The 1153433-nt window shown below is 37.1% G+C and overlaps 1 protein-coding gene across 4 annotated transcripts; it reads left to right on the top strand.

The window, feature by feature from the left end:
• The first annotated feature begins 344973 nt into the window (after positions 1–344973).
• Positions 344974–1066664, top strand: GRIK2 (glutamate ionotropic receptor kainate type subunit 2). 4 transcript variants are annotated; one of them, XM_065911323.1, is made up of 18 exons: positions 344974–345051; positions 350155–350561; positions 620501–620668; positions 624542–624799; positions 689375–689556; positions 695707–695760; positions 698857–699030; positions 800570–800713; positions 803611–803718; positions 823148–823261; positions 852020–852226; positions 903882–904105; positions 938250–938368; positions 941973–942190; positions 1024939–1025164; positions 1050832–1051082; positions 1062484–1062618; positions 1065028–1065149. In XM_065911323.1, exons 2-17 carry the CDS (start codon positions 350447–350449, stop codon positions 1062601–1062603), a joined length of 2682 nt encoding a protein of 893 aa, XP_065767395.1. In that variant the 5' UTR covers positions 344974–345051; positions 350155–350446; the 3' UTR covers positions 1062604–1062618; positions 1065028–1065149. The 4 variants fall into 4 exon arrangements, with proteins under 4 accessions (XP_065767395.1, XP_065767396.1, XP_065767393.1 ...); XM_065911324.1 differs by lacking the exon at positions 1065028–1065149 and adding an exon at positions 1060835–1060921 and having other exon boundaries at positions 1062484–1062588; XM_065911321.1 differs by lacking the exon at positions 1062484–1062618 and having other exon boundaries at positions 1065028–1066664.
• The last annotated feature ends 86769 nt before the right edge of the window (positions 1066665–1153433 follow it).

The following is a 1153433-nucleotide window of genomic DNA, read 5'->3' as shown; positions in this document are numbered from 1 at the left end:
TTAGTGCCCTTATAAAAGAGACCAGAGAGCGTCCTCATTTCTTGATGTGTGTGGACCCAGTGAAAAGATGTCCATCTGTGAACCAGGAAGCAGGCAAATACCAGACTCTGAATCTGCTGGCACCTTGATTTTGGACTTCCAGCCTCCAGAATTGTGAAAAATAGATTCCTGTTGTTTATAAGCCACTCAGTCAATGCTGGGGGTGTTTTGGTTGTTAGTGTTGTTTTTTGTCATGGGGTTGCCAAGAGTTGGACATGACTGAGCGACTTGCACGTGCCTGGGAAACCCCGAAGACAGAGGAGCCTGGACGGCTACAGCCCGCGGCATTGCAAAGAGTTGGACATGACTGAGCGACTAAACAATGACAAATATAAAGATAGATAGATAGGTAGGTAGATCTATTGGTTTTGTTTTCCTGGAGAAGCCTAATAACACAGTCTCATCATTCTTCACTCAGGTGGCAGCCCAGTAGTGGACACACAAGCCCCTGCAGGTCAACAACTGCTCAGCTAGTGAACAAGATGCTAGAAGTAAGAAAAATCACTTTCAACAGCCTATTCCTTCTGTTATTAATTTGATTTTCACAATGAGTATTGAGTTGATGGTATTATTTTCTCCACTTAACAAATGAGTAAATGAACTCTCAGAAGCTAAGGAACCAACCCCAATCTATATATACAGTTAAAGGTTGATTGTGGAGCAGAGTCCTTTCTTTAGATATATTTCCAGGTTTAAGACTCAACTATTTATACCAAATTATAAAACTTGAAAGTCTATTTGCCTCTGGAATCAATGAACCTGTATGTATCCTGAATATTTAAGACTTCAATAACTACAAGAAAAATCAACTCTGAATAGGTATTTAGTTTTTTATTTTTAAAAGTCCTTTTCAAGAACTTGTTAGGGAGGAGAAAAAAATAACCTAATTCAATACCTATTTCTATATGTTTCCCACTTACTTTGCAGAGTTTTGCCAGAACTGTCTTTTCTATTGTGACATAAACACTGTCTCTACAGTCACTAAGAAATTAAGAAAACCTCATTTATTTTTCCAGGGTCTATTAACAAGTTCATATTTTATTTGTCTTCCATCTTCATTTCAGCTGTGCCTTGCTAATAAGAAAAAGCTAAATTTTTTTTTCTAGCAATCAAAATCCATTCACAATACTGATTTCCAATTATTTAAAGAATGAATTGCATTTTGCAATTTTGGCTGGTTTAAAAAGTGGATTCAGTAAATATCTTGCCTGGAAAAAGAGATAATAGGTTCATCATGGATATTGTCCCTTAAGTCAGAGTTCTACAACAGTAGTTTGTTTAATCCTTTCCTTTCCCTTGCCCCCGGTAATGACATTTCATTAACATTTTAACTTCTATGGGAAAAAACATTCAGTTTGGAACCATAACAACCTACCTAGGGTATATTTTTCGTGAGTCTGCATTTAAAGAAAGGAAGGCTCTAACCAATTCTAATATTAGTTTTAATTTTGAATTCTTAGCAGTGTCTATTGACCCAACACAATTTTGAATACTGAGTTGGAGTCATATTTATGCTATGAGTAAAGACCAAACCCTGGCTGCCTGGACTAAGGGTACAAATGAAGCAGATTGATGTATCAGCTTCTATTCTGCTTGTGTTGTGAAGGATATCCTTCAGATACAACCTTGATCACAGGCATTCCTTAAACCACTCCTATTTAGGGAATTTACAGTGTAACACTCCCATTTTCTCTCTGCCAGGTAGGGAAGGTACATGCCTTTGTTATGTATAGCCTTACTGGGCATCAGTCCTCCAGGATTTCATAATTAAAATAATATAAACGAATGGTCTTTTAGAAAGCTTTTTGGAGACTTACTAATATTCTTTAGAATTAGCTTAAAATGCAATTATGAAGTAACTGTATTAAACATCAATGATATCACAATTTCAGCACATATACTTTTAGCTCTGCCCCCTCAGTGAGGACGGCCTGTCCTCATTGGACAATGACCATTTGTCCTGCTGCCTTTCCTGCTTTTCCTCACTCCTTCACCTCTTTCCTCTTCTCATTTCTTCTTATGTCAGGTGATTCAGTCTTTATTCAATACTCAGTTCAATAAGTGGGCTTGGCTTCCCTGGATCTGGATGGACACATGTGCATTTCCCCATTTCTCTTGCAACAGCTCTGTTTGCTAGCTTTCTCCTTCCGCTCCATTTTTTCTCGCCTTTTCTCTTGATACTGAATGATTCATGGTCTCCTGTGATGCTATGCCCACTGTTGCTCCTTCTCTCTGTGCTCGCCCATCCAGGGCTGCTATCCCAGGCTCACCCCTCACCGGGCAGTCTGCACAGACCTCCCTGAGCTCTCTGGCTTCCTCTCCCTGCTGTTTGCTTGCTTGCTCTGTTGCTTCAATAGTGCCTGATTCTTTGAGTCATGCCCATGGGTTGTATGTGAGCCCAAAGGTCACATCCTCTGGGGCCAGTGGCCTGAAAGGAAAGGGCTCATATCACCTGTTTCATAAAGGGAATGTTCTTATTGATTTCCTTATATTACTTCACCTTCCCAATGTGCTTTAGGTAGGGATGCAAATCAGTCAGCAGATGGTCACATCACTCTGGATACTAGTCCAGTTCAGATAATGGCATTATCCTATAGCCTTTGAGCCAAATTTTCCTTCTTGTCTGAGTGGCAGGAAAAACTGTTTTCTCCTTTTATAAAAGTAAACATTGTATAGAGAATATTCTGATTGGCAAGATACTCCCTTCAACCAAAATAATTCTTTATAATGCTTTATGGTCTTCTTCCATTGTAGCTATGAAGCAAGATTAAGGGGTTATCTTTCAGAACTTTTAACTTTTCAATTTACTTACTGCCCACCTCATGCAAATTGTTTAAGCTCTGGAATTATTGTGAGGTTTCTGTAAGGTTCCATGTGTGTGAAACTCAAACAAAATGAAATCATCAATGACCAGTAATGACCATAATGTGTTTGATTCATTCATTCAGCAAAGATTTATTAAGGAATTTTTATGTACTATTTTAGATGCTGAGTTTACCGCAGTGAATAGATGAGACAAACTCTTTGCCTTCACATAGTTTGTATGCTAGTTGCGGGGCGGGAACAGGTAATAAATAAGTTAACAAACACTGTAATGTCAAGTGGTAAAAATATGTAATAGAAGAAATTAAGATTTTGTCTTGATCAAAACAAATAATATATTGAGGTCAGAGTTTCTTTTTGCAACCTGATTATCTTATACAGTCTCTAAGGGCTTTGCCTAAGACATGAACATTGTTTTTTCATCTGATTTGTAATGGAATTTTTAGAGCATAAACTTTGTGCTAAAATATAACACACAGAGGGAAAGTGCCCACATCATAAGTGTACAGCTCACTGAACTGTTTTCATTAGCGGTTATACTACTACCATTCAGGTCAAGAAAGAACATTACTAACAGCCCAGAATCCTCCTTTATGTTCTTTGCAGTCCCTACCATCTCTCTCAAAGGCGACTGCTATCTTGACATGTTTGCCACTAACTAATTCTATATGCGTTTGAACTTGAAATAAATGAAGTTGCATAGTCTGTATGCCCTTGTATTTGCTTTCTTTCCTTCATTAAGATTATCAGTGTTGCTATATTTCATTCTTATTACTATCACTGTTAATATTTTAGTATTTCATCCTTATGCTTATTTAATATTACCTTGTCTGAATATACTATGATTTATTAGTCAATTCTGTTAAAAGGCATTTGTGTTGTTTCCTATTTGGGGGTATTCCAAATAGTGTTATAATAAATATTATTATGAATGTCTTTTGATGAACATATTTTTGCATCTCTGCAGTGTGGAAAGATAGGAGTATAAGTGCTTGATCCTAAGTTATGTATATATTTAATGTAAAAGCCTATATTGCCAAACAATAGAAGTACCAATTCCCATTTTTCGAACAGTGTGTAAGGCTGAGTTACAATCTCACAAACATCTGGTGCTATTCTTTTAAAATATTAGCCATTATCATGTTAGTGTAGTTGTACCTGGCGTTTCCATGATAAATAATGATTTTGATACATCTTCATGTTTATTGTCCATTTGATATCATCTTTTACAAGGCATCTGTGTAAGTCTTTCGTTCATTTTCTTAAATTGGGTTGTCTATTTTTTCATACTGATTTGGAAGAACTGTTTTTATTTTCCAGATACAAGTCCTTTGTTGAATATAAAACTTGAAAATCTTTTACTCTGGGACTTACCTTTTTCACTTTCTTAAAGGTGTCTTCTGAAAAAAAAAAAAAAGGAGTTCTTAATTTTAATGTAGTCCAATTGATCAATCTTTTCTTTTAAATTTAGGGCCGTTGAGGTGCTTAAAATTTTTTTCCCATTCTTAATATAGTTTCCTGTTGTCTTTTAGAAGCTTTTAATTTTAAATTTTATATTTAAAACTGAAATACATCTGGATGGGTTTTTTAAATGGTATGATATAAAATAAAGTTGCAGATTCTCTTTTTTTCTCATGGAGGTATGCCACAGTCCCAGTATCTTTTATTTGAAAGTGTCTTTTCCTTCGCACAGGTTCTTGGTCCATCAGGTCCTGGGCTTCCTTGTCAGTGCTGTGCGCTAAGTCGCTTCAGTTGTGTCTGACTCTGCAACTCTATGGGCTGTAGCCCACCAGGCTCCTCTATCCATGGAATTCTCCAGGCAAAAATATTGGAGTGGGTTGCCATTTCCTCCTCCAGGGGGATCTTCCCAAACCAGGGATTGAATCTGTCTTATGTCTCCTGCATTGGCAAGCAGGTTTTTTTTTTTTTTTACCACTAGAACCACATGGAACTCAAAGTTTTAATCTCCCAGCTTCTTGCAACTACTCAAACCACTACTTATCAGCTCATTGCTGCTGCTTTACTGACCAGATTCACATTTCTTGCTCCAAAGTCCCAAAGATTTGAAAAATATCTCAAAGGGGAAAACTACGATCTTATGACATATACTTATTTATCAAAAATAAAACACCAGAGTAACGTGTTAATCAAATCTTAGTCCATAAAGGAAGACTGAGTAGCTAAGAAGAAGGAGATTTAAGCTAAGGAAAGAGTACTACAGGTCATAATTCAAAGGGACATCAGATTACCATTATTCTACCAATATTAGAATATTAGATTGCTATCAAACAAAACATTAATTGGGGGAGTGAGGCTCAAGAGGAAGAGGATACATGTATACTTATAGCTGATTCACACTGTTGTGCAGAGGAAACTAATACAACATTGTAAAGCAATTATCCTCTAATTAGAAAAATTCTACGACAAACCAGAATGGAGAAGAACATTTAAAAAAGAATGTGTATATAACCAAAGCACTTTGCTATATCACAGGAATTAAGAACCATGTAAGTAAACTGTACTTCAATAGAAATAAATAAACAAATAAACATTAATGAAAAGAGTCTGGGTAGGTTATCTTAATAACGCAATAAGATTTAACAGACACTTTTCAATGCCGTTTGTAAGAAACACTTTCTTGCTCTTGAATAAGAGTTATTCATTATGGTTCTTAATATCTTTTGCTTTTGTTAGGTCTATACCATTTCTGTCCTTTATTGAGCCCTTCTTTGCATGACATGTTCCCTTGGTATCTCTAATTTTCTTGAAGAGATCTCTAGTCTTTCCCATTCTACTGTTTTCCTCTATTTCTTTGCATTGATTCCTGAGGAAGGCTTTCTTATCTCTCCTTGCTATTTTTTGGAACTCTTCATTCAAATGGGTATATCTTTCCTTTTCTCCTTTGCCTTTTGCCTCTCTTCTTTTCACAGCTATTTGTAAGGCCTCCTCAGACAACCATTTTGCTTTTTTGCATTTTTTTTTCTTGGGGATGGTCTTGCTCCCTTGTCTCCTGTACAATGTCACAAATCTCCATCCATAGTTCATCAGGTACTCTGTCTATCAGATCTAGTCCCTTAAATCTATTTCTCACTTCTACTGTATAGTCATAAGGGATTTGATTTAGGTCATACCTGAATGGTCTAGTGGTTTTCCCCACTTTCCTCAATTTAGGTCTGAATTTGACAATAAGGAGTTCATGATCTGAGCCACAGTCAGCTCCCAGTCTTGCTTTTGCTGACTGTATAGAGCTTCTCCATCTTTGGATGCAAAGGATATAATCAATCTGATTTCGATGTTAACCATCTGGTGATGTCCATGTGTAGAGTCTTCTCTTGTGTTGCTAGAAGAGGGTGCTTGCTATGACCAGTGAATTCTCCTGGCAGACCTCTGTTAGCCTTTGCCCTGCTTCATTCTGTACTCCAAGGCCAAATTTGCCTGTTACTCCAGGTAGCTCTTGACTTCCTACTTTTGCATTCCAGTTCCATATAATGAAGAGGACATATTTTTTGGGTGTTAGTTCTAGAAGGTCTTGTAGGTCTTCATAGAATCATTCAACTTCAGCTTCTTCACCGTTACTGGTCAGGGCATAGACTTGGATTACTGTGATATTGAATGGTTTGCCTTAGAAATGAACAGAGATCATTCTGTCATTTTTGAGATTGCATCCAAGTCGTGCATTTCAGAATCTTTTGTTGACTATGATGGCTACTCCATTTCTTCTAAGGGATTCCTGCCCACAATAGTAGATATAATGGTATTCTGAGTAAAATTCACCCATTCCTGTTCATCTTAGTTCACTGATTCCTAGAATGTCGATGTTCACTCTAGCCATCTCCTTTTTGACCACTTCCAATTTTCCTTGATTCATGGACCTAACATTCCAGGTTTCTATGTAATATTGCTCTTTATAGCATCAAATCTTACTTCTATCACCAGTCCCATCAACAACTGGGTGTTGTTTTTGCTTTGGCTCCATCCCTTCATGCTTTCTGGAGTTATTTCTCCACTGATTTTCAGTAGCATATTGGGCACCTACTGACCTGGGGACTTCATCTTTCAGTGTCCTATCTTTTTGCCTTTTCATACTGTTCATGGGGTTCTCGAGGCAAGAATACTGAACTGGTTTGCCATTCCCATCTCCAGTTACATTAAGATATTAATATCAGAAGATATTAAGAAGAGGTGGCAAGAATACACAGAAGAACTGTACAAAAGAGATCTTCATGACCCAGATAATCACGAAGGTGTGATCACTCACACTCACCTAGAGCCGGACATCCTGGAATGTGAAGTCAGGTGGGCCTTAGGAAGCATCACTATGAACAAAGCTAGTGGAGGTGATGGAATTCCAGTTGTGCTATTTCAAATCCTAAAAGATGATGCTGTGAAAGTGCTGCACTCAGTATGCCAGCAAATTTGGAAAACTCAGCAGTGGTCACAGGACTGGAAAAGGTCCGTTTTCATTCCAATCCCTAAGAAAGGCAATGCCAAAGAATGCTCAGACTACTGCACAATTGCAATCATCTCACACGCCAGTAAAGTGGTGGTTAAAATCCTCCAAGCCAGGCTTCAGCAATACATGAACTGTGAACTTCCAGATGTTCAAGCTGGTTTTAGAAAAGGCACAGGAACCAGAGATCAAATTGCCAGCATCTGTTGGAGCATTGAAAAAGCAAGAGAGTTCCAAAAAAACATCTATTTCTGCTTTATTGACTATGCCAAAGCCTTTGATTATGTGGATCACAATAAACTGTGGAAAATTCTGAAAGAGATGGGAATACCAGACCACCTGACCTGCCTCTTGAGAAACCAGTATGCAGGTCAGGAAGCAACAGTTAGAACTGGATATGGAAGAAGAGACTGGTTCCAAATAGGGAAAGGAATACGTGAAGGTTGTATATTGTCACCCTGCTTATTTAACTTATATGCAGAGTACATCATGAGAAATGCTGGGCTGGACGAAGCACAAGCTGGAATCAAGATTGCTGGGAGAAATATCAATAACCTCAGATATGTAGATGACACCACCTTTATGGCAGAAAGTGAAGAAGAACTAAAGAGTCTCTTGATGAACGTGAAAGAGGAGAGTGGAAAAGTTGGCTCAAATCTCAACATTCAGAAAACTAAGATCATGGCATCGGTCCCATCACTTCTTGCTGAATAGATGAGGAAACAGTGGAAACAGTGGCTGACCTTATTTTTCTGGGTTCCAAAATCACTGCAGATGGTGACAACAACCATGAAATTAAAAGACACTTGCTCCTTGGAAGGAAAGTTATGACCAAACTGACAGCATATTAAAAAGCAGAGACATTAGTTTGCCAGCAAAGACCAGTCTAGTCAAGGCTATGGTTTTTCCAGTGGTCGTGTATGCATGTAAAAGTTGGACTATAAAGAAAGTTGAGTGCAGAAGAATTGATGCTTTTGAACTGTGGTGTTGGAGAAGACTCTTGAGAGTTCCTTGGACTGCAAGGAGATCCAACCAGTCCATCCTAAAGGAGATCAGTCTGGGTGTTCATTGGATGGACTGATGTTGAAGCTGAATCTCCAATACTCTGGCCACTTGATGCAGAGAGCTGACTCATTTTAAAAGACCCTGATGCTGGGAGGGATTGGGTGCAGGAGGAGAAGGGGACGACAGAGAATGAGATGGCTGGATGGCATCACAGATACAATGGACATGGGTTTGGGTGGACTCCAGGAGTTGGTGATGGACAGGGAGGCCTGGCGTGCTGTGGTTCATGTGGTCACAAAGAGTCAGACACGACTAAGCAACTGAATTGATCTGATTATGGTTCTTGATCCTATTTCACTTGTTTTCAATGAGAAAAATCACTTTTTTTCTGTTGCGAGTTCGCACAGGAAGGCTTGCTTAGATTCCACTGCCTCTGCAGGAAAAGCAAGAAAGTCCCTACTGCAGAGTGTCCTGACACCAATTTTTGAGACCTGCTTTTTATGACCTGTGAAAAACAGGGGCTTCTCAGCAGCTCAGCTGGTAAAGAATCTGCCTGCAATGCAGGAGACCCTGGTTCGATTCCTGGGTCGGGAAGGTCCCCTGGAGAAGGGGTAGGCTTCCCACTCCTGGGAAATCCCAGGACAGAGGAGCCTTGTGGGCTATAATCCATGGGGGTCACAAGAATGTCAGATATGATGTAGTCATTAAACAACAACAAAAAACAAAATGACCTCTGCTCACTAAATGCCCAGTAGCACCACTCTGCCAGCAGTGACAACTGAAAGCTCTGCAGACTTGGTGAGTGTGCCCTGGGGGATTAAATCACTTCTAGGTTAAAACTGTTGCCTTAAAGAAATTTTAAACTAGTGGGAGACAACTGAGAAGTTGATAGATGCTCTATATAATGCAAAAAGTAAGGTTAATGGGGAATGCAAACATTATTGGAAAAAGAAAGAAGAGGAATACTTAGCTGAGTTTTAGATCCAGAATGGGTGCAGATATGGTTTTGGTGGAGTCTGAGTTGATTTTGAACTGGAAGTGGGATTTTTGTTCCCTCACAAGTGAGAGTCAGTATGTGTAGCAAGAATTGCATGAGATCTGAAATCAGACTGGGTTCAAACCCCAGCTCCATCACTACTAGCAAGGTGAGTTTGGATAATTGACTTTTCACCCTGATGTTTCCTCAGGGGAAAATCAGAATACCTTCTTCAAAAGTTGTTGTAGGAATAGAATTAGGGAACCATGGGGCAAGCTTTGCTGAAGGCCTGCATGCAATAAGCATTCAAGAGATACTGAATATCAGTCCTGTTGTTGTCATCAACCTTGTTAATAGTCTTGCAGAAATTCCCTCTTCAGGTTTACTCTAAAAGGATATCAAGTCCCCAGGTTTGGAGTTAAACAGTTCTGTTTGGAGGGTGTGCCTGGGGGTGTGCTCAGGTTTCCAGCTGCCTCAGTTTTCCAACAGGGAAGTCATTTGGAAAAGCGTTTGCCTCAGACTCCAGCTGAAGATCTTGGCTACAGGGAAGAATCCTGTGGAAGTCACTGGAGAGGTGAGAGGTGTCCATTAAAAAATATACACTGTCTTGTTTTTTCATACACTTCTAAAATAGATACCAGAAGCACTTAAGAAATATGAAAAGAAGGCCTGAATGTTACACTGAAAAGAGAAGGTCAGAGACTTACTAAGTATATATACTCGGTGAGACTTAACCACATGAGGTCTTCAAGACCTTCTAATCTCCGAGTTGACCAAATCTACCCTGTACTCACTTACCCCAAAGAAGCCCTCTGAGTATTTCTGGGTTTGCTTTAACTGGAACATAGCCAATTACTCTTTAAAAGACCGAAAGAGATCTATCTTCCTTTTATGACTCAGATCTATGAATTACAATGTTTTTATTCTATGCAAAGTATCTGGGAAAACTGGGTATTTTATGTCATTGAATAACATGAAAAATCTATCAGTCAGTTCAGTTCAATCACTCAGTCGTGTCCGACTCTGCGACCCCATGAATCGCAGCACGCTTGGCCTCCCTGTCCATCCCCAACTCCCAGAGTTTACTCAAACTCATGTCCATTGAGTCGGTGATGCCATCCAGGCATCTCCTCCTCTTTTATCCCCTTCTTCTCCTGCCCCCAATCCCTCCCAGCATCAGGGTCTTTTCCAATGAGTCAACTCTTCGCATGAGGTGGCCAAAATATTGGAGTTTCAACTTCAGCATCATTCCTTCTAATGAACACCCAGGACTGATCTCCTTTAGGATGGACTGGTTGGATCTCTGAAAAATCTGTAACCATAAACAAATGACACAGTGTCCTATTTGTATAAGGTCTAGATACACAAACTGGCATATCCTTTGGCACTAGTAGGTTTTCACAACAAGCTCTTTTATACCTAGGAGCTACCCTCTTTCGTTGTCTGTTTATAGTTCTTAGATAGACTACTCTTTTGCTGCTATCTATTGTAATAAGTAAAGTAGATGGATTATTTCTAATAATTGGCATGCCTGTATTAAATATGATTCATCTATTATGGAAGTGATCTTTATCAGTTTGCATATGATTTTCATTGGTGACATCTGGCAGTCAATGACTTTGAAAGACTGAACGTTCTTGTAGTAGGTTGCTCCTGTTTATCTCATGGTCTAATTCAGCTCTTGAAAAAGCTACATTATTTTAATGACAGCAGATAGATACATTAATTAAATATTTTGGGTAATAACAATCTTATTCTGTGATTTGTCAAACAAGATGGCCCCAAAATAGTGCTGGATGATTACAAGGGGCCCCATCTAAACTTAGCTTCTATGGTTCCTTTCCTAAGGGAATGATGACTCCCTTTCTCCATCTGGAGGGGCTGCAACTTCTTATGAGCTCAAGGTCCTGAGATGCTGGCTTTCCTAGACTACTCTTTTTTTTCTTTAAACTTTTTATTCTGCATTGGAGTATAGCCAATTAAGACAATGTTGCGATAGCTTCAGGTGAGCAGCAAAGGGTCTCAGCCATACCATAAATGTATCGATTTTCCCCTCCCATCTGAGTTGCCACATAACATAATCTGAGTTGAGTTCCATGTCCTCTACAGTAGGTCCTTGTTGTTTATCCATTTTAAATATAGCAGTGTGTGCATGTCCATCCCAAATCCTCTAACTATCCCTTCCCCTCATCCTTCCCCTGGCAACAATAAGTTCATTGTCTAAGTCTGGAAGTCTCTTTCTCTTTTGTAAGTTCTTTTGTCTTTCTTTTTAGATTCCACATATAAATGATGTCATACAACATTTCTCTTTCTCTTCTTAGACCACTCTTATATACAACCGACAAACTCAGACGCCCTAGATTTAGGTCTGTGCGGTTCAGTACAGTAACCACCAACCATATATGCCTGTAAAGCACTTGAAATGAGGCAAACCTGAACTGAGATTGCTGGAAGTCTAAATTATGCACTGTATTTCAAAGTCTTTGCATGAAAAACAGGTAAAATATCTTAATAATAATTTACTTCCCATTAGTTAAACACTGAAACCATAATATTTTGGATATATCAAGTCTAAAATAGACATTAAAAGTAATGTCATTTATTTTTTAAAATGTGGTCACTTGACAATTTAAATTTTAATATGTGGCATGCATTAAATACTATTGGATAGTGGTGCTCTAAGCAATCTGTTTGTTTTTATTTTTCCGCTGATAATATTTCTCTTACCTTGTCCTAGAGGAAGGACCCACAGCACATGTGCAGTAGAGGGCCTTAGTGTTGGCACGACACTCAGAGATTTATGTCTTCTTGTGTAGAATTTGTGGATCAACTTGATCCTTTCAAGGTCTCCACTTCAACCTCCCCCGGCCCCCACCCCCACCATTTCTACTCATTTTTTTCTTTTTTTTTAAAGAAAGTTCATAGAGTAGCCTTTATTCTAGGGTCAATTTAGCTGTACTTTTTTTTTTTTAATTTATTTTTTTATTGAAGGGTAATTGCTTTACAGTATTCGGTTGTTTTCTGTCAAACCTCAACATGAATCAACCATAGGTATACATATATGCCCTCCCCCTTGAACCTCCCTCCCACCTCCCACCCCATCCAACCCGATCCAGAGCCCCTGTTTGAGTTTCCAGAGCCATATAGCAAATTCCGGTTGGCTATCTATTTTACATATGGTAGTGTAAGTTTCCATGTTATTCTTTTCATACACTCACCCTCCCCTCCCCTCTCCCCATGTCCATAGGTCTATTCTCTATGTCTATGTCTCCATTGCTGCCCTGTAAATAAATTCTTCAGTGCCATTTTTCTAGATTCCATATATATGCATTAGAATATGATATTTTTCTTTCACTTCACTCTGTATAATAGGTTCTAGGTTCATCCACCTCATCAGAACTGACTCAAATGCATTCCCTTTTATAGCTGAGTAATATTCCTTCACTTCCCAGGTCAGGTTATATTTCCCCACAGTCTTCTTATAGTAATTTGCACATGCAAAATTATTAAATTAAATGTAACCTAATGTGTGTCTTACTCAGACAGAAATCAGGTCTGCTTCCTCAGACCATGCTAGCACAATGCCTATCATACTGTAAAGATGGCCTCAAAATAAATGAAATCTGTACTGGCATACTTTAAGCTCAATTAATATTTCCCAAAATATGTTCTAGGAAAAAGGGGTTCCAAGGTCAAATAACTTTTGTCAACATGCCATAGTGTATCTGCCTTTAAGGAAATCACAATAGGCACTAATATATTTTAAAAGCTTAGAAATTTCATAGGAAATAAAGCTGTTCAACTTTGCTTATTCCTGAATTTAACACTTTAAAAAATCCTGAATATTTATTCTGCAGAATGCACTTCAGAAACAATCTGGTTAGCTAGTTTGTAGAAATGAAAGTCAGAGGGTTTTTAGGTTTAGGAAAAATAAATTTCACCCAGAATGAGTCAATGTATTATAAATTCTCGATGAATTATATCAAAATCAAAGAGGCTCAAAGGTCAGCTGCATTATAGCAATATTTACAGGACTGGAGTTGAGCGGGCTTGAACAACAGATTTGCTTCTAGTTGACTATAATCTTTCTATGTAGCTCCCCAAGTGGCCCAAAACAGAGAGGTTTCAAACACTGATCTCACGAGACTGTCTTCACGAGCTAGAATGCGTATGTTGAATTGACTATTTCCATTCCACACAGTTTTTCTGCACTCAGGAACACACAGCCAACATGTGGCATTTTCCAATTTGTGCTGATACTTTGCTAGTTCTTGCATCAGTGATGAATGATATAAGAAGTAAAATCAGATGCAAGTGGCATTTCCGTTGGTAAATAAAACAATTTTCTTTCTCATAGTATTTTCAGTGGCTAGTTGTAAATTGAAAATGGTTTCATCATTAAGCAAGTAATAACTAATTTACTTTTATTCCTATTGGCTTTCCCTCTTCCCTAGCTCTCCCCTGGCTCCTTACTTTTTTTTTTTTTTTTTAATACATTTGGAAATAACCACTAGAAACACACCATAATTATGCTCTGTATCTATATAACTGACCCTTCCCTAGTCCTTCAACTGTTTTTCTTCTGCTTCAAAATATACTTGCCCTTTCAGATTCTATGCTGAATCCCATCTCTTACTCTCTACTTCCTTCTGTTTCATCAGTACTTTGTCCCTCTCAATCCTCATAGTTCTTTTCCTCTTTATCATAAAGAGGTGGTTGTCTCTTTTCAGAAATGGTGGTGTGTTTAAAACATAATTGAACTGTTGAAGATGTAAAAATGATGTGGAGACAGCAAAATCAAGCTGAACACCCATGAAAACTGTGATGGAATTAATTTGAGCCTCATAGCCTTTCCATTAGCTCCTGTTTGCCATGGAATATGTCCTCTAGAATTCTCAACAGTATCTTGCTTCAGGATGTCAGACAAACTTTTTCTTCACTATTACCCAATGCTTGTGGGCTGTTGACTTGGCCAGGTTTTATTTCTATCAAGTATTGTTACACAGAATTTGAGATGCAGGGATCTATGTGGATGGATCCCATTATCCCTGATGGATGAATCTCAACTCTACATGTCTTCATCCTTGACAACTGGACTTCAATCTCAACTGTGTTTTGGACATGTTCTAATGATTATTCCAAAAGAATCTCATATTCAGATATTCAAACTGCATGTGAACATCCATAATACTTCTCTCTCAATACTTAGCATATGATAGGCACTCAAAAAATTCCTGTTCTGTTTCTTTTTGCATCAAACACACTTATTTTCATGATTCTCTTCATTTTTTATGTGAATGATACTATATGGTGAGTCATCTACACTTAAACATTCAGCATCTTTCCTCTAGTTTCTATTTTTCTCCCTGTTTTTTCCTTCAACAATATTTAACTAACTCTTATGTGTTTAAGGAAATATGTTGAGGTATAAAATTAGGAGGACACAGTTAAGCTCATCATAAATTTGCAGTCTGGTAGAAAGTCAAGGAAAGAAACAAATGATAAATAAGCAAGTGCAGAGGTAAGTCTAGGAGCACAGATGAGGACACTAAACCAGCTTGGGGGAGTCACAGAAGTTCTCCAGAGGGAAGGACAGGAGGACAAGTATGCTGGGTTATGAAACACAAGTAAAAATTATCCCAGAGAGAGGTGAGGGAGGTTAATGGTGACAGGAAGAGCTTTTCAGGAATTGGAAGTGGATGTGTGATGTGAACATGTCCCATTATGCTTTAGGATGGGCAAGGTTTAGGGAGATAAATAGGAGAGTTCATAGGTCAAGATGATCCCTATGTACCATGTTAAAGGGTCCATCTTGAGGGCAAATTACCAGTGATGGTTGGCATTGGGCAGGGCTGTGTGACTGGTTCTGGCCAGTGGGCTATAACAGAGGGTGAGAGTGAAAAGCCATTGATTGTGCTGTTTTCCAGTCTTTGTTTTTCTGCCGTATCAGGTGGAGAAATGGGGTCTTTCAGATGGTGCAGTTGGGAAAGTGAAGACCTCACTAGCCTGTATTGTTGAATTACTGTAAAAATATCAGTTATTCTGGGGGTTGTTCTGAATTGGAGCAGATAGCCCTACTGAGATTTTGGGATGATTTCTTACCACAGCAGAATATTGGCTGTCTTGATGGATATTCATTCACAGAACATCTTTCCCACTACATAATCTAAAATTGCTGCCACCTTCTCAACCATCTTTATATATTGTTGTTCAGTCTCTAAGTCATGTCCAACTCTTTGTGACCCCATGGAATGCAGCATGCCAGGCTTCCCTGTTCTTGACTATCTCCCAGAGTTTTCTCAAATTCATACCCATTGAGTCAGTGATGCTATCTAACCATCTCATCCTCTGCTGCACCTTTCTCCTTTGCCTTCAATCTTTCCCAGAATCAGGGTCTCTTCCAATGAGTTGGCTCTTGGCCTCAGGGGCCAAAGTATTGGAGCTTCAGCTTCAGCATCAGTGCTTCCAGTGAATATTCAGCATTGATTTTCTTTAGGCTTGACTGGTTTAATCTTGCCATCCAAGGGACTCTTAGGAGTCTTCTCTAGCACCACAGTTTGAAAGCATCAATTCTTTGATACTCAACCTTCTTTATGGTCCATCTCTCATATCCCATACATGACTACTGGAAAAACCATAGCTTTGACTATAGGGACCTTTGTCAGCAAAGTGATATCTCTGCTTTTTAATATGCTGTCTATATTTGTCACAGTTTTTCTTCCAAAGATTAAGTGTTTTTTAATCACAACATAAAACTATCTTTCATTTGTTTATTGCATATATTTCTTTTCCAGAATATAAACTCTGCAAAGCAATGACCTGTTTGTCTTGCTCAACTTTGTAATCCAGAGTCTAGGTCAATGCTTGGTACATAACACAAGAAATATTATTTTAAACTGAAGATGATAGTTTTGCAGAAAAAGTGAGCAAAGGACACAAAACTCACTCAACCATTTTGTGAATTCTTTACAAAAAGAGAGATTTGATTTGATTTCTTACATACTAATGCACATTGAAGGAGAGAGTGGAAGGTATTTTATAGATGATTTCAGTCAGGGAAAGATGCCTGAGCACCTATTGGGGTGTGAAGATAACAATAAGGGAGCTCAGATTTCAATTAACTTGAATCACTGCTGTTGTCACTATTGATTTCACACCTTGTGATAGTAATAACTTATGGTCACAGATTTGGGGACTTTTAGTATTTTATGGTTTGGGTGTGTGTCTTGCAGGCGGCCCTTTTGTTGTTTGTTTCACACAAGTACATTTTCATTCCTGATCTCTGATACTGCAAGAATTTTTGTCCCTATTGCTCCTATTGATTTTCCTAAATTAAGATATCAAGTTACCATGACAGATAGCAGTGCCTGATATTTGGAGACTAGATAATGATAAATAAAGAAGTGTCTTAGTTTCTGACTTGTGAGCCATGAATTTTGGAGGAAAATATGAGGTCATTAGGCAAAACGAATTAGTGGCATATGATGACCACTATGACAATATGATGAATGCTCATTGAAACAATAAATCTGTAGGAAATGTTAAGATTTAGCCATTAGTCTAACAAACAGCATTCTCATACTGGTATGTTTGCAGGGATTACAAAGTATTTTCCTAGCTTTCCTTGCTGAGCTTGAATTCTTGCTGGTAATAAATTATTGAATCACATAGAATTTGGTTTGAGTTTTATCTCTTTCACTCATCTGGGTGACCTTGGTCAAGTTTCTGAACTTTATCATGGCCCATAGTTGTAAAATAAATACTCATAAATTGTTACACTAGGTTGTGGTAATAATTAAATGATTTGAAATAGTAAAAGACTTAGTGAAGACCTGGGCTAAATGATATTAGCAATTACTTTGGGGATATCATATTTGAAATATTACCTGATTTTTTTTTCTTCTTAGTGATCCAATGGGATTCTTCAATGGGAAGGTCAGTGTTACATGACTTGGTCTCTTTTTGTCTCTTTCTGGCAGAAAGAGAGAATAGAGAACTTTTTTTGGTGCTGGAAGAAGGAGAATACCCTATTAGATTATTGTTCACACATATTCACCTGCCTTTCCCCCATCTCCATGGATGGAGTTTACATCACTACCTCATTCATATTGGATTCTGTCACATGACTCAATTTGGCCTCAAAGTAGTGGGAAAGTACTTTGACCAAGGCAAAGTCTAATAGATATGGCATAAGCAGAGCCTTGAAATGTGTTCATGTGGTTGGGCTTCGGCTCTTGCAACATGGTCGTGACAAGAATGTGGCCTGGTTAGTCCACTGGGCCAACGTGAATGAGACACAGGAGATGGTGACTGGGATTTAACTTTCAGCTTGGAGCTAAACCAGTCAACTCTGACTAGGTCCCACGAGCCCCAGCTTCTAGCCTGCAGAAGCACGAGTGAAAATATATGATGGTTTTTTAAGTCACTTGGTTTTTGAAATGACTTGTTTGTAGTATTAATGTGGCAGTAGATGACTAATAAAAGGAGCCAAAGAGAAAGAAATCATAAAAAGAGCCAGGACAAGAGGTAAAGTCTTAACCATTCTTTTCTCTGGAGAGAAACCCTGGGAATAGGGAGAGGCAGGTAAAAATGCCAGGTATATTTGAGTGAATCCCAACGTTTCAGACTAATGCTTCACTTTCTCATGTGTATCTCAGGACACTTGCAAGCCTCTCAGAGAAGTTTTCTTTCTAGTTCAGAGTAGCATCCAACATGGTGGAGGAGCAGTGAAGCAGCATCAGTAGAAGGAGGAGCCAGTTAGATGATCCTGAGATTGCTCTTTAAGCTGCTCCGAGATTGAATGTGAACACTGAATGTGATCCAGGATTTCCATACGTCCCAGGTTGGAACTGGTGGGCATGAAGATGCCTAGGGAAGAGATGAAAGAGACTCCAGAATGACAGGAGAAGATGACAGAAACCGTACATTGCAGCCACAGGCTTCAGGACAAAGGCTACCCAAGCCAGCAGGGGCTCCCCGCCCATCAGTGGATGGTTACCGTGGGCACCTCTCCAGGCAGGACTGGGGACGTCGTCACAGCTCCCAGTGAGAACTGGGAGAAGAGCATGAGCAGCAGCAGCAGCTTCCTACCCCTGAAGTCCTGTGTATCCTTCTGCCCAGCTATATCCCCACATATAACTTTAGGAAATGAAGAAAACTCTGAATTTTTTGAAAAAGGTTAAGAACCTGAGAGCAAATATTTATATTAAGCTGGAGGAAACTGTGTTTTGTACTGTCATCTTTAGGATTTGAGCTGTAGAGCAAGATAAAATCTATATAGTAAATAAGCAGTTTCTTTTTTGCACACCTCAATGATAGCATATATTTTGGCTTCAGTAAGATATTGTTAATTATCATCATTATTTTTCTTTTGGAAAGATCATCTGGTCTAATTCTTCCACAAATGCGTGAAGCCTCTTAAACACCATCAGAGACAGAGCATTTGTCTCACTCCATTTCTGAATAGCTAGAAATACTAGAAAGGTTGTCCTTATACAGAACTAACATTGACCTTCCTGCAGCTTAAGTGAAGTGAAAAAAAGTGAAAGTGAAAGTTGCTCAGTCGTGTCCGACTCTTTGCGACATCATGGACTGTCCATGGAATACTCCAGGCTAGCATACCTTCTCTAGGGGATCTTCCCAACCCAGGGATCGAACCCAGGTCTCCTGCATTGCAGGTGGATTCTTTACCAACTGAGTCACAAGGGAAACCCAAGAATACTGGAGTGCGTGCCTATCCCTTCTCCAGCAGATTTCCTAACCCAGGAATTGAACTGGGGGCCTCCTGCTTTGCAGGCAGATTCTTTACCAATTGAGCTATAGCTTATAGCCTGTAGCTTATAGCCATAGCTTTGTATCCCATGGAGTCACTTAGAAATTTCTATTCCCTCATTCACATGACACGTGGACTTATAAATAGTAAAAGAGAAAATAAGAACTGACTACAAAGTTTTAAATTTACCCATAGATTTAACCATGTTTCTTATGTTTAATTACAGTTCATGATTATCAAATAAAGGTTTTTAGAATTGAGAACTGCCACATATTGGATCAGGAGGTTAAAAAGTTATATACCAAATAAAGGATCAGGGGACATTACTGTGGCAGAAGTTTAAAGTTTATGTAAAAAAAAAAAAAAAAGAGCTGGGGATCTAATTGATTAGAACACTAGTGTGATATTGAAAGAGCGATCATGCTGCTTTAATGGAAAGACAGTATCCCACTTGATAAAAAGTAATTTTAGTGTTAATGTTTTCTGTGTTGGTAGTATCATGCATAATCATCTCAATATCCAGTCTTCAGTCTCAACTCTTTCCTTTTCCTCAACTCTACATCCAATCGAATACTAAGTTCTGTTACATCTACCTTCTTAAAAACAATCAGTCCTTTCTTTCCACCCCCACTGCTGCAACCTGAGTTCACACTACCACTGTCTTTCTATTGGGAGTTGTACGACAGTCTTCATGCTGGTCTCTTTCCTATCAACTGTTTTCCACATTGAAAAGATAATCTTCCTCAAATGCCAGTATGATCTCATCTCTTTTGTCTTTATTCCAAGACACCTTGAATCTATTTTTACCACAGTGAATCCTAATCTCTTCACACTTCTCATGCTGTGAATTCCTTGCTGGGCTTAGTGCAATTTTAGTGATTGAAGGTATGTATTTTTCATACATGACTTTTTAAACACAAGCCCAGTATTCTACTAAGCTCACTCAAAATGAATGATATTCTTCAGTGCTGGGGGAAGATCTGTGGAGCTGGACTTACTAAATTACAAATTAAATGTAGGTCTCAAGTGGATACCTGGATGGGTTTTTAAGGGCAATTTTAACTACTTGATTTTTGCTTAATCCTATAATAAAATTGATATTATTATCATATTATGTGAGACAGTGAGATAGTAGTGCTACTGTTGTTCACTATCATTTTATTTGATCATTTTTTCATGAGACAGAAACATTATAAGCACAGTTCTCAACGAGGGAATTATCTTAATTTAAAAAAATACTTTGGACTGTATTTAATAATTTAATATAAAAAATACTTTGAGAGGTATTTGCTCTGAAGATGAGATCTTTGGGAACCAGTGTGAAGCTGGCAGTAAGGATGAAGAAGAGATGGAATCTAGTTTACATAATACAATGAAAAAAATTTAAAGTTACTCCTTAAAAGTTAAAGGACTGGTTGAGTGAACTGAGAACTCCCAGGTGTTCAAACTCAATTTAGAAAAGGCAGAGCAACCAGAGATCAAATTGCCAACATCTGTTGGATCATAGAAAAAGCAAGAGAGTTCCAGAAAATCATCTACTTCTGCTTCATAGACTATGCTAAAGCCTTTGATGGTGTGGATCACAACAAACTGTGGAAAATTCTTAAAAAGATGGGATCCCAGACAACTTTACCTGCCTCCTGAGAAATCTGTATGCAGGTCAAGAAGCAATAGTTAGAACCAGACATGTAACAACAAACTGGTTCCAAATTGGGTAAAGAGTACATCAAGGCTGTATATTGTGACCCTACTTATTTAACTTGTATGCAGTGTACATCATGTGAAATGCTGGGCTGGATGAAGTACAAGTTGAAATCAAGACTGCTGTGAGAAATATCAGTAACTTCAGATATTCAGATGACACCACCCTTATGGCAGAAAGTGAAGAAGAACTAAAGAATCTCTTGACAAAAGTGAGAGAGAAGAGTGAAAAAGCTGGCTTAAAACTCAACATTCAGAAAACCAAGATCATGGCATCTGGTCCCATCACTTCATGGCAAATAGATGGGGAATCAATGGAAACAGTGATAGACTTTATTTTTGGGGGCTCCAAAATCACTGCAGATGGTGACTGCAGCCCACGAAATTTAAAAGACCTTGCTCCTCTGAAGAAAAAACTATAAGCAACCTAGACAGTGCGTTAAAAAGTAGAGACATTACTGACAAAGGTCCATCTAGACAAAGCTCTGGTTTTTCCAGTAGTCTTGTAGGGATGTGAGAGTTGGACCATAAAGAAAGCTGAGCGCTGAAGAATTGATGCTTTTGAACTGTGGTGTTGGAGAAGACTCTTGAGAGTCCCTGGGACTGCAAGGAGATCAAACCAGTCAATCCTGAATATTCATTGGAAGGACTGATGTTGGAGCTGAAGCTCCAATACTTTGGCCAACTGATACAAAGAGTTGACTCTTTAGAAAAGACCCCGATGCTTGGAAAGATTGAAGGCAGGAGGAGAAGGGGATGTTTGGCATTCCTGACTTGATGGACATGAGTTTGAGCAAGCTCTAGGAGTTGGTGATGGACAGGGAAGCCTGGTGTGCTGCAATCCATGGGGTGGGAATGAGTCAGACATGACTGAGTAACTGAACTGACTGACTGAAGAGCAAAGATTTCAGAGCTATTTTAAAAAATTTACTCATTATTCATTTTATAAAGTTTAAAGAAGTTAAGCCATGGTGGTTAATCATGTAGGCTTTGCACTTAGGTTAAATTCAAGAACCAAAACTTTCTAGTGGTAGGACTTGAGAAAGTTATAAACTGTCTCAACTTTTTAAACTCTCAGTTCATATGTAATGTGCTTAGTCACTCAGCTGTGTCCGACTCTTTGCGACCCCATGGACTGTAGCCCACTGGGTTCCTCTGTCCATGGGGATTCTCCAGGCAAGAATACTGGAGTGGGTTGCCATGCCCTCCTCCAGGGAATCTTCCCAACCCAGGGACTGAACCTGGGTCTTCCGCATTGCAGGCAGATTCCTTACCGTCTGAGCCACCAGGGAAGCCCAGTTCATATGTATAAAGTGGAAGTTGTAACACCATCCAAGTCTTAGGGTTCTTATGGGAGATTAGATAAGATAAGCCATGTAAAGCAGTCATCATGTTACTTGACACTTCTTAAGCACTTTCTAAAAATCTTTATTTTCTCCTTTTAACCTTTTTCCTTTTCTTATTTTACTTTTGCCCAAGTCCCCAGAGTGAGTGAATGGTTTTATATTCCTAACAAGTTCATTCTGGATCCAAACTTCAGTGCTATTTTATTATGCACTTCTGTTTACAACTTGTGCTACCAATCACACATAACAAGGAGGGGACTTTTAAAATCTTCTCAAGTAGCTCTATAATCTCTTTATTGGGTTTGGAATTATCATTATTATTTTTTCTACTCCGCCTGCTGCCTCAACTTTATTTATTTATTTATTTTTTTGCAAGAACATTTATCTTTTCTTTGAGGTTTCACTCTTTTTGCACCACCTGTTACACTGGATTTGGTGGGGCTGCCAATTTCAGCATCTTGGTCCCATAGCCACAAATGTGAGCATGAGATCTATTATAGGATTGTATCTTTTCAGATACCATCATGATTCTGATAGTTGGATTTGTGACTTAAGTTGAGATACTGTAATAAATAAAAGTCTGACTCCATAGTTTTGGCGTTTGACAAACTTTTCAGCCTACCCCTTGCCTATCCCTTCCACCTCCCATCTGGACATGATGTCAAGAAAAGACTGGGGTTCTCCTTTGTTGCTGATGGGCAATTCAAACCAGGCAAGCACCTGCCCAAGCATGGGAACCCCCACTTCAATCCCCCTTCTTAATCACAGCAAAAGCCTCAAGTCAGTCCCCTTCTCTCTCTCAAGCCATTTTCTGACCAGGATGGAAACATGGGGTCGAAAAGAATCAGACGACTGAGTGACTGAACTAAACTGAACTGAACTGATGGAAAGTCTGCCCTGCTGTCTCTAGAAACCCTCGCTACATAGTAGCAAGCCATCTTTATACCCTCATGGGGTGTGTGTGTGTGTGTGTGTGTGTGTGTGTGTGTGTGTGTGTGTTTATCTTTCATCAGTCCTGACTTGATTTACACTTTAGGTAAGGATCCATACTGCCGCTGAAGAATGGCAATAACAGATTAAGTAGGTCTCTTGGTCCTCTTGAGTTTTGAGCTCTAATGAAATGACTCTATCTGCCAGTTGTCAAATCTCCAAAAACATGGACAGGTAGGAGAACAGAGCAGTGAAAGAAAGCAGGAGAGTCAGTGAGAAAGTCTAAATGGCACAGTTTTAAGTCCTAGAATCCACCTCCAACTTCCCAGTTACATGAGTTAATAAATCTTCTTTTGTGGCTTAAGCTAATTTGTTTCTTTCAGCAACTTCCCACAAAATCCTGCCTTAAAGGGGAGAGAACTTTGTTTAGAAAAACCTTTATGCTCCAGGCATAAAAGATGAGACCCCAAGGACCTGAGAATTGAAGACAGTTTTAGAAAAGGAGGTGATAAAATATTTTTTGTTGCTATGGCTCTTTGGTATGAAGGAAGATGAGAAAAGTATGATGCCTCAGGAAAATGTGGAGGCTTGGAGAACCCTTCTCACATTGTTAGAATCTTAAAATTGCTGCATGATTTTTCCTCATGATCCCTGATCTTTGGGAAGATGTTCAATTCTCATTAATGCTTTTAAATATATATATATATATATATATATATATATATATATATATATATATTTAAGTGTTGAGTCTTAGTTGTAGCACATGGGAGCTTCAGTCTTAACTGCAGCATGCGTGCTCTTAGTTGAAGCCTGTGGAATTTAGTTCCCTGACCAGGGATCGAACCTGGGCTCCCTGTATTGGGAGCTTGGAGTCTTAGCCACTGGACCACCAGGGAAGTCCCCTCATTAATGCTTTGATGTAGCTTTTGAGGCAATGGGTGGAATGGCTATTGAATTTCATGTTTGATTTGCTGAGGAGTGAAAGGTTGTCTGCCTATGAGAAGTCAGAGGTTATATGTTCATTTGGGCTTGTCCAGGCTGTAGAATCAGGGGAGGGGTTTTGTTTATCTGTAACTCAAGGGGTAGAGGATTTCATTCACTATAAATACAGTTTATAATGAATAAGTAAGGGTCTAGTTTGTAGGCAACACTATTGGAATAAGTCACCATAAAAGCTTCACTGTTTTTTCCCCCGAATCTTATGGGTATCATTTAGTAATTATATTTCCTCTACGCACTAAGTAGTAATATGATGGCTTGCAAAAGCTCATTTTCTTTATGCGCCTAATTGATGTCCATGTCATAACCTAGGTACTGTGGAAAGCTCACTCATATATGCTCAAAAATAGATTTAAGTAAAGCAGTACAGGCAAAAATTTATTACTACAGGTTCTAAAAAAAAGTCCATATTTTACTTTTGGTTATAATTCATTTGCATTGATTTAAACTAAGGGCTCATTAACTTAGCTTTGCCATATTTTTGCAAAGTAGGATATCATGGTATGCTTATTAACTCAACATATTGTATGAATTTTTCAATCTTTGTATAAAAACTTTTTTGTTCTTTTGTTTAAGTAGAGAAATCATTATTTATTTAGGTTTATAAATTAACATTTTTCAAAAGTATTTGATAAACATATAGGACTATTAGAATTGCAGAGTTAGAAGGGACCTTTAGTATCATCATGTTTCTTTAATCTTTTCATGAGGAATCAAGGCTGGGGGGAAATTGAGTGTTTTGCTCAAACCACACATGTGGGACTAAAACCAGAAAACAGATGTGCGGACTTTTGTCAAACCTTTTTTCTACCATGCCATTTTCCTGTTTATAAAAATGAAGGGGATGACCTAAATAATTTATATGGCTCTTTTTAAACATTTAAAAAAATTATTTGTTTATTTTTAGCTGTGCTGGGTCTTCGTTGCTGTGTGGGCTTTTCCTTAGTTGTGGCAACGAGGTACCACTCTCTGGTTGCGGTGCCTGGGCTTCTCATTGCGGAGGCTCCTCTTACTGCTGAGCGCGGGCTCTAGCGTGAGTGGGCTTCAGTGGTTGTGACCCCCAGGCTTTAGAGCGCAGGCTCAATAATTGTGGCACACGGGGCCTAGTTGCTCGGAGGCAAGTGGGATCTTCCCAGACCAGGGATCAAACTCGTGTCTCCTGCATTGGCAGCTGGATTTTTAACCAGTGAGCTACCAGGGAAGCCCTATGGTTCATTTCTCTTCTAAAATCCATTTTTTAAAATGAGGATTTGCTTAACTTCTATATTTGTACCCAAGCTTCTAAGTAATGGGGAGAAATTAGCTACAGAACTGAACAGAACTGAAATGTGTCTTGTGGGGCAGAGCAGCTCTCAACAGGCTTCTCCAATCCAGGAAACCACACAGCTTTTAGTCACTCCATTGCCTGCCATGAAGTAGAATGCTTTCTCTGATTGCTCACATTATCCCAGCACTTTGTCTAAGGTGCTACATTTCAGAAATAAACAGTTTCAACTAAGAAAGGAGATGTAAAACCTTATGAACCCAGTTCAACAATCAAGGAACAAGGTTTTACTGGATTCCTGCTGTGTGTTTAACATGGTGCCAGACACGAAACTGGATGAAAAGGAAGTGTGAGATATGGACCCCGCGTTCAGTAGCATCATCCAAGAGAGGGGATAAAGCTATCTTAGAAAAAATAACAGAAAAATGGTACTTTATGTTGTGTGGTTCTGACACCAAGTGAAATGAGAGTTCCATGAAGAAAGAATGACTTTTATAGCTCCCTAGTCCTTTATACTTTTCTTAGGCATTTTATGTTTTCCATCCTCTAGAAATAAAGTTGAGATAGTCAGGATGTGATATTTAGAGTTTTAAAAATAAAGATGAAGAATTTTGACCTGATGAGGTAAATAAAAGAAGTCATTAATGAGACTTCCCTGGTGGTCCAGTGGTTAGGACTCCACGCTTCCACTGCATGGGGCATGGGTTCCATCTGTGGTTGGGAAATTAAGATTCTGCATGCTGCAAGGTGGGGCCAAAAAACAACAAAAAAAGTCATTAATATGTGTTTGTGTAGGTAAGTGAGGTGAGGAAAGTGTGGTTTTAAGATTAGCATCAGGCAGTAGTATGCAAACTGGATTGAGAGACTGCAAGCCTGAATGAAGGAAGTGAGAGCAGCTTCAGTAATCTTAGATGATATCATGTGGGTGTGTAATGTGATGCGGGCTGTGCAGTAGTTCCAAAAGTCAGTAGCTTACCACAATAAAGCTTCATCTGTCTTTGTATTGAACTAAGTGTGGGTGAGTAGGGGAATTAATGCTACAAAGTCATTTATAAACCCATGTAATTTGTGAACTGTGGGTTAACCATTTTTAACTTGGGGTCTCAAGGTTACCTTAGAATATACACAACCATCAGACTGGAGGGAGGAAGGTGACAAGAGAAGAGACAAACTATTTCTGCTGATGTGGCTAATTTCATGAAGTCACGGAGAAGCAAGAAGACCTGGGAACTGTAGTTTAACAGTGGGACAAGAAGAGGAAACTGGTTTGTATGTTTCCCTCAGCTTCCCTCTGTGGGTCTCTAGGAAATCAATTTTGATAAACAGAAAGGCACTAACATTTACTAAGTAGGACATAAAGTGTGCAATACGGCAATATTTTCCAAACTTGCCTGATGATACTGACCATTTGAGGCATTTACTAAATATGTTGATTTGGGAACCCTCTGAATCCCATTCTCCTGAAAAATGGTCCTAGAATTTGTGTCTTCACTGTTATAGGCATTTTTTATCACTAGGCGAATTTTGAAAACCCTGCTTTACAACCTTATTTGTAAAAGCTGACTTTATTCTGCACTTTACATCTTAGGTTATTGAACTTAATTAAGTTGTTCAAAGTCACAGAACTGGGGTGTGGTAGAAATGGGACCCAAACCTGGTTTTGCCAGACTCTATAATGTAAACACTAAAATTATCTTTCATCCTGCCTTCCCATGAGAAGCCACTTTAACTGAAACTAATTATCAAGAGATCCCATGATTCCAGGGGTTTTAGACATATATGACATATTTTCTAATAAATGCTATAATACGGGATTTTGAATTTTCTATGTTGGAATGACTGGATATAATCCATAAACAAAATATCATGACATTCAGGTTCCGACATCTTGTCCCCTTAATTGCAAGAGAAGCCTAACACATATGTAATACATGTTCATAGTTGCTATTTTTTAATGGATTTCAAAAACTAAGGACAAGTTGAGTTAGTTTCATGGTGCCTGGAAAGATAGGTGTGGCCATTTGCAGGAAAAATGCTTCTCATCTTCCAGAGTGGGATGAGTAAGGCTTCGATCAGCTGACCGGCTCAAGTCAGCCAGTGATGATGTTGCGAAGAGTAGAATAAACACATAAACATCCCAGAGCAGGAACATGTCACCTTGGTGATGACAAGTACTCCCTGAAAGTAGAAATGTGAGTGGACAATCTTCAGTGATGAAAAACTCAAAGGTAAAGAGAATGTGCCACTCAGAGAGAGAAAAAAAGAATATTCTGTTTCTAGGTAAAACTGAAACAGAAGTTGTTAAACTCTAAAATAGGATGTGGAAATGTCAGCAAGAAATAGCAGCCTGAGAGTTCATCACTGGTCAGGTCAGATCTTCCTAACTTTCCAGTGGAATATCTAGGTATTCACAAGGGATGGTGGGAGACTTGAATGATCAAAGGATGCTGGCTAGGAGAAGAAGTAAGATCAGTAAGCTAGCTTTGGGTGCCACAGTTGAATACACAATCAGTGCATTGAGCAGCCCAAGCCAGCAGACAACATAGCAGCGAAATGATCACACCAATACACCAAGCACCGTGTGGGCAAATCCGATCAGGGCAGGATAGTGTTACAAGCCTCCACACCTGCCTGCATAAGAAGATTTTTTTTCCCCCTTTGGGGACTGTTGAATTGCTTATTTTATACATAGTGCTTTTTACCTCTTAAAGGGCTTCCCTGATAGCTCAGTTGGTAAAGAATCTGCCTGCAATACAGGAGACCCCAGTTCGATTCCTGGGTCAGGAAGATCTGCTGGAGAAGGATAAGCTACCCACTCTAGTATTCTTGGGCTTCCCTTGTGGCTCAGCTGGTAAAGAATCTGTATGCAATGTGAGAGACCTGGGTTCGATCCCTGGGTTGGGAAGATTCCCTGGAGAAGGGAAAGGCTACCCACTCCAGCATTCTGACCTGAAGAATTCCTTGGACTGTGTAGTCCATGGGGTCTCAAAGAGTCAGACACAATTGATCAACTTTCATTTTCACTTTCAAAATTCATATGTTGAATCCTCCCCACTCCCTATGCTTCAGAATGTGACCTTGTTTGGAAATAGGGTCGCTGTGTGTGCTAAGTTGCTCAGTTGTGTCTGACTCTTTGCAATCCCATGAACTGTAGCCCACCAGGCTCTTCTGTCTTCTAATTCTCTAGATTCTTGCCTGATTTTTGCCTTCTTCCTACTCCAGTATTCTTGCCTGATTCTCCAGGCAAGAATACTGGAGTAGGTTGCCATGCCCTCCTCTAGGTAATCTTCCTGAAACTGTCTCCAGCAGCTCCTGCACTGAAGGTGGATTCTTTACCACTGAACCACTGGGGAAGCAGGATCATTATAGGTATAGTTAAGATGAGGTCATACTGAAGTAAGGTGAACCCCAAATCCAAAATCGTTAATGTCCTTATAAGAAGCAGAAATTTGTACAAGACCCACATGCAGGAAAAATGCAATGTAAAGTTGAAGGTTGAGATAGGGGTGATGAAGTAAAAGTCAAGGAATACCAAGTACTGCCAGCAAAACATCAGAAGCAAAAAGAGAGGAATGATCTTCTCCCCTGCAGCCTTCAAGGTATCATCCTTGCTGACATCTTGATCTAGGAATTCTAGACTCCAGAACTCTGAGACAGTAAATTTCTGTTTATTCTGACACCCAGTTTGTGGTATTTTGTCACAGCAGTCCTAGGAAACCAAGGCAGGGACTATAAAAGGGAATGAGAAAACTAAAACTAAATGCACATAAAAATCCCCCCTTTGGGCATTTTGAGAATTGTAGAATACAGTTGGCAGTGTGATATAAATGAAAAATCAGACAGATCTGTGTTCAAATATTGTTATTCTTGTGTTCTGGGTAGACATTCTTGAGCAAGTTATTCAGCTTCTCTGAGCCCCCATCAGTTCAGTTCAGTTCAGTTCAGTCGCTCAGTCCTGTCCGACTCTTTGCGACCCCATCAATCGCAGCACGCCAGGCCTCCCTGTCCATCACCAACTCCCGGAGTTCACTCAAACTCATGTCCATCGAGTCGGTGATGCCATCCAGCCATCTCATCCTCTGGCGTCCCCTTCTCCTCCTGCACCCAGTCCCTCCCAGCATCAGGGTCTTTTCCAATGAGTCAGCTCTTCACATGAGGTGGCCAAAGTATTGGAGTTTCAGCTTCAACATCTGTCCTTCCAATGAACACCAGGACTGATCTCCTTTAAGATGGACTGACTGGTTGGATCTCCTTGCAGTCCAAGGGACTCTCAAGAGTCTTCTCCAACACCACAGTTCAAAAGCATCAATTTTTCAGTGTTCAGCTTTGTTCACAGTCCAAGTCTCACATCCATACATGACCACTGGAAAATCCATAGCCTTGACTAGACGGACCTTTGGTGGCAATGTAATGTCTCTGCTTTTTAATATGTTATCTAGGTTGGTCATAACTTTCCTTCCAAGGAGTAAGCATCTTTTAATTTCATGGCTGCAATCACCATCTGCAGTGATTTTGGACCCCCCCCCAAAAAAAAGTCTGACACTGTTTCCACTGTTTCCCCATCTATTTCCCATGAAGTGATGGGACCAGAGGCCATGATCTTAGTTTTCTGAATGTTGAGTTTTAAGCCAACTTTTTCACTCTCCTCTTTCACTTTTATCAAGAGGCTTTTTAGTTCCTCTTCACTTTCTGACATAAGGGTCATGTCATCTGCATATCTGAGGTTATTTATATTTCTCCCGGCAATCTTGATTCCAGCTTGTGCTTCTTCCAGCCCAGCGTTTCTCATGATGTGCTCTGCATATAAGTTAAACAAACAGGGTGACAGTATCCAGCCTTGACGTACTCCTTTTCCTACTTGGAACCAGTCTGTTGTTCCATGTCCAGTTCTAACTGTTGCTTCCTGACCTGCATACAGGTTTCTCAAGAGGACCCCATGTCCAAGGAGCGGCAGCTGCGTGGGCGCAGGAGGGCCAAAAGGAGCTACTCCACGTTCAAGGTCAGGAGGAGCCTCCATATCTTTATCTAAAAAATGAAGAAATAGTGTTTAATTTGCTTGGGTTTTGTAAGGATTAAATAAATAGCTCTATTTCAATTACTGTCTCAAAAATGTATTATCTTCCATTCACTGCTTGATATATTATTTCACAACAAGCCAACGATTTATGGTATCACTTCCATTTATGGAAAGGAGGTTAGGCTCATGAGTCATTCAGTTAATAAGAGCTCTTCTAACTTTAAAATGTTTTAAGAACTCTTTTTTAAACATAGAGTTGCCATTTAAGCCCAAGGTCACAAATACTACACCTCCCACCTCCCTGGGTTTTCTGCCCAGTGAAGAAAATATAGTATCTGTTGCATTTGCTTTTTGTTAGTTTTATATAATACACATATAAAGATATGTATTATGTAAATATATATCATATGTATTTATTTTTTATTTTATATTTCAACTTGAACTTGCTTGCTGAACTGTTTGCTTGATTTCTGAATGGTTTCATCAGAAAGTTCTTGGTTTCATTAGAAGTATAACTCCTTCATGACTCAGAGCTCTCCAGCAAAATGACTTAATTTGGATTAATGTGGCATCAAATAGTAAAAATATCAGGATTACATGTAATGTATAAATATTAAACCAAATGAGAAAACCGCCCATCAGTTATCTTTTACAGAAAAAGGCTTTTGCTCTATCCAAAATGCAACAAATCATGGTATATCAGACACCCTTCTATGATTTAAAAATTTGGTATATATTTATTTGTCATTTCACTATAATGCTGCTGCTAAGTCACTTCAGTCGTGTCCGACTCTGTGCGAGCCCATAGATGGCAGCCCACCAGGCTCCCCCATCCCTGGGATTCTCCAGGCAAGAACACTGGAGTGGATTGCCATTTCCCTCTCCAGCGCTTGAAAGTGAAAAGTGAAAGTGAAGTTGTTCAGTTGTGTCCGACTCTTAGCGACCTCATGGACTGCAACCTACCAGGCTCCTCTGTCCATGGGATTTTCCAGGCAAGAGTACTGGAGTGGGGTGCCATTGCTTTCTCCATTCGCTATAATATCTGAGGATATAATAGTTATGCTTTTTACTATGAATTACTTGGTAATCCAAAACAAAAACTAAAGTAAAAATCAAATAAAAAACCTTTCTACTTTATTTAAAGAAATAATTTTATTATACATAACCCTCATGGAACTATGGTATTAATGATTTACCTGTCGATTATGATCTCTTTAAGAACCATATAGTTTAAAAGAGCTTATACTCACGGCTTCTCAGTAGAACTGATAAAAGGAACTTGAACAAATTATGTGTATAATAAGGTTTTCTGATGATAGTGCAGATCACCCATGTTAAGCATTTAATTTGTAAGTATTGTATTTGCAATATTGTATTTGTATTTGAAATACAATACAAAATATTGTATTTCTTTCACTGATCCTATAATTTTTATTTTGAATATGCAAATATTTTACTCAAGCTGGGTAAACAGTAGTTTTAGTCTTATATTATGATTGTATAATGATATTAAACCCCCAAATGTGTCTATACTGAGTAAAATTTATGCATCACAATGAGAGAGGAAATGAATGATTTTGAACTCTGTGAGAAGCTCTGAGAACTCAGTGAGGGTTGACTTGAATGGCATAGTGGAATATGGGTGATCATTTCCAGTTATGGAACATCCCTTCCAGTTCCAGGACACTAAGACCCTTTAAAGGAAAAAGAAATGCATGAGCTCAAATGTTGGTTCCCTAATGTTACACAAAATCCTGTAAGTTAAGGGTTGGAAGTTTATAAGACTAGGTTTGGAAGCAATGCATGTGGTGAAATTTATCCCTGATGCCATTTGTAGTTCAGTCCTAACCTTCATTTAGCCTACAAAGTCCACATGGGCAGTTTAAGGACTTAGCTTAACATTCTGTTTTTAGAGTATGTGAACCAAGACATTTGGGCTATGAGTCACCATTTGGTAGTCTTTTCATTCTAGGTGACACTCTGTTCCCTCCAAATAAGCACCAAACTTCAAGAGGAAATCTTCTCTGACAAATAATAAATGCATGTTAGTAGTTTTATATCATTTTGCCCTTTTAAATAATTACCCTTAAAATCCATCATGAATCCTGCTTGCTGTGCCTGGGGAAAAAGGACTCAGAGGTCTGAATACTTGTCAGGTATGAGAATATGTGACACGAGAGAACTTTTGCCTTATTTTTCAAAAGTGACTGACATTTAAGGGGAAAAAATGAATAGAATATAAATGTTGATCTTCAGACAGTTGTTCTGGTAGTCACATCTTTTTTTTTTTTTTTTTAATTTTAAAGTAAAAATAATTCTATAGGCATTGTTCCATTTGGGGCATCAACATTTGATAATAAAAGTTCTGTCTATGACTCAATAAATGACATGTTCTGTAAAAGGAAAGGAAGTCTTGAGATCTTCAAATGCTTCACATTAAAGTATACTTGGCAGTATATTTATATGTGGCATTTTATAACACTTTATGAATCTGTATCCTCCAGGCATCTTGGTTTCAAGGACCTGAGGGAAAATTTATTAATTTCTTTGGACCTTGAACAGCAATTTTAGAAAATTAATCTGTTCACACCTTCTTGATGGTATGGCATAAAGTTTCAGAATACCGACTGTGGAGTTAGGTTACCTGGATTTGAACCCTTATTAGCTTATTATTAACTGTGCAAACTTGTTAGCCACAAGCAACACACAAGCTTTTCCATAACCTCATGTGTAATGCGGAGAAGGCAATGGCAACCGACTCCAGTACTCTTGCCTGGAAAATCCCATGGACGGAGCAGCCTGGTAGGCTGCAGTCCATGGGGTCGCTAAGAGTCGGACACGACTGAGTGACTTCACTTTCACTTTTCACTTTTGTGCATTGGGAAGGGAAATGGCAACCCACTCCAGTGTTCTTGCCTGGAGAATCCCAGGGATGGTGGAGCCTGGTGGGCTGCTGTCTATGGGGTCGCACAGAGTCGGACACGACTGAAGTGACTTAGCAGCAGCAGCAACATCTGTGATGAGGATATCACTGGTGCCCTTTTCCCTAAAGTTCTGTGAAGATTAATGAGGATAAAGCATAGAAATCACGTTCTCAGCATAGTGCTTGGCATATAGTAAATGCTCACACATATGTATAGTACTCCCTCTTTCAAGCCAAGAAGCGGGGGAGCCGTCAGGGTGCAGAAGAGTAAGGATGGAGCCCCCTGTGGTCTGTGTTTCCATTTGCTTCTCTCTTATTTGTACCACCCCAGTGAGCTTCTCAGGAAGCCACAGCAGAGATGCCAAGTAGAGCTGGAAATGAATTCAGAAAAATCTGAGGGCTGCATTTGTGTGCAGGAACCACAAACACAACGCTGTTGTTGTTCATGGAGAATTAGAGAATGCCACTAATGTAGAATGAATTAGAGAATGCCACTAATGTAGAATTAGAGAATGTCTCCCAGTAGTTAAATTATATAATTAGAAGAACCGTTGGACATACTTTTTTACAAAATGGAAGAGAGTGTCATACAAGATCTAACAGAGCTCAAATTGAAATACCCAGTTCCAGTAATGTGCTTCTAAATTTAGCTTGGTTTCTTGCAATCTGCATGGCTCATCTTCCAGCCAGAAGATTAGCATGTGCTCATAGCCATAAAATTGGCAGATATTTAATTCATAGTAACTGGGTTTTCAAATTTAAATATTAGATTTAATAGGCTAGATAAAATGTAACAATTATGTATGAAAAAATTTAGTCCATTGTAATTCATTCAAATAATGCTCACAATACAGGATAAAGGAGTAAAGGGAAAGTAAATCAAAAATATCCCACTTACCCTCTTTAGTAGTTGCACAGTTCTTCAGAGCAATCAGTTTTATGGCATATTTCTTGTTTAACAGGTATACTTCTTTAGGTACCCCATGTAGAAGATATCAGAGAAAATAATTGAATAGGTTATGATGGGTGTTGAGATCGACTCTATTTGGCTCTTTATTAAAGTATCAGAAAAAATATGAACAATTAGTTCCCCAAACCAAACTTTAGGAGCTCCTTTTTAATTCAGACCCATCTTGCTAGACTTTGGCTTCTCCTTTACTTAAATTGTGAAGCAAAAACAAAACTCACGCAGCAGATGTTTTTGATGTCCCGTGTCGTATTCTCTCAGCTAATCTGTGAGTTCGGCACTGGGCTGGGGGAGAGAAGGTCCTCGTCCTTGGCGTGCACAGCCTTTTCCAACCATTGAATCAAACACTAATGTAGATGCTGCTGCGAAGGGAGTTTACAAGTGTAGTCAAAGTCCAGCTCAGTTGACCTTAAAATAGGGACATTATTTGACTTCATCACATGAACCTTTTGGAAACAGAGTTTTCTCAACTGGTGGCAGAAAAGGAAGTCGGAGAGATGCACCCCTCCTGGCTTGGAAGGAAGCACATGTGCGTCTTGCGAAGTGCCTGCCCAGGGAGGGTCTGTGTGGAATGAACTCTGGGCAGGCTCTTAAACCCAAGAACGGTCTCCAGGCAACAACTAGCAGGAAAACAGGGACTTCAGGCCTGGAACGGCAAGGAAGTGCCTCCTGCTAATGACCAGTGAGTTTGCAAAAGGACCCTAGGTCCAGATGAGAACCACAGCCCAGCCGACACCTTCATTTCAGCCAGTGAGGCCCTGAGCAGAGAATCAGCTTATGCCTGGACTTCTGCCCTTCAGAAACTGTGGGCGAATTCATGGGCGTTGTTTTAGGCCTCTGTTTGTGGTAATTGATCACACAGCTAGGGAAAACTAATACTCCGCAGCCTTAACTGCCGCATGGAGCTCTGTGTGCGCCCAGACTCACCTCTCACCGGCGGCATCGTTTCCTCAGAGCGCACCTCGAGGCCTCGCTCTGCCCGCCTCAGGGTCTTCTCCGGTGCGGCTGACGCCTCTCCGGCTCTGCTCAGGCACAGCCTGTAAGCATGAGGAACTTAGCTCTTGGTGGTGGTGGTGGTTCAGGCACTAAGCTGTGTCCGCCTCTTTGGCGACTCCACAGACTGTAGCCCGTCAGGCTCCTTATCTGTGGGATTTTTCCTGGCAAGAATACTGGAGTGGGTTGCCATTTTCTTCTCCAGGGGGATCTTCCCAACCCAGGGATCAAAGCCGGGTCTCCTGCACTGCAGACAGATTCTTTACTGACTGAGCCCCCAGGGGAGCCCTTAATGCTTTGGGGGAACCACTAACTCAGTGGAGGCTAGAGTCAGTAGGAAAAAGGTCCAGTGTTCTATACGCAGACATCTGTGTTTCCCAGAAGTGCTGGGATGTCGTATCAGCGACCTCAACAGGCGCCATCTCATTAATTAGTCATTCCCTGTCTCACTTTGTATCCACAATAAGTTCACTTGCATACATGTACTCATTTTAGACTCCGTTTTCTGGAAAATCCAAACTAAGAGAGTTACAAGCCTTTAGGTGAACTAGATAAGACATAAGTAGAGCTTACCCACCTAGTATAACATCGTTAAAATATTAGCAAGAGATGGAATATTAAAAGTAAAAAGAAAATGTTTCTTGAGCCAATCACAAAAAAGAGAATAACGCATTTGGTTTGAAAGAGTCAAAATCATGAGGTTGTGTAAAATTCCCTAGAATCTGCTGTGTAATCACTTGTATCAAGTCCCCCAAAGTGACTATTACAATTCATTTATGTAACTAATGTATCATATTTATAAAGTTCCTTTATGTATATTATCTCTCTTTTTCCCCACAGCAATCTGTATTATTATTATTTATTTATTTATTTTACTGTTCTAGTAATCTTGGTCTCTTGAATAGTTTGGATGGCATCATTTTTGAGCAATATATTCACGTAATTGTTAATTTGAAATTAAAAACAAATGACTTAACTGTGTCTTTCAAGTAAAAATTTAAATGTTTCTTTATTTCAAAATCATTTTGTCATTCAATCATGGTCAGTTTTTTGTTTCCTGGTTTGCCAATTCTATAACTGTTAAAAATTCTTTAAATAGACAGAGGAAGCATGTAACTTCATGGAAGTTGTACTATTTCTATTGTGGGCAGTCTATTTCCTTAATATTGATTTTACAGTTTGACTTGCTAATATTTACTCAGTTATTTTTAAGTAGTTCTGCGAGATTTCTGTTTGGAATAGTGATGTTCTTTAGACCTGTGAGTTTTAAACAATTCCTGGACCTTAAATTCTCTGTATTCTGAAGCTCTCTCATTATTTTCAAGATGAATCCTTTGTGATTGTATTTTGTGAAAGTGGTGTAATAGAACCTATAAAATCTCTTTGGGAAAATTAGGCATTCTCTGGAAGGTCATTTTTGTTTCTACATTATGTTCTCTGAATTTCTCTTGCTTAGTTCTTTGCTGGGATTTTTTATAAAAACTTTTGGCAGTCATTTCCTGCTGATTTTTCGAATCTCAAAGAGTGGTCCTCTGTTTGAGGTATCACAGTTGGTTGTTACAAAAAAGATTTTTTATGTTAGAATTGGAAGAGTATGACTGTAGGCAGGGGAAAGTAGCAAAGGAAACAGAACTCAAACCAAAATCTTCAGTGGGAAAAAATACAAGGAGACATGTAAAATTGGTCCCAAGTTTTCAATTATATTTGAAAATTATATTTCAATTATGTGCCCTATGATCTATCATCATTCATGAATCATGTAAAAATGTATGGTTTGGGATTAACGTATTCACCTTTATTAGGGTGTTTTTGTTTTTAAAGATTCTATTTATTTATCAACTGCTCTCTTATAACTTTCACTAGTGTTAACAAAATAACTACTTTTGAAAATGATGCTGTTCTTTAAAGTATGAATCAATCCACACACACACACACACACACACACACACACACATACACATACATGCATATACTTACACCTGTAAGTGCCCTAAACAGCTGAACGCTAAATTTTGGAGATTTTCATGCTTTTTTCTAAAGGCAATTCCCTTTCCCACTCTTGCGTTTGTAATAAGTCACTGTTGTCTACAGGTAGCACTATGGCTAACATGTTCACAGGTAGCCAGTAGCTACCCTGCCTTATCAATTCTTCCTGAAGAATTGATGCTTTTGAACTGTGGTATTGGAGAAGACTCTTAGAGTCCCTTGGACTGCAAGGAGATCCAACCAGTCAATCCTGAAGGAAATCAATCCTGAATATTCATTGGAAGGACTGACGCTAAAGCTGAAGCTCTAATACTTTGGCTACCTTATGCAAAGAACTGACTCATTAGAAAAGACCCTGATGCTGGGAAAGATTAAAGGCAGGAGGAGAAAGGGACAACAGAGGATGAGATGGTTGGATGGCATCACCAACTCGATGGACACGAGTTTGAGCAAGCTTCCGGAGTTGGTGATGGATGGGGAAGCCTGGCGTGCTGCAGTCCATGGGGTCGCAGAGTCAGAAATGACTGAGCGACTGAACTGAACCTTGTCTTATAACTGACTGTAACCTGGATGAGAATTTTGGGGGGCCTGCACTCTTATACCCTCGCATCTCATTAATTAATGAATCATGTGCATCCTCGACTCTGTTGTTTATGAACAAGTGATCATTTTCTCATGATCTGTGATCAATTAGCTGCCTAAATTGTTTCACCTATAGTATTTCTCCCTCTTAGTGTGTGATGTTGTATTTATCTTTATGCTCATAAAAATTTTCCATATAGTCAGATTAAGATTATGGTTCACCACGCCTTATTATGGTCATCAATTGGTGTACTTATAAAATAAACCTCTTTTATTACTCTGAATAATAGACACTTGTATAAAAATAAACATTGATGACACAGGAAACAGTCTTCATGTCTCCTTATAGGCAGTGATTACCAAAGTTGATCCTATACTTTTGAGGATGGTAGTGGAGTGATTAGTCACTGAAATGAATAGGAGGCAAAGGTCAAACTTAATATAGAATTAAAAATAGCATCACTGAACCCTGAAGTCTATATTGCTGTGTTAAAATGGAGCTAAATCAATAAGGAGTCCCAGTTCGTCAGAGGTCCTAGTGTCAAGGTAACAATGAGAGGCCCTTCATTTTGGAAGATTGAATTTGGGTTCAGGGGATAGTTGAATGGAGTCCAGAAATTCAGGTATAAGGTGAACTCTTCTCATTGTCATTCTTTTTCTCAAAAAGGGCATTATCTACCAAAATAGCTTAACATAAACAAACAACTTTCACACTTTTAGACCAGGCTACTTCAATATCTTGATATTTCTTTTAAAATTAGCAGCTGTAATTACAGTTTTGTCAGCTAAGTAATCAAGTATGTAGAAGTTTAAGTATGGAACTTTATCTGGCATGAGAATATTAATATGTGCTTTGCTAATAACTGCATTTAGCAGGATGGATTTCTTCAAGAGTTCTATTTGTCTATTGTGTAAATTCACAATTACATTCCCCAATTACCCCAGACACTGCTGTCATTATTTTTCTTCTCTAGAGGGCTTCATGTTTTAATTTTTGGAATTAATTATATTGTAAATTACTTAATAAAAGAAATTTTGACAAATTTTCTTATTTTGGAATAGCAACCAAAATTGGGGTTTTAGCAAATATCTCTTTTTTAGCCACAACCAGCTCTTTTACCTTAAGCTTTAGAAAAGAAATATATTTCTTCCTTCTCTTGTTAGGCACATGGAAAGTTATTCACTGTAATCCAAATATTCAGTGAGCATTTCCTATAGTTACCAGTTCAATTCAGTTGTTCAGTCTTGTCTCACTCTTTGCCACCCCTTGGACTGTAGCACGTGAGGCCTCTCTGTCCATCACCAACTCCTGGAGCTTGCTCAAACTGATGTCCATCGAGTCACTGATGCCATCCAACCATCTCATCCTCTGTCATTGCTTTTTCCTCCTGCCTTCAATCTTTCCCAGCATCAGGGTCTTTTCCAATGAGTCAGTGCTTTGCGTAAGGTGGCCAAAGTACTGGAGCTTCAGCTTCGGCATCACTACTTCCAATGAATATTCAGGACTGATTTCCTTCAGAATTGACTGGTTTGATCACCTTGCAGTCCAAGAGACTCTCAAGAGGCTTCTCCAACACCAAAGTTTGAAAGCATCAATTCTTCTGCCCTCAGTTTTCTTTATGGTCCAACTCTCACCATCCATACATGACTACTGGAAAACCATAGCTTTAACTAGATGGACCTTTGTTGGCAAAGTAATGTCTCTGCTTTTTAATATGCTATATAGGTTTATCATAGTTTTTCTTCCAAGGAGCAAGTGTCTTTTAATTTCATGGCTGCAGTCATCATCTGCAGTGATTTTGGAGCCCAAGAAAATAAAGTCTGTCACTATTTCCATTATTTCCCCATCTATTTGCCATGAGTGATTGGACCAGATGCTGTGACCTTAGTTTTGTGAATGTTGAGTTTTTTGTTTTTTTTTTTCCAAACCAGACACACTTTCATTCAAAATTAATATTACAAAATGTATAGTGGAATGAATGATTTTTCTGTCTTACAGTTAACCTGTTATTTTCCAAGTTAGTTATGTAATCATCAAGTGAAGTGAAGTCACTCAGTTGTGTCCAACTCTTTGCGACCCCATGGACTGTAGCCTACCAGGTTCCTCTGTCCATGGGATTCTCCAGGCAAGAATACTGGAGTGGGTTGCCACTTCCTTCTCCAGAATGTTGAGTTTTAAGCCAACTTTTTCACTCTCCTCTTTCACTTTCATCAAGAGGCTCTTCAGTTCTTCTTCACTTTCTGCCATAAGGGTGGTGTCATCTGTATATCTGAGGTTTTTGATATTTTTTCCTGCAATCTTGATTCCAGCTTGTGCTTCATCCAGCCTGGCATTTCACATGATGTACTCTGCATATAAGTTAAATAAGCAGAGTGACAGTATACAACCTTGACGTACTCCTTTCCCAATTTAGAACCAGTCTGTTGTTCTTTGTCTGTTTCTAACTGTTGCTTCTTGATCTGCATACAGATTTCTCAGGAGGCAGGTAAGGTGGTCTGGAATTCCCATCTCTTGAAAAATTTTCTAGTTTGTTGTGATTCACACAGTCAAAAGCTTTGATGTAGTCAATAAAACAGAAGTAGATTTTTTTGGAACTCTCTTGCTTTTTTGATGATCCCACAGATGTTGGCAATTTGATCTCTTGTTCCTCTGTCTTTTCTAAATCCAGCTTCAACATCTGGAAGTTCTTGGTTCATGTACTGTCGAAGCCTGGCTTAGAGAATTTTGAGCATTACTTTGCTAGCATGTGAGATGAGTGCAATCGTGCAGTAGTTTGAACATTCTTTGACATTGCCTTTCTTTGGGATTGGAATGAAAACTGACCTTTTCCCGTCCTGTGGTCACTGATGAGTTTTCCAAATTTGCTGACATATTGAGTGCAGCACTTTCACAGCATCATCTTTTAGAATTTGAAATAGCTCAACTGAAATTCCATCATCTCCACTACCTTTTTTCATAGTGATGCTTCCTAAGGCCCACTTGACTTTGCATTTCAGGATCTGGCTATAGGTGAGTGATCATTCCATCGTGATTATCTGGGTCATGAAGATCTCTTTTGTGTAGTTCTTCTGTGTTTTCTTGCCACCTCTTCTTAATATCTTCTGCTTCTGTTAGGTCCGTACTGTTTCTGTCCTTTATTGTGCCCATCTCTGCATGAAATGTTCCTTTGGTGTCTCTAATTTTATTGCAGAGATCTCTAGTCTTCCCCGGGAGAAGGATATGGCAACCCACTCCAGTATTCTTGCCTGGAGAATCCAGTGGACAGAGGAGCCTGGTGGGCTGCCGTCTATGGGGTCGCACAGAGTCGGACACCACTGAAGTGACTTAGCAGCAGCAGCTAGTCTCCCCATTCTATTGTTTTCCTCTCTTTCTTTGCATAGTTGCATTGATCACTAAGGAAGAAAGGAAATATATTTCTTTCATCTCTTGTTAAGCACATGGAAAGTTAGTCCCTGTAATTCCACAGATACTCAGTGAGCACTTGCTATACCTAACACCAGGTAGAGTTTCAGGAATGAAAATAAATAAAACATGGTCCTTGTTGTCAGTTAGCCTACAAGGAAGAAGGGAAGGTACACAACTAAGTACAATGTACTGTGATAAAGACATTGGCAGAGTGTTTTTAAAGCTCCTAGGAGTGAATATGTACTTATATCTACAATATTTCTATCTAATCTTCAGTGAGAAGTTTAGATTATTTTTATCTGGACCTTAGAGGATGTGTATGATTTAGACAGACAGAAAAGGAGAAAAGAGTTTTTCAAACAGAGAAAATGATATAGAAAAAGCAAGAATGGTAGTTTTAAAAGAGGGGTGTATGGAACAGAGTGAGTTGTATTAGAGGAGCTCATTTCCAACCCTGCTAAAATTCTCATGTGTTCAATAGGATGAATAGAGTAGGCAAATAATTTTTGGAAGCAGTATGATGATGATTCTGAATATCTGCCACAACTCATCCCTCTTCTGGTCACCAAACTGAGAACCGATTTTGCATTAGGAAGATCACACACTTTGAAATCCTACAGATCTATCACTTGTTAGTTTTATAGCCTGGAGAAATCTAACCTTTTTGTGCCACAGTGTTCCAACCTATGAAATGGGATGACTATAGCTTTACAGGGTTAACTGTGAAGGCATAATTAGAAGGCATACGTAATAATCTTGGGACACTGGAGATGTTCTGTACCTGTTCGTTTCAATCTCCTTGTGTCTATCCTCCAGCTCATGTGCAAAGCACAGAGGTATGAAGGTATGCACTTGTTTGCAGAATACAGGTCAGACTCTAAGGACTAAACTGCAATATAGATAAGCTTAAAGTTTGGAGTATAATGCTGAACATTTGTATTAGGCTTTATGAAGCATCTGATTATTATATGAGAGTTCACATTTCTGATATTATATCCAATGGGGAGTTTATCAGTTATCAGTTGTTATATAACAAACAGTCTCAAAACTTCTTGGCTTTAGATAGTAGCCTGCTGCTGCTAAGTAACTTCAGTCGTGTCCGACTCTGTACAACCCCAGAGACGGCAGCCCACCAGGCTCCTCTGTCCCTGGAATTCTCCAGGCAAGAACACTGGAGTGGGTTGCCATTTCCTTCTCCAATGCATGCCTGCATGCTAAGTCGCTTCAGTCGTGTCTGACTCTGTGCGACCCTATGGACAGCAGCCCATCAGGCTCCTCTGTCCACAGGATTCTCTAGGCAATAATACTGAAGTGGGTTGCCATTTCCTTCTCCATAGATAGTAGCCATTATTACCATTATTAGTTAGAAGCTTCGCTGGTTGGTAGTATTGATCTGGACCAGGTTCCACTGAACTTGATTAGGCTTGCTCATTGCTCTGTGGTTGCCTGGGTCAGATGGCCCTACTCACATGTCTGGTGGTTGGCTGGCTTTTAGGGATGACAGGGGTTATCAGACCATGTGTCTCTTATCGTCGCTCAGGGCAGCTCAGGCTTGTTCACAGATGGCAAGATTCCCAAGAGTGAGGGGAACTCGGCTGTGCATCTTGATAACAGGACCTGTCACATCACCTTTGCAACAGGCCTGGGTATGGGGAATAGAGGAGAATTGTGGCCAATTTTTTATTTTCAATTTATAGCAGAAACTATTTAAATGTTTTAGAATGAATAGTAGGATAAAATTTGTAATTAGAGTATTCCTCTAATAGCAATGAGGAAAATGAAAAGGAGGGAGAGCAGAAAAGAAGCAAGAATAGCTTTGAGAAGATTTTCACATTGTACTGGAAAAATTATCATATGAATATTCTGTGTTTCCTGTACCCTCGTAGAGGAGGAAGAGGAGATCTACCTTGACCACTTATTTTCTTCTTTATTCATCTTCTCTGGGGAGATTTTTACCAATATCAAGCTCCTTCTGGGCTGTTGTGAGATAGAAGAGTAAGAAGAGGTAAAGGATGCCAGAATTGGGCAGGATTTCCAAGTCCCTTTTTTCTGGTAGTTTGGGAGAGGGTAATGTCATAGGAGTTGTGGGTGTGCGAAGTCAATGGGAGAGAGAATAAAGAGTTGTATAAAAATTGTCATGAGGTGTATACCACTTTCACGGTGTTCAAGAAATATCAATGAAAAATGTCATGTGCCAAGTATTTTCCATTTGTCCTTTCAAATTCACTCCTTATTCTTCTCTAGCCTTGTCTCTTTTACACAAGCCTGATCTAATATGGATCTCACTTCTGGATGAGCAATGGGATCCTAGCAAGCTGAAGGAGTGAGGGGAGTGAGATTATAGCATTTATTCCCTCTGTCAGCCAGCCAGATAACCAAGATAGTAGAACATCATTATACACTTTGTGTGTGCGTGTGTAATAAAGTTTTATTAAAGTATAAAGGAGATAGAGAAAGCTTCTGACATAGGCATCAGAAGGGGGCAAAAGAGTACCCCCTTTGCTAGTATTAGCAATGGAGTTATATACTCTCCAATGAATCCAAAGAATGTCTGGAGGCTGCAAAGACCTCAGCAGACCCACTCCCATAATTTACATTTTAAGATAACAGAGTTGGCCAGAAGGTTTAATCCAAAGACTGTCCTCAGGCAGGATACATCCTTGTAAAGATCAGACCTACTCCCATAACAGAATTAGCCAGAGGGTTTAATCCAAAGACTGTTCTCAGGCAGGATACATTAATCCTAAGGAATGTAGAGGAAAAAAAGTAAAATAGTTTGTCCTTTCTTCCTCCTTGAATATCCCAGACCTCTCTCTTCTTGGGGACCCCTAGACTTCTTATCAACCTGCCTAGGAAATGGCTCTCATTCCCCCCTTTTCTTTTAGGAGAATTATGTTGCCTAGGGAAAAGGGGCATCGTTCTCATTCCATAGCTGCTTCCGAGCTGACAAGGGGCGCTGTCCCTAAATTGGTGAGGCAACATATTCTTCTAATTCTCATAGTGAGGATGTCTGATCCAGGGGCTCCAAGTAATAGTTGGAGGAGGCTGTGGCACTCATAGGAGCTCAGACAACTATTTGTAAATTAAAAGCTTTTAGATGGTTAGAAAACCCCATTATACAGTTACAGATGTAAGGCAAAATAGTCATTAAACCAAGTTAAAATCAAAATGAAAAGTCACATTATGTCCATAGTTACATCAGTCCATCTTAAGGTTGTTAGATGTCATCAGTTTAAGAAGAGGCATCACATGCAATTGTTGAAGGTATTTGCACACTTGGAGAAAGTCTTTTCCTTGAAGTGGAGATGTCCACCATGGGAAGCCTTCCACTGAGGAAGAGGGGAGTGCTCCACAGACCCAGCAGTTAGACCGATTGTGGAATGCAGCATAGGAGCGAGCCCAGGACAGGAAGGCATTGTCTTGAGGATCAAACGGCAGACTCAGGATTTCTGGAGTCAGCAGTAGTAGGCTCACATAGATTGTCAGGCCCATCTTGTCCTGAAGGATCCTGGACGAGCCCCCAAGATGGAAGGTTGTTGCTGAACGAAGAGACATGGGATTCTTGACCTCCAGAGGAGATGAATTCACTCCAGGGCCAGAGACGAGGCTGGATCGCTCAGAGCTTTTGTGTAATAAAGTTTTATTAAAGTATAAAGGAGATAGAGAAAGCTTCTGACACAGGCATCAGAAGGGGGCAAAAGAGTACCCCCATTATACACTTTCTTGTTAGAAATTACTCTTCTTTCCAAATCCATATTTTTTATTCCAGATAAGTTGACTATTATTCATCTAGGTTTTAAATATATATATCATATTTAATCTTACAGCAATTCTTATGGGGGGGATAATACTATTTTTATTTTATAAATGTGTAAAATAAAAAATTCAGAGACAGGTTAAGTAAGTTATCTAGCATCCAAGGTTTTATTTTGCTTTTTAAAGCTACGTTAGGAGAGAATTTTTGTATCTAAAATTGATTTGGGGGCCCTATAAACTTCCAGTAAGCTAGGAAGAGACAGTGGTCAGTGTTGAATTTTTTTCCCAGTCTTTATTCAGGGAATTAAGGTTAAAATTATTCTTTTAACCAGTTATCCAACATTTCTAAAAGAAAATTTAGGTAGGTAAACAAATGGAGTTGGTAGAAAACAGTTTCATTTTCCTTAAAAAAGCAATTTTTCCATTTTCCTTCTTGACTGCTTGTATACAGGAAAAGTCTAAACCCACAAACCAAGCTATTTTTTCTTAATCCGTACAATAGTAAATTTTCACTTGTTTGGAAAAGCTATTCTTGTGACATCTAATTGCCAAAGAATTTCCTAGGTCTTGTGGAAGTGCATATACAAATTCACATAAGTAGCGTCTGTAACGTACATGAATGCTCTTTAAGCATTCTTTGTGCAGTTTATAACAAATTTAAAAACAGAATTGTTTTACAGGTCCCTTTTTGGTCATATCTGCTTCAATCTGTAACTTATAATGTCATCTCTATCTATATCTTTCCTAATAGGTATTTAAACCTTTACTCAGAACTTTTCTTTTTGCCATTCTGGACCAGTATATGCTATTAACATTTGGGAAGCTCAAGAGGTAAATTGAGAACAGCTGTGGAATGATTAATATTGATGCCTCGGGTGTAATGTTCTGTCAGCCTTGTGAGTGGCAGTAAATCAGCAGAAAAGTGGGATTGAACTGTATCTTTTCCTGTCTTGTTGCATATATTATCATAGGATAAGACTGACGAAAATGGATATCTCTCTCCAGACTCTCTGGCTAACAAGTGCCAAAGAAAATCTGTACATAAAGTATATTTGACTATATACTTAGTTATTTTGATATGAAATACATATTAATTTTCCCATTTGAAATTGCCTAGCATGGTAATTGGTTTGCAAGTGATTTCTAACTCCTTCATTGAAGATGGAAGGTGAGTAGTTTTTTTCCACATTCAGGCATCTGACTTCATTTCGATTTGTTCTGTATCTAAATGCAAGTGATATTCAAAATGGTGCCTCACAGTTTTCAAAACAAAGTATCTTTAGACTAGCAGTAATGACTATGCCAGCATAGGTGAGAAATAGTGCCAAAGAAGGTCCCATATGGTGCAATTGTCAAGGAGAAAGACAACTGTCAGGGAGCAAGGCAATTCTCTATCCTTCTAGGTTCTTCTGCCTGGTCTAAGAATTAAACTGACACGAGACCAATCAGCAGAAGAGAATCAAACAGAAGTGTAATTACATGTGTGCATGGGAGAGACCCAGGAAAACTGAGTAACTCACCTAAATAGTGGAAACTTTAACCTTAGAAACCATCTTCAGCTAGAGACAAAGGAGGATGTTGGGGATGGTGACTTGGGATTTCAACGGGGAGAAAGACAACTGACATGGAGATGGAAAGCAAATGTTTGGTAAACCAGTATTTGCTGGACCCTGCAGAGACAATCAGAGAAGGCAATGGCACCCCACTACAGTGTTCTTGCCTGGAGAATCCCAGGGACGGGGGCGCCTGCTAGGCTGCTGTCTATGGGGTCGCACAGAGTCGGGCATGACTGAAGTGACTTAGCAGCAGCAGCAGCAGAGACAATGGACACAGACTGGATGCTGATCTGCATTTCTTCCACCACGAATGTGTTTGCTCAGTCGCTCAGTCATGTCTGACTCTTTGTGACCCCATGGACTGTACCTGCCAGGCTCCTCTGTCCATGGGACTTTTCAGGCAAGAATACTGGAGTGGTTTGCCATTTCCTCCTTCAGGGGATCTTCCTGACCCAGGAATCAAACTCCGTCTCCTGCCTCTCCTGCATTGCAGGCGGATTCTTTACCACTGAGCCACCTGAGCAGCCTGTCTTCCACCACACCTTGTCCATATTCTTCGCAGCTATATCTGATGATAGCTCTATTCCTGAAACAGACCCTTTGTCTGAATCTTTAGGCAGCTAAGGGGGAGGTAAAGAGAAGACTTCCTGAGTTTTTTGTTTCTTAAAAATAATCAGCCTCTTGTAACTAAGTGAGAATTGCTCAGTTGTGTCCAACTCTTTGAGACCCCATGGACTATACAGTCCATGGAATTCTCCAGGCCACAATACTGGGGTGGATAACCATTCCCTTCTCCAGGGGATCTTCCCAACCCAGGGACTGAACCCAGGTCTCCCACACTGCAGGCAGATTCTTTACAAGCTAAGCCACCAGGGAAGCCCAAGAATACTGGAGTGGGTAGCCTATCCCTTCTCCAGCAGATCTTTCCGGCCAGGGAATCGAACCAGGGTCTCCTGCGTTGCAGGCAGGTTTTTTACCAGATGAGCTCCCAGGGCAGCCCTAATCCTTATATTCAAGAGAAACATTTTGGGGTGGCGAATTTTGCTCCGCTACACAGACCGTTTCAAAGATGAGCAGTGTAGAAAACTACTCTTAAGAGTATTTCACCCAGCAAGTGGTGAGTTTTAAAATGATGTTTCATTTATGTCATAATTATCGGGCTCTTAATGCTATTAGCATTCAAATTGTCACTCCTTCTTTCTAATTCCAGATATTTAGGATAATCCTCTATTTTAGTCTATTTATCTCAGATGTTACAAAGTGACAACTTCTTCTGCATATTGGGGAAGAAATAAATGGAAGATAAATTTTCCTATGAGAAATTAGCCTTTATACTATTTAGTGCTCAAACCAATCTGCTAAAATCCTGCACATGATATGTTCCGGGAATCATGTACCTCAGTATCACGATAAGCTAAGTCACTTCAGTTGTGTCCGACTCTGTGCGACCCCGTAGATGTCAGCCCACCAGGCTCCCCCGTCCCTGGGATTCTCCAGGCAAGAACACTGGAGTGGGTTGCCATTTCCTTTTCCAATGCGTGAAAGAGAAAAGTGAAAGTGAAGTTGCTCACTTGTGTCTGACTCTTAGCGACCCCATGGACTGCAGCCTACCAGGTTTCTCCATCCACGGGATTTTCCAGGCAAGAGTCCTGGAGTGGGGTGCCATTGCCTTCTCCGCAGTATCACCATATAGTCAGACTATATTCTGGTATATTTTGAAGTTTAAGCAATTCCATACAAACCTGCAAGTCCACCTGCCAGTGCAGGAGACGCAAGAGATGTGGGTTTGATATCTGGGTGGGGAAGATCTCCTGGAGGAGGAAATGGCACCCCACTCCAGTATTCTTGCTTGGAAAATTCCATGGGCAGAGGAGCCTGGCAGGCTACAGTCCATGGGGTTGAAAAAGTTGGACAAGACTGAACGTGCACATTACATTTTATAGCAGAACTGTTCCTATACTACATTGGAAAAACATACTTTCAGCTCTCTGGCATAGGGAATTTTGATGATAATTTCCATACTGATCATTACAGAATCTCATAAAATATAGAAATTTCTCTATTACTACAGATGGGGGAAACAATTCAGTGGTGTTATGGACTGAATGTTTTTGTTCCCTCCCCCACCTTTGAATTCATATGTTGAAATCCTAACCCCCCGGTATGATGATATTAGGTGGTGAGGCTTTTGGAAGATGATTAGGTTATGAGCGTAGAGCCCATATGAATGGAATTAACACTTTTATGAAAGAGACCTCAGAGCTTTCTCTCTCTTTATGCCAAGCAAGGATACAATGAGAAATTCCAGTCTATAACCTAAAGGAGGGTTCTCGTCAGAATCGATCCATGATCTCAGACTTGCAGCCTCCAGACTGTGAGAAATAAATTCATGTTGTTTATAAGCCCCTCAGTCTATGGCACTCTGTTATAGCAGCCTGAGTGGCCTAAGATGGAAATTAGTTCCTAAAAGTGGGAGTGCTGCTGTAAAAACATGGATGTGGCTTTGGAACCGGTAATGGCTAGAAGCTGGAGGAATTTTGAGGTGCATGCTAGGAGAAGCCTGAAATGCCAAGGGCAGATTTTAAAAGATGATTCTAGTGAGAGCTCTGAAAGGAAAGAGGAAAGCCATAGAGAGAGTTTCCATCTTCTTAGAGAATATCTGAGTAACCATGAACAGAATGTTCATAGAAATATGGGCAGTCAAAGGCCATTCTGATGAAATCTGGAACAAAAATGTCATTGGAAACTGCAGGGAAGGCAATCCTTGTTATAAACTGGCAAAGAACCTGGCTGAATCGTATTCATGTTTTAGAGTTTTGTGGAAGGTAGAACTTGCAATTGATGAAATTAAATATTTAGCAAAGGAGATTTCTAAAAAAAAAAAAAAAAAGTTGAAGGAGCAGCTTGGTTCCTCTTGACTGCTTAAAGTAAGTTGTGAGAGGAGAAAAATGAACTAAAGATGAAATGGCTAAGGAAAAGGAATTAGATACCTAAAGAGTTGAAGATTCTCAACTTGTCCATATTATGAAAAATGAGAAAATTGTTCAGAAGAGAACACTAAGGGTGTGATAGATTAGACAGGAGATTAGAGTGGGTGTGACCCAAGGGTTTAATCAACCACCTCAACAAAAGGCAGGAACAGAGATGAAAAGATAACTGCAGATACATTACCACCTGGGGTTAAAGGAAACAGAGAAAGAGGACAGAAAAAGACCCTGCAGGATCAGACCGAACCATCCAGCTGTGAGCCTGTGCTGCTCTTCAGTGATGGGTGGAAGGGCCCCAGAGCTGCGTCAGAGATTTGAAGCTGCCCCTCTGCCACTCTCCCCACAAGCCTCAAGTGCAGTGAGATGGAGAGGGTGCCTCTCTCCACCTTGTTTTCAAGGATGAGACCAACGCCCAGTGAAGCCATGGGGAAGGGCTAGCCAATGGAACCCCCAGGCAGTACTGACCCCATCCTGACAGAGAACAACATGAACCTCTTGAGACCTGACCAAGTTTTACCGTTAAATTGCAGCCAACAATCATCTCCATCCTGTGTTTACCCTCAGTGATTCATTTCCAATGGAAGTTTCCAATATGGATGTAGAAATAGTGTTACTCTGGTTTACTGTGATAATTAGCATTTTGATATGTGGTAACTTGGTTGTAAAAAGGCTTGCATCTTCTCTATATCTGGCCCTTTTCAGGGTGACTTTATAGATTCTCACACCAAGAAGTGGAGTCTATTTGGTCTCTTTAAAGTGGGTAAGTGGAGAATTCTCTTGCTTTGGCTAGAGAATGTGGTGAGATTGTGTGAATTTCAAGCATAGGTCTTGATTGTGTCTACTGGTCCTATTTATCCCCTGTCACAGTCATAAGAACAAGGCCAGGCTATGTTGCTGGATGATGAGAGACACAGTTTCACTGACACACAGTAGGTGTTCAGTAAAATGCATTTATAAGTAAATGACTTCTAGCATTCCACAACATTTTATCCTTGTCCAGTTCTGGCCATTTATTCTCTCTGAGTGTGGTAGAATATAGACTTCAGCTTTACCAATATTTGTTTTCCTTCCCCTCCCTACAGGAGAATTACACTTTTTCATTCTTTAAAGTCAGGCTTATCCATGTGATTAGAATGACCGAAGATATATGACTGGAACTGGTGTGTGTTACTTTCAGGCAGAAGCTTTAAGGCAACTGCTCCATAAAGGGCCTAATCCATCAGCCTGAATTCCAGAATAAAGATGAAGTAGAATAGATGTCCATGGACATGTGAATGGATAACAAATAGAGATGTCCATCCATATGTGAATGGATAAACAAAATCTGTATCCATTGAGTGAAATACTACTCAGCAATGAAAAGGAATGAACTACTAATACATGTTCAGGGGAACAAAATTTGCTATCCCCAAATGTCTCTTTGGAATATGGATTATTTCATGTTGAAAAAAGTCAAGGTCCAAAAGACTCCAGGAGAAACTTTGACCTTTCCCCCAACTGTCTAAAAGAATGTAGACAGAGGACCTCTTCCAGGAAGGAAGCTATCACCATGGATAACCACTGGTAAGAACTAGGTAAAGTAGACAGGGAGGAACTTAGAAAAGCCTGTTACAATTCCTCTCTGTGTCCCATGGTCTCTGCATGGCCCAGGAAACGTTTACCAAACATTTGCTTTTCCATCTCCATGTGAATTGCCTTCCTTCACTTCGAGGTCCCAAGCCACTACCTTCAACATCCTTTTCTGTCTTTGTTGTTGGCTTAAGATGGTGTTTGAGGTGAAGGCTTCAGTCACTTTGGTGATTTTCTGTTTTCCTGAGTCTTCCCCATGTATCCATGTTATCAAACTTCTGTGTGATTTTCTCCTGTTAATCTGTCTCATGTCCATTTAATTACTAGTGCAATGAAAATAATTTAGAAGGGCAGGGGAAAACTTCTTTCTCCTGACATGTGCAACAAAATTATGCTATGGGAAAGAAGCCAGACACAAAAGCATACATCTTGGATGACTCCATTTATATGAAATTTCTAAAACTGTACAGACACAGTGTAGATCTGTGTCTGCATGGGACTAGAAGCGGGAGTGTTGTAAAAGTGGAATGACACAGTGATTGCCCAACTGCAAAATCTACTAGAAATCACTGAACTATACATTTCCAATGAGTGAATTCATGGTTTGCAAATTTTACTTCAAACTGAAAGCAAATTTATATAAACCAGTTGTTCCCGAATTCTAGATGTATATCTAACTACTTGCTAGACATTTCCACCTAAATAGCTCACAGATACTTCAAACTACACAAAACTACATTATCTTTTTCCTTTATACATCACCCCAAATTATGTTTCTGAACAGATATTAGCTGTGGTGTTGCCATACAGAATGTTGCTCAAGTTAAGAGTATTGGTTTCCTTCTATTGATTCTATCTTTTGAAAATCTCTTGAATATCTCTTCAGCTCCTCTCATTTCTCACTTTTATTCACTTACCTAATTACTTTTTCCCTCGTGTCTGGCACTACTCTACATGCTCTTAATTCTAATGTTACAACATCTGGAAACACTTTTTTAAGGTCTATTCAGCGGCCAGAGGCTCAAGATGCTTTATAATGAAGGGATTAAAAAAGTCCATGATAAATATTACATTTGCTTTATAAGTATATCATGGTATACCCTCCAGAGCTCATTTCACTGAAAAAATGACATAAGGATACATTCTAAACTACTCAGTGTATTTAACTACTTAAAATATTTTATTTTATTTTATTTTTTTTTACTTAAAATATATTTTTTTAAATGGTTAAATACCACAGTATTAGTCATTCTGCATATCCTTAAATGCTACAAAAGGTCAGCTGCTCTGAAGGGGATGTTTGGGGTGGAACATAGAGCATCAGGGTTTTAAGGTCTCAGAATCAGGGTGACCTTAGGACTTAAATTGAACTTCAGTTTACTCTGTGATGGGCATGCACAGCCTACAGCTTTTAGATCAGGTGAGCTACTTTCAGTCTTTCAGTTCATTTAAAACACTGAGTTTAGAGTGGAAAATGCCTCTAGAACAAGCTCCTGAATAGAGACTGCCATTAGAGCTACAGGTGTGGCCCCAAATGGGGGAAGGGATGCTGCTGCTTTGGAAAGTACAGGGCTGCCATCTCTTTAGGGCTGGGATAGGCTTGATCCCTGGGTCAGGAAGACCCCCTGGAGAAGGGAATGGCTATGCACTACCGTATTCTTGCCTGGAGAATCCCATGGACAGAGGAATCTGGTGGGCTACAGTCCATGGGGTCACAAAGAGTCGGCTAACTCCTGTCATCTAACTTCCATGTAGTCATGCAGCTGGGTCGGGGCGTTCAGAGCATTCAGCAGCTGTGTGCTCTGAGATATTAGGTTTGTAAAACCTGGGTTTCATTAATAAAATATGGCTTTTAGTTTTTCTGTTTTATTGTGCTATTTTTCAAGAGCTGAAAGAGCTGCATGTGCGTGTGTGTGTGTGTGTGTGTGTGTGTGTGTGTGTTTAATATCCTCTTTTTAAGGTATTTAAATCAGTTCAGTTCAGTTCAGTCACTCAGTTGTGTCCAACTCTTTGCGACCCCATGTATCGCAGCACTCCAGGCCTCCCTGTCCATCACCAACTCGGAGTTTACTCAAACTCATGTGCATCGAGTCGATGATGCCATCCAACCATCTCATCCTCTGTCGCCCCCTTCTCCTCCTGCCCCCAATCCCTCCCAGCATCTGAGTCTTTTCCAATGAATCAACTCTTCGCATGAGGTGGCCAAAGTACTGGAGTTTCAGCTTCAGCATCAGTCCTTCCAGTTAACACCGAGGACTAATCTCCTTTAGGATGGACTGGTTGGATCTCCCTGCAGTCCAAGGGACTCTCAAGAGTCTTCTCCAACACCACAGTTCAAAAGCATCAATTCTTTGGCGCTCATTTTTCTTCACAGTCCAGTCCAAGTATTCATTTACATCTTGAGACCTCAGAATGATATGTTGAATTACAATTTTGTTTTGAGTTTATGTGCCCTCACTTCGAAGTGATTCTGACAACCTTCTTCACTTGTTGAAAACCCTTATTTAAAAAAAAAACCCTTAGGCAAGATCTCAAGATATTAAAAAGGTTGAATATCTTTTCTTATGTTTATTAGTCATTTGATCCAATTTGGGCTTTAATCTTTGGTTGAGGTTTCTGGTGCAGTGTTTCTTAAAATAGAACAGGGCTGTAGAAGCCACTGAGGAAAAGTGAGGGGGGTGTGCCCTGGGGATATTAAAAGAGGAGAAAGAGTGGGAAATATTACTAGACCTAATGTCCAGCCTTTCTTCTGGAGCTGTGGGGACCATCACATCCTAAGGGCCGAATTCCCCTCTCCTCCTCTGCCTCTCCCCCAGGTCCTGACTCCTCTTCCCTTAGGATAATTTATTTTACTCAGGACTTTCTTCCCCAGTTATCTTATCTAGAGAGACTTCATCATAAATAACAGAATAAATTCAGGCCTGGACCCTGGTCCTCTTCTGGGTAGAGCAGAATCTGAGGGCAAAGTGTAGACCATGACCCTAATTTTAATTAAACTCAAGTAAATATCATGCAATAAACAAAACAAAAATTGAACAGATAGTCTTATTTCTACTTTAAATTATACTTGTTACCTCGATTTGGCTGGCCATTTAGCCAGGAGATCCTCCAACCAGGAGGGGAGTGGTAAAAGCAGTTAGTAGGTTTTATTTAGCTCTTAGCACAGTACTGGCTCCCCAAAGGCCCTCAACTACAAGGTCTTCATGGAGAAGACTTTAAAACTCTATGAATGAATGCAAAAGTATCTGAATCAGTATAAATATATATCTTCTTCATAGATATGTGATTAGTATTGAAAACAATGTCAATCTTAGATAATTTTATAAATTCAATATAAATCAATGAAAAATTTAGCAGCCCTTTTGGAAAAACTTGAAAAATCTCTAATTATCCCTCTAGATGACATGCTTCTGTTTCTTCTGCTAATAATCCACTCTATCAAGACAGTAGATATAGACTCCCAACAATGCAGGATGAAGATTTAACTCACCAAATTCTACCTTTCATTCTTTCTCCTACTCTAAATTTATTATTTATTGGAATTTTAAATAGTATATTTTTGCTTCCATTTATTGTTCCTCCGAGTTAATCACTGCAGACTCCCATTTTTATAATGTGACACTATTAGGCCCTTATGATTTCTCTTTACCTTCTCTCCCCATCATATTCATCTCCCACTGTTTCTGAGACATGGCTGTTGTTGTAAGGTCACATTTAATTCAGTTCTACAATAAAAATTAATCTTCTATGCTATCTTTGAAGGTTTTTTAAAAACCTAGATTTTAATCACTTTCTAGATTGGTGCCTAGAATACAGCCAATGAATGAATGAAAGCAAAGATCCAACAGACAATGTTTATATTTTTAGTAATGTAAAGATTTCTAAGGGTTGTATTTGTTTAATTATGAATCCCAAATGATGACTTCTGCCTTCCTTAAACGAGAATGTTCCTACCCACCAAGTCAAATGGGTTACTATTTTTCACTTTTCAAACAACTGTGTAATATCATATCATGTTTTATTTTCTTGTACACCCTTTCATCATTCTCCACCCTGAAATCTATGCATCTTTCTATTTTTACTGTTAATTAAAAAAAAAAATGAGTCTTTGCCATATCCTTGAGTTTTACAGCCTTGCAATCTTAATACCTGTTGCATGAAGTAACCCTCTTTTTCTGGGAAATCTGTCTTTCTTGGGGTCTTTTGGTTACGATCTACATGACTTGTTCTCACACCTGGAATTTCCCTTTACTTCTTCCTCAAGTGGATTCACCACTTCCTGAACGTTTGTTGTTGTTGTTGTTGTTGTTGTTGTTGTTAGAAGTACAACCTCAAGAAGGATGTGTGGGAGGTAAACTTTCCGAGTTAGCACATGTAAAGCAAATACTTGCTTCCCCATTCACCAACCCTCCCCCGCCCCAAACAAACCACAAAACCCTGAACAGCACTAGCAGGAAAAAGGTTGATTGTCAAGAAAGCCTGGGTGTTACTTCTCTGTCCTTCAGGGTTTCCTTTCTTTTTTCTACTGTTCTGAAATCTGGATGGCCAGTGAAGAGTGACCAGTCCCAGAGCAAAACTTAGAGAACCTCAAGCTTACAAGAGGATAATGTGCACCAGAAAGGAAAGTTAGTCCTTTACAATGAGAGCTAATATGATTGCTATTGCTGCAGCTAATAGAGATGGGCTGGTCAGTTCATTCTCTTTCCTGTAAAGAAGATGATCTGGGAAATTGCACTTAGCTTGGAGAGCAGCTAACTGAACTTGCAACCTCAGAACTACAGGAAGAAAACCACAGAGATAAACCTCTCTTAACAAGACCAAACTTCCCTGGCTAAGAATGACTTCTTGAACCTGTAGACAGAATATCCTCATGTCTCTCTAAACCCTTTGCCTATATTGCAGTTTCCCTTTAAGTTCTGGTAATATCAAAGTTTACATAAATTTATTCCTGATTGCTGTAAAAGCTTGAGGCAATGTGGCTGAGCCAAATGGAACTTTAGAATCTTAATCAAATATAGTAGTTTGATATTAGAAGATAGGTCCTCTCAATAAATACCAGTTATTTGTGTAGGAGTGATAAGCAAGAAATGAATTTAAAAGTTTGAAGTTCCAGAGCTACCTATAAGAAGCCCAGGAAAATATTATGATTAAGGAAGGAAGTCTAAAACCTGGGGGAAAAAGTCTTAATTAAATCCATGGAGGTTTGAGATTGGAAAGAAATCATTTAGAGGAATCTGAAATAAAATTGCAGTAATTAATTTATGCCTTCAGTGAAGAATTTGCCTTCACTCTAAATAGTTGCTTTCATTTTTAATGACTCATTTTTATTTACGATTATAACTGCAAAGCATCTATTTTGTATATGACTAGAAAGACATTTATTTGACTCTTTCCTTCCTTTCTCTCTCTTTCTCTTTCCTCCCTCTTTTCTTTCAACAAATTCTTATTGAATGACCACCTTGTGTCACTAACTGTGCTAAGTACTCTATCTCCTGGCATTTTTCCTCTTCCAGAAAATAATTTGGTCTGTGTTAACAAGAAACTGTTACAGTCTAATCTTGTCAAAAGGGTATATGCAAGGTGAAATGCTGAATGCATGGACCATATAGTTATTTTATATATCTAACTGACTTTAAACACACATAGCAGCTACGTGTCAGAAGGATTCCAATATCAAATGTAAAGAAAATGAATCTTTGCTGTTAATGAGCATGGATATCACTATATTTGGAAATGTCATGTTATTGGGGAAAGACTTGATATTTTTATGCATGTTTTTTCATTTTTCCAAAATTCTGTGCTTCAGGATAGTGATTAAAAAAAGTATTTGGCAAAAGACACTGAGTTTTTTTATCTGAAGTTCCTCATAAATAAATGATCTCTTTTTTCCTAGCTCTTGAAAGATCCAGTTTCATTTCTGATAAACTTCTCAGAGTTGTCTACCTTACCATCAGTGACATGAATGGAGAAAAAAAATTATATTATCTGTTTGTACACTTCTATAATTTTGTTTTGGCTTCTAATAGTGCACCAGATGGTAAAGTGTCTGCCTACAATGCAGGAGACCAGGGTTCAATCCCTGGGTTGGGAAGATCCTCTGGAGAAGGAAATGGCAACCCACTCCAGTACTCTTGCCTGGAGAATCTCATGGATGGAGGAGCCTGGTAGGCTATAGTCCATGGGGTCGCAGAGAGTCGGACACGACTGAGTGACTTCACTCACTCACTCACTCACTCACTATAATAGTGCAAAATTCTGTAAAGCATGAGTTTCATATTTCCTTTTGTAGGAGAACTAGATTTTTAAGTTGGAAAAGAAATGCTGCTAACTATATTTTCCTATTTTCAGATATGTTCTATTAGCTTTACTTAACTTCTATGGTTCTGTGGTTATAAGGAACTGAGTGGCAGTTAATTAGTGCCTCATTTGAATTTTAACAACTATGCCAGTAGAAAGTGCACTAAGAGGTGTCCTAAATGAATGACATGAACAGGTGTTAGAGCTTTTAGATGACAGGTGAGGTGCAGCGTTTCATTGGCTTTTTTCTAATGTTTAGCAGAAATTTTCTAGTCTTTTAGAGACATATTAATTGATTACCAGCTTTACACAAGTGATTAACTTGGATGCTGCTATGAAAAGGTAAGAAAGATAAAGTCTGAGATTTGAACAGACCAGGGAGAAGGAATTGCAAAAGTAACTGTTAAATATCATGGGCCATCCTGGATATCAAAGAATTACAAAGGGAGCTGGAGAATCCTTGGATGAAGATATCTTTCCTGGATGGGAAAATGAGAAAATGCTTAAAGATGGGATGCTAAAAGAAGAGGATCACATAATTTGATATATAGAGATGAATATTTCTCTTAAATTCGCTGAAATGTAATTCAGCAAATCAGATGGTGAAGTATAAGAGCAAAATAGGCTTGTGGATACCAGAAAAATCTTGGAAATTCCCTCTACTCCCCGCCCCTTGTTCTAGCTTTCTGGAAGAAATCATTCAAAACTTGTTCCCAGTCTTAGTGAGAAAGCATTCAGTGTCCCACCATTAAGTTTGATGTTAAAGGTTTTTGCAGGTGACTTTTTCAGGCTCAGTAAGTGCCCTTCTATTATAATGCATTAAGGTCATGAATGGATGTTGAATCTCCTTTGTCTGTAAATATGATGGATTATGTTGACTGATTTTTGAATGTTGAATTGGCCTTTTATTCCCAGGATAACCCTACTTGGTATCGAGGCACTGTTCTTATCTATTGCTAGGTTCCTGACTTATCTTCAGTGCTATATATGTTATATATGTCCATACATGACCAGGATATGGTCAGTTTTTGTAAATATTTCCTGTCTACTTTGTACAACTTGGTTAAAACGTAAATGTAAAATGTATATTTGTTCATTAGGTCATTTGTTATGCTACTTACATTGACGAAATCTTCCATACACATTTTTGTTTGTTTGTTTGTTCTGTTTTCTCAATTACTGAGAGAGATGAATGGACTTTTTTGGTAAGTTATATACAATTCCTCTTTTTTTTTTTTTTTTTTTTTTTTTTTGTTTTTTGTTTTTTTTTTTTTAAATATTATTTTATTAGTTGGAGGCCAATCACTTCACAACATTTCAGTGGGTTTTGTCATACATTGACATGAATCAGCCATAGAGTTACACGTATTCCCCATCCCGATCCCCCCTCCCACCTCCCTCTCTACCCGACTCCTCAGGGTCCTCCCAGTGCACCAGGCCCGAGCACTTGACTCATGCATCCCACCTGGGCTGGTGGTCTGTTTCACCACAGATAATATACATGCTGTTCTTTCAAAACATCCCACCCTCACGTTCTCCCCCAGAGTTCAAAAGTCTGTTCTGTACATCTGTGTCTCTTTTTCTGTTTTGCATATAGGGTTATCGCCACCATCTATCTAAATTCCATATATATGTGTTAGTATGCTGTAATGTTCTTTATCTTTCTGGCTTACTTCACTCTGTATAATGGGCTCCAGTTTCATCCATCTCATTAGAACTGATTCAAATGAATTCTTTTTAACGGCTGAGTCATATTCCATGGTGTATATGTACCACAGCTTCCTTATCCATTCGTCTGCTGATGGGCATCTAGGTTGCTTCCATGTCCTGGCTATTATAAACAGTGCTGCGATGAACATTGGGGTGCACGTGTCTCTTTCAGATCTGGATTCCTCAGTGTGTATGCCCAGAAGTGGTATTGCTGGGTCATATGGCAGTTCTATTTCCAGTTTTTTAAGGAATCTCCACACTGTTTCCATGGTGGCTGTACTAGCTTGCATTCCCACCAACAGTGTAAGAGGGTTCCCTTTTCTCCACACCCTCTCCAGCATTTATTGCTTGTAGACTTTTGGATAGCAGCCATCCTGACTGGCGTGTAATGGTACAATTTCTCTTTTTAAACAAATATATAAAAATATCTAGGGTAATTGTTTCAAATTCTTAAGAATGGTTACTCGAGTTGTTGCTTCTTCGATTTATTGCCAAGCTAGAACTTGGCAACGTAGGACCATAGGACTTGTCAGAGTCCTAGCCATAGATATGTAGGGAACATTTCAGAAGAGCAACCTCACTCAGGTGCATGCCCTAGATCCCGTATGTATTATCTAGAAACAAAGCTGAACCTGGCAGTAGGGCAGGGTGGGGAGCAGGGTGATCGAGTCTTATGGATGTTGTTGGGTCACTGCATCTGAGCTTGGAATTCTGTTTCCATCATGTGTACCAGCCTCACAAGATGTATCACCTGCATATGCCTGGTTAGACATAGGACTGGCCTAGGCCTGCGTCTGCCAGTAAAACCTATGGGACTTAATAAAATATTTAGTTTTAGGATCAGGATTAGATTGTTGTGAGGAAGCCAGAGCTGATGACTAAACTTTAAAATTATTTGTTTAGTTGCTAAACACATATTGAATCAAATCCTCCATTTTTTTTCCTCTTTTTGATGAATGTGTTAAATTTACCCTCTCTGTATCTACAAGTTCTAGCCTGTACAAAGATGCAGAATGCATGTGTTGATGGCATATTTGTCAGATGGCTGCCTTTTTTTTAGTGTCAATTTTCTATGTTTATTGTGATTTGAACATTATTTTAAGTTTCTAAGCCTGATCCATTACTTATGCCCTATTTCTGAGTCTCGACTGTCTAGGATGACTTGATGGATTTCTTCCTGACAGAATGAATTATGTCATATGGTTTATTTTCTCTTACTGTGTTCAGCTGATACTGGGGGAAAATGTTAATATTTTCAAAGCTTGCACCAAGGGAAGACTGGGTTTTGAAAACAAGATGAAATTCTACTGAACATTTCCGCAGTGGGTGAGGCACTTGCAATAACATGGTCTAGAAAAAATTGTCTATAAATAAAGTGTTGGGATTTGTAGTTCTGATAACTTCTGACATAAACTAAAATATATTGTAATTTCAAACTTCTTTCTTATCAATATATAAGACTGACTTTATATTTTGCTTTTCAAGCTGAAAATTGAAAGGTAGTTTTCAAAGGAGAATGACTAAATAGCTGATATGTGAGGTTGTTAAAGCATTTTATTTTAACACTGCAGTTAGTTTAATTGAGTACTATGAATATAGACTTCACTTATTCAGAATTTCTGTTTATTAGGAAGCAGTCTAGATGAAAGTTAATTTTCACATTATTTGAAATGTAAGTTTTTAAGGAAATAACATAACTATGGGAAACTTTTTTACAAAGAATTTTTTCAAAAAATTTGTAGATGTGTTTTATAATTATTAATTTGTATTCAAAGATATATTTATTCATTCATAAAACAGGTTAAACCCAGTTCAAATGATATATATTTAAAATAATCAAGTTAACTTTCAACAAATTTGGAAATACTTTCAGCAATACTATACATTTAATTGTCAATGTACCTCTAATTTTAATAGTGTTATATTTCCTCTGTGTCATCATTAAGTTTTGAATTAAACATCTGATGCCCACTCTGTCAATTCTCTTCTCATGTGTTTCTGTGACTTTCAAAGCTTAAATAAGAGCTATGAAATAATTTCGGTGTGCCTTTTTTATTTTTGTAAAAATAAAAGGAGCACTGGTAATTGCTCTTCAGTTGCTCGTTCCTAGCATCTTAAAGCTTCTGTACATGGGATTGGAGGTGGGAGTGGGAATATTCTTCAAACTAAATTGTGGAAATTCTAGAGTTTTCTAGGTGTCTGGTCAGCATTAGTCACGGGAATGTGCATCATTTCAATTCTGTAAGTTCAGCAACAAAATATCTACTGATAAGAGGGAGGAAATATGCACATAAATACAGCAATGGATATAGTCCTTCATTTAAGTCTGTATTCTTTACTGGAGTCTTATGTGCCAACTGCAATCTAGGAGAACCTGAGAGTTTAACCTCTTCTTCATGTCCAGTTAGGCAATCTTCTGAAAACTGTTTCATGTGGGAAACAGGATCAATTTAAAGTAATTAAGATCACAGGGATAAGGTCTACTTCAAATGATTAACAAAACAGATCAAATAATTCAAGGTGTGATGTCCAAGACCTAAAAATTTTCTTGGAAATAAAATCTTAAAAACCAAAATCTATACAAGAAAGATGTAATCAATGTGCACTGCATGAGTCAGCTGTTACAGTAATGTAAACTAGATGGTAATTTAACAAAAATATGATATGTGTATTGGGAGAATGGGGAGGGGATGTATGTGTGTGTGTGTGTGGTTTATGTTTTGTGTGTGCATTTTCTGTGGCTATTACCCTAATTTTTCATCATAGACTATAGATATTATCAAAAACTTAAAAATTAATAAATAGTAGTTTCAGATTACCGCTTAGAAATATATATGGATTGTTGTGATTATAATTGTTGACTTGAACCAGATTTGCTTAGGTTAGGATCCTGACTCCATGACTTACTGGCTATGTGACCTTGGGCCAAAGTTACTTGACTTTTCTCTGCCTCAATTTCCTAGCTAGAAAGTAGGTATAACTGTCTTATAGTTTACTATGAGGACTCAATGAGTTACTATAGTAAAGTACTTAGAAATCTCTTGGCATGTTGTAAGCATCATGAAGGCAATTGTTCACTAAAATAAACAATATATTCTTAAATTACAGAATAATCAGCTAATAGAGTTGACAGAGGTTTCTTTTTTTAATTGGAAATTTTAAGAGGGGGATATATTGAGTTGGGATATTGAAATTTTTTATTATAAGGCTTGTAGTACTATTAGACTTTTAAAACTTTGTGAATGGTACTTGGGTAAAAATAAAAATAGGGATAATTAAAAATTGTATTTTAAAATAAATATTTTTATTGGAATTCATTGGAAATCATCACAAGCTTGTGAGAAGAAGCTAATTTTTTATTTTTTATTTTTTTGACAGATTGACAGACCAGCATGGTAGATTGTTGGCTCAGTAAATACTGGTTGAATGTTTAATAAACAGTCCAGTTGGTTTGTCTATGGAAGGAAGAAAGACCTTCCTTTTCTCCAAATGGTGCAACCATTCTGAAGCTATGGACTATAATCAGTTAAAATAGATGATACGACTATCTCAACTCTACATACAGTGATGCGTTGAACAAGTCCTCATAATCAACAGCCACATCGGAGTGGATCTTGAGACTGGTGCTACTTCTAAAAGACTTAAGTGGGAAAAGCTTGGAGGCTGATGCTCTAGAGACTGCACAGTGTGGGTGGCACGCTGAAGAGGAAAGGCATCCCAAACCCAGGTAGATACAGCACGTCTACATGATTACATAAAGGGGCTTCCAGAGGGCGCCGGAACCTAGCTATGAAAGCCTAGGTGACCTCTCTACTGATGATTAGGGGTCTCTTGAGCACAAGAAAGTTAGGTGGCCTATTTTCAGAAATATAGGAAGTCAATTGCAAGGATGTTTTCCTGAAGGCAGGAAGAGACCCTATCCATTCAGCTCCATTGGTGTGCTTTATACAGGTTTTGGGTAGTAGCATGCTAGATGCTACCAGGCAGGATCTGGGGCTTTGATTAATTAAGCAGAAGTGGCTAGAACTTAGGGATCAAGGCACAGAAGGTTGACGAGTCTACTTTCAGAGGTTCCAGGGTTTAACATTAGGAAATACTATTAGGTTAACTCTATGAATGTGCTTCTTTTTCTCCAGTATTTTGTTATGAAAAATTTCAAGTATATCATAAAATTTTAAGAATTTTTAAGGGAATAGTATTCAATTGTTACTTAGCTATGAAAAAGCGATTTCATTTTTCTTACCTAGTACACCTTGACCCAGTGAGCTTAGGCTGAGTGCTTAATTGGTTCTTTGGCCTCCTAAACCCCACAAATCCAAGTATCATGGCCAGTACCTATGAATATGACTGATTATGCGAAGTACAGAGAATCATTGTAGATAAGATACTGATGCACAGAACAAAAAATCTATCCAAGTATATTTCATCTCCTGTCAAATAGACCCAGGTAATAAGAATACTTCATAAAGAATAAAATATAAACCAACAAGAAACTTGATTCTTTGGACAGGAAAATACATTTGCTTATTCAGAAGTTCTGATGCTTTTATGAGAGAAGCCTTTAGTAGATCATTATTTTGACTTTCTTCATATTTGCATAGATCATATTTTCTCATTATTTTCATTTTGTGAAAACAGGATTCCTGAAGGAAGCGGTAGACAGGCTAACAATGAAATGGTAACTGATTTGAATGTAAAATAATCTCTTATGATTTTCCCATGCTGGTAGATAAAGATCAGGTTGGAGATTTTTAGCCCAGAAAAGAAGCCTTTTGTGCATCTCCCTAGTCTATTAATCTTCCACATTAGTCAGTATTCTTTAAATCAATTGAATCACTTTTTTATGCCTGCCTAGCGATGGCTTCTTGGAAACTATAATAATAATTGAACTAGGACAGACATCTTGATTCAGAAAAAAAAAAACAAAGAAAAAATCTCCCAGCTCTGGACCATGCTGATGATTTCTGTGAAATGGATTTGGGTTTAACAGAGTTAAGTCCTTTTTTCCCTGGAATATTATTAGGTGATTTAAAATAATTATAGCAACATTTATGAGAAACTGTTGGCATTTAAGCTTATGAAATTGCTTTTTAAATGTGCATAGAATGTAGCGCCTTTGTTCCTCAGGCTGTAAGCATTGAACCAAAACTAATGACTGTAAGCTACTCAGTGCCACACCTCCACACCTGACAAGTTGTGATTTGCTGCAGAACTTAGTGGTTGGGTAAACGCGCTGTAACTGGAACGCACACACCCACACCCACACACACCATGTACTAAATTCTCTCATTGGATCTTTTCTTTCAGTGTATTCTGGAATTAGTCATCCACCACCTCATTAACCAACAATGTTTTTAGCTAGAAAAATACAAATTTGGATGACATTATTACATGTTTTAAAATATTTTCAACTATTATCTTTAATAGAGTATCATGCTTTTAAAATGCTATGATTTTCAACTATACTAGTCAATTCTTCTTTCATCTTTGGTGCCATTTGGTTTTTCAGCAGATGGCTATAAGGGCAGATGGTCAATTAACTAAATTTAGAACTATAGAACAGTTGGGCACTTAAAATAGTTGATCTCCCTTACTGATATGTGAAGGCTTCCCCAGTGACTCAGCGGTAAAGATTGTCTGCGATGTAGGAGATGTGGATTGGATCCCGGGGTCAGGAAGATCCCCTGGGAAGGAATGGCAACCTACTTGAATATTCTTGCTGGGAAATTCCATGGACAGAGGAGCCTGGTGGGCTACTGTCTGTGGGGTCACAAAGAATCAGACTCCTGTGAAAAATGTTGGCTTTTTTGGGTCTGGTAAGGGTTTGGGGATGTTAGAAGGAAAGTTCTAGAGTGATGAGAGGGGCTAAAGGTATAGATAGATGACAACTTCTCAACTAGATGAATATGTCCGATGTGACACAGAGAGATAAAATTATGTAGAAAGATACATTGGTGCCGGTTATTTATAAAGTTTTTTTCTTTGACTGATTACTATGTTCTTTATAAGCATTTCATGGTTACTGTGCTGTAAATGGGCAATTAAGTTCACTTGTGAGATCTTTAAGGCTCATTCCAGCATATCCATTTCTGGAGTTACATGTGGAGAGACATATGAAATTAAAGGATTTATTATATTCACAGGTTCTAGAAGAGGGAGGCCCCCAGGCCATACCCAGGGGCCACATGGGGAGAGGTCAAGGGAGCAGGCTTAGCCAGGGAAATGGGGAGTTGGGAGGGACTGAGAACTTGGCTGCAGTGCCTTTATTGTGGGTGGAGATGGAGCACACAGATGAAAAGGCGTGAGGAGATTTCATGAGTCTGTTTGAATGTCACAGGTCACAGTCAGGAGACGGCAGGAAGGGTAACTTAGGGCAGGACCAGCCTACCACACTACTTCACTTGGTCCCCTGCATGAGCTGCTCACAGCCTGTTTGTGGGGATGCTGAAGCAGCAGGAAAATGTGAAGTTTTTAAAATTTATTACAGTCACATAGTATTATTTACAATGATTTATATAATCTATCCAAGCTCCTGAATGTGTAAGTACTGTTGTAGACAACATAGCTTTTCTTTTTCAGAATAAACTAATTTTCAAGATGAGAAATGCCTTTATTTCCCTAAGCAACTTCAAGGAATCATATATAAATTTTCCAAATCATTAAAAAACCAAAAGCTACTTCATTTTAACATCATTCATGAAACGTTTTCCTAGAAAGATGCGTGGTAGCAAAATAATGACACCTCAAAACTGTGCACATTCTAATCCCTGGAAACATAACCAGTATATCATGGTTGCCAGTGGAGTTAAGGTTGACTTTAGGTTAAGGAACTAAAGAGCCTCTTGATGGAAGTGAAAGAGGAGAGTGAGAAAGTTGGCTTAAAGCTTAACATTCAGAAAACTAAGATCATGGCATCTGGTCCCATCACCTCATGGGAAATAGATGGGGAGACAGTAGAAACAGTGTCAGACTTCATTTTTTGGGGGCTCCAAAATCACTGCAGATGGTGACTGCAGCCATGAAATTAAAAGACGCTTACTCCTTGGAAGGAAAGTTATGACCAACCTAGATAGCATATTAAAAAGCAGAGACATTACTTTGCCAACAAAGGTCCGTCTGGTCAAGGCTATGGTTTTTTCAGTGGTCATGTATGGATGTGAGAGTTGGACTATAAAGAAAGCTGAGTGCCGAAGAATTGATGCTTTTGAACTGTGGTGTTGGAGAAGACTCTTGAGAGTCCCCTGAACTGCAAGGAGATCCAACCAGTCCATCCTGAAGGAGATCAGTCCTGGGTGTTCATTGGAAGGACTGATGCTGAAGCTGAATCTCCAGTACTTTGGCCACCTCATGTGAAGAGTTGACTCATTGGAAAAGACCCTGATGCTGGGAGGGATTGGGGGCAGGAGGAGAAGGGGATGACAGAGGATGAGATGCCTGGATGGCATCACCAACTCGATGGACATGAGTTTGAGTAAACTTCGGGAGCTGGTGATAGACGGGAGGCCTGGCATGCTGCGATTCATGGCGTTGCAAAGAGTCAGATACAACTGAGTGACTGAACTGAACTGAACTTAGGATAAGGAGATTAGTCTGAATTATCCAGGTGGGCTCAGTATAATCATAAGAGGAAGCAGGAGTCAGAGGAGTTGGGTCAGGAGTTGGTCAGCAGTATGGCCCTGGCTGGCTTTGGAGATGGAAGGGAACTTTGAGCCATGGAAGAAAATGGATTCTCCCTAAGGGTCTCCAGAAGGAACACAGCTCTACTACCTGGATTTTAAGCTGCTGAGACTTGTTTTGAATTCCGACTTCTGGAAAGGTAAGAAAATTCATTTGTGTTGATTTAAATTGCCAAGTTGGTGGTAATTTATTACAGCCGCAGGACAGAAACTAACACGATGTAACATACCTCTTTTTTTTTTTTTTTTTTAAACTAAGAGCATTAATTAGATCCCCTTCAGAGCTCTGATGGTGGTGATGGCTTAGTTGCTAAGTCATGTCTGACTCTTGGTGACCACATGGACTGTAGCCTGCCTGGCTCCTCTGTCCATGGGATTCTCCAGGCAAGAATACTGGAGTGGGTTGCCATTTCTTTCTCCAGGGTATCTTCCCGACCCAGAAATCGAACCCATGTCTCCTGAGGCTTTTGCATTGTAGGTGAACTCTTTACCACTGAGCCACTAGGAAAGCCCATCAGCGCTCTGAAGGATGCTACAATTCTGATGTTGAAGTTGTTTTCTTTCCCTCCCGGACTCTTGGCAGCCATCCCTGCTTCCGTTAGCATGCTGCTCCTAATACCTGCCAACAACATTGTGGCTCAGACAGTGAAGAATGTGCCTGCGAATCATGAGACGTGGGTTCCATCCCTGAGTCAGGAAGATCCCCTGGAGAATGAATGGCAACCCGCTCCAGTATTCTTGCCTGGAGAATCCCATGGACAGAAGGGCCTGACGGGCTACAGTCCATGGGGTCGCAGAGAGTCAGACACTGAGCGACTAGCACCTTCCTAATACCTGCGCTCACTCCTGTGCCGTCCGGGGGCATGGTGGTTCAGGCCAGGCATCCTGACAGGTCTTCACTCTGCCTCCTGAGATCTTGTGAGACCTTGGGGAAGCGTCTTTGCCTCACCGCACCTCAGATTTACAGGCAGACAAGAACGAGCCTGTGGGAATGGGGTGGATGATGTCTGCTGGCAAGGCACAGGGGAGGACCGTGTCATCTCATGGCGGGTTATGATGAAGCTACAAGCAAACCCAGAGGCCTTTACGCCCTCATTCACCTTGGGGGCGGGCACCTGGGTCTACGTGAGCGACCCAGGGATTGAACCCGCGGCTCTGGCGTCTCCCTCATTGGCAGGCATGTTCTTTACCACTGCCCTACCTGGGAAGCCCAAACTATACACTTTGCTCCTAACCTTATCCTACCCACTGAATTTTTCTGAAGTAGAATTTTCCAATTTTTCCCAGTCACTACAGTAACTAAATGCAGTATTTGTTTGAGTATCAAAAGAAGAAACTTGTTTATGTTGCACTTTTTTCCAACACAGGTATGCCTCCACTTCTGTAGGGGTAATGTGGACTCTGTGGTAAATCAGAAAACTATTTCTTTGGACTTAAAATAAGCTTCAATTTGTTTAAATTTATAAACTTTCAATTTTTAATGTGCTGTGACTCATTAATTATTCTATTCATTTATTTTTTTTTAATTTTTTATTTTTCAGTGGGTTTTGTCATACATTGACACGAATCAGCCACATATTCTATTCATTTAAAAATGGCTCTCTAACTGGCAAGAAAGTGTGTATCAGAAATAGCGAATCCTTGCCATTCACTCCTCGAAATTCCTCTGCATTTTTCTCAGAATACAGACTCTTTATGAGCACGTATCATCTTTTTACACCTGCCCAATGTTTATAATAATCATTTTTCTTTCCGTTTTTGGTGTCTGTAGGTCTCTTTAAATTTTGCTTTCAAAATAGTTTTTCTATCCTTCTCTAGTTTGCCTGCAGTTTATCTTTCTTTGTCATTTGGATTTTGTTGTCTATATCTGAGGAGGAAATATTTCACAGATAGAACTCCAAATTATGAGGTGTCATGATAGTCAAAGCTTAAGGCCATGAGGATTAAAACAGTAGGGTACGCAAGGTAAGAATTTTATAGAAAATTATTTATGTTTACATACACATATGCATGTACACATACATACATACTTGTGATTTTTACTGTATAAAATTTAAAATGGCTTGCAAAATTGTTTCATAATTGATTTTTTTCCTCATGACCCCAGAATGCAATGTGAGACTTTGTAGATTTCAAAAGGATTTTTTTGGACACTCATGAGAGATTCGGAAAAGAACTCGGAAGGCCATTAATTTTAGCTCTGACCGTGCAGCTATGCTATGTATTAATCTTCTCTGTCATTTTTCTTATCACACTTATGATATCACAGACTGTAAGATAGATTTTTAAAAATCTTTCTCTCACTCTATGTCCCAGGCAGGTGGCTGATTCTTGATCTCAAAATATATGTCATTTTCTATGATGAGTAACTACTGACTTTTTTTTTTCTTTTTGAGATGTAATTGGAGATTTAGCACCTTCTTCCACAAAAGAATTTCTCAATATAGCATTTACTTTTATCTACTATAGAAAGCTAGGCTGAAATCCGGGGGAAATAACAGCTTTCTCTCCATTGAACTATAATTTTTATTGGTACTATGAAGTTCAAAATTCTTGTCTTAGTTCTCAACAATATTGTTAGTATCTATGACTTAGACAACGCCCCCCTCCCTCTTTGTCTGTTCAAGAACCCTACAGACATAGATGGTATGAATTATATCTTCCATGGACTTTATATTGAAACATTTGTTAATAAGAATATGTTTATTTCCCTTTTAGTTATCAGATCATTTAAAATTGATGCTGTTGAAAATTCCAGGTAGTTTGCTTTTGATTGATACACCCTGAGGTGTCAGAGATCTTAGGAGTTATATATATATATATATTTAATTTAAATTAATTTATTTATTTTAATTGGAGACTAATTACTTTACAATATTGTAGTGGTTTTTGCCATATATCGACATGAATCAACCACGGGAGCACATGTGTTCCCCACCCAGAACCCCCTTCCCACCTCCCTCCCCATCCCATTCCCCAGGGTCATCCCAGTGCACCAGCCCTAAGCACCCTGTCTCTAAGCATCGAACCTGGACCAGCGATCCGCTTCACATATGATAATATACATGTTTCAGCGCTACCCTCTCAAATCATCCCACCTTCACCTTCTCCCACAGAGTTCAAAAGACTGTTCTTTACATCTGTGTCTCTTTTGCTGTCTCACATATAGGGTCATTGTTAGCATCTTTCTAAATTCCATCTATATGTATTAGTGTACTGTATTGGTGTTTTTCTTTCTGACTTACTTCACTCTGCATAATAGGCTCCAGTTTCATCCACCTCATTAGAACAGATTCAAATGCATTCTTTTTAATGGCTGAATAATATTCCACTGTGCATATGTACCACAGCTTTCTTATCCATTTGCCTGCCAGTGGGCATCTAGGTTGCTTCCATGTTCTGGCTATTGCAAACAGTGCTGCAATGAACACTGGGGTACACATGTCTGTTTCAATTCTGGTTTCCTAGGTGTGTATGCCCAGGAGTGGGATTGCTGGGTTATATGGCAGTACTATGGAGAACAGTGTGGAGATTCCTTAAAAAACTGGAAATAGGAGTTAGATTTCTTTAAAGGAAGCTTAGTTACCCTATATCCCCCAAGGCTTTCTCTGTCAACTTATTTTAAGACTCATAAAGATGTGCTCACTCATGTTTCAAAGGGACAGATGGTTGAATTGTTCTTTCCTTGGTGGTATTATTTACAGATCTTATTAAATAGCACATCATCTGCAGTAGGACTTTAAAAGGCATTTTTATGCAGTTAGGTTCTAGATAATGCAAAAAAGTTATTAAACATTGACTGTCTTCTAGGATCTTAGTGATATTATCATTTCAGAGTGTCTCTTAGAGACTAATTCTTCTCTAATAAGGGTAGAATCTTGTAAGTGAAATCTGAGGTTCCTTTAACATTCTGTATATCCTATATTTTTTGTAGGGGCATTCTAAATTATGTTGTAGGTAGGCTAGAGGCCTGTTCATCGGTTTCTTAGATATTGGAATCTACATACAGTCCTCTCTATATGGATCTCTTGAATAATTTCATCTCTGGAATTCCTTCTCTGGAAGGAAATGAGCTTGTGGAAGTTTTTAGTCATTACCTTTACATGTGTAATTCCTGTCTCCGTAGCCTCTGTTTTCTTATCCCTATTCAATCTCCTGTTGGCGCCTTTCTGTTCCTCTCCTCCTTAGCCACTCATATTTTTCCCTCAGGCGCTGCTGGGTGGATGCCAAGGAGGTTTTAAGGCACTTCTATGGGCAGTTTCATCAGTGCTACTCTTCATTTGGAGGTTTAGTCACTCAGTCGTGTCCAACTCTTTGCGACCCCATGGACTGTAGCCTGCCAGGCTCTTCTGTCCATGGGATTCTCCAGGCACGAATATTGGAGTGGGTTGCCATTTCCTTTGCTAGAGGATCTTCCTGACCCAGGACTTGAACCCAGGTCTCCTGTATTGTGGGCAGATTCTTTACTGACTGAGCTATGAGGGAAACTCTTCATTTAGAGAAAAGAAAATTAAAACCAGTGTTTCTAGTGGGTAGACCAAAACAGTCATCTGAGCTAGTGCAGGCTCAGACCTACTGAAACAAGTAGTTAGGAACTAACACAATCTTAGAATATTTGCACTAGAAGGGCTTTAAATAATTTTTTCTAATAATATACTGTAAAAATTATGTGTAGAGATTCACCTTGCCTAAGATGACACAATGAGTTAGTGGCAGAGATAGACTGTACACCTAGATCTTCAGACTCCCATCACAAAGTTATATGAATTTGTAAATTACTTTCTATTTAGAATTGGGTCTAAAATGTGTCCACATCCATTATTTCAATCCCAGTCAGTGGTATACATCTTAATAAGAAAAATTGGATATTTAAATCTCAAACCTACTTTTGGACCAGCTAACTCTAGCTAAACACCATGTAGTCCTGTGTATATTGCAAAGTGGACCAGTTTGTGCTATCATTCTCCTCTCTGCTCGTGTTGGTTCCAGCCACTTGTATAAGCGAAGGAAACGGATGGACTATGGGAACTCTTCCTTAAAGCTACATGTAGTTCTTCCATGCATTATAAAGGAGATAGTCAAGGAAAAAAGAAGTTAATTTCTCTAATCAGGAAAGTAACTTATCTAACCAGGAAATTATTTACATAGCTAATTGCATAAAAATTTAGGCTTCTAATGTCCTTCCCACCATACCATAGAACTCAACCAACAACTTACTGGGTATATTAGTTTTCATTGCTGTACAATGAATTACAAGTTTAATAGCTTAAGACAATATACATTATTATTTTACAGTTTTTGTAAGTTAGGAGTCAAGGTATGAATTGGCTCTGTTTAGGGTCTCACTCAATTAAAATCAAAGTATCAGCTGGGCCCATGATCTCATCTATGTTTTGGAGTCCTCTTCCAAGCTCATTCAGGTTGCTGGCAGAATGCAATGACTTGCAGCCATAAGACTGAAGAGCTCCGTGCCCAGACTGTGTGTTCAAATGCAGTTCACATATGACTATTTGTTTCTCCAAGGCCAGCTGGAGAATTCTCTTGACTTCTCCTGTCTCAGATCTCTAGACTCTCTGTTTTTAAATAATAGGTTTGTTGGATTAGGTGAACCTTATCTAGGATAATCTCCCTTTTAATGAATTTAACCTGGTTAGGGACCCGAATTACTTGTGCAAAATCCTTTCATCTTTTCCATATAACCCAATCTAGCTATAGGTGTGATATCCTATCAAGTTTGCAGGTCCTGCTCCCACTCAAAGGGAGTCTTGGGGATCATTGTAGACTTCTCTTTCCCCACTGGGTAATAGGACAGTCTCTTTGTATTAAAATATTGAAAACAGCAAACTTACCACATGAAGGAAAAATTATATTTATAGCTTGTAAGCTTTTTTCCTCTTTAATTTTTAAATGATGTGTTTTTCTTATAGGAGATTAATATATGACCCTAACTCAGAAATGGAGAAAACAGTCCTGCAGGCAGATTTAGTGAACTGGGCTCCAATTCACTGACCAGCTCTTTTCGAGTATTGTTAAGGCTTGGGGTTGGTTGTTTCCAACTCCAGTTAAATACATAATAGATTATATTCCAGGTTAAAAAATTAAATGACTCCTATATTGCACAGTTTGAGCCTGCCGAGCATCTCTGGCAGGTATGGGATTTGATTCTAAACATGATTTTGCCCGTTCTACCGTTTTGCTGGGGCTTCTCCTTTGCCCTTGGACATGGGGTATCTTTTTTGGGTGGGATCCAACATTCTCCTGTCAATTGTTGTTCAGCAGCGAGCTGTAATTTTGGAGTTCTCGCAGGGGAAGATGAGCACACGTCCTTCTACTCCACCAGATGGAGAAGCTCTATACAGTCAGCAAAAACAAGACCGGGAGCTAACTGTGGCTCAGATCATGAACTCCTTATTGCCAAATTCAGAATTAAATTGAAGAAAGTAGGGAAAACCAATAGACCATTCATATATGACCTAAATCAAATCCCTTATGGCATACAGAGGAAGTGACAAACAGATTCAATGGATTAGATCTGATAGACAGAGTGCCTAAGAACTATGGATGGAGGTGCGTGACATTGTATAGGAGTCAGTGATCAAGACCATCCCCAAAAAGAGAAATGCAAAAAGGCAAAATGGTTGTCTGAAGAGGCCTTACAAATAGCTGTGAGAAGAGAAGCAAAAGGCAAAGAGAAAAGGATAGATATAGCCATTTGAATGCAGAGTTCCAAAAAATAGCAAGGAGAGATAAGGAAGCCTTCTTTAGGGATCAATGCAAAGAAACAGAGGAAAACAATAGAATGGGGAAGACTTGATATCTCTTCAAGAAAATTAGAGATACCAAGGGAACGTTTCAAGCAAAGAGGGGCTCAATAAAGAATAGAAATGATATGGACCTAGCAGAAGCAGAAGATATTAAGAAGAGGTGCCAAAAATACACAGAAGAACTACACAAAAAAGATCTTCATGACCCAGATAACCACAATGGTGCGATCACTCACCTAGAGCCAGACATCCTGGAATGAGAAGTCAAGTGGGCCTTAGGAAGCATCACTACGAACAAAGCTAGTGGAGGTGATGGAATTCCAGTTGAGCTATTTCAAATCCTGAAAGATGATCCTGTGAAAGTGCTGCACTCAGTATGCCACCAACTTTAGAAAACTCTGCAGTGGCCACAGGACTGGAAAAGGTCAGTTTTCATTTGAATCCCAAAGAAAGGCAATGTCAAAGAATGCTCAAACTACCACACAATTGCACTCATCCCACTTGCTAGCAAAGTAATGCTCAAAATTCACCAAGCCAGGCTTTACCAGTATGTGAACTGAGAACTTCCAGATGTTCCAGCTGGATTTAGAAAAGGCAGAGGAACCAGAGATCAAATTGCCAATATCTGCTGGATGATCAAAAAAGCAAGAGAGTTCCAGAAAAACATCACAGTTCAGTCAGTTCAGTTCAGTCCCTCAGTCGTGTCTGACTGTTTGCAACCCCATGAACTGCAACATGCCAGGTCTCCCTGTCCATCTCCAATTCCGGGGTTTACCCAAACTCATGTCCATTGAGTCAGTGATGCCATCCAACCATCTCATCCTCTGTTGTCTCCTTCTCCTCCTGCCCTCAGTCTTTCCCAGCATCAGGGTCTTTTCAAATGAGTCAGCTCTTTACTTCAGGTGGCCAAAGTATTGGAGTTTCAGCTTCAAGATCAGTCCTTCCAATGAACACCCAGGGCTGATCTCCTTCAGGATGGACTGGTTGGATCTCCTTGCAGTCCAAGGGACTCTCAAGAGTCTTCTCCAACACCACAGTTCAAAAGCATCAATTCTTCAGTGCTCAACTTTCTTCACAGTCCAACTCTCACATGCATACATGACTACTGCAAAAGTCATAGCTTTGACTAGATGGACCTTTGTTCACAAAGTAATGTCTCTGCTTTTTAATATGCTGTTTAGGTTGGTCATAACTTTCCTTCCAAGGAGTAAGCATCTTTTAATTTCATGGCTGCAATCTCCGTTGGCAGTGATTTTGGAGCCCAACAAACTAAAGTCAGCCACTGTTTCCACTGTTTCCTCATCCATTTGCCATGAAGTGATGGGACTGGATGCCACAATCTTAGTTTTCTGAATGCTGCACTTTCAGCCAACTCCTTCACTCTCCTCTTTCACTTTCATCAAGAGGCTCTTTAGTTCTTCTTCACTTTCTGCCATAAGGGTGGTATCATCTGCATCTCTGAGGTTATTGATATTTCTCCCGGCAATCTTGACTCCAGCTTGTCCTTCCTCCAGCCCAGTGTTTCTCATGATGTACTCTGCATATAAGTTAAATAAGCAGGGAGATAATATACAGCCTTGGCATACTCCTTTCCCTGTTTGGAACCAGTCTGTTGTTCCATGTCCAGTTCTAACTGTTGCTTCCTGACCTGCATACAGGTTTCTCAAGAAGCAGGTCAGGTGGTCTGGTATTCCCATCTCTTTCAGAATTTTCCACAGTTTGTTGTGATCCACACAGTCAAAGGCTTTGGCATAGTCAATAAAGCAGAAATAGATGTTTTTCTGGAACTCTCTTGCTTTTTTGATGATCCAGCAGATGTTGTCAATTTGATCTCTGGTTCCTCTGCCTTTTCTAAAACCAGCTTGAACGTCTGGAAGTTCTCGGTTCATGTACTGCTGAAGCCTGGCTTGGAGTATTTTGAGCATTACTTTACTAGTGTGTGAGATGAGTGCAATTGTGCGGTAGTTTGAGCATTCTTTGACATTGCCTTTCTTTGGGATTGGAATGAAAACTGACCTTTTCTAGTCCTGTGGCCACTGCTGAGTTTTCCAAATTTGCTGACATATTGAGTGCAGCACTTTCACAGCATCATCTTTTAGGATTTAATTCTGCTTTATTGACTACACCAAAGCCTTGACTGTGTGGATTACAACAAACTGTGGAAAATCCTCAAAGAGATAGGAATACCAGAGTACCTGGCCTGCCTCCTGAGAAATTGGTATACAGGTCAGGAAGCAACAGTTAGAACCGAACATGGAACAACAGACTGGTTCCATATCGGGAAAGGATTACATCAAGGCTGTATATTGTCATCCTGGTTTTTTAACTTATATGCAGAGTACATCATGAGAAATGCTGGCCTGGATGAAGGACAAGCTGGAGTCAAGATTGCTGGGAGAAATATCAATAACCTCAGAGATGCAGATGACACCACCCTTATGGCAGAAAGTGAAGAAGAACTAAAGAGCCTCTTGATGAAAGTGAAAGAGGAGAGTGAAGGAGTTGGCTGAAAGTGCAGCATTCAGAAAACTAAGATCATGGCATCCAGTCCCATCACTTCATGGCAAATGGATGAGGAAACAGTGGAAACAGTGGCTGACTTTAGTTTGTTGGGCTCCAAAATTACTGCCGACAGTGATTGCAGCCATGAAATTAAAAGATGCTTACTCCTTGGTAGAAAAGCTGTGACCAACCTAGACAGCATATTAAAAAGCAGAGATCTTACTTTGTGAACAAAGGTCCATCTAGTCAAAGCTATGACTTTTCCAGTAGTCATGTATGGATGTGAGATTTGGACTATAAAGAAAGCTGAGTGTCAAAGAACTGATGTTTTTGAACTGTGGTGTTGGAGAAGACTAATGAGATTCCCTTGGACAGTCTATCCTAGAGAAAATCGGTCCTGAATATTCATTGGAAGAACTGATGCTGAAGCTGAAACTCCAATAATTTGGCCACCTGATGAAAAGAACTGACTCATTTGAAAAGACTCTGATGCTGAGGAAGATTGAAGGCGGGAGGAGAAGGGAACGACAGAGGATGAGATGGTTGGATGACATCACTGACTTGATGAGCATGAATTTGAGTAAGCTCCAGGAGTTACTGATGGACAGGGAAGGCTGGCCTGCTGCAGTCCATGGGGTCACAAAGAGTCAGACATGACTGAGTGGCTGGACTGAACTCAAATTGCATTGGTAATAGAAAATCTATTTGATCTTGAAAAACGGAAATGATAATAGAATATATAAAAAAGAGATAGATTTTAGGTTTTTTCCTCCCAAACACCATTTAGTGATTTTGAACATTAACCCTGTTATAGGCTTCTGTCTATATATCCTGGTCAATTTTCCTCTGAGAGTAGAAAGAAGGTTTTTTCTCCTCTTTTGATATGTCTTTATAATACTACTACTAATGCTTTGCCATAAAATTAGTATATGGCTTCTTGTATGGGCATATCTTAAGTTAGGTTCTAGTTTAAGAAATATCTACCTACATTTGACTCCTAAGCTGTTAAGATCTAATCTTTGGCTCCTTACACCACACTGGCTAATAGTAAAAAAAAAAAAAAAAAAAAAAAAAAAAAAAAAAAATGAATTATTTATCAGTAAGTGCCTGCCTCAAATGCCCACACTTCATAGACTATATGCTGAAGCAAACTGTTTATATTTATGAAAAGTGCTGTGTAAACCACGTAAGTATAGAAAAAATATCAATGCCACATGTAGGTTTACAATTTGCTTCTATTTGATCTGAATAAACTTTGGAGTGTGTACATTCCATAAACCTTGCTTAAAAATAGTTTTTTTTAATTAGTTTGTCATCCAAAGTTCTCATTGAAGAGACAAGTTTTAAGGGTTGGTTAAATAGTTTACCCCATAGGGTGGGGGTGAATGGGGTTATGTGAGGTCAGTTTCAAAAGACAGTCAGTCAGCTCCTTCTCTCTCCGTTTATCTGACGACACACAGATTTCTAGTTACTGAGCCAGAGGATCAGAAGATGCCTCACCATCTCTGTGAATACTCTGGTCATATTAGTCCATCATCTGCCCATCACTCAACCTTTTCCAGCTCAGGCTTTCCACCCGACTCATCAGAAGGGACTCAGCAGCGAAGTACAAACCTCACTAAGATGCTAGCAACTTTCCTTCCACTCTCAAAACCTTTGAGCTTGTTTAATTTTGGGAGATTGGCCCAAGTCTGTCTCACAAACAAATGGGAAGGGGCATTCACATTCCATTTACTCAGTACAGCAGACTGACCTTCACTATGGATCTTATCAAAAAAATAAACTTCAATGAGGGAGGGAAGCACAGGATGGCTTGAAGACCATCTCTAGTAATAGCTTGGCTTTTTAGGGTCATTTCTTGCTCATATAGGTTATAAGGTTTTAGCTTTCTTTTAATATATGTTCTGATACTTGGAAGAGATCCTGAAAAAAATCTCCTTACCTTTTAGGAATAAGACATTTTCAGTGGTTAAAAACATGTATTTCTGGACTTTATGGCTATATGATACTTATTAATTATAATACTTAGGATCTCATTTATTTAACAATGTTTCTTACCAGTAAATTTCAGTTGAATTTCACTTTACTGTTCTCATTTTTATTCTAATAGTTTTAGAATAGAAATTGAAGGAGGAAGATCAAGTTTTAATGTGCTCTGCCCTCTAAAACAGAAATATATTTTAAAATAAAGATTTGGATATTGCCAAATTGTTTTCCAGAAAGTTGGCAATAATTTAGCCTTTATCTACAGGTGTAAAATAACTATTTCCATGCATCGTAGCCATTTTTAAAGTTTTCATCAGTTTCATAGGTAGTATGTATACACTGCTACATTTAAAATGGATAATCAGCAAAGACCTACTGTACAGTACATGGAATTCTGCTCAATGCTATGTGGCAACCTGTATGGGAGGGGAGTTTAGGGGAGAACAGATACATGTGTATGTATGACTGAGTCCCTTCACTGTTCATCTGAAACTATCACAACATTGTTAATGGGCTATGCATGTTCAGTTGCTCAGTCGTGTCTGACTCTTTGTGACCCCATGGACTGCAGCCCACCATGCTCCTCTGTCCATGGATTTCCCAGGCAAGAATACTGGAGTGACTTGCCACTTTATTCTCCAGGGAATATTCCCGATTCAGAGACTCAACCTGCATCTACGTACATATACTGCTTTGCAAGTGGATTTGTTATCACTGAGCCACCAGGGAAGTCCAATCAGCTATACCCCAATACAAAAAAAAGTTTAAAGTAAAAAAAATTTCATAGGCAACAACTGAGAATAGCATCACAAAGGCTCAAAGATTTGATACAAAAAGCACGTTAGAATGTTGAGGTGCAGTTGAAACAGAAGGAGTGTGTGGAGGTGGTGAGAAATGAGATTAGATATGGGAAGAAACCAGATGGTTCTGGGTGATGCGAGGTGTGTGCTCACGTATGACGTTGAACCAAGGTTTTGGACTTTATCCTGAGGGAATAAGAATCACTGAAGGGTTTGAAGTGGAGTTGTGTAATCAGATATCATTTTAAGGGTCATTTTGGCAGCTGTGAGCAAGATGTATTAGAGGGGTTTCCAAATTGGAAGCAGAGTTGTTAGGAATTATTTCTATATTCCAGATGGAAGATAACCTACACACACACACACACACACACACACACACACACACACACGTATACACATGTAGGCACACATACGCACACATACACACATATACATACACACACTTAGACATACTTACACAAACACACACACACAACCAGCAAGGTTTAAAGAAAATCAGAGTGGTGGCTGAGGAAATACTTATTTCTGGTTCTGCCACTAAATTATTTTATTTTTCTTAACCTCTTTAGTCTTTATGTGAGGTTTGAAGTTATAAATCTCAAACATATTCTTAAAACAGGAATTCTTGACTCCATGACAACATTAAAATCCTGTGCTATTAAATGTGAAAATTTGCCTAAGAAATGGGTTGAGGGCATTATATATTTTTAAGGATCTTTTGGTATATTGAAAAAAGAGATACAGAAAGGACTACCTTGGTAGATTGATTTTTTTTTAAATGGCCTTAGTTTTCTACTCCTCCCTAATGCACCTTTTGAGATATGACTTTACATTGAAAGATGAGGTCTATTTTGCTACCCCTGTATCTGGCCTGGCCTTGTGACTTACTCTGGTCAATTTCATGATATGATATTATTTAGCTCTTAAGCCTAGACCTCAAGAAGGCTTCTGCTGTTCTCTTCTGTCTTTGGGGACTCTGCTACCAGAGGTTAATCTGCTGGCATGTGAGAGACTAGTTGTCTTAACGAAGATTATTTTAGACCAGCCTGTTCCCATATGACCTGCCAACAGACACATGGTTGAGTCCCACTGGGCTCAAATGAAATCAGCAGAATCAGTCAGCCAACCCATAGACTCTTGAGCACATGTTTCTTATTATATGCCACTGAGATCTTATGCTTATTTGGTATTCCTATTGTACAGATAAATTATAAAACCAAATTAGAATTAAAATTATAATGATATATAACTTATGATTTTGGGAGACTTTAGGCAATTCAACAAAATAAAACAAAGTTGAACCTGTGTTCCATCTTTTAATTCTAGGTTGTGCATTTCACCTCTTCTGGCATCTAAGTGATTGAATATATTGAATATTTCCTTTGGAATAAAAATTGTAATCATCATTATTCAATATCTATAACTAATTCATGCATTTCATTTTTAAAAGATAATTTCATTTATTTTAGAAACCTGAATATATACATTCTAAAATTGAAATTGCAATCTGAATTGAAATTGCCTATAGAGGCCAGGCAAGCATCATGATTGATTGAGTGACTCATGCTTGGTACAAAATACTAGGCAGTATGGGAGATTTGGCAGAGTGAAGGATACATTTCCAATCCTTTAGGTATTACATTCAACTTTTTAAGAATACCTTGCCAGTCAAAACAACATACATGTGGATCAGTTCAGTCCACAAGCTGCCAGTGTATGACCTCTATTCTAAAATTTTGATTTCTGGCCTATGTTCAAGCACTGGCTCAAGCTTTAACTTTAATAGACTTGAGGCTGAATTTTGTGACTAAATAGGAATGAAGGGTGAGTTGTTTTTTGTTTTTTACTTCCTCCATCAGTCTTCCTATAGTAATCACTATATGTTAGATTGATTCCAGCATCTTTCCTTTTTATTACTCATCCCGATGGAATAGAACAGAACTAAGTCTTCCAGAAAAGTAGGTAAAACATCCTCATTCTGAAGGCCTATCTCTGGTTAGTACCTAGAAAGAATTATTGTGGCTGTGGTAAACCAAAAGCTCACTTTCCCTTTGGTATGAAGAAGAGGTTCACGGAGGTACCGACCTGGCACAAACTCACAGTGCTTATTACAGCTATCACAACCTACCCTGATGTAGGTCTTCTAAGCAAACTCCAAGAACTGGCTCTTCATATTTTTCACACAAGGTTTCAGGTTAGCTATGAGACATTTTTCTCCCTGAGTATTAGAAGAGGTAAAAACAAACTTTGATTTAAATGTCCTTGTCCTCTTGAGCATGGTTCAGAGATTCAGGAAAATTGAATATCCAGCTTATTTAGAGTGAATTCATTAACAATATATTTCAGAGTCTTTGCCATTTCGTTCCCTCTATCCCTCTCCTTACCCCTCACATAGATACATGCATATGTATGCACACACACAATAACTCTGACAGCAACAGAGATTTTACAAAAGAAATTTTAAAAGTGGATTCCCTAAGAAACACTTTTAGAGCTATGAAGTAGGAAGATGCAGAAAAGAAATGTTGAAGAAAAAAATTATTTTGCAATTGTATTAGTAGTTTTAATTGCAGAGTACTCTGGAGAGAGAATAATGGTGGCCACAACACCTACTGATTTAAGAAGCAACGTGGTAGGGTGCTGGTTTTCAAAGGCTCCCATGGCTTCTCATGGTTTGCAGAGAAAGGATGTTGTTAGCACAGAGTGTAACAGCTACTAGGTAAATAATTGTGTGTGGCATGTACATGGTCAGTCGTGTCTGACTCTTTATGACCCCATGGACTGTAGCCCACCAGGCTCATCTGTCTAAGGAATTCTTCAGGCAAGAATACTGGAGTGGGCTGCCAATTCCTTCTCCAGTGGATCTTCCAGACCCAGGGATTGAACCTGCATCTCTTGCATCTCCTGTACTGACAGGTGGATTCTTTACCTCTTGTATCACCTGGGAGAGTAGTAAATATTAATACTTGTTACATGGTTGACATTGTTGATATCAATCATGTAACAGAATTCTGTCACAGAATCCAGACAATTCAGATATAATTTCTCTCAATTTTATCAACCGCAGTTTGAGTAACCTTTTTATTCTTTGAGTTAATTAAAAAAATAAGTACATTTACTGCATCTATCAATAAAAGTCTGTTACCTATAACATTTAGTTTTTATTTAGTTATCTCTGTAGAGAGCAACTTTTGAATCTCATGGCTGATTATGAGCAATTTATTCATTTATTTACTCATTCAAATAATATTATTCAGTGTTTTAGGCACAGTGCTGGGCATTTGAGGATAGTAATAAACTCACTTTCCTGTTATTATGGAATTTGTGTTCTAGTTGGGAGAAATATATCATTTAAAAATCATTAATAAATAAACGAATAAAAAGACAATTTCAGATTGCAAAAAATGCTGTAAAGGAAATAAAGATAGTATGAAGGAAAGTAAAGAAATGGGAATTGGAATGATTTCATTAATCCATGGTGAATTAAGTCCTTCCTGAACAAAGTAATATTTTTGCAGTCGTCTAATGTTTAAGAACAAACCACCTAGAGATCAATTTTCATTAATGACAGATTAATTTGTTTTCTACCACCCTTTCCACTGGGAATAACTATAAAGCTGGAATAAATAAAAGCAGTATATTTAATGGCATTAGAGAGATAGCAAGATAGTGAAGATGGGTAAGGAAATACCTAGAAATGAGTCTAATATTTTGCATTAGTTTTCCTCTTGAGGCATATGCTGACTCATAAGTGGCAGCTGAGAAACTGAAGTTAAAACCTCGGCTTAGAGGATAAATTGAGCTGAGATTTTAGCAGTCTCTGGGTGTTGCTAGTGTTTGGACCTCTCTGAAGTAGAGAGGCCCCGCTAAGTACCTCTTAGTTGGAAGTTTTTAGTTGGAACCCTGAAGGGCTGATACCTAGGAGAAAGAGTATGCTGTAATAAACCACCCCTCAAAATAATGGAGGCCCAGTCTTAAATTAGCTCAATGCCTGATTACATTATGGTGATCTCTTACTAGCCTAGTTGTGTGCCCAAAGCAATAGTAAATCTTCTCTGATGAAAGATAACATTTTTCAGAGATTTCACAATATTTAGCATTCAGTCTAAAGTAACTAGATGTATAGAAAGATAAGAACTGAATGAAAGCCAAGAGAAAAAAATCCTGTACAACAAAACATACCTATAGAAGGTTCAAATATTGAAATTATGATATTATCAAACTTGGAATTTACAGTAATATGATTAATATATTTTATAAGTTAAAAACAAAAGTATTTTGATAGAGAAGTAGAAATTATAAAAAAAATTGGTAGAATTTTTGGAAATTTTTGTCTGAAAAGGCAATAACTGAAATTAAGAATTCAATGAATGGTTTAATATCAGCTCACTCACAGCAGAAGAGAGAACTGATTAACTGGAAGATAGATAAGAAGGAAATATTCAGACTAAAGCATAGGAAGGTGAAAGAATAGAAAACATAGAACACATGTTATATGAAACATGGTGAAAATTTTCAGCATATGTAATTTTAGTCCCAGAATGAGCAGAGAAGGACAGGATTTGGCAAAAACTACACTTAAACAGATAATTGCTAAAAAAGATTTAAAGTACATTTAGGAAACTTCAATCAACCCTAAGCTGGATGAATGCAAAGACAACTATACTTAGAGATGATGTAAGTAAACTGCTGAAAAACCAAAGAAGCAATATTGTAACCAGTTAGAGAAAAAAGACATAATTATCTTCAACATAGCAATAATTAGACTGACAATGGAATGGTCTCTTCAAAGTGCCAAGAGAAAATTATTTCCAATCTATAATTCTCTACTCAATGAAATGTCCTTCAAAAAATAAGCAAAATTAAGACATTTTCAACAAAAAGTGACAAAAGCTGTCACCAGCAAACCCAAGCTAGAGAACAGTAAAGGGTTTTCTTTAAGCAAAGGAAATGATCCTAAATGGAAGCATGGAGCCACAGGAAAAAATACAGAACTCTGGAGAGGGAAATTGTATGAATATATGAATATTGATGGGAAAAAAACAGCACTGGTTATGAAAGCATGAAAACAACCAAGTACTTCTTGTGCAGTATAATTATTTTATACACATGTTCTCCTAACTGTGTGTGTCTTACATACTGTGTATGTGGTGAATATGTGGTGTACCACATATGTACTATATACTTGCATATGTACCACATACTTGCATATGTGGTACATACATATATATGTGTCTATACATATATTCTATACAGTGTGTGTACCAAAAAATCTGTTCTAATTACTACACCTTTAAAATTTTGTGGCCTAATATGATTGTAGCATATATTTTGCTCACAACTGGGGTGGGGATTGGCAGAGGTAGTTTCAGTTTAGTTCAGTTCAGTCACTCAGTTGTGTCCGACTATTTGCGACCCCATGAATCACAGCACACCAGGTCTCCCTGTCCATCACTAACTCCTGGAGTTTACTCAGACTCATGTCCATCGAGTTGGTGATGCCATCCAGCCATCTCATCCTCTGTCGTCCCCTTCTCCTCCTGCCCCCAATCCCTCCCAGCATCAGGGTCTTTTCCAATGAGTCTACTCTTCGCATGAGGTGGCCAAAGTATGGGAGTTTCAGCTTCAACATCAGTCCTTCCAATGAACACCCAGGACTGATCTCCTTCAGGATGGACTTGGTTGGATCTCCTTGCAGTCCAAGACACTCTCAAGAGTCTTCTCCAACACCACAGTTCAAAAGCATCAATTCTTTGGTGCTCAGTTTTCTTCACAGTCCAAATCTCACATCCATACATGACCACTGGGAAAACCATAGCCTTGACTAGACGGACCTTTGTTGGCAAAGTAATGTCTCTGCTTTTTAATATGCTATCTAGGTTGGCCATAACTTTCCTTCCAAGGAATAAGCTCTGCTCAAATTGGAATCAGCTGGAGTGGCTCAAAGGCTGGGGAGCATGATCATCTGGAGGCTTGCTCTCATGTCTGGCAGTTGATGCTGGAATTGGCTGAGACCTTTCCTGGGGCTGTTGACTTTGCCCCATAATGCAAATAAGTTCCAGGAGGAGCTGCCTCACACGCACACACACACACACACACACACACACACACACACACACACACACACGCCTAATGAAAGATTATTAGGTTATTTTAGGTAGAGGAAAACAGCAGTACAAGTGTCCTGAGGTAGAAATCACTCAGTGTGTTCAAGAGACAGAAAAGGAGCAGTGAGACAAAATAGGTGACACAGTGATATGAGATGTTGTTGCAGCTGGTTATGGGACGCAGGTGAGAGCGTTTCCACTTCCAGTCAAGAAAATGGTACCACAGGTGCCATCTGGTGTACTGGTTTGAGCAACCCCAGATGTATCTCCTACATAAGGATTCCTAGGAAGAGGAGATAATGTGTTAGGTAATGGGACATTCTCTTTGTGAACATATGTTAAAAACTGTATTAAAAATTTATTATCATAAACATTCTGATTTCTGTTTTTAAAAACACCTTTAGATTTAAGAACAACAAAGAAGTGTTCTGAGTACACCATATTGGGTAAATAACCTGGTCCTTTATTATACTAATTCTATATAACGTCACATGCCAAACATATTGTAGTCATCACTGAAATCTCACTGGGGGAGATGTTATCGGCCATGATACACTAAGGATTCGACGATATCCTAATCTGAACCCAAATCATGGAAGATTACTGACAACTCACTCTTAGTAACATATACTACTTTGTCTTAAAAAGGGATAATCCATCCTAAATAAATATAATACTGGAAAAAGCTTCCTGCCACTACCCCGACTCTCACCCTCATCTCACTCTTTAGGCTAAGCAGTTGAAGAGACTTAAGACCATCCTACATTCAACATAAATGGACTTGAAATATCAGTGTGGAACAAAAGAGAAAAAATTGCAGCAAAAAGAATAAACTACTTCTTCCTTCCATAGGGTCTAACTCTGTAGCTTTTAATAGGATTATTAAACCCAGAGAAAAAGGCCCTTTAGCTGCTTTCGAAGTGCACCAGCAGACACACTTGGCAATTGTTCTGCTTAAACGCCTTGCCTTAATGGCTTTAATGATACATTCAGTTTTCTGACCTGAGATAAATTCCTTCAGAATTGTCCAATTCAAATAAACGAAGAATTACTGGAGTGTCCTGGGGCCATAATTTGATTTACAAACTGAAAAGAGTCTTGTCTTTTGTGGGATTCCTTGGTGTTAGAACAAGATAACGCTCTTCTTCCCTGGAGAGTCCATTCTGGGGGTCTAATCTACTGCCTGGAATCTTCATTCATCTCTCAGGATCTAGCCCAAGGAAGCTTGAGAATCTAGTAGGACCCACCACATAGATTTTCCAGTGAGTTCTCAAATCTCCCAGGTTAGTCACACTTTGCTGTGGGGTCCTGCAGCGAGTAATTCTTAGAGAACATTTCATTGCTTTGTAATTCGTCGTTATTCTTTACCTAGACGGTCAGTTCTTTAAGAACAGAAACTATTGCTTCTTCTCTTTCATTTTTCTCTTGTAGCCTCAGCACCATCCCTGGTGCACAGAGGTGGCCTGAGAGAAGCCTGCTGAACTCGGCTCTGAGCTCCAACATGCAGTTACACAATCTTCCCATAGCCCATGCTTTTTGTTACAATATCCTTTATTAGCCATGGCATGATCATTGAGTTGCAATGAGTATTAAGGAAAAGTACAGATTGATTATCTGACAGAGCAAAATGTCATGACACTTTCAAAATGATTCATTACAAACAAAAGCAGTCAGATAAAACACTATAACTGAAATCCATTTTTTGCAGTAGATGTGTTGACAAAAAAAATTATCCTGGATTATCCCCCCACAATAAAGCATATGTTATTTGATTTCCTGTCACAATTAGGGGAATTGATATGTAACATGTAACACTGTTCAACTTGTTTTCTTTTCCCTCACCCCCAGGTTCAACTGATTCTCAACACAAGTAGTTTGAACTAATGAGTATATTATGACAGTGAAAATGAAAATTATTCCAGCTATGAAAGGTTCTTTGTGCTTCATGTTAAAAGTGAAAAAAGACAAATAGATTATTGATAGACATCTGCCTCTGGGGTGGCAATCTTCTGTATATTGATTCACTTTATTTTATGAGGATTAGAACTAAGACTAAATGCTAAAAGATTTTCATAAGAGTAATTTTTATAGTCACGTGAATAAAGTAATATAAGCTACAACAATAAAAATGATGAAAAATACTGATTCTTATTTGCAAACAAGCAAGCTTTTAATCTATTCAAAACAAAAATAAAAGTTTTGCTTACAGTATAACATTTACTATATTATTTTTTCTCTGAATGTGGCCTTACCTTTGAAATTATTTTTAAAATTTCCGACAAAAATAGCAGGCCACTTTAAGTTTATAGTGTACCTTAATGTACAAATAAATTATGTTGGTGTAAAAGGAAACTGTACAAAACAACTGGTAAATAGTTGAATTGCAGGCAGGAAAGAAAACCCAGCACCAATGGAAGTAGTAAAATAGGATGGTGGACACAAGCAATGTGGTCATGATGTCCTGAACAGCTGTAAAAAGCCAGCAGGAAGTACAGAAGGGCACTAAAAGACAGTTATTGGCTAGTACCCTTGTTGTTACATTAAATTGAATGTATATAATTTGTTGCATATTTAATACAGTTTGTTATAGTTGAATCTAACCGTAATATTTTATTAATTGTATTACAGTCATGACTGTGTTAAAGAAATAAAAAGTACATGCCTACATCCTTTTGGTAGTCTAGTTAAGAATGGCTGCTTCTCTTCTGTTATTTCTTTTCTTAGAGAACAAAGAAAATTACATTGTGAACACATGCCCTGCCGCTTGCGGAATATGCCTAGGTGTGAATTGGCTGGGTGTGCACCAACTCAGCTGAGGTACACACTACAAGTGTGTATGTGTGTTAGTCGCTCAATTGTGTCTGACTCTCTGCAACCCCGTGTACTGTAGCCCACTCTCCATGGAACTCTCCAGGCAAGAATACTGGAGTGGGTAGCCATTCCCTTCTCCAGGGGAATCTTCCCGACCCAGGGATCAAACCTAGGTCTCCAGCATGGCAGGTGGATTCTTTACCATCTGAACCACCAGGGAAGACCACTCGCTACAAACTGACTTCTAAACACATTGCATCAATTTATACTCCCACTAGCTTTTGTAAAGTTTTGGCTTCTCAACATCTTTGACATACTTGGTATATCTTTTTCATTTTTAGTCTTTCTAGGAGTCTAGAATTATATCTTACTGTGCTCTCAATTTGTATTTTTTTAAAAGAGTGATAACTCTGGTAGTAATATGGATTGCACAGGGAGATGACATAATGGCTACAGAATGAACAGGACTTGGAGATGAGAAGGTAATAGCAGAGTACCTGAGGTTGAAAGGCAGGATAACTAGAAGGATAGTAATGCTATTTTTGTCTTTAAAAATCATTTATGTGAGTTCTCTTAAGTTTTATATCCATGTAACTATTCATTTTTATACAGCTATGATTATTACAGGAATATTGGCATTGCCGTTTTTAAAAAGGGATGTAGCCAAATAAATGCTTTTGAGGAGAAGATGATGAGGGTACCTGAGTTTGAGGTATAACGAATACTTCACATGGGGTTACCATGGTTTTGGACATCTCAGATAACCATTCACAGATCATTAAAAACCGTAGTTTAAAAAAAAGGTAAGGTTTAATTCTTAAAAGCCATGTTGTAATAATAAATCAAAGTATGCTTTGAAAAAGATATCAAAAACCATTAAAGGGGTTTACAAAAGAATGGCTTTCTGAAAGGCTAGGTCTGTATGCCACTACCCAATTTTTAGTAGTGTGTTTTTCTCTACTAATGCTGAATTCTGCAGATAATTCCATAAATTTTATATAGAGCTAAAAAAGTCAAATTTTGGGAAAAGGGTGAGTTCTTTGGTAAAGTGTGGTTAGATGGACATTTTCTGAGAGAATTGTCTATTACACAAATAGATGTTTGGACAGAGTTCCTAATTTTTTCAAATAAGTTCAGGAGAATTTATCCACACTTTTATAGAAAACTCAAGCAGTATTAAAATTTGATTGCTCTTTGATTGCCTCTAATCAGCCTATTTTTTTAAAAAAACATTTTACTCATATAAATGAGTCCTTAAATAATTAGAGAAATTTCAAGTAATATACTTACATACTGGCTCTACACATAAATTGAATGTTTTATCTCCCCTCCCCTAACATTTGTTCCTCTATACAATAATTTTTTGGGTTTTTAAAAAATTTATTATTATTTTGGCTGTGCCCACAGCATGCAGGATCTTAGTTCCCCAACCAGGGCTCCAACCTGTGTCTCCTGCATTGGAGCATGAAATCTTAACCACTTGACTGTCAAGGAAGTTCCAGTAGAGCAATTATTATGTTTCTTTACTTAGAATGGTTGATGCTTTAAACTAGAATTGATGCTTTTCAATTGTCCTGAAGAAGACTCTTTTAGAGTCCCTTGGACTGCAAGGAGATCAAACCAGTCAATCCAAAAGAAAATCGGCCCTGAATGTTTATTGGAAGGACTGGCGCTGAAGCTGAAACTCCAATAATTTGGCCACCTGATGCAAAGAGCTGAGTCATTGAAAAAGACCCTAATGCTGAGAAAGACTGAAAGCAGTGGGAGAAGTGGGTGACAGCGGATGAGCTGATTCGATAGCATCACCCACTCAACGGACATGAATCTGAGCAAACTTGGGAGACAGTGGGGTACAGAGGAGCCTGGCATGTTACAGTCCATGGGGTCGCAAAGAGTTGAGCACAGCTTAGTGACTGAAAAGCAACTACTAGAATGGTATGTCCATGAGAGCAATCTACTCTCTACAATATGGCTAGTTACCAGCTGTTGGAAATAGGCATTTTGTTTGAGATTTTGAATATTATTAGGTTAAAGAATTAAAATTAGAGATAAACTATGGTCCCTGGGTCACGACCCAGATAATCATGTTGGTGTGATCACTCACCTAGAGCCAGACATCCTGGAATGTGAAGTCAAGTGGGCCTTAGGAAGTATCACTATGAACAAAGCTAGAGGAGGTGATGAAATACCAGTTGAGCTATTTCAAATCCTGAAAGATGATGCTGTGAAAGTGCTGCACTCAATATGCCACCAACTTTGGAAAACTCAGCAGTGGCCACAGGACTGGAAAAGGTTAGTTTTCATTCCAATCCCAAAGAAAGGCAATGCCAAAGAATACTCAAACTACTGCACAATTGCACTCATCTCACATACTAGTAAAGTGATGCTCAAATTCTCCAAGCCAGGCTTCAGCAATACCTGAACCGTGAACTTCCAGATGTTCAAGCTGGTTTCAGAAAAGGCAGAGGAACCAGAGATCAAATTGCCAATATCTGCTGGATGATCAAAAAAGCAAGAGAGTTCCAGAAAAACATCTATTTCTGCTTCATTGACTATGCCAAAGCCTTCGACTGATCACAACAAACTGTGGAAAATTCTGAAAGAGATGGGAATACCAGACCACCTGACCTGCCTCTTGAGAAACCTGTATGCAGGTCAGGAAGCAACAGTTAGAACTGGACATGGAACAACAGACTGGTTCCAAATAGGAAAAGGAGTATGCCAAGGCTTTATTGTCTCCCTGCTTATTTAACTTATATGCAGAGTACATCATGAGAAATGCTGGACTGGAGGGAGCACAAGCTGGAGCCAAGATTGCTGGGAGATGCAGATGATACCACCCTTATGGCAGAAAGTGAAGAACTAAAGAGCCTCTTGATGAAAATGAAAGAGGAGAGTGAAAAAGTTGGCTTAAAGCTCAACATTCAGAAACTAAGATCATGGCATCCTGTCCCATCACTTCATGGCAAATAGATGGGGAAACAGTGGAAACAGTGGCTGACTTTATTTTTACAGGCTCCAAAATCACTGTAGATGGTGACTGCAGCCATGAAATTAAAAGACGCTTACTCCTTGGAAGGAAAGTTATGACCAACCTAGATAGCATATTAAAAAGCAGAGACATTACTTTGCCAACAAAGGTCCATCTAGTCAAGGCTATGGTTTTTCCAGTGGTCATGTATGGATGTGAGAGTTGGACTATAAAGAAAGCTGAGTGCCAAAGAATTGATGCTTTTGAACTATGGTGTTGGAGAAGACTCTTGAGAGTCCCCTGAACTGCAAGGAGACCCAACCAGTCCATCCTAAAGGAGATCAGTCCTGGGTGTTCATTAGAAGGACTGATGCTGAAGCTGAAACTCCAATACTTTGGCCACCTCATGCGAAGAGCTGACTCATTTTAAAAGACCCTGATGCTGGGAAAGATTGAGGGCATCAGGAGAAGGGGACGACAGAGGATGAAATGGTTGGATGGCATCACTGACTCGATGGACATGGGTTTGGGTGAACTCCGGGAGTTGGTGATGGACAGGGGGACCTGGCATGCTACGGTTCATGGGGTTGCAGAGTCGGACAAGACTGAGCAAGTGAACTGAACTGATGGTCCTTGTAGTTGAAAATTTTACTTGAAAGTTTGCCTTGAAGTTTAGCAGGTGATTTTATTCTTCTCTTGTTCACCTCTGAATTCCTACTGATTTTTCCAGGCTGAATTAGTTGGGGGCTAGGAGAGGTAATTACTGAGTAATGAAGTCCCCACAAAGATCTAGAACTTACTGCACTAAAGGTTTATATCTCATTCACATCACAGGCCAGTGATGGTCTGTGGGAATTTTATCCCATGTAACTAAGATTTTTGAGATCACCAGGAAAAATGGGTTGAGCACTTGGTACTTGCATGCATTTATACATCATTAGAAGGATTCAGTCAGCAACAGCTATTGAGTCTCCTTTCTTATTATGTAGTCATAAGAAAAAACTAACAGAAAGTGATATTACTTACGAGAAATGTATTTTTCTTAGGTTTTCATGTCCATAAAACCAGCCATCCGTACAATGGGGCAATTTCCTCATGGATGATAGTGACCAAGATGGTCTTAGGCTTCCCCTCAATTTGACATAATTTTATGCAGACTTCTTCTTGACTCCAGGCTCCTGACCTTCCTTTTCCTGGAGCACTTATATTAGAAAACTTGTATTTGTAAATTCTTTCTCTGCCCCCTTGAGATGGAAATCTACAACACAGGGCTCTCTTTCTCAAGAACCTGGTGTCATTCCTCTAAACTGAAATTTAAAAAAAATACGGTTTCCTAGATTTTAGTCTCTATGGGAGGTAGGAGCCTAACTTCTCTAAGTACCAGCTGGCAGACACAGATGGCCTAATCTTATTGACCACCTCACCCCAGTGTCCTTCAGTACTTTTCCACTAGCTCACCCCAGCACTTAAAAACTCTCCTAACTTTGATCCAGGGACATTGAATGCAATATCTTATCCATATTCCATTAGTCTTGAATAAAATCTTCCTTGCCTGTTTAACTCCTTCCAGTGTAGTTTTTCTTTCTCAAGGGTCTCTGTGCTTAATTGCCCAGTTATGTCCGACTCTGCAACCCCAGGGACTGTAGCCTACCAGGCTCTTCCGTCCGTGGGGATTCTCCAGGCAAGAATACTAGAGTGGGTTGCCATGCCCTCCTCCAGGGGGTCTTCCCAACCCAGGGATCAAACCCAGGTCTTCCGCATAGCAGGCAGATTCTTTACCGTTTGAGCTACCAGGGAAGCCCATTGTGAAGGGTAGCCAATACACAAATTATAGAAGTGAATTCTAAATAAAAGTGATTTTGAACTACTAATTACCTTGTAAACTTTGTTCTTATGGTGGCTGTTCAGTTTTGAATATACTTTTCTTTTTCTATGAATTTTAACATCTAAAACCACAGAAAAAAATATTTTTTTAAACAACAAGGGGTGTTTCTTTTGAGAACATTAACCACCATCTATATCAATCTCAGTATTACAACTCATTCCTAAGGAGATTCTCAAGATGCAGTCAAAACTTTAAAAACATATTCAAATTAAGGTGTTACTTATAATAGCTAAATTATAATACATATCACATGAAAATGCTGATGATATGTTGTTAAAAAATAAGACAGAAGTCAAGTGGCATAGTCAGTACTGGAATGTAAAGACGGGCTGTCTTTACTTGATCTATTATAGATGATTTTTTTCTTTCTTTACATTTTTCTTTATTTTAAAAATATTACTGTATCAAAAATAAATATTACTTTAAAAGGTCACCATAAAACAATTTTATTGACTTGAACCTCTGAAAGAAAACAACCAAGAACTTTGCTTTCCAGGCTTATAGATTGAGAAAAAGTGAATAATACATTGTAATTACAAGGTTTTAAGCAAACTTTCTTTTATAATTAATGCTACTCCAATTTGATATTTGAAATGTTTCTCTACATTAATATTCATAAACTTTAGTAATATAATTATCTCCCTTTAAAGTTCATATTATAGGATTTTGAGAATTATGATGGCTTTTTGTGTAAGAAATTACTGATTTTTTGTGTGATGAGGTAGATTTCACTTGGTAGGGAAAACTACTTTTTAGTGGCTCCTAAATGAACAATGTTAGTCATTCTGAAGATTTTTTTTCTGTTATATTTATTTTCCGTGGCAAAATACTTGCAAACTCAAGCATCACATTTCTAAGGTGCTGAATCTTGAGTATTTTGTCAAAAAGTAATTAAATATAATTTCTAGTTATGCATAGAGAAGGTTATGAACTATTTCTACAGTTTCAGAAGATTTATGTCCCTGACTTCCTCAGATGTGCTTGAAGTAACACAAGTCCTCATAGCCTAGATTTACTTATCCCCTTGTCTCTTTGATCTTCCTGGGTGAGGCAAGGTTGTTTCGATGGGCAGATTAGCTTGTTCTGGACTTAAAAATGTCTGTCTTTCCACCTGGAATGGGGCCCTTCTCACTTGTAGGACTGTGACTTGTGAAAGAGACTGAACTAACCAAAACAAATAGGGTACTTAATCTTCATTTGTCAAAGCTGTGGGTGCTCTGCTTCTTTGATTTACATAATGAAAGTTTAATAAATTTCTGCAAGATTCAGTCTCTACAAATTTTCTATTTTTAGGTTGTGCAAATAACTTTTTATAACCTACTTGATAAGAATGATGAATAAGAAAAACATTTCAATGTTTATTTGAATCTACTATGCAATAACCCTATTTGTCATATTCATGTATTATTTTTTCTCCTTATTTATCTATAGTAATTTCTGAAATATTATAAGATGGCCATGTATAATTTGTAATGATAAGGGAAATTCAGGAGATGGAAAGCCTCTGCTTTATATAATTAGATCCACCTGCTTCTTAAGAAATTTTCTTAAAAACACGTATAAAGTTATTTCACACCTTAAGTAAAAGCTAAATTCTGTCCATTAGGAAACATATGCAGTTACTAGACTTGTATTTGGTTACAAACCACGATCTCCTATTCACCCGCTTTATTCAATTTCACTAATAATTTCCAAAGGTGGTCCTAGAAATTTCAAAAAGTTTTTGAGTTTGAAGCTACTCTGTACTCTTTTCTCTTTGATTGACATGATTTTTTTTTTTTTTTTGACCAGATGATTGATTTTGTCCTAGGTAACATTACTGTGTCAGATGGGATCATAAAATAATCACTTATAGAAATTACCTGGATTAGATTTCGATGTTCAAAACCACTGACTGTTTGCTGATTGCTTAACAGACACATATTACTATACTTTATTACTATACTTATCTCTAGGAATCAAGGGACTGTGATGCTTGGTGGGTACCATAGAAAGATAATTCATGGTCCTCTATGTTTGAGAAATATAGTTTCTTCTCAAAAGAACTGTTTTTCCCTAATTAATAGTATCTTAAGTGGTAAATCAGCTTAGCAGGAAGAGAGCAGGGAAGAAAATATTTATTTTTTTCTAAAATAGTACATATTCTTCTTTATTACTTTTATCACTTAGGGTCCTGGCAGGAAATAAATGGCACACTCCACTCTAGTAATTAGGCCCAGTTAATGAACAGACTGTTTGTAACGTGTGGGCAGAATTAAGGTAACTCAGCAAGGCTAAGGACCACAGGGATCCAGGGGAAGAGGAGTGATTACCAAAATCCTAGGAGAACTATAACTGAAAGAGAAGGGGACCAGCAGGAGCTGTGTGCTTAGACAGCTGCTGCTAGTAGGTTCTTAGCAGAGAGGGGGCCAGGGAAATAAATACCCCCATCTCTCTTTCCTTCCACCCTCCCATTGGCTGTTGGTGCTTCTCAGTGGCCAAACCCAAGCAGAATCCAGAAAGTATGGCATAGAGGTCAGCTTCCTGGGCACACAGCATGGTGGAGAAGGATGGAAGACATATCTGGGATGGGTGGAGGGGAGAACAAATGGAGCAGATTCGGTACCACATTTACAATTTGGCCATAAATTTTGATAGTACAAAAGTAATAGAGTTCTTTAGTATTTCCACGAAGTAAATAAGATGAACTTGACAAGATTACATATTTCAAAAGTAAAAGCCTTCATAATAACTTACCAAAACAATTCTGGAGCTACATTTGAATATTGAACAGTATGGTGATTAGGGGCACCCACCCTCCTGCAATCAAAATTCATGTATAATTTATAGTCAGCCCTCTATATCTTCAGTTCCCCATCCTTGGATTCAACCCACTGTGGATCTTGTAGCACTGTAGTATTTACTATTAAAGACAATCTGCATGGACCCAAGTAGTTCAAACTCCTTTTGTTCAAGAGTCAACTGTATTTTAGAATAATGTCCTAAAGACATAAATTGTGTTTTACACACTCAATAGAATAGTACTTGATTTGCTAATGATCTTCAATTTTCATGAGTTACTGTGATTTTTAACTTAAGAACCATAGCATTTTGGGGGCAAACTCATACCAAGCTCCTCAGATTTAGTGGGGTCAGGGGTTAGGGTAAGATGGGTTTTACTAACACTAGTAAAGACAAAATGTTACAGGTACATGTTTCATACAACTCGCCATTTCTGAGGTCAATAATTGTTTGCCATGCCTCAGTCATTATGTAGTGTGGTGCAGATGATTTGTTTTGGATTGGCTTGTGTGGCAGTCTTAAGTTGTACCTGGCAAATTGTGACAAAAACAAAGGGACAAATCTTAGATTATAGAAATGGGTTAGTGCTATGCTCAAGAGAATCAGATTAATACAGTTAGTTTTCAAATGTTTCTTTAATTATTGAACACATTCCTTCTATAATTTAATTTTAGAACTTCAAATTGTTTTACTTAGAAATCATTAATTGATAGCAGTAAATGGATATTTTACTTAACTTTTATGTTTTCAATATGAAGAACAAGTAATAATTTGATTACTAAAATATTCATAAAGTATTATCCAAGCAACACTTAGCACAAGATTCAGGAGAAAATTGCAACTATCAATTATCGAATTTCCCTGGTGTTTTTCTGAACAAGTTGATCTCCAGATTAGAAAAACACTGCATATACAATTCAATATCTCAGGGAATTGCAATACATTTATACATTAAACTATTTTTTGTCTATAGAATCTAGTGGTATAAAAACACTTTGAATGCTTTTAAAAAGTATGAAAAGCATAATTTTATGTGTTTAGAGTTAATGGTAATTTTTTTCCTTCTGCCTTTAATGCAAGAGGAAATCATTATAAATCTCTTCTAAAAGGTGCTATTTAGTTTTTCTTTCCTTTGATCACAACCATTTTTTTCCCTCTGAAGTAAATTTTAGTATTGTATTTTCCTAACCTTTTTGTAATCATAAGTAGTCAAATTTTTGGCAAACTTCTAAAAACAATCATTCTTACATGAAGTAATTTCTTATAAACCAGCCACTGCTATTGTTTGACTATGGGTATATAAGACGGTGATGGAGAGGGAAGCCTGGCCTGCTGCAGTCCATGGGGTCACAAAGAGTCAGATACGACTGAGCGACTGAGCAACAACAACATATAAGGTGGAGTTTCTGTAGTCCTATTGACAAAAGTACCTTCAGCTGTTATCTGTCTTGGCATTCCATATCCTCCTTTCCTTCTCCCATCTACTTTATGAAATTCAGATGCATTTTAGTTTTCCACAAGCAACTTCAAAATTCTTAGTTGATAAGGTAAAATGTGGTAATATAAATCACAAGATAAAAATTTCTAAATTACTCTAACATTCCTATTTACATTTCAAAACCCATTTTAATGCTTTAAACTGCCTTCATGCAACCCTTCTGTGACTTTTTACCCCATCCATTCCCTATTCATTCATATATTCTGTAAACATTTATTGAGAACCCACGGAATTCCAGTTGAGCTATTTCAAATCCTAAAAGATGATGCTGTGAAAGTGCTGCACTCAATATGCCAGCAAATTTGGAAAACTCAACAATGGCCACAGGACCAGAAAAGGCCAGTTTTCATTCCAATCCCAAAGAAAGGCAATGCCAAATAATGCTCAAACTACCGCACAATTGCACTCATCTCACACGCTAGCAAAGTAATGCTCAAAATTCTCCAAGCCAGGCTTCAACAGTACATGAACCATGGACTTCTAGATGTTCAAGCTGGAATTAGAAAAGGTAGAGAAACCAGAGATCAAATTGCCAACATCCACTGGATCCTTGAAAAAGCAAAAGAGTTCCAGAAAAACATCTACTTCTGCTTTATTGATGCCAAAGCCTTTGACTGTGTGGATCACAAAAAACTGTGGAAAATTCTTCAAGAGATGGGAATACCAGACTACCAGACCTGCCTCTTCAGAAATCTGTATGCAGGTCAAGAAGTAACAGAACTGGACATGGAACAACAGACTGGTTCCAAATAGGAAAAGGAGTACATCAAGTTTGTATATTGTCACCCTGCTTATTTAACTTATATGCAGAGTACATCATGAGAAATGCTGGGCTGGAGGAAGCACAAGCTGGAATCAAGATTGCTGGGAGAATTATCAATAACCTCAGATATGCAGATGATACCACCCTTATGGCAGAAAGAGAAGAACTATAGAGCCTCTTGATGAAAATGAAAGAGGAGAGTAAAAAAGTTGGCTTAAAACTCAACATTCAGAAAACTAAGACTGGCATCTGGTCCCATCAGTTCATGCAAATAGATGGGGAAACAATGGAAACAGTGAGAGACTTTATGTTTGGGCTCCAAAATCACTGAAGATGGTGACTGCAGCCATTAAATTAAAAGACACTTGCTCCTTGGAAGTAAAGCTATGACCACTCTAGACAGCATATTAAAAAGCAGAGACATTACTTTGCCAGCAAAAGTCCATCTAGTTAAAGCTATGGTTTTTCCAGTGGTCATGTATGGATATGAGATTTGGACTATAAAGAAAACTGAGCGCCAAAAAATTGATGCTTTTGAAGTGTGGTGTTGGAGAAGGCTCTTGAGAGTCCCTTGGACTGCAAGGAGATCCAATCAGTCCATTCTAAAGGAAATGAGTCCTGAATATTCATTGGAAGGACTGATGCTGAAGGTGAAACTCCAATATTTTGGCCACCTGATGCAAAGAACAGACTCATTGGAAAAGACCCTGATGCTGGGAAAGATTGAAGGTGGGAGGAGAAGGGAATGACAGAGGATGAGATGGTTCAATGGCATCACCGACTCAAAGGACATGAGTTTGAGTAAGCTCCAGGAGTTGGTGATAGACAGGGAAGACTGGTGTGCTGCAGTCCATGGGATCGCAAAGAGTCGGACACAACTGAGCAACTGAACTGAACTGACCTGACCTACCAGAAAATGAACAAAGTCCTGGGAAATCAAAAGATGAATTAGATGAAATTCTGCCCCCTCAGAGTCTAGTGGTTGAATTAGGCATATAAGCAGATAGTTAAAAGTCCATGCTTTCAGAGCCATAACAGAGCATGAACATGGAACAGAGACATAGAAGAAGGAAAATGGAGCAGTGAAATTAGAGATCAACTCCATCTGGGCAATATAGGAAAAAGTGAGAACTCCAGAAACTCACAATGGATCTTGAAGGATGAATAGAAGTTTCCTAAGCACAAAGGGCTACGAAGTGCAGTCCAGACAGAGAACACCAAACTCCTGTGTAAAAAGTGGAGGAATAGGATCTGCTTGAGGAACAGAGTTTAACTTGGCTAAAGGATGAGCCATGAGATGGGGAGTAGTGAGAGGCTGTCACTGAAGAGGTGTGAGGGTTGAGGAAGTGATGATTATCTTTTAAGATTACCTTCATCCCTATCTCTTCCACCACCATTTCATCTCCTCCAAGTTCCCATTCAAACTACATCTCAGAAACTCTGGCGATAGCAACACAATTTACTTTAAAGAAATTAATAGACATCTCCTTAACTCTTCTTTAGGTATCTGATAAATCTTAAGAGTTTCAGAGTCAATGGGTTAGAAGAGGGATCTTTCAGTAGGTCTCTTTCTCCATAAATCATACTGTTCAGTCTACTTTTCTCAGATGCTTAAGTTATAAAATGGAGGTAATAAAACATATCTCACCAGGCTATTGTAAGGAACAAATGAGAATATATGTGAAAGTCTTTAGTAACTGGCAAAGTGCTGTCTCCTAATGGTATTTTATTTAAAGTGGCCCTGGATCCCAACTTTCTATTTCTTGCTATAAAACTTCATTTTTTTCCTTTCTGTAACAGTCTTTCTCAGGGTTTTTTTTTGTTTGTTTTTTTTTTTTTTCTGGAGAAGGATTTGTCATGGGTGCTCTGCGAATAGATGCTGAGATTGGGTATACAGGGGAAAAGTTGGTTCATGGGGAAATCTCTGTGGTGATACTCTATAGGAAAGTGAGAAAGGCCCTTCAGACTTGTTCCCAATGAGGTAACAGGCCAACCCTTGGTACCTGCATCAGTGAGTCAAAGGCTGGGAGCCACCTCTGGTTGGGGCAGATTCCCAGCCTCCCAGCCAAAGGCATTCCAAGCGAGCAGGGAGCTCTGCAGCATCAGTGACAACCCTGGCAGCCGGGCCCTGATGCCTCTGGACTGAAGAGGGTATCTGGTAGTGTACCACAGCACACACCCACCTTCTCTTCCTCCATCTGCTTCCAGGGTGAAGTCTGAGGTGTGAGCTGCCCTCGTCCGTGAAAATGCAGGGCTCCCGCTGGAGGACGTTCAGGGTAGCCCTCAATGGAAAATCAGGGAGACTCATCTTGAGGGTCTTTGCGTTACACATTCAGGGCTTCCAGAGAGGTTTTCAATGCCAAGTTGTCTCCTCACTACACACTTTTTGTCTTTGCTTTTTAAGTTTACTAAACGGTTTTTGAAAGAAAATTTTGGATAATTTTATGCCAATGGGTTTTATAGAGAGTACGTTTTTTTTGAACGTTTAATTTTGTTTTGGGGTTTAGCCAATTAACAATGTGATAGTTCAGGTGAGCTGCAAAGGGACTCGGCCATAAATACAGATGTATCTTTTTTTTTACTTAACCCAAGTCCCCCAGCGCTGGTTTTGATTGTGGAAAACTCTTTTCGCCTACATTTATGTATCCTCATTGTCACATACACCTAAAGATGACTTAAATTTATGTACTATTTTTTACATGAGAAAAACAACTTTTAAAGCAATAAGCATAGCATAATGCAAAGTTTTAAAAGATTTATTATATGCATATGCACATATACATATGCATAGAAGAAAAACTAGAAAGTCATAAAGTGAAAAGTAATTGCAACTTTTGTATGATAAAATTGTATGATAAAAGTTATTAGTAATTTAAAAATGTTTAATTTTAAATAAAGCTTGCATTTCTTATTTTGTTTGACAAATTTTTTATAATCATAAATAAGCAAGAAAAATTGTTGAAAATTGTATAGTACCTTACAGTATATACATTATTACATATAATCTATTTAAGTTCTTACCATGTCAGATGATGGAAGGACTTACAGGGATTAATTTAGAGATGTGAAAACTGATTATTCTTAAAAGTTCACATACATGCTCACTCTACTATTGTGTTGTTAGGATCTGTCCTATAACTTGGGTCTTTTACATCCAAAGCCAGTGCTTTTTTCAGAAGGACCATATCCTTCTTCCCTCCAACTGTCATACATCACAGTAATTAGCATTCTTATTATTTTAACTATTAGCTACATTTTTAATAGATGTACAGTCTTCTTGGTTTGTTTCACATGTGGCATGATTATCTTCTCCCTACTTAAAAAATTTAAAAGACCCATGATTACAGCAGTCAGCAGAAAATTCTTCAGGCAAGAATATTCATTAAATTCAACTGACTCTTTTTTCCAAGGAAGTTAACTCAGATTTAAGCCTTCAGGGAAGAGTGTAAAGTTAAGTTTTTCCAGGGACTATAGGCTATATTTCATAACTCACCTATTAGAATATTTTGAATATTACATCTTGCCCATAATGTAGCAATATTAAAGAACTTAAGAATCTCTACTTTTTAACATTTTATGTATAAATTTTATATTGCCTCAATATGTCTTGTGATTTTTTGCTAAAGTGATGTTTTATATTAGACTCTAGCCATATATGAGAAATTTGGTTAATCAATTTGGTTAGTTTTCCTTTAAGGTCTGTGCTTGAGGAGACATTTCTCAATGAAAGCTGAGGTAGTTCATCCAGAACAATATAAAATATTGATAATAGGATTCATATAAAATAATTTGAGGGCACAGTTAGTAATATACTGGATGTTTGTTTTACCAAGAGTTCAAGTATCAAGAGTCTCAAGTATCAGTACCGAGAGCTCAAGTAGCACTCTGAACACAAACTAGATCTTTCTTTACACTTGACCATAGGTGGGCATGAGCAATTCTCTGTGGTCGTAAATGGGAAAATATCTACTTTGTACTAAATATAACTGGGACCTTTAGGAGGAGACCATGAGTCCTCTGGGCATTTTGAGGCTTTTTGAGGAGAAGCTAGCCAAAGAGGTATTAATAGTTTTGAAGCAGTAAGAGGCTTTGAGGTGACAGCAGAAAGTGAGCAGTCTTTCAGGAGACATAGCGCTGAAATATGTGGAATGTCAGGAAATAATTCCGGGTGAGGGAACAGTGTGACTAAAGACACAAAAGTGGGACTGAACTTTGACATCTTCGGTTGGCAAGGACACTGGTCTCATAAGTAAAAACACTCAAGTTGGGGAGCATGATTAAATAAATGAGATGAGACAAAATCAGGGAGAACTTGAACACCAAACAGAAGAGATGAGATTTAGTAAGTGTGAGGAAATAATAAAAAGTGCTTGAGTAGATAAGTACTGTATGTGGTACCATCTACATCACACAATTAGTCCAGCAGTAAAACAAGCTAGGTTTCGGCAACATGAAATTAGAGGACCAAGATTCAGCTGGTGGTGTCAAAAATTAAGAAGGGATGTGTATGAGATTATAAAAGTTCAATAAAAGATTTTCACTGACTAGACATTGGATATAAAACTTCATTTGTAATGTATTTTTTTTCAGTTACTTTGAACGTCTTCTTTTTCAACTTCTATAATACACAAAGAATTTAGATCCAGAAGGGCTAGGAATTAGTGGTTGTATGGTATAGCGATGAGAACTGAGTCTTTAGAGAAGGGAACTGGTTGCTCCGGGGCTATACAGATGTAGTGGATTTGTTGTCAGGGGGCCTGGGTTCAAATTTGAGCTTTGCTGCTAACTATCTTCATGACCTAGGGCTTCCCAGGTGATGGAAAGAGTCTGCCTGCCAATGCAGGATACACAGGAGATGTGGTTTTTGTTTTTTTCTTTTTTGAGCTTTTATTTGTGTGTGTGTGTGTGTGTGTGTGTGTGTGTGTGTAAACAGCCATCCTGCTAGGTTGAGCATTCTGACAGGCCTCAATCACAATTTTTGGAAATATTTTCAGAGGTTCAAATACCTGTTTGGGTCTGAGAGAAAAGTTCCAATGCACTCTATGGCTCATTCTTCCAAATCTGACCTATTATCTTATAAAGTTGTTTGGGAGCTATTTTATATTTTATTGCACCAAAATTAAAATTCCCATATCGTTGCAGTGGCCATATCATTTCAGTGGCCTTCAGGTGGTGCTAGTGATAAAGAACCTGACTGCCAATGCAAGAGACGTTAAGAGATGTGGGTTTGATCCCTGGGTCAGGAAGATCCCTTGGAGGAGGGCATGGCGGCCCACTCTGTTATTCTTGCCTGAAGAATCCCATGAACTGAGGAACCTGGCTGGCTGCAGTCCATAGGGTCGCAAAGAGTTGGACATGACTGAAAGGACTTATAGCACAGAAGTTTCTTTTTTCTATTCTCCCTCGAGTAATAAACATATACTAAAAAGAAAGGAGCTAAGAGACAAGAAACTTTGTAGCTTTGAGAAAGCATGGTTCTAGTCATAAGGCAGTATATTCCAGGTGGGAAATAATGATGACCATTATGAACTTCTAGTTTGATCAGAGAAATGATTACTGTCTGGGCTGGAGACAGCAAAAACGTCACCGATGAGAAATAAAATTTGCTCCATAGATAGCCTAAGGAAAAGCTGAGAAGGCAAGTGACTCCGGTTATGGGTCTAATAAAAAAGCTGGAAACGAGTAATGCAGGCTATTATGCTTGATATCTTGTGTGACACAGGTTAGCGTTCTTGCATTCTTTTGGCTAAAGTTACATGTTTTATAACTGACACTTTCAGTAGCCATGTTTTTTAAATCATATTGACTGTAACTTATTGAAAAGGGGATCTTTACTTCATATTTTTTACTGTTTTTTATAGTAAAAAGTAATTTTTTCATATTTACTTGGTAACTAATCTCACTAATTCTATTACAAAATTTTAGAGTTGATTTTTCAGAAGGTTTTAAGTAGGTAATCATATTGTGTCCTACATTCAAATATATATAACTCATTATTTCTTTTTTTTTATAAAGGGACATTTCTTATTTCCTTCATGAGAATTTGTAAAAAAAAAAAATACAAAAAAATTATGGTGTTACTTGTAGGCATGCTGTTTTTCTTCCTGGCTTCAATGAGAATTACCACCATTTCAGCTGAGAGTGACCCCATGGACTGTAGCCTGCAAGGCTCCTCTGTCTGTGGGATTCTCCAGGCAAGAAGTACTGGAGTGGGTAGTCATTCCCTTCTCCAGGGGATCTTCCTGACCCAGGGATCAAACCTGGATCTCCTGCATTGCAGGCAGCTTCTTTACCATCTGAACTACCAGGGAAGCCCTATATTGGCTATTAGTTGATCACATACCTTTTAAAATAGCCTTCAGTTCTATCAGTTAATGTTCTAGTAGGTCCATTAAGATGATGATATAATTTTTCTTCTTAGGCTTATTACTATTTCATTAATTACATCAAAATAATTCTGTTAATATAATTATATTAATAGGATCGCTTATGTTGAACCATTCTTACTTCACTGAACTGACCCATACTTACTTTGCAGAGCTTGGACAGACTTGAACACTATTGCTAGAACACCATTCTCTTCTGGCTTGCTTACTATTTTTTTTCTCCCCCTCTCAGTTTCCTTTGCTGGTTTCTTCTAATCTCTTAACGTTTAAGTGCTACACATAAATCTTTGATTTATTGCTTTCTACTCTTGAACCTATCTAGTCTCATGGCTTTAAATACTATATATATGCTGAAGACTTATAAATTTATGTTTCCAGTTTTGACTATTTCTCAAGCTCTAAAATGACAACCCATTCAGTATTCCTGCCTAGGAATTCCCGTGGACAGAGGAGGCTGGCGGGCTACAGTCCCCAGGGTCACAAAAGAGTTGGACATGACTGAGCGACTAAGCAACAATGCTAAAGATTTATAACTTTGTATCCCTAGTTTTGACTCTTCCTCAAGTTCTAAACATGTTTATCCAGCTGCCTACTTGTCTCCTCTTAGACATCTAAATTTCTCTTGCGTGCAACATGTTCAGAACATTTTTTGATCTTCCCTTTCAAATTTGCTCAGTTTATAGTCTTCCCAATTGCACCTGATAGCAACTTCATCTTTCCAGGTATTGAGGATAAAGATCATGCAGTCACTGTCACCTCCTTTCTCTCCAGTACATCAGCTATTTCTGATGGTTGTATTTTCAAAATATATCCAGACTCCAACCACTTCTTACCACCACCCCAGGTACCACTCTGATCTAAGCCACTCACTGGGCTTCCCTGGTAACTCAGACGGTAAAGCGTCTGCCTACAATGTGGGAGACCCGGGTTCGATCCCTGGGTTGGGAAGATCCCCTGGAGAAGGAAATGGCAACCCACTCCAGTATTCTTGCCTGGAAAATTCAAGGACTGAGGATCCTTGTAGGTAGGCTACAGTCCATGGGGTTGCGAAGAGTCAGACACAACTGAACGACTTCACTTTTGCCCAGAATACATGATAATCTCCTGTATTCCCTGACCCCATCCTTTCCCACTACAGTCTACTTTTAGTACAACAGCCAGAGAGATTTACAACGTAGATCACATATGTTATTGCTCTGCTCTCCCCCAAATCTCCCCATTTCACTTGGGGTAAAAGCCAAAGCCTTTAGCAGGGAGCCCTAGAGGATCTGGCCCTGTTATTTCTCTGACCCCAGTCTCCAACTCCTCCCATTCCACTGGCCTCTGTTGTTCCTTGAGCCTCCCAAGCATAATCTGGTCTTAGGGCCTTTGCTCTGGCTGTATCCCCTGCCTAGAATGCTATTCCACAGAGTTATTCATAAAGCTAACTCTCAGGTCATCTTTATGTTTTTGCTCAAATGCTATCAACTCAGTGGAGGTCTCTTCCTGAACATTTTACTTAAAATTGCAATCCACCTCCTGTTCTCATCACCCTAATCCCTTTATCCAACTCTAATTTTTCTTTTCCTATCTCATTGGTCACTAACTTACTGCGCAATGGACCTGTTAATGATACCAGCGTGTCGCTGTTGTTCAGTTGCTAAGTCACATCCAACTCTTTGTGACATGGACTGTAGCGTGCCAGGCTCCCCCATCCTTCATTGTCTCTCTGAGTTTTCTCAAATTTATATCCATTCAGTGAGTTATGCTTTCTAACCATCTCATCCTCTGCCACCCCCTTCTTCTTTTGCCTTCAATCTTTCCCAGCATCGGGGTCTTTTTCAGTTGAGTTGCTCTTCACATCAGGTGGCCAAATATTGGAGCTTCAGCTTCAGCAACAGTCCTTCCAATGAATATTCAGGGTTGATTTCCTTTAGGAAACCCCTGCTGTAAAGTAATTTCCATGAAACAGAGATCTTTGTTTTATGACTATATACTCCAAATACTGAGAATTATGATTATATTATAAATGCTTAATAAGCATTTGTTGAATGAATTAATAGATGTATTGAATCCCACTTGATTATGTCAGATACTTCCTTTGATTCATTACAGGATATGATTTACTAACATTTACTTTGGATTATTGAATTTATGTTAGTGAGATTGCTATTTTAGTATATTTTGGGGGGTGATACATCTACTCTGGTTCTAGTATGATGATTATAATAGCTTTTTATAAACAATCAACAAGTTTCCAAGATTTTTCTACACTGAAGGAATTAAAATAGTCTAGAGAATGAGCTGTATTTTGAAGAAAGAATTCTTCCCTAAAACTGAGTTTGGCTTCTCTTTGGACATCTTGTTCAATTTCTTTCATCTTTTTTCTTAGAAAATTGTTTCATCAATGATTCTAATTTTAATATTATCAAAGTATTGCTCATAATTGAAGAATCTGTTTCTGAAGTTAAATCTCTCTTCTCATTCCTTATGTTAAATGTTTGTATTATTGTTTTCGATGAGCTCATAGCTTATTTCCCCAGCTGCACATTGGGTTTCCAAAGTATAAAGAAGGCTATAATCCTGGCTTCTTTTGAATATAATTCACTCCAATGTCTGAATGTGGCACTTCCCCAGCTGAAAGTATTATGACAACCAGAACTTAAGTTTAACGTGCACAATGTTTTATATCGTAAATGAAAAATAAAAGTCAGCTTTTATTGATTTTTAGCTTTGGAAGGGACTCTAGAAATCATGTTGGCCAATGGCTTAACCACCATTTTTGTGCGTGTGTGTGTTTGTGAGGAAACCAAGGCTCTAAGTAGCTGATTTGCCCAATAACACACCTATTTGTTAGAGTTAACATATAGAAAAGAGGATATTTTCATTTGTTTGTAAAATTCATAACTTTTATAAATTAAGCATTCATCAAAATGTTACATAGATAAAATGATGAAGACGCGCAATGTAGCATTTTAACAGATGGTTCTTTTTGACATAGTGTGTTAGAAATGTAACATGATGACATTCTGCATTTGTTGGAGCAAACAGACATTTTGCAAATGTTAAGGCAGCTTATATTTAAAAAGACTGAAGAACTGGGCCTGGGAATTCTGACCTCAGCCAAAGCTTCCTCGCCTAATTTCTCAAATCAGTCTCCTTTACCACTGGTGCGGACATTTGACAATGTCTACAGACATTTTTGGTTGTTACAGTGGGTGGGGGGAGATGGTGGTTGCTGCTGGCATCACTAGGGCTCACTAGTGAGTACTGTCAAACATGCTACAGTGCACGGGACTACCCCCCACAGCAAAGAATTGTATGCCCTCATTATCAACAATGCCAGCTTGAGAAAATCTGACTTGTGGTGATGACTCTCACGTTGATTGTGTCAGTCCTGTATTTACAGGTGTTGGTAATCACTTAAAAATGAACACTACATTGTATTTTTTAATGAGAACATCTTACCAAGTATGTTCTGTGAAATGTAAGTCCTATCAGATATTCTATGAAGAAACAGCCAAATATGGTTGGGAAACTGCGTATTATAGCACCCTTTTAGCGTTCTTCATTGGAAGGACTGATGCTGAAGCTGAAACTCCGATACTTTGGCCACCTGATGCAAAGAACTGACTCATTGGAAAAGACCCTGATGCTGGGAAAGATTGAAGGCAAGAGGAGAAGGGGATTACAGAGGATGAGATGTTTGGATGGCATCACCGACTCGATGGACCTGAGTTTGAGCAAGCTCCAGGAGTTGGTGATGGACAGGGAAGGCTAGCATGCTGCAGTCCATGAAGTCTCAAAGAGTCAGACACAACTGAGGGACTGAACTAAACTGAACTGAAAGTTCCTCAACAAAATCCAGCATATTAAAGGCTCTGATATGTCCTGCAGTGAAAATTCCTACAACATTGCTTGACTCATAATATTCTAGCTTTATTACACCAATGCAATGTTTTGACATAAACTCTCTATGCATTCCTGAGAAGAGGCTTCAAGAAATTCAATCACTATGCTTCTCAGTTCTCAAACTTCATTCATATTTGATCTCATTGGATTCTATCAATCTTTCTATAAGATATAATCCTAAAATAACCTCAGCATTTCCCCCAAATAATCTTCCTATCCTAACATATCCTTTCTCCTTCATTTCTTAGAGCAGTAAAGATTTTATGTCAATTGAGATGAATTTACCATTACTAGAAATAGACTATTCTTTTGGAAAATACATAAAGTGCAAAGAAATAAAACAAGAAAGTTCTATAGCTCTTCCATTGTTGACATGTTCTTATATTTTCAGTTGTTTTCCTGTCAGTATATTTTAAAATAAAATAACAATGTAAATGCTTTTTATAAACTTAGAGTTTTTTTAAGTCAATAACTTTAACATTCTAGCATTTTCATTTAATACTATTATTACTATCATATGATAACAACATAAAATGGATAGTCAAGTATCAACTGGATGATTGCTGGATATTTCATTACATAGAATGTGATGCTTTATTTAAGGAGTCCTTTATTAATGGGAAACTATTAGTTTCCTTTTCTGCCTAATTTTCAGTATACTCTAATAAACATCTTCGTACATATCTTTTCACATATTCTTAATTGTTTCTTTAGGAAAGTTACTAGAGGTGGAATTATTGTATCAGTAGGTAGGGAAAAGAATATTGTCAAGAGAGTGGTGACAGTGTTGATGGATATATTTTAAAGAATTCCTGGTGAAAAACTGCCTTTTAGAAAGCCTATACAACTTTAACATTCCCAACACTAGTTTATAAAAGTGACATTGGGCCTTTTATTTTATTTTGGAAAGAATACTTAATAAGAGATCTGTTGTCTTAGCAGATTTCTAAGTGCATAATATTATTACATTATTATATTTTACTGTTGTTTGGATTTGGGTCTCTTTCTTTTCATTCCCCCGCTGTTAGGCTTCCATTTTGGCTTCCTGGTTATCATATTGTTTTATTCACCCCCATCTCTTTGTTCATGAAAACTCTGTCTAAATTCTTATTTCTCTAACTAGTCTCCCTATGTCAATCAGCACCAGATTCCATATTTCAGTTTGACATGGCCTTATGGTGTGTTTAACTGCATCAAACATGCATGTCTCAGCTACTTCACCAGGTTGTTAGCACTAAGAGAGTCCAGATCCAAACACTCAGGATGTCTCAGCCTCTGTTAGGCTCCAAGGCCGTGGGAATAAAAAGCCCTTGTTCTTGAGCTGCATACAGTTTTTAGAGAAGCTAGAGAAAAGGCAGACTGTGGAAAGCACTCTGACAGCAGTAAGCAGAGTACTAGAGGAATATAGGGAGAAGGCAATGGCACCCCACTCCAGTACTCTTGCCTGGGAAACCCCATGGACGGAGGAGCCTGGTAGGCTACAGTCCATGAGGTCGCTAAGAGTCAGACACGACTGAGAGACTTCATTTTCACTTTTCCTTTCGTGCATTGGAGAAGGAAATGACAACCCACTCCAGTGCTCTTGCCTGGAGTTTCCCAGGGACGGGAGCCTAGTGGGCTGCTGTCTGTGGGGTCACACAGAGTTGAACACGACTGACGTGAATTAGCAGCAGAGGAATATAGATGAGATTTGGTTCCAGGGAAGGATTCCTGGGTGAGAGATCCTCACAGGGAGTTTTAAAGGATGAAATGAGTTCTGGGTGGTGACAGATAAATATGTGAAGACATAGAAAAGTCTTTGTGTTGTGACCACATATGTATATTTGTATAATATGTCAGGAAAAGATGGGAAAGAGCATGAATATATACATGGAGGAGTAGCCAGAAATGGATCTCAAGATACAAGGAGAATGAGGACAAAGTCAGAAGGGCTGTATGGGTGCTGCTAAGATATTTAGGATTCAACCTGATGATGCAAGGAGTATGGAGGGTGAACTGACTGAGGTAAGGATGCTGGGAAACCATGTTTACGGTTCTTTGCAAGACCAGGGTACCAAGTGAGGGACTGGCCCCAAACCTGTGTGTGTGTGTGTGTGTCTTTTTGATTGGTTAAGATTCCTGGACCTGTCATTTAATTTTCTTGATCCCTAGCATGCTAGTCAATGATTATGTTCATAATTATACTTCTAATACAAGACTTAAAATAATAGGAATGGGAATGGAAGATACTGTTTAGTGAAAACTGTTTGAAGTGATAGGGAAGTTGTATTAATAGTTTCCTTCCTCCTGTTTGGCCTAAGTATGTTTTAGATGGGTGTATGTCCTGTTACTTCTACCTCAAGCTCAGTTAATGAGGTTGTGATATGTAGGGCTGCTTTATTGAATCATTTGAGTTGCCTTGGGAGACTTTTTCTTGATTATGCACAGGAGAGAGATAAATAGAGTTAGATAGACAAGAATGACCTCTCTCGGAGAAATCATATTTTTGTCAGGAAATGAAAATCATTTTTATTCTACTGAGATAAAAGGAAGTTTTGTTTATGAAATGATTTAATATTTAGAAATCTAATTATAGCTTTTAATATAAAACTGGATTCTGAAAACATAATAGTAATAACAATAGACACCACTGAATTCTCTTTCTTGCACAGGGATTTCTGCTCAATTTAAGAACTCATTGTTTAACAATGAGGCTTAAAATCACGTTTATTTGCTGTCTTACTCATATTTCAACCAGATAAAAGACTCTGCAATTTTATCATGAGAGCTTTTTTAAATGCAGAATGAAGATGCCGATAGTAACTTCACACTTTGCCGGCTACCTCTACCTGGTTAGAATAATTTACTACATTGACAAAGAGTGCTCAGTAACTGGAATCACTCAGGAGAAAAATATTCTTTAAATTCAAATTGCTGTACTGTAATTATAAGTAAATTGTATTAACTTTCTTTAAAGAAACTTATTAAAAAAACCTGAAGCAGACTTGTCATCCCATGAGGTGTTTGCTTCTCACTTTATGGATGGAGAAACTGAAGGTAAATGATTTACTCAGTCAAAGGAAATGATTATGTGAGACCTGGCATTAAGAAGAGGTAATATTTTTAAATATATGTATATATATATTTATTTATTTTTGTCCTTATTGGTTATTTATTTTAAATATAGCAGTGTTTACATGTCAGTCCCAAACTCTCTAACTATCCCTCCCTGCAGGTAATGATAAGTTTGTTCTTTAAGCCTGTGAGTCTATTTTGTAAATAAGTTCATTTGTATTATTATTTTTTTAAGATTCTGCATATAAGCCATCAGTTCAGTTCAGTCGCTCAGTCATGTCCAACTCTTTGCAACCACATGGACTGCAGCATGCCAGCCTTCCCTGTCCATTACCAACTCCTGGAGCTTGCTCAAACTCATATCTATCGAGTTGGTGATGCCATCCAACCATCTCATCCTCTGTTGTCCCCTTCTCCTCCTGCCTTCAGTCTTTCCCAGCATCAGGGTCTTTTCCAATGAGTCAGTTCTTCACATCAAGTGGCCAAAGTATTGGAGTTTCAGCTTCAGCATCAGTCCTCCCAATGAATATTCAGGACTGGTTGGATCTCCTTGCTGTCCAAGGGACTCTCAAGAGTCTCAAGTCCAACACCACAGTTCAAAAGCATCAGTTCTTCGGCACTCATCTTTCTTTAGAGTCCAACTCTCACATCCATACATGACTACTGGAAAAACTTTGACTAGGTGGACCTTTTTTGGCAAAGTAATGTCTCTGCTTTTTAAGCATATAAGCCATATCATATATTTCTCCTTATCTGTCTGATTTCAGTCAATATGGCAATCTCTACGTCCATGCATCTTGCTTCAAATGGCATTATTTCATTCTTTTTAATGGCTGAGTAATATTCCATTGTATATATGTACTACATCTTTATTTATTCATCTGTCAATAGACATTTAGGTTGCTTCCATTCTTGGCTATTGTAAACAGTGCTACAATGAATATTGGTGTACATGTGTCCTTTCAGACCATGTTTTTTCCAGATATATGCCCAGGAATAGGACTGCAGGATCATATGGTAGTTATATTTTTTTAGTTTTTAAGGATCTTCCATACTGTTTTCCCCAGTGACTGCACCAGTTTACATTCTCACCAATAGTGTAGGAGGGTTCCCTTCTGAGAAGAGATATTATTTCTTAGAAAGGCTTCTAGGGCTTGACTTAGACCATTGGTCCAGACCTACCCTACCTTGCTACATAAACTTGCCTTTGGCCTACATGTACTGTCAGAGGCAATCAGGCAAGTTTCAAAGGAATCTCTTCTTTGATCAGCCTCAAGAGTCAAACAATTGACATTCCAATAAAATCTAAATGATAGGTCACCAAGTGTGTTTGGAAAAGAGATTGTGAAGCATTTCCTATTTGTCATATAAATATCTAAGGAGCACAGATATCAACTGAAGTTTAGTTATATATACTTATATACTTATAAGAGACTGATATCTGATATATCAAAAAGGAAGGAGACATATAGATTTATTGGCATTTAAGCATTCAAGACACTCAGTGATGTATGTTTTCTTAAAGAACTAAGGAACCACTAAGGTGGTTCATTGCAGAAATATGCTTTCTACCTATAAATAAGCATAGTAACATATTGTTAAATTTTAATAGAAGATAATTTCCAATTTATCAATTTATTTTGAAATTTTTAGTGGTTCATTTACCTTTTCTTCTTTGCCACCCCCAAGGACTCATGCAGAAAATGTTCTTCTTTTCTGTATATTTTAGAAATATTGTTGTACGTGGAGAAAAATGAACCATTTAATGCTTCAGTTGCATTAATAATCATTAGCAGCAGAGTATAACCTGGCAACTCTGACAGTTCCAGTCTACAGCAAGAATCTATGTCTTGGATGAAATGTGCATGTCTACCTCTCCTCATTCCCCTTAATGATCCTTGCATGACTAATACACGGTGACATTTAAGGAGCACTCATCTAAAACTGCTCATATTCATTTTGAAAATATTCATCTGTGGCGTATTCACCAGCAAGAAATGCAGCTGAAAAATTGTTAACCCATTCTTCCTCAGTATTATGGGATCTGGCTTTCTGATCACATTCTGCTGACATAACCAATGCAATACTACAGAGTAGATAAAGGTATTTAAAACATAATCAAAGACATTTTTAGAGATGCAGTCTGTAAAATGATGAGATGCTTTGGGGAGGCCTATAAAATAGGGATCCCAGAGTATAAACCAGTTCAATGGGGAATAGCCTGAGGAGATCATGTAGGAAAATGATTAGAATAATAAAGTGATGTCGGTACTGAGATGAAAGGAGTATATCGGCTGGTTGGATTGCTACATGATATAGTTTATCACAAAATGACTGAAAATGTCTAATATTTGTACAAGTTAGTATGGCAGACACAGGTCTAAAGTTCTTCATGCTGTTTTAGGATAGAATATTTGGAAAAGTTTTGTGAGTGAAATTGTTCCATTTGACTTCATTGATTTTGCTACTAGTTATTCTCCTTTTAAACTTTCCAAGTCTGTGTATTAAGCTGAGTTTGTCATATCTTTCTCTCCTGTATGCTGGTTCTCATTTTATATGTCTAGTATCTTTATCTATCTACCTGATTCTATTTTTAAGTCTCCATCCTGAACTCCAGAACTGCAGAGAGAAGAATATGAAAGAGGTACTCAGTAAGGTATCTTGATTGTCTTTGTCTAGTTGAAGAAATTTCCAGCATTCTGTCAGGTATGACCAGGCTTCTTTTGGTGGGAGGGAAGTTCATCACTTGTCAAAAAGGCCCACTAACTTTTCATTTGTCAGTTACTTGTTGCAACATTTTTCTGCATATTTAGTTTAATTCTGTGATCGCTAGCTCCTGATTCCCAGTAGATCTGGAGACTTACTCAAGCACTCCTTCTTTCATGTTTCCACTCAGTGTACATCCCAATTTTTGAACTGTAGTATCATTTTTTAGCATATTTACCTCTTTCTCTTGTTCTTGATTTTCTTAATTCCAGTAATTTTCCCTGTGCCTATGGAGGTTTAAGAAATCAACAAGAATTTGCTAAACAGATCAGTGAATGGCCTTACTCTGTCCGATCATGATGGTTTCTATGTTAATCTCTTGCCTCTAGGTGGGTGTGGTTGAACTCAGCCACTGCACGTACCTGTGATCAGACCCAACTATACTCTGCACTAAGAACACTTCTGTGGTCAATTTTCAATGACTTGCTCTGTCCCAGTTAGAGTGTGGTGAAATCTACAGAGGAAGTTTAAATGCAGCTGGCCAGCAATACCATCTTGCATCTCCATGGGTGGCTAGAGTTTGCTATTCTACACACACATATGCATGGCCATTTGATATGCTAAAGAAAGATGATGGAATGTTGAAGGGTGTTTTCATTCTTTATATATTTTTGTGTTTATGCGTGTATGTTAAAATTATGGATCTTTAAACATTTGCTCTTTTCAAATACACTCTATTTGTTAACCACTAGGCTGGTACCAGAACATGAAATAGTGATTTACATGTTTATTACTTTTTTTCGGACACTGAGACAGTAAGTAACAATGTATCCTTCTTATAAAATGTCACGTTTAGGAAGATGTTATGATCAGCAATTGCACTAAAAAAGCAAGAGTCAGGGGAGATGAGAGTACATAACAGGGATATGTTGAGTCACTAAAAATCTGTATATACCCTTTTTATGATTAACACACAACAAAGACAGGTGGATGAGAAGAAATGAAAGCTAGAGAAAATCAGTACATATGCTGAATGAGGAAATGTAGAAGATTTAGTTGAAATTTTAGGTAAAGTTTTGCAATTGAGGAGAGACGACATGGAACCAGATTTAAAAAGAAATTAAAGTGCAATTGTTAAAATCAAGAATTTAGTGCCATGAATAGAGACGGAGAAATGCAGCTGGGAGGGGGGAAAAGAGTGAGGAGGAAGTAAAATTAGTCACAGATGTGAGTACTTAGGGAATTCAATACTTGTTGATTTGCTGTTTGCAATGATGGTGGATCCATAGGTTGAGCAATCAGTGTTAGGGTTCAGAGTTACGGAGGAAAGAAGGAGAAAGAGAGAAAGCTCACCCTGGGAGAGTGGTTTTCAGTTTTGGCTACACATTGGGGTCACATGCGGAATTATATACGTTACTGATTCTTCGGTTCCCCTCTCCCTTCCCCCGAGACTCCAATGTAATTAGTTTGGTGTGCAGCTAGCGGGCTGAGTTTCCAAAGCGGCAACTGATTTCTATTGTGTGGCTGAGATTGAAAACCACCGGTCTAGTTTGTACCAGCCCTGCAGGTGGCGTTAGTGGTAAAGAACCCGCCTGCTGATACAGGTAGACTTAGGCAACCCGTTTCCATCCCTGGGTTGCGAAGATCTGCAGAAGGGAACGGCAACCCACTCCAGTGTTCTTGCTGGAGAATCCCATGGACAGAGGAGCCTGGTGGGTACTAAAATTTTACCCAGAGGACGGTGGGTACCGTCCATAGGGTCGCAAAGAGTCGGACACGACTGAGCGACTTGGCATGCACGCACGCCCTGGGGAGGAAGTCTGAAATGTGCCACTCTCAGGGATACGGTGGAGTCGGGCCCACAGGGATGGATGTGTGCTGGTCCTCACCAGTGGCCTCTGGGCTCCACAGGACCCAGCGATCAACACGGAGGACTCCGCAGTGGGAGAGACCTTGTTTCAAAGGTCGGCTATTTTAGGCAGTTTGGCTCTTTACTTGCTGTTTCTTTGTGTGTCGTTTTAAACTAAGTGAAGTCATAGAGTTTGGCATCAAAAAAAGAAAGAAGGCTAAGATAATGTTTTAGGAAAACAAATGAAGAATATTAGAATTCAAGCACTTTGTCTGGACCCAAAAAGTGCTTGAGAGAGGAAAGTAAGGATATGCAGGAGAAGGAAATAGAAGACTAGAACTGGAAGCCACTTAGACTGGGAACATAGTATTTTTACCAAGAAAAAAATAAGAAAAAAAAGTGAAAATTGAGAGAGTAGAATGTGGAGCTGAAAGGAGAATCATCATTGAAACATAGGTAAGGTTCCTTTAATTATTCATTTAACAACTATTTACTAGCACCGACTGCTATACATACTTCTGGCTCTGAGCTTGGTGTTATAGATACAGCAGTAATAATAAAGTTGCTGATTTCAATTCAGTTAAAATTTTAGTAAAGGAAGAGGGGAGGGTGGAGAATGTGAAACTCTTCTCCAGGACAAGAATCTGGGCCTCATCAAAGAACATTCTCCAGCCCCAGGTGGGATTTCACAATTACTGTGGAATATTGACTACTCTGTGTCTTCCCGTTCTTTTGCTCTCTGAGTGAGAGTGTTTATTGCACTTACTCTGTTCCTGTTCCACTATTGTATGCAGGGAATATATAGTGACGATAGTTCGTTTTTAACTTTTTTAGTGTTTTTGAGCCTACTGTACATCACCAGGAGGTGCTAAACTCTAAGCCTGATACTGTGGCCAGGTGCAATGTTGAGCAGCTTCCATAGCATGATGGGTAAGCTCAGGGTCTTCGGGAAAGATAATGAGTGGAATATTTGATCACTGGAGGGGCGGAGTGTGGTAGTCATTAGTGCCTTATGCCAATTATTTATAACTCTTTTCTCTGTCACTCAGATGTCATGATTGATTGTGGCAACAGCATTGCTTAACCTATCTTGACTCATTTTGGAGGCTTGTGCAGAAACCTCCTGAGAGATAATGGTGGCCATGAATACGGTGATTGCAAGAAAAATGGAAGAAGTGCTGTAACTCAAGGTATACACTGAGGATAAAAGCATACAGATCTTGCTATTAATACTTAGATACGAGGAGGGAAGGAAAGGAAGAATGATGGGTTGTGTACTGTTGCTGTTTACTGAGATCAGAAAGAATGAAGGAGGGGAGACGTTGAGAGGATAAATGTTTAGCTTTAGACACGTTAAGATTGAGATTTCTGTGAAATATCCCAGTGTTAAATGGATATGCCAAATATTAAAAAGCAGCTGGATATATGAGCCTGGGGTTCACCGTAAAGATTCATGCTGGAAACCTAAGTTTCTAGGAGAAAAACATATGAATAGTATTTTTTTAATTTATTTTTAATTGGAGGATAATTGCCTTACAATGTTGTGTTGGTTTCTGCCATGTATCAACATGAATCAGCCATAGGTATGCAGATGCCCCGGATTCCGTGGTGGCTCAGATAGTAAAGAATCTGCCTGCGATGCAGGAGACTCAGCTTCAATCCCTGGGTGGGGAAGATCCCCTGGAGAAGGAAATGGCAACCCACTCCAGTATTCTTGCCTAAAGACTCCCATGGAGAGAGGAACCTGGTGGGCTACAGTCCATGGGATAACCAAGAGTTGGACTCCACTGAGTGACTAGCACACACACATGCCCCCCACCCCCGCCTTGAACCTCCCTTCAGCCTCCCACCCCATCCCACCCGCTAGGTTGTCACAGAGCATCAGGTTTGAGTTCCTTGCATCATACAGAAAATTCCCATGGTAATGTATACGTTTCAGTGCTACTCTCTCAATTCATCCCACCCTTCCTCCCCCCACGGTGTCCACAAGTCAGTTCTAATGACATGGATGAACCTGGAGCCTGTATACAGTGTGAAGTAAGTCAGAAAGAGAAAAACAAATATCGTATATTAATGCCTGTATATAGACTCTCGAAAGATGGTGGCCTTCCGTTGTGGCTCAGATAAGAAAGTCTGCTTGCCATACGAGACACCTGGGTTCATGACGGACCTATTTGCAGGGCAGCACACATGAGTAGTATTTTTAGTCAAAATACCAAGGTCCCATAAGGTGGGAAAGAAACTTGAGCCAGGACAGAGCGTGGAGAATCACCAACACTTGTAGGTTGAGTTTGGGGGAGACGGAATCTCAAGAGGAGCCTGGGAAGGAGTGACCAGAGAGGTAGAAGAAAACTCAGAGAGTACAGAATCCCGCGCTCAGTGGAGGGATGGAGTTGTCACCTCTGATGAATGCTCCTGAGAGCTTCGGGAAAAAGAAGTGTTCACCAGAATGGTGGGGGCAGGAACCAGAGCGAAGTGGGTTGAAGAGTGAAAGGGAAGTGAGAAAGTGGAGGCCGCACAGGTAGTGCTTCTTTAGAGGAATTCAGCTTTGGAGGAGGTAACAGAATATTTTGGGATTGAGAGAGTTTGGGTGTTTTTTGTTTCTTGGGTTTTTTTTAGAGCCATGATACTGCAGCGTATTTGCATAAAGATAGCATTGCTTTCTTACAGAGGGGAAATGCTAACATAGAACAAGGGAGGAATTGACTAAAGCAGTGACATCCACCAGCTAGAGGGTGAGAGGGTGGGAACCTGGTCACACGAGGAGGGACCAGGGCTTGATAGGAAGGAAGAAGGGAAAATGGTGCACATGCTGAAAAGATAAAGCAGATCATTGACTTTCTTATTTTCAAAGGGTAATGAGGTGAGGCCCTCATACTAGAGGGGGGATGAAGTGTGTATGGAATAGTTCTCGGTGAGTTAGAAGCATACTACTTAAGAGAAACATCAGGTAGGACTGTCAGGCATTAGTGAGCATCCACCTGTCTGTGGTCATGAATTTAAAGTGAAACTGATCAGCTGGGTTGAGTAATTTTTCTTGAGGAATGTTCAGCTGCTTATCTGTAGGCATAGATAAGCCAGCTTATCCATCAGTTTAATGGAGGGAGAAAGGAGTAAGGGAATTGAGAGTATTTGCAAGGCAGGGAATAAATATTGGATCTTGAGTATCTGGGCTGGGTAGGAGGGTGGCAAATGCAGGAGGGGACTGATGGGAGATGAAGTAAGTGGTGACACAAAATGATGATGAAAAATGTGCAGTTGAGGGAAAGTTGTGAACTAGGAGTTAAAATAGTCAACAAATGATTGTGCACGAGTAGGGCTTTGAAAGATGACTACAACCAGTGTGGGGATGGAGTGATATGGTTAGCAGGAGCTCAGAGGAGCAAGGATTTTTATAAGAGTCAGGAAGAGATGGGTGAGGGGAAGTGAAAGTGGCTGGGGAGGAGCAGAGGGTGAGGTAAACAAAAGAGCATTTCCTTAACAGGGGTTCGGAGCAGGTGATCTCCAAACAGAGATCTTTAACAAGAGGCGAAGTGTTCCAAGAAGAGGCTGAGGATGAGGGGGCTGGATGGCTCCAGGGGTCACAGGTGGGAGGGTTTGGGATGGGTTGGGGGGAAGCAGAGATGGGAGATTGGATCACCTTGGGGGCTTTGTGGGATGAGAAAGTGCATAACAATGTAGAACTGGGGAGAGAATTTAGCGGCACTGTTACATGAGTAGCTTTTTTTCCGTGTGTGTATGTGATAGTCACTCAGTTGTATCCAACTCTTTGAGACTCCATGGACTGTAACCCACAAGGCTCCTCTGTCCATGGAATTCTCTAGGCAAGGATACTACAGTGGGTAACCTTTTCCTTCTCTAGGGGATCTTGCTGACCCAGGGATCAAACCCAGGTCTCCTGAATTGCAGACAGATTCTTTACCATCTGAGCCACCAGGGAAGACCCTCTTTTTCTATAGTCATCCTTTATATCTGCATTCTGGCTGCATGTTTGCCCTTGGCATTATTTTTCTGACCCTAATTTGCCTCCTGCTTCTGTTATGTCTTCCCTTTTTCTAGGGGAAGAGCTGGAGTTTGCAGTGACATATTGGCACTGCTTCCCCACACTAGATGTCACTGTTGCTCGCCTCCTAATTTCAGCCCTTGTACAGCTTATTCAGTGTGGCCGTCAGGGTGGCAGTGATCACCCCGGGGCCACCCCGTGCCTTACCCACACACAGGCACACAAAAGCTTTAATAAGACGCTAGCGCTTACAAAACCACTGAGCTGTTAAATAGCTTAGGGTTAAACAGAGCTTCTGTGTGTATTCTAACCGGCTTATTATTTAGTTTTTTCCCCCTCCTGCATTTAGGAATTAAAAGACTGAGTGAGAATTAGACTGGAATTCTTTGCAGAGAACACATCTACTTCCTCCTGTGAAAATATGGCGTTTTACACTCACATTCAAACGTGGCTAATGAGCTGCCTCCTCACCCTCTGGTGTGGGGAGATGGGAACCTGCTGTGAAATTGTCCTCGGGCACTTCTGATAGCTTGGTGTGCACTCAGGAAGTGCTGTGACCTGCCCTTGGGTGTTTGCTGATGGTCTGATCTAGGGGCACAGCACTGGATGGCTGGTTTCTTAGTCCAGGGAGGAGCACAGAAGACCCTGTTGGCAGAAGAAAGTCCAGGCTGATGTTTGGAAAAATGGCAGAGACTCTATACACTTTTCTAATTGGAGGATAATGGCTTTACAACATTGTGTTGGTTTGGCTACACAACAATGTGAATCAGCCATAATTATATATATATATATATTTAATTATATATTTAATAATACACACACACACACACACACACACATAATTCTCTCCATCTTGAGCTTCCCTTCCCCTCCCATCCCACCCCTGTAGGTCATCACGGAGCACCAGGCTGGGCTCCCTGTATACACTCACTTGTAAACCCCTTTTATTAGCCAAACCAGAAATTGCTGGCACCTGTGGAGCCATTTTTTTTTTTCTCTCATTCTGGCACCTACTCCAGAAACGAGAGGAACTTTCAGAAAGAGGAATGAGGTGTAGATGGGAGAGATCATTATCTTTTTGGGTTTCCAAAGCAGACCAAGCATCCATTGCTTCAGTCAGGCAGGCAGGTAACCGGTATTTACTGCGTAACTTCGACGTGTCAAATGTGGCTCGAGGCACTGGGGACGTCTACAGAGCTGGATTGGTTCTTGCTGGCGTTGAGCTTGATTTCACTGGCACCTGGGGGAGAGGGAAACAAACATGCCAGGTTTTTTCAGAAAGCAGCTTTGTAGAAGATAAAGCAGAGTGATGGGGTCGAGAGTCCTTGGGTGATGGTGACATCTAAGCTGAGAACTGACTCATGGGACGTAACTCGGAAATGATCTGAGGGATGAAGGTGGTTTGTGCTGCAGGAAAGCTGACACGGAGGTCCTACCGCGGGAACTTGGTGGCTTGTTCAGGGAAGGGAGTGAAGGCTGGATGGGCCAGCATGCAGTGGGTCAGCCCTATAGCAGTGGGCAGCTTTGGACCATCAACCTACTTTCAAGTCAATAATTTGAAGCTTCAGGATGCTTCTTTCATCAGTCAATTCCAGGTCTAAGGTGAGGAATGGGAGTAGGGCTGGGCAACGCAGCAATGGAGGAGGAATAGGAGGAAAACATCGTCTGGAAGAAGCCGGGGGAATTGAGTGGCGCTTCTCCATCGCTGGTCTCCTTGTCTAAATCATGAGGGTGTTTCATCTTGGAATAAACTTGCGGGTGCTCTTCCCAAGGCAGAGTTGAGGTTTTGCGTTTTGTTTTTCCTTTCATTTAATGTGACAGAGGCCAGAAAACGACCACGCAGGCAGCACCGCTGCCGCCGGGAGATGCCAAGGGCTGAAACCCAGGGGGATGACTGGGTGTTTTGGTGAAATCCCCAAAAGACCAGGGGAGAGAGCGCTAATCTGATCTGTGTTAACCTTTCCAGCATAAATTCCAACACATCTAAGTGTGGGAATATAGGAGAGGCTTGTGGTGATGAGTGGTGCTTTGGGGCCACACATATAAGTGGGGACAAATGTATCATCAGATAATAGACTTACTGACATATAGGCCTCCATCATTTGTAAACTCTTCTTATGCGTCAGTACTGTGCTCCCAGATTCTGGGATTAACTCTCTTGTTAGTCCTGTGAACTCAGTGGTATGAGGACACACATTGCATAAAGAAGAAGGGTGTGATGTAGAACAGTTAAAATCACATGGCTAGAAAGTGGCAAATTAGAATTAAAACCCAGGGACTTCTGTGGTGGCCCAGTGGCTGAGACTCTGTGCTTCCAATGCAGAGGGCCTAGGTTTGATCCCTGGCCAGGGAACTAGATCCTGCATGGTGCAACTAAAGATCCAACGAAGCTCTGGAAAAGTCAAATAAATATTTTTTTAAAAATAGGACTTCAAATCCAGGTCCCTAGTCTTAATAATTATACTATGCTGCCTCCTAAAATCTCTTCCTAGTGATGTATTTCTCAAGTGACATTTTTACTTATATACAGTTGGACATTTGTGACTTTTTCTGTTTAGTCTCTATAAACAAAGCTTTTTTAAGAACTGAAAGTATTCGTTTCCGCAGTTTTTTTTCATGTTTGGTTTTTTTTTCATTTACTGTTTCCGTGATTTTTAGTTGCTAATCTTCTGTTCTTCTTACTATATGACATATAACACAACCACAATATTAATTTTGAATAATTCTGACTAATATATCTCTAAAGAGATATTTTAAACTGGTGACTTTGAATTATGAGGCTATTTATTATACAAATAGTCACATGAAAGACTGGGTAAATTCTCATCAAGTGTTCTTCTTTTCATACTTAGAACAAAACTACTGGAGCAGCGCTGACAGCACTTAACAATAAGTAACCCCTCTTTTTATCAGCTAGTGTTCTTGGTTGTAAGCATCCGAAGCTGATTCTCTTTAACTTCAGCAAAGAGAGAGCTGCTGGCATACTATCAGGACGCCTAGAGACCCTGTAACCTGCAGGAATGCAGGTTCAAGCAGGAGGAACCAAGGCCAAGGCCATACTGCAGAAATAGCCTGGTGAGGACATCCCCCCGAACTCTGCTGACTACCACGCCTCCCCTGGCCACCGCCCCAGACAGCGGATGCTGCTACTGGCCCTAGAGACACCTCTTGGAATGAATTCTAACCTGTCCCTGTTTCTATCTTTCACTTGCTCACAATTCAGGCAGAATCATCAGATTGACCAAGGCTGGGTCACCTGTCCTACCTGTCTGTGGCAGACAGAGGCAGCCTCTCACCTGCTAGGATTTTCAGAGAGAGAGAGAGAGATATGAAGCATTGCCTCTACCAGGTAGGAAGGGGTTTCAGATGCTGGACAGTTAAAAGAATGGTATATCTCTATTAAACTATAAAAGTTACATCGTTTTAGGTATTAAGGGCTCCCATAGAATTTTTCAGGTTTCTTGAAAAGGCAACATAGTTCTGGAGAGAAACTACTTTTCTATATAGTATAGATTTCAATTATCTCAAAATAGCTGCTGAGCTGGGAGGGGTCACTCACTCTGCATTTGCATACAGATGATCTTGCCAGCCATTTGGTTTTGTGTTGAGAATTCCAATATGACATTCGGCAGTTTTTGGAACAAAGACCGTGTCTGCGTCTTCCTTCCATTTATTTCATTTATCTCTGATAGGCTTCGTGGGAACAGTTGTCTCTAATCCGAGTCATCAGAAAGCCTTTTACACGTTCCTTCTGGCGATGTCTAATTTTCAGGGTTCTTGGAGTAATCAGTCGGCATTTTTTGTTAATTGAACTCATTCAAGAGCAACTCCTCCCCGCAAAGGAATGTTATGTTTTTGAATTTTATAGTTTTGCTCAGAGATTAAGCATTTTATATCACCATAACCTGAAACCTACCCTGCCAACCTATTAGTACCACAATGAAATTGATGTGGCAAAGTTTTAACTCATGCAGTAATTTTAGCATCTACCCCTCTAGCTTTAAAAGCACAAAGACCAGAGGACATGAAAAAGGCCACATGAAATTTTTAACGTAGCACATTTACTGTCATTTTGCTGCAGTGTTTATCCTCATGTGATAGAAGCTAGTCAAATTGGGTCTATTAAAAATGAATTAAACACCATTATTAAAAATACAGGCAAAATAGTAAAATTAACAGTGCTAAATGTTATGGAAACTGCAACTGTTAGCAAAAGGCATTATAGGAAGTTGTAATAAAATTTAAAAAAAAGAAACCTACTTGAAGCAACCAAGCATTAATCTTGTCCCAACAGGGGCACTCAGTATTATCCAGGCCTAGTGAGACTGAATTCACAAATCATTTATGCCCCACTTGACTGTAGAATCCATGAAACTTACGTGATACTGAGAAAAGTAGATTCATCCTATCCAGGATCCCTCAGTACTCCTTCTATCAGCTCATACCTAATACGCCTAAGTTCATTTCTGTAGTTTATAAGTGTGCTGTACAGAGAAAATCCAAAGAGTCAACCTCAAATAGACCTCCTTTGAAAAAGGATCAAAGTATAGTACAAATTAGAGAAGAAAAATCCAGGCTTACCATCTACAGAAAGTGAGCACGTGAGTCAAGCCAAGAAATTCTTACCTGTGGATATTACAGAAAATAAAAGGTTTTCATTGGGAAGGAAGTCAAAGAGTGTAAAAAACATTTTACTCTTTCTGCACACACTAATTAGTTATTGCTTCTTGGCCTTATGTTAGCTCTTATTTTATTTTTCACATGCCAGTCACTGTGCTAAGCATTTTGTGTACCTTATCCAATTTGATCTCTCAAATAGCCCCATGAGGCAAGTATCACCAGCTCCATTTCATAGTTCAGGAAACTGAGGCTTTAGGAAGCTAACCTCTGGGACTTCCCTGGTGATCTGGTGGTTAAGAATTTACCTTCCACTGCATGGGGTGCGAGTTCAATCTATGGCCAGGGAACTAAAATCCTACCTGCTTCTGAAACATAAAACAGAAACAATAGTATAACGAATTCAATGACAATTTTAAAAATGGTCCACATTAAAAGAAAAAAAAAGCAGCAGAAACTCCTTTGAAAATAAGCATCTTAGTGTCTGGACCCTGTCTAGGCTTCAGTGTCTACATCCTTTAACCCCAAGCACTCTACTGCCCTTGAGTTTACTCCTTCCTTTAATGCTCATGAACTACTCACAGCCATGCTCAGTCCCCCTCTATGCTACTTGAGGGCAGGAATAACATCCCACATTTTAGACACCATGCTCACCTAGGACAGTGCCTGAGTTCAGCTCACTTCAGTCGCTCAGTCGTGTCTGACTCTTTGCAACCCCATGGACTGCAACATGCCAGGCCTCCCTGTCCATCACCAACTCCTGGAGCTTGCTCAAACTCATGTCCATCAAGTCGATGATGCCATCCAACCATCTCATCCTCTGTTGTCCCCTTCTCCTCCCACCTTCAGGCTTTCCCAGCATCAGGGTCTTTTCAAATGAGTCAGTTCTTGACATCAGGTGGCTAAAGTATTGGAGTTTCAGCTTCAGCATCAGTCCTTCCAGTGAACACCCAGGACTGATTTCCTTTAGGATTGACTGGCTTGATCTCCTTGTAACCCAAGGAACTCTCAAGAGTTTTCTCCAACACCACAATTCAAAAGCATCAATTATTTAGCACTCAGCTTTCTTTATAGTTCAACTCTCACATCCATACATGACCACTAGAAAAACCATAGCTTTGACTAGATGGACCTTTGTTGGCAAAGTAATATCTCTGCTTTTTAATATGTTGTACAGACTGGTCATAACTTTTCTTCCAAGGAGCAAGTGTCTTTTAATTTCGTGGCTGCAGTCACCATCTGCATTTGGGAGCTCCCCAAAATAAAGACTCTCACTCTTTCCACTGTTTCCCCATCTATCTGCCATGAAGTGATGGGAATGGATGCCATGATCTTAATTTTCTGAATGTTGAGTTTTAAGCCAACTTTTTCACTCTCCTCTTTCACTTTCATCAAGACAGTCTTTAGTCCTTCTTCGCTTTCTGCCATAAGGGTGGTATCATCTGCATATCTGAGGTTATTGATATTTCTCCTAGCAATATTGATTCCAGCTTGTGCTTCATCCAGCCTAGCATTTTACATGATGTACTCTACATATAAGTTAAATAAGCAAGGTGACCATATACAGCCTTGACGTACTCCTTTCCCTATTTGGAACCAGTATGTTATTCCATGTCTGGTTCTAACTGTTGCTTCCTGACCTGCATACAGATTTCTCAAGAGGCAGGTCAGGTAGTCTGGTATTCCCATCTCTTTAAGTTCCACAGTTTGTTGTGATCCACACAATCAAAGGCTTTGGCATAGTCAATAAAGCAGAAGTAGATGTTTTTCTGGAACTCTCTTGCTTTTTCGATGATCCAGTGGATGTTGGCAATTTGATCTCTGGTTCCTCTGCCTTTACTAAATCCAACTTGAACATCTGAAGTTCATGTACTGCTGAAGCCTGGCTTGGAGAATTTTGAGCGTTACTTTGCCAGCATGTGAGATGAGTGCAATTGTGCGGTAGTTTGAGCATTCTTTGACATTGCCTTTCTTTGGGATTGGAATGAAAACTGACCTTTTCCAGTCCTGTGGCCACTGCTGAGTTTTCCAAATTTGCTGGCATATTGAGTGCAGCTCTTTCACATCATCTTTTAGGTTTTAAAATAGCTCAACTGGAATTCCATCATCTTCACTAGCTTTGTTCATAATCATGCTTCCTAAGGCCCACTTGACTTTGAATTCCAGGATGTCTGGCTCTGGGTGGATGATCACACCATCATGGTTATCTGAGTCATGAAGATCTTTTTCGTATAGTTTTTTGTGTGTATTCTTGCCACCTTTTCTTAATATCTTCTGCTTTTCTTAGGTCCATACCATTTCTATCCTTTATTGTGCCCATCTTTGCATGAAATATTCCCTTGGTATCTCTAATTTTCTTCAAGAGATCTCTAATCTTTCCCATTCTATTGTTTCCCTCTATTTCTTTGCATTGATCACTGAGGAAGGCTTTCTTATCTCTGCTTGCTATTATTTGAAACTCTGCACTCAAATGGGTATATTTTTCCTTTTCTCCTTTGCCTGAAAGCCTCTCCAAAAAGAGTTGAAATGATAAAGTTATTGATTTTTCCAGACTTGCAATAAACTCCCAGTAATAATCATTAGTCTCAAAAATCATACTTCATGATATTAGATTTGGGGTTCAGTTTTGTAATTAGCCCATATAGGCAACCTTAGTGCAAATATTGCTGGGCTCTTAAAATTGTGACTAAAGAAAAAATCCTGACAGGGTTACACTTGAGACCTTTCCTTCTAGGTAAAGAGTATTCCATCAGAGGTGCTGTACTGCTTTCTAAAATGTTAAGCAAAAACAAACAACAACAACAAAAAACTGGATCTGGTGGGGATCCACACATAAACAAATTCTATTTCATTGAGAAGTGTAAGTAAAATGGAATAAAATAAGTGTTGTATATTTTCCTATATTTTCTTAATATGCTTCACCTTGACCAAGACACATTAGTCATATCTTCTCTAGTTTGGATCCCATACTTCTACTTCAATATATGAATGAGTTATTTCATTTGTTTTAACTTGTGTAAAATCCTAAATACTTAGAATCAATTAAACAAAAAAAAACCACAACCACATCCCCACCATCCAGCTCTCCCAATTGTTCCTTTAAAAGCAATCCCCCCAGAATATGTGTAACTCTATGGCTGATTCATGTCAATGTATGACAAAACCCACTGAAATGTTGTGAAGTAATTAGCCTCCAACTAATAAAAAAAATTAAAAAATAAAATAAAATAAAAGCAATCCCCCCAAAATCAGTTCACAGGAAAATATTATTAATTTTCTACTACAAAGTATTCTCAATGAGAACAGGGTTATTTTTATAGTGATGTTGAAAGTCTATTTCTCATGAAATCTGAGAAACAGATACATAGGACAAATGGATTATATTTGATATAGAGTCCTGAAGTTATTGCAGGGACTCTTTTATTGTGTTATAAACCTGTCTTTCAGACACTGTGGGATTGCTTGAGGGCATTATATTACGTCATATTACATTATTAACTTCAATGTTTGAAAGTGTTTTGAGGAGATGAGATAACCTTGCCAAGAATGGAAGGGAGGAGTATATAAAAGCTCAGCACTTAGAGAGGATATCTGTATTCAAAGATGAATGTGAACCTTCATATCCACTGTTTTCCTGTATCAAACACTCTACCTGGCATGAGGCATCAGCATTACATATCAGTGGCATCAGCTGAAGTTTAATTTCAGTCGAGATGAAACTTGCATAAGGAAAATCTTCTTGTTAAGATTGCTGGGTTTATTCTTTTACTGTAACAGCAGATTGAATAGTGTCTCTCACTGTGTTGGAGGACTACTTTAGGTGATAATTGCATGAAGGGAAGCATATGTGTCATTTTACATGGGACCATCTTGCCACTGTTCAAAAAATCCATAACACATATATTATGTATGCATGTGCTACAGTGCAGGAATATAGTGATGAAAGAGTTTACCCCTGCCCTAAAGGAGTGCATGAAATGAGATTGTCAGAAACTTTCAGTTTCATAGAGTTTGTTGATGATATACCCAAAGTACTGTCAGAATGGTGAGTGGGACCTCTGTCCATCCTAAGGATTCAGAAAATCTTCCTGGACATCTGAATTTTAAAGGACCATAAGGGCCAAGTTTCTTATCAACAAAGATAATTATTATGGAAACATGACATTTTACTTCCTTCTGTATAAATAAGGATGGTTATTTTATTTGTTTTTTTATCCATTGTCTGTTCACATTTCTAATAAAACATGATACCCAGGTACAATAGAGTTAGCTTCTTACCTACAGGAACACAAACTACTAGTGACTCCTAGTTACATTCCATTCTCAGAACTAGTGGAAATGTCTCTGTTTCAGGGTATAAGGTAGGGATAGGAGAAGAGAGAAGCTTTTTATTTTTTTCCCCCAAGCTGAAAATACTTATCAAACAAGGAAGCTAGCATAGTGGGGAGTGTGGGAAGGACATTAGGCAGAACATTTCTGACATTTCTGCCCATTACTGTTTGGTTTTGTTTTTTGTTTTCCCAGTTCAATCACTATAGGTCTTCCAGAGTATTTCTTAGTATCTCAGCTTCCTGAGAATAATGTGTTATTTTCTGTACTATTCTTATCTCTTCTGAGGGAACCTAAAACTTTAAATCCATCAATCTACGTCTGAAAGTTGCTGAGACCTGCTTGTTAAATGGCCTAATTCTAGCAAGAAGAATAAATCCAGGTAACCCTGTATCTGCTCTCGTTTTCTGCTTCCATTATGTTTGTGCATGAATGAGTCTTTTGTCAGTGGTCATGTTTTGCAATCCAGGCCAATCACCAACCTTTTGAAATGCCTTTCTCCCCTTTTCTCTCCCCTGTTTCCTCCCTTCCTCTCTCTTTCTTTCTCTCTTTCTTCATTTTTTATATATTGACTGTATGTCAGATATTGTGTGAGGATTTGATGGTAAATAAGCAGATGTGGTTCCCCACCACATTAGACTTCCATGTTTTGGGGGCAGATACTCATTTTAACAAGTAACAGCAACGGGAGGTAAAGAGTATGATACCGTCTATATGGACGTAGAGACTGATGGGAAAAGTTAGGGAAGAGCGCCCTCAAAGAGGAATGTATTACATTCAGACATGAAAGGTGAATAAGATGTTTAGACACTAGTCAGGCAATTTACCAATTTTTAATCAATTAGTGAATTTAAGCACTGATATTCAGGGACTGCTCACATTACAAGAGGGACAAACCAATATTATACATCCTTTGAGTGAAGAATAAAACACAACCTATGAGGTAGTCCTGGGGGAAAAACACTTGGTCTTATTGTCTTTAGATCCAATTACCAAGTTACAGTAAATATGGAAGCCAGAGGATCATGTTAAATGATACAACAAAGATGCAATCAGAATTATCTGGGATGTGGGGTACTCTGCTAGACATCCAACCCATTTTCTTCGATTAATAAATTGCAAAAGATGGAAGAGCTATCTGAGATTAAAAAAGACTTCAGAACTATATCAATTTATCACAATGTACTAAACTTCTGTGGCTCTTGAGTCATATAAAGGAATTATAAGCATAAATAATTTTATGTATATGGAAAATATGAGGCAGTTGGATGCTTGATCTCTCCTGGATAGTTTAAGATTTTAATTAATTTTTAAAATGCAAAAATAGTGATGTAGTTATGGTGAAAAAAGTCCTTATAATTTAGAGATACATATTGAAGATTTCACAGATTTTACAGAAAATGTAGTGGTTATAATCCCAGCTCTTTGAAATTTATTGAGACTAGCATTGCATTTATTTGATAAATTTTGTAATTGTTCTCTGTGAGTTTGAAAGTAATATGTATTTTGCAAGTGATGAATCTAGCTATTTATATATGTTTATGTATATGAGGCTTATTAATTATGTGAATTGAAGTTTTCAGTATCTCTACTAGACTTATTTAGACTTACTTGCCTGCTTAGCTTAATTTTTCCTGTAATTGTCTTGATTTTTTCTCATTATATTTAAAGACAATGCCTCTGTCTTTTCAGGATTTTTATATATTTTAAATATATAAATTTAATAATTATATATTTATATATTTTAATATATTTTCTGAATTTTTATATATTTCTGAATCTTACTAAGTAGTGACCTTTTATCTTAAAAAAAATAGTTTTTTTACTTACAATCTATTTTGTCTGATAATAAGAGAGGGACACCAATTTCTTTTGGTTAGTGTTTGAATGATCTATCTTTTTCCATCATTTGTCTTTCAGTATATCTGAATTCTGTATCTTCTTTCTTTTTTCTTTTTTTTTTGTATTTTAGATGTGCCTTAAGACATCTAAGATAGACATCCAATAAATTAGTCATGATATTTGTCTTAAGTGGAACATTTTTCATTTATATTGCAATTATTAAAGTATTTGATTTTATGTCTACAGCCATATTTTTTTATTACCTTGCTTATTCTGTATTTTTCTTGATTCTTGCTTTCTTTTGGATTAGTTTATTACTTTAAAATGATTATTGCAGAAAATTTAGTATGCATATTTTCAAGTCTAAATTTAATCAGTTTTACTCTCCCCCTCAAAAAAATAATATATAAGGGCCTTAAAATCCTTAAATTCAGTTACTTCTTTCCTAATTTTATGTTATTATTGTCATCTATTTTAGTTTATCTTTTTGTCCCACAGTACATCATTATTGTTTAATTCAGTCAGTATATATTTAGATTTATCCAAATACTTACCAGTGTCTTTCTTCTTTGTTTTCTCTTGCTTCTCAATCTTATTTATTCTTGCTACTCACATCAATTTTTTATGATCTGAGAATCAATTTCTTATTGCTTAATGTATATCATTTATGTTTAACTATAGCAAGTTTCTATAGATAAGCAAACTCTCATGTTTTCATTATATAATAGTGGCTTATTTGTCCTTTTCTTTGGTAAGATATTCTTACTTGATTTAGGATTCTAGACTGATGTTTTCATTTTTTTCTCAATATGTTGAAAGCATTCCACTTGCTTCTGGCTTGCATTGGTGCCATTGAAAAGTCTGCTATCACTCATTCTATGAGGCCACCATCACCCTAATTCCAAAACCAGATAAAGATGCCACAAAAAAAGAAAACTACAGGCCAATATCACTGATGAACATAAATGCAAAAATCCTTAACAAAATTCTAGCAAACAGAATCCAACAGCATATTAAAAAGATCATATACCATGACCAAGTGGGCTTTATCCCAGGAATGCAAGGATTCTTTAATATCTGCAAATTAATCAATGTAATACACCCCATTAACAAATTGAAAGATAAAAACCATATGATTATCTCAATAGATGCAGAAAAAGCCTTTGACAAAATTCAACATCCATTTATGATTAAAACTCTCCAGAAAGCAGGAATAGAAGGAACATACCTCAACATAATAAAGCTATATATGAAAAGTCTGCTATCAATATAATTGTATTTTCTTTAAAATTCAGCTTATCTCTTCCTTCTGTTTTAAGATTGCCTTATTTTTTTGCAGATTTATAGTGATTTCACTAGGGTATTGTTATCTTTTTTATTCATCTTGCTTGATATAAATTAAGACAGAATTTAATTCATTGAAATGTTAGACTTTCTCATTTTTCTCTTCCGTGTTTCAACATTTAAAAAAATTTCTTCTTCTGTCTCTTTGTCTTTCTGTGCTGCAGTTTTCAGATGTATTGTACTGTCCAGTGAAAGTTATCTATGAAATCCATTTATTGAGTTTCAAATTTCAATCATTTTTCATTTGCAGAAATTCCTTGACTATTTTTCAAATATGACTGGCCACTTTATAGTCTCTTGATCTTTATTTACTTTATTGTTCCTTCATTACTTTTTAAAAGTATAGTAAACATACTTATTTTATATTCAATATGATAATTTCAATGTCTGAACTGTATACTTGTTTGATATGTCCTATGTTTTTCCTGTTGCAATTTATTTCTGTGTTTTCTAATTTGGGGCTGGTAGTTTAATCTATAGGAATAATTTGAGACCCAGGATAAATGTATGTTCACATAAAGAAGAGTTGTATTTTCTTCTGCTAGTTTTAGTCCAGAAACACTGGAAATTCTCAGCTTGAGGTTTTTCAGATTAAATAAGCAGTATGCATTTAAGTAAAACCCATGTGAGGCCTGGATTATGGTTAAAAGTTCTCAAGTTGCCTTTTGCTTAGAACCAAGGCAGCTCTCTTTGCAGTCACTCTCTGAGGGGCAGGTGGTTGGATAGAATTGTTTCAAGCTCACGCTCACTTTTCCCCTGAGATTATAGCCATTTGAAGTCCAGTTTTATGGTGGAGGATCTTTTGACATTCTCCAAGGTAGGAGATCCTGAGTTTTTTCTTCTGTCTGTACCCTCTAATTTCAAAGCCGTAGAAACTGAGCAGAAAAATGTATCACAATTTGACAAATATTCACAAGGTGAAAACCAAGTTTTATCATTTTGGTTTCCCCCCCCCAGTATTTCCTACTTTCTTTTCAACTCATAGATAAATTTAAGATTTTAAAAAGATGTTTGATCCATACTCTTTCTTCATTTTTTCCCCTCTTTTTTTTTTAGTTAGAGTTTCTATCAGGGTACTGAGTTCACCAGATTGTTGCTAAAAAGTGAGTTGTGGTATCAGCAACGAGGGGGCATTCTTGAGAGAGTATTTCAGAGGATTGGTAGGTGGTTTAAGCCAGGTGACAGCAAATTAAGGGGAGAGTGGAGGGTGAGGCTATGTGTTGGGAAGGGAAGGAGTCCAGAACTGCAGTCTCTAGGCTCATCCCAGGTCCCCTCTTTCTTGCTCACTTTCACACAGTCCACATCTCAAAGCTCTACCAGGATGGGGGCCACAGAATCTATTATACAATCTTAGTCTTTATTCATAACAAATTCAAATAAATTGAATTAATTAAAGATTTAAACATTAAAGGACTTTTAGAACTCACTGAAACCATTTATTCTGTCCAAGATTCAGAGCCAGGTAGTAAATCTTGATATGATTTATCAACCTCACTGATTACTGGAATGCTGCAATGTTTTCTCCAGTATTTGACTCTCTATTACATTCCAGGCCTTATAATACCTTGTGTCAGTCTTGGGTCTCTTTCGGCTCAACTGGCCTTTTTGGAAGCCATCCTTCCTCTGACAAGAGGTGCCATTTCCAGATATGTGGATTCAGCATAGCTGAATAGAACAGGCAGCCCAGCAGGAGCAGCAGCAAACCATAAAATCCACAATTTGAAAGTGTCAGGATAAGTATTTCACGGACCCATCCTGTTACTCTAAAGTCAGATCAACTGGGAGCATGCTTTCCAGCCAAATTTTGACAGGTGCAGTTACTGCCACGGCTCTGCTGTTCTTTCTCTAATCTGCCCATCTGCTCCCAGGATGCCTCTCTTTCTCTTAGAATATTCCCTCTTCTGCTTTCTGTAGCCTCGATTTTATATCCTCCATTTTATAGCTTAAGACAAGGTCCACACAAACGAGTCAAAACAGACAGGAGCAGAGCTATCATTATGTAATTAGAGCAGTAAAACCAGCCAGTTTGAATAATTCCATCTTGCAAATTGGTTTTCTTGTCTGTATTAGTTTAATTTACCCAGTATTCTCTGAATTTGGGGGGGATTTTGCTGGCTGTATGTAAACAAATGAGATAACTAATTAAGCTGTTAATAATGGATAAAAATGTTTAAATGAATTTATTAATATAAAAGTTTTCCATGAGCATCATCTAACTACTAAACACTATTTTTCCTTCATAGTAGTTAACAAAAACACTATTTTTTATTTTTCAGAGTTTATTAAAAGCAGTATTTATTAAATCTTTGTCATCTTTAAATTTTGGTATGCATTATTAAGTTAAATTTTTAGTAGGGATCAGAAGAAAATAATGTCACATTGCTGATTATACCCCTTGCAGGGTATACTGGAGATAGCTTACAGGCTGTACAGAAACAGAAGATGAGCTAGATTTGGCTCATGGGCCAGAATTTGCTAACCCTTGGAACAATCATAGAAAAGATTTATTATTCTGTTTTTTCAGAAGAAATGGACCAAGAGAAATTAGGTCAAGAGAACTTAGGACCAAGAGAACTTAGGTAGCAGAGCTAGAATTTTTTCTCTTATTTCACAAAAACCTGTGATTCTCCCTTTCTCAGTTGTATAGGTTCCTAGGGGTGATGGGGACAAAGACTGCAGTGTTATGTGGAAAGTTGGGAAATTGGGGACTCCTAAGATAAATGACATCTGTATGTGTTTAAAATCCTGTGTCTATAAAACCTGGTCCCCTCTGGAGTTGGTGACTCAAGTGGCTGGTATCTCCCTACCTCCCTGAAAGCATATCTAGCCAGGCTGATTCCATTCTAGATCTCGAGAGTATGAAATGTATTTGAAATGCAGTGAGTGTCTCCCATACCCTTTTCTCTTGTTAGTCAAACACCTTTGGGTTCTTAGATTCTTTATATTCTTTCTACTACCCTGGTAAATCCCTACTTAAGGAGAAGTATCATTATACTAAATTGTTAATGAATGAGGAGGCTAGTGATGTTCCCCTTCTCAAGGTTTGGATTTTGACTTGGGACAAAGCCCTGAATCACAATATTTAATATCCTAATGCTATATCTATCATCTATGGGTAATGTAGGTATGGAGAATATTTTTGTGGGTCCCATAAACAGATGTCCATACTTTATATCTTGTCATGAAATTGACATGAGCCAATGTTCCCTAAAGTATTCCTCAATTTACTGTTAAACTCTTTCCCAACTTGCTGGAGTCTTTAATCTTTTTATCATTGAAAAAAAGGTAGGGCCTAAATATATATGTGTGTGTGTGTGTGTGTGTGCGTGTGTGTGTGTGTTTCAATGGCATAATAGTTTGTATTTTAATAAGCATCATATTTGCTAGTTTTATACTATCATACCGTAAGCACATATGTGAAGTAATCATAAGATCAATAAAAGCACAATTAAAAGGCAGAAATATCAATGGTTCACGCAAGGTAGAGAAATATGACCCGGACATTTTATAACAGTTACTTTCCCATTGGCAAGAATAGAGGTAATATGTGGAAGTATGCTGACAGGAGGATAGTCTGTGTGTGTGTGTATGCTTATATATGTGCATGTGTGTGCTTATATATGTGTAGAAAAATGACACTGTATCGCATCAATTAGCTACTGTTGGTAACAGACTGCCCCCAAATTATTGGATTAAAATAGCAACCATTTATACACTGATGCTTCTTTAGTTTTGGCTAGGTTCAGCTAGCGATTCTTCTGCTGATCTTGTCTGGAGTCATTCCTGTGTCTGCGGTCATCCGGGGGTTCACTTGTGGCTAGGGGTCCACAGCATATCACTTGCATGTCTGGGGCTCTTGGCCGAGGTTGCTTAGTTCTCTTCCATGTAGTTTCTCCAGCAAGATAATTTGGTGGGCGTCTTCCAAAAGAACATGTACCAACATTTTAGCACTTATCAGACCTCTGCTTGTGTTACATTTGCTGTGTTTTACTGGCCAAAGAAAGGCATGTGGGCATCCTGAGAGTCAGTGTGGGAGCAGACCACACAAAGATGTGGCTACCGGGAGCGGGGAATTCACTGGGGGTTTTATGGAGGAGATAAGATCTCCCTCCAAAATGTTATGTTGAAAAAATGTGATGATTCTTACTATTGCAGAACAAATGATCCATGATGGATGTTTCACAACTTCATATAGCTGATTTTAAGTATTGTTGTGTTTAATGTTCTGTGCTATGGCATTCTGAACAATTAAAATTATTTTCCTAAGATGTTGTGCCCTTGCAAGAGGGTAGAGGACATGGAGTGAAGATGCATTATACTTCAGCAGTATACTATGAATGCTCCACAGTGCTTAGGAGAATTTTGGTTAAAAACATGAGCTTTAAGAGACTTTCCTGGCTGTCCAGTGGTTAGAACTCACTGCTTCAAATACAGGGGGCCTTTGTTCAATCCCTAGATGGGGAACTAGGATCCCACATGCCACAGCCAAAAACTTGAACCAACCCCCAAAACCATGAGCTTTAATTGCAAGCTCTGCCATTTGCTGAACATCAGACAAACTCTAAGCCTCTCTGAATTTGGTCAGCCATAATAGTTGATGCTAAGAGTTTAAAAGACTCTTACCTATACGTTTCCCAGTGACTGGCACATATTAAACCATGGCAAATTTATCTGTTATTATTATTTAATAGTAGTAGAGAAAATTTTCACTGTGTATTCAACCTGGATTCTTCAATAACTCATCATCATGTATCTGCTCAGCCTTTTCTTTACCAGTTTAGAAATAATGAAATTACTGTTCCACGTGTTACATGCAGGTGCCGCCATCACAGATGACGGCAGGCAGTTTCCGTCCACTTGGCCCCTTTCCCACCGTATCTGCGGGTTTGCGTACACCTCATTCTCCTGAGATCTCCTCCCTGAAAGGAGCTAATATCATTTGGGGATCATAAAAATTTTGTAGGTATTTATGTAACCCTATCTCTTTCCATTCTACCTTTCATTAAAAAAAAAGTGACAGAGTAGTGGAAATCTGAGAATTTGGAATCAGGGAGGCTGTACGGAGATCTCACTGCAGCCACATATAGCTATATGAGTTTCAGTTTTTCACCTGTAAAATGGGAATGATAATATAGCCTTAGCTGGATTGTAAAAATTCAAAAAGATAATGTTTGTAAAATGGCTAGGTCAGAACTGGGCTAAATAAATGGTTTCCTTTGCAATAAATTTGAAAGTGCTTTTGCAGGATTATGTGGATTCATTATCTAATCACAGTCTAAAAATTGAGCTTTATGACACCTTGGTGTATAAGAATATTTCTGCTGCCAAAGCCATTACTGTAAGTTTTAATCAAAGCTTCTGGATAACTGTGATTACTTTGCATTTCTGTGTCAAGATTGCCTCAGGACATATCCAAGAACAAATAACCTACTGTTGGGTGGAAATATGGAAACAGACTTTAGAACGCTCGCATGCGGCTAGCTCACCACGACTCTCTCTCAGACACTTCAAAACTACTCCAAAAGACATAAAAGACAGAAGGAGCCATCGGGGAATATTTATGGAAAATAATCAAGGGAAGACAAATTAGCTTTAGAAGTGTTCTGTAATAATTTTCAACTTATATGCCTTTTCAAATGAATGTGATAGTTTTAAAATTTTGAGGAAAACTGTGCAGAGCAAAACAAATATCTGAGCAAATTAAACAAAACCTCATTTCTTTCCCTAAAGATTTGACCTGATTATGTTCAGCTCATTTTAAAGTGACATTAACTCTTTAAAACCTTCAGGTTACTATTTAATAAACTGTACATCTTCACTGCAGTTAATAGAATCTTAGGAGCCTGACGTTAAAGATCTTTCTAAAAACACCAGGATTCTGGCCGTGGTATAGTGGGCGTGGTGGGGCAGGATTGGGGGGTTGTTGAAAGATATAATGTCTACCTTACTAGCCAATTTCATGTTTCCTGGTTCCCTTTGGTCCAGAGGGGCTGGCTGTCTGGGAATGCAGTCTGTAGAGGTCAGCATCTCTTAGATACAGAGCTGAGTGGAGGGAGGGCTCAGAAGGAATTTGAGGGCAAAGTAGGTGAGCCAAAAACCAGTACAGGAAGCCTGACACATGAAGACTTATCTTTTACCACAGGAAGACTGAAGATCAATGGTAAACATATAAACTAAATTATTTCATATTGTGTTAGAAGAGGATGAGTGCCATTGGGGAAAAAAGTGGAGAAAATAGAGAGAGACAGAAATTGCCAAATAGGATGAAAAGATCGGGTTGCAGAGTTAAACAGGATGTTTAGGATATTGAGAAGGTGAGAAAAACTTGAAAGAGGTGAGGAAACCAACCACACCGCCATTGGGGGCAGAGTGTTCTAGGTTGAAGGAGCAGTAAATGGAAAAATGCCCCAAGGTGAAGTGTGTTGCAAGTTCAGGGACCAGCAGAGAGGCCAGTGTGAACAAAGCAGTGAGTGAGGAGGGTGGTAGGAGAAAGGTTCAGAGGGCCAGCTGGAGCTGTCATGCAGAGCTTTATGGGCCAGTATAAAGGTTTTGGATTTACTCTGGGTGAGTGGAGGGCCTTGGCAAGGGTGTGAAGAAAGGGACACTGCATAACTTCAATATCTTAAAGATCCATCTGGCTGCTGAACCAGGACTAATCTATAGCAGTGGTCCTCAACCTTTTTGGCACCAGGGACCAGTTTCGTGGAAGACAGATTTTCGAGAGACCGGTGTGGGATGGGGGGATGGGATGGTGTCAGGATGATTCAAGCGCATTACACTCATTGTGCACTTTATTTCTATTATTATTACATCATCTCCACCTGAGATCATCTGTCATTACACCCCAGAGATTTAGCACTCCTGCTCTATAGGGATGAGGGTGGAGGAGGCAAAGGTAGCATTCAAGAAACCTGTTAGGAGGCTTTTGCAGTAATCCTGATGGGAGATGATGGTGGCTCAGACCATGAGCCATCGTGGTCTCATAGCATCTCAGTGTTATATCCTAAGATGGTCAGAAGTGTCATATCATGAAGTCGTTTTGAATGTAGAGCCAATAGGATTTCCTAATGGAAGTCAGTGAGGGCTGTTTGGCACGTTCATCTTTGTTAGTCTACCAGTGATTCCCAGTTTCTCATTATTGGCTAAGCAGTCAATTATAATCCTTCCCAGCTGCTCAAGGCAGCACAGTGAATCAGACAGTGATGCATTCGACCTTCCAGGCACACTGGGATTGAAGTAGAAGGAGCCAGGAGAGGTGGGATTTGAACATGCACCCCTCTTGTAAGGTAACTCCCCAGGTAAGGAGGAACAGTGAGGGACTGATAGTTCACAGAGGTTAGAACGAAAGTTGGGGTTCAGAATGCTTTGTCTCCCAAAACCTTTTATTTACCCCATCACAGTTTATAGGGTACTATTCTTTCTTCATCCCTACTGTAACTTTTATGTGAAAGAAACCTGAAGAAGCTCTAAACTTCAGTGGACATAATTGAATAAGTCACTCATCCAGGGCTTAGTGAAGCATTTGGCCACCTCAACCCTGAAGTTGCAAGACTTAAGAAATCCTTTAATCTATTCAGAGAAGGTCTAATCCCTAGAGACCTAATATCTAGGTATTAGTTTATTTCTTAAAGCAAACATTTAGGGATATAAACCTGTCATTCTCTTTAATCTGTTCAGTACCACTGGAAGAGGTGTCACCGGTAGGTCTTGACACTCACAATTCCTTTCTCGCTGTGTGGCCTTCCGTTTCTTGCCCTCATTGCTGCAACCTTCTCCAGGGGACCATTTTTGTTGTTCCTGTTGTTGTTCATGAAGTTTTCTAGTTTCCAGCAACAGAATGAAATCTGACTATTTTAGCTGAAAAGGAATTGACAGAAACACTGATGGATTAGCCTAGGAATAGCAATCAATAAGGCGTTTGTAGCAGGCAGGGCAGCCGAGGTCATGTGTCAGAGCAGTCTGTTCGGGTTTCCTGCTGGAGACTTCCAGACTCTGCCTGATGACTGGAGCTGACATGGCTCTAATCTGAGCTTCTGCATTAGACTCCAGCCACTGAGCTTGTGTATCACACCCACAAGACTTCCAGTCCTCAGTGGGAACACCAGCTGGCTAACCATAGATTCTATACATTCACTCTCTCTGAGGGCGTGAAGTTCCTGGGAATCAGAGGAGGAGACTTCCCTCATAAGGTACAATGAGGGATTTTCCTCCAGAAGAAAGTATTTGGATGCTGGGTAGCAAAACATAGTAATGAAATGACATAATGCAACCAGAAACATTTTAAAGGAAATACATTTGCATAGAAATGCATAATGATTTGGATATGCCTTACATTTGCACTGACAGACTCACTCCATACTCTATCCTCAGATAATTTTCTATTTAAAATGCTATTACTGTTGACTTGGAAATATTCTTCTTTTTAAAAATAAAACTTTTCAGAGTTCTTCACTGTTTATCATCTTCCGCTCTTCTTGCTCAACTTTCATTTCTTCCAGTGTGTAAGCATTTCTCTTCTTCCTTTCTTCCTCGCTTCTTTTCTTATTGACTTTATATCCTCTTTCTCCCTACTTATTTGATTGAAAATGTCTTGCTGATACCTTGATTTCCTTTCTTATACTGTTATAAGAAATGTACTGGTAAGCCCCCAACTGAAGTCATGTATCAATAATTCTGTTTATTTTTAACCCCACTTCACCATTAACCCCTTCCCCATCTCCTGACTTTGACTGTGATCACTTTCAATGTTTTCTGCCATTTCCCAGATATACAGGGGTTTCAAAGAGTTTGCAATTAACCTCAGAAAGACACTGCAGTACATGACCGAGAGCTTGTCCTCTGGAATCAAACTGTTGTGTGCGTGCTAAGTCACTTGAGTCATGTCTGACTCTTTGCGACCCAATGGACCATAGCCTGCCAAGCTCCTCGGTCCATGGGGTTCTCCAGGCAAGAATACTGGAGTGGGTTGCCATGCCCTCTTCCGGATCAAATTGCTAGTATCAGTACTTTATTGGACTTTTAAGAAGTTTAAATGAGTTATTACTTATTATGTATTTAGAACAGTGGCTGTAACACAGCAAATGCAGTGTAGGTGTGAATCTGCTCTTGTTATTATTACTATTTTCAGTATCAAAGTATATCTGTTCTCAGTCTCATTATTCCAGAGCCTCTTTCTCTGATTTCTGAAGTATTAAGAGGATGTCCTTAGCATGATGTTTTCATGGATTTAAATGGTTTAAGTTGTGGTCTCATTCCAGGCAACATGTCTTTATTTCCACGGGAGCCTTATAGAGCTATAAATATCTTAACCAAAAGAGCTGTTAATGTCTTTTTGGCGACCCATTGAAGGTGCCCCTGGGCCTTTAAGCCTTTTGGTATTCTTTGGTAGCGTCTAGAGTTTCCTTTCTAATTATATCTTTTAAACTTCTAGGTATCTTGCTAACCCCAAATGGCAACATTTTATTTTGAAAATTTTCAAACACCAAACAAAGTCAAATGAATTTTGCAGTGAATTCCTTAGTTCTATCACAGATTCCTAGAATCTACACTGTATGTCTTTTCTATTTTGTGCATCACTAGATTTAGTTGTTTTAGGAGAGCAACATAGAAAGTGGAAAAGGATGAATGTTACATTCAGAGACCTATATCTGAATCCTTTTGCTTGGCTTAGAGCTATATTCCTACAGTTGATTTCTTAAATTCTTTGAGTTTAGTTTATTTAACTATAAAGTGTGAATACTAATACTGACTTTAAAGTATTACTGTGAAGTTCAAATGACACAGGTTATGTATATAATAAGCACTAGATAAATATAAATATACTTTTTCCTGTATTTTTTGCATTGTTTATTTATTGCAGTCATTTAAAAAGTAATTACACTCCATATCACTGGCTTTTCTTTAGTGTATTTCATCTTTCAAATTCATGAAAGAAATGAGACAACTGGTTTAAACAAACATGTTTTATAAAAAAAAGTTTACACTAGCTATTGTGGTAACTTATTGTGGGTTATCCTTTCTCGCATGAATCAGCCATAGATATCCTTATATCCCCTCCCTTTTGAACCTCCCTCCCATCTCCCTCCTCATCCCACCCCTCTAGGTTGATACAGAACCCCTGTTTGAGTTTCCTGAGCCAGACAGCAAATTCCCGTTGGCTATCTATTTTACATATGGTAATGTAAGTTTCCATGTTACTTTTTCCATACATCTTACCCTCTCCTCCCCTCTCCCCATGTCCATAAGTCTATTCTCTATGTCTGTTTCTCCACTGTTGCCCTCTAAAGAAGTTCTTCAGTACCATTCTTCTAGATTCCCTATGTATGTGTCAGAATACAATATCTTTCTCTTTCTGACTCCCTTCACTCTGTATAATAGGTTCTAGGTTCAACTACCTCATCAGAACTGACTCAAATGTGTTTTTGATTACATACTTTCATGACCTTTAGGTGTTCTGTTTAGCTGTTTGCGGTCTTCTCTGTAGTTTCAAGTGAGATTTTATTGTTTAAATCTCTTTTATTTTCTTGGCATGTGGTTGGCATTTATGTCTGTGCATCAATATTTGAAACACGCTGCCTCTGTTAATTTTTATTTTTGGTATATCCCATATCTGTGTGACCTTTTCAAAATCTTTTATTTCTGCTTAAATTTCCCCTCCTCATTTTTGTATGTGTGATCTGGGTTTATCAGTACCTGCATGCTTATTTTCTCCAATTTCCACTGCTCATTTTTACCCCATCCATTCTTCTTTGCAGTGTTTCTTGATCTTATTCATGAATTCTACAATAATGAAGCACTTAAGTTATTTCTGCCTAACTCCTTTTTCTATTTGGAAAAATGCAGACATTTCTTCCATCAATCAAGCTACTCCTCATGCATATTTATATGTTATTCTTATAGGCCTTGTAGCATTGTGGTATCATTACTTTTCTAGTTCCTTCCAAGTTTTCAAGCCACATTATTGAAAGATGCTTTTCTCAGTGAATGTGATTCAGCTTTTCATTTCTTATTAAACAGTTTTTATGTGCTCCTGCATTTATCCTATCTGATCTTTACCTTAGTGGATCTACTGAATTCTACTTTTCCTTTGTATAAAACATTTCAGAAACAACTGAATTTAAAAAGTCTTTTGAATTTATTATTAGCAGGTTATTATTTTCAATTTATATTAATAATATATTCCTTTAAAAGATGGCTTACTGTTTGATAAATTCTAATGGCTATGATAGCTTCTATTTCCATTTATCTTTATATACCTCACAAGTATTTTATTAATAATTGTACTGGTGATAGATGTTTCACCTGTAGTTATAAACCAAATAAGTATAGTTAACATTCAAATTATTTGGCATCTTAATTATAAGAAACAGGTATGAGTCTCAAAGTAGATAATACAACCCCAAGTTTGAGAAAAGCAAAAAAATATCTCAGAAGATGTAAAGATGAAGAGGTACTGTGTTCAGCAAAGTTCTCTAATCCTAGCGCTCTGTTCTTACTTGAATTTAGTGGGATTTCTGAAGGTTAATCCCACTGTGGTTGGGAGTCCTCCTAAAACTGACTGAGGAGTTTCTTACTTTGATACTAATCCACACTCAATTTCTAGTAATTAGTCTAAATTATCTTTATGTGCTCCCACTATTTAGTGGCTTTGTGTGTGTGTGTGTGTGTGTGTGTGTGTGTGTGTGTGTGTGTGTGTGCGCGTGCGCTCAGTCATGCCCAACTCTTTGTGACCCCACGGACTGCAGCCCACCAGGCTCCTCTGTCCCTGGGGTTTCCCAGACAAAAATATTGGAGTGGGTTGCCACTCCTTATTCCAGGCGATCCTTTCAATATAGGGATCAAACCTGCATTTCGATCTCCTGCACTGGCAGGCAGATTCTTCACTATTTGGGAAGATGCTTCACTACTTGTCCTGGGAAGTACTTAGTGGCTTCTACTCTTAGATTAAAAGATTGAGCTGTGATTCTTTAGATTCACTCATCTCTCAAGGGTTCAGGGGTGGAAGTTTGCCCTGCAATCTCATTTCTCTGTTGAGTCCAAGAAAAGTCATTGATTTTCAGTTTGTTCAGTATTTTTCTTGTATGGATGGGAGTGATGATTTCCAAGCTCTTTGCATGTTGGAGCTGAAGCTGAAAATCCAGGATTGTTTTTCAACAGATGGTGCTGGAACAATTGAACGTCTATGTGAAATAAAAAAGAATCTTGATTCATACCTTGCATCCATTTAAAAATTAACTCAAAGTAGATCATAGACCTCAATGCAAAACCTAAAACTATAAAACTTCTAGAAATAAACATGGGAGAATATCTTTGTGATTTCAAGTTTGGCCAAATTTTCTTAGAAGTGATATCCAAAGCTTGATAAAGAGAAGAAAAATTTGATTCCATCAAGATTAAAAATTTTGTTTTCCATAAGGCACAGTTTAGAAAAATCAAAAGACAAGTCACTGAATGAGTAAAAATATTTTCAAATCCCTACATTTTTGTGAAGAACTAGTATCCAGAATCAGAAGACGATTTCTTCTTGGCAGGAAAGCTATGACAAACCTAGACAGTGTATTGAAAAGAAGAGACTTTACTCTGCCAACAAAAGTCCATGTAGTCAAGGCTATGGTCTTTCCAGTGGTCATGTATGGTTGTGAGGGCTTGACTGTAAAGAAGGCAGAGAACCAAAGAATTGATGCCTTTGAACTGTGGTGCTGGAGAAGACTCCTGAGAGTCCCTTGGACAGCAAGGAATTTAAGCCAGTCAATCCTACAGTAGGCGATCAACCCTGAATACTCTTTGGAAGGACTGATGCTGAAGCTCCAGTACTTTGGCCACCTGATGGGAAGAGTCAACTCATTGGAAAAAACCCTGATGCTGGGAAAGACTGAAAGCAGGAAGAGAAGGAAGTGACAGTGGATGAGACGGTTGGATAGCATCACCAACTCAATGGACATGAGTTTGGGCAAACTGCGGGACATAGTGAAGGACAGGGAAGCCTGGTGTGCTGCAGTCCATGGGATTGCAAAGAGCTGGACACGAGTTAGTTACTGAGCAACACAAACAAGCCACAAATTCAGTGTTATAAATGGAAGAAATTTATTGTCTCACAGTTCTGGAGGTTAGACATCCAAGATCAAGGTGTTTGCAGGGTTGTATTCCCTTCTGACGGCTCCAGAGATGGATCTGTACCAGACCTCTCTCCTAGCTTCTGGTAGTTGCCATGGTTTGGGACAGTGTAACTCTAATTGTGACATGGTGTTCTCCCTGTGTGCATGTCTGTATCCAAATTTCCTCTCTTTAGAAGGATTACCTAATCCTGTATGATTTCATCTTATCTAATTATATCTCCAATGGCCCTATTTCCTAATAAATTCACATTCTAAGATACTGATGCTAAGATATTGACCTCAGCATATGAATTTTGTGGGGAAGATACAATTCAACCTATACACCTGTATTCACACTTGATGTCAGAGACAGAGGTTTCAGTGAAGGCCAGCCAGCTCTTCTGACATATGATTTCCATAATATGACTGCAGACTATTGTAAAAAGTAAGGAATGAACATTAGAAGCAGGCCATTCCACTGACTTGATTTGATTTCATTTGAGTTGACTTTTTACTGAAGTATAGTTAATGTGCTATATTATGTTAGTTTCGAGTGTGCCATATAGTGATTAGACATGTAAATATATTATGAAATGATCACCATGATAAATCTGGTAGCCATCTGTCAGTATACAAAATTATTACAGTATTATTATTAACTATACTTCTTATACTGACTTCCCTGATAGTTCAGTTGGTAAAGAATCCGCCTGCAATGCAGGAGACCCTGGTTTGATTCCTGAGTTGGGAGATCCACTGGAGAAGGGATAGGCTTACCCACTCCAGTATTGTGACCTGGAGAATTCCATAGACTGTACTGTCCACTTTTGCTTTCACTTTCACTTATGCTATGTATTACATCCCCATGACTTACATATCTTATAACTGGAAGTTTGTGTCTCTCAATCCCCTTCACCAGTTTCACCTAACCCTCCATCCACCTCCTCTCTGGCTTCTTTATTCTTTATATCTGAGATTCTGTTTCTGTTTTGTTTTTTGGATTCTACACATAGGAGATATCATATGCTATTTATCTTTCTCTGTCTTATTTCACTTAACATAATATTCTCTATGTCCAAAAGATTTCATTCTTTTTTTATGACAATTCATTAAAAAATTTTTTTCCTGTCTCTCTATGTATTTATCCATCTCACATCTTCCTTATCCATTCATTTATTGATGGACACAGTTGCTGTTCCATATTGTGGCTATTGTAAATAATGTTGTGGTGAACACAGGAGCTCATATATCTTTTCAAATGAGTGTTTTTGTTTTCTTTGGATAAAGGCTCAGAAGACAACTCCACCGATTTTAGTGTTTAGGGGAGCCTTTCCAACTTCTTTTGTTATCATATCTGCTTAACAAATAAGTTACTTTGATTTTTGTGGTTAGTGATATTATATTCCTCTTACTCGCTTTGAATTAAGCTGTTCTTAAAGCAATTACAGAGACAGATCAGATCTTTATGACAGAAGCTTAGTGGCTAATACTTATGTCTCAATTTGTCCTTTGTTCCAATAAAATGATGAAAAAGATTAACTTATACCTTTAGAAAATGATTTTGTCATATAACAGTTTGCTTTGTCCAAATTCCTTTTCATTCCATGTAGTTATTATTATTAGCTTCTGGTCATTAAATCTTTTCTCCTTTTTCATTTTCACAGCATGATGTAGCCTTGGTCCATGACTACAAAGGTTTGATGAGAAAAAATATAGGAAAGGAAAATTTAGGAAAGCTCACATGCTAGATATAAAATGTCAACCACACTTTTGCACCCCTTGCTTTGGTTGGCATTTTTCAGTCGATGTGCTGGGTGTTATTTCCCTGCTTTTATTTTACTTTTATTTCTTTATTCTCATAGTTAGTAGACATTTTCTCTTTTTTAAAAATTCTCTTTTCGTGTAATATTTAGAAATGTTATTGTTTCTCTATTCATTTTACATTACTCAGAATTATTAGTTAAAAGATAGTTCCTCCATGTTCTCACTGTATATGTTGCTATTATCTATTTGCACATATTTTCTTTTACTCCTTTCAGAGTTCTTGAATTTTTCAGGTGTAACTGACCTCTACTTTTGGTGACAACATAACTTCAGACAGGAATGACTACTCTCTATGTTAGATCAAAACTGAGGGTTTGGGGAAGCTATTTTCAGAAAGTAGGCACACACAGGATCTTTCACTGTTTTAGGTCTGGTCATCAGACAGCCAGAAAGTCACTAAACATCTTTCAGCTGAAATAGAACAAGTCATTGCTCCCGACATTCACTCAGGTAATTCACAAGGTCCACCCCTCAAAGGGAAACTGAGTATTGCTTCCGTGTAAAACAGAAAAGCTAAATGAACGCTGGTCCACTTGAGGATTCTGTTGTTTTAGTTCTTGTTTTTAGTATTTATTTATTTGACTGCACCGTGTCTTAGTTGCAGCACCTGGGACCTTTGATATTTGTTGGGGTTTGTGGGATCTTCAGTTGCAGCATAAAGGATCTAGTTCCCTGACTAGAGATCGAGCCCCACCTGCCTGCATTGGGAACACAGAGTCTTAGCCAAGGGAAGTCTCATGGATTCTCTTTTAAAACAAAGGTCAAAATAGATCTTTTTTCCTGGAGGACAAGAACCATGCAGTTTTTAATTTGATGTGGCTCCTAACCCACTGTATTGTGAGCACTCTCTAGAAACTCGATCAAACAATTAACCATTGGTTCTGAAATTCACATTCTTCTGGATTGTTTGACTCCTTATTCACATAGACTCAGTCGAAATTGACTGTGAGGTTCTTTATTCAAGATCCTTATCCACTTCTGTGTTTTGGTTTAAAAAACAAGTCAAAAACCACTGAAGTATTAGTGAAGACTTTCTCTAGTGATGAATAAGAATCCGCTATCTCCACTCTTGTGAGTATGTCAAAGAGGCACATTGGAAAAGTAGGGGAAGTTTCAAATCCTGCTCTTGAGATCCCAGTGATTCCACAGGGATGCTTCAGGATAGTGAAATAGCAAAGTATTCTCCACCTAACAGTTAAAATTTTAACTGCCCAAGGAACTCACCATTTTTTCCACTTTGTATAATGATGTATATCAAGTACATTACATGGCATATATTATAAATATGTGTCATATAATAGAATTCTACATTGAAATATAAAAGATTAACTGCTAAGAATGTTTATATCATATATGTGCCTTAATGTTTTGGGGTGAGAGAAAAAAGGTCTTCTCCTAGATGTCTCTTTTAAAATGAAAGAGTTGAATTCTGTTCCTCTCCAACCAGCTTGTAAGTTTCCTGAAGCATTTCTTTATAATGTTTATCACTTTTTCCTTTGTTATTTGCTGATTCTTCATGGCCAGCACATTGTGGGCCTCCACAAATTTGTATTCAATGAGTAACTGAATGAATTGGTGAATGGGCCAATAAACATACAAGCAAAGACCCTGTAGTGATTTGTTTTGGTGGCCAACCAGCCACCAACAGCCTGACTTTGGACAAGATAGCTAACATGGAAATAAGAGAGTTGTGCTAAAGTTGAGCTGTACTAACGTTGCAACTTTCTCCCGTTTTGTTGGGAATTTGGAAGTTCTATTCTTGCTCTGCCCTGCTTCTGAGCATCAATGAACTAGTATACATGGGGTAGCAAATAGGCCAGGAGATATTACCCTTTCATCTTGAGTTATAAAAGTTAGCATTTTTAGATTTTTGACATTTACCTTAGTCTTTGTGACAGTGCTTTTCCTGTAGCTTCCTACATGATACATGGGACAAAAATCTAGTACAGCAGAGTCCCATCTGATTGCCTGTTGTGAATGCAATAATAGAATTGGTGAGGAAATTCCTCTTTTTCTTTTAACTATGTGTAGGTGCAAAACTATAAATAGAGAGATAAAGAGTAACACAATTATACAACTGCCAAGGAGGTATATGTCATATTAAGAACCAGAACTGGCATATTTTTCATAATTTTTGACTGTAAGTACATATATATATATGGGGTTTCCCTGGTGGCTGAATGGTAAAGAATCTATCTACCAATGCATGCGATATGGGTTCAATCTCTAGGTCAGGAAGATGCCCTGGAAAGGGAAATGGCAACCCACTCCAGTATTCTTGCTGGGAAATCCCATGCACGGAGGAGCCTGGCAGGCTGCAGTCTTTGGGGTTGCAAAAGAGTCAGACATGACTCACTCACTAAATAATAATACTATATATATATCAAATATATATATAATGTATGATAATATGATATGAAAATTTTTACTTTCTATTTTGATTAACAATTATTTAACAGACCACTATGTGTAGGTTAAATATGAAAAATGGGTTAAGATATAGACTTTGCGTTCAAGAGGGCCTGGAATTCAAGGTATTGATAGAACATAAATAATTATAATTAGGAACAAGTAGAAAAATACAAATAATTTATATGGAGTTGAAGAGCAGAAACTAGTTCATGTAACTGAAATTCATGAAAAGGATGACATTTAAGATGGACATGAAGGGGTAGGCTTTTGTTTGGTGGGGAGCCAAGAGGTTGGAGAAAGGACATGAGCAGAGCTTTGCTAGTGGGGAAGTGTTCTTATGTTTTGAAATAGTGAATATTTGAATACTCACTATTTTGTAATTGTTGAATGTATCTAGATCTAAGTTCACTTGGAGAAGTGGTGGAAGATGAAGTTAGACAGGGTGGCCTTACTGCAGAAGGACATAAGTATTAGTTGAAATATTAGGTGAAATATTACAGACTTTATTTAACTGGAAATGTAGAACCACTGAAAGAGTTTGAGGAGAAGAGTAGGTTTGGTGCTATGGTATAAGAAATGTGGTCTGGCAGATATGATGGTGGGGAAAGATAAGGGTGAGAAGTTGAGAAGTATTACATTATTGCAGTACTTTAGCACCTAGATTATTGAGAGAGGATTGGAGATTTAGTAAGAATGTAAGAAGTGTTACATAAGGTCCAGATAGGAAACAAATGGCACATTAAATTTGGATCATGGAGGAGAATTTATTAAAAGTACTGTTTTCAAAGATATGACTAGTTGTGTGGGGGGAATCATAAAGGATAGATAACGCAATTCTTTGGGCCTTGTTAGAGCAGGAACCATCACCACTGCTAGGTCTGAAGTGGTATGAGACAGAAGCTTTATCAGGACCAGGAGAGAAATCTGCAGAGCAGAAAGCCTTTGGGAGAAAAAGGCAGCCAGTTCAGAGTAATTTTAGGGAAGATATCCTGAGCTTATCTCCTCCCCACTTCTGCTTTCTCTTGAGGTCTCCCACCTTGACCGAGCATGAATAGAAGCCAGAGGTCAAGAGAGCTGTTAATGTCTGCCATTTGGGTCAGCCTCCAGGGCACACAGCAGGATGGACGGTGATCTGGAGGGCAATTGAAAGCTGTCCCGTGTAGTTATAGACCAATGCAGAGCACTGTAGCTGAGATGTCAAGCAGAGCTGAATATGCGATTTGGAGCACATGGTAACATTGTGCTCAGGAGGAGGGGTTTGAATTGCTGAAGTTATGAGAGTGGATGAGATCATGGGGAAGGACAATATACAGAAAGATGAAATAAATTCACAGGATACAACTTTCAGGAAAAACTATATTTATGGAGAGGAGAGGGTGAAGAAGATGAGGATTGAAAGGAAATAAAACCAGGAGCAAAGAAGAATGGGGATCAGGAGAAAGAGGGGGATCAGCAGAAAGAGGCAGAAAGGGAGCTAGGGCAGAAAATATTTTAAAGAAATGTCTGCAGAAACATTGCCATTGGTTCTTTGCCAGTATAAGGTAAACAGTCAGCTTTGTCCCTGATGCCCAGAACTTCCACTGTGGTTGTGGTTTGAATTTGGGAGGATATGAAAGAGAATAACAAGCAATGACTGTGATTAAAAAGAAGGAGTTGAAGCCAAAAATGAATAGTTATAGCCTCCCTTTTCCATTTCATTCTGTTTTCTTCTTAGTCTCCCTTCTTCTCTTCTCTTTTCCTCCTTTGCATTTATTGAGCATCTGTGATATACTAGACACTTAACTTACAGCATCCCATTTCAAAGCAATGGAGTCGAGTAGATACCCACATCATACATGAAAGAAAGTTTCAAAGAGCTCATGCATTTGCTCATTTTCATACATTTAGTAACAACTCTTGATGAAGGTGAAAGCGGAGAGTGAAAAAGTTGGCTTGAAGCTCAACATTCAGAAAACTAAGATCATGGCATTCGGTCCCATCAGTTCATGGCAAATAGATGAGGAAACAGTGGCTGACTTTATTTTTCTGGGCTCCAAAATCACTGCAGATGTTGATTGTAGCCATGAAATCAAAAGACACTTACTCCTTGGAAGGAAAGTTATGGCCAACCTAGATAGCATATTGAAAAGCAGAGACATTACTTTGTCAACAAAGGTCTGTCAAGTCAAGGCTATGGTTTTTCCAGTGGTCATGTATGGATGTGAGAGTTGGACTGTGAAGAAAGCTGAGCGCTGAAGAATTGTTGCTTTTGAACTGTGGTGTTGGAGAAGACTCTTGAAAGTCCCTTGGACTGCAAGGAGATCCAACCAGTCCATCCTAAAGGAGATCAGTCCTGAAATATTCATTGGAAGGACTGATGCTGAAGCTGAAACTCCAGTACTTTGGCCACCTGATGCGAAGAGCTGACTCATTGGAAAAGACTCTGATGCTGGAAAAGATTGAGGGCGGGAGGAGAAGGGGATGATGGAGGATGAGATGGCTGGATGGCATCACCAACTCAATGGACATGGGTTTGGGTGAACTCCAGGAGCTGGTGATGGACAGGAAGGCCTGGCGTGCTGCGGTTCATGGGGCCGCAAAGAGACATGACCGAGCAACTGAACTGAAGTTCATTTTCAAAAGCAGAACACTCGGACTGCAAACCCATGTGCTCTTTTCATGGTATCAGGCACTGTATTTGACACATACGAGTTATTCATCCACTGGTTGATGAAGTAATGAATGAAGTGTGGCATAGAATACTGCCTAAGAGATAAGCAACCTGGGTTTCTAGTGCTAGCCATGCTGTTAAATACAATGCAACTTCTCTGTTAAAAAAAACAAACAAAAAACCAAACACTTGCTTTTAACTGTTCTGAGAATAATCATGTCATGAAAACACTTTCCTTAGAGAAAGCTACTATATAAATATTAGATGAATCATGAATATTTTCCACAATGCAAATATTGGAGACAGATTAAATATCTTCTTTGTAAGGTCTTTAAAGTACAATATCTTTATCATGTCATTGTTACTGATTTTGCTTCAAGGAGATGGATGATATAATTCTAGATACTTTGTCACATGCCGTGTCCATTTTTCTGTTTACAGTACATAAATCCAAATATTGCCAATTACTCACAATGTGATCATAGTAAATTGCTGTGAAATCAGTGGCATCTAGGAGGTCAGGCCAGATGATAATGCAGAATCCTGTGCAAATCAGAAATGATGGGAGCCCTCTGACTAATGCCCTTCCTCAAAAGAAAAATGAAAGCACCCACTGCTCTTTCTCTTTGCTGAAAAATCAGAACTGAGCAATCTGGTCTGTTCTTGAAATGTTTGCCTTAAATAGGAAGTGTCCATATTTTTTTTTTAGCATCCCGCCAACACAATTAACACTTAGCCTTCCGTTCATGAACTTTTGCTATATTGTCAGGAGAACACCGTCTGTCTACCATATAACATTTGGTAATGATTCTGTGATTTTTTTGGTATCAAATGCATTGAAATGACAGAAATTATTGGCTAAGTACCTTGATCATCTTTTAAAACTTGTAATTCAGCCAGTATATACATTTTCTCATTTTTTCCCTCCATAAATTTGTTTCTCTTTAGAAATTCCTTCAGTTTTGTGTAGTTCTTCATAGTTGTCCTCAGACTACTTGAGACATATTGTAGATAATTAACATCCCCTCACACTTGTAAAGTAGAAAAGTGACATGTTTTTTTAATCCTCATAGCATGATCAGAATATGACACCCAGAAATGTTAATTGATTTATTTGACATTGAGATTAATGTGGAATTAGGGGGGGTGCAAAGAATGATCCAGGGTCCAGATAACAAGTCCAGTGCTATCAGTTCAGTGCAGTTCAGTCGTTCAGTTGTGTCCGACTCCTTGTAACCCCACTGCCTGCAGCATGCCAGCCTCTCCTGTCTATTACTAACTCCTGGAGCTTACTCAGATACATGTCAATCAAGTAGGTGAGGCCATCCAACCATCTCATCCTCTGTCATCACCTTCTCCTCCCGCCTTCAATCTTTCCCAGCATCAGGGTCTTTTCCAATGAGTCAGTTCTTCGCATCAGGTGGCCAAAATGTTGGAGTCTCAGCTTCAACATCAGTCCTTCCAATGACTATTCAGGACTCATTTCCTTTAGGATGGACTGGTTGGATCTCCTTGCAGTCCAAAGGACTCTCAAGAGTCTTCTCCAACACCACAGTTCAAAAGCAACAATTCTTCAGCGCTCAGCTTTCTTTATAGTCCAACTCTCACATCCATACATGACTACTGGGAAAACCATAGCTTTGACTAGATGGATGTTTGTTGGCAAAGTAATGTCTCTGCTTTTTAATATGCTGTATAGATTGATCATAGCTTTTCTTCCAAGGAGCAAGTGTCTTAATTTCATGGCTGCAGTCACCATCTGCAGTGATTTTGGGCCCCCCCGAAATAAAGTCTCTCACCAATGCTCTAGAATTCACTGATTAGTCTATGTTCAGAGCACTATACTCTTTCATTACATTCATAGAATATTCTCCATAGAATATTCACCCACTTTTGGACATACCAATCCATTGGCTAAAATGGATGCAGCTCTGCAGTTGAAAAGGTCTGAGGTCTTCTGGATCTCTCATCTTATTTTTGTGTTCATTTACAGACTTTTTCACAGTTGGATTTTAATTCCCTTCTGTTCCTTCTATTGCATATCTTTTAGTAACTTCAAAAAAAGCTCCTTCAGGGCAAGAATGAAGTCATTCTTACATATTGCTAAAAATGAAACTCAGTATTACTTTAGAACTTTTCATCTCTGATGAATTTTGAGGGAAGCGTTAGGAGTCAAGTGAGAGCAAATTTTTCAAGCAAATAATGTTCACATATGACTGAAAAATGAAAATGCAAAGAAAGTCTGAATGATTATGACAAATTTAATGCAGTATTAAAATATCAAGGAAGGAAGAAAATGATGTCTTTGAAGTAGTAGACCCTAAATTCATTTCGTGACAAAAGAATCCATTCATTTGATCAAAGATGTTAATGTAAAAGGTTTTAGAGTATGTAAAATGAAATTTATTTTCTCCTGACCTCATAGTCTCCTAAATTATCCACATGGATAACTTTTGTAATCAACCAGCTTATTTATTCAGCAAAAATAGCTTTTAAAGGGTTTGTGTTAGGATATTCTATAGCTTTTAAAGGGTTTGTGTTAGGATATTCTATTTTCAATGAGAATCTATGATTATTTAATGTGGTATCTAACAGAGACATAGTGAACTGGATGGTTAGTTGGGATCCAGACAAAAGGAGAATTTGGGAATCCTATGTTCGTTTTGTGAGCATAGTGATATCACTGTTATTTCTGGGTGAGTCAGTATTTTCTTAATACAGTAGGCTTATTATCATCATATACATACATTGGATTAAAAAGCAGATGATTTCTCTCAACTATCATGCATCATTTGGAAATAATGACAATTATCTCCTTGTTTGAAGCTGTTAATTGATGTATTAAAAAAACAGTTAAGTGCCTTCTATGCCCAATTGTTGTGTTTGGCATGGGGATTCAATTCATGCTACTAGCCCTCCTGAGCTAGCAATCTATGGATCTTTGTGGAAAAGATGCAGAGCAGTGTAAATTTTGACAGAAAGAAAGTTGAATTGCAAAAGAAGTGAGGAACAAAAGCTTAGAGATACTTGCACTTTTATCTGAAAAGTTCTTTTATTTTTTTCTGGGAATAATTTGGAGATGTATTTGATTGGGGGTTGGAAGATTCTAGAAGTAGCCTCTGCACATGGCTCCTCTGTGTGGTTTCTTCACTAGCAATGCTTGCCTCTTCTACCTCAGGATCAAAGGAAGGGACTGTGTGAGTTCACTCAGTGTGAGTGAACTCACTGTGAAAACATTGTCTGCCTAGACCGTCAGCATCCCACTTGAGAGCCAGTGAGTGACCTAAAGCACATCTATTATTACTAAAGTTTACATTTGTGCATGGGGTTAGGATGGCAAGGGAAGAAAAAATATCACAGAGGTTTAGGAACTCTGAGTCTTAAAACTTCTGTGAAAAATTCTGAAAGAGATGGGAATACCAGACCACCTGACCTGCCTCTTGAGAAACCTGTATGCAGGTCAGGAAGCAACAGCTAGAACTGGACATGGAACAACAGCCTGGTTTCAAATAGGAAAAGGAGTACGTCAAGGCTGTATATTGTCACCCTGCTTATTTAACTTATATGCAGAGTACATCATGAGAAATGCTGGGCTGGAAGAAGCACAAGCTGGAATCAAGATTGCTGGGAGAAATACCAATAACCTCAGATATGCAGATGATACCACCTTCATGGCAGAAAGTGAAAAAGAACTAAACAACCTCTTGATGAAAGTGAAAGAGGAGAGTGAAAAAGTTGGCTTAAAGCTCAGCATTCAGAAAACTAAGATCATGGCATCTGGTCCCATCACTTCATGGCAAATAAATGGGGAAAGAGTGGAAACAGTGGCTGACTTTATTTTTCTGGGCTCCAAAATCACTGCAGATGGTGATTGTAGCCATGAAATTAAAAGACACTTACTCCTTGGAAGCAAAGTTATGACCAACCTAGACAGCATATTAAAAAGCAGAGACATCACATTGTCAACAAAGGTCCATCTAGTCAAGTCTATGGTTTTTCCAGTGGTCATGTATGGATGTGAAAGTTGGACTATAAAGAAAGCTGAGCACTGAAGAATTGATGCTTTTGAACTGTGGAGTTGGAGAAGACTCTTGAGAGTCCCTTGGACTGCAAGGAGATCCAACCAGTCCATTCTAAAGGAGATCAGTCCAGTGTTCATTGTAAGTACTAATGTTGAAGCTGAAACTCCAGTACTTTGGCCACTTGATTCGAAGAGCTGACTCATTGGAAAATACCCTGATGCTGGGAAAGATTGAGGGCAGGAGGAGAAGAGGACGACAGAGGATGAGATGGCTGGATGGCATCACCAACTCAATGGACATGGGTTTGGATGGACTCCGGGAGTTGGTGATGGGCAGGGAGGCCTGGTGTGCTGTGTTTCATGGTATTGCAAAGAGTTGGACATGACTGAATGACTGAACTGAACTGAATTGAACTTGGTTTCTAATTTCACAGAAAAGGGCAACATATTTCTGATCAGAATTAATTAAATGGAGGTGGAACCAGAGTGTTGGTCTCAGGAATGGAAATTCTGTGTCTGTTCTAGGACCACACTGCCCTTCACAGTGATTGGCAGAGGCAGATTCCCTCTTTGAGGGAAGAGAAGCTGTAAATAGGTAGGATCATGGATTACAGAGCTCCTTTCCATCCTTTCATGGGATTTATTTTCTCTTTTGGCATCTTTGTCTCTGAAAGGCAAAGTCTTTTTTAAAATTTTTAAATGAAAAAGAAATTTATTTTAAGCTACAAGCATGCCTTTAATTCTTTAACCACATTCAATTCCAAATTAGAGCTTCAGCTCTGAAAGAAGTGTCCAGTGTTCCTTTTTTTAAAAAAAAGAAATTTTAAATTGAGTAGTACATCAATAATATACTACTTACAACAATTTGATATTTATACATATTGCAGAATGATGACAAGTGTGATTATTATCCACTACTACATATACTATTGGATACATATTGGATATATATGTGTGTGTGTATATATATATATACACACACACATACATTGGATACATATATTGGATACATATATGGATACATATTATCCATATACTACAACGTTTTCTTCTGATGAGAACTTCTAAGATTTACTCTAACAACTTTCAAGTATGTAATAGAGTATTATCAATTGTACTAGTCACCATGTTGTGCATTATATCCCCATGATGTATTTATTTTGTAATTGTAAGTTAGTACCCTTTGACCCTCTTCTCTCATTCTGCCCAACTCCTCGTCCCCACTTCCAGCAACTACCAATCTGTTCTCTGTATCCATGAGCTTGATTTTTTTGTTTAGATTCCAAATATAAATGAGATCTTATGGTGTTTGTTTTTCTGTGTCTGACTGACTTCTCTTAGCATAATCTCCTCAGGTTCTGTCTGTGTTGTTGCAAATGGTAAGATTTCCTTCTTTTTTTAACTCGATAATATTGTATATAATCACATCTTCTTGATCCATTCATCCATCAGTGAATGGTTAGCTTGTTTCCATATCTTGGTTATTTTAAGTAATGCTACAGTGAACATGGGGGTGCATATATCTTTTTGAGTTACTGTTCTCATTTTTTTGGATAATACTAGAAGTGGAATTGCTATATTACATGATAATTCTATTTTTAATTTTTTGAGGAAGCTCCATACTGTTCTCCTTAGTGGCTTCATCAATTCACATTCTCACCAACAGTGCACAAGGGTTCCTTTCCCTCCACATCCTCCTTTTTACTGGTTACTTCTTGCCTTTTTGATAATAGCCATTCTAACAGGTATGGGATGATGCATTTTTGTGGTTTTAATGTCCCTGGTGGCTAGTAACGATGAGCATCTTTTCAAGTACCTATTGGCCCTCTGTATGCTTCTTTGGATAAATGCTATTCAAATCTTCTGTCTGTTTTTTATTGGATTTTTTTTTTTTTTTTTTTTTTGCTAATTTGTTTTATACTCTTATACACTTTGGATATTAACCCCTTTTGGGATATATGACTTGCAAATATTTTCTACCATTCAGTAGGTGGCCTTTTCATTTTGTTTATGGTTCTGGCTGTGCAAAATATTCTTTTGAAATGTAGATCAGACCCTGGCCTGGAAGGAGAGACAGTCATAGATTAGTTACTAGTTACTTATGGGACCTCAGACTAGTTTCAGAATTTGGGGGGGGGGGGGCCTTCAGTTTTACAAATCTGTAAAATAAGAGCTTGAAGAAGATTTCTAACATTCTATTTCACTTAAAAATGCCACGTTGGGTTATGTTTTTATTTGGTGTCAGTAATGTTGTGCATATTAAAAACATCATTGTCTCCTAAAATGTTAGCCTAAAGATTATCAGCAACACAGTGTGGCAGGGCTTTGATTAGATTCAGAAGGTCCCCTGGACCTGGTAAAGAATGTGACTTAAACATGTGGAGAAAGTTAGCAAATGCTGCTAGCCTAGGACTTTTAGCTTTTAAGTACACAACTGCCCCTGAGAGAAGTAAAAATATACTTTCAAGTCAACTTTCTGGGACAATCTGAATGTCTAAGTTACTTTCTCAGAATAAAGCTTCCACAAATTAAAATTCTGATTTTTGTTGACACCAAAGCATTCTCTGACAGCATTACCTATTGCACATTGTCTCCTCTATCGGAAGTGTAAACTCCTGGAAAGACAAGATAGAACCAAACACAAATCTGTATTCTCTACATTGCTGCATTCTCTGCTGCCTTCCATATAATACATGCTCAACAAATACGGTTGAATGGATGATGCTAGGATAAGTGAACTGGTATTAGAATATAGCTTGAAGGAAGACCTGTGGGGTAATAAGGTAAAACATAAATCAATATCCATCGTCTCAGTCTTACTGCTAAAATCAACATTTTAAATAAGATTTTGGAAATCTGGAAAAGATGAAGGGAAGAAGAGGACTGATATCAGCTTTGAGGGAATAGGCTTTGTGAGAAAAATCTCAAGGCAATGGTCTTATCTAAAAAAGAACAGATTATTTGAAGAAATAAGGATAGACCACACTCAATTAGGTTTGAAGGCATGCTGTCATCACCTTTTATAAAGGTGGGCAAAGTTAAAATTTGGTTTATGGTAAATATTTTTGGAAATAATTTGAATTTCATGTCATTTATTAATTCATTAGGCTGAAAATATGTCACTAAAATCATGTGCTTTCAGTTTAGAGCATGCTTTCATATTTATTATTTTATTTGTTTTCATTTGATTCTCAAAAAATATCCAGAAAGGCAGGTAGAATAGATATTCTCTTCATTTCAAGAAAAGTAAATCTGCAGCTCAGAGAGGTTTAGCACTTTTCCAAGGACTCATGTTAAGCAAGGTGCAAATGGAACCAGACCACAGATTTCCTGACCTCACTGTAATATCCTTTGCGTTAGGCCACAGCCTGAAAGGTAAGAATGGAGTCACTTCCTATCTAAAAACTTTAGGTTCTCAAATAACATGCAGTGGCTTCATGCACAATTAAATGTTACGTTTATATCAATCTTTTGGATTACCCCTGGTTAGTGTTAACAATGCCTTATATTTGTATAATCATACTAAATGTAAAAAGCAAGTTTAAAGACATCATTATGAGATCTCTTAATCTGAATTCATGTTCCTAAAATTCACCTGGTTCTGAATTTTTGAGGATAAAGTTGTGACAACAGTCCACACTGCAATGCTGATGGGTTAATTCCCTCTTTCTACCTTTAGATTTGTCAGGTAAGGCACTTTCTCCCCTGGTTTGCCTCCTTACTTCAGAAAATGAAGCAGGAGCCCATTGAGAGCAATGGCTTGGGTACACAGTATGAGCTAAGTTGGCTGAAAGCAGCAGTTCAGGCAAAAAGAAAAACTAAGAATTTCAGTTGCCCTCTAGAGCACCCAAATGGAATTAGCAAGAAACAGATAAATACTATAGATAATAATTATATTCTATCAAAAAGATCTCTAGCAGACATTTCCTGAAGTTATCATCAAAAGAGGAGGAAAAGCTAAAAGTGTAATTTTCTCCTGTATCATTTTTTGCCACTTTAGTGATTAGAATAAATTAAGCAACTGAACAAAGAAAATTACCTACTGAGTCAATGAAAATCAACTTGTTTCCTCAAAGGAATGGTGATGTAGATGAATTTTTTCCCTTTCTAATTATGAAATAATCTTTAATGAGCATCTTACTAGAATAATTCATATACTTGCACAAGTCTAAAATTCAGTATTTGTGTAGCTCCTCCAATGCACGAGGCACTGATTAAGTGTTCCAGTGCTGTCTCCAAAGAATTTACAGTGATGTGGCGCTTTCACATAGTATTAATAAGTAGCTCTAATGAATGCTAGAAAATGATAGTCTTGATTCAAGAGGTATAGGAAAGAAAAGATGGGAATTCAAAAGTAAGAGAGATTATTTCTAGTTAGAAGAAATCAAAGAGAGCTTTTTGGAGGAATTGGACTTTGGCTAAATTAGGAAAATCTCACATATTTGAATATGTAGAGATGGTAGGGGCATCATTAAAATATTCTAAGTGAAAGAAACTGAAAAAAAAAAAAGGATCCCATGTGTAGCAAGAAAATCACAAAATGTCTCAGATGGCACACAGTGAAGTTTAACCAGGGCAGAGGGCCTGTGAAGATTATCGGGAAAGTAAGATTGGAAAGGTTGGTTGGAGGCCGTCAGAAATGTGGATTTTTCTGTGGGCAGTGGAAAACCACTCGGGTTTCCTGAGCTGGGAATGAAATGGTCAGGGTTCTACATCTGGAAGATTCATCTGGCAGTGAATCATATAGTGTGCTAAAAGGGGAAGAGACGGGGGGAGGTGGGGATTCCAGTTAAGGAGTATTATAGTAACCTAGAAAAGTGATGATGCATATCTGACTTGGGAGAGGCAGTAGGTATGGGGAGAAGTGGGCAAGTGAAATATACTGTGCCTTCATTCAATTAATATGTACTGGATACCCCAGACTCTGCTAAATTCTGAAATAACCCTGGCGAGCAGAACAAAAATTGACTTTGACTTCATAAGATTTAGGACATGGTAGTGGGCAGGAAACTGCAGTCCATGGGCCTCAAAGAGCTGGACATGACTGGGCAGCTGAACCAGCTACTAACTAGTGGGCAAGAACCTATTCAAATAATTACAAATAATTATGTAATTGCAAACAGCGGGCTATTGAGGATTAGAAGATCTGACCCAGGGAAGGGTTCCCTGTGGAAGTAACATTGGATACAAGGGTAAGAAGTACATACAAAAGAAGGGGAGGGGGATGAAGTAGTTTTCTAGGCAGAAGGACTAGCTTATTCAAAAGCTCAAGGTGAGGGAGAAACTGGTGTTATATTCAGGCAACTGGCTGGAGAACCAGGAAACTGAAGCAGAGGATAAGAGGGAGAGCAGTATGAGAGGAGAGGCCAGATCATTCGCGGTCTCAGAGGTCAGGCTAAACCTTTGTGTTTTACCCCAAGGACGAAGGACTTAAAATAGTAGAGACATATGACCCTGCAACCCACTACTGGGAATAGTTTCCTGAGAAATACTGGGAATATGGTTTCCTGAGAAAACCATAATCGAAAAAGACACATGCCCTCCAATGTTCACTGCAGCACTATTTACAGCAGCGAGGACATGGAAGCAACCTAGACGTCCATCAGCAGATGACTGGATAAAGAAGTTATGGAACTTATACACAATGGGATATTATTCAACCATAAAAAAGAATGAATTTGAGTCAGTTCTAGTGAGGTGGATGAACCTAGAGCTTGATTTACAGAGTGAAGTGAGTCAGAAAGGGACAAATATCATATATTAATACATATATATGGAATCTAGAAAAATAGTACTAGGGAACCTATTTGCAAGGATGGAATGGAGATGCAGATACAGAGAATGGACTTGTTGGACACAATGGGGGAAGGAGAGAGTGGAATGAATGGAGGAAGTAGCATTGACATATATATACTACCCTGTGTAAAATTCATAGCTGATAAGAAGTTGCTATATAACACAGGGAGCCTAGCCTGGTGCTCCATGATAACCTAAAGGAGTGGGGTGGGGGAGGGGAGGGAGGTTCAAGAGGGAGGGAGTTTATGTATAATTATGGCTGGCTCGCTTTGTTGTAAGGCAGAAACCAACGCAACATTATAAAGCAGTTTTCCTCCAAATTAAAAAAACAACAACAACAGACATTTGGTTATAATCTAAACTTAATACTCTTGTCAGATAACATGGAGAATGGTCTTGTGGTGGGGAAAACAGACCTGGGGAAACTGATTAAGAGGGAATTACATGAGTGAGGTGATAGTTTGAACAAAGTTGGTTGAAGGGTATTACAGAGGTGAGGTGATAGTTTGAACAAAGTTGGTTGAAGGGTATTACACAGGTGAGGTGATAGTTTGGATCAGGTTGGTTGCAGGGAAGAAGAGAAAGCATTAGTAAATTATGTAAGTAAAAGTGAAATCGATCAGTTGTGTCTGACTCTTTGTGATCCCATGAACTATAGCCTGGAGGCTCCTCCATCCATGGAATTTTCCAGGCAAGAGTACTGGAGTGGGTTACCATTTCCTTCTCCAGAGGATCTTCCTTACCCAAGGATTGAACTCGGGTCTCCTGCATTGCAAGCAGATGCTTTTACCATCTGAGCCGTGAGGGAAGCTCACGTAAGACCAATTAATAAACTGTATGTGGGGTTAGAGAAAGGGAATTATTTTTGTTGTTGCTGTTGGGGTTTATAAAGCCATTCAAACAATTAGGGGGGAAAACTATGATTTTGGATTTGAGATGACAACATAAATGTCCTTTGAGACATCTAAGTGGAGAAAGCTGGTGGGCTCTGGTTATTTGGGTCTAGAGATGGAGATAATTTGAGAATCATCAGATGGATTATAGCATGAGTAAGGTGAAATCGCCAGGAAGATCAACGAATATGTAACTATGAAGAGCAGAAGAGAGGGATTAAGCCTGGCACTTGAAGATACTGACATGTAGTGGCCAGTGTGGTGAGAAGGAGCCAGTGAATTAAGAAAGAAAAGGAAGGGCCAGAGATTTTTGAAGAATTAAGTGAGGGGTGTCCTGGAAGCAAAACAAAGAGAATGTTGCAAAAATAATAGCGACAAGCACTGTTGAGTGTCAGATAAAAGGAGCCCTGAAGATATCCAGTGAATTCAGTTATTCAGATGCCATTGCAGACTTTAGAAGGTGGAGCTTCAGTGGTGTGATTTTGCCACAACAGACCAAAATCAGATTATAGGGGTTTGAGGAGAAAGGAAATTGATCAGTGAGTTAGACAATCCTTAAGAGAAGCTTGGGTATGAAGGAGATGAGATAGGCTAGTAGTTAGAAAAAGAAATAGAATGAACAGATTAAAACCAAAAGGTTACTTCCTATAGAAGATAATTTGTATAACTTTGTGAAAAATATTAAATACTTAATACTGCCTAAACAAAATAAAAAAGCAAAATTTTGTAAAAGCAAAGATAGAAAATAGTCTGTTCATGAGGGGTAATTTAGTTAGTACACTTGAAGGTTAAATTTTACTCAGGACTCCCCAGATACTTAGGCAAATAGGGAACGACAGTGATATGTATATGCTTCATTCAGTTCAGTTCAGTTCAGTCGCTCGGTCATGTCTGACTCTTTGTGACCCCATGGACTGCAGCACGCCAGGCCTCCCTGTCCATCACCAACTCCTGGAGTTTACTCAAACTCATGTCCGTTGAGTTGGTGATTCCATTCAACCATCTTATCCTCTGTCATCCCCTTCTCCTCCTGCCTTCAATCTTTCCCAGCATCAGGGTCTTTTCCAATGAGTCAGCTGTTTGCATCAGGTGGCCCAAGTATTGGAGTTTCAGTTTCAGCATCAGTCCTTCCAATGAACACCCAGGACTGATCTCCTTTAGGATGGACTGGTTGGATCTCCTTGCAGTCCAAAGGACTCTCAAGAATCTTCTCCAACACCACAGTTCAAAAGCATCAATTCTTCGGGGCACTCAGCTTTCTTTATAGTCCAACTCTCATATGTGACTACTGGAAATCTGATAGTAATTACAAAAGCAACTAATATTAATGAGTGATTTCTGTCACACATGTAGTATCTCATTGAATCTTCATTAAAGCCGGCAATGTAGGAGACTCAGGTTTGATCCCTCAGTCGGAAAGATTCCCTGGAGAAGGAAATGGCAAACCACTCCAGTATTCTTGCCTGGAAAATTCCATGGACAGAGGAACCTGGCAAACTGCAGTCCATGGGGTCACAAAGAGTCAGACATAGATGAGCACACATGCATTCAAAGCCCATGAATTAATTACTACAATAATATTCATTTTCCACATGTGGACCCTGACCTAAAGGTGGTACATCTAAATGGTTTCTTTTAGAGAAGATGACTGTTCCTTTTGGTTCTAAACTCTCAAAAGAATTGGTCACATGGAGTCTTACACTAAAGAATGTCAAGGTGGATTGGAATTTTAACACCTACTTTCTGGTTCTTCAGTTCAGTTCAGTTTAGTCGCTCAGTCGTGTCCGACTCTGTGTGACCCCATGAATCGCAGCACGCCAGGCCTGCCTGTCCATCACCAACTCCTGGAGTTTACCCAGGCTCATGTCCATCGAGTTGGTGATGCCATCCAGGCATCTCATCCTCTGTCATCCCCTTCTCCTCCTGCCTTCAATCTTTCCCAGAATCAGGGTCTTTTCCAATGAGTCAGCTCTTCTGGTCTTTACCTGCCACAGTTCCCCTTGCAGTTCCCCTTGTCTGTTAAGGAAATTTGTCCACGTCCTTCCTACACTCAGTCTTTAGAGCCCTCACTTACCTGTCCTATAGGGTTTCTTGTCTCCTATACATACTTCTCCTGGGCTGAGCTTCTTAGAACTGGTTACTTTCTGAGACAGTTAGAATGAGGTTTTGTTGTTATTTTTTTTTAAATTACCATAATAATATCTGTTTATTACATAAAATTTGGAGAAATTAGAAAAGTATAAAGAAGAAATCAAGGATCACTTGTAATCTCTCTACCTCTACATAACCATTGGCAACGTTAAACCTCCTACTGTCTTTGTTCTTTGGATTTACACGTGTTTTACAAGTATCATTTAATTAATGCTCTGTGCTAGATACTTTGTACTAATATTTATACAGGTAAAATACTATAAATAGTGTTTTGTAAAATGCTCTTTTTACTTACATATTTTGGATAATTTCCCAGGGTATTAAATATTTCTTTTTGAAACAATTTAATCTTATTTTGTTAAAAGGGTGAACATTTTGTATTTACCCAATTCTATGTTTTTAGGTATCCAGGTTTTCTTCCCCCTGTTTTGACAATTATGGGTGATCCTGCTATAAACATTGCATATAAATTTCTGTGCATGATATTTTTCCCCTAGAAAAAATTCTAGAAGATAAATTGCTGTAAGATAAGAAATTTTAAAATTTAATCTGTTTATTTGGGAAAAATTGGCTCTTCTCCAGGGTACTGTGTCTTTTTTTTTTTTTTTTTATTGAAACCACTTTGTTTAGGTATGGTTGACATACAAAAAGCTGTACATATTTACTGTTTAATATTTCATGAGTTTGGACCATGAAACTGTCACTATAATCAAGGCCATAAACTTACCCATCACACCCAAAACTTATCTCCTGCCCCTGCCATTTATTTTTAAAATATTTTTTATTTTGTGGGAAGATCACTTAGCATAATATCTACGTTCTTAGCAAAATTTTAAGTGTGTGATACTGTATTGTTAACTATAGGCCTTATGATATCCAGAGCTAATCATCAAGTGTAACTGAAACTTTGTAGGGGGTACCATGTTTTCGATTAAATGTGAATGCATATAGTAAATAACACAGTGCTTTGTACTTAGTAGTTCCTCAATAAATGATAACTGTTATCATTTAAGATGAACAAACTGTAATATGACACTGAACTTAATTATAAGGAATATTCATATAAAATGGGAATTATTTTCAAATTAACCATTTTACCATCTAATTTTCTTACATAGAGTCCATGTTTCTTCTTGGTATTCCTATATCATAATGATGATGATGATGATGATGGAAAACACTTAGGTTTTTTACCTAATGTAGCAGACACTGAATAAAGCATTTTATGTGTAACATGTCACTAACCTTTACATGTACAACCACCATTATTATACCCATTTCACAGATGGGGAGGTTAAGACTGTAAGGGGACAAGTCCAAAGTTACATGGATTTTAAGTGGCAGAGCCAGGCTTCAAAATAGGCATTCTGATGCCAGAGTCTACACATTTCACCACTGTTCTATGAGAAAGAAGGCAAATAATGTGAATCTACCACAAGAACCTGTGCTTCTCTTTCTTGTTACTGAAAACAGAATGCTAACTTCAAAGTTGGTCACTTGTGGTTTATCTGTATCATGTTGAACAGTAATTTTTCTGTATCATTTTGGGAAACAATTTCTCTCTTTTGTCTGAATTCATTCTCGGTTTTCTCATGTTTGTCATGCATTACTGCTATCAAGCTCTAGTCTTATAAATGGATCTCATACATCATTTAAGGTTTCTCAGAATTTGCAATGGTAATTTAGTAGGAGCTAGCATCTTAATTCAAACTCTTCTAAGTCTAATGATGGCATTTTCAACCTCAGAAAGTTGGTTGGGTAAGGAAGCTGGTGAGGCGGGAAGCCTTTCTGAACGAACAGGAGGTAGACAGCTACACACAGTGCCCACTCAGAATGCCAGCCCTCAACTTCGGTCTCTTATTTTTCTCTCTCTCCTTCCCCAGCTTCTTTCCTCAGCTATTTCTTGAGAGCAATTTAGGGGAAGTGTCGTTAGGAAAGTAATAAAAATGAATGCACCAATGCTTTTGGAAGCAAGCAAAGTGATTGAGAAGTAATGTTTATGTTCATTACTTTCTTTTTTTTTCTCAAAATTATGGCTTTTGGCTTCAGAACCTTTGGTCCACAGGAAAAGCATTATGCTAGACTGGTTCCAATGAAGAGGAATGGAGACAGACAGCAACAGTGGGAGCGCAGGGGTGAGGCAGCTATAGATATTAGGAACCTTCGCTGTGTTTCTGTTTTAACCCTCTGTGAGGCTTAACAGCACTGTGTGGCTCAGTCTCGATGGCTCTGAATGTAAGGATCTCTTTGAACTAAAGGAAAATGTTTAGGAAAATGATGGATGTACAGTATTTTCTCCCTCCCATTGGCTGTGAAGCTAATAAAGTTTTTGCCTTGATTGCTTTTTCAAGAAGAAAATAACATTTGTGGGAGTGGAAATTACTCAAGGACGTCAGCTTTTTTTGATTTTCTCATTTCTTTCTCCAGGTGGGTGGAGGATGGTTTTGTGAAGTTGGGAGACATGCAAGTAAATATATAGCAGTTGGAATACATATGCAAAGGCCCTGATAATGACTAGAATCAGCCACATGTATGTTTGCATGTTTGTGTGCCCAGTTGAACCCCATGTACTGTAGCCTGCCAGGTTCCTCTGTCTGAGATTTCCTAGGCAAGCTTAGTGGAGTGGGTTGCCATTTCCTCCTCATGGGGATCTTCCCAGCCTAGGGGTCGAACCATGGCTCTTGAGTCTCCCGCATGAGCAGGCGAGTTCTTTACCAGGAGCTCCACCTGGGAAGCCCAGGATGTTTCAAACCAAGTTTTGACTTCTACTAGAGAGTTTGGGGGCAGGAGGAGAAGGGGACGACAGAGGGTGAGATGGCTGGATGGCATCACCAACTCGATGGACATGAGTTTGAGTAAACTCCGGGAGGCCTGGTGTGCTGTGATTCATGGCATCGCAAGGAGTCAGGGCATGACTGAGCGACTGAACTGAACTGAATGGATAACCAACGTCCCAACCAAACAGACCAGCCAAAGAACTTCACTGGACAGAAGGGGCAAATTGACAGTTTTTAAATGTTATCAGTAGAAGTCTTCTTCTAAAACTTATAGAGAAATTATTCATTTACTCTACAGTTATAAGCTTAGGCTCAGTGATATCATAAATGACATCATTTTTGACCCCACTGTAGTTTATCTGGTATACCTTAAGGGTTTGCTGGTCCTTGCCTGTATTTTGAGACCGTGGAACTAACTAACTGAGCTATATAGCTCAGATATCTCACTGATTTTTAGAGAAGGAAGGTAGTTGTAAAAGAGGTTGAGAATTAAATCCTTGTTTCTCTTTTTTTCTAAGGTCACTACATTACTTTTTATATTAGTTTGTACTGTGTAAGAGGAGGAACTGGGATAGAATTGAAATTTGATTCCTCCCTTCAGCTCCATAACGGCGGACCAGGAGGAAACAAAGTTTAATCTCTATAGTATCTCTAGTCCCATTTTGACAACTGGATTCACTTTTGAACTATTTAAGTCGAAAGAAGGAGAGACATGATAGGCTTCTCTGAAATGTGGATAGAAAACTGAATTTTCAGCCTGTACCTGTGACCTGCCTGTTTGGTTTCCAAACAGCTTCTAAAGTCTGCCTCCTCCACACACTTTCCCCTCCCAAACCTCTAATTCTAGCTGCACTAAAGAAGTCCTCCAGTCTTCCTCTCATGATCCTAGTGGTGTTGGGATTGATAATCAGATTACACAAAAATGTGAGGTCAGATAGGAAACTGAGACTAAAGAAATCATTTTCAGTTCTCTGATACGGCCTTGTTGAGTGAAACGTGAAAGATTTGTGAGGAATTCTGATGATAGATGGGGAAAAGAAAGCTTCTAGAACAAAGTGTTTGTATACCACACACACAAGAAAAACAGAGTCAACAAGAAAAGAATGCAAAATAGTGCAACAATACAAATCTTTCAAGTTCATTGGGGGCTCTTTGAGCTTCTTCTGCTGATGCTTATACAGATTCTTGACCCTTGAATGTGTCCATGTAGGTCCCGGTGTGGACACATAGAAATATGTTTGTAAATTTTTGCCAAGCAAAAGCAAAGGAGGGGAGCCATCTGGTGTGGGAGGTGCATGCTGGTTAACTCTATCAGGAAGCAGGTGGCTGAGCTGCAGGAGGTTTGCAGAGAACTAGAGAACTAGAGAAAGGGCAGAGAACTAGAGAAAGGGCAGACTTCCTTGGTGGGATGGACTCTGAGACCTCAAAGTAAGAGAAAGGCGCTTAGAGACCCAGGAGAAAGAAGTTCAGAAGGAGACACCGCTGCTTTTGTTCTATTTTCACATCAGCTAGCATTCAATTTCATTCCGCAAGCATTTATTGAGTGCTCCCAGATATAAGACTCTGCCTTTTGGGAAATAATATGAAGAACTGTCATGGAAGAGAAGGAAGAGTAATTCTATAGGGAAGAAACAGTTCTAATGGGCATGATGTCTCATAACTCCCTAAATGCCTGAGAAATTGTAACCCACATTGTGCAGAATCTTTCTGAAGCGGAACTTCTTCTCCAGGAGGTGACAGCGTATTTACACAAGTCAAATAAAACTAAAACCGAGGTTTGTTTTAGAAAGGGATATTCGTTTGTCTTGAACACATATGTATTCTTTTAGGTGTGAGCTCCTTGTCTCTTTTTATCACATATACACCCCTCCTTCTCAAATACAATTTATTTTAACCACTTAATATTTGTTACTCTTAGGTTTCTGAAAGGTTGGAACAAAGTAAAAAATGAGTATTGAAAGGGTTGCAATAATAGACACAGAACAAACATAGAAAAATTAGAAGTTTATATAGTTTTCTATATATTTTAATAAACAGATTTATAAGTATATTTGTAATAAAATTATAATTTAAATGATCAATCCATTCATTCAATAAAAAGTCCAAGTTCAGAGAAATGGAATGACTTGCCCAAGGTCATACAACCCATTAGAAGTAAAGTTGGGGAATAAGTCAATTCACTTGCTTTTTAATCTAGAGGTTATAAAAATGACAATGTTACTGCTTGAATTTGAGAAAACAAAATATATCACATTGGAGCATGTAGGTGAGCTTTATCTCCACCTTCTTTTCTTTAGTATTGTCTGGGAGACTCACTTTGTTGTTGTTTAGCCCCTAAGTCATGTTCGACCCTTTTGCAACCCCATGGACTGTAACCCACCAGGCTCATCTGTCTGTAGGATTTCCCAGGCAAGAATGCTAGAGTGGGCTGTCACTTCCTACTCCAGGGGTTCTTCCTGATCCAGGGATTGAACCTGCATCTCTTTTGTGTCTCCTGCATTGGCAGGCTGATTCTTTACAACTGAGCCCTCAGGGGAGCCCCCAGGAGCCTCACTAAGACTCAACAAATTCCTTTTTTGCCTTGGTGTAGGTGCCCTTCTGCAATGTATGTGCTTCTAATAAATTGTTTCATTTTTGAAAATATGTGCAGGCTCTAGTCAATAATCATTTGATGAAGCTTTAGCATTTATTCTTTCATATTCTACTGACAGATGAAGTTTTCAATTATTTTCTAAATTAGTTGTCTATTCATGGTTAAGCTTTCTGGAATTGCATTTTGACTGAGGCTGGATCTTTGCACAATACTCTGCCAAAATTTAGCATGATGCTTCAGCCCAAAATCACTGAATTCCTAGGCTATCCCACACAATGAGTTAGATTGTCATAGGGAGTCCCACTTCAGGGAAAATCAGAAACAGCCAGAGCGTTCTTGAGTATGTTTCCCAGTAATGTGGTATGACCTCCTCTCTTTAACTAGAATTCTGTAGTGTAGAATCTTCACAAAAACTTATTTTGGTAACTTGTCTGTTGTGACCTGGGGGAAAATATTAGAGGGAATATTTTTGATATGATGGAAAGAATGTTAATTTTTGGTTTTGAGGATAATTGTAAGGGATATATCTATATCTATGTATCTATATACCTATATATATCTACTCTATAACAGTAGAGATTTTATCAGGAAGAAAATGACAGAAAGCTAAGGAGGTGGAATCAATGTTTCAGAGCAGATTTTAGTTAGTTATGACAGAAAAGATCTGTTCTTATCTGTATTTTATTTATAACTTGTTCTTACAAAGACACATTATGTGAACAATACTTTCCGGTGATACATTGGGTAACTGAAATGAAATCATGACACTGTTGTCCTGATAGGCTGTAAATAGTCGGCAGGGCCCTGGTGGAAATATAGTTTATTTCTGCTACTGAACCCTGCATGTCCTTTTGCCCTGTACCTCGTACCTTTGCCGTGAGTCTACCAACCACAGGTTAGAATTCTTTATACATTGGTACTTTGATACTAGATTTAAGGCTTTGCAAGCAATTCTTTAAAATATCGCCTCTGCCCCTTTAATGGCTAACATTTACTTATTGCCCACTGACTCCCCTGGTAGCTCAGTCAGTAAAGAATCTGCTTGCAGGGCAGGAGACCTGGGTTCGATCCCTGGGAGGGGAAGATCCCCTGGAGAAGAAGATGACAAACCACTCCAGAATCCTTGCTGGAAAATCCCATATAAAAAGGAACCTAGTGGGCCGCAGTCCATGGGATTGCAAAGAGTTGGGCACAATTGAGCGACTCACACTTTCACACTTTTCATGGCATTCAAGGCATCATGCTAAGGCTCTTAAAGATCAACACCATTTATAATCCTTCCAACAACCTTGAAGACAGCTACTTTCATCTCCATTTTACAGATGAGAAACCTAATACTCACAGAGGTGAAGTTGCTTGCCAAGGTCACCTAACCAGTAAGTGGGACATTTAAGACCTGAAATTGTAACACGCAGAGGTTATGCCCTCCATCACTGTGTTCTGGTGCCTCACTGCAGATTCAGATGGTCCTGCTCCTTCACTAGTAAACTTCACTAGTAAATCGAGAGCTAGTGATGCTCTTTGAGATTGATCTCTGTTGTCAGTGGGCTCATAAAGATGAATGTTAAGTGGGAAATGAAGATAAGATAAAATCCATCACGGCATTAGAAAGGGGCTTGAGAGCATCTAGTGACTTATGAAAAGGCCAGCAACATTAGCACCACCTGGAAATTTGCTGGAAATGTGGGCTCTCTGCCTCCCCACCCAACCAGCCTCTCTATTAAAACCTAATTTGATGGTTTTCACATACTTGGACCGCAGAAATTTCTAGACTCTGAAAGAGTCTGCCGGGCTGTAGAAGCCTGAAGCGTTCATTCTGCCCTTTTTAGTCAAAGAAGCTCAGGTTTGACTTTTTTCCCATTTCATTTCATTTTCATTTTGTCAAATCTGAGACTCCAATATTTCACTTGAACAGTACATTTTGCTGCTTAAAAAAAAAGTTAAAAATCACTATTGTATATGTGATTGTGCAACTTATACATGAGGAAACTAAAATTCAATGAGTCACTTGCCCCAAATAAATTATGGCAAATCCAGAACTGGAACCCACAATTCCTGCCTTTTGTTTACATGTATTTGAGCACTGTGTTGTATGGGAATGGGGAATGGCTTTAGAATCAGAAGACCAAGGCTCTGCCTAGAGTCAGCAGGATGATCTCCTGTGGTCCAAGGCCTTTTTGGCACCAGGGATGGGTTTCATGGAAGAAAACTTTACATGGACTGGGAAGGGGGAGTGGTTTCAGAATGATTCAAGCACATTACATTTATCATGCACTTTATTCCTAATCTATGCCACAAACTCACCTGATAGGAAGTACTGGTCTGAGGCCTGGAGATTGGGGACCCCTGATCTAGATTAAACAATGACTATGTCATTGTTTCTCATTGACTTGGTGTTTATAATCTTTATGTTCCTTTCAAGCTTTTATATTTGATGTAAATCAGTCAATTCAGTTGCTCAGTCATGTCCGACTCTTTGCGACCCCATGAACCACAGCACACCAGGCCTCCCTGTCCATCACCAACTCCCAGAGTCCACCCAAACCCATGTCCATTGAGTCAATGATGCCATCCAACCATCTCACCCTTTGTTGTCTCCTTCTTCTCCTGCCCTCAATCTTTCCCAGCATCAGGGTCTTTTCAAATGAGTCAGCTCTTCACATCAGGTGGCCAAAGTATTGGAGTTTCAGCTTCAACATCAGGGTTATCATCACCCATTCCTAAAATGTCTTATGTTTATTTTCTCCCAATCTGAGGGCTGTCTTTTCACCTTACTTATAGTTTCCTTTGTTGTGCAAAAGCTTTTAATTTTCATTAAGTCCCATTTGTTTATTTTTGCTTTTATTTCCAATATTCTGGGAGGTGGGTCATAGAAGATCTTGCTGTGATTTATGTCGGAGAGTGTTTTGCCTATGTTCTCCTCTAGGAGTTTTATAGTTTCTGGTCTTACATTTAGATCTTTAATCCATTTTGAGTTTATTTTTGTGTATGGTGTTAGGAAGTGTTCTAGTTTCATTCTTTTACAAGTGGTTAACCAGTTTAAGAATGAAACTAGAACACTTCCTAACACTCAGATTGGGAGAAAATAATAACAAATGAGGAAACAGACAAAGGATTAATCTCAAAAATATACAAGCAACTCCTGAAGCTCAATTCCAGAAAAATAAACGACCCAATCAAAAAATGGGCCAAAGAACTAAACAGACATTTCTCCAAAGAAGACATACAGATGGCTAACAAACACATGAAAAGATGCTCAACATCACTCATCATCAGAGAAATGCAAATCAAAACCACAATGAGGTACCATTACACGCCAGTCAGGATGGCTGCTATCCAAAAGTCTACAAGCAATAAATGCTGGAGAGGGTGTGGAGAAAAGGGAACCCTCTTACACTGTTGGTGGGAATGCAAACTAGTACAGCCACTATGGAAAACAGTGTGGAGATTTCTTAAAAAACTGGAAATAGAACTGCCATATGACCCAGCAATACCACTTCTGGGCATACACACTGAGGAATCCAGATCTGAAAGAGACACGTGCACCCCAATGTTCATCGCAGCACTGTTTATAATAGCCAGGACATGGAAGCAACCCAGATGCCCATCAGCAGATGAATGGATAAGGAAGCTGTGGTACATATACACCATGGAATATTACTCAGCCGTTAAAAAGAATTCATTTGAATCAGTTCTAATGAGATGGATGAAACTGGAGCCCATTATACAGAGTGAAGTAAGTCAGAAAGATAAAGAACATTACAGTATACTAACACATATATACGGAATTTAGATAGATGGTGGCGATAACCCTATATGCAAAACAGAAAAAGAGACACAGAAATACAGAACAGACTTTTGAACTCTGGGGGAGAACGTGAGGGTGGGATGTTTTGAAAGAACAGCATGTATATTATCTATGGTGAAACGGACCACCAGCCCAGGTGGGATACATGAGTCAGGTGCTCGGGCCTGGTGCACTGGGAGGACCCTGAGGAGTCGGGTGGGGAGGGAGGTGGGAGGGGGGATCGGGATGGGGAATACATGTAACTATATGGCTGATTCATGTCAATGTATGACAAAACCCACTGAAATGTTGTAAAGTGATTGGCCTCCAACTAATAAAATAATATTAAAAAAAAAAAAAAAAATACAAAAAAAAAAAAAAAAAAAAAAAACAAACAAAAAAAAAAATGTCTTATGTTTAAAGCAAGTTTAAAAATAATATGAAAATAATGGGATGATAAAAAAAAAAAATCAAATAGTACACAAGAGTCTGAAACAACGATGAGTCTCCTTTCTTGCCTATTTCCCCCACTGGTCAGTGCCACACAAGCAAGCGTTAGTGGTTTTTGTTTTCTACTTCTTTCAATGATTACCATTTAAACAATATACTTGCAGGTTGATTTCTAGTTTGATTACTAAGAAATATTGATTCCCTTTATAAAAGATGAAGGGAAAACATAAGTCAAAAAACAAATATCAGGGTTTTCCTGGTGGCTCAGTGGTAAAAAATTTGCCTGCCAATGCAAGAGACAGGTTCAATCCCTGATTTGGGACGATCCTACATGCAGTGGAGCAACTAAGCCCAATCACCACAACCCTTGAGCATGAGCTCTAGAGCCTGGAAGCTGCAACTACTGAATACCATGTGCCCTAGAGCCCATGCTCTGCAAAAGAAGCCAGCACAATGAGACGCCAGCAATGCAACAGAGGGGAGCCCCCACTTGCCACAGAGAAAAGCCTGTGAAGCAACAAAGACCCTGCACAGCCAAAAATAAATAATGCAATAAATAAAATTCAAAAAATTTTTAAAAAGCTTACCAGGAAATTCTTCACTTTCCTCCTATTTTTTAAAAAATATTATGTCTTAATTTTAGTTTTTCCAGTGGTCACTTTTAGGACTTTCAATAACATACTCTCCATTTATTCATGTACCCACTTTAGAACATATCTTTTAATATTTTTCATCTCTCCTGTTATAAACTTTATCATGAATATTAATAGCTATTCTTTGTAAGTTGATTCTGCAATTTCAAAAGCAAATTAATGTATAGTAATATTATAGTGCAAAGGTTGTTCATACATGTAGCAGACAGACCCTAGGATGGCTACCATGTTTATATCTGACCCTTGAATGTTGGTGAGACCTTTGACTTGCTTCTAAAAATAGAATAATGCAAAGGTAATGGATGTACTAGGTAATATAATCACTTCCATGATTACACTAGGGTGTGTAGTGGGCTTCCCAGGTGGTGCTAGTTGGTAAAGAACCTGCCTGCCAATGCAGGAGACCTAAGAGACTTGGGTTTGATTCCTGGGTCGGGAAGATCCCCTTTAGTAGGAAGTGGCAACCCACTCTGGTATCCTTGCCTGGAAAATCCCATGGACAGAGGAGTCTAATGGGTTACAGTCCATGGAGTTGCAGAGTCAGACATGACTGAAGTGACAGCACAACACACCCTGGAGAGAGAGAAGATACTTGGTTTTCTTGGAGAGTTTTGGCTTCATTCTGCTCTGAATCTAGGTTCTCCTACCTTCAATAAGAGGTTTTCCAAAGGACAGAAAAAGAATACAAACCCCAATTTAGGGTGAACACAAGTGAGGGACATGAGCTGTGAAGTCAGGAAGTCGAGGTGTCGGAGGTCAGACTAAGGTCCTTCTGTCCATCTGGGTCCTGGCATTTGGCCTGATGTGGCTTTAGTGGAGTGGCAGGTGGAGGGCCGGCCCATCAGAGGTCTGTGTCCTTAACAGTTAATTTCAAAACTTTGTTCCAATAATGTGTGTGAGCGATGATTCCCAGTGTACAGCCCAACCATCGGGTGAGAAGTTGGTTGTACTGGGACCAGGCAGTGTCTACACAGGCCCAGGTAACCCAGAACTGGGTTGAATAGTGTTCCCTATCGTTAAAGTCCTTATAAACTTGAAGGGGAGGGGAGGTGGGCATGGATTAGGCAGACATGAGTCAAATATGTACTAAATTATAATAGATGTTATGAATAAAACTGTATGATATAAGAGTTGAGGGACAAAGGAGAGAGAAACTGAATGTCTTAGGACAAAAGAGCTCTGAGAGTTGGTGTGGTGGTTGAGCTGAGTGTTGGGGAAAACACAGGGGCTCGTTCTCATAACACACTGTCTTTTTCTTCTGGAGCAACTAGCAAATTCTAATTTATTAACTATTCATAAAATTAAATTGCTTAATATTGTTTTTCCTGCTTGAGACTGTAAGCTCCTCTGGAGCTTTTGTTCACCTTCATATACACAGAGTTCTGTGATTTTACTCCACACTGCATATATTCAGCACTTTAAAACATTTTATTATGGAAATTTTCAAAGATACGAAAAGTAGAGAATGTTGTTCAGTGAACCCTCAGGTACCTATCACCAGTCAATGATTTCCATAATTTTTCCAATCTTATTTCAACTATAATCTACTCTTTTTTTTTTTGCTTAAATATTTTAAAGCAAATTCCATGTCACTTCACCTAACATGAACCTCTGACTGAATATTCTTTTCAGAATACAAGAGTCACCTAATTATAATATCTAACTAATTAATGATCATTTCTTAATATCATCTAATACACAGTACATACTCAAATTTGCCTAATTATCTCAAAAATATCTTCTTAGAGTTATTTTGTTGAAATTAGGAGCAAAATAAGATCCACCTATTGCATTTGGTTATGATGTATCTTTGTATCTTTTATTCTGTCCCATATTCTGCATTTGGTTAATTGCTTCTTTGGGGTGTCATTTAGTTGATTTTCCTGTTCATATGTTTCCAATAAACTGATTGTTAGATTGAGGAGCTTGATTAGATGGAGCTTCTACTTTTTTGCAATTATATTTTATAGGCAAAGATGAATATTTCCTAATGTATCACATCCATATCATGAAGCACATAATGCCTGATTTTTCCATCATTAGTGCCCCACCATATTTGGAAAGATTTCATTGAGGGGGTTTCATTTGAACAAGAGTCTTGAAAGAACCTTGGCCAAGGGGTCAAGGAGAGTGTGTTCTTCCCAATTGAAGGGAAGAGAAAACCCAGCAGCTTAGAATCATCACACAAGGGCATGATGTGAAAACTAGCAAATTCTGCTTTTCTTTTTATCTCAGATTTAGAATTGATAATGCCTTTCAATTTTAAGATTGAATTTTAAACTCAATTTCATTCACCATTACTTTTAGGATAATTGCTTTTGAGACTGGGACATTCTGCACTCTTGCTAAACATAGATTTTGCTATTTAAGTCACTCTTAATAATCAAATTTTCTTTTTTCTGCCTTAATGGAGAAAGTTTACTATTTTAATCTTGAGAGATATTTTCTGGCCTGTGGTGTGGTGGTCATCTCTGACAAGAGAACTTCTCATTTGATATCATTGAGCATTTACCAGCACATAAATAAACCTCTTAGCAATGGAATTTGCTGAATTTTGCTCAATTAAATCTCCAGTTTTCCTTTATGAAGTAATTGACTCTAGAGATCAAGAAAGATATTTTACTGAATGAAGAACACTGTAGAATTTATCAGGAACATCTTGAGATGATGATATATCAATTTTATTAAATTAGAGAGCTTGACATTGGTTGATAGGAAACAATAGAACCTGATAGGAAATCTAATTACTGGCAGTGATAGGAGAGGCTGTCATTTAATTAATGTCTTCAGTGGATGCTTAGAGTTTAGTCGTGTTGATCATTTACACTTTGGAAGGCTGAGGACTGAGGGTAGGAGGTCAGTCCATTTTGTGTAGAAGAGATAAGTAGGTTCCTATGAGAAGGATTTCTGCTGTGGAATATCTCCTCTCAATTTTGCTGCTGATGACTGAGATTTGACCACTAGTGAATAGCTGCTCATCTCTTGAATGAAGCTACTTGAAGCCTGATTTCATAATAAGCTTTACCAGTATTAGCAACTTAGTGTGTATGAGTTTTGGTGGGAAAGTCTCTCCTTGAGAGGATAAGCAGATGTCAGTAGAATAATGAGACAAAAGTGGTCAAAATGAAGCAAAAGGAAACTTTCAAGGGACGTGAGGCTCAGGAGAGGGAATGTGACCAAATGAGTTGGGCTGTGAGGTCATTGTTTGGATTGAGGTAAGGTCTGCTAATCCTTGAATGACAGTAAGTCAAGCTAGGCGTGGTCACAGGTGGGTGTGTTTATTTTTATGGCTTCGATATTTAGTTGATGAAACTGGCAAAAGGTGAGAGTTGAAAAGATGAGCTTCATGTATCTGAATTTGTCATGCTGAGAAAGTCTGTGTTAAACATAGTGCGTTAGCACATATAACAATGCATGATTTGCATGAAATATTCTATTGTAGATCAAACTATCGTACAAATTCTTTCTGTAATCTGGAGACAAACCAGATGAAAACTACCACTAGTGGTGGTATATGCGTATAGAGTTCTAGTGGGCAGAAACAAACTTTGTTTCTGGGAGCATTTGCCAAAATGGAGAGACTAAGCCGTAAACAAGAGAACAGCCAAGGTCAGAAAACTAGGATTGACAGGATTGTGTGTTAAACCAAGGAGTCAGCTAGATGGTGAGAGTCGGCCATTAAGGAGAACTTGGGTCTGGATGCCCTGCATATGCTTTTGTGGCATATGCTTCTGGGACAGACACACTTGCTATAAGGAGACATCATGCGGAGTGTCCCAGTAGTTCAGCAGTGGTTTTTTTTAATGTTAGTATTCAGGAGAATCACACATGCATGTGTCAAACAATAAACAATGTGAATGTCACCTAGAAAAAATTCACAAAGTCACTTAAACACTCAATTTAAAGTGTAGCTGTGCTTTAAGTAATGACTTACCCTATGTTCTGTTCTGAATTGGTGTTCGGGGACAGTAAAACCTCCCAAACAAATAGCCATGGAATACATTTGATGGTAGAAGAAGAAGAGTTATTTCTACAGATTGGGATTTGAGCCAATACTTTCTTAATTATGAACATAAAATGTGACTAGAATATATTCTCAAGCTATTCTACAATCAAATGGGTGCCATGAATGTGTGAACTTCACAAGTAAATAAAGTAAATGGGATTCTGAATATGCATGTCTGTGATGTAGAGGTAAACCCAAGCTGCTGGTAGAGTGAATTGGCAAAGAAGGTGAGACAGGGGGTGAGGTATGGATGCCCTAGCCTCAATAGTACCATTTCAGAAGAGAACGTTCTATTTCAAGAAAGAATGTTAGGTGTCAGCAGTGATTAAAATATAAATCACCAGCCCAGGTGGGATGCATGAGTCAAGTGCTCGGGCCTGGTGCACTAGGAAGACCCAGAGGAGTAGGGTGGAGAGGGGGGTGGGAGGGGGGATCGGGATGGGGAATACATGTACCTCTATGGCTGATTCATGTCAATGTATGACAAAACCCACTGAAATGTTGTGAAGTAATTAGCCTCCAACTAATAAAAAAAATAAATAAAATTTAAAAAATAAAATAAAATTTAAAAAAATATATAAAAAAAGATACTGTCAACTTCTTTGCCCAGGGTGGCTTCCTTCAGGAATCTCATAAAACTCGAATGGTGGAGACAGAAGATAAAAGACAGGGGGGTCTCTCAGGCTGTATTTTTCTCTGCTCCTCGGTGTGTGGCGGTCACTGACAGATAATATCTTCCATGAGCTAACTTCCCGTGTTTCTGTATCCTGCTTGACTGTGCGTCCTTCTTACTAAAGAGCTGCCTGGTCATTTATTCATCCAGTAAACACCTATTGCACACCTTCTCTGTGTCACGTATTATGTGCCCGTTGGGGATAAAAGATACAAAGAAGACACAGACCTTGATCTCTAGGAGCTCATCGTGTAGGAGGCTAGTTTATAGCAAATTCCTTAGAAGGACAAGTGCTTGATGTTGCCTATTTCAGATAAATATAGAAAATATGCTATTCCTTTTCTCTCTTTTTCTCTCCTGTCTCCCTGTGATGCCCACCTTCCAATCAGCAATAGTTATATATTTCCAAGCTTCTATCAGTGGCTATTTTTATTTTTATTCTGGCCAAGGCACCCACCTTCCTGGTGCCTCCCCTCCTCCCTTCTTTTTCACTCCTGATCGTTAGCTCCTAAAGATAAGGTTTTCTTTACTGAAGCAAGTGGACCACTGATTTCAAAGTTGCTTCTTTCTTCCCTACCCTTTCAAACACATTTTTAATATACCAAACACATTTTATTTAAAAAGCGTGCTTTCGAAATGCTTTTCTATTATGATCCCTGTTCACAAATTGTATATATCAGGGGTTTCTGATATTCTGAAAAAGATGTGTGAGTACTTATGTACTCAATTCAAGCAAGGAAGCTGCCATCACATTTAGAGGAGTTTTATAAATTTCTACTATGCCTGCCTCGTTTAAATGAAGGCTGCCTTGACAGAAGGGAAATTCTTGTTCTCAGGGATTTGATGACTTTCTCAAAGGCCAGTGTGTTAAAAGCTGAAAAGAAGAGCATACACCATAATCCACCCAACTTTCCACAGAGGAAAACAAGATGGATGTGTAGCTACTTCGCCAAAGTGGTAGACATCTGCTCGCTCAGTCTTCGGTCTATTATTTGTTGTTGGTAAGACACCGCCACCCCTGTGCTGAGATTTCAGTTGATATTCTCTGAGTGGTGCTATGTTGGAACCTGCTTAATGAAAGCATTCTTTAGCTTTCAGTGTATCTCAGGGAAAACAACCTTAAAATATCCAAAAGAGAGTTTATTTTTAAAGGCAAGGGAGTCTAATATTTTCCTTTTTGAGAGGCTGTACTGTTGTGAATTCTTTGACTTTTGTTGTAATGGCCTATGACAAGATGCCATTGTTTGAATGTCCTCAAGTTGGACTGAATATCTACAATACTCAGGATCCTTCGAACCTAGTATAGCCTCTCCACAACCTTTGAACATTCTATTAATGAAAATGTAGTTCATCTCCAATATATCACTATCATTGAGCTTAATTATAAATATATCTGAAAGCTTCAACTGAATCAACTGATTCAATGAAAACTAACAAAACCTCCTATACTTCCTGTAAGTTAGGTATTTATAATCTGATATCCCTTCTTCCTGCTAATGCATTAATTTTCTTCTTTTGATGGTGTGACCTTTTCTCTGCTCAGTAATCTAGAGGTGATGGAACAGTATTTTAACAACTATCTCTTCTTTTTATATTGTATCCTCCAAAAAATGTGTGTCGTGCGTGTCTACTCTAGATAGAGGAGGAATTGGTAAAATATTAAGCCTTCTATTCTTATATGTACTCACACTCTGCATCTTTAAGAACAACACTCCTCCCTTTTAAAACTTTAACTTAAGGAGAAAGAAATTTTTAAATCTGTACCATCAAAACTTTGGTAAGTTGTGGAAATATTTCAAGCTTAAACAATACACTTTCAAAGGAAAGCTTATGAAAAGCTTGAGATAGTGCTAAGATGCTTCAGTCATGTCTGACTCCTTGAGACGCTATGGACTGTAACCAGCCAGGCTCCCCTGTCCATGGGATTTTCCAGCAAAGAAAACTGGAGTGGATTGCCCTTTCTTCCTCCAGAGGATCTTCCCACCTAGGAACTGAACCTACATCTCTTACGTCTCCTGCACTGGCAGGCGGATTCTTACCACTGTGTGCTCAGTCACACAGGAGTGCCCGACTCTTGGCAGCCCCATGGATGTACTTCTCTGTGCATGGAATTTGCCAGGCAAGAATACTGGAGTGGGTTGCCATTTCCTTCTGGAGGGGATCTTCCTGACCCAGGGATCAAACCTGCATCTCCTGCGTTGGCAGGGGGGTTCTTTACCACTAGAGTCACCTGGGAAGCCCATGAAAAGCTTGGTAGAGTAAAATAACTGGGAGAAAAAGGCTTTCAAGTACACTTTGGAAAGCATATCTGGGAATTATAAAAGAACAAAGACTAGTAGAGCAATGTTAAATATTTTTATTTTATTGCAGGCATAAATTAGGGCCACTCATGTATTGAAATATAGCCCTTCGTTCATGGTATACTTTGGGTGGTAAACTCAGGCAAAGCAGCACACATATGTGTTTCAGTTTGTGGAGTACCTCTCCTGGAGGAGTGACTCAAAATATTTAGCCAGGACTCTCCAGAAGATAGAGCCTGGAACGAAACATTTTGCTGTGACATCATACTAGGACGTGGGGCAGGAGCGAGGCAAAATGGAAGGAGAGGCAGGGGAGGAGAATCAGCCAGCGTGGGGTGGTTCATCACCAGACTTGCATGTCAGTGGAGAACCGCAGCTAGCTGTGGACGAGATGAGCTGCTGAGCCCACTGCACTTCAGAACAGTCTCAGAGCGGGAGGAAGGGAGAGGGATCCGTCAGCTCCTTATTGTCATCTTCTGCACTTCTGGGTGTTGCCTCTTAGAAGCTGGATCCTCTGTCCCGTGGCACGGCACTTTACATGAATATGGAAACGTGGGAAAAGTCAGAACCCTGGGTTGGACTTGGGGCCGGGAGCTGTGGCAGCCGCCGCAGTGGGTGGAACAGAGGCCGGCAAAGCCCAGCCCTCACACGGGGCGAGGTGTGGGGGCAGAAGCAGCCATGTGACCTCGGACACTTTTTCTCTCTTTAAATCTTTTTTGGCTTCAGAGTCCTTACCTAAAATGAGGGGTAGTTCATGTCTCTTTCAGTTCCAAATCTTATGAGCTGTCACTAAAATCATATTGTGTTGGCAAGGCATGCCCTCTTTAGGCTCATTACTGTCTTCAGGCTCGTTTCTGCAAATTGCAGAAACTGATGCGCGGTGGACAAGATGTTTGCTGGTGCAGTGCAGACTGGCGCTTACAGGCAGAAAGATAGAGACATATTAAAGCAGATACAGATAAAAAAAATTTTTTTTAATCTTCCGGAATGAATATGATTAAAATAATCACTGCTACATGAAGCTGATAAATATAAACATATACAGGGAACAAGAGTTGAAAGAGACAAGAAACCAGGCTCAATGCAACGTCTTTGCTTTTTAATACCACTCATTCTCACTGTCTTTCCAATAGGTGCTAGAGGCATTAATTCCGAAGCTGCTTTTCTTAGGAGCAGAAGTGCTGGCGGGCCAGCTGCTGAAGGCGCCTCTGCCGTTGTTTGGCAGCTGAGTGCATTTGCCTAAAATCCCTGCAGCCTTTGTCCCTGTCCTGCTGCCTCATCATGAAGGAAGCTGTCACTTCACCCTTCAGGTTCTGTTCTTTGAAACAGCCACTGATGGGACATCATAGGTTTGGCCCATTGCTCATCACATATTTATGTTGAGGGGAGTCTTCAAATTACCTTTTAGCTTCTCATTATCATTTAATATTTCCTACTTCCAAGTGAAATCAGGCTAGAAAGATGGAGAAAAATTATGCACGGCACTCTTATCTCTTTCTATTGTTGAAACTCCTTGGATTCATCTTTCAAGCAAGGGGAATAACAGGGATGATAAAATAACTGCCCTGAAGTTGCTACAGACATTCTTGCCTCGCTTTGATTTCACTGTTTTGGCTTCTCAGTTTCCCAGCTTCTTATGGAAATGGGTACTTCAGCGTGAAACCAGGCTACTGCTTCTTCTAAACTCTGAATTTGTTGGATTTTTAATGTTTTAATGTTTCTTACAACTCTCAGCTTCTCTCCAGTGATCCACTGAATTATTTTTAAAGTAAGCATATTTTTAAAATTTGTTCTTGTTCCCTGATTGTTCCTTTTTCATTAAAGCTTAGTTTTGATTTACAAGGTAAAAATTCCTCTGAGAATAATAATTGTGTGTATATAGATTATATATGCAATGTGTGTATTATATATAATTTAGGTATATATATATTATATATATGTATATGCATGTGTGTGTGCTCAGTCACTTCAGTTGTGTCCAACTCTGTGTGACCCCATGGACAGTAGCCCGCCAGGCTTCTCTGTCCATGGGATTCTCCAGGCAAGAATATTGGAGTGGGTTGCCATTCCCTTCTCCAGGGGATCTTTCTGACCCAGGGATCAAACCTGCGTCTCCTGCACTGGCAGGCAGATTCTTCACCACTGAGCCAGCAGAGGACCCCAACATGAATCAGAAACCCGATGAGGATACTAGGGCTTAGATAGGTTGGGAAATCTGCTCAAAATTATAGAATCATGCCTAGAGAGGCTTGGAATCCATCCCAGGGCGTCTGATTCTAAGCACACATTCTTAGCCATTTCACATTCTGCCTCTTGATATTAAAGGACAGAATTATTTTCCAACAAAAGGTTTTGGTTTCTTGCTGAGGGGAGGGTAGTATACTATTTTGGTTTATCTATGATTGTGATTTATTTCATTAATATGAAAAATAAGAACTAATTAAGCTAGACATAGAAAACATGGCTACATAATTATGGGAATACCCAGAAAATCCGCCATATTCACAAGAGATAAGTGCTAGAAATAATACATTTAAAATTTTACTTTTATCTGTAAATAGCTGTGAAGTTGTTCTGTGTGTATGTATTTTAAAGACTAGAAGTATCAAATTTTTACTACTCTATGGTTGATTCTAAAAAAAAAGCTACATATATGGACTCAGTCTTGTTAAAACAAACCAAAATTAAACTATAAACAATTTTAAGTACCTTATATTTTAAAAGCCCTGGATTCAAATCTGAAACTGATGTATCATTTTTATTAAAAAGTCTCAATGCTTTGTTTTTCATGGTCAAAAATTTTTAAGACTTAATTTTCAAGATTTATTTTCATGTGAGATTCTTGCTATGTAAGAAATTTTTCTTTCTTTAATTTAAAGAATGTTTACAGTAGAAAAGATTTTGATTGCTTTGTCCCTATTTGTCCTTTTCTAAACATAATTTTGAATAGCAGATGGTTAGATTCAGACAACATAAGATTTAGTTCATTTCTTTATCATTACTCATAGCTTGAAATTTAGAAAACTTGAATTCAGGGAAAGAAAGAAGATAATCAATTTATAGTAAATTTGATCTCGCATTTCCCACTCTGTGTGAGTAGGATTAACCATGTCTTTATAGTGTCGAGATGCATTTTACATCTATTCTAGGCATTTGAAATGTTTTGGATCAGGTTGTTGGCCTGCCCTCAAATTATCACATACTTTTCAAGCTGCTTTGACTTCAGAGGAGCTCAATGAGCTCTCATTTTTGAAAATGGAAATGAGGCAATGGTTTAAAATATTTTAAATTTCTGCTGGTTTTGTCAGTCAATAATACTTATTTCAAAATCACTCTCTGCTGAGAGATTTTCTTGGTGGCATAAAGTATTGAGGGTGAAAGTGAAACTGTTACTTTCATTTAATGTTGCTATAATATACAAAACATGAGATCTGCTATTATCCACCTTTTTCAGAATGCATTAGAGACAGTCAATATCATCTTTTCTGGCATCTATCACATCTCATCTCTTCTCTGAATCCTTTTGCCATTTAAGAAACAGAAGTGATACATTCATTCTTTTTTAAAGTGAGATAATTGACATAACATTTTGTAAGTTTAGGGAATATAAAGTATTGATTTGATACATTTATACATTGCAGTCTGATTACCACCAAAGCATTAGCTAGCACCTCTATCGCATCCCATGATTATAATTTCTTTTTTTGTGGTGAGAATAATTATGATCTGTGTTCTTAGCAGTGTAAAGAATACAGTATTACTGGCTATATATAATCACTACACTGTGCATTGGGTATCCAGAACTAATTTATCTATTAGTTTTAAGTTTGTACTCTTGGACACGTTCTCCCCAATCCCAATCTCTGGCAACCACCGTGCTATCTCTGTCTCTGTAAGTTCAGCTTTTTTAGCTTCCATGTATAAATGATATCAAACAGTCTTTGTCTTTCTTTGTCTGACTTATCTCACTTAGCATAATGTCCTCCAGCCCCATCCACGTGGTTTAACTGGCAAGATTTTCTTCTTTCTCATGGCTGAATAAATTCCATGATTTCCTTCTTTCTCATGGCATAGGGAGAAATTGAACTGTGATGTAGGCCTAATAAGAACCTCAGCCAATAATAAGGGAAGCTTTGGACTGAAGTGGCAGCTCAGAGTTGTCCCAGGTTAGGCCATGTCAAGCCCCCATGAGATGCTGGAAATCCAGAGAAGAGGCATCGCTCAGGGGACTCTCTGCAACTGATGGGACTGACAGTGGAATATGCTCACAGTTAGGGTAATAGGATCTTCCTGGATAGGAATCTGGGCAGCATACCACAGTGTCCACCATAAAGAGTCAAAATCCCTCTTGAAAGATATTTCAGTTAAATAAAAAAAATATACATATATAAATTATTTATGTAAATCTAATTATTAACCTCAGAAGAATTTTTGCCCATGAATCAAGAATAAGCATTAATGGAAAAGAAACAGAGAACCAGAAAAACTTAAAATTGTTTACTTAAATAAAAACCATTCATTGGATGACTGAGGAGTAAAATAGACCTGTGTGAATACCAAGCCTATTATTTGGAAGATAAACTTGAGAACACAGAGCTAGGCAATAAAATGTTGAACAAAAAATTAGAAAAGGTAAAGTACATCAATGAATATTTTAGCTGATATGATATTCTTCTAATGTGAAGTTTAAAAATAGGAAATAAAGTTGAGGGAGGAGAGGATATTAATGAGCCATGAGACAAAAAAACAAAACATCAACGCAGGTCTGAAGAAATAGATTTTAAACGGAAAAAGTTCATGAAATTCCAAGCGTGTTTAATAAAAAACAAAACAAAACTGAGCAAAACCTCCAAACCACACTTAGATACAATCTGGTGAAATTTAAAACCCATAGGACAAAGAAAATTGTAAAGCCTTTTGGAGGAAAAAAGGAGGTCACTTGAAAAGGATGAAAACTACTCTGGCATCAGTGGAAAGCAGAAGATCATGGAACAATTTCTTCAAAGTTTTGAGGGTTTTCTAAAAAATACTTTATACTGTAGTATTGCTGATTAACAATGTTGTGATAATTTCAGGTGGACACAAAGGCACTCAGCCATAATATGCATGTGACCATTCTCCCTCAAACTCCCCTCCCAGCCAGGCTGCCACACACGAGCAGAGTTCCCTGTGCTATACAATAGGTCTTTGTTGGTTATCCATTTTAAGTACAGCAGAGTGTATTTTAAACCCAGAAATTTATATCCAGCTAAATTATCAGAGAAATAAAAAAATTAAACACAATAGTACTTGGAACACTGACTGTTCATATGCTCTACCTGTAAAGTATCATTCTCAGGGAGTAAGTATTTCAGTAAAATGATCAAAACAATAAAATGAATACAGTAAAGATGGAACAGGGGACAATAAATAAAGGTAGGCAATTTCATCTAAGAAAAGTGAAATTCAGGAAAAAGTTGAAAGAGAATTCAGAACAACAAGATGCCAGTAGCTTGTCTTTTAAGGGAAAGGAATTGTAATTATTTCACCTTAGGTCCAGTCACACCACTTACTATTATCATAAATAGTGGGAAGGTAATGAACAATATCTCATAGTGAGAATCAAAAATTAGAGTCTTCAGTGTGCTATGTAAACTTGAAAGAGAAACCATTAGAAGAACTACATATAATAATATAATGAAACAAAGTGGAGAAGTGGCAGGAGTTGTAGAATATCATATAAATTCATCTTTAGTAAAAAGTATCAAACGTTATATTTATAAACTATAGAAAAGAAGCTCAATTACATTATGTAGAGTTGTGATGGCAGTCTCCCCCCAAAACCAAAACACACACAATATAAAGTGGTCATTTTTGGGACCTAGACCTCAGAAAAAAGGGAAAAGTGAGATGTTACTTATTTTATATTCTTCTATGTAGTTATTATTTTTTCTATCACGTAGAAATTATATTCATTATATAAAAGCTAGTCTAAAGACACTTATATGAATAGAATATGAATGTGTTGATAGATTTCTCTATATTAGAATAGTATCCAGCAATTGGTTTACAAAAATATATGAGGGCAGTAATAAAACAACCTCAGGTCTAAAACCCACAGTGTAAAACATTCTATTAAGTGAATTTAATGTAAAAATGTGGACACTGACTAAGCCTTTCAAAAATACTTATATTTATAACAGAATTATTTGATGCAACAAAGAGATGATTCAGTATAAGATTATCTAATTTATATAAATTAAATCTTGCTCCCCAGCACTTTTTGAGGGGAGGTAGAATGGGCGGAAGGCCACAGTTCCTTTCTTTTGTAGATTTCCCTGGGAATTAGACTCTGGGACAGAGATTTGCGTATTGGGAGTGCTTTTGCAGAAAACACCTGTGAGGGAGAGAGGACAGATGGATTGGGCAAGGGAGCGGCTAAACTACCATGAAGCTGCAACACTCAGGGGGCCCCACGGTGATCTCTGGGACTGTCATGGACTCTCAGTGTTGTCCTACCTTGAGTCAAGGGTGCTGGGCTTTTGTATTCCCACACTGCTTAATCACTGAATATAGGTTGCCCCCAGTGAGGGCATAAGGTTGGGTGAAGGCACTCTTTGGTTGAGGGCAATGCTTCCCTAATGGCTCAGATGGTAAAGAATCTGCCTGCAATGTGGGAGACCCGGGTTCGATCCCTGGGTCCAGAAGATGCCGTGGAGAAGGGAATGGCTTTCCGCTTCAGTTTTCTTGCCTGGGAAATCACATGGACAGAGGAGCCTGGAGGGCTCCAGTCTGAGTGGTCGCCAAGAGTGGGACACTGCTGAGCAGCTAGCACTTTTCAGTGCTTACTTAGACTGAGACTCCGCTGTGAGCCATTGTTGATGAGCACGTTTGGCAGCTGCAGAAGTAAGTGTCTCAGTCGACCCTAAATGGATCTGGACGGGATGCCAAAGCATCCCCTTCGGGACACCAACTTCAACCTGGTTTCTGTGCTGGACCCTCAGGCCCCTGGGAGTGTCTCCCCCACTTGACTGCCTAGATGATCACTGTGGGTAAGGATGTCAGGATATCTGGTCATAAGAGGGTCAGAGCCTGCGTATAGTCTCAGCCTTCAGTCTTGGGAGAGTGGAAGGGTAGTAGGCAGTTCTGCAAGTGTAATGAATGGTGAATGCTCAGGATTTGTTATGTTTAGCAAATCCTAATATGTTGGGTCTAGATGTGAAGAGGAACATTCAACTCTGCTACAACCTACAAATTTTGATCACAAAGATACTGATGTCCAATATATATATGAAGTTTCAATAACCTTTTTCATGAAATGGGAGAGTGGAAAGTGGTAATTATAGTAGACATGACGAGAATCAGATCTTTCATAAACATTTTGAATTTTTGTTTTATACGTTTTCTACTGAATTCTGTGGGCTTCCCTTGTGGCTCAGTTGGTAAAGAATCCACCTGCAATGGCAATGTGGGAGACCTGGCTTTGATCCCTGGGTTGGGAAAATCCCCTGGAGAAGGGGAAAGCTACCCACTCCAGTATTCTGACCTGGAGAGTTCCATGAACTGGAGAAGTCCATGGCGTCGCAAAGAGTCGGACATGACTGACTTTCACTTTCACTTCACTTTACTGAATTCTGTATAAGGTACAGAAAAGATGTCAGTAAATTTTTGCATTTCTCTTGCAAGTTATTAATAAGAGCCATGATTTAGTGTGTGTAGAATATACTATTGCATACATGAATAGTTAAAGACCATTAAGTCTGGAAAGAATCGCACAAATCACTGGGTGCTGCCTTCTTATTGCAGATGTCTTGTCTGAAACCAGTAATCCAGAGAGAGAGTCATGTGACTCACCCGCTGTCACATAATGACCTGCTATTTGAAACAAGACTCAAGTTATGGAAGCTGCCATCCCAGATGGACCAAATTTGTGTTTGTCTCAATATTTGTATCAGATCTCTGTGTGATTAAGGAAAGTCACTTGTTCTTCTGGATCCCAATTGCTTATAGAATTAAAGTTGTTGTAGGAATTAGATAATCATCAATTAGCATCTAATTATGAATTTGATTGAACCAAGAAGTGATCTTTTCCTTCATGTTTAGTATGTGATATTGTATTTCAGTAATTCTAAGATTCCCATTTTTTCATAGTTAACACCTTTGAAGTGAAGATGTGGCATACGGTTGATGGCAGAGCATAGTTTAATGTCCATTATCTGTTTTTAAAATGGTATATAAAATAATTGCGTGCCATATGCTTGATGATGCCTTACATTTAGTGAGATGCATACAGTATAATAGAGGCAGGTATTCAGAGTAGCACAGAATTAGCAGCAAAGTATTGGCTTAAATATTGGCTTACGAAGAATTGGCAAGTGTGGTGATGCTTGAATTCCTGCTGTTTTGCCAGGTTGTCCTATATTGTTTAGCTTCTTCAGACCTTAATTTATTGAAAATTAAGCAGCTTGGCAACTTTATCTCTAATATTCCTTCTAGTACAAACATTCTATCATTTTTGAGGATGATGACAATGATGATGATGACAACTGACACCATGACTGAAAAAAGGGATGATATACCTGCAAGTTGACACATTCAAAACCATCAAACCATAGTTATCTGACTCTGTCCATCAATCTAGGCTTCCTGGGTGGTGCATCAGTAAAGAATCCTCCTGCCAGTTCAGGAGACGCAGGAGACTCATGGAAGATCCCCTGGAGGAGGAAATGGCGACTGACTCCAGTATCCTTGTCTGGGAAATTCCATGGACTGGGGCGCCTGGCAGGCTGCAGTCCATGGGTCACAAAGAGTCAGACATGACTAAGCACGCACACACCATCCATCAATCTACTCTATTTCAAAAATGATAGGAGATAGCATAATTTTTGACTGGTTAAAGGCCTGTATACTCATGCCACCAAAGAGGAATGACTTCATACAATGACTCATGGATGGCTTTCCAAAAAAGTGTGGTTGCCTAAGTTTAGTAAAAATAAAATGTCATTGCATGCTATTTTATATCCATACAGTTAAATGCATGCATCAGATCAATTATATATTGAATATTATGAGAGACTAGTTTAAATTTCAAACCTATCTTCTTAAATGTATTTTTAGCTTTTATTATTCCATGATTTCAAATCCTGTGGGTTAATGCCATTTGGGTTAGATTCTTGATTACTCTTTAGAACTCTATCTTGGGTTTAGGCTATAAAAACAATAATTTTAATATTCCCAAGGAAACTGCTGAAAGATGCTGTGTGTATGTAGGATCGGGGCTATCTTTATTCCTCCATCTACTACTTGCCATCAGTCTTTTGTAAGCAGTTAAGTGAGAGTGTAAGCTGTCATCCAGCCCTCAGTGTCTACTTCAGAGCCTTCAGGCAGCACATTTCCACTCACTTTTCTTAAGCACTGAGCTTCTTTCTGTCCTTTCTAGATAACCAGCACTTGACTTTATCAACACCTGTCACTCCAGCCAGTACACAGATTTGCTCATTACACTTGTCTTCCCTATCATTTAAAAGACTTAGCTATGATTATAGTTTGTTTTCAAAACACTTCCTTCTGGTCATAGCTGTTTATATCTTCTTATGCATAAAAAACATGTGGACATGAAGGCCCTATGGCAACAGAGAGAGTGCCCATAAAATGCCGCAGATACAGTCTAGTATTAACGCACCAACTCAAGTTAATAGAGGCAGAGCTAAATTTCCAAGACTACCTTTATGCTCTTGTATTCAGGAACTGAGAAGTGTCTGTTAAGTAATGCATGTGCAGCAGTACTTTGTGCAAAGCGATTATGAAAAATGTGCCTTCTGAGTTTTTCACCTTAATGATGAATGTGATCCAATCAAACCATTAAAATGACTTAAATGCAGCTGAATGTCATTTGTTGCTCGCCATAGTGCTTTAAGAAAAAATAGTCATTATGAACTCTTAAAAAGGTCTTAATTGCTTTATAATCTATGACAGCTCTGGATGACTGGCAATAGTCATTTAGCTTTTGTGGAAATTATGAACTATGGAGGTCTAAATGTCATGTCTGTATGAGGGTATAAAAAGTGTTCCCACTTATTTTTTCTTTTTTTTTTAAATTATATTTTTATAATCATCTAGAAAAATCTGAAGAAGTTAGAAGTTGAAGTAGCCTAATGACTTGTTTCAGTCAGTTTGGTCTCCTATGCTGTGACCTAATTTAAGACATTTGAGGTCAGTCATCACTGACCAAATAGACTGAGGTAGTCTTGGCTCTATTATCTTCTGGGTCAAAAATAGTTTTTATTGAGAAGAAAAGAAGACTCTGGTCAACAAATGTGCCACCCCTAATTAACACTTTTATACATGTAAGTTATAGAATATAGTGTTTCATAGGTTAGAAAAGAGAGCAGTAATATCAAAATCTTGGAGAATATTATATAGAACAAGTAAATGGAATATCATATCATTAGATAAGTATAATTCGACTCCATAATGAGTATAAGTTTGGTTGATTTTCTTTATCATTAATTTGTTCACTGATTCGGCAAATACTTATTGAACTTCTATTGTGCTTAAGATGTTAGAATGTATCTTTTGGATGTTGGTAGTAATAATCATTTAGTTTTATGTTTTTTAACTGGGTTGCCATTTTAAAATTATACACCGCATCTGGTATTTTTCTAAAAAGTTCCTCCTTAGATGAATAGGGGTAGAGCAGACCAGGGTTTTCTCTGAGTCTTGTTATTCAGTGAGTGAAGAGCAGTGACCAGCTGACGGAAGAAGGGCACCATGTCTTTAAGTGACTCTCAGTGAGGACAGGGCCAGAGGATAAACGTGATCCTTAACTCAGATAAGGAGAGAAGATACCACAGCAGTTTTTCAAATAGAGTTGGGTCAAAAGAAAGTAGCTGACACTGTAAGAACATGTTTGGCCCTGTAGCCTTGAAATATTATATGTTTCAAAGTAAGCTTTGATCTTAGATCTATAGATCTAAGATATAATATTAATTAATATTAATCTACAATATTAATAATTTTGTCAAGCAAATAAAATTTTAGTCACCATTATGTTTAGGGTTTTTGCAATTATAAATCTTGCTCCAAGCTGCAAATAAATCCAAATAAGAAGAATATCAGGAGTGTGTGTGTTGACATTCAGAAGAGACCACATGTGTTCCATGTATGCTACCAGAAAAAAAAAGAATTGTCGCTATCATCAACTTAAAACTGACTCTTTAAATGATTAAATGTAAGTCATATTCTAGTATACAAGTTGCTTAGAAACATATTTATCCATCAAGAGAGAAAATAAAACAAAGGGACCGCAGGTGCTTTAGCATCCCTCAGCTGATGATGTGTTCTAGTCGAGATGGTCAAGCCCGGCAGATATTGGTCTTGCTCATTTGCTCACGTTGACTCTTTCCATTTGCTCTACATTTCTTGGTACTCATGTTTCTTATTATGCTTCAGTTATATAATACTTTGGCAAGAACTACAGCATCCTATGTCTTTAAAGATTTTGTTTCAAGTAGTTGAAACTGACGTCATTAATGCCTGGACCATTGTCTGGCATGCTGTAGGCATTCAGATGCTTGTTTCCTCAGGGGATCAGACCATGTCTGGTGACTCAGTTCTCCTTCTTTCTCCTTAGCAATCTCCCAGGGACCCTGCCTGTCCCTTGTAAAGTCTTAGACCATTAATTCTCCCTCTTCCCTCTCAGTTTCTGCTCCATCACAACATCCCCTCTCCCCCTGCTACTTGAGAATTCTCTGCACAGATGGTTCAGCAAGTCATCAATGTTCCAGAGATGGGTAGTGTTGATTTGGGCTTCCAGATAATTGCACATATGTGCTACCCTGCTCTCTGTTTTACTTAGCGTAGGGCAGCTCTACTGTTTTTTCATTTCAAGTAATTGTGCGAACTGTTTCAATACTGAATTTCATTTTGTCTATCTTCAAGAAAAACTAATTTTTCTTGATTACTGAGGTTATAGGCAAATGAAATATTAGTTGAGTTTAGTTTGGTTTTCTGGCTTAAGTGCAAGCTTTGTAAAGCTTAATTGTCATTATAGAAATTTGCTTTTCCCCTAATACTGAGATTGAGGATGGGTTTTTAATTATTTAAATATTTAATTTAAATTTTTGGTTTTCTATGTATATTATCTAAAGTAATATTAGCAAAAAGTAAGACTTCCACTCCTATGCATGGTTCACCACTTTCTTATAACTTATTTTTACATGTTCTACCAGGGCAAAAACAAAAATACAAAGAAAACATTTTCATAGAGCCAGTATTTTGAGCATATAATTCATCATGATATCACCATACATTTTTCTGGACGCTTGATAACTCATGAATGGAAGAGCTTGGAATCTCAAGGAGAGTTATTTTTTGTCATTTTATTTAGGAAAAACATGCTATTGGATAATTAAAAACTACATAACAATTCATTTAAAACTATGGACTACATATGATGTATGATCCAAGTGTCTTACAGGACAAAACATTATTACAAAGTAGCCTACATGCTAGCAAAACATATATTAAGTAAACAAGGATTAAGAATGAAGAAAAGAAAGCTCATATGTTTCTTTCATTTCTTCCCCACCCTCAACTCCAGAGGCAGAGTGTGTCCTAAGAAAGAAAGCTGTGGAAGAGGAGCTCCACCGCTATCCACATCACCATCAATTAGGGATTTGTTTGTTTAAGGAGTACAATACTTCCGGGAAATTACTACCTGGAAGATTTATCTTTTCCAGTTTATAAGCCAAAGTCCCCTGCTTCAAACTTTGCAGAACTCAGAATGTGATTAAAGTTTTAAGCTAAATGAAGCAACTGGGAAAGAATTTCTGATATTAACATGGTCAAAAATCTCTCTTCATTTTGGCCTTTAACTCTTGCTTACATGTTTATCAACACAAGTAAAATTAAGTGATGTGAGGTCCCAAGTTTTAGTGTATCCCTTTTCGAAACAGAAGATCTTTTAATCCCCCCCAAATACTATTAACTTACTGAACAATCTCTCCAAAATGTGTGCCATTCTTTGGCTTATAAATTAGAAGCCTGAAGTTATTGGTCAATATTCCATGCAAGATATAAGGAGGTGGTAGTGGTGGGTTGTAAATGCCTATGATAGTTAAGTTTTGTACAAGTGAGATGGGCTTCCCTGGTGACTTAGCGGTAATGAACCTGCCTGCCAATGCAGGAGACGATCCTGGGTTTGATCCCTGAGTCAGGAAGATCCCCTGGAGAAGGAAATGACAACCCACTCTAGTATTCTTTTCTGGGAAATCCCATGGAGCGAAGAGCTTTGTGGACTATAGCTCATGGGTCCACAAAGAGTCAGACATGACTTAGAGAGTAAACGGCAGCAGCGAGTGAGATAGCTATGGTTCCTGTCCTCAGAGCTTACAGTCTAGCCAGGAGTATTACATATTAAATATATCTTCACATCAGGGTTTACAACCATGATGTAAAGATTATGGACCCATTAACTGACTAGTTATTCCATTTAAACTGTTGAAAGCTACTTGCTCTGCTTACTTCAGAGAGATGAAATGGACTTACACGAAGGTTTATTTATCCTTGTAAGGGGTTTCATTGGTCTGTTCACCACTTTTAACATGGCTATACTCATAGTACATTTCAGGAAGTATTAATTCCCTAATGCTCATTATCTGTCAAAGCTCTGGCTGAGAGAAACTGTATTTAAGAGGGATTGAGTTTAAAAATGTGCTCTTCGTCCTCCTTTATATGCCTTGTCCTGGATGAAATCAGTACAATAGGCTGCTGTCTGTGTGGACTGCGTTTTATTGCTCACCTTCCCCTGTGGAGGCTGTATTGATTCTCACTTCGGCACAATGCCGTTAACGTACGTTGAAGGATGTTGCAGTAAACAGCCTGATGAAATGCATTGCTATGCACTGTAAGGGTGTTGTTCATTTCATTTATACCTTGTCCTCCAAGAAAGCCCAGAGGGATTTTCCTTCAGGGATTATAGACAAGTATTTGTACTTCTTGCTGTCAACTAGGTTGTCTTCATTTCATTATCTATGTCAATTAAATAACTACAACTACTTTCTGTCTTCTCATTTGATGCTAGGTTTGTGGCTTATGTGTAAGAAACATATTAGTATTTTAAGACATGCATTAAAAAACACCAGCCTTCTTTCCTTTTCTTTGTTTCTTCCTTACGTTGTTTCCCCGTCTACAATTCATCTTATCTTGCTGTATGATACGTACCTTAGTAAACCATCTTAAACTGCTTAAGAACAAAGAGGGGTATAAAAAATAAATCTGGTGAATAGCTAAGCAATTAGCCTAGTAGCATTTATTGTAAAATAATTCCACTCTATTTTAATCCATGATGTCTACTTTATCATATATTTAATAATTTACATATACTAAACTCTGTTCGGGGCAGTTCATTTTGTTTTGTTGTTTAGTAAGTCCTGTCTGATTCTTTGTGACTCCTTGGACTGTAGCCCATCAGGCTCCTCTGTCCACGGGATTTTCCAGGCAAGAATACTGGAGTGGGTTGCCATTTCCTCCTCTAGGGGATCTTCCCAACCCAGGGATCGAATCTGGGTCTTCTGCTTGGCAGACAGACTTTTTACCACTGAGCCACCTGGGACGCCCTTCATATTGTTTTCTGCCCAACCCAGGGATTGAACCCACATCTCTGGTGTCTCCTGCATAGCAAGTGAATTTTTCCCCCACTGAGCCATCAAGGAAGTGCTTCATTTTGTTTTGCTCATTTGCAATACTGTATTGACTCAGAAATTTCACTGCTTGAAATTCATCCTAGGAAAACAAGGATAAGTACAAAGATTTTAACTATAAAAATACCCATTGGGTCATTTTTTATAATAGTAAAGATTGGGAAACAACCTAAATATTTAGATAGAGAGGGAAAACAGCAAACTGAAGTTTAGTACTGTAATGGAATACTTGCAAGCAAGATAACATTATGGTTTGTTTATTGACATGTTCACAATTTAGTAAGTGGAATAAAGCAAAGAAAAGGTACAAATGATCATATTTATGTTAATACATAGTTAGCTGTGATTCTCTCCTTAATTGTTTAGGGAGAAAATAATGGCTTTTCAATAAATAATACCCAACATTTATGTTATGAAAGTGGAGCATCTTCCTACAAAGCGTAATAAAATGTTTTTTGTTTATTTTTTTCACTTTGGTTCCTTCCTCATTGATATTTCCAAGAACACCTAGGGATGTTTTCTCAAGTTGGAAGGACCCATCCTGCTATTCCTAGCCATGTCGCAAGAGTCAGAATTAAGCCGCTCTGCCCTGAGGGTGAAGGACAGTATGTTAGCACTGAATGCTGGTTGCTTTAGGTTTCCAACAAGGCAGGAAGCAGGTGTTGCCCCTGTGGTTTGTCAGCATGAAATGACAGGGTTGGGGCCAAGCCTCCTGCTCTTCCTCTGCCCCCTCTGTGGGTGCGCATCCCTGCCCAGCCCAAGGTTCCTCAGGGTGTGGGGGAGGAACACTCTTTATTCAGTGATCTTCTCTTCAGCCAGAAATTCTCAACAGGAAGGCTGGCTCTGCTCACAAACTTCCGATTCTTTTAATGTTCACTCATAGCCCTGTTTTCAAGGCAAGTCCACAGTAGCTGGGTCCAGAGGGTTTTTCAAGTTGTCACAACTGTAAAATCAGCTCATCACTTTTGTCCAGCACTTAGTTCCTGTTGCTACGGATAAATTGCATTTCTTCAAGTACAAACCACCACTATTTTATACATGCACATACTTTGAAAAAGATTTGGAACGGTATTTATCACAATGACATTGCAATTTCATTTTTAATTGTGCTTATCTATGTATTTTAGTTTTTCTACAAACCATACATTACTAAATAAAATCTTCCACTACATCTAAATCCATTTACTTCTTAAAGTTAGAAAAAATCTTTATATTGTAGAAACTTTAAAATATATGCAAATATAGAGAATATTATATAACTGTCTCCAATGTACTCGTCACCTGGAGACAAAAATCATCATTTATTTTCATCATTTTTTATCGCTATTATACCCAACATTCTATTTTGCTGAAACATTTTAAAAGCAAGTCCAAGATAGCATGTCATTTTTACCTATAAATACTTTCATATTCATTTGTAACTACAAAGGCATTTTTAATATACTCATTCTCTCATTATCATGCCTATTCTAATTAATCATAATTCCTTAATGTCATCTGATTATCCAGTCTATATTCATATTTTCTTGTTTCTCAAAGATGCATTTTTACAGTTGGTTTATTCAAATCAGGAATCAATTGTGTTTCACATATTATTTTTGTACTTGCTCTCCTAGTATTATAGTCTCCCCACCCACCCTTTTGATTTGTCATTGTTTTGTTAGAAACTAAATCCTTTGTCCTTTAGAAGGTGCAGGATGAATGACCTTGAGTACAGGAGAGATGGAGGAAAGAGTAAGCAAGCTGGAAGCTTCATCTTTGAATACAGAGTTAGTGATTCTGTCTAAAGTTGATATAGCAAAAAAAAATTAAGTGATACTAAATTTTGTATAGTAACAAATGTAAAAAAATATATGAACTGAAAATAACAATATAACTATATTAGGAAGAGAGGGGATGTAAGATGGAGAAGTGGTGTGAAGGAGCTAAGGCCCTGTCTATTGATCTCCTGCTGGAATAAATGGTATCTAAAAGTTGATAAATCAAGGAAGAAAAGTAAAATCACGTCATTTGGAGTACAGATGTAGTGTCAAGATTAAAACTGGAAGTTCGGGGCTGGGAATACAAAGGTCTGAGATGACTCCTACCCTCCCTGTCTTCTACTCGCCAGTCTGGGGCGGTTTGCCTCATTCCTCGGTCTGTCCTTGCCCTCTGTGTTGGGGGCTGGTTTCAGATGTCACCAGAAAAAATCCCAAGTTGGTGAAGCAGCAAACGGTAATGATTAAGCTATGTTCTCATTTGTGTTGTAAGTTTACACTGATGTTTTTTCTGGAAGCTCAGAAAAAAGAGACACTGAAGCACATTCCACAGCAGGGACTAAGGCTTCCTTTGTGATTGTGCTCAGCTGCTAAGGGGCTTGGTCCTGGCTGCCTCTTTTGCAACCCCGGGGACTGCAGCCCGCCAAACTCCTCTGTCCATGGCATGTCCCAGGTAAGAATCCTGGAGTGGGTTGCCATTTCCTTCTGCAGGGGATCTTCCTGACCCACATATCAGGGTCTTCCTGACCCAATATCAACATACTGATATATATTCACTTATGTAGATATATAGTCTTTAGCCAAATGCAATCAGACTCTGTTTGTATTATTTTCTGGCTAGTGTGTAAGAATGATTGTCACACTGTCAGCATTTCAGCTGCCCCCTGTTTTTCCATGCCTTTATCTCAATTCCTTAATGTTTACCATGGTAGACATTTTATTATTTTACATATATATTTTTAAAATTGAGTTTGACTTCCTCCTTCACTTCCCACCTTGCTCTTCATAACTTTTTTATACAGAGTAACCATGAAAGATTCAAGAATACTGAGATAAAAGCTAGTGGGAAAAGCAAGGTATGATGTGATTACGAGAGTGAATCAGCACAGCAGTGTGTGAATTCTCACCAGAAAAATCTTGGCTAATGCTCATCTATTTGGCAATGCACAGGATGGGATTTTTAAAAAAATGTTCTTTTCACTATTGTGGTTGATTTTGTTTATTAAATCACCAGTTTGTGGGTAGATTGCAATTAGAATATCTGTTCTTTTGATTTTTAACATTTATCACAATTTGCAAGAATATATTCAAATATCTTCTCACAGGTGTAACATTGATCACTTGCTGAATAGTGAGCTCCATGAAGGCAGGGTCTAAGTCTGCTGTGTTCGTCAATCTGTAACACTTGACCTATAAGGGGGTTTCATAAATAACGACTATCGAATGAATAAATGAATGAGAGGAAATACTACTAGTGACTGTGTGTGGAGGTTACTGTTTGTCATTCACTACTGATTGAATTCTTAACTTATCTTCCAGCTTTGACTGCAGAAAAACAGACTGGTACATATCAGAGATCAAGGCCCTGCTAAACTTTCTGTCACTTCATTTTTATAACTTACCAGTAGGGAGAAAGTACATTCTTTCAGTTTAAAAGGAACTAGACAAAGGGGGGAAAAATTGGGGCAGATGATTGGAAATGCTCTAAACAATAAACTATATTATATAGAAAAAGATTACATTAAAAATATAAAAAACTTTATATTTTTAATATGTCTAAGAAATAGTAAAGAAGCTATGTGATTTGAAAAAGCTGTAAAAGTATGGTGTTTATAATACTAAAGACATGAAGTTTAATAGCAATAATTATTTTAATGTTTCCCAAGACATGATTGCAAGATATGAATGTACCATAGGGCTTGAGAATCACTACTGACTTAAAAGTTAAATGTATCATTTAAAAATGGAAGCAATGACCTTGAGCATGGTGAGTAAATTTTGTTGGTTTGGAAATACCATAAAACCTCATTAATTCAGAGTCTATTTAATTTGGAATTGGCAATCATTTGCCAAGACTGACATTTCCTTTCATATTATCTTGAAGAAAATTTTAACTGAATAGATGAATAGTTAAAGAAGATAATGGGAGGTGTTTAACCTTTATGAAAGAGACAACGTAATTTTAGAAGACTTTAGCACATTGTTCATATGTAAATGCATGCTATTATTTATGAATTGATTTTTGTCTGTTTATTAAAGCAAGCCTAGAATAATTTGTTTTTACAAATACAGATTTAGTTACTCTAGCATGCATATAATAATTCCAACTAATTATTAAAGACAGTAAATGGTAGATGCTTATTATTCACTTCTCTATTAAATAAGTGTTTATAGAGTGTAATCATCTGCAAGGCCATTTGAAGGGGACAGATACAGACATAATCCCTCCTCTTGTAGACTTTATGGCCTACTGCAATGTGTTTAAGGTTTGATTGAATAGCTGTATTAGAAAAATATTTTTAGAAGCAACAATTAACATATGCATAGTTATTTATAAATTGCATGCCTGTACTATTTGACTAATTTACCATGTGCATAAAATAAATACATTTTGATGGGATGAAATAAAAAGAAACATAAAAAACAGTTTTAATAATGGAACCTCAGATGTAGCCCATGTCAACCTGCTGCCCTTGTGGGAAACTCAGCCTAGTAGGTGAGACAGACATTGAACCAATAGAAAGAAAAATGTTTGTATAATTTTAGATATAACAAATTTGTGAAGAAAATACAATGTTATGGGAAGGGAAAAAAGGGAGATCTAAGTTAGACAGTGATGTTGGAAAGACCGTTCTGAGGAAGACGCATTTGAGCAGAGGTCAGAATTAACCAGGTCAAGGAGGGTGGGCAGAGCATTCCAGGATGACAGTAACCCAAGCTCAGATTTCTTGTGGTAGGAAAGAGTTCAGTGCATTTGAGGAGCTGAAAGAAGTCACTTTGGCTGGAATGCAAGGACTGAGAGTATGTGTGGCAGATAAGTGAGGTTAAAGATCCTGGAGGGCTTACAATAAGAAATTTGGACTTTTGGTCTCAGTTCATAGACAATGTTTTGAATGGTTTTATGTAGGGGGTTGTCATAATCTGATTTATGTTTCAAAAGTAGATGTTGGGCTTATGACACCAAGGTGTTAGCCCCAAGAAGCTGAGTGGTTGGTGCTGCATTTATCAAGGTGGCCAAGAGTGGGCAAGGAATGTCCTGGAGATGGAAAGTTCCACTTTGGATATGTTGCCCTTGAGACGTTGTACTCAGAAGATCAAACCAGTCAATTCTAAAGGAAAACAACCCTGAATAATATGAATTGGCAGAACTGATGCTGAAGCTGAACCTCCAATACTTTGGCCACCTGATGTGAAGAGCTGGATCACTGGAAAAGACCTTGATGCAGGGAAACATTGAAGGCAGGAGGAGAAGCGGGAAACAGAGGATGAGATGGTTGGATGGCATCATTGACTCAATGGACATGACTTTGAGCAAACTCTGGGAGATAGTGAAGCGCAGAGAAGCCTGGCATGCTGCAGTCCATGGGGTCGCAAAGAGCTGGACATGACTGAGTAACTGAACAACAAAACCCTTGAGACATTATCCTTATTAGACTGATGCTGGCTGTCATCACAACTAAACTTCAAATTTCACTGGCTTAGAAATATAGATGGTTGTTTTCCTGGTGACTTTTGTCTGTCCATTGAATGAAGGATTCAGGCTATTTCCACCTTAAATCTCCCCATAATAGAAGTCCTTAAATTCCTTTGAATCACCAGCTGGTGGAAAAGGAAAGAGAGTAGAAAGAATGCACACTTGCTTCTTCTTACTCTTAGAACAGAGTGACTTCCAGTTCCTTCTGTTCATATTCCTCTGGGGGAGGAGGAACGAGTCATATGGCCCCACCAAGACTGAAAGGGCTGAGCATGTCTAACAGATGTCTGTCACTTAATGGACATGAACTTGAGCAGACTCTGGGAGATAGTGGAGGATGGGGAAGCCCGGCGTGCTGCATCCATGGCGTTGCAAAGATCCTCCCAGGGAGGACCTCCACCCATGTATTCTGTTTCCTCTGAGTCCCCTCCCAGGAGCACAGGTCCTGACCTGATCAGTCCTCTTCCCTTCCTACCTGAGTCCATGTGGATCTTTCTCACAGTCTTGGCTGTGCCGAGTCCTTGACCCAGTCTTCGGTGAGTGTTCAGTGAGAGCTGCTTCACATGTAGATGCATTTTTGATGTGTTCTTGATGAGAGTTGAGCTCTGTGTCCTCCTACTCCATCTTCTTGATCTGAATCTTAGCGTATATGATTTGAATTCATATTTGTTTTCACAATTTATCTAAATGAATGTACTTTATTCTATGAAATACAGTTTTTAACTGTTATACTGACTATCTTTTACAGTTTTATGTTTTAAAAGGTACCACAGCATTCATTACAAAGCATAGGCATTAACTTTTAGATTTCATTTTTTTCTGTTAAACTTTTTTTTTTTTTTGTATTGGGATATAACTAATTAGCAATATTGTGATGGCTCTAGGTGAAGAGTGAAGGGACTCAGCCATCTATATACATGTATCCATCAGATTTCATTTTCAAATTAATGAAATTTAAAAATTTAACATTGCGACAATCACCTTGATTTTAGCCATAAATTTCTACTTAAATTTATGAAATTGTTTGGATGCTAAAAAATAAACACAGAAGTAAATGGAATCCATAGAGGCATAAGAACTGAATAAAAGGAAATAGATCTTTCATTAAACCATCGGTTTAATTTAATTTGTTAAAATACCACTACTTTAGTTTGTTAAAGTACAGATCATACTGGGGTAAATTTAGAGCAGAGATTAGCAAACTTCAGTCTGTAGGTCAAATCCAGTCTGACACCTGTTTGTATAACTCACAAGCTAAGAATAATTTTGCTTTTGGAAATAGTTCAAAAATAGTTACAAGAAGGATATTTTTGACATAAAATTTTTATGAAACTCCAATTTCAGCCTAAACAAATAAAGTTTTATTGGAACAAGGGACTTCAGTTACGTACAGTCCATGACTACTGTCATGCTATGTTGACAGTGAATAATTGTGACAGAGATAGGTAGAGCCTAAAATACTGTCTAGCTCTTCACAGAAAAAAATTTGCCAACCCTTGATTCAGAGTACAGAAGGGAAGACAATTGCTATTTAAGATGATCTATGTAATATGCTGAAAACAGAAAAAACACAGAGGAAGGCCTTCAGTAAATATTAGTTCCTTTCCCATCCTTTTCTCCATTATTTTTCATGTTTTTTGTAGAGTCATTTGAGGAGATTTCAGAATATTCAGAGCACATTCATACTGTTGAATTCAAATACATTTGCTTATTATGTTTACTTACTAGGAGAGCTTTATATATTTGAATTTGGATTAGAATCACAAATTTTTGTTAAACCCCTTAAGTATATAAAAGTCTTCTAAGACAGGCTGTTGTAAATTTATAAAATGGTTGTAGTAGGCGTTTAATAGCAGTATTACATAAAGGTGGCATCTTCAGTTCACAGAATTTCCCTTGCATTAAAATTTGCTGTCTTTGAAAATCCAAGTATTTGAGGCAAATAGGGAAATTCAACTTTGTCTTGAATCTGTTTTTTATTTAATATTTAGAATTTTGGTATGGTGATCATGTTAGTTGACTATCTCGGCACTAATATAAATTAAATCTAAGTAATATTGTCAAGCAAGAAAGCATAATAGAATAAATATATTGATATAATACTATAAATACTGCAAATATCAGGAACTCTGTCTTTTAACTCTTGTATTCTCCTTTGAATAGAACAAAAGTGTTTCAATTTGTATAATGTAACTGGTAGTCAGTTTAAAAATTTCAAAGTGAATTGAACATCCATTTTTGACAAAATATTTGATCTAGTTTTCCATTTTGACAGAATTTAATCTAGTTTATACATATTTAAATTTCACAGAAAACTATGCTACTGTAAATTGTAACACCAAGGGCTTGAATTTTGATTCAAATCATTACCTTGTGATTAAAAATAATTTCTGTCCTGGTAATCATGTAACTTTCTTCTTAAACATTTCATTTTTTCCTTTTTGCATATATCCTTGTTTTGAGGGAATGGCACTCATCATTAAATATCCTAAGATGCACATTTCTTTTAAGGTAGCCTGAAAAATAATATCCAAAATGTCATCCAAGTATAAAGATGTAAAGAAAACAAATTTCTCTGCAGTTGTGCATTATAATGGAAAAAATAAACTCCTCACTCCCTGGGATTGCCAAAAATATTATTTCCTCTAGAACATCAGCTTTAAATATTTCATGGAAATACTTCTATGCTAATAGAAAAGCTTAACTCATCAAGAAGTTAAGAATAAACCTTACTGCTTATAAAATGTATATATTATAAATATATATATGTGTATATGAATACATATACATATATACATATGTACCAGTGTATGTCACAGGTGGTAAAATACATGAAGTCAATCTGCTTTACAATATTATATACATTTTTCCTGAGTGTGGGTATGAGAATGTGGTACAGCTATCTCTCAGGTTGATGAGAAGGAAGGCATTTCTGTGTTTGTGGAAAATACAAGAGGAGATGTGGTCACAGACAGACCTTTAATCATGTCTAGGGTTCTCCATGTGAACAAAAGAGAACATTAATCTTGGATGTTGGTATAGTTATCAGTCCTGATTTGTCCAGCCTGAAGCCTTGAGACAGGTGTTTGTTGTCATTAATGAATTTTTTCTTTTCATGTTTGCCCTTTGTGAAAGGATGGGAGGGATCTCACCATGATTTTTTTTACTGAGTATGACTTTGCCCATTATTTTTCTTATTACTTTGAGGTTTGAGACAAATATAACTAGATTTCTCAGCTGCAGCTAAGATTTTTGTGCTCACTCATATGTTATTGGCAGTGGGTGAGAAGAGATACTAGATATTCCTTAGTTATGAGTGAATAACTGAGCAGCCTCAGGAATGTGCAAATAGATTTCACTGTGGTCTCAGAAAAGTTCATGTTGATCTTTATTTGTAATAAGATATGTATATTTAAGGCAACTACAGTTAGCCATAATAACAAATGAAAAAGGAAAGACAAAGAAAATTTCTGCAAATGGAATCTGTCTCTTTTTAAAAATAACAGTAGTTTTTAAAGATTTAATTGATTACCAAGTCTGACAGTTGACACTCTCATTCCTCTGAGAAAACTTGTTCTATCTCTCTAAGATTATCTCACTCGTCCACATTACTATTTGAACTAACTAGGTCAGATCTGCTCTTTCTCTTAAAAACAACTTCTTTGTACAAAAATGCTCTCTCTGAGTGATTAAACTTCATTTCTTCTTACAGTTTCAGCCTCATACCTTTTCTTTTCTGGTAAACTTTTTTTTTATTAGACTTGGCTCTTGCATTTTACAATATGGCCTCATGTTCTGAAGGCATGCCATCATTTTTCCTTATAAAGTCCACAAAAATTAATGCAGCTTAGCAGAAACTAGATTTTCACAAAAATGGATATGTACTTACCGAGTATAAAATAGTTTTAGTTGATACTCATAGAAACAAAATACCATTGATACATTTAAAGGAATGTAATAAGTTTTGAAATAATACTGAAAAACCTACTTTAATGATTACTCTTCTTAAATCTTTGAAATAAGGGTATCATTCATTGATTTTATTTTTTGAGATAATCAACTTTTGAGATAATTCTCCTCCATCAACTGCCCAAATATTTAATTTCAGATTTTATTTTAGAAGATTAATTATTCTTAATTTCTTTTGTATACGTTATTAGTAGCAACAATCCTTTAGGAAATGGAAATCTTTGTTTTTCATACGTAAGTTAAACATATATCACTTTTCTTTTTAGTTGCCTAACTTTTATATCTTAGATTTATTAACCTCAGGTGGCTAAGTATGAAATATAATGCAAAATAAAACTCAGAATAGGTTCTCATTTTCTGGAGGTTGGAGTAATGATATTTGTAGCTTCTCTCAAAAAAAAAAAAAAAACTGAATATTTATAGCTTACATTTCTATACTGCGTCAAAAGTAGGTTCCCATAGAAATCCTATAAGATATATTATTATTTGGTCCAGTTGATACATGAGGAGACAGATTCCGGGAATTTACAGATAATGTCAGTGTCCCACTCATATCACTTTGACTTTTATCATTTCTGTGGATGCCAGCTTGCTTTCAGATTGACAATAAATGTGACCTTTTGCCTTTCCAGCAATCACAATCAAAGGACCTACAGAATGTCTGATTTATCATAATGGAATCCCACATGACATTGCTTGGATCAAAGGAATCACTTCCAGGGTTAGAGGTTCAACAATGAATATACGACCTAGGGACCCATTAGTTCTACTATTATATGCCTCACCCAGAAGATGCTGGCCTAATGGAATGCCATTCTTTAGGTTTAAAGGCACGGTTATACAGCCAGCTGGGGAAGAAGCTTTGAGGAGGTGGGGTGCTGCTTACAAGAGGTATTATGTACTTTGAATTTCTTGCCATTGTATTACTCCGTGTCCCTGGCAGAGAAAGAACTGAAGGATGGAAGTCTGTGGAATTTGTGATTCCTCTCTCCACAGGGTTGCTGGATTAGAGGTCTTGGTTTCCAGAATGGGAAGTAGGTCTTCTGAAAACAGACGTGGTGAGTGTTCCGTTAACTCTTAGCCAGGACTATCACCTGGTGATTCTGTGCCTCTCATGGCAGTGGTAGCGTTGTTCAGTCGCCCAGTTCTGTCCGGCACTTTGCAACCCCATGGACCGCAGCACACCGGGCTTCTGTGTCCTTCACCATCTCCCGGAGCTTGCGCAAACTCATGTCCATTGAGTCGGGGATGCCATCCGACCATCTCGTCCTCTGTCGCCACCTTCTCTTCGTGCCTTCAATCTTTCCCAGCATCAGGGTCTTTTCCAATGAGTCAGCTGTTTGCATCAGGTGGCCGAAGCATTGGAGCCTGACAAGCAGGCAAAGCAAGAAATGACCGTGCTGGCAGAATGCCATGCCCTGATTATCAAGAGGGGATAGAGTTGCTGGTAGCTAATGAGGAAAAGCAAGAGCATGTCTGGAACCCGGGAGATTCAGTGAGATGTCCCCCATGCCGATAGCTTTGCTCACACACTGCAGCAGTCACGTTCTGACAAGGCTCAGGACTCAGACCCTCAGGGGTGAGTCTGGGCTGCCCGACCAGGCAAGCCACCTAGAGAGACGGAAGTGCTGGCTGAAAAGGAAGAAAGAGCTAGCCTGAATGATAAAGAAGGACATAGGGCCTATCAGTTATGGTCTCAGAATCAACTGGAGCAGTGGGAACTGCTCATATTCCTAAAGGCATTTTACAAAAGAAATTGTGAACCAGCGATTCGATGGAGTGACCCTGAGGTGGGAGAGAATCTGAGCGGTGCAGGGACAGCATAGAGCAAGACCCCGCAGGTGCCACACTCACGCCCTCTGACAGTTGCTGCTTCCACGCTCCCTGCCAGGTCTTCCAACTAGTAGATTCCGTGGCTCTTTGACTGCTTACTCTGATCAGCGGATCCTTCTCTGTCTGTTCTAAAGGAACACTATCATAGAATTAACACTTCCCCCCCAAAAAAAGCTCCCGATCGATGTCTGATACAAACTGCTGTTTAAATACCCCATCTTCCTCTTCCTGGAGTGAGGCAATTCTGAGGGTATCTCCTTTACTGTCTGAGTTCCCAGAAGGAAATAGCTCCACTTGCCCACATGATAATTCAATTCATAATTTGTTACTCCTTTTTATACATGTTTTTATTTTATATTGAAGCATAATTAAATAGCAATTTTATGTTAATTTCAAGTGTACAATAAGGCAATTCAGTTATATATATACATGTATCCTTTTTCAAATTCTTTTCCCGTTTATTACAGAATAATGAACAGCGTTCCCTGTGCTATACAGAAGGTCCTTGCTAATTATCTATCTTAAATATAGCAGTGTGTGCATATCAATCCTAAACCCCCAATCTATCCCTCCCTCTCACCCTCCTCACCTGGTAACCATAAGTTCATTCTCCAAGTCTGCGAGTCTGTTTCTGTTTTGTAAGTAAGTTCGTTTATATCATTCCTTTTTTTAGATCCCCCATATAAGTGATATCATGTATTTGTCTTTCTCTGACTTACCTCATTTTATATGATAATATCCAAGTCCATTCATTTTGCTGCAACTATCATTATTTCATTCTTTTTAATGGCTGAGTAATAGTCCCTCATATATATGTGCTATATCTTCTTTATCCATTTATCTGTTTTTGAACATTTATGTTGCTTCCATATCTTGGCTATTATAAATAGTGTTGCAGTGAACGCGTTGGGGTGCATGTATTCTTTTGAACTGTCTTTTTCTTGGGATATATGCTTTTTTTGTGCAGGAGATAGTCAAGTACTATGGACTTGAACTTTGTAAAAAGAAAATAAGATATTCTAGCACAGTCATAATTTTTTCTCGCTCCATTGCCCACTTTAAAGGAGGGAGAATTCCATTCTCCAGTGATGGGTCAATTTCCAATTCCTTTCTTGTACAGAGTATGGCGGAGTTTGGCTGATGTGTTGATTTTTGTGAGAGAAGCAGATTCCCCGCACCTCTTTCTTCTGCACTTTGGAATGTTCTGGAGAAGGTTGGTAGATGAAGTGATGGCCTGAGCATGAAGGGAGGGAAATTGGAAGGCAGTGTGCAGACCAGGGGAGCTGCATTCATGAACAAAAGGAGTGATTTTTAACCATTAACATTAGAGAGAAAATATGGAGAGAAGGAAAATATGCGTTGAGTTTTTGAGAGCATCTCCGCCTGTGTAGAGAATATTGACAGTAGCAATGATGGCTAGAAAGGATTTTTAAGGCTCTTTCACTTTGCCTTTTGGGCTTTCTTAAGGGATAAATACAGATTTGAAATAACTTTTACTTAACTTTTATTTGTTTGCCTATGTGTCTTTGATTGTGGTACCCTGCCAGACGAGATCACAGCAGATCCCTGTAATTGCCAGGTTAGAAGTAATTACAAATACTTGAGGAAATGCAGTTCAAATAGACTTCATATTAAGTTTAGCTTGTGGACCCTCTTATATTTGTGAGAGAGGCTTGTATTTCCAACGAGGCAGCAAGGCTGCCCCTGGGACAAGGGGTAAGGGAAGAGCAAAGAGGAAAGCAAAGCACATTTAATTTACAGAAAATATCAGGAGGAAAGGGCCCCAAACTCCTAAAGCAATTTTCACTGCTTCCAGTTTCCAGTCTACAGCTAAGAGCTCAGGGATCGCTAGTTCAGGTGTCGGAGGAGTCAGGGGAAGGCCACAGTTGAGCCGTTTGCTCCGGCTGCCGTGGTCCTCCTGGAGGGGAAAAGGTACTGCGGGTGGCCACCAGGGGGCGTTTGCTTGTGCTGCGCTGCCAGCGGAGGTCCTCGGCTCAGCCAAGCCTGGGTCCTGCAAAAATGCGGAATTTCAGAGACAAGTGGTGGTGTGAGAAGCTGAGTTGGTGTGGAAAGAGAAACAAGAGAAGGAGAGAAAAAGGAATGCAAGCTCACCTTGTTGGCTTAGATATTTTTAAAGATAAGGACCAGTTTCAGGAGGAGTTTTAGAGTAAGCTTGAAAGATGTTGTTGAGGCTCTAAAAGGATGCTGCGGGCAATGCCTTGGGGGGGAAGAATTGCAGCGAGGATTTGCCACAGGGGGTTGAGTGGTTCAACCAGGGAACACTGATTAGAAACTCAGTTGGATTGAACACAAGAGGCATGTTTGAGATAATTAAAATCCTTGTTATTAATGGATTTTCTGTAATCTTCAAATTGGTGGGGAAAGAAAAAATGGATCAGACTTTGGAGAATACACGAGGGAAGAGAAGCCAGGACGCTGAAGTGACTTTAGTGATTCCTCTGAATAAGTTAAGAAAAAAGAATGCTACACAAAAAAATAAAGGTCAGAAAAGGTGTGGCTGAGGGACACTATGACTTTGATAGAGGTAAACGTATGGAAGCTATAACAGAAGTGGAGATAGGGAAGAGGAAAGAAATAGAATTGGAAAATATGGTCAGAATGGCAGTAGATCAAGAGGAGAATTCAAAGGATGTCTTGAGAGAGTCAATTAAACACATTGTATTAACAAAATTAAAGTGAGAACATCCTATAGAGTAGGGTAGCGTTGCTGTTCTGATCGGCAGAGAGAGATTTAAAGGAATAGCTGAGGACAATAATGTCACCTTGGGAAGAGGAGGACAAGAGAAAAATGATTGTTTAGAAGAAGCCAAAAAAAATAAAAATGGCAATGAGAGAAACCAGAGTAAGATTTAAGTTCTCTTAAGATGTTTGAAAGACCACAGCAGCAACTCTGTCTTCTTTGGAGAGCAGGGAAAGCCAGTCACTGAGGTAAATAGAAACGGAACACAGAGGCGGAGCGTAGCAGTCCTTCCACCATTGCATTTTATCATCTGTCCTCTTCTAGGCTTCAGAAAGATAGCTTAGAGCTATGTAAACATGCAAATAAAAGGATTAGCAACTCCTGTTCTCCAGAGTAAAGAGACCAATCAGAGAAGTGGAAGGTAACTCAAATGGAAAGAGGTATTTCTAGATCCCAGAAGAAAAGCTGAATCAATGTTAATTTATGCATTTAAGTGTCACTAATTTATTACACTAGAGCAGGAAGGAATTACTTAGCAATGTCTGCACGACTGTTTTCTCAATTGTATGAGAAGTGGGGATGTGGGGATACAAGAAGAATACATGAGAATTATTTTAAGTTCTAACTTCACACATGAAGATATATTTTCTATCAAATCTCCTTTATCGTCACAGCATATTAAAAAGCAAATATTTTGAGTCTTTAGGAAAAGTTGTGTATTTAATACATTCAGTTTAGAATGACAGAGCTGATGCATTTTGGAATCATTTTGGATTTACACATTCAAAACATGGATTTATTTCTAATGTAATATTTAAACTATTACCATTATGCTTTTCTACTAGTCAGCACTTTTTTTGTTTGTTTAGTTGCTAAGTTCTGTCCAATTCTTTCACAACCTCATGGACTATAGCCCACCAGGCTCCTCTGTCCATGGGATTTCCCAGGCAAGGATACTGGAATGGGTTACCATTTCTTCCTCCAAGGGATCTTCCTGACAAGGGATTGAACACGCATCTCCTGCATTGCAGGTGGATTCTTTAACACTGTGCCATGAGGGGATCCTAGTCAATACTAAGGACCTCCCAAAAAAGTAGTATCTGTTTCATCCATGTGCTGCTTGTACTTGTAAACCCACTTCTTCTTCACTCCAATTCTTCTAATGAAGTAAGTATACACAGTATGCCTCTCCTCGCCTTTAAAACTTCTTCTTGAAAAGACAGGGCTGAAGAATGGGGAAATTCCTTGCCATGTAGACATGTCAGCATTATGCTTTAATCCTCCTTCGTTCCAAGTTCTCTGCCCAGGTAACATGGTTTAACTGGGTACAGTGGCATGTGAGGCAAAGAAAAATGGGTATTTTGTGATCTAATTCACAGGTGGAAATAATAGGCAGGACTTCAGTAGACTAAATTGGGAGAGAGGAGGAAAGAGGCCTCGAGGGTAAAACTATGTGTTTAACCTGTATAACAGGAAAGGGGTTGGTGCCATTTACTGAGACGGGAAAGATTAGGAGAGGGGGTTATGTTAAAAGATTGGTCTGGAACATGTCAAGTATGAGATTCCTATTGTATATCTAATTAGAAATACAGGATGTCTATGAGAGGAGCGTGGTGCTAGAGATAAAATTTTGGAAGTCAGTTCAAAAGCATCAATTTTATCTGTGGAGCTGGAAGAGATTACAGATGGTGAGGCTAAATACAGAAAGATTAAGAACAAGCCTCTCGGGACTGAGCCTTAAGATTCTCCAATATTTAGATGTTTGGAAGAAGGATGAAGCAGCAAAGGAGACAGAAGATAGAGTAGAAGGAAAATGAAGACTTTGTGACAACATGGAGGTGAAGGGAAAAGTATTTTAATAAAAAGTGAGTGTTCTGTGAATTCTACTAAGAGGCTAGGAGAAGACTGGAGAGATGGGCTTGGATTTGACCAGAGGATGGTTTATTGGCTGCCATATAAAGAACAGTTTTGATTTCATTGTGAAGGAAACCAGAATGATTGAAGAATGAATGAAAATTGAGGGAATAAGGAGGAGAGAAGATTTTTGAGAAGTTCTGCTGTGCAGTGGGGGTCAGAGATAGAGTATTAGCTGTATTATCTATAGGAGGCTTTAGGGTTAAGGAGAAAGTTTATGTTTTAAGGAAAGTATATCCTAGAACATGTCAATGGCAGATGGGAATGGCATGGTCGAGGAGAAGGAATCAGTAACGCAGGAGAGAAAGAGATGACTGCAGAGGAAAAGCTTTGAAGAAGGGAAATGGAAGTAGGATCTGGGGCATAAGCAGAGGGTTGGCAGGCCATGTCTTCCATGATAACGGAAGACACGGTGAAAAATAAGGGTAGGGATATAGTTAGATTCATTGATTTCATGATGAGAAGACAAAGGTGTTCCTATGGGGGAGAGAGGGAGGGATCTGCATGTGACAAAACCCGAAAGAGGTTCCAGGCAAATGTCACCTTGATCATACCGGCCAAGTGACATGCCAGTCCCTCAGGGAAGAGCAGGTGATCTGGAACTGATGCTCACACTTTAGAATCAACTTTACGTAGTTTCCCTACAGAGAGGCAATTTAGTCATTGCCAGTGAATCCTTTTATCATGGTCAGAAAATCTCCAAATAAAGACCTCTTCTGTGTATTATTAAAAATAGATCCAGAGGTTTGAAGGCCTCCCATCTTCCCACTGGAGTCACGGTCCTGGTGCCGTGTGTGTGGAGGTGTGGAGGTTCTTGTGGAACTGTGGAGGTCCTGTGTCCTGGTGTGGAGGACAAAGGAAGCTGACTTGTCTCAAGGAGCTGAGCTACATTTTGCATGTGAAATCATATTAAAATAGTGAGAAGGAGGAAAAGAAGACTAGCTTAAGACCTCCCAAGTACTGGCACTGTGTGGAACTCTATCCTCTTTAACCAGTATCCTTTGAAATTCTCACAACAGAGCTCTAAGGTATGTTTTGGAGAAGGAAATGACAACCCACTCCAGTGCTGTTACCTAGGAAATCCCATGCACAGAGGGGCCTGGCAGGCTATAGTCCATGGGGTCATAAAAAATGGGACCTAAAAAAAAACACTGGACCTAACTGAGTGACTAAACAGCAACGACAGTAAGGTAAGGATGTTACTTTCTTGTCACATTTGAGGAAACTGTGGCTTAGCAGGGGAAGTGTGCGGCTAGGGTTTGAACTTAGACCCGTATGATTTCAGAAGCGGCAAAGTGTGTGTATGTGAGTGTGTATGTGTGCGCCTGTGTTCACGACCTAAGCAGTGAACAAATGTTGCCAGATTTGAGACTTACAGAGCAGAACATTTACAGATTTTTGGAATCTGATTTCTCTGGACTTCAGACCAAAAACAAGAAGAAATAGACAACAATTAAAGTAGAAGTTAAAGTAAAAAGGAGCAAGAAAATAATATGGCAGAATTTAGGACTGGAAACTCAGAGAAAAGGTTGGTTCTATTCTTATGTAGAAACAGAAAATGGGGAACAAGATGGCTAGATATAGATGCAGCCATATAGGCAGAGATACCATTGCTGATTCTTAGAAGTACAGAATTTCTAGCACGGGCTGTGACCTCACACAGCAACCCCAATGAGTTTTCCTATTTACAGTGAGGAAAGAGAGGCCCGCGGAGGGGCAGTGGTTTTCCTAAAGTCAAAGAGAGAGTTAATATGCCAGAATTCACTCCAAATCTCTTGCCTTTCCAGTGCTTTCTGCTTGTATCATGGGGCCTCCTGTATGCACAGGTAGAAAAAAAAGGAGAGTGAAAAATAAAACATAAACAGTTAGAGAATATAGTTAAGAGATGGTGAAAAGGCTAAGAAAAGAAAATCAGAAACAAACGAGAGTAGATGCAACTTACATATACGAAAACATATCCAAGTAAAGCGTACTGACAGTTTTAAGAGAACTGGAGTCAGACTTCTATGAGTGTAAGAAAGACGAGGGAAATCATTGAAAACATTACACAAAATGAGTTCAGAGATCACTAAACACAGAATTGGGGGAAGAGCGTCAAAGTCCATGAAGCAATGGAAGAAGAAAAAGTTTTCACTGAAAAATTACAGAAGTAATTATGTAATTATTAAGTAATTATGTAAAATTATGGTGGGTCGGAGATATGCTGAATTCTGGATGTTTGAAGATATTCTTATCTAACTCAGACAAAAATCTTCAATGATGTATGGAAAATGTCAAATGACTACAGTATTGAAATAATAATGTTATTTTAAGGAGTATGGCAAAAGAGAAAACCTTGATGTTGGTAAATGTAATTTTCCAGTCATCTTTTTTTTCCCTAGTAATCCTGCTGCAAATATTCTCATGAATAGTTTATTGGATGACACATGTAGCACAGTGGTATACCATAAATCAGAAGGAAATGATCAGTGAATAGCAAAATATGCTATTTGAGGAAGGTAGGGAGAACACTTTAGATTAGAGAGACTGTGTTTTTCTCCTCAGGACCACGCTGAGATACGTGAAGACATGACATTCAAGTGAACCTAGGGTTCCCACGCTCAGTAGTGGTGGGAAAAGATAAAATGATCAGTGGAGTGGGATAAATGATCTTTATTTTGTGGGTAGCCCTATGTTCCTCCTCATAGGGAGAAACGTCACATTTATGCCAAGATAAGTTACAGTGGGAGGATTAAAGAAAAAAAAAGAGTTGTATGGGCTTTGCTTGTCAGATGACGCTGTCTGGGAGCTACAGAAGGATGGACAAGAACATGTGACAGATTGTAGCAATGGGGATAGTATTAAAGATGAAAATTAGTAGAGCAGTAGGCAACAGATCTTTAAAAATACTTTTATTGTTCTTTGCATGCCTTATAGCTTACTATTCTCGGTAATAACATGGATTTTATAGTTATAATGTGGTAGGATAAAACATTGAGCTATTGATTTATGGCAGGTATAATCACAGGTTTTTAATTTGAAAAAAATAGAAAAGTCCACCACAAATGACAATATACTTTATAATATGCAAAATATTTCTCTCTGTAGTAAAACATGCTAGTTAAAAAAAAATCATAAACTTGGATTGACAAGCTTGAAGCTACACATGCTACATTCAAAGATTACATTTCTAAGTAAAGTAAATGCAAGAAGGAAAATGAAAACATAGGTCAGGTATTCATATTTTTATATATTTATTTCTGGCTTATTGACTATGCCAAAGCCTTTGACTGTGTGGATCACAATAAACTGTGGAAAATTCTGAAAGAGATGGGAATACCAGACCACCTGACCTGCCTCTTGAGAAACTTATATGCAGGTCAGGAAGCAACAGTTAGAACTGGACATGGAACACCAGACTGGTTCCAAATAGGAAAAGGAGTACATCAAGGCTGTATATCATCACCCTGCTTATTTAACTTACATGCAGAGTGCATCATGAGAAACGCTGGGCTAGAAGAAGCACAAGCTGGATTCAAGATTGCCAGGGAAAATATCAGTAACCTCAGATTTGCAGATGACACCGCCCTTATGGCAGAAAGTGAAGAACCAAAGAGCCTCTTGATGAAAGTGAAAGAGGAGAGTGAAAAAGTTGGCTTAAAGCTCAACATTCAGAAAACTAAGATCATGGCATCTGGTCTCATCACTTCATGGGAAAGGGATGGGGAGACAGTGACTGACTTAATTTTTTTGGTCTCCAAAATCACTGCAGATGTTGATTGCAGCCATGAAATTAAAAGACGCTTACTCCTTGGAAGGAAAGTTATGACCAACCTGGATAACATATTTAAAAGCAGAGATATTACTTTGCCAGCAAAGGTCTGTCTAGTCAAGGCTATGGTTTTTCCAGAAGTCATGTATGCATGTGAGAGTTGGACTGTGAAGAAGGCTGAGCACTGAGAATTGATGGTTTTGAACTGTGGTGTTGGAGAAGACTCTTGAGAGTCCCTTGGACTGCAAGGGGATCCAACCAGTCCATCCTAAAGGAGATCAGTCCTGGGTGTTCATTGGAAGGACTGATGATGCTGAAGCTGAAACTCCAGTACTTTGACCACCTAATGCAAAGAGCTGACTCATTGGAAAAGACCCTGATGCTGGGAGGGATTGGGGGCAGGAGGAGAAGGGGATGACAGAGGATGAGATGGCTGGATGGCATCACCGACTTGATGGACATGGGTCTGGGTAGACTCTGGGAGTTGGTGACCGACAGGGAGGCCTGGCATGCTGCAGTTCATGGGGTCGCAAAGAGTCGGACACGACTAAGCGACTGAACTGAACTGATTATGTAAGAAAGTTGAAATGTGTTATTTTTGTGTTGTTGCATTTTATATCATTTCAGTAGAAATTCTTTTGTTAGAGAATCAGTGCTTGTGTTTCATTCTCTTAAGGTATAGTCTAATTAAAACTGTCATTCCTACATTCTATGAACATTTAGATTTTAATCATGGAATTGTATAAGGATTCAATTTTAGTACTATATTTCCTAGATAACTGTGTTTCCCTCATATTGCTATCCTGGTTAAAATATACACACACCTGTTGGATTTTAATTATGAACCTTAGGATATTCCAAAAGGAATATTTTTTAAATGTCATCTGTAGTGCAATATTCTAGGATTCTTTTTATTCTTTGTTTTTCATTAAATTCTCACAAGATAAGTGCTTTGAGAGGGATATTCAGTGTTTATTCTTACTTCATTTTATACTATTCCCTATTCTGTGGGTCCAAAATCCTGGAAAATGAACTCCCCTGATTCTTTTGTTGGTATGACTCCAGTTTTTATCAATGAGAGGCACTTGATAAAATTTGAAAGTTGTAAGGAAAGGAGAGAATATTTTTCTTCTGCTAGTAGTAGTAAATAAATATGTGTGCTTCAGCAAATATGACTTTTGAAAAACCTTTCAATTGAGATGTAACATGTATCCTATAAGGTGCATTAATATTAAGTTTATAGCTTGGTGAGTATTTATGTGTATATTTATTTATGTAATCAACACCCTGTAAAAGACACAGAATATTTTTAGCACCCAAGAAAAATCCTTCCTGTTACATGTCAATCAGTCTCACTCTCTAATCTCTGAGGTGACCACTCTTCCAACTTCTGACACCTTAGATCATCTTTGTTTGCTTTTGGAATTCATATAACGTGATACACACAGTATTTACTCTTTCCCAGATTAATTGAAATATAATTTACAAACAGAATTATAATATATTTAAGTGATGATTTGATATATGTATGTGTTGTCATCAACCACTTCACGTATTTACTTTTCTTTGGTGAAAACACATGTATTCCTTCTTAGGAAATTTATACAATACGGTATTATCAACCATAGTCACCATGTTATAAATCAGATCTTCAGACCTTATTAATTTTATAATTAAAGATTTGTAATCTTTTACCAACTTCTTTTTTTCTTTTTTAATTTATCTTTTATTGAAGGATAATTACTTTATAGAATTTTACTGTTTTCTGTCAAACCTCAACATGAATCAGCCATGAGTTTACATATATCCCCTCCATTTTGAACCTCCCCCCGACCTCCCTCCCTATCCCACCCCTCCAGGCTGACACAGAGCCCCTGTTTCAGTTTCCTGAGCCATGCAAATAATTCCTGTTGGGTATCTATTTCACATATGGTAATGTAAGTTTCCATATTACTCTTTCTCTATATCTCACCCTCTCCTCCCCTCTCCCCATGTCCGTAAGTCTATTCTCTATGTCTGTTTTTCCACTGATGCCCTATAAATAAATTCTTCAACACCGTTTTTCTAGATTCCATATATATGTGTTAGAATACGGTATTTATCTTTCTCTTTCTGACTCACTTCACTCTGTATAATAGGATCTAGGTTCATCCATCTCATCAGAACTGACTCAAATATGTTCCTTTTTATGGCTGAATAATATCCCATTGTGTAGATGTACCACAATTTTTTAACCATTCATCTCTTTAGGGACATCTAGGTTGCTTCCATGTTCTAGATATTGTAAATACTGCTGCAGTGAACAATGGGATACATGTGTCTCTTTCAGTTTTGGTTTGCTCAAGGTATATGCCTAGAAGTGGGATTGCTGGGTCATATGATGATTTTATTCTAGTTTTTTAAGGAATCTCCATGCCATCTTCCATAGTAACTGTATCAATTTACATCCCCATCAACAGTGCAAGAGTGTTCCTTTTTCTCCACACCCTCTCCAGCATTTATTGTTTGTAGATTTTGGGATGATGGCCATTCTGATCAGTGTGAGATGATATCTCATTGTAGTTTTGATCTGCATTTCTCTAAGAGTGAGTGATGTTGAGCATCTTTTCATGTGTTTGTTAGCCATCTGTATGTCTTCTTGAGAGAAATGTCTGTTTAGTTCTTTTCCCACTTTTTGATTGGGTTGTGTTTTTTTCTGGTATTGAGTTGTATGAGCTGCTTGTATATTTTGGAAATTAATCCTTTGTCAGTTGTTTCACTTGTTATTATTTTGTCCCATGCTGAGGGTTTTCTTTTCACCTTGCTTATTGTATCCTTTGCTGTGCAAAAGTTTTTAAGTTTAATCAGGTTCCACTTGTTTCCTTTTGTTTTTATTTCTGTTACTCTAGGAGGTGGGTCATAGAGGATCTTGCTTTGACTCATGTCATCGAGTGTTCTGCATATGTTTTCCTCTAAGAGGTTTATAGTTTCTGGTCTTATATTTAGGTTTTTAATCCATTTTGAGTTAATCATCGTGAATGGTGTTTATCACTGTTGTATGGCTGCATGGTGCTGGAGTGGTGAGCAGCCGAGAGGAGCTGCCCCACGTCCAAGGTAAGAGAAACCCCAGTAGGATAATAGGCACTGAGCGCACCAGAGGGCAGACAGACTGAAACCACAGTCACAGACAACTAACCCATCTAATCAAATGGACCAGAGCTTCGTCTAACTCAATGAAACCATGGGCCATGCCGTGTAGGGCCGAGTAAGACGGACGGGTCATGGTGGAGAGTTCTGACAGAATGCGGTTCACTGGAGAAGGGAATGGCAAACCACCTCAGTATTCTTGCCTTGAGAACCCTGTGAACAGCATGAAAAGGCAGAAAGATAACACACTGAAAGATGAGCTCCCCAGGTCGCTAGGAGCACAATATGCTACTGGAGATCAGTGGAGAAATAACTCCAGAAAGAATGAAGAGACGGAGCCAAAGCAACAACAACACCCAGTTGTGGATGTGACTCGTGATGGAAGCAAGGTCCGATGATGAAAAGAGCAGCATTGCATAGGAACTTGGAATGTTAGGTCCATGAATCAAGGCAAACTGAAAGTGGTCGAACAGGAGATGGCAAGAGTGAACGTCGACATTCTAGGAATCAGCGAACTAAAATGAACTGGGATGGGTGAATTTAACTCAGATGAACATTATATCTACTACTGTGGGCAGGAATCCCTTAGAGGAAATGGAGTAACCACCATAATCAAAAACAGTCCTAAATGCAGTACTTGGATGCAATCTCAGAAACGACAGAATGATCTCCATTCATTTCCAAGGCAAACCATTCAATATCACGATATTCCAAGTCTGTGCCCCGACCAGTAATGCTGAAACGGCTGAAGTTGAATGGTTCTATGAAGATCTACAAGACCTTTTGGAACTAACACCCAAAAAAGATGTCCTTTTCATTATAGGGGACTGGAATGCAAAAGTAGGAAGTCAAGAAACACCTGGAGTAACAGGCAAATTTGGCCTTGGAGTACAGAATGAAATAGGGCAAAGGCTAATAGAATCTTGCCAAGAGAACGCATTGGTTATAGCAAACACCCTCTTCCAGCAACGCAAGAGAAGACTCTACACATGGACATCACCAGATGGCCAACACTGAAATCAGATTGATTATATTCTTTGCAGCCAAAGATGGAGAAGCTCTATACAATCAGCAAAAACAAGACCCGGAGCTGACTGTAGCTCAGATCATGAACTCCTTATTGCCAAATTCAGACTTAAATTGAAGAAAGCAGGGAAAACCACTAGACCATTCAGGTATGACCTAAATCAAATCTCTTAACAATTATACAGTGGAAGTGAGAAATAGATTTAAGGGACTAGATCTGATAGACAGAGTGCCTAAAGAACTATGGACAAAGGTTCTTGACATTGTACAGGAGACAGGGATCAAGACCATTCCCAAGAAAAGGAAATGCAAAAAAGCAAAATGGTTGTCTGAGGAGGCCTTACAAATAGCTGTGAAAAGAAGAGAAGCCGAAAGGAAAGGAGAAAAGGAAAGATATACCCATTTGAATGCAGAGTTCCAAAGAATAGCAAGGAGAGATAAGAAAACCTTCCTCAGTGATCAGTGCAAAGAAATAGAGGAAAACAATAGAAGGGGAAAGACTAGAGATCTCTTCAAGAAAATTAGAGATACCAAGGGAATATTTCATGCAAAGATGGGCTCTATAAAGGACAGGAAATGGCATGGACCTAACAGGAGCTGAAGATATTAAGAAGAGGTGGTAATAACACACAGAAGAACTATTCAAAAAAGATCTTCACGACCCAGATAATCACGACGGTATGATCACTCACCTAGAGTAAGACATCCTGGAATGTGAAGTCAAGTGGACCTTAGGAAGCATCAGTATGAACAAAGCTAGTGGAGGTGATGGAATTCCAGGTGAGCTATTTCAAATCCTGAAAGATGATGCTGTGAAAGTGCTGCACTCAATATGCCAGGAAATTTGGAAAACTCAGCAGTGGCCACAGAACTGGAAAATGTCAGTTTTCTTTTGAATCCCAAAGAGAGGCAATGCCAAATAATGCTCAAACTACTGCATAATTGCACTCATCTCACACGCTAGCAAAGTAATGCTCAAAATTCTCCAAGCCAGGCTTCAACAGTACATGAACTGTGAACTTCCAGATGTTCAAGCAGGTTTTTGAAAAGGCAGAGGAATCAGAGATCAAATTGCCAACATCCACTGGATCATCGAAAAAGCAAAAGAGTTCCAGAAAAAACATCTATTTCTGCTTCATTGACTATGCCAAAGCCTTTGACTGTGTGGATCACAATAAACTGGAAAATTCAACAAGAGATGGGACTACCAGATCACCTGACCTGCCTCTTGAGAAACCTGTATGCAGATCAGGAAGCAACAGTCAGAACTGGACATGGAACAACAGCCTGGTTCCAAATAGGAAAAGGAGTACATCAAGGCTGTATATTGTCACCCTGCTTATTTAACTTATATGCACTGTACATCATGAGAAATGCCAGGCTGGATGAAGCACAAGCTGGAATCAAGATTGCTGGGAGAAATATCAATAACCTGAGATATGCAGATGACACCACCCTTATGGCAGAAAGTGAAGAAGAACTAAAGAGCCTCTTGATGAAAGTGAAAGAGGAGAGTGAAAAAGTTGGCTTAAAGCTCAATATTCAGAAAACTAAGATCATGGCATCCAGTCCCATCACATCATGGCAAATCAATGGGGAAACAGTGGAAACAGTGTCAGACTTTTATTTTTTGGAGCTCCAAAATCACTGCAGATGTAGATTGCAGCCATGAAATTAAAAGATGCTTACTCCTTGGAAGGAAAATTATGACCAACCTAGATAGCATATTAAAAAGCAGAGACATTACTTTGCTAAAGGACCATCTAGTCAAGTCTATGGTTTTTCCAGAAGTCATGTATGGATGTGAGAGTTAGACTATAAAGAAGATGAGCACCAAAGAATTGATGCTTTTGAACTGTGGTGTTGGAGAAGACTCTTGAGAGTCCCTTGGACTGCAAGGAGATCCAACCAATCCATCCTAAAGGAGATCAGTGCTGACTGTTCATTGGAAGGACTGGTGCTGAAGCTGAAACTCCAATACTTTGGCCACCTGGTGCGAAGTGTTGACTCATTTGAAAAGACCCTGATGCTGGGAAAGATTGAAGGCAAAAGGAGAGGGGTATGACAGAGGATGATATAGTAGGATGGCATCACCAACTCAATGGACTTGAGTTTGGTTAAACTCCGGGAGTTGGTGATGGACAGGGAAGCCTGGCGTGCTGCAGTCCATGGGATTGCAAAGAGTTGGACATGATTGAGTAACTGAACTGAACTAATGGTGTTAGGAAGTATTCTAATTTCATTCTTTTACATGTAGCTGTTCAGTTTTCTAGCACCATTTGTTGAAGAGGCTGTCTTTACCCCATTGTATATTCTTGCCTCCTTTATCAAAAACAAGGTACCCATACGTGCATGAATTTATTTCTGGGATTTCTATCTTGTTCCATTGGTCTATATTTCCTTTTTTGTGCCAGTATCATACTGTCTTGATGACTGTAGCTTTGTAGTATAATCTTAAGTCAGAAAGGTTGATTCCTCCAGCTCAATTCTTCTTTCTCAAGACTGCTTTGGCTTTTCAGGGTCTTTTGTGTTTCCATATGAATTGTAAAATTTTTCTGTGAAAAAAATGTCTTTGGTAATTTGTTAGGGATAGCACTGAATTTATAAATTGCATTTGGTAGTATAGTCATTTTCACAATATTGATTCTTCCTACCCAGGAACATGGAATATCTCTCCATCTGTTTATGTCATCTTTGATTTCTTTCACTAGTGTCTTATCATTTTCTGTGTACAGTTCTTTTGTTTGTAGGTAAGCTTATTCCTAGATATTTAATTCTTTTTTTTTTTGCGATGGCAAATGGGATTGATTCCTTAATTTCTTTTTCTGATTTTTCATTGTTAGTATATAACATGCAAGTCATTTCTGTGTATTGATTTTGTATCCTGAAACTTTGCTAAGTTCACTGATTAGCTCTAGTAGTTTTCTGATACCATCTTTAGTGTTTTCTCTGTACAGTATCATGTAATCTGCAAACAGCGAGAGTTTTACTTCTTCTTTTCCAATCTGGATTCCTTTTATTTCTTTTTCTTCTCTGACTGCTGTAGCGAGGACTTCCAGAACTATGTTGAATAATAGTGGTGAAAGTGGACACCCTTGTCTTGTTCCTGAACTTAGGGAGAATACTTTCAGTTTTTCACCATTGAGAATAATGTTTGCTGTAGGCTTTACTATGTTGAGGTAGGTTCCTTCTATGCCCATTTTTTGAAGAACTTTAATCATAAATGGGTGCTGAATTTTGCCAAAGGCTTTTTCTGCATCTATTGAGATGATCATATGGCTTTTATCTTTCAATTCGTTAATATGGTGTATCACATTGATTGATTTCTGTATATTCAAGAATCCTTGCATCCCTGGAATAAACTCAACTTGATTATGGTGTATGTTGCTGAATTCTGTTTGCTAAAATTTTGTTGAGAATTTTTGCATCAGTGTTGATCAGTGATACTGGCCTGTAATTTTCTTTCTTGTGTGATGTCTCTGTCTGGTTTTGATATCAGAGTGATGGTGGCCTCATAGAATGAGTTTGGAAGTATTCCTTCCTCTGCAATTTTTGGAAAGAGTTTTAGAAGGATAGGCATTAGCTCTTCTCTAAATGTTTGATAGAATTCTTCCGTGATGACATCTGGTCCTGGGCTTTTGTTTTTTGGGAGATGTTTGATCACAGCTTCAATTTCAGTGCTTGTAATTGGGTTGTTCATAATTTCTATTTCTTCCTGGTTCAGTCTTGGAAGATTGAACTTTTCTAAGAATCTGTCCATTTCTTCCAGGTTATCCATTTTATTGTCATATAGTTGTTCATAATATTCTCTTATAATCCTTTGTATTTCTGCATTGTCTGTTGTAGCCTCTCCTTTTTCATTTCTAATTTTGTTAATTTGATTCTTCTCTCTTTCTTTCTTGATGAGTCTGGCTAAGGGTTTGTTAATTTTGTCTAAATTATCAAAGAACCAATTTTTAGTTTTATTAATCTTTGCTATTGTTTCTTTTATTTTTTGTTTATTTCTGCTTAGATCTTTATGATTTCTTTCCTTCTACTAATTTTTTTTTTGTTTTTTTTTTGTTTTTGTTGCTGCTGTTGTTGTTCTTCTTTTTCCAGTTGCTTTAGGTGTAAAGTTAGGTTGTCTATTAGATGTTTTTCTTGTTTCTTGAGATAGGATTGCTATAAAATTCCCTCTTAGAACTGCTTTGGCTGTATCCCATAGGTTTTGAGTAGTCACATTTTCATTGTCTTTTGTTTCTAGAAATCTTTTTATTTCCCTTTTGATTTCTTCAGTAACCTGTTGGTTATTTAGAACATTGTTTAATCTCCACGTGTTTGTGTTTCTTACAGTTTTTTTCTTATAATCGATATCTAATCTCAGCATTGTGGTCAGAAAAGATACTTGATATGATTTTGGTTTTCTTAAATTTACTAAAGTTTGATTTGTGACCCAAGATCTGGTCTATCCTGGAGAATGTTCCATGTGCACTTGAGAAGAAGGTGTATTCTTCTGCATTTGGATGGAATGTCCTGAAGATATCAATGAGATTCATCTTACCTAATAAATCATTTAAGACTTGTGTTTCCTTATTAATTTTCTGTTTTGATGTTCTGTCCATTGGTGTGAATGTGTGTTAAAGTCTCCTACTGTTATTGTGTTACTGTCAGTTCCTCCTTTTATGTCTGTTAGTGTTTGTCTTATGTATTGAGGTACTCCTATGTTGGGTGCTTTGATATTTACAATTGTTATATCTTCCTCTTGGATTGATCCCTTGATCATAATGTAATGTCCTTCCTTATCTCTTGTAAACCTTCTTTATTTTAAGGTCTGTTTTGTATGATATGAGGATTCCTTCTTCGGCTTTCTTTTGCTTCCCATTTGCATGGAATATATTTTTCCATCCTCTCACTTTCAGTCTATATGTGTCTTGAGGTCTGAAGTAGGTTTCTTGTAGACAACGTATATATGGGTCTTGTTTTTGTATCCATTCAGCCAGTCTGTGTCTTTTGGTTGGAGCATTAAATACATTTACATTTAAAGTAATTATTGACATATATGTTTCTATGGCCATTTTCTAATTGTTTGGGGTTGATTTTGTAGATCTTTTTTCTTCTGTTGTATTTCTTGACTATTTAAGTCCATTTAACATTTGTTGTAAAGCTGGTTTAGTGGTACTGAATTCTCTTAACTTTTGCTTGCCTGAAAAGTTTTTATTTCTCCCTCAATTGAAATCTTTGCTGGGTGCATTAATCTTGGTTGTAGCTTTTTCCCTTTCAGTACTTTAAAGATATCCTGCCATTCTCTTCTGGCCTGCAGAGTTTCTGCTGAAAGGCCAGCTATTAAGCACGTGGGGTTTCCCTTGTATATTACTTGCTGCTTCTCCCTTGCTGCTTTTAATATTATTTCTTTGTGTTTAGTCTTTGTTAGCTTGATCAGTATGTGTCTTGGTGTGTTTCTCCTTGGGTTTATCCTGTTTGGGACTCTTTGTGCCTCTTAGACCTGGTTGACTATTTCCTTTTCCATGTTGGGGAAATTTTCAACTGTAATCTCCAAAAATTTTCTCACACCCTTTCTTTTTCTCTTCTTCTTCTGGGACCCCTATAATTAATTCAAATGTTTGTGTGTTTGATATGGTCCCAGAGGTCTCTGAGACTGTTCTCAGCTCTTTTCATTCTTTATACTTTATTTTGCTCTTCAGAATTTATTTCCACCATTTCATCTTCCAGCTCACTAATTTGTTCTTCTGATTCATGTATTCTGCTATTGATTCCTTCTAGAGTATTTTTAATTTCAGTGATTGTGCTATTTGTCTCTGTATGTTTATTCTTTGACTCTTCTAGGTCTTTGTTAATTGATTCTTGCATTTTCTCCATTTTGTTTTCAAGATGTTTTATAATCTTTACTATCATTATTCTGAATTCTTTTTAAGGTAATTTTCCTCTTTCCTTTTCATTTATTTGGACTTCTGTGTTTCTGCTCCTTCATTTGTGCAGTATTTCTCTGGCTTTTCATTTTTTTAAAAGTTATTGTGTTTGAGGTCTCCTTTTCCCAGGCTTCAAGGAAAGTTGAATTCTTTCCTTGAAGAAGGTTGAATTCTTTCTTCCTTTTGGTTTTTACACTCCTAAGGTTGGTCCAGTAGTTTGTGTGAGCTTCATATAGGGTGAGATTTGTGCTGAGTTTTTGTTTGTTTGTTTTTCCTCTGATGGGCAAGGCTGAGTGAGGTGGTACTCCTATCTACTAATGATTGGGTTAGTGTTTTTGTTTTGTTTGTTGTTTAGATAAGATGTCCTGCACAGGGTGCTACTAGTTGTTGGGTGATGCTGGGTAGGTCTTGTATTCAAGTGGTTTTCTTTGTGTGAGTTCTCACTCTTTGATACTCCCTAGGGTTAGTTCATAGAGTCGCATGGAGTTGGACAGGACCAAAGCAACTTAGCATGCATGCATGCATTGGAGAAGGAAATGGCAACCCACTCCAGTATTCTTGCCTGGAGATTACTGGGGACAGAGGAGCCTGGTGGGCTGCCATCTATGGGGTCACACACAGTCGGACACGACTACAGTGACTTAGCAGCAGCAGCAACAGTAGCAGGGTTAGTTCTCTGGTCTCTAGGTTAGTTCTCTGGTCTCTAGGGTCTTGGAGTCAGTGTTCCCATTCCAAAGGCTTGGGGCTTGATCTCTGGTCAGGAATGACGATTCCACAAGTGGTTTGTTATGGCATTAAGTGAGATTAAACAAATATCCAAAAATGAGAAACCAAAGATGAACCTCGGACAAATGGCAGTTACAAAATGAGGCAAATAATAATTAAAATAACGAAGTGTACACGTATACATATATACCCACAGGCAAAGTGAAAACAGTCCAACAAAAATAAAGTACAGTAGATTGATTGATCTGGTGAACAAAGGAACTCAAAAATTATATTTACCAGTTAAGAACAAAACTAACTTAAGCACAAACTGGAAAACAAAACTAAAACAAGGTGCCGAGTGGGAAATAAAGCAATGAAAACAAAACTAACAAAGATGTTGAGAGGCAAGGAAAGAAACAAAGAAGAGATATGCAAAGTTAAATAGAGATAGATGAAGATTTATATACATTAAAGATTAACTGCAAGGGGACAAGAACAGTAGGAAAGGCAAACAAAGGAATAAATGTAGAAAAAATACAATAGGTTTTAAAAGTTAAAAATTATAAAAAAGAGAAAAGAGAAGTAAACAGAAGAGGGAAGAAAAAAAGGGGGGGGGGACATTCCATAGAACTGCAAATTCCAATGTAGAGGCAGAAGTTTATAACAATAGAAAATGCAACTGAATATACACACATATATATACACCCATAAGCAAAGTCAAAACAATCCAACAAAAATAAAGTACAATAGATTGACTGACGAACAAAGGAAACCAAAAATTATATCTACCAGAACAAAACTAATTAAAGCACAAACTGGAAAACAAAACTAAAGCAAGTTGCCAATTGGGGAATAAAGCAATGAAAATAAATCTAACAAATATTTTGAAGTGAGAGAAAGAAAAGAAAGAAAGAATAGATATACGAAGTTAAATAGAGGTAGATGAAGAAGATTTATATATATTAAATATTAACTGCAAGGGGAAAAGAACAGTAGGAAAAGCAAACAAAGGAATAAATGTAGAAAAAATAATAATAGGTTTTAAACAATTAAAAAAAAGGAAAGAAAAAAGAAGAAGAAAACTCCACAGAACTGAAAAAGCCCTATGTAGAAGCAGAAGTTTATGACAACAATAAAAAATGTGACTGAGGAATGAAAAGGAAAAAGAAAAAAAAAAAAAAACCTCAAAAGCTTAATTGGATTTCTTAGTGCCAATAAAATTGACAACTACAACAGAGGGTGGGTAAAGGGAGAGAAATCCAAAAGAATCTGCTACTGCTACTGCTAAGTCACGTCAGTCATGTCCGACTCTATGTGACCCCATAGACGGCAGCCCACCGGGCTCCCCCGTCCCTGGGATTCTCCAGGCAAGAACACTGGAGTGTGTTGCCATTGCCTTCTCTAAAAAGAATCTGCAGAACATGTCAAAAAATAAGAATAATAAATGTTTTTCTTGAGTCACTGCTGTCAGAGTCCTCTCCCTCGCTGGGAGTCACAGTCCACCTCACCTCCCTAGGACGCCCTCCAACACTGCGCTGATCTCTGGACCTGCTGTGGGGGCTGCTCAGATTCTAATCTGGTCCTACTCCTGTGTGTTCTTGCCTCCAACGTCCACAGCTATCAGAGCTAGTGCATTTTCTTTTGTGGGCGCTCTCAATGGCCTTTTATATATTCCACAGACATGGAGTCTGCTTAGTTGATCATGTGGATTTAATCTTCAGCTTGTACAGCTGGTGGGAAGGTTGTGGGTCTTCTTCCTTAGTCACATTGCCCCTGGGTTTCAAGTGTGGTTTTATTTCCACCTCTACATGTGTGTTGTCCGCTGGGGTTTGCTCCCGAGGCTGCCCTGGAGGGCTTGGGTTTGCCCCGTGAGGGCCAGGCGTGGAGGGGGTGCAGCTGCGTGGGTCGCAGGGGTCCTGGCAGCCCCAGGTGCTCAGGGGGGGTTGGTGGCCAGGGCAGCAGGAAATATAGTCTCAAGAAGGGTGTGGCAGCCAGGATTGGCCAATACGCTCCAGCGTTCTTCCCTGGAGAACCCGCTCTCTGTCAGAGAAGCCTGGCAGGCCACAGTCTACAGGGTCGCAAAGAGTCGGACACAACTGAAGTGACCCTGTGCGCATAAACGCAAGACCTTTTTTCCCAGTGAGAGCTGAGCGCGAAGGTGGCCCAGCTGCTTGGCTTGCGGGCACCCTGGCGGCGCCAGTTGTTCAGGGACACAGACTGCCTCCACCACAGCAGTTGTGGCCCGATCAGGGTCTTTCTTCAAGCCTCTCGTAGCTGGCGACCAGAAGGCCTCTTTGGCCAGTCTTTCTCCATAGCTCCGCCCATTCAGGCACTTAGAGGGCTCCCTTGCCTGGGGTCCTCCTCTGTTGTTCAGTGGGTCAGGCACATAGAGGGCCCCCCCTGGCTGGGGTCCTTCTCTGTAAATCGGAGCGTCAGGCACTTAGAGGGGCCCCCTGGCTGGGGTCCTTCTCTGTAAATCGGAGCATCAGGCACTTAAAGGGGCACCCTGGGTGGGGTCCTACTCTGTAGTTCAGTGCCTCAGGCATTTGATGGGCCGGCCTCTCTATTGTTCAGCTGCTGATGCTGACGTGTGGGGGGAGAGAGGCTATGGTGATGGCTCCATCCCCTGCGTGTGACTCAGCAGTATTGCCTTGCTTCCATGGCTGCGTGGCTTTCCTCCACCGGCATTTCCCACCATGATCTCCTCCCTCATGTTCCCTGAATCTGTCTGTCCTCAGTCAACAGCAGCCCTTGTCCTGGGATTGCTCCACAATGCCTTAACTCCAGCTCCCAGCCGCTGCCCCTTCCAGGAGACCAGTGTTCCTGCCCGGGGTACATATGGCTGTGGAAAGGACTGTCTGATTCTCATCCCATTTAGGCTGCCACAGATCAGCCTGTTCACTCTCAGCCTTAAATGTTTCTCCTCTGACTCAGACAACTGCCTTGATGTGGGGATCAGACCCCTGCTTCAGTTCCCCCACCCGCCGAGGGTAAGTCCAGTCCTACTAACACTCCTGTCTTCCCCCTAGTCCCTTCATCCTACAGAGTTTTGCGTGGTTCTATGTACTTTTCCACTGGTCAGGTACTCCTGTCCACTCTCTGCTGGTATTCTGCCTGCACGTCTGTGTCTGAAGGTGTGTTCCTGATGGATCTGTGGAGAGAGATGTATTCCATGTCCACAAACTCCTCCGCCATCTTGTTTTCTCCTACCAACTTCTTATTACCCCAATCTGCCAGCTCCTGACAACCACTTTTCTACTCTGTTTCTATGAGTTCAACTTCTTTTATTTTGTAGATTGCACATATAAGTGAGATCATATAGTACTTTTCTTTTTCTGACTTACTTAGCATAATGTCCTCCATGTTCATCCATGTTGTTGTAAATGGCAGGATTTTCTTATTTTCTAAGGCTAAATAATATTTCATAGTTTATATTCACCATATTTTCTTCATCCATTCATCTGTCAACAGATACTTAGGTTTTTTCATTCCTTGTCTATGTGCTCCAAGGAACATAGGAGCACATATATCTCTTCAAGGTCCTGGTTTCATTTCCTTTAGGTAGATACCCAGAAGTGGGATTGGTAGATCATATGGTAGTTCTGTTTTTTATTTTTTGAGGAATTTCTCCATACTGTTTTCCATAATGACTATAACAGTTTACATTTCTACCAGCTATGTACAAGAACTCCCTTTTCTCCGCATCCTCACTAGCATTTATCTCATCTTTTGGTAATAGACATCCTAATGGTGTGAGGTGATTGTTCATGAGGCTTTGACTTGTATTTCCCCAATGGTAAGTGATATTACCATTTGTTTCTCTTCTTTGAAAAAAAAACATCTATTCAGCATCCTTTACTCATTTATTTTTTGGCTACTGAGTCATATACATTCTTTGTAAATTTGGACATTAACCCCTTATCAGACATGTGGTTTGCCTAGCCTTTAGAGAGCTATGACCAGTGGAACTGTTTTCTGGCAGTTTCTGAGTGAGCACTAGTAGTACACATGAGTTGTAGAAGGAAACTTCTGTGACCTTTATTTTCCTTCCTTCTAGTGTAGTTTTTTTTTTTTTTTTTTTTTTTTTTTTTTTTTTTTTTTTTTTTTTTTTTTTTTTAAAATATTATTTTATTAGTTGGAGGCCAATCACTCTACTACATTTCAGTGGGTTTTGTCATACATTGACATGAATCAGCCATATAGTTACACGTATTCCCCATCCCGATCCCCCCTCCCACCTCCCTCCCCACCCGACTCCTCAGGGTCCTCCCAGTGCACCAGGCCCGAGCACCTGACTCATGTATCCCACCTGGGCTGGTGGTCCGTTTCACCATAGATAATATACATGCTGTTCTTTCAAAACATCCCACCCTCACGAGTTCTCTGTTTAATCTCATTCTGCTTGAAATACCTAAAATGATTTCTGTTTGTTAACAGAAATGGTTCCAGGATATAGGATGTCAGAGATAGAAATCTGAGATTATTTATCTCACTTAGAGGTGCCAGATAAAATACACAGCACCCAGTTAAGTCTGAATTTCAGATAAACAACAAATAATATTTTAGTACAAACACATCCCGTACAATCTTTGTATTTTTATTTGCTAAACCTGTCAGCCCTTATTAAACCTAGTTAGGAAAAAAGCAGTGATGCTTTATCATCGATAGATACTACCAGCTCATGGGATGCAGAGGAAATACAGTCCTTTTGTTTCCCTGTGGTTTCTGAGAGTGAAGCATAGATGAAGGCAAGGCCTTGGGAGACCAAGTGGGGCTTTAATGGTTTTGTCAAATCTCAATTTTCCATGTAATTGCAGTAATTTTGAATGATTGAGAATTCACCCCAGAAAATGAGATAAACAAAGACACTATATCAGTTAAAATTTCTTTTGTTTCTATTGACAGTAAATCCAACCTGAAACAACTTCCTGAATGATCAAGTTTATTCATATACTTAACTTAAAAAGGCCGGGGTAAAGGATTGGAGACAAAAATCTAGAAAATGGACTTGTGGACACAGAGGGAGAATGAGAGAGTGGGATGAATATGAAAGTATCATTGACATATATACACTGTCATGTGTGAAATAAGTGGTGAGAAGTTGCTGCATAATACAGGGTACCCAGGCTAGCACTCTGTGATGACCTAGAAGGGTAGGATTAGGGGAGGGGAGGGAATGGAGGGAGGGAGGGGATATGTGTCATTATGGCTGATTTGTGTTGGCACTAGTGGTGAAGAATCCTTCTGCAAATGCAGGAGACATAAGAGACAGGGGTTCTATTCCTGGATCGGGAAGATACCCTGGAGAAGGAAGTGGCAACTGACTCCAGTATTCTTGCCTTTGCCTCTTCAGCTCCCCCAGTTCTCATCATTTGCAGAGACTCAGATCACTTCAGAGCTCTGCAAACAAACTTTAATACTTGCCTAAATAATACTCAGTGTTTGCCACATCTCTCATTGGACTTCACTGGTGACTTAAACAGTACAGAATCTGCCTGCAATGTGGGAGACCTGAGTTCGATCCCTGGGTTGGGAAGATCCCCTGGAGAAGGGAACAGCTACCTACTCCAGTATTCTGGCCTAGAGAGTTCAATGGACTGTATAGTCCATAGGGTTGCAAAGAGTTGGACACAAGCCCATTTCACTTTCACTTTCACTTTCATGCTAAGCAGATCTGATCATTTCCTGTCTCTACTTGACTTATGTCTGTTTATTTTTTTTTAATGTTAGAACAATTTATTAATGTAAAATTGGAACACCATAAAATGCATGCATCAAAAAGGTACAGTTTCAATGTATGCGTTTATCATCCCCCAAAGCTTCCTGTAGCTCCTTTATAATACTGCCCCTTCCCCTCTATCCCCAGAAAACTTTCTTGCTTTCTATTACCATAGATTAGTTTTCATTTTCTAGCTTTCACTCAAAAGGAACTGGACAATAAGCATAGGTCCTTTAGCTCAGCATAATTGTTTTTCGTCCATCATGTTATGTGCATCAATTGTTAATTCATTTTTATTGCTGTAAGTAATCCAGTGTATGCCTACACCATTGTTTTTATACATTTAGTTACTTATGGATACTTGGGTGGTTACCAGTTGTGGACTATTGCGGAAAAAAAATGCCATTATGACTATTCATGTTCAAGCTTTTGTATTGACATGGGTTTTCATTTCTTTTAGGTAAACACATATTAGTGAAATAGCTGGATCACAGTATAGGTATATTTTTTAAGTTCTCAATAAACTGCCAAGTTGTTTTTCAAAGAGATTGCACCATTTTACATTTTAACAGAGGTGTACTGATCATACTTGGTGTGGCATATTTAATTTTCAGTTTTTTTCAGCTCAGTTGCTCAGTTGTGTACAACTCTTTGCAACCCCATGGACCACAGCACGCCAGGCCTCCCTGTCCATCACCAATTCCGGGGTTTACCAAACTCATGTCCATTGAGTCAGTGATGCCATCCAACCATCTCATCCTCTGTCATCCCCTTCTCCTCCTGCCCTCAATCTTTCCCAGCATCAGGGTCTTTTCACATGAGTCAGCTCTTCGCATCAGGTGGCCAAAGTACTGGAGTTTCAGCTTCAACATCAGTCCTTCCAATGAACACTTAGGACTGATCTCTTTAGGATGGACTGTTTGGATCTCCTTGCAGTCCAAGGGACTCCCAAGAGTCTTCTCCAATACCACAGTTCAAAAGCATTAATTCTTCAGCACTCAGCCTTCTTCACAGTCCAACTCTCACATCCATACTTGACTACTGGAAAAATCATAGCCTTGACTAGATGGACCTTTGTTGGCAAAGTAACATCTCTGCTTTTTAATATGCTGTCTAGGTTGGTCATAACTTTCCTTCCAAGGAATAAGTGTCTTTTAATTTCATGACTGCAGCCACCAACTGCAGTGATTGTGGAGCCCCCCAAAATAAAGTCAATCACTGTTTCCACTGTTTCCCCATCTATTCGCCATGAAGTGATGGGACTGGATGCCATGATCTTAGTATTCTGAATATTGAGCTTTAAGCCAATTTTTTCACTCTCCTCTTTCCCTTTCTTCAAGAGGCTCTTTAGTTCTTCATTTTCAGCCATAAGGGTGGTGTCATCTGCATATCTGAGGTTATTGATATTTCTCCTGGCAATCTTGATTCCAGCTTGTGCTTCATCCAGCCTGGCATTTCTCATGATGTACTCTGCATATATGTTAAACAAGCAGGGTGACAATATACAGCCTTGATGTACTCCTTTTCCTATTTAGAACCAGGCTGTTGTTCCATGTCCAGTTCTGACTGTTGCTTCCTGACCTGCATACAGATTTCTCAAGAGGCAGGTCAGGTGGTCTGGTAGTCCCATCTCTTGTTGAATTTTCCACAGTTTATTGTGATCCACACAGTCAAAGGCTTTGGTATAGTCAACAGCAGAAATATATGTTTTTTTCTGGAACTCTCTTGCTTTTTCGATGATCCAGCAGATGTTGGCAATTTGATGTCTGGTTCCTCTGCCTTTTCAAAAACCTGCTTGAACATCTGGAAGTTCACAGCTCATGTACTGTTGAAACCTGGCTTGGAGAATTTTGAGCATTACTTTGCTAGTGTGTGAGATGAGTACTATTATGCAGTAGTTTGAGCATTATTTGGCATTGCCTCTCTTTGGGATTCAAATGAAAACTGACCTTTTCTAGTCCTGTGGCCACTGCTGAGTTTTCCAAATTTGCTGACATATTGAATACAGCACTTTCACAGCATCATCTTTTAGGATTTGAAATAGCTCACCTGGAATTCCATCACCTCCACTAGCTTTGTTCATACTGATGCTTCCTAAGGTCCACTTGACTTCACATTCCAGGATGTCTGGCTCTAGGTGAGTGATCATACCGTCGTGATTATCTGGGGTGTGAAGATCTTTTTTGAATAGTTCTTCTGTGTATTATTGCCACCTCTTCTTAATATCTTCAGCTTCTGTTAGGTCCATACCATTTCCTGTCCTTTATTGAGCCCATCTTCGCATGAAATGTTCCCTTGGTATCTCTAATTTTCTTGAAGAGATCTCTAGTCTTTTGCATTCTATTGTTTTCCTCTATTTCTTTGCACTGATCACTGAGGAAGGCTTTCTTATCTCTCCTTGCTATTCTTTGGAACTCTGCATTCAAATGGGTATATCTTTCCTTTTCTTCTTTCCTTTTGGCTTCTCTTCTTTTCACAGCTTTTTGTAAGTCCTCCTCAGACAGTCATTTTGCTTTTTTGCATATCTTTTTTGGGGGATGGTCTTGATCCCTGTCTCCTGTACAATGTCACAAACCTCTGTCCATAGTTCATCAGGCACTCTGTCTATCAGATCTAGTCCCTTTAGTCTATTTCTTACTTCCACTGTATCTAATAGATATGTATTAGCATCTCACTGTCATTTGAGTTTATATTTCCGTAATGTTTAATCATGTTGATCATATTTTCATATACTTATCTGCTGTTGCTATATTATATTTGATTATTATCTTTGGTAAAAGTCTCTGTTCAAATTTTCAACCCATTTTAAAAAATTGGATTGTTTATTTTCTTATTAAGTTTTGAGAGGTATTTATATATTGTAAATACAAATCCATTATTGGGTTTGTGCTTAGTCACTCAGTCATGTCCGACTCTTTGTGACCCCATGGACTATAGCCTCCACCAGTTTCCTCTGTCCGTGGGGATTCTCCAGGCAAGAATACTGGAGTTGGTTGCCATGCCCTCCTCCAGGTGATCTTCCCAATTCAGGGGTCGAACCCAGGCTTCCCGTGTTGCAGGCAGATTCTTTGTCATCTGAGCCACCAGGGAAGCCAAAGAATATTGGAGTGGGTAGGCTATCCCTTCTCCAGGGGATCTTCCAGACCCAGGAATGCAACTGGGGTCTCCTTCATTGCAGGCAGATCTTTACCAGCTGAGTTACCAGGGCAACCAAGTCCCTTATTAGATTTATGATTTTTAAATATTTTTCTCTTGATCTGTGATTTGTTCTTATATTTTCTTTTCATTTGTCTCTCAAGGAATAGAAGTTTTTAATTTTGAGGAAGTCCAGTTTATCAGTGTTTCTTTTCTGGATCATGCTGTTAATGTATCTAAGAAGTCTCTGCCCAATCAAAGAAAAAAATATTTTTTGTTATATTTCATTCTAGAGGTTTATGGTTTAATGTATTACATTTAGGCCTATGATTCATTTTAAGCTAACTTCTGTGTACAGTGCAAGATATGGATCAATGTTCATTTTCTTTTTTTTTTGCATATGAATATCCAATTGTTCTAGCACCATTTGTAGAAATCATTATATTTAATGACTTTCCTGATGGCTTATATGGTAATGAATCTGCGTGCAATGGGAGAGATCAGGATTTGCTCCCTGGGACAGAAAGATCCCCCAGAGGAGGAAGCGGCAACCCACTGCAGTATTCTTGCCTGGAGAATCCTATGGACAGAAGAGCCTGGCGGGCTACAGTCCATGGGGCCACAGAATCTGACACAACCGAGCGGCTCACTTTCACTTTCACTTGTCTTTGATTGTTTATTCAAGATTAGCTGTCTTTTTTTTTTTTTTTTTTTTTTTAATATTTGTGGTTCTATTATCGCACTCTATTCTATTCTAGTTCTATTCTATTCTATTCCATTCTGTTCTGTTCATCTATTTTTCTATCTGTGTACCAAATCACACTGTTCTGATTATTACAGCTTTAAAGTAAGTCTTGAAATTAGATAGTATTAGTCCTCTAGGTTTTCACTGTCAAAGTTGTTCTGCTTATTATAAGTGCTTGTTACTTCTATGCCATTTTAAAATTAGTTTAAAATTAGTTTTAAATTTAAACTAATTTAAATTAGTTTAAAATTAGTTTTAAAATCAATTTCTAAAACCAAGTGTCTGGGGATTTAAATTGAAGTGACATCAAATCTACATGTCAATTTGTAGAGAATTGATATCTTAGCAATATCAGGTTTTATAATTCATCAATAGAGTTTCTCATTCTGTTTATTTTGATCTTCAGTTTCTCACAGCTGTTCATTTTCGTTTTCAGTGTATAACGCATGCACATCTTTTGTTAGGTTCATCTCTAATTATTTCACATTTTTGTTACTACAGTATTGCTTTTCAATTTTAAAATTTTTTCCAAAATATGTCTCTTTAGTTAAATTATTAAAATAGCCATGTTATTATTCTGAGCAAAATGTATGCTTCAGAAAGAAGCTCCTACATTTTCTGGGCGAAAAAGCAGTAATTTTCTTATATCTCTTCCAATTTCAAGTTTTGATTATTCACTGCTTATATAAATACATTATATTTTCCACATTTATTTTGTATCTTCCAACCTTGATAAACTCACTTATTAGTTCCCTTTTATCTAGATTCTATAGGATTTTTTTTTACATGGATGATGCTGTCATCTGTGAGTAAAGGAAATTTTACCTCTTTAAAACCTGAAAACAATTTCTTTCTTTTTCTTGAGAGAGGAGAAAGCATTTAGTTTTTCACCAGTAAGAATGATGCTACATGTAGGATTATTTGTAGATGCTGTTTATCAGTGCTGAAGAACTTCCCTTCTTTTCCTAGTTTGTTGAAGGATTTTAAAAAATGTTGAGTGATGGTTGAATTTTGTTGAATAAGTTTTTCTGTATTAATAAGGATTATGATCATATGATATTTTCCTTTTTAAATTTTCTATTATGATGTTTTATATTTATTGATTTTCAGATGTTAAACAAATCTTGCATTCTGGTTTACATCCCACTTGATCAAAATGTATTATTCATTTTTTATGTTTTGGGTTTTGTTTGCTAAAGTTTTATAAATAACACTGCGTCTATATTCAAGAGGGGTATTTTTCTCTTGTATTTTCATATAATGTTTTGTTTTGCTTTTAGGTCAATGTTGGCTTTATAGTGTGAGTTGGAAAATATTCTCTTTGGTTTTCTGAAAACAATCACCAATGAAATCATTAGGAATTGGGATTTTCTCTGTAAGAATGTTTTTAACTACAAATTCAATTTCTCTAATAGATTTAGGGATTCAGGTCTTATTATAGATCGTTGGTAGCTTGTATATTTCATAGAATTGGTCCATTTTATCAAAATTGTCAAATTTATTAATGTAAAATGATTCATTATATCCCTTTATAGTCTGCTTAATATGCAGAGAGTATGTAGTGATGCACATCTCTCATTACTAATATTGGAAATCTGTGGCCTTTTTTAATGATCATTATTGCTAGGGACTTGATTAAATCTATTATCTCAAAGAACTTTCTCTTGGTTTTATTGATTTTTCTCTATTATTTTTTCTGTTTTCCATTTCATTGAATTTTTTTTTTTTTTTTTGCTTTAATCTTTATTATATCTTAGGACTTCCCAGGTGGCTCAGAGGGTAAAGCATCTGCCTACAATGAGGGAAACCTAGGTTTGATCTCTGGGTCAGAAAGACACCCTGGAGAAGGAAGTGGCAACCTACTCCAGTACTCTTGCCTAGAAAACCCCATGGGCAGAGGAGCCTGGTAGGCTTCTCAGTCCATGGGGTTGCAAAGAGTCAGACACTACTGGGCGACTTCACTTTTCACTTTCACTTTATTATATCTTTTTTTCTGCTTACTTTAAGTTGAGCTTACTGTGCTTTTTTAGTTTTATAAGACAGAACTGAGATTTATTTGAACTTTTTCATTTATTCTGATAAAGATACTTCATTGTATAAATTTCTTAACCTAGTACTGCTTTAGCTTCATCTCACAAATTTGATATATTTTCATTTTCACTCACTTCAAATATTTATAATTTTCCTTTTGATTTCTTATTGACCTATGGTTGCTTGGATGCATTATTTACTTTAAAAAATGGATGGTATTTTAAAGAGATATTTCTGTTGTTATTCAGTTGCCAAGTTGTGTCCAACTCTTTGCGACTCCATGGACTGCAGCAGGCCAGGCTTCCCTGTCCCTCACCATTTCCCAGAGTTCCCCTAGGTTCATGTCCATTGAATAGGTCATGCCATCCAATAATCTCATCTTCTTTCACCTTCTTCTCCTCCTGGCCTCAATCTTTCCCAGCATTAGGGTCTTTTCTGGTGAGTCAGTTGTTTGCATCAATTGGCCAAAGTATTGGAGCTTCAACTTCAGCATATGTCCTTCCAATTAAAAGTTCAGGGTTGACTTTCTTTATGATTAACTGGTTTGATCTCCTTGCTGTCCAAGGGACTCTCAACAGTTTTCTCCAGCACCACAGTTTGAAAGCATCAATTCTTTGGTGCTCTGCCTTCTATTGATCCCTTTTTTATTTCCACAGTGGTCCTCTTCTAAAGTTTGATAACGATGTGACTCTAGTTTTCCTTTGTCTCTTACGTACTTGGACATTATAGATGTTCTGTATGTGTAGGTTTATACATTTAATACATTTTGGGAAGTTTTCCTCCAGTATTTTCTCAAATAACTTTTTGCCCTTTCTCTCTATTAATGGTGGGACAATTGGATTACAGAGATATTAGGTCACTTGAAGTTGTACCACAGGTTACTAATTCTCTCATTTGTTTTTGAGTCTTTTGATCATTTCTCTTTCATTTTCAGTCACTCTTATTGCTGTTTCTTTAAATTATTCTTTGCAAAGTTTAGTCTGCTGTTACTCTCATCATGTGAATTTTTTACATGTCATATATTAAAGTTTTTATCTCTAGAACTTAATTTGTACTTTTTTATCTTTTGTGTCTCTATTTCAAATGCTGAATCTTTATGTAGGTTTTTATCATATGGAATAAAGCTTTGATAACTCTGTTAGTGTTCTTGTCAGTAATTCTAACATCTGTGTCAGTTCTGAGTTGAGTTTGTTAGATTTTTTTTCTCATTTTTTCCCATGCTTTTGTATATACAGTAACTTTTTATTGCATACTAGACCTTGTAATATCACCTAGGCTAAATATTTTTCTATTATTACTAATATGAATACTCTTGAGCTTTGTTCAAAAATGAGGTTAAGTTACTTGAGAATATTTCGATTTTTCTGGTTTAGTTTTAAGATTTGTTATGTGAGGTCAAACACTGTTTCATCTAGGGCTAATTATTTGCTTTAACGAGGTAATATCATTCTAGTAAAATCTACCAAATATCCTATGAATTACCAAGTATCCCAACTTGACTTGTGGGAACAGTCATTTTTTTAAGCCTTTGTCTGTTTGCTGTTTTCAGATGACTTATTCTCTAGATTCAAGTAGTTTCTTAGCCTACATGAACTCTTCAGTACTTTGAATAGTTGAGAGAAATCCTCTTCATAACTCTGGAGTTCTTTTTCTTTGTAGCTGTCTCATCTCTGGTTCTCTGTGCTGTGAATTCTGGCTGCTTTGGTCTCTATGAACTCTCAGCTCCATTTCCTTAATTATAGATTCTTCCAGACTCTGTCTGGATTCCCCTTTCTAGGTCGCAGCCTAGAAATGTTGTGAAGACAGCAGTTTGAACAGTAGTAAGGCTTATGTCTTTTGTTTCCTATCTCCATCACTCTTGTTCATTGCCTGATATCTGTTTTACTGGTTTCAGTTCTTTCAGATTCAATCTCTACATTTTCATGTTGGTCACAGCTGGAATTCCTAATCAGTTTCATGATTGTTTTGCTTTTTTTCTTCTGATTCTATTTTATTTCGCAGTACAACAGAAACTAACACAACATTTTAAAGCAACTATACTCCAATAAAAAAATAAAGTCAGTTCTATGATTGCTTCTTAGCAAAATATAGTTAGATCTAACCTATTGAAGGAAGTTTGGGGTTTTTGATGTTGGAGCCTGAATACTTACTCTTTAAGTGAATGTATTAAAGAATTATCTATTAATGTTTTGGGGAAGGAAATGGCAACCCACTCTAGTATTCTTGCCTGGGAAATCCCTTGGACAGAGGAACCTGGCAGGCTATAGTCCATGAGGTTGCAAAAGAGTTGCGCGTGACTTAGCAACTAAACAGACAACTAATGTTTTAACAGCTGATCATTTTCAAACATGCTAGGTGATGAGTTTGTGCCACGAATTGGTATACTCTGTTTAAGGTTATGTGATAGTTTCTGAGCAACTGCTACCCAAGTCAAATGACACTATATAGAGATAAGGTAAACAAGGAAATTGTAAAAGTATTAATATCTTGAAAAATAAAATCATGTTATGCACTCACCTAAAAGAAACCAGAAAAATGCTGTTTCACCAACTATCATTCAAAGTTATTATTTTTGTAAATTTAGTCAGAAAGAGCCCTATATTTAAGAACTCTTTTATAACTTTGAGAAGAGTTTTAGGTAGTGTTAGAATTTAAGTAAAGACAAATCAACACCATCCAGTTAATATGGGAAATAAATAATAAAGTCATATGGATTGCATTGACATCGTCCTCAGAATCAAAAGGATTATTCATTTTAACTTGGTGATTTACTACATCATTTTCTTCAAAGAACTAACATTTTAGAAAAATAATAGAAGACAAATGGAAAGCTTAAGTATATCTGAAATGATGAACTGGTTCATGCAAAAAAAAAAAGTAATTCAAACTTTATATAATTATACCTGAATTCATTTAGGGGTGGTTTGTGAGGAGAAGTAGGCCAAGTGTAAATTAAATGTGTCCAGTGAAGTGGCTCCCAGCTAGCACTTCCTAGTGAGCATTGCATTCTTTTGAAGGGTAGGCAGATATACCTTAATTTATGTCACAAAATGTTGATTGAAAGAACTCTTAGTCTACTGCTTTTAAAAGTTTAAAATGAATTTAATACCACTTTAAATAGAATTAGAAAATGGAAAGCATTCTGATATAAACTGATTCCTTGTTAGTAATTCACAGTAAAAAAAAAAAAAAGTGAAAGATCTATTGAATAGCACTTTTTAATTATGTTTTAATGGTAATCCTACTTTTAAAGAAACCCTAGACAGTGTGGAAAAGATCATTGAAAAATAAGTAATATATGCTTTGATGATAATGTTGTTATCTTCCCTAGGATACATTTACCTACTCATAAGTCATTTAGAAATATAAATAAAAGGGGAAGAAATGTGTACTTTCTCCTCATTGGCTCTGTTCACAAGAGGCAGTGTGAAATCCATTGGTCAACAAGGGATAGGTCACCTTATTTAAAGTAACTTAAGAGAAGATAAATTTTCAAAATCTTTACTAACAATCACTATGTGTTTGCAGATTCCTGATCTTTAATATAAAATAAATCATGAAAGTTTTTATTTTACAGAATTGCAAAAAGATATCTTGAAAAGTTAAGTAATTGAAAAAGTGATACAAATGTTTAATATAGACTAAAGGTTAAGGCAAGGCTTCTTTTCATTTTCAACATTTTCTTAGAATTTTCTCTGTGCTGGGAATATTGTATTAATAAAAGTGTATTTTGCTTATGACTTTGAGCATAGAGCATTTATACTACTGAACCAGGGAATTAATTTACATGCGTGCACAGTCGCTCAGTTGTGTCTGACTCCTTGCAACCCCATGGACCGTAGCCTGCCAGTCTCCTCTGTCCATGGAATTTTCCAGGCAGGAATACTGGAATGGTTTACCATGCTCTCCTCCAGGGATCAAACCCAGGGATTAAACCCAGTTCTCCCGCATTGCAGGTGGATTCTTTACCATCTGAGTCACCAGGGAAGCCCCCCAAAATTTATAAACAGGGCCAAAATTTGAGCAGACATATCACCATAGAAGATTTACAGATAACAAATAAATACATGAAAAGATGCTCCATGTCATTAATCATTAGGGAAATGCAAATTAAAACTACAATGAGATGAAACTGTGCATCTACTAGAATGGTTATCTAGTAGAGAATGAGAAAAAATGGGAGTCCTCATATATTGCTTGTGAGAATATTAAGTGGTATATCCAGTTTATGAAGCAGTTGGGAAGCTTCTTTAAAAGTGCAATATTCACCTGCTATATGATCTAGCAATTCCACCCCTATGTATTTATCCAAGAGAAATGAAAGCATATGTCAGTTAAATTTTTTTGTCTTTATCTTCCTGGGTTAAAGGGCATATAAATTATTTACTCAAGGAGCATCTTAGTGCCATTTCTTCAAGTTTCAGTAATCCACAGGCTAACACATTAAGGGCCTAATGGTCCTATGCATGGGAAGGAATTTGCACCATAGGAGAGAGATTCTAAAATTATGAATCTCAAAAAAAATTTTTTAAAAATTATGAATCTCACATTTTATAGAGAATAGGTGGCAAATATACCCCTTTTTCTAATCCAGAGAAAGAGCTTGCAAGCTTTGCTCCAGAGTATATAAAATGTAAGTGAAGCCTCTTTAGGGAGGGAAGGGAAGGTCTCTAGGGTCATTATCATTTGGAGTGGAAATGAATGATGTCTTCAGGGAGAGAATAGGGAAAGAGAAGGGGCTTTTCAGGTGGCTCAATGGATAAAGAATCTGCTGCAATGCAGGAAATGCAGCAGACACGAGTTCGATTTCTGGGTTAGGAAGATCCCCTGGAGAAGGAAATGGCAACCCACTCCAATATTCTTGCCTGGAGAATCCCATGGACAGAGGAGCCTGTGGGTTACAGTCCATGGGGTTGCAAAGAGTCAGACACGACTGAGGCCACTGGGCACACATACACGCAGGGAGAGAGAAGGCTTCACATCTCTCTCGTTGTCTCCTTTTTTAAAAAAAATTATTTTTAATTGAAGGGCAGTTGTTTTGCAATACTGTGTTGGTTTCTGCCATACATCAATATGAATCAACCATAGGTATACATAAGTCCCCTTCATCTTGGCCCTCCCTCCCACCTCCACCACATCGCACCCCTCTAGGTTGTTACGGAGTACCTGTTTGAGCACCCTGAGTAATACGGCAAATCCCCACTGGCTGCCTGTTTTATATATGGTGGTGTATGTGTTTCCATGCTGCTGTCTCCGTTTGTCCCACCTTCTCCTTCCCCTCATGTCCACAAGTCTGTTCTCTGTGTCTCTGTCTCCACTGCTGCCCTGCAAATGGGTTCATCGGTACCATCTTTCTAGATTCCATATATATGCGCTGATATATGATATTTGTTTTTCTCTTTCTGACTGACTTCACTCTCTATAATAGGCTCTCAGTTCAGTTCAGTCACTCGGTCGTGTCTGACTCTTTGTGACCCCATGCATGCCCCATGCATGTCTGACTCTTTGTGACTGCAGCATGCCAGGCCTCCCTGTCCATCACCAACTCCCAGAGTTTACTCATGTCCATTGAGTCGGTGATGCCATCCAACCATCTCATCCTCTGTCTTCCCCCTCTCCTCCCGCCTTCAGTCTTTCTCAGCATCAGGGTCTTTTCAAATGAGTCAGTTCTTTGCATCAGGTGGCCAAAGTATTCATCCGTTTCATTAGAATTTACTCCAATGCATTCCTTTTTATGACCGAGTAATATTCCATTGTGTGTGTATATATATACACACACACACATACACCACAGCTTCTTTATCCATTCATCTGCTGATGGACATCTAGGTTGCTTCCATGTTCTAGTTATTGTAAATAGTGCCACAATGAATATTGAGGTACATGTGTCTTTTTCAGTTATCGTTTTCTCAGGGTATATCTCCAGTACTGCTACTTGATTATCTCTTAATACAAATACCAATGTTCTTAGCTCACAGACAGGTGAAAATTTTCATTGAACATTGTTTCCCAACAATGTCCACGTACAACTTGTATGTGACTGCTCATGGCCCCAAACTGGACACAAATGTCCATCACCAGATCAATGAACAAGCAGTCTTGATACATCCGCACAATGGAATATCAGTCAATAATAGCAAGAAATGAATGACTGAAATATACTGCCACATGGATGAATCTCAAAAATAATTGTACTGAGTGAAAATGTAAGGCCAGAAATATCATACTGGATGATTTCATTTGTATATAATTATAGAAAATGCATTTTAATTTATAGAAACAAAAAGAAGATCAGTGTTGCATGGGGAGAGAGACTAGGATGGATAAAAGGGAAAGATTATAAGAGTACAAGGAAACTATTATTATTACTTATTTTTTTGGCTGCCCTGCACAGCATGTGGGATCTTAATTCCCTGACCAGGAATTGAACCTGTGCCACCTTGCATTGGAAGCACAAAATCTTAACCACAGACCACCAGGGAAGTCCCCATACTCATTATTTTGATTGTAGTGATGGTTTTATGGGTTTATCCATGTTTCAAAACCTATAAAATCATACAAGTTAAGTATGTGAAGTTTATATTGCATGTTTTGCCATGGTACAGTTGAAAAGATTTGAAAAACCAGCTCTTCTAAACTTTAAAACATTATTTCTTTGAATTTCTGGTTTATGTGTACATGGAGTGAGACAAGAACATGAAATAGTCTTTTCTACTGTAAGGGAGATTATAAAGGCCACAGAGATTAAGTGCCTCAGGACCACACTTAACCTGGGGGCTGTAGCTGGACCTTGGTGATCTCAGTCTGGGAGTGGTATAACCGGAGGAAATTTCTCCAGTCCATAGATGAAGCTGTTCCAGTGCTAAAGTAACATCGTTGGTTTGTGATTGAGTTATGGGAGAAGTGGCTTGTTTGGTGGATTTGTGAGATGACGACTGATTTTGAAAATGCCGTGGGTAGCATTGTCGTGAGGCTGAAAGTCAAAGGAGTTTATGGTCACATTACTCAGGGTCAGGGAAATGTTAAACCTTTCTGTCCTAGTGCTGGCTGGCTCACACATTTCAAAAGGTGATATGGTGTGAAAAACATTAAACCTGAAGGTGAGGCAGGTTCTGTAGATCAGGATGCTGCCAAAGAATTTAAAAATACCTCTAAAGTGTTACACAGAGAAATGGTTATGTGGGAGAGCAGGTTTTCAGTACGGATGATGCTGGCTTATTTAACAAGGACATTGGCAAATGAACTCCTGTAATGAAAGGGGGGTTTGGGTTGACAAAGACTTTGTGACCTGAGGCTCACGGGAGGCTAACCATGTATTTCTCCCTGGAGAGAGAGTTCAGTGTTGGTAGCAACTTTGCTATTGTGCTGTGCTCAGTCATGTCCAGATAAGAATACTGGAGTGGGTTTCCACTTCCTCCTTCAGGAAATCGTCCTGACTCAGGGATCGAACCCTTGTGTCCCATAACCTCGGGCATTGCAGACAGATTCTTTACCCACTGAGCCTTCAGAGAAGCCCAGCAACCTTACAGAACATAACTACTGTAAATAGTAAGAATCAACTGTATGTATTTAATCATCTTTATTTTGTTCTCCTACCAAATTGAATTTCTTTGCTGCTTTATGTCAGTGGGTATTCCTTTCTATAACTATTAGATATTTATTTCCCTAAATTTTTGTACAACTCTAGTCAGTTCCATGTGTAAATAACCAGAAACAATGGATACTTTCAGACTCAATGCATGAAAAAATCAAAATACACAGACTATAGGTAGTTAAGATTTAAAAATTTCCTCTCTAAGGCCATATCCCAATCCAACCAGGTATGTTTCTAGTAACCCAGGAGCCTGGCTTGGGGAGGGGGTTTGTCTTTGAAAAACACTTTATTATTTTTAGAGGCATAGAATTCTATCATATACTTGGGTTTGAAAGAACTAGAACACTTAAAACTAATGTCAGAGACTTCTTGAATTAGTGTAAGATTTATATGTGTTGAATGTGAGGAACATGATTTAGTCGAACTCCTAATAAGGTAATCAGTTTTACTCTACCTTTATTTAAAGGCTGTGTGAGTAAGTCAGTGTTATTATTCCCGAGGTAAATTGTTATGGTTATTTCATTTCCTTTTCTTACATTTAACAAGTATTTTTTATAATCTTGGTCTCATACAGCCAAGATGTAAACAATCTACATCATAGAAAGGTATAGCTGTCATTAAACAGGTAAATACAATCACGTGGGGTATTAGGATGTTAAGAAATTCCGTTTCAGTTTTTCAAGTTTAATATTAACCATCTGGTAAGTTATAGCTGCAGAACTAGCCATATGTTTAAGTCATTTCTCTTATTCTGTGTGCATAGTTTTAAAAACAGTCTTTAGCTGCTGCTGTCCAAAAACCCTGCAGAATGTATCCCAAGGTATTCTCTTAATAACAAAGGATTATTATTTTGAAGGAGTTTAGTTGTAGTCATCAGTAAGGAAATATCTCCTTGTATTACACTGAATAATTTTAAAGCGATGGCTTTGTATCTGCTTTCAGCATTTAATTATTCAATGAATTTAGTAAAATTTAGAGACTTTACATATATAATGTATGTAAAACTAAAGCATATTATTTTCTTTTTCTAAGAGTTTCTTCTAATTATATATTTGGCAAGTACAGGCTTTTTCATTTTGATCTTGGTTGTTAAATTGACTATTTTTACTTTCTATGGAAACTTTTATTAGTCTATTGCCAAGAGCATAATGTTTGATTTATTGGCTTCTAGTTTTGCTAACTTTAATATAATTATCATTTATAGCTGCTAAGAAAAACAGTTAAAAATATTTCATTTGAGCACACCCATGTTCATAACAGTGTTATTCATAATAGCCAGAGGTATTCATCAGCAGACGAATGGATAAACAAAATGTGGGATGTCCATACAATTGAATATTATTCAACCTTAAAAAGGAAGGCAAAAAAAAAAAAAAAGGAAGGGCATTCTGATACATATTACACCGTGGATGAACCTTGAGGACATTACGCTAAGTGAAATAGGCAGTCCCAAAAGGACAAATACTGTCTGGTTCCACTTACATGAGGTGTCTGGAATGGTCAAAGTCATGGAAACAAAATAGAATGGTGGTTATCAGGGGTTGGAGAGAGGGAAAATCAGGAAATCTTTTAATAAATATAGAGTGTCAGTTTTACAAGATCAAAGTTCTGATCAGAGACCTGAAACTACACAGGTGGCAGCAGCAGATGTTAGAGTACTAGGGAGCAAGAACAGGATGCTCATCTGATTCTCTTATGAACTTGCTGAGAACTTTGGGTGATCACTCACCAAAGATCTCTGTTTCTTCATGTGTTGAAGGAGTAGTATGAACTGGACATTTCTTGAGATACCTTCTGCCTTTAACATTCTGTGATTTTGATCTGCTGCCCATGCATAGCACAGGAGAGACATGGCTTACTAGAGGTTCATTTGAAAAAGTGACATGACTTTCAAAAATGCTAATTTGAACTTAGATTAAGAAGAGAGAGATCTGAATGGAGAAGGACCTTGCGTTCCATGCTGGGTATAGATAAATTGAAGTAAGGAACTAACACAGATTAGTTTGGGTGAAAGTGAAAGTCCTCTCCAACCCTTTGTGATCCCATGGACTATACAGTCCTTGAAATTCTCCAGGCCAGAATACTGGAGTGGGTAGCCTTTCTCTTCTCCGGGGGATCTTCCCAAGCCAGGGATTAAACCAAGGTCTCCTGTATTGCGGGCATATTCTTTACCAGTTGAGCCACAAGGGAAGCCCAACAATACTGGAGTAAGTGGTCTATCCCTTCTCCAGGGGATCTTCCCGATCCAGGAATCGAACTGGGGTCTTGTGCATTACAGGTGGATTCTTTACCAACTGAGCTATCAGGGAAGCCCTAGTTTGGGTGAGAGAATACTAAAGTGAAGAGGCACAACAACTCTCAGAAAATCCCCTGGAGAAAGGACTCATTATCATCCGTGAGTACCATGAATATGAGCTACATGCCAGGGATTAAATTCCAGAGAGGCAAGTGCTAAGAAGTATTAATATCTAAGATTAAAGAGGTGAAATCATAGGAAATATAGCCAATAATATTGTAATAACTTTGTATGGTGACATGGTAACTAGACTTATTTGTATGATCATTCTATAATGTATAAAAATATCAAATCACTGTGTTATACACCTGAAACTAATGTGTATGCTAAGTCACTTATACTTCAATTTAAAAAAATCTAGGTAAAGGCTGGGTAATATGCAAGACAGAGTTCCGCATGCAGATCTATGACTTATATTTGTCTGGATAATTCATTGTATTATCATGAATTGTGTCAGTTTCTATATACATGTCTTTGTATGTCTATGTGTATGTGTGTTTGTGGTTTTTACTAGAGAGTGAACCACAGAAGTCTAAAAGTGATCCATGATCTGCAGGAAAAAAATGGTTAAATAGATAAAAGATGCTTGGGAATACTGTTTCCAATTTTTTATACATACTTTTAACATTGGGTGAGCAATTTATCAACACTTGCAAAAATTTAGATAGTTACAATTTAAATTTGTCCTGTGTTTCATTCTCTTCTCATTACTTTAGCTCCATGCAGAACTAAATAAAAACACTGACCCTGCTCAACATCACACAATTTGCTCCAAAGCTTGAGTTTTGCATGACTGCTGAAATGTGTTAGAACATAGAGCCTTGCTTTAAGGGGAGTTTTATAAACCTTTAGAAAGCTTGCTGTTCATGTTTGTCTCATCCCATAAGAGCTGAAAGGTCCCAGAATTTTTACTGTCCATGAAGAAATAAAAGATGGAAAAGACACATTTGGCAGGCTGGGCCTGGGCCAATGAAGGATTACTTTCTCTATAGCCCTGGAAATAATTTTCACTTTAACTTTAGAAGTGTTAAATTACTGAACTCGAACTACTTGCCTTAGGAGACCATTTCAGAGAACAAATAACTGCTTGGGCTTATCTCAGTACTATATTTAAATTATCGTATACAGCATTCTAAGCATTAAAGGCTAGATAAATCCTGATCAACATCAGTAGCTTAGATTATCTTGGCCAACTGTGTTACTGATCCTCTTACTCTTGAAATTTTCATTTCAAAAGAAGTGAATGTTATCCCTCTGCATAAGAGGAATCCACAAGTATCTACAGTACAAAAAAAATGCTTCTTAACTTTTTAAAATTTGGTTTGAGAATATCCCTTGAATTGCCTACAAATTGGTGGCAAAATCTGTACTTGAGCTCAAAACAGGCCACAACAGTCTTGATTTTGTTTCAGGAAAGTAGCAGGAACTCGATGTTGCTATTCACAGTGGATGTAGCATCCTCTCTATTGTCACCTAAACTTTTATCTTTTCCTCTTGGGGTTGGTTTGGTATGAGAAGCCAGGATGCCAAAGCCACTTTAGTTCTTATGTTATATAGTTAGCATTGACCAGCATCTTCTTTTTTGATCTACTGCCTTTCTGAAATCTCCTACTCACAGTCATGCCTGCAGCCACATGACCAAAATGGTTTGCTGTTGATATGAGAGCAAAATCCCAGATTTATATAGGCTCTTAGATTTATATGGGTGTGAATCTCACTGTGTCCCTTTTCCTTGTGAAATACAAGATTTATATGTCGCCTTTTCTTTCTCTTGCCTTCTCTTAGGTTCTCAGCAGTCTAGTTTCTGGTCCATTAAAATCACGTCCTTATTACCAGTTCTAAGTGTATAATCTCTTTACTTATCCTCCTGGTGTTCACCATTGACTTTGTTTCTTCTTCTCCCTTGAAATCATACTTCAGGATCTAGAGGTATAGTTTATTCCCTGATTCTTGTGCTTTATTTTAGATGGATATTTTGACCTTTGTCTAAAGTTTCTTACTGTAACTTATTCCAATTACTGGGCTTCCCTAGTGGCTCAGATGGTAAAGAATACACCTGCAGTGTGGGAGACCTGTGTTCGATCCCTGGGTTGGGAAGATCCCCTGGAGGACATGGTAACCCGTTCCAATATTCTTGCCTGGAGAATCCCCATGGACAGAGGAGCCTGGAGAGCTACAGTCCATGAGGTCGCAGAGTCGGACACGACTGATACTAAGCACATAGTTCAGTCGCTCAGTTGCAACCCCATGAATCGCAGCACACCAGGCCTCCCTGTCCATCACCAACTCCCGGAGTTTACTCAAACTCATGCCCATGGAGTCGGTGATGCCATCCAGCCATCTCATCCTCTGTCGTCCCCTTCTCCTGCTGCCCCTAATCCCTCCCATCATCAGGGTCTTTTCCAATGAGTCAGCTTTTCGCATCAGGTGGCCAAAGCATTGGAGTTTCAGCTTCAGCATCAGTCCTTCCAATGAACACCCAGGACTGATCTCCTTTAGGATGGACCAGTTGGATCTCCTTGCAGTCCAAGGGACTCTCAAGAGTCTTCTCCAACACCACAGTTCAAAAGCATCAATTTTTTGGCGCTCAGCTTTCTTCACAGTCCAACTCTCACATCCATATATGACCACTGGAAAAACCATAGCCTTGACTGGATGGTCCTTTAGCAAAGTAATGTCTCTGCTTTTTAATATGCTGTCTAGGTTGGTCATAACTTTCCTTCCAAGGAGTAAGCGTCTTTTAATTTCATGGCTGCAATCACCATCTGCAGTGATTTTGGAGCCCAAAAAAATAAAGTCTGACATTGTTTCCACTGTTTCTCCATCTATTTGCCATGAAGTGATAGGACCTAATGCCGTGATCTTAGTTTTCTGAATGTTGAGCTTTAAGCCAACTTTTCCACTCTCCTCCTTCACTTTCATCAAGAGGTTTTTTAGTTCCTCTTCACTTTCTGCCATAAGGGTGATGTCATCTGCATATCTGAGGTTATTGATATTTCTTTTCTCCCGGCAATCTTGATTCCAGCTTATGCTTCTTCCAGCATTTCTCATGATGCACTCTGCATATAAGTTAAATAAGCAGGGTGACAATATACAGCCTTGACATACTCCTTTTCCTATTTGGAACTAGGCTGTTGTTCCATGTCCAGTTCTAACTGTTGCTTCCTGACCTGCATATACTAAGCACACAGCACATCCCAATTACTGCCTTTTTCTGGGAGGTTGTTTTCTTAAGACTGCTACCAGTTATTCTATGTTTCCCTCTTTTTTATGGGGTAATTTGTGTTGGGAGAAAGCATGTGATTATAAAGGATGTGTCTTAGGTATGACTAGTGAATCTGGCACTCAGCCTTGTAAAGTTAGAAATCCAGTCTCATATCTGTATTCCAAAGTGCTTAGAAGCTGGCATGTTGAATCATGTAAACAGACCTCACAAAAGACCAGTATATAAAGCAAGAATACAGCTTATTACTTTAAAATGAGTATATCACTATTCAAAAATTCAGGTATATCTCTGGGTCTGACTTGCCCCTCTCTCTCTATAGACAAAGAACTTGGGATTAGTGATGGTATAATTAGAGCAAGGGGTATCAGTTAAGTGTGCTTGATGTGTAATAGCAACCATCTTTGGAAGCAAATAGTGTCCAACTATATAACAGAAATACTCGTGCCAGATCAGATCTATGTTTATGCCTGCCTGGAAAGGTATTTTTCTCTCCTGGTAAGTGTTTGTATTATCATTGTGGATGTTTACCTCTGTGACAATCTTTTTGTGCTCGTATAGCTGTCTTTTTTGAATGGCATTTTCTAAGCTCAGTTATATCAATAATGTTGACTAGGTTGTGGTCAATTCTTGCTGTCCAGGTAAGTAATAAAGGAAGGGTCAGTCCCTCTGTCATGTCCGACTCTTCACCACCCCATGAACTGTAGCACTCCAGGGTTCTCTGTCTATGGGGTTCTCCAAGCAAGAATGCTGGAGTGGATTGCCATTCCCCTCTCCAGAGAATCTTCCTGACCCAGGGATCGAATCCAGGTCTCCTGCATTGCAGGCAGATTCTTTACTGCTTGCTGGCCAAAGACTGCTTTTATATCTTCTGTATTTGCTTTCTTAGTTTAATTATTGGAGGGAAGTCCCAACTACCCTTCTTTTCCTCTGTGTTCTTAGATGATTTTGGTAACCATCCATTTGATCACATACAGATTTGTATTTTTTAAATGTATGCCATGCTATATCAAGGTTATTATTTTGATTTTTACTTTGAAAATAATATGGTGAAAGAATATATGTGCTTCCAATCTGTCTCATGTCTACTTTTAAGCACCTGGCAAATATCCTTTCCTATTAGTATTATATTGTAACATTCTAGAGGCATAAGTGTACTTTGTATATTGGGCAAAATAATGTACTTAAGGAAAACTATAGGTTGAAGCAGCAATTTGAGCTGCAGCACTTGTACTAATTTGTGAGATATAGCAGGCACTGTATTAGAAGCAGAGGTGAGCATGTCATCATATTTGCCTTGGCACTCAGAGTATCATGGAAGAGGTAGATTTTCAGCTATCCTGGAAGGAGGGCAGGGGCTTCTGAGAAGTCACATTTGAGGTTTGTAAAAAGCAAGTTGAATTTTCCTGTCTGACAGGAACACTGAGGGAGCACACTGCTCATGTGTTTGGGGGAGTTGAATTTGGCCATAAGTGGGATGCACAACAGGAGGTAAAGGTGATGGGAGAAGAGGGATCAACAGGTGATTCTAAAGGATCTTTTCAATGCTGATGAGGGACCTTGACCTCTTCCTATAGGCAAATGCAAGCAGTTGTAAGAATAGAGCTAGAAACTGAGAGAGACAGAGCTAGAGACATGGATTTGGGAGAAATCATAGATCACTGAAGCTGATTCCAAACCAGTTAGATACAGAAGTAAAGAGGTTCAGGGAGGCCAAGAATCCTTCCCTTGGTGTGGTCATGGATTCTTGTTTGGGAATGAATTGAGACACCAAAGGATATATAAAAGTATATATATTAGACATAGGGAATATCTATGCAAAGCAGATATTCTAGAAATCTCCACAAGTGTCCTGTTGAAAGGTATATCTTCCAAGCAAGTGAAAACAACCAGTAAAGGTTCTCTCCACCTCTTGCCCCACAACCCCTGGGTCATGTTTGGACTACAGACTTGCAAACATAAGTCAAACAGTATAATGACTTTAGCTGTAAAAATTGTTATTCTAGCTATTAATCCATCATTAATCCATCTGATTAATCCATCAGACCTCTGACACTCATTTCTTTTTATTATTTCTAAACTTTGTCATTTATTTTTAATTTCTTGCCTTGTGTTTCTTTAGTCACGTAATAAACTTTCTTTCCCATCAACTTTATTTCTTCTAACTCTTTTGCTTTTTTCTTTTGACATCACTTTGAAAAGGATCCTCACCCTTTACAGTTTTCACATGTCCATCTGTTGCTCTTTGCAGCAGATTCCTTTCCTGGTTTCAGAGCATTCTTTCAGTGTCCTTTTGTATATCTTTATATATGCTCTGTCCTTTCCCTTGCCTCCAGCCAACTAACCATTCCCTCCTTTTACTTGCTCCATCTAGTAAAGCCTTGTCTAACACTTTTCCCACTATTCCTTTTCTTAAGTAATTTCCTGGCCTCTGTAAATCTCTTTTACGTTTAAAGCTTACTTGGAAAGAAGTCCTTAATTTATCTCATAGCACACTTTCATCAATCTTAGATACTACTTCTGAGAAAGGAACTGTCACATTTGGACATTTGTCCAGTTTGAGATGTTCATAACTTAAAGGAAAGTGTTGTTCTGTCATATTCAAAAATCCTCATGCTTTTTGATTGTTAAAATCTGTTCATCTATTGTGTGTGCATGCTCAGTCGCTCAGTTGTGTCCTACTTTTTACGACTCCATGGACTATACCTGCCAGATTCTTCTGTCTGTGGAATTTCCAGGCAAGAATACTGGAGTGGGTTGCCACTTTCTACTCTTCAATCTATCATGACTAGGATTGTAATTGAAAAGATTTGAAACCATTCAATCTCTAATTGAAAATATTTCTAGAATTTATAGGTCCTGATACTATACCATATGTGAATATACATTTGTCATGTGGAGAGGAGTCATAATTTTAGCTAATCCTTGTAGATCTCTAGGATGAAAATAAACATGCTTATTTAAGAGTATAAGGATCAAGATCTTACCTTCAGCTTCTACAAGGAATAAGTTCAGTTAGATCTTTATATGAACTTAAAGTAGCTGTGTATAATTGATATTGCTCCTTTTCTTCCCTACCCTGTCTGATTAGTATTAATATAACTTTTTATTAACTTACTGATCATTTTCAAGAAGATTTTATGTTTATGAACTGTCTTCCCATGAAATTAACTATTTTATAATGATTGTGAATGTAGCTCTCTTTAAACTTGTTCTTTGAAAAAGTTTTTTTTTTTTTTTCTTTTTCTTTTTAAGAACAAAATCAGAAACAGGAAAACGGGAGCTTCTGTCAGCCCCGAAGCAAAGTGTGTAATTTTCTAGCCATTCAGCTGCCACCTGCCCTGCCACCAGAGATTCAGTGTAATTATACTCGTTGATCTGAGCCAGCCACCAAAAGAGACATGATGTATGTGAAAGGGGAGGTTCTTTGAAGAGTTAAAGCAATCTTGCTTTAAAAGCTGGTTCTGTTTTTGCCTTGATGCGTGCTTTAACTGCTTCTTCCTGCCCACTGCGTAAACCCAGATTCCATCCAAGTAGGTGACGGAGCGGAAGCTGAAGGTACTCACATTAATCAAGAGGAAGTTTAATTTTTCTAGCCTTCAGTTCCACCAAGTGACAGGGTGATTTTTACTTTTTTCTTCCGGAATCCTAATGTGCTGAATGATATTTAGGGTTCACACTCTCCTTAACGTATCCTGATGTCAGTCTGACAAATGACCACATCTTCTTTAAGATGTCAGGGTTTGCATCATGGTTGCTTCTGGCTTATTTTCTTTTTCCCAGTGAAGGGGAAGGTTTGGCAAGTTTTCACCTATCCCAGGCAGTATGGGTTCAGGATTCTGGTTGACCCTTTCAAATCAAGTAATGATTCTCCATTTCTGAATAAGTGTCAGAGGCTCCCGTGGCTCCCACATCTATCCTTATCTGACACAGATATGGATACTACAAGTTTATCTTGGTGGCGTTTCACTCAATATTTTAATTCACATAAGTTGAATATTGGGAAAGTGATGTTTTATGTATTTAGTGAAAAGTTAAAGTGAAATTTGCTCAGTCATGTCCGACTCTTTGCGACCCCATGGACTATATAGTCCATGGAATTCTCCAGGTCAGAATACTGAAGTGGGTAGCCTTTTCCTTCTCCAGGAGATCTTCCCAACCCAGGGATCGAACCCAGATCTCCTGCATTGCAGGCGGATTCTTTACTAGCTGAGCCACAAGGGAAACCCTTATGTATTTAGATTAAATGTGTATTTGTTGGGTAATCAGTTGTGACTTTTGAAACTCTATTTTATTCAGAATCTAAGTAAATTTAATTCATGGTAGTGCCTCTTAAGATACATAGAGTAGGCCTTTTTTACCATTTTAGTAAAATCAAATACAGACAATTTCATATCTTAGTTTAATGTCCAAGTTTCATTAACTTTGGAACAAGTGATAGTGTCATTGCATTATAAAATAATGCTAATTTTATCATCCTTTGGATTAAGTTTTAAGACTTCCTTGTTTTGAGAAAATTTAATTTACTGTCTAATTATCTAATTTTCCTGGAACTTTAAGTTTAAAGCTCAAGTTGTTCCTGTCTCGAGACTTCAGTCAAAGCTCTCCTTGCTCCTTCCTCTTTTCATTATGCTGACTTCAATAGATCATCTGATTCTATAGAAATGAATCATTTCCACTTGACTCAGTATTCCTCACCTCCTCACTATGCATTATTTTCCTAAATTACTCTATGTAAATATGACTTGCTATACATTTTATAAGACTATTTTAATAGTAAAATCAGGGGTGTGGTGGGCAGTGTTGGATGGTGTATTTGTTTTCCAACACTGTATAACAAATTACCAGAAACTCAGTGGCTTTGCAACAATATCCATTTATTAGCTCAGAGGTCTGTAGGTTAGAATTCTGGCTCAGGCTGAAATCAAGACATCAGCTGAGGGCTTCCCTGGTGGCGCATTGGATAAGAATCCACCAATGCAGGGAACACAGGTTCAATCCCTGGTCTGGGAAGATTCCACATGCCTTGGAGCAACTAAGCCCGTGTGCCTCAACTACTGAACCTCTGTGCAGCAACTACTGATGCCTACATGCCCTAAAGCCCACAGGCTGCAACTACTGAGCCCCTGTATTGCAACTACTGAAGCCCGTGCATCTAGAGCCTGTGCTGGGCCATGAGAGAAGTGACTGCAATGAGAAGCTGTGTACCACAACGAAGAGTGGCCCCAGCTCAACCCTTGGCAGAATTCAGTTCCTTGGGGTGATAGCCTGAGCTCCCCATTTCCTCTCCTGCTGTCAGCTGGGGGTGCTCTAATCTCCTGAGGTTACCTCCTTCCTTGCCTAATGGCCTTCTCCATCACCCAGCTAAGAAAATTGCCTTGAACTCTCCTTGACTTCTCAGTTTCTGACATTTAGACCTGGTGTTTAAGGGCTATATGATTAGGTTAAAACCATCCAGATTATCTCCCTGTAAGTCAGCTGATTTGGGTCCTTAATCACATCTGCAAAAATCCCTTCATAGCAGTATTTATACTAGAGTTTGATTGTGTAGCTGAAAGGTGTGTCCACACCAACGGCTGAGAATTTGGGGGACTGTCTTAGAATTCTGACTGCCATGGATGAATAACCTAATTTTCTTCTCTCCTACTATTTGCTGTATAGAAATTGGACAGCCACATACTGTTTTCCAGCCTCCCTTCCAGGTAGGATAACTGGTTGACCTGGCCGATGGTGCATTGAGGGAATTCACTGAAAAGCAGCTGAGAAACCTTTGCTTTTCTCATAAATAAATAAATAAGTACTCCAGAACTTTTCCTTCCTGTGCGGAATGTAGGTATGATGCTCGGGGCTGCATTGGCCACCTGACGACCATGAGGTGACACTCATGTATAACAAGCCATCTGCGTACAAGCATGCACATGATTCTCTTGATGATCAATTGATGATGTTCTTGTTTGATAAAACAATACTAAGGTGGTGGAGAAAAAATTTAAACAGTCCTCGAGGGCATTGTTGAGCTACTATGTCAGGCTTAGATCTTTGTACTTCCAGACTTCTTAATTTTATGAGACAATTACTTGTGTTTACCAACAAAGCTACTATTATTTGTGCTCAAAACATCCCCAATGATAAAAGGCAAAAGGATATATTAATATTTATGAGTAGTTACTAAGTACCAGCCATAGTAAGAGATGTTTTTTACATTATTTCACTAATCTTCACAGCACTTCTGTTAGGATGGAGTTAGTATTACTCTTGTCCAGCGCTCTCCTGTCACAGAGACAGCAAGTGCTGGAGTACAATTTCAAGACAAATCTGTTGGGTTCCAAGTGCCTGTATTTATTTCACTAAATCATGCTGCATCTCTTAAAAGTTTAGTCCTGTTCTTGAGGGCTTCTTAATCCTCTTCCTTCTCAGTGCTTCATCATGATAATTTTGGTATTTTGTATGTTTATAGATACAGAGCAATAGTGTTTAAGTATTTAGAAACTCTTATACTGTGGACTGAATTGTGTCTCTCTCAGATTCGCATAACTGAAGCCCTAACTCCCAATGTGATGGCATTTGGAGATGAGGTCTTTGGGAGATTATTAGATTTTTAGATGAGGTTATGAGGGTGGAGTCCTCATGATGGGATTAGTGTCCTTATAAGAAGAGACACCAGCGAGCAATCTCTTTCTGTCTTCTTTCTCTCTCCCCCAGCTTCCCATTTCTGCCATGTGAGGACATCATAAGAGGATGGCTGTCTGCAAACCAGGATGCAAATTCTCACTTACACCCCACCTTGCTGGCATATTGATCTTGACTTCCAGCCTCCATAACAGTGAGAAATAGTTTCTGTTGTTTAAATCTCCTAGTCTATGGTATTTTGTTATGACAGCTGAGCAGACTAAGACAGGTGATACTGGCCAGGTCCCACTGTTCCTGCATTAGTGTCGCCGAAGCCCACCCTCAACTTTGGATGTGGTAGATGTTGACTATACTCTTCAGTCCTTGGAGATTTCCAGGCCTTTTTATCTTTGCTCTATAGCCAGATGAATTTAAATCTCTCACTGGGTGCAGAAGAAATTGCTGAAGACAGGAAAAAGTATTTAGATATCTATCTTTCCAGAAAATTTATGCCTGCTTGGGGACTGTTCTTTCAAGTTAGCCCTCTGGAGAGAACTCTACACATTGTGGGCATTTTAAAGGGTGTAACTCCTTTCTGTAAACACCTGATCTCTGCCCCTTAGATCACTCTATTACTCACATTTCTTCTAAAGGAAGATCTCTGGGGTCATGAAACTTCAATCTAAATCTTGAATTTATCATAGCTGTGCCATCCTTGCAATATATCCTCAGAAGACACCAAGCAATGTGTATAAACATGACTACTAGCTACAGCATTGAACTCCAACCCTGATCTTATCTTTTACTCTAGTGAAGCTGTTCTAAACCACAAGTGAGCTTCAAGAACATTTTTACCTTCATTCTGTAAGGAACCAGACTAAAGGCAAAAAAAGGCTGTCTCCTTCCACTAGATGCATATATGGTTTTGCCTTTAGTTTCTACTCTAAAAACAGGAAGAGAAACTTGGGAAAGACCAAAAGAGGAACTTCGTCTCCCATTGGTGGAAGTTCCCCAGATGTGTCTCTTGCCTTAACACCAGTCTAGTCTCATGTCTTCCTCATTAAAAGGTATTATTACTCCATCTTCCTCCTTAACTTTCTCAACTCCATCTTAAATAGGAATGAATGGGGAGGGCTCCGCAGAGGTAGATGGAAACAAGTCCCTCCCAAAGAGTGATTCCATTCAGGTTCAGTGTGTTATTCCGCTTACTACAAGCTGTACTTCCTTACAATCTGGCCTCATGGTCTCCTTAGAGCTGCATTATGTTCATCTCTTCAAGAGGAGGAGTTCAGATATAGAAGTGGGGAGTAAAGAAAAATTTGAGCTCCCACTTCTGAAATAATTTTCAGTATCTTTAGCCACACACCCTTTATTCCAGTAAGACCTTACCTGTGCTGGGCTGTGCGTCATCCCTCAGTCGTGTCCGACACTTTGCGACCCCATGGACTGTAGCCCGCCAGGCTCCTCTGTCCCTGGTAATTCTCCAGGCAAGAATACTGGAGTGGGTTGCCATGCCCTCCCCCAGCAGATCTTCCCAACCCAGGGATTGAACCCAGGTCTCCTGCATTGCAGGCAGATTCTTTACCATCTGAGCCCCCAGGGAAGCCTAGGAATACTGGAGTGTGTAGCCTATCCCTTCTCCAGGGGATCTTCCCAACCCAGGAATTGAACTGATGTCTCCTGCCTTGCAGGTGGATTCTTTACCAGTTGAGCTGCCAGGGAAACCCAAAAACCTTGCCTCGTATCCCATTTTTATAACTCTAATAAGTTCAGAGATTCTCTTGTTGAATAAAGGAGTAGGTGGTACCCTAGATATTGGAGTACTGTTGGAAATAACTGACTTAGAGGTTAGAAAATGTGACCAATATCTCCTGGTCCAGGCCCATACTCCTAACATGCAGACAGGAAGTAAGTCGTGGGGATGGAGAGGAGACTGAACCTGAGCTTTGGTAGGTCTGCAGCTGTGTTTGCCTTACTCATTTTGTTGGAATTGGCGTGTACCATGTACTAGAGGCTAAATCCTATAGAGGTGTGAAATATTTTTCCTCTGCATAAAATGTTTTCATTCAGTAGCTTTTTGGTATCTAGACAGCACTCCTGGCCTGCTTCAGTCAGCGGTGGAGAAAAAACGAGACGAGATGTATTCCATTTAAGCTCCAGCTTCTCCTTCGTCTGTATCCTCACACATACCATAAGGAGAACCAAACCAAGGGCATTCTTTAAGAATGAGAATTTCAGGAAGTCTAATTGTGAGTTTCTCAGGGTCACGCAGCTTTCTTGCCTGGTGCCCAGGCAGAGGGTGGAGAGACCAGTGTTACCTGCTCAGTCCACTTCCAGGTTTCTTTTACAACCTCTGAGGATCTGTTGATTTCCTTGCCACCAGCTCTGTTTCTGCACATGAGTAATTGGGGGCAGAGGCTGACCCTGCTGTTGTACAGAAGTAATTGACGACAGTAAATTTAGCCCTTTGTATTGCTGAGGTATAGAGACTTCTTTATTTCACACTACCTCGTAAATTATCCACCTACAACTGGGTCCTGAAATTGTCTTTCTCAACTTCAGTTAAAGTTCATGGAGTTTGATGTGTGGATTTAGTATGGGATTAATTCCAGAGCCATGACCTTAGACCTTCTTACACATGGGTGTTTCGTGTATGGCATTTCCTATTAAGATAGAATCTGATTAGAACATAGATGTTTCTACAGAGGTATTGATTGCAGAAGCAGTTCTCAGATACTTGTCTCAATTACCACTAAACTCTCTCCTTACAAAATCCTATTGATGTGGACTGTTTTTGCTTTTCCTTTGATAATTATTTAACTTTGTTTTTCACATCATTTTATATTTAACCAGTCATATGTGAAAACATAAGTGAAAGGAACCATATGAAAGTATAAAAAATTAAAGGACAGGCCCACATTTAGAGTTATGAATTATAAGAAAAAATACATAGACAGGAGCTAGTCTTTACTTGAACTTCTATCATGTTGATTGTCCAATTGCTAAACCAGCTCGCTAACATTGAGCTGAGTCTCAACTGTATTGCCTAATAAATAATATATTTTTGTTGTATACATTAAGATATGGTAGCCATACAAAGAACACTGCATTGGAAAGTAAACCCTTAAAACAAAACCCTATCCCATGGTACCCTGTTTTAAGGTCAGGGTTGATAATTCCTAGGAACTTAGCCTAGTTTTGACCAATCTCAGCATAGTTTTCCAATGTTGTTCTTTTTGTTGTCCAACTAAGTCATGTCTGACTCTGCAACCTCATGGACTACAGCACACAAGACTTCCCTCTCTTTCACTATCTCCCAGAGTTTGCTCAGGTTCATTTCCATTGAGTCACTGATCTATCTAACCATCTCATCTTCTGCCGCCCTCTTATCCTTTTGCCTTCAATCTTTCCCAGCATCAAGGTCTTTTCCAATGAGTCATCTTTTTGCATCAGGTGGTCAAAATATTGGCGCTTCAGCCTCAGCATCAGTCCTTCCAGTGAATATTTAGGGTTGATTTCCTTTAGAATTGACTGGTTGGATCTCCTTGCAGTCCAAGGAATTCTCAAGTCTTCTCTAGCACCACAATTCAAAGACATCAATTCTTTGGCACCTGACCTTCCTTATGATTCAATTCTCACATCTGTATATGACTGGAAAACTGGAAAACCATAGCTTTGACTATATGGACCTATGTCAGCAAAGTAATGTCTTTGCTTTTTAATATGCTGTCTAGATTTGTCATAATTATTCTTCCAAGGTATAAGCATCTTTTAACTTCATGGTTACAGTCACCATCCACAGTGATTTAGAGCCCAGGAAAATAAAATCTGTCACTGCTTCCACTTTTTCCTCATCTATATACCATGAGGTGATGAGACTGGATGTGATGATCTTCATTTTTTGAATGCTGCGTTTTAAGCCAGCTTTTTTACTCTCCTCATTTACCTTCATCGAGTTCTTCACTTTCTGCCATTAAAGTAGTATCATCTGCATATCTGAGATTGCTGCCCTTACCACTAAGTATAATCCCTATCTCTGCTTAGATAATTGGTGTGCCAGTTATTTCTTTGCTCATCATTCTGTTGTTTTTGTGGATACACTGAAAAGAAGAAGCTGTTAGTCCCTAATCTTTAATCACAAATATGCTTATCTCCTATAGAATTTAGGTATTTAAATGTCTGTGCATATGCCAGGTATAGGAATGAAAATAGAACATTGGAATCTTGGAAATTACCTGGGAAATTCTGTTTGAATTGCTCTAACTCTGATGGAAATCTTAGAGTCCTTAAAATGGAAGGTAAATTCACTAGTAAATCGGAATTTCTAAATTGTGTGGACAATCTAGTTTTATGCACTAAAGAGATTATAGATTTCCTTAGAATGTCCTATTAAATTCAGTAGTCAGTGGCAGAGAGCAGAAGATATGAGTAATAGGCAAGGAAAGAATGATTGCCAAGACATAACCAAAATAAACAGTAAAGGAAATGTCCATGTTGCAAGGACTTAGGGACCTGTAAGGAGAGACTTGTGGAACCCTCATGAGTCAGCAAGGTCATGACAACCCAGGATGGAAATAGAGAGTTCAAATAAGATTTATTCTATATTTCATGTCCTCTGTGACATGAGGGAAAGAAGAAATGAGAAGGAAGCAAAAAAACAAAAAACAAAAAAAAACCCTGTGAGGTAATTACATAAACACTTTAGTAGAATAATTGCTAGAAAAGCAAAGGGGATGCATGTATGTAGCAATGTGATGCAGCATTGGTCTTCGACTTTAAATAATACATCTATGGACCCTATCTCTATCTCTGTGCCCTTTACTTTCCAAAAGTTCTTCAACAAGTAGCTTAGCCATTGTAACAATCAGTTTCTTTACCTGTAAAATAAAGATAAACATGTTACCTATCTCATGGGATTATTTACAAATTAAATATTAGTGCATATAAAGTGCTTGACACAGTATCTGGCCTGTGTCAATGTTCTATATATGTGAAGTGATATTTATTAATAGTTATTATTCTGATTCTAATTATTCTAATTTGGTCCCACATCAAGCTTTGGGACCCATCCTATAACAAGGGCAGGCAGTTGTCTGATATGGAAACCTCTATCAATAGTCTTAAGTTCAGCATTAGTCTAACTGCAGGTTCTGCTTGACTTATTTTGTTCATTCATGCATTTACTTATCCAACAGATGTTTACTGACTCTCTGTCCTTGAGGAATTCTATCCTAATATAGAATATTACGATAAACAAAAAAGATATCAACAGAGAAGATAATTTGGGTGAATGATAAGTACTATGAAGAAAAATCAGGAGAAGGAACCAAAGGTCGGTGGGGTGGGGAAGATTGTTCTACAGAGAGTGTGTTCAGGGAAGACCTTTCTCAGCAGATGATGTTTGAACAGAGCCTGAATGAGGAGATGAAGATGTCACAGGAAGATATTTTAGGAAAAAAATTCCAAGTGGAGGAAATGGTAGAAATAAAAGCAAAGAGATGAGAAAGTGTTTGGTACATTTGAGTTTTAGAGATTTAGAATCAATACTGAGGCATCTAGACCACAGGGAACAAGGATGCTTCTGGGATGCGAAAGGGCTGGTGAGGCTGGGAGGGCAGATGGCCAATGCCCTGAAACCTGTGATGAGGTGTTTGGGTGGTTTATACCCAACTGCCTAATTAAGTTGCTCTTGATCACCTCAAAAGCAATTCAAACTCTGCATTATTTTTAAATAAGCCTTTAACAATATTTTGAAGGGTAAAAAATGAAATGCCATTATGGTTTTAATATATGGCCTTCATTATTTTACTGCTTTCAATAACCTACTATATAAGAAGGCTGCAAATTTAGGAGCGTTGAAAGTGTTTCAGTGTCCCTGTTGATCTCTCCTAAGGGACCCAGTGCCTTAGCCTCCTTCCTCTAAACCATCAACACCTTTCTCCTGGGCCACCGGAGCTGTCTGCCACGGTCTCTGTTGGCTCCTCAGGTACACAGAAGATCAGCATTCAAGCTGCAGGCATAGGCCTGAGTTAACTCCCAAAGCCAGAAGGATTTCTGTTACTAACAAGGTACTTGCATGCAGTTTCAGACTTTTCTCTGACCTCCCCAAAGTGAATTTAACCCCTATATTCTGGTCCCAAGGATCCAAATCCAAAAATATCATCCTGAAGAAATGCTTCTGTGCTCTAGTAAAGATATATAATGACGGGGAAAAAAGCATTATTCTGTAGACCAGAAGAGCCCAAATGTGAACCTAAAATGGAATCTTTATTGCATTCATTTTGTACCCAGAGGCTTTGTGACCCATCCTTTCAGAACCCTATTCACTGCAATGCAGGATCCACTCACATCTTCCTAAGGTTCAGTAATACCTTCTCATCAAAATTTATGAACCCAGCTTCAAGTTACTCTGGTTGCGCCTCCAGGATTAGATTTACCCCTAAATCTGAGAAGCTGGTCTCTAAACCAGAGACATCATTCCTTCTCATTCAACACAGATTTACTTGGTCAGTACTATGTGCTGTGTACTCTGGGCTTCCCAAGGGGTGCTAGTGATAAAGATCCTGCCTGTCAACGCAGGAGATATAAGAGACATGAGTTTGATCCCTGGGTCAGGAAGATCCCCTGGAGGAGGGCATGGCAACCCATTCCAGTGTGCTTACCTGGAGAATCCCATGGACATAGAGCCTGGTGGGCTATAGTCCATGGGGTTGCAAAGAGTCAGACATGACTGAAGCGACTTAGCACGTGCTTTAGTACACAGATGTGCTAGATGCTCAGGTTATAGCGCTTAACAATACAGCCCCATATTTAGTCATCTCTGTGCTAAAGTAAGTAGGGAAATTCCAAAGATCAGGCGAGTTCAGAATGCTGAGTGCACAGAGCAGACTCTTCTGGGACCTGGGTGAGGAGTAGAATCTAGGTACACATAGAGTATTGTATTGGGAGGGAACTGAGCTTCAGGGAAGGTTGTATAATTCTGTAGTGATGACAACATAAATCTCTCTGTATATTATTTGAGGAATTGCAGATTGTTCATACATAAAAAGAGTATGCATTCTTTCCCTAGAACATACAAATTATCTACCACATAGCATAATTTTTTATAACAAAGAGTGCTTTCTTCACATTATATTCCAGTTGGACCCCTTGTGTCAAAATTGGGTAAACTTTAAAATATCTTGGCAGCTTGATTTTAATATCTAGTGGCAAAACTTCTAGAGGGAGATTGATACTCCTGAGTTTCTATCAATATATTCTTACCACTGCATAATCACTGCACCACATGTTCTTCCATTTTATAGGCTATCTAACTAGCTCCCAAAGATAAAGCACTGAAACAGTTACAGGGGTTGTAAAATCAGAAAACTTGGGTATTCTTTCCCATCATACTGCTCCAGAGCTTTCGTTTTTGTTTTTTTTTTTTCTTTTAGAAGGGTTGAGAATCCATGATTGTTTGGGGCTGTATTGATGAGGGCGAGAAGAGTGGCTGAAGCATTGAGTCTGTAGAAGAAGGAAGATGAGTGAATTTCTCTTATTGGGCTTCTTTCCAGAAAGAGTCGTCTGGCATGTTGGCAGATACAAAATCCAACAGCCATGTGCCAGATGCGCAAGGCTGCTGTTGAGCCATCTGCAGCTTGCTTTTGTGCCATATGCCACTTTTACATTTGGTTGATTGGGGTATGAAAAGCAAAATTCACAATGCAATTGTTTTTGCATCATTCTTGTAGGTGTAATCAGGGAAAAAAAAAAAACTGATATCCAACAAGGTTAGGGAGTGAGCATAGCATAGTTGGTACAGAGAAAAATACTGCCAGGATCGCTTCAGGGTCTTAACTCAAAAGCCAGAAGCAAACTTTGACTACACTTTGAGAAAACAAATGACAAAGAGGTTCTGTGATTCTGACTCTTTGGTGGCTAGTTAACTTGAGTCATCTCCCAGGCCATTTTTTCTTTTCTCTTTTCTTCCTCTTAATATGTTCCATCCATTTTACTTTCCCACTTGTCTATGGATAGCCACACTACTATACCAAATAAAAACCTAGCCAATTGTTTCCTCTTTATTGAAGATGGGCTGCAGTTGAGGTTTTGTATTTCTGAGTGGTTGGCCCATGTGGCACAGTAGTACAACACAGAAAAAAAAAAAAAAAAGATTGCCTTGCAATTTGAATTCCATAGGTAATATAATAATGTCATGGACAGTGTAATAGCAAGGAAAATTGATTATGGTATGCTTACATTTCATAACTAGAAAATAACTTCTCATTTTCTTCCCAGACTTTTCCAAGACCAGCAGCCATTTGTGACCATTTATTAGTATGTTTGCTTTTTGCCAGCTTGGAATCTAGATGTGACTGAACTCTATTCAACACTTTTCTGAATCAAAGCCTAGAGTCTTAATCAAGCTAACAAATGACTACACTTCTTAACTGAAATTGTCATGACACTCCGCTATTTCTGGCAGCTGATATTCTTATTTTGGATATAGCATATATATATATACTGTGATGGTACATAAGCCAACAGCACACCTAAAATTAAGGTAACTTATTCTTTTTAAAAATTTTGTGAATATTCTATTGCTGTGTTAAAGAATGAGTGAAATAAGTAAATCTCAGAGGCCTTAAAGATATATGAATAGTTAGTTGATATATGGGAAAGAAATTCAGAGGAAGTAGCATGGAAGCTATATTAAATCTACATTGTTTAATTCAGAGGAAGTAGCATGGAAGCTATATTAAATCTACAGAGCTAATTTAACATTTTGGGCTTCCCTGGTGGCTCAGATGGTAAAGAATCCACCTGCAATGTGGGGAACCTGGGTTCGATCCCTGGGTTGGGAAGATCCCATGGAGGAGGGCATGGTAACCCACTCCAGTATTTTTGGATCTGTTTTAAGGATTTTCTTCCCTATGTGTTTTAATAAATGTCCTTGGTGATCAAAATTACTAGTTTGTAATTTTTAGTATATTCATATCAGTCTAAATTGCCACTCATGTTAAATCCCATTTTAAACTTTAAAATGATCATGAAGAGACCCTTTTAGATGTTTGGCATTTAAAGTCTGGGTTGAGAGGCATTCTGTGATATCCTGATGGACTGGTTGTATTAGAAAAATTGCAGGTTTTTATAGACCATGATCCTAGTATAGAATGGTGATGGGGATTCTCTGTGAGTGATTAAGTTCAGATTCCTCATCTGAAAAAATAGCATGATGGAGCAATTTATCTGAGGTCCAATTCAGCTCTTTGGAGTGTATGATTATCTCTTGCCATATTTGGTTTCCCATCCCATGGCTATCTTCACGAACACAGAAAATTGAGAACAGATTATATGTAAAGGTCAGCAGCATCCATGGAGAATTGAGAGGAATATGAGAAAACATTACTGAGGCTTGAATATATTCCAGGAAGTGGGTAGTATTCTCTTCACACATTATTTCTATAATCCCCTCAGCATACATATTAGAGTTTGTTATTAGATTAAGCCACATGAAATTGCCCTCTTTATAGATAAAAAGCTGTGGAATATCAGCAGTGCCATATGGGCCATCCTAAATGTTATTCTCTCTATTTTACAGATCAAAACACTGAGGCCTCAAGAAGATAAGTAACTTGTCCAGCTGCACAGCTACTAAGTGGCCACTGGAATTTAAACCAGTCCACATTTTAAAATACTATATTAAACACTGCTTCTAAAAGCTGGATAAATATAGTTTATTATCAGCTATTTCTATTTGCATGTAAATAATACCCTAAAACTTTTTCAAATTGTAGTTTTAATGGATTAAATATGCCCCACCACATACTTTTTCTTGCTGGAAGGCCCCCTTCTTTTTCTATTATAAAATGCTATATATTAACTCTTGACAAGGAAGTGTAGAAATACAGCTACTGTATCCCAAATGCCCACAATTAATATATTAATAAGGTAGAATTAACTTTGTATATAAGGTGGTAAAATAAGTACCAATCCTTCCTATTTATTTCCTTTAGTCTTAAGCTTAAATTTCAGATGGTCCTTTATTAGAGATTTTGTGTTTGTGTGTGCGCATGTGTGTGTGTGTGGGGGGGGTGGTATCATTGTGCTTTTGGAAAAAATGCATTTCTTTCCTTATGACTAGCTTCTTGTATTTAACATTTGGTAAGATCCCTTAGGTTGTGCCCTCTTAACAAATCTTTAAGGGCAGGATACAGTGTTCTTAGCCACAGGCATGGCTTTGTATGGCATATCTCTAGATTCTGTCCAAGTGAAACTCTATGGACATTGAATTGCAACTGTCTAGTTTCTAACCCATGTTTTTTTGTTGTTGTTTTTTCATATTTGATTTGACTTATCTATGATTAGCACATGTTAGATGCAGTTCCACCAGGTGGGCAAAGCAGGCAGAGTCTATATGGCTAAAAACATGCCTCTTTGGGCTATGTTTAAAGCCATTGCATGTGTCAGAATTTGAGTTTGGCAGGCTTTGGCATTTAACAGTCTTAGCCTGCTGTGAATAAGTAAACAGCAGAGAAGCCAGTGTACACGGGTCATCTCTGGCCCATTTATGTAGCAGTGGTTACCCAGGTCTGTAGCTGCAGGGAAGGAAGCAGGGCATAGCAGCCACGGATGAAATACTACCTGTTCTTCAGCAATCACTGTGCTACCAGCGGACAATGGAAAAGAGCCACCTCTCAGGAGTCAGGAGCGGTCCCTTTAGTCAGAGTCGCTTCCCTATTCTCTGGGACCCTATGGGATGAGGCCTATGTCCTTATTTATTCAGCCCCAAGTATGTGCCATGTGTAGTGCTGGGTGAGCTACATAACCAGGAGTATTCTTCACATACAGGAGCTCAACAAATATTTTTGAATAAATAAATGATCCCTAATATTCACAACAATATTAGAAGGTGGATATTGTTAAGTATACATTAGGGGCCCCCTTCCTAAGACCATTGATTTCCTTAGACCATTGATTTGAGTGGGCATTTGAGATACAGCAGCTGTATTTCTGTTTCAAATGCCTAGTAGTTTTATTTCTAGGCTTCCCTGGAGGCTCAGTGGTAAAGAATCCACCTGCCAATGTAGGAGACGTGGGTTCAGCCCCTGGGTTGGGAACATTCCCTGGAGAAGGAAATGACAACCCTCCCCAGTATTCTTGCCTGGGAAATCCCATGGACAGAGGAATCTGGTGGGCTGTAGTCCATGGGGTCACAAAGAGTCGGACAGGACTTATCAACTAAACCACAACAGCTATATTTCTAGTTCTTTGTCAAAAGGTAATATATAACTAATTAGAATAGAAAAAGGAGAGGCTTTCTAGTTAGAAAAATTGTCTGGTGGAATACATTTATCCCATTAAAAAGAACTTTTGAAAAGACTTTCAGTTCAGTTCAGTTCAGTCGCTCAGTCGTGTCCAACTCTGCGACCCCATGAATCGCAGCACGCCAGGCCTCCCTGTCCATCACCAGCTCCCAGAGTTTACTCAAACTCATGCCCATTGAGTCGGTGATGCCATCCAGCCGTCTCATCCTCTGTCATCCCCTTCTCCTCCTACCCCCAATCCGTCCCAGCATCAGAGTCTTTTCCAATAAGTCAACTCTTCGCATGACTTTAGGATATTGTTTATATGCAGGTGGAAATAGGTAATAACGCACTGCTTTTATCTAGTTTATAGAAGCAGCATTTTATATAGCATTTAAGGGTGTGAACTGGGTTTAGATCTAGGTTGGATAACTTCACTGCCTCTCTGTTGTTGACAGGCGAGCACAGACACAGCAACATGTAGTGGGAAGATGATGTCTCTTTAAGCTGATGACAAAAAAGAGGTCTGAGCCCTCACGTACACAGTCACCTCTGCTCCAAACATAGTGATCGGCCTCTGTTTTCACGTCTTATTCGGGCAGGCAGCACTGTGTTGGGGAAAGGTCATTCATTTTGCAGGCAGACCTGAATTCGAGTCCTGATTTTTCAGATGGTACACATAACCTCTTGTGTCTGCAGTATCAGGACCTGTAAAATGGGACCAATAATCCATACCTCACAGTGCAGTTTTGAGAATAAAACTTTTAAATGTCACCAGAGCATCTAGCAGATGATTTGGCTCGTGGTAAAATGCTCAACGAATGCTAGTTTCCATCCCTACTTTGCGAGCCTGCATTTTTACATCAGGGCTTTCCATGATGCTCATTTTACTACAGCTGTGTCAGTTTAGAAATGTGCAGAGTGGGGGTTGTTGAAGAAAGTGGTTTGCTTCTCCCTAGCCCCCTTTTCCTTTCCTGGGCATAGTCCTAGAAATGGTTTTAACGCTAACATTTCCTCAGAAGTCATGGTGGTGGTGGTTTAGTCACTAAGTCGTGTCTGACTCTTGCAGCCCCGTGGACTGCAGCTTGCCAGACTCCTCTGTCCATGGGATTCTCCAGGCAAGAATACTGGAGTGGGTTGCCATTTCATAATATCCAGCAATAGATGAATTGGGAGGCTAGGTTATTCTTCTTACTGAAGAACACAATAGAACCTGGGAAAAAACTGGAATGGAAGTAGAGAGATCAATGCACACGTGAGGACCTAGAAAATCCCAATTTTTCTTCATGTGACACAAGCAGCTTGTTTTGGGGTAAGTGAGAAGCTTGGCATAGGATAAGGTGCTTTCTCCCGGTGAAAATATGCTGTCTTTGAGATGATGTCAGCAGGTAGAACTCCTGGCTCTAGAAGAATGCACACCAGACATCTTTATCCTCTGTTAGGAAGTACTTGTAATATGATTCATATTAATATTTATTTATTCACTTGGAGAAATGTTTTGCTCTTTGTTTTTATACTTTTGGATGCTACATATATATTTTTTTCTCCTTGAAAATTCTAATGACCATCTGCAGCGCTGGGAACTAGAGAAGTTATTATGACAGCTATATTTCAGATTCACTTAAGATTACTGCTAAAGTGCATGCATTAGCTTTTAAAAATGTGGGGCAGATTCTAAACACCTATGTAGGAGCTTTTAAAACAAAATATGTCCCTCTTAAATGTTGGAAATTTCTCAAAAAAGACAAGAACATAAAATCTGTTTGGCATGTTTCTTTGAGAATATTTTTCAGGGTGTAAAATTTTAACTTTACTTAATTAACTTTGGTTGAAACAGAACCATGCTTTTTCCCCCAGTAGCTGGCTTCCTTCATGCTCTGTAGCCACTAACAAACACTAACAACCAACTCATTCTTCTGGAAGCTCTCTTCTTCCCTGATCTGGGTTCTCTATCCTAGCGTGACTCCTTTTCTATTCCTCTGACCTGTTTTCTTTGTTCATTTTCCCTTCTCCAAAAGTGTGTCTTTAACCCTATTCTTTTCTTTCTACATCCTCTGTTCTTTAGTAAGCTCACATCTTCACATGACTTCACTGATCATCTCTAAGTACTGATTTTCAAATATCACCATCAAATATTAACCATCTTCCAGTTCTAGTCCACATATCCAATTCTTTGATTGACAACACCCAAGAAGTTCCAATGGCACCATAATGAAATCATTCCCATTTTTTGATACTGGCATTAAGAATTAAAACCAAAAATCTCAACTTCGTATTTGATTCCTTCTTTTTCCACTCTACTTTCACTTATTCAGTTTTCATATTCTATCAAAACTTTTAATCTCTTCCTCTTCATTATAGTCATTATACTGTATTTAGTCAATTCTACCATCCATATCTGTTCAGATGTTAACATCTCTGAAAGTAGAATGTGGCATACAATTGATAGTATTAGGATTGTGTTAATTAGCTGTGCTTTCTGTTAATTCACAATAGCACATAAAATAATGATGCATCTTACAACTGACTTGATGTCCTACTTTTTATAAACTCCTATTTACCACTCTCTTGAATTTTGATAACTGTTTTTTCAAACTCCAATTATTTTTTCAGCACCAGAATATTCTTCTTAAAGTATAGTTCTGATCAGTCACTCTCTTGTCAAGAACTTTTTTATCCCCATCAGAAGTTATACAAATTCTGTGTCTTATCATTCAAGGCCCTCTTGACATCTTATCTTCACATCTCTCCAACAGTTTTGTCATTCCGTATGCAAACTGGTGTAGTTGTCAAGTACATGCGGTAATGTCTTATCTCTGTTCCTTCACTAAAGGTGGTGTTCTGCTTCAGATGTTGCATTCTTTCTTCCATCTGTTGAGGACCTACCTTGACTAAAGTAAGCTTAAATGTCACTAACACCATGAAACCTTACTGATGTGCCCAAACAGTCTCTCAGGTGATACTACTATTCCTACCTAATAAAGGAGGAAGTTAAGAAATTAATTGGAGAGTTGTCACTCAAAGGTCAGGGACACTGACAAAGATAGGATTTGAGCCTAGATCTTTTTGTTGTTGAATATTTACTTATTTGGCTGAATCGGGTCTTCACTGCAGCATGTGGGATCTTCACTGTGTCATGTGGGATCTTTCATTGCAGCTCACAGACTCTCTAGTTGTGGCATCTGAACTCTCTAGCTGTGGCATGCAGGCTCCAGAGTGAACGGGCTCCTATAGCTGTGGTACATGAGCTCAGTTGCTCCTCATCATGTGGGATGATGAGTGTTACATGAGCTCAGTTGCTCCTCATCATGTGGGATGATGTTCAGTCCCAACTAGGGACTGAACCCATGTCCCTGCATTGCAAAGTGGATTCTTTACCCCTGGACCACCAGGGAAGTCCCTCAGCCTAGATCTTTCCTACTTGAAATAATACCCACTCTTTGTTCACACGTGATGCATAAGGAATGAGCTGAGGAAAACTAGGAAAAGAAGTCCAAGCCTCTGTTTCTTATGTTATGGAATTAGAAGCCTAGTAATAACTTTATTTAACTTTAATATCTACTTATAATGACATAACCTGAGATATTCTATTTTCAACTGCATAATTTATCAATTACTATGGGGAGAACTTTCCTGGTGGCTCAGGTGGTAAAGAATCTGCTTGCAATGCATGAGACCCAGGTTTGATCCATGGGTCAGGAAGATCCCTTGGAAAAGGGAATGGCTACCCACTCCAGTATTCTTGCCTGGAGAATCCCATGGACAGAGGAGCCTAGAGGGCTACAGTCCATTGAGTCCCAAAGATTCAGACAGGACTGAGCAACTAACACTTTCTGTCATGAGGAGAACTTAGAGCCATACATTCAGTGTCTTTTTATATATTTGAACACAGAACTGTAGTAATTGACATAGCAGAGAACTACATTCAACAGCATTGCCAGCCATAGTCTTTGCTAATCAAAAAGTAAATAAATAAAATTAAGGGATGCACTAAAAAGATAACATGACAAAACAATAGAAAAGTGAAATTAAACAGAGAAATAGCTATACATGCATACATGTACAAGGGATAAAATGTACAGCACAATTTTTCCATAGGAATAAATTGGCTCCTTTGAATTGAATATTTCTATATTAGTCAGTCTTCTCTAGAGAAATAGCACCAACAGGATATATCGAGATATGGATCTAAAGAAACTGATAATAAAAGACTAGCTTTTACCATTATGGGGTTTGAGAAGTTCCACCATCTACCCTCTGCAGGTTGGAGGTCTTGGAAAGCCAGTGTTGTCGTTTCAGGGCGAATTCAAAGCAACATCAAGGCTCTAAGAACCAGGGCCACCCATGTCTGAGGGCAGAAAAAGATGGATGTTCCAGCTCAACTGCGAGCAAATTCACTGTTTCTGTGTCTTTTTGTTCTAGTCAGGCCCTCAACAGATGGAATAATGCCCACCCACACTGGTGCAGGTCATTTCTTTACTCAGTCTACAGATTCAAATGCTAACCTCTTCTGGAAACGCTCTTACAGAAATTATGTTTTGCAGCTATCTGGACATTTCTTAGCCTAGTCAAGCTGATCACACAAGATTAACTGTCTCAGTCTCCATACAGAAAGCAGGCAGCCTTTCGAGACCCCTGTTATAGGATGCCTCAGAACAACTTCCTCTGTCTTATGCTAAAAGCTTGGAGCTCTTTTGTCCAACACTACAATTATGTGTAGGGAGAGGAAGTCAGTGAGCTTAATTCAGGATCAGTTGGAGTACTCTGCACTCAGCCTTCTAAATCCGAAGTCCAGAATCTATTTTCTCTTAGAATCTGCTCTATACAATCTCTCACTGCAAACCAAGTACTTCATATAAAATCCATCATTCACATGCAGATCCACCACCAGTATAAAAAACAAAAATCAGCTTTTGCTTTTCAAAATAGCAATTTAATTGATGTATAATTTTTGTGAAAAAAGATCCATTAGAAGTGTAGCATTCCATGAATTTTGACAAATATAGCCATCACCACAATCAAGATATAGAAAATTTCCATCATCTTGAAAGGTTTTCTTATGCCCCTATCCTGTCTGTCCTCACCTTCTTCCCTGGCCCCTAGCAACCACTATAATTTCTGCCACTATACACTAAATTTCTTGTGTTGAGACTTTCATATAAATGGAATCGTATAGCATTCTTTTATACCTGACTTTTTTGCTCAGCATTCTGCCTTTGGAGATTAAATTATGTTGTTGCGTGTATCAGTAACTAGTTTCTTTTTCTTGGTGAATTCATTGCATGGCCCTATATGCTTACCCATTTACTTTTTGATGGACATTTAGTTTATTCCCACATTTTGGCTATTAGAAATAAAGTTGTGTGAATATTCTTGAACAAGATTATTTATGAACATATGTTTAATTTCCCTTGAGTAATTGCCTAGAGATGGAATTTTTGTGTTTTATGGCATGTTTAGTTTTATGAGAAACTTTCCCAGCTTTTCTAAAGTGACTCTATCATTTTGCATTCCAAGTAACAATATATGAGTTCCTCTTCAAAACTTGGTAGCATAAGTCTTTTTAATTTTGGCCATCCTGGTGAGTTTGTGTTGAATTTCATTATAGCTTTATTTTTCATCTCCTTAGAATGATGTTGAGCATCTTCATTGTGCTTTTTGACCCTTTATTTACCTTCTACCAGGTTGTTTTCCTATCTAGTTGTATAGGATTTGTTTTCTTTACTTGTGAATACATGTGATACTGTATACTTGTGATACTTGTGATACATGTGGATTTCCCCCCACACTGACCAGTTCTGTGACAACAGCTGAGTTTCCTAGCAATTCAATTCAATTCTGACACTAATCAGAGTTAACGAATATCCCCCATTTTAAGGGCTCAGTCTCACAAGACTGCTCCCCACTTCAGATACCGATCACAATCAGTGGGTCCCAGGTCACCTGCAACTTTTGTCTGACTTGGCTACACATCAGAGGTTCCCATGATCCTCTTCTTAGTGGTAGTAATTTGCTAGAATGGCTCACAGAACCCAGGTAAGTAGTTTACTTATTATTGCTGATTTGTTACAAAGGATACAAGTGGACAGCCAGATGAAGAGATACATAGGTGAAGATCTGGATGGGTCTTAAATGTAGGAGCTTCAATCTCTTTGTAGTTGGGGTGTGCTATCCTCCTGGCACATGGGTATGTTCACCAACTCTGTACTTTTGGAATTTTTAATGGTGACTTCATCATATGGACATGATCAATTATTAACTCAATTTCCAACCCCTCTCCCTTCTCCAGAGAATGGGGTGCAGAGTTGAAAGTTCCAAGCTTCTAGATGACTTGGTCTTTCTAAAGCTCCCATCCAGGAGCTCACCAAGAGTCACCTCATTGGAACAAAAGTTGACCTGATAACCTAGAAATTTCAAATAATTTAGAAGTTCAATGTCAGAAACTAGATCCAAGATCAAATATTAGCAGAAACAGGGGGCAGAGACCAGTATATATGTATTTTATATATACATATATGTATATATACGTACATGCTTGCATATATATTTATTATTTCACAAATTGTATGAGTTATTAACATATGAGTACAAATCTTTAATCATATATACAGTATATATTTAATAATGTCTTTTGAAAAACAAGTTTTAAATTTTGATACAATACTATTATCAGTTTTTCTTTTTTGACCTAAGAAATATTTGCCTATGCCAGAGAATAAAGACTTTTTCTTCTAGAATTTAAAAAATTGTGAAGTGTAAAAATATTTACAGCTATTTTAGTTAATTTCCATGTGTATTGCGAGGTAAGATTGAGGTTTGTATTTTTCTATATAGTTATCCAGTTTTCCAGTACTATTGGTTACAGAGTATTCATTCCCATGTTAAATTACCTTGACCCCTTTATTCAAAATCACTTGGTGTTATATTAATGAGTCTATTTCTGTATTCTATATTCTATTCCATTATTCTGTGTGTTTATTCTTATGCCAGTATCATACTCTCTTAATTACTCTACTTCTAAAATAAGTCCTCTACTTTGAACTTACAGTGCTCTTTGTGTATAGACCCATCACTCTTCAGTCCATTCCTTTCTTGGCTACCAGAGTTAGCTTTGAAGAGAATGTTCCTCTGTCTATTATAGGTCCTTTCTTCTCAATTCCATTTTAGAATCAACTTGTTGATCTCAACAAGAAAGCTTTCTGACATTCTAACTGAGATTATGTTGAATGTATAGACCAATATGTGTAGAAATTACATCTTAGTAGTATGTCTTTCTGATTCATAAATTTGACATATATTTAAATCAATAGAGATCATTAGGTTTTGTCAAAAATGTTTTACAGTTTATAGTGTACAGATATGGCATGTATTAGTATTTTTATTAAAATTTCCCAAATTATTTAATGTTTAAATATAATGAAAATAGTAAAAATTAAAAGTTCTAGTTTTTCATTATCAACAAATACAAATGCAGTCAATTTTTTCATAGTCCCCTTGTATCCTGTGAACTTGCTATTTTGCTTGTGAATTGTAATACTGATAATTTTTGGTAGATCCTTAGGACTTTCAATGTGCACAACCAGTATTATGTTGTTTTAGAGAATGAATGTTTTTTTACATATTTTTACCTCTTTCCATCTCTTCTGTTGCTTTTTTCCCTCCTTTTTTGCATTATTGCACTGGCTACAGCCTTCTTTGCAATGTGGAATAAAAGTGGTGTGAGCAAGCATTTCCTTCTTGTTTCAAATCTTAGGGAAAATTTTTAATCTTTAATCATTGATGATGTTAGCTAAAGGTATTTTACGGACACCATTTATTAGATGAAAAAACTCATTTCTATTACTAACTTATAGGTGGATGTCAAATTTTGTTAAATGCTTTTTTAAAAAATTTCTTTTGAGATAATCATGTGCTTTTCCTCCTTTGTTAATATGTTGAATTACATTGACTGATTTTCAAAACTTGAACTGACCTTGCATTCCTGGGGAAAAATAGTTGGTCATGGTATAGTAAGCTTTTCAGAGATTGTTGGATGTGGCTTGACAATATTTTGCTGAGGGTTTTTGTGTCTGTATTCATGAGAGATTCTTGTAATGTTTGTGTTTTATCTTGGTATCAAAGCAGTGCTGCTGCTGCCAAGTCGCTTCAGTCGTGTCTGACTCTTTGCGACCCCATGGACTGCAGCCCACCTGGCTCCTCCGTCCATGGGAATTTCCAGGCAAGAGTACTGGAGTGGGTTGCCATTGCCTTCTCCGCAAGGCAGTGCTAGCCTGTACTAATAATGTCAATTGGCAAGTGTTTCCATAATTTCTATTTTCTGAAAGAGTTTGTATAGTTTATATTATTTATTCCTTTGATGATTGATTAAATTCATATTGAAGACATTTGGGCCTGGGATTTTCTTTATTGTAGCTATAAATTGAAATGCTTTAATAGGTATATGGCTACTCAGAATTTCTGTTTCTCCTTAAATCACTTTAGATAATTTTTTGTCTTTTAAGTAGTTTGTCTGCTTGATTAAGTTGGCAAAACTATTGGCATAAATATAGTCCTCTAATATTCGCTTATTATTCTTTTATTACTTCTGTGATCTATAGTGATGGCACTCTTCCATATCTAGTAGAGGTAACCTCGTTCTCTCTGTTTCTGTCTCTCTCTCTTTCTCTTTAGATATCTCAATATGTCTCATATGTCCATAGCTCATCAACTTTATTATTTAAAATAAAATAACAGCTTTTGAGCTTCATGATTTTCTTTTATATTCACTCTTTTTATTTTGCTGAATACAAAATTCAAAATATAAAAATACAATATGATGCAAACAGGATTTCTTTGGTAGCAAGCAATTGAAATTTATTTCTCAGAGAATTATCAATTTAATAGGTGGAAAGTAAATAGTTTTGAAAGAATTAATAATTTATGTCTAATTGAGTATAAATAAATAAATACAAATTCCAAAGAAACAGAGCATGTATCCTCTTTTAAAGCCTTCTACTATATAAATATTATGCACATCAAAAACTACATTTTTAAAAGTAGAAAGAATAAAGACAACATTTTTTGTTCAATGAAAGAATAAATAGTAAAACTAGAAAAGAGAAATCCTTCCACCCGAAAATTTAAGATTCACTTAGAAAAGCTTTGTGATTAAAGGAATTCCCAATAAAAATATCAGACTACTTAGAAAATTATAATAATTATTTCACTATCTAGTAGAACTATTTGTATCCAGCCTAAACAGTATTCAGAGAAAATATATATACTTAAGAATCCATGTAAATAAAAGAGTAAGGATAAAAATAAGCATCAAACTCAAGTTATAAAAACAAGAAAAAATTGGTTAAATGAAAACAGAAGAAAGGAATTGACAAAGAAAAAAGACACACAAGATTTGAAATCAGAAAACAAAAATTCCATAGCTGAACAACAAACCCAAGAGCTGTTTTAATAAAAGCAACAATATCAGAAGCATGAATAAGACAATAATATATTAGCTTATCCAAACAGCGCATGAGAATAGAGAAATCGCCAGGACTTTGGTGGAAATTAGAATCATAAGAGACTATAATTAATCAGAGACTCTATTTGAAAATATACGTGGAGGAAATGCAAATGTAATTTATGTTATTAAAAATGAATTTAGAAAGATAGAAATTCTAAACAAACCGACTGCCACAGTAGAAAGAAAGCTATCAAAGAACATCATGACAAAATGTACCAGGGCAAGATATAACAGAGGTAAATTCTATCAGATCATTAAATAAAGATAATTTAAAATGTTACAAACTCCTCCTCAGCCTAGAAGGAAGGACTGTAATTGAAGGTTCAGTCACAAAGCAAGTTTACTCTTGTCTGCTACTGTCCGCTGAAATTTGCTTAGTGAGCCTGTTTTTTCTTTTTTAAATATCTGTCCATGGAGTAGTCCCACGACTTGCCTGGTCACACTGAAATAATGAAATATTGAATAACTTAGCAACTAGAATATCCATGCTTAAGTAAAACGGATACTCTGGTTTTCTTGTATCCCTCTTTCCTCAAAGAAGAGCTGGAGCAGATTAGGCTGGATCAGCTAAATGACCAGCTAAAAAAATTTCAAAGATTTAAATATAAAAAGTGAAAGCAGAAATACACTAGAAGAACCATGAAAGATTTATAAAAAATTCTTGAAGAGAGTCTGTTACAGATAATATAAAACATTTAAACTATAAAAGAAAGCATGTATAACTTTATATAAAATAAAAGAAATATAAGGAGATTAAATGGATTAAAATAAATACAATAGACAAAGGGTGGAATTTCTGAGTACATATAGTTTTCCTAAAAAATAAATTTTAGAAAAAGACCATTAACCCAGTAAATGTGAGACAAGACCATGAAGAAATCGTATATAGAAGGAGACATGAGAATTACTCTTAAACATATAAAAGGGCCTAAATTTATTATAAGGAGAAAATGTTCATATGTAGGATTGGCAGAGATTTTTTTTTAAAAAATGGATATGCTATAGGTGAGGGTGCAGGGAATCAAGGACTTACAGTTATTGCTAAGAATGTAAATTGAGACAATTCTGTGGAGAGCAATTTGTACTGTCTATCCAAGTGAAAAAAATACATATATGCTTTCACCACTGAAAGTGCTTCTTGAAATTCATCCTCAGGCTATACTTACACAGGTCAAAATAATCTATGCCTAAGGAAATTTTCTTCAGTGATACTGCTTCAAGAGGGTGGATATGAGCTAATTTTCTATTAAGAAGACACTACTTATTTTAATTACTGTATATACAGATAGCCATTAAAGAGGATGAGACAGTTTTATGTGTATTAATATAGAATGAACTCTGGGATAAATTATTATTATATAATCATGTGATATTATTATGGCATATTAGCAACCTGTTGAACAATGCACATAATATCACATTATTCACAGTGAATGGAAGATTTCTCTGTATGTCCTTTGTACATTTTTAATTTGTAGCATTTGAATATTTGATGCTCACAATGACTACTTGAAATCCATTATATAATACCCATTTTACAGATAAGGCAACTGAGGCTCAGAGAGGCTAACTAATGTGCCCAATACCGTAGGATCAGTAACTCATTTACCACCTGGAAACCAGGTCTGTCTATCTTCAAAGTCAATGATAACCAAGGTTTGGCCAAATTCAGCTGAGCATCACATTTAACTAAGTTTAAATAGATGTTAACCATTTCTCCACCTCATTGAGCCAAATAGCACAACTTCTTCTCTTTAAGTAGCAACTTTGATATAAATTAGCTAACTTTATCGCTATAGTTTGTGATTTTATGTACATGAAATCTTGTTCTCCTGAAAGATCCAATTAAGATTACATAAAGGTTTACAACAGTCCTGTTGTGTAAATGGTTCAACATTCCAACAACAAACTAGATAAACATTTTGCCAATCACTAATTAAAACACTGGCTCTAAGTACAATAACCTGGAGTCAGTTTGCATTCACATTTCTATTAAAGGCTAATGAATGCACAGCTAAACTAATTTAGTCAAATTGTTTCTTCATTGTGTTCAAAGTTAAAACTAACAATTCAGCTTTAGCCCTGAGTCTTTTAAATTATTTTTTCCTCCCCTATTGAGTAAAAGTCTAATTAAAAGCTTTTAGTCTTTCACATTGTGCAGGCTGCTAAGTGATATTGTTGAGTCTGCAGGGATTCAATTATTACTTGGCTTTAAAATATACATCTCCATGAGGATTTTTTTTAAGCCACTTTGCCTGGAAGGTTTTGTGGTCTAAAATTTAATTTGATAACAAGATTATTGAATTGTGAAACAAAAGAAAAATTATCTTTGGTGTGAGATTTTACTTGGTTTTAACTCAGTCCTAAGATTTACTGACAGCTTCAAGTTAGGTGGAATGGGGATGTAAAAAGTCTCCAAAATAATATGTAGTAAGTATGAGTTTAACTCTGCAAATTCACAAACAGGATTAGTTAATAATTTGCAGGGCCTGGTACAAAATCAAAATGTTGGGTCCTTTGTTTATAGACCAGGAATTTCAGTATGGCAACAACAAAGCTTTAAACCAAGCACAAAGCCTTTTTGACCATGAATCTCTAATGCGTGCCTATGAAGCCACCCCGGGTCTCAAGTGCAGAGTGTAGAAATCTCACATTATGTTATTATTGCTTTTGAGATGAAAATGATTCCCTCAATCCCATTCTACTAGATGATGGAGAAGCCCACATTCTTCTAGCTCCCCAGTTTAAAGGTTGGAGCTCTCCGTCTCTGAAGGCTGCTGGTCTGTAATCTGCAGTGGTTGTCACTGAAATGTTTCTGGTCCAAGGCCCCTCTTCTGTTCCTGTTGCCAGTGATTCCTGACTGGCCTGGGGACTCGGTGCCTAGCATTCAACCTTTCTAGCTACACCAAATTTATGATCCAAATCAGTCCATTTTGAGAGTGAACAGGGGCCATACTGACCTAACTGGCGTATAAGGGGGCCTCTCTAGGCCAACCAGCCTGTGTAGTCACCTTCCTATAGCTGTTTACTCCTGAAGTCTGGTCTGATCTCCAGGCACTGGATGGGGCTCAGGTGGGACTTCTACACTTAGCAGACCCTGCACACCTCCAGCTTCTCCATGAGTTTGGGGAAACTCTCCCCTCCGCCACCTGATGTGTAAAACTTGGGGTACTGTGTTAGTTGCTCAGTTGTGACCAACTCTTTACAACCCCATGGACTGGAGCTCTTGAGGCTCCTCCATCCATAGGATTCTCCAGGCAAGAATACTGGAGTGGGTTGCGTTCCCTTCTCCAGGGGATCTTCCCAACCCGGGGACTGAACCTGGGTCTCCCATGTTGCATGCAGATTCTTTACCATCTGAGCCACCAGGGAAGCCCTCAGCATATAGAAGACAGTCAATGCAAATTCATCTGAAATGCCTATTATTTTCTTCCGTTCCCCTTTCTTTACTCTAGTAAAGTAGTCAGAGAGAGTTTTCACTTGAGCCTTTCTGGTTATTTAACTTCCCAGTGGGACATTTAGGCTTTAGGTAGCCAAAAATTTTAAATACTGTACAACCAACCAAACAAGCAAAACCCCAAGTATTATTGAAGAATGATCTTTTTTTCTTAAATAACAAATGTATAAATGTAAAAAAGCAAACTAAAAATGTGAAAATATATTTGTAGAAAATGTTTCTTGAAAGCATAACCATTTCCCTGTTTTCTAAAAACATGTATATTGTATACAGTAGATTCGTCCTTTGGTTGTATAGGGTCATTGTATGAATTAGAATAGAGCTGTTTAAAGCATGTGCTCTGGAGTTCAACCACTTAGATAGGAATCCAAGCTTAGTTGTAAGACCTTGGACAGTTTACTTAAATTCTCTGTGTCGCAGTTTTGCCATCTATAACATACAGATAGTACTATGGTGAGCCTTACATCCTAATGTAAATGTAAAGTACTTTGAACAGCACTCCCCAGGGGATCTTCCCAATCCAGAGATCGAACCCAGGTCTCCCACATTGCAGGTGGATTCCTTACTATCTGAGCCACAGTGGAAGCCCAAGAGTACTAGAGTGGGTAGCCTATCACTTCTCCAGGGGATCTTCCTGACCCAGGAATCAAACCGTGGTCTCCTGCATTGCGGGCAGATTCTTTACCAGCTGATATACCAGGGAAGGCCAGTCAATAAATAGGAATACCTAGAATTAATACATTATACCTGATAAAATAAATAACTCAGAGGCCTCCTTTAAATGATCCCATTTTGTAGTTATAAGTCTGCTTTAAAGTAAAAATAATGTGTCTGTATTTCAAATATTAAACATCACTTACTACTATTCTTAAAAATTGTATACATCATAACAGCATGTTGTTTCTTTTCTGAATACCTTTACTAGTTGTTTTCTAATCATGTGCCCAATTTTCTTACAGATGCCTAAAGTAAAAATAGGTAGGTTTGGAGTAAAACTGAGGGGCAATCGTAATAGTAGAATAGATTACTGATTTGAGTTGATTAAAATGTTTTGTTTTTTGCTTCTCTCTTGATGCTTGATCATACTGTCAATAATTGAGAGAGCTCATTAATGGGCCACTAGTTAAGTGAGCATTATAATATCTCACAAGTTTGTTGTAAAGATGAAATAATATATTGTATATGAAAAAATTTTTATAGATACCATAGTGATATATACATTCAGGGTTTTATTATTGCTGATTCACATGCTAATATTGTTAAATATAGAACTCTTAAGAAATATTAAACTTATATGTAATGTTCAATGCAAAACCCTACAAAAATTTAAATGGCATTTCCCCACAGAAATAGAAAAATGACCCATCATAGCCAAGGCAGACTTAAGAAGAGCAAATCTGGAGGCATCACACTTCTTAATTTCAAACCATATTACAAGGATGTAGTAATCAAAATAGTATTGTATTGGCACAAAAAATAGACATGTAGGTCAACTGAAGAGAACAGAGAGCCCAGAAATACACCCATCAGTAGATGCTCAATTAATCTTGACAAAGGAACCAAGAAAGCCAAGAATATGAAACAAGAAAAGGATAGTCTCTTCTAAAACTAGTATTGGGGAAAGTGGACAACCACATGCTAAATAATGAAGCTGGACCACTCTCAGACCATGCACCATGCACAGATTAACTCAAAATAAATTAAAGACTCAAACATAAGACCTGAAACCATGAAACTTCTAAAAGAAAACATTGGAAGAAAGCAACTTGATGCCCATCAAAGATTTTCTGCATTTGACACAAATAGCAAAGGCAACAAGCAAAAATAACCTCAATTGCTTTCCCTTTATACATTCCACTTCCCTATTCAGTGTCCTTGATCTGGGGTTTCTTTTCCTTATTCAGTCTCTTTAGTTTTTTCCAAAACTCCAAATCATGTGAATAAAGCCAGAAGTGTTTAAGTTGCAATGTACATACACTTTACGTCTTATTCAAGCACAGGTCCCATCAGCATAATGGATCTTTGAAGACCTTGTAACCCTTTTATACTCATACACTTGGAGAAAACTCACTTCCCCAGCCTGAGAGAAGCCCCTCTCCCCTGAAGTTGGCAAGAACTCAGGCAACAACTTACACAGCCTTGATTTCAACATAACCTCATGTTTCTCATTTAAAGCTTATAATGATAGTAATTAGGGAAAAATTAACTTTATTGCCAATGCTACCTTAACCAACTTTTCAAAGAAAAAGGGAAACAGAGAATCCTGCAATTTCCTCTTATGGTAGTTTTTACACAACCTTAGTTTCACTTACAATGGGATGCGACATTCAGATGGAAACCTCGAGGGAGCAGTTAACGGCCAAAATGAATTCCCCTTATTACCCCCACTAAACTGTCAACTTGCTAGCATAAGACTGTCTCAGTAACAGTTAAATTAAAAGTGTAATTGAATGAGATGTCAGTACAGAAGAACAAACTGGTGAAACTTTCTATTTAAACTCAATTTTCAATAGTTCCCTAAGTTCTTAAGTCTTCAGAGAGCTATCATTTTGCTGAAGAAAAAAAGATCATATTCATGATTGTCTAGTTAGGTTTCATTTGTATCACTTCAGTCCCTTAAAAAAGAATTCTGTCTTAAAGAGTCACTTTCTGTTTTCACAGAAAGCAGCCTAGCTTTCCCTGGATTTTTCATAATTGCCTTTTGAAAGTGCATTCCTCCCTCACAGGAAGTCATGGCACTGTTTGAGATTCTGAAATGCTTTAAGTCCATAGTAATGATGTCAAAGCGAAGGACTTCATGAATACAATAATATTTTTTTCCAGATAAGCACTCCTCAACTATCTTCTTTGTCTCATCCCCTGCCCCCTCTCTCTTTTACTGGTTTGAAATCTGGAAGGATCTATAAAAGTTCCATGTGCTCACCAGGGGCCAATGAAACTAATACAGTTGTTTAAAGTTCTGGCCCAAGCCAGAGGCAGAGCTGAGACTAGAACTTAGGCCTCTACCACTCTTTTTGTTAACCAAGTCCAAACTTGCTATACAACAGGTCAGTAAATAGAGAGATGAGGTATTGCAGCAATAAAAAGCAACTTTATTCAGAAAGCCAGCAGATTGAAAAGATGACGAGCTAGTGTCCCAAAGAACCACCTTGCCTGGGTTAGATTTCAAGCTTCTCTTGTACTAAAAGGGGGAGAGGTATGGCTGGTTATTGCAAACTTCTTGCTGCAATAATCCTTCATTCTTGTAACTCTTTGTAGGTCTGATCACAATGGTCCTATAAATCTCCAACAGGACAATTGCTATTTTCTGTTCTGCAACTTTTTATATGAATGGAAAAGTGTTATCCCTTTAAAGGTCAGAGCCTTAAGAATGAATTGTCATGTATATAGGTAAATTCTTTAACAGAATATTTGCATTTTTACAGAGTGCAAAGCCAACATGACTAGGCACAAGCAATAGATCACAAAGGTTAGAGCTACAGGAATAGATCCGTTATGGAGTCGGGCTTATTCTTCTCTGTTACATTTTTCTTAAACCACCTATAAAATAACCATGGATTTTTTTTCTTTCTCACTATTCCTTCTCTATGCTTTTGTTCCTTTCTACTTGAATCTATCAAGACTGATAATTTCTTATTTCACTTACATTTATATTGTTGTATACTCTTCATGTTTTTCAAGACTTTTTGGATCTTCCATTTCAAAATACCTGTTGAATAAATGAATAAATTTAATGAGTGAATCGAAAGAGAAATTAGAATGCAATGAATGAAGTAGGATTGAAAATTTGATAGGCCTATCAAATCATAGGAAATATTGATAATCCAAAATTACAAAGATTTATACCTAAATTTTCTAAGAGTTTTCTTCAAGCTCTATATTTAGCTATCTGATCTATTTTGAGTTCTTTTCCTGAGACAGTTGATTTTTAATATTTTCTTTAAAAAATATAAAGGAAATTAATTCTTTAGGTCAACAAAGCTTTGGAAAATGAGGTTATTTTAAGTTAACTTTTGTATATGGTGTGGGATCCAAAGTCATTTTGTAACATGTTTAATATCTAGTTAAACCACCACCATTTGTTGAAAAGACTATTATTTCCCTTTTGAATAGTAGTGACAGTTGTCAAAAATCTATTGACTGTAACAGCAAAAGATCAGAAACAGAAATTAATGAAACAATCCCATTTATCATCACATCAAGAAGTATATAGTACCTAGGGAAAAACCTATGTAAGGAGACAAAAAACCTGTAGTCCAAAAAGTGTAAGACCCTGATGAAAGAAACTGAAGATAATACCAACAACTGAAAAGATATGTGATGTTCTTAGACTAGAAGAATCAATATTGTTAAAATGACTCCTACCCAAGCAATCTATAGATTCAATGCAATTCCTAATAAATTACCAATGACATTTTTCACAGAACTAGAACAATTTTTTTGTTTTTTAATTTGTTTGGAAACACAGAAGATCGTGACTGGCCAAAGCAATCTTGAGAAAGAAAAACAAAGCTGGAGAATTCTTGCTCTCAGAATACACTACCAAGCTATAGTAATCAAAATAGTATGGTGCTAGTACAAAAACAAACATATAGATCAACAGAACAGGATAGAAAGCTCACAAATAAACCTACACAGTTTTGGCCAATTAATCTGCAACAAAGGAGGCAAAAATATACTATAGAAAAACACAGCCTACTCTGGGAAAACTGGACAACCACATATAAAAGAATGAAATTAGAAAATTCTCTAATACCATATTTAAAATAAACACAAAATGCATTAAAGTTGATAGCTTTTTAATGACTTATTGAATGGTTAGTTTTACTCTTTCATTTAGATTCATTTTTAGTAAGCTGTTTTTTTTTAGAGAACTTTGTCTAGCGTTTCACATTTATTAGCATAAAGTCACTAATAGTATTCTTTTATATTTAATTTTTTTTACTTTCTGTAGCTATGGCTCTTTTATCATTGTTAATGTTATTTTTTTCTTTAAAAATCTTATAAATTTGTCAACTTCCTTAGACTTTTCAAAAATATATTTTAGATTCATTCTATACATGTGGTTCAAATTTAGTCTACTGCTTTTTTCCAACTTTTTAAATACAGCTCTTAACTCAATAATTTTTATTCTACCTTTTTTCCTCTAAGCAGTTAAGGCAATAAGTCAGACTTTCAGGAACATTCAGCCTGCATTCCATAGTTTTTCTATGTTGTAAGTTTATTGTCATTCTTTTCCAAGTATTGTCTAATTTCTGTTATGGTTTTTACTTTTTTGCTTATAAATTGTTTAAAAATGTTGCTACTTTTTTTTTATTTCTAATGTCTTTCTTATCTGATACTTGGTGTTCATTTATTCATTCAAGTTTATTCCTCTTAAATAGTTTCTCCTCCCTATAGAATTTGATATCCTAACTCTTTTTCCCCCATCCATCTCCCAATCATCTTAATGGTTTTTCCACTTTAAATAGTGTTGCACAGGTGTTAAGACCTGTTTTTATACAAACACTCTATCTTCCACTCTGCTCAGTTCTTGACTTCCCTTCTTCACTCTATTTGGTTGCCAGTTTCAAACTTTCCTGTCCTTATTCTGCGTATTATCCTGTGGGCTGCTTTAAATCCTAGCCCCACTCTTCTTTCTTATATACATAGGTACAGTCCTAGGATTTCTTTCCAGTGGATAAGAAGCTGACCTGCAGATGTCAGTTATTACCAACTTTCCAGGAATTTTCCAGTTCTGTGGATTTTGCTTTTAGCACCTTGCCCCACCTTAACTCTGGCCCCGTAGTGTTATTTATTCTATCCCATGGAGTCAGAAGCAGGGGTTGCTCTCTTTTCGTTTGTCTTAACTGAATACTGAGCAGAATATTCAATACTAATCCCAGTTCTCTTGGCCCCTTTTCCTATCTTCAATGTATTTAAGGGCAACTGAGGTACATTTTTGTCAAATGCTGAAGAAGTCATGTACTGGCTTCATTTTCCCTTCTGTTCACAGGAACATTTTCCTGTCATATTTAATATAATTCAGTGATATCTCTACTTGAATGGTCATCTTGGAAAAAATAAAAGGCTAGTATCTTGATTTCCTTCATTCTAGCAAGCTCAAGTCATTCTGCTGAGCAAAAGGCTTTTAAGGTTTCACTCCTGATTAGACATCATATGCTGAGAAATAACTCTTGCAGTGTAAATTCTATGAGATCTTCCCTTAGTTAAATACCTACTATTGTTTTTTTCTCCAGAATTCCTCACCAACAGAGAATGTACTGATTTGTTTACTGCCATACATTTATGGTTACCCAAGCCACTGCCTTGGCAAGAGAGCTGAGCCAAATTTCTGGGTTATAATTCCTTCAGGGTTGTATTCTTCCCCAAATTCTCCTGACTCCCCACCCCACTAAGAGAATTTTTAATGGCCTCTAAACAAAGCAGTTGAAAACTGCACCTACATCTTTGGTTGCTTAGACTTAGTATGAGATAAAGCAGTGAAACTTAGAGTCAGCTAGTATGATCACCCACCATTGCCCTTTGATATATAGAATTTGGCTCAAATATAGAGGTTGTGACTAGAGTATGGCCATCCACATGCATGCTCCTTGTTAGTGATGACTTAACACCAGAAGTCCTAATTTGTATGTGAAACACAGGCTTTCACTTTCAACCAGATGGCCTCACCAAAGTTTTTGGCCTTTATACTAATTTTTTTGTCTTGACTCAATCTCTAAACTCCCAAACCTGGGACCTGGGTCAATAAGGACATTGCAGAGTGTGGTCAGCAGAAGCTACAGCAGGGTTCACACTGGAGATTTTATACCAGGTCTTGACAGTCTGTTCAAGGTATGCACCCTGAGCTCTAAGGAAATGTGGAGACCTGGAGGGGACTTGGACTGGGAATCCAGTCACCTAATGGGCTTCTTCTGATTTCTGTGGCTTTTCCCAACTGTTCCTTAATCAAATAGAACCAAATAATTGAGCAGTTTAGTGGTTTGAAAACAGTTTTTCACAAAGAAAGCTCTAAGCCCCGTCATTTTTCAGTCTAACGCTCTCCCAACTGAGCTATTCTGACCCCCACCCCCAGTCATTTTTATTTCTTTATAACTGGTAGAGCATTGCAAACTGGTGTTAGATGGTAATGGTCCAGCTCTATGGACTGACTCAGGGCTTGAACACTCTGTGCCCAAAATATTTGAGAAAAATTGGGAAGAAATGAAGGCTTTCCAGGTGGCACAGTGGTAAAGAATCCACCTGCCAATGCAGGAGGCACAGGAGACACAAGCTTGATTCTCGGGTCAGGAAGATCCCCTCGAGGAGGAAATAGCAACCCTCTCCAGCATTCTCGCTTGTACAATTCCACGGACAGAGGAGCCTGGTGGGCTACAGTCCATAGGGTCACAAAGAGCTGGACACGACTGAGTGAGCTTGCACAGGACGAAATGAGAAATGAGAACTGGTGATTCCAAACCTGTCCTCTCTAAACTCCTCAGTAGTTTAAGTTGTGGTTACTCATGTTTCTTCCAAGTCGCATAGGAAATAATTACTTCATTTAATTAAAGTAGTACTTCCGGATAATTGGTATCCCTAATTACCTCTTGTGTTAATCAACAAAAAATAGTAATTGACTCTGAAATACCTAGGACTTAAGTTTCAATTTTATAAAATCCCACAGAGCATAGGGCAAAAGAAGTTCTTTGTTGTCATAAACCAGGGGTATTTTTCTAAATATTTTGGAGTGGAAAGAAGAGATTCATTGTCTTATCTTTGAAGATAATAAGAAGGGAGAAAGATTGTGTGTGTGTGTGTTTGTGTGTGTGTGAGTGAGTGAGAAAGTGAGTGAGAGTGTGTGTGAGTGTGAGACAGAGAGAGAAAGAGAAGTGTTGGATTCCAGAAGACTCAAGAAAAGGACAAAAATGGGAAAGTCTCAAGGTTAGAACTTAAGAGTGGCCCGCGGAAGGGGCAAAAAGCCCGCCTACTGTTTTCTGAGTCCTCTAGACCCTGCATACAGGTACTCATTGCTTCAGCAAAGATTTATGCGCCCCACATGTGACTAACAAGAAGGAAAGTTGCCAGATCTGAATGGGCTGCATGCCCCTTTTCAGTAATAGGCAGGCCCAGTCACTGAAGAGGACTGTGAAATACCTAATGTTATATGCTGTGTTTAGTCCCTCAGTCATGTCATGACCCCATAGACTGTAGCCTACCAGGCTCCTCTGTCCATGGGGGTTCTCCAGGCAAGAATACTGGAGTGGGTTGCCATGCCCTCCTCCAGGGGATCTTCCCGAACCAGGGATCAAACCAGGTTTCCCTCGCTGCAGGTGGATTCTTTACCATCTGAGCCATTAGGGATGTTATGTAAGTTCCTGGAAATTCTGCATATCTCAGGGGGTTGGGGGTGCAAAAGAAGAATAGAGATATTAGTCAAGTTTAGTTGACTTAAAGGAAAAAGACAAATGCTTTAGTTTTTGCTTACTCGAGATTTTTGTCAAGATTCATATTTGCTGAAGAATGGTAACATTTATATACTAGAAAAGATCACAGTGAAAAAGAATAAATACATGTATATGTATAACAATAACTTTGGTGTACACCTGAAACTAACAACATTGTTAATCAACTATACTCCAATATAAAATAAAAATGTTAAAAAAAAGATCACAGAAACTCTGACACTGGTGTCTTTATAAATTAGGCCTACTTGATTATTGGCTGGCAGTGAGTGAATGGCCAATTCCTGAAATGTATATATTCCTCTACTTCCTAGTGTTTTTGTTAGCTCTGAACATCATGGATGACATAAATAAGTCTTTCTTTTTCAGTTACATTTACATTTCATTAACATGCCTCCATCTTTAACTGCCATTTTGGGGATTAAGTTGGCAATATCTATTAAATTTGGAAATGAAAATGAACAAACGATACCCAATAATTCTGTCTAAGCATATACTCTAGAGAAACACTTGAAAATGGGCAGAGGAGACAGATACAAGTATGCTCATTACATGACTATTTCCTCACCAAAAATATGGAGAAATAAATATTTAATATCCATTAATAGGAGAATGAATGAATCATGGTATATTTCTCAAATGAGGTACATAGTAATTCAGATGAATGAACTAAATTCGTACTTACCCTATGGACAAATCTTTAAAGTATAATATTGAGTAGAAAAAGCAAGTTACATAGTTTTACCATTTATTTAAACTTTTAAAATGCATAAAACAATACTAACATTGCTTATGTATTAGTGAGCATATAAATAGTATTAAAAATGAAGAACTCAGGTGAATTGGATACAGAGTGATTTCATGAGAAGTTGCTTCCAGAGAGAGAGGAGAAAATGAAACTATAGATTGAATACTAAAGGGACTGCACTGTATCAGAAATACTTTGTTAAATTAAAAAAAAAATCTGTGGCAAATAACATAAAATGTCAACATTTGTTGTTTATTTCTGGATGAGTGTTTAGTACATTAGTGTACACGAAATCTACATTTAGTACATTCATGCATTAGTGCTCATTATATTATTTTTGCCCTTTATTTTAGAATTTTACATAATTTTAAAAAGTGTCTGCTCTTCTCCCTCATCTATAGCAAGTCAGGACAATCTAATATCCTGTATTAGATACTTATTGTGAACTTTCTGTTTTAAAATCTCCTTTGCTAAACGTGCATGTAGACAACTGACAGAAGCTGCAGTCGCCTAAGGCTTCAGCAAGGACAGACTCTATGCTATGTGTGCAGCAGGAGGGGAGGACCAAAGGAAGAAGTGGAATTTCGCTGGGCATTTTGGAAGGCTTCTCAGAGGTGGGGCCATTTGTTTTGGACTTTACTGAAATCCCCTCACTCTTCAGGTAGAGCGTTCCAGGGAACAGAGAGGTGAAAACTGCACAGCGCCCTCAGAGAGCAATAAGACATCTGCCATCCCTGGAGAGAGGAACTCTCCCAGGAATGGCTGGGAAATGAGGCTGAAAGCAGGGCTGAAATCAGACCTTGAGCGAGCCATCATTGCCAGGGAATTTACACAGTGTTGTGAAGGGAGTGGGAAGCCACCCGGTTTTCTAAGGGGGTGAATGCTGCGATGTAGCCTGTATTTGGGGTAGATGATTGAGAAAGTTTAAAGAATTAAAATAAAATACAGCCTGAAAGCTGACAGATGAGTCAGAAGGACAAGGTTAGAGTTAAAAGGACTACGTCTACCCTCCTTGGTAGTCATAATCTACAAGGACTGTTGGTTAGAGATAAAGAGGGCCAAACCAGGGGAGCATTTACAAAGCGAATCACAAGGTAACAAGGCCCTGGTGGATGGATCATCTAAGGCTGGGAGCTGACGGAGAGGAACCAGCAAAGGGTTGAGAGGAATGAAGAAACGAGCTTGATATCAGTGGAGGGGAGGATTTCTAGGAGAGGCCGTTAATGTCAACTGTTCCGTGACTTTAAAATAGATGAAGTTTCAGTCGACGATCTCCCAGAGAGCAGCTCCAGTCTGGTGATGAGAGAGGAAGGCAGGCTGCAGGCTATGTCAGATTGAGCTGGACTTCTCATTCTAGCAGTACAATGGTAACGAGAAGAAGAAACGCAGAGTAGTAGTGTTAGAAGAAAGAAAATTGATTCATAATTGTTTCTGAAGTTTATTTTCAGATCCATTACATAATATCTGCCTTTCAGATATATAACATACACAACACCAGAATTATAATAAGACGGGTTATTTGGGAGCTTTCAATAAAGGGAGGCATAGCAGAGTTCTGACTTTTAGCAAAGGACCTATGAAATATCTCATTATGAATTATGCTATTCATTTCCTCTTTCATTTATACCCAACACTGGATTGAAAGAAGCTTTCATAAGCAATTCTATCAGAGTAAAGTTCAGGGGTATATGGGACAAAAATACAGCATTTTTAGACAAGGGTATCTTTTTTATTTTTTCATTCCTTGCTGGATGAGGTTTCCACAGCTTGAGGAAGTCATGTTTTGGGAAAACAAAAAGTTGTGCTAATGAGAATTCTTTGCATCTCCAAAGGCTTTGCAACATGTAATACAATGAAGAGAAGGCAGGCTGTCCAGGGAACGCACTGAGTAAATTGCATGTTGTGGAGGAGTGCTTGGGGAGCTTGGAGATGCCCAGAAATAGAACTGTTTCTCAAACTTTCTAGGCAGCCCAGGTGCCACCCAATCCAGGACTAGGTTTTCTCTGTGCACAGCTGGCTGTGGGTGGATCACTTGTACCCACCCAAGCTGTGAACTGAAGACCAATTTCTTTGAAATTGCCTTAGTTAGAAAGTATTCTCTTCCTCGATTCACCCACCAGTCAGCCGGAGGCACTGAATGTTTTCTGTGTCTGGAATCACTGAGGATAGTGAAGGTCCTCTCCATCCCTTTCCACCAGATCCAACCCCATGGTTATAATATCGTACACTTCATTAAATACACTGGCATCACCGATGTGATGGACATGAGTTTGAGTAGGTTCCGGGAGATGGTGATGGACAGGGAAGCCTGGTGTGCTGTAGTCCATGGGGTCGCAAAGAGTTGGACATGACTGAATGACTAAACTGAACTGACCTGAATCCTGGCAGCAGGAATCTCTGTTACAGAGATTAGAATTCTTCCTCTGTTACAGAGGAAGGACACAGAGGCTCAAAGGGGTCGAAGGAAATTATCCTGACTGTCAAGAGATGATTGGGAAGCTCAGCTCACAGGGAAGGTTTTACCCTTTATTCTTTCAACTTGGGAGAGTGTCAGTGGCAACCATTCACTCCTTCATACACCTCACGAAAGAAGAACATGATATTCTGGTCAGTGTTTGGTACGCTCCTTGGTCCTTATATGAATGGTAAGATCTTTGCGGTCCAGGGGCAGAAACAAGCAGCCCACTTTCCTCTCTGACATCTGGGTTCTCAGGAGGTGGGTCTCTCCTGACTTCATCTTTTGTCATACACACATCTGGGCAAGTGAGGTGGCGTTAGTGGTAAAGAACCACTCTGCCAGTGCAGGACAGGTAAGAGGTGTGAGTTTGAGCCCTGGGCTGGGAAGATCTCCTGTAGGAGGGCATGACCACCCACTCCGGTATTCTTGTCTGGAGAATCCCATGGACAGAGGAGCCTTGCAGGCTACAGTCCAAAGGGTCTCAAAGAGTCAGACATGACTGAAGTGACTTAGCAGGCAATGCAAGAGCCAGTCATCCCCACACCCACTGTAAAGGCTTGTGGGCAAGATGGTTGAAAGTTAGTCTGAAGCTTAGAACACCTGGGTTCAAATCCCAGATCTGTACTTCCACAGTTCCTCTGCTCGCCATTTTCTAGAAAAATCTGGACAAGAGCCACCACGTGGTCCTCATAATGCCTATGCTCCCTGGAGTGAGCAAGGACAGTCAGTAGAGCAGAGAAAAAGTAAGCAGAGCCCTTCTTTATTACTTTTCAAACAAAAATAAAGCTTTTCCAATAATCCATATATGAATTAACACTGGATCCCGCACCCTTGACATCTCAGCCAGTAACCCAGGCCCTTGAGGCCTCCTGAAGGAGAAATGGAAGTTTCTCAATGTGGAGGTGTTGACAGGGCTGCCCTCACTCATTTGATTTTACCATCTTGTGACAAAAGTGTGGTTTATTTGCCATTTACTGCCACCAAGGTGATTATTTTCATAAAAGCAAGAGCTGGAAATTTTATAATTTTTAAATGCTTTGCAGCAAGAGGTGTAATGACTTTGAAAGTCTGTTCCCCACAGAAGTTTGCCATTTATCTTGCAGCAAAATCTTTACAACAGTTGTTGAAGTGTAAAAGCTATATATTTTTATTTCATGAAAAGATAAATATTTTAAATTTGCTAAATATTTTTGTGAGGGAAATGGTTTTCAACAGTATCCTGTCTAGGAGCTATCAAAAAAATCCCACCAAATCCACCCCTCTCAAAGGTAAAGATGACATTTAAACAATAAATGAGAAAGAAAATGCTACCTCTTACAAAAAAGCTCACTACAATGACAGTCCTTCAAAAATGAATATTTGCAAATATTTCCACTGCTGTGTGATTTTATTACTGAAAATAATGTGTCACCTATAAAAACTCTTGTATTAATAAACTCTACATACTTACAAAATAAGAAAGCTGAATTTCTTAACCTGTTTTTAAAATCTTCCAAATGAAGTTATTCAGTGAATTTTGAACTACTTTGTTTTTAAAAAATAAGGGAAAATACCTTCCAATTTGTATGTAAGAACATTTGATTAACATCAGGAAAGATGGACATTTTGCTATCTGAATTTTGGCAAAAAATATGTAATTGGTAGATGGCAGTGAGTATTATGATTTTGTAAACATAGCTAGTGATGCACTTTTATCAAACTATTTATACTTTGAGGATACCTTTTAAACTATGATAGCAAATAAAATCAAGTACTCACAAACTGGACTTAAAAAACCAGACTTCTTCAAATAACTGAATCATAAAGTTGAAGCCAATTAAAAAATAATAAAACATTTTACCATATTTATTATAGAAAATATTGTAAAAGGAGCAGTAAAGTTTATCCTATTAATTAAAATGTTTATAATTATTTAATCTCTTAAGTTCAGTTCAGTTGCTCAGTCAGGTCCAACTCTTTGTGACCTCATGGACTGCAGCAGACCAGGCTTCCCTGTCCGTCACCAATTCCTGGAGTTTACTCAAACTCATGTTGGTGATGCCATCCAACCATCTCAACCTCTCTCGTCCCCTTCTCCTCCCACCTTCAATCTTTCCCAGCATCAGGGTCTTTTCCAAGGAGTCAGTTCTTCACATCAGGTGGTCAAAGTATTGAAGTTTCAGCTTCAGCATCAGTCCTTCCAGGGAATATTCAGGACTGATTTCCTTTAGGATGGACTGGCTGGATCTCCTTGCAGTCCATGGGACTTTCAAGAGTCTTCTTCAACACCACAATTTATAAGCATCAATTCTTTGGCACTCGCCTTTCTTTATAGTCCAACTCTCACATCCATACATGACCACTGGAAAAACCATAGCTTTGACTAGACGGACCTTTGTTGGCAAAGTAATATCTCTGCTTTTTAATATGCTGTCTAGGTTGGTCAAAACTTCTCTTCCAAGGAGTAAGCATCTTTTAATTGCATGGCTGCAGTCACCATCTGCAGTGATATTGGAGCCCAAGAAAATAAAGTCTGTCACTCTTTCCATTATTTCCCTATCTATTTGCCATGAAGTGATGGGACTGGATGCCATGATCTTAGTTTTCTGAATGTTGAGCTTTAAGCCAACTTTTTCACTCTCCTCTTTCACTTTCATCAAGAGGCTCTTTACTTCTTCTTAACTTTCTGCCATAAGGCTGGTGTCCTCTGCATATCTGAGGTTATTGATATTTTTCCCGGAAATCTTGATTCCAGCTTGTGCTTCATCCAGCCTGGCGTTTCTCATGATGTACTCTGCATATAAGTTAAATAAGTAGGGTGACAATATACAGACTGGACATACTCCTTTCCCTATTTGGAACCAGTCTGTTGTCCAGTTCTAACTGTTGCTTCCTGACCTGCATACAGGTTTCTCAAGAGGCAGGTCAGGTGGTCTGGTATTCCCATCTATTTAAGAATTTTCCACATTTCTTTTGTGGTCCACACAGTCAGAGGCTTTGGCATAATCAATAAAGCAGAATATATGTAGATCCACATCTTCTTAACAAAGAACAAATTTTAAAGGATGACATAGCAATTAAATGTTCCTATCTAACAGCATGAAAAGGCAAAAAAATAGGAACATTTAATCTCTATATCATCCTTTAAATTTGTTCTGTGTTAAGATGTGGATCTACATATATTCAGAATACATGCTCAAAAGCTTTTTACCATTGAGCATAGTAGTAATATTAGTAGTTTCTCAGTCATGTCTCACTCTGTGACCCCATGAAATGTAGCCCACCAGGCTCTTCTATCCATGGGATTCCCCAGGCAAGTATCCTGGAGTGGGCTGTCATTTCCTTCTCCAACCATTGGGAATACCTAGCTAGAAACTTGCTCAGAAAATGCAGTCAGGCCCTAGTGGTGGGAACTCAAATTATATCTTTCTCTATGGGGATGCTATAGTGAAGGTCTGCTGAGTCCTGCTCATGGAAGCTCACATTAGTAATTACTCTTCTCTTCAAATCCATGATGTCCCGATACACCTCCAACCACACATTCTTCCAGCTGCTCTTGGTGGTGTGTGTGTTGATGTGTCTTCCCCAGCTGCAATAATTATGTAGGGCCCTTAGTAAGTTAGGTTTCCTCCAATCCCTAAATGCATGTTGATTTTCACTGCCTGTCTCTTTGACCTTTGTCTTGAATATTCCTCAAGCGGTTCTAAAACTTACATCACAGTTTTAGTTTGATAATCCTCCCTTGTGTCTATGTAGCATTTCCAGCACTATTATTCACACATCAGGTAACTGCCTTATTCAATCACAGTTGCTTGTCAAAAAACAAAACCAAAGGTACAGGGATAACAGCAGAGATATAATGTCAGTTGTAGAACTCACTCAATTTAGAGAAGAAAACTCACTGTCTCAGTCTGTGGCTCAAGAGGGCACAAAACAATCTGTTACTCTAATTCTTAATAACCATAAAAGTCTTTTTATCAACATGAATTCAAAACTAGAAAAGTCAATTGAATTGGTTCAGCCTGCTGCTGAATTGTACTCTTCATAAAAATCCCTTTGATAAAGCTCTATTTCATGTCCACTTAGAACAGGGAACAAACTTTCTTGTAATCAGTAGGGAAAGTCTGGATATAGACATCAACTAAAACTGTCGATTTCTCTTGGGTGTAGACCATCTTCACAGTTGTTTATTTTTTTAATCTATTGCCTATATTCATGGTTCAAAGCTAGATGAATCGTAGAGCTTCAAGAGATATTTGCTAAGCTGTGGGTTGAAGTTGGTTGGTGAAATGGAGCAATGAAGGTTGTTATGCAAAATTGCAAATATGGATTGCTAAATAATTTAATGTTATTTTGAGTTCTGAATATGACTGTATATGACATTTCCATAGTATATACATTTCAAGACATGTGCATGCAAGATATGTATATATGTGCTCAGTTGTGTCTGACTCTTTGCAACCCCGGGGGACTGCAGCCCACCAGGCTTCTCTGTCCATGAGATTTTCCAGACAAGAATACTGGAGTGGGTTGCCATTTCCTTCTCTAGGGGATCTTTCCTACCCAGGGAGTGAACCCACATCTCCTAGGTCTTCTGCATTGCAGGCAGATACTTTACTGCTGAGCCACTGGGGAAGCCCACATTTCAAGAGCACATATTAATTTATTCTGTGAAAACATAATTCAGAGATAGTTGAAAAACAATGACTTCAGTTTCTTACCTCGGTGCTTTTAAGAGTCTTTAACCACTCTTTGATCTCAGTGGTGGAAACCTCTACATCTGTCTCTAAAGTTGATGTCCTTTGAGCAACACTCTCCAGATTCTGCCTCAGTTTCCTGATTTCTCTGGAAGGAAAGTCATTTAGGTCTGTCCCTCCTCTTTGCTTTCCCCTGCTCCTCCTCTGCATTCCAGTAAAACTGAACTACTTGGAGGGCTATTGAAAGAATGTTTTTCTTCTCTCTCGGCTCCTGCTAAAAAAGCATAAACAATTACACAAACACTGAAAAAGTCAACACTGGTTATTAAATATAGACTCCAAAGTTATAATGTTGGAGCTCCTCTGAGAATTTAGCTAAGATTTGATAAATTAAATCTCTAGACTGTTCCCTTGGCTCCCTCTGGTTACCCTTTGGTTTCAAGCACTAGACTGAAAGGATTGATTCCTAGAAATCCAAATTACTCAACTGACTAACTCTTGGGGAAGTTCCCAAGGCTCGAGTGCATTTTTTTATAGCAATATAAGTCCAACTTAAAAATATATTAATATATACACCTTGGTGCTCTTTACTGCCCATTCTCCCATTTTAAAAAGTGTATGTGGGTGGTTCTCCTCCCTCCCAACTCTTTCTTTCCCTACAGAGCATCAGATTGAAGCAATGACAGAGATAGCACATGGCACCTTTATTACACTCCTTTCATTACAAAGTATTAATGTTTCTCAAATATTATTTTGTTAAACAGTATTATTTTCTAGACCAGTTTTTCCCAATTATTTTCCATTTCTACAGCTAATCTTGGATTTCATTTAAAAAGAGGAAAGAAATGGCATGTTTTTAGTTAGTAGTCTAAATATGCCAATGTAAGTGAGGTTCAGAGGACTAAAGTATTTATTATGCTTCTTGGGTGGGGAATTGGTGCTAACAGATTTCAGGTGCTTACAAGAAGGCTGCTTCAGGCATGCACACACAGGCCAAACACCGGGAGTCAGTGATGCCAGAATGCACTGCAACAATTTGATAACATTTTCATTAAAAGCAACAGAAAGAAAACATGCAAAATATGATACACCGAGTAAGCCTTTTCTCCTCATAAAAGGCCACAAAAATTGAGAATACATTCATGGTGCAGACTGCAGACAGCTTGAAATAAATTATAGGACAACATTAGTTAGGTTCATTTTAACTCCCATCTGAAAATATATTTTCCATCCTTTATTTTGGCTTCTCTCTATCTTCCTTTTCTCTCTGTGTGAAGTATGTGATTTCTATGGTTTCCATGCAAAAACTGATCTGAACCTTCTACTACCTTAGAAGAACATAAAATGAAAGTTTATAATAATAATAATTTTAGCAAATTATTATTAAAATCAAGTCAATCATTGTTAATATCACAAATTAAGAGTTCAGGGGTAATTTCTGATGAAAGTAAAATCTTTGGAAACTTGGAGAATTTTTGTTTGACTTAATTAAGATGGACCTTAGCATTTATGGTTCATTCACAGCAGTAAAACAGTGATGCTCATTGGTCTTCATGGGGCCACGCATGCACACGTGCGCACACTATAAGGTATGACTGTTCTGGGCAGCAGTCCTGAGTTGTAGGCTCACTTGCTCCTCTCGAGTCTAGGGCTAGGCCATAGGCATGTGTCCTATTTTACATGTGTTTATCTAATTAGCAGTAGGAACTTCCAAGTAGATTAAGTCCTTGAGTACTGAATATTGGATTTATTTGTCTGCTATACTCAAAATGCATACAATATCTAGTAGCAACATCTTGAAGTTTTTCCAAAGCTACAATTATATCTTTCTAGTGAAGCAAGGATCAGAAGACCTTCTTCACACAAATCTCAACAAACTGCTGCCCTTATACCAATTGCTCTCTCTCTTGCACTTGCAGAATCACAGCTGGGTCTCCTTCTGAAAAGATAGCACATAAAATTGCACTAAATATGCATTAAATTACTTTGCAAAATGATAGTGGCATCCATTATAAATCCTGTGTTGGAGGAGTTTAATCAGCTATTTAAATTTTCATCAGCATGCAAGTCAACATGCGAGTTCTTGGCCAAAGGCATTCTATTTACCACGTAAATATTTGTTGATTAAGAAAAGCACAGACCCCTACATTTTTCTATGGTTTCAGAGGCACACAAGTATTTCTCAGGAGAAATAAATAAAAACATGAAATTTTTAAAAATCAAAGTTGAATATTGATATGTTGTTTAGTTGGCAACTACATTTCCTATGAATAATATGCCACTTCACAGTGATTTAATATTAATATTTTTCAGGAAATCAGGTATCGGAGAGTGGAATTAGAGGGCACAGAAAATTCTAGTAATTGTATTTTAGAATAACAATGCTAATAAATGTGAAGCAACCTATTTACTGATTGTATCACATGTTTTTATCTTATTTTCTTCTGTGTTAAATCTTTTGTCCACCAGACCACTTATACCAAATGGCAAGGAATGGAGTATTTGAGGTTATAGTATTTTATTTTCTCATTTATTTTCACATTTACCTGCTTTGAGTTACATTCAGGGTATGGATCCATATTGATCAGCTTCAGAAAACAAAACTGGTGCCTTTTCCATCTGCTGGGCTGCAGGGAAGGAGTCAAGGGGAAGGTGTCTTCTTGTCCCCATCAAAGTAAGTCCTTCATTTACAGAGCCCTGGGTGTCACACAAGTCCTGGAGGGAGGACCGTGAGAAAGCGAGGAAGGGAAGGAGGATAGACAGGAACTGAAGTCACCTTGAACTTGGTAAGGACTGATTAGTTCCTAGATTACTGAATACATTGATTTACACATTTCCCTAAAATAATTTATTATTCTGAGATGAGAGGCTGGAATGGTGATTCTTTATAGAAAATGGAAATGGGACTGCCCAATGAAAAAAGAGAAAAAGCACCATACTTGGATATTATGGTTTTGCTCATTGAATGGGAGTTTGTAATATCAGAGATGTTTAAATTCGCAGTTATGATTATATTTCTAATATTTAGCAATTAATCTGACAGATGTAAAATGATAAGGCTCAAAAAGACAGTAGAAGATCATTTAGGAGAATCTCTCTTTCCTTTTGTAAGAGATAGTTTAAGCTATAAGTGTGCATCCTCATAAAAGTCATGTGGTATTTTGTCTGCTCTGCTTTATTGTATCCACCAGAATTTAAGACTAGTGATGAAAATAATTTTTCTGTTTTGTTACCTTCCTTATTCTTGTAACCTAGGATGGTGTCTGGAACACAGTGTTCATTGAATGAGAGGGTGAATGAATGAATGAATAAAAGTGTGCCTAGGAGACTAACAGAATGAAGTGGAGGCAGGTGACATTTTAAACCGGAAGCACAGTGCTTTTGCCAGGGTTTCTTCTATGTAGATCAAAGCTGCTGAGTTCAATTGTCAGGGCTACTATTGTTAGGTGAGAGATTTGAGTGAAGACATTAGTGCTTTTATTCAGTTTATGTACTGTTACATGATACTCTCTCCTCTTTGAAGATGTCACTACCAACATCTATATAATTGAAAGGAATTTTTAAAAGTTATTGGCAGCTAGCGCATGCTTCCATTATTCATGCATAAAGTCTTACCCTTGTTTTTACATGAAATCTTTTGTAGGCATTGGTGAGCAAACTGCGTTTAAGACTGTGTCACTCCGAGCCTTGGCTCCACGAATCTGTAATGCTACTTGACCCACCACTGCCAAGTAGGCATATGACCCTAGGCAAATCATTTAGCTTCACAGGGCCTCAAGCTCTTCATCTAAGGAGGGCAAGTTAGGGTGTTCTGGGAGAGCGCCAAGGTTCCTTCCAGCGTAATAGTCTATGAATTTACATTCTAAGATTTACCTTCACTGCTGCCTGCAGTCTACATTATATGGCTATGTCACACTTGAGTGTATTTTACAAGTGCATCTCCTGTTTCCTGTTGCCCTTAGTAACTTGCCATTGTCACGCACCTGCCCCTCCTCAATTGGGAATTGAGGCGGGTGGAGCTTCCATTCCCACAAGGACAGATGCGTCCATCACTGAGGCCAGAGGGTGAGACAACTATGGGGCTGTGACTATCTTTCCATTTAGTGTCGATAAGATCATAGGTAAGTCATGTCAGTATTCAAGAAGTTGCAAATAAGGTATCTCTTAAGTCCGTGTCTCAAAGCTACATGGAACACAGATTACTCATTTTTCTGCTGAGTGTTTGTGGGTATGCATGTTTGCTTGTCGAATGACTGTGAGTGTATAAGTCACCACCAGCAGAAAAGAAATGAAGATGTGATCCTGAGATAGAAAACCATCAATTCTTTCATAAAATGCAGACACTCTTACAAGCAAAATGAGAGCAAGTGTTTTCAGAACCACAATAGTACCAATTAGCTCGCAAAGCATCTCGCTAGTTGGATGGGAAAAGATTGACTCAGAAATCTATTCTGTTCTCTGGGGCAATGAGAAGTTTGTCTGTTCACAGTACCTTTAATCCTGCTCTCTGCTTCTATGTACTCCAGGATAATGGCTCTGCTACCAAAATCCTTCCTGATTTTGAGCCTCATTTCCTTTTTCTTCTTTCCATTCATTTCATCTTAATCATACACTTTTAAAGCCTCTTAAAATGTTCTCTTTTCAATGCATTTAATCACTCTATAAGTATTTGAAAGATGATCATAAAAACTCTACTCATTTAAACACTTTTAAGTTAATCATACTACACGCTTTCTCTTTCTTCCCCCCTCCTCCCACGCTCCCTCCCTCTCTCATCATATTAAGAACTGTGAGATTCTCTTGGCAATGATTTAAAGTTTATCTGGTTAATCTGAACAGCTGTTTATCTGATATTTGGAAGGTCACTGGAGCAATATCCGGTTTTCAAGGTAAATAAACTTACCCCTTTCTCTCAAAGTTGTTGGACGTTTTGGACATTTTGAATTTTCAAAATCAATGTCTTTGCCAACTCCCCTCATCCTGTTTTATAAACTCACCATCATCTGCAAACTATTATCAATACCCAGTGTGCCAGCCTCCCGGGAAATAAAGGGTAAAGAGATTTAAAATATTGTCTCAGACTTCAGAGGAAAGGAAGTTCAGGAACATGAATATATTTTTAAAGTCATATACTGGTAGCATATTCTAAATGGTAAATTAATGAGGGAAATAATAATTACTGCAGGAGTTCAGAAGGAAAGGCAGGGGCAAGTGGAAAGGTCCATGAAGAAGGAGGGCAGTGGTCTTCTAGGCTCAAGCCTCACAAATGGAAACCCAGTTATTGTGAAAGTGTTCCATCCACCACTAAAGGATCCAGAGATGGATTTCGGAAATGACAGGGAAGGGAACATCCCTGGCAGTCCAGTAAGACTTCACGCTTCCAATGCTGAAATGACAGAGGTCACCTGAAATGGCTTGGGAAGTTTTGTTTTTCTGTCCTGATTTTTCCTGGCAGAGTCAGCTTTTTACTGAGTTGAGGAAAACTTTTCTCCTGTTTATGACTGGAGCTCCCGACTCCCAGTATAGGATGACTCCTGCTCAAGACCTTAGGCCACTCTGGTTCTTAGGATGGTTGCCTCCACTCTGGCCTCAGCACTGTGCCCATTTCTTGAATTCCTGTTTTGTAAATCTGGAGGTAAATTCTGATGCCTCAGTTCAGTTCAGTTCAGTCGCTCATCGTGTCTGACTCTTTGTGACCACATGAACCACAGAACACCAGGCCTCCCTGTCCATCTCCAACTCCCGGAGTTTACTCACGCTCATACCCATTGAGTCGGTGATGCCATCTAACCATCTCATCCTCTGTCGTCCCCTTCTCCTCCTGTCTGCAATCTTTCCCAACATCAGGGTCTTTTCAAATTAGTCAGCTCTTTGCATCAGGTGGCCAAAATATTGGAGTTTCAGCTTCAACATCAGTCCTTCCAATGAACACACAGGACTGATCTCCTTTAGGATGGACTGACTGGATCTCCTTGCAGTCCAATGGACTCTCGAGAGTCTTCTACAACACCATAGTTCAAAAGCATCAATTCTTCTGTGCTCAGCTTTCTTTATAGTCCAACTCTCACATCCATACATGACTTCTGGAAAAACCATAGCCTTGACTAGATGGACATTTGTTGACAAAGTAATATCTCTGCTTTTTAATATGCTATCTAGATTGGTCATAACTTTCCTTCCAAGGAGTAAGCATCTTTTAATTTCATGGCTGCAATCACCATCTGCAGTGATTTTGGAACCCGAAAAAATAAAGTCTGATACTGTTTCCACTGTTTCCCCATCTATTTGCCATGAAGTGATGGGACCAGATGCCATGATCTTGGTTTTCTGAATGTTGAGCTTTAAGCCAACTTTTTCACTCTCCTATTTCACTCTCATCAAGAGGCTCTTTAGTTCTTCTTCACTTTCTGCCATATGAGTGGTGTCATCTGCATATCTGAGGTTATTGATATTTCTCCTGGCAATCTTGATTCCAGCTTGTGCTTCATCCAGCCCAGTGTTTCTCATGATGTTCTCTGCATATAAGTTAAATAAGCAGGGTGACAATATACAGCCTTGACACACTCCTTTTCTTATTTGGAACCAGTCTGTTTTTCCATGTCCAATTCTGACTGTTGTTTCCTGACCTGCATACAGGTTTCTCAAGAGGCAAGAGGCAGGTCATGTGGTCTGGTATTCCCATCTCTTCAAGAATTTTCCACAGTTTATTGTGATCCACACAATCAAAGGCTTTGGCATAGTCAATAAAGCAGAAATAGATGTTTTTCTGCAACTCTCTTGCTTTTTCGATGATCCAGCAAATGTTGGCAATTTGATCTCTGGTTCCTTTGCCTTTTCTAAAACCAGCTTGAACTTCTGGAAGTTCACAGTTCATGTATTATTGAAGCCTGGCTTGGAGAATTTTGACCATTACTTTACTAGCGTGTGAGATGAGTGCAATTGTGCGGTAGTTTGAGCATTCTTTGGCATTGCCTTTCTTTGTCGTTGGAATGAAAACAGACCTTTTCCAGTCCTGTGGCCACTGCTGAGTTTTCCAAATTTGCTGACATAATGAGTACAGCACTTTCACAGCATCATCTTTTAGGATTTGAAATAGCTCAACTGGAATTCCATTACCTCCACTAGCTTAGTTCATAGTGATGTTTCCTAAGGCCCACTTGACTTCACATTCCAGGATGTCTGGCTCTAGGTGAGTGATCAGACCATCATGATTATCTGGGTCATGAAGATCTTTTTTGTATAGTTCTGCTGTGTCTTCTTGCCACCTCTTCTTAATATCTTCTGCTTCTGTTAGGTCCATACCATTTCTGTCCTTTATTGAGCCCATCTTTGCATTAAATGGTATCTCTAATTTTCTTAAAGAACTCTCTAGTCTTTCCCATTCTATTGGATTCCTCTATTTCTTTGCATTGATCGCTGAGGAAGGCTTTCTTATCTCTCCTTGCTATTCTTTGGAAGTCTGCATTCAAATGGGTATAGCTTTCCTTTTCTCCTTTGCTTTTGGCTTCTCTTCTTTTCACAGCTATTTTAAAGGCCGCCTCAGACAGCCATTTTGCTTTTTTGCATTTCTTTTTCTTGGGGATGGTCTTGATCCCTGTCTCCTGTACAATGTCACAAACCTCCATCCATAGTTCATCAGGCACTCTCTCTATCGGATCTAGTCCCTTAAATCTATTTCTCACTTCCACTGTATAGTCGTAAGGGATTTGATTTAGGTCATACCTGAATGGTCTAGTGGTTTTCCCTACTTTCTTCAATTTCAGTATGAATTTGGCAATAAGGAGTTCATGATCTGAGTCACAGTCAGCTCCTGGTCTTGTTTTTGCTGACTGTATAAAGCTTCTCCATCTTTGGCTGCAAAGAATATAATCAATCTGATTTCAGTGTTGACCATCTGGTGGTGTTCATGTGTAGAGTCTTCTCTTGTGTTGTTGGAAGAGGGTGTTTGTTATGACCAGTGCATTCTCTTGACAAAACTATTAGCCTTTGCCCTGCTTCATTCTGTACTTCAAGGCCAAATTTGCCTGTTACTCCAGGTATTTCTTGACTTCCCACTTTTGCATTCCAGTCCCTTGTAAGGAAAAGGACAACTTTTTTGGGTGTTAGTTCTAAAAGGTCTTGTAGGTCTTCATAGAACCGTTCAACTTCAGCTTCTTTAGCATTACTGGTCAGGGCATAAACTTAGATTACTGTGATATGGAATGGTTTGCCTTAGAAATGAACAGAGATCATTCTGTCATTTTTGAGAATGCATCCAAGGACTGCATTTCGGACTCTTTGTTGACTATGATTGCTACTCCATTTCTTCTAAGGGATTCCTGCCCACAGTAGTAGATATAATGTTCATCTGAGTTAAATTCACCCATTCCAGTCCAAGTTGGTTCACTGATTCCTAGGATGTCAACGTTCACGCTTGCCATCTCCTATTTGACCACTTCCAATTTGCCTTGATTCATGGACCTAACATTCCAGGTTCCTATGCAATATTGCTCTTTACAGCATCAGACCTTGCTCTATCACCCTCAAGTTTCCAATAATCAAGCTTCCCCTGGGCTTATGTGGATGTATCCATCCCTACCAGCTACCCATCTCTGCCCTGTCCCTCCAGAGAAAGAATTTTCTGTTGCTAAATAAACCTCTCCAAGATAGTTTTCTAGTATCTCTTTCCAGATTTTCAAATACTGGCCACTTGTCTCCCTGTTCTTTTGCTGTTGCCAGACACCCAGCTTGAAAGGATGTTTTGAAATTCAGGTACGGTCTAGAACCTTTGATTGGTCATGGTTTGGTTCTATCTGTTCTTTCCCCTTGATCAACTCATTTCCAAAATTTCATATCTTCCTCTGGATCCACAGGCTCATGCTTTGAGTTACTAATGTCCTTAATCCCTGCAATCACTGTCCAATCTTTTAGGATTCAATGCATGTCTAACCCTAGACAGGAAGTATAAGTAATCTTGAGGGTTTTTTTTAAATTTATGACTCTTAGACTTGAGTAAAGTAATGAAATTAATATAAGACCTAATGCAAATTGAGGTGGGTAGTAGGGGGTTCTTGATAAATGAAGACCATCCTAGTTAGAGGTAGGAGAAGAAATTTAAGGAAAATTAGAGAGGTAATCCTAGAGCAAGTTTGGGGAGGATGAAGCAGTTATGTGAAATAATAAGTATCCTTTTTATATAGTTGTTTTGATTGGAATAAAGTGTTCATACTTTGTTTATAATATCCTCTTAAATGGATCTTCTAAAATTTTTAAAATTTGCAAAATCTCTAGAGATCTTTGGCAATATTGTTTCCTTGAGTCAATATTTAAAGCTTTTATTGAGTTTCTCTTTGTAGGTGATTCAAAATCAGGTATAATGTGTATGCAAGTACAGTCCTCATAATGCTTAGCATAGAATTGATCCTTGCACTGTTTTCACTATCACCTTATAATATTTTGGAAGCACCATTTGGGGATTTAATGCCAAGATTCCAATCTAAATCTTGCTTCTTGAAATAATACACATCGCTAATAACCTGTGATTGTCACACCAGTAACAACTTGTACAATACCAAGAAGTATTATCACAAAGAACCCATTTTATTTGGCAGTTTTATATTTCTAAATGTACTTTGTTTTTTAAAATGTGAATATTTCAGTTTTGAGCTACTGTGCCATGTGATGTTCTCATTTTATAAAATTATTATTAACAGCACAAGCCTTGACTTTTAATTTAGTGTGGGTTTAGCTTATAATTTTTAAAGTACTTTTATGACTAGAAGTCATTTTTCAGTGATAATTAAAATTATATTAAGTGAATCTTGTAAAATCTAACACCATAAACTGTTATGGTAGTGCTAATCTGATAAATCTCAAAAGCAATGAATGTCATTAGCACTTTAAACACATGGAAAACAAATATAAAGGAAGATACAGAAGCAAGCATAATGGTAGTTCTTCACGTTTGAAATAATTAGCAATAATGCTGATTTATAAGCTGAGAATTTTCTGAGACTCTTACAAGGGGATTAGAAGTTTCAAATTACATTGCTTTATTTTATTAGAAGAGGAAGAATACCAAAATCAATTTCCTAAAATATTTGCCATTGAAGAAAAATGAACCTATGAATTGGTAAACTGAGCATTTACCTGCAAACAGAAAATGGAAGAAAAACTAGGAGGGAAACACACACATCTTTAATAAATGCATATTAATTTTGTGAGCCTCCAACTTATGCTTCAGACTTTCTCTAAGCTCCCTGGGTATTCTGTTACAGGTTCAGGTTGGATATTATAGCACAAGGAACCCATGAAACATGAGGACAACACTGAAGTCCTTTGAGGCCCCAATACTCCTTTGAAGAGGAAAAATTAAGGCACCAAGGTTAGCGTAGCAGCATAGCTTAGAACTACATATGGCTATCCTAAAATACTCCATTTCTCCCTAGCGCCAGTTATCAGGTTCACACCCAAAGGAGACCATATCTTTACAATAGTCATTAAATTGTGTTTGAGAAAGTCCTGGACATTTAGGCTATAGAGCTTTCTACACAAAATAATATTTTTCTTCTAAAATCAAAATGTGAGATCATTTTTACACCCTCACCCTCTCAAACATAACAAGAATTAAAAAGGAATCAGTCATAATTTTGAAGTCTACTTAAAGTTAGGGAAAGAGCAAATGGTTTCCTTTGAGGAAAATTTTGTTAAATTAAATTTTACCTTATTAATGTTCAGTACCATATGTATAATACAAAAAAAAAAATACCATAACAGATTTTTGAGTTGAAATTTCTTAATTTAGTTTGTCCTCATACAAGTTTCTTTCCCTTGAGAATTTGGTTCAGAAAGTGCCTCCTCAACATGGAGAATTTCAGTTTTAGGGGATGTGGATTTTGAAGCAATTTTGTGGCAGAAAATTGGGTGAGATTTAGGAGACAAAATGAGCCCTAGGGAAGTGCATGGGAGAGGTGCCCAGAGAGGAGGGTGGACCTGTTGCTTCTCCTCACTGTCACAGTGTAGTGTCCCGGGTTCCGAAGAAGAAGAAAAAAGAATGATAACCCTTAGAAACAAGGCAGAATTGTCTGCAGGTTTATGAAAGATGATTATCGTTCTGGAACAGGAAGTTGTCTTCTTCAGCTGTAATCTGAAAACAACATAGGCTGGGTTGCTTAAGCAACCAAACTACATTTCTCGTATTTCTGGGGGCTGACAAGTCCAAGGTCAAGGTGCTGTCTTGATTCCTAGTGAAGGCTTTTGCCTCCTGGCTTGCAGACAATCGTCTTCTTGCTGTGTCCTCACCTGACAAATGAAGAGAGATTGAGAGAGAAAGAATCTCAGCTTTGGGGCACAATTAAATCAATAGCAGACTATATATATATATTTTTTATTCTTATATGTTTATTTCCTAGTCAAAGCAGAAGACAGAGGTTGACTAGTTCATCACTTGTGGAAGCACCTAACACCACATTCTAGGAAGGGAAGTTTTATTTTTTCAGCTCTATAACACAGAGGTAGATAAAACAATGGTAATCAGCAATGCATGGGAGAAGATTTTTCAGTGTTGCCTTAAAACAGATATAAGAAGATGATACAGACAACCCTAAGCCTTCCCCGTTAGGTAGGAAGCAGTTAAGTGTCAGAGAGGGCTTCTCTGGTGGCTCAGTGGTAAAGGATCTGCCTGCCAATGCAGGAGACCCGGGGTTCTATCCCTGGGTCAGAAAGATCCCCTGGAATGGGAAATGGCAACCTGCTCCAGTACTCTTGCCTGGAGAATTCCATGGACAAAAGAGCCTGGAGGGCTACAGTCCACGGGATTGCAAAGAATCAGACATAACTGAGCACATACACATCAAAAATATTTATAGGGCTTTCATGTCATTAATTCCCTAAACCCATTCCTACAGTCTTAAATTCCTCAGTAGTAAGTTTTTCACATGAGAGTATTTCAAGAACACAGTGGAAGTCAAGGAAGGACTCTTTTATTCCTGGAGTGTTTTTGAAGTTAAAAGAGACCCATACTCTGACTTCCTTTCCTGATAACGGGGAAGTATTTGAAGTAACCCACCCATCCTCTTTCATAGCACCCCATCTTATTTCCAAGAGGTAGATAGTCACATGGATTTGGAGAAGAGGTTTCTTTGGATCACACCTTTGACTAATTTTTCAGGAACGTGGCATTTAATCAGCTGAACTAATGCCTTATACTGCACCATCCACTTGAGTCAGCATAGATCAGGTGATTATATTTTTAAAAAAATTCTTTGATATTTTTTTCATTCTTTAGTCTTACCTAATGTTTTCTTTTGGAATGACACTCTTTATTTCTTGACTTGTTGGGTCTTGTCTTTTTCGCAAACTATACTACACAGTAGCAGCTTAGAAAAGGAGAATACACACTCCATGCCAGTTCATTATTCATAATTGTCAGGAACTATGTAGGAGCAGTAAACGGCTTTGTGTCTCTCTCTTCTTTAATTCCAGTCACCCTTACATCCATCCAGATGTGAGAAGTTGCTAATAGAGTGGGTAAATTTTTAAACCATATCCTTGATGAGCAGGGACAACATATGTTAAAAACTGATGAACACAGATTTATTTGTCCTTATGGAATTCAACTTTGGATAGGAAATAATAAACCTAGTTTTGCCTTGAGATATAATCTGATTGTTAATCATAAGAAATATGGAGGGTACCTACCATTCTTTTAAAGCATGGAGAGCAAAAAGCAGTAATCTTGTTGGCATCAGCCCAGCTTGGAAAGAGAGGGTACTTTGATTTTCATTTTCTCTTATTTCTTTGTGTTTAAATTCATGTGTTAGCCTAAAATCCTAAGTGTGACTATGAAGTAGAACTCCTTACCAACTCTTGCAGGATATTTACCCTGAGCAAGAAATATGGTTTTTATCTGATAAGAATTAGATTTCTAGTTATCATGCTGTAATCTACTCCTGTCCGGATACAGCCTTCTGTGCTGCAACTATACGCCGCCTTGCTAGTCAGCCTTCCCTCAACACTGCCGGCGTGTCTCTTAGCTTTATCTTTGGGTATGTGGTTCATCGTACTCCCAGAGTCCTTCCCTTTAACTATTCGTGGGTGACTTGAGGTCTGATTTCCAAGTCATCTGGGTTTCACTCAGGAATGAGGAGAGCTGTGTCTCAGCATTGTCCCAAGGTGAACTAGATTGGTGTGTTTAGCTGTAACATGAAAGCCAGGTCTTGGTCTCTTTGTAGTCAAGCTGAGAGATCAGGAAGGCACTAGTAAATTCCTTTTCAACTCTTTATTCTCAACACTGATTTCACAAACACATCCTCTGTATTCACATCAGACTTGCCTAGCAAGCTTAAAAAATATCAATAACCCTCACCCAGAACCAATTCATGGGGTAGGAAGGGTGGGCAGGTGTGGGTATTTAATATGCTGGTGCTTCCAAGTGCGGCTAGAATTGTGAATCCTCTTTGGGGAAGAAAATGAAGGCTCTTTCTTATATTGTGATATTCTGGCAGGTGAAAATTATCCATATCATTTGAATGTCACTCTTATTACATTATTTACTTACTTGTTTTCTCCAATTAATATCTGTCCTAACTAGACCTTAAAAGTTTTATGAGATCAAGGACTTCTCTATTTTATTTTCTTCCCAGCAAATATTGTCTAGTTTTCCCAGAGCAGGGAGCAGAGATCAGGACACAGTTGGTGCTCAATAAATACCCGTTGAATGACTAAAATATCACTGGAAACAGAAGTAAGAGGTGAATAGTGATTGTGAGGAAAACTTTGTCTAAATATGACCAAGGGTTATTTAATAAGGCAAATCATAGTAAAACATAAACAGTATAATAAAGAGTAAAAAGATGGTCAAAAAACAGGAACAGATAATTTAAAGAAGTATAAAATGTATTAGTTATGAGAAAACAAAATTTAATCTCACTGTAAGCAAACATTCAAATTAACATATTAGTTTTATATATGTTTTATATTAGTTTTATATATGCGACTGCATGGACTGTAACCTACCAGGTTCCTCTATCCAAGGGATTTTCCAGGCAAGAATACTGGAGTGGGTTGCCATTTCCTTCTCCAGGAAGTCTTCCTGACCCAGGGACTGAACCCAGGTCTCCAGCATTGTAGGCAGACACTTTACCGTCTGAGCCACCAGGGAAGTCTCTAGTTTTATATAGTTTTTATCAAATTGACAGAGATTACATAAAGGTAATATTCATTGCTGAATAGGGTGTAGTTTGATAAGGACCTTCACACTCCAAATTAGAACAGCCCTTTGGAAAAGCAATTGGGAGCTACATATAAAGAGCCCTGAGGAAGATAATTCCTATTGACCAAAAAATCTCATTCATAGGATATATCCTGAGGAAATAAACATCAATTGTTTCACCCAATATTTGTAATCAAGAGCATTTATCCCAGCATTTTTCAAATAGTAGATTGGAAACAGTCTGTTTCTTAAATAGAGGCACTTAACTATATCACAATAGATCCTCTTAGGAAAGACTGTAATAAAGCCATTGTTAAAATATTAATGATAGGAAAAACTGCTCCCATTATATTAAGGGAAACGGTTATAATAGAATGCCAGGCATCTTGCTTTTAAATATGTAAATTTGTAAAGCATTGCTGGGTGGTTAGCTTGATTTGTAATTATTTTTATAGTTTGTTCCTTTGTATTTTCAGAAGTATGTATCTGATTATACCTTGTATATACAACCTGGCCACTAACAATAACGGTTTATGTAAAGAAGCTCTATATGTGAAGTACTATTCAGAGAACTTTCCTTGTGAAGCTGTGAAGTACACAGGTAGGGACCATAGGCAAGAAGTGATTAGGCAGTTTGCTCAAGGTCACCCAGCTCATACTTCTGCACATTTAGAAAGGTCAACGTAGGGAACCGTTTTCGGTTCTGAGTAAGAGTGTGTAGGAGACCGCCCTGGACAGAGTCCACCCAGGGTCTAGAAGAATTAGAGTTCTGTGGCAGTAGAGAGCTTTTGGAGATCAAATATGATCTGCTTTTTATTTTTTCCCTTGATGAATAAAATTTACATTTGCTTTCTTTAAAAAGCATGTTACAGCCTGGAGAATTCCATGGACAGGGGAACCTTGTGAGCTCTAGTCTATGGACTCTCAGAGTCGGACACGACTGAGCAGCTAACACTTATAGTTTTCAACATCTCTTATCTTACTTCAAAGCAGAAGCCTGGAGAGGTGATGTGATCACAGACACTCTCAGGGCTAGGAAAGTCAGTCCATTCCTTCTGACCACTTTCCCCTGCCTCTGCCGACCGCCAGCCATCAGCTTCCCTGACAGCCTGCTGTGGATGCCGCTGCTGCTTCTGTCCTGGGGAAGACACCTTGGAAACAGCCCATGTGTTCTTGAGTGGAGTCTAACCAAGAGCCCTGATGTGACTCCGTGACTCTGACTGCTCGAAACAAAATAGGGAACCCCAATCTTGGTTCACGGAGTCTGTGTTTCTGCTAGAGATGAGAGAGCTCCTCTTTATTAGCACGCCCAGGGCAAGGCCAAGGACTCTGCTGTTTCTCTGTTAGCTACCCACATGTCTTCTATTAGCAGCATCAGAAAGAACTTTCTGAGAAGAGAAGGGGGCTGGTGAGAATTAACTCATACTTCTCAGGGCAGGGGAATGGGCGGACTGAGGAGTTGTTCATCGCTCTGTATCACTGTGCTCCTATAGAGATTGTATAAAGTGTCTGGTTTTCCAGAGATCGTCACTCAAGGGTATTGCCAGACAGAAGGGTCTGTGTCCAAGTAAACTCTTAAACCATCACCTCAGGCCAGCCCTTTGTTCTTCCTCTCAGTGCAAATAAATGGCTGCACAAATCTAAACTTAAAATGTGATTGGTGCTAATATTTACTGACTTAAAGATATTTATGACACTTCTATTTAGGTATCATTTTGTTCTCCCTATCTTAAACAAAATTGTTTTTGATATTTTAATTTAAAAACATACCACAAGGAACTTCTCCCAAGGTGGTGGTGAGATTTTCTTCATCGTAACTTCAGTTAATAAAGCATTTTGGGATAATGAAGGGTGAAAATCACAGGATAAATGTAAAAATTCTTATATTAATGAAGCATAACATATTATTGGACCCTTCATGGAATTTTCCATTGCCAAATCAAGGCTCATTATTCTGCACCTGAGCACCACAATCCCTAGAGTTCCATGGCATGTTTTAATAATAAGAGAAATGTCCCATTTTGTCTTATAAAACCTATTTTTCCTTTCTGATGGGATCTTTTTTTTTTCCTCACTAGCTTTTAGCATGGCCTCAGAGATTCATGCTTTCAAATATAAATTCCCTTAAGACATATCTTTTTCAATTGTGTGGGTTGAAGCAGGGTAGGGGGTTGCTGTTATCTGAAAAACAGATTAGCAAGTCTTGCCAGAAAATTTGCATTGGAGGATGTGTAATGAAATATTTCCGACTTTGGGTTTATGATCCAAACCATGACGTCTACAGCACAGACTTCATGGTATTTTAAGATATATGTATATACATATATATGTATATATATATATATATATATATAATGGCAATCCTGTCTTTTTAAATTTCTATCATGGGCTGACATGTTGAACAATGTATATTGGAGACCCTGTTAAGAAAGGCAATGATTTCCTACTGCCTTCATTCATCCTTCTCCCAGGATTAATTTCTCCCTACTGTGCTCTCTTGCTAGACTTTGTGTGTGGCCCTCTGTCTGTTTTTGGAATTGCCCACAGTTTTCTCATTCATAAAATCATTTCCATGCTTCACACATTTTTGGGGTTCAGTTGGATTGGGTGAATGGATTTAATTACATTGATAGAATCAAAGCATTAATGCCAAGGAGTGATTTCAGTTTATTCTATGAATGATAAGTAGTGATTTCAGCTTATTTTTTATCAGTTTGGAGAAGGAATAGAGTATTTGAATAAATTTTAATATTAAATTCAGATTTACTATTAAGTGCAAATGTACCTATTAAAATTTTTAAAAGAATCTCATATTGACCATAAATGTAAAACCTGATGATTTTAAGAAGTAAAAGCAGTAAAACAAACAAACAAACATGTTTTCGACCAAGAGCCATAAAGCAGGTTGTAGTTTAAAAAAAAAGAAAAAGAAATCAAGAAAAACTGAAAACATTAAAAAAAACCCCACATATATACAACTAAACCTCTCTCCTCCTCCTAAAAATAATTTCTGTCAGATTCACAATTCAATTCTTAGATCAAAGAAGATATTAAAACATGCTGAAAGACAGCATCAAAAAAAAAATGGTTGTAGGATTTCTAAGAAATAAAGATACTATATTATAAATCAAAAGGCAAAGGATATGGCTAAGAATGTAGTCAGAGAAAAGTACCAGCATTAAACATTTAACTTATTAAATGCAAAATTAAAAAGATGAATTACTTAAATATCAAACTCAAGAAATTAGGAAAATAAAAATATACTCAAAAAATACAGGGAAAAGTAATGTTAAAATAAAAATACTAGAAGAAAAGAAAGCAGTGGCATAAATAAATCAGAGAGTTATCTTGAAAAAAAATTTGGTTGAAAAAGCTAAGCTAGTAGACACTTTAATGAAGGGAAAAAAGGAAAGCAAAACACAAATAGGAATGAAAAAGGTAATATTCTCTTAATTGAGGGGAAATATATACTTTAAATGTTAAGAGATTTCTTTGCATGTTTCCATATTAATCAGTTAGGGAAAGTTCAGTTCAGCTCAGTCGCTCAGTCGTGTCCGACTCTGCAACCCCAATGAACCGCAGCACGCCAGGCCTCCCTGTCCATCACCAACTCCTGGAGTCCACCCAAACCCATGTTCATTGAGTCAGTGATGCCATCCAACCATCTTATCATTTTTCAGTGTCTTATCTTTTTGCCTTTTCATACTGTTCATGGGGTTCTCAAGGCAAGAATACTGAAGTGGTTTGCCATTCCCTTCGCCAGTGGACCACTTTCTGTCAGACCTCTCCACCATGACCTGTCTGTCTTAGGTGGCCCCAGTTAGGGAAAAGTTCTGGATAAAATAGGTTTTTTTAAAAAATAAAATTGATCTAAAAATAAAAGACAAATAAGCAAATAACAGTGAGATAAATTGGGAGATTTAAAAAATGTACCCCTTCCTGGCTATCAAACAAACTGGAACTTCCCTTTCGGTCCAGTGGTTAAGACTCTGTTCTGCCAGTGCAGGGGGCATAGGTTCAATCCCTGGTCAGGGAAGTAGATCCCACATGGGGCAATTTATATATATATGTATATATATATATATATCTTGCATTCTGCAGCTTAAGGATCCCACCGGCTGGAATGAAGATTGAAGATCCCAAGTGCTGCAAATAAGACCTGGTGTAGCCAAATAAGTAAATATTAAACACAAACAAAGGAAATCAGTAAAAAATTCTTCAAATGCAGCATAACTTAGGAGGTCCTACATGATGTGAGTCCTCTCATTTCTTGTGTGATCCCATCTCCTCCTCCTCTTGCTCTGGTTCACAGTCTCCAGCTGCACTGGCTTCCTTGCTGGTCTTTCTGAAATACTCTCAACATGAAATATCTGTACAGGATAGCATTTCATATCACAAGAGTATAATGAATTATTTAATAAATGAAAATGGAATAATTAACCTTTGGGGCGGTTGGGTTGTAGACAGTCCCTAACTCACTCCTTACTAAATATATTTCATGTGGATAAAAAAGTTAAATGTAAAAATTTAAACCATAAAAGAAATAAAGGAAAACATAGGTGCAGAATTGATATTGCTGTACATGCTAGTATAGATATACTAGTTGTGTAGAATATATAGCATTATCTGTTACTGATCTCTCTATCATCCGTCTATCTCTAATATTTTAGTGTATAAATGCAACCTCAGTTTGGGATAGTGCTAAAGATTGGGTTAGCCAAAAAGTCCATTCGGGATTTTCTGTGAGATGTTACGAAAACCTCCAATGAACTCTTTGGCCAAGCCAATATTTTGCGGCCATTCTGCCATCTATTTACGTTGTTTTGTAGTTATCATTGTGCTCGGTTGTGTCCGACTCTGCAGCCCCATGGACGGTAACCTGCCAGACTCTTCTGTCCATGGAATTTCCCGGGCACAAATAATGGAGCAGGTTGCTATTTCCTATTCCAAGGGAATCTTCCTGACCCAGAGATTGAACCTGCAACTTTTGCATCTCCTGCATTGGCAGAAGGATACTTTTACCACTGCACCAGTGTATATTTGTATATAAGGAAGATCTTACTAAGCATGGCATAAAACATCTCTGTGGCAAAATATATCTATATACATATCACAATCAAACTAGAAAATAAACAACTTAAATAATACACAAAGAAATAAACAATATATACTCAGTAACTTTAGCAATAATAAAAATGCAAATTAGAATTAAATATTTATTTATCACCTAATATATTTTCAAGTATTAAAAATTTGATATTTAATATTGGCAAATATGAAGTATGTTCTCATTCATATTGGTGAAAGTGTCAGTTGATACCATCTTTTTCTAGAGAAATTTGGCTATTTTATACACCCTTTGACTGAGAAATTCCATTTCTGGAAAACTCATCTTACAGAAATACACAGGAATGATCTAAATGCAAGAGTGTTCACTTGTAAGAAGGATAAAAAGACAACCTTACTTATTTGTCAGTGTGGTTTTAAATAAACATTTTATAGTATTGTTATAAAATAGTATACTACTATTTTACAAAATTAGATTTATCCATTTGTAATAACATGGAAAGATTTACAAGATATGTTGTTAGGCAATAAAGGACACGGTAGAGTATGTATACATTGTATTTGTTATGATTACATGTTTGTAAAAATATACATGCATGGCTATCTGAACACACCACATGCACATTTTAGTATATGTGGAGTAAAAGAAATTAGGAGGTATGTTCATCGCCTGTTGCTCAGTCACTAAGTTGCTTCTGACTCTTTGCTATCCCGTGGACTGAAGCATGCCAGGCTCTTCTGTCCTCCATTGTCTCCTGGAGTTTGCTCCAACACAGGTCCATTGGGTCGGTGATGCCATCTAACCATCTCATCCTCTGCCACCCCCTTCTCCTTTTGCCTTCTGTCTTTTCCAGCATCGGGGTCTTTTCCAAAGAGTCGGCTCTTCACATCAGGTCGCCAAAGTATTGGAGTTTCAGCTTCAGCATCAGTCCTTTCAGTGAATATTCAGGACTGATCTCCTTTAGGATGGACTGGTTGGATATTTTTGCAGTCCAAGGGACTCTCAAGAGTCTTCTCCAACACCACAGTTGAAAAGCATCAATTCTTCGGCACTCAGCTTTCTTTTATAGTCCAACTCTCACATCCATACATGACTACTGGAAAACCATAGCTTTGACTAGACAGACTTCTGTTGGCAAAAGTATTATGACTACATTATAATTACTAATTTTGAGGCTTGGGTATTTTCAATTTCTACCTCACATGCTTTATTAATATTTGTAGTTTTAACAATGAGAATGTATTTTTTTTAATTTTTTTTTTTATTTTTTGAGAATGTATTTTTTTTAAGCACAAGTAAAAATAGAGTTTTAAACAGATTAAAAGGAAGCAGTGCAAACATATTCCTGACACATATTTTAGGTTCTGTATGAGAGATCCAGGACTGCAAGTCAGACTGAAGAGTGTATACAGGATCTAAATATAGTTTCCAGGAAATAAAAAAACTGATAAATTATTTCTGGGTAATAGATGGCAAAATGTTCAATATGATCTCTCTTATATGAGTTCTGAAATATGTTGCCTTGAAGGAGATGAACTTCAAACAGTGTTTCACTTATTAACTCTGTCAATGGATATGCTTTTAAAAAAGTGACTTTTTCTAATCTTTGTGATTGTCTTTATTTAAAAAGTGACTTTTTCTAATCTTTGTGATTTGTCTTTATTTTTAAAAAGTGACTTTTCTAATCTTTGTGATTGTCTTTATCTTTAGAAACATTTATTTCTACTAATGTTTGAGAAATGTTCTCAAAGTAAATTGAGTATGAGGAATTAAAAAAGGGATTTAGTAATATGTCTTTTTGAAATGCTAATCCTTGGAACATTTAAAAAATTTACAGCTCACATCAGTCTCCTGGTTACACTGAATAAATTGGAACATTTGCACTTAGCCAGTTAACTTCCTTGAGGAGGAAGCTTAGCAAGGAGCTTTTTTCTTTAAGTATACCCAAGTGACTTTCTTCATTCTAAAAGATCCTGCAATTCAACAGGATTAAAAGCAACATTGTATACTAAAATCTAATTTCTGAAAATAACAGCAGGCTATTATTTGAGAAAACACTAACTTTGAGGCTGAGACAAGTCCAGACCACAGGAAAAAGTCAAATTGCATATCTTCTCTCCTGCAGACCTTTGTCTTCCAGAGAAAAGAGTAACAGACTTTCTCCAGGAGCAGTTCTCAGAATGCAATATATTTATTCAACATTCACCAAAACTTGTAGTACTCATCATGTGCTCAACATTATTCTAGATGCTAGAAATATAGTACTGAGCAAAACAGACAAAAATACCCTCTTGGAGTTTATACTCTTGGAAATAAAACCACAGTGACACCAATTCCTAAAATCTGAATTAATTTTACACTTAGACAAGTGGGCAGGGGCTAAGTTTGTCAACTGTTTTGCTTAGAAATATCCTCCTATTAAAGGTACAGATTAAAAATCTTGGAGTTGGGTGATCTTTGAACTACTCTGAAATGAATGTTTCTTAAATATTTTAGAAATAAAACATTAATAACTTATGATCTTAAAAGAATAATATATAAGAAATGATTAAAACTAGACTCAATATGGGGCTAACTGATATTTGAGTTTTGTTGAATATATTTGAAAATAATTACAGAATTCATACCTTTAAATACCTTATATTATTAGAGTATTACATATATTATTTATACATATAAGAATAATTTTCTTAAGGTATTGAGTTTTTTAATGAAGTTTGGAATTTGAAATTCAAAGATTTCGAATAAAGGAATATTTTCTTTTTTCTTTTTATTTATTTACTTCTGGCTGTGCTGGGTCTTTACTGCTGCATGGGCTTTTCTCTAGTTGTGGCGGGCAAGGACTCCTCTCTAGTTGAGGTGCGTGGGCTTCTCGTTGAGGAGACCTCTTCTGTTGAAGAGCATGGTTCTGGCATGCTGGGGTCTCAGCAGCTGCCGCTCCCCGGCTCTAGTGCTCAGCTCCACAGCTGTGGCGCATAGGGTTTAGTTGCTCTGTGCCCCGTGGGATCCTCCCAGACCAGGGATAGAACCCATGTCTCCTTCATTGGCAGGCGGATTCCTTACCACTGAGCCACCAGGGAAGCCCCAGGATTCTTTTCTAACATGTCCTTTTGGTCAACATGCTTCAAATTACTTTACGGAAATGTAGCTAAATTTCTCAGGCTTCTATGCAGAGGTGGTTAGGGTTTACTTTGTTTTTGGTTTTTGTAATCAGATTAGCACAAGTTAATATAAGCTAATAAAGAATAAAATCTTTTCTACTGAACTTTGAAACAAAACAGTTTGATACTCATGTTTTCTTACCATTTACTTCACATCTTCAATTACCCTCAACTCTTTCTAAAATAGATTCATCTCTTTAAGAAACTGAACAGTCTAGATTTTTTTTTTGTTCTTTTCCCACAGATGAAAGACTGATGATTATTTGTTGATGGTTATAAGTTCAAAATGCTTGACATATATAGACTGGAAAGCATTAAATATTTTAGCTGCACATTTAGGACTTGAAATTATTCTACATTTAAATCTATTTATACTAAATGCATTCTGAATTTCCTAATGTGCACTGATAGAAAAAGCTTGCTAAAAATGAATCTATTTTCCAGGATTTACGAAAATCATTTAATCATTCATCTTCAACTATCTTTATAAAATTTGGTTTTCACTTTTGGAGAAAATGTTTATTAGCATGTCTAAAGGTTTTTTTTTTCTTTGCTAGGTGAGGGTAAATTCAAACAACCATTACGGTCTGTGACTCTGGATTTGGTGGATTTTTTTTTTTCACCTTCAGGATCTTTGTTCAAGATAAATCACACACTCCTTTTAGGCAATGAGAATTTTGTTGACTTGTCCTGGTTGTTTTCCACTGGTATATAAGCTTCTCATACTTTAAATGGGGGCTAGGCTCATTTAGAGGATTGGTCTATTGTATGTCAAAAAAGCAGATAAGTGAGCAGCATTAAATGTTGCTTTGACGCCAGAATGGTTTCAAGTCAGCGCATCTTGTTTTATGGTGTAATATATGTATGTATCATCAGCATCATCACCTATAAAGGGTAACAGAGCATAGAGGAGTGATTCAGGATCAAGAAAAGAGTAGAATGTGATTTTTTCACCTCCAAAGAATATGTAGAATACAGTTTTATCATTCAGGTAAGTGAACTGTGAGAAATAGATGGTAGATGCTATTCATGTATCTGGCAAGCAGTTGGTTTTCAGATAGCCTAATGGAGTTAAAATCACCAGTAAGGTGACTCAGCTGGTAAAGAAACTGTCTGCAATGCAGGAGACCTGGGTTCAGTCCCTGGGTCGGGAAGATCCCCTGGAGAAGGGAATGGTAACCCACTCCAGTATCTTGTCCAGTATTCATGGACAGAAGAGCCTGGCAGGCTAAAGAGTCAGACACTGCTGAGCGACTAACACTTTCACTTTCAAGGAAAGGCAAGGCACATTCTATCAAATTAGAAGTCGTGTTTTTGAATATATATATATATTTAAAATATACTGTAAGTATGCTAATTATTAGATGATGATAAAATCTACTTCTGCCTAATCACAGAACCTAACACTTTGGTCTTATTAGGGACTGAATGGTTGTTCCCTCAAAATTTATATATTGAAACTTTAACCACTAATGTAATGGTATTAAGAGATGGGGCCTTTGGGAGGTAATTGGGTCTGGATGAGGTCGTGAGCATCACCAATTGGATAACATCACTGATTAAATGGATGTGAACTTGGGTGGACTGCAGGAGATGGTGAGGGACAGGGAGGCCTGGCATGCTGCAGTCCATGGGGTTACAGAGTCAGACATAACTTAGCGACTGAACAAAAACAGGGGTATAGAACATGTCAGATTTGCCAAGGATTAACATTTGATTTTAGGGTGGCTATGCCTTGCATATTACATTCACAATAATTTTCATTCCTATGTGCTAATTTTGAGTAGGACAGAAAAAGGATAGATTTGTGGCTTATGTGCTCATAATAATTGGAAATAGTTCACATTTGTGAGACTTATTTGTGAATTCCAAAAAAGAGATTGAGAACTTCAGGGCCTAATTCAGGTGGTCTGTAAGGCTCTCTGCTCCATAACATTACATGATCCCTTTATTCCACTAAGGATGTTCTCCAGTCTTCACTCAGGAACCAAATGGATATAAAATATTCTTGGGTTACTTCATCTACCACTGAGAGTTATCACAGTTATTTCATTTTATTAATTCAAAAGAAAAAAGTGAAAGTGTTGGTCACCTGGTCGTGTCTGACTCTGTGACCTCATAAACCCACCAGACTTTTCTGTCCATGGAATTCTCCAGGCAAGAATACTGTAGTGGGTAGCCAGCCATTCCCTTCTCCAGGGGATCTTCCTGACCCAGGGATCGACCCTGGGTTTCCTGCATTACAGGCAGATTCTTTACCATCTGAGCCACCAAGGAAGCTCAACTCGAAATGTAGGTGTTAAATGTTTGGAATAATTTGTTCTAAATTTACAACAGCAGTTTTCCGACTTATTTGTGTGTGTGTGTGTGTATTCTAAGTGTGAACAGTGATAAAAATTGCTGAAAAGAGTCACCAAAACAAAGAAAAAGACAGTGGGAAGGACTTCCCTCGTGGTCCACGGGCTCAGACTCCAGATTCCCAGTGTAGGGGGCACGGGTTCCACCCATGGTTAGGGAACTAGATCCCACATACCACCACTGAGGATCACACATACCACAAGGAAAACATCCCATGTGCTGCAACTAAGACCTGACCCAACCAAGTAAATCAGTGCTTAACAAAGAGACACTAGGAAATGCAATGTGATCATTTAGTTCATCAAACTGGAGAGCTCTCCACTCACAGTGGATGTCAAATGTAATAACTTAAGTCTTAGCAAGACTGCAGGAGACAGGGAAAAATAGGAATAGCAGAAGACGATGATAGTTACCTTTGGAGATTAAAAATAGTAGTGGGATAATTTACTGACATGTGATCAACAATGAGAGTGTCCCCACATAACAATGAGGAGAGGGACAGAAACACCCGTTCAAACACTACAGTATTCTGAGGACACTTAGTGTGGGGCAAGTTAGGTTCTGCATGACTCAGTAACCCTCTAGGGATTCTTGGTGCCAATTTAAGACTAAAGCTCACCAATCAGAACAGCACAGCATTCTGGAATTATACAGTGTTGGGGAAAGCAATCTTTCTTACTTCCAAGAGTCGAAAATAGCAATATATTGCTGCATGGTTCGGTTTGTCGGTTGTTCATAAAAAATTTTGATTCATCAAGAAAATTTAAAAAATATTTTGAGAAACTTCTATTTTATAAAGCATAGAGCTAAGTATATTTTCAAAAGACTTTATTGATGAAAAGAACACTTTTTGTGGAGTCTGAAGATTCTGATATTGTGTCTTCTACTTACGAGTTAAGTGACTTTGAAAGTCATTTGACTTCTCTGAGATTTCGTTTTCTACCCCCTCTGTATAGTGAAAATATTTGTTTTACAGACCTTGCAGAGTGAAGGAGAGGGTCCAAATCTAATTGAATAATGTAGGTTCTTTGAGTAATTGAAATGCATAAAGTATATTTGTAAGATTATGTCATCATAATTAAAATTTTTAAGGTTTGAAAGTATAGTTTAAAAGATAGGCAATCCTCCCTTTTTCCAAAAACCTCATTTCTCATGTTTGGTAAATAAAGCATGACTGAAGAATAAATCAGTTACTATTGATTTCAGGGAGCAGAATTCTTCAAAGGAAAAATGAACCAAATAAATAAACAACAGGGGGATGACTTTATTTACATATTGGGAATGGAATTTGACTTGTAATTAGTTAAACTTGATGAAATTTCTGTTTTATACATATCACAAGGTATCTTTGAAATAAATGCAGTTTTCGGCTTCGTCAAAGCATACAGAAGTCTAATTGCTGCTCTGTGATATTAGCTTTAAACATGATTTTATAAAAGATCAAATTTGCATTTAATGGGATCTTAACACTGACACATACTTGTCAGAGATATGAAGGAGTTGGCATTTTCATAATACAGTTTCTGCTTAATAGAAGCTCTCCTAAGTGGGAACCCAGGAGACCTTCAGCCGGGTTTAGCAACACTTGACTCCTTAAGGTGGCTCTGCCAGTTTCAACACACTGAATCTATCTCTGGTTATGTAAAAACATAGTTATTGCACATCTTTATGTGTATCTTTTTCATCTAACCAAAAGTATTGTAGTTTCATAAATACAGTGAATTTCTTATCAGCTTTGTCAGTGCTAAGCAGTGGGCTGGGGTAAGGTAATAAATCTCCGAATAAATTGGTTATTGTAGATGAACAGCATGATACATCAGGAAATATTGACTATTCATGTTTTCTTGCAGAATGAGATTTGTATCAAAATAAAGGACTTCTCCACCAAAGTCATGTTCATTTGAAAAATGAAAGAGCTTTATGCTTCTGTGATTGGTCATGTGTGGAGGCAGAATGGGGTGAATTTGGGTCATATCTTCCAGGCTTTTCAAACTAGAAATTTTTTGATGGAAGGACAGAGCGGAAGATTTGCAAATTCGTTTGGAAAGGTATGAGGACAATAAAGAGTTATTTCTTTCTGGTTTTTCATTATAGAATTTGCTGCAAAGCAAAAATGGGGGAAAGCAGGATAGAAAACTTCTATATTTGGATACTTTCCACTATAGTTTTAAAAAATATATTCTCTGCTATTGAAAGACTGCTTTCACTGTTTTACTGATGAGAACGAAGCCTTTTTCAAAAGGTAAAAAGGACAGCAGGTGAAGGGCATTAGGCCATGTGATTCCATGAGTTTTGTTGCCGGCCTTACCAGTCTGCAAGGTAGTGATGGAAATAGAGCAGAGTCCGTCTGCCTGCCCTGGGGGCTCTTCCACAGACTTCATCAACAGGAGATTCATTTGAATGAATACGTTCTAATTTGGGGAGGGAGGTTTGGGCTCACTGTTCATTCACCACTTCCTGTAAACTGCCTTGGGATCTGTTTCAGTGATTGGACATTTTGATGGGAGCCCAGTCGATAGAACAGAAAACGAGGTAACGGAGACTGTGCCTCTGGAGACATGTGGCTCAGACACGTGTTCCCAGATCTTATCTCCATTTAAAAAACTCTCTGTCTACTGTACATAATAGGCTTTTCCTTGATTTGGGATTATAGAAACCTAGGATAAAATCCTGTGATTTCTCAGCTATAGTTGCCAAATTTTCCTACCTGTGTAAAACACTCCTGCCAGGTAGGGATAGCTTGATCAGGAGCATCATGAGATAATGACTCTGATTAGGTCATGTCAGCAGACATCGAAACCATTGGAGTGCTCAGGAGACCAGCTTCTTGTGCTGTTTTAGGCTGGAATGTGGAATCTTGAACTAATAGTGGGGATTATGTAGTAATAATAACTAGTAGTAGTTACGGTTCAAAGGAATAAAGAAAGTGGAAAGGGGTGAGTCATGTGCTGGAGGGCGTCTTGGGGGCGGAATCTGCAAGCACGTGTTCCTGGCTTTTGGATGGTGAAGTCCTCTGTAGAGTTGTTGTGTAGTGGAAGGGATATATGGAGCCGGATAATGAGGTGGTTCCTCAGAGCTGAGGTGGAGCAGAGCCAGGGCCAGATGTGGGGCTCTTCCTTGAAATGGGGGGAGGGGGGACTTCCCTCACTGTCCAGGGGTCAAGAATCCATCTTGTAATGCAGGGGACCTGGGTTTGATCCCTGGTTGGGGAAATAGGACCCCTTGTGTTAGGGAGCAGCTAAGCCCATGCTGCAGCTACTGAGCCAGCATGCTCTGGAGCCCATGTGCCACAGCTAGAGTCTGTACGCTGCAACAGAAGATCCCAAATGACACAACTAAGACCCAATGCAGCCGAATAAATAAATAAACATTAAAAAAAAATAGAGCAAGAAGGAGGTTGTGGGGGAAACCCAAGAAAGCCTCCGAACCCAAGCACAGTGATGACTCAGCTCCACATGAGGCTGGCTGGCCTCGTTGTCTTGTCAGGTGAGCAATGAAACAGGAATGAAATGAGAGCTCGGAGTTGATGTCAACCCAAACACAAAGGATTCTGTATTTTTAATTATTCTCCTATGTCTAAGCTTTTGCATTTTCATTTGTCATGCTTTTTTCCATTTGCCCTCAAAAAACTTTAGAAAAGCTGAAACTCTGTTATCTAAGTAGTTGCATGGAAGGAGCATACTCTCCACTTTTCAATCCAATGACATAGGCGAATGAAACTGAAAGAGGACCTGGGACAGAGCCCAGGTGGACTAATAAACCTAATACACCTAAAAGTTTCTTCGAAGTCCCATGTCTTAAAGTCCTCATAAAATTGACATTATGTTATATAAACTAGTCATGCGTGCTTATTTTAATATAAAATTATGTGTCAAATTTCTTCCCAGTTATAATCCCAACACAGCACCACATTGCTGTCTGTTGTTTAGTTGCTAATTCATGTCCTTTGTGGCCCCTGTGGACTGTGGCCCGCCAGGCTTCTTTGTCCATGGGATTTCCCAGGCAAGAATACTGGAGTGGGTTGCCATTTCCTCTCCTGGTTATAACCCTAACACAGCACCACACACTTCTGGCTACATGGACTATAGTTCTACAAGCATGGGGTAAAATTCCATCTTTTATCCTTTTTGGTTTTGTGATCTTAATCAAGTTATTTACCAGTTCTAAATCTATGTCCTGAATTAAAAAATACAGAGTAAGGACGTTTCTGAAGTTTGCTCTGAGTATTAAATGAGAGAATGTCTATAGCACTTAGTAGGCCCTCAATACAAGGCCCTAGTACTAGAAATCATTCTAATGAGCTTCCTTTTCGAGGGAGGCCTATTACCTCTACAACAGGATATCTTGGGAGGGTAGAATGTCAGCCAATTTGGGACTAGGAGGTTATGGCAGTCAAATGGATGTGGGTGGGCACTTTAGTAACATGATATCCATAGATTAGGCTAATTCTGTTCTCAGATAGAGAATCTGCCTGCAGTGCAGAAGACCTGGGTTTGATCCCTGGGTTAGGAAGATCCCCTGGAGAAGGGAATGCCAACCCACTCCAGTATCCTTGCCTTGAGAATTCCACAGACAGAGGAGCCTCACAGGCTACAATCCATGGGGACGCAAAGAGTTGGACACAACTGAGTGGCTTACACACATACACACACACACATAGGAACCAATATAATTTCTAACTTCTGCCTTTGCCCATACATGTTATTTTGCCCACCTTCCCTTCTCTGCTGGAGTGTTCTCAGATTTTCATCTCTCAATGGCTATGGAAATTTTGAGATCCTCCTCTAATTGAAGAGTAAAATTTTTAGCTGCTATTATTGTCATCTTCAGCATCACATCCAAAAAAAGTAAATTTTTAGAGCTTCATTTTCTTACTGCAACTAGCAAAAGCAGAGGGGGCTATCATATTACTCTGTATATATGGCTGGATTCACAGAGGTAGGACCTGGAGCCCACCACCACCTTCACTCTCTGACCATTGAGCCAAGTAGGACTGGGGAAACCTTTATCTTTGACCCTTCACTAAGCTTCAGTGTGATGTTATGGGGCACTTCACCAGATTCTAGTAATTGTCCCTTGAGGGAAGAGGGGAAAAAAGAACACTAGGGTGCCTTTGAATATAAATTGAAAATGAGGCTGTGTTATTCTAGAAGGAAGAGTCAGAGTACATGGGAAATGACTCTGATGAGTGTGGAACTATTCCGCAGTTACAAGAATGGAAAAGCCAATGGGCAACTCTTGTTTGAGATGATTTTTAATGACGGGGTTTTTAAAAACCAAAAATGCATCATATTTATCTATATTTCCTCTATTTTCCATTGCTTTTTCACTTAACAGACGAGGGCCAAGAGGGCCAAGTGTACCAAGGGTACACTCACCACCTTAGTTACTTTTATATTCTTAAAGATTTTTCACATCTTTTATACTTTTGTTGTTCTCCAGTCAAGAATTGATACCTTTGAACTGTGATGCTGGAGAAGACTCTTGAGAGCCCCTTAGCCAGCAAGGAGATCAAACAGTCAATCCTAAAGGAAATCAACCCTGGATATTTATTGGAAGGACTGATGCTAAAGCTCCGATAATTTGGCCACCTAATGCAAAGAGCCAACTCACTGGAAAAGACCCTGATGCTGGGAAAGATTGAGGGCAAGAGGAGAAGGGGGTGACAGAGGATAAAATGGTTGGATGGCATCACCAACTCAACGGACATGAGTTTGAACAACCTCTGGTAGATGATGAAGGACAGGGAAGTGTGGGGTGCTGTAGTCCATGGGTTGCAAAGAGTCAGACACGACTTGGTATTCATTCAAAGTAACATAGTACTTATTCACAAAGCAAGTTGGATTATAGACATCTAAATATGTTTTCTTGCCTTCAGCAGTTTCTTCTGTGTCTAGTAAAAGATTTAAATGCATCTAACTATGAAGCAAAGATAGAAAGGCTTAGAAACTTGCAAGGATTGAAGAGTTTGGTCAAAATTGGCCATATACAAATTGAATTTATTTATTAATGAGTTAGATTGATTTATTAGAGCTGCTCTGGACAATGAACACAGTTTGTTTACAGTGAGGAGTTATCTAACTCTGAACATACTGTACATGGTAATTAGAAATCGTCTGAGAAAACCATAGCCTGCCTGCTGCAGTCAACACAAAAACAGCCAGAAACAGTCAGGGAAATGTAGGGATGAGGTGGGGTTTCAATTTATTGTCAAAGGGAAAAAAAAATAACTCCTCAGGAAACTTAACAAAGGAAGTGAATATCTCACACTCAGGGAATAAATAGCAGAATACAAATACGAGTGTTTTGACTCCAATGCTGTTCCCATTTCCTCCAAGACCAGAGATGGGAAAGAGACAACTGAAGCAAATAGGCCATTCTGAGAAACACTTAGAAACCCTACAGATGTGATTAAAATCTAAGCTTCTGTTTGGCTTAAAATTTTTTTTTAATATGTCAAATGACCTGCTTCAGTGACATGCTAATCCCACCAGTAAATAACCCCTATACCCTCTTATCAGTAACATACTCAAGTTGACCAGCAAACATATCTCCAAACCCCTGCATGTATATGTGTGTCTTTTAAACCAAAGCTCAAGAGCTCAGGTGACTATTACTGCTATCACGGGCCTCCACTTGTTAAACCAACCGGTATCAGTCTCCCCAGAATGGTGAGCAGGGCACATAGAACCCTTGAAGTGGTAGTGAGGGAATAACAGCCCCAAATAGCCAAATTTTCAAGCACCACCTCCCCCACCCCCCACTCAAAAGAAGATGCTTATTTCTACCTAGACTACTCACCCCAAATTTGACTCCCTGTAACCAGATGGTATTTTTCTCTTAATGAAAAAAAAATGCCAATTTATCTTCATATCCATATAAAAACTTTTTTCATTTCTACATTAAAACATTAAAACACTACTCTGCTTAATGTTAAAAATGGAGGACCAAGCAGCAAGAACTTTTTCTTTTAAGGTAAAGCTAACCATCCATTTATGGGCTTCCCTTGTGGCTCAGCTGGTAAAGAATCCCCCTGCAATCCAGGAGACCTGGGTTCAATCCCTGGGTTGGGAAGATCCCCTGGAGAAGGGAAAGACTACCCACTCCAGTATTCTGGCCTGGGGAATTCCATGAACTGTGTAGTGCATGGGGTCACAAAGAGTTGGACACGACTGAGGGACTTTCACTTCACTTCACTTCATCCACCCATTTATAGGCTCCCCTGATAGCTCAGCTGCTAAAGAATCCACCTGCAATCCAGGAGACCTCGGTTGGGTTCCTGGGTTGGGAAGACCCCCTGGAGAAGGGATAGGCTACCCACTCCAGTATTCTTGGGCTTCCTTTGTGGCTCAGATGGTAAAGAATCTGCCTGCAATGTGGGACACCTAGGACACCTTCCCAATCCCTGTGTTGGGAAGATCCCCTGGAGGAGGGCATGGCAACCCATTCCAGTATTCTTGCCTGGAGAATTCCCACGGACAGAGGGGCCTAGTGGGCTATAGTCCATGGGGTTGCAAATGACTGAGCGACCAAACACAGCACAGCATATCCATCCATTTAAACTGAGCTTCTCAGGGCATTTAGTCTCAGGCAAGGGAGGCACCACACCAGGAGATCGACCTGGAGGGCACCCAGGGGGGCACCCACCAGGAGCGCATTTTCCTACCTGATCTCCCACCCTTCCTTCTCCCCTAATTCTTACTTTTAATAGAAAGTTGGTTGTAACCTTGTAAGTAGTGGGACTTCCCACCAAGAAGGAAAATCCTAACTTAGCCACAGAATCAAGTCCTCCACCCTTCATTTCACTGCCTCTCCGAGAAAGCCCTTCCCTTTCCGTCATGTGCTCTCTGTCTGGATAGCTATGCCTATTGGACAAACACACCTGATTAAACGGAAGCCTTGATTATGTTTTCCTATCCCCCTCCCCGTTTATATTGGTCTTTAGAAACGTTGGCTCAGGAGAAGTGGGACCTGAGTGATATCACATGCTTTTGCTGGCTAAAGTTGCCATAACAAAATACCATATATTGGGTGACTTTAACAATGATTTATTTTCTCATTGCTTTGGATGCTGGAAGTCTGAGGTCACTGTGCCAGTATAGTTGGGTTCTGGTGAAAACTCTTCCTGGCTTTCGAATGGCCACCTCACTGTGTCCTCACATGAGAGAGAAAGAGAGGGTTAGCTCTGTGCCTCCTTATAAGGACATGAATCCTATCATGAGGACTCTCATGACCTCATCCAAACATAATTATCTCCTAAAAAGTCCAGTCTTCAGGGGAACTTTCCTGGTGGTCCAGTAGGTAAGACTCTGCACTCCCAATGCAAGGGGCCTAGGTTCGATCCCTATTCAGGGAACTAGATCCCATATGCCACAACTAAAGACCTTGTTTGCTGAAACAGACCTGTTACAGCCAAATAGTTTTTTTTTTTTAAGTACAATTGGCAAATGACATCACAGTAGGTGTTAGAGTTTCAAAATACGAATGTTGGGAGGACACAATTCAGTCCGCAGTGTCATACAACTCTAGGTTCAATCATGTCTCTTTGTCCCTGAAGTTGAGCCTGGCCCTGGGACTCTTTTTTGCTTGGTGTTTTGGGTCAATGCTGAAGCAGCCTGGCTGCTGGTTCTCTTCTGACCTTAATGGCACCATATTTTTTTAAACGATTTTATTTTTTAGAGCAATTTTAGGTTAATAGGAAAATTGAGCAGAAACTGCAGAGGTCCTATATACTCCCTGGCCCTCTACACAAAGACAACTACCCTCACCATCAACCTCTCCCATCAGAGTGACACATTTGTTACAACTGATAAACCTTCACTGACACATCATAATCATGCAAAGTTCATGCTTGCCTTGGGCTTTACTCCTGGTTTTGTACACTCTATGGGATTTGACAAACATGTCATGACACATCTCCACCATTACAGTATCACACAAAATCATGAGATGATTACCATAATAAGTTTAGTGAAACTTCATCATCTCAAATAGATGTAAATTTACAGAAATAGGAAAAAACATTTTTCCTCGTAATGGGAACCCTTAGAATTTATTCCTTCAACAACGTTCACATATAATATACAGTAGTGTTAGTTATATTTATCATGTTGTACATTACATCCTTAGTATTTATAACTGGAAGTTTGGACCTTTTGACTACCTTCATCTAGTTCTCCTTCCTTTCCCCCCACTGTCTCACAAATCTACTCTCATTTTCTACAAGTTTATTTCTGAGGTATAATTGATCTACAGTGTTCTCTTCATTCCTGGGACACATCATTGTGGTTTGATATTTATACACATTTCAAATGCATCACCACTCCTCCACATCTTTTCATAGATAGTTCATTTTTTTTTTTTTTTTTTTTTGGTGCTGAAGAGGGTACCATCCATTGTCTGGATTCCTACTCTTGACTGCGAGTCTCTTTATGCCCAGATGCAGCCCCAAGTGTTCTCTCTTGAAATGCCAGAGTCTCCACCTCTGCTGCTAAGATCTTGGTCCTCAGAACTTGAGTTCTGTCAGCCTTCCTCTTTTTAGTCATTTGTCTCATCTCAGATCCATGTTCCTTTCTACTGCATAGCTTGGTATCTCATTGACAGCTGTCCTTGGGTAGGTCCCTGGCTTCTGCTAAATGCACCAGTTTGGTTGGTCTTCCCTTGTGTGAAGTCTTATCCTTGCCAGAGCCCTTGGCAGTTGACAGGCAGGGAAGAGCAGTAATGTTGTAGAAATATTTATGCATTTGCCCTTGGCAAAACTCAAGTCTCTTCTAAGCAGCAAACTGGAATCTTGCCCCTGGGGGGAAAAATATGCAATGGCCATGTGAATCTAATAAAAAAAATTCATAAACACACACATGTGTGTGTATACCAAAAGACTAATGTATTAGGTAAGGTAAGTTATTAAAATATGTTTTCCTTATTTTCTTTTCAAAATGGGATTACTATTAGTAGTTAAGGTACAAAAAACCCCACTAACATAGTAATTATTAAAATATTTTTAACAAAACCACTAACATATTAGTTAAGGTAAGTTATTAAAATATTTTTTCTTATTTTCATTTCAAAATGGGATTAATGTTAGAAATTTTTGAAACTTATAAATTAACACTGTTTTTCTTTATAAAACAAATGATTTGCATGCAAAACACATTACTTTCCCTTCTCTCTCTCCCCTTTCCATCCTGGAAGTTAAATAGGAGAAAATCCAAACAGTGAGGAAGAAAGCTAGTAGCTTCATGGGTGCCTATAATGCAGCAAGTCAGGGATATTTCTGAGAGCCAAGGCTTGACTCAATATCATTAACATGATCCAGGCCTATTTGGTTCAGTTCTTTTATCACCAACTGTAATTGTACTTTTGTTTTCCTCACAGAGAAATAAAATGGTATGGTGCAGAAAGAACTCCGTTAAAAGCACTGGAACATTAACCTTTCTTAGTTTCCCTGTGCTGATATAAATGACATAATTGCATATTGTGTTTGAATCCACAGGGGAAGTCTGAGGGGATGTTGTGAGAATTCATCTGCAGGTTGTTCAAGCTCTATGGAAATATGAAAAGGCGCTATATTGGGGAAATACTGCAATGGTAACAAAATGCATTGTTATTTTGGAAATACAAATACAGATGGAAATACAATGGATGGGGAAGGCGGACTTGAGAAAGTACAGTGATGGGTCAGGCAAAGGAGATGGGTTTAACCACTGATATCTAAAGCAACCTCTTTGCTCCCTCTTTGATGAAAGTGGACACAGTGTCAGGATTTTATGAATGCATGTCATAATTATGTTTGAATATATTCACAATAACCTGTTCTTGACCCATATCTGAGAACAGTTTGGTAGTTGTTTCTTATCCAAAGGAGTAGTTGAAATCTTTTTTGTTTCTCTTTAAGTGTATGGCCGAATTCATTGTTATAGAACTACAGATGATCTAATTTAACATGAAATGAATGAAAAATGGACATACCCAACTTGATTGCTGTCAGCATTTTAATAGTGGAAGAAGTGTCTTTTTACACCTAGAACTAAACAAGATCTGAGGGAGAAAAGGCTTAGAATGCAGGGCTGAGGAAGCAGCATGTTGTTTGTCCCCAGGGAGAAAAGAAATCTGTCCTCATTTTGAAATAGCTTTTGGCTATGGCTCAGAACCACTCAATGGGCAGCTTTAGAAATTGTAGTACTTTCTTTGACAAACAGAAAAATCACTGTATGTTTGTGTACTCTTAAGAGAGACAGAGAGGTTAAGAAGTAGATGCAGAAATTTATTATGTGCTTGTAACAAGCACCCAAACTATGAAATATTCTTTTTTTATTATTATTAGGAAACACTATGCATTCTTCTGTAAATATAACTTTATTTTTTTCTGGAAACTTTCAGATTCCAGTTATTTTGTTTTATATTGAGATGATATGTTCTAATTCTACATTAAGGAATAGATAGATGTATATAAATTAATCAACATGTTAAATATACAGGAGGACTTCCACCACAGTCTTAGTTTTTTTCTCATCAATGCTCTTCAATCTTTAAGAATATCTCATTTTGCAGAGAAGTGAACTGGGGGTACACATCTCCTTTTTCTATCAATGATATCTTTCTTTTCCACACTTGACAGTTTAATCTTAGATTTCCCTCACCTATTCTATTGCAGGCAATAGAAAATGTCAAACTTAAAATCAAGTTTTGAACTTGAAGAGTTTTCATAGGGTCAGTGGAGTTGAAAGTTAGGATTCTTTTCTGTTTAAAAGCTATGTCGACCAGGAAAATACAAGAATCAGCAATTGTTTTATTTGTTTTCTGCATGAAACACTGTAGGAAAACTGACATATAAATAAGACATTTCAACAATATGAGAGATAAAGCCTTGAAAATTAGTTTAGTTTCAAAATGTTTCAGAGTTGTCCTTCTGGAAAAAAAACTACTTTTATAGAAAATAGGGCAACACTATTTTGAAGCTGCGCTGATAGTACTGATGTGAAACCAAGCATATTATCAAATATACACTTGGCCAACAGAAGGCCTCCTATCAACCTAGTACCTTTCATTTTCAAAATGGTATTTCTTTCTTATTAAAGTTACTCCTAGGGAGTAGAGTGAAAGAGTCTGAACTTCAGAGGTAAGCAGAACTATGCTCAACAATCATGAGTAGACTGAGGAACTGAATACCCTTCAATTCCAGTCTCTATACCTTCTTTGCAGGATTGCTTTAGGCAGATTTAGTGAGATAAATATGTAAAACACCTATTGGAGTGCCTCCATATAACATATAGTAGGTTGGGCAAAAAGTTTGGATTTTCCCATAAGATGGAATGGAAAAAACTGAATGAACTTTTTGGCCAACTCAATATTTAACAAAGTTTTTTTTTTTTTTTTTTTAACCTTCTTCAATCTTAAAACCAGTAAAAGGACAAAAAAAAAAAAAAAAAAAAAAAAGCCAAAAAAACAGTAATACTGTAAGTTTGCCATCAGATTTTATAGGGGAAACTTAAGTATGGAACTCCTGCCAGGGTTACACAGTGATAAATGAGTAATCTTGGGGAAACTGAGAAAGAATTAGAATATAAGAGCTGGTCCAATAATTTTGCCTTAGGGACAGCAAAGGGTCCAATGCACTGATAATGTATGCATTAAAAGTCCTGGCTCTTCTGAGCACAGTCAGATGGAATCACTATCTTCCAGGATTGTCCAGTCACTAGCAAAACAGAGGCTTACTTATGAAACTTGACCATCTGCAGTGATCATTCCTTGTATCTAATTATTAAATTCTATCTCTGAAGGAAAAAATCAGTTTTAAAGTTTATAACTTTGGGGAATAATTTTGTAATATTTTAGCTAGTAATTATGCATGGACACAAAAAAATATGTGATCCATAGTATACTATATAATGTGGTGCTTTAGATGTTAGAAATTATAATTTTTACAATTAAATTATTTACATTTTTCAAAATACTTGTGGGATAATAAGACTTCTTCAGTAAATCTCAATTTGATAGCACATACAAAGACTTTTTCTAAATAAGATCACATTCATAGTTCTAGGTAGATATGAATTTTAGGGAGACACTATTCAATCCATATATCCCAGTTCTATAATTTTCTCTAGAAATGTTTATTACTTGGGTCCAAATGCTAAATGAGTTTAACCAGGGTGATATTTATAAAAATTATTATGGTACCACTTCCTATACACATTAACTTTAGACACAAATTATTAAATTAGTGTTTTTAGTGATTTTTGCTAAATGAACAAAATTTATCTCTTTATATAGAAATATTTGTTTTCAAGTTAGATTATGAGTTCTGCATGTTTGTGATGATTTTGAATGAAAGATAAAAGCAAAGAACTATATTTTTTTGCAGCTCAGTTTTTGATTTCAGAAACATTTCATCATTTGGATAATGGTCAAACTCTGGAGGCCTGGGTACTGCTCCCATTTCACCAGTGACTATGATGTGATCCTGGGTCTGTCAAGAAACTATCACGTTTTTAAAAATTTCACCTCCTCATAGATTTCAAAATACTAATAAATCCCTCCTCCAGAGTTTACAAATAAGTAGACAGAAGCATATAGGAATTAACTGAGTTACAAAGACATTATATTTAAATAGAGGTTCAGCTGGTGGAACTCTTAGTTCAGTGTTGTTTTTACTATGCATACAATTGTTCTAAAACTTTTGCTCCTCATTTGTAAAAATGAGGAGAATATATCCTGTGATTGTTTTTGTGCCTGCTCAATCACATCGGACTCTTTGCAACCCCATGGACTGTAACCCACTAGGCTCCTCTGACCATGGGATTTTTCAGTCAAGAATACCTGAGCGGGTTGCCATTTCCTTCTCCAGGGGATCTTCCCAACCCAGTCAGGGATCCAACCCATGTCTCCTACACCTCCTGCATTGGCAGGAGAATTCTTTACCATTGAACTACCTGGGATCATGTAAGAATCAGATCATGAGAGTCCCTTGGATTGCAATGAGGTCAAACCAGTCAATCCTAAAGGAAATCAGTCCTGAATATTCATTGTAAGGACTGATGCTGAAGCTGAAGCTCCATTACTTTGGCCACCTGATGGAAGAATTGACTCATTTGAAAAGATCACGATGCTGGGAAAGACTGAAGACAGGAGGAGAAGGGGAAGACAGAGGATGAGATGGTTGGATGGCATCACTGACTTGATGGACATGAGTTTGAGCAAGCTCCGGGAGTTGGTGATGGACAGGGAAGCTTGGCCTACTGTAGTCCATGGGGTCGCAAAGAGTCAGAATGACTGAGCAACTGAACTGAACTGAGCCACCTGGGAAGTGGTAACTCTCTTTAATGGTTATTATAAGTATAGAATGAGGAGAAATAAATGAAAAATATTTGCAAATTTTAGATTCTCCTCCCTTATGGCTGAGACCATTTTCCAACAATTCTGGTTTCTGACACTTGGACCTTGACTCTGAAGTCCCTTATTGTAGTGAAATAGGTACAGTAAAGTACATATAAACATGAAATCTATGTCTTAATTTAAAATTAGTGAATAGTGGAAAATATTATAGAAATTACTACATTTCTTCTGTTTTATCCCCCAAAATAGCAATTTTAATTATCAGCTATCATCAGAAATGTTTCCATATCACAAATTCTTTTCTTCTGTTTTCCTAATTACAGTATATATGTATCTAGTATTGTAGGAAGTTAGCAATTTGTCAGCCTAGAATAGCAAACAGAATATCAGGGACAGTGTGTTTGAGCACATTTCCAGTTTGTAAGCAAGTCTTGGTTGGATAGCTCTGTTTGTGAAGTAGAAATATGGTCAACAGACCCTTAGTCCCTACAGTCCACAGAGAAGACTAAATCTGCTTCTGATTCTTACATGATCAACTACACAAAATATTGATACAGTTAAGTGATGCATTGCTGTTCATCCCTTTGTACTCAAATTTCATGTATATTTACGAAGGGACACTGATCTGGAAGCAGATCGAGACAGTTATCTTAATATATTAAAAGTTGTTGGTACAGTAGATTGCAAAATAAATTTATTTTCCAATTCTCACACTTTCCATTTGTATACAGAGTTTGGACCTACATTTTGATCCTAGCCTCTAGTCTATTCATTTTCTTTCCATTTTAAGCTTAATTTACAGAATTAAAAACCATGTAATTTACAGATCCTAAAACCCAAATTCTATTACTTCTGTTGTGTGCTCTCCTCCAATGCATGTCCAAACAATGCCAACAACTCGATCCAACAGTCTGTGTGATCCTTTGGTTGGAAGGAGTGTGAAAGGTAGGAGGTCAGCAGTGTCCATATTCTTAATGAATGCCAGCCCTTGAAGCTGGGCTCACCTGCAATAAGAGATTCAAAAGCTGCTAATTAGCATCACTACATTAAAGTAGAAGAGGAAAAATCTATTGGGACCCTGGTCATTTCCTCTATAACAGCTTTCTACAGCCTGAATGACCTCTCTAGGCAGGACCCGTTACGGAGACAATAATTCTGTATCTAACAGCTTCTTTTATGATGAACTGAATCAATCAGAATGTTTTACTGCAGAATGAAAATTAAATATAAAGCCCTGTTCAACATTCTGAACCTAGTTTACAAAGTTTGCTTGAATACAAGCAAATATACAAGTGAACAGTATCTTATCATTGGGACAACTCAGGAACACGATGTTCTTGGAGAATGCTGGACTGCTATAAAGTCAGAAAGTTAGTATAAGCTCTGGCAGGTATAGCTTCTTTCATAGAGGGAACAGCAAGGAAGGTATCATCATTAAGGACAAATGGTTATTACTAGAAGTGTTTTTATCGTTAGTTCTCACTTATTGCAAGAACTACTCTCTTGGCAAAGGATAGACTTTAGTTTCTGTTGAGAACACTCTTAAGGGATCAGATCAAATTCTGGGTTTTTTTCTTGGACTCTAACAAAGGTTGAGAAATGCCCTCTGCTTGCTTTTAAGCTGGCTTCCCCTCTGAGAGGCAGCTGTTTCTGGTTTCTGGCTCTGGATGAATCCTTCACTCAGGGGGTTGCTGAGGAAGCAGATCTGCTCAATCTGAGTTACTGCGTATTCTCCAGCCGTCCATATTCCCAGCCTAAACTGTTGGACTTTACCCCTCACAGCTTAGTAACAACACCTCGGGATAAGAGAGAGCTGGGCAGATACTGCTTTGTTCTGCCTGCCTGTTCTCTTGTACCAGCAAGAACAATAAACTACAAAGTTGTGAATCCCAGTTTTGCCTTCACTATTTGTTTGCCCATAGGTAAGTTATATACTTTTCTATATTTTAGTTTTATTATCCTTAAAACAGTAACTAAACTTTTGACAAGATTGTTCAAAGAGTCATATGTGATATTTTATGTGAAACATTTTGGAATAGGGTAGGACTTGTATGGGCTTCCCAGGTGGCGCTAGTGGCAAAGAACTTTCCTGACAATTCAGGAGAGGTAAGAGAAGTGGGTTCGCTCCCTGGGTCAGGAAGATCCCTGGGAGGAGGGTATGGCAACCCACTCCAGTATTCTTGCCTGGAGAATCCCATGGACAGAGGAGCCCGGTGGGCTATAGATCACACAGGGTCATAAAGAGTCAGACCGGACTGAAGCAAAAATTAGCATGCATGCACACGTGCACAGGACTTATATAAATAGCTATTTTCCCCCTCTGAAACCTTTTATTAAGCTTCTAACAAACAGGAGAGATTAATGGTAGGTGGGGAATAGTCCTGAGGATTTGTGTTGGCAGTTCCTTCATGATATGATCAATTAAGATGCTGTTTTTTGAAGAAGCATGTACTTCTGTCCCTGTGTGCCTTATCTCACCCAGAGTGGGACCCTCTCTCTACCTGTCCGCATGCCTAAGGATCTTCAGAGTTTCTTCCCTCCTTAGTTGCAGGTGGGATGGGGAGTCTAACAAGAAATATTTTCTAGTACAATGCCTCCTCTCTACTAGATGCCACTTGTGTGCCAATACCTTCCAACTTTTATAACAGTGCTTTCTACAAAAGAAGGAGCAAGAATGTCATAGTTTTGCTAATAGAAGTGACTGTGTGCCTTTAGAAATATCTTGCAAAGTATCTTGCCTACATTTTCCCTCATTGTCTTGTCTTCATTTCCTTAAAACATAATAAACATTCAACAAATACATGCTAAGATATTTAATAAATAAGTAAGTTAGGTAGGGGTTGAAGGACTTGGCCAGTTAGAGATTGGAGAGGGGAGGGGACAATGATAGTGAGGAAGATGAGGGGAGACAGTACAAAGTAACCTCAAGAACCTAAAACTTAAATTAGTAGGAAGGGTGCATGAGAATCCTTGGAATACTCACAGATTTATAGTCATCTAAGCAGAGTACTTGAGGAATACTTTGGTCTTGGTACTATTTCAGGAGTCCAGGCAGAAGTGAAATGACTAAGTGAGCAAATTTTGACACAAAAAGTTGGAATGCATTATGTGTGGAAGATGCGAAATGGAAATAGATTTACACATGAAGTAACAAACTGACTATAAAAGTAGAAGAATGAGTCATTTCAGGTGACTTGGAGGTCTCATTGATGTGTTGAGCCTGGATATGGTCACATCCAGAATAAAGAGGATCAGTTGTATGTTTTAGATGCCTAGTGAGATGGGAAAGTGCATTGGAGGAGGTACTTAGATCTCTCTGCCATCTTTTCCTTTCTGGAGGGTGAAGCGGTATCTCCTCCAGAAAAAATAGCAGGCAAAAGCCTTGAGAGTTCAGAGGTCTGGCAATAATGACCTTCTCTGACCCACACTTTCATAGGCAGATGTTAAAATAGGGGTCCAGAACAACCCCACAAAATAGCAGGCAAAAGCCTTGAGAGTTCAGAGGTCTGGCCATAATGACCTTCTCTGACCCACACTTTCATAGGCAGAAGTTAAAACAGGGGTCCAGAACAACCCCACCCACTCACCACAACCTTAGCATCATAATATGCCTTGGAGAACATCAGGTTTAACCCCCCACTTGTCTTTTCTTGCTTTTTATAGCGTCTTTACAAGAAGCCTGGGGCTTCCAGGTTATTCTGTATCACTTCTCATCTCTATATTGCTGTATACATCTCCAAATCCCAAACATTTCCACTGTTCCCCTTGGAACTCTTAGTCTGGATACTAGGTATCCAGACGTATAACTATCCTTAACCCACAGTCTGACTCTGAGTAAGTATGTTTGTTTAGATTTCATCATCTGAAAAATTATGTTGTTGGACTAGGTTGGTGGTTCTTAGTCTGGTGTTGAGGGGCTCATAAGCCTTCAGTGGGCTTCAGGTGCTATGTGCATCTCTTATATTGTATGCAAGATTTCGAGGCTATGTGCCCAAGTGTACATTTTTTCCCACATACCAAGATCTGTGACCCTGAAATGGCGTAGAAGTCCTTGAAGTTCCTTACAGTCCTAACTTCATGTGATTCTGAGTTTTGAAGGTGGATGGCAGAGGACAGGCTGATATTGCCCTGCACAACTAGGAGGCTGTCTCAGTCCTGCCACATCCTGAGTTATTCACCCCTCTTTTCTCACTTTGGTTTATAATGCTTGTAAAATGAAGGCACTGGACTAGATTATTCAAACAGTATCTTCCAATTGAATGAATATATGTAATTCAAACAAACCAGGCCAACACAAAGAAACAAAACCTGGTAGTAAGCTTGGAAATTCAGTGATCCCTGCTGAGTCCTCAGGAGTTAAAATCCCAGACATGCTAATATTCTAAGAGCATTTTGAGAAGGAAGATGGAGAAGTGACTCCTTCATTCAATTCACGCTGAGGGACTCAGCTACCTTCTCAAAGATGGGAGATCAGGTCTTCAGGATGACTGGGAATGACTTTCTCTAGAGAGACTTGGGATCTGATATCTTAAAGTTTAACTTCATAAATCCTGACATAAATTATGGAAAAGATATTACAGTGTTGGATAATTTATTTTGAAGGTTTAAATGGGTGTGTATAGGCTAAAGTTCCCCTGTGAGTCCACTTTTCTCATTCGAATCCAGATAACATTTTATTTAGAAAATGAATTTGTCACAACTTGCATAATTTTGATTTGTTTCACTTTTCTTGCAGCTCTCTCCTCCTGCCCCTCACAATGCCTGTTATTTCTGTCTTTATGCGTGTGTCCCGATTGCTCTGGAAAAGAAATTCACGACCAGGTTGGAAAAGAAATTTACAACTAGGTTCTAAGAACACACATAGCACAGATGCCACCTCTCCTTCCCCAGAAACAATGTGGACTTGGGGACAACAAGGTGGAAGTGGGAGACAGCCCAGGAATCCCTTATTCTTTCATTTAGCACCTACTGCATGCCAGAGCCCATGCTTATCACAGTCAGACGAGGCACACTCCCTCCTCTGCATTCTCAGAGTCACAACAAAACAAAGCTGGATCCTTCTGCCCAGGGATTTGCCGCAGAATCTTCTCTGTGTCCAGTGTTTCGCTCCTCCCTCCCCTGGAAGCGGGGAGGCCAGTCCTGTGATGACAAGGAAAGTGTCTTTGGCCAGTGGACAAGTTGTCTTCATTACTCCTGTGAGGCAGTGGCGTTGAATGGGATATTTTACTGGGCCTGGCCCGAACTTGGCTGTACCTCGAGGGCCCATTAGGCTGCAGGTCACAGCAGCTGGAGCCCAGGCGCCCAGAGTCGGTCACGCGTCTGTGCTGCCCGCTCCAGGAGGCACAATGGAGTCATTGACTATTTATTTACTCCGTACAACAAGGCCGCTGTTGACTTAATTACGGGAGCCTCCCTTCCACACTAGGGATCTTTAAATGACTAACTGGACGCTACATTGCCACTAACTCATCTCTCCTTAACTTCTTTAAAACCCGAGTGTTCCCTGCCTGGGCGTGGGCAATAGGCATGCTGGCAACAGGAGGGCCTGCAGTGGCGACCCCGGGTGGACTGGTGGTTTTGCTTGCGAGCCGGCTAGCGTTTGTCAGGAGTAAGTTTCTGAGAGCTTCAGGGCTGGGCTGAGTCAGGCGCTAGCCCCAGGGTGTGGAGGGCCACAGGGCTGCGTCAAGAGCTTCACTCCACCAGGACTGCAAGAAAGGAAGCAGCATAAGGACCCAGGCTTGCCTCCAGCTCAGACAGCCAGACCCTTGGGGGTGCAGGGTCTCTCTGCTCCCGGAGCTTAGGAATCAGAGATTGGAGTGTCCCCAGGGATGAGGGCAGCTCCTCGGGATCTCACCAGGCCCCCTCCTTACACGGCCGGTTTGCAAACTGTCTCCCGGCCCAGCGTGCCAGGCCTGCTGCGGCTCATCCTCACTTAAACTTCCCAGCGAGTCCCGGCTGCTTGCCAACTTTCTCTGGGGGCAACTTGCGAAGTCTCTGCTCTAGTTAATATCGTAGGGCCGAGGATAAAATAGCGACGGTATTGAATAGATGTTGACTTTTCCGACCCAGAGGAGTGGAAATCGGGGATTGTTTGCAGAAGCAAATCGTTTCTACTCAGAAGCTGCGGGAGCCGGGGTTGCTCGCCGCCGTCGGCCCCTCCCTAGAAGCCGGGCTTCGAGAGAAGTCTCGGAAATTCAGGCACCCCTCCCCAATTCGGGCCTATTTAAGAAGTCTACTAGAGATTTTAGACCGGCGGCCGCCAGGCCTGGAAGGCTCCCCTTGGCTTCTTTCGCCAGTCTTTGAGTCTGAGACCAACGGTTCGGCGCCCACCAGATCTTGAACCCAACTTCCTTCTGCGATTAATTTGGGTTGGGAGGTCAGGGACCTCGGAGGAAAGTAGGCGTCTGCCACTGAGGCTCCAGACGGACTCAGAGACTGTCCGCTGGCCCTCCTGCCCCCAGCCCCGACTCTCGGGATTGTCCTGTTTTTAGAGATGGAGGCGGGGAGATGGGCGCCGTGACGGCGGGTCTAACGGGGTACGGGTACCCGGGGGAAGCCCACCGGTAGGGTGCGCTTGAGGTGGAGGTGGGGGAGGCGCAGGTCAGGGTTTTTCTCATAGGGAAATGACAGAAGTTGGACTGAGAGGGCCACTTTGGAGACTACCAGCTTGCTCGCCAAATCCTGGCAGCAGAGTAGATGCGTTGCTATGGTTTCGGAGAGGTATAAAAGCCACCGCCCAGAACCAAAGGCGCGCGAGCTCCTTCTACCTGTTGTCCACCACCCAGGGCCAGGCAAATCTCTTGGCGATTTGCATCACTCCCTAACCAAGCATCACGTTTCCAGGCGCCCCATCTGAGTAGGCAGGCGTATGCGGTGGGGGAAGTCCAGGCCGGGGAGTTCATGATGTCCAAGTGTGTGTGGGCGCCCCGAATTTTCTCACCTTAGCTCCTACGGTCCAGGGGCGAGCGCTGCGCCCTGGCGGCCGCGACGGCCCGGAGCGTGCAGGGACCGCGGGGAATAGAGCGCGGCGCCTTTAAAGCAAGAGGCGAGGAACCCCCGCCAGGAGGCGTGTCTGTCTCCGCCGCCGCCGCGGCTCCGCGGTCTCCGTCTCCGCGCCGCCGTCACTCGCGCTCGGCGCCCGCGGCTGCGCTGCTCCGTCCGGGAGCCGGGGACTTCCCGCCCGACCTCCTCCGGCTGCTCCTCCCCGAGGACCACCCCTCCCCCTCCCCGCCCACCTCGCCCCCGGCGAAAGGTAAGGGCTTCCCTCGGGTGGGCTCCGCTCCGGGCCGCCTCCGGAGACGTCTGTCCCCACGAGGACAGGAGACCCGGGGTGGGCGAGGGGCATTTTCCGCCTGGAGAGGAAGAAGACGCGGTGGAGCCGGGTGCTCTCGGGGCACCCGCTGGACCGACTAGCTGCGAGAGGCTTTGTCCCGCTCGCCTCAGCCAATTCCCGTCAAGGATGCGACTGGCTCGGTTGGCTGCAGGCGCTCGCGTTCTCCCTATAAAATAATAAGTGGACGTGTCAGGAAGTGGCCTCAGCTACTGGGACTCACGCGAGGCGAAGAGAGACAGATGGCAAGAAGCTGTGTGTCCGCCTGCGGGTCTGACCAACTCCCCAGCCTCCCTTCCATCCGCCCATTCATCTATTGACCCTGCTCCTTAATTCCGTGCTGAGGAAGTACAGACATTCATTTTAACTGGTGCCAGCCCTAAGAGCCTCTGAAAAAACTCAGAGGGTGTCCCATTAGGGTGAGGGGAGTGGTGTTACCAGGGTGGATCATAAACGTCAAGAACTTTTAGTGACTCTCATCCTCTGATATTTTTACCTTCAAAGAGTTCTTTACTAAACCAGGGGACCTAGCTGAGGCATCTTAGAAAATGATTTCCAATTTAGGGACTAGGAGAGGTTAGAAAACTTAAACTACTATCTTGATGGTAACGCACAGATTATCTTCTCTCCTTTCTTCATCTTCATGCTGTAAGTATCATGTCATCAGAAATTACCTTATGGATTGATGGTTATTTTAATTTCACAACAGATCATGATTCATTTGAATCTTAGTTTGTAGTTTAGCTGCTGAAGATAGGCACTGATATTTCAATCTTGATTTGTATAAGTTCATTACCTTGTAACTTTTTATATAAATCATTCCTGTAACCACCAAAGCAGCTTCCAGTGGCCCTAGGAACTTATTAAACAAACAAAATGAATCACACAGAGGGAAGGTGTTAGAGAAATAAATGATGCTAGAAATCTTACCTGTTTTCTTCTGTTTAAACCCATTAAAGATTACACAGTTCTGAAATTTTTTAAAAAAGGTTCCAGGTCACGTAAATCTATTCCAATTCAATTTCTTAATTAAGATACACTTCTTTTCTCATCTAAAAATTAATTAAGCTCTAAATGTCATTAATCATCAATGCAGCAGAATGTTGGTGTAACAGCTGAAATGTGTTCAGAATCACAAGGGATTGCATAGCATAGCACTCATAGTTAGGAAGGGTGAAGTGCAAATATGCAACAGTGTGCTTTTAACTGATATCAGCTCTGACATTATTCTCTGGCACCTCTAATGCCATGGATGAACAGACTGTTTATTTTAGCTTAGCTGCAATACAACAGGCCACATGCATGGAAGAATAGGTCAGGTGTTACTATAAGATGAGGTTTTTCAAATGTCACATATCAGCAGGACTTCAGTGACAAGTCAAGTGGAATTCTTAGAAAAAAATTCCATGTGAAAAACTGAAATATAGATATAACATGAAAGAACCTTTGAAAAACACCTTTGAAATTCAAGTTGTCCTGGGATATGTATTTGCTATTTCTTGCAAAAGGTAGAGGCATTGTCTTTTTAAACCTTGTGCTGTAAGGATTATTACACATTTGTACATGCCCCAGCAGGTGGCAGCTAACTAGAATAAGATTCATTTTCACTGGGAGAATAGAAAACTAAAATTGCTTCTCAAGTAATAGTGCCCAAGAATAAGAGGTCATTAGTGTCAGTAAATATAAAAACAGAGTAAAAGATGAAGCTAATGACTTTTTTTGTTGTTGTTATTGGAACAAGCTCTGGGTGAACATGGAATGCATTTTGTTCTTTGCTAATTTATCATGGGCTTGATATCTTTCATGCCAGCCTTCTATCTGTGTGGTTTCTTTTTTCTTTTCTTTTTTAGGCTTACTTTTAGACACAGCTCCTCTGTGTATGTGTGTATATGTGTGTGCGTTTGCAGTTTGTCGTCTCTGCTTTGACCTTGGAACCTACAGAGCTCTGGCTTCTGAAAATAGAGGTTACCATATGGTTAAAATGAGAAAAAAAGCAATCAAAACCATGGAATAAGGTGTATAAACCTCAGAATTACTAAATATATATGACTGTCTGACACCACTAGTGTTTTTTTTTCTTTTGAGGAGCAAATTACAAATTTAAAAGAAGAGTTAAATATGATCAGTAAATACTATGTAATGACTCTATCAATCCTTCACATAGACCCAAAACTATGATGTATGGTATCAGTATTGTGGAGAAACTTGTAATAACTTCAGAATTGCCAAACTATAAGACATCTTCTACACCATCAAATCATTTTGTTCTAATATTGGGGAGGTAATTTTAGGGGTTTTATTGTTGTTGTTTTTGCCCCGGGAGTGAGTGAAGTTTAATGAGAAAGAATGAGAATTAGTCTGATAACCCTGTAACAGATGGAAATCTGAAGGTGAAGAATTCTAAAGCAATAACTAGTTATACATTTTAGAAATGTCTTTAGCCACTGAACACTGACAGAATTATTCAGTGTTCTGAATTTTGGTGGTCTCTCAGGCAGTTTTCTGTACTGAGAAACAAGGAGTTTAGTGCTCATGAGGGGACTCACAGTTAATGTAAATGAATGGCTTTTGTAGTAGTATGCCTTGGAAAGGGATGGCTATTGGCACATCCTGGGTATGCTAAGCAATCCCCATTAAGTCACACTGAAATATATACACAACACAGTTGACAAAATAGTCTTCTTGAGAATGTGAACAATGTAATAATTCAAGCTCCCAGAATCTGTATAGTAGAAATATGCACATTGTCACTTCCAATGGTACATTACCCATTCAATGTACTACTTTCACTGTACTGCTCCAAAATAAATCTACGTCTGAAGCGCTGTCCGCGGTACTGAAGAAAGGTCGTCTCTTGTCTTGCAGAAGTTCAATTGGACAGGTGGAGTTGCTGTCTGTGGTGTTGAAGTCTTTCAGATTAGCTGATGGATGTAAATGAACCTAATTTAGCATATGTGCAAAACTGGTTCTTTGGGGACCAATTAATGGTAAGAAAATTTTGCTATAGACTTTTTACTGCCCAATTTACTATGTAAGAACTTCATGAATCTGGAAGCTTGATCTTTCAGTACAGCTAGACACCCAATAAATAATCTCACAAAACCTAAATAGTTTAGGATGCTAGTTTTAAGTAGAAAAGTTGCAACTGTAATATCAAATGCCATTTTGTTAACAGAATATATGAACAAGGAGTTATGGTACATTTTGTTTTCTCAAGTTCCATCAAATGCTAACTGTACTGCAAAACTGCAGTATTTTGATTAACCACATCAGAACATGCTATTTTTAGGTAGAAGATATCAATTATATTGAAATAAATAATAAGAATTTTTTTTTTTGCCCTGGCAATCATTATTATCTCTCCTAGGATCAAACAGAAGAAAAGGACAAATAGAGTGGAATAAATGAGACAGCAAATACAAGACAGGGCATGTTGGGCTGCACGTGCTTTACAAGAGATATTTTAAACATGGACTGAAGGAGTCGCTAGATACCCTTGGTTTTAGCACAAGGTGTTCCCTTTAAAGTGCTCAAATAGTCAGATTATTTGATTGAATTGCCTGCTACACTGCAGAACTAGCCATTCATGATACTTATTTTTGACACTGCAGATATGCCTCCATTAAAAAAAAAAAATCAATGCCCACCTAATGCCTTTGCAGAATGTAGGTTTATTTTCAAATCAGCATTTTAAACTATCTTAAGAAAAATAGATTTAAAACAGATTTAAGAAATCTTGCTATCTAGAAGAAATACTTCTCATATCACTCATTTAAAAATGAGGTATTCTTCAAATATGATCTTATAACTTTTCCTAAGGGTTAACATATGTCCTCTTAGTTGGTTATGAAAAAGACATTACTTTTAAGGTACAGTTTCAGCAATTTGCCTTTTGGGCTTCCTATCACTTAAAAATATTAATATATAGTAATATATTTATCACTGTCCAATTTATTTTCACTTACTAATGTAACTATTATGGTTGGATATTTTACCTATATGCATAGAGGACTGCTAAAATACAAAAGAAAATTTAATTATGTACTTTTTTCCTCGAATAAATTGTGAAAGCCAAGACAGTCACTGTCTGGGGACGCTGATTATTCGTATCAGAACACTAGAAAATAATAAGGCATTTTTAGACAAAACCATGACACTCAATACCGCTTAAGCTACAATTCCATATTTCATGTCTTCAAGAGAAAGATATTCAGAAAATCAAAGTGAGAAGAAATTTGGGCATAAATTATTGAAGACTTTGGAGTTTGCTGCACCATTTCAAATATCATTGTATTTTAATATATTCACAATTATTTTAAGATAAGGTAAAACATGGGAGGGGAAATATGATTCCTTCATTTTATTTCAACATTTCCTCCCTAAAAGTCCACTTGCAGAAATGTATTTTTATTGCTAGGTAGTAATCAAAGAATGTCTCACTCAAGTTTTTAAAGACTATCTTTACCTCTCCAATAGGATTTCAGTCTATATTAATGCCTAGGCAAAATTCTAAAAGTATAAAAAGACCCTCCTTTAGCCTAAAAATGTTACATTTGCAGTAAATTTCTCTGTTTTAGACCACTTCTTTATTTACAACTCCTAGGCAAAGTGACTTTGACTCAGGTTGTCATTTATTAAAATTCATCAGTTGATAGAGAAAGTCCACTTGCATGCCTCAGTCACTATCTTAGTAAAGACTTTTACTGGAAATAAAAGCACATTTTTTCTCCACGTAAATAAATCCAACTTCCTCCTTGCAACTCAAGGTGGGCGACCAGACTGGTTGCATAATAGATACTGGGAAGCTCACTGGCAGGAAGCCTTAAGAGGCAAGCAGCTATCTCAATTTTTCTCACTTAATCTTGGCTTCACGTCAAAGCTGTGCAGCAGTGCAGTAGAATAGGGCCTGGCGAAACCTTTGCGAGCAAAGCGCCTTTTGTGTTGGGACCGTGGATCGCTCCCGGCGCCTCGGCGGTTTCCAAGGCTGGATTTCCTATTGATTTTCCTCCTCCTCTGCTTCCCCAGGCTCGCGCGGCCGGACATTGTGGGTGTGCGTGCTGGCTTTCTCCCGGATGCTCCCCGACTAACATGGATGTCCCACCATCCCTTGCAGTGGAAGGTTGCTCCTTGGCGCAGTGAGTGAAGAACATGCAGCGATTGCTAATGGGTTTGGGAAGCGGAGACTCCTTCCTCTCTCTGTGACCATGCCGTGATCGTGTCTGCGGCCACCACTCGACGCATCCTCATTCCTACCCAAACCGGGAGCCTAACGCTAGATCGGGGAAGTGGGTGCCGCGCGTGTGGACACAGAAACACCATGAAGATTATTTCCCCGGTTCTAAGTAATCCAGTCTTCAGGCGCACCATTAAACTCCTGCTCTGCTTACTGTGGATTGGATATTCTCAAGGAACCACACATGTATTAAGATTTGGTAAGATTCCCCATCCCTCTCCATCGCCTGCTAGCCGGCTCAGAGGCAGCCGGATGTAAACAGGCGTGTTGGCTCTGCTAGGCGGGTGGGCTCGGTACATTGCGACCTGTTCCCTGCTCCGATGCTTCCCGGGGTTTGAAAGGACCCAATTGTGCTTTTCATTTCATTTATTTCCCCCCTTTTTATATATTAAAAAAAAAATAGCCGCGGGAGGATGAAGCGAGTGTCAGTGTGTGGTAGTGGTCGCTGCGTTTCCTCCCCACGGTAGCCGGTGTCGGAGTCGGTGATGACGCTGGGGTGCTGCCAACACCGCTGCTCCCGCCTGTCTCCCCGGGAGCCTCCGGGCTTGGCTCGCAGCTCCTTCCCCGAGAACGTGAGCGGCTGGGGCTACACGCGGCTGATTGCCCGGCTGATGAGTTAGTATCTGGTAACTCTTTGGCAAGTTGGCGCCTGTCCGCTTCCGCGTGGGACCTGGACAGGTACGCAAGTGAAGGGCGCTAATCTTTTTGATTTGTCATCAGAGAGAGCCTTTTCGGTTAATCTCTCCATTTTCTCAGTGCCTGGTGCCTTTATGGATACGCGGAGCTTTAAAAAAATACTGTTCTAAGGTTGAAGGTACTTAACACCGGGAGGCTGCTGTTTGAGTGAAATAGCGTCAGAAGGAAGGGTTTCTGTCTGTTTTTAACTTGTGAGTCCTCTCACAGCTTGCTCGCAGTGCCTCCCAGACTAATACATGATGAACAGTGATGATAGAGGCCAAGGGAATCTGTGTATGGGAGCCTAAGTCTGCACCTTTGTTTCACTTGTAGCATGACTTAAAAAAAAAAAAGCTGAAATGGCCATTATATATTAGGGGAATCCATTGTTTTTCCTAAGGAATCAGGTTTCTTTAGGGCTTCAAGGAAAATCTAAACATGAGACTCCAGTGGAAAGGTTGGCCAGAAGATTTACTTGGAGGAAATGAAGCGTGGGCAACACTCAGCCTCTCTCCACTGGCCAATGGAGTTTCAGAAGGAGAACTAGTCAGGAAAAGTTTCCTAAGTAGATAAGAGCCAGAGAAGAGAAAGCCAGGAGGGTAAAGGCTCCCACTGTGGGCGCCTCCTTTGACAATTCAAGTGGATTTAGACCAAAGAGTGCAGGAAACCATATAATCCTGAGTATGTGTCTTTGAGATAAAAGCAGATACATTAAGTCACTCAAATTTAAATCAAAGAGTGATTGCCTGCATTTCCCATTATGTCAGCAGCATCTTCTCTCTTGTATGTTTCTCATCTGCTTTTTCTATAATGATAAAATTTATCATCTATCTGGGGCTTTGTGGAACCTGGGTAGGAATGCTTTCACATAGGAGAAAGGGAACCCTTCCTTCCCTCCCCCACCAATACATAGACACACCTGAAGCCCACAGGACTGGTAATGAGAAAAGACAGTAAGTGGATTCCTACTGTTGTAGTTTTCCTGCTTTCTGCATGCCTTTAGATGGTACTTAAGCACGTTGCTCTTAGCAACAAGAGTCCACAGGAATGCTTGTTTCCTTGGATGAAATTCAATGGGTCCCTGTATCATTGGAAACGTGTGTGTGTTCAGTTGCTCTGCTTCAAGCATTGTAAGTGCCACAGTTTGGTAGTTTTGCCCAATATTTTGAGTAATACAACCTACTTATTTGGAATACCGAGGTGTCTTCTGAACTGTTTGTGAATGAGTGTCTTAGTGCGTTTCAGGACTAAGGGGGGGAAAAGAAGAAAGCTGGGAGCCGGAAAACGGCCACCAATACTCTAAAGATTTAATTATTGCTGCTCTGGTCTTGCAGCATAATATTTGCTGAATCATTAGATTGTTACATTCGCTGATCATTTCATATCTTCATATTAAAAATCCTGGCGACTGTAGCAGACTGTGTAGCAGCTTTCCAAAAGAGCTGACACACACACAAAATACATTTTCCTAGACCAGTGCTTACTAAGAATGTTCTAAGAAATAGGGGAGTAGGAAAACACCTTCCCACCTGTGCCTTGCTACCTTAAACCAACTGTCCAGTTTCTAGATAACCTGTTATTTTCTCCATTAACTTCAAACATCTTCCATGCGGAGATCCACTTTCTCTGGTTTGTGACTCGAGTTGAGTGGTGAAGGATTGTGTACATTATAACCATTGGAACATTTCCCTGATGTAGATATTTTGATGCAATGGCGGGAGTTTTATTTTCTTGTGGGAAAAACATGTTCTGAATGAAGTGGAGGTTGGTTGCGCGCCTATGAGCCGCTCTTGAGAAATGTTATTTTCAACTTCAACTGAAAAGGCGAACCAGAGCTTCACCTCTGGCCCGGAGCCTTGGAAGGGAAGGGGGTTGACTCGCTAGTGAAGCAGCTGCCTCTGGGACGCGGATGAGGAGGTGGCCTCCAGCCCCTTCCCCCTCTGACCCTGGAGTGGCCTCTGCCAGCCGCTCGGCGCCTCCGCAGCGGCACTATAGCAACCGCGGGCCGGGTTCGGCTACCGCCGGATCCTCAGCCCCCTTTCCGGTAGGTGGTGGAAAACCACCTTCGCGGGCTCTAAGCAGCCCTTTCCTGGTTTCCCCCGTTCCCGTTCTGACGGTGACTTGACCCTGCGTCCTCCTACCAGCGGGTGTGGATAGGGGAGCAGCTTAGGGTGCTGACTGCTACTTGCCGAGTCCCTCGCTACCCCCGCCCATCTTCGGGATGGATGATCAGTCTCTCTCTCGCTGTCTCTCTCACAAACACGCGCGCGCGCCGATAAATGCACTCTCGGGAAGCACGTCCACCACTCTGGCACAACGACTCCTTTTTGGTTCCCAGGAAAACTTTGAGCAGTCGCGTGCGCCAGCGCCTGTATCCCGGCGCCCCCTCCCCCCCGACTGACCTGGGGCTGCACACCCGGGCCTAATACTCCGAAGGTGCTTTGCAAACCCCTCCGGGAGACCGTCTCCCGAGCGCCGACTCCAGGGAGCTTTCCCGAAGCTTTCGGGCAGCCCGGGGCGATGGGGGAGCGACCTGAGGGTCAGCCTAGGCTCAGCTCCTCGCCCGTGGGCGGGCCGGCGCCGCGCCTAGGGTGGGTCTGGCGGATTCCCCTCCCTCGATCTTGGCTTGGCCCAGCCTGCCTTCTCCGGGGCGACCACCCAGCGGGCGCGTGCACACGGCGGAGCTTGGACAGTTAGGGGGGTAGTTTCCCCGCCCCAGGTTAGGCCGAACGTCCGGGGGTCGGCGTTCGCGTGCGCGGAGCTGCCACGCCCCCGCGGGCCCGCTCTGCTGCGCCCCGGCCCGCAGCCCGCGGCGGGGGCGCGCGGAGGCAAGGAGGCACCTTTGTCTCCCCGCAGCTGCGGCCCGGCCCAGCCGGCGGCTGGAGGGGCGCAGGCGGCATCCTTCCGTCCCCGGGGGCGTGGGCCCCACTGCCTCCTTCTCCCAACGTGACGGCGGCTCGGAGGTCCTTGAACGTTTCTTTTGTTACTTTCGCCACCCTCTCTTCCGGGTCCGCTCGACCTCTGCTCCCCGGAAAGCAAGGGGAGGAGGAGAAGCCAGCTCGGGAGCGGGCTCCGCGCAGGGCTAGGCGTCCGGCCCGGAGTTTGGGGGGGAAGGGAGCTTCGGTATCTTCTTTAAGCAATCAGTCCCCAAACCAGCACTTATTTAGGCTCTTTGAGGTCGAGTTGATCACATTCCTTATCTGAAATGGCATTTCGAATGCCAAGAACGAAGACGTGAACCCAAACTTTCTCCCAAACTCGTGGGCAGCTTCTCCAAGAGAAGAGCTGAGCTGGTTTGTGGTAGGCCACTGATTCCCTTCAGATGCCGACCTGGCTTTTCTCTTGGGCGTGCCAGTAGGGCGGCTTTCTTAAAAGCCTTTCCCAGGCGAGGGCTTCCCAGGACGCGCTCGGACCTCCTGGCACCCTGCGCGCTGGCCCTGCGTCCGCGCACACGCGTCGCCTTCTCGTGCCCAGGCCGAAGGTGAAGGCCGCCAGCTCAGGGCCAGCCCAGGTTATGAAGGCCACAGGGCGAGAGGGGACGGAGTGGGTTCCTAGGGAATGCCCCTGCTTAGTGGCTAGTTCATGTGCCCCCAGATATAATAATTAGCAGCAGATGTACTACATCACAGAGGAGTGTGAGCGAATTGGCTGGGCTTGGAAGCTGCCACTCTCTACAAGTTCTTTGAAAGAGATTTTTCTTCCTTTGGGAGGTGAGATGGGCGGGAGGGAGGAGTGGCCTGACATCTGGAAGCTGGAAAACTGGCTCTTGGGAGGCGGGGATGGAGGAGTACCGGCGGCTACTGAGTGAAACTGATAAAGCCCCGAACACCTGCTCAGTTGAGCTCTGGAAAGCAGGGGAGGGGAATCTTTCCAAGAATCGCCAACACTACTGCCGCACCAAAAAGAAAAAAAAAATCTGTTTTTGACATAAGTTCCCACTTATTCTTAAAGCTTCAAAGAATAGCTCTGATGTAATCCATCAACGGAGGCACACTCATTTCAGAAAATGACGTTGAAAAATGATCTTTCCGTCCTCTAGAAATAGCACCCCTTCTCCACCCAGACACATGGAACTCAACTCGTTTTCTGGCGTTGTGAGGTTGTCTTTATGCAGTGAGCAGGGGTTTGTAACATACAAACAGACAGACCACCTTTTGCTTTTTAACTTAAGTCAAGTGATCATTGCAGTGTTTTCATTCCCTGAATTCTCAAATGACACTGTTTCAACATTTACTCAGCACAGGGAAGTTAATGCTCCCACACAAAGGAGGAGCGTAACATAGACCAAACATGGGATGCATCATTGATTATCAGGGCCTTTTCAAGTCTATTCACCTTTAAATAAAGGGTTGCCTATGATAATGATGACATATTCTTTGATTTTCTTTTAATTTTGAAAATTTCTGATAAAGAAGATGCCTTATTCTTTTGTGGTAGAAAGTCAAGTGAGAGGAATTTATTTTCTTTCTGTTCTTAGGATTTTACTGTGTTATTGTGGTTCCAGTTCCGTTTATTCCCTGGAAATTATTGATGTCCATTTTGACATATCAGAATAGAAAGTAGTTTACTGTCTTTCAACTGTACTATCCTTATATCACTGCATCATTAATCTGCATTAAATCATTAATCTACTGCATCCATAATACCTGGGGTTTTTGGAAGATCCTCGGTTTTCCTCTGTAGGATGGTCTGAAATATTGAAATGGAATTGTTGTTTTGCATTTGGGTGGTGAACCCATCTTCTATGGGTTTTCAATTTGTAATCCAGTTCTCAAGGTACTAGAATTGCTTCAAATGAAACTTAAACCCTAAATCTTAGCATGAAAGGTAAGGTCAAAAGCCCTTGAAAGGGAAGGAAGTAGGTGCTCGTCATCCTTATTGACTGGTCTAGATTAAACACTGAAGAGGAAGATTTCAGTCTGATAACGTCATAAGGCTTCCTGTTTTTCCTTGCTGCTTCTGCTGACAATTTTGTAAGGTAATTAAATTGGCTGATTGAAGTCAGGGGTGGTCATGGGGTGATAAAGACCATTTGGATTTAATGGAATTTAAAACAACAGAGCCCTGAACACAACTCTTACCGAACAAGAATTTTAATGGCCCATTCTGGGTGCTGACTAAATAGAACGCCCTTAACAAGTTTAATCGAAAGGGCAAGGCAGATTAGCTCTATATAGTCTTTATAGTTGAAGATTGTGGAGTTAAAATTATACCTTTAAAAGACTCATTAATGCATTTTCAAGATTTAATGTAGGTTAAATAAGCTTTCTTCAGACCTTCACCATATACTGTGAACCTAGGTTTAGGACCAAGTTTTAATAAGGAAATACCTTTAAGAGCTCACTTCATAAATGGAACTATATGTGTTTTTTATTTCAAAAATAAAAGACATTTAAAATTCTTTGAGAGGATCCAGGGTGTTGAGGGTAAGTGTTGATGATGTCTTTTCTTTTCACTAACTGAAAAGAACAAATTTGACTTTTCTTTAAACTTTTGTTTTTGGTTTTTTTTTTCTTATTAACAGAACTTATCTGTACTAGAGAAGATAGTTATTTTGTAGAAGTTATTTGTAGAAGATAGATACATGCAAAAATAGTTAAAAAAAAAAAAAGTTCCTCTGCAGTTTCAGTGGAGTCCTGGATACTTGACCTTGGTTTTATGCTCTTTTTAATCCTTCCCTTGTTTTTCTTAATGAAACGTCTCTGTTCAGGTTACCATACTTTAGTGCATTCAGGTTCTTTCTGCCCCTGAAAAGGACAGTTCTTTGGTTTACATTGAGAACACGTTTAGTGACAGTCCCATGGTGAAAGTCAAGCCTCAGTCTCTTATGAGATTGTCCCTTCCAGTTGCTTCTTGTCTTGTGAAATTATCTTCCCAAAGTTGCCTGTTCCTTTGATTATTCCAGAAAAACCTGAAACCCAAGTTTTTACTTAAAAATCTCCCCAATTTAGATTGTACATATTTTTAAAAAATTGTTAAAAAAATTCCAAGTTGACCAAACCAAAAGCACTCAGCTAGATGGGAGGTGGACTCAAAGTCACCAGTTTTCACCCTCCTGCCTACCCCACATTCCCAGTCATTCTTCCTTGGATTACTGGCTTCTTTGTCTCCTGCCTCACACCTTTAGAGCCAAACATTTTATATTGCTGTATTTTCAAAGTGACAATTAGCTTATCAGATAAAACTGATATGGTAAAATTGAGTGGGAGGTTAGAGAAGACCCTTAAAATTTTTCTGCAGGATTTTTTGTTTTCCATTTTATTTTTCTATTTGGGCTTCGAGTCTCTTCTCCATTTACCACAACATTCAAATATAGCATTTCCCTATTGATTGATTTGAGCCCTTCATTTTCTTAATTAAAACTAAACATTCTTTTAATAGAGACAGGTTACTGGACAGCAGGGCTATGTGTAAAGATCTAAAAGGATCTGGGGAGGTTGTGGCTTTCAGATATTTTCCCCACTGAGACATGTAATTCTATCTATCAGTCTTTCTTTTTGGTTTAGCATTTGCCCTCTCCCATGGCCTTGTTTTAAGATAAGTATATTCTGGATGGGAGAGCACATGGTCCCTAGACTGTTAAGTTAGGATGAGTTTATTAGATCAATCGATTCTGTCTGTGGCAGAGATGCTCCGATACAAAAGAAAATTCCAGGTGCCTAAGGGAGTGCTGAGTAATTAGCACTGATGTGAAGGGGAGGCTGAAAAAAGAGGGAAGTCAAATACTGTCTGATACACAGTCATTTTTAGATTAATGCCAGACATCTCAGTGTATTGTAAATTGATCGTTTTGCTGGTATTAGTCCAAATCTTTGAGCATATGTGATGGTTTTAAATAAGATGTCAATGATATTCTTATATTGGCATATCTCCTCCCAGTGAAAAGGATCTTTAAATGCTTTTCACACCCTTTAAAATCAACAAGGCACTTTACCATCATTGAGCTAAAGCAGTGTTTGGAAGGTGTTGCCTCTAATTCCCATTTCTGTTTACAGCTCTGCCTCACTCTGAGTCCTCGACCTATTACAATGGAAATATTTCTCAGCTGAAGTGATCAAATAAGCAAAGCAGATATTAAAGAAAGGTTCTGCTTCAGTGTCACCATAGGCATTTGGTTTATTTTATATGGTCTTTTATATCCTGCTTATCTTTTCAGCAACAAATACTTCTGTATTGTTTATTATACCTTTTAGTGCGTTCAGGCCCTTCTTTGTCCAGAAGAAATTAAATGAAAACTCTCTCAAGATGAAGGAAAACTATAGAATCGTGTAATATCCAAGCCAAAGGGGTTTTTAGAGATCAGGTCTGATATCCGAGGTTTAGACATGAGTTGCCAAGGGCAGTGACATCGCTTGTTCTGGTCACAGCTAGTTAATGTCAGATTTTAGACCAAAACATGAATATCCTGACTGCCGGATGAGTAATGTTTTTCAGTGAATTATGTTATTTTTCTAGGGTAGCCTCTGACTCTCTTTGCTTTGTATTAGTTTTAGGAAGAGTTACTGGTTCCTGTCACTTCCCCAAGACATTTGCCTGCTTTATTTCTTTTGCCTTTTCTTTCAAAGAACAGTATCCCATGAGTTATCCATTTTCTTTATCTCTTTCTGTAGCTCCTTCCATCCCCTTCTCCCATACCTGCCAAAGTCGAAGTCGTCTTCTTCCTTGTCCAGAACTTTCACCACACCATTTATTTAGCAAATAATAATTGAGTACATATGATATACCAGGCAAATTTCAATAGAATTCTAAGATCCAGATTCTGACCTCAAAGATTTTGTAATCCCATTAAAGAGAAAAGACGTATATATGTTAAAGTGCCATTTGAGTGATACAGAAAATACATACAATAGTTGTTTAAAGGAGATTTCTATAGGTTTGTAATTTTAAAGGAGAGATGAGATGCTGGCTGAGACCTGTTAAAGAAAAAAAAATTGTGATATGGAAGAAGAGAGGGGAATGTATCATTGGCAGAAGACTCAGAACGGAATTTAGGCAGAAGTTAAGAAGGTGAGCTTTGGGACAAGGAATAGACTGGCCCCGTCAGAGGATAGATAAGGCCTTGCTTTTTCAGAGCTTTAATATTTAGGTTACAGGGTTTGTACTCCTATTTGTTACCCCTAGAAAGCAATTGAAAGTGGAAGGATGAGCTTGACTTGGTCTGCAACACAGAGTCAAGTGGTTTCTCAGTCTGCTGCTTACATTTTATGCAGAAGTGGATCTCTTTTCTCTGTGTTATTGAAATGAAAGCAAAGAACCCACCCTTGTCCTTGATCATTGAAGTCTTGAAGAAATTCTTGGCCTGGGATCACAGATACTTCTTAAGTGAATTTTTGAAATGAGATAAAGGGATATCTTTTTAACACATGGCCATATCAAATGATTAAGCAGGGAAAAGTTTCCTTAATCTAAGGGAGATGCATTGGAAGCCACCTTAAAAGTACCATTAGCAACTTTGAGGAATATAGTATATTGCCTCCAAGGCATTCATAGTGGTTCTAATTCTAAGAGTTTTCCATTACTGAAATTGTATGTATGTGTGTGTGTGTGTAATCATTGTATCATTTTATATAAGATAAAATTATTTATCAGAATTTAAAATTAAAGTTTAAAGCAATTTTAGTAGAATGAGTTCATTGTAGTGATATTTTCTAATTCTACATGAACTCAGGACCCTGGACCTGTTTGAATTATGAATTTTACTTTTTGCTTTGTCATCTAGTGAAAAATAATTAAATCTCACTAAGCCTTGATTTATGTTTCTGTAGAATGGGTATGTGGTTTCCATCTGTCTAACTTCCAAGGATAATATTGGAATTAACAGAAAGATGCATAGAACCTGGGCTTATTGGTGGAAAAGGACTTTGGGGACTGAGGGTATAGTCATTCATTTACTGTGTGTGGGTAGAGCAAAGTCAAATTTGTTATTACTCATGTGCATTTCATTCAGCTTCTTAAACTGTGCATAAAATGTTCGTGGTAGTCTGTCTTTTCTAAAATATTCTTAAATTGACTTCCTTGCATTGCACCCGAAGTGATCATAAACATGTTTAAAAGGTTTATTGACTTTTAGAACCGACTTTCTACTGTGTTGGTAGTTATATAGGAGAGTCCACAGTTTCTTTTTTCGTTTTTGTATGTCAGGCATTTAATTGACATTATCCAATGTCCACAATAAAAGTAGGAAATAAGTTACCACTAAAAGTAAAAATGGCTCAGCTGGTAAAGAATCCACCTGCAATGTGGGAGACTTGGGTTCCATCCCTGGGTTGGTAAGATCCCCTGGAGAAGGGAAAGGCTACCCACTCCAGTATTCTGGTCTAGAGAATTCCATGGACTGCATAGTCCATGGAGTCACAAAGAGTCAGACACAACTGGGTGACTTTCACTTTCTTTCACTTAAAAGCAAAAATATTGTAATAAGCAAAGAAATTATGCTAAATCCAGTGGTTTAAGATTTTTCACTTTTCCATAACTGTGTATTTTTTCTCGTTTATGTTTCAAAACATTTTCTGAAAAGCTGTGGCTGCTTTTATGTATACTTAATGTTCTTTTTTCTATCCATCTGCCTATGAAGAACTTTTAGCTATTATTCAAGTTTTGTAGATACACATGTGACTGTACTTGATCCATTTGGAGCAGTGATTCCCAAGTGACAGGAGTGGAATAAAGGAGGGGCAATCTCAAAATTTTATGATGATCTAAAGGAAGAATGGACTGAATGCAGGATGAAAAATATTCTTTCTTAAGTGTTGTTTGTGTGTTTTCTGGAAGCACATCTGCATGGTAGTGGACTTGTTGGAGTATGTGAAGTTGCAGTTGAATTCCTGCTTCTGGTGTGTGAAGGACAGCACTATTCTATTCTGTTCCCTTTCCCTAAGATTTCTGGGTTGATCCCTCGGGGAGCCTGCCTGGAGACTGGGGGTGATGTTCAGTCACTCATCCTCAGCTCATTCTCTAAGATGCATTTCTCTTCCTCTTGGTGTTCCATACCTCAGCTGTGCTTTTAAAAATCTGGGTCGTTTTGTCTCCTCCAAGGGGTCTATCCTGGATAGGGATTCTGCACAGTAAATTCAAGCATTGGCAAGAAAATTTGATCAGATAAATGATTCCCAAATCTTGTTTCACATTAAAATGGAGGGACCTTTAAATAATTTAAACTCTTGATTCCCTAACCTGGAGATACTGTGATTTAAAATGTTTCATTTTTCACAACTGCATAGTTTCACAACTGGATAATTGTGCCTTCACTTTTTAAAATATATTTTTAAAGAAAACTCTTAAGGAATACACTTAAACACACACACACACACACACAAAATAAAACTCCCAGGCAGGTTGAACATCAATCACTGAGCTAGATAATCCTAAGAAGATTTTAACCTTAAAATTTATAATTCCTCTGTTTATAGTGGGCGGGTACATCAACTTTCTGGATTGGTAATCAATAATCATGACTAGGCTGTGAAAAACAGTGGGTGAATTTTGTAGATAAGGGTTGTGGCTTGGATATTTTATCATTCCTCGTAGAACACACGCAGTGTTGGGCTCTCAGCACACCACGGATAGGCTGACTGATCCTTTAAAACCTAAGCATTTAGAATATTCACATTCACTTAACCAACCCCACAGCCCAAAGGGATCTTAAGCAGGTGGTGTTTTACAAACAATGTCTAAGATGATGAATAGTTGTGGGACCTTTCCCCCTCAACCTCCTACTAGAGTCGTCCCTAACAGATCCTTTTAAAATTTTGTTTTCACGAAATCTATCAGAAAAACATTCTAGCAGGCATCTGTTCTAGTTAAGAAGACCCTAACTCAGTTGCCATGAGTACTTGGAAATGGCCCAGAATCTGGGCAGAAAATAGAGCCTAGCCTAGATGGTGTTCATTAGAAATCTTTTGGACTAAACTATATATCCACCCTTACCCGACTTCCCATTGCTGTGACTATACTGTCTGTGTCATTGTTAGGTCATGGTGCCAAGAGCTGAAATCTGGACCCTGCTTTTGGAATGAAACCAGAATGCTTGTATATTTGTTTCAGGTGGATGTTGTCAATTATATATGTTTCTTTAGTATTAGAACTGATGATATTTGTATCTGTCCAAATTATTGGTAACTAAGAGCTTTCCATATCTATTGCCAATTAGGTAAGATGCAAGTTTATTAAGTATATTCCAATAATTTAAATTGCAATATGGGAGACTTTATGCAGAATTATGTATAGGAGATACCTTATTGATGGTACCATTAATAGCACAATTATAAATTGGTTAGAGATTTTAAAGTATTGAAATCATCATAATTAAATGCTAATGATAATTTTAAGATATATATTGTGGAAGCTCATTGAGTTAACTTTACTATTCCTCAGAAGTTTTTATTTGGACTTAGCTGTGTTCGCGACTGTGTGTTTAAATATTGTCAATTATTTTAATTAAAATAGTTCAGAGGGAATTTAATGATTGAGAGCATGGAAACATGTAATTTCAAAAACTTGTATTTGGTGGTGTGTAGTTCTCTGGAAGACACACAATGGAAAACCCTTTTGTATGGTATGAATTTCACAGGTTTTTTTTGTTGTTATTTAATTTTTTTTTTGAGTATAGTTGGTTTACAACTCTGTGTTAGTTTCAGATGTACAGCGGAGTGATTCAGTTTTACGTTTGTTTATGTATATTATTTTTCAGATTATTTTCCTTTGTGAGTTATTGTATTATTCCCTGTGTTATACAATAGGTCCTTGTTTATTTTCTATATAATAGTGTGCATTTGTTAAACCAAAACTTCTAATTTATCCATTGCTTCCTCTTGGTAACCATAAGTTTATTTTCTATGTCTGTGAGTCTATTTCTGTTTTGTACATAAATGTCATATGATATCACTTACATGTAGACTCTGAAAAAAAATGATGTAAATGAAATTATTACAAAACAGAGATAGGTTTTCATATGTATATTTATACAATTATAAGTCTAAAATTATTATGTCTGTAATCTTTCCATTTGTGAGTATAAATTTATATATATATACATATACATAGGATATGAAAAAATGCATATGGTAGATAATAATACATTTATATTTATTCAACGATACTCATTTATTGGCTTTAGGTATGGGTTTCTGACTTTACTAAACTTGACAGCCACAAGTAAGTGGTCAGGGAAGTGAATTGCTCAAAGTTCTTTGAATTTTGTACATCTTTTATTGCCTAGCAGGTCGCCAGACTACATCAGCGTTTTGAATATAAACAAGGATAGAATCTTAGCTAAGATTTCAAAGTACCATATTTTCTAAGTGAAGTGTGGATAGAATTTTAATGCTGAAATTTGTTTATTATTCTCTTGTACTGTGTATGTTATGAGGGCACTGAACTTGAATACAAAAAATTCACTACATATTAGTAAGAAAAAGCTGTATTTAGTATAAGTAATCTCTCTCTTTTGGTGCTATTTTTCAAGAAAGAGATAAAGTTAAACTTGTTTATCAGAAAATAAAGTAATGCTTTATACTGTAATTATAAGGAGGAAGCCAGTTCCTATCAACTCTTTCAATTTTGCTTCCATTTTTGATTCAGATATTTAATTCAACAAATATTTATTCAGCATTGGTATCTAATCAAGTTCTTCGATTATTGACATAATACAGTGATGAAAACAAGATGTAACTGAAACTTTAGTAAATATGAAAATTTCCCTCAAATATAGTTATTATGAAATACATTATGTGGAGGTTCCTAATGATACTTTTTTTTTCTTATAGGCAGCAAGGTCTATATTTTTTTAATTCTGTACTATAGGCTGTGTTTCAATATTTTATCTCCTTACCTTGTTAATTTTGAAGAATCCACTGTATTGAATTTAGGAAATTTGGGATTTCCCATGTGGCACAGTGGTAAAGAGCTCACCTGCCAATGCAGAATATGCAAGAGATGCAAGTTTGATCCCTGGGTCAGGAACATCCTCTGGGTAGGAAATGGAAATCCACTCCAGTATTCTTTGTCTGGGAAATTCCATGGACAGACAAACCTGATGGGTTACAGTCCATGGGGTTGCAAGGACTCAGACATGACTGAGCGCGCACACACACACACACACACACACACACACACAAATTCACATTTAGTTTGATATAACTTATCAAAATGTATATGCTTGGAGATGATTTTTTTTTGCTAATATTTAGAATGTGTACTTTAATATATATCATGTAATCTATTGCCTATTTGTAATAAATACCTTGATATTTAATTCTGTACTTGTACAAGCAACCAATAATCCTATTTGTTATTTTTTCATTCATTCATACTTTGAATCATTCATTTAGCAAACATTTCACTGCTTACTGTATACCACTGGCTTTAGGACACTAAGTTCAAAGTCTCTGCATCAGGACTTCTTTGGCGTTCCAGTAGTTAAGACTCTGTGCTTCCACTGCAGAGGGCATAGGTTCAATCTCTTATCAGGAAGCTAAGATCCTGCATGCCATGAACACATCCAAAAAAAAAAAGTCTGTGTAGATCTCATATTCTACAGGTATAGGTAGCCACCTAAAAGAAAATTGCAAAGTGATATGACAAATGCACACAGTAACATGTGAATGGGATTCCCTGGTGGCTCAAACGGTACGGCATCTGCCCACCATGCGGGAGACCCGGGTTTGATCCCTGGGTCGGGAAGATCCCCTGGAGAAGGAAATGGCAACCCACTCCAGTACTCTTGCCTGGAAAATTCCATGGATGGAGGAGCCTGGTGGGCTACAGTTCATGGGGTCACAACATGTAAATACATAATCTAACATGAAGAGAGGCATCTGACTACATCTGCAAGGAGAGATTTCTAAAACCTGTTGTTTGCATCTTTCTTTGAGATTTGTGATCTACAAGGCCTTTACTTGGACATTCCATTCTTGATATTAGATTGCTATTAGGGTGGCTGTGCTGTGTGTGTTCCTTCTCTCCACTGCTCCAGCATCAGAAGTCTTCAATCTGGGCCTCTTGTCTCAAATCACAGTGATGTCATTAATGTTTTTCATATATATATGTATATACACACATGTATATATTCACACATATGTGCATGACACTTGCACATACACGTTTGTGTGTGTGTATGTGCGTATATATAGAGAGAAAGAGGGAGAGAGAAAACTAGTAAAAATTAAGTGTTTCAATACTATATTATTAGAATGTAGATTCAGTAACATAAACCTCACCCTACCTTCCAGAAAGACAAAACTAATCGGGAGATATTCTCTTGGCTCTCACATACAAGTCAGGGATGGCATGGTGGATCTGCCATGCCATCTGCACCCTGCTAGGGTCTGTATTACTTCCAGCTGTCTCTTCTGGCATCTGTACCTGGCACCTGGTGTGGCCTTTCTCATGGTCTAGCCATCTTGTGCACCTTCCCAAAAGCAGTATGGACACATCCTGGATGTTGCACACTCTATTTTATCTCATATCTTATTGACAGGAACTTAGTCACATGGCTCCATCTGTCTGCACAGGAGGCTGGGCACGAAGCCGTATTACAGGGAGTGTGTCCAGTTGAAAATCTCAGGGTCTTTTCCTGTAAAAGACGTGGAGAATGAATATTGAAGGACCACTGATAATCTTTGCCACAGGCATCCAATTATACATTTTAGAAAGCAGCTCAGCTCTTTAGAATGTTTAACTATGTGTTTGTGTGTATGTGTGTATAGTAATGGAGTAATGCTTTGTGGTACATTTGGGAAAATATGGAAAAGTGAAAACGATCTGTCATAATTGTGCCATTCACCTAAAACCACTGTGGTAATTTTGTTTCTATTTGCTCGCCTTTTAAAATTAAAATATTTGGATTGATTATAAAAGTGATGAATAGTTATTGTAGAAAATGGAAATATATGTAAAAATGACTAAAGATCACCCATTATTTCACCATAAATGTCATTCTGAGATTTATCTCCTTGACTCTTTACTGTACATGTTTTGTTAATTTATTTTCACAACACTTTATTGTGAACATTTTTCTATCTTCAAGTATTTTTTGTAACCGGTTTTTAAGTGTCTGACTTTCCACTCTATAGATGGCTGTCATTTATCAACCAGCTCTATTATAGGGTCACGAACTTGGGCTTGAACTAAGCATATCTTAGTCTGAAGCTGGCTCTGCTGTTTTTGAGTTGTGTGATTAAAACATGCTGCTGAATCTTCCTAAGTTTTAGCTCCTTACAAAATGTGTATGATAATATTATTCACCTATCAAGTTATTCTTGGGATTAAAAGAGATAACAGTGATAACAGATAATAGCGCTTAGTGAAGTGTCTGGTGTATAAGAACCTAAGTGTTAATGTAATCAATCAATTGGTCAATCATTTAATTGATTTTGCAACACAAACTATTGATTTCTGTAATTGGTTCAGGCTCATTTAGATCAGATGCTTCTGCATCTTACTCTCACAGGGGTGATTTGATCCCCTCCCCTACCCCAGAGTTCTGCGGGGTTTTTTTCAGGCCAGTGGGCTGCCCTTCAGGAGCAAGAGGGGCCAGATGATCAACCAGGACTCAGTAGACCTTTAGACAGGTGACATAAATAGTGGAGTATTTCTCTACAGTGGTGGGCCTCCCTCTACCGCCCCCACCACCTTCTGAAGATGATAATGGCTTTTCAGGAGTGGTGATGAGGTTGGGCAGGAGAAGAACCGCCGCAGTTTCACAGCAGTCCTCTCTTTGCATTCTGATTTGCTAAGCAAATTCCAGGTGGTTTACTTTCTAATCATATTATCATCCCTGATGCTTAATTATTTTCTGTAGGGAAATAGAGTTGTTTGGGGTTTTCAGGAAATTAAATTGAACTTCAAAAGTCACTTCCACATAACAATTGACATTCTGAAATGGGTAATTCCTCAGGGTTTGTTGCTAGGTTTACCCAGTTTTTTTCTTTAAAGGGTACACTTTTAAATAGTCGATTAATTTTTTTCTATGTATTTTGGATCATATTTTTAAAAACTGGACATGTTAAGGCTTCATAAATTTCTAGTAAATGGTATATAAAAATGTGTGGCTGGAGCCTTTGAAGTAGATTAATGCTATGGTCTACAGAGTGGGACTTTGGAAGTAATTATCCTGGGTTCTCTATTTGAGAGGAGACTATAGCACTGAAAGGAGATCCCTTTGGCCTGCTCAGAGAGAAAGAAGTGGTTTTAATGTTAGTATAGCTAAAATCTGAGAACAGCTTGCACTGTGTAAGAAGGTGAATTTTCACGTGGCTGGTGGACACTGTCCATTTCCTTTAATAGAATCTATATAACCTTGGCACAAATATTTTCAGTTCCATTTTAATAAGGCAGAGATTCCAGAGATTCTAAGCATTGCCTCTAGGTGTCTTCCCAAATATTGCTTCTCTAGTTACCCTGATGTTCTCTTTTTAATCTTTAACTTGCCCTTAAGTTCAGTATTCTTACCTGTCTGCACACAGATACAACTTCAGTGAGTTTTAAATCTTGATCACTCCACTTTCCCCTAAGAGCATAGAGGTGCAGAGTTCTCATTTAAAAATTGTTGTGTCTTAGCCTTTGAGAGGAGTTTACAACTTATAAGAACCACAGCCCATCGCTGTGGTGATGGTGGTTTAGTCCCTAAGTCACGTCTGACTCTTGAGACCCCAGGGGAGCCTGCCAGGCTCCCCTTTCCCTGGGATTTCCCAGGCAAGAATACTGGAGGGGTAGGCCTTTCCCTTCCGGGGGACCTTCCCAACCCATGGATCGAACCCACTTCTCCTACACTGCAGGTGGATTCTTTCCCACTGAGTCACAGGGAAACCCATCGCCAGTAACCTACTATTTTTTTTTTTTTTAATTTTATTTTATTAGTTGGAGGCTAATTACTTCACAACATTTCAGTGGGTTTTGTCATACATTGACATGAATCAGCCATAGAGTTACACGTATTCCCCATCCCGATCCCCCCTCCCACCTCCCTCTCCACCCGACCCCTCTGGGTCCTCCCAGTGCACCAGGCCCGAGCACTCGTCTCATGCATCTCACCTGGGCTAGTGATCTGTTTCACCATAGATAATATACATGCTGTTCTTTTGAAACATCCCACCCTCACCTTCTCCCACAGAGTTCAAAAGTCTGTTCTGTACTTGTGTGTCTCTTTTTCTGTTTTGCATATAGGGTTATCGTTACCATCTTTCTAAATTCCATATATATGTGTTAGTATGCTGTAATGTTCTTTATCTTTCTGGCTTACTTCACTCTGTATAATGGGCTCCAGTTTCATCCATCTCATTAGAACTGATTCAAATGAATTCTTTTTAACGGCTGAGTAATATTCCATGGTGTATATGTACCACAGCTTCCTTATCCATTCGTCTGCTGATGGGCATCTAGGTTGCTTCCATGTCCTGGCTATTATAAACAGTGCTGCGATGAACATTGGGGTGCACGTGTCTCTTTCAGATCTGGATTCCTCAGTGTGTATGCCCAGAAGTGGGATTGCTGGGTCATATGGCAGTTCTATGTCCAGTTTTTTAAGAAATCTCCACACTGTTTTCCATAGTGGCTGTACTAGTTTGCATTCCCACCAACAGTGTAAGAGGGTTCCCTTTTCTCCACACCCTCTTGACAGGAACCTGATTCCAGACCGATCTGCAAAAGGCATGTGTTTTTTCCATGGACAATGTGGTTGGAAAGATTGGGATTCCAGGGCCCATTCTACTACTTAGGTGTGTAAACTAGGGAAATAACTCACCCTTTGAGTCTCATTTTTCTTATTTAAAATATAAAAATAAGAGTAATGACACCTCATGTGATTCTTGTGGGGCTGAAATGAAATAAAGTCCTTGGATTTGGGGAGCATCCAGAAAGATCCCTTCCCTTTTTGTCATCCCGATAATGTGAGTGTGGAAGAACAGTTGAACAATAGGTTAGCTGTCTGTCCTACAAGAGCCTGTCTGTCAAATGCAGAGTTCTCTGTGTTTACTGACTACTAGTTTCAGCTTCTGTGCAGCTGAGATACAAATTCAGCCCTAGGCTTTTATCCACAGATCTGAGAGGAGGAAGGCAGGCACCTGTAATTATCGCAGCAGTGATGGGCTGCATTTGAATTGCATAGTGTGTTAAGGCTTTTCTCAGCTGCTTGGCTTGGGTATTGCTATAGCGATTCTGGGAGTAACAGACAATATTTTAGCAAGTATTTGTCTTTCTATTATCCATTCTAACATAATCCTAGAATCTCCATAGACACACAAGAGTTCTTTTGTTGCTCTCTGGCAGCAGATAAAAGGGTCTATTTTTATAAAGTGGTCTGTGCAGAGTTTTAGCAGCCCTGTTAGGGACTGGTACCAGACTACATATGGAGGGTAGGATAAAGATAGGTTTTCCATTGATGTTTGTAAAATTGTAGATTCAAGTTTCCATGAATCAAAATGTTACTCTACGGAAGTTTGAGACTGAAAGCATTGCAAATGCTTGTCTGTTGTGTTTCTTTTCCTTTCTTGTAGTTTCATGTCATGTGGGTTGGCCAGAAAGGCAGCTGTCCCTGTGGCCTTTCCACAGGGCCATGATGGAGTTGGTTGGGGCTTTCTGTGAGGGTGATGGTCAGGGGAATGAGGGAAGAAGGGAGAGGAGACTCCTTTGTTCCCTCTGCTAATCCTCTTTCATCAATCACCGTTTGTTCCTCTTTCTTCAAATTCTCATAATGAAAATGGCCATGTCCTCAATGTTAGTTCAGTTCAGTCACTCAGTTGTGTCCAACTCTTTGCGACCCCATGGACGGCAGCACGCCAGGCTTTCCTGTCCATCATCAACTCCCGGAGCTGGCTCAAACTCATGTCCATTGAGTCAGTGATGCCATCCAATCATCTCACCCTCTGTTGTCCCCTTCTCCTCCTACCTTCAATCTTTCCCAACATCAGGGTCTTTTCCATTGAGTCAATTCTTCCCATCAGGTGGTCAAAGTGTTGGAGTTTCAGCTTCAGCATCAGTCCATCCAATGAATGTTCAGGACTGATCTCCTTTAGGATTGACTGGTTTGATCTCCTTGTAGTCCAAGGGACTCTCAAGAGTCTTCTCCAATACCACAGTTCAAAACATCAATTCTTCAGCATTCAGCTTTCTTTATAGTCCAACTCTCATCCATACATGACTACTGGACAAACCACAGCTTTGACTAGACAGACCTTTGTTGGCAAAGTAATGTCTCTGCTTTTTAATATGCTGTCTAGGTTGGTCATAGCTTTTCTTCCAAGGAGCAAGCATCTTTTAATTTCATGGCTGTAGTCATTATCTGCAGTGATTTTGGAGCCCAGAAAAATAAAGTCAGCCACTGTTTCCATTGTTTCCCCACCTACTTGCCATGAAGTGATGGGACCAGATGGCCGTGATCTTAGTTTTCTGAATGTTGAGTTTTAAGCTGACTTTTTCACTCTCCTCTTTCACCTTCATCAAGAGGCTGTTTAGTTCTTCTTCACTTTCTGCCAAAAGGGTGGTGTCATCTGTGTATCTGAGGTTACTGATGTTTCTCCTGGCAATCTTGATTCCAGCTTGTGCTTCTTCCAGCCCAGCATTTCTCATGATGTAGTCTGCATATAAGTTAAATAAGCAAGGTGACAATATACAGCCTTGACGTACTCCTTTCCCAATTTGGAACCAGTTTGTTGTTCCATGTCTGGATTTAACTGTTGCTTCTTGACCTGCATACAGGTTTCTCAAGAGGCAGCTAAGGTGGCCTGGTGTTCCCATCTCTTTAAGAATTTTTCAGTTTTGTGATCCACACAGTCAAAGGCTTTTGCATAGTCAATAAAGCAGAAGTAGATGTTTTTCTGGAACTCTCTTGCTTCTTTTCAATATCAATTGAATGAGAAATAGCTATGCTAAACAGCATCTGCAAAATGATAGCTATGAAATCCAGAAGAGAAGGAGCCCCCAAACCCAGGTTATTTTCCATTTTCTCTTATTCATTTGAGGACTCCAGTAATAGGGTCACCCTGACATGCTAAGCAGGTTTCAGATCTTTACTGAAAAATCTTGACTGTGCCATTTATAATGTGCTCATGTCTATAAGACTTCTTTAGCCTTTAAGAGCAGAGAGGAGTCTCAGTTAGCTACCTAGGCTAGAAAGAAGAAAGCCTCTCATACAGCTTGCGTTGTTTTTCCTCTGACTTACCTTTCTCTGACTCATTCCTTCCCCTGTGGACAGCTCTGATGCCTGATCTTTTTTCTTTTTCCTCAGCCTAGGCAGCAAGCTGGTTTTACTCATTCTCTTTCTTTGTTCTATCACATTATCTATTCTTTATAGTAGTACAGGATCTTTTCCCATCACCCTCCCACCTTTACAGGATCCACTTCCATTTCCTTTTTGCTGATAAACATCCTATTCTATTCTGTATATCTCTTTCACTCCTTGTCTAGTTAATGGCTTTACTAAAATACCAAAATCTCATACATGCCTGTGCGATGGGGCTGGGGTGGTGGGGAGGGTAACATATGTCACTGGTAACATAGAAGGATGGCTTAAGTTCTGAGATAATTAGAGATCATACAGGTATAATAACCACATTTTGTAAGTTCTGAATCAATACACAGGTGTGACAGGTAGGCTTGGACTTACAGAGACCATGGAAAAGTGTGGTTGAACCTGGGGCTGTCTCACTGCACTTTGCACAAATAAATATACTTGTTTAATGGTTTGCATTTTGTGTACACTTGTGCACACAATATTTATTTAATTGCTATCATAAGCCTAAAAAGTAGGGACTCTTAGTCTCCTTTCACAGATGAGGATACAGGCTGAGAAAGGTTAAGTAGCTTTTCCCAAATGTTCCAAATAATGAGGAGTTTGAAGCTGGTTTAGACTTCTGACAGTAAATCTGATTCTTTCATTTCAGCAGATGTTGGTAGAATTTAGTTGAATTTTGCTGTTCTGTGATTGAGATGTGGATTCTCCAAGGCCATTGTTGGACCTGGAACAGGCATCACATGCTGTCATGAGAATATTTTCTTCAGCATGAAGCACCATCCATCACTCTTCTGCAGTAACTCTCAAGCAGCCTTTCCCAGCTCTGCTTTACTTCTTATAGAGAAAATGCATAGAAGAACATGAGTCATTCTAATTTCTAGAGTGTGGACCCTTGTTAAGATAATAATGGTGAAATTAAAAACAGTGGTGATGGTTATTATTTATTGAATATCTGCTTCATGTCAGATACAGTAGAGGTACTTTTCATATGTTATCTCAATCAAGCCTCACAGCAGGTCCAAGACCCTGTTTTATTTTACTTATTTTTTAACTTTTATTTGTGTAGATTTAAAATGTGCTATTTTCTGCTCTACAGCTAAGTGACTGAGTTATACATATACATATATCCACTTTTTTTAATATTCTTTTCCCACACAGGTCATTACAGAGTATTGAGTAGAGTTCCTTGTGTTATACAGTAGGTCCTTTTTACTTATCTATTTTATATATAGTAGTGTGAATATAATTCTAATCTTCCAATTTATCCTTCCCTCATTTTCTCCGATGGTAACCATAAGATTGTTTTCTGTATGTATGACTGTTTCTGTTTTGTAGGTAAGTTCACTTGTACCACATTTTTAGATTTCACATATAAGTGATATAATACAATATTTGTCCTTCTCTGTCTGACTTACTTTACTCAGTATAACAGTCTCCATGTCCATGAAAGTTGTAGCAATTGGCATTATTTTGTTCTTTTCTATGGCTGAGTCCATTGTGTATATGTATCCGTTCCTCTGTTGATGGACCTTTAGGTTGCTTCCATGGCCTGGCTATTGTAAATAGTGCTGGAGTGAACATTGGGGTGTATGATCATTTTGAATTATGGCTTTCTCCAGGTATATGCCCAGGAATGGGATTGCTAGATAATATGGTAGCTCCATTTTAAGGTTTTTAAGGAACCTTTATACTCTTTTCCATAGTGGCTCTACCAATTTACATTCCTACCAACAGTGAAGGACGTTCTCTTTTCTCTACATCCTCTCCAGCTTTTATTTTTTTTAGATTTTTTTGATAGTGGCCATTCTGACTGGTGTGAGGTGGATTTGTATTTTGATTTGCATTTCTCTGATAATCAGTGATGGTGAGCATCTTTTCTTGTCCTTTTTGTCCATCTGTATGTATTCTTTGGAGAAATGTCTATTTAGATATTCCACCCATTTCTTGATTTCTTTGTTTTCATATTGAGCTTCAAAAAATTTGAAAACTTGAGGGATTAATTCCTTGTCAGTTTCTTCATTTCCAAATATTTTCTCCTGTTCTATGGGTTGTCTTTTTGTTTATGGTTTCCTTTGCTGTGCAAAAGCTTTTAAGTTTAGTTAGGTACCACTTGTTTATTTTTGTTTTTGTTTTCATTACTCTAGGAAGTGAATCAAAAAAGATCTTGCTTTGATTTATGTCAGAGAGTGTTCTGCCTATGTTTTCCTCTAAGAGTTTTATAGTATTTGGCCTTACATTTAGGTCTTTAATTCATCTTGAGTTTATTTTCATGTAGATGTCAATCCACTGCAGCATTCTTGCCTAGAGAATGTCCCTGGACAGAGGAGAGCCTGGCAGGCTACAGTCCATAGGGTAGCACAGAGTTGTACATGACTTACCATGCACGCATTCTCATGGTCTTAGGGAGTGTTCTAATTTCATTCTTTTACATGCAACTGTCCAGTTCTCCCAGCACCACTTATTGAAGAGACTGTCCTTTCTCCATTGTATATTCTTGCCTCCTTTGTCATAATTTAGTTTACTATAGGCATCACCTCCATTTTAGAGATAAGAAATTGAGGCTCCAGGCATGAGTTCTGAAAATTTAAAGATCACTACCTTGCTGAGTAATATTTGAAGTTATTAATATCATCCTGGTTTTATTTTCTTAATTATTTAGTAGCCAACTTTAGTAAGTAACACTTAAGTACAAGTAGGACTTGCCCGGTGGCGCTAGTGGTAAAGAACCTGCCTAGTGGTAAAGAGACATAAGAGACTTGGGTTCCATCCTGGGTTGGGAAAATCCCCTGGAGGAGGGCATGGCAATCCACTCCAGGATTCTTGCCTGAAGAATCCCATGAACAGATGAACAGACTGTAGGTGGGCTAAAGTCCCTAGGGTCTGAGAAAGTTGGACACAACTGAAGCAACTTAGCATGCAAGTGCACAAATGCAAGTAATGTGTCCTAAATAAATTCTTGTTCTTTTTGAAAGCATCCTTGGGCCACTTGTGCCACCAAGTTTCCAAAGAAATGGGAGTAAATGTCTGCTGAATATTATTTTGTTAAAAAACAGAATTTTTGAGACGTGAGCGTTGACTCTCACCTGAATTCCCTTCATTCGATTGGTAATAACTTAGAAAATATTTTGACAGAAAATTTAATGATGGGGTTAGAACCTGAAGGTGTGCAGGGAGAGGCAGGATACTTTGTGACAGTCGGTGTTTTAAGTACCAGTGGTGCTTTTTATGACATTAAAAAAGTTGCTCCTGTTATGAATACCTAATTTGAGTTAAATTCCCAAATGTAATTCCAGCCTTGTTATAGAAGAAATAATTCGCATACACAAATAACAGCAGTTGTGTACTTAGCAAAGGCAGGCTGAATGCAAATCCTGCATTAGGAATGGCAGTCCCACCTTTGAGAATTCAGGAGAGGGCTCAGATAATCAGCACAGGTTCTTACCCAACTGATTAAATTGTATTTCCTCTGCTTTTACTGGGGAGGGAAGGGAGAGTCTAAAGATTATGAAATCAATGCAAGCTGCTCTTGAATTGTATTATTTGCTTGAAATCAGGATCCAGATTCTTCTCATCACCTGAAAGACAAATCATATTTTTCTCCTGGAGTCCTTCAGAAATTCCCAGAGTATGTTCAAGTATTACATGAATAATGCATTTTACTCACTACACATTACAGCACTTAACAAGGGTTATGGCCAGAATCCCCTCCTCAGGGAAGCTAATTTGGAGCATCATTATGGCTCTGACTTCTCCATGTTTAGCACTTTTATGACCTACCTGATGAAGTCTTCCTTTCTTTTTCAGTCTTTTTAGAGAAACACTTTGTTTAAAATTTCATTGAATATATTCTTGGAAAGAAATAACCTCAGCCTTGCATATTTACTCCACCCTTACTCCTGAGTAAAAGATAAAAGAAAAAAAAAACACAGAAGTGCTTTTGAATATAAATTCAATATATAGTGCTCACAAATATTTCTTTACCATTAAAAATCACAGGACATGATTTTAATGTCAGGTGTATATGTCTCCCTGAATTCTTCAACATTAGAACATGACCAGGAAAATCTCTTAGAACTCAGAATGGTGTCTTTTTATATTTTCCTTGAATTGCTTTTCATATGGCTCTTATGGGAATTCATATGAACCGTCAGGTTGCCATAGCACCTCAGTGTCTCTTGGTTTTATTACCACATGGGATGCGTCTTGCCAGAGAGCAGATGGGCTTGTGCACTACAGCACAAGCTAAAGATAAAAGTCGGAAGGCAGGGCTGACTGCCCAGCTAGCTCCACCAGTGGACTTAAGTCTTTATGCCGTACTCACTCCACAGCCCCCAAGGCAAACCCTCGGCCGTATTGAACCCTTTTAGTAGGGGTCTCTAACCTCTGGGATCCAATGCCTGATGATCTGAGGTGGAGGTGGTATAATAATAATAGAAATAAAATGCACAGTGTATGTAATGTGCTTGAATCATCCTGAAACCACCCATCTACTCTGGTCTGTGGAAAAATTGTTTTCCACGAAATTGATCCCAGGTTCCAAAAAGGTTGGGGACTGCTGCTCTTAGATACTTCAGGTTGGAACTAGGGAATTCCTCAATGACTCTGGGGAACACAGCTGAGTATATTTTCCAGGCTGGCTTAGTTTTGAATATCTAGAGAGAATCCCATTTTACTCACATGGGTATGCTAGATAAACTTGTTTTTAGGTATACTTTAAAAAGCCCTATGGGGTATCCCTAAAAAGAAGAAAAACTAAACTTCTTCATTTTTCAGGGCTCTTGGCCAATATGCATATGAAAAGATGCTCAAGTTTACTCTCAGTCAGGGAAAGGCAATTTGAAAATAAGCGATCTATCTCTTCACACTCATCAGCCTGGCAGAAATAGAATAGAGCTTTTGCATATAGTGTTGGCTGGGCTGTGGGGGAAAGGGTACTTTCATACATTGCTGGTGGAAATGAGAAGCATTACAGCCTTTTTGGAAAGCAATCTGGCAGTATCTGTTAAAATTAAATATATACACACAAGCAGTATACTCGTAAGATCTTATCCCATATACATAAAAGCACTATGTGCAAAGACAGAAGTAAGTGGTTCTTTATCTAAGTGTTGTTTGTTGTAGCAAAAAAAAGGAAATACAGTACGTTTCTATTAAGAGAATCATTGAATAAATTATATACTCATGCCATATAACATTTTATCTATATTAAAAAAACAAAGTGGAACTATAGCAGATGATTTAGAGGATTTTCTAAAAGATATTGTCGAACAAGAAAACAATAAGTAAAAATATAGATATAAAATGCATGTGTAAATACATGTGCATGTTGCATCTGTGTGAGTGTTCTGAATGAGTCTGTGTGCTTGTGCCCAGGCCGAGTTAGGCATAGCTCTGTATGAGATTATATGACTACAGAGAAGAGCTACTGATTGTTGAGACAGATCCCTGGAGGAGAAAAGGCATGGATATATGTGGGAAATACGGATGTGAATGGGAAGACCAAAGGGAGGAATCAGACAAAAAAGGAAATGGGGAAAAATGGAAGAAGCAACATGAGCATGCTTAATGCATTTTTGGAAAATTATGTGTCATTTTATACATGAGTGAGAAAATAAAAGTGGAGAAATGAAAACATTCCCAATTACCACCTAGTATGCAAGTATCTCCACATTTTAACAACTTCCATATTCAAACTGAGGGATACTGACTGAATGTCAGCCTCTTTATCCCCCTTCTTCTTGCTCATTGAGCTTTTGTTGAAGTCCCTGCATATTCAGGATGAAATACCGCCTTCACTCTTACTGCTCTATCTTTCTGAGATCTCATTGCACTCCTAAATAACTCTTATTTTGGAAGTCACTCATTTGCTCTTTTTTTGTATGTGGACACATATAATTATGTATTATTATCTCAGTAGCTAGAAAACAAACTTGTAGGCAGACTGTAAGCTTTCCATCTATGATTCTATACCCTGGTGCTCTTATCCTAGTAGGCAGTCCATCAATATTTGTTGAGTGAATAACTTTGAACCAGCACTATTCACTATTTTTTTTTCCCCCTGGAAAAGAATGTACCTGAGCTCCCAAGTATTTTTACACACTGACTGCAAATAAATAAACCAGGTTTGAGTTACAGTAGTATTTTCTGTCTTTGAATTCTGTGAGGAAATATAGATCTGAAATGTTTTGTAAAATTAAATGATTCATTTAAAGTTAATTGATCAGCCTATTAGTAGGTTGTCTTTAGTCTATCAGCCAATCAGTTCATCTATCAGTCAGTCATTCATTCAATGAATGCCAACAGATTGTAATTAAAAAATATTGATTGTCTTTAATCTATTGTACAATTTCTGGGATAATCTAATAGGTTGCAGAGGCAAAGTGCAGTATTTTTAACCTTTAGGGCAGTGGTCCCCAACCTTTTCGGCTCTAGGGACCAGTTTCATGGAGGACAGCTTTTCCAAGGACTGAGGAAGTGGGCAGGGATGATTTCGGGTTGATTAAAGTGCATTCCTTTTACTGTGGACTTTATTTCTAATCTAATGCTGCTGCTGATCTGACAGGAGGTACTGGTCTGTGGCCCGGAGGTTGAGGACCCCTGCCTTAGGGTTATCTACCTAGGATGTGGTTTTAGAGACATCTTTTGCTCAATACATTCTACCATGATCCAGTTTTCTTTAATTAGCTCATTAGGAATTAGTACTTCTGTTGGAAGTAATACTCAGTCTGCATTTTATCATCTATAAACAAAAATGTTGGGACTTCCCTTCGTCCAGTGGCTAACACTCCCAAATCTCAATGGAAGGGGCCAGGTTTCAGTCCCTGGTCAGGGAACTATGTTCCAAATGCCGCAACTAAGAGTTCATATGCCGCAACTAAGACTTCATATGCCGCAACTAAGAGTTCATATGCCGCAACTAAAAATTCCCGTATGCTGAGACTAAGACTCGGCACAGCCAAATGAATAAATAAATATTTAAAAAGTGAAATAAATATTTTTTTAAAAGTCAGTGATTTTCTTTTGTGTGAACCAAAGCTACACACAATGATAATTTCTGAATATGAATCACTGATGTTAAAAAAAAATCAGGGGTTCTCTTGAGCCTGGTGATTACCTTGTTAGCTCTGTTGGGAGTTATGCCTTGAGAATACTTTAGTACGGTTTTAATTTGTTAACAGGCAGCTTTATGTTTCCCTCCATATTGAAGTGAGGAAAATGCATTTCACTTCCGATGCACTGTTTTTGCAGCATTGAATAAGAAGAGCAAAGCTGAGAATGCCTTTTGTCAGTCAGTTGTCTACACAAAAGAAAAAGCTTAAAGCTTGGGTCACTACAAAAAACATTAACATTTGGAAAATAATTTTAAAGATATTGGTAGGCTGATAGTATCACTGTATGTTGATTTCTTGATTTTTAAAGGCTTATGGTGACTTTGATAAGATACAAGAAAGTACATTGAAATTGAAAGAGCTTCTTGTACTTACATAAGGAAATTGTTTGCATGATCAAGCAAAACTTCCACTTTTATAAAGAACCAAGCAGGAATGAAAATCCATGTGTTAGTTTTTTTTTTTTTTTTTTAACAAAAAAGCAAATATAATGAGAATCCCTAAAACCATAGAGTTTAAAAAACAGAGGGTAATGTAAAAATCATTACTTCCAATACATGCCTCATTTCCTCCCATAAGGAATGTGAATGTTAGTCACTGACTGGAGTTAGTCTGCATTGGACTGTGTCGCCTACCTCCTAGGCTTGTGTTCTTCCAACACATCACAAAGTCATCCTCTCAAATTTACTTTATGATTCTTCCTTCTCCTCTCAAATTCTTAGGTGTCTCATTAAAATTTGCTACATTGAAATTCCAAGGATAACTTTGTGAAAAATCAAATGGCTTCTTAGTTACCAAAAATTAAATGTATATATTTGAAGCTCAGTTTGCATCTAAAATATTAATTTCTCTGGGTGCTGTCATTTTGTTTTAAGTCATGTTGGGAACAGTAAAAGTGAGGCTGATCTTGTTGACCCCAACAACATCTAGTGGGAATGACACATGTGGACAGAATCAGATCTTTTCTAGTCGGAATGCTTTATTTGTTTTTTTTTTTTTTTTTTGCTTAATATGGATTTCTTTATTTATTTATTTTTTTTTAAATATTATTTTATTAGTTGGAGGCCAATCACTTTACAACATTTCAGTGGGTTTTGTCATACATTGACATGAATCAGCCATATAGTTACACGTATTCCCCATCCCGATCCCCCCTCCCACCTCCCTCCCCACCCGACTCCTCAGGGTCCTCCCAGTGCACCAGGCCCGAGCACTTGACTCATGCATCCCACCTGGGCTGGTGGTTCGTTTCACCATAGATAATATACATGCTGTTCTTTCAAAACCTCCCACCCTCACGTTCTCCCCCAGAGTTCAAAAGTCTGTTCTGTACTTCTGTGTCTCTTTTTCTGTTTTGCATATAGGGTTATCGCCACCATCTATCTAAATTCCGTATATATGTGTTAGTATACTGTAATGATCTTTATCTTTCTGGCTTACTTCACTCTGTATAATGGGCTCCAGTTTCATCCATCTCATTAGAACTGATTCAAATGAATTCTTTTTAACGGCTGAGTAATATTCCATGGTGTATATGTACCACAGCTTCCTTATCCATTCATCTGCTGATGGGCATCTGGGTTGCTTCCATGTCCTGGCTATTATAAACAGTGCTGTGATGAACATTGGGGTGCACGTGTCTCTTTCAGATCTGGATTCCTCAGTGTGTATGCCTAGAAGTGGTATTGCTGGGTCATATGGCAGTCAAGTGGTGCTGGGAAAACTGGTCAACCACTTGTAAAAGAATGAAACTAGAACACTTTCTAACACCATACACAAAAATAAACTCAAAATGGATTAAAGATCTAAATGTAAGACCAGAAACTATAAAACTCCTAGAGGAGAACATAGGCAAAACACTCTCCGACATAAATCACAGCAAGATCTTCTAGTCGGAATGCTTTAAAAGTAGTTATTTGCCTGTTATTTCTAATTTAAGCCTCACAGGAATCTTGGTTTTGTACGTAGCATATTAAGAAGGTGGCAGTAGTACAGGTAAAGGAGAGAATTCATATAAGATCAGGTAAAATGATAACCTACTTACTCCTGAATATTTCATCAACGCTTTAAAGAGAGGTGTGTTACCCATCCTAACTGTGTCTGCACTGTCGTCCTTCCCTTATATCTTGAGCAGGTTAATTCACAGCTGCAAGTCAGAATGGTGGCATAAGGACCTCAGAGCTCTGATAATAGACCAAGAATTACCTTGGCAGAGAAATGAAGAGTGGATACCACTGAGAGTCTAAAAAGGAAGTGCTAAGTAGATAATTAACATCTTTCCTCTCAGTGGCAACCTGGAAAACTTCTTGGTCAGGAGCCATGAAAAGATCTCAGGTCTATAAAAAGGGAGACAAAGATAATAAACTTCCTCAAGAAAAGGAGGGTTTTACGTTATGTGTGTGCACTTGGAGTGTTTGTGTATGACCTAAACAAGCTGGTGTTATTATTTACCAGGGTAGAGCTTGTCAGTAGCATCAGTTTGGCCATTTGAAAAATGAGAACACATGTCGTTGCTTTGTTACTTGGCCTGCAATGGATACCTGATAGCTCTTGATATGATATTCTTTATAAAGAGGAGAGATTTCCAATACTCAATTAGGGTGAGAGGCATAAGGCTTTCTGCCCATGATAGGCTTTCTGCCCATTAAATGTATAAGGCTTAATTAAATGGCTTAATTAAAAGGCTTAATTAAATTAATTAAATGTATATAGGCATAAGGCTTTCTGCCCATTAAATGTATCCCATGTATGTTTTCTTCAAATGTGGACAGTTGGTACTAGGAGCCCTGTAAATGCACCATGTTCATACTCTCAACAAAATGTAATTCCTTATCCAAAGCAGGATCTCCATTCTCATCTACTTTCCACATACAGGAAGCTAGTAGTTCATCTTGAGCAACTGTTAAGGAATTAAAACTGTTATTCACAATTAAGAATCTTGTGTCCTTGTAATTTTTATTTTTCTCATTAGATCCTGTCCTGCTTCTCTCCAGACACACCATACTCTCATATTTCTCCCCACTTTCTTAGAGCCTCCTCTGGGGCTTCTTACCTATAATTAAATCAGGCCTATTTTCCAACATTTTACTATGTTTTAGATTTTTCTCTTCTGCTTCCCCTAGGAAGAGTTGCTTTATGAAGCATTCATTCAACTAATGTTTATGGGGATCCTGCTCTATTCTTGTCTCTGTCCTAGGTGCTTATTAGAAAGATAAGGTCCTCATTCTCTTGCAGTTTATATCCTAGTGTCCTAATCCCTTGGACCTTTCTTTAATTGTTCTGATAAACTAATTTGTATTGTGGTGTCAGTCTCAAAAATGTTGGATTAAGTGACATTTCCTGCCCCGATAACACTCAACAAAAATTCACTCTGTAAATATTAATTCAACACCTAATGTAATGCAGTAATACAAAGATGAAAAAGCTTCAGTTCCATATTCTGATAATCTCGGTGAGGAGATTGGTACCTGTGTATTGAGGGTGACATTTAAGAGTATTTGTGCACTTCTCTTTTGCCTTTTTGGGAACGAAATTCATCCTAGTCTATCAAGACATCCATCTGCTTAGGGTGATAGGAGGGGGTGATGATTAGAATTTGTTAAGAAAAGACCATGATAATATTCAGTTTCTGTCACTCAACAGTAGGATTAGAGAACGCAATTATAATCACACAACCTGGGCTATTTTCTTGAGAAGGGATCTTCTAAGTATCTTTTTCTTCCCAACAAAAAGAGGAGAGAAATTTCTCCACTATTAAGTCTTTGATGAGCCAGAGAAGAGTGTGTGAAACAGAGGGGGAAAAAAAGGACACCCCCTTTCCAGACTCTATTATTTTAAGGATGTGGTGGAGGAGGAGAGAGAAACCTACATGACACAGTGAGCCAGAGGCTAAGGTCTGAGGCACGGACTCTCAACGGGCTCCAGGTTGAGAGCTGAGAGCCTGCTTGCAGGGTGAGGTGACCTGAGACAGAGGCTGTGATGGACCGTGGGGCTGGCAGAACCCCCAGTGATCTTTTCTGTAAGTTGGAGGCAGTAATAACGTCATATCCTGGGTGCTGTTGCATGGGCCACATGATAAAAGAATGTGAAGTGTCCAGTAAAGTACCTGGCATCTAGAAAACGCTTGGGAGGTCCATGTTGCTTCTAATTCTTAATCAGTTTGCCTTCTGACAAGAGTGAATCATCTAACTTCTTGAGGTTTAAAAAGACTAGAAGAATAAAGACTGTCCCGGCTTGCTGTTTTTCTAGCTGTCTGACCCTGAGAAAATTGCTTAACCTCTTTAGCTTCAACTTCCTCATCTCTAAAATGAGGATCGTATTAGCAGCTACCTTGTAGGGTGGTTATGTAGATTAGAAGAGGCAACGTATTAAGTGTGCTTAGCCCAGTAGGGATGTAATAAATGTTTATTATGCCTGAGAATAGAAATTAATATTTTTCTTTCTTCTGTGTTTGTATGTGTCTAAACGTTAGCTTCATTTTTCTCTTCATCAGAAAGTACATATCTAAGGTTTTTTATTTTTTGCTGAAGAACAAGATATACACCTTTCTGTTTAGAATTCTACAACAGAGCAGGGGGTCCTTGGGGATGAGAACTTTTTCACTCTGAATCTAGAGGTGAGCTGTGTGATTAAAAGAGAAAGCTCTCCATTCATTTATCCTCTATTGCCTGTATTTGCAGTCACCCAGTTAATGATTACCAGTTGCCTATGCAAATTACTCCCTGGAGAAGCTTCAGGAACACTTTATGAGTCGTGCAGGCCAGGGATAGATCTTAAAATTGTGACTAGAGCTTACAAGTCCCTCTTTACTATGCTGGGAGAAACAGTGCATGACCAGTCACAGAAGCACCGTGGCCCCCCATTTTGCTGTGGCCCACTGCTGCGGGGGCGTATAGGTGTTTTATAGGTCCCCCTTAGATATGGAATAACATCCGTCTGTGGGGTTTTGTTAGACATTGGCAGGCAAACAGCGCAAAGTGGTTTTCCATGCTTGCTGCTTATTCCAATGGGTGAGGTAGGCCCCTGGCCACAGAATTCTAGAGGCTTCAGCAGAAGCTCCAAGAACTGAGAAAGTCTACCACGCAATACATGTCCTGGGATCATTTCTGGGGGACATCCTATAATGGCCCTGGGCACCTCCCTAGACTTGGATTCTCAGAAAAGTTTTCCTCTTCTCAGACAAACTCCAAATAACAGAATCTAGAGCTGGAAGGCATTTTGGATATCAGCGGACATCTAGTTTAAACATCAAGTACCTCGTAGGTGGCTGATTCTGTAAACAGAAGAGCTACATGTAGACTTTTTTTCCCCCCACTAATTTGATATTTTTTAAATCAGAGACAAGAAAAAGATGAGTCATTTGTATATTTTTCTTTCTGAGACATTTTTGAACTTTGGGTAAAATATTATAGCTCTGTTGAATTTTGCTAGTGGTTTGAACATCACCTTCTGGATGTGGAGATTGCAAATGTATTCTTTCCCTGCCACTTTCTGGAATGAGATAAAGCCTTTCCCAGGTGAAGGGGGTTTTCCTAACCTCGTTGCAATTATCTAATGTATCACATGCTTGATCCCTTGTGGAGAGCTGTCTTTTTTCCTCGAGGGTCTGTCCGATGCGTCAGTCTGAAGGCATCCCCGCAGAGGGCATATTCTTTCCCCAGCTGGTCATCGTGATCACTGAAGGGAAAACAGAATCCATAGGACATAAACAATATTTTGCTTCTTTCTCTGCAACTACCCTGCGAGCACCCTGAGTACTTGGCAAATCTGAGGAGGAACCTGAGGAGAAAAGAAAATTCTGTCCAGAGAGACTTAGGTTGTTCAAACTGAGTTTGCATTTTCAAAGAAAATAATAGATCACGTGGTCCAGCTCTCAGAGTTAAAACTGCTTCTTCTTTTTCCTCAGTGCAGTTTTCTCCCTGCGTAACAGTTTCTAGATCAGATTGCTGAGTGCTTTCTTCCAGACCCATGAATGTGCTTTGCTATTCTTTTTCTCTTTGAATGAATAGAGTGTGACTCAGCGTGGTAGTGATGTCTTGTGCTTTAGGCCCCAGTAGCTCTTGTGCACAGTAGGGCCACTCTGGGCTTTGTCTGATGCTGGCACTTCCTGCTGCTCAGAGCAGGGATCGTTCGCTTCAGGACTCTTGTCTTCACTTATCCTGCTTGAACTGTGCCAAGAACTAGACAGTTTCCAATTAATTTCATTCCGAAGGTACACAAGTGATTTTTATTTATTTATTTTTTGTAACAGAGGAGGGCTTAAAACAGATGTTTTAAATCAGGGTGGAGTATTGGTCCAGCCACCCCTGCGCCAAATAAGTCGCCCACCCAGTTTTCTCCTTGTGCTCTGGAAACCATTTCTGCCCCAGCGTGCTGGGACCTTCTGGACCTCTCTTTCTGCTGTCTCCCGTTTCCATCACCTCTGTACCAATGGGTCAAACAATTTCCTTTACGTTCATGGTTTCTGAATCTCTGTCTCTAGTCCTGTCTGCTTTTCATGCCATCATAATTTCCTCTGGGACCTCAGAAGTCACGTGCCCAAACCACATTCATTTTCTTCTTCCAAGAATCCCTGTTACTCTTATTAATGCCAGTGACATTCTCCAGTTATTCGAACTCAGAATATTGGACTTGCCTTTTTATTTTTTTTTCCTGTCCGTACTCTCAAGGCTAAACCTTTTCCAAACCTTGAAGGCTATTCTCAGAGCCTCCGGAATCTGGCTTAATCACAGTTAGGTACTCATTATTTTTGTTCACATGGATGATTAGAGTTGGCTCTCAATTTGTTTACTATCAATCTTATTTCATATAGAAATAATTAAATGTGTTGCACTTGATTTTTTTAATGTTAGGATTTATTATTTATCCTTTTCAGGATTCAACTTAAGGTCCTCTGTAAGTATGATCTTGCTTGGTTCTTTTCAAATAAGATTTGTTAATAGATTCTATGCAGAATTCTTCAGAAGTAAAACTTTTGAACAAGTTGATGTCTTTATATACTACTTAAATGTATATGGACAAATTTTGCTAATTATTAATATTTATTCACTTTTATCAGATAAACAATTATTTTAAAGTTGTGTTTTTGAAGGCTGTTCTATATTATATTCCTACAGTGTTTTTTGAGTGTCAGAATATTCCACAGACAGAAAGCTTGGCTGGGATGATGATGGCTTTTTTTCTCTGTACTGAACTCTTTGTGACATTGTTACTTTTTTTTTTTCAGCTGCAAGGCTATGTACAGAGACTTTTAGCATTTGCCTTGTGAGAAAAAGTTCTGCGGCAAAGCTTGAATAGAGTGGGGGTGTGGTGAATAATTAGGTTTCTTCCATATTTAGATCCTATGATTTATGTTATCCTTGCTCTTACTGGAGCAAGATTTTTATGTGGGAGCAAGTACTAGTCTGCATGAAGAATATGTAATTTGGAGAATTGGTATCTTCTGCAGATTTTCAGATTCTTCTTGGTTCATCATGTGTAATTGTTTCCTAGAACTAAAAATCCTGATTTAAGATCTTATAGTTTTTCTTGTTCTTTAATAATTAGAGACCTTTGGCAGGGAGTAAAAATCAATAATAATTTAAAGTAAAAATAGTTATTCCCAGATGATTTAAAATTATATTGCAGTTTTTTTCTAAATTGAGATTATAAATGGACTATTGTAGTTTTAAAGTAGAAATTTTTCACATAGTCTATAACTGTATTATACATTGCATGTAATTATACAGTTAAATACTTCAGATTTAGCTACCTATATGAATATACATATTATATTTTTTGCACAAAATTAAAAAAATAAACTCAGTGTCATCATTGTAGCCAATAGTTAGCAAAGAAATCCCCTAAACTTACATAGGACTGAAGGAGATAAGTATAACTCCTCTGTCACTTAATGTTGGTAGGGACTAAACAGACCACATTTGCTGACTTATTTCCATTCTCAGAAAAATCTTCAGCTTGAGTCCATTCTCACATAAGGAAAGGCATTAGCAAAAATGTCACTTTGCATTCCTTCATGAGACCTATTTAGTTAATGGAAGTCTTAGCAAATAGGTTCTTTTTCCTTTTATTGATAATGGTCTAGCTGCATAATAGAAACATAATGTGATGAGCACCTGATGTACTTCACAACTGCCAAAAACCGTGCCAATTAGGGCAAAAAAAGATTGTTCCATTTCTATTTATTTCAAAGCCCCTTTTAATATTCTCTGTTGCTATACAGTAAATATTGTGATTAAAAGTTTCCTACTCCATTTCTCAGTTATTTCTGTTATTATGCCTTCAGGAAAATGTAATTTCATAGGACATTTCTTAGGAACATGAGAGTGCTATAAATAAATGGGTATGCCTTCTAAATAGGGGAGAGAATAAGGAAAAGCCCAGCCCAGTGATTTCCCACTTTCCCAAAGTGTCCAAACTCTCCATCTTGCCATGTGAGTAGGTTTGGCCAACTAACATAATCTTTCTAAGTCTCAAATTCTTATCTGCAAAATAGGGAGAGATATTTACAGGAATAATGTATTGAGTAGAATAAATAGTAGAAGTAAAGAAGTTATCAAGGTGCCTGAAACTTTCCCCTTTATCTCCTTTCCAGCTCACCTCCACGTTCCATCCTTCTTTAAATAGCTTGTGTTTTCATTGTGAGAGACAAAACATACTGAAAAGGAAATAAAATTCAGGGCAGTGGGCAGAGAACATACAGTGTAGTGGGGAAAATCTTGGCATGAAACTCCATGAACTCTAGTAGTTTTCTGATTTTGACACAAACAGCTATAAGACCTTGGTTTGATCACTAAGTCTTTCCATGTCTCCATTTATCCATCATATGAAGGTTTACCTGACTTTGATTAACTGCCAGATTTGTTACAGAGGCAATGTAAGGATTATTGTAATTCTAATAAGTTAGTGGCCATTGTGGATTGAAGTGATTAGGAAGGTATCATTGGAAAAGAGGGACCCAAAATGAGCTTTCGAGGTTGATTGGGATATGGCTAGTTCAAGGGAAGGCACACATTTGCTGTTGTTTTGATCTTAGCCAACTGAAAGGTTTTCATTTTTCACAGAATAACATAGTTGATCAGAATAATTTGTTCTGAAGTGACACTGGCCATTAATTGAATGGCTTTAATTCTTTAGGTGAGTTTTATTTGAGAGATTTAAGGTTACAAAGGCTGATGTATCCTGTGAATAGGTCCATTATTGCACTTATAAATAAATGTTTGTTAGAAACTCCTGGATGGAACATAGGTCTTTCCAATACAGGGTCCTCTGGAAAGACCAAAATAATGCAGCTGCTTTGTGAGATCACCATCCACAAACATGTGATCAGCTTCTTTTTCAGTCCCTGGCACACTCTTACAGGGAGTCCATATTTGTAATTTATAGGTATATGACATCACTGCTTTCCAGTAAATATATATAAAGTAACATTTAAAAGTGACATGTTATATGTTATTAGTGTTTTTCTCAGTTAACTGATAGAATAAATTATCCCTTAAAATAAAGTCACAAATAAGGGGACTTTGAGAGTTGTCACCACACAGATAGAAATTGAATCCCTGGGAAAAGATTCAATTGCTTAAAGAGAGCACATCTAAGATTACAAGGAGGTATACACTTTAGTAGTTTTATTGATTTTTGTGAAAATAACAGTGACTCTTAAGGTTGATGATAGAAAAAATGAGGTTTGACACATCTGTCATCCTGGCTTCCTTTACCTTGAGTCCCAATTTTGTCTCAGAATATCTAGGCCTACAATATAAAATAGGCCATCTGTATCTTAAACAAAGATTGTATCTTAAGCTTTGTTACTGTCAGCATACAGCTGGAGCTGGGTAACCACTTTGTCATTTGCACTGAGTGTTTACTTCCTGAAAGTGGGTCTCATTGAGTTCTTATGTTTATATCATATGGATTATTACTACCGTTCATTATTTCATGGAACCCATCTCAGATGGGTTCACTTAATATTTGTTTGTAGTTTGGCAACTAATTCCTTACCCAGAAAGGAATTAGTTCTAGAAAGCAGTGATGGTTTCACTGGATACCCATAGAGCAAAGCGTAGCTAGCATCTTTATGCAGCGGGATCATCTTGGGACTTCTAGCCTTAGAAGGAAGCCATAGTTCTGGCAGCCACTTAATGTCGACAGGCTCCATTATACATATATTTCATTTAATCCTCACAGCAACCCTATAAGAAAATTATCCTTAATCTCATATTTTAGATCAAGAAACTAAATTTTAAAGCCAGATTACTTAAATTCATGCAAATAGACATTTTAATCCAGGATTTTCTGATTTCCGAAGACTTGAGCTTTTTCCATTATGCTCTATTGACTGTAATAAATATTACTCTTCTTTTCAAATTTCCTTCTTGAAATTATCATTATACAGGTGAATATGCATTTATTTTAAAATGGAAATATAAATACAGTAGTTGAAATAAAAAAACAAGAAAAAAAATCTCTGCAATGTAGGTTATATTATGTAGTTATCATATCTATTATGAGAATATGTTAAGATGGGAATTTGGTTCAAAATTTTGGGTTAAATGGTTATACCTAGTTACCTTGACTTGAAGGAAGTTTGTAAAGAAAAGCAATATTCTGCTTTAGGTAGAGTCCTGAGTAAAGAAGATTCTTGAAGATTTAGAAGAGTGCTGAGTGAAAAAGATTCTTGATAAATGAATTATCATTCAAATTGTTCATGATAATTAGTGAGACTCTGGGATTAAAAACTACAATTATGGCAATAATGTTTTTATTGAAAAAAATGAACATTTCAAAGAGATTATGAAAATGCTGTGGAATGAACAAATGTTAGTAAATGCCAGTGGAAAAAACAGCTTCCAAGAAATACATTGAATTTATATATATATAAATATAATCATCCATGTACAGTTGCAGAAAAAATGATGGAATAACAAATAAAAATGACCTTTTCATGGAAAAGTCCTTGAAAATGACTCTATTAAAACAATAGGAATTAATAAAGGTGAAATTAGATACAGAGAAATTCAACAGGATTATGTACAAGACACAGCATGGAGCAAATCTTATTTGACAGGGGTCAATTGATGTCAACAGAAACTGGAGGGAAATACTAGATTTTATGAAGAAATGAACAAAGTTGCAATTTGGCTCAGTGCATTAAGTTAATCAGTAATTAAAATAATCCTGCTGAGACACTTGAATCTCTATTTCTTTACCCAGTGGTTTGAAGCCACAAGAACCCTAGGACAAATGCTTGCGCATTCGATCTGGTTAATCAGCCAGTCCTAAGACTGGTCAACTTTGAAGGAAAATCATTTGAGGAAGATTATTGAGCCCAGTTGGAAGTAACTGGACTGAGGAACTGAAAGCTGTACATCTTTCTACCTGTTTAATAAAACTGGAACCCATGCAGGCTGTCCAACAACTCTATTTCCTAATTCTTTTCAGTTTAAGAAATTGAAATCGATGATCAGTTTCCAACTGGGGGCCCCTCTCTGCAATAGGACATATTGACACATCTACCCATATTTCTGTATGAGAGCCTAGAAAAGGTCAAAGCTGTTTTTATAGACTTATAATGTGTTACTTCTATTGTCTATCCCAACCTCCCTCCAACCCCCAAATCTCCAAAGAACTTTAAGACCCAGGGGTCATCAGACTCAGACCTAAAGATTCATCTTCTTTGCCAGATTCCATAAGAAATGCCGTGTTTTGGTTTGTTTTGGTTTTTCAATTTTACCGAAGATTCAGTGGGGGGAGAGTTAGACTGCTGGACTTGCAGCTGTCTTCCGTTTTGCAGGCCTAATACCTTTATACGCCTCTAAACTCAGCCCATTCCAAAAGCACTCTCCGCACATAGCACTTCTCACCGAGTGACATTTTCTGTATAGTCTGCTGTCTGTCTCCTGCCTCTGCGGGATTTCTGCTTTTGAGGGAACTGACCCTGGCAGTTCCTTAGGCTGGTGAGTCAGATTCTATTTCTATACCGGAAAATTAGGGGGGAAAAAAAAAGTGGCCATAGTTTCCTATATTTCTAGAAGGTCTCCAGGTTGTTTTTATAGTGAGAGAACAGGATCGGTTTGGTTTGTTCGCCAGTTTGTCTCTGTTTTAACACCGGAAATGCCTGTGCCACATGATGTTACCAATTTGAGGAAGTGATTTACCTCCTACAACAGATCACCAATAATTGTGCCTGACTGGTTATAAGACCTGGGAAAGCTTTATGAAGTAAGAAGTCTCTGCGGCCTCATTTCGTGGCTGAAACTACTGAGTACACAGAAGTGATTTGTGAAACTTCTTGTAGTGAAAGGATGTCAATGCTTGTCTCTTAGGAGATGCAAGAAAAGGATGAGCAGAGAAGAGGTTTTCTAATTCTTGGGAGAAGGGTAACTTCAAGAGGTAAGAGTGGGTGAGGATAATTTTAAAGAGGAAAGAAACATTGGCTAAGATTCCAGGGTCTGCTGGATGACAAGCAAGGATAGCAGGGAGCCTGGGTTAGCCATCGGTATGTCCTGAAGTTGATAGTTGCTTGACACACTGCCAGATTTCTTGAGAAAGACACACCAGAAACTTACATTTTCTATATAGTACCATTGGACTTAGAAGGAAGTATAAGACGAAAAGAGTGGTGAAAGGACAAATTAAAGGAGAATTCTTGTGAACCTAGACCTAAGGTTGGCAGACTGTTTCTATAAAGGGCCAGATAGTGAATATTTTAGACTTTTTAGGACATATTATTTCTGTAGCAGATACTCAACTCTACCTTTGTACCGTGAAGTCAGCCAATACATAAATGAATAGACACAGCTGAATTTCAATAAAACTTTATTTGCAAAACTAGATAGTAGGTAGATTTGACCTCAGAGTGATACTTTTCACCTTTTCTATTGACTATTTTCCAAGATCTCTGATATGAAGATTATTTACTATGGCTGGTATTAGCAGGTCATGAATGAACTAGCAAACTACACAAGATACTTACCAGTTTTACTTTCTTATTGCAAAGAGTTGGACACGACTAAGCTACTGATCTGATCTGAACTGAATGTTTATAATAGAATTGGACATGAATATTTTCAATTCTACTACTACCTCTCTTTGCATTATACTGTTTCATTTTCATCACTCTTTTCAATGTAATAGGATGCATCACAGAGTGATAAGGTTGGGATTTACTAGTCCCATTTCTTAATATCTAAAGTTGGAAATAGGTCTTGAAGAAAAAGCACAGTTGTGTGCACTTAAGGAATAAGGGGAGCCAGTGACATTCTTTGTGGGGTGAAACAGTGAGTAGCATCAGTAGTGTGTGTATTTTTTTTTTTTTTTAAGAATCAAACAGCTCACTTGACAGAAAATGAAAGGAGGAAAAATGTCTTTATATATGGAAAACACTATCACAGAAATGAAATAATTGAATTCCAATTTACATAGAGAAATACTATCATATAGAAAAGTTCTAAAAATATCCAGTGATTGATGGGAAAAAAACAGTTTATTAACTGTCAAAGCAAATTATGTGGTTGTATTATGATTATTCCTCAAGACAAATGAGGGAATATGTGTTTCTGAGTTTTAATCAAGGAATTTAATGTTGTTCACCTTTATCTTCTGAGATGACAACAAAGCTAAAATGGGCAAGTAAATTTTGGACACATGGAAATTTTTTTTGACAACCACTTTAAAAGCGATTATTATTTATTATATGTCAATGAAAATTATTTCTGAAATGTTAAAAGGATGAATTGTTTGAACATGTGCATATTCTTGGAAAATTCCAAACTAAAGCCAGATAATAGTTTTCCCTTTTTCTTGATTTCTTGCTCTAGAAATGTGATTGCTATCAGGAATGATGTACACTTTATCAAGTGTAATTTGGAATATCTCAGTCTGAAAATATATTCATTCTATTTTTTTAAAATTGTGTTTTCCTTTATTTTTTAAATTTCTATTGGAATGTAATTGATTTACAAGGTTGTGTTCATTTCAGGTGTACAACAAAGAAAATCAATTATGCATATACACATACCCACTCATTTTATGTTCTTTTCCCATATAGGCCATTACAGAATATTGAGTAGAGCTCCATTTGCTACATAAGAAGTAGGTTCTTCTTACCTACTTTATATATAGTAGTGTGTAAATGTCAGTCTCAATTTATCTTTCCCCTATTACCCCTTAGTAACCTCAAGTTCGTTTTCTGCATCTGTAATATTCTGCTTTGTACATAAGTATATTTGTATCCCTATTTTAGTTTACACATATAAGTGATTTTGTATGATACTTGTCTTTCTCTGTCAAACTTACTTCACTCAGGATAACAATTTTTAGTATCTCAGTCTGAAAATGTATTCATTCTTGAATTACTTTATTTTCACCTCAAGGAAGAACATATTATATGTTCTGAGATAAGGTCCTCCAGAAGAAAATTTTACTTGCTTTATTCATAAAGTTGTAACTTTTTATAGTTTTTAAAAATATTTTACATTTATACTAAATAATATATTCAATTTAGTAAAAATGTTTCATCTCAAATGAAACCTTGGCAGTTTGACCAAGGTTATGATTCTAAAATATTATGGGTTATTTGTAAAATGTGTTAAGGTTTCTGAACTAGAAAAGAAAACATTGTTTTGTACTAGCTTCTAGTGTCTTTAGGGTTTTAATTTTCTTTTAATGGTGGTTCAGTTCACTTTGTCACTCAGTCATGTCTGACTCTTTGCGACCCCATGGACTGCAGCACACCAGGCTTCCGTGTCCATCACCAATTCCCGGAGCCTACTCAAACTCATGTCCATCGCGTTGATGATGTCTCCAACCATCTCAAGCTCTGTTGTCCCCTTCTCCTGCTTTCAATCTTTCCCACCATCAGGGTCTTTTCCAATGAGTCAGTTCTTCACATCAGGTGTCCAAAGTATTAGAGCTTCAGTTTCAACATCAGTCCTTCCAATGAATATTCAGGACTGATTTCCTTTAGGATGGACTGGCTGGATCTCCTTGCAGTCCAAGGGACTCTCAAGAGTCTTCTCCAATACCACAGTTCAAAAGCATCAATTCTTCAATGCTGAGCTTTCTTTATAGTCCAACTCTCACATCCATACATGACTACTGGAAAAACCATAGCTTTGAAGAGATGGACCTTTGTTGGCAAAGTAATGTCTCTGCTTTTTAATATGCTATCTAGGTTGGTCATAACTTTTCTTCCAAGGAGCAAGCGTCTTTTAATTTCATGGCTACAGTCACCATTTGCAGTGATTTTGGAGCCCCAGAAAATAAAGTCTGTCACTGTTTCCACTGTTTCCTCAAATATTTACCGTGAAGTGATGGAACTAGATGCCATGATCTTAGTTTTCTGAATGTTGAGTTGTAAGCCAACTTTTTCATTCTCCTCTTTTACTTTGTTCAAGAGACTCTTTAGTTCTTGGTTTTCTGCAATAAGGGTGGTGTCATCTGTGTATCTGAGGTTATTGATATTTCTCCCAAAAATCTTGATTCCAGCTTGTACTTTATCCAGCCCAGCATTTCGCATGAAGTCTGCATATAAGTTAAATAGATAGGGTGACAATATACAGCCTCAACATACTCCTTTCCCTATTTGGAACCAGTTAGTTGTTCCATGTCCAGTTGTAACTGTTGTTTCTTGACCTGCATACAGATTTCTCACGAGGTAGGTCAGGTGGTCTGGGATTCCCATCTGTTTAAGAATTTTCCACATTTTGTTGTGATCCACACAGTCAAAGGCTTTGACATAGTCAATAAAGCAGTAGATTTTTTCTGGAACTCTCTTTCTTTTTTGATGATTCAGCGTATGTGGGCAATTTGATCTCTGGTTCCTCTGCCATTTCTAAATCCAGCTTGAGCATCTGGAAGTTCATGGCTCATGTACTGTTAAGCCTGGCTTGGAGAATTTAGAGCATTACTTTGCTAGTGTGTGAGATGAGTGTAATTGTGCAGTAGTTCGAATATTCTTTGGCTTTGCCTTTCTTTGGGATTGGAATGAAAACTGACCTTTTCCAGTCCTGCAACCATTGCTGAATTTTCCAGATTTGCTGGCATATTGAGTGCAGCACGTTCACAGCATTATCTTTCAGGATTTGAAATAGCTCAACTGGAATTCCATCACCTCCCCTAGCTTTGTTTGTAGTGGTGCTTCCTAAGGCCCACTTGACTTCACATTCCAGGATGTCTGGCTCTAGGTGAGTGATCACACCATCGTGGTTATCTGGGTCATGAGGATCTTTTTTATATAGTTTTTCAGTGTATTCTTGCCACCTCTTCTTAATATCTTCTGCTTCTGTTAGGGCCATACCATTTCTGTCCATTATTGTGCTCATCTTTGCATGAAATGTTCCCTTGGTATCTCCAATTTTCTTGAAGAGATCTCTGGTCTTTCCCACTCTATTGTTTTCCTGTATTTCTTTGCATTGATCACTGAGGAAGGCTTTCTTATCTCTCCTTGCTATTCTTTGGAACTCTGCATTCAGATGGGTATATCTTTCCTTTTCTCCTTTGCCTTTAGCTTCTCTTCTTTTCTCAGCTATTTGTAAGGCCTCCTCAGACAAGCATTTTGCCTTTTTGCATTTCTTTTTCTTGGGGATGGTCTTGATCACTGCCACCTGTACAATGTCACGAACTTCTGTCCACAGTTTTTCAGGTACTTTGTAATCAGATCTAATCCCTTGAATCTATTAGTCACTTCCATTGTATAATCGTATGGGATTTGATTTAGGTCATACCTGAGTGGTCTAGTGGTTTTCCCTACTGTCTTCAATTTCAGTCTGAACTTGGCAATAAGGAGTTTATGATCTGAGCCACAGTCAGCTCCCAGTCTTTTTTTTGCAGACTGTAAAGAGCTTCTCCATCTTTGGCTGCAAAGAATATGATCAATCTTTTTCGGTGTTGACCATCTTGTGTTGTTCATGTGTAGAGTCTTCTCTTGTGTTGTTGGAAGAGGGTGTTTGCTATGACCAGTGTGTTCCTTTGGTGAAACTCTGTTAGCCTTTGACCTGCTTTGTTTTGTACTTTAAGGCCAAATTTGCCTGTTACCCTAGGTATCTCTTCACTTCCTACATTTGCATTGCAGTCCCCTATAATGAAGAGGACATCTTTTTTGGGTGTTATTTCTGGAAGGTCTTGTAGATCTTCATAGAACCATTAACTTCAGCTTCTTCTACATTACTGGTTGGGGCATAGACTTGGATTACTGTGATATTGAATAGTTTGCCTTGGAAATGAACAGAGATCATTCTGTCTTTTTTGAGATTGCACCCAAGAACTCCTTTTAGACTGTTTTGTTGACTATGAGGTCTACTCCATTTCTTCTAAGGGATTCTTGCCCACAGTAGTAGATATAATGGTCAACTGAATTAAATTTGTCCAGTCCCTTCCATTTTAGTTCACTGATTCCTAAAATGCTGATGTTCACTCTTGCTATCTCCTGTTTGACCACTTCCAATTTACCTTGATTCATGGACGTAACGTTCCAGTCCCTTATGCAATATTGGCCTTTACAGCATTGAACTTTACTTCCATCACCTGTCACATCCACAACTGGGTGTTGTTTTTGCTTTGGCTCCATCTTTTCATTCTTTCTGGAGGTATTTCTCCAGTCTTCTCCAGTAGCATATTGGGTACCTACCGACTTGGGGAGTTCATCTTTCAGTGTCATATCTTTTTGCCTTTTCATCCTGTTCATGGGGTTCTCAAGGCAAGAATACTGAAGTGGTTTGCCATTCCCTTCTCCAGTGGACTGCGTTTTGTCAGAAGTCTCCCATGATCTGTCTGTCTTGGGTGGCCCCACACAGCATGGCTTATAGTTTCATTGAGCTCTACAAGGCTGTGGTCCATGTGACCAGTTTTTTTAGTTTTCTGTGATTGTGGTTTTCATTCTGTCTGCCCTCTGAAGGATAGGGATAAGAAGCTTATGGAAGCTTCCTGATGGGAGAAACTGACTGAAGGGGAAACTGGTTCTTGTTTTGATGGGCTGGGTCATGTTCAGTTCAGTTCAGTCTCTCAGTCACGTTGAACTCTTTGTGACCTCATGAACCACAGCACGCCGGGCCTCCCTGTCCATCACCAACTCCCGGAGTCCACCCAAACCTATGTTCATTGAGTCAGTGATGTCATTCAACCATGTCATCCTCTGTCGTCCCCTTCTCTGCCTGCCTTCAATCTTTCCCAGCATCAGGGTCTTTTCAAATGAGTCAGTTCTTCGCATCAGGAAGCCAAAGTATTGGAGTTTCAGCTTCAGCATCAGTCCTTCCAATGAATATTCAGGACTGATTTCCTTTAGGATGGACTGGTTGAATCTCCTTGCAGTCCAAGGGACTCTCAAGAGTCTTCTCCAACACCACAGTTCAAAAGCATCAATTCTTCTGTGCTGAGCTTTCTTTATAGTCCAACTCTCACATCCAACATGACCACTGGAAATACCATAGCCTTGACTGGACGGACCTTTGTCGGCAAAGTAATGGCTCTGCTTTACAATATGCTGTCTAGGTTGGTGATAACTTTCCTTCCAAGGAGTAAACATCTTTTAATTTCATGGCTGCAATGACCATCTGCAATGATATTGAAGCCCAGGAAAATAAAGTCAGCCATCCTTTCCACTGTTTCCCCATCTATTTGCCATGGGATCAGATGCCCTGATCTTAGTTTTCTGAATGTTGAGCTTTAAGCCAACTTTTTCACTCTCCTCTTTCACTTTCATCAAGAGGCTCTTCAGTTCTTCTTCACTTTCTGCCAGAGGGTGGTGTCCTCTGCATATCTGAGGCTATTTATATTTTTCCCGGCAACCTTGATTCCAACTTGTGCTTCCTCTAGCCCAGCATTTCTCATGATGTACTCTACATATAAGTTAAAGAAGCAGGGTGACAATATACAGCCTTGAAGTACTCCTTTTCCTATTTGGAACCAGTCTATTGTTCCATGTTCAGTGCCATGTTCAGTAAATCTTTAATCCAGTTTTCTGTTGATGGGTGGGGCTGTGTTCCCTCCCTGTTGTTTGACCTGAGACCAAACTATGGTGGAAGTAATGAAGATAATGATGATTCCAAAAGGAATCAGCCCACTGCTGACCCATGCCTCTGCCAGCGACTGCTGGCCACTCATGGGCATGTAGGGTCAGTCTCTTGTGGGGTCACCTGTCCTTTCTCCTGGGTCCTGGTGCACCCAAGGTTTTGTTTGTGCCTTCTAAGCATCTGTTCCCCCAGTTCTGTGTAAGTTCTGGTGCTTCTATGGTGGGGTTAATGGCGACCTCCTCCAAGAGGGCACATGCCATACCCAGGCCTGCTGCACCCAGAGCCCCTGCGGCAGGCCACCGCTGACCCGTACCTCCACAGGAGACACAGTTCTGGTTCAGTCTCTATGGTTTGGGCATGTGTTTGGTGCCCTTCCCAGTTCTGAGAAGCTAGACGACCTGGTGCCTGGTGAGTTCATTGTCTCAGGTGGGCTGTGCGTCTTCATCACTTCCCTGGTCCCGGCCACTCGGTTTTCTGGGTGCACAGGGGTGCAGTATGTCTCTAGAGAGCTGATCTTAGGCTGCGACCCTCCTGGCGGATGTCAGCCATCCAGGATCAGGAGGACATGGTTAGCAGCTAGGAGCCTGCTCACAGTCTGCTGGAAGATGCCGCTGTCTTTGGGGCTGAGATTGTAGCAGTCCCTTGCCTTTTGGCTCTGGCTTTAGCAAGCCTGCCTCTCTGCCCCTGAGCGGGGAGGGGTCGGTACCCATCAGGCTAGCTCTCCTTTGGTATTAGCTCAATCCTTTGTTCTGTGAGTGGGCCAGGCTACACATTAGTTAGGTTGTTAGGTTAGAGCTTTTTGCAGGAAAGTTCTCTTTTCCGCACTTGGTATTAGACGTGTATTCTATGTGGGGTTTTTTTTTTTTTTATGTTGCCTTCTGAGATTCCGAAAGTCCTCACAGACCTGCATGTGAGAGGGTTTCCTACTGTGTGGAAAAGGTGATAATGACCCAAATTTACAAAATCCCTTCAGTTTTTATGTGAAGCTTATCTTAATTGCATTTTCTTATGGAACCACATGCTTTGCTTACTAAGAATTTCCAGTTTGGGAATTTTAGTCCTTCTTTCTTATTGAAAATCTGTCCTTTTTCAGATTCCAAAGAAAAGTGCCAACCTGACCCACATGGCTGAGTTAATCTTCATTAACTCTTGTCAGTTAACTCACCACTCCTCATGTCATCACTAAACCTTGAGCATTGGCCCTCATGGATGGAACTTCTTTTTTCTTCCACATCCTCTTGTTTTCTTACCCTGCAGCAAGCCCTCAGGATCTCTTCACCCTCTCTGCTGTTTATCAGTTGCCTCTGCTTTGCTGTAGGCACTTCTCATCCTGTTGGGAACACACTAATCCTGAGACTTGAACTTCTCAGACATTTCTTCTTCTGCTTTTTAAATTACCCCAAATGTGACAGCATCCCTGGAATTCCTTCTAGTGCAGGCTACCTCTCCATCAAGTCCCTAAAAATCTTGGAACTAGGAAGCAAGCTCAGCATAATCGTTGATCTCTACTGTTTTGCTCTCCTCTCCATACTTTTAAAATTTGGTTTAGTCTTCCTCATTGTCTTTCTCTTGCCATTTTATTTGGAGACAATACTCATATGATGACCCTTAACTAACCTGGTATTAATATTGCATTGTTTTCACCTACTAAAACCTAGAGGCTGGGATGTTTTGAAAGAACAGCATGTATATTATCTAGGGTGAAACAGATCACCAGCCCAGGTTGGATGCATGAGACAAGTGCTCGGGCCTGGTGCACTGGGAGGACCCAGAGGAGTTGGGTGGAGAGGGAGGTGGGAGGGGGGATCGGGATGGGGAATACGTGTAACTCTATGGCTGATTCATGTCAATGTATGACAAAACCCACTGAAATGTTGTGAAATAATTAGCCTCCACTAATAAAAAAAAATTAAAAAAAAAAAAAAAAAAAACCTAGTGGCATTTGTCTCTATTCAGTTTCAGCCAGTTTGACCTGCCTATCATTGTGATTATATTTTCTATTATTACTTGAAAATATATTTTCAAGAACATACTCTCTGTGAACACTACATCTTATCCCATCCTCTTTTCCATTCTTTTCTCCCTCTTCCACCCCCATAATGAACTTCTTGTTTAAATCCTCCCCCGAGTCCTTCTGTCCTTCTCATATGCCCTCTACGTCTTATTCATTCTGGTTTATCTGCTTAAATGTTCAACTTGTACTCCAGGGACAGCCATATCGTAAGGGCACTTGCTACCACTTTAGAATCCATTGTTTCTTTGATCTTTTTGCCAATTTCCTTTCATCTTTCCAAAGCACTAGTTATTCTCCTGTGTCTGTTTTCTCTTTTGTAATGGGCCAAAAAATTTAGTTGATGTGGGCCTTGGGACCAAATGAGTGCTGACTGACTAATTCTACAACAAATTCTTGCAGTTTTCTGGCAGTCAGGTCATAGTCACTTTTTCCATCTCTAGCTGAATCATTCACTAATTTAGCTGTGATAAACCTCTCCAGAGTTCAAGGCTTGCAGGATTTTTCCTGTCACGACACACATAAGAAACTATTGCGGTGTGATTTTTCTGTGTCTGAATGAGGCAGAAGTATATGCTTCCTTTAAATTTCTGGACTTGTAACGACTTAGTGAATAACATGTATAAACACAGTTTTACATCTGTAAGATCTTGGTATTATTTTCATTCCATGGGCACATCTCATACTTTATCACTTCCTCTGTGTCATTTAACCTGGTCTCTGACTATAATCTCCTTGTTCACATTTCAATGCTTAAATACTAGTCTCTTCTTTGTGACATCTTTCCACTTAGCACTCAGCTTATTTCTGTTGGCTTTGCTGAGTAGAATCTTTATTTTGGATAATCTGTCCTATGAGATTCTATGGTGCTGGCATTTTCGGTAGTAGTAAACCCAATGATCTGTGTGTAGTTAGGTAGAATATATTTTTGCTGAACCAAATTCAAATAAATGATAAGCTTTGCAAATTTAGAAGCATGCTTTTTATAGCACAAAGTTGTGGGTTTAGGAGTTATTCATGGGACTTTTTTGAAATTTTCATCCTTTTTATATATTTAGTTCATTATTATACTTCATTACAAAGAATAAAATTCTCTTTACACAGAATAAAATTATACAGTGTTATGATAATAACAGATATAAAGTGGCACTGATGCTTGTCCTCGTCATTGGTGATATCTTTCTTGTGTACACTAAGAACCTTATGGTTTTAAAAGCATAAGACGGTCTGTCTTGTAGAAGAGCTTAATCACATTAGGTAATCAAGCTCTTGTTGGTAAGGCATATTTTTGAATCAGCACTGGGAAAGGAAAACAGATGATAGATCACTACCCACCCCCCCACGCCCCGAAAGGTTAACTTTATTTATTTATTTATTTATTACAGATCACTTTTCTCATTATCTCTTTGGGAGAATAACTTCATTTAAACTAACCATATATTTTCAAAATTTCCCTTAAAAGTCCTGAACCTTGAAGGACAACTAGATTAAATGTCAAAACACCTTTAAAAACACAACCCACATGACAATACTAGTATTTTTGTGGGGGATTTATGGAAACGCCACCTATGCCTTACTAGAGTCATAGTGAGTAGCTTCAATCACCTTGTTCCTTGGCTCCTTGCCAGACACACTAAACGTGGAAAATACTTGATACATATGCCGCCGTGGTTTGTCCCTTCATTCTCTCCTCAGTGCATCTGAGTGATCTAACACATTACCTTCAGTAAGAGTAGCTTCCTGAAGCAGTGATTTCTCACTGCTGTAGAAGAGGGCCAAAGGAGAATCAGAATCTTAGAGACTTAGAGGTAAATTCTCTAAAAAAGGCCTCTCACATGTTCTCCAAAGAAGTTGTGCCCCTTTACACAAATTTCCAGTGGAAGACTATGAGTTATATATTTTCTCTCTTCCCAGGTAAATACATTTGAATTAATCTGACCCAATAAGTCTTCAAGAGTCCAATTTTTTGCTCTTTTGGTAACATCCATTTCAAAACAAAGGTTTACCAAGAGGTCTATATTTACTCTCTTGATATTCTTGAAACAACAGGTCTCTTGGGAATTCTGATTAGTAATAGTATAAATAGATAATTTGGGAGCTGTAGTCATATATCTTACTTGTTTAGGTTTGTTGATTACCTAACATATTTGGATCTTTTAAAACATATATAGAAATGTAAGTTTCACAGATTTCTAGAAATCTATAGATTACATGTAATAATTAGAAGAAACTTGCCTGCCATGTAGTTCAGTTCTGATATCTTCTCTATGAAACTTTTCACAGATAGATTTTCATCTGAGGTCATCTTGTACACATCCATGGATGGGACATTACTTATTTTAGAGCTCATTCTTTATTGGCAATTCATATTGTTAGAAATTTCCCTAAATCCCCGGATTGACTTCTGACCAAATAAGACTAATCCCAATTGCATGTGAACAGCTATTTAAATATCATTTCTCTTTAATTATTTAAAATTTTTTAATTAAACCATTTGATAGCATAGTTCCCAGATCTCTTGTCATCCTATCTTTTCCCTTTGAATATTTTTTCAGTGTCCCGTTTAAAAAGTGGACTTCTTAGAAGTGAACCCAGTAATCTGGCATAAAGTATATAGTGTGACCATGATGTGAGCTTGGCTGTATATACTATACTTTAGGCTTCTATTATTTTAGGCAGCCTGATCAAGCATTGGCTCATTGAATTTGTGGTCATCAAGAGGCATGGTTTAGATTTAGTTTACCCTGTATGCAATATGTTGTGGTTATTTTATCTTACATAGCTTGTCCTCAAATTTCCTAACAAGAGTTTGGACATTGATCTCTATTTCCAAAATGTGGGTTTATATTTTATGATAACGCATTAGTCAAATATATTTTTTAAGTATCAAACTTTTCATATATCACCAAAATAAACTAATAACTGTGTTTTGCATAAACATCTAAGCCTGAGATTTGAAGCACTGTTTAATAAGTGATTTATGAATAAGGAGCTAAATACCACGTTTAGTTAATCAGAACTGTATGGACCAGTCCTTTCCCCCAAATTGTACTAGCCAGAAGTTAGTAAGCAGTAAAGTAATCTTTGGGGAATAAATTCATTTCTGAGCCTCATTTTCTTTATCTGTATAATCATGTGACTGGGTATAAAGTTTATACGGTAGAGAAACACTTCCCAGACATATTTACTATATTAAACCTGATTTTTCTGTTTTATGAGCCAGTTTGAAGTCTGAGACAGGCAGGGGAAGAAACAGGCTCTACAGATGGCTACAGAAAGGTTGTCAAGAGGTCACAGAGATATCCTGAGAGAAGGGAGCAGACATAGTTCCTCCCTTCCCCCAGACATACAGTCGTGCACTCATTTGAACAGATGTAAGACTCAGTAGCTTAGACTTCAGCTAGAAGTTAAGGCTCAAGGCTCTTCAGAGCCTCAGCAGAGCCTGAAGGCATCGCTGGTGCATAACACCGTCCGCCTTCTCAGGTTCCTCATGAAATGCTCCAAATAAGCAGAAAAGGAGAACTAGGGTTAATAGAGTACCAAGGTACAGTGCAAAGTGGGAAGTACACTGTGAAGATATTTGCATCCAAATGCTTACATTTCATTAATTATTTTAAAGTTGTATTTTATAAGAATTAAAGTTTACTTAAGCTTCTTAAAGCTTTGGAGGACTTAAATATATAACTTTCTTATTTATGGAGATAATCAAACTCCAATTTTTTTTCTCTTTGTAACACAAACACATGCTCCAAAGGCAAAAGAAAGCAACCAACTAAAAAACTAGATTTGAAATTGTTTGATTTTCACTTATACTTAATCCCTCTAAATACCTGACAAATAAGTGCATATTTGCTTACATCAAGAGTACCAAAAATTTTAACCAACTTTCCTTTGCATGTTTATATTTGACTGACCCATGTGTAATTACTTTGGCTATTTTTGACATATAAAAATAAATTTCATAAGGTTCAAACAAAATAGAGAAATTAACGATTTTTAAGATAGCTGATTATGATTTTTATCTAGTTATATATTAGATTATGCTTTTTATACTCAAGGAGAAAAAAAAATGAAAGTTTTAACGATTTATCTAGTAAATACTTAGTGAGCACCGACTGTGTACCAGGTACTATTCTAGTTATCGAGATTATAATAGAAAACAAGTCAGATATGTTTTGATCCAATGCTATCAAAGAGAAGTTACTCTCTTGCAGTGAAAACAAGAGTTAAAAGAATTGAAATATAAATACAGTGTCATATTTGGATAAGTAATTGCATATCATATACATGACATTGACAATCAGGATTCAACTGAAGCTGAAAGATATATCTCCTGGGTTAGAGTAGTTTACTGACACATTAATATTTTTTTTACTATGTTTGGAATAAATATTATTCTTGATATGCAAAGAATCATACTTATTTCTTGAGAAATGACATTTTTATATTAATGATGTTAACCATAATTCATATAATGTCAGCAGTTAGAGAAATTACATGTAAAGCAGCAATTTAAATGATTCAGTTGGAAATTTAACACAGGAAATTGATTTTTTTTCTTTTGGTAGAATTCAAAGGGCTAATGGTGGATTGGGAAGAATACTGAGTCTAGAGAAACTATGGGTTCTCATTCTGATTATTATTCTACCAGATTGACTAATTCATCTGCAACATTTCAAAATCCTCATCAGGAATATGATACTGTGAACAAATGATTCAAAGTCCTTTCCAGTTATAAAATACACAGTTCTTACTCAGGTGCATGATATATGAGAGAAAAAGACTGAGAGAGTAGGCCAGTTTATAGAAATAAAAGATTATGAGTATTGTCTGTCTTCATTATTCTGAATAATTATTTGTGGTTCATGCTTTAATGTGGTAATAGCCTCAAGGTATGCAATATGCTACTGGAGAAGAGTGGAGAAGTAACTCCAGAAAGAATGAAGAGACGGAGCCAAGGCAAAAGCAATGCCAAACTGTGGATGTGACTGGTGATGGAAGTAGTCTGGTGCTGTAGAGAACAATATTGGATAGGAACCCGGAATGTTAGGTCCATGAATCAAGACAAATTGGAAGTAGTCAAATGGGAGATGGCAAGAGTGAACATCGACATTTTAGGAATCAGTGGACTAAAATGGATGGGAATGAGCAAATTTAATTCAGTTGACCATTATATCTACTACTGTGGGCAAGAATCCCTTAGAAGAAATGGAGTAGACTTCATAGTCAACAAAACAGTCTAAAATGCAGTTCTTGCATACAATCTCGAAAATGACAGAATGTCCTCTGTTCGTTTCCAAGGCAAAACATTCACTATCACAGTAATCCAAGTCTATGCCCCAACCATCAGTGCTGAGGAAGCTGAAGTTGAATGGTTCTATCAAGACCTACAAGACCTTCTAGAACTAACACCCAAAAAAGATGTCCTTTTCATTATAGGGGACTGGAATGCAAAAGTAGGAAGTGAAGAGATACCTGGGGTAACAGGCAAATTTGGCCTTAGAGTACAAAATGAAGCAGGTCAAAGGCTAACAGAGTTTCGCCAAGAGAACGCACTGGTCACAGCAAACACCCTCTTCCAACAGCACAAGAGAAGACTCTACACATGGACATCACCAGATGGCCAACACTGAAAGAGACTGGTTATATTCTTTGCAGCCAAAGATGGAGAAGCTCTATACAGTCAGCAAAAACAAGACCGGGAGCTGACTATGGCTCAGATCATGAACTCCTTATTGCCAAGTTCAGACTTAAATTGAAGAAAGTAGGGAAAGCCATTAGACCATCAGATCCCATACGATTATACAGTAGAAGTGACAGATAGATTCAAGGAATTAGATCTGATAGCGTGCCAGAAGAGCTGTGGACAGAGGTTTGTGACATTGTACAGGAGGCAGTGATCAAGACCATCCCCAAGAAAAAGAAATGCAAAAAGGCAAAATGGTTGTCTGAGGAGGCCTTACAAATAGCTGAGAAAAGAAGAGAAGCTAAAGGCAAAGGAGAAAAGGAAAGATATACCCATCTGAATGCAGAGTTCCAAAGCATAGCAAGGAGAGAGAAAGCCTTCCTCAGTGATCAATGCAAAGAAATACAGGAAAACAATAGAATGGGAAAGACCAGAGATCTCTTCAAGAAAATTAGAGATACTAAGGGAACATTTTGTGCAAAGATGGATACAGTAAAGGACAGAAATGGTATGGCCCTAACAGAAGCAGAAGATATTAAGAAGAGGTGGCAAGAATACATAGAAAAACTATATAAAAAAGATCTTCATGACCCAGATAACCACGATGGTGTGATCACTCACCTAGAGCCAGACATCCTGGAATGTGAAGTCAGGTGGGCCTTAGGAAGCACCACTACAAACAAAGCTAGGGGAGGTGATGGAATTCCAGTTGAGCTATTTCAAATCCTAAAAGATGATGATGTGAAAATGCTGCATTCAATATATCAGCAAATTTGGAAAATTCAGCAGTGGTCACAGGGCTGCAAAATATCAGTTTTCATTCCAATCCCAAAGAAAGGCAATGTCAAAGAATGTTCAAAATACTACACAATTAGACTCATCTCACACACTAGCAAAGTAATGCTCTAAAATTCTGCAAGCCAGGCTTCAACAGTATATGAACCGTAAACTTGCAGATGCTCAAGCTGGATTTAGAAAAGGCAGAGGAACCAGAGATCCAATTGCCCACATCTGTTGGATCATCAAAAAAGCAAAAGAGTTCCAGAAAAAGCATCTATTTTTTGCTTTATTGACTATGTTATAGCTTTTGACTGTGCGGATGACAGCAAACTGTGGGAAATTCTTAAAGAAATATGAATACCAGGCCACCTGACCTGCCTCTTGAGAAATCTGTATGCAGGTCAAGAAGCAACAGTTAGAACTGGACATGGAACAATAGACTTGTTCCAAATTGTGAAAGGGGTACGTCAAGGCTGTATATTGCCACTCTGCTTATTTAACTTATAGGCAGAGTATATCTTGTGAAATACTGGACTGGATGAAGTACAAGCTGGAATCAAGATTGCAGGGAGAAATATTAATAACCTCAGATATGCAGATGACACCACCCTTTTAACAGAAAGTGAAGAAGAACTAAAGAGCCACTTGATAGAAGTGAAAGAGGAGAGTGAAAAAGTTGGCTTGACACTCAGCATTCAGAAAACTAAGATCATGGCATCTGTTCCCATCACTTCATGGCAAATAGATGGGGAAACAGTGGAAAGGGTGGCTGACTTTATTTTTCTGGGCTCCAAAATCACTGCAGATGGTGACTGCAGCCATGAAATTACAAGACGCTAGCTCCTTGGAAGAAAAGTTACGGCCAACCAAGATACCATATTAAGGAGCAGAGGCATTACTTTCCCAACCAGCGTCCATCTAGTCAAAGCTGTGGTTTTTCCAGTAGTCGTGTATTGATGTGAGAGTTGGACCATAAAGAAGGCTGAGCACCAAAGAATTGATGCTTTCTAACTGTGGTGTTTGAGTTGGTATTGAGAGTCCCTTGGAGTGGAAGGAGATTCAATCACCAATCCTAAATGAAATCAGCCCTGAATATTCATTGGAAGGATTGTTGCTAAAGCTCCAATACTTTGACCACCTGATACAGAGAGCCAACTAACTCATAGGTAAAGACCCTGATGTGAGAAAGATTGAGGGCAGGAAGAGAAGGGGCTGACAAAGGGTGATACGGTTGGATCCATCAGGGACTCAATGGAAATGAGTTTGAGCAAACTTCAGGAGATGGTGCAGGACAGGGAGGCCCAGTGTGTTATATTCTGTGGGTTTTCATAGAGTAGGACACGACTCAGCGACTGAACAGCAAAAGCAACAATAGGATATTTTAATATGAGTTTACTTTTTTGAATTCCTAAATTGCCTTTTTTATAATAACTTTTTAGGTATGAAAGTAAATATTAAAATTTGCCTAGGAAATAGAAATAATTATTCCAATCATCCATGTTCACATATTTTGACCATTAAACCTTTATTTTAATGCTATATCAAAACAACTGAGCAATAAATCAAAACATCTTAGTTTTAGAATAAAAAGTAATACATTAGAAAGTTGCATCATTCATTTGGTGAGAAAAATGAAGGCTTACTTATTAAATAACTGTTTAAGGGACATTTGAATGCCTGTTAAAAGATAAGGAAGCAGAGCAAATACTTGAAAGAAATACATCAAATATCATCATTAATATAGTGCTTTCATAAACTTATAAAGAAAATCTTTAATTATTAATTAGAAAAATCGACAAAGGACCTGGAGGTGAATTCACATACTATGAAATATAAATTCTCTTAATAAGAAATAAAATTGACATTGATTTACTATAATATTTTAAATCTCATTAGTAATCAAATAAATGCCAATAACAAAAACAAAATACAATTATTTAACCAACAAAGTGGTAATGAGTGCATCCCTTGTTTGTAAGAGTATAAAATGATGTTTACCTTTTATTTAATGTTACTCTATATTTTTAATTTTCTTAGGGTATTACTTTATAATTGAAATCAACATAAAACATAATTTAGCTCTAGGCATCCTGGAAGTCAGGGCAACATGAAACGCTTAGCAGTAATACTATAATCTAATAAATGAAGACATATTTTTAAAAGGATTTTTTATAAGAAATAATAATAACAGAATGGGCAATGATCTTAGTGACTTTATTGGGAACACTTTTGCTTATTTCTAGATTTTTCACTGTACTAATTCAAGGATTTAATATTAAAAAGCAATGTGGCCGGGATTTTGTGAAAACAATATTAGTTATCTGACTATCAGTTTGGAGTGGCTGATATGACCACCCTTTGACATACCAGCTCTCTCAGCAGCACTGTTTAGAAAGCTTGGATAATGATCAGTTTAGGGGTGAATCTTCGGGGTAAACGCCTCAGTCAGCCAGTGAAGTTGCTCAGTCGTGTCCGACTCTTTACAATCCCATGGATGGTAGCCTACCAGGCTCCTCCATCCATGGAATTTTCCAGGCAAGAGTACTGGAGTGGGCGACCATTTCCTTCTCCAGGGGATCTTCCCAACCCGGGGATCGAACCCAGGTCTCCCGCATTGCAGGGAGACGCTTTACCGTCTGAGTTCCGTGGGGTAAATGCCTAGAATACAGATATTCTGACATTGAAGGAAGATCAATTTGATTGAACAGATTGAGGGAGTTTTAATTCTGTTATGATTATGAAAAGGTTGACATATTCTGTCTTGTCCTACATTATGAATTTGTATTCAGTCATGCACAGATGTATTTCCTAACAATACGGTGAAAATTTACTTAAGAATTTTGAAATTATGTATTGAATGTTTGTGTGTATATATATGATTTATAAAGAACCTGCCTGCCAATGCAGGAGACCTAAGAGACATGGGTTTGATTCCTGGATCAGGAAGATTCCCTGCACTAGCAAATGGCAACCCACTCCAGTATTTTTGCTTGGAGAATTCCATGGACAGAGGAGTCTGGCAGGTTACAGTCCATGGGGTCCCAAGAGTCAGACACGACTGAGTGACTCATACTTTCGCTTTCATATGATTAATATATAACATTCAAAATTTTTAAATTTTTGCTTCAATGCTTATGCCTAAAAAGGTTTATTACATATACAAATATTTTGTCAGCATACCTCACTTTTGAGTATTTTGAGGTTCTCAGGAAGTGGAACTACTGTCGTTTTACTTGGATGTTTAGTATATCAACAATACCAAAGTGAGGAAATTTAAAAAATTATGTTATTGATTAACACTTATTGTAATGTATATTTAGATTTAAGATGAAGTATTTTAATGAATATTTTTTGAATGAATAAAAATATCTAATTTTTCTGCAAAGTATAATTAATCATGAAAAATTAGTTGAATTATTTAAACTGTGAGGCTTTTAAAGTATTTTTGCTTGAAAATTTATTTAAAGCATCAGTGGTAGTTCTACCACTCTGAATATATTCGTTAATCGAATAATTCTTTCCAGATATTTCAGATGCCTTTCATAAATATTTCAAAATGTAAAAAAGAACTATCTGATAGGAAGACTGTGAACATGATTTTCTTTTTAAAATTACTTGCATTTATTTATTTTATTTTTGGCTGCACTGGGTCTTTGTCGCTTTGCACTGGCTTCTCTAGCTGCGGGGAGCAGAGGTAACTCTTTGTTGGGCTGTGCAGGCTTCTCACTGTGGCGGCTTCTCTTGTGGAACAGGCTCTAGGTCAGTGGTTTCAGTAGTTGCAGCTTGAGTGTTCTAGAATGCAGGGTTAGTAGTTGTGGAGCCCTGGGTTAGTTGCTCAGCAACATGTTGACTATTTCTGGACCAGGGGTTGAACCCCTGTCCCATTCCTTGGCAGGTAGAATCTTATCTACTGTGTGGCACCAGGGAAATCCAAACATGATTTTCTTGAAGCATGGAGACTACTAATACACAGATAAAACTTTAGAAAAGAGCTGAAAAATGGGAACATTTTCTAGCTTGAACAAAAGTCTAGGGAAATTATGATTATCATGACTTTAACTCTGTTCTTTATGAATTGCTCTGGTAAATTCACTGTTCAGTACTTTTACTAATAGACTCCAAAATATTACTGAGTCTATTGAAAGCCATTCTGGAACTCAGGTAAGATAGGTAATGGCTTGGAGTTTAGTTTCATTTGGGTTAATGTGATAATATTTATGGGGCTTCCCACTTGGCTCAGCAGTAAAGAATCCTCCTGCCAATGCAGGAGATGCGAGTTCGAGCCCTGGATTAGGAAGAACCCTGGAGAAATAATGGCAACCCACTCCAGTATTCTTGCTTGGAAAATTCCATGGACAGAGGAACCCAGCAAGCTACAGTCTGTGGGATCTCAAAGAGCTGAACATGACCTAGTGACTGAGCGTGCATGCCCTGCTGCTTATTACTGGTGTGATGTTTGGTGAAGCATTCAGTGTCGCTGGACTGCAGTTTTCTCTGTAAAAAGAGAGGATATACTACTTGATAATCTTTAAAGTGGCTTTTAGGATTTTGGTTTTGATCCCATGACAATATCTGTCTCCTTTCCCGCTCCATCTTTTTGTGTATTCTATACTTCAGCTAGATTTCTCTGTTTCTTGCCAGTCTCTAAACCATTATAAACCATCTCCCTTTGTAGATTAGTCATTGCACAATTTTTTCACACACTTGTCCTATGGAAATTCTGCTTAACCTTCATGGCATTGCTTCCTTAATTCCTGATGCAGGAAAATTCTTCTCTGTCTGCTCTACAATAGTACTTCTTGGTTTATACTTCTCTCATTGCCCTTTCTTTATTTTTGTCATCACTTATTATTTGTGTAATGATATATTTGAAGACAGTGGTAGAATGAGTTTCATTCCTATTTGATAGCTGCTAGTAGCTCTTGATTGTATCACGCAGTGAGTGAATGTCATTTCTTTTGAGATATGTGTTTCAGTTGTTTTGTAAAGTTAGCCAAACAAAACTGCCTTTCTTAAAGATTGCATGGAATGGTTGGAAAAAAGTGCAGAATAAAATCTGGATTTGTACTCCATTGTTCAATTGTCAAGTTGTGTCCAACTCTGTGACCCCATGGATTGCAGCACCCCAGGCTTCCCTGTCCTTCACTGCCCCCTGGGATTTGCTCAAACTCATGTCCATTGAGTCTAATGCATTCCATATTTTAACTTAATTATTGGATAAGTCTGGATAAATTATTAATTTTTCTGAGATCACATTAGTCGACTCTGATGATGAGTGCTACGTACCTCTCAGGAATTTTTTTAAGAAGAAAGAAGAAATAATATATTTAATGTGACTGACCAGAGGATTTGCCCTGCAAACATCAATTTTCTTTTTATTACTCTTTTAGTAAATGTTAGAAATTTTATTTTTCACTGCTTATTAGGTTAGTTCTTCCTTCCTGTGGAGGCACTGATGATATCCAATATTACCTATTAAAGTATAAGACAAAGTATTCACTAATATTCAAACTACTATCCTGTACTTTACTCAATAAATAGTTCTATATGAATTATAGCTTAAAATAATATTTTATTAATTTTGAACCATTACACATATAAAAATAAATTGTTGTTGTTGTTTAGTTGCTAAGTCATGTCCAACCCTTTTGCGAACCCATGGACTGTAGCCCACCAGGCTCTTCTGTCCATGGAATTGTCCAGGCAAATTCTTGGAATGGGTTGCCATTTCCTGCTCAAGGGGATCTTCCCGCCCTGGGATGGAATTTGAGTCTCCTGCATCTCAAAGTATTAATGGGTGTATTCTTTACCTCTGAGCCATTTGGGAAGCCCATAGTAATAAATACCCTCCTATTAATCAAAATGGAGGACATGTTTCTTAAGAAAATGACACAAAGGATAAAATGGTATTTTGAAAAATATACATAGAAGCAGAGCATATGGATATGCAAGCGTAGCATATGGATTTCCATATGTTAAAACGCTTTCTTCAAAAACGTGCCCTATAGTATTGATAATCAGTGTGGTATGATGCCCTGGTTTAATTAAAGATTAGAAGCCTCCATTTAGCAATAGTAGAAACCTTTCTAATGCTTTAAGAATAAATTTTTCTTAAAGCAGTGATTCTAAGCTTGGCCATATAATCACCTGGGGAACTTTGAAACACTTCCAATGCCTGAGGGCTCACCCAAAGGCATTGTTATTTAATTGATTTGGGATTTCAGTGCAAACTAGAGTTTGGGGATTTTTTTTTTTTTTTCCTCCAAAGTGTAGCCAGAGTTGAGAACTATTTCTCTCAAAGTAGCTAGTAAGACACAGCTTTTAAGTTCCTCCAAAACAGCTTTACTCTCTGATATTTTTTTTTTCTCCTAAAAAGGTGGCAATGATAGCATGAAAGATACGTTTGCTCAACACCTAAGTTGAGTCATCTAAGCATCAAAAATTGAAGTGCCTTCAAGCAGAAACTAAATAATGCAAACTGTTTTTTTATTGGAAAGCAAGTTAGGATTCCATTTCAATGTGCTTCTTTATAGCTTTCCCATTTCTGAAAAATGGTGTTACGGTCCCACACTAAAACAAAACGGGCTGAAGAACGTGGTGAAACGCTGAGAATACTATTTGAGTGTGGTCAGTAGAAATCTCACCGCTTAGTAGTCTCAGCTTCAACAAGAGATCGCACTTCAAACTCTATGATTAATGAAAATAAAAGAAGATGACAGTTTTATTTTTGCAGTAAATTGGCATCTTTCAGTTACTGTAACAATTCAGCGTTCTACAACATAGTCTAAAAAATCCTTTCTGTTTAGGGTCCCGCTTGTGATATGATGTACCAACTTTCTACATATTAAAGTTTTCAAAATGTATTTCCCTCTCTACATTTCAGTGACTTCCAATAGATAATGTTATTATTCAACTGTAGCCTGCTATTAAGATCAGAATAAGAAATAGCAGCTTCAGATTTTTTTTAAGGCTTTTTTTGTTTTTGGCCCCTTCTCAGTAGGTTTTTTTTTTTATTCCTCTTCAGATTTATCCATCCCTGGCAATTTCAAGCTAGAAAAAACAAATTAAGAAAAAAAATTAATTGACTTTATTTGCTTTAATGCTGCCAACCCATATTATCTGCTTTCTTAAATGAGTTTGGAACTGCCAGCTTTGAGGGTATTACACTACATTTTGGGTTGCTGCCAGCATATCCTGAGCAAATATATTTAAATCAAAGCTAAGCTGCTTAAATATTCATGTTATGCTCTTATTATGGTTTAGAGAAATGTGAAATCATTTAAGATTTGCAAACCTGTTACATGGCCAAAAAATGTATTTGAACTGTCAGAAATATGCTTTAAATTGATAATGTTAACCTAGTTTAATAAGGAAAGGTTTCCACAGTCTTATTAGTTGTGATGCATTCAAAATGTCTAATTTGTTTGTGATTTTCCAGTCACTAGAGCAATACAAATGTAATCTTTTTCATCAGAAATACATACTGGGAATTCCCCCAAAAGGTTATGTTATTAAATGTGTAACCTTCTAGTGCATGTGCTCTGTGTGTATACTTTGATGTTGTCTGCACCCCTTTAGCACATATATGTTAATTTTATTGCATTGAATTTCCCTTCATTGACATGTTTCTTTGAAAATATACAACTGAGGAATCTTCTTTAAAATATCAACTTACAAATAAAAAGAACACACACACAAAAAATAAAACATTAACTTACTTCCTAGTAACATGCTTGGAGGAGTACCAATTGTTTGAACAAAGCATAAGATCTAAAAAGGGGCACTGTTAGGAGATACTAAACAGCAAATCATCGTTACCTGAAACAATAAAGGAAGTCAAGGAGAAGCTGGACTCACCTTTGTATGAGGGGGCAAACTTGAGTTTTTCCTATTGCAGACTGAAGCAAGCAGACATATTTCACTGCTGCCTCCTCCCCCTGCCCCTTCTCCTCCTCCTTCATGTCTTCTCAGATTGATAGCATTACCAACTGCAGTTTTAAAGTGCCTGATTTTACATAAAACAGATTTGTTCCTTTAACTTTCCTTCAAGACAGAGAAACACTGCAGAATTTTAAAATTCCAGGATACCAAAAGCTATTTGTTTATAATCATAGATTTTAATGACAATGGAATAATCTATGATTTATGGGAGGGAGCATTTTTAAAGCAGTTTGTGAGATCCAATATAAATTCATGAGATACCAGTGAGAGTTGCCAGTGTCCAGCCTCTAGCTGTCACGTAAGTATGGCCATGCATGCTAGCTCTTCACATGCTAGCGCTTCCCAGCAAGGGGAGGCCTGGAAAGCTAGTGTAGCTGTCCTAGACAAACCACTGGTGCTGAATGATGCCTTCTGTTTAAATGTCCTCATTTCAACACAGGAGACTAACCAACTAACAGCAGTGGGCATGGCCATGAAACTGCTCAGTGTGGTTTGGAGAAGACTCTTGAGAGTCCCTTGGACTGCAAGGAGATCCAACCAGTCCATCCTAAAGGAGATCAGTCCTGGATGTTCATTGGACGGACTGATGCTGAAGCTGAAACTCCAATACTTTGGCCACCTCATGTGAAGAGTTGACTCATTGGAAAAGACCCTGATGCTGGGAGGGATTGAGGGCAGGAGGAGAAGGGGATGACAGAGGATGAGATGGCTGGATGGCATCACTGACTCAATGGGCATGAGTTTGAGTAAGCTCCAGTCGTTGGTGATGGACAGGGAGGCCTGGTGTACTGCGATTCATGGGGTCACAAAGAGTCAGACACGACTGAGTGACTGAACTGAACTGAACTGAATGTGCCTGATACTGAGAATTTCTAAAACTAAACCCTTGGAGGGTACAGTTGAATCAAATTGAAGGTTAGTTGCTTTCCCACGCTGGACTGGTTTCTGCCATCCATCACCATGAATCAGCCACAGATATACATATATCCTATCCCTCTTGAACTTCCCTTCCACTTTCACCCCATTCCTCCCCTCTAGGTTGTCTCGGAGCAGCAAGCTGAGCTCCCTGCATCATACAGTGTTGAAATATTTACATTACCATATGTAAAATAGATAGCCACTGGGAATTTGCTGTGCAGACATTAACTTTTACTGAATTCTGCTCTGTATGTTGTAGTGCTAGAGAAGTTTTAATACATTTCTCTCTGGAGAAACCACTAGTATTTTTTTTTCTTTATTCCATGAGCTCTACTGGTGCAGAGCCTGGAAGGATTACAGTAGCGTCAGCTTTAGTATTTTGTAAAGAGGATGAATTTAAATTTTTTTAAATTGAAATGTAGTTGATGTGTCTTCCCTGGTGGCTCAGATGGTAAAGAATCTGCCTGCAATGTGTGAGACCCAGGTTCAATCTCTGGGTTGGGAAGATCCTTTGGAGAAGGAAATGGCAACCCACTCCAGTACTCTTGCCTGGGAAATCCCATGGATAGAGTTTGGCAGGCTACAGTCCATGGGGTCGCAAAGAGTCGGGCACAACTGAGTGACTGACACTTTCACTTTTCATAGTTGAGGTACACATGTTATATGTTTCACACGTGCAGCATAGTGATTCACAATTAAAGATTATATTTCATTTATAAGAATTACCAAATACTGGCTATATTCCCTGTGTTGCACTATATAACTTTGTAGCTTATTTATTTTATACATAATCGTTTGTACCCCTTAGTCCCCTACCTGTAACTTGGCCCTCCCTGCCTCTCTCTTCCTATTGGCACTACTTGTTTGCTCTCTGTGTTTGTGAGTCTGTTCCTTTTATGTTATATTCACTAGCTTTAATTTTTAGATTCCGCATATGAATGATGTCATACAATATTCGTGTTTCTCTGTCTGACTTATTTACCCTCACCCTCTAAGTCCATCCATGTTGTTGGAAAAGCCAAAGCTTCATTCTTGTTATGGCTGTGTAGTATTCCACTGTGTGTGTTTGTGGGTTGGCAATTGTAAATAATGCTGCCGTGAACATTGGGGTGGCGTGTATCTTTTTGAATTAGTGGTTCATTTTCTTTTCAAATAAATACCCAGGAGTGGAATTGCTGGTTTTAATGGTAGCTCTATTTTTAGTTTTTTGAGACATTTCTGTAGTTTCTTTAAAAAACAGTGGCTGTACCAATTAACATTCCCACCAACAGTGTACAGTTCAGTTCAGTTCAGTCACTCAGTCGTGTCCAACTCTTTGCGACCCCATGAATTGCAGCATGCCAGACCCCCTTGTCTATCACCAACTCCCGGAGTCCACCCAAACCCATGTCCATCGAGTCGGTGATGCCATCCAGCCATCTCATCCTCTGTCATCCCCTTCTCCTCCTGCCGTCAATCTTTCCCAGCATCATCATCTTTTCCAGTGAGTCAGATATTCACATCAGGTGGCCAGAGTGTTGGAGTTTCAGCTTCAACATCAGTTCTTCCAGTGAACACCCAGACTGATCTCATTTAGGATGGACTGGTTGGATCTCCTTGCAGTCTGAGACTCCCAAGAGTCTTCTCCAACATGACAGTTCAAAAGCATCAATTCTTCGGCACTCAGCTTTCTTCACAGTCCAACTCTCACATCCATACATGACCAATGGAAAAACCATAGCCTTGACCAGACAGACCTTTGTTGGCAAAGTAATGTCTCTGCTTTTTAATATGCTGTCTACGTTGGTCATAACTTTCCTTCCAAGGAGTAAGCGTCTTTTAATTTCATGGCTGCAGTTAACATCTGCAGTGATTTTGGAGCCCAGAAAAATAAAATCAGCCACTGTTTCCACTGTTTCCCCATCTATTTGACATGAAGTAATGGAACCAGATGCCATCATCTTTGTTTTCTGAATGTTGAATTTTAAGCCAACTTTTTCACTCTCCTGTTTCACTTTCATCAAGAGGCTCTTTAGTTCTTCTTCACTTTCTGCCATAAGGGTGGTGTCATCTGCATATCTGAGGTTATTGATAGTTCTCCCGGCAATCTTGATTCCAGCTTGTGCTTCTTCCAGCCCAGCATGTCTCATGATGTACTCTGCATATAAGTTAAATAAGCAGGGTGACAATATACAGCCTTGATATACTCGTTTTCCTATTTGGAACTAGTCTGTTGTTCCCGGTCCAGTTCTAACTGTTGCTTCCTGACCTGCATACAGGTTTCTTAGGAGGCAGGTCAGTTGGTCTGATATTCCCATCGCTTTAAGAATTTTCCACAGTTTATTGTGATCCACATAGCCAAAGGCTTTGGCATAGTCAATAAAGCAGAAATGGATTTTTTCTGGAACTCTTTTGCTTTTTTGATGATCCAGCAGATGTTGGCAATTTGATCTCTGGTTCCTCTGCCTTTTGTAAAACTAGCTTGAACATCTGGAAGTTCATGGTTCACGTATTGCTGAAGCCTGGCTTGGAGAATTTTAAGCATTCCTTTACTAGCGTGTGAGATGAGTGCAATTGTGTGGTAGTCTGAGCATTCTTTGGCATTGCCTTTCTTTGGGATTGGAATGAAAACTGACCTTTTTCAGTCCTGTTGCCACTGCTGAATGTTCCAAATTTGCTGGCATATTGGTTGCAGCACTTTCACAGCATCATCTTTCAGGATTTGAAATAGCTCAATTGGAATTCCATTACCTCCACTAGCTTTGTTCATAGTGGTGCTTCCTTTAAGGCCCACTTGACTTCACATTCCTGGATGTCTGGCTCTAGGTGAGTGATCACACCATCCATCGTGATTATCTGGGTTGTGAAGATCTTTTTTGTACAATTCTTCTGTGTATTCTTGCCACTTCTTAATATCTTCTGCTTCTGTTAGGTCCCTATTATTTCTGTTCTTTATTGAGCCCATCTTTGCATAGAATGTTCCCTTGGTATCTCTAATTTTCTTGAAGAGATCTCTAGTCTTTCCCATTCTATTATTTTCCTCTCTTTCTTTGCTTTTGTCGCTGAGGAAGGCTTTCTTATCTCTCCTTGCTATTCTTTGGAAGTCTGCATTCAAATGGCTATATCTTTCCTTTTCCCCTTTGCTTTTTGCTTCCCTTCTTTTAACAGCTATTTTTAAGGTCTCCTCAGACAGCTATTTTCTTCTTTGCATTTCTTTTTCTTGGGGATGGTCTTGATTCCTGTCTCCTGTACAAGGGTTCTCTTTTCTCCACATCCTCATCAACATTTGTTCTTTATGGTCTTTTTGATGACAGCCAAGGAAGAATTTGATGATAGCCCAGGAGGTATAAATTTGGTGAGCTCTGAAGATTGTTAGACATTAATCTACATTTTTTTTGACATTCAGTGTTAATTCTACCTTAGGATTCAAAATCAGATCAACAGCACACAATCATCAGAACTATTTTTAGCTTTTTTCAATTAGAAGATATGCATTTAAAGTATGAACTCATTGCCTGCTTGTGAACAAGAGTGAACAATTGCTCTGTCCTTAAAATAATATGGTGACACTGCTGAGTCAGAATGAAAATGCTCTGTACAAAATGTGCACACTGCTATATTCAAACTGAATAACCAGTGAAGACCTATTTTATAGCACATGGAACTCTACTCCCTGTTATGTGCCAGCCTGGGTGGGAAGGTGTAGGGTAGAATAGTGAAAGAAAGTGGAAGTGACTTTGCTCAGTCGTGTCTGACTCTTTGCTACCCCATGGACTGTAGCCTACCAGGCTCCTCCATCCACGGAATTTTTCACGCAAGAGTACTGGAGTGGGTTGCCATTTCCTTCTCCAGGGGATCTTCCTGACGCAGGGATCGAACCCGGGTCTCCTGCACTGCAGACAGATGTTTACCATCGGATCCAGTAGGTACATGTATATGTGTCTAGTCCCTTTGCTGTTTACGTGAAACTACCATAGCATTGTTAATTGGTTATACCCCAATGCAAAATGAAAAGTTTAAGTTTGAAAAAAAAATGCATTGGTAACCTAAGGATCACTTTAAGGTAACCTAAAGGAAACTTTGGTTTTAATAATATATTAATAATTTAGTATACTTTTCTGATTAAACATTTTCACTATAGAAATTAAATATTGGTATCACAGAAAGTTTGGAAAATAGAAACAAAAAAAAGAAAAAAAACTTCATCTATACCTTTATTCTTTAACCTAATTATTAGCAAATTAGTTTCTCTTCTTCCAATTTTTTAATGCATTTATTTTTTGTAAACAATTTTATATTTAGCTTTTTCACAGAAGATTATACACATTTCCCCATGTTACTACAAGATCTTTATAATCATTAGATTTTGGTTTTATTTCTTAAGTTAAAAATGTTATGGCTATTTTAAATTTGTTGTCAGTTCCATGTGATTAGAGAACCAGGATTCACTCCAAGGTCAGGATATAGTTCTAACCATGGCACCTCTTCTACACAAAAACAGAGTGAGGAAGGAAGCTACAGAAAGCTAATAAATGGAGGAGGAGCAGACCTAGGTATGTCAGTCCACTGGTGAGCAGGTATCAGTGATGGTTGGCATTGATATTTTAATATTAAAATTATTTCTGCAAATTGAAATTATTGGACTCACTGGATGTTCAAGGATGTCTGAATAATTAAGTGGCTTGTTTTAAGCTTAGTCATACTCTCTTAGGGAGCTTCCCAGGTGGCACTAGAGGTAAAGCACCTACCTGCCTAATGCAGAAGACGCAGTGTGAGTTCGATCCCTGGGTTGGGAACACCCACTGGAGGTGAGCGTGGCAGCCCACACCGGTATTCTTGCCTGGAGAATCCCCATGGACAGAGAAGCCTAGGGGGCTGCAGTCCATGGGGTCACAAATAGTCAAACATGACTGAGCTGAACTGAACCATGGCTAAATTTATACTTCCCAAGTTAATTTCAATGGAATATAGACATTTTGTGGAATTCTTATAAATTGAGGGCTCAACAATTTTTCTGAATTCTTGTTTAGTCATCCACCTACCTGGATAATACAGGTAGGTAATGGTTTGATTTGAAAAGCTTCATATAAACATGATAAGCCCACATTAATCTTGTGGTCCCATGTATATATATTAAGGGCTTAGTAGGAAAGAAAATTATGCTCTTTATAACTTGATAGGATAATTTATTTTATGTCTGTGTGATCTGCTTGTACTATACTATTTCTGATTTTGGATGTGATTCAACAAAATCAGAATTGCAATTCCACAAGCACAGGATATGCGCATTATATAATTGATTAAGTAGCTAATAGTTTATCCTGGATTGAGAAATGAAATCTCTAAAGCCTGGGGTTTCAACTGAAACCTAAATGTTGATTTTTTTTCTAGGAACCAGATATACGATTTTAGGGAAGTCATGTAACACTTTTGGTTTTCTGTAAATGGAGTTTGACTGGACTGTCTTGAAAACCCATTCTGGATCTCAAATGATTTTTAAATGCAGACTTGCCCTGGTACCTGAAGTTTCAACCACTGTAATAATCTCTATGGATTAAGGTACTATCTCCAGGAAGCTTTTATTAGCATGTAACATATTACTGTGAAAGTGGTCTATTATCCCAGTAGGACCCACTAACACATTAGTTCAGCTTATCAGATGAGCTGACTGCCATTTATCAGAGAGGATATCCCAAAGGGGTGTTAGTGTGGGGCCTGACACAGAACACGCCCTCAAGAAACACTCCCTTTATTTGAAACAGGAGATAATTTGGTATGTTTGATTCATGAACTTGATTTGGAATACAAGATATATTCTAATATAGAGTAGGTCTTGGGAACTTTAGATACTTTTGTTGAATATTGGCAGGAACAGTTGCATATTTTTAAAAAGGCAAAGGGGGATGCTGAAGGGGGCATGTGCATTTGACAAAACAATAAAGGAAAACTTCGTTAACATCATGATTTTTGATTGTATATGGCCTGAACTGATAGGAAAGAATGTCATGGATGCCTAGAACCCAGAAATGCTTTAGTAGAATCCAGAATTAGACATTGATATATTTTCAATTTGAGGAAGAATATTGTCCCTGGAAATATTTATACTCAAACTTGCTTAGGCTGAATATTATTTGTCCAAGAAGCTACTCAATATTGGGACTGTGTGGGGAGTGGAGATGCAGGCTTCTTAGTTAGAGTTGTTCAGAATATCAAATTCCAATAAGCAGAAGAGTTAAGTTTAGTCAAGTCAGTTATCTTAAATAAGCATTGTATCCACTGTGCCTAGACCAGTGTTTGACACATAGTAAATGTTCAACATTTTGTTGAGAGATTGCAAATAATAATTCAACTTCAAATGTGTATTAGGTATGTGAAATATGTGCATTTGCATGTGAATACACCCTTAATTTGGAAAAATTGAGGTTAAAGAAAATATTTGACCAACCTAGACAGCATATTAAAAAACAGAGACATTACTTTACTGACAAAGGTCCATATAGTCAAAGCTATGACTTTTCTAGTAGTCACGTATAGATGTGAGAGTTGGACCATAACGAAGGCTGGGCACCAAAGAATTGATGCTTTTGAACTGTGATGTTGGAGAAGACTCTTGAGAGTCCTTTGGATGGCAAAGAGATCAAGCCAGTCAACCTAAAGGAGATCAGTCCTGAATATTCATTGGAAGGACTGATGCTGCAGCTGAAACTCCAATATTTTGGCCACCTGACGCAAAGGATGAACTCATTTGAAAAGACCCTGATGCTGGGAAAGATTGAAGGTAGGAAGAGAAGGGGCCGACAGAGGATGAGATGGTTGGATGGCATTACCATCTCAATGAACTTGAGTTTGAGCAAGCTCTGGAAGTTGGGGATGGACAGGGAAGCCTGGTATACTGCAGTTCATGGGGTCACAAAGAGTCGGACACAACTGAGCGACTGGACTTAAAAGAATCCCTCGTAGCTCAGTTGGTAAAGAATCTGCCTGCAATGCAGGTGACCTTGGTTCAATTCCTGGATTGGGAAGATTCCCTGGAGAAGGGATAGGCTACCCACTCCAGTATTCTTGGGCTTCCCTTGTGGCTCAATTGGTAAAGAGTCTGCCTGCAATGTGGGAGACCTGGTTTCGATCCCTGGGTTGGGAAGGTCCCCTAGAGAAGGGAAAGGCTACCCACTCCAGTATTCTGGCCTGGAGAATTCCATGGACTATACAGTCCATGAGGTTGCAAAGAGTCAGACACGACTGAATGACAGATTACAAAAAAATACAAAAACGTTACCTAGTATCATTCTTATTTTATAGATCTTGGGGTTTTACATTATTGTATGAGACTTTATTTTCAGTTATGTATATGTTTATATCTAAATCTTAAAAGTTTTTAAATTTTTTAGGCTTTTAATCAGATAAGAAAGAAAATGAACTTCATAGATACAAATATAACAAACACAGCATTAGAGAATAAGCTCAGGGTTTAGAGGATTATTGCTGGATTATTTGGGGAATACCTAAAACATAGTGAATTTATCATCTAATTGAAGCAAGCTATGATAAAAATGTGGCTTTTGACTTTGCTGATTTGTTGGACTAGATAACTGCTAAACAATTCCAAAGGGAACACTTTGGTGTTTTGTTTATGTATGTATGCTTAGGAGAAGCAAAGTATATGAGTGAGTAAAATGACATGCTTATTAAGGTGTATGAATGTGAGAGTTGGATTGTAAAGAAGGCTGGGTGCCAAAGAATTGATGCTTTCAAATTGTGGTGCTGGAGAAGACTCTTGAGAGTCCTTTAGACTGCAGTCAATCTTATAGGAAATCAACCCTTACATTCATTGGAAGGATTGATGCTGAAGCTGAATTTCCAGTACTTTGGACACCTGATGCAAAGAGCCGACTCACTGGAAAAGATCCTGATGCTGGGAAAGATTGAGGGCAAGAGGAGAAGGGGGCGATAGAGAATCAGATGGTAGGATGGTATCACTAACTCACATGAGTTTGAGCATACTCCGGGAGATAGTGGAGTACAGAGGAGGCTGTCGTGCTGCAATCCATGGGGTCACAGAGAGTAGGACATGGCTTAGTGACCGAACAAGAACAACAACATTAAACTGCAGATATGTAATTGTCAGTAGTTAAGCCGTACACAGGAATTTATAAGTATATTCTGTGTGTATATCTGTTTTCTTCCTGGGTACCTAATTTTAATATCACCAGTATTATAAACTAGATAATTGTAATAGTGTGTGGGAAACTTGTTGAGACATCAGCACATGTTAATCAATTTGTACTTCTTGGAGTCACTTATTGATTACAAACAAATCTTGATATCTTTAATGCATATTTAATAGAGAAATTGCTTTTGGAAATTCCTGTAGGATGGTATCAAACATAACAGTATGGCACTTAGATGCCCTGAGTTATATATATATATATATATATATGTATGTATGTAAAATTATACATACATTTATATACAAATCTGTGTATAATCTTTATTAGCTAACATAGTCTACCCATATTTTACAGAATATTTAATTTTTTTCATAACCAACCCTATCTTAATTAACATTTTGCCTTTCAATGTCTAGAAATAAATGTTCATTTTGGTCTCTGAATAGATTCTTTGGTCTCTTGAACATAGCCAAATTTTAGATAGAGTTACTTGCTAAATGCTCCAATGGGTTCTTTCATCCTTTCTGTTGAATGAGGAATTTTAAGTACATTAACATTTAAGGTTTTTGTACTTAATGAAGGGTTATTCCTTTGAATGTTTTATCCTATTTGACAAGGTTGACCCGGAATTAGAATTTATTATAATTTCCTTGCTTGATTAACAGCAACTTCTGGAATGTCACAGAATCCTGTGGTTACTACTCTGAATGAAAGCAAAGGTGAAGAACACCCAATGTGAGAACAAGATGTTTTACAATAAGTTTAAACCATCAAACCTTTCTATAACACCTTTATTTAAATGATGAAACTGATAGAACTTGAAATTAATTTATTTTGAAAGGCAAAAAGCAAAAACACTTAAAGCATCATTTAAAAGTCTTTCTTGAAAAATAAGTATTACATAAAAACAGTGTGTATTTTTAAAAATTAAAATATAGATTTCTGTTATTTAAGTATAAAGGATTATTATTGAAATGAACAGATTTAATTATTTTTGCTTTATACTCTATCATTTTTCCCTTCTGGGAGGAGATATAATTTTTTTAAAGAAAAATTCCAGAAAAATCTTAGTGAAGTGAAAAGTGAAAGTGAAAGTCACTCAGTCGTGTCTTACTCTTTGCAAAACTGTGGACTATGCAGTCCATGGAATTCTCCAGGCAGAATACTGGAGTGGGTAGCCTTTCCCTCCTCCAGGGGATCTTCCCAAAACAGGGATCGAACCCAGGACTCCCACATTGCAGGCAGATTCTTTACCAGCTGAGCCACAGAAAAATCTTAACATTAAAATAAATGTTGTTCATATTGTGATTATGCAGCTGACGTATCCTAGCAAATTATGTTTGTGAAAAGTTGAGCATCAGTCTCTCTTTAGCCTGGTTTGTTAGATAGTTCCTTGAAGTAGGGCTCTTCATTCATTTAATTCAGTGTTTCTGATATTTCTCCATTTTAACACATAGAAAATGATCAGATTACCTATGGCTGACTGGGATAAATGGAAAGATGAGGATGCTGGTAGATTGAGATAGCTGGCCCAGGGCTCACAGTGCCCCCATTTTCTTCAGGGCACCCCCAACCTGTGCATCAGTGGAGAGGCTCTGATGTGATTGACACACACTGAGAGCTGACGGGCCTGGGTCTTGGCAGTGTGGGAACAGAGCTCCATCAGGGTCAGGACCTTTGTGTTCTTTGCCTACCACTGTGGTTATCATTTGGTAAAATCTGGCTCACTTCTGCTCTGTAACTGGGTTGAGCCTGGTGGCGGCAGCCTTTAAACAAAAGGTAGGCCTTTGTCAATTCCCTATGAGAACTACTCATGAAAAGCTAGAATATGGTTGATATTGGTTTAAAAACGTAAACTGAATCTTTTTTGCAATTGCAAGCCCTAATTTTTAGAAAATACAGAAGTACAAAGTGTCACAATTCTCATTTTTTATTTTTTCTAAAATTGGAGGCCTGATATAGAGCCTCTGTGTTCTTCCTGGGCACGGGCTAAGCCACCCAATAAACCTTCTTTGCAGGAATGGATTTTTCTTGACAAGAAGCAGAAACTGTCAGCTCACAGGTAATGAAAACTATCCATGCATGATTTCTAGCCCAATTTGGCAGACTTCAAGGGTCCTTTGAAAGGCAGCTGACATTTCTGATGACCACCTAAATTGAATTGAACCTTTAAATGTTGTCATTTTAAAAGCATGTCCAAAGAGGAAAAAGAGTAATAGCCATATATTATCATTTCTGTTGATGTGGAAGAAACCATTTAGTCTTCCATTTAGAAGTCACAAATACACTTACTATGCATGTTAAGAAAATCCATCATGATATATTCTTACTAAAATAACTTTCCTAATCTTTGTCAGTGAAATTCACTTTATAGTTCTATTCATAAAGAGACTAAACACTTTTTTGAAAGGCATAGCTTATTTGGGCATAATACTGGTGATTACTCCTACAGGTGGCTCTTAAATATGCAAAAAGGAAGCTTTACAGGAAATTTCAGGTGAATTGAACTATGAATTTCAACTATGTTGGACCGCTTCTGGTGGTCAATGAGCAAGTCCCTAAATATAGAGGCTTCCTTCAGGGCATCCTTGATGCCTGCCTCTTGTATTCTTGAACTTTAGGGGGGTGTTCTGCTTTGAAGTGTGGAGATCACAGACCACCTGCTCTTATCCTCTACTGCCATCCTCCAGATTCTGCCCCTACTTTTTCTTCTGCCACTTCCTTCTCTCTCTCTCAGTTTTCTAGATGTGCTGCTGTGACAATTTCAAAACCATATTTAAAATATCACTTCCTCTGTGAAGTCTTTCCTAACTTCTCTCCAGCTCTGAATGCCCAAAGCAGAGTGTCACTGTGCTCTCCTCGGGGCCTTTTAGGTCTGTTTATACATGGACACATGCTCAGAGAACGAGAAGCAGTCCTCTAGAGTAACTGTTTTGTAGATCTAAGAGCTTAGATAGAACATTCTGGCAATATTAATGTAGAGAATAGGTGTAAGTTCTCAATTGAAAGTGTTCTTTTTGAGTAGAAGAGTAAATCCCCAAATAAACTTATTATATTCATAATGTAACACTGGTTTAAAACCAAATTTGTAGCAACAAGCATTCTTAACACTGACAGGAACTGCTGCAAATAAACTAGAATAGTCCTTTGCAGTTTGGATTACTTTTTTGATGTAATAAAAATGATACAGCACATTAATGCTTTGGCCCAATTCATCTAGATAGAGAGGTATTTACAATACCATCCTGGAGAAATTAGCATTTAATCTTTGAACGGTAGGGGGTTGTCTCCATGTGGAGAATCTTCAATTTTCACCATTGAGTTCCTTCATTTTCTCTGGAAGGATACATGGAAGAATTAAATATGGGTTCTCAGAGATCAAATCTTGTGTTCTTAGGAGCCTGAGAGAAAGCACAAGGACATTCCTGACAAGTCAGTTTTTTGGTTTGTTTTTTTTCCTTCCAAGAAAAGTCATCTGTCTTTTTTTTAAATTTTGATTTTACAACAAATTGACTCCTGTAATTCAATTTATGTAGGTATTCATTTCATGGTGAGAGTTATAGGCAACATATACCTGTTTTTCACAGCGGTACTTTTAGTAACAGTGTGTGTGGGTTCCCACTGTCTATGGATTACTGTAGACATTTAACAGGATGATACCACATGGAAATATAACTGGGTAACACAATGTAGAGATGAAATGACAGCTCTTTTTAAAAAAATATTCTTTAATTAAGGCAAAAGGTAGTGAGTTTTTTCAGTTCATAAATCCCGGAGATGGAGCCATGTGGACCCACACAGGTTGTCTCTGGGTGCTTATATCAGTTATGGGTTGCCGACATAGTGTATTAACTTACAGTTCTGTAGGTCAGGAATCTGCTATGGGTCTCACGAGATGGAAATGAAGGTTTCACCAGGGCTGCATTTCTCTTCGAAGTTCTGGGGTGAATGCCTTCCCTGCCGATGCCAGTTGTTGGCGGCATTCTGCTTCTTGTGGTTGTGGGGCATCCTGCTTACTTGCACGCTGTCAGCTGGTGGCTGTGCCCAGGTTCTAGATGCTGCCACATTGCTGGTCTCATAGTCTCCTCCTCCATCTTCAAAGCCAACAATGGCTGATCAGGTCTGCACATTGCACTTTTCTGAGGCAACCTTGTAAAGTTCTCAACTTTTAAGGGTCTGTGTCATTAGACGGGCCCACCAGGGGGACCATGATAGTCGTCCATATCTCCTGGCCCACACTCTTGATCATGTCTACAAAGTCCCTTTTGCCATGAAACATGGTGTGTTCACAGGTTACAGGGATTAAAACATGGACATCTCTGGGAGGCCATTTTTCTACTGACCACAGTGCTGAAGAAAATAATCTTTAATAGTTATCAGTTGCCAAACACCACTTAGCATTAGGGGTTCCTGGGATAATACCAGTTTGGGTTAAATTGGGCTTAAAAAAAAGGACTGAGTAAAAACTCAGTTTGGTAAGTCCTAAAGCTCAAATCTTTTGAAATTCTAATACTTTTCCTACAGAACCAACATATTAGAGTGTTCTCTTTCCTGACATTGCTAGCTAGTCTCAAGAGTTGTGAGGCTGAAAATTGCTTCTCAAGTCTGTTTGGTTTTGAATCTCAGCTCTGACTTCCTAACTGTGTGATAGTGGGGAATCTTGTAACCTTTCTATGCCTAATTTCACTTAGGTAAAATTGAGGTACTAATAATATCTATTCGGGGATGTTTAATGTTAATATATTGTTCAGTTAGAATTATTAGTGCCTAGCACTGTATAGAAGTTATGTATAATTGTTGTAGAACCATACATTGCTACTAAATCATCCCAATGCCTATCATTTAATGTCTTTTTTTTCTAATATGACAGCGTATTCCATCTGAAACTGCATCCAAGTAATTTTTTTTTTATTGATGACTGGTTGGAGAGAATCTTGAGAAATTGTTGTTTTGAACTTGACAGCATATTTTCTATTTCTCAGGAGAAGGTTGAATTCACCTAAGAGGGCAGAATGCCCCTTTGTTTTTAGAATAGAATGTCACTGGGCTTTTTCTTTTGGCAAAAGTAAAGTCAAAATGCTCTTCTGAAATAGAGATATTCAAGATCTTGAGCAATAAATTTTCTCTGCTTTACTGTGTAAATTGTAGGAACAAATGCATATTAGAATTTTTTTTTAATTGTAGGTACAGGTGCACATTAGAAATTATCTTTCCTATTAAGAAATAAAAAAAAGATTTTCTCTTCCAGAACTCTCCATGAATAGGAAGCCAGAATTTGGGTAAAGAAAGTCATGATGAAGGGCTTGTGGCTTGAATGGGGACTGGATGGACACTGGGAGTGGATAGCCTGTCTGTGCATCACTGGGACAGCTGGGACTGAAGAAATGGTTGGAGCATGAGCCTGTAGAGCTTGGGGACATTAATATCTACAGTCCAATTTCAGTCTTTGTTTATGAGTTGAAATTTCCCAAAGACTAGAGAAATGTCTCATTCTATACTCAGGTCTACTTTTTGTCTGTGCTCTAGGGAATTAAAGTCAAGTCCTTGCCAGAGTTTTATTTTTTTAATTGGAAGATAATTGCTTTACAGTGTTGTATGGATTTCTGCCATGTAGCAATGTGAATCAGTCATAACTGTATGTAACCCCTCCTTCATGAGCCTCCCTCCCACAACTCCCCCATTCCTCTCTCCTAGGTCATCACAGAATACTGGGTTGAGCTCCCGTGTTATATAGCGACTCTGCGCTAGCGATCCGTTTTACATATGGTGGTGTATATATGTCAATGCTGCTCTGTCAGTTCATCCCACCCCCTCCTTTCCCCACTGTGTCCACACGTCTGTTCCCTAAATCTGTATCTTTGTTCCTGCTCTGCAGTTAGTTTCATCCACCTTGCTGTGTTTTTAAGGAATTTGTTATGAGGAGGTTAGCTAGTGTAGCCCAGGTGAGTGCAGAATGGAGAAGCAAGGGGTCAGTGCAGAAGAGCAGGGCGGGGGATTGGACTTAGCTTCTGCCCAAGGGGACAGTTAACATTTAGCCCTGATTTAACAGCCAAGCCTACATCCCACAGTGGTTCCCACAACCATGGGGGACATGGTCAGTGAAAGGTGAGGATGGGCTGGGAGAACTGATAAGTGGGTCCTACGGGGAAGAAGACATCTAGCAACTTGGCACACCTGGGTTAACTAAGAAAAGGACTCTCTTATATAAGCAGGAGTTGAAGAGTTGAATAATGTTGAAGATTATTGTGCTAAAATAAGCAAATACCTTCTTTTTCGTTGATGCACTAAAATACCATAGATTAGCAGTTGGGTGTTTTAAACATTTCAGACATTTATCTTTTTGGGAAAATAGTTATCAAAATATTTTGTTTGAAATTTGAATGAAGTACAGCAATATGACAAATCCTTTCAATGACTATTCTTTTAACATAATTTAATAACTTAAATAATGACATTTTAAAGGCAATGTTTTAGAGACAAAGTCTCCACAGTCTGTAAGAAGTCACATAAAATGTATGAATTTCAGAAAAAGAAGCCATAATCTATTTCCGAATATCTTTGGTTAGTATTTGTTGATCACAGTATTACTTGATAAGTACCTTTTTATGTCTGTGATGGTTAAAAGAAATTTGTCTTCAAAGATGGTTAAAAGAAGCTATGTCTTTAAAGAAATTTGTAGAATTTCCCTCCTGGCGACCACTCTGGGCTGCTAATGCACGGGACCCAGGTTCGTTCCCTGGTTGGGGAACTAGATCCCACATGCCACAACTAAAGATCCTGCATGCCACAGCAAAAATCGAAGATACCACATGCTGCAATTAAGACCCAGTAAAAATGAATAAATAAATACAAATTAAAAAAATAAATTATGCGATGGAAAAAAGTCATTTGGTTTTCTGATTAAGAACTGTAGACCATCTTGATGCCAGTTATAATGGTTGGAATCGGAATGAAATTAGAAGAATGTAGATTGTATTTCATGTTGACGTTGCTTGTCTTTACATCAAACTAGAAAACTCACTTTCCACTGGGTACATACCTGGCCTTTTGGAGTAGTCCTTAAAATAATTTTTGAGAGAATGGTTTAAAATTACATATCTCGTTCTCAGGGAACCACTTCACATACACTTAAGAAGGTTCTTATGGCACCTCCATGAATTTGCCAATTCTAGCCTTCACTGTACAGATAGAGTCAGGTCATGGGCACAAGACAAAGAGATGCCAACATTTTAGAGAACAGTATTTTCTAAGGTTGGTTCTGAGGAGCAGTGGTCCCACTGAATATGGCTGCATTGGTCCAGAAAAGGGTTCACCTGGAATACTTAATTGGATTATGACTTTTCCTTGGTGTAAGAAGTCTCATCTCCTTCAAAGCATTAATATGTAGAGTACATCTCTCAGAGGAGGTAAGCTAGAAGGTACACAATGCTTCACAATATTACTTGATTATATTACCTGCTCATTTTTTTGTGGGGGTGTTTCTATTTTTTTTTTTTTTTTTTTTTTTTACTGGGAATATACTTAGGTGAGGTGTCTGTGGATAGGATTAGCAAAGGAGTACATGTGGAACAGAGCACCAGCACCAGTTTGGAAGCTGGCAAGGAAGACAGCAGGCAGAAAGCAGACTATCAGGAAGAAGAGATTTCCTACAGAAGATCAGGTCAGCCTAGAGAGAGGGTCAGTGTCCTTAGCAATGATGGAGTTTAGTAGGTGATGTGCAGGTCAGGGATAGATGCATGAAGCCTGGTGAAGAAAGCAATGCAGTTTAGTGCTCCAGGTTTCAGACATTTTTTGTGTTTTTTTCTTGGGCAGGAGATAGTGTCAGTGGAACAGATATAAACCCTGCCTGTAGTTAAAGGCAATTGCATTGAACTGTATTAAAAATTTTTACCCCACCCTTTTGGAAAAATAGTTTTTGGTGAATTCTTCAAGGTAGACCAGCATAGGTCTTTTAAAGGGCAGACACCTGGTGCAGATGGAATATGTAGGGGTGTTAGATCATTAGCTTTTTGTAAGCCAATCTTGATAGCAAGACTCAAATTCTTTCTCCACTGTTTCGTTACTTACAGCATTTTAACTGTCCTGAAATGCATAATGGTCAAGGAGTTGATATCTGAGAACAACGGATTTTGGCTTTTCTTGGAGAACTTACTGTAAAAGTATATTTTCAAACCTCAGATTTAGAGAATCTGACCTAGCAGGACTGCAGTGGGATTCAGGGCTCTCCACTTCTGATTAGCTACTGGTGCAATTGAGATAGGAGGCCCAGGATCACTCAGACCACCACAGAGGAAACTGTCCTGAAACCTTTGGGATAAGAAAAATATCCCTCCTATACCTGAGGAACATCTAGCCGGATACTTGGATTATTTAAATCAAAGAAATTCAGGCATGTTAAGATTCCAGTCAGGTCAAGTATTTAGCAGCATTTCTCAGAAAGAAAATTATCCTCAATTTGGAGAATAAGATGAGATTAATTCAAGTCTTATGGAGGCTGAGTGCTGTTTTGACTAGAGGGAGGCAATGTCTAAAAGCATGAGGTAAGATCATCTTCCCAAATGAGCTCAAAAACAAGAACAAGAACAACTATAAATCAGACAGGTTTTATTTAAGTCTTGGCCTCCAGTCACTGTTGTCATTGACACTTTCTGTTGTTACGGTTCACGCTTATTCAGTTGTTTCCAAAACATTTGCTTCTGTCATTGCCAGTGTTCTTAATTTGTCAAATTATGTCTTTTTGGGTCATGGTTTCATCACCTTGAAAACTCTTCAAAACTTCATCTATTCATTGAAATTAAATTGATCTGTTATTAAATGTATGCTGTTTACCTCAGAGAGGCACAGTTGTACTTTATGAATGTATCAGATTTAATACAATATTGATTAATATGCCTCTATTTTATTTACTTTTGCATAAAAGGAAAACAGCTAATGTTCAATTTGTACTGTATTTTTATAACTTGATTAATATCAGCATGCTATTATTAGTAGTAGCATTTCAGTGAGTTAAACAGCCCTAAAAATAACCAAAACTCAATAGGAAGTTCTTTGTGTGTTGCAGGTTGTAGCATCCATTGACTTCACAATTAGTAGTAAGTTTCTGTGTAAATAAAAACATCGAGAATTAGTAGAAACATCTTTGTTGGTTCTTTGAAATATTAATATTTAAAAAATAAAATATGCATCATTAGTTCAACTTATCATGCCATGTATATCATCTTTCATTTGTACATTTTTGAAAAAATAACTCAAGATGCCAACCTTTATGGGGAGCAAAGGAGGCATAAACTATTTTAGGCAACTGCAAAAACTCTGAAAGAGTGAGTACAGTTTCAGAATGTTTAGAAGAAAACCCTTGCAGATGATGAAGGTGGACATCTAGAAGTGTTCACTGTTGGCTCCTTGCTATTGACTATGCAGCTAGAAACATTTACTTCTTGACTTATTAGAATTTAAAAGATGGATGAAATTTAAAGGTGCTTTTAAAAACATTCATTGCTTTTATATAATGTATAAAAATAATTTCCTTTCTTTTGAGATTTGATCCAAGCACCTGCTATACTATGCATGCACACTAGTTGTGTCAGTTAATGCAAGAAAATGAAATGTCTATTCATTTACTTCTGACTTGGCAAGTTGCATATCACAAGATGTATTTTATACCCTTTTCCGGCAATAGAAATGTGCTTTTATTGTATAAAGTCATTTTTTATTGTAAAATTTTAAACAAATTGGAAATTTGTTAAAGTTGAATTGTTTCTGGACCAGAGAAAGTGCTATGGATGGGGAATACATATAAATAATTTAAAAGTGTATAAGAGAAGAAGCCAAGAATTCATTTACATGTTTGAATAAAGCCAAACCTTCATTTAATTATACAGCAGTGGGCTTTAAACATATATTTTTAGTCAAGTTTGTAAAACTGCCAGATGCTAAAGTAGCATAGATAGGCCAATTATGGATTGTGTTTTATTAACATAATCAAAAATTTTATAAAAGATAAAAAGCTCTCAAGGTTTGGATAGGAGACAAGGTTTTCAGTGCCTCTGAAGAGCCTGGTAAAAATGCACAATGATTCATATGTAGAGTTGGGCAAGCTAGAGTCGTTCATCCTTATTTTACTAGTTGACGCAGGGTTCTCACTCCCATTACCTAATATTGACCTTACTGGTATGGTGGGAAAGGGGCAGGGGAATTCCCCTGGATGGCAGATAGGACGCTGCCAAGGAAGCATTTTTACCCTGAATGATAACACCTAAAAATGTCTATCTCCTGGGACTTCCCTGGTGGTCCAGTGGCTAAGACTCCACACTCCCCAATGCAGGGGGCCAGGTTCAATCCCTGGTAGGGAGCTAGATCCCACATGTGGCAAGGAAGATGGATGATCTCGAGTGCTGCAACTAAGACCTGGTGCAGCCAAAGGAAAATATAAATAAAAACAAATAAATGTAAAAACTTTTAAAAATTATTAAAAATGTCTCCCTGTTCCTTTACGTATTATTCAAGTTCAGCAGCATAGTAAAATGTGAACATATAAACATCAGGCTATTAGTACATACTGAATATACATAGGAACCCTCTATAGTGAAAAGTAATCTAGATTATTATTTCTTATATGGGTCCCCAGTATGTGCTGCTCCCATAATCCTTTCTCATTTTTTCTACATTCCTTTCATTAGTTCAGTTTCACTTTCTCTTCCTCTACTAAAGCTTAAATTTACATGAATACATTCAATTTTAAAATTCCTGTTTATACTGGAGGACTAGATCAGATACAACTCTAAGTTCTAATTCCAGATAACTTTTTATAGTCTTTTTACTCTATACCTTTTTATAGTATGCTTGACTTGGACCAAGAATTTCAGTTGCTATTCATGTGGACTACAATGGAAATTCTAGGCGGATTTTAGTTTACATATATATTAAAAAAATGTTGTGCTTCTCTGGTGGCTCAGTGGTAAAGAATCCGCCTACCAATGCAGGAGACACGGGTTGGCTCCCTGATCCAGGAAGATCCCACATGGGCCATCACTATTGAGCCCATGCCCTAGAGCCCAGAAGCCCAACTACTGAGCCCATGTGCTGCAACTACCCAAGCCCGTGTGCCCCAGAGCCCATGCTCCACCATGAGAGAGGCCACCACAATAAGAAGCCAGAGCGCTGCAATAGCGTAGCCCCCGCTCACCGCAACTAGAGAAAAGACCATGCAGCAGTGAATACCAAGCAGAGCCATTAAAAAAAAAAAAAAAAAAAATATATATATATATATATATATATATATATATATATATATAAAATTGTTGAAAATGTTTTAGACAAAAAAACTTTTAAATGGTGGATGGGTACCTCTTGTGGTTTTTGGTTTGCTTTGGAAGCAAGTGTGAAAACCCATTCCTTTTTGAACAGGTGCTAGGACATATTCCTCTGTATAACTGCCCTTCCTGTTACCCATGTAGTGGAACAGGAAATGGACAAGGTGGAGATCTTTTGCAGATAGATTCAAGGAGATTTCCTTGAACCATAATAATCCAGCAAACTGTGATATGCTCATTCAAGTTCATGGAGAGGAAACCTTCATATGTGCTAAGGTGCCGTGTATAATAAGCCCATCTTTCCTCACTCGCCCCTTCTCTCTACCTCTCCCTCCCTACACAAATCACTTATATTCATTTAGTTGAACAACAGTGAAATGCAGACCATGGGGTGAGGAGTGAGTATGCCAGAGGACTGCTCCAGTCACAGTGATCCCATTGGAAGGCAATAACTGGAAATATTTAAATAGAATTTGGATAGTCCCGTTTCAGAAGTGTTGAAAAGAAGATCTTACCATGAGTGAGAAGCTTGCCATATGTTCTCTGGTCACCCACCAACTGGCACATTCTGTGGTTGTAATCCCATACTAGCAAAAATAAGAAGGTTTAGTCAAGACTGTTGGAACTTAAGATTTCAGATTTCTTGATCCATGACCTACCCTATTTTAACACATGGGATGCTATTTATCATTTTTATAAGGTTGAAATAATGTGAAAATGGAAAAAAGGGAAAATTGTTACTGGCATGCAAGACAAGACAGCTATCTTCCTCACACTCTTTAATGCGAGACCCAAAGCCAGCCAAGGAAATTACTTAAAATAGACAATATCACTTTTTTTTTTTTCTTTCTAGAAGATGTAATTTCACTAGGCCCATTTAGCTTAATAGACTGTCCAAACATAATTTCTGTTATTACTGATGAACTGATTTGATTGATATTTAAAAACCAATGAGTTACACATTTGTAAAGGCAGGTTCATTTCACTCTCTGAATTCAGTAGATGGTGGGATGTAAAGCCTAGAATGTTCTTGTTTTAACCATTCAGTATGGTGTTCACTTTCCATCCTCTACTAATAGCTAGAATAGATTCTACAACTTTCCAGTCATTTTGATTCCTTAAAGTCCATCCCGTTTCATAGTCACTTTCATTTTATTCTGTGCCATCTTGCAGCTGCACCCTTGAGGGGTCTCATGGGTTCCTGGAGAAGCAGTTACTGAGCGTATAGTTTGCTTCTGGACACTTCTCTTCAGGATCTGGCTCCAGGATTCAAAGGATCAAAGGGCAAAGTGATGAACACTCTCCTCTTAGGTCACTGCTATTCTTGTTTTTTAATCGATGATCAGTGATTCTAGGGCGAACACCACCCGGGTGTTCACACCCTCGGTGTGGCTGGTTCACACTCAAGTTCTTTAGAGGCTCAGGGGAGCCCTCCCTCTGGACAGGCCCTTGGCGGGGGCCACTTTCCCGTGTTAGCTCTGCCTCAGCAGCTTGGTTCTAGGGTCCCCTTATTGGTGGATAGCTCTCTTGAGTAGAGTGTCAGCAAAATGACGTGAATTTGGCCCTTTTCTCCTGACCTGAGGGACACACCTACGTCCTTGCAGGGCAGTGGGTGGATTGTGAGCTGCTTTACTTTCTAGCCCTTCTCTCTTTGCTCTGCCATCTCTTTCCATGTCTGTTTTCCTTGCTCTGTCATATATGGGAACAATCAGGAAGTTTGTTGTCCAAGCAGACTAAAAGAGATCTTTACAACCCAGATAATCACGATGGTGTGATCACTCACCTAGAGCCAGATATCCTGGAATGCGAAGTCAAGTGGGCCTTAGGAAGCATCAGTACGAACAAAGCTAGTGGAGGTGATGGAATTCCAGTTGAGCTATTTCAAATCCTAAAAGATAATGCTGTGAAAGTGCTGCATTCAATATGCCAGCAAGTTTGGAAAACTCAGCAGTGGCCACAGGACTGGAAAAAGTGTTTTCATTCCAATCCCAAAGAAAGGCAATGCTAGAGGATGCTCAAACTACTGCACAATTGCACTCATCTCACATGCTTGCAAAGTAATCCTCAAAATTCTCTAAGCCAGGCTTCAACAGTATGTTAACTGTGAACTTCTAGATGTTAAAGCTGGAATTAGAAAAGGCAGAGGAACCAGAGATCAAATTACCAACATCTGTAGGATAGAAAAACCAAGAGAGTTCCAGAAAAACATCTACTTTTGCTTTATTGACTATGCCAAAACCTTTGACTGTGTGGATCACAATAAACTGGAAAATTCTTCAAGAGATGGGAATACAAGACCACCTGACCTGCCTTTTGAGAAATCTGTATGTAGGTCAGGAAGCAACAAGTAGAACTGGACCTGGAATAGCAGACTGGTTCCAAATAGGGAAAGGAGTATGTCAAGGCTGTATATTGACACCCTACTTATTTAACTTACATGCAGAGTACATCATGAAAAACACTGGGCTGGATAAAGCACAAGCTGGAATCAAGATTGCCAGGAGAAATATCAGTAACTTCAGACATGCAGATGACACCCCCCGTATGGCAGAAAGTGAAGAAGAACTAAAGAGCCTCTTTATGAAAGTGAAAGAGAAGAGTGAAGAAGTTGGCTTAAAATTCAACATTCAGAAAACTAAGATCATGGCGTCTGGTCCCGTCACTTTATTGCAGATATTTGGGGAAGCAGTGGAAACTGCTTCCCCAGTGGCTGACTTTATTTTTTTGGGCTCCGAAATCACTGCAGATGGTGATTGCAGCCATGAAATTAAAAGATGCTTGCTTCTTGGAAGAGAAGTTATGACCAACCTAGACAGCATATTAAAAAGCAGAGACATTACTTTGCCAGCAAAGGTCTGTCTAGTCAAAGTTAGGTTTTTCCAGTAGTCATGTATGGATGTGAGAATTGGACTATAAAGAAAGCTGAGTGCAGAAGAATTGATACTTTTGAACTGTGGTGTTGGAGAAGACTCTTGAGAGTCCCTTGGACTGCAAGGAGATCCAACCAGTCCATCCTAAAGAGGATCAGTCTTGAATGTTCATTGCAAGGACTGATGTTGAAGCTGAAACTGCAATACTTTGGCCACCTGATGCAAAGAGCTGATTCATTTGAAAAGACCCTGATGCTGGAAAAGTTTGGAGGTGGAAGTAGAAGGGGACAACAGAGGATGAGATGGTTGGATGGCATCATTGACTCAATGGACTTGAGTTTGGGTGGACTCTGGGAGTTGGTGATGGATAGGGAGGCCTGGTGTGTTGCAGTCCATGGGGTTGCAAAGAGTGGGACATAACTGAGTGACTGAACTGAACTGAACTGAACTGTTGCTGGGAAAGATTGAAGGTGGGAGTCGAAGGGGACGGCAGAGTATGAGATGGTTGGATGGCATCACCAAGTCAATGGACATGAGTTTGGGTAAACTCTGGGAGTTGGTGATGGACAGAGAGGCCTGGTATGCTTCAGTCCATGGGGTTGCAAAGAGTTGGACAGGACTGAGTGACTGGACTGAACTGAACTGAAAAATACCAATCTTACTTCTTGGAGGAGCATTCTATTGTTAGGTGTCATTCTCTTTATAATAGCCCTCTCACGTACAAGCACTTGCTTTGAAAGGGGACTTCTCCCTTTTTTCAGAAGCCCTTTCATCATGGTGATTATGAAAACTTCTTTTCTTCCCAACTGCTCTTCTTATGTATCCTAAGGAGGGGGTAAGAATAGGGGAATAGTTCCTTTGGAAAGGTGGGCTCAAGACCTGCAGGAAGGGCTTCCCTGACGGCTCACTGGTAAAGAATCTGCCTGTCAATGCAGGGGACATGGGTTTGATCCCACGTGCAGGTCGCAGGAAAATCCCGCGTGCCTGAGAGCAACTCAGCCTGTGCCGTTGAGCCTGTGCTCGAGAGCCTGGGAGCCACAAATACTGAGGCCAGCTGCCGCAACAAGAGAAGCCACTGCAATGAGAAGCCCACCCAGCACAACTAGAGATTAGCTTGCTTGCAGCAATGAGGTCCTAACACAGCCAAAAGAAAGAAAGGAAACCACATTTATATTAAAAAAAAAAAGACATTCAGGAAGGTCATTGTCTTCATACCCGGTGAGTCTTTCTTCTCAGTCTGTGAGTTTAGTAACCAGTTTCAGAGAAAGAGGAGATTCCCTATTCACTACACTCCTGCACACTGATATTAGACTGTACAAGAAAAATAGGAAGAAAACAACAAGTTTTACTAACTTTTTAAAAAATAGGACAATAGCCAATATTCAACATCTTTTTCTATCAGGAATTTTACAGAGGTGAACACATTTAGTGTCCTGCATGATCTGTAGCCCAACCATGGTGTTATAAAGACCAGTATGCTTTTGGAAAGAAATTATCAATTTGACTACAAAATCTCAAATATAAATGCCATCTTTGGATGTATTCTTTTTATATCATAATGCAAACTGATAGCCGAGGGCTTCCCTGGTGGCTCAGATGGTAAAGAATCTGCCTGCAATGTGGGAGACCTGGGTTTAATCCCTGGGTTGGGAAGGTTCCCTGGAGGAGGGCATGGCAACCCACTCCAGTATCCTTGCCTGGAGAATCCTCATGGACAGAGGAGCCTGGCAGGCTATAGTCCATGGGGCGGCAAAAAGTCAACTGAGTGACTAAGTACAAGGATGCAACTGGTTTCTTCTCATTGCACAGAGACATGGCTGTATCAGTCCCATATTTTCACTTTCTTCTATTTAATGTACAACCAGCATGTCCTATTTGCATGTGCACTGGAAACAGGCCTGGACTTGACATCAGTCCAGAGTTCAAATCTCAAACCAGAGTTCAAACCTCAGTGGTTCACTGGCTAAAACTCAGTTCTCCAAATGCAGGGGGACTGGGTTTGATCCCTGGTCAAGGAACTAGATCTAACATGCCTTAACTAAGAATTCCCATGCTGCAACTAAAGATTCTGCATTATACAGCTAAGGAGCCCTCATGCCACAACTAAAAAAAAAAAGAAAAAAAATAGCCTGCATGCTGCAACTAAGACTCAATGCAGTTGATGCAGCCAAATAAATAAAAATAAGCATTAAAACTTAAGTTAATAATTTAATGTGCATGCTCAATGTTGGCCAAATGTCACCTGATTTTACTATGGTCCTAGTAGCCTGATAATTTCATAATGATTTGATGTCTATAACTTTTGCACAACCATGTTAAAATAGACCTTTAGATACTTTCAGCTAATTATTTTGATTACTGTCATACAGCAACTTAGATATATAGTGGTAAACATATATTACAGCTAAATACCAATCACAGCAGTGACTTTAAATAGTATAAAGAGTAGTTTGTATGAAACTGAGATGCTTTCAATTTTGTTAAGTCTATCTCTTTTTAAAATTAAAGTTGGCATTGAGATTTCTGTCTTGAAGTTATTATTTGAGAAGTGATATCTTTCTTGAAAGTGTTTAGGCTCTTAATTTATTAACTTGATGGTTTAAAGATCATTAAAACTTTAAAGTTGCTAAGACAACTCAAGCATAAGCCTATCTGTGGGTTTTTGTTTGTTTTGTTTTATTTTTTAATTGAGGTATAGTTGACTCATAGCTTCCCTGGTGGCTCAGATGGTAAAGAATCCACCTGCAATTAAGGACACCTGGGTTGGATCCCTGGATTGGGAAGATCCCCTTGAGAAGGGAATGGCTACCCACTGCAGTGTTCTTGCCTGGAGAATTCCATGGACAGAAGAACCTGGTGGGCTATAGTCCATGGGTTTGCAAAGAGTCAGACAAGACTTTAGCAGTTAAATAGCAGCAATGTAGTTGACTTACAATGTTGTATTTGTTTCAGGTGTACAACAGTGATTTGATTTTTTAAATATGAAATTATACAAGCTTTGACTATATCCCCTGTGGTGTACGTAAACATCCTTGTAAATTCTTTATTTTGTACCTAGTAATTTTTAACCTCTTAATCCCCTTCACCTATTCCAGCCCTCTTCTAGTCCTCTCCCCTCTGGCAACGACTAGTTTGTTATCTGTATCTGTGACTCTGTTTCTAGTTTTGTTATATTTTGTTTGTTTGCTTCATTTAGTTTTGTATTTGAGAGAAATTCTTTTTACTTAGTATGTTTCTTTTTCATTGATAATACAAGTTTAACTTATTTTGTATATACATGAGCAGAAAAGAGGCCAATATTGTAAGCATTCAAGTTTAGCTATGTGTTCCATATGAATCATTTGTTGTTGTTCACTTGATCAGTTGTATCCAACTTTTTGTGACACCATGGACTGCAGCACTCCAGATTTTCTTGTCCTTCATCTTCTGGAGCTTGCTTAAACTCATGTCCATTGAGTTGGTGAGGCCATCCAACCATCTAGTCCTCTGTTGTCCCCTTCTCCTCCCGCCTTCCATCTTCCCCAGCATCAGGGTCTTTTCCAATGAGTCAGCTCTTTGCATCAGGTGGCCAAAGTATTGGAGCTTCAGCAACAGTCTTTCCAGTGAATATTCAGGGTTGGTTTCCTTTAGGATTGACTGGTCTGATTTCCTTGCATTCGAAGGGATTCTCAAGAGTCTTCTCCAACATCACAGTTCAAAAGCATCAATTCTTGGGCACTCGGCCTTCTTTATGGTCCAACTTTCATATCCGTACAGAATCATAGTGTCTATAAAAATATTTTTTTCCAATAAAGAATATTTCCCTATTATCATACAACATTTGAAATGCAGTTTTTTTCTCAAGATAGTTACAGGATATGTTTTCCATAGAGCAATGGCAATTGCTCTTTATTAATATCTTTTTTTTTTTTTGACAGTAATCTAGATTTTTCCTAAGTCTTCTCTTCAGGAATAACTCTCCTTTTGGAAATTTTAGCACCCAAAATTGTCTTTTCAAAGACATCTTTTCCTTTGTGCTTTATTTTTTTGTTTGAATTTGTTTTTGCTATAGAGATACAATACTGTGTGGAAACATTGATATTGAAGATTATCTTCTGTTCTGGTAGTTTTCAAAATATCCAGGGTTATTTATTTTGACTTCAGTATTCAGTATAGAGTCCTAAGAGACACATCACAGATTTTTCATACTGAATACGTGCATTTAAAATAAATGCATCCATAACATATTTACAGAAATATAAAGCTACTGTTTTTTGTTTTATTTTGTCTTTTCTTTTAAAATAGGAAAGTCTTCCATAGCTTGACTGACAATGTATGGCTTAATGTCTATTCAAAATTCATGAAGTTTGTGCAGACCAAAATTTATTTTAAGTGTGTGAATAGGAAACAATTTCCATTTCAGGTTCTTTTCGAGCAGGCACAATACATAATTACAATTAGCTGATTGGCAGCTATTCCTTCTAGTGATTTAAAATCATTATGCAGTTTGTTGCACTGTCTGCTTTCAAAGTTCTTTGATTGCTAATTTTAAAGATTGATATTCATTTCAGGATAAGAGATGTTATATATTCAAAATGGAAAGCAATAAATTGTATTCATTTTCAATTTTTTAGTTTAATAGAAATTTCAGAATAGATGTGAGGAGGGAAGAGAAAGAGGTTTAATAACTAAAATTAAAACTGCCTCTAATTGATCATATCTTGTGTTTATTCAGCCCATTTTAAGGAAGTTCTTTCACTTCTGCATGATTTTTTACAACAGATTTTCTTGGTTTTATTTCTGAAACTTCAGTCCTATAATTAAAGAGAGCTTTTTAAAAAAGAGTTTTAGGCAGACAAAAAACAATTAAATTTTTTTCATTAAAAAAAAACTTGTGTTTAATTAAGAATTTGATATACTACCTCAGAAAGATGAATTAAATAATTGATTCCAGCTTTGAGGGTTCATTCACTCACTGCTTCCTTTAGGAATTTTCAGGTTTTTAGACAAGTAGCACCCCAGTTTTTCTGTCTTCCTGTCTCCCTGCACACAACATGGATTTGGTAAACAATTGGAATGCTGCTTTATTATTGAGCAACATAGATAGCACTCTGGTTTGTCTGGCACTATTTATTAGAAAACAAATATTTTTCTTTTAGCAAACAAAACCAGAATTAGAACTGAACTAAAAAATATCAGTGACTGGTTCTGATATACTCTACTTCCCATTTTTGAGATAGCTTGTGTTTTTGTTTCAAAACGAAATAACAACTAAATCATTTGGTTCTGTTACTAGTTGTGATTCTTTCTTTTTTGTCCATATTTCCAACCTACTGAATGCCCTTAGGTTTGTAGCACATTTTATTTGTCTGATCTGTCGTAAAGGAAAACACTTACATTCATAGCTTTGAGGAATAGATGTGGTGATCGATCACTAAATGGGAGGCATATAAAAGTAAGCAGCAGATGTTGCCTTTCTCATGTTGCCTTGTTTTTACATATTACAGATTAAACTTGTATATACAAGTTTATAGGAATATTGGGCCACATATACTCCTGCTGTTTGACAACTGAAACAAAACAACCAAACCTTGCCATCTAGCTTTTTTAGTTTGTTTGTTTTTATTGGGATATAATTGCTTTGCATTGTTTTGTTCCCTTCTGCTGTACAACAGTGTGAATCAGCTATATGTATGCAGATATCCCCTCCCTCTTGAGTTTCTCCTCCATCCCTGCGCCATTCCACCCCTCTAGGTCATGGCAGAACTCTTTTTTACTTATCACCTAAATGGCTAATAGTCCAGTTCTTTCAATGACTCCTCTCCCCTGCATTGTCCTACTAATGAATCCAAAATGGGATGTTTGCAGAAGAGGTGGTTGCAGAGTGGGTTTGACATGAGGGCATAGTGAAAAAGAAGCAAAACCATCTTTGCTGCATCAGTGCATCCCCAAAAGATCTGTGATTATTTGGAACTGAGTCGAGTGTTACTATTGGACTGTTCATTTAAAATAATCTAGTTGACTGAACAAATAATTTTAAAAACTTAAAAGATTAGGACCTTAAAATTTATTTACAATTAGAAAGGAAATGTCCAAATCATTTGGAAATGAAGATTTCAAACTGCAAGGGCTTTATTTCTTACCATGCAGCATGTTAAATGGGATGCCTGTTTGAGGAGGACCATGATGATCAGAATATGGAGAAACTTTTAGTACATATTTCTTACCTAGTGTTAGTATTATTTATTTTTAATATAATAAATGTCATAAAGATTTATCTGGTCAATTAAAATATTTGACTTATTATGAGAAATTTAGACTTGAATATTGTGCTTTGCATTTTGCTGTGGATTTTTCTGATAATATACTATGAAGGCATTATGGTTCTAAAAATGTTATTTCTATGGTAATCATGTTCCAAGACCCTTACCCTCTATTTCATATTCCTACTAAGCTTTTACGTGTATCACTGTTACATCCGAGTCAGTGAAATAAATTCAGATTCCACAGGAAAAAAATAGAATGACATGTTTTTTCACTGTGTGCTTTAACAACCTAAATTGCATTGTGCAAATTGGATATTAGATAACTTTTGTAGGTAATGCAATTAAAAGTAAAGCTTTCTTTAAAACTGTTTTTAAAAAGCTCACATGATGCTGTTTATCACAGTAGCTACAATTGTAAGTTTTGGGAAACCTGAAAATAAATCTTCATATCAGTGATTTCTTCCCTACTCTTGCAACTGACAGATTTTTCTTCTTCCCATAGTCCTATGCAAGCAAACACTTGAGTGCTTCATTACGTGGATCATTTGTGCTTCCTAGATAACCAGAAGATGTAACATTTGTGTTGATCAATTATAGGAGACTTCCCTTGAGGCCTTAGAAAAAGAATTCTTGAAAGACATTCTTATCTACTTTGCCTGATGTCTCTGATGACTGATAACACATCTAAAGCCTTATATGTGTTTGAAGTTGGCACACACTTAGGGAAGGTGTATTGTGCCCTAGAGAGTTGATGCTTGCCTTCACTGACTAGAATTTTATCATCCTCTTGTGTCTAGTGAATTTAGAAACGTCAACTTGATGGGCAAACTCATGAGTAAATGCGTTTTTTTTTTTTTTAACATCAGAAACATACTTTATTTGTCTGAGTTCATCAAAATGATATGTTAAAGTTGCTTGTGAAATGTATTAGAGAGAATATACTTAAAAGGAATTATTTTGGCTGAGACAAAAGGAAGTTGTAGACTCTAACCTTTAATCAGTTTAAAAGTTGGAATGCATGTAAGACGTTTATTAGCTATTATGAAATAGCTATTTCATCACCTTAGTGTCTTTGAAAACTTTTGTTTCTGTTTCTGGTTTGTTTGTTTTGCCATGTTTCTGTTAGATTTTGTGTTATACTGTTTGAAGAGTTCAGGGCCTCTCTTCCGATCACTGATTACTTCTCTTTCTATCAGCAAAAGGAAGCAGAGAGTTGCAGAAAGTATTCAGTAATCTTCTGTTGATATATGGCACTATTTGTAGATATGAAATATCTCACTGACAAAGTTTATACAGCTTTGGAGTTTAAATCTAAAAAAGGCAATGTTTATGTGGATGAATGAACTGTGAGAGGAAGACATATGAGAATGAAACCCATTATACTTAAATAAATAGACTATAATTTTGTTGTCTCTACAGATTGAGTAGAAGAGTAGTTGAATCTTAGAGGAGAATATAAAGGATAGATACTTTTAGATGCAGAGTGAAATACATAGGAAGGAGTTGTGACAGTACTGTATTTGATCTGCCTAATCTGGAAGATTTTGCAGAAGGACCAAATAGATATGTCATAAATGAAGTATTTCAATTTTCGTTGTTTTAAGTCATTGAAAACTATAAGGTCATGCTATCTTTTTCTTTCATCCAACAAATATTACAACTAACCCCAGGAACACCTAACAATTAATTTAGAACATAACTACAATGGATTCAGCTATTATGTGCTCTCTAGTGAAGTTAGATTGAACTATTAGAGAAAAAGTAGCTATCTGTATAGTTATATTATCTTCATTCATCTTCCACTTGAAATACACTTCTGTTACAGAATGATTTGTTCCTCTCCCCACCAATCTGTTGTTATTTTTACTTTTATTTTTGTCGGCCGAGTGTATGCTCCTTGGTTCTGTCTCATCACAACAAAGATTTGGAGTGATGGACATTAAAGCCCCCAGCGCGTCACAGTTCTCGGGTGTTGGACAGACCATATTATAGCTCTTAGACAAATCAGCGTTACAGCTCTATTTTATTTAGAAAATAGCAGGAGAATCCATCCTCGAGGCATGAGGGCATGTCGACCCAAAGACTAGAAGAGAACAATGCCCCAGCGTGCAGGAGAGACAGAGAGCCAGAGAGAGCACTTTGGCTCCTCTTGTTATATGTTTTTTTCCCTCCCCCTGGGCCTGCCCTATGTAAATTGGGTTAGCCAGGAATGTGTTGTTTGTTCTCCCTGAGGTCCTCACTCTGGTCCTCGGACCTTCCTTGGTTCTATTTTCGCGGGCTTTTCCCTTCCTTGTCTTTTAGCCACCGCCATTTTGGACTCCTGTTTTCTATTCTAACTACTTAACAATTTTTATTCATTTTGAGGGCAGTAAGAAATAGGGAAATGCAAATCTTCTCAGAAGAGATAGTCAGCTTTTTAAGAAGAGTTAACTGATAGGGACCTTTCCACTGGCCAACTAGCTGAGAACAAGTTGGTAGAAGGCATATTGTAGTAATTAAAGGAAAAGGCTCTGGAGTCCACTAAAACCTGATTTGTATCCTAATTGTATAACCTTAGTTTTTAAATCTTTAATGTGAATGATTATAGTAGCTTCCTTGTAGGACTGTTGGGAGGATTGCCAGAGATAAGACATATAAAGAGCCTGGCACATGGAAAGAGTTCACTAAATTTAATCTTACTTATATGGTAATTATACTTCGGTAGAAGAAAGAAGAGGTGAAACTTTACTGGCTCTTAAGCACTGCTGAGAGTGTTTAATTTTTTAATGTTTATTTTGATGATCTATAAAAATAATCCCCTCTCTTACCTGATCAACCACTGAGATGACCAGATGTCAAACATACAGAATCTCATTCACACCATTTTCAAACCAAGTGATGTCAAGTCAAGGCTCTATGAATAAATTGTTTTACAGTGGTTCCAGGAAGACAAAGTGCTGAGATCTTAGATCCCCACCCAAGGTGTAGTAGTGTAATCAGCCTAGAAGAAACCATTCCGTATTCAAATATCCAGCAGTTTATCACAGCATTGCAGCAAACTGTGATTAATTCAGATTTACTCTTTACTAATTGTAGAGGTTTTAAAATGTTATTTTGTAAAATTTTTAACTCCCTATGGACTAAAAGTTTACTAAGATTTCACATGGTTTATGTTTGTATGTGTTTAAGTAACCTTGTAAAGTAAATTAAGACTAGGAGTCTGTGAAAATGTTCTTTAAAGGAAGTGGTAGCAGTTCTTAAGTTTGAGACACACCTTGAAAGCTTGGAACCCACACTTAGAGGGCACGGTGTATAGTGATATGCCCAGAGTAATTATTAGTATCAGTCACCACTGGACTCTGGGTTATTAGAAGGGAAGAGTCAGTGGATATTAGAGGAAGAAGTGGCAAGAGCTTTGCCAGAATGCTGGTGTTGATGAGGGAGAATCATGAATGATGAGGGTTACTAAAAGGTGAATGTTTCATATTTCAGAATCTACCCACAGCTGGCCCTTCTACAGAGCCTGGCCCACCAAACAGTTCCTCAGATTATGTTTCTCATCCATTATGATCGCCCTTCTTCTGTAGCTGTTCTTTGATTGGGTGGCTAATGATGAAACATGGGACTCAGGGCAGGATTCAAGCATGTTGGCTACTTTTCAGTCCATTCTATTTGCAGTATGTGAACCCCAACCATATGGCGAGGCAGGGCATTTACACTCATTCTAGAGGTTTATTCATATCGGCCTGCTGCAAGAAATTAGCACCGTTCACACTTGTTTAGCCTTAATAAAAATCTTTTTAGCTGGAGCACAGGGATAAGGTCACCATCTGCCACATAGAAATGCCAATATTAAATGTGCAACAGGGGGAAGGAGTCTTCCATTCTTAGGGACTTACAGGAAGAACTTCAAATAGATTAAGCACTAATTGATTCCCCTCTTTACCAGTTTAGACCATAATTTGCATTTTATACTGTCAATTGCATTATAATAGCTGTAGAATCTATCAGTGTATCATGCTTGCCATTCCTGAAAATAGCACAACAGGTGGCTTTAAAAAATATGAATGTGTTTAAAATCAAATACCTACCGTCTGTGCCAGACACTACTTGAATTTTAAACTAAGATGGCTGAGTGAGCATCTTTGATTTTTTTATCATAGGGTTGGGTAGGTTATGGACTATGAAATAATCTTTACTAAAAAAGTACATTTTAAATGGGATTGTATAATGTGGATGGGATTTTATAACTAATAAGTCCATTGAAAATCAGGAAAAGTTAATGAAAACAGTCTTTTAACCCAGGTTTTTACATGAGTGGGCGTTTTGAGTTCTTAAAAATTTCAACGAATTCAAAAATCTGATTCTATCACCATAATTTAATTGAGAAGATAGCTAAAATATTTAAATGAGACTCTGTTTTATCTTTATATCCTGTGTATTTTAGTGTGTTTTATTTGTTCAGTATGTTCTGTGAACAAAGCACAATTAATGATGACTGGAAGAATAACTAAAATGATTTTAAATAAAGTGAAAATGTTGAAATTTATTTTAAGAATGACATTATATGCAAAGGAATGACTTTTTTTTTTTTTAATTGTGTTTGTTAAAAATTGAAGCCTGAGTACAATATTAATGAATGTAATACATTTTGCCTCATTCTACCTGCTTTACCTAGTTTGGTCATGGTTAGCCTTTTGTATGTTACTTGAAGCAGTATACCCTTAATTTGCAAACATATATTGGTGTTTTTATTGAAATAGATTATACTGTCCATTGCTACAAAGTCAGCAGACTTCTTCAGTTGGAAAAAATGAGATATAGCAGGGCATGTAAACAACAAGCAAACTAAAAGCATGTGTAATCATGAATGAGAAAGCTGGTAGTATCTTGTCCTCATTTTATTTTGGTTTTAAAAATTTGATCTTACCCAATTACAAAAATTAGAGAGAGAATGTCTAGACAGAGCCAACCTCTCATTCTTCTTGTTGTGGTCACTAATCTCATTTATTTGACCTTATTTTTTTCTGTAACCTTTACTTCTTAGTAGTCTGTACCATTTGTTCTAATTTTATTAGCAATCATCATGTGGGTATCTGTTTCAAAGATGCTCTTAAGTGCTATTTGCTGGCCAGTTTTATCATATAATATTCCCTTCTTGGTGAGTAAGAATTTTTTCTTTGTATTTTAAGGTTGATATGACATAGTTGAAAAATGTCATAGTTGAAAAATTAGCCAAGTAAATCATTTATCTTCATGGATATGTATTTATTTATTTTCATCATGGATATTTAGCATGTGTTTGTACAGAGGTCTGCGTACAGATTAGAAGACCTATGGGTCTTTGGGTTCTGCAAAATAATGATTTTATTTTAAAAATTAGTTGAAAAGATAATGCTAGTATTTTTGAGTTTCCAGTTTTTACTGAAAAAATTAATTCTAACTTCAACATATTTTATCTTTGGCTAACTTTGAGTCTTTTCTTGTTAAAGTAATAAATAATTAACAGTACTATGTAAATTGCCTATTTAATGGAATAGGTTATGAAACTCATTTATCCACAACAAATGTCAACTGTCAACACATGTCTTTTTAATTTTTATGTTTAGACACTGAAAACTGTTTCACTTTGTGAATGAAACTCAAACATTTTTCATTTTGAATGTCTTTTGACCTTCAGGTTATTTTTATGGACAGTACCTTGAATTGTATATTCTAAAGTTTTTTATTTCAAAATATTGCAATTTTGAGGGGCAAAGTCATATTGTATTCAGCAGAGAGGAAGGTAGAATTTGCCAAATCTGTTAAACTTGTATATCAACAGAGAATCAACAGAGAATCCAACAGGTATCAACAGAGAATCCTTCCCGACCATGCCCCAGGCATGTTCAATCACCTTCATGTGATTTTGGCAAATTTATAAAGATGAGTGTAGAAAAGATTTTATGCTCAAGGTCATCCCATAGAAGGATTTCTGTTTATTCTAGGGAAGTTTCTTTCCTACAAAGTATGAACCCACAGGGGAAACTGAGCTTCTTCATCAGTGTCCACAAACCAACCATTTAAACCAGCTCTTTTCAGTAGTATTAAACTTAAGCTGATTTTAGGACAGCAAGGAAGGAGGGTCTATATCACATCAATACAAATGACTTTAAATTGGAACCTTAACTATTAGTATCTATCTCTCAGGAATTTTGTTTTTCCCAACTTCATAGCATTCTGCTGGGCTCCCCTTTCCTCTTCTTCAAGAGTTCCTATCTAATGTCCTCTTTCTCTTTTACCAGGGGGAAAACCGGTCTCATTTTCTTATTATAAAGCAAAGCTTATTCTCCTACCTTCTACAAAGGCCCACTGATGCTTTGCTGCTTTGGCTTCCTGGCTTTTATTTTCATTATGAAGTACAACTTGCTTTTTAGAAAGTCAACTTTTTAATTAATAGAAAGCTATGAAAAGACAAGGAAGCAGAAAAAAAGAAAGCTTAAACCATTCTTAATCCCACAGTCCTTAGATAACCCCCTGATCCTGAGCATCACACACACACACACACACACACACACATTTAGATTGAAATACATAGTTTTCCTTAGATAACCCCCTGATCCTGAGCATCACACACACACACACACACACACACACACACACGTATTTAGATTGAAATACATAGTTTCCCCCCTTTCCATTAATCACATGAGTGAATAGTGCGTTGACAAACAGGAAGCATCGGCAAATATAAAATGATTCTCTATGAAAATGTATTTTGGAAATTAGAAGACAAGTCTGTTTTTAATCTTGAGATAATTTGATGTCCAAATAGCTCTGTTTGACTCTAAAGTTCATGAAATTAAAAAATAAACTTAGTGACACTTTGATTTTCTTTAACATAACTGAGGAAATATATCATTCTTGTATTTTCCAAGAACTCTCTTTAGTTGGGATGAGAAACTAATAGCATAATTTTTGATACCTTGTTGATTTTAGGAAGGGAGTATGTAAGCTGTTTTTGATGCTGGGAATGAATGCATAAGGCTATTTTGCTATTATTAGTGTCATAATTGTCAGTTAGCAATTAATTAGTTCTTATTGCACAAGTAGAGGCTTGGAGTCTGCCCTTGGAGACAAAAAGATAAATCTCTAGCTATTGGTAAACTAAACCTTGTTGCTACCAAGAAGGCAACATTCATAAAACAGTGCTTTGTTCTAACGTATTTGCAACTTTACAAATTACAGATTATTTACAAATGGACAGGTTGCAAATTATAGAAATAAAAAAAATATTTACTATTCAATTAAAGTTTGTACTCTTTTGTATAGATTTGTTTCAAATTATTTTTGAGTATTAAATATACAGTATTTTCAGGTAAATACAATTTTATTTCTTTCGGTTACAGGTGGCCAAAATTAACCTCAAATGTGTTTCTAAAGCATTTCACCATTTAGAAGTGCCTGGTTTGGAGTTTAATAGGTTTAATAGGTGACTATTCCCCTCAGCTGGTTAAACTTCCCTCCTTAGATTCCCTCAAGTAACAAGTATAATTGAGCACCCATGTACTACTGGCACGCCTGAACTCAGCACTGAGAAAATAAAGTGGATTGTGTGCCGTCTTCTCAGTGGATTCCCCAACTTTATCAGCAAGCAAGGCAGGGGTTGCCAGGGATTCTTCTCTGGTTGAAATATGCTGCCCTGAGTAAATTGGGGTTCAAATGGGCAAAGCCTAATAGCCTGGGCACTTCAGGTCTCCCAGATTAGGTGATGTCAGCTGGATGTTAAAGGATGTGTTACTGTAAATGGAACAAAGGGGAAGACATTTTTATACAGAGAAATCCATATGAGCAAAGGTCTGAGTGTGGGACACAGCAGCATCAGGGCTTATCCGAGGACAGTGTGTGAGGCCAGAGCAGATCAGGTTACAGAGGCAGGAAGGAATGAGATTAGGAATGGCTTTGTGATTTAAACCAAGGACTGTGAATTATAGCACCAAATTTATGGACAGTCTTTGCAGGGTTCTGAGCAAAGGAATGGTATCTGATTTGTATTTTAGGAAGATCACTCTGGAAACAGTGGACTTGTGTATGTTTTTAGTGTTGAAGTGAAGTTATGGTGATTTAGGTACGAAATACAGAAAGAGAGAGCGATGTGTAAGGAGACCATGAGAGTAATCTAGATGAAAAATAAGAAGGCTGAACTAATGTAGTTGGAATGGGAATGGGGAAGTAATAAATGGGATGGTTGACTCAATATAACTTAGGGACTAAGTGGAAAGTGATAAAAGATGGTAAAGCAAGACTTTAAAATTATTCTTTCTTTCTTTATTACTTGTATAAAGCTGTTTTTAATGTTCATGAGAGAATATTTTTGCTTGTTATTTTAACAAAGTGTACAACCAAAACCAAGAATAATTTTGTATTTAGTAGTTTTAATAAACAATTATTTGCACCCAATATGTAATTCATGTATATTAGCTGTGTGGTATACAGATGTTTAAAGAAAAATAGGTTTACAAATGCATCTCAGCATTTCTTATATATTATTTATTATTTTTCAAAAGCAGTAGTTATAATTTTAAAATTTAATTTTTTTAATAGATCTTAAACTGTTAGAGAGTTCAGAGTAGACATTTAATTTTTTTTTATGAAATTCTACTTTCTGAGGCTTGTCCTCAGAGTTTTTATTGTGACAAAGGCTGTACTGGGCAAGAGGCGATGACATAACTTCCAGTGATTTTTATTGGGTTGGTCAAAATTTCATTCGGATTTTTCCATAACATCTTATGGAACATCTATCAAAATTGGGTTGGTCAAAATTTCATTCGGATTTTTCCATAACATCTTATGGAACATCTATCAAGGAAAATTTGTTAAATAAGAAACCATCACTTCTTTAAGATTATTTTTGCAATATAATTAGCAGTAGGTGTAGAAATGCCACTTCTGAACATCTAGAGTCCATACCAGCTGAGATGCTTTCCTAAGTGTCATTCTTGCTTATTTAGATATGCCTTTTAAGCAGAATGTCACCTTTAAATAATCACCTTCAAAAACCCTACAAAACTGATATGATTTCTATGACTGTTTCTTTTACTGTTTCCTTGTATCATTTTTTGTTGGTTTACTTTCCTTCTCTCTTCAACCAAAGAAATATTTAAAATAACAAATTAATATGGACATTCTGCCAACACATTACTTAGGTTATAATAAGATATATTGGGTAGCTATTTAGAGTGTTTTGAAGATTTTCTCAAGTAAAGGAAAATGTGTCAGCATTGGCTTATAACCTGAGTTTAATTTGTTTATTTTTTATAGCTTTGCAGTCAACCTTATATCATTTACATCAGATATTCCATGAGCCTACTGATTGCAAAAGACAACAAAGAGCAAAATGAGAATTTTAGCAGAGTAGATATTAGTCCCAGTAGCTTGGCTCTTTTGATAGCACATATGAATTATTCACCATCATATTTAATAGCATATGTTATACTCCTTAATACATCTATAACCATCCGCTTCCAGAGGGAAAATTGTCCTGCTGCCTGTGGTTTATTTAGTTTTTCAATGAAAGCTGAAGAGAGCATTGAATATTTCCCAGAAGACCTACTACAGCTTGAATATTACTACTTAGCATATTATCCTCCATTGTATTTTCTGAAAAGATTTCCTTGGGAATCATCAGATTTTTAAAATAATTTTAAATACTTTCTATTTTGAGAATTTGCTAATTAATGTTTACACTATATTACTATGACATTTAAAGTACATATATATGTGTGTGTATTTACACACGCACACAAATATACACACATATGTATAAATGTATAGGACATGAGAAGTGTGTATTTAAGTCTTTGACATCAGTAAGTGGTATGTGGTTAGATAATGTTAAGATAACATTCAAGCAGCTGTCTCAAAGGGACAGTGAAATTCCCATATTGGGTTTTTCTCAGGCAACAGAGAAGTTTGAAGTAAAGTATATTTCTTTAACCTAGAACAAGTACTTCTGGTTTTCCTTGACTATTTCTGTTAGAGTTCAATGCTTAAATAGATTATACAGTTTTAGACAAGTATGAAATTATAGGTGCAGAATTTATGAGTTCAAAATGCTTCTTCTATTATTGACAAATAACTTAATCACTGGGAACATTTATCACTTTTATTGGCGTGGCTGACAGACAGCAGACTGTTGCTGTCTTGCAGGAATCAGGCTGCAGAAGCATGTCATAATTCAATTGAAACACATTTCTCATATCAGGAAAACTAAATAGCATCAAATACCCTTGACTTTACATAGGGTGATGCCAACAACCTTGACTAAACACAGATCATTTGCTTCAGCAAAAAGAATAGGTCTTAATATCCATGTACTAAATCTTATATCTTACTCTGAATTATGGAAACTAGTTATAGTTTTAGAACCATATATTTTGAAGGTACCTTAGCAATGAGATAATTCAGTTTCTTCATTTTATAGATGAGAACATTCAAGTCCTTAGAAATTATATGAGCTTCCTAAGATTAAGTTGGTTATAATGAGTAGGGATGTAATTGAAGATGCATAACTTCAGCCCAGTTCAGTATTGTTTTGCATTGCATTAAACTTAATTAATTTTTAGGCATAGTAAACTAATTTGAAAGACCAGTAATTTTTCTTTACTCTTTCAAACATAAGTACTTTCCTTTTGTAGCAGCTTTGTGTATCTTTAAAATATTAAATCATTTAGTGAAGAATACACTTGTGACATTTTGGGAGAATCCGCTCTGTGATATTTATGTGAAATATGGCAATAACCTTGTATATTAGTCACTTTGTTTTGGTCATTAATTCTGAAAAGTAATTCTTATGGAATTTTGAGAAGGATTTGCATCATAAATATTAGTAGATTTGATTATAACAGTCAGAGAGGCTTTACAGGGATAAGGCCAATTATGTTGAAATATACTTAGGTGATAAAACATGAATATAAAAAGACAGTCTTTAATATGAGTATTTGTTTTAGAAAAATAACACAATTACAGCTACTTTTCTGTGTAATAGGCAAAGAAAAGCTATAGTTCTCTCGAACTATAATATGTGATCTGAAGGAGCTTTATATTTTCAATTTATGCTGCCATTTTTCTGATCGGTAAAAAAGAGAAATGTGTTTAGCAGACACTGTTATGTTACTTTGTATTTAGTAAAATAGCTTTACTTTATTTGAAGGTGGGGCTGGTGATATGTATATAAAGCATTATGGTATGAAATTCATGGATTGCTAGTTAAGACTTTTATGATTATCTGAAATTCAGTCTATCAACCTCTTGGTAATAAAACTGATGCATGTTGATAAGCTTTACTATGTATCAAAGTTTCCCCCCAGAGAGATGTTGCCTGGGGAAAACTATGCCCTAGTGTTTTTAGTCTCCTTTTCCCTAAAAAATTTAGCAGGTAAAATTGATATTAAAATAAATAAATAAATAAAAACATCCTTGAGGTTAAAGGCAAAGTGATGTCACCAAGGAAATTTTCAGCCTGAGTGGGTGTGGAGGAAAGAAGTCTATGGATCAGCAGTGACTGAATATTTATTTATGAGGCTGGCTTCTTTGTGGGGCATGCAAGTATTACCACTGGATTAGCATGATGGGAATGGAATTTTGAGGTGTGGTAGGTAAGTCAGCAAAAGCTGTGGAAAGCCTACCAAATTATAAGGTTTTCACTCCAAGCTACAAGTAAGAGGAAGTTACTAAGGCATTTAAGCCAGAAACTTGAATGAGGTAGATTGCCCAGAAGATACTTTTGTGTTTATTCTAGTTTTATCCTTGGAGTCACGTTGACCAACTCTTTGGGTGGTGAAAGAAAAACAGATTAGGAAAGAACCCTGATGATTTATTACATCTTTGCTTGTACTTTTGTTTATTGAATCTAAAAGTGGACTTCCAAAATCCATTCCATCAATTCTGTTTCCAAGTTTTGCTAGTAGTAAATCAAAATGGAGCTTTGTCTACTAAATATGAAACCCTCAAGAAAAATAGGAGCCAGAGTTTATGTGTAGGTAATCTTTGCATGCATGATTCTTAGTAGTAATTGTGAGATATTTTAATTTACTGATTCCTCTCAATGACTATGAGTTTAAAATAGCACCAAATCCTGAGAAGGGTGTAGTTCTGTGGAATAAGATTAAGTCTCTAAATACTCTGTCTAGATATTTGGTTATAACACATTAGATTCCAAAATCAGGCACCCAGGGCTTTATTTTTGAGGAGATGGAGTTTGTCTTTAACTGTGGTGTTGGAGAAGACTCTTGAGAGTCCCTTGGACTGCAAGGAGATCCAACCAGTCCATCCTAAAGGAGATCAGTCCTGGGTGTTCATTGGAAGGACTGACGCTGAAGCTGAAACTCCAATACTTTGGCCACCTCATGAGAAGAGTTGACTCATTGGAAAAGACCCTGATGCTGGGAGGGATTGGTGGCAGGAGGAGAAGGGGACGACAGAGGAAGAGATGGCTGGATGGCATCACCGACTCCATGGTCATGAGTTTGAGTAAACTCCGGGAGCTGGTGATGGACAGGGAGGCCTGGCGTGCTGCGATTCATGGGGTTGCAAAGAGTCGGACACGACTGAGCGACTGAACTGAACTGAATATCCTTTCATTTGTAAAGGCAGTTTCATAGATGAGGGAGAATTTGAGAGGAAGAAGGGCTAGTGCTGTCCCTCAGTTCAAACTGCACAGATGACTACTCATTCTGACTTTGTGTAAAGTCAGTCTTAGGTTCTGACAAAGTAATTTTTTTGCCAAATGCTTAGTAAGTTTAATGTAATTGAACATTTAACCAGTAATGCCTTAATCTTTTACTACAGTAGTAATGTACTTACGCCTGGGCTTCCCAGGGAGCGCTAGTGATATAAAGAGCCCACCTTCCGATGCAGGAGACATAAGAGACATAGGTTTGATCCCAGGGTTGGGAAGATCCCCTGGAGGAGATCTTGGCAACCCACTCCAGTATATGCTTGTCTGGAGAATCCCATGGACAGCGGAGCCTAGTGAATTACAGTCCACAGACTCGTAAAGAGTTGGACATGACTGAAGCAACTTAGCATTCACGATGTAGTCATGCTTAATGTTTTTTGCCGGAATTGGGTTACAGTATGCCAGGAAGAACCAGAGTGTTTCATGGAAATAAATTCTGGTCCACGAGGTCAAAGACACTGACTATTCTAGGACTGACTCTGCTTCTGACTGACTTTACAATGTGCTTAAGTCTCCCTTCCTCCTGAGCCTCAGTTTTCCATTTACAAACTGGAGGTAATAATGTCAGTCCTACCTGGAGCATAGCATTATTATAAATATAAAATGCGATGATGCATGTTAGTGGGAATTGTCATTATTTTTTCTTTATAAGAGCACGTGATTTTATATTAGAAAAGCTATCTTATATGATAAGCAACATGTAAAACATAAACTGCTGAAAAAATTGTGACTTACACATAGTAACATTCCCAATGTGACCTATCATGTAACTTATACATAGTAACCCCTCCTGTTTTGCATCATTCAATTGTTTACACAACAACTATTTCTTTTTTTTTTTTTTCCAACAACTATTTCTTAATACTATATGCTAACTATACGATTTGGTGCTCTAGGTGCTTGGGAATACAGCATTAAATAAAAAAAGACAAAAATCTTTGCTTTCATGGAGCTTGCCTTTTGGTAGGGAAAGAGCAAAATTAGGGAGAATTTTTTTTTTTTTGGAATTATATAGGAAAAGACATTAACAGTGATAAATGTTATCATTTTACTTCATTAGTCAGTAGGCAAAATACTATTTAAGAAAGTTTGATTTGGATCTTTTAATTCCAAGGAATGTACAGTTCAGTTCAGTTGCTCAGTCGTGTTGGCCTCTTTGCGACCCCATGGACTGCAGCATGTCAGGACTCCCTGTCCCTCACCATCTCCTGAAGTTTGCCCAAGTTCCTGTCCATTGCATCAGTGATGCCATCCAGCTATCTCATCCTCTGATGCTCTCTTCTCCTTCTGCCCCCAATCTTTCCCAGCATTAGGGACTTTTCTAGTGAGTTAGCTGTTCACATCAGGTGACCAAAATACTGAAGTTTCAGCTTTAGCATCAGTCCTTCCAATGAGTATTCAGGGTTGATTTCTCTCAAGATTGACTGGTTTGATGTCCTCTTTGTCCAAGGGACTCTCAGCAGTCTTCTCCAGCACCACAGTTCGAAGGCATCAGTTCTCATCTTTCTGTTTAGACTGTATTTGAAAGCCAAATATAAGGGAGCTCTAAATAGACATGAGTCTTAAAATATTTTAGGCTTAGTTACTGCTCCTAGTAATATTTTTATAACATCTTCTTTTCTCCTTATAAATAAATATCCTGCCCTGTATTTAGTCAAATTATTCTGACTTAACTTTTATTGAGGAATGTAAAGCATGCTTATGAAAATCTTTAAAGTCTTCTCCAATAGTAGACATATAACTTCTATAGTCTATGACCCACAAAATTAATGTAATCTCTTGACAGGCCATGTGGGCAGAGGATATGAAAGAGGTCTTGGATCATGATATTTAGAAAACTTTTGATTTCATTCTGTTGGAAAATATCTTTTATCAATAGAAAAAAACAGTGCCTGTTATTATAATATGCCCAACTTGTTGCAGGTGTTTACTCAATTGGTAGAGGTGAATTTGGCATGAATTTAATCTGAATTATTGTTGGGAAAATTATTATTTTTACTTTTAGTACTTGTTTCAGTTAATACATTTATTGATGGATGGATGTCTTATTAGTTTTGGGGGAACCTGAATTCTAATTTTGGTTTTATCATATATGACTTAGAAGCCACTGTTTTCCTCTTGCGGCTTGTATTTCCTCATCTAAAATAAAATGATCAGAGCAAATGATGTCTAAATTGAATTAAGCTATTACATTTACATTTATACAAACTTTTAAAAATCCTTCTGCTTAATTTTCAAAATGTTTTTCTCAATATTACACTCCTGATAATAGGTGGACTTACCTTTTCTCTTTCACAGGGCATGAATTTATATGTATCAGTTCATCTTAGTTCAGTCACTTGGTTGTTCTCAACTCTTTGCAACCTCATGGACTGCAGCACGCTTCCCTGTCCATCACCAACTCCCAGAGCTTGCTCAAACTCATGTCCATTGTGTTGGTGATACCATCCAACCACCCCATCCTCTGTCATCCCCCAATCTTTACCAGCATTAGGGTCTTTTTCAAGAGTCAGTTCTTCCCATCAGGTGACCAGAATATTGGAGTTTCAGCTTCAGCATCAGTCCTTCCAATGAATATTCAGGACTGATTTCCTTTAGGACTTACTGGTTTGATCTTCATGTATTCCAAGGAACTCTCAAGAGTCTTCTCCAACACCACAGTTCAAAAGCATCAATTCTTCAGCCTTCAGCTTTCCTTATAGTACAACTCTCACGTTCATTCATGACTACTGGAAAAACCATAGCTTTGACTAGATGGACCTTTGTGAGTAAAGTAATGTCTCTGCTTTTTAATATGCTGTCCAGGTTGGTCATAGCTTTTCTTTCAAGGAGCAGGCATCTTTTAATTTCATGGCTGCAGTCACCATCTGCAGTGATTTTGGAGCCAAAAAATAGTCTCTCACTGTTTCCATTGTTTCCTGTCTATTTGCCATGAAGTGATGGGACCTGATGCCATGATCTTAGTTTTCTGAATGCTGAGTTTTAAGCCAACTTTTTCACTCTCCTCTTTCACTTTCATCAAGAGGATCTTTAGCTCTTGTATGTATAGCTCTTTATATGTATAGAAAATATGTAAATATAATTGTTGTATGTTCCTTAATAATGAGAGTTAGAAGAAAAATGAACTGGCAGGCTATAGAAAAGAGAAGCTGACTAGTATTTCAAGAGGTGATTAGTTTTTAGAAAGCTAAATTTAAATATATTTAGCACAAATTTGTCTAAAATGTTGAATATCTATATTTTAGTTAGAATTGTAAGACTGTTACTATTTTGAACACTGCAGCCACTGGATATGAATTTAAATATAAACCTACTTATAGAATATCCCCATTCAGCTGTGGTTCCAAGTATTGGTGGTATTTTGAAACACTTCTATAGAAACCAAAATTGTGAAATCACCATTTTTGCCTATTATGATAACATATTGTTTTATTTTCTTGCTAGAATTACTGTTATTCTCTTTCGTAATTCAATTGTTGAAGTCAAAAAAGTCTTCTCAGAGGCTATTCAAATGACTGGCTATGTGTCTCCAGGCATGTGGTAATCTTTCAAAGTTCTCATGTTCTAAATATATGGTATGATTTTAGAAGACTCCAGATAAACCCAGCTACCCATTAGGACAGTGTTATGGACTATGAAATACCATCCTTAGGGCTTTTGTTCTCTAAATGAAGGTGAGAACATTCATTTGTTCTCTAAGTGAATATACTATTGGAAGTGTATTTTGTCAGTTTTGAAAATATAGTATATTTTCCTCTGAAAGATTCAGATTCAGTGTTATAATATAGTTACTCGAGAGGAAGAATCTTTAAAGGTTGATGATATTCCTACATGACTATAACTGTAACCTGAATATAAATATGGCTTAGTCTGGTTAACAGTATGCTCAACATCTTGCAATTTCCATGATGAGACTTGGAGCAACAGTAGCAGCATGGTTTTCATTTACAAGGAAATTTTGCTCTATGAGGAATGAAAAATCATGGATGTTTGCAGAGATGACTAACAAAATAAGCATTACATAGTAATGTGCTTGGAACTTACAACATGCTATGAACTATGCTAAATATCTTATGGGTCGTCTCATTAAGTAATCAAGAGTCCTGTGAAGTGTAACTACTGATAATTCCAGTTTGCAGATGAGAAAGCAGAGACATAGAAGGCTTAATGTACATCTCCAAAGTGATAGGACAGACTCATACTGTAGGAGTCAAGCTACAGACAGTCTGTGCTTTTAACCTCCCCATGAACCTGAACCCGTTAAGGAGTATGCTCCAGACAAGAATTGTTACAGAGGTTCAAGGAGGCAGTGGTTGTTCAGGAAGGCATCTTAGAGGAATGACACCCTACCTGTGCTTAGAAATGCGCCTTATATCAGTCAGCCCAGACTGCCATAATAAAATACTGTTTATTGAGTGAATTCAACAGCAGGCGTTTATTTCTAACAGTTCTGGACTCTGGGAAGGCCAAGATGCTCGCAGGTTTAGTTCCCGGTGAGAGCTCTCTTCCTCACTTGTAAGCATCTACCTTTTCATTGTGTCCTCACAGGGAGGGGAGAGATGGATAGCACAGAGCTCTTTCTCTTATGAGGGCAACAGTCCCATCATGGGGTCCACCCTCATAACCTCATCTAAAACCCATCGCCTTCCAAGACTCTGTGTAATATATCAAATAGCATTAAGTTGGGGATTAGGGCTTCAACATATGAATTTTGGCATTCAGTTTGTCTGGAATAGAGGTATTACTGTAAGATAAAGGTTGACAAAGGAGATCATGGTCCCACTGATTTTTAACAGTTTATTTTTAAGGGCACTAGATATACTTCTTTTTATTGATATTTGGCCTGCCTCTAGTGTAACTTTTCTACCAAGGAGAATAGCAAAACTACAGTACAGCACCCTTAGGAAAGTGGTAACAATGACAAAAACAACAAAAATAAGACCATCCTTAGTATAGGCACTGTGCTAAGTGCTTCTTACAAAAGATTTTTGAATCTTCACTTTCATTTCTAGTAATAGGATGGACCGACTGGTTCCATAATCCTTTGGTCCTGGGATTTATACTGACAGTCTCTGTGGCCTGAAAATCGTCAATTCAAACTATAGTTAAGTTGTTCTGCACTGGTCCTCGGGCACATGGAGGAAGCAGATACAGACCTGCTCTGGAGGAATGTAGTCTAATGTGTTAAATGATTCCAAAATGTTTTAATTATAAAAAAAAACTTCGAACTTACAAATATTGAAAGAGTACTACTGGGAATACTCATATACCCACCACTTAGATTCAACATTTGTCAGAATTTTGCCAAAATTTCTCTGTATCTGTCTCTTTTCTCTCTGTTTCTACTTTTACATTTTCTGTTTCATTATTGAAATATTTGAATGTAAGTTACAGATATCATAACACTTTACCTATAAATATTTTAGCATACATCTCCCCAAAATACTTAACATACCACGCTACTATCTTCACTATTTCTAAGATAATAATAATTTGTAATATCATCTCATGCCTAGTGTATACTCAGATTTCCATGAATGGTGCTAAATCATTTTTATCATTGTTATTTTCATAGGGTTCTATCATAGTTCATATATACATATTATACACATATATGCATATGTATAATATATACATGTATTAACTGAAAGTAAGTTCTGAATGCATATTAGAGGTAAAACCTTTCACTGGAAAAAATTACTTCTATTATGTATTTCATATTACATTTCTTTAGGAGGTACCAGAAGCTAAGATATTGCTCTTAGATTGATCACTTATTTAAGGTGGTGATTACCAGATACTCTTGTAATTATTTTTTCTTTGCCATTAGCAAATTATCCTTAGGATGGTACTTTGCCCCATATTGAATACCTTGATTCCAAAGGACTTTTCACTTATTAGTTTCAGCATCCTAAAATGATACTAACTGAATTAATTACTTTGAGAGTTGGTATTCATTAGGTGCTATTTAACATTCGCTGATGTTCTTCTGTAATGCTGACTTTTCATTTATCAACTGAGAATGAACTGCCATTTGTCCTAAAAGGTAAATGATTTTTTTTCTTTTTTGTTGCCAATTCTTAGAGAAAATTATTGACGTAACAGTCACCTCCAATAAGGACAAATAATCTCTTCTCCTCCACCTTTTTTTTTCTTATCTTGAGCATCACTATGGACTCATTATTAAAAATTTGTTCTATGAGTTATAATAAATTACAGTTATTGTTCTTTTGAAGGCTACTTTGTTCCAAGCTGTGTCTTCTGTGTTGTTGACATGCCCTCATTTTTTTTTTTTAACTTTCCTATTTGTATAGCACAACATGTCCTAGGCTATGCTTGTACTTTCTCTTCCCCAGACCTGGAATTAGGCACTTCTCCAGGGAGTGGAGAGTAATGTCCTTTAAAGACAGACAATTCTTTTGGATAAAAAATAGACAAAATATATGATGAGATGAGTATCACTGGAGACAGTGGAGAAAACAAATTCTAGAATCAGAATTTCAAATAATGTGAATATTATAGTTATCATATTCAGCAAACCAAGCATGTTTACTATACTAATAGAAATAAAAGTGAGGATTGATGGTTTAGTAAAGCAAGACTATCAAAAATAACCTGGTAGATTTGAAAAAGAATTATATAGAACTTCTGGAGAATTTCTTGGAATAAAACATATGTATTTGTATTTAGAAGTACAACAGATAGTTTCAATAGTAGATTAGACATAGCTAACAGAATTAGTAAACTAAATTATCTTCAGAATTATCCAGAATATAGTACAGATGTTAGAAAATTTCATATATAGAAAACTGATTAAAAAGGTATAATATACATTTTATCAGACTGCTTGAAGGTGAGATTAGAGAAAAGAGAAGAAAGGCAAAGAGGTAATGGGTAAGAAGTTTCTGGAAATATTAAAGACACAAATCCTTAGATTCAGGAAATCCAACAAAAGAGAAATTCATACCTAGACATATAGTGAAATTCCACAATATCAAGGACAGACCAGAAAAATTTTAGGAGCAACCAGACAAAGAATACAGATTATCTACAAATGAACAAAATTCAACTGACTTTATTCAACTGATAACTTCTGAATAGAAACAGTGGAAACCAAGAGTTTATGAACTGATATCATCAGTTTCTAAGAGACAGTAACTCTCAACAGAGAATCATATAGTTTGTAATATTTCTCTTCAGAAACATGGGCAAAGCAAAAATATTCTCAGGCCACAAAAATTGAGACATTTCTATTGTGACCTATTAATCATCACCTAATGAAATTAAAAGATGCTTACTCCTTGGAAGGAAAGTTATGACCAACCTAGATAGCATATTAAAAAGCAGAGATATTGCTTTTTCAACAAAGGTCCATCTAGTCAAGGCTATGGTTTTTCCAGTAGTCATGTATGGTTGTGAGAGTTGGACTGTAAAGAAAGCTGAGTGCCAAAGAATTGGTGCTTTTCAACTGTGGTTTGGAGGAGACTCTTGAGAGTCCCTTGGACTGCAAGGAGATCCAACCGGTCCATCCTAAAGGAGATCAGTCCTGGGTGTTCATTGGAAGGACTGATGCTGAAGCTGAAACTCCAGTACTTTGGCCACCTCATGCGAAGAGCTGACTCATTGGAGAAGACCCTGATGCTGGGAGGGATTGGGGGCAGGAGGAGAAGGGGATGACAGAGGATGAGATGGCTGGATGGAGTCACCATCAATGACTCGATGGACATGGGTTTAAGTAAACTCCGGGAGTTGGTGATGGACAGGGAGGCCTGACGTGCTGCGTTCACGGGGTCGCAAAGAGTTGGACACGACTGAGCGACTGAACTGAACTGAATGAAGTGAGTTAGCAGCAGCAGCAATGAACTTTTAATGAATGTAATTTAGGAAAAAAGAGACTTGAAGTAAAGTCAGTGATGCAAAAAGAAATTATAGAAAATGGTCAGCTTGTGCATAGGAGGTCTAATTTGTGAAAATATAAACAAGAACTAAAATACTAGACAAAAGTAGCATTTAGACCTGAGGCATAGTGACTGAAATTAAAGCATCTGTTATCTTCCTATTGTTTGATTACAATTAGATTATGTCAGCATATATGCTGTAATTTCTAAAGTAACCATGAAAATAATATAAATAAGTATGTAGGGGAAAATGGACAAAGTGAATCTATAGGGACAAGCAGGCATCTAGTCAGGAGCTTGGGGGGTTTCAGTCCTTGCTTGTGCACAACATATTCTTTAAAATTATATGTATTAGAACCTCTGAAGTTTAAAAACCAAAAATTATTACCTTTACAGATTATACTGTCTGTAAGACTAAGAAGTATTCAATATAGAGAATTTGGAATACCAAATTATATAGTTCACAATACATCTTAATATATTTTAAAACAATATTCTATATTATTTAATACCTTATAAATATATATAAAATATATAAAAATAAAATTATCTGTTATTTCTTTATTTAGAAATTGTCAGTATTCTGATTGGGCTTGCCTGGTAGCTCAGAAAGTAAAGAATCTGTCTACAAAGCAGGAGATCTGGGTTCGATCCTTGGGTTGGGAAGACCTGGAGAAGGAAATGGCAACCCACTCCAGTATTCTTGCCTGGAGAATCCCATGGACAGAACAGCCTGGCAGGCTACAGTCCATGGGGTTGCAAAGAGTCAGACATTACTGAGTGACTAACACATTCACTTTCACAGAAATTGTTAATGTTCTGATTTACCTTCTTCAGGCTTTCTCCTAATTTATCTATTATGTAGTTTATAATATATAAGCATATTAATATATTTGTATACACTATGTAATGTATAATCTACCATGTAGTTATCTACCACCTACACATCTACCTATCTACATACCTATTTATCGGAATTCCCATTTATTAATTGTACTATTCAGCCTTTAAGATGCAGGTAATACTGGATTGGTTTCCATGCATTATGGAAAGTTCATTGACTTACCCAAGGTGTTTGAGTCTTGGGCATGTATGCCTCTCTGATTATTTTCTTATGACAAATATCTTAATGTGGGATTATTTAATGAAAGTTTGGGAATGTTTTAAGGCTTCTGATTCACATTGCCAGTTTACTATAAAGTTGTAACAGTTTGGGACTTCCCTGTAGCTCAGATGGTAAATATTCTGCCTGTAGTTCAGGAGACCTGAGTTTGATCCCTGGGTCAGGAAGTATATCTCAAATAGAGTATATATGAATATACGTTTCACTTACAAATACTGGGAGTTTATTTTACAAAAACATATTTTTCTCTGATCAGATTTTTCTAAGTAAATATTTTTACTGATTTTATTTTCTCTCCTATATTATATACTGATTTAGAGGCAAAATAGAATGGGAAAGAAAAGATGTTTGTTCGTATTTTGTATATCTGGACTTTTCTAAGTAGAAAAATAAAATAAGGAAGTGTCTGCATGGTCAAGAATATTCAACCTGAAAATAAAGCATTTTGGGGAGCAGTGTTGTGACACAGTGTCTATGATTTATTTTGGAAGTGTGCCCGTAACTCCCATTAGTAATAATGAAAGTTAATGACATGCGTTATGGGATCAGACAATGGTCTTTAATATTTTGTAGCTACTTGCTGGGATAGAAGCTATTTTGTATTGTCAGTGGGTGTCAGTTTGTAATTACAAATTGCACAAACATTATACACGGTATGTATTTTGCCAACAAGGATTAACTTGGCATCTAGAAAAATGCTTCCTTTCAGTGCCTAAGAAAAACAAAATCTGTGCCTTTTAACACAGTTTGGAGAAAAACTAAATACCCATGAAATATAATTTATCATTTTTAATATCAATGAAAAAGTGTGTGTTTTGGGAATTTTTTTTTTTTTAAGTTTTAAGTGATCATTCACTATCATTAGTCCCCAATGATGAGTGCACTTTCAGTTTCAAAAGAAGATCTGGACTTCTCCTGAGCTTGGAGATCACTTACAATTTGGGTCTATATATATATATATTTTTTTTTTTTTTCTCCCCACTTAGTTTAGCTGATAACATAAGAATTTAAAGAGAGATTGATCAAGTAAACTTTTGAAATAGCTTCAATCATACTTAAAGAAATAGCTTTGTTACTTGATGGCCCCTGGTTTTATGTTGGGTAAAAGGGACCAAGTAGGCTAAAATGTTTTTAAAGTAAAAACCGCACATTTTTCAAGAGGCTAAACGGAGCTAATTCACTCTCTTCTATCCTTCTCACTCGCTGATCCAGCTACTCCCTGCTTCTCAAATATACCGATTTCCTTTCCTCCTCAAGGCTCTCATCTGTGCTGCTTTCTTCTCAGTGTGTTTTCTTTTATTCACTCTCCTTTTTATTTTCCAATAATTTGCTTCCTTGTTGAGCCAGTTTAAGAAAGCTACCCTCTCTGTTCTTTCTCCTTATACCCCCCTATTTTGCTTCCTTCATAGACTTTGCCTCAACTTGAGATTCTGTATTCACTTTTCCATTTGCTTATTCAGTCTGCACCTCCTGCATTAAATTATAAGCTCCACAGTGTCACAGATCATGTTTAACTTTTTAACCGTCTTCTTGTAACACCTGCCATAGTGCCAGGCACATAGTAAATGCACAATAAATATTTTGTTGGCTTAGTGTAAAATGAATGAGTAGACGAATATATCAGACATATATAAATTTGGGGGGTTGATTCTATTTACTTTTTATTGAGCTTTGTTGAAATAAAAGGTTTTACACCTTAGGTTTTCACATTTTAAAATTGAGTAATAACATTTTTGTTCCACCAGATGGGAGTATGAAGTTGAAAAGAATGCTGAACCTATTATTGCTTATTCTTTTTTATGTACCTAATATCATAAAATTTCATACTTAGTAGTAAAGATTTATCCTTATCTAAAAGTTCCATATGTTCACATTCATAGCTAATTTAAAGTTAACTTTATATTCTGCATTTTAAAACTGTTATGAAATTTTACTTTCAAATAATAAATAGAAATTTATGGCTAAAATGTTCTAAGTTATGCTAATTGAATGTTCCAATTTAAATGTTAAATGTTAGTTATTTTTATAAGCTCATTTTTATTAATAAACACTATAATAAACCCTGTAAAGATGGAATGTGTTTACAAAAGACTTTGATACGTGATGATAAAATTTGCTTTAGAAAAATTTGGTGGTATTTGAAATAGCAATACTATTTTCTTTCATTTACCAAATGCAAATGTCTTGGTCAATCTAAAAGTAAAATATTCTGTTTTCTTTAGCAGACTTCATGCGTTTTTATTGATATGTTAGTACATTTTATAGCTGTCATAATATAAACGCTCTATTTGTTTTAGAACATTCAGTTAATTTTGTATCAAATAAAACAGGATTGTATTGCTTATAAAAGTGGCAATGATATTTAAACACATTTTAATGTACTTTGATTCTGTGATTGCTTTAAGTCTCCTCCCTTATTTTTATGTTTTCTTTTTTGTTGTTGTTTCTTTCTGGAGAAAATCAATTAATTTTGCAGAAATGTATTGTTTATGCACTGTATTTGATAATTCTTCTCATATATGTCCTACAATTTTTTGTTTTCAAATTGAACTATTTTCTTGATACTTGTAGATTTACAGCCATAGTATAAGCATATACTCTATATTAAGATCCACTGGGGTTGGAACTGTGCTTGGCATTTAGTTTGTGCTCAGTGAATATTTATTTCCTTTCTTAATTAATGAAGGGACAAAGTGAACTGGTATTTCCTTTAAGTATCAGGGAAGGACCAGATTGAGTATTCTATATTTTCATGAACCCTGTGAAGTGAAATAATTTTACCTAGGAAATAATATATGTCATGGTATTTTGGATTAAAGGCCTTCAAGTAAATTCTATCCTCTGTCAAACTGTCAATATGAATTAGCTTTATATGCATAGAAAGAGTTGTGTTTTTTTTTCCTCAAGAAAGCCAATTATCTTTGCATGATGAATTTTTTTTTTTTTAACATGAATTTCCCTTTAACCACACTCACTAAAAGGCTAGTCAAGTGAAGCAGGGGAAGTGGAGAAGGAATAAATAAATCTGTAACTGGCTGTGATCAATTAACTGTAAACACCGCTGCACTTGGACCAACCTACATGATGAATTTTTAAAAAATTGAATAAGTCTAGGAATTCTAAATTCTTAACTAAGTGTAGCTCTGTGAATATATGATAAATTAGAATTTATGACTCAAAAATATATGGGATTTTCATAGGAATATTTTTTTTTCTTGGTCTTTATTTGTGTTGTTGAGATGTGGAGTAATCTGAGTTTTCTAGGTAACATCATTGTTTTTATGAAGGACTAAATTTGTTGGAAGAGATAGCTGACTTTTAGGTTAAGGCAACTTTGCAAAAAATGACTCCCTCATAGTTCAGTTGGTAAAGAATCTGCCTGCAATGCAGGAGACGGTGTTCTATTCCTGGGTTGGGAAGATCCCCTGAAGAAGCAAATGGCAACCCACTCCAGTATTCTTACCTGGAGAATCCCATGGACAGAGGAGCTTGGCAGGCTACAGTCTATCGGGTCACAAGAGTTGGACATGACTTAAATGCCTAAAACTACCACTTTTGGTGAATGGTTTTCAACCTGATCTTGATGAATTTTAATATAATTCATGAATTTCCCACTGCAAAATTCTAAATAAGTTTAAATGGGCAAACTAGATGCTAGAAAAATACGAGTTTGCTTTTCTTAACAGTACCCTTATCCTGTATGATTGATGGTAAGAGAGCAAATAGAAAAAAAAGCACATCTCTGAAACACTAAAATGTATTCTTGAAAATTGTTGTCGTTCAAATGCTTTTATTCATATTTATTGGCATTTTGGTAATTGGTTATTCATGTTATCAATTCATGCTGCATATTTTAGTAAAGAAGTATAGTTTTTAGTGTCCAAAGCCTGGGTTTGGATCATCACAACTCTATGACCGAATCAGGCTGAAAATATCTGTAAATTGAGTAAAACAGTATCTAACTTTCAAGGTTTTAATGTAGAGTAAAACAAGCTATATCAGATGTTTAGATCACTTCCTGGTGAGGTGCTTGCTTGATAAATGCTAGTTCTGGTTATCAATACTTTACAAGCTCTGACAACTGTTCTAGAGTGTTCTTTTATCAAAAAATAAGAGATCATCGGAACTTCCCTGGTGGTCCAGTGGCTAAGAGTGCGTTACAAGTGTAGGAGGCCTGAGAATGATGCCTGGTCAGGGAACTAGATCCCACATGTCACCTTTCCAGTATTCTTGCCTGGGAAATCCCGTAGATAGAAGAGCCTGCTGGGCCACAGTCGATGGAGTTGCAAAGAGCTGGACATGACTGAGCATAGCAGCGCACAGCTGCAGTGAAGATGGAAGATCTTGCATGCTTCCGCTAAGACCTGGTGCAACCAAATAAATCTATTAAATACGTAAAAAAAATTGTTAAAAACAATCAGTACCATTTTAAAAGTGAGAGAGTGTTGTATATCTTGAAATAAATATGTTGAGTTGCCTTTTAGTGTGAATAACAGGAATGTTTTCTCAGCTTAAGGACCAATTCTCTTGACAATCATGTAAGTACGGATTTAAAGGTAAACAAAACTGCCCGAACAGATTCAAAATCATAAAAAGCAATTTTAATAAAGGAAGACTCGGGGAAAAATCTCAAATACTTCAATCTGCATCTCAGCATTAGTATATGGTTCTACGTAAATATATTTGGAAATGGATTTTTAAAAAAAAATTCCATTAAATAGGACTATTTTTCTAGACATCTGTTTTTAAATCATTTAAAGAGCTAACTTGGGAGCCTGAGAACTGAAGTAGTTTTATTGTTTTATTTTTTCTAGACTCTGCTGTTAATTAAAAACTAAGAGATCAGTTAATGTTATGCATATTATTATAGTAGACAATGATTTTTATCAAACTGCTTAATACCAGTTATCTTGCTTGTCATTTTAGATTGCATAGTTACTGCAAAGATACTTCAGTAGCAACATATGTCATGCTTATTTACTCAATGACCATGCTTCATCGCGTCTAGACATATTCTGATGGGCTTTCCATTCAAATTGACCAGTGAGGCCTCAGTCACAGAAGGGCCTTGTGTGCTCTAGGTGATACTACACACACACAGGGGAGAAAAGTGTTAAGAAAATTAAAGCCCAATGTCCTAGGGGAAAGTGTAGGAAAAAGCCCATAAGCAGGAGTCAAAACATAAGGGAAAGCCTGGAACTTGTAGCATTATTGGAATCTGGGGAAGACCAAGTTTTAAAAAGGAAAAGAGTGATCAAACATGTCAAAATCTGTAGGAAAGTCAGCTTCATTAGGTATTGCCATTCTTTTTAAAAGTATAGAGTGATAATTGTCAACTCTGATGAGACCCATTTCAATGGAGATTGGGGTGTTTGGGGAGAAGTATGATCTAGTCCAAAGAAGATTGATCAATAGAAGGTGAGAACACAGGTACAATATTATCAATGCGTATCAATGGGACGGGAAGAGGGAGGAATAAAAGGGAAGAGGCTGTTTATTGTCCAAAAATCTTATCAAGTTTTGAAGATAATCTAAGTCATCATTTTTGGTAGAAATTCCAACTTCAAATGATTAACTGGAAATCAAATTAGTGCTGTTGTTTAGGAGTAATATATTTTGCAACTAGTTTTTTTGAAAGATGACCCAAGAAGGTATATTGTTCTAATTTTGACATTTTTTTCTTGGACACTTTGTTGATATTTTTGATGGTCAAAGGGGATGTTTAGGAATTTATATATTTTCCCAGTTTAAATTTATGGCATCCGTATTTCATGATAAAGTGTTCCCTCTCTTTACATGACTTGTAGTCATGTACAAACTATGTACTTTGACACTCTCCTCAGTGTTTAATTTGTAAAATTTTGGCCTTGCTTATGACTAGCTCTCTGTCAAACTCTATATTTTCTCCCATCCTAGAGTTCTAGGCTAGCAGTAGAATTAGGCAAGATGCTGCAGCAGTAGGCTGTGGGAGGAGGATGGAAGGAGAAGATAGGCTTATCTAAAAATGCTGGAGGGAGGATATCTGAAAGCCATGAAGAAAGCAGTGTGTAACATCATGGTTTAACCTAGAGACTTCTATAAATTATTAAAAAAAAATAAGAACCAGATAAGACTAAATACTGCTCTCTTTATTTCAGAGATGAACAAATTAGGGATTGTGTATGCGTGTGTGTGTGTGTGTATAAATTTAAAATGGGTAATACGTTCTAAATTTTGTATTTATCTTTGGTCCCATTTAAGTTATTGCATTGATTCATGGAACAGCCCAAATATTGCGTAGTATTTTATACACTTCCCTGAGACACAGACAAAATACATTTAAAAGGTTGTGTTTAGCAAAGGGATCATTTATTTTATATAAGTATTTTACTCACTTATAAGGATATGAATCATGTACCAAGTGTGTACATTTCAATATGTGTATGGTTATGTGTGTGTGATTTAAGACATCACTGTAGAAAACCTGGAAACTGTAGAAAAGTAAGAAAAATCCATTATTCCATAATTAAGACTTTATTATTACAACAATTTTTAGTAAAGTTTTCTTTCAGATTTTTTTTTTTTTCATTTGAAATGCCTTTAAACTAAAAGGAAATTTTCTGTTTGTGTTGGTCATACACAGGACAAGAATAACAATATGAATTATGCTAGTTTTGTTTTTATGCACTGTGCCAGTAATTGAAAGCCTGGATTTAGCAACTGAATCTTTAGTTAGACAGATATTATATAAAAGTACTGTGTTTTGTTGTATGTTACATTGTAAACTATCTTAAATCCTTTGTGGAGTTTAGGAGGTTATGCATGAAAAAATAAGGTAAATCTAGCAAGAAGTTGCCTATTAGTTTCATAGTCCAAGATACCCCTTCTGTAAGCTATGTATTTCCCTCATACCATCAGAAATTTGCATGAAAAAAATGTGTCCCTAGACACAATCATAGTGAGTTGCAGAGAGGAACGAGAAATGATTAGTTTTTGCAATTCAAATGTCATGCTTGCTAAGTCAGTATTTTTTGAAGTTGGTATACTAGGCATATATATGCTTGCTTTAGGGACCAACCTCATTTATAAAGTGCAGCTCTAGCATTAAGTTTAAAAATACTACGTGTATTTAGTCTTTGGTGGATTTGACATCTTAGATTGCTGAGGACTGCATTGTTTTTATTACCCATACTGTTCAGTTAGCATACATTTTCATGTTTTATTTTCTGTACGAGTTTTCCATTCTGATTTCATGTCTTCTGGTACCTGGTACATTTTATGCCAAGAGAAGTTCATTTGTTGCTGCCTTTGAAAATGTTGCTTAAGCTGATGTCCTTTTCCAATGACTTATGGAAGTTTTTCTACATTAATCAGCTGGCTATTGTTTTGTCCTTCCTTATAGGAAAGTGAAGTGTTTTCAAACCTTGACTTAGCCGGCTGACTCTCTCTCCTTCAATGCTTCTGTTCTCTGTGACTTCTGAAGTTATTAGCAATAGCACTAAACTGAAAATGTGATTGACTTTATTGTAGAAGACATGGAAAACCAAAATAATGGTACCAAAACAACATCATTCATATTACATAGACATTTCCTTACTAAATGCATGTGAGCCCCCACAGTTTGTTGCTCCAACTTCACAAAGTCCCAAGTGGATTAGTAACTAATGTATTAATAGTAGCTAATGTACTAATTTAAAGAGAGAAGTAGGGGAGGGAAGGACAGTCAACTCTCACTTCTCTAACATAAGACCTTAAAGAAAATTAGATTTACACAGTCTCCTGTAAGACTACTTGAAAAAGTTGAAAAGCAGAAGACTTTATTTTTTGTCTGAAAAATAGAGCAAAATAAGTGGCAATCTGTAATCACTTCCTTGATAATTAAAAAAAAAAAATTAAAAAGGCACTTACAGGTTTTAAATTAGGATACAATATGTTGTTATTGGAAATAGCTTAGCATAGTATAAGTTAATAATCAAAAGTACCCACTATGTGCTAAGAATTGTAATAGCCCTTTGTCCAAACTAACCAATTTAATGTGCACTTTCTCTCAATAAAACAAAGTATTGACTCATTAAAGTGAAAGTCTCTGAGTCCTGCCAAACTCTTTGCAATCCCATGGAATGCTCCATGGAACTCTCCAGGCCAGAATATTGGCGTGGGTTACCATGAAGGCTGAGCACTGAAGAATTGATGCTTTTGAACTGTGGTTTGGAGAAGACTCTTGAGAGTCCCTTGGACTGCAAGGAGATCCAACCAGTCCATCCTAAAGGAGATCAGTCCTGGGTGTTCATTGGAAGGACTGATGCTGAAGCTGAAGCTCCAATACTTTGGCCACTTGATGTGAAGAGCTGACTCATTTGAAAAGACCCTGATGCTGGGGAAGATTGAGGGCAGGAGGAGAAGGGGACAACAGAGGATGAGATGGTTGGATGGCATCACCGACTCAATGGACATGGGTTTGAGCAACCTCTGGGAGTTGGTGATGGACAGGGAGGCCTGGCGTGCTGCGATTCATGGGGTCGCAAAGAGTCGGACATGACTGAGCGACTGGACTGAACTGAACCATTCCCTTTTCCAGGGGATCTTCCCAATCCAGGGATCAAGCCCAGGTCTCCCGCATTGCAGGTGGATTCTTTACCAGCTGAGCCACCAGGGTACAATGAAGCATGTATTATAATTATTTTCGTTTTTCAGATGAGAAGGATAATGTGTACTGAAATTCATTGCCTTCTCCTTGGTCACACAGCCATGAAGAGGCAAAACAGGTAAAAGCCGGGGCAGCTGATCCCATGCCCCATGGGCTGAACTCTCCTGGGGCTGTTGTCTAGTTAGGAACATTCTTCCTGGGAATTAGGACTCAGTTCAGCGAGTGGGATTTTTTTTTTTTCTTCCCAATTGAGAGAAGTTGGGCTAAATGTTTCGGTTTTTTAAAAAAAGAATCTTACTTTCATATGAAAATTCGAAATCCATATTCTTCTCATTTTCTTAGTCCTTCAAGAAGTATACAGAATATGTATTATTGTATGTCTGAATGATTCCAAGCATATTTATTTAAAGTAATTTTAAAAAGAATTCAAATATTAATATTTCTAAATATGTGATTTTGGAGAAGACTCTTGGGGGCCCCTTTGGACTGTAAGGAGATCCAACCAGTCCATCCTAAATGAGATCAGTCCTCGGTGTTCATTGGAAGGACTGATGCTGAAGCTGAAGCTCCAATACTTTGGCCACCTCATGTGAAGAGTTGACTCATTGGAAAAGACCCTGATGCTGGGAGGGATTGGGGGTGGGAGGAGAAGGGGACGAGAGAGGATGAGATGGCTGGATGGCATCACCGACTTGATGGACATGGGTTTGGGTAAACTCCGGGAGTTGGTGATGGACAGGGAGGCCTGGCGTGCTGTGATTCATGGGGTCGCAAAGAGTCGGACATGACTAAGTGACTGAACTGAACTGAAATATGTGATTTTAGCACTGAATTTTCAACTTTCAAACTTTTGTTTTTACGTACACTAGACAAATATATACTTTCAAAAAGAAAGTTGCATGAGAATGCATTTAAAATCATCAATTACAAATGTTTTCATTTTCATTTCTTGACTGGAAAGACTAATGATTGATAAACCTCAATAGAGCTTTTCTTTCTAATTTAGAAATAAGCTGCCAATAACATTAGCTCCTGATATATTTTAAATGTTACTAACAGTTTCATACATTTTAAAGTCTTAAGATGCACACCTATGTGCATATTTTGTAAGAGCTATGCATTGGGTAAAGGCATGAGGAATATTTTGCAGAAATGAACCTTATACGAAGTGCATCTTAAGCTTTCATACCAAATAAATCACTTTACTAACTCAAGATTTAACTAAGTAAGGTTAGAATCATTAGTGAAAAACCTCTGTCCTTAGTATCATTAAAATGATATTCACTTGAATTATTCAGACTATTCTGTATGGAAAGTAGTACAGACAGCCATGCAACTTTCTACAGACCTTGGAAGCAGATGGGACTACTGCATTCCCATGAACTCTTTTGTATATCTAATTAAATATGACTGACTGAGAATTTGATATGACTTTTTTAGGGATCTTGAAATCATACACTGATCTGGAAAACTCATTCAGAAATTCCCATTCTTTATGTTTATAATTTATTAGTTTGGAAAATATGTTCTTTGAAACTACACATAATAGCTGCTTTAGAGCAGGGGTCCCCAACCTCTGGGATCTAATACTTGAACTTCTGTGGTAGAACTGATGTAATAATAGTAAAAATAAAGTGCAAATAAATATAATACTCTTGAATCAGCCCCAAACCACCCCTCCCACTCCTGGTCGGTGGAAAAATTGTCCTCTACGAAACCGGTCACTGGTGCCATGAAGGCTGTGGACCGCTGCTTTAGAGGACTTTGTTTTAATAAATTATGCAACTCGAAAGAGCAAAAGAGGTTCTTGATTAATTGGTTTTAGAGATATAACTTATTACTTTAGAGACATATCTATTTGTTCAGGTATGCTTATACAGACTAATGATATTCTATTCATATATTAGAAATATTTCCTAATAAAAGTTTTATCAGATTTTTCCTGTCAGGATTAAGGCCAAGTTTCTTTTGAAACGTCAAAGATTGATAAATTAGGTTGAAAAAATGTTTTAAAGCTGAGAAATATGAAGATATGATATATTTACACAATGGATTATGGTTCACTGGATGTAAATATGAATGGGCTGCAGACAAATAAAGATGAATAATAGAATTATTGGACATTATGTGAAATGAAAAGTGTAAGTTGTAAAGGACAATGTATAGTCCCATTTTTACAGTGCTTGAAAGTGAAATTGAAAGTCTCTCAGTCGTGTCTGACTCTTTACGACCCCATGGCCTATGCAGTCCATGGGATTCTCCAGGCCAGAATACTGGAGTGGGTAGCCTTTCCCTTCTCCAGGGGATCTTCCCAACCCAGGTATGCGGCACTGCACACAGATTCTTTACCAGCTGAGCCACACAATGCTTGAATACCATCAAAACTAACCTCTGCGTGTTTAGTAGCACACAAATAAATGTGAAATGACATTCAAAAATGTGGCAAGAAAAATGATAAATACAAAATCAGGATAACACCCCTAGTGAGAAGGCTGGGTTTAGGGGAAAGGTAATGAAAACATTCCAGGATTTAGCTTAATGGTGGGACCACAAGAGTTAGTTTCATTATCATGGTTTATAACTTAACATAGCATGCATTATTTTGGAACCATCAAATACTACATAATAGAAAAACCTGAAAGACAGTAGTTAATTTTCTACCTGTTTTGTCATTGTATTTGCCTTCGAAGAAACTAGTGAAGTGGAGTATTTAGGTAATTAAGTTGTTATGTCCACAGGAGATCAAATCATAGGCTTACTGAATTTTTTTTTTTTTTCAGATACAGCATCCTGTCTTAAAAACCTCATAGTTTGCTTCTCTATTTAATCTTCATTTCAAAGGGAAGATCATTTCAGAGCAAATTAAAGCATGTAAGAGGAAACTAAACTTAACAAATATTTACTGAGTTCGCACTTTACTTGTCAGATGACACTGGATGCTGTGATGTCCCAGAATGAGGACGATGCATTTCAGGATCTTGAAGTTTAGTAGGGACAAGAGACTGAATGTATCTGAATATAATTCCAATTAGTACAACTTCTGAAAACACAAAGTATTAGGTAAATTTAAATGAAAGGAGTCCTTGAGACTACCATCATTTAAAAAAAATGTGAATAAAACAAAGCTTTATATCAGAGCTTGTATAGAGAGCATGAGACTTTTTAATATTGTCAGCTTTTTTTATTTCATAAGCGTGAATAGTCCTCTTTCTTTTGTAAGTTAATAAAGGAATTTCTTTTGTAAGTTAATAAAATGCTAAAAAAGTCATTAAAACCTAAGTTAGGTCGTGGTGGTTTAGTCACTAAGTTGTGTCCGACTCTTGTGACCCCATGGACTATAGCCCTCCAGGCTCCTCTGTCCATGGGATTCTCCAGGCTAGAGTACTGGAGTGGGTTGCCATTTCCTTCTCCAGGGGATCTTCCCAACCCAGGAATCGAATCCAAGTGTCCTGCACTGCAGGCAGATTCTTTACTGACTGAGCTACCAGGGAAGCCAAGTTTAGGTAAGTAGGGGCAAAAGTCTCAATTCCATGAAATAACTGTGATACAGCTTATCCCAAAGGTATATTTGTAGCAGATACTCTTGGCCTGGAAGGCATTATAATTTATTATCACTTAACAAATCCTTTCTCTTCTCTAGGAATCAGTTTGGTATGTTGAAAAGAGCATGAAGATTTAGAGAGACTTTGAATTCCATCTCTGACATTTTCTTCCTGTATGACTTAATGATTTAATTTCCCCACGCTTCAGTTTCTTCACCAACCAAGTGGAGTTGGTAACACCTCCCAGTCAGAGCTACGAGGACTACATTTTATGATGTATACAAAGCACCTAGCCAGCTTGACCACAGTGACTGTTACTTGTTTATATCCACCATAATGCCACATAGGACTTAAAGCCCTTTAAAGATAAAGCCTTCAGTGTATGCAAATCAAATTTTTTTTTTAAACACTGAATCATGAATTCTCTAGTCCTGGAACATTATATGTGTCTAGTGGACTGAATTCATAAATGAATTAACCATTAAAAGTTGAAGGTCAACGATGTTGAAAGACTCTTTCTAATTCAGCCACTAGAGAATAAACTTTTAAATAAAAATGTGCAGTTATCTTTTTGCCTTGAACTGAAAGCTTAGGAAGAAGTTATAGAGAAGCTTTGACTACCTTATCTGCAGCCTAGTGTGGAATGGGCCCAGAGAGGAAATGATCCAGGTAGATGGTGAGGAATCTGGGAAACTTTCCATCTACTTCTGAATTAGATATTAACCTCGGCTTTGCTATTTAGTTTGAAGTCTTGCCTGTAAATTCCAAAACATCAACGGTACTTATAATCAAATAGAAAGCAATGCATGCATTCCAAATGATATTTGAATTATTTGCAATTTGGTATTTTCTGCTCTATTGCTTTGCTCTCTTAGAATGAATTATAGGAGTTGACTGTAGAAATGTCACTGCTGTGTGTACAGCACAGTGCAAGGAATATAGTTTACATTTCAATCTTTTAATCCTGTCTATTCTGTTCAACCAGCTTTCCAAGAAGGAACCATTCATGAAATATTTGAAGTTTGCAATGCTTTGCTAGTTGTTTAGAAACGCTTACAAATCTCTTCCAAATCTACAAGTTATTTATAATTAACTGGCTAAGTTTTCTTTCATAATCTTTTTATTAATTTAGAAATATGCACTTAATTCCTATTAAATAAATGACTATCTCAATTTTTAAAAAGGTAGAGGTAAACTTATGGGCTTCCCTGGTGGCGCAATGGTATAGAATCTGCATATCAAGCAAGAGATGCTGGTTTGATTTCTGCGTCTGGAAGATCCCCTAGAGAAGGAGATGGCGACCCACTTCAGTATTCTTGCCTGGAGAATTCCTAAGACAAAGGAGCCTGGCAGACTATAGTCCATGGGGCCGCAAAGAGTTGGACGTGACTTAGTGACTTAAATAACAAAAGCAATAGGTAAACATTTCAATGATGTTAAAGTGTCTTTTTGTTTATAATTTCTTAAAATCAATACCTATGACCTAATAATTAGAAGCATTAGGCTTCCCTGGTGGCTCAGTGGTAAAAAATCCACCTGCAATGCAGGAGACACAAGATATGTGAGTTCGATCCCTGAGTTGGGAAATTCCCCTGGAGAAGGAAACCCTCTCCAATATTCTTGCCTGGAGAATCCCATGGACAGAGGAGTCTGGTATCCTTCAGTGCTTGGTCTAAGAGGAGGATATGACTTAATGTCTGAACAACACCAAGGCTATTTTGAGTCTTTGTAAGCAAATATTTGGAAGGTTTTGATTTTATCAAACATCTTGACAAGTGTTTGGCTATTTTGAGGGGGGATGGTGAGAGAAAAAGATTGTTCAAAATAAATTTAGCTTTAAAACTTTTTTTCACATGTTTAAATAATAGTTTATAATTCCAGTTACACCGTAGTTTGTAACAGTGGTTTGCTTCTTTAACAGCAAAATTATTTTAGAATTACTCAGGCAGACCTGAGAATTTTAATCCTGGGTTATTTGGAAAGTAAACATCTAAATGTTTTAAAGGAATATTGATGATAGACAAACTATGATTTTAAAGAAAGTAATCCTGCAGTTATCTGGAACTTAGCCAAATGTGAAACAGCTATACATTCTGAGAAGTTGCTTAAATCTTTTCTTTTCAGACCTGCTTTCTAGGAGCAAGGAAGACTTATCTCATCACTAATTAGCAGAAAATACAAGTTTGGGGTTGCTTCTCTATTATCTGGCATACTTCAGCTGAATTTCAGAAATTGTATTAAATTTTATCTCTTTGTAAAGGAAGCATAATTAGCTATGAAACTGCTGTATTGACTTACATGATTCCTTTGGCTATCAAAGATTGCATCTTTAATCCTGTGATATCTTCTGTAGATTACCTGTCTTGGCCTGGAGAAAATGACATTTTGATGTCACCTGGCAATTCATAATCTATGGATGTGTGCATGTGCAGGGAAAAAATATATGCTGAAAATGAACTTTCCACATATTTATCAAGCCATTTGATGCATTAATATAACATATGACAATATATTATTATTTCATACATGGAGAAACTTGTACATATATATAGGCCCCTTGCAGTTAAGAGGAAGGAATAGTTAGTTCAACTTTAGATTCCAAATAAAATCATGAGAGCAAAGTTATTTAGTAGTACAATCACTATTAGTTTTAGGGCTTCCCTGATAGCTCAGTGGTAAAGAATCCACCTGCCAACTCAGGAGACTCAGATTCGATCCCTGGCCTGATGGCTCAGTGGTAAAGAATCTGCCTGCCGGTGCAGGAGACTCAGGTTCGATCCCTGTTCCGTGAAGATCCCATGTGCCCAAGAGTGACTGAGCCCATTCCCCACACAGCGACTGAAGCCCCTGTGCCCTCGAGCCCATGCTCCACAACAAGAGAAGCAATGCAACGAGAAGCCTGTGCACCGCAACTGGAGAGTAGACCCCACTTGCTGTGACTGGAGAAAAGCCCAGCAGCAACAAAGACCCAGCACAGTCAAAAATAAATAAATACAAGTATTTACAAAATATTAATTTCATTACCGACTAACTTACTCATCAGTGTGTTCCCTGGACCAGGAGAAGTGATGTTTCCTTGAAGCTGTTGGCAATGCAGATTCTCTGGTTCCCATCTAGACTTACTGAATCAGAATCTGAATTGACAAGGTCCCCAGCTACTTCATATGTGCAAAGAGGTTTGAGATGCACTGTCCTTATAGATACTTAGGGGTTTTGTGGCCCAAAATTGTTACTCAAGAAACATGTGAAGATTATTTAAATGTTGAAAGCATAATTAATATCCACATTAAAATACATATATATATTGTTTACAAACTGGACAATTACTTAAGATGGGCTATGCACATACTTTTTAAACTGATAGAATGTGCAATAAAAATGTATTAGTTTATTCAAGTTTGACTCTTTTTAATATTTGAAAAGACAGACTGGAAACTATGTGAAAATCAATAATGATTGATTTAAGTCATTCAATAATAATTCCAGATATGAGAACTAAAACTGTGTAGCATAGTTGTTATTCAGGTAGATTGTGTTCAACTCTGCAACCCCATAGAGTGCAGCGTGCCAGGCTTCCCTGTCCTTACTGTCTCCTGGAGTTTGCTTGAACTCATGTCCATTGAGCCTGTGATACGGAATGGTCCCTATTTATATTGGTGTGAAAGTGAAAGTTGCTCAGTCGTGTCTGACTCTTTGCGACCCCGTGGACTATACTGCCCATGGAATTATCCAGGCCAGAACTCTGGAGTGGGTATATTTTCTCTTCTCCAAGAGGATCTTCCCAACCTAGGGATTGAATCTAGGTCTCCCTCTTTGCAGGCTGATTCTTTACCAGCTGAGCCACAAGGGTATATTTTAGCTAAAATTGACAGGTAAAACTGTATTGAACCTATCGATGAAGTAATGTGAAAAAAAAATGGAAATTGCTGTAACAATTGAAATTATGTCTCATTTCATCTGTTATGATTATGTCATTAAGGAAATGAGAATAATGGGTTAGCTGTATAAGGAACTAGCAGCAGTTGTGCATATAAAGAAAAAGGTGAACAAGGCTAACAGTCATGACATGTTGGTCTTACTGTGCCTTCTGCAACCCATGGGATGACAGAGTTTTTTCTCAGGTTTAACAGAAAGAGTGTAGTCAAGGATTCTGCCCTGGGGCTTCCTTGGTGGTCTAGTGGTTAAGACTCTATACTTCCAATACAAGAGACGTGAGTTCAAGTCCCAATCAGGGAACTAAGATATCACACGCCTCATTACCCACCCCCCCACACAAAAAAAAAAAAAAAAAGGAAAGGGTTCTGGCCTGGAGGGAAAAAAGGAGGTTTATCCTGAAAGACTGCACCTGAGTGGGTGTGTTTGTAATATTCTCAGGATTCAGGGGGTGGGGATGTAGTTGGAGCAGTTCCAATTTCATCATCCTCTGAACGTCTTTTCCAGCTTCTTTGTTCTGCAGCAAAAATGTCCTTGTATCCTACCGGCTCATAATCTTTTTGTTTGGTTAGGTAAGGTTATAATCTGAGAGATGGGGAAGAGTAGATCTTTAAACCACAGCAATAAAATAGGGCTGCTGTTAATAGCAAATATGGTGAATTCCAGGCAGGCAATGAATACAAAATACCCAGTAGAGTAGGATTCATAAAAATAAAATTATTGACCCAAAGATGCAATATTCTGCTTGCCTGGTGGCTCAGTGGTAAAAGCATCTGCATACCAGTGCAGGAGACGTGGGTTCACAGGTTCAATCCCTGGGTCAGAAAGATCTGGAGAAGGAAATGACAGTGGCTCCAGTATTCCTGCCTGGAAAATCCCATGGACAGAGAAGCCTGGTGGGCTAGAGTCCATGGGATCGCGAAGAGTGGAACACGACTTAGCTACTAAACTACAACAACAGTAATGCAAATGATGTGTCGACCTTATCAAATCAGCTTATGTACCAAGTGGAAACATTGGAAATGTGCAAGATTTTTAATAAACATCCAGTTACTTGGCCTTTGAAAAGTTGCTCTGGCTCTGGGTAAATACCTTATGGGGCTAAGAATATTGGTTATGATTACCTTGCAACCATGGTTTACATATAATCAGAAATTATTAATTCAAGTAAGATATCATTACAGTTTAATTCACAGTGAGTCTCATCCATACGTTTGTGTAGTTTAATGGGGGATGTACTGGATAAAGATTTACATGACCTGGTTTCTTGACTTTTAACTAGCTAGTTGTTTGGTTTCTGCTGTCGTTTAAGTGAAGCTCTGGGGGAAGATCTTTAAGATCCTTTCCAGTTCTGTAAAACCTTATGATGAAATTGTTTCAAGCAGCTCATGTGAAGTTAATATTAAGTACAGTAAAATTCCTTTTATATAGAAAAATATTAATGTAATCATTATTTAATGTTTATTTAAAATGTATATGTGTGACATAGCTCAATATTATTAATAAGCATTTTTGATTTCCAAGAAGTTTACAAAATATATATACTTTCTAATAATTTAGATTTGTGGTTCAGTTCAGTTCAGTTGCTCAGTCGTGTCCGACTCTTTGCGACCCCGTAAATCACAGCACGCCAGGCCTCCCAGTCCATCATCACCAACTCCCGGAGTTTTCTCAAACTCATGTCCATCAAGTCGGTGATGCCATCCAGCCATCTCATCCTCTGTTGTCTTCTTCTCTTCCTGCCCCCAATCCCTCCCAGCATCAGGATCTTTTCCAGTGAGTCAACTCTTCGCATGAGGTGACCAAAAGTATTGGAGTTTCAGCCTTAACATCAGTCCTTCCAATGAACACCCAGGACTGATCTCCTCTAGGATGCACTGGTTGGATTGCCTTGCAGTCCAAGGGACTCTCAAGAGTCTTCTCCAACACCATAGTTCAAAAGCATCAATTTTTCGGTGCTCATGGTTAGAAAGACACAAATAAAAAAACAAATTAGTATCTCAAGTTGTCTCTGCTATGAAATCAGCAAAATGAAATAGAAAATGGCACTTCTCATTTCTTACTATTTCTGAATATTTATATGGTGAAATGACCTTGAGATACTTTAAAGTAATCTTACTCATGATTAGCTTATACATTCGTTTAAAATGTTTCATTGAAAAATGTAGTGAAGTTTTAATGAAACCATCTCTAATAAGTGATTGGGTTAGTATCATAATTCCTGACATTTTGGACACATATAACAGAGAGATGTAAACACTATTGGTTAAATAGTAAAATGGAACTGGGTAACTACCCAAGAAAAGGAGTCTATAAAAAGTTAGGCCCTTAAAGTGTCATTTGTGGGATTTCCCTGGTGGTCCAGTGGCTAAGGCTCCATGCTCCCAAGGCAGGAGGTCCAGATTCCATCCCTGGTCAGGGAACTAGATTCCACATGCTACAGCTAAAGATCTCATATGCTGCCAGGAAGATTAAAGATCTAACATGCTGCACCTATGACCTGGTGCAGCCAAATAAATAAATAAATAATGAGTACACTTAAAAAAAATAAAAGGATCATCTGCTAAAGCTGTGGTTCCTAAAATTATTTTTGTTGAATATGTCTATTTGTAAAAACTGCATATATAATACATGGCATACATAAAATATGGGTATGATTACATTTATTTATGAGTAATATATGCTTGTCTGACATTGTGTACGTTATAAAATTTGCAAGGTAGAAAGATAAAAGAAAAAGATAATGGTAAAAAAACAGATTTTTTAAAAAGAGTTTACTCTCATTCATGATATAAGCATTTTTTTGTTATGACTAAAATATAGAAATGAAGTAATTCTAACATTTTTGTGAAATAATGCATTAGAAGATGAATCATTACTTTTTGGAAAATTAACACTTCGAAATACAGAAATTGAAGTCTAGTTCTAAAGTGTATTGATTTTAATGGCTAATTCATAACTGAAAAATGATTCCTCACAACGATATATAGATCCAAATGAAGAAAGAAATTTGTTGGCCAAAATTTTACCAAGGCTTTTATTGAAATCCAGTTGCTGAATTTCTATCTCGGTTGAAGTTAATCAGATAGTATTAGATTTACATATTCTTTTATTCTTAATATATATATTTTATTGAAGCATAGTTGACTTGCAGGATTTCAGGTGCACCGCACGGTGATTCAGTTATGGCTGTTTTGTTCAGTTGCTAAGTCATGTCTGACTCTTTGTGACCCCACAGACTGCAACATGCCAGGCTTCCCTGTCCTCCACCATCTCCCAGAGTTTGCTGAAACTCATATCTGTTGAATTGATCTCATCCTCTGTCGTCCCCTTCTCCTCCTGCCCTCAATCTTTCCCAGCATCAGGGTCTTTTCCAGTGAGTCGGTTCTTCACATCAGGTGGCCAAAGTGTTGGAGCTTCAGCTTCAGCATCAGTCCTTCCAGTAAATATTCAGGGTCGATTTCCTTTAGGAATGACTGGTTTGATCTTGCAAAAATAATACATGTATATATGACTCATATATATAATATTTATATGTATAATATAGTATACACATATTATTTTTGAAGTTATCTCCATTATAGTTTATTACAAGATATTGACTATAGTTTCTGTGCTATACAATAAACCTTAATTACAGTAAACCTAATTCTAAAAGTATCTATTTTTAAAATTAGAAATCTATCATTCTATTCACACAAAGTCAGACAAGTGAAATCAAAATGTCAAAAAATTTTTAGTTAGGCCAAAATTCATAAGATTTCTAAAATATATATATCATACATACTATTTATATCAGTTCAGTTCAATTGCTCAGTCATATCTGACTCTTTGTAACCCCATGGACTGCAGCATGCCAGGCTTCCTTGTCCATCACCAACTCCTGGAGCTTGCTCAAACTCATGTCCACTGAGTTGGTGATGCCATTTATACATACACTTTTCTACTACACTTAACAAAGTCTAGAGAAAGAATTAACAAAAAGATGGAGAAACTGGAAAACATAAACTAAATGAAATTGGAGCACTGAATATAAAACAGAAACAAACTAGATAAAAGGAAGAGCCCGTCATATAGTCCAGTTGTTTTTTCTGATGCATACCAGAATTATCTTGGAATTTTTGAAAAATACAAATGCCCAGGTATTGGTTTGTTTCTCCAAGGCTCCAGGTATGTTTCTAATGAACAGCCATGTTTAGATTTACATACTCTTAACAAGCTGGTTTAGAATCCTGTGAAACATTTTACACAATGACAATATCTCTAAACATCCACTTCTCCTACATTCTCTTCACAGTAATAACTGTTTTCAATAAACCACCGTTTTTTTCATTTTGCCATAATCAGCAAACCTTTGTGAGACACAGGTGACATTTATGATCACATCCCTCAAAACTAAGTACTATAAATATTCTCTATGTTTTAAAAGCCGTGTTTTCAAATAATTATTTGTTTTGACAACATTCTGTCTCACTTGGAAAACTTCTGGCTTCAAATTCTTTGTCATAATATTTTGACTGTGATTAGTGTAAACAATGACTTTATGTGTATTGCTTTGCTAATTCTAGTTTTTTTTTTTTTTTAATTCTATTCAGACTTAACACACTGTCATTTGTTATATGGTCTTTCCGTAGAATATTATTTTTTAAGAAACTCCTTTAATGTTAAGGTTATAAATTCTCTAATGCAATTTTCTCTTAATGGTTAGTACTTGGAATTAGAACATGCTGTATTTTATTGAAGTAGTCTAATATCCCAATCTGAGACATGTTAGAGTTATGTTTGAGTCAACTGTAGTAGCAATCCTACCACTTAAGAAAGAATGGAATTGGTGACAGGATATAGGTCTTTTGCAGGGGAACAAGATCATGATGATAAATTGATGATAAATTGATAAATCAATTATTGATAAATCTCTAGCAAGGATGCACAGTGTAGAATCACATAAGGCAATGGTCACATAGCTTTTTCAGTGTTTTGTTTTTCAGGTCTTATGGGTAGATTCATAGAAGTGTTGAAATTCTGAAATGACATAACTTTTGAAGACATCTTGAAATCTTTAGTTCCTGAAAAAGATGAAACAGGGAATGTTTTCTTAATGGTACACTGATCCCTTATAGTTTAAATAACCTGAAAGGATGCTGTCTGTATTTTATATGCTGTTCATTTATATGGATATAGCTATAATAAAATATAGACTTTCTTAGATTCAGTTAGAAATTTGGCTGCTTTCCCAGCAAAAGGCAAGTATATAAAACTGAATTTCCTCATATGTTAAGCAAGTTGGCCTTCTCAACCCTTAAAATATATATGTGTATATTTTAGTGATAACATAACATCTTTTTACTATATTTGATAAATTCACATGCAGAAGAGCAAGATATGTTTTGACTCTGGTAATTATTTTATGTAGTCTTGTGTTCCAAGTTAACCTTAAAAACAAATTGGACAGATTCTCAACTCACTATATAAGCAAAGGCCAATTGCTTTTTTCCTGGAATATGTATTTTATCCCTTGTCTTTTCTTACTGAAAATTTATGAGGCACTTACTTTTATTATTTTTTACTTTTTATTTAATAAATCTGCATCTATTATAGGATATGTTATAATACTATATGGGAGATTTTGTGGGAGTATATGAAGATACGGTGAAGAGCCAGTCTGCTGCAGGGGAAAGAGAACAGGTTTAAAATGAAATAGACTGAGAGTTGAAACCTGAACTTATCACTTGGTACCTGGTGAAACTTTAAGAAAGTTGCTTACCTTGAGTAAGTCTCAGTTTGCACATTTGAGAAGTGAGGTTAAATGTTAAAGGAACTATTTATAGTATATGAAAAGGGATCTTCATAGGAGGTAGTCTAAAAATTATGTATCTTACTGTTATAAACTCTGTTATAAATTCTAAGAAAAATTTAACCTTTTCTTTAAACATATATTGAAATATTAAATATGGTATTTATCTTCATCTTTAAATCCAAGCATTCTAAAAAAAGGTTTCCAGTTGTTGATATATTGTACTTTAAAATGGGCAGCATGATGAACTTTAGTCAAAAAACAGTCAAATGGGCAAATACAATTTTGACTTTAAAGTCTCCACTTTAATTACTGAGACTGTATTTCCTTCTAAGCAGATATCAAGTCATACTTATTAGCTTCCTCTGAAATATTGCATGTTATTGGTTGTGATTTTACTCAGTGCCTTTCTGTTAAGCAATGTTTGGCTACTTAATGAAGAATCTTATTAACAGGCTAAAGATACCTTAAAGATGACTGTGTGCTCAGTCATGTCTGATTCTTTGCAACCCCGTGGACTGTAGGCCACAAGACTTCTCTGTCCATGGAATTTTCCAGGCAAGAATGCTGGAGTGGGTTACCATTTCCAACTTCAGATGATCTTCTAGACCCAGGAATCAAACTGGCATCCCTTATGTCTCCTGCATTGGCAAGTGGAATCTTTACCCACTGAACCACCTGAGAAGCCAAAAGATATGTGTTCAGTTCAGTTGCTCAGTCATGTCTTGCTCTTTACAACCTCTTGGACTGCAGCACGCCAGGCTTCTCTGTCCATCACCAACTCCTGGAGCTTGCTGAAACTCATGTTCATCAGGTCGGTGATGCCATCCAACCATCTCATCCTCTATTGTCCCCTTCTCCTCCTACCTTCAATCTTTCCCAGCATCAGGGTCTTTTCTAAGGAGTCAGTTCTTTGCATCAGGTGGCCAAATTATTGGAGTTTCAACTTCAGCATCAGTCCTTCCAATGAATATTCCCAGGACTGATTTCCTTTAGGATGGACTGGTTGTATCTCCTTTCAGTCCAAGGGACTCTCAAAAGTCTTCTCCAACACCACAGTTCAAAAGCATCAATTCTTTGGTTCTCAGCTTGCTTTATAGTCCAACTCTCACACCCATACATGACTACTGGAAAAACCAGAGCTTTGACTAGACAGACCTTTGTTGGCAAAGTAATGTCTCTGCTTTTTAATATGCTGTCTAGGTTGGTCATAACGTTTTTTCCAAGGAGCAAACACCTTTTAATTTCGTGGCTACAGTCACCATCCGGAGTGATTTTGGAGCCCCCAAAATGAAAATCTGTCACTGTTTCCATTGTTTTCCCAAATATTTGCCATGAAGTGATGGGACCGGATGCCATGATCTTAGCTTTTTGAATGTTGAGTTTTAAGCCAACATTTTCACTCTCCTCTTTCACTTTCATCAAGAGGCTATTTAGTTCTTTGCTTTCTGCCGTAAGGTGGTATCATCTGCATATCTGAGGTTACTGATATTTCTCCTGGCAGCCTTGATTCCAGCTTGTGCTTCATCCAACCCAGCATTTCACATGGTTTACACTACATATGTTAAATAAGCAGGATGACAATATACAACTTTGACGTACTCCTTTCCCAATTTGGAACCAGTCCATTGTTCCATGTCCGATTCTAACTGTTGCTTCTTTATCTGCATACAGATTTCTCAGGAGACAGGTAAGGTGGTCTGGTATTCCCATCTCTTTAGGAATATTCCATATTTTGTTGTGATCCACACAGTCAAAGGCTTTGGCGTAGTCCATAAAGCAGAGGTAGATGTTTTTCCGGAACTCTCTTGCTTTTTCAATGGTCCAATGGATGTTAACAATTTGATCTCTGCTTCCTCTGTCTTTTCTAAAACCAGCTTGAATATCTGGAAGTTCATTGTTCACATATTGCTGAAGCCTGGCATGGAGAATTTTGAGCATTACTTTGCTAGCATGTGAGATGAGTGCAATTGTGTGGTAGTTTGAGCATTCTTTGGCATTGCCTTTCTTTGGGATTGGAATGAACACTGACCTTTTCTAGTTCTGTGGCCACTGCTGAGTTTTCCAAATTTGCTGGCATATTGAGTGCAGCACTTTAACAGCGTCACCTTTTAGGATTTGAAATGCTCCACTGGAATTCCATCATCTCCACTAACTCTTCCGAATATTAATTTCAGTAGTCATAGCACATGCTAACTATTTTTTCTTGTGCTACTCTCACAGTTAGGAATTGACTCCTGGTGTCTGTTACCTTCTATATAATTATGTGAGTATTTTAAATTGTAACCTTTTCAACCTAAAGCTAATCTTCTTTAGATATAAAAAGATAAATTTTAAATATCTTAAAATGAGCCATTATAAGTGTTTTTTAGACAACAAGTGCTTTGAGTTATTAAGATTGCAAGGTAAAGTTTTTATTGGAGTGTTGTCTTCTTGTTAAGATAAATATGTTGGCAATAAAGTGTTTAAAAAGTACAGTAGCAACTGTTTAATTGTTGTTAGAGAAAATGGTTACCGTTATGTACTCCAACATTTAATGATACTTTTGAGTGTGATGAAAGCCTAAAGTATCTTGATTAGTTAAAAATATGGAAAAGGCTTTGAGTCCTATTTACTCTTTAGGAGCATTCTTTCCCATGTACTCTGTTTGAACTTTTAGTGTATATAATCTTTTTGTTGTTATATATATTGTCAGCTAATCAGCAAAGATTTATTGCACAGTTTTTCTGAAGTATATGTTATGGTAGTTATGCAGAGCACAAAGTTTGTAAGGCAAAGTAAGTAGCTTCCCATCACATTGGAGAGACAACAAATTCTCTGCAGGGAACAGATAGCAATATTGGCTGATATATGAGTAAGTAATGAACAGCATTTCCCAAAGTATTCTATGAAGTGTTATTTCCTTGAAATGCTCTGAGAAAATATTCTATGGCCAAATGTGTTTGGGAAATGTGGCCCCATATATATCTCTTTTAGAGATTTACAGTATATACTTCAGCATATTAAAGAGTCTGAGAAGGCCTGCAATAAAGAAGCCAGTAAAAATTATTTGGACAAGCAATTTTCCAAGCTTATTTTGAACATGTCCTGAGTATCTCCTATAGGAGCCCACTTCAGAAAATCCTCTTTGATTTAGAATCTAATTAATCCAACAGAGCATCCCCTTACAGGATGGGGAAGCTTATTTTCTATAATGAAATGCTGATTTTAAAACAGTCATATTAAAAACTGCATCATTGAGGGCAGTAGAAATTGTTACAACTTTTGGGGAGGGAAATTTGGCAAAACATGCTAAAATACAAGCTATTAATGCCCTTTGGAAATGTATTTTTAGACATTTACCCATGTTTGAGAGTTTTTAATTGGCTAAGCCTTGCCTCTGAAGCAAGGATAATCTCATCAGCATGCCATTCAGTATCCTCCACAACATTTCCCAGTGCACCTTGAGATATAACAGCATACACGAGATGTGCTGCTGAGATGAAAAGTAGAGACAGATTTATGGAGACTGGAAAGGTTGGAAAGAGATTCATGGAGCAGGTGGGACTTAAATCAGCCTCAGTGGATGGGCAATATTTTGATAGAAGCGACATCATTCTACAGTTGATACTCCAAACTCCAAGTCCAAAATGAGCAGTTGGCACATTGTGAAGTTAATTAAAGACTTTTTTTTTTTTCCGGTTAATGGTGCTAATATGAAACATTCTAAGAACTTTATTAGAACTTATTCCACGAAATCATTGCATGCTATGAATGTTACTATTTCCTTTTTAAATGTATATAGGAAGACTGGGATTTCATGTAATCTTCCTTGGGTTACACTGCTAATGTATGTTGTAGATTCAAAACTCTATCTCTTGACCTAGAGGGGTAGGATGTGGGGGAAGGGGGAAGGAGGTTCAAGAGGGGAAGGATATATGTACACATATAGCTGACTCACTTCGTTGTATAGCAGAAACTAACACAATATTGTTAAGCAATTATGCTCCAATAAAAAAAATAAAATTATGAAAAATAAAAAAGTATACCCCCTCAAAAACAGAAACAAAATGCCACCTCAGACCACATTTTAGTCATTTTGTTGTATTGGTAAAGAAACTTCGTTTAATTAAGCTCCAGAATACAAAATACCTTCTCTGTCTCATTCTTGAGGGAAAGTATGATTTCTTTTCTGCTACCCACATTCTTTGATTGAGTTATTGATAGTATATAAAATAATAGAAAAAATTATGAACCACCCCTGTTACTTGAGTTGCAGTAGTAGATAGGAATAAAAATTATCAAAGTATTTGTATAATTTTGAACTTCTTTTGGTTCACAGTGGAACCAGTCATAATGATTATCTGAACCTTTGTATTTGACTTTCTCTATAAATTCCTGTTTCTGAGATGGTAACGATAACCCTATATGCAAAACAGAAAAAGAGACACAGAAGTACAGAACAGACTTTTGAACTCTGTGGGAGAAGGTGAGGGTGGGATGTTTTGAAAGAACAGCATGTATATTATCTATGGAGAAACAGACCACCAGCCCAGGTGGGATGCATGAGACAAGTGCTCGGGCCTGGTGCACTGGGAGGACCCAGAGGAGTCGGGTGGAGAGGGAGGTGGGAGGGGGGATCGGGATGGGGAATACCTGTAACACTATGGCTGATTCATGTCAATATGACAAAACCCACTGAAATGTTGTGAAGTAATTAGCCTCCAACTAGTAAAAAAAAAAAAAAAAAAATTCCTGTTTCTGTAAGGTGCATCTGGAACAGTTTCAATGACTTGCCTGTGTTTTTCTTTTAGTGCAATCAGCTAGAATTGATACTGAATTTTGGTTTGTGATATCAGATAAGTTCTATATTCTCTACAGCAGAATATGTGAAAGGATACCTATCTGAAAACAATGACTGAAAGACATAAATTGCCTCAAAAGTCAAGGGACCTATGAAGACTCCAAAGTTATTCTGTCTTTTAAGTCCAGTGTTATTAACAGACTATTAATGATGAGGGCCATGTTTAGAATACTAAGATAATGAGAATTTTTGAAGTTACTATTTTCTATAATACATTATTATAAATGGAAGAAAGATATTTTTCATCCTACCAAATTCTAAATAGGTATCAATATTTTTCACACTTTTTCTGAATTTTCATAGTTAATTGGATAACTGCTGTTTTGCAAAGAATTTTTTCTCTAACATTAAGCATTTTTTTAATGTTTCTATCTTGTTTCATACACAAAATTAATACATGAGCTCATAAACACCAGAAATAATATGTAAAAAGGATGGAGTAGCAATTAATAAACTGCTAGTACATGTATGTTTAATGTTATAGGTGTTATGTAGTCAAATAAGAACAAGAAGAGGACTTCTCTGGTGGCTCAGTAGTAAAAAAAACGCACCTGCCAATGCAGGCGACATGGGTTTGATCATTTGTCCAGAAGATCCCACATGCTGCAGGGCTGCTACGCTCGTGTGCCCCAGCTGCTGAGCCTGTATTCTAGAGCCCACGAGCCGCAGCTACTGAAGTCCACGTGCCCTGGGGCCTGTGCTCCACAATAAGAGAAGTCACCACAGTGGGAAGCCCTCATTCTACGGCTCTTAATGGAGAGTAGCTCCTTCTTGCAGCAGCTAGAGAAAAGTCCGTGCAACAAAGAAGACCCTGAACAGCCCTAAGTAAATAAATTAAAATTTTTTAAAAAGGACAGGAAGAAAAAGGAACTCAGGGAAGAGAGTACAATTGAAATACTGGTTATTTTATGTTTTTGCGATCCTCAAATCTCACCGGATGTACTAAAAAGATCGGAAACATGTTGTTTATCTGGTATCCAGTTTCATTTGGCATTTTGTTTACAGCTCCTTTGTGAGAAAGTATATCTGTGAGTGAACAGTCGAAATAAGAATTAAAAAATGCAAACAACCAAGTGATCACATAGATTAAGGGTAAAACACAACCTCTCAGATATTCTCAGATATTCTCAGTGTACATACTGTGCAGTGAGAAATGACATTATTACAGTACTACTGCAGAGCAGTGTCTTGAAATCTTAAAAACTGTTTTATTATTGTTTTCATGGAAAATATATTCAGTTATATTCAAAGTTTTCATAATTACTAATGGGTGGATGTATGATGTACCATGCATTGCTATACCATATTTTACATCAAAGAAATTTAGTTTCTAGCAAAAAACAATTTAAAATTTAGAAAGAAAGCGTAAATAAAAGGAGAACTAATATTTGACATGCTAGTTTCTCATTTTTCACATAATTATTCATATGGTTTTTCAGAAAAATAAGACTTCTAGATTAAGAGGTATATACCCAATTTCTATAGTTTCTCTAAAGAAATGAAAGCATAAAATTACATTTCAAAGATAAAAGTTCCATTTCTAGTAGCTGGAGTTGCCACTTCTCTTCTGTATGAGAAAAGAAAACTTGTATAGACAAAACTTCATCCGGTTTTACTACAATAAGCTTTGTGTTTTAATTTCAAACTAGTTTGCTGGGATTTATTAAAAATAAAATTATCTAGACAAATCATTAATTTTATTAGCAAATCAACACTTATGAGATTTTTTCCTGTGCGTTTCCAGAAGTATTATTTTATGGAACCATTACCAGCATCTTCACTTTTGTGGGGTTTTTTGATTACTTACTATATTTCTGTTCCCAGATCTTTTACAACACTAATTGGCAGCACAAAACTGTTTTCCATGATTGAAGTTTTAATTCTCAATTGCTCAAACTGAAGTGTAACCAAGTTAAAAATTTGGTAAACAAATGAACAATGTATTGATCAGAAATTGAGTAGACTAGAATTGTTTTACGATTAAGTGAAATAAAGTAACTAAGGTACTTTTAATTTAAAGCAGCTATTATATAGAAGATAAATGCTGTTTAGTTTTCTTTTTCTTTTTGTCTGTTTGTTTTTGACTATGCTGTGATACCCAGGCCCTTGGCAGTGAAAGCATGGAGGCCCAACCACTGTACCACCCAGGGAATTTGCTAGCTTTCCTAATAGTACATTAGAGTTCTGAAATAAGTTGTGATGTGAGGTAAAATAACTACTCCTGCCCTCTTTTTTTTCTGGATTATGCATTTCAGGGAGATGATAGGAAATAACCACATAAAAGGAGCTCAGCTTTATTTTAATCCACATATAAAAAAAGAATCAATTTTTTTAAAAAGATGCATTGTTTAATTTTGGTTTATTTAAATCAAGGGTAAAGTAAGACATTTAAAGTAAGACAGTATATTTTATATTTAATGAGATTTTAGTGATTGTATTGGGCATTTGTTTTTATGAATACTCTGGAGGTATTATGGAGAAAGTATCCCCTTGTTTGTATCACTGTTGATTAGATATATACCTCATATGTCCTTAGGAGCTATCAGAATTTTAGGGCTAAAAGACCAGTTTGAAAAAACTCCCTAAAAACTAATTACTTAGGATTTTTTTGCAGCAATTTAAACCATAAAGTTAATTTTGCTCACTTTCTTAAAAGCACCTGTCATCTCTAATGTCAGCGCTTTGTCCCAGTTGATTTTCCTGCTTGGCGCACCAGGTTCTCTCCCCTTTCCCACCACTTTCATTTACCTAATCACTTTTTATCCCTTAGGTAGCTTTGTATTAGTCTGGATCAGCTAGATTATGATTCATTAAAAAAAGGAAAGACCAAATCTAAGCGGCTTAGCATAAGTTTTTATTTCTGAGTCATGCAGGCCTGTTGTTGATAGAGGTCACTGTCATGGGTTGTCCTGTCCTTTATGTGATGTCTTTGTCTTTTAGTTGCTTCCATTCCTAGAGTACCTCTATCTAAACACATGATTTTGCAGTACGAGGACTACAAAGAAAGAAAGCCTAAGAAATTAGGCAAAAGTTTTTAAGTACTTCTTTCTGGAAGTATTAATTTGCCCACATATCCAGGAAGGAGAAGACTGGTAGACATTAGTAATATCTGCCAAACACAGATATAAATAAATATTTATATCTTAAATAAAACATTTGTATATCTTTTCTTGACCACCCTGCTCTCCCCTGATCTTCTCTAGAAGCTCTTAACATTTCATCCTTTATTTTTCATAGCCATTATCATAACAAACTGTTTCATTGTCTATTTTTTTCTATCTAGACTGCAAGGTCTGTGACCTTCTGAGACTTCATCAATGTTTGCTAATAATTTTATTCACAATAACTGGCATATGATAAGCTACATATATATGTTGCTGAATTAATGAACTAATGGTTTTCCATGATGTGCAGTCTTCCGGTTAGAATGCTAAGTGATTAAGTTGGGTCTGTGTTCATTCCTTTTCACTCTCCCATGGTTTCATGTATGACAGTATGCAACAAGCAGATTCTTTCTTAATGGATGAATCAAGTATTTTTAGTAAGTATTATGTTCCTAGCACTATATTTGAAGAAGTCTAAGGATAGGATTCTATTTGAGTGCAAGTAGAAAGAAACTAACTTCTGATAGCTAGAAAACTTGTCCCTATTTTTTTGCCACAATTAGCAAAGCACTTTTTGTAGATCTACTGTGATAAAAACTATACTAGGAACTTGCTGAGGGAAGTCAGAGAAGGGGATTCAGAGATGAATGAGTAAGATCTCTGTCCTGAAAGATTTGACCATTGATTGGCACTAAGATGTAAATACAATTAAAACTTGCAAAAAGTAGTGTAGCATAAGGGATAAGGGCTGGGACTATTCTTAGATCAACCATCAACAACATCTTCAAGTTAAGAATATTAGGAGGGGTTTTATGGAGAAAGTAGTATTAAATCTGAGCCTTAAATTCTTGAGCAGGACAGAACGCCCTTCCAACTACGGAGGAAATATGAATGCTGTTTTGTAAACACATTGATTCAGTAGTTGAGATAAACATGGGTAACACCCATCAGTATTCTCAGTTCTTTTCTTCTTGCTGTAAAAACAGAAAATAATGTGTTTTTTTAAAAACTCTTTTAGTGTCATCTAGAGCCACAGGCTAATTCAGAGAGCTTAGTTAATAATTACTCTTTTACTTTTTAAATGCCTGATGCCTTTAAAGGGCCAATTCCTGAATTTCAGAGAAGAGCAAGCTGTTGAAATCATTCATATACTTTCATTCTCCAGTTTTGATTTCTTTATGCTTTACAATGAGTCAAGATTCCCTGTTTTCTTATACTCTATGGAAAATGTGTATTGTGAATTTCAAATATGACACGAGTGAGCAGCTTTATAAAAATAATGTGTGTGTGTAACTACATGCTTCCAATTCTGCTATATGTGGGAGGACTATCAAGTTCACATACTAATCAGGTATACAGTTTCCCACTTTCTTTTCTTGAGCATCAGCACTGCTTTAAGGACCATTTAATGTGATAAATAAAAGAGAGGAAAGCAAATGCCACCAGTGCAGTAGAAAGTGTGATAGAGTAAAATAAAGTACAGCAAGATGCCCTGAGACTGTGGAGGATAATGTGCATAAGCCAGAAGGTGAGGCTGGGATGACGGCTGTCAAAGCAGCAGACTAGAAGTGATTCCCTAGATGTGTGCACAGACCGACTCCTCTCTTAGACCTTCTCATGGACCAGTCTCTGCACATGACTCACTCCCTGTTACCTGCAACATCATCCCTGACTTTATTTCAGAAAAGAGAGCTTTATTAACTCTGATTTTTATTCTTAGTAGGGTCATGATTTGCTTCAATATTCACTCTTTTAATTTTTGGTTCAACAAGTTTATATACTTTTACAGATACTTATTGACAGGGTTTTTAAAAATAGAAAATTAAGTGGTAATGTTAAGTTAGAATTTCTAGTAACCAGGGTATATATATATATATAACTATACACAATTGCTTATTGTTAAACCAGAAAGAAAATATGCATAAATCAACATGTTTCAACTCGTTTGCTGGATAATCTTGTTCAGTTCAACACATGTCTGACTCTTTGTGACCCCATGGACTGTAGTATGCCAGGCTTCCCTGTCTGTCACCTACTCCTGGAGCTTGGTCAAACTCATTTCCATCAAGTCGGTGATGCCATCCAACCATCTCATCCTCTGTCATCTCCTTCTCCTCCCGCCTTCAGCCATTCTCAGTATCAGGATCTTTTCCAATGAGTTAGCTCTTTGCATCAGGTGGCCAAAGTACTGGAATTTCAGCTTCAGCATCAATCCTTCAGGACTGGTCTCCTTTAGGATGGACCAGTTTGATCTTCTTGCCGTCCAGGGGACTCAAAATTCTTCTCTAACACCACAGTTCAAAAGCATCAATTCTTCAGCACTGAGCTTTCTTTACAGTCCAACTCTCACATCCTTACTTGACTACTGAAAAAAAAAACAAAGCTTTGACTAGACCCACCTTTGTTGGTGAAGTAATGTCTCTGCTTTTTAATATGCTGTCTAGGTTGGTCATAACTTTTCTTCCAAGGAGCAAGTGTCTTTTAATATCATGGTGTCAGTCACCATCTGCAGTGATTTTGGAGCCCCAAAAATAAAGTCTGTCACTGTTTCCATTGTTTTCCCAACTATTTGCCATGAAGTGATGGGACCAGATGCCATGATCTTAATTTTCTGAATGCTGAGTTTTAAGCCAACTTTTTCACTTTCCTCTTTCACTTTCATCAAGAGGCTCTTTAGTTCTTCTTCACTTTCTGCCATAAGTGTGGTGTCATCTGCATATCTGAGGTTATTGATATTTCTCCTGGCAATCTTGATTCCAGCTTGTGCTTCATCCAGCCCAGCATTTCTCATGATGTACTCTGCATATAAGTTAAATAAGCAGGGTGACAATATATAACCTTGATGTACTCCTTTCCTGATTTGGAACCAGTCTGTTGTTCCATGTCCAGTTCTAACTGTTGCTTCTTGACCTGCAATCCAAAAACATGAAGGGAACTGCTCTGTTACATTCTCTCACCTTGTGTGTAGCAGATTAAATAATGGCTGATATATTTATTAGTACAAATTTTCTAGTTCCACATGTTTAGCTGGAGACAGTCATTCTTCTCTACAGACCTTTCTCAGCTTACAGTGGGTTGATGTCCAGATAAATCCATTGTAAATTTAAAATATCATGAGTCACAATGCATTTAATATACCTAACCTACCCAACATCATGGCTTAGTCGCACCTACCTTAACAGTGCACTATTAGCCTACACTTGGGCAAAGCCATCTAACATGAAACCCATTTTGGAATAAAGTGTTGGTTCTCTCATGGGATTTATGAATACTGTACTGAAGGTGAAAAGCAGAATGGTTGTGTGGAGACAGAATGGCTATAAGTATAGCGATTGTTTACCCTCATGATTGCATGGCTGGTCAGGAGCTTCAGGTCCCTGCTTCTGCCTCACGTCGTGAGAGAGCATCACACTGTATATCACTAGTCTGGGGAAAGATCAGGCTTCAAAATTTTAAGTATGGTTTCTGCTGATCATGAATCACTTTGGCACCATTATAAAGTTGAAGAATCATTAAGTTGAACAAATATAAATAGGGAACTGTCTGTAGATGGATGAGCTTTATTTGGGGGACGTAGACTCAGAGCTTAATGCTTCCTGTAGCTTCTCATGACACCTAGGAAGGATAAGTACTGAGCAGAGAGGTAGTTAAAGTGTTGCAATTTTTCATCCCTACACGTGAATTTTAGCACAAGTTAATGGTTTACAGGGAGTAAATGGAGTGACCCTCCTTAGACTGTGGGCCCTGTAGAAAGCTGAGTCTTTTCCTGGGGTTCAGAGAAGGCAGCTTCTTTTAGTAGGTTCCATTGGGTATCCGCTGGTGCTACAGACCTGACCTGTGTCCTGTTGCCTTAGGCGGTCCCAGAGTAAAGGCTTTCTGCTCTCTTTCTAATGGGGTCAGCAAAGTGTGGCCTCCACTCTTTTAAAGTGGATGGATCAAAGACACCAGGTATCTGACACATCAAGGATGGCGGGGTAGCCCAAGTGTGTCCTTCACTCTCTAATCTGAAGCAGAATCAATCTGCTCAGCCTTTCAGAACAGTTAACTGTAAAACAGTCACACACACTTCTGTATTATGATCAAACTCAATAGACTGATTGTAGCTTAGAGGTCCATAGACTTTACTGCCTTCACAAGAAAAGAAAGGAAGTCTCCTTACAAAATAGTGTCTGCTTAAAAATTCACTAAAGCTCTGCAAAAGAGGGTGGTCTTAGCGACCTTTTATCAAGACAGATATATTACAGTGACAATAGAGTTAGAACTGCAATTTGGAATGGAAATTGACTAAAAAGTCAATTTTCAGTCAATTTTCAATTAGCACAGGTGTGTTTTCTCAGAACATGTCGACCACTTTGATTTTGTAATTTTGATGAAGGCCAGGCTTGCATGTTTGTTTCTGACACTTTGTGGGTAATGTCAGGCTGTGCACAGAGGTATTTCTGGTGTTCTTCAGATTTCATTAGGAATAGATGCCAATAGTGGTGACCATCTTAAGAGTTCATTTAAGGACAGGATGTTACATTCTTTAGAGGCGCAGTCCAGTAACATTCTGTAGAAAACAATAGAAAAAGAGGTGCTCTTTCCTCATTCACCCACTCTCTTCTAAGGAACATTTAGCAAGTAATGACTGGTGGGTAATTATGTGCTTAAACTTTCCCTGTAGAACCAGACTTTATTAGAGTCCTTTAGGTAGTTAATTCTTCCAAAGAGTAGTTTTACTTGACAGTGTCTTCCAACAAAATGTGGCGAGGTGATATGGAGCTGGTAGGTATATGGGCTATGGTATCAGATCACTGATTTGGTATCCCAGTTCTACCACTCAGTATTATGGGTCATTCTGCACACTTTCCTGAACCTACCTTTACCTCAGTTTCTTCAGCTATAGAATGTGAATAATCATAGAGTTCTTGCAATGAAGATTAGATGAGCTAATGCATATGGGATTGCATAGGAAGGCACCTGGTACTTAGCTCACACCTAGTAAATGTTAACTATGATACTATTACATTTGAAACCTGTGATTTTGGAATTAGAATATTTTAGATTTTAGAAGTTATCTATACTTTGTATTATGGGATACCCGCTTTAGGTTCTGGGACAGTGGTTCTTAAACATTTTGATATTTCTGCTATAGAATCTCTACAATATTCATGCTTCGTGGGATGAATAAAAATTATAGAGTCTTGGGTCAGTTCAACCTTCGTTTTGCTACTAAAGTTACCAAGAAAATCTTTTGTTAGAGGTTGTTTTAGATTTTTTAATTTCAGATGAATATTTCTTAGTGATAAAAAGGAATTAAATTGGGTCATTTGTAGAGATGTAGATGAACCTGGAGTTTGTCATACAGAGTGAAGTAAGTCAGAGGAAAGCAAATAGTGAATTTTAACACACGCATGTGGACATGGGAAGGACAGGGGTGAGAACTAGGATTGGGATTGACCTGTGTGTACTGCCGTGTGTAAACCAGCTAGTGGAAAGCTGCTACCTAGCATAGGGAGCTATAGAGAGCCCAGGGAGCTTGGTGCTCCGTGGGGACCCAGAAGAGGGGGCGGGGGAGTGGGAGGGAGATCCAAGAGGTAGGAGGAATATGTGTACACATGGCTGATTCACGTTTTTGTATGGCAGGAACTAATACAACATTATAAAGAAACTATACCCCAATTTAAAAAAAAGGAATTGTGGCTCTCCATTGTATTTTCTTATATTCCTTAGTCAAAGCAGAGCCAACAACAGTATGGCAAGCATCCTAGAAAGGACATGGACAGACCCATTTTCTGTGATTCTTAAACTATTGCTGACTCAGGCCTCTCTTTAGGATAAAGCTGGCTTGTATGAGGGTCCTAATATTCAATTAGGACTGAAAAAAGCTTACACATGGAGTAAAAATATTCTTCACTAAAACCTCTCTGCTGGATTTTCAGAAAATATGTTCTTACAATCTGGCCTTGCCTCACTACTTCAGAGATTTTGCAGAGATTTATGGAGGCAGGTCTGCCTCCAGCTGGATCTCATCTTCACAGAAGCATCTTGCTTTGGGTCATCCCATTTTCTTTTAGAAAGCTTCTGGACTCTACTGATGCCCATGCCCAAGGTTCCATGCCTACATTTCAGGTCCCAAATTGTCCCGTCTTGCTCTCTATAGGCAAAGGTAATGCCTATGTGTGCTTATGTGGACATTGAGGTTTATTTGAAAATTTGATTCAAAGTCAAAGTAGATAACAAAATGCCAAGCTACCTAATTCTGTTATGTCCAGAAACCATAGCTCATTTTCTTTCCTCTATTCTGAATATTCACTCTATGATGATGTTTCTAATTCATGGCATTTTTTTTGGTTATGGAATTTAAGCTATGGTAAGAACTTTCTATACTACTCAGCTAGCATTGATAGCAGTTAATTTGCTAAAGCATGAGGTTGGGTGATGCTACGGCTTAGTCTGTGAACATCTTTTCTTAAGGACAAAATTCATGCATTTCACTTGGTCTGGTTAATGGTACAGATGGAATATTAAGCTAGGTTTCTTTCTCATCAACAAGTGGAGTGCCTAGGAGCCCCATGCCTTTTAAAATTGAACTTACATTATTATTCATTTACCTTGTTTCTCCATAAATTTCACAATTCTCTTAGGGTTTACTGAGGATGGCAAAACTCAAAGTTTACACAATTCAGTTTTTCTGTCTCCTGTTTTTTCTTTTTTTTTTTTTCAAGCCTCCTTACAGAAGAACACCATCAGTGAATTAACTTTGTAAAATTTTGACGTTTAGAAAAACAATGGCTAAATGAAGGCATTCCTACCCAATAATTCCATTATATTCTCCAAGGCTCACCATTTATTAATTGCTTTTTTAATTGCTTTATGAGAAATTGTTATTGGATAGGTCTTTCTCCTTTTTCTTTCTAAAGTCATTGACAGTTGGTATTTTGATTACTACATAATTTAGTATAAGTTACATAAGTTGTTTGAGCATTCACTAATAATTTCAACATACTGAATTCTGAGTTGCCCTTGTGATATAGTGTTCTTTGTTGATCTATTTTTGATATTAATTATTTCAGCCATTTATTCAACAAACAAGTTTTGAATGTTTATGATGATCAAGGCATTGATCCAAGTACTGTGGAATATATAAAAAGAGTTGTCCTAAAGGAGCTTATATTGTATTAGTGATAGAAGACTAAAGTAATTAGAATTCAAGGTTGAAAGTGATAAGTGCAGAGGACTGGGCAAAGTCCCATGTGAATTCAGAAGAAGGCTGGAGATAACTTCTGGCTTGGGATTTTAAAAATGGTTTAATGGAGTAAAATGCATTAAGTGGCATATCAAAGGATAAGTACAGCTCATTTTTTTTTTATTAAAATGAATTAAAATATTATCTTTATTTGCCCATCAAGAGAAGACTAAGAAATAATAATGTTGTTGTTTAGCCACTAAGTCCTGTCCCACTGTTTGCGACCCCGTGGACTGCAGCCCACCAGTCTCTTCTGTCCATGGTATTTCCTGGGCAACGACATTGGAGTGAGTTGCCATCTCCTTTTTCAGAAGCTCTTCCTGACCCAGGGATCAAACCTGCATCACCTGCTTTACCACTGAGCCACCAGGGCAGAAATAATGATACACTTCTGTAATCAGATTGATGTCAAAATATTCAATGACCAGTGTGATGTGTACACTGACAATTCAGAATCGGTGTCTGACTTTTTAGAATGGACAACTGCCATCCTCTGTGTGACACTGGCTGAATGTGAACCTAATCTACAATGGAATACATAATTAAATAATGGAAAGATGCCTGCAGCATGTTGTTGCATAGAAAAGGCAAGTCAAACAGCAGCATACATAGTATGATTTATCTGTGTAAAATTATATGCATGTGTTTATAACTGGAGAATTGTCTGAAAGATGTTCAACAAAGGTTGACTAGCATTTCAAATGATTTTTACCTACACTTTGTGTTTATCTATTTTCTTTGAATTATTGGGCTTCCCAGATGGTGCTAGTAGTAAAGAACCCACCTGCTAACACAGGAGACGTAAGAGACTTGGGTTTGATCCCTGGGTTGGGAAGATCCCTTGGAGGAGGACATGGCAACTCACTCCAGTATTCTTGCCTGGAGAATTCCATGGACAGAGGAGTCTGGCAGGCTATAGTTCTTAGGGTCGCAAAGAGTCAGATATGACTAAAGTAACATAGCATGTATGTACATATGAATCAGTTTTACAGAAAGAAACCAAGTAATTTAAAAATCATTTTGTCAAAAGTCATAATGAACACTATTTTAGCCATCAATGATAAATTATTGAAGAACACAGCAATTACAAGGAAATTATGGCTATATTTGTATATTTATGAATCCAATTTGGTGGAAGCAGAAAAAGTATAAAAAGATGATGAAAAAAATATAGGTGACATGAAGTTGGAAAACTAATTGTTGGAAAATCCTAGAAAGCCTTAAAAAATTACAGATTTGACTTTATGTGACTGACAAATGCAGAAAGGGGAAACTGATGTATTGAGCTGAGTCATGATCACTAAGGCTTCCCTGGTAGTTCAGACAGTAAAGAATCTGCCTGCAATGCAGGAGACAAAATTGCTTATTTAAAAGTTATTCTAAAAACAAGTCTTTAGAAGAGATTTTTGGTGAGCAAGGCTGGAATTAAAAGGGATAGTTAAGAGGTTAATGCAGAAACCTACAAGGGAGGCAAGAAGGACATGGAATTTGACAGGTATAGTAGAGATGGAAGAGAATTACAGATACTAAAATTTTTTTTTTTGTAGAGAGGGTGAAGGGAACTTACCCATTATCAGTAGCAGGAAAGCAAAGGAGAGCAAGGAGCCACTAAGACTGTTGGTGTCAACCTAAACAAAGAGTAAAAAAAACTACAGGTTTATGAGAAAAGTTCAGAGAAATTATAGAGTGTTACATCTGGAAGTGACCATTTGTTTCTTCTCTCTAATTGGATGTAGGAAAATGAAAAGGAGGTTAAGTGACTGTCATCAGAAGTTTTATAGTTAAATGTTGAGTTTAGATACATTGAGTTTGAAGTGCCATAGGAAATTCAATTGGGATATCTGATAAACCCATTAGAAATATCGTTTGAGAGCTCTGTCAAGCCCAGTATTTCCTTTTAGTAAAAATTAATGACCTTTCTGTGGTCCCATAGAATTATGCATAGGTATACCGTTTTACTAAATTGTATTTTATTTATTCATATTATTGACTTCTATTTATATGTATACCTTGGGAAGGAAAGGACCATACCTTATTCATTTAAGAAAATGTGTACAGTTCTTAGTCCACTGCCAGTCCTGTAAGCACTCAAAATTGTTTAGATGAATAAATAAGAAAGAAAACAAGGAACATATAGATTCAAGGGTCTTCCATCACTGCTCATAGTGACTGCAGCCATGAAATTAAAATACCCTTGTTCCTTGGAAGAAAGGCTTTGACACAACTAGACAGAGTATTAAACAGCATAGACATCATTTTTCTGACAAAGGTCCGCATAGGCAAGCTATGGTTTTCCCAGTAGTCATGGACAAATGTGAGACCTGGACCACAGAGAAGGCTGAGAACCCAAGTATTTATGGTTTCAATCAGGTTTTGGAGAAGACTCTGGAGAGTCCCTTGGACTGTGAGGAGATAAAACCAGTCAATCCCAAAGGAAATTAACCTTGATTATTCATTCACTGGAAGGACTGATGCTGAAGCTCCAATATTTTGGCCTCTTAATGTGTAGAGCTGAGTCACTGGAAAAGACCCTGATGCTGAGAAAGATTGAGGGCAGGAGGAAAGGGGGATGACAGAGGGTGAAATGGCTGGATGGCTTCATTGACTCAATGGGTATGAGTTTGAGCAATCTCTGGGAGATAGTGATGACAGGGAATCCTGGTGTGCTGTAGTCCATGGGGTTGCAAAGAGTCAGACAAGACTGAACAACTAGTTGTTGTAATAGAACCTATGTGGTGAAAGTACTGAAGTAAAACCGTATAATTATAAAAGAGCTTCCTTTGGTTGAGCTCTCCCACCCACATGTGTATAAGTATGGAGGTATATTACTGATTTAGTGGAGACTTCCAAATATATACTTATAGCTCTGATCTCTTTCCTGCATTAGAGATAAGCCAAACTGCATTCTAAATAGTCCCCTAAGTCAAGAATTCCAGCACTGAATGAATCATGCCTCTCCCTATCCAGTCTGTCCTCCTTCCCAAGTCCTGTTTTGGTTCATTGCACCACCATGAAATATATCAGAAAGCGGGAAGTCAACATGTCCTCATATACATGAATCTGATTCTTCTTCTATTAAATGTACTTGCTGAACTCATGACCGCATACCTCCCTCTGCCCTCATGTTCTCCTTCTGCTTCTCATTGATTCCAGTTCTCATAATTGATCAGCTAGAACACTGCAGTAACCCATCAACTTGTCTTCCTTGCTTCTAGTTTTACCTGTGCCCTCAACCTCCCACCATTAGAGAACAGGGTTATCTTTATAGAACACAAATATAATTTTACTTATCTCTTAAAAAATGCTGCCGCGGTTCTCAGTTGCTCAGATGACAAATCACACACCTCTATGGCAGGGTGCCTGCTCTGTTTTGGTCTCTCTAATTTCATTACTATTTTTTACTCACCTCTCCAACTATACTAACCTAATCACAGCTCAAACACTCCACTGCAAATTTGTACCTCATTAATTTCTCTCTTTGGGAATGCTCTCTCTTCTACTCTGAAGAATTCTTATTTCTTTTGCAAAAACAAGCTTAATTACCATCTTATCTGAATAAATGTTCTCTCACCTCTTCTGATAGAACTGGCCACTCCCTTATGCCCTGAGAGTACTTCATACCATGTATATTTTCTATCATACATTATTGCATTTACGTGCCTATCAGAGAGGAGTTTATACTGTGAAGTTTTAGAAAGTAGAGACCATCTTAGTCATCTTTTAGTCAGGCACCAGGTGCAGTGCCTGGAAGATATTGAACATCCAATAAATATTTATCAGCTTCTGTGTAGAAGTATGCTGATGACTAAGAAGAGATTATTGTTATTTTTTAAATTCAGTTCTTATTTGTGACCTTAATATAATGCTTTTAGGAGATAGGTAAAGGGTAGTAATAGACTTTAGTAGTCTAAGGAATTAGAGTGAGAATACTCAGAGTCAGTGACTATAGTTTAAAAAAATAATAGCATCGAATCTCAAAGGAGTATCAGAGTTCCAAGTCCTGAGATATTTTGAACGGGAAAATGTAAAAGAGAGAATGGGCTGTTGGAAAGAAACTGATATAAAAATATATTTGAGTTTTAAACTATAACTCTATGTAAGGGGAAATATGATTCTATTTGAGGTAGAAATGATGAAGGTGAAGAAGGAGAGGATTTTGTCTTTTTTTTTTTTAACCACAGCTTAGGTTAGGGCATGCAGGATCTTGCTTCTCCAACCAGTGATGGAACCTGCATCTCCTGCAATGAACGCACAGAGTTTTAGTCCCTGGACCACCAGGGAAGTCCAGGGCTTTGTCTTATATCTGTGTATTTTTAAGGGTTTTCAGATTCTATTATTTGATGTATTTACATAGAACTGTAATAAAGGAATGAGTTAATATGAGGAAAGGACGAAAGCATGGGAAAAACATAGAGAAGATATTTTGAGAGTTAAGTTGAAGAACTTCCCTGGTGGTCCAGTGGTTAAGAATCCATCTGCCAGTGCAGAGGACATGGGTTTGATCCCTGGTCGGGGAAGGTTCCACATGCCAAGGGGCCACTAAGCCCTTACACTGCACCTACTGGGCCCATGCGCCTTAGAGCCCGTGGTCCTCAACAAGAAAACCCACCCCAGTGAGAAGAGTAGGGAGAGAAGTCCTGCAGCCAGAGAGTAGTCCATGCTCCCCACAAGTAGAGAATAGTCCCCGCCTCACCACAAGCAGAGAAAGCCCACACGCAGCAATGAAGACTCAGCACAGCCAAAATAAATATTTAAAAAAAAAAAATTAAGTTTTTTTTAAAGAGTGGATACATTGAATAAATTAATATTTAAGACAAAATGAACAGTTAGGTCCAGCTTATCTCAAACCTTTCTATGAAATTGTCAACATAGGTCTTTCCTCATTTTTGTTTTTAGCACACTTAACCATCCATAACCACCATTGGGAAACTAATTTTTTAATTTTAGGTCGGATTGTAAAAGGTTTTAAATGCTATGGCAAGCACTTCAGCTTTAATTTGCTCTGTAAGGCAGAGCACTTCCTATTCCCTGAGTGTCCTTTTGCAAGTGATGCTTGAGTTGGATTAAGTTCACCTGGCTATAGGAAGTGAGAAAATCTCCAGGAAGGGCAATTAAGAAGCAAATACAAGTATCCAAGCAGAAATTGTCGGGTAGGGACTAATTTATCTTGAGAACAAAAAGAAGCATTGATGTGAAGTTTATCAGAGGAAAAATAGAAATTGAAGATTGTTTAGCTTGGAGTCTAGACAGAAGGCTTCAGTCAAGTCTGGGAAAAGGAGAGGATGGTACTTTTTGTACCTTGTTATAACCTCCCTTTTGAATGTCCTTTATTCTACTCTGGAAGGTAGCGTAGTGCATATGAAAGGATTTTTAGTTCACAAAATGGTTGAGAACAAGCAAACCTGTTTGAAGACTTTAAATGGGCTTCTTAAATAGCTGAGATTTAAGAAGTAAGTCTTAAATTTCACAACTTGCCTGCCGACAGTGCTGTTAGGCCATTCATGCATCCGTGTACGGTACTGGAGAGAGAATGTGAATTGTGCTCTGGTTTTGAGTGTGAGTGTCTAACTATAAGAGTTCAGTGATTTTACGACATGACAGCTGTTGAACCATTTATTTTCATCATGAAGGAAATTAAACATCTGCCCTCACAGTTAATCATAATCTGGTACTATCCAGTTGTTTCTGCCACTGCAACTTATTTATCATAGTTCAGTGGCGTTTCTGTGTTTATTTTGCGTTTATCCTTTCTTAGTTAGAAGTTCTGCTTTTTTATATTCTTCTATCATTGCTTATCTTTCTTTTCATACCTTCTTAACTCATTGACATTAAGGAAAAGAATTTATAGATTCAAGAGGCAATTCTTACAAAAAGACCACATGCAGATCAAACAGATACACTTTTCCTGATTATCTAAAAACAGTTGATGGTGGTAAGCTAATCAGAAGCATAGGCTGTGATATAAATCAAGGTTTAAATTTTTTAAAATATAATTTACACAATTATTTAGCAGTACTTCTTGTCTTAGGAAAATAATTTGCTTTGAAAGACAGATCCTCACAATTTTGTGTCTCCTGCTATTAATGACTGACATAAGATTTCTTTGATATTGGTTGATTAGACACTGATATTCAAGGGCACTACTGAATGCTTTCAATTTATGCTTTAATATAGTTCAGTTCAGGCAGTTTGTGGTGTTAACATGTTTGAGGAAGGAATCACTTTTAAGATGCTGTCTAGATACAGTGTTTAGTTTTCTTACCCACCAAATATTAACTCTGCATGCCAGTACCAAGATGAGTGATTTTGAAGTCAACTCAAATGATCTAAACCATATGTAAAAGGCATCTGTATTTTATGCTGGTCTTTCTTTTAAAAGATGCCCACCCAATACAATCTGTGGAAATCCTTGTGAATATCGACACAGATGGATGACTTTACATACAAAATTCCACTTAATGGTTTTAGTTATAAGGACTATTCTTAATAACATTCATGGGAGATGGTCCCTGTTTATAAAAATTCCTTTGAAACATATTATTCTACAAACCCTGAAAAATGGTAACTTAAATCTTTGAGCTACTAAATCATTCTAAAAGCACTGAAAACAAAACAAAACTTGCCGATTAAAACATGACCAACAAAATTTTAGATAATCAGGAAGAGTAAAAGATTGCCATTGCAGTGTAAGGCTTTTGATTTTTCTTTCCCTTTTAGCCCTACTCTAAACCAGCAGATTTATAAGCCATATACTTGAACAGCAAAACCATTTGCCATTTGGTAGAATTGGCTGACATTTCATTTTTTCTGGGCAGATTGCAGATTAGTTTGACATTATTTTGCTGGGTTCTGAGCTACATCATTAACATATTGCTTATGACTAAAAGTGAAGTAGTTTCATTTTGTAGCATAATACCCCACATTTTCTACAAGTAGCAAAAAAGTATGATTTCTCTGAAAATAACTAGGTATTGCTCCAGTGTTGTAAAAGAAAAAAAAAAAAAAAAACACACCAGAATTCTATTAATGTAACAAATGTATCACTAAAATGGTGTGTCAGAGGAGAACGAAAACCTCCATAAAAGCATGATGTGTTTACTGTTGATATCTCTAAATCTTGGCTAGAAATGAGAAACTTTCATGAAATATTGGGCTTAAACTGAGATTACATCAGTATGGTAGCAATATCGTACTTGTCAACTAAAGGAATATAACTGCCTTGTTGTACCACATGAAAATGAAAATTCACTTTTTGAACTAAAGCATAATTCATTTCCTGTGTGTGTTGGGTAACTTTTTGTTTTTAATGTAAAGAAACTAAGAGCCAGGCAACTGTACTGCAAGATGGCTTTGTTTGGGGAACCCAGGGAATAACAAAGTGCTGATCATTTTTTAATTAAAGTTGAGATCAAATAATTGCCAATGTTATTATTTCAGTTTTCAGTATATTTGCTCACATCCTATCTTTCCTCCACTGAATTAACTCTAATATATAAAATAAATAGGGCCACATTGTACAATTGTTGGATTCTCATCTATGTAAAAAGCAATTGTAGTATTATAGTGGCATATGACATGGATGAGCTATGGTGGACAGCTGATTTTTGCTATGATTTTTTTCCATTTTCTTTCATAATGCTGACATATTTTATGAAGACAGAATATCTCGTTACTGTAAAATACTGCTTTTACTGAGAGTAAGCACCTAAATAAAGTATTGTGTAAATGTTTTGGTCACACATACTTCAGTGTTTAAGCAAAACATCAAACCAATTAGTAAGCCATACTTCAGAGATAAAGTATATAGTCTGCTGGACTTTAATACATTTTCCCCCCAGTTACATTCATGGATTTATTTTTCCCTAGTTGCTTGGAAGTAGGGACAAACTACTATACTTTGATGAACAAACTATAATTCCACGGTCATCTAAGGTAAGTTATACTAATTACCTCTTATTAATTCCATTTCCATTTGTTTCATTGGCATTGTGAAATGGTAAAAGAGATTGTTTTTTGTGAGCTGGCTTTTAAACCCCCCATTTTTTTTCTGGTGCTGAAAGGTGTTCAGGAATGATGTACATTGCTTCAACACTCTATTCAGGTTGTGCATCAAAGATGACCTGATTTTCGCAGTACCTTAGATAAAATGCTATTATACTAGGGAAAAAAATGCATTCAATTTTCAAGAATGATTTTAGGCACATCAGGCACATCTCTTTTCCATTTTAGCATGCCCATCTTCTTCTAATTCACTCTATATGTTAGGTTTTATCTGAAGGAGCTCTATACATTCAATTTTCTCTAGGTACAGAATCCAGCAGAGTTGTAGTGGGATAAGAAACACACCAATGAATAAGAAAAAACCTTAGAGAAGATGTTTATAGAAATTACAATTCCTTTGATTATAATTATCTTTTTCATTATTAGATTTATTCTGATTTATATTATGCTTTAAGATATAACATGATTTTACTCTGGTTTATTGTCTTTAATGCTTCTAGATAGATATTTATCAGTCTCTTTGGGTTATAATCAGATTATTATTATTATGAATATCAAAATTTTATTTCCGTGATAAGTCATTCGTACACATTCATCTAGATTCTTCCAATGGGTAATGATTCTTAATTAAAAAGCCAAATTTATTTTAGTTTTAATCAGTGCCACATTACTACAATGAAAGTGAGTTCAGCATCATTGAATTTTATCTTCATAATGAAGAGTAAGAAGATAAAAGTTGTAAATACATGGCTTTGGAAATGAGTGGTATGCTGTTGGTCTGTTGTGGAAGTGATCAAAATACATGGAGGTATCTCTTCTAGGTTCCTGGAGTTTTATTTGGTATGTTATTCTGATAGGACTTGAAACAATAGCCAAGTAGGCCAGAGAAGTTAAAGTGCTTCTGAAACAGATGTGCTTATTCTTGTGGAACACTTTTGGCTCCCCACATTTGACCAATTGCTGTAGGTGACTCAGTGGTAAAGAATCTGCCTGCTAATGCAGGAGATGCAGGTTGGATCCCTGGGTTGGAAAGATCCCCCGGAGAAGGAAATGGCAGTACACTCGAGTATTCTTGCCTGGGAAATCCCATGCACAGAGGAGGCTGGAGGACTGCAGTCCATGGGGTTGCAAAGAGTCAGACATGACTTAGTGACTCAACAACAACAAAGACATTCCGGTTAAATATGAACATTCTTTTCAGTAAGAACTAAAAAGGAATTTATAATATGTTTTATTTCCATCTGGGGGACAAATCAACAGAGACAGTTTTGTTTTGCCTAATGAATATTGGTTCTAGCCAGAGTGAGTCCATTGCTATTTCCTCAAAAGCCAGCGAACAGAAACCAATGGGCATTCTAGTGACTTGTTTTTATGTCACAAAACGAGAGCAGTTGTGTTTTTTGTCTGGTGTTTGGTTTTTTAAGCAAATCAGGGAGACAGTATTTCCGGGAGTGACAGAGGCAGAAAGCAGTGCCTTCTTAGTGATTTCTTTATCTATTTTTCATAATTTGTGGCCAGATGGGCCTCTGTGTCTCAGAGAGAGGGTTATCATCTTAGCAAGGTAGAATTGCTTGAGAGGATTTCAAATTGTCCTATAAACTTATTTTAAAACACACTTACTATTTCTCTAGTTCGCTCTTTGATTGAAGAAACATGCGCAGAGTCACTCACTGACCTCCACAAATCATCAGTCACGCAGCTGGAGAAGGAACTAAAGACTCGTATTTTCAAGTGCACTATTTTGCATATGCCACTGCTATTGAACAAAACATTTCAGCAATGCTAGGGGGAATACCTTAACCTGAGCAGTCATTTTAAGCACATGCCTGTCACACTAAGATTTTCCTGAAACCATCTGCATAGTATTGTTTCCTTCGTATTTTCTGAAATAGAATAGAGATGAAATGTTCAGGTTTTGACTGACTGCCATGAAAACTTCAATAAAGGGAACTATTTATTACCATAGAAACAAGAAGGCATGCACAAGATCAACAATATTTGAAACCAACAAGACTCTTGATAACAACACATTATAACCTAGCATCCTTTGCTTACAGAATAATTCCAGTTTTGTATTTTTACTGAAAAACATGCTAGTGGCTTTTGTTTGCAAAACTAGGATTCTCTCAAGATGCTGTGATGCTCAGCTAGATTATTCAGGAAATATTTTATATTCAGAATTGGTTAATCTAAGCTTAGTGACAGTAACTGGACTCCCAGATGTACAAATAGATAAGAGAGTAAAAATTACTCTGATCTGTGTTATTATTGTGACATTGTGTATTATTTGGCAATGCTAGGGAATATGCTGGGCTTCCCAGGTGTCTTCAGTGGTAAAGAATCCGCCTGGAACATAGGAGACAGGGCTTTGAACCTTGGGTCAGGAAGATCCCCCGGAGAAAGAAATGGCAACCCACTCCAGTATTCTTGCCTGGGAAATCCCATGGACAGAGGAGCCTGGTGGGCTATCGTCCATGGGATTGCAAAAAGGTCAGAGACAGCTTAGCAACAAGAGAAAATATGCTATCTCCCTGACTTAATTTTTCATATAATAAAAATCATTTTCAGCATTTGTAATATTTTAAAGTTTTCACCAGTCGTAATAGAAAATTTTGTGATGGGTAATCCTGGGTTGGGGACATCCCCTGGAGGAGGTTATGGCAACCCACTCCAGTATTCTTTGCCTACAAAATTCCATGGACAGAGGAGCCTGGCAGGCTACACAGTCCACAGCATCACAGAGAGTCAGACATGACTGAAGTGACTTAGCAAGAATATATTCTTGACTTTTTAGACATAATACATTAAGCACATTTAACATTTTTCTTGACAGTCTGGGCTCATAATTAAGACTATTGATTATGGTAATTTACTGTGACCCATAGATATCCTCAGTACATTTTGTTTATTTAGCCCTGCTTGTGTTTACTCTGGGCTTCTCTGTTGGCTTAGCAGGTGAAAAAATCTGCCTGCGGTGCAGGAGACCCAGGTTCAATCCTGGGTTGGGGCGATCCCCTGAAGAAGGAGCTACCCATTCCACTATGTTTGCCCGGAGAATCCCATAGACAGGGGTGCTTGGCACGTTACAGTCCGTGGGGTCGCAAAGAGTCAGACATGATGTGTGACTAAGCATGCATTCATGCACATGTTTACTCTAAATAACTCCAGGCTGCCATAGTGCATCCTTCCTATCAGAGGCAATGGACCTGCTGCTGGCGCTCCTTCTTCACATTACTCAGTTACCTACTGCTGTTGCTGCAGTCCCTTCAGTAGGTCCGACTCTGTGCGGCCCTATGGACTGCAGCCCGCCAGCCTCCTCTGTCCGTGGGATTCTCCAGGCGAGAATACTAGAGTGGGTTGCCATGCCCTCTTCCAGGGGATCTTCCCGACCCAGGGATCGAACCTGGGCCTCCTGCATTGCATTGCAGGCAGATTCTTTATCTCGGAGCCACCAGGGACGCTCCCATTTACTTAGTATTTCCTGTCAATTTGAATATGTTAGAAATGTCTGCAGAACAAGAACAAGCAAGCGCTGAGTAAACATCTAAGACTTTTTCTGTGATTAAAATGTGGGTGTCTTGATAAACGTATAAAATTTATTTCTGCTGCCCTAAGGTCTCTTTTATCAACTTCTAATTCCAGATGAATTTCATGTGGTTGAGAATACTGGATGGCTAACTTAATGATAAGTACAGTTATTATGTTTTGAAAGGTATTAGATACAATATTGCACAAATGAAAAATCGGACATATAGAAAAAAGAGTTTCAGGGATCGTCTAGCAAGTCAATTAAATAATATTGAGTCATTCAAGAAATGATCATTACTTAGAGACAGAGATTGAACTGTCACTTCATACTAATGGTTAGATAATTATTAACAGAGACTCTTGAAATTAAAAATGAGAGTTTTTGAAGGGCAATTCACTTGTGTTCTAGAGAGTAAAGATAACCTTTTACTTTATTTACTTTTTTTATTACACCAAATTGTAATAGTAACCATATATAGCAGAAATATATAAATCTTTGGTGAAATAGGCTCTATACAGAAAAATACATCCCTGATAGGCACATATATTAAATATAAGTTATTGCAAATTAACTCCAGATTCTGGAATATGAATAAAACTATTATGAAAGGAAATAATCTGATTACTTGAAGCCTTTTATTTAAAAGTTTTAAAATAACTAAGGAGGAAATTGAAATTCTGCAATGACTATAATTTATCATCTCAGATTAATTGCCATAGAGTTTAAATTTAATTTTGGGGTCTTGGCAACAAAGTCATTTGCTTTTTAGGAGGGGTAGTAATAAGTTACAAACAGTCTCCATTTCTTTAAGTAGGTTTTTGGTGGTCATCCTCTTCTTTTCTCTAATATGTTATCTCCCAAATACAGTAAGGATTTGTCTCACACTCTGCATTATAGCTGGATGAGTTGCAGAGAAACCCATAGAGAAAAATTATCAATGTCCTAAGTCATGTCTGCACATGAAAAATAATTAATTTCTCAGCTGTAAGTTTTTCCTCACATCTTAAACACAAGAAATTCTTAGAGCTTTGAATTTCAAAAAGTAGCAGCAACTTAATTTAGAAAATAGTAGTTAATTCCCATGCCTCAGTTTCCTTGCAATAAATTATAGAATTTTAGCTACATGATCTCTAAAGTTCCTGCCAGTGCTAAGATTCATGGAATCATATTAAAGATTGGAGGATGCGTGTGCATCCATTGATATTTGGCCTTTGGATCTGGTCTACCTGCCAAGAAGTATTTATTTTCTTGGCAGCTTGTCATGAAAGGTCAGAGATTCTTGACATTTTTTTCACCTGATCTTTTAATATTCATTCAAGCATGGCTATTTTTCTGTGGTCAAAATTGTGGTCTGTGAATATGTACACCCTTTTTTAAACTCCATTTTATAGGATTTTGAGTTTGTTCTGACAATTTGTATTGGAACATATAAGAAGGTCAGTTGATAGTGCAAGTGTCAAATTAAGTTTAGAGTTTTTTTAGGAAATGGCAAAGAATTTAATGTTTGAAAAGTTACGATACAAATTGATGAGACAGCGTAAATGCCAGGCCTTTCTGACAACTAGAATCATCTAAAAGGAAACTAACTGCCTTGTGTGGTGTGCGTTCCCTATCAATGGGTGTATTCAAGGAGCAGCTGAAGGGTTACATAATGGAGATTGTCAAAACCAGTGAGTGGGAGGCTAGATGATCTTGTTTTAAGGTTCTTAATTTTAGTTTTCACTTAAAATTCAATTTAAGTTTCTATGAGTCCCAAATTAAACATAATTATATTGATCTGGGAATTTTGCTTGAGTAAGGGTTCCATGAAGAATTAGACTCAGAACATCTGTCTTTTTCAGCTAATGCATTAGGTAAGTTGTCCTGATATTCTACAGTGATATATTAGAGTCATTAATAAGCCAGGTTTTCAACACAGATCTGACTAGCATAAGCAAGAAAAAGAGATTCTTGGGGGATGTCTTTGGTTTGCAGAATTGAATGAGGAATTGAAATCAAACCTTGGGCAAAGGTGGAAACCGCGGCAGCTCTGCATCTCTCTGGCGGAATTTGTAGGCTATGTGTTAATGACTCAGCTTCAAAGCTCTTCTGTTCCTGTGTGTCTGTGTTTGGTATTCAAATTTCAGAAAATCAATGGACCTAAATTAAGTTATAACACTCTGTTGTGAATGCAGGGAGTGGGAAGGAGATTGGTAGGTGAAGAGATCCTGGGTACTGTGACTGCCACACACCCCAGAATCAAGATCTAGTAAGAATATTGATTGAAAGTAGTATTTTGAGAAAATGTGTTAAGAGTTACCGAAAGGAAATAAAACCAATTGTTGTCTTTTTGGGGGCTCTGAAGTGCTCTGACACCACAGCCCTTTTTGTCTCAATGCAGAAAGGAATTCAACAAGAGGCAAAGTGATAGATAAGAAGTGATTTATTAGAACAGAACGCTTGCAAGGTTCATAAGCAGGCAGGCAAGCGTTGCACTACCCTGAGTACTTAGTAGATTCCATTTTTATAATCAGAGAAAGAGAGGGAAGGGGGAGATGATCTTCTTTGTCTTTCTTGAGTAGATGTCCCATTTCCATCATCAGTTCCTCCCCCAGGTTGGGCAGGGAAGTCTAGATGTCATCACCTTATGTGGTCAGGCCAGGACTATCATAGCACTTTAGAAAAATATTTTCAGGTCTCAGTACAGTGAAGGTCTTCCATTCTGAAAAGTCACCTTTCCATAAGTAATTGTGTGTGTGTGTGTGTGTGTGTGTGTGTGTGTGTCCACAGCCTGTTTTGGGGGTCATTAACCATCTGTCCTTGGTAACACCATTGGACAAATTGGAGGCCTTGTTTTCTATTGTTGTTTTATTGTTTGTGGGGCACTGTGCAAAGAACATAATCTTAGGGGCCAAAGAACATGTGTTGGGGGTTAGTAACTCATGGAGCTCGCTGGGCAGGATGTAGGTCTCATGCCACCATTGTTTTATTGTTTGGGGGCTTATTTTGTACTTCTGTTGCATGGTTTTATTGCTAAGCAAGCCTGCTTGGTTTTGTGGTTAAACAAACCTGCTTTCTCGAGTAATCATTAACTTAAAGTGGTCTCCCATATTTTTATACTTACAATCTCCTAGTGAGATTAACTATTTAACCACCTATTTTGTCCTTTCGTTCTGTCCCTATCAGAAAGGATATGATCTTTATTAAAGAATTTGTTCTTTTTCTGTCTTCCCAGTGACATCCAAGTCTTGAAGTCAAGGATTTTGTCTTTATCACTGTTAAATCCCCAGCTCCTACGCCAGTTGTTGGGGCCTAGGATTTTGTGTAGAAAATGTTTGTTAAACAGACAAATGGATGCTGTAATATGCTTAGTTGCTCGGCTGTGTCTGACTTTTTGCGACCCCGTGGACTCCAGCCTGCCAGGCTTCTCTGTCCATGGGGATTCTCCAGGAAGGATATACTGGAGTAGGTTGCTAACTGAATTTAAGTGATGTAGCTTAGAAGTTTGCTGGTCCACTTTCAGTAGGTGAAAAGAATATAATTTAGCAAGCTATTTTCTCAGAGACCCTCAGAGGCTACTGTAATACATGTTGACCACCTTGGATAGGGAAGGAAGTTCAAGCTTTAATTTCTTCTTCCCTTTTCCTTTTTATTTCCTTTTATGTCTTCTTCTTCCTAGCTCTCTCCCTTTCTCCTTCCTCCCTCCCTCCCTCTTTTCTTCCTTCTTGCTTTCTTCTAATATATATTCATTGTATAGTCTTCTAATATATATTCATTGTATAGCTACATATCATAAAGACAATGTAAATTCTTTCCCTTTATTAACAAAGTCTAATTATACATAATGATATCTGAAATATAGCTGTTCTGTTTGTATTATCTTAATAGTTGAGCACAGCAGATGGACTGTAAGAGTCTTTGCCAGAAAGTCTTGGATTCTAAGGTGTTTTTACTGTTTCCCGTGTTTCTAAGGAAACTGTAATAATCAAGCCTCTCATCTAATTTTTTTAAGCTTTGATGAAATCCAGTTCAAAAGTAGATGTAATCATAGTTTATAATGAGCTTTGGGAGATTTTTCTTGTAAATTTGAGGAATAAAAGAATCATAAGAGAATTTCAAATGCTGTTAACGAGGCTGGAATAATTGTTGAAATCAGAAAATAACTATCTTAAAATAAATTGCATATTTATCATGTTCATTGTATCCATGTTTGAATAAATATTACTGGTAACTCAGAGTTCTTTGCATTTTACAGGCACATAATCTGTATAAATGCTTCCATATCAGGAAAAAACATACCTAAAGAACAGTCACATTAGCATGAAGATTGTGTTTGATGTACAGAATTTGGAAGAAGCAGTAGCATCTTCCTTTAAAACACATTTCTTTCTGTCACCAAATGTACACAAAAGATAATGGTTTATACTATTTCAAGTATTATGCATAAATTCAAAGCATTTACAAGTCAGCCATTTTTAGACCTTACTTACAAATAGCTATTTGGGATCATGAGGCATTTGAAGCTTTTTTAATAATTACATTGTTATATAATAACTGTTAAGAGTGTAAATGACCTTAAAACTCAAGCAGAAAATTAAATAAACTATGAAACATTAATGTCTTCACATAAAATGAAAATTTAGTGATACCAAGAATACTGCAATAATAATTATACTCCTGTTTTATTTTTAGAATATCATCAGTGGCTGTTTGATTTACAGATTGTCATATGTTTAGGTAACTACTGATTTACTCAAAACCCCTTGTTATAGGAAGGGTAAGAAAATACAAATAATCATTGGGATGATACCATCCATTAATGAAGTTAAACTACACAAGAAAAAATTGTATTATATGGAGAATTGAATTATCTTCTGATTATGCTTATGGGATATATGTTTAGAAATAGGTAAGCTCAGAGCCATTTGAAAAACAAGCAGACAGAAAGCAAACTCCAAAAATGATAGATTTTCTCCTCACCTGGAATAAATCAATTCTCTAAGTGCAAAGAAGAACATCCAATGCAGGCAAAAATCAATGTGACTCCATGAGGAATGCTTCTTGTTGAATTAATCTAATTTTCTTTTGTGCCAGAGTGACAGACTTAGTAAACCCACCTAAAGTCAAAATATCAATGTAACTTGACATAGTGAGGCTTTTCTTCTGTTCTGAACTATTCCCAATTAACAACCTGGAAAACATAAACTTTTCTACCAATATTCAAAAGAATGGCAATACTTTCGGCCAATGGGAACATTTCAAATAAAACCTACCAGAATGATCATCTAATATAATCTGAATATGATCTCAATAACACCACCATCAAAACAATAAAGTGTAACTGACATTTTATTCAGCCCTTATCATATTCCAGGTGTTATTTATTCTATGGTGTTTGCATATATTAACTCAATTATTCTACTCAAGAGGCAGCATCAGGTACCGTTGAAAGTCAGGAACTCCAGAGTCTGGATTCATACTCTAGTTATACCACTTAACTTGTGGCCTTGGGTGAATTATACCACTCTCTGTGCCTAGGATTCCTCCTGTGTGTTTGTGTGTGTGTGTGTGTGTGTGTGTGTGTGTACTCGCACATGTGTGCTCAGTTAGTCGTGTCCAACTCTTTGTGACCCTCTGGACTGTAGCCCACCAGACTCATCTGTCCATGGGATTCTCCAGGCAAGAATTGTTGACAATAATCTTTAGTCTTTTGGGTTGTTGTAGGTATTGGGTGAGCTATCGTTGGTAAAATGATTCAACAATGGCTGATCCTCAGCCATGCTACAAGCATTGTGAAATAAAAGAGTAACCCAAACAGAATAATGCTTAGTAAGGGGTTGGCGAAAATACTGCTTTTCATGATGAGTTGCAAACAATACTCAATGGTAGAAAATGATTGAGTAAGCAGAGTATAATATAGCAGAAGAAGTGCTGTGATCTCAGTGGGACATTGGTGGAGCATCTGTCATGAACACAGTGCTGTAATTACTTAAAATAAACAGACACTAGGTTTGTTGATGGAAAAGTGTCAGAACAGCCTTGACACTGGGTTAAGTGCTTTCTCCTCTATTCGGTGTATTGTAACCAATTTAGTTTTCTCTCCTCCCTCCTTCTCTTCTTCTTTTCTTCCTTTTTCTTTTCTTTTTAAAAATAATTGGAGAAAAATGAGATTACCTGGAAAAGACAACAGCAGTATCTTTATTTTTGAAGAATATGCTGGAGAATATTAATAGAGTTTGGATTCTCTGAATAGGATATCTTGCATTCTAAACAGAAGTTTAAAGCTTTCCTGTTACACGTCATCACTGATGACAAAGCAGGATGGGCTCTGCCTTTTGATTCACTGTCCTTCCATGTTTGTGTTCCACTGAATAGGGCTTGCACTGCACCCTGGGGAAGGAACACTTTTATCCTGCCTTGGAAGTAAAGTGTGTGTAACTCAATTTGTTGCACCCTGTAAGACCTGCACCATTGTTGAGGATCCTGCATAAATCACCACTGAAGTGCTTCACTCTATAATATCTCTTCTCAGTTATTATTTTATTTGGATTCATACCTTTGATATACTTCCCTCTTTCGATGCTCTATGGATTTTTTTTCCAAAGCAACTAACCTTCTTTGAGTGGCCTTCTCTACACCATGCTCTGTGCTTTTATACATTTCAAATAATTTAACCCTTAAACTGGATCTTTGATATAGCTATCATGCTGCTCATTGTTTGGTTGGTGAAATAGGTTCAGAAAAGTTATCTTGCTCCAGGCTTTTCAAGGCAGTGGTGGAGCTGAAGTTCAAACCCTGGCTTTCTTACTGTACAGTCTGCACATTTCTTCCAAACCTGTTGAGTTGCACTCAAGGGGTAAGTATGAAAAAGTGCCTCCAAATATAGAGTGTTCATTGTTCAGTCACTAAGTCATGTCCGACTGAGTCTTTGAGACTCCATGGACTGCAACATGCCAGGCTTCTCTGTCCTTCACTATCTCCCAGAATTTGCTCAAACTCATGTATGTTGAGCCAGTGATGCCGTCCAACCATCTCATCCTCTGTCACATTCTTCTTCTCCTGCCTTCAGTCTTTCCTAGCATCAGGGTCTTTTCCAATGAGTCAGCTCTTCACATCAGGTGGTAAAAGTGTTGGAGCTTCAGCGTCAACATCAATTCATAGAGGGTTTGTTTGCTCTTCTTTAGGGGGAAAAAAATAAAGGGGCCACCCTAGGGTAGATCCCACAGATGTTCCCTATTTTTCTAGGTAATTTGTTCAAAGCTAAATTAACATTTATTTCTTTGCTTTTCCTTCCACTTGAAGTTTCTCTTCTCTTGAATCTTTTAAGTAGGACACCTTTTCAAATTGTTTCTTAATTTAGATTATAATTTCTGTATTCTGTCTTGGAATATTTAACTATGTCACCGGGGAGATAGTCGCAGACGATTGGCCTTTTCCCTGACTAAGCAGGTTAGTGCTGCTCTGATCTCCTAGTTCCCAGGTATCCAGAGACTCTGATGTATCCTCTCACAAAGTAAAGCCAAGCAGTGCTTCCTGCATGTTGTCGTTTGAGTCTCTAAGGGCCTATAGGCCATTTGCATTTTTTTTTTCAGTTGGAGTTGCCTAAAGTGGCTTACTTTAAAAACAGACTTCTTGAAAGTTTAGTTTTCTTTTTTAAATTCTATGTATATTTTTCACTTTACTTAATAATACAGAGGTTTTTTTGAAATATAAAAATAATGTGTTCCTAAAGCCTTCCAGGAAATGTGCCTAATCAGATCTGTGTGCCATGTTTATCCTGCAGATACATGTGGTCACAGCACAAGGCTGAATACTCTAGGGGTAGAAGTACCCCACTTAGAAACACAGACCTTAAGAAGAGCTCGGGTTCATCTCGGAAGCTGCCCACCTGAATTATGGAAGCCTTCTGAGAACACATGACACTGAACAATTATAAAATGTGTGTGTGCGTCTTTGTACTCCACAGAACCTTGGCTCAATTTTGGAGGATATGGAAAAATAGACCATGAGTTTGTTACATAAATATTGAGTTAATGTGTATAATAGTCTTTCATAAAGCAATTTTTTACTTGACTAAGATTTTCATTTGGTTTTAAGATAGTATAACCATATTACTCAATTCTTAAGCAAGAAACCTTGAAGTGTTTCTCAAAGAAACCTCCTAAAGATTTATTTAGAATTTATAATAAGTGTTCCTTTCTATCATTAGCCTGATTATATATCTGCAATTTTTCCTCCTTTTCCTCCTCTTTCCTATTTTCATGAGATCAGACTTCTTGTTTATCTATACCACCCTTTAGTTCTCAATATTTCTTTATGAATTAATTTCTCCAGCTTTCTCATTCTCCTGTATCTGATGCCCCATCCATCTCTCTCATGATGCTGAATCAAGCAAAACCTCTACCTTATTTGAATGTATTGCACATACTTTTCAAGGTTATTCAGTTCTGGACTGTAGGCTCTCAAAAGGCACAGATTACTTCCATTCACTTATGCTATGGACAAGAAGGATATCACACTGTGATAATAATAAACATGAGAAAAATCTTGTATGGCATAAGCATCACATCATTAAAAACAATCATAGAAAATAATGCAATTTCCTCAAATAAAGATTTCAGGAAAAAACATGATAAACATTTGGCTTAGAACCAAATTTACTTTAACTGTTACATAATAATCACCTCTAATGATTAACATCATACTTTAAGAAATGTTGCTGTTTTATGTTGGTATTTTGTTTAGGAATTTTTTCATATCTCCACTCATAATTTGTCTTTTCTACTAATTGTTAAAGTTCTCAAAAGATCTCTTTCATGTACTGAGAAGGATTATAATACAGCAATTAAGGGCAAAGACTGGAGACGAACTAAAGGTATAAAATCCTGATCTCACCACTTATCAGCTGTGAAACCTTGAGGAAATCATTTAATCTTTCTATGCCCTACTTTTCAGAGGATGATAATAGTCTCCTTGCACAGGATTGTTGTGTGGATTAAATAAGTGATATATGTTAAAGAATTTAGAACAGTGCCTGACTCATTGCACCTGCTTCATGAATATTAATTAATATCATTCAGTGATATTATTTTGTTATTTCCTGAGCTGAACTTCCACTGGATCATCGAAAAAGCAAGAGAGTCCCAGAAAAACATCTATTTCTGCTTTATTGACTATGCCGAAGCCTTTGACTGTGTAGATCACAATAAACTGTGGAAAATTCTGAAAGAAATGGGCATACCAGACCATCTGACCTGACTCTTGAGAAACCTGTATGCAGGTCAGGAAGCAACAGTTAGAACTGGACATGGAACAACAGGAAAAGGAGTACGTTAAGGCTGTATGTTGTCACCCTGCTTATTTAACTTATATGCAGAGTACATCATGAGAAACGCTGGGCTGGAAAAAGCACAAGCTGGAATCAAGATTGCTGGGAGAAATGTCAATAACCTCAGATATGCAGATGACACCACCCTTATGGCAGAAAATGAAGAGGAACTAAAAAGCCTCTTGATGAAAGTGAAAGAGGACAGTGAAAAAGTTGTCTTAAAGCTCAACATTCAGAAAACTAAGATCATGGCATCTGGTCCCATGCTAAAGACCTTGATGCTGGGAGGGGTTGGGGGCAGGAGGAGAAGGGGACAACAGAGGATGAGATGGCTGGATGGCATCACTGACTCGATGGACATGAGTTTGAGTAAACTCCGGGAGTTGGTGATGGACAGGGAGGCCTGACATGCTGAGATTCACGGGTTCGCAAAGAGTCGGACACGACTGAGCGACTGAACTGAACTGAGCTGAACTTAACAATTCATGGCATCTTTTTCATACCTTGTGGCTTCTTTGTTTTTAACTCTCATCAATTTTTGCATCTCTTACTTATTTTTTTTTCATTTATTTTTATTAGTTGAAGGCTAATTACTTTATAATATTGTAGTGGTTTTTGCCATACACTGACATGAATCAGCCATGGATTTACATGTATTCCCCATCCCAATCCCCCCATCCACCTCCCTCCCCACCACATCCCTCTGGGTCTTCCTGGTTCACCAGCCCCTCCTCCTGGGACTCTTAGAAAGATTTAATAATTCAGTAAGTGGAAAGTGCTTAGATTAGTTCCTGGTAGGTCCTAAGCATTCAGTAAATGTTAAGTTATGATGAAATGATGATCATGATCAAGATGATGGTGATGGTGAAAGAAATTGCTAGTAGGCAATACATACCACAAACCAATAAGTGCAATTTGGAGAGGATAATTAGAATACTCCATTCTCCCTGTGCTTTCAATAATTTCACATATTACAGGAGAAAATTGGAATATCATAATAGAGATGTTTACTTACTTATGAAATAAGGATAATATTATCCTTGGTTACAGATACAGAAATATTGTAGTGGTGTCATCATTTCTCCTGTGTCTTTCTTACCTTTGCATTGCCTCAGAGAACTGCTATAGCTGAAACACCCCTTTGTTGGTGATCCACCCTCCCTTCCCTGCTTTGAACCCTTATATGATGACAAATGACCACTGAGTGGATGTTTCTCATTTATATTATAACAGTTTTGAGGATTCATTTAGGGAACATTAAATTGGAGGGGAGCGTGAGGGAGAATGGATTCATGTATATGTATGGCTGAGTCCCTTTGCTCTCCACCTGAAATTGTCACACCATTGTTGACCAGCTATACTCCAGTACAAAGTAAAAGCCTAATCTTTGAACACATGGATCAGCCTGATTTGGTTTTGGCAGGTACTAAAATTAGAGGGAGAAGGGTATTTGGAATAAATTGTGACAAAGAAGGAAAATGAGTTGCTGTGTGGGATTTCATGCAATGCCTCCTGGATTGATCAAATGGAGAGATACTGAGCTGAAAAAAAAGGGCCTCTAATATTGCTCTCTGGTAGATGAGGCCAGCCTGGTGGGGTGGGAGGAGAAGGCTTGGCACTTCACAGAGACAGATGCTTGAACGGATTTTGCAGGTGGTTTTATGCTAGTTCATGGTGGGCTCTTTGGCAGATCTTTCCCTTGGCTCTTTTAGCTCAATCCAGGCTTGAGGTGACACTGTGTGTCTCTGATTGCAATGTATGTTCAATGACCTTACCAGTATCTTTCCAGCTCACATTAAAATATATTTTTTACCTGCTTTTTTTTTTTTTTTCTGATTTTAATACTGTAAGTTTTTTTTTTTTTTTTCCAATTTAAATGTTTAGAGAGCCACTTTATGGATGAAACTGCCTTGATTGCTGTATGAATCTTTTGTTAAAGTGCTAGAGTGAGAATAGGTGCTTAAATACCTACTCTTGTTGGTTTCATTTAAAATCCCAGATGCAACATTTTAGACTGCAGTTATAAAAGCTAACACTTGCTGGGTGGTCACAGAGTATCAGTGTTTCCACTGCTTTACTTAATCTGTAGCTTTTCATTCTCACAATAATCCAGTGGGGGAAGAACTATAGATATCCTAATTTTACTCATGGAGAAAACAAAATATGGAGGGGTTAAATAACTTCGGCTTTTCTGGTTGCTCAGAGGGTAAAGAATCTGCCTGCAAGGCAGGAGACTTGGATTTGATCCCTGGGTTGGGAAGATCTCCTGGAGAAGGGAATGGCTACCCACTCCAATATTCTTGCCTAGAGACTTCCATGGACTGAGGAGCCTAGCCTGAGGCTACTCAGGAGGTGGCCGAGTAAGATTTGTAGCCAGGTCTATGTCTTCAGAACCCATACTCTTAACCATGATGACCCTGCCTTTTGGACAGCCATCTCCAGGCAAGGTACTTCTTTCTTTGCAGAGACTATTTTCTGTAGCTGTCAAGCACAAAACAAGCCAGAAACTCTCTTGCAGAGACATACAAAATGATAACTTGAACTTGTTTTTCTGTGTTCTCTGCTTTTAACCAGCTTGAGAATAGGAGACCTAAGTTTTTTATTTTAATTAGTCATATTGAAATACATTAAATAGAATCTGTGGAGGCAGCTGTGTATTCTCACTGTGACTTGAAAACTACATTCATTGATATCTTTTTAGTCTTTTTTTGGGGGAAAGAAATCTATTGTCCATTATAGCTGCTACTGCTCTGAACTCTTTTGATAATTGTCCGTGTGAGTATCTGTGCTGTCTTCTTTGGGGAAAATGACAATGGCATACTGTACTTCACAGGTGCAAAAATGAAATGATTTGCTTCATCATTTAGTCCGCTTAATTTGCAGCTTTTTATGTTTAATTATGTCTATTGTTCATAGATTGGATATTGAGGATCCGACAAAGATGATATTTTGAATCAGCTTTGTAATGTCATTGAGTAGGTCTTACACTGCAGGATACGTCAATCTTTTCTCCAATTGTGACAGTTTGGATATCCTCAGGGGTTCCGAGCTGTCTTCAATTATGCCAGCTGTCTGAATATGGAATGTAAATCTACTGTTACAGTGGGGAATTAAATATTGTTTGGCCCAATTTTACCTTTCCAGTTAAAAGTGAATAGCAGGTGCCTGCCTGTGCAGTGAAAGTAGACAGATGCAGTGCGTGCAAATGTGCTGTGGGTACAATTTCCCTTTCTAAGCATTTATGGTTTGGAGAGAACCCCCATCTGCCACTAAGTCAAGTAACCTTGGATATGTTTCCTTACCTCTCTGGGATTTTATTTCCTTCCCTCTTAAAAGAAGGGGTTATTCTAAATCTTTTGGAAGCCATTTGGGATTGAGTTGTGAGTATTTTGTGATCTTGGGAATTTTATTAGTCTCACCTACATACTGTTCCTGCTCCAGTACCTGAGGAAGCCTCAGGTTAGCACCCACTTAAGGCAAAGAGTCGGACACAACTGAGCGACTGAACTGAACTGAACTGAAGGCTCACCCATGACACTATAGTTTTCTTAAGAACAGATAACTGTAGCTAAATCACTGTGATCTCAAATTTCTCCCTATCCTGTTCCCCTTAGGGATAATGTAATGTTTCCTGGCAGCTTGTCCAGAAAACATTCACAATGAAATGTAATCAGAGTATAAGAATTTCCTTTTGAGATTGGTGACCAGTAAACTTCTAGCGGACTGTTAAATGTGCTGTTCCCATTTGGAAGAACTTCCCGTAGCATCTACAACTGGGTGTTTTAGGTGGTATTCCTGGTTGTAGAGAATAAGGTGATGGGTTGTGTTCACTTTCTTAAGTCCATAAGGAGTGTCTTAGTTCATCTTTGAATGCCACCTTAAGTTATGCATAATTTATTATGCTATTCCTTTTTATTACTATCCACAGCCATGGGAGACCTAGAGATTAGGGTTATGAAAATGAAAGTCACTCAGTCATATCCAACTCTTTGAGACCCCATGGACTATACAGTCCATGGAATTCTCCAGGCCAGAATACTGGAGTGGGTAGACTTTTCCTTCTCCAGGGGATCTTCACAACCCAGGGATAAAACCCAGGTCTCCCATGTTGCAGGCAGATTCTTTACCAGCTGAGCCATCAGGGAAGAGATTAGGGTTGGCATGGACAAAATTTTAGGGGAGTAAGAAGATAATGTGGGACATTCATAATCTAGAAGCATAAATCATTTTCAGTTAGTCATTGGATATGCTTATATCTGGATCTGGCTGAATCCCCATTATGTTCATTCATTCATTTGATAAAAAGAATTTGTTGTGCACTCAGTGTATGATGGCATTCTTCTAGGCCCTGGGGACACAAATGTGAACAAGACAGAGAAAAACATTTGCTATCATAAGATTTACACCAGGAGGAGTTCAACAATGAGATGTGAGCTGACTTTCACCCAAGCATCATTGTTATGCCTACTGATATAATTCTCCTGGTCTTTAGTTTGCTTCTTTTTTGGTTGTTGGAATGCTGTCTTGTCACAAAAGCCAAACATATCGTCCCAATGTAATAGACAAAATGTGATTATATGGTGACCTCTAGCTTTCTGATACTGTGACAAGGATTATGAGTTGCGAAGATTGATGTAAAGCTTCAGCATCAAGCACAGAGCTGACTTAAGGTAATTAGTAAATCATAAATGAAAAATATTGGATGAATTTTAGTTTGGTCTGTTATCAGGTCAGTTGTGCTGGGGAGTACTTGGAAGGGAAGGAGGTATATGGAATTTTTTCTCAGTGCCATGGCTGGAGGGGAGGAAAGAATCTATTGTGTTTAGAAAAGAGAAGACCTTGGAAGTGGGAATAAATTCATAGTGCATGGCACAAATTGTATGTTCGTCTCATTTGACACTTGAAAAAATTTGAGCTGGTATATTTCAAATGAATGATCAGAATTATAGAGAAATTTAACCATTTAGGTGTAGAAGGTTTGAGGCAGTGAAGTTTAGCATTCTCTTCTTTCTGGTTTTGAGAGGATAGCCCTCAGCTTTCACCCAGAGGATGTCTGTTCTTTACTTTTTTTGTTCTCTTGAAATATATTATGTGTCTCATGCAGCATTGTCTTCTGCATAAGCCTTGGCTGGATTTTTTTTTTTTTAAAGTAAAACTTAGGAATCCCCTGTCATCCCCATATTTTCTCCTTATTGTCTAGAGGGCAAACAGTAAAAGGGTTAGAGAAGATAATCGTGAAAGGGTCTTAAAGAGTGGTTCCTCCCATCCAAAACTTGGTCCTGTTGCTTTTTGCCATTATGTATGGGTGGGAAATCTCCAGTGTGTACGTTTAGCTTTGTTGGCCTTTGGGATGCTTCACTGCACGTGATGCAGCACTCATCAGATGCTCTGCCCGGCACAGATGTGTCTAACCTGCTGTCTGTACACCTGGGAATTGGAAAGGTGATGTGCTCAGCTTTCTCTTATAAGCTTATTTCTCTAGGAACTTTAAAAACTTCTTAATGAAAAAGCCTCTCCTGCCACCTGAGGCTTCCTTTTACTCTTTCACTGGTGTTCCAAGATGATCAATAGGAAATACTCTCAGAACACTCTGTTTGTAGTTCAAACTACTGGACTCTGGTAAGTCTGGGCAGTCCTGCACAGAAGCACACTCTTTAACTTCCACTTATAATCATATTGGAAATGTACATGATCAAATTACTTAAAGCTTTAATGCTATCCTTGTGAACTGCTCATTCTCACCCATTTAGTAGTCAAGGTCAGTTATCTGTCAGGCCCTGAGGGGAAATATAAGATGTCTTTAAGGAGCTCCTGTTTTTGGAAAGGAGAAAGAAAAAGAAAATAATTGATGTTCAATACTGTAAGCACTATAATTGAATTTTATGCAGGGTACCATAGGTATTATATGACCTAACAATATATGCTTATAAAGATTATCCTTCATCATTAGGAAGTGGTTAAATGTTTCCAAAATTCTCAGTTAAAAGGTTGAAATTTATCATAGAAAGACAATTCAAAATGTGTTAATCAAAGGGTTATATTGGTTGCAGAATTTGTCATTATTTTGAATATTTTATTTTCTAGAAATTTCTGATGATTGAAAAATTATTTTGCTTGTATCTGGCTATCACCTCAGCATTTACAACATTTCTTGGCACATAGTACAAGCTAAATAAATATTTAATGAATGCATGAATTATCCTGAAATGAAAAAAATACCACCATCAGAGTTTGATTAGAGAATCATAGTAGAAATGACCATAGGGAGTTTAAACTCAAAGCCTTAGTCTGTGCACAGAACTAATAAGGCCAAAGACAACATTTTCTTTCTTGTATGAACAAGTTAAGTTTGTGTCATGGAAGGCAGCAGGGCAAAGATATTTGGGAATTGAGTTAAAGCAATTAGGTTTTGCAGCCATAGATCAAATCTTAGAGAATTGCAAGGAGCTACAGGATTCTAAAAGTCAAAGTAATAAGAACAAAGGCTAAAACAGGAAAAAGCCAGAAAGTGCCTTAAACCTTGTCAGGAGATAGCTTAAATCTCAGAGGTCAGTTCATGCCTGCCTCCCCATACCACTTTCCAAAGAATCTGCCCGCTGACAGGCACAGCTGCCTCAGTGGACTCATGGTTTGGGCCAGTTTCTTGTCTCAGACTGGTAGGTTTGGATGGGCTCCTGACCCACAGACAGCTAACCCATTCTTCTACGCCTTACCTGGCTTAAGAATCTGAGGTGTGTATATCTGTGGAGCAGAGACGAAATCTGCTAGTGGGAGGAGCTGAATCAGGAAAGCTGTGGCCGAAATTATGAGGGAGAAGTCACAAGGCAAAGAGCAGAGAGTTATGCAGAGATCCCATGGGAAGGACATGAGATGGCCCCTGAGACACTGAGGGAGAGGACTGCCAAATCTCCTGAAGGCTTTTCATTCCTGGTACCTATGTCCTTAGAATTTCACACCCGTACACCCCCCGCCACCCCGACCCCACCACACATGTCCAAGATTTTTACTGCTGTTGTTGTTGTTGTTAGAGGTAACTAAGGTAGGATTTTGTTCTTTCCATTACATCCAAAAAGTCAATTAAAGTATTCACAGATGCTAATTTGTTGTTGTTGAGCTATTAGGTGGGATTAAGAGAATTGTGTGGACAGAACATTTCCATCACTATATTTGAATGAAAACAATTCAGATCTCCTAATTGCCCTGATGTCTACGCCTGTCTGGATTAGCTGGCCTCTTAGACTTGCCCTACAAACTCTATCATATATATATGTATGCATGTGTGTGTGTGTATATATGTGTGTGTGTGTGTGTGTGTGTGTGTGTGTATCACTATCATAGAAATAAATATAGCTTCACACTTCTCTCTTAATCAGACTCTGCATGCTTTATTAGATAGTAGGCTTTGAGGGTTAAGGTTTTAAATTATTTATTGTTCCTCTTTAAGTGTCTGCTATGGTGGTGGTGGTTTAGTTGCTCATTCATGTCTGACTCTTTGCAACCCCGTGGACTTTAGTCCTCCAGGCTCCTCTGTCCATGGGATTTCCCAGGCAAGAATACTGGAATGGGTTGCCATTTCCATCTTCAGCGGATCTTCCCAGCCCAGAGATCGAACCTGAATCTCCTTCATTGCAGGCAGATTCTTTACTGACTGAGCCACCAGTGAAAGCCAGTGTCCACTATAGTGCCACGAAAATGCCCAAACTGAATACATTCTTGACACGTGATTGCTGAAAAAAGTCTGTAGTTGGATATAGAGAGGATACACTTGGTTATTAAATATGTAGGCTTAAGTATTGAATCTTTCCCCAAGTCAACTGTATTTATATGTAGCCACTCAAAGTGAAAGGATATTATGTGGTAGCACTATGATATAACTGGGTGATCTAATAACTGAATAGAGAAGACAAGAGAATACAATGAGTTGCAACTGAACTGAACTCCCACACTCATTCCTGACCTTCTTGTAATACTGTTAGTTGAAGCGTTATTGAGAAAACTTTCAATACTGAATACTAAAAGTATGCTGTTTGTTGTCTTTTACTGTTCATTACTTGCCAATTTGGATTTTACTGTTTCTGTTGTGGTAATCTCTTTAACTTTTATGCTAGTGAATCAAAACAAAAGCCCTCTTGGTCTCCAAAGTAAATGAGCTTCTTACACAGTGACTGGCCTTTGCAGAGGTGAGCTGTGCTGTGCTGTAAATAGAACTAGCTCCCAGCCCCACTCTGCTGTAATTACAGGGTCCTAAGGAAGCTTCCCCAGTGGCTCAGTGGTAAAGAATCACCTGTCAATGAAGCAGGTGCAAGAGATGTGGGCTTGATCCCTGGGTTGGGAAGATCCCCTCTGGTAGGAAATGGCAACCCCACTCCAGTATTCTTGCCTGGAGAATCCCGTAGACAAAGGAGTCTGGCCAGCTACAGTTCACAGGGTCACAAAGAGGCGGACACAACTGAACACACACACACACACACACACACACACGGAAGGTTAGTGAGCAGACCCTCTTATGGCTCCTCTTATGGCAAACAGTATGTATTTCATGGCTCTCTTTAATTTTCCAAAAAACATCTGGCTCAGTAGTTCTTGGCTCCTCTTTCAATGTCAACTTGACCTATTTGCATTATGAGACATGTAGATATATTAGAGTAACTTCTGTATCTGGAGGGATTTGGACTTTAGTGTTAGTCAAGAGAAAGGCACAACCATAACTGCAGATTTTCATCTAATATTTAATGTGATTTTCTTTTTTTTGACTACATTCTTTTTCTTACTAAGAGTATTCAGAGTATATATTCAATCAATCCAGCATTATAATATTTTGTAAAAGTTTCAAATTAATTACCTCAATAATATTACTTTTTCAATTACATTTTCATGCATGTGGAAGCAAATATCATTAAATACTTGATTATTTTGGCTGCATTATTTGATTTAATTTTCACTCAGCCATTTCCACTGAGGTAAATACAAGTGGAGAATTTTGGGAAAATGTCTTTCATATGGGTAATAAATATCTGACTAACCATTGGAACACTGTATTAATATAAGAAAGAAAACCAAAATAAATTAGTTAGTGAGGTAGAAGAGAGAAAATAGGAGCAATGCTATGAATGGAATATTAAACACTGAAGTTTTTAGTAATTGATTATATTTCACATTAATATTTTATCAGAATGCACTTAAGTGAGTACATTTTTATTTTTAATAATATGTATATAGATATCACTCCAAATTGCAAATATTAATCATAAAGACATGACACTTTTGAAAGTTATACAAAAGTCTGTTTTCTAGAAAACATTTTAATAAGAAAAGTTTAATCTCTGCATTTAGTTTTCATATTTTCATTAGCATATTATCTACTATGATAGATTTCTTTATAGAGTTGATTTGTTCAGAAATACTACTATTACACTGTGTGATATATTGGTAATATTTTTAAAATTTGTTTAATGAGTTAACAATTCTTCCTTCACAGCTAGTATTTGATTAAAAAAAAACAAAAAACCTTTGTTTCAATAAGAAAGGAAAAACGTCAGAAGGAAAATGCTTGAACTGAAGAACACTATTACTGATAACAATAGTTGCCATTGTGTGCTAGCTAAGTTTCTTTAGTCATGTCGGACTCTTTGAGACCCTATGGACCATATCCTGCCAGGCTCCTCAGTCCATGGGATTCTCCAGAGAATACTGGAGTGGGTTGCCACGCTCTCCTCCAGGAGATCTTCCCAGCCCTGGGATCGAACTTGCATCTCCTGTGACTCCTGCATTAGCAGGAGGGTTCTTTACCATTAGCACCGCCTGGAAAGTCCAGCTGCCATTGACTGAGAGCTTATTCTGTGCCAGGCACCTTTTAAAATGGTTTATGTGCAGCCAATTGTTTATCTTCACTACAAACCTACGAGATTGGTGGTGGTGTCCCCAGTGCACAAAAGAGGTAACAGGTGTGGACAGTTTAAAGCTCTTGCCAAGATCACTTAACTAGTAAATGGTGGATTGAGCACTTAAATAGGATTGCTTGATGTCAAACCTCAGCCTCTTATTCACAGTACTGTTTCAGGAACCTGCTTCATGGTGATTTTTTGAGGGTGATAAATGACACAATGAATATGTGGTACTTTACAGTGGATTAAAGTAAGAATAATTCAAGTATCATTAGGGTTTGCAAAAAATGTAGAATCTCTAAATAATTTTTTACTTAAGCATTGTGTTTTTAAATTGTTTTAGTCTATTTTAAGCCACATTTTTCTAAAGAAGACAGTTTTAAAAACTTGAAAAATTGACTTTTAAGTTAGTGCAGTCTAATATAAGAAATATGTATATAACAAAACACACACTGTTAATTATTTTTTCTAGATTTCTACTGACCTTAAATTTCTTGATTTATATTTTTAGACTACAAGTATTATGAAAATTAGAGATGATTCTCCTGACTCCAAGGCAGAGTAAGATCCCGAAATATTTTCTATTGCAGATAGGTAATAGAGTCAAAGTTAAGAGTCACCTAATTTTGGTACTAAGGGCAATTTAAGAAAAATATACCTGTCAAAATTATCAAGCTAGCTCATGGTTTATATAACTCTCTATTAACTGAGGTATTTTGTTAACCAGATTCATATTTATTACATATGACAAAGATGTTAAAGTTTATTAATTAGTTACTTGACTATGGGACTTTTAAATATTTAGCCTCAGTTCAAATAAAATAGATTTTTCTGTTTGTTACTAAGTTATATAGTTATGCTACCTTCCTTTATTCAGTATCCAGTTTTTCATATTTCATTCCTTACTTCTACACTCATGGAAGGTGGCAGAATTAATTCACCACCTAATCAGAGAAGCCATGCAGTAAGATGATAGATCTCTCAGTTTTTCTCATCTACAACAGATTTCTACAGGGGCACTACCTTTCCTTTACCTTCTAATCTCCGAAGAGGAATATTTCCCATTCGCTTTCAGATATCTGTGCCCTTGGACTTCCCAGGTGTCGCTAATGGTAAAGAACTGCCTCCAGTGCAGGTAGACTTAAAAGACTCAGGTTCAATCCCTAGGTCAGGAAAATCCCCTGGAGGAGGGCATAGCAACCCACTCCAGTATTCTTGCCTGGAGAATCCCATGGATGGAGAAGCCGGGCAGGCTGACGTCCATAGGGTAGCACAGAGTTGGACTCTACTGAAGTGATTTAGCATGCACATACCTGTGCTTGTAGGTAGCCCAGTGGTAAAGAATCCGCCTGCCAATGAAGGAAACACAGGAGACAGGAGACATGGATTAGATCCCTGGGTCTGGGAGATCCCCTGGAGGAGGAAAAAGCAATTCATTCCAGTATTCTTGCCTGGAGAAATTCCATGGACAGAGGAGCCTAGTGGGTTGCAGTCCATGGGGTTGCAAACGGTTGGACATGACTGAGCGATAGAGCAGACACATACCTGTGCCCTGGGTTTCTCTCTCTCTTAATCCCTCTCTACATCACACAGTTACTCCTATTTGATTTCTTAAATATCTACTTTCAGCTTAAAAATGTACTCAAGATTTCCTTATCCTTAAAATTCCATCCCTCAACACTTCTTCCCTGTCAAGTTACTCTCTCATCTCTCAATTGCCCTTTAGTAGCAAATTATAGATAAAGTGATCTGTAGCTTTTCTATCTAATTACTACCCACTCCTTCCTTAATCCTTTATTATCTGGCATCTACCCACAGCACTGCAGTGAAATCATTCTTACAAAGGTCATCACTTCCTTCTAAATAGCAAATACAACTTTCTATTCTCCGTGCTAATTCTAACTGCTGAAAATCCTATAGCATTACTATCCACTAAACCTTCTGCATTCAATAAGTGTTCTTTAGATACCCATTATGTGCAAAGCCTTGGCTTTACAAGTTGAATAAGGCCCTCATTGACCCACCTGGAGTTCCCCTTTATATGAGGGAAACAGATGCAAAAACAATGACCATACAAGGAGATGTGTGCTTTAATGAAGTTTGCTGAGTAAAACATTGTGGGACAAAGAGTGGGGGAATTTCACAGGCTAAGTGGTATTTGAAAGGATTAGTGTGGGAATTCCAGGCTATTTAAATAGTAAAAGGAAACACTGAGTTGGGAACAAGCATAGCATGCTTGGGAAACAGTATGGTTCAAACTTTTAATGCCTGGGGATGGGATAGGACTGTGTATAGTATTGGGAATTTGGAAACAGTTCAGGGACAAGAGTCTACAGATTCAAAGCTTTTCTCTATTGCCTCTGTTCTTCCTCTTTGATTCTTACTTTCCTTGGTTGACTCCCAGTTTTTTAGATTACTCCTCAAAAATGATTTTTCCATGATATAGTATTGTTGGAGTAGTTTGCAATTTCCTCAGTTCTGTCTCATTGCAACAAAAATTTGAAGCTACAGACAGACCAGTGTTACAGCCCCGTGTAATTTCCTCAGATGGACCAATGTTACAGCCCCATGTTACAGCTCAGTTTTATTTAGAAAGAAAAGGAAAACACATCCTATAGGCATGAGGGCGGACTGACCCAAAAGACATGAAGAGAAAGCCCCTGGCCCAATTTTGGCTCCTCTTTTTATGTTTTTTCTCCTCCCCGTGGGCCTGCCCTTTGTAAATTGGGCTAGCGAAGAGTGTTTGCTTTACCTGAGGTCCTCACTCTGGTCCTCTGACCTTCCTTTGTTCTATTTCTGTGGACTTTCCCCTTCTTTGTCTTTTAGTCACCACCGTTCTGGACTCCTTTTTCCTATTCTAACTGCCTAACAGTATCATCATATATCATGGCCCAGGTGACATTTTCTACATCATGTCCTCAACCATTATATTAGGCCCGTGTAGCTTACTAGCATCTATAATCTCTTATCACTGACTTCTCTTCTGACCACAGATGTGAAGGTTAATCTTCTGTTGTATGTCAAATTCATCACATGTTAAATGTGGTCAGCGGGTGGTGGTGGTATGGTCACTAAGTCATGTCCGACTTTTGCAACCACATGGGCTGTAGTCCACTCATCTTCCTTGTCCATGGGATTTTTCCAGGCAAGAATACTGACGTGGGTTGCCATTTCCTTCTTCAGGGAAGCTCCCCAACCCAGGGCTGAAAACTCATGCCTCCTGCATTGCAGTGGGTTCTTTACCTGAGCCACCAGGGAAGCCCCATGGTCAATATCAATGTATACTTAATATTTAAGGTATTTGTTCTTTCTCTATCCTCTATCTCATTCAGTGATTGTTGGCTTCCAGCTTCCTTTTGGTTTCCAAGAGAAGGGCCGTGTTCATTTCCCTTCCTTCCTCTGGATCACTGATTAGATTTTAATCAGTCATGCTACTAAAATACTTGCTGTGTCTGATTCCTTATTTTCTTCTTCACTTAGTTGTGTCATTATTTTCTAAACAATTTTCTAAGTATTTTAATGGTTGTTTCAGCCTCTGCTTCAATTTGGCTTTTATACTGGAGTAAATAATATAAAACTATATACCGTATGATTTAAATCAATTAGCTTATTTTCTTTCTAAAGTTTTGCATATTACTCAATTATGTACAAAACAGAATCCAATTTTGACATTCTAGTCCAGAGGCTCTTTAGTAATCTTTCTGCCACCTTTCTTTTTGGTCTTGAAATCCCTTGCATGACTACCCTACTCTGTATTTTACCAATTCACTGAATATTCTCTTTTATTCTCTTGAGGATTCATTCAATATTTAGTATGTCCACCTCCTTGCCTCACTTGCTCATGAACTGAACTCCCACTTTCCCTTAAGGCCCAGTGTTTTTAGGACCTCTTCTGAGCTTATTTCATAGCTCAAATTGGAACCACCTGATTTTTTGCATTTACTTAGCATTGTTTGGACCTCTGATAATATTGATGTATTCTACTTTGTTTCAGAGTAGTTAATTTATCAGTTTCTCTAGTGATACTTCAATTTCTTAAGCATACATTTCATATATTTTTGGTTATATTTGGGGTATTATAATGATACCGAGTAGTTGTACTACTTGAACATTGTAATGTGAATTCAAAGGAAACATCCTACTCAAGTTTTAGTGTTCTTTCTGTTGACTGTATGTATTTCAATTATTTAGAGATTAAGAGTGAATGTGATATGTTTATTTGACTGGAAACATTTCAAGGACGGGGATTTATTTATAGCTATATTTGCAATCAACTACTCCCAAGAATTTTGGACACGTAATGCTGTTCAAATATTTATTGTTTAATACCTATATCCTTAACTGCCTTATAGTTTCAATAACAATGAGGGAGATAAGCTTCTTTGTAAACCAAGCATATTTATGATTCTTTTGACTCTCTCTCTCTCTTTCCACCAAATAATCTATTTGATTTAGCTGATTCTACTGCAGGCTCTCAGACTTTTTTTTTATCACCACACTCATTTCTTAATTTGTACTTGAATTTACCTCTGTGCTTCAGAATCTCCTTCATTAGACCAAGAAATCACTAGTCAGTAGTTTTCAGTGTGTGTTTGTGCATGTGTGTGTATACGTACACAGACGCACACATACACACACACATATATATATATATATGAACAATGAGAGATGTGATTTATAGCATTATGAAATTCTGAACTTCTGTTGCTCATTTTAAAAGTTTAAAAATATCCATAATGCATGTCATTTTTGCTGAATAATCACCCCATCCCATTTTTATGATATTTCATAGAAAACAAAGGGATTCATGTGAACAACAGAGTCTTGGTTTATGCCATCCTTGAAAACTTTTACTAAACTTTAAGCCTCTCATTCTCATTTAATTAAAAAAAAACATAAATGTGATTTTTAAAAAGTAAACTTGTCATTTAAAGTTCATCATTTTTCTTAAATTTGATAATTCTCTTTTAATTTGAGTATAAAACCACTTTAATTGGGACTACCACTATATTTTGAAGTGGAAAAAAGTGTTAAGTTATCTGGATGAGATATGTATTGGTTACCAAATGTGTATGTGTCTCCACATTTGTCATCTTTTAAATAAGATGAGACTATGTGAATTGTCGAGCTAATAGATTGTGAGAGTGACCTTTGTTTCTTTGAGGACAGAGCATTTAAAAACTATTAAATAACTCAGGAGTTATTTTTTTCTCCTGCCACAGTGATCATAAGCTTCCTCTTAAGATTGTAGAACCACGAAATGGACCCATCCAAATCCCTGAATCATTGATCTTGCCTCACAGAGCCTCTGGACCTGAAGCAGAATTAGAATGAGCCCAGAGATTTTGTTTTAAGCCACAGATTTCTTGAAATTTATTACTACAGCTCAACATGGCCTACCTTGATTGATACGTGAACTGTGGGACTAATATAGTACTCTGCAGGAGTATCCTGGACTGAGTGAGGGAATCGATATAGAGAAGAGAGCACAGTTTATAACAAAGGTTAGTGACTAAAGGACCACATTAGTTACAAGATAAAAAACACCATGGTGTGGTGGTTTAATCCCTAAGTTGTGTCTGACTCTTGCAACCCCATGAACTGCAGTCTGCCAGGCTCCTTTGTCCATGAGATTTCCCTAGGCAAGAATGCTGGAGTAGGTTGCAATTTCCTTCTCCAGGGGATCTTCCCAAGTCAGGAATCTAATTGGAGTCTCTTGCATTGCAGGCAGATTCTTTACCAACTGAGCCACCAGGGAATGCTCTCAAAATACCACGTGAGAGAGCAAGAGGGAGCCCGAGATGAGGAGTCAGGGAGATGAGGGATAGTCTAAGAAAAGGAGTGCGAAGGAGAAATGGACAAAGCCTGTGAACAAAGCAAGAATTCTGGAAGGATTTTTCAACTTGATGTTGCTTCATAGCAAAGGAATAGGTCAGTTTTTTGGATGCACTATTAGAAAAATTGGTTACGGACGTGACTTTGGAGTTAGTCCTCACAGTCCAATATTTGGATAGTTTGTGGGTAGCAGGACTCACCCTCATTGGGTGAGTGTCAAAAGACTGGGATATATTCCTTCAATATTCCACATTTATTTATTGGTCCATTGTGGATTTTATCTTAGCAGTATTTCTTACTTATAATTGTATATTACATGCTAGTGAGTTGGATTTTACTGTTTAATGAATTTATGGGCATATCAGTACTTACTCTTGTTTGTAGTAAGAGTGTCTTTTAGGTTTTTAGGGTCACTAAACAATTTCCATCTGACTATAATTATTCAGGCTTAAATACTAAAGGTCACATATTATTATTTCTCATGTAGCAATAATATTTTCATGATCTTAACAATATTAGTTCCATCTTTTAACTTGGTTTATCATTTGGAAACACACTATAGATAATTAGAGACTGGATATTGCAAAAAATAGTGGTAATTAAACAACCAGATAAATTCTTAAACTGAACACAGTGATTATTGACAAGTGATTTAAGAGACCTCATTTAGTTCTAACATAAATCATTCAGACATCTCTAATTTGGTAAGATAACTTGATATCCTTTACAGCAGTAAAATTGTTTCTTTTCTCAAAGCAATGAAAAAAAGAGTCTTAAATGGAAAAAAATACCCCATGAAATTTCACTATTTGTTATAGTTCATTTCAAGTCATTTTGTTATTAATAACAGTCTAAAGCTTATTATTTCTATTCATTTCTTATCATCAGTGTGTTAGGAATTTGAAGATAGGATTTCTGTGATAAGAAAACAGAATGGCTATCTGGATGTTGTTCAGCAATGGTTTTCAAAAGAAAGAACTGTATTAAAGATGCATTATTTTATTCTTTATATAAAAATGGTAAGGATATTTGCAAAAATATCTATTATGTAGTATTCTGAAGAATGTAGATGTGGAAAATAATAATGTCTATTCTATAGGGAATAGGAAATAAGTATAGACTTTAGTTATATAGGCTTTTACTTATCATTCACTGAAGATTTCAGCTGTGAGCCAGGCACTGGACTCAGTGAGGAAAGAACAAAGATAGCAACCTGGAAACAGATTGTTCATGTACAGCTTCATTAAAGTGTGGGTATTCTTTTGCCAGAGGATGTAAGCACTTCTAAAGACTCTCTGGGTTGGGTATTTGAGATAACTAGGCCCAGGGTGAAGATCAAGGAAAGCTCATTTGAAAGATGCAACATCCCAGCTGACTGTAAAGTATGAATAGTTTGTGTTGAGATTAAAAGGGTTCTGTCCAAAGGAAATCATGAGGAAAGAATGGCACTTCAGAGGAATTTTAAGTGGTTAGTATGACTGGAACTTAGGATGCAAGCAAATTGATAGGAGGGAAGGATAAGTAGATAAACAAGAGGCAGGCAAAGATGTTGACCCTTATACTTTTTCCTAAATAATTAAGCTCTTATTTTGAAAGTGATAGTAAGTCATTAAATGCTGTAAAATAGAGAAATGTCTCAGTCAAATCAGTGTATTTGAACATTCACTTGGACAGCAGTAAGAAGAATATAAGCAAAATCAGTAAGTAAGTTTAGATAGACAAGTCGAGAAGGCAGTATTGTACTGATGAATAATAAAGAAGCATGGACTGTCAGAGCACTGATGTGAATGCAAAATAATGAACGTGTATAAGAATATACAGATGGAAAAATCTCTTGAACTTCGGGACTGAAAGTGAGATCAGTAGGGGTGGGGGAGAGGGAGGAATTGGACTCTGATCGTTGAGACTTGTGTGGGGGTCATGGTGATGTTTTACAAGGAGTAGAAGAAAATATTGCGTGAAGGTAAGAGTTCAGTTTTGGGGTCAGGTAGCTTTTAAAATGCTGTGTGTCACTAGTGGAGGTGTTCAGTTAGCAGGTGGATACTCACTATCAGAATATTTAGAGTTATTTGAGGTGGAGACAGAGATCTGAGAATCATCATGGTAAAGGGATAGTCAATTAAATGGTTTACATTCTAATGCGGAAAGAGGTCAATAAATCTGTTCTTGCATCAGTCTGATTGGATTCAAATCTCCAATTCCTTAATTACTGTGCGACCTCAGAAATTCAATTAACCTTTTAATATCTAAGTTTCTTCATCAGTAAAATGTGTATGATATAGTAGTAAAAATGTGAAATTTTAACATAATATTTATAATACACTAACAAAAGTAGTATAACATATTCCAGAAGTATTAGCTATATTCCTAAGGATACTGTGCAGGGGAGGAGAGCTGGGGCTATAACCCTGGGAACAAACGGATACACAGTATGCCAAAAAGGTTGACCAGTAAGGAAAGAACAGAAATTGGAGAAAACAAGATAATTATGTTAGAATACAGTTTCAAGAATAAGAAAATAATCATAAGTGCTAAAGGATGTGGGGAATTCAGTATTATAAGCTCATATATATCTAACATATTTGACAACTAAAGGTCATGGATGATATTTTTTGGAAGTAAAATAATTTTACTGGGGGGGGTAGACAATAAACACCAGAGTAAGATACGTTGAGGTGTCAGAAGTGAAAGAATAAAGATGAGTGTTAACTATTGCCCAATTCATTTCTTCAACATAAATTTGTTGTAAACAAAATGTGGAAAGTGTTGTGTTGGGTACAGTAATGAGGATGATCTAGTCCTTAAGTCAATAAGTTTTTAGTCTTGTAGGAATGACAGTAATTAAATAACCGCTTGCCTATTGAATTTTGATTATAATTTTTTATTACAGTTTAGTTGATTTACAATATTGTGTTAGTTTTTACGATTTTAATGTTATAAAGGAGTATTGCTTGGCACCGTTAAGAGTGGGTACCTAAGACCTAAGAGTGGGTCGTAGAGGTTAGGATGCCTTTCTTGAAGAAAACTTTCTTGGGCTGAGCATGAAAAGAAACATAAGGGTTAACTATGTAAGCAAGCAAGGGAAAAGAATATCAGGCAGAAAGGATAGTATGTGTGATTGGTCTAGGAGGCAGAGTATGAGGCATTTGAGGAGTCAGGAGTAAGCCCGAGAGATGAGACGATGAGAGTGAGGAGGGAGTGGTGGAAATCAGGGCTGGGGTAAGTCAGATATGTAGAATATTATCGACAAGTGCCAGAATTCTGTCCTCTATCCCAAGCTTGAAGAGGCATTGCTGAATGGTTTAAACAACAGAGTGACATGGTCACATTGAGTTTCAAAATGATCACCCTGGTTACATTTTGTAAAAAATATTGAAGGGAGGAAGAATAGATCTGAGGGGATCAATTAAGAGGCAATCAGTGTTCCAGGTGTGAGATGATGGTAGATCATTATTTGGGTGGTGGTTGAAGAACTGGGGAGAAATTGAAGGATTCAAGGTGTATTTTAGGAGGCAAAATGGAAAGGTGATTTGGTGATTTACTGGATGAGAGCAATTGGTAGAAAGGGGTACCAAAGATGATTACTAGATTCTCCCTAGCACTGGTTGAGGGTTGAAAGAAGGCAGACTTTTGGAAGAAGATGGTCAATCTGGTTTCTGACGTTTAGAATTTGAGGTGTCTGTGTGTTATGCTAACAGTGTTAAGACAGTTTAATATGCTGGTTTGGTAACTCTACAGTTGCCAAGCTATCCGTGTTGATTAGATTGTCTTTGTGTGCAGGACAGATGGAGGCGCTAAGACTAAGCCTTGAGAATCCGTGCCATTGGTTACTTTTGAGGAGTATGTTGCAGTTAGTGAAACTTTGCCATAGAAGATGGAGGCATAAGGTGAAGTGTGATGTTATGAAAACCATTGCAGGGTGGGTTTCATGAAGGAATATACAGTCAACAATATCATATGCTGCTGTACCGTCAAGAAAGATGAGATTTGAAAACTATCCATCAATTTAGCAGCTTGGTAATCCTTAGGACCTTAGTGAAGACAATTTGGTCTTTGGTATTAGAAAATTTGAAATTCGAGTGGAATACACATGGGGATATTAGAAGAAATCTGTTTGTGAAAGAACAGAGAGAGATGTATTTGGTAGTAGCCCCTGGATTGAGAAAATCCCCTGAAGAAGGGAATGGTTAGGCTTTCCAATATTCTTGCCTGAACAGAGGAGTCTGGCAAGCTACAGTCCATGGGGTCGCAAAGAGTCAGACACAGCTGACTGACTAAATACACACATAAGGATAAATGGGGAAGAACATAATTTTTTAAAGATAATATTGTTTGTGCATATATCTTTTCCTTGTATTAATTATCTTAACTGTTTTCTAATTAAGTTACACTAGCAGGGGTTCACCTTACCTTGAAGTTAGTAGATATCACCCCCACTAGCCTGGCCGAAGTGCAAAAAGTAGGGGGGCAGTCTGTTCTGCTGTCTAGTGTTCCTTACAAAACAGGTTTCAGAAGTATCCACAAACTAAAATGAAAACATTTGAGGAAGCTATGATTCTGATTTTTATTTGGTGTTTAGTGCTATATTCTCCAGGGTGGTATCTCTGGCATAATGGAAAGAACATCAAACAGTTCAAGCACTTAGCAGTAGTTTGATTGGGCAAGCTTACTCTCTCAGCCCATTTTCTCATTTGTTAAATGGGAACTGTCATATCTGTCTTTTGGATTTTTTGTTGATCAAATGAAATAGGTAAAATATTGAGTGCCGTACACTTGATAAATGATATTTTCCATCTTGTTCTGAAGATGATGCTTTCTGTATCATACTGATAATTACCTTTCTATTTATTTGAATCCAAATGTCAGTCTCTGGTCTCTGTGCTTGTTTTTTTGATTCTGTGTAATTATGATTTTAAAATAAAACTAGTAGAAATAAGAAAGGGGCAGTAAAGCTTTCTGGACTACCACAGTTGTGACTGCATCCTCTCTCCTAGCACATTTCACCAAGAATATTTTTAAGGGCAGCTACTCCTACCAGGTCTCAAGGCCAAAAATATTTTTAAAGGCAGCTGTTCCTGCTAGGTCTTTAAATCTTGCATTGATTTTCATCCTTGGTCCTTGCCCCTCCCTCCCCCAATAATTCCACATCCGTCATTTCCATCTGCTTTTATGCAACTGTTAACCACTTTAGAATAGAATAATAGAATCTTAGGCATGAAGGATAGGGCAGTGCACCAGTAGGCAGGACATCTATCATTAACTGTATTTTTTGGTGCAACTAAGTAGCTTAAAATATCAATAATAAATTATTATTGACTTTAAAAAACTTAAAACACATGTTCTGAGAGAAGAAAAAGTAATTTGTTTTTGACTGACAAGATAATTTTATTTATAATGAAGGGAAGAACGTATTTCTAACAAACATCTTGATAATTTAGCTTTGGTGAAACCTGTACTGTCCTATATTGTGATATATAAAGTGCTGGTTTTAACAATTAAACTTCAGTTGAATGTTTTCCAAGGTTGTACTTAAATACTTGACATTATCAGAAGGATTACTGTTTTTTGAAAATGTTTTTCTCACACAATTTTTCCTCCATGCAACTTTTACATTTTAAAAGTTAAGAAAGCCTGAAGATTGAAATTTCTAAAGTTCAAAGAGGTTTCATAAATTATAAATGAACAAATCTAAAGGTATTAAATAAGTTTTTAAAAAAAATCTTAAAATTAGAATTCAAAATATATCACAGACTATCTTAAATAAATTGCAAAGTTTAGAATGCCTTTTTACTTACATTATCTAAACACCCCTCTTTCTCATCAATCCTATGCAGCTGACTTGGAGAGTTATTATTCTTGACTGTGTGATTTTAGAAAATTTTAGCCTTTAGAACATTTCCTTTTATTACAAGCCAAAAAGCTTAAGCTTTAACAAGGAAAACATAAAATTAACAATATAAAAATTGCAGTGCAGGAGATGTAATATTCAATATTTCTATTTTAATCTACTATTTATGAATATTACCATAAAAACTTCATTATTTGCTCAACATAGATATCCTGGATCCCTTCCAGCCTGAATACAAAATAAGACACATTTATTTTATATATCCAAATGATTAAAACTGAGCCCCTTATTGGGCTAATTGCTAGAAATTGTATCCCCTTGAGTCATTCTGAGCTCTTTTTGAGAAGCTTCTCGTGCTCTCCCGCTTGGAGCCTTGGTGTAGGTATTTAAGTGTCTTTCTTACCTATTACAACAACACTCCTCCCCAGCAGTGACCCCCATGGGATGCTTTCTGCTTCACACAGCTCTCCTTCACAGTAGCCTCTGATGGATGCTCGGCCACAGGGTAGAATGGCCCTGGCTCCTTCTTGGCCACTTTGACAAGTTTGCATGAGTCTTTCCCACTGCTTCACAATAAAACTAAACTAAAATCACAGCCTTTGGTAAGGTTGGGGCATAACCTCTAGGATAATATGAGGTGGAATACTTAAATGTAACATCAGTTGGAACTGGAGTGGTTTTTTTAGGAGCCAAATGCCCCAAGTTGACTTCAGGTTCCCTAACTGTGCCTCTTTGTCTAGCTTCTGTAATAACTGGCCTCCTCACTGGCAGGAGTCAGTTTTTTCCTCAATCTAAATATTTTTCAGACATCTGCTTGCCTTGGAGATCTGACCAAACTGTTGCCACATTTATGACTAGGTACTGGAAAGAGATAGGGCAGCACCCTTATCTGTCTAACTGCTATGACCTTGATCCCCTGGATTACCTTCTTCCTCTGGTAGGTTACTTTCAGGAAGATTTCTCAGCCCACACCTCCATGGTTCTAACATGATAAATCCTGGTCCAATATATTTCCTAAACTCTTGATTGTTCAGCCTTAAGTGACACCTGCCTGGGACTATAGCCCTCTGATCCATGCTGTACTTAACCCAACATTGTTAAGTCCATTTACTCTCTGGAGGGAGGGGAGTATTTGGACTGTCCTTTCCCTCCTACAATTTTGTCATCTCCATTCTCAGTATCCTCCTGATTTCTATTCTATCAATGATATATTATTTCATGTAGGAAGCTATCTAAATCTAGGACTTTAAGATTTAGGGGGACTTTAGCTAACAGAATTTATAGAGTCTGGCTTATTCTGAAGGACACAGCAGTTACATTACTAAACAGAACACTTTCCATCTCCGTCTGGAATATCTGCACTTGGTTTGCCTACTGTGTTCAGGCCTCCCCAAAAGGATGTGTATGAATATCTGAATAAAAAGCAGGGTCTCCTAGCATGGTCCTTCTGACAACAAAAGATTAGTTGATTCCCAATATAATTCTGCCAATCTCCATCCTAGAAGGCAGGAAGTACTGGTAATTCTTGCACAAATGTTCCAGTTTTTGTGAAGAAAGTCTTGGGTTCAGACTTTGCTAGTCAGTGTAATATGTTTCTTATGTAATTCTCTAATTTTTCTACTTTGAAGAATTTCTAAATGGATATTTTTTCCTGAAAAAATATGGTTTTCATGTATCTGTCCTTTGGAATATTCAGCTCATCTGTCAAATATGATAGTGGTGATGTACACCTAATCTTGCATCTCCTTCTATAATAAGCAAATCATTTAATAAAGGTGATTACACTGAAGGCATAAAATATAATGAAAGGAACTCTTTAAAGGACTTTTGTGCCAATAATTAAAATATATATCTTTTACTTTCTTTAAGGGATCAGATTTAATCAGTTCCTAAATGTGTCAGAAATCAAAACACAAATGTCCTGTCACATGAAAACAAGCCAATTTTCATAATTGTTTATAATACTAATCATAATCATTCAGTGTATATTTAAGTCTTAAATTTCATCTGATGGCAGAATGATTACTAAATTAGACTTTCAGTTCAGTTCAGTCGCTCAGTCGTGTCTGACTCTTTGCAACCCCATGAATCGCAGCACGCCAGGCCTCCCTGTCCATCAACAACTCCTGGAGTTTACTCAGACTCATATCCATTGAGTCGGTGATGCCATCTAAACATCTCATCCTCTGTCATCCCCTTCTCCTCCTGCCCCCAATCCCTCCCATCATCAGGGTCTTTTCCAATGAGTCAACTCTTCGCATGAGGTGGCCAAAGTATTGGAGTTTCAGCTTCAGCGTCAGTCCTTCCAATGAACACCCAGGACTGATCTTCTTTAGGATGGACTGGTTGGACCTCCTTGCAGTCCAAGGGACTCTCAAGAGTCTTCTCCAACACCACAGTTCAAAAGCATCAATTCTTCGGTGCTGAGCTTTCTTCACAGTCCAGCTCTCACATCCATACATGACCGCTGGAAAAACCATAACCTTGACCAGACGGACCTTTGTTGGCAACGTAATGTCTCTGCTTTTTAATATGCTGTCTAGGTTGGTCATAACTTTCCTTCCAAGGAGTAAGCGTTTTATAATTTCATGGCTGAAGTCACCATCTGCAGTGATTTTGGAGCCCTAAAAAATAAAGTCAGCCACTGTTTCCCCATGTACTTCCCATGAACTGATGGGACCAGATGCCATGATGTTAGTTTTCTGAATGTTGAGCTTTAAGCCAACTTTTTCACAATTAAACTTTAAATATATTTAAAATAAATACCTTCTGAGGGCATAATATTACATGCTATTTGGAACTGCAGCAAATGCTACAAACACCTCTCCTATATTCCTTATTTGCTTTCACATGAAAACATCCACCTCTATGCTCCTTCCCCCTCACTAGGCATACCATTTTCCTACATATTTGAATGATTTTTTTCCTCCTAAACATTTAAAAAAATAAATCATATGTTTTTAGGACTTTTTTAGTGCCACATAATTTTTATTTGAAGAAATTAATAGGTAATATATTAACATAAGTCAAACTAAAAAATAAACAACACCTTTTCTAAGGTACCTTTCTTTCCGTAGTAAACCCATCCAAGCTAAAAATGAAAGGGTTTCAATTATCTATGACATAATAAAAAACATGTGATTATTTTTCTCCCCTGCTCTTATTTGCCACTTCAAAATCAGTCTTTTATTTACCGGTAAGAATAAATAGCACCAGAATTTTTTTTACTTCAATTCTGTGAATTTGTATGGATGTGCGTGTGTGTGTGTGTCTGTCTGTCTGTCAATCTATCTATATGTCTTACTTAAAAAATTCCCTTGGGAGAATCTTTTTGCTTTTTGCTTGGGTACTAAAAAAAATCATCTATGTCTATGATTTTTGATATATTGTCAACTTGAAGGGCAGAAATTGTTTACCTAGGAACATATATTTCATTGTACTTTCTGAGTGAGCATATTGCCCTATACTCTGTATTAGGGACCCTAAATATTTTTGATGTTAATAGTGATGAATCACTTTACAGATTCTTTATACCTAGATTTTTGTTCATTCACATTCTATCTTACTTCAAACTTCTACCTTCTCTCAACATATTTTAATAACCTTATACATTATTTTTTACCTGAAAAATGTTATTTTCCATCCATCCTATAAGATAAATGCCAGATTAATATTCATAAACACAACCCTTTCACTGTCTTTCTCAGAAGACTTCAGGGACTCTATTGTTTTCTCCATTTCTATCAAATCTCAATAGTGGCATTGTTTTTTATTGCTTAATTGTTTTATCTTTTCCCCTTATAACACATATTTTCTTCATCAGTCTCACATTTGGGCTAGTGAAATAACCTGTTTTCATGATCTTACTCTCCAGATTCATCTTAAGTCCAATATAATGCTGCCATCTTTAGAGAGTGCCTGAATTTTCTAAATAGGACTCAGACCTGCTTAGACTTCTTACACTGAAGACTATTTACACTTCAAATGATCTTCCCTCCAGAACTGTAAAGAGATCGCTTCTGTTTCATTTATCACAATTTGGAAACAAAGTAGGTGTTTGAGACAGCTACCTACCTGGAAAAATTTTTTTTTCAATAGAGTTACAATTCTACCTTCTAGAAAGGTACCCAGAGATATTCTGTGGAAGAGCATGATACCTTCTTTTCATAATATCCACCTATTGAACATCACCATTCTTTTGTTCAACTCCATATTTAACTGTGAAGCATAATTTTTAAAAAATAACTTTATTTGTTACATGTAAAACTCTTATGCTTCTTTTGCAATTGTAAAAGAATCTGGGCAAATTTTACAGAATATACATCTTAGTAAACCAACAAAGAAGTACTTTTGTGTCTATTGTTTTCTTGTCATATTAATAAAACTACACATATATGTTAATTTTTTCTTTTCAGACTATTTTATGTCATTTTTCTTTTGATTTTTTCTCAGAACTATATTGTGAGGCATGTTTCTACTCATCCTCTATTCAGTTTGGCAGAAAAAAGGACTAATGCTAAGGTTATCTACATGTAGAAGTAGAGTTTCTTTGAGGAAAACTTTTCTCATGAGTAGGAGAAAGTGGAAGGAGTTATAGTCCTCTAAAATGAATGTGGCTAGTTTCCCTTCTCTATATTAGAGGGAAAAGTAGCTCATCAGATTGTAAATTAAGAAATAAATTTGCTAAATGGTATTAAGTGTGTTTGAGTTACTGTGAATCCCAGAGGTAGCTAACTTGCAGTCTCTGTTTCTTAAACATATGTTGCGTGATGATATTTCTATGCTATTTATAGCTACCATGTTCAACAAAAAGCTTTAAAAAAGTATATTTGCTAAAATATGCTTTTGTGGTACACAGCCTGCTGTTATTTGTACGTGTTAGTTTCTGTTTTACTTACATGTAGGGCTAGGTTTAATTCAAATGTATGAAGTTTTGCTTGTTATTGGCCAACTTCTACTGTCCTTTTTTATGTCAGTAGGTCATCTGGCCCATATTCCACTCCTACATAGATACTGCTTTTCACTATTTACTAAAAAAAATACTGATTGTAGCAGTAAATCCTGGTTTGAGCTCAGATTGCTTTTATGACAGTTCCTTCTTTTGTTTATCTACTTTACTGAACTATCCTCTATGACAAAGGCTCCACCTGTTACCTTTATTACACAGAAGTCTTAGTATTGCACATGTTTTAAAGGAGATGCTTAATAAAAGTAATTTGAAGGTATTAATGATGCTACTAAGAATTTTAATCTTTTGGAACTTTTAGATGCAATACCAACGCCAACTGTAAAATTTCTTTTTATAACCGTGTGACCATTTCTATCATTCTTAGAAATGGTTAAAACTTGCCTTCAGGGTATTTTTGTTTAGGAGATTGATTTCAATTATTTAGAATTACTTTTAAAGATTTGTTTATTGCTGTGCTAACAAGCCCATAAATTCATGTATGAAAGTCTATAGAAAACACTGTAGCATGAAACTACAGTATTCTATAGCAGTGAAATTTCTCATATATCAACTATGCTCTTTCTCAAAATGAAAATCAATTTTGCTGGAATTCTGTCCTTCAACCGACTCTTACAGAGCTGGAGTAGAGGTGATTAGAAAGACAAGGGCCCTCCGTGCACAAGGCCTTGCTTTGAGAGCCCTGATATTCATAACTGTTACCAGCTATGAGTATGTATGTACCAGTGAAGGAAAAGCTTCTCCAATGTGAAAGGAACATACATGCTGCATAATATCCATAGCCTTGTTGTTTATGAGCCTTTTGTAATAGATCTAGCTCATGCCAAATTTAGCATCTCAAATAGTTTTAATTTTTCCTTTAAAAAATATACATTTTGGCATTGGTGGAAATTATTTTAAAAGATATTTAAATCATATAAATTAAAGTAAGAGAAAAATAATACTGAATAAAATGCTTTTAAAACTTCATAATAAGATGGTTTTTAAGAAGCTGCACTCTTAATGTTATAAATAAAGCTTTCCAGATAGTTAAGTGGATATTTAACTTTCTGATTCAAATGGAACTGCATTCCAATCAAAGTTTTTTTTATGGAGGCTACCTTGAAATATGTATGGCAAGTAATATCCTTAGTAAATTCATAAAATACAAATGGTATAGAACTGATTAGCTTAACATTATTGCTGAATGCTTTTAAATGTATTTAGTGTGTTTATTGTCTGCTTGCAATGCAGGAGATACAGGAGATGTGGGTTCCATCCCTGGGTTGGGAAGATCCCCTGGAGGAGGAAATGGCAACCCACTCCAGTATTCTGGCTTGAAAAATCCCATGGACAGAGGAGCCTGGCGGGCTATAGTCCAAAGTGTCACAAAGATTTGGACACAACTGAGCAACTAAATACATACACACATAGTGTGTTTGTAGATGATATAGTGAAGCATATCTGCAATGATATAATCTTTATATGTGCCGTCTTACTCTATCCCGTATTGTTAGCCAAATAATAGGTCGGATATTCTTGTGAATTCTTCATATTCTGTGTATGCTGACATTTCTGTCCAAAGAATCATCAAATATTTATGTATTTAAACAAAACACTGCTTATCTTTAAAAAGTGTTAGAATAAATCTTCAACTGAATATATCCATTCAGAAGGAATAGCTCTAGAAAGACAAGTAAATTCTTAAATAACTAAGATTAACCCCGTAAGCCTGGATATACTTATTTTAAACATCCTTGTTGGAAATCTTTTTGAATTACTTTCTTTCTTGCCTTCTTAAATAAATAGTATACTGAGCTTGAGGCAAACATTTCTTCTTGATTCAGAATAATCTTCATGAACTTTATTGTGAAGTAATAAAACTTCAGTTACAGGTAGTGATACAGATGGAATGGAAAATGTAGCCAAATGGATCCAATGCCTGAGACTTGCAGAAACAGCTTAATTATGTTCTTCCTCAGTCATTGAATATAGTTTAGTGATTCAGAACAGAGTCCTTTGAAACACATAGATTTGAGTTTGAATCTGAGACTTTCACTTCCACAATCTGTTGTGATTTAAGAAAGCTTATTTCACCCCTGCAAAATTTGGTTTTCTGAATGATGATCTTAGAGTAATAATATCAACCTTGTAAAGCAGGCATAAGGAATAATTGAGATGATCTGTATAAATCACTTAAACTCACTTACTGGTATGTAATAAATACTAGACAAACTATGATGATGTTCTATAAATAGCAATGTGAGAATTAGAGAAGGACATGTGAGAATAAATGAAGATGGAAAGTTACACTTGGATGTTTGAAAGTCTGCTGTTGTCTTTTCCTTATTTTCTGCTGCCACTTACTGTCTTACTTTGAAAGTCTTTCATCCATTTTGAGTTGATTCTTCTGTGTGGTGTAAAATAGGGGTCCGACTTCATTCTTTTGCATGTGTATCCAGTTTTCCCAGCACCATTTTTTGAAGAGGCTGTCCTTCTCCCTTTGCATGTTATTGACTCTTTTATTATAAATTAATTGACCAAATATGTGTAGATTCATTATTGGGATCTCTATTCTACTGCATTAATCTATATATCTGTTTTTATGCCAGTATCATACTGTTTTGATTAGTAAAGCTTTGTAGTATAGTTAGAAATCAACAGGCTGAAATGCCTATACCTTTGTTCTTCTTTCCTATAATTGCTTTGGCTATTCAAGGTCTTTTATGGTTCCATATAAATTTTAGGACTATGTTTTTCTATTTCCATGAAAAATACCTTTGGAATTTTAATGGGTATGCATTGAATTTGTCCAGTGCTTTGAAATATCAACCTTTCAACAATATTAGTTCTTCCAATTCATGAGCATAGAATATCTTTCCATTTTATTTGTCTTCAGATTTTTTTATGAATATCTTATACTTTTCAGTGTAAAGATCTTTCACCTCTTAGATTAATTTCTAAGTAATTTAGGCTTTTTGATGCATTTGTAAACAGGATTGTTTTCTTAATTTCCTTTCCTCATAGTTTGTTGTTAGTATATACAAGTACAACTGATGTTTGTATATTAATCTTTTATCCTGAAGCTTTCCTGTGTTTATTAGTCCTTACAGTTTTTTGGTGGCATCTTTAAGATTTTCTGCATATAACATCATGGCATCTGCAAACTAAGTTTTATTTCTTCCTTTCCAGGTTGGTTTCCCTTTATTTAATTTAGTTTATTTATTTTTTGTCTGATTACTGTAACTAGGACTTTTAATACTATATTGAATAAAAACGGCAAGAGTATCCTTCTTATTCCTGATCTCACAGGAAATGCTTTCAGCTTTTCAATGTTGAGTTCAATGTTAGCTGTGGGCTTGCATATATAGCCTTTATCATTTGACAGACATTCCCTCTATACCTAGTTTGTTGAGAGTTTTTATCATGAAAAATGTTGAATTTTGTCAAGTGTTTTTTCTGTATCTATTGAGATAATTATATTATTTTTATCTTTCATTTTGTTAATGTGGTGTGTCACATTGCTTTGTATATTATGAACTGTCCTTGGGTCCCTAGGATAAATCCCACTTTATAATATTGTGTGATCCATTTAATGTACAGTTATACTAGTTTGCTTATATTCTGCTGAGGATTTTTGCATCTTTGTTCATAAGGAACACGGACCTGTGATTTTCTCTTCTGGTAGTGTTCTTATCTGGTTTTGGCATGAGGGTATTGCGGGCCTTGTTAAAATTAGTTCAGGAATTTCCCCACCTCTTATATTTTTTGAAAGAGCTTGAAGACTGGCATTCATTCTTTTTTTTTTTTTTTAATTTTTTTTTATTAGTTGGAGGCTAATTACTTCACAACATTTCAGTGGGTGTTGTCATACATTGACATGAATCAGTCATAGAGTTACACGTATTCCCCATCCCAATCCCCCCTTTCACCTCCCTCTCCACCCGATTCCTCTGGATCCCCCCAGCCCAACAGGCCCGAGCACTTGTCTCATGCATCCCACCTGGGCTGGTGATCTGTTTCACCATAGATAATATACATGCTGTTCTTTCAAAACATCCCACCCTCACCTTCTCCCACAGAGTTAAAAAGTCTGTTCTGTACTTCTGTGTCTCTTTTTAGTTTTTGCATATAGGGTTATCGTTGCCATCTTTCTAAATTCCATATATATGTGTTAGTATGCTGTAATGTTCTTTATCTTTCTGGCTTACTTCACTCTGTATAATGGGCTCCAGTTTCATCCATCTCATTAGAACTGATTCAAATGAATTCTTTTTAACGGCTGAGTAATATTCCATGGTGTATATGTACCACAGCTTCCTTATCCATTCGTCTGCTGATGGGCATCTAGGTTGCTTCCATGTCCTGGCTATTATAAACAGTGCTGTGATGAACATTGGGGTGCACGTGTCTCTTTCAGATCTGGTTTCCTCGGTGTGTATGCCCAGAAGTGGGATTGCTGGGTCATATGGCAGTTCTATTTCCAGTTTTTTAAGAAATCTCCACACTGTTTTCCATAGTGGCTGTACTAGTTTGCATTCCCACCAACAGTGTAAGAGGGTTCCCTTTTCTCCACACCCTCTCCAGCATTTATTGTTTGTAGACTTTTGGATAGCAGCCATCCTGACTGGCGTGTAAAGGTACCTCATTGTGGTTTTGATTTGCATTTCTCTAATAATGAGTGATGTTGAGCATCTTTTCATGTGTTTGTTAGCTATCTATATGTCTTCTTTGGAGAAATGTCTGTTTAGTTCTTTGGCCCATTTTTTGATTGGGTCATTTATTTTTCTGGAATTGAGCTTCAGGAGTTGCTTGTATATTTTTGAGATTAATCCTTTGTCTGTTTTCTTCATTTGCTATTATTTCTCCCAATCTGAGGGCTGTCTTTTCACCTTACTTATAGTTTCCTTTGTAGTGCAGAAGCTTTTAAGTTTCATTAGGTCCCATTTGTTTATTTTTGCTTTTATTTCCAATATTCTGGGAGGTGGGTCATAGAGGATCTTGCTGAGATTTATGTCGGAGAGTGTTTTGCCTATGTTCTCCTCTAGGAGTTTTATAGTTTCTGGTCTTATATTTAGGTCTTTAATCCATTTTGAGTTTTTTTTTGTGTGTATGGTGTTAGAAAGTGTTCAAGTTTCATTCTTTTACAAGTGGTTGACCAGTTTTCCCAGCACCACTTGTTAAAGAGGTTGTCTTTTTTCCATTGTGTATCCTTGCCTCCTTTGTCAAAGATAAGGTGTCCATAGGTTCGTGGATTTATCTCTGGGCTTTCTATTCTGTTCCATTGATCTATATTTCTGTCTTTGTGCCAGTATCATATTGTCTTGATGACTGTGGCTTTGTAGTAGAGTCTGAAGTCAGGCAGGTTGATTCCTGCAGTTCCATTTTTCTTTCTTAAGATTACTTTGGCTATTCGAGGTTTTTTGTATTTCCATACAAATTGTGAAATTTAAAAACACAACAACCCAAAACCTATGGGACACTGTAAAAGCAGTGCTAAGGGGAAGGTTCATAGCATTACAGGCTTACATTAAGAAACAAGAAAAAAGCCAAATAAATAACCTAACTCTACACCTAAAGCAATTAGAGAAGGAAGAAATGAAGAACCCCAGGGTTAGCAGAAGGAAAGAAATCTTAAAAATTAGGGCAGAAATAAACGCAAAAGAAACTAAAGAGACCATAGCAAAAATCAACAAAGCTAAAAGTTGGTTTTTTGAAAAAATAAGCAAAATTGACAAACCATTAGCAAGACTCATTAAGAAACAAAGAGAGAAGAACCAAATTAAAATTAGAAATGAAAAGGGTGAGATCACAACAGACAACACTGAAATACAAAGGATCATAAGAGACTACTACCAGCAACTCTATGCCAATAAAATGGACAACTTGTATGAAATGAACAAATTCTTAGAAAAGTATAACTTTCCAAAACTGAACCAGGAAGAAATAGAAGATCTTAACAAAACCATCACAAGCAAGGAAATCGAAACTGTAATAAGAAATCTTCCAGCAAACAAAAGCCCAGGACCAGATGACTTCACAGCTGAATTCTACCAAAAATTTAGAGAAGAGCTAACACCTATCTTACTCAAACTCTTCCAGAAAATTGCAGATGAAGGTAAACTTCCAAACTCATTCTATGAGGCCACCATCACCCTAATTCCAAAACCAGACAAAGATGCCACAAAAAAAGAAAACTACAGGCCAGTATCACTGATGAACATAGATGCAAAAATCCTTAACAAAATTCTAGCAAACAGAATCCAACAGCATATTAAAAAAATCATACACCATGACCAAGTGGGCTTTATCCCAGGAATGCAACGATTCTTTAATATCCACAAATCAATCAATGTAATACACCACATTAACAAATTGAAAGATAAAAACCATATGATTATCTCAATAGATGCAGAGAAAGCCTTTGACAAAATTCAACACTCATTTATGATTAAAACTCTCTAGAAAGCAGGAATAGAAGGAACATACCTCAGCATAATAAAAGCTATATATGACCCACAGCAAGCATCACCCTCAATGGTGAAAAATTGAAAGCATTTCCCCTGAAATCAGGAACAAGACAAGGGTGCCCACTCTCACCACTACTATTCAACATAGTGCTGGAAGTTTTGGCCACAGCAATCAGAGCAGAAAAAGGCGTAAAAGGAATCCAGATAGGAAAAGAAGAAGTGAAACTCTCGCTGTTTGCAGATGACATGATCCTCTACATAGAAAACCCTAAAGACTCTTCCAGAAAATTACTAGAGCTAATCAATGAATATAGTAAAGTTGCAGGATATAAAATTAACACACAGAAATCCCTTGCATTCCTATATACTAACAATGAGAAAACAGAAAGAGAAATTAAGGAAACAATACCATTCACCATTGCAACAAAAAGAATAAAATACTTAGGAGTATATCTACCTAAAGAAACAAAAGACCCATACATAGAAAACTATAAAACATTGATGAAAGAAATCAAAGAGGACACAAACAGATGGAGAAACATACCGTGTTCATGGATTGGAACAATCAATATTGTCAAAATGGCTATTCTACCCAAAGCAATCTCTAGATTCAATGCAATCCCTATCAAGCTACCAACGGTATTTTTCACAGAACTAGAACAAATAATTTCATTCTTCTTTAAATGTTAGGTAGAATTCACCAGGAAAGCCATCTATTTCTGGACTTTTCTTCATTGGGAAGTTTTGATTACTGATTTAATCTCCTTACTAACAACTGGTGTGTTCAGGTATTGTATTTCCTTGTGATTCAGGCTTAATGAATTGTATATTTCTAAGAACTTATCTGTTTCTCTAGGTTGTCCAATTTGTTGGCATATAATTGTTTATATTGGGCTTCCCTGGTGGTTCAGCTGGTAAAGAATCTGCCTGCAATGCAGGAGACCTGGGTTTGATCCCTGGGTTGGGAAGATTCCCTGGAGAAAGGAAAGGTTACCCACTCCAGTATTCTGGCCTGGAGAATTCTATGATTATTTATATTAGTATCTTACAATCCTTTGTGTTTGTGTGGTATCAATTGTAATGCCTCCTTATTAATTTTTTTTTTTTAAATTTGAGTCCTATCTCTTTTTTTTTTTTCCCTTGGATAGTATAGCAAATGGTTTGTTCAGTGATTTTATTTTTCCTTTTTTAGCTCTGGAAATATATATTTCTTCCCCTGCCCCATACCACCACTCTCTCTTCTACCATAAGGAGCTTGAAACCATTCTGATATCCATAGTTTTGTTGTAGCCAATATTTTACTTTAAGCATTCATAATATAATATGGCATAAACATTTTAAACATTAAAATTAAACTGAAGCTGAAATCATTTTATGATTAAATAGTAGAATAGGAGATGCCGTATGAGGAGGCCAAGGTTAGTTGTTTTATTTTTTGCTTAGTAATTAAAACCTCTTATAGATATTTGTTCCCTTTAGAGTCACTCAAGCATAAATGAAGGTCAAGATTCTATTTAATGCATTTCAAAATTTTTTGCAAGATGTTGTCCGTCCCAAAGAATCTGTGTTATTTTCTGCTCTAGCAACTGTGTCCTTTTACTTGGCCTCAGTTTCTTCTTTTGGAATCATTTGAGTTAGATGATTAATGTGTGGTGGTGGTACTGCTCTGGTGATAGTGGTGGAAGTCTCGTCTACCAAAGGCTTATGGCATGAAGAGAGTAGGAAGACCTCAAAATTTGCTCTAATTCTCTTCCGTAGAACATGTGTACATTTGAAACTTGATGGGGACAAAGACAGTTCAAGGAAAGAGCTAACTATTGAAAGAAGCCACCATTCTGAAGATGAATATTCCTCTTTAATAATTGTGCTGAGAATCAGCTCTAGTACTCACTTTGTTCCGTGATCCATTTCTTTTCCTTTTAGAGTATTTCTATCATTTTTCACCCACCCATGAGTAAATTGCAGACTTAGTTTTATTTATGTCTAATCTCTAGAGCTTAGCACAGTGCCTGGCACTTTATGCCATAATGTATGATAACCTTGTGGTGGAGGTATTTTTGCCAAACCTGACTTCTACATTTTATTTATTTATCTTTTTTCAGGGTGTTCCTTTATTATAGATCACTTTAAACTTTGTGGGACAGGGCAAAAATTCAAATGACATTTTAATACAAATAAACAGCATTTATCAAATTTAAATTGAGAATTAGGAAACTACAAAAGCTAAGGAATGTCCTTCTGCTTCCTGCCTTGGTAGAGTTTAAAAGGTGGCTCTAGAAGAATGTCCTTTAAGTTATAAAAGTATTTTGCCAATAAAGTTACTCTTACTGGACTCCCTAGTTCGTTTCTTCCTCTAAAGAAAGTCATGTAACTTACAGGCAGTTCCCATCATGCTGTGTTTTTTCTCTATAATACACTGGAATTTTTAGTTTGTACTGTGAAAGGAGTTTACGTTTTGATTATTCCTGTTAGCATGTATAAAACTATATCATAGAACATAATTTGAAAGGGAATATTATTTTTGAGGATGAATAATAGATGTTATGGAAACCATTTATTAAAAAATAAAGGGGTAATAAAAAGTAACTGCAGATTTAATAACAGCAAAGATGTGTTTTAAATCCAATCGGGGCAACTGTGGTATGAATAAGCTGTTAAAATATTTGTATATTTCTGATAAGTTCTAATGTAAAAGTGTTACCTCTTTATTTTGTTAAGAAGGAAAAGAAAAAATGTAAGTAAAGAGTTCCATGTGAAATTTTTGGACAGAAACATTACACGGTGGCAGAAGAATGAGGAATTGGAAAGTAGGCAGTGTGTACTTGAAGTGTTTCATTGTCATTATTAAATCTTCAGTTCATTTCAGTTCCTCAGTCGTGTCTGACTCTTTGTGACCCCGTGAGGTGCAGCACGCCAGGCCTCCCTGTCCATCACCAACTCCTAGAGCCCACCCAAACTCATGTCCATTGAGTTGATGATGCCATCCAACCATCTCATCCTCTGTCGTCCCCTTCTCCTCCTGCCCTCAATCTTTCCCAGCGTCGGGTTTTTTTCAAATGAGTCAGCTCTTCGCATCAGGTGGCCAAAGTATTGGAGTTTCAACTTCAGCATCAGTCCTTCCAATGAACACCCAGGACTTATCTCCTTTAGAATGGACTGGTAGGATCTTCTTGCAGTCCAAGGGACCCTCAAGAGTCTTCTCCAACACCACAGTTCAAAAGCATCAATTTTTTGGCACTCAGCTTTCTTTATAGTCCAACTCGCACATCCATACATGACAACTGGGAAAACCACAGCCTTGATTAGACAGACCTTTGTTGGCAAAGTAATGTCTCTGCTCTTTAATATGCTATCTAGGTTGGCCATAACTTTCCTTCCAAGGAGTGAGCGTCTTTTAATTTCATGGCTGCAATCACAATTTGATCTCTGGTTCCTCTGACTTTTCTAAAACCAGTTTGATTAAATCTTAATCACCATATTTTAGAACTGCCTAGTTCCATGGCAGTGCAGGGCTTACTTCTGTAAAAACAATACAAAGCTCACTGCTAGTGTTGTGCTATAAAACCTGGTTTACTGGGTGTTTCAGTGGAGAAAAATGTGAAGCTAGAATGCCAAGTTTAAGATTAAATTAAAAAATTATAACCTAAGATGTAATTGTACATCAGATAATCTTATTAAATGCTATTAATATTCCAAACAGCTACTAAATTAGCTAACATGAGGATTTCAGATATGTCATTTAGGCTATGTTTATCTTTAACAAACAGTTCCTATACTAATTTCTTGAAAATGATGTTCTTTATTATATGCTGGGGGAAATAAGATTGAAATAAATACCTCTGTAATATGGAGTTGACTTTTCAAAAGCAAATATGTTGCACCTGTCATTAGTTAATATTATCACACAGTTTATTCATATTTTAGAATAATTTTATTTCTTATATGCAATATATGTTACAATATTTTTTATTATTTTCAAAGATAAGAGAGAGCACAAAGAAATTGTCCCTAAGCCTCACCAATTAAGTTCTCTCATTATAGATGGTGACAACACAATATTATACTAGATAATCTTAGGTTAATTCAATATATATGCATGTAATACTTTTCTAAGTTTTTTGTTAGCAGACAAGGCTTTTAATTAAATACAGGTGAAAAAAATTAGTATCTAAAAAAAGTTTCAATTAAATAAAAGTAAATGTGCACAGTAGTATAAAACATAAATGATCATACTGTAAGTCCATAGGCTGTGTATTATTTCCACGCAGGAATTTTGGCACATTTGGGAAGTAACCATTCCATATTAGTAAATAGGTCTTTATTTTGTTGGTAATCTGAGAAGAAACATACCAGTATGTAGCTTTTTTTTCTTCCTTTTGGTTGGTTTAGTTTTAGTTAAATAATGATTTCATGTAGAAAATATAAACAGTATTCTGTTCCTTAATTCCATTAATTGAACTTATTTCTGAGGCTTTCTCAAAGACACAGTAATTTTGTTTTTATTAAAACCATTAAGCTCTGGCTTTATAATCGTCACATAGTAAAGCAAGAGATTGATTATGGCTTTTGCAGCTGGCCACATTTTGCATTATATTGTCTTAAATTAACATCTGTGGTCTAGTTTGTGTCCTTTCATTGTCACTTTCATTTCATGCCCTCACCTGGCATTAAAGGCTCCTTTTCTGTGTAATCTATGTCAGAATTTCTGTTTCCACCCCCTTTGCTTTCAATCTAGAGATTTGTCTGGAAAGGCTAACTAATAAATAGTTGTCATTCTGCTAAACAACCAGCGTATTTGAATCTAAAATTTGTGCTTTAGTAGGGCAAATTACAGAATGATAAACATGGGTGGTTTGTTGAGCATGTCAGATATCCACACATGCGCTCCTAGGTGCTCAGTTACCACTGATAAAGAATAAAAACACATCTCTTTGTACTGGTGATGCCAGTAGGCATTGGCAGCGTTTACAAGGGAATCGCTAATTCTAGGGAGTACTTCAAACCATGCTTCTTGCTCTAAATTTTGTTAACCTGAAGGAACTTGTAATCTGTAGGAAATCTTCAGTTTCGCTGTAATCGTGGTAGCATTTGTGATATTTATTATGCAGTGATAATTGTTAAGACATCTAAACCTGATATTCTGCTAGGATCAGTATGAATTATAATTAATCACTGTTTTTGCCTCTTTTTTTTTGCCCAGAGGAATTATTTATCTTGGGTAAGTATGCTTCACCCCTGGTATTTGTGTGTAGGAAATTGACACGTTTATCAAGATTTTTATTATCTCCAGGGTGATACACATTGGGCAAATACCTGTCATGTAATGCACAGAAATTAATTTTTATGTTAACTTCCCTGGTAGCTCATATGGTTAAGAATCTGCCTGCAATTCAGGACATCTGGATTCGATCCCTGGGTCAGGAATAGGCCCTGGAGAATGCAATGGCAACCCACTCCAGTATCCTTGCCTGGAGAATCCCACGGACAGAGGAGCCTGGAGAGCTATAGTCCATGGGGTCTCCAGAGAGTCAGACACCACTGAGCGACTAACACTTTCACTTTCTAATGCTAAATTAATCTCTTTTGCTATTTTCCTACCAGGACATAAGAGAAATACAAGGTATTTAAGAAAAATAGCACTTATATGTTATTTTACTGTGCAAATGAGGAGGATTGCTGCCTAATATAGAGTGTGTGCTTCATCACTTCATTCGTGTCTGACTCTTCCCGATCCTAAGGACTGTAGCCCACAGGCTGCTCTGTGCATGGAATTCTCCAGGCAAGAATACTGGAATGGGTTGCGAGGCCCTCCACCAGCGGATCTCTCCCACCCAGGGATCGAACCCACGTCTCCCGCAGCTCCTACATTGCAGGTGGCTTCTTTACTCTGAGTCACCTGGGAAGCCCTCATATTTAGAGTACCTGAATTTAAAATTTTTGGCTACTTGTTTGTTTTTAAGTTTGGCTTTTTTCTCAGAGTTTTGTTGGGCAGGTATAGTACTAGAGAGTCACAAACAAGAGTCACTTCGAAAAAATCTCCTTCTGATATATAAAAAAACTACATTCTATAAATATACAATGAGCACATCCTGTTTTTATATCTGACAGTCTAATCAGCTTGTTTTTAGAAGCGAATGATGAGAATTTCAGCCTTGCTTAAGAAATGTCTTTACAATGATGTTTGGGATTAGAATATAAGTGTTTTAAAGGTGTCATTAAAAATCAAGTAATAGGTTGCTGATTAGATTTTGTTTGCTTGGTTACATATAGTTAAATAAAAAAAAAACCAACATGAGGCTAAATGTAACTTTGCATCTGACTCAAGGAGTTCTTAAAGGAAGCTATTTAGTTGGCTATTTTGCACTGTAAAGAAATAGCTTTAATTAAATTGATGTGCTTAGTTTCATAGGTCAGCAATATGTCATTAAAACTATATAAATGATAGCAAGTAACATGATATTGTATGCTTTTAATAGCATAACATTTTTTATGAAAACAGTCTCCAAATCATAAATATTAATCAAATAATACTCCAAGTAGTCCACATATTCACAGAAAGCATAATTTTCCTTTTAAATAAGAGAATAATCCACAGTTCAGTTCAGTTGCTCAGTCATTGTCTAACTCTTTGTGACCCCATGGACTGCAGCATGCCAGGCTTCCCTGCCCATTACTAACTCCTGGAGCTTGTTCAAACTCATGTCCATTGAGTCGGTGATGCCATCCAACCATCTCATCCTCTGCCATCCCCTTCTCCTCCTGCCTCCAATCTCTCCCAGCACCAGGGTCTTTTCCAAGAAGTCAGTTCTTCGCACTAGGTGGCCAAAGTACTGGAGTTTCAGCTTCAGCACCAGTCCTTCCAATATATATTTAGGACTGATTTCCCTGAGGATTGATTGGTTTGATCATTGCAGTCCAAGTGATAATCCACACGTGAACCTCAAATTAGAACATATATAATAACTTGATGAGCCTTTAACTAAACCTAAATAAAGATTCAAATCACAAAAGAAAACCAAATGTTATATAAAAACATGTAGTAAAACAGAAGCCTTGGCTATTTAGGGTACATGTGAGTGAGTCTGTCTCAAGTTGTATTGTGAATAAAAACAATAGGTCAATATAACTGATTTGAAGAATGGATGATTTATTAAACTTTGTTTCCTGCTGTATGATAATGAAGTTAGTAAAGTGTTAATTAGATCTCATTTTGTCCTAGAAAGAAATAAGTCAATGTGATATATATAATCTCTTGCTTGTCATGAAGCAGCCTTGAGAGAGAAGGGTTAGGAAAGCTACCATTAATGTGATGAATGGACAGAAAGCTCCAATGTGTGGGCTGGGATATATAGCTAGAGTGGGAACAGTTACAAAAGGTCTGAGCCTTGATCATGAACTTGACTTGCTGTAGCTGACAACTTGTTCATGTAGTATGGATGAATGACACCTCTAAATCCAACTCTTCACCTCAGGTACTCCCTAAAAAGGTAGACTGGGACCTGTTTTTTATCCAACAATGTATTTCACTAGGGCCAAGGGATACACTGGTTCATTTCTCCACAACATTAAATAGTCTCCCTTCCCTCTTTTTGTTTTTTCCTGGCTTGTATAAGATATAAAGACCAGATATGTGTGGGTCTATTTCTGGACTCTGTATTGTGTTCCACTGACTTACAAATCCACTGTTATGGGATTCATTGCCCATGTGCTTAGTCGCGTCTGACTCTGCGACCCCGCGGACTGTAGCCCACCAGGCTTCAGACTCTTCTGTCCTACTTTCCAAGCAAGAATACTGTAGTGGTTTGCCACTTCCTTTTCTAGGGGATCTTTCCGACCCAGGGACCTCACCCACGTCTGCGCATCTCCTGCACTGGCAGGCGGATTCCTTACATTTTGCCACCTGGGAAGTCCCAGGCTTATATAAAAGTTTGCCTAATTTAGAAGAAACAAGCTGGAGGACTTGAGAGAACTGAAACATGTGCCCTGTGTATTAATTGAAGATATGCTAGGAACCATCCTGCAGCAGCAGTTAAGTCTGAATTCTGCCTATACATTTTCTACTTTATTGTCTAAAATGAGGAGATCAGAATAGCTTTGGTACTGTAGTATTTCATTTTGTTTGAGTCTGTGCTCTATTATAGAACATGATAAGCCAGAAACCAAACCACCATGAATTGGTTTGTGTGCTGATGCCAAAAGAGCTCATCAGAGTCTGGCATATGGGGCATTTGAACAAGAAAATTGGTGTTAAGTATCTGGTTCTGTGTTTGGACTGCTTCAGAAGTTGGAGGATTTTGCTTGGTAATCTTAGAGAGAGCAGGGAGTAGAAAGAGAACAGCTGTGGCCACTCTAACTGTAACTGGTCTAAATTACCTGCTGGGCTTTCCCACCTTCCCCATGTGAAAATTCATCTTTGGCTTCTTGGATGTTTTTCCAAACTGCTTAAAAGTTACTTGATGAAGACTTATTTCTCGTTTTGGAACAAAATTGTTACTGATACACCACATTCACATTCAGTGAATATTCATTGACTATAACTGTGTATCAGGCAACGTATGGATTATTTTCATTGAGATACAAAATAAAATAATGGATAAGAGCAATTTTGAAGCCAGATCACACAGGTTCAAATGACAACTCCTGCCATTTACAGTGTAGAAAATGCTGTTAAACTGCAGGCTTCTAAATTCCACGTGCTTTGCTTTCCTCATCTGTCATCGGGCACCTTAACAGAAGCTAGCATGATAGCTGTTCATTCTTCAGTCACTTAGTTGTGCCCAGCTCTTTGTGAACCCATGGACAGAAGCATGCTAGGCTTCCCTGTCCTTCACTACCTCCTGGAGTTTGCTTAAACTCATGCCCGTCGAATTGGTGATGCCTTCCAACCATCACATCCTATGTTGTCCCCTTCTCCTCCTGCCTTCATCTTCCCCAGCATCAGGGTCTTTACCAGTGAGTCAGTTCTTTGCATCAGTTGCCAAAGTATTGGAGTTTCAGCTTCAGCATCAGTCCTTCCAATGAATATTCAGGGTTGATTTCCTTTAGGATTGACTGATCTCCTTGCTGTCCAAGGGACTCTCAAGAATCTTCTCTAGCACCACAACTCAGAAGCATCGGTTCTTTGGTGCTCAGCCTTCTTTATGGTCCCACTCTCATATCTGTAATAGTAGTAGTTTAGTTGCTAAGTCATGTCCGACTCTTGCAACCTCATGGACTATAGCCGTCCAGGTTCCTCTGTCCGTGGGATTCTCCAGGCAAGAATACTGGAGTGGGTTGCCATTTCCTTCTCCAGGGAATCTTCCCAACCTGGGAATCAAATCCGGGTCTCCTGCATTGCAGGCAGATTCTTTACCAACTGAGCTACAAGGGAAGCTCAGCTAGATTGAGCTATCTCTACATGACTACAAAGTCCATAGCTTTGACTGTATGGACCTTTGTCAGTAAAGTGATATCTCTGCTTTTTTAATACACTGTCTAGGTTTGTCATAGCTTTCCTTCTAAGGGGCAAGCATCTTTTTATTTTTTGGCTACAGTCACCATCTTCAGTGATTTTGGAGCTCAGGAAAATAAAATCTGTCACTGTATTCATTTTTTCCCCTTTGGCTATGAAGTGATGGGACTAGATGCCATGATGTTAATTTTTTTTGAATGTTGAATTTTGTGCCAGATTTTTCACTCTCTTTTTTCACCATCATTAAGAGGCTCCCTAGTTCCTCTTCACCTTCTGCCATTAGAGTGGTATCATCTGCATATCTGAGGATTTGATATTTCTCCCAGCAATCTTGACCAGTATGTGATTCATGTTAGTGTGATGCAGAGTGTTAAATGAAAGAAGTAGCTTCATGTTTTGGAAGGCACCAGTATTCCCAGTCTTTAGCTTTCACTCCCTTTTCTACACTCTTCTCTCAGGTTGTCTTATCTAATACCTGTGACTTTAAATACTATAAATCTAATGTCTCCAAAATTCAAATCTCAATTTATAGGTTTCTCCTCCAAATTGTAGATTCTTATGCTTAACTTTCTACATGTCATTTCAAACTGAACTCCTGATTTTATCCCCCTGTAACCTCTTATTTTGTCACCTTCCCTGATTAACCAAATAGTGACTCCATCCTCCCGGTTGCACAGGGCTGAAAGTTTGAAAGTGGTTTTTAAATCTTCTTTTTCCCTTAGGCCCACATGTGATCTACCAGCCAAATCTGTCAGCTGTACATTCAGATTATATCCAAAATCTGACCTCTTCTCACCATCTCTTCCACTATTTCCTGGTCCATGCGCATCACCATCTTTGACCTTGATTATTATAAGAGGAATCTGTATGCAGGGCAAGAAGCAATAGTTAGAACTGGACATGGAACAACACACTGGTTCCAAATTGGGAAAGGAGTATGTTAAGACTGTATATTGGCACCCTACTTATTTAACTTATACGCAGAGTACATCATGCGAAATGCCAGGCTGGGTGAAGCACAAGCTGGAATCAAGACTGCCGGGAGAAATATCAATGACCTCAGCCAGATATGCAGATGACACCTCCTTTATGGCAGAAAGCGAAGAACTAAAGAGCCTCTTAATGAAAGTGAAAGAGGAGAGTGAAAAAGTTGGCTTAAAACTCAACATTCAGAAAACTAAGATCATGACATCTGGTCCCATCACTTCATAGCAAATAGATGGGGAAACTGAGACTTTATTTTTTTGGACTCCAAAATCACTGCAGATGGTGACTGAAGCCATGAAATTAAAAGATGCTTATTCCTTGGAAAAAAATTATGACCAACCTAGACAGCATATTAAAAAGTAGAGACATTACATTGCCAACAAAGGTCCGTCTCGTCAAAGATATGGTTTTTCCAGTAGTCATGTGTGGATGTGACAGTTGGACTATAGAGAAAACTGAGTGACAAAGAATTGATGCTTTTGAACTGTGGTGTTGGAGAAGTCTCTTGAGAGTCCCTTGGACTGCAAGGAGATCCAAACAGTCCATCCTAAAGGAGATCAGTCCTGAATATTCATTGGAAGGAATGAAGCTGAAACTCCAATACTTTGGCCACCTGATGCAAAGAACTGACTCACTGGAAAAGACCCTGGTGCTGGGGAAGATTGAAGGCAGCAGGAGAAGGGGACAGCAGAGGATGAGATGGTCAGATGGTATCACCAATTCAATGGGCATGAGTTTGTGTAAACTCTGGGAGTTGGTGATGGACAGGGAGGCCTGGCATGCTGCAGTCCAGGGGATCGCAAAGATTCGGAGACAACTGAGCGACTGAACTCAACTGAACAGTTTTAAGAGGTTCCTACTAGGCCCCCTGTGTCTACTCTTGCCCCCATTCAGTTTCTTCTGAACACAACATAATAATTTTTCCAAAGTGTAAGTAAAATCAGAGTACTACTCTGCTGGGAAAAAAACAAAATTCCCTGCAACCACCTCTAAGGCCCTTCCTTAGCATCCGTCCCCTCCATGACTTCCTGCCCTCGGCAACGACTCCTTTCTCCTTCCCTCCTTCGACCTCCATGACCTCCTTGTTCTTTCTGGACTTGCCGGACATGCTGCAGCCTGCGCGTGTTTTCCTTTGCCGGCTCCTCTCCCTGGCTCTCTTTCTCAGGCAGTTGGGTGGCTCCCTCTTGGGACCTCTCCGAGGTCTGTGCACCATTGTCACCTCAGTCAGCCGCTCCCTGATCGTCTGCTAAAATTACCAGCTAGCTCCTAGCACTGCAGATTTTTCTTCCTTGTTTTCTTTTCCCTCATAACAATCCCTGCCCTTTCACATAGTGTATATTTTCCTTGTACACTTATTTTTTCCTCCAGCAGAATATAACTTCCAAGAGAACAGGGGTCTCTGCCTTTTTGTTTTTGTTCACTGCTTTATCTTAAGAGCTTATAGTACTGCCCAGGGCATACTGGGCATGTCACCAATATTTGTTGACTGATTGAGTTAACTTATTCTGTGAGAATTTTCTGAACACTAAGCATACAGCATTGGATTAGGTGCTGCTTAGAATAAAGAGAAGATAAAAATACTCCATACCTTCAAGAAACTTAAAATCAAAGTTGAGAAAAAAAGCATACAAATATCTGCAGTATAAAACAATACAAAGGCATAAAAAATAGAATTAAAATGCTAAGGGGAATAGGATGGGCTTTTTAAAGAAATTGTCCTTTAATATGTAATGGACCCTTAATATGTAGCAGGATTTCGGCTAGAAGAGATGAGATGGGTATTAAAGGATTACTAAGACAGAAAGAATGACATGAACAAATTGATATAGCAATGGGAAAGGTAGATTATATGGAGAGAATAGTATGCATTTCAGTTTGAGAAGTGTGTCTAATATACACATCCAGGGAGTGGGAGATGTCTGGTTTGTATAGGAGATGCTTCTTCACATACCCTGACAAGGATGTGGAGAAAAGGGAGTCTTAGTACACTATAAGAATGTAAACTGGTACAGTCATTGTGTAAAACAGTATGGAGGTTCCTCAAAAACTAAAATAGAACTATCTTATGATCCAGCAGTTCCACTCCTGGGTATAAATTTGGAAAGAAATGAGAATGCTAATTAAATAACATATGTGCACCCCAGTGTCCATAGACTCATTATTTACAATAGCCAAGATGGAATCAACCTAAGTGTCCATCAACGGATTAGTGGATAAAGAAGATGTAGTATGTATATACACATACAATGGAGTATTACCCAGCCATAAAAAAGAATCAAATTCTGCCACTGGCAGTGACATGGATGGACCTAGAGGGTATTATGCTTAGTGAGATAAGACAGAAAATCACAAATACGCAATGTTATCACTTATATTGTATTCTAAAAATGGATGAATAAAATGTCTTTTCTTGGATTCCTGTGAGGAAGATGTCTTTTCTGCCTTATTACATCATAGATGCTTCTTGTGACCTATTATTTACAATCAACTGAGTGCATTGCTGATCCTTGCAAGTCAAATGCCCTTACACGAACAATTTGCCCTCTCATCATCAGCTTCTTCTTCTGAACTGTGATGTACCAAATGAAGTGGACTTCCTAGATGCCTTTCAAGGATCTCTATAGCAATGAAAAGAACCTACGATTTTTTCTGTTAGATATTTACTTGTGTGTTTTCCATGTAGAATAGTATTATCATAAAGTAGACCATTGTTTATTTGGACAGCTGGAGACAGAAAAAAAAAAAAACTAGCTTAGTGAAAACTTACGCAACTGGAATTTTTTCTCCTTGCATTTCATTTGGTTCTTTTGTTTGATGTTGTATGTCTCATCCATGAAAGATGCTACCATCCTAGAAAGATGAGAATTTAATTGCTCTCATCAAACATGCTGCCTATTAAATTGCTTACTCTGGCAGAGAAAATTAGAAGTAGCTTTAATATGAGCAAAAGTCTTTTTATATGGCAGATTTTTATATGATGTAGATGTATATAACTAGATTTCTTTGTATCATATACCATCTGTCATTGAATATTGGCATGATAGCTGAATTTGATGTTATTATAGTTATAAATACAATGATAAATGGATCTTTTTTGAATGCCTGTTGTATTTTCCAAATTTTGTCTTAAAGAAAAAAATATAAAATATTGTAAAATTTTGACATAAATCTTTATTTATAATGTAGAGGAATATCTTAATTCTCCTTCATTTGTAATACATATTTTTGCTTTCTTGAACTTGGTGATGCAAAGCAGGGCACTTAAATGCAATATGAAAATAAATTGAACTTCTCTCCGTGGTTTTTCCCATCTACTCAAATATAATTCAAACTATTTTCTGGCATTAGTAGGATTTGTTTCTCTTTCTCTAGATGAAGGCTTTTCTATAAGGCAACCCATACTTCTCAAGTTTTCAAATAAAAACAGTCTACGTTAATGTAATTTCACAGCACTTTTTTTAAAAAATAAGGATACTAACGAAGTCTGCTGCTTTGCTCAGCATCAGAAAATATTTTCTTAACATCAGGAGATAGTAGCAAAACTAACATTTAAAACATGTCATAATAAATCCAGATATAGGAAACTGCCTGAGGAGCAAAATCCAGACAAAGTCAAAGAGAGGAATAATTCCTCTTTGTCAAGTGAATCAGTGTCAAAGCTATTCCTAGCTGCTTCTATGCTGCACTGTTGTTTAAAATTTTATAATAGTTTTAAAGAAGATAGCAGAAAAAATTCAAAATCAACATAATCATTTAAAGTTATAGCAATGTTACTTGGAAGACGCAAAGAGAAAGGGAATTGGCATTATGGACCATTTGACAGGGTATTCAAAGATGTTTAATGCAGTAACTATTTAGAAACACATGTACACATATGTCAGAAGTTGCAAAAATGCAAGACCATGGGGCTTGACTTTTATATAGTAAGTTACATGCCCCAAATTTCAGTAGATGGGGAGCTTACTATGTGAAAAAGGAGTATGATCAGTAAACCAGCATTTTTCATTTCCTAAGCTCTAATAAGGATCTTTTCCATTTGAAAAGTGAAACAGAAAAGCCCTCCATTATAATTACCTATTTCTCATCTACATAACTAATTTAACAGGCTTATAGTAACATCCTGATAATCCTTAGGCATGATTATAATAAAAAAAATGGAGATTTTTCCAAAAATAATCAGCATTAATAAATTAGTAAGATCTTTGAATTTCAGAAATTTATTCCATAACTGCCATCACATTTTAAAATAATTTGTTGATTATAGGGCTCTGTGTTTATTTAGACTCAAACGCAATTTTTTTTGATAAAATTAATTTTAAAATGCCAAAGCTGTGTGTATTTATATATGTATGTATGTTGAATGTGTAAAAATGTGTATCTCCTCATCCACTATGATAAAATGAATTCATGCATTTATATATTTGATTATTTAATCATTCAACAAATAGTGTCTACTGTGTTCCAGGCACTATGCTATCACATAATGATGAATGAGGTATGTATCCTAATCTCATGCAACTCATGAAAGAGGACACAATTCAAGTAAAGAAACAGACAATATAGTAAGGTAAATATTACATAAGATACTCATAGGATAGTCTCCAGGTGGTTCAGTGGTTAAGAATCTGCCTGCCAATGCAGGAGACACAGGAGATATGGGTTCAGTCCTTGAGTCAGAAAATTCCTTTGGAGAAGGAAATGCAACCCACTCCAGTTTTCTTGCCTGGAGAATCCCATGACAGAGGAGTCTTGTGGGCTGCAGTCCATAGGGTCACAAAGAGACAGAACTGAGCACTCACACAAGCCCTGCTTGCAGTGAGAACATGTACGGTGCTGTCTGGTATTGAGTACCTAGTGAACTGGGTGCTCCAGGCAGAGAGTGCAAATGCCCCATTCATGTGGTAGACAGAAAATGATAATTAACTTTCAAGCAAAAAAGGATAAATCTGGTTTTTGTTTTCTAATAATATCAAGGGGGGACAAAAAGGACACCTAAACCAATAACAATGTGAGTTGCTATGATAATGTAGTGAAGGTTTTAGGGTTGGGGTTTAAGACTTTAGTGCTAATGCTAGGCCCCAACAATCAGGTACTTGGGTTTTAATTCAAAATCTGGAATAGGAAACGAATGGTCAGGTCAGTTCATGAATTTAAAACTGAGATCTCTGCATAAAGCTAAACTCTGGAAGGGCTAAATCTTCCATAGACTAGGAACTAAAATCTTTACCTGTGCAATCACAGAAAGAAGTAGGAGACATAATTCTGTCCAAGGCTCTGAGTGGAAAACAAAACAAATAAAATGGGGGAAAAAACCTTTTTTAAAATAAGAAATCAAAGCTCAAAGCTTGTTTCATACAGGATGTGATATACAAATTTTATTCTCTTCATGGTGTGGAAATTTTGATGTGGACCTTGTATCGTAAAAATTGACCTTACATGATGAAATCCTTTGGATATCTGGTAGAATCAAATGCAGATGCAAAACTACTCTGAAGAAATACTTCCAGCCCAGTTTCTGTACACAGAATCCCATTGAGGAAAAAACCCCTCTCATGATGAGCTCTGTGACCCTCCGCACCACCACTGCAAAAATCATCCACTTTGAGTGACAGAAATTATAACAAATAGGAGCGTCCGCATCCATGAGAACTTGAGATAAAAGGACAATCTGAGAAGGACCATAAAATAGAGATGTGAGCAAAAAGATGACAAAGCTCTGTGTGTTTTATTTACCTTTGTCTTGTCAGTGTTGAGGATAATTCTAGAATTTGCTGAATGGATTATTATATTTAAAACAAAGAGAGTCAAAGGAAAATGGAGTTATTAATAATAATTTTTAATAATAAGGACAAAGAGAAAACAAAAAGTTAACAGGCACAGTGGAAAAAAACGAAGTAGCACTTTCTGGAAATGAAAATTATAGATATTAAAATTTAAAGACATAAGAGATGGGTATAGGGGAAATAAGACAAAACCATGCTCAAGAAGAAAGATCTGAGAATAATTCCTCAAATGAGGCACAAGTGAAAGAGATAGAAAATATGGGAGAGTAAGAGATATGGAGAATGAAATGATAGAATCTATCTATCTGAAATAAGATTTCCAGAAGGAGTTGATAGAATAGGGAAGAGATAATTAAGGAGCTAATGACTGAGGGATTTTGAGTTAATGAAATATATGAATCCCCAGATTGAAATCCACAGTGAGTTCTGATCAGATTACATACAAATAAATCCATTTTAGACCTAATGAACAAATGAATTAGAATTAGTTGGACAACAGAGATTTTAAAAGCAACATTGGAGGCTAGAAAACAAGAGAATGGCATCTTCCAAGTGCTGAGAATAAATCATTGTCAGACTAGAATTTTAATTCAAAATTGCTAAATTGGTAATGAACATTGAGGCTAAAATAAAGACATTTTCAGGCAAACAAAGACTGCAGAGGTTTCTATTTTGCAAAGACACTGTTTGATCTACCAAAGAGTATACTTCAGAAAGAAGAAATTTAAACTGGGTAGAAAAATGTGAGACATAAGCAGTGGTAAGCAAAGAATTGCTGAGCATATAGGCAAATGTAAATAATTGATGGCTTTAAAAATAACTTTGGGGCAGCTAAAAGAAAGATGTAAATAAAATACAAGACAGGTATAAGGGCATTGTCAGGGGGAAGACCTGTGCATAGGCATTTTCAAGTTTTTGTTTAATGGAAGAGAGTAGAAATTTCCTTAACTTACTAATTTGTTAGAGTAAAATATGCATGCAACTAAAAGTAGAAGGGCTTCCCTGTTGACTCAGCTGATAAAGAATCCACATACAGTACAGAAGACCAGGATTTAATCCCTGGATTGAGAAGATCCCCGGAGAAGGGAACAGTTACCAACTCTAGTATTCTGGCCTGGAGAATTCCATGGTCTACTGTCTATGGGCTTGCAAAGAATCGGACATGACTGAGCAACTTTCGCTAAAATAAAAGAGTAATTAGATTGTAAATAGGTACCACTTTGAAATTAGTAGATGAATTTCTAATTCATTAAATTATGAATTTTAAAAATTGATTAAAAATTAATCAGGCCATTGGTAAGAAAAATATATTTAAAAAAGTATAAATTAAAAACAAAAAACAATCTAAGCAGAAAATGCTGTGTATGTAAAAGCCTGAAAGTCAGGGAAAGCAGTTATGTTTGGAGCTGTAAATAGTTCTCAGTGGCTGAAAAGGAGGTTGTTTGGGGAACACAGTGGGAAAAGGTTTAGGGTGTAAGGCAAGATGAGGTTAGAAAGCTGATCAGCAGTCATAAAGATCATCATGTGTGTATGCTTTGTCGCTCAGTCATTATCTGACTCTTTGCAACCCCATGAACTGCAGCCCGTCAGGCTCCTCTGTTCATAGGGATTCTCCAGGCAAGTGTACTGGAGTGGGTTGCCATGCCCTCCTCCAGGGGATCTTCCCAACCCAGGGACTGAACCCAGGTCTCCCGCATTGCAGGCAGATTCTATACCGACTGAGCCATCAGGGAAGCCCAAAGACCATCCTATTCCATTTCAAAAGCCACACAAGTTTTTTTTTTTAATATAAGTGAAGCCTCCAGATTCACGTGCATTGAAAGACCAGTCCTGCTGTGCGCAGCAACGTGGATGGACCTTGAGGGTATCTTGCTAAGAGAGAAAAGCCAAAGAGGGAAAGACAAGCACTGTGTGATATCACATAAATGTGGACTATAAAAAACCTGAATTCACAGAAACAAAGTGTGGAATGGTGGTTACCAGAGGCTACGGTATGGGGAATTAGGGAGATTCTGGTTAAACCACAGCGGTTCCCAACGTTTTGGCACCAGGGAACTGTTACATGGAAGACAGTATTTCCACAGATGAGGGTGGAGGGATGGTTTGGGGATGATTCAATTATATTTATTGTGCACTTTATTATTATCAAATTAGCTCCACCTCAGATCATCAGGCATTAGATCCTGGAGGTTGGGAACCCTTGGCTTAAAGGATACAAACTTGCAGCTTATATTAATAAATATTAATAAGAAGTTAATGGAGATCTAATGTACAGCATGATGATTGTAGTCAACTGTATTATATACTTCAAAGTTGCCAAGAGAGTACATCTGAAATTTTCTTACCGCAAAAAAGAAACTATGATTATCTGACATGATAAAGGTGTTAGATAAAACTTCAGCTATAATCATATTGCAATAAATAAAGGAATGAAATCAACAGCATTGTACACTTCAGACTTACATAATGTTACATGTCCATTGTATTTCAACTAAAAAAATTAAGGTCATTCTTGCCGCAGTAAATAATCCTTGGGAGAAAGAGACTGGAAGCCAGAATACCAATTAGCCTAGTGAAACAAAAATGTCCTAGGTTAAGGTGGTAGCGGTGGGAACAAAGGCAGTCACAGGTTGGAGAAACAAACAACGCTGAAGAACTGATATCATGCAGACAGTGAAGTGGGTGGTGAAGAGGGAGGAGACGTGATAGGTGAAACCAAGGCTTTTGGTTTGAGTATTATAGTGAAGATTCACTACGACACTGAACAGGTACTTAGGACTTGTTCTAATGGCTGCTAAATTGTCAGAAATTTGTGAGGCTGTGTTGGGAGCACTTACACTCCAGGAATTGGCACAAAGTATATTCAAGCTTGGTTTTTATTTTCAAGTATCTGACTGAGATTTGGATGTTAGTTCTAGAGGTACTGATATGACATCCAAATAAAGGTGTTTGGTAGATAGCAGATTAAATGTGTCTGGAACTCAGGAGAAAGGTATGTTGGAAGCAGAGATTTAGGATTCAGATTTGTGGGTAACTGAATTTTTTATTTACTGACTGAGTTTGTTTACATACTTGAAGAGAATAGTCACCATAACCTGGACCATGATAACTTGTTAATATTTTTAGTGCTTCAGAAAGGTAGACTGATTTTTCCCTGGCTTTGAGACATATGAAAAAGTGAAAGTGTTAGTCATCCAATCACTCTGTGACCTCATTGACTTAACCCGCCAGGCTCCTCTGTCCATGGAATTCTTCAGGCAAGAATACTGGAGTGGGGTGTCATTCCCTTCTCCAGAGGATCTTCCTGACCCAGGGATCGAACCTGGGTCTCCTTTGTGGGTAGTTTTCTTTTTTTTTTTTTACCATCTGATCCACTAGGGAAGCCCTATCTAGAACTAAATGTATTTATCTGTCTTTAGAATATACTCAGGATGCATTTGGGCATAATTCTTTATTTTTAAAACACAGTATATTTGAAAAAAAAGTAAAAAAAACTGTATTTTTCATTAGTTTGTGCTGCTGCTTCTTATATCATTTAACAAATTGTTCTTATCATGTCAAGTAAACTTGTGATAGACTACATTAGTTATTAGCTGTTATCTAAGAGCTCCAAATCCACCACCCTCACCTCCCCATTTTGTGATACTGGAGCAGGACCCTATAAACATTTCTCCTTTGTCAGGCAACTAAGTGTTAGATTTTGTCAATAGAGGACACTGGGGAATAGTGTAAGTTAGAGCAGAGGAAAGGGCTTCTATTTCTATTTTTTTTAATTGAAATATAGTTTATTTGCAATACTCTTATGTTTGGGTATACAGCAAAGTGAATTGGTTATACGTATATATGTTGAATTTTTTCCATTACAAATGATTACAAGATATTGAATATAGTTCCTATGCTACCTAGTAAATCCTTAGTGTTTATTTTATATATGGTAGTGTATATTTGTTAATCCCGTGCTCCTAATTGATCCCTCCTTCCTTCCCCTTTGATAACTAAATTTGGGTTCTATGTCTGTGAGCCTGTTTCTGCTTTGTAAACATGTTAATTTGTACTGTTTTTTAGAGTCCACATGTGTCATATCATGATATTTGTCTTTCTGACTTATTTCACTTAATATGATATTCTCTTAAGTCCGTCTGTGTTGTTGTAAATGGCATCATTTCGTTCATTTTTATGGGTGAGTGATATGTACCACATCTTCTCTATCCATTTGTCTGTTGAAGGGCACTTAGGTTGCTTCCCTGTCTTGGCTATTTTAAATAATGCTGCAGTGACAATTGTGGTACATGTATCTTTTCAAGTTAGAGTTTTCATCTTTTCCAGATATATACCTAGGAGTGAGATTGCAGCATCATATGGTAACTCTATGTTTAGTTTTTAAAGGAACATCCGTACTGTTTTCCATAGTGGATATACAAATTTGCAACAATAGTATAGGATATTTCCCTTTTCTCCACACCCTCTCTAGCATTTGCTGTTTGTAGATGTTTTTGATGATGGCTAAGTGATTGGTGTGAGGTGAGAACTCACTGTAGTTTTGATTTGCATTTCTCTAACAATCAGTGATGTTAAGTATCTTTTCCATGTGCCTGGGAAGACATGTGTATGTCTTCTTTGGAGAAAAGTCTGTTTAGATCTTTTCTTTCTGTTTCTAATATGACACTTCTTAGCATGCATGTGGGGATAGGCATGCAGGAACCCAATGCTGCTGGCCCTTCAGTCAGTTTTTCCCCTCAGTTTTCTGAGAATTTCTTCAGCACCCCAGTGGTTATGGGTTGACTTTACTCTATGCCACCCAGCAGGTAACTTCTTGTGTACCAGCTCTAGCCCACAGTGCTCTAGGGAACTCTGATCAGTCAGCCCAGATTGTGGCTTCCAATGAGCCAGCTCCGATCTGGGTTGCCCCAGGCAGACCTTTCCTGAAAGTCTGAATATCAGTCTTGTGGCAAGGGAATAGAAGAGCTTACAATGTGGCCCCTTCTTTAGATTTTCTCTATTAGCCTTAGAGGTAGAACTTTCCCCCTAAATTTTTTATTTGTGTAGTTTTCAGAAAGTTGATTTTCTAAGGAGGTGTGCCTTGGGGGAAGGACTCATCAGCAGAAGCAGTTACTGGGAAGGCTAGTAGACAATCTTTCCAGCAACCAAGGGAGTAAGTCCTTTAGTCCTGAAAGTCTTGAAAAGGAATCTAGAAGGCACAGAGCAGAATTGGTAATATGTAAAATTTTTGTGTTTCATAGATAAAAACTATCATCCATCTCTCTTTAGCAGGAATGACCCTGCTTTGCAGCATTGTCTGTCAATAAATTTGTAGAATTGAAGCAAAATCATATGCATTATCCTTTAAGACATGGTATCAGTTTTTAATGACAGTTAGTGTCTGATTGGGAGACCAAAATATAAGTTTTAAAAGGAAACAGTATAAATTAAAAGAAAATGTAAGTAACAGTTTGATGCAACAGCAGAACAGATGCCACAAGGAATTATATTACATGATTAATCGCCAAATGAGCCACATTAAATCTTTGCTGGAACAAATAAAAATAAATTACCAAATTAATGATATAGACAATTATTGCTATAGGAGTTTAGTTGGAGTGGAACGTTAGGGACACTGAGCAGTTGGAGGTAAGGTTGAAAGGCTTATAAATAAGGAATTTAAACTGTTTCTTCCATGATCCTAGAAATGTTTGAAGGTGTTGACAGAAGTATTGTGAAGACCTTAGTGAGAAATTGGGCTGGCAGTAGTGTAGTAGCTTAAAGTAGGAGACTGGGAGATGGTAGACCACTAATAGGCAATTTTCAAAGTCTAGACTTAGGTGACAGAGGTGAGATGGAAATGGAAGCAACTTTCTTTATTAGAACTTCCTAATTCTCTGCTCCACATTGATTTTTCCTTCTCATCTGCCCCAGGCCTTATTGCTCAACACATTTTGGTCTTTGATAATTTGCTATAATGTACTCATCATAACAACCATAATTGAAATTTGTATATTTATTCATATTTTACAAAGTGCTTTCAGTACTCATCTAACTCTTCCAAGAATACCATGAGGTGGGCAAGACAGGAAATTTTATCACCATTTTTACATATGAAAGGAAAGTCCAGTTGCTTAATATTATTACTCCTTTCTTATAACACTATAAACTTCTTCAAGCTACAAAGCTCATTTCTATCCTAGGATAGTGTCTTGAATATGAAAAACTGTCAGCAGATTTTACTGGGAAGAGGGGGAACTCATATTTGAGGCACTACGATCTCATAAAATTAGGTATTATAGAATATGATGCCAAGAGATGACTCCTAGTAATATTAAAGTTGACTTTTTTTCATTTTTTACTTCCGAATGAGCAAGGTTTAGTCTTTGAATAGATGACAGCTTCATATGTTACTACAGGTGTAATATCACATTTGGGAAACCTTTTTTTTTATGCTATAGGAAAATATTACAGAAAATATAGATGGAATGTTCTATATCAGGTATTTTCTAAAATGAATACAGCCCTCTCCTAAGAAAAATATATCTATATTTCTATATACTCTCATCACATGAACCACATCTCAGGGAGGTAAGGCATATATGTAAGAGTAAAATTACATGGCAGCATACATTAACTAGCTCATAATTTCTGATAATCATAATAGGTGATTTTCTTAATTTAGTAAATTACTTCCCAGGTGGTGCTAGTGGTAAAGAACCTGCCTGCCAATACAGGAGATATGAAAGACATGGGTTTGATCCCTGGTTCAGGAAGATTCCCTGGAGGATATTGCAACCCACTCCAGTATTCTTGGGTGGAGAATCCCCATAAACAGAAAAGCCTGGCAGGCTACAGTCCATGGGACTGCAGAGAGTCAGACATGACTTAATCAAATTAACACACATGCACTTTTCTAAGGACACCTTGAGAAGAAAACAATTACATGACAATTTAGTAATAATAATAGAGGCAGCATGAAAGTGTGGAAACAAGCCCTGGAATGAGCTTTGATGTTCCACCTTTACCAGTTATTTATTTCATCAGCATGAGAAAGTCAAACGGTGATGGAGTAGATGACTTCTGAATTTTCTTTAAGATATTAAATACATTTTTTTCAGTTATTATTTAATGTATAGCTGATACTGGTGACACAACAGGGGAAAAGAAAGATGTTTGTCCTCCTGGATCTTTTATACTGGTATTGTGTATTTGACTGATTTGTTGCATTACAGCTTGAAGTAGATAGAGTTTGTGCTTATAATAAAAGCATTGTTTATTTCAAAAAAGAAAAAGCAGAACTATGAAAAATGGCTGGGAAGTATAGTGAATGTTTGAGGAAAAGTTAGCAGTGTGTTTTACTTGGGTACTGGTAGAAATTTTAGAAGGTCTCAGAAACCGTGTCAGAAAAGAATTTCAGTAAAGACACAACAAAATCCACTACCAAAGAGATCTTAAGGAGGAAGAAAACAGAAAATTGATCATCAGTTAGTCCTTGGTGTTTTCTGAGTAAATTCAATGGAATAGCAAGGTAAAGCCAGATTGAAGAAATTTACAGTGTAAGTGGGTGGTAATAAAGTATAGGCAGTGGCATATGGGTTATGTTTAAAGAAATATTTGTAGTTTAGAAACATGGGTCAAGGAAAATAGGGTGGTGAGGTACAGAATGGCAGAAACATTTTTATGTTGTTTTGAAGGGAAAATAAAAAATATTGGTAGACAAAGAAGCATATGAGAATGGATTTGGGCAACATAATGATGTCTGGAAGCTAAGTCAGGGCAAACTTGGGTGGTTATGCTTGAGGAAAATAGAAGTGAAAGAAAGAGGAAGGTGAAGATGCAGAGAAACAAAGTATTGTTTGAACATCAACAGACTTTCCAAAATCATGAAAAGTTTGAAATAGTTACTTAGAGAACATGATGGGGAGATAAAAACAAGGAAACAAAGGGGGAATAAGGAAGAAAAGTCAAGAGAATGAGAAGATAAGCCACAGACAGAGAGAAAAATATTTGCAAAAGACACATCTGAGAGAGAGCTGCTTTCTGAAACATTCAAAGAACTAATATATCTTAAAAATGAGCAGGCAGGCCAACTTTAAGAAGGGCCAGACAGAGATGCTAAGAGGCACCTCACCAAAGAAAACATACAGATAACAAGGATGAAAAAAATCTGTCCCATAGCTTGCCATTAGGGAAATGCAAATGAAAACAACGGTACGATCCCATAACCCTCCTGTTAGAGTGGCCAAAATCCAGACCGCCAGACCGCCAAGTGATGATAAGGGTGTGGGCCAACAGTAACTCTCAGTCAATGCCAGTGGAAATGCAGAATGGAGCAGCCGTATTGGAAGACAGTTTAGTGGTTAATTACAAAACTATACATAGTCTTACCACGTGATCCAGTGATCATATTCCTTGATATTTCCTTAAAGAAACTGAGACCTCGTGTCAACACAAAAGCCTGAGCACAGGTACTTGCAGCAGGTTTATTCATAATTGTCAAAACTTGGAAGCAATGAAGATGTCCTTTTAGTAGTGGGATGGATAAACTGTGGTACATCTGGAAATAAAATATTATTCAGGGGTAGGGAAAAAAAAGATCTATCAAGCCACGAAGTAACATGGAGGAAACTTAAATGTCTATTAACCAAATGATGAGAGTCAATCTGAAAAGGCTACATACTGTATCATTTCAACTACTTGATATTCTGGAAAGGGCAAAACCATGTAAAAGATTACTGGTGTACCTGGACCTTCCTTTCAATGTTGCTATGAACCTAGAACTGCTCTGAAAATAGCCTTTAAATATAGGGAAAAAATAATAATGATTGACACTCAGTAAATGTTCTCTAATAGGCAGGAGGTTTGGAGGGTGATACCTGGGGCAAGGGACTTTTCCTGTAAAGAGCCAGGTTTTAGAATTTGAAAGCCATAAACTCTGTTGCAACTATTCTACTCTGCTTTGTAGCATAAAAAAGCCTTAGACAGTATGTAAGCCAAAAGTTGGTGTTATATTCTTGCAAAAACAGATGGCAGGTTAGATTTGACCTAAGGGAAATGGTTTGTTGATCCAGATGATGCCAGTCCATTTGATTACAGGTAAACCAAACTAGCATGACTTTATGGCATTCCTGAATATACAAACAGGGATTTCCTGGATGTATAAACAAGAGTACACACTTAACATTTATGTTAGTGTGCATGTATATAAATATTTATATGTATGTATGCATATATATTTTCATACACACGTATACATACCAGGAGTCATTTGGAATCTCTAATTTCTTGAATTTGAATGAGATTGGCCTGTTATAGAGGCCTTCTGTTCTTTTGGTTATCTCTGATTTTCTGTCTACCAATTTCTTCCCTCTGTGTTTTGCATTTCTTTCTTTACCTCTGCCCTGGGGTCAGCCTAACTGGAATTTACAGCTTCTTTTCCTTCACACTGGAGCTCCAAATCCATGAATACAAAACATTGTATGGAGCACTACTCTTCTTTCGCTCAAGGTCTGTGAATCTGTTCAAGTCCTTGCATCATGATTCACCTAGCAAACAATTTCAAACTAGCTAATTTTAATTTTAGACATTTATATGCTTACAAGGCCTTTTATATGCTTACATCATGCCACTAAGAGCTTCTCAGATCAGTGGCCAATTGACCCAGACAGAACTGTTTTTAAACTGATTTTTTTTTCCTTTTTGTCTGTGTCTTTTCTGTTCACTCTTAGGCAAAATAAGTGAAGGAAGAAATAATTGTGTTGCAGAGAGAGTCGGGTATCTTTTTCATTATTTTCATTTCTGCCAACTACCATTTCCTGGAAATTCACCTTTCCATTTGAGAGGCTTAATTTATTGTAAGCAGTATCAGGCTTTATTGTTTTAAACTAGGTTCTGGATTGCTAGACATCTGATTTATGTTCCTCTGTGTGATTACCACAACTCTCTATGGTTGGTATTGTCCTTTCCATTTAAAAAAAAAGATGACAGGAAGAATTGAGGTGGATCAAGTGATAAGGTTGAAATGAAGAGCAAAAGTATATTTTTTAGAAGTGAGGAGTGAAACTTAGGATTCAGTGTCTCTGGGAGATGGGCTTGATGATATTCTAGGTTAAGATAAGAGATAATTAATAATACCCAATTGACCTTCTGCCATCTCACCATAAAAGTACTCACAAAAACCCTTAAATAGAGGCAATATTTTAACTGTAAGGGAGGTGGGAACAGCGATTAAGGCTCTTCTAAGTCTCAGGAGGGCATTCCTTAAGAAAAATGCCTATGGTTTCTGCAATGCAATAACTAAAGTGGATGACTCTTTCTTGAAAAGTCTTTAGGTGATTTTAAGCAAATCCTTGTCTAACCTTGTGTTGATTTTACTGTATGTATAAAAAAAGACAGTGGTTGAATCACTATCACTTGGGATGATTAGTAGTGAATACTGAATTAGAATGTCTGGCTATTGGAAGGTAAAGCTTATGAGTACAGGTATTCTTTTGACTGTTTATACAGTGCTCTAGTCCCTGGCATTAAGTCGATCCTGAATACTAGTTTGTTGAATGAAATAGTTTAGAACAATCTCAGTTTTAAGACAGTATTGAGGCAATGGGATCTGTTTTGGTAGAAAAGTGAGAAAGCATTATAAGTTTCAGAGCAAGTTTAGTTTCCTGCACTGTTCCCACACCTGCCCTATCTGTTGTTCCACTGGCATTATCCTTAGATCCATATCATAGCAAAGATTTTCCCCATCTTCAGTATAAGATTTGTTAAAGAGCTATTAAAGAGATAGTACTTAAGTATTAATATAACAAAGATGTCATCAGGGCCACTTGGTCTTTTCCAATAGCTTTAGGGTTCTTTGGCAGGGCTGGGGATGGCATTTTACCCAGTCATCTCTGGCTATAGTTGATTCCTTTGAATTCTCCTGTTTTTGTTAGGTGTTGTAGCTGTTACTGCATTCCTCAAATATGAAAAAAAAAGTCTCCATTCTTTGATTACCCCAAAATACCACCCACACAAAGACAGGAAGTATAACTGAATTTACTGAGTGCTTGAATGAGTGAAACACATGTAGTAAATTTGAATAGAATATTCAGTTCAGTTCAGTCGCTCAGTCATGTCCGACTCTTTGCGACCCCATGGACTGTAGTATGGACTGCAGAATAGAATATTGCATCTCCCTATTTTTAAGCTGTGTGGATAATGTTCTCTCTTCTGTTCTCCCGCGTTTTCACTTATTCTCTCCTGTTTGTATCATATCAACCTGGCTTATACTTGGCTTCCTAATTGTTCTAAGCCCCCTTTTTACAACCTTTTTTCCTGGTTCCCTTGTCCTTGTCTCCAACCTGATTCCTTACTTCTTGTGCAGATTAACTTTGTCTCTGCTCATCCTGGTGGTGATGTAGTTCAGTGTTTAAGGATGTGAGTTCTGGACTGAGATCTCATTGGTGTAGGTCTTCCTCTGCTTTTTATCAGCTGTCCGACTCTGGGAAATAGTTTTAATTTTTCTGTGTCCTGGTTTAATTTCTTATATGATATTTGCAAGGCTGTGATGAATTGATAAATGCAAAGCACTTAGAGAAGTGTGGTATGGTAGAAAGCTTTCATTAAATGTTAGCTATTATTATTGTCTTGCTTCAAGATCTTTCTTCTTAAAAGGAAAAAGAAAAGAAAAAAACAAAGTACCTTGCCAATGTGTTTCACTAAACAGAGACAGATATACCCACCACCAGTAGTCAACATTAATGTAAAATTATTTCCTTTTTGCTCAAGAAAGCAAATTGTACTTCTTTACTCTAAAACCAGAAGCCATTATTCCTTCATTTTGGTCAGTTGGTTTTCTCTCTCCTGGGGAAACTGATATCATATATTTTTTTTTATGGGGGAATTCATCTTTTAGATTTTCTATTATTGTTGAAGCTTGTTAAACTCACTTTCATTGTATGTAGGCAGCTGATAGGATTTTAGTGACAACTGAGTAGAAAAAGAATTTTTCTTAACAGTTTTTCTAATGGCTTAAGACACCAGTAAATACTTCATAAACAGAAATTATTTCATTCTTTCTCTCACCTAAAAAATTTGAATTATACTGATTCTCAGAGGAGGAGAATCAATGAATGATAGGCTTTTATAGAGATGGAGGGTAACTTAGAGATAATACAGTAGTGTGGCTCTACAGTTTAACATGAATATTTGGCGCCCATTAATTAGATGATTTACAGAAGGTTTTGTGTCTCTGTGATAGGACTGAGTAAAGCAACTCTGAATACTATTGTTCCTATACTCTTTCTTATTAATGTTACGTAACTCTAGAAAAAACAAAAAAAGGTAAACCAGTAGTGTTTACCTGTATACAGAATCAGTATAGAAAGAACAATCTTGTTTTCACATGTCTCCCAAAGTGAATGTCTAACAGTAATGTGAATTTATCACTAATTTGAAGTTTTAAGTGATTCACATCACATTGGTTGAGTCTCCACTCAAAGGAAATTATCTTCCAAAATAAGATTGCCATCGTTGTGTTTCCTATGCAAAATGCTCAGTCTCCTTCTTGTGGAATATATTCTACTGTTGTATTCATTTGCATAATAGATGTCTAGAGCATTATTTCAATATGTTAACTTCTTTTGTGCTAACAAAAGTCAAATCAATAAGACAGTCCCCCAATCTCAATGATGTTACTTAACTGAAAAATAATGCATGTGAGCCTAAGAGTGCAGATATTCAACATATAGCTCATCATTGTCAACTGAATAGGGCAGAATTTCACAAATTCCAATATGTTCACATCAAGCCAAAGTAGATAGAGTAGTTGATTTAACTGGCTTAATCACAGCTACCTTAGAAGCAAAGTGGATATTTTGTTAAAGATCTGAGGAAAAAGGTTAGAAACAAGTTTGTAGATAAGACAGGATCTTGTAGACTGTCAGGGGAGAGGAAAATAGCATACACATAATTTTGGCAAGCAGAATTTTTGACTGGGATACCGATGTGCATATGATGGGAAAGAAAGAGTGGTTTAATTTGGGGGGTTGAGTGAGAATAAGGCTGGAACTATTTGTGGAGAAACTTAAAGACCATGCTCAGCAAAATCTGCATATAATTTTATAATTTAATGTGCTTTGCTTTTACTCTCTTTTGGCAAGACCTTCCTTCATAAACTGAAAATAACTCATGAATGAATTACAGCCAGTATCTCTTCACGTTTTAGAAGCTCCATGAATTTATAATGAATTCTATTCTTTGTATTCTCTATTTGAGTGATGAAAGGGTCAGAAGCACAATTTATAGGTTAAATGATATTAGAGAACTGTGCATTGTATGACATATTTCATTAAAGCAGAGGCTATGAGCTGGGGCTTTAACAACCAGGAATTTCACACATCTGACCAGCAATCTTGTTCATAATTACTTTTATAATTGCCAAGAATAAGAAAAAAAACCTGTGTGCATGCATTTTTAAAAGTTTTACAATTGTAGTTTCTCTTCAGAGTGGATTTTAGTTGTCAAGGGATGCTATGTCCTATAAAATGTAAATGTAAGGTATACTAACTAGCTTTTTAGCACTTATGTAAAGTATAAAAATTTGTCTATAACTTAATGTCTTGAAAAGATATAGTAGCAATGTACTAAAATTGGAATTGAAATCCTTTTAAGGATGTATCTTTGTTAGTAGAAAAGGTTAGTTACAAATTATCCCAAGAAAATGTATAAACCCTTGAAGCCCCTGCTTCTCATTAAAAGGTTAATTGCTATCATTTGAAAACTTGTCTTAGAATCTCCCTGTTCATAAAATTAAAATATAAGTGTTTTAAAGTGAAAACAATGTTATATGTAATGTGTAATTATAATATGACACCAGATGCATGTGGATAATGCAGCAAAATCCAATGGATGTGTTGGTGACTGACAGTAAGTCAACTAAAAATTTTCAGACATCTCCCAGTTGCTTTTCTAGAGCCATGATATTTCTTGAGCCTAGTTTATTTTTTTAAAATATGAGTACAGTTGCTTTTTATTTTTGAAAAAGTTTTATTAGAGTATAGTTCCTTTACAATATTGTGTTAGTTTCTACTATGCAGCAAAGTGAATCAGCTATGTGTATATGCATATCCTCACTTTTGATAGCCTTCCTATTTAGGTCACAACAGAGCATTGAGTCGAGTTCCCTCTGCTATACAGTAGGTTCCCATTATCTATGGGAGCTTAGTTTAATATACATAAAGTTATGGCAGAAATGAACAAGGCAAGACAATGTATAATTGATAAATGACACAGATTTTAAGTGTTGTTAAGGTTTAGCAGATGTAAATATTGCCTTTAAGAAGAATAGAGATTTTCCAAATTTTCTAACACTCATTTCATTCATTTTAGTCAGTGGCCAAAGGGAAGTTTCAGACTGGAGGATGATAAACTGTGCCATCTGAAGGGCTGTTAGAAGATAAGAAAATTGCTTAATTAGCCACATAATGATAGTTTAAAAAGCCAATAATTTATTTAAATATGTAATGACCTATTTGATAATGAACATTTTTCCTGCTCTTAGCATGATATGATAGTTTAATTTCCTTATGATAATATATTACATTTAAAAATAATATTGAATGGCTTCCTTTTTTAGGTATTGATATAATTATGCATGGATTTCCCAGGTGGTGCTAGTGGTACAGAGCCTGTCTTCCAGTGCAATAGACATTAGAGATGTAGATTCGATCACTGGGTTGGGAAGATCCCCTGGAGGAGGGCACAACAACCAACTCCATTATCCGTGCCAGGAGAATCCCATGAACAGAGGAACCTGGTGGGCTGTGGTCCATAGGGTCGCAAAGTTCAGCTCAGTTCAGTTGCTCGGTAGTGTCTGATTCTTTGTGACCCCATGGCCTGTAGCACTCCAGGCTTCCCTGTCCGTCACCAGCTCCCAGAGCTTACTCAAACTCAAGGTCGCAAAGAGTTGGACACAACTGAAGTAATTTTGCACATAATCAAGCATACTGAGTTTTCAAAACAATGGGTGGCTTGAACCTTGATATTTAAGCTAGGCCTACAAATTTGAAGAAATGAAAAGAACAATATGTAGTAAAAGGGGAGGAGTTCACCATTGTTAATGATCTTTGGAATCTTGTATATTTACTGGATGAAACAATCCCATTGATGTGTACCTCTCAGTTCTGGCTGTGTACCATCTGTTAGAGATAAGGTGTCCCCATTTGCATTGTTGAATGAATTCCTATCTTGCATTCTCTCTGAGCAAGATGCATTGTGTTGTGGCTGAAATACAATGGAAAGGTTTGATGTTCTTTTACAGAAGACCTGAGTTTGAGTCCTAACTCCATCACCTTTCTACTGTGTGATCTTGAGCAAGTCACTTAATTTCTCTGAATGAGACTAATTTTTCATTTGAAAACTGGAATGATATTACTGCTTTCCTCATTCATAGTAAATCTATGCTTGATTATGAGAGCAGTGTACCCTTTATCAAGTGCTCTGGAGTCATTAGTTCTTGTATTATTTTCCCTTCCTTTTCTTCCCTCTCTCCCTCCATCTGTGCCTCCATTCTTTCTCTCTTTCATTTTCCTTCCAATAGCTATCCATACTGGGGAAGATTCTAAAAGGAAAAAAATAGCTTCTATAGTGTCCTTAAATTGCTAAACATTGGGTAAACATTAAAAGTCTCAACTCAATTTTGCACTTTTTATGCAGATATTTAGGTGTCCTCTAACTACAGGATGACTAGATACCTCCCATAATTACCTTGGTATAAGTTGAAATCAGAGTTATTTCTTCCTAACCTTTTGTTCTAAGCTTGAACAAAAGTCATAGAAAATGAATTTGTAGAGCAGCTCATTAGCATAATAATTTCATAGGGTAGAACTATAATGATTGGATTATTTCAAATACATAACCTCTTTCTATAAAGTAGAGCTCGCTTCTTATTCTTGGGGAAGATAATAATTTTCTAGTGGATGTGGCATGAACAGGAAAGGCAGCAGGCTGACAGAAATCCACAGTTATGATTTCTGCTGTTCAGTACAAGGTCAATGGTTAATTAAGTCACCGCCAGTGGAAATTTGATCATGGATGAGGTCTCTAACTTTACCTGTATTACTGGGCTCTCAGTGGATGACTCAGCTAAGTCATTATATTAACTTTGCTTCCTCTAGATGGGTACATGATTCAGAGGGAACTGGCAGGGGATTTAGGATGTGAGGCTGTAATATTACTTTCTAGATACCATTTCAGAAAATGCGTGTTCACCTCAGAACCAGGATTTGTAAAGTTTTGTTTGTCATGCAAATTAATGACATGTTGTCATGAGTAATTTAGGTGGCAAGGATTTCATGGGTACTTTTATTATTCATTGATTCATGACATGATTCACTCATTCACCTCCACAAATAGTCTCTGAGTGTCTGTTCTGAGCTAAGCACTGTGATGGGCATTGGGATTAAGGAGATAAAAAGAGCAGCATCAGCCTTGACATCACTCTGGTCCTGGAAGGTCCTCAGTTCACAACCTGGTAAATTGAGGCAGAGAACGTGTAATTGCCAAGTCCATAACTAGAATCTCAGACTGAGCAACGCCCGGTTTGGCACTTACTAAAACTATGTTGCTTTTTGATTTTTTCTGTCAATTCACAGAAGCGTGATATAGTATAATTAGGTCTCCTATATTTGTACAGCACATAAATAATGAAATTTAGACAACAGACACCAGAGAAAACTCAGGTGCATTTAGATGCAGGCGATGTAAATTAACAGCCCAAGAAAATCTTTCCTTGCTTTAGAGGAGGGGTATCTTTGTTTATGGGCTTCCCAGGTGTTGCTAGTTGTAAAGAACCCACCTACCAATGAAGAGATGTAAGAGACACACGCTGATCCCTTGGTCAGGAAGATTCCCTAGAGGAGGGCATGGCAACCCACTCCAGTGCTGTTGGTTGGAGAATCCCCATGGACAGAGGAGCCTGGAGGGCCACGGTGCATGGGGTCTCAAAGAGTTGGACATGACTGAAGCGACTTAGCATGTAGGCATATTTTGGTTTACATTTGTGCCATTTTCTTTGTATCTTCGTTCTGTGAGTCTGTCCATAAATAACCTTCTCTCTTTCCTCTGAAGGGTACTTTGCACCACATTTTTATGCATCAGAAACAGGTATGTGAGGAGAAAAACAAATGGCACTTTTACTCAAATTAGGACTTTGGGATATTTGTTGTCCTCTGACAAAAGCTAAATACATATTCATAGCATCCTACAAACATAGAGGAAATTCCATCTCTGCCTCTAGACTACCTTCAACTAGGTCATCCCAGGCAGTTAGGGATATATATTGGCTCTTATGTGTCTATGGGGAGGAATCCATTTTTGGATGTTGGGCTGGGAAACAGTTTAGGTTGTGGCTTATGTATATTTATGGTGCTTGCATTTACTCTCTTGCTGTTCCCCTGTGTGAATTGTTGTATTGGTTCATTTTGACAGTATTGAATGAGGCACAACGTTTTAACCTCTTTTCTCTTGTAATTATATAAACATGTACACTGTACATGGTGACCTGGGAATGCTGATCAGAACATCTGTTATGATAAATGGAACAGTGAATGAGAGTTGATTTTTGAATTGTAAAGCACTAGAAGTCACTCTTCTGATCTGTGGCTTTATGCAAATGATAATGCTTGAAAATGTTGCTGAAACCTGTCATTCTTTAACTCACCAGAGATACAAAGAGAGTTTGCTTTGTACTGTTCTCACATGGCGGCTGCCCAGCTAGGGAAGTATTTGTCTTTCTCAGAATCAATTAAGTCAGCCATTATAGCAACTTACATAGCAGTTGAAGCATTCTAGAGCCTGCAGGAAAGTGCTGCCTTAAAGTAACCAATAATGTCAGGATAACCTCAAGATATTCTTGGCAAAGGTCCTTCAGGGTATAATCTGCATCACTTCCATATGTCCTTGCTCAATTTTGGGCTAAGAAGCCAAGAGCCATGGGATAAAAATTAATAAAATGGATATTGCTCTCATTGTCATTCTCCTAAAATGAACAATCAGTCAAAGAAAAGTCTAGATTCAGTGGTAGATAAAGAGCTTACCTTACATGAGAACCTCTGCCCATTCTTCTGACTTCTTACAAACCTTCACTACACTGTGATAGCCAGTCTGGGGAGAATTATCCGTTATCTTTCCCATTATCATCTTGGCTACAATTAGAAGACTTTTTTAAAGTTATTTTTCCTGTATTTGTTTTTCACTGGTTTTTAAATATATTTTTTTCCCATTTGGTTTACAGTTGTCCTCTCATGTAAAAAGGAACAATTTTGATTTTGAATTTGCTAAGCACATTTGAGACTGGGGAGAAAATTTCAACTGAGTAACTACTCAAAAACATATTGGAAAGTGCTCTTCTGAGGGATGCAGGTGGTGGTGGTGGTGATGGTTTAGATGCTAAATTGTGTCTGACTCTTGTGACCCCCTGAACTATAACCCACCAGGCTTCTCTGTCCATGGAATTTTCCAGGCAGGAATACAGGAGTGGGTTGCCACTTCCTTCTCCAAGGGATCTTCCAGACCCAGGCATTAAACCCATGTCTCCTGCATTGCCTGAGAAATTCTTTACACTGAGCCGCTAGGGAAGTCCGGCAGATGCAGTGGATGCAGCATTGTTGGTGACTGATCGGAATCATTTTTCTAAAAACAGCATTTTCAGGCTCAGTTTTCAAGGTCATTGTTCTATAGAGATAAAATAGTTCATCTCTATAGTGAAGGGCTAAGTTTGCTAAATCTATACTTGGATAATTTCCTATGATTGGAAATGTTCTCCCTTTAGCTTGGGTTCTGTCCAGTCCTAAGAATCCAAAATTGTATAATCTTATATCCTAAATTACTCCATCCTCAAAAATAATTTCTTCTATAAAGATATCTCAGATATATAAAAATTCTTTTTATTTTAAGAAGTCTAGGAAATAGTCATTATCTATATTCCTATTATTCATAGATATTCTCCATGAATGTTTTGGTATATCTCCTTCCAGGCTTATATCTATGTATTTTTATATTTATTTATCTGTTCAGTTTAGTTCAGTCACTCAGTCATGTCTGACTCTTTGCAACCTCATGGACTGCATCATGCCAGGCTTCCCTGTCTCTCTCCAACTCCTGGAGCTTGCTCAAAATCATGTCCATAGAGTTGGTGATGTCATCCAACCAGGTCATCCTCTGTCGTTCCCTTCTCCTCCTGCCTTCAGTCTTTTCCGCACCAGGGTCTTATCCAGTGAGTCGGTTCTTTGCATGAGGTGGCCAGGGTATTAGAGCTTCAGCTTCAGCATCAGTCCTATCTCTGCTTTTTAATATGCTGTCTAGGTCGATCATGGCTTTTTATCCAAGAATCAAGTGCCTTTTAATTTCATGGCTACAGTCACCTTCCACAGTGATTTTGGAGCCCAAGAAAATAAAGTCTGTTTCTGTTTCCATCGTTTCCCATCTATTTGCCATGAATTAATAGGACCGGATGCCATGATCTTTGTTTTTCGAATGTTGAGCTTTAAGCCAACTTTTTCACTCTCCTCTTTCACTTTCATCAAGAGGCTCTTTAGCTCCTCTTTGCTTTCTGCCATAAAGGTGGTGTCATCTGCATATCTGGGGTTATTGATATTTCTCCCGGCAATGTTGATTTCAGCTTGTGCTTCATCCAACCTGGCAATTCACGTGATGTACTCTGCATATACGTTAAGTAAGCAGGGTGACAATATACAGCCTTGATGTACTCCTTTCCCAATTTGGAACCAGTCTATTGTTCTGTGTCCGGTTCTATCTGTAGCTTCTTGACCTGTGTACAGGTTTCTTAGGAGGCAAAGGCCTTGGCATAGTCAAGAAAGCAGAAGTAGATGTTTTCTTGGAACTCTCTTGCTTTTTTGATGATCCAATAGATATTAGCAATTTGATTTCTGGTTCCTCTACCTTTTCTAAATCCAGCTTGAACATCTGAAAGTTCTCAGTTCCCATACTGTTGGAGCCTGGCTTGGAGAATTTTGAGTATTACTTTGCTAGCATGTGAGATGAGTACAATTGTGTGTTAGTTTGAACATTCTTTGGCATTGCCTTTCTTTAGGATTGGATGAAAACTGACCTTTACCAGTCCTGGGGCCACTGCTGAGTTTTCCAAATTTGCTGACATATTGAGTGTTGCACTTTCACAGCATCATCTTTTAGGATTTGAAATAGCTCAACTGGAATCTCATCACCTCCACTTGCTTTGTTTGTAGTGATGCTTCCTAAAGCCCATTTGACTTCATGCTCCAGAATCTCTGGCTCTAGTTGAGTGATCACACCATCGTTGTTATTTGGGTCATTAGGCTTTTTTTTTTTTTTTTTTTTGGTAGTTCTTCTGTGTATTCTTGCCACCCCTTCTTGATATCTTCCTCTTCTGTTAGGTCCATTACCATGCCCATCTTTTCATGAAAAGTTCCCTTGGCATCTCTAATTTTCTTAAAGACATCTCTAGTCTTTCCCATTCTATTGTTTTCCTCTATTTCTTTGCATTGATCACTGAGGAAGGCTTTCTTATCTCTTCTTGCTATTCTTTGGAACTCTCATTCAAATGGGTATATCTTTCCTTTTCTCCTTTGCCTTTTGCTTCTCTTCTTTTCTCAGCTGTTTGTAAGGCCTCCTCAGACAACCTTTTGCTTCTTTGCATTTCTTTTTCATTGCAATAGTTTTGCTCACCATCTCCTGTACAATTATTATGAAACTCTGTACATAGTTCTTGAGGCACTCCATCTATCAGATCTAATCCCTTGAATCTATTTGTCACTTCCACTTTATAATCATAAGGGATTTGATTTATATCATACCTGAATGATTTAGTAGTTTTCCTTACTTTCTTCAGTTTAAGTCTGAATTTCACAGCAAAGAGTTGATGATTTGAGCCACAGTCAGCTCCTGGTGTTGTTTATGCTAACTGTATAGAGCTTTTCCACCTTCAACTGCAAAGAATATAGTCAATCTGATTTCAGTATTGACCATCTGGTGATTGTCCATATGTAGAGTCATCTCTTGTGCTGTTGGAAGAGGGTGTTTGCTATGACCCTTGCATTCTCTTAGCAAAACTCTGTTAGCCTTTGCCCTGCTTCATTTTGTATTCCAAAACCAAACTTGCCTGTTACTCCAGGTATCCCTTGACTTCCTACTTTTGCATTCTAGCCCCTATAATGAAAGGGCATCTATTTTTGGTGTTAATTCTAGAAGGTCTTGTACGTCTTCATAGAACCATTTAACTTCAGCTTCTTCGGCATTAGTGGTTGGGGCATAGACTTGGATTACTGTGACATTGAATGGTTTGCCTTGGAAATAAATAAGGATCTGTAGATAAATATTTAGACATAAGTCTAGATGGGTTCTCAGATGGCACTAGTGATAAAGAACCCACCTGCCCAATTCAGGAGCTGCAGGAGACCAGATTCGATCCCTTGGTCAGGAAGATCCCCTGGAGATGGACTGGCAAGCCACTCCAGTACTCTTGCCTGGAGAATTCCGTTTATAGAGGAGCCTGGTGGGCCACAGAGTTGGACATGACTGAAGTGACTGACACTTAACGCTTATTGATAGCTTGGCTAAGTTTTATTGAGAATCATTATTGTAAGAGTTTTTATTTATCCTCTCACTTAATTTTCTCTGCAATCCTACATACTTGATAAAACCAATAAGACAACATTTTTTCCAATGGGCTAAACTGAGCTATGAATCCAAGCAGGCTGACACTAGAGATGTTATTTTGAACCATTACATAATATTGCTTCTTAAAAACTTGCTGATTTGTACTTATTATTTCATTAGCAATGTATCCTGAATGTTTACCCGTGTCAATAAATGTACATCTACCCAAGATTGTTAATGATTGCACACTATTCCATTGGTGGTTTACAATACTATATAGAACCACTCTGCTGTGATGTACATTTAGATTGTTTCTAGTTTATTTCCTTATTAAAAATGATACTGCTATGAACTTCTAGTATAATTTGTCTAACTCTTAAATATCTTTGCAGTTTGCCTTTCTGCTGATAAAATGTGCCCTACAGAATTATCTGATCAAAGATTATGCCTTGATTTTGCCCATCAATAAAATTACATTAGTGAAGGAATTATTTATTGAGCATGTACTATGTGACAGGCACTCAGCTAAGAGCTGAGGATTCAATTATAGCATTGCTTGAGTTTATAGGCTAGTTATTCTTACTAACTTAAAAAAATTTTAGGCATACTTTTAAAAAGCTTTCTTGATCGTTTCCCTGGGTATGTTTAGGAGTTGTAACAGTTTTCAGTGAAAATTTGTTGCCCGTCTGTGTGTGTGTGTGTGTGTGTGTGTGTGTGTGTATGTTTTGACCATCCTGAACACCCAAAACGGAATAATCTGCAGCTGGGTCATTTCATTTGACCGTAAGACATATTGTTTAGGCTATATTTACATAGAGTCAGTGTAAACATTTTTGTCAGTGACTTATTGCTTTATTTGACAGTATCAGGTCACTATGTTTTCTCACCTACTTTGCCTCTGGATTAAGTAGCTGGTTAACTTTTCTTCAGATCCTGCTTTTGTATAAGTCTTTGTGGGCGTGTATCAGTTTTGTATGCCTACTCACATATGTGAACATTGTTTCTATATTAGATCTCTACTGGCTTAGTCACATTATCTGCAATTAAAATTTCCACAGTGATTTCTCAAGTTAGGTTTTTGGAAAAAGAAACTTAGTAACTTTAATACTCTATTTACATATTTACGTTTTCCTTGGTGTACAATTGTCTGCAATATTTTCTTTCCACATCTGTTTTGAATTCTTTCAGTTTTTAAATTTGTCAGGAAATTAAATCCATTACTGAATACTGAAACTAGTTCTGAAAAGTTATAATTTTTATATAATTTTCAATTAGCCTTAGAGATACAAGTTTCTATTCCTCAGACTGTCCTAAAAAATAATTCATAAGACTAATTTATAAATGACTTTAGCAAATAAGAGAGGCTTTCTAGGTTATGTTAAGAGAATCACCGGGGAAGGGACACAGTCTGATCCACATGATTCTTGTAGTTGCCTGGAAAAAGGAAAATAAGTATTGTCCATTTGGTCAATTTCCTTAATATTTCTTTTATATTGTATTGATATACATATTGCATCAGTACTTGCAATACTCATATTCTCTCCTCACATTAGTGGTTTATTCTTCAAACATATATTAAACACACATATATGCCTAGCACGGAGTTAAGTCCAATGAGTCAAAAATGAGTGAGTTCCATACACACTTGTATGGAACCTTGTAAGGAATAGGTTATGGCTATAAATCTAACTGAGGGAATTTGTGGAGAGGTAGGCTTTACAACAGAGATGATGGGGTTTTATTAATGGTAGCATGAATCCTAAAGTTTTTAATAATCTCCAAAGATTTTATATCTGATTAATGCTGTAGCTTTTAAAAGAGAAAGATTCTTAAGGATTTAAGAAACTTTGCCCCCAAATGTGTAAACAATTCCTTTCTTTATTATTTTTTAATGCTCTCAATTAAAAGAAGATAATAAATGCAAAAATGCACAGCTCATTCATAATAGTTATACATACATATACAACTCATACATAATAGTCCAGCTAATAGCATGAAGAAGATTTTTTAGGAAACTATGCACAATAAATATGTAAAGGAGAATGGAGGGCTTTTCCTAATGTTATAATTCAGGTAAATAATGTAAATTATTTTGCATGTAATATCAAATTACATATTTAGGCTGCTTCATGGGTTATGCAATTATTATTAAATTGATTTCTGAGTTTTTTAAAAATAATTTGCTAGCCATTATTTTATTACTATGTTTAGATTAAGACTTAAGGAAATTTGTTTTAATATCTGTAACTTAGTCTTATAACATCGAAATGCTCTTTGTAAACTCAAAACATGCTTGTATCTATATTTTATTGACTGGATTCAGGAATATTTTGATGCAGGATTTCTCAAATCAATTTTTTTTTTTTTTTTTTTTTTTGCAAATGACAGTGAAGCTAGCATGTAACCAGTCCTTAACTTCTGACAGAATCAGTATTACTCCTTAATTTACTGAGCAGCTCTTAAGCAATCTTAGAATCAGGGAAGTTTTCTGAACCTCTGATCTTCAAGATCATTTCACCCAGCCCTTCATTTTGCAGAGAAGAAAACATTTGTTTGGATAGTGAATGGGGTTTGCTCATTCAGTGACTTTTGCCTTTTCTTTTAGCTGACCTATTTCTTAAAAATCAATATAATTAAATGTGTGCTTTTGACCCTCAAATCGTTGGTGTAATTTATACTGTTTATGTGGTCATTATTCACGTGGCTGCCTCCCCTGTTATCTCAGTTTGATCTGCCCTATTTATATCTTGATATTATTCCAGCATCTGCCTTCCCAATCAGTGTGTATTCCTTCTCGGTCCTAAATTGCTAACATTTAAGTAGCCATTTCCCAATTTTCCTCTCAGTATGTAGTACATCTACTTTAAAATTAATATTATTCAAATGTGTAACTCTGTGGTCCTCCCTACCATTTTAAGGATCCATTTTTAGAAAGAAAAAAAATCAACACCTATTTTCTATACACTAGCAAAAATTATGTTGGAAACAGTAGGAGGTTTGTAAAGTTAAAAGCATATTTATTTTTAAAATAAGGAAGCACAATTACATGCCTGAGCATAACCAATCTCTGTCCAATGGAACTATAATGTCATTTCCTTCAATGTGATTTCAGTTTTTATGAGCCATCTAACTCTTGTTCTTTATTCTAGACTATCAGCAGCTTCCTTTCCCCAAATGACCACTACTGGTTTGAGTTGTATTGATTATGATAGATGTGGAAGTGATATGCAAGATTAGCTTTCATAGCTTATATAGTTGAAGAACTGCAGAGTACTAAAACTGCAGAAAATTACAGGACATTCTAAAGAAAAAATTTTCACTGGTCCATGTCTTTATATTTTTTTGTTTACTTGAAATATTGACAAAAGTGTGAACTTGTATGCCTAGATGAAATTACAGTAGTAACAGTACAATTCACAATGTTATTGTCACTAGAAAAGGTGTCTCAAAATTCTGAAGCCAGTCCTTTAATTAAATTAGAAGTACCCATCGCTTCATGGCTCTAGGGAGTCAGAAACAAGTGAGGAGTGTCTCTCAGTGTGAGGGAAGAGATGAATCACTGCTCTTCCTCTTGGAAAATTCATGTTATACCATATGCTTTCCACACAGTCCTTTTCTGGGAACTCTGACCTACTTACTCATTTTTCCATGGCATGTCAGTCATTCAAGTCCATGTGTGCACATGTTCTTCTGAATGCATAGACTTAAACAACCTGGGTGGTTATCTATCAACTTCACACAAAATCAGAGTGTTATAGTCATATTTCATATGGGTGTGAAAAACTCTAGGAATCTGTCTTAGGAAACTAAAGGTGTTTATCATTCAGAAAAAGGAAAGCTGCCGTGAAAACTACCAGAAATTGAAGATAAAGAGTGATACTCTTACCCAGCAGGAAGCAGTACAGCATAGTGATTAAAAGCTGGAGCCTAGATTAAGGTCTTCTGTGTCTGAATCCAATATCCATCACTTTCTGACCGTGCAACTGACCTTAGGCAAGATCCTTAAGATGCTGGACCTGCTCCAAGGTCTTACTGAAGTAAAGGATGTTAGACCCAGTAAAGTAAGTCATTTGGTCTAAAAAGGTAAAATACCTTGTGAGGCAATGGACCATAAAAAAGTCAAGGAATTCTTAGGCTTACCAATATGAAAGACTTAAATATCAAAGTTATATTCAGAATTAAAATATAACATATTAGAGCAATGGGTAATACACTGAAGACAGAAAATGTGATTCAACTCCATTTCTTGATGTCATTCTATTTATGTTTGTAAATTATTTATCATGATGCCTGATATAAAATATGTTCTTAATGAATGTTGACTATTAGAAGCTTTCATCTTTCAGAGTAGCGTGGGTTTAACATGTTTCATACTGATTTAACTTTCTTTCTTTTTTAAGTATAGTTGATTTACAATATTATATTAGTGTCAGATGTACAACGTAGTGATTCAACAATTTTATAGGTTATACTATTTTCAGGGTTATTACTACATAAAATCTATATATCCTTGCGTTCTGCAGTATATCCCTGTCGCTTATTTATTTAACATGTTAGTTTCTGTCCCTATCCAACCAGTCCATCCTAAAGGAAATCAGTCCTGGGTGTTCATTGGAAGGACTGATATTGAAGCTGAAGCTCCAATATTTTGGCCACCTGATTCGAAGAGCTGACTCATTTGAAAAGATCCTGATGTTGCGAAGGATTGAAGACAGGAGGAGAAGGGGACGACAGAGGATGAGATAGTTAGATAGCATCACCGACTCAATGGACATGGGTTTGGGTGGACTCTGGGAGTTGGTGATGGACAGGGAGGCCTGGCGTGCTGCGGTTCATGGGGTCGCAGAGTCGGACACAACTGAGCAACTGAACTGAATCCCATATACCAGTCTCACTCCTCCTCTCTTCTTTCTTCCCACTGATAACCACTATTTTGTTTCCTATACCTGTGAGTCTGTTTCTGTTTTGTTATATACATTCATTGTTTTCCTTTTTAGATTCTATGTATCATTGATAAAATAGAGCATTTGTCTTTCTCTGTCTGAATTATTTTACTAAGCATAGTATTATTTAGATTCACCCATGTTGTTGCAAATGAAAGAATTTTATTGTTTTTTATGGTTAAGTGATATTCTATTGTGTGTTTATCTAAATACAGAGAGAGATTATTTATTTTTAATTGGAGGATAATTGCTTTATAAGGTTATATTGGTATCTACCATTCAGTTAAGTTCAGTTGCTTAGTCGTGTCTGATTCTTTGCAACCCCATGGACTGCAGCATGCCAGGCCACCCTGTCCATCATTAACTCCCAGAGTTTACTCAAACTCATGTCCATTGAGTTGGTGATGCCATCCAACCATTTCATCTCTGTCATCTCCTTTTCCTCCCACCTTCAATCTTTCTCAGCATCAGGGTCTTTTCAAACAAGTCAGTTCTTCACATCAGGTGGCCAAAGTATTGAGAGTTTCAGCTTCAATATCAGTCTTTGCAATGAACACTCAGGACTGAGCTCCTTTAGGATGGACTGGTTGGACCTCCTTGCAGTCCAAGGGACTCTCAACAGTCTTCTCCAACACCACAGTTCAAAAGCATCAATTCTTCAGTGCTCAGCTTTCTTTATAGTCCAACTCTCACATCCATAGATGACCACTGGAAAAACCATAGCCTTGACTAGATGGACGTTTGTTGGCAAAGTAATGTCTCTACTCTTTAATATGCTGTCTAGACTGACCATAATTTTTCTTCCAAGGAGTAAGCATCTTTTAATTTCATGGCTGCAGTCACCATCTGCAGTGATTTTGGAGCCCCCCAAAATAAAAGTCAGCCACTGTTTTCATTGTTTCCCCATCAATTTGCCATGAAGTGATGGGACCAGATGCCATGATCTTAGTTTTCTGAATGTTGAGCTGTAAGCCAACTTTTTCACTCTCCTCTTTCACTTTCATCATGAGATTCTTTAGTTCTTCATTTTCTGCCATAAGGGTGGTGTCATCTGCATATGTGAGATTATTGATATTTCTCCTGGCAATCTTGATTCCAGCTTGTGCTTCACCCAGCCCAGCATTTCTCATGATGTACTCTGCATATAAGTTAAATAAGCAGGGTGACAATATACAGCCTTGACATACTCCTTTTCGTATTTGGAACCTGTCTGTTGTTCCACGCCCAGTTCTATCTGTTGCTTCCTGACCTGCATATAGGTTTCTCAAGAGGCAGGTCAGGTGGTCTGGTAGTCCCATCTCTTGAATTTTCCACAGTTTGTTGTGATCCACACAGGCTCTGGCATAGTCAATAAAGTGAAACCATATGTCAACATGAATCAGCAACAGATATACATATGTCCCCTCCCTCTTGAGACTCCCTCCCACCTTCCACCACATCCTACCCCTCTAGGTTGTCACAGAGCACCGGGTTGAGTTCCCTGTGTTATGCAGCAGCTTCCCACTAGCTAGCTATTTTGCATATGATAATGTATTTGTTTCCACGCTACTCTCTCAATTTGTCCCAGTCTGTCCTGCCCCCGCTGTGTCCATCAGTCTGTTCTCTATGTCTGAGTCTACAGAGAGAGATTGTGTGTGTGTGTGTGTGGCTGTTATTTATTCACTAAGTTATGTCTGACTCTTGCAAACCATGGACTATAGCCCACCAGGCTCCAATGTCCATGGGATTTCCTATTCAAGAATTCTGGCGTGGGTTGCCAGTACCTTTTCCAGAGGATCTTCCCAACTCCATACCACTGAGCCATCTGGCAAACCATATTTATCTGTCTATTACACTTGTCTTTACTCATTCATCTGTTAACGGACACTTAGGTTGCTTCCATTTCTTGCCTGTTTTAAATAATAGTGCTATGAACCTTAGGCTGACTGTGCCTTTTAAATTTAGCGCTTTTGTTTTGTTTGGTGAAATACTCAGGAGTGGAATTACTGGATCATATGGCAGTCTGATTTTTCATTTTTTGAAGAACCAGCATACTGTTTTCAATGGTGCCTGTACCGATTGAAAATCCTACCAGCAGTGTACGAAAGTGTCCTTTTCTCCACATCGTCACCAACATTTGTTATTTGTATTCTTTTTGATGACAGTCATTCTGACAGGTGTGAGATGAAGCCTCATTGTGATTTTGATTTGCATTTCCTATATAATTAATGATGTTGAGCATCTTTTCCTGTGCCTGCTGGTCATCTGCCTTTCTCTGGAAAAATGTGTATTGAGGCCTTTGGCCCAGTTTTAATTGAGTTCTTCATTGTTTTTTTTTAAATGTTAAGTTGTATGAGCTGTTTACATATTTTGGATGTTAACCTCTTATCAGTCATATTATTTGTGAACATTTTCTCCCATGCGGTAGGTTGTCTTTTTGTTTTGTTAATGATTTCCTTTGTTGTACAAAGGCTTTTGCATTTTTTTAGGTCCTTTTTTGTTTTTAATTTTTGGCTTTATGTCTTTTGCCTTAGGAAAGATAGAAGATGGATTATGAAGAACTTAGTAATTAACACTGAGCTAAAAAAATGGTTATTGAAAGATTTTAGAAAATAAATAGCAAGATTAAAGTTGTCTTTTAGAAATGCTGCTTTGGTTGCAGTGTTGAGGAACTGCTGAAAAAATCCAGAGTCTGGGAAGCGCTCTGTGGAGGATCCAGCAGAGAGGCAGGATTACAGTGTGGAAGGCGTCATGCATCTAACTTGGTCAAGCAAAGTCTATGAGGAGGTTTACAATGATGTTTCTTAAAGGTGCGGGAGACCTCTCTTAAAGGAGACCTACCAACTCTTAGCTGTAATGATTAAGATCACTAGCTAGCTTAACAATAGTCAGAGTTTCCAGTGAAGGTATTTGTTTGTTTATGATCTGAGTCTTCCTCTTTAACTCTCCCTCTCACTCCTCATTTTTACCACCGACTTAGACATAGAACAAAACTGAACATGACCTAAAGGTAAAGGGAAATAAACATACTTCATATATCTCTGTAGTGTTAATAACTTGTCCTGGCGCATTAGGAACTAAATAAATTAATATTAAGGAAGAGTTGATAGAAGCAGCATTCAAATAATACTAATTAGAAAATTAGACCAGCTGTAAATAGATGATGTTAATCACGGACACATGAAAATTAAAAACAAATAAAAGTACATCCCCAAAACAACCTTTTTAATGCAAGCTTAAGATGAATCAACAGTATGATATTGCATCTTAAGAGAAAAAAACAAAACACTCTTTATACTGTGTACGCTACATTAATTTGGGCTTCCCTGGTGTCTCAGTGGTGAAGAATCTGCCTGTAAGTCAGGAGACACAGGTTTGATTGCTGGGTGGAGAAGAGCCCCTGGAGGAGGGCATGGCAACCCACTCCAGTAATCTTGCCTGGAGAATCCCATGGACAGAGGAGCCTGGCGGGCTACAGTCCATGGGGTCACAAAGAGTCAGGCGTGATGGAAGTGACTTAGCACGCACACACGTTAACTTAGGGAGTTGGCAGTCCCATTATAGTTTGCTTTACTTGAACTCACTTGGAATGTGATTAAGAAATGGACTTAACATTGAGCTGTGGATACACTGGAGTATGTTTACAGAAAAAAAAATAGAGAAATGAATTGATCAGAATAGTCATATGACAGACAATTAAAAGATTTAAGTTTTAACTAGAAGGAAACACAGTAAGAAGTTGGTATCTGTTTTCAAATTCTGGAAGATGATCACATGAAAGCTGGGCTTTACATTTTTTGAATCAGAAAAAAACGGTTAGAGGCTTCAGGGAAACAGATGGATTAATGAGAGAATTTTGTGCTAGAACTCTCCAAAAGAAGAAAGAAGCTTTAGGTGGCAGCAGGCCTGCCATTCCTAGAGACCCGTGTGTAGTATTGGGCTTCCCTGGTGGCTCAGAGGGTAAAGAATCTGTCTGTAGGGTGGGAGGCCTAGGTTTGATCCCTGGGTTGGAAAGATCCGCTGGAGAAGGGAACAGCTACTCACTCCAGTATTCTGACCTGGAGAATTCCATGGATGGAGGTGCCTGGCAGGATATAATTCATGGAGTCAAAAAGAAGTTGTGCTCAGACACAACTGAGCAACTTCTGCTAGTATCTAGTGGATGGATGGATGAGATCATTTATCGACTGTGTCATTCTTAGACTCCTGTATCCTTTACATTTACAATAGTGGTACAACTTTAGTACATAGTAAGCATTTTTATGAATACTTGCAGATTGATTTAATGTTTTTGTGAGATAGCTATTAAAGCATATAACAATAACAAAATTGTACATACAGGAGTTTTATCCTCCCAAACTTTATTATGAAATTATAATTAATTAAATATACAGGAAAGTTCCAATGAATTAATACTCCTATGCTTGCCACCTTGTTAAACATTTGTTAACATTTTTCCATCTTTGTTTTGTAACACCTCACTTCTAAACACTTCATCATGGATCTCCTAAGAAGAAGGATATTTTCTTACATAAACAATATCATTATTTTGCCTAAGGAGAAAAAAAGGAACAAATAATTCCCTAATGTCATTTAATATCCAGGGTATTTTTTCAGTGGCCATTGATATTGATAAAGAAACATGATTTTATCTTTTTTGGTTTGCTTGTTGTTGCTGTTGTTGTTGTTGTTTACCTGTAGCTGTGGCTTCGGCATTTCACATTATGTCAGGCTCTGAATTTTGTTCAGAGTTGATTATAATCCTGTAGAGGCTGTGTCTCTGAACAAAGACCACCCTCAGTAGTGAGATGCCAACTGTGCTGTGGTCAGAGGGCTCTGGAAAGGGACATATGAATGAACCTAAGTGTTATGGGCCTGGAATTGCTACCAACATGCGGGTGTGCGTGCTCAATCGTGTTCAACTCTTTGCGGTCCCATGGGCTTTAGTTCATTGGGCTCTTTTGTCTGTGGAATTTTCCAGGCAAGAATACTGGGAGGGAGGTTGCCATTTCCTTAATCCAAGTGATCTTCCAGATCCAGGGATCAAACCCTCGTCTCTTGCATCTCTTGCATTGGCAGGTGGATTCTTTACCACTGTACCACCTGGGAAGCCCTGTGCCACCATCATCAAACACCTCTAAATTTTGGCCTGTCATGGTATGATCTTTAGAAAGTGTTTCTGAGAAAAGGGAGACTGTGTGGGTGTTAGATTTCCTCCACCCACTCAGCAGAAAATGGTAACTTGTGTATGAATTTAACTACTAAGAACATTTCTTCTAAGGGCAATTTAAGTTCTGAAGTGAGGTGGTCTGGCTAGATTGGATAAATTGATTAGTTTACTCTGGGAAAGCCTGGAAGCATCTATATTTTGTGTTTCATCTCACATTTCCTCCAGGAGGTGGCTGTGTGTGATAAAATTCTACTGCACTAGCATGGGAGATCTAGGCTTTTCCTTCATTTCAGTTCAGTTGCTCAGTCATGTCCTACTCTTTGCAACCCCATGGACTGCAACACACCAGGCTTCCCTGTCCATCACCAACTCCTGGAGCTTACTCAAACTCATGTCCATTGAGTTGTTGATGCTATCCAACCATCTCATCCTCTGTCGTTCCCTTCTCCTCCTGCCTTCAATCTTTCCTAGCATCAGGGTCTTTTCTAATGAATCAGTTCTTTGCATTAGGTGGCCAAAGTATTGGCGTTTCAGCTTCAGCATCAGTGCTTCCAATGAATATTCAGGGCTATTTAATTTAGGATTGACTGGTTTGATCTCCTTGCAGTCCAAGGAACTCTCAAGAGTCTTCTCCAACACCACAGTTCAAAAGCATTAATTCTTCAGTGCTCAACCTTCTTTATGGTCCAACTCATTTCTGTATATGACTACTGGAAACACCATAGCTTCAACTAGATGGACCTTTGTAGGCAAAGTAATGTCTCTGCTTTTTAATATGCAGTCTAGGTTTATCGTAGCTTTTCTTCTAAGGAGCAAACATCTTTTAATTTCATGGCTGCAGTCACCATCTGCAGTGATTTTGGAGCCCAAGAAAATAAAGGCTTTTCCTTGGGAAGCACATTCATCTTCCCCAGTGTTTATTGGTGGTCTGTTGGACATATTCTGATGAGTTTAGCCAGCAGGGCATTAAAAATTAAGCTTCCTTTTTGATGGAGAAGATATTTTTTAGTTCTCACCACCTCTTATTGTCTCTCCAGTGTAGGCATTTAACTTTGCAGCCCCAGACCAAAGGGCACTGGGGCTCAGAGATAAGGCTGTTCTAGTGACTGCATTTGGCTCTGGGATGGTTTTGTGTCTTCCAAACTTTGGGTGTTGAGGAGTTGGTGCAGTGGTGATATAGGTGCTCATCATTCTCTCTGGAACTTTGGATAGGTGAGGTCTGAGGCATGCAGGACAGGGTCCATCTATCTTTGAAGTAATGCCACTTCCGGCAGCAGATTCCCTAAGCTGCAGCTACTCAGAAATCAATTCAACCAGTACCCAGAGAAGACTCGTAAGGACCATTCTTACTAAAGTTGTTGAACAGGAATCTGGGTTTTTATTCCTCAGACCACCCTCTTCTTGGACCTGCAACTCTGTGACTTAGATGAGGCCAACATTCTTTTAATAAAAATTCTAGAAACTGGCATATCTTCTAAGAGGATAACAAATGATGTGTCATTCACAACATCAATTCCTTTATTAAAGTGAATGTGTGTAAGACACTGATTGTACCTACTTTAAGATAGGATCTTTTTGAACAGTCATAGAAGTTAGATGTGACGTTGGCTGGCACATCTATCACAGGTTTATGAGTCATACAATCCTCAGTAGTGGTTAAAATTGACCTAATGAGAAAAAGCTTGGATCGGCTTCAGCAGTTGACTAATATAAATCTTTTATTTCAAATCTTGAGTAATGTTGTTCTTTTGTGAGTCATAGTCTGTGATGGAGAAAGTTGCAATGTTGTGAGTTCTGTGCAAATGAGGGATTCCTTACCATTTGGTCTTCTATATCTGCTAAACAAAGTGGGGCAACTATGGAAAATTTTTCCAACTACTTATGAAAAAGAAGCCTATTCTATTCTGTTTCTTTTTTTACCTAACAGACCACTTATAAAATGATGAAAATTATTAACTTTTAGTATAAGCTTGGAGATAGAATCGCAGGCATATTGTTTGAGGCAAGTAAGGTGGTCTGGTATTCCCATCATTTTAAGAATTTTCCACAGTTTGTGATTCACACAGTCACAGGATTTGGCATAGTCAATAAAGCAGAAGTAGATGTATTTCTGGAACTCTCTTGCTTTTTCTATGATCAAGTGAATGTTAAAATTTGAGCTCTGGTTCCTCTGCATTTTCTAAATCCAGCTTGAACATCTGGAAGTTCTCAGTTCATGCACTGTTGAAGCTTAGCTTGGAGAATTTTGAGCATTACTTTGCTAGCATGTGAGAAGAGTGCAATTGTGCAGTAGTTTGAACATTCTTTGGCGTTGTTTTCCTTTGGAATTAGAATGAAAATGACCTTCTCCAGTCCTGTGGCCACTGCTGAGTTTTCCAAATTTGCTGGTGTATTGAGTACAGTACTTTCACAGCATCATCTTTTAGGATTTGAAATAGCTCAACTGGAATTCCATTACCTCCACTAGCTTAGTTCATAGTGATGTTTCCTAAGGCCCACTTGACTTCACATTCCAGAATGTCTGGCTCTAGATGAGTGATTATCTGGGTCATGAAGATCTTTTTTGTATAGTTCTTCTGTGTATTCTTGCCACCTCTTCTTAATATCTTCTGCTTCTGTTAGGTCCATACCATTTCTGTCCTTTATTGAGCCCAACTTTGCATTAAATGGTATCTCTAATTTTCTTAAAGAACTCTCTAGTCTTTCCCATTCTATTGGATTCCTCTATTTCTTTGCATTGATCGCTGAGGAAGACTTTCTTATCTCTCCTTGCTATTCTTTGGAAGTCTGCATTCAAATGGGTATAGCTTTCCTTTTCTCCTTTCCTTTTGGCTTCTCTTCTTTTCACAGCTATTTTTTAGTTCCCTCTCTTCTCTGCCTTTTAACTTTTTGTTTTGGTTCTTCCCCCATCACATAAATATATTGTCTTTCTCATTAGAAAAATAGCAAATACATAAATGCCTTGAAATTTCATACTATCTCTCGTTACTCTGCTGTTTTCTGCTACCCCATAATATTATAACTTCATTTTAAAATGTATTTTATCCAATTTTTAAAAAAATTGTAAGATTAACACAGGTTGATTGTTAACTATCTAAAATGTACACAAAGAAGAAAATTAATCAAGTGTCTATCATTTAAAATAAACCACACTTTATACTCTGTTAAGTGTTAAGTGCAAATTGTAAATTCTTATAAAACATTTTTGTCATCAGATACCTGCTATAGAGTAAAATGGCCAAATGCATAGTATTTTATTAATTATATGTACTGTATTTATGGAAACAGTTTGCTCCCATTGATTATTTGGAATGCTTCTATTATTCTTATGAGCAAAGTGAGTACCCTTGCTGCTAAACCCCCCACATTTTCCTTAAGGTTGTATCCTATTAGTAGAATTAGCAGATACAAGTGGGTATTTTTAAAGCTTGATAAACTAAAAAATAATTTTCAAGAAAGTTTGTAACAGTTTAACTTTCTTTTGACTGTACTTTTTAATTATACCTCAATAATTTTCATCTGTAAAATTTCATCTCATTGTTTTAATTTTTTTATCTGTTTTCAAAAATTTTGAACATTGTGTACTCATTGATTATTTGTATGTAATATTTACTATCCATATTCTTTGCCAATTTTTCCTTTGGTGTAATTATATTTTTTAGTTGCTGTTATTTTATATTGAAGACTCCAACTGTTTTGCATATAGTATGTTTGTATTTAGTTTAACAAACTTTGATATAGTTTCTTAATTTTCTTTTAATCATTTTTATTAGCTTTATTATGAATTTTTTCAAATAGTCAAGTTATAGTCAACAATATTGCCCTTATTTTTAATGCCTGTGTTATCAAACTTAGAAGAGTCTTCACACTTTTATGCAATTGCTTTTTAACATAAAATTTTATTAAATGATGATCTATGCATGCCAACCTACAGAAACCATAGAGTTAAGTCTTAATAATATATATCCGAGAACCTAGAATAAGAAACAGAATATCCCTAGCACCCAGAAGCACATAATACACCCTTCCTGTACCTAAACCCCACCACCATTTTTTGAATTTTTAAAAGAATTAAATGATACAGCAATATTCTCTTGTGCCTGATAACTCTTTTCCACATTTTGTTCATGAGATTCATCATCTCCTGGTGTTGACTGTAGTTGTTCACTGATGTATTTATTCCATGTGAATATTCTTAAACATATTTTTTAAACTGTTTAAAGTTTTTAAAAAATTTATTTAGTTTTTATTGACGGATAATTGCTTTACAGAATTTTGCTCTTTTCTGTCAAACCTCAACATGAATCAGCCATGGGTATACATATATCCCCTTCCTTTTGAATCTCCCTCCCATCCCACTCCTCTAAGTTGATACAAAGTCCCTGTTTGAGTTACCTAAGCCATATAGCAAATTCCCCTTGGCTATCGCTTTTACACATGGTAATGTAAGTTTCCATGTTACTCTTTCCATACACCTCACCCTCTCCTCCCCTCTCACCATGTCCATAAGTCTATTCTCTGTTTCTCCATTGTTGCCCTGTAAATCAATTCTTCAGTACCATTTTTCTAGATTCTGTATATATGTGTTAGAATACAGTATTTATCTTCCTCTTTCTGACTAACTTCACTCTGCATAATAGGTTCTAGGTTCATCCACCCCATCAGAACTGACTCAAATCATTCCTTTTTATGGCTGAGTAATATTTCCTGGTGGCTCAGAGGTTAAAGCATCTGCCTGCAATGCGGCAGACCTGGGTTTGATCCCTGGGTCGGGAAGATCCCCTGGAGAAGGAAATGGCAACCCACTCCAGTATTCTTGCCTTGAGAATCACATTTACGGAGGAGCCTGGTGGGCTACAGTCCATGGGGTTGCAAGGAGTTGGACACAACTGAGCGACTTCACTTTCACTTTTCACTTTCAATATTCCATTGCATATATATACCACTACTTCTTTAACCATTCATCTCTCAATGGACATGTAGGTTGCTTCCATGTTCTAGCTATTGTAACTAGTGCTGCAGTGAACAATGGGATACATGTGTCTCTTTCAATTTTGTTTTTCTCAGGGTTTATGTCTAGGAGTGGGATTGCTGGGTCATATGGTGGTTTTATTCCTATTTTTTAAGAAATCTCCATACCGTCTTCCATAGTGGCTAAATCAATTTACATTCCCACCAACAGTGCAAGAGTGTTCCCTTTTCTCCACACCTTCTCCAGCATTTATTGTCTGTAGACTTTTTGATGATGGCCATTCTGACAGGTGTGAGGTGATATCTCATTGTAGTTTTGATTTGCATTTCTCTAATAACGAGTGATGTTGAGCATCTTTGCACGTGTTTGTTAGCCATCTGTATGTCTTCTTTGGAGAAATGTCTGTTTAGGTCTTTTCCCCACTTTTTGATTGGGTTGTTTGTTTTTCTCGTATTGAGTTGTATGAGCTTCTTGTATATTTTGGAAATTAATTGTTTGTCAGTTGTTTCATTTGCTATTATTTCCACCCATTCTGAGGGTTGTCTGTTCACTTTGTTTATAGTTTCCTTTGCTGTGCAAAAGCTTTAAGTTTAATCAGGTCCCACTTGCTTCCTTTTGTTTTTAATTTCCATTACTCTAGAGGTGGGTCATAGAGGATTTTGCTTTGATTTATGTCATTGAGTGTTCTGCCTATGTTTTCCTCTAAGAGTTTTGTAGTTTGTGATCTTACATTTAGGTCTTTAATACATTTTGAGTTTATCTTTGTGCATGGTGTTAGGAAATGTTCTAATTTCATTCTTTTACATGTAGCTGTCCAATTTTCCTAGAACCATTTATTGAAGAGGCTGCCTTTGCCCCATTGTATATTCTTGCCTCCTTTGTCAAAAATAAGGTACGCAAAGGTTCATGGGTTTGTTTCTGGGCTTTCTATCTTGGTCCACTGGTCTGTATTTCTGTTTTTCTGCCAGTACCATACTGTCTTGATGACTGTAGCTTTGTACTATAATCTGAAGTCAGGAAGCTTGATTCCCTCGGCTCCATTCTTCTTTCTCAAGACTGCTTTGGCTATTTGGGGTCTTTTGTGTTTCCATACGAATTGTGAAATTTTTTGTTCTAGTTCTGTGAAAAATGCCATTGGTAATTTGATAGGGATCTCATTGAATCTGTGGATTGTGTTTGATACTATAGTTATTTTCACAATATTGATTCTTTCTACCTAGGAACATGGAATATCTCTCCTTCTGTTTATGTCATCTTTGATTTCTTTCATTAGTGTCTTATAATTTTATGTATACAGTTTTTTTGTCTCCTTAGGTAAGTTTATTCCTAGATATTTAATTCTTTTTGTTGCAATGGTGAATGGGATTGATTCCTTAATTTCTCTTTCTGATTTTTCATTGTTAGTATATAGACATGCAAGTGGTTTCTGTGTATTGATTTTATATCCTGCAACCTTGCTAAATTCACTGATTAGCTCTAGTAATTTTCTGATACCATCTTTAGGGTTTTCCCTGTACAGTATCATGTCATCTGCAAACAGTGAGAGCTGTACATCTTCTTTTCTGATATGGATTCCTTTTATTTCTTTTTCTTCTCTGATTGCTGCAGGTAGGACTTCCAGAACTATGTTGAATAATAGTGGTGAAAGTGGACACCGTTGTCTTATTCCTGATCTTAGGGGGAATGCTTTCAGTTTTTCACCACTGAGAATAATGTTTGCTGTAGGCTTATCATATATGGCCTTTACTATGTTGAGGTAGGTTCCTTCTATGCCCATTCTTTGAAAAGTTTTAATCATAAGTAGGTGCTGAACTTTGCCAAAGACTTTTTCTGCATCTATTGAGATTATTGTATGGATTTTATCTTTCAATTTGTTTCTTATGGTGTATCACATTGATTGATTTGTGTATGTTAAAGAATCCTTCAGGTCAATTCAGTCGCTCAGTCGTGTCCGACTCTTTGCTACCCCATGGACCGCAGCATGCCAGGCCTCCCTGTCCATCATCAACTCCCAGAGTTTACCCAAACTCATGTCCATTGAGTTGGTGATGCCATCCAAACATCTTATCCTCTGTCTTCCCATCTCCTCATGCCTTCAATCTTTTCCAGCATCAGGCTCTTTTCAAATGAAGAATCCTTGCATCCCTGTAATAAACCCAACTTGATTGTGGTGTATGAGCTTTTTGATGTTTTGCTGAATTCTGTTTGCTAAAATTTTGTTGAGGATTTTTGCATCTATGTTCATCAGTCATATTGGCATGTAATTTTCTTTTTTTTGTTTTGTTTTTGTTTGGTTTTGGTATCAGGATGATGGTGACCTTGTAGAATGAATTTTGAAGTGTTCCTTCCTCTGAAATTTTTTGAAAGAGTTTTAGGAGAATAGGCATGATATCTTCTCTAAATGTTTGATAGAATTCTCCTGTAAAGCCATCTTGTCCTGGACTTTTGTTTTTGGGGAGATTTTTGATCAGAGCTTCAACTTCAGTGCTTGTAATTGGGTTGCTCATAGTATCTATTTCTTCCTGGTTCAGTCTTGGAAGATTGAACTTATCTAAGAATCTGTCCATTTCTTCAAGGGTATCCATTTTATTGCCAAATGATTGTGCATAATATTCTCTCATAACCTTTTGTATTTCTGCATTGTCTGTTGTAATCTCTCCTTTTTCATTTCTAATTTTGTTGATTTGATTCTTCTCTCTTTCTTTCTTGATGTGTCTGGCTAAGGCCTGTCAAGTTTGTTTATCTTCTCAAAGAACCAGCTTTTAGTTTTATTAATCTTACTATTGTTTCCTTCCTTTATTTCTGCTTAGATCTTTATGATTTCTTACCTTCTACTAATTTTTTTTTCTTATTCTTTTTCTAGTTGCTATAGCTGTAAATTTAGTTGGTCTATTTAATGTTTTTCTTGTTTCTTGAGGTGGTAATGTTGGTTTAGTTGCTAAGTCTTGTCTGATTATTGCGATCCCATGGACAGAGGAGACTGGCAGGCTACAGTCCCTGGGATTCTCCAGGCAAGAATACTGGAATGGGTTGCCATTTCCTTCTCCAGGGGATCTTCCCAACCCAGGAATTGAGCCCAGGTCTCCTGCATTGTAGAAAGACTCTTTACCAACTGAGCTCCAAGGGAAATGTGTTGTTTCTTGAGGAAGGATTGTATTGCTATAAACTTCCCTCTTAGAACTGCCTTGGCTGCATCCCGTAGGTTTCGAGTTGTTGTGTTTTCCTTGTCATTTGTTTCTAGAAATGTTTTGATTTCCTTTTTTGATTTCTTCAGTAACCTGTTAGTTATTTAGAAGCATGTTGTTTTATCTCCATGTGTTTGTGCTTCTTGCAGTTTTTTTTTTCTTGTAATTGATATCTAGTCTCATTGTGTTGTGGTCAGAGAATATGCTTGATACAATTTCAATTTTCTTAAATTTACTGAGGTTTGATCTGTGACCCAAGATGTGCTTGATTCTGGAGAATGTTTCATGTGCACTTGAGATGAACATGTATTCTTCTCCATTTGAGGGGAATTTCCTGAAGATATCAATGAGATCCATCTTACCTAATATATCATTTAAGACTTGTGTTTCCTAATTAAGTTTCTGTTTTGATGAACTGTCCATTGGCACAAGTGAGGTGTTAAAGTCTCCTACTATTATTGTGTTACTGTCAGTTTCTCCTTTTATGTCTGTTAGTGTTTGTCTTATGTATTGAGGTGCTCCTATGTTGGGTGCTTTGATTTTTACAATTGTTATGTCCTCCTCTTGGATTGATCCCTTGATCATTATGTAGTGTCCTTCCTAATCTCTTATAAACTTCTTTACTTTAAGGTCTATTTTGTCTGACATGAGGATTGCTACTCCAGCTCTCTTTTGCTTCCCATTTGCATGGTATATATTTTTCCATCCTCTCACTTTCAGTCTCTATGTATCTTTAGGTCTGATGTGGGTTTCTTGTAGACAGCAGATATATGGGCCTTGTTTTTGTATCCATTCAACCACTGTGTCTTTTGGGTGGAGCATATAGTACATTTACATTGAAATTAATTATTGATAAATATGTTTATATTGCCATTTTCTAATTGTTTGGTGTTGATTTTATAGATCTTTTTTCTTCTGTTGTATTTCTTAACTGTATAAGTCCATTTTAACATTTGTTGTAAAGCTGATTTGGTGGTACTGAATTCTCTTAACTTTTGCTTGTCTGAAAAGCTTTTTATTTCTCCATCAATTTTTAATGAGATCCTTGCTGGGTACAGTAATCTTGGCTGTAGATTTTTCCCTTTCAGTACTTTAAATATATCCTGACAGTCCCTTCTGGCTTGCAGAGTTTCTGTTGAAAGATCAGCTGTTAAGCATATGGGGTTTCCCTTGTATGTTACTTGTTGATTCTCCCTGGATGCTTTTAATATTCTTTTTCTTTTTGTTTAGTCTTTGTTTGATTAGTATGTGTCTTGGTGTGTTTCTCTTTGGCTTTATCCTGTATGGGACTCTTTGTCCCTCTTGGATTTGATTGGCTATTTCCTTTTCCATGTTGGGAAAATTTTCAAATATAATCTCTTCAAAAATTTTCTCATACCTTTCTTTTTCTCTTCTTCTTCTGGAACCCCTATAATTCGAATGTTGGTGAGTTTGATATGGTCCCAGAAGTCTCTGAGCATATCCTCAGTTCTTTTCATTCTTTTTATTTTATTCTGCTCTTCAGAAGTTATTTCCACCATTTTATCTTCCAGCTCACTGATTTGTTTTTCTGCTTCAGATATTCTGCTATTGATTCCTTCTAGAGTGTTTTTAATTTCAGTAATTGTGTTGTTTGTCTCTGTATGCTTATTCTTTAATTCTTCTAGGTCATTGTTAATTGATTCTTGCACTATCTCCATTTTGCTTTCAAGGTTTTTGATCATCTTTACTATCATTATCCTCAATTCTTTTTCAGGTAATTTTCCTATTTCCTCTTCATTTACTTGGACTTAATGTGTTTCTAGTTTATTTCTTCATTTGCGCTTTATTTCTCTGACTTTTCTTTGTCTTTTTTCTTTTTTTTTAAGGTGTTGTGTTTGAGGTCTCCTTCTCCCAGGCTTCAAGGAAAGTTGAATTCTTTCCTTGAAGAAGGTTGAATTCTTTCTTCCTTTCGATTTCTGCCCTCCTAAGTTTGGTCCAATGGTTTGTATGAGCTTCCTATAGGGTGAGATTCTGCTGAGTTTTTGTTTGTTTGTTTTTCCTCTGATGTACAAGGCTGAGTGAGGTGGTACTCACCTCTCCTGATGACTGGGTTTGTATTTTTGTTTTGTTTGTTGTTTAGATGAGGCTTCCTGCACAGGGTGCTATTGGTGTTTGGGTGATGCTGGGTCTTATGTTCAAGTGGTTTCCTGGTGTGAGTTCTCACTATTTGATACTCCCTATGGTTAGTTATATGGTAGTCTAGGGTCTTGGATTCAGTGCTCACACTCCAAAGGGTCAGAGTTTGATCTCTGGTCAGGAATGAAGATTCCACAAGTAGTTTGTTATGGCATTAATGGAGAGTAAAACAAATATCCCAAAACGAGAAACCAAAGATGAACCCCAGACAAATGGAAGTTACAAAATCAGGCAAATAACAATTGAAATAATGGAATATACACATATACATATACAGGCATGAGCAAAGTGAAAACAGTCCAACAAATATAAAGTACAGTAGATTGATCTGGCAAAAAAAGGAAATAAAAAATTATATTTACCAGTTAAGAACAAAACTAACTTTAAGCACTGGAGAAGGCAATGGCACCCCATTCCAATGTTCTTGCCTGGAAAATTCCATGGATGGAGGAGCCTGGTGGGCTGCTGTCTATGGGGTCGCACAGAGTCGGACACGACTACAGTGACTTAGCAGCAGCAGCAGCAACTTTAGGCACAAACTAGAAAACAGAACTAAAGCACGATGCCAAGTGGGGAATAAAGCAATGAAAAGAGAACTAACAAATATGTTGAGAGGCAAGGAAAGAAAGAATAGATATGCAAAGTTAAAGAGACATAGATGAAGAAGATTTATATACAAGAAAGATTAACTGCAAGGGGAAAAGAACAATAGGAAAGTCAAGCCAAGTGTAGTAGGATTAAGTTTAGAAAAAATATAGTGGGTTTAAAATAATTAAAAATTAAAATTATCAAAAAGAGAAATAATGGAAGAAGAAAGAAAGGTGAGGGGTATGGGGAGGAAAACTCTACAGAACTGCAAAAGCCCAATGTCAAGGCAGAGGTTTATAGCAGCAATAGAAATTGTGACTGACTAAACATATATAGATATACACCCATAAGCAAAATCAAAACAGTCCAACAAAAATTAAGTACAATAGATTAACATGACGAACAAAGAAAAGCAAAAATTATATCTTCCAGAACAAAACTAAGTAAAGCACAAACTGGATAACAAAACTAAAGCAAGGTGCCAAGTGGGGAATAAAGCAATGAAATTAAAACCAACAAATATGTTGAGAGGAAAGGAGAGAAAGAGAAGAAAGAATAGATATACAGTGTTAAATAGAGGTAGTTAAAGACAATTTATATACGTTAAAGATTAACTGTAAGGGGAAAATAACCGCAGGAAAAGCAGACAAAGGAATAAATGTATAAAAAATAATAATAGGCTTAAAAAATTAAAAATTTAAAAAAAGGAAATGGGAAAAAAGAGGAAAACACCACAGAACTGCAAAAGCCCAAGGTAGAAGTAGAGGTTTATGACAGCAAAAAATGTGTCTGAGGAAAAACAAAAAAAAATAGCTCAAAAGTTTATTTGGATTTCTTAGTGCCAATAAAATGGACAACTACAACAGAGGGGTAAAAAAGGGGGGGAAAAACTCCAAAAGAATCTACAGAACAAGTCAAAAAATAAGAATAATAAATGTTTTTCTTGAGTCGCTGCTGTCAGAGTCCTCTCCCTCGCTGGGAGTCACAGTCCACCTCACCTCCCTAGGATGCCCTCCAACACTGCGCTGATCTCTGGGCCTGCTGTGGGGGCCGCTCAGGTTCTAATCTGGTCCTACTCCTATGAGTTCTTGCCTCCAGTGTCCACAGCTATCAGAGCTAGTGCGTTTTCTTCTGTGGGCGCTCTCAATGGCCTTTTATATATTCCACAGACATGGAGTCTGCTTAGTTGATCGTGCGGATTTAATCTGCAGCTTGTACAGTTGGTGGGAAGGTTGTGGGTCTTCTTCCTTAGTCACACTGCCCCTGGGTTTCACTTCTGGTTTTATTTCCACCTCTGCATGTGTGTCGTCCACTGGGGTTTGCTCCTGAGGCTGCCCTGGAGGGCTTGGGTTTGCCCCGTGAGGGCCAGGCGTGGAGGGGGTGCAGCTGCGTGGGTCGCAGGGGTTCTGGCAGCCCCAGGTGCTCAGGGGGGTTGGTGGCCAGGGCAGCAGGAAATACAGTCTCTAGAAGGGGATGGCAACCAGTCTTGGCCAATATGCTCCAGCGTTCTTCCCTGGAGAACCCGCTCTCTGTCAAGAGAAGCCTGGCAGGGCACAGCCTACAGGGTCGCAAAGAGTCAGACACGACCGAAGCGACCCTGTGCGCATAAACACGAGACCTTCTTTTCCTGTGGCAGCTCTGCCCCCGTGAGAGCTGAGCATGAAGGTGGTGCAGCCGCTTGGCCTGCGGGGAGCCTGGCGGCGCCCAGTGTGCAGGGACGCAGACTGCCTCCGCTGCAGGAGCTGTGGCCCGATCAGAGTCCTTTTTTGAGCCTCTTGTAGCTGCCGATCAGAAGGCCTCTTTGGCCAGTCCTTCTCTGTGGCTCTGCCCTTTCAGGCACTTAGAGGCCTCCCTTGCCTGGGGTCCTTCTCTGTTGTTTGGCATGACAGGCACTAAAGGGGGCACCCTGGGCGGGGTCCTACTCTGTAGCTGAGCCGTCAGTGCCAGCCTCTCTATTGTTCAGCTGCCCATGCTGGCACGTGGAGAGAGGCTATGGTGATGGCTCCACCCCCTGCGCCTGACTCAGCAGTAGCGCCTTACTTCCATGGCTGCCTGGTTTTCCTCCACAGGCATTTCCCACCCTGATCTCCTCCCTCACATCCCCTCAATCCATCTCTCCGCAGTCAACAGCAGCCCTCGCCCTGGGATTGCTCCACAATCCCTAAACTCCAGCTCCCAGCCGCTGTGCCTTCCAGGAGACCCGGGTTCCTGCCTGGGGTATGTATGGCTGCAGAAAGGACTGTCTGATTCTCATTCCATTTAGGCTGCCACAGATCAGCTGTTTCACTCTCAGCCTTACATGTTTCTCCTCTGACTCAGACAGTTACCCTACTGTGGGGATTGGACCCCCGCTTCAGTTCCCCCACCTGCCAAGGACAGGTCCAGTCCTACTAACACTCCTGTTTTTCCCCCTAGTTCCTTTGTCCTACTGAGTTTTGCATGGTTCTATATATTCTTTTTCACTGGTCGGGTACTCCTGTCCGCTCTCAGCTGCTGTTCTTCATGCACTTCTGTGTCTGAAGGTGTTTTCCTGATGTATCCATGGAGAGAGATGGACTCCACGTCCACCTACTTCTCTGCCATCGTGTTCTCCCTCTAAACTTTCTGTTTTGTATTGGGGTGTACCTCTGTCCATGGGGATTCTCTAGGCAAGAATACTGTAGTGGGTTGCTATGCCCTCCTCCAGGGGATCTTCCTAACCCAGGGATCAAACCCAGGTCTCCCACATTGCAGGTGGCTTCATTACCATCTGAGCCACTAGGGAAGCCCAGAAATACTGGAGTGTGTAGCCTATCCCTTCTCCAGGGGATATTTCCAACCCAGGAATCAAACCAGGATCTCCTGCACTGCAGGCAGATTCTTTACCAGCTGATCTACCAGGGAAGCCCTACTATGAATATTCTTGTACATGTTTTTCTTTCTTCTTCTTCTTTTTTTATTTTGATATTTTTACTGTTTGAACTGTTTGTTTTATACTAAGGTATAGTCAATTAATGATGTTGTGATAATGTCAGGTGAATAATGACGTACATAGTCATGTATCCATTCTCCCCCAATCTCCCCTCCCATCCAGATTGCTGCATAACATCGAGCAGAGTTCCATGTGCTCTGTGGTAGGTCCTTGTTGATTATCCATTCTAAATACAGCAGTGTGTGCCTGTCCATCCCAATCTAACCATTCCTTCCCACCATCCTTCCCTCTGGCAACCATGAGCTTGTTCTTAAAGTCTGTGTGTCTGTTGCTTGTCTTGTAAGTTCACTTGTATCATTTCTTTTTAGATTCTACATATAAGGGATGTCATGCAATATTCTTCTTATTTTGATGAACATAGATATACAGTTTTTCTTGGACATAAAACCTGGAGCAAAATTTTGGGCCACAGAGTTGGTGTATTCTCAATATTAGAAGACTCTAGCACATAATTTTCAAAGTAGGTTGTTACTTTGAAGAGAGGTGAAGGATAGGGAAGTTGTAACCTGCTATCATCATGTGTTGACCATTTCTGTTTCCTTTTTGTCTATTTATGCATGCTAAGTTGCTTAAGTCATATCTGGCTTTGTGTGATCCTGTGGACTGTAGCCTGCCAGGCTCCTCTGTCCCTGGGAGTCTCCAGGCAAGAATACTGGAGTGGGTTGCAATGGTCTCCTCCAGGGGATTTTCCCCATTTTCCTTTTACACCACATTCAAATCAAAACTTGAACAGGGAAAAGTAGAAGATTCAGTGCTTCATTTTATTTTGCTGTTAAGAAATGACTTCAGGTTTGCATTTCTGGAATCAATTCTGTGTTCCTAGTTAAGTTTAAGAAGTACTTTCCAATTATGCAATTATTTTTCTGTTCCATATATATGATCTTACATTTCTAACTGCATACTTTTTATTAAAGTCATCTTATCTCACATTTTAGGAATTAGGAATTTTTGTGTATTTTGCCTGAATGAAATTTTGAAGAAAATTACTGATTTGTAGTGGAATAGGCAAGGGGTTTCAAGTCAGGCATGCACAGATTCTAATGTTGCCTCTATCACTTGATAGCTGCAAGATCTTTGGTCACAAGATTGTTTTCTGTAAAATTATACTACTTGGGATTGCTTTGAAGAGTCAGTGAAATCTTAAACACTTATGTAGTGTTTGCTCTATGGTAATCATTGATTCTAAGTGCTTTGTTATGAGACAATTTGCTGTCTATTAACAGTTCTATCTACTAGCTCCATCATCATCTCTTTTTTTAGAGATGAAGAAACTCAGGCTGAAGATTTAAGCAACTGCCCAGTTTGCCTGGGCTGACAAGTGGCAGAGCCAGAAAGTAAACACAGTTTAACTCTGGAGTCCATGCTCATAGCACTGTTCTCCTCCACATACATGACATCTAATTTTGTTGTTGACACCCATTAAGTATTTGGATATTGATAAATACTTATTATCCTTCTGCTTAGCATAACTCACCAGGATTTAAACATATTCAGAATATAATTTCACAATAAGTTGGCTGTTATGTAACCGTACCATCAAACTAGTTGAAAAAAATAAGAGAAATATTTCCAACTAATATGATGTAAAATGAAATATTTCCAATTCTTCCTGAATATAAATTTGTCCAATCACTGTGGTATCTTCTGAGTCCTAATTCCTCATATTTGGAGGAATTATTACCATACCATGACTTCTTACTAATTTAGAATAGGTAGTGTGCTAATGGTATAATCTCCTGACATTCATGAGGTGTGAATTGCAAGCTGTGGAAAGGTCGTATTCAGGGGAGTTTAATTTGTGAATGGCTGTCCTGAGAGCACGTGGTGTGAAGTGTGAAAGGGAGAAAAATAAGTGTTCATTATCTTAAGTGTTTTGGTTTCCTAAAGACAGAGGTTGGAGGATGTCAGCTATCAGGTGCTCCCTGTTTCATTTCATTCACCAAATCAACAAGGAAGGGATTCTCTTGGAGACAAAGGTCTCAGTTAGGTCACTCACAACTGAAGAGAGAGAGATGATATCAAGGCTGGGGCACAACTGAGGGGGACTGGTCTGAGACACAGCTGATGGAAGGTGCCAAATGGAAAGAACATGTTGTTAAATTATATTGCACATTTTATGACCAAAATTATTTGCTACAGTGTTATTCACTGCCTAAGGGATTTTCATGATTCAGGAGAGCTATCTTTCAAAAATGTCAAGTGTTTTCTGAAAAAGGATGTAGAGAAAAACACATAGAAAATTCTACTTTGTTCTTTTTCTTGCAAGTAAAATGCTGCAATTTGCAAGTGAATAAGTATTTTGGGTTTTTAATATGGTAAGTTATTATTAAACTTAAAACTTAAAAATTATGATAAGGATTCAGATGTCTGAATAAACAGAGACAAATTTAATACAGTTTTCCCAATGCTAACCTTATAGCTTTTTATCAACATAGAGGACTGATTATTTTGGAACTGTGCAAATCTTTGAGAGTTCAGTACTTGATGCAGGATCTATATATATGTAGGCCCTAAAAGAAGCAACTACTAAATAAAAAGGCAAAATCATATTCAAATCATATAAAATTTTGATATCAATATCAAATAAATTTTGCCAGTGTGAATTTATGTTAAAGGGCATAAATTCAAATTTTTACTTGAATATTTGAAGTATTCATACTCCACATTCTTAGACAAATCACATATACTCACTCACACACACTCACACAAATTAAGTACCCAAATACATACATAAAAGTACAGACACCTTCCAAGATTTTCTCTGTCTTGTAAGAACTGTGTGATTTTTCCTTTCTTTGCCAGGTGGTATTTTTGAATATGTGGAATCCGGCCCAATGGGAGCTGAGGAACTTGCATTCAGATTTGCTGTGAACACAATCAACAGAAATAGAACCTTGCTGCCCAATACCACCCTAACCTATGACACCCAGAAGATAAACCTCTATGACAGTTTTGAAGCATCCAAGAAAGGTAATTGATAGACATTTAATAGTGTGTTTTCTGAAATTCAGATTTTTAGCTATTCTTAAGAGATTTCTTAATCCACAAAGTAATTAATAAGTCGCTAGAGATATTTTCATGCAAATATTTCTTTTTGAGCTGCACATACATTCTTTTTTCAGGAAAGGTGAAGTGATATGATTACCTGCTGAAAAAATTTGCTTATAACATGAATTGTAGTTATGTCTGGGATAGTGAAGTTGTTTTCTTTTCCCTTATTAATCCTTTTGTTTTTTACTACTAAACTATTCCTATTTTAAGAACCTACTAAAATAAAACAATACCATCAGTGAATTTTACCAAGTTTTACAATCCAATTTTACATTTTTATTTGCATTATGTGTCAATTCTATTTTACTACTGTGGTCTTAATTTACTGAGTATCTTGAAAGTTTTATGGTTCCAAGTGACTTAAAAACAACAGCCCAATTTTAAAACTTAATTGGAAAAATTTGATCAATCTTTCATTTAACTTGCCTATTTTTTAGCCACTTGATATTTCTTTTTGTAACTGAGAATAAATGGCTAATGATATAAAAATTGAATTACATGAAGAAATAATAAAAATACCGTATGAATTTTATTATTTTATAAAGCTGTATTTTCAATATGAGTAGACATATAATTTTCTGAGATATGAGTTTAATACATATATGAAAGAAAGTAATAGAGAAACTACTGTCAAGGCATTATTTGAAACAAACAACAGTTTTAGCAATAAATATATTTTGAGAGATGTTTTCATTGACTTACTTTGTCTAAGTAGGTGATCTTTTCTTTTGCATAGTTAGCATTCATGAAATTAAATTCCAAAAGGTAGATTTTCTCAAAGGAGTGGACTTAGAAAGCATTTGTTCTAAATTCTTATTTTTAAGACAGTGCTTGCTATTCTGTAATGCTAATATTGTTTTATTAGCTACCTAACATCTATAGAAATGTACATAATTACTTATAATTCTAAATCAGTACAGAGTTCTTCTAAATTCATTAATATTAATGGCAGTTGATAAGATATATTATTTCTTAAGATGAAAGTATCTTTCTTTTCCCCCAGCTAACTAGTGTTTATCAAAGCCTATGTTCTGCCTGCCCTTTGAATTCATATCTTTATGAATAAAAATAAGCTTTCACATTTCAGAACCATGTCAGGGTGATGAAAGGTTTTGAAGGCTGAAAAGGGGGGTAAAGGTTATTGTGAAATATGACATGTGTCATCATAATTGCAAAATAAGTCATTAGCTGCAAGACAAGAGCATTTGATTAGTGACATCGTTCATGATTATTTCCATTAGGAAGAAGAAGCTCTGTCTTAAATGAAATAATTTATACCAAAGAATATAGAATATGAGTACAGTATAAATAAAATATAAATAGATTTCCTAATGGTGCCTTCAAAGTAGCAACATAAAATAAAAATGTAGACTAGAATGTTCTGATAACAAACATCTTACTACCTTGGGACTATCTTAGCAAAATTATGAGGTGGTAAACTCATTTGGTTTTTAGAATATTAAAAAGGATTTACAAATTTTTCACTCATTAAAAATCCATTGGGAATCTAATTCCAGAAGTGACTTTTGCCTGAAGCTGAAAAAGCTCAAGTAAGTGTATGAATAACGTTCTTTGTGAGATATTGAAATGGTGGATGTCATGGTTTGGATCTTGTCTTGTGAAGCACTTGCTTGTTGACCTATGACTGCTTGGGCGGCACACGAATATGTAAAGAGATAATATGAAGTGAAAGTCGCCCAGTCGTGTCTGGAGTTCTCCAGGCCAAAATACTGAAGTGGGTAGCCTGTTCCCTTCTCCAGGGGATCTTCCCAACACTTTGCAGGCAGATTCTTTACCATTTCAGCCACCAGAGAAGCCCAAGAATACTGGAATGGGTAGCCAATCCCTTCTTTAGCATATCTGCCTAACCCAGGAATCGAACCGAGGTCTCCTGCATTGCAGGCAGATTCTTTACCAGCTGAGCTACTAGGGAAGTCCACTAATAGAAAGGAGAGATCTAATATAGTTTTGAATCTTATGAATCTTCAATAATATATGTGATACTGGTATGATTCATTATAAAATACCAATTCATTTGGACATTGTTAAACTTTTTTAAATTGGTTTTTCCAAGGCAAGAATGTAAGTTCAATGTTTAAGTTTTCACTGATATATGATCTTATATTTTTAATAGTTAGCACTGTTTTGCTCAATAAACTCTGATGCATTTGGATTTGAATTATTACTTGAATCATATATTGCTTTTAAATGACTCCTCTGATACCCCAAAACTCTATTTTTTCTTTGAAACACACTTCAGAAGCTCTGTATAAGCTAACATAATGTTTTTAACTTTTCTTGATTTGTGACTTGTCAAAAATCTAGAGAAGGAAGATCTTTTATTTTCAATGTATGTGAATTAAAATTTATGTGAGTGAAAACCTTGAGGCTCCAAACTTTCTACTGATTCAGAATTCCAATTATTACTTTAAAAGTAAGAATCTATATGTGTTCAAAAACTATATATTTATATCGAATTGCATTTTTGAGAAAAAATTAAACAAATGTGTTTTTTTTTTTTTAGCTAAAATTTATTTATTAAATATCTCTGTGCTTAAGAATCCATCCATCAAATTACATTTTATGTGGCAAAATCTCTGAAGGAAAAATCAGTAAATTTTGCACAGTAGAATGATAAACTACTTTGAAAGGATTAAGACTGAAAATCTAATTGATCCCTAAATCCCAGTTAGAATAGCTATCTATTAAATATTTTAGTCATCCTTATATATTTTCAGGGATAGACAGACTGTTGCCTCTTGGAATAGACTTCCACATTTGAACATTTCTTCTCTTCAGTTGTGTCAGACTTCATGAGAAACTTCTATACATTTGCCCTAATTCTTCCTTTACCAGTCAAAAGAAACAAATTTTAGCCTCTTTCACAGATCATATTCATGTGTTTAAAGATGAGTTTCATGTTTCCAGTAATTATTGACTTGCTTGACCCAAACGTACCACTTGCTTTGGTATGCCTTACACAATTTAAAGTTCTGTCACAGTTTTGCTATTCCTGTCTGAATACCTTCTAATTTGTTTATGGGTCTCTTAATTACTGTAATTATTATTTATGTGAATAAAATTTTCTACACATAAATATAAACTTAAAACTCATTTAGTGCATCATAAAAGTCTTACAGCATCCAAAAGCCAAATAAATAAAGATGATTAAATTTTCTGTATTTAATTAAATACTTTGATTATCTTCCTACTCAATGAGATTAATCCCTATGAAATCACCCTCTGTGACTCATGTCAGGTTTTGTATAGGCATTTGTTTGCACAGCTTGACCTGTATCATCAGATATTGCAGATACCAAACTATGTGCCCAACCATAGCTTTTTAGATGGGCCATGAAAAATAGATGGCTTCTGATTCAGAATTTGAAATTGTAGAGGATGACCAGTGAATCTGGGAAGGAACATTATTCCCCTGATTTGAAGTATTTCCCTGAAGTATCCCCTGGATATGAAGTATTTTTGCAAAATGAATATTCACCCCTTAAATTCTAAAATATTCTCCCTCTTTCTCCTCTCTCTTCTCCTCCCTTGACATTATTTGCAAAGTTATTATATTTGAACATTAGGCTGCAGGTGTCTAGGTGAATTTCCCTTCTAACAAACTGAGAATATTTGGAGTTAGGCAACATGTAAAATCAGCTAGTTATAGATGTTATATTAAGGACAAACAAATCATCCTTCAGGATGATGCCTTCGGGACAATGATAATGTGGTACTGTTGGCACGCTGGCATCTCCTCTCATTACTGACAGACTTCTGTCTCCTCTGCAGCCTGTGATCAGCTGTCTCTTGGGGTGGCTGCCATCTTCGGGCCTTCACACAGCTCTTCGGCAAATGCAGTTCAGTCTATCTGCAATGCTCTGGGGGTTCCCCACATCCAGACCCGCTGGAAGCACCAGGTGTCAGACAACAAAGATTCCTTCTATGTCAGCCTCTACCCAGACTTCTCTTCACTCAGCCGTGCCATTTTGGACTTGGTGCAGTTCTTCAAGTGGAAAACTGTCACAGTTGTCTATGATGACAGCACTGGTAAGAAAAAATCAGTAGCCTTTGGCCCTATGCTTTAAATATAGATAATTTTCTGAAACTCATTTGAGATTCTTGCTGTGTTATTGTTTTTTTGTTGTTGTTTTAAAATTAAGGGATAGAAAAACATTTGTAATCAAACACTAATTTTATATATCCAAATAAAGAACAACTGAATCATACATTTTTTTCCCTCTGTATGTGTAAAATAAGCACTTTTGTTCTGGGAATGATCAGCTACTGTGAACTATAGTGTTGGATGAAGGATAGAGATAGTATGAAATATCATATTGAAACATTTATTCAAGCTTTTTTTTTCCTACCAGTTTCAGTGTATTTTCCCATAGTAAAGCCTTATAATGAGCTGTCACTGAAACTTATCAAGAAATCGAGATAAATAAAGAAATTCAGAATTTTGCCTTAACATTTTTTGTAATTATTTATGTGCAAAGAATGTGTATGAAAAATAATAACCTTTCTATCTGTATAGCATGTTAAAATATCCATTGAAATTCTTAAGAGTTTTGGGAACTGTTTATATGCATACATGGTATTTATTTTTGTCTTTAAATGAATATTTGCTGGCTAGAGGTTGTCTCTGCTTTCCTATTGTAACACATGTTATTTTATATATGAATGGTTATCTTGACGTATCAAATAAAAATAAGTCTCAGAAATACAGAGAAAGTAAAAAGTTAAAAAAAAGTAATAATTTCCTTGGAAGTTATATTGGTGAAGAAACTGCATACTATTTTGATGATTACCTAGTGAAAAGAAATTTCACATTAAGATGTTTATCACTGGTCTAAATAGTGCTCTTTAAGTTAGAGTTTAAAAATATTTTATTTGAGGACATTTCACTATGCCTTTATGTTTACATCAAAAGTGAAATTCATTTGAATTTAAATTCTCTACCAATACACCTGAAGCACACTCTATGAATGCAGTATTTAGAACTATGTGCAGAAATGAATCCATTTGCCAATAAAGTTGACCATCTGCAAACTGACAGATAGGAGCTCTCCCAAGAGAACAGAGAAACAGGGAGTTACAGGGTTGGAGAAACAATGCAAATAATTTGAAATCTTTTAAAAAATGGGATAAGAAAGAGTAAGTCTAAATATACATTAATAGTGTAATTTTGCAAGCTTTTCCCAGGTGGCACAGCGGTAAAGAATCTGCCGACCAGTGCAGGAGACACAAGAGACAAGAGGCGCGGTGTGATCCCGGGGTCAGGAAGATTCCCTGGAGTAGGAAATGGAAACTCATTCTAATATTCTTCCCTGGAAAATTCCATAGACAGAGGATCCTGGTAGCTACAGTCCACTGGGTCACAAAGAGGGCAGACACAACAGAGCACATGCACACACATACCCAAGTGCAATTTTGCATTTTTTATTTAAAAAAGTAAAATTTTTATTTAAAACTTAACTTTAGAAAGAATACTTAAATTCCTAAAATAACCTAAGTACCTTTGATGTGTTTTTTAGCTTAAAACAGAGTTACTAAATTTATTGCATTGTTCTATTCTAAATCATTATTTTCTGTCATTGGTTAAGTTATATATGTCAACTTATGAATGGCAGGCTCTGTGTGAATGGTTTCTCTGAGCTTGTATGACATGATGCTCCAGGGCTAGCTCAGTGGCAAATTGGTCCACTTATGTTTGCTTGTGTGCTGAGTCACTTCAGTCGTGTCCAACTCTGTGCAACCCTATCGACCGTAGCTTGCCAAGCTTCTCCATCCGTGGGATTCACCAGCAGAACTAGGCAGGCTTTTACCACTAGTGCTACCTGGAAAGCTCCACTTATGTTTATGAATGGTCATATATAGAAATATACAAAATGTGAATATAAGTTCATTGTGAATCTATTGTTTATTTACTTCTCCTTTCCTTCCCATTATAATGCAAGAAGGACATTTTATTCTGACTTAATGTTACATATCCTCATATGTACATGCACATACACATGGTACATACACACATATATAATACATATATATGTATTTTAGATGTGATATTTTACACTTATTTATTATCTTAAAGCCCCTCATAGTAGAAAGAAAGTTGGCAAATGTCTGAAATGTTTATGATATAACATCTTTCCTTACTATTCTGTTTGTATACATATGGGTTTCACCTTTTTATTTCACATATGTGGTTCTTGGGTGATTGAATAAAGGGATAATAAGATTTGTAATGAAGGTCACATCATAGTTTGGCAAAGCAGTGTTTCGTATATAATTGATCTTTTGCTTGAGTATTATTCTAAATATTTACTTCATTGAGATAAATTTAAACAGATAAATATATATATATATATATATATATATATATATATATATATAGTTAGTTAGTTAGTTAGTTAGTTAGTTAGTTAGTTAATTAGATATATAGACTTTTAATGGAAACTTGACCTGAGATTAAACTTATTAAAAAAGTTTAAGTTACTATTTAAAAGAAACTTTACCACAGCTAACACTTGAAGCTGACATCAATACTTAGATATTCCAGAAGTCTTTGATTATTTCAATATGAATGCTAAGAGTCATTACAGGATTATTCATAGAATCAGTTCAGTTCAGTCGCTCAGTCGTGTCCGACTCTTTGCGACCCCATGAATCGTAGCACGCCAGGCCTCCCTGTCCATCACGAACTCCCAGAGTTTACTCAGACTCATGTCCATTGAGTCGGTGATGCCATCCAGCCATCTCATCCTCTGTCGTCCCCTTCTGCTCCTGCCCCCAATCCCTCCCAGCTGGATCTTTCCCAGTGAGTCAGCTCTTCACATGAGGTGGCCAAAGTATTGGAGTTTCCTATAGGTATCCTTAAAAATCCTCAAAGGGGAGAAAAAGCATGTTAATGCTTCATTTTATGCAATATTTAATCCGACAAATTTTGATGAAGCATCTGCTATGTGCCAGGGACAGTGCCAGGTGTGAGTATCTGCCAGTAAAAGAAACAAACTCCTGGCCCTTCTTGAGTTTCTAGTTCCTAATTAAGGACATGAAATTACTCATGTTTTTAGTATTATTTGTAGTGAAATATTTGCCTCTGTAACCTCTGTATTATGTGAGCTCTTCACTTTAACAGACTTTTGAGAACTTTGGTATTCTTGATTTTTTTTTTTTAGAGGCTAAAACTCACTCAAACATACATAGAAGATTCTCTTTGAAATGTGCTCATAAATATATAGAAATAGGCTTTTTCTGTTTGTTTGTTTGGGTATGTTTAAAAGTCTCAAGGTGGAATTTTAACTCAACAGAGAAACCCAACAGAGAAAATTTGTAAACTTCCCAAGTGAGCAAGATGACTGTTTGATCATGTGGGAGAAAATCTGATGACAGCTAGGACTGTGAACTGAAATGGGAGAACATCCACCTTATACCCAATGAGACAAACATTATTAACTTCATTATGAACTTATATGTCTGCTGTTCATTGCGGCATGAAGTATGCATTTTATTTATGTTTCTTTTTTCCCTTTCTAGATTTATTATGTGTGCTCTTCCTCCCATTTATATTCATTTCTATTTTGTTTTGTTGTCCAGTTTGATACATGATAATTATACTTTCATCCAGTCTTTGTTCCCACCCCCAAAACAGATGGGATGATAGATGAAATATAGTGCTGGAGTAGGAAAAATTCTTAGAACGATGTTAACAGGAGCTGTTTATTTTTTATGATAATTAGCATTTGTTGTTGTCACGGATGAATGCTTTTAAACACCCTGAAAGTCTGTTATAGCTCTGAATGATGTCCAAAATGATGGAAAAGAATTGGCTTCAGAAACAAAGCTGTGTTTCTGTCAGTCATTTTGGAACATATGATTCATTTTAAATATAAACTAAAAATAAGTTGGATAGCTCTCAGCTTGTAAGCAATTCCAAGATAAGTATGAATATTTGCTTTAAAATTCCTGTGTTTCATCTTTGTTTATAGATCAGCAGTCCATTAACAAAGAACTCTGAACTGGTAAACAGAAGTCTGGGATTCTAGTCCCAGTTTTGTTACTAAATTACTGGTACAACTTTGGAAAAGAGAAGAGGGAAGTTGAAATGACTACAGAAAACAGCTATGATGCACTAGGCATTGAGGTAACTGCTATTGTACATAGCAGTATTATTACTGCAGTATTATGTACATAGCAGTACATAAACTATGACACTTAATCTTCAGAGCAATTCTGTAAAAACAATCCAATTATAGGGATATAGGTTCTCAGTTCACTATCCTTGCTTCCTCAGGGAGCTGGCTCTTCTGCCCACCAGTAGCCCAAGGCAGAAACCTGAGCATCTGCCTTGATTTCGACCTTTCTTCGGTCCCACAAACAAGCTCTAATGGTTATTTAATTCTATACCTCTGAGAACTCTCAAATCTGTTCATTTCTTTCATGCTTTCTAACTAATTCTTAAGTCAAAATATTTCATCTGGATTATTACTAACAGCCTCCTAACTGATGTTCCTGCTAATCCAGTAAAAAGTAATTTTTAAAAATGCAATTCTGACCCATTATCCTATTAATAGGTCTAAGGATAAAGTCAAACTTTTTTGAAAGTCTTATAAGACCTGATGTGATCTAGTTCCTGTACCTCTCCATTATTTCAGTGTAAACTTGAGTCTAAATTCCTCTTATGTCTTTCAAATTGAGCCATTAAATTTCTTTTGGTTTCTGAAAAGTCCTGTCCTGTCCACGTGTTTCTCTCATTCTGACTCCTGCCCCTCCTCCTCAGTAAACACCCACACACATGCACTTGGGTATTTGCACCCACACATTCATTTGTACCATTTGACTTAGATGTCACAAAGAAACGCTGTCCTTAGCCCAGCTCCCAAGCAGGAATAGGTTTCCCTCAACACATTCCCATAGCATTGTGGTTCTCCTGTGACCCTCTCCCAAGAGAACATCAGTTCAGTTCAGTTCAGTTGCTCAGTCGTGTCCGACTCTTTGCGACCCCATGAACCCCAGGACGCCAGGCCTCCCTGTCCATCACCAACTCCCGGAGTCCACCCAAACCCATGTCCATTGAGTCGGTGATGTCATACAACCATCTCATCCTCTCGTCCACTTCTCCTCTTCCCTTCAATCTTTCCGAATCAGGGTCTTTTCAAATGAGTCAGCTCTTCACATCAGGTGGCCAAAGTATTGGAGTTTCAGCTTCAGCATCAGTCCCTCCAATGAACATCCAGGACCTATCTCCTTTAGGATGGACTGGTTGGATCTCCTTGCAGACCAAGGGACTCTCAAGAGTCTTCTCCAACACCACAGTTCAAAAGTATCAATTCTTCAGTGCTCAGCTTTCTTTATAGTCCAGCTCTCACATTCATACATGACCACTGGAAAAACCATAGCCTTGACTAGACGGACCTTTGTTGGCAAAGTAATGTCTCTGCTTTTTAATATGCTGTCTAGGTTGGTCATAATTTCCTTCCAAGGAGTAAGTGTCTTTTAATTTCATGGCTGCAGTCACCATCTGCAGTGATTTTGGAGCCCCCAAAAATAAAGTCAGCCACTGTTTCCACTGTTTCCCCATCTATTTCCCATGAAGTGATGGGACCAGATGCCATAATCTTAGTTTTCTGAATGTTGAGCTTTAAGCCAACTTTTTCACTCTCTTCTTTCACTTTCATCAAGAGGCTTTTTAGTTCCTCTTCACTTTCTGCCATAAGGGTGGTGTCATCTGCATATCTGAGATTATTGATATTTCTCCCAGCAATCTTGATTCCAGCTTGTGCTTCCTCCATCCCAATGTTTCTCATGATGTACTCTGAATATAAGTTAAATAAGCAGGGTGACAACATACAGCCTTGACATACTCCTTTTCCTATTTGTAACCAGTCTGTTGTTCCATGTCCAGTTCTAACTATTGCTTCCTGACCTGCATACAGATTTCTCAAGAGTCAGGTCAGGTGGTCTGGTATTCCAATCTCTTTCAGAATTTTCCAGTTTGTTGTGATCCACACAGTCAAAGGCTTTGGCATAGTCAATAGAGCAGAAATAGAAGTTTTTCTGGGACTCTCTTGCTTTTTCAATGATCCAGCGGATGTTGGCATTTTGATCTCTGGTTCCTTTGCCTTTTCTAAAACCAGTTTGAACATCTGGAAGTTCATGGTTCATGTATTGCTGAATCCTGGCTTGGAGAATTTTAAGCATCACTTTCCTAGTGTGTGAGATGAGTGCAATTGTGCGGTAGTTTGAGCATTCTTTGGCATTGCCTTTCTTTGGGATTGGAATGAAAACACCTTTTCCAGTCCTGTGGCCACTGCTGAGTTTTCCAAATTTGCTGTCATATTACTTTACAAACGACTGTTCTTGGCTGAATTTTCCACTAGATCGAATACAAATCTGAATAGCTTGGAACCTAAGGTTGCCCACCATTCTATCACTAGCACCTAGTATTACCTGGCTAATGGAAATACCTGAATCAATATTTAAGGAATGAATGCATGAAAAGGTATTGTCATACCCATTGTTTAGACAAAGAAGCTCCAATGGATTAAGTCATCTGTCCAAGGTCGACTTAGTTTGACAGCTTTTTAATACTTTGCCATTGAATAGGTAGATTCAACAATAATTTTCAGATATACAGACATGATTTTTCCTATCATTTCAAAAATTTTATAAGTAATCTGGAGTGAATTGTGCTTATATGTTAGCAGTGGTTAAAATGTACTTATTTGAACAATCATTATCAAGCATCTTCTGTGTCCTAGGTACAGATGCTATTTCAGCATGAGAGACAGGATTATAGATAAAACTTTGTCTCCATGTGCTCAGAGTTGAGTGAGGGGGAGACAGAGCATGTGAGCAGGATACTATTATAGTGTAACAAGTGCAGATAGAGACAAGAAAATAATATTGTGACATTTTAGGAGATGAATATAGACATAAAAGAATTTAGGGGAGTGGAAGGTTTTAAAGGCAGAGGAGAATTTTGGAGAAGGTGTGATAATTTTGAAATTATAAAACACAAGAAGAAATGCTTCAACTAGAGAAGGAGCTTAAGGGTGTAACGTGCAAATGTGAGAATGCTTGGGAAGCTCATCTGTCAGGGAATTGCAGGTACTTCATTGCAACGGATCATCAGGAAAGGGAAGATGAGGAAGAATGAGGGAGGATGTATACAAGGCCAACGTAGGAGAAATCAAAAAGAGCTTTTTCCTAGCTACTGTGCTTCGAAGCTTGCATGTTACAGCAGTACTGGTCGTGTCTGCCTGATGTGAACCTGCTTTTCAAACCACATCGAGTGCCTCAGGGATAGACAGACACTCAGCCAGTACCTTTCGGAGGCAATCAAAAAGGACACAGAGAGTGGGATGTCCATAAACTGGACTGTGGATTGAAATCCTGGTTCTGTTGTGTAACTTTCAGCAAGTTACTTGACTTTAAAGACATGAGTTGACACATTTGTAAATTGAAGATGATCATACATCAGGGGATTGTTGTCATGATTAGTGAGATATGCGAAGTGCTTTATAGCTCCCATGTAGGTAGCAAGAGCTTAAAAATGTCAACAGTAGAAATGCCTTGGGGACTTCCCTGGTGGTTCAGGGTTGAAAATCTACCTTCCAATGCAGGGGACACAGATTTGATCCCTGGTTGGGGAATGAAAATCCCACACATGCTGCAGGGCAACAACAGAAGTTCACGAGGTAACCAAAGACCCAGGGCAGCCGTGGGAAAAAAAAAAAAAAAAAAGCCATGTCTTGTGTTCCATTTATTCCTAACTATAAGAAAAAGAAATTATTCAGTCCTGCATTTTAAAGTATGAGGACGGTTAGATGTAGAAAGTTGAGGTCACTTGCCCAAGGTTTCACAGCGAGTAAATGGTGCTGTGCCTAGCTGCTCTGCCATGTCCTACTCTGCAGCCCCATGGACTGGAGCCCGCCAGTCTCCTCTGTCCATGGGGATTCTCCAGCAAGAATACTGCAGTGGGTTGCCATGCCCTCCTCCAGGGGATTTTTCCAACCCAGGGATCGAACCCAGGCTTGAACCCATGTTGCAGGCAGATTCTTTAAAGACTGAGCCCGCCAGGGAAGCCCAAGTCAATGGTAGATCTGGATTTTTGACCCAACACTATCAACTGCAGAACTCACTTTCTTAAATATTGTGACATAATGATAGTTATTATGTTTTTATTTGGTTCGTTTTGTCTATTTTAAGAACAGGAATGACACAGTCAGAACTTCTTTTGGTAGTTTCTCTGATTATAGTATGGAGAATGCATTCAGGCTATTCAGATAATATGGGGAATAGGATAAGACCAGAAGCAAGAGAATTTCTGAATTAGTCAAGTTGAAAAAGCAGCAGTCTCAATTAAAGAATTTTTGATGGAAGGATATTGAAATAGAATTCTGGGAAGATTTAGGAGATACAAATTGTAGGCCTTAGTATGTAAACAAGCAGAGAAGGAGTGGAGAGAGAGACGGTAAGAATGACCACTCCATTCCTGGTCTGGACTACTAATCAACGCTAATCAACAGCACATTTACCGAAAAGAGGAAAACAAGAAAAAGAAATGCGGGAAAAGGTATAATGAGTCTGACTTTTAACACATTAAACTTGAAGCACCTTTGAATCATACAGTTATATTGGAGACAGAAATTCATCTTGAAAAATAGAAGTTTAATATGGGCATGTGATGCTCCCATTGACATTCCTCTGCTCTCCATTTGGACTTCTTTGTGATAGGAGGAAATGAGGACAGTTGACAAAAAACAGGGTCATGGTACAGAAAAGTTCAGAGTTATGCTACTGAGTAGCCAGTCATGAAGACGCCTATAGACCTGAAAATAATTTAGGAGAGAGAATATGTAAATTTTTTTAATTAATGAAGGAAAGTCAGTAAAATTTTTTAGATGTTAACTTTAAGAAACTTAACTTTGATTAACTTCATGATATGAGTATAGGAAAAAAAGTGAGGACCTTTATCCTAAGCAAAAGCAGAAATGATTTCTTTACTAACTTTATTGACTTGAATGAACTTTATTTATAGACTATGTTCTACATACTCCTGTGTGTGATTAAAGTTAGTTTAAGAAAAATGTGAAGTCAACTAATGGGACTTCCCAGGTGGTGCAGTGGGTGAAAATCCACCTGTAATTCAGGAGAGGCAGGCGACAGCAGTTCGATACCTGGGTCAGGAATATTCCCTGGAGGAAGACATGGCAATCCACTCCAGTATTCTTGCCTGGAGAATCCCATGGAAAGAGGAGCCTGGTGGGCTACAGTCCATAGGGTCACAAAGAGTTGGATATGACTGAAACGACTCACCATGCATGCATGAAGTCAGCTAACAGTAAAAATTATTTTACTTTGGGGGGTACCTTTGTTTAAATAGAATAAATACAATTAAATAATTCAATAGATGCTGATGTGAAAAATATGTTTTTAGAAGTTACTAACTTTTGAATAATATAGTAATTCCAGGAAAGCCTGGAATGGTTATAAAACATATAACCAAATAAATTTAATTTTATTTCAAGGTCTGGGATTATTTGATCTAAGATGTTTGATTTTATGTTATATGTTCTAAGTACAAAGCCTTCAAGTTCTTTAGTTCCAAGTGGGAATATAATTAGCAATTATGAATTAAACCTAATTATTTGGATATAGGTGATTACGTAGCATGGCGTATTAATGCTTCCATCAAGTTGGTTCTGCATGAACATAGTTCTTTATTCCTATTTAAGCAAGCCTCAAAATTGTTTGGAATATTATTATTAAACTCTGATTACATGATAGTATTTTTAAACATGTTCATAGAACTAATTCTTTCTCTGAGTTTTAAAACCTTTAAAGTAATGCCAACTCTAAAAGATAAATATACAGTTTCTAATCCATAACAATCATACATTTCATATTTCTGCCAATAGTGGAGTAAATACACATGTATGTCTACAGTGTCTACAGTGATCAGTAATATTTTCCAGTATTAGAAAATCAATAAAAAATTGACATAAAGTGAGAATAATCTCCTTGTGATGGCCAAACACTGCCAGTTTTCTGTATTTAAATCTGGAACATATTGGCATGAGCATCTTGGTAGTTACTTTTCCCCTACCCTTTTTCTGATCTTATCTGTCTGCCTCTCTATGCTATTCAGGAGAAAGATAGCACTTAAATTATCCTTCTGATGTAGTTGACAATTTTGACTGTTCCTTTCTTTAGTGAAAGAATAAAATTCTCCTAGTTTGGCCTCTGTGCCATCATTCTCTCCTTGCTATCTCCTTCTTTTCAGCCATTTATTCCCATTCTCATACTCTTAAACTCGTTTTTTTTTCTTTCTCTGCTCCTTAAAACTCATGTTTTTCAAAGTTTTATTCCCAGGCTTCCTGTTTTGTACTTGTTTACCTCACTGTCCCTGAAGCCTGCCGTCTGACTCATGCCTTTCTTCACCCGTATGCTAGACTCACCACTGGACGCCTCTGATAGCTTCTGGCAAGTGCCCTACTCATAGATCCAGCCACCCATTGGTCATCTTTATATGGACATCTCACCCAGCATAACAAAAAATAAATGTATTGCCTTTATTCCCAAACTTGCTTTTTCTCCTGGGTTTCTGTCTTCATCTGGCTAGATTCCTCGTGGTCATTCTAGATTCTTGTTTGTCCTCTCAAGCCTCATTTCTAACTGATCACTTAATACCTATCATTTTTATCTCACATTTCTCAGATTTACCTCTTCCTCCACCCTGACCAGATGTTTTAGTTAATATCCTTATCCTAAATCACCTAGACCATGTCCTGTCCTCTACTGTATTTAAGTTCATGTCTCTGATGCAGACAAAATGGTCTTTTTTAAAAGGACAGGTATAAAGCTGTTTGGTGGCTCATCATTTCTTGGAAAGATGAGCTCCAGATCCACAGCATGGCATGCATGGCTTTCTTTGTTGGCACTCTCATGCCTCTGGTTTTCTTTCCCCGGTCTTTCCTTTCTCAACACTTATGCTGCAGCTCTCCCTGAATAACTGTGGTTCACCCTCAACAATCATCCTCTGTTCTGTCAAATCTCTTTGCTGAGCACAAATTGTTCTCTCGGCTTCTTATGCTCTCCTCTTTCCGTGTTCTATTCACCACCTCCAGGTGTACCTTAAAATATTCTTGCAAAGTAATTTGTGAAGTAACCATCCCTAACTTCTCCTGACATGAGTTCATAATTCTATTCTTTGTGCATACAATGCAAGAGTTTAGTTGGTAACATAGTTCATCATCAATTTTGTAATACAATTATCAACATGTTCACATGACTCGTGTAGCAAATGTGACACTTTCCTTAGCCTAAGAGCTCTAAATATTTTATGTTTAATTTATCATTTGTTTGCTTCTTCATTTGTTTTTTAAAAATAATTTATTTCTTTATTTAGTTCACAAATAATTATCAAACATTTACTATGTGTCACTACTGTTCTAGGTACTGGAGATACAAGAGTGAACAAAACAGACAGAACTTCTTTGTCTTGTGGAGTTTGCATTCTAGTTTAGAGTGATAATAACAAAATAGATATGTCTGTATATAGGATCAGATGTGATGTGTCATGGAGAGAAATAAAGCAATGGGGTCATGTAGGGAGTATATGAGAGGGAGTGTTGCAATGTTAAGCTACATTGTCAGAAGAGATCATATTTAGAAAGGGAAATTTGAGCTTGGACTTGAATCAGCTGAGGAAATATGTCATGGGAGTGTCTGAAGAAAGAGTATTTCAGGTAAAAAGCAAGAAGGTAAAAAAATAACCAAGGGAGAAGAGAAAAAGAACTTTAAGTAAAGCAGGGGTTTTTTTTTGTGTGTGTGTGTGTTTTTTTTTTTAATTTTAGTTTAGAGAAGGATGTTTTCAGAAACTGAAGACTGAAGGAGATTTTTATGACATCTGTCATTTTTTAATGTGTGTGTATGTGTTTATGTATATATGTACCTATATGGCTACATATATATATGTTCCATTATGACATGTTCCATATGTCTTGGCAATGGTAAGTTATTTATTTAAAGATAACTCATTGTAGAGACTTTCCCACATACAGACTTATTTGTATACGAGTTAGTTAGTAGTGGTTATGACCCAGAGCTGTGTTGTGGTCTCATTTGTTCAGTCATGTCTGACTCTTTGAGACTCCATGGACTGTAGCCTGGAAAGCTCCTCTGTCCATGGGATTCTCCAGGCAAGAATGCTGGAGTAGGTTGCCATGTCCTTCTCCAGGGGATCTTCCTGACCTAGGTATTGAACCCGCATCTTGCATCTCCTGCATGGGCAGGCAGATTCTTTATAACTAATTCACCTGGGAAGCCCATGGTCTATAGCACTGACCCCTAAAATAGTGATAGGATTCATTTATAATTGTAATAAGACTTCAGGGGAAGAAGAAAAAAAAGTCTGACGTACTCAGTTCTGCAAGATGTAATAGATCATTTATCAGATACTTGATTAAAAATAAATTGGTTCTGTATCAGAAATAATTTTTTAAAAATCGAGATCCTGAATGGGAAAATGATATTCATTGTACATCAGGTGAACACGATTGCCTTCTGAAACAGTTTTTTGTTTCCTATTCAACATTCTGTAAATGTTTATTTTGTTTTAAATATAAGGTATATACCTATATACCTTCTCTAGAATCAAACATTTTGAAAAGTAAAAAAGAGTTCACACCCCAGTTCTAGACAGGCTAATTGTGCATCAGGAGGTGGTGCAGTGTCCACTTTGTTTGTATTTCAGTGATTCAAAACGAACCTCGAGAAATGATTTTTTTTTTGCATAAATGCATTAAAAAATGTACTAGATCTATACTGTCATACATAGAGCTTTGGTTAGTGGAAGCTAATGATGATGCAAAACCTAATATACACCTTTCCTTTCCTTCATATAATAACCAAAGGTATTATTTTACTCATCACAAATTCTTGCATTTCTGTGAACTCAGTCATCTTCCTTTTGATTAAAGAAAATTTATCGTATAACAGATATTAAAATTAAAATCCAAAGCTCTGGTTCTTAAATTTAATTGATATCAAGTAATGGGATTTCCAGGGCTACTGTTAAAACTAGAGGTTTCTAGGTTAACTGCTATTACTCAGTCACTCTCGGGTTGTACTCAAGGACTTGCAATTGGAATGGGACACATAACTAATTGTGATAGGCATTACTAATGTTTATCAGTATGTGGCTAACTCTAGTTATAGACATAGAGATGTTGAAGTCTCGCACCCAACCCTTGGATTTCAGTGTGACCACATGGATTGTTTTAGGTGATGGAATGTGGGCAGGAGTGCTCCTCATTTCTGGGTGGAAGCATTTAATTGCCTGTACTGTTTGAAGTATCTCAAAATACTGAGCTAAAATATCAAAGAGACTTGCCTTGGGAAATTATTTAGATCTATAGCAGACCTTGCTTTTATGTGACATAAAATCTTGTTCTGTTAAATTGCTGTGGTTTGGGATATGGTTTTTCCTATACCATAACCTAGTCTAGTCATTCTCAAACTTCACCGTGTGTTAAAATCATTAGGGAAATGTGTTAAAACATTGTTTGCTGGCTTTAATCCCAGCTTCTGATTTAGTAGGTGTGGGATGTGGCCTGAGAGTTTTTTCCTCATAAGTTCCTAAGTGATCATGCTGCTGGTCTAGTGACAAAACTTTGAGAAACATTGATCTGTCTAATCTTGAATATTATGCAAATTATAATATTTTTAAAAATAATTGATAGTAAGTCAAATTTGTCAGTATAATAAAGTCATAATTTTATAGATAAAAACAAATTTTAAGTAAAACTAGAATGATTTGTAGTGATTTAATATTGACAAAAATTATTAATCACTTATTAAAAATATATATTCATTGTCTGAACTTCCACATTGAGTAGTTTTAATTCTGCCAAATATGTTTGTCCTTAGAGTATTTTAAACAGCTTTGAATTAGTTGTAATATGGAGGAATAATATTGTAACATAAATATGATAAAAATTTTCAAATGTAAATTAGTATGATTTCAAATAATCAAGCACTGATAGATAAAATGTTTTATAATATCTATTTCAACAAGTTTACAAATAGTTTTACTTTTTAATTTAATTTTAAAAGGATTTTGTAGAAAGTGATATTTGCATGACCAATGGATGAGTATGATTTGTCAATTAAGCATTTTAAAAAAATCTCCTGTTCCATTTTCACAATGAATTTTTTATGCTTTTATCCAACTGAAATAATTGTGTTGGCAGTAAAGAAAGAAACTTAAGTCACTCCTTGAAAGCTTAATACTAGCTTGTTAATTACCCTATTAACTACACAATGAGAAATGCTGCTGCTAAGTCGCTTCAGTTGTGTCCGACTCTGTGCGACCCCATAGACGGCAGCCCACCAGGCTCCATCGTCTCTGGGATTCTCCAGGCAAGAACACTGGAGTGGGTTGCCATTTCCTTCTCCAATGCAGGAAAGTGAAAAGTGAAAGTGAAGTCGCTCAATCATGTCTGACTCTTCGCGACCCCCTGGACTGCAGCCTACCAGGCTCCTCCGTCCATGGGAGTTTCCAGGCAAGAGTACTGGAGTGGGTTGCCATTGCCTTCTCTGACACAACGAGAAATGAAAAGCTATAATTTCCTTTTCTAAAGTGTGATTGAAGGTCAAGGAGTTCTTATTGGCATATTGAGAGACCAAAGGAAATGATGCAATTTTTTTCTTATAAATACCATCAGATGTCATTGGAAACTCAGCCAAGGAACTAGATCAATGTTTAAGCATATCTTTAAAATTTATTTTTTATCTGTTTTTAAAGGAAACACCACCTATTATATACTAAGAAGTAACCTGATGCTCAATAGCAAAAAAACAAACAATTCAATTAAAAATGCTGAGAGGGCCTGAACAGGAGACAAATAAATGGCCAAGGGTTACATGAAAATATGCTCAACATCACTAACCATCAGGGAAATTAAAATCAAAATCACAGTGAAATATCACCTCACATCTGTTGACAATAAATAATAAGTGTTGGTGAGGATGTGGAGAAGAGAGCTGCTTGTGCACTACTGGTAGAAATATAAATTGGCACAGCTGCTATAAGAAACAGTACAGTGGTTCCTCAAAAATCTGGAAATAAAAATACTGTATAATATAACAATCCAACTTCTGAGTATCTACCCCCCAAAATGAAATCATTATCTCAAAGAAATATCTGCTGTTCAATGCAGCATTATTCACAGTATCCAAGAAATGAAAACAACCTAAGTATTTGTCTAAGGATAAATGGATAAAAAGATGTATATGTATGTATGAATAATATACACATGAATACTCTTCAGCCCTGAGAGAGAGGAAAATGCTGACATTTGCAACAATATGGATGGACCCTGAGGCCCCTATAATAAGTAAAATAAGTCAAAGAAAGATGCATATTAAATGATCTAATTTACATGTGGAATCTAAAGAAGCCAAAGTCAGACAAACATAGGGTGATAATTACCAGGGGTTGAGGGATAGGGAAAACGGGGAGATATTGGCGAAAGTGTACAAACTTCCAGGTATAAGAAAAATAAGTTCTGGAGATGTAATGTATAGTATAATGACTAAACTTCACAATGGTATATTATATTTTGAAAGTTGTTAAGAGTTCGACCTTAGATGTTTTTACCTCCCACCTCCCAAAAGAGAAGAAATGGTAAATTTGAGAGGCAGTGGAGGCATTAATGACCCTAATATGATCATCAGTTTACAGTGTGTACATGTATGAACTCATCATGTTGTACGGCTAAACTTATACAAAGTTATATGTCAATTACATCTCAATAAAATTGGGGAGAGAAAGACGTACATGGCAAAGATATTTGTATTTATATGTTGCTGTTAAGTCACTAAGTCATGTCTGACTCTCTGACTCCACAGACTGCTGCACACCATGCTTCCCTGTCCTAAACTGCCTCTCAGAGTTTGCTCAAACTCGTGCCATCCACCCGTTTCATCTGCTGTCATCAATCTTTACAAGCATCATCTCTTTTCCAATGAGTCATCTCTTCGCATCAGGTGGCCAGAGTCTTGGAGCTTCAGCTTCATCATCAGTGCTTTCAGTGAATATTCAGGGTTGATTTCCTTTAGGATTGACTGGTTTGGCGTCTTTACTGTCCAAGGGACTCTCAAGAGTCTTCTTCACAGAATTTGAGAGGGTAAATTCTTTGGCACTCAGCCTTCTTTATGGTCCAACTTTCACATCTGTATATGATAACTGGAAAAACCATAGCTTTGACTATATGCACCTTTGTTGGCAAAGTTATGTCTTTGCTTTGAATACACTGTCTACGTTTGTCATAGCTTTTCTTCCAAAGTGCAAGTATCTTTTACTTTCATGGATGCAGTCACCATCTTCAGTGATTTTGGAGCCCAAGAAAATGAAGTCTGTCACTGTTTCCACTTATTTCCCATCTATTTGCCATGAAGTGATGGGACTTGGTACCCTGATCTTCAGTTTTTGAATGTTGAGTTTTAAGCCAGCTTTTTCACTCTCCTCTTTCACCCTCATCAAGAGGCTCTTTGGTTCCTCTTCACTTTCTGCCTTTAGAGTGATATCATCTGCATATCTGAGGTTGTTATTTCTCCTGGCAATCTTGATTCCAACTTCTGCATCACCCAGCCCATCATTTTGCATGTTTTACTCTGCATGTAAGTCGAATGAGCATGGTGACAATATAAAGCCATGACATACTTCTTTCAGAGTTTTGAACCAGTCCATATTTCCATGTCTGGTTTTAACTGTTGCTTTTTGACCTATATATGGGTTTCTCATGTGGAGGGTAAGGTGGTCTGGTATTCCCCTCTCTTTAAGAATTTCCCACAATTTGTTGTGATCTCTACCAGTCAAAGGCTTTAGCATAGTCAAAGAAGCAGAAGTAGATGTTTTATTGGAACTTCCTTGTTTTTTTTTCTGTGATCAATTCCAGTGAATTTTGGAAATTTGATCCCTGTTTCCTCTGGCTTTTCTAAATCCAGCTTGAACATCTGGAAGTTCTCAGTTCATGTACTGTTGAAGCCTACTTGGAGGCTTTTGAGCATTATCTTGCCAGCATGTGAAATGAACGCAGTTGTATGGTAGTTTGAACATTCTTTGGCATTGCCTTTCTTTGAGATTGGCATGGAAACTGACCTTCTCCAGTCCTGTGGACACTACTGAGTTTTCCAAATCTGCTGGCATATTGGGGGGAGCACTCTCACAGCATCATCTTTTAGGATTTGAAATAGCTCAGCTTGTATTCCATCACCTCTACTAGCTTTGTTTGTAGTAATGCTTCCCAAGGTCCACTTGACTTCACACTCCAGGATGTCTGGCTCTAAGTGAGTGAAGACACCATCATGGTTATCCAGGTTATTAGCTCCTTTTTCGTATAGTTCTTCTGTGTATTCTTACCACTTCTTTATCTTTTTTGCTTCTGTTAAGTCCTTGCCGTTTCTGTCCTTTATTATGCTCATCCTTACGTGATATGTTCCCTTGGTATCTGTAATTTTCCTGAATAGATTGCTAGTCTCTCCCATTCTATTGTTTTCCTCTATTTCCTTGCATTGTTCATTTAAGAAGGCTTTTTTTAAACCTCTCTTTGCTCTTCTCTGGAACTCTGCATTCAGCTGGGTATTTCTTTCCCTTTCTCCTTTTCCTTTTGCTTCTCTTCTTTTCTCAGCTATTTGTAAGGCCTCCTCAGACAACCACTTTGCCTTCTTGCATTTATTTTGCTTAGGGATGGTTTTGGTCACTGACTCCTATACAATGTTATTAACCTATATCCATAGTTCTTCAGGCTTTGTCTTTGTCTACTAGATCTAATCCCATGAATCTAAAGAAGCCAAATCTATAAGGCCTTTCAAACACTGTCGAGGTCTTAGGTTTTACACTTCTGACAAAGAATTCTTTTTGTCCTTACCTTATGATAAAGATCAGAGAGTATTTACAGAGGCTGTTGGCAAGAGAGATACACAAAATATTTTTCTTCTTTGCCTGTTAAAGCAATAATTCTTCAAAGTCTGGGTTTTTTTGTTGTTGTTAGAATGGAATAAATTTAAATTATATTGGACAGATTTTACATATGCATTGACCTAATGTGATATCATTTATATAGTTATATATATTAATTCTTTCTCAATACTGTTTGTTGTGTAACTTATTGTCACTGTTCTGGAGACTAGGATAGGCTCTACAAGACTTTGTAGGACTGACATTTTTTACAACTCTGCTATTTGTCAGAGTATAGACAGACTTAAAACATGCGTGCAATGTTTAGGTGTAGTGTTCTTAAAACATAGGTACAGCACCATAATATTGTAGTCAAAACTCTAAAATGTTTTAATTGTGGTAAAATACATATACTGTTTATCATCTTATCTATTTATAATTTTATAGTTCAATAATATTAAGTATATTCACATTGCTATAAACCAATCTCCAAAACTATTTCATCTTACAAAACTGAAACTCTATACTAATTAAGTCACAATGCCCCATATCCCCTACCCTTAGTCCCTGGCAGCCAACATTATGTTTTCTGTTTCTAAGAATTTGACTACACTGGATACCACATATAAGTAGAATCATACAGTTTTTATAGTTTTGTGAGTGGCGTATTTCACTTAGCATAATATCTTTGAGGTTTACTCATGTTGCAGTATGTGTCAGAATGCCTTTCCTTTTTTAAGGCTGAATAGTATTCCATATTCCTTCATATGTGGTTTCTATATTTTGTTTATTCATCCTTCTGTCAATGGATACTGTAGCTACTTCTTTCTTTTGGCTCTTGTGAATAATAACATGTTCTATGAACATGAGTGTACAAATATCTCAACAAGACTCCTTCTTTTGGTTATATATACAGAAGTCGAATTAATAAATGATATGGTTAGAGACTGAATGACAAAAGGTGATTAGTCTGTATTTAATTTTTTGAGGACACACCCTACTGTATTCCATAGAGAATACACCATTTCACATTCCATCAACAGTGAACGCAGGTTTCAATTTCTCTACATCCTTACCAACACATTATTTTCTGTCTTTGTTTTTGATAGTAGTCATCCTTCTGGGTGTGAGGCAATATCTTATTGATATCTCATTGTGGTTTTGATTTACATTTCCCTAGTGAAAAAGTTAGCTTAAAGCTCAACATTCAGAAAACTAAGATCATGGCATCTAGTCCCATCACTTCATGGCAAATGGATCGGGAAACAGTGGAAACAGTGGCTGACTATTTTTTTGGGCTCCAAAATCACTGCAGATGGGGACTGCAGCCATGAAATGAAAAGATGCTTGCTCCTTGGAAGAAAAGCTATGACCAACCTGGACAGCATATTAAAAAGCAGAGACATTACTTTACCAACAAAGGTCTGTCTAGTCAAACCTATGGTTTTTCCAGTGGTCATGTATGGATGTGAGAGTTGGACTATGAAGAAAGCTGAGCACCAAAGAATTGATGCTTTTGAACTGTGGTGTTGGAGAACACTGTTGAGATTCCCTTGGACTGCAAGGAGATCCGACCAGTCCATCCTAAAGGAAATCAGTCCTGAATATTCATTGGAAGGACTGATGCTGAAGCTGAAACTCCAATACTTTGGCCACCTGATGTGAAGAACTGACTCATTGGAAGAGACCCTGATGCTGGGAAAGATTGAAGGACGAGGAGAAGGGGATGACAGAGGATGAGATGGTTTGATGGCATCACCGACTCAACAGACACAAGTTTGAGTAAACTCTGGGAGTTGGTGTTGGTCAGGGAGGCCTTGAGTGTTGCAGTGCATGGGGTCACAAAGAGTTGGACACAACTGAGTGACTGAACTGAACTGAATGGTTAATCATGTTGTATATTTTTTTTATATTCTTATTTGATTTTTATATATTTTATTTGGAAAAATGTCTAAGTTTGTTGCCCATTTTTGCATCAGATGGTTTGAAATTTTGTTATTGAGCTATAAGAGTTCTTTATATATTCTGGAGATTATCCCCCTCATTGGATACATGATTTATAAATATTTTCTCTCATCTCATGGGTTGACTTTTCACTCTGTTTATTGTATTCTTTGATACACAGAAGTTTTTGATTTTGTAGTTTTATTTATTTTTGCTTTTGTTTTATGTGCCTTTTGTATCACATACCAGAAGTCATTGCCAAATCTCCAATGTTATGAGCTTTTTACCCTATTTTTTTTTTTTTTAATTTTATTTTATTAGTTGGAGGCCAATTACTTCACAACATTTCAGTGGGTTTTGTCATACATTGACACGAATCAGCCATAGAGTTACACATATACCCTATGTTTTTATAATTTTGCATCTTAAATTTAGATCTTTAATCTATTTTGGGTTAGTTTTTGCTTATTGTGTAAGGTGAGGATCCATCCAATTTTCTTCTTTTGCGTGTGGATATCCAATTTTCTTTTTTTTTTTTTTTTAATTTTTTTTATTAGTTGGAGGCTAATTCACAACATTTCAGTGGGTTTTGTCATACATTGACATGAATCAGCCATAGAGTTACATGTATTCCCCATCCCATCCCCCCTCCCACCTCCCTCTCCACCCGACTCCTCTGGGTCCTCCCAGTGCACCAGGCCCAAGCACTTGTCTCATGCATCCAAGCTGGACTGGTGATCTGTTTCACCATAGATAATATACATGCTGTTCTTTCAAAACATTCCACCCTCACCTTCTCCCACAGAGTTCAAAAGTCTGTTCTGTACTTCTGTGTCTCTCTTTCTGTTTTGCATATAGGGTTATCGTTACAATCTTCCTAAATCCCATATATATGTGTTAGTATGCTGTAATGTTCTTTATCTTTCTGGCTTACTTCACTCTGTATAATGGGCTCCAGTTTCATTCATCTCATTAGAACTGATTCAAATGAATTCTTTTTAATGGCTGAGTAATATTCCATGGTGTATATGTACCACAGCTTCCTTATCCGTTCATCTGCTGATGGGCATCTGGGTTGCTTCCATGTCCTGGCTATTATAAACAGTGCTGCAATGAACATTGGGGTGCACGTGTCTCTTTCAGATCTGGTTTCCTCAGTGTGTATACCCAGAAGTGGGATTGCTGGGTCATATGGCAGTTCTATTTCCAGTTTTTTAAGAAATCTCCACACTGTCTTCCATAGTGGCTGTACTAGTTTGCATTCCCACCAACAGTGTAAGAGGGTTCCCTTTTCTCCACACCCTCTCCAGCATTTATTGTTTGTAGACTTTTGGATAGCAGCCATCCTGACTGGCGTGTAATGGTACCTCATTGTGGGTTTGATTTGCATTTCTCTGATAATGAGTACAATTTTCTTAACACTAATTGTTGAGAAGAGTCCTTTCCCTACTGAATGGTCTTGGAATCCTTGTTGAAAATCATCTGACTATATATGTGAGGATTTATTTCTAGCCTTTCTATTCTATTTCATTTGTCTGTCTTTGTGCTCATACCATATTGTTTTGATTTATGTAGCTTTGTAATACCTTTTGAAATCAGGAAGTGTGAGACCTCAAATTTTGGTTGTTTTTTTTTTTTATATTGTTTTAGCCATTATTGATCTCTTGAGATTCCAAATGAATGTTAGGATGGACTCTTCTAGTCCTGAAAAAAATGCCATTGGGATGTTGGTAGGGATTGCCTTAAATCTGTAGATTGCTTTGGATAATATACTTGGAATTTCTAAATTTAAATCTAGGCAAATTTGAGTTATGTTAAAATATATTTGTTGATGATACCACATTGATTTTTAAATATATTAGCCTAGTTGATAGACAGTCAACTAACATAGACCCTTTATGGATTCAGGTTTCAAAGCAGCACATGTGATGCTTCAACTAAGTTTCACCTTTCTTTTTTAATTTGGGCTACCTTCTTCATCACTTCTCAGTGTTAGATCGAGGGAAGTCATTTTGCATCAGCTCCTATAACATCATACTTCATTTGAAGATACAGTTGAAGGAAATTATTATTTTCAAGTCATTTTTTTTTCTTTGTAAACTTACTTTATACTGATGATACATACTGATTAAATAAATTAATTTCTAATGAAGCCCTTTATTGGCCAAAGAATAACCAAATGTGAGTAAAATGTTTCCTATTCTTCAAGTATGTAAAATCTGGTATTGAAAGTAAATTATAATGCAATATAAGTGCTAAAAATGTCACATAAAAAATATTATGACAAAACAGGAAGTGAGAGCAAGGAGATCAGCTTGTTAGAGATAGTAAATATAGTTGACATTTAGATTGAGTCTCAAGATATATGAAGGTTAGGTAGGACAAGAAATTCCAAAGGTACAGAGCTGTGAATGAGTGTGGTGAATTTGTAGCGTGGTGACATGTCTGCTGTGTTTGAAACAGAGAGTAGGAACATCTAAGAATAAGAGCAAGTAGGTCAGAAAAGATCATGGAGAGTCTAGCATGCCCTGACCTCAGCATATAACCATTTAAGGTGTAACCCTGTGGAGGCAGCCAACCCTGGAACTTGAAGTGACTGAGTATAACTGGACAGGTTGGAGGTGTAAATAGTTTCCTAGGAACAACACTAGAAATAATCTTGGTTTTAACATCATAATGTTGGTTAATAGGAGTCAATAAACTTTCCAGGAAAATTGGTGTCATTAATTTTTAAATAGGTAGATTTTTTAAAACTGTGTAATATATTTTGGAACATTGAAAGTTAGTTATTAAGTTTTATACTTATTAACTGCTATTCATCAAATGTATTTGACTCTGGTTTTAGGCACAAATCAGAATTGCATTTACTCACACGCTTTGAAGATAAGCAAAGTCATGTGATTTTCTTTAACTGGTGAAATGAGAGCAAGAATGCTGAATCACTTCTTGCAGGAGGCTTTAATGATCAGTTTGTAACATTTTCTTCCCCATGCCAGGATGATGATGATAGCAATATCTACACAGAGGTCCTAGAGCAAATGCAATGTACCGAGCCATCCTACCAATCCATGTTAGACGAGGTATAGGAGAGAGGAATGAACTTGTATGTTGTTAAGCCACTGAGATTCGGGTGCTGATTTTTTTTTAATCACAAAATCATTTGATTTATCCTGAAAACTAGAAAACATGAGACATATTGACTGTAGAAAGACTTGATTATAAGCAGAAAAGGAAAAAAGACAAAATCCACCACAATCTTACCAAAAAGCGGTAAGGGCCATTAACTATTTTGATATTTACCTCTTAAACTATATATATTATTATGTAGAAGCTTAATTCATCACTTCAATTATAAACTTAATTGTGACAGATGTTGACTCTTCTACAGTTATACACTACTGATCCCCCTTCCAGGAGATTAGCTTTTCTGTCCGTAACTGTTGGATTATGATCCAGCTTGTAATCATAAAGCTGTAGGTTTTTGTCTGCAAGTGTCTCGACTGGCTATCATCAATTTCTCCCTTAAATGGAAAACATGATACCTAACTGAGTTGTTTTGAATTCACATGAGACAGTATGTGTAAAATAAGCTTACTATGTGTAGTAAGCTCAACAATAAATGCTAGAGGGGTTATTTTGTCTTTCTGAAGATTTGTTTATTAAACATTTTAAATATCTATTAACTTTAAGATATAAACTATTTTCAAAGAAAACTGGAGCACAGTAACATAATATATACATTCCCTATCTACACTAAGCAAGTAAATTTTATGTTGTCCTTTAAGAAATTATGAACTTACTTGATTTGTTGAAAATTCTCTTTATAGAACTGATTTTATAAATTGATGATTTTTTTGCACCATTATCTAAAAATCATCCTGAACTTTACTGCTCTTGACTAGTCTTATTTTCCCTCTAAGAATTTTGAAAATAATTCAATTTTTAATAATTTAATAATTTTGAAGATACTTCAGAATTTTGAAGATAATTTTTAAATTGCATTAATATATACTTATTTTAAACATGAGTCATGCTTCTCCTTTTCACTGTCTCTTCTAAAACTAGGGCCCCATATGAAAAATTCAGCTTTGTTATGGAAGCCTTATTACATAGAAATGATATTTGCAAATTCTTTTTGTGATCAGACATCACAGCTTAGTGCTTTTAACAGTATTTTTCTGTTGCTGCCACTTCTTTTCAAATTGCATTAAAAAAAAAGTAATGCAGGACTTCCTACTCATGTCATAAGATTTTAGTTTATTGCTTCTCTCCTCAATAAGTCTTTCCAGGGAATTTATCTTCTTTACCCCTGTGTCCTCTATGGAGCAGAACCTAGTAGATGGTTATATGTATATTTGTTGAATGAACAAATGAGTAAATACTATACAGTCATGGGATCTAAGAATCTGTATTCTGACTCCATGTCCCACTTGGATTTCATAGGAAAAACTTTTGTTACTTTCTTCATAATTTAGTTCTAATTCTGTATGTCTAGTTCAGAAAATGAGATTTGCTTAAATCTAGTCAGTTCTTACCTCCTGGCCTTATATGATAAAGTAAAAAGTAAACATAGTTACAAAAGGGCATGAGGAAATCTTCATGGGTGATGGAAATATTTATGTTGACGGTAGCTACGATTCCTTGATTCAAAGCTGATCAAATTTCGTACTTTAGATATATGTACTTTAGTTCACTTCAGTTATACCAGAAAAAAATTGAAAACAGAAAACATAACAAGAATAACATATCAAATTGCTTTCTGTAATAACTACAATGCTTTTGTAGATATTCTGCCCCTACATTTAAGATTTGTGAAAGATATCAGTATAGAAAATTGAGGAAGATTTTTGTGATTCTTTGTAAGCAAAATACATTACATTTCTTGCCAGAGAGAAATTAAACATGCTACATTTCTGTCTCTGCCAGTGCTATCTTAAAATTCCCAATCTTCAACCAGGAATGTATGGAAAGGAGTGAAACAGACATTTGGAAGGGAAATTATTCTTTCATCATTAGCAGAGAAGAGACAGGAAAGATCTGACACGTGAGAGATAAATATCAATATTGATCATCATGAAAAAATTTCTATTGAGAACCTGCTGCATGAGTGTTATGATCTGCGTACTTAGCACACATTCCTCATTTTCTACTTTCACAACTCTCTTTTATTGTTCCCATGAATACAAGTGTGGAATCTGAGTCGTAAAGACATTAAAAACTTTCTAAGGTAAAATACTACTAAGTGTCAGACTCAGGATCTGAATTCCAGATATTGAACCCAGCACTCATGTTCTTCATTACAATTCTCTGCCTTCTCACAGTGGACACAAGTAAGGAAAAACCAATGAACCACAAGTGAGGGGTGACTGACAACGAAAGAAATAAACTTCTGTATATACTGGCGGGTGAGGAGGGACCTGGCATTTGAAGCTCAATAGGAGTCTGGGGTCCATAAGTGAAAGTCGCTCAGTCATGTCCAACTCTTTGCGACCCCATGGACTATACAGTCCATGGAATTCTCCAGGCCAGAATACCAGAATTCTTCTCCAAGGGATCCTCCCAACCCAGGTCTCCCACATTGTAGGTGGATTCTTTACCAGCTGAGCCATAAGGGAAGCCCAAGAATACTGGAGTGGGTAGCCCATCCCTTCTCCAGCAGGTCTTCCCGACCCAGAAATCGAACTGGGGTTTCTTGCATTGCAGGCAGATTCTTTACCAACTGAGCTATCTGGGGTCTGTAGTTAACTCTGAATATCTCTGCATGGCAATGCTCCATTGTAGACAGTTTTCTCCAGACAGGGAAGTACTAAGGCCCCCAGAAATTACTGAAGTAATAATATGATCTTTGTAACTGTTGTACTGTATACATTTTTGAGGACCCAAAGTTTTCACCAAGGCTATAGAATGTGTACATTAAACCATTGTTTTATTTTATGCGACCAAGAAACTTTTATCAGACAACAAAAATAGGAGATAAGCAGAGATGAGTTAATGATATATAGTATCTCCATTTTATAACAGATAAAGATTAGATCTCAACCAGGACTGTCACTATAAAAGGGATGCCCCTGTAACAACTCACTCAGTGATTTTTTTTTTAACTTAAGATGAATAGTCTCTGCCATATTATAAAAGGGCAGGCAAAGTAAAGTTAAATACTGGAAAATCTGCCTAAATGGTTGGAATACATATCTTATGAATGAGAACAGAAGGCATTCAGCATGAGAAGAAGACAAAATTACCCATCATTGCGATGTGCTAAGAGCCATTCTCAGATATCCATTGCTGAGGCCAGAGTTTCTTGCCCTTGGTACTGCTGACATTGAGACCAGGTAATTCTTTGTTCTGGGGAGCTGTCCTGTACATGGTAGAATGTTTAGAAGCATCCCTGGCCTCTACCTGTTAAATGTCAGTAGAGGTCCCCACCCTCCAGTTGCGATAAACAAAAGTGTTTCTAGGGACTTCTCTGGTGGTTAAGACTTCTCCAGTGGCTTAGACTCCACACTGCCAATGCAGGGGGCCCCAGGTTCAATCCCTGGTCTGGAGATAAGATCCCATATGCCGCAACTAAGAATTCATATGCTGAAAGTAAAGATCCAGCATGCCGCAGCAAAGATGGGAGATCCTGTGTGATGCAACTAAGATCTGGGGCAGCCAAAATTTATACATACATATATATATACACACCCTCCTTGAGGGGAACATCACCCCTGATGAAGACCTGCTGGCTTCTCCTAATACATTCACCCACATCATTTAGTGGAGCTTCCCTTGTGGCTCAGCTGGTAAAGAATCTGCCTGCAATGTGGGCGATCTGGGTTCAATCCCTAGGTTGGAAAGATCCCCTGGAGAAGGAAAGGCTACCCACTCCAATATTCTGGCCTGGAATATACTCCTCCACATTATTACATAAATGTTTATGTAATATTTAGTATTATTTATATATATTAATATTTATTACTATTAATAATAATACATTATTACATAAATACATTGCAGACTTGCAATAAAGATAGGCTGCAACTTTAGTTATGGCTTAGAAATCTATAACTGAGAAGCTAATAATATACATAGCTCAGGATAATTAGAATTGAGCTAACAGCGTCTGTATTCATTGATCACATAAACATTTGTTAATCACCAACTAAATGCCAGTCACTGTTTCAGGTTCTGGAGGTATAAAAATAAAGGACATAGTTGAGATCTGAATTAGACCAAGGATTACATAAACTGTTCATTCATCTGTATTCTGCAAGGTCTACCCCTCTATTCTCTTAGAGCAATAGAAATCACAAAATGTGGACTTTATTATCTCATATCTACATAGATATATTTTCACTGAGTTATCATGTTTTCACTGGGAAATAGATATGAGCATTGCCTTTAAAACTATTTTTTAGTGTTTTTTCTTTTAAAGTTGTGAGCCAAGATACCATACTATGCTGCTCAATATCCTTAATGCAAAAAGAGACTTATGTGATAAACTAAGACTTGAGTTCAATGCTATAACTATTGTTTATCAACCATGTGATCCTATATATTTGCTATTTGAGATAATAATAATTACACTTAAAAATCATTTTTACTTTTGAGAATTGTAGAAGGGACTAAACATTCTAAATAATTGCTGGAATCATTCTCTTTCCAGAAGCTCCTTTCTAACTCCTTCCCAACTTTCACTTCCCTCTGATAGTAGGTCAGGTCTGGGAATATAAACAACAACAAAAAAAAAATAAGTAAAATAATAATAGTGCCAGAAACTGTGATACATATTTTATTTCTGTCATCCTGTTTAATTCTTTCGGGCAACATAGGGAAATCACAGAGATCATAGAAGATGTAAATAAGTTACGTAACTTGCCCAAGGTCACACATTAATTAATACTCATGTCTGGCTGGATCTAAATTCATGCTTTTGCCATTTTACCATTTTGCCTCTGGGCCACAGTAGGTTGAGGTAATGTTAAAAATGTTTCACAACCAATTTCCTCAAGCAGTAACCAATAGCTGGTAAAAATTGGAGATGCTTACTAGCTGACAATTAGCCCTGGATTTCATAGCTGACCCTAGTCCACATACAAGTACAAGCCACATTCAAGCTTCTGCCTATATTTTCCTACATTGTTAGAACAGAGTCTCCTTTCTAAACCACTCTGGATGTCCTCCCCATAATGACTTTGGAGAATTAAAATTTATAGCGAACAAGCAAATGAATTTACAATATACAAGGCATCAGTCATCCTACTTTAGGATAGGGTCAAGGATATCAGACCAGGTGTCAGCCAAGAGTCAAGGCTAAAAAAGTCAAAGATAAAACCCACAGAACCAGCCCTATATCACTTACAGCTGACACTAGTTGGCTGAGAAAGGGAAGAAAAGGAGTTTATACCATGTGGGAGGAAGATGGTATCAGTTCAGTTCAGTTCAGTCACTCAGTCGTGTCCGACTCTGCGACCTCGTGGACTGCAGCACGCCAGGCCTCCCTGTCCATCACCAACTCCCAGAGTTTACTCAAACTCATGTCCATTGAGTCGGTGATACCATCCAACCATCTCATCCTCTGTAGTCCCCTACTCCTCGTCCTTCAATCTCTCCCAGCATCAGGGTCTTTTCCAATGAGTCAGTTCTTCACATCAGTTGGCCAAAGTATTGGAGTTTCAGCTTCAGCATCAGTCCTTCCAGTGAATATTCAGGACTGATTTCCTTTAGGATGGACTGGTTGGATCGCCTTGCAGTTCAAGGGATCTCAAGAGTCTTCTCCAACACTACAGTTCAAAAGCATCAATTCTTCAGTGCTCAGCTTTCTTTATAGTCCAACTCTCACATCCACACATGACTACTGGTAAAACCATAGCTTTGACTAGATGGACCTTTGTTGGCAAAGTAATGTCTCTGCTTTTTAATATGCTGTCTAGGTTTGTCATAACTTTTCTTTCAAGGAGCAAGCATCTTTTAATTTAATGGCTGCAGTGATTTGGAGCCCAGAAAAATAAAATCTGTCACTGTTTCCACTGTTTCCCCATATATTTGCCATGAAGTGATGGGAACATGATCGTAGTTTTCTGAATGTTGAGTTTTAAGCCAACTTTTTCACTCTCCTCTTTCACTTTCATCAAGAGGCTCTTTAGTTCTTCTTTGCTTTCTGCCATTAGGGTGGTGTCATCTGCATAAGAAGATGGTATAGAGAGCTGGAAATAGCCAGTCAAGGGGGTCCTTAGTATCAAGTCTGAGCAGAGACCATGCCTTAGGGCTACAGGTGAGAGCAGGCAAGTCCAGAAAAATCCTTTTAACATCCCTCAGTCTTGTGGAAGTAAGTCTCCTGCAGTTAAAATTGCAGCAGGGCTTCCTGAGAGATCCAAACTCTTTCCTTTGACCAAAGCAATCTGAAAGCAGGTTGCTGCTGCTACTGCTGCTAAGTCACTTCAGTCGTGTCTGACTCTGTGCGACCCCATAGATGGCAGCCCACCAGGCTCCCCCATCCCTGGGATTCTCCAGGCAAGAACCCTGCTGTGGGTTGCCACTTCCTTCTCCAATGCATGAAAGTGAAGTCGCTCAGTCATGTCCGACTCTTCATGACACCATGGACTGCAACCTACAAGACTCCTCCATCCATGGGATTTTCAAGGCAAGAGTACTGGAGTGGGGTGCCATTGCCTTCTCTGAAAGCAGGTTGGGCCCCCTTTTTTAGCTGAATTCAGATACTTAAATTCTTCTCAACCTTCCTGGGAAGGCAGAATTTTTCAGATCACAACTGAGGAGCAAAGGTTTAATATACCAACAATCCCATGAGAAGAAACATTGTTAGAAACCAGTTAGTAAGGATGTCAGTATAAATGACCAGAAATACGTCTTCCTCTGTTTAGCTACAAGAAGAAAAAGCCTGAAGTCCCCTTGGTTCCTGAAGCACTGGAGGGGTCATCAGTGAAAGAGAAAAGACAGGAGGGGAGACTTTGGGCACAGATAAATTTTATCCATTTTTCTTCCAGTTTGGCCTTCAACTGCCACTGAAAAAAATACTCAGTAGGCAAAGAGAAACTGTACCAAAAATCGTTTCATCTCCTAAGTGGATGTGCTTAGGGGCAGCTGATGCAGGGGTAGGATGCATTAATGGAATGCCAGCTCCAGCCCTAAGACAAATTGACAGTTGGGATGCCAAGGGTCTCTTTGAGGAGACTCCAGCCTGCACCTCACAGCACCCGCTGCCCTTCTTTGCTCCATTAGAAATAATCACTTCTAAGTGGCCCATCATCAATGTCAGCATGATTTTTTTTCACATTTACTAAAAGCTTTTCCTTTGGCCCACTTCAGTTTTTTTTTTTTTTTTCTTTTGTCTCTAGGTAGCTATTTAATTCCCTTCCCTCTTTATTTTACCATGGACTGACTTGAAAAAAATTTGATTTGTAATGGGGCTTACAAACTGACTTCTTTTTCCTTCTGTGCAGCCAGCCCTACCTCTTAGTAACAGCCACTGCGTATGCATTAACCAAAAGGCCCATTACTGGGACATTGTTTTGCACTTTTGTAGACAAAGAAGAAAGAGACCTCCAGTTGGAATGAACTCTTTTTGTATTTCTTCTTGGCAACAAATAGCTTCCTTTTAAATTCAGAAATGCAGTGTCATTGAGGCCCTAAATTGCTCTCATCTAAAATGTTTTATTCGCATCTTCACTTTTAGAGATTGTGATCAATTTTCTTCCAGAATGAATTATTCAAATTGAGCCGTCTTCTGTATCCTTAGAAAAGACAATGTCTTAGCACTTTGGGTCCTACTCACTTATCACTTGGCACATTCTGCCTGGTCCTGGCAGACATTCTTTTCTTCAACATATAATTTATTTTCCCAAATGGACTGCAAGCTTCTCAAGAATAAAGATCATTTATTCATTCAACAAATGTTTTTGAACATCCACCAAGTGCTACATGTTCTAAATACCTGAGTTACATCCAAGAAATAATCAGACAAAATTCCCTGCCTCCATGGAGTTGATATTCTAGTGAAATGAGACAGAGAATAAGTAATTCATGTCATAAATATGTCAATTATAGAGTAAGTTAGCAGGTGATAAGTGCAGCAGAGGGGTAAAAACAATGTAAGAAGAATCTGAAAATATAAAAGGAGAAGACTGCAGTTTAAAAATAGGGTGGTCAAAGCAGATGAGAGTAAGCCATCAAATAAGTAGGAGAAGAAGATTACAGGTAAAGAACATATTCTACAGAGGAACTGGAAGAAAGGTATTGCCATCAACTAACTCTGGGAAGACTGTGAAGGGGACAGTATGTGTGGCTATGGATAAGTCAAGTTCTGGGGGTTTGTTAACAGTCAGAGATGTGATGGTGTAGGCAGTTGGGTAAAGAAGTCTAAGAGCCCAGTAGGGACTGCACTGGAATGTTCATGTGAGAGTAGTATTAAAGCCATAAAACTTGATGAGATCAGTAAAAAGACATTCAGTTCAGTTCGGTTCAGTCGCTCAGTCGTGTCCGACTCTTTGCGACCACATGAATCGCAGCACGCCAGGCCTCCCTGTCCATCACCAACTCCCGGAGTCCACTCAAACCCATGTCCATTGAGTCGGTGATGCCATCCAGCCAACTCATCCTCTGTCATCCCCTTCTCCTCCTGCCCCTAATCCCTCCCAGCATCAGGGTCTTTTCCAATGAGTCAGCTCTTTGCATGAGGTGGCCAAAGTACTGGAGTTTCAGCTTCAGCATCAGTCCTTCCATCAAACACCCAGGACTGATCTCCTTTAGGATCGACTTGTTGGAGTCCAAGGGGCTCTCAAGAGTCTTCTCTAACACCACAGTTCAAAAGCATGAATTTTTTGGTGCTCAGCTTTCTTCACAGTCCAACTCTCACATCCATACATGACCACTGGAAAAACCATAGCCTTGACTAGACAGACCTTTGTTGGCAAAGTAATATCTCTGCTTTTTAATATGCTATCTAGGTAGGTTGCATTAGGGGATGACAAAAGATTGTTTGTAAGACAAGAGGAAATCCAAGACCATGGGATATCCTGGAAATCAGTGAAACTATCCATTCAAGGAAGCAGAGAGTGATATTGCTGATTTATCAAGTGAAATGCAGGCTGAAACTTGACCATGGACCTCAGCAACCTGGAGATCCTTGGCAACCTGGACAAGGATAGTTTCAGTGGAGTAGTGGGAATAAAAACTTGATTAGAATGAGTTTGCATGAAAGTCAGAGGTGAGGAATCAGAGGCTATGCATGTAGGCAGCTCTTCAGTTCAGTTCAGTTCACACGCTCAGTCATGTATGACTCTTTGCAACCCTATGGACTGCATCACGCCAGGCCTCCCTGTCCATCACCAACTTCCAGAATTTACTCAAAGTCATGTCCATTGAGTTGGTGATGCCATTCAACCATCTCATCCTCTGTCATTCCCTACTCTTCCCAGCCTCAATCTTTCTCAGCATCAGGGTCTTTTCCAATGAGTCAGCTCTTTCTAGGAGCTTTCTTAAAAAAGAAAGCAGAGGGATGAAGTGATAGCTGGTGGGGAAACTAGTGTCAAGAGAATATTTACTTAAAGTTAAATAAGGAACTGCTTGTATTCTACTGAGAATAAGTCAGTAGAGAAGAGAGAATTGATGATGCAGGATTGAGAAGAGAACTCTGGTCGATAGTAATGATATGAAGGAAGTGTCACTTTCCCTAGCAGGGACCATAGCAGTCTCTCAGAAGGAGATACCGGTTTCGTGATTCCTTTGATGAGCCCACTTGGCAGCTAGACCTCCAGGCCTTTGCTGTCAGCTGATTTTTTTTTAATTAATTTATTTTTTTATTGAAGAATAATTGCTTTACAGAATTTTTTTGTTTTCTGTAAAACCTCAACATGAATCAGCCATAGGTATACATATATCCCCTCCTTTTTGAATCTCCCTCCCATCTCCTTCTCCATCACCCCCCTCTATGTTGATTCAGAGCCCCAGTTTGAGTTTCCTGAGCCAAACAGCAAATTCCCATCAGTTATCTTTTTTTCATATTGTAATGTAAGTTTCCATGTTACTCTTTCAATACATCTCACCCTCTCCTCCCCTCTCCCCATGTCCATAAGTCTATTCTGTCTGTCTGTTTCTCCATTGCTGCCCTGTAAATAAATTCTTCAGTACCATTTATCTAGATTCCGTATATCTGTGGTAGAATACAATATTTATCTTTCTCTTTCTGGCACACTTCACTCTGTATTAATAGCTTCTAGGTTCATCCGCCTCATCAGAACAGACTCAAATGCTTTCCTTTTTATGGCTGAGTAATATTCCATCGTGTATATGTTCCAGTACTTTATCCATTAATTCATTGATGGACATCTAGGTGGCTTCCATGTTATAGCTATTGTAAATAGTCCTGCAATGAACAATGGGATACATGTGTCTTTTTCAACCCTAGTTTTCCCAGGGTATATGCCTAGGAGTGAGATTGCTGGGTCATATGGCGGTTTTATTCCCAGTTTGTTAAAGAATCTCCATATTGTCTTCCATGGTGGCTATATCAATTCAAATTCCCACCAACAGTGCAAGAGCATTCCCTTTTCTCCATACCCTCTCCAGCATTTATTATTTGTAGACATTTTGATGATGGACATTCTCATCGGTTTGAGGTGATATCTCATTGTGGTTTTTATTTGCATTTCTCCAGTAATGAGTGATGTTGAACATCTTTTCATGTGTTTGTTAGCCCTCTGTATGTCTTCTTTGGAGAAATGTCTGTTTAGGTCTTTTTCACACTTTTTGATTGGGTTGTTTTTTTTTTTTTTTCTGGCATTGAGTTGTATGAGCTGCTTTATATTTTGGAAATTAATCCTCTGTCAGTTGTTTCATTTGCTATTATTTTCTCTCATTCTGAGGGTTGTCTTTTCACCTTGCTTATAGTTTCCTTTGCCATGCAAAAGCTTTTAAGTTTAATAAGGCCCCACTTGTTTACTTTTCTTTTTATTCCCATTACTCTAAGAAGTGGATCATGGAGGATCTACTTTGATTTATGTCATTAAGTGCTCTGACTGTGTTTTCCTCTTAAGAGTTTTATAGTTTGTAGTCTTACATTTAGATCTTTAATCCATTTTGAGTTTGTCTTTGTGTACGGTGTTAGTAGGTGTTCTAATTTTATTCTTTTACATGTAGCTGTCCAGTTTTTCTAGCACCATTTATTGAAGAGGCTGTCTTTGCCACATTGTCTATTCTTGCCTCCTTTGTTAAAAATAAGGTACCCATAGGTGCATGGGTTTATTTCTGGGCTTTCTATCTTTTTCTATTGGTCTGTATTTCTGTTTTTATGCCAGTACCATACTGTCTTGATGACTGTAACTTTGTAGTATAATCTGAAGTCAGGAAGCTTGATTCCTCCAGCTCAATTCTTCTTTCTCAAGACTGGTTTGGCTATTCGGGGTCTTTTGTGTTTCCATATGAATTTTGAAATTTTTTGTTCAAGTTTGGTGAAAAATGCCATTGGTAATTTGATAGGGATCATATTGAATCTGTAGATTGCATTTGGTAGCATAGTCATTTTCACAGTATTGATTCTTCCTACCCAGGAACATGGAATATCTCTTCATTTGTTTATGTCATCTTTTATTTCTTTCCTTTGTGTCTTATAATTTTCTGTGTATAGTTCTTTTGTCTCCTTAGGTAATTTTATTCCTAGATATTTAATTCTTTTTGTGGCAGTTGTGTAATTTACCTTTCTGATTTTTCATTGTTAGTAAATGGAAAGGCAAATGATTTCTGTGTATTGATTTTACACTCACAACCTTGATAAATTCACTGATTAGCTCTAGTAATTTTCTGAGACCATCTTTAGGGTTTTCTATGTACAGTATCATTTCATCTGCACACAGAGCTATACATGTTCTTTTCCAATATGGATTCCTTTTATTTCTTTTTCTTCTCTGATTGCTGTAGCTAGGACTTCCAGAAATACGTTGAATAGTAGTGGTGAAAGTGGACACCCTTGTCTTGTTCCTGATCGTAGGGGGAATGCTTTCAATTTTTCACCGTTGAAAATAATGTTTGCTGTAGGCTTATCATATGTGGCCTTTACTGTGTTGAGGTAGGTTCCTTCTATGCCCATTTTTTGAAGAGTTTTAATCATAAATGGATGCTAAATTTTGTCAAAGGTTTTTTCTGCATCTATTGAGATTATCATATGGATTTTATCTTTCAGTTTGTTAATATGGTGTATCACATTGATTGATTTGTGTATATTGAAGAATCCTTGCATCCCTGGAATAAACCCAACTTGACCATGGTGTATGAGCTTTTTGATGTGTTGCTGAATTCTGTTTGATAAATTTTGTTGAGGATTTTTACATCTATGTTCATCAGTGATGTTGGCCTATAGTTTTCTTTTTTTGTGTTGTATTTGTCTGGTTTTGGTATCAGGGTGATGGTGGCCTGGTAGAATGGATTTGGAAGTGTTCCTTCCTCTGCAATTTTTTGAAAAAGTTTTAGAGGGATAGGCATTAACTCTTCTCTAAATGTTTGGTAGGATTCTCCTCTGAAGGCATCTGGTCCTGGGCTTTTGTTTTTTGGGAGATTTTTGATCAGAGCTTCAACTTCAGTGCTTGTAATTGGGTTGCTCATAATATCTATTTCTTCCTAGTTCAGTCTTGGAAGATTGAACTTATCTAAGAATCTGTCCATTTCTTCAAGGGTATCCATTTTATTGCCAAATGACTGTGCATAATATTCTCTTATAACCTTTTGTATTTCTGCATTGTCTGTTGTAACCTCTCCTTTTTCATTTCTAATTTTGTTGATTTGATTCTTCTCTGTTGTTTTCTTGATGAGTCTGTCAAGGCTAAAGTCCTTGACAGGTTAAAGGCCTGTCAATTTTGTTTATCTCCTCAAAGAACCAATTTTTAGTTTTATTAATCTTTACTATTGTTTCTTTCCTTTATTTCTGCTTGGATCTTTATGATTTCCTACCTTCTACTAATCTTTTTTCCTTCTTCTTCTTCTTCTTTTTCCAGTTGCTTTATGTGTAAAATTAGGTTGTCTTTTTGATGTTTTTCTTGTTTCTTGAGATAGGATCATATTGTTATAAACTTCCCTCTTAGAATTGCTTTGGCTGTTCCCATAGGTTTTGAGTTGTCGTGTTTTCCTTGTCATTTGTTTCTAGAAACATTTATTCCCCTTTTGATTTCTTCAGTAACCTGTTGGTTATTTAGAAATGTGTTGTTTAATCTCCATGTGTTTGTGTTTCTTACCATTTTTTTCTTGTCGTTGATATCTAGTCTCATAGTGTTGTGGTCGGAGAAGATGCTTGATACGATTTCAGTTTTCTTAAATTTACTGAGGTTTGATTTGTGACCCAAGATGTGGTCTATCCTGAAGAATGTTCCATGTAGACTTGAGAAGAGGTGTATTCTTCTGCATTTGGGTGGAATGTCCTGAAGATATCAATGAGATCTATCTCACCTATTGTATCTTTTAAGACTTGTGCTTCCTTATTAATTTTCTGTTTTGATGATCTGTCCATTGGTGTGAGTGGGTGTTAAAGTCTCCTACTATTATTGTGTTACTGTCAATTTCTCCTTTTATGTCTGTTAGTGTTTGTCTTATGTATTGAGGTGCTCCTCTGTTGGGTGCTTAGATATTTACAGCTGTTACGTCTTCCTCTTGGATTGCCCTTGACCATTATGTAGTGTCCTTCCTCATCGCTTGTAAACTTCTTTATTTTAAGGTCTATTTTGTCTGATATGAGGATTGCTACTCCAGCTTTCTTTTGCTTCCCATTTGTGTGGAATACATTTTTCCATCCTCTTCTTTCAGTTTATATGTCTCTTTAGGTCTGAAATGGGTTTCTTGTAGACAGCAGATATATGGGCCTTGTTTTTGTATCCATTAAACCAGTCTGTGTCCTTTGGTTGGAGCATTTAATGCATTTCAAGTAATTATTGGTATATATGTTCTTACTGCCATTTTCTTAATTGTTTGGGGTCGATTTTGTCAATCTTTTTTCTTATGTTTTATTACTTGACCATATAAGTCCCTTTAATGTTTGTTGTAAGGATGGTTTGGTGGTACTGAATTCTCTTGACTTTTGCTTGTCTGAAAAGCTTTTTATTTCTCCATCAATTTTTAATGTAATCCTTGCTGGGTACAGTTATCTTGGTTGTAGATTTTTCTCTTTCAGTACTTTAAATATATCCTGCCATTCCCTTCTGGCCTGCAGAGTTTCTGTTGAAAGATCAGCTGTTAAGCGTATGGGGTTTCCCTTGTATGTTACTCATTGCTTCTCCTTTGATGCTTTTAATATTTTTTCTTTGTGTTCAGTCTTTGTTAGTTTTATAAGTATGTGTCTTGGTGTGTTTATCCTTGGGTTTCTCCTATATGGGAGTCTTTTTGCCTCTTGGCCTTGATTGACTGTTTCCTTTTCCACGTTGGGGAAATTTTCAACTATAATTTCTTCAAAAATTTTTTCATACCTTACTTTTTCTCTTCTTCTTCTGGACCTCTATAATTCAAATGTCATTGTGTTTGATATTGTCCCAGATGTCTGTGAGCCTGTCCTCAGTTCTTTTCATTCTTTTTACTTTATTCTGCTCTGCAGAAGTTATTTCCACCATTTTATCTTCCAGCTCACTGATTTGTTTTTCTGCTTCAGATATTCTGCTATTGATTCCTTCTAGAGTATTTTTAGTTTCAGTAATTGTATTTGTCTCTGCATTTTTATTCTTTAATTCATCTAGGCCTTTGTTAATTGATTCTTGCATTTTCTCCACTTTACTTTCAAGGTTTTTGATCATATTTGCTATCGTTATTGTGAATTCTTTTCCTGGTAGTTTCCCTATTTCCTCTTCAGTTATTTGGACTTGTGTGTTTCTAGTTTGTTCCCTCATTTGTGTAGTATTTCTTTGCTTTTCCATTATTATGATTTTTTTTTAGCTTTTTGTGTTTGAAGTCTCCTTTTCCCAGGCTTCAAGGTTGAATTCTTACTTCCTTTTTGTTTCTATCCTCCTCAGGTTGGTCCAGTGGTTTGGGTAAGATTCTTATAGGGTGAGATTTGTGCTGAGTTTTTGCTTGTTTGTTTGTTTGTTTTTTCCTCTGATGGGCAAGGTTGAGTGAAGAGGTAATCCTTTCTGTTGATGATTGGGTTTGTATTTTTGTTTTGGTTGTTGTTTAGATGATGCGTCCTGCACAGGGTGCTATTGCTGGTTGGGTGATGCCGGCTCTTGTATTCCAGTGGTTTCCTTTGTGTGAGTTCTCAGTATTTTATACCCCTAGGGTTAGTTCTCTGGTAGTCTAGAGTGTTGGAATCAGTGCTCCCACTCCAAATGCTCAGGGCTTGATCTAGGTCCCCCCCCACCTCCCCCAGCTCTCCCAGGAATCATGAATTGAATTCTGAGAAGGCAGTTCTTTAAATGGCTGGCATGAAATAGAGTTTTGGTCAGTTAGAACACAGCAGAATGGGGGAGACTCCTTGCCTGACAGTACTCTACCTCCAAGTTCCATACAGTGAGTGTTTGGAAGGAAAAGACACTCTTTGTGAAGCTCTCCTGCGTCAGCTGGTTCTTATGATTGAGAACCTTAGGATAGAGTTTATGTCTGCCCTGGGGAGGAGGGAGAGAAATAGTCAGTGGATGAAAAGAAGAGCCAAAAATGCTTAGCAAGAGACTCCGTGTTATATAACCAAGAAGAGAGACGTGGGGATTTGGGGAGTGTGGCCTGTCTTGTGATGTAAACCTCTCTGCTGTCTTTCCTGACAACTTTTCATTAGAATCCGCACTCACAGGTTTTCTTTTGAAACTACAAAAAAAATGTGCCGAGAGTTGCCTCAAAGTTGTAACAGATTTAAAGAGTGAAAGCAGAGTCTACCTGTGGAAGGACACCACGTCCAGGTTACATGGCTGATTCCTTCTGCCAGAGTCCTATCATCATTGCTTGCCTCAGCTCTGATTTATTTAATATTAGGTGACCCTAGTGGTAATGAACCCGCTTTCCACTGCATGGGATATAAGTGATGTGCATTCAATCCCTGGGTCAGGAAGATCCCCTGGAGAAGGGCATGGCAACCCACTCCAGTATTCTTGCCTGGAGGATGCCAGGGGCCGAGGAGCCTGGCGGGCTACCATCCACAGTGTCACAGAGACAGACAGCACTGTAGCAACTTAACCTGCAGTACCAGATTACCACTCAGAACATTACACCTGCCTCATGCTTCGAATATCTCAGCCTCCTAACTAACGTATCTGTTGATGACTTTTCTGCGTTGTAGTTCCTTGGCCAGCGGGGACCACAGCGTCTGCTTGCGTCCCCACTGCATGCTCTCACAGCCATACTTCTTGCTTCATTTCATTGCAGACAAACCGAACTCTTCAAAGTTCCCTGAACTCACCCTGCTGTTGTTGGTGCCTTTGTGCCGTGTTTTTTCTGCCTGAAGTATTTTTCTTCTTGGAGAGCCAAGCCCCCTCTTTGCCTAGTTGACTCATGGTGCTTTAGCATTTCATCTGAAACATCCTTCCCACCTCCTGCATGTCCCTTATGGTAGTACTGACCTCAGTGCATTTCTACTGATGGTTATTGTCCATCTGCCCCATTCAACTGGGAAGTCTCCACTATCCTGGTTTTCATGGTGGTCTACACAGTTAGGACAGGGTCTGTTTCATAGTAGCTGCTTAATAAGTTCTCACTAAAAATCAAATGTTGCCGCTGCTGCTAGGTCACTTCAGTCATGTCCAACTCTTTGCAATCCTATGGCTTGTAGCTCATTAGGCTCCTCGGCCCATGGGATTCTTCAGCCAAGAATACTGGAGTGGGTTGCCATGCCCTCCTCTTGGGGATCTTCCCCGCCCAGGGGTTGGACCTGCATTTCCTGCATTGGCAGGTGGGTTCTATACCACTAATGCCACCTGGGAAGCCCCATGAATCAATTAAATATATCAGAATTTGTGAATACCAGGCCAGATAACTTAACAGAAGCCCTGACCTCATAAAAGGGGGCATATAGTTCATTTGCAGCTCGAAAAACCAGGTCATTGCATCGTATAGAGACTCTAGTATATACAACTGTACCAAGGTACAGCAGGGATCCTGACATTTGTCCATTTTGTCATGATTTGTTTCCTTCCCCAGCACACCGCCCCCCCGCCCCACACATATCCCAAAACCCCTCGCTATCCCTCCTGCAGTCTTCTGTGGGAATTGAAGACTGATTGCTTCCCAAGAATAACTAATTTGACTGGGCTCCTAGCCTCCAGCTTAATTCTTTCTGCTATTCTCTGATCCTTACTCTGTACCTCCAGCTGAAAGATCACTTCCACATGTTAGGTAGCTGGCCTGAGGGCTCTAGAGCCTGAATGACTGGGAGACCAGGATCACATAGCATCTGCTTCTGCCCCACTCTTCTCTTTCCTATTCCTCATCCAACCTTGTGATATGTTCAAAACCAGCACCAATCCACCTTAAAACAAACTTCATAATTTCAGTTTGAGAGGTAGAGCTGTTCTGTTACTGCATTGCCTCAGCCATGCTATTTCCAGCTTACACTTTGGCCCTCTTCTACATACCCAAGGTGTCTCTGTAGCTCATGGATGAGGCCAGATTGTAGGTCTGCACAGACCTCTGTGCCACATGTCTTACCTTGGCTCTGCATGACTTCTACCTTCTGAGCCATTCCAGGCTCCCACCCATTTCTCTATTTACCTCTTCTCTGAAATCTTTCCCAGTTTTCACTCTTCACCTCACATGCATTACTCTCAGCTCTTCCTTCTGTTAACATCAAATATTTTGTTGCTGTTTTCAATTTTATCATGAAATTAGAATTGCACATGGCACGTGTTTGAGGATTGGATGTCCTAGTGTAACTAATTTTGAGGGTTTCCCTGGTGGCTCAGATGGTAAAGAATCTACCTGCAATTCAATAGACCCAGGTTCAATCCCTGGGTTGGGAAGATCCCCTGGAAGAGGGCATGGCAACCCACTCCAGTATTCTTGCCCAGAGAATCCCATGGACAGAGGAACCCAGTGGGCTACAGTTCATAAGGTTGCAAAAACTTGGACATGACTGAAGTGACTTAGCCTGCAGGTATGTCACCAACTTTGACCTTTGATTAGTATGAGAATTGTGGCTAAGGAACATTGTATGACAAATCAGTGATTTTCACTCCTACTTCTAATAAAATGTTAACAGTTTTCAGGGTACTTCTGACTTCAAGGTGCTTACTTAATGTCCATTTCTTCTGTTATGTCTCAAGTTCATAGGTTTCCTTCAATTGTCCCAAAAGGTCCAAATACATTTTCATATTTCATACACTAAGAGCATTTTAGATTTGAGTATATGAGTTGCAGAGTCTCTGTTCTTCCCAGAAAGTCTGATACATGAATTTCAGGTAGAGTAGGAATTTTGGGTAGAAACTTATTCCATCTATCATGTAAATGGCTAAATATTCCTCTTAAGGCAAATCATTATCTATATATTTTGACAGATTTGGCAAAAAGAAACAGAACAACCCAACCTAATTGAGCTCATTTTACCAACTATTCTTAAGAACAGTTGCTCATGAGAAAAATATAGCTGTACTGAGTACAGATTCCAGCTCTGTCATTTATTAGATTTAATCCATTTTCAACTGACTCAAATCCCTATGCCTCTTTTTCCTGTGTAAAGAGGATAAAAGTACCTCTTGGAATTTTATGAAGAATTAGTAAAAAACTAATTTTGGGTATAGTATGTGATTATAAACATTATCAAATATCATGATCAAAACTCCTCTGAGTTGTGAAAGCATGAAACTAGATAATGTACAGTTTATTTTTTTTTTTTCTTTTCTATGTTTAGGATGAATCGCAATGCGCCATAGAGACACAAAGAGAGGAGCAGCCAGTAGTGATGTCAAGATAGCATTGTACTGATAAGGAACAGGGGCAAAGAACAATGTATAAATACCCAAGTGTGTGTATGTTTGGTGTGTGGGGGGTATTAACTAGACTCTGTATTTAGGAGTTCCACATGAAATGACAATCTAGGACTACTGCTTACTAACAGGCATGAGAGAGGCTGTGCCACGCATGCGCTTATGATTTGAGAAAGAAATAGAAGAATCTTTCATCTTATTGAGGTGAAGTTCTGCTTCATCGTGTTAAGACTGAAAAATTCTTAGATGATCTATGGGAAAGTGGGAAGGATTTGAAAAATAATAGAAGTGACAAATGATAATCAGAGGCAAAAATATACATGTAAGATAATAAATGAAAGAAAATAATAAAATTTAAACTCTAAAAATATTTTGGTATAGAAATTTTAAAGTAGATTTATGCTTAAGTACAAAGGCAGATTTTATGTTTGTTCAAATAAATGGCAAATAGAATAGTTTTACTCATCAAATTCATATTGGCAAATAAAATTCAAGCTGCAGAACAATTTGATGGACTCTTTGGTACCATTATCATTGTTTAAATTGGGAGTAAAGTACTTTGAAAACACCTGGAAATTAAGTCACGCTTTGAGAATTAAAACAATGAAATCAAAACATAATGAATGAGAATGAAAATTTGCAAGGCCACCTTAGAAATCAGAATGCCTCCCATGTAGCTAGATTTGATTATATCCTGTCTGAAGGTAACTGACATATCTGAAGAAAGAATATGGTCATCAGAGAGAAAAGTTAGATATTTGCATTCTTTAGACAAAACCAGGAAAATGCAGATGACATACCTAAAAAATGTTAATGGAAAATAGATTTTTAGTTGATTTACTACCAAGAAGATGTGACATCTTGAACTTTGGGTGCAAAGTTTGAGTACTGACTTTCGAGAAAGATTCCAGGGTTGGAATTTGGTTTTGTGACTTATTAGACATGGATTTGAACATAATAACCCACATATCAGTGTCTTCATCTCATTTGCAAATTGGGACTGACAACAGTACCTCTTCAGAGTTCTTACAGATAAAACAAGCGTGCAATAGTACTATCTATGATTATTGCATTTACTGGACCAATTACCTTTGTTCTGATCCCAAAGTGATATTAAGTAAACTTCAGATTGCTGTATGATTTTTCATGTAATTTGAGAATGCTGGGGTTATGCAATTCAAGTTTTGCCATGTCTGTGACAAATACATTTCTTGTTATAAATTAATATATTGGATTATATTTCACTCTTATGATCTTGATTAATGTGTGTGCCTTATGCTAGCAATGTGGCATTTGTTTCAGAGCAACCTAAAGGTCTTTTGAGCTAAAGTCAATTTCAAAACTTCAACATATATTGCCTCAGTTAAGGATGTGGTTAAATTCAGTAACAGTTCTTCTTTATAAGAAATTCTGTCTCCAGAGAAGTGGATAATAGAGAATGCTTACAGATACATTGGAGAAGGCAATGGCACCCCACTCCAGTACTCTTGCCTGGAGAGTCCCATGGACGGAGGAGCCTGGTGGGCTGCAGTCCATGGGGTCGCGAAGAGTCAGACACGACTGAGCGACTTCACTTTCACTTTTCACTTTCATGCATTGGAGAAGGAAATGGCAACCCACTCCAGTGTTCTTGCCTGGAGAATCCCAGGGACGGGGGAGCCGAGTGGGCTGCCGTCTATGGGGTCACACAGAGTCGGACACGACTGAAGTGACTTAGCAGCAGCACAGATACATGGTAAGATGTTACCAAAATCAAGGAAAAGGGGAGAGTGTAGAGAAAATGTCTCCTGCTGTTCTCTCATTTGTGCTAATAGAGGCCAAAACATAAAACAACTTCCTTTCCACTAATATCTTTCACTATTTCAATGTCCCTTAGTATATCACACACAATTGCATCCTTGTGTAGACAGTCAAAGTGATGTTTTAACACCAAATTTTATTCATGTAATTTGCCTTACTGTATTCAGTGATTCCATAGTGATTCCCCCAGCTTCCTCATCCTCAGAGGTGGAGTCAAGGCTCGTGTTCCATCTTTATGGTAAGTCAGTGCCCCTAGCTACAATCAATTAGACCAAGGGGTAACACAGCTGGGCCAATTAGATCCTCTCTCCAGGAATTTTGAATTGGAACCAATAGAGATTAACTGGTCTCTGCCAGCTGCTGTATGTATAACAAGTAAACTCAGGAGTAAATTTGAAGTGTGGCTGTGTCTCCTGTGTGAACTGTGAAGAGGAGAATGCTGGTCTCATTGGAAAGATCAGAGTGAAGCAGACCCACACAAAAAAGAACAGAAGTGAGAGGTGATATCTTAATAATCCTGCTTCTACTTGTTTCTGATTCTGAGGAATGACTGATTTCCCACCTGGGGGTTTTATGAAACTGCCTAGATTTTTCTAAACAATCTCCATTTCTGCTTAAGCCAGCCTAAATTGTTGTTGTTTTAATACTCACAACTGTGCAGTTTCTTCACTTAAAAAGTGCATTCTTATAAGGTGCCCTTCATAACTGGTTTTTGCCTATTACTGGTTCAGCTTCACCTCCCACTGTGTTACAGCTCATACTCAATTTTCTAGTAGCAGCCACCAAATAACTCTCATGATTTTTGAACTACCCACACTTTCATAACACTTCCCATACTCTCATAAGTTTTCCATCTGCAGTTTCCTCTTCCTACAAGTAATCCATCATTTTCCACCTGACAAATGGTTACCCCTCCTTAGACGTTCTATCCCCACCATTTCCATTATACTTTAGAGTCATGTTATTATACAAAATTCATTGTAGAAAAATGATTTGCACGTCTATCACCCTACAGATGATAGACACTATCATATAATCTCTGAGATGGCAAATATCTACCATATATGGTTTGGTATTTCACTTCTGCCAATTCAAAGCACATAATAAGTGCTATCATGTTTCTGACATATTCTCATGTTTCAGTCTTTCATAAGATAAAATATGTGTTCAGTGCTGAATAAAATATATGTTCAGTTGCTGAAGACATTGGTGGTTAATGGTATTCTTTTCTGGGGCAAAAGGATAAAACCTGAGCTTCTCCAGAGCCACATTCTACTTGGCATTCCGACCAGCACACAGTAGTTCAGGTAATTGTTGCTAGTCGTAGGCCCACCTTATAAAGTTTCCTAAGCTGTTTCATCGTGTTAACTTTAAATCATATTTGGTGCATAAGTGGCAGGATAAAGTCAGGAGCAGCAGCATCCTGGGACAGAGCCAGAAGAACACTGTGAAGGGCCATTTGCTGCTTTATAACTGCACTGACCTGGACACAAGTAAGAATTAGAAAAAACAGCAGGCTGCCTAATCAGCCACTGTCTGGAGAGCTGAAGTTGAGACATCACAAGCTGAGAGAGCAGGTAGAGAGACAGAAGGATGGTGCACATCTGAACAGGATCATCCTGAGACAAAGGACCCTGCAATGTGGCCATCAGAATGAACAGTGAGGTGAGCCGGTCTCTCTAGGGGTGGCTCAGTAACACTGTCAGGGCAGCAGGCAGTCAGATATCATGATGAGGGATGAATGATGCTGTGAAGCAAGGGGAGGACTGCCCAGAACTCCTGGTGTGCCCGGGACATCCTGGGTCATGCTTATTACCCTGGACTAATTACTATGCACTTACCACTACCCCCTTAGATTAAAAGGGCCCCAGTTGGATTAAAAAATTATAAAGTGACTTTTAATTGTAAACAAGCACTGAATCAAAATAACACCAAACTGGTCACAAACCAAAGTGCAGTCATCATTTTTAAAGAATTTCTAAAACACTGCTGTGACATTTCTGGGTTGCCTTCATTTGTGTTGTTCAGTCAGAATCCCTTTGAGGACATCTTCCTAGGCTCTGGTTCAGACGAGGTTGGCTTTCTTTCCCCATAACCCAATAGTGTGTCCTTCCTTTGTCCCTCCTACGCCCACCAAATAACCCCAACCCAGGCCAGACAGCATCCTTCATAGGATTTGGATAGAACTTTTGAGGCAGATCTCTTTCTTGAGTGTGAGATTCTGTTGGTCATTTGTGTCATCAACTGGGAAAACATCAAGGGGTAACAAAAGTAACATAGAGGAAGAGAAAACTGAGCAATGAAGAATTCCTGTCTCAAGCAGGCCCAGAGTTTATTTTCAGTTATAGAGGCAGTTAAGTCTCATTTTGGCTCAGTGTAGTGTGAATTAGATCTGCATATATTACCAAAAGACTTCTGACAAATACAACTGCCTTCTCACTAAACTGTCCAGCTTTTTACCTGCCCTATCTTGTTACACCAGGCAGAGACCCACATTCAGCAGCTATATGAAGAGGACAAAGAAAAATTAAAGGATAGGATAGATCTAGGGCTCGGTGAACCTAGGACAAAGCCACTTATCATGACTCTGGTACCCCCTAGTGAGCGCTTAAGTTACCGTTGCTGGAAATCAACCTCTAAGGTGCTTATTTTCTCTTGAATTCATGCAAGCAAATTTTAATAGCAGTAAGAAAGAATGAAAATGCAACATTAATTCTATTGGCTTTCACAAACTGGAACATTCCGAATAGAAAATTGACCTTTGCACATATTGAACTTGTACCCAAAGACTTTAGAGGCCAAAGGGTTTTAGCTTTGATGTGGTCAAAAGCACTGCTTGCTTTTCAATAATGACTTAATTGCTTTTTCTCACAGCAGCAAAAGAAGAAATAGGAAAAAGATATTCTGGCATCAACTAAAAGAGTAATAGGCTGCAGCCCCTACCTTCCAGGGAGCAGTGATACACTACATGTAACACTTCAGTTCAGTCCATTTTCTCAGATGGGCTGTCACCAGGTAGAAGCCCTTGTGGGTGGGAGGGAGCTTGTCTTGCAGCTTAGATCCAGCCTCAAGCACACGGTAGCGGCTCTGGCATTCTCTGTCCACTTTGTCCCCATTAACCCTGTTGTGTCCCCCGTTTTGAACTCGAGACCTCTGAGTATAGCTCTGAGACCCAAGTAGGACTGCATTGTGCTTTCTCTACTCTTATTGGAACAATTTTCTCTAGATGGATTGGTTGTGTAGAGGTACAGTGTTTCCCTTCACTTGCCTGGAGAATCACAAGCCACTGATACAATGTGCGTCATGCTTTAGAATCCTTTATGTATTGAATTAAGCCTTAGGACTTCAAATTTCAATGTCCTCTGAGCGTATTTGTTCTTATCTACCCTCATAGTATCCACAGCTGTGCTAACTAAAATTGTTCTATACTAACTAAAATTCATAAGTCAGTCACCAGATTTATTAAATACATACCATAGGGTATGAATCGCTACTGGTTAAACCTAGATATACAAATATGCAAGGGCAGTGCCATTTATTTTATAACAATCCATTTGTTAAACAATAGCTCAATTAAGTGTATTAGAAATGGTAAGAGTTAACAGCTTTTTATATATATTTGAAGGTAAACTTGATAAGATTTCTAATAAATTGGATGTGAGGTATGCTCGAAAGAAAGGACTAAAGATGACATCAAGGATTTTGTCCTATGTAATTTGAATGACAAAGAGTTGCCATCATCATAGGTGGAGACAACTGAAGGAGGAACAGTTTGGAGATGGAAGAGATGAAGAACCAAGTTTGGAATGTTTTTTAGTATTTACTATACATCAAGGGCTTCCTCGTAGCTCAGACGCTAAAGCATCTGCCTACAATGAGGGAGACCTGGGTTCGATCACTGGGTTGGGAAGATCCCCTGGAGAAGGAAATAGCAACCCACTCCAGTATTCTTGCCTGGAGAATCCCATGGACTGAGGATCCTGGTAGGCTACAGTCCATGCGGTTGCAAAGAGTCAGACACGACTGAGTGACTTCACTATACATCAGGGTAGAGATTTTGCTTTCTCCAGGAGTCTCCAAGAACACCCTTACCTTTAACATCAGTTTCAAAGTTTGAGGATCTACAAGATCATCTTCACTTCTGATACCAAGTGCCATTACAGTTTACCATTACAGTTTATGACAAGGATACAGAATAAGATCAGCTAAGAGAAGAGGCAAATGGGGCAGAGTCCTGGAAAGATCTTCTTTCAGGTTCCAGTTGTCTTCTCCCAACAACAGTTTTGTAGGGAGTCCTAACTTTTCCAGGAAACAATGAGTAATAGGCATGGAGTAAAGTCAACCAAGAAAGCTCACACTTGATGTCCAGAGTTTTTCTTGGGATTTGGTCATGTATACATGGCTGGCCACCTGCTAGACTGACCTGTAGGTCTCCAACCTTTCTAGGGGTTTGCTGATACCTCATGTAGCAGCATGACCCAAAGGCCTTAAGATAAATTAGTTACATTGTGATATATCCTGTGTGGCCCAAGTCCTCTGGATAAACAAAGATACTCTTCTTGGGGCTTAGAGATTACCACCCAGGAGCTAATTGCAAAGGCCAGACCTCTCTGTGGGTAATGTTAATTTTTTTTTATCATGCAGTTGTCAAATAGGAAAGTGAATTTAGGAGTCTAGAGTTCAAGGAAATGGTCTGGTGAGAGATATAAATTTGGAAGTCATCAGCATATAGATGGAGTATTAATTAGGTTCCTAGCAGGAAGCAAGCTTCCCTTCCATGCTTGAAATGAAAAGATTTTGATAGAGACCACTCACAGGATAACAGGCACAGTTTAGGGAGCAAAGATGGCCTGTGGAGGCACACCCGTAGCAGGAATCTGTGAGTTCCGAGAGAGTGGTTACCAGAAGCAAGTGAAAAGTGTTACCTGTTGGTGGGAATGCAAACTAGTACAGCCACTATGGAAAACAGTGTGGAGATTTCTTAAAAAACTGGAAGTAGAACTGCCATATGACCCAGCAATACCACTTCTGGGCATACACACTGAGGAATCCAGAGCTGAAAGAGACACATGCACCCCAATGTTCATCGCAGCACTGTTTATAATAGCCAGGACATGGAAGCAACCTAGATGCCCATCAGCAGATGAATGGATAAGGAAGCTGTGGTACATATACACCATGGCATATTACTCAGCCGTTAAAAAGAATTCATTTGAATCAGTTCTAATGAGATGGATGAAACTGGAGCCCATTATACAGAGTGAAGTAAGCCAGAAAGATAAAGAACATTACAGTATACTAACACATATATACAGAATTTAGATAGATGGTAGCGATAACCCTATATGCAAAACAGAAAAAGAGACACAGAAGTACAGAACAGACTTTTGAACTCTGGGGGAGAACGTGAGGGTGGGATGTTTTGAAAGAACAGCATGTATATTATCTATGGTAAAACAGACCACCAGCCCAGGTGGGATGCATGAGACAAGTGCTCGGGCCTGGTGCACTGGGAGGACCCTGAGAAGTCGGGTGGAGAGGGAGGTGGGAGGGGGGATCGGGATGGGGAATACGTGTAACTATATGGCTGATTCATGTCAATATGACAAAACCCACTGAAATGTTGTGAAGTGATTGGCCTCCAACTAATAAAATAATATTAAAAAAAAAAAAAAAAGTGTTACCATGTTGCAGGCACAGTATTGTGATCTCTCTGCATTAGCTCACTTGATTTTTAATATGAGTATAAATACTATAATCTCATTTTCACAGAAGAAAAAATGCATGTTTAAAAAATTTAGATATCTTTGTCTACAGTCATTCAGTAGAAAGTTAATGATGTAAGATTCAACCCATGTCTGCCTGATGCAGACTTCCATGCCACAGTGCAGTTCAGAAATTTGGCATCATGATGTCACATATAAGATTAACCTATGGGGGACTTTCCTGATAGTCCAGTGGCTAAGACTTCATACAGCTAATGAGGGGGGCCTGGATTCAATTCTTGGTTGGGGAACTGGATCCCACATGCTGCAACTAGGAGTTCACAGGCCACAACTAAAGACCCAGTGCAACCAAATAAATAAATAAATGTTAGACCTATGAAAGGGTTTCATAAGTATTTGAAATGGTTCCAACCTTTCTTCATGACTATCTGCTAAAGGATATTCAGGGTATTCTAACTAGTGATTTACCATTTAGGCCGTCCTGGGCCTCTGCTTTGCTAGATTAATGTTTTATGAGCCTTTGTGTTGTGGGCTTTGCAACTGGGAGCTGAACACAAAGAACAAAAACATCATGGCCATATACTCCTTGGAGGATACGTCAGGGCAGAGACAAATTAGATTGCCCAGGGAAACAGTTCCGCTCAGTCATTCAGTCGTGTCTGACTCTTTGCGACCCCATGAACTGCAGCACGCCAGGCCTCCCTGTCCATCACCAACTCCCAGAGTTTACTCAAACCCATGTCCATTGAGTCAGTGATGCCATCAACCATCTCATCCTCTGTAGTCCCCTTCTCCTCCCACCTTCAGTCTTCCCCAGCATCAGGGTCTTTTCATGGCAAATAGATGGGGAAACAGTGGAGACAGTGACTGACTTTATTTTTGGGACCTCCAAAATCACTGCTGATGGTGACTGCAGCCATGAAATTAAAAGACACTTACTCCTTGGAAGAAAAGTTATGACCAACCTAGACAGCATATTAAAAAGTAGAGACGTTACTTTGCCAACAAAGGTCCGACTAGTCAGTTCAATTCAGTTCAGTCACTCAGTCATGTCTGACTCTGCGACCTCATGAACCGCAGCATGCCAGGCCTCCCTGTCCTTCACAAACTCCCAGAGTCCACCCAAACCCATGTCCATTGAGTTGGTGATGCCATCCAGCCATCTCCTCCTCTGTCATCCCCTTCTCCTCCTGCCCTCAATCTTTCCCATCATCAGGGACTTTTCAAAGGAGTCAGCTCTTCACATCAGGGACCAAAGTATTGGAGTTTCAGCTTCAACATCAGTCCTTGCAATGAACACCCAGGACTGATCTCCTTTAGGATGGACTGGTTGGATCTCCTTGCAGTCCAAGGGACTCTCAAGAGTCTTCTCCAACACCACAGTTCAAAAGAATCAATTCTTTGTCACTCAGCTTTCTTTATAGTCCAAGTCTCACATCCATATATGACCCCTGTAAAAACCATAGCCTTGACTAGATGGACCTTTGTTGGCAAAGTAATGTCTCTGCTTTTTAATATACTATCTAGGTTGGTCATAACTTTGCTTCCAAGGAGTAAGTGTCTTTTAATTTCATGGCTGCAATCACCATCTGCAGTGATTTTGGAGCCCCCAAAAATAAAGTCAGTCACTGTTTCCACTGTTTCCCCATCTATTTGCCATGAAGTGATGGGACCAGATGCCATGGTCTTAGTTTTCTGAATGTTGAGCTTTAAGTCAACTTTTTCACCCTCCTCTCTCTTTCACTTTCATCAAGAGGCTCTTTAGTTCTCTTCGCTTTCTGCCATAAGAGTGGTGTCATCTGCATATGTGAGGTTATTGGTATTTCTCCCAAAAATCTTGATTCCAGCTTGTGCTTCTTCCAGCCCAGCATTTCTCATGATGTACTCTGCATATAAGTTAAATAAGCAGGGTAACAATATATAGCCTTGGCATACTCCTTTTCCTGTTTGGAACCAGTCTGTTGTTCCATGTCCAGTTCTGACTGTTGCTTCCTGACCTGCATATAGGTTTCTCAAGAGGCAGGTCAGGTGGTCTGGTGTTCCCATCTCTTTCAGAATTTTCCACGGTTTATTGTGATCCATACAGTCAGAGGCTTTGGCATAGTCAATAAAGCACAAATAGATGTTTTTCTAGAACTCTCTTCCTTTTTTGATGATCCAGCCGATGTTGGCAATTTGATATCTGGTTCCTCTGCCTTTTCTAAAACCAGCTTGAACACCTTGAAGATCATGGTTCACATACTGTTGAAGCCTGGCTTGGAGAATTTTAAGCATCACTTTATTAGTGTGTGAGATGAGTGCAATTGTGTGGTAGTTTGAGCATTCTTTGCGATTGCCTTTCTTAGGGATTGTAATGAAAACTGACCTTTTCCAGTCCTGTGGCCACTGCTGAGTTTTCCAAATTTGCTGGCATATTGAGTGCAGCACTTTCACAGTATCATCTTTTAGGATTTGAAATAGCTCAACTGGAATTCCGTCACCTCCTCTATCTTTGTTCATAGTGATGCTTCCTAAGGCCCACTTGACTTCACATTCCAGGATGTCTGGCTCTAGGTGAATGATCACACCATCATGATTATCTGGGTCATGAAGATCTTTTTTGTTTTTCTGTGTATTCTTACCACTTCTTCTTAATATCTTCTGCTTCTGTTAGGTCCCTACCATTTCTGTCTTTTATTGAGCCCATCTTTGCATGAAATGTTCCCTTGGTATCTCTAATTTTCTTGAAGAGATCTCTAGTCTTTCCCATTCTATTGTTTTCCTCTATTTCTTTGCATTGATCACTGAGAAAGGCTTTCTTATCTTTACTTGCTATTCTTTGGAACTCTGCATTCAAATGGGAATATCTTTCCTTTTCTCCTTTGCTTTTCGTTTCCCTTTTTTTCACAGCTATTTTTAAGGCCTCCTCAGACAGCCATTTTGCTTTTTTGCATTTCTTTTTCTTGGGGATGGTCTTGATTCCTGTCTCCTGTACAGTGTCACGAACCTCCATCCATAGTTCATCAGGCACTCTGTCTATCAGATCTAGTCCCTTAAATCTATTTCTCAGTTCTACTATATAGCCATAAGGGATTTGATTTAGGTCATACCTGAATGGTCTCGTGGTTTTCTCCACTTTCTTCAATTTCAGTCTGAATGTGGCAACAAGGAGTTCATGATCTGAGCCACTGTCAACTCCCGGTCTTGTTTTTGCTAGTCAAGGCTATGGTTTTTCCAGTAGTCATGTATGGATGTAAGAGTTGGACTATAAAGAAAGTTGAGCATCAAAGAATTGATGCTTTTGAACTGTGGTGTTGGAGAAGACTCTTGAGAGTCCCTAAGACTGCAAGGAGATCCAACCAGTCCATCCTAAAGGAAATCAGTCCTGAATATTCATTGGAAGGACTGATGCTGAAGCTGAAACTCTAATACTTTGGCCACCTGATGCAATGAGCTGACTCCTTTGAAAAGACCCTGATGCTGGGAAAATATTGAAGGGAGGAGGAGAAGGGCATGACAGAGGATGAGATGGTTGCATGACATCACCAACTCAATGGACATGAGTTTGAGTAAACTCTGGGAGTTAATGATGGACAGGGTGGCCTGGCATGCTGCAGTCCATGGGGTCATAAAGAGTCAGCACAACTGAGTGACTGAACTGAACTGAACTGAATGTGTGTATGCATGTGTATCTGTATGTGCTTACACACAGTTGCTTACTTATATATGTATTATGTGTCAGGGTGCGTTTTCAGGATCTGGACGTCTCAGAAGAGAAACAGTATAGCATTTTAATGAGTTGCTTCTGGCAATGTATTTACAAAATTCTTAAATGTATTTATGGGACTGTAAGTATCAGAATTACTTTTTGGTTTCTACTCATTTGAATACCTGGTTCAGGGCTGAACCATGAGGGGCCTGGCTTTAATAGAGAGTGTGGTGCCTAAAATATATGGTCTGCAATGGTCTTTTCCATTCTGAAGCAGAGAAAGTTTTTGCCATCCATAAAACAATATCATGGGTAGGACTTGATGACACTAATAAATAAGGTTATCATAATGTAGGGAAGACTGATGCCTGATGCCACCATGCCTGCCTACCCCACCACTTAGGTTCACATCCCTTGCTAATACATGTCCCTTATCACAGAACTGGTCTCATGTGCCTTCTCAACACACTGCTCCTGGTAGCCACTGATAATCAGTTGACCCTGGAATGTAAATTGAAGCTCATTTACCAGTTGGTTTCTAGTACATCAAGCAAAAAATATTTTTATGTATTTTCAATTTTGAATAAGGCTCTGCCACTCTTTTTAATTACTATTTTAAAATTTTATTTATTTACTTTTTGTTTTTTATTTATTTATTTTTATTTTTTTTATTTACAGTTACTTTTTTTTTCATTTACTTTTATTAGTTGGAGGCTAATTACTTTACAATATTGTAGTGGGTTTTGTCATACATTGACATGAATCAGCCATGGATTTACATGTATTCCCCATCCCGATCCCCCCTCCCGCCTCCCGCCTCCCTCCCCATCCCATCCCTCTGGGTCTTCCCAGTGCACCAGCCCTGAGCACTTGTCTCATGCTTCCAATCTGGACTGGTGATCTGTTTCACCTGTGAGAGTATACTTGTTTCAGTGCTGTTCTCTGAACATCCCACCCTCGCCTTCTCCCAGAGTCTAGAAGTCTGTTCTATACATCTGTGTCTCTTTTTCTGTTTTGCATATAGGGTTATCGTTACCATCTTTTTAAATTCCATATATATGCGTTAGTATACTGTATTGGTCTTTATCTTTCTGGCTTACTTCACTCTGTATAATGGGCTCCAGTTTCATCCATCTCATTAGAACTGATTCAAATGAATTGTTTTTAATGGCTGAGTAATATTCCATGGTGTATATGTACCACAGCTTCCTTATCCATTCCTCTGATGATGGACATTTAGGTTGCTTCCATGTCCTGGCTATTATAAACAGTGCTGCGATGAACATTGGGGTGCACGTGTCTCTTTCAGATCTGGTTTCCTTGGTGTGTATGCCCAGAAGTGGGATTGCTGGGTCTTATGGCAGTTCTATTTCCAGTTTTTTAAGGAATCTCCACACTGTTCTCCATGGTGGCTGTACTAGCTTGCATTCCCACCAACAGTGTAAGAGGGTTCCCTTTTCTCCACATTTATTGCTTGTAGACTTTTGAATAGCAGCCATTCTAACTGGTGTGTAATGGTACCTCATTGTGGTTTTGATTTGCATTTCTCTGATAATGAGTGATGTTGAGCATCTTTTCATGTGTTTGTTAGCCATCTGTATGTCTTCTTTGGAGAAATGTCTGTTTAGTTCTTTGGCCCATTTTTTGATTGGGTCATTTATTTTTCTGGAATTGAGCTTCAGGAGTTACTTGTATATTTTTGAGATTAATCCTTTGTCTGTTTCTTCATTTGCTATTATTTTCTCCCATTCTGAGGGCTGTCTTTTCACCTTACTTATAGTTTCCTTTGTTGTGCAAAAGCTTTTAAGCTTCATTAGGTCCCATTTGTTTAGTTTTGCTTTTATTTCCAATATTCTGGGAGGTGGGTCATAGAGGATCCTGCTGTGATTTATGTTGGAGAGTGTCTTGCCTATGTTCTCCTCTAGGAGTTTTATAGTTTCTGGTCTTACATTTAGATCTTTAATTTTTTTAATTGAAGAATAATTTCTTCACAATATTGTGTTAGTTTCTGCCATACATCAACATGAATCAGCCATAGGTATACACACATTCCCTCCCTCTTGAACCTCTCTTCCATCTTCCCACTCCATCCCACCCCTCTCTTTGTCACTAAGTGTGGGTTTGAGCATCCTGAGTCATGCAGCAAATTCCCACTGGCTATCGATTTTTAATTACGATTTTACATTGAAACTACTTTTCAATGCTACTGTCCCAATTGTCCCTCCCTCTCCTTTCCCAGCTGTGTCCACACGTCTATTCTCTATGTTTGCATCTCCACTGCTGCCCTGAAAATAGGCTCATAAGTTCTGTCTCTCTAGATTTCATATATATGCATTCATATATGATACTTGTTTTTGTCTTTCTGACTTAACTCTGTTTAATAGGCTCTAGGTTCATCCACCTCACTGGAACTGACTCAAATGCATTCCTTTTTATGACTGAGTAATATTCCATTGTATATGTCTACCGTCTTTATCTAGTCATTGTTGATGGACATCTACATTACTTCCATGTCCTGGCTGTTGTCAATAATACTGCAATGAACATTGGGGTACATGTGTCTTTTTCAGTTATGGTTTCCTCAGGATATATGCCCAGTAGTTGGATTGCTAGCTCAAATGATAGTTTTATTCCTAGTTTTTTAAGCAATCCCCATACTGTTCTTCATAATGACTGTATCAATTTACCATCCTACCAACAGTGCAAGAGGATTCCCTTTTCTCCATACCGTCTTCAGCATTTATTCTTCGTAGATTTTTTGATGCTGGCCATTCGACTGGTGTGAGGTGATACCTCATTGTCATTTTGATTTGCATTTCTCTAATAATGAATGATGTTGAACATACTTTCGTGTGTTTATTAGCCATCTGTATGTCTCCTTTAGAGAAATGTCTGTTTAGGTTTCCTGCCACTTTTTGATTGAGTTGTTTATTTTTTTGGTATTGAGCTGTGCAAGATGCTTGTATATCAGCTATGTCATTCTTTAAAAATATAGCAGATTTCAAAAAGAGAGAAGTAAATAGCTGTCTGTATGGCTGAAAGTGAAAGCGAAGTGAAAGTGTTAGTCCCTCAGTTAAGTGTGACTCTGTGACCCCATGGTCCCCACCAGGCTCCTCTGTCCATGGAATTCTCCAGGCAAGAGTTCTGGAGTGGGTAGCCATTCCCTTTTCCAGGGGATGTTCCCAACCCAGGGACTGAACTTTGTCTTCTTCCCGATCCAGGATTGAATCCAAATCTCCTGTATTGAAGGCAGATTCTTTACTATCTGAGCTACCAGGGAAGCCCCTGTAAAGTTAGTGTTAGGATTTAAGTGTTTTTCCTCCAGGAAGCCAGACCTCTAATTTTGCTTCCATAGCACTCTCTCTCTTTTTTAAGAAGGTGAAAACCACACTGAAAGTTTCCTCTCATCTTTTCTTCTCCCCACTTTTTTTCTAGACCCCACTTTTCTTTATTTTCTCGTTTCTCTGAGCTGAACAAATTCACCTCACTCCCAAGGAGCGGAGGGCTGACAAAAATTTGGAGACAGTTTTTTTTTTCAGTGTCAATCCACCTCTCCTGTCAAAGCCATTTCTGATTTTCTTGCAATGATTGGCTTGCTTCTTTTATACTTACAACATTGTCATATGTTACAAGGTCCACAACTGGTTTACATATTCTATTTAGTTTTCTTTAAAACACTCTGTAGCACAAACAAAACATTCAATAACAATAACTCCCTGAAATGTTATACTTGGCCTTTGCATAAATTGTCTTTTTCCCACTGAAAAACACACTGGTGGTGATCGAACATAGATGAATCATTTTTATACAGTGCATTTTGGGTGAGGGGAGTCTGGCCTAAATATAGACCACATTCACTGAGATGATAAATAGGCCTGATGAATAAGCCAGGTGGCAAAGCTCTAGTCTGTGTGGCTACTGAAATGGATACGTCAGTCCAGGAGGAAACTTGGGACTCCCTTCCTGGGGCTGAGGGAGGTTGGACCTGCAGGGAAGGGATGTGACTGATCTCATTAGAACCAAGTGCCAGCTGGAGTGTGCATAAATGCTCCTTCTGGATTCTCCTTAAGAGCTAAATTGATGGCAACTTCTGAAAAGAGAATCTCAAACCTCTGTCCCTGTAAGCTTAAGATAAACCTTGATTTTAAGTACTGTAAAATAACTGAAAGCAGAAAAACCTTTAAAAAATGTACTGTCAGTGAAGGAATTAGAGGGGATAGAATGTTACTCATCTACCAAAATAAAGGGATAATTGCAATGTGGTGCTCTTCTTTGTTAGAAGATTTTCAGGAACCCATCTGTGCAAATTGTTTCTATTTTATTATCATTACATCAACTAATTACATTAGGGAAAAGGGGATATTTTAATTAAAAGACTGTTTTAAAGTATTGCAATTCTACCCTCCCATAAAATAACTTAACCAGGTGCCAAATTTGTTAAAGTAAACTACATTTCTGAAAACTGTTGTTTGGAAATTATTTGTGTTAGCCATATTTTAAACAAAGTAGATTTTGCCCTTTTATTTTGTCTAGTACATGGCCCTTTTATTTCTCTTCTGAACAGAGTACCATAGGCCAGGGTCACATATGTTGTTGTTTAGTCAGTAAGTCATGTCTGACTCTTTGCGACCCATGGACTGTAGCCCACCAGGCTCCTCTGTCTATGGGATTTCCCAGGAAAGAATACTGGAGTGGGTTGTCAGGGATACTTCCAACCCAGGGATTGAACTCACATCTCGTGCTTGGCAGGCGGTTCTTTACCACTGAGCCACATGGGAAGCCAAGACCGCATATCAGTTCAGTTCAGTCACTCACTCATGTCCAACTCTTTGTGACTCCATGGGTTGCAGCATGCCAGGATTCTCTGTCCATCACTAACTCCCAGAGCTTACTCAAACTTATGTCCATCGAGTTGGTGATGCCATCTAACCATCTCATCCTCTGTCGTCCTGTTCTCCTCCTGCCTTCAATCTTTCCCAACATCAGGGTCTTTTCTAAGGAGTCAGTTCTTTGCATCAGGTGGCCAAAGTATTGGAGCTTCAGCTTCAGCATTAGTCCTTCCAATGAATATTCAGGACTGATTTCCTTTAGGATGGACTGGTTGGATCTCCTTGCAGTCCAAGGGACTCTCAAGAGTCTTCTCCAACACCACAGTTCAAAAGCATCAGTTCTTCGGCTCTCAGCTTTCTTTATAGTCCAACTCTCACATCCATACATGGCTACTGGAAAAACCATAGCTTTGACTAGACGGACCTTTATTGGCAAAGTAATGTCTCTGCTTTTTAATATGCTGTCTAGGTTGGTCATAGCTTTTCTTCCAAGGAGTAAGCATCTTTTAATTTCATGGCTGCAGTCACCATCTGCAGTGATTTTGGAGCCCAGAAAAATAAAGTCAGCCACTGTTTCCACTGTTTCCCCATCTATTTGCCATGAAGTAATGGGACCGGATGCCATGATCTTAGTTTTCTGAATGTTGAGCTTTAAGCCAACTTTTTCACTCTCTTCTTTCACTTTCATCAAGAGGCTATTTAGTTCTTCGCTTTCTGCCATAAGGGTGGTGTCATCTGCATATCTGAGGTTATTGATATTTCTCCCAGCAATCTTGATTCCAGCTTGAGCTTCATTCAGCCCAGCATTTCTCATGATGTATGCTCCATGTAAGTTAAATAAATAGGACAATATACAGCCTTGACATACTCCTTTTCGTATTTGGAACCAGTCTGTTTTTCCATGTCCAGTACTAACTGTTGCTTCCTGACCTGCATACAGATTTCTCAGGAAGCAGGCAAGGTGGTCTGGTACTCCCTTTCCCTTAAGAATTTTCCACAGTTTATTGTGATCCGCACACTCAAAGATTTTGGTATAGTCAATAAAGCAGAAGTAGATGCTTTTCTGGAACTCTCTTGCTTTTTCAATGATCCAACAGATGTTGGCAATTTGATCTCTGGTTTCTCTGCCTTTTCTAAATCCAGCTTGAACATCTGGAAGTTTTCAGTTCATGTACTGTTGAAGTCTGACTTGAAGAATTTTGAGCATTACTTTGCTGTTGTGCCACATATAAAGTATCCCAATTATTTTGAAGAGCTTACTTTTTTTCCTAAATAGGGAACTCTTTTATTTTACAACAAAACAGTCTTGCCTTCTGTATCATGTATTGATTAGGGTAATCCTTTCTGAAATTGGAAGTTTTAGACTGTGATATGTGGCATAGGAATGCTGGTGGAGGTAGGAAGATCAATAGAGATTCACAGCAGAAAATACATGGCCAGTATTGTAATTAAAAGACATTCCTATTGTTTAAGCCCTTTTTCCTTTCAATAAGGACCTCATCTACGTATATTAACTTACAGGGATGCCATCAAATAATTCATATTAAGATCCCAAGTAAACATCCACTCTTCAGATGTCTTGAATACATCTCCGATTTTGTCAGCTCTCTTATTCTTTTAAGGTGTTCTGAATAATAGAATTCAGACAGGGGTTTGTTTCTAAGTGTCAAATGTAGGGAAGGCAGAGGATCTAGAATGTAAATATAGATTAATGAGAAACAATAGCACTGGGCAGAGCAATGAAATCTTAGAAGCCAAGAGAGATCTTTACGTACCTGTGCAGGAGATGATGGAAAGCTGGAATTTAGAAATCACGATTCTTCTTTCAGTATTCAAACAATCTCTGGATTTCTTCTCTTTGGTTGAAATGTTCAACCATTTTTACTCCAAATACTGATTATGAAAAGCATTATAGAACTGTATCTCATGTGACTAAATCTCTGTATCTCAATTGTGTCTCAAACTGTATCTAATGTGGTTAAAGACTGAATAAATACTACTAATCATTATATTTATCCATGAAACAATGTCTTGTACATAGTAGACATGCAATAAATACATGTTGTATATATAATTAAAACAATAATTCCCTTGAATTCAAGTAGGAGATGGCAAGTCCTACTAGCAGCAGCTATTTTTTTTTTAATTTATCTCTTGAATATTACTTCTCAGGGAAGCTGGCAAGCTGAAATCTGTTATATTAATGCCAGCAGGGAAGTATATGTGTGAAGAGAAGAAGTAAACATTTATTGTACCTGGTGGCTCAATGGACTATCCACATGAGTTCTTAAGACACTTGAAAATAGTTGGCAATATTTATACTTAGGGTGACCCCTACAAATGCTATTTGTGTATATAATACTTCTGAAAATGTCTACTTCCAAGTCAGTTGAGCTTTTCCAATTCAGAACTGTTGAGCTAATCTCTAACTGTATAGCTACTTTTTCTTTGATAATGAGTTTATCTCAACATTTTGATTGATATTTTGATGTTATTAGGTTTTCAGTCTGTATCAGTGTCAAAGTAACTTCCAAGAATAGATTAATAACCAGCACATTTAACAAATAACTATATTTTTTCCTTCTTAGCCCAAATAACAATAATAAAAACCTGCTACTTATTGAAAGTCTAATATAAGCCAGTACCCCTTTGGTGTTTTATGTATTAATTTATATATTGATATAGGTTATATGGTTTTACCCTCTAATAGAGAAGAAGAAAGCAAAACAAATCTCAGATATAATATCTTGCATAAAGATTCACATATCATAGATTTTTTTGAACTGAGATTCACACTCAGCTCTCAGGGTATCACTACTCTGATAGACTAAATACCCCAGATTTATATTTGGCTCACTCAAAATCATGTGAGATAAGTTAGCAAAGGGTGGCTTTCTTTTCTTTATTCATCTAAAGTTGGTATTAGATCTGTCTGTGTTTATATAAATAATGAAAATAATAGAAATTTAGAATTAATGATATTTTAGGGATAATCCAATAAACATTTATTTGATGCATGAGTAATGAGTTTTTTTTTTTCTATCTCTCTTATTCCTATAGTCAGTTGTATTTACAGTTTTCTAACTCACTCTTCCTGGTTGGAAATCAATTCTGAATTATTTTATTGTCTTATGCTACTAGTTAATATAAAGTAATTATTATTCTATAATATTGCTCTGCCAAAGTGGTTCAAAGGGTAACTCTCATAAGACACCAAAAATTGTATCTATCTTTGGAAATTGACCACACTCTTTGATGACCAAGAAAATCATCTGGAGCAATTATTAAAAATCCTCATGTATGAGTTGTATCCCCTGCAGATTTTGACTTGGCTTTTTAGATGGTACAGATTCACAGATTGTACAGATTGACATATTCACAGATTACTGTCATCCGTTCCAAAGTTTGGAAGCCACTGCCTTAAAGCAGTTATACTCTATTTATAAAATGTTGTTAAACAATGTTACTGTGTGTGCGTGTGCTCAATCACTCAATTGTGTCTGATTCTTTTCGGCCCCATGGACTGTAGCCCACCAGACTCCTCTGTCCATCGAATTTTCCAGGCAAGAATACTGGAGTGGCTTGCCATTTTCTATTCCAGAGGATCTTCCTGACCCAGGGATCAAACTCATGTCTATTTCATCTCTTGCATTGGCAGGTGGATTCTTTACCACTATTGCACCTGGGAAACCCAAAACAATATCACTATCCTTAAGATTTTTATTATAACTTTGTTGTGAAGTAACCTCATGTGCAAAGAAGTTTATAGCATTTTATACACATTTTAGAGAATTTTATAATCCAATGCTAAACACTAGTATAATTAAGCACGTTTCATAAACTCATATATTTGTTTTCACCTTTGTACAATTCAGTGTTAACATCTGTACTCATAACATATATAATTCCCTACACTGAATTGTACTATGTTCAATGGTACATTTGATCTCAGTTAATAATGTAATATTTATTTTATTGTTGTTAGTAAATACTTAAACTTGTAAAACAAAATAAGATAATTATATTGTGTAATTTATGCAAATATTATTTGCAGAATTTTAAATATCAAAATTCTAAACTAACTTACAATAAAGTAAATTTTATGGGACAATACTTTAAAAGCAAAAGTTATTAGGTGTATTTTTTTATATTAGGTGTATTTATGAATTTATATGTATATATATTTCCATTTATTTTTATTAGTTGGAGGCTAATTACTTTACAATATTGCAGTGGTTTGTGCCATACATTGACATGAATCAGCCAAGGAGTTACATGTGTCCCCATCCTGAACCCCCCTCCCACCTCCCTCCCCATCCCATCCCTCTGGGTCTTCCCAGTGCACCAGCCCCGAGCACTTGTCTCATGCATCCAACCTGGACTGCGATCTGTTTCACACTTGATAATATACATGTTTCGATGCTGTTCTCTCAGATCATTCCACCCTTGCCTTCTCCCATAGAGTCCAAAAGTCTGTTCTGTACATCTGTGTCTCTTTTTCTGTCTTGCATATAGGGTTATCATTACCATCTTTCTAAATTCCATATATATGTGTTAGTATACTGTATTCATCTTTATCTTTCTGGCTTACTTCACTCTGTATAATGGGCTCCAGTTTCATCCATCTCATTAGAACTGATTCAAATGCATTCTTTTTAATGGCTGAGTAATATTCCATGGTGTATATATACCACAGCTTCCTTATCCATTCCTCTGATGATGGGCATCAAGGTTGCTTGCATGTCCTGGCTATTATAAACAGTGCTGCGATGAACGTTGGGGTGCACGTGTCTCTTTCAGCTCTGGATTCCTCAGTGTGTATGCCCAGAAGTGGGATTGCTGGGTCTTATGGCAGTTCTATTTCCAATTTTTTAAGGAATCTCCACACTGTTCTCCATAGTGGCTGTACTAGTTTGCATTCCCACCAACAGTGTAAGAGGGTTCCCTTTTCTCCACACCCTCTCCAGCATTTACTGCTTGTAGACTTTTGAATAGCAGCCATTGACTGGCATGTAATGGTACCTCATTGAGGCTTTGATTTGCATTTCTCTGATAATGAGTAATGTTGAGCATCTTTTCATGTGTTTGTTAGCCATCTGTATGTCTTCTTTGGAGAAATGTCTGTTTAGATCTTTGGCCCATTTTTTGACTGGGTCATTTATTTTTCTGGAATTGAGCTGCGGGAGTTGCTTGTATATTTTTGAGATTAATCCTTTGTCTGTTTCTTCATTTGCTATTATTTTCTCCCATTCTGAAGGCTGTCTTTTCACCTTTCACTTTTATCTTTCATGTCCTAAGGATGAAAATACTTAAAATTAGTCATACTAATTTTATTAACTATGTTGAAACATGCTAACATGTATATAGCATTGTATGTCTAAGAGGATGTATTACTTAATTAAAAACTGAATGAAAAACTTTCCAGAATTAGATTTTATTCTTTAGATCTCTTACATTATTTTAATATACAGTATATTTTTGTCATAATAGAAAGTGAAGTCGCTCAGGCATGTCCGACTCTTTGTCATCCCATGAACTATAGCCTACCACACTTCTCCATCCATTGGATTTTCCAGGCAAGAGTACTGGAGTGGGTTGCCATTTCCTTCTCCAGAGGATCTTCCCAACCCAGGGATGGAACCCAGGCCTCCCACATTGTAGGCAGACGCTTTACCATCTGAGCCACCAGGGAAGGCCTAAGAAGATACTTTTTATTCCTGTTTCCAAATAAAGTTATACATATACACCAAATTACTAAACCACTACTTTTAAAAAAATAAATAAATAAAAAAGAAGCCATCAAAGTTTTTAATAACGGAGAATAACTGCATTAAGTGTATATATTAAAAAACGGTGTTTAATTAGTTAGACAAACTAGAACAATAGTCTGGAGAAGGAAATGGCAGCCCACTCCAGTACTCTTGCCTAGAATATCCCAGTGGATTGCCGTACATAAGGTCGCACAGAGTCAGACACAACTGAAGTGACTTAGCATGCATGCATGCATTGGAGACGAAAATGGCACCCCATTCCAGTGTTCGTGCCTGGAGAATCCCAGGGACAGAGGAGCCTGGTGGGCTGCCGTCTGTGGGGTCGCACAGAGTCGGACACGACTGAAGTGATTTAGCAGCTGCAGCAGAACAGTAGTCACTGACGTAATAACCTGTAAGACATTCTCACAAAACAACTATTAATGTAAAATAAAACCTCTCTGTATATATGTGCAAATACATAAGAAATACATGGAAGATAATATTTCAAGCCATCAACCATGACAACACACTGGGAGTAGAGTTAGGGTACGAAGGGAATCTGTTTTATTCTATATTCTTTTATGTGTTTAAATTGCTTACATTTAACTAATAGCCATGTATGTCTTTCATTCTTTAAGATATACCCTAATATTTTGAGAGGTAATATTAACAAAAATGGGGCTTCCCTGATGGCTCAGAGGGTAAAGAATCTGCAATGCAGGAGCCTCAGGACTAGCAGGTTTGATCCTTGGATCAGGAAGATCCTTTGGAGGAGGAAATGGCAACCCACCCCAGTATTCTTGCCTGGGAAATCCCATGGACAAAGGAGTCTGGCAGAGTCCATAGGGTCACAAAGAGTCGGACATGACTGAGCACTTGGCACATTAACAAACACAACTGGCGATTAGGAATTCTGAAGCAGGAATTTCAGTGGTCGCATCATGAAATGTACACGGCCAGGAAAATCAGGCACTGTAGTGTTTTGTGAGTTCTATGAGCCACTGTGATTTTTCTCTAACGTTCTTTTTTTTTTTTTTTCATTAAAGGTCTCATTCGCTTGCAAGAGCTCATCAAAGCCCCATCAAGATACAATCTTCGACTTAAGATCCGTCAACTACCTGCTGATACAAAGGATGCAAAACCCTTACTGAAAGAGATGAAAAGAGGCAAGGAATTTCATGTCATCTTTGACTGTAGCCATGAGATGGCCGCAGGCATTTTGAAACAGGTAATTGCTAAATTATTCAAGTTCTTAATTTCTTTATTATATTTGAATTTGAAGTATGTTTTTTGTTTGTTTGTTTTTGTCCACATTGCCTGGCATTTGAAAACTCCCCAAACAGGGGTTGAACCTGTGCCACCTGAGGTGGAATCACAGAGTCTTAACCACTGGGCTGCCAGAGAAGTCCCCTGGTTTTTGATTTTTAAATGAAGTTGTTATTGTTACATGGTCAGCTTAAAAATAGTCAGAGAAGTCACTTTGATATAAATTTTCTTATAAAAAAATCTGACAAGTGCTTTTAAGTAATTGTCTTAAAAGGAAAGTAATATAGATAGTGATGATCTTCAAAGCAGATTGAAATTCTGAGGTTAGTTTCAAATGGCTAAAATACTGTTTGTTATTGCGAATGTTGATTAAAGCAATAGATATTTCTATTTTGTGCTGAAATGAGGGAATAAACTTCAAAGCAAAAATAAGAGAAAAAAAATTGTTCTTTACCTGACATATATGCTATGCTGAGATGCCTTACGCATTTGATCTTATTTAATCATCACCATAATCAAAGGATTATATAAAAAATGATTATGTAGTGATTATGTTAAACATAATCAAATAATTATGTAAAAAAATCAAATAATCTGTAAAGATGGAGACTAGATCCACTTTACAGATGAAGAACCTGAGTCTCAGAAAGGTTAAGTAACCTTACTAATTCCATCAGCAAGTGTATAGTAGAGGGATTTGTATTTCTCCTTAGTGATGTTAAGAACTATTCTTTCCAGAATAAAGCATTGTCTACTTAAAAAGATAATACTAAATCAACTAAAGCAAACAATTAATAGCAGTAAAAACCTCTTACTATGACTTCAACACTATTCAAACCTTACAGCCCACTGAAAAACAATTATTATTAGCTCATACATGAGGGGATTGATGTAGGGGGTTAAATAGCTAGTATAAAGCTGTATTATATAGTAGAATCTGAATTTGAACACACGTCTTTGGACTTTGTTTTTTAAGCTCTTTTATACATGCTGGCACTGGAAATAAGTCAACTGTCTTGATAAAATTTAGGATAAGTTATCTCTACCAGAGGGTTATGCAGATTCAGATGTCAAATTATATCTCATAAAATATAACTACCAACAGTAAATGCCTGTTATAACATGGTTAGTTTATTAAGCAGATGTTTGTCTAATCTTCCAATATGGATGTTGATTTCACTACAATAAAATATTTAATTGGATTTGGAAAATTGCTCTAGTGTTATATTTGAGTAATAAAGAATGTAAGTATGGTTGTGGTTGTTTAGTTGGGACTTTTGGAATAAAATGATATAATAAAGTAAGCACTGGAATTTAGAGTTGGAATTTATTTTTCATTTAATAACAAAAATTCTTGATCATGTTCGTAATACACAGACTTGGAAAGAGAGCCTTTCCTTTATGCCTGGGATGGGTAGCACTGTACTATTTGTCAGTGACAGATAGTATGCTTTCTCTAGACTTCCAACAAGTGTGTATGATGATCAATTGTCTTTTCTGTAGAGTAATTAACTCTGACTTATTTTGCTGTTTGAAAGGTGAGAATATCTATCACTTTTAATAACAGAATTTCCATTCTTTCTTTTATTGATTTATCCATTATTTTATATTTGCTCTCTGATGTGTAACCTGCTGTTTAGAAAATGAAAACAAAATTAAAGTTGTTTTCAAAATATATTAAACAGAAGAATTATGTAATTTTAATAAGATTAGTAGGTGAGAAATCAGAACAAAAGTAAAATGAGAATATGAAAGTTAAATTGAAGTCAGAATAACACTTTCACATAGAAAGCATGCTTTTCGATTCTATAACACTGGCAGATCACATATGGTGAGGTTATTTTTAAAAACTTACCTTGTCCCAGAAAGCATTTGTCTCATATATGGATCTCAGTTAGCCTAGAAACCAATTCAAAAAGAAAGTAAATAACTTATTTTTTGTAAATGTAGCAGTACATTTAATAGGACTCCACTTTATGACTTATGAAATTGTTCCAAGATTCTTCAGCACTGGCTAATGATGAAACTCCAAAGAAATGGTTTAAGAGTTGAATAGCAGGCATAAATGGAGCTTTCAGCTTGTCTGGTTTACTCCAAGAACAAATATTAGGAATATCCAGAAAAAGAGATTTTTGTTTGTTTAATTTAAACTAACATAGCTCTTACTAAATTTGGAGCAACCTTGAATTTGAAGTTTTTCTGCCTCAAAGCTTTAAAAGTGAGTGAAGCCTGGGCCTGGCTAGATTTCCTCTGAGGCAGATTCAGGGCACTCATTGTCATACATGCGTTAATAGCAAGAGATTCCAGTCTTCTCAGATTTGCCAAAGAGAATCCTCTATGGTAGGGCCGAGATGATGTGCAGTAAAACCTCAGGAGGGCATTCTATCACAGAAAGAAATAGCAACCAAGAACTTTGAAGTCTATATCATAGAATGTGAAATCAAATTTTTTAGCTTGGAAAATGTAAAAGCAGAAGCAAAGAAACTGCTGCAGCAGCAAGTAAAATAAAATAAAATTTCAAGAAGCATGTATAAAGTCTACCACTCCAATTGTTAACGTTGAGCAATGTATCTCATGGGCTTCGCAGGTGACTTAGTGGCAATCTGCCTGCCCAGGAGACATGGGTTCTATCCCTGGGCCAGGAAGACCCCTTGAAAAGGAAATGGCAACCCATTCTAGTATACTTGCCTGGGAAATCCCACGGACAGAGGAGGCCTGGAGGGCCACAGTCCATGGGGTCACAGAGTCGGACAGGGTTGAGCAACTAAACGATGACACTGATGTCCAGATAGAACGTGAAGGATAAACTGGCTGCAAATTGTACGCCTGAATAACTGTGTGTGTTAATTGTCATATAGTATTGTTAACACTACATCAGTTAAACGTTGGGAAATTCTAACGATATTTTTATTTTGGAAAATTAATCTGTGGTATTTCTTTCCAGGAGGGTGACATGGCACATATGATTTTCTATTGTGGCCACTGTTATTTATCCATAAGAAGATGATAATTTTATTCTTTTTAATGTGATTTGAAGTGTGCATATAGTTCATTCAAATGTAGTACTAGAAAGACCTAAAGGCTTTAATTAAAAGATTGAGTGCAAGTTCTTTCTAAATTCCCACTGGAAATTACTAGCTCACCTTCCAAGAGAGTATCCCAGTTGTTCACTTTTGTTCATGTTATAGCTAAACTTCTCTACTTAGATCTTAGTTCAAAGTCCATAACTGGCTCTTGTTTTCAGTATCAAAGACTTAAGGGAGATCAATGAAAGGCACACACAGTCCTGTTATTCCTTACAGTTTTCTTCTCAAGAAGATGAGGAAGAAACCTGCAGCTGATGCAGAAGACTGTCTCCTTAACTACATCCCACTCTCCTCCAAAACATAATTTCCAGTATTGGCCTGAGAGTCCCAGGTTTTCAAATTGTCAAGGAGGAAACAGTCAAAATTTTAGAATATGTAGATCGTAAAGTGGATCTATATCTTTGGGAATATACAATATACCACTTTATAAAAGGCATAGATCATGCTGTATATACCAGCCCCAGGAGTTAGAGACCTGGAGTTCATCTTTACATGCTCTCTCAATTTGTTGGCTAATTTATTCATTCTTATTATGTCTTAGTTTCTTCACCTGTAAAATAAGTATGATAATCGGAGCTACTTCATAGGTTTTTTAATGAAGCTTAAATTGATTAAAATATGCAGTGTGCTTAGAATAGTACCCAACACATTTTAGGCATTATGTAACTGCTATTTATAGTTATGCATCTGAATTGCTATTTCTTTCATATACATCTCCCTATATTTCTATGCCTATTGAGTTCATAAAGTGAAAAACTGACATGGGTAATGCTGAGCTGTCACTGGAGAGTTCTGAAGTTGAGAAACCTTTATTACATATCCATCAGGAACAATGAATACCTTCTACAAAGATAATCCTCTAAATTTTTATTTAATAAGAAGCATTTTCTCTCATTTTGCTTAAATGCAAACTTTATCAATGTTGTTGGCTCATGTAATTGTTTATGTTTGGCTCATATAATTTTTATCAATTCAGGAAATATTATTTGTTTCCTAAAGTCTGTACATCTAATTCAACTGTGCTTGTGGCGGGTAGGGGAGGGTGTTCCCCACACCACAAGCAATGTTCTGACGCCAACTCATTGTCCTACAATCCAGCTTAATTTTGACAGTATCTATCCAGAGATAGCATCAACCTCTACAGATTAAGGGCTTAGTTCTATTAATATAAGACTGTCTTTCTCCCTCCTCCCCCACCACCTCAGATGCCAACCACAAGTCCAGGTTATCATCTATGCTTCTAACCCACTGGCTATAGATTGGACATTTCTACAATCCCCTCCTTAGGTTTGTTTAACTTGCTAGAGCAGCTCACAGAACTCAGAGAAACATTTTTCTTACCAGATTCCCAGTTTATTATGAAAGGATATAACTCAGTAACAAGCAGATTGAAAAGGTGCATAGGTCAAAATATGGGGAGAGGGAAAAGAGCTTCCATGCCCCATCTGAATAATCTACTCTCCTCGCATGGTCACATGTTCATCAATCTGGAAGCTCTCCAGATCCTCTCCTTTAGGTTTTTATGGAGACTTCAGTACATAGGCATCACCGATTGAATCGTTGACTTGAGATGATGGAACTCTTATCTCCAGCCCCTCTTCCCTTCCTAGAGTTCAGGGGGCAGAGGTGGGTAGAACTGAAAGTTCCAACTTTCCTTTCCAAGGTTGCTTTCCTGACAATAAGCACCCCCTCTCCCGCCCCTGCAATCTTTAGGGGATTTCCCCAAATCACCTCTTTTCACATAAACTCAGTTGTGGTTTAAAGGTGCTTGTCAAAAATTACAAGGCATTCATTTCACTTTTATGGCTCTGAAGTAATTTCAGGAAATGAAGAAAAGAGACCAACTATAATAACAAAAGTTGTCCCCATTGCTTTTATCGTTTGGGAAATTCCAAGAGTTTCTGGAGCTCTGTGCCAGAAGTGGAGATGAAGACTAAATACATATTTTCTTATTATAAATCACAATATCACACTTTCTAAATTCCTTTCCTCTGTTCAATTCTTTGATGCCAACTTTCACTAACAAATGTTTCTCCCTTTTTAAAAAGTACATTTTATATGTCCCTCAAATTTTTCAAAAAACATCCATCTTCTTGACTGATAGATATTAATTTGTAGAAACACAAATTTTATTAGACCCAATTGGTTACTACCTACCTATGAACATGGAATACAGAGGATGTAACTGGGGCAGCCACTTAGTAAACCAATCTGAGTAGTTGTTTGTAGAAGAGTATTAGATGTACCTGAGAATACTCGTTTACTAAGAGCTCTTCATTCAGCTCAAAAATGCATCATTTTTCAACTATCATCACCGAATACTGTTCATTGATAAACAGCTATTTCAAATGCATTCTCTATTTTCAGAGAGGTAATTGATGCTTCTTATGACTGGAAGTTCTGCTCCAAAAGCCCTTGTTTTAGGACTGATGGTCTAAAATTGATGAGGGCTGTTGAGGTGTGAAAATAAAACATAGTAAATTTCAATTGGTCTATTAATAAAAAGCAAAAAACACTTTATCTGTACAGTGGTGATTTACATTTACTTCATTAATACTAAGAAAATGCCTAAAATGCTCAAAAAAAGCTCTGTTGGTATTGTACTTTGGAACACTCTTTTTCTAACTGAGTAACACTTTTCAACAAAATAAAATGTGTTCCTTATTATGATATTTGTAGTAGGGACATTACAAATATAATGAACTAGGATGTACTAATTTCAGGTTTTGTTTCAAATTTAAGGCCTCTTTTAATATGTAAAGCTATAAGCCTTACAATTGCGAACATTCAACTAATAGCTTTTTTATCAAGAGAACTGTTTCAGAAATTCCTTCCTAACCACTAATCTTCTTTAACTATGGAAAAAAGATTTAATTTGACCCAATTTTAATGTAACCTGAGTATTATACACTGATTCTTCATTACATATTAACTATTTTCTTCTCATTTGTCTTAGTGACATAAGGTATTTCATGTAATGTGTACTTCAATGTTAATATTTTAATATTTTATTTTTTATTTCTTAGGCATTAGCTATGGGAATGATGACAGAATACTACCATTATATCTTTACCACACTGGTAAGTAATTCATGAAAAATATAAACATAATGCTCTAAAGTTTCTTATAATGAATTTCAGGCTGAAAAATGGGCTTTGAGTGGGAAGAAGTAATATAATGGCAGCCCTTTATAGTTAGAATTTATTTTATTTTTATAAAACCCAAGAGGAATTAACATCACAGATAACTAATGATTCTTGGTGGGAAGCTGTTGATTTTAAAATAATATAATTTCGGATATCAACTCAAAATAATGTGTCTTACTTTTATATTGCTTAGAAGACTTTCAGAACATCATGAATTTTAAGATTAGTTTGCTGAGAAATCAATGCTTTAGAAAAGCATAAATTCTTATCTTGTTACCTCTACTGACTTAACAAAAATCACATTTATTTAAGCTGCTCCTTTTGTAGATTAAGTTTCTATTTTGTTTTTGCATATGTTAAATTGGATTTTTTAAGTATATATGATCTAATTTGCAAATAGCAAATTGAATGTTACCTTTATCTTTTGTCTTTAATACTCACTACACAGTTTTTTCTTAATGTGCACGCAGACCTGACTTGTTTTCTATCAAACCTACTTACCCTTAGCTCTGTTTCTTACCAACACATTACCCTAGTTTGCCATTCACTGTGAAACTGGTGTCTGTCTCTGCCACTAGTTCTCTCCTGCCCACCTCCCAGTAGGAGAGTGTTTCCAAGTTTGGGCCTGTATCTTATTTTCTTTTATCCTCTTTGATTATTTTCTTCAAAAGTGGTATGTATTTATAGCTTTAATCATTACCTTTGTTCAGCTGAGATCTAAATGTCCCTCTGTAACATTCCTGAATTGTTGTATATTGCTGCATTACAGAGCATTTCTAATTGTTGTGGCTTTAATATAATTTCAAGTTATTTAAACCTTAATGCATTGTCCTCTCAATTGACTCATCTTCTGAATTCTTCAAAGGTTCCATTATCTTTGATTCCTGTATCCCCAACAAATTCTACTGATTTTTCCTCTGTAGTGTCTCTCAGTTCAGTTCAGTTCAGTTCAGTCACTCAGTCATGTTAGACTCTTTGCCACCCCATGGGCTGCAGCATGCCAGGCTTAGGGTAGTGTCTCTAGTATGCATCTCCTTCTTGCAATGACCAGTCTCACCAATACTCTTTCATTGTTAACTCAAAAGTTTTCCAGTTGATCTTCTTGCTTTTAGGAGTCTTAAATTTATCAGAACAAATTATTAAAATTTAGTTGATCACAATAGCTTCTTATAAAAACAATTCTTCTCCAATAAAGATGCTTCATACAGTAGGTTGTATTTTACTGGTAAATACCAAGGTTAACTCTGCTGTATCTCTTTATTACCTCTTACCAGGTGGCTTTTTGCAGCCCCTAGGAAACTTAGTCATGGGCTGATGGATAATGAGTAGGAGCCTTCACTTGTCAGCAAATTATATTTCAATGCTTTGCAACTCAGTTATGCCATAATCATCAGATTTTGGGAAATCAAAAGTATCTCTTAAAAAGGAAAAAAAAAAGGAAAAATAAAACTAGTATATATAGAACTCATTAGCCTATAATTGAAGGCCTTTTATAGTTTGATTCTAACCTAACTTCCCTACTTTCTTTTGTTGCTGTTCTCCTTTATGAATTCTCTTATAGCCAAAATGGTTTAGTCTCCCGAGCAGCTTTTATATTTTCTAATTTTTGTGTCTCTACTGACATTTGGTCTTTTGCCTATCAAAAGCATGGCCATTCTTTAGTGGAAGCTCAGATCCCATCTGCTCTATGAAGCTGTCCCTGACTCTAAAAGTTGAAAATCATTTGTCTTGCTTCTGACTGCTTGCACTTACGCTCCTTTGCCCCTTAGCATATATTGCATTGCTGTGTGTGTGTCTATATATAGAGCCATATGTATATATAGTCAAAGAGAGAGAAATTCTCCTTGGCTAGCCTTCCAACTTTGAAAATTAAAAACCTGAAATTTCCTTATGTTTTCCACAGCACAGAGCAGAAGTTAGGCCAGTGTCAGCTTCTCTCCACTGAATTTAGTTCCTATATCTAGTCTAGGGCTTCCTTTGTGGCTCAGCTGGTAAAGAATCCACCTGCAATGTGGGAGACCAGGTTCGATCCAGGGTTGGGAAGATCCCCTGGAGAAGGGAAGCGCTACCCACTCCAGTATTCTGGCCTGGAGAATTCTGTGGACTGTATAGTCCATGGGATCGCAAAGAGTCGGACACGACTGAGCGGCTTTCACTCCACTGCACTTCATCTGGTCTGTACAGTTGTCGGGGTCTGAGGCAAGCTGTGCCCAACCCAGGCCCCATGGCGCTGATCTTGTCCTGCCTAATCCTCCGTGGTTCTCGTTGTCGTCCTCAATATCCAAGGATTACTAATGCTAACTCAAAGAGGGCGGAAATCCCACATCTTGAATGTTCTAGTGACATCTGGCTGCCCTGACAGCTTTAACCTCCTTTTATCTCCTGGGGAAACCAAAGGGCAGATCCAGAGCGTTCACTGTATAGAGAGTGGAAAGGACAACCACAGTCTAAAAGGTTATTTGTAGGGGAGTTGCTGAGTAGAGTGGAACTCCCAGAGTTCTGTAACCAATAAGGCCAGTTTGGGTGACTTTTTTCCCCTCAACTTTGATATAATAAGCTAGAAGCCATATATCATTGTTTATTAAAAATAAAAGGCAAGGCAGAAAACACAAAATGGCAATAATCAAAGAAGCAAGATATGGAAAAATACTTATAGTCAGTGAATGTAAAACACAAATACATAAAATTTAAGGGCAAGCTATCCTTAACATAGAGAAGAAAGCTTATGCAAACTTTAAAGGAAGTTTGTAGAAAAGCCTATTGTTCCATTGGTGGAATTGGAATAATATATATATATGTACATGTTTAAGTATAGTGTGTGTATATATATATATATATATATATATATATTTACATCGACAAAACATGACAATAAGTGTATTTGAGTCTTGGTGATTTGTGACGTTAAACATCATTTGAGACATAGTGGTGTTAACTATCCTAAGGGGAGCAAGAATACATGACTATTTCAATTACACTTGCCTATGAATATTTTCTCTTGATACTAACACAAAGAAATTTGTCTTTTAGGACCTCTTTGCTCTTGATGTGGAACCCTATCGATACAGTGGTGTTAACATGACAGGGTTCAGAATATTAAATACAGAAAATACACAAGTCTCCTCCATCATTGAAAAGTGGTCCATGGAACGGTTGCAGGCACCTCCGAAACCCGATTCAGGTTTGCTGGATGGATTTATGACGGTATGAATACCTACTTTAAAGATAAGTTTGTGTAATTCAAAGTAACATTACATAAATTATTGAATCCTCTGGATCCGAGCTTTGGTTTAGTTACCAGTGTTAAAGGCATGCTATCAGAAGCACAATTGCAAATAATTCTATTAACAAAAATTATCTAAATCAATTTTACATGGCAGTTTAGACTTTTATCCACGTATCTCAAAAAGCATTACAACTACTGTTAGAATACTACAATGAAAGGGATTTCTCTAGTTAGCTAGTCCATATATAGGATAAATTAGAGACTTGAAAAGAAGATATTAACCTGAAAGTTATCCTTCTGATCTTAGCTACCAATATATGATTACTGTTCATCATGTTGGTTTCTGGTATCTGATATCATATAAATGACAAAATTTTCCCCTGAACTTACCCTTTAAGTTTCCAGATTAACCAATAATCTCACTTGTTATTTTCAAGTCTTAGTTTTAAACCTAAAATCTACATTAATGCATAAACCATGAAAGGATACATTCTTACATAACTAGTTGCTTATACCAGTTCTGCCAATGAAAATCTAATGCCATGTATACACATAATTTCAAATTTTCTTATAGCTATGTTAAAGAGCATACACAAAAGATAAATTTCAATATTATTAATTCATTTTATTTAACCCAAAATAAAATGTCATTATTTATACAATCAATATAAAATTATGAGTGATATATTTTACATTCTTTTTTTCTACTAAGTCTTTGAAAGTTGGTTTGTACTTGGCACTTTATGTATTCGTTCTGACTAGTCACACTTCAGGTTCTCAATGGCCAAATGTAGCTATTTGCTACCTTATAGGACCAAGTAAGTTTATACTGTACTATTTAACAAATTATAAATGTCTGATAAATTCTCATCAATCTATTTTCTTTAGATAAAGTTACTGCTGTAATTTAGGAAATTGCTCAGTACTTTGGTAATATTTATATTTCCTAGGTCATTAAAAAGTTTCTTTCTAAATGGAAACTTTAAGCAGAAACATCCTCTATCCCGATGTGTGGAAAAGCCTTTTCTATATAATTGCAATGTTCCCATTAATTGTTTCAATGGGGCTTCAATGTATGTTTTTAATGTTGTAGCAAAATAAGGGAAAATTTGTTATTTCTTTTCCTTTCGAAGGAGATTTAGTAATACAAACTGTCTTCACAGAGACTGTGAAAATAAATAAGCTACTAGAATTTGAAAATGTCTTATATCCACATTAATTTAAAAGAAATAATATGAAGGGAATTTTACTCCTTTGTATAAAAATAGGTGATTGACTAGTTCTAGTATTTTAGTTTTATCTTAAGGTATATTTGAGAGGCTTTATTGGGAGGAAAATGCATAACCTAAAAATGAAGGTATTTTATTTTTCCTCTGAAGCACATCCGGATTAAAAATAAAACACAACTAAGAATTAATTACAAATAGTATAGTTTATCCCCAGTTTGAAGATGGTGAATCAAACTTTTGGCACCTAGTAGACAATGGCACCCCACTCCAGGACTCTTGCCTGGAAAATCCCATGGATGGAGGAGCCTGGTAGGCTGCAGTCCATGGGGTTGCAAAGAGTCAGACACGACTGAACGACTTCACTTTGACTTTTCACTTTCAAGCGCTGGAGAAGGAAATGGCAACCCACTCCAATATCCTTGCCTGGAGAATCCCAGGGACGGGGGAGCCTGGTGGGCTGCCGTCTATGGGGTCGCACAGAGTCGGACACGACTGATGTGACTCAGCAGCAGCAGCAGACAATGTTACTTTTAAAAATTAAAATATATACTACCTTTTAAATTATTTTAACCATGTATATATTTTTCCATATATGCTTTCTAAATCTCTTTCCCTTTCTTTAATTTCAAGATGGATTTTGTTATTCGTTATTCAAAACGTTGTCAAATGGTTTTAGGAAGAGTATATTAATAAGTATCATGATGGTCTTAACACTTTCGTGCTTTAAGACTTCCACTGATGTGTGCAAGGATTAGTACCCTGTTTTATATATCAGAATCAGAAAAATTATCCAGCCTTACTTTTGTACTCTCTTTATTTCTATATGATTCCTGTATGATGCTATGTGTCATTCCCTGAAAATTCTAATGACTTAAGTAGACTATTGAAAGAGATAAATTCAAAGGAAGGTAAATTAATTTCTTATCTAGAAAGATAGGGGCTCTCGGAGAGAATTAATTTTCATAAAATGGATCAAAAAGACAAGAGTGTTAGGATGAATGCTGTTTGGGTTTCTTCTTTCTAGTCCGTCCCTCAGTTCTGCCCGTCTTCTGTACTGACAAGTAATTTAGTGGGAATGGATAACTGATAGAACAAAAATGCTTTGATGACAAAATGATTAGCCTATTTTTTGAAAAATCTGGGCATAGTATATAATCCATAGATATTGACATCTTCAGAAGAATGTTTAATGCCAACACTCTGTTCTTTGTTGTAGTCGTGAAATAACTTTTCAAAGAGATCTTAAATAAGAAAAAAAAAGAAAGTATAAGAAATAATTGCCTCTTTATTTATATATTTTTATTTGAATTTCTGGAAAATATAAGTTTCATCAGAAGGCTTATAGGAGAACATTTTTCAATTGAATGACTGAAGATAAATTTCCCTATATGAGCACTTTTTGAATAGTTTTTACCTAAAAATGTCTACCAGCTATTTATGTTATTATATTTATAAATAGAGCAGGGAACACAAAGTATTTTGGAAATAAACATAAAATTTGCTATATATATATTTACCTTTTAAAATGGATGCAGACTGATGACATTTTTTACAATTTTCCTCTTGGAAAATTGATTATTATCTTTTAAAATATTTTCATTATATAGTATTATTTAATATGAAAGATTATATGTAAGATATTTTATTATATAAAATTAATTAGTTATAAATAGGACAAGCTTATTAAAAAATAAAACCAGTATGAGATCTGTATAAAAATCTTGGTGTATTTATACCTTGTTATGAGTATTCTCTTTCTTTTCCATTTAAGTTTATATTGTAAGCATTGTCCTAGTTATTAAAGGAAAAGAAGTTAATAAGCTATTTCCTCTGTGAACAGAGTAAAGAAATTAAGAGGATTCTAGTTAGAAAAGAGAAGAATTATAGCCTGGCATTGTAAAGTTGGCTACATTCTCTTTAGTCAATTCATGAGATCTCAGTGTTTATATATCCCTTGTTCTTTTTTTTCCCTTATGGCCCCATAAAGAGATAGATTATCAGCAAAATTCCTAGAGTTGGAGCGAGACCCATTATTATCAGTATCATAGTCATTTGTCACTATGTAAGATCACAGTGCTTAGACTTTCACTTTCTTTATATTTGAGCTATAAAAAGGAACAATGAATGAAATTCATAAGAATTTTTCTGGTTGACTTAGCACCTTAATTGACCCCTGGGCTAAGTGTTTATCTGCTAAGTGACTTGAATACAAGACTATCTCTCCCATAGTTGTAGTTCCTTCTTCAATGCTTTGGGAGCATCATATTAAAGATGTTAATGTTAGTAGCAGCTCAGTAGAATTCTTATCTTTATTTGGTATAAACCCAGTCAAGAAACCAAGTCACATAGAACATTCAAGCCTGATCTCGTCAGGAAGGAAGGAAGCCCAACCCTCTTCCTTCACACAGAGAAGAGTTTTGTTTTTAACTGCTGTCACCTTTCTTCCACTCTTCTCCAGGCCCACACACTGCCAGCCAGCTAGTGCTTTCAGATCTTCCCTAAAGGACATGGCTACCAACTCCTTGGAGAATCCCATGGACAGCGGGGCCTGGCAGGCCACAGTCCATGGAGTTGCAGCGTCAGATGCAATTGAGCAACCAACACAGACATGAACCCTCATTGTAAAACCCTTTCTCTACTGCGCATCCTTTGTTAATTATTTTACATATCCATGCCCTTGGGAGTGGGGAAGTCCCCTTCAGTGAACATTATCACTGTCCTTTACCCCATAATCCAATGGCATTTCACCCCATCTTCTGACCAGATGTCTACTTTCCCAGGCACAATTACCATAGGGTGGGAATTCACTTTTTTGAACTCATCAGAGTTTGACAGTGGTTGCATTCACCATTGATTTATTGAGTTTCCAGCAATCTTAGTAGTTTATGAGAATGAAATCTAGAAAGGTAAATTTTAAGCTCAGCTATATCTTGGAACTCCTTCCCAGTGCTCCCAATATGCCATGTATCTTTTTTCTTTTTTTTTCTTAACTAGAGGATAATTACTTTACAATACTGTGATGGTTTTTGCCTTACGTCAGCATGAACTGGCATTAGGTATACGCATGCCCCCTCCCTCATGAATATGCCATGAATCTTAATAATTAACAAAGCTGTAATCCAGGTAGTTTACAAATACCATTCTTATGTTGATATATAATACTACATGTGTTCCCTGACAAGGTAGATTTGCAACACACTATCAGTAATGACTGTTGATTGGCTTTCTCATTCAAATTACTATAGGGAGGTTACTGGTTTTGGAAATTGAAACTCTTAGATATTTATTTCTTCATTTTCTTTCTCCTCTCTTCACATCCATCCAACAAACACTATCAAATTTATTGTATCAATCTCTTTCTTAACTGTATTCTCTTTCCACCCCTGGAGCTATGCCTTGACTAAGGACCCCGTGGTCTCTCCCTTAGCTGTTGGAGTAGTCTCCTCACTGACTCCCACTCCTAACATCTCTCCTACACTTACCTTTTTCCTAGTGTGATCTTACCAAAACATTACCTGTAACTCTGTGTCATTTGTTAGGTACAATTTTAGCTCATTTGCCAAGCCTTCAAGACCTTCTATGATGTGGCTTCTGCTATTTGTCCAGCCTCATGTTTTCCTACTCTCTGCTCTTCCGTCTCACCATCCCACCCTGGCTGAATCAGCAGTGCTGATACACCTCCCCAGTTCAGTACAGAATATCCTCACTGTCTGAATCACTTACCCCTGTTTGAATGTCTGGCGTATTCCTACTCATGCTGTAATTTTCAGGACTTATGTAACATTTTCTGTGAATTTGCTCTGAGTCCTCTAGATATTTCAAACATGTGCACCTTTATTTATGCACTTGATATCCAACTCCATGTTAAAATTTGACTCTGGGACTTTCATTTGTTTTCATGCCCCTTTCTTAATAGATTTTAGGCTGTTTCAAGGCAAGAATTAGGTTTTGCTTGTCATTCCTGAAGGCCCTAGACTAAGTTCAATAACCAATGCAAAGCAGGGAGCTCATCATGAAGGATGACCGCCTGCCTGAATAAATGTGTGGGTTAATTTGTTTTAATCATGCTGCATGCCTATTCTAATCATTTCCCCAAATGTGTTCTGGAGAGCATTTTTTTAATCTACCTACAAGTATTTTATTATCAAGCTATATAATCACTTAGAAAATCCAATTAGGCTAGTCTCAATTATTTGTTAGAATAATACCTGAAAAGACAAAAAATTAGAAGTGCTTTTGATTAAATAGTGAAAATTTAGTGAGTTAGAATAGTTCCCATTCTCTTTTACAAAAGAAGGGAGGATATTTATAAGGGAGGTGTCTTTATGTATTTAAATTCCAGTGTCCTTCTAACTAAACATTATTTCTTTATAAAAACAGACCGTGATCCATAAACTATTATTTCTTTCATCATTTGATTAACTTAAAACATAATGTCCTGCATATACATTCACAGCAGGGAGTTACCTCATGAAATAAGAGGGTACAAGTGATCACTCTGTTACTGTACAAAGGGTTACCTTTAGAAAAGTCAATGAAAATAGTTCTACAGAGAAATAAAGGATGAAGGGCAGGCTGTCATTTGCTGCTAGAATTACAATCTGCCTTAGCTGTTGTGTGCTTGTCTTAATTAGCTGTAGTTACTTTATTTGATTCAGTTGAAATGAGAATAAATATAGGACTTTGCCAGATAATGGGTCAAACTAACTTGCCATTTTTTAATCAATAAGGACATTTTGAAAAGGGTGGTTTTATTTCATATGCCACTACAACATCAAAAGTATAAAAAGTAACACAATAATGAACTAATTATCTTTTCTTTGATCAGCTTTATTCATGAGTATGTTGTACTCAATACCCTGGATTTTATACCAGGAACTCAGGGTGGTAATGAAGTCAGTACTTCTCTTTCCTCAAAGAATTTAGGGAACTGACAAAATCAAAAGACTGTGGATGTCTTACTGATCACATCTCATATCTTTATGAGTACAAAAATCATATTCCAACTTTAATTTTTAATTTCAAACCGATTTGGTATTTCTTTAGTTGTTCTATTTCCTAAATTCTCTTTCAAGTTCTTGTTAAAATCCCTTGTTTTCCACACTATTTTGTGACAGCAAGGACAAATATACATATTTACCAGGGACTTTAGATAACTCCTTAGCATTTTGCTGAAAATGTTTAACATTTCACAAAGTTGATTTGCATAAGTGGTATTTTCACTCTGGTCTTTACCACAGAAGAAATGTTTTGTGGTCTGTATTATAAATGAATATGGCAGAAAATATTTCCATAAGATATTTCAGGGTACGTAATGAAGTCATAAGCACAACACTTATTTACATTTGTATATGACTGATTTAATGAATGGTAAAAGAACATGAGTATGTGGCATGAATAAGAGAATGGTCTTGTATTTCTTCACTTTATATACCTATTAATCTTCCTTGATGTACTAAGCTGCAAGTTGAATCTGAATATAAATTGAGATGACTTGGCAACCTCCATTGTTCCATTAACATGGAAGATACCACCTAATTGCCTTTGTTCATCGGCAGATTAAATAATCAGCATTTATATAAAGCTGATAAAGAGATGAAGTTTCCATTTTAAGTAGCTGTTTTTTACATGAAAGATGGCAGTAGTGCACTTCCTTCATAGTTGTGTTATTTTTTAGGTCAATTTTAAAACTTTCCACTTGGAAAAAGTAAGGTTGAATCAAAAGACTTGCTATCCTGAAAATCAAAATTTATCTTCAAAGCATTGATCTCAGATCATGTACTACAAACTTGTAAAGGATTAGTACATTTCTGTTCACAGTTTTCCTCTGCTCTTTATTGTATATTTAATAGCTACATAGTTACTTATGTATATAAACAATCACAGAGGTTATGAGGAAGCATATTTAAACAAAAGTCTGTGTTGTTCAAAATGAGGGTCCCTCAAGTGATAGTCAATGACAAGAATACCTAGAGAAGATGATGGCCAATTTTCTGACAAGAGGGCAACATTCAACATTCCAGAGTCTGGAAATTGCAATATTCTGAGATTTAAGACTCCACATTTGTACTGATCATTAGGATAGAATTGAAGCGATGAATGTAACCTTGAAATTAAAAAAAAAAAACAAACAAAAAAAACCTTCCAAGCAGATCTTAGAGGTAAGGAGTCATCCAATTTGGGAAAGCAAATACAGTGCACACTACAAAGGGAATGTGCATGCATGCTCAGTTGCTCAGCTGTGTCCAGCTCTTTATGACCCCATGGACTGTACTGCACCAGGCTCCTCTGTCCATGGGACTCTTTAGGTAAGAATACTGGAGTGGGTAGCCATTCCTTTCTCCAGGGGATCTTCCTGACCCAAAGACTGAACCCGCATCTCCTGCATCTCCTGAATTGCAGGCAGGTTCTTTATCCACTGAGCCACCTGAGAAGCCCACAGAGGGAATACAAGATGGTTAAGGAAATAAGCAATGGCTTTTTTTTTTAAACTGGAGTTGGTGCTCAGGTTAGAATAAGGCTAACAGCAAGTTTAACATACTGTTAAGTGTCCTGGATTAGAGAAGTGGATTGGATAACAGTGGAAGATAAAGCTGGAATAAAATTTTTACATATCAATTAATTGATTATTTTAAATCTACAATATTTACCTTATAAGAGTTCAGAATAAAGTCAACATAAAATAGTAATTGAAATTATTTAAAAACAGAAAGTAGGAGATGACATTGAGGGCCTATAAATAAGAAGAAATATTATTCAGATACATATTCCTAATAAACTATAGAAAAGTCCTGGGGAAGCAAGGATAATGGTTAGAAAAGACAGTATGTCTCTTCATTGGATCTCTTTCTAAAATGGAAAGGCAGAGTGGATCTATTTATAAAATGTACAAAATATGTTTTCTGGCTATTTTGCTTTGAGAGTAAAATACTTAGCTACATTCTGTAATTGAGTATAGAGTACAGAATGAGAGGTAGTAAACTGGTCATAAGTACTATCAAAACTGTATGTTTTCCTGTATTATTCCATTTTTAGTCATAATTTTAGGACTTTATTTTAGGCGTTTTATTTTTCATTTTCATAATTTTGGAATTTATTTCTAACAAATGTTCAATGTAATATTGATAAAAGATATCTTCGACTTACTAAGTCTTTACACAATACAGATTTTAAAAAGATAAATAGTAATGTAAATTTTCATTTATTTAAGTACTTATATTTATATGCCTTATATAAAAACAAATAATATAAAATGTATGTTTAGGATTTATATAAATTTCTATTTAGATGCTGTTGAATAGTAAGCTATATATTCTTATTTATTCACTAGAAAGACAGTGATACTGGCTGAAATATTAATAGTAAAATTAGCATTTATAATGTATTACCTGAAGATACTGAATGTATATAAGATTTTGATAGATTTTTGTTAGGACACGTTGCCTATAAACTATTTATAAACACTTGACACAGTGAACTTTGACCGTACCTGCCATGCTCCTTGGCCCATCATATTCTCCAGGCGAGAATGCTGGAGTGGGCTCTCCAGGGGGTCTTCCCAACCCAGGGACTGAACCCAGGTCTCCTGCATTACAGGCAGATTCTTTACCAACTGAGCTATTTGTTTCAGTAATTTTTCAATACGTGAACCATGAACTTCCAGATGTTCAAGCTGGTTTTAGAAAAGGCAGAGGAACCAGAGATCAAATTGCCAACATCCACTGGATCATAGAAAAAGCAACAGAGTTCTAGAAAAACATATATTTCTGCTTTATTGACTATGCCAAAGTCTTTAACTGCGTGGATCACAATAAACTGTGAAAAATTCTGAAAGAGATGGGAATACCAGACCATCTGACCTGCCTCTTGAGAAATCTGTATGCAGGTCAGGAAGCAACAGTTAGAACTGGACATGGAACAACAGACTGGTTCCAAATAGGGAAAGGAGTATGTCAAGGCTGTATATTGTCACCCTGCTTATTTAACTTATATGCAGAGTACATCATGAGAAACGCTGGGCCAGAAGAAGCACAAGCTGGAATCAAGATTGCCGGGAGAAATATCAATAACCTCAGATATGCAGATGACACTACCCTTATGGCAGAGAATGAAGAGGAACTAAAAAGCCTCTTGATGAAAGTGAAAGAGGAGAGTGAAAAAATTGGCTTAAAGCTCAACATTCAGAAAACTAAGATCATGGCATCTTGTCCTATCACTTCATGAGAAATAGATGGGAAACAGTGGAAACGGTGGCTGACTTTATTTTTCTGGGTTCCAAAATCACTGCAGATGGTGATTGCAGCCATGAAATTAAAAGACACTTACTCCTTGGAAGGAAAGTTATGACCAACCTAGACAGCATATTAAAAAGGAGAGACATTACTTTGCCAACAAAAGTCCGTCTGGTCAAGGCTGTGGTTTTTCCAGTGGTTATATATGGATGTGAGAGTTGGACTGTGAAGAAAGCTGAGCACCGAAGAATTGATGTTTTTGAACTGTGGTGTTGGAGAAGACTCTTGAGAGTCCCTTGGACTACAAGGAGTTCCAACCAGTCCATCCTGAAGCAGATCAGTCCTGGATGTTCATTGGAAGGACTGATGTTGAAGCTGAAACTCCAATACTTTGGCCACCTCATGCGAAGAGATGACTCACTGGAAAAGACCCTGATGCTGGGAGGGATTGGGGGCAGGAGGAGAAGGGGACGACAGAGGATGAGATGGCTGGATGGCATCACTGACTCGATGGACATGTGTTTGAGTAAACTCCGGGAATTGATGGACAGGGAGGCCTGGCGTGCTGCGATTCATGGGGTCGCAAAGAGTCGGACACGACTGAGCAACTGAACTGATCTGAACTGATACATAAAATAGTAGATTATATACAAAGGAACATCCCAAGACTATAGTCAGAAGCATATAAAAGAATCCTTAAGCATTCAGAGGTGAAAGGTGTGTGTGTGTGTGTGTGTGTGTGTGTGTGTGTGTGTGTGTGTGTGTGTAAGTCACTCAGTCGTTTTTGACTCTTTGTGACCCTATAGACTGTACTCGTCAGACTCCTCTGTCCATGGAATTCTCCAGGCAGGAATATTGAAATGAGTTGCCATTCCCTTCTCCAGGAGATCTTCACAACCCAGGAACTGAACCCAGGTCTGGTGCACTGCAGACAGATTCTTTACCATCTGAGCCCCCAGAGAAGCCCAGAGCTAAAAGTTAGGCATGATTAATTCAAAACCAGAGAAGAATGTCACATGTATTGCTTATTCATAAACTTTAATATATAGTGCTTCATACCACTTTGGGTTGAGATGATGTAGTTGGTCTACTAAACCCTTTCATTTCCTTCACAAATAGATTAAACCAAGAGAGAACAAAAGCCAACATCTGAATCCAATTTCTAACCCTATCTAATACTGTTATTTTAAGCAAGTTACTTAATTAACCTCTTTGAGCTTCACTTGTCAAATAGAAATAATAAATGTTAGTATGTTGTCCTAAGGATCGAAGAGATAATGAATTAACACAGAAAAATATTGCAAACCTATCCAACTTTTTATAAGTATAAGCTGTATTATTGCCTCCTCTTAAAATCTCAATGCCTTACAAATATAAAACAAATTTTGATACAGTGCTTATAGCTTAATTAATTCAGTCATATTATTTCAGCATCTTTTGTTATCTCCTGTATACAGTACCACTGTAATAGACATGTGGTGTGTGTGTTGGATGGTTAAGTGGCATGGAAACCTTGAGAAGCATTCACACGGAATCTTCTTAGTACTAGAATCTACTAATCTTTTTTTAAAAATGAGCCCAGTTGTGATAATTTGAAATGTTCTATTTGAATTATATATCTTTATTTAACAGGTTTTAATATCTAGTTAGAAGTTTATGAAATTGTATGTGCCATTTATTTCCTATGTCAGGTCACTTCTTTTTTAGGTTGAGAAGATGGCTTGTCGAGCACAGAATTAAAGGATGGGTTTTTACTGGAGATTTTTATGCCAGTTATGGAAGGCTATGAAATCACTCCTGTTCTCATTTTAGGACAAAATTTTTGGAATCAAAATCATCTGTCTATTGATACCAAGATCTGCTTATTAAATCTTCCTTTGTAAACTTCTGCTAATCATTTAGCATCTTTGAGCCTCAATTACCTCATCTATTTAAAGCAAACAGTAATGCCTACATCACAGAATCACTATGAAAAGTAAATACATAACTTTTATACTGCTCAAAGACAGTGTCTAGTACATAGTAAGCCCTCCAAAAATGTTATTTGTTTACTTCAAGGCAAATACTATCTCTTCACTTTAACATAAGTGCTGTTTCTATTCAGGGTAAAACTTACATTCTCAAAGTCTATTGATTCTCTGTTTGTACATATATAACAATTGAATTAGGATTCAACTGTATAAATACTAGCAGCTTCCCTGGTCGGTCAGTGGTAAAGAATCCACTTGCCAGTGCAGGAGACATTTGATCCTGGGGATTTGATCCTGGGTCGGGAAGATCCCCTGGAGAAGGAAATGGCAACCCACTTCAGTATTCTTGCCTGGGAAATCCCTATGGGATCACAGAGAATTGGACAGGACTTAGTGGCTAAAACAACAAACAAAAAGTCTAAATACTACTTTGAAAAAAATTCTAAGAGTAGGTAGTTGCTTACTTTGATGCTCTGTATGAGATGAATGAATGACATAAATCATCACCAGTTTTTCTACCAAATTATTGATGTTCATTTCATCTCACTGCTACCTAAGTACTTGTGTTTAAATTAGAAAGTCTTTTTTTTAAAGTGTAGTCCATACAGTTTTGTGATATAAAAGCCTAAGAAATGGTCAAAGATCTACTCTGATGCACTAATTTCTAAGATATGCCTAGCCAGCTCTTTAAATCAACATTAATAAATCAAAAGAATATTTCAGACAAAATGAAACGAAGAGTTTTAGGGTGAATTTGCCTAAGGGATATTAGGAATTCTCTTGCTCTATTATGCAGAGAGGAAATATTATGTTGATCTTTCATTTGCCTTTCTAAAAGAATTCATAAATATTTTATTCATTAATCTTCAGAATACCCTGTGACCAAATTGAACCAGAAGGGAAAAGTGAAATTATTAAACAGACACAGATGTTGAAATGATACCAAATTGATCATTCATTAAAGTCCTGTATATCGTTACTCACTAATACATTCTCCAAATAGTTATTGCATACCTACTATATGTGATTTGTGTTAGTAAATCATGTGGATGATAAGATAATGTATATATTCATATGTATTATATATTACATGATGTAAGGACCTGAGGAATTATCAACTAAGTAAGAGAAGTAAAATATAGCCTTAAATAATTTAAAAAATGCTGACATATAATAAGGAATATTTTTCAGAAAATAATGTGTTTGGAAGGGAGTTAATCTACCTTGTGTTAAGGATGTAATTCAAACTTCGCATAAAATCACAGCTTCAGAAGGGTTATATACCCAAGTTAACAGGAAGAACTGTTGTCTTTCTTTGCAGTCCCCTCACTGGACATTGTTTGCAAAACCACCATCTTGTGATGAATTCAGGATCAGGTCGATCAATCCAGTTGATGGAGCCACAGGCTCCAGTGTAGGGCGCACCACCCACCTGTGCCCTGTTCAGGCTGGAGGATTCCATGGCTGCTACCCTGTTTGAGGCACTGCAGAAAGTCGTAGCGCCCTCCTGGCGCTGCTGCTGCTCTTTGGGGGCTTTGTATTTCTGCTGAAAATGAGGCTGGCAGATGATCACCTCTATTCGCTTGTGCGTCTACCGCCCCATGTGTTAGGGGCTATTTTTGCCAGTAGTCTGTCCCCATCCTCTCTGGTCACTCGCCTCTGGAACTAGGGCTCAAGGTCATTCTCAGCTTGGCCTGCCTTCCCCCTTTCAGCTTTTCAGGTACTTAACTCTTTAATTTACGCAACAACTGGTACCTGAGAACCCGCCTGTATTGCCAGCTTGGCTGAATTTGTAGCCCCGTCAGTAGTCACCAGCCGTCGTTCTGCTCCTCGGCCTTGCCTGGGCTGTGGCGTCTCTCAGCTGCGAGTGTTTCCTCTCGTCTGACCACACTAGGGTAGCCTCCATCTCTCAGAGGTATTCTAGATTGCGGTCTTGATTGTTTTTCTCCTAGGAGTTTCTTTGACTCTTTTGCAAATGTTCCCACTTCCTTCCCAGCAACTTTCTTTTGTAGGTGTGTGTATGTGTGTGTTTCTTTCTTTTTTTTTTTTTTTTAATTAGTTGGAGGCTAATTACTTCACAACATTTCAGTGGATTTTGTCATACATTGACATGAATCAGCCATGGAGTTACATGAGATAAATCCATGAACCTATGGACACCTTATCTTTGACAAAGGAGGCAAGGATATACAATGGAAAAAAGACAACCTCTGTAACAAGTGGTGCTGGGAAAACTGGTCAACCACTTGTAAAAGAATGAAACTAGAACACTTTCTAACACCATACACAAAAATAAACTCAAAATGGATTAAAGATCTAAATGTAAGACCAGAAACTATAAAACTCCTAGAGGAGAACATAGGCAAAACACTCTCCGACATAAATCCCAGCAACTTTCAAACCCTCAGTATTAAGGAATGGAGAAAAAAGAGTGGTCTCTGTAAAAGCAAATGAATAGTTGCTGTGGCTGCCACAGAAATGGTGCAGAGTGGGCTATCATCTACATCAATACCTTTCTTTTAAAGGGTCACTCAGTGGATCTACTCAGAAACAGAAGACCTATACCAAGAGAATTTGATGTTTCCATCATTCAACGTAGAGCTAGATTAGTAGTTATTGTATCATTATTCCATCAGGACAAGTACTGACCACACCTGCTACATGGTTGTAAGAATCTGTAACAGTGGTGTCTTTGGAAGTTTGGTGGGATTGAGAAGGGAGTTTTGAGTGAGGAAGTGCTTGTGCTGGATCTTGAATGTGAATTTCAACACAAATAGCATTTTGATAAGATTAGATGAGAGCGGGAGAGCCATGGTAGAAGAAGAGAATGGGAAGTCACGAAATGTTTTAGAATGGAACTGTGCAGTAAGAGTAATATTTATGTTTACTATGTACCCATTCTTTGTTAAACATTATGCCATTTGTGGTAATTGTATAAAGATATGCTTGCCTCATACTTTCTGTGATTCTTACCAAAGTGATGCAAGATAAGCATTGTTTTTCACTTTATAGATGATGGAACTGAGCTCAGATATGCCTAGTATGTTGTCCAATTCACTGCACTCAGGTGGAAGCGGAACTTTAAGTGCCGGCCTTTCTAACTTGATAACTTGTGCTCGTCCTGCACCACCTGGTTCTCCCAAAGGCTCATCTGGGGGCTCTGAGCAGGTGCATGCGACTTTCCGCGTTGCTAGGCAGGAAGCTGTAAGTCAAGTCAGCAGGAATAGTGACTGAAAAGTAGAGCATAGAGGTTTCAAAGGAATAAGTGAATGGGGAAGCCTTCCTGAGGTCAGTAAGGAGAACAAGGAGACAGAAAAAGCTTTTCAACTTAGGTGACTGGGAGAACAATAAAGTTTTTAACAAAAATGGGGCCATCTGTAGGGGAAGTTGGCTTAGAAAGGGGATGGAGTTGTCTACAGACTTGTAGAATTTGAGATAATGGGAGGAGGACCTGGTGGAAAGTTAGAAGCCGCAATATTGTTTCCTATTGAGGTAATGCCTTTGTTTCCTTCTCAGAAATAGAGGGAAACATCCTAGTTCTGTGGGTAGATGTTTGCAATCCTAAGGATATGATCTAGCCAACATTTTTGGCCATCTAGACTGAACAACCCCGGAGGTGAGAAAAGTTAAATCATATCAAATATCAGTAAAGAATCGCTGCATCTTTGAGTGCCTCTGTTTCTCAGCAGTTGTGCCAGAATAGCCTGAGGCTCCACAGCAAACACATCTCAGGTCCCGGGGATGTGTCTTGGGAAAAGAGATGTTAATTTGAATTCTGGTCCTGGTTTTCAAGGAAAATATTACTCCTGCTAAATGTTGCCTTTAAAAATCAACTTTTCAGACTCTATTCTCAGCCTTTAAATATTTATTCCTCTCTCCAAATCCTTTACTTTATCAAAGGGAAAGGGAAATGAATAAGTGATAAATTAAAGACTGTGAAATGCTTTTCAAATATGAACTTCTCTAGCCCCTAAGGCAGGTGCACATGAATTTAACTGACAAAAAATCATGCCCAGTTTTCCAGGTCTGAGAGCCTGCTAGACTAAAATTTAAGTACATTTGAACAATCAAAATCACAATAAGATAAATACAAGTGTTACTCACTTTTAATATTGTTCACTTTTAAAAGTATTGATGAATATTTTGAATATTGAGCATTATTTAATTTTTATCAAATAGATTATGCATGCTGTAAAGAATGTGTAAACTTAAAATATATATATGGAAGAAAATTGAAATATCCTGATCATTAACACACCAAGCAAAGAGAATGACAACCAACGTTTTTGGGTTGGGAAGTTCTTTTAACTTACCTTCCCTTCACTGATTCAGGGGAGTAACCAAAGATTTCTATCTATCTATTGGCTAAAATAAACTGATGTTCATAGTAGCCTGGAAACTAATTCTGCTTCTGTGTTTTCCTCCCACAGTTGGATATTCATAGAAAGGTCATTAGTGTTTCTTCCAAAGCCAATTTATGCTTGCTGTACTTAGTAATTACATAATTCAATTAAATATTACCTAAAATAATAAAACACAAGGGCATTTTCAATTAAAAGAAACCAAAATTGGAAATCATGAATAATCCATTGTATTTGGGGTTAATGCAAATCAGAAGAGGGGTTCCAATCAAGAAAATGACCTCAACTCTACCTTGATATATTAGGGATAAATGTATAGTTAGATGTTTTACATAAAAATGAATTTTAAATTATATATTTAAGTATATATTTAATCAAGCATCTTAATTAACTGGCCAAATATTGGCTTTGCTTACTTTGGAAAAGAGGCCATCCCTGTACTTATTTCTTAATTTTCCTGTGAAGTTGTACATACTTTATTAGAAATAAGATCATATGGTATATGTTTGCATGATATTTTCTTAAAGTTGAACTAATATTTATTTAAAGTCTGCTATGTGTCAGACACTGTTACTGACATAGGAATATGGTGATAAAGTAGATAAAGATGGAGTTTACCTTCTATTTGGCAAAGTGGAGAATACATAAAAGAAAACAAGTTAGGATAAGGGGGCAGGGAGTGATGAGAGCTGCAGAGAGTTCTTTAGCTAGGGTGTTGGGAGGAGATGATGTGTGGGGTAGGCCTAAATAATGAGGACTAGGGAACCATGCAGATATTTCTGAGAAGCAGATCCTAGGCAGAAGGACAAACAAGTGCAAACTCCTTGAGATGTAAACAGTAAGTTGTGTTTGAGGAAAAGAAAGGCGACCTTTCAGTAAGCTGGGTGATTTCAAGTAACAGGGCAAATGATAGAAGATGTGGAGGAGTGGCCATGACACATAACAGTTAGGTCATTGAAGGACATGAGAGTTTGGATTTTGATCTAATTGCAGTGGAAGCCCTGGAAGACTTCAACGAAGAGAAGGTGGTAATATGATTCAGGCACTGAGATGATGCCTGTGGCTTGTGTGTGACATTGAAGTAGGAGGAGTTAGACATCTGTGTTAGGATTGCTGATGAAAGATGCTGATGACTTGGGCTCAGGTTTGAGCTGTAGAGATAAAATGATAGAATCTGAGTTAAAATCTGGAGTGATGTCAACAGGACTCACTCATGGGGAGATGAGGGGAAGCAGCTAAGGTAAGGAGGAAGTAACAGCTGCTCCCAGTGTCTTACTGAGACACATATCCCTCTGACTTTATGGGTCAGGGTACCCAGAAGACTTGTAGCTGCCAGGACCTGCTTCTTGGTGTCTAAGGCCTTTTTCCAGAAGGAATCTCTACTCTTGTGTCTAGCAGTCTAGTACTGGGAAGTTACTCCCTTCCCCCATGGCACATATAAACTCTTAACCAGTGAGAATGAATGTATACATAGCCCAGCTTCTTCAATCTTGGAACAAGATAATTCTGAGATGTATCCTTTGTATAATTTCTCAAAATGTCCCTGTGAGATCGAACTCCATTTCCATATATGGTAGCTGGCTTACTTGCCATTTATTAGTTGCTTTCTCTTCCCTATCATGTGTCATATATCATTCTTTCCTTTTTCACTGGTAGTGGCTGCAACTCCCAGGTAAGCTACTTGTACTGAATCCTTATCCCAGAGTCTGCTTCTGTGGGAACCCAAACTGGGAGAGAGGAACTCTAAGTTGTGAAAGTCGGAGGGAGTTGATGGAAATGGGACCATATATGGGAAATAGAGAGCTTCCCTGGTGGCTTAGATGGTGAAGAACCTGCCTGCAATGCAGGAGACCTGGATTTGATTCCTGGGTCAGGAAGATCCCCTGGAGAAGGAAATGGCTACTGACTTCAGTATTCCTGCTTGGAGAATTCCGTGGACAGAGGAGCCTGCTGGGCTGCAGTCCATGGGTCACAAAGAGTCAGACATGACTGAGCAACTAACACTTTCACTTTTCACTTTCATGGAAAATAGAGAATATTTAAAAGCTGATTTGACGGTGAAAAAATCAAAATGCTCTTTTGACGCATTGTTTGAATTATTTTTAGATAGTCAAGTGATATTTTGTTTTGTTCATCATTGTATTCGTTGTGCCTTAAAAGTGTCAAACACATAAAACACTCTATTTATGTAACAAAGGAAAGGATTATTTGGGGGAATAAATGATTTGGGGATGGCAGATGTAAAACTTAGGTGAAAGGTCAGAATTGGAGTACAGATTTGTGAGTCAACAGGACGTAAATAATACTTAAAGCCAAGAGGCTGGATAAGATCATCTAGGAAGATGGTGTAGACAGAAAAGTATCAAAGACTGATCTGAAAAGTAAGGAATCAGTAAAGGTTATTCAGGAGAGATGCATAGGAAGGTAGAAGGAAAACAGAGAAGAATCTGATTTCTTGGAAGGCTAGAGAAGAAAGCATTCTGAGAATGACAATGGTCAGTTGTGTCATATGATGCTCTTGACTGTTCAGGTATGATGAGTTTAGAGTTGTTCATTAGGTGCAATGAATGCATATGTACTCACCTTTACAAATGGGTATTGACTTAACTGATCACTAGTTGCTGGGAATTTTTCTTATTTTTTTATTAAAAATTTTTTGCTATTTTTTTTTTTAATCTTAAAATTTTTATTTGTTTTTTAGGCTGTGCTGAGTCTTCTTTGCTGTGCAGACTTTTTTCCGGTTGTGGCGAGCAGGGCCTCCTCTTTAGTGGTGGTGTGTTTCTTATAGCAGTGGCTTTCCTTGTGTGGAGAGTGGTCTTCTCTGAAACGCATGGTCTTCAGTAGTTGCAGCACATGGGCTCCGTGATTGTCGCTCCCTGGCTGTGGAGCCCAGGCTCAGTAGTTGTGGCACAGGGGCCTTGTTGCTCTGCAGCGTGTGGGGTCTCCCCATATCAGGGATTGAACCCGTGTCTCCTACATTGGCAAGCAAATTCTCCACCACTGAGCCTCTAGGGAAGCCCAATTTATCTATTTTTTTTTTTAATTGGGAGATGATTGCTTAACAGCATCATCTTGGTTTCTGCCATACAACAACATGAATCAGGCATAACTATATATGTCTTCGCTCTCTCTCGAGCCTCCATGCCTGTCTCTTTTCATAATAGAATAGTGTTACTTTAGTTGTTGTTCAGTCACTAAGTCATGTCTGAATCTTTGCAACCCCGTGAACTGCAGCATGCCAGACTTTCCTGTTCTTCACTATCTCCTGGAGTTTGCTCAAACTCATGTCCATTGAGTCAGTGATGTTATCCAACCATCTCATCCTCTGTTGCCCCCTTCTCCTCCTGCCCCCAAACTTTACCAGCATCAAGGTCTTTTCCAGTGAGTCAGCTCTTCACAGCAGGTGGTCAAAGTATTGGAGCTTTAGCATCAAACCTTCCAATGAATATTCAGGGTTGATTTCCTTTAGGATTGACTGGGACTCTCAAGAGTTTCCTCCAGCACCACAGTTCAAAAACATCAATCCTTCAACACTCAGCTCTCTTTACGGTCCAACTCTCACATCCATACGTGACTACTGGAAAACCCATAGCTTTGACTATGGGACTTTTGCCAGCAAATTGATGTCTCTGCTTTTAATAAGCTGTCTAGGTTTGTCATAGTTTTTCTTCCAAGGAGCAAGCATCTTTTAATTTCATGGTTGCAGTCACCGTCTACAGTGATTTTGGAACCCAAGAAAATAAAAGCTGTTACCATTTCCACTTTTTCTCCATTTATTTACCAAAAAGTGATGGGACTGCATACCATGATCTTAGTTTTCTGAATGCTGAGTTTTAAGTCAGCCTTTTCACTCTCCTCTTGTACCCTCATCAAGGGGTTCTTTAGTTCCTCTTCACTTTCTGCCATTAGAGTGGCGTCATGTGCGTATCTGATGTTGCTGATGTTTCTCCCTGCAATCTTGATTCCAGATTGTGATTCATCCAGCCCACTACTTTGAATGATGTACTTACTCTGCATACTCTTGGAAGGCACAAACAAAACCTGGTATGCAACAGGACCCAGGGTAAAAGGAGACTGAGCCAGCCCTTCCTGTGAGTGTTTGAGAGCCTCCTGTGGAGGCTGTATCAGCAGTGTCCCGCCATGGGGATGGGGACTGGCAGCAGCAGTCCTAGGAGGTGTGTGTTGGAGTAAGTCCTCTAGGAGATGTTCATTAGGCTTACCATAGAGCCTGTAGACTCCAGAACTGGGTCACCTCAGGCCAGACAACTAACGGGGAAGGAGAAAAACCCCACCCATCAGCAGGCTACTTTATTAACCATTCAATGAGCACGGCTCTGCCCACCAGAGCAAGACCCAGTTTTCCCCACAACCAGTCCCTCCCATCAGGAAGCTTACAACAGCCTCTTATCCTCATCCACTAGAGGGCAGAGAGAAGAAGCAAGAATTACAATCTTACAACCTTTAGAGTGACAACCACAATCACAGAAAGCTAACCAAAATGATCACATGGATCACTGCTGCTGCTGCTGCTAAGTTGCTTCAGTCGTGTCTGACTCTGTCTGACCCCATAGATGGCAGCCCACCAGGCTCCCCCGTCCCTGGGATTCTCCAGGCAAGAACACTGGAGTGGGTCGCCATTTCCTTCTCCAATGCATGAAAGTGAAAAGTGAAAGTGAAATCGCTCAGTCGTGTCCGACTCTTAGCGACCCCATGGACTGCAGCCTACCAGGCTCCTCCGTCCGTGGGATTTTCCAGGCGAGAGGACTGGAGTGGGATGCCACTGCCTTCTTCACACATGGATCACAGCCCTCTTTAATTCAATGAGGCTATGAACCATTCTGTGCAGGGCCTCCCAAGACGGATGAGTTATGGTGGAGAGTTCTGACAAAACAGGGTTCAATGGACACGGAAATAGTAAACTGCTCCAATATTCTTGCTTTAAGAGCCCCATGAACAGTTACTTTAGAAGGAACAGAAAAATCTTTATAGACTGTGCATATGTTTCAAGTGGTGACAAAGGAACATAAAATTTGGTAAAATGTATCAAATTGTATGTAAAATAGAACTAGTGACAGTTAGTATAAGAATTTGCTGTTTTAATATGCTACCAGTGTAAGACAGCAATCATTTATAATTGCCAACAAATGGCAAAGTTAAATGCAGTCAAAATATCTTGCATATCAACTAGTTTTATCATCTACTTTGATGCTCTTTAAATATTAAATATTGAATATGCAGTTCTTTAAACTGCATTGTTTCCATTTATTTAATGAGCTATTTAAAATGTTTGTTAAGTATAATAATAGAAAAAGAAATCAACAGGGTTAGGGAATATGTAAGGAGATATGCAGAATTCTAATCTTCTTGCTGGTGTTTTATTCAATATTTTGCCTTCATCAGAATGTACCCACAGGAACACAGCTGGACAGAATATCTTTCTATGATCTTTAGTGGCTCTGTAGTACCCCATAAATGACTCAGCTACAAATCAGTGAATGTGCTTCAGGCTTTGATTTTTGTTTTCAGTTCAAAGATGAACACCATGAACACACCACCCAGAGTGAGTTATCATGTTTTGTTTCAGATCTCCTGTAGTAAAAGCTGAATTGTCTTGTTTTTGTTCTACTGAATATCTCCTATGAATGATAGTTATCAATTAATAAATCATTTTTAATATATTAGAGACTATTAACCAGAATGTAACATTAAAGTAGGTGTCCCCACCCTCTAAAAAATATAATACCACCCCAAGTCTTGTCTGTTAGCATATTTATTATTCAAAAATTTTATTTTTTCATATTGTTATATATTTGCAAGCATGTACTTATATTACACAAAAAATTAGTTTTTAATTTGTAATTAAAAATATATCAAATATGGTATCTGTTTTGGTCCTCTATGAAGCAAGATGATTAGATGATTATTGGTAGATATGCGAGAAAAGGATAAAAAGGAAGGAGACTATGTGGAGAGTCTTCAGATTGAGATGCAGGTCTGAAACTATGAAAGGAGAGAAGGGAATTAGAATTGGATAGGAAGAAGCTCAGATTGCAACACACAGACTCTTCGCTATGCTGAAGGGGATTTCTTTAGTCCGAGTTTCCCTCTAGAAGAACATCATGCAGGAATGGTGTGGGTCTGTAAAGCCAAGCTCAGTCTTCAGCCATGAGCAGTCCAGCAGAAATATGTTCTGGTGAACAAAGTGTTGCATAAGAAGGTGCAGAACCTGAAGGCTGTTAGTCAGCAATGCTCCCTATAGCACTTGTCTTGAAGGAAGATTTGAGCAGGGCATCTCCACTGCCTTACACATACAGATATTGGGCCTCTTAGTGGAGTTATTCTCAAAGGGATGTAGATTTTCTTCCTTGGTTTCTTTGCTTTGTAATGCCCATCCATAACTCTATGAGCTATAAGTGTTAATTGGGCTTCCCAGGTGGTTCTATGGTAAAAAATCTGCCTACCAATGCAGGTGACTCAGTTTTGATCCCTGGGTCAAGGAGATCCCTTGGAGGGGAAAATGGAAACTCAATCTAGTATTCTTGCCTGGAGAATCCTATGGACAGAGAAACCTGGTGGGATACAGTCCATAGGGTCGCAAAGAGTCAGACATGACTGAGCGACTGAGCATGCATGCATGCATGCACATACATGTTATCAGCTGAGAGACCAAGGATGGACTGTGAGCTCTGTCATGGTCTTAGATTAAAAACAGCAACAGTTAAATAAATAAATACATCTCAAAGCTTATGTCCTGATTATAGGACAATGTAAGCTTTTACGTGTTTGCAAATAAATAAACATGTTTTCATTTGACACATAATACTACGAACAAACTAATTCAAAATTTTAAGATGAACTATCAGGCTTTCCCAGTGGCTTGGGGTAAAGAATCTTGTCTGCAGTGCGGTTGGCGTGATGCTGTAGGGTTTGATCCCTGGGTGGGGAAGATCCCCTGGAGGAGGGCATCGCAACCCGCTCCAGTATTCTTGCCTGGAGAATCCTATGGACAGAGGTGCCTAACAGGCTACAGTCCATAGGGTTACAAAGAGGTTGACATGACTGAAGTGACTGAGCGTGAGCACAAGAGGATTATTAGATTTTAATGAGGAATGCCCAGCTGTGGCCATCAAAACAGGAAAACTTGTAAGTAAGCAGGGGAAACAGTGCAATCAGATTAGAAGGCACATAGATCTACTAATGAGCTAACTGAGAATAGCCATATTACTTACAAATACGTTAAATAAATTCAAAGAATTGTGATAGTATCGTCTCTCTGAAACTGAAACTCCACAGCGCAGGGAAAGATGAACAGACTCTCTCATTGAGCCCTGAAAGGAGCTCCGCTTACTTTATCTTAATAAGTAGGTCAGAATTTAGTTTTTGGCCAACAGTCTTTGATTCACAAAAATTCACAAAGATTGAAGTATTCCTAGATGATTGTTACAGTTACTTTAAAATTATCATTTTGCAGTTACATTTCTTAGAACTTAATAAGTTATAGTGAGTGTTGATTATGTGCCAGGCATTGTCCTTCAAGGGAACTGCCAAAATAGAAGGAAAGCAAAGCAGATGTTATCCTCTCTTTTGTTGGTTAATTGAAATTTCATTCATTCACCTCCTAGAAAAACAGGATATGTGTTTTTCTATTGCTTTTCTACATACTGGGGATACTGCAATAAGTAGACAAAGCAGAAAAAATAAATTAATGAATAATTAAATAAACAATCCCCAAAATAGAACCAGCAATTTTGTAATATCCCTTTTTAGGCAGATTCTTTTATTCTGTATTTAATGCTACTAAATTCTTTAATAGAGTTTATTGTAGATGCTACAACTAGAGATCTAGAATGCTTAAAAGTCAACTTAGATCTCAGTAAAGAATACAGTCGATCCAATTTATTTGATGAATTCTATTATTGAAAATATTATTGAAAAATAAGCTGAGATAAAAATAATTATACATTCTTACTTTGTAATTATATCTTTAAATTCTATCTTAATTATTTCCTCCTGAAGATTTTTAAGAAATTAAGATATAAATTGGATAATACAAATCTTTGAAATTAGTTTCATTAACAGTTTGATATATATTCTTCAATAATTTATAGTTATAAACTCACCCACAGATATATTTTTAACATGAATTTAATTTCCCTATACATGATATTCAGTAACTTGGCTTTTTCATTTAATATTTATGAATTTTTTAAAAATTTTCTTTATCTTTCTTGATTACTACAGAGTGTAATATATAGGTACAGAATTTATTGATGATATTTGGGTTGTTTCCAGTCACTTAATAAGCGTTCCTATGGAAAAAATTTTTTTTATTTATAAATTTTTATAAACATTTCTATTACTTCCTTAGGATAAATTCTTAACAATGGTACACTTAATCAAAGTATGTGCATTTTTAAAATATCCATGTGTATATCCACATACCTCTTCAAACCTCATATAATGGTTTTCCAGTTGTCCTCTGTTATGGATTGAATTATGTCTCCTAAAAAAATATATATTGAAGTCTTGACTCCTAGTACCTCTGAATGTGACCTTATTTGGAAATAGTTTTTGTAGATATAATCAGGTTAAGATCAGATCACTGAGGATGGGCAGCCATCATTTGATATGACTGATGTCTTTGTAAGAACAGGGGAATTTGAACACAAACACACCTTCTTATAGAGAAGAACATCACATGAAGAAACTTGTGTTGTTTTAAGCCATCTCAGTTTGTGGTAATTTGTTAATGTTAACCCTAGGAAACTCATACAGCCTCTGATAATATTTGAGAGTTCATTCTTACCCATACTCTTCTCAGATTGAGCATACTTACTATTTTATTCCTTTTATCAATCAGAAAAATAAAATTTCAAAAAAAACTTCATGAAACTTATTATACAGAAGACAGAGAATTACTATGTCATTTATAATATAAGAGTGCATAAGAATGAATGCTCAGTTGCTTCAGTAATGTTCAACTCTTTGTGACCCCATGGGCAAGCACCCCACCAGGCACCTCTGGGGAAGCTGACCATTTATATGTATTTGTATGGGAAGCCCACATATTTATAGGGGCTTCCCTGGTGGCTCAGATGGTAAAGAATATACCTGCAATGCAGGAAGATCCCTGTTTGATCTCTGGGTCAGGAAGATTCCCCCAGAGAAGGGAACGGCTACCCACTCTAGTATTCTTGCCTGGAGAATTTCTGTATATATTTATTTATACTTTATCTAAATATCTACCAATTAACCTACCTTTAATCCTTTACTTTGTTTAGTAAGAAGATTTAAGCAGCTATTTTCCAGTTAGAATAGAAAAAAAATGCTGTAAATTTGAAGGAAGGGAAATTTCCATTAAGTAAATAAGCTTATGTATCATCCTCTCAGCTGAATAACTGGCCTCGCAAGGTCTAGGTATTTAAGCTGATGGTTCAAGTAGTGACTGGATTGTAGGGCGCAAACCTTATGTTTGTGATTTCTGGCTAACCTCTTATCTCTTCGCTTCAGGTCTTGGCAAAGACCTAGCATGGCAAAGAGTCATCTGCTATTTCTATGGGATATAAGGCAGAGAATTCTTGTCATTAATGTTCAGACTTGCTCTCAAAAGAGCTAAAATATGCAGAGTGAGTTCTGGAAGGGAAAGAGCTTCCTAACAATGTCAATTAAGGGATGTTCTGGGTTTATCCTTAGCCTCTGGGGATTATATCATGAGAGGCAAAATTTTCTACAAAACATTCATCAATGCCACTGTCAGAGAGAGTTGATCTTGATTTGATCAGGATGACATTTATTATGTTTTAAACAATGAAGAGCCCACTGTGGAATCCTCATTTCAAAGTATTTTCAGACAGAGAGTATTTTAAAAGCCTTCTTCTTGGGATGATGAGACAGTGCAGAGTGTGAGACAGTAATGATGAAATGGAAGAGTAGAGGATTTGCAATCAGATACCTGGATTCTAGTCCTGGCTTTGCTGCTTATGTGCAATGTATTGTTGGAAAGGTGACTTGAACCTATGTTTTCTCATCAGTCAGATGGGCTTATAAAGTTCACCACAAAAGCTGACTGTGAAGGTCAAATGAGACCATGTTTCTGCAAAAGTTTTGGGAACACCTACAGTTAGATACAAGGGCTTCTCTGGTAGCTCAGATGATAAAGAATCCACCGGCAATGCAGGAGATTCCAGTTCAATTCCTGGGTCAGGAAGATCCCCTGGAAAAGGGATAGGCTACCCACTCCTGTATTCTTGGGCTTCCCTGGTGGCTCAGATGGTAAATAATCTGCCTGCAATGTGGGAGACCTGGGTTCGATTCCTGGGTTGAGAAGATCACCTGGAGGAGGGCGTGGTGGCCCTCTCCAGTATTCTTGCCTGGAGAAACCCATGGACAGAGGAGCCTGGTGGGCTACAGTCTATGCGATCTCAGAGTCAGACATGAATAAGTGACTGAGTACACAGACACAGCTAAATATATGTATCATTATAGTTTGAATCAAGAGTAATTAAACTTTGTGATGTGTAATTATTTCTTCTCTCTTTATAAACCTTTGAGTCATACTTAATCTATAGATGAAAAAATAAAGCTCTTTAATAACTAAAATTGTGTTTGATTAAAGACTGACTCTAGGCAGAAGAGTATTATCATTAAAGATGGCTCATAGCCCCTCCTGTGACTCAACCATCCCACCCATCATGGAATTCCTTAATTTCCATGTGGGCTCATTCTAAACCTGAGATCTGTGCATTCACAGGAGCCAAACTGACAAGTAATATTCTTGAAAAAATTATCCATGCAGATTTGATAGTTGCAAAAACTAAGTATAAATCTGCCTTTATCTACCTGTTGTCAACCAGGACTCTCTTTATATACTGCCTGAAAATTGGTAGGCATTTTGACAGTTGAGTTGACACTTGAAAGCAATTTTGTGCCACTTTGCCTTCTATTCCTAATGTTAAACCAGAAAGAAAGAAATGTATCAGTGCCATCACAGATGTAGACTTCAAAGGGGAGGTTCAACCTGTTGATGAGACTTCTGGTTAGTTGTGAATGGGGAAGATAATTTGAAAATTCCTGATTATATGCCACTTCCTACTTAACTCTTAACAGTTACCAAAACTCTAAATCATGTAACTCTTTTAATGAAGATCATAGAAACTTTCGATATCTATTTCCCTACCTAGAAACTGAGATGAAACATTGGTAAACAATATATATATATATAAAGAAATCCACTGCTTTCTTATATGGGTTATCTGCATGTTTATCATAAAGAAACCTTGATGTTTTTCTCCTTTGTTATATAAGTGAGTTAGCCACCTCTGGCATTTGGCTCCGAATATTTTAGGAGAATACTTCTTCTCTTGGAGTTTATTGGTTGTGGTGAAATATTAGAATGTTTCTATTCCTTTACCTCAACACCCATATCTGCTGAATCCCCTTTGTTGTCAGCGAGGTCTCATCCTAAGTGTCATGCCTCCTCCGACACTCCCTGCCCACCTTCCCTGCAGACATATCCCTCTTACTCACTGTAATGTTACTGCATTACTATCCTCACAGCGTTTCTTTGTTTGTGTGTTTGCTGTTTGCTGGCTCTCTTCTCAGTGGATGATCCACGAAAGCAAGGGTATTGCCTGTCTTGATGATCACTGTAGCCCCTGCCTCTAGAACAAACTTCATTTACTAAATGAATGATTGAACTTCAGTTTCATCATCTGAAAAATAAAGATAACATCAACTTCATAAGGTTCTTAAAATAAGTATGTGAAACCATGAAACAGGAAGCATTTGCTAAAGTGCCTCATAGGGCTTCCTTCCTGGCTCAATGGTAAAGAATCTGCCTGCGATGCGGAAGACCTGGGTTCTATCCTTGGGTTGGGAAGATCCCTTAGAGGAGGGCATGGCAACCCACTCCATTATTCTTGCTGGAGAATCCCCATGGGCAGAGGAGCCTGGCGGGGTACAGTCTGCAGGGTCTCAAAGAGTCAGACTCAGCTAAGCATAGCAGCATACATTGCCTTGTAAGCACTCAATAAATGCTAATTGTTGAGAGAAGTGTAGACTCATATTTTAAAACATCTATCCAGAAGAGAAATGTTGGAGCACCAGAGTAAAAATGTTATTTTACTTTCTGTGGGAGAAGTGAGAGAAATTGATCTAAAAAAGGTAGAGATGATTTACATGAGTGTATTTAGGCTTGTATCCAGTTTCTTAGCCTTAGGATGATTGCTGTGAAGAACTGCCTGGTTTGGCTTATGCTGTTTTTATCTTGCTTGACTTTGGCACCTAGTTGAGGTTCTAGTCATCTTGAGGATTTTAGTCAATGCATGGAGCCTTGCTGGTGTGGCTATGTGGACAACTTCAGATGGCCACGCATCCTTTATGAATGTCATATTTGTAAGAATTCTCTGAAACAGTAGGAGTAACTGGGGCAATGCTAGGAATTCACAAGGGAAACACACACCTTTTCTAAGTTGGCTCTTATGATTGCACCTATTTATCGCGTTTATGCATGTGTGCTCAGTGGTGTCTGACTTTGCAATCTCATGGACTGTAGCCCGCCAGGTTCCTCTGTTCATGAGATTTTCCAGGCAGGAATACTGGAGTGTGTTGCCATTTCCTTCTCCAGGGGATCTTCCCAACCAAGGGATCAAACCCACATCTCCTGCGTCTCCTGCATTGGCAAGCAAATTCTTTACCACTGTGCCACCTTTTGCTATTTTTTTTTTTTTTTTTGCATTGGCAGCTAAATTGGCTGCTGAATTTTAGAAGATAAACTATGAATGTTTATGACTAACATTAGAAAGATTTAAAACATTCTTCACGATAAATTCAGTGTGATGATGAAATTCTCTGACTGTATAGTAAATATGTTGCCAAATATATTTGAAAAAAACCCACAAAAGAATATTTTAAAATTATCCTGAGCCTACATTTTGTCCATCTGTGTCCTAAATTTGGTTCTATAATTTGAGATACAAGAAAATTTATAATTTTAACATAAAATCTGGAGAATAATATTCATGAGCATATGCTTATACATGCTCTCTCTAAATATATGGTAGTAATAGTAATTATTAATAAACTACATAATGCAGTGATTTGCATTAAACAAGACAATTGAAATTAGATAGCTTTTTCCTTATTTATACTTTACTTCCTTGGGACGCCGGTAGCTGTCATCCAAACCCTCTAAAGCAAAGCGTCTAGATAAAATTTCTTTAAAGCTGTGATGAGAATTTGAATGTCAAAGTACACTATTGACTTACATGTTAAGATCAAAAGAGGAAGTGTGTTATGTCAGCTAAATCAGAATCAGTAGAAAATTTCTACTTAAGGCCTGAGCTCAAAGTATCATAACTAAAAATGTATGGTGGCATTTTCATGTATTCTGGGCATGCATATCAGCAACAATTGGCCAAAATATTACATGATGAAAGCTAGCAAGCAGGATTTTTTTTTTCTCAAAAATACTAGACTGTGGCATTACACTTGACATTTAGTAAAGCTCCTTATGGTTGTTTCTATCAATATTTCTACAGCAATTTGATAGTAAGATGGTATTTATTTTGCTCTCTAAATTTTCTTCAACTGCTAAGATATGAACTATAAATAAGTTATCCCCTGGATAGGTCAAATTAATCACTCCAAATGACTGAGTAAATTTGCAGCCAAGCTGAGATTAGAATTTTCAATCATGATTAGAAACATAATTGAAACTGAATGAAGTCAATCATAGAAAAAATTATATTTAGCTCCTCAACACATTGAAGTTCTTTTGTTTAGGCCATAGGATTATAGTTAATTGCTATCATTTAGAATCTTTTTATTCTGTGTGTGGTTCACTGACCAGGAGCCTCAGTATCAATGCAGAAAGATAGAATCTCAGGCCTCACCCCAGAACTTCTGAATCAGAATCTACCTTTCTTATAAGATCCCCAGTGATATGTATGCCCACTAAGCTTGGAGAAGCACAGATTTAGAATATCACTATATATTTTCTCATTTTTTTTCTTACAAGTAATAGACACAAGTTACTTACCAGATGGACTGCAATTAAACTTTGTAATGAAATATCTAATATCCAATAGACTTTCTATATCTATCTGAGGATGAGAAAGCCAAATTCCCAAAAGTGTAATATATATTTTATTTTCTACTAATGAGGTGTTGATATTTAATTACTAGTAAACATTTAAAACTAAATGCTTTGTTCAGGTGATAAACTGGTTTTGGAGCTGAATTTTTATTTTTATCACCATACCACATATTGTCGTACATCCGATGCTACTAACTGACTAGATTCCTACTCAAACCACACTGTTCAGAAGCACAATGTTCACATCTTATTTACAGTTTCCAGCTGGACTTTGAGTAAGGGCTGTTGTCAATTCACATAAAAGACATAGTAATTAAGTTAATCTTATGATCAGAAGTCCTTTTTCTCAGATATTTTATATGCTTTTCTTAAAAAGTAGTGTTCTTTGAAAAACTGAGCCTATCTCTATGCTAATATTGGCTTGAGTATATAAGAAAAACATATTTCTAAGATGTTTGGTAAAGAGAATAAAACAAACAAAATCCTTCAGTTTTCCATTTTGCAATGGAAACTTGTTACAAAGAATAAAGAAAAGGGGAAGTGTGGATGCAGTCATTTAAGTGTGGGAGGGTAGGCTGTAAGAAAAAAAAAATATGGCTGTGACTAAAGGCCACTATCTTTTAGGTTGTGAGACTATCCATTTAAAAATAAAAATTACACCACTTTTCTACTTAGAGTAATGATGTCTGTCATCACTGCTGATTTGTATGCATGAAAAAAACCTCCTGACCTTTTCTTCTCTAAATTTTATAACTCATGTGAATGCTGTTTCCTTAAGAACTTATTAACTGGAGCTATTTCTTTCTTGATAACTCAGAATACTAACTTCCTCTAGGTAATGGAATTTGTAGAGACCCAAGTCAAGGAGATACTTTATGTACAAATATGCAATGTTATAGTGTAAGTTCTTTTTAGTAAAAATAAATAGGTATTACTCAGTTAATATGTTTTAACAAAAGAAAATCTCAAAATGGACTTTATTATCTTCTAGAATGAGACCAGTTAAGTTGAATAGATATTCAGTGAAAAGTGAGAAGTCAGTTTCCTTTCATTGAAGATACTTTGACATTTTCATTCCAGCACTTCTCAGTCTAAGGCTGCATGCTGCTGCTAAGTCGCTTCAGTCGTGTCTGACTCTGTGCGACCCCATAGACGGCAGCCCACCAGGCTCCCCCGTCCCTGGGATTCTCCAGGCAAGAAGACTGGAGTGGGTTGCCATTTCCTTCTCCAATGCAGGAAAGTGAAAAGTGAAAGTGAAGTCGCTCAGTCATGTCTGACCCTTCACGACCCCATGGACTGCAGCCTACCAGGCTCCTGTGTCCATGGGATTTTCCAGGCAAGAGTACTGGAGTGGGGTGCCATCTGAGCAGCTATTTCTTGCTAGTGTCCATACTGGTGTTTAAACCATCTCTTAGGTAATCAGAACCTTTTACTTTTTTTTTTTTCCCCTAGTGATTATGATTAGAAATAAGCAAACTTATGGTCACCCTTGCAACAGGGAAAGTTAAGCCCTCTTATCCTTGTCTTTTATAATATCTGTCTTGAAGCAAAGAGAAAAACCGAGGTGTCCTTTGTCACCTTATCCTCTCTTCTCTAAAAAGTGAAAATGGGTTGAGGATGAATTATAGAGTACCCTAAAAACCTTTGACTTAAGGATTGCTCTCTTTCCTTTATACTAGATCAAGTTAAAATTAGAAATCTCTTTTTATTTAAGCTGTCAGATGAAGTTTATTTCTTTCAAAATAAGCTTACTTCTTAGTGAAATAAATCCCCCTTCTTTTCTTACACTGAAACTCAAAGAAATGTCTGATGTATTTTAGAGTAGCATATTTGTTTGTTATTTACAGAGGTCAGTATGGAATCATGGTAGCTTGCCAAGGCATTCCTTCTAAGCTGAAAAGCACTTTAGTTTTGCCCAGTTTCCTGAGATGTTTCTCTTAACTGTTGGAAAGTTAGTTTTAGTATAAGGAAAATCATCTCCAAAAATAAAGAATTGGAAACTTGGACAATAACCATTGGAGATACTTTTCATAAGACTTTTGTGATTTTTATTTGTTGAGTCATTAGTAACCAGGAATGAACATTCTTTTTGATGTCTGACTCCCACGCTTTTAATAAGCTGATCTTACTCCACATGTCTTTCTCTAAAGAAGAGTATTTAATTAACACTTTTGATTTTTTTTTAATTGGCTTTAAGATTTTGTTTTAGAGGAATACTTTCAAAAATATTTGACATCAACTTTTCAATTTCTCTTCTCCATTGGGGTTTTCAGTTGAATGCTCAGTTTAGGGGCGGTCACACACAACTGCTGTTTTGTTTTGGTGCAACATCTGTCCTCAAGCTTGATTTTTACCACACACAATGTCTAATTTCACTTTAACTCTTCTTAATTCTTTTCACTGTGTCACAAGTTCTGTGTTTCGTTTTCATTTTGTTTCTTTTAATCCTTAGTGTGGTTGACTCCTCCACTTAAAATTCTTAGAAATGATTATCATCATTTTTAATACCAAATCACATGAATTTATTTTTAAATAACAAAGCAATATGATATTAATACAAACCATTATATTAATTTGAAGTATTTTCCAAAATTTAGATAGCAATTATCCTGTAAAGTAATACATTAAGATCCAAATGTATGAGCCATGTAGCTGAAAACTAATATTAAAGCATACTTTGAATGGCTTCACTCTTGACCCTAATATTATTGTATTTGAATGTTTATATTCACTTACAGGGTCTTATAGGAAAGGTTCCCTGTAAGATTTTACTTACAGGAAATGAATAATATAATTTCAGACAAAAATACCACAAATATGGGCTTTGCTTAAAACGTTTGAGGTGGAGTTTAGGAATTTTTGTAAAAATTTTAAGTTTCCTTGTTATCTTCTGTTTAACTTCAGAAATATCACTGTAACTCTGACATTTGCTGGACTCTTTTTGTAAGCAGACACCAAATGGAGATGTATATACATACCAGTAAATGGTCCTATAATCAAGTTACTGTCATTTATGGTGTTAAGTGCTTATGGAAATAGAGCACACAGCACAACATAAGGGGATAAGGAGGGGCCTTCCAGAGATTTTGGTCGGATCTGAAGGAAGCCCTCACAGCACATGTGAGGCTGAGCTGAGACTTGGAGGATGAATTCCTGGCTGCAAAGAGGAAAGGCAAGACTGAGCAGGAGTGTTTTGGTCAGAGAAAGTGGCTTATCAGAAGTCTTGGGAATACATAACAGTACAGAATATTTAGGGAACTGCCAGTAGTTTACTCTGATTTACATGGAAAAATTTAAGATTAAATCAACATCTTTATTTCTACCAAGAATAAAATATAATCTGAAAACTGTCCATCAATGTTTAAGATATGTAGAAGTTTTTAAAATTCCTTTATGAAGGAAAATTATTTCTAATGTAGCTGCCAAACCAGCACAGTAGCAAGTGAAGGAAGGAAGCTGGGAAAAGCCTGAAAATAAGGTGTTGAAATTCAGTAATGAATGTGAGAGAACCATGGAAGGGGAGTGCTGATACTTTGGTTGTTATTTCGATTTTATTCATAAACCAACTTTGTGTTCTTAAATAAGTCATGCCTGTTCCTATGTTTCTTAAATGTTTAATAATATTTGATCTAGAATAAGTAAGTTGTATTTAACGTGAGTGTGTGTTTTAACAAAATTGTGTTATTCAAGATAAAAATTGATTGCCTTTGTTGGAAATTTTGAAAGACTTCTTGAAACCAGTTCTTCTAACTCATAGTCTCCCCATCCCAGCCTCTCCACCTGCTCCTCTTCTCCACCTGCATTTTGCTGTCTTTCTACTTTTTCTTTCTGATGTCAACTCCTGAGCTCCTATGGATAGAGCTAAGACTTTATGAATGCAGATTGAAAGTTATTTGCCCAGATCATTTCTAATGTTCTTTTAGATAATATTTTTCATACCTGAATGGTGTTTAAATAGTAATTAATTAATAGTGAAGGGGAGAAAGGAATGATGAAAAGAGATCATTTGGGAGCAGTGACAAACAATACATCTGAGTTCAAATAGTTTCCCTTCAGCAGAGGCAGGACCTAGTGAGGAGGAGAGATAGACGATAATGGAAAGGGTAATAGCCAAGGAAAGTTCTAGAATTTCTGATATTCTGAATGATTAAAAAAGTCATTGAAATACCATGACGTGTTAGTTGCTCAGTCATGTCCAACTCTTTGCAACCCCATAGACTGTGGCCTGCCAGGCTCCTCTGTCCATGGAATTCTCCAGGCAAGAATACTGGAGTGGGTTCCAGGGCATCTTCCCAGACCCAGGGATTGAACCCAGGTCTCCTGCATTGTAGACAGATTCTTTACCATCTGAGTCACCATATGGAAGCAAAATAGTAACCATAAAGTCCTATTCATTGATTTGTTATTATGTTCCTGATATTTAAAATATTTTGACCTTGTTTAAATATCCAACCTTCCCTAGGAACATGAGTTCCTATTTGCAGAGAAAGCAATGTGAAAAAGCAGGTTAAAAATGGTTTCTTATGGGCTCTACTGCCAACCTATGGAGAGGCAATGCTTTTGTACTGGGGCCCTCATGCATATTAAAGTTAATACTCATAGCCTATGAAACATTTAAAGTAGGCACAATTATTCCCATTTTATAGCTGAAAAATTGAGATTCCAAAAGGTTAAATTAATTGTTCAACATGAGGACATCTGGCTTCTTCTCCAGTGCCCTTTCCTCTCTGTATTTTACTGCCTCCTAAATCTCCACAGGAATCATTTTCCCCTTTCTATCAGCCTTCAAAAGCTTGTTGATTGCTCTCTAATTATAAATACTTGGAGAAAAGTGTGTAAATTGATATGCAAATGATCTTTCCCCTTAGCAAATTAGCACTTTACTTCCATCTAATTAAGTAGCTTTGTGGAGGAGATGGATTTTTGAAAGAAGAATGGAAAGTGTTTGGATTTGTTCTAGGGGTGTTTCTGGTTTAGCAAGCCTTGTGAAAGAGGTGTAGAAGAAGGAGTCTTGAGTGGGAGCACAGAATGAAAGCAGGGACAAAAAGACAAGAGGGTAAGATGAGATGAGAAAATACATGCATAATAGCTGACAGGCCTTCATGGGAAAGTAAACTGCCTCTCATCGTTCATCCTTTTCCTAATGGTAACATTTTTTAAAAGTGAAGTAAAACTTTAATAGTAAGTTCTGTTTCCTCTCATACTGCTGAGTGTTAACACTGACATATCATTCTTTGGAAATGGATATATTCAAGCTTAAATTACAAACTGTAAAGATTCAAAACCTATGTGCTTTTAATTAGGGAAAAAGCGATTCCTTAAATGTATTACAAGGACTTTCCTTAGAAGAAAGGTAACTTATTACAACAAAAATTGTTAAAGGAGAAATTGAGGTGTATTAGCATTTTCAGTAGTTTATTTGAGCAGAAATCAGTATGAATTGGGCAGCATCCAATGTAGCAGATAGAAAGGAGATGTGAGGAGCTGTGCAGAATGAAGGACTTCTGTAGGCAGAAGGGAGCAGGAACAAGAAAGTTATACTCGGCAGAGTGGCAGTTTGGTTATGGCTTTGCCTTAGAAGGCTTCCCTGGTGACTCAGACGGTAAAGAATCTGCCTGCAATGCAGGAGACCTGGGTTTGATCCCTGGGTCGGGAAGATTACCCTGGAGAAGGGATTGGCAATCCACTCGTGTTCTTGCCGGGAGAATTGCCGCCAGGCTCTTGTCCTCCAGGCTCTTCTGTTCATAGGTCCACACAGTCAGACATGACTGAGTGACTAACTTTCACTTTTCATTCACTTTCTCTTCGGGAGTGGCAGGAACCTGTTAGGCAGATTACCTAACTGGTGCTTATCAGGCAATTCCTGATTCATCAGTTTAAGATTTGTTTTCTGGAAGAGTCAAAATTAAGGCTCAATGTGGTGTGGTGGGGCTTTGCATAAGTGACTCTGTTTGGGGCCTATTGTTTTGTTTTTAACACCATGGGATAAAACTCTGTTCTTATATATGTTTAGTGAGTTTAGGAGCGAGGAGTGTGTGTGTGTGTGTGTGTTTATGTAACTTCCTTCCATAATGGTACCGAAGCATTTGCCTGAATGTTGTTATCTTCAGTATTTGATACTAAAGAAGAATTTGGTACATGTGTATTGAGTGTTTAAATATGTGAACTTGTTGTTCAGTCACTGAGTCATGTTAGATTCTTTGTGACCACATGGATGGCAGCATGCCAGGCTTCCCTGTCTTTCACTCTCTCCCAGAGTTTTTTCAGATTCCTGTCCATTGAGTTAGTGATGCTATCTAACCGTCTCATCCTCTGCCAACCCCTTCCCTTCTCCTCTGCCTTTAATCTTTCCCAGCTTCAGGGTCTTTTCCAATGAGATGGCTCTCTTCTCATCAGGTGGTCAAAGTATTGGAACTTGAGCTTCTTCCTCAGTCCTTCTAATAAATATTCAGGGTTGATTTCCTTTAGGATATGAAATATATGAATGCTGCTGCTGCTGCTAAGCCGCTTCAGTCGTGTCCGACTCTGTGCGACCCCATAGACGGCAGCCCACCAGGCTGCGCCGTCCCTGGGATTCTCCAGGCAAGAACACTGGAGTGGGGAAATATATGAATAAATAATACCAATTTAAATTTATTGTTGAAAATAAATCAACTGATATTCATAATCATATTTTAAATCCATAATAATTCTTAAAAACTGGTATATGGATTTAGCAAAATTCTGTATATATTTGGGGAAAGACTTTAGTCTTTTTTTGTTAAGCTGTGCTATACAGGTTCATAAATATCTGGTTTCTATAACTCATATAATGTTATATAAAATTATATTAGCCATTCTTCTTAATAATGCATTATTCATGGCTTAATTATCCTCATGCCCATATTGTTTTATGAGGTATTGTTATCTTGTATGGACCACTCAATTCTTTTTTGGATTTACAGTGTTTATGTTTCATTCATTAAGACAAAATAAAAACAACTGCAAACTGATATTATTTGAATATCCCAGCAAGGCTCAACTCTCCTATTGGCAAATTCACTTATCTTATTCCATGTGCTCTTTAAGAGAAATAACGAGAAATCTTGTTTGTAATTTTCTAAGATATTATGATACATACGGGGAGGGAGAATGCACAGTAAAACAGCAAGAAAACAATTGTCAGATTCATGTTTACCACAGGAATTAGAAGAACAATTTTCTTATAAGCATTTCTATAGATAATAGTGAAAATATCACACATCAGAGAAAAGGTCAGACATACAAGTCTTAAATTAGATGTTAAGTAGTCTTTTTACTATTACTGAATACTGATATTCTGAGAACAATTGAAAACACAGAAGTATTACAAACTATCTCCAAGCTAAGAATTTTTATGAAGAAGGAGAAAAGATTGTGAGTTTCATTTTCCAACTATGACCATCCTTCCCTTCTCTGGACTGTGCCTCTCCCAGTGTATTGAGAAAAGTCCTTCCTAGATCATACTGCCAGTAGAGAATTCTACGGTTGTGTAACAGGAAGGGACTTTGAGATGATTCAGTTCACCATGTTAAATGAAGTTACTGAGACCCAGAGAGGTGATTTGAGTTTGTCCTCTTATAGTGTTTAGAAGCAAAGATTTGATGCCAAGTCTGATATGCAATCCTCAACCAAGAGAGGAATTTCAACCCTGACAAGCTATTTTCATGCTGTGATTGAAGTCCTTATGTAATTATATAATTTGTCCAATAAGACAATACTTCTAAAGAAAATACAAATTTATGAGCATATCTATAATGGTTATGCATGTAAAATATAAACAATAATCTATAAAGCATATATTTCCCTCAATATTCCATCTTTTCTCCCTCAGCTCCATGATTTTTTCTCTATACTTTCCCAAAACAGTTTAAATACATATGTGTATAATAATATTTTCATTTAAATATGTTCTAAAACTGTGTAAATAAATGTGCATTCTGAAATGTGCAATATACTATAAGACCTTTCTTTTCATGACTGCATATTGTCTCAAGCATTTTAAATTTGTTGCATGACAGATTTCTGGAATCAAATAGCAGCTGTTTGGGGAAAGTATTAAACACATTCTCTCCAGGCCCACTGGTGGTGGTTTTGCTTTCATAGCTTCTCACCATAAACTATATGGCAGCTAGAGCAGAGGAGTTGTTAACAAAATATATTTTCATTGCTAGTCAAACATATACATGACCTAGTGGTAATATTTGACTTTATATCATTTACTTATATCTGTGTATGTTTTACACCATTGGACTAACATCCAATAGAAGAAAGAAAATGGGGAAAAATTAACTAAGTAACTGTGAACCATCAAATAGCCCAGATTAAATAATGAGCCTTCAATGGCTGGAATCGAGTTACATTAAGTCTTTGGAGTTCAGTGGGCAGTTAGATGCACTCATGGCAGTGCTGTGCTGGGAAAGCATATATTTTAGTTGGAATTTTTGCGTGGAGGTGATTGCACGTTACGATGTGAATAGCTGTGCTAAATGCATGGAGGTTTTCTGCCAGCATAGGAGGCGATTAAGGCTCCCTCTACCAGATAACAGCCCACTGGAGGAATGTAATGGTGGTGAAGTAAAATCTGAAAAACAGATGATTTCCCATTTAATAGTCCATTGACTCTCCTTCTAGAGCCACTGTGGTTATACGGCTGCTCTTTATTTTCATTTCACAAAGAAGCACAAGTTGTGATGATATTTTTGAGCTCATACATGTCCAGAAAGAAAGGAAAGGAAAAAAGGAAAGAAAGATCGAGTGCAATTAATGCAAATGCAATTAATACAATGATTTGTTTTAAGCAAGATATTTCCGTGTTGTTTTTGTTTTTACTGAATACTTGTAGCTCAGGATGATATTCTTTGTTCTCCCTCCCTCCCCACATGTGCCACCTGAATCTTTCATACTCCATGAAGCTGCAGCAGGAAAGACACTCACTGTATAGGATTCATTCTCAATATCATTATGAGACAGGCCCAGCTTGATACCTCAACACCTAACTCAAGAAAGTTGATGTTTTGTCAGCTCAAACTGCCCTTTGTATATGAAATAGCTAATGTAATTTTCCCACTGAAAACATTTTCCCATTAATTATTTTTCTCATATCTTCTATATGTTCTATATTCACATAGTGTATACAGGTGGAATATACCTGAGTATCTTAATTCCTCATTTGTTTAAGCATAGCAGTTAATTTGTATCTTATTAACCAAATATTCTATTCACCTAATTTTACATTAGACTTAGAATGTGCAATTGTAGCATTATCTATTAATAATCCCTAGTGTTTCTGCCCTAGGTCTTGAAAGTACTTTTCTTGGGCCAGTGTATTGGTATTTGTCCTGCTAAACATTCTAGACTCTTTGTATTTATTTACTGATATCACTTTCCGCATAGTATATCTATTTTCATGTACTTTTGAAAATAATAATAATTTAGTCATATAATATTTGCTTAGATATGGAAAAATCAATCTTAAAATGGCCTTATAGTAAAACAACTTTAAAAGAGGGAGGGAAAATGTTTGTGTTAAACTCTATTTGCACACAAGTAAAAAAATAATTAAATGCAAGACCATGTTTTCATCCTTGTTTTGCTGCTGGACAAAATGGGGTCACATTAAGAATTATTTTCAGATTGCACTACAAAACCTCTAAAGGCTGAATCTTAGTATTTATATTTCTTACATAGAAAATGAATTGTTTATCCAGCTAGGCAGGGGCAGCAGGGGGCGGAGGTGAAGTGATGAAGGATGGTCAGAAGATACAAACGTCCAGTTATAAAATGAATAAGCCCTGGGGATATAGTATATAGCATGGTGACTGCAGTTAGCAATACTGTATTGCATATTTGGAAGTTGCTAAGAGAATAGATCTTAAAAGTCCTCATCACAAGAAAAGAATTTATAACTGTATGTGGGCTCAGTTGGTAAAAAAATCTGCCTGCAATGCTGGAGACCTGGGTTAGATTCCTGGCTTGGGAAGATCCCTTGGAGAAGAAAATGGAAACCCACTCCAGTATTCTTGTCTGGAGAATCCCATGGACAGAGGAGCCTGGCAGGCTACAGTCCGTGTGTCGTGAGAGTCAGACACGACTTAGCACTGTCTTTCTAGTTTCCTTTGTTTAAAAATACTACTCATGCTAAGTCTTGAGTAGAGGTTGGTCAGTAAGAAGTCTTGTAATTTCTTAAATTACTAGCAAAACTGAAAAGTCAGAATTAACCATTTGGGTAAGGCAATTATATCTAATATGCCCATTTATTTTTCAGAATGAGAAGTTTTAATAATGTTTTTTAAACCAGGAAGTTTCTTTCAATCTACAGGTACTTGCGATAATTTAGCTTGTTCATTGTTGGTTCACTTTTTGTTGTCCAAGCATATGAATGTCTCTTTTTTTTTAAGGCAGGTTTTACAACAGCCTCATAGAGATGAACTGTTATTTTTGTTGCATGTTCTCATTCCCTTTGCCCGCATTTCAGTTTTTCTTATCCTCTTTTTATAAATTATACCTTTTTGCACTGGCCTTTCCATTATTTTAATTTCATGCCTTTAACTTATTGTAACTTGCTGTGGAATTCTGACATTTTTATATGCAACATATATATTGGCTAATATCAAACATTCATTTTTCATCTATTTTACTAGCCTTAAATAAAGTCCAGTATTATGTTGTATGCTTTCCAAGGAACTCAATGTTTTCACTCACTATTTTCTTCAGATTTATTTTTTTCACAAAAATTAAACCTAGATAATCTCTAAAAGTATGATTTGAATCTATCTCTGTTTTAGTATACTTATTAAGAGGAGGGGTTAGTAATGTTTCTACTTTATTAAAAGTTTTAGTGGTAAGGAGTAAATGTGATGTTCTTATAGTTGTTGGTATTATTATTTACATCTACATGTTGAATATTTCGGAAAGATATATAGTAACTATATATATAGACATATAGTAGCTATATATAGTACTATATAGATATATATATAGTATATATAGTAACTAAAGATATATAGTAGCATTCCTCTTTTAAATAGAAAACATCCATGGTACAAGGAGATTAGTGACTATCTCAAGATTTTACTGTTTATCTATGGCAGAACTAGACTAGAACCTGTATCTAGTATATCTTTCTATTAGCTCATCCATTAAAAAAAAACACAACACTTTATTTTACCTACAGAGGGCTACATTTGAACTATGCTAATTTTGCCTGTTTTTTGTTGTTGTTTTTTTTTTCCCGTTTTCTTTTTACTTTCAGATCTAAGTACAAGCTGTGCATTTGACTCTACATCACCTGTTTGTGTTTTATGCTTTTCACCATTTTTATTACTGATAGTATCATTTATATGAATAGTTAAAATGACTAGATGTGGTAACAACTCATACCTATGGAAATTGCATGTGGTGTTAATGAGTCACAAGGCAGGTGATTCAAACTTCATCTTTAGTTTCATTTAAAAGATTTCTCCTCTTCTTCAACCAAATAGGTTACCTGGACTATGTATATGGTGGAATGGATGCCTACTCTAAAAGCCACTTTTGGAATTGGTTATTGTTTGGCAAATTGAGGACCAAAGGAATGAAATGCTTTGAGACAAGATGGGGTGGGGGGTGGGGAGAAAGGAGTTTCCTAATTCAAAGAAATAAGTAGGATGGTAACCTCAGAGTCAGATACCAATAAATTGTGGGGCCAAAACCGATAGTAGAGAATAAACAATATGTGAAAACTAGCAATCTAAGATGTGATCAGTAGGGAATAATTTGGGGAAGAACTCATTTTTACTATTAGCTCTTTTAAGGGGCCAGACCTTCTTACTGAGGGGTACATACACCTTGCACATAGTCAAGAGATCATATCTAGAAACTTTATCCTTATACCAAATACTTATAAAAAGATGTGCTTGGTCATGCCAGGTTACAGGTAAGATGGAAAGTGTGGGTAGGTAGTTTAAATTCCTAGTCACTTCTAGAAAAAAGAACTCAAAGGCACTCTTTTGAGTGGGATCAGCAGGGTCATCTTTAAGTACAAAGGATAATAAGACAGCCAAGATTCAGAAAGAAATGACTCATGTTCAACATTTATCTTTTTCTTTACAAGTCTATTGTTTCACAGAAACTAAATCTATGTAAACTGCAAAAGTAAAAATTTCATATACACACAAATAAGAGACAGTATTTACCATTCTGTTCTAGACATATTAGCACTCAACTATGAGTCATATTGGCAAAATGACAAAATTTTCCACTGTAGCATATAAGAAAATTATTTTAGAAATCTCAAAAATAAGACTAGATTGCAAAGTGCCTAGCAACATTTTTTGAGTAAGTCAGTTACCAGAAGCTTGAAGATGTATTTATCTCAGGAATATCTAGCAACTTCCTGGCTCCAAGAAGATATTTGTACTCCCAGGATGTGGATTTTTGTACTATACTATTATATCCATAATTATAAGATCATAATCCTAAAGCAGAACAAAACCTAGCAATCATTCCATGTGATTCCTTCTTATTATAGCTCAGGAAGCTAAAAACTAAGCTAGTTAAGTGTAAACAAAGTTTACACTTTGTTAAGCTAGTTAATTAGTAAACAAAATCCAGTGAAACGCGAAAAACTCAATAGTACTTTTATAATAAATAATTAATAGATATAAATTTAAAATATGACATTAACTCTTGAGCAATATAAGAGAGCTAAGTGGAGAAGTTAAATTTCTTCCTTATTAATGAATTTAATATCTATGATTAAAATATACATAGAGAATTTTACTATGTGCTATTAAAAAGCCTCTCTGACACTTCTCACTGTCTTTTTTTATTTCACATTGTACAGTTATTAAATGTGTCTATAAAACCACTGACATGTTAAAATACTTTTTGATAAAATTGGCAGTATTCTCTCTCCTTTCTCAGCATCATTCCTTTCTTTTTTTTTTAATTATTACTTTATACAATTGGATGTAAACATGTGGGAATTGAGTTAATGTGTCATATTTAAGTAAATCTTTAACTTAAAACACTAAAGACAAAACTCTGACTGTTAGAAAATTGGTTTGATTTGAGAAGAAACGGTTATGGTGAAATTTAAAGGAGAAAGTCAAGGGAAGGGGGATGGATATGTTAGAAGTATGGGATTAACAGATACACACCACTATATATAAAATAAACAAGGATTTACTGTATAGCAAAAGGAAATATATTCAATATCTTGTAATAACTTATAAAGTAAAAGAATCTGAAGCTGAATACCTGAATCTAACACAATATTGTATATTATCAATAGGTAAATGAGATGAAAAAAATAAAATAGAAAAAGTCAAATTAGTTAAAATAGGAAGAAAGTGAATAAAGCAGTGAATATTCACTTTAAAGTTAATACTATAAATTATTATTAAAAAGCTTTCTAAGTTACATTTGAAATACTTGTATCATTTAATTGTTATCTTCTAAAGACATGGTAATTACTAACTTAACTCACAATTTAGTCTTTGCTTTTTTAGAATAGAAGTGAGTATGTTATTATTTTCTGTTAAATTAGCATTTTTAATTCCAATAATTGTTTCAGGTTTAAACACTTGGAAGGCACTTACAGCCATCATAAAGATCATTACCATACCTGTTGCAAAAACTCATTTACGATATTTTGATCCTCTTGAGAAATACTAAGTCTGAGCCAATGTCAACTTAGAGAAAATTGGAACAGCTTAAAAGCAATTCTAGAATCATTTAGTGCTTAATATGTTCTAGGAGTGGAAGAATCAATGTCATGTTTAATCAGTTTAGAGATGTCATTCAGTAGAGAAAATGTCCTACTACTGGCCAATTATATTCCTACTGAAGTTAAGGATGGCGTGGTCCTTCATGAAGAAAAAAATTGAGAGCATGTGTACCCTTCATATAGGTCAGTAGCTGTCCTATTTAGGCTGTCTTTACTTTGTAGTAACCCTCAATAAGTTAGAGTGGCCATCTTTATCTTAGGTCAGATGGTCATATATTCTGTTGTGTCCTGGAATTCCTGGTTATTATAGTGTAATAGTTCATAATGTTCTCTACCATTCTCAAAAAAATACCTCAGTTTGGGTGATACATTATGTGATCACCCTTGTCATATGTATAATCTTTATTTACCAGGCATAATGGAATTTATTGGAGGCATAAAATGCCTGGGTGGATTTGGATGGGCGAGATATAACAGTTATAGCGATTGTGCTCAGTAACTAAGTCATGTCTGACTCTTTGCAACCCCGTGGACTGTAGCCCATCAGGCTCTTCTGTCCATGGGATTTTCCAGGCAAGAATACTGGAGGGGGTTGCCATTCCCTCCTCCAGGGAATCTTCTCAACCCAGGATCAAGTCCATATCTCCTGCATCTCCTGCATTGCAGGCAGATTATGTTACCTCTGAACCACCTGACATCACATCTATGATCAAGACATAATTCCTATATTTGGAAATTGCTGCCTAGTTGGAGAGAGAATAAACACTTCAGATAGTTAAGTCAGTATCTAATAAAGTGAGAGAACAAGTAATGTGACCGATTAACATGAGAGCTCAGAGAAGTGGCAGATTTGGTGGCTGAAAGGATAAGCAGTCATCCCGTTCTCTCCACTCTGACATTTTCTTACCCTATAGATAATCTCACTAAGGAACCCCTGTGAACTGAGCATGCCTGTTCTATCTTATCTTTATCTTCTTATTCTCTGTGTATTAGTTTATCTGCTATGCTCCCATCTCTTCTAGCATTAAATTCTATAAAAGTTATTTTAACCTTATTGTAAATTTAATGTATCTAATGGCTACTTTGAGACAATGATCCAGGCTTAAGACTTTTCACAGATAATAATCGTTCATATATTAAGTTGCTGCTCTTATATCCAAAATATGTGGTCCTTCAAAGTGAACTTCAGCAGTTATTTCTTTCCTTTGGTCTGAACTTTTCCCAGAGTGGGGTTTCCCAAAAGAAACACCGTTAGGAAGATTATTTGAGTAGTGATTGGCCCATATTTTGAAGGTTATCTGGTTTTAGTACTATGGGAATTCCATAAAATATTAAATCTAGAGTCATCACTGTTTCTGAAATATTTTATCTAAACCACCTCCACCAAATTTGAACTGACATTGACTTAGAAGAAATTTCTCAGGAAATTGAACTAGGAAGTGATCATTTATCTGTACTTGCCTTATACATCTATGACACAATGGACGCTTTGATTAATTTTTACTTATTTCTATACAGAAGACGTTTTATATATTCATTAGTAAATCATCTGAGAAAAGATACATAATCTTTTTAAGTTGCTGTTCAGGTAGTAAAATCATAAGAATGACTCAATGATTAACTTTGGCTTTAATGCGGGTTTACCTTAGTTATATCATTATTTCTTAAATGTACAACTTTTATCTTCAATATTTATAAGGCCTCCCAGGTCTCTGATCACAATTCAAGAGAGTGTCTGTCGCTTTGCACTTGTCACTGACAGTCCAAAAAGTGTTTTTTTTATATTTTTAAGCAGAATTTATTGTGCTCACCTGATTATCGAACCCCCCAAACAAAATTTATTCCATACATTTTTAAGGTAAATGATATTTGCTTTTGGTTTGCATGTCAATTACATAATGATTACATAACAAGTTCTCACTGAGGCTTATTTGTAGCAATGCTTTTTTTGTGAGTTTGATTAGCAAAGCTAAATCTTAAAGTCAACTTGTCAATTTTAAATGCAGCCATTAGTTTTTCAGGATTTTTAAAACAACACTATGATATGCCTTAGATAATTATTGTAATTTTCTCTTCATAGGAGGATTTGGAGGATAATAGTTCTTGCCTTTTAGAGAACCTCTTATGCAAACAGTGTCCAGAAAAAAGATATAATCCTCATTAAAACTGGCTATGCTTGGTTAGCCTCTACATTTAATAGAAAATCAAGATTTGCTGGTGCAAAGATAGTGTCTGTTGATTCAGAAGATTATTGCAGTGATTTTTCTAGAAGCTAATGAAAGGTACTAAAATGAATCAATAATCTTACTGCTACATGTTTTAAATGCTTAAAGAAAACTAGAATGCATATGCATAATATACATGTGAATTGGTTATAGCTCTATTTTGATAAAAAATTTGCGATTCAGATATGCATACAAGCAGGAATCAAGTGTGACAGCAAGGAGCATAAACATTTATAATCACCTGCTTTGATAGGAGGAGAAGGCAATGGCAATCCACTCCAGTGCTCTTGCCTGGAAAATCCCATGGACAGAGGAGCCTGGTAGGCTGCAGTCCATGGGGTCGCGAAGAGTCGGATACGACTGAGTGACTTCACTTTCACTCTTCACTTTCATGCACTGGAGAAGGAAATGGCAGCCCACTCCAGTGTTCTTGCCTGGAGAATCCCAGGGACGGGGGAGCCTGGTGGGCTGCCGTCTATGGGGTCACACAGAGTCGGACACGACTGAAGTGACTTAGCAGCAGCAGCAGCAGCTTTGATAGGAACCAAACCTATGACAGTTACATTGATGACTGGAGTACCTACAAATGGATATAAGAATTTACATTGGTGGAAATTGGAACATATATCCAAAGTAACATATAGTCAAATATTTCAAGTAATGATTGTATGCAACATACAGAGCCTATAAAATTATTTGAGTGCTGTGTATATTTAGCATTATATGTGTACAACTGTCTTCTCTTTGGACACATTGTTTGCCTATTACATATTTTTAAAAATGAAAAGATATAGATGATACTAAACAATAAGTTTGTTTTTTGACATGAAAACCTGTATGGTTAATAATTTTATTTTTATAACATTTCCACAGCATAGGAACCAAGTTAGAAAAGGAGACAAAGTAATTTTATTTTTTGAATCTATTATATTTACTGGCCTGCCTGCCAACTTGCTTAGCCAGAAAGCTACTACTTGCTTGAAACAACCACAGGTATTAATTTTTAAAAATATTTTATTTAAACTGTGTTTTTATCTTTGTTTTTAATATCTGACATTTTATATTTCTCAGATTAAATATGATCTTATATATGGTAAAATGTAAATATTATTTTTATGAATTCATTCAGCTATATACAATTACTTAAATATCTGTTAAATACCAAACATTAAGCTATATAATAAGAGACTGCATCATTTCTCCCAAATATTCCTTATTTAACACAATGTGACAACTAATTTTGATTTACATGCTTTTTAAATTTATACACAGAAACAGGTAGCCCTTTAGGGGAAAAACACAGAAAAATGGATATTATTTCATCTTTCAAGTAATACTACTAATACAACCCTGAATAATGCAGTGTGTGTTAGTCAGTCATTCAGTCATGTCCGTGATCCCGTGAAACCCACGAGTCTCCTCTGTCCATGGAATTCTCCAGGCAAGATTACTGGAATGGCTTTCTATTCCCTTCTTCAGGGGATCTTCCTAACCCAGGGGTTGAACCTGCGTCTCCTGCATTGCAGAGAGATTCTTTACTGTTTGAGCCACTAAGGAATTGAAAAATGCAGAAGTAGTGAAAAGATAGTACCGAGTATTTGATATGGGAATGCACTTTAAATAATAACGGCCAATACTGGCATGTCTGAATTCTTGGAGTGCATAAAAACCTTATCAAGACGGTGAGTCTGCTGTGATTCCATGTGAATGGCTTGACCTGGCCCTCCTTGGCTTCTGGTCCAGCTTCCCACTCCTCCACGGGCTTCACTAGCCTGACCAGTACACAATAGGCGTGTATGTTACTTTCAACTTCATTCATATTTTAATGATTTGTCTGGCTGATTTCTATTTTTTCTGAGTAAAATAATGCTGTTTGAAAGCTCAGTTTCAGAGCTATTCCTTGTAACTATCCTATAGTGAGAACACAGTCCATTTATCATTGAGTTGTACAGAGGATACAAAATAAGCATCACTAGAGAAGAGGTAAGAGTGTGAAGTGAGAAGGTAACAGAGAAAAAAGGCCCTGTGGCTCCAACCCTAGAATGGATAGCTTAGAAATATAAAGCCAAGTTATGACCTATAAATAATTGAGAGTTATCTATGTACATGTGAAGCGTGTGTGTGTGTGTGTGTGTTGTTTTAATGGTAAGAATTGTATACAAACTAATATCTAAAGCAAAATGATAAAATATCCCATGTGTAGACAGTTGTGAATAAATTGCCAAATGATACTTTCTCAAATGCTGTTGAACTAGGTTTAAAAATAATTTCATGAATTATTTAATTGAGATCATAAAAATATTTAACCTGAATTCCAAAGATATTTGAAATTATTTTACTTAGCACAAGAATGGCAGGTATGAGTTAAATGATGTGAGTCAGAGAACTGCCATGCATTAACTTTCAGATCATTGAGTACATATTATGTGTTAGACACAGCATAAACCTTATTTCATTGAATTGTATAAACAATCTTACATTATAAATATTATTTGTATTTTCATTTGACATTTGAGGAAACCAGTGCTTAGATAGGAAAGTAACTTAACCCAAGTCTTCATAATGAAGTAGCACAGCAAAGATCCACATCCCCGACACCAGGCATTGTTTTTAAAAAGAAAATGAAATTAAGTTAACTAAGTTAATAGAGTGATCGAGATCACAGACTTTAAAGAAAGTCAGACCTGGGTTTAGATTCTGACTACCATTGATGCATAGCAGCTCTGTGGACTCATTCTGTTTGTGCCTGGGTTCCCACATTTATAACATGGGGCTAACAACACATCCAGTAAGCACTCAACATTGATAATACTATTAAGATAGATGTGTTACTTTAACTGACTCAGTTATCTATGATAAATATAATTGTTGATATTCACCCAAATATTTTAAGTGATGTTTTGTCTTCAATAATATCATAACCTATCTGATCTTTTCTTTGTGATCCCAAGTAGAAGAGGCTCATAAAATGTAAGAGTCCATTATCCTTTCTTTCTAAGCAAGTTCCTATGTTAAAACAGGTACTTTATAACTATTGGCTAGTAATACTGCTAATGGAATATGGATACATTAAAAACAGCTCTTTAGTGATAGCCCTTTATTAACAGCAATTAAATATATTAAGGAGACTTGTTTTGCACATTCTTTCAGCCACAGAACATTAAAGATGTATATGTTATAATTACAATTATTCTTTTTCTTCATTGTCCTGCTGAGGAATGTACTGTAATTCTGGCAGCAAGACTACAGAGTTGGCTTGCTTTCCTTGGATTGCAGATGTCTAATTGCAAGCAACCATTTCATTTTAAATGGCTCATTAAAGTAGAAGCTATTTAGCATCAATAACATGGACCAGCATCCATGATTATGCATTTAATTAAAGAGGTATGTTCTTCCCACTTTTCTAATTTTTCAATTAATTTATGCCTCGGTCTATACATACATATGTGCACATACACACAGACACATTCCCACAGAATTATACAAAGCCTTTCTTCAATATTAAATTTTATTGCTTTGAAAGAGTTAAAATTTCTTGGTTAATTGTTCCACTGAGCTTGTATAGAGAGTACTAATTATAAAATTATAGAACTTATGTTGTTATTTAATCCAAGTAGACTGGATAATATATATATAGGAATTGATTTCCTGTTTTATAGACTTTTCTAGGTTAATATTTCACCTTAATAAATGTCTTTGTTCAGTAACTATGACACTGTTTGTTGATTGTCATTTCAAAAAATTGAAAAATAGAGAAATACTTGTCAAATTCTAAACTACTGATTTTAACCAATCACTAAAATAGGATTGTGAAAAGAGAAAAAAAGAAGCAGTTCTCATCTCTCTCATACATGAAAGATCAATCATTGAAGCATGGTTTTGATATGGTAGTATGATCTGTTTTTCATACTGTAAAAATAGTTTTGTCTAACAACATTTGTTCAGAAAAAGAAGTTTCAGATGTATAGATATTTTACTTTTAAGATAATGATAATGGTATTCTAAAAACCTTGGAAAAGGACTGGCTATTATCTATACTACAATTCTACTACCAGAAATGATGAGCTGTATGAACTGCAAGTAGTTGACTATGAAGTTAATATATACATGATTATTTACAAGTTATTTGTAAATAGCCTTAGGGTTTTTTTTTAGATGCATAAATTTCAATACATGAAATGTCAGCTAGAGGCTCTGCTAATAATAGCCTTCCTCAGTGATCAATGCAAAGAAATAGAGGAAAGCAATAAAATGGGAAAGACTAGACATCTCTTCAAGAAAATTAGAGATAGCAAGGGAACATATCATGCAAATATGGGTACAATAAAGGAAAGAAATGGTATGGACCTAACAGAAGCAGAAGATATTAGGAAGAGGTGGCAAGAATACACAGAAGAACTATACAAAAAAGATCTTCATGACCCAGATAACCATGATGCTGTGATAACTCACCTGGAGCCAGACATCCTGGAATGCAAAGTCAAGTGGTCCTTAGGAAGCATCACTTCGCACAAAGCTAGTGGAGGTGATGGAATTCCAATAGAGCTGTTTCAAATCCTAAAAGATGATGCTGTTAAGGTGTTGCACTCAATATGCCAGCAAATTTGGAAAACTCAGCAGTGGGCACAGAACTGGAAAAGGTCAGTTTTCATTCCAACACCAAAGAAAGTCAACGCCAAAGAATGTTCAAACTACCGCACAATCGCACTCATCTCACACACTAGCAAAGTATTGCTCAAAATTCTCCAAGTCAGGCTTTGACAGTACGTGAACTGAGAACTTCCACATGTTCAAGCTGGCTTTAAAGAAGGCAGAGGAACCAGAGATCAAATTGCCAACATCCGTTGGATCATTGAAAAAGCAAGAGAGTTCAAGGAAAAAACCTACTTCTGCTTTATTGACTATGCCAAAGCCTTGGACTGTGTGGATCACAACAAACTGTAGAAAATTCTTCAAGAGATGGTAATACCAGACCACCTAATCTGCCTCCTGAGAAATCTGTATGCAGGTCAAGAAGCAACAGTTATAACTGGACATGGAAATACAGACTGGTTCCAAATTGGGAAAGCATTACGTCAAGGTTATATTATGTCACGCTGCTTATTTAACTTATATGCAGAGCGTATCATGAGAAATGCAGGGCTGGAAGAAGCACAAGCTGGAATCAAGATTGCTGGTAGAAATATCAATAACTGCAGATATGCAGATGACACCACCCTTATGGCAGAAAGCAGAGAAATACTAGAGCCTTCTGATGAAAGTGAAACAGGAGAGTGAAAAGCTCAATATTCAGAAAACTAAGATCATGGCATCTGGTCTCATCACTTCATGGCAAATAGAGGGGGAAACAATGAAACCAGTGTGAGACTCTATTCTGGAGGGCTCCAAAATCACTGCAGATGGTGACTGCTGCCATGAAATTAAAAGACGCTTACTCCTTGGAAGAAAAGTTATGACCAACCTACACAGCATATTAAAACGCAGAGACATTACTTTGCCAACCCAGGTCCGTCTAGTCAAAGCTATGGTTTTTCCGGTAGTCATATATGGATGTGAGAGTTGGACTATAAAGAAAGCCGAGCGCTGAAAAATTGATGCTTTTGAACTGTGGTTTGGAGAAGACTGTTGAGAGTCCCTTGGACTGCAAGGAGATCCAACCAGTCCATCCTAAAGGAAGTCAGTCCTGAATATCCACTGGAAGGACTGATGCTGAAACACCAATATTTTGTTCACTTGATGTGAAGAACTGACCATTGGAAAAGACCCTGATGCTGGGAAAGATTGAAGGTGGGAGGAGAAGGGGATGACAGATGATGAAGTGGTTGGATGGCATCACCAGCTTAATGAACGTAAGTTTGAGCAAGGTTCGGAAGTTGATGATGGACAGGGAAGCCTGGTGTGTTGCAATCCATGGAGTCACAAAGAGTCAGACATGACTGAATGACTGAACTGAACTGAACTAATCATAGCTAAGCATAAACTAGAGAGTCTATTATTAATTTCTTTTTAATTTTATTAGAAACAACAGCTTATTTGCTCCTGTAGGATCGCAATATGCTGACATACTATATCATGTGTAACTGTGAGACAGTGAAGAAGTCTCTGTTGGTAACTCCTGATCTCCAACGAGAAGGGAAATCAACAGAGTCATTTGGAAGTAAAACTCAATATGTTAAAACATATTTAGCAAGAATGTAACAATGAGATTGAGACTATATGTATGTGTGTGTGTGTATATATGTACATACAAAATAAGAATATAATATAAAAAGTGTGCTAGTCGCTCAGTCATGTCTGACTCTTTGTGATCCCATGCCCCATGGGCTGTAGCCCACCACGCTCCTCTATCCAGGAATTCTCTAGGCAAGAATACTGGAGTGGGTTGCCATTCCCTTCTCCAGAGGATCTTAAAGACCCAGGGATCAAAACCCTGTCTCCCGCATTGAAGGCAGCTTCATTTCCAGGGACGCACACATAATATAAAATTTACTTCAGTTCTGTCTTGTCAGGCAGCCAGAGGTGGTCTCATAAGTTTAAGCTCAGTTGATCTTTTTAAAAAAATTATTTTATTTTAGTATTATTATTTTTAAATTGAAATATAGTTGCTGTACAATGTTGTGTTATTTTCCGCTGTACAACAAAATGAAGGTCAGTTGGTCTTGATGGGAGTTCTTTTACCTCCTCACCAGATGTTTATGTCGCATTCTTTTTTTCCACAGCGACTAGTAACATAAAAAAAAAAGTTCTGAAAGATACTTTTTACCACCCAACTAAGAAGTTATTATATAATAATTGTTATTAATACCTTGATATGTGCGTTTGTGTTCCAACTGCCTTTGCCCCACTCTTTTTTCCCCTCCATTCTTATTTTGAGTTGAAAGCAAGAAAAGAAACACGTGAAAATGAAATTGGGAGAGAAAAGCAGAGAAAGAAGAAAACAGGAAGATGAACATCAAGAAAAAAAGAGAAAAACCGATCGCTCACTGCGGGGACAGAATTGTGTAAAAAGAAGTAAAAATGAGAGAGTCTGTCAGCACTTGAGAGAATGAGACAGAAGGAAAGTTAATATTAAGAAGACGGAGGGGAAGGGCGGGCGCCGAAAGCGGAGTCTGAAGTGTTAGTAAACTATGCTCCGCACATACTGCAATTTACTTGAATGTTCCTCTTCAAAGTGCTGTCATATCTTATCACTTCTTTGAAATGCAAAGCGGATGATTGATTACTATTCATCATTTTTCAACTTTCTTTACAAGCCAATTCGTCAAGTATTTCTATGCAGTTTCAGTCTGCGTAGCTAACAAGTCTTAGAAATTATCCCAGCAGTGAAGAGAGCATGGCATATCTTAAGGAAGAAATGAATTTAAACTAAAAGTGAATTGTGAATCTTTTATTAATAGATAATTCCCACCCTTCCTGGTTACCAAAATAAGTGTTTTGTTTCCTTTGGTTATCATCCCTGCCCTGCATTACTGAATTGCTTTTCTGGAGAGGGGACTGCATATATATGGAGGGCAGAGATGAGAAACAAATAAAGGGAACAAAACACTTATTTTGGTAACCAGGTTAGGATCGGAATCTATGCATGAAAGGGTCACAAAGGGTCTGGTGGTCTTCCCTTATGGCTCAGCAGTAAAGAATCCTCCTGCCAATGCAGGAGACACAGGTTCAATCCCTGGGTCAGGAAGAGCCCCTGGAGAAGAAAATGACAACCTACTCCCGTAATCTTGCCTGGGAAATTCCATGGATAGAGAAGCAGGCAGGCTACAGTCTATGGGGTTTCAAAAGGGACGCACGGTTTAGCAACTAAACAACACAACAATGGAAGGGACTACCAGGAAAAAATCTTTGTGTTACCACTAAGAACTTAAGGATGGAATGAGAATAAAGTGTGTACAAAACTCTGCCAAGTTCACTGTACTTAGGAAAACAAGGCAGACACAATGATCTGACTCATGACAATTTCAAAGCCTGTGGTAAATGCAAATTTAAGTACAATGTAAATTCAGAATTTAGAATGGAAATCTGAATAGACACATGACAGAAACATTCTTGTTTAGGGTTTCTTTTAGGGTGTCTGGTAGAAAAGAACCTAAATTCACCTTTTATATAAACCACAGAATAGATAATGGTGTTCCAATAAAAAAGGTAAAAATCACGATCCTCACATAGATGTAAAATTGAACACTTGTTAAACATTTTATTTAACTTGCACGGGGACCAGGCAGATATTAAAACCAATTAAAAAGAGAATCCAGAGAACATACATTTATAGACCGGGAATATGCAAATAAAGGCCAAGCTCTTTTTTTCAACAAGGAAGGCAAGCGAAGTCAAAAAGATCTTCAACCAAACAAGACAGAATTTGTATGTGTGTTAAACACTTATAATTTGCAGAGTTTTAAACTATCTTTCATAGAATTATAATTTTGGCCTGCCAAAGCCAAGAGTGCTAAAAACAATACACTGTGAATGATGACTGCAGCCATGAAATTAAAGGATGCTTGCTCCTTGGGAGGAAAGCTATGACAAATGTTGACAGTGTATTGGAAAGCAGAGATATCTCTCTGCCGACAGAGGTCTGTATAGTCAAAGCTGTGGTTTTTCCAGTTGTCCTGTAGGGATGTGAGAGTTGGACCATAAAGAACGCTGAGCACTGAAGAATTGATGCTTTCGAATTATGGTGCTGGAGAAGACTCTTGAGAATCCCTTGGACTCATAAAAGATCCAACCAGTCCATCCTAAAGGAAATCAGTCCTGAATATTCATTGGAAGGACAGATGTTGAAGCTGAAGCTCCAATACTTTGGCCACCTGATGCGAAGAACTGACTCATTGGAAAAGACCCTGATGCTGAGAAAGATTGAAGGCAGGAAGAAGAAGGGGGTGACAGAGGATGAGATGGTTGTATAGCATTAATGATTCAATCGACATGAATTTGAGCACACTCCAGGATATAGTGAAGGACAGAGGAGCCTGGCAAGAGAGTCAGACACGACTTAGCAGATGAACACCAACAATATAAACAGTATGACATTTTCCTTTAAATTATAAATGTTTTCTCTCAAATAGTAACATTAAGAACCTAGAGACCATAATAACACTCATTGCATCATCATTAGGTGAGTAGTAAGTAGCCTTACATGAACATTACAAAAAATAAATACCTTGATTGCCCAAATTATTATATAAGGCATTTTTCAGTTCTTGGTGTTTGTACACACACATAGACACACACAATTTGGTTTACCTAGAGTGATATCACTGCTTTATATTTTGGTTATTCCTTTTACATAGAACTTAACATTTCACATAGTCTCATCAGTTGATCTAGTTTTCTGGGATGATGTATTTTCTGTCTTCTATGGATGAAACAAATTAACCTGTTTGGATCTCGAATAGAAACATGTAAAGATTTGATTAATGTAGAATTACATGGACTGTTTTGAAGCAGAGGAAATGGTATAATTAATTAATTATACTCTATTTTTGGGAATTATCATTTTGAGATTGCATTAGATTATTACAATCTGTTTTTTTTTTTTTTTTTTTTTTTTTTGCTTTGCAATAGAGTAGATACTTGTTTTTCAGTAATAGTTTAAAGATACTGTGGAAGGTCTGGTTTTATATCAACAGATCACCTACACATATGTATTTATTCTGTGGTTCAATTTCTTTTAACTTCAAATCAAATAATGCCCTAGGGATGTTATGCCAAGTCCAGAACTGAAAATATTCATATTCTGATTGCTTCTGTATTTTCATTATCTTTATAATGGGATTCTGATTAGAATATAACATTTGTTTATCTTTCTACTTTGGAAAGTAACATGTCTAAATGCAACCATCTCTTTTAAAAAAGTCAACTAAATGTGGACTTTCATGTCCTTGCTGAAAATGTTTCAGTTACCTCCCTTACTGAGGTCTACCAGGCTCTGATCCATTTGGCCTCATCGAACTCTCCTTCCCCTATTTTCCACCTCCATTGTTGTTTTTGTTCTGTTTGTCATCCAGTTGTTAAGAGTCTCTTCTCTTACCTAATGTTGGCCCCTATCCTTGCCTGGAAAATCCCATGTGCAGAGAGGCCTGGCGGGCTACAGTCTGTAGCATCACAAAAAGTCGGACGTGACTGTGTGCACATGCACACATAATTACCAAGGCAGAGGAGATTAAGGAAGGAGAAAGTCTGGGGGGAAATGATGACTGCAGCTTTAATATCTGTAGCTTGAGGGCCTGGTGACCTCATCTAAGTGGTGCAGGTCTGAAGTTCAGATGTGCAGTCTGGGCTGATTATACTCCTTGTGAGTGGTCATGAGTCCCTTAGAGAAAGACTGTAGAGATAGAGAAGAAGGGGATTTAATGAAAGACACCAGCATTTAATGGATAGAGGAGGAAGTCACCCTCAGTTGTCCTCTGTTCCTGTTGTGTTCTATATATCAGCATTCATGCGTGATCTCAGAAATATCAGGATCTCGAAAAAAATAGTACCCTGGTATAAAATGTGCACAAACCATGACTCCATTTAATCTCTGGGTTCGGGTCATATTTTAATAAGAGTTTCAACTTTTATTGCTTTTATGTTAATTTTCACATCTGTCAGCAAAATGCCTTTGTAGGTGGTAGGTCTACTTTGGCTGTGGATGTGAAGTGGATGATGCATCAAGGAAGAGGTTGAGCAAAAATCAATCTACTTCAGAATTGATTAAAATCAGGAAAAACTTCCTATTTCAAAAGGATATTTAGGATGAGAATAATTAAATGAGCTTTAGAGGCAAATGAATTATTGATTACTCAGAAATATCAGGTCTAAGAAGATAGAGATTTAGATGTATGACTCTTTTTTTTTTTTTCCTAGTAAAAAGTAACAGACAACTCCACTCCCCTGTAACTTAGAATTAAATGGTCGTGTGGAGGAATCAGAAACTTATCACAACATTATAGACAAAATACAATAACGCTATGTAAATTCTTTGGACGTTAGTAGTGCAAATTTCGGGAGAAGGCAGTGGCAACCCACTCCAGTACTCTTGCCTGGAGAGTCCCAGGGACAGAGGAGCCTGGTGGGCTGCCGTCTATGGGGTCACACAGAGTCGGACACGACTGAAGTGACTTAGCGGCAGCGGCAGCAGTGCAATTTTCTACCATCTTTAGGATTTGTTCTTTGACGATGTTCAAATTTCAGCTTTGTATTTTCCCCTGGAAATTATTCTGATGTTCCTACCTACCCTATCTTCACAGCCTGTTGGCCCACTACCTTCTTTTTCCTCTGAGATGCGGGCACCATTCGCTCGTTTATCTGTCTATTAATTCATCGGTGAATATTTATTAAGCAAAAGAGTCTCAAGGTTACATTCTAGAGCAGGGTTTCTCGATATTGGCACTCTTGACAATTTAGGCTAGGTAATTATTTGTTTAGGGGGCTCTCATGTTGGATGTTTGGCAGCATCCCTGGACTCTTCCCAGTAGACGCCACTAGCACCTTCCAAAAATGCCTCTAGACGGTGCCAAATGTCCGCTTGGTGGCAGAATCACCCTTGTAAGTTCTGGATGGAAGAAATAGACAGTAGAAAACACAGTATTAGTGGTGATCAGTGCTATGAAGAAAAAGTAACTGGGATTGTGGTAAGAGGGGTAGCAGGGCAAGAGTTCTAAAGGTTTCTCGTCTCCAGGACAGCTGGCAGCAGGCAGCATGGACACGTGAAGACCTGTTTCTCTTTGCATAGGTGCTCATCATTCACTGAGAGCCTTTCTGTAGAATTGTCAATTAGGGCAAGTGCCTGATGTATCCGGAGAAGAAAATGATGACCACTCCAGTATTCCTGCCTGAGAAATCCCAGGCTGTAGTCCATGGAGTCTCAAAAAGTCAGACACAACTTGGTGACTAAACAAAACAACAGCCTGATACATTATTTATATGATTAAATTATCTCGGATTCTTGACTATTTGCAAAATGCCACAATCACAGTAAGATTTTTTTTGTATATGTCAAGTTCCTCTACTGAATAGAACATTTATAACTTCAAATACACTATCACATGCTATTGATTTTGCTGTCCTATTTCTGCCACTGGGAAACACGAAGATCAATAAGTCACATAGGCTCTCAGTGGGTGGTTGGAAGGTATATTTATTTAAGATTGTTCTGTTAATTTTTGTTTGTTACATTATTTAATCTATCTTAAAGCAGGTCTGTCATTTTTATGAATTTCACAATTGTCAGCATCCTGAATTAGAGAGGCCGTGACACTGGTAAATGAAGAGCAGCATCTGTGAGTAGCACATGAAAATCCCAGTTCAGGTTCTGTTATTAACTGGCTGGGGGACCTTGAGCAAATCAATTTACCTTTGGGTATCTTCCCTTCAAAGGAACTATTATACATATTTTAGAAAAATACTTCATAGTTTTCTATGAAAAATGATATAGTAGATATAAGAGCATTTTGAATGCTATGAATGTTAATATATAATGAAAAGTGAAAAAGTGAATGTGTTAGTTGCTGTTTGCTACCCCATATAGTATACCCCACCAGGCTCTTCTGTCCATATACTGAAATATTTTATATGTATATATAAAATATTATACACACACACACACACACACAAATATATTCTTCCTCAAGGGTTATACTTAACACTCTGCCACAAACTTTTGAGCTATTCTGCAGGATCTAAGACCCTTACCAAGGTAGAAGATGGTGACTTGTGACTAGACATAGACGGATAGATAGATAGATAGACAGATAGATAGACAGATAGATAGACAGATAGATAGACAGATAGATAGAAAGACAGACATAGATACAGATATAGATATAGATGCCAAGCAAAGAAAATGGGTGATTCATCCTCAGAAAGCCTCAGTGGCTTTCAGAGAAGGATTTGTAAAGACAGCCTTTGGGGTGAGGGTTGCAGGGTGCATGACCTTCTTCTGATTGCTAGATGGTGAGGTGGCGGTGTTTCAGGAATCTTAATTATCAAACTTCTGGTTCCAACCAATCTGGGACCTACATACTTCTGCTCAGCATGTAGGCACATCCTCTGCCTGGGTGAAGGTCTTAGATCCTGCAGAAAAGCTCAAAATTTTGAGGCAGAGTGTTATGTATATCCCTTGAGGAAGAACTCAGACTCTGTTTTATCACAAATTCTTGACTGTTTTTTTCTTTGTTTCTTCATTCTCACTTCCCTAATGAGTGACTGCTCTTTGGAACTTAAAGAAGGCTTAGGAGACTAAAACCTTCTACAAACAAGAAACAGGGTGTAAGCGGGGCTTTTGTACCCAGGAGAGCCCTGCAGTGTCTGCTTAATTTTAGTCCTTCCTTTTCTTTGGTACCTCTCAATCCTAAAGGGAATAGGAGTAGGACAAGAAAAGGAATAAGCTTTTAGATAGGTTAATTATAAACTCAGTAGGGAAATACACTTTTAGGGGGCCTCAGTTTCCATATATATCTTTTTAAGAATCAGGTAAGTGTATTAAAGGTAATTTGTATTTCTCAGATACTACTGAAACCAAGGGAGAACACACGTCACTATTCCTGTAACTCACTTTCTTTGGATAAGCATCTTTAACTTTCCGGCCTCCTCCACTATCTGGTAAATTTACCTCCAGTGTGCCTTTTGTTTACCTTTTCCACCGAAAACTTGCCATAATTTTCTGTTAGATGTGCCCTACCTAACAAACTGCAATGAGACTATTACAGCTTTTGTTCTAGGGCAGTGATTCTCTTTTTCATTACCAGTCCTCAGCCCCCCAGGAGCCTTCTCAGACATCGTTTTCCTAACTGCTGCCCCCCATGAAATGTTAATGTCGCGCATTTGTTCCAGCTCAGCAACCGATTTTGCCCTCTGGGCTTGATACAGCAAAGTCCTTGCTTCCCCACCTCATTGAGAAGACAAACTTTAGTGTTTCTAGATTCCAAGTTGGAGTATACATTCCCAGCAGCCTTTTTTTTTTTTTTTTTTTGAGAAGATTCAATCTAGTCCATATGCACTGTGGCTGTATAGTATGGGACAGAGGCTCATCTAATAGGATCTCATGTTAAACCTCTGCACTCCAGGCTGGTTTATCCTTCTCAAGTGATGAGTAACCAGAAGTATAGCCAGAAGTATAGACTTATATACTATCCCAACAAAGAAGGGGGAGAGGTTTAGGGCTTCAGTGGGAAATTACTGAGGATTTTATTGGGCTTTTTTATGCTAGTGAATGGGCAGAACTTCATGAACTTAATGTCTCTGAGAGATTCTTTCGCTGGAAAACAGCATTATATTCAGTGCTTCTCAGTTGTTGAGGGGATTAAGTGAAGTGGTGAAAAGACACCTAAAAACTCTTAGGACAGTGCACGGCACACAATAAACCCAAATGCTCTTTATTACTAATGCCTAAAAACAAAATGGGAACAGAAAAGGGTAGGAGACTAGTGCTCTTACATCAGACTACTCTGTTTTATACTTGTGCAGGCTGATTTTCACTTTATTTTTTAGACTAGGCTGAGAACTTAACCTCTGGTCTTGTTTTTCTTTTATCTTGTTAGATTTGACCCCGTGTTTTAGCCTGTCATCTGAAAATTTAATTGACTTTTGTGATTCTCATCCAATATGAAATAAACAGACTAGAACTTTGGGGAAGGCAAGGTCAGGGCAAGGCAGAAGCACACAGGTATCCAACTAGAGATTTCCCTGAGGACTGTGGTTCTTAACCTCCGCTATATAAATTGGACTGAGAAGTGACCTCAGTGTTGAAACTGTAAAATATTTACCAGGTGATCAGAATGTGAAGCATGGTCAAGAGACACTGTATATTTCAATAGTAAAGAATCCAATAATAACATAGTCCATCTCGCCCAGATTTCTCCTTCTCTTTACAAGGGTATTACTAGACATTTCACATAATTTCCTGTTGAAATCCAGATATAACTTGTCTACAGATTTTATCTATCAGAAGGAAATTTTTTCCTCTAGTACCTTTGGGTTTAAAAGATTGAAACCCACAAATTAACTGGCAATAGACAGTTTGATAGGAAAAAAAATACTCTTACATGCACATATACATATGAGACTATAAGTGAATGATTAGTAACTTGATGAATGGCCACAAGTAAAGTTTTATATGCATGTGTACTAAGTCGCTTTAGTCGTGCCCAACTCTCTGCAATCCTGTGGACTGCGTGCAGCCCGCCAGGCTCCTCTGTCCAAGGGATTCTCTAGGCAAGTTGTCATGCCCTCCTCTAGGGGAGCTTCCTGATCCAGCGATCAAACCCATCCATGTCTCTTAAGTCTCCTGGATTGGCAGCCCAGTTCTTTAACACTAATGCCACCTGGGAAGTCCAAAGGTTTATATACCATCCCAAGAAAAACGGTGGAGAGGTTCAGAACTTCAGGGGGAAATCATTAAGGGTTTTATTGGGCTTTCTTATGCTAATGAGTGGGAAGTCTTTTTCCAAGGCAATTGAATTCACAGGAAACTCCCATAGAAGAGGGTTAATGGCAGCTCTGTTTTCTGGAGACTTGGTTGAATAAATTTCTTTCTATATCTTTTGTGTATATTTTTCACTTTATTTTCACTTTAAAATAATATATGTGCCCAAACTCAGATGCCTTCATCTGATAGCTTTTAAAACCAGAGAAAGTCCATTGCTGCATCAAAAGATATATATATATATATATAATTTTATGACATATTTGAATGCTTACTCTGTCCCATTTTTTGTTTAGGTAGGGCAAATATTCTATCCAAGGTCAAAAGCTAATAAACAGCAGAGTCAGGATTCACTCTAGGTTTACCTGACTTCAAGGTCAACATTTTCTATTATATTATGTTGTTCTTTACATGGGAACATTTCTGGAGTTACACCCTTGAATAAATGAGGTGGTGTTGGTGGTGGTGTTTTGGTCGCTAAGTCATGTCCGACTCTTGCGACCCCATGGACTGTAGCCTGCCAGGTTGCTCTGTCCATGGGATTCTCCAGGCAAAAATACTGGAGTGAGTTGCCATTTCCTTCTGCTTATGTTAGATTCTAATTGGGCTAATAATGCATTGTAAAATTTTGCTTGCGATGATTTTAGAATATGCCTTCTTCTATATCTGGAAATAGCAAATTGACATTATTTATAGTGTTCAGTATCTTAGAGGGACTTGAACATCTTGTTTGAAAAATTTCTCAGTACATTGGAATGAAATTCACTTGAGCGCAGAAACATTGAATTTAGACAGCCAAGTGCTGTCTTCCTAATGACTCTCTCTGTTGGTCTTCAGAGGCCTCTTTCCATAGTGTTTTTCATCTTTTCCCATCTAAATGCTTTTCTCTTTGCCAAAGAAAAAAAGAAATAAAATTGGAACTCCATGGTTTTCTAATCTTTCTGTCTGGTCCCTGACAATAATATTGTGGGGGGGGGGGGGGGTTAAATGTTTTTTCCTCAGCCCTTTTAGGTTCTGACAGTTTCTGAAAATTAAATGGACAAAAATTATATGATAAAAGCATTCACATTTATTTAATATAAGTTTTACATGACATGGGAAATGAAGACCTAAGAAATAGACTTGAGTATTTTTATGCTTGGTTTGATGAAGAGTGGGCAGCCATGGAGGAATATGATAGGTTAAGAAGTATGAGTTAAAATTGCAACAAACCGAGGGAGACTTAACAAGTCCTGCTCACTAGGTTTCTTCTTGGCATCCCTTTCTTTTCAGAGATAAGGATGCTCCTTCTTTGCAAGTAGAAGAAGGGCACCTCTTCCATGGAAGTTTTATAACCTGTTTCTGGGAAGAAGGTTGAGGTGAGGGAGGAAGTCAGAGTATCCTTCCTGCTTCTGCCATTTAGTCACACATTTACTCACACTCCTTCAGCTTAAAATATTGAAAGGACAAGGTGTCATATTTGGGGGTAGTATATCCTGAATCCTATCAACATCAACCTTTCCTTTAATATTGATACAATGGATCCTATGTGGTAGGTTCTATAATTTTCATATTTTTTCCTTTCTCAAAAAATAAATTCAAAGTTTAAGTGGCTTTTAAGTAGAGCTTAGCACTTATCACTTAAATATAATGTCTCTGCTTTTTAATATGCTGTCTAGGATTGTCATAGCTTTTCTTCCAAGGAGCAAGAGTCTTAATTTCATGGCTGCAGTCACCATCTTCAGTGATTTTGGAGCCCCCCAAAATAAAGTCTGTCACTGTTTGCATTATTTCCCCATCTATTTGCTATGAAGTGATGAGACTGAATGCCATGATCTTCATTTTCTGAATGTTGAGTTTTAAGCCAACTTTTTCACTTTCCTCTTTCACTTTCATCAAGAGACAGTTTAGTTCCTCGCTTTCTATCATAAGGGTGGTGTCATCTACATATCAGGAGAAGCACCTGATATGGATGGCACCCAACTCCAGTACTCTCGCCTGGAAATCCCATGGACAAAGGAGCCTGGTAGGCTGCAGTCCATGGGGTCGAGAAGAGTCAGACATGACTGAGCAACTTCACTTTCACTTTTCACTTTCATGCATTGGAGAAGGAAATGGCAACCCACTCCAGTGTTCTTGCCTGGAGAATCCCAGGGACGGGGGAGCCTGGTGGGTTGCCGTCAATGGGGTCGCACAGAGTTGGACATGACTGAAGTGACTTAGCAGCAGCAGTAGCAGCAGCATCTACATATCTGAGGTTATTGATATTTCTCCCAGCAATCTTGATTCCAGCTTGTGCTTCATACAGCTCGGCATTTCTCATGGTATCCTCTGCATATAAGTTAAATAAGGAGGGTGACAGTATATAACCTTGATGGTACTCCTTTCCCAATTTGGAACCAGTCTGTTGTTCCATCAGAAAAGGAAATGGCACCCCACTCCAGTACTTTTGCCAGGAAAATCCCATGGATGGAGGAGCCTGGTAGACTGCAGTCCATGGGGTTCCTAAGAGTCGGACACGACTGAGTGACTTCACTTTCACTTTTCACTTTCATGCATTGGAGAAGGAAGTGGCAACCCACTCCACTATTCTTGCCTGGAGAATCCCAGGGACAAAGGAGCCAGGTGGGCTGCAGTCTCTGGGATCGCACAGAGTTGGATATGACTGAAATGACTTAGCAGCAGCAAGAAGCAGTTGCTTCTTGACCTGCATACAGATTTCTCAGGAGGCAAGTAAGGTGGACTGGTAGTCTCATGTCTTGAAGAATTTTCCACAGTCTGTTGTGATCTACACAGTCAAAGGCTTTGGTGTAGTCAATAAAGCAAAAGTAGATGTTTTTCTAGGACTCTCTTGCTTTTTTGATGATCCAAGATATGTTGGCTATTTTATCTCTGGTTCCTCTACCTTTTCTAAATCCAGCTTGGACATCTGGAAGTTCACTGTTCACGTACTATTGAAGCCTGGCTTGGAGAATTTTGAGGATAACTTTGCTAACATTTGAGATGAGTGTAATTAATTCAGACTTAAATTGAAGAAAGTAGGGAAGACCACTAGACCATTCAGGTATGACCTAAGTCAAATCCCTTACTGATTATACAGTGAAAGTGATAAACAGATTGAAGGGATTAGATTTGTTAGACAGAGTGCCTGAAGAGCTCTGGACAAAGGTTCCTGACATTGTACAAGAGGGAGTGATCAAGACCATCCCCAAGAAAAAGAAATACAAAAAGGCAAAATGGTTGTCTGAGGAGGCCTTACAAATAGCTGAGAAAAGAAGAGAAGCTAAAGGAAAAGGAGAAAAGGAAAGATATACCCATTTGAATGAAGAGTTCCAGAGAATAGCAAGGAGAGGTAAGAAAGCCTTCCTCAGTGCTCAGTGCAAAGAAATAGAGGAAAACAATAGACTGGGAAAGACTAGAGATCTCTTCAAAAAAATTATTAGAGATACCAAGGGTATCTTGGTATCATGCAAAGATGGGCACAATAAAGGACAGAAATGGTATGAACCTAACAGAAGCATAAGATATTAGGAAGAGGTGGCAGCAATACATAGAAGAACTATATAAAAAAGATTTTCACGACCCAGATAACCACGATGGTGTGATCACTCATCTAGAGCCAGACATCCTGGAATGTGAAGTCAAGCGGTCCATAGGAAGCATCACGATGAACAAAGCTAGTGGAGGTGATGGAATTCCAGTTGAGCTATTTCAAATCCTAAAAGATGATGCTGTTAAGGTGTTGCAATTGATATGCCAGCAAATTTGGAGAACTCAGCAAGTGGCCACAGGACTGGAAAAGGTCAGTTTTCATTCCAACCCCAGAGAAAAGCAATGCCAAAGAAAGTTCAAGCTACTGCACAATTGCACTCATCTTACATGCTAGCAGAATAGTGCTCAAAATCTGAAGTTTAGATTTGTACAATTTAGGGAATATATCAGAGTGGATAGCTGCCACGTCACGTAGTTCCTCTCCTTGTGTTTGACAACACCCACATGGTAAACAGCTGAGTATGCTGGGTCTGCTTTTCTACTGCTGATTACGAAGAGGGTCAGTGCTTAGAAACCACCTGGCAAAGTTATGGACATTGAAGCTGATTGGTATTCTCACCCTGGGGGATAGAGGCACATTTTATTAAGACTAGATGGGCAGTTGGAAATTACATTGTAAAATTTAGTTTTTTTTTTTCAAGTGGTCTCAAATTTGATGGTACCACCTACAAAACTGAAAATAAGGAAAGAACAATTTCTTAGCTTTATCTCCTCTTTTTTTTCTCTTGTAAATATCTTATTAAAGCTTAGCTCTTCACTGTACTTCCCAGGCAGCTACAATTTTTAGATGTTTCCCAATTTCCCTCCTCATCAGGATCATTTATCATTATAACATTTTAATTTCATTGTTTACATAATTTCTTTTCAATCCTTTCTAATTGAGCTATTCCACCATATAAAAATCTTAGGTCTTCCTATTTTCTGAATTTTTAAAAATCTGGCTTGTTAAAATATAGACTAAATTTTCATTGTATACTGTAACTTTCACTTCCCAGCCACCCTTTCTGAACATTAATCTGAACTTTATGATGGCAAGTAATATTCATGGAGTCTCATCTTTCCAGGTTTCCCATCAGCTTCTTCTTATTGATCCAGAGTGACTGCACTCCTTCCACTGGCATCTGAGGCATTAAATTGCTATGCAGTCAGCAAACAAAGAAATGACTTGTTCAGCTAAATGATACTCCAAGAAGAGTTGAGCAGCCTTTCTGATCATTTGTATAACTAATCACTCTAGTGTTTGGGGATGTAAATGTGAAATAATCATCTATTTCAATCATCAAACCAAATAATCTGTATCATTCTCACAGATGGCACCATGTACAATTCAGTCTTCTTTTATTGTAAAATCCTGCTGCCTTCAAATTTCTGTCTAGACAGACAAGACAGATTTTGTGATTTCATTCTTCTAATAAAATAGTTTCTTCAATTAAACTGTACACTTGCACTGCTGCATTCCAATATCGAATCCCTCAATTTCCCTTGGCAGATACACTTGTACACAAGAGGACATGTACAACCATATCCATTTTATTTCAATACTCTAGCCATTGATCCGTAGCTCTCTGATGACACAGATATTTTCTATATCCAATTATGTTCTTTTATGAGCACCTTGGGCTTCCCTCAGAATCTGCCTGCCAATACAGAAGATGTGGGCTCAATCCCTGGGTCAGGAAAATTTCCTGGAGAAGGAAATGGTAACCCACAGCAATACTCTTAGAGTCCATGGAGTCACGAAGAGTCAGATATTAGTGAAGTGAAGTGAAGTAAAGTGAAGTGAAGTCGCTCAGTCGTGTCCAACTCTTTGCGATCCCGTGGACTGTAGCCTATCAGGCTTTGCCGTCAATGGGATTTTTCAGGCAAGAGTACTGGAGTGGGTCGCCATTTCCTTCTCCAGGGGATCTTCCCGACCCAGGGATCGAACCCAGGTCTCCCTCATTGTTGGCAGACGCTTTACCCTCTGAGCCACCAGGGAAGCCTAAACAACAAATGAACACCTTGGGCCGCTCCCTAATATTTTTCTTTCTGTATCACATCTATTATAATTTTTATAATCCTTGTTAATATTTTGATAGTATTTTCCTCTCCTCATACATTTTACTTTAAAATACTCTGAGTTAGGTCAGCAATTCACCAGAGAAATAATAATCTCTATTATTTTCTTGACCCAAGACCCACCAATTTTGGCATCTTAAATCATGATTTTGCCATGATTTTGTCACCACCTATTTAACTAGCAACTCAACATTTTTTCTTTTCCTAAATCATACATTAAATTGGAGGAAGAGTTTAAAACAGCATGTGGGTCCCAGGATCCCTTTAGTTCCTGCTTAAGATATTGTGGCTTCTAGAAATGATTTGTATATTTCTCATGGTGACATCATTCATACTCACAGAACCAGCAAGTTGTCAGCAGGTGTGATAAGTCTTGGCAGTTTCTCTGTTATGTCCTGTTCACATGTTCCAGGAAAATGTACTTTCTATTTGGCCATGTCAAGTCTACATAAAATGTATTCTTTCTCCTTGGTGAATGACAGCCTTTATCCGTGGCCCTCATTCTTTCTTGAAAAAATATCTTTACTTTCTCTTAAGTCATTAATACCTCGTTTCTTGGATATTTTGAAATTTCTGTGCTTGATGTCTGTAGATTCATCAATGTATGGCTGTCTTTATTGAGTTAATACTAATATACTTAAAATAATCTGAAAATTAATATTAATAGCACTACTTTATAATAAAAACACAGACATTAGTGTTGATAGACACATAACACTGTGTTATATCTGAATATAATTAAATTATCTGAATACTAATTAAATTCAGATTGAAAATAGAGAAAAAGACTTACTTCTATGGCTTTTTGAGGCCACAGGGCACAAAAGAGAGAACTGCAATACAGAATTTATCTTTGAATATTACTAAACAACAATAATATCTTATTTTGTTCTGTGGCTGGCAGATCATGTGCTGAAGAGGCCAGTAGCCAGAGTCTCTGCAGGGAGATTTCAAATTTTGCCCAGTCAGAAAGAGATACCAGCCAAAGGGACCTGGCATTACAATTGCTAGAATTTTTCCTGAAAATGTTCACATGTTTAGGAAAAATAAATAAAATTATATTACCATAGCAGCTACCACGTAAAACTGGGGACAAATTCTGGTTGGGTTAACATAGGTTATCAGATGATGTGAAGATGAAAAATGTATAATATTTTTATAGGCAAAATAAGTAAATACTTTGGACATAGCTATTTCTTATGTTAAAAGTTATTAGAATAAAATAGACTATGATATGTTATCTATTAGAGAAGGTCATAGAATACAGTCATAATTAATTAGGTTTTACCACTCTGATCAATTTAGTTCAAAGCAGATAATTAAATAAAAATTATTTAGTAGTGATAAAATTTGTATTCTGGGAGTTAATCATCCTTGCTCAATTAATGGACAAATTAATGATAGGAAATTCTTGTACAAGTAAAGACTTTAAGGAGGACATTAAATGTATTAATTAAACCATATGAAATTTCCATTTCTATAAGTCAAAAATGGTTGGTATCTATAATTTAATGATTCAAGCTAAATAGTTTTAATATATTATTTACATCATAAATATTTATGTAAATTTCTTTCTTTTGCCAGACTATGAGTTCCACTAGGTCAGAATTATTGATGTATCTATCACTAGAAATTATCACAGAACCTGACACCCTGTAGATATTAAAAATTAAACAACAAAAAATAATGTTGAATCAAATGTATTAGCTGGATAAGAAGCTGATACTCTTCTTCAGGGTAACTGTCTCCAACACTTTAAAAAATGTTAATTATGATTATGTTCCAATTCACTACAATGTTTTATACATATATATAAAAACATACACACATATGTTGAAAATTTTGAAAGTTTTGTTTTTTGTCTAAGATGACAATGGCTTAGAAAAATTCTAAAATTTTAGTCTAAAAATAGTTGTTAAATTTGCAATAAGTGCTTAAAAATAACCAGTGGACTAATTTAAATCTGGCTTTTTTGTTTTTCTAATTTTGTTTAAGGAAGCAAGTATATTTCTAGTAAATAGATTTCAAGCTGAGACTGAGAAATTATGTCCAGAGCCTGGCTTGAAACCTGGACTGATAATGAAGCCTCATATGTGACTTTTTTTTTTTTCTATAGCTACATCAATGGCAACACAGATTAACTTGTTTTTTGGGCATTTATATGTTCCAGCTTCTATGAAATGTTTTACTGAAATTGCTTCATTTAACCCATAGTTTTCTAGTTGTATTATGTCCACCAATTTGCAGTTGAATATGTCGAAGCTTAGAGAGGCTAAGTTGGCTAGAGTCACATAGTAGGTAAGTAGTAGGCCTGGAATTTGAACATAAGTTTCTTAAAATCCAAAGCCCATATTCCATAAGCACAATAAATAATGCTTCCCTCCTTATAAGAGCCAGATTTTGTGATGTGTCCATGATGCCATCTTTTTTTAGCCCATCCACTGCTAAGTCGCTTCAGTCATGTCCGACTCTGTGCCACCCCATAGACGGCAGCCCACCAGGCTCCACCGTCCCTGGGATTCTCCAGGCAAGAACTCTGGAGTGGGTTGCCAGTTCCTTCTCCAAGCCCACCCACAGAAGCTCAGATAAATGGGTTTGAAAACCATTCAATCATATTCATCAGAAAATGGATAGATAATAAAAGTATCAAACTTTTATCAGAATCCTTTCTCTTCTCAATGGCATAACCAATATTTCTTCCACGGGCACTGATTAATAGCACGCAAGTTGCATGGCTGTTGCCCATATCTATAGCATCAGCTATAGTAACAAGATTTATCAATGTCTCAATGCTGTGGCAAGAAAAAGCATCCAGGAAGAATGATGCAATTATTTCTCTATATTTCCAGGCTTCTGGTTTTTGGAATGTTAACAACTGAATGGTCCAAGATGGAGTAGTTTTGTAACTGCAAATAGTTTGGTCAAGGCTTGTGGACACATGATCCATAGAATGGTGGACTTCCCATGGTCTCTTTCACACAGGCTCGCTGGCTATTTCCTTCACTGCTTCTTCATTTATTTTTTATGACTTTGCTAGACTTAACAGGCCAAATGTTTCAAGACTGTTTCTCCAAAGGATACTGTCATTAATGTTAAGTTAATTTCAAGTTCTTTCACCATTATAAAATATTGTGATACAGTGAAAAAAGGTACTAGATTCAGAAGCAAAATGTTGGGATCCCTTTCTACCATGTACTACCTGTAACTGTGTTAAGTCACTTCTATTTTATAAACATCTTATGTTCTTTTCTTTTTCATTTTTACCTTTTTAAAATGGTAAATATATACAAAAGTAGGCAAACTAGTAATAGCAAATCCTTATGAACTCTCTGTAACTTCAAAAATTATCAGTTCACTATGTTATTTTAATTCATTGTTCCTTTCTACTTCTCATTCCTAAATATCACATCATTTTATTCATAAATATTATATATCACTAAAAATTAAGGACTCTTAAAAATGTGATCTAATTAACAGTTTAGTACCTAAAATTAATAAATTATTCTTATAATCATCTAATACACAATGTCCTAATTTCTAATTGTCTCATGAATTCTATATACATTTTTCTTCACAGTTTAGTTTTTAGATTGGGGTCCAAATAAGATCCATTCATTATAATAGGCTGACATTACTTCAGTCTGAATTTTACTGATTGCATCCACATGATAATCTCTGACATGTTCATTTGTCCTCTGTATTTTCTGTAAATTGATAGTGGGTTCTAAAGACAATTATATTTAGGTCAGATTGTTTATTTGTTTGGGGACAGAATTACTTCATAGGTAATATTGTAGTTTTCCATCAGAAAGCACGTGATGTTTGATTGCCTCTTGCAATGTTAGGATGATCAGTGCCAAGATCCATTAATTCAGAGAGGTAAAATCAAGAGATTCTAGTTCTCTCATTTCTTCATCATTTTTTAGCTGGAATAGTTCTGAAAGAAGAATCTTGTTTATGTATTTGGATTCCCAGTCACGCAATTTTCTGGAGGAAAGGAAAAATAGTTGCTTAATTATTTCCTTTTACTTATCAGTTCCAAATTAATGAATTACCTCATTATCATCTACCAACACTAATGAATTAGCTTATTTTTTATACTATTGCCAAGTATAATTAACTGTATTTACTGTTTCAGTCTATTTCAGTATTCTTCTTAATTTTCAAGTTATTTTGTTTTGGCAATTGTGATTACTTCAAGAGAAGCCTCTAAATAATTTTGAGTCAGACTTATTTTTCATCTACAGTGTCTGTTATTGACCAATAACAAGCTTTTCCAGGTTTATCTTATTTTGTCCCAGTCCTAAAAGTAGCAGTTTATTTAAGGAGTCTGATTCCTCTTAGTAGGAAATGGTGTATCAAGAATATATTATGGACTTTGGTGGTACTCATTGCTATTGAGGTACTATTGTTTATAAATATCTTCTGTCTACTACAGAACTGGGAAATATTTATTTTGTTTAAAATTATAAAACATACCATAAGTTTATTTTGAGAATTCAAATTTACAATTACAGTACTTTTATTTATTTTCTTCTATTCTGTATCTTTTTGTTCTTTTCCTGAAAGTGACAATCTAGTTTCTTAATGTTACCAGAAATTATAGAATTGTAATTTCACAACTATTCAGCCATGAAAAGAGGTGAAATTTTGCCAGCTGCCATAACATGGATGAAACGTGAATGTATTATTCTAAGTAAAATAAGTCAGAGGGAGAAAGACAGATATTATGTGATTTCACTCATTTATGGAATATATATATATAAAACACAACTCTCCAACACCACATAAATAAACCAGACTAAGCAGAAACATACATAGAGAAAGCAGAGTAGTAGATACTAGAGCAGAAAGAGGTGTGAGAGGAGGCCAAAAGGGGCATAGGGGGTCAATCTTATAGTGATGAATATAAACTAAACCTTTGGGGGTGAACAAGCAGTTATGTATACACAAGATAAAGTATAATAATGCAAGCATGAAACTTATATAATGTTATAAACCAATAAAAAAGACTATCCCATAGCAAATCACTTACTTTATTCTACACATTCAAATATTAACCTCAGAAACTATATTGAAACCTTCCCCCTTCCATTCTCCCATTGGCAGCCACTCATTTATATTCGGTGGGTCTGCTTCTTTTTTGTTTTATTTTCTAGTTTGTTGTGTGTTTTAGATTCTTCATATAAGTGATGCCGTATGGTATTTGTCTTTCTCTGCCTGACTTATGTCACTTTGTATAACGCCTTCCAAGTTCATCCATGTTGTTGTGAATGTCAAAATTTCATTCCTTTTTATGGCTGGGTGGTATTCCATTGTGTGTGTGTGTATATGTATAAGTAAATGTGTGTATATGTATATATATGTGTGTGTGTATATGTGTGTATATATATATATGTATATACACAATGTATAAAATAGTTGTATAAATTGTGTTTTGTATATGATTGGTTGCCCCATCTCAAATTTGCTTAAGAAAACAAAGATACTGGAGTATAAGAACCAGTACAACACATTGGGCATGGGATCTATTTCAGCTTATCTGACCCACTTTTCTCGCTGACCTGGGGCCATTCAATTAGCCAGCAGGGAAGCCCAAGGATACTGGAGTGGGTAGCCTGTCCTTTCTCGAGCAGATCCTCCCAACCCAGGAATCAAACCAGGGTCCTGCATTGCAGGTGGATTCTTTACCAACTGAGCTACCTGGGAAGCCCATTCAGTTAGCTACTGAACACTTAATTTAGTGAGCGCTTGCCATACACCAGACCCATGATACCCACCCATGATAAAAGCAACCACAGGAGTCATGATCTTTCTCCTTACAGCGTTTAAGGTCTCTTGAAGGAAACAAGCAAATGCATGATTAATCTCCATACAGTGTGGCAAGAACTGCAAAAAGGGAGGACAGATTGCCAGATGAGCAGAAAGCAGAGGCTCCAGGTTGATACCCTGAGTGCTCAGGGAGATGAAACCTCTACTAACTAGGAATTGGGCAATGGGAAACAAGGATGGATGATCTGTTTGGTGGAAGCAGCATGGGCAAAGGCTCAGAGGTAAGAAAATGTAGGTCCTGTGAGGAAATAAAGCATCATTCAGTATGGCTGGATCATGGAAATCATGGGGATGGAGAGAGTGGGACATGATAAAGACCGGATGAGAAGAGGCCAGAACATGAAGGGTCTCATCAGCCACATGGAGGATGTGGACTTGATCCAGTCAGTAATGAGGCTCTTCTGAAAAGTTTTAAAATTCACTCAGACTTAAATCTGGAGAATGGATTTCAACAAATTGATACCAGAAACACTGGAAGAGATAGGAAAGCCTGGTCATTTAAACTCACTGTCCCTCATGACAGAGCTAGCATAAATCATCTCTAAAATCACTCCTAACACATAATGAATCTCAAATCTCTTCTACCTAGTCTTGAGGCTGCAGTTTCCAAGGTTCCCCCCATGGGGACATGATGGTAGGACACTAGTTCTATCTTCCAGATAAACTCATGTGTCATTTGCGCTTGCTTGTCATATAGATCAGAAATCAAACTACATACTAATAAAAATCTGATTTGAAAGCGTTATCTACCAAATGGGTAAGATAGGTTTTCAGTCATTGGGAGCAGAGTATTATCAGAGACAGCACTATCATAACATTAATAAAATATGCAAAAACAGTAGCTAATTACTGTGAATTTGAGCTTCCCAGGTGGTGCCCGTGGTAAAGAATCCTCTTACCAATGCAGGAGATGCGTGTTCACTCCCTGGTCAAGAAGATCCCCTGGAAAAGCAAATGGCAACCCACTACAGTACTCTTCCCTGGAAAATTCCAGGAGCAGAGGAACCTGAAGGGCTATAGTCCATGGGGGTGCAAAAGAGTCAGACATGACTGAGCATGCTCTGATGATTATGAAGTATTCTGTTCTCTTATAGGTACACCTGTATGTATACCTGACCTATTGGAAAAACTGATGTATGCAGTGAATTTTATCCTAGGAAAGCAGCTTAGAAACATTGTTATAAGGGAATTATACTGTTTCAATTAGTTGTTGAACCTGAAGCTTTGAACACCTGGGGGAAAGTGTTTGTAGGAGATGCTTTCTGGTGAGGGAGGGCAGGTAACACCGCACTAGGAAGTTTTTATACCAGAGGACCTTTATAGGTGAGGTACCGCGTTCTCCCTCTAGGCTTTGTGTTCCTTAATAACTTCTGAGGCTAACATGATGCCATTCCTAGTTACTACGGCTGCTGCTCAGTTCAGACAAGACTAGCAGAAGAGGTAAGTTTCCCTGAGGGAGTAGTTAGAGAGTTAATTAAATGGAGGAAGGCACTGGGTTATTTAGAAAAGAAATTATTAGAGTCAAGACCAAACACAGACGAGAACAGAAATGAGCAACAAGAACCAGGGGAGAACCAAGTTCGCCGTGAGGCATGTATGCCAAGTCCCTTCAGTTCTGTCCGACTCTTTCTGACCCCGTGGACTTTAGCCCACCAGGCTCCTCTGTCCATGGAACTTTCCAGGGAAAAATACTGGAGTGGGTTGCCACTTTCGTCCTGAGTTAAATGAAAATACCAGAAAATTTGAACTTGTTAGACAAGTAGGCTCAATCATTGCATTAGTTTAAAATATCAGAGTTAACCTGTCTGTCACTCACTCTTTGTGGATTCCTTGATTTTCATGAAATTTGGCCAACAAAGTGACATAAAGTTTTTGCTATGGCACTTATAAAGAGTTCAATTCCCATAATCCTTAAATCAAGTGGATGTTCTAAAGGGCAAAGTTTTTTTTTTTTTTTTTTTTTTTTGTATCTATGCACTTAAATTTGAAGATCCTGAAATCTTATAAATAATTACTTGCTAAAGAACTCTAGTGACTGGTGTTCAAGTTTCAAAAATGATTGGTTTATATATATTATCTAGGGTGAAACAGATCACCAGCCCAGGCTGGATGCATGAGACAAGTGCTAGGACCTGGTGCACTGGGAAGACCCAGAGGAATTGGGTGGAGAGGGAGGTGGGAGGGGGGATCGTGATGGGGAATACATATAAATCCATGACTGATTCATGTCAATGTCTGACAAAAACCACTACAATATTGTAAAGTAAGTAGCCTCCAACTAATAAAAATAAATGAAAAAAAAAAAAAAGAAAAAAAAAAGGTTGGTTTAAAAAGCTGATGGAACAGGCCATCAGGGAAGGAGAACAGAAAATGTTTACCCAGTTATTGATACCACATTGCTGGGTTATCATGCTTTTCTTGCCTTTGAATCAATATATGTTCAAGTACTTTTTTACATCATTTATCAAAAGAATTGCATTTTCAAACAGGGAAACTGAGGTTTAGGCTACAATTTTCTAACTAAATCAATAGACATTTATATAGTATCTATGTATGGGGGAAATAAAAAGGTTCAAAAAAATTAACTTCTTCCTGGAACATAAAATATAGTAAGTATGGAAAATCATGAATGTATTAAATTATTAAAATGTAAATATTAAGTAAAAATCAGATGATTCTTATCCTATTACATATAGTAATGATGGCAATAACAGCTAAGCTTTCTTGAGTGTTTAATCCAATGAAGCATTATTTCATTTAAATTTTCAAACTGGGATCAAAATTAACTTATTTTCCCAACGTCTGCTTGAGGTAAACACAATTGTCTTTCTTATTTATTGGTAGTGCATTGAGGTTGAGAAGAGATGAACAAATTGCCTAGGGTCACGTAGCTCAAGGTTCAAACAATGAAGTCTGTCTCCCATTCTGTCTCACCATCTGAGTTCTAAGGGCCTCTTTTAAGTCCAGGCACAAGCTCTGGAGCCCACGCATTAAGGGAATTGATGTTCTCCCAGGTATAGTTTGGTAGGACAACTCATGGTCTACAGATTGAAAAGAACACCCAAGCGTTTTCTTTTTCGAATGCATCTCCTTTATGAGTTTTATCCTTTACTTACTCCACTCTGTTTCTGTTGTTTCTTCTCTAAATCATGTCTGATTCTTTTGTGACCCCAAGGACTGTAGTCCGCCATGCTCCTCTGTCCATGAGATTTTCCAGGCAAGAATATTGGAGCAGGCTGCCGTTTCCTACTCCAGGGGATCTTCCAGATCCAGGGATCCAACTCACGGGTCCTGCCGCATCTCCTGCATTGCAGGCAGATTCTTTACCACTGAGCCACCAGGGAAGCCTCCAATCTACAGCAATATGTTTGTAATTGGCACCTCAAATGTACATGCCAATTTCATCCCTGGAGTTGATAGGTAAACCCATTGTGTGAATATGAAGATGTAATTAAACTTCAGTAGGTTGCTTAAAAAGTATAATGTATGAATAATATATAGTATTTTAATATTACAGTGTATTTTAGTGGCTACCTTGTTTTAGTCAGAGTCCATAATGTGGGGACTATTATTCATTTGATGTATTATCCTCCTTAAAATACAGTTAATGTAGTTCAAGGCACGTGCAGATTACATGCGCATTGTTTATAGTTAAATGACTTGCTGATGTTCATGTATTACTCCCTGTTGGAAGACACTCCACGGGTGAAAACAAAATCTCTGCTGTTTGTTTAACTGTGCCATAGGGCAGAGATGAGAATGTGTCTAGGATCTAGGAGTGAGAGAACACCAGCTTTAATAAGCATACAATGCAATTTAACAGTTCATAAAACAGTAAAATTTAATCCTGGACTGAGAGATTTATTAAATTTCACTCAACAAAATGGAGTATGGGATACAAGAGCAAGTGAGAATTAAGTCAAATGATTTCAGGGGTAATAGATTTTATTACCTGATAAAGTGGGGGGATTATTCTTTTTTTTTTCCAAGCTATTTCTTCTTAATTCATTCTTTGGAAATAATTGGCTTACATAGGAAAGCTTTTAGCAAACAAAATAAATAAATTGGGAACAAATAAAAGCTTTTGTTTAACTTTGTTTCATTTCAAAAGAATAAAACTATCCCACTGAAATCATATGGAGATTGTGGCAGAAATATTTTAAATTATAAGTTAAAGTATTTTGTATTCAAGTAGAATTGACTGATTCTCTTTTTTTTTTAAGTCCATTTACAGTGCCCCCAAACTAAATGATGCTTGACAACACTGCAGTTTCAGATAATTTCATTTTTGCATATCAAGTAGCATACTAAAAAATTCTTAGGCATATTTCCTACATCTATAATGATCAACTCCACTAAAGCTTTGCCATAAATGGACAATACATATTTTGTTTTTCCCAGCTTTGATGTTATTTAAAGAAGTATTAAAATCTGAATATGATTTTAATGTAAGACCTAAAATTGCTACTCTTTATTATTGTTGTTGGGGTTGGGAAAAAGTAAAAATTACGATTAAAAGAAGGAGCCTTCCCCCAAACTGGAAGTATCTAGATTTGCATAACAAAAGAAGCAGCTAATGACTGCATAGACATTTAACTGTGTTTTTACATATATTATGTCCTTTAAGCTCCCTAGAACAGGTATTATTGCTCCCAGTTTATAGCTGAGAAAGATGGGGTTTGGAGAAGTTACGTTTACCAGGGGACATAGGGCTATGAACTGCAGAACAGATTCGGTGCTGGTCATTTGAGTTGAAGTTGTAAAAACACCATTAAGGTCCTTTGCTATATATTAAACAGCAATAATTAATATCATTAGTATTTGACGCTTTAAATATTTTATTTGCATTATAATTACCCTGGTAGTTATTTCAAAATCTGTGAGCAATTTCAACAATATTCAGTTCATTAGAATAAGATCTGTCTTTTAGTGATCACTAGCTAGATCACTGCAGCACTTAATTTTTAAACAAAAGCATATTTTAAATTATTTAACATCCTTGAGTGAGGATATACCTGTGAAAGTTTTTATGGGCTATTGAAATATGAATTTAGTGGTACTAAATTGAGTGAGATTTTAGAATTAAAAATATACATAACAGGGTTAACACAAACAATGCCTCCTGTGCTATACATCATTTTGAGATATTTGCTTAGTGAATATAATTTTTGAGAAAGCTAACACTGTCAGCCAAAGTTAACTTTTCATCTCTTGACTTTGACAACCATGTGTTTACATCATCTGTACAATATCTGTCTCATATGAGATACTTACTATATGTTAAATAGTAATGAGAATCAAGAGTCGATGGATGACACAGTTTCAGTGATGTACTAGTAGTGAGCCTGAGTAAACTCTCTTAAGTCAGTTAAATCCTCCCAAGAATTCATATACTGAGTGTCTTCTTTTGACTCCATTTAGAGAGATCATACCTGTCAGTCGAGAGGAGTGTGGATCACACATTAATCTTTTCAAGCTCACTTGCACGTGGAAATCACCGTAGGGCCAGCATCTCTGCATTTTCTGGCTACAAAGAGAAGTAATGTCAACTGTTGGGTGGCCTTTTTGTTTTGACTGATACTTATCACTTGTAAGGGTTTCCCAGGTAGCTCAGCGGTGAAGAATCTGCCTGCCAGTGCAGGAGACACAGGAGACGTGGGTTCAATCCCTGGGTCAGGAAGATCCTCTGGAGTAGGAAATGTCAACCTGCTCCAGGATTCTTGCCTGAAAAATTCTGTGGACAGAGGAGCCTGGTGGGCTATAGTGCATGGGGTTACAAAGAAATCAGACACGACTGAGCAACTGACCACACACACACATTTGTAAAAGGAAGCAGGAGCATTTACATCTATGTGACTCTGATAGTTTCATCTGCCCTTTTTGTTGTTGTTCAAGCAAATTTTTTTTTTTTTTAAAACAAGTCCCCTCAAGGAACTTAACAAAAGGATGAGAACACAAAATTGTGTAATTGTGGCCCCCTCAATTCTCTCAGAGTTCCTGACAGTACACATGCTCTTTCCCTGGTGGCTATGCTTATAGTTTCATTGTCATTCTGCAGTGTTTCGCTCCTGACTCTAAAATCAGCAAACTTATTAAGTACTTCACTAGAATCGGACCCTAAGAGTCTTTGTTTTTCCTCAGACTCACAGTAAAAATTATTGTGGCCAGAATATTTCAGGGTTATGTTTTTAACAAAACCAGATGCAAATGTTTTACCTAATCACATCTTTCCATGATGTTCCCATTTCTTTTCTTGATTGGGTACCTCCTAATCTTCCTCAGAAGGGGATGATTGAGGTCGGTATATGTCTCTGAATCTGGGTATTCAGAGTGACAAGACCAGTGTTTCCTGGGTTCAGTTTGATAAATGACTGAGTCTAAAATGGTGTCATTAGGTACCTGACTTGACAGGGTTTGAGGTTTGTCCAAATTCAAGACGCTAATTACAGCTTTCAGGTCTAGTTAATATTCAGCTAAAAAGTAGATATGTCCTGTGGGTCAGTATCAGACACCCCTGAGATTAATCTAACTGCTAACTAGCGTCAGCGTCAAAGTCTAATCTTTCAGTACATTCTGCTGTTCATTTTTTGGCATAATCATTTGGATGAGAAACTTTGTTATGGCTGAATTATCAGACACAAAACCCTGGCTTTTAGCTGCCCCTCCCAGAGTCCAGCGGGCTGTCTCGGCAGCAGGTACCGATCCCAGCGCTGTCTGCAAGAGCCTGCAGTGCCAGGCAAATCATGCCGGGGGCTCCTTGGAGACGCTCATGTACAAATGAAATAATGTTTCAAAGAACATCAAGGCCATCCTCCTGAGAAGCAAATAATGACAAAAGGACAATGTAAAGATCGAGGGTCTTGGCAGAAAATCAAAGGGCTATGCCTACTGCTTTGATTCCTTGACAACGTGGTAAGAACATTGGAGTCACAGGATTTGTTTTTAACAACTGAGTGATTCCCTCAGCACCAAAGCTCTGGGCTAGTGTAATTGTCCTAATTCACTCAGTCCTGAAAAAGACTGAATCAGAGGGTTCTAGAAATGGCATGTCGGCCTTATTTAGTCACTGCCTGTGATTTGATCACTGTCAGTTATTTGACTAAATAACTCAAATTAACTGGCTATTTGGATATATTGTTAATGCTTTTGTATCCCAGAAGATAAACATTTCATTTCCAGTTTTTTAATGGAAATTTTTAAGGAAATTACCACTTTATGATCATGCTTGGTTTATTCAACCAGTCAAAATCATCAGTATCTTCTACTCAAATCAATCCTTTTTGATTGATTGAGAAGTCATATATCTCTGTTGCTATTAACTCTAAAACACCACAGGACTCTTTTCTCTTGCTCACTAAAGGTTTAAGAAAATTTCCAGGTGAAATGTTTTGTCTTTTATGGAAAATAGTATATTACTGTTTCATTCATCTGAACCCATTTGAAACTACAAGATGAAGGTTGATTCCGGAGTTGATTTCTTGAGCATGTGATTTCTACAGTCACATAGGACCCAATGCTTAGAAGAGACATGTGGTTATTTTAATGCTATGGTGTTGCCATCGTGAAATCTTAATGTTTGAGTAGATGCTTTTTTTCTTTATTTTTTTACTGAAGGATAATTGCTTAACAGAATTTTGTTGTTTTCTGTCAAACCTCAACTGAATCAGACATAAGTATACACATATCCCCTCCGCCTTGAACCTACCTCCCATCTCCTGCTCCAAGACCATCCATTTTTATTTCTCACTGGGCCCCACAAATCATATAACCAGTGCTGATTGCTGCTAGTACTGCTACAGACTTGTCACTTGCACAGTGGAAAGCAAAAACAACTTACGAATTTTGTCTTACTTGACAGTGGGAAGAGATAGACATTTACCTTTAAGGAAGGTCAAAGCAAATTCAGAAAATTACAAAAGTTTTATTTCTTATATCAAGATGATGCTGTGAAAGTACTGCACTCAATATGCCAGAAAATCTGGAAAACTCAGCAGTGCCTACAGGACTGGAAAAGGTCAGTTTTCACTCAAATCCCAAAGGAAGGCAATGCCAAAGAATGTTCAAACTACTGCACAATTGCACTCATCTCACACGCTAGCAAAGTAATGCTCAAAATTCTCCAAGCCAGGCTTCAACAGTACATGAACAGTGAACTTCCAGATGTTCAAGCTGGATTTAGAAAAGGTGGAGGAACCAGTGATCAGTTTGTTAACATCCATTGGATCATCAAAAAAGCAAGAGTCAGAAAAACATCTACTTTTGCTTTATTGACTATGCCAAAGCCTTCGATTTTGTGGATCACACAAACTGTGGAAAATTCTTCAAAAGATGGGAATACCAGACCACCTGACCTGCCTCCTGAGAAATCTGTATGCTGGTCAAGAAACAACAGTTAGAACTGGACAAGCAGCAACAGACTGCTTGCAAATAGGGAAAGGAGTACATCAAGGCTGTATATTGTCACCCTGCCTATTTAACTTCTATGCAGAGTACATCATGGGAAATGCAGGGCTGGATGAAGCACAAGCTGCAATCAAGATTGCTGGGAGAAATATCAGTAACTTCATATTTGCAGATGACACCACCCTTATGGCAGAAAGTGAAGAAGAACTAAAGAGCCTCTTGATGAAAGTGAAAGAGGAGAGTGAAAAAGTTGGCTTAAAGCTCAACATTCAGAAAACTAAGATGATGACATCCGGTCCCATCACTTCATGGCAAATAGATGGGGAAACAGTGAGACACTTTATTTTTCTGGGCTCCAAAACTGCTGCAGATGGTGACTGCAGCCATGAAATTAAAAGACGCTTGCTCTTTGGAAGAAAAGCTATGGCCAACTTAGACAGCATATTAAAAAACAGAGACATTAATTTACCAACAAAGGTCTGTCTAGTCAAAGCTATGGTTTTTCCAGTAGTCATATATGGATGTGAGAGTTGGACTGTAAAGAAAGCTGAGCACTGAAGAATTGATGCTTTTGAACTGTGGTGTTGGAGAAGACTCTTGAGAGTCCCTTGGATTGCGAGGAGATCCAACGAGTCCATCCTAAAGGAAATCAGTCCTGAATATTCATTGGCAGGGCTGTTACTGAAGCTGAAACTCTAGTACTTTAGCCCCTTGATGTGAAGAACTGACTCATTAGAAAAGACTCTGATGCTGGAAAAGACTGAAGGTGGGATGAGAGCGGGATGACAGAGGATGAGAAAGTTGAATGGCTTCACGAACGCGATGGACATGAGTTTGTGTAGGCTTTGGGTTTTGGTGATCGACAGGGAAGCCTGGCATGCTGCAGTCCATGGGGTTGCAAAGAGTAGGACACGACTGAGCAACTGAACTGAACTTAGCTTGCTTTCCCAACACCACTACCTGCTGTCTCTCTCTACCTGTGATCTCCCTCTCATACTTCTCTTCTCTCCTTCTCTCAGTCCTTAAATATCCTTGAACATCAGGACTCTTTTCTTTCCTTCTACTTTTTTTCCTGACTGTTATATGCTCCTGGGTTTTATTTAATCTTTCTCCATTTGTTGGTGATTTCCCAATTTAAATCCCTGGCCCATACCTGTAACTTGAAACAAATTCATGGGTCCAACCCATCTGTCAGACATTTCTACTTATAGGTTTCAGAAACAATTCAAACTTATCATCCAACCTGAAACCTCTTGTCTGCTCATGGAGATAAGCAATCAGTGAAGTCTCTGTACCCGTGGAGATTGTATTCTAATGGAGGGGAAGAGAACTGCACTCTGTTTGTGCTTGTGTGTAGTCAGATCATGACAGGGGCTCTGAAGAAAAATCAGACAAGCTAAGAGAATAAAGTGATTGTGAGGGCATATTTTTGACAGCATTTATCTACATTATTTTATCTTAGTGACTATTATGATCATCTTTCTATTAGCCTCAATAATAAGAAAACTGAGAGTTACTGTAACCTCCTTTCTTCTTGCCATCACTCCCTTCATCTCCCCAATAATCAGTCAATGGTAAAGTCTACATCTAAATATTTCGTGAGTTAATTCATTTTTCTCCCTGCCTACCATAGGGCAGCCGATTATGGAATGCATCTGTCTATTGCTGTGTGTCCTCTCTGATTTCCTTCTGACTCTAAATATGTTATGACTGTGTTGATGTACTATTGGGTTTCCGTGGTCATTCAATGGTAAAGAATCCACCTGCCAATGCAGGAGACATGGGTTCAGTCCCTGAGTTGGGAAGATCCCCTGGAGAAGGAAAGGACAACTCCCTCCAGTATTCTTTCCTGGGAAATCCCATGGACAGGGGAGCCTGCCGGGCTATGGTCCATGGGTCACAGAAGAGTCAGATGTGACTTAGCGACTAAACAGCAATGTGCTATTATGTAAAAGTCAAAGTGAAGTCGCTCAGTCATGTCCGACTCTCTGCGACCCCACGGACTGTGGCCTACCAGGCTCCTCTATTCATGGAATTCTCCAGGCAAGACTGCTGGAGTGGGTTGCCATTTCCTTCTCCAGGGCATCTTCCCGACCCAGGGATCAAACCCAGGTGTCCTGCATTGAAGTCAGAGGCTTTACCAGCTGAACCACCAGGGAGGCACTATTATGTAAATACAAATACATTGGGCAAATCATTTGGATTTTAATCGTTGGCATATTTCCTAGGGAAGAATAGCGGAATGAATGATTCAACTATTTCAGACTGTGTTTCAGTTTTAGAGAGTGCATTTACATCCCTTTTTTGCAAAAGCTACCTGGGTTAGTCTTAAAGTTATTCTGCCTAACCCAGAGGTAGAGACTTAATATACTGCTGAGAGAAGGCACCTGAAAACAGAAGCAAGATATATATATATTTTTTTCCCTTGAGGGAGGAAGTGTTTTCTTAGGAAATCAGCCTTTTTTGCATCCTCTCCATGGAGCAGAAATTAATCTTGTAACCCATTCTTCAGAGCCTATAGAAATGGCAGGTACTACCTTTAAATGAGGTTAATCTAGGTGTGTAATGATTAAAGTGACCTCTTATTTGGAAATTAGGAACATATCAAATTTGGGTTTTCCTATACATCTACTGAAGTCTGATTTCTCAAAAAAGTTCTATAAGTCATTTATATGGAATCCATTTTTTTGCATTACAAATATTGAGGCTAAATTTCAAAATGTTGTATATGAGTTTAATTCCATTAAAATTTAAATTAAATGATTAAAATAACATTTTAGGCTATCTTTGTTTTGCCAAGATGCATTGATTGGAATAAGGAGCCAAATATTAATTTATAAATGTAAAGCATTTTCAATATGAAGAAATCACTTATTTTAAGAAAGTGATATAGACTAGCATCATTGAAACAGCATTCTACTGGTAAAATTTATGTACTTATTCCACTTATGCTTAAAATGATAGCTCACTGATTTGGGACTTGATTTTGGAGAAAAGTGAGAAAATCAATATTAGTAGATAATTTTAGACCAAATAGCTGTAGTATTAATTATAAATTTTTAATAATTACTCTTGAATATTTTTTCTAAATCTTATGGTTCAATATGTGATATCATTGATAATATCAAAATAATGGTCCTAAAAGTTCCTGAAATATTTAAAACCTTTCTCAAAGTCATGTTTGACATATTGTGTGTGTGTGTTAGTCACTCAGTCGTGTCCAACTCTTTGTCCATGGATTGTAGCCCACCAGGCTCCTCTGTCCATGGAATTCTCCAGGCAAGAATACTGGAGTGGGTTGCTATTCCCTTCTCCAGGGGATCTTCCCAACCCAGAGATCAAACCTGGGTCTCTTGTATTGCAGACAGATTCTTTACCACCTGAGCCACCAGGGAAGCCCTCATGTTTGACATAAATGAGCACATTTGGAATTATGGAAAATTCAATTGGGAGAAAAAGATTGGCTATGCTTACCTCAAATATTTTTTTATAACAAAGTTGGCTATACATAAATACATAAAACAACTATGTTTGTTTGAAAACAGCTAGTCATGCCATATAATTGTCAAGCTGTGTTTTAGGTAAATACAGCGTGTCTTTCAGACCAGATGACTTCTGGGAGTGTCATCTTCTAGAGCTGAGTTGCCTGCTAATCACTTGGCTCAAGACAGAAAAAAAAAAAGCGTATTAGTGCTTTTCCAAATGAGCCTCACACTTAGGGAGCACCACAGTAATTTTATTTAATAGCTTGGGGCTTCATTTGCAAGAAGCAGACACCATGTTAATTAACAGCACAATGCTTGGAGGAAAGCTTTAAGATATGACTTGATTAATCACTTTTTCCTTTTGATGTCCGTATTTAGAAAATAATTCTTTATGTCCACTGACGCAGATGGTGGCCTTACTAGTTGTTTGTAGTTGTCCAAAACGGGCAGTCTTTACAATGACAGGTCATCCAGGCAGCCTTTATCTGACAGTCTTGGGGCCTGACCTTTACTTTTGGTTGCATTTACATGCATGAAAATGAAAAATCTGTAGTGGAAAACTTTAGGGAAATTAGAAGTGGCTCATGTAAACAGCAAGTTACCTAGAATTCAGAAGAAAATATGCTTTAAAAAAGGTAATTATTGGAGTGTAGTTGATTTAAAATGTTGTCTTTGTTTCTGCCGTAGAGCAAAGTGAATCAGTTATACATATACGTATATCCACTCTTAAAATTCTTTTCCCATATAAGTCATTACAGTGTACTAACTAGAGTTCCCTGTACTATACCACAGGTCGTTGTTAGTTACCTATTTTATACATAGTAGTGTGTGTATGTTAATCCCAATCTCCCAGTGTATCCTTCCCCCCACTCACTTCCCCCCTTGGTGACCATATGTTTATTTTCTACGTCTGTGACTATATTTCTGTTTTGTAAATATGTTCATTAAATATGCTGCTTTTAATAAAAATATAAAATTTGAATTTGCTTCATTAAATCATACCTTGAAGTTATTGCAAATTCAGTTCCAGACCACTGTTAAAAAAAAAAAGTTATAGTAATTTTTAAATTTTCCAGTACATATAAAAGCTATGCTTCTACCATAGTGTAGTCTATTTAGTGTGCAATAGCATTATGTCTAAAAAAACAAGGCACGACCTTAATCAAAAGACACTTCATTGCTAAAAAATAGTAACCATTATCTGAATCTTCAGCAAGCTGAGTCATAATCTTTTTGCAGATCACCATAGCAAGTAATAATAAGGTAAACTTTTAAATATTGTGAGAGCTATGTAAATACAACGTGGGCACAAAGTGAGCAAATATTGTTGGAAAATAGCACCAATAAACTTTCAGGATATAAAGTCGCCACAAACCTCCAATGTATAAAAAGCATGGTATCTGCAAGGTACAATAAAGTGAAATATGCCTAAAATTCTGCTGTTTATAGGCACAACACATAATTATCCAATATCATGCATGAGTACAGTTGTGCCTTATGAGAGGTATAACCTATATTTTGTTTATAACTAAACAATTTATATCTTAAGAGTATCCATAATTGAAATATATTTAGTAGCTAAAAATGATAAGGTAGAACCTAACAGTAACTTGGAAGGGCATATTCTTAGTTTTTTGGGTTTTTTTTCCTTTTTAAAGCAACTTGAGACTATTCCACTTTTGATTAAAACATTAAAAATAAATGCAATATCTATGTGGGTTTGTATTTATATATCAATGGTATTGAGATGTAATTACCTCAAAGTTTGGAGCCTGAATGACAGATTCGAAATTGTTTTACTGAATGTAAGGCTATACTGCTATAATCCATTACAAGAGGAATATATTGCTTTATAGCATGGATATCTAAATTTTAACATCTATACTTAAATTCAATACATATAGCTCTAGACAATAATTTTAGTAGCTTTACAATATTCAGTTATATAACATTAAAAATTTCTTAGCCTTGAAATTCAGGCTGCTATATTTTTTAAAAAGTATAAACCGTGTTTTATGCATGTATTTGTGTATACATCTGTGTGATCTTGTATTGTTGTTTCAATGGAGTAAAATTTCCAAAGGGAAATTGTAATGTCCCCGTTTGCGCTTGACACTGATTTCCAGATTGTTTTCCGGAATAGTATTACCTGTTTTTTTCTGACACTCAACCATAGGCACTAGCACATCATTGTGCACCTATGTCTCATGAGGAAATTGTGATTTTTCTTACCTAGAAATTTCACCGACTCTTTCTCACCTCTGGATTGAAAAAAAATAACTTCATGTCATCAAGAAATGAAAGCTGACTTTTCAGTGATGGAAAGCTTTGGATAAAAGCTATCTTTTCAGTGATCTTTGTTTCATAGAGCACACTGCATTAGCTTAAGAGGAGGGTGGAGCTAGTCTCTAAAATAGATGATAACTTGTGTTCTCTAGCCACTGCTATAAATAGCCACAATTGATGTTGTCATAATGTATCATGACTTCAGAAAAGCAGAATCTCTCAAGTGTGCCCCTTACTGGATGATTTAAGCCTCAACTCTTCAGAATCTTTTACCTACACCATTAGATTGTTAAAGAAAATTAAGTTAAATCATATCTGAAAAGTGCCTACATAATGCCATATGGTAGGAGTTGTAGAAAGTAACTAAATAACTTCTTTGTGAAGTATTTACTTTCTAATTTAAAAAGGCAAAACATCATTCATGGGGTATAGTTAAAAATCAACATAATATGCCAATGTCATAACAGATATGCTTATTACCTGGTTTTTTCATATGTATAGTAAACGTCACTCTTACATTCTGGTCAAGGATAGTCCTTATGATTCACCTAATTTCAAAGAATAATGAAATAAAAGTAAACTTGATTCTTCTGTTTTGCATGATAGATATATATAATACCTTTGTACTGGTTTTCTTGAGAACAAAAGTAGGTGCAAATACCTAATTAGAAAAAAGTCTGTCAAATTCTGGAATTATATTTATAATTGCAGTCATTTTCCCTTCAAAATATCTGTGGGTATCCATTCAAAGTATCTGTGGGTATTCATTAGGTGGCCTGTATTTACAAGGTGAGAAAGACAAGAGAAGGCCCTGAATGATATACATTTGGGGAAGAGAGGAATGGAGGGGTCAGGGTTAGGAATACAAAGGAGCAGAAGAAATATTATTTGATGCTATGAACTCTGGAAACACAGGAGCCTACCCAGTGGTTAACAGCCTTGCATTGAGGCTCACCGTACTTATTCAGATGCCATCAGTGAGTTTTGAGTCGATGCATGCTTTATAGAACTCTTATAAATGACCTAAGCTCAAGGGTAAAGTTAAATTCGGAATGTCTTTTTATTTAAATTTTTTCCTCAGAAATTTATCAAATTTCTCTTTCAACTAAGAAGGAAAACCATTTAAAGCTCTTTTATCTTCAGAATGCTTAGGCTATTCTTTTTCTACTGCCTCATCACTTCTTAAATTTCTTTTTGTTTCTTCAGATGATCATTTTTTATGCCTTTTCAATCGTTTGTACCATCCTTTTGCTGCTAGTTTTCTCTGCGGAAATGTTGTTCCTTCTGCTTTTCCTCTGAGTCTCTGCCTCTCACCCTCCAATCTTAACTTTGGCTGCAACTATGCAGTTGTAAAATCCATCAGGTGAAGTTTATCAAACTGTTTTCTCTTCTGAGTAAAGTGGTATCACCTTCAGCTCTTGCTCTTTGTCTACTTTGAATTAATTTCCTGAATGGCATAGGATTTAGCATACACAGAAAAAGGTTGCAATGAAAGTCTTTTATGTTTGGGTTTGTGATTTATAATTTGTTTCATCAAGTATAAAACTCAAAAGTATAAATGTCAAGAGTTAACTGATACAGTTTAATCAGTCATTTCCAATTTTGGTGTCAGTCTATTAACCTACTGACTAAAAGGGCATTGCAGAGGGTTAGTTTACATCTGGTTTCATAGTCCTCTATGATTTCTTTCTTAATGATGTTCCCAGCAGTGTACCATTAAAGTTTTTTGCTTCAGTTCACAATCTGATTGTCCCTGAACCTGTATAATTCACAGGAGGAACAGTCAGTCATGTTGACTGAGACAAATTTAGGCAGGCAGAGTGTATACATCTTACAGTTGTTCCATTTTGTGTTGTTATTAGTGTAACCAATTCCCAATACTGTAGATATCTTAGTAGTTACCCCCAAATTTCCTACTATATTAAATCTCTACAAAGAATTAAGAATTATTAATAGAGGATAGTAATTATACATTTGGTGAATTTATTTAATGTGATTATTACATTTTCTAGCATTTGCATTTGTAATATTACATATGGCCTCTTTTGCATATATATTCCTATTTTTCTAAATTTATATCCCAACTCTGTGAGTAGATAGTAATCACATTTTGCCTTGAGGAAGCCAAAGCCTAGATCTTCATCATTCAAGATTCTTTCAATTCTAATTGCCTAAAATGTCCTGAAAATTTGTTAATAGCAAAAGGAAAAGCCTGTTGAGTCTCTAGCTCATAAGTACAAGATAATCTGTCTTCAGATACAGTTGAATCCAGTTGGTTCCAGGTCATAAAGTCATAAAGAAGCTAATTTCCGTCACTCTCCTCCTTTTTCATTTGTATTGGTTCTGTTCTCAGACAGAGGGTGCAGAGGACCACGAAAGTTCACATACACAGGTTCAGAGCTTCAGGAGAAGAAATGTGTTTCTTTCCCAGTGGCTCCCTGAAAAGGCCTGGATTTAACTTGGCCGTGCCCGAAGCAGTGGTAGCTATCAATAAGGCCTATGGTGCATAGGCCTTAGGAGACTGGGTCAGAGAATAGCTGGGAGGGGAAAAATATTCTGCTGTAATAGGAAGAGATGCTGAGAATGCAGAACAATAGAATCCCATCAACATAGTTACATTATTTTAATAAAATCATATTCTTGGTCTTCCGAGTTCCAGGCTCTATTCTTTTAATCTGTTTAGATCAGTTATAAGATGAACTGATATATAAAGACTCAACTTTAGGAGAACCCTTTAATATCTGCTTCATTAAAGAACAAGCATATTTTCGTTGCCTTGAAAGGAGATGTTAGGAATCTCAGGATATGAAAAAGTATAATCTTTAAAAGGACGTCTCAATGGCTCAGGGGTAAAGAATCTGCCTGCAGTGCAGATGTGCGTTCGATCCCTGGGTTGGGAAGATCTCCTGGAGAAAGAAACCAACTCCAGTCTTCTTTCCTGGGAAATCCCATGGACAGAGGATCTGGCAGACTACAGTCCATAGGGTCGCAAGAGTCAGACACAACATAGTGACTAAACAACAAGAAATAATCTTAAAAAAAAAAAAGAAAAAACTAGTGAGAATTCTGGTTTGACTTTTTCCCTTGATCCTACTCTCCTTTCCAGCTTCTGCTTTCTAAGCTTTTCCCCACTCCTTTTGTTTGTTGAAGCTGTAAGTGCTAATAGAAAAATCTTTCATACAGTACCTACTTTCTGACATATCAATAGATAGGCATTGCTCCAGACAAAATTGGACACTCTCCTTTACTCAGCATGGGGCAGTGTATTAAGAATGTTAATTTGTTTGTCTAAATAATTGACCTCTCAGTCTTATTACCCAAACTCATAATTGTGTTCTATGTTATAACACAATAATATTTGTAAATGTTGAATGAGTGAATCAAACTATAAGTCACATAAAGAGAAATGAAATAAAAAAAGATAATGGCGAAAGCATATGCTCATATGGGAAAAGGGATATTCATGAGACCCAAGAGTGGGCAAGCAAAGGCATTTCCTCTTGGCAATAAAAACAATAATTAGTTAAATCAATGCGTTTTCAAATAGGAATCAACCAGGTTATCTAAAGTAGTGAAGAGACAGGAAATCTTCACATTAAATCTAAGGTACACTGAAATGTGATCATGCAAATCAATTATTTTTTTTCCTCAAAGACTGTATCCTAATCTAAATTGATATTACTGGTGTTAACATTCTTGAGATTCTCACTTACCCCACTCTGTAATTATGACACATTTAAAATCTTTATAGTTCTCACTTTTCTAAATTTATCAAATTTGATCCTTATAATGTGAGATACACCATTTTTCTACTTTTTTTAAAGATGAAAAAAAAATGAAACTAAGAAAGATTGCATGATTTCCAATAGGGACTGATACATTACAAAGCTAAAGCTATAACTCCCATTAGATTTCTGTGAAACTTTACTTTTTTTCACATTTCTACGATAAGTTGTTATTGTTTAGTCATTAAATCATGTCTGACTCTTTTGTAACCCCACGAACTGAAACCCACCAGGCTCTTCTGTCCATGGGACTTCCCAGGCAAGAATACTGCAGTGAGTTACTATTTTTTTCTCCAGAGGGTCTTCCCAACACAGAGATTGTACCCAAGTACAACACAGAGATTGTACCCAAGATTGCACCACTGAGCCACCAGGGAAGCCCCCGTGAGAAGTTACTATTACAATTTTATATACAGAGCACAGTACAGAAAGCTAGACCCACAAGAAGAGCACAAAAAGTTGTTTTGGACACATGTTAGCATGATTTATTTGGATATCATTTTATTTATTCAGAAATATCTGTATCAAGGGCTTCCCTGGTGGCTCAGATAGTAAAGAATTTGCCTGTAATGCAGGAGACCCAAGTTTAATCTTTGGGTCGGGAAGATCCCCTGGAGAAGCAAATTAGTACCCACTACAGGATTCTTGCCTGAAAATTCCATGCACAGAGGAGCCTGGGGGGCTACAGTCATGGGGTCACAAAGACTTGGATATGACTAAGCAATTAACATATACACATTGATATAAATTTCACCTTTATGCTTCAAATCATGCTTAAAATAGATCTTAATTATCATTTAATTTTGGATTTGGGTAAATAATATATAAAGTATCAGGTTCTCAACTCTTGTAGGCATTTGGAACTAGTATTTACATGAACTCAAATTTCTGGTATCTTTTTGGTTTGCATATTCTTGGATCTCAGATTAGAATCATTCTGTTAACAGCATAAAAATCCATTTTAATTCATTACATTAAGAAAAGTAAATATAAACAATGTTGAGGAATGTAAATTTTTAAATGTAAGAAACTAATTTGAGCTCCAAATATCAGGATAATTGGATGTACTGGACATATGCTGGAAGTGCAGAGAATACTTTCCCTTGATATTGACTCTTTTCTAGATCAATAGCAGTTCCAAATGTAGTAAAGGAGACACCCGATTTAACAGGACCTAAATTATTAAGGCCAGTACATTGTTGCTAGAGAGTTCATTAAGAATCCCATCAATACAGTGTGGTTCATGGGCGCTAGTAAGAGCTTTGTGGAACATTTTAAAAGAGAATGAGATATCTCAATGGACTGATCTTAGTGGAAAAATTTAATTAGGTAAGAATAATTACATTAGTTAAATGAAACTTTTAATTGAAAACCTGTTGGTATTTTCTAACCTGCTTCACAGCTGTTCCTTAATCATTTATATTTAAAAAATGAAGAGTTTCTCTACATGGTATTTGAGAAACATCTAAACATCTTGGAATTTGTATATAAATGTTTAAAGTACGTTAGAGAGTGTGGCAGTAAAAACAAATAGGATTTTCTGCTTGGGAAATGGTGCATTTTAAAGATATGTGTAGGAAAGAAAGCAAATTATATAGAAAATATTTGAGATGAATATATATAATTCTTGGAAAGAATGCAAAATAGTCATCTAAAGCTTTCGGAATTCTAACGTTAAAATTCCATGGACTGAATTTCATACCTTATAAAGATATAAAGGCTTACAAAGAAATAATGCTGTTTTGTAAAATTATCTTGTTGACTGTTATTAAAGAAACTGCATCCAGCAAGAGTTCTTGCAAGATTGAAATTGTATGATAGAAAACTTTATAATGGAAAAGGAAAGAGCCAACGGAAACTCTTACTCTCAAAATTAACACTTAAATTGCCTAATCAAAATAGGTGAAATTGCTGCCAGTTTTTTTGGTAGCTTTTAAAGCCTAAGACAGAAAGTATTGGTTTGAGAAAACATAGACACTTATTTAAATCCACAAATTTACAGGAACACCAAGCGAAAAGATCCACTAATCACCCATTGCATTAATCCTAGACCAGGCCGTTTTTTTCCTGAATCCCAGCAACACTATCATCCAATACTGTTTCCTTTTCTTAAGCTTCAAAGCTTTGCTGAACTTGAATTTTCTTCCTAACTCACCAATTTGACTGTAATACTGAACTCATTCTATTCTTTTCCCTTCTTCTCTTTTCTTTATATTTCCTTTAAGCTCTTACTCCTTTTTAGCCCTCATGGGTACTGAATGCCGTACAGGTAACTACAAAAATCCATATTCCTTTTAATGGTCTTTTACCATGTGGTTTCTGGAATCTCCTTTTTTTCAACTAATCTGCAATACAGGCACCATTCTGGTTACTTTAAAAACAGGAAAAACAGGCATATCTATCCATATCCTAACTGTGAAGAGGAACAAAACATGATAAAATCCTGGGATAGTTTAGTAAATGACTTTGAATAGCAGAAAGGGTTTTAGTTTTTCTCTGCGGAGTATCAGGAAATCAAGGTGGGTTTAATGTGCATGAGAAGTTTTAACAGTAAAGTTGAAACAGCAAAGAAACTGTAATACAAGTATTGGCAGATTTTGTTGGATCAGGGAGGAAATGGGTAGAGTATGAACACAGAGAAATGACTGAAGAAAAGTTAACTTTGATTCCCCTTATTTATATATGTGTGTGACATGTTGGTAGTAAAGTTTATTGAAAAAGTACACAAAGCATAAAGAATTATAGGGCGGAGATGGATAAATTAGGATTATGATTGCATTATAAAGGCCAATATAGAATCAAAATGAAAGATGAGTTTTTCTAAGAGTTCAAATATAAACTACAGGGCACCTGAAAATTCACCTGTTTCCTGCCCCTCATTTTACAGATGAAGAAACTGAAGACTAGAAAAAACTGCAAGGCAGATTTGTCCAGGTTCACATTGCTGGCGGGTAATTATCTGTCCAACAGCAGTCCTTTAATTAGCAGCAAAACTCAAGATGCTGTAATATTTTGCCACTTTTATTTAAATTCTAGACTTGTCAGATATTGTGTGTGCTTTTCTTTCTTTCTTTTTTTTTTTGAGCACTGAATTGTGGCATTGTGTACCCACCACATTTTATAGGGATCACGTTGTTGTTGTGTGTTAATTTCCTTCCTGCTCCTTCTCCCTCCAGAACTTGATCTGCTCTCTTGAACAGCACAAGGCCTGTTCCCTCATTTAGGCTAACAGTGGGTGCAGAAGGGTTGAAACATTCTACTTTCTAAACCGGCTCCTTGTTCTGGATAGGATCCATCTTGATGAGATTACCGCTCTTCTGGCGATCGTCATCCTCATCATCTAACACCTGCCTATGCACCGCGAGCCAGGGATTGTGCAAACTGCTTTAATGTATTATCTCATGCCGTCTGTGCAGTCCAGGCAGCTGCTGGTAAAGAACTCCGTTTCAGAGCAGCACAAAGAGCCGGCAACACAGTAAGCATAATGGCAGCTGCAGTGTAACTGGGAGAATTGTCTCTGACAATTGGCTCCCGACTGGGTCTGAGGGCATTTCTCCTTCCATCCCCCGGTTTCGTTACCAGCCACTGCGCACCTGCTCTGTGCCGGGCAGAGCGCTGGCGGCGGTGTGTGCCAGCCGAATGAGCGAACACCAGCCTGCCTTCCATGTGTGACCCTCACCCTTGCTCAGAGGGGTGGCTGATTCTCTGTCCCATTTGGGCTTGTGCTGATTGTACCAGGGAGCGCCAGAGGTCAGAATCTAGTCTCTTCTCCACCACCCTTAATAGTCACATCTTCTAATAGAAGAATCAATGTTTGTATCTCTTTTTCTCTTGGAACTATCTGGTTTATAAAAGTGACTTTTCTTCCAATAAGGGAAGATCATCAGTTTTCATTTCCAATTATAAAATGAGGAAACAAAGCAAATGGGGATTTAAGTATTTTTTTATTATTTGTTTTAGATAAAAGATCAAGTCAATGAAATAGCCAGGATTCATAAACTTAAACTCCATGTATTAGACCAACCAGGCTGCTTCTGTGCTGTGTACCATACTTCAGATGGGAATTCAGACATGAGCAAAATCTGAGATGCAGGAGTTCCAGAATAGATCTGCCACCTGCCAGCTAGCATTCAGATCTCAAAGGGGACCTGCCTGCACTTATTTAATGGAAAGATAAATGTGTTCACGAAGCTGTTACTATAAATTCATTTAGAAGCGGGACAGAGGCTGCACTCACATTCCTCCCAGATTTGAGCTGCTGGCAGATTTGGTTCACTGTACCTCTGGGAGGGAATACATTCTAGCTAGATGGCAAAGTGTGGTTGTTATTCAGAGCTTCCTAATGTCTGTTCTTTTATGGTGTAAATGAACTTTTGGGTTGAATCATCAATTTATTGAAAAATGCTTTTATACATGCCCAGAGTAAAAAAGTGTGGGTGAAGCAATATATGGAATGCTGTGCACAGTTTTATAAAGAGAGGTGTGATTATTATACAAAAGATGTTTGTGTCTAGAAAGGAGGATAAAATGTGAAAAAGTGTAAAGAATTTTATTAAAAGTAGAATGTTCAAGGAGGAAAGAAGATACAGATCAGTGATGCTTTATTTGTGAGAATTCTAGACATTGATAGAATAAAATGAAATCTACAAACCATCTTCCCAGAAAAATGCATGATCTTTTTTTTAATAGCTGTTATTAGAGTAAAATTGATGTATTATAGTTGCCATATTTAAACCGTGCAATTTGATAGGTTTTGACCTAAGTGTACACTCATACAAGCATCACTACAATCAAGATATGGCGATACTCTTTTAAGATTAGTCACATATTATATATGTAACTAATATGTATATATAATATACACTTTATATATATATCATGTATCACATCACTCTTAAGATTAGTTACATTTAAATGTAAATTATTAAAAATAATATTGGGTGTGTTTGGAGCCCAGATCAAGAGCCCAACTATGTAAAAAGTGCTTAAGCAGAAAGACATTGTCATAAATGTAAATCTGCTGGCATAATAGAGAAAATAAATTGGAAAATGCTGTTTTACAGCTTCTCCCAGCCAAAACTCAATGGGATGCCCAAAAGCATTATTTCCTGGGGGACAGAGCATTCCAAAAGGCTGCCTCCCTATTGGGAAGAAAGGTAAATACCTTTGATAGCTTTTGTGAAAAGGAGCCTTTAGTGTATTTAGTGTATTGAAGAGATTTAATGCAGTGATGTTTGCTTCTGTGATCCTGTGTAGTTCAAAACTGCTCATTTCTAACTAATTGCTTCATCCCTCATGCAAATAAAAGCTTTGTTTCAAGTTTTTATAACTCTAGAATATCTATCCCAGAACTTTATAAAGAAAATGTTTAATGATGATGATTATAGTGATTAGAAACTGAAATAACATATGCACTTCCCATGGACATGCTTGGTAATTAACCCTTAGTACCAGATTCTTCTGTAAATGAAATTTAAGTACATAGAAATATTTTAGCTTTTCACAGAATCCATTAATATTCCTGTTTTTATTATTTGAAGTGTTTCAGCCATATATCCTAAATCAAAAGTATTTAGCAATGGTAATTCTTATCATTTGAAACTTTTGAGAGCATCTAATCTCTCTGAGTTTTCAATTATTTAAAAATATGCAGTGGACTTTTTCCAAGCATAAAAGAAATGTAAGCATACGTACATTTCACTGTTCCTTCAATGCTTTACAGTCTCATCAGACATGAGGCTACATGAAATAGATGAAAAAAGTATGGCGTGACTAAACCAATTTCTGTGGCAATAGCTCAACCATAGAAATTAACATTCACCACTTTTCTACCTGCATCCCCATTACACACTCCATGCCTAAAAGTAATTAGACTGGGTATAAGATAAACCCAGCAATAAGTTAGGGAGATGGTTAATGCATATTTATAATATATGCAAAGGCACTTGTGATCTTTTCAAGCCATTCATTTAAAAAGATCACTGTTGTTTTAGTGAAATATGTAGGACTATATTGCAGAGTTTTAAAGGTTTGCAAAACAAGTTTCTGACTGATGGACATGCTTTGTAGATTAACTAAATTATTTTGGAAAGGAAAAGTTCCAACTCCAGTCTAATCTGAGATAGGGTCTCAAGGGAGCTCGTATAGCTATTGATAGATGCTTGACCTGGCAGTGAAATAGGGAGGGCTGCACTTGGATCTGACTGTACCTACCTAGCCTGCACTTCCTTCTGGGCTATATTCCTAGGGTGAACAGACATTCTAACTTTCCACACAATAAGTATGATCTGTTTATATATAAGTAATTATACTTGAAAGAAAATAGGATAAATTGTTTTGTCTTCCTTGCTGATTTATTTATTTATTTATTTTCTCTGCCTAGCTTTTGTCTGTGCAGTTTAGGATCTAAATAACTACAACTTTTTCTAACCCCCTTCTATGGATTTTAATAGCCAGATTGTATACATACTCTATTTTAATTGATTTGGTTAATTCACATTTGTGTTTATGTATCTGAAGGTTTTTTTAGAGGTAACTGGAAATGGCAACCCACTCCAGTATTCTTGCCTGGAAAATCCCATGGACTGAGAGGATCCTGGTAGGCTACAGTCCATGGGGTCGCAAAGAGTCAGACACGACTGAGCGACTTCACTTCACTTCACTTCACTTCACCATGATATGTAAGGAAAAAAAAATTGACCTGGAAGACAAATCAACTTTTGTTTGAATCTCAGCTCAGAGACAGGCTCCATGGGGCATAATTTTCTGGTATTCAGCAGGATCTCCAGAAATATGAGATCCACTGCTGTGAGTTTCCCTTCCATTGCCTGTCATAGTTTCAGTGGGAATTTGGTTTAAAGGAGGTAATTGGTTATGGTAGTTAAGACAGTGGTTTTAAGAATTAGACTGTGTCTGAATCTTGTTTGTAAAATCTTTTGTCTGAGTCTTATTTCTCCCAATCTTCTTATGATAGTTTGGAGGGTCATTCTAAGAGCTAAGTTTTGGCTGAGTCTTGTTTCTCAAGGTGATAACACCTTGAGAGTATTACTTCAAACTTGCTAAACTTCAGTTTTCTCTTCTCTGATAAAAGTAGTATCAACTAAAATGCAGGGTCTACATGAAATGCATGTGAAGAAATTGACACAGTTGTGTGGCATAGAGTAAGTGTGCAATGTAACTTGTTAGTAATATTATTAAAATATTGACAAAGTAATGAACCCATGTATCTCCTCCACTCCTCCCATCTTTCCTCATATTTTCCCTCTAGAGAAGAGTCAGGGCAAAGGATTATAGAGTCAATATGAGAGAGTGGAAGACTTAGCCAGAACAGCTCAATAAAACTCTACAGTTTAGAGTTGGAAGCCTCTTCAACCTGATCTTGAAAGATACTCTTGGACCCTTGCCTTGTGAAAATCTACTGAGCCACAACTGTATAGAATAAATCTACTTTCACAACCTTGTTCCTGGTTAATACTAACCTTCTAAAAAAAAAATACTAACCTTCTAACTAACTTATTACTGACTCAATCTCATGCATCAATGTACTTATTTTTTGTGAATTTATATTTACCAATTCTCCACAATCTATTTTCCTTACTTTATACTGCATTTTCATTATGTAAATCTTTACTGTTTATCAAAAATTATATATATATATATTAATGTTTTCAAGTGCATATTGATATTTCTTATATTTTGAAATTTTAAATTGTTTTTCTTTGTTAAAAGTTGAACACTGAACATAAACGAGAGAGAAGGATGTAAACTCTGGGGAGTATTTTTAGATTCAAATCCAGTTCCATCTCTACACGCTATGATTTTCAGACCAGTTGTTTAACTGTCCTCTGCGTTAACTCCCTATTTTATACAGGAATTAAATTCATCAGTGAATTTCCAACTGCATGATGGTTATAAGAATTAAAGAAAATGATTTAGGGCAAGTGCCTCACACAAAGTAAATACTGAATGAACATTACTAATGTTATTAAATTAAGGCAAATTGTCAAGCATATGCATTCTTGTGAAAATAAGGAAAACATTTTTGATAAGCTGGAGCTTTCTCAAAACTTTTCAAAGTTGAAAGAATTTACATATGTACAGTTTTGTGAAGAAGATAGTAAAGTTAAGTCTGACAGGATATCAAGTCTAAGTGGAAAACAATTCCATATTATCACATAAAGCAACTAGTTTAAAAGTAGGATAAAAAAGCACTCTAAGCAGATGAAAATGTCATAGAGTAGTTTCAGAAGTTCTGTTTATTACTTTATAATAAATCAACATATTTTAAACTGGAAGTTCAAGAAGATATTTAAACAGCAACTTTTAAACTACAATTTTTCTCTAATATTTATCTTTAACTTATAGCTTAATAAATGCTATTTCCCTTTTAAAATTACATTTAAAATTACAGATCTTAAATAGTTTTATTGTCATCTAGTATACACTCTGATCCAGAAGCTGAAATTATGTACCAAAAATCATTTTCAAACTTTTAATTAGGTAAAATTCTTTCCTAGTGTTGTCATTTTATTAATAGATAAGGTTACTATTCTAGAATTTTCATACAGGTCACATAAGATCACATAAGGCAGCAAGTCCTGGCAGGGTAGTAGGAATAGCATAGATTGTGTTCTTTTAGCTATTTTATGACAAAATTTCATCTTGGTAATAATTGCAATGGTATTTAGTAAACCTCCATCTTAAAAAAAAATGTAAAAAATAAAGAAAAAGGAGAAAAATATAAATTTTACTCACTTCTGTCTCCCAAGAGTAATCGGTAGTATCATTTTAGTGTATTTTCTTCACTTTAATTTTTTTTAAATTGTTATTCACATAATATGCCTAGTATGATGTTTAAGAATACTTTCTATGACCAATGAGGCTGTTTGAATCTGGGCCTCTCCACTTCTTAGTTGTATGACTTTGTTAGTTACATAACATCTCTCAGCCTTGGTTTCATCATTTGTAAAATGGAAACAATATCAGGAAATCAACAATATCAGGAAAAATGGAAATAATTCTCAATTATTATTGTGAGAAATAAGTTAAATAGCATATATGTTAAGTACACAAATGCTAGAAATACAGTTCTGTATAATCTGTTTTTATACTTAGCTTTATATCTCATGTAGTTTCTCATCTAAATGATTATTTTTTAAAACATGATTTTTAATGTTTATATATAAGTATCATTGTGATTTTCTGTGTTTCCTTATTTTGAACATTTATTGATTTATACTCTTTGTTATTTATTAAAACAAATGCTGTGTGTAGCATTTGTTTTTATCTTTTATTTTCTCAGGGCAAATTCCAGACAGAGAAATAACTGGACTAAAAAGAACATGGATATTTAAAAAAGTCCCTTGTGGTGCAACTTGCAAAATTGCCCTTTATCTTCTCTCTAGTAGTCTCTTAAAGTGTTCATATCTCTATACATTTGTTGATAGTGACATAAAAAATTCATTTTATTTAAAAATCAAACATGTCTTTCATATCTCGGTAGTTTTTTTTTTTATAACCACCAGTGTGGTGTATGAGATATGTCCTCTGAGTGTTAACTCAGGCCAAAGGTAAATATCAGCCTGATCCTCAGGCTCATGATATGTGCCTGTATCAACACCACTCCTCTAGTTTTCACTCTGCAGCCATCAGTGTGCGAAAGTAGTCAGCTGGTATTTACCAAACGAGGGTTATGAATCTGAGCTATATTCCCCAAAGATTTATGAACTATAAAATGGTATTATTATTATGTTCTGTCATTGCACTGGGCTCTTTAGCCGCCTTCCATTTTATGTGGTTAAGTTCCTGAGGATCCATTTGCATGAAAGCTACTGTGTGTACTCATTTTGTATTGTATTGTGGCAAACGCTATAATCTACAGGGTTCCTATTCATTCTGGAATTCATTTCACAGCTCACTAATTGTGTGAATGAGAAGAGGAAATATATGCTTTTATTCCAAAGCATGCCAAGCAGATGGCCCAAAGTTCATTGCTAGCCTCATTGTCAGCGTGGCTCTCTTCTGTAGGTAGTGAGCCTGGCATAGATCCGTCAAACACAATGTGAGGGTCCATTTAACACAGCGCTTGACACTTACTGAGCCTCTGGTTTGTTATGACTTATAAACATTTTATTTTTTATCATTCACCTCTAAAGTGGCCAGTCATTTGAGCAGGTGCAAACACAGTAGAATTCATATTCATTTTGCTTGAGAAGCCAAAATGAACTTTTATTCATATGGAAATTTTGGGAAAAGAAAACAGTACAGGGGATTAAGCTTAGTTTCTTGAAAAGGGATTAACGCATGTATTGAGATTCAAAACTGTATCATCATTTCTGAGACTGAACCTTTTGAAAAGCTGAATTGCAGGAAAAATTAGGGTTTATATCTTTAAGCTTTTTAGGTAAATCTCTTCAAATCTCTTGTTTCTTTCTATGAGAGAAAATTATTTACTCGTTTACTTTTATACACAATATGTAATTTAAGGAACCATTAAAATGTTCATATTTGCATTCCTTGTGCATGTGCACGCACACACACGTGTACAGAAGAACAGAGTAAGCTAGAGACAAAGGGTGGGACAAAAAATGAAATAATGCATGTCTGCACATATTTCCTACTTCAGCAGAGATAGCGGGATGATATGAAATTATGTTATCGCCTCAGGAAAGGGCGGGTAGGTCAGATGTGCTAGTGGAGCCCATGAAGGGATTTGATCACAGTAGCTTCTTTAAGAGAACCACAGCATGTGGAAGTATTGTTTTCTCCCTTACATGAAGAGAAACTGGGCATTTCTTCCTCTCACTGGTTCTTTATCTCTGCTTACAAACTCCTGTCATGGCTTTCCCATGTTGTATTGACGCCACCTTTCCTTTTCTCTCGTTTTAAGACCGATGCTGCCCTCATGTATGACGCTGTGCACGTCGTGTCTGTGGGCGTCCAGCAGTTCCCCCAGATGACGGTCAGCTCCTTGCAGTGCAATCGCCACAAGCCCTGGCGCTTCGGGACCCGCTTCATGAGCCTGATTAAAGAGGTGAGTCAGGACAGGTACTCCTGCTCTGCCTCACTTGTCCTCAAGTTGAGTGGATTCAGATTATTGCAGTTTCCCTCACAGGTCGTCTTCTACTTGTATCTTTTAAATTAAGCTTTCTTATTTTTCCCATCCAAGCGAAATTAGCATTTTTACTAAATAATATGCAAGCAAGGGAAAAATTACATGGTAAATAAATGAATTTCTACAAAATATCTATGGTTGTGGGAACAGATGAGAATCAGTGATATATGATTCACGACATTTTTGCCCCTCACCTTTCGGAATCTTTATGTATGTTGTTGTTTTGCTCTGTCATATCTGATTCTGTTACTTTTCATTTGTGTGCAAAAATAGATATTTAAAGAATATTTATAACGTAGATCACAAAATATGCAATGAATTTTTAACTTGAATGCCCTTTGCACTACACTAAATTATACCCAATTTGTACATTTTCAAGAATTACTTTTTAGAGCTATGGTTGCTAAGTATAACATCTAGTTATTTTAATTGTATTAGCATTAACATAAAACAGAATATATAGAGTCATAAAAGTGCAAAGTTTACTTCATGTTGCATAGTACAACCATCTTTATGGCAATGTATCATTTCTAATTACGTCTATTACAGTTTAAGACCAAGTATGCTCATAGTAAGGATAAAAAGGGAGAATTCTTAAATATCACACACAAACATGCAAACTCACACATTTACGTCACACACATATTCTTCCTATCCACCTTCTCATGAAGGAAATACCTTTGTCAGCTAAGGATATTTTTTATTTGATACAGCAGGAGTTTTTTAATTTTTATTGAAGTACATTTGATTTATGAGTTTTTATATGAAAGGTTAACTATGAATATTTAATCTTCACTATGAAAAGTCACAGCTGTTATTACCATATATAAGATTTTTCATTTATTGCTTAAAGGAAATCCTCAGCTCATCATAGAATAAATTATTTATCATGAAAATAAAAGTGCAAAGAGAATCATAATTAAGAACCATCAGGACATTGGCAAAGAATATCTGTGAGTTCCTTGTCTAATGATTACTGAACTCTGAGATAGGTGGAATGATAGTCCTGTAACAGCATATTGTCCTCTTATTACTCCACATTCTGCATTTACTTCTGGTGTAAAACTGAGTCAGAGGATTGCTAGCATAGCACATTGGTTTGGCTGGTTGAAGAAGAGCTTTTTCTGAATGAAGCACTTGACAATTGAGACATGTGTCAAACAGCCCTGTAAGAAACTGTAATTCGCTATTGTATTCATTGTAGGGTGTTATTGAGGATCTTGTCCACTACATCACATAGGATCTCTCTCATGAAGACCAAAAAGAGAGATTTCCCTCAGGTTTCAGTACCAGGAGAAGAAGAGTTTCTCCTGGGCAATTGATGTGTCTTAACTTATGGGTCTTGTATCTTGTGTTTTCATCATATTTTCTTCTTTGCTTTGGTTGCTGGAAAGTTCAAAATTTAATTTGTGGTTGGTTTCATTAGTTGCACAGTTTCATTGATATACATTTCCCTGTGCTGTCCTTTAGCCCAGATTTCTTTTACTACTCTGCACTTCTACTGGTGTACTTCTTGATCCCATTTCCTATTTTTATACTACTATAGATTCTTGTTCACTGCCCACAGTTATTTTCTTTGGAAAAAGTTAAGTTAACAAATGTTTTCCTTCCATACTGGACACCTGTTGACACGTGGTAACCTCAAGGATGACCTTTTGCAATATGCACTGAGATATGTATTATAGTTTTTTTTATTTATTTTTTATTTTTTTTATTATTTTTATTAGTTGGAGGCTAATTATAGTTTTTTTAAAAATTTACTTATAATTTATTAACCTAAAATTATTTTAGAATTTCTTCATATAAGTATCCAAGGAAAACACGGAGCCTAAGAAATGTAATAATAATTATATCCATTTGTAATACTTGTTGAAATGTTACCCAGTAGATAAATCTACTGGGTTTTACCTCTTTTGAGTGTCAGTATATCTTCAAACATAATTGTGAGTATATGTTACATTATTTAAAATTTTAACATGTAACTATTTTTCCAAGCTATTTGCAAATGACATATATAACATCTAATTTGGGCTATATAGGCAGCAGAATGAGAAATCTTTTTGTATTAAAAAGCCTAGATATTTGCTCACTCTTGAGGGGTAATCCATTGTGTATCTGGATTATTATATTCTCATCTCTTTCTACCTGAAGAGATGCTCCCATAAGAAGTATACATTGATGTGAAGTAATTTCGATACACTTTTCCCAGTATCACACAGGGTATAATAAAGCAGTATTAATTATTCTAAGTATTCTTAGAGTTATTCTAAGTATTCTAAGTGTATGATTGAAGTAATATAACAAAATGTTTCCTAGATCCAGTTTCTTTAATTGTAATAAAATATTTATTTTGTGTTAGTTTGTTTTGTATTAGTATTTTGTATTTATTTTGTATTAGTTTATTTTGTATTAGTTTGATGTTAGGAGTGGTATTTTATAATAGTATTTCTATGTGTAATCCCCAGTGAGGTATTTACTATTTCAAGTTCTTCTCACTTTGCTGAAAGAGCTTTGCTATTTTATATATAAGCCACACATTTCTCATGAAGGAAGGTTATACCCAGCAAATGCAGTATTTAAAATGAAAAATTTACAATAAATTTTTCCTGAGACTTGGGTAGTGTATTTGGAAAAAACATCCTTCAAAGTTCAGCAGAGAATAAAATGTTAAATATTAAAAATGGACAGCAATGTAAATTTATGAGAAGTAACAAAAATAGTGTTTCTTTTTCCTTGTATATAAAAAAGTTTATCTTCTCATCCTTTACATATTTAATAATCTATGGTTTTTGTTTGCTTGTTTGTTTTCCCCACAGGCACATTGGGAAGGCCTCACAGGCAGAATAACTTTTAATAAAACCAATGGCTTGCGAACAGATTTTGATTTGGATGTGATCAGCCTCAAGGAAGAAGGTCTGGAAAAGGTACTTGAAACATTCAGTTTATTTACTTTAAATAAACATATCCTAATGAAGAAATAAATATTTCCTGTTGTAGTCATATTTCATTGACTTTTAAATTTATTGAGTAACTCTAAGAAATTTGTTCTCAATTCATTATATTGGACATAATAATTGGCAATTAGAGCTCAAGGATAAAGATGTCTTTTAAGATATTTTATATGTTTTTATTTTCTCATCAGGTTTTTCTGATTCTTTGCATATAATGTATGTAATCTTAATTTAATGTAAGTTATACTAATATATTAATATAATTCTAATTAGCTATAAGATGTAATTAGAAGATATTTGGTGTAATATGAGTCTTTGTGTATGTAGCTTATAATCACATGTACCTGCATAGACTTTCCCACTTCGAGCAGACCATATAAAATGATTAAATACTAAAACATGTTTCCACTGCTGGGTCATATTCAAGAGAAATGTCTGAATTTGTGCAGAATGTGCACAAGTAAATTAGGTATGAACATGAATGCTACACATTACATTGACTCTGTCTTCCTTGATTTTATTTATACAATTGATGTGATGTACAGAATTTGGGTGTGTGTGCTACTTTTAGAACGTTTTAATAGAAGTTTGCTTATATTTTTAATATATCATTTAGATATTTTTGATGGATTTATTGAAAGCTACAAATTAAAATAGATATTTTGATAAGAACTTAAGAAAAAAAGTTTGAGATAATTTTGCTTTAAAGATATTGTTATGTTTCATCTAACAATTGAACATGGAACATCACTCATAGATGGAAACTGAAGAAGGAAATTGAATCAAAAGATGGGGTCTTTTAGCCTGAAATGAAACAAAATATGTGTAAATATCAATTAAATGATGCAGGAGAGAGGAAACACATATTTTAATGTCACCAAGACAAGCAGTATATCATGACCAATTGATGAGTAAGATTAATAGGCGTATTACCTCTTTTCATTGAGAGTTTGGTTGTATCCTTTGTCAAGACCATGCAAAGTTAGGAATCTTATAATAAACTGGAACTAAAATATTCATGAGACTGTCACTCCCTAATTACCTTGCTTCCAAGACTGAGAACATCAATTGATACCCAAGGCTGGAATTGATAATGGTGTAGTTCAGTCAACTCATATGGACTAATCTCAGTATTTACTGGGAATGCCACTACCTTATTCTTTGGAAGTACTCAGGTCACTAGGATGAGCCTCAAGCACTGCTTATATTTTAACACATTAACGTAAGAATGGTGATGCTTTTCATGTTACCATAGACCCAGTCCTACCTTAGACTCAAAATAAAGAAAATATTAGAGGTTTCTTCAGGCTTAAATGTAAATTATAGAAACACCCTGAATGTAATAGTTACCAGGTATATGTTATAATCTATCCTATTGATAAGCAGAGTATAATAATGTGAGTTATATATGTTGTCTTGACATTTCATCAATAGTTCATGTTCTTATCTGAAATTTGAAAATTTGTTTTGATAAATTAATTACACATAGTCCTTATCCTTAAGAGGCTCAAGAGGCTTTTTATATAGAATGAGCAGATAACACACATTTGTAAGTAAATACAATGGAAAATCTGTTTCAGGCTTCATAAGAGTAATAAAAGAATATTTCTGATAAGAGTATAACTAAGTATATATCACAGCACACAGGGTTCTTAGAATTATCTTATAATAATGGAGAATTTATAGATTAGTAGAAATTGAATAATTTCAAAAAGATGTAACAATATAGGAAAGACAAGCACAATGTTTCATTTGATCATATATGTATATATATATTTACATATATATATATATATATATGTACACATACACAGTCTTCCCTGGTTGCTCAGCTGGTAAAGAATCCACCTGCAATGCAGGAGACCCCAGTTTGATTCCTAGGTTGGGAAGATCCCCTGGAGAAGGGATAGGCTACCAACACCAACATTCTTGGGATTCCTGGTTGCTCAAATGGTAAAGAATCTGCCTGCAGTGTGGAAGACCTAAGTTCAATTGCTGGGTTGGGAAGATCGTCTGGAGGAGGGCATGGGAACCCACTCCGGTATTCTTTCCCAGAAAATTTCATGGACAGAGGAACCTGATGGGCTACAGTCCGTGGGGCCACAAAGAGTCAGATATGACTGAGCACACATGTGCATATTTATTCACTTGATAATTTATATACACTTGATAATTATATTCACTTGATAATTTATATGCATAGGGCTTCCCAGGTGGCTCAGTGGTAAAGAATCTGCCTGCAATGCAAGAGATCTGAGTTCGATCCCTGGGTGGGGAAGAGCCCCTGGAGAAGGGAATGGCAGCCCACTCCATTATTCTTGCCTTGTAGATCTCCTGGACAGAGGAGCCTGGAGGGCCACAGTGTATGGGGTCACAAAGAGTTGGACACGACTGAGCATGAGCCATATATATATACACACACACACATTATATACACACTCACATACTCTCACATACCATAGAAGTGGGAAATAGAGCTGTAATGCTGGTTTGTGTCATACCATGAACACCTTGTCAAGATATTTGCAATCATATTTGCAATGTATACATTGTGATTTCAAAGACAGAATAGCCTGGAGTCCTGTGGGTTGCTTGGGAAGATACAGTTTGGAATAACTTTACTATGAAGCCATGAAACTCTTCTGAGAGTATAATTTAGAGTAAACAGTGGCAGACAGTATTAGCTGAACCTTCATCAGTGTTAGTTTAAAGAAGAGCAGAATATCGGGACTCTGTTTTTAAGGGATAATGGTGGTGACCATATGGCAAAAGTGGAAGGAGCTAGTTAGAGAGCTAGAAATCAAACACTGGAGAAAAAAAAAAATTAGGAAAGGAAATTTACCTTAGAATGAAATTGGCACAAATCTCCTGAGAAGACAGATAAAGTCCTGAGAGTGGGTGAAGGTAAGCTATAGGGAAAAGGAACTAAGAGTTCACATCAAACGGTTTCAGAACCTTTGAAAATTACTACATGACATCATCAGGTAAAAGAGGGAAGTGGGATTTAGTTTAGTCAGCATTTTAGTTTAGTCACTATTTTCCAAATAGTGGAAATATTTTTGAAATGCCATTATGGCAGACTTGACTTTGAAATTGTAGGAATGAAAAGTGAAAATTGCTCAGTTGTGTCTGACTCTTTGTGACCCCATGGACTGTAGCCTGCCAGGCTCCTCTGTCCATGGAATTCTCCAGGCAAAAATACTGGAGTGGGAAACCATTCTTCTCTGGGGGATCTTCCCAGCCCAGGGATTGAACCCAGGTCTTCTTCATTGCAAGCAGATTCTTTACCATCTAAGCCACCAGAGAAACCAGCGAAAGGTTTTCATTTTTTAATTTGGTAGACTGATTAATAGATCAAGGACTAAATCCAAGCAAAATTGGGCTCAAATCTTTGTTCCACCAGTTACTATTTACAAGCAGGTTTCTTATTCCCTCTAAAATACAGTGTCTCCAACTATATCGTGGGTAATAGCAATATTTGCCTCCCGAAAGCTCATAAGTCTTGTTGATTTTACCTTTGTATTTTCCTAAATAGTATAGTTACCAATTCATAGATGAAACGACAGAGTTCCTAAATTGATAGAGTTCACATTATGAAAGTTTCTATAAATGGTGATTCAGGAGACTTAAATTACAATTCCAGTTCTATCACAAGTGTATAAACTTCACCTTCCACTCTACCTCAGGATACCCAATTCCCCATCTCAAAAAAAACTGAGAGAAATGGACTTCCCTCTTGTACTGGCTGAAGAAAAACATATCATGGTCTCTAAAAGAACCTAAAAATACTACATTAATATGAATAAGGCTAAGAATTTTAACTATCCTCAATCCTATCTGCTCATGCTGCTACCTCTTTTTTTGATTCTTGTCACCTTTGACTTTATTTATTCATTTAATTCCCTAACAAATATTCAATAAACATCTATTTTATGCCTTTACAATGGTTATACTCTAGTGAAGAAAACCTGCCAAAAATAAATGAATTCATAAAATTATAGCAAAGGATTGGACAGTCATGTATGTTAAAATAAAGACCTCTTGTTTGTATTTACATTAAACAGATATATTTTGAATTGTTTTCTCAAATGTTAATCTTAGTATTAAAACAGTTAATGGCCGTATAATACATACTTCTGATATTTGTGACAGTGGAGCTTCCTGTGGAGGAAGGGACAGGTATGCTTCTGATAAACAGAGAGAAGTAGGACATATTCATGGAACTGAACTTGGGGTTAAAATGCTACTCTGAATACAGCTTTCCACTTAGCAAGGAGTCATAGATCAAAGTGAATTCCTTCTCCTTTGTCTCACCAGGGACCTTGGTAAGAACCCACCCCAGTTAGTCATGGTCTAAGAAGGGTCACCTGTACTGCATAAACAAGCAGCCACATCTATTATTATTTTTATTTTTGGTTTAATTGGGGCAAGAAATAATGTCTTTATTCAAAAAGCCAGGAGTTAGATCAAACTTCTTTTATACTAAAAGGGGAGGAGGTAAAGTCAAGCATTTCCTGGATCTGGTCAGCTTCTGGAGGGGAGGTGCCAATTTCTTCCTTCCTGTAGTCCTTCACAGATGGACCTGGTCAGATATAAGAAAGGTCAAGAATACTGCAAATACATCCAACCACATCTGACCAAAAAGCCCTTGGACATGGCAGTCCTTTCTCTGAAACAGAGGAGGAAGATTAAGGATCAGTTCAGTTCAGTCGCTCAGTCGTGTCCGACTCTTTGCGACCCCATGAATCGCAGCACGCCAGTCCTCCCTGTCCATCACAAACTCCCAGAGTTTACTCAAATTCATGCCCATGGAGTTGGTGATGCCATCCAGCCATCTCATCCTTTGTCGTCCCCTTCTCCTCCTGCCCCCAATCCCTCCCAGCATCAGGGTCTTTTCCAACGAGTCAACTCTTCACATGAGGTGGCCAAAGTATTGGAGTTTCAGCTTCAACATCAGTCCTTCCAGTGAACACCCAGGACTGATCTCCTTTAGGATGGACTGGTTGGATCTCCTTGCAGTCCAAGGGACTCTCAAGAGTCTTCTCCAACACCACAGTTCAAAAGCATCAATTCTTTGGCGCTCAGCTTTCTTCACAGTCCAACTCTCACATCCATACATGACCACTGGAAAAACCATAGCCTTGACCAGACAGACCTTTGTTGGCAAAGTAATGTCTCTGCTTTTTGATATGCTATCTAGGTTGGTCATAACTTTCCTTCCAAGGAGTAAGTGTCTTTAATTTCATGACTGCAGTCACCATCTGCAGTGATTTTGGAGCCGAAAAAAATAATCTGACACTGTTTCCCCATCTATTTCCCATGAGGTGATGGGACCAGATGTCATGATCTTAGTTTTCTGAATGTTGAGCTTTAAGCCAACTTTTTCACTCTCCTCTTTCACTTTCATCAAGAAGCTTTTTAGTTCCTCTTCACTTTCTGCCACAAGGGTGGTGTCATATACATATCTGAGGGTATTGATATTTCTCCCAGCAATCTTGATTCCAGCTTGTGCTTCTTCCAGGCCAGTGTTTCTCATGATGTACTCTGCATATAAGTTAAATAAGCCGGGTGACAATATACAGCTTTGACGTACTCCTTTTCCTATTTAGAACCAGTCTGTTGTTCCACGTCCGGTTCTAACTGTTGCTTCCTGACCTGCATGCAGGTTTCTCAAGAGGCAGGTCAGGTGGTCTGGTATTCCCATCTCTTTCAGAATTTTCCAGTTTATTGTGATCCACACAGTCAAAGGCTTTGGCATAGTCAATAAAGCAGAAATAGATGTTTTTCTGGAAGTCTCTTGCTTTTTCGATGATCCAGTGGATATTGGCAGTTTGATCTCTGGTTCCTCTGCCTTTTCTAAAACCAGCTTGAACATCTGCAAGTTCACAGTTCACGTATTGCTGAAGCCTGGGTTGGAGAATTTTGAGCATTACCTTACTAGCGTGTGAGATGAGTGCAATTGTGCAGTAGTTTGAGCATTCTTTGGCATTGCCTTTCTTAGGGATTGGAATGAAAACAGACCTTTTCCAGTCCTGTGGCCACTGCTGAGTTTTCCAAATTTGCTGGCATATTGAGTGCAGCACTTTCACAGCATCATTTTTCAGGATTTGAAATAGCTCAACTGGAATTCCATCACCTCCACTAGTTGTTCATAGTGATGCCTTCTCAGGCCCACTTGACTTCACACTCCAGGATGTCAGGCTCTAGGTGAGTGATACCACCATCGTGATTATCTGGGTCATGAAGATCTTTTTTGTACAGTTCTTCTGTGTATTCTTGCCACCTCTTCTTAATATTTTCTGCTTCTGTTAGGTCCATACCATTTCTGTCCTTTATTGAGCCCATTTTTGCATGAAATGTTCCCTTGGTATCTCTAATTTTCTTGAAGAGATCTCTGGTCTTTCCCATTCTGTTGTTTTCCTCTATTTCTTTGCACTGAGCACTGAGGAAGGCTTTCTTATCTTTCCTGGCTATTCTTTAGAACTCTGCATTCAAATGGGAATATCTTTCCTTTTTTCCTTTGCTTTTTGCTTCTCTTCATTTCACAGCTATTTGTAAGGCCTCCTCAGGCAACCATTTTGCCTTTTTGCATTTCTTTTCCGTGGGGATGGTCTTGATCCCTGTCTCCTGTACAATGTCATGAACCTCCATCCATAGTTCTTCAGGGCCTCTGTCTATCAGATCTAGTCCCTTAAATCTATTTCTCACTTCCACTGTATAGTCATAAGGGATTTGATTTAGGTCATAAGACAGTAAATGACCTTGTGTCCCTCAGGCAATACTAGGTCAATTTCTTTAAGATCATGGCATCTGATCTCATCACTTAATGGTGAATAGAAGGGGAAAAAGTGGAAGCAGTGATAGATTTTATTTTCTTGAACTCCAAAATCATTGCAGACAGTGACTGCAATCATGAAATTAAAAGATGCTTGCTTCTTCAAAAGAAAGCCATAAAAAACCTACATAGTATATTAAAAGGCAAAGACATCACTTTGACTCCAAAGTTCCATATAGTCAAAGCTATGGTTTTTCATGTAGTGTTGTATGGATGTGAAAATTGGACCATAAAGAAGGCTAAGTGCTAAAGAATTGATGCTTTGAAATTGGGTGATGGAGAAGACTCTTGAGAGTCCCTTTGATAGCAAAGAGATCAAACCAGTCAATCCTAAATAAATCAACCCTGAATATTCATTGGTAGGACTCATGTTGCAGCTGAGGCTCCCCTACTGTGGCCACCTGATGCAAAGAGCTGACTCATTGGAAAAAATCCTGATGCTGGGAAAGATTGAAGGCAAAAGGAGACGAGGGCAGCAGAGGATGAGATGGTTAGATAGCACCACCAACTAAATAGACATGAATTTGACCAAATCCAGGAGATAATAGAAGATAGAGGAGCCTAGAATGCTCTAGTTCATGCGGTTGCAAAGAGTTGGACACAACTTAGTGACTGAACAAGAACAATTGAGATTAATAACAAAACAAAAAGGAAAATTACAGTAAATGGTTTTTCCAGCTTGAATCATTGTTCAAAGATCATGTTGTATATTCCACTTTCAAAATACTTTTAGAATCCATCTATTTCCGTCGACATCCTTTGCTATAATTTATAGCCAGAAGACCCTTCACCGGGGCACTACACTGGAGAAATACAAATTTATTCATAAGTGATGACAAAATTAATAGATTTTTTAAAGGATATGTAACTAGGATATGATTTACCATTGGAAATGGTTTGACTTTACTTATCTTGTACTCTGAGACTTAGCTCTGTTTTAGGAAAGACCAGTTTCAGATGGAACAAAAGCATGACTAATGACAATAGATATTAAGAAATATTCAGATGGTTCTTAGAATATGACATCAAAAAGATTCTGTTTAGAGCAAAAACAGTTAGGAGGGTTTTACACAAAACAGGTCTGAACTGAGTGGATGACAGTACATGATAATGGTTCATTTCCATTGCAAAATGAGCTATCTAAAGGCCATTAAAAAAACACTTAGACTTTACAAAGAATTCCTTCCAAGAAACTGTGTACAATAATAAGTACAATAATAAAATTGCTTTAGCCTACCACCTGATTGAATTTTCTTACTGAATGTTCTTTGTGACAACTATGTACATCATGAGCTTTCCAAGAAAAAAAAAAATCAATCTCTTGCTATTATATTGTATTGGTTATTTAAATGGATTTTTATTGTACTTGAGAATATTTTCATCTAAATAGAAATGTTAAAGTCATAATTGTGTACCTCTCTTCCCCTTTCCATAGCATCAGAATTTCTTATCTATTCTGGTTATTTTTCTGATAGTCTCCTAAATGTGATGTTTAATATATTAAAATAGAACTTAGAGAATAGAATGTTCTGTCTTCTCGGTGGAAAGGCCTAATAAATCCTTATTGAAATGTGGCTCTTTTATTAATATTATATGAATCTAGAAAAAACACAAAGATCAAACTAAGCCTCAACATGCTTTTAGAATAAAATCAGCCCCCTTAGGGACAATCTTGAGAAAGAAAAGTGGCTATCAAGAACCATCTTACGGAATATATGTTTGCCAGTTTCTACAAAATTAAGAATTTATATAAATAACATAAATCAAGATGACCCATATTTGCAAACCTGTAAAAGTTTGAATTTGTTATATTTTGCTATCAAATAAAGATTCTACTTCTAAAATCTGTGTTTTCTGAATATTCACTACTTGCACTTTTACCCACTGGTAGAGAAATTGCTATCAACAATCCATAGACTTCTTGCTAAAAACTCAAATATTTTGATAATATATGGAAAGAGTGAGAATTAGTAGTGAGACTGTGCCTGTCTGAATTTACAAACGTATATGTTCCAGGAAGAGAACATCTTTCAAAGTGCATTTGAAGAAAATTTTTTGTAGAATATATATATATATTTAAAGAAAGAGTGGTAATTTCTGTGTAAAATTTTACTGTTGAACTTTGTCTTGTCAGAAGAATCATTAACCTCCTCTGAAAAGATATCTGATTGGATTTACAGTCCAAAATTTATCTAAATCTGAAAATCTACCTTAGATCACTGAGGACTTTTTTTTTTTTTTTTGATTGATTTGTAAAATACCTACACCTAGTGCATACCAGCGTTTATCTTTCTCTCTTTGATGACACTTGGTACATACATCTTGGTCTCCATGGCAACAATGACCCCTAATTTTCCTAGGAACTGAGATTTCTTTTTCCTCCCTTTAGGAAAGCAATGATAATGATGATGTTGACCAACAATCTTTACACCTGTGGTAAATGTGTCATTTGCTTCTTGAAAAGCAAAAATTGATCCCAGGAAGGACCCAAACTTAGTGTCTGTCTTTGAAGATGCTAACTGTTTAATTTGTCTGAGTCATACAAAGAATCATTGCATGCCAAATGTCATAACTGTACTGATATTTTTCAGTTTGTGTCAGTGTATTTATAGTTATTATTTTGCTTCATAACTGTCACAAAGAGTTGGACACAACTGAAGCGATTTAGCAAGTAGCATGCATGTGTATTAAACATAATTATAATGCATTGGTTTGATTTCAAAGTCATCTCTGAAGTACATTTTTATCCTTGCAAAACAATGGCCCTTAATTGAATGTTATCACAGTTATATTTGAGAACAGTAAATTCATTGATTCAAATTGTATTGTAAAAATCAAAACTATCACCTGTCTCTTAACTCTAATTATGTTTAGACTTTGTCTTAAAAATAAAAATCAGTGATGAAAAAATCTATGTGTAGATTATTCATCCCTTTCTGTGAGATCATTATATACTTATTGATTTCTTGTTCTCATATTCATGTTATAGTTCTCAAATGGTGAAATTCCAGACCTATGTTAACTGGTTGATAGACAGTTTTAGAAAAGTCGTTAACGGAGGAGTTCTTTGCATTGTGTTACTATTGTTGTTTAGCCGCTAAGTCATGTCCAACTTTCTTGTGACCCTATGGACTATAGCCCACCAGGCTCCTCTGTCCATGGGCTTTCCCAGGCAAGAATATTGGAGTGGGTTCCCTTTTCCTTCTCTGGGGCATCTTCCTGATCCAGGGATTGAACCAGTGTCTCCAGCAATTGCAGGTGGATTCTTTACCGCTGAGCCATTGGGAAGGCCTAACATTGGAAGCGGCAAAGTAAGTGAAGGCAAAAACTGTCTAATTTACCTGTAATATTTAGTAAAAAAAACTGCTATGTTGAAAAAACTCAATGCCCACTCTTCATGTTCCATGTAGGCTTGAGAAACCTGAGCTTGCAAATTATCTAGAAAGAATAGATGCACTAGTTAACAGAGAAATATGCAGCCCACCAATTACATTGGCACTTCCCTGGTAGCCCAGTTGTAAAGAACCAGCCTGCCAATGCAGGAGACACAGATTCAGTCCCTGCATGTTTGTGTGTGTGTCTGTGTGTGTGAGAGAGAAAGTATGTAAATATATATATACATATGGATATAATAATTATATATGTATTTATATATATATAATCTCTTATTTATCTATTTATCTGTGATGAACTGTTAGATTGCTTCCATGTCTTGACAATTGTACATAATGCTTCTGTGAATACTGGGATGTGTTTATCTTTTTGAATTAGTATTTTCTGTTTTTTTGGTCTTTTTTTTTTTTTGGATATATACCAAGAAGCGGAATTGCTGGTTCTATGGTAGTTCTATTTTTAGTTTTTTTGAGAAAGCTCCAAACCTTTTTCACAGTAGCTGTACCAATTTACATTCCCACCAAAGTGTACAAGAGTTCTCTTTTCTCCGCATCCTCACCGACATTTGTTATTTGTGTTCCTTTTGGTGATAGCAGTCCTGCAGATATGAGCTGGCATCGCACTGTGGTTTTGATCTGCATTTCCAGGATGATTAGTGATGTTGAGCATCTTTTCATATACTTGTTGGTCATTTGCATTTGCTCTTCGGAAAAGTGTCTGTTCAGTTCTTCTGCCCAGTTTTTATTAGGGTTATTTATTTTCCTGATTTTGAATTGAATGAGCTCTTTAAGGAACCCTGATGGCTCAGCAGGTGAAGAATCCACCTGCAATGTTGGAGACATAGGTTTAATACCTGGGTCGGGAATCCCTAGAGAAGGGAATGGCAAACCACTCCAGTATTCTTGCCGAGAGATTTCCATGGATAGAGGAGGCTGGCAGACCTCCATGGGGTCACAAAGAGTCGGGCATGACTGAGAACTAACACTTATATATGTCAGATATATTTCACTACCCGTATTAGTCATATCATTTGCAAATATTTTCTTCCATTCAGTAGGTTGTCTTTTTGGTTTGTTGATAATTTTGTTTCCTTTTCTGTGAAAAATATTTTAAGTTTAATTAGGACCCATTTGTTTGTTTTTACTTTTATTCCCTTTGCTTTAGGAGACAGATCCAAAAATATATTGCTATGTTTATGTCAAAGATTGTTCTATTTTATCCTCTAGGAGTTGTATGGTTTCTGGTCTTGTATATAGGTCTTTAGTCTATTTTAATTTATTTTTATGTATGGTGTTAGAGAATGTTCTAATATCATTCTTTTATAAATCAAGAATTTTTTTTAAAGCAATCTCATTTTTTTGATAGAGACTCCACATGGTGCTAAGACTGTATATAATATACAATGTGGTTTCTCATGATCACCAAACAGGCCTTCTTTAGATAATTGCCAATATGTTCTTTGCTCAAGACATATTTGTCTAAAATTAAGTAAAAACTATGTATAATCAGAGAATTTTTTTCCTTTTTACATTGTTCTGTGATGAAAAACTGTATCACTCTTTTCCTTCTTCCCCAACATCCATTGTTATATTGTTAGCAAATACCAACAAGAGAGTGTAAATAGAATTTTAATAGATTGTATGGTGTCAAATGTTTTTTAGTGGATAAATTATTTCTTAACCTTAAATGAGCTTGACTTCATATATAACTAATATTTTACACCCAGTTGGAAGTGTTTATTTTGTTTCTACCTGAGAAAGTTTTTGGTGTACTTGTCAAAAATTATTATTTCATATTCCAGGGAGAATTAAAAAACCTGTCCTCTGATAAAAAAATCAGAGTCACTGATTCTGCTCACAAGGAAAAGTACTAACATACATGTTTAGAAGAAATTACAAAGTGCTAATTAAAGATGAGGCAAACAATTATATGTCTCAGGAGAGGAAAGAAAAACATTATCTCAGTCAAAGGAGTAATATGAAGTACAAAACAAAGGAAATTTATGCTGAGAAAACTGTCAGAAACAAAGATAAATAAATAAAGCATCAACAAATTAATGAGATACTCAGATAGATAACTTTAAAATCATCTGAAAATAAATGTTTTTCTACATGAGAAAATAAATCAAAGCAACATAAGAGAAAATGTAGTTTGCCACACAAAATTATGTGAAGATTTTTTTTAAATCCTGAGAAATATAAAAAATAAAGCACATTTTGTACATATAAAATCCTTATGAATATGTATTTTAACATGATGGGTGGGAAGGAGGTTCAGAGGGAAGGTATATATGCATGCATATACCTAATTCACTTCATTGTACTCAGAAACTACATAATTTATATAATTGCTTTACTTAATATTGTAAAGCAATTATACTCCAATAAAAAAAAATGAAGAACCCATTGTATAGCAGAAAAAAAGTAGGAGATGCATTTTGAGGAAGTTTTATTATACTATATATGGTCAGGTGGATCATAATGAACACAGTAATAGTTTTGGAAAGCTATATAGCAACATGTACTAGCAATCTTGACTCATATTTTTTTTCGGCTCAATAATTCCTATTCTAGGAATATGTTTCTAAAATACTAAAACACGTGGGCAAATATTTGTAAATAACTGTTTTACTAAAGTCTTATTTTAAAAATTTATTTATTTTTTAATTGAAAAATAATTGCTTTACAGAATTTTGTGGTTTTATGTCAAACATCAATAGCCTTAGGTAAACTGTGATATGTTTATATGATGTTTCTATTTTATCATCATTATAATTTTGAATGTGATTAATTTTTAATGCCAGAATAAAATACTCATAATAGTGTGGGAATAGGATATATTAATTTGTATAATAATTGTAGCACACTTGTAAACACATTGGGACTTCCCTGGTGCCTCAGATGGTAAAGTGTCTGCCTACAATGCAGGAGACCCGGGTTTGATCCCTGGGTTGGGAAAATCCTCTGGAGAAGGAAATGGCAACCCACTCCAGTACTCTTGCCTGGAAAATCCCATGGATGGAGGAGTCTGTTGGACTACAGTCCATGGGGTCGCAAAGCGTTGGACACGACTGAGCGACTTCACTATAAACACATTACAGTGTTTATCACTTGATCCTCACAATAGCTCTTTGAGGTAGACAAGGTTATTTCCCCATTTATAGATGAGGAAACTGAGTTGGAGAGAAGTAATGTGCCCCAGTTCCCTGACTATAAGTTGTGGAGATGTAGTAGGATCCTGGTGATCTGACACACCCTTCCGAGTCTGGGAGGTTACCTACAAGACTATGTTGGAAATTATGTAAGGAAAATACATGTAAAGATAAAAGAATGAAAGAAAATACGTTAAATCATTAGCTATGATTGACATGGGTGTGTGCTTAGCTTCAAAGTTTAAATTGATGTTCTCCTTTCTATTTGTTTGTATGTTTTATAATTTGATATCAATAATATGCTTTCTTCACCCGACTCCTCTGGGTCCTCCCAGAGCACCAGGCCCGAGCACTCGTCTCATGCATCCCACCTGGGCTGGTGGTCTGTTTCACCATAGATAATATACATGCTGTTCTTTCGAAACATCCCACCCTCACCTTCTCCCACAGAGTTGAAAAGTCTGTTCTGTACTTCTGCGTCTCTTTTTCTGTTTTGCATATAGGGTTATCGTTACCATCTTTCTAAATTCCGTATATATGTGTTAGTATGCTGTAATGTTCTTTATCTTTCTGGCTTACTTCACTCTGTATAATGGGCTCCAGTTTCATCCATCTCATTAGAACTGATTCAAATGAATTCTTTTTAACAGCTGAGTAATATTCCATGGTGTATATGTACCACAGCTTCCTTATCCATTCGTCTGCTGATGGGCATCTAGGTTGCTTCCATGTCCTGGCTATTATAAACAGTGCTGCGATGAACATTGGGGTGCACGTGTCTCTTTCAGATCTGGTTTCCTCGGTGTGTATGCCCAGCAGTGGTATTGCTGGGTCATATGGTAATTCTATTTCCAGTTTTTTAAGAAATCTCCACACTGTTTTCCATAGTGGCTGTACTAGTTTGCATTCCCACCAACAGTGTAAGAGTTAGGGTTAGGGTTATGGTTAGGGTGGACGGGTGGAGAGGGAGGTGGGAGGGGGGATCGGGATGGGGATTACGTGTAACTCTATGGCTGATTCATGTCAATGTATGACAAAAACCACTGAAATGTTGTGAAGTAATTAGCCTCCAACTAATAAAAAAAAAATTAAAAAAACATAAAATAAAATAGGAAAAAAAAATAATACTGTATTGTATACAATTATAAGAGACTAGATTTTAAAAGTTCTCACCACATACAAGAAATTGTAACTTTGTGAAGTGATGGGTATGTTAACTCACCTTTTTGTGGTAATTGTTGTGCAATGTATAAAATCACGATGTTGTATGCTTTAAACTTACACAATGTTATATGTCGATGATATCTTAATGAAGCTGGGGGAATAAAACATTAAATATAAAAAAAAATAATATGCATTCTTTTCATGAAGAAGAGCAAATGTAAGAACTGTTCAGAACATAAAACAGAGAAATGAGTAATACCATGATTTTCTATTGTTCTTTGTGATTTTTGAAGTACTTTCATATTACTTTTATCTAATTTTATGCTTATAAGTATAGTGAACTTATGACTTATCCAAACCATGATGTTTAAAATTGTATGAGAGGGTTGCTATACCAGGAAGATAACTGTAAATTTGAAGTATTCAAGTAAACCAACAGATAGACTCACTCTATTTAACATAACTCTTTGAGGTCAAGAGTACTTAAATATCTTTAGTACATTTTAAAACTGAAAATAATGTTAAAATGACTTGATTGAATAATATAATGAAAAAATTATGGTTCTGAAAATAGATTGCAAGAAAAAAGATTGTCTTGATTTATTCCATAGACTAAATCTTGTGATTAAAACAAAACAAAAAGCGCCACTTGTGGCAATTTCTTCAATCAAGAGAAATTGTAGAATCATACAGTTCTAAGAGACTTAAAAATCAGGGAATCATACAACATTTTATTTGATATAAACTGTTATGCCACTGAAATTTCTGAAATTTTCTAATATTCTGTGCAGAAACCTGAGACTTATAAAGAGGGATACTTAATATTTGTGATTATAGGTAATTATGGGTTCATGAGCCAGAACCCCTTCATCCAAAGAGTGCTAGAAAAACAGCCAACAGAAAAGGAACCTAGATTAGTAGGTTTAGATGAGTAAACATTTAGCTAACTTATTTTTTGTAAGTGTAATCCTGGAAGATAACAGGAAGTGAAATGGACAATATTTTATATTAGTGATTTGGTTAGAAAGTTGAAAAACTTAGTGGTCAAACTTGTCATTAGGCAGATGACACTGGGCAAATGATGCCTGCCAGCGTTTTGCTACAGAATTATATGTCTGAAAAAATAACTATCTAGCCAATAGTGGGGAAAGAAAAAGACAATCAAATCTAAGGGACAAATGTGTAATAGGTATTAATCATAGATCAGGGTCAGAAAAGTCCCAGTTACTGCAAAATACAGTCTGCAGATGTCTATTTAGCCAACAGGGCATTTTTGTTTGGGTTTGCTTTTTTTTTTTTTTTTTTTAGTGATTTTGAATTTGAAACAATTTAAGCAGGTCAGCAGGAGTTCTAGGTTTGACATCCCTTCTCTCCTCCACCCAGGCCCTCAGCACGGCCTCTACTAACTCTGGTGATGCCTTGCTAGAGATTTGAGAAAAAGTACTTATTCTGGGTGTGCAGCCCAAGGCACACAGCCGAGCAGGATGGGTTAATGGACCCCAGTTGCTTTTCTGCCTTGAGATTTTTTTGAGATTTAAAGACTTCACATTTTAGCCTAGAAATTCTTAACTACTGGCTTATGCCCTTTCACTTTACACATTGATATTACCCATCTGGCCCCTGAAAACCTTTCATTATTGAATCAAAATTATAATTAGTCTCTTTATGACATCAACGTAGTCACAGTCTTAAAGTAATTTAATTGACCAGTATGTAATTTACTTTGGAAAGAATGCTGAATCAAGATTGTTTTCTTTTTTCCCCTTACTATATTTTTTGACTCTTTTGTTTTATTGACAAAAATATCAGAAATATATAGTTTTAGGTGGTAAGAAAATTAAATATTAGAAAATATGACAAGATTTTTTTTACATTATTAAATACATTTATATTGAATCCTCAAATGAGTTATTGAAAAAAATTACACAGGGGTCTACATTTATATACAACTATTAGAATGACATCTGTTCGTATGAGGAACAGAAATTGTTAACATTTCTACTTTTGTACTACTCCAATTAAATGAAGATAGATACCTTAAAAAGTTACTGATAAAGCTATGCAAATGGAGAGATCAAAAAGAACACATATGGTATAATGTAAAGAAAATAGAAAAGATTATAGCATCTAATTTGGATTTAAACCAATGAGATCTTTGTTAGCATATTTAGGTAGGTGGTTCATCTGGTAAAGAATTCGCCTGCAATGCTGACTTGGGTTTGATCCCTGGGTTGGGAAGATCCCCTGGAGAAGGGAAAGGTTACCCACTTGAGTATTCTGGCCTGGAGAATTCCATGGACTCTATAGTCCATGGGGTCGCAAAGAGTTGGACATGACTGAGTGACTTTCACTTTCACTTTCAAATCAATGTCACTTTAAAAATAATTTAATTTACAGGCAGGTCCCAACTTATGATTTTTCAGCTTTATAATGGTGATAGTGCAAAAGTGATGCATATTCAGTAGAGAACATACTTCGAATTTTGACTTTTTTTCCTGAGCAGGTGATACGTAGGATGACAATTTCTTGTAATGCTGGCAGCTCATTGAGCTGCAGCTCCCAGTCAGCCACTCCATCACTGGGGTAACCAACCAGTACCATTGCAACCATCCTGTTGGACATACAACCAGTGTGTTTTTCACTTTCAATACTGTATTCTATAAGTCGCATGATATATTCAGCACTTTATATAAATAGGGTTTCTGTCAGATGATTTTGCCGAACTGTAGGCTAATATAAGTATTCTGAGCATGTTTAAGGTAGCTCGCTAAGCTACCTTAGCTTAAGCTAGGTAGCTAAGCTAGGGTGTTTGGTAGGTTGGTATACTGAATGCATTTTTGACTTAACAATATTTTCTACTTACCATGGATTCACCTGTAATTGAGAAAGCTTTTTATGTACAAAATTTTATGTTAAAAGAAATTAATAATTTATACTTTTGTTTGCGTAATTGGGTAGGGGCATAAGAAAGACAAATTTCACTACTGGTGACTCCCAGGCTTGAGAGGGTGAGGAAAAGTTAATGCTGACTAAACCATTGACTCTGTGTCTCCTTTGCTTCTGCTTTCTGTTAGTGGTCACCATTGTTACATGCGTGCAGTGGTGCAGTGCATGTATGTAAACCACTCGATCTGCATATACACTTGTATCTTCTGCTTATGTGTATCTCCAGAGGTCATTCTGTAAACTGTGTTCACTGAGTGTAATATGTCTGGACACAGCATTTGACTGAATCTTTCAGAGGGTATTATTAACATTAGGTGCAGTATTGCAGTGCAGTGATGGCTCAAGAAGTTTGCAAAGGAGATGAGAGCCTTGAAGGTGAGGAGTGCAGTGGCTGGCCATCAGAAGTTGACAATGACCAACTGAGAGCGATCATTGAAGGCTGATCCTCTTACAACTACACGAGGAGTTGCAGAAGAACTCAACCATTCTATGGTTATTTGACATTTGAGGCAGATTGGAAAGATTGATAAGTGGGTGCCTCATGAGCTGGCCAAAAAAAAAAAGAAAATAGTCATTTTGAAGTGTTATCTTATTCTGTGCAACAACAATGAACCATTTCTTGATTGGATTGTGGCATGCGGCAAAAAGTGGATTTTATACAACAACCCACAATGACCAGCTCAGTGACTGGACTGAGAGGAAGCGCCAAAGCACTTCCCAAAGCCAAATTTGCACCAAAAAAAGGTCATGGTCACTGCTCAATGGTTTGCTGCCAATGTCATCCACTGCAGCTTTCTGAATCCCAGGGAAACCATTGCATCTGAGAAGTATGCTCAGCAGATGGATGAAATGCACCAAAAACCACACCTGTAGCCAGCATTGGTCAACAGAAAGGGCCCAGTTCTTCTCCACAAGGCCTAACTGCACATCTTATAACCAATGCTTCAAAAGTTGAATGAACTGGGCTATGAAGTTTTGCCTCATCCACCATATTCACCAGGCATCTTGCCAACTGACTACCACTTCTTCAAGCACCTCAACAACTTTTTGCAGGAAAAATGCTTCCACAATGAGCAAGAGGTCGAAAATGCTTTCCAAGAATTCATAGAATTCTGCAGCATGGATTTTTATGTTACAGGAATAAACCAACATATTGTTGGCAATAATATGTTGATTGTAATGGTTCCTATTTTGATTATTAAAGATGTGTTTGAACCTGTTATAATGATTTAAAATTCATGGTCCCAAACCACAGTTACTTTTACAACAACCTAATAGTTAAAATACACACTGAACAGGATACAAAAGTAGTAATATTAGAATAGGTTATCCAGATGAGATTTTGCTGTAATCTCTTTTCTTGGAATATTTTGAAAGCTTCAAAGGTATATTTTTAAAACTTCCAGAGGTAATTTGGGGTATGATTTCACCTTATTGGGGGTGCTGCGAATACAAATCAATGCCCCTTTTAAGTTGCCTTTACCTATTAGTTTATCCTGGATCCCCAGGTCTTGCTTTTTAGCTTTGTCCATATAATATGGCATGTTACTGTTGTGATGAGAGGATAAGATAGATCCATTACAATAAAAGATATATGCTGTTAATGAGTTTCCAGCCAACTATCAAGGTATCATCAACTGTGGTTTATCTTGGTGAATGAAAGTTTGAATGGAAAATTAAGCTCCCACACTGACTGTAGAAATGCAATGGATCATTTTGTTCTTTAATGTCACACTTCACTGGGCACACTTCACAAAGCGGTGAATCATGCTTAAAACAAGCAGCCTTTACTTCAGCAACAGCAGATAATGTAGCAGAGGTGAATAATAAGTGCTAGCAGTCTTAACTTTCTCTGCAGAGCTCTCTCCAGGTGTCTGATGGATGATTTACAAAGCACATATGCTATTTTATAGATTGGAACTTGGGATCCAGCCAGTGGCCTGAATATGACAGAAAGTCAAAAGGGAAAGCCAGCCAACATCACAGATTCCTTATCCAATCGTTCTTTGATCGTTACCACCATTTTGGTAAGTATTAATTTTCCCATTCTTTTTAGATAAATGCAGATAAACATGGAAGTGGATAGAAAATTGCAGTAGTAATGAACAGAATGTAGTATATTTTACAGTTATTTAGCAATTGCTGTATAATGGATGAGTCAGTGTTAATTTAGTCACAGTTTTATTTTGTTAGCCTTTAATGATATAAATTATATTAATGTTTGGGCTGCTTATGATGCTTAATAATACAGCTTTATCTATTACTGGGAATCTTTATGTTTCTACAAAATTAGTTGCTGTTGAAAAATTGTCAATGTTAAGATTTGAAAAATACGTGGACAAGCAGTTGTATAAATACAGTTATGTGCGGAGCTGCATGTGAACTTTGCTTCTGCTTTCATTTCCTGCAAATAAATTTCAGAGGGCATGCCATTTATTTGTGAGAATTTTTTCTATTATAATTATGTTTTAACCTTGCTTTCAATTTAATTCATCATGGTGAATCACTTTTACTTTACTAATCTCCCTAATGAAATCAAATGACAAGTGCTGTTTTAAGTCAGAAATATTTTCACCACCAACAGAATTAAATTAATACTGATAAGCTAGGTATTTTTACCCCTCTTCCAATTATATGTTTTAATTAGATCACAGTAATGTCCATGTATGCCTACTATGCCATTTGCAAAGAAGAATTTTAATTTTAGGACAAGCAAAGAACTTTTATATAATTTAGTGAGTACTTTCACCTACAGAATAAGTTTATCAATGTTAATTCCTCTTATTCCCCAGGTAGCCAGTAAGAATGTGAGATTAATGCCCAAAACAAACCTCCACATACTTTTAGCATTTATATGATTTCTAAATTTGATTTATGGTAGAACATCAAGCCAGGAGGAATTCATAATCTTGTCCTTTTAGTAACAATGCAGGATGTTAGATCAAAACATAGCCAAACAAAACAGCTTGGGTTAAAGACTTGATAATGAAGCAAGCTGGTGATCAGGAAATGATTGTGATAGAAGTTCATGAGGTGATTTTTAATCACTCCTTTGCTAAGAACTTCAGTGAATACTTGTTCCACTATATCCAAACTTCTCTGGTCCCCTTTAACTTAATTTTGTATCCCCCTCTCTTTTCAAAGCTAACTCTTAAATCCACCAGCTGTGGTCCTCAGCTGGAATGTACTCACAGGACACTGCCACGTTTTTTTCTGCCAGTATATCCTGGATCTCATAACCCGCTGCTGTAACACTGTAGCTTCCTCCTGCTGACAACCTTTTCCCTTTGTGATATCCTTCACTGTCCACTGTGAAGATCTGATTCTGCCATCCCCTGCTTCTCTGCTTAGAAGTCTTTAGTGAGGCCCTGCTGCTGCGCCTGCTTAGCCGACTCAGTTGTGTCCGATCTCCGCGACCCCATGGACCATAGCTCACCAGCCTACTATGTCCATAGGATTTTTCCAGCAAGAATACTGGAGCAGGTTGCCATATCCTCCTCCAGGGAATCTTCCCAACCCAGGGATTGAATCCGTGTCTCCTGTGTCCACTGTATGGCAGACACAATCTTGTTTAAGTCCATGTCGGACATTAAAAAGGCCCCCAAATCTTGACCCTGTTATTCAAAGCCTTTTACAGTCTTGCCTTCTCTCACCTTTCTATCCTCATTTCCCATTTCTCCCTTTCAGAAATCCTGTATTTTAACTGATCTAGGGTAACCAGTTAGCTCACCACTCTGTGTTAGCCCCGTTCTCTTTGTTTGCAATATGTTTCTCTCCATTCCTGAAATATAGAACTTGTCAGTACTTCATATTATTTAAGCTTAATACTATTCTTGAATTATTTCATGTGTACAATATTTCTCCAAACTTCACTGACCACTCCTTTGAGAATTAGGATCTCACTAAATCTCTTGTTTTTATACCATATATGCCTCTACAATGCTCACAAAATAAAGTGTGCTGGGCAAGGGCATCTGTCTTCAGCAGCTAGGCCCCGTACTACTTTCTCAGTTCTCCCTGATACAGCCAAACTCGCAAATGCATCACTTATTTTATGGCTTCAAATCTTTGCCCACTTTCTTATGTTCTCCTGTGAAGAGTTTTTCATCCTTCCAGACCCATCTCAGTTCGCATGCACTCTTTGAAACTCTTTGATCTTTCCGTTCAGTTGTGTATGTTTGGGGCAGGCAGGGAAGTGTACATGTGTATCGTAATACTCTATCATTTTACTTACCATACATTATATTTTTTATGTTAGAAATTTGTGTTTATCTGATCTCTATTTGGTATGAATCTATACAAGGCCAGTAATCAAATTTTGCACTTTTTAGATCTCAGTGTCAGAGAAAAGTGCCTGGGGCATAACAGGCACTCAATAAGTATTTGTCAAATTAAATTAAAAAAATTGGTATTTAACTAAGCAGAAAATTAGAATAAACAACTTTCAAATGACTGTGTTTAAATATTTTTTCAAGTGTGCGGGTTATTGCAAACTTCTTGTCCAAACAAAGCAGGTGATTAGACTACCCATACAATTTCTCAGTTTTGTTTAATTACTCAAGAGTTATTTTGCAAGAAGTATTCAAATATTTTTCTCACTAATAAACAATTTTATATTTGTTCATAAACAAGTGGTATTAAATCTTAACTTCCTATCAGAGCCAGAGAAAGACTTTTTAAAAATTATTTTTACCTAAAACAGTATTTGTGGGCTTTGGATCTTGGACCTTTTTTTTTTCCCTGATCTATAATGATGTTTGAGACCTATTCCTCAGATCATTATTCCATATAACTAACATGTAAGATAAATTCTGAAACACACTCTAAGCTTACATATTAATAAATAGGTCACTTATATTTTAGACTGTCACTGTGTTAGTTTCAAAGTGATTGTGATTTTCCTTAAAAAGAAAAAGTAATTTATTATTTTATATCACTTAGTTGAAAAATCTTTTTCTAAACAGTCTGATCACAGAGTATCCATAATTAGGAAAAGATTTGAAGAGATTATTTCCCTTATTTTTATAAGCCAGCTTGACATAATTTATTGATGCTTAACTGATATTTTATAAAGAAGTATGATCATTTGATTTATTCTATGGTTATTTTGTCCCTTTCTTGCTTCAAAAATCTCAGAGGAGATTCTGGCTATGTTGTAAATAATGATATCTTCACAAAGAGAAGTTCACTTAATGCTTCTTGTTTGACATTTTTATTATGTGTCAAAAAGAAAAAAACAGTGAAGTACTCTAAAATTTGACCTTATCAATGTGCTTATCATAATTAGCTCCATTTCTCTTGGATTTTATTTACTTTATTTTTTATAATGATAATGATATACCAGGGTTTATGCTAATCACTGTGTTTAATGGACGAAATAGACATGGTCTCTGCCTTTATGAAACTTAGAAAATGGTAGAATTCATAAGGAGAACTAAATACACATACATGCACACACACACAGACATACTCCCTTGTGATTAGGATATGAAAGAAGGACACATGGCATGCTGCCTTTTACAGAATGATCAAGAGTGACACCAAGGATCAGGTGTGGAAGGATGAATCAGGTTAGACTTCACTGCAGAAGCATAGAGCTGAAGTTTGAGAAGAAATTATCAAAGTAAAGAGGTGGAAGGAGTATTCTCAGCAGATAAAACAACATATGCAAGGGCCCTAAAGCAAGAAAGACCTAGAAAAAGTTGCAAAATTCAAAGAAGACCATAATGACTGAGGCCAGTTTTTTATATGCTTCTCAACTTCATTAAATACTGTTATATGAATATGGTTCATTATCAAAAGATAATAACACACTTCTTTGGCATGCCTGCTAGGTGCTTGACAATGCTCAAAGCACTACTCATAGATTTACTCATTTAATTGTCATAATAACCTTTTTTGTTAGACGCCGTTATCCATACTCTTTCACAAGTGGGAAAACTGGTGTTCAGATTGTCCAAGTAACCTACTCATGCCCACAGAGCTAGAAAGTAGAGCAGTAGTTTTTTCAACCAATCTATAGCCTACTTGAGCAACCAATACTGTAAAATGAAATCTCTAGTGTCCCAGCTTGCAAAAGTCTAACAGGTATAGTTTATGACCAAAATAGTATCTTGATTGAGAATTGTTCACCTAAAGAATGTTTCTCATCCAGAAATGCCACACATGCTAAAGTACCATGATACCATTATAGGTGTGTCCCCAGACATCTAGACATTTCCTCAGGGACCAAGATTTAGGTTACTCTCGCTTAGATGCCTTGATCTTCCTCTCGTTTCTCTCCTCTCCTAATATAGCATTCAGTTTTCTTTCAACTTCTTTAAACCATAATCTCAGATCTTTCTGGACAATCAAGAGTAATGGAGCTTAACTCACTTTTTCTTTTTAGAATTGAGATTAAGCATCTTGTTTACAAATATTTTTTCCACTTCTTCAACAACATAATCCATGCCCGATACACTATATGGGTATAGAATACAGTTATTTCATGGAAAGTGTTCATTTTCAGAAGCTCTAAACAATTTTTAAATATGTAATTAATTTTTCCTAGGTTTTTAATTATATGATGCTATATAATTTGGAAATTATGTAGCCTCTTCTGCAGGAGGAGACCTAATACTCTATAGTCTACTCATGCCATCTCCTGAATATTTCTCATATTACCTCTCTGGTTTTAGAATTTCAGATTCAGTGGTTGTTAAAATTCCCTTGTTTCTTGTATTTATCATTGCAAATGGAATGTTAAAGTATCAACCTTAGAATCACGTTTTCATCTATGATGATTTCATAGATGAGCATAAAATTATAAAATGACTTTCCTCATGGCTCAGACGGTAAATAATCCACCAGCCGTGTGGGTCCTGGTTTGATCCCTGGGATGGGAAGGTCTGCTGGAGTAGGAAATGGCAATCCACTCCAGTATTCTTGCCTGGAGAATTCCATGGACAGGGGAGTCTGGCAGGCTACAGTCCATGGGGTCGCAAAGAGTTTGAAATGACTGAGCGACTAACAATTTCACTTTCAATTGTTAAAATATAAATTTATAATCACCAAAATCATAACAAAAATACTCATTCTGAATGAGATATAGAGAGCTTTTGAAGAACCATGTGTGTTCTATTTTCAGTTTATCAGCCTCATCCTGTTGTCCTTACTGCCTTGGGTACACTAGCAAAGGACAGGATCAGGTGGCTGGATGTTTATTTAAGCTCACAGAGGGAATGCTTATTTTCCCCTCTGTGCTCTTGGTTTTCAATAGATTTTTTCATGGCTGTTTAAATGTGTTGAGTGCTTCCCACTCTGTGGCTCCTGTATAATAATTGATTTTTGTCCATCAAAAGATTACTAGCACTAAATGCCACTCTACGTGTTCTTCCCCTTAACGACTAGTAGCACTTTAGCGTGCCAATGACTATGAAATTTGGTTACTTTTTCAGAAAAATCACTCCTAAGGAGATTCTTTCTTCCCAGTTGCTCAATGAATTGAACAAATGTGCTTGCATCTGCAACTTGGTCTTTTTTTTAATTTTCCTAGCACTTCCTGGAAGGTTGTGTATTTCAGTGCTGAGTTTACTTGCTTAGGCTTGTTAAGCTTTGTTGTTGGAGTCCCAGCCTACAGGAGGCTTATCTGGAAGCACACTCCCAAGGACAATAGAAAGAATCACAGTACAAAAGAGAGAAGTGACCAAATATCCCCTAAATGGTTCTGCAGTTTCTTCCATAGTATCAACAAAAGAAGATTTCTAAGGCTTCACATCTGTGCCTGCAATAGGGTTTTCCCTCTGATTCTTATCTTCCCATTGTCATAGGGTGACTGCGAAGCATGTAGTTCTTTTTAGAGAGTCACTAGCATTCAGGCTTGGAAACCCAGACACTGCTGCTTTACAAAGAAAAAGGTTTTTCATTTTTATCAATCCCTATACAGTTTCAAAGCAGTTTTAATCATGTGTTCTGGAGATGGTAAGATCAACATAATTTAAGGAAGATACGGTAGATATACATGTACAAGTACTGCTTAAATGTTTATGAGAGATGAATGCCTCATTCAAACTCAGGCTGCTCATACCTTATTCAAAAGCAAGCAAATCTTTTTTCATCATATTTTTTCCTCTGTTTCAGAGATTGTGCTTTTGTCATTTTCATCCTTGCTTTAGTAGCTTGTTGTATTTTATTTCAAATATATTCTCATATTCTTTAGACCTCCAGATTAGCTAGATTAACATAAAACTATCAGTTGTATCACAGAGAAAGAAACATATTCTTTCCCGTAATGACTAGTAGTATTTTAGTGTGCCAATGACTATTTTATTTGTTTGAATGTGAAATTAGGCATACTTTTAAAAATCTTAGAGTCTCAATCTTTAGAGGCTTTATAAGTGACCAGAACCTCATTTTTTAGCACATAATCACACACACACACACACACACACACGTCTGCTTCCTTCATCCTTCTTTATTAAATCTAATTTTAAATTGCTATCCTAATAAAAACCCTTAAGTGTTTTCATTTTGTTGTTGTATTCTTTTCAGTTGTCAACATTATTATCAATACCATAATTTTTTTGGAGATTATTTTATTATGAATAACATATTCCCAAGTTCTAGAAGAAATGATTAGAAAAATATGAATTTTTGGTTCAGTTTAACCACAGAAAACTACATGTAAATGAAATAATTTTGCTTTAGTTTTCTCAAAGATGTCATCATGATAGTACCTGGTAAAATTGTATAATCTAAATTTTGACTATGTCCTTGATCTGAGATTCAGATGTAAATTTGTAACTACTCAGGACATATATCTAGCTGCATGTTGAAGATCAAACTCAACATGGTTTAAGCATCCTTCTTCAATTCAGGCCTCATCATATCTGTTTCTCCTATATTTCCAAGCTCTGTTTATGGTTCCAGTAATTTTATATTTACTCAGCCAGAGTGGATACCATAGTTTCTTTATATCCCATATTTATAATTTAGACACTAAGAAGAAAGACAGGATGAATCCATTAATGTCCTTTTCTAAGACGTTTGACAAAGAATTAAGTCAAGGAACATTTTGAACAAAGGAGGTATGGTTTGTTCATGCGTACTGATGAATAAGACATTTATAAAGTCTGATTTGAGAGATATTGTACCCAGATGCCAGAGAAGGCAACGGCACCCCACTCCAGTACTCTTGCCTGGAAAATCCCATGGATGGAGGAGCCTGGTAGGCTGCAGTCCATGGGGTTGCGAAGAGTTGGACACGACTGAGCGACTTCACTTTCACTTTTCACTTTCATGCATTGGAGAAGGAAATGGCAACCCACTCCAGTGTTCTTGCCTGGAGAATCCCAGGGATGGGGGAGCCTGGTGGGCTGCCGTCTATGGGGTCTCACAGAGTCGAACACGACTGAAGTGACTTAGCAGCAGCAGCAGTACCCAAATGCAACAGGAAAGAGAAGACAACGTCAAAATATCATGCATGAGATTTATTATGAATGCATTAATGTGGGGCAAAAACAATTGAGAAAGGTGAACAAGAACTTCAAGGTTAAAAGCCCATGAAGCGGGGCATTGGCATTACCACAGAGCATGATAAGGATGTTGGAAAGGGAGATAATGAGTTCTATTTAGTCCTATCTGAATGGAGATGTTGGCAGTAATTTTGTGTAGTCAAATCTTGATTATTCATGTAAGGGGATAATAAATTAGATTCAGAAATGAAATGCAGTTTGGAGATTAGCTAATAGGTGCAGTCCCCCTTCCCATCAGACCGTTTACTGGAAGAGCGCTGAAATGGCACATTTGATTGATTGGAGCTTTGGCTTTTCTTTTCTTCCCTCTTTCTTCTTTCACTTGTGAATTAAGCTAATGAAATATTTAATGGCTAAAGTACAAATTCCAGTAGACAGACTGTAACAACCCAGATCTCCAATCTAAACTGATCAGTCAAGTGTAGGAATTAAATAGCATACCAGTTTTTTTTTCTTTTTAATAAAATGAATGATAACCACTAAGCCAAGCCCTCTTTTAAATCCATATTGCTCTGACGAGCATCTTTCCTGCAATGTTGGTGAGCAGCACAACTAGCAGAATGCTAGTCCCTTTTTCTTGACAGTTCATTTCAGTCTGTTACACTGTCAGTTACAGTTTCAGGTGGTGCATTTCAGAGAGAAAGATATTCTTCTCACCTCTCCAAATTCCAGGAGATTTTCTATAGACACAGATTAAAAACAAAAACTCTCTAGAATGGTAATTAAGGCCAATAAAACTTAGATTTTTTGAACATTATGTAAGTTCTCTGAATTTATTCTTCTGAAAAGAGGTAAACACAGTTTGCAGCTGCTAAGAGTGTATGACTGGGCCTGCAGTAATGTAGTAAAGGGATGTGTGTGTGTGTGTGTGTGTGTGTGTGTGTGTGTGATTATGTGAGAATTAGGCATTAAAAAGCATGCCTTTGCTTAGTAGATTTGCAAAACGAAAGTAACTTTTGTAGTTTGCCTCAGAATGCACTTGAATTTTGAAAAAAAAGAAAAGAGAAGGTAAATAATAAACATAATTTATTAAAATTTAAGGTAACAATTCTACCTCAATAGATATGCTCTACATGCCTGCTGCACTAATTTTGTTGTTTCTTTAAAACAAAAGCTCCAGATTATGATAGTTATTTATTTTCAACCCAGAATGTTCATGTGAAAGTGCCTTTATAATGTCTTGAGATGTCAAAGTCAGGTTTGTTTCCTAGGCGAGAGAACACGGTGTGAGCTCAGATGGAGACTCTCATCAGGACCCTTTGATCCTAACAAGCCAGTCATCTTTAGTATTGCCTCTTCTTGAAAACATTAAGCTGTTTTGATGGTAGCTGCTAGGTTTTCCACTTTTCCCTCCTGGTATTCTCACTTTCAATTGAGATAGCCTGTAGCGCACGTTGGCTTTAGACATGAATGTTAATTAGGGATGGCAGAGTTCAGATTCTAGGAGCCACGATGAACTGAAGGAAATTTAAAGACCGGGACTCAGACAATGGAAGATTTCTCAGCCCTACAGCTGTAAAAGCGTAAGAGTCTGCCAAAAAAAGAAATAAATAATACTGTCCAATCAATGGACTAATAACATTCAACTGTGTTCATATTATTTATGCTTATCTGTTGCTTATAGTTGTTATTGGTCATTTCTTGCCTAAAGAATGAAACATTTTTTTGATCTGTCAGGCTTCTGTGTCTTTTTCCAACTACATTTAGAGTAATCTGAATCATTGAAATGTAATGAAATAGTAGTTAAGTTTATTCTTAAATAATTCCCTTAAATCTGACCCCTTTCCATTTTTAAGATCAAAGTTTACTACATGCATTTATAATATTTCTTTAATTGAGCTAAAAAAAATAACACAATTATTTTAGAATGACTAAAAGTGGTTTAGACCAGTGGTGGTGTTATTAAAAGTGAAATTGTCTGCAGGGCCTTAGATAATATAAGTTATAAAACCAAGTACTCAATAAACTTCACAAATGTTAATAATACTGGATTCTGATTAAATCTCATTGTTTTAAAATAACAAAAGTAATGTAGCAGCCTTCTGAATTTATTTTGAAAGAATGTATAGAACGTATCAACTAAATTAGCACTTATATATGTATTTGGTATAATATTGATAAACATAAAATTCTTTTCTTTTTAAATCATCTTCCAATTAGGAGATTCACAATTTCTTTCATAGTCATTAACCAAAAGTTGGCTAAGTTAGAATAAAGCTCTATAAATCTCTATTTTTTTCTTACTGTCATGATAAATGTTTCCATGAAATTTTCCTAAATAATAAAAAATAATATATATTTTTGAAGCAATTTAGGATAAACATAAGAATAACCAACCTTTTTCAGAGGGAAACAATGCAAACTGTTTAAAAATCAGGACATGAGAATATTGGTTCTCTCTACTTGGAGGTGTCTGACCATGACTTGGCTCCTCACTTGGCAGATGGTCTGGAGCCCCTATGCCAGCTGTCAAGCAGGAGACAGAGCTGAAGTTACTTTAGGAAAGCTACTTATGATGTTCTCAAGTCAGATCTAAATAAAAACAGAGCTGAAGGAATAAAGCATTACAGTCCTCTTCATTCAGAGCCTGTTTTCTCTTTAAACATGTTCTCTATTTTTCATCTTTAATCTACTGTTTCAGTACTAGTGCTCATTTTTTTATTTATTCTGGTATTAGTTTTACAGTGCTAACAATTAGAATTGTCTGCAAATCTGTAATCAAAGTATTCACTAGATTCTGTTCATAGTAGAAGTTCTGATTAATGCTGTAAAAGATATGCTCTTTCTTAGCATCTCAATAAAATTCTTATTGAATATTCAAAAAAAATCTCAAAAAACAATAAAAACAGTGATAGAATAAGCTAAAGTAATAGGAGACCAAATGTCATAATTTCAATGGAATATCTGTTAAATAGAGCTTGTGAGGACAAACTGCTGACTGTCTTTTAAAAGAGCGTTAGTGGACTCTACAGGCTTCCCTGGTAGCTCAGCTGGTAAAGAATTCTCCAACAATACAGGAGACCTCGGTTCGATTCCTGGGTTGGGAAGATCCCCTGGAGAAGGTGAGATGGTTGGATGGCATCACCAACTCAATGGACATGAGTCTGAGTAAACTCCAGGAGTTGGTGATGGACAGGGAAGCCTGGAGTGCTGCAGTCTATGGGGTCACAAAGAGTTGGACACGACTGAGCGGCTGAACTGAACTGAGTGGGCCCTACTTATGAGTTCAATGTGATTTTATGTTTTTTATGATATAAATATAGGAAAATAATTTATTTTTGAAGGTTTCCCTTAACTTGAGTCACTTTATTGAAATATTCCTGTATTTAAGAGTTTTACAGGTAATTTTCTTTGGTAGTTTTTAATTTATTTTTATTTCTTTGATAGTTTAGCTATTTAATCATGCTTCTTAAACAGAGCTATAATTTCATCTCTTCCTTTACTAGTTTTCATTGCCTTTATCTGTTTTATTTTTTACTTGTATTTGATGAGAACTTTGTTCTCTGTTTTCCTTGTTTCAATTGTACTTTTTATTATTAACTACAATAATAACTGTATTCTCAAGAATACTTTTTATTCATAGTTTTCCAATTAATTATTTTTCAAAATCGTGCTGTGCTGTGCTAAGTCACTTCAGTCATGTCCAACTCTTTGCAACCCTGTGGACTGTAGCCCTTCAGGCTCCTCTGTCCAAAAGATTCTCCAAGCAGGAACAGTGGAGTAGGATGCTGTACCCTCCTCCAGGGGATCTTCCAGATCCAGGGATTGAACCTGTGCCTCTGATGTCTCCTGCAATGGCAGGCAGGTTCTTTACCACGAGGACCACTTGGGATTGGATGCTAATTATTATTGAATACATTAGTTATCTGTGGAGACTATTATGAATTTTTCTAGTTGTACTTGTTTTTCTGATGAATGTGTTAGTCAATTTCTGAATATTAAAATATTTATATTCCAGACATAAACTATCATTGGATATGGTGGAAAATTATTTCAATGGACTGCTATGTTTTGTTTAAAAACAAGATATATCTTGTTTTTAGGAATGTTTGATAGTGACTGACACTTAGTTACAGTATTTAACCATTTTGTTAGCTGGTTTTGTCAGTGTTATGCTAACTGCATTTAAAAAAAAAAGAACTGGTCCACAATATTTGCTGTGCTCTAAAACAGTCCATATATTGAGGTTATTTGTTTTATATTAGGTTGAAACTAAAAACTCTAAAGTATTTAGATTTTTTCTGGGAAGATTTATTTAATAACTGATACAATTTATGTTATAGTTGTTGACATATTCATTTTATCACCTCTTCTTGAGTCAATTTTATATGGTGCATTGATGCATATCAAGTATTCAAATGTACTATGAGTTTTTCATATATGATCATCATATAAATTTTATAAACTTTGTCTACTGAGTCACTTTCTCATGTAAAGTTCTATTCATTTTTTCCTTTTTTCTTAAATTTGGTTCATTAGATTTTACCAAAAGACACATTATTTTTGGTAAAATGCATGCTTATAATTTAGCCATTTTCTTTCCTGTTTTTTACTTCACTTATTTTTCTTTTATTTCCTGCTTTTCGTATGTTTTGCATAATGTCTTCCATTATTGTATATTCTTATTATTTAAGTATTCTATTTATTTATTTTGTTTTAAATAGTTTAATGACAAATTTATATAAGGCTGAGCTTTTCTCTGAAAAGTGCTTTGAAGACACTTTTAAAATAGAAGTTGCATCATACAGGTTAATGTTTAGCAGAGTGCTTTGAAGTTATGCAGAACCATCATCTCTCAAATGACATCAGGGTTGAAATTCCAATAATAATGGACTGTTTGGGGGGATGTGACTTTCCACCTGGAGGTTTCAATAAACACTTACATCAATGTGTCTATTCTCCACGTTATATAATTTCTGAAAGAAATCCTACAACCCGTAGTCCAGGTGACATCATCTAGGTGCTAGCATTCTCAATCAGGAAGGAAAAGCAGACTGGAGAATGAACTTTTGACTAATACAAACTTTGTGTTCTCTAGATTTCAGCATGGTTAATCCAGAGTCCCTTCAATTCAATTTCTCCTTCAGTTTTCTGCTAGGGTCAGGGCAAGGGCAGTGGATAGTTTCCCAGAAATGTGTTCGAAAATATACCTAGTTGTCTAGTTGGCATGGAGTATGACCTCTGAGCAAGAACTTCTGGTGAGGAAAACAAAGCATTCTTTTCAGTTGCCTTTAGGAGACCAAAGCTTCTTGGTTTCCTGCAGCCTTATATTTAGTGTCAATTCTTTCATAATGATAGTCAAGTTTCCTCATCAATTGCCTTATAAGTGTATATTTTCAAGAATTATTTTTAAAAAGTCGTGAATCCTGGTCAGATGAGTAGGTCAGCTTGTGCAGCCTCCATCTAAACGAGAAAATAGACTGAATTTTGGACCTGCAGTTTTCCAAGAATCCATTCTTTGTTTTTAAAGTTTTTAAACAGAATTCATTATCAAAAACCAGTCCTCTCTTTTCACTCAGCTTTTATACAAATTATTTCTTAGGAGCCATCTAGAGCAAACTTTATCTCTTGAGTAGAAAGGAACCCTTTTTGATGACATGTTCATGCTCTTGCCCTAGTGTGTTTACACATTTGCTGTGTGTGTGTGTGTGTGTGTGTGTGTGTGTGTGTGTGTGTGTGTGTGTGTTTAGTCGCTTCAGTCGTGTCCGACTCTTTGCAACCCTACGGTCTGTCGTCCACCAGGCTCCTCTATCCGTTGGATTCTCCAGGCAAGAATATTGGAGTGGATTGCCATGCCCTTCTTCAGGGGACCTTCCAAACTCAGGGATTGAACCTGCATCTCACTCTTACATCTCCTGCAGTGGCAGGCAGGCTCCTTACTCCTAGTGCCACATAGGAAGCCCTACACATTGTCTACAACCTAGCAATTATCTTCCATATGCAGTTTTCTGTACCTATCTAAATTCCATCCCTACAACTTTCAGCGAGACTTTGTTACTCTTACTTTTCACTGTCGGAAGTTTTCGTATTTGCCCAGAACCTAAGAACTACACTGGTAAAGAATTAGGAGAGGGGTTGCCACTGCCTGCTTTCCACAAATCTTGAGCTGTATTTACTTTGGGAGTAGGATCTAGTAGGTGAAGAATACCAGATATTTCAGGCTGTGGGAAAAGTATGTTTGAAGGCAGAAAACTGTAAACCTTTGTGCTCAATCATACCCAACTCTGCAACCCCATGGACTGTAGCCCGCCAGGCTCCTCTGCCCATGGAATTTTCTAGGCAAGGACTGGGGTGATTTCCATTTTCTAGTCCAAGGGATCTTACCTACCCAGGTAGGTATTGTGTCTCCTGCATCTTCTGCATTGGCAGGCAAATTCTTTACCACTGACCACCTGGGAAGCCTATGTTGAAGGTGCAGACAATGAAAGAGCTTAAAGCATATGAATAACTACCTGTAAGTAGTCCAGTCCAGATGGAGTCCAGCCTATGTGGGAGAGTAGTGGGAAAGGTAGAAGGCGGGCAACAGCAGAGAAAAGGCCTTTGTAGGCCTCCTAAAGAAATTCTGCTCTTCATAATGAGACAATTTAGAAGGATTTTAAGTGCATGATTGATATAATCAATTTGAGATTTTAAAAAATCCTTCTTAGTATTGAAGATAGAATTGTGTGTAGTTCATGAGATAGAATTTAGTGAGACAAGCCAAGAGAATATTGCAAGAGTGAAGATGATAAGTTCCAAACTATGGCATTGTTCAAAGATGGGGAAAGAAATGAAATTTCCAAGGCATATAGGGTGAAGAAAGGGATTAAAGGGGAGTAATGATTTGCAAATTGGAGTTTAAGAAGAGGTCAGAGGTTAAGGGCACTTTTATTTTTCTGGTAAATGTGCCTGGAAACAGAATTGATGTTAAATAGCAAATTGGGATAATACATATTGAATTTTAATTTTGAACATATAGCATTTAGTTTTTCTATGGTATATAATCTGGTTGGCAGTTAGACATGTAGTTCCATACCTGAAGAGAATGGTCTGGACTGGAAATCATATTTGGAGTTACCAAAAGAGAGGGTGGTTTGAGTCATGAATATTGGTGATACTGTTCATGTAGAGAACTCATGTGTGTTTTCTGTGAATCTATACCACTAAACATTTTTTTTTCCTTTCCTGATGCTTTTGTTGCTTCTGTCCTGACACCTGCTGTATTCTGTTTGGCTTGACAAATAATTATAAACTCAGGACTTCCCAGGAATATAAAGAGTCTGGGAGAAAAAAATATACTATCCTTTGAGTTAGACTCAAGAATCCCTTACACATATGGGGAGATTGTGGCTGTCAGATGACAGTCATGAGACCTTCAAGACCAGTAAGTCCTAATCAGGGCAGATACTTCCAACTTAACTTGCCTTTCTGATCATCAGTGTCTGATACTCAGGTCCTGCTCTCTGTGGTTTTCAACCACACTTGATTACTTGACATTGATTCCTAATTACTTCTCTTTATTTGAGATTTAAATGGTACTCCTAGTGACAAATTATATCCTAACTCCGATTAACTCTGCTACGGTGACTCAAGAAAGAATGATACAGAACTCTTTCCATGGTATAAAACACATACGTGTTTCATTTTCCTGGCATCACTAAAGTGAGTATGTTTTGCCTAGAAATCCAGGATAACACTTGATTCCCCCAGTTCTTACCCATTTATCAGTCAATGTATTTTATTAGGTCTACTACTCATAAGGCATTTATTGCCACTTATTAGTCACCTAAATAAAAATGAGTACCATTAACTAGGATCTTATAAATTTTATGTTCCGAGTTCTCTTAGTTTTAGTTCTATGTAGTAATTAATTAAAAGAAATAACTCATGAATTTGTTTTCATCACCTTGTTTGAGTTAAACCCGTATTGGTAAAAGAAACCAACTAAATGGATATTTTTTTAACCACTTCATTTCAGAACTAAGAGAAGAGAAATGCCTTTGTCACACAGCTGTTTGGAAAGCATTTCATATTATATGCAGAATTTCTTATACTGCATTCAAATGTAATTAGAGTCAAAGGCCATGTATTTGTTCATGTTTGTCATAGCTTTGTGCTCTTAAAAAGAAAATCTAAATTTATAGTTCCTCTTTGGAACATTAAAATTTGCAATTGTTTGGCAAATATGATACTGTCTGACCTTAGAAACAAAACACTGCCTTTACATTACAGCTTGCGCTTTCTATGTTTGTAGCAATAGCTTTTTTTTTTCTTTTGGTTACATCAGATTTCCCAGGTGGCGTTAGTGGCAAAGAATCCATCTTTTAATGCAGGAGACACAAGAGATGCTGGTTCAATCCCTGGTTTGAGAAGATCCCTGGCATAGGGAATGACAGCCCACTCCAGTATTCTTGCCTGGAAAATTCCAAGGATAGCAGAGCCTGGGACACTACAGTCCATGGGGCCACAAAGAGTTGGACATGACTGAGCGCGCGCGCGCACACACACACACACACACACACACACACACACACACATCTGCGCGCGCGCGCGCACACACACACACACACACACACACACACACATCTGGTTACATAAGAATGTTGGAGTATGCTCCACAATTCTGATAGGTATATGATACAGGCATGCCTTACAACAACTCTGCGGTTCATAGATTTTTGCAAATACTAAGTTAAGCCAAATTTGCTAGGTTTCCTTATCACCAAGTCTTTAATAAATTCATATGTATCATGGATATCTCAAAGGGATGTGATTATATAGAGTTTCTAAATATTTTAAATTGCAGAGTCTTTTCCAGTAAATAAAACTTGTGGGATAATCATCCAGAATACACTGTGTACAAATACATTATATTTAAGTTTAATCATAATGATTTTTAGGTACTCATTGATTTTTATGATGAAATTTATTTATGTATGCAAATCCTTAAATTACCTACCCCTCCAATCCTAAGCAGAGGAACAGACAGTTTCTATGGTTTGTTGACACTGGGTAACTGAGTTTACTACCTAACTAAGAAAGGGCTTTTCTGCAGGTTGAAGGGACAAATGGAAGTCAGAAAATCTAGGTTTGAATCTTGAGTTGGCCACTTAGTAGATGAGTTACCTTGGGTAAGTTACCATCATTTAATAATGAGGATAATAAAATAATATGCAAATTAAAGTGTGTAGTAGAGATAAAAATTTGGAAAATATGAGTATAGTTCCTGGTACAAAGTTATCAGTAAGTGACAACTTTAATGGATATAAAGTAATTCAAAAATTAGTAAGTAATGAGTAGTTCTCATTTTAATATTTTCCATAAGGCTTTCTTACGTGTTTATGAATATCTTCCTCTTAGAAACTGTCATTCCTCTTCTTCATTTCTCTTGCTGGAACAGCTCTTATGAGCCATGCTCAGTCACTCAGTTCATTCCAGCTCTTTGCAACCTCATGGACTATAGTCCACCAGGCTTCTTTGTCCAGGGAGTTTTTCAGGCAAAAACACTGGAGTGAGTTGCCATTTCTCCTCCAGGGGATCTTCCCAACCCAGGGATGGGAACTGTGTCTCTTGTGTCTCTTGCATTGGCAGGAGAATTCTTTACCACTGCACCACCTAAGAACAACTTTTTCTTCTCCACATTTGTCTAATTTATACTCATTATACAGTCCAGTTTTCTGATGCCGTTTTCTCTAGGATGATTTATCTGACTACTTTGAGACATTTTTACGTTCCTTTAATGGGAACACCTAATGGTTCTTTTATCTATACAACTTATTTCTTAGGTACTTCCATGAAAATTTGTATTATTTGTCTGCATTTTCCTCTGCAAGTTCTGTATTTTCAATTAGATTAAAAGGTGCTTAGGAGATGTACCGTTTTCCTAAGCAGGGTGTTTTCTTTTAAATGATGGATACCCAATAAACATTTATTGATTTTATTGATTATAAAAGCCAGCAGCTGAGAGTTATACTCACTGTTTATTGTGTAAAAAATAACTTTGAGCAGATGAATGCTGCTAACTACTATTAATCCTTGATGAATAATCCTAGTGTACATGTTTTGCATGGGTATTCAGAAACATCGACAGATTTGCCAGTATTTGATCAACTTTGGATGGGATAAGGGTAGAAACCCAATTAGTATTAGTTCTTTATTCTAATCCATTTTTTCTATCAGCGTATTTCAGCCTTTTTTGGAGATGCATAAGTAGAGTTAGTGGATGGTTAACATTGGGTCCTCCTTTCTAAAACCAAAATGTCCCCAACCTCTAATCATTTCACTAGATTATAAGAAGCAGAATCCTAATGATTGAAAACTTGACTTTGCAGTCACTTAGCAAATCAGATTTTCCTCCTTTTGGTTTGGTTTCTCTGTCTCCCAAACATGCATTCAAATTCATCCAATGTCTGAATAGTAAGAAATTACCTAAAGGTAGACTATTACAGAAAAAAAAAACCCTCAAATTAATTTCCTGCATCAAAATTGGTTTTAGGTTGATGCTTAAAAATAATCTTAGGAAAGAAAATGTCATTCTAAGCAGGATATGAATTCAAGCACTGATGATCAACAGTGATTATATTTAGGTTGTAATTCAGAATTTTATAGAAATAGAGTCTGCTTCCTTACTAAGGTTCTCATGATATTAATTCCCTGTATCTTTCTTGTCCCACACTCTCTTTTTATCTAAATCATACAAAGCCCTTTATTCTTTTCAGCATCTACATGAACAGTTTTCTTGCTTTGAAATATTACCATCTAGACCACTTTAAGACAGTAGTTTTCATTGCTTACTGCATATAGGATCAGCTACACATTTCCACCCAAAGTACAAAACAAAAACAAGACTCTCTTACTAAAAATTGTTAAGAATTTCAATAGACAAGCACCAACAGAATATTAAACTTAGCACAGATCTTCAGAGTTCTGGGTCCTGTGAAACCACACAGATCACACACTCATAAACTACCCCAGCCATATATTACAATCATCTAGAAAGTTTTTGAAAAGTAATAATGCCAAGGTAGCATCCTAGATAATTGACTTCAGAATCTGGGGATGGAGCCCAGGCATCAGTCTTATAATTTTTAATTGTAAAATATTTAATTTAATTTTTATGTACAATCATGGCTGAGAACTGAGTTCAAATGCTGTTTCCATAAGACTTTACATTTACTTATCTGCTTATTTGTCTTAGTCTCTGCCTCTGTCACTAGACTGTAATGTTCTTAAGAATAGGTACCATGTTTCCTTAGTCTTATCTTCATGACAAAGAACAATGCCTGCAGCTTTATAGACATCTATTAAGTGGTTGCTGAGTGACTGAATAAATGAATGGATAGAGTGATATGACTTGTTTATTCATTTTATAGATAATAAGGAAAAAATAAGATAAAAACAGACATTGGTGATAATTTAAAAATAAAAAGAGAAAACATGTTCTTTGAAGAGATTCTGTTCAGTTCAGTTCAATCACTCAGTCGTGTCCAATTCTTTATGACCCCATGGACTGCAGCATGCCAGGCTTCGCTATCTTTCACCAACTCCTGGAGCTTGCTCAAACTCATGTCCATTGAGTAGGTGATACCGTCCAACCATCTCATCCTCTGTCATCCCCTTCTCCTCCTGCCTTCGATCTTTCCCAGTATCAGGGTCTTTGAAGAGATTGGAATGGAGTAAAATAAGAGATTTGAGAAATTATATCTGATAATTAATTTTCTTGTAAGCAAGGTGATTGACTGACACAATAGGCCCCGTAATGCTGTACTTAGTGGGAAATTTATTTTATTTATACTATTACTCATTAAACTTTCAGTGTTGAGAAAAAAACAAATATAAGTAGATATATGAATTTTTGATAGGATTAAAGAAAAAGTAATCACTCCTTAGATATATCTATCATAGTTGAGAACTAAGGGAATGTATTTGTGGTGGAGGACTCTTTCTTAAATGTAATGTAGAGCTTGTTAGAAACTAGCATTGGAAAGTAATGGACAGTTATTAGCTGTTTGTTAGATCAAAGTAATAGAATAAATGTAACTATCCAGGCAGTTTACAATTCTGCCTTCTTCCTTTTCTGGATGCACAGAGACTGAAGTCCAGCCGGAGGTAAAAATGCTTAGAGTCTTTTCAGGTCTTTTCTGAGCTGACGTCCTGCCACAGGCACATATGTGACTTTCTAGATTTCCTTGAATATGCTGGGGTTTTCATAACTCTAATTGTCCCAAGTATCTCTTTCCTGAGCCTATTCTATCCTTTCTATCCCAGGCATTTTAGTTTATCTCTTGCTCCTGCAGTTTATTCTTGCCCAAAAGCTAGTGGCTAAGTGTATTTGCCTTTAATGCTTATGAAAAAACCACCGAGGAAGCAGTTTCAACCCTGGGAAGCTGCTATGTAGGCAAAACAAAGGGAAATCCTTGAGCTGATTCTTCAGGGAACCACCACCAGGGTAAAAACACAGAACAACTACATTATTTGAGAATAGGTCCACAATGTTCCCTGTGGTGCTGCACAACCTGCATCAGGAATGCAGGTTTCCGTTTTCAATGCTGCTGCTGCAAAGCTGGGGAGTGTCAGTAGTAACTGGGTAAATTGATATGCCATAGAGCTCTCCTATCAAAATTCTATAGTTTTCCTCTTCACTAAGCATTCTCCTGGTTGTTGTGAGTTTTTTTTAGATTCCAGAGTTCTAAAAAATTGATTTTTAAAGAGTGTTGACACTTTTTGCCAGCCTATTCATTGCTTCTATGGCTGATTTTCTCTACCATGGTAAAGTTGAATGGTTACAAATGTATTACTCACAAAGCCAAAGATATTTACTATTTGTTTTTTAAGAGACACTTTGCTGACCTCTGTTTTGAAAATTGGTATACAAAATTTTTGCATAAAAGTATTTCATTAGTGCATGCATGATTGATGCATTAGTGGATGAATGGATGGATGAACAATAGAACTATTCTACATTTATATTTTGACATTAGATTATTAAATGTAGATATCTACATGCATCTTGTTAAATATCATCTAACAACTTATAATGTACTCTGTTAGAGAAACATGGTCATTCACTGATCATCTTCAGAGTTGTTGCTATTACTTCTAGGTCACTATTCCATTTAAGAATGGTGATAACCAGTTAAAATCAAAACATGCCAACTGAAAGCATATTTTAGTAATGAGAAAACATCCTTACTGGTATCATAGGCTTTTTCTTTACATGTTTACATCATTCATTATGTGTTCTTACTCCATCCATGGATGTGGTTTATTTGAGCAATGGGATAAGTCACGGTCAGATACTTACAGTGAGTTGATAACTTATTTGTTAAAGAAATACTCATCTTCTTGGTACTGCTGTGTATGATAATGGTTTTTCATCCTTAATCTCTCTTTTGAAAGCATGATTCTTCATTTGCCTCCTCTGAGCTTCCCAGGGCAAGATGTTGAGGTTTTTTTTTTTGTTTTTCTCGTATTAAGTTATAACTTCTATACTTTCAAAGAACTGACTCACCTCCCTCAAAAGCCAGCTTCATCAGCATCATTCCTCCACTGTTCATACTGCCCAGTCATTAGCCTTTTACTTCTAATCGACTTTGTGGCACCTACTTGATTTCTACACTCTGTTAATTAGATTGTTCACTTATTATTTATTATGTAATTCTTTCCGTATGAGGGCAGTGATAGGACACAAAGAGTATAAAGGTCAGAAAATAGAAAGAAAGAAATAATTCCTTGGGAAAATATAAACTTCAGTTGTAAGTTTTAATCTCCATAAGTTTAGCATGATATTGCTGTTATAAACATGTGTCTTAAAAAAAAAATAAAAATAAACATGTGTCTTTTTCCTTTAGTTCATATGAATACTATTAAAAAGGTATTTTTTGCCAGCCTTTAAGAGGTATTAAGAATATAAACATGAATTCATAAAATATAGATACTTCATAGGCAAGGATATTGTTACCCATAAATAAATACGGTTTCAGCTGGTTTCTGCAAACAAATTTTAAAAGAGCTTTGGTCATAAGGGTAAATTCTGAACCTGATTGGGGCTAACCGAATATCCATCTCTGGCTTCCCAAGGAAATGAATCGAGGGGTCATAGTTCCTGATACACGCCCAAATGTTCGGACACAGGGTCATGTTTTTCAAAAACGAACTCTCTAGTGATATTGTTCTTCTGGTAATTAATGAATCAAAGTAGCCATTCAGTAATACAAAATTATTTAAAATAGATAAAAACTTTAAATTCATCACTAGATTGAGAGTTCCATAGGGCTGGGATTTTTAGGTATTTTTTTGTTTTGATATCATTGTGTACCTGGAGCCTAAAGGAGTATGTATCACAGTAAGAGTTTGATATATGTTTGAATAAATAAATAAATTAGTTATTATTCTTATCATTGTAATAGTAGGGGATATTTTATACCTATCATAGAAAATTAATTTGCATCTTTATATCTTTAATCTTTTGAAATCATTTGAGACAATGATAGTTCAAGGGTTAACACATGAAAAAAGATCATTTATATCTTTTTAGATAAGGGCTGAGGGATATATGAGTCATACATTTTAAAAGTATAAAATTTTATTATATTTAAATAAAACATTTTGTTCCCCTTAACCTTAAGCATATTTTACTTTTTCAGACCTTCATTTTGGGTTTATCATGTGTCAAATCCCAGTCTAATACAGATAAAAATACGTGAGTTATTAGGTTCCTTAAAACTGGGGTTGATAGTAGAAATGCTGACAAATCCTTATTACAGATGCCAGTGAAATGAAATGCCTTTACCTCTAGCAAATGCTGATGTGGAGATTTAAGACTATGTGAAAAATCAGTAAAGTTGCCCAGGAGACTTTTATCATATTATTCATTGAACTCACTATGTGGTACAGTAATTGCTTCTGGTATCATTTTTCTTTTCTTACACGAGGTTGTTATTTATCCTTGTGCCGTGTGAAACAGAGGAAGAGTCTAAAGGAGAGTCATAACTCGATGTAAACTGTCTTGTGACACAGTGTAGCTAGAGATAGGAATCACAGCTGGAAAAGAGTGTCTTACTTCTCAGAATTAAATATGGGAAGAATGATATTAGACACTGTGGAGACACATAAATACCAAAAAGATGCACTCAAACAACATATTTTTTCCTTGTGATATGAAAACCTGTTTAAAATACACATCTAAATAGGCTGTTTAATCTCACAGAGATCAGCACATTTATTTGCCTATGACAGAGGTTTTCTTATTAGCTGATAAATGAGGGAAATCAAATTCATAGGAAGGATGGTTACTACTACAACAAGTTGGATGATATTTAAATAGCACAATAATTTTGGGAATTTTTGCTCTGCTTCTGTTCCTTGTGCATTTATGTCCTTTTGCCTTACACACTTTTAAGTATTCACTAACGTTTATCATATTTTCTCCAATGTCCAGGTAACTTTGTATGAAAAGTATACCATATATATTTTGGAACAAAGTTTTTAAATAGAGACAATCATGACTTAATAGTGCAAATAGGGGGAAAACATTTTTTAGGCACGTATATGTTGCTTCCTAAATCTGTTGGGCTGAAAATATGCTATTTTTTTTTACAAATTATTATATTTTATTTTTATTTATTTATCTGGCTGCACTGGCATGCAGGACCTTAGTTCCCCAGCCAAGGATAGAACCTGTGTCTCCTGCAGTGAAAGCATAGTATCCTAACCACTGGACAGGAGGGAATTCCCTATTTTTACAAATTCTTCAAGTATTATGATAAGAATGTGTGTTTTAACTTGGAAAGAAAATAATTTATTATGTAGAAAATGAATTTTTAGGATTATATATTTACTTCTATTGTTCACCATTTCATTTTGATTGCATTGTGCAATTAATAAATGTATTACCATTTTGCATGCAGTATACTAATACTAATCCCAGTTGATTGAAAAAATAATAATAAAACCAGACAATACGTGTTAAGTTAGCTAATGATCCCTGTATAATTATGCATTTATATGCAGTTTAGAAACCATCACTAGGAACTATTTAATGTGGGAAGTATAGTAGAACGGTAAGTGATTCAGTAGTCTGATTGCCTAGATTGTATGCTGGCTGTTGACCTTAGGCAAAACACTTAGCAACCCAGCCCTCAGTTTCTTTATCTGTAAAATATAAAAATTAATAATGATATCACTGACCTTGCTTGCCTGTAATGAGAAATAAATGAATTAATCCAAGGAAAAGCTTTTAGAACAGGAATGGGCAGTAATTAAACACTTGGAAAATGTTTGTGCTGTTACTTAGCGACTGGAGCGTGAAAAATGGTCAACCTGTGGCCTTTTAAATAAAAATAATGCACATTTGTTTATTTATAGATCAGAAACTGACTGCAACCAAAGTGTGAATTTGATAATTTTTGTACCAAAAAGCTTCTTGGTCCCTCATTCCGCCAGCCAGAAATTCTCTCGCTGTTCCTTCCTCTTAAGGGGAACATGATATGTCCTTCTCAAGTCCCTAAGCCCCTGGCCATTGGTTAGGAGCCTGAGGATTTGTTGCCACCATCTCCAAACCCCATAGAACTTAGCTGTCTTATAAAATTTTTCCTTCGAGTTCAAGTTGCCTTGGCTTCCCCAATTGACCATAGCAGTTCATTTTCATCCAGTTCATTACACAGTCATTTATTGCAACCCTGCTATGTGCCTGGTGATGTTTAGTGCTTTTGATGCAAATTTGCCATATAAATGGCTCCTATCTTGCCATATAAATGGTTCAATTCTAGTTCAGAAGATATATATGTAAATCAGCACTCCCTACTCAATATGATAAATATTATGGTAAAAATTATTGTGGGGCGGCAGAAAAGGAGATAACTGACTGTGCCTGAACTGTGAATACCTAGCCCAAGAAAGCTGCTCAACTGCAGGGCTTCCTCCTCTCCCCGGGTAACAAGGGCATTTAGCTTGTGATCCACGGAAATGTGTTATCCAGCTTTAAAGATTAGAAGGCCAGGAAGTGTAGAGAGGAAAATGAGTATCATATCCCTAAGGGTGGAAGAGCACTATATCTGTCAGATTTGTAGCACTGTATCCCTGGGAAATACATTTTCTACGTGATCACATAGTACATAAAAATTAGTGTGTGCACACTGTCGCTTCAGTCTTGTCCAACCTTTTGGACTGTCGCCCGCGAGGGACTCTGTCCCTGCGATTCTCCAGGCACGAATACTGGAGTGTGTTGTTATGTCTTACTCCAGGGGATCTTCCCAACCCAGGGATCCAACCCGCATCTCCTGCATTGAAAGTGGATTCTTTACAACTGAGCCACCGGCTAACCCCGTATAAAAATTAGACAGGATCCTAAATGTACTTTTTACCTTTTGGTAAGCCCAAATGCCTAGCTTTGAATTTAATTACATATTAACTTCTGATTTCTATGTGTTTTAACTAATTCCATTTGGAAATGCAGCATATGTGAAACTGTGAAGTTGCTCAGTTGTGTCAGACTCTTTGCGACCCCATGGACTGCAGCCTACCAGGCTCCACTGTCTGTGGGATTTTCTCAGGCAAGAGTACTGGAGTGGGTTGCCATTTCCTTCTCTAGGGGATTTTCCTGACCCAGGGATTGAACCTGGTTCTCGGATCAAACCCGGGTCTCTAATCGAACCCGGGTCTCCTGCGTTGCAGGCAGACGCTTTACCCTCTAAGCCACCAGGGAAGCAGTATATGTGGGTTTTCCACAAATTACCTAAGTGGTTTAGAAAGAAGTATGAGATTGTGGGAAAGTATGCATCTTAGAATTTAGAAAACCTGAGTGCAAATCTACCCTTTGACTCCTCTTAAGTGTTCTTTATTTCTTCTCAGCTGTGTGGCCTGGGAAAATTAACCTCTTTGAAAAATGACAACTATAAAAAAGTCCTAATGAAACTCAGTTGAACCATGTGAAAAGATGTTCAATATCATCATTCCGTAGAGATTTGTGAAATAAGGAAACATTGAAAAATCACTACATACCTGTTAGAATGAATAAAATATCCAGAAAACTGACAACACCAAATGCTGTTGAGGGTGTACAACAACAGGAATTCTCATTCATTGTTGGTGGCAAACTCCAACTGGTACAACTAATTTGGAAGACATTTTGACAGTTTCTAGCAAGACTAAACACTCTTATATTAACTGAATACACTTCTGTTTATCCAACTGTGTTGTAACATATCCATACAAAATCCTTTGCATGAATGTTTGTAGCAGCTTTATTCATAATTGACAGAACTTGGAAGCAACCAAGATGTCTTTCAGTAGGTGAATGGATCAACAAACTGTGGTATAGTCAGATAATGGGATATTATTCAGCATTTGAAAGAAATGAACTGTAGTATGAATCCAACTATATGACATCCGGAAAAGTAAAAACTGTAGACAAAAAAGATTAGCAGTTGCCAGGGTTTAGAGGAGAGGGAGGGATTAATTGGTAGAGCACAGAGGACTTTTAGGGCAGTGAAATTATTCTGTATGTTGCTACAATGGTGAACTACATGTCATATATTTGACAAAACCTATAGAAAATACAATCCTAATATAAATTATGGATGTTGACTGATAGTTACATATCATTGTATTATAACAATAACAAATGTATCAGTCTGGTGGGGGATGCTGGTAGAGGGGGAGGCTTGGCATGCATGATGGTAGGGGGTATATGGGAACTCTGAACTTTCCATTCAGTTTTACTGTAAATCTAAAACTGCTGTAGAAACAAAGTCTATTAGAATCCATGGGAAATTATTGCATCTAAAATAATGAAATAATATTAAGCTATATCTGCCACGTTCCTTTTGTTGAATACTCAAAATAACTTAAAAGCATTGTTGTTCTTTATCTTTCTGGCTTACTTCACTCTGTATAATGGGCTCCAGTTTTGTCCATCTCATTAGAACTGATTCAAATGAATTCTTTTTAACGGCTGAGTAATATTCCATGGTGTATATGTACCACAGCTTCCTTATCCATTCATCATGAGACGAGTGCTCGGGCCTGGTGCACTGGGAGGACCCAGAGGAGTCGGGTGGAGGGGGGGGTGGGAGGGGGGATCGGGATGGGGAATTCGTATAACTCTATGGCTGATTCGTGTTAATGTATGACAAAACCCACTGAAATGTTGTGAAGTAATTGGCCTCCAACTAATAAAATAAAAAATTAAAAAAAAAAAAAGCATTGTTGAATCCACTCAGAGACAAGAAAACTGAGTCAGAAAATTAATTTATCATTTATACAGTTAATATTTTCTTTGCACATATTATGTGCCAAGTATTGTATTAAGCATGGAGATACTGTAATGAATCAATGTGGATGTCATATTCCAGGGAAGTGAGATGTGGAATACGGTGCTGATCTTTGAGCAGGACTTCTTTTACACACTGGAGCATCAGAAGAGCAGGAAAGTTAGAGTGTGCAAGAAACAGTAGGGATAAACCAGGTCAAAGGAGATGGCAAGAGAGAGAAAATTAGTCTTGTCTCTGAGATGAGTATGGGCAAGCTGACTCAATGCTGTTAGTCCAAAACGTCTTTTGGTGTGATGACCCTCATGAGATGACTGATATTTTCTAGGGGTTGGGAAGAGGGTGATTGCTTGCTAAATGTATTGGCATGGGAGTCTCCTAAACTTTTTCACTTTGCAACATCTCACTCTAGAGAGAAACTTCCAGAGGCTTTGTCCACTGTCAAATAGTAAGTAGTAGAGCCAGTTGCACTCTGGTTTAGTTATAGGACAATCTGTCATATGATGTTCCACCCACTTCCAATAAAATATGCAGATATGTGGATTCTCTTAGCCCTTGGTTAAACATACAGTATTTGATAGGACCTGCTTTGCAAAGCCTTATAAGATTTGGCTCCTCACTTGCTCTTCATTGGGCTTCCCTCATAGCTCAGTTGGTAAAGAATCTGCCTGCAATGCAGGAGCCCCCGGTTCGATTCCTGAGTCAGGAAGATCCCCTGGAGAAGGGATAGGCTACCCTACCTGCTCTAGGATTCTTGGGCTTCCCTTGTGGCTCAGCTGGTAAAGAATCTGCCTGCAATGCAGGAGACCTGGGTTCCATCCCTGGGTTGGGAAGTTCTCCTGGAGAAGGGAAAGGCTACTCACTTCAGTATTCTGACCTGGTGAATTCTATCGACCATATAGTCTATGGGGTTGTAAAGAGTAGGACACGACTGAGTGACTTTCACTTTCACTTGCTCTTCATGTTTATCTTGTTCAACTAATTCCCTCCCCTACGAGATGTGACTTCAATCATATTGATGGCTGTTGTCCTCTTTCTGGTACACTCTAGTGTCATATTGCTCTCAGGGTTTTTATTGCTGTGTCCTTGGCTTGAAATGATCTTTCAGATTTTCAAATGGCTAGACTCCTTCTCATCTTTTAAGTTCTTGTGCATGTTTCATCTCCTCAGAAAAGGTTTCCAGACATATTACTCAATTTTGTCTTCTCTTGCAAGTACCTTGATATGTCATTCAATGTCTCATTGCACTAGTTTATGTTTTTATACAATTGATCAGCATCAGAAGTAATGAGTTCTGTTCATTTAGGCATTTATTATTGGTTTCTTCTTCTATACCATAAACTTCATGATTCAGGAATTACATTAGGTGCTCAATAAAACGTTGAATGAGTGCGTAAACACTTGATATGTGTTAGTGACTTCATCTATACTCTAAACTACTGTTTTTTCTTTTATAATTATAGTAGTTGTAATTTTGATAGTTCTTAGAACAGAATGAGATAAAGAATGAGATAATGTATATGTGTGTCTAATTCAGTTCTTAGCATGTGGTAGGCAATTAGATATGACTTTTTTCATTCTTTTGTCAATAAATCTCACTAAAACAGCACACTTGAAATTATTTGGTATAATTAAAATTGGGATATTGTAATCATATATTGTAATTAAATACAATATATTGAAATTATATCTTGGTATTATATATTATATAGTATGTATTCATTTTATATATTATTTATCATATGTGATATAAGATGTGGTATAATATATATAACATATCATTTTATTGTATAATTGTGTCAATGTTATTATATTTAAATATCTCTTATGAGGCATAAGTGTTCTCAAAGTAATATGCCTTCTTAGTGTCTCAAACTATGCTAATCATAATGAGAAAAAAATAAAACTGACTTCTTTAAATTAATATGGAATTTTCTATCTTTACCAACTTATTACCAAAGTTATAATTTTTGTAATAGCTTCATGGTTAACAGACACTTCCTACCTTCATGTTCACTGTTTCTAGGAGGAACCCTATGTTCTGTTTAAAAAGTCTGACAAACCTCTTTATGGAAATGATCGCTTTGAGGGCTACTGCATTGACCTCCTCAGAGAGTTATCTACAATCCTTGGCTTTACATACGAAATTAGACTTGTGGAGGATGGAAAATATGGAGCCCAAGATGATGCCAATGGACAATGGAATGGAATGGTCCGTGAACTAATTGATCATGTAAGTCCCTTTTCTCATTATTACTACCTTTGGAAGATTTCTATTAGATTTACCTTTTTTAGATGGTCAAGGGTTAGTAATGTCAAAGAACAGTGATGTATTTTAAGTATTTACTTTTTCAATAATGTTATTCAAAGTATATGTTATTTTTATCAAGCATAAAGAATATAAGGGATGAATATAATTCTATTAGAGACATGTGTCTATCTTAAATTAACTAGCAGTCAGTTTAAAATCTTGAAGTTTTGGTCTTGATTTATAAGATGGAATCCTGTTTCTAAACAATGAATTTCATTTTCAGTTTCATAATATTAGCTTTCTAATCAATGGAGAGAATGGGTGGTACAAATTCTAAATTTCAGGATAAAAATTTTCTGTACTAAGATAAGATACTTATCATCTTTAAACATGAAATGGGACTGTACGAAAAATCTAGAATCAAATACTATATATAAATAAAGCAAGAATATTAAGCATATTAGAGTAGATGACAGATATTTTATTTTTTTCTGTTTTTTAAAATTTATTTTAATTGGAGGCTAATTAAAAGATTGTAATGTTTTTTGCCATACATTGACATGAATCAGCCATGGGTGTACATGTGTTCCCCATCCTGAGCCCCCCTAGATATTTTATTTTTCAAGAAATAATTTAGGCATTTATTCTTGGTCAGGAAAACATTATTTCATAATTTGTTAGTTTACAGTGTCAATTAATTCATCTATTTGAAAAAACTCTTTTAAACATCATAACATAATATTTGACAATGTGTTTTGTAACATTTAAGCATATTTTGACATTTTCCTTAATATTAAAGCACATAATTATTGTAAAGAATTCTGCAAAGTTATTTAAATAATATTCTTTTAAAAAACATTGTGAGTTGTATCCTAAATAAAAATTCTTACTTAATGGAAGTTGCAAGTATAGGCAGTTTTCAAAACATTTTGAAGATACTTTGCCATTAATTACAAAGTTCATCATCAAGAAAAAGAATAAAGGAGATCTGTCTAGCTATCTACATATCTATCTGACAAGAAGGGGATATTAGACAATGATTAGGAACAGATTAACATTTAAAAAATTCCTTTTTCTTCAAAGTGAAGTGAATGAAAGTTGCTTAGTCGTGTCCAACTCTTTGCGACCCCCATGGACTATACAATCCATGAAATTCTCCAGGCCAGAATAATGGTGTGGGTAGCCTTTCCCTTCTGCAGGGGATCTTCTCAGGTCTCCCGCATTGCAGGCAGATTCTTTACCAGCTGAGTCAGAAGGAAAGCCCAATTTTCTTCAAAATTTCAGTATATTTCTTTTAATGATTTGGAATTTACTCTGTAAGTTCCTGAACTTCTAGACTTGATCAGTTATTTCTCACAAATTCTCCTTATATGGGACATTTATATTTTAACTTTGTAAAATACATTGAAAGATCATGAACATATACATGATTTGGGATCAAATATAAAACCTTAAACTGTTAGTTTATATTAACATAACAATAACTTTCATAAACCTGACTCAAGCTGTTTTAAGTAATTTATTGGTTTGCATCTCTGTGAAGTCTAGAGGTAGTGTGGCTGGATTTGGAATATTAGTATTTTATTTCTCTTATCTTTTGCCTCAGTTTAGTTCTCACTTCCTTATATTTGTCTTACTCTTAGACATGTGCCTCTCAATAAGTGACAACACTTGCTACCAGCAGTTCTAGATTAATCATCTAGGTAGAAATACAGCACCTGGAAGGTATAATTTTATCAAAAACTCCAAATTCAGTTTTATTTGCCTGACCTATGTGTGTGTGGATAGTCAGTCATGTCTGACTGTTTGCACCTGTTTGGAAGGGTCCTCAATGCAGGGGATTCTCCAGGCAAGACTACTGGAGTGGGTTGCCATTTCCTTCTCCAGGGGATATTCCCAACCCAGGGATCAAACCGACATCTCCTGTGTCTCCTGCATTGCAGGCAGATTCTTTACCTGCTGAACTATTGGGGAAGCCCCTTCCTGACCTTTGTGAGTGCTAAGTCACTTCAGTTGTGCCCAACTCCCTGTGACCCCATGGACTGTAGCCTGCCAGGCTCCTCTGTCCATGGGATTTCCCAGGCAAGAGATACTGGAGTGGATTGCCATTTCATAAACTAAATTCTGTGCCAATTATCCAATTCAGAGGGAAATGGTATTCTCATTGATTATTCTGGGCATATACTCACAAGAAGCTAGGAGGTAGGGTCGATACCTTAATTAATTATTAATTAATTAATTTTTTGGCTGCATCTGGGCTTAGTTGCAGCATGAAGGATCTTCATAGTTCCCTCTGGGGCGTGTGGGACCTTAGTTCCCTGACAAGGGATCAAACCCATTTTCACTGCATTGGAAGGTGGATTCTCAACCACTGGACCACCAGTGAAGATTAAAACCATATAGATTTAGAGTTGGGAAACTGGGTTTTCAGAGGAAAATTAGGTTGCTTATACTTGAAGAAAGTGGACGGAATGCTATACAGACCAATACAATGAATATTTACTATAGAGTCCTACGAATGAATAACTTATGGGAGACTTTTATTTTAGTCAAACACAAAAATGTTATATCACCAATGCCTTTATGCCAAACCAATCCCTTTATGCTTTATATTTGTCATGTCTGCTTAGTTAATGTTCATTTAATTTTTTTGAGATCCAAAATTGATTAAAAGTTTTATGTTTCTAGAATTTATTTCTTCTTGATTTTGTACCTACATGTTTCTTTAAGGAAACTATAGAGTAGAAAATGAAGGTGAGGTTATATGAATAGAGCTATGGCGTAAAAGATAACAATACACCAAATGAAGGAATAGTAAGGAAAGTTTTATTATTTGATATTTATTTCTCAAAAAGCATTTTTGGCATTGAGTTGAGACCATTGATGAAGCTTTTAAGTTATTTAATCATTTTATTCTCAGCGTCATATCTGTCACCTCACTTTCTATTTTTTTCTGTGCTAAAGTATTATCCTATTTCAATATACCCTTTCTTGATACTTTCCTCATGACACATACTGTTGGCTTAGCCTTAGTTTTTAATGTTTAGCATATGTCACATTAAACTAAAATGATGACTGTAGTCAGTGTATTTTTCCTTATACCACCTCAACTTAGTTTGCATGTTCATGAATATGCTAATTTCAATGTAAAGTAGTAACTGAACTACTAATCAACACCCTGAACTTCTCCCACTCCTTACTTTTCTTAGATAAAATTATATCCTCTTTCAGAGCTTGATTACCATTCTTATTCTGAAATTTCTCCATTCTACATCTTCAGTCCTGAGCTTTCGACGCATATATCTAACTACCCCTGGTATATTTTCCACATGAATGTCTCATAAGCGCATCAAAGGAAGGATGTTCCAGGCTGAAGGTATTATTCATTTTTTCTGAATCTGCTCCTTCTGAAGAGTTTTATATATCAATAAGTGACATAAACAATTCAACAGTTTTCCCAAGCCAAAAATGTAGTATCATGTTTGCATCGTATATTAAGCGTGGCCTTAAATGATTCTGAGAGCGCCCCGCTTCTCTCCAGCTCCATAGTCACATGGATTAAGAGCCCCATATGAGAAATGTCTCCTTCTAATCTGGTGAAAGTGCCTTTAGTTGCTCCGTTGTGTCCGACTCTTTGCTACCCGATAGACTGTATAGCCTGCCAGGCTCCTCTGTCCATGGAATTCTCCAGGCAAGAATACTAGCTAGGGTAGATAGCCATCCTCTTCTCCAGGGGATCTTCCTGACCCAGAGATCAAGCCCAGGTCTCCTGCATTGCAGGCAGATGCTTTACCATCTAAGCCACCAGGGAAGCGCTCTAATCTGGTAGCTATTCATATCTTCAACTAGAGTCTTGTTTAAGAAAGATAAATCTGATCATGCCCCTTCTTTGCATACAATCTCTCAGTAGTTTTCACTGTCCAAAGGATATAGGACCAACTGTATAATGTATTTACAAGCCCTTCTGCAGTGATTATTGCTTATCTCCTGTGGAAGTCTTTTTGATCCTTCAGACAGACTCTCAGACCTTCTCCACCCTGCTTTCTGTATTGGGAGGTTGTTCTACATAGAATAAATCAACAGAGCTTCCCAACCAAGGTCCAAGTCAGAGAGGAGAGTAAGGTCAGGGTATTTATTTTGCTCCTTGTTCCATTCTCTGAGATATTGTCTTAGATTGGCTTGTGTCTTCACATTGTATGCCAGTTTCTTGCAATCATGTCTGCTCTATACTCTGTTCTGCTCTCAGTTCCAATCTATACCCTACATAGTTAGGGGTGTTTACAGCTTAGCTGCTAATGGCTTTGGGTTCCTACACCAAATCTTAAAATTCCCTTTACCAGTAGTTCTCAAAGTATATTCCATAGACCCGCAGAATCAGTATCACTTTCAAACAGTGTTGGAAATGCACATTTTCAGGTCCCACTCTAGACCTACCTGATCTGAAACTGTGGTGAAATCTGGCAATCTCTATTTTAACAAGCCTCCTGATGATATTCTGATGTTCTCTGAAGTTTGAAAACTGTTAGTCCTTTTATAAATAAATCCTGCTCACGTATCCTCATATGAGTGTGCACCTATTTTCTGTTGAGACTCTAACTGGCACACCTATGTTTTCATCTGTTCTGCTCTCTCCACCCACATGTGGGCTTTTTTCATTCTTCTTCTCCTTTGCCTTCAGTCTAGTTGTCTGTCTCCAGAACTCTCCTCAACCCCCATCTAACTCACCTCATCCAAACTACTTTTGCTCAGCTTCAGAAACACTTCACCAGTGAGGCCTCCTCACCTGACCCCAGGAAGTCCACCTACAATGGGCTCCCACATAATTCTTATTGTACAACACCATTACACTTTAATTACCAACTTAATATCTGTACCATTTACTTGCATGTAATTTGTATAGTGTTCTTGTCTGGGAAATCCCATGGACAGAGAAGCCTTGTGGACTGCAGTCCATGGGGTCTCAAAGACTCAGACATGCTTATAGACTAAACAATGACAAAGTTGTACAATAGTTTTACTATCAATTGGGGCTATATGAGTTGCAAGTTTATTAAACTTGGCTAAACAGAGCTTATACAAACATATATTTTTTAAAAGCCCCACATTACAAAAAACATCCAGCAGTGATTTTCACTTCAAGTGCATTCAATCCAGGGACTTAAAGCAGGCCACTGCATACATTGGTCTCTCTTTCACTGCCTTGTTATCTCTTGGCTTTACTCTCTTTATTGATTTTATTCTTAAACACTTTCTTTCTACATGGTGACAAAGGTGGCTTAAGTTGGCTCTAGGCCGGTGGTTCTCAACCCGGGGTGATTTTTTTCAGGAGACATTTAGCAATGTTGGGGGACATATTTATTGTCACAGTTTAAGGAGACGGGGAGGGGTGTTGCTACCAAGGGGTAGAGGCTAGAAATGCTAGTCTCTGAATAATGCATTTAGGCCCTCAGAACAAAATGTTACTTGCCCCAAAAGCAGTAGTATTGAGGTTGAGAAACCTAAGTTTACCTATTTCTTAGAGTCCTCCTTCTAAAAAGAGACTGGTCTCCTTTAACTAAAGTTTCAGCTAAACCTATTTTTAGGGTGTTGGGGTGAGGGGAGAGGGGTGTCAACTGGGCCAACTAGGACCATCTTCCCATCTGTGAACTAAGCTATAAGGCTGGGACTGCGGAGGTGGTTAGTGGAATGGCCCCACCTGAATCTTATGTCCACATCTAGAATTGTGGGCTAGAGTCAGCCACATCTGAATTATGGTACTTATCATTTGTATGCGAACTTGGGGGCAGAAGCAAGTGATATTTATCTTATACAGGTTATGTGCCAATCCAGTTTTATAGACTTTCTCAAATTTATGGTCAAGTAGAGGGGGCATAACCATAAAGAGGCTGTATTTATTCAGGTGTTGTGATGGTGAAATGTCATTACAAATAAGATCTTCCTCCAACCCAGAAACTGTCTCCACAAAGATAAAAGAAAAACAAAATAGTATTATGGAAAAGCATTAAACTGGAATGTGATGTATACTGTAGGCAATTTGCTAAGAGATGGCAAAGACAGAAAGAAATTTCAGCCTTTTATATAGCCAAGCAGACGCAACCCATTATAGTACATATGTGTTCTGAGGAGAAACAACCAGTCCTCGAGAAGTCTTGAAAGTACTACTCGCCACACATAGTTCATATTAAATTTATTTGGTAACTGGAGGAGGGGGGATGACAGGATGAGACGGTTGGATGGCGTCACCTACTTGAAGGACATGATTTTGGGCAAGCTCCGAGAATTGGTGATGGACAGGGAAGCCTGGTGTGCTGCAGCTCATGGGGTCGCAAAGAGTCAGACATGACTGAGCGACTGAACTGAACTGGGACGACCATCTGTGTTAGATAATTGGCTTTATACTGCCAATTATACCATAGAAGAATGAGCTTCTCATACCTTTATGACAGCAGGTAGATTTTAGGCACTCACCCACAGAAATTTCCACAGAAATTTGGAGTTCGGATGCACTCTTCCTGGGTGATTCTATTTCTGTTTTTAATTTTATTATTGGGATATAATTGTTTTACAATGTTAGTTTCTGCTATACAGCAAAGTGAATCAAATATATATATATATATATATATATATATATATATATATATACTTATACCCCTTCCTTCTTGAGCCTCTCTCCCACCCCTGATTCCATTTCAAATAGTTACTTCCCAGGTCCTTAAAAAGGGTATCCTCTAATGGGAAACCTGGCAAGAGGCTTACCTGACTTGTAAAGATTAATGCAGTCCATGGAGTTGCAAGGGCTTCCTTGGTGGCTCAGACGGTAGAGAATCTGCTTGCAATGCCAGAGACTTGGGTTCGATCCCTGGGTTGGGAAGATCCCTGGAGGAGGGCATGGCAACCCACCAGTATTCTTGCCTGGAGAATCCCATGGACGGAGGAGCCTGGCGGGCTACAGTCCATGGGGTCGCAAAGAGTTGGACACAACTGAGTGACTAAGCCCAACAACAGTGTGGTTTGGATCTCTGGGTGGGGAAGATTCTCTGGAGAAGGAACTGGAAACCCACTCCAGTGTTCTTGCCTGGAGAACTCCGTGGACATAGGAACCTGGCAGGCTACAGCCCATGGGGTTACAAAGAGCTGGAAGCAGCTGCATGACTAGCACACACATGGAATTATAAAGAGTTGGACACAATTTAGCACGCAAAACAACAAAGATGAGCAGACTGATTGACTTTCACATTTTCATTAATGTCAAAAAGAGAGAGAGAAAGACTTGAAGTGGTAAATTTTCTTAAGTAAATGTTCTAAGAAAAGGGGAAGGGTCTCTGGTCATTTTCAGTAGAGAGGATTGTCTCTTATGTTTAATTTGCCTGGACAGTTGGAAGTCTATTTTGATAATAACTGCTTTTACCCACTTCTCTCATTCATTCTTGAGAGGATCCTCAATGTATAGGGGCTTGATATGATCTCTAAGTTTATTTTACTCTAACCAGGGACCATTCTTGATGGTGCAATATGAAGACAGAACCTCCGAAAGTTATTAGGAGAGAGTGGCTCCCTGAGGCTTTGTTAGTCCTTGGAAAATGATAAGCCTTTCCCCTTAAAACACCTTCTTCCCCCATCATTTCCAAAACAGGGCTGCACAGAAAGTGTCCTAGAAGGACTTGGTGAGACAGATGTTGGTTCAGGTCCTAATTGGGTCACTATAGAGTTTTATGCTTTGGTCACATTGCTTCAAACTCTTTAAGCCTTAGTCTTCTCAAAAATAAAATAGATATAATATCATATTAATAATTATGAATTGTGTACCCACACGTATGTTTCCTAATGTGGTGTATGACAAATAATAGATAATCAGGAAACAGAGGTATAAGTTTGAACTAATAAATTCAAAATTTGTCTCTTCTTACTTATTCTGTTTTTATTATAGTTTATCAGTATTACTTTTGAAGACTAAAAAGCATAACATTTAGACACTATATAATGAGAAAGATGTAGGGTTTATAGTTGCTATTGATATTAATTTTATATTAAATCATAGTAAAACTAGTGTTAAGTTTTAATGTAAAATGTATTCATTGGAACCTTCAATGTTCCAATATCTCAGTGCTTTCCTACCTAAATGATCCATGTCTTGTGAATGGTAGTTTTATATTAGAATTAATTAAACATAGGGAAGAATTGATAGGAAATCAAATCTGATATTAGATGACTAATAGGTAGGATAAAGGGGAGAAATGTTTAGCAAAGCAGAAAAACCTAATTCTTTTGAAGATTTCTATTTAATATTATTTTTAAATCAAATAAATCATTATTAGAAAAGTCAAAATGTTTTTGGATCTTCTTATATTTATTGTATAATTTGGTATTATATCAAATTTGAGTTAAATGTATGACTGAATGTTAAAAGGTTTATCTCCCTTGCTTTAATCCTTTAAACAGACATTTCTCAAATATATATTTTTAAAATAAAAATTTTCCAGAATATTATTTGAATGCTTCATGGACTATATTAATAGTAGGTACTACTGCAGAGAAAATGAAGTAAAATCTATGCAGCTTTTCATTAACCTAGATGACCTACTCTTTTTAGTATTTTAATGCTGATTCATCAAGCTAGCCATCATTTAAGTTTTTATGATGATTGTTGGGCCATTCTATTTGAAATCTGCTGCTGCTGCTGCTGCTAAGTCGCTTCAGTCGTGTCCGACCCCATAGACGGCAGCCCACCAGGCTCCCCATCCCTGGGATTCTCCAGGCAAGGACACAGGAGTGGGTTGCCATTGCCTTCTAGGCAACTATAAAAACTGAAAATTTTTGTGAGTCACCAAACTGATTAAAATCTACATCAGGACCATATTTTACTGTATCCGTTCATTGCTTCCGTAAATCCTCTGGTATTGAGGTACGTGCATGGTAGTATTCATTCGCTTCAATTGCACTGAAAATAACTAGGAGACACGAGTAATCGGATGAGAGGAAGTGTTTAGTATTCAAGAATGAAAGAATGGCACAAACGGTCCACAGTGTGCCACAACAAATGTTATACTCAAGCACCTTGCTCCTTAGAGAGTGTGCAATGTATTTTCCAAATTCTTTTCTTCTTATATTATCTTCCAAGGGCCCCAGTGAGAGTGTCTATTCAAGCTCCAAGGAATGAAATAAACAGTGACACATTTTCCTCAGGAAATTAAAGCATCATAGCTTTCTGTATAATATTTTATGAACTATTTTATCGTTTTTCATTATTAAAATCAAGCTTAGCTCTTGAACCTGAGAGTAGAGATGAGTACTCAGAAACTTGGTAACGCAACTATTGTAATAAGCTGAGCATACATTTACTTGTGGCTCTGGGCTGTGCATTTCTTATGGCTGATAACTCATTTGCGGGCTCATGAGACAACTGTTGTATGTTATTCATAAATCCAGCTAGAGTTATTCATAAGTTTGAAGGGAAATATCTAAGCTACAATAAACTAGCAGCACATATTATGGGATTCCTTAAAGGAGACAAGGACAGTTGCATTACTTTCCAATCTTGGATGATGTTTGCCTTCGCAGTGGGAAACCAGGAAGATGTGCTTGTGAATATCCATACATAAGCTAAGAAAGCAGGATGTCAAGTCTGTCTTTGTGCAGACTAAAAATAGGCCTTAGATCTGTCCCCATCTTCCAGTTTTACACTCACCAACTTAGTTCAGACACTTGCCACCTTATTATGTGTTTATTTTGTACTCCCTGCATCTTCTTTAGGAACGTACCTACGCATTATAGTCAGATTCTTCTTTAATCACCCATGTTTTCTCAAAGCTGTCCCACTCAAAGTATTGCGGAGATACTGATAGATTGTAGTATAAACTTTCAAATACACGTGTAAGTGAAAGTCGCTCAGTCATGTTGGACTCTTTGTGACCCCATGGACTATATATACAGTCCATGGAATTCTCCAGGCCAGAATACTAGAGTGGGTAGCCTTTCCCTTCTCCAAGGGATCTTCCCAACCCAGGGGTCGAACCCAGGTCTGCTGCATTACAGGCAGATTCTTGACCAGCTGAGTAACCAGGGAAACCCAAGGATACTGGATTGGGTAGCCTATCCCTTCTACAAAGGATCTTCCTGACCCAGGAATCGAACCAGGGTCTCCTGCATTTCAGGCATTCTTTACCAGCTGAGCTACCAGGGAATCCCAACATGTCAAATACACATGTTGACATCTAATTTATTTCTCACTGTCTCCTGACACCTGGTGATTCATGCAGTCCTTAAGCTCTTTTACCTCGTTCCCTGTTTAAAGTTTGCCTACAGGGTTCCATGTTGGAACTCTGATCACCAAGGCTTTTCCTGACCATTTCACACTTCTAAAGAGCCCACTGAAATTTTAAAAGCAAACAAAACTTGAAAGCATTTGACAGATTAAGAAAAGAATGAGGAAAAATAGGTTATAGTTTATAAAACAACTATGGCAAAATGGGGGGTCATTTAGGACCTAATTCCGTCTTCTTTTATATAATTTTTAAGGCCAGTGATGCAATGGTTTCCAGCTGTCTGAATGCTTCCCTGCATGCTGGCTCAACAACACAATTGGTGTTTAACACTATCAAGCTTTTTATACTTCATAAATGAGCCTGAGAGGACCTCACTGCACTTTGCCTTGCCTTCTTATTGCTCTTTTATTATATACCAGGGAGGAAGTCAAACATTTGTTTATCAAGGAACTTAAAAAATCTCCCGGTATTATCACAGAAATGGGAAGCCTAAATCAAAAGCCAGTTTCTACTAAATGAGAATTAACTTGTGCCATAGCTTTTGAATTTTGATAGCATGTTGCCTCAAGTTTGCATTCTACTGGAAGCATTCTGGTATTTCAGTTTTAAAAAGTTAGGCAAGGGTAATATTGTTATCATTATTTCTTTAATTTGAGGAAAATCACTTTAACATAGAACTGCAAATTTATTTATAACTTCCCATGACACAAAGTGGCAACTGTTAACATGTTTGTTGACTTTGCTTTAAGTTTCTTTTAGCATAAAAGTTATAAAACGTAATACTGAAGTCCCTTGCTGTTGTTCAGTCACTAAGTTTTATCTGACTCTTTGCAACCCCATGAACTGCAGCATGCCAGGATTCCCTGTCCTTCACCATCTCCCTGACTTTGCTCAAACTCATGTCCATTGAGTCAGTGATGCCATCCAACCATCTCATATTCTGTTGGCCCTTCCTCCGCTCGCCCTCAATCTTTCCCAGCATCAGGGTCTTTTCTGGTGTGTTAGCTCTTCGCATCAGGTGGCCAAAATATTGAAGCTTCAGCTTCAGCACCAGTCCTTCCAATGAATATTCAGGATTGATTTCCTATAGGATTAACTGGTTTGATCTTGCTGTCAAGGGTCTCTCAAGAGTCTTCTCTAACACCACGTTTTGAAAGCATCAATTATTTGGCACTCAGCCTTCTTTATGGTCCAACTCTCACATCCATGGGTTTCCTGGGTAGCTAGGCTGGTAAAGAGTCTGCCTGCAAATATAGGAGACCCCAGTTTAATTCCTGGTGCAGGAAGATCCCCTGGAGAAGGGACAGGCTACCCACTCTAGTATTCTTGGACTTCCCTGGTGATTCAGACAGAAAAAGAATACCCCTGCAATGTGGGTGACCTAGGTTCCATCCCTGGGTTGGGAAGATTTCCTGGAGGAGGGCATGGCAACCCACTCCAGTATTCTTGTCTGGGGAATTCCATGGACAGAGGAACCGGGTGGGCTAGAGTCCATAGTGTCTCAATGAGTCAGACACGACTGCGTGACTAAGCAAGCAAGCAAGCTCACATCTGTACATGACTACTGGAAAAACCATAGCTTTGACTATATGGATGTTTGTCAGCAAAGTGATGTCTCTACTTTTAAATACACTGTCTTGGTTCATCATAGCTATTTTTCCAAGAATTCTTTTAATTTCGTGACTGCAGCCACCGTACACATTGATTTTGGAGACCAAGAAAATGAAATCTGACACTTTCCACTTTTTTCCTTCTATTTGCCTTGAAGTGATAGGACCGGATGTGATGATCTTTGTTTTTTGAATGTTGAGTTTAAAGTCACAGTTTTCACTCTCCTCTTTCACCTTCAAGAGGTTCTTTGGTTCTTCGTCAGTTCAATTCAGTTCAGTCACTTAGTCATGTCTGATTGTTTGAGACCCCATGGACTGCAGTACACCAGGCTTCCCTGTCCATCACCAACTCCTGGAGGTTACTCAAACTCATGTCCATTGAATCGGTGATGCCACCCAGCAATCTCATGCTCTGTCGTCCCCTTCTCCTCCGGCCTTTAATCTTTCCCAGCATCATGGTCTTTTCTAGTGAGTCATTTCTTCGCATGAGGTGGCCAAAGTATTGGAGATTCAGCTTCAGCATCAGTCCATCCAATGAACACTCAGGGCTGGTTTCCTTTAGGATTCACTGGTTTGATCTTGCAGTCCAAGGGACTCTCAAGAGTCTTCACCAACACAGTTCAAAAGCATCAATTATTTGGTGCTGAACTTTCTTTACAGTCCAACTCTCACATCTGTACATGACTACTGGGAAACAATAGCTTTGACTAGACAGATCTTTGTCAGCAAAGTAATGTCTCTGCTTTTTAATGTGCTGTCTAGGTTGGTCATAACTTTCCTTCCAAGGAGTAAGCATCTTTTAATTTCATGGCTGCAGTCACCATCTGCAGTGATTTTGGAGCCCAAAAATATAAAGTCTGCCACTGTTTCCACTGTTTCTCCATCTATTTGCCATGAAGTGATGGGATTGGATACCATGACCTTAGTTTTCTGAATGTTGAGCTTTAAGCTAGTTTTTTCACTCTCCTCTTTCACTTTCATCAAGAGGCTCTTTAGTTCTTCGCTTTCTGCCAGAAGCATGGTGTCATCTGCGTATATGAGGTTATTGATATTTCTCCCGGCAATCTTGATTCCAGCTTGTGCTTCATCCAGTCCAGCATTTCTCATGATGTATTCTGAATATAAGTCAAATAAGCAGAGTGACATTATAAAGCCTTGATGTACTCCTTTCCCTATTTGGAACCAGTTGTTGTTCCATGTTCTGTTCTAACTGTTGCTTCTAGACTTGCATACAGATTCCTCAGGAGGTAGGTAAAGTGATCTTCTTCACTTTCTGCCATTAAAGTGGTATCATCTGAATATTTGAAGTTGTTGATATTTCTCCCAGAAATCTTGATTCCAACTTGTGAGTCATCTAGCACTGCATTTTGTATGATCTACTCTGGGTTTCCCTGGTAGCTCAGATAGTAAAGAATCTGCCCATAGTGTGGGAGACCTGGGTTTGATCCCTGGGTTGGGAAGATCCCCTGGGGAAGGGGGTAGCAACCCACTCCAGTATTCTTGCCTGGAGAATCCCATGGACAGAGTAGCCTGATGGGCTATAGTCAATGGAGTCACAAAAAGTTGTACAGGACTGAGCAACTAACACACACCCATAGACTCTTCATATACCCACCATAAAATTTGTAAATTTAGTAATTTCCAAATCAATTACAAAAATATAATTGCATTTCCCCCATCCCTCCCCACATGCAGTTATTCTTGTTTGATATTCTTTCAGGTCATTATGTTTAAATTTTTAATAGTTTTAATATTTGATACTAGGAATATGCCATTTTTATTTAACCAATCCCTGTGGAGAGTTATTTCCAGTGTTATGCTGTGAAAATGGATGCTGTCAGAAGGCCATGTCTGTCTTGCTGTCTTGTCTCCTGTAGCATCTATGCAAGAGCTGCTCTAAGAGATGCACTAAGAAAGGAATTGTTGGTCAGAGTTTACCTATATTTTCCATTTCATTAGATATTGTAAATACTATTCTCCAAATTGTTTTACCAATTTGCATTTCTACCAGTAGTTTACGAGTTTCTGTTTCTCTGTAAAATCACTAACTTGAGATTCACACTATTTGAATTCGGTCAGTCAGGGCTTCCCTAGTGGCTCCGATGATAAAGAAAAGTGAAAGTGAAAGTGGCTCAGTCATGTCCAACTCTTTGCGACCCTCGGACTGTAGTCCATGGAATTCTCCAGGCCAGAAAACTGGAGTGGGTAGCCTTTCCCTTCTCCAGGGGCGATTGCCAACCCAGGGATCGAATCCATTGCAGGCGGATTCTATACCAGCTGAGCCACAAGGGAAGCCCAGATGATGAAGAATCTGCCTGCAATGCGCAAGGCCCAGGTTCAATCCCTGGGTCAGGAAGATCCCTTGGAGCAGGAAATGACAGCCTACTCTACTATTCTTGCCTAGAGAATCCCATGGACAGAGGAGCTTGGTGGACTCCAGTCCATGGGGTCACAAATAGTTGGACATGATTAAGGGACTAACACACACAGTCAGGAGATAAGGAATCCCATTGCTGTAACTTATGATTCATTTATTATTCCTTTATTATAATTCCTTTATTAGTAGTCTCTTCCCCCACTCCTTCCATGTTGATTGACTTTTTAGTTAGTTTCTCCTCCTTTGAATTTCCGACTTACTTCCTTCACCTTTTTTTTTTTTGATATATAGTTTTGTTATATTTTTTTGTATGCTAATAATGCAAATATTTTTCCTGGTTAGGATGTTATCTTTTAATTTGTTTAAAGTATGTCTATGTGTTTGTGTTTGTGTGAATTTTGGAATAGAATTTTTAAAGTTTGAGTTTGTTGATTTACTTGTTTTTTCTTCAGAGTTATGATCTTTTCCTTTCTTTGTTGGGGGAAATCCTTCCTTAGGAACTCATTAAGGTATTTTATTATTTAAACCTTAACATATTTGTTTTTCAAATTTAGTTCTTTCACCATATGCAATTTATTCAGTATAAGTATAAACTTATACTTAAGTAAAAGTCTGAATTCTTTCCACTCTCTTCATGAAGATGTACAACCAAATAGTCTAAGTCAGACATATTAGTTAATAATTTTTCTTTGGAAAAAAAAAAGCAGTGTAAAAAAGTGATTTTTGCTTTAAATGATAAATCTTATGACTGTTAACTCAGACATTAGAGCTAAGTACTTGGAAGAGTGCATGACATGTTAAGAAGGGCTAATGTAGTTCTCTCTAACTGAACTATTTTCTCAGTGATTAAAACAGCAAGCTGTTGAAAGTGGAAAGTCAAGTAGTTCAGAGACAAACTATTGAGAAAGTTACTTCACAATCAGGAGATCACAGATTAGTACAATTCTGATTTATACTGTGTAGTAGATTACTATTCATGAGAAATTATCCCATAGTTGATACTTACTTAATAGCAACTGCTTATTGAATATCTCTCCTGGGAAAGATTGTTAACTACAGCATTATAATATCTTTTAAATATAATGGTTCTATTTTATCTTTTCTGTTTACTTTTGCAGTAGCATTGACATTATCTTTAGAAATATTTAAGTGTTTTTTAAACATAAATTTAAAAACAACTTAAAAATTTTAATGTATCCTCAAGATTTTTAAAATTTCCCTAATTATTTCCCTAATAATGAACTCCTGGTAATTTACTATTTGGTTGTAATATTATAGTAAAAACCAGTCTTAAGGTTTATTTTATTTTGCAACTATATATTATTGAATAAATATCCCCTGTGGATACTACTTTCTTCAAACAAGATTGTTGAACTTATAATTCTTACAATTTTGTAAAATGAATATTTTAGATATAAATATTATCAGAAAAAAATACCATAAGACATAATTAGAAACTTTAAAGGAAGTAAAAAGCTAAAACGGGATTATAGAGATTCCTATAGATGTATGGAGACTTCTATACACTCCCATATATAATTATGCCTCAGGCAAAACTGTGCATAGCTAATCAGTGTCACACTGCCAGGCACTGAAACTTTTCCTTGACATAGTCAGGAAAAGCTTCTTAAAAAAGAAAGAAAACTTTCTTTAAAAGCTTCTTAAATGAACAGTAGAAAACAGATTAGAATGAAGAAGGTTTGAAATTGAGGATTTGATGATGACTCAAGTAAAGTACTATATAAAAATGAAAGTAGAAAAATAAGGGCAAAGGTATTCTGGGAGAAAATTGCCCACAGGAGCAGATCAAAAATCTAGAATTATTTGAATTCAATAATGAGAAGTTTACATTTGACTCAGAGAGTGAATTTACAGTGACACTGTTGAAGCAGTAGGCTGAAAAAATTGTTTATCTGTGGTATAAGGTGTTATTTAATCATAAGCTCTGACTTGCATCTATTATAAGAAAAAGAGAATAAATGTAACTGGAAACAGATATAAAATTATATTAGGGTATAGTTTATTAACAATGTGTTTGTTTCAGGCGTACAGAAAAGTGATTCAGTTACAGATATACACGTATCTATAATTTTCTAAATTCTTTTCCTACTTAGGTTATTACAGAGTATTGGGCAGAGTTCCATCTGCTATACAGTAGGTCCTTGTTGGTTCTCTATTTTAAATAAATGTGAGTTTTTTTAAGGTGACCTTTTCTTTAGAACATAAAACAAATCTAAACAATAACAAAACAAAGTTCTAAACAAAAGTTAAAATAATTTAAAAAATACAACCATAGAATGAATTTTCTTAATAGAATAAATACCATTTTTTTGTTAACTGTTTCTGGATTTTCCTTCCACAGGAGTTATGTGGAATTGCTTTTCAAAGTAAACTTGAATAGTAAAAATAATACAATGGCCAACAAATGATATTCTTCAGCATATCCCTAAGTGAAGGTGCTAGTCTCTCAGTCAGGTCCGACTCTTTGCCCTAAATCGAAGTATAATTCAGCACTGGGAACTCAGCATTTTTCAGTCTGTCCTGATTTTAGCCACTGAAGTCTAAAGATAAGTGTGAATCTTAGGTGACATAGGCACATAAGTACATTTTATATACTTCAGGTAATGCAATAATAGAAATATTTGCAAGGTATTTGGGAAACTTGAGGGGTATATATCTAATCTTACCTGGAAGGAAAAGGATCAAGGAAGTTTTTAAGCTTAAATTGTAAGAAAATGACAGATGCTTTTTCCAATATACTATATTTAGCGCTGCAGTTAATTTAATTTTAGAATGTAGTTCTACCTAAAAGATGTTAGTTTATATAACATCACACATGACTAAAAGAATGAACTATAACTTGGTCAGGTTCACTTAAGTGCATTGAAAAACAATTCAACTTAAGATAACTCTGATCTGATTAAGAATACTTTTGAAGACAGGATTAACAAAAGGTTTCTATATCTCTTTGCCAGATGGGTTTATTTTTATTAGTTAAGAACAGTCTATTGAGAATACATTTATTTGTTAGTATGTAATTACACTAACATTAACCAATGTTGTTTTATGCTAAAGCATGTGTCTTCACCCATAGAATCTCCTAGTCGTTTTTAATTATATTTAAGGTTTTCTGGTTCCTCAAGGACACTCAGTTTGCTAAAGTCATTGAGGAGAAAAGTTTATTTTTCACATATTTAATTAGGATGATATTTCTGATCAAATTTTTAAAATTAAGATCCAAGTTGGATTTTGGAATATCAAATATATTGTATATGGGATGTATTCAAGTATAAATGTATAATATTTACTTCTTTATGTGTCAGTAGTTTAGTATTAGACAATATAAAATATTTAGTCCTTGTATTTTCTTCTCTTTAGAAATGATTATCTTTGATACCTTATGATGCACTATACTTTTTTCTTTCACCTGAGATTAATTTTTTTAGCAACATTTAGATTCCAAATATTCTCTCTGATGTCACTTTCTGTTATTCAGTAGATACATCTTCAGGCTTTCCTCTCTATCATATAAGCTTTGGGAGAATTCTGTATCTCTAGGACTTAGCACAGTGCCTAAGACACCATAGATTTTTAGTGGTGTTGTTCTGTCGCTCATTGATGACTCTTTGTGACCCCATGGACTGCAGCACACCAGGCTTCCCTGTCCTTCACCAGATGCTTAAAGAGGGTTTCTTAAATAAATCAAGCCTATTTTCCCATCCATGACAGTTTGGCCAACTCCACCTACAAAACTACTTATAAATAGGGATATGCCTCAAATTAATTTCCCCAACACTCATATTCTGGCTGTCAGCTTGCATGCCTTGTCTCCACCATGCAGGTGTCAGTACTTTCACTGAGGCAGGAATGATTTCATCTTCCTCTTGGTACCTCCCATAACACCTGACACACACAGTAGTGATGGTTAAACAATATTCATAGAATAGATGGATGGGTATAAATGGTCTGTCTTGCCTCTACTCCTCTGCACACTAGGGAAGTTTAATAAACTTCACATCTTACCTGTGATTTTATTCTAAGCCATAGCTCTCCTATCATCACAGATTCTTTCTGAAAAAGAAAAAAATTGGGGTAAAACTGTTGAATTTATGAGAAGTTAAAAATGGAGAAATTAATCACAGCTAGAGAATAATAGATAAAAGCATTCTGAAATACTTTGTATCCCAAATGTTGGCACATAGGAATGTGAGTTTTAAATGTTTCTCAAGCAAATATTGTCAGATATATCAGATAATACAAGATGTAATAATAGGAGGGCATGAGTTATGATAAGAACCTTAGAAAAAGTAGGTAGCTTTGTACTTATTCCCTTTAAAATAACAGGTACACAAAAGGTTAGAATTATCACAATTATATTTGTATAAATTAAATGAAACTTGATTACATGTGACACAGTCAAAAGATAACTTTTCCTCAGGGAAAGAACAGAATAGAAATATTATGTAAGTAAAGGATCATCAGCATAAAAATAACAATTTTAGCACCAGCTTGTTAGGAAAGCAAGTCATCCTGGTTATTTTTTTTTTCATCCTGGTCATCTTTTAAACACCCTTTTTAAATCTTTTTGGATGGAAACATTTCTAGAAGGCATGACATATATTCCACTCTTTGAAACTGTATATATTGAACATAATCCAAACTCCAATTGAAAACTTTATATCGGTCAATATTTTCATGGTAATTTTATTCTTTACATTGCAGTCACCTAGAAATATAAAATTAATTGCTCCCAAATATTTTCCTATGGTTTGTGTTTGAAATACTGCACACATCAGCTCAGTAACCATACATTTTGACCCTCTTACCATATTCGTGGATTCATATGGATACATGTTGATTGATTCACCGAGTCCCCATATGCCGTCCACTCCAAATGTACTTAACCTCACATTGTGTCTCACCATGTCATCTTCAGCCTTAATAATTTCCTGTTACCCGTTTTAAAAATTGTATTTGCTTTCAGCTGCACTGGGTCTGCGTCGCTGCACACGGGCTTTCTCTGGTTGTGGTGAACAGGGGGCCGCTCTGTTGCGATGCACAGTGGTCTATTCTCTGGGTGCGGAGCACGGGCTCTGAGTGCACAGGCTTCAGTAGTTGTGACTCAAGGGCTCTGGGGTGCTGGCTCAGTAGTTGTGGCATTCGTTCTTACTTGCTCGTGGGATCTGCCCAGACCAGGGATCGAATCCATGTCCTCTACACTGGCAGGTGGATCCTTAACCACTGGACCACCACAGAAGCCCCTGTTACTTTTTATTTATTCCAAACTTCCTGACACATTTTGCCTGCTTCTCTATGCAAACCATTGCACAGACTAGGTGAATTTTATGTCTATTTTCAACCAGCATTTAAATAATTAGAAATGCAATATTTTTAAAGATATGTTAATAATAAGCTAAATTCTGAGTTGTGCTTCATGAACTGAGGATAAAATTAAGTTAAACATGTTTAACACTGGCAACACTGCTCACCAGAGCCTCTCATACAAACCAGTGATTCCATAGTGGAGATCTCCTGATTCTGAGTCTAGTCCTTAGTTACGCACATCCCCAATGCTTATTATGCAGTTACTAAAGAGTTGTTGAGATAACTAAACATACAGAATTTATTTTGAAACCAGAATATTAACTTTTATGGGAGTGCAACAGGGATCAGTGTTTCCTAGTGTTCTTACCCCTATTCCATAGGTGCAAATAAAAAGCAACTTCGCAGTCAGCCCACTTAGAAATAAAAGAACAAAGCCCGGGTAATCAGCTCTCTTGTTCTGTGTTCTGGTGATGTTTATTTCTAAGTGCTAAATACAGGGAATTAAGAACCAGAGCTTCCATTCCTAGGGGTAAAAACCCCGAATCTATTATTTTTTCTCTCATTTTACTAGGAAGACTCTCACAAACACTTTAACTCAAGGATTTAACTCAAGTTACAGTACAATTAAATCAGCTATCATTTTTTGAAAAAGCAACTGCTTTTCTTGATTAGATGGATAAGTGATTAAGACACAGTGATAATCTCTCTTAAGACAATTTCATTTTTATCATCTAAATTTGCTCCTTTTTTCTTTTTTTCTTGATTTCTTTTGGATCGAATGGATTTTCTTTGGTCTTAATCCTTTCTTCCTCTATTAGTCTAAAGTTATAACCTTTATTTACTTTTTATTATTTTAGTGGCTATTTTAGCAAGCCTGCTTAACAAGCTGTCAATATCAAAACCGTGCAAGGGCCTTAGAAAGCTTAAGCTCTGGCATGGTCTTTGTTTTAGCTGACCCACTGAGAAGGAATGTGCTAGGGCATGCTGCTTTTATACAAAAGGCTCACATCTGATCTTTCATTTTGCATTTCGTGTGAGACCCAGGCCTTATCTTTGGAGTTGGGCTTCTAAGCTTTGGAGTCTACCTCAGAGCTAGACTATGAGTTTTAGAGAGTTGCCAGTGTCTTCAGCAAATGCCAGCTCAAAATCTCTGGCTTCGTATTTCCTTCATTTTAGTTGTTCAGAATTAAAACTATTCTGATCGTTTAATCCTTTTGGAAATGCGACTGGTGGGATATCTCTACAAATACTTAGTCCCTTTCATTGTATATTAGATTTCGGTATTGTCGATTTTATTTTTTGGGGAAATGACATTTTTCTGACCCCATTCCCAAATGAGAGAACATCAAAATTAAATACCTAATATTTAATCAAACCAAACCATGGGAGTTATAAAAAAGAGAGCAATGTTGTTAATGTCATTGAGAATAAATATAGCCAACAAGAAGCCCAAAGGACTTTGATTTCATTCATTCATTGAAAGACTGCTGCTTTTTCTCTGCTCTGTGCCAGTCACCATGAGTATCCCAGGGATAGACTTGGGTGTCACAGAGTATCACACTTCTCCCTTTAGACTCTGTAATCCAAACTAGATGTGAATATACAATTACCATAAGAGACTGAAGAAAGAGTCAGATGTCATGATGCACCCAGGAGGGCTGGAGAGTAAATCCAGAACAAAGAGAGAATATCCAAGGTTGGAAGCATACTAGAGGTGTTGTGGTGAGATGGCATTGTGAATGAATCATGAAAGATCTAACATGATCAGAGTTGCGAATCAGAAAATGTGTTCAAGAAATCTGTTTTTGTATAAACACCAGTCACCATTGTAAAAGAAAGCAATGTTTACAAGTCAGTTTAAATTATTTATTATCACTTTCTCCTAAAATATTATTCACTAGTCAACAACATCTATCAGTCAACAATTATAATGAATCAATTGCAGGAGTATGTATATGAAGGTGTGCACACATACACAACTATTTTGTTTCATTTTCCTTGCTTAAAAAAGCTAATTAATGTTTTAAAATAGAGTATAATGATCTCTTACCTTGGGATCAACATTACAAATAAAATGTAATCAGGAGTCAGTATTTAGAAGTCAAAATGTAGGAAAAAAATGTTTAGGCAAATCAATTAATTATGTAAATAACAATATTAGGTTGAAACATAAAATTGGTATTTTTATACATTTAAATGAAATACCACATAAAATGAAGTGCCACAGATTTCATTTAATCCGGTCTATACATTTTCTCTAATTATCATACCGTTAAAAGGTTTGCAGACACTTTTCTCACCATGGGATTTAAATATATAACCTTTAAAGATTAATTTAAGAGCAGCATTAGGTTCTTTGCTTTATAAGATGGATGTGGCAAAAAATTCTTTTCTGATACATTCAAGTTTGCTTAAGACTCCAGATGTAATGAAAACTGATAACTGGTCTAAATGACCAAAATGTGGTTTCCTACAAACACGAACGAGAAGCTTCATTCTTGAAGTATAGTTCAAGGCCCAGGTTTTCTGACAGTGCCAGAGGCCTGTCATCATTGTTTAAACCTTGGCAAAGTTCAAAGAGAGCTCATCAATACACAGTGAGGATTAATGTGCACCACTCATGACCCAGCCGAGACCCTTGGTTAAAACAGTCAATTCCTATGCTGTTGGTAAGGTTGTGCAGTTGTAATACCTGGATTCCTGCCAGGAAAAGCCATAGTAACAAAACAGCTAGTGTCCTTCTGTTTCCAAATCAATCTTTCACGGTGGAAAGAATGTTTTTGAATTATGATGAATCTTTTTGCCAGGCAGTATTTTCAGGTCATTCTAAGACCTGAAGTAAATGACGTTGCTTTTCTGTATTTGCTAAGGTAGACAGATTCATTCCCATGCATCTCTTTACATAAATTATTTATGTTATAGTTTGTCATAACATGCAAGGTTGAATTTTCTAATTAAAACAATATGTAATATGCATACAAATAATACTAATGTTTTGATGTGTTCTCTTTTTGTCTCTATATAAGTCACGGTGTATTGTTTAAGTGTCTTTTAAGACAAGTAAACTTGACCTTCATAATTTTTTAAAGTAATTGGTGTAAAAGTACAATTACACATATACAAACATGCATGTTTACATATATTTTTATAAGCATGTGGTATATATGTCTATTAATTTATACAAGCAGTATAAATGTATGTATGTGTATATTAATAATTTTAAAGGAATAAAAATATCGGAGTAAAAAAATAGGTATTGCTTGAATGAATTAAGATTCAGTATTGTTGTCAAGGACAATTTCTCATGGTTAAAGTTCAATATGAACTTGGATAATTTAGTGCAGATTTGATCATGGCTTCATTTGCTATCCTCAGTGAAATCTATTCTTCAATTCATTATTCCTTAATACATTTTCATTCTATGTTGAGAGACAATCAGTCCATCAAATATATTTTTGTATTAAAAAAGCTTTAAAATTATAACCAGTAGAATAACTGCAGCAAGCCAGATTTCCAAATCCCCCTCTATTTATTATCATAGGGTGATTTTGAGCAACTTGCCTAAGTCCCTGAGCCTCACTTTTATTTTTTTAACCTGAAAAAGAATATTGACAAAAGCATAAACTTTATGCTAAAGATTAAATGACATAAAACATCCTACCTAAGTGCTAAGAATAATGCCAGGTATATTATAAGCTTTCAGTAAGTGTTACCTGTCATTAGTAGTTTTTTTTTTTCCTGCTAGAAATGATAGCAATTACCTGAAATGAATAAAAACATAAACCCAGGTATCTCACTGCTTCTTCTACTCACTCTGCTTCCTATTGAAATTATCAATAGAATAAACAAATAAGGAAAAGTCCACATCCTCTCTGGAATCTATGAACAGGACCATCCAAATGTCAAGTTTCATGCCTACTTCACCTGATACATCTGTGACTAGAGAGAAGGAAGAGGAGAGGGGTGGCACCGGATCCTACTCCTGAAACAAGCAGTGTGTGTGAGAATTTTGTGGAAAGCCATGAAAACTTGCAATTCGTGTCCTTAATAGTGTATTTTTTAAACATGAAAAGATTTGTTAAACAAAATGTATCACACAATTTTATCAGACATTATAAACACTCTAAGACTAACTGGTCTATTTAATTATTCCTGTATTTTTATTTGTACAATATGCTGGGATATTTTGACTTTGCTCCGACCTATGTTATCCCTTGTTTCCTTTCTCACAAGCCATTTATTATATTCTCTGTATCCCTACCCCTCCATCAATAATAATCTTCCTTCATTCCCATTCTCTTCCTTAGCTGTTTCCTACAATGCTTGGCCTCTCTCGTGTTCAAATTGTTCTCTCTCTGTAGCCCTGCCCATGATGGCCACTCTGTCTCACCTCACTTATCTTGAGAGGCTGTCTTTGTTGTTCAGTCACTAAGTCATGTCCACTCTTTACAACCCCATGGACTACAGCAAATCAGGCTTCCCTGTCCTTCACCATTTCCAGAGTTTGCTGAAACTCATGTCCACTGAGTCAGTGATGCCATCCAACCATCTCATCCTCTGCCGCCCCTTTCTACGCCTGCCCTTGGTTTTTCCCAGCATCAGGGTCTTTTCCGATGAGTTGGCTCTACTCATCAGGTGGCCAGAGTATTGGAGCTTCAGATTTAGCATCAGTCCTTGCAGTAAATATTCAGGGTTCATTTCCTTTAGGATTGATTGGTTTGACCTCCTTGCTGCCCAAGAGACTCTCAAGAGTCCTCTGCACCACAAATTGAAACTCAATTCTTTGGTGCTCCAGTATGAAAGGCTGGGTCAGATTCATGAGTGACTGGATCAGGCATCATGAGCTAAACCCGAATGTCTGTAGTTTTTACCTACAGAAATTGTTTCTCACTTCAACTATGTATGGATTAAAGCCCAGCTGAGTGTTCTGCGCCATATTTTCTCATTAGAAGTCAAGCTGATGGAGCTACTGCTATGTGAGCGTCGCTGATTGATCACATTAGGGAAAGAGTGGGAACATGGAGAATTGGACGCTGTCTCTTAAAAGTTTCTTCTTAGAAATGTAAGCATACTGCTTCTCCTTTATTCCATTGATCAAAGTATCATATGACTATGCTCAACTTCGTGGCTGGAAAGCAGTATAGTCAACTATGTGCTCAGAAAAAGAAAAACCAGAATATAATTGAATATCCCAATACCCAATACCACTCTCCTTATTGCTGTTCCCAGTTCATGAATTCTTTAAGCTCCAGAAAAGCCATGCTTTTCTGAGGTGCATGTCCCTGGATATACTCTTCCTTCTCTTTTTTAAGTTATCCTCCACTCACTTAATCACAGTTACTCATCCACTGTTAACTTTAACCACTGGACCACTTTAAGATAGTTGATTTTATGTCTTTATATAAATTTTTTTTGTCTTTATGTCTTTTTTGTTTTTATGTATTTATGTCTTCAGTGTCTTTATAGATGACCCATTCATCACCATGGACCCAAGCCTCTGAAGTTTTTCTTTCCCAGGAGCCTTTTAGCCACATGTCTTATATATGCCTATGTGCTATACTTAATCATTCAGTCGTGTCCAACTTTTTGTGTCCCCTTGGACTGTGGCCCACCAGGCTCCAATTACATCACAATCCCTATTGTGACTCAAAGTACACTAACTCTTAGATCAGCAACTCAGAAATTCAACTCCTTTCCTCTTACTTTTAAATGTATTTGACCCTATTACACTTGATTTTGACCCTTTCAAACCTATGAGTTGATCAATCATCTATTTGTTTTTCATTTATCAGTTCTTTCCTTCATTGTTATTTCTCCATATCCAGCTTATCTCTCTTTTGTTGTCACAGACATTCTTCCCTAGCACTGAGTTTATTTTTCCTCTGTTGTTTTACAGCAAAACTTGACCCTGTATTTGTATCATTGTCTTCTCCTCTGGGCCTGGCTCAGAAAAATAAACTCAGCTTGAGAAAATCAACCCATCATGAAAAATGGAGCCTCTATAACTGATAGGAATCCCAAATGAGCTGTCAACTCTGTCACAACTGCTACAAACTCTTTGTAGTTGCCACACTCTCTTCCATTCTACAGCACTGTTCTTAAAAGTTTCTTTCTGCTTCTCAAGTCTATCAGTACGTCTCCAACTTAAACAGAAAACCTGCTCTCCTGCTTCTAAGAGAAATAGTATCATTAGATAAGAATGTCCTACCTCAATGCTGATCATCAAATTTACAAGCACTGCTCATTAGCATCTGTTTTGTTCTCTTCTAGGTTTGATGGAGAGATTGGTCCTTCTCAAGGATTATCTTTCCATCTTTCTTTTCCATTCTAGCTTGTGTGTTCAGGAATTTTTAGACCTATGTTTCTTTCTTTCTCTGCTTTAGAAATCTAGGCCTTTCACTTCTGATCAAGTTACATTTGTGTTTTTAAAGGATCATGATTTCTCATTAAGAAAAATATATTTCAGCTGTCACCCAATGTTTCAAGTTACCCTCTGAGGCAAACTTCCTTATCATCTTTACCTTTGCTTCTTTATTTGGTTGTGGAGTGCATCTTATATCTCACCAATAATTGGTTTTGAGCAAATATGTCATCAAAAATTGCTCTTAAAAATGTTGCCAAGTTGCTAAATCCCATAGATATTTGTCAGGCTTTATCCTATTTGATCTGTAAAAAGCTATTTATTCACCTTCCTGCTCTGAAGCATTCTTTGCCACTGGTTTCCGTACAGTTTTCCTTATTTTTCCCTCTTAGGTTACTATTTGCTATCTTTCCCTCTTTGAACCACCTTTTAAATGTTGCCAGAAAGAGTGTATATTATAATAAACTTAGAGGAAAAAACCCTACTCCTTTATTTGTTGTCAAGATGATGTAGAAATATCAAACTTTGAAGACTCCTCTAAGACCCCAAAACTAATTAAGACTCCTCCTTGATTAATACCCAAAACAAAAATCCATGCAAAATTAGCAGAATTAACCCTGCTAAAGCTATCAACCCCAGGATCCTGATGCGTAAGTAGAGCATGTTGGTCTAGAATTATCCGTTGATTAAAAATCGTGAGGAAATCAACAAGATGCTGCCAGTCAGACTCTCTCACCCCATGCTCTCATGCACTCTCACCCCGTGTTCTGTAAACAATGACTTTGCACAGTTAGTAACAGCTGAGATTGCTTATAGCACTGCACATGCGCATCACGAGGTATTCGCTTGGTCACGGGCGACTTTGTGCAGTCCGCCTGTATGCGCTCCACCATGGAAGCCCTGGCTGCTGCTGCATTGGGACTGCATTGGAGCAACACCCTGGTTATGTTATATGAGGTTATATAGCAGCTATGTTATGGCTGCTTCTAAAGCTGCTGTGTCAGCCAGGATAGGGGCTGTGTTATGGCTGCTGTGTCAGCCAGGAGAGAACAGACATGCCTGCAGTTCCTATGGCTGCTCCCGTCTTCTTCCAGCCTCTTAGTTCATGTCTTGCCTACCTTGGGTTCAGCAAACAGTGAGAACAACAAGACAGTTGGCATCACGAACAGGATCAGCAATACAAGAGTGCTTTGTGTGAGATCTAAGTGTGAAGACAGGTTACTGCTTGAACCAGGACCTTGGGTGTGGTTCGTTGTGAAAGCAGCATGAAATGATTGGCTGCTGCCGCTGCTAAGTCGCTTCAGTCGTGTCCGACTCTGTGCGACCCCACAGACGGCAGCCCACCAGGCTCCTCCATCCCTGGGATTCTCCAGGCAAGAACACTGGAGCGGGTTGCCATTTCCTTCTCCAAAGCATGCATGCATGCTAAGTCGCTTCAGTCCTGTCCAACTCTATGCCGCCCTATGGACAGCAGCCCACCAGGCTCCTCCGTCCATGGGATTTTCCAGGCAAGAGTACTGGAGTAGGCTGCTATTTCCTTCTCTAAAGCATGCATGAATGCTAAGTCGCTTCAGTCGTGTCCGACTCTGTGCGACCCCATAGATGATAGCGCACCAGGCTCCTCCGTCCCTGGGATTCTCCAGGCAAGAATACTGGAGTAGGCTGCTATTTCCTTCTCTAAAGCATGCATGCATGCTAAGTCGCTTCAGTCCTGTCTGACTCTATGCCGCCCTATGGACAGCAGCCCACCAGGCTCCTCTGTACACAGGATTCTCCCGGCAAGAATTCTGGAGTGGGTTGCCATTTCCTTCTCCATTAAACTATTGGAAGCTTTACTTTATTTGAAAGTTGTGATCCTAGGTAAACAGAAAGGCACAGATTCAGTCAGGTAAGCAAGAACTCTGTCAAGTTACCTAATTATTTCAGAACTAGATTAAAAAATACCACCAATATCACCAGGGGATGTGAAACTCAAACTACCCTTTTGAAACATTGCTATGGATTGGAAGATGAGAGATGGATCACAGAATGAAAGAAATAACATGACCACTTGAAAGGAATCTGTGAGGATATTTGAGAGAATGAGAAAGGGAATGAAATAGGTAAAAAATAACAAAAAAAAAAATGCAAGCTTATATTGAAAAAAACACAATAGAACATGGTTTTATCCTTGTGAAATACATTTTTATACAACTGTCAATATTTTATAAATAAAAACTAAAGGCAAAATATCTTTTAAAGTTCTATGCAATGCATGAAAAGAAATTATGTGGTAAAATTATATATGAAAATATGAAAAATGAAAATAATATTTGAAAGTGAAAGTGAAGTCGCTCAGTCGTGTCCAACTCTTTGCAACCCTGTGGACCCACCAGGCTCCTCCGTCCATGGGATTCTCCAGGCAATAATACTGGAGTGGGGTGCCGTTTCCTTCTCCAGGGGATCTTCCCAACCCAGGGATCGAACCCAGGTCTCCCACATTGCAGGCAGACACTTTAACCTCTGAGCCACCAGGGAAGCCCAAACAAGTAGTAAAAATATCATTTAAAAAAGTAGACTAGGTATACTGAACATGAAAAGAGAGTGAGTTAAAAATAGTGATTAATTTAATCAACATAAAACACAGATAAATAAAAAATATATATAATTTTTTGAAAGAAGAGATAAGGGAAATGGAGACTAAATTGAGAAGCTTCATCATATGTTGAGTAGGAGTTCCAGAAGAAAGCAATGGAAATAATTGAAAAGAAGCAATATTTAAAAAGATAATACCTGAGAATTTGCTGGAATTTTGGTAAAATATTTACCAATAAGTAAAAAATATACTCTAAGAAACAGGATAGGCTCAAAAAAACATATAAATTTATCCTATTGTAAACAATACAGAGAGAAAAAACATTAAAAGTAAGGAACAGACTGATTTCTAGTGCATGTAACTGACAAAGGAATTTAAGTATTCAGACTACAGGAACTTTTGCAAATAGGCAGTGAGAGTGGGATATGAATAGAGACCTGGGTTTCTAAAATTTCAAGGCCACAGGCTCTATAGCTGGGTTTAATGGTTTGGGACCAATTGCTAGGATCAAGGAGCAAATGCTTTTATCCAAATAGTGGGCCAGAAGAAAGATTAAGGGGCTATCTTTTGCTGTTGATGAATGGTTAGAGCCTAGAAAGCAGGAAGTAGTACTGAGATATACTGTCCAAAGGGTGAATTGATCAGGTAGAAGAAGGTGTATTATTATGAATTTAATACAGAAATCCCCGTGGTTCTAGCTGAAAGGCAATGCATCTGTGACTGCTGTATTAACGGGTCTCACTGGTGAAAGAGATAATTTCAATCCAGGGATCTTGCCATCTAATATAGATCACTAGACTGGCCAAAAACATGGGAACTTTGAGTGATTAGCAACCAACCAACACACTGCTCAAAACTGAACGTATTGATAAATGAGTCTTGCTTCCTGGTGGGGAGCTGCTCTCCACCTCCATTCTCCCTGATCCCTCTCACCATCTCTATCAGTCCCAGTTTACTCAAGAACAAGAATTAGCAGAGACTGGAACAGAGTCTTTAAAGACCGCAAACACCTGTTCGTGTATATTGGAGAACCTTGGTCAGGTAGGAACACGTGTATGGCTGTGTTGGATACAGGTGACCAAGGCACCAATACTGCCTAGTCTCATTGATATCATGGGTCATTCACGTCCTGCTCGTCAGTGTCAGTCAGGCTCCCCAGCAGAGGAAGGAATCTAACGTGGCCTCATGTTACGGGTCCTTTGGACCAATTCAACACAGTGTGTTTCTTGCTTCTACATATGTATGTAATAAAAAGAGTTTACCTGTAGTATGTCATTTCTTAAGAGCCAGAGGGACTCTTCCCAATCATAAAAAGTTACATGTAGAAAAGTTCTAGCACTTTTCAATCCCACGATCCTAGTGACCCCGTTAGACTGTAAGTCTCGGTGGCTGATGCTTTTGCCTCTTGGTGTCCTGTAGCTGAAGTTTTCCCTCAGAATTCTGAACTCATCACCTTCTAGACATGGCCACCATCTACATCCTTTTAAAAGCAGCTCTTAGTTTGCAGTTAGACCACTGATGTAAATGAATGCCTGATCCACAGGAACCTTGTGAATCTGTGGCTTGATGGTCCTATTTTGAGGTAGGGCAACTTAGGCTTTAGTGACTGACAGTATGGGAAGACCGGAAAAGTTTCACTTATCAAGTGGAAATAGCATATTGAAGAACTCAGCCAGCCAGGCAGCAGTGACATCTTGGCTTTATCTGAAAAGAGGTAACTACCCCTTTGGGGGAAATTTTATCCTCCACTTCACAGCTTAAAGTAGCTGCTGACTAACCAGGACCCTCGATTCATAGCAGTTCGTCTGAATGCCTAGACTTGGTTCACTGAGAAGGTGAAACGTGATATTGTCCACTCGGGCTCCTGTGAATATCCATTATTAGTGCTAGCTAAATAGAACCCATACTGGATGTGATCTTTCTTATAGGTGAGCAAAGGTCATTCTTAGAACTGTATGACCCCCACTATTGCCAGGGCCCTATGTTTTAGTCCGTTATTTTGGAAAACTATATTCTGGCAGACTAAATATACCGCTTTCTGCAGCTGCCTTCCATGGAAACAGATTCTGGATGTGGATCAGGAAGTTTGGATCACTAATAAATCCAGAATCGATGATTATTAATTGCTATATTGGTCTTTCTTGCTCATTGTTTATGACTCAAAGTATTCCCTGAATCTTCTCCTAACAACACCACTGATCTTTTCTTCATACAATTCATTATGTTTTTATCATTCCTTTGGTATTTCTTGCTTCAAGGAATCTTATATAAATGCTGGGAGGGATCCCTATTCTGCCTAGTCTACCAGTAAATAGTGATTGATAGAGCCTGTCATATTGTTTCACAGATGAGAAAATAGAAGCTTATTTTACTCTACAATGAGATATATTTATGTGAACTTTTAAACCAGTGAATGAATAGTAATTACCTTCTGAAGTCATGAATATCTAATGTTTTTATAATTTAGTCATTGTTCTGAGTTTTTGTGTATATATGGAAAGATTCAGAAATATAATCAAATTGAGTATTATTCCCTCTTACTCCTGGAAAAACTCCATGGACATATTAAAAAAAGCTAAAAATCAATAGCTATGATAGATAATAGTACTTTCTTCAGCATGCTATTTAATACTTGATATCAGATACTTCATCAGAATTGTTCAGGATAAAATACTTATTATGAAAGGGGAGCTTATTATTCATTACCCTTAAATACATTGATTGCTTTTCAGAAGTTAAAATTAAAGTAAAAGAGTCCTTTAGCTATTTACACATTCATGTTTTAAAATTATTTGCTATCAAAAGAAAGCTGCGTTTGTACTAAAGTTAATTGGTAGGTTTTGGTCAAGTAAAACTTTTCATGTGTATCTCAGTCTTTACATTCTTTTTTTTTTTTTTAATCCAGCATTTTTATTTTTATTTTTTTCCATTTATTTTTATTAGTTGGAGGCTAATTACTTTACAATATTGTAGTGGTTTTTGTCATACATTGACATGAATCAGCCATGGATTTACATGTGTTCCCCATCCCGCTCCCCCCTCCCACCTCCCACTCTACCTGATCCTTCTGGGTTTTCCCAGTGCACCAGGCCCGAGCACTTGTCTCATGCATCCAACCTGGACTGGTGATCTGTTTCACCATAGATAATATACATGTTTTGATGCTGTTCTCTTGAAACATCCCACCCTCGCCTTCTCCCACAGAGTCCAAAAGTCTGTTCTGTACATCTGTGTCTCTTTTTCTGTTTTGCATATAGGGTTATCATTGCCATCTTTCTAAATTCCATATATATGTGTTAGTATACTGTAATGGTCTTTATCTTTCTGGTTTACTTCACTCTGTATAATGGGCTCCAGTTTCATCCATCTCATTAGAACTGATTCAAGTGAATTGTTTTTAACGGCTGAGTAATATTCCATGGTGTATATGTACCACAGCTTCCTTATCCGTTCGTCTGCTGATGGGCATCTAGGTTGCTTCCATGTCCTGGCTATAATAAACAGTGCTGCGATGAACATTGGGGTGCACGTGTCTCTTTCAGATCTGGTTTCCTCAGTCTGTATGCCCAGAAGTGGGATTGCTGGGTCATATGGCAGTTCTATTTCCAGTTTTTTAAGAAATCTCCACACTGTTCTCCATAGTGGCTGTACTAGTTTGCATTCCTACCAACAGTGTAAGAGGGTTCCCTTTTCTCCACACCCTCTCCAGCATTTATTGCTTGTAGACCTTTGGATAGCAGCCATCCTGACTGGCGTGTAATGGTACCTCATTGTGGTTTTGATTTGCATTTCTCTGATAATGAGTGATGCTGAGCATCTTTTCATGTGTTTGTTAGCCATCTGTATGTCTTCTTTGGAGAAATGTCTGTTTAGTTCTTTGGCCCATTTTTTGATTGGGTCATTTATTTTTCTGGAATTGAGCTTCCGGAGTTGCTTGTATATTTTTGAAATTAATCCTTTGTCTGTTGCTTCGTTTGCTATTATTTTCTCCTAATCTGAGGGCTGTCTTTTCACCTAGTCTTTACATTCTTAATTAAAATGACCACAAAAATTCTCTAGATTTAACTTATTGTTCATAGTTGCATTTCATTTGATTAGTAAAAGTTTCCAAGGAAGGATACATATATATTTAAATGACACATATTGTTCTTTCTCTTTGGAATAAATATATTTTCAGTAGATAAAAATTATAAAATTGAGAAACAGTATAAAAAACTGTTATTCTAACTTGGAATATGCTTTATTAACATTTTTCTCAGTTTATTTACATTGATTCTATACTTTAAAAATATTGTATTATGCAACTTTTCAAAATGTACAAATAGAAAAGAAAAATGACGTTTTGTGTACCTATCACCAAGCCTCATGGGTTATAAATACATGGCCATTTTTATTTCATCTCTGCTCCTGCACACTTGCTTGCCACCTGCATTATTTTGAAACAAATCTTAGGACTTCATATCATATTATGTAAACTTCAGTATTTACCACTAAAAGAAAGAAACTGCAATTTTTTAAAAAATGGAAACACTCTCATTATCACATAAGAAAAATATGACTCCTTAATGACATCAAGGACCCAACAATCAGTACTTATTTACATTTTCTTGGTTGTTTTATCTTATTTAATTACTTAAATTGAGATCTAAAAATGTTATATAATTTTTATTAGTTGGTATAACTCAAGATGCATATAATCTATAGGTTTTATCTTTACTCTGTTTTTATTGAGTTGAATTCATGTTTAATATTGTGTTTCTCTATTCATTGACCATTGAAGGAATAGGCTACGCACTCCAGTATACTTGGGCTTCCCTTGTGGCTCAGCTGGTAAAGAATCTGCCTGCAATGTGGGAGACCTGGGTCCGATCCCTGGGTTGGGAAGATCCGTCCCCTGGAGAAGGGAAAGGCTACCCACCCCAGTATTCTGGCCTGGAGAGTTCCATGGGTTGTATAGCCCGTGGAGTCGCAGAGAGTCGGACACGAATGAGCTACTTTCACTTTCACTTTCTCAGTGTTCACACAGTTTCATTGGAAACATTGTAAAATGCTGCTTAATAATGCATAGTAATTCTTTCTTGTTATATTCTAACTTATTAACTATTCCCTTATAAGTTTTAAAAGCTACTGGCAGTCCCAACTTGCAGGTGATCTTGAGAACATACCTTTATGTATCAGCCTGTTTCTGAATTTGGAAATTTTCTAAAAATTTGAGATGTGAAATTCTAGTACAATGGATAGATATAAGATCTAAGCAGGCCGGAATAGTAGCCTGTTTTTCATTCAATGAAAACATTTTCACTTATGATTTCCATCAAGTTCTTCTACATCTGAAATTAGACATTTAATTCAATTGCATAAGGTTTTTAGCAACACACAAAAAGTCATCTGTTCTGGCTTTAGGGAAGTAAAAAGAAAGAAGAGAAAGAATTAGGAAAGAAGGAAGAAAGGCAGAAAGAAGGACCAAAGTGGGGGTAGCTTAGATAAAATAATAAATGGAAAATTCTAACCTTTGTTTTATGGATCTATTTCTTAATATTGCATTCAGTTTTCTACTATTAAACACTACTGCAATTATAGCAGTATTAGAGAGGTTTTTGTTTGCTGTTTTGCAGGACTTTTCTTATTTAATCTTTTTGTTCAGACGTAACTGTGAGTTATTCAAGCATCCTTAAATATATGGGAATGTGTTATTAAATTGTATTAAACAAATATGGGAATAACTTCAAGTTTTATTAATAAAGTGGTATCAGCTCAATCATTACATCTGGATTATTAGAAAAATCAACTATTCTGAAAGGCAATTCTGTTCCTCAGTGATATTTGCAGAAAATCATAAAGCTGTTTTTACTAATTGACGGATTTCCTCAGGGCGTCAGTGATCACATAGGTGGATATAGGAGTAAAGTCATGTCACAGATTCAGAATTACTGTGGACAGTATTATTGACCAATTTTTCTAGTATTATTTATATAAAACTGAATTACTACAAACATGAGGTTTTTCTTAAATATTTAATTGGTATAGTATTTTAACAAATTCTAAGGCACAACTAAACAGCTCTTTTGCAGTTAATTTAAATAAAAGAATTTATAGAGATCACAATTATAGGCTAAATAGAAGAGCATAAATCTAAATGGTATCATTTCCTTTTATTGGAAAAACCAAACAAGAGTGAAATGAGAGGTGCGATAGCAAAAGTTTTCTAAATCTGACACCTTCTGTTTAGGGTTTGAAGTGTGTGTCATGTGATGTTCCTATATTCCATGGGACTTTCTCAAGAGGATCAATAGAATGATTAAAGTGAGAGAAACTTGAGGGGGGTGGGGGGAGGTGGAGACATGTTTACTCCTCCTCCCACATACCTAGCTCCTTTCTACCCCAGAGCATTTGGAACTTATAAGTCCCTCTGCCAGGGAACTCTGATCAGAACATCTCAGGGCTTTATCCCCACTTCACTGAAGTCTGAACTCAAACATCAGGACTTTGGAGAGATTTCCTTAGCTCATCTTAGTCCCTTCTTCCCTAGTCACACTCTGATCCTCTTAACCTGATTTATCTTCCTTCTCAGCACTCTTCATGTCCTGACATTATAGCGTCTAACTGTTTCTTGATAGGCGTCTGTTTTCTTCGCTTTGTCTGTCTTTGCAGTACTATGAGCATCTAGAACAGTTCCTATCACAAAACAATCATTCATGAATAAATATCTGTTAAATAAATTAGTGAATTGCTCAAAAATAAGTTGTTAAATAATTGAGTGAATGATTCAGATAGATGTCAGGATTCTTAGTTCCCTCGTACCTCAAACATTTTGAAAGTGAAAGTTAGTCACTTAGTTATGTCCAACTCTTTGTGACCCCATGGACTGTAGCCCACCAGGCTTGACTGTGGAATTCTCCAGACAAGAAATACTGGAGTGGGTTGCCATTTCCTTCTCCATTAAATTTGATATTTTAAAAAATATCAAATAAACAGTTAAAACCTTTAAAGAAATTAAGTAGTGCAGATTTAAAGAATTTCACTGGAAATCCCAGGTGGCTAAAGAATCTGCATGCCAGTGCAGGAGATAATGGGTTCCATCTATGGATTGGGAAGACTTTTGGAAAAGGAAATGGCAACCCACTCCAGTATTCTTGCCTGGGAAATTCCATGGACAGAGGAGCCTGGCCGGCTAAAGCCTATGGGGTTGCAGAAGAGTCACACGTGACTTCGCGACTAAACAACAGCAACAGAGGAAATTCATTAGTCATGGAAACCAGACAAAACATATTACAAAGTATTTTTTATTAGAGTATCAATTATCAAGATATCTACATGCAATACCAGCTAGCTATTTAGATATATCTGAATATTTTATTGCTGTATGTATTATTATACATACTGTATGTATGTATAAAGTTCTCTCTTACTGTATGTATTATTATAACAGTCTGTCTGTTCTGTCCCATTCCCTCATGGGAAATAGATGGGGAGACAGTGGAAACAGTGTCAGACTTTATTTTTGGGGGCTCCAAAATCACTGTGGATGGTGACTGCAGCCATGAAATTAAAAGATGCTTACTCCTTGGAAGGAAAGTTATGACCAACCTAGATAGCATATTAAAAAGCAGAGACATTACTTTGCCAACAAAAGTCCATCTGGTCAAGGCTATGGTTTTTCCAGTGGTCATGTATGGATGTGAGAGTTGGACTGTGAAGAAAGCTGAGTGCCGAAAAATTGATACTTTTGAACTGTGGTGTTGGAGAAGACTCTTGAGAGTCTCTTGGACTGCAAGGAGATCCAACCAGTCCATCCTAAAGGAGATCAGTCCTGGGTGTTCTTTGGAAGGACTGATGCTGAAGCTGAAACTCCAATACTTTGGCCACCTCATGCGAAGTGTTGACTCATTGAAAAAGACCCTGATGCTGGGAGGGATTGGGGGCAGGAAGAGAAGGGGACGACAGAGGATGAGATGGCTGGATGGCATCACCAACTCGATGGGCATGAGTTTGAGTACACTCCGGGAGTTGGTGATGGACAGGGAGGCCTGGCATGCTGCGATTCATGGGGTCGCAAAGAGTCGGACACGACTGAGCGACTGAACTGAACTGATCTGTTCTGTTGTTGTTTAGTTTAAGTTGTGTCCAGACAACACTAATGCTAAAGAATTCACCTGCCAATGCAGGAGAAACAAGAGATGCGGGTTCAATCCTTGGATCAGGAAGATCACCTGGAGAAGGGCGTGGTGACCCACTCTAGTGTTCTTACCTGGAAAGTCCGATGGACAGAGGAGCCTGGCGTGCTACACTCCATGGGGTCACAAAGAGATGACATGACTGAAGCGACTTAGCACACACCATATTCTTTACCAATGAGGCACCAGGGAAGCCCTGTTTATCTGTTTAACAAATACTAATATGTGCTTTGCTTTGTATTTGTTCTAAGCATATAGTACAGACTTTTAAATGTAAGGAGTTAAGTAAATTTATAATTTAGATTTGACCCACTTAGTTAGGTTTGCTTAGTAATTCAGCATAAGAGGTAAATCTATTTGTAAAGTAAGCTCTGGGAGAGAGGTATATTCTATTTAGCAAAATGTTATCTCTGTTCTTAGATAAGAACAGAGCTTATCTTCTGTGTTTGACGCTTTGCAACCCCATGGACTGTACAGTCCATGGACTTCTCCAGCCCAGAATACTGTAGTGGGTAGCCTTTCCCTTCTCCAGGGGATCTTCCCAACCCAGGGATCTAACCCAGGTCTCCCGCATTGCAGTTGGATTTTTTACCAGCTGAGCCACCAAAGAAGCCCCAACAGTGAGGGAACACAGCCCTGCTCATCACCAGATATTGGATTAAAGATTCACTGAGTATGGCCCTGCCTGTCAGAACAAGGACCCAGTTTCCCTCTCAGTCAGTCTCTCCCATCAGGAAGCTTCCATAAGATTCTTCTCCTTATCCATCACAGGGCAAACAAAATGAAAAGCATAATCACAGAAAACTAACCAAACTGACCACATAGACCACAGCCTTGTCTAACTCAATGCCAACTATGAGCCAGCCTTATCTAACCCAATGCAACCAAGATGGATGAGTCATGGTGGAGAGTTCTGACAAAACATGGTCCACTGGAGAAGGTAATGGCAAACCACTTCAGTACTCTTGTCTTGAGAACCCCATGAAAAGTAAGAAAAGGCAAAAAGATACGGCACTGAAAGATGAACTCCCCAGGTCAGTAGGTGCCCAATATGCTACTGGAGATCAATGGAGAAATGACTCCAGAAAGAATGAAGAGACAAAGGCAAAGCAAGAACAGCACCCAGCTGTGGATGTGACAGGTGATGGAAGTAAAGTTTGATGCCGAAAACAGCAATATGACTTAGGAACCTGAAATGTTAGGTCCATGAATCAAGGCAAATTGGAAGTTGTCAAACAGGAGATGGCAAGAGTGACCATCAACATTTTAGGAATTAGTGAACTAAAATGGACTGGACTGGGTGAATTTAACTCAGATGACCATTATATCTACTACTGTGGGCAAAAATACCTTAGAAGAAATGGAGAAACCATCATAGTCAATAAGAGTCCAGAATGCAGTATTTGGATGCAATCTCAAAAATGACAGAATGAGTTCTTTTCATTTCTAAGGGAAACCATTCAATATCAGAGTAATCCAATTCTATGCCCCAACGAATAATAGCGAAGAAGCTAAAGTTGAACAGTTCTATGAAGACCTACAAGAACTTCTAGAGCTAACACCCCAAAAAGATGTCCTATTCATTATAGGCAACTGGAATGCAAAAGTAGGAAGTCAAGATATACCTGGAGTAACAAACAAATTTGGTCTAGGAGTACAAAACAGAGCAGGTCAAAGGCTAAGAGAGTTTTGTCAAGAGAACTCACTGGCCATAGCAAACACCCTCTTCTAACAACACAAGAGAAGCCTCTAAACATGGACATCACCAGATGGTCAGTACTAAAATCAGGTTGATTATACTCTTTGCAGCCAAAGATGGAGAAGCTCTATCCAGTCAGCAAAATCAAGACTGGGGACTGAGTTTGGCTCAGATTGTGAACTCCTTTTTTCCAAATTCAGATATAAATTGAAGAAAGTAGGGAAAACCACTACTAGACCATTCATGTATGACCTAAATCAAATCCCTTATGATTATACAGTGAAAGCGAGATGTAGATTCAAGGGATCAGATCTGATAGACAGAGTGCCTGTAGAACTATGGATGGAGGTTCATGACATTGTACAGGAGGCAGTGATCAAGACCATGCCTGAGAAAAAGGAGTGCAAAAAGGCAAAATGGTTGTCTGAGGAGGCCTTACAAATAGCTGAGAAACAAAGAGAAGCTAAAGGCAAAGGAGAAGAGGAAAGATATACCCATCTGAATGCAGAGTTCCAAAGAATAGCAAGGAGAGATAAGAAAGCCTTCCTCAGTGATACTGCAAAGAAGTAGAGAAAAACAATAGAATGGAAAAGACTAGAGATCTCTTCAAGAAAATTAGACATACCAAGGGAACATGTCATGCAAAGATGGGCACAATAAAGGACAGAAATGATATGGACTTAACTGAAGCAGAAGATATTAAGAAGAAGTGGCAAGAATACACAGAAGAACTATAAAAAAAAAAAAAAGATCTTCATGACTCAGATAACCACGATGGTGTGATCGCACACCTAGAGCCAGACATCCTGTAATGTGAAGTCAAGTGGGCCTTAGGAAGCATCACTATGAACAAAGCTAGTGGAGGTGATGGAATTCCAGTTGAGCTATTTCAAATCCTAAAAGATGATACTGTGAAAGTGCTGCACTCAATATGCCAGCAAATTTGGAAAACTCAACAGTGGCCACAGGACTGGAAAAGATCAGTTTTCAATCCAATCCCAAAGAAAGGCAATGCCAAAGAATATTTGAACTACTGCACAATGACACTCATCTCACATGCTAGCAAAATAATGCTAGAAATTCTCCAAGCCAGGCTTCAACAGTACATGAATCATGAACATCCAGATGTTCAAGCTCGTTTTGGAAAAGGCAGAGGAACCAAAGATCAAATTGCCAATGTCCCTTGGATCATCAAAAAAGCAAGAGGTTTCCAGAAAAGCATCTACTTCTGATTTATTGACTACACTGAAGCCTTTGACTATGTGGATCACAAGAAACTGTGGAAAATTCTTCAGGATATGGAAATACAGACCCCCTGACCTGCCTCCTGAGAAATCTGTATGCAAGTCAAGATGCAACAATTAGAACTGGACATGGAACAACAACTGGTTCCAAATCGGGAAAGAAGTACATCAAGGCTGTATACTCTCACCCTGCTTATTTAACTTATATGCAGAGTACATCATGCAAAATGCTGAGCTAGATGAAACATAGTTGGAATCAAAATTGCCAGGAGAAATATCAATAACCTCAGATATGGAGATGACACCCCCCTCATGGCAGAAAGTGAAGAACTAAAGAGCCTCTTGATGAAAGTGAAAGAGGAGAGAGAAAAAGTTGGCTTAAGGCTCAACATTCAGAAAATTAAGATCATGTCATCTGATCCCATCACTTTGTGGCAAATAGATGGGGAAACAGTGGACCAGTGACAGACTTTATTTTGGGTGGTTCCATAATCACTGCAGATGGTGACTGCAGCCATGAAATTAAAAGACTCTTCCTCCTTGAAATAAAAGCTATGACCAAACTATATAGCATATTAAAAGGTATAGACATTACTTTGCCAACAAAGGTCTGTCTAGTCAAAGCTATGGTTTTTCCAGTAGTCATGTATGGATGTGAGAGTTGAACTATAAAGACAGCTGAGCACTGAGGAATTGATGCTTTTGAACTGTTGGAGAAGACTCTTGAGAGTCCCTTGAACTGCAAGGAGATCCAACTAGTCAATCCTAAAGGAGATCAGTCCTGAATATTCACTGGAAGGAATGATGCTAAAGCTGAAACTCCAATACTTTGGCCACCTGATATGAAGAATGGACTCTTCTGAAAAGACCCTGATGCTGGGAAAGATTGAAGGCGGGAGGAGAAGGGGATGACAGAGGATGAGAATGGTTGGATGGAATCACCGACTCAATGCACATGAGTTTGAGTAACCCCTGGAGTTGGTGATGGACAGGGAAGCCTGGTTTGCTGCAGTCCATGGGGCCCAAAATAGTCAGACGCGACTGAATGACTGAACTGAACTATCTTTCTTCTGTTGGAAGATATACTGAAGATCTTATTATCATTTATTCTCTGTAATTTTTAAGTGAGTCTAACAATGTATTGAAGAATGAATCATTTTAAAGATCACTTTAAAAAAATTAAAGATCACTTTAAATTTTAACCTCCTCAGCATAGCTATTGTGGTTAATCCTATGATGGAGAGTAAATAGTTAGGAGCTTTAAGATGGCCTGTCACTTTTCCTTTTTGAGTTCATCCCACTTCCTTTAATACTGCTACTGATGGAGCATTTATGTATCAGTCCCATTTCAACTCCAGGTTTGCAGGATTAATGTCAATTCTGGTAATCAATATCATTTTGTATTAACCCATTAGAGTAACAATGGGGAAAGTCAGTAAGATAATAGTACAGTTGCACCATATACATACTTTAACTGAAGTACTTACTATATCTTTCCAGTTGTTTCTATGTTAACCTTTCCTGTGTAGCTGTCACCTGAGAAGTGATATTGTCATAAACACCTTTGTATCCTAAACTTTGCCCAGGCCTGGTGCATAGTCAGATTTTGATAATCCTTTGTGAAGCAATGTTATTGCAAGAAATAGTCTGAATAAATTAATTCTACATTTATTCTAAAGTAAGTAATGTCCATTTTTAAAATAACCTGCTCATAACTGGAAAATTTAATAACATTGATTATTTACAACCCTTATAATTTATCTATTATTTTAAAATAGATCCTGGAAATTCAGTGTGCTTAAGCAATTGTCCATTGAAGAATGGCTTACTAGAGCAGAGTTACAAGTTGACAGTTCCATTAAGACGGTTCCTTGTGGTTTATTGTCATCCATTCTAGTGCTAGTAGTTTTCCTTGGTCCACCAGTGCTGTTCCCGGAGCATTTAACCTGGGGTATGAAAGCAGGTTTAGCTGAAGATATGTAGGTGAAATAATGGCTTAAATCAATAAAAATGATTGTATGAATGTTTTATAGGCTTAAGAGCTAACCTGAGATTTTAAATACCATGTTGACTTGTTTCTAGTTTCTGGTTTGAAACTTGCATATAAATTTGTGTCAAAGTTGCGATTCAACATCTCTCACTTCTCAAGTACTTGTTGGATGAATATAGAATAACATTTCGGATAATATTTTAGGATTTTTTTCCTTGTGTTTTTTTTTTTTTTTACTGTATGTTTAAATATAACCATAGGAATTGTAGAAAGTAATAGAATATCATTCCTACTTAAGTGACTGTCTTTTGCAGAATAAAATATTTTAACTCAAATTACAATTTTAAAAGACATTATTTTAAAATCAGGAAATCTGTAATACCAAAAATCCAGAAAGAAAGTGTCAGAGACACCATCATTCAGTGCTTTGTTTATGTATATAATAGGTGTACTAAATTCCACTTTGAAATACTAATATGCATGTTTCAATTGTTTTTATTAGAAATTTAGTTTTCTTGACGTTATCAATGTGAAAAAAAACTTCAATTTCTGTGAACCTATTTTTTTTTCCTGAGGGAGCTAAGTAAAGCTTAATTAATCCATATATACATAAATTTCAAGGAAATATTGCAGTGAGAAAAGAGGTACAATTTTAGTATAGGAATATTAATTTCTAAACCATTCAGTTGAGAGCTTACAATGAAATCAGATTCTGGATGGGAATGAAAGGAAAATACAATTTAAAAAAAAATTAACCACCTATCTCTCACCACCAAAACAAAAATCATTGTTTTGGAGTCATGGCCCTTCTAAAGAATTATCAGTTGAGAAGTTCATTTTTCATTCTGTCATTAGTGGCAAGATTGGTAGATTTAGTGAATATCATTTGAAATTATCAGCAGGCTTACTTAAGCACTAATAAAATGACAGCTGCTGAAGCAGCAGCTGAATCTACTACTGTTAGTGTTTGACTTTTGACTTTGCAGGGGTTTTTTTGGCTGCTCCACACAGCGTGAGATCCCAGTTCCCAGCCAGGGACTGAACCCATGCCCTCTGCAGTGGGGGTGCCATGTCCTAGCCACTGCATAACCGGAATTCTCTGAATTCTCTTTCGTTCTTAGCCAGGTCTTCATGTGTGAAATAATCCTTATTTTAAAAACCCATTTGACTACTTTACTTTCCATTGTGGACCTTGTGGTTGCTACTTTGGTGAAAAGCAACTTAAGGCATATTTTTCAAATAGAAGCTTTTTTGAGAATCTAAAAAATTTGGACACTGGGTTGTATACAGTATGTTATATATACAATTGATGGAAGTCTAAACCTTGATATGAAATTTATATAACTTATACATCTCTCTTTCATGCTGCCAGAAATAGAGACCTAAATATATCAGGTCTGAAGGAAAAGGAAGCAGGTGTCTTCCCTAAATATTTTTATCTTTATTACTGTGTGGTCTTTATGACAACAATGATACAAAACCAATCTAGAAGAATTCTTTAGGAGAAAAGTCAGTCAGAAGAGGAAGCTCAAGAATATTATCTACTGTAAAGAAGTCTGGGGAGTTCTGGGGGTAATTTTATCCATTTACTCATTCATTTTAAATATTAATTAATTTATTTATTATAAATAATTAATTTGTTAATTAATGACTGTTTTGTGTCAGACACCGTACTTAGGTGCTGGAGATACAGAATTGTACACAATAAAAGAAACTCCTTATTCTAAAGGAACAATGAGTGACATAATTTCAGGTTATGATAAGTTTTATGAAGAAAATGAAAACATGGTTAGTACATAAATGTGATTGAATGAATGGTCAGGAAAGATCCCTTTGAGTGACTGACATCAGAGCAGACACATAATGAAAGACGAGAATAAGGTATGTGGAAGTGTGAGGGACAAGATGTCCAGGCAGAAGGAATAGTAAGTAGAAAGATCTTGAACAGAAATGTGTGCACAGGTTTTTAAATTAACATGGGGACCAACGTTGTTGGAACAAGAGTAATCCAACTAAGACCAGCAGGTGATTGGAACTGATATTGATGAGGTAGCCAGTGTGATGTAGGCTGAGCTTAGTTCTTATTCTCTGTGTGCTGGAAGTCAGTAGAAGATTCTGAGCAAGAAATGATAATTTGGTTTGTACATTTAAAAGACCAGAAAGGTCTTTCTGGTAGCAGGAGAAGAAACGGGAGAATGAGTGAGTGTGCATGTGTCTGAAACTCACCATTTGCCCCCACATGTGTCTTGCTGAACAGGAATTTAAGTATTTCACTCCTGACTGCAGTGTGCATGTATTTTTTTTCCCTTCCTCCACGTTTTCTAAACCTACACTTAAAAGGATTCATCAAATCATCTTTTTTAGATGGCTCAGGATTGTGTTTCTTTTGCTAACTCTGTGCTCTTGGCTTCTATAGTATTTCTATAATTATGTAACAATAGTGTTGCACTGTAATCTATTGTATAGAGGTATATGTGTGGAAAATTTTGATCATTTTTTTTTAAGAAATGCATTCTGTTTGCAAAGCCACAATAAAGTTGCATCTTATAGACTATAGGCAATAAAGCTAGCAATAAACCTTATTTAACACAAACCATATTCATAGTCTCTGTTCATTTGATCTTGAGAAAAAGTTGAGCATATGCAGTAGTTTCAGTGATCTCATTTTAACTTAAAATGTTCTGGTATATTTAATTTATAAATTTCAGACAGATATAATAGAGTTTTGGGAAAATATAAGAAATGCTTTGTTAATGTGTGTATTCCTATGTAAAACACATGGCTTCTCCTGTGTATATTTTTCAAAATTAAAGAAATGTACATTTGAAAAAAAAAAAAAAAAAGACCAGAAAGTTCTTTTAAATGAAAGAAATCGAAGATGACATAAACAGAGCGAGAGGTATTCCATGTTCATGAGTAGGAAAAATCAATATTGTGAAAATGATTACATTACCAAATGCAGTCTATAGATTCAGTGTGATCCCTATCAAATTACCAATGGCATTTTTCACAGAACTAGAATAAAAAAATTCACAATTCATATGGAAACACAAAGATGCCGAATAGCCAATAGTCTTGAGAAAAAAGAATGGGGCTGGAGGAATCAACCTTCCGGACTTCAGATTATACTACAAAGCTATGGTCATCAAGACAGTATGGTCGTGGCACAAAAACAGAAATACAGACCAATGGAACAAGATAGAAAGCTCAGAAATAAACCCACGCACCTATGGGTACCTTATTTTTGACAAAGGAGGCAAGAATATAAAATGTTGCAAAGACAGCCTCTTCAATAAGTGGTGCTGGGAAAACTGGACAGCTATGTGTCAAAGAATGAAATTAGAATACTTTCTAACACCATACACAAAGAAAAACTCAAAATGGATTAAAGACCTAAATGTAAGACCAGAAACTATAAAACTCTTAGAGGAAAACATAGGCAGAACACTCGATGACACAAATCAAAGCAAGATCTTCTATGACCCACCTCCTAAAGTAATGGAAATAAAAACAAAAGTAAAAAGGTGGGACCTAATTAAACATAAAAGTTTTTGCACAGCAAAGAGAACCATAAGCAGGTAAAAAGACAACACTCAGCATAGGAGAAAATGATAGCACATGAAACAACTGACAAAGGATTAATTTCCAAAATGTATAAGCAGCTCATACAACCCAATGCCAGAAAAACAAACAATCCAATCAAAAAGTGGGAAAAGACCTAAACAGACATTCTCCAAAGAAGACATGCAGGTGGCTAGCAAACACATGAAAAGATGCTCAACGTCACTGATTATTAGAGAAATGCAGATCAAAACCACAATGAGATATCACCTCACACTGGTCAGAGTAGCCATCAAAATGTCTACAAACAATAAATGCTGGCGAGGGTGTGGAGAAAAGGGAAAACTCTTGCACTGTTGGTGGAAATGTAAATTGATACAGCCACTATGGAAGACGGTATGGAGATTCCTTAAAAAACTAGGAATAAAGCCACCATATGACCCAGCAGTCCTACTCCTAGACATATACCCTGAGGAAACCAAAACTGAAAAACACACATGTATCCCATTGTTCATTGCAGCACTGTTTACAATAGCTAGAACATGGAAGCAACCTAGATGTCCATCCACTCATCCTAGATGAGTGGATAAAGAAGCTGTGGTACATTTACACAATGGGATATGACTCAGCCATATAAAGAACACATTTGAGTCAGTTCTGATGAGGTGGATGGGCCTAGAACCTATTATACAGAGTGAAGTGAGTCAGAAGGAGAAAGATAAATATCGTATTCTAACATACATATATACAGACTCTAGAAGAATGGTACTGAAGAACTTATTTACAGGGCAGCAGTGGAGAAACAGACATGGAGAATAGACTTAAGGACATGGGGGGAGAGGAGGAGAGGGTGAGATTTGTATGGAAAGAATAACTTGGAAACTTACATTACCATGTATAAAATAGATAGCCAACGGGAATTTGCTGTATGGCCCAGGAAACTCAAACAGGACCTCTATATCAACCTAGAGGGGTGGAATGGGGAGGGAGATGGGAGCGAGGTTCAAAAGGGAGGGGATATATGTATACCTACGGCTGATTCATATTGATGTTTGACAGAAAACAACAAAGTTCTGTAAAGCAATTATCCTTCAAAAAAAAAAAAAAAGAAATAGCTGAAAAAAAAAATCTAAAAACCTTTCTGGTTTTCAGATGAAGAACAGATACTAATTGCACAAGACTGAAAGCAGGTATGCAAGATTCCAACTGGGAGGATTCTCTACCATATTTACAGAAAATGAACTGTGTTTCTCTGAACGTACACTCAGAGGCAAAGCATTTGTTCACATTTATACATTGTGAAGAATTTGGCAAAGTGTGCCACTGCTGATAAGTGACATTTAATTTAATACACATCATTTTTTAACTAGCTTAAATGTCAACTAAATCAGTTAAAACTTTCCAATTTATTCATGTGCGCTTACTACTTTAGTTATTTTACACTTTTACTAAGCATTTCAGAAAACTATGGAAAAAAGCTGTATAGAACTGGTTTTCTATTGTTAAATTGCAAGAACTTTCAGAAGTATGCATGAGATGTTTCACTGATCAGGTCACAAATAACATAACATTGTTATGTTCCTTGATTCTTGGACTTCATAATAAAGGTTTTCTTAACATGATCAAATTTTGGGTCATTGTGGCATTCATGAAGATATACTTTATTATCTAATTTTCGTATTATGGAATTAGAACTTACGCCAATAAATTCTACCATTCTTCTTTGATCTGTAATGACACATTAATCAAAGGACTGCTATTAGCTATATAACTCCACAAAAAAAATTAGTCTGTTCTCCCTAGATGGTTAGTTCACTAGGAATTATATTAACGTACAAATAAATCTCATTTCTAGTACAAGATCAGAAAAAAGTTTAATTTTAAAATTCTCAGTGATTTCCTTTTAATTTTCTTTTAACATTTTAGTAACTTAAATTGAAACTGTGTTCAGCAAACATTTGCTAAGCTATTCCTTGGTGTCAGATTTGTCCATTACCCTAGAGATGTTAGATTGATTATGATCAAGGGCTAAATAAGACAGTTTGGAAGAGTTTCACATAGAATGATGGTAAATTAATCCTTATTAAATTAATAAAATAGTGCTGCCTAGACATCTTTGTGAAATTTCCAGGGAGAGCTACTTTACCATTCTCTCAGTTCAGTGCTATGTGCTTTGATTGAAGAGAATGCCTGCAGGCTTCAAAGTGCTTACATTCTGATAATACAATTGCAACAATGTGTGCGTTCAAAACTCTCATATTAGGTGACTTACCTGTGAAAAACTCAGAAATAACACAACGAAGTATGTTTCGTGTTAAATTGCATGGTTAAGTTTAGAAGTGCTTGAACATTTGCTTAGGAGAAATTAATGTGTACAGAATGTTAAGGGATGCCTACATTGGAGGAAAGGAATCAGAGGTGTGTCTTACAGAATTTGTATAATGGAGAAGTGGGGAGATCATTTGGGGCAGGGGAATATAGGAACTGTAGCAGAAAAATTAGTCATGATGTATTTGGATGATTGTACAGAAAATGGTAGGAAATTAATATGGTTAAATCATCTTTGGGATCAAACTGTTTAAACTCTCACAGTTCTGGTTTTTTCATCCATGGAAAGGAAATCACACAACAAATTTGGTTTATCTGTTGTGAGAATTGATGCAACTATTATGGGCAAAGAATGCAATACAGTGTTGACCCAGGATGAATCCATTTGATGCTAGTTACTGCTAACATATCCCGTTTTCCTGCTATTATCACCCTCCTAATTCAGACCTTTGTCATCTTAGGCTCTTTCTTCAAGCTGTAATGCAAATATAGTTGTTTGGAAAGGTTTTTTGTGACCCAATCTGATGGTAGATGTGAACTCTCCTTTTCATTTGTACTATTCATGTGACACATAACAATTTACTTATTTATATTTCTTTTGATGAAATCGTTTTTAAAAATCAATTTTGACTACTGACTCTTCCTAATCCAGGAATACTTTATTCTTTAAAATAAAATCAATTACTAAATCAATTTTCATTAAATTATATTAACCTCTATCTACAGAGATTGAAAGTTCTGGGGTGATTCTATTTTACCATCAAGGTCTTTTCTCCAAATGCTCAATCTTTAATAACATGATGTTTGATGAGAAAATACCACAGCTCTCATTATAAACATCTTCAATATAATAGCATCTTGATTAGATTCCAAAATTATTATATTATTAATGGGTTTTTAATGAGGTTAGAGCTTATTAACAGATAATGCTATAATGTATAAGTAAGTGGTCATCTTTACTGCTGCTCATATCTTTGGTGTGCATTAGATATGGCTTATTTTTGACAAGTGATGTTCAGTAAATTTTGTGTTTTATTTAATAGTTAACAACCTAGCTTTAATTAATCAGCATATAACATGAATTCTACTAACTGAGGATATGGTTTTAAAACTCTCTTATTTAAAAATAGTTAATAGGCATTTTAAGATCTGTTTTAGGTTTATTATAAATTTGTGCAGAAAGTAGAGATTCCATGTCTTCTTCTATTTTACCCCCTTTCCCTACAATTGCTCTTATTTTCAGACACCATATTATTATTAGACACCATGAGTGTAGTACATTTGTTACAAGTGATGAACTTTTATTGATATTATTAGCTATCCATATTTTTCACTAAGGTTCATTCTTCTTTGTATCTTCCATTTGATGGATTTCCCTTAGTTTTATGGATTTTGATAAATGCGTAGTGTCATGCATCCGTCATTACAGTGTCATACAGGATAGCATCACTGCCCTAAAACTGTTCTGTGCTCTACCTATTCATTACTCTCTCATCTCTGGATGTCTGGGTACTCACTGATCTCTTTATTGCATTTATAGTTTTGTCTCTTCCAGAATGTCATATATATGGAATTATACAGTATGTGGTCTTTTCAGACTGGCCTCTTTCACTTAGCAAGTTGTACTTAGGGTCTTCTATGTCTTTTGTGGCTTGATAGCACATTTCTTGAGGGCTTCCCATGTGGCATAGTGGTAAAGAATCCACCTGCCCATGCAAGAGATGCAAGAGTTGCAGGTTGGATCACTGGATTGAGAAGATCCTCCGAATAGGAAATGGAAATCCACTACAATATTAATGCCTGAAAAATTCCATGGACAGAAGAATCTGGTGGGCTATAGTTCATGCGTCCATGGGGTCACAAAGAGTCGACTGAATGACTAACACACAGCACATTTCTTTATGTTGCTGGATAATATTCTATTCTACACATGTACCACTCTGCATTTTTTTTTAAAATTGGTTTAAAGTATCTGTATCTTTTGTTTCAAATGATTGATTTATTTTATAATTGAAAGCATACTACATATATTTGTGGGTTTTTTTTTCCTTTAATAATTGGAATATAACTTTTTTTAGGCAATGCTGAATAAATTTTGAAATTTGATGTATGCTTTGTCAATCATATTAATATAAACCCATGGAACAACATCTTTGGAATAATGTAGTAAATTTGTCTTAATATATGTTACTTGAATTGTTTCTTAACTTTTGTTAATATTTTATGAATTAAAAAGTATTTTATGAGTTTAAAGCATATTCACTCACACATTTTATATGTGACAAAATTTTGCTTTCTGTGTGCCAGGTGGAGGGCAGTTTATGAAGTTAAGTGACACATGATAAAACTGTGCTGAATTCAATCACCAAATTAGGAATAAACCACCACTCTATGTTGTCTGTTTCTTAATACTATATATATATATAAATCTTGTAATTATCACTTTCCTTCCCTAACTTTTCCTTCCCTAAACTTTCCTTGTTTATTTTTTCACATGATCTTTACTTCTTTTTCTTCTGTCTTGGAGGAAGTGCTATCTCTTTTGTGGAAAATATATTTGCCTGAACTCTGCACCTGACCCTCTAAATTCTGAGTCTATAATCTATCAATCCCCACCCTTGCTTCTATGCATTATTGTTCCCTTTCCAGTTCTGCAGACTCTGTCATGAATGAGTGAATGATGTCTCCACGGTTCCATTTCCAGTTTCTGAGATGCACGTCTTGGTTGGTTCTAGTATAGATTCCAAAAGCTTAGGTTTATGCCCTTGGTTCCACTGCTAAATTCGCACTGTGACAATGAGCAAGTTTTTAACATCTGTGGTTTCACTTTCCGTGTCTGAAACTGGGACTAATAGTAGGATTGTGTAATAATTAAGTGTAACAATTCAAGGAACCTTCTTAGCACAATGCCTGTTGCATAGCAAATATTCCAGGGATATTATTAGTGTTAAGTTGATATTCCTTAACTTATGAATGTGAAATATGATTGTACTCTTCCCAGGACCCTGAATTCTGTTTTTCCTTTCTGGTTGTTAGGAAATGTCTGTCTTTCTCCACTGCTACTATCAAAGATATTCTATCCAAGCACCTCCCGTGCCCCCCCAACACACAAATGCACACAAACACACACTCAGAATAATATTGTCAACAAACTTAGCCTCTTAGAGAAATTTCTTCCTTAAGTCCTCCAACAATCCCTGAGAGAAGGGAACAGTAGAGGGCCAATTTCATTTTGCTGTACACCTTTCTGTAGCTTTTTCAGATGAGCATTTCTATATATTCTCTGAAAGCTCCATGTATTTATAAATGTAAAAGAAATATAGAAATATAGGTTCCCATCATAGGTTGAAATAAATGTTTGTTATTTCAAAATATTATAATTATTTTTTGAAATACGTTAGAGCTTAAGTTCATCCCTGACAGATGGTTATAACATAGTGAGTGAAAAGCATTAGCAATTTAACATATTTAAGCTACCGTGGAAAATTAGCAACTTTGTGAAAATTGAAAAACTAATTTCCTAATGTGATTTAGGCAAGGCTGCAAGGATTTTCATTAAATAATATAAAACAAATTAGAGAGATAGGAACAAAACTCAGAGGCAGTAAACACAATCATATTAAAAGAGGATTTTCACAATGTTAACTGTTTAAAGACTAAAACATTTTAACCGTATTCTATAGTTTTAAAACCAGTAAAAGAAATGTTTCCTGATTATCAGTTACATAATTTGAGGTCATTATTATTATTATTTACAATTTGACCATAGTATTTAGAAAATCACAATTTATATTGTTTATAAAGTTCAAATTAAAAGTATTATGAGCTAGTTTAATAGCATGATAATTCAAGTACTAAATGTATGATAGTTTTTCCAGTTTTTTCATCCTATAGTTTTTTCTTTCTATACATGCTTACCTTAACTGTGGATTTGCTAATCTAGAAAATCACAGAAATGAGTAGCAGAGTAAATCTATTACTTCACTTCAGAGTAAAGAATGCTTTAAATGTTAACGTGACTGTTTTGAGACAATTCTGAAGTGTAAAGTCTTTGTTTTATTTACCATGATTGCTACTTTCTTGTGACTTAAGAGCATTATTTTTTCTCCTTTTTTATGTTTCTCTCTACAGAAAGCTGACCTTGCAGTTGCTCCACTGGCTATTACCTACGTTCGAGAGAAGGTCATCGACTTCTCCAAGCCCTTTATGACCCTTGGAATAAGTATTTTGTACCGCAAGCCCAACGGTACAAACCCAGGCGTCTTCTCCTTCCTGAATCCTCTCTCCCCTGATATCTGGATGTATATTCTGCTGGCTTACTTGGGTGTCAGTTGTGTGCTCTTTGTCATAGCCAGGTAACATGCTCACTTTTGTGATTTTTTTGGCAATTGTTACCTCTTTTTTCTAACTAATAATTGTCAAAAGTCACAATCGATTTTTCTTTTCTTTTCCTTTATTTCCCATGGAGTGCTGTAGAATAATGAACTTTTAAGTCCTATAGCTTATTAAAATGTACTGTGATGCCTTTTTGGGCAGAAAGCATGCTGGTTATGTCAGTAAGCTATAGCTGTGTTAGAGATTACTCTTTTTAATCAGAAACTAAAAGCAGTTCAGATCACTATGATATAAAAATTATTTCCTCATTTTGAAAATTTACCTTGGACCAGACAGCAAAACAATGTGTTTTACTAACTTAAATTAATGAAATACTTATAAGAAAAACCAAAGTAGTAAAATTTAAAAGGAGGTTTTTTAAAAAAAAGATGCTGATTAAAAATAAGCTTTTTAAGTATAAAAACCTATCATGATTTTCTATGTAAAATGTGTATTTTTTTTCACATAATAAACACATCACCACAAAAAATTGCATTATATTTGTTGATATGTAGGGTATATTTCAATCACAGGATCAGGAACTCAAATGCCTAAGTGAAAAATGCGTATGTTTATCTCTTATAATGACTTTTAAAGTCTATGATACACCTCACTATATGTGGTTTTTGCTACTCTGTTGTCCCTCTGGAAGTGAATATTTGTGGTCATTTTTTATTTCTGTTTACCTCACTATCAAATTTTCAATAGATAGATTATTTTGATATGGTTTAGTTTTTTTCTTTTTTTTTTTGGTCTTGATTAAGGAGATTAAAACTATCCCTGGACTCAGAGCTCCATTGTTACTCAAATGACTTCCAAAGTCAATGCTTGGTGTAGTCTTTGAATATTTATATTCTATCAGCTATCAAGGGAACTCTAAATCCAAGATGAATTATAATTTTTCACATTGATGATAACACTTAAAAAGTACAAATATAAATATTTTTGCTTTAATCCAAATTTAACTATTAGATGTGTGGGTTATTTTTTTTTCAATTACTTTATGTGGGAGTTTTCCAATCAATTATCACTAAGAATATTTGTCCTTCCTTGAACATTTTTAATGAAGTCATATACTTTTTCCTAGCAATGAAAAATACTTATTCAGTTAAGAAAAGAATAAAATTTTTATCATATATTATATTTTTATAATACACATTTCTGAAATGTGTGTGTATATATTTACACATAAATGTTATATAGACTTATAATTGTCCACCTAATAGTCTCAGTATTAATACATGAGTCCTTCAGAGAATTATTAGTTGTATTTGACTGAAAATGTATTAGAATCATATATTCATATTATATATGTAGTTATATGGTAGATTGAGTTAAAATTTTTATTTGAATTTTAGAGTGTTTTGCCCCCAAAATGAGAATTTGGAGTATGAAGCTCATAAATTTTTAGCTCCAGTTTTTTCCATATCTTGTGCAAATAAAACCCAACCTCATGTTTGAGATTCTTTGGACCAATTGCATCTTTTTTTTATAGTGTCCAACACAAGCCATCCTGGTTTATATGTGTTCAGAGACTTGAGTTCATGGGTTACAGCTTAAATAATTCAATGAGTAAAGAATTCTGCAACCCACCCACAGAACAAACAGAAAAAAACAAAGATTTTGAAGTATAGAAAAATTATTTTTTGATGTCTGCAGGTACACCTGTTCCCTCTTAATCAAATGAACAAAATTCTCAGGAAGGATATAAACAAAGCCTAGAGGAAAATGTCCTGAGACAGTTATGAGGCAATTGTGTGGGCATCAGTCAAGCTAAATTAAGTTCTAATATCAGTTTCCAGGGGATCTTAAGCAGAGACTATTGAATTACTTTAAAATCAACTTAGAAATTTTAGATATTCCTAACACTCTGTGCCTAAATCTTCTAAAATTAGCTTCAAAAGCAAATATGGAGACATCTGAATATAATTCCAGCTTAAAAGTTTGTTAGCAAATAGAATCATGTGATATTGATTTGCACTTAACTTCTAAAATTTTCTATAGCTCTTACTTTGATAAACATGAAATCATATAATATCTGTAGAATTATGATAACCTATACAAATTTTAAGCAATAGAAATACATCCATGTCCTTCTATCTAAAAACATACCATTAACTGGTATGCCATTTTTTAGTGTCTTTGACTTTTAGAATATTACTGTTGAATTTTGTCAGTGATTAAATGAATGAATTTGAAAATGATTATATTTCAGCACATTATTCAATAATGAGATAACAGTTTCATATAGTTTGAAAAATTAAGTTTAATATCTTCATTTATGGGTAAATTAACAAATATTCTACTAAAAATAGTATAGGGTATCCTCTATTAAGTAATAAATATATTTGATGTTCTTGGAAAAGTATACATAGTGAAAATCAATTCTTTACATATTATCTCAGAATATTTCCTTCAATTCTCAACATTATTATCTCATATAAATATTGTCAATTAAAAAAAAACTAAAACTCAAATGAAAAGAAAATTTCATGAATAGATTAAGTTTAAATTCTAAACTGAACCTCCAAAACCAAATGATTTTGGATAACTAAAATCCACTCTGACATTGTATTGAACTCCTGCTACTGTGAAAGAAGTTCATGATGTATAAATAACAGCAAAATGTCTGATTTCAATTGCAAAGAATTTAATTAGCTTTTGAACCAAAATAGCATTATAATCATTTGTTATCAATTCAAAATAAACATAGCATTTTTATTTTATCTATGAATAAGCATTATATCTTATACTGCATAGAGATCACTGATGAAGTTGACATCATTACTGATGTCAGAATTAAAATCAAGTTTTCTTTATGCATATTCTTTGTCCTTATTCCCATAAGATAACAGAAAAAGACAAATTACATTTAAAAATTCTCAGATATCATTTTATTTCCACTGAAATTCACAAAAATGCAAAGTTCTAAAGTAATATCACTTCAACAGAATTCATATTTCTTAAATTATTGCATATTATGTTATATGATATTTTGAGAAACTATGTAATATCTATTTTATCTCAAAATTAAAATATAATAAATGATTGAAATATCATTCCAATTTTTAATTGACATTACTTTACTTTTCTCAGTCACCAGATAACATTATCCCAATTATTATTGTTGCAATTAATCTTCTTTATCTTGTTAGCTACCAAGCCACACCTTCAGTTTGTTTTCTGTTTCCACTTTAATTATTCTATCAATCATTCACTCAATTAGTCAAATATTTCTAAAACCTGTAGTGAACCCTGGAGAATTAGGATTCCATAAAGTAGTAAACATTATAATTTATAACTTTCATCTATAGATTCATTTATATTGAGTGTGAATGAAAGTGATGCAAATATTTTATAGTTATCCAACATTTTTAATGATTACATATATTTTATATATATTTATCTAAAGATGACTTGTTAATGTATGTTTCACTGAAAAATATACAACTATAAAGGGAATAAGACATTAAGCAGATTGTTATTTATCATTAGAATACTATATTTGAGTCTTATTGAATATCTGTTGTATCACAGTATTAACAACATTAAATTTGTGATCAACTGATAAATGATAATAATTCTTAGATTTTTATATTTTTAAAATTAAATTTAAAGGTAAATTATGATACCATTTTAGTATTTCCCTTCACTTTTTTATGAGAAAAATTCTAAGAAATACTTGAAAATTCTCTAAATTTATTTTAGTGAGTATTAAGAACAAGATATATGATCTTATTTGTTTGTCCTGGAATGGCTTTATAGTCCATGATCTCTCGCAAACATTTACATTGGTGTTTATAGCATAATGATATAATCAGCATGCTTATCTTAATTAACTGAGAACTCTTATTTAAGAGTAAAAATGAACCTGAGCTACTGCATTCTAGGCATACAATGGCCTTACCCTAGGTATTCTAACAATAGCTCTTGGCTGACAGAGGATTAGGAAGAAATCCTGTCCATGATGGACTTGTACTTAATCATATGTGCCCCTAAATCTTTTTCTCTTTCTTTCCATTCTTTTGTTTCCTTTAATCTAGATATATTAGCATAGGGATGGCAGTTAATCATATAATAAGCCTATTTAGGGAACCCACCCTTTGCACTAATGAGAGATTATTTTTCACCTTGCTTCAAATATTTCCTTTTATAAAAATATAGATAATATTGATATGATATGTCCTATTCATAAAATGAGTCAATTTAAATCCCTATAATATTAGAGAGTTTGAAATTTTCTTTTAGCTATAGTTGTTTCCAAGAAAACTAGAGCTGTTTGGAAATTTAGCATGTAAATCTTGGTCTGAGGTCCTTAGTAGCTTGGCATATAGAAATTAATAACTAAAAGTTGAATGTAAAAGAAAGTAATAATGGCATATACATTTCCCTCCAACAGGATTGATGTAAATTTAATAATATTCACTAAGGATATAAGGACATTGCATATTTTATTCTGAAATTGGCATTTTAAATTAGATACAAATAAACTCTGAAGAAGAAAAATAATACTATACCAATTTTGGTAGTAAGGATATTATTACACAGAAAAATTTCTTAGGTTACTTAAATGGGCAAATGAATAGGACAAATATAGGTGAAAGAGTAAAAGACCCCAAGTAATATTGACTAACCTGGCCTTCTCATCAAGAATAGCAAATCAGGGATACTCAAACTGTTAAATACGTAAGATTAGATTTTCTTTGTTAAAAAGAATATAGGAATTTCTTACATAATTTTGTGTTGAATTATTTTGCATGGTCTTTATGACATTAGAGTATGAACTATTGTGTTATTGGGTTCGGTTGCAGGGGAGCAAGGGTTAGTCTGCCTAGAACCCGCTCAAGGGTTTGTTATTTTTACAGCGACTGCCGGACCGCCTTGATACACGTGTTGGCTCTAGCATGGTCTGCGGTCACAAGATGGCAAGGCTCTTGCCTTACTGAGAGTCCTCCTACTTGCACAAATATTCTGTATTTCTCTTGGAGCTCAGGGGTGAAGATGTTGTAAACAGAGTGGTTTTTTTGGTGGTTTAACTGGGTTTGGAAAACCCTGTCCAAAGTGTTCGCATTAGCACCTTTGATTTTGGCTCCTGACTCGTGTGCAGCAGCTTTTAATTTCCTGTCACAATGATGGGTGACATTTAATATACAGTGAAGGGCAACAATGAATTATTATGCACTTGGAAATGGATTACTGTTTTGGTGGGCTGTTCAGTGTTAAACTAACCTGCTGTCAAAAAGACTGTTGTCACACTGAAATGAAATGCCAATTTTGCTGCGTGCCTTTGCCACCAACTTTCCCACCTCTTACTAGAATATCATTTCAGGTTTACCTCTCCATAATTTTAGATGTATTGTACTTTTATTTTTCAGTATTTTTTAACTGAAGTAAATTGCAGGGAAGCCTATCTGTTATTCCTCCTCCTATTTAGATTTTTTCCTAGAATTTAATGAAAATTTGGCTTGAAGTTGTCCTCTTCTGCTAGTATGCCTTTCAAAACTATGAAGTGACTATTATAATTGATTATACTAATAAATATCTCAATTATGAACCTAAAAGTCACATTGATTAAAACTAAATGCACATTCAAATTACATTTCCATACAAGTTAGGGCTACTTCTGTGTTAACAGGCCTTTTTTTTTCACAATTACTATTAGGTAAACTAATTATAAAATAATTTACCTCTTTATTTTTAATGGTTCCAATAATATTCATGGTTTTAAAGTATAAATGAAGTCACTAATGCAGAAATAAGTTCGTTTTTGAAACTGATAAAACAAAATCAATTGAAATTAAGTTGAATCAGTGACTTTTTTTAGCTATGGTGAATATTGTGTCTTGACAATTTACACAGTGGAGCTTTTGACTGAAATTATCTGTATTGGATAAAGAACAGACTCTCAATCATCATAAAAGAAAATAAACATTTTCTACTTCTCAATTTCATAATTATCCTAGACATTTACAAAGATAAAAGATACGATAAAAGTTGAGTAAGACAAAAACAGTTTAAAATTAAAGTGATTTTTTGGTAATCTTCTGTAATCAAATGCTTGTTGGCATTTTCTTTTAAAGATAATTATGCTTGACTATCTTTTACAATTTCCATATCTCTTTCCAAAGTATTTTTTCACATTTTTTTGATTTTTAGGACTAAATTAAGTATAAATGCAAGACAAGTTTGGTAGTTTATTTTCACTCTTTGTATCCTATGGATCAGTTATTTGCCTCTGTGTCTTTACTTGCCTCCATCACTGAATTGAATTCAAATACCCCTAGAAGCAAAAAAGTTCCCTCTGTCTAGTCCCTTAAGTGTGTCCATTCAATATCTATCTTAGACAATGAGCTTCTGAGAACTCTGGTCACCCTATGGTGATTTATTTCAATTTAGCAGTTGAAACAATGCCTATCTCAGTAAATCACAGAAACTGATTTCAATAAGTTACAATGTATAGACTCATATTAAGAAACTTGAGAATGCTAAAAGAAAAACTTGGAGTTGGATGTTTATTAAATTATTTTATTTGCTGCCAAAAATAGCAGATCTCTGTTCTTAATGAATCCTTTATGGAACATGTAATCATATTTTGTATACTCATGCACACACAGATACTTTATCATATATGCACACATCCTGATGCCAAGCAGTACTTTGTAAGAAATTATGTTTTTCTTTGAAATATTTGGAAAAAGACTGTGGTAGCTTTTTGGCAGTTGCTACCATGTCTCTTGTACATTTCTCATTAGCTAATTCAGATTAAAAAAAAAAACTCATAGGAGAAGAACAATACTCTGTTGGCTTGTTTCTCTTTCTCTTTTATTTTTTCTTTGCTCTCTTTTCTTTTCTTTTTTGACCATTAGAAAGAAATTCTTTGAGATGACTCTTGAGAAAGAGCCTACAAGATAAAAAGAACCCAGAATTTCACCAAGTAATGTCCTTTTTCTTCTATATTTTGCAATTTCTCAATAGCTCCTTCCCCCTCAGCTGCAGGGTACTGTAATTGTTTGTGAGAAGCTGTATCACAGTCACGTTTTGTCTGTGTTAATTCTCCAAACAAAATAGCACTTCTCTCTTTCCAGTGGTCCCCTTGGACTTTGTGGGGGGCGGGGTGTTTCTCAGCCACTTAAGACAGGTCTTCAGGTTCTGAAACTATCCCAGGAAAGTCAGTATCTTTTTAAAAATACTTGAATAATAGTCATTATAAAATATTTTAATCTACAATGTCTTGTCAAGAGAGATCAAAGCTCTTACACACACTTTGAACAGTAGAGGCTGTGCAAGACATCAGTGAAACAAGGATAGTGAGTAAGGAAATATTCTCTAGGAGCTTGCTTTTTTCTACGTATGTTTGTTACAATGATTGAGACCACTAGCTCAAAAAGGTAGTTGTCTTAGGAAGTGCAGAGAGATATCTATTTTTAAAATTTAATCATAAGCATGACACCTGAATTAGTCACATTTTTTACTTGGATGAAGCTGTTCTGTTGCTGTCAATTCTTTGGAGTAAGAGTTCTTACATGGATGTCTTCTTTTGTAGTGTTGTACGGGGCTGGTGCATGATGTGAAGGAAGTAATTAAGAGAAAAAAGGAGGAAAACTAATAAACACTACATGTCAACAATAGTCAAATTTGAGAACTATAAAGAGATTAATTTATTAGCTTTTTTCAGTAACTACTTTTATGGCTTAATAAATAAATAGATATATATCATTCCTGCTCCCATGCCTCTCAAAAATGAGATTAGAGATGTTTTCTGTTTGTTTAGTACTATTACTGTTGCACTTTTAAAATTCTAATTTGTTATACAGAGGAAGTGCTAGAGAAAAGAAAACAGATTTAGAAGAAATGAGAAAACAAAATTATAAAAGGTACTTCTATCACTTGGGTCTGACTATCACATTAAAGTCATCTTCTACATTTTCCTTCAAAAATTTCAGAAGAAAAAAAAGCAAAACCATAGCTACTTTAAAAAATATTTAAAAGAATGCTATCATTAATATTTGTACTATGTGTTAGTGGTATATTGCTTTATGATAACAGGTGATTGCTTAAATACGTCACCCTAATTAGCTACACTTAAGAGGTGTGCATTCTCTTTAGATTTGAAAATAAGAAAGCTTTAAAAATATTTCCAGTCACTTGGGAATCTAAGCAGGAGACACAGGCCATACATGAGTAAATTTGCTTTATAAACTTACTCTCTAGAAATGCTAACTTTTCTTCCCCTGAAAATCACTAGCTGCACATAGTGAAGAACTGAACCATGCTGTGAGCTTTCCTGGAGAATACAAAGTGCTACTGATATTGTTTTGATTTTTAAAAATAATTTATGGGTTTTTGAGAAATATCATCAATATTAAATGAAAATGTATGGATGCAATTTTTAGTGGTAATTTATGACTTTATTTCTTCATGCTATGTAACCTAATGCACTCTATCCAAATAATTAATGAGTAGGAGATATAGTGTCATCAACCAATGTAACTTCATTCATTAGAGCATGTCACAACACTTTAATTGCTATAATTTTTTACATTCCATTGCATAATTACATCATTCAGCTTAAATTGTTTTCATATCAATCCTGTTGGGTATATATATGTATATTTTTTAGGAAAAATATAGCTCTTTCAAATAGCAATAGGAATTTCAATATGATATTTGAAGAGAATGAGCTTGAAATCATTTATTTTATATATAAATAAGATTTATAAAACAAATGACAACACAAACTATTCTGTTAGTTTTCAACACCTATAGTTTTAAATATTTTTACTTAACCATTGCATACATAGGTACACTGTAAAAATGTGATGTTATTTCTGTTAGAAACATGTGGGTTTTATATCTATTTTTAAAATTTTGTTTGGAAGCCCCAGAAACTAAATTGACAACTTTATGACCCCCTCAAAATAAACCTTATTAGTGAAGTAATTATTCAAATTATACACATTTGCATTTTAAAACTGTGGTGATTCTATTTGTCTAATGTACATTGAATTGAAGCAGAACTTCAGTTTCAATACTTTATAACAAATATAAAAAGTCATTCCCACTTCCTTTCCACCCCCAAATCTGGATATAACTTAATTTCCTGCTATTCTTTATGAGAGATGCTTAACACAAAGTTATTTTAAAACATTACCCATTGTCATGTGACCTGACTACTCTTGAGATGATAAAATGAGGTGAATAAATTTAAAATAGATTTTCCCGTTAATTAAATGGACTTGATATTTGAAGCAAAGGTGAAACTGTAGGCTTTGAATGTTACTGGCATGATAAACTTTATAAACAGAATAGGGCTACAACTGTCATCTAAGTTGGTTCAGAATATGCACCTGAATATTATTTTAACATAATAAAATTTAGGTAAGTGTTTCCCTGCTTCCCTTACTATTACTGGTACTGAAAATGGGGGTGCTGGGAGGTGTGTTAAATGTAAGTTTAGCAGTTCATTAGACTGACTGAAGGTATGTTTTGGAAACTGATATTACTAAGGTGATTTTACCATAAGAAATTGAAAACAGTGAAAATTTTGCTTGTAGAAGGACATGCAAAAGCAAGTTACATTCAGGGAAACATGTCGATTTCAAAATGTTCATATTACCGCTTCAATTTTCAAATAGGGCTTCACAATTTTTAAATCAGGAAGATATTAAAGATAATGTTTTAAGTCTTCTTTCTGCTAAAAAGATGAAGCATTTATGTTGATTTTTTAAAATTCAGATATTTGAGCTGATAAGAAAGATAGTGAATACTTTCCAAACATACTTCAGTTGTTTTAGATGCTAAACTATGTATATGGTGCATACACTTAGGTTTAAAAGATTTTATTGATAGAGTTGGTACACTAGATTAAATTTCAAAAGATATTTAATTGAAAAACAGAAAACCCACTTGTGAAATTTTATTTAAAGTCATTTTATAGTTAAAAATTCATTGAGAAAACAAGCCTTGTGAGCCTTGCATGTTTTTGGTAGCTTATTTGCTATTTTGGTATATTCCAGATATTTGCATATTATCTAAAGCAATTTAAATGTTCAACTGATGCTTAAAAATTAAAATGCTACCATTTTAATGCTGGCTTCAAATTCTTGTTAACTCTTGTTGATAACTTCATTTATTGAGTGTCCTTTTTTTTTTCTAAAAAATAAATGCATAGTCTGTTTCATTTTCCAGTATTAAAATCCACATAACCATAAGACTGATGAGAGGACCGTCTGCTTTGAGCTTTAATACTGGACTTTTCTTTTAAAATCTTTAGCAAGTGTATTGCAAGCTAAACACTTGCTTCTGATATGTAAATCTAAGAGAGAATCTTTCAACTGTAAATTATGCTTATATTGATTTTAATAGAACTACTTTTTAATATTTGGTACTTCACTTGCAAAATATAGCTATATAAGTAAGAAATTGATAGAAAAAAGTTATCTTTTCTGATGCAATGTTGATATGTTAGATATTTTCCTTTTTATTCTCAGTTTAAAGCCACTCAGTTTAATTTGACTGAACAGTTGAGTGTCTTTTAAAAAATGACATTTTAACTATTTAATGAGACAACAGAAAAGCCATTGTATAATTCAAAAAGAAAGATTCCAGTTTTATGTGTAGAAATCTATATTTTTTATCTTACATTAGTAAAATTTAAGTCTGGATTTTATGGAAACCAAAATAATGCCTTTCCTTCAGAAATCTTAAAATAACTCATAGGTGATTATAATAAGGCCTTTTCTTATTCCATTCAATAAAAGCAGTCTGAGATAGTTTAAAATATAAATAAGTTGTTGTACATCCTCATGACTTGTTTATTTAAAAAATATTTCTTAAAATAAGCATAGGTCATAAGAATCTGAAATTAGCCTATTGTTGAAGTTTATTTCCTAAATCAAATATAAATTTTAAATGGAAATCAGTAGGAAGTCCTACATTTTGAAAACATTTATTTTTTTCTAGTAATCCCTTTATAGTTGATAGTAATATTTAGTATCTCTCAAGATTCCATTTTTAATACAACTGATTACAGTTTAAATTTGTCATTACTAAATTACAAATCAATGAAACTGATCATTGTTACCATCTCATTAAGCCCTTCCAAACCATTTAGATCTAGTAAATAATATGTTCAATAACATATTATTATAGCATTAATGTACAGATAATCCTTGTGCTTCACTCTGTAAATCTGGTTACTTTTTGATATTAAAGCTACCAAATAAACAGTGCCAAATTTAATTAATGAAAAATGTAAGGCATAGAATTTTAACATGAATGATTTGTATTATTCAGTGGTATGATAAAATTTGTTTAGTAACTGACTACACCAATGAGAGAGGCTTTGATTTGTAGTTATTGCCAATTTTCATGGTATTAAATACTACCACTCTAGCTAATATCAAGTTACCAATGGAGTCTCACTGAACATGGAGTTGGGAAGACTGGTGAAAAATTAGGTCTCACAAGCCAGTATGAGCTGGCTTCAGCATACTGCTAGATATATAGCAGGTTCAAATGAAGGGGAAAGCAAAGGTCATAAAAATGAATAGCAAATTATCCAGGTGGAATGTATTTATAGATACATGCAGGGTGTATCAGAAAGATGAAGGTTTTGTTGTTCAGTTGCTAAGTTGTGTCAGACTCTTTGCAACCCAGTGGACTGCAGCCCACCAGGCTCATCTGTCCTCCCCTATCTCCTGGAGTTCGTTCAAATTCTTGTTCACTGAGTCAGTGATCCTTATCTTACTGAGTGATAAGATGAGTGAACCCTCTCATCATCTCCCTTCTTCTCCCTTCGAAGGCTAAAGAAGAAGCCATCCGCTTCTCCTTTAGCCTTCAATCTTTCCCAGCATTAGGATCTTTTCCAATGAGTCAGCTCTTCATATCAGGTGGCCAAAGTATTGTAGATTCAGCTTTAGCATCAGTCCTTCTAATGAATATTCAGGGTTGATTTCCTTTAGGATTGACTTGTTTGAGCTCCTTTCTATCCAAGGGACTCTCAAGAGTCTTCTCAATAACACAAGGTTATTGTGTTATTGCTAGCTAGCTGCAAAGGGCTTCCCTGGTGTCTCAGTCAGTAAAGAATTTGCCCGTAATGCAGGAGACAGGGGTTGAATCCCTGGGTCCAGAAGATCCCCTGGAGAAGGAAATGGCAACCCACTCCATCATTCTTGCCTGGGAAATCCCATGGACAGAGGAGCCTGGTGGGCTACAGTCCATGGGGTCGCAAGAGTTGGACAGGACTTAGTGACTAAACCACCACCAAAAAACTTCAAAAGAAGAAGTTAACAGTTGGGTTTTTATTAATATATTAGAAGCTTTGAAGTAATTCTAAACTTAAATATCAATTTATCCCTTCACTGATGAAATAATTTGATATCTAAACAATTTGCATAATTTTTAAAGTCAACTACATATTAAAATAACTAAGAAGAAAAAATGCACTGAGGAATATGTTAGCTATCTGACAGTCTCATGCAATTTGTCATTGTGGGTGCTAATTTTATCATCCTATTAGAAAACCTTAACTCTTTACATGGAAAATGTTTGAAATAAAATGGTCTTCCTTGCTTATAACTTTTCATCAAAAATCTTAAAAGATACATTTTCTAAGAGTATTCAGTACTAATATAAACATCAGTAATATCCTCTAAAAATTTAAGTAATAGGTTCAGAGCTATGCTAATAGGAACTGTTTCACATGTGGGTAATGGGAAATCTGATGAAACAGTTATGTAAATAAATAGGAGAATTGTTGTTCTACTGGAGGCTTAAGACGGGAAAGATTGAAACAGCTGCTTAAATGTGGTATCAGGAAACTTGGGATCTTCTATCTCTGTGCCTCCCTATTCTTTGACTGAAGCTGTCATCTGTTTTCAGGGTGCCTGCCTCTAACCAGCCTGACTATCTCCTTCCTGTTTTGTTATTTTCTTTTTTTTTTTAAACATATTAAAGAAGCTTATCTTTAGCTGTATGAAAAATAAGTGTAAATATTTCACATTTTAGAGGTCCTGTATACTTTCTGTCTTCTCCTGTCAAATATTCTTGATACACAAAATTACCAAATTAGTTTTGTGCAGGAAGCATGAATTGTTACCCTATACAAATTTTCATCCCTGTAGAAAATAGCTCTGCTGTATTATTGATATGGAATATTCCAGCATTCAGTGCTTTCCCTAACTTTTCTAAAGCAAGGAAGAAGTTGGAGCCTTAAGACATGTGTAGGCTCCATAGCATACTATATAGATGTATTATACAATATTTTAGAGATAATGCAAAATCTTAGATGCTAAACTCTTTCTAGAGGGAATAAAAGGAGTTACTTCAGCAGACATGTGAGCCTGAAGTGTTTAAAACTCAACTACAGTGATATTAAAATGGCCCGTCTTGGGACAAACAGCAATTTTTTTTACATGCTTCTAGTTGGCTATAATATGCAGGTTGGACAGGTAGCAATTTTGAATGGCTCATCTTAAAAGGAATGCAATTATTAAAGGATTATATGGTCCATCCTGCAAGACATTTGCTCATGTTAATCTTTTGTTTGCGGCCTTCTAGCTCCTCTTACACACTCTCTTTTATAGTTAATAGAAAGTATTATAGGTTAGGTCTTAGCCTAGTTTGAATGAAAAATGCTATTAGATAAAAGCTTCTTAAATGGCAGCAACACCATCTAATTTAGACCAAGTATTGTTTATTTGCTTTTTAGAATCAATGCAAATATAACATTTATTTACTTTATAGTCATATGTTGATATATATACAAAAAAGTCTATGGTTATAATTTATAACAAGATTGAAGTTATATAAATTCAGATTAGGTTCTAAACAACAATCCACCATGATTTTCAGTTCAGTGATCTTTTCATTGTCTGAAAATTATACCAGCTAGATCTATCAAAGCTGTCTCTTTCTATGTCCATCAGTTTATTAATAAGTAATACCATATTAGGAAAGATGGGCACAGTAGAGGAGAAAATAGTATGGACCTAACAGAAGCAGAAGATATTAAGAAGTGGCACAATACACAGAAGAACTATACAAAAAGGATCTTAATGGCTAGAATAACCACAGTGGTATGATCACTCACCTACAGCCAGACATCCTGGAATGTAAAATCAAGTGGGTCTTATGAAGCATCACTGTGAACAAGGTGAGTGGAGGTGATGGAATTCCATTGAGCTACTTCAAATTCTATAAAATGATGCTGTTAAAATGCTGCACTCAATATGAGAGCATATTTGGAAAACTCAGCAGTGGCCACAGAACTGAAAAAGGTCAGTTTTCATTCCAATCCCAAAGCAAGTCAGTGCCAAAGAATGTTCAAACCACTGCACAATTGCACTCATTTCACATGCTAGCAAGGTAATGCTCAAAATCCTTCAAGCTAGGCTTCAACAGTATGTGAACCGAGAACTTCCAGATGTTCAAGCTGGGTTTATAAAAGACAGAGGAACCAGAGATCAAATTGCCAACATCCATTAGGTCATAGAAAAAGCAAAAGAATTCCAGAAATACATCTACTTCTGCTTCATTGACTATGCTAAAGCCTTTGACTGTGGGGATCACAACAAATTGTGGAAAATTCTTCAAGAGATGCGAATACAAGACTACCTTACATGCTTCCTGAAAAACCTGTATGCATGTTAAGCAGCAGCAATTAGAACTAGACATAGAACTACAGGCTGGTTACAAATGAGAAAAGGAGTACATCAAGGCTATATATGGTAACCCTTCTTATTTAACTTATATGCAAAGTACATCATGAGAAATTCTGGGCTGGATGAAGCATAAACTGGAATCAAGATTGCTGTATCATCATATACACAGATGATGCCACTCTAATGGCAGAAATCGAAGAAGAACTAAAGAGTCTCTTGATGAAAGTGAAAGAAGAGAGTGAAAAAGTTGGCTTAAAACTCAACATTCAGAAAACTAAGATCATGGCATCTGGTCCAGTCACTTCATGGCAAATAGATGGGGAAACAATGGAAACAGTGAGAGACTTTAATTTTGGGGGGCTCTAAAATCACTGAAGATGGTGATTGCAGCCATGAAATTGAAAGACGCTTGCTCCTTGGAAGAAAAGCTATGGCCAGCTAGACAGCATATTAAAAAGCAGAGACATTACTTTGCCAACAAAGGTCTGTCTAGTCAAAGCTCCGGTTTTTCCAGTGGTCATGTATGGATGTGAGAGTTGGACTCTAAAAAAAGCTTAGCATCAAAGAATTGATGCTTTTGAACTGTGGTGTTGGAGAAGACTCTTGAAAGTCCCTTGGACTTCATGAAGATCCAACCAGTCAATACTAAAGGAAATCAGTCCTGAATATTCATTGTAAGGACTGATGCTGAAGCAGAACTCCAATACTTTGGCTACCAGATTTGAAGAACTGACTCATTGGAAAAGACCATGATGCTGGGAACAATTGAAGGCGGCAGGAGAAGGGAACGGCAGAGGATATGATTGTTGGACGGCATCACTAATTCACTGGACATGAGTTTGAGTAAGCCCCAGGAGTTGGTGTTGGACAGGGGAGCCTGGCTTGCTGCAGTCCATGGGGTCGCAAAGAATCGGATGCAATTGAGTGACTGAACTGAACTAGCTTTATGTAGCTTATAGAACTCAGTTGAGCTAATGTACTTGAAATTTCTACAGAGGGATGTGAATTGATAATTTAAGTGCTTTAAATATATACTAAAGTGATTTCAGATTGAGTGGAGAACTTTCGGATACTGAAGGAGGGAGCTACTTTCTTATTTTAAAAAGTTCACTTGGGATTGAGTTTAAGAGTTATTTATTGCTAGAAGTTGGAACAGTTTATTGAAATGAATCAGATAGTTGAGCTCGAGATAAAAATATTTTGAGAAATTAAAGAACTGATAGCTCAGATAAATGAACAGACAGATGGACTTCTTGGCCGCCTTTCATGAGCATATTTCCTAATTTATTGGCTTAGAATAAGTAAATATATTTAAATGAATAAAAATGCAGAAGAAAAATTCATCGTTTGGGAAGATATAGTTTTCTCTAAAAATAAATGGCTATATATGTGTGTAGAACAGTGTATATAAACACATATATACCCTGGAGAAGGGAATACAACCCACTTCAGTTTTCTTGCCTGAAGAGTTCCATGGACAGAGGAGCCTGGTGGGCTGCAGTTCATGAGGTCACAAAGAATTGGACACACTGAAGCAAATTAGCATACACGCAGGCATTCATATATATGCAAGTATATATTCATTCTCATTTGCCGCAAGTTAAAAACAATTCTTAATTGCATGACAAAACAAAGTCTTATTTGTGTAAATGCAATATAAGAAGCAGTGAGAGAAAAAAATTCTGATTAATTAGAAATGTTTTAAATTTTGAGAACACATAACTAATATAAATGTTATAAAGTATGTAAGCTCTGATATGATTATTTTTAAGACGTGAATTGTATAAAACTAACCTATTATATGCAGTTACAGAATTTAAGAATTAAGCAGAATTATTTAAAATTTAGTGTTTTGCAAAGAGTAAAAAAGCAGTGTATTTTTCTATATCCAAGAACAAAAGAAAGACATTATTTTAATCTAATGCATAAGTATTTTGTGTATGTTAAATAGTCTGAAGTCCCTCTTTGTACTCAAAATTATTATATAGAAGTTAAAATATTGTGAATTAATGGTACTTCCAGGACTCTTGGCCAATATAATTCTTATGCCATTTTCAAAATCCAAATGCTTAGGGAATTTTCTCTGGAAAGAATAATAGTACATTTTAGAAAATATTGTAATTTCCTTAAAATTATTAACTGTGTTCTAAAATTTTACATATAACATAGAAGGAACTAATATAAAGGAAAATAATTTCATAGGTTAGTGATAGAGAATTCATAATCTGATTTATATTTTACTGAACAGTTACTAATCTACTATTACTGTTTACTGCTACTTTCTACTAATCTAGTTTTATGTCATACAAATATAAGATGTCTTTAAATGCATGCTTTCTTAGTTAAAGTTAACTAGTACTCAATTTTGCCCAGGATTTTATTCTAGCATACAGTTTTAGAAGTTAAAGCTACTTCCTCTGCCCACAAAAGAAGACAAACATCACATACAGGATAGGTGGTAATAGAGTAAGGTTGGCTTTATACAAAATTCATCTCACTATGTAGTGTGTATTTTCTATAACATTTCTAACAACCACATATTGCATTGATATAGATGCAGAGATAATAAAATACAGTAGAGCTAAGATAAATATATAAGTAATATTAGACAAGGAGAGTTATTTCCTGATGTACAGTTGAAAGAAAATGATTTTAGGGAACAAGACTGGACAATATTAGTTTCAAATTTAAGAAAAGGTTTAAGGAATTGTTTTGAGCAAACAAAAAATGTTCCGTAAGCTGAATTTATCCCTCCTGTTTATATCCAGTGGCAGATTCTAAGAAATTATTAAAATAATTACTCAATCATACTATAAATTGATTATAAAAACAGTAGAAACTCATATGTGATCGGTGTAGCTTACTATAATGTCCAAAACAAGAAGCAAACTTGAATAGCCAGGTTGAGTCATAAGGAGGGCTACCGGGTAAATTTTCAAACATTGGTATTAAGGTATTTATTAATGATAAGGTTCACATTATATTATGTGTGTAAAAGTATTTGAAAGATGATCTACCTTCTTATATGTATGAAACTTATAAAATGCCTTTATCCAAACAATAGAATATCATCATTCTCTGAAGCTTATTCCGATGTTATTAAATAATATAAGGCAATGATTCTTTTTCTGGCATTAAATAAATGTGCCAAATGCTATTTTAAGTCTTAATATTCAAACTACGTAATAAGTTATATCATTAGTGTTTTAAGTTTTCTCAGCCATTGTTTATATACAAATCCATTAAATGTATCCATATTTTTTATAATATTCAGATAATCTTACAGTGGCTATGAATCAATGTTGCTGTGCATTACTTGTCCTAAATTCTTAACTCTCTGTGTTTTAAAATAAGGAAAGTTTTATTCATATTTATGAAAAGGTATTTTGATTGAATCACTGACAGTGTTTTACTGTGAACATAAAAGCTCTAAACATATTAGTGATTCATGCATTAGAGCATAAAATAAGTTAACCAGGTGCAAAACCCAAACTAATCTAATGTTTACTGTTTTTGCCTTAAGTGAAAACATAACAAATTAAATTTATTCTTCCAGCCTTAAATTGATAACAGATAGAAGATAAATAGATAAAGATGGCATGTCATCAGCTCTTATCAAATTAAGCAGGTGGATAATTTTGTGAATTTTTTTTGGTGATAAATATGTAGCATGGTTTTATACATTAGGCACATAGCCCTAAATCATAGTGTATATGTTTATATGACCATATTATATATTGAAATAACATGGCTTTCAGATGTTCTCATTTTCTAATTATATAAAAATTACAGTAACCACCTAGGCTTGCCTTTTAATTAATAGATTTTGCCATTTATCTTGAGGGCTTCCCCAATGGCTTAGCAGGTAAAGAATCTGCCTGCAATGCAGAAGACACAGGACTCGCTGGCTTGATCCCTGGGTGGGGAAGATACACTGGAGAAGGAAATGCAGTCCATTCCAGTATTTTTGCCTGAAAAATCCCATGAACATAGGAACTTGGTGGGCTACAGTCAAAAGTGTCACAAAGAGTCATAATTAAACAAATGAGATGGTTTAGAGCTTAAAGAATGCTGTAAACATTCTAACAAAATGATTGGATAGCCATAACTAAAGAGAGTGATAGTAAAATGCGACAGCTCACAAAACACACACACCCATATGCAGCACGTTATCACACACCCACATACACGTTATCAGGTTAATAATTTTTCAGGTATCTTTATGCATTGTTAGATGGCATTTTTCTTTTGCCCTTTAGGGGATTCACTTCACATGTAAGTATAGTGGTCCCTTCAGTTCAGTTCAGTTGCTCAGTTGTTTCCAACTCTTTGCGACCCCATGAATCGCAGCACGTCAGGCCTCCCTGTCCATCACCAACTCCCGGAGTTTACTCAAACTCCTGCCCATTGAGTCGGTGATGCCATCCAGCCATCTCATTGTCCGTCGCCCCCTTCTCCTCCTGCCCGCAATCCCTCCTAGCTTCAGGGTCTTTTCCAATGAATCAACTATTTGCATGAAGTGGCCAAAATACTAGAGTTTCAGCTTCAGCATCATTCCTTCCAATGAACACCCAGGACTTATCTCCTTTAGGATGGACTGGTTGGATCCCTTGCAGTCCAAGGGACTGTCAAGAGTCTTCTCCAACACCACAGTTCAAAAGCATCAATTTTTCAGCGCTCAGCTTTCTTTACAGTCCAACTGGCACATCTTGACCACTGGAAAAACCATAGCCTTGACCAGATGGACCTTTGTTGGCAAAGTAATGTCTCTGCTTTTTAATATGCTATCTAGGTTGGTCATAACTTTCCTGCCAAGGAGTAAGCATCTTTTAATTTCATGGCTGTACTCACCATCTGCAGTGATTTTGGAACCCAGAAAAATAAAGTCTGACACTGTTTCCACTGTGTCCCCATCTATTTCCCATGAGGTGATGGGACCAGATGCCATGATCTTAGTTTTCTGAATGTTAAGCTTTAAGCCAACTTTTTCACTCTCCTCTTTCACCTTTATCAAGAGGCTTTTTGGTTCCTCTTCACTCTCTGCCATAAGGGTGGTGTCATCTGCTTATCTGAGGTTATTGATATTTCTCCCGGCAATCTTGATTCCAGCTTGTGCTTCATCCAGCCCAGCATTTCTCATGATGTACTCTGCATATAATTTAAATAAGCAGGGTGACTATATACAGCCTTAACGTACTCCTTTTCTTATTTGAAACCAGTCTGCTGTTCCATGTCCAATTCTAACTGTAGCTTCCTGACCTACATACAGGTTTCTCAAGAGGCAGGTCAGGTGGTCTGGTATTCCCAACTCTTTCAGAATTTTCCACAGTTTATTGTGATCCACACAGTTGAAGACTTAGGCATAGTCAATCAAGCAGAAATAGATGTTTTTCTGGAACTCTCTTGCTTTTTCAGTGATCCAGCAGATATTGGCAGTTTGATCTCTTGTCCCTCTGCCTTTTCTAAAACCAGTTGGAACATCTGGAAGTTCTCGGTTCACGTATTGCTGAAGCCTGGCTTTGAGAATTTTGAGCATTACTTTACTAGAGTGTGAGATGAGTGCAATTGTGCGGTAGTTTGAGCATTCTTTGGGATTACCTTTCTTAGGAATTGGAATGAGAACTGACGTTTTCCAGTCCTGTGGCTACTGCTGAGTTTTCCAAATTTGCTGGCATATCGAGTTGCAGCACTTTCACAGCATCATCTTTCAAGATTTGAAATAGCTCAACTGGAATTCCATCACATCCACTAAGCTTTGTTCATAGAGGTGCTTTCTAAGGCCCATTTGACTTCACATTCCAAGATGTCTGGCTCTAGGTGAGTGATCACACCATCGTGATCATCTGGGTTGTGAAGATCTTTTTTGTACAGTTCTTTGTAGTCTTGCCACCTCTTCTTAATATCTTCTGCTTCTGTTAGGTCCATACCATTTCTGTCCTGTATCGAACCCATCTTTGTGTGAAATGTTCCTTTGGTATCTCTAATCTTCTTGGAGGAATCTCTAGTCTTTCCCATTCTGTTGTTTTCCTCTATTTCTTTGCATTGATCTCTGAGGAAGGCTTTCTTATCTCTCCTTGCTATTCTTTTGAACTCTGCATTCAAATGGGAATATCTTTCCTTTTCTCCTTTGTTTTTCACTTCTCTTCTTTTCACAGCTATTTGTAACGCCTCCTCAGACAATCATTTTGCCTCTTTGCATTTCTTTTCCATGGGATGGTCTTGATCCCTATCTCCTATATAATGTCACGAACCTCCGTCCATAGTTCATCAGGCAGTTTGTCTATCAGATCTAGTCCCTTAAATCTATTTCTCACTTCCACTGTATAGTCATAAGGGATTTGATTTACATCATGCCTGAATGGTCTAGTGGTTACCCCTACTTTCTTCAGTTTAAGTCTGAATTTGACAATAAGGAGTTCATAATCTGAGCCACAGTCAGCTCCCTGTCTTGTTTTTGCTGACTGTATAGAGCTTCTCCATCTTTGGCTGCAAAGAATATAATCAATCTGATTTCGGTGTTGACCATCTAGTGATGTCCATCTAGTGGTCGCTTAGAGCTAGAGAAACAGCCAATCACAGTGTTTGCGTTGTTGCCCTCTTGTCACTGCCATTTAAATGTGAGGGCTGTTTTATCTTCCATCAGGGTTATAGTAAACAAGGAAGAAATGGGCTGAAAAGGAGAGGTTAAACTGTATCCAGAAAAATCAGAGCCAGTTTAGGGCAGTTAACCATACAAGGAAAATAGACAGGAAGGTAGAAGCAGTAATTAATGTCCTCATGAGGAGGCTGGAACTATAGAAAAGTGCTTTAACTGGAGTCTCCCCTTTCTTGCCAATGTGGGGTGCCTGCCACAATCACAAAACCATTTGTCTCTATGCATATGGGTCAAGTGTTCAGGTCGAATTAATTATTATAATGATATTTCATCAGTAGATGTTTTATTTGTATTTATTTGATTAAACATATTTCATTATTGTAGTTCTAATTCCTATATATGTATATATCTCCTTATATATTGATATTTTCAAATATTTATGTATCTATCCATATATCCACTAAGTAAACAAAGGAAATAACTATACTTTGATCACAATAAAAATTTGTGCAAGCTAAACCAGTTTTCTAGTCCTCTAAAATACAACAGTAAGTAGTAAATGACAAATCTACACTAAACGATGCTCTATGAATGACACTTTTCAAAGTTCTTATCAACATCAAGTTTATGCAATTATGTTATTAGATCATAATTTAAATATGCATGTTGAAAGAAAATTGCTTAAATTGCATTATTTTGTAAAGTTTTTACACAAATTTGCTTATATATTTAAAGCCTATCCTATTTGTCCTATTTGAATAATTACTCACATTATTATTGTTGTTTAGTCACTCGATCGTGTTGGACTGTTTTGTGACCCCAAGGACTGAAGGCCTCCAGGCTCTTCTGCCCATGAGATTTTCCAGGCAAAAATACTGGAGTGGGTTGCCATTTTCCACTTGAGGGATCAAACCTTGTCTCTTCTGCAAGCCTCCTGCATTGCAGGCAGAGTCTTTACTACTGAGCCACTGGGCAAGTCCCAACCACTCATATAATATGGTGCAATAGTTAATGGACATAGTTTAGAAAGAATATTGAAACCCTGGATTATTAATATTGAAAGAAGCTGTAGTGATGACCTGGGGCAGCCTCCTAACTCTACAGATAAAGACAGTGAGGATGAAAGATAAGACATAGAGAAGGTGACAGATAAGAATGCTAATAGTGATGGAAAATTTTTCACAAGAATCATTTCTTTATCTCTCTATTTGTTCAACAGTGTCTGCATACATAGAGTCTTATGTATATGACATATATTTTAAATTTAAAACATTTCTGATGTCCATATTTAACAGGCAAAATATTTGTGAATAATAAAATTAAAATGATAAAATTGAATGCAATTAAATTTTAAGATTTTCTTGAAACTATAAATAATCTATAGCATACTTCTAGAGTTGCAAAAGATGATGTTGAACAATGACTTCTGATTCTTGAGGAGTTAATATACATAAATTTTGCACCCCTGTGGCAGTATTTTATAAATATTTCAGTGAATAGTTTAATACAGTGTAAAGTATAAAAGTACCCAGTGTATTGACTGAAGGAAAGACCTATAAATACACATAAAATTTTCTTTAAAGTTTTAAAGAGTTTAGGAAAAAAATATTTCTCTTTCTGTAAATGTAATAAAAGCTATCTGGATAGTTTTAGTCTATCTGCTACTGACTTCAAATGTGCTATTTTATAAGAGACTAAATTAAAGATTAACCTAGACATCTTTAAAGTGGTCATTATTTGCAACTTATTTGTTTAAACATTTTAATAAATATATTTAGATAATTGATTTTTTTACATTGACCTTATATTTCATCTTGAATCTAACCCAATGGAAGTCATTTTTCTTCAGCATCTGACATTTGAAGTGATGGTATCACACATTATAAGTAATACTGAACAAGGTGCCGCAGGATTATATATATGTGTATGTGTATATATACACAGGTACACACACTCAATAAAACAGTACTGTTACTGAGTACTTATTCTATTTCCAATATTGTTCTAATGGTGTACAATGTGTAAAATTAAAATGACATTCTCCCTTCTTTTAAACAGCATGCTATCTATCCCAGTTTAGACTTTAAAAGATGAGGCAAACTATATTAAGTAGGAGAAAAATGGAGATAGCATTTCAGATGGAGGAGATTAAAATAAACATAGTATGTCTTCTCCTATGAAAAGGCTTATTGTCCATTAAGTAGAAGTATGTTTTAATTAACTGACTGTAACAGAATACTTCAGCTGTAGGAACAGCAATAACAAAAATGTGGAGATGTTAATATGAATGTTTTATGTGAGATATTTATTGGTTTATTTGAATAGATTGTTAGATTTTTGTTGTGATGTAATTTAAGGAAACATGGAATTGGTTCCCTGGTGCCTCAAAGTTAAAGTATCCGCCTGCCAATGCAGCAGATGCAGGTTTGATCTCTGGTTTGGGGCGATTCCCGGAGAAGGAAATGGCAACCCACTCTAGCATTCTTGCCTGGGAAATTCCATAGACAAAAGAGCCTGGCAGGCCACAGTCCATGGGGTCGAAAAAGAGTTGGACATGACTTAACTAACCAACAGCAATAGGAAATATAGTGAGAAGGCTCAGCTTTCTAAAGCTTTGAAAATTGAACAGAAAAGTTTGGAAGCAATATTGATTTCTTGTAGGGTTTTGATGGCAGAACTAACAGTGTTAAGGTCCAGGAAGATTTACCTGGTAATCATATGTAGGATGGACAAGAGAGATGGTGTTAGGAGAGTCAAAAGTCAGGAAGACTTATTGCATTAGGGATAAATAAAGCCTAAGCTAAAATTTTAGTATTAGGGAATTGCAAAATGGAAGTAAAGGGCAAATTCAAAAGTTATTTTGATGAAAAATCCAGTAAACTTTGGTGATATGCTGAATAAAGACATTGAAGGGATGACAGATGACTTCAAGAATATTCATCTTGAGCTTTGGAAAATACCTAGATTATTTTTAAAATCAGTTGAGTATAGACATTGGGTTGTTTTGGTATGGGAAAGATGACCAGTTTGATTTTAGTTGTGCTGAGTTTGAGGTATGACTTTGCAACCAGGTGGAAATCTCTCATAGGCAGCTAGAAATACAGGATAGAGAGCTGATGAGATTTAACTGAGAATCAGATACATAGATGTTCAAGTTAATTTAAAGTCAGCATAGAATGTGCCAAGAAGAGAGCACAGGTGTGCAATTATATGGATAATAATGACCGTACAGAGAAACTTCAGCATTATAGTTTTTGCAGTAAGGAAGTTACTTTGGTTTAGAGTGTGAAGTCATGTTATTGCTCTCATTTTTGTTTTTTTTTTTCCAATCATCACTCTATTTGGGCATCTTCTGACACAGTGCTGACAGGCTAATATACTAAAATAGAATTTATCTACTTTTAACAAATATGGTCATAAATGTATGAATAACAGCTAATTCTTACTCCTTAAGATATATTTAATTAAACTAAATATATTTTGTTGAATTGCGTTTATTTTTAAAAATCATCTTTCTAAATTGCCCACTCATATTATCTCCTAGTTTATGTAATAATGATTTCCAAATGTTTTGTTCCTTTCATTTCTTTCTTAACCATAGTTTAACTCCATCCAATTTCAAAACCTCACCACATCATATTACATTATGAAACTTTTTACATCTGAGCATTGAAAACACAATACAACCTTAACTAATATCCTGCTCATTAATGATTTGGAAGGTAACTAGAATTAACTATAACCATGAAAGTCTTTTCCTTAAAAACTGATTCTTGTAGTCTTTAATGTGTGCACAATTAAAATATTCCAGTATGAGCTTGTATGATTCATAATCCAATGCACACACAGTCACTTCAAGTAAAACAAATTTAATTTACTGAATAATAAGAACTATTTCAGGATATGTGTTTGTTATTGATGACTATCAACATAAAATATACAGTATTAACTGCTATAGAATATCAATCATCTGTTTTTGTCAAATAAATTATTTAGTTTATATAAACTATTTATTTGGAATGATCACAGAACTAATTTTCTGGCAAGGGATAGTGTTTGGAATTAATTATGAACCTAATGTGGCCTATTTGGTAGTAAGGATTCAGAAAACAAAAAGCAATCAAATAAATTAAAAAAAAAAACACCTGAAAGTAAAATAATATTCCCCGAATATAAGCAGGTCATGCCCTTTAAGCAATTGCTCAGAATCACTTTTGATTGTTGGTGGAGCCTACTACTAAGATACCGCTGTTTTATTTGCTATGGAGTAAAGCTGTTCGTGTTTGAGGAAACTGTCTCTATCTTAGATGTTCAGAACCATAAAAGATAACAGGGCAGGTTAAATTTTAGGATGACAAGTTGATTTTTACAAAAGTTTCTTGTTGGGAACCCCTGTGTTTTCTACAGATGTCAGAAAGAGACCCCAGCAGCACCGTGTTTGACATAGTACTTTCCCAAAGTCATATGGCATTATCTGATCATGATTTATAGTATGCACACAAAAATATTTTAAGTTTACTTCTTGACATTTTCTTTTCTGAAATCAAAGTTAATTAAAAATAAATTATTTTGAAAAATAAGCGCCTACCCTAGAACACTTTTTTCCTCTTCCAATATGCTAAATTAAATTCCCTTAACTTGATTTATTTCATTTTAAAGATACTGTGATGGTTCACAGAAATTGCTGAGGCTCCTGCTTTTAGTGTTTTTCATGGATTCAAAAATATAACTTTCCCTGACAGTGTAAGAGAAGCAATATTATATTCACTTTCAAAATAGCTAGAATTCAAGTGGTGATGGTAAAATTATAGAGAAAAGATAATATTGTAAAAATACTTTAAATTTAGGTGAATTTGAACTTTCCCTAAGGATTTCATATCTATGCATGTATTATTAAATTTTAACATTTATAATATTTTATCAGGTTTATTCAGGTGGTAAATTTAAAAACTGACATTCTTCTGCAATATTTCTAAATAGAAATCAGAGAGTAGTTAATGTCTTTGTTAATCAAAATGTGATCTTTTGTTGAAAAATTTGGGAATATTTTTTGTACTCCAGTGACATCAAGGCATTAACTAAATCTTAATTTTTGAATGCTCTGAATGTGCAAGAATTGACTTTACAGAGTGCAAGATATAAGTATGCTAAAAAGTGATAAAATAAAAAGTCTTTTTTGATCCCTGACGAAAATCAAGCTGTTTCTCACTGCTATCACAGGGAACTGAATTAGAACATAAGAATTCCCTTTTCCTTTTTGATGGGGTATGATAAGGATTGGACACTGCAAAATAAGATAAAAGGGACTTGATTGCACAGCTGACTCTAGCCTTCTGTGTGTCTTGGGAAGATCCCTGATCTAAATCTCAGCTTTTAATAATAATAATGACGTTAACATTGTCATTCTCTCTGGTCATTTGTGGCAGTTCAGAATACAGCTGCACTTGTTTTTGTAACTGGCAAGTATGACAGAAACTGATATTATTGCTATTAATTCTATATTTCATTTCTAATAGTGTTTTGTTTAACCTTGACTTATTTTGAGCAAATCAATTGGTTCTTTGGTGCCTTGCTTTAAACTCTTCCTACTACAAGGCAACCCTGCTTTTCAGAGACTTTAAAAGTTCCCATGTTATGCCTGCTCCCACCAGAGATGTCATCAAAATGGTGTACTTTCAATAAATACGCATGCTTTGTCCCTTTCCTGGATTTTAATCTGTTTTTCTGTCCAAGTATGGGAGCTCTTATAGCTAGCTCTCTTCAGGGCATTTCTGAATTAAACTAATGGGGCCTTCAACTCCTAGAAATGGAGTGACCTTAGTGCCTCTCAGTCCATTTAGATCCAGTTTCTAGAAATATTCTCACATTTATGGCTATTTGCTTTAATTCTGGGGATGGTTATGACATCCACTTCCATGTTCTGCTTCTCAAGTAAGTGCCAAATACACTGGTGGCTTCATGCTAACCTATATTGGTGCAAATCTACCCTGATCACCTCTTTTGACCAAGTATGTCATTTAAATGTATCAATAAATTATATCATTTATGTGCAGTGAATAGCTGAACATAGCTGAAGAGGGGACTGATTCTTGGAAAATTCAGAATTTTGACTGAAAACATGGGTTATAGTTATTCTGTGAACAGTTTTAATGTATATTGATTTTTTATGTAGCATTTACTTGCTTCTCATTTTTTCTCTAAACAATCCAGCATCACCTGTCACTTGATTATTAAAAAAAAAAAGGAGAACAAATTTGGATTCCATAACCTTTCTTATTCAGAAGGACAATTTTATGTTCTCCTGAGAATTCTACATTTTATTCAGTAAAATGTATCAATCTTGGACCATCATTTAAAATAGTCTATTTTCCCCACTAATCAAATAAGTAATATTGAAGATTTGAATAACAAATTGTAGATTTTCAAATTATTTGGGTGTGAAACTGAAAAGTATCAAAAGATCATTTGTTATTACATCCTCAGTTTAATTATACGCCCCTGAAAAAAAGTCAATATGTAAATAGTATATAATGCTGAAAAAATTGTATTTTCATGCTAGAATGTTTGTTTATACTTGATTTTGGAAATGGTATGTCTTTTTTGTTTAAAAAATGTTTCCGTTAGAACATTGTTTAATTCCCCTATTACAACCAATTTAACCCAAGTTTAAAATGAGGTGAAGAATTGCTGTCTCAGTAAATAATTAAGCAGAGTAAAGAAGAGCAAAAAATTCATAATATCACAGTTACTTCTGGTGAATTTTCAAAAAGATTTGCTTTGAATTTATGATGCAGATGAAAGCTGAGGATTATTATGATATAACAATGATGATGAACTTATGTTGAATTTAAATCCTGAAATATAAATGAGACACTTTGCAGAAAGGTCACTGCAGCTTAAAGAAACAGCACAAAAATAGTGTCCAGATATGTGAAAGTATATAGCTCATTGGTTTAAAATAATATGTAATATAAAAATCATTTGTGTTCTCCACATTGGTTGTGATAAAATTTGCCTCTGCTATAAAATATGTTCAAATAAAAGTTAAATTAGCATTTTGCATAATATGGTAAAAGTATTTCCTCAATGAGCAGATTATTTCATATATAATCTAAATTATTTTTTATATAAGATTCTAGAGTAAGAAATCATTAAAAGATTATACACTTTTAGTTAACATTTTTGTAGCACTGTATAGTCTGCAAAGTGCTTTGCATATATTATCTCTCATGCTTAATTTAGTTTTTTTGCTCTTCTTTAGAAATAAATCTTCAACTTAGAGAGATTTAGCAATATGTCATCAAGTACAGAATATACATGTGGCTGAAACTCAAGTTTTATAGTCACCAATCCTGTAGGCATTCTGTTAGGCAGTTTTTAGGCACTAAAATAATAAAAATATTATTTTTATTTTAAAATAATTTATTTTAAATTTATTTTAATAAGTAAAATATGAATAATGATAATTATATTGATAAACAGCCTATCTAAAAGGCCTCATAAAATTTTGAAAATACAAAATTAGTATATGAAATGCCAATAGTAGAGCACAAGGCAAAATGTAATATATAGAGATTTGAAATAACTAGGCTTTGGAAGAAAAGTAAGCAGTATGGAATTTCAGAAAGGAGGAGCACAGACACATGGCTGAGTGAATAGACTGAAGGGAAGAGGATTTTTCTATTAATAAGAACAGCATAAACAAAGTGAGACAACTGGCCAGTCTACATATTAGTTTGAATAAGGTTAAACACATTGAGTCATATTATATAGAACATTGAAATTCAGACGCATAGAAGGTTAAACCTGATTCGGTATTTAGTAGAATTGATTTGTTCTAGACAACCGGAGTCACATGGTGCAAAACTTAATGTGAAGACAGTTTGCAAAACAAAATAGAGAAAATAGGAAACAAGTAGGAACTGAGTCCTAAAACCATCTACTCAACTGAGATGAAAGTGTATGGATGGAATAAAACAAAGAGGCATTATAAAGCAAAAGTTGATATAGCTTAAGTGTATCACATTTGTTTGTATTTAAGGAGATAGATTAAAATAAAATGGAAATAAGCTTTTAATCTCAACTCAGAGAATTGCTGCATCATTATAGAGCTAAAAAAAAAAGTTGAAGGAGAGTTTGGTAGAAGTTTTTGGTTTTAGTTTTAGGCATTTTAAGTATAAGGTAATGGTGAGCTGTCGAAGTTGGAATATACAAAAATGGATGGAAATGCTTTGAGAGAAAATTTGTGGCTATAAATTAAGAGGATTTTGTAATTATCAGCACAGGAGTTCAAGCAGCGAGTGTGTTAAGTCATTAAAGAGGGAGGAAAGATCTGAGAGCCATGATTTAGCCAAAAGGAATCTCCTGTTAGTGGAGCAGAGAGCAAATAATCAGGAGAACACATCACAGAAGTTAAAAGAGAGGATATCAAAGGGCTGGCGTTCAGTGAGAATTTCATTAGAAGCTGCAAAATGATTAAGTGATAGTCTTAAGGAAAAAGATGCATTCAAAATGACTTTTACATAGATGGAAGCATAGGGTGAAGGAGATATTAGGTGTAGAGAAATAGGATTATAATTTTAGATGTATAGCCAGAAATTGAAAAGGAAAGAGAAGAGAGGTTAAAAGATCATCAGAATAATTCAAATATGCTTTAGATGACCACTAGGTTTAACACTTTTGCTAGAAATTGTAGGAGACACAAGATTAATCAGACACTGCATTTGCATGTACTCATTCACAATTAATAAAAGAGGGGAGATATGTGTATTAAATTATAATGAAGAAACCAGGCTATCATAAATGTAACGAAGTTTTTAGAACTATAGATCTCTAAAAATGAGCAGAGAACCTGAGTCATTCAAGTACTGATTATGCTTCTTTAACAAAGATAGCCAAAAATACAGTGTTTGATTCAAAAAGCATTTATTTCTTCGACTCTGCAGCCAAGAGGAGTGTAGTATAAGGGTCATGAGCGTCTCGGTCATCCTCAGCCCAGGGCTTCTAAAAATCTGTAGTCATCACCATTTCCTAAAAGATGAAGAAGGCAAAGAGAGTCCAAGGCAAATTCTTAAAAACAATTATCAGAAGTTATACACATCACATCTGTTCATATTGCAAAGGCTCATATTTAGTTGCATTCAAGGGAAGAAAGTATAGTTGTATTAGGTGGGCATCAATGTTCCTAGTAAAACTCAGGCAGAACAATGAATACTTAGGGGTACTTACCAGTCTCTACCTTAGATACTTACTCCAAGAAAAGATCAGGAGAGGTAAAACTAAATGATGGCAGTGAGTTGGAATTGAAGGGTGGGTGTAGGATTTGAATAATGGAGGGAGTAGAGAGGGTATTACAGGCTAAAGGACAGGATGGTCAAAGAAATGGTAAGAATCAATATAGGATTTGGGGGGGAAGTGGCCAGAGGCTGGCGAGTAGGAAAAAAAGCAGTAGAACATAATCCTGAATGGTATTATGGATCACAATGCAGAGGATCTTAAATTCCATGCTTAAATGTCTGGGTATTTTGTACGTAGGCTGTAGACATGATTGAAATTTTGCTTTTAATAGGGTTGTATCATTTAAAAAATTATTCTACATGAAAATAAACTGGGAAGCAATATTTAGAGCTTTTCAATTTGGAATGCAAAGTGGAAAGACCGTCTCGGAGACTATAGCTACAGAATATCAACAACCTGAACTGGTATTAATGCCAATGAAAATAAACAGGGAAGGAGGAGAGGTGGAAATGAAAGTCTTTCTGTAGGTAAACTGAAATAAATTGAGAACTGTTTGGAGGTCAGTGTTAGGAGAAAAGGAATGTAAAGAACTGAAGCTGACTCTAAAGTGTTCAGGATAAGCGAACTAAGGACTAAGAGCAGGACCTTTGTAACCTGATTTGGGAATGTCAGCAGGTGATGCTATTGACAGAGATGGAGAAGACAATAAAAGGGAAGGATTAGGGAGAAAGATTGTGAGTTCATATTGAACATATTAGCATTGAAAAGTCTATTATCTGGCCACTGGAAATTCACTTTAGATCTAGGAAGTGATTAGGATTAAATATAGATTTGAGGTGATTGAAATTTTTCTGATGGGCAGAAAAAAGTGTGGAAGTCAATAGAGTTTTTAAAAATGGTGAGTCAGAAGAATTAGAAGAAGAAATATTAATCCATATTGACTCAAGATCTGTTGGAAATACAAAGGAAAGTGTTAAGCATAGCAGTTAATCTTAGATGGGAGAGGTAATTCAGCTTAGGAAAAAAAAAAACAGACTGGAACTATAATCAGAGCTGTGTTGACTTCAGTGTGAGGGAGATAAACAAAGGATGGTGCAAGGCCAGTGAAGTGTGTGTGTGTGTGTGTGTGTGTGTGTGTGTGTGTGTGTGTGTTGAAGGTTAACTTTTATCACACCATTAGAAGAATGTTACTGCATCAAATGGAGACAGAAGAAAAGCTTTCCGAGTGTCACCACGAAGAACACATGGCAAATTCAAGTTAGATAGCATTTTTGTTAGGCTAATTCTATCTCTTTTGGGGCCACTGGAGATCTTCATGAGAAAGTAACAAGCAGACAGAGTGGAGAAGGTGAAAGGTGTAGATAATTTGAATTTAAGTATTAGTTTGTCATACATTTTTTCCTTTCTTTCAATTAAATATGTGAGAATCACTCACTGCAGTAGTTATTAGTCTCTGGAAACAGTGTATTTCCAGATTCTTCCTCCATACCTTTTCCATTTCCCCTTCCACTTTCCTCATTTCTCTTTCCCTGTCTTCCTTCCTTCCTTTCCTACCTTCTCAGAGTTAAAAATATATGTATATTTTTATATGTACATGTATAAATATATATGCATGTGGAGAGGAAGGGCAGAATCCTCCAGATTTATACCTCCATTTCTGCAACCCCCCAAAATACATCTCCCTCTGCCCATTCCATGGACTCCCTTGAAGCACTTATAAAATTCAAGGGCTCATGGGATTCTGTGTGAAAACCAGAGATCTTGATTAGCCAGGTTTTATGTGCTCACTCTCTGTGGTTATGTTTTTAGGACTTGTTATGTACAAAAATTAAATTCAGCTTTTACAGACGAGCTTTATGTTTATAGCTGATATACTGTCAACAGTAGGAAAAGAAAAGTTTAATTATCCAGGAGTCAGAATAGGAGTCAGAACATGTAACTACAGGCAAAGTCACATTTTAAAATATTTATTATTTGAAAATAGAGTTTATATAACTTGTCCAAGGTCATGGAGATGCATGGTTCACCTGCAGAGCCTGTGATCTGGTTGCTAGATTTATAGTAACTATTGTTACTATATTGTTACTATGTATATATATACACATATATATAGTTACTGTAGTGTCTGTTGTTTATAGATAGTTAATTGAAAATTAATAATATTTTGCTTTTTAAAAAAGACAGTCTTGGATAAAGTTTGATGACCAACATTCTAATACTTTGAAGTACTTTTAAAAATGTATATAACTAAAAAAAATGTATATAACTATTTTTACTAGGGTAAAAGTAATAAAGGAATTTAAATAAAAGTAAAATGTTTACCACCAAAGCTAGTGCTACTTCAGTCAAACATAACAAATCAGATCAGAATGTTTAATTACTATCCAATCAACCTTTCTGTTCAGTGTACCAGTTTAACTTAGAGACCCAAACAAAACATTCCTTCATTTGTCAAGGATAGGCTATTAAAACAAGGGTGTTCTAAAAACTGCATTAGGAAGATGTAAATGGTTTGTTTGATCTTCTGAATTTTAATATGTCAGAAAGATTATTGTGAAGAAAATTGGGCTTTCTGAAGTGACAGATACATTATACATTATTCAAATAACCTTGATTGAATGCAAGATTTTTTAATGCTTTCATAAAGGGCACGCACACTAATTTTGATTTGTAAAAGAGTGGCTTTAAAATTTGAGATATAAGGGAAAATATTTTGTTAGTTTATTTTTGATAGTACCATTAATTGAAAAATATATCTGGCTTATAACTAGGATAAATTATGTGTACACATGACAACTTATGAGTTTCTTGGTTTAAATTTTTTAAGAGATTTTGTTTATATTTCTAAAACCATCTATAATTGGCCTCAAAAATTAGATTAATTTTCTTTGTCTTAAAACAGTGATTCAAAGTAATTGTAGATTTGAAAACAAATAATATGTGGATACCAGTCTCTGTGTGCATTCCTGCTTCTCACACTGCTTTGATATCTGGCATATTGCCAGCCTCTCTGAAACATATAATGAAGTCAGGAGCATATATCAGAGTGTAGCTCATTCTGCTTTGGTTTTCTGTTTGGATTTGAGTTTGTCACACATTAAGATATAAATCCATGGTACTCTATTCTTATATAAAAAATAATTATTCACTGATTATTTCATCTCTTTCACTTTGGTAGTCTCTACTATATCATAAAAAATTCTCAAAGTGATTGTGTATGATTTCTTCTGTCTTTAGCAATTTTCCATAGTTTTAAAAATGTTTATTTCATACCTGTTTATTTTCTTCTTTAATGAATTTCTAGTCTTTAAAAAAAAAATTTGTTAATCCTGCTCTTGAAAATTCTACATCTTAAAAATCTTTGTTTACTGATACATAGATTTTTCTCTTATGTCATATATGGTAAAGAAATGCTACTAATCATCTTAGTATGTAATCAGCTGATAAGGACAGGTATCTTTAAAACCTAGAACTTGCTGTCATGAATATGGAATTGTACTATAAAAGTGCTGATTTCTGGTTTCTGCTTAATCTTACCTGTCTTTCTGTTTCTTTTGCAGCAAAAATACTGGATAGAATGTCTTCTTACTGCCATTTAAATATATTCTTTTCTTCTGTCAATTACCACAGGTTTAGTCCCTATGAGTGGTATAACCCACACCCTTGCAACCCTGACTCAGACGTGGTGGAAAACAATTTCACCTTGCTAAATAGTTTCTGGTTTGGAGTTGGAGCTCTCATGCAGCAAGGTATACGATTCAGCCTGCTATTTCCCTTGGGCACCATGTCCCACTCTTTGCTGGGGGTGACAGCTCTCGCTGGCACAAGTCGCTTGCATGGGTGCCTCTCTGCATGTAACCATAATCCAGCTTCTCCATCTATCTGATGCATTTAGGCATTCTCAAATCCCATCCAAGGGAGATTCTGAGAAAATAGTTAGCTTTGCAATTGCACATAAAGTATATCATCTAACTTTCTTAACCTACGGTAGATACATTATCTCATAGATAACCAAGCTAACCTGATCCATTAGCTAGAAGCTGCGTTTAAAGCACTATTAAGATTGCATCTTCTTGAGACAAGAATACAGTGTATTGCTCCTGTTTCCTGTTTCATTTTGATGTAAAAAATTCCCTTTCCTATCAATTCTTGATGACTAGATGCCTTTATATTGCATGATTAGTAAATCTACTGCATATAAATTTGTAAAAATAAAATATTTAACCATTTAGAGTTACCTTTACAAGTAAAATATTAGCTGCATCTGATAGTATATAAGAATATAAAGTATTGCATGCTGAGAAGTGCATGCAAAAATACTCTTTCATAATTATTTAAAAATTATAATATTAATGTTAAAAGTAAAGGCTACATTTCTTAGAAAATGACATAATACATGCAATATGTTTTAATGGTATATTTATAACTATGAATTTATTATTTTAGTCTCAGTTCTCCCAAGCTAATTTTTTTATTTTTGCTGCTGTGATTTCTTTTATTAATCTTTTAATATTTATATAAAGCTCAGTAAATTAATATGTCAGACCTGCTACTCAATATAAAGGATTTCAAAACCAGACTATTTTTTGCATTTAAAATGTAATATTTTTAAGTTTTAAAATTTTGTAAATAAAGCAAAATGCCCTTTAACAACTGACAGTGACCGGATTAAGGAAAGAAAACGTACTTATTTATAAGAGTTACCATACCCATATAAGGGTTTACCTTAAATTTTACTGGTGTATTTATGATCCACATTGAAGAAATTCATTTGGCAATTTCATTACAGAACTGAAGAAGAGAAAATTTATTGTTAAGTTATAAATTGTTGTTAATAAAATAGGTACTTTGCTTTTGCATGTTTAATATTATGCATAAATCCATTATTTCTGTTTCATTTATAAACTGCTTCCTAAACTAAAAGTAAATATTTACATATTAAAAGGAAAAATTAACTTAAATTCATGTTGCAAGCAATCCTACTAATGAGATAATTTTTGCTTTTAAAAATATGAACATCCAGATATATAGCCTTATAGGTATTTAAATCTGAAACTTGAAAGTTCAGAGAACTCTTACATAAACTAATTAAGCTTGTGGCATCTCTCTCTAAATAAAATGAATAATTATTAACTGTATTTGCCCTTTCGTACATTTTGGGTCCAGTGGCTTTTTTCCCCCCTTAGATTTATTTACAGTTGGATGATAATATTGGAGTTCTTTTAAAATATAAAAGTGAATAAAAATACGTCATATGAAACAGGCGTCTCTTCCAAGTAGCACTGGATTATGTGATTTACCCAGGAACATTGCTAGTAACCTACTAATAACTAACCTTGATAGCCTGGAACAAATTATTCTCATCATAAAGATCTAACCATAATAAAGTTTTTAAAATTATTTTTCCTACCACTTTGAAAAATAGGATATTATTTTTATGTATAATTTATGAAGTATTTGGATGTTTTTGAATTTCAATATTGGTGAGATGAACTTGATATTTATAAAATCTAGCAATTAGAAATAAAATTATATCTAATATCTCTAAAATGATGACAAGCAATCCAAGCAATGAAAAATTCAAATGTACATTTGCTTTGCCACATAACTACTTCACTGCTGGTGGATACATGAAAGAGGAACCCATACTATTCTGGCTGATGCCTAGCTCCCCAGGAATTAGTGGGATACAGTGCTGGACATGACGTTACCTTGAGTACATGACAGTCAGCCCCTAACCAGGCTCTGATTCACAGCCTAGGAGCTATTCACTTTAAGTCCTTGGGTAAGATATGAACTTGTGGTAATTGGGCCATTTTTTGTCGAATGTCTCCACTGTTCTTTTCTTTCCCAGTCTTGTTTGACTTTATTGGTGTTGTTGTTCCAAAAAAAAAGAAAAGAAAAGAAATGGTAGACTGGGCAGCCAAAGCTGCTGGCCATGGTGGGAATATTTTAGTGTTTCGGTGTCCAAGTGTGTGTCTGACAGGGCCTAGGAGCAACTCCATCAGAAAGGTACTTTTCTGTTTTATTTTGTTTTGTTTTCCTTACAGAGTGGTAGGCAAGAGTCTGGAGCTGGAGTTGGCTGTCATGTCCAAGTCTGTCTGCTTTCTAAAATGTTGTTTGTTTGTTTGAAATTGCAAGGGTAAGATGAACTGCAGTATAAGATGGGCTGTTTTGCTAGAACCAAGTCATGATACTACTTCTTTTCAATGGTAGCATGAATAATTTGTTGTATGTTTAATGCATAAAGAGATATGTTATCTTACTGTATTCGTTATTATATTTTAAAATATATAAAACATGGAGTCCATCTTTGCTTCATTCCATTTTACTCAAGCCTTATTAAAATTAATTTACTTGTAGACAGTACTTTCTTGATTATAGGTTCAAAATGATGAAGGGTAAATAGTAATATATATACATAATTTTTGTATAATTTTCATATTTAAAAAGTTTTACATGCTGATATTTATACATTTACATATTAAGGCTGTAAATAACATGGTAAAACTAAAAGACAATTTAAAAAGTGTTAGAATTTTAATGTATAATCTAAATTAATTAAAATTAATAATAATCAAAGGCAAAATGTAATGATCAGATCTCATTCTTTTATTAAAACCATGAGCAGGCAACTCCAGCCACGTATTGTACTATTACTATGAAATTTGTATATGTGTGTAAAAATAAATTTATGCCAATTTATTTGTTCTTATTCTGATTTCCCTCACTGAAGCTAACTATAGTGACAGGAGACATTTGTTCATGCATAAAAAAATAGTTTGCTACCTATTTTAAAATAAACACTGAACTGAAGCCCCCTGGCTCACAAAATGTGGATAACTGAAATTATTTTCATACATTACTTTTTAAAATGGCAGTATGGACAAGATTTTTGAGCTTCATGCACATGAGTAATGAAATTTCACATAAATAAAGCTTTTAAGAAATGGATCAAAATGTACATTAAGTCATTTCTTCTAAAACCTACTTAACTAACAAGAATATGAAAATCTATAAAAGTAGTTTATAAACAGGAGAGATATTTCTCGATTCTAATGCTATTTTTATAAAGGTTTAGATCATTAATATGTGATTCTTATTTTATACTGTCTCAGGTAGAGCTCCAGTCTCCTGTCACTATATGTAAACACAGATGTCCTAAGAGACATGCTACCTGAAATTAGCCTCTGCTCTCCCAATGGTTGTTCCTTGCTTACTAAAGTGATATGTAAATCTATGATTTAAGCTTTTATTACACAGTGATTCCATTCTTCCACTATGACCAAAAGTACCTGACTGCTGATCAAATTCTCTGTATTCGTCTCACCTTTCCCCCCCAATCTTTGTTAGGTTCTGAGCTCATGCCCAAAGCGCTCTCCACCAGGATAGTGGGAGGCATTTGGTGGTTTTTCACACTTATCATCATTTCTTCGTATACTGCTAACTTAGCCGCCTTTCTGACAGTGGAACGCATGGAATCCCCTATTGACTCTGCTGATGACTTAGCTAAACAAACCAAGATAGAGTATGGAGCAGTAGAGGATGGTGCAACCATGACTTTTTTCAAGGTAAGTCCTACTGGTTATCTAAAATTTATGTATTAAAATGACAGAATACAAACCTTTTCTTGTTAATGAATGTAAAAGCATAGGAACATTGTTATTTGTAGAGAATAATCAATAGCATATCTCTCATGGGATGGAGACATATTCAGCTAAATATATGGTCATCAAGGCAAATCATTTTAATACTTGCAAATGGCAAGGAGTTGTTGCTTTATACGTATTTCATCTTTGTTTGAAGGAAAATCTGTTCAGAAGTAACATTATTTTCCCCACCAAGGTTTTGTCATTGAATGTAAATAGATAAAGTAATATATCTACTGAAAATTGAATAGTGGGAGAGTCAGACTCTACAAGGTGTGGATATTCCAGAAGAATAAAATGATTACTTGCAAGAATGTTTTCCATACAAGCATTTCTTTCTGTTAAGATGGAACAGGTTTTACTTGTTGAGAGCCTACAGAAAAACAAGGAAAATAAGCACAAACAGTTTCCTATTCACTGGACAATCATCATCTAATATTCTGGAAGGCGTAGAATCTCCAAATGGGCTACTCCATTGGCATGCAGTGGTTTCCAGTGGGGAAGTCTGTTAAACATTTAAATGGAAATTATGGTGGCACCAAATTCCAGGCGCAGAGCATCTTGTCCTCCTTTTTAATATTCAGATTGTCTCCTTACTTCCACTAATCTCATTGGGTCAGAGTAGAGCCAATGAGGAGATTCCACTTTAGGGACTCAATATCATGTCTCAATTTATTTTCTATTTTACTATTTTTATATTGTTTGTAGTTTAGCAAAGTTTTAAGCCTTGGTATTTTCCTTCATTGTTTACACAAATGCAATTGGCAGTTCAAGTGGGCAGAAGTGGTAGATTGTTTTTCTCTGTAAAAAATAATTGACTCAAACTATAAAAATTATTTCAACCAAACCTCCAGTAAGCACCTACCAAGTACCAGAAATTGTGCTACACCTTGGGTATTCTAGAGCAAATAGTATCTAATTCTCACTGTTAAGACACATAGTTTGTTGGAGACAGGATCAGCGATCATATAACAGGATTTTATATGACTTAACTTGCCAAATAATTATATAATTTTCTTTGTAAAATTCTTGCCAAATTAAATCAGCTTTTTGGGGGGTTCTGGAGATCACCAAATGCCTAAAGAATGAGATCGATTGAATGTTTTAGTCAAATCCACATAATTCTTAAAATTAAATTGCTTTCAAAGAGAATATTTTTAATGGCTAGCTTAAAGATTGGATGCATATTTTACATTTAATTGGAAAATTATGATCATTTAATCAAATTTATTGAATAATCAAGTATGAGCAAGTCGTTGAGATAATATGGTGCTATTTGATTATATTAATTGCAATTGATCATTTTTCCCAATTGAGTATTAAATTTTAATAGAGACTGTTTTTCTTATAAAAAAACCTTTTTTTTAATAAAAAAGGAGACTAGCTGTTGACAATTATAAATGTATATCATCAGTGTCAGTAACTTTGTAGAGAGTGAATATGTGGTCCATTTAAATTATCATAGTATTCAATGGACTTTTGAAGTTGAGTTTGTGCAATAATGCATATAAAATACTAATGCAAGTGATCTGATACTAGAAGTAATTATTTTAGCCTCACAAATACTTCAAATTTTGCTTTTATTTTCTAGCTTACTCACATACCCTGTTTCAAAGCTCTTGTGTATTATAGCAAGGTACACCTCTGGAAAAATCACTGTTTGAAAATTTTCACCTCTTCCCCATCTTTGAGCTTATTTCTCCCTTTCTTTTCTTTACAATCTTTCTCGTCTTCTGCTATGCTTTTTGTTGCTGTTGTTGTTTTAGTTCAGTTGCTCTCTTGCAGTGTCATTTTACCTAACTTCACTTTTCTTCGCTGCTCACTTTTCTTCTTGGTCTTTCATCTCTGGTTTTCCTTTCTCACACATGGGAGTGCCTCTAGCACCCAGAGAAAATTGATGTGAAACAACTTTCTGTTTCTAGCAGCACAGACTTTCTTTCTGTAAAATTGAAACCTTTGGGAATGTGCGATAGTCACAATAAAAACCACACAGTGATAATCGCTAAGGTGACAATTATGTTGTTAGTTTTATCACATGCTGACATCTTACTACTGAAACTTGAAAAGGCATTAAAATTTGAAAGGATACAGTATTCAGTAAATGTTGATTTTTTTCTTTAGTTATTTTAGTGTATCCCTAAATGATACTAATTTCAGCTGCATATTTTGGCTTGTTAAACTATATGCTTATACCAGCTATTGGTATGAAATTTTTTTTCGTATGAAAGCTCCTTTCCTGGTACTCAGATGGTAAAGAATATGCCTGCAATGCCAGAGACCCGGGTTCGATACCTGGCTTGGAAAGATCCCCTGGAAAAGGAAATGGCAACCCACTAAATATTCTTGCCAGGAGAACTCCATGGATAGAAGAGCCTGGTGGATACAGTCCATGGTGTCCCAAAGAGTGGGACATGACTGAGAGATGAACACTTCACTTTCTATATCAGCTATTAGTATGAATTAAAAAAAAAAATCCCTACCAATCTGGAATTGAAGCAATTGCACACTCATTTTGAAATTCTACAATGAATCAGAGACTATTGTGTGTAGTCAATTTACATCTGATACCATTATTTTATTTCTTAATTAACAGCAATGCATACAAACACTCTAGGAAGCACCCTTAAGGCATTGACTTTCTAAAGGAATTTCCATCCTGTTTTTACTAATTGAATAAGACCCCGCTGTTAGCTAATTGTTCTGGAACTGCTCAGTTCCAAAAATTATTTTAAAGAGTAGTAAAGTTGTATTACTACAAGCAAGAGCTGGCTCAAGATATCTGGGCTTAAAGGAGGGATGAGTCTTCAGTATTGCAAAAACAGAGTTACACAGTTATTCTACAACACGGAATAATTATTTTTCCAAAGAACATGCTTGACTTTGTTCATTGACCTTACATGTATACTGTTGTCAAGAAGATTTCATTCATCTCCCCTATATCCATTACACGCCGCACACTCTCTCCAGGGATAAATGTAAAGCAATGACTGGGAAAATAACTCAAAATTGAGCAGACGGTGGTTCTTCATTGTAATCTCATGTAAAACAATAGAGAGCTATATGACATCACCAATATGTTCATAGTCATGTTTAGATAATAAAATAGATGAGGGCCCAGGGATCTTATTGAAAAACAATAAACTAGGAATTAAAACATTCTTCTCTGAATCTAGGAACTTGGTGCGGCCAAACTGAAACCTCACCCCAACACAATACAGAATGTTACCAAGCAACTAGCCCATTCTTTTCTCCTTGGAGTATAAAGATTAGGAGAATGAATGCATGTAGATTATCAACTCAAAAATAACTCAGCTATAGCCTGTAGGTATTACGGTCTCTTGAGAATCCCTATATTTTCAAAGTGAATCATGTGTTTTACAAAATGATGCTGAAATCACCTTGCTTCTGGGCAACTCGTGACTCAGATTTTTCAGTTTCTACAAATTTTCTCTCTGGGTTTGGTCTTCCTGAAATCTCTGGTTTTGTTACATATATTAATATAGTCTGTCTTTCCTAAAGATATCACAGGAAATAGGTGTCCACTTTTATAGTCATTAAAGAAATTCTGCCACATGTTGAAAGGACATTTAAGTAGTGTCAAATATCTAATGTAAATCTCTTAATACTTCTGAACCTATAGCCTACAATTTAGAATAGTTAAGAGAGAAGGAAACTGGAATCAGAGAAACCTGAGCTTAATTCTTCACTCCCTCCATCTACTATCAGTGTTACATATTTAGGTTTCCTTTAAGGCAGCAACTCACTTTTTTTTTAACCAAATTCTGTACAGTTATCTTTTGGAACAATGAATATTGCATTCATTGATGCAACACCTGTGATAAAGGATTTTAGCTGTGTTTAGAATATGCCTTTACTTTGAAATTTTTTCTATTCTCTAGCGAGTTGTAAAGGTTTCTTCAAAATATGTAGCCCTCTGTAGTATTTTCTTTTTAACCTTGGGTTAAAATATCAGTTTATTCAGGAGTGTATGAAGGTTCAGAGTTAGGAAGGCAAGCAAGTGAATTAATACCTCTGGGGAGGGTAGTTTTATCTTTTGTTACTTAGTAGCAAAGAAGGTATTATTTTGTTTCATTTTCCTTTATGCATAGTTTCCCTCTTTAGAAGAACTCAAAGTACATTCTAAATGCCAGCTCATTAATCTTGCCAGCAACCCCTAGGAAGGTAGGAAGCAATTATCATTATGCTCATTTAACAGATGAGGAAACTGGGCCATGGAGAGGTTAAGTGACTTATTAATTATGAAACCAATAACCAAGGAACTCATAGTATCGACAATAAAAGTAATAGCCAAAGACATCACGGCATAACCATCATTACTCAAAAGAGCTAAATGCATTAGTCATCTGGGCTGACCCCCATGACCTCAACTGTTTGATCATATTAAGTTTCTAAAACATTTGCCTTAAACCATTGGGGCAGATACAACTATAGCATGTTCTGTATAGTCTGCTACTTATTCTGAGCTTATCAGTTCAATGGTCTTCTAAAATTAAATTATGCCAGGGTGACAGTATAGGTTCTTAAGGCTGAATTGCTTGTTTGGCATGCCTGTAATGATTTTCTGAAAGCTTGACTGATTTTTGCTTCTTAAATGCCAAAAGAACATAAGTAATTTCTGAGTCAAGGGATAGAATGTAAAAAGTTGACAGTTTACTGCATGCAGTTAATAAATGGATTTAGAAACATACTATTCATAGATCTTAATTTCTGCAAAACATAAATTCTGTTCTTTTGATTGAGAATAGTGGTGCTAATGGAATTATAATATATTTACTCTAAAGAGGTTTATACATTAGAAAAGTAAATTGTTAACATGGCATCTATAGTTATTTTTCAGATTGAAAAGTGTTTTCTGAAATAAATGTTTATTTTCCTCTTAAATTGATGGTAAAATACTTGGGTATTTCCATTTTGCATATTCAGGAAATTGACCTAGAATAGTTTTTGAACATGGCAAAGATATTTAAAAATAATTTTTAATTTATTTTATTTATTTTTAATTTTTATACAATCAACATGCAGCATTGTGTAAGTTTATGATGAAAAATGTATTGATTTGAGAGACATATGTGTTGCAGTATGGTTACCACTATAGCATTAGACAATGTCTCAGTGACATCATAATTATCATTTCCTTTTTGTGGTTAGAGCAATCAAGATCTAGTTTCTTAGCAACTTGGAAGTTTATAATGCAGTATTGTTGACCATAATCATATGCTTCACATTATATCTCCAGAACTTATTCTTTAAATGACTTTGTATTTTATATGGCAAATTCTTAGTTAAGCATGGTGATCACAAAAAAAGGTTCAATAATTATTTGCACATGGATAGAAATTGAGTATGATTTTCATTGTGTACCAGATTTACTATTTAATATAGTCTAATAATTTCTATCATTACCCAGAAAGGACTCTTTGAAAATATAATAATTGGAAAATTCATATGGTACTTTAGTAAGTACAAGGATTATTTCTTAAATATTTGCTCAATCTAAGAGTTGCCCACTTTATTTAGGTGTCACTAACCAGCATACAGCTTTGTTCACAGTTAATTTAACTTACTTGGAATCAATTTATGCTTAGTAATGATACCCCCCTTTCTCCTCAATAAATTAGAAAAAAAGGTCTCAAATGTTATTTTTCTGTCTCACATGGGAAATATTTTCTCCATAACTATAAAATAATTTAAAGGTAAAATATTAATGAGTATAGTTATATTGGCATCAAAATTTGTGATTAAAATTTTTGATTCATTGATAGAGTATGCCTCCCTTATGTATGCATCAAAAATTTTAGACCAGCAGTCCCCAACTTTTTTTTGACACCAGAGACCAGTTTCACAGAAGACAATTTTTCCACAGACTGGGGTGTCGGGATATTTTCAGGATGATTCAAGCACATTATATTTACTGTACACTTTAATTCTACTATTATTATCTCAACTCTACATCAGATCGTCAGACATTAGATCCCGGAGTTTGGGGACCCCTGTTCTAGACCATAGCCCAGTAAAGTTAGTCATACTGACTACTTTATTAGAATCCCCAGTTAAAGCACAACTTTAAACCATGGGGCTATTTTTTTATCTACTGAAGTCCTAGAAAATATGGCAAACTATAGAACTAAATAGCATGCATAGCATATGGAAATATGATCTTGTCTGTGACAATCATATCACTGATGAATGATAGTCTTGGTTTTCATATCAATTTTTCTTTTGCAAAGATATAGTCACTATTTTGTCCTATTGGATATACCATCCACTAAGTTGTAAACATCTTTAAAGTATCCATTCATGTACATCATTAGTCTCAACCTATCTGCATGTTAGAACGTTAGAATCACTTGGGGAGCTTTCAAAGAGCACTTCTCTCCAAGCCAAGTGATAAAACTTTCTTGAGGCAGGATCCTGGGCATCTTTTTTATAACCTCCACTGGTGATTCTAATGTGCAGAAAGAATTAATTTGATATTTAGATAGCCCCTTGTTTATTGGTAATAGTAGTTAACTGATTGCATCCACTTCTACTTCTTTCATATTACAGTGGGCATTTTTCTCTTCTGCAACTCAGACACTACAAAATATCAAAGGCATGAAATGATAATTCTGCTGACTACCTTCTTACTTCTTTTGGATTATTTACTTGAATTCTGTTTAAAGCCTTTTTCAACAGGTTTGCTGAGAATAAACAGTATAATTACATCTTCACTTTTTACACCATTCCTGGAGTTTCTTGATAGGTGTGCCTAGGAACTGTCTTGTAACAGGATGAAGAAGGTTAGAACTTTCTCCCTGCTCGAAGAAATATGGTGGGGTAAATCCTGATTTTTGTTTGTGTACCTAAAAAGTTGAGAAAGCGTGTGTTTTATGGGAACTGAGCAGTGAATATACTCAGCTTTCCTTTATAAACCTTTATTGCAGTTTCTTCTCTCAAGGCGGGGATGGAGGGGCAATTAAAGAAGAGACCTATAACAGGGCATACTGGAGTCTTGAAAGGATTGTGTTAATTCATGTGACTTTTCTGTTTTCCTATTGGGGAGGAGATTAAGAAGAGATGAAATACTTCACACTTGTGTGTGCCTGCTAAGTTGCTCAGTTATGTCCAACTCTTTGTGACGCTGTGGACTGTAGCCCACGGGGCTCCTCTGTGCACGGGATTCTCCAGGCAAGAATACTGGAGTGGGTTGCCAGGCCCTCCCCCAGAGGAACTTTCCAGCCTGCATCATTTGAAATTTGGGCTCATGCAGTTTTCTTGCCTGAGCTCATTGTACAATTCTGTAATACGTGGTGAGCCACTCACTCCTTTTCTTGTGGAAAAAAGAATGTGCCTACATTAGTGGATGGGAATAAATTATTACATAATTAAAATTGAAGTCTTCCTTCGTGTCACTCTGTAATTTTTCAGTATCCCCCTGCGGATCTAAACTGAACCAAAATGCTTCTCAAACCTGACATTCTGCTCTATCTCGGGAAATGGGAAAACCAGATAGTTTAAAGCTTGGCCAATATCTATTCTTGATAACTTGCTTGCAAGTTACTACCTGGGCACGTACTCTGTGGTTATTCAGACTAAATAGAGACTTAATTTTGAATTTTTTGTTTGTGTCGTGTAGTCAACTTTGGAGATAATTTAGTTTACTTTGAATTTTTTTCTACAGGCTTAGAAGAGTGAAACAAAACTGATAAGTTTTGTATGATTGAAGACCAGTGTATCTGAGTAGTCAGTTTAGATTAGTGATTAATACTATTACTGAAATGTTCATTTCTTCATGTTAATGTGTTCTTCATCAGATACTTTTTTCTAGAAAAAAAAAAACAACACAGATTTTTGTAGCCATGTTATCTCTCTGACTCTCCAAAATTTTTTTTTCTCTATTAATGATATCAAGATATTGATTGTGGATAATGGGTCACTGTTAACATTAGTTTAAATGCTAATATTTTGTTTAATACTATACAGTTGGTATCTTTGAAGTGTTTTTGTATTCTTTTCAGTTTCTAGTATGGCTTTGATATTAATTAGTCAAGTTTGAAATATTTAAACCAAGTCTTTATGATGCATTTAATTTATTGGCAGAATAAGGGAGTGATTTTTACCCAAAGAGCTTGTCTCCTTCCCCCATCCTCATCTAACACACAATTTATTGTATGTGAGGCCTGATCCTATGTTTATTACAGGGATTTGCATAAGGCCTACAGAAAACCAACACCATTTTACTATGTTCCCATTGCAAGAAATAAAATGGTGCCTTTGAGGAAAGCTGCTTCATGAGACACTAGTTTAGCATGCCAAGTTACAGCTATCAATGGTGAAACAGCAGATGTGAAGGCTAGCTGGCATCAGAGCATATGAGTCGAAGACTTTCCTATGGGAAAGAAAGTGCTCCATTACACTTTATCTATACTAAGAAGAGTGGTTCTATCAAGCTGTCTGAAAATTAGAATATGATGGTTTTTATTACCCAAGCTCTGCCAGAGTGAATTCAGTAGTTAAAAAGTAAGCGATAACACCATTCTGGGAATTATAAGTGATTAGAGTTTCAATGTATTTAAACTTGGAAGGAGCAGCCACTTTTATTCTAGCGTCTGTGAAATATCTGAGAGACAAAAGTTTAGTCTCTAATTGTTACGGTTTCAATATGAACCAGTGAAGACTTGCAGCACTTAAATGAAAGAAAGAAGCCATGTATTCCACTGAAGTGTGAGGTTTGAGAAAGTAAGTCTGTGGAGCTCCTGTTCTTCCAGGACAGCTGTGGTTCTCTCTCTCCTTTGCCTTCCCTTCTTTGCTCTGTGCAGGGACCACTGCTGCTGTTTGTGAAGTCAGGATGGCAGCTCAAACACTGCCTTGTACCTCATCAATCTTAGGAGAGAGGGCCCCCCAGGGAATGAGAAAACTTGAAAATCAGTTAATATAGTGATGTTGAGCTGACATGTCAAGTGCTGGATAATGGATAATAGTTGTCACTGTGAGTTTATAGCCACTGGTTAGGCAAAAATTTGAAGGAAGTTCAAGAAAGATGCATTTTTGGACACACAAAAACTAGGCTGAGATAAATATAAAAAACCCATCATGTTTTATTTCTTAAACAATAAAGTGATGGTTTCATCTACATACATAGCCATGTACAAGAATGATTTGAAAGCAAATGTATGAACAAAAAATCCAGACTCTCTGTTATGTAAATTTTTTAGCATATTATATTTATTAGCATTGGGGCTAAGATCTATTAATCATGCTTACTTTTTTATGGGCTTTTTTTGGGGGGGCATCCAACTTTAAAATATCATAAAAGACATTCTATTCCTCTGGATTGTCTGTTAATTACAGAGTGACAACGCTGAAACCTCTACTAAATCCAGAATATCTCTGATAGTTAATGTTCTTGATTTTGCATGCACTGTAATGTCTCTTTGGAGAGAAGCTGTTCTTTCCTTGCAAATGGAATTTATACTGATTAGAATTTTTGGTCAGCTGAATTTTCTTTTGTTCATTTGCCTTATTCCTTTCCCAAAGTCTGAATAACAGTAATATCACTTTGTTCTTTGATTTTAAGAGCTGATTTAAGACATCACATGATTGTTAAGTTAGTCCTTTCATTATATCATAAAGTAAAATGAAGTTTACTCTTACTGCTGCTACCATGGTTATTCCCCTTTGGAAGCAAACATAATGTATGGTTATGAGTCCTTCTGACACTCAGTGATCTGATACTCAATCATCATGCATATTCACAAAAAGTAAAGAATTCATAACTCATTCCTAGTTTTTTATATCCTTCTGCCTAACCCACACATAGATTGGAAAAAAGGACAAAATAAACTTCAGAACTTGTTAATAGGCATTGGTAACTGCAAGCTGAATAATAGTGTCCTAAAAATATTGTTTTAAAAATATAACTGGATTAAACATTACTATTAAATGTTTTAGTCTTAACTCATTTTTCTTTCTGTAATATTAATGATCCTGGCAGTGTCTACAATTGTTTAAATATCTAATGCTTACTGGTGAGCACCCTTATTGGCCTCAAGTATTCAGAGAAATTCTTTAGTAGGAATAAATAAAGAACATTTCAGATGAGTGAATGTGTGTGTATATGTGCAAACATGCTTGAATGAATGAGTTATTTAGGGATAAAATATGCCACCTTAATTGGAGTTAAATTATGGATGATTACATAATTTATTTTTCTTATACCCAGTTTCCATATGAAATCTTTGGTAGAAAAATGTTACAGGGTTGGCAATAAATTGTACTTTTGTATTTCCTGACAGCATTTGAATAACAGTTTTGATTGTTATTAGCCTATTGTACACACCATAGCACTAGTGGAGTATAGTGAAAAGATTTGATTATCTCTAAAAGTAGGTGTTTCACTTATTAAATATTGTAATTACAGCTAATTAGAGGCTACACCATAAATTAGTTTGCTCTGTAGGTCCCTTGACTGTTTTCAGAACTCTGGGAGTTTGTGCCTCATTTTAATTTACTACAAAAACAATTAAGTACAGACCAAAGAAACAGAAAACAGCATTAATAGTGTATATAAAGAATTGTTGAGTCACTATAATGCATTTTAACATAATGATTAAGTGCATAGTCTAGATTGTGGCATGAAATCCTACATCTGTCTCCCATTTGGGATTATTTAGCCAGTCTCTCCGGGTTTCTGTGTTCTTAGAGGTAAAACTAGGGGTGTAAATTTGGGTCTCGTAGACTTAGAGACCTGAACATGTGACAAACTCCCTTTATGTACTTACTACAATTCTTATTGTATGGAATTTAATAGTTGAATTGTTAAACTCTGTAGCAGGTGAAATGATTTCCCCCAATATAATGCTTAAATTCCTGGAAATATACCCAACGTACCTATTGTTAATGCTAGGATCTGGCACTTCATTGCATTTTTGTTTCATTAATAATTTGATCTTGATTGTAGATTGTTTTCAAATAATTATTTAAAGATAATCTTCTGGATTATTATTTCAGCTCTTGCACTGCTGAAAAAATAAAACTAATCATGAATCTAGTCCCACCCATAACTTACATATAGTTTTTTAATTAATGGTTTATATTAATAGTTTAAATAATGGTCTTTTTAATTAACATGAGATTTGCTTTGACAAAAAATTCATGTTCAGAATTTATGCTTATATAGGGGAAAAACTTCCATTTTTTTTTGTTCTTCTCTATAAATTTTAGCCATTGTATTTTTAAGCAAATTTCTTTTTCTCTTATGAAAATAATGTATATGACTCATAAAAATTTTAGGAAAAGAAGGGGAAAATGTCCCAAGTCCAACCTCCAAAGACAATTCTTAATATCCTGTCACAATAACCTCCAGCATTTTTTCTATAGATATATTTTGATCTCCTTGGCTTTCCTCTTATTTCAGTATTAAAGACTTTTAGCACTAATACAGCTATACAAATTCTTCTATTTTTACTGAGTACAGGTAATGGTGCTCTTTTCAGAAATATGCTTTAAAGATTTAGTAGAATAAGATTATGAGAATAAGATTATGATAGGTATAGAAATAATTTTTTTTTGAGGCAGAGCTTAAAACAAATAGTCTTTTGTTAATTACCAAACCATCCAATTTGGTCATTGCATAATTGTGAAGTATGTTCATATATAAATACACATATACTGCAGAAAAATCATTTTTAACTTGAATATTTAAGAGATTGGGGATGTTCATTTTTAATGTTCATTTCATTAAAATTTTAGAAATTCAATGCTTTAAGATATTTAAATTTAATATTTTTTAACAAACCTTAAAGTAACATCAGTAGAGAGATGATATTAAAAATTATCTGTTTAGGCCTCCTAGTATAATCTTGTCTTCAGATGAAGGAGGAAAAAAAGATATGTAGTAGAAATAGTCATTAACCTTCTTCAGTTAAATTATATTAATAAACATTTAGAGGACTGATCATAGAAACATTTTTCTTCGTCTATTAGCTGTAGTTTATCCAGCCTTTCCATCTCTATGAATCTGAAAGATCGCTTGTACACCTGTGCCCCCCTCACAAACAGTTAACGTTGAATGCATATGGGTTGGACTTAAGTTTCTCATTGATACTAGGCTGCTCAGGACACGCTTGCAGCAGGGGCCCCAGCCTGACTCCAACAAATAATTAGAACTTCACTGGGCAAATTCAGAATCCATTTTATCAAAATGGAATGAAGTGATGGCATGGTTGGCCATGACTAAGAAATGAACATGGTTAAATGCAACCATTTTTAGGCCTGCCTGAAATATTATAACCCTTAGGGATATGTTTTATAAAAGATATCATAAACAAATTTGTTGGTGACAATTCTGATGATGATGTTAAAGGTGCTGAATATCTGACATAGATACCCTTGAAATCCAGGATAAACACTAGAGCTATTTATATTTGTCAGGAACAAAAAAAGGAATAATTAAAGAAAGAAAAGAAAAAGAAAAACAGCAACATTTCTTTTCAAGAAGCCAAATAAATAGCCTTAGGTAAAGGGTGATCTTCCAAAGACAAAAAGACTTTATCTGCTTTTGAAGGTGTCTGAGAACTAATATTATGCAAACTAAAGTCTTCAGATCAATTCATGAAGGCTTTGTCTAAGTGAAGCAGTTGGTGAGGAAGCATCAAGTCTGCCAGGCTTCATTTTCAGCGCTGCTGTTTGGGGTCAAACCATTGCAAGTTTTTGCTTCCCTTTATTTTTACACTGATGCAGTAATGTATACCCTTCTTAGTGTAAAACTCTTGTGGTTAGAAGAGCAAAATTAATTGTATATTGAAAGTAAAAGTGACAGCCAAACCCTACTTACTTTTTTTTTTTTTTGCATTGCCAGTAGACCCACAGTAGCTGCCTTATCCATCCTTATTGTTCAGTCACTAAGTCATTTTCAACTCTGCAACTCATGAACTGCAGCAAGCCAGGCTTTCCTGACTTTCACTAACTCCACCCTAACTCATCCTTATCAGAGTTTTGTTTCTTTCCAAATCTCAGGCCTAATGCACTGCTAATAATATTTCTTGAAAATAAGGATACAGTGATTTACTATTATAGTCATTAGAGAAACACTTGAGTATTTTGTCTTTGATCCTTTCTTGAATTAGGAATACTTTTGACAGTATCTGTAGTTTGCTATGAAACTCTTCAAATAAGTTTTACTACCTCAGGCTAAGAAATAGGCCTGGATTGTTTTATTTTGGCTTTTCATACAATTGCAGGACTGTTGATCACCTGAAATGTGGCTAGTGAAACTGAGAAATAAAATTTTTAATTTTATTTCATTTAATTTAATTGAAAAAATGATGCTGAAGCTGTATAAGACATTTCTCCATTAAATACAACATTATATTTTATTTTAAACTTTGTATCATGAATGATGTTGTACTGTACAGCATGTGATTTGGCTGTACAATTTTTATTGCACATTAACACATCAGTGATACAGTCAGCAGCAATGGAGTGACTCAGCTCAAATGATTTCTTGTGTGTACTGGTGTATCATTGTAATATACTTGTTTGAATAGTTTATGCAGATGGCATAAATTACACTGACTTATATAATCTCTCTGGTATTTAAATTGAAATATATACTGTTATTTTAAACAAAAAATAATGGAATTATCTTTTTAGTTTAAAAAATACATATGGACAAATTTGAGGCTTCCCAGGTGATGCAGTGGTAAAGAATCTGCCTGCCAATGCCGGAGACACAAGAGACATGGGTTCAATCTCTGGGTCAGGCAGATCTCCTGAAATAGGAAATGGCAACCCTCTGCAGTAGTCTTGGCTGGAAAATTCCATGGACAGAGGAGCCTTGTGAGTTACAGTCCATGGAGTTACAAAGAGTTGGATGTGACTGAGTGACTAACACAAAGAGGACTTAAAAGGAGTTTAAAAATTTCAGAGGATAAGTCATATCAGATAATATTTAAATATTTTCCATTTATGAAAGCAAAGTCTAAAAAAATCAAATGTTAGAGAAACTACTGAAGGAAGAGAAAGGATTTCCTTATATAGTCACAAAAATGGAAAAAGAAAGACAATGCTGACAATATGCTGAACAGTCATGTTTAAATTTTCTTCATTGGTTCATTCATTCTTATGTAATCAGTTTTTATACCTTTTAATCATGGAATACTGATCTATTTCCATGAAATATGCCTGTCTGGGATAGATAGAAGAGATCTAAAATTTCTGACTCAGTTCACTTTTACAGTCTGAATATTTTGTAGTAATGAGCCCAAAGCCTATATCCAGGAGTCTGTTCTTTAATGAGTTAAGAATTCAAAGTACGTTGTAGAACTTATTCATGAAGCTCTGTTGAAGGCCTTTTGTTAAAGAAATTTTCATCTCATATCTTATATTAGAGCCTTTAGATATGCATCAGAGTCTGAATAATTTGTTTTAGTAACCAATTATGTTAAAAAAAATGGAGAGGGATAAAATTTCTCTATTAGGGTCCAATACATAACTATTTCATACAAATTTGATCAATATTTCTCCTGAATGTAACAGATTTATATAGATAATGAGGGCAATGTGAATGCTCCAGGGACTCAGATGGAACTTAAAATCACTCTAATAGTTACACTAATAAGATTGAACCTGTGTAGCTTAACTAAGGATGAGTGCCTCTTTGATTTGAAACTCATTGCTATTTAGCTCTTCCCAGTCAACTCAATGCTTAACTAATTACACAATATGGAGTATATGAAACAAGCTTAACTGGTTAATCATTTCATACTTTTTTTTTTTTTTAATTTACTCTTCCCTTAGCTCTTGGTAATCACAAATCTAACTTCTATCTCTACAGATTTGCCTGTTCTGAACATTTCATACAAGTTAAATCATAACATGCAGCCTTTTGTGACTGATTCTATCTCTTAGCATAATGTTTGCAAGGTTCATTCATGATATAGCTTGTATCAGTTTGGAATAGTCCCCTCTTCTTCCATTTTTTGAAGAGCATGAGAGGGGTTAATATATTCTGTCTTCTCTTGAGCAAGAGAAAAAGAAAGAAATAGGAACTGTAAAAGCAACCAGTAAACAATTAACAAAATGTCAATATGTACATATGTATTAAATGTTACTTTAAATATCTCTTGTAGCAAAAGAAACCTAGAGTGGCTACATTTATATCAGAAAAAAAAAATAATGCTTAGTTAATATACTCATGGGGCTTCCCTGGTGGCTCAGTGGTAAGGAAGCCACTTGCCAATGAAGGAGACATGGGTTCAATCCCTGGGTGGGGAAGATCCTCTGAAGGAAATGGCAACCCAGTCCAATATTCTTGCCTGGAAAATCGTATGGACAGAGGAGCCTGACAGGGTACAGTCCATGGGGTTACAAAAGAGTTGGACATGCTTAGCAACTAAACAACAGCATTATTATACTCAGTGTTAAATGTTTCATTATTTTATCTTAGAAATTATTTGTGTACACAATAATACCCATTAACTAAGTCAGTATTATTAATATAAGGTTTAAGTTACCTAAATATTTTGGAAATTTTGTCAAACACACTACAAAACACAAAATTATTCATATACAAAGTTTGAGAGAGTCATGATTCAATTTATTTTCAAAAGTATATTTTTAATAATATTAAGCATTTATATAGGAATGAATTTAGTTTATTTGATCAGTAAACCATGATAGTAACTTCATAAATTCATACTAAATATATTTTTCTTGAGAAATCAAACCTAAATCTTATAACAGTGAGTTATGTCCTTGTATATTATATAACATTGATCATTTACATAAAAGCATATAACTGTTTTTCTTTGGATAATTATTAAACCAATCTAATTTGGGTTTTTATTGAAAATGACCTTTGAATAAGCATCTTTTAGAGATTATCACAATTCATGCATTAGATATTCTGTTTATTATTTTCTGAGTTTTAAGAATATTCAGTTTTATGTAAGCACTTATTTATTTCTATAAACTCATCAGAATAGTGCATTTTTAAGTTTAAGAGATGCTATTTTATACTATCAATACTGTATCAATGCCATATCAATACCCTCTGAAGGTAGAAGTCATGAACTTTCTTAATTGGAGACACAGCAAAGAGTAGAATTGAAATGATTGTTATTGTTTAAAAACTTTTGTAGAGAATATGGTCACCTCAATGGCATAAATATTTATTTCCAAAAATATAATGTAAGTTTTACTCTCTAATAGAATTATTTCTTTTCTTACACCCATAAGATACATTTGGTTTTAGTGCATACATTTACTCCAATACATAGTCTTTCCAATTGTAATTTTAATAAATGTGTCTCATATAAGCCCAAGTGAAATGTAAATTACAGTTATGGTAAATAGCAACAGCAGGGTTTGGACAGTAAACTCTTGGTGTGAGAATGAGGAGAGAGAGACTAGAGTTGTAATAGAACCTCTATGTTTATAATCTTCTTAGGGCACAAAAAATAGATGCAAAATCACCAGTATAGGTTTATTAAAAAGATAAAAATCTGGGCCATTCCCCCAATTTACTGAATCAGAAACTCTGTCTTTGGATCTAGAAGCTTTCAGTTTTAGCAAATACTTCAAGTGATGCTTATGAATTCTTAATTTTAAAACCAGAACTCTTTAATAGTAGACACCCACTTTTAAATACATTTATGCTTATAGTTGCAAGTCTAATATCTAAAAGTCCAACAATTAGGGACCTTTTGTAATCAAAGATCTATATTCAGAAAAATTCTATCTGGAAAAACGTGTTTGTTGACTTTTCTTGGCAATTTACAATCACCAGGATTTTTCAAACTCTGTAAAACTCAAGCTGTTTCCTGGTTTTTATTTCATTTGATCATGTTTTCCAATTGTAACATTATTTGAATTAGAGAATGCTTTTAAAGAATTAAGAATGTGATAAGTCTGGAGTATATAAAAGCATTCCCAAGTGGCTTTTAGATCGTCAGTTTTACTTAAAGCAAAGTTTTAGGACACCATTTCTTAGGACACAGTGTGAGCTAAAAACTTTATCATGATCAAGTGTGAGAAATGCTGCATTGTGTAGCACATCTAAGGGCAGTGTCACAGTAAATGTTGACGTATCAAAGGCTCCGACAAGTTGTTTTATTTTATTTCCTTATTTATTTTTGGCTGCACTGGATCTTCGTTGCTGCGCGCAGACTTACAGATTTTCTCTAGTTACGGTGGGCGGGGAGATGGCCACAGTCTAACTGAGGTGCACAGACTTCTTGCAGTGGCTTCTCTTGTCGTGAAGCGCTGGCTCTAAGCACATGGGCCCAGTATTTGTGGCACATGGGCTTGGCTGCTCTGCAGCATGTGGAATCTTACCAGACCAGGGGTCGAACCCATGACCTCTGCATTGGCAGGCAGAGTCTTACTGCTGGACCCCCAGAAAAGTCCTCTGAGAAGTCCTGAGATGCCTTAGTGCAATCTGTTCCAATACTATTTAACCTAACTAAGGTATCTGGTCACTTAATATATTAGAGCGTGAAGAAATACACTTTAAGATGCACTAAATTAAATTATGTGAATCATTAAGTATTTCTTAAATTAGCCACTAAGATACCATATTTAAATTATACAAAGTCAAATTCTGGAAGTTATCTTTAGTTATTGATTCAGTACTACAACTTTGATTACCTATGTCTAGGGAAATTTATCAAACTTGCCTTTGTATAAAGAATTTTGCATAATAAATACATTTTTAAAAATATATGTGACTCTTAGGTAAAAGAGTATTACAAAGAATTAAAATAAAAGAGACATGGAACATTCTTTGTACTTTATTTCAATAAAAGTTTTTTAAGCATATACAGTGTGTGCTAGGAAATGTGCTAGATTCTAGGGATACTGATTAATAAGAGAGTTATATCCTGCCCTCCTGGAGATTAGTAATTTTGAAGAGAAGATAAATATTAAAGACAAAATTAGATATATCAGTTCAGTTCAGTTTCAGTCACTCAGTCATGGCCAACTTTTTGCGACCCCGTGGACTGCAACATGCCAGGCATCCCTGTCCATCACCAACTTTGGAGCTTACTCAAACTCATGTCAATACAGTTGGTGATACAATCCAACCATTTCATCCTGAGTCATCCCCTTCTCCTCCTGCCCTCAATCTTTCCCAGCATCAGGGTCTTTTCAAATGAGTCAGCTCTTCACATCAGGTGGCCAAGGTATTGGTCTTTCAGCTTCAGAATCAGTCCTTCCAATGAACATTCAGGATTGATTTACTCTAGGATGGACTGGTTGGAACTCCTTGCAGTCCAAGGGCCTCTCAAGAGTCTTCACCAACACCACTGTTCAAAAGCATCAATTCTTCAGTGCTCAGCTTTATTTAGAGTCCAACTGTCACATCTATACATGACTACTGGAAAAGACTTAGCTTTGATTAGATGGGCCTTTGTTGGCAAAGTAATGTCTCTGCTTTTTAATATGCTGTCTAGGTTGGTCATAGCTTTTCTTTCATGGAGGAAGTGTCTTTTAATTTCATGGCTGCAGTCACCATCTGCAGTGATTGTGGATCCCAGAAAAATAAAGTCTCTCACTGTTTCCATTGTTTCCCCATCTATTTGCCATGAAGTGATGGGATCAGATGCCATAATCTTGGTTTTGTGAATGTAGAGTTTCAAGTCAACTTTTCCACTATCCTTTTCACTTTCATCAAGAGACTCTTTAGTTCTTCACTTTCTGCCATAAGGGTGGTGTCATCTGCATATCTGAAGTTATTGATATTTCTCCTGGCAGTCTTAATTCCAGCTTGTGCTTCTTCCAGCTGGGCATTTCTCATGATGTACTCTACATATAAGTTAAATAACCAGGGTGACAATATACCGCCTTGATGTACTCCTTTCCCGATTTGGAACTAGTCTGTTGTTCCATGTCCAATTCTAGCTGTTGCTTCCTGACCTGCATACAGATTTCTCAAGTGGCAGGTCAGATGGTCTAGTATTTCCATTTCTAAGAATTTTCCAGTTTATTGTGATCCACACAGTCAAAGGCTTTGGCGTAGTCAATAAAGCAGAAGTAGATGTTCTGCTGGAACTCTCTTGCTTTTTCTATGATCCAATGGATGTTGGCAATTTGACCTCTGGTTCCTCTGCTTTTTCTGAATCCAACTTGAACTTATGGAAGTTCTCAGTTCATGTACTTTTGAAGCCTGGTATGGAGAATTTTGAGCATTACTTTATATATATATGTATATATATATATATATATATATATATACATATATATCTGTATATATATAGAGAGATATTCAATTTGATATATATTGAATGTTCAATAAAATATAGTTTTATGATAAACATATATATATATAGAGAGAGATTCAATTAGATATATATTGAATGTGCAATATAATATAGCAGGTGCTATAATAGCTATATCAGTTAAGGTCCTCCAGAGAATAAAAAAAAATTATATGTAGATAATGAAGAAGATGAGTTTGTTCTTTTATAAAAACTAAGAGCAATAAGAGTGGTTCACAGATGCTCTGTGGAATCCTATTTGGAATGGACGTTAGAAGTTAGAAGATAGGGTGAAAAAAGAATGGCTAGTGTCAGTACTCCCCACCAAAAAAGGTGCAGTAGAATAAATTGAGCAGATAAGCAAGAAAGGTGAAAGTTTGTAGTTGGGCAGTAGAATAACTGACTAAAGGAATGGAGGTTGCTGTGGAGGAGTGGAGAAGATTTTTCAGAGAACAAGTTAGGTCTTTAACCTGTTTTCTGTATCGCTATAAAGCTGCTGGTACCGTTTCAAGAATTAGAATGAGGTGAAAAGACAGCTCTCAGAATGGGAGAAAATAATAGCAAATGAAACAACTGAAAAATGATTAATTTCCAAAATATACAAGCAGCTCATACAACTCAATGCTAGAGAAACAAACAACCCAATTAAAAAGTGGGAAAAAGACCTAAACAGACATTTGTCCAAAGAAGACATACAGATGTCTAACACTTGAAAAGATGCTCAACATTACTCATTATTAGAGAAATGCCAATCAAAACCACAATGAGAAATCACCTCACACGGGTCAGAATGGCCATCATCAAAAAGTCTACAAACAATAAATGCTGGAGAGGGTGTGGAGAAAAAGGAACACTCTTTCACTGTTGGTGGGAGTGTAAATTGATTTAGCCAGTATGGAAGACAGTATGGAAATTCCTTAAAAAACTGGACATAAAGGCACCATATGACCCAGCAATCCCACTGCTAGGCATATACCCTGAGAAAACCAAATTGAAAAAGACACATGTATCCCATTGTTCATTGCAGCACTATTTATAATAGCTAGAATAAGGAAGCAACCTAGATGTCCATCTACAGATGAATAGATAAGTAAGTTATGGTATATATACACAATAGAATGTTACTCTGCCATAAAAAGGAACATATTTGAGTCAGTTATGATGAGGTGGATGAACCTAGAACCTATTATATAGAGTGAAATAAGCCTAAAAGAGAAAGATAAATATTGTATTCTAATACATATGTGCAGAGTCGAGAAGAATGGTACTGAAGAATGTATTTACAGGGCAGCAGTGGAAAACAGACAAAGAGAATAGACTTATGGACATGGGAGAGGGGAGGAGAGGGTGAGGTGTGTGGAAAGAGTAACGAGGAAACTACATTACCATATGTTAAAAGGATATCCAATGGGAACTTGCGTATGGCTCAGGAAACTCAAACAGGAGCTCTGTATCAATCTAGAGGGGTGGGATGGGATGGGAGATGGGAGGGAAGTTCAAAAGTGGGGGGATATATGTATACCTACGGCTGATTCATGCTGAGGTTTGACAGGAAACAACAAAATTCTGTAAAGCAATTATCTTTCAATAAAAAGGAAAGAATGGAGAGCACTGTGTCATAGATGATAGTATCTTAAATGAGTGAAGGAGTTACAAGGAATTAGGTGGAGACTGTAATGAGGAGACGGAGGAATTTATAAAGCCTCATAGTGTGAACTGGGATTCCCCACAGAATCCGTCTGCAGTGTGGGAGACCTGGGTTTGATCCCTGGGTTGGGAAGATCCTCTGAAGTAGGGAAAGGCTAACCACTCCAGTATTCTGGCCTGGAGAATTCCATGGACTGTATAGTTGGTGGCGTCACAATAGTCAGACACAATTGAGCAACTTTCACTTTCACTTTCATAGTGTGAACTAAATAGGAGAACTTTTTAGATGATAGATATACCTGAAATGGCTTAGACAGATTTATTCTTCTGAGTTAAATGCATTTGTTGCTTGTAGAAGAAAATGATTGCAATTCCTTTCTGGATCTAAACATGTTTTTAAAAATCATGGCAGTTGCATTCCTGCAGATGAAACACTTTTCTGAATCCAAGTATTTATATCCTCCAAGACTTAAATCCATAAGCTTAGTTACCAGTTAGCTTTCTATCTTCATGCAGAGTATGACTTAGATGTCAGCATATGAAGGATCAAATTTTATGGGTTGAAATGCTACACATACATCACAGGTGTTTCAAGTTTAAAGGGGGCAAGGATCTTTTAATTAGAGAACTGATGGTAGATGTATGTACTTGATTACACATTTCCACTCCTAATTATGAAAAGTTTAAGAATAGTATGCCCGCATCTCTGCCATGTATACCAAGATCTTAAAAAAATGACATGTGTTACAGTCAATTCAGTTCAGTTTAGTCGCACAGTCATGTCCGATTTTCTGTGACCCCATGGACTGCAGCAGCCAGGCCTCCCTGTCCATCACCAACTCCCGGAGTCTACTCAAACTCATGTCCATTGAGTCGGTGATGCCATCCAACCATCTCATCCTCTGTCATCCCCTTCTCCTCCTACCCTCAATCTTTCCCAGCATCAGGGTCTTTTCAAATGACCCTGAATGAATATAGAATTATACATTGCTGTTGAATAGCCCTTTTTTTGACACTCAGATAGTAACCACAGGGTATTTAATTCTGATTGACAGCTGTTGGATACTTACACTCATCTTTTTTTTTTCTCTCTTTGAAAATTGCTCTCTTTAAGCTCGTTATGTGTCCAATATCTTTGTGTCATATACTTGAAGCAATCTGGCTGTTTCTAACAGAAAGATTATAAAAGATAATCTCCATCCTGGTACTGTTACTGATACTTCAACACTGTATAAACATTACAAAAGAGTAATTGAGTTAAACTATGCCAGTTGCGCATAAATATTAATAATTAGCTACTTGAATGGAAAGTATGGCAATAACATTTACAATCATTTGCTAATGATCAGTTTTTATTTATTAGAAAACTGTATTTACTACTAGTGAATGAATGACAGTTATTTCAAAGCATTAGCTGTTGTTTCTAAATATTTTCTCTCCTCTAGTTTCTTATATTCCTTAATGGTATCACTATGGATATTGCTCAAGTGTTATTTTGTTCCTACTTATATATGTTATAGTAACCATGAGTCACAATATCTTATCTCTCATGGTCAGTTTAGGTTAACAAATTATATTGTCAGCCAAGTAGTTGTACCCACTAGTCATGTAAGCAGATATTTGCATAGTAATGCAAACAAATAGAAATACTCTCCTAAATTCAAACAGTTCAGTTCAGTTCAGTCACTCAGTCGTGCCCGACTCCTTGTGCCCCCGTGAATCACAGCATGCCAGGCCTCCCTGTCCATCACCAACCCCCGGAGTTTACTCAAACCATCGAGTCGGTGACGCCATCCAGCCATCTCATCCTCTGTCGTCCCCTTCTCCTCCTGCCCCCAATCCTTCCCAGCATCAGGGTCTTTTCCAATGAATCAACTCTTCGCATGAGGTGGCCAAAGTACTGGAGTTTCAGCTTCAACATCAGTCCTTCTAATGGACACCCATGACTGATCTCTAGGATGGACTAGTTGGATCTCCTTGCAGTTCAAGGGACTCTCAAGAGTCTTCTCCAACACCACAGTTCAAAAGCATCAATTTTTTGGTGCTCAGATTTCTTCACAGTCCAACTCTCACATCCACTAGAAAAACCATAGCCTTGACTAAATGCACCTTTGTGGCAAAATAATGTCTCTGCTCTTTAATATGCTGTCTAGGTTGGTTATAACTTTCCTTCCAAGGAGTAAGCATCTTTTAATTTCATGGCTGCAATATAGTCTCTCAAATTCAACTAATGTGAACAAAGCTTTCCTGACAGCCACAGGGTAATTATATTGTTTAGAAAAGTGAAGTTTAAATTCAAATGTATTCCAATGACACCGATCTACCACTCTTTGAAAAGTTTTTGATATATTTTATTCTAAATATTGTATCCATTAAGCATCTGGATTGCAAATGTGGTTCTTTGATCAGAGGTAATCAAATAATGAGAGACCTCATCAATAACTATCAATCAAATCCTGCAGAAAGCTCCCACCCCCTCCAATAGTTGTTTCCTTATAAACTGTTTCTTCTAAGATCTCCACATTTCTCCCAATTTCTGTTATGCAGAGTTAAAATATCAATAAATTGAGAACAGGAAGTGAGATATGATTGACTAAGAAGGTAATCAGTAGCCAGCACTAAAATAGCTGGCCTCTTTTTGGTAAGGTTGTGCTGCTTGGGAATATCAAGGAAAGTTTCATTTTTCCTAAAATAACAGTGCAAAGGGATTACAATAAAGACACATGACTGGGAACCCACCACACTAGGAATAACCAAATTTCAGTGAGGTCATAAATGTAAGCTGTCTTGTGTTAATGTGACTTATTAGTATGACATTCTATAACTTCTTATCGTAGTAGAGATAAATAGAAGAGTTTTGTTATATTTTGTTTTCCAATGGGAGAAATATCATGTGTATGTTGATGGAAATAGTTCAGAAAAAGGGAAAGATGATGCAAAAGTGGGAAGAACTTTTGAAATAATATCCTTGAGTAAGCAGAAGGGGATGAGGTCTAGAACAAAATGGAGTGACTTTCTTTAGGAGCCAGTAAAGAGTCTGAAGGCAGAATGGATTGATGAAATACAAGTAGGTGAATAGCAGCAGGTAGACTAAGCTGAGGTTTTGATTACTAATGTAAAAATGGGATTTGCCCTCGTGGTTATGAATTTTTTTCTATAAACCTATTCAGCTACATTTAGGCAGCAGAAGCTAAGTACAGCTTGGGTTGTGATTTAGCAAAAGATGGATGAAAAAGTAAGAAAGATGAGGGAACTGTGTTCTCTGAATAGGGAGTGATTTTTACAATTGAGCCGAGAACCTAAGCTGGGTAGGAAGGAAAGAGAGGCTATCAAAGGGTAAGATAGAGAATGAAAGTGTTAAGACTGAAGGATTGTCAGAAGAATCAGAAGTAGCAATCAGAGTAGAATTCAGAAATGTGATTATGGAAGGATTACAGCTTTGGTAATTGCAAAATTTAAGTACTCCAGTATTTTGGCCACTTGATGCAGAGTTGATTCATTTGAAATGACCCTGATGCTGGGAAAAATTAAAAGCAAAACGAGAAGAGGGTAGCAGATGTTGAGATATTTAGATAGGATCACTGACTCAGTGGATATGAACTTGAGCAAACTCTGGGAGCTGGTGAAGGACAGGCAAGCCTGGCATGCTGCAGTCCACGAGGTTGCAAAGGGTTGGACACAACTTAGCAAGTGAACAACAACACCGTGGGGGAGAGAGAGTCTCCAAGTTGCAAGGAAAACACAGTTCAAGGGGACAGGGTTTGGGAATGATCAACTATGAGTGATTAAAAATATCAAGAATTGAAACAAGAAACAAGGGAGTCTGGCTCTGAGCAAGGAATGCAACTCTCAGAAAAGTGAAGGTGAGTAAAAGACAGCTCCAAGACAGAGAGGATGAGATGATCTGATGATATGAGGTTTTAAAACACAAAGTAACTTATGGAGTAATAAAAGAAAATGGGGTGGAAAGAGCAATGAAGGAAAAGAGAGCCTACAGCCCAGCTCAGTGACACAAGAACTATGCGGGGGAAGAAAAATCTACTTGTGGAGAGGATTGTAGGGGAAGACCATCTTTAGGAGAGAATTAGATGTCTTGTTAAAGCTAGAAGGTGAGTGGAAAATGTGGAGTGTGGAGAGGCATTTGGTGAATGCCAGAGGGCTCACTGGAAGACTTGTGGATGTTGGAGTGCAAGGAGCCGTGGGTCAGAAGTGACTCCATCTTCATCCTTCTTGGGGATGAGGTTTTCCAGTTCACATTTGACTGCTGTGGGGTATGGTTACTGCAGGCCAGGGCTCTGCCTAGCTTACTCGTTCTGGGGAAACTGGCTCTTCTTCTAGACTGTGGGTTCCCACTTCACTTTGGTGACAGGAAACCCTAAGAAGTATACTTGGGTGTCTGCATTGTATATTCTGTGTCTGTTACTCCTCTGAATATTGTGCCTTTTCCGTATTCACTTAGTAAATATTCATTGAATCGCTCCAAAGCATCAGAGGCTGTAGTGAGTGCTTAGGCTGTCCTGCTGCAGTCAAGAGCAGAGAAGAGACAAACAAGTTCCTTCACAAATAATGACCAACTAAAGCTATACCAGTTTCCAGAGAGGAAAACTGTATTTGTCAGAAAAGCATATAGCTGGAGATTGAGGTTTGTTTTTTGTTGTCAGAGGGGTTTCTTTGAAAAAAAAATGACATTTAATATTTTTTGCAAGGGTTCTGGTGAGGTGGGCAAACATGTCAGGCAGGAGGAAGTTATGGAACTGAGGCAGCCCCAAGCTTGGTATTTTTCATGCAGTCTGTAAAATTCCCCTGAACTTCCCACTAAATTGCATACACTCTCCTTATGCTTGTAGCTTCTGAGATTGTTCAAAAGAGCAAATGTATTCTGAAACCTTTCAAGGCAACTTCACAAATGATTCTTTTCAGCAGAATGAAGAATGTTTTACCATTGTTCACACTTCTCTAACTGTTTTGCTTGAATCTGAAGAAAAGGGAAATTTCTTTCTGAGTGAAGTAGTATCTTAGAGTTCCCTAAGTAGAACTAGAGATTGCTATATTTCCAAAGTAATTTCTTATCTTAATGGCAGAAGAATGCAAAGAACTGAGAAGAAATATAACAGCAATAGCATGACTTACTCAGGTCTTTTAAAAACCATTTGCTCTTTTTCATATAATAGACTCTGTACAGTAAACAATCTTTACACAATAGTAAGTCAGCAATATTTATCTATCCCTTACTCTGTGCCACCAAAAAAATACATGTTGTTTTTGGTCAGTATCACTTTTTCAAAGATATGATATGTGTGCTTATATAATATCAGAATTTCTGAATTTACCCCATTTGTGCTTCTACGTGTATAAAAAAAAATCTATCATGTCTCTATACAGTTTACTCTTGTTCCTCTGAAATAATTGCAATGCTACCTGTAATCGTTTAAAAGATTTGCCTTAGTTAAAAGAAAGTAGAAAGAGTACCTTGACAAAATATCATAAACTGGGTGGCTTAAACAACAGATACTTATTTCTCACAATTCTGGAGGCTAGGTCCACAAACTACTGGCCAGTTCAGTTCTGGGTAAAAACTGTCTTCTTGGCTTGCAGATGTCTACCTTCTTTCTACGTCCTCACACAGAAAAGAAAAATAGAGACGGAATTCCAGGCAAGAACTCTAGAGTGGGTTATCGTTTCCTACTCCAGGAGATCTTCCTGATCCAGGGATTGAAGCCAAATCTCTTGTATTTCCTGCCTTGGCAGATAGATTCTTTACCACTAGCACCGCCTAATTACCTCACAAAGACCTTACTTCCCAATACCATCACATTGGGGGTTAACGTTTCAATGCATGAATTTTGCAGGAACATAAACATTCAGTCCATAACACAGAGCATATAATAAAGAAATTAAAATTGCCTTTGAAAAAGTAAAGGATTAGAAGCAGCAAATTGATCAGGACCCTCTCATTTTTTTCAGGACAGGTAGTTTGGCTTAGTTCCTGGTCAAATGGTTGTCTCTACATCTTCTTGGGTCCTTAGTCAGGAAGCTTTCTACAAACCATACCCTTTAGGCAATTGGATTGCATCTTGATCTGTCATGCCAAACAGCAAACCAAGCTTCATTTTTCCACTTTGCCTGGAACACTTGTGTTACATTTACAGCATGAGCTGAATTTTCAGCCATGATTCCTGCCTGATTCGTGATGGACAATCAACCAATCTGGTGGAAAAACCAACCCACCCTCTTTACTTTGCTTTATTTTGTTTGTTTCAACTTTATTAATATATCTCTTTTTTCTTAGCATCATGGACTTAGAACTTTGTTTTTATAATATCAGCATTGCCAGAAAATCCTGATTTATTTCTTAACTTATATTCTTTTTTTGTTTGTTTTTTTCCTACTCCTTTTTTTTTTTTTCATTTATTTTTATTAGTTGGAGGCTAATTACTTTACAATATTGTAGTGGTTTTTGTCATACATTGACATGAATCAGCCATGGATTTACATGTGTTCCCCATCCCGATCCCCCCTCCCACCTCCCTTTCTACCCAATCCCTCTGGGTCTTCCCAGTGCACCAGGCCCAAGCACTTGTTCTCATGCATCCAACCTGGGCTGGTGATCTATTTCACCCTAGATAATATACATGTTTTGATGCTGTTCTCTCGAAACATCCCACCCTCGCCTTCTCCCACAGAGTCCAAAAGTCTGTTCTGTACATCTGTGTCTCTTTTTCTGTTTTGCATATAGGGTTATCATTACCATCTTTCTAATTCCATATATATGTGTTAGTATACTGTATTGGTCTTTATCTTTCTGGCTTACTTCACTCTGTATAATGGGCTCCAGTTTCGTCCATCTTATTAGAACTGATTCAAATGAATTCTTTTTAATGGCTGAGTAATATTCCATGGTGTATATGTACCACAGCTTCCTTATCCATTCGTCTGCTGATGGGCATCTAGGTTGCTTCCATGTCCTGGCTATTATAAACAGTGCTGCGATGAACATCGGGGCACTTGCAAGTGTCCATCTTGCAAACTGAAAGCTTGAAATTTTAATTGGTTTAATATATTCAGGCTCAGAGAGTAAAGAATCTACCTGCAAAGCAGGAGAACTCTGATTCCTGGGTTAGGAAGATACCCTAGAAAAAGGCGGGCTAGAGTCCATGGGGTCACAAAGTTGCATCAGTTCAGTTCAGTTGCTCAGTTATGTATGTCTGACTCTTTGCAACTTACTTCATGGGCTGCAGGAGGCCAGGCTTCCCTGTCCATCACCAACTCCAGAGCTTACTCAAACTCATGTCAATAGAGTCGGTGATGCCATCCAAACATCTCATTCTCTGTCATCCCCTTCTCCTCCCTCCTTCAGTCTATCCCAGCATCAGGGTATTTTCAAATGGGCCACTTCTTTGCATCAGGTGGCCAAAATATTGGAGTTTCAGCTTCAGCATCAGTCCTTCCAATGAATATTCAGGACTGATTTCCTTTAGGATGGACTGGTTGGATCTCCTTGCAGTCCAAGAGACTCTCAAGAGTCTTCTCCAACACCACAGTTCAAAAGCATCAATTCTTCAGTGCTCAGCTTTATTTATATTCCAACTCTCACATCCATACATAACTACTGGAAAAACCATAACTTTGACTAGACAGACCTTTGTTGACAAAGTAATGTCTCTGCTTTTTAAGATGCTGTCTAGGTTGGTCATAACTTTCCTTCCAAAGAGTAAGTGTCTTTTAATCTCATGGCTGCAGTTACCATTGACAGTGATTTTGGAGACCAGAAAAATAAATTCTATCACTGTTTCCATTATTTACTCATCTGTTTTCATGAAGTGATAAGACCAGATGTCATGATCTTAGTTTTCTGAATGTTGAGTTAAGCCAACTTTTTCACTCTCCTCTTTCACTTTGATCAAGAGGCTCTTTAATTCTTCTTTGCTTTCTGCCATAAGTGTGGTTTCATCTGCATATATAAAGTTATCGATATCTCCTGGCAATCTTGATTCCAGCTTGTGTTTCATCCAGTCCAGCATGTCTCATGATGTACTCTGCATAGAAGTTAAATAAGCAGGGTGACAATATACCGCCTTGATGTACTCCTTTCCCAATTAAGAACCAGTCTGTTGTTGCACATCCAATTCTAGCTTTTGCTTCTTGACCTACATCCAGATTTCTCAGGAGGCATGTCAGGTGGTCTGGTATTCCCATCTCTTTAAAAATTTTCCAGTTTGTTGTGATCCACACAGTCAAAGGCTTTGGCGTAGTCAATAAAGCAGAAGTAGATGTTTTTCTGGAACTCTCTTGCTTTTTCTGTGATCCACCAGATGTTGGCAATTTGATCTCTGGTTCCTCTACCCTTTCTAAATCCAGCTTGAACATCTGGAAATTCAAGATTCATGTACTATTGAAGCATGCCTTGGAGAATTTTGAGCATTACTCTGCTAGTGTGTGAGATGAATGCAATTGTGTGTTAGTTTGAGCTTTCTTTGGGATTAGAATGAAAACAGAGCTTTTCCAGTCCTGTGGTCACTGCTGAGTTTCCCAAATTTGCTGGTATATTAAGTGAAGCACTTTCACAGCATCATCTTTCAGGATTTGAAATAGCTCCATTACCTCCGCTAGGTTTGTTCGTAGTGATGCTTCCTAAGGCCCCCTTGACTTCACATTCCAGGCTGTCTGGCTCTACGTGAGTGATCACATCATCATGGTTATCTGGGTAATGAAGATCTTTTTTGTAGAGTTCTTCTGTTTATTCTTGCCACCTCATATTAATATTAATATCTTCTTCTTCTGTTAGGTCCCTACCACTTCTGTCCTTTATTTTCCCCGTCTTTGCATGAAACGTTTCATTGGTATGTCTAATTTTCTTGAAGAGATCTCTAGTCTTCCCCATTCTATTTTTTTCCTTTATTTCTTTGCATTAATTGCTGAGAAAGGCTTTCTTATCTCTCCTTGCTATTCTTTGGAACTCTGCATTCCAGTGAGTTTATCTTTCCTTTTCTCCTTTGCCTTTAGCTTCTCTTCTTTTATCAGCTATTTGTAAGGCCTCCTCAGGCAACCATTTAGCCTTTTTGCATTTCTTTTTCTTGGGGATGGTCTTAATCATTGCCTCCTGTACAGTGTCAGGAACCTCTGTCCATAGTTCTTCAGTCACTCTATCAGATATAATCCCTTAAATCTATATTCCTGGAAACTTCCATTGACAGAGGAGCCTGGTGGGCTAGAGTCCATGGGGTCCCAAAGTTGCTTACATTCAACTAAGCGACTAACATTTCCACTTTTTTACCCTTACATGCTCTGTCACTCAGTTGTGTCAACTCTACGGCCTCATTGACTGTAGTCCGTCAGGCTTCTCTGTCAATGGAATTTCCAGGCAAGGATACTGGAGTGGGTTCTCATTCACTTCTCCAGGGGATCTTCCCAATCCAGGATAGAACCCACATCTTCTGCATCTCCTTCACTGGCAGGCAGGTTCTTTACCACTGAGCCACTGGGAAGCCCATATACACTAAAGTTATGGTTTTAATCTGAAAAGAGTAAACTTGACAAAGTTAATTAGCAGGTGTCTTTTGGTTGGTTTTCTCTCCATCCTCCCAAATTTCCTGCATATTGCACTATCATAGGAAACTCAAACTCAGATCAAGATTAACTATAGAAAATCGAAGTTATTTTTGCACATTACTTTAAATGTTTAGATTTCAAGCCTCTGCATCAGCTTTGGGTAGACAGTTCAGTGTGAACTGCTCCTGTGTCTCTAATTGTCATTTTCTCATCATCGTCTTTTAGAGTATCCATAAAAATTTTCTAATGCAATTGTAAACCTAGGGTAGCTCTCTACTGATTAACACACTTGCACTAATATGTGTCTGTCAATGCAATTCAGTATTATTGAATTTCTAATATTACAAGACACTGGCTTCACTTATTACTGTCTTGCATTAACATAATTGTTGAGTTAATGATCAAAATATTTTGCTTGGTGATAGATTTACTTGAAGTCACTCTTCGATTTCATATAAAGCAGGGCTAAAACAAATCAAAATGTTTTCACCTGAAAGCACCCTACATTTTCCTATCAATCTCAAAGAGAATAGGTTGTGTTGAATAATGTTCTCTTAGGAAAGCATAGTGATTATTTACCTGCAATTCCTTAAATTAGATTTGTTGATTTTTTTAAAAAAGCTTAGGTTTCAAATGTCTGAAATCCAAATCAGATCCTGGATTTATTTTTAGAATGTCAACTTGAGAATAACCATACTTTTTAAAAATTTGAAAGGCATGTTTGTTATATTGCTCATAACATGGCCATCTTTTGTCATTTATTCTGAGTGAAATGAAAGCAAATTAAATATTTTCATAGATAGAACAAAACTGGGATTTTTCAAAGAAAAATCTTATTTCTTCTATGTGTAGTACAGCTATAGGAAAGTAACCTTTCATAAGTTAGATAAAATAGTCAAATTTCAAATGAGTAAAATTACCAAAATTTCTCAAATATTTTTTAAATTATTAATTTGAAAGGTATTTATATAATGGGGAAAGAACAGAACAGGGATCACAGAGCTTTGGCTCATGTTCAGTTTTAAGTGATAATCTGTTAACCTGAAACTGGAGAGTTTAGCATCCCCAGTAGAAGAGTCATTTGGAAATGTGTGGAATGAGATGCACTGTTTGGCTGCATCCTAACAGAGGCCAAGGGGTACTAACTTCCCATTCTTCTGTGTGAGGTAGTGCCTGGCCAGCAAAGACCTATCCCCCACAAAATGTGTCTTTAATACCTTTCCTCGTGACCTAGACATTGGAACCCGTATTCAATCATTTTCTCTGGATCTCAGTAAATCTTAAAGGATACTTCCAGTGTTGAAATGTTGCTCAGGAGTTATCTAGAAATAGTTAAACTGAAACAATTAATCTAGTAGAATCACAGATATCTTTGTGTTCTATACACATGAAAACACATCAAACACATACACACACATGCATATTTTCACTTTTAACAGCATCTGCTCTGTAATGAGATTTGATCAAAGGCAACTCCATTTTGGAATCAATTCAAGGAGAATTAGTTTTGGAAGCTAGAAGGAGTCTTTTCATAAGGTTATTTTCCAGAAGCCAATCTATAAGTCAGACCCTAATAATGGAATTAAACTACATTTTTAGAATAGTGGATTTAAAGCATCTTTTTTTTTCTTGAAGGAAACAACATGTTTTTTTCAAATAAAATAGCATACTCTCTAATGTAGAAAATGTATGAAATTTGAGCTCTTCAATGTTCCATAGTTGCCACCTTCTCCGCACACTTTCTTCCTCTCCAGAAACATAAGAGATGTCTCTATTAAACCCAAACACTCCTTAGAATACTATGAAAAATATATTGCTGTGTGGTAGAAGTCACTAAATCAGTGACTAGTCAGATAATAAGCAAGTGAAGTCAATTGTGCCAGACCTAGATAATCAGCAGTGGTTGGTTTGAAATGAATATGAGACTTCTATTATCCAGTATTTTGTCCTTGAGGACTGCTTTTCTGCTGTATTCCAGATTAGACATTGTTATATTGTTAGAAGAAATTTTGTTAATTTATTATAATGAAACATTTATCTGAAAAGCCACCATGCTCTTTAATATTTCAGGTCCAATAAAATGATAAAGTCCTAACTCCTTCCAGCAGTCTGGAGAAGTAATTCCACATCTCTCTTAGTCACATTCTGGCTTTTTGCATCCTCTTTGAATAGACTGTGAAATCTTTCATGAATTTTGGAGATTGATTGCCTTCTGATATATATGGACATGTTTTGAATCTTATTCTGAAAACATAGATGTTAGCTACACCCAAAAAGCAGTCAATAAATGAGACTCATTTTCATTAGCCAAACTCCAGGACTATAATATGCATAATATTCTTATCCCTTAATAAAAGAAGTCAAAAGCTATCATTGGATGCCAAAAAATGTGAATGCAAAGTGATAGCCCAGGATGACCTTAAGAGAAAGTTCTTAGAATCAATGCAGAGAGCATCCATTGTAATAGAAGAGTGTGGAAGAAAGGGGGAAAAGAAAATGGTAATGAAATAGAATGGAAAATGAAAAGAAAGGCAGTGCTAAGGCGCACATATGCTAGTATCTTAATTTATATCAAACTGTATGGTGTATGTAGTATTTTTGCCTCCATTATATAATTACATCCTATACTTTCTGTCCAAAAATTGAAAAGATGTAATATAAACTCTATTGCATATTTTATACTCATGCTATTGAGAAACATGTGTCTCTCTTATAAGGTTCATGTCATATGCATTTTATACTATGAGGAACTGCATATGAATATGAATTTATGCACTTTTATCTCAATGTCTGGATTTCAGTCTTACAAATTAGCAATTAAATTGAACTAAACATACTTCTGATATGATTTAAATGCCATTTGATTCTTTTTCAGAGCACTCATGAATAAGATCGTTTTATTTTAGTGGGTTACAATTATGAATTTAAAAAATGAAAACTTGCTTTTTATTTCTCCAATTGACAAAGGAATACAGACCTCAGAATTTATAATAGAGATATATATTTAAAATGTAATTTTAATTTTACTTTCATTATATTTTACTGTATGTGTGAGAGTTACGCCTCACTCAAAATGAGAAGAGTGACTTAACAGTTGGTGAACGTGTATGGTTTGACTGGATACTTTACCTGAACAAACCACACATTAGTCAGTTTTCATATTTTCTGCATCGTTTGAACCTGACAGCTCTCTTTTGTCATCACACTAGCCTTGATAGTCATAAGGAGATATATGTCATAAGGAGTCAGAAGTGTTTTAAATAATGTCCTGATGAAAACTTTTGAGGTTTATTTGCTTTTTCTATCAGACATGCTTGAGTATATATGCCTGTTTGTTCTCTCTTGTTTTGATTCATTGGTACTTCACTTCCCTGCATGAGCTGGTGAGGCTGTGGAAGAGTATTATATCTAGACCTGAATATGATATTGTACCAGACTATTAGCAAAGAATCAGTCTGTTACAGTTCATGCTTGAAACAGTGCCAATGCTTATTGGTTGAATAAATGAATCTGTAAAAAAAAAAAAGCTGTTACATATACGAAAATATGAAAAGCCATTTTCAGTTCAAGAGCCATAGACTGCTTATCACTACATAAGAGGTATATTGTTACTCACTCTATACTAATTTTGGGAAGCACTTTTATATAAGACATTGTGAAGACAGATGTCTGCATTCAAGGTGACTGTATATTAGGCTGACTCTTTATAATCATAGCAAATGGAATTCTAATGGTGAGGACACAAAATAAAAACAGATAAGTGGTAATCCTTTATTAATGTTTACTCCTCCAATAATTAATAATAATTCCTGCAAAATAATCACATAATTTTGACTTAGTAATTTCTATTACATCTAAATTTTAAGCATATGAAGATGGATCTTTGACAGTTTTTAATAGTAAGTTTGGCTTGTATATAAATGTAATCAAAATGTAATTGCTTATTAAATTCCTATTAGGTATTTGATACTTAATATAAGACATATGAGATTAACTATATACTAAATCCTATTAATGAATTCATTTTAAACACCAGTAGCCTCCTGTATTATAGTTATTAGATATATATTCATTATTAACACAATAAAATGTAAAAGTAATAATATATAGTATATTTAACTACATAAGTATATTTATATGATCAAATTATACTTATAGATTTACATTTTAATATATTCATTTTTCTAAGTTCTAATCAGTATAGATTTGTAATGTACATTCTGTTGCCCATATATAGTCAGTGTAAATATTTTTTCTGTAATTTCTTGTTTTCTGTTTTCTACAGGGTTAATCTATTGCTTGATTCATATTCATTTCTATAAAATGGTGCCATTAATTCCTTTTTCTTTTTGGGCTTAAAATTCTCTGTACCCCAATTAATGATGCAAGTCCATAACTAATTACCTTGGAAACTATCTAAAGAACATATTCTCTTTATTCTTTGTTTTTATCAGATTGTAAAACTGCCTTCTCCTTCATCTACTGCTTCAAATAACTAAGTGTTGTGGAAACTGATAATCTCAGAGGTTATGCCAGTGTTAGGTCTATGTGTGTGTGTGTATGTTTATGTTTTCTGGATGATTTATAAAACTTGAACATAATGGCATTGTATGTATTAATGATATATTGCTTCACACTATTGTTATTTGAAAGAGTTAATCATGTGACTAAAAATTGAAGTTTGAGATAATTTATCTTATGAGTATTCTAACACCTGAATCTATAGTATGTAGTATTTCACCAGTGAGATATATGCGATATTATAATTATTTGTATTAGATGATATGTTTGCAGTTATTTTTAAGTCTAATCTGCACTATGAGAGATTGCAGATTGAGGTTGAAGACTGCCAAAGAGATTGCAAAGTAATGTAATGACAAATAACTTAGGTGTTGGGGTTCTACTGTCAATCTACATCCCAGTTCCACCACATACTAGTTGTTTGACCTTGGACAAGTTACTTAATGCTCTGTAACTGAGGCGTAATAAGAGTACTCACCTCATAGTGTTATAGGACTTCCCAGGTGGTAGTGGTAAAAAAATCTTCCTGTAAATGCAGGAGACACAGTTTCAATCCCTGGGTCAGAAAGGTCTCCTGGAATAGGAAATGGCAACCCAATTCTAGTATTCTTGCCTGGAAAATCCCATGGCCAGAGGAGCCTGGTGGGCTATTATTTATAGGGTTGCAAAAAGTTACAATTGAACATGCACATCCATAGGGTTATAATGAGTTAATTCTTGTAAGCACCTAGAATATATAGCTAATGCATGTTTGTTATTGCTGTGTAGTCGCTAAGTAGTGTCTGACTCATTTGTGACCCCATGGGCCGTAGCCTGCCAGACTCCTCTGTCCATAAGATTTCCCTGGCAAGAATATTGGAGTGGGTTGCCATTATCTTTTCCAGAGGATCTTCCCGACCAAGGGATCAAACCCACATCTCCTGCATTGGCGGGCAGATTCTTTACCACTGAGGCACCTAGGAACCCCAAATCACATTACAGATCCAACCAACTGACTTGAAAAGAATGATTCTTAAACTTCAGTTAAAACCTATGCTAATACGTTGCTGATGATCTGTAGAGAAACTTAATTTACATCTATAAACTGATAATCTGCCTGTTAAATATCAATAAAATCAGATACTGAACTGAATAAATACCATGCATTTTTTAGTCCCATTTTGAAATCAAAGTACATTGATTTTTTATGTTTTTATAAAAGAACATTAAGGAGCTTGTTAATTATTTTTGGATGTCCTTGCAAACAGTCCCCTTCTGTTGCACACCTCACACCTCAAAGTTTTTTCTACATGAATACATCACAGTGGTTTTGATGTTTTCAGATTCTTGCTTTATCAAAGACATTTATTAATTGAGTCTTTGAGTGTGTTATGTATGTTATGGATTAAAACATGCATGCTTGGATATAACATCAGATTTTTTAACTCCTCATATCACTTAGGGCATTTTTATTTCATATCACTTCTAGTCAATCCAGATTTTTTAACTCCTCATATCACCTAGGGCATTTTTATTTTATATCACTTCTAGTCAATTCATTTGGGAGAAGAAAGCAAATGAATTCTGAGTTAGAAAATGAGTTAGGTAATAAATTTGGGATTAGCAACGACTTTGATCAAATAAGAAAATTCAATTATCTTAAGTAACATTTTATTTCGTAAGAACTCACAAACCTTTGTTTATCACTTACCCTACCTGGCAAAAAATGGTTTCACCTGTACCTCAGTTTCCTCAATACATCACGGAGCTTAAGAAATTCTACCTTGCAGGATTCTTTATACCTGGGAGTTATAAAACACACTATTAATAGAGGGTCAAGCTGCTCATTGATACACAATAAATTTCAGAGTCATTATTTTCTTAGTGGGAGCCATGATTTTTCTAAAAGTACTTTTGTTATTTTGGATTATTAGATTCTAGAAACAGACATTCACTAAAAATATGATTACAACAGACAGGGAATTTAATTCATGATTCCTCTTGAGTCATTAGAGGAAATACGAGATAGATTCAAAGAAATAAGGCATCTTCCAGGAACATTCTCCTAAATATATATATATATTTATCCTACTCTGTATTTCTTCTTTGTAACAGGAAACTATTACCTTTCTTTTCATTAATTTAATTATTAATACAATTAATTAATAATACATTAATTAATTAGAATATATTTAGTTGTAAGGAGTCACCAACATGTGAATTGCCTCTTATTTGTAGGGATGATTTATTTCTGCCACACTGGTAATACTGCCTAATGAGTATGTGGCACTAGTGATAAAGAACGTGCCTGCCAATGCCGGAGACATAGAGATGTGGGATTGATCCCTGAGTTAGGAAGATCCCTGGAGGAGGGCATGGCAACCCCCTCCATTGTTTTTGCCTGGAGAATCTCATGGGCAGAGGGGCCTGGCAGGCTACAGTCCATGGGGTCCCAAAAATCAGACACGACTGAAGTAACTTAATGTGCATTCACTCTGTACTGAATATATATGATGATAGGCCCTTTTATGATATTTTTCCATATAATTATTACAATCAGGCTCTGGTATTGATGCTCTTATTTTCCACATATAAAAGGAATTTAAAATCTATAAAATTTAAGAAATTGATGAAAATGCAGATATAAATTGTCAGAGCTAAGATTAGAGCTGAGACCATCAGTTCAAACTACTATATGCTATAACTGTTCATTTTCTCACTCAAATTTCCACTTAATATTTCATTTCTCTGAAAATAATCAATGAGTTTGATCATTTATAACTCTACTAAACACATTCTAAAGTCTGAATACCTCTGAGAGGAAATGGAAGATTTATACATGCAGACTTAGAAAATGATATGAATGTAAGCATGCCATTTCAGATGACTTTATGAAGAGTAATTGCTTCAAAAGTCTTATTCTAATTTGAGTAAATCACAGTTAAAGAGGGGATTTTTAAGTCTACTCCAAATTTTCAATAAAATCTTAGTATATTATTCAGGAAATAATATTATTTTCTTCAGGCCCAAGTTAAGTAAGTGACTGTTGAAAAATGATCATCATGTAGGGATACATGTTTCATTGAAATTATTTTCTTAATTCTTTTGTAGATCTATCTAGTTTAAGGAATAAATTATAAAATGGAAAGTTTTTAAATACAGTGCTTGTTCATGTCAATGGTAAATATGCACACCAAATGCACAATGGTGAGTAAATAATAAATAAAAAGAAGTAGCTCTACATTCAATAAAATGTTTCATTGAAGCTCTTGCAGGTGTGAGATGCATATGCTAAAGTGGAAACCACCATTCTAAAAACTGCTTTTGTTGATACATGCTAGAGTAATATTGCCAAAAATAAGAATTTTGACTACATTCTTTCTCTCTGTGGAGTCCCACTCTAGCCATTGGTGATAATGAATCTCAGTGGTCAATGTTTGTTGTTGTTAAGATTTTTGTGGTGTGGACCATTCTTAAAATCTTTATAATTTGTTACAATATCGCTTCTGTTCTATGTTTAGTTTCTTTTGGCCAAGAAGCATGTAGGATCTTAACTCTGGACCAGGGATAAAACCCACACCCCTTGCATTGGAAGGCAAAGTTTTAACCACTGGACTGCCAGAGAAGTCCTTCAGTTCAGTTCAGTTCAGTCGCTCAGTCGTGTCCAACTTTTTGCGACCCCATGAATCGCAGCATGCCAGGCCTCCCTGTCCATCACAAACCCCCGGAGTCTACTCAAACTCATGCCCATCAAGTCGGTGATGCCATCCAGCAATCTCATCCTCTGTCGTCCCCTTCTCCTCCTGCCCCCAATCCCTCCCAGCATCAGGGTCTTTTCCAATGAGTCAACCCACTTGTTGTGTGGTAGTTTGAGCATTCTTTGGGATTGCCTTTCTTGGGAATTGGAATTAAAACGGACTTTTTCCAGTCTGTGGCCACTGCTGAGTTTTCCAAATTTGCTGACATATTGAGTGCAGCACTTTCACAGCATCATCTTTTAGGATTTTAAAATAGCTCAACTGGAATCCCATCACCTCCACTAGCTTTGTTTGTAGTGATACTTTCTAAGGCCCACTTGACTTCACATTCCAGGATGTCTGGCTCTAGGTGAGTGATCACACCATTGTGATTATATGGGTCGTGAAGATCTTTTTTGTACAGTTCTTCTATGTATTCTTGCCACCTCTTCTTAATATCTTCTGCTTCTGTTAGGTCCATACCATTTCTGTCCTTTTGAGCCCATTTTTCCATGAAATGTTCCCTTGTATCTCTAATTTGCTTGAAGAGATCTCTAGTCTTTCCCAATCTGTTGTTTTCCTCTATTTCTTTGCAGTGATCACTGAGGAAGGCTTTCTTATCTCTCCTTGCTATTCTTTGGAACTCTGCATTCAGATGGGAATATCTTTCCTTTTCTCCTTTGCTTTTCACTTCTCTTCTTTTCACAGCTATTTGTAAGGCCTCCTCAGACAACCATTTTGCCTTTTTGCATTTCTTTTCCATGGGGATGGTCTTGATCCCTGTCTCTTGTACAATATCACGAACCTCCGTCCATAGTTCATCAGGCTCTCTGTCTATCAGATCTAGTCCCTTAAATCTATTTCTCACTTCCACTGTATATTCATAAGGGATTTGATTTAGGTCATACCTGAATGGTCTAGTGGTTATCCCTACCTTCTTAAGTTTAAGTCTGAATTTGACAATAAGGAGTTCATGATCTGAGCCACAGTCATCTCCCGGTCTTGTTTTTGCTGACTCTATAGAGCTTCTCCATCTTTGGCTGCAAAGAATATAATCAGTCTGACTTTGGCATTGACCATCTGATGATGTCCATGTGTAGAGTCTTCTCTTGTGTTGTTGGAAGAGGGTGTTTGCTATGACCAGTGTGTTCTCTTGGCAAAACTCTATTAGCCTTTGCCCTGCTTCATTCCGTATGCCAAAGCCAAATTTGCCTGTTACTCCAGGTGTTTCTTGACTTCCTACTTTTTCATTCCAGTCTCCTATAATGAAAAGGACATCTTTTTTGGGTGTTAGTTCTAAAAGGTCTTGTAGGTCTTCATAGAACTGTTCAGCTTCAGCTTCTTCAGTGTTACTGGTTGGGGCATAGGTTTAGATTACCGTGATATTGAATGGTTTGCCTTGGAAACGAACAGAGATCATTCTGTCGTTTTTGAGATTGCATCCAAGTACTGCATTTCGGACTCTTTTGTTGACTATGATGGCTACTCCATTTCTTCTAAGGGATTCCTGCCCACAATAGTAGATATAATGGTCATCTGAGTTAAATTCACCCATTCCAGTCCATTTTAGTTTGCTGATTTCTAGAATGTCAACATTCACTCTTGCCATCTCCTGTTTGACCACTTCCAATTTGCCTTGATTCATGGACCTAACATTCCAGGTTCCTATGCGATATTGCTCTTTACAGCATCGGACCTTGCTTCTATCACCAAGAAGGGAATGGCAAACCACTTCAGTATTCTTGCCTTGAGAACCCCATGAATAGTATGAGAAGGCAAAATGATAGGATACTGAAAGAGGTATTCCCCAGGTCTGTAGGTGCCCAATATGCTACTGGAAATCAGTGGAGAAATAACTCCAGAAAGAATGAAGGGATGGAGCCAAAGCAAAAACAATACCCAGTTGTGGATGGGCCTGGTGATAGAAGCAAGGTCCTGTAAAGAGAACTGTAAAGAGACGTCCTTAGTCAATGATTATTAACAGGACTCTTTACTGAGTATTTCCCATGTGCCAGGCACCATGCAGAATGCCTAATGCATAACATACATTCCTTAGTTCTTCATTCTCATTTCATAGATGAAGGAACTAAAGCTTGGAGAAATTTAGTAATTCACCCAATGCAGCAAATAGTTCGAAGCCAGGGTATCTGACTCCAAAGCCCCAAATCTTATTTACTGTGGTTTCCTAATGCTTGCTACTCATTGCTTTTTTTATTTTATAAAGAATAAAAATAATGAAAAAATATGAATCACTTCATGACAACATTAGAGGACTTTGATATATAGCTGCTTTTGAGCCCAGATTTCTATATTAGTGAAGTAAAATACAATCCTCAAAAGGATAATATATTTATTTTATCTACTTAATGGACCAATGGAAAATTAAAGGAAATTCAGAAATATACAGCAAATGTCATCGTATTTATTCATGGTGTTCTATTTAATGTCAAATCTATTCTCTGTGAAATAGAAATCTAAAACATGTTTTTATGTTCATAATTATACTTTGGCACTTGGATTAGTGATAATAAAAATAAATTCTGTATGTCTGATTCTGTCATTATTGCTAGAAGTAATAGACAAGGCTCTGTAAACATGGTTTATAACTGACCTTAAAACCTCTGTGTTCTCCTCATATTTCTTTAATAATTATATCAATTTGCACTTACAGAATAAGCAATATCAAGTTATATATCATGCATCAGAGAGTCAGACTAGTTTAATCAATATTGTCACCTAATTTCTGGGAGTATTTATGCACATGATAAACACCAGTTATATAATTGAAGAAAAAGAGGATACATATATATACACGAACATATAATTTTTCATTTATTAATAGAAATTATACCACTTTTGAATCTGTAGAAATGGTAGAAATTTTTTTGCAATGAAGTTATTTAGCATTGTATTACTGTATATAAGGTTCATACATTTGCAATAACTGAAAATTTCTTATTTTTGTGCAGATGTCCATGTAATCAATAATGTTATTTTTTATGTTAACTAAGAAATTGGGAGTCAGTTCTTAGAAAAAGAAGTAGATGCAAAGGATCAGATCAGCAAGTTTCAGAAATCAGCCATAAACAGCTTTTCCACAGAGATTCATGATGTTGTTCCAAAGGAAAGACACAGTTACATGACCTCAGATTAGTCTCTTCCTTATTATTTGATTTTTTTTGGATAAATAGATTGCGTTATGTTCTCAAAGTAAAAAAGATGATATATTCTAATATTACTGGAGCATTTGAAATGGCATAGATAAAAGCCTATTTAGAGGGGCATAAGATCACCATAAGCCTCTTGTCAATTTCCAAAGAATTCATACATATCAGAAAGGACTCAAAGAAAAATAGCAAAAAGGAAAGATAATGAGCCTGTCAAAGCAAATGCTTAATGCATCTCCACTTCAGCATTAATCATACTGTATGTGGGTGAGGGTCAAAGCAGCTGAGGTCAATAGAGAGGATTCTGGTAAAGGCAAAAAGGAAAACCAAGCTAGTGATTTCAGGCAGACTGAAATTTTAAAAGTGAAACATAAAAGGTCACAAAATCAGATTCAGTTTGCAGAAGCACAGTGGGCAAGTTTTAATGACTTCTCAGCAGAGCCTTTTAAGAGAAGTACTCCAGTTTGAACTGTCCAGACAAAATAGACTTTTTTATCAACAGGAAAATAAATGGAATATTCTGAAGATTAAATGAAATTATATAAGTTGCTTTATTGAGGGCATTTGGCTACTTTGAATGATTATAGTATCTTTTATATAAAAATGATTTAAAATGTGTGCAAGTTTTATTTAGTACAGGTAATTTGGATATCATTTCATATTACAGATATGCAATATGTAGATATGTGTACATATATATTTTTAGAGATGTGATACTTTCTGTAATTAAATTAAGTATGTATTATATCTATAAGGCTTTAAAAATATTTCTGTAAATAATATCCTTAGAGGTCTCTAACTTCCTTTTTGGCAAATTCTGAGACACAATTCAGTTCTTTCCTTAAACATATTGACTCCATCAGACAAGCCACACTACATTTAAAAACAAGGAGGACAAGGAAAAAGAAGAGGAGGATGAGGGAAACAGGAACAGAGATACAAATTTTGCTGTTTATAATACAAATAGTTCTTTGTTAATTCTCTTGCTGAGGCATTTTCAATTTTTTCTCAGGATTTCTTTTCAAATATATTTACTATTGTTTGATTTAATTACTTATTCAAAGTTTATTTGATAAGGTATATTTCAAGGAGTAGAAAGGGTTCAGGATTATAAAATATATATGGTCTGTGCTTCATAGCTTTATAATTAAAGGTAGCTTTAATAAGTGTAGCATAAATTCAGGCATTTTCTGGAATCTAGAATAAAATAGTACCCATGCAAGTAGCTACTTAAAGTTTAATAGATAGCTCTGTACTGAAATTACTTCCACAATTCCTGACATTTTTTTCCCTTTAGAAATACAAATGTATTTAATTATCTATAGGTAGTTTTCCTTGAAAATAAATGTAATTGAATATATTGATACTGGCATATGTCTGAATCATATTAGCAATAATATATAAATATGTTTATATATATATATATATATATATATATATATATATATAATCTTATTCTACTAAGCTAATGTTCCATTCTCTACATTCACATTGCCACTAATTACTTCACTTAAGCCACCGGGATGATTGTGGTCCCAGTTGGACTTTCTGCCTGTAATCATTCCCAACCTGTCAGTGATCTCAGGTACAACACCCACTCTTTGAGCTTCCCCCATGCTAGGACACTTAATAACATTTCTACCCTCAATTATTTGCTTTTGTATTTTTAACTTTTAATTGCAGGATAATTGCTTTATAATGTTGTATTGGTTTCTCCTGTTCTAAGTGAATCACCCATAAGTATATTCTCTTGTTCCAGAATTACAGAAAATCATGATAAAAGTGAACTAATGTTTTAAATACATTTTTGGAAGATAGAAAGCACTCAATATATATTAAATCTTCACAGTACTCTTGAAAATTACATAGCAGGAAAACAATTCAAATCTATAGAGGGGAAATTTTGCCATAAACATATTTGCCTAAGATTCCTCCTCTAGTAGATGATGAACTAGCAATGATATCCAGGACTCCTGGTCAAAAATTGTTCATTTTTTTTCATTACAGTTAGGATGAAAATATACCCCAATTTCTCCAAGGAAGTCTTACCTAATATCTAATGTCTTAAATCAGTCATTAATTCTGTCTTCTTTCACTCTTAATAGTGTCAATAAATCATAAGGTTATCATCACTATTGCTCAATGAGAAATAAGAAAAAAATCAGAAATAGACTAGACTATACCAAAGTTATTTTGCTGTCAATGTTGATCAGATATTAGATTATGAGCATCAATGATGTAATAATCTATTTTAAATGACATAAAGGGTAGAAAACTTATATAAATATTTTAACTACTTTGAAATAGGCTATTATTATTTTATCTATTATTTAAACACTACTGAATTATCTATGACAAACTCTGAAAAAAGTGAGTTTTAGTTGCTCAGTCATGTCTGACTCTTTCTGATGCCATCGGCTGTAGCCTGCCAGTCTCCTCTGTCCATGAAATTCTCCAGGCAAGAACATTGGAGTGGATTGCCATTTCCTTCTCTAATGGATCTTCCTGACCCAGAGATCCAACTGAGGTCTCCAGCATTGTAGGCAGACTCTACCTGTGAGCCATCAGTGGATCTAAAGTTTGTTTAAACAATTTTAAGATGTTTCAACATGTGAAAATAGACCCATGATAGATCCAAACCAATCAAGTTTGATATAGCAGCCAGAGGATAAAATAGGGAGATTGACTCACATGCTTTGTAACAGCTGAATCAGATTGAGTGAAATAAGAGAGATTCTTTCTGATTAAACAGAATTCCAATTCAGTTCAGTGCAGTCGCTCAGTCAACTCTTGCGTGTCCAACTCTTTGCCACCCCATGGACTGCAGCACGCCAGGCCTTCCTGTCCATCACCAATTCCCAGAGTTTACCCAAACTCATGTTCATTGTGTCGGTGATGCCATCCAACCATTTTATCCTCTGCCGTCTCCTTCTTCTCCTGCCTTCAATCTTTCCCAGCATCGGGGTCTTTTTCAATGAGTCCTCTCTTCACATCAAGTGGCCAAAGTATTGGAATTTCAGCTTCAACATCAGTCCTTCCAATGAACACTCAGGACAGAGCTCCTTTAGGATAGACTAGTTGGATCTCCTTGCAGTCTAAGGGACTCTCAGGAGTCTTCTCCAACACCACAGTTCAAAAGCATCAATTCTTCAGTGCTCAGCTTTCTTTATAGTCCATCTCACATCCATACATGACTACTGGAAAAACCATAGCCTTGACTAGGCGGATATTTGTTGGCAAAGTAATGTCTCTGCTTTTTAATATGCTGTCTAGGTTGGTCATAAGTAAGTGTCTTTTTAATCCATGGCTTTAGTCACCATCTTCAGTGATTTTGAAAGTGAAAGTGAAGTCACTCATTCATGACCGACTCTTTGCGACCCTGTGGACTGTAACCCACCAGGCTCCTCCATCCATGGGATTCTCCAGGCAAGAATACTGGAGTGGGTTGCCATTTCCTTCTCCAGGGGATCTTCCCGACCCAGGGATCAAACCCAGGTCTCCTGCATTGCAGGCAGACAAAGGCAAATGCAGGCAGACGCTTTAACTCTCGGCCACCAGGGAAGCCCTAGTCAGCCACTGTTTCCACTGTTTCCCCATCTATTTGCCTGAAGTGATGGGACTGGATGCCATGATCTTAGTTTTCTGAATGTTGAGCTTTAAACCAACTTTTTCGCTCTCTTCTTTCACTTTCATCAAGAGGCTAAAGGGATATTAGTCTGTGTTCCCTACATAAATGAATAATTGACTATTAAGCTAACATTTTTCTAATTTTCTTTGATCTTATAACTTTAAAACTGGTGGTGTGAAAACTGGGTGTTTTTTGATAGATGCTTATTTTGTAATTCACATATTTCTCTTCAGAAATGAACTCTTGACATTAATGATCTTGGCACTTTTGTCCAGTTTCAAAAACATTTTTCGTTTAGAAAGTTATCATTATCGTTATTACTTTATAGAAAATATTGGACTGCTTTAATGCTGCTCAGCATCCTTTCACAATAAGTCATTTAAAAACCAATTTCCAAATGTTGAACAATTTGACAGAGGTTGAGGTTTGTTAAAATTTATTCAAGCCCAGTGTATGTGTATAAAATACATGTGAGATGTGAAAGGACTATGTGTGAGGGTGCATGTGTATTTGTGGTGTGTGTGTGTGTGTGTGTGTGTGTGTGTGTGTGTGTGTGTGTGTAAAGGACACACAATCCTTCCAAAGAACTTAGAGAAAATTGCTCCTGAAAACCCTATAATGGAAAGCACAGGACAAGAATGAAGAATCTATGGATGTGTCTGTTCATGAAATTATTTAAATATTTGTTTTAAAACAAGACATTAACATAACTATTATCCCAATTATTTTGGCTTAAAGTTTATACACCTACTTAGATAAGTTCATAGTATGTTTTATATAATACATATAATATGTTACTAATACAAGGAGATATTTTAAGAAGGGTATAAGAACTATAGTGTCTGTGTAACATCACTGAATTAGACTAGAGAAAAATCCATAGTAAGCTATTTGAACAAAATTTTTTCAGCTTTGTTTCCTTCAACTATTATTGGAAATTCTGCTATAATACCATAATACTCCTTGATTAATTGAGTTCTTGAGTTATTCTAAATTTCTCACCATACTGAAGTCCATTTCTAAAGTCTTGTATAATCCTCTCAGTGAGAAGTTTGACAAAAACTATTTTTTTAATCAAAACTACTTTAATCTTATTCTCTGATATTATATTAGATTTTCTGTCAGAAGAGGCCATTATAGTTGGAGGGAAAACTTGATAACAACGTGAATAAGGCAAGATGTTTCAAATGGTGGAAAATAATCTTTTACAACTACTACAATCAGGTTTATTTCTTTTGCATTATATTTGATAAGCATGGTCCAGTTGTTCAGTTTTTGTATATAGCCAAAAGATGTCAAAAAATTTGGTTTCTACTGAAATCTTTCAGCAGGACATTCTTCATATTTGGACAAAGGTACTTTCATTTGCTTGTGATGTTAACTTGACAGTGCTATTTTTCATAATTTCCAATATAAAATGGAACCTCATCAGTGACAAGAAAGAGATTATTATTGCTGAAGATTAGACATTGTGATTTGCATCTGCTTATGCTCGCATAAGAATGTCCTTGCTTCGGAAAGCAGACACAGAGCGATAGATTTCTTTAGCTGGCCTTGTAGCTTGTTTTGTTCCTTGGATGTGCTCGCCTACAGACCTCTGCTGCTTACACTCACTCAGCAAGGCTTGCTTATGGATTTGTTGCATTGAATCACTACTTAGAAACCCAGTTTCCTCCACCACTGGGCTATTTTGATGAGTGTTGCCAAATTATAGAATTTCCCAATCTTCTAAATACCTTGAAGTACTTTAAGCCCTGGATTTAACTCTGTTAAAAACATTACTTTCAGACATATTTGTTTGCTTATATTTGAACTCCTTTAAAAAATACCTGGCTTGGAGAATTTTGAGCATTACTTTGCTAACATGTGAGATGAGTGCAATTGTGTGGTAGTTTGAGCATTCTTTGACATTGCCTTTCTTAGGGATTGGAATGAAAACTGACCTTTTGCAGTCCTGTGGCCACTGCTGAGTAATACAGATTTGGTGGCATATTGAGCTCAGCACTTTCACAGCATCATCAGTTAGGACTTGAAATAGCTCAACTGGAATTCCGTCACCTCTACTAGCTTTGTTCATAGTAATGTTTCCTAAGGTCCACTTGACTTCACATTCCAAGATGTCTGGCTCTAGGTGAGTGACCACACCATTGTGATTATCTGGGTTGTGAAGATCTTTTTTGTACAGTTCTTCTGTGTAATCTTGCCACCTTTTCTTAATATCTTCTGCTTCTGCTTCAATTGCACTCATCTCACACACTAGTAAAGAAATGCTCAAAATTCTCCAAACCAGGCTTCAACAATACATGAACCATGAACTTCCAGATGTTCAAGCTGGATTTACAGAAGGCAGAGGAACCAGAGATACAATTGTTAATATCCATTGGATCATAGAAAGAGCAAGAGAGTTCCAGAAAAAAAACATCTATTTCTGCTTTATCAACTATGCCAAAGCCTTTGACTGTGTGGATCACAACAAACTGGAAAATTCTTAAAGAGATGGGAATACCAGACCACCTGACATGCCTTTTGAGAAATCTATATGCAGGTCAGGAAACAACAGTTAGAACTGGACATGAAACAACAGACAGGTTCCAAATAGGAAAAGGAGTACGTCAAGGCTGTATATTGTCACCCTGCTTATTTAACTTACATGCAGAGTACATCATGAGAAATGATGGGCTGGAGGAAGCACAAGCTGGAATCAAGATTGCCAGGAGAAATATCAGTAACCTCAGATAAGCAGATGATACCACCTTTATGGCAAAAAGTGAAGAAGACCTAAAGAGCTTCTTGATGAAAGTGAAAGAGGAGAGTGAAAAAGTTGGCTTAAAGCTCAACATTCAGAAAACAAAGATCATGGCATCCGGTCCCATCACTTCATGTCAGATAGATGGGGAAACAGTGGAAGCAGTGGCAGACTATTTTTGGGCGCTCCAAAATCACTGCAGATGGTGACTGCAACCATGAAATAAAAAGACACTCCTTGGAAGAAAAGTTATGACCAGTCTAGACAGCATATTAAAAAGCAGAGACATTACTTTGTCAACAAGAGTCCGTCTAGTTCAGGCCATGGTTTTTTCAGTAGTCATGTATGGATATGAGATTTGGACCATAAAGAAAGCTGAGCCCTGAAGAATTGATGCATTTGAACTGTGGTGTTGGAGAAGACTCTTGAGAGTCCCCTGGAATGCAAGGAGATCCAACCAGTCCAGCCTAATGGAAATCAGTCCTGAATATTCATTGGAAAGACTGATGTTGAAGCTGCAACTCCAATACTTTGGCTACCTGATGCAAAGGGCTGACTCATTTGAAAAGACCCTGATGCTGGGAAAGTTTAAAGGGGAGAGGAGAAGGGGACAACAGAGGATGAGATACTTGGATGGCATCACCAACTCAATGGACATGAGTTTGAATAAACTCCTGGAGTTGGTGATGGACAGGGAGGCCTGGCATGCTTCAGTCCATGAGGATGCAGAGTTGGACATGACTGAGCGACTGAACCGAAAAAAATTCCTGGGCTCCTCAGGAGGCTCAGTTGTAAAGAATGTGCCTTCCAATATAGGAGGCTAGCGTTGGGAAGACCCTCTGGAGGAGGGAATGGTAACCCATTCCAGTATCCTTTCTGGAGAATCCCATTGACGGACAAATCTAGCAATCTACAGCCCATGGAGTCACAGAGTCCCACATGGCTGAGCGACTGAGCACTCACACAACCAAAAAATAACTAAGTAGAGTCACCTGTGCTTTCTTCCCTACTATTTTTAAGAAATGTTGGTAATGCTAAAATCATTAGTTTCATTTCTTTTACCTATGTAAAAAGCAAGAATCTAAAGGGAAACTACAGTAAACAACTAGGGTAAGAAATCATACAGTTTAGGTTTGTTTCTCTTATTTAGAAGCATACGTTGGGTTAATCTCATTCTTCAGGTACACTATTATTATTCTATGCAGACATTTTGTTTTAAAAATATTATTTTAATTTTATTTTATTACCTTCTCAGTTCCAGTAAACCCCAGTCCCTCTTCCTTTTTTTTCCCCTCACAACAAGCAGATCTAATGTATACAATGGTTATATTTAACTGTGGGTATAACCTTTAAGAATATATGGTGGTTTTTATGTGTATCTTTCCATTTTAATATGTTTTAATTTATATTTTAAATTTTATCTCTATTAATTTATTCTTTTCTTTCAGCATGAATATAATTTATTTATTTATTTATTTTATTACTTACTGCAGTGGTTGGAATCTCCACTAAAACGCTAAGAGTCTTGCCAACATTACCTCTTTCTTGTTTGTGAACCTAGATGGGAGCATTCAGTCTTCCATTAAGTGATATATTAGCTTCAGGGTTTTATTAAAACTTTTTATCAGATTGATGAACTTCTCTGCTATTACAAAAATTTTGTTTTTAAAATTAGGAATAATTTTTCCACTTTTCTTTTTTTGCATCTTTTGAGATGATCATATGTGTAACATGGTGAACAAGATTTTTTTTTCCTAATATGAAAGCAACCTTCTTTTCTTGGGATAAACCTACTTCTTTACATTTTATCCATTTTGTACATTGTTGGACTATATTTCGTAGAAGTTTCTGAAGAACTTTAGCACATATATTCATGAGGAATGTTGGTCTACAGTTAGATATTACTGTAATGAGGATCTTAGAGAACAAGTTAAGGATATTACATCTTCGGGCTTCCCTGGTGGTTCAGCGGTAAAGAATCCGCCTGCAGTGTGGGAGGCCCGGGGTTGGGGAGATCCCCTAGAGGAGGACATGGCAAGCCACTGCAGGATTCAGAATCCCATGGACAGAAAAGCCTGCAGGCTGCAGTACAGGAGGTCACAGAGTCAGGGAAGACAGCATCTAAGCAGCAGCAGCATTTCCTCTTCACTTTTTGGAAGAGTGTATTTACAATTGATGTTAGTGCTATCTTTAATGTATGGTAGAAATTACTAGTGAAGTCACTTAGGCATAAAATTTTCTTTGTGGAAAGGTGTTAATGACTAATTTTATTCTTTCATAGATGTGGGCCCTAGATATCTTATTTTTAGTAAACTTTGGTAGTTTTTGCCTTCAAGAAATTTGTTCATTTAATCCATATTACCAAACTTATTGGCATAAAGTTGTTTATGAAAGTGAAAGTGTGAATCATTCAGTTGTGTCTGACTCTTTGCAACCCCATTGACTGTAGCCCATAATATTGCCTAATTATTATTTCTTTTTATATCTATAAAAGCTATAGTGGTATCAATTCTCTCATTTCTGATGCTGGGAATTTTCTTCATTTCTCTTTTTTTCCTGATCACTCTGGCTTCCAGCTTATAAATTTTATTGACTTTTAAAAAGAGCTAGATTTTAATCTCATTAATTTTCTCTGTTGTTTACTGTTTTCTAGTTCACCAATTTCTTTTCACTATATTATTTCCTTTCTCTGCTTACTGTTGATTTCATTGTCTCTTTCTAGTTATTACAGAAAAACTTGAAGTAATCGATTTTTTTTTTCTTTTCTAGTATATGCATCTGTATTTCTTTGGCTTCTCGTAGCTAGGGTTGCTGTTGTGAAAACTCATAAATAGTTGTTTCTTTGTATTGATTTGATTTCCTTTCCACAACAGAACTCACTTCTTTTTTGTGAACCCAAGGGCTTAACATAATTTTAATGTTACTTTATGGCATAAATAATCTCTTTTTAACGTATATGGGAAAGTGCACATTTTCAACAGCTTGTGTTTATCTACTTTTTTGACAAGAACTAACAGATTTTCATGTGCTTTTCTTTTTTTCCCCCAAGGATGTGGATATGGGCATTTATGTATCTTAATTTTATGTATGCATTTATTGTTGGCTACACTGGGCCTTCATTGCTGGGTGGCCTTTTCTCTAGTTGTGGTGAGCCGGGGCTACTCCCTAGCTGTGGTTGTGGATTTCTCACTGTAGTGGCTTCTCTTGTAGAGCACAAGCTCTAGACCCATGGGCTTCAGTACTTGTGGTACATGGGCTCAGTAGTGGTGGCTTGTGGGTCCTAGACCACCAGCTCTGATTTTGTGGTTCATGGACTCAGTGGCCCCATGGCATGTAGAGTCTTCTTGGTCCGGGGATTAACCCATGTCCCCTGCACTGGCAGGTGGATTTTTATCTGATGTGCCACCAGGAAAGTCCTCCTTTTCTACATTTTCTCTACTTAGGACATTTTGATAGTTACATTTGTATTGTCAGAGATAGAAATATTTTATATATATATATATATATATATATATATATATATATCCCTTTATATTGTAGGCTGTTAACTATATAGTTAATGGCTTATAATTTACTCTAGGACATGACCATATCTATACATACATAATGCACACATATAATCGTACTCCTATTCACAGTATATAATTATATGAAAGATGTTCATTAAAATGCTGATCTTTAAATGAAAGATTCATATATAATCTAAAATTGTAATCTGTCTCTTTTTGCTATATATTTTGGATGGTATCATTTATAAATTAGTCATATAATTTTATTTCTATTATAATATTTAGACAGGGAAATTCCAAGACAATCTCTGAACTCCAGATCTATGTATAAGTATGTACTGGAACCAGGAAAACAAAAGAGGGTTTACTCAGTCCTGAGGCCTTACAAATAGCTGTGAAAAGAAGAGAAGTGAAAAGCAAAGGAGAAAAGGAAAGATATTCCCATCTGAATGCAGAGTTCCAAAGAATAGCAAGGAGAGATAAAAAAAGCCTTCCTGAGTGATCAATGCAAAAAAATAGAGGAAAACAACAGAATGGGAAAGACTAGAGATCTCTTCAAGAAAATTAGAAATACCAAGGGAACAATTCATGAAAAGATGGGCTCGATAAAGGACAGATATGGTATGGACCTAACAGAAGCAGAAGATATTAAGAAAAGGTGGCAAGAATACACAGAAGAACTGTACAAAAAAGATCTTCATGACCCAGATAATCATGATAGTGTGATCACTCACCTAGAGCCAAGCATCCTGGAATGCGAAGTCAAGTGGACCTTAGGAAGCATCACTACGAACAAAGCTAGTGGAGGTGATGGAATTCCACTTGAGCTATTTCAAATCCTGAAAGATGATGCTGTGAAAGTGCTGAGCTCAATATGGCAGCAAATTTGGAAAACTCAGCAGTGGCCACAGGACTGGAAAAGGTCAGTTTTCATTCCAATCCCAAAGAAAGGCAATGCCAAAGAATGCTCGAACTACTGCACAATTGCACTCATCTCACACGCTAGTAAAGTAATGCTCAAAATTCTCCAAGCCAGGCTTCAGCAATACGTGAACCGTGAACTTCCAGATGTACAAACTGGTTTTAGAAAAGGCAGAGGAACCAGAGATCAAATTGCCAATATCTGCTGGATCATCGAAAAAAAAAAGAGAGTTCCTGAAAAACATCTATTTCTGCTTTGTTGACTATGCCAAAGCCTTTGACTTCGTGGATCACAATAAACTGTGGAAAATTCTGAAAGAGATGGGATGCCAGGCCATCTGACCTCTCTCTTTAGAAACCTGTATGCAGGTCAGGAAGCAACAGTTAGAATTGGACATGGAACAACAGACTGGTTCCAAATAGGAAAAGGAGTACGTCAAGGCTGTATATTGTCACCCTGGTTATTTAACTTACATGCAGAATACATCATGAGAAATGCTGGGCTGGAAGAAGCACAAACGGGAATCAAGATTGCTGGGAGGAATATCAATAACCTCAGAGATGCAGATGACACCACCCTTATGGCAGAAAGTGAAGAGGAACTAAAAAGCTTCTTGATGAAAGTGAAGGAGGAGAGTGAAAAAGTTGGCTTAAAGATCAACATTCAGAAAACTAAGATCATGGCATCTGGTCCCATCACTTCATGGGAAATAGATGAGGAAACAGTGGAAACAGTGTCAGACTTTACTTTTTGGGGCTCCAAAATCACTGCAGATTGTGACTGCAGCCATGAAATTAAAAGACGCTGACTCCTTGGAAGGAAAGTTATGATCAACCTGGATAACATATTTAAAAGCAGAGAGATTACTTTGCCACCAAAGGTCCATCTAGTCAAGGCTATGGTTTTTCCAGTGGTCATGTATGGGTGTGAGAGTTGGACTGTGAAGAAAGTTGAGCGCCGAAAAATTGATCCTTTGAACTGTGGTGTTGGAGAAGACTCTTGAGAGTCCCTTGGACTGAACTATGAGTGACTGAACTATGAACTATGCATCAGTTAAAGAAATAAATCTCTCCACTCACCCAATCCTTTCAGATAAATAAGCTTTATAATTGATATATTAGAGATTTCTCTGATACATTAATTTTTCTACTGGATCATTGTTTAGAATGCTAAAGCATTACATTTAGTTCAGTTAACTACCTTTAAAGCTTCAAATACAGTAAATTAAAATGTCTTCTATCTTATTCAATTTTATTCATTTGCTAGGGCTACCAAAATAAAATACCACAGAGTGAGTGACTTAAGCAGCGGAAGTTATTTTTTTCACAGTTTTGGAGGCTGAAGTTCTAGCTGAAGACGCTAGTAGGGTGGGTTTCTTCTGAAGCCTTTTTTCCTGGCTGCCTTCTCTTTGTGTGTTCAGCCAGTGTTCCCGCTGGGTCTGTGCACTCTTCATGTGTCTTCCTGTGTCCAGATTTCCTCTCCTTATAAAGACAACAGTCAGATTGGATTAGGGCCCAACTTAATTGAATCATTTTTCATTAATCACCTGTTAAAGGCACCTACCTCCAAGACAGTCACATTTTGAGGTACTGAGGGTTAGAATTTTGCCAGGGTCCAACTCGGCAGGATCCAGGGGGTACCCTCAGGATGAACGGCGTCGGCGAGAGAGAGAGGGAAGACCCGTGAGACCAACCTTGATAGGGCCAAGTCTGCGAGGGAGAGAGAGAGAGAGAGAGAAAGAGAGAGAGAGAGAGTGACCACACGGGGGGTGCAGTCGAGTCTGGCAGAATCTGGCCATGCTTTATTTTTTACCGTAGCTTTTATACCCTAAGTTAGTACATTTCTAAGGGGAAGATAGTTTAGCATTACATCAGCTTGTTCTTCCTGAAACCAGGGTGTTTTCTGCATACTTCTTTGTTTATGAGGGTCTTGTACATTATCTTCTGGCCTTGGGGCCTATTAACATTTTATGCAAGTCAGGTGAATGTAAACCTACTTTCTGTTTCTATGGTGACCTTAACTGAAAGGTAGCAGTCTCATAGGGCAACAGTACAGAGTGGAAGTGTAACCTTGTTAATACAAAAATTAATCCTTCTGCAGAAGTTGTCAGTTGCGTTTATCTAAGAGGTTTACCCCACACAGACTGCGGCTTCAGTGAGGCAGCCTCTGCCTAGCACTCCTGGCTGACAATTAACAACCATCTCCTTATTACTACACTAGGGCTAAGCTCTTATTTTTCTAGATCTTTAATTATATTAACAATGGTTTCCACTGCACAACCTTAGCACATTAAAAGTAAAAACAGAGCAAGCAAATTTTAACCCAATAACCATTTTTAGAATAATTTTTCTTATGTTTTCTAATAGGGCTTCCTCACTTCCTGAAGGGCTCTATGTCTATTAGGGCCTTTATATGATCAGGTTCTTTATGCTGTTTTATGATTAGGGTATTATAAGTAATCATGCATATTAGTACCAAGGGCATAAACGCATTTGCCAAACAAACTAAAATACCAGCAAAGGAGTTTAAATTAAAACACTCCTTTCACCCTGGATAATCTCATAAAATACCACCACCTGGGAAACTTATTGATTAAAGTTCTAAATTGATTCTTATTTCGGAAAAGATCAGGGAAAGCCTTCTGCCTATGTCACAGAAATTAGGGAGTAGTCTATTGAAGCAGGCATCAGAAAGACAGATATCATCTTTAAGGTGAGCGCCGGGGCAGCTTTTCGGAATCCTTGAAAACCTGACCTGCCTTGCCTGTCAGGTTTTCTCTTCATGACCTTGTCATGGGTGGGATCTCGTGTGCCAGCTCCCAGCAGAATTTCAACATATAAATTTTGATGCTACAAAATTAAGCCCATAATACCAAGATTTTTGTGAAGTAAATTTTTTGTGTAATAGTAATTTAGAGAAAAAAATAGAATCATGTCTTAAGGAATAACACAAAACATTTATTTTGCAGAGTAAATTACTGAGCAACTCCATGAAAATACAGAAATCTAGCTCCTATTATTCTTTGGAAGAACTAATTAGGAGATTTTAGTAGGAAAAATATTTGATTTGGGAACAGATAACGAGGCTTTTAGGCTCAGCATCATTTCTTATTAAACTAATGATCCTTATTAAGCCCCTGAGTCCTCTAAGTCTTGTCATTCTTTCTCATAATATGTTTAGTAGAGCAATGTTTGGAAAGATCAATTGAGTTATGTATATGCAAGTTCTACTATAATTGTAAATAATGTATTATCATTTTATATTAAATCATTATTATTATCTCTATCATTATTAAAATTATCTTCAGGTTCATGCAGCACATTTTTGATCAATATAAATATATGTTCCCTGTGTCATTTTAAATGAAAATAAGTGGTATTAATTTTGTTGGAAAAATTTACATAATTCTTTTCAGTAATTTGAAAATTATACAGTATCTGAATTTGGTGGAAATCAATGAATATTTGTTGAGTCCCTCTTATGTATAAAATACTACCTTGGGTGCCATGCATGATACAAATGTGAGCAAAACTTATTTCTGGTTTTTAAGACAATTGGTCCTGGTAAAACCTGTATGTTTATTTGAATATGGAAGTTTCCTTAAAGGTAAAACTCCATGATGTGTGGTTACAACCTATGAGGAGGTTTGTGGAAATTCATGACCTTAACTGTTGGAGCAAAGTGGAGTGATCAAAAATTATATTTTAAGAAGATAATTGAAAAAGAGAACGATTGGAGGGAAGTAGATGAATTTAAGACCAATTTTTTCATAGTGTGATTTTGAATGAGAAATAATGATAGTGAAATCAAATAACATTTGAGGAATAGATAAAGGATTGGTAAATGACAGAGACATTTAGAAATGGAGTTTGTAATCTACTAAAATATTCTTTTTCCTCCACCTTCACTTTGTGGCTTTATTTATCTACTTTGCATCACCAAACGCTGTATTCTTTCAACCCTCCTATTAGAATCTAAGCTGTGTGAGGCAGAATGTGTAGCCCATATTTTGTTTTTCTCACAGAAAATAACATGAGAAAATTTACACAAAACATTCTTATTATAATTTAAAAATTGAATTTTATTAAAATATATGGAATGGACAGTTTTGATTCTAGGTAATAGTGAGGGAAGAAAGTAGAAAGAGGTAATACCATATGCATGAACATAAGTTGGGAGAACAAAATTTTCTTGGGGAAAGACTTCAGTGGCTTTGAACTGTTTTGAGTTTAAGAGACTGGAATTACAAGTGATTGGCACTGTTAAATAAATAGACTCTTTCCTTTTTTGCTTACCAAGAGAACCTTAGATGAGAAAAGCATTCCATTAATGTATTGTTATTCATACTCTAAAGTTTTCAGCAAAGGTAGTTTGAAAAGGCAATGGCAGAAGTTTAGAGAAATCAAATGTTAGAAGGCAGGGATAGAAAGAAGGAAAGAAAATGACATTTTAAAATAGATTATTGAGGTGGAACCATTAAACTATAATGTTATATAACACAAAAGAGAAGAGAGTGAATGTCAAGAAGACTGGGTAAAGAAAGTGAGAAAGTCATTGGTGTATTTACTGTGCAAATAGGAGAGAGTTATTTGAAAGGTTTTGGTCTTCCCTGGTGGCTCAGATGGTAAGCAATCTGCCTGTAATGCAGTAGACCTGGGTTCAATCCCTGGATTGGGGATATCCTCTGGAGAAGAGAATGGCTACCCACTCCAGTATTCTTGCCTGAATAATTCTGTGGAAAAAGGAGCCTGGTGGGCTACAATCTGTGGGGTCTCAAAGAGCTGGATAAGACTGAGCAACCAACACACATTTGAAAGGTAGAGATAGGAAGGACAAGGGAGAGAGGGCATAGTTTTGGAGTCAGGCCTTGGAGAAGTATAATAGCTCATAATCATGGAACAGCATAAAGGTGTGAAATAGGGACGCATAGTTCTAATAATACACAAGGTAGGCAAGAGGAATTTGAGGAAACTGACATAAATGGCTTCAGCAAAAGGTAAACTTGTGAATCGTAGTGAATCTTATTGAAAGAGAGTGCTTCAGGATTTTGAAAAAGAACACATTATGTAAAAGTATGAATAGTCAAAACCACTACTATCACATAACTTTTGAGGAAAATTTTTAGAACAATACATTATTATGAGATACTGTGTTGTGCATGATATTTTATACATATTAAGTAGCATATACATGCATGTGTATATATACATATATATTTATAAGGAAATATATCAGAAAAACTAATTCATATTATAAGTTACAGAAGAGTACTTAGATCAAATTATTCAGAAGTAACCTCACTAGTTCAGTCTATGCCCCAACCTCACTAAGGGTTATTTAAATTAATTGAAATAAACTAGTCCAATCATTTATGTTGACAACAAGTGTATATCTAAGCAGGCTTTAATTAGCTTTTGTTTTGGCTATTTAATGGTCATGTAGATGTGTCTTCTATGTTCTCTGAACACACAAAATGAAAAAGAATTAACAGAACCAGTTAGTGAAACACTTATTAAATTATGTAGTTCAGTTTCATGGACTTACTTTTGTCCACCTCTTTGAACGTTGCCCCACTTTATCTTCCTTGTAATGGCTAATCCAGGCAGGGCTTGTATATAAACTCTAAGTGTATTTGGTCTCCACTTGCAGTTATTTAAGAGATGTGTGCATCTCCAAAAAAAGTAGTTCTATAATCATATACTATTACTGTTCCTAGTTTACTAACATTTAGGTTAATGTGATTTTTTAAAACATAATGGTACACTTCACTCTCTGGAATGCCTTCCACCAACACCATAGACTTAACTTCTTTTCTCCCCCAGGTGTAGCAGTAAAGGAAATTTATAGACTGACCAAGCCTTTAAACAGAAGATAACAATTTCCAGATTAATTACTATGTAAAACATCATATACAGAAATATTCATGTTTTTGATGTCTTAAGTTCCTTTACTGCATTAATGACTGTCTTTTGCCTACACCTATTCCCCCATCCTTGGCTTTACTTCTCTGAACATTTTCTGCACAACTGTCTAATGTCTGTTATATATGGATTTCGTGGGCAGATTCAGGAACACTGTGTATTATTTTAGGTAGAAAACTGTATTCTTGTAGGTCAAATACCTAATTAAATATGTGTATGCAATCCTGGGGTAATATTAAAATGGGAGATTTTGGAAATCATAAAAAGTTATAGCAAAGCATGGCTGTTTATGTCCAACAAAGCATGGCTCAGTTATGTCCAACCCTTTGTGACCCTGTGGGCTGTAGCCCACAAGGCCCCTCTGTTCATGGGATTTTTCCAGACAAGAATACTGGAGTAGGTTGCCATTACCTCCTTCAGGGAATCTTCCTGACCCAGGAATCAAACCCACATTTCCTGCATCTCCTGCATTGGCAGGTGGATTTTTGACCACTGAGCCATCTGGAAGCTCAGAACAAGGCTCATGCCTGTATATTAGGCTACTTAGCTTGAGTGTCGTGAATAATTACAGCTTTATGACAACTTAAGCAACATTTGTTTTTTAAATGGCAACGTTGCTAGGAAAGGCTTTAAGGAAAACTTAATTTTAATTATTTTACTAACAATGCACCTTCTTTTCTAAAAGTAACTAAGCAACACTCTAAAATATTCTATGAGTCATTCTAATGGCATTTTCTTTTGTTCAAAATACACATTCAAGCACTCTAGCTTCTCTTTTCCTATAGAAGAATTTTAAGAAATGGTTTATGATGTTTCCCGTTGGCTCTTTTGCCTCAGTTTTTAAAACAAAATTTTCCTTGACATCATTAAAATGGATATTTCGTTAGTAACATTTGCTCAGGCAAATTAGTTGGTTATGCTAGCATTTCTGCTTAGTTTTATCAAGTCAAAAAGATGCCATCAGCCAAAATTTAGGACTGGAGTCAGTCAAACTGCCATCTCAAAACTTGTCTTTACCATCTGGTTTGATGCTGTCTTGACATAATATCTTTTTGATGGATGTAACAAAAGCTTGCCATCAGCAAAGGCGGCATTCCTCAACATCTGCAGCTTCATTAGAATCAGCAACAGGGTTCTGTGGGGGCAGCTGTGACACCTATGTCAGCAAGTGCTCAGTCTGAGTGAACTGGAGAGCAGACGATTTCTTCCCAAGGCAATTGCCCTTTTAGGCGAAGGTTCACGTTCTTACTCAGATACCTGCATTGCATCCTGAGGTTTCAAACCCCTGTGTCACCCTGGAAATGGATGTGGTTACTTCTCATCTGTAGGCATTTATTCTTTAGCTTTCCTAACTGTGTGAAGGGCACCAGGTTTCCATGTCAAATGAGGTAGTGGATTTTGACCAACCTCGTCAAACTGTTGCCTCTCAACCAGTTTGGAATATGAGGTACCTTAGACACATGGGAATGTAAGATACATCCCACTTAAACCAGGGCAAGAGTGTTGAGAATTCTAGTCAGAACACAGCTCTTTCTTAAATTATCCTTAAAATATCTGTTCTTAATCTCTGTCATTATCTTATTATATCCTCCGAGGATCAGTCATCTAATTGCTTCTAGTGTGTGTGCGTGCTAAATCGCTTTAGTCACATCTGACTCTGCAACCCCATGGACTATAGCCCACCAGACTCCTCTGTCCATGGGATTATCCAGACAAGAGTACTGGAGTGGTTGCCATGACCTCCTCCAGGGGATCTTCCCAACCCAGGGATTGAACTTGTGTCTCTATGTCTCCTGCTTTGCAAGTCTATTATTTACCATTGAGCCACCAGGGAAGCCCGATTGCTTCTAGATATGCTATGAATTGGGCTTTCCAGGTGGCTCTCGTGGTAAAGAACCTGCCTGCCAATGCAGGAGACATAAGAGACTCAGGTTCGATCCCTGGGTTGGGAAGATCCCCTGGAGGAGGGCACAGCAACCCACTCCAGTATTCTTGCCTGGAGAATCTCCATGGCCAGAGGAGCTTGGCGGGCTACAGTCCATGGGGTCACAAAGAGTCAGACATGACCGAAGTGACTAAACACACAGAGGGCTATGAAATGCCCTCTGGTTGTATATTGCACACTTTGTGTTTTAAGTCAAATTTTTCTTGGTGTCCAACCGAAATATCCAATTGAACATCATGTTACCTATATAGATGTTAAAGAGATTGTAGGCAGGTTTAGTTTTAAAATAAGTATTTTTCCTCTAAATAGATAAAAAATATTAAAAATAAATAAAACAATCTTTAAGAGGACTATATTATGTACAAATCCTGTAGACTGTATCCATGAAATGAATACCATTTAGCAAAGGAAACCCCTCAAGAGATTATCTTTAATATTGTGGTTTGCTTAAAAAAAAATTCTTAGAGCTTTCATTTTGGAGTTATTTTTAAAACACAGTTATATACAGTACAAGAAAACCAGCTCCTTTTATAGTTACTTTAAAACTACCCCTGCTTTCAGAACAACAACAACAAAAGTAGTGTACAGCTTATAGTTAAACATTGTTTTACTCCAAATATGTTTTCTTCTTTTCTAAAGAAAATTTATCCCAATAGGTAGGTATGATAGTTTAGTTGCTAAGTCATGTCTGACTCACTGGGACCCCATGGACTGTAGTTCTCTGTCCATGGGCTTTCCAGGCAAGAATACTGGAGTAGATTGCCTGGGTCTCCTGAATTGAAGGAAAATTCTAATGGCTGAGCCACCATTGTTAATAATGAAGGTATTTGAAAGGATATAGTATAACATCTGAAGGCAATTCTAGAAAAAGTACTTTAAAAATTACTCAAATTTAAGACAAAGTGACTGTTTTGAAAATTCTAAAGTTATCTGGATGTGTTGATTGGATAATATTCATTTAATAAGTTATTGATTCATTTTCTATTTATGGAGAACTGTGTGCTTTCTGGACATAGACACAGTCAGATGGAAAGTAAAAATAAAGTGACAAATTCATTCTATTGAAAAGACTAATACTCTTTATGAAAAAACTTTTTTATTTTCTAAAGCATGACAGAACGCATGACTGATAGAGATGGCTAAACAGAAAATACTGAAATGATATTGCACTATATTTTCTATTATTGTTGTTATTAATTTCCCAGCTATTATTGTAATAGAGAAGTGCTTTTTTTAAATAAAATTCTTGAATTCAAAAGTGAATACCATATTATCATTACTTATCCTTTAACTAGTTTAACTAGTCCTTCAGTTTTACTTTCCCTGATAGAGATTACATGGTTAAAAGTAAAGACCAATACAGTATACTAACGCATATATATGGAATTTAGAAAGATAGTAACGATAATGCTATATGCAAAACAGAAAAAGAGACACAGATGTACAGAACAGACTTTTGGACTCTGTGGGAGAAGGCTAGGGTGGGATATTTTGAGAGAACAGCATCAAAACATGTATATTATCAAGGGTGAAACAGATCACCAGCCCAGGTTGGATGCATGAGACAAGTGCTCAGGCCTGGTGCACTGGGAAGACCCAGAGGGATCGGGTAGAGAGGGAGCCGGAGGGGTGATCGGGATGGGGAATACATGTAAATCCATGGCTGATTCATGTCAATGTATGGCAAAAACCACTACAATATTGTAAAGTAATTAGCCTCCAACTAATAAAAATAAATGGAAAAAAATATACTGTCCAGAGGGTAAATAATCATATAAATATATTAGAAATAAAAAGTCCATCTCCATTATATTTACTGAATTTTAGTTTCTTTTCATATCATTTTTATATTATTTATTATGCAATTTTCACTAATGCTATTCATTAGCTTTCAGTTAGGAATTTGCTCATTTATATTATAATAAAATTTTAATGCCTATTAATGAAAGTGAAGGTAATGACCTAAAATTTTACTGTTTAGTCTTTTTAGAGGTTTATTGAAATTCTTAATCACATTCTTTAGGTTTAATATTCTTATTTTGTACCATATTTTCACTTGATATTTCTTTTCTTTAACTAAATCCATCCATATCTAATTTCATGCATTTTTAGTCACAGCTGAGCTCCCATGCCTGTATATTAAGAAGGCTGAATTATGGCTGTTATTTTTTAAATTGCCCTTGAAACCTCAATCACATCCAAAATTAATTCAAAATTTTAAAAGGTGAGTTTTGTGAATGTGAATAAGTTTGTGTTTTAAATACTAGCATATACCTTTCTTTATTTGTTTCAACCACAGTGTGGCCAGGTTGGTGTCCCCACATTTAAAGATTAAAGCTCTGGATATAAACAATTCAGAAAATTTTCTTGTTTTTTATGAGTATACTTAGACTCACATATTTATCCAAGCAATCCATATTGTTGTTTAATTTCGTTGGCATTGTCAAGAACAATTCTCCTCTCTAGCTTTTAAAGTGAACTTTTTTCTATTCGTTTTGAATGAGTCTATTTGTAATAATTTCAAAAATCATTCACATACACTTAAATAGATAACATTTCAAAAAAAAAAAGTCCATAGACCATGATGAAGAATTTTATGTACTTCGTTAAATGAATTAGAGGAAAGAGAAATTTTCAGTTAAAGAGTAGAAGTAGTGTTTGTCGCTCAGTCATGTCTGACTCTTTATGACCCAGTGGACTGTGGTCCACCAGATTCCTCTGTCAGTGAAATTCTCCAGGCAAGAATACTGGAGTGGGTTGCCATTCCCTTCTCCAGGGCATCTTCCCAACCCAGGGACTGAACCCAGGTCTCCTACATTGGCTAGCAGATTCTCTACCCTCTGATCCACCAACTGTAGGGTTTTCAGTTAGATAGTTGTTCCTAATTTTAACAAAATTGACTGATTAAATAGGAACACACATACATACAAACATGTCCACAAATATTTTATTGTAACTACACTTTTGAAACCTGACTTACTTGGAGTGCTTGTTTATTTTTAATACTATTACTACTTATACTTTAGTAACTAATTAAAAATGTGTATATTCCTTCTGAAAATATAGTTGAAAGTTTCATAGATTACATAGATTATCTGTGATCAAACAAAGTTTAAGATTCAACATATTTGAAAAAAACCTAGATCACTGGTATAGAAAGTTTGGCATGGTCTACTGTTCTTGAGTGACTGTGTCTGTGGAGAAAGAGAGATTTGGAATGGAACTCCTGTTGCAGAGCCTATGGAAACAAAATTAAACATTCAATTCAGTTCAGTTCAGTTCAGTTACTCAGTCATGTCCGACTCTTTGCGATTCCATGAATCACAGCATGCCGGGCCTCCCTGTCCATTAGCAAGCAGGAATAAAATGGAATAAGATATGTAGCTAGCTAGGTACGGAATGATAAGCCAGGAACTTATTTTAAAAATAATAATTCAGTTCCTCAGCCATGTCTGACTTGTTTTTGTGATCCCATGGACTGCAGCACACCAGACTTCCCTCTCCATCACCAACTCCTGGAGCTTGCTCAAACTCATGTCCATTGCATCAGTGGTGCCATCCAACCATCTCATCCTCTGTCGTCCCCTTCTCCTCCTGCCTTCAATCTTTCCCAACATCAGGGTCTTTTTCAGTGAGTCAGTTCTTTGCATCAGGTGGCCACAGTATTGAAGCTTCAGCTTCAGCACCAGTCCTTCCAATGAATATTCAGGACTGATTTCCTTTAGGATGGACTGGTTGGATTTCCTTGCAGTTCAAGGGACTCTCAAGAGTCTTCTCCAACACCACAGTTCAAAAGAATCAACACTTCGGGACTCAGCTTTCTTTATGGTCCAAATCTAACATCCATACATTAGTACTGGAAAAACCATAGCCTTGACTAGATGGATATTTTTTTGGCAAAGTAATATCTCTGCTTTTTAATATGCTGTCTATGTTGGTCATAGCTTTTCTTCCAATGAGACAAGTGTCTTTTAATTTCATGACTGCAGTCATCATCTTCAGTGATTTCGGAGCCCAAGAAAATAATGTGTCTCACTGTTTCCGTTGTTTCCCCATCTATTTGCCATGAAGTGATGGGTCTGGATGCCATGATCTTAGTTTTTTGAATGTTGAGTTTTAAGCCAGCTTTTTGGAGGTCACCATAGGCCAAACAACAGGGAGAGATCACAGCTCTGCCCATCAACAGAAAATTTGATTAAAGGTTTACTGAAGTTGGCCCCGCCCATCGTAACAAGACCCAGTTTCCCCCATGGTCAGTTCCTCCCAGCAGGGAGCTTCCATACGCCTCTGAAAACCACAGTCACAGAAAACTAAGGAAACTGATCGCGTGGATCACAGCCTTGTCTAACTCAATGAAACTATGAGCCATGCCATGTAGAGCCACCCAAGATGGACGGGTCATGGTGGAGAGTTCTGACAAAACGTGGTCCCCTGGAGAAGGGAATGGCAAACCACTTCAGTATTCTGGCCTTGAGAACTCCATGAACAGTATGCAAAGATAAAAAATAATAATAATAGGTAGATACCAAATATAAAACTTGGACTAAGGAAAAATAAAAATTAATTATCAGTTTTATTGAGACAGTACCTAAAAGACAACCTCCAAATCTATACTTTTTCTAACTTGAAATGATTATTGGATGCTAGGAATTAATCATAGATATAGCCACATGTGACCTATTTCTCCTTGAAAGTACAGGCAGAAGATTCTAGTAGAGATTTGTATCAAAACAAAGAAAGAATTCTTGACAAAAGTAATTTTAATTAAATACAAAAGAATTATGGCTAGAACACATGCAAGTTGTCTCTGCCACTGCCTTTGATAGACAACTGTGCAAAATAATAAAGCATGTAGTTATTGACATTCCTTCCTGGACGAAACCCTGTACTGGTTAATGGTAGATACCTACTCATTTTCCTTATATACTGTCCTGGAATTGGTTTAAATTTAGCCTCTAACTGCTTAAAATATTCTTTTTGCACCCAGTGGATTTAAGTTTGCTCAGGTGATATAGTGGGAATTGAACAGGTTGCCAACATCTCTCCCTCACTCTCTCTCTCACACACACACAGACAAACCACAAATATTCTTACCATCCTCTTAAATTTAAGGTTAAATTTAGCTTTATTTAGGAATCACTTAACAGATACCTAGAATTGTCATTTTTTTGAATTAACATCAAAGGATATTTCTTGAAAACTCTTCAACTATATCTTACTGTGCATATAATTCTGTTTTTTTTTTTTTTTTTCTTCTTATTTTGGTATTTCTACTGGATTTTGTTGTTGTTTTCCATTACATATACTCATTTGCATAAGTATTTTTTGGTGTTTCCTTTTAAACTTTTGATTGTTTAACCTATTGTTGTTGGTTTAATTGCTAAGTCATTTCTGACTGTTGTGACTGCATGGACTGAAGCTGCCAGACTCCTCTGTCAATGGGATTTTGTCTTGCATCTATTTTGCTTCATTCTACAGTACTTATTTTGGAAAGTTTATTTTGGTGTATCTCTAAATCACTGCCTTAAATAATACCAACACCTTATTACAGAAAAGCAATTTCAGCAAAATTGTGTCCACTGTTAAAACTCACAGCAAGTCGCTTTAGTATGCAAGTTGCAAGTCTGCCTTAAATGTTGGGATAGATGTTTAATTACACTAATCTCACTTTTCTCATTTTTGTGATGGCTATCCCAAAACCTATAGCACAGGGACATGAAGAAGATTTAAATAACATTATGTTCTTAAAATGCTTAGCATGGGATTTGCACAATAAGAAGTTCTAAGTTGAGTAGTTTTAAGAAAAGCAGCTAAGAAAACATATAGCAATATCAATCTGAGCCTTCCTTTAATGGATCCTTTCGTTAATGGTAATTAGCCCATTATTTAAACTTACCTGCATGAAGATTAGATTTAGTATATTTTCATGATCAATCTGAATATTTCCCTCAGTTATTCTATAATAACTTCGTGTGTAGTTAATACCTTTAGAATTAATAAAAATGTATTCTCTAAATTTAGGGGGAATGCTTCTTCAGGAACACTATATTTTTTTATAATAACCTGGTGGTGTATAACTAATTGCTTACCACTTCATTAGTGCACTCTATTCATTCCTTCAAATATATATCAGATGCTTTTCTCTCAGTACCTGTGCTAGGTGTAGAGAAATACTTGACTCTGTGGCTCAACAGCCATCATGAAGAGTGCAAAAAGTAACCAAATAATCATTACATAGGATGTATACTTAAAAATTGCAAAGACTGGCTACCGTGTACTATGAGAACATAGAATGATTTAAAAATCTATTGGCTCAAATTGATTCCTTTTTCTGGCTGAGTAGCTTTCCATGGGAGCTTAGGTGAGTTTCCAGGTTGTGCTAGTGGTAAAGAACCAGCCAGCCAATGCAGGAGATATAACATACACAGATTCAATCCCTGGGTCTAGAAGAGCCCCTGGAGGAAGGTGTGGCAACCCACTCTAGTATTCTTACCTAGAGAATCCCATGGACAAAGAAGTCTGGCAGGCGAAAGTTCCCAGGGTCACAGAGTCAGACACAACAGAAGCAATTTAGCATGCACACACACAATATTCCTTTACATATTTAAGCTAGTACCTTTTAAAATAATTATATGTTCTCATAGAACACTGTAGCCAATCTTGCAATTTTTAGGTATATATTCTATTTAATGACTACCTGGCTCCTTTTTGTATTCTTCATGATTCTTGTTGAGTGGTGGTGTCTAGTGTATCTCTACACCTAGTACAGGTGTTGAAAGAAAGGCACCTAACATATAATTGAAATGACAGGTTGGACAGAAGAACCTGGCAGGCTACAGTCCTTGGGGTCACAAAGAGTCGGATGTGACTGACTGACTAACACACACACACCATCACCACACTTTCTATAAATAGCTTCTAGTACCTGCTGTATATCAGACACTATTCTAAGTAGAAGGGGGTAAAATGATGAACAAAACAAGGCAAAATTGTCCATCTTCATGTAGTTTATCTCATAGCAAAAGGAGATAGGAACTGAACTAATAGATCAATAAAAAAAATAGGAAATATGTAATATACTATACAGCATAATTTTTCAGTGCTATGGATAAAAACAAAGCAGGAGGCACATCTGTGTTATCTTGGAATTGGCATTATAAAGAGAATAAATAAAGGAAGTCCCTTTGAAAAAGTGATGTTCGAGCACAGATTGAAAGGAAGTGAAAGTGTGAGGCACTCAGATATGCAAGGGAAGTTTCGTAGAATTAGAGAAAATGGCAAGTTCAAGCATCTGGGATAGATATGGCTCTTCTAATTAAAATATACCTCAGGTTGATGATTTATATAATCATTGATGTAATTACTTTATACATATTAAATTCATGATTACTGTGATTAAGTAGACTTGATTAGCCAATAGGTGGAGAAATAATTCAAGTTGTTTTTCTCTCCTCCCTGTGGTCTCACTGATTTTTTTATCTACCATTTAGAAGCAAATAATCCATTTTTTTTGTGTGTGTGTGTATACACATATACATACACACACACACACACACACACACACACACACACACACACACATATATAAGGTTACAGCAATGCAGACATTATATAAACATCATTCTTAAAATATTTTGATGAGGTTTGTATCATCTCCCAGTAAAGTTTAGAAATTCTGGAAAAGGTAATGACTGAAAGTGAAATGATGGTACTATGTTTTTTTTAATTAATTTATTTATTTTAATTGGAGGCTGATTACAGCATTGTGTTCTTTGAAATACATCACCATGAATCAGTCATGGGTGTACATGTGTCACCCCATCCCGAACACCCCCTCCCTCCTCCCTCCCCACTGCATCCCTCTGGGTTGTCCCAGTGCATTGGCTTTGAGTGCCCTATTTCATGCATTGAACTTGCACTGGTCATCTATTTCACATACGGTTTCAATGCTATTCTCTCAAATCATCCCACCCTTGCCTTGTCCCACAGAGTCTAAAAGTCTGTTCTTTGCATATGTGTCTCTTTTGCTGTCTTGTGTATAGTGTCATTGTTACCATCTTTCTAAATTCCATATATATGCATTAGCATACAGTATTTGTGTTTTTCTTTCTGACTTACTTCACTCTGTATAATAGGCTCCAATTTCATCCACCTCATTAGAACTGACTCAAATGCATTCTTTTTAATAGCTGAGTCCGTTGTGTATGTGTACTATAACTTTCTTATCCATTCGTCTGCTGATGGACATCTAGGCTGCTTCCATGTACTAGTTATTGTAAACAGTGCTGCGATGAACATTGGGGTACATGTGTCTCTTTCAATTCTGGTTTCCTTGGTGTGTATGTCCAGCAGTGGGATTGCTGGTTCATATGGCAGTTCCAATTTTTTAAGGAATCTCCACACTGTTTTCCATAGTGGCTGTACTAGTTTGCATTCCCATCTACAGTGTCAAAGGGTTCCCTTTTTTCCACACCCTCTCCAGCACTTGTTTGTAGACTTTTTGATAGCAGCCATTCTGACTGGCATGAGATGGTACCTCATTGTGGTTTTGATTTGCATTTCTCTGATAATGAGTGATGTTGAGCATCTTTTCATGTGTTTGTTAGCCATCTGTATGTCTTCTTTGGAGAAATCTCTGCTCAGTTCTTTGGCCCATTTTTTGATTGGATCATTTATTTTTCTTGTATTGAGTGGCATGAGCTGCTTGTATATTTTGGAGATTAATACTTTGTCAGTTGTTTCATTTGCTATTATTTTCTTTCATTCTGAAGGCTGTCTTTTAACCCTGCTTATAGTATCCTTCATTGTGCAAAAGTTTTTAAGTTTAATTAGCTCCCATTTGTTTATTTTTACTTTTGTTTCCATTATTCTGGGAGGTGAGTCACAGAGGATCTTGCTGTGATTTATGTCAGAGAGTGTTCTTTCTGTGTTTTAATCTAGGAGTTTTATAGTTTCTGTTCTTACATTTAGATCTTTAATCCATTTTGAGTTTACTTTTGTGTATGGTGTTAGAAAGTGTTCTAGTTTTATTCTTTTATAGGTGATTGACCAGTTTTCCTAGCACCACTTGTTAAAGAGATTATCTTTTCTGCATTGTATATTTTTGCCTCCTTTGTCAAAGATAAGGTGTCCACAGGTGTGTGGATTTATGTCTGGGCTTTCTATTTTGTTCCATTGATCTATATTTCTGTCTTTGTGCCAGTTGCATACTGTCTTGATGACTGGAGCTTTGTAGTATAGTCTGAAGTCAGGCAGGTTGTTTCCTCCAGTTCCATTCTTCTTTCTCAAGGTTACTCTGGCTCTTTAAGGTTTTTGTGTTTTCATACAAATTGTGAAATTATTTGTTCTAGTTCTGTGAAAATTACTGTTGGTAACTTGATAGATATTGCACTGAATCTATAGATTGCTTTAGGCAGTGTATTCATTTTCACTATTTTGATTCTTCCAATCCATGAACAGGGTGTATTTCTCCACCTTGTGTCATTTTTGATTATTTTGTCAGTGTTTTCTAGTTTTACATACACAGGTCTTTTGTTTCTTTAGGTAAATTTATTCTTAAGTATTTTATTCTTTTCATTGCAATGGTGAATGAGATTGTTTCTTTAATTTCTCTGTTTTCTCATTGTCAGTATATAGGAATGCAAGGGATTTCTGTGTATTAATTTTACATCCTGCAACTTTACTATATTCATTGATTAGCTCTAGTAATTTTCTGGTGGTGTCTTTAGGGTTTTCTGTGTAGAGGATCATGTTATCTGCAAACAGTGTGAGTTTTACTTCTTCATTTCCAATCTGGATTTCTTTTATTTCTTTTTGTTCTCTGATGGCTGTGGCTAAAACGTCCAAAACTATGTTGAATAGTAGTGGTGGACACCCTTGTCTTGTTCCTGATTTTAGAGGAAATGCTTTCAATTTTTTGCCATTGAGAATAATATTTGCTATGGGTTTATTATAGATGGCTTTTATTATGTTGAGGTATATGCCTTCTATGCCTGCTTTCTAGAGGTTTTTTTTTTTTCTTGTTGTTTGTTTGTTTGTTTGTTTTTCTTTTATAAATGAGTATTGGATTTTGTCAAAGTCTTTCTCGGCATCTATTGAGATAATCATATGTTTTTATCTTTCAATTTGTTGATGTGGTATCACATTGATTGATTTGCAAGTATTGAAGAATTCTTGCATCCGTGGGATGAAGCCCACTTGGTCATGATATGTAATCTGTTGGATTCTGTTTGCTAGAATTTTGTTGAGGATTTTTGCATCTATGTTCATCAGTGATATTGGCCTGTAGTATTCTTTTTTTGTGTGGCATCTTGGTCTGGTTTTGTTATTAGTGTGATGGTAGCCTCATAGAATGAATTTGGAGTTAACCTTCCTCTGCAATTTTCTAGAGTTTGAGAAGGCTAGGTGTTAGCTCTTCTCTAAATTTTTGGTAGAATTCACTTGTGAAGTTATTTGGTCCTGGGCTTTTGTTTGTTGGAAGAATTTTGACTACAGTTTTGATTTCCTTGCTTGTGATGGACCTGTTAAGGTTTTCTGTTTCTTCCTGGTACAGTTTTGGAAGGTTATACTTCTCTAAGAACTTGGCCATTTCTTCCAAGTTGTCCATTTTATTGGCATATAGTTGCTGATAGTAGTTTGTTATGATCCTTTGTATTTTTGTGTTGTCTGTTGTGATTTCTCCATTTTCATTTCTAATTTTACTGATTTGATTCTTCTCCCTTTTTTTCTTGATGAGTCTGGCTAATGGTTTGTCCATTTTATTTATTTTCTCAAAGAACCAGCTTTTAGTTTTGTTGATTTTTGCTATAGTCTTCTTTGTTTCTTTGTCACTTATTCCTACTCTGATTTTTATGATTTCTTTTCTTCTACTAATTTTGGAGTTCTTTGTTTATTCTTTCTCTAGTTGCTTTAGGTGTAAAGTTAGGTTATTTGATGTTTCTCTTGTTTCTTGAGGTAAGCTTATATTGTTATGAACCTTCCTCTTAGCACTGCTTTTACTGAATCCCATAGGTTTTGGGTTGTCATGTTTTCATTTTCATTTGTTTCTATGCATATTTTTATTTCCTTTTTGATTTCTTCCATGATCTGTTGGTTATTCAGAAGCGTGTTGTTTTGCCTCCATATGTTTGTATTTTTAATAGTTTTTTATCCTGTAGCTGACATCTAAGGAGAAAGCAATGGCAACCCACTCCAGTACTTTTGCCTGGAAAATCCCATGGATGGAAGAACCTGGTAGACTGTAGTCCATGGGGTCGCGAAGAGTCAGAAAGGACAGAGCGACTTCACTTTCACTTTCACTTTGACATCTAATCTTACCTCATTGTGTCCAGAAAAGATGCCTGAAATTGTTTCATTTTTTTTTTTTTTAATTTACCAAGGCTAGACTTATGGCCCAGGATGTGATCTATCCTGGAGTATATTCCAAGTGCACTTGAGAAAAAGGTGAAATTCATTGTTTTGGGGTGAAATGCCCTATAGATATCAATTAGGTAACTGGTCCATTGTATTAGAAAATGATGGTTCTTTTAAGAGTTTCAAATGTTGATGATTTTTTTTCCCTCACGTCCATTTATATTCCAGAGTTTCAATTAGAGAGGAACTAGAGACCTAGCAAAACTATAATTAATTTTAATCCTAAAGGAAAGGGAATTATTTCCTCTGACCTCCTGTCATACATCCCCTCATCAATTTAGGTTACACCTCATCTGTCATTTGTCATGGCATTTATCACACTGTTTCATAATTCTTAGTTTACTTTTCCAGCATTTATGAGATATTAAGCTTTGCATCCACTGTGCCTGGTATGGTCTTTTTTACCAAGCTGGTACTCAATAAATATTTGAATGAAAGAACAAGTGTGTGAATGGGTAAGCAAGTGAATGTTTCCATGTTCCTATAAATTATAAATTATTCCAAAGCTAAAGGAATAGATATCAGAATTTAATAGGTATATGCTCCAGTCCTAGAAGAAAGTTGTTATGTTTCTCCATTGATTGATTACATAGTTTGCAGCAAGAATAAAATCCTGGTATCTTTAGAGTTTTATTGCTAATCAAAGTGACTTTATATATCTTTTCTCATTTATTTCTCCTTAACATTTCTGTGAAATTGTTAAGGAAGGATTTTACTTGATATGGCCAAGAAATTGTGGTTCGGGGTCTTCCATTGACCAAGTGAAGATGGTTCCTAATTTTATTTAAATTTGGCCAAGTGACAGTAAAATCTATTGCTGGTTGCTATTATTTATGAGAGAATAAAATATTTGACCATGAAATTTCAAGATATCTCATTTAAAGAGTAAAATACAATGGCCAGAAGAATCATCAGCAGGAATTCTGAACAGGGTAGAATGAACTATCAAATCCTGACTCTTCTTCCTCCAAAGGATAACTGTCTTTAACTGTACCAAATCACTTTAAACTTGCTGCCCATCACATTATGCTCAGTCATAATTCTCTGTCTTATTTCTCTATTAACTCTCAATAATGTTAAGAAGAGCAATTCTCTCTGTTTCATTGTCTTTCCCTTCAAATAACCTGTTTTAAGAGATTGCAGATGCTTTGAGATAAAACTGCCAGGATTATTCCAAGGACTGACAGGTTTGCTAACAACCAAATGCTTTCGGATCACTGCATTTGCCTCAGATCCACTGTTGATATGAACCACATATGGCTTCAGTCCTGTTTTCCTGAATTAACTCTAATTTCCTAGTGACCAAGGTCAGATGAGTCCAGATAGGGCTCAGCTGTTCTTACCTAGCACATATGTTCCAGTGTTGTTGGTAATTTATTTACTGTAATAAAAAATTAAAATGCAAATCTCAGCCAGATTCTCCTTTACCAAGGTGTCCCTTGGTATGGGCTTTTTCAAATCACATATTAGGAATGACTACATACTGACTTTTTCATAACAATATGAAAAATGTTATTATAGCATTTTTACCAAATATTTAAGTTAATATTAGAAATAAAATTGATAATGTGGAATTTATTGAAAAGGAATAATTTGAGTAAGTACTAATGACACCAAATTTACTTTGGTAATTTTGAAAAATCATCAGAAATTACTGCCTCTTCTTCGAGTTCTTCATGATATCCATTCATATATCAGAGTTCAACTAATTTTGCTATACATTATGGTTTAGGAGATAAATTATTGTTTCATGACTATTTTATATTTTAAAATAAAAATAAATGGGTTCTTAAAATAAATGAGGTATATCTTTAAAGTTACTTCAAGATGTTTTAGGTGCTATGCTACTAGATAAAAGGGCTTCCCTGGTGGTTCTGAGGGTAAAGAATCTGCCTGCAATACGAGACCCAGATTTGATTCCTGGATCAGGAAGATTCCCTAGAGAAGGAATTGGTGACCCACTCCAGTATTCTTGCCTGGAGAACCCCATGGACAGAGGATCCTGGCAGGCTGCAGTCAATGTTGTCACAAAGAGCTGGACAAAAAGCCCTGAACAACTACTTGATAAATTTTTTTTGAAGAATCTGAGTTGTAGCCAAAACACCAAATATTATGTATTAAAAAACATTACAAAATAGTACTGGATTTTCTTTGTATAATTGATGCTTTGTGGTCATAATAGTTCAACCTAGATTAATATTAAAGATTTCTTCTCTTATTCAATAAAATAAGCTTTCCTCTAGAACACACATAAGAAGTTAATTTAAACTCTTGTTTCCAGAGGTCTCATAAACATTTTCTTACTATTTTTAGGGTATTGGATAGGTTTATAGGTCCATGAGCACAACATGGTTTCTGAATTTTATTCTTTCTGGTTTTGCATTTTTTTTAAAAAGAATTGGAATATAATTGCTTTACACAGTGTTGTGTTAGTTTATGCTGTACCACGAAATAAATCAGCCATATTCCCTCCCTCTTGCACCTCCTTTCCATCCCTACACCCCACCCCTCAAGGTCATCACAGAGCACCCAGCTGGGCTCCCTGTGCTTTATTTGAATTTTAATTTGTATTTGACATCGAGCAAAGGGAAGTGGGGAGAATAATTCATTTGCATACTAAACAACTTAAGTCAAAGATTTTTTTTTAAAGATGGCTTTGAATTTGTAAAATATGTCATTCACAATAAAAGATCTATGCCAGTGGTACAAGAATAACCCTTACTTGATTGGCTTTCATGACACTTTAGATGGGATATGAACAAAATTTCAGAGCACTGGAGAAGGAAATGGCAGCCTGCTCCAGTAATCTTGCCTGGAAAATTCCATGGACAGAGGAGCCTGGTGGGCTACAGTTCATGGTATTACCAAGATTCAGGCACTACTGAGTGACTAAACAACAACAATATTCTTACACTAATATCCTACCAGTTCTAAATGTCTCTCTCTAGAATGCTCAGGAAAAATGTTGCCTAAAACCCATTAGTTATTGGAGATCTGCAAAGAGCCAGGTAATTTCAGGTTGCATTGTTTATCTTGAGTTCTGGCAGAAACTAAAGTTATATATGCTTACATTGGAATCATCATCTATATATTTAAAAGCTTTTAAGTATGCTGAATGTTATTTTTAAAGCACAACATCTTTTGGCATCCGTGAATTTTTTAAAAGTCTTATATTTCTTATTCTTAACAAGAATTTTTTAATCCATTTGTTTAGATTTCATAGCCTCTGAAAACTGCTATTATAAAGAGTGCCTTATGAACTCGTTTTATTGGTTTTATGCTGATATAGCAAAACCCAAGTCAACTTACAAGCCTCAGCATTTTGATAAAATAAACAGCGCTAAACGTTGACATCTTAAATCTGCCCAATGTAATATAGAAGGAAAAGTGTCCTTAATATGGGACACACACACATATACACACACCCCAAAATAAATAAATTTATTCTGGTGTTTAGAGTGGCAGTGTAGTTGTGTGAAAAAATCAGACTGTTTTATTTTGAATATTTTAAATATATTTCCCTGGTGGCTCACACAGTAAAGAATCTACCTGTAATGAAGGAGACCCAAATTCTTAGGAAGATCCCCTGGAGAAGGAAATGGCAACCCACTCCAGTATTCTTGCCTGGAGAATTCCATAGACTGAGGAGCCTGGTGGGCTATATGCTTGGAGTTACAGAGTTGGACACGACTGAGCAACTAACACTTATCCTTTATATTGCTTTGATTTTACTATTTATTTCAAACAATATCTATGAGACTTTATTTAATTTATTTACTTGACTTTATATTACTGTGTACAACATAACTATAATGATGATACTTAGGAATATTTTTCATTTTTGCTAAAGATATTATTTCTTATTATAAAATTAAAATTCTTCTTTAAGATCATGATGTCATAAACCCTATCAGCAAGTTTCTCTTTAAAATCTGCCTTCACTACTAATTTTTTTTTTGTATCGAGTAGCCTTAGTTTACTCACCTGTGAAGTAAAGGAGTGGAACAAGATGTTCTTATGTTTAATTTTTTTTCACTAATTCATTTTTTAACTTGACTACACTCTATCTGTATAACTTCTCTTGTATATCTAATTTGCCATTATCTTAATTCTTACCTTACAGAAAATTTATAATATTTCATGCTGAGTTTATTACCTGGCTTTCATTCTTCATGTTTCTCTTAAATAATGCATTATTCTAGAATGTCCTTCCCAATACATTTGGCATCAGTGGTGCCAACCTGTATTCCAATTCCTCAGTCTTTTCTGGTGCTCTGTGTAGGTCCTCACTTTTCTGTCACTGTTGCTAGAGGACCTTCACAGACTGTTTGCATTTGGCCAGCAGCTTATTCTCCGTCCCTGATTTTATCTTGTCCCCTGGCAATGATCACCAGCTACTTTATGGAATGGAGCTAACCTTAGTCTAAGAGGAGACTGAGAGGACATAATATACAGGTCAGTCTTTTAACATGCCCCGTCTTCCACCTGTGAGCTTTAGTTCACATGGCAACTTGGTATTTCCTTACTTCTAAGTAAGTGAGCATCAACTTCCAGACAATATACAAATATTTATTACTTTTGTTTTTAATTACCTGCTTACTGACCTTAAATGAGTACTTCCTTTTAATACTTAACTTGTAAAGCTTTCATATACTAATTTTAACTTTAGAGATCCTATGGTCTTTTTTATTTTGAAAGTATTCAGCTGTTCTCTATTTTACTAGAAATAAAACTAGCTGAGTCTCCTTATTTCCTCCTTACATGTTAGAGCAGTAGCACAATTCCATATGTATTTAATATATATATTTTGAAATTAGAGGTCAAGTCAATTGCACTGCTTTCAAATCCTCTTTTATTCTACATTTCACTTGAGGATTCCATTTTTTATATCAGATTTTTAATATGTATCTGATCTTTGGATGCGTTTTCTTTCAACAAAGACCATTTAGAATTTTTCTTTGAATTTATGAAATATCTTTTACCTTGCTAAGGATATTGATGCCATTTGATTTATTTTGTTCTTTATCGTTTATGTTTAGACTCACTGCAAGCCATAGGTGCTTAGTTAAGGATGAAAAACTATGAGCCTCACTTTAGGGTGATATAGTGGTTCATTTTTTTTGTAAATCCATGATATGCGCCTTTAGGTGTAGTTGTTATAGTACAATAATTAAGACTATGAACTGGTAGCCTATTACCCATGTTTCACTCCTTTGGCCAGGAGGAAGCCACATGAATTTAGGTGAACTATTAACTGGTCTGTTTTCATTTTCTAATTTTAGAATGGGGACAACAATATCTACCACCTAATAAAAATCTTACAAGACTTAAATGATTTATGTATAAATAATTTATAATAATGTTTGGCACATGCTGAACTCTATATGTGTTAACTGTTATTATTACCATTTTTGCTGTTATTGTTTTATTAGTATTATTACTATCTCTTTAGAGAAGTTCAATTTGCTTAAAAATATCTTCCTGGAGGAATTCAAAGATCAAAGACAGACAGAGGGCTGACTGATCTCAATACTGGTTATAGATTCCAATGTGTTCCTTCTGGTTTCAGGGTGGCTCGCCTAGACCAACTCATCCAGTGTGCTCTTGTTTACTTCCCACAGAATAAAACCTCTAGCCCTTTGCTTGGGTGGGGTGGAGCAGTCACAAAGTTGTTCAGAGATAGTTGTTTTTAAGACAGTTTTTCAATAAATTCTACTTTTGTTAGACCTTTGATCATTCTGGCTTTGAGAGGGATGTAGAAATGCTAATCTCAGAAACTTTTGCAGGGGAGAAGGGGGCCCTAAAGGTTGGTTAGCTCAATTGCAATTCATCTGTCTGCATTCTTTCTTCCAAAATTTTGTTTCTGCTGCACTTTATCTGATTTTCTTTGCCTTGCAGTTTCATGCCATAGGAGAGAATATGTGTTCAAAGATGATATTCAACCTTCCATCTTTGCCAGAGTACTTAGTGTTTTTTAAGAAAAATAAAACACAAGCAATTGATAGTATTATGCTCTCTTTTTAACAAACAGAGTAACACAAATGTCTCACTACTGCATAGTGTTTTTACATGTAGTGTCTTATTTAATCCTCACAAAAACCTTAGAAGTTTGGTAGATATTTGACTACCATGTAAACTAAAATTAAAAAGAGATTAAGATTTCTTTCCTTCTGCTAACCCTGGGGTTCTTCATTTCTTCCTTCTCTAATTGCTTTAGGTGTAGAGTTAGGTTATTTATTTGGCTTTTTTCTTGTTTCTTGATGTGCGCCTGTAATGCTATGAACCTTCCCCTTAGCACTGCTTTTACAGTGTCCCATAGGTTTTGGGTTGTTGTGTTTTCATTTTCGTTTATTTCTATACATACTTTGATTTCTTTTTTGATTTCTTCTATGATTTGTTGGTTATTCAGAAGCGTGTTATTTAGCCTCCATATGTTTGAATTTTTAACAATTTTTTTCCTGTAATTGAGATCTAATCTTACTGCACTGTGGTCAGAAAAGATGACTGGAATGATTTCAATTTTTTTGAATTTTCCAAGACCAGATTTATGGCCCAGGATGTGATCTATTCTGGAGAAGGTTCCGTGTGCACTTGAGAAAAAGGTGAAGTTGATTGTTTTGGGGTGAAATGTCCTATAGATATCAATTAGGTCTAGCTGGTCCATTGTATCATTTAAGGTTTGTGTTTCCTTGTTGATTTTCTGTTTAGTTGATCTATCCATAGTTGTGAGTGGGGTATTAAAGTCTCCCACTATTATTGTGTTACTATTAATTTCCTCTTTCATACTCGTTAGTGTTTGCCGTACATATTGCGGTCCTCCTATGTTGGGTGCATATATATTTATAATTGTTATATCTTCTTCTTGGATTGATCCTTTGATCATTATGTAGTGTCCTTCCTTGTCTCTTTTCACATCCTTTATTTGAAAGTCTATTTTATCTGATATGAGTATTGCGACTCCTGCTTTCTTTTGGTCTCCGTTTGCGTGAAATATTTTTTTCCAGCCCTTCACTTTCAATCTGTATGTGTCCCTTGTTTTGAGGTGGGTCTCTTGTAGACAGCATATATAGGGGTCTTGTTTTTGTATCCATTCAGCCAGTCTTTGTCTTTTGGTTGGGGCATTCAACCCATTTACATTTAAGGTAATTATTGATAGGTGTGGTCCCATTGTCATTTACTTTGTTGTTTTGGGTTCACGTTTATACAACCTTTCTGCATTTCCTGTCTAGAGAAGATCCTTTAGCATTTGTTGAAGAGCTGGTTTGGTGGTGCTGAATTCTCTCAGCTTTTGCTTGTCTGTAAAGCTTTTGAATTCTCCTTCATATCTGAATGAGATCCTTGCTGGGTACAGTAATCTAGGTTGTAGGTTATTCTCTTTCATTACTTTCAGTATGTCCTGCCATTCCCTTCTGGCCTGGAGGGTTTCTATTGATAGATCAGCTGTTATCCTTATAGGAATCCCTTTGTGTGTTATTTGTTGTTTCTCCCTTGCTGCTTTTAGTATTTGTTCTTTGTGTTTGATCTTTGTTAATTTGATTAATATGTGTCTTGGGGTGTTTCGCCTTGGGTTTATCCTGTTTGGGACTCTCTGGGTTTCTTGGACTTGGGTGGCTATTTCCTTCCCCATTTTAGGGAAGTTTTCAGCTATTATCTCCTCGAGTATACACAGAAGTACAGAACAGACTTTTGAACTCTGGGGGAGAACGTGAGGGTGGGATGTTTTGAAAGAACAGCATGTATATTATCTATGGTGAAACAGACCACCAGGTGGGATGCATGAGTCAAGTGCTCGGGCCTGGTGCACTGGGAGGACCCTGAGGAGTCGGGTGGAGAGGGAGGTGGGAGGGGGGGATCGGGATGGGGAATACGTGTAACTATATGGCTGATTCATGTCAATGTATGACAAAACCCACTGAAATGTTGTGAAGTGATTGGCTTCCAACTAATAAAATAATATTTAAAAAAAAAATAAAAAAATAAAAAGAGATTAAGTAGCTTGCATCAGAACATATATTTTTAACAAGAGATAAAGAATTAGTGATCATTCTGACTCAGACCTACATTATTCAGAATTTATCTGTACATTAGTTAAGTATAGGTAATCAATTATTCATGTATGGCCATGTTTATAGAGAAAAGTACATGGTTAGCTTCATATTCAGCATAAGTGTTTTGTTCAGATACTTTCATCATGGCTATCTTAGCTGTTTTAAATTCAAGTGTTTCAGTAAAATTCATGTTGTTCAAGCCTTTTGTTTTTAAACTAGTGATGACTATACTACCTTAGCTACTGAAAATGATACGTAATAAAATCTCCTGGTGACCCTAAAGACTAGTTTTGTATTTTAACTTTCTATAGAAATAGTTTGAATTTAAAGGCATCGCGTACCACACACACACATACATGCAATCTACAAAGACTTTAATCTTATCTCCCATATCTGGCTACACAGTGTTGTGTTTTATAGCCATTAACTGATAGATGACTGTGCTCAGTTGGAAATTGTAGTCAAAGAATGAGAGACAAACTAGCAAGCAAGCCATATAAAATGTGAGTGAGCAGCAGATAGTCAATATTTCTAAACTGAAATATTTGGATGTCTATTATAAGAAACAAAGCAATTTGGGTAACTTTTCTATCAAAACCTATTATCTCATATAAGAATAGTAGAAATAGGTTTATTTTCTGTAGACAGAAAAGATGATTGAAGCTGTACAAAAATCATAGATAATAGATTCAAGAAAACCAGAAGTATATTAAGAGATATTTAAGTAAAAAAGTAATATAGGAAGTTATTAATAAAGACCTGTTGTATAGCACGGGGAACTCAATACTCTGTCATGGCCTGTATGGAAAAAGAATCTAAAAAAGAATGTATATATGTATACACTCTAGCCTGGCAGGTCCATGGGGTTGCAAAGGAGTCTGACACAACTTATTGACTAAACAACAAAGATGTTACATTTTAAATTGTCAAGTAGTGAACATGCAGTTTTGATTATATGAATTTTTAGTATTACATTCATGGGATTGTGTTTATTATCAGTCACAGATTCACTAAATCAAAAACTATGTCCAATTTTATTTTTTTACATAAAATCTCTTTAATCTGAAGGTGAGCTCTGATTTTGATTTTATTTTGTATTTTGACCTCACTTAATCCAAAACATTAGGAGAAAACATTTTTTTACCTTTGAAAGGAAATGAACTTGTTATAGCTAGCCTCATTATGTTCCTAATTTGGATAGCGAGATGTATCTTTGCAAAATCTCATTATTGGTCATAATTATTCCAGTAAGAATATCACCATAGTTTTAACTATTCCTTTCATTTTCCATTTCTACTCCAAACATTTGGCTATTTTCCTGAAAAACAACTGACATTCCACCATAGCTGCCCAAATTTGTTATCATGCCCATCTCATTCTGGGTGCTCTAGCTGCCTTCTTGCAAGGACTGGCCTTTCAGCATGTTTTAACGTTCATTGGAGAGCAAAGGTTTACATTTTTATTGCTTCTTAGCTCTAAAGCTATGCTTGTTTTTATAAAGCACATATTAGGTATTTCCTAATATACTACCTAAACACCATTAGGTATTTCCCCACCTCCAAATTATCTTTTTTTCTTCCCATTTTATCATTGAAATAGTGCCATAATTTTTCAAAATATTATTCTGTACTAACTTTTAGTGGAAGGAATAATATCATATTTATGTCCTGGTACATGTAGGACTAAATACATGCTTAAACTGCAAAAGACTGTGTACCTATTTATTGGAAAATAGTTTCAATGTTTTATGGCAGAACAACCAGTGAGGTGAAAATCCTCCTTGTGTTTATAACTGGAATATTATGTTTTGTGTTGGTATAAGAATGAAACTAAGGGAAGGGTTTCGCAAATGAGCTTTCCGTGAGCAGATGCTAACCTTTTCCCTGTTTATGTTTTACCAGTGCCTCCTGAACAAAACCCATTCCTTTCCTTTAGCAATAAGTCGTACTGAAGCCCTACTGAGAATTTCCAGCTGGATATAAAAACTCTTCTATTTTCTTGGTCCAGGAATCCTTAGTTAGTAAGACCTGGATGATTGATTTCCTGTTGTCCTGAGGCAGGTTAAAAGAAGTTCTATGGTGTCCAGATTGTGTCTCAGCAGAAATGTGGTCATCTTACTTGTAATATCCTTATTTGTAACAAATTCCTCTCGTCTCTTCAACTTACATTTGTATGTGTCCTTGGGGGATAATGTAATATCTGTCTTATAGTCAACAACTGAATTCAGGGGAAAAAAATATCTCTTACACTTTTATAGTGTCGATCGGTGTCCAGTGTCTGCATTTTCCAAATATGATGTTATAGTAATGTTGAAAGATAAAATTGTACACATGAGATACTCATGTAAGTTACAAACACAAAAATCCCTCCTTACTAGTCTGTTTCATTCTTTTTTATTGCCTCCTGTGATTTACTAGTTGTGAACTTTTGAATCTTAGGGCATTTTTTATATATTTGCTAAATAAATCTGCTCCATGCCTGGAAATACGATGAAGAAATGCTCTGAGAAATGTTTCTTCACAGATATTGATTTGTTGTTGTTGTTGTTTAGTATCACTGTTACTAATAATACAATGATGCAGTATTATGAGCAAAGTAAACATGGTCAATTTCATCAAAATATTGTAGGTTCACCTGGAAACTAAGGAATATCTTTCTTATGTATCCTGTTTTTCCCCAGAAATCAAAAATCTCCACATATGACAAAATGTGGGCCTTTATGAGCAGCAGGAGGCAGTCTGTGCTCGTCAAAAGTAATGAAGAAGGAATCCAGAGAGTCCTCACCTCTGATTATGCTTTCCTAATGGAGTCAACCACCATCGAGTTTGTCACCCAGCGGAACTGTAACCTTACCCAGATTGGCGGCCTCATAGACTCCAAAGGTTATGGCGTTGGCACCCCCATGGGTAGGTTTCCTGTCAGCCACTTCTTCTTTGCTCATTAATCCTAGTTGCTGTGAGAAGGGAGGAAAAACAGTGCCTCCATATGCCATTAGGAATTTTGCTTCAAACAAATGTATCTTACCATATTCTGTGACTATATAAAAACAGGAAAATAGTTGGACATCTGCTTCTAAAGGAATAAGTAACAAAAGAAAGCATGATTTCTACTAAAATGGTCAGTAGACATTTTTACTACATCAGAGTTGAAAAAATCCACAACACCCCCCCTTGAGGACCTTCTCTTTAATCTTACACATAAAAAAAGTTTGATGAATAAAATAAAGTTTTTCGAACTTAATTTTTTCAGAGTGGTGGTGTATGAATATAGTACTTGATTTTGCTGACTAGAAGAATGACCTGCAAATGGTTACTTTGAATAATCATTTTATTTAGGAGAAGTATTTATTTTATTTAAGAGGACTAGCAGACGATTTACCAGTAAAATACCTAGAATAATTTACACTAGGATTGATTGTATTTAACATTCTTCCTTCTATATGACAAAATTAGTTTCAGTAATAATCATGGAATGAAATAATAATAATTGCCAGAAAAGACAATGAAAATTTACATTTATTGAGCTTAATATTTGTGTATAATATATGAATATGTATTCATAGATGCTGTGGGCATAAAAGTGGCTCCCCCCAAATGTCCCTGGTTTAATCTCCCAAACATGTGAATATGTTACCTTTATTGCTAAAAAGGACATTGCAGATGTGATTAAGTTAAGGGTCTTAAAATGGGGAAATTTCCCTGGATTAACCACGTGGGTCCAATGTAATTGAAAGAGTCCATATAAGGAGGCACAGGAGTCAGAGTCACAATTAAGGAGACACCACAACAGAAGTAGTGAGAAAAAGAATGTGCATATGCTAGTCCACTTGAGCTGCTGAAACAAAATACCAGAGACTGAGTGCTTGAAAAACAATAGTGAATAATGACACTATAATAGTTTTGAAACTTCTACAAATTTTTCAACAACTGGGTCAAAATTGATTTTCATGTAATTGTATTTAAAAATGGCATAGCCATATTTCTCAATGTATCCTCATTCATAATTTTATCGCTTTTAATTTTGAAAAGTTTCTTTCAAATCAACAAACATTATACTACAATTAGAAAGTGAGGCACAGATTCATAAAAAATCCCATTTCATGATAAATTCAGAAATTGCAACACTATCCATGTCTTTGTTTCTTTGGGATCATTTCTAACAACTTTCAAAAGTCTAGGAAGTTCAAAAATTTTCCACCATAATAACTTCAAAAAATTCAAACTCTTTCATATTTGGTAAAGTTTATTCAAATTCATTATAGCTGAAAATAGTTTGAACAGGCTCAGAGAGAATTTTGAAATATTCACTCCTGTAGCATTGCATATTCCAGCATTTATATGGTAGACTAAAAACAATGATTCCACAGTCACTGTTGAAATGAAGAAAGCAAAACAAAACAAAACTAGAAAGAATCTGCCTGCATGTGGGAGACCTGGGTTTGATCTCTGAGTTGGAAAGATCCCCTGGAGAAGGGAAGTCCACTCACTCCAGTATTCCGGCCTGGAGAATTCCATGGACAGTATAGCCCATGGGGTCACAAAGAGTTGGACAGGATTGAGTGACTCACTTTCACTTTTAAGCTGTATAACGAGGGTTCTCCAATTTAGTTTCCAAGTGGAGTGCAATGTTTATTAAAGAATAAAAAATAAATATTTGCTAATTCAAAGTTCAGTAAGAGTTGGGTTGTTAAAACTCAATACTAAATGTTTAGAACTTGGATGAACAAAAGATATTTTACAGGGAGGAATGTTTTATTTTTGACATGTTTTGACTTGCCAGTGTGTGGTGATAGTTGTTGCTATTGTTGTTTTAAAATTCTCTGCACAAAATGAACCTCCTTTACTGTTCACACTGGGAACAGACTATCCAAAGCTTTGCCATTATTGTGCCAAACTATATATAATTAATTCTAACATATAAAGATGATTGAGCTATCCTAATTATGATAAGCTTAAGGAACATGTCTTTTCAAAATGTTTTAACTTATATTCACAATAAGGATTGAGTTTATGATGATAGTTTTGTGTTGATCATGTGTTCAAATTCTAGCATGCTCCCTAGTTAGATCCCTTATGGTTCTTTCCCTCTGTAAGAATTCCCTAAAGAATTCAACAGTTTCATGCATTCATGTACCATTTATTTGAAGTTTATGATGAGCAACTTTGATAAATTTTCAAACTTAGTGAAAGTGAAAATATTAGTCACTCAGTCATGTCTGACTCCTGGCCATACCATCGAGTATAGCCTTCCGCTCCTTTGTCCATGGGATTCTCCAGGTAAGAATACTGGAGCAGGTAGCCATTCCCTCCTCTAGGGGATCTTCCAGACCCAGGGATTGAACCCAAGTCTCTTGCAAGGATCTCTGGCAGTTCTTTAGCATATGTTAGAAAAGAGACTAAAATAAGTCTTATCATTTATTGTAATCTTGGACAAGTGACATGAAATTTATATTTTCTAAATTTCTCTTTTTTAATTAGTAAAATTAGAGAGTTAGACTAGGGAAACCTAAGGTCTATTTAATGCTAAATATGGTGTTTCAGATAATATGCTTGACAGATTCCTAGAGTTTGATTTAAAGTGGGCAGGAAACTATTATGTGAAGCAATATGGTTTGCTGATATCTTAGAACAAATTTTAAAAATCAGACTCCTTAAACACGTATGAAGAATGGAAGCAGTGATTGATAGGTTCCTATTGCTTCACAGTTTCATTTGGAAAGAACTGAAGAAAATAAATTCATTTTGTTTCTGAAAGGAGTGAGATTCCTGTATATCCATACCTTCCTCTTTGATTTACATTATGTGGAGGAGGACAGAGATTTTGGCCTTTTAGTTGTTGTAAGCCCATACAAGATTAGTGCCTGCACTCCATGGACTTTCAATTATTTGTTGAGCATCTAAAAATATGATGGTGCAGCAAGATTTATAAACAGAGAAAACAAATAATTTTTGGAGCTAATGATCAGTGTAGCATCTTACATTATTCAATGTGATGACCTCATTGAACAAGAGTATTTCATGGTAGTGAGAATTAAATAAGATTTTGGGAGGATATATAAGGATTTTGGAGTATGCATGCTAAATCCCCTCTGTCGGGTCCAACTGTTTGTGACCCTATGGACTGTAGCTCACTAGGCTCCTCTGTCCATGGAATTTTCCAGGCAGGAATACTGGAGTGGGTTGCCATGCCCTCTTCCAGGGGATCTTCCCAACCCAGGAATTCAGCCACACCTCCTGCACTGCAGGCAGAGTCTTTTAAGGCTGAGCCACTGGGGAGGCCCTCTTTGTATGGGGCCTGGGGCGTCTCATTTTGGTTCCTGTCCTCATCACCATACAGGTGCCTCGGGTAACTCTAACTGTTGGAGGCCATCCTGTTAACTTGCTTCTCTTTGGAGTATAGCACAGATATTTTTCATGAATGTTAGTTACATAATAACACTCATAATTTCAAAATTTTAGAATAAAGACATTTGACTTATATTTAAGGTAAAACCTTAAGCTCGAGAGTTTTTTTGTTTACTTGCTTGTAAATACAATGTATCAGTGTACCAAGACTGTCTCTATCATATTGTTTTGCTTTGAGGAAATGCTTGCGACAAATCAATCAAAGTGAGTGAAAGTTACTCAGTCTTGTCTGACTCTGCAACCCCTGACTCTTTGCAACCCCATAGACGGTCCATGGAATTCTTCAGACCAGAATACTGGAGTGGGTAGTCTTTCCCTTCTCCAGGGGATCTTCCCAACACAGGGATCGAACCGAGGTCTCCCACATTGCAGGTGGATTCTTTACCAGCTGAGCCACAGTTCAGTTCAGTTCAGTCGCTCAGTTGTGTCTGACATTTTGCGACCCCATGAATTGCAGCACGCCAGGCCTCCCTGTCCATCACCAACTCCCGGAGTTTACCCAAACTCATGTCCATCAAGTTGATGATGCCATCCAGCCATCTCATCCTCTGTTGTCCCCTTCTCCTCCTACCCCCAATCCTTCCCAGCATCAGGGTCTTTTCCAATGAGTCAACTCTTCACATGAGGTGGCCAAAGTATTGGAGTTTCAGCTTCAGCATCAGTCCCTCCAGTGAACACCCAGAACTGATCTTCAGGATGGACTGGTTTGATCTCCTTGCAGTCCAAGGGGCTCTCAAGAGTCTTCTCCAACACCACAGTTCAAAAGCATCAATTTTTTGGTGCTCAGCTTTCTTCACAGTCCAACTCTCTCATCCATACATGGCCACTGGAAAAACCATAGCCTTGACTAGATGGACCTTTGTTGGCAAAGTAATGTCTCTGCTTTTTAATATGCTATCTAGGTTGGTCATAACTTTCCTTCCAAGGAGTGAGTAAGTGTCTTTTAATTTCATGGCTGCAATAACCATCTGCAGTGATTTTGGAATCCAAAACAATAAAAGTCTGACACTATTTCCACTGTTTCCACATCTATTTGCCATAAAGTGATGGGACCAGATGCCATGATCTTAGTTTTCTGAATGTTGAGCTTTAAGCCAACTTTTTCACTCTACTCTTTCACTTTCATCAAGAGGCTCTTTAGTTCTTCATTTTCTGCCATAAGGGTGGTGTCATCTGCATATCTGAGGTTATTGATATTTCTCCTGGCAATCTTGATTCCAGCTTGTGCTTCTTCCAGCCCAGTGTTTCTCATGAGCCACAAGGGAAGCCCAATTAATCAAAATAGTATATAATTCTCAAGAACTCACTGGGATATTTCAGATGTGAAAGCTATTTTAAAAAGGAAAAATAATAGTTGAATATGTTCTAGGGAAACTCCCTGTTATAGTTTATGGGAACTATACAAAGAGCAACTTTTTTATTCCTACCCTTGACAGCATTTACTGTAAGATATTGACTTATAAGGAAAACATAAAATACTTTAAAATAATAATATATATATACTTTACTTTAATGTAGCTTTTTAAATTAAGAAAAATACACAACATTTGGAATTTCTATTTCTTATCATTCTAGCCTTATAGATAAGATGAGAGAACAAAACAAATTATGCTATAAGCCTTAGGATGTAGCTTTTTTTTTTTTTCTTTTATCTATTCAACTCAGCTGATCAGATCAACTTTTGCCCTTCTGAGAAATCTTAGTTGTTGCAAAAAAATAGTCACTGATATTTGCAAGGTCACTTGCACAAGAAACTTGTAGAAATCAAGTTGGATTATATATCTATGTGGAATCATTTTTGTAGTATGTAGTTAGTGTGGGGTAATAATGTAATATATTAGTGTTTTAAATAGAATGATTTTTTTAAAAATAGAAGCTAGCATATGATAAATTTATTTTATAGGGACATCCTTGGAATTTTAATATAAAACTATCAGTATATATTAATACAAATGCAAAATATTTATAATACTTTGAAATAGCAAAATTATAGACTAGGAAGAACATTTCACCATATTTTTATTTTCACTGTCAAATAATATTGAATTTAAATTTATTAAAATGTCTCTTTATTACAAAAGTTATTTAAAACATTTAACATACACTTTATTTTTAGCCTAATTCTGAATAATATAAATACATTTAAGGGAATAAATATTCAAATCAGTCACCTGCAGGTATTACAATATGCCTTTTGTTTCTCTTGTTCAGATAACTTGTTTTCTTCTGTTTGACTTGATAATATTGAATTCATAACTTAGTAAGTTTCATTTTATTCATTCACGCATAGCACAAAATTAAATGATTTTGAGTCTCCAATACATTATGAGTCTTATTAACTCATATAAATTCATCAAAGTATATAATCTAGAAAGAGGCATTTCACCTTAACCCCTCAAATGCTTCTGAGGAAAAAAAAAATTCAGGCAGTAATTTATGATTTTTTATGTCATAGCTCTGCCAAAAATATAACTCCATGAATTATTACTTAAGTCATTAATAAATGAAATGACATGCAACTCTAGTACTTGAATGAGATTCTGACATACCATAAACTTTCAACCAACATCATAACCTGAATATCTCAACTCATTAATTACATTTCCCTTTTATATAATCTTGTTCAAGAATAGTGATGATTTTTTGATAACTTGTATTTACTTAATTTTAAAATTTTATTTAATTATAAAGAATAAATTTTAAAAAATAATGTTTCTAGGTGTGAAAAATAAAAGGTTATTTGAATTTCTTTTCCCAGCAAAAGTTAAGGAGATGACTCTATTCAAAGCAATGCAATGCAGACTGTTTCTGGAAATTTAGATTGATATCAGACATTCCTCAGGATTTTGAGTTTATTGCTGCAGGAGTCATAAACTGAAATGAAAGTTCTATATTTATTAATATTGTAGATGTGATCAAGAAGAACTCCCTTTGCCTCGCTTTTACCATTACTTGGATTTTTAATTACTGTCGTAGAAGCATGTGTGGTTAGGTGCAGGAGGTTAAACAGAAATACTATGTCTCTTCTGGGCTGAGTATTGAGAAGTATTTCAAAACTCATGCATATTTTCCGTTTCTTCCCCCTAAAGCCCATGTGTCCTTTGAGCCTGCTAGGCTTCCTGTGATTCATCTAGGGTCCTGCTGTGACCATTCATCACTCTGAGTGTGATGATTACTGCCCAGAGCCTGTCGTGGGCTCACTGAATGACTGAGATAGAAGCTATTTAATTAGGGAAGCTCTGTTTACACAAAATACCTTAGTGGAGCAATCAACAATGATTCGAAGGTAAATGCTAAATAAGCATAAGCTGGCTTAATTAAGCTCGTGGTGACATTAAATCCCTCTCATAGTTTTCCAGAATGCAGTGGTGTTATTTTAATGTGATATTTATGGTATGGTAGATTTTTGAAGTTTTGGTGTTCTTATAATAATTTAACTGAAATTCCTTTTCATCCATCCAAATTAAAAAAACAAAAACTGGATGGGGGGTAAGCAAGAAACAAATCACAACAGTTTTCATTAAGGAATACTGTGTGTGAGAGGTGACAGTCTTGCTTGTTAATTCAGCACAGGTTATAATCTATTTTGTTGAATGGGAGCATTTCTACTTAATGGCATTTTTAGCTGCCTTGCCTCCCTTCTGACCACCCATACTAAAAGCCTTCTTGGCTTCTGTCTTTGGAATTTTGAGTGCATAGCGCACTTTGAGGACCAGGCAGACTCAGCAGTTGTGAGCTAGTAGGAAAGCAGCAATCTAGAGAAATCCATTAGAGCCCGTTGGTGTTATTTTGCTTTGCTTTGTTCAGTTTGGTAGAAATATTGTAAAGTGTCTGTAGGGTCCCATTAAAACTGCATCTATCTTTAACAGTAAGCTAGTGGTACACTTCATTCGTTTATTGGTGCCTCCACCAGTAAATAACATATGGGAAATACAAATCAACTGAAAAGGGGATGCAGGAAATACTGTTTATGTGCCTATCATCCACAATGCTAAAATTATCTATAATCTTATGTATCCCCACTTTACTTGTGGTGTTACATCAATAGTAAGTTTAAATAGTCAATGTATAATTATTTCTGTGAACTAAATCCACACTAAATTACTCATATCATAGAAAACTACTGAAATATGGGAAGAACATAATAGGCAATGTAGAGACAAAGTAAAGATGAATGCAAAGATACTGTCTTTATAAATGTTTTTTATTTTTTATATATGTCTTTAATACTAAGGTTAAATTTAAAGACAATTTTATCAGACACAAAATTGTTATACACATTATATTTCTATTAAACTTTCTATGTAAATGTATCTACATTTTATTTCTATTATATGTACACAAGATTATTTGCATCTTATTTCTATTATATACTTCTTTCTTTTATATGCAATAATAAATAAGATACATTCTTACTTCACAATTGGAATTTAATATTACCTTTATAAACTATTTTCTAACATATTTTATATTAACAAATATAAAATAGCTATAGCCCTATTAATAATTCTTAGGTTGCTTTTATCTCATTATAATGTCCTTCCACATAATCAGCCTAAAGCTGCAATCGGTTGTATCATGGACTCTTTATGGTAGAAGGATATCACTTTGACATGTGAACATGTGAAATTTCTTTCTTGTATTTTCTAATGTTAAATGCATGAGATTTCACTGCTTCTTTATTTCTTGTTATTTGACAAAGTGAGAGATTGGGATCAGTACTAAAAAGAGGCATGCTGTTTGTTTAAGGCAGATGCCCGTGTTTATAAAAATAGAAATCAGTATGAGAAGCATGTTTTTCCCCTGTTTTGCTCACCATCCAATTCTAGAATTCCCAATTCATCATATAATAAGTACTGTAATATTCATCATTATAGATGCATAAAATCGCTGGTCTTTAGTTCTTCAGCTTTACTAAAATGAATGAATACATTTGTCTTCATTTGTTGAACATAATGCACAAAAATTGATGCAAATTATTCATCTTTCTGCAGGTCAAACCTTCCATTAAAATGCATTCTATTTTTTCATTGCACAAGCAGCATAATTTTAATGTTGGTGAAGTGATTTTGCAAGTCTCAATCGAGATCTAATAATTTTCAGAGCCTAAATTAAACAAACAAACAAACAAACAAAGCCAAAATACACCTGTATTTTCCTGGCATATTTGCTAAAGTCTAGATTTCATGTCACTGAAAACAGTTGAGTCTCAGTAAGCTATGCGTACTTCACAGACATCATCAACAGACTCTGAAAGCTAGAATCTAGGAAATTTCCAGAGGGAATTTGATGAATTGTGAGTACCAATGTGAGCAGCCTTCATTAATATTGTATATGTTGACCACATGGTACCTAAGCAATAAATACATGGATAATTCTCATGAAAATAGAGTTTGTCCCAATAGATTTTATATGCATACATTAGACCATGATGAATTTATTTTGTTGGTGCCTTGTGGAGATTACTCTAAGGCAGTGGATTCAAATTACATTATAGATTAGTTAGCCTGATTGACTCTGCCAGATGTTATCTTTCAGTTAGCATGACTAAGTAAGATCAATGAATCACTGGTATTAGGGGAAAAAAAGGTCAAAGCACAGAAGTAAAATGTATAAGCACTAAATTCCAAAGATGAGTGCCTTGCATGCGTTGCCCTACTGTATTTTCTGTAATATGTGGCCATTGTAGACAGGTGACTTATATACAAATCTTAGTTCCACCTAAGTGTCCCAGGAGTCATAGGTGAAGTTACTAAGCCTTTCTGAGACTCAACATGGATAGAATCATGTTTAAATTATTGGATTAGGATTAAATATATTAAATTTAGAGTATTTGGACTAGAACATAGGCATGACAAATAATTCTAAAAACTGTCCTGAAGAAATGTTTTATGATAAGTAAAATTATGTATTTGTGGTTTTTTTTTTTTTTTTTTGTATTTGTGGTTTTTAAGTTATTTGTACCTTACACTTTTTGCTCTCTATTCTTTATATTTTAGAATATATTGAATGTATTGCAGGTAACATGGATTGTTAGTATGGTCTATTCCTAAACAAATGTAGGGCCTCCTCAGACAACCATTTTGCCTTTATGCATTTCTTTTTCTTAGGGATGGTCTTGATCCCTGCCTCCTGTACAAGGTCACGAACCTCTGTCCATAATTCTTCAGATACTCTATCTATCAGATTAATCCCTTGAATCTATTTCTCACTTATACTGTATAATCATAAGGAGTTTGATTTAGGTCATAACCTGAATGGTCTACTGGTTTTCCTTACTTTCTTCAATTTAAGTCTGAATTTGCAATAAGGAGTTCATGATCTTAGCCACAGTCAACTCCTGGTCTTGTTTTTGCTGACTGTATAGAGCTTCTCCATCATTGGCTGCTAAGAATATAATCAATCTGATTTTGGTATTGACCATCTGGTGATGTCCATGTATAGTCTTCTCTTGTGTTGTTGAAAAAGGAAAGATATATCCATTTGAATGCAGAGTTCCAAAGAATAGCACAGAGAGATAAGAAAGCCTTCCTCAACGATCAATGCAAAGAAATAGAAGGAAAACAATAGAAAGGGAAAGACTAGAGATCTCTTCAAGAAAATTAGAGATACCAAGGGAACATTTCATGCAAAGATGGGTTCGATAAAGGACAGAAATGGTATGGACCTAACGGAAGCAGAAGATAGTAAGAAGAGGTGGCAAGAATACACTGAGGAACTATATTAAAAAGATCTTCATGACCCAGATAACCATGATGGTGTGATCACTCACCTAGAGCCAGAATCCTGGAATGTGAAGTCAAGTGGGCCTTAGGTAGCATCACTATGAGCAAAGCTAGTAGGGGTGATGGAATTTCAGTTGAGCTGTTTCAAATCCTAAAAGATGATGTTGTGAAAGTGCTGCACTCAATATGCCAGCAAATTTGGAACACTCAGCAGTGGCCACAGGACTGGAAAAGGACAGTTTTCAATCCAATCCCAAAGAAAGGCAATGCCAAAGGTTGCTCAAATTACCACACAATTGCACTTATCTCACACGCTAGTAAAGTCATGCTCAAAATTCTCCAAGCCAGGCTTCAACAGTATGTGAATAGCGAACTTCCTGATGGTCAAGGTGAATGTAGAAAAGGCAGAGGACCCAGAGATCAAATTGCCAACATCCATTGGTTCATTGAAAAAGCAAGAGAGTTCCCCCCCCCAAAAAAAATCTATTTCTGCTTTATTGACTATGCCAAAGCCTTTGATTGTGTGGATCACAACAAACTCTGGAAAATTCTTAAAGATGTGGGAATAGCAGACCACATCTGACCTGCCTCTTCTGAAATCTGTATGCAGGTCAGAAAGCAACATTTAGAACTGGACATGGAACAACAGACTGGTTCCAAATAGGAAAAGGAGTACATCAAGGCTGTATATTGTCACCCTGCTTATTTAACTTACATGCAGAGTACATCATGAGAAAAGCTGGGCTTGATGAATCACAAGCTGGAATCAAGACTGCTGGGAGAAATATCAATAATCTCAGATATGCAGATGACATAATGCTTATGGCTTAAAATGAAGAGCAACTAAAGAGCCTCTTGATGAAAGTGAAAGAGGAGAGTGAAAAAATTAGCTTAATATTCAACATTCAGAAAACTAAGATCATGACATCTGATTCATCACTTCATGGCAAATAGATGGGGAAACAATGGAAACAGTGACAGACTTTATTTTGGGAGCTTAATATCAGTGTAAATGGTTACTGCAGCCATGAAATTAAAAGATGCTTGCTCCTTGGAAGAAAAGTTATGACCAACCTAGACAGCATATTAAAAAGCAAAGACATTACTTTGCCAACCAAGGTCTGTCTAGTCAAGACTATGGTTTTTCCAGTGGTCATGTATGGATGTGAGAGTTGGACTGTGAAGAACGCTGAGCGGCAAAGAATTGGTGCTTTTGAACTGTGGTGTTGGAGAAGACTCTTGAGAGTCCCGTGGATAGCAAGGAGATCCAACCAGTCCAGCCTAAAGGAAATCAGTCCTGAATATTCATTGGAAGGACTGATGCTGAAGCTGAAACTCCAATACTTTGGCCACCTGATGTGATGAACTGACTCATTTGAAAAGACCCTGATGCTGGGAAAGATTGAAGTCAGGAGGAGAAGGGGACAACAGAGGATGAGATGGTTGGATGGCATCACCGATTCAATGGACATGAGTTTGAGTAAACTCCAGGAGTTGGTAATGGACAGGTAGGCCTGACATGCTGTGGTCCATGGGGTCGCAAACAGTTGGATATGACTGAGTGACTAAACTGAAGTGATTCCTAAGCAGTTAAAAATCATTCCCTTTGGAACCTAGCCAGGGTTTTAGTATCAACCAAACCAAATCAGTATACAGTAGGTTAAGTAACCATCATTCAGAGGAACGTGATCAATGTCTATTCTATGGTTTACTCACTAAGTCGTGTCCAACTCTTGCGACCCCATGGACTGTAGCTCGCCAGGCTCCTTTGTCCATGGGATTTCCCAGGCAAGAATACTGGAGTGGATTGCCATTTCCTTCTGCAGAGGATCTTCCCAACCCAGGAATCAAACCCAGGCCTCCTGCATTGCAGGCAGATTCTTTACTAACTGAACTATGAGGGAAGTCCATCTATTCTATTAAAAAAAAATCTTCTATTATAGGACATTATCTAAATGAGCAGCATAATTTTTTTTTCTTAACATTTCCTGAATATTTAGTAAACAGAATCTGGTTGTGTTCAGAGAGGATTACCTCTGAAAATATGTTTGTTTCCTTCTAATTTTGTCAATCTATAAGAAATTTTATCACTCTTCAACCAGTTTGGATCTGTAAAATTCTGAACATAAAATAAAAATATAGATCATCCCTTTTCTTAAGGAGTTAGACTTTAAAAATTTAGATATAAATTTATATAGGAAAACAAATTAAACATCAAATGGGAGAATGCAATATTGAACATAAACTAGTAGTCTGTTATTTAATGCAGGGATTCAGAGTGGTAGAGGTTAGTGAGAACCAAACGTTGGCAAAATTGAAAAACTGACTTGAGCTCTCCCTTAGAGCTAGAGTCTGCAACCTCCAGGAGCTAATGTAGGATGATCTGAAGTGGAACTGATGTAATAATAATAGAATAAAGTGCACAATAATTATAATGTGCTTGAGTCATCCCAAAACCATCCCCTATGCCCCAGTCCATGGAAACAATGTCTTCCACAAAACAGGTCCCTGGTACCACAAAGCTTGGGGACCCATTGCTAAATGACAGGTATTTTACTCTCCTGAAAAAGTTATTCTCTCCCAGTTCTGGGGTTCTTCAAGAAAAGTAGAATCCTTTTCTTGAAGATTAAATAGGGTCATGATTTTATTTAAAATTGTCCAGCTATTATAATTCATTCATCAAAGTTTAATATTGAACTTGGAACAAAAACATCATAGTGAGGAAAGTATTCCTGACATTTTCACTCTTACCGCTACTCAAATGATTATCATGCAGATGAAAAACTGTTAGGAAGGCAAGGTTTCTAGAATGAAATTATTCCTGTTTTCATATTTCGTGTCAGAGTTCCATGATTTAATATGTAGCAATGTGACTACAAATCTACTTCACCAGTCACTTTTAACTAGTATGTATGAAATAGGTCAGAACAAGTGATAATAGTTTACTTTTTCATTATGTGCTAATAACATTTGCCCTTCTTATTCTTTGTTCACACAAGTCAAAGAACATTCAGAATAGTAATAAAAGGCAACTGGATAGAATATCTACTCTACAATTTGAAGGTTTTCATTGATACATTTTGGAGTAGAAAATGGCAACCCACTCCAGTGTTCTTGCCTGGAAAATTCCATGGACAGAACAGCCTGGTTGATGGCAGTCCACAGCATCACAAAGAGTTGAACATGACTGAGAGACAGCATGCACATGCATTGATACATTTGTGTGCCTTGTATACTCATCTCCTTTTGTGATCTTAGATACTTATATATTCTCCTGAGGATTCTACAAATCTTCCTTTAAGTAGAATCCTTTTCTATAGAATTTTGAGATCTACAACAGAGAGAAAAAACAACCTCTATCCAATTTAAGCCAGATATAGAATTTGAATGTAGGTATTTAGCTTAATTACTTTAAAAAATTTTATCTTAAATTTATATATATATTTGATGGTCCTTGGTGGTATATACACATTTGTACATTGACAGAAACGTTTATATTTGGCTCCATTTCACCATGAACCCAATATCTTGAACTTAGTTCTCTGTATCTAGAAAAATAAATAAAGTGAGTTTGGGGGTGCTCTCATTATTATTTGCCTTTTTCATATATATACCTTTCTAAACCAGGAATTCATAAAGAAAGGAAATAGAGGAAAAGTAGGTGAAAAGCAGCCAAAGAGAAAGAAGAGTTGTTGTCCCTACGATCTTCAAAGTAATGCAACCCTTTTTGCATATGAAGTCAGCAGACTAACATAGTTCCATCTATCATATGTTTCTATAATATGGTGTTCATTATAGTCATCCTCATAGTTGCAAAGGTTATTCAATATATGTGTTTTGTGTTACAGTAAAAACTCAACGGGGCAGGATTCATGTTACATTGTTCATCCCTATATGCCTAGCACCTGTGTATCTATATGTAATGATTAGAATCTATCACCTGTGTTTGTGCATGTAATAATTAATAGTAAAAAAAAAGATTCATACATGACTCTTAAACCTGGGTCTCCCACATGGCAGGCAAATTCTTTACAATCTGAGCCATCATGGAAGCCCTCATCATTATTCAATAGGAAAAGATACATAGCAAAGCATTAGAATACCACGTACCAAATGTTGTACTAGGGTATCTGCTATGTGCTATGACTCCAAAGAAGAAGGATTCTGCATATCTCTGTGACAGCCAAGAAGTGTACAAAGTTAGGGAAAGATGAGGAGCAGATTTTCTGGTTGTGAGGATGTTCAACCAGAAAATTGGAGAAAGCATGAAAACAGGGCTCTCCAGAGAAATAGAACTTCATAGTTTGAATTAATGGCATGTTAGTATACAGTCTGAGAAGTCTGTGATATGTTGAAGAAAGGGATTTTATGACATCATTAGGAATTTAGCTTATATTCCATAGATTTCTTGTTTTGTTTTAGTCACTAGGTCATATCTCTTTTGCCATGCCAAGGTCTGTAGCCCACCAGGCTCTTCTGTCCATGGGATTTCCCAGGCAATATTACTGGTGTGGGTTGCCATTTCCTTCTCCAGGGGATCTTCCCAACCCAGGGATTGAATCTGCATCTTCTGCATTGACAAGTGGATTATTTACCACTAAGCCACCAGGGAAACTAGTTCAATAGCTTTAGAGCACCACTAAAAATGTTTAAGCAAGAAAATGATGTTCATAGATTTCCAGTGTGGAAACATCACAAGTTATCATGGAGAAATGATCACCTTTAGCACTCATTTACTGTTCTGTGATTAAACGTTATGAGCTGATAATTTGTTTTCAAGATGAGATTCATCTCCTTTAATTTTTATGAGTATCACTTGTGAGTTCTTTATACACCTATCAAATTGAGATTTTGTGATAGAATACCTTCCAAAGAAAATACAGAGTGATGACTGTAACTTTACACTAGTTTAGCTTTTATCTAACAGGAAATCTGACATGGGTCCCATGGAGTGTTTAGTTGCTAAATACTTCATTTGAAATAAATGTATTATAATTATTGCATATAGAATAAAGATATATAGTTTAGGTTCATAAGAAATAACTGAAGGTAAAGTTGCAGGTATGCATGACCAGCTGTTAAGTGATTCATATTTTATTCATGCATGTAAATATTATATTTGGTCTTCCCAGGTGGTGTTAATGGTAAAGAACCCACATCCCAATGTATGAGACACAAGAGATGCAGGTTCAATCCCTGGATCTGGAATATACCCTGGAGGAGGGCATAGCAACCCACTCCAGTATTCTTGCCTGGAGAATCCCATGGACAGAGGAGCCTGGTGGGCTATGGTCCATAGGACTGCAAAGATTCAGACATGACTGAAGCAGCTAAGCACACACTTTTGCACAAATGAGTGTGCCAGGTATTCTACCTGGCAAAAATAACCCCTGTCTTTATGAAATTTATAGCCTGTTACTGTAAATAAGCATTAAACAAATAGTTACAGAAATTATTTTTAGTTACAAACTGAGACAAGTTCTATAGAGGAAAAGTGATGCTATGTTATTGTATAACAGCACTGTTGACTGAATACAGCATAAAACGGGAGAATAGCAATGTAAAATTGAATCTGAAATGTAAATATAAAATTTAACACTTCTTAAAAACAAATATGAGAGAGGCAGTGTCCTCAGAGATAATAAAACCCATCTTTTGCTGAGAAAAAAGGCTCTAAGAAAATGTGGTCTAGTTCCAATATTATTGGAAGATTTTATCATGGAAATAATGGTAAAAAGAGATAAAGGTCTAAAAGCACCCAAAATACGTTGTGCATTTAGGGCACCCAACTCTCATTTCAGCATGGGAAGCAGGGAGTAATTTCATAAAATCTGACATTGCCAACAGCACTGTAATTTAAGAATGAAAGTTGATGGTTCCAGCAGATAGCCTCAGATCTTTTGTGCTAACAATTCTTTTACTTATTAAGGCACTGACAAGGGACGCCTCTGACAGCTGATATAAATGTAAGGATGGCATAAAGATGTATGAACTTGTTTATCATCCTAACTTATCCTAGATGGTCAACACTAAAACTGTGAAACTCATATGTTTATGAACTCTATGTGTTCTACTGAATTTAATAAAAAACTGAGATGTCAATATCAGAAGTTATACCTTAACATATTTTGACTATATCATAATGGATTTTTATAATTGATTCAATGTTTCATTCAAAAAGCATTGCTAAATACTTACTTTGTGACAGGTACTGTGCTAGATGCTGAATGAAAAAAGATGAATAATGGATGGTTGATTACCTATAACTGACAGGCAGCCTGATGTTTTAAGTCATTATTTAAAGCACTTCAAGTATTTGGGTATGTATCTTAGAAATATTTATCAGATTAATCACCTTCAAAGAAGAGGAATAATTAAGGGATTATTGAAACTCTTTGAGTCAAATCATTGAAATTATATATACTTAGTGAATATAGTATAGTCACATATCCATATGATGTGTAAGTTACTGTACTTTAGAAAGTGCACAGTATCTTGGAGAAATGACATGCTGTGCTAGAGGAAACCTAAAATCATGAGTAGTCTATTCCGCACAAATATCTTCCCAGACCCAGAGAACAAATACCAGGATGTTACCTAATTCTCTGTAATACACAGCTCATAATATCATTATGATGAGTTGAATAACTATGAAATATAAAACAAAGGACACTGAAGTCCTTTAGGAAATGGACAGTGGGGATTTGTTATTATAAGAAACAGAAACACCTAGCCAGCCTCTTATAAATTTAACAAAATATTTAAAAGATCTGGGTACTTTTAGGAAAAAATAAGGGCAGTGTATTTTCCCCCAGAATTGGTTTCATCAGTTTTGATATAGGTAGATTTAAATAACTCATAATTATTGTCCCTCAAATGTATTTTGTAAAGAGATTTAAAAGCCAGCCATGAAAACATGTCCTAAAGTAAGTATTGTGATGTGGATTCTTGTGAGCTGATGCTTCATGAAGGATTATGAAGAGATGAAAAAGAACAGACAAAAAATATGTGACTTGATCAGTAGTCCTGTGATGTGTAAATTCAAAGCTAAAATCTAACAAGAAACAGCTCATTTTTGACAGAGAGAGTTGATGTAGTAACAGTAATAATTACTGTTATTGAAGGCAGTGCTTTTCAAATTGAGATTAAAACAAAATAATTGATGGGAACATTAATAGATAGGAGGGAAAAATTCTTCAATAAAACAAATTTAATCATTTAAGGCATTTTTAAACTTTATCCTTCGTTAGGGAGATAGCAGCCTTTTATTTTGCTAATGTATAATGTATATTTACACAAAAGATATATTTGTTATGGTGTATTCTTCAAGCTTATTTGAGCGATGTATTCTTTAAAAGTGAAACACAGATGTACACTTCCTAAAAAAGAAGTGTATGGGGAAAATCCAGTTTAGGAAATATTATTATAATAAGTTTTAGAAAGATATTTTTTTTAGAAAGAAAGAGTAATTTTTTCCCCTTACCTTGGTAATTGATTAAAGCATGCAGAAGCCTAATTTGAAAGTAAAGACATTTTTGGCAGGATGGATGGGAGATCGCTGGTATATGGATATTGTGATTTTAAAATATTTCACCAAAGCATGATAGGTATTAGAAAATTTGCTGTGCAACCTTTAAAAGAAAAGCTTTATATCAGTTAATAAGCCTCTTCAAGAGTTAAAAGCAAAGCTAACTCCCTTTCTTTTATCTTTTCTATATTACATTTCCTGAATAAGATAAGGAAAATGTTTGGTACACACTTAAATTGATATGTTTGTAAAGAGCATGAACAAACAATCAAATGAGCAAATTGATAATTTATGTGTAGCAGATTTAAACTTTAGAACCAAGAATGTTTAACTACGTGTGTATTCCATTCTATAAGAAACATCAAAAGATTGAAAGGAAGGGAAGCGGGGAGGGGAGGTGGGAGAGGAGGGAGAGAAAAGGAAAGGGAGTGGGAGGGGGAAGGAAGGAGAAGGAAAGCAAAGAGACGAGGTATGAAAAAAAGTGAAGGAAAGGTACCAGGAAGGTAGGAGGAGGAAGGAGGGAAGAAGGTAAGAGAGAAGGGAGTCAACTCCCTTAGTAAACCCGGCAAGTTGGCTCAGAACTACTTGGTGAGATTTATATTAATTGTTTATAACAAATCACAGTTTATTTTCCTAAGGAGCTTTAAGTCTATTTGTTAGGAGGAATGTTCATGAAATTAGAATTTTATGTAAAGTCCTTTGATCAAAATTTAGCCTTTGGGGACATTTGGAGACTATTGTTGTTTTTTAATTGAGGAATTCTGAATAGGTGTGTTTGTAGGTTTTATTTATGCACACACATATATTGCTGCTGTTTGTCACTCAAAAGTGCCTTTATGTCTTCTTGCGTGCTCTTTTGAGCCCCATGCCTCATCAAGGGACTTCACTATGTAGTAATCACATGTCTTTTTTCCTTCCTTCCTTTCTTCCTCCTCCCCTTTCTTTCTTTCTCACTCTCCTTTTCTTTCATGTAAGCTAGAAACAGTTTTATCTGGTAAATGGGATCCTTCAGCAACTTGAAAAAAGACCATTTTTAAACATAATTGTTCCTTACTGTCAGAATGGAGCATATGTTTAAACAACCAAAGAAAGTCTCATTGTAAGCAGGAATACAAATGAAATAAAAACCAGAGATTGCATAGTGAAAATCAGAGAGCTAAATTCAGCTTTAAGAGGTATTTGCCTTATCTCACATGGTGCTTTTTATTTTTATTTATTTATTTATTTTTAAATTTCTAATTCTTTTATTCATCATAATATATTTGAGAAGCAGCCATGTTGCTGCATGTGCAATGGTTCCTTCATTTTCTTTTTCTTTTTTTTCATTTATTTTTATTAGTTGAAGGCTAATTACTTTACAATATTGTAGTGATTTTTGCCATACATTGACATGAATCAGCCATGGATTTACATGTGTTCCCCATCCCGATCCCCGCTCCCACCTCCCTCTCCACCCCATCCCTCTGGGTCTTCCCAGTGCACCAGCCCTGAGAACTTGTCTCATGCATCCAGCCTGGGCTGGTGATCTGTTTCAGCCTTGATAGTATACTTGTTTCAATGCTCTTCTCTCAGAACATCCCACCCTTGCCTTCTCCCACAGAGTCCAAAAGTCTGTTCTGTACATCTATGTCTCTTTTTCTGTTTTGCATATAGGGTTATCATTACCATCTTTTTAAATTCCATATATATGTGTTAGTATACTGTAATGTTCTTTATCTTTCTGGCTTACTTCACTCTGTATAATGGGCTCCAGTTTCATCCATCTCATTAGAACTGATTCAAATGTATTCTTCTTAATGGCTGAGTAATATTCCAATGTGTATATGTACCATAACTTTCTTATCCATTCATCTGCTGATGGGCATCTAGGTTGCTTCCATGTCCTGGCTATTATAAACAGTGCTGTAATGAACACTGGGATTCACGTGTCCTTTTCGGTTCTGGTTTCCTCAGTGTGTATGCCCAGGAGTGGGATTGCTGGGTTTTTTTAAAGGTGACTTATATGCCAAAATCTTAATCTAGAGAATTTTAGACAAAATATTTCCTGGGATATAATAAAGGTTTAAGTATCTGGGAACCCTGTGTTGAAATTCCCACAGACTTTTTAATAAAATTTGAACTGAAAATTATGTTTCCATACTTGATGTTACAATTTTTCAGATCTTTTTGCCAAACTTGTTTCTTCACAAGTTACCTGTTTGCCCTCTTAAGCATTTGAGGATTGAATTTTAGATGCAAAAGCATATGTTATATTAGACATATTTACAATTTCCTCAGCAGTTTTCTAATCAAACTTAAGAGCCCTGTTGCAAAGGTACTCATCTACTTGAAGGCAACCTTATGGGACATAACCCCAGCTTCTCACAGCTGCCACTCAACGGCCTCATAGTTCTTGGCTTGACACCCTATGGATTGAGGCTAGGTTCATACTTGAGCAAAACTTAGACTCTATCTATCTGTCTAATGGCTGTTCACTTCATTAGAGCCAAGTGCATGGCTATTCATGTTGAAAAGAAGATAAAAGATACTTTTATTCATTGATCTCAATATCTCCTTGAAATTTTTCAACTAGATAAAAGCTTCGAACCACTTTTGACTTTATTGGTACTTGATAGAAATGCTTCCCACGAATCACCAAATAACACACCAAAGAAATAATGTCGTTATTGATGAATTATTAGTTTCTAAAATAAGTCAATAATAGAATGGCAAATCATTGCAGTGATTTAGTGTCATAGATTATATTAACTCTATTGTTTCACCCTGTTAAAAAACTCAAACTGAGGTATATTAGTTTTTCAGCCTTTATTCAAACTGATTTCTATTTACATATTATGTTTACACTGGAAAGCATATGTGGGGAGGTGTGCTACCAAGAGGATATTTTCATATTTACAATAAGTGCTGGAGATAAGCCCAACCAGCAAGAAATCAAGATGTGTCCATCATTTGTTGAAAATTGGTTTACTTTTTTTTAAATCTGTGCCTTATTTTGAGAATGTAGTAGAGAATATGGTGTTTGAAAATATTAGAATAAACATCATAAAGCAATTCAGTAGTTTTGGTGAATTGGCAATAAAATAATACTCTTTCAATATTGCTCAGGATGAAAAATGACCTGGCTCAAAATATTACTTAAATGGATCGAGTTTTCCATATTTCAAAGTCTACTTTTCATGTTAGTATCCTCCAAACATGTGTTTATAATTGTACTTTCAGGCTATATTTTTTATTAGCCGCCTATAGTCATTTCTATAAGTACTAAAATTACAAAATTTGTTTCAGATGCTATTTTTCCAATGGAAGGATATAATTGATAAGCTAAAATGATTTTTTCTCAATCAATGTTTATTTTGCCTGGGACATACATGATTAATCAGAATGGTAATTCAGAGTACACGTGACTTTAAAGCTGGTTCTAGACTAGATGTAATGAATAAATGAAAATTGGATAGCCAAACAAGATGACCTTCATTTATATTTCTTAAATATATGCCAGAGAAGACTGAAGCACCCCGTTGTCACTTACAGTATCTTAGAGTTTATAATCTACTTAGGAAAATAGATTACATTTTAAAGATAAAAAATAGTGATACTTAATGACCTAAGCTGAGTCTCCAGTAAATGATCAAAGTAGAAAATAGTATGGACTAGGCTAATCCACTGAAATCTGAAGGGCTAAGGGGAAAAATTTAAACTGAGCATCTTCATCAGAGTATTATTTGGAAGAGGACAGAGGAATGAAACTAAGGAACAGAAATTATCCTACCATAATTAGATTTTGCACAGTTAAAGAAATAACTTAGTTCTAATTATAGGAATGGATAATGCACCTTTTAGGAAGACAGTAAAAAAGATGTCTAGAAGGCATGTACTTAAACATTTCTTCTACATAAATTTAGGATTACGTTAAGGAAACAGCTTTCTACCTGGACTTGATGTATCTTCACTCTGACTTTTCAATAAGGTACTAACTTTTCATGATTTTCCTTGTATGTCTGTTTTTTAACTTGCCTGTTCTTGCAAAAAGAGCAGTGCTGAATTAGTCCTGTTATACCAATCAAGTAAAAAGAAGACATATAGTGCTGTTCCTTATGGGGCAAAATAGTTTCCATTTCAGGTTTTTAACTGCCCTTAGCAAAAATAATCTTTAGGTGTAGATGCAGGAATATTTAAATCAAGACAAAATCACAGACACCGTGGGATGCAAGCTGAAATCAGTATATTTCTGCAAGCAGAAAAAACACTTATGGATGAATTTGTGCAGAAAACTGTAATGTGCAGTGTTTAGGAAAGATTAGAGTTTAGGAATGATTAAACTCTAATAACAGACTATTTTCTGGATGAGAGAAAGCAGTAAGACTGATCCTTTGGGACAGATGTTGAAAGATGCATATAGTTCAGTATTATTCCATGCTTTGGGCAACCAATTAGAAAAGTTATTACTTATCATATAACACTAATGCAGATGAACATCTACCACAATTAGCATATATACTAAATTTCATTTATACTGTTGCTTACAGTGAAAATAATATTTCTTTCTAAAGTGTAAAATGATAAACAAACAACCAAAAAAAAAAAACCTTACAGCGTGTCACCATGATGATTTTTTTGAATGATCCAAGTCTGTACAATCTGTTACTTCTGGTATTCTTGTCAAATAACAAATATAAACCATTGCTATCTGCAAGGTATTTGCCATTCCTTCCAGCTGAGGTATTTCAAATCATAAAAGATATTGCTGTCAAAGTGCTGCACTCAATATGTTAGGAAATTTGGACAACTCAGCAGTGGCCACAGAACTGGAAAAGGTCAGTTTATATTCCAATCCCAAAGAAAAGCAGTGCCAAAGAATGTTCAAACTACCACACAATGGCACTCATCTTACACACTAGCAAAGTAACACTCATAATTCTCCAAATTAGGTTTCAACAGTACATGAACCGAGAAATTCCAGGTGTTCAGACTGGATTTAGAAAAGACAGAGGAACCAGCGATCAAGATGCCAACATGTGTTGGATCATAGAAAAAGCAAAAGCATTCCCCCCAAAATCTACTTCTCTTTCATTGACTATGGTAGTCTTTGACTATGTAGATCACAACAAACTGTGGAAAATACTTCAAGAGATGGGAATACTAGACCACTTTACATGCCTTCTGAGAAATGTGCATGCAGGTCAAGAAGAAATAGTTAGACTCAGACATAGAGCAATGGACTGGTTCCATTTTGGGAAAGGAGTACATCAAAGTTGTATATTGTCAACTTGCTTATTTAACTTACATTATATGCAGAGTATATCATGCAAAATGCTAGACTGGATGAAGCACAGGCTGGGAAAAAAGATTACAGGAAGAAATATCAATAACCCCATATATGCAGATGACACCACAATTATGGCAGAAAGCAAAGAGGAACTGAGGAGCCTCTTGATGCAAGTGAAAAAGCTGGCTTAAAACTCAACATTCAAAAAATGAAAGTCATGGCATCTGGTCCCATCAGTTCAGTTCAGTTCAGTCACTCAGTCATGTCTAACTCATTGCGACCCCATGGACTGCAGCACACCAGGCCTCCCTGTCCATCCCCAACTCCTGGAGTTTACCCAAACTCATGTCCATTGAGTCAGTGATGCCATCCAACCATCTCATCCTCTGTCGTCCCCTTCTCCTCCTGCCTTCAATCTTTCCCAGCATCAGGGACTGCTCCAGTAAGTCAATTCTTTGCATAAGGCAACCAAAGTATTGTAACTTCATTTTCAGCATCAGTCCTTTCAATGACTATTCAGGACTTCCTTTAGGATTGACTGGTTTGATCTCCTGGCAGTCCAAGGGACTCTCAAGAGTCTTCTCCAATACAACAGTTCAAAAGCATCAATTCTTTGGCGCTCAGCTTTCTTTATAGTCCCACTACCACATCCATATGTGATTACTGGGGGAAAAAAAATAGCTTTGGAACTTCACAGTTCACATATTGCTGAAGCGTGGCTTGGAGAATTTTGAGCATCACTTTACTAGTGTGTGAGATGAGTGCAATTGTGCGGTAGTTTGAGCATTCTTTGGCATTGACTTTCTTTGGGTTTGGAAGGAAAATTGACCTTTTCCAGTCCTGCGGCCACTGCTGAGTTTTCCAAATTCGCTTGGCATATTGATTACAGCAATTTCACAGCATCAGCTTTAAGGATTTGATAGCTCAACTGGAATTCCATCACCTCCACTAGCTTTGTTCATAGTGATCCTTCCTAAGACCCACTTGACTTCGCATTCTAGGATACCTGGTTTTTGGTGAGTGATCACACTATTGTGATTATCTGGGTCATGAAGATCTTTTTTGTACAGTTCTTCTTTGTATTCTTGCCATCTCTTCTTAATATCTTCTGCTTCTGTTAGGTCCATACCATTTCTGTCCTTTATTGAGCCCATCTTTGCATGAAATGTTCCCTTGGTATCTCTAATTTTCTTGAAGAGATCTCTAGTCTTTCCCATTCTATTGTTCTCCTCTATTTCTTTGCACTGATCACTGAGGGAGGCTTTCTTATCTCTCCATGCTATTCTTTGGTACTCTGCATTCAAATGGGTATATCTTTCCTTTTCTCCTTGGCTTTTTACTTCTCTTCTTTTCACAGCTATTTGTAAGCCCTCTTCAGACAGCCATTTGGCTTTTTTGCATTTCTTTTCCTTGGGGATGGCCTTGATCCTTGTCTCCTGTACAATGTCATGAACCTCCATCCATAGTTCATCCGGTCCCATCACTTCATGGAAATAGATGGGGAAACAATGGAAACAGTGAGAGACTTTATTTCCTTGAGCTCCAAAATCACTGCAGATGGTCACTGCAGCCTTGAAATTAAAAGACTGTCCTCCTTGGAAGAAAAGTTATGACCAACCTAGACAGAATATTAAAAAGCAGAGACATTACTTTACCAACAAAGGTCCATATTGTCAAAGCTATGGTTTTTCAGTAGTCTTATGTGGGTGTGAGAGCTGGACTATAAAGAAAGCTGAGCACTGAAGAATTGATGGTTTTGAGAGGACTCTTGAGAGTCCCTTGGACAGGCAGGAGATCAAACCAGTCAATCCTAAAGGAAATCAACCCCGAATATTCATTGGAAGGACTGGTGCCGAAGCTGAAGCTTCAGTACTTTGGCCACCTTATGTGAAGAACTGACTCATTGGAAAAGACCCTGATGCTGGGAAAGATTGAAGGCAGGAGGAGAGGGGGATGACAGAGGATGAGATGGTTGACCAATGACAGACCGAATTGATGGATATGAGTATGAGCAAGCTCCAGGAGTTGGTGATGGACAGGGAAGCCTAGCGTGCTGCAGTCCATGCAGTCCATGCAGTCCATGCAGTCCATGCAGTCCATGCAGTCGCAAAGAATCAGACATGACTGAGTGACTGAACTGAATTGAACAGAACTTGTGTGAGTGACTGAACTGAATTGAACAGAACTTGTTAGTCATAACCTCTTCAAATTATTGCAACTTAATCATGGGAAACACCATTTTTTGCACAACTTTCCTAAAAACAGAGGTTTCCATTTTGTCAATGTTCTCTTTCAGTGTTGAATGATTCCTAGCTATTAGCTAAATATCCTTGCCCTCTCTGCATTTCTTTTTGTAGATTTCTACTTACCATTTTTTTTTATTTTCCCAAGTTGAGCCTGAATTTAGCAAGAGATATTTTCCTCTTTCAAAACAAAATATATTTTACCCTTCAAAATCAGAAAGGCCGCCACCTCTATTTATTTTGTTAAACTTTTATTTTATGCCATTTCCAGTTGATTTTTCCTGCTGACAATAAATATCGGCATATTTCACAGCGTTTGGAAAGAGCTCTGTTCTTTCATCATGTTAACCTTTAACTGTGAAATTCTGGTTTCCTGGAAAGCATTAACAAACCCTCTCTCTTCCTAGGTTCTCCATACAGAGACAAAATCACCATAGCAATTCTTCAGCTGCAAGAGGAAGGCAAGCTGCACATGATGAAGGAGAAGTGGTGGAGGGGCAATGGGTGTCCAGAGGAGGAGAGCAAGGAGGCCAGTGCCCTGGGGGTTCAAAATATTGGTGGCATCTTCATTGTTCTGGCAGCCGGCTTGGTGCTCTCTGTTTTTGTGGCAGTGGGAGAGTTTTTATACAAATCCAAAAAAAACGCTCAATTGGAAAAGGTAAATGTCACTTTTTTGCAACTTAAAACAATTGTTGCTATAATAAAGCCAACTATTTTTTATCTTGCCAGCCAAGGGTGATACTAGAACTGTGACTGTTAACGATCTTCTGTCACTCGTTATATACAAAGGTTCATAGAACTCAGGATTAGCTTGATGCTTTTAATTTAAAGGTAATATTTTGAATTGAACTGTTTCAGAACCAGCAACTATTTCCCCTCTTATTAAAGTCTGAAATTGGAAAAACTTTTGCTGCTTGAAGTTCACTGTGATTAGTTTATTGGAAGAATATAATTAATGAAGTAAAACTCAGAAACTGTTATATGAAGAAAAAATCTTTTCTGCAGTTAAGTGCTTCAGGATACAATACTCATTAATAGTTTCAAGTTAGAGAGTAAATATAATTTTTATTTGAAGATTTTTGCTCCAATACATTTCTATTTGAAAAATCTCAAAGCACATTGTGGAAATTTTAATGGATATTCTACATTAATGAATATGTGAAAATATTGTGGGTTTCTTCTTTGCCACTTAATATTATTCTTAGTGCATCTTTTATTGTCTTGCACAGGAGTCTTCAGAAGAATATATATAAACCTCAAAATATTGAGATTATTGCAATTTTCCTTAGGATTTTAATATATTTAATCTTTGTACAAATATCTTTACATTCTATTCTTTAAAAAGTTTGTGAACATAGTTCATATTATACATTTCTAATGCTATAATTCCATTAGTTCTATAAATATAAGAATGGATATTTATAGAGAAGTCTTTCTGATAGTACATGCTACACTTTAATATAAATGTATGACTCGGAACATAAAATTCGGCTTTAAAATTTTTAAGCCTTTTATAACTTAGTCTTTTAGTATATAATAAACATCTCTTCTGTTTTTAAATGAAAAGCACCTTTTTAGATCTTAATTTTTAGATGCTGCATCAGAATGAGATATATTGTTTTAAATATTTTAAAGGTTTATAAACATTTATTGGTAAATATAAAAGTAGAAATATGATATTGTCCTTCATATTTAATAATTTATGATATGGTTATCTTTTCTGAAATCAAAATTCTGGATACAGCATTCCTACATTTTACTTCACTTAATACACTAAATTCAATTTACTTCACTTAATTTAATTAAGAAAGGTAATTAATTCCTTGAAATAGTGTTAAATGACTATTGTGATAGTACCATTCTATGAGTAAAATAACCAATTAAAAAGTTTGAGAAATTTGGACAATTATATGATTTATTTAATGGTTGTATCTGCTCATCTGACTAAATCAAATATCTTTTGCCACAGGTGTGACTGAAAATTAGGTCTAAGTACACTTTTTACATTATGATTTTATTATGATGTCAAAATGAGTTTTGGGGTCAAATCCTAAGAACCAATCAAAGATGAAAGTTATTAAATCTTCAATTTTCATATTTACTATAAGTTATCAACAAATGTGATATTTGGTTAGCTAATGCTTAAAATGAGTCCCAAAGTAATATAAGGAACTTAGGTTGTCTAATTAGAACTTCACATCATCTATATGCAGTAGTTTTCTTTCACTTATAGCTCAGGTTTAAGATAAAACACATACATTAATCTCTTGACAGCATATGATAGTCTATTGCTCTTTTCTCTTTGTATCCTGTTTGTATGATTTACCTAGGCCTTGTCTCTATATACAATTATTTTATAGCATTAAGATGTATTTATTTATTTATTTATTTTTCATTAAGGTGTTTTTAAAGGACATGAGAATTTACTTTTTGTAGAATCACCTTTATTCTTATAAATAACTAGTTTAGTTGAATTTTTCACATATCAACCAGTTCTTAATTTCTGTGGACTTCTATGACCTTCTTAAACATTAGAAAATGGGAATCAATTGACCTGTTTGGGCTGAAGCAGATAAAATATTATATTGGAAAAAAAAGAGCTGTTTTGATAGGACGTGAGCATATGAGTCACATCCTCTGATGTCAACGTCCCCACAAAGCTTTCATAATGAAGTTCAAATTCTCTAGCTTCCCAGAGGAGACATTTCAGGATCTCTCTCTGTTCATCTTTGTGGTTTTATATTTTGCTTCTCCCCAATTTGTGCTTGTACTGTAACCGCACTAAATTGCTTTTTATTTTCCAAGGTGAGCGAGCTTTTTAAAATACTCTTCCCATTTGACCTGAGCAACCTTTGTCCATTTTTCTACCTGGCAAATTCCTACTAGTCATTTTAGATTAGGCATTCAAGACTAGGCATCAACTTGCCAAGAAAGTTTTCCTAATGAATAGGTATAATGGATCTGTGTACAGGGCACAACTATTTCCACAAGGTGGTGTTAGATTTTTATTTTCTATTCCAATGAAATTGCCAACATCTGTTGGATCATCAAAAAGAAAAAGAGTTCCAGAAAAACATCTACTTCTTCTTTATCAACTATGCCAAAGCCTTTGACTGTGTGTATCACAGCAAACTGTGGAAAATTCTTAAAGAGATGGGAATAGCAGACCACCTAAGCTGCCTCCTGAGAAATCTGTGTGCAGGTCAAGAAGCAACAGTTAGAACAGGACATGGAACAACAGACTGGTACCAAATTGGGAAAGGAGTACGTCAAGGCTGCGTGTTGTCAACCTGCTTGTTTAACGTATATGCAGAGTACATCATGTGAAATGCTGGATTGGATGAAGCACAAGCTGGAATCAAGATTTGTGGGAGAAATATCAATAACCTTAGATATTCAGATGACACCACCCTTATGGCAGAGAATGAAGAAGAATTAAATAGCCTCTTGATGAAAGTGAAAGAGGAGAGTGAAAAAGTTGGCTTAAAACTCAGCATTCAAAAAACTAAGATCATGGCATCTGGTCCCATTACTTCATGGTAAATAGATGGGGAAACACTGGAAACAGTGAGAGACTTTATTTTTTTTGAGGGGGGGGTCCAAAATCACTGCAGATAGTGACTGCAACCATGAAATTAAAAGATGCTTGCTCCTTGGAAGAAAAGCTATGATCAAACTAGACAGCATATTAAAAGGTAGAGACACTATTTTATCAACAAAGGTCCATCTTCCAAAGCTATGGTTTTTCCAGTAGTAATGTATGGATGTGAGAGTTCAACTATAAAGAAAGCTGAGTGCCGAAGAATTGATGCTTTTGAACTGCGGTGTTGGAGAAGACTCTTGAGAGTCTCTTGGACTGCAAGATCAAACCAGTCCATCCTAAAGGAAATCCGTCCTGAATATTCATTGGAAAGACTGATGTTGAAGCTGAAGCTTCAATACTTTGGCCACCTGATGTGAAGAACTGACTCATTGGAAAAGACCCTGATGCTGGGAAAGATTTAAGGCAGGAGGAGAAGGGGACAACAGAGTATGCGATGGTTGGAAAGTATCACCAATTTGATGGACATGAGTTTGATCAAACTCTAGGAGCTGGTGATGGACAGGTAAGCCTGGGGTGCTGCAGTCCATGGGGTCACAAAGAGTTGGACACGCCTGAGTGACTGAACTGAACTGATTTAAAAGAAAACCATATGACTCTATCTGTACATCTCCATTTTTAAAAAAGCTTAGCTGACTTCAGAAACTATCCTCGTTCCAAGAACATTTGCTGCCCCTTTGAGAAAGTTGGGAATGTGTTTTTTCCATTTCAAACAAGATCCATTCTTTCCTCTGTGAAACCTTTGACAAAATTTCTCCCTTGAAAGTAAAAAAGTGTAGTCACTCAGTCCTGTAGAGTTCTTTCTTTTTTTTTTTTTTGGTGACACCATGGACTGCAGCCTGCCAGGCTCCTCTGTCCATGAACTTCTCTAGGCAAGAATACTGGAGTGGGTTGCCTTTTCCTTCTCCTTCTCCTTCCCTGGGATTTTCTCACCCAGGGATCAAAGCTGGGTCTTCCCCTTGGCAGGCAGATTCTTTACCGTCTGAGCCATCAGGGAATCAGCTCACTATTTTATTCATATTGCTGATTTGAGTGTGTGTGGGGTGTCCCTCTTTCCTTATTAGATTCTTTCCTCTTGATTCCTTTAGGAAAAGGAACTAGTGAGTTTGATTTGTATCTCCATATCTCAGACAGTTTCTGTTGGCGTAAGACTCTTTCTTCCCTTTTTATATTTCTCTCTGTTTTCCTCCTTCCTTCCTTTTCTCTCTCTTTACCTGTTAAATAATGAGACTGATTCCAGAAAATTAGAAAAGTTGATCATAAATAATAAAAAAGAACTAATTTTCTCATAATTCAAAAGAAATATGTTTATAAAGTAAATAAAAAGTAGGTTTTTTAGATGTGATCCATTGTATTTATTGTGATAAATTATATTCTTGAGCTCCATTCCTCTTCATTTTTCCTGAGAAAAATATTTTACTTTGTTGGGCTATATGGTTTAACACCTTAGCTAATTTATTAAAATTAGCTGTGAAATATTCCTAGATTTTATTGTAAAATATGCATGTGAGTGTATAGAAATTTAGTTTATTTGCACTTATGACTTGTGTCTTTAATTGAGATTTTTAGATTTTAAAACCAAAGTAAATAGTTTTAAAATTATTCATTTACTCAATAATTATTTATAGAGAACCAAGTGTATGATGAAATATATTTGCACATTGGAGTAAGCAAGTATATATTATTCATAATTCCAGCTCCCAAATACTTTCTCTTACTCCTTTTTCTTTCTCCATTTTATTTCTTTCTTTAATTCATAATATTCTAGTATTTTTAAAAAGAATAAATGAAAATTTCTGTCTTTATCTAAATAAACTGGTAGATATGATATACATGCCATCTAGTTGAAAATGAAGTTTATTTATAAAATTTATGATTGACTAATATATTACCTTTCAAGTCTTACTTCTGATAATGATAAAATTAATGATTATTATTATTTAAAGGTGAAAATAATGTGTCTTTTATAGTATACATTTGGTAAGATATTAAAGGATCACACTGGCGTTAATGACTGTAATGTTTTTATATTCCCGAGTTGAGAACTTAGTGTACTATAAGTATGTGTTATTTTTAAATGAGGGCAGGTTAAACTAAAAAGAAAAGATAATGCTGAAATAAGTAGACCTTATAAAAATATAAAAATTATAAGTTGCATTCCTTTCCAATAACCACAAGATGGTGTATTATAGTTTTTAAAATACTTAGTGGTTTTAATTTTGATGCAAATATTAATGCCTCAAGGACATATTGCATTTCACATTTATTCAAACTTGTTAACTAAATAGGTGTTTTTCTTTTTTTGATGGTTTTCACCATATAACCTGACCATTACAAAACTTACTTAAAATATTTTTCCACTTTGAACATGTTTGAAAAATAACTAATCACCATGTGCATTTTCTAATTTTCTTTTTGCTGTATATTTCCTTGCTTTTTAAAAATGCTAGTGCTTGAGGTACATTCAGTAAGCAATTCAAGAAATTGTTGCATATCTTAGGCAATTATCAATGCATTTCAGGTAACATAGAATTGTTTCAAATAGTCTGTGTTTACCTTTTAAATCTTATTTATAACTGAAAAAACTTGCCTAATATTTAGAATTTTAATTTCTCTGGTAATATATTTTATGATAATACATTTATTTTTGTAAGTATGAGTTATAAATTGTTGTAATAATTTTTACAGTACTATTTTATGATAATTATTGTTTATTAATTTATGTTTGGAATTATTCATCATTTCTTAAATTTTTGAATATGTTCACTTTTAAAAGCTATATATAATTCTGCCTTCTTTTGATTTCCAGTGAGAATGGTAATATAACTTACATAGTTGCACCTTTTGTTTTATGTGATACATATATAAATAGATTTATTTCCATGTAACTGAAATTGCTTTACCTGTACAAGCTGTTCCTTATTGAACGTCAGGTTGAATATGAATCTTTGAGTTTTTTGATATTAACATATAATAAAATATTCCCTTTCTATTATTTAAGCATAAAGAAAATATAGTAAATACATCTTAGAAATAAAAATGTATAAATTATTACTGGATATTGAATTTCTAAGCCACATTACATATCTTGGATACATATTTTGTGCTTTTCTGCAAGATGATTAAAGTACATTTTAAGAGTTATTTTGTACAGTTATTTTTCAGGACATAGTACATTTTAGTGTATGTTGTTGTTTTAGAGAACACTGGTAAATCTTATCAACAGTAACCTTTATATAATTGTGATGATTTTCAGTCACTGAAAATTCAAAAAAAGTGTTGTGGGCACATAGAATGTTCTTCAGTGTATAGTTGAATAAGAAATGTAGAGGCAGTTGTAACTCATAGAAGGACAAATAAATGAAACAAGGAAATATGAGGAATAAGAAGAAAATCATAGTGGTTTAATTTAAACTTGCAAGACTAGAGATTCTGTATGAAAGATATTCAGAGGAAAAACACTTTTCAAAGCTGGCTGAATCTGTATTTCATGGAATCAGAAGAATTAAAACAAATTGTTCACAAATCCTTATGCACAAATTGCTTCCAGAATGCTGAAGAATTTGTTCTAACAGAGGTAATGCTTCATAAAAGAAGACATTTATTGGATAAGATATATGAAAGCAAACATTGTCATAAATCACCAGTAAACATTTTATTACAATATTTACATTTTTCCAAATAATACTTACAAATCATGGAATATTTGTACTTTTCATATAGGGAGTTCATATAGTATTTCATATAGTATTTAATATATGGAGTTTTAACTGTTAACATTCTAAGTACATTTTTAATATAAAATCTAGCTATAAAGCATGTTGCTACTCAAAAGTTAAAAGTGACAAACTTTGGACAAAAGTATTTTGTCTTGTTTTATGTTACTGCCTTTCTCTGAGAGCAGAGCTTCTCTCAATTTCCACTAATATCCTTTATAGGGAGTAACTGGATGGCTCAAAAAAATGCTTTTTATATATAAATATAAAATAACACTTCAATTGCCAATTTTCATTTTGCTCCCTAAGTAGTTGCAAATCAGCAAAAGGAGTTTTAAGTCATTCATTTGTGATAACTCATACTCTTTTAATGCCCATAATGTTTTAAAACAAGATTATAGCTGGTTTTCATCAAGGACTTTAGAATTTTTAAAGTGTAATATGTCATGTGAGTACAAAGTTATTCTGCTGCTGCTGCTAAGTCACTTCAGTCGTGTCTGACTCTGGGCGACCCCATAGAGGGAAACCCGCCAGGCTCCCCCGTCCCTGGGATTCTCCAGGCAAGAACACTGGGGTGGGTTGCCAACTTCTCCAATGCATGAAAGTTACTCTGAGAGCTATGCAAAGGTTATTATCCATATTGTGCAGAAGAGGATAAGTATCTCAAGGGTCAAGTCTGTTTCTCAAGTTGAAATAGGCCTAGACTAATTCTGTTTACACCACAGATGACTACAGGATATGGAAGTAGAACATTTAGCTATTTTTCTTGACAGGTTTTATCCCTGACGTTGTATTGACAAAATTGATCATGAGCTCTGTATAGTTATTTCACTTTCCTGGACATTAAGCATGGGTTTTGAAATTAAAAAAAAAAAAGACTTGGAATCATTCTTCAAGTGTGTTCAACTTTGGATTATATTAATCTTTCTATATATCTTTTAAATAAATGAATGGGTTACGAATACACCATAAATTAAAATGTTTTAGAAGTTAATATAGTTAACATATATAGAGGTTTTTGCATGCCTGGCATATACTAAGAAGCTTTCATTATAATATAATTATTATCTTTATTTATAAAGCTGGTACATTTTAACTGCTGTACTTTAAAGGAAAGAGAGCTTTCCTGGAATTAAGTATTTGTTATTTGGATGTTACATACTTTGTTGAAAAATTGTTATTATTATGACTACTAGCAAGAATATGATTAACATTGCTTTTTCTTAAAATTCATTTCACAGCTGTATCGACTAAAATGTTGTTGAAGCTTGTCAGACCTAATTTATTGATTTTTCTAACTTAAGTAAGGGAAGTGTAAAAATGTATAATGATGCCCCATTTTTCTGTCTCATTTATTTGCAAAATGCAATATAAAGCTATTCAGTAATTATTTCTGTAAGAGTCAAGGTTTCTGAAAATATTTTAATCTTTTGTTGTGTTTATCATTGTAAAATAATCCAGGCTAAAGCATAGGAAGCTTTGTCATTTTGTTTATTGAGAAAAAATAATTTAGTGCCATAATTTTTCCTGTCTGATTTATTATTTAGTATTCAAAAATTACCATTTGTTAAGAATATAGTCCAGGTAAAAGAACTTAGCTGAAATTCAAATCACTGTTAGTGAGGCAGGCTAATATAATAACACACAGAATGGAAGTCAAGAGAACAGTATTCCTCTTTTAGTTAGAATATCAATGTGTGCATACCTGTCTGACAGCATATTTAAATAATATATATATGTATATATAGACTTTAAAAAGAGTACTGCTCTAAGACTAAGCATCAAGATCAAAGTTTATATATATATATATATATTTTTTTTTGACATGAGTATCTTAGCTAGTCATTTTTCATCTCTCATTGCTTCACTGTTACATTCATACAGCTTTAGGTAAATCCATACTTCTGATAGATAGCACTAGATATTTGATATTTTTAAAAGACTGCCAGTTAAAGAGTCAAATCAAAAGAAATGGGCCTTGTTAAATGACATTTATCTTCATTATCTAGGACACCAACATTTATACAAAATGTTGCATATTGCATCCAACATACTTTTTATTTCCCTTTAGTTATTATTTAGTTAATTTAAGTATTTCCTAAAGTGGAACAATTTTCCACAGGGATTAATTACAGTGACTGTTTGGATTTGTCTCTACTACATGTGATCTGTATTCTTGGTCAAATGGCCTACAGCATCAGAAATTAATTAGAAAATGTCTGAGAATGAACAAAGTATCCATAATCAGTGAACAAATAATTTAAATGACAAACAAAACAAAACATTTTGGTTGAGAGATGCTAGTATATATTAGGACATTGCATTACCAAGTCTCTTAGAAGCAGTTTAAAGATGTTTTAGTAGGCTTCAAATAGAAACTGTACACAGAAATGGTTGGAAATTATTCTGAATATTGGAATATCATTTAGTTAACTTTATACCCTCAAAAAATAAGACAGTAAAATGTGTAGAATAGGTTTCTCCTTACAAAATAAATACTAAATAGAGACCTAATAATAGCATATATTTATGATTATTTCTCCTTCAGTTGGTATAGTATTATATATTCAACATGAAAGTGATGAGTTTCAAAGTTTAAAAAATTAAACTTATTTTTCATCAGTTGCTATTTTTTTTAAAAGACATTGCTAAACATAAAGGATTTTACTTAAAAATGACGTTTAAATATATCACTGTTCAATATGGAGCATGTTTGAAACTAGATTTCTAATATTAAAAGAATTTATGTGCTTCTCAAAGTACTCTCACATCATGTATCATAGAAACATATCTATAAATTAGAAAGTTAAGCTATTAAGATTAAATTATTCTGTAACACCACAAATGATATTCTTGAGAACATTTATCTGTGGACTATTTATGTTGTCTTATACATTAAAAAAATAACTTGTTTAAAAGGCAATGTACATTTAGCCAAATTCATTATTTTTAAGGTTTCCAGACCTTCAATGTGTCAAGAATTAGAGATGTGTAATACATGTTGCCTCATTAAATACAATGCATTTTATAACGAGTTTAACTAAATGCAATTATACATGCTAACAGCTCAAAGATTTAAATTTTCATTTTCAGGAATCTTCTATTTGGTTAGTGCCACCCTACCATCCAGACACTGTTTAGTAAACTTTTGAAACTTTCTAAAAGAGGTTTTTAATGATGGTTAGTATCCTTGCACCTTTTTTCTTTTTGTAGTCCGTCATATTGTGCAGAGACATTTCTGTTGTTGTTTTCACCCTACCAAACTTACTTCGACACAATTTGTGTGTTTCTGTCCCTAAGAAGTGATTTGAAAAGCATGGTAGTTTTCTTTCTCTTTCTTCCTCCCTCGATCTCTCTCTCACTTCCTCTCTCCCTTCTCTTCTTCCCTCTTTCCTTCACTGTTTCTTTCCTTGTCCCCCGCCCCCTTTTCCTCTCTTCCATCTATTTTATTCTTTCTTCTCCTACTCCCTCCTCCTCCTCAGCTTCCTTCTTCTTCATGATAATCAGGAAATTCCTGTCAAATGCATTTAGGTTTTTCAAAATCTTATTCCACAGTTCAATAAGAGGACATGTAAAAAATTCTGATCATGATAAGAAGTAGGAAACACTATTTGTCTCTATCAAGTGACAAGTTAGAAGCTTAAAAATCAGACATAGTAATTTTTTGGCAACGTACAACACAGAGAAACAGCTATACTTCACAATCATCTGTACAGTTTCAACTTTGGGTTCTTACAGAGATCGTGATACAGAATTTACATTTTAAAGCTTTAAAAATTTTTAAAAATGTGTTTGCTTTAGTGATAAAAGTGAGCCACACTTTATGGTATCATTAAGTTTTTTAAATTTGTCAATGTTGACTCCAATTTTTGCTCAAATCTAAAGATGTTCATAGTTTTGTGAAGGATTGGAAATATTATATAAGTAAGAAAAGAACCTACAGTTTCATGGTGACTGTATTAGAATCTAAGATAATACTATTTTTTTAGGTAAAACATATTGATAAATCAAAAAGAACGGTCAAAGTCAGCTTATTCAGAGAAAAAATTAACAAAAGTGGTAACATGATATTAAAATCAAAACTACTGATCGACTGCTTAAAGCTTGTTTGATTATATTTTTTACTTTCTAATAACTTAAGAAAATAGAGAAAGACTAAAATGATAGTGGTGGGATTACGTGTTTACAATTTTCAGAGTTTATAAATTTGTAAATATCATTTACTTGAGATAATTTTAAATTATTTATGCTTGATTGGGGCAGGATATATGCTTATAATTTATATTAATCAGTATTGCAAGTTTTATATTACATAAAATTGTTTTAAAATAGTTTAAATGCATTTATTTATAGTCTGAAGTTAAGTATAGGCTATTAATACAATTACTTCCTAACTAACTAGAAATAAAATTGAATCAGTTCAGTGTTGAATAGTTATGGACATTTGTAAGATTTTTTCCTGAGAAAATCAGTTGTTTAGACCACTCTGTTACTATAGACAAAACAATATCTCTATTTTATCACTTTTGAAATCAATATAATCATGATATCTAAAAACTGAGTTTGCCAAAGAGAATGTTATACATTTTTTAGCATTTGGGAAGTTTAATTATTTTAAATGAAGGCTTATTTCAAACAATTCAACATTATTCACATCCTATAACATTTTTAAAGTGTCGATGGCATCAAGTTCTGACATTATTATAGTATCTAATCAATTCTTCTGTTAAATGTTTCAACAGAGAACCAAGACTAAGTTACCTCAAGACTATGTATTCCTCCCTCTTTTGGAGTCAGATTTTTCCATTTCTACAATGTTGTCATCATCACCATCTTCATCATCATTTTCATCATGTTCTTAATAAGTACATCTAATAGTAGGTATTAAGCAACAAGAAACACTGTGTCCATATACTGGCTATCAGGTATCATATAGATCCTTTAATAGAAATAGAATCTGTGAATGTCAAAACCATATAATTTAACACATAATAAATAATACATAGAAATAACTTTGCAGTTAGTTGGGAATTCATGTGTAGCATTTAATCATCTCCCATGACAAACACTAATAAATTAATATTTTTATTAATTTAATGTTATTAAGCAAATAACAAAGGTTTATCTGATTAATTAGCTCACTTGCACACAATGTATTTTACTAAGCGTCTGAAAAAATTTTTTAAGCAATTGAATTACAAACATTGTTAAAAAAGAATTAAAATGTTAAGGTCATGTATAGCTATTGTTAATTCGGTCAACAGTGCCGTGAGCACTTGGTCACTACTCTTTACAATTCAATGAGAGGGAAACATGGAAGACCTAGAGGTCAGACAGAGAAACATGATAGTGAGGGGAAAATAGTAATCTGAGTAGAAATAATAAGCCTGGTCAATTGGAAAGTGGTTCCTGAATAAGTTAAAATTTGAGTCATGTCTGGAGGTAAGGGATAAAGCTGGACTGATGTGAAAGATGAAAGAACTCTGCTGAGTACCAGAGCAAGAAGAAACAAAGGAGAAAAACTTTGGAGGGCCAAAGAGAAGCATGTGTGTAAAGAAAAAAGAAGAAGAAGAAGAATAGGTTGGGGGAAGATAAGGTAAAATTAACTCAGAGAGGTCGTGATGGAAAAAAGAGATTTGGATTTCACCTGTTTATTGGACAAGATAATACTATTAATAACATGTTTAGAACAATAGATTATTGTTGATAATTGTGAGAATTTCAGGAATAGCCAAGGCATAGATTTGGGATGATCACCAAGGAAACTCTTCAGCAACCCAAAGAAGAAAAATGAAAATATAGCCAGGAATGGCCAAGAAGCTAACAGGGCAAGATCAAAAAACATAAAACTGGGTATCAGAATATCTTGCTGGAAGTGTAGTTGTGAGCTGCAGAAAGTGAGTTATCCTCTGTCATACAGATGCCCAACTTAATTCAATATTAGTTTGTGTCACAAAAGGTGATATATGAAAAGTATTTTAAAAAATATAAGGCATGTATATGGTATTAACCATTTTTATCCTATATTATTTTGGAATTCAGTTCAGTTCAGTCACTAAGTCGTGTCCGACTCTTTGTGACCCCATGGACTGCAGCACACCAGGCTTCCCTGAACATCACCAACTCCTGAAGCTTGCTTTTGGATTTTGGAATTATCCTAAGACAATAAACAACAAAGCAGCAACACGAAATGCAAAAAAAAAACAAAAAAATAGACTTCACATGCATATTTGATTAGGTTTATTTCATTATGTTTCCATATCACTTTTTGGAATTGTGTAAACTTTTCATTCTTGTCCACATTTTTAGTTGTTGTCCACATTTTTAGTTCTTGCAAAAAAAGAGCCTAAGTCTTAGACCATCTGAATGTCAACAACAATATGCAACTGGTTCATGAATCTGATATATGTAACTAACACATGTATCTCAATTAGATGGAGAGGGAGACTAACAAGTTTCTGTCTTATGTTTTCACTCTGTAATAGGAATTTGAGGAGTGTGTAATAAGTTCCAGGTATATAGAATTTCTGGCAAATCTAATGCCAATGAAATAGGAATTAAAAAATATATATGTAGGGTCACTTTTTCTTCATGGAATAAATTATCAGTCCTCAATTAACAAGTTGATGATACCAAAAATTTAGTTAATATTTGTGCATGGATTTTTAAATGTGATACAATGTCATTTCATGATTAGGTCATATGTGTTTGTAATCTTCACCGACAGTTTTATAGGCATGATCACAAAAAGATATAATGAATACCAAAAATAATTTTCCATATTTTATGTCTAAATGTGTGAGTGCTATTTTTGTTCTGTTTTGAAAGACAAAATGAAGAAGCCACGTTTAAAGAAAATTTTCATATCTTACATTATGATCTAAAAGCCAGTACATTTTGTCTAATATTTTTTAATAGCGTGGATGGATTTCTGGTAACTGATTTGTTTATATGTGTTTGTATTTAAATTTTAAGTAGATTATATCTTATCATGTTAATCAATTATATATCTTAAAACCTCATTCAAATTATGTGTAATGTATGCATTCCTAGCTGGCAGTTCACTACAGGTGGAGATTTTCTTTAAACTTGCCCACTTGATAAAATACTTTAATCATCATGTTTTGAGTATTAAAAGTGGAAAAATTTGATATAACCCTTATAATGGAATTTTTCAAAACTTAAGGCTGCTATGTTGAGAAGGCTGTTGAGACTGAATTTACTATCGTTTCAGGACCATTGCAGTCGATGTGTTTGTAATGTTTCCTTTCTGTGTTATTCTCTAGAGGTCCTTCTGTAGCGCCATGCTAGAGGAACTGAGGATGTCCCTGAAGTGCCAGCGTCGGTTAAAACACAAGCCACAGGCCCCAGTTATTGTGAAAACAGAAGAGGTTATCAACATGCACACATTTAACGACAGACGGTTGCCAGGTAAAGAAACCATGGCATAGAGCTGGGAGGCCAAACACCCAAGCACAAACTGTCGTCTTTTTTTCCAAACAATTTAGCGAGAATGTTTCCTGTGGAAATATGCAACCTGTGCAAAATAAAATGAGTTACCTCATGCCGCTGTGTCTATGAACTAGAGACTCTGTGATCTAAGCAGTTGCAGTGATCAGACTTGATTTATAAACATCATGGATCAACCGAGTTACACGGGGTTACACTGTTTATCATGGGTTCCTCCCTTCTTCTGAGTGAATGTTACATAACCATTTTGTGGCTGGTTTCAAATGCAGTCCGGGAAGAAATTACAGGTTCCTTTTGAGGTTCAACTGTTGCCAGGAGATGGAATATCAATGCCCCAAGGGTAACCAGAGGAAAAAAAAAATCATTAAGAATAAAAATACTTGGAATCAGCAGAAACTGTAGTGTTACAAGAAACAGTTAAGTCTTCTGACCACCCAGATACGAGGGTGATGATGTCACTAGCCCCCAGCTACTCAGTATAATGGTCATCTGAATAGACAATATGTGCTTATAGGATGTGAAGAAATGTAGAGCAAAACAAATCTGAATTTCATGGCAAGTGGAATATAAAGCAGATCTTCATCAGTGTTTTTCTTTCTTTTCTTTTTGTTTTTTTGACAGTCTGTGTCACTGATTGAAATACAAGTGTCAAATTACCAAGGCAATAATGTTTTTTCTTATATTCACTGTGGCAGGAGATTTAACATGTATCTCTTATCAAATCCCTACCTATTCCAGCCACCCTTTCCCCAACCTTACACCAAGAATAAAAAAGCAACAGTTGGTTCAGAGATTCTGAATTAAAATGGATGATGTTTTGCACTCTTTGTCTTAAGCTGTAAAAGAGGGCTGAGTATTGATAGTCCCGTGGAAGACTGAAACTTTCATTCTAACATTCAGACATGTTAATCCAAAACCTCCTTCCTGCTATAAATGAACTTGATGGAGCCTGGGCAGATCTCAGTGAAAGGAGAAAGGGGACTGGTCATCTAAAGAGAAGTATGTGTGGTGAACTCTGACGTGGACTGCATTTATCAATACAGTCACAGTGTTAAATGAACAAAATTCTTGAGCAGTTTTTTTCAAAAAAATGTTCAGGTTTATTTGTGGAAATGCAAGATTTCTATGAAAATAGTTTTTGTATGGAAATTTTTGTAATACTTTTTATCAACAAAATAAGAACACGCGTTCCTGTCAGGGGTGTGATGTCGAGCATGAATGGTAGTGCGTGTGCACCACCAACGTTTGGTGAAAACTATTTTTATCAAGAAAAAAAGGAGTCATAGAAGAGAAATATTTTCAAGTTAGATAATATAAAAGCTAGGTGCACTACCAGCGCTGCTTATCATGCCACACCCCTGGTTTCCACGAGGCGGATAACATACTGTAATGAACAATTGTGTGTGAAATGGCAAAAGACACAGACCTCTTGACAACATTGTGATAAAGTTGAGTGCACACAGTTTGCTGTTTGAATCCAATGCACAAAATTTAAAAGATCATTAAAATTATGTCCATTTTACTTCCAGCTTTGACTTTCATTTTTCTCTAATGTGGGTCCATGAATGCACTGTTTGTTCTTTGCATGAAGGGAAGTACACTTCCTGAATCCTGCCCGGTCATCAAGGATGACCACTTCAAAACTACCTGGAGAAAAAAAGAAAAAAACTCAGGCTCAAAGCTGGGCCAGAATATAAAATGTAGTCTTCAGGCTTAGGACAGTTCAAATGTGAAAAGTAACAGTTTTAGAGGATACAGTCATGATCTTAGCGCTTCTGTGAGTGGACATTGATTATGTCCATAGTGATTATGATATTATATGTGAAGTTCAACTCATGTCCAATTTAAGAATTCATTGCACATTGATCATTTAATTCAGCCAAGGGGGAGGAAGAGATAGGTTCAATATCAATGATAAATTTTAAAAAAAGACTCATTTTAACTAGAACTCCTATCTAAAAAACAAACAAACAAAAAATAACCCAAAACAAAAAAAACATAAATTGCTAATAGCCATTACTTAAAAGTTCGATTTCTAAGTGTTTTCAAAATTTCTAGTGTCGGGGTTAAGTTTTATACTTCGAGGACAATTATGTCCCAAAATTTAATTTTAGGAAGTTGCAGAAGTTGCTGTTACAAATCTCAACTTTTTTTAAAATTGGTAAATAGCTTCAAATAGCATAGCTCATAAAATGTTCAAATTTTGGTCTGAATATTAAGTTTTTACTCAATTAGATTCTAATCAGATTTTAAAGCACTTTTAAATTTCAATTCTTCATTATATTACAAACAATAGGCAGGAAATGATGATTATTTTTTAAATAGTCTGGAATTAATTATTTATATCTTTGATATAAATTTGATAATTTAAGAACTTAAAAAGTTCAAAAAGTATAAATAATTCTGCTGTATTTTAACTCTAAAGGTTATTTAGAATATAAAAATGATGTATGATAGTCAATTTTTATCCATTTCCTGAATGGTTTCTACATCACTGCCTAAATAGATATTGCTCTATTCATTGTGTACTTATACATATATGAAATACTATTCTTAATTTTATTAAAATTTGGTTACTTTCAAAATAATTTCAACCACTGAAAGAACATCTCTTCTCTTTGGAAAGGCAGTATATTAGCATAAGATTATTTTCCAGTGCCTACCTCTCAAATTGTAAGAAGAGGAAAAAATGCCTATTCTAGTTGACAACATAACCTGATAACTCCAGGTAATCAGTGGAGATACATACACCACAAATAAATAACTCTAGCCACTATGGAACACTGGGGGAGGATATAGTTATACATATCACCACTAAATAATGCTAATCAGATGAAAACATCAAGGATTTATATTCAGTATATTTCATAGATAATTAATCCTAACAGCTATGAGAATGCCACAGAGGTATATTTATATATTTACAACTGAATAACCCTAATCATTATGGGAGCACCAAGGGAATAGATTCTATTTTACAAACATGTAAAATGGATAAGGATATTTTACAAATTAAAATCTTTCAAATATTTTTCAGTTCAGTTATATATTTTTAAGAATAAGTTCTTTGTTATTACTAAATGAGTTTATGTCCTAAACACTAATGCTTTTAAAGAATTTTAGCACAGTGCTTTTAAAGGTTTGTTTTTTATGAAATATTAATACAGACAATTGTGTACAATGCACATGTATAAGGGGAATCATGGCATCAGATGTACATAGAATCATAGCGTCAGGCTGGAGTGTGCACCAAAGATTGTCACAGGGAGTGGGCTATTCTATTCCAAGACTAGGCCTACTGACAGTCACTTCCAACACTGAGGTGTAAGTATAAGCAGAATACTTTAATAGAGATAAGAGAGTGCCCAGCTGTTTCAGGAAGGAGAGCATGAAAGGTACAGGAATAACGTCATTTGTTTCTGATCAAGGCAAGCAAGGTATGGAAAACAATACGGGCCAGGCTCACTTAGGAATTTTGTCCTCAGTTTCAAAGATGGTACAATGACCGTTGGCTCAGGGGTAGAGATTCTGCCTACCAATGAAGGTGGCTCAGGAGTTGTGGGTTTGATCCCTGGGTCAGGAAGATCCCCTGGAATAGGAAATGGCAACCCACTCCAGTATCCTCGCCTGGAGAATCCCATGGACGGAGGAGCCTGATGGGAAACAGTCCATGGGGTCGCAGAGAGTCAGACACAGCTGAGTGACTGAGCAACACAGGCACAACGGCAGGGAGCCCCTGGTCCCGAAGGTCTTGAGTGCATCTGTAGTTTGAATCCTGTTGCGATCCTACTGACCCCCTCTCGGACAGCCCTTCGTGTCTGCAGCACAATCGTTATAGAGAGATTTCTCTCTTTTCTTGCCTTCTGGGGATTTCCTTAATTCCTCGACCAATTTCTCTTATATGTTGGATCCCCTGTTGCCTCTAACAGACGTTCTCCCTTTCCTAGGTTTCTCTCTAATTTTGATGAATTCTAAAGAAGGACTCCCTCAGAGGTCAAGTTTTTTGATATTCCAGTCTGAGTGCACATCTATAAGATTTGCTTTCCTATTTCTTTTTTCTGTCATCTTTATATTCCAAATATTGCATTGAATTTTTTATTTCTACCAAATTATTTTAATTTCTATGAATTCTTATTTTATGAATGTAATAATTTCTCCTATATGTTTGAAGTGACGAACATTAAGACATTTCCTTCTTCTTGAAAAGACCTCAGGTTTTTTTTCCCCCAGTTGCATTTTTCTGTGTGCTTGTTTGGATTTCTATCTTCTGTATTAGAGCTTTTCTTCAGATGCTTATTAATTCTCCACAACCTGTTAATGATAGAGAGAAGGGAACTAAAGTCTGATTTGGGTGCTCTGTGTGCACAATAGGGTAGGAGAGAATTTTCATCTAGTTGGAGTTTTACCACTAGTTGGACTATTTGTTAGTGAATCCTTTGAAACATCCCTATCTTTGGATCTTTCCTTTGATTCCCCCAGGAGTATCTTTTAATTTTCCTCCTGGAGATTAAGCCTCAACTGCCAGTGTTCTGCTAATCACTAGTTAAGAGCTCTTGAGATCGCTACATTCTGCATTCAGAATGACTAAGGTCACTAGGCTCAGGAGTAAAGAACCCGCCTGCAGAAGACATTAAAGATGAGGACTCGATTCCTGGGTCGGGAAGATCCCCTGGAGGACGAAAGGGCAGCCAACTTTAGTATTCTTGCCTGAAGAATCCCATGGACACAGGAGCCTGGCGGGCTGTAGCCCGTGGGTCACAAAGAGTCAGACGTGACTGACTGAGCACTAATAAGCATACATATAACTCAAATTTGACACAACAAAAAATCATAAAACAAATGCAAGGAGATCTAGGTCACTTAATCACCCTGTTTTAAATTTAGTATTCAAGCTTTCAACTGAGCCTAGCATATTCCAGTCTGGAGTCCTTCCTTTTTTTCCCTTTTGAGAATAATTCCTTATTACTTTGATGGGGTGAAGAATGGTCTTGCAGGGGAGAAGAAGGAGAATACAAGGATCCACTGTTTTCCAACTACATTCAAGAGGCCCTCCTTGTTGTGTTTGTTCTCCTGCATTATCACTTATTAATTCTACTTTTTCCAGTCTGCTTGATGACCTATCATTTGTTCAAATGCTTTTCTCCTTCCAAAAATGTTGCTGAAACTTTCACCTTTCTTGTTCACTTTATTCTTAGAGTTTAATACTTTAAAAAATGAAAAACTCTCTACTGTAATTTTTATGGTTGAGTAGGGAGCAAATTTTGATGCATACATTCAATCTTTCACTCTTATTTTGATCAAGAACCCTATCTTTAAAGAAAATATTGTGCAGAAATCCAGGATAGAAGCAAATAAAAACCAAAACTACTCTGGTTCAAAGATAATACAGGTAGAACAGACTTTGCTGTTATCATTGTAAAGAATATAATATTGCCAATGTTTTCTTCTTACCGAAAGCTTTTTCTAATTCAATATGTAAAGGGGATACTTTTTTTTTAAAGGGGATACTTTTACAATACAAATGAATTTCACAAAATAGATCCCAGTAATATTTCTGAAGTGGGGAAGATTTTAATTTTCCCCTGTGCTTGTCAAATAATGCTAAATTTGGAATCCAATGTAATTTATACCTCAAGAGCTTAGATCTAACTCAAAACATTCCAATTTCTATTTTACAAAACTCAAGAAACATGTTATATAGTAGATAAGGAACACTTTCTAAGCAAACCATGATGAACTGTAAGGTTTCAAGAATCCTCTTTAATGTACTGCCTTACACAATACTTTGCTTGCACATTTATTGAATGTAATTAAAAATATATATATATCCCTGCCTCTTTACAAAGGAGAATAACTGTTTTCCTACCTTCCAACTAGATATTTCTATAATATCACATCATCAAAAATATAACACTCTCAATTACCAATTAGTTAACCTTGATCAGTCTGTAGAACTTAATATCTAATCTAATATCATTAATATACTGAAAAATCTAAAATCATAAATTCCACTCACCTTGGTCAAAATTCATCAGTTAAAAGGGGAAATAAAAGACACACTACCCAATGCTCTTTCCACACTATTTAAATTCTATTTTAACATATACCTTGTATCTCAAGGCTTCCTTGGTGGCTTAGCAGTAAAGAATCCACCTAATGCAGGAGATGCAGGCTTGATCCCTTGGTTGGGAAGATCCCCCAGAGAAGGAAATGTCAGCCCCCCTCCAGTATTCTTGCCTGGGAAATCCCATGGACAGAGGAGCCTGGCAGGCTACGTGTAGTTACGAAAGAGTCAGACATGACTGAGTGACTAAACAACAACAACGATTATAGCCTTGTATCTCAGTTCATAATCTAGGGTTTTCATATATTAATACTTTAGAATAAATACTGTAGCTTCAGCTACTATAATCACATTCCCACCAGGAGGAAGAACAAAAGGAAATTTAAAAGTCTTGCTCTTTCCTTGTAAGGATACATACCACAAGTTGTACATTATGGTGGTAGAAATAATGATATGTTCACACTTAGCTGCAAGGTAGGGTAGGAAATAGACTAATGTGGCCAGCCATGTGTCTAGGGGTTCTATTAATTTTAAAATGTATAAACAGATTTGAAAGGACATCTTTTGCCTTCAGTCAACAAAGGAAGAAACATTTGGTAATTTCTTTGCAGAATACCTTTCATTTAGCTATAGACAAAGACCTAGCTTACATTAACCATTCCTTGATTCCAAGATATTCTTTCTCATTCTTTAAAAACCCAGGCACCTTGATTAGAGTTGACTTGTTACTCTCTGCCCCACTACTGTGAATCAATTAAACATGTACCCATTTGTTTATATTTAATAATTACTGAATCTGCATTATAAACTAAGATTTGTGTTAGATGCTGGGTATGCAATATAATCAAAAAGAGACACGGTGCTTACGTTGGTAACCCAAAGTCTAGAAGAGGAGACTGACCTTAATCAAATGTGTTAAATATAGAAATAAAATCTGAAAAGTGCTGTCCCAAGAAGTGTTCCTTTCTGTCAGATTCAGATGAGTGATGAAAGTTCACTCAGTTGATATCAAGTGGTACATTTTAATACTTGGAAATGTGAAAACTTGGATTATATGTATACAGGATACACAGGGAAGCATTTATTGGTATAATGAAACATACTACTGATTTCTGTCTTCTTCCCAGGACAACATAGCTTCTGCTGGCTTCAAACCATGGCACAAAGTAGGATTCTTCCAGGTCTGGAGAACAAAAGCTGAGATGTAAACTCTATTAGACCATTATCAGCATCCTGTTGCTCAGGGTGGTGATGTCCCATATGCAAAATATGATACCATAACTTTACCTAAGTTTTTTCTCTGAGCTAAACTATTGCATTTATGTTGATTTTTTTTTTTTTTGGTCCTCATTTAGTTACAAGAAAATATGTCATCTGTGCTCCTTTTTTTTTTTTTTTTTTTTTTTTAAGGTTTCTTGTTTTTGTTTCATGGTAGAAATGAACAGTGATCTAACAATTTAACAATTGGTTTTGGAACACTGAGAACATTTTTGTTGAAAAAGGGTTAAATAACCAAACTTTAAATATTTACTTATTGACCAAATGTTTGCTCAAGAATGCACTTCACTCTCTTTCACACAGGTTATGGGAAGGAACTGTATGGTGCTTTATGAGAGCTTATAATAAAAGAACGTTTACTTAGACTAGAGAATTGGGGTAGACTTTCCTGAGGAAGTGGTGATTGTGCAGAAATATGAATGATGGGAAGCACATACTTGTAAAAATTTCACACGCCTGTGACAAAGTACAAGAGTCAAGCAATAGGAAAGGGCATGGCATGTTCTTGAGGAACTGATAGGCAGATGGTGTTGAGCACAGAGAATGCACAGGGATTTGTAATCAGAATGCATTTAAAATATAAGTCAAAGCTGGACCTTAGCCAGATGATCAGTGACCTTAATAATTTGATATTTATCCAAAGAGCAATGAAAACCACCTACATCTCTTAAGCAGAAACCAGACTGTTGGATAAAATCTGCATTTTGGAAAGAATACTCAGGTTTCATTTGGGAGTATGATTTACATAGGTACCACAGTGGTTACAGGAAGTTAGTGAAGAAATAATATCAATAAGTAGTCTGGGCAAGATGGGCTTTACAGGTGACTCACTGGTAAAGAATCTGTCTGTGTTGCAGGAGTCTCAGGAGATGTGGGTTTGATCCCTGGGTTGGGAAGTTGCCCTGGAAGAGGAAATGGCAACCCACTCCAGTATTCTTGCTTGGAGAATCCCATGCACAGAGAAGCCTGGTGGGCTACAGGCCATAGGGCTGCAACGAGTCTCATAAGACTGAGCACATGAAGTCTGGGTAAAATACTATGTTAGTTTAGATTAAACCCGATTGGTTGCTATGAAGATCAACAGAAAGAGACAGAATATTAAAAATATTGAAAAAGAGACAGAAATATTAAAAATATTTACTAGGCAAAATTTCACATAATTTAATTATAAATTTCATAATTAGTGTAAAGACTGCTAATACTTTTTTGCCATAATTTGAAATAAGTATTTTATATGAATTATTTCTTCCAATTCTCTGAGTAACCCTATGGGCTAGGGCTAACATTATTGTCACTTTATAGACAAGTAAACCACAGACAGGAGAACTTAAATAAATTTCTTAAGTATTACTGTAGACAAACTTGGGCAGATAATTCTTAGTCACTATTCAATCAATATACAGTGCAAGTGAGAATTTCCAGGAAAACAGAGGGATAGAAATAGAAAGAACAAGTATGACATTCCAGAATGTCTTCTGAAGCTTTTTTTTTAAACTGGAATTTATATTACTAAGAATTTTTTATGTTTCTCCTGAGAGTTCTTTCTCATCTTTTTCTGTATAATATTGACTGCACCTACTATAATTTGTTGTCCAGATAGTAGGTATTAATTGTTTTTTTCTTTTTAAGCTGCATATCATGCTAGTATGTATATTTTTGCATATGTCATCTGGTACCGATCTGTTAAACTTCTTCTTGATTTGCATATCTGAGCAGCCTCAGGGTATGTCAGTGTTTTGTTCCACAACACTGCCAAAGCCACTGTACCAATCAATGTCTTAATCACCTATATGTAAGAGCAACTGATAATCCATTCCCTTTCACATTCTGGGAATCTGTCATATTTAAAAAAAAAAATTTTTGCTTTTCAAATGTGCCAAATGTCATTGTCATTTTCCTCTTGATTAGTACAACTTTTACCTTCCCCTATGTGTATTAACAATCCTTGAAGTGTCTAGCTACTCAGGTCTTTTACCAAGTTTTCTATTGGATTATTTTTCTTAATGATTTCTGGAAGTCTATATAGCAGTGATGTTATCTAATCTGTTATTTGTTTTTATTTTCTGGAAACACCTCTTCCCGATTTGTTATCTATGTATTTTTCACTTTTCTTAAAGGCTGTTTGATAAACAGAGGTTGCTAATCTTAATGTTGCCAAATTTATCATTCTGTTACTTTATTGTTAGTACTTTTGGTACCGTGTTTAAGAAATGTTTTCTTTAGTGATAACAATGAAATATCATTGTTCATATTCATCTATGTGTTTTTCTAAAAATTTTATTTTTGTGTTATCCTTTTAGTAAATTCAAATGTGTGCTTCCTCCCCACCCCATGTGTATAACTATTTCACTCCTAAATTTGTTACATGGTGTCTTCTCTCAGTGGTTTGCTATACTGCATTTGGAACATATTAAGATTTCCTATAAGCATCCATCCATTTCTGGATTTTTTATTTTATTCTTTCTTATTCTTTATCTTAAATTTCTTGTCATATCACATAAATTTCAAAATCAACCATTCAAGATAAACATACATACACATGTTGGAACTTTAATCAGAATGAAATCAAGTCTTTGTATCAATTTGGAAAGAATTTATTTCTTACTCATAGACATATATTTGTCTTTAATGTCCTTTACAGCTTTTGCTTATAGTTCTCACACACGTATTTATTCCCATGGAATTATAGTTTTTGTAGCTATTATAAATGATGTCTTTTTAAAAACGCTGTTATTATACTGTATGTTACTTGTACATAGAAATGAATATATATATGTGTGTGTGTGTGTATATATATATATATATATATATATCTTATATTCAATATATCTTATATTCAACCACCTTGCTAAATTCTCCTTTAATTTCTGTATATTTCCTTCTAGGTTGTTTTGGATTTTCTGTGTAAACAGTCACATGAAATTCAAATAATGAGCATCCTCCTCTTTGTTTTTTCAGTTTCTTCATGTCTTATGGAGCTGTCTAAGACCTCCAATACAATGCTGAATATCCTAGGTGGCAGTAGACATCTTTGTGTTTTCCTGACTCTAAAGGAAATGTTTCCAACCTCTTATGACCTTATTCATTTTTCCTCAGTCTTCCTAAATTGCTGCTTAAATAATGATCTCCACTTAAAAATTTCCCTTTCCTCTTACCACTTGTCTAGATCTCCACCTACATTTAAAAGACTGTTGATGTTCAAGTTACAAAGATACAGTATACCAACTGAATTATGGTGGAGCTACAAAAGTAAACAAGTAAATGCCTTCAGATATTTTGAATTCTTTGTGTATGCACACACGGAGGCTGGATCCTTATTATATTTGCGAGGACTTGCTACCTATCTTTTCTGTTTTTCCAGTATTTTGCTTTATAATTCACTCCTCACACCCCCCAATAAAGGTTTTTTCTGTTTTTTGCTTATTTGACAAAATAGACCTGATAAATAATTTGTTTGCTGCAAAGAGCAAAATGGTCTTTGTTTTCTCTGTAACCTACAATATAAACAGTAGCTTTTTGACCTGCCATTTAGAATCACATATACTGATTCTAAACTGTCTTCTTAGCTCCATTTTCCTTGCTGCACCCGTAACTGTGTTCCAAATATGTGTGTGCGCGTGCGTGCTCAGTCGCGTCTGACCCTTTGTGACACTCTTAGCAGACTGTAGCCTGCTAAATTCCAGGCAAGAATACTGGACTGGGTTGCCATTTCCTAATCCAGAGGATCTTCCCAACTCAGGGACTGAACCCGAGTCTCTGGAGTTTCCTGCTTTGGCAGACAGATTCTTTACCACTGTGTCATTTGGGAAGCCATGTTCCAAACGTACCAAGTAATTAATAATTTTGCTGCAAAATTTCTCATTTTCTATGCTTGCTCTACCTGAAAGGTTCGTATCTCATTCTCCCCCTACAAAAGTTTCTACTTATTTTTCATGGTCTCCTCACAAGTAGAAATGTAGCTAAGATCTCTTTTTGAAGTTTTCTAGGAGTTAGCATTACTGTCTTTCACAAAGTAAGTGTTCAATTATTGAGACATATAAACTTTATTTTCAGAAAAAAAGTTAATTTTTATTTTATAGCCTGAACAAATTAAGCAACTAACTTTTTAAAGTTAGCTAAATTTCAGTAAGGGAAGTATAAAACTAGAATTTTAAAAGATTCTTATGATCATAATGGCAACAGACACAGAACTCACAAACATCGTTCATTTATGATAGCTTCAAGTGCATAATGATATATTTTAGGGATTTGCTTCCACATTGCCATGTTTGTGGTTTTGTTGATTGTTCAGTCCTTTCTGAAGTAAATCCTATTTGTCATATGTGTCGGTAATATTTGTTAAGGTTAGTTGAGAGTCTATAGATCATGATTTCTGATTGACTTCCTTCTAAAGAATATAACTTGAAGAATGTCAGTTCCACAATTGTTTCCTCAAAAGTTCTTGTATACCATTAACTGAGGAGTTGACAGGTAGCAAGGAGATTGGATTTTTTTGATAGAGGTACAATGGATAGGCAAATGTTGCACAAATAATTACACAGATCAATATATTATTATATATTAAAACCAATTACCCAGTAGAGTGAGTACAGAACATAACAGAGAGTGTAATTTACATTCATGAGTGAAGATTATCTTTGAGTAAATGAAATTTTAGGTTAAACTATGAAAATTGGAATTGAATAAGAAAAGAGAGTGAAGCTGAAAGTTCTAGGGAAGGATCACTCAATAAATAGCATGGGTCACAACCATTGAAAATCAACTATTCTCCAACATAAAATAAATTTAAAATAAATAACAAAATAAAATAAATTAATAAAAAAATAGCATGTGTGAAAACAGTGAGGCAAGGAGGATAAAGGACTGGTATAACCAATGCACAGTAAGCAAGGAAAAGATTGACTTGAGAGTAAGCCTGGCAGTTTAACATAGACTGTCTCATTAGAGGCTTTGATTCTCATGTAAAGAATTGCATATGTTTAGTACAGTCAGAAGGATTAAAAGTTTTTGAGTAGAGGAGTTATGTGTTCAAATTCGAGTTTCTCAAAGACAATTTTGGCAGCTGTGTTTCCTGAAAGAGTATCCAATGACCCTTCAGGACATGTATGAGCCTGCAACCTTAAGATGTTGAAAATTCATGGATGTAAATACACAAAGACTTACCTTGCTGATTTTCCCAATAAAAAGAACAAAAAGAAATCTTATGTCTACTAGTAGAACAAATCCTTCCTGATTATTCAATAGGAAGCTAGGAGGCAACGTCTTGTGTCTTCTTCTCCTTCACATTATTTGTTTTTGTGTCTGTTGAAAATTTTCAAGGCTTAGACTTCAATAAATATTCGTTGAAAAAATTAATGCATCTCAAAAAAGTAACAAGACACTAATTAATAGTCAAAAATCTATTGGAAAAGAATAATTGGAGGGGTGAGGGAAGCTGTTTTGGATATCTGATTATAATGAGGTGTTTAGGAGAGTCAAGTTGAACATTAAAAGTTAAAAATAAATAGTATTATGAAAATATAATGCAATATATTAATATTCTAAGTTAGTAATAAGATCACATAGAAAGATGGGTGAAAACGTGGGTTACTGTGAATCTTTTAACTTTTAATATTGAACTATGGACTGAAAGGGAAATCAAGAAATCATCTAGAGACTCTGCCTTTCTTCCTTCTCAACACACTCATCCTCCATGGATATTTTATACAACAACCTCATTGCTTATGTTACTAATGAGATTTCAGTGACTCTCTCATTTATATCAAGCCTAGAATAATTCTGATTGCCAGAGATTGCTATGTAACCAACTAGACATTTAGAGATTTCTTCCAAATCTCCCTCTGTATTTCACATCCTGATTAGAATCATGGCTAAGCATCCTACTAGATGCTGAAAACCTGAAATCAAGTATATTACAATAAGCAGCTCAAAATTCTTTGTAAAAAGTGCTCTTTTACAGGATTTTATGACCTTGTTAAGAATGTGTGGGTGTGTGCCAAGTTGCTTCAGACTCTTTGTGACCCCGTGGACTGTAGCCCGCCAGGCTCCACTGTCCATGGGATTCCCCAGGCAAGAATACTGGAGTGGATTGTCATGCCCTCCTCCAGGGGAATCTTCCCGACCCGGGGATTGAACCTGGGTCTCTTATGTCTCCTGCTTTTTGCCACTAGCACCACCTGGGAAGCCCTAGGAGGTTGGGAAAAGTGAACAGGGAAAGGCTTCTCAAGAGATCCAGCATAAGCTGTCTAGTGGAACCTCTGTGCCAAAGTATGTTGCTTGAGGTGGAGAGGCTTGCCAGTAGGGGGATATGTTTAAACATGGAAAAGAGGAACACCTTTTTGATGCTAAAGATGTTAAAGAGGAAAAGAGTTCACCTCACTCAGAAAACTGTGAAAGCTTAAAAAGTGTCCAAAGTTTACCTTGCAGGTTGTGAATGCATCAGGGGAGGGAGAAAGAACCTAAAGATATGCCATTCTGAGACATTTCTACTTACCCGTTAGACAATGCGCAGGCGTTGAAACATTAATGGGATGATTTGAGTATACTGGCATTTTAGGGAAAAGATATCACCTCAGTGGCAGGATGAGAACTGGTTTGAAGGAAACTTAGATTGGAATCTTTAAAAGAAAACAACAACAAAAAGAAATTAATGGTTGTAATCCCTGTAAGGAAAGGGATCCCAGTAGATATGAGGATGACCAAATTTGAACAACTTTGAGAGAAATTAAATAATTAAAAAGTCAAAACATATAATTGCCTGTGGAGAAAAGGTAAGAGGTTAATCAAAAATGATTCCCAGTTTCTGGCTTGGCAGCAGCATCAAGAATTGTGTCTTATAATAGGATAAGAGAACATGGGATCAAAGGGATTTGTGACTTACCTTTCACACCTCATTCTCCATTACCCCATACTCAAATATATTAACCTCTACTATTAAGTGTATTAACTTCTCTTCCTGAATATTTCATTCATTCCTCCAGCGATTATTTAGTGATGTAAATGTACTTGAGCTAATATACTAAGAGTTATATACTTGAGCTAACATACTGTTAGCCCCTATCTCTAACAAACTCGTAGACAAATATCCTCTTGACTATTTTTGAATTTATATTCTTTCTACTACCTTTGATACTGCCTTATTTCATACTGGGTATGTTAACTATTTTCTTGCCCCCAATCTCACATTCTCTTAAATAACTTTCAAATTTTCTGAGAGAATCACCTTTTTGAAAGCAGCTAAAACTATTTCCAATATAACACTAACAGTGTTTCTCCACTTTTCAAAGTGAGATTCTTATACCAATAGTCGGTATCTCTGTTTTCTTTGCATTTTGACCTTCTACTGTGGAGTGACAAATGTTACTCATACAAATGTTTTTGAATGAGTGAATGAATGAATGAATTCATGAATAACTAACAGAAATACACTCAGTTGGAGCTTTAGAGACACCAGTGAGAAAAGACGAAAGAGTGTGTTTCCACAAGACTTTGATCTTTTCATTACAGTTCAAAATCTAGTCACAAGTTTTGAAAGTCCAAAATTTCATTTTATCTGTATAGAGCTGTTGATCTCCACAGAGTTGTCATTTCAGAAGTGGTACCGGTAAACTAAGGTGACATATCCTTACAAATACAAGTTGCTACACTATGTACAAGTGTATGAAGCCATCATTTTGATCAGGACTGTCCAATAGAGCTCTCTGTATTGATTGAAATGCCATAGACCTGCACTGTGTGGTACAGTAGCCCCTGACTTCATGTGGTTATTGAGCATTGATATGTGCAACTGATAAAACTGAATTTTATTTAATTTTAACTATGTTAAATATGTGTAAATAGTAACAGCTAATGTGTGGTGACATTACTGTGCAGTGCAACTTAGAATAAGGAAATTCTTTTTCTCTTTCTATTAAGCTTTAAATAAATTTATTGGAGTGCGGTTGATTTAAAACATTGTGTTACTTTCTGCTCTACAGCAAAGTGCAATATTTATATATATATCCACTCTTTTTTAGATTCTTTTCTCATATAGGTCATTATAGAATATTGAGAAGAGTTCCTTGTGCTATAAAGTAGGTCCTTATTAGGTGAAATTTTTCTCCCAAGTTATTTTTTGAATCTTATCTGAATTTAGTATAAAATTATATGTATTTTTTCCCTTCAGATTTTGCCTATGCATCTGGTTTGCCTTTGTCTTTTTTTTAATCATATCTAATAAAGCGAAATTGGATCTCTTTCACTGCCTCTGCTGCCAATCTCAGTTGCAGAGAATCTCTGGTATTAAGCATTGTCTAGTTCAAAGCTCCGTATCTGGCTCTCAACTCTAGCATCCTAACCCGAGCAGCCAAACTTTTTCCACAAGTGGATTCTTATTGTGCTGGTCAGCATTACATCAAAATGACTATTCAGTTCAGTTCAGTTCAGTAGCTCAGTTGTGTCCGACTCCTTGTGACCCCATGGACAGCAGCACACCAGGCCTCCATGTCCATCACTGACTCCTGGAGTTACTCAAATTTATGTCCATTGAGTCAGTGATGCCATCCAACCATCTCATCCTCTGTCATCCCCTTCTCCTCCTGCCTTCTATCTTTCCCAGCATCAGGGTCTTTTCAAATGAGTCAGTTCTTTGCATCAGGTGGCCAAAGTATTGGAGTTTCAGCTTCAGCACCAGTACTTCCAATGAATACCCAGGACTGATCTCCTTTAGGATGGACTGGTTGGATCTCCTTGCAGTCCAAGGGACTCTCAAGAGTCTTCTCCAACACCACAGTTCAAAAGCATCTATTCTTCGGTGCCCAGCTTTCTTTATGGTCCAACTCTCACATCCATACTTGACTACTGGAAAAACAATAGCCTTGACTAGACAGACCTTTGTTGGCAAAGTAAAGTCTCTGCTTTTAATATGCTATTTAGGTTGGCCATAACTTTTCTTCCAAGAAGCAAGCATATTTTAATTTCATGGCTGCAGTCACCATCTGCAGTGATTTTGGAATCCCCCAAAATAAAGTCTGTCACTGTTTCCATTGTTTCCCCATCTATTTGCCATGAATTGATGGGACCAGACGCTATGATCTTAGTTTTCTGAATATTGAGTTTTAAGCCATTTTTTTTTCACTTTCCTCTTTCACTTTTATCAAAAAGCTCTATAGTTCTCCTTTGCTTTCTGCCATAAGTGTGGTGTCATCTGCATATCTGAGGTTATTGATATTTCTCCCACAAATCTTGATTCCAGCTTGTGATTCATCCAGTCCAGCATTTTTCATGATGCACTCTGCGTATAAGTTAAATAAGCAGGGTGACAATATACAGCCTTGACGTACTCCTTTTCCCATTTGGAACCAGTCTGTTGTTCCATGTCCAGTTGTAACTGTTGCTTCTTGACCTGCATACAGATTTCTTAGGAGGCAGGTCAGGTGTTCTGGTATTCCCATCTCTTTAAGAATTTTCCACAGTTTATTGTGATCCACACAGTCAAAGGCTTTGGCATAGTCAATAAAGCATATACATATGTTTTAACTTGAATGAAAAATTGTAAGTGTAGCTAGAATATATGTTGATTTGTCAGATACTCTCTACCCTTTGAGAAAAACTACACAGGAAACCAAACTTTTTTTTTTTTTAGGAAGTAATACAGGACTTGCTGGTGATACAACACTAAGATTACAAGTACTGAGTTTTGTGAATTTGAGCAGCTTGGAGTATCAGGTTATCTTTTTCCTCAGCCTTCATCAGAGATCTTCACTCTGTGTGCCTGCCTTAGAGGAGAAAGAGTTCTACTAGCAGACAGCAAGTCATCTCCTGGGAGAGGGTTTAAGGCACACAGATTGTAACTTATTTTGGGAATCTCCATTTTCTATGGTTCAGCTTTGCTAAAACCCTTTCTCTTACATATATTTTCTTCTTTGAGGTAAAACAATTTTCAAATCTGTTTATTTTTGGTCTAGTTTTCATGCCAGAAGTTGTCAGCTATCATCTTTATTTACAAGTTCCAAGTTCTTAAGCTTTTCTATGGCTTTGTCATGCTTACATAAACCATTGAGAAATTGTTTCAACTTAGTTGAGTGACTAAATCACGGGACACTAGATTCAATTTACCTGATGTGTCACGTAAACTTAGATGATTTACAAATAATTTAAAAGAGGTATAAGCAGAATTTTAAGCTTCATCTGTGGGGAACTTCTCTTCACTCTCTTCATATTTACCTTTCCCATTTGTAGATAGTAAATCAAATGCAATATTGTGAGCGATACTTTAAGTTCTATCAAGATGGTCCAAATTTTCTATGAACAATAAATCCACATGAGAATAATTAACATTGATCTAGTCAGTAATTGGTGAAGAATATCATTATTATGCATCTCGAGTATAAGCAACCTCATAGTAGATTATAAAAAAATGAATTTTGTATTTAATAAATACAGTAATAAGGTTATTTCCCTAGAAATCTACTGCAATAAATTTATAAAATTCAGTATTTCTGAGTAAACAACAAATTATGAAATAAAACAAATAAAATATATGAATGTGAACATATTGAAACTGGGTTTGGGCAGTGACTTATTTGTAAATATATGTGAATAAATCATAAATAACATATGAATGAACACATATAAACACCAGAGCTTATATGATAAATCTATAAATCATTTTAAATTTATCTAACAAGACTCTCAGAACTTTTCAGGGAGTACCTTTTTTTTTCCAGCTTTCTCTTCTTTAAGAGAATAATCCAAGGTATATCTCAAAAGAATACTATAAAAAAGTCAGACCGATGAAAATGTTAACCTTAATCTTCAAAATACAATAACTCTTTAAACCATGATTACTTTCTAAATCCATGACATAACTGGGTTGGGGGAAGAAAATAACAATTAGATCAGAGAAATCTGTACACAAACTCTCTTGTATAGAGCTGGAAAAAAAAACTATTCTTGGGAGAACATTATACATGGCAATACTCTCAGGTGTTTAGTCAATGAAAAATTTGAGAGCTATTACTCTGAAATGAATTCTCCATAAACCCTTATTAAAATTCAGTTTTTGGTATTTCTCAGTAGTGCTTCAGTAGTTTGACTGCTTCATAGGAAATGCAATAAAAAGTTAACATTAACTTCAGAATATGGCAAAATTTTATTTATGAGTTTCTCATAAACTTTTTAGTATATTTAACAACAAAAGTTTTAAAAGTTTGTATATTTGCTACAGACCTGTATTCAGGAAAGAATTTGCAGTCTGTTTTGACTTATGTGAATTAAGGTAATTTCAAATTGTTTTTAAATCATAATAATGGTGACATTGTGTAGAATTTTAATTTCCTTCCACAGAAATGGGTAAATGACCCAAATTAGTTTAATGAAATATAAACATGGTGATAAATGTAGTCATTAAACATTATAATGTAGAGTGGCATCATAATCTTAAAATGAACAGGAAAAATATAGAATGAACATATGTATATTCTGGTAAAAGTGAAAGACTCCGCTCAGGGAGTCAGAAAAAAAAAATTACACTGATGAGTATTTGCGAATTAGATTTCACTGGATTGACAATTTTTAATTTCCTATAGCTGAAGTTCTGACCATTATAAAATATTTTGTGAAGTATAATGAAGCCATCAAATATTTTATTTTAGTTATCAGGTATGACAGAGCAAGAAAGCAGGTAAGACAAACTATATAGTTTGTCATGACAAAACTCAGAATAATTCCTTTTTAAGAATATGGATTATGATTAATTTCTCCTTTAAAGTCAGACAGACACTATATAGTTAAAGAGGCATTACTTATATTGCTTACAGGAAAACATTAAAAGATGATTTAAATACTCATGTTACACTATTACTAGGGCATTAATGAAATTGTTTAATACATTACAAATTTATCAGAAAATAAAAGAGTGAGTTATGACAAAGCTCTAATATTAAATACTACAATGCCATGTATCAAGTGTCAAATGTGTAAAAGTAATTGTTCTCTTGTTCACATGGCACAAAATATTTTGTCTTATAACTTCTTTAAATCACTTGTACATTTATTAAGAATTAACAGCACATTTGTAATATATTACTATATGGAAGAAAGGTGTTTTTGAATATCAGCACCAATAAATTAGCTGATGGTCAGAAACAATTTCTCTGTTCTGATTCTAGAAGATAAACTTCAGATTTCATTCAAGTGGAGATCTACTTCGATTGCTAAATACTTTTTTAGATTCTTGTGATACAACTATGACTTGAAACTGCACATGGTTGCGAGCTAAGGAATTTTCAAGAAAGGTGTCTGGTAATACCAGCTTAGTCAAATTTTTCAATTAACAACAAAGTTTATCATAATATATACAAGCAAATCCTGGTTTTCTTTTTTTCAATAAGTGACCCAACATAAATATTGGGCCAATTGAAAGAAAAGAGAAAAATAAAGTACATAGCGTACATAGTATATGCATACTATATATAATACATATATATCATACATACATATATGTAGTGGTGTTGATGGTGGTTTAGTTGCTAAGTCATGTCTGACTCTTTGCAACCCCATGGACTGTAAGTAGCCTGCCAGGCTCCTCTGTCTATGGAATTTCCCAGGCAAGAATACTGGAGTGGGTTGCCATTTCCTTCTCCAGGGGATCTTCCCAACCCAGGAATCAAATTTTCATCTCCTGCTGGGCAGATAGATTCTTCACCATTGAGCCACCTGGGAAACCCTTATATAATATGCATTATATAATATTAAAAATTGATGAGGCTATGGTATTGTCAGCTAATAGGATTCAAAACAGGAATGCATGTGCATGCTTGCTCAGTCACTTTAGTCATGTCTGTCTCTGTGACCCTATGGACTGTAGCCTGCCAGGCTCTTCTATCCATGGGATTCTCCAGGCAAGAATACTGGAGGGGGTTGTCATGCCCTCCTCCAGGCGAGCTTCCTGACCCAGAGATTGAACCCAGGTCTCCTGCACTAGCAGGCAGATTCTTTACCTCTGAGCCACCAGGGAAATCCCTCAAATCAGGAATATTACAAAGAAAATGAGGGATATTTCACAATGATAAGAGGATGAATGTACGAAGATACAATAATATAAAATGTGTATACACTATCAGAATAAAAAGATCTTATAACTAAGGGCAAAAATAGAGAAATTAAGGCCATAATGACAGCTGAAAATCATCTAACTGAAAAGCATATCATTGCTAAAATCTTCATTTTAATGCCCTCTTCTGGTAACTCATAGAACAAATAAATAAATCAGTAAAGACATAGAAAACGTGAACATTATCAATCCATTTGACCTGTTTGTGAACACTACGTTCAAGAGTTGCAAAATTCATGTTCTTTTAAATGTGCATATTGAGCACTCACTAAAATAGATCCTATGCTGGATCTTAAAATTTTTTTGATAAGATGAAAAAGTATGTAATTTCTGATCACAAGAATATTAAATTAGAAATCAAGAGGACCAATAAAAGCCAATGACAAAATACCTAGAAATCTGAAAATAATTAAAAATTAAGTAACAGGTATAAATAATCCATAAGCTAAAAAAGGAAACACAAAAGAAATTAGAATATATTTTATATTCAAAGGAAATGAAAACGAAATGTCAAAGTCTTTGGGACAAATCTACAAAAGTCTTTGTATGGAATGTTACAATTTTAATTGCTTATACTATAAACAAACTTATGATCTGTTTACATTAAGAGGCAAGGGGACAAGGGCAAATAATATCCAAAAAATTAAAAATAATAGAAATAACACTGGAATTGAGGACACGAGAAATGAATAATCCTTAGGAAAATATTTAAAAATCAAGAGCTAATTCTTTGACAAAACATAAAAAATGTTAATTAAAACCAAGCAAGAAAACAAAGAAAGAACATACATGATTTAAAAATACAGCTAGATTTTTATAAAACGAAGTTAATACAGGAATGTTATAAACTGTTTTATGTTAAAATTGAAGAATATTTAAATGTAATATAAAACTATGGTAATTTAGATAATGTGGTATTGACATAAGGATAAACAAGTGGATCAACTAGACAGAATCAAAAGCCTTGACGTAGATCTAAAATTAACTTTGGACCAATTTTCTGAATTAATTTGAAGAGTAGAAAGAATTTCTTTAAATTGATATTAGAATCACTAGAAATCCATCTTAAAAAATCTGTCAAACCTTAACTCACTCCATACACAACAGTTAATTACAGATTTATCACAAACCTAAGCATTAAACCTAAAATTATGAAGATTCTAAGATAAAATATAAGATTATATTTGAGAGAACAAACATAATAATAATTATATGTAAAAGAAAATATGAACTAATGCTGCTTTATCAAAATTAATGTTTTCTGCTTATTAAAAGACACTAATGAAAAATGAGGAGACCAACCTCAGATTATGAGTAAAATATGCAAAATAATTATAACTCATTCAAGTTCTTATATGAGGAATATATAAAGAACTTCAAAAACCAGTAACGAAAATTAGATAAAGAAAAAACAAGTAAAGGTATCCAATACATACCCCATAAATAAATATAAAAATGAGTAAGTACATGAAAATGGTCCACCTTTGTCCAGAAATTAAACGTTTACTACATCACACTCATAAGAATGGCTACAGTTAAAAGAACTAAAATGCTGAGAAATCAAAGTATAGTGTGATGTTGGAGAACCTAATATTCAAAATTTGTTGGTAGAGCTGTAAAAGATTCTTACTACTTCAATAAATCGGTATTTGGAAATTTCTTAAACACTTAAATATACATTAATTACCCTATGATCAAGTAATATTACACATTAGTATAAGACAAACAAAAGTGTAAAATGTTCATATAAACACTTGGATAAGAATGTTTGTAGCAGTTTCATTCAGAATAGTCCAAACTTGGAAAGAATGCAAGTATCTATCAATAAGAGGATAGATAAACCAGGTGTCGTACATTTATACAACAGAATGTTTCAAGCCAGTTAAAAAAAAAAAACTAATGATATGCAAAGCATGGTTGAAACTCTAAAGCAAGGGGGAAAAAAAGGACATAAAACAGTACATACCATATGCTTCTTATTTATTTAAAATTCAATAGCAATCAAAAGTAATTTTTAGTTGATTTAGATGAGCAATGGATATTCTCATTTATTACCGGTGAGAATACGAAGTGCTAGAGTTACTGTGGAGGAGAGTTCAATAGTTTCTTGCAAAGATAAACGTAGCTTTACTATACGATCCAGCAATCACACCGCTGAGTATTTACCCTACTAATCTTAAAATTTATGTCCACACATAAATCTGAACACAAATATTTATAGCAGCTCTGTTTATAATCACTAAAAACTAGAAGCAGCCAAGATGCCCTTCACTAGCTAGAAGTATAGGCAAACTACAATACTTTCATACGATGGAATATTACTCAGTAATAAAGAGGAATGAGATATCCAATCACACAAAATAATGCGAGTATCTTAAATGCACATTGCTATGCAAAAGAAGCCAGTCTTAAAAGCTACACACTGTATAGGATCGTATGATATGCATATTTGTATGGAATTTTGGAAAAGACAAAACTTTAGAGATAATACACAGATCAGTGCTTGCTGGGTACTTGGCAATGGGAAGAATTAAACAAACACTGAGGTTTCTTTAGGGGGGTGAAATTAACCTGACGATGTATCATGATCATGCATTTGTCAAAACTCATAGAACTTTATACTACAAAGAGTACATCTTAATGTATACAGGTTTTATATAAATCATTAATTAGGTCTGCAATCCCAAGATGCAACACAGACTCAGACAAAAGAATCTGTTTTAATGAATGAAATAACCTCACGGGGTTTGGTAAAAACTTGCTCATTTATGCAACTTTGGAAATGACTGGATTCTGTAAGATTAAAGGAAAAGGAATTATACAAAAGTATTCTAGCTGGTGAAGTTGTGAATTTTACCTCTCATTGAAAGTAACACTGGGGTACTTTTTAGGGTACTAGTTAACAATCCTGAAACCACTGTACATGTAAGTGGATTTTGGATGTTGTGAATCAGACTGATTATTGTTGGAGTGGAGGTTCACTTCAGTTCAGTTCAGTTCAGTTGCTCAGTCATGTCTGACTCTTTGTGACCCCATGGACTGCAGCAGGCCTCTCTTCCCTGTCCATCACCAACTCGCATAACTTGTTCAAACTCATGTCCACCTAGTCAGTGATGACATCCAACTATCTCATCCTCTGTCATCTCCTTATCCTCCTGCCTTCAACCTTTGCCAGCATCAGAGTCTTTTCTAATGAGTCAGTTCATCACATCAGGTGGCCAAAGTATTAAAGCTTCAGCTTCAGCATCAGTCCTTCCAATTTGTATTCAGTATTGATTTCCTTTAGGACTGACTTGTTTGATCTCCTTGCAGTCCTAGGGACTCTCAAGAGTCTTCTCCAACACCACAGTTCAAAAGCACCAATTCGTCTGTGCTCAGCTTTCTTTATGGTCCAACTCTCACATCCATACAGGACTACTGGAAAAACCATAGCTTTGACTAGATGGACTTTTGTCAGCAAAGTAACATCTCTACTTTTTAGTATGCTATCTAGGTTGGTCATAGCTTTTCTTCCAAGGAACAAATCTCTTTAAACTTCATGGCTGCAGTCACCATTTGCAGTGATTTTGGAGCCCAAGAAACTAAAGTTCATCACTGTTTCCATTGTTTCCCCAGCTATTTGATGAAGCGGTGGGACCAGAGGCCAGGATCTTATTTTTTTGAATGCTGAGTTTTAAGTCAGCTTTTTCACTCTCCTCTTTCACTTTCATCAAGAGGCTCTTTAGTTGTTATTTGCTTTCTGCCATAAGGGTGTTGTCATCTGCATAACTGAGATTATTGAAATTTCTCCCTGCAATCTTGATTCCAGCTTTTGCTTCATTATTTTTCATGATGTACTCTGCATATAAGTTAATAAGCAGGGTGACAATATACAGCCTTGATGTTCTCCTTGCCCAATTTGAAACCAGTCCATTGTTCCATGTCTGGTTCTCACTGTTGCTTCTTGACCTGCATACAGATATCTCAGGAGGTAGGGAAGGTGGTCTGGTGATTCTCATCTCTTGAAGAATTTTCCACAATTTGTTTTGATCCAAACAATCAAAGGCTGTAGCGTAGTCAATGAAAAAGAAGTAGATATTTTTCTGGAATGCTCTTGCTTTTTCTGTGATCAAACACATGTTGGCAATTTGATCTCTGGTTCCTCTGTCTTTTCTAAATCCAGCTTGAACAACTGGAAGTTCTTGGTTCACATACTGAAGAAGCCTAGCTTGGAGAATTTTGAGCATTACTTTGCTAGCATGTGAGATGAATGCCATTGTGCAGCAGTATGAACATTCCTTCGCACCCCTTTCTTTGGGATTGGAATGAATACTGACCTTTTCCAGTCCTGTGGCCATTACTGAGTTTTCCAAGTTTGCTGGCAATTTGCAGCACTTTCACAACATCATCTTTTAGGACTTGACATAACTCATCTGGAATTCCATCACCTCCACTTTGCTCATAGTGATGCTTCCTAAGGCCCACTTGACTTCACACTCCAAGATGTCTGGCTCTAGATGAGTGATCACACCATCGTGGTTATCTGTGTCGTGAAGATCTTTTCTGTATAGTTCGTCTGTGTATTCTTGCTTCCTCTTCTTAATATCTTCTGCTTCTGTTATGTCCATACTTTCTGCCCTTTATTGTGCCTATAAGTGCATGAAATATTCCCTTAGTATCTCTAATTTTCTTGAAGAGATCGCTATTCTTTCCCATTCTATTGTTTACCTCTATTTCTTTGCATTGATCACTTATGAAGGCTTTTTTGTCTCTCCTTGCTATTCATAGAAGCAAAGGGCTAGAATGATCTATGTGGTGGATAGATTCGAATTGGAGACATCAGTAGCATGTTTAGCTTAATATGTATAAAGAAGGATCAATAAAGACATATTTATGCTTATGTATATTATTTACACAGTTTAGTATACATAGACCTTCCCTGACAGCTCAGATGCTAAAGAATCTGAGTGCAATACAGGAGACCCTGGTTCGAATCCTGGGTTGGGAAGATCTGCTGGAGAGGGATAGGCTACCCACTCCAGTATCCTTGAGCTTTCTGGGTGGCTCAGTTGGTAAAGAATTCACCTGCAATATGGAAAACCTGTGTTTAGTCCCTGGATTGGGAATATCCCCTGGAGAATAGAACAGGTACCCACTCCAGTACTCTGGCCTGGAGAATTCCATGGACTGTATAGCCCATGGGGTCGCACAGAGTCAGACATGGCTAAGCACCTTTCACTTTCACTCTACTTTAATATGCACACATATTTCCAAGATTTGTCATCTAAGAGATTTAGAAAATAAGGCAATGCAATGATAATGAGCACATTATTAGAGAGCATATCTTGGTTTTAATATCATTATCCAATAAAATTAACTAGGGATTGTTGGTGAAATGGCTAATTCTAGGTAGGACTAGATCAGAGTTTATACAAGGTAAACTGGGAAGCATATTGGAGAGGTAGAAAGCAAAGACACTACTGCTGTTGAGAAAACAACAGCTGTAACAAAAGGGAAAATAAAAGGCAATGATCAGAGTGTGTCAAAAGGACTCAAAAGCAAGTCAGAAGAGCTGCCAATGGCAAAACTGGAACAAGTTGAACAACAAAGTAAATAAAATAGCATTGGATTATAATGCCAAGTATGAAATACATATCTATGCATCTAAATGAAATAAATTTATGATTAAATAAGTAAATGACTATGGAAAATAGACAAAATCCCATACAAAATTATGCTAAATAATTTATGTAAACACTTTCTTCTAATGGGAGTGAGATTAACTGGAAGAAGTCAAGGAGAAAATTTACATCACATTATAAATGATCTATATTTTGATTTAAGTTGCAGTTACATAGGTGGAGATATATATATATGGATATATATATATATATATGTGTGTGTGTCTAAACTCATAAAATTCTATATTAAGATCTATATATTCTACTTCTCTTCTGGAAAATGGAAGTAATAGGGATCAGATTTTCCTGACTACTTTAAAGAAATAAGTAAAACATATGAAATAAAGACACTCAAGAACTTGAAAAGCAGGTAACAGGACAGTGAAATTTGAGTGAAGAGAAACAATGAAAGTGAATTGTATTATTTCCCTAGCTTTTTGCCTAAAGAAGGATTAAAGATTGTGACCCAGGGAGTGGCAACTGAGTAGATAGACCCCAACCAGTCTCCCAGAGTCGAGAAGTTGGAGCTGGAGAGTTTGGAGATGACGACACAGGTAGAGTTCACAGGACAGAGCTCTAAAAATTGGAAAAGCACACACAGAAAGAAATCTAGAGATGTTTACAAGGGGTGCTTTTCAATTATTCAGCTGAACACTAATGAAAAAATGAGTATGAGAAAACTAGCGAAGGGTAGAGAAAGAATCACCAAAGAGAATTAGAAGAAATAATATATAAAGTTCACATGGGGCAGCTGTTTCCAACAGATGAGACAGAAAAATCACAATTCAGGTGCTTGGTTAGAGCTGTATTCATTATCTACAACCTGTGAGCCATGTCTGACCTGTGGTCTATTTTGATATTAATTTTGAGCGAAATGGATTTTTTCTGATATTAAAGATATATAAATAAACAAAACACCCACAAATGAAGAATTTGAGACAGATACTATGTGTGGCCCACACAACATAAAATATGTAATAATAAATATAAACATAATAATAAACATAAAATATAAATATAAAAACATAAAATATAAACATAAAATATAAAAATAAATATAAAAACATAAATAGTAAACATAAAATAAAACATGTAATATTTTAGATAAATATTTCTCTATGTAATTTATTTACAGTAGTTGTTCAGTAGTAAGGGGAAGTGAATCCTAGATTGTTGTTCAACTTGGTAATATTTTCTTTTACAAAAAACTTACAGTTAATATCATAGTTAATGGTGAAAGAATGAATGTCTTCTCCCTAAATGAGCAACAGAACCAGGGTATCTGTTCTCCAACCTTTTATACCATCAATACATTTTTCTGGAGGATATGGTCATATTTTGTTTGTGCTGGTATTCCACAAGTGTTAATGTATGTCAAAACTTGTCAAATCATACCCTTTAAACCTGTTCAGTTTATTGTATTTCAATTACACCTCAGAAAAGCTGTCAGAATCTATAGATCACACAGCATCTAAATTACATTGTGAGAAAGATATTATTTGGAAAATATCATATAAGTGATACATATCTCAGGAAGTTGAGATTTTTACTCAGTGAAGAAGTGAAGAAATATATATCCTGGAAAAAAGGACAATGTCATCCAGATTCTAGGTCCAAAATTTCCCTAGCTATTTTCTGCAGCTTGAATGTTTGTGTCCCTTTCCAAATTCATAAGTTAAAAAGCTAATCTTCCATGTGACGACTTGTGAAGGTAAGGCCTTCCTGGGGTGATTAGATCATGAGTGTGGAGACCTCACAAGACAGGATGGTGCCCTCGTAACAGAATTCCTGTGGCCCCTCCACCATGTGAAGTTCTAGTTTGTAGCTGGAAGATATCCATCTCTAAACCAGGAAAGAAGTCTTCACCAAACACTGGATCTGACAGCACTTGAGCATGGACTTCACAGCATGATGAACTGTGAGAAATACGTTTCTGTTCTTAAGCCACCAGCCTAGGGAGTTCTGTTACAACAGACTGAATAGGCTAAGACACCACTGAGCCAGAATGCTTTCTTTCTAAATACCAGTTTATATATTCCATCTCTCCATTTAAGACTTTCACTAACCCCACATGGCAAAGTGCTTAAGAATGACCCAGAGGTCCATGCACTCTCTTTGCTTAATCTCTGTCTTTATCTCTTGCCAGCATCTAATTCCATCTGCTGAAGCACCTCATTCCTTTTCTCCACCTCTGGCAAGCTGAGCTCTGAACACATTTCAGAATATGCTATACAATATCTGCCTCTAGTTTCTTTAAAATGATTTTTCTCTGCCTGAGAAATTCTTCCTATTTACATTTCATCCTCTACACTTCCTCCAGAGATCCTTCCTGGACCCTTTAGACGAAATTAGGTTCCTTTGGTTTCTGTGCTAAGGCCCTACACTCATGTCTGACTCTTTGCGACCCCATGGACTATAGCCTGCCAGGCTTCTCTTCTGTGGGATTCTCCAGGCCAGAATACTGAGTGGTGCCATTTCCTCCTCCAGGTGATCTTCCTGACCCAGGAATCAAATCTGTGTCACTTATGTCTCCTGCGTTGGCAGCTGGGTTCTTTACCACTAGCGCCACCATAGTCAGATTATTATCTTACTCGAGTGTTGCTGATTTCTTCATGTGAGAAAAAAATGCACACAGATTTCAAGTTTCTTGGTTTAAAAAATCAAAACAACAAACACTAGCACGTTAGCATTACTCTTCACATGTAAATTACTATTTGCAGTCCATGTCCAACTTCTCGTTGTATAATCAAAATTATATTTTATTTTTAAACAAGTGATGCTCACTGTAGAATCATCATCCAGGGCCAGAATGTAAAGATGATATTATTATTTAAATAAAATATTGTAATATATAAATTATGAACGTAATTGAAGTCTTTTTCTTCACAAAACATAAAAAGAAACCTAAACTATTTTCTTATACAACAAATGTAAACAGCCCAGTAAACACTGTTAATTATATTCAATGTTACTATACTTAATGTGATTAAAAAGAGAATTTATTAGCAAAACATTATCACCTCAGAAGTTATTTATAAATACTGCATTAAGGTTGGTGATGAATCTGTGCACAAACAAATGACATTCAGAGTAAGCATAAGTAAAATTATACAGAACTGCCAGTATCTGAGAATCAATTTCAATGTAAATATATTGGCTTATCAATTACACACTTAAGTATAAGAAGTGGAGTCACTACAAGATATCTATCCTATTAGAACTATGATGATACATTCCTAAATGCACTTAAAAGATGGAGATTTCTTTTAGGTAATTGAAAAAGAAATGAAAAGGGCTATACTAAATGCATGGTTTCACAGCAGTTGGAAAATACAAACTTCATGAGGGAAAAGGAATAAAATTGCCTTTATATCACAGAGGCCTTGGGGAAATCAGTGGGTCATGTGCTTGTGTGAGTGTGTGTAAAATGTAGAGTATCAGAGTTGGCTTGGGAAAGTGTGTGTTCAGGTTGACTTTGCACCCACTTTTTTAAAGGGCTAAGGCTCACCTAATAGAAAAAATAAATCACAAAGTGTGCTTTGAATAAATTTCTATTTTCCAGGTTAATTCTTTCTTCAGCTGTGGTCTATTTCTTAATCTGAGATGTTCCTGTGAATATAAACTTGACCTCTCTAGTGGGAAATACAAACGGCTTTCAATGATTGAACTATCTGTAATAGAGATAAAACCTCCGGCTTAAACAATTAACTTTGAAAGTAGAAACCATTCATGGTATTTCTAAATTGTTCTCTGCTCTGGATTGTCTTGTGACCATAAAGACACAGTGTGACTTTCAAATCATCAAGTATGAAAAATTTTCTGTAAGTTCAAAAATCTAATATAGAATTGGTAAGGTAAGTTGTAAGGAGAAGACTATAAGGTAATTATGAAAATGATGGAAGAGAATACATTCTAATATACATATGCAAGTGGTTGTGTTACCCACCAGGTTCTTGGACAATGTCATCAGCAAACATTAATACAAGGCCAGAGGAGACATTCAGACGAGGCTGTGGGAGTCGTGTTGCAGCGCAGAGGATGGGAACAAGTAGCAAGCTCCCTTGCTCCGCCCTTGAGTGACTGCGGGGGGCAGCTGATTACTGAACGTGATGCCTGATCCCGAGAAAGCCTCAGAGTTGCCACCTTGTGGTTGAAGGCGGTACTGCACTAACTGCTCATTTTCTATCCTTGGCCCAGGATTCTTCTGCCCCTGGGTTAAAACGAATCCTAGATACTTAACCCATTGCTGTGAGATCTGAGCCCTGGCTGGGCAGACTTTACATTCCCCTTCTTCCACAAAATATAAGACCTTAACAGTACTTTGACCCAAATCTTGTTTTGTCTCAGTATTTATCAATAAATCAACTATATAGTGCAGCAGAATTCCCTTTGCAAGACTCAGTTCCCTGGCTAAGGCGTTTCCAAATAGATGGGTGCTATCCTACAAGCCAGGGGAAGCACTGTCCAAATATGGTGTAGGCTTCAGAGTGTCAGGGTCCCTCTGTGACACCTGGGCGAATATGGTTATGGGTTTGGTACCACTGGGTGGATAGATGCCTGCCTCACTGCTCCTAAGTCTTGTCAAACCAATACTTCCTGTCAGACTTTGAATAGGGGGGAGTTGAGAAGTTACACGGGGATTGGCAGAGTCTAGTGACGAGGTTTTTTAGGAATTAAGTAAGCAGTGTTTGAATCTCCCTAGGCCTTTAGGCATTAAAGATTATTGCCTCTTCCCAGAGTCAATACCTAGACTATTCTTCCCTAGGCAATTACCCTAGACTTTAATCTTATTTCTTTCGGGAGTACCCATTTTGTCTGTCCTGGTGCTGAGGGGTCCCACACTACAGAATCCACCTGTTCTCTAGTTTCTTGGGGACTATTTTGATGACCAGCAGTCAGGTCATCTGGGGCTACTAATAGATGTGTTCTCTGTTTGAATTCTCTTCATTTTTGGATTTCACCCTGTCCTAAGAATATACTAACTCCTAATTTATTTAGCAAATCTGTTTCAAGGAGTGAGGCAGGTCATTTTGACATATTCAAAAAGCTGTGAGTAATAATAACAGATATGATTTCTGTGAAGAAAAGGAAACTCTCCTAAGTGGTTGGAGGGAATGTAAACTCGTGCAGTCACTATAGAAAACAGTATGGACGTTCCTTAAAAAAAACTAAAAATAGAGTTGCCATGTCATCTAGCAATCCTACTCCTGGGAATATATCTAAGGAAAACTAATTTGAAAAGATGCATACACGTCAATATTCATAGCATCACTGTTTACAAGAGCCAAGATACAAAAATGGTCTATCAACAGATGAATGGATAAAGATGAAATATATAGACACACACACACACACACACACACCACACAATGGAATACTACTCAGCCACTAAAAAGAATGAAATAATGCCATTTGCAGCAACATAGACAGACCTAGAGATTATCATATACAAAGTGAAGTAAGTCACAAAGACAAATATTATACAATATTCCTTGTATGATACAAATGAACATTTTTATGAAACAAAAACAGATTCCCAGACATGGAAAACAAATTTAAGGTTACAAAGGGGAAAGGGGGTGGAGGAGGGGTAAATTAAAAGTTTGGGATTAGCATATATAAAATAGATAAATAGATAAAGTCTTACTATATAGCACAGGAGAATATATTCGATATTTTATAGTAAACCATAATGGAAAAGAATATGAGGAGGAATATATATATATGTGAGTGTGAGTGTGTGTGTGTGTATACACACATAACTGAGTCACTTCCTTGTATGATAAAAATTAACACAAAACTGTAAATCAACTCTGTGTAAGCTGTGCTCAGTCGCTCAGTTGAGTCCGACTCCTTGTGACCAGATGGACTGTAGCCCACCAGGCTCCTCTGTTCATGGAAGTTTCCAGGCAAGAATACTGGAGCAGATTGCCATTTCTTACCCCAGGAGAGCTTCCTGATCCAGGTATTGAACCTACATCTCTTGCGTCTCCTGCACTGGAAGGCGGATTCTTTACCACTGCGCCACGCGGGAAACCCCCAAATCAACTATACTTCAGTAATAATAACGATAGTAATAATAATACTAACAATGGAACCAACTCTGCAGGCAAGGGAAGATGTAATCTGCCTTTTCTCTGGCTGTCCATCAGCTCCCCCCCAGCAGTTACGGTTGGCGAGGGGGTAGCCGGCCAAGTCCCAGCAGAGCAGGGGGTTCCAGCATCCTTCTCCTGCATGCCACGTTGAGGGCGACTGGAGGCTCTGCCGTGTGATCAGGGTGGATTGAGTAGTTTCTGAAGCCAGACAGACACTGAGGCTCCATCAATCTGTGTGCAGGGAACCTCTCATCCTGGAGATTCAAGGGGAACTGGGGCCAGTTGGGGTTATCCCGTGGGCATCCCACAGGAGGGCACTCTGGATATCCCCCCACATTCCAGTGCCTTACTTCTGACAGAAGACAAACTGTTTCTGGCCCATGTAACTTCTAGGCTCTGGGTTTGGTCTTCTCAGCACTCCAGGGTGCCATGAATGTGGCTGCGGAATCACAGCAAATTTTTTATTAGCCTCCTATCCTTATTAGCCTCGTCTGTTACTTCTTGGATATTACAGACCTTGAAGGTCTCCTCTGCCTCTACCTTCTACAATGGGGTTGGGGCCCAGCCTCAAGATTTTGTAAATTTCTTCTGAAAATCAGGAATGAGCTGGCTGATAACATGCCTGGCCATAGCAACCTGCCTTCTGCAGACTCATGGTCTGTATTGGTGTCCTTCCTGAGTGCCTCTGTCACCCGGCTCAGAAGACTGCTAGTTTTCATCTTTCTCTTGTGTAACTTCTCAGACCTTATTATAAATTACAGGCTTCACCATCCACCTTTCATTCCTTCTGATAGACAAGTAATATAATGTGTCATCCTAGCCTAGCTTACGTGATCATGTAGTCGCAATGTGGTTATGTTCTGGGATTGCATCCTCACCTGGCTGATAAATGTGGTTGTGTGGATTGGTGCCCAATAGGCCATTTGTGTCTCCTTTGACCTTTCTCAGTATAAGCTCCTTTTCATTTGGGGTGTAACAGGAATAACTACGATGTCTTGTCAGATCAAGTAGAATATTAAACTCAGCCTGAAAAATACATCCCTAAACTTATCAGAGTGTTCTGAGAAGCTGTCAAACCTCTCCTTACAGATTCTTGGTTCCCCATCGAAAAGGGGACCTACACTCTAGTAATCCCTCCATTCCCATCAGCTACTTCCTGAGAGGGTAAATCCAGGTGGGATAACTTTGAACTTGATCAGACCAGCATTAGGGAAAGCACTGGGGGCTCTGATTTTGGAGTTTTTGCTTGACGGGGTAAGATGGGGGTTTGGGGACTGAAAATGATGCTGAAGGGGAAGAACCCAGGGCCAGTGACTGAAGCCTGGTGTGCACATGGCTAGCTGGAGGCTGAGTAGGGCATCTGTGAGGAGGTCTGGCTCCAAATCTTTTGAGGGTAACCCGGGAATAGAGGCCACACACACAGCATAGGAATTTCTCAGACCAAAGCCTTGATAAACTTTCTTAAAGGTCTGCACCTACAGGACCTGTCTCCATCTTTGGGACTGCTTACAAAATAGTTACATCATTGTAAAATGGTATTAAAGTTAAGGGATCCAGTCCATGGGCGCTTCTTCTTGTCACCTGGGGCCAGGCTTAATTATAATAGAAAGTCAGCTTATTCCTTTAAAAATCATCTAATTTAAAGTTTCTTCAATTGTCAAGAATCAAACTCAGAGGGGAGTTTTGGGACATTCCCTAGGTGTTTTCCAGGTTTACTCACAAACTTGGGAGCTGAAAGCTAGCTACTTGAGGTCCAGAGTGAGGACAAAAAGGTTCACAAAATTCTCTGCCCAGAATTAGTGAGATAGATGAAGAGTCTGCAGAATGAAAGAGCCCAGATATATGGGTGAGGACCAAGGGAGAGGTAGAGAGAAGAGGGAAAAAGAGAGAGAGGGAGATTGTGGTTTCAACTCTCTCCCTGTGAGTGGCAATTCAGGTTTTAGGCTGCACACTCCCAGAAGGAGCCAGTGAAGGAGGAGCATGCTGTCCACTCCCCACTAGGGGCATCAAGCCCAGAAACCAGCCGTCTGTGAGTCGTCTGTTGAAATCTGACCCACAGGTTTACATAGGAATCTGCCTCTTCAGCGTGTTCCCAAGGGGACTTCTCTTGGGAACTAAAAATGGAAATAAAAATGATAATATTTTGAGAATCAGACTTTCATCTACTAGAGGATATGAGAAGCGAAAGTCTATCACTCAGAAATCTCCCCAAGGAGAGCCTGTAGGACTGAGACGTTCGGGGTGGGAGGCCAGCCTCTCCCTGCCCTTTTCGCCACTCGTCCAGGTGAGCAGGTGCTGGCCAGAGGGAGCAGGTGTCCGCAGCTGAGGAGTGATGCTGTGACTGCCCCACATCCACCCTCTCAGAAGGGCAGGAGAAAAGTATGAGGACAGAGAGAGAAGCAGAGAGAGGAAAGGGATGAAGGGGAAGGGGAAATTGGTGAGGGGAGATGGACAAAGGGTGGGAGGAAGCATGGCCTGGATGACATATTGATGCCCTCATGAGCCAGAATTGCAGACTTACTCAGCAAGATGAAGCTTAAAGAAGAGGTTTGGGATTCTTGTCACCCACAGGGAAGCTGTATTTGGTAGTCCATAGGTGCAACTGTTGCTGACATTTTGAGAGAAGTTCTGTCAGTATTTTTGGCTTCATCTGTCCCTTGTTTGGTGTGTGGGTACAGCAGATCCTTCATGGTCCCCATCACGTTTTTAAAAAATATCCACAGTTTCTGTAATCCACTCATCTTGTTCCTTACTGGGAGACAGTTAATAAAAACTTCCCCAAAGTCTATTTTCCTGTGTCCATAGGCCTTTGCCATCCATGTGACAATTTTGTGCCTCCACTCAAGAGACAATTTCTCCACTCTCGTTAATCTAGGCTGGTCTTGCGGCCAACCTTGATCCATAGAACGCAGTAAAAGTACTGTTGCAGCTTTTGTTACTTCTTTCTTGGAATCCTGGCATGGCCATGCTGTGAAGTTCAGGTTAGCCTACAGCAAAATGAGAAACATCGTGGAAAAGAAATTAAGTTACTCACTTGACAGCCTTGACCCATTTTCTGGCATGTGAGTGAGGACATTATGGACCCACCCACCCCAACAGAGCTGAGATGAGTTCAGGTGCATGAGGCATCCCAGGTAAATCCAACAGAACTGTCTAAGCTACCACATGTGAAAAGTAATAGATTTGCATTGTTTACTATTTTATTTTTTAAATGTAGCAACAGCTTATGGAACAATTCCACAACAATTGTGGAACAGTTCCACAGAGCCTTCTGGCTCTGAGCTCAGCCACTGTCCACAATCCACACTTCAACCCATTATCACTGTCACTTATGGAGGAATTTCTGCATCCCTCCCATGCTTCATGGAATGGAAGGACATAAGAATACAAACTCATGTAATTCACTTGTCTGTAATGAGAGATGGGGGGGCAGACATGTACTTGTTCATTTATCCTTGGGCCCTTGTGTTGTGATATTTATTTATTTATTTAGGCTGTGCTGGGTCTTTGTGGCTGTGCAAGGGTTTTCTCTTGCTGTGGTGAGCATGGGCGACTCTCTAGTTGTGGGGTGAGGGCTTCTCTTTGCAGTGGGGAGCACAGGCTTTAGGTGCACAAACCTCAGTATTTGTGGTGCAAGGGCTTAGTGGCCCTGTGGCATGTGGGATCTTCCTGGACCAGGGATCGAACCTGTGTCCCCTGCATTGATAGGCAGATTCTTCACTGGCCCACCAGGAAAGTCTCTGCTGCGATTGAGATAGTCTTTTTTTTTTTTTTTGGTACAGCTTGTAGGATCTTAATTACCTACTAGTAGTAGTTTCAGTTGCTTAGTCTCTTAGTTGCTTAGTTAGTTGTATGATTCTTTGCGACCCCATGGAATGTAGACTTCCTGGCTCCTCTGTCCATGGGATTCTCCAGGCAAGAGTACTGGAGTGGGTTGCCATGCCCTTTTCCAGAGGATCTTCCTGACCCAGGGATAGAACCCAGGTCTGCTGCATTGCAAGCAGATTCTTTATCTGTCTGAGTTACACAGAAGCCCCTTAATTACCTGATCAGCAATCAAACTGCCCTCAGCAGTGAAAGCTGAGAGTCCCAGCTACTGAAACACCAGGGAACTCTCTAGATTGTCTTTTAGAGGGCTCTTTGATCACTGTGTGTACATGTTCGGGCTTCCGTACCTCTTCTCCATCACCCCTTCTCCCCCAAGATGTCAATGAGCTATTAGTAAAGAAGGGATGATGTTGCTGGGCAGAGATTTAAATCTGCCTTCTGCCTTCGTATTCGCTCAAATTTCTTTAAGATGGTACTCACTGTAGAGCCTAGAACTGGCAAATTTTTGGTTGTTCTCTTGGTTTACTAAGGACCACTAGTCTTTTCCCATCACTTGGTACCACCTCATCTGTTATGCGTAACAGACATTTCTGATTGATGTTAATCCTTAGTCTGGTGAGAAACATTTTGTCTCTTGTAGAGGTAAACCTTATTCTATCAGCTGTCTTCTTACTGTTTCATGAAGCTTCTGCAATATTCTGAATCTCTTCAACACCTTATGGGAACCAACATTTAATACTCCTTTTTGGCATGTTACTGTCCCTCCCATTTTCTAGGTCCATGACATAGGAATGGATGACAGGGATCTATTCTTAAGGAAAGTGGATATATTTTCAAAATTTCACCATTAAATCCACATTTAACTTTTCTCACACTTTGAGAATAAAATTCTCCACATCAGTAAAGTTCTAATCAAGGGTATTTTCCCTCTAGCCAAGGTCCCATAGGTAAGCTGTAAAACACTCAAAAGGCAATTTATTTATCATGAGAAATATAGTTGTTACCCTCACTGGGCTATGTAGATCAGATAAGGAATGAATCTAAATGTTTTTAAAAAGCAAAAAACAAAACCGTTGCTACTACATCTTCAAATGTAAATTGTTTCTTTTGTCCTCTTTACCCATAACATACAATGTTTTATTCCCTCTGATCAACTTGTTATCATTCATTTTATTCTTAACCCCTCACTCTAGTATCCTTGCCAGGGAAATCCCATGAGAGAGGAGCCCAGCAGGCTACGGTTCATGGGGCTGCAAAAGAATTGGACATGATGTAGTGACTAAACAACAGCAGCATTCTTAACTTCACTTAAAGGCCACCTTCTCCAGGAAGCCTTCCTTGACTTTCCTCGCTCTCTATTCTCAGCTCCCATGGTTTGATGCTCCCATACTCTCAGGTTTGTCACACTAAACAATAGTATTTTATTGTTCTCTCTCTCTTCCTACCCCTCACCTTTCTCTCTCTCTGTCCTTTTCTCTCCTCCAGCCCCTCAGTCTCTCTCTCATCATGGCAGTGATTTTTGACAGCATGATCCGTCTTGGTGTCCCCACTGACCATCACACAGCTGGTGACACATGGTAGATGCTAAATAAAGGTTGAGTAAAAGAATGGGTGTATATAGCTCTACAAGAAAAGTCAAAAGATAATCCAGAAAACTGATTGATAAACACAGTATTACAGCACAGGAAGTAACGTTGTAGATTCCAAATGATTACTGTCATCATGTTATGATTGGCATATTCATGCATCTTCATAATAAAATGAGGACTTTGGAGTGCTTAAAACATAGAGGGATTTCCCTGGCATTCCAGTGGTTAAGACTCCGTGCTTCCAATGCAGGGGGCAAGAGTTTGATCCCTGGTCTGGGACCTAAGATCCTGCATGCTAGTGGTATAGCCTTAAAAAAACAAACAAACAAACAAAAAAACAGTTATAGAAATATCCTGACCCAACATCACTGTACTTGGCTCATGCTTGCACAAGCAGAATCTGTGACAACTATTTTTCTAGGCTTCTTTTACTCACTAACTCTTCTCTGATTGAAATACTGTTTCTTTAGATATGCTATTACTTTCCAATGACCTTTATTCTGGCCAGAAGATGTACTTGCCTGTCTCTGAAAGGATCCTTTCTATTAATTCTCTATTTTAACTTCCTGGCAGCAGTCTTCTTGCCCTCATTTTGGACTTCTTTTATTTATCATCCAAACCAGGACACTTTTGAGAGTGAGTGAATGTGCTATTAATAATTATGACAGAACAATAGACATGAACCTATTTATGGCTTATGGACTTCTTGGCAAAGTGAGATGTTACCTTACTGATTTTCAGCTGAGGGAGGACATTCACAGTGGTACCAACTGAATCCCTGACCAGCATGCCAACCTAAGAGCAGTGTGCCCATAAAAGACAGAGGGGGCTCAAGAGTTCATGGAAACACTATTGCAAAAACAAAATTTAGTTAAGCAAATTTAGAAGAAAAAAAAAGAACAATAAATAGACAAATATTACAAATATTTAAAACAAAGTGAAATAAACAACCATAATGTTAAGTACTTATGTTCTGTATGTCTCTGAGACAATTGGCATCATATCATTAAAAAATACACAAAATATGACCTCTTTTTTAACTTATTTGGTTGTCTTCCACAATAGCACAAATTCTGTTGGAAATAGGGAGAGAGTTAATCTATTTATACTTGATTTTCCAAGTTCAACAATGCTCTCTAGTTTGTTTACACAATATCTTTCTGACTTCCATCAATTCAAAATGCCTGTTGTCATAACTGATTTGTTCTTTCTTCTTTATGAAACTCAAACTAATCAGGGTCTAAATATCTTCTAGTTCACTTCGGACTACACCATTACTATTTTACTTTCCTATGCTTTGGGAATGAAAAACAAATATACCTCTACACACACACACACACACACACACATACACACACACACACACACACATATTCTCTTTCATGCACTTTCCAAAACTCATCCTGTACAACTGAACATTTATTTTTCTTCACTGTTTGAGATTAAAATAAAAAAAATCACCTTCCTCAAATAATTAAACTTTGAGAGTGAAAATGCCAAATCAAAGTAGAGAAAAATTCTGTGGAATATATTCAATTCATTGAAATCTAAGAATTAAGATAAAAACCAGATCAAAGGGGGGAAAAATGAATGATCCAAGTAAATATGGTAAATGGTTGAAAAAGTAAGGATTATGTCTACAGTTTTCGGTTAGTGGACAAAGATTCAGTATAATGGTGACTAGTTTAACTTCCTTGATTTTCATTAGGGTCATGGAAGAAAAGAAGTGTTGGGAGTAATTTCCTTGGTTCTGTCTCGTCACAGCAAAAATTTCAAGCGATGGATGGACCAGTGTTACAGCACAGTTTTATTTGGCAAGCAAAGGAAAATATATGGTCGAGGTGTTAGGGTGGGCCGACCCAAAAGATTAGAAGAGAGGCCAGAGGCTCAATTTTGGCTCCTCTTATGTTTTTTCTCCTCCCACTGAGCCTGCTCTATGTAAATCGGGCTAGCCAGGAGGGCTGTTTGTTTCACCTGAGGTTCTCACTCCAGTCCTCAGACCTTCCTTTGTTCTATTTTTGCAGGCTTTTCCCTTCTTTGTCTTTTAGCCATCACTTTTAGTCCTTTCTGAACTCCTTTTTCCTATTCTAACTACCTAACATTCCCCCCCTCAAGAGATGGGAGGCCCAATTCTTTGGGAAGAGGGGCATCAAGTTCTCTCTGGATACTTCCTACTGAACTGGGATGGCGAGGGGCATTGGACCTCCCTCTCTAGCTAGCCTCAAGCCTCAGAGTCCTTATAGCAGTGTCCGTCTAAGGATGAGCGACAATTTCCATGGTTGGGTATAGTTTTAAATATCCTTGCTGAACTGGCACTGAATGTTGTAGATTGTTGACCTGGGCAGAGACAAAATGGGTTAGACAATTGATAATACAGGGAGCAATCATAAACAGCATCAGTATGATGATAACACGGATTAGTAGTGGCATTAGCCAACTCTAAATTCCCCATTGCCAGGAGACAGATCCCCCAAAGACAGGTTGTAGTCACCCCAAGAACTCTCCAGCTCATTCTTTGAGATCCTATAGGATCTGAATGTTTTTCTTGAGGACTGTGAGATGTTTTTTAACTTAGCTGGAAGTATTTACCCAGAAACAATGTATCTCATTCAAGATGGCTCAAGTCTCTCCTTGTTCAGGAATCAGGAGATCTATCTCCTGTCTATTTTGGAGTACAACTCCTGCCAAGCTGTGTTAGCTCTTTAGAGCTGTCCTGAGAAATCTTATCCCCAGAAACTTAATTTTGGAGATTTCGCTAGAAGGACACTGATTTGTAGTTCTGAATAGGTATCTGGGATCTCCCAGGGGCTCACAGGTATATTAAACATCCTCTTCTCTTTTCTTCCATGGCTACACTTGTGAGTGTTAAATCCAGGAGTCATGTCCTATTACCTTGACTGCTGTGGGGGTAGAGAGTATTACAGGGTAGGGGCCCTTCCATGTGGGCTGGAGTTGAGCCTTTGGTGACCCATCTTTCCAGGCTTTAATTAGGACTTGAGCCCCTGGAAAATATAGTGGTGACTCTTTAGAATTTTTTGGGTCCTAGTTGATATCCCACATGCATATATCCTGTTTGAATTGCACAATGGCCATGGTATAAGATTGGCGGGATCTAGGAAGAGGTCATTGACATAAACAAAAGGGCTCCCATATAGCATCTCATAAGGACTAAGACTAACCTGTTCCTTAGGGGAAATACGGGTGCAGAGGAAAGCAATTGGTAAAGCCTCCTTCCACCCTAGGGACGTCTCCTGGGTTATCTTTTCTATTGCTGATTTTAAGAAATGGTTGGCTGTTTCTACTCTTCCTGAAGACTGAGGCTTCCAGGCATAATGGATATAATAAGTAATGCCCAATACTTTAGAGACTCCTTGGGTGACCTTAGAAGTCAATGATATTCCATTGTCACTTTGTAATGACCTGGGCAGACCAAACCTTGGAATGATTTCATGCATTATTATTTTTTTTTTTACACCACCTCCTCAGCCTTCTCAGTCTGGGTGGGAAAGCCTTCAATCCATCCTGTGAATGTTATCTATCATGACTAACAGGTATTTATACCTTTGAGAAACTGGCATCTGGGTGAAGTCCATCTGCCAATCCTCTCCTGAGTAGGTCCTATGTCATTGGATGGGCTGGGCCATCTGGGGTCTTTGAGCTCCTTGGGGGTTTTCTAATTGGCAAGAGGGACAAGAGGAGTTCACGTGCCTTATGGTCGTTTGGAGGCTTATTCCTCTGAAGGTCTTTTCTAGTAATCTTTGGAGGGCGTTCTCCCCTAAATGAGTGGTGGCACATAATCAGTTAGCTAACTTCCATTGGAGGTTCCCAGGCAGAAAGAAGAGTCCCTTCTTTTGGAACCACCCCATATAATCATCTTGAAAGCCCCCACTCTTGTCTTTAAGAGTGTCACCTTCAGTATATGAAGGAGTTTCTGGCAAATTAGTCTGTGGAACTTAGGTAGAAACCCTTGTTAGGACATTGTTCTGTAATGGTGCTATCTTAGCTGCCTGATCAGCTGCAAGGTTCCCTCATGCCACTTCCGTGCTCCCTTTTAGGTGTCATTTACAATGGAAGACTGAAACCTCAGTGGAAAGATGAACTGTCTCCAAGAGCCTAAGGTTTTGATCACCATATTTGGTCAGGGACCCTCAGGTGGTCAAGTGGCCTCTTTCTTTCTAACTAGCAGCATGTGCATGTAGTACCAGAAAGGCATACTTGAAGTCAGTGTAAATGGCTAATCTTTTTCCTTTTCCCAGCTCTAAAGCTCGAGTTAGGGCTATGAGCTCAGCTAATTGGGCTGAAGTACCTGGTGGCAGAGGCTTAGCCTCTATGGTCTCTGGAGACTACTGCATATCCGGCTCTTCTTTTTCCATCCAAGACAAAGCTGCTTCCATCAGTGTGCCAGATTTCTTCAGAATTGGTCAGAGGATCTTCTGACACTCCCTCTCGGGGTTTTGTCTGGTGGTCCTTGGTTTCTAGGCAAGAGTGAAAGGGGAGCAAGCCCTCAGGTGTAGGCAGGAGGGTGGCTGGGTTAAGAACCTCACAAGGGGATACAGTCAGGCCTGGATTTTCCATCAACACTACTTGATATCTGAGGATTCTTTAATCAGACATCCATAAATGGCCTCTCATTTAGGAATTATTTCACTTGGTGGCTGCTAAAAATAGTTAATTTTCTCCAAAAGAGAGTTTTAAAGCATCTCCTATCAGGATTGTAATAGCTGCAAGATTTCGAAAGCAGGGAGGCCAGACTTGGGCAGTTGGGTTGAACCTCTTGGATAAGTAGGCTACAGGCTAGGGCTCGGGTCCCAACCTTTGAGTTAACACTCCCAAGGCTATTACTTCCTTTTCATGGACATCAAGTTGGAATGCTTTTTCTGGGTCTGGCAACCTTAAGGTAGGTGCTTGAGTTAAGGCTTGTTTTAGCATAGCCTCTGCCTCACTTTGAGGAGTTCCCCACATCAGTGGGATTGAATCATCCTATCCCTTCAAGCTTTCACATAAAGGCTGGACAATTAGACCGTAGTTGGGTATCCAGATTCTACAATATCCAGTTAGCCTAAGGAAAGCTCACAATAGTTTTTGAGTCATGGGGGAGCACAACTGGAGGATTCCTTGGACTCCATCAGAGGACAGCCTCCTGGACCCATGTGTAATCTGAACTTCCAGGTAAGCGCCCTTTGTCTCGACCACCTGTGCCTTAGCATGGGAGACTTTAATCCCCTCTCTGCCAAGAAGTTTAGAACCTGAATTGCACGTTGTTGGGCATTTTTCTCATCTGGAGAGCAGATTAATAGGTCATGTACATAATGTAATATTTTCCCATTAGGTCCTAGGTCCAGATCTAGGAGATCCTGGCTAAAAGCCTGCCCAGACAGGTGGAGGCTATCTCTGAACCCCTATCCAAGTCATCTATTTGTGTTTTTCTCCTGGAGCCTCTCACTAGCAGGCAAAAAGATATTGGGATTCTTTAGCCAGTGGTATGCAAAAGAATGCATCTTTGAGATCCAGGACTGTAAACCACTTAGCACTCGGTGGGATTTCTCCCAAGATTACCTATAGATTGAGTACCGTGGGATGGAGTGGGTGGGGCTACAGCTTCATTTATGATCCAGAGATCTTGAACCATTTGCCAGGTCCTGTCCTTTTTCTTTACAGGGAGGATCATGGGGGTTACATAGTGAGTTGGTGGTGACCAATAGCCCACAGGCAAGGAATTTATTTACTAGATGCTGTAGTCCTTTCTGAGCTTCTCTTCTGAAGGGGTACTGTTTCAGTTTGGAAACTTAGTGGGGTCTCGGAGGACAATGACAACTGGTTCAGCTTGGTGGGCTCATCCAGGAGTCCCCTGGCCCCATACCTGGGGGTTAATTTTGTTCTCCCATAGTATTTGGTCCCTCCCTAATGGAGAGGGTATAGTGGGTTCCTCAGTAGTAACCGGAAGCTATAGGGCTCTAGGGGCTAAAAATCTTTCTATCACAAGGATGGTCCCCAGTTTAGTGAGTTTATCTCTTCACAATAAGGGAGTAGGACACTCAGGGGCCACCAGAAACTGGTGGGAAAATATTTGTCCTTCCCAGCAACAAAGAATTGCTTGGGTGAATCTTTTTGTAACTGTTTTTCCTGTAGCACCCAAAATGGTACAGGTTTGGGAAGAGAAGGCTCCAGAATAGGAGGGCAGGACAGAGTAGGTAGCCCCTGTGTTAACTAAGAAATTCTTGGACCTACCTGCCACATGCAGTTGCATCCTTGGCTCTAGCCTCATGATGATGACAGGTGGGCTGACTGGAGCAGGCTGCTTCAGTCTTGTTGAACCATCACGAGGGAAGCCTTGACATTTGATCTTGAGGCTCTTGGGTCCCCAGGGCAGAGTGCCACCCAATGTCCCAGTTGATGGCATTTGTAGCAAGCCATTTTAGGAGACTTGCCATGGTTTGGACACTCTTTGACCCAATGCCCCACCTGTCTACAGATTAGGCATTTGCTCGTGCCTTGTCTTTTAAGGACTCAGGTTTTGCCATAGGGCTTCCCTAGAGGGCAGCTAGATCTGGGCAAGCCTTGTCTCTTTCCTTCTCACCCTCTCCTGGGCCTTGATTTCCCTCTCCTGTTCTCTGTTATAAAAGGTATTGGTGGCTGTCCAGATCATCTCATCTAAAGAGGCAGCTGGATCCTGCTGCTGTAACTGTTGTAACTTTTTCCTGATGTCTGATGCCTGCTGGGACAGGAATTTGTCCTTTAGAATCACCTGTCCCTCATAAGAGTCTAAGTCCAAATTGGTAAACTTTTGGAGGGCCTCTTTTAGCCCTTCTAGAAAGCAATGGGGTTCTTGTTGGGCTCCTGAATTATTGCTGAGACCCAGGCATAGCTGATTACTTTTTGCTGGGCTGCTTTTAGTCCTGTTTTTACATAGATCAGAAAATGACCCCTTTCCCAGATGTGCTCAGGGTCATTATAATTCCAATTAGGATCTGAGAAGGGGACCACAGTTTCCCCTACTGAGTATTTATCACTTGACATTTGCAGTCCTGTAGCATAGCTTTGGGCTTCCTTTAAGACCCTAGCATGCTCAGGGTCAGATGAAGTTTGACTAAATATGACCATTGTGTCCTTCCACGTCAAGTCAAAGGCCAAGATAATGTGTTGGAGTGTATCTATATATTTACCTGGGTCATCTGTATAGCTTCCCATGTCTTATTTGATTTGTCTTAGTTCTAAGAAGGAGAAGGGCTCATGGGCCTGGGCTGGCCTGAATTCTCTTCCAGTTTCAACTAAGGGACCTACTTGAGTTGGCTTTTGTGGAGGGGGTACTCCCAGATATGGAGGCACTTTTGGATACAGGGAAGAAGCACCAGGCAACTCGGGAGCCATGGGAGGTAAGCCTTCATGAGGGGCTTCCTACTCCTGGTTGTCTGTGCCTAACACCATTTGCCTAGTAGGCTCACTTTTAAGGCACACAACAACCCCATACTTAAGACAGAGTTCCTTCATATATCTTAGTCAGAAGAAAATTTGGACATAGGGGATCTCTGTGTATTTCCCTTGTCTTTTTCTGAATAAGTCTAGCTGAAGGATGGTATTATAATTTAAACTTCCATCCTCAGGCCAATATTCCTTGTCCCCCAGAGGATATTGTGGCAACATAGTGGCACAGAAGAATTTTAAGCAACTTCTCCTTAGAGTTAGAGGATCGAACATCTTCCAGTTATCAAGGAAGCATCTCAAGGGCATCTGTTGGGAAGTGGATTGGTTATTTCCCATCTGAAAGACAGTGATGACAGGGAGGAAAAGAAAAAAGAAATAGCTAATAGGCTTCCTTCTATTTTTATGTGTGGACTTACTTAGGGGTGAGTCTTTTTGAGACTTATCCTACCCAGTACTGTTGCAACCTGAGAACCAGGCATCCCCAGATCAAGATGCAGATCCCCAGGCAGGCCGAGGTGTGACAGCCTCCTGGAGATCAAATCCCAGGGCAGGTCGAGGCAGGTTGGCCTTCTGAGAATGGGTCCCTGGGCAGGTCGAGGCATGTCGACCTCCTGGGACCCCTGGACTGGCAGATACCTGAGCAGGTTGAGGTGTGACAAACTTCTGAGGGCCAGATGCCTAGGCAGGTCAAGGCAGGTCGACCTCCTGGGACCCCTGGACTGGAGTTGGTCATCCCCAACGTCTCCAGCGTGACCAGTGCTGGGTAGGATTAAGGGTTTGTAATCTTCACTCGTTGCTGATTTGTCCACCATAGATGGGAATAAATACCATGATGTAAAGCAATCCAAGTCTGTGCCCTGAGACTGGAAACCTGGTGACACAGCCATATGCCTTATCTTCTTATTGCTCTGAGGGAAAGTAAGTCACCAATTTCCTCCCCTAGTCCTCCACAAGAACAGCTTAGGGTGTTTACAGTGTAAATATTTCATTGTCAAACACACATTTTAGGTTATAGTAGAAGCAATGACAAAGGAATAGGGTATCTGGCCCTGTTAGAGGCATTAAGAATATTTTGATAATAAGCGGGATGGAGGCATGTTGACTACAAGGGGCCAGGGTCCTGGTTGTAGGGGTTAATAAATGACTTAAGAACAAATTGGTGAGAGGCAGAAAACCAGATGTTCCACAAAAGTGGACTGGAGATTTGATCCAGGGATAGGTTTGTAACTTTAGGAGAAGAGTGGTAAGGGTTAGGGCCCAAGCAGCTGCAGGGCTAACTCCCAAAGTGGCAAACATCCCTGGAAGCCCAATTGCCCTTGACATGATGCCACCAACAGGTGGACTTGTGTTGTGCACCTGTCACCTGCCCTAGTGGGTCACTGAGAAATGCTGTTGTTGCACGTGTTGTAGGAAACCTGGAAGATGAAGGCCTGAATATCTAGAATGATTGGATATTATACAGTATTTCTCTCCCAAGGACTGGCTATTTTCTGGTTGTCCCTTCAGAAGACTGTAGAGGCAACACTGTGGACCCAGACAGGGCTCATGAAAAGAGCATGAAACAGGAGGCAAGGGGGTAGGGCACAACCTTTGAAAGAATGACATAGCCAGGGGCACAACATAAACAGAATAAAATCAAATGGGTTCAAGATGTCAGACAAGTCAAATTTAACTAAACCTTGATTCTTGATCTGTTAGCTAAATGACACACCCAGAGGTGCCAGGGCAGTTTTAAGACACTGTCAAAACACCAAGGGGTGTATGGTTCCCCAGTTGTTGGAATGAATCTCCCACTCCTTCGCACATGAAATCACCCAGCTAGTGAAAATTAACCATACCATATTCCATGGCCGCTGCACTCCCCTCTGTGATGGCCCACACTCCTGGATTGTACCTCTCTCCAATTCTGAACAAATCCAACTCTTACCTATCACTGTGTCTCTCAGTAAATTTTTGCAATGAGACATCAAGAGCCTGAGTCTCATTAGGTCCTAAAACCAGGCACCTTGGGTTTTGGTGGGGCTCAAGTCCCAGTCTGATATAACTGAGTGACTCAGGGTAGCACAGAATCCCTGTCACGTGGGTTTGAGTCCCAGTCTTAGATAAACGGTTTCAAGTACAACTTTCAGAAACGGGAAGATGATGACCTGCCCAATACTTTGTAATCAGTGGCATAGATGGAGAGAGGAGCTAAAGGAGGAAAAAGCAGTGGGAAAAATGTGCTGAGGAGTCCCTTTCATAACCTGCCAGAAAATCTGCTAAATACCTGACCTGGGCTCACAGTTTTCATTGGCTTCATCCTTGGCTCAAAGCAGGTTAAGGACAGAAGAGCCCCCACCCACTTGGGCAATAGCTACAAGAAGGCAGAGGATAGCGGAGCCTTCGGGACACACTGGGGAGTCGCCTCTCCAGAATCCCTCAGTTGCACCCACTGCTGTTCGCCTATTTATGAGGTGTTTGAGGAAACAAGAATTGAGAGGTTGTAAAGGAATTAAGATTTTGTTAGACAAATGTCCTTCCAGCCATAGGAGTGAGGACCTCCTACCTTAACCGGAGGTCTCCTGGAGACAGAGACTGCACCGTGTGAGCTTTCTGATGAGCTTGTTTTTGTTGTCGTGGTTTCCAGCATGCTGGGCTTCTTGTCACTCCCACTGCGCTGGGTTTTCTTCATGTTCAGCTTCCACGGGGGGAGCTTTCTCTGAGTTGGGCTTCTGCTGTGCTTGGCCTCTGCTTCATAAGGGGCCAAACAGAGGTTGTTTCAGCCAGGTTAAATCTGAGTCAGGGCACCATTTTTTGTTGGGGGAGTTTGTAATTTCCTCGGTTCTGTCTCGCCACAGCAAAAAATTGAAGCGACGGATGAACCAGTGTTACAGCTGCTTTATTTGGCAAGCAAAGAAAAATACATCCTGATGCATGAGGGCGGGCTGACCCAAAAGATGTGAAGAGAAGAGAGGCCAGAGGCTCAATTTTGGCTCCTCTTTTTATGTCCCCACCACCCTGAGCCTGCGCTATATAAATTGGGCTAGCCAAGAGGGCTGCTTATATCAGCTGGGGTTCTCACTCTGGTCCTCAGACCCTCCTTTGTTCTATTTTCACAGCCTTTTCCCTCCTTTGTCTTTTAGCCACCGCCTTTCTGGACTCCTTTTTCCTTTCTAACTACCTAGTAGGAAAAAGAAGGGAAAAGGAGAGACTGGGGGTTGAAAGTGTAGATAGGGAGGAGATGAGAGAAAAGAAGAGAGACCCAGATCTTGTCCAGCCACCAGTGACCTATATGAGAGGTGATCTGCCGCATCTCCTAAGCCCAATAGCTGTCTGAAGTCCATCAAGTCTGCTGGCAGATCCCAAGCAACTCCAGTACCAAGGCTACACCTACCGAGCTTCAAGGAAACGCTGACGATTCCCAACACTTTGGGACTTACTCTGTATCCGAAGTCTCCAGCATCTGACTGTAGTGTCCGGGTAACTCTCTTGGAAGCACAGGAGAGTTATGCTCCACGGGAAAAGCTGTGGGCAACAAGAGGCAGATGATTGGAAAGAGAGAGTAAGCCTTGTCCTCCCCACTGCCAGTTGTTTGAGGTGCAGTATTCCCATGCATGCCACATGACTGACCAACCAGTAATGTTTCCAAGAGGCCAGGCCTTGCTTAGTAGCTCATCACTTTGTATTTGAGTTTCCTCCAAGTAATTGCCTCTCATTATTTTCTTCCTTGCCTAGGGGCCTGGTAAAACCTTTGCATATAAGCTTTGCCTCAGGTTCTGTTTTCTAATGAAACCATCCAAAAAACTGAACCTCTATTCTTTCATAGAGAGGAGAAAAACTGTTGGAAATGGACGTTTCACTCTTAAATAGATTTTTTAAAATTTCAGTAAATTAATTTTATCAATCAAATCAACGTTGGTCATTTTTATTCTAAATTTTTGTGAACTCCATCTCTTCCTTTCCACTCCCGCTCACACTGATTAAGTAACAGCCATCCCCCTCTCTGTTCTGGAATAGAATATTAGGTTTCTTCTTCTTCTGGTCTAGTTGTTGGATTCATCATCCATGCAACTGTCAGAGGGATCTTTCTAATTCTAAGTCTGATTTTTTTTTCTTTTTTTTTTTTTTTAATATTATTTTATTAGTTGGAGGCCAATCACTTTACAACATTTCAGTGGGTTTTGTCATACATTGACATGAATCAGCCATATAGTTACACGTATTCCCCATCCCAATCCCCCCTCCCACCTCCCTCCCCACCCGACTCCTCAGGGTCCTCCCAGTGCACCAGGCCTGAGCACCTGACTCTTTTTTTCTACTTTAAAAATTTTAAATATCTCCCTTTTTGATGATAAGAAAAAGTCTCCTCTTAAAGATAAGCACATTGTGCTCTGGGACCTATTTCCTTTTTTAATTGGAATATGATTACTTTACAATTTTGTGTAAGTTTCTGCCATACAACAACATGAACAAGCCATATAATAGATAGATATATCCCCTCTCTTGGTCCTCCTTCCCAGCTTCCCGTCCCATCCATCTAGGTCCATCATAGAGCACCAAGCTGTGCAACCTGTGTTATACCACAGCTTCCCTCTAGCTCTGGTTCTAATCCTCTGGATCTCTGCTCATGTTGCTCCTCTGCCTAGGATGCCTCACTGGCCTACCCTCTGCTCAGGTGAAATTCTACTCTTCCTTTAAGGCAGTAGTTCTCGACATGCTGGGAGTTGGTGACATTTTGCCCTTCAGGTAAAAGCTATGGGATCACTGTCAAGAAAAAAGTATACTCACATTTTGCACCATATTTAGAAAGACTGTGGGCCTTCATCTTTCCCATAAACCTACTCTTATACAGAAGGTCATTTCCTCTATTTACCCCTAGATTGGGGTGCCACCCTCCTGAGAAGACTTCCTGATCTCTTGACATTACTGCCTCTGACACTAAAATCACCTTCAGAGCCCTGATTGAGCTCACCTGGCTTCTGATTTTCCAGTGTCTGTCATGTAAGGAGCAAATAATATTTATCTGCTTGAGCAAATATATTTATCTATTTGAACAAAATAAATTAACTTATTTGGTCTTCTCACTGGATCTCTGAGACACACAGGACATGATTGATAACAATTTGCAATATATAACAGTAAACATTACTCTTCCAAATGGAAGCAGGAATCTTAGAATGGCTAAGTCATTTCATTCAATGACAGAACTAGAACTTAAACCACTTTTTCCTGATTAAAAGTCTAGCATGCATGCTTACATTTTGAAAACAGCTTTAGCCTCTTTTCTTGACTATTTTTGCCTTGACACTTTCAGGTTACTAAGAGACCATATCTTATTTTGAATATGCATCAAGGCTATTTTGTAATCTGATCTTTAGAAAAATTCTTGATTGAAAATTTATTTCTAATGTGAAAGATACATAAGTAAGTGTCTAACTCAGATGCAACTTGGCTTATGAATCATAAGACTATCAAATTCGGACAAATATTTCAAGTGGTTGTAAAGAACCAGATTTTTCCATGTGTGAGTGCAGGCCAACAGCTTTGCTTTTGTTTTTGCAACTGATACTACAGTTTACATTAGGCATGAGAATCTATTATATGGGCTGACTGGCTTTGAATATGTTTTCCCTAAACTCATATACTGCTAATGAGAGTCTCCTTGAAAAAATTTCAAAGTCCTTTGTTGAGGGCTTTGATAAAGAAATTCATTATTATCTTATTTGAAATATGAAAATCATTTTTGCTTTATATTATATAATAAGCTTTTTTATTTTTTCTTTCATTTTAGATTTTTATGACTCTGGTAAAAGCAAAGACTTTATGACATGAGCAATTTACTTTTGTTTTTCCTAATAATAGATCATAAAAAGTTTAATATTTTCAGCTTATTTCTCATAGAGTTGCCTGAAAATATATTCATAATAATCACAGGCCCCTGCTTTATTGCTAGATAGCCAAATACATTATACCCAAATGGTTGCCTTGGGGTGGGTCAAACAAGCATTTGTTTTTTGTCAGGATTTAATAATTTCACAGAACTAAAAATTTCCTGTCATTCTGCATACAAGCAAAGGCAGAACTATAAAGACTGACAACACAGACAACACAGACCGGAGAAAAAATAGATTAAAATGTATTTATCACACTAATAACAATACATCAAAATACAAAAAATAAATCAAGAGAAAGATAGATTTTCCCCTATTTCTACCTACAATAAACTAAAATTCCTGGACATTATATAAAAAATAAACATAAGAAGAGAAGAAGGCAGACTGGCTTAGGACCTTGGGATCCTCAGAGGTGAAGATCGGCAACCTAGAAACTTCGACAGACACTGACCAGCAAAAGTCCAAACAGAAGCCTGCTCTCTCTCACCCAAGGATCAGGAAAAGGTTCAGCTTAACGAAACAATTATCTTTGTACTCCAGGCAAACCCCACAGGGAAAACTGTGGTTCTACAGTGCCAGCAAAGGCCGAGTGGAGAGTCAGACCTCGACATTTGCAAGGCTGTAATGAGGCCTCCCAACACCAGAAGAGGAGAAGATAATGTCAGAGAAGGCCCAGGAGAAAGCCTGGACTTTCATCCCTGACAGCTGATCATGAGGCCACCATCTCCTCTTGTCAGCGGGACCATATGAGGGGCCTGGGCTTCCACTTGGCAGTCCCAAGGTGTCCCCCCCTCTCTCCTTCACTGGGCTGGCATCAGAGGAGCCCTAGCCCAACCACCAGGGCCTTCATCGTTGCCCACTTGCAATGAGGAGCCCTTCACCACAGTGTCCGTGGAGACCATATGGAAAGCTGGAAGCTTCATCCTTTTCTAGAAGTTTTGAGGAGTGCCACCCTGTCCCCATTACAGGGTGGTAGAAGATGTTAATTGGAAAAACTGGGCTTCTACCTCCACTTGACATTCAGTTTAATTATCTGAATGTTCCTCGTAGTTGAATAGCTCATCCTTCACTCATTCACATAACACATTTTCTGAGGGGCTCCAGTGCACAAGCATGTGCTCGTATGGGAAATATAGTGGATAACAAATGGTTTCTGTCTTCTTGAAGAATTCTGAGAAGGTAGTCTCCTGCACCTGCTGGCATGGTGTCAGAGAAATCCAGTGAAGACAAAGATTTAAATAAGACTCAGAGTCTCATATGAAATGGTTCAAATTTGAAATGGAAATCATCTCATATCAATAAACAGGGAGATCACAACAAGATGCCAATACTGAGATGAGTGATGTTAGAATGATCTGAAAAAGATAAATAAGGTAGTCATGATAACAATGTTTTAACAGGAATTATGAACAGCTTAAAAAAAAAAAAAGAATATAAACCCCACCAAAGAAATAGAAAATCTCATGAAAGAAATAGAACACATAGAGGAGAACAAAAACTTGCAACTAAAGAAAAAGCAAAAACAAAAATAAGAAACCCAAACTACCAACTGAACAAAAGCTCAATAAATGGGCTCAACAGTGGAATTAAGGATACAGAGGAAAGGATTGGAAGGAGACAAAATAATAGAAAGACAAAATAAACTAGATGATGAAAGAATAGAAATTACATAGCCTGAGTAACAGAATGAAGTATATTTTAAAGTTTAGCTCTAACTTTAGTTCTTTAAGTTGCAGAAAAATAATTACAAAAAAACCAAGTATTTTTCCAAAGTCAGATTTATCATTGGGTGTAAAAGATACTGCTTGACTCAGTGCCCCCATCCCTGCGGCAGGCCACTGCTGATCCATGCCTCTGCCAGAGAATCCTGGAAACTCACAGGAAAGTCTGTTTCAGTCGCTTGTGGGGTCACTGCTCCTTTCTTCTGGGTCGTGGTGCGCACAAGCTTTTGTTTGTGCCTTCCATGAGTCTTTTCCCCATTCCTGTGTTCAGTTCAGTTCAGTTGCTTACTTGTATCTGACTCTTTGTGACCCCATGGACTGCAGCACACCAGGCCTCCAAGTCCATCACCAACTCCCCGAGTTTACTCAAACTTATGTCCATTGAGTCAGTGATGCCACCCAACCATCATCCTCTGTCATCCACTTCTGCTCCCAACTTCAATCTTTCCCAGCATCAGGGTCTTTTCAAGTGAATCAGCTCTTTGCATCAGGTGGCCAAAGTATTGGAGTTTCAGCTTCAACATCAGTCCTTCCAATGAATACCCAGGACTGATTTCCTTTAGGATGGACTGGTTGGATCTCTCTGCAGTTCAAGGGACTCTCAAGAGTCTTCTCCAACACCACAGTTCAAAAGCATCAATTCTTCAGCACTCATCTTTCTTTATAGTCCAACTCTCACATCCATACATGACTACTGGAAAAATCATAGCTTTGATTAGATGGACCTTTGTTGGCAAACTAACGTCTCTGCTTTTGAATATGCTGTCTAGGTTGGTCATAATTTTCCTTCCAAGGAGTAGGTGTCTTTTAATTTCATGGCTGCAGTCACCATCTGCAGTGATTTTGGAGCCCCCAGAAATAAAGTCTGTCACTGACTCCACTGTCCCCCCATATATTTGCCATGAAGTTATGGGACCAGATGCTATGATCTTTGTTTTCTGAATGTTGAACTTTAAGCCAACTTTTTCACTCTCCTCTTTCAATGTTATCAAGAGGCCCTTTAGTTCTTCTCCACTTTCTGCCATAAGGGTGGTGTCACCTGCATATCTGAGGTTATTGATATTTCTCCCAGCAATATTGATCCCAGCTTGTGCTTCTTCCAGCCCAGCGTTTCTCATGATGTACTCTGCATATAAGTTAAACAAGCAGGGTGACAATATACAGCTTTGATGTTCTCCTTTCCCTATTTGGAACCAGTCTGTTGTTCCATGTCCAGTTCTAACTGTTGCTTCCTGACCTGCATACAGGTTTCTCATAAAGCAGGTCAGGTGGTCTAGTATTGCCATCTCTTTAAGAATTTTCCACAGTTTATTGTGATCCACACAGTCAAATGCATTGACATAGTCAGGGAAATAGAAAGAGTTGTTTTTCTGGAACTCTCTTGCTTTTTCAATGATCCAGTAGATGTTGGCAATTTGATATCTGGTTCCTCTGCCTTTTCTAAAGCTAGCTTGAACATCTGGAAGTTCACAGTTCATGTATTGCTGAAGCCTGGCTTAGAGAATTTTGAGCATTACTTTACTAGCATGTGAGATGAGTGCGATTGTGTGGTAGTTTGAGCATTCTTTGTAAGTTCTAGCAACTTAATGTGGGGTTAGTGGCAAGCTCCTCCAAGAGGGCTTATGCCATTCCAAGGTCTACTGCACCCAGAGCCTTGCCCCTTGCAGCGGCCCACTGCTGACCCGCACCTCCACATGAGGCACTCAGAGACAGTTCTGGCTCAGTCTCTGTGGAGTCTCTGGGTCCTGGTGCACACCAGGTTTGTTTGAGCCCTCCGAGCATTTCTGGTGTGATTTTAAACATGATTTTGCCCCTCCTACAGTCTTCCTGGGGCTTCTCCTTTACCCTGGGACATGGGATAACATTTTTTGGTGGGATTCAACACTCTCCTGTCTATGGTTGTTCAGCAGCAAGTTGTAATTTTGGAGTTCTCACAGGAGAAGCCGAGTGCAAGTCCTTCTATTCTTCCATCTTGGGAATCCCTCCAAAAGTAGGAAGTCAAGAGGTAAAAACAGGTAAATTTGGCCTTGGAGTACAAAACAAAGCTGGTCAAAGGCTAACAGAGTTTTGGAAAGAGAACACACGGGTCATAGTAAGCACCCTCTTCCAACAACACAAGAGAAGAGTCTACACATGGACACCACCAGGTGGTCAATACCAAATTCAGCTTGATTATATTCTTTGCAGCCCAAGATGGAGAAGCTTTATCCAGTCAGCAAAAACAAGACTGGGAGCTGACTGTAGCTCAGATCATGAACTCCTTATTGCCAAATTCAGACTTAAATTGAAGAAAGTAGGGAAAACCACTAGACAATTCAGGTATGACCTAAATCAAATCCCTTATGATTAGACAATAGAGTGACAAATAGATTCAAGGGATTAGATTTGATAGACAGAGTGCCTGAAGAACTATGGACAGAGGTTCATGACATTGTACAGGAGGCAGTGATCAAGACCATACTCAAGAAAAAGAAATGCAAAAAGGCAAAATAGTAGTCTGAGGATGCCTCACAAATAGCTGAGAAAAGAACAGAAATTAAAGGCAAAGGAGAAAAGGAAAGATACACCCATTTGAATGCAGAGTTCCAAAGAATAGCAAGGAGAGATAAGAAAACCTTCCTCAGTGATCAGTGCAAAGGAATAGAGGAAAACAATAGAATGGGAAAGATTAGAGATCTTTTCAAGAAAATTAGAGATACCAACTCATTTGAAAAGACCCTTGTGCTGAGAAAGATTGAAGGCATGAAGTAAAGAGAATGACCGAGGATGAGATGGTTGGATGGCATCACTGACTCAACTGACATGAGTTTGAGTAAACCCTAGGAGTTGGTGATGGACAGGGAGGCCTGGCAAGCAGCAGACCATGTGATCACAAAGAGTCACACATGACTGAGTGGCTGAACTGAACTGAAAGAAACTGAAGGGACCATTTCATGCAAAGATTGGCACAAAAAATGACAGAAATGGTATGGACCTAACAGAAGCAGAAGTCATGAAGATGCCGTGGCAAGAATACATATAAGAACTATACAAGAAAGATCATCAAGACCCAGATAATCACGATGGTGTGATCACTCATCAAGAGCCAGATATCCTGGAATGTGAAGTCAAGTGGGCTTTAAGAAGCATCACTACGAACAAAGCTAATGGAGGTGATGGAATTCCAGTTGAGCTCTTTCAAATCCTGAAAGATGATGCTGTGAAAGTGCTGCACTCAATATGCCAGCAAATTTGGAAGACTCAGCAGTGGTCACAGGACTGGAAAAAGTCTGTCTTCATTCCAATCTCAAAGAAAGGCAATGCCAAAGAAAGCTCAAGCTACCAAACAATTGCACTCATCTCACACGCTAGTAAAGTAATTCTTAAAATTCTCCAAGACAGGCTTCAACAGTATGTGAACTGTGAAGCTCAAGATGTTCAATCTGGATTTAGAAAAGGCAGAGGGACCAGAGATCAAATTGCAAACATCTGTTGGATCATTGAAAAAACAAGAGAGTTCCAGAAAAACATCTACTTCTGCTTTATTGACTACGCCAAAATCTTTGACTGTGTGGATCACAACAAACTCTGGAAAATTCTTAAAGAGATGGCAATACCAGTCCACCTGAGCTTCCTCCTGAGAAATCTGTATGTAGGTCAAGATTCAACAGTTAGAACTGGACATGAAACGACAGACTGGTTCCAAAAAGGGAAAGGAGTACGTCAAGGCTGTATATCGTCACCCTTCTTATTTAACTTATATGCAGAATACATCATGAGAAAAGCTGGGCTGAATGAAGCACAAGCCAGGATGAATATTGCTGGGAGAAATATCAATAACCTCAGATATTCAGATGACACCACCCTTATGGCAGAAAGGAAAGAAGAACTAAAGAGCCTCTTGATAGCATTGAAAGAGGAAAGTGAAAAAGTTGGCTTAAAGCTCAACATTCAGAAAACTAAGATCATGGCATCTGGTCCTATCACTTCATGTGAAATAGAATGGGAAACAAAGGAAACAGTGACAGACTTTATTTTTTGGACTCCAAAATCACTGCAGATGGTGACTGTAGCCATGAAATTAAAAGATGCTTGCTCCTTGAAAGAATAGATATAACAAACCTAGACAGCATATTAAAAAGGAGAGACATTACTTTGCCAACATAGGTCCATCTAGTCAAAGCTATATTTTTTTCAATAGTAATGAATAGATGTTAGAATTAGACTATAAAGAAAACTGAGTGTCAAATAACTGATACTGTTGAACTGTGGTGTTGGAGAAAACTCTTGAGAGTTCTGTGGACTGCAAGGAGATCCAACCATTCCATCCTAAAGGAAGTCAGTCCTGAATATTCATTGGAAGGACTGATGTTGAAGCTGAAATTCCAATACTTTGGCCACCTGATATGGAGTACTGACTCATTTGAAAAGCCCCCAATGCCGGGAAAGATTGAAAGCATGAGAAGAAGGGTACAACAGAGGATGAGATTGTTGGATAGCATCATTGACTCGATGTTCATGAATTTGAGTAAGCTCTGGGAGTTGGTGATGGACAAGGAGGCCTGGCCTGCTGCAGTCCAAGGGATCACAAAGAGTCAGACATGATTGAGGGATTGAACTGAAATGAATTTTAAAAATAAAACTTAATATATTGAATTTTAATATTCAAGTAGTTATATTGAACTTAATTTTTTACTGTCTTAATTTATTTCTAACACTCTTGTAAACTAAGCAAAAATTGAGAATAAAGAATAATATCTAGATATTGAGAAAGTTTCACTGTACACAAGTATTCCCAGAGAAATTCTTTTTCTGCCCTTCAATATAATGCAAGCTAGAAACATTTCAATTATACTCCTCTTAAATCTTTAAAATGGTAAAGTGGACTCATAGATCTCATGGGTCACTTTTCTCTCCCCAAACCACAGGGTATGTATATTTTAAAATAGCATGTTGACATTTCTGCAAAATTGTGTATAAACGCTGGTGCTATAATCCTAAATTTACAGACATAAAACCAAATGCTAAAATTTCTTGAACCACGACTACATCATTTTGTAGCTATTAAACCATTCTCAATAGACCATAATCAGAATGAATTCTAATTCTTTCATTTTTATTGGAATCCCTAAGGCAGTTTTTTTCTGTCCATTTTCAGATCATCTCATAGCATGGCTTTGAGGATAAAATCAGAAAGTAATTGGTAAATTGAGAATGCCTGTCTGTAATGTGACAATCTGTACATCTCAGTTCTTCATCTAGCAATACATAGGCTCAAAAATACTTAGGACACTGTGAAATGATAACAATAACAGCTCCTTATGAAAGGAGATGGATTATTTTTAATTATAGAAACGCCTGTTAACTGCCGTCTCTTCTCTCACTATGTCAGTTTGTTCCTCAAAAATCTTCAAGAAGGCAGAGTCTCTGTTCTCCACTGTGTCTCCCATGTGAGCTGGCACACGTCAGCCACTCAGTAAGCGTGTGGTGTGAATGAGTAACGAGTAAGCTACCTCAATTTTAGGAATGCTCCAATAATATAATTAAAAGGAACAATACATTAAAAGCAAGCTGTAAACTCTAGAGTACTAGTCAGCTAACTGATCTACCTACTTCTTGTTTGTGCTTCTAGGGCAAAACCATACTCACTTCTCTCTCAAAACACTTAGCTTTTGGTTTGTTTATGACTTTTTTGAGTACTTTTAGGTCTATGACACAATTGAGAGCAAGGTACAAATATTTCTCATATAGCCTCTGTCTCCTCACAAGCACAGACTCCCCCGTTATTAATGTGTGCTCAGTCATGTCCAACTCTTTGTGATCACATGGACTGTAGACCATCAGTCTCCTCTGTCACTGGAATTTTCCAGGTAAGAATAATGGCATGGGTTGCCACTTCCTACTCCAAGAGATCTTTCTGACTCAGCGATCAAACCCATGTCTCTGCATCTCCTGCACTAGCAGATGGATTCTTTACCACTGTGCCACCTAGGAAGACATATCTGGGGAATGATAATTTCTCCTGCTTTTTGACTCTGCTCCGCCCGCCCCCCCCCCACCCCCCATTGTCTTACTGAACTTTTGGATAATATTACTAATTGCTTCAGTGCTTATGGGAAATTCTCAGCAAAATTAATCCACATCAGAGCTGGGTCGAGGACCAGATCCCCTAATTCCCACCTCAGGGCTCTTTTTAGGATATAACACTGTAATTATTTGGTTAATAAAAGATGATCTAGTGGCCATGGTTGTAAGCATCAATGGTGAGACACTGGTAATTAGGATCTCCCTGGCAGTTTGTTAGACACATAACTTCCTGACCCAGAGGCTGAGGAGGGACCCAGGAAACTATATTTCAGACATGTCCTCAGAGGATTCTGATGTCCCACACCACCCTCTGGGACACACGGGTCCAGCACATTATTAATATCACTCATGAAAATCTTACCTCATTATAAGAATGAACCTACATTGATACATCATAATTTAGGGTTCACTTGTACTGAGTACGCTCTGTGGGTTTGGATAAAGTATAACGACATATGCATCATAATCATTACAACATCAGACAGTGTTTTCACTGCCCAAAATTTCTCGGAGTTCTGCCTATTCATTTCTCCTCTTTCCCTACGCCTCCCCACTACCAACAACCACTGATCTTTTTGTTGTTTCTACACTTTTGCCTTTCCCAGAATGTTTTGTGACTGGAACCACACAGTTGGGAGCCTTTTCAGATTGGCTACTTTCACTCAGAAATTAGAATGGAAAGTGTTCCTCAGCACTGAGATTCTGATCTCCTGGTCTAGACCTGCCACCTGCTAACCCTCTTTTTTCAATATCCCACCTCCATGGCATTATCATCTTCATTCTACAGAAGTTTTAGTTCTTGACTGTGGTCTCAACTAGACTCTGCTGCCCAGTTGCTTGGCCAAACATTTACTACTGTGAAACTTTATTTGTTTAGCTGTGATTGACATTTATAATCAGTAGACTGTAAGTAAAGCAGATTGCCCTCCATGACATGTATGAGTCTCATCCAATCGGTTTGCTGGAGAAAAAATTGATGTTTCCCAAATAAGAGGGCATCATGCCTGAAGACTGTAAAATACAAACCCTGCCCAAGTTTCCAGCCTGATGCTCAGCCCTGCAGGTTTAGACTTGCCAGCCCTCCCAGTCTTGTGAACCAACTCCTTAAGGAGTGTAGTCATTGTCCTGTAGTCATTCTCTCCCTCTTTCTCTTTCTCTCTCCTTATTATACTAACTTCTACAACTCTGGAGCAAATAGTAATATTGAAACAGAGCAAACATTAACAGTTGATTCATACCAAAAACATACATGTCACTGAGTTACAATGGGGACTGTATTCTCTGAAATATGATTAATTGTATTCATCTTCTGGGTTCAGAACAGTAGCTAAGGCAGAGCAGAATAATGCAAAGTGGGATATTTAAGAAGTGCAACAGGGAAGCATCCAAATGCCTTGAGAGTATTCTCATATAAACATTTATTAACTTATTTGAAATATTACCTGCTTAAGAACCTTGCTGATAATTTTCTTTGAAAGCCAAGTGGAATGATAAGTATAGGCAGAGGTAGAAAATCCCTGCATTCTAGATTAAGGTATTTTCCTCACATTTTATGGATTCTATATACTATATATAAGCTTTCTTTTAAAGTACACTTTACAGTCCTTCTGGTGGTCAAGATAGCTCTCAAGCTGAAAATCAATGTACACTCTGAGCTGAGGGTGAATTTTCTTCATTTGCTTTATTAAAACATTTATTTTTCTTCATATTTCAATGTCTGGAAGAGAATAACACATATTTAGTAATAGCACAGAACAAAATTATGTCAATTATAAATCTATCAAACTCTTCTTGGGTTACTAATAGTGTTTTGGCAGTCATGCTTATGGGTGAGAATAAATGTTATTACAGATTTCTATCTTGTACAATGTACAATTCATATAGGCTTGTTGCCTCCAAAAAGATTCCTTTTTCAGAGTAGGTAAAATTTTACTGATTTCTGGATGGCAGTTTTATATCATATTTCCTCACTAAAAAAAATAAATAGATGTTTTTTTGTGTTAGGCTAAATCATCCCCACATATTGTCCATGCCCTAAAATCAGGTTACATTAACTTACGTGGTAAAAGGGGAGGTATTTACGTGGTTTAGTTAACAATTTTGATATAAGATTTTCATGGATTATTTGGGTGTGTCCCGTGTAGTGGTGCTGGTGGTAAAGAACCTGTCTGCCAATGCAGGAGACATAAGAGACACAGGTTAGATCCCTGAGTTGGGAAGATCCCCCGGAGGCGGAAATGGCAACCGACTCCAGTGTTCTTGCCAGGAGAATCTCATGGACAGTGGAGCCTGGCAGGCTACAGTCTATGGGGTGGCAAAGAGTCAGACATGACTGAAGTGACTTAGCACGCACATAATGTAGTCTTAAAGATCCTCAAAGGAAGGCAGGAGAAGTCACAAGAAGGAAAAGGTGATGTGACCAAAGAAGCAGATACTGGAGTGATGTGACTACGATCCAAGAAAAACCAACTGTTTTAAGAAACTGAACGTGAAACAGATTTTTCCCTGAAGCATCTAGAAGAATGCCAACTTCTTGTTTTCTGCCCTGCAATACACTTTTTGAAAATTAGGACTTCAGAACTGATAAAAGAAAACACATTTGTGTTGTTTTAATCCACTAAGTTCGTAGCAATTCATTACAGCAACAATAGAAAACTAACATACTTTTTCTCTGAAAAAAGGGATTGATGTTTATTTATCTAAATGCTTTAAGTAATTTAAGGTGAAAATCTATAGGACAGTTATTTTATAAATATATCCTGAAATCTATATCATATATATTATAAATAGGCTGAAATATGCATGATAAAATATTTATAATCTATTGATACATTATGCTTAGGCAAAACTTAGAACATTCTTAAAGCCCATTTCCTCATGATAAAAGTATTACATAAAAGAATATTAGTTTTGAGATGGAGCATAAATAGCTTCATTTAAAATAAACTGTACACAGTTTATTTTTAATGAACACACTCATTGAAACATACAATTTTTTTACTTATCTCTTAGGTTAATCTAGTTATAATCACTCCTAGTAAATTAAGGCAAATTGTTTATTTAAAAACATTTCCATTTTGTCTTAATCACTTTTCGTTTTTCAACTGCGAGCGTGTCTAAATTGAGGAAGAAGTGAAACTTAGAGAAAGACTGAAATAAGAAATATATCTATAAAAATAATGAATTTTCTAAACACAAGATATAGCAATCATTTTCATATATTGAGCGAACATATCAAAATTTGACAGAACTAATTTATATTGAATAAAATCAGTTTTTGCTTTTAAGACATGGAAAAAATCTTACTGATACTAAATTTTATCATCCCTGCAATTATATAGCAGTTCTTTCCACTAAGGTTGATTATTCATTTTATCTTTTGAATAATAGCTTCCAGATAATATGTATTTTTAAAAGAACAAATTATGAGCCTTTGTCTATTGGTAATTGCTGTAATGAACAGTTATTAATAATAATGCAAAAATTTTAAAACATTTTATTATTTCAAATGTATTAACATGGATCCTACTGAGAAAGCCAAAAAAAATTTCTTTATGAGTTATGTTTTTGGAGAAACAAAGAGGAAAATGTTTGAGCAATATGTGGAGAATCCTGTCTGAGCTACACGGTGATCAAATTAAAGTGAATGTGTTAAGAATGGGGAAAGATATGAATCTGCTCATGGCAGAAGAAACAATAAATGGCTAAGAAATATATAAATGAATAAGAAACATATATACAGCAGTAGTAATGAAATAAATACAAAAGTAAAAATATTTTCAGATCTGTGTTGCTCATCAAACTGGAAAGTGATTTTTTTTTAAGATGTTTTTTGATGTGGACCATTTTTAAAGTCTTTATTGAATGTTTTACAGTAGCATTTCTGTTTTATGTTTTCATTTTTTGACTGTGAGGCATGCAGGATCTTAGCTCCCTGAACAGGTATTAAACCTGCATCCCCTGTAATGGAAGGGAAAGTCCAAACCACTGGACCACCAGGGAAGTCCATCACGAAGTGATTTTTAATATGATGATAAGCAGATTAATTACAAGCTGATGGAGAACAACACATTTGCATTCTGAGTGCTGAGGTGAGCTTAAAACTGTACAAACTCTCTCAAGGATGAACAGGCGATATTTTGTGTCTCTAGTTCCAAGCAGATATTTGCTTTGATATCTGCTAAAATTCAAATGAACATGCAACAGTACTAGCCTCTTAATGGAGCAAGGAAAATCTGGGAAAGTATTCTGTAAAGGTAGATTCCAACACTTTCTTTTAGCTGATTATAACCATATGCAGTTTCTGTGAAGGCTGTGTGAAAAAATCAATGGTGGTCTTTCTCAACTGTTGTATGAAATTATTTGTAAATACGATGCTTGTGGGGAGGAGAAAAGCAGTTTCCCTCTGTGTCATAACCAGAGGATCAACACCGAAAAGAGTTAAGAACCAGACACAATATTTGTAATGAAACAAAGGTAATGGGGAATGTGATGCTTTCAGTAATAATCATAAAAATCCCATTGGCCTTACCATGGGGTGTGTTAAAATTATTTGTTTTCCACTAACATGAAAGACAAGCTGTGTCTTTCAAGTAGCTGGATTTCATGTACCTCCTACCATGCTGTGTACACTGCAAGGCCTTTGAAGAGCTCACTTTTCTCCATCCAGCAGTGAGTCATTACTGTTTGGGAGAGAGAAAGATGAAAAATTTGCAGGGGAGGAAACATTAGGAAGTACATTTTTTATTTATTAAAATATTGAACCAGAAAATCTAAATTTCATGACATATTTTAAACTCTTAAGATGTACAGTGCTAGAAAAACACCATTCATTTCAGAAGTCTTACTTGAAAGCTACAATCTTTTTCTTTTCAGTTTGAGAAGTTTGCCTATGCTTTCATTATCTGCAGAATCTGTCTATAGGGGTAGATAGGATTTGGGGGTATTTGGACATTATATACAAATGAAAGGGTGGTAGAAACACAATAATCTCTGAAAAATTTCTAAAAGGCTTATGCCAATTGTGTGGGCATGCTGTATTTAATATTGCACTACTTGAATCAGAACAAACCATAAAACCTAACACTCAAGGCCCAAGGACACTAGAGGCCCAAGTTCTTTCTTTATGCAAACCATTTCCCGCAACCTTACCCTTTAAGTAAACTCTGGGAGTTGGTGATGGACAGGGAGGCCTGGCGTGTTGCAGTCCATGGGGTCGCAAGTAGTCAGGCATGACAGAGCGACTGGACTGAACTGAACTGAACTGAACTATTCTTTAAGATCCTTGGCTCAATCATCTTTCTAATTTGGCTTTAATATCACATTGATGTTCTCTTGCTGTGGTGATAAATTACCATAAACCGCAAATAACACACAGGTGTACCATCTCACAGTTTCGGCAGCTCTCTTGTCTAGGTATGGGTTCTCTGGGCCCCTGCTCAATGTCCCGCTCACAAGGCTAAAGTCAAGTTGTGGGTTGTGTTTATTCTCTTTCTGAAGCTTGGATCCTTTTCAGAGCTCACTGGGTGTCAGCAGAATTCAGTTCCCTGAAACCACAGACCAGATAGATGTCCTCATTCTTTGGCTAGCTGTCAGTTTTTAGGTCTTTGCCATGTGGATCCCTCCAATCTTCTGACATCAAAAAGGGCTGGCCTGATTACATCGGGTACAAACAGATCATCTGCTTCTGGATTAATTCAAAGTCAATTGATTAGTAGCCTAGTATTTCATATTCTGCCAACACTCAAGGCATAGGGATTTTGTAAGCTGTCCCCATTAGGGGGTGGGAGTCCTGGTCTCTCTGCTTACCACAGATACAAAAGTGCATGTCTCTTGCTTGGCCTCAATGTGCCATTATTACTTGAAATTCCACTGTCGATACATTTGCTGTGCTTTATGGGAGGTGTTTATCAACTGTTCATTTTGCCAATAAAATGTAAAAATAGCTCTTTATAAAAACTCCCTAAAACTTTAGAGAATGATCTGAAATTTTATATTTTGATTAAAGTTCTTGCTATGGTGTTTAAATTTCTTTTCTAACATTTTTCAGGGTGGAATAAAACTTTCCATAAGATTCAATGCTTTGAATAAGGGGAAAAAAAGAGATTTTGATTCTTGCATTGTTAATAATAACTTGATTAAAAGCTTACTCTATGGTAAGTCCTATACACAAGATGCCCAGATTTCTATCATCATTTAATCCTCATCTCAGGCTTTTGAAGTCAATAGCATTATCCTATATTACAGATGAAGAAGGAGAAGCTCAGAGAAGACAATACCTCTAAGAAGTGTCTAAGCTGGGTCTATATTCTTCCATGTCCACACCATATTCTTGCTGATAAATTCATTCAGACAGAAGCTGCCATTCTAAAGCAGAAGTTATCCTCGGAACCACATAGTCTTTGATCCTTGCTTGGAATATGAGAGCAACTCTGAAACGGTTATTTTTAAAATGTCTTATGTGGAATGATGTGATTCTGGAAATGTATTATAAAGGCTGCCTGAGGGATAAAAGAAACACTAAATTACATTATCCTTCAGATATATTTTGGCATTTGGGACGTGGGAAGGTTATTCTAAAATATGGTAAAAAAACTAGTCACATTGTTCAGCATCTTATTGTTTAAAGAAATAAATTTTTATATATATATATACATACACACTATGTATTTCTTTAAACATATATACAAATATATAGGGAGAGGGAGAGAGAGAAAGAAAGAGAGAGAGAGGGAGGGAGATGGAGAGAGACAGAGACAGAGAAACCTCTCCATGTACATTTACATTACATACAAGCATATTTCTTTTCTCTCTCTCTTTTCAAATTATGCAAAAATTACATTTCGAACACTCAGTTTCTGGCTCTTTTTTTTTTTTTTTTTGCTGCTGTGACCAAACAAAGTAAACATACTTCTTCCACAGACAATACTCTTAATTTTTAAAAACATTTAACAACATTTAAATTGCTTTCTTAGGTCTTGTTACTATTTCTTGCGCAGTGAGTTGTAATGATGGTGCTCCTTTTCTATGCCTGTGATAGATAGCTGTTATTCTTCAACTTGTTGTCATCCTTGAGTTTTACCACCAAGTTCTGATCAACAGGTTCTGCTTTTGTCTAGTGTAGTTTTCACATTCCTTCTGGACACTCTACTGTACCTGTACTGCTGCCTGTCCAGAGTATGTATGAAGTCTATTGTGAGAGCTAATAAATTATTTTCCAAAGTACTTACATGATATCCAATTGTACTATAAGTATATTGATTCACCCCACTCTATAATCACAGCAGCACATTAAAATTTTTTTCAAATTTGTTAACTATGAGTTATTTCCTCATTGTACTTTTATTATGATTTCCTGACATTGAGTATCAGTCCCTATATTTATTGTTCAGTTGTGTTTTGTTTTGAGTAAAATTTCTTTTCATATCATTTCTTCAGTTTCTATTAGGGTGTTTCTTTTTATCACATTGATTTGCAAACTTTGTATATTTTCTCTACCCATATAGTTCTCTGTTACATCTGCTGAAATATTGCCTCCTGGTTAAGAACTGGTCTTTTCACTTTCTTATAGTATCTTCAGACAACAATAATTTTGTGGTTTATCACTTTTCCCATGATAGTTTGCCTATCTTATTTATAAAATGGAACAAAACAAAGCAAAAATCCTCCTTTTCCTCAGAGTCATGAATATATTTCCTACATTGTCTTGAAGAATTTAAACTTTGCCTTCCACATTTCAGCTTGAAATCTATCTGGAATTTTAAGTACTTGTCAGAGAAGATAGAATTTTCCTTTTCTGTTTGTTTTATTAGGAAAACACTTTTATGATGAAAGATTTATAGCACTTCTTTTAATACCTTTCTTCCCTACTGATCATAAATACTGACTCATTATATATATGTAATCCACCTATGAGACTGTCTCTGACATACACTTATTCCTCTTGATCAATGTGAAAATCCACATGCCTATAGGAAGCTAGTGATGGCTCACATCATCCAAACTATGAGTAACAGAGAACAATGCTAAGCCCTTGGTAGGGCACTATTCACTAAGTCAACCAGACACAAACCAGCCATTGCTTAACTACCATCTTTCTACCCAATATTTCTGTCTCATGCTCTTTTCACAGGTGACAGACCTGCATCACAATTTGAAATCTCTTCCTAAATATCTTTTTTTTTAACAAGAGAAAAGACAGTGTTTATTTTCACACAAGATTGTGGGCACTCTCAGTAACAGGAAACTCTTCTTTCTAAATAATTTTCTTCCCAAACCCTTTACATTTCACAGGAGTTTTCTCAAATAAATCCTTTGCTCTTCTAGTTTAGTTTTGGTGTCAGATGTCATCAACTGAAACCTACGTTCGTCCTGAGGGAATTTGCTTATATTTCTTCCAAATATCTGAACTCACTACTGCTAGATAATTATTTTAGATTAAAATATTAATTGTATTTTTCTGAACCAGGAGTTTTTATTCTGAAAATATAATGAAAATATGGCTAATGAAAATATAACTTCATTCTAATTATATCCCTCTCATCTAAGAGAATATCCAAAGAGGCAAGTTTCTGTATCATCTCTCTTTAGGACAATATATTGTCCTTTTTTAACCTTCCTCAGAGGATATGGATTTAGGAGTCCCAGGTATTTTTTTTTTTGTTTTTATTTTTAAAATTTATTTTTTTTTATTGAAAGATAATTGCTTTACAGAATTTTGCTATAGGAGTCCCAGTTTTATGCAGAAGTCTCCATTGTGACTTTCCAACCTTGTGTAAACACTGGTTTCTTGGTTGTCCCCTCGATTAATCCTTTGAATGTCCTGCATCAAATTTTGCTTCTGGTCAATATGTAATAACATGACCATATTTATACAAAACATATGAAACAACAAGCTTAAGACAATGAATATGAAACAATAAAGATAAACATCCCTGATTCACTGCTAGACATTGTGGATAAAAGCCAATGCTATCTACTATTATCCCAGCATACTGTCTTGAGAGAGTTTCAAGGTAATAGAGTAAGGAGGGAGAAACCAAGCAGAGTCTGAGGACTCTTAGAATTGAGGAGATGCAGCTGAGAACCTGGGGAAAGTCAATATATTATCAGTTCACAGGAGCGAATGCTGAACAAGAGGGAGATGCACGGAGATATGACTCCTGAGATCTATAAAGACTTCCCCTTGAGTATTCCGTTGAGTATTGATCAGTATATATGTATGAGGACGTCTGATGCTAAGCAAAACTCTTCTAAAGTTTAGAGGCAGCAATCACTGCTGCATGTGAAGGGTCAGGAATAGTGCCTGCTTCCTCAGACTTACTGGAAAAAGTCCCGTTTCATGCAAGACTATATAGAGTAAAGAGAAGGATCTTGACTCTGTAGAGGGACATAAATATTCCTACACTGAGCAGCCATTTAGAAATCTAAAAAGATCAGAAGGCTTCCAAGTAATTTAACTGCATCACAGGAGAAATCTCAAGAATATACAGAAATATAAAACACTTGAAAGAGTAAAATTATAATGACTGCACTAAACAAAAAAGATAGCAGGTCATGAAACATCAGGAAATTTTGATACAATGAGGAGAAAAATCAATCACTCAAAACTATTAACTCTAATATCTCTAAGTTTTGAGTTTTCTCCTCATCATGTGCCATATTTTCCTATAACCAGTATATATAATCTTAAAACTCTGAAAATTCAGTTTATTATTGAAAAACAATCTAATAAAAATGGGTCAAAGTTTTGACTTGACACTTCATCAAGAGTACTATTATGGACCTGTCATCAAAGGAGATATACAGCTGGTCAATAGACAAATAAAAAGATGCTTGACACCATTATTAGAAAAGTGAGAACAAAAAACCATGAAGAAATATCATTATAAAACTATTAATCTGACTAAAACTTGAAAGAGTAACCATAAACGTGTTTACAAAGCTGTGGAGAAAATCGAGCTTGCATCACTTCTCCTGGAAGAGTAAAATGTTGCAACCACTTTAGAAAACAGTTCTGCAGTTCCCTAAAAGTTAAATATACCCTTACAACATGATCTAATCATCCTATTTTTTTATTTACGTAAGAGAAATGAAAGCATGTTTTCATACAAAATCTTGTACATGAATGTACATTGCGGCTCTATGTGCAAGAGCGCAAAACTGGAAACAACCCAAGTGTTTATTGACTGGTAAATGGATGAACAAATTATAGGATACTTCTACAACAAGATAATATTTAGTATAAAAGGGATGAACTATGCAACATGAATGAATCTCAAAATAGTTACTCTGATTGAAGACATCAAACAAATAAGCAAATAAAGAGCACATATGTATGCTTTAAGATGGATAAAATTTCAAGAAAAGCAAATGAGTTTATAGTGACAAAGCAAATCAGTGATGCCCTGGGGTGGGGGGAAGAAGGGAATACAGAAAGTTCGTAGGGAAACATTTAGGGAGATAGACAATTCATTATTTTAAATCTGGTAAACTGTTCCTGAATTTATGCAATTTTCAAAAGTTATAAAATCATATACTTTAAAAATGTACAGTTTATTGAATGTCAGTTATATACCAATTAAAAAAAACCTATATCTGACTTCTGAGAAAATTAATTTAAAATGTGCTGCTGTAATTTTGAAATTCTTGTTTAGTCTTTTTTTTTTTTTTACTCTAATTATTAATTAATCTTTCCACTCTTTTGGAAGCTACCTATGTACACAATGCTGTCCCTTTAACTGTATTGTATTCATTGCACATATACTAAACAGAGAAGAGAAATGGAGAATATCTTTGTAATTCCACCATTTTTTTACCCTTAGTTGAAACTGAATATTTGTTCAGTCTAATTCTCACTTGTCTAATGCATTCTTGTTGTATCTTTTATAGTAGTTTATGTATCTTTGTATTGTTTATGTTTATCTTGATTAGAACCAGACATGGAACAGATTGGTTCAAAATTGGGAAAGGAGTATGTCAAGACTGTATATTGGCACCCTGCTTATTTAACTTATATACAGATTACATCATGCAAAATGCCCAGCTGGATGAAGAGCAAGATTGCTGGGAGAAATCACAACCACAGATATGTAGATAACACCACCCATATGGCAGAAAGGAAAGAGGAACTAAAGAGCCTCTTGATGACAATGAAAGAGGAGAGTGAAAAAATGGGCTTAAAACTCAGCATTCAAAAAACGAAGATCATGGCATCCAATCCCGTCACTTCATGGCAAATGTATGGGGAAAAAATGGGAATAGTGACAGACTGTTTTCTTGGGCTCCAAAATCACTGTGGATGTTGACTGCAGCCACAAAAGTAAAAGACGCTTGCTCCTTAGAAGAAAAACTGACAAACCTAGACAGTGTATTAAAAAGCAGAGACATTACTTTGTTGACAAAGGTCCATAAAGTCAAAGCTATAATTTTTCCAGCAGTCAAGTACAGATGTGAATGTACATCTGTATATTGTATACAGAGTTGGACCATAAATGAGGCTGAGCACCAAAGAATTGATGCTTTTGAATTGTGGTGCTGGAGAAGATTCTTGGGAGTGTCTTGGACAGCAAGGAGATCAAACCAGTCAATAGTAAAAGAAATCATTCCTGAAGCCAAAACTCCAACACTTTTGCCACCTGATGCAGAAAGCCAATTCATTGGAAAATATCCTGATGCTGGGGAAGGTTGAGGGCAGGAGGAGAAGGCAAGGACAGAGAATGAGATGGTTGGATTTCATCACCGACTCAATGGACAAGAGTTTGAGCAAACTCTGGGAGATAATGAAGGATAGGGAAGTCTGGCGCACTGCAGTCCATGGGGTCTCAAAGAGTCAGACATGACTGAAAGACTGAACACCAACAACATCTTGCTATACTAATTTATTAATTCTTGAAAAAGAAAGGATATTTAATACTACTTTAACAGCTTCTAATGTATCCTCCAGTCCATCCACTTGATAAAAAATTTTAGAATTTTTGAAATTTTAGAAGCTAAGCCATTTTTCAAATTCATCAATGCTTTCTTTCTCTACTAGTCCATAGGTGTTTTCCTCAAGGATTATTAATAACATTTCTATTATCATCTTAACTCTTCTCCTAGAACAAAATTCAAGTTCATCATGTGTACCACATTAGGTTAACTCAGGGCCCAAAGTATTTTAGTATATACTGAATTTTAGTATTTCCTGAAAACTCTCAAGTACTTCTCATTTGAATGAATTACTTATTTGAAAAACTCTGTTCTAGCTTAATATCAAACTTTTAATCCCCATTGTGCACTGAATATGCTACAAGATTTCCAACTTAAAATCAATGACTGTTTCTTCTGACTTTAGTTAGATAAGCAGTCAAACTTTTAAGTTCACTTTATAGAAAATATCAGACTTACCAATGTGACTATTACTTTTTATTCCAATAGACATTCTGATGTGAAAATCTGCTCAATTTTTAACTTGCTAAATACTGATTTTTTATTTTAAATTACTTAGAGGGGATGGCAGTTTATTTCATGTTCTACTTGATGGGTTCATTGGGGAAGACCAGATAGTTGGCCTTAATATTTTGGGCATTTCTGCAAGAGTATTTTCAGATGAGATGAACATTTATATTGGTAGATTAAAGCAGATTACCCTCTATAACTCAAATGGGCCCCATTCCATCAGTTGACAGTCTAGATTGAACAAAAAGTCCTCCCCCAGGTAAGGGATAATGCTCCAGCAGACTGCATCTAAACCTTATCTGCAACATCACATTGGGTTTTTCTACTGAAAGCCCTCAGAGTAAAACAACATTTCTCCCCACGTCTTCTGCCTAGCAACACACTCTGCAGATTGGATGTGCCAGCCTGCATAAATGTGTGAGCCAATTTCTTGTTTTATATACATGTATATGCATACAGGTGGCACTATTGGTAAGGAATCCACCTGCCAATGTGGGAGCTGTCAGAGGCACAGGTTTGATTCCTGGGTTGGAAAGATCCCCTGTTAGGTAATTAGAATAGGAAAAGCAGTCCAGAATGGTGGTAGCTAAAAGACAAGGAAGGGAAAAGTCCATGAAAATAGAACAAAGGAAGATCCAAGGATGGGAGTGAGGACTTCAGGTAGAACAAACAGCACTTCTGACTAGCCCCTGACTAGCAGGTCCAGGGGGAGGCAAAAAAATGTATAAAAAGAGGAGCCAAATGGCTGGGGATCTCTCTCTCTCTCTCTTCTCTTCGTGTCTTTTGGGTCAGCATGCCCTCACATCACAAGGATGTATTTTCCTTTACTTTCTAAATAAAACTGAGCTGAAACACAGAGCTGTAACACTGGTCCATCTGAGAGCTGTAACACTGGTCCATCTGAGAGCTGTAACACTGGTCCATCCAAAGGCTGTCACTTCAAATTTTTGTTGTGATGAGACAGAACTGAGGAAATTACATACTCCCCCAACACCCTGGAGAAGAAAATGAGCACACACACACATACATATAAAATGCAACTATGCATATTATAAATGCATACATGTGTAATATAAATAAAAATATAATGTATTGTGTAAATAAATACTACAATATATAATTGGATAGCATTATTAATAAATATTTATATATAATCCCATTTATACATATATGGTCTCCTATTGCTCTTTCTTTGGAGAACCCTGACTAAATACTTAGGGATATTACCAAAATACAGACACAGAGATGCATAAAATACCACAAGCTCTTCATAACTTAGGATCATTCATTTCCTCATGTTCATAATTCAAATTTGCTAAGTAAAATTTTTCCATTTGGAGTGGATTTTGTCCAGGCTTTCCTCTCTATTATGTCTTTTCTCTCTAGTTTGAGGAGTTGACTTTAATTATTTTGAAGTTTTATAAATACTTAGACTTGCATCTATAGTATAAGTTATGGAATCTGAGTTATAGCATCTTCACTTTTACTGTCTAGGGAAATTTATTGAATAAAACAAACCATCTAGAAAATAACATACAACATATTTTGTTATTTTGTAAAAACTTAATGCTCAGCCCCAAGCAGAGATGGTATCTGCATTTAATAACAGCTACTTCAAAGATATGCAAAAACACATTTGCATATGCTACGATTTATGTGCTTAGTTCACGGATATTAAAATTAATTGTAAAATGCCACTAAGGGAATTTGTCTTTTGATGTTCTCTGTAGGGGAAAATTTACGTTTTGAGATTAAACATTAAAAATGAAAAAACTGAAAGAATATATGTTTTCATCCTGTGATTAGTGGGTAGGGCACTGATACATCTCAACACATTATTAATTGAGTGTTTTCAAGGATCTGTGTTTAGATTATGCCGGAGGAACACATTCTCAGTACTCTGTGAAGAGCTCAATTTCTCTTCTTAATAAATAATGCTATGCAGGCTGCCTTTGCTCCAAAAGAAATTACAGCAGGTATGTGCATTTTATGGAGATATTTACTGGTCATTTATCATTTAAAGGTTAGAAAAGGCTTTCAATTAGTAAATACATAATAAGAAACTTAAGGGAGTTGCTTAGCAAATTTCATCTCACATAAAAGGACTTTTCCTCCGTATATTAATAAGACTGAAAATCAGAGGCAAAGTTGACCTCCTGCCCTAGAAAAGTCTCATCCTTTTTCATAATTAAGTTTCCCAGCCATGGCCCTTAAGTAACATGATCCTTTGGGTTCTTAGTTCATGTCTAATTTTCTCCATTCAGTATTTCTGAAGAATTTTTCAGTCTCAGTGGACATGCCTTGCTAATCCCCCTGCAAAGAACCACCATATCACTAGCTTCTTGAAGTGCTGCCAACCCAGGCACAGTGCTGAAGGAGCCTCATTTGAAGTACGCTGAGGGGACTGACATAGCCAATTTGTTGCCCGGTGGTTGCCATAATAAAAAGGAACACAAATAATAGAATATTTGAGATGGTGTTTATGAGATGTAAAATCATCTAGTTGAGAATCACAAAGTACAGTCAGCCTTTGGGCTAAATTTAGGTACACACCTGCTTTATCCTTAAGAGGCAACCACAGAGTTTAGTGGTTCCTGTGATTTCACCAGGAAGGTATAAAGATTCACAGGGGATAGAGAAAATGAGGTTTGTAGAAAGCAGATGGAAGGTAGGGAGGGATAAAGGAATAAAAGGGACTGGTGCATGAATGAAAATGGTAGTGTGACAGCCTTGCAGAGGATATTCTGATAGAAAGGTCTGGTTATTGTGGTACCAATCAAATTAACTAATTGACTCATGCCAGTGAGAATAAAAATAACTTCAGTTTTGCAGGGCTCTTAATTGAGTTCTCTGATAAGACAATAGGTTATATAAAAATTTTATCAGAAAGAGGGTAGGAAAAAAAATTGATGAGAATTATCTCTGACAGTTTGTAAATTGTATCAGAGGACTTCTATATTTTTCTTGCTGGTAGGTGTCAGGGATTGGAAATTAGTTTCCTAATCCAGTAATTTATCCTTCTACTTTAGGATTTCCATATACATCAAAGCTATTCTAACATGAAATATATGAAATAAAGTATGTCTGGGGACATCAGTTGATATACCACATCTTCAGATAAGCTCTCTCCTTCTCTCCCACTGAAGGGCTTGCATTCTCTGGTCAATTTTTCTGGGAGGTAGGGTGGATTCCTGGGAATATAATTAAGATCTCAGTGATCTCCTTTTTGCAAATTAAAGTCCATTTAGTCATAGAAGACCAACCAGACCCTAAGAAGGGAGTACTTATTATGAAGAGCAGAAAATGGAAGAGCCCACTGTGTATGATTTTGGAAAGATCAAGGGTAGTTAAAACACTGGAGTAAGCCAGTTTGATTAGTAAGCCCTTTATTTACTGAGGAAACAGAAGACAATGAATTCATGACTATGCATTAACTTTCACTACACTTGTAAGATATGACTTTACGAATGCTGGATTAATAAAATGTTCAATTTTTACTTACTTGAGGAGAGCCCAGTAAAGATGTGGGCAGAGGACACAGTATTCCAACACTTAGTTTTCATGTAGAGAGGGGACTCAATTCTTTTTCCTTGCGATCGGGAGAAAAAATGTGAAAAAAAGTCAAAAATGCCTCCGGTAATCTTGCACATTACGGTGAACACTGTCAGGAGTCTAGTGTAGGAAAGAAGTGTCTTGTTTATATAAATCAAGTCATCAGAGAGATAAATATCAGCCAAGGATCATCCTGGCGTTCTGACTCCAAACTAGGTCCATTTCATGAGTGATTTATTTATTAAATATTTCATACAATAGTGCCTGGAGCAGTGCTAAGTGTTGAAATGAAAGAGAGCTCTTCATTCTTCCGAAGTTTACATTTCACTGGGGAAGATGAAGAATTCTAAATTAATTCTCTTGGTAGATCATCAAAGTTTGGTGAGTTACCAATATAAAAACATTCTATAAAACCATTGATAAAAAAGAGGTCTATACTTATTGCAAAGCCTTTTATGTTCTTCTAGGATTGTTCTCTTTGAGTCCAAATGGGATAAATCTCATATGGGCTTCTGGCAAAATCATTTTCTACATGATTTCTCCTTTCATTTCTTTTCTTTTCTGTCCCCTACCTCCACCATCATGCTCTCAGTACTTTTTCCTCTTTTATCCTCCTTTCAAAGAGCCAGTTCTCTTGGGAAAAGGTATCAACAAATCCTAATGTGCTGGCTATAATTACTCATTCTATCCAGAAAGATATTGCCATGTATTTACTGGATATATTATACTGAGGGAACTTTAAATGTTAAATCAGCTTTCTAATGAAGTGTCTATAAGATAAAGTTTTTCTAATCATGTTGACCTTAGCAAAACTTCAATATCTTATTAAACTGGTGAATCTTTGTTATATTTACTCTATCTTAGAGTAATGAAGATGATGAAGGGAAGGAAGAAGAGAGAAAATTCTATTTGGTTATTACCAATAAAAACATTGAAAAAGGAAGTTAATACATTAGTAAAATAAAAATGACATATACATGTGTGTGTGTGTGTGTGTGTGTGTGTGTTAGTTGCTCAGTCGTGTCCGACTGTTTGTGGCCTCATAGACTGTAGATGACCAGGTTCCTCTGTCTGTGGGATTTACCAGGTAAGAAGACTGGAATGGGTTGCCATTCACATCTCCAGGTTATCTCCCTGACCCGGGTATTGAACCTGGGTCTCCTGCATGGCAGGCAGATTCTTTACTATCTGAGCTCTAAAGGATATAAATGATAGAAAGATGGATGCGGGGCAAAATTAATTGAAGAATGTGATGTGGATGCTTTCATTATAAATTTTCAAAAAGGAAATAGTTGTATTATTAGAAAGGGAAAAATTGAGGCAAAGTGAAAGAAGGATAACAATAAAGCCCAGAAATGGCAGCTAGGGAGAAGAAAGTTATACAGAAAGCTATACAGAAAAGATTAGATATTCTAATGATTATATTGAAGAACCAAATGAAGAAAATAAAAGAGATGGATCTTTACTAGACAAAGCAACATGACTTTATAAAATGTTTTATATGCAATTTATAATCAATGCAGGTAATGGAGTTTTAGCTGGCTACACAACTATCAGCTGAAGATTGCCAGTCATTATATTCTTTATAACAATGTAAGGTCTTGTGATTACATTTTTCTTAGTGAAAATTTAGTAGAATTAATATGTAAAGTTTTCAGGTAACCTTACATATGTAGTATGTTAGTATCTCAGTCATGTCCAACTCTTTGTTACCCTATGGTCTGTAGCCTGCCAGGCTCCTCTGTCCATAGAATTCTCTAAGCAAGATTCTGTAGTGGGTTGCCATTCCATTTACAGTGTATTTTCCTGACCCAGGGATTGAAATCAGGTCTTCTACATTGCAAGCAGAGTCTTTACCATCTGACCCATGAGGCTGTATATCATCACCTTGTTTATTTAACTTATATGCAGAGTACATTATGGGATATGCCAGACTAGATGAATCCCAAACTGGAATGAAGATTGCCAGGAGAAATAGCACCAACCTCAGAAATGCAGATGATACCACCCTTATGGCAGAAAGTGAAGAGAACTAAACAGCCTCTTGATGAAGGTGAAAGAGGAGAGTGAAAAAGCTGGCTTAAAACTCAACATTCAAAAAATGAAGATCATGGCATCCAATCCCATCACTTCATGGCAAATAGATGGGAAAACAATGGAAACAGTGACAAACTTTATTTTCTTGAGCTCCAAAATCACTGTGGATGTTGACTGCAGCCACAAAAGTAAAAGATGCTTGCTCCTTGGAAGAAAAGCTATGACAAACCTAGATAGTGTATTGAAAAGCAAAGACATTATTCTGCTGACAAAGGTCCATGTAGTAAAAGCTATGGATTTTCCAGTAGTCATGTATAGATGTGAGAGTTGGACCATAAAAATGGCTGAGTGCCAAAGAATTGATTCTTTTTGAACTGTGGTTTTGGAGAAGACTCTTGAGAGTCCCTTGGACTTCAAGGAGATCAAATTAGTCAATTCTAAATGAAATCAATCCTGGATATTCATTGGAAGGACTGATGCTAAAGCTCCAATACTTTGGCCACCTGATGTGAAGAAGCAACTCACTGGAAAAGACCCTGATGCTGGTAAAGACTGAAAGCAGGAGGAGAAGGGGATGACAGAGGATGAGATGGTTAGATAGCATCACCAATTCAATGGGCATGAATTTGAGCAAACTCTGGGAGATAGTGAAGGACAAGGAAGCCTGGCATGCTGCAGTTCAATGGGTCATAAAGAGTCAGATACAACTTAACAACTGAGCAACAACAAACTATATGTTGCTGAAGGGACTTTGCGGACATAAATATACTTCTTAATCAGTTGCCTTAAAGTAAGGAGATTATCCTGAGTAATTTGCATTTGCATGGTCTGACAATCAGTTGGAAGACCTGAAAAAAGAGCTTAGACTCCCAGGTTGTGAGTGTGTGTGTGTATGTGTGTGTGTGTGAGAGAGAGAGAGAGACAGAGAGACAGAGAGAGACAGAGAAAGAGAGAGTAAAAGAGAGGGCACCAATATAGTTTTTCAAATCTTTGAGGTATTCCAGTAAGTAAGCATTGTAACCAACTGGGATTGGGTTAAGCAAAGAGCCAGGCACTAGACTCTAGCCCCCTGTACGACTCTGCATTGTATGAAACATATCTAAGACTATAACCTATTAGGATACTCGTTGCCTATGGATTGTGATTAGATGACCAGGACCGTCTGTTGAAACTTCAAGTAGAAATAGTGACATGTTAATAAGTGGAATGCAGATGTGTAATTGTGGTGCAACTAAAATTCCCTTATATAGACCCTTGAAACTTAATGTAGAACTTTCAGCCTAAAGTGCTACAAAACACAGCAAGTCCTCAGTTTGGGGTTGTTCTGCCTAGAAGTTTTCTTATCTCTCATTCCACATATTTAGAACTTTGAGCTCAAATCCACAAGAAACTGGAAGGAACTGATTGTCACTTTCTCTTACATATCCTTTTACAACCTCTGGTTTATTCTGTGCTGGTTTATAAACAAACAAGTAAATAATACAAAGCAAAAACGAAAAAGCAATCAGTAAAACCTAAGTTGCTATTTTTGTCAATGGTGTCCTGCAGAGTTTGTCCTGACTCATTCTGCTGGATTATAAGTCTCCAGTAGAAGAGAAAGAGTGGATTTTGTCTTAGGTCTTGTCATATCACAGATCTTGGTTCAGTGTCTGATACACTGAAAGTTGTAGTATTTATTAAATAATTTGTGATTTAATGTGATCATACTCTTCTCCTTTCCAATAGTTTACTGCCAATTTCCATAAGATGCCCTACTAGCATATCAAATTCAGCACATTCAAAATCTGACTTATCATCAAACCTCTGTGCAAATCTTCATGATTTGTTATCCCACTAAATGGCAATGCAGGACCCAATAGCTGAAACTAAAAACACAGGAATCTTTTCTTTCCCTTCTCAGCCACCTCCTTAATTTAGTCTCTAATTCTATCAACTTATCTATCAATTACCTATCTATATCTACTATAAATTATAAATAGATCATCTACAATCAATTGTCATTATCTATCTTATCAATCATCTACCTACCTGTCTGTCTATCCATCAATCATCTATCTGCCTAAATTTCATCTAGCTTACTACATAATTCATACTGGGTATATGAATGGACTCTTGGCAAGAGTCTATAATAAGTCTTCTAATAAGCATCAGAAATGCCATATTTCTAAGGGGTGTGAAATGTTTTGCACTATAAATCATTAGAACTTCATTCCATTTCTCTTGCTTTGAGAGATAGTAAAGAAAATCTCATTCCAAACCCTTGCATAAAGATCTATCCCTTATAGGTAACCTTAGTTACATCTGCATCTAACTAGCGACACTTGCTACTGCTTCTTCCAAATTCCCATTAAAATTTTATAAAAACATGAACAAATAATTAAAAAAAAAGAATGAAACTCCAAAACTAGAGCTGGTATTCAACTTATTAATAACATTTAGAAAACATTTCTACTAATGAAAATTATGGTGAATCTTATTAAAAAATCAACAAGTGACCAAAAACAGAACTGAATCAAAAAACATACAACTGTAGCAAAAGTGACATCCTGTCTCCTGAAAGTCTATAAGAAATGGATCCACTCCTTCCTCAGGTATGGTCTTCAGCTTAAAAAAAAAAGAATAGGAGAAATGAACATTTAAAATGCATACTATTCCTATTGTGTGTCTACTGCATACTGAGTGACCCAAAGTGTTTTGTCCTCATCCCACCATCATTATCTTCATGAGTACCTCTAAATAACCACCTTAAAATGCTAAATAACAAAATGCACCTGGATAAGACATAGTATAGTAGATGAAAAAGTGTTGGGCGAGATGGCCAAGTCTCTTCTCAGAAGGTTTGGGCTCTGCAATCCTTATGCAACAGGTTGGGGTACAGATCACTGTATACTTGAGGCTATCCTTTTTCTTCTCCTTTCTCTGATTAGAGTTTCAGAGAGCCAAGGAATGAGGAGTGGGATAAAAATAGTAGTCAACACTTTTTGTAATGTTTCCTGTGTGACAAGTGTTATTCTAAGTGCTTTATGCATGTTAACTTGGCTAACTCTCAGAATAACCAATAAAGTAGGGATTATTATTATTTTTGTTTTAATTGAGGAGATTGAGTCATGAAAAGTTCAGGTAACTTGTTCAAGTTCAAATAGCTAGTGAAATACCTCAAGCTCTGGTTTCAAAATTCATGCTCTTAACAACTATACTATACTAACAAGATAATCTTGATCCAAGAACACTCCTTAGACACTAGAGATCAAACTGGAAATTCTGCATTTAAACATGTTTATTAAGCTGCATCTGTGAAGGAGATGTGATCAAGACACAACTGAATAAGGACTCAGGCCAAATGGAGTACACATATTTCTTTTTTTTAATAAGCAAAGCAACCGACAAACTATAATGAGCATCTAATAATGGAAACATAATCTTGAAGACTTATAGTAAGGATCATACAGTCTTCTGAAAATTGCTTACTAAAGACTCAGAGAATTACTCAGAATTCTACTGGCATCCTCAATAACACATGGAAGTTCTACCTTGAGAGAGAAACAAACATGAAGAGGATATACACGGAGATAAAAAATACTGCTTTAATATTATGTGGTGCATGGATGACTGAAAGGAGCTAAATGTATCACCATGAAATATAAATATCAAGGGACTTACAAAGATAACTAAACAATATAGAAAATCGAATGAGTAGTTTAGAGGTATAATTTATTTCTTACAGAATGCTTAAGAATGAATGAAACTAACCAAAGAGAAGCTGGCACATATGGAGAAAACAAGTATCTGAAATAGAAAATTTGGAGTGAAAGCCATAATCAGTAACATGATTGATGAAAATTACAGTGAACTAAATAGCCTCAAAGTATGGAAACCAAAAGGACTCACTGGAGTTCACACAAAAATTCTTAAACGATGCCTTTCCAAGATATGTCCCAAAGGAGAAAATTTGCTAAATGAATAAAAGCATAAAAAACTATGAAACTACCAAACAGTGAAAACTGGTACTATCATATTAAATGCATTAGAAATGATACATTTTATTGTTTCATATTTACTGCCCTACTGCCTAGATTCTTCACTTGAATTATTTAAAATATTTTTCTATTTATTAAGTGCATGCCAAAATAATTTCTAAGGTGTTAGGGCATCATTTATTCAATGAATCCTCAAATTTTCTTTAATATTAGCAAAGGTATGACATGCATGCTTGCAGCTACATTCTGGCATATAGTCATTACTGTATACTTAGAATGATGGAAACTGATGGTTCATGTAGTGTGCACATTCTTAGGAATTTTGACTTTAATCTTGAATGTATTTAAAAGGATCAATTGGTTAACAAAACAATTGTCCTAGCATCCAGCTTTCATGTGAAATATAAATATACATACATAAAGGTCATCAAAATATACTTTTTATTATTTTGTTGCTTAGGACAAGCGGTTTCAGGATATAGGTTAAGTGTTTATATCCATTTTAAAATCATAAATTGTCTAACAATGGGTATAATCCATTCCTATTACTTAACTATAGTACTGGACTTGATAAAAATTTTTGTACTTCTGTTGTCAAACCATAAACACTTCATATATCTATTTCATAAATCACTTAATCAAATGCAATCATGCATTACTGTGTAATATGCATTTAGGAAATTTTCTCATGCCTTTGTATAAATCCTGAAAGTATTGCCATATCTATTATATAGTTACTTTCTAGGTGCTATTGTTGTAAAATACATAAAGTACATATTCATTTATATGCCAGGTTTCCAGAATAGAATATTTAGCAAGTAGGACATGAGGCAACTTTGACATTTTGGAACAAATATATTAAAATATAATTTTTTTCTTATAACCTTATATTAGATTGTCAAAAAATATCAGAGCACATATCTTCTGTCATCCCAGAAGGCGGAAATATGATCAAGAATATAAAAATGTAGGGAGAAATATGTTGACTCATGGTAAAAAAAAAAAAAATCACTTTCATTGTCCCTGCCACCACTGAATTTATGTGCCTCTCTATCTCTGGCTTCACCCAACATTTTCTTAAACTCCTCCAAAATTAATATCCCTGAATTTTACTCTGCCATGTCATTTGTGTTCAAAAATTATAATAGCTCCTTAATAACTAATACATACTGTGGGTGGGTGTCCAGGTTCTCTGTAATCTGACAGCCTCCGATGTTTCCTACTTGTCCTTTCATATTCATCTTTCTTGAAATTGAAACACTTTTATTGTTTGTGATCAAATATTTCATTCTTTCTGTTTTGTGGATTTTGTTCTCTCATTGTGAATTTTTTAACCCTACCTCTAATTCTACTAATCACCCTTTCCCTTTAAGATTGGCAAAATACCTTAGTGCCAAGTGTTGATTAGATACAGATTTTGGTTTAGGTTCTAGATTCACCACTACCATGCTGTGTGGCTTTGAGATAGCATCTGGCATTCCAAGCTTTGACCTCCTCATGAGTAATATTTAGAAGATGACAGTCTTTACCTCCATGAGCACTTAACACATCACAGTTACATGGACAGTGTCTGGCACAGAGAAATGACTCAGGAAATGCTAGCTCTTGTTACTTCATCTAAACCCTTTATGGAACTTACTGGTTTTAATTCACATCATGCTTATGTACATACAAGCCTTCTTTTGTCCTCAGCTAGACTATGAACTACTGATAGCACCAATTGTGATTTCCTTTTTAATTGTCACAATACTTTAGTATATCACCTGGCTCATAGTAAGCATAAATTAAATAAAAATCTATTAGAGCTGATTAACAAAGGAAAGCTTGCCTCAGAATGTTTCCTGCTACTGAAAGTGTTCAAGGAGAGGTTAGGTGAATAACACAGTGAAAAGGCAGAGGTTAATAAAGTAAGAGAGAGATTGCACAAGACAAACGCTTAGAAGCAGAGTCTAATTTTAAGATTCCTAGAAAAATAAAGAGGATGACATTACAGTTTAAAAAAATAGAGCAGAAAATAATTATTGATTGGCTTTAGATCATCACAGTGTATTGTGAGAGCATTGTGGTAATTTAGGTGAACTGAGTGGGTGAGAGGGAAGTAGGACTCATAGATTTTGCATTACTTTATCTAGGAATTGTGTTAAGAAAAAATAATTTTGAAACATTTTGCTTAATAATGCCTGTTAAAAAACTATATTCCAGTGGTAATCAGAATCAACTGAGGATCCTGAAATTCAGTTTTGTAATGAAGTAACTGTGTGACTTTGCCAGTATTCCTTAATCTCTCAGGGTCTGTTTTCTCATCTGCAAAATTTCTGCTTGAACTAGACAACCTTAGTCCTCTAAAGTGGAAAGGAACAGTGAGAAAACTCCTAGCTTTTTAATATACACAGTGTTAAATAGATAAAAAAAATTTCTTATTTCTGAAAAATAGTAGAAATTTGGAAGGGCGTAAATATTCAGCCAAAAAGGTGGCCAGATTCCTGACAAGCAAACTCTGGTGTGTTTTCTCATTAACCTAAATTAAACTGCGATTGTACCCCAAACAACCTTATATGTCTGTGGGTTCCTGCCAATATGCAGTTGGATTTCTCCTCTGCAGCTGTCTGTGATGCTCCAAAGAGACAAGTGAATACTGTTGTCAAGTAAAAAGTAGAGAAATGGCATCATTAAAGCAGAATGAATAAATTACAATGGGCTTATAAAAGCAGTTTTAACAAGTGAACATGAATAAGAGTTAAAGTATATACTTTTGATTTTGCAGGAGTTCAGCATCAAAGATTTTTTAAAGTAGACATTTTAGTTAGATAATATATAATTTTGTTTTGAGTCTTCCCAGTTGCCACTTGTAGTAAAGAACCTGCATGCCAATGTTAGGCTTTCCAGGTTGCTCAGATGGTAAAGAATCTGTCTGCAGTGCAGAAGACCCAGGTTCAATCTCTGGGTTAGTTCTACACATTAACTTTGCCATGTTAGACAGGTTTTGTTTTTAAAATCACTTTGAAAATTGAGCTTAATAAAAAGATTCCTGGATGCAAAGTTGGAATATGTGTAATTTCAGTTCTATTAAAGGTCTGTGTTACATAACTTTACTGCATCTCGATATCCTCATGTGTATGTGAGTTAAGACTAGATTATATCCAAAGTCTTTCTAAAACTCTGTGATTCTTTGATCCTGTAAGTGTTCCACTTAGTATTGTAGGTATATGCCAGAAATACTTGGTTTGCTTTGCATGCATTACAAACAAATGTGTACACTATTATTTTCATATATTGTAAATTAGTTGAGGTTAATTTGAGATTATTAATGAAAACATCTTGGTACACACAGACAAGATAAATGTTTCTGGGAAATGGAATTAGAAACGGAAGCAGGTGAGACATTTGAATGTTCACTGCAGGTGTCAGACAGGAGCAACGCAGATATTATTTACTTCAGCACTGGAGTCATGGGAACATATTAAGCATTTTTATGTTCGTCACAAGTGTATTTGAACTATGTAGTCACCTCAGATATTTAAAATGAAGACATGGCAACAGCAGCCATTGTTAATAGCAAGAATATGGAAACTGGCAGTGACAATTTAGCAGGTAGGCAGAGAGCAGTACAAAGGGGCACAGAACTGGCACTGAGCATTCAAATGAATAGGCACATGAACAGAGACTTTCAAAAAAGCCGTTACACTGTCTGTCACACCTTATATGACTTCTGAACCATATGTTTAGAGAAATGGTGTAGGGTTGGGATAGCAGGTGGTCAGAGCAGGCAGCAGAAACAGTTTGGTTTGTACTTGGAATGATGCATGCATAGGCAGCGGAGTTGCAATCTCAGCCTGGGGTGCAGGTGCTAATTATTTTGTCAGTGGCCTCAATGGAGTCAGAGAGTGGAGCCTGATTTACAGCCTATCTTCCTTAGTACTGACCAAACATAGGTGACTCCAGATGCCAAGTGCAATGGGGGCAGTGGAAGGGCTCAGCGATAAATAACTATGATAAATTTTTAGATGAAAATTGCTGCACTTCTGTCCTATTGTTCTTTTTGCTAAGTAAGGATTATTCTGAGTTATAGAATGTGGATTTGTGCTGACAGATGTTAAAACTTGGACTGAATTTCAGTATAGTTTGACAAAATTTATTTTTCCTTTCCTCGCCCATATCCCACCCAAGTATCTCACAGCCAGCTTAGATCACATAGTTAACATCTCTCATCATAAAATTAATCATCTAAGAAATAAAATATTTATAATTTGTGCCATTCTTCTAAGCAAATAAACATTAAAACAAAAAGTGTTTTAGAATTGTCTGCCCTACTTGGCTAACTTGTTGAATCTGTACTTATAATTTGAGAATTGACATCAACATCATGAAATCTATGAAGTCAGAAAGAGTCTTTTTCCCCAATCCTATGCTGCAAATTGGGGCTTCACTGATGGCTCAGCGGTAAGAGAATCCACCTGCAATGTAGGAGTTGCAGGTTTGATTCCTGGGTCAGGAATAGGAAATGATAACCCACTCTAGTATCCTTGCCTGGGAAATCCCATGGACAGAGGAGCTTGAAGGGATACAGTCACTGAAGTCACAAAGAGTTGGACCTGACTTAGTGACTAAACAACAATAACAGTATCCCAAATTAAACACATTTATATTATACTAAAATTTTTGTTTGTTAGTCTTCTTCACAAGCTCTGGAAATTCTGATGGTAAGAAATTTATCTCATTGAAAGTGTTTATCGAACAGGTGGTTGCACGGATGACTGGATTAATGGATGGATGATATGCTGACAGTACTATCTTGACAACCAAAGACAGCAGGTCCAGGCTGTGGGTAATGGTTGGCACGGCAATGAATGGTAAAATCAGTAGCTTTTGAAGCCAAGTGAAGACTAACACTGGATTTCTCATCTCTGAGTATGATCAGGATCATGTGAGAATTTTTTATAAAAATGCTAACATCAGAGTCTTACCCCTTAGTGCAGTAGTTCTTAAAAGTGTTCCCTGGATCAGTAGAATCAGTATCACCTTAGAATTTGTTGGAAATACCTACTAACTCAGAAACTCTGGGGATGAATCCCAGAAGTGGATGTTTTCTGAGGCTCTCCAGATGAATCTGATTCATGATAAAGTTCAAGAACCATTGTGAGATCCCCAATCAATTTATCTAAAATGTAGATATTCATATTTTCTCTACAGCTCTTCAGTTGATTATAATATGCAGTCAGAGTTGTAAACCATGAAAATATCAGAAGACAGTAGTAAGAAGTAGATGTGTATGTGAAGTCAAATTCATAAAGAACTAGAGCAAAATGGATAAAAATAGAATGAAGAGAAAAGAAAGTGTGCAAGATTGTAAGATATTTAGTAGGCTATGACTTCATTTCTTTTTTTTCTTGTGCTTGTCTCTGCCATACAACAATATGAATCGGTCATAATTATATATATATATATATATATATATATGTATACATATATATATAGTATATAAATTACACCTCCCTCTTGAGCCTCCCCTGCCCCATTTGTTTCTTTTTCTATAAGAGAAGCACATTATAGAGAGAAATGTTTTCTATAGACTCCTATTAGGAGTGATTTGATTATTCACAAAATTTCATGATAATCCTGGATGCTATGTTACTCAACTTTATGCAACAATCAAACCATAGACTATTTCCTTCAAGAACTGTCATCAATACATGCATAGGTATAAATGTGAATCAAACGCTATCTTATTTAATCCTCAAATGATCCTTTGAGGGATAAGCATTATTACACTGACTTTTTACAGATATGTAAGCTGAAATTCAGTTTAATTAACTTCGTCATATAGCAAGGGAGTGACATAACTGGGATTGGAACTCAGTTCTTTCACATCATACAGCCTTGTTCTTCACAAGCAAACATGTGGGATATTAACATTGTTAAGTATGAATCATAAAATAACATTCTTAATGCTTTAATTAAAGCCCAGAGTGGGAGTTTTTCTCTACATGATTTATAATTAAGTTTACCTATTTCTTTACTTGTACTGAGACATAAACAAGAGAAGAAAGGAAATAATGTGTTTTAATGCCTCTGATTGGCCAAGCACTGAACATGCAATAATGCATTTGCTGCAGGAAGGGGTCCCCCTCCAGAGCAGAAACTAGGCTCTTGTCTAACACTCGGAAATGAATTGTCCGATGAGACACATATGCTGACAAAGCAAGAGATTTTATTGGGAAAGGGCACCTGTGTGGAGAGGAATAGGGTAAGGGAACCCAGGACAACAGCTCTGCAACAGTCTTGTGGCTCACAGTCTTGGGTTTTATGGTGATGAGATTAGTTTCCGGGTTGTCTTTAGCCAATCATCTGACTCAGAGTCCTTCCTGGTGGTGCATGCCTTGTTCAGCCAAGATGGATGCCAGAGAGGAGGATTCTGGGAGGTGGTCGGACAGGTGGTATCTCCTTTTGACCTTTCCTGAACTCTTCCGGTTGGGGTGGCTTATTAGTTCTGTGTTCCTTACCAGGACCTCCAGTCCTAAAACAACTCTTGCAAATGGTTACTGTGGTGCCTGGCCAGGGTGGGCGGTTTCAGCCAGTGTGCTTCCCCTAGCACATTTATCTTTTAAATATCCACAATTGTAAGTATTATAACTATTGGCTAAAAGTTATAAGAGTGGTAACTAAGTCTACATATCTAGGTAGCACTGGATGCAAAATCCAGCTCTGTCTGATCATAAAATGTTTTGACCACATTCATTCTCATTACACTAGCACTTTCCTCCTTCAAAGCAACAGGGAAGAGAAAAAAATATGACTGGATAATTCTTTAATTATCCTGAGACTGAAAGTAATGACAAAAAGTGGGGTAAAAAAGATAAGTTGAAAGTAAAAATAGCAAAGAGCAATGAAGAAATGTGAATGCCAATTTAATGGCACAAATTTAAACTTTTTTTTAAATGGCAAGCTTTTCAAAAAGGGGAGGAAATCTAAGCAAATTTAATGCAAAATGAACATAGAAGTAGAAAATTAAATACAGTGCTGTGGACACTGAGAAGAGAGTGAATCTTATGACCTAGAAGTCATGCATGAATTAATGAAAGAATCAGTCATGAAAGAAAAGAGAGGATACACCAGATAGAGGGAGGAGACTGTGCATCTTGAGTGGAAGCAAAGACGAAAATGCAGGGCAAGGTTTGAGAAGCGAGTTCTAGGTGTACTTGGAAATAAAGATATGCAGGATGCCAAGAAAATCATCAATAAAAATAGAAGGGGTTATAAGGTTTGAATATTTCAAGGTGTGCTATAACCTCTAAAATTCATTCTGTGCTATTCGATGCTTTTGTGCAAGGGAGTGGCTGACTTGAAGGCTGGAGTAGGAGAGGGGTGGACCTCCAGGCGCCGTGGATGGCAGGACTTGGATCTGAGCGAGAGATTATGCTTATGTGGATAGTGGGTACCCCAAGTGGGAAACTCATCCACATTTTTTGAGAAAATAGTCAATGTTTTTTATTGTTGTTTCTTTTCAGTTTTGTTATGCCATGTTTTGTTTT

This window comes from Muntiacus reevesi, chromosome 19 (genome assembly GCF_963930625.1).
Source record: "Muntiacus reevesi chromosome 19, mMunRee1.1, whole genome shotgun sequence".
Classification (NCBI taxonomy): domain Eukaryota; kingdom Metazoa; phylum Chordata; class Mammalia; order Artiodactyla; family Cervidae; genus Muntiacus; species Muntiacus reevesi.
This window is presented reverse-complemented; position numbering and strand designations above follow the sequence as displayed.

Bases quoted from the DNA above. Each gene is read 5' to 3' on its own strand.
- GRIK2 (XM_065911321.1), top strand. From the start codon at position 350,447: ATGAAGATTATTTCCCCGGTTCTAAGTAATCCAGTCTTCAGGCGCACC. The intron at 695,761-698,856 runs GTAAGTAATTCA...TTTGTCTTTTAG, and splicing joins ATTATATCTTTACCACACTG to GACCTCTTTGCTCTTGATGT. The intron at 1,051,083-1,065,027 runs GTAAATGTCACT...GTTATTCTCTAG, and splicing joins AAAACGCTCAATTGGAAAAG to AGGTCCTTCTGTAGCGCCAT.